This window comes from Schistocerca cancellata, chromosome 3, assembly GCF_023864275.1.
Source record: "Schistocerca cancellata isolate TAMUIC-IGC-003103 chromosome 3, iqSchCanc2.1, whole genome shotgun sequence".
NCBI lineage: Eukaryota > Metazoa > Arthropoda > Insecta > Orthoptera > Acrididae > Schistocerca > Schistocerca cancellata.
Genome location: NC_064628.1, coordinates 433,077,721 through 434,231,153, shown reverse-complemented (window position 1 = coordinate 434,231,153; position 1,153,433 = coordinate 433,077,721). Strand labels below are relative to the sequence as shown.

General features: G+C 42.5%; 1 protein-coding gene across 1 annotated transcript; it reads left to right on the top strand.

Annotated features, from left to right (window-relative positions):
- Window positions 1-361,695: 361,695 nt before the first annotated feature.
- Window positions 361,696-1,082,068, top strand: LOC126176738 (5-hydroxytryptamine receptor-like). The gene is made up of 5 exons (XM_049923907.1): window positions 361,696-361,827; window positions 896,704-896,947; window positions 1,030,999-1,031,263; window positions 1,062,520-1,062,802; window positions 1,081,639-1,082,068. Exons 2-5 carry the CDS (start codon window positions 896,814-896,816, stop codon window positions 1,082,007-1,082,009), a joined length of 1,053 nt encoding a protein of 350 aa, XP_049779864.1. The 5' UTR covers window positions 361,696-361,827; window positions 896,704-896,813; the 3' UTR covers window positions 1,082,010-1,082,068.
- Window positions 1,082,069-1,153,433: the final 71,365 nt, after the last annotated feature.

The following is a 1,153,433-nucleotide window of genomic DNA, read 5'->3' as shown; positions in this document are numbered from 1 at the left end:
CAGAGTTCTAGCGACTGCTGTAAGCGGTATGTTTGATGCTCTGTAGTTCTGTTTGAAATTCAGATTCAAATAATCGAACAATATGAGGTGATGCAACATCGAATGGAAAGCTGCATATTTGTAGCTTTGTGGATTCTGATAGCTTACAGGCATTTATGTATGCTTTGGTTTGTTTGTAAATGCTAAATACGTGTCTCCTTTCTACATTAACGTCCCCTCTTCATTATTGACTTAATTTTCTTATTTTGCGAGTTTAAATGTTGTGGTAAAATATTTAATTGTCTCGTGTTATCGGTCCATAAACACGGTAACATCATCCACATACCTGAACCAGTACTGAATTTTGCAATTCAGTCGCTCTGTTTATGAGAAAATCATTTTAGTTACGTTCAAATAGGTTAATGAATCATTAATTTCTTCTTTAAATGTGGCTCATTTGTATGAGGTAATGAATTCGTTCCTTTTAAATTTGTCACCAATATAAAATAAATTATGTGAAACAAATTTAAACAAAATAAAAATATAATAATTAAATATTTCTACGGAAAAATTATCAATTTATATATTTCAACGCATTAGACAAAAGTGTAGTCTATTTCTTGCTGACACTATTGCATAGACTTTTTGACGGACACACAAGTGTAGCTAAAAAGCTTTTTATAAAAATTTGAAAAATTTCAGATCCCAAATTTTTCCGCTTTTCAAGTATCTAAGTAACAGAAATTACTGCAGTATTGGAAAATAATCGTTTACTATACCATTCCTTCCTACCATTAACGCTTGAATTTTTGCAGTGCATTGATTATCGTATACGTTCCAGCAGCGGTCTGTATATGAATGCGTCAATTGGTGTTCATGACAGTGTGTGTGTGGTGGATGATGATTCTGGGAAAGGGACACCGCCTGATGTAAAATAGTGTATCATTTTCCGCGTTTCTGGTTCTATGAGACGCAATAACCTCAGCACTGTATAGCAGAAGAGAATAAGCTAAACAAGTGTCTTAAATGTAGCTTCTTGTCATTCAACCTACCTACCAATTTCATTAGATGAACTGCTTCTAAGAAATCGTAATGAAAACTCCAGCTTTGGGTTGTATTGGGATGTCGTTGTATGCAGAATTACAAGGAAAGCGCGGAATACCAAAGATATTCTGCAATAGAATTTGCTGTCAGTAAGGCCAGTCACTTCGGTCACAGAAGTGAGCACAATGGTTTCTGATAGTCTCCTCGGATTTTTTACTGGAGCTTAACATCAACATGACTCGATATTTCGAAGTTCCATCTGTACGCCATCTTGCGAAGAAAGCTTCTGCTGCTGTCCGGCAAAAAACTATCGCCAAGGCTGCAGATCGTCGTTCTATATAGGCCCTCTTACTGTACATGGCGCATGCGTCGCCCAGCGCAGCTGAAGCCCTCCGTAACTCGACTGATGGTGCCGCCGTTAGCAAAATACTGGCGGCAGCGATATATTTCCAAACACTCGAGCGGGCCGCAGCGAACAACCTCGTATTTTGATAGGGTTAGTACAGGATTCCACGTCCTGCTGAGAGAAAATTCCTTACTACCAACCAAATTTATATTCCCTCTTTATAAACACTGTCCCAAAACTCAAATGTATTGGAAACTGTCAACATTTCATCCCGTGTCTCTGGTTTAAGCAGTGTGCTGCTACCGCAGATTTTTCACGACATTGTAAACTCTTGTGACGGCGGTGTTCCACGCACCTGTCATTACCTGTGCGACACGAAACGTCAATGTAAGAATTCCCACACTGACACAGAATTTTGTTTTTTCCAGGCTCCCTAAGTCCTAAATCACCTTTGAGAGAGTCGAAAAAAAAAAAATGGTTCAAATGGCTCTGAGCACTATGGCACTTAAAATCTGAGGTCATCAGTCTCCTAGAACTTAGAACTACTTAAACCTAACCTAACCTAAGGACATCACACACATCCATGCCCGAGGCAGGATTCGAACCTGCGACCGTAGCGCTCACGCAGTTCCGTACTGAAGCCACAACGGCCGGCTAACAAGAGTCGAGTAGTGCCCTATTCTGGAAAGGTGGAGCGAACACAAGCATATGGTCAAAATTTTAAAATTCCTCGAACGATACACGATGACCCCTCCCCCAACAACATTTCTATTTTTCTCTACATACACTACAGGAAATTGTCCAAACTCCGTAGCCCAACGAATCTGATTCTCAAAGTATCCATTATTCTTGAAGACAACCATCTAATCTGCAAGTTCCTGCGTTAAATTGTACGCATCTGAAATGGCATATGCTCTGCGTACCAGAGTCCTAAGAACGCCATTGCGTTGCTAAAGTGGATGACAACTCTTAGCATGCGCATACCGATCGGCGTGTGTCGGCTTTCGGTGAACACTATGTCCCAAAGTACCATCACGATTTCTGTAAATCATGGCGTCCAATTGAAAGAGCCCAAAAAATATTGAAATCATCACGCCCATGAGGCCAGACAAAAAAGTTATCGTCAACGTATTTACAGTAGCATGATGGTTGTAAAGCCGTGCTCTATAGTCGGAGACCTCCATGAATAAATTGGCGACTATGGGCGGTAAAGGACTAAACATAATCACTTTGTCATTCTCCTCGAAAATATGAAAAATACATGAATGTTAGCACATGTTGAAAAACTTTCAAAAAGTCTTCAGTCACATGTTCAATAACCAAACTCGATCACTCTTCCAGGGGATCTCGATTAAATAGAGATACCACATCAAAATACATTAGTAACTGCGAAGGACACAGCCTCAAAAAGTTCAACCGTCGAATAAAGTCCATCGAATCGGAAATACCGCGTTCACACTTGCTAACATATAGGCTAATAACATATGTTAAATACATCGTCCTATCATAAGTGGGTGCAGCCAAATTACAAACCAAGGGGCATTAGGTAAACCCTTCCTTATATATCTTTGTCAAACCGTACAACCTAGGCTGGATGGCAGCACCTGGATGAAGTTAGTTGCGTAAATCTTCCGACAACGTGTTCTTTTTCAAAAGTAAAAGACTCTTGTTATTAATCCTTTTTGTGAAGTTGGTACATATTCTTCTGTAAGGGGGCTCGTTAAGTTGTAACTCCATTTTAGGGACGTAATCATACCGTTTCAAAACAGACCGTTGCATCCCCCTTGTCAGTTGGTAAAACCGCTACTTTTTCATTCCTAAGAGAACGAATAGCTGCTCACTCCACGGAAGAAATGTTAACCCGCAGCTGCTGAGCCCGACGCAATGTGTGGGACACTTCATGCCTTATTTCTATACCCTGGTCCTCAGGGTGGATGTATACTGCTTGTTTTACTGAGCAGATAAGTTATCTAATGGTAAATGTACTTCAAATGGAGGCAAAAGTTTAATCCTTTCTCTAACACCACCATCGTGGGAGGATTATTTTACTACTTACATATTGACCTGTCATCGCCGTTTTCGAGAGATGTGTGTCAGTGAGTTGAATGTTCCACATAGCCACCATCGGATTCGACATTTAAGAGCGCCATGCAGACATCCTCTAAATATGAGCTGCTTCTTTCTCGTCCTGCTGCATCAGAATGGGATTCACGTAGAAGTACCGAATAATCTTTCTAGTAAGAAGTTGGATGGGACCGCAGTGGCAGTGTTGCAGAAAGGATTAAATTTTTCTCCTATGTGAAGGAGACTTCATCTTGCAAAATTTATCTGCTGTGTAGAACAAACAGTACGCAGCCTCCGTGATGATCACGCGGAAGAAAAAAAGCAAAACGTGTCCTGAACATTGCGTCGATTTCGGCCACCGTGAAATAACATCTCTTCTACGGAGAGAGCAGCTATTCATTGCCTCTGGAAAGATGACGAAGTAGCAGTTTTACCAGGTGGCAAGGGAAATGCTGCTGTTTCTTTGACACGGAATGATAACGTCCTTAAAATGGATTCGTTTCTCAAAAACCCGACTAACAGTAGACTGCGCAGCGTTATAGATAGGATTAAGCGCAAAGCTCTTTTACTTTCGAAAAAGAGCACTTCATCGGAAGATTTAAGAAAGAAATGTCATGCTGGTGCTGCCATTCCACCTAGGATGTATGGTCTACCATCGAAGGAGTTCCCTTTAGCCCTGATAAACTGGAAAAGCATTTAACATGTGTTCTTGGTCAACATGGTGGAAAGTGTGAAAACCATGTCCCCAATTCGGTGAATTTTATTCGACGGCTGGGACTGACGTTGGCTCCTTCGGATGTTCTAGTGAGTTTTGATGTGGTATTTCTATTTACACTAGTCCCTCCAGAAGAGTCCTTGATTTCGATTAGTGAACAAGTGGATGAAAAGGTGGCAGGTGATGATGACAAACGTTCACCACCTCTTCATCCATCTTTATCGTCGTCATCTGACATGCACTAATATTTCATTTAACGGCAAAATTTTTGAGCAGAATTGCGGAGTGCCTATGTGTAGTCCTACATCCCTCAAAACCCCCAGTTAATTCATGGAGGTCTCCAAGGATAGGACACTGAGGGCTTCAACTTTGCAACTAACGTGCTTCTGCAAAAAATGTTGAGGATAACTTTTTTGTCCGTCACGCCCACAACAAATTTTTGAACCATTTTGACTGTCTTGATCAACGAATTTACCATGTGGCTCGAAAGTGATGTGAGGATTACATTTATGGACGTCATAGTTTACAGAAAACATGACGGTACGCGGGGTCATAGCGTTCGCCGAAAGTCGGTACACAGCGATCGCTATGTGCATACTAAGAGTCGGCATTCACGGTATAGCGCTATGATGTTTCCAGGACTCAGCTACACAGGCTATATATCATTTCCGACATGGCCAGTTTAACACTAGAACTTGGACAAATTTTTAAAAAAATTTAACATTAAGAGTGTTTCCTCCACTTCCCAGGATAACTCTATCAATGATGATTTGGGACCTAGGAAGCCTGAAATACTTATACACTCCTGGAAATGGAAAAAAGAACACATTGACACCGGTGTGTCAGACCCACCATACTTGCTCCGGACACTGCGAGAGGGCTGTACAAGCAATGATCACACGCACGGCACAGCGGACACACCAGGAACCGTGGTGTTGGCCGTCGAATAGCGCTAGCTGCGCAGCATTTGTGCACCGCCGCCGTCAGTGTCAGCCAGTTTGCCGTGGCATACGGAGCTCCATCGCAGTCTTTAACACTGGTAGCATGCCGCGACAGCGTGGACGTGAACCGTATGTGCAGTTGACGGACTTTGAGCGAGGGCGTATAGTGGGCATGCGGGAGGCCGGGTGGACGTACCGCCGAATTGCTCAACACGTGGGGCGTGATGTCTCCACAGTACATCGATGTTGTCGCCAGTGGTCGGCGGAAGGTGCACGTGCCCGTCGACCTGGGACCGGACCGCAGCGACGCACGGATGCACGCCAAGACCGTAGGATCCTACGCATTGCCGTAGGGGACCGCACCGCCACTTCCCAGCAAATTAGGGACACTGTTGCTCCTGGGGTATCGGCGAGGACCATTCGCAACCGTCTCCATGAAGCTGGGCTACGGTCCCGCACACCGTTAGGCCGTCTTCCGCTCACGCCCCAACATCGTGCAGCCCGCCTCCAGTGGTGTCGCGATAGGCGTGAATGGAGGGACGAATGGAGACGTGTCGTCTTCAGCGATGAGAGTCGCTTCTGCCTTGGTGCCAATGATGGTCGTATGCGTGTTTGGCGCCGTGCAGGTGAGCGCCACAATCTGGACTGCATACGACCGAGGCACACAGGGCCAACACCCAGCATCATGGTGTGGGGAGCGATCTCCTACACTGACCGTACACCACTGGTGATCGTCGAGGGGACACTGAATAGTGCACAGTACATCCAAACCGTCATCGAACCCATCGTTCTACCATTCCTAGACCGGCAAGGGAACTTGCTGTTCCAACAGGACAATGCACGTCCGCATGTATCCCGTGCCACCCAACGTGCTCTACAAGGTGTAAGTCAACTACCCTGGCCAGCAAGATCTCCGGATCTGTCCCCCATTGAGCATGTTTGGGACTGGATGAAGCGTCGTCTCACGCGGTCTGCACGTCCAGCACGAACGCTGGTCCAACTGAGGCGCCAGGTGGAAATGGCATGGCAAGCCGTTCCACAGGACTACATCCAGCATCTCTACGATCGTCTCCATGGGAGAATAGCAGCCTGCATTGCTGCGAAAGGTGGATATACACTGTACTAGTGCCGACATTGTGCATGCTCTGTTGCCTGTGTCTATGTGCCTGTGGTTCTGTCGGTGTGATCATGTGATGTATCTGACCCCAGGAATGTGTCAATAAAGTTTCCCCTTCCTGGGACAATGAATTCACGGTGTTCTTATTTCAATTTCCAGGAGTGTAATTCTCTGTCATCAGTGTGGGAACTCTTACATCGACATTTCGTGTAGCAAAGTTAAGGACAGGTGCGCTGAACATGGGTCACCTCAAGAGATTACAATAATCTGAAAAACCAAAGGTAGCAGCAGCTTGCTTAAAGAAGGGACACGGGATGAAATTGATTTGACTGAGATAGTTGCCAGTAATTCTGAATTTTGGAACAGTGTTTACAAACAGGGAATACAAATTAGGTTGGCAGATAATCTCATAAATAGAGACAACGATGTTTCTCTTAGAACGACGTGGAGCCCTCTACTATCCTGCATTAAAACAAAACGTTCGTTGCTGCGGACCGCATGAGTGTTTGAAAATAGTGTGAGTGTGATATATGGTTGCCGCTGGTGTTCTACTAAGGGCGGCGACACCAGCTTAGTCTTGTCGGCAGCAACTGTGGTGGGCGCCGTAAGAGTCGTGTGTAGTATGGAAGCTTATATAGGGCTACGATTTGCAGCCTTGTCATCAGTTTTCAGCGGCACTCAGCTGCATCAGCAGCAGCGTGCTCCAGTACGTGGCGAGTCATGTTGATGCTAGGATCCGGCAACAAACCCGAGGAGACTGTCGAGCACTATTGCTCAGAGAGATCCTACAAAGTCATAGGAAGGTTCTTTTATCCTCAGTTGTAATTGAAGATGATGGTGACGTCAGATGAAGAGGTCATCACGTAAAAAATACATACTTTTTGCTGCCCTCTCCAATTTCATGCAATCATCTGTCGATATTGTTTCCAGTTCACATGCTGGTGTTGCCAAAGACAAGTGGCCCTTGCCTCACACACATACATAATGCGAGCCAGCAGTCTTAGAATGACTTCGTACGATTACTCTTGTTGTTAAGGATATTATAAAACCTAGAGGCCGGCCGGAGTGGCCGTGCGGTTCTAGGCGCTGCAGTCTGAAACCGAGTGACCGCTACGGCCGCAAGTTCGAATCCTGCCTCGGGCATGGATGTGTGTGATGACCTTAGGTTTATTAGGTTTAATTAGTTCTAAGTTGTAGGCGACTGATGACCTCAGAAGTTAAGTCGCATAGTGCTCAGAGCCATTTGAACCATTTTTGAGTCAAACATAGAGGCCACCCATACCCCAATGGTATTGTTGGTATTACTCAAGCCAATTAGGAAACAAAATTTTTACAATAAAAGCTACTTATTCTTGTGTTTTTAGTATGCTGAATCCTAATACAATAACGAAAATTCTCTTTCACTCACCATATGATGTAGCAGGGAAAGGGGTCAAAAACAGAGAAAGGGGTCAAAAATGGACTTAGAAGAATCTGGTGTGCAGTAAGTCCTTTGAAGCGTGGTGAAAATATTAACACATCGATAAGTTATTTTGAGACTAATGAAACAGATTGATGAAGCCAAAGCAAAATATGAGGGCTGTTCCATGTATATCTAAGAGAGGTTCATCATTTATCGGAAGCAAACTTGGGAAAACGCATGTTTGTTGGACTGGATTTAAGAAAAATGATGTTCGATGTCAACCTTTAATGAAAAATGACTGAGAATGAAACGGAGGTTTAGGTGCCACTGAGGAAGGTTATTACTAAGTTCTTATGCACATAACATTGACGTCGTGACCAACATGCTAGAAAAGTTCAAGAAGATAAGCGGTTAGATGAGTCTCAACTTTCACCTTTTGAATGCTCACATTAACTTTTTTGCCCCAAATCTTTGAGTGAAATTAAAAAGCGGAGGCCGGCCGCGGTGGTCTCGCGGTTAAGGCGCTCAGTCCGGAACCGCGCGCTGCTACGGTCGCAGGTTCGAATCCTGCCTCGGGCATGGATGTGTGTGATGTCCTTAGGTTAGTTAGGTTTAAGTAGTTCTAAGTTCTAGGGGACTGATGACCACAGATGTCAAGTCCCATAGTGCTCAGAGCCATTTGAACCATTTTTTAAAAAGCGGAAATGAATGCTTTTATCAAGACATCGAACTGACTGAAAGAATGTAGTTGTGCCGCTGAAATTACAGTGTTAATAGTCAGTTAATCGACAGATGACATTCAACTCATCGGAGCAAAAGTTATATTAGATGCTTTATAGAGAAGAAACAAAGTAATTGTAAAGCTACTTATAGGAAATTTCTATGTAATAAAGAGGTGTTGTGATGTTCCAACTTCAATAAAAACATTGCTAGTATTGTAAGGGGCTCATTAGGGGTTCATTACTATTCGCTAGTGCATTTGAGCAGATGTAATTTCGATGGACTGCTCAACGGGCTGCCTGCTATATGGAATATCTGTAATCGCCGGTCAGAGCAGTGTTCGCAGTAAGTCGTGTTATGAGCTCGCAGAGAGCAGTCGGGTTATGTAGCTCGCACAGAGCACTTCAGTTCTGGAGTTCGAACAGGCAGTCCAGCGGTTGACTTGTGTTGGGCCAGTCATGTAGAACGATGACACTGCCAGAACGATGTAGTATAAGGTAAAAAAAAATCATTGTTCTTTGTTGCCACGTGCATATGTTAATTGCCACAACTGATTTAACCACAATTGTAATGTTAAAGTCCCATGTAATTCCTTGCAGAAATGTTTCAATAATAACTTTTGATCTGAAGAAAACTTTTGCCAGTCATTTATCTGAGTTCAAAGATATTACGAATTTTTTCTGTAAATACTCATGTTGATTAAGCAAAATCAAATCAGTTGTTTTCGTACAAATGAAAATCTGGTGGCCAGCATTGCACTGGGCTGGGCAAAAAAATTCTTATAGGAGCAGATATATAGATAGGGTTATTCGGCGACATCATTGTGAGGTAAGAATTTTTCAGTTAATTCAGGATGATTTCACAGGGCCATGACGCAGCGCTGCTCACGTCAAAACTTATTAATCTCGATGTGCAGTCAGCCTTTAATGGGAGGACAAATTAAAACTTTAAATTTTATTATTGAAAAAAAAAATTCTGATGTGAACTTAAACGAGATTTTTTTCTTCAGAGGTTACACTAAATGTGAATATTATAATTATTTTTCTTTTGGGAGGTTACGCTTGTCGACATCCGGCCGGGATTGTATTTTGAGAATTTTCTGAGAAGTAATCAGCTATTTATCTATATTTATCTAGTGTTAAATGTAGTTTGCCTTTGCGCAACGCATTTACTAATTCGTCACTCCTTTTACACAGTTTATCGGCAATTATTGCTCTTTGTTGTCATTGTATTTATTCCACTTTATATCTGCTTTGTGTTGGTTTGATTTTGTGTCCACCTTTAATGTATGAAAAATGCTGCGAAAAACTGCAAACAGTACATTGCGAAGTGTAATGAATGAAAACACTGACCTGAACAGTTTGACTGACGATATTAGAGATACCCAATGTCATAATTCTAATCTCATATCTTTAGACAATCAGTGTGTGCCAACCACCAGTAACTATTCAAACTTTAATGATGAGCAAACAAATTTAATTATGTCCACTGTAAATTTAACAACAATTGAGGATGCGGCGCGTTCCACCCCAACGATCGCTTCGCTGCCCAGTTTCACACATCAGATGTGCAAAATTTACACAGTGAGCAGATAAATGTTAATAACAATTTATTCAAAATACATCAGGTTTATTTAATTTCAATGTAGTGATCAACAATGCACAACCAATCAGCAAACCTTTTCATGAATCAGACAATGACCAAATGGTTACAGAACACATCTCAAATGCAGATATACAATCACACAGCACAGGAAACAGAGCCGCTAAATTTGACATTGATCAAATTATGTCAATATTACTGCAACTTAATGAATCGAACAAACAACTTTATGATAATTTCAAACAGTCGAATGAAAAACACAACAGGTCTATCAAACAAACTAATGAAAACTGCAAACAGATTAATGAACAGATTGCAGCCATTGCCGTGCAGTGTAATGAAACTAAAGAGCAATTACGTGAGGAAATTAAGACTTGTGCCAGGAACAGCAGTGAGGAAATTAGATCCGTTGCACAAGAGATACGTAAACTCACGCAGTCGCTAAACAATGTTCAGAAAACATAACACGGTTACACGCTGAGCTTAAAGCAGTAGCAGCAGAGCTTTCACGCCCGTTGGATGCGAAAGTTGACGAGAAATTTGAACAACAGAACACCCAAATTGACGAACATTTTAATCACCACCTACAAAACAACGAAACGAGTTACCGCAAATTCATACAGGAACAGAATAACGTAAAGAAACAAGACATCAAGACATGGAAATAATACTACACACAGACAGGAAGACATGTCTAAATTATTCGCGAAAGTAAAAACATAGGTAGATATAAACATTGTTACAATATCAGATGAAGATAACAAAGTCCAACAATCGAACACAGAACTAAAGAATGAACTTACTGACCTGAAAACAAAAACAAACACTAATATTCAAACCTTGGAAAATAAATACATAGAACACTTTCAGACAGTTAGCAACAGACTTCAACAACTGGAATTAGTACAGGATCCTGATACCATTAAAGCAGACGTTAAGAAATTAAACAAAACCACATGTAAAACGCAAAAACAAATTGATGCTCATGGCAGCAAAAATGACGATCAGGTAAAAGCATTGACTGAAAAATTTGATGAATTGGCCAGTCGAATTGACGTTAATCGAAAACAGTAATGAGACTAAATCAGATGATACATCCAAAATATACAGCAAACAATCAGAGAGCTAGGCACATCAAATAATATACTACGTCGAAAAATGTCATCTTTACACCATGAAGTGACAGAAATAAGAAATGTTTCAGCCTCTAACACGTCACAACATACGTCACATTCTGAACATTTGTATGAAGTGACAGAAATAAGAAATGTTTCAGCCTCTAACACGTCACAACATACGTCACATTCTGAACATTTGTCACACTCCCACATCAATACAACTTAGGCAGATTACAGAGAGTACGTGACTTAGATTCCGAACAAACACAGACAAACAGATTCTTATACAACCCTGATATTGGTCAGACATGTAGAGACGATAATTTTGATTACTAGTACTTTCGGGCCGTGAGGAAATTTAATGTATTTAAGAAAGACAGAACACAGATTCACCCTTTGGACTGGATGCAGCAATTCACTTTTTCATTTCCACCAACTTCGCCTGTAACCCACAAATTAGAATTTATTTGCAGTTTTTTGGAAGGCAAACTGGCAACTCGTACAACACCGATCGCGAGACCATGTTACTCGGTAGAAGAATTTCGAAATGTTTTTCTGTCAGCGTATTGGTCGAAGTTGACACAGCGCGGAATTAGAGATCAGTTAATTAGCCTACCATATTATGAAAACTCAAATTTCTCCACAATCACGCAATTTTTTGAACATATGGTACAGCAAAACCAATATTTATGCCAACCATACAGTGAGGCTGCATTAAGCCAACTATGTATTTCTAAATTACCACTATTGTTAAGAGTTTCGCTCTTAACAGGACAACAGAAAAAAAACATTTCGGCGTTTAAGAATTTATTACAACTTTTGGAAGTTCAGCAATCAGCTTATTCTTTCATAAATAAAAATTTTTCACGTCATAACCAAGGCCAACAGTTATATGGCAACTACGACCAGCCACGCTATTTTAATAGCAAAGGAGGTAGAAGCTCCAGATATGACAACTACCACAACTTTAATAACAAACAAAATTTTAATCATCAGTAGCCTCAAAATTATCAGCAACCGCAATCATATTTGGCAAAAATCGAGGCTTTTACCCACAAAAGCAACAAAACCAGCCAGTTGGCATCCTAACCAACAATGTGGTTTACGAGGTCAGGCAGGCTTTAATGTTTCGCCGCCTGCACGTACTGCATCGGCTCCGCCGAATCATAACCCTCGCCAACAAGGAAGCCAGTGCGTACAGAAAAACATTCTTTCAACTCCCATCGCAACGCGACGTATAGTAGCAACGATCATGGCAGACGTAAAAGCAATAAACAGAGTTTTCAGCGCATGTTTAGTAACAATAGGTTTTATCAGCAGCAGAATCATCCACAACCACAGTTTATTACGAATGAATCAGACAGTTGGCATCATCCTCAGCCAAATACGTCAGGACAAGTAACAGAACAGTACAAATAGTCGAAATGCCACAGCATCCTCCTGCAAATAACAAAATAACAGTACGTCAGAAGAAACTTGACTAAATATAGTACAGTTACATCGTCGAGCAACATAGACAATACTTTTGGCACGCAGGATTTTGTTCACGAAAATTTTATTACTTTTGACAATATCCGAGACATGTTTTTACATGAAAAACCAGTTATCCAAAATAACATTTCGAACCCTGTTATTTAAGTAAAAATTGGATCATCCACATTGCAGTAATCGATTCAGAATCACCTATGTCAGTAATAAAAGAAGATACTTTCAACAAATGTTAGAAAGAGAATATTTAGCCTACATTACCACTAGGCAAAACTAAAGTAAGAGGAGCAGTATCTGGTAAAGGAGTAGACGTAAAATTACAAACTTACTTATCATTTTTTATTGCAGGTCATATGTTTCAGACAGATTTTAGGATTGTTCCTTTACTGACAGCAGACGTTATTTTAGGTACGAATTTTTTGGTGCAACATGACGCAATTATTGACTTTCAAAGTTCCTATTTGATGTTAAAGGATGAAAAGCTACAACTGGCTTTGGAATTTCAGCACGCATTATCAGCAGAAGAACAGGCAATTAATCGAACAGAGGTCATTTATATATTCCATAACACAGACTGGCATACCACGTTGTTCACAGATACGTATGTAGACAATTACAATACACCAGATGAAGCAGATTGCGACGTTATGAAATGATTTCTGATAAAGTAAAACACAGCAACGCAAATACAGATGATGAACGTACAGAGCTTTTACTGAAAGCCTCAGTTCTTGACAACATTCCTGGTACTATGTCCGGTTTTATATATGAATTTCAAGTTAAACAGCACGACACGTTTAAAGCCAAACATTATGCTATTCCTTATATCCACAGAGAACAAGAAAGAATTACAGGCTATGTTAGACCAAGGGATATTGAACCGGCAGTTAGTCCGTATATAAACCCGCTCCATATTATTACGGAAAAGGATAGCTCACTTCGCCTCGCACTTGATTCCCGTCATGTCAACGACATTGTTATTAGTGAAACTGATCGCCCACAGACACTAGAGGAACCTCTACAGAAATTTCATGGTACTGCTATTTAGTCCACCTTAGATTTTGGCAGATTCAACTCCATCCGAACTGCAGAAAGTACACAGCTTTTCTCTTTTTTGCTGATTGTTATCAATTTTGCAAATTACCTTTTGGTGTAACAATTTCTTCAGCAGCATTTATCCGTGGTCTGTATTCAATACTTCCGACAGAACTTAAAGATGGAATCACGACATATGTAGACGATATCCTTATCGCTGAAGCTAACCGGTCTCAACATAATTTGATTCTTGGACAGCTGTTACAAACTTTTCGTCCACAAGAACTCAGTTAATCTTAGCAAGTCGCACTTTGGCAGAACCTCCATAAAACTTCTTGTACATGTAATATTAGCAGAAGGCATTGCGCCTGACCCGGAAAAACTTCAAGCGTTACGTGACATCACTGTTCCAACGACCAAGAAACAACTACACAACTTTATAGGATTGATTAACTTTTTTCGTTAATTTATTCATTACTCTGCTTTAGACACCCCTAGATTATGCCAGTTGACTGCCAAAAACACTATTTGATCCTAGGATAGCCAAGTACAGTCTGAATTTGTAAATCTGAAACATGCCTTGTTGAACGCACCACTTTTATCACACCCAGATCCCACCAGATATTTTTCCATTGCCACTGACAGTTCTAACACGGATCTAGACGTACATATTTTTCAGGAAATAGAAGATGGCGTTACTAAAGTAATCAAAAACATCGCCTTAGGAGGTACATTCTGTCGCCCGCTGAACGCAATCATTCAGTTACAGAGCTTGAAACATTATGTGTTGTATGGGCATTTACCAGATTTAGGCATTTTCTGTATGGGAGACATACTACCATTTACACAAATCATACAGCTATACAGTTTTTACTTTCCGCTAAATTTACACATGACAGGTTAAGCAGATGGAAACTTTATTTACAGGAATTTAATTTTAGAATTGTTTACATTCCCGGTACAAAAAATATTGTAGCAGACGCACGCTCCATTCTCTCAGTAACAATCAGCAAGACGTCGCAACCAGATTCCGCCAAACAAATTTGAGCCTCATGTATATTCAACAAGTTGCATTTCAAAATTTTATTTCGTCGTCATTACGAGACATAGCAAAAAAAATATAGCAAATACAATATCTGGAAAGAAATTAAATACCTTTGTCAAGATAAGAATAATGTCACCATTAGAGACAATTATACTGTACGCAACAATATTCTGTTTCGCCGCTCTCACCCTGAAAGCAACAACTGTTTACTCTGCATTCCTGACGAACTGGTTGAAAAATTTATTTGGTATACTCATTTAAGCTACGCACATTATGGAGCCAGAAAATGTTTTCTTATCCCAGGACAGAATTGTTATTTTGCTAACATGGAGAAACGTATTCGCTGAGTTTTAGCGTCATGTAAAATCTGCCAGAAAGCTAAATCAGATATGACTTCACATATTCCTCCGTTACATCCCATTGTACCCATTAAGTTGAACATATGGCCGCTGTATACATTTTTGAACTGATTCCCAGATGTAATAGAGGTTTTGTTCCATCTTTGTCGCTGTTGAACTCACTTCGAAATTTGTTACCTTCACTCCGCTACGCAAAGCTACTGCTAAATCTATTTCAAATACATTTGTAAAACATTTTCTACCTCATGTAGGTCATGTATTGAAAGCAATTTCCGACTGTGGTCCACAATTTCGATCTGCGACAAAGACACGTGTGTTACAAGCTAGAAACATTTCTCTGATCTATATATCCAAGTATCACGCTTCTTGAAATCCTTCTGAACGACTGATGAAAGAAATTGGTATACAATGTAGAATATACTGCCATAAAGAACATATTGATTGGGAGATATGCATATTCTCATTCCAGGATGTAATTAACTCTATACCAAATGAATCTACTATGTTATCTCCTACTGTTATCTTGAAAAACGTTGAACCGCCTAACAAAATTAAAGGATTAGTACCTTTTCCTACATCTCGTCGACAACGCCACCATGAAATAATTTCCACTGCGCTCAACAATATCAAGCGTACTGCAAAGCGTCGCAGAAGACAGCAAAAACAGGTTTGTAAACGCCATGAATTTCACATAGGACAGAAGATATTAGTACGCACACACTATTTATCTAACAGAGGAAAGAGTAGATGCAGTAAATTTGAGCTTCTATACGCTGGTCCATATAGAACTCGCAGAATTCCTCACTCCAATGTAGTGAAACTTTAAGAACCAGAAAATCTAAGGGCAACCATCACATTTCAAATATTGAACCCTTTATAGAATGAACAAACTTTATGATTTATCACACTGTAATGCCATTTTCTCCAGGTGCACTTACATTTACATGACTACTTACTGATGATGATCGTATTTTTCTTGGCAAGTGCCCGGCAAGGTATAGTTAGCAGGTCGCTCTTCTTGTCGTTATATATCAAACCGTGCACATTTTCTAAATGACATAATTTTCTTGGGAAAGTCGCAATAATTTGAACTTAGCAAGTCAATGCACTTACTATAATCACAAACCTGAGCCATTTTCCGCTTTATAATGTGTATCTGATAGTTTTCCTACAGAAAGTACAATATTCTCTGTATGCACTAATTAGTCTTTAAGACTTTGACCTTGACATTTTGCCCTATGATATTCCACTATCCTGACTGTTCTACATTTTTATGCTACTAAATTATGATATTGTGTATAAACTTCTGCAGTTGGAAATATTCTTGCCTATGGAATTGACCTAATATATTTTCTGTCATGCTAGGCTGTATGCTTAGTTATATCGCTAGAAACATGAGTTCCTTCAATGAGTATATGATATAAATGCAAGATAATAATCCACATTCATCATTTTCAGAAAGCAATACCCTGTAAAAGAAATAAATTAACAACCACAGTACTTACTGTAAAATGATGTGGATGTTTTATCATCAGAATGAAAGAAAGAACATGCAATACTTTGTCATGAAAAGTAAATGGATCGGAATTAACAAACATTAACAAGAATATCTATAAACACTGTATGAAAGCAGTCTTGACTAAGAATTTTCTTTCAGAATATGACGCGATTGTAGCAGGCTGCCGGACAAAACTACGCATGTTAATTTTAGTGGTGAAGTATGATAGAAGTTAGAAACTCTATAATATATGAAATAATGAATGATGATGAATAGTTGTGTGAAGAAAATGGTAATATGAATAATGAAGTGTCCATATTTTTGCAAATGGTAATAAATGATGATGAATAGTTATATGAAGAATATGGTAATATGAATAATGTAGTTTTTCTTTGGAGATAATGATAATGATTAAGTTTATATATTTTCTATTAGATAAGAGATGCTATGTAGTTATTTAAGTATTTTTTGCAATTCTTTTTGACAATATGTCATATGTCACATAGTATAATGACTGAATGTTTTGGGAAAGACAGCTAGAGTACATACATATTTAGTACACATTTCATTACCTGTTAATTCGAAGTTAACTACTTTTCAGCATAATATGAATACATTTCTTCTTTCAGCTCAATAATCCACTTTGTATTTTTTCCAGGAGAAGCTTTTCATGATATTAATATCATTTCTGAAATATATCCTTAAGTTATATGCTACAGGCACTTAGTTATTAAACCTGTTCCTGTACATGCATTTTATCTAGTTGTTTCTATAACTCATGAATGTAATTCCATGTACTCTTCTTGCTTGCTACCCTTGCTGCAGCTGACTCATGACGAATGACAAACGACTTTCTTTACTTTATTTCCAGCAGTACATAAAAGGCAAATATTTTCATGCTCCAGCAATTAAATATTAATCCCAATGCAATATATTGCTAGTACACAAAAACTTATTACTAGTCCCAACTATTACCAGTACACAAATAAATTATGTTAACAGTCTAAAAAGTATTGTTAGTCCAAAATATAATGCAACATTCTATTCTGTCTGATGTGTTGATTCCATTACCTACATGTATTGCTGAGCTAATCACCTTTAATACTAGGTCAGTTGTCTTACATTTTAAATATATCTTATGTCACTTGCATAGTATCATATGCACTCAGTAGCAGCTTATTGCTACATGCAATAACTCCTGATTTTGAAGAATGACTACTATATGATTTCTAATACGTAATGAAGCAAAAGACCACTGAGTGAGTGCCAACAGATATTAAATTAAGATGATATACCAAGATGTACTTCTGAATGATCCTTTGTCATGCTCAGTGAATGCTTTGTAATACATAATGAAAAAACAAGCCACAGTTATTCAACTAAGATGATATACTAATTTGTACTTCTGAATGATTATTAGTGTAAGACTCAATGTATTCTTCACCTTCTGACCTAGTTACCACCTGTTACTGAGGCAACCCATTATCCTGTCCATGATCATGGTCATGGAGCACTCTATTTTATGTGTATATATATATTTGCCCGAATTCTGCATTGATATAACAGTATGGATTCTACAAGAATATGGTGTTGACATATCAAGCTGTCCACCACCTTGAATGATCGAGATGTTATTATGGACCTACTCTTTGGTGTACCTAATGTACTACCAAAATATTAACATACAGTATTAATACAACATTTCAGTGTCTTGGCTACACTGATAAATACTTCAGGGAAGAGAACTTCAGATTGTCTCACTTGGTGTTGCGCTTCTGTAAAAAGATATATACTTTTAGTGCAGCTATGTGCAACCCAGTGTGCTACAACCATGATGCTATCCTTCCCAATCCTTTCTTATTTCTTGTGCACATTATGACATTTCTTAGTATGTTCTGTACTTATATTATTTATCAATAATGTCATATATACTCTGTGACTGAAGACTTAGTAAACTAAATATGTTATATATATTTGCAATACAAAAATTTGTTGCTCACTATTGCTACCAAATTTTTACCCCTGAATGGAGGGTTATGTAAGGGGTTCATTATGGGTTCCTTACTATTCCCTAGCACACTTGAGCTGATGAAATTTTGATGGATTGCTCACACACTGCCTGCGATATGGAATATATATACACAATAGAATCACAGGTCAGAGCAGTGTTAGCAGTAAGTCGTGTTATGTAGCTCACAGAGAGCAGTCGTGTTATGTAGCTCGCACAGAGCACTTCAGTTCTGGAGTTCAAACAGGGCAGTCCAGCGGTTGACTTGTGTTGGGCCAGTCATGCAGAATGATGGCAGTGCCTGAACGATGTAGTATAAGGTAAAAAAAAGATAAATATAATTGTTCTTTGTTGCCATGTGCATATGTTAATTGCCACAACTGATTTAACCACAATTGTAATGATAAAGTACAATGTAATTCCTTGCAGAAATGTTTCAATAATAACTTTTGTTCTGATGAAAACTTCTGCCAGTAATTTATCTGAGTTTAAAGATTTTACGAATTTTTCCTGTGCATACTCATGTTGATTAAGCAAAAGCAAATCAGTTCTTTTCCTACAAGTGAAAATCTGGTGGGCAGCATTGGAGTGGGCTGGACCACAAATTTCTTATAGGAGCAGATGTATAGATATAGTTATCTGGCGACAGCATTGTGATGTAAGAATTTTTCAGTTTCTTCAGGATGATTTCACAGGGCCCTGACGCAGTGCTGCTGACGTCAAAACTTATTAATCTCGATATGCAGTCTTTAATAGGTCACATTAAAACTTGAAATTTTATAATTGGAAAGAAAAGTATCTATTGGGAACTTAAGACATATTTTTGTTGGGAGGTTATACTAAATGTGAATATTATAATATTTTTTCTGTTGGGAGGTTACAGTACTGAAAATAGAATTTTTTTTAATTCTAAAAGTCTTTTGCTAATTTTATAGTTTATAACCAACTCATATTGTGTCAAGAATTTGAACGATAAAGACAGTTCAGATAACGATTCAGGGCACAAACAAACCATGGGGTAAGCTATAACTTTTATTTTATTTTTATTACTTATTTTTCAAGTAAAGACCTGCTGCTGGTTATTATATAACAGGTACTACATTGTGTAATTTTACATGTTGTACTATACAAATTCAGTTTCATTACTAATACATTTCCTTTGCTTAAATTTTTATGTAGGGAAGGACTGTCACATCATATTCAAGTAAAGCTGCTGTCTCTAGTTTCTTCCATTAAATGTAATTTTAGTTTAAAAAATGTTTGTGGATGTATTAATTAAAATTATATTTAATGTGAGAAATAATAGGTGGCAACTTAACTTAGATATGATGTGACAGTTCTTCCCTTATACCTTCCCATTATACCTTCTGGCTGATAATCTGTAACAAAAAAGCTCAACAAAAATAGATTTTGCTGGCTTATGTATTGAGCAGAGGCTGTATTAGTTCTTTGTGGTCCATGTGTTCGACGCATGGCTAATGTTAGAAGCTAACAGCACACTGGATACAGAGAATAAATGTAACAAGTATGCTATTCAAACACAATTTTAAGTATGTCAGCCTTGTCATCTTTCTTCAAAGAGGATCTATGCGGTCATACTGCAAATGAATTTATCGTAAAACTACAAACAGTCGAAGGAAATATAAATGCCTTCCATGGACTATGTAATTTTTATGTTTATCCACTGCTGTTTGTATTACTCCTTAACCATGTTAATTCGATAAGGGATGTCAGATGTGATTGAATTGAAATACATGTTCTGCCAAAAATTGGCTAGTTGCTATTAGCACTCGCACATGGAAGGTTCTCACAAACTTAATTACATGTGTGTGGATGGTTTATCACCACATGACTCGAGAATCTGTTATCAACATTAATGTCGATCCCAACAATTCCAAAAATTACTAGAGTATTTACTCCATGTTTGAGTGATATTTCCACATCTGACTGTGTAAAATTCTTTATTTTATATTACTATCATGATTTCGGCTTTAAGCCATTATCCAGTACAATAATTTTTGGTATAATTTGACTTTGTTAAGCGAAGTCATCATCGAGATGTATTGAATTGGCTGTCCTAGCCTGCAGATAAGTACGAAATCACAATAGTAAATTACAGGCAGATAGCAAACATGTTTGCCAATCATAGAACAATGACTCACGGAGTAAACATCAACACAATCATTACGTGTATATCTCCATGTTTCAAGTCGGATAACACTGACCAAAAAAATATGTGTTATGGTGATACAACTACAGATTTATACTTTTTTACTTGTACTGATTAAACTTTGCTTCTAGCGAAATTTCTAAATTATAGGTTAATGTTAAGTACCCTATAGGATTTGATGAGTGAGTTTGCGAGTATCAAAATTTTTGACGTAATGACTGTAACTATTGACCTCACTGACGTAGAAGCTTGCATTTATTACAGTGCCAAGGGTCCAATGATCTTAGGGTGCGACAAACGTTAACTTTATCTGCCTACCCAAGCCTGTAAAAAAGAGGTCTTGACAGACGAACGGACAGACAGGCAGACAGATAACAAATGATAATATTTTCTGTGTGATATAATTTCTAATAAAAAAATTTCGGAGTTTTTTTGTTAGTTATATTGAGAAACCCTGCTTCCTGCAAAATTTAACGATTCTAGGTCGACGGAAAGTACCCTACACGTTTTGACAAGTGATTCGGTATCAGAATATGTGACATAAATAGTCGTATCTTTTGGTGGCACTGATTTTCGTGTTTCTGTAGACCTTAGAAAGTGATGTACATTTGAATTTGATGCGTCTACCCGTTCCTGTAGTAAAGACGGACACGCAGATGGACAACAAAATGATCGTATAACGAATGAAGATGGTACAATGTTCTTGGCCTTAAACAAAGTGTGGAAGTTTAGTTTTTCTGTGTATAGAATCAACTACATGCCGTCCAACGAACTTGCACTTGACATGATGTACGCTGAGAAAAAACGGCAACAGAAAAAAGCACAGAAAACATGCCGCAAACAGGATCAATAATTCTTAAATGCATGCCAAAACATGCAATAAATAAGACTTTAAAAAAGCCGCTAATGACTGTGATACTTTCACCCGAAACTAGTTTGGGAAATAAAGTAAACATATAACAACGTGTTTTGCATCAAGGCGGGCTCAATACCGATATTGTTGATCGTATAAGGGTTGAGCATTTATCGATTGAAATGCGGAACCCTAAAATGGATTGCTATTCTAATGCTAACGCAATTAATTTAACATGAAAATGCGATCATAACCAACATGCGAACCTTGGGAAATCTGTACAAGTGTAGACAGGAGCCTTATTTTATGGTACGCCGTACAACACAGCTAAACATTCAGTAACCCAACTATATGTGAGTACTGAATATACGGTGATTTGGGGGGGGGGGGTTAGTACATATAAAACGTAATTTGCAAATGGCATATACAATTCCATAGCTACACGCAGGAATGAGAAAAATGAAACGCCAGGGGAAGCGCGGTATTTGTAGTCTCCAGACATTCCGTTACGCTTGGCGAGATCGATACGCATTCAGAATAGCCTTGGGTCAAAGTTAACTGTCGAAAAGTTTGATTGAAATTTGTTAGCGTGTGTTTCTATCGCGCTCCAGTTGCCCATCGTGGCTCAGTAATAATAGTCTATTTTAGTTTCAAAGACACACACACACACACACACACACACACACACACACACACAGAGAGAGAGAGAGAGAGAGAGAGAGAGAGAGAGAAAGAAAGAGAGAGAGAGAGAAATGTGTGTAGAAATAGGGACGTTTGTAAAGACTAGGACGGGCTCGTTACAGGCTCGTTGTAGGTTAATTATTTTGAACATATCATTAGTGACACTAATTAACTCTATGAAAACTAGTGGATCATGTCAACTTTGCCTTACGCTGTTGTTGTTGTAGTTGTTGTTGCTGCTGGTGCTGCTGCTACTGCTGCACACGATATTAGTAGACACAAATGTTGAAGGAAAAACATTCTTAACAGTCACTAGAAGAATCTGTCCATGCTGTTTTCAGTTAAGTTCTGTACCTTAACTATTCGCGCATATGCAGATACAAAAAGTGTTATACACTTTAGATAAATAGGAGTCAAAAAATAGAAATAAGCTCTCGATGCGGCAATGCGAGAACTTGTACGAATTTGAGCGTTAGGAAACGGGCAAGGTTATTATTCAAAATTTAAGCTTAGAATTTTTCTTTCAGAATAAGGTGTGCGAAGGGTTAAACAATAAGGTAAAGCCTTTATTGCACCGCAAATGATTTGAAACAGTGTCTAAAACATGTCATCGGAATATAGGTATTTTCTTTAAAATAACTTGTTTTGAAAACTTCATCCACGGAAGCAAAACATTTAATTGGAGATGGTAATTCTAGCTGCCATACGTAAGGTGCGAAATACTGATGAATTGGTCTGTGAATACTGGTTGTTTGATTCATCCATCGATTAATCTCGATGATACAGATTCCGCAGTAAATGCTTAACGCATGTCATTGCATTGCAGTCGGTACTGTCGGACGTCTGCTCTGAGCCCCTAAACACAATGTGGCGAAGAACAGATTCTACTGTGCCTGCCATAAACTCTGTTTCACTACCTTGGAGACACCATTGATATTTGTCGTGTAACTATGGCCAGGTACAGTTAGATATCACTGTGGTGTAGGGATATCAGTTGGAGCTTTTTCTCAGAACGTCGAACCGATGATTAAGCACTCTTTTATTTGACAGGCTGTGTAAGTGACATGTGTATCTACTAATGCATGTTAATTGAGATTATGGAGTTACGTTCCTTGTGTATTACACCGCTTGAGAGAGCTGTGGTGGTGGCTGAGACATCTAACAACAAGACTATGGACAATATATACTGTCGGACTTCAACGTCATCACTCGATGCCAAAAGAAAAAATTAATTTGAGCTGGGTGCTAAGTTCGAGGGCCGTTATTGTTTAATCTAATACAAAGTGTCAAAGCACTGCTCTCTTGCCTGAGTATCCATTTAAGATTTTTTCAAGGGAGTAATTCCGGAGCCAGCTCATCAAGTACAGGGCCGTATTACATTCCAAAGTTGTAAGGAGTTTGCTTCGGCTATTAAATATTGATGTGGGCGTCTGAACATAATTTGTAAAATATTTTTGAAAACAATTGTGGGAGTGTTTAGTGTAAATTAAAAGGTAATTCCTGAAATGAGAAAGAGTTCTACAGGGCACTCAGACAGTTTCGACAACCAGGAGTAATTCACCGATCGTTTATTGAAAATCTAAATTTCCTTTTATACATTTAGCAGAAAAAAGGTACAATCTTGAAACCTAGCATAAGCTATTGCTGTTCCCAGGTGACCAACCGGCCTGTTAGATCAAGACAAAAGCTGTTCTTTCTGGTAAAATCGACTGACTGGGTACCCTTTCACCCCTCTGCTGAATGCGTTAAAAGTGACAGCGCCACGGACTAGTCAAAATGAAGGCATGAGAAAGGGGTCAAGAGGTTGCTACTGGCTGTGTCGTGTGGAGAAGAGATCACTGAACTCGCTCCCTTGAGTTACAGCCTTGGTAAAGGGCAGAAGCTCTTGGTTTCTAGCTTTCAGGCGGAGTAGACGGTCTCATACCGCCCGCCCCCATCTCTTCTCTCTTCGACCAGGTAAGGGCTATTTCAAACGTGAACCACCTTCCTCTCTCTCTTTACCATTTCGCTTAAACTCAGATTGGCGGATGCCCCTTCAGTCAAACTCAGACGAACCCTTCTATACCCCGTAATCTCAGAATCTACCACGAGCTTCCTTTAATTAACTCTTCCACCTGACTTTCGGCGTCCCCGTCTTCCATCCTTGACAAAGACCACCTCCACACCAGGTGCAGTCTGTACAGAGATGTTTTTTTTCTTTTTTTGTCTAAAAGTGGCTGTGGAAGTGTAGGATACAGGTTGCTAAAGCATTAGGGCGTTTTTCTGTGAATCGCCAACCAGTGTGGTAATTATTCTGAATTATTAACCGGTGGTCCAGTATCCTGTGTTAACATTTACAGGTGCGTTTGGGAAGAAAAATTCTCTCTGGAAACGTTCAAGTAACATCATTATTTCAAAGCAGTCAGATGCAATACACTTGAAAAATATGAATCAAAAGGTTTTATATCGTTTTAAAGTGAAATAATACAGAAAGGTATTCCTTTTTTGCAAATAGTTACTCTGCTATACCTTTCAAGCAAAGATAATACTATGTCTTGTAGCACCGCTTTAAAACTTATTATTATCCAAAGACATTAACACTAGAATTACAATGTATTACTGAGGAAATTCGGAGTTGGTGATTGTTTTGACGATTTTGATTAGTACGAGAAAGCAATGCACTCTGTTCGTCTCGTCAAACAGATAAAAAAATCCGAGTGATTTATCTTAGTATCAATTAGCGACTGTCACCCAGTGCTTCTACGTTTAATATCTTTTGAACTTACGGTTCTTCGGAAACCATCAGATAAACCAGCTACGATTAGTTAGCCCCCCAATGCAGAACAGGTACGATAGTTTTAGTTTCACAAGGGCTTAGCAGATACCACATTTTCAAAAATAAAAGAGAAAGAACATTACAAATGCTAGTGCAATGGATTTTAGTTAAGTCTAGACTGCTAAATTATGTAACTGACAATACAAAAAGAAGGTATGTGAAAATACAGAACCGATGCTGTCTACGTCGACTGCACACGGTGTTCCGAGCACTGCCTACACCTACGCAGGAGAAACGTCATTTGAAAGGGCCGACAGAGGCACCAATGCCAGACACGCTATCTACAGGGCTGGCCGTATTCACACGGGTAGCGCTACCGCTGCCACCAAAGGACGCCGTCTTTACTTTCACTGCATGCAAATGTATTCTTTCGCCCCTCTTTTTAAGATGCCGCATACCGAGTTCTACGAGATCTCGGAGGAAGCGCGGCGAGACTCAACAAACACTGCGAAACTTTTTTTGTGGTCATCAGTCTTCTGACTGGCTTGATGCGACCAGCCATGAATTCCTCTCCTGTGCTAACCTCTTCATCTCAGAATAGCACTTGCAACCTGCGTCCTCATTTATTTTCTGCATGAATGCCAATCTCTGTCTTCCTCTACAGTTTTTGTACTCTACAGCTCCCTCTTGTACTATGGAAGTCATTCCCTCACGTCTTAACGGTTGTAATATCACCCTCCCTTCTCATTATCACTGTTTTCCACATATTCCTTTCCTCTCCGATTCTGCGTAGAACGTCCTCATTCCTCACCTTACCAGGTCACCTAATTTTCAGCATTCGTCTGTAGCACCACATCTTAAATGCTTCGATTCTCTTCCGGTTTTCCCACAGTTCATGTTTCACTATCATACAATGCTGTACTCCAGACGTACATTCTCAGAAATTTCTTCCTCAAATTACGGCCGATATTTGATATTAGTAGACGGCTCTTGGCAAGGAATGCCTTTTTTGCTATAGATACTCTGCTTTTGATGTCCTCTTTTCTCCGTCCATCATTGGTTATTTGGCTGCCTAGGTAGCAGAATTCCTTAACTTCATCTACTTCGTGACAATCAATCCTGATAAGTATCTCGCTTTTCTCATTTCTACTACTTCTCATTACCTTCGCCTTTCTTCGCTTTACTCTCAGTCCATATTCTGTACTCATTAGACAGTTCATTCCGTTCAGCAGATCATGTAATCCCTCTTCACTTTCAATCAGGATAGCAACGTCATCAGCAAATCGTATCATTGATATCCTTTCGCCTTGATTTTTAATTCCACTCCTGAACCTTTATTTTATTTACATCATTGCTTGCTCGATGTACATTATTCCCTCCTCGCTGTTGCACATTTTGTATATGACCCGTATCTCCATATAGCTTACACCTATTTTTATCAGAATTTCTAACATTTTCCACCATTTTATATTGTCGAACGCTTTTTCCAGGTCGACAAATCCTATGAAGTGTTTTGATTTTTCTTTAGTCTTGCTTCCATTATTGATCTCAACATCAGAATTGCCTCTCTCGTGCCTTTACTTTTCCTAAAGCCAAACTGATAGTTATCTAGCGCATCCTCGATTTTCTTTTCCATTCTTCTGTATATTATTCCTGTAAGCAACTTGGATGCATGAGCTGTCAAGCTGATTGGGCGATAATGCTTGCACTTGTCAGCTCTTGCCGTCTTCGGAATTGTGTGGATGATGCTTTTCCGATATTCAGATAGTATGTCGCCCAGACTCATACATTCTATATACCAACGTGAATAGTCGTTTTGTTGCCACTTCCCCCAATGATTTTAGAATTTCTGATGGAATATTATCTATCCCTTCTGCCTCATTTGACCTTAAGTTCTCCAAACTCTTTTAAATTCTGATCCAAATACTGGATCCCCCATCTCTTCTAAATCGACTCCTATTTCTCCTTCTATCACATCAAACAAATCTTCCCCCTCAAAGAGGCTTTCAGAGTATTCTTTCCATCTATCCTCTCTCTTCTCTGCATTTTATTGTCACCGAAGGTTGTTTTGACTTCCCTGTATGCTGAGTCTGTCCTTCCGACAACCATTGCTTTTTCGATTTCTTCACGTTTTTGCTGCAGCCATTTTGTCTTACCTTCCCTGCATCTAATATTTATTTCATTCCTCATCGACTTGCATTTCTGTATTCCTGAGTGTACGGGAACGTTCCCCACGTTTTCTTCGCAGTTACCTTCTTTGCACCTATGTTCTCCTTGCTAACTTCTGTGATGGCCCTTTTTAGAGATATCCATTCCTCTTCAACTGTACTGCTTACTGAACTGTTCCTTACTGCTGTATCTATAACCTTAGAGAACTTCAACAGTATCTCGTCATTCCTTAGTACTTTCGTATCCCACTTCTTTGCCTATTGATTCTTCGTGACTAATGTATTATACTTCAGCTTACGCTTCATCACTACTATATTGTGATCTATGTCTGCTCCTGGGTACGCCATACAATCCAGTATCTGATTACGGAATCTCTGTCTGACAAATATGTAATCTAACTGAAGTCTTCCCGTATCACAGTCGGCCGGGGTGGCCGAGCGGTTCTAGCGGCTACAGCCTGGATCCGCACGATCACTACGGTCGCAGGTTCGAATCCTGCCTCGGGCATGGGTGTGTGTGATGTCCTTAGGTTAGTTAGGATTAAGTAGTTCTAAGTTCTAGGGGACTGATGACCTCTGATTTTAAGTCTCATTGTGCTCAGAGCCATTTGATTTGAACCTGTATCACCGGGCCCTTTCCAAGTATACCTCCTCCTCTTGTGATTCATACATAGATTATTTGCTATTACTAACTGAAACTTGTTCCAAGCCCATATTCTCCTGAAACCTTTTCTTCTTCTCCTTCCCCTGCAACTGCATTCCAGTCCCCCATGACTATTAGATTTTCATCCCCCTTTACATACTGTATTACCCTCTCATACACTTTCTCTGTCTCTTCATGTTCAGCCTGCCACGTCGGAATGTATTTCTGAACTATCGTTGTCGGTATTGATTTGCTTTCAAATGGTTCAAATGGCTCTGAGCACTATAGGACTTAACATCTGAGATCATCAGTCCCCTAGAACTTAGAACTACTTAAACCTAACTAACCTAAGGACATCACAAACATCCACGCCCGAGGCAGGATTCGAACCTGCGACCGTAGCGGTCGCGCGGTTCCAGACTGAAGCGCCTAGAACCGCTTGGCCACACCGGCCGGCAGTTTGCTTTCGATTCTGATGAGAACAACCCTGTCACTGAACTGTTCACAGTAACACACTATCTGTGCTACCTTCCTATTCATATCTAATCCTACTCCTGTTATATCAACTTCTGCTGCTGTTGATATTACCCTATACTCATCTGACCAGAAATCCTTGTCTTCTTTCTACTTCACTTCACTGACACCTACTAAACCTAGAGCGAGTCTTTGCATTTCCATTTTCAGATTTGCTGATTTCCCTACCACATTCAAGCTTCTGACATTCCACGCCCCGAGTCGATGAACGTTATCCTTCCGTTGATTATTCAATCTTTTTCTCATGATAACCTCCCTTTCCGGAGATCCGAATGGGGGACTATTCCGGAATCTTTTGTCAATGGAGAGATCATTATGACACTTCTTCAATTACAGGGCACATGTCCTGTGGATACACGTTACGTGTCTTTAAAGCAGTGGTTTCCATTGCCTTCTGCATTCTCATGCCATTCATCATTCTGATTCTTCCACTTTCAGGGGCAGTTTCCCAGCCCTAGGACAAGTGAGTGTCCTGAACCTCTGTCCGTTACTCCGCCCTCTTTGACAAGGCCATTGGCAGAACGAGGGTGACTTCTCATGCCGGAAGTCTTCGGATGCCAATGCTGATTAACAATCACAATTTAAACAGCGGTGTGATTCGAACCTGGAAGCGAAGACGTTTTGATTATGAATCAAATACGCTAACCCTAGACCACGGGCCTTAAGGGAGACGTTACTAATGCACAAAGTCTGTAAAGTAATAAATGTCTCGTAAACATTGCAAGAACAGAAACTCACAGTTGTCCAAAGTTATTTATGTGAATAAATGTGTTGATGTTTTATTCATATATGGCTCAAATGGCTCTGAGCACTATGCGACTTAACTTCTGAGGTCATCAGTCGCCTAGAACTTAGAACTAATTAAACCTAACTAACCTAAGGACATCACACACATCCATGCCCGAGGCAGGATTCGAACGCGTGACCATATCGTCGCACGGTTCCAGACTGAAGCGCGTAGAACCGCTCGGCTTTATTTCTTGGTGCCGATTACCTGCCACAGCCAGCTTGTAGGAGGCGATATGTTGCTGTAAACGTTGAAGTCTTGTTTTTCGAATTATTTAACAAGATCACAATTGTTTCTTCAGTTACTAGTTTCGGCAAATGTTAATTGCCACTTTTGTATCGGAAAATGCGTAAGGTGTAATGTTAGTTAATATGTAGTGTAAGACAATAGAAAAGGAAGTAAAATTATTACATACTACATTAGTAGAACCAGTATCGTCTACAGTGACTATTATAGGAATACATTGCGTGTAACCTACTGACGTACCGCACGGTAAGACTAATGCTATATCTATGTCAATTAGAGAGAGGAAATGTACATGAAATGTGACAAGTTATTGATATCAAGTACATTTAGCCAGTACCATGTTATTTGAATGTGCGGTATCATTTAGGACATGTCCGAAAGAACAGACACCACCCATTTGAACAATTGATTGGCCTCGATGGGAAATGAATCCACAACGTTCAGTGTACAATATCGTTCGATAGTTGGCGCTAGGTGGGGATGTGAGTCGGTCAGGTAGCGCGCAGAGATAGTTCGGGCATTTGCGATAAACACTGTATCCGGATGGCACAGTGATTACCTCAACTGGCTAGTAAGCAGGAGATCCAAGGTTCGAGTCCCTGCCCACCACACATTTTCATTCGTTGTCGCCGATTTCGTATAAAGTCCCGTTGCGGCTGATACCATCAGTTCCTTCCCTGTTCTTTCCTTTCTCCCCCTCCACCTTCAATTAACATAACAGTACCATATTAGATAACACGTCCATGTTGGCAGATGGAGGAAGACTGGCAGACAGCTTATAAACCTGTATAGATGTGCTCGAGCCTGCCACCTGTTGGCTATCTAATTTACAGTAAAATATACAATTCAAATTTGCCGAAAATAGTAAAATGTAAATGTCGTGTGACTAGGGCTTCCCTTCGGGTAGACCGTTCGCCGGTTGCAAGTCTTTCGATTTGACGCCACTTCGGGGACTTGCGCGTCGACGGGGATTAAATGATGATGATTAGGACAACACAACACCCAGTCCATGAGTGGGGAAAATCTCTGACCCGGCCGGGAATCGAACCCAGGCCCTTAGGATTAACAGTCCGTCACGCTGACCACTTTTTTTTAATCGATTGACTCAGTCTTTTTATTACAGAGAGCAGCTACCCCTCTGACCGAACACGCTTTTTTACCGCTTTTTTTCTTTTTTTACCAACTTTTTCGTTTGTTACCACTTTTTTTATATATATATTTTTTTTAGAATTTACGTTTGCCTTTCTCGGGCAAGTGCTCTACCATCTTTTTTTTTCATCCATCCTTTTTTTCCAGCAATCCAATTTTTATTAACCACTTTTATTTATTTATTTATTTATTTATTTATTTATATTTTTTAATTTTTAGGATGGTCAGGGCGTGGTACACGCCGCACTAGCAGTGGGGTCTCTTCACGGCACTGCCAGTGCGTCGAGGCTCAAACCCCTCCCATCCCTTTCTTCGTGTTCCCTGTTGGGTCATAGCACTAAGTGTGCAGAAATCTTAACACAATATTCCCATTCTCCGATGTAAGGAAGACAAAGAAACCTCTTCTCTGAGTAGAAACTGAACACTGAATTTTTCTTGAATCACACAAATACTTTGGAAGTCGAACACGAGTAATTCTGAACAAATTGTTTTGCAGAAAAAAAAATCGTGTAACATAGAAGTTCCGGAAGCAAGGTAATAGTAAATAATAATAAGAAACCAAGTGACTTAATTTTCTTCTGTTCGTTCTCGTTCAAGGTGTTGTAGTGGTTCCACATATTTAACCAACACCCATTCTTTAAAAAATGATCTTCAGCATGTTGCCGTAGTGCTTCTTGTGGTTGCGATACGTGCTGACTTTTGCATACTCACACTTCATGTAAACGTGGAATTCTATCTCGTTGTCCGACCCAAGTTTGTGGATGACATAACTAACATATTTTCCCAGTAACCAGCTAATGGCGTTGGTTTTTAATTTCGGAAAGTATGTCATGTCTGGTCTCAGGAGGAGCGATGGCGTTATATATTCCGTAGAGGATCTGGTGAGAAAGGCGATTTGTTGCCTGATCCAATTCCAGTTATGCACATTGCCACAACAGGTGAATCTGTGGATGAGTGTTGTAAGTAGGCTGTAGCGCTCTCTGTATGAAAATCACTGGCTGTGCTGTGTGCAGTCTGTGGCTAGTTTGCATTGTTGTCTGCCATTGTAGTGTTGGGCAGATGGACGTGAACAGCGCATAGCGTTGCGCAGTTGGAGGTGAGCCGCCAGCAGTGGTGGATGTGAGGAGAGAGATGGTGGAGTTTTGATATTTGTAATACTGGATATCATGAATTGCTGTATATATTATGACTTTTGATGACTATTAAGGTAAATACATTGTTTGTTCTCTATCAAAATCTTTCATTTGCTAATTATGCCTATCAGTAGTTGGTGCCTTCCGTAGTTTGAATCTTTTATTTAGCTGGCAGTAGTGGCGCTCGCTGTATTGCAGTAGTTCGAGTAACCAAGATTTTTGTGAGGTAAGCGATTTGTGAAACGCATAGGTTAATGTTAGTCAGGACCATTCTTTTGTAGGGATTTCTGAAAGTCAGATTGCGTTGCGCTAAAAATATTGTGTGTCAGTTTAAGCACAGTCATGTATAATTTTTCTAAGGGAACGTTTCATATGTCGACCCTTAGCCGAGGATACCTCACTGGAATCTTCTGATTTTTTCTTGTAGTTTGTGTAATTAGTGTAGATTTTGTTTATTGCTAGCGCATAATTGTAGAGAAAATCTCCTTTGTAGATGCAGCCTTTCATTGTTGTACAGTAAAACAGTTGTGGCATGCATGTAGATTTGCACCAAGTATTTCGCAGCTGCACTTGCAATTAACGAGATATTATTTTCAGTGCTATGTTAATGTGTTCTGTTATTGTTGCTCTTCAAATTATGTTTTTCTGTGTTATCGTGTGAAATATTGTGACAATAATGGCGTGTGAAAAACGTAATACTAGGCTCCAAAGTAAACTGAGAAATGACAGTGAAGACGAAAGCAGTGTGTTAGCGCCACCGAGTAGTGAATTAACAGACGTTCAAAGTAGTAATTTGGTAATTGTACATAGGGAAATGGAGCGGGCTGCAAATAATGGTGTAGGCAGTGAAACAATTAGTGAACAGGGAAGCATTATCGATCGATCGGTCGGCAACAGCTTGCCTCAGGAATCCGAAATGACAGGACACAATCTTGCAAATACTGTAGATTCAGGTTTTGCGTCCTCACCCTTCTCTCAAATAAGTCAAGACACATTTTCTGATTTTCAAACTGCGAATATTGCCGGTTCAAATGCGTTGCCGAATAGCACTGAGGAACATGTTTCAGACACCAGTGCATTGTTATTACAATTAATGCAACAAATGGGACAAAAGCTTCAAAAGTTAGACACAATGGAACAAAATCAGAGACAAACACAGCAAAAGCTTCAAAAGTTAGACACCACACTTGAACAAACACGTGATGATTTAACTACTGAGTTACATAACATTGAATCGAAATGTCAAAAAGTCTGTAATGACGTAAAAACACAAATTTCTGAGCATTTTCAACCTATTTTTTCGCGTCATGAAGATGCATTACAGAATCACGAAGCAGCCATAAAAGAACTGCAAACTATTGTTCATCAAAATCATGAGACCCTGCAAGCTAAAATTGACTCAGTTGTATCTACCGATTCGGTTACGCAACTTACAAAAACTCAAGAAAACTTAAAGGACACAGTAGATACTCTGAAAATTGGTTCAGAAAGACACATGGAGGAAATTAGTTCATTATCAGAGAAAGTAGTTGAACTTTCGGATCAGCTACATAATTTATCTACGAAGGTAGATGATAATCTGAATGACACAAAACCGGTAGTCTTTAATGACACAGAAGAGTGCGAACAAATTAGGAAACTGAAACAAAATCTGAATCAAATTAATACCCAACACCAAAGAGAAATCTGGGAAGTACAAGATCAGCTGACACAGGTAATACAAGAATTACGTATTTCAGAGGACACTCGCGCTCCAATAGGGGAAGAGGGACATAGAAATACGGATCAGCCACAAAATAATAACACAGGGCACTTCGGAAATTATGAAATAAATTGGCAAGGTACACCGAATTTTGAGATGGAACCGCCGAAACGACGTAACAATGACCGACATGGGACTCGCCGACATGATGATTTTCACTATAAGCTGTTCATTACTACACGTAAATTCAAAACGTTTAAGAATTCTGCCAACGACATTCATCCACAAGCGTGGCTCCATCAATACTCTCATTGTTTTCCTCCCAACTGGTCATTAGAACACAGATTAGAATTTATGTGTGGCTACTTAGAGAATGAACCAGCTGTAAGAATGCGATCGGTCATTCACGATTGCCACAGTGAAGGAGAATTTTACCATGCCTTCCTCTCAGCATATTGGTCTCAAGCCACACAAGACCGAGTAAAACATGGCATCATAATGATGAAACATTTCGAACAATCTGAATTTTCCAGTCTTGTGAAATATTTTGAAGACATGTTGCACAAGAATCAGTAGCTGTCAAACCCATACAGCCCCTCAGAACTCATCCGCATTTGCTTAATCAAATTGCCTGAACATTTACGACATATTATTTTGGCAGGACGTTGCAAAGACGACATTGAAGCTTTTCAGGGGCTCTTACAAGAACTGGAAATCGACACTGCCAATCGCGGAACGTGAAAACAGGAGCACAACAATTACAGGTCGCATCCGTCACAATTCCGCGATGACAGAAATAATAACTGCCCGCGACAAGGCTATTCTCACAACAGAAATCGTGACCAAAACAGACACCACCCGTAAGACAACTGTTGGCAGAGTAGTAATAATTACAGGGAAAGATCACCTCTCCGCGGTAATGACTATCACAGAGACAATCAGAGAAACAGACAATATGGGAACCAAAACATTTATTATTATGGGAGACAGAATAACTTTAGACGCAACGGTCCAGCATGCAGTTATGATTCTGGGAGAAATTCTCCACCACTTAACCAACAAGAAAGAAACTACAGGAACTACCGACACGACGACAGACGATATAATCATAACGACAGACCTGAATTTCATCAGAACTGGCGGGATTTAAACAGGGCTGGGCCCTCTGGGCAAGGTGAATTTGTAGAAGTTAGTCCTCCAATTCAAATAACGACGCGCGCCAACAAAGAAACAGACAATGACTCGCACCGCAGGCAGCCGTGTGCGCCGGCTGGCTCAGAGAAAAATAACATAGACGCTAACCTTCAGACAAATTTTAGCATTCTTTAACGTCGTATACCGCATGATAATTGCGTTAAAGTTGAACTCTGCGTACTAGGAAGAGCAAAAGGTTTACACCACATTTCACATGTAAAACCGTTTATTGAAAGATAATCTGCTTTTTAACTTTGTCTTTGCCATATAACTTTTCACTTTACATTAGCAGTATGCTTTGTCAGACTTAGTATCTGTTAACATCCAACAGTGTTTGAAGTTAAATATACAGTCAAGAACCAAGAGAACTTATTTAAACAGAAATTACGAATGCATTGTTATTGTGAACAGACGACACAGTGTTATTGTGTGTGTGCATTCTTGCTTGTTAGTTGCACGATTACGTAATGACTATAAGGCTCACATACTTTGAATATTTACCAGTACTGCTAATGAGATTTTAATGCAACATTTTGGTTTACTTGAAAATACATTGTGGATTTAAAGTACTTTCTGTGAGATACCAGATGATACAGTGGTTAGTTTATGTGGCAGCTACACGATTTCATCACGACACTACTAATGAGTGACAATTTACAATGTTGCTTTTGCGGTGTATCTGTTTTATATCTGCACAGTTTTTTCTGAATTCTTCTGTAAAGTGAGACATGTTTTAGTGTTGACTTTTGTGCTATGGCTACAAGGAGACAGCCTTTTCCGTAGGACAACAATACGTTACAGCACAGTACTTTCCGCATCACGGCAATAAGCGTAATAACTAAGATATCTATACGCAAAGCATTTCACTTTTTTGTATCATGAGGTAAGTACATTGGCTTCTGCAGAACTTAGCTTTTGGAGGACGATAACTACGACATTTCCACTGAGATTATCTTACAACAAGACGCACATTTAGCGCTACAGGACACGTATTTGAGTGATTAATTTTGTACCTAAATCATTTATTTTTAAAGATATTTGAAGTACAATGATACAAAGGCTTTCCGTAATACATTTCATTCCATTGTTGTAATCTGTAACACCTGAGGGTATAATTACATTAATCCCCAGGGGGGTACACGCTTACTTTGTGTACCATGTGTTTGGCAAGCACAGGGAGCCCTAGCCAATAAGGTATTTGCTTATACAACATTACACATCGGTACCATATTTCTCTAACACATAAAGTACACAGCTATCTGATCATTTAACTGAGAGAGACAAACTTTTTAACTACGTCAGTGACAGATGTTTACGCAATTATACAGTTGGATAACTTCACACTTATTAAATTGTATTTTGTCTGTACTTAGTGAACTGTTCATATTTTTCAGACCCATTGTGATATTGTGAGAACTTTGAGTGATATATTTGGTATGGGATCACGATTTTTAAAGTACGTTTGAGGCAAATGACACTTTTGACATGAGCAGAGAATTTTTTTTAATTATTGGAGGAAGCTCCGACGATTTTGAGAGTTGACTGAGGTGTTATGCTGTTATTATTATGACGACGATGTGTAATATGCTGCTGAGGTATGTTGATGATCAATAAGATGATGCTACCATATGAGGAATTTGATTATGCTGCGTATCTGTTATGATGAAATATTGAAGAAGTGTCGACGAATATGTATATGTGTAATAAAAAAGGAATAATGAGTAGTGGTTAGGGACGCTGATTTGTGAAAAAGGTTGCTGGAAACCAAGAATCGTACTTTAAGAGTTATGAAATGTATGTAACTGCGTGAATGTATCACAATGCCGACGAAAATTTTTTGGACACTGTTATATCAACAGGATTTTGTTTCCACAGATTTGTAACGCAAATTCTTGACCTGTGAAATATTTTTATATGAGACTGTCACTGTAGTGGAAACTGCTGTCGTAAATATTTCTGTAAGAAAGTTAAGTGACCACCTGCACGTAATGCGTCATGGGCACCCGGCTGTGTCAGACGCCTGGAGAAAAAGCCATTAGTGTGTGCCTTTTCAGAGGCACAGGTAGAAAAAAAAAGGGAGGCCATTATCCTCGCTATTGACCTTCCTTTGTAGAAAGCATCGCAAATACGACACGCTCAAACTTGAAAACATATGATTATACTGTGGAGCTCTTAATTTATGATATTTACTAAAATGCCTAATGAAATGATGAGAAACATTTCACGGCTATTGTCTTGCTAGTTGAGAGAAATGCCATATGGCTTGCTTTATGTAATTATTTACTCATTTTGTTTATTATCTAGTTTCTAGCTGCAGCAGCATGGTTAAAATAAAATTTAATAGATGTACTAATATAGATATTTTATGTCTACAGACCCAGGAAAGAATACATTTATAATGTACTTTCTTAGAAAAGAGAGCACAAATGGACATTTCCCTTCACAGGAACTGCATAAATATTTTTTAAACGATTTGGTAACTTGTTTGCTACAGTAACTTATCGTGATGCATCACTCTAGTATTAAGATGTGACATAGGTATTAGACATGGCCATCTGTAGTGTAATATTTTTTTCTGCTTGAGCTATGTCATGTTTAGATATAAGTTATTTCATTTGCTGCTGCTGTTTGCCAGGCATAGTGTTATGAATTTGACTTTGTGTTACTCTTCTAAGCCAGTTTACTACTGATTTATTTTTCTTGTTTGCTGCACATTGCCTTATATTAGTTGTAATATTGCAATTGCTTTGCTAATTTCTATAATGCTGCTTGCTTCACAAATCTGCGTATTTTTCCATTGCTGTTTGCGTTAATTGTTTTGTGCTGCTGCATTGCCTCGTCCCTTAGTTTAGCATCTGAGCTCAGTAGATTTAAGTTAGCTTAAGAGGGGTAGACTATATAAGAAACTGACTATGGAGAATAGGTAAAGAATGCATTGCGAAGTTATATGAAAAAGATTTGGGCCAAAATGAGTATTGTACAATCAGAAATAATTATTTTGAAAGAAATATGAATAGAATACAGGAAGGAGATATAGATAGGACTTTTTGGGAATAATGATGAATGAAGGGAGATCTCCAAGAAGCAAAGAAAGTTTTGTTTGCAAAATATTGCAATAAAACAATACCTGTCCTTTCCTTGTGTTATCCCACTATGTGTTTATGTACCCTTGTTTATTTGTCTTTTTCCTGTCTTTATATGTTTAGCTGATGAGAGCTATGTTGTAGAATTTTTCTGATAATATGTTATTTTCTTTGTAAAGATGTTTAGACATTATTTATTCTGTTTTGTTTTAATGCTCATGTGTGAAGTTGATGTTTCGAAAGTTATTCTGATCTTTTATGTATGTACTCATGTCATAATTCCTGTAACACTGATGTATATGTTATTTCTATTCTTTTGTATAGCCTGTATTACTACAAATGTTATCTGTATTGTTATGTTTTTAATGATGTATTTTGTACCTTTGTAATTGTATTCTCATGTTATAATATTGTAATTGACGCCAGTTCATCAAATTAAGTAACTTGTAAGCATTCATTTCACTGCACACATTTCTGTTGGTGACAGTAATGCACAATATGTGAGAAGTTGGAACTGTTAGTGTTTGCACGTGTGTTACTAATTCAGCAAGGAACTGGATAACAGCATTGCTGGTTCTAAGGACAATTCCAAAAACTACATGAGTGTACAAGTGGTGGTTTATGGACTTGCTATATTGTCTGCAAGACTTCTAAGGACAATTCCAAAAACTTTGTGCGTGCACAAGTGGTGGTTTATGGACTTGCTATATAAACTGCAAGACTCTTCGATGGTGATTGTGCACCTGCACAGTCGCAGCAGATGGCTGCTGGCCATCTCTACAAGGACTACAGTGGGTCTACACCTTTGATGACCCACCAATACCATTATTTCTGCAAGGACTACAGTGGGTCTACACCTTTGCTGACTCACCAGTAGTATAATTTCTACAAGGACTGCAGTGGGTCTGCACCTCTGGTGGCCCACCAATACCGTAATCTCTACCAGGACTACAGTGGGTCTACTCTGTGATGACCTACCTACCAATATTCTTCAAAACTTCGACTGACTCTTCTGTGGGTTTGCTCTGTTGTGGCGCATTACCTGTCTGCATGGCAAGAGTCAGCACTGTCTTTCCGTTGGAAGGACAACACTACTTCTTCAAGACTGCATGGAAATCCACTACTTCTGTGTGCAATTTCTTTTACTAATGAGACTTTGTGAAAAAAAACTGTAATTACTATTATAATGAATGATCGGGACTATCTTTATGGACTGTGAGAAAATTTTAGCTTTTGACCAACATTGTATCAATAAGTGTGTGCATTTGATTTCTTTGTTATTGTAATTACGATTATGAAAAATTTTAACAAATATGTATTGCACAGTGCCCAAAACAATTTGTAAAATTTTTTGTGGGGAGCATGGGGGCTATGTAAGTAGGCTGTTTAGGTTCTTATACTGGTAACGCCGCCGCCACGTAGCGCTCTCTGTATGAAAATCACTGGCTGTGCTGTGTGCAGTCTGTGGCTAGTTTGCATTGTTGTCTGCCATTGTAGTGTTGGGCAGCTGGACGTGAACAGCGCATAGCGTTGCGCAGTTGGAGGTGAGCCGCCAGCAGTGGTGGATGTGAGGAGAGAGATGGTGGAGTTTTGATATTTGTAGTACTGGATATCATGAACTGCTGTATATATTATGACTTTTGATGACTATTAAGGTAAATACATTGTTTGTTCTCTATCAAAATCTTTCATTTGCTAACTATGCCTATCAGTAGTTAGTGCCTTCCGTAGTTTGAATCTTTTATTTAGCTGGCAGTAGTGGCGCTCGCTGTATTGCAGTAGTTCGAGTAACCAAGATTTTTGTGAGGTAATCGATTTGTGAAACGCATAGGTTATTGTTAGTCAGAGCCATTCTTTTGTAGGGATTGCTGGAAGTCAGATTGCGTTGCGCTAAAAATATTGTGTGTCAGTTTAATCACAGTCATGTATAATTGTTCTAAGGGGACGTTTCAGTGTATCCACTAGATTGCATTTTCCACAAAGGTGTGTCTGGTTTAAACCGATCCCATATAGTCTCTCGTTGGTGCTGATGACATTGTTAACTGTTTTGTACCATGCGGAAATAGCGTCTGTACATAGCCCGGCATAGTTGATGTTCCGCCATACAGCTTTCCAGTCACAATTTGCGAATTTCGTTTCAATTTCGTTTCAATTTTGTTTCTGCCCTCATTTAACTTCCTTTCAAGTATGATGTCGCGCGCGGTGATACGTGTGTTGCTTCTGATTTCGTCACTAAGATAACTTGCTTCGAGGAAAAAATTCCTCACATACTGCAGACGGGCATTAATCCTTCGCACATCAATCGGTGCTTGCAGGCTACGGGGTGTCACAGCCTCAAAGACCTTTGCGGTTATACTTTGTGGAAGATCTCTGAGTATACAGAAAGTCCGTTTGAGGAACAGAGCAGATGCTTTATTGCGAATATCCACTAAACCGAGGCCCCCGTTTCTGACATCCAGTATAGCGGTAGTCGCACCAACCCTGAATATGACTCCTCGCCATAAATAATCGGTAATAGTGGACATGATCCCTTTCGCTACTAGTTTAGGGATTAGAAATACCTGCGCAGTGAAATACGCTTTAGACAAAACGCAGGAGTTGATGAATCTGACTTTTTGCACCAGGTCCATAGTTCGATGGATGTTATCCATTACAGCACCATGAACTTTCCTCCTAGTTTCCGTCCAGTTAAAAGCAGTTATCCTCATCGGACATGCCATTAAGGTTATTCCCAAAGTTTTATGTTTGTTGTCGTGTTTTTCCCATGCCAGTCGGAGGTGATCTAGGCCCCGTAGATTCAATATTTTACTTTTGTTTTCATTTGTTGTCGTTCCCGACGCTAGACAATACCTTTGGATTTCTCTTTCCAGCGTAACTGTCTCCTCCTTATTCCTTATTACAACGCCCACGTCATCAGCATAAGCTCGTATGACAGTTTTCTCACCACTCAATGTTATGCCTGTTAATCTTGCGTGGACAGTGCGGAGGAAGGGCTCTAAACATGCGGAAAATAAAAACATAGATAAGGGACTGCCCTGTGGAACCCCTCGCCTTCTCTGTATGGTTTTAGATGTTTGGCCATTGATTGCTATTTTCACATTTATACCTGTTGCAATATTTCTTAGTATGTTGACAATCTGGGGATGGAAAGCCATTCTTGACAGCGTCGCTAAGAGGTATCTATGACTAACGCGGTCAAAAGCTTTTTTGAAATCTATAAAGATTAAAGCACATTTTATACTTGTCACTGAGGTAATTGCAATGACGTCTCTGTATGCAGATAGACTTTCGAATATCGTTCTGGTCGGAGAACAAGACTGATGATGACTCAATATTTTGTTGGAAAAGGCAGAGAGTCTTTTGTTGATAATACGCGAAATTATTTTGTAATCAGAATTTAGTAGCGAAAGAGGCCGAAAATTGTTTAAGTTGGTTTTGCCTTTATTCTTAGGAATCAGTAGTATTTTACTTTCCTTGAACTCTGCAGGGACCGTTTTTCCGTTCAGGACCTCATTTGCCATGGAAGTGATCTTGTCCCCAATTATAGACCAGTAGCGGGCATAAAACTCCACAGGGAGGCCATCAAGTCCCGGAGATTTTTTGAGAGGTGAGTTACGCACTGCCTCATGCACTTCATCTTTAGTAATAGCTGACAGGATGTCAGCGTTGTCTGTTCCCGACAATTTGGACCTAAAGTAGTAAGAAAGTCCTCGAGAGCAGCATCTTCCACTGTGGTAGGGGCATATAAGGTTTCATAGTGCCTGTGGACTTCGTCCAGTATTTCTTTCTGGCATGTGAGCCTCGTACCAGTATGAGTATGGACTTCATCAACAAAAGTTTGACGTCTGTTTTTAGCATGCTGCACCAAGTGATACAGAGAAGCTGTTTCATCTGCTACGACTGATGTGGCTTTCGATTTAATTTTTGGTCCCTCCATCTGTTGCCGTTTAACGCTTAATAACTTGTCTTTTATTTTTTTGATATCATTCAGACGAATTTCGGCATCATGGGCCTGTTGATATAAGTCTCTTAGAACTTTATAATAAAACTCCATTGTATTCCTCAACTCCCTGTGCCTCGCTGCACTAAACTGCATGACAACTTTCCGCAGCCTTGGTTTAGCCCTCCTAGTCCACCAGTCAATTACTGCTTGGTGCTTGTCTACTGTGCGGAGGCACATAGTCCACGCTACTCTTATTTCTTGTTCCAGTTCTTCGTCAGTTAAAACAGAGATATTTAAATTCCATTGGCCTCTGAATCGACGGGTTTGCTGTACACTTAAATTAAAGCAAGTTGAAAGTGTACTGTGATCGCTAAATTACACGGGAATAGTTTCAACGTTTAATAAATAATTTTATCTCCACCTAGTATAAGAGAACACGGATTTTTCCTCAATAAATAAATTAGTTCATCTCGAAAAAACTTCGCATGATCCAATTTGTGGGAATTTCTTGACGGGGCGTATAGGTTAAGCACTGTCACATCGAAAATTTTTATGCCTATGGCTCTTCCTGATTCTAGTCGTTCGATTTCAGTCACCGGAACGCCTTCCCTTATAAGAATGGCTGTACCGATGTTGGCTTCCGTAGAAACATTAACAATTTCAAAAAACCTGGGATCCGAAATTCTGTTATCGCAACTTCTTGCAGCAACGCGATATCCGTCCCAGGCTGGTACAAGAATTCTTTTAGTGCTGCCAATTTCAAGGGTGACCGTATTTTATTAATGTTAATAGTGGTAATGCTATAAGCTTGCATCACAGACATACCAGAGGAAGCTATTTGGGATGAGGATCGGTATGATTATAGTAGCAGCGTGCTTCTCTACAAGTCACGATCTTTACAAGCTGAGTGCCCATTACATGTACTAACTTCCTAGAAAAATTTTCACTGCTTTTAAACAAAGAGCTTGAGAAGAAAAGTATTCTGAAATCCTGAAAATGCAATGCTATAAGTCACTGTGGCCCTTCTCTTTCTCCTCTTCAGGGTTGGCCCTGATGGCTTCATATTTAATATTCTTTTTCTTGATGTATTTCTTCTCTGGTGTGGCTTTCGCTTGTTGACGCGTGACAGCAAGACCCGGTTTCGGTCACAACCGCCGGCGGTGGCCGTATGGCGCAACGGCCGTGGCTTCCGAGTCGTCACTATTTGCTTCCGGCGTGGTGTCTGTTGTGTTGTCTTGCTGGCGAGGAGGTGATGCTTGTTTATTTCCTCCTTCGGCGCGGCGTTGCGCTTCGGAGTCAGCAGGTTGTTTACTTGGTACTTCCTCGTACTGTTCGCACTGTACGGGCTGTGCACTTGATGCGGTTATTGCAGCTGTGACCTCAGGCTCAAGGTCACATTTCCATGAAAGGTCACTACCAGCTGCGTCACTATCTGTTCGTGGCGGTATAAGTCCTTGTGCGGAAGTGGGTGCCACATCGACCTGCATTTCATCTCCTTTTCCCACTTCCAACAGATCTCCAGGACTGGGCTTCGGATTCCTGGCAACGGGTGTTTCACAGGAAGAGTCCTCATCAACATTTTTTTCAGTGTCCTCTACAGGACGCTTTTTAGTGGGAATCTCGCTGTCACGGGACGGAATTTCAGCAGTTAATGCAGGTTTTAAAAAAATGGCTCTGAGCACTATGGGACTTAACTACTGAGGTCATCAGTCCCCTAGAACTTAGAACTACTTAAACCTAACTAACCTAAGGACATCACACACATCCATGCCCGAGGCAGGATTCGAACCTGCGACCGTAGCGGTCACGCGGTTCCAAACTGACGCGCTTAGAACCGCACGGCCACACCGGCCGGCAGCAGGTTTTAAAGACGGGAAGTCATTAACATTAAGTGCAACATTTTCAGAGGTACACTCCTGGAAATGGAAAAAAGAACACATTGACACACGGTGTGTCAGACCCACCATACTTGCTCCGGACACTGCGAGAGGGCTGTACAAGCAATGATCACACGCACGGCACAGCGGACACACCAGGAACCGCGGTGTTGGCCGTCGAATGGCGCTAGCTGCGCAGCATTTGTGCACCGCCGCCGTCAGTGTCAGCCAGTTTGCCGTGGCATACGGAGCTCCATCGCAGTCTTTAACACTGGTAGCATGCCGCGACAGCGTGGACGTGAACCGTATGTGCAGTTGACGGACTTTGAGCGAGGGCGTATAGTGGGCATGCGGGAGGCCGGGTGGACGTACCGCCGGATTGCTCAACACGTGGGGCGTGAGGTCTCCACAGTACATCGATGTTGTCGCCAGTGGTCGGCGGAAGGTGCACGTGCCCGTTGACCTGGGACCGGACCGCAGCGACGCACGGATGCACGCCAAGACCGTAGGATCCTACGCAGTGCCGTAGGGGACCGCACCGCCACTTCCCAGCAAATTAGGGACACTGTCGCTCCTGGGGTATCGGCGAGGACCATTCGCAACCGTCTCCATGAAGCTGGGCTACGGTCCCGCACACCGTTAGGCCGTCTTCCGCTCACGCCCCAACATCGTGCAGCCCGCCTCCAGTGGTGTCGCGACAGGCGTGAATGGAGGGACGAATGGAGACGTGTCGTCTTCAGCGATGAGAGTCGCTTCTGCCTTGGTACCAATGATGGTCGTATGCGTGTTTGGCGCCGTGCAGGTGAGCGCCACAGTCAGGACTGCATACGACCGAGGCACACAGGGCCAACACCCGGCATCATGATGTGGGGAGCGATCTCCTACACTGGCCGTACACCACTGGTGATCGTCGAGGGGACACTGAATAGTGCACGGTACATCCAAACCGTCATCGAACCCATCGTTCTACCATTCCTATACCGGCAAGGGAACTTGCTGTTCCAACAGGACAATGCACATCCGCATGTATCCCGTGCCACCCAACGTGCTCTAGAAGGTGTAAGTCAACTACCCTGGCCAGCAAGATCTCCGGATCTGTCCCCCATTGAGCATGTTTGGGACTGGATGAAGCGTCGTCTCACGCGGTCTGCACGTCCAGCACGAACGCTGGTCCAACTGAGGCGCCAGGTGGAAATGGCATGGCAAGCCGTTCCACAGGACTACATCCAGCATCTCTACGATCGTCTCCATGGGAGAATAGCAGCCTGCATTGCTGCGAAAGGTGGATATACACTGTACTAGTGCCGACATTGTGCATGCTCTGTTGCCTGTGTCTATGTGCCTGTGGTTCTGTCGGTGTGATCATGTGATGTATCTGACCCCAGGAATGTGTCAATAAAGTTTCCCCTTCCTGGGACAATGAATTCACGGTGTTCTTATTTCAATTTCCAGGAGTGTAGTAACAGGATCCACGACAGCCGCCGGCTCTGTTGTATTGCTGGCTGGCAACAAATCGTTGAGTGTTAATTTCCGGCGTTGCGTAAGGTTATTTGTTAGCACAAAAACACGGCGAGGGCAGTCCTGACTAAGGTGACCAGACTCGTTACATACATGACATGTAGGGGTTTGCCCTGAGTACATAACATGCGCCTTGTGCCCGTCAACAAAGATGTGGGAGGGAATGTTTGCCTTCACTTCCATCTCCACGGAGCGAATGCCGTTAAAGCACTGCAGCTTGAAATGCGAAGCCCACCTTTCATTGACTATTTGCCTGACAACCCCATACTTTGAAAGGATATCTTTAATTTTCGAGTTGTCTACTTCTATGGGGATATTCAAAACCCTAACATTCCTAATTGCAGACTCGGAATTCCGGAGTTTTACAGTTCTTTTAGTATCATCACGGTGTATAAATTCCGTTTCATAACCATATTTTGCCAGAAAGCGGTCTACACTCACGGAATCGTTAAACTTTACAAAAATGCAGTATTCATCAGAGTCTAGCTGCATAGTATGAACAGATTCAGAATGAAAGCCAATTACCTCGGTAATCCAGTCGTGTATTTCATGTGCAGAGGGCTGTACTCGACGGGTGTACTTGTCGAAGGTGAAAATCACGGTGTTTTTTCTCACGGAGTTTGCCATAGTGTTCTGCAGCGAAGAAATCTCGGACAACGCCGAAATCCCAAGAAAGACCCCAGAAAGACGACACGAACGAAGACCAAATGCTCAATTGATAACGCTTAATTCACGTGTAAAACGCCAATAAACTTTCACGAAAGACGAAAACACTGACGTAAACACTTAACGTTCACGGAGCAAACCTGAGGAGCGTGCGACCGCTTCGACAGCTAAAGCCAGACTGTCAGCTACCGGGGGCGGACCCCGGAAGTAGTCATCACCGTACAAACAACTGCGATTTTGGCGAGTAAACTTTCGTATAAGAAGACTTCAGCATTCATATTTATTGCAGCTAGTTTATGAGCCGCTACACATTTCTCCTTCAAATTAGATACACGGTCAATGACGATACCAGGTTTTAGCTACACAGCATGGCTGACTTGGAGGGGAATGATTGCCTTCTGAAAGGAATTGCGGCTCTGAAAATAGCTACAAAGAAATATATACAAGTTGTAGTGCTGTAGATGCTATTCCATATTCTTGTCCTTCAGATAACACGTTGTGCTCCTAGACACTGGTTGGTGCCGACCTGCTCCTGGACATCCGAGTAATATATTTGAATGATGTCATCGACTCTTTTCCATGGAAATTCCGTGAAGAAGCTACTAACTTTGGAAATGCAGGCGCTAGACACTATGCAAAAGGAGTGTTACTTTCCTATGCACATGAGGCGATTCTTGGTTGGTGGGGTAGAATTTTGACAATAATTTTTAAAGGCTTCCTATATTTCCTCAATTGCCCTGTACGCTTAACTTTTGAACAGTAACATACATGGTGGCTGTAATTAAACTTTCACTACTTGAGAGAGTCCCCATGGCAAAAGACTGATCGTAGGACACTGAAATTTTGGGGAGACATTCAAAGAACATGCGGAAGATAAATACTGAACAAACCATTGAAAGGAACTCATTTCAATTTCCACATGAGAGGGTAGCTTTTGTCAATTGTGTACCATAAATACGTTGCAGATAACAAACGTTGCTCAGTGTGACGACCATCTGCATCCACGACAGCCTGTAACCGCAATAGAGATTTCTCTACTGGTGCCCGAAGCATCTCAGATAAGATGTGGGACCACTGAATGTTCAACTGCCGTGACACAGCTGCTGCACCGCATGCATGTCGTGTCTAGTATTCTCACCAACGTCTACAGTAACTTCTTCAACAATTTGTGGCGCAATTGTCGGCCTCTCCTAGCAGCGATTCCAGTTCGAATTTTTCCAATAATGTTCTTTCACCTTGATGCGAAAAGAGGACATATCTACACTCCTTTAACCCGCCGATACTCGCGAAGAGCAGCAGCATTACTGCTGTTGTTTTGATAACGAAGAGTAGCAGCTTTACGTGTAAACCGCTGCTGACCTTGTTCAGACCCATGTTTCACTGTCTGGAACAGTAAAGCATACTGATGTTTGTGTTTGAGCCCTACGTCGCTGTATCAGTACCAACGCCTAATGACAAGTCATGAAACGAACACTACTAACAACCGAAATCCTGCAGCGGATAGCCTAAACATCATTCCTATCGGGTATGGTACACATACAATTAATATTTTTCGACTACACCGGTTCGTGTAGCTGAAGTTCGATTGTAGCCACCCCGTACCTCAAATATAGACTTAAGCAACATTGACGAATACAACATAAATCAGAAGGAAGCTTTTATGATGAACCTTCAACTGTCTGGGCAAAACATTAGCGATGCACTAAACATCGATCAACCCAAACATGATCACTGCCACAGTAGATACAATGGCAACGGCGCCTGGTGACGGTGCATCCATGTGACGCGGAAGGAACATATGTAAGCGCATTGACAGTTCGGGCCGCAAATGGCGAAACCCACTGACATAAGAGACTTTGACACACTGCTGACCGTTATGGCTGTTTGCCTGTGAACAAGAATCACGTAAAAGATGAACATGGTCAGTTGTTCGGGTGCTAATATTACATCTACGGAAAGTGGCAAAGGACCGTCAAATTACATCTGCATCTACATTTATACTACGCAAGCCACCCAAAGGTGTGTGGCGGAGGGCACTTTACGTGCCACTGTCATTACCTCCCTTTCCTGTTCCAGTCGCGTACGGTTCGCGGGAAGAACGACTGCCGGAAAGCCTTCGTGCGCTCTCGAATCTCTCTAATTTTACGTTCGTGATCACCTCGGGAGGTATAAGTAGGGGGAAGCAATATATTCGATACCTCATCCAGAAACGCACCCTCTCGAAACATGGACAGCAAGCTACACCGCGATGCAGTGTGCCTCTCTTGCAAAGTCTGCCACTTGAGTTTGCTAAACATCCCCGTAACGCTATCACGCTTACCAAATAACCCTGTGACGAAACGCACCGCTGTTCTTTGGATCTTATCTATCTCCTCTGACAACTCGACCTGGTACAGATGAGCAATACTCAAGTATAGGTCGCACGAGTGTTTTGTAAGCCACCTCCTTTGTTGATGGACTACACTTTCTAAGGACTCTCCCAATGAATGTCAACCTGGCACCCGCCTTACCAACAATTAATTTTATATGATCATTCCACTTAAAATCGTTCCGTGCGCATACTCCCAGATATTTTACAGAAGTAACTGCTACCAGTGTTTGTTCCGCTATCGTATAATCATACAATCAAGGATCCTCCTTTCTATGTATTCGCAATACATTACATTTGTCTATGTTAAGGGTCAGTTTCCACTCCCTGCACCAAGTGCCTATCCGCTGCAGATCTTCCTGCATTTCGCTGCAATTTTTTAATGCTGGAACTTCTCTGTATACTACAGCATCATCCGCGAAAAGCCGCATGGAACTTCCGACACTATCTAATAGGTCATTCGTGAAAAGAAATGGTCCCATAACACTCCCCTGTGGCACGCCAGAGCTTACTTTAACGTCTGTGGACGTCTCTCCATTAAGAATAACACGCTGTGTTCTGTTTTCTAAAAACTCTTGAATCCAGCCACACAGCTGGTCTGATATTCTGTAGGCTCTAACTTTGTTTATCAGGCGACAGTGCGGAACTGTATCGAACGTCTTCCGGAAGTCAAGCAAAATGACCTGGGAGCCTGTATCTAATATTTTCTGGGTCTCATGAACAAATAAAGCGAGTTGGGTCTCATACGATCGCTGTTTCCGGAATCCATGTTGATTCCTAAAGAGTAGATTCTGGGTTTCCAGAAATGACATGATAGGCAAGCAAAAAACATGTTCTAAAATTCTACAACAGATCGATGTCAGAGATATAGGCCTATAGCTCTGCGCATCTGCTCGACTACTTTTCTTGAAAACTTGAACTACCTGTGTTCTTTTCCAGTCATTTGGAACCTTCCGTTCTTCTGGAGACTTGCGGTACACGGCTGTTAGAAGGGGGGCAAGTTCTTTCGCGTACTAAATGGTTCAAATGGCTCTGAGCACTATGGGACTTAACATCTGTGGTCATCAGTGCCCTAGAACTTAGAACTAATTAAACCTAACTAACCTAAGGACATCACACACATCCATGCCCGAGGCAGGATTCGAACCTGCGACCGTAGCAGTCGCGCGGTTCTTTCGCGTACTCTGTGTAGAATCGAATTGGTATCTAGTCAGGTCCAGGGGACTTTCCTCTGTTGAGTGATTTCGGTTGCTTTTCTTTCCTTGGACTCTTATTTCGATGTCAGCCATTTTTTCGTTCGTGCGAGGATTTAGAGAAGGAACTGCAGTACGGTCTTCCTCTGTGAAACAGCTTTGGAGAAAGGTGTTTAGTATTTCAGCTTTTTCGGGTATTCAGTTAGATCTTTTCCACCCATCGCCACAGAACGTAGAGGTCGGGTGCTTCCCAGCTCTGTGTAAGAGATCAGACAGCGATATGGGGCAGGTCAGTTGGCAGAGTACCAATATTTGTCGAACCACAATTGTTTCAGAGTAGAGCTTTCAGCGCCCATTGTTGAGCATCGGTCTCCGCGGCAGACAGCCACTACGTTACCACAGGTTGAGCCAACGACATCACCTCTATCGAAGAAAGTTATCACCGGATATTCGAGACTGGACCATGGATCGACGGCAAAGTGTAATCTGGTCGAATGGTATTTCCTGTTACAAGGAGTCTACGGTCGCCCACGAGTACATCCACGTAAAAGCCTGCTCGAAACATGCACCGCCCCACGGACCAAGCTGATGTGTCTAGTATTATGCTACTGGGGACATTCGCTTGGACTTCCATGATACATGAGACAATAATTGACAGCACCACGAGAGCTCCGTACTACACGAACGTGACTGCAGCTCAGCTGCATCCCTCAATGTTTGATTAACGGCCGGATGGTGTGGCCGTGCGGTTCTAGGCGCTTCAGTCTGGAACTGCGTGACCGCTACGGTCGCAGGTTCGAATCCCGCCTCGGGCATGGATGTGTGTGATGTCCTTAGGTTAGTTAGGATTAAGTAGTTCTTAGTTCTAGGGGACTGATGACCACAGATGTTAAGTCCCATAGTGCTCAGAGCCATTTGATTAACGACTGCAATGGTATCTTCGAGCAGGGTAACTGTCGTGTCACAATACCAGGATCGCGCTACAGTAGTTTGAAAATTATGCTGACTGAACCCATCTGGAACGCTATCGGCTGGCAGCTCCGCAACAACAAGCTAGCGGCCCGTAAAATACGGGAACTGCCTGACCTTTGCGTAGACATTTGGCGATACATACCTCCGCATACCTAACAATTACTTGTGATTCGTGTCGCACAGCCGCTGCTTCATGCGTTTGAGGGACGGAGCAACATGCTATTGAGCAGGTGGTCACACGTCAATGTAGAAGCGTGTGCTAAAGCAGCAGGCGATGTTTCGTCCTACACTCTGCCAACCGTGCTTTCCTAACAGGTCCAGTTACATTAATGTGACCAGTTACATTAATGTGTGGCCTATGTTCAACTTCAGCGTGCAATAACCACTCACTGACTATAGATGGCAGCACTAGCAGTCAGAGTATATAATGCGTGTTTTGGCGAGAGGCGGTAAGACAGTGCAGTCGTTGTCAAAATGCGGAGACGGAGCGATTTACCTGAAGTCAAGAAGGGCATGATCATCGGCATTTGGGCCAAGGCTGACAATAGTTCTGAAATGGCTAGTTTTGTAAACTGTCCGCGTTCCACCGTGGTTAAGCTATACCTTGTATGGCAAAATGCCGCTATCGAAGACCGGTGCCGATGAAAATGTGGTGCATCAAAGGCCACAGGTGACAGGAGCGAAGGACGGCTGCGGAGATTTTTACAGGCGAATAGACGTGCGGCTGACGAGCAACTTATCGCTCAGATGAACCAAGGGGAAACCAACAATGTCTTCTCAACGACTGTTCAGCGAATGTTGCTGGCTTTGGTCCTTCACAGCAGGCGTGTGATTCGTCACCTATACTGAATGCTGTTCATCGTGAACGAAAGCTGGAATTTGCACGCCAATACTGCAGCTCGATGTCCATTGAGTGTGGACAGGTGGCCTTTTCACTTTTTATGTTCCAATGAACAAATGACCGTTGGCGCGCACGGTGTGAAACCTCTGAAAGCAAACATTCTGTACGCTTGTGATCTGGAGAATGTCTTCATGGCATTCACTAGGAACTCTCGTCATTGTGGAAGGCAAACTGGATCAATACTAGTATACTTCTGTTCTTGTGGAACATGTCCACCCCTATGTGAAACTTGTTTTCGTCGAGATGATGGTATCTACCAGCATTAAAATGTAACATGTCACATAGCTTGTAATGTACGTGCATGATCAGAAGAGTGCCAGGACGAGTTTACCGTATGCCACCCGGTGTAGGCAGCAGCGGCCCTGGACACTGCATGGCTCTACATCTCAGTCGGTATCTCGTTGACTGTCCTCCTGCACGCCTCTCCGCAGCCCGCACTGCAAAAGGTCGTTATTCATGCTTTGGCAGGTGGTCACATAAGTGTGGCAGGACAGTGTAGTAATCCTCGTGAAGTTTATTCTGCCTGAACGTTTCTTCTGCAGTTCCTGATTGCAGCTGAGCCCTCGACTGCTGATGCAGAATTGCTGGATCTTAGAGACATGGTGAGTCTGGCGTGATCTTGAATCAGATTTCGAAGGTATGTGATAACATTAACATATTACACTTCTCGTCGTATACAATGCTCAAAGTGACACTACATACTGTGATATTCTTATATAAGTAAGTCATTGCGCTGCGATTTTGGGTTTGTTGCATATTACACTACACGTTTCCGCGTAAGAAATGTAGCTAATATAATGAATTTTTCTTTAGACTTGGCAGGAGGTCTGTACCTGTCTCCAGTCTCGAGAAAACGGATCGTATACAGTCGTTCACTTCCGATCGCACGCGCTAGAGAATGAAAAAAATATCCTTCAAATCTTCTAAACCAGTAGAGACATCGAAACGAGATTTTGGCAAATGATAGGAGGTGGAGAGTGTTTTGCCAAACGTTTAACTCGTGGAACCTTCTTATCTTCACCGGCATAGCCGAGGCTATAGCTTTATTTTATTTGTTTTTCAGTCCAGCACTGTAATTTTTTAAAAGTCACCAGCTAGTGAAAATAGAGTTTCCTAGTATGATAATGAACATTAAATTGTGTTCTCCGTTGTTACTGCGAACCGAGACAGTGGCGTTTTCCATAGGCTGTTGACCTCTCCGGTTGTCACTTGCTTGTTTAATGAGACGCTCGGTTTCAGAATTCTGCATTAACAGCTACGGAAAGGTGAGTTTGTGCATATTATACTGTGTTTTGGCAAAAGCATCAGTGTTAAACCTGTCAACGGAGAAATGTAGCCGTTATTCATAAATGATGACACTTGTTCAAATGAGAGAAGGTCAACAATTCACACAATAATTCGCTAATTCTGTTGCATTTTTGGCCCAGTACCCGTAACACATCATATAATTAATTAATGAACGACTGGAATGGAAACTTGCCAAAGGACTTCCTTTCTATTCTTCATGTGAGAAATATGGAGATAATGATGAGCGTCTTCTTGAAGTGAAGCGAGGAGAACATGCTAGATGCTAGTTACTTACTTAATGCTTACCAAATGCTTAAAACCTAGATGGTCATTCGAGAATGAAAGAGTTATTATTGAGAAAAGTATACAATTGATTCAGTGCACTACAAGATGGTCAGTGTACTGTAAGCAGGTCAGAACAGTTAGCACAAGAATGAAATTACAATGAAATCCAGACCATTAGCTGCTTACAGGGGTTGACAAATAACAACGGGGGCAGTTGAAAATGTGTGCTCCCACCAGGATTCGAACCTGGGATATCCTGCTTGTATGGCAGACACTGTATCCGAGTGGGCCATCGAAGACACATACGATAGTTTGACTGCAGGGACTTATCTCTGCAACGCTCCCAGTGAGATCCACATTTCCAACTTAGTGTCCACACACTACACTTGCACTGCCCCTGCCGACTATACTCGTTATTCTTGGCATTCAGTCTACATTCCCGTAAGAGTCTGAGCAACGTGAGTGCATCTGCACTGAAGAAAAACATTGGCCGGTAAGCCTTATTTAGAAGAAGATGATATCTGTTCTTTTGGACATGTGCGAAATAACAGATACCTTTGGTGGTCTTGGAGCTCTCGAAGAATGAAATTACAATGAAATGCAAACAATTAGGTGCTTACAAGTCTCACGGGGAGCTTGCCAGAGATAAGTCCCTGCAGTCGCCGTATACTCTGTCTCCTCTATGGCTGAGTCGGATAGAGCGTATGCCAAGTAAACAGGAGGTTCCAGGTTCGAGTCCCGGTTAGGGCACACATTTCCAACTGTCCCCGTTAATATTTATCAACTCCTGTAACCAGCTAATGGTCAGGATTTCATAAAAATTCCATTTTTAAAGACCTGCAAGATCACAAGTTGTATCTGTTTTTTCGGACATGTCCAAAAGAACAGATACCATCTTCAAATATATTCGCACAAGAGGTGTGTTGGAGCTAGACAGGTGTGTCATTTGAGGAGAAGTTGACATCGTTCGGGAAACGTTGTATTGGATGTAAGGCTGAGTTTGGCAGCAGTTCATTTCATCAAATTAAACATAAATCACTACACTCTTTCAGAAAGTTGATACTTTCGGAATAATATCGATCAGAATCTTCATTTGTGTAACCTGTCGTATAATTATTTTCTTGTTGCTAATACCGCGTGTGCAGTCACTTAAATGCATTTTCTCGACATTACGCACCGATTATAGAACTTTCATTCATTCATCTAGTTTACAGTCACATGATGTCCGCATACATGTAGTACAATGTCTCTTATTACATCCGCATCCAGTTAGTCACAATGAAACTTGTATTCTTCAGATCTTGGACGTTTAAGCGCACATTTGTAGGATGGGCGAAGATTTATAGCAAAAACGTAGATATAAGTTCAGAATATAAATAAATAATTACACAAGATTAATTAGTGTAAGCGGTTGTATCGATTGTGGCGTGCTACAGCTGAAACGTTAGAATAATTACGCAGTTCAGTTTTCTTGCCGAGGAGACGGAAGCCGTCCTGATCGGACGCATATCTACCATCGCTACTGATAATTATTTGCCACCCTGCCATTATTATATGTATTGAGACGCAATCTCACTAGGCGTACTCAGAGTCGCACACAGCAACAGAATTAATGTAAGTGTCTGTGTTATTCAATTTAGTATAATATTTTGTCAATACAGTGATATTATTTAATCTTGTATTTCATTTATGTTGCAAACTATTGTTCCATTTAAACGGCGTCTTGGCAAGGCTAAAGGTTCCGTGTTACAAATTATATCAAAGGTCCAGTACGAATCAAAGCTTGGGAATTATTCAATGTACGAAGTCCGATAAAGACTCACACGCGGTCAAACTTGCAATGGACGGACCTTACACAAAAAGCCATTATCAAGCGAGCGAAGTCTGTATATACTGAACATATACTATTATTAATAATTATTACTATTTATATGTTGTCTGATATTCAAAATGCAGACAGGAAAAGCCACGACGAGAAAAATCAAAGATGGTTTTTACTAGAAGCTCAAAAGGGATACACCTGTGCAAATTTGCAATTTTTGAAATTTTTGTAATAGGTCGTTCAGTTACGCCAACATAATAGGCAGCACGTAGATAACCATTTTTCACTTTATAACTTTTAAAATGTCCTGCCTTGCTTCTTGATCACACGATTTTATAATATTCGTTACTAATTCAACACCATCATGATGTTGAAGATGTTGCAGATCAACTATTGTAGAGGCAGAAGATATAATCCCAATGACTAATGGCGCACCAGCCACTAAACTGTGAACTGATCTCGAAAAAATGAAACCAATAACGAAACAAAAAAGCAACACTACACGGATATAAGTAGCTAAAAAATATAACGCATTGATAAAAATGATCTGGAGCTTGAATGGCGAAAAACGAAGCAGTACTCTATGGCAACAAGTAAAAGTAAGGCAATATTTCTCCGATGACCACACCTGCACGTATGCACGGCGTCGAAGTGAGCATATGGGAGGACTGTAGTGCTAGCGTGGCTCGCGGGATGAAAAACTGTACCACTACCACCAGAACGCCGCACGACCTGGCGCAGGCGCGAGTCGCGTCACCATCGCATTGTGTCCCGATCTGCGCGGTCCCACTTGAACCTGTTAAATTACAGAAGTGAGCGCTGCCCAGCACTGCGCCACAAGCGCTATAAGCGTCTCAGTTTGCGGCTTGCGTAATTTCGGAGGCGGTCGTTGTGGCTGTAGCTCAGTTTCTCGCGCCGCGAGCCATGCCAGCGCAGTGGGAGTGATAAGGCTGTTAGCGGAGAGCGGGAAAGAAGTCCTGCCTTATGCTCCTTTCGGCCCCGCGCATAGTGCATTTGTAATATTAGCAGCGTGAAAAATATTTTGTTGCTACTAAACTTTATTATCATTGAGTGGTGTTTCATTTTTTGCCATTTAAGCTATAGACCTTTTTTCATCAGTACATTATATTTTTCAGTTGTTGGTATATGTGTAGTTTCGCTGTTTTGTTTCGTTATTGTTTTTTTTTTGTTTTGTCGTTAACAATGCGTAATTCTATGACTGGAGAGCTATTAGACACAGGGGTACATCTTCTGCCTCCCTAATTTCTTCAGATCGCAAGAAGAGGGAGATAGTTCATCGTGAGAACAGTGAAATAATAAGGAATATTATAAAATCGTCTGACCAAGAAACGAGGTGGGAAATTTTAAATAAATAGTGAAACAATGTTCTATACATGCTGCCTGTTATGCTCGCGTATCTGTACGAATTGTCAAACAAATTCTAAAAGTGGGAATTTCCACAAATCTGTTATGAAGTATCCCTCACTCGGAATATCACACACAAGCTCACAAGTAGGTGCTATTTAAATTTGTTTATTTGAACAAGTAAACCTCGAACACAAACAGTCTGCTGTTTCTGATGCAGTAAAACAAAAGAAAATAAAAGTTCTCCAGAAATTGTTCTGAATAATTTTAAGGAGAAGTACTTCAACGAAACGATAACGGAGTCTCGAGGGCGTAGATTACGTTCTCTTGACCGATGAAAAGTCTGTCTTGAAAACAAAGTACGTATTCAAAGTTCCATCTCACGAGCAGCACGACATGTCCACGGCGCAGAACACCCAGGCTTGGAGCACAGGTCTCGGAAGCGCAGACGTCAGGGAGGGGAGTATCCAAATGGTGATACTACGTCATTCGCTGGTTGGCGAACACGGAACTGGCTCTTGTCGGTCTCGCGCTGGCAGAAATACTAGCGCGGCGGAACGTTATAATTTTCCTATTGTCTATCGAAGTTGCGGCGGATGCAGCAAGAGGAGCATGTCAGAAGCGACGTCTGTTGCTATGTTGTGCTCCCTCTGGCTGGTTACCGGGAAGCGCTTCGGGGAAACCAGCCTGAACACAGGATTCGAGCTGAGGATAACCCGCTAAGTGTAGCAGCGTTGCGGGTTGGCGGCATCGAAGGCGAAGCTGAGAGACATGCCATATCCCTTGTGCTCCTTGTAAAAAGCGTACAGTGTATAAGCTCCTCTGTGGTCACTTGGATATGGGTATAATAAGAGACTGCTTATGCTGCTTTATTCGGGCATCACACTTCCGCTATCAGCTAGAAACAATTGAAAACACCACGAACGACTATGTTTCAAATGTCGCGTCGTGACGAGAAAAAGCATTTCAGTGGTTGCATACACAATTTCAGCATTAATAAACTAACTATACAACAGTCTACACGTATGAATTATGTGGTCGGTATTATTCCGAAAGTATCAGTATCCTGAAAGAGAGAGGTGATGTGATGTATGTAATTTAACCAAATGCATTTTTGACGAACGCAGGCCTACATTCGTGACAATGATTAGTGTCTTCATTGTATGCCGACGCTTCGGTGGAGGTGCGCTTTCAAGTTAGTCACTGAAGCTTATGTATCGATACATACCGTCGATCAGCAGAACTCATAGAACTTGGCATTTGCTTCTACGTTTTAAGCCTCCTCCCGTACGAAAATTACGAAAATAAGACGGCAGTTCCTAGACAGCGTAGTTTTAATTAACACTAGTGGTTCCTGACGATGGACTACTTTTGAACACCAATCGATTAATTAACATTTACATAACCTGAAGTATTCATGTTATAAAATGTCAGTTATCCATTAGCGAACTGATTTATAGTCGCAATTCACGTAAAAACATAGCTTACTTTCGCCTTCGAATTGTGGGTGTTTCAATGTGCGACAAAAGCTTGCACTGGTACCAGTACCACCCGTGCGGTCTGCTGTTTCAACCTGACGCAGCACCCCGTTGCTCTGATACTCTGACAGTTGATGTTCGAGTTTTACCTGAGAAAGCTTGACCAGTTAGGAACGGCTCTGGCAAGGAAAAAAGTCAAAAATTCGTTGAACCATTTATCAGTTCACACAGTTGTGTTAGAACGCCTACTCCGAGAGCTGAACACAATTCCCCAAGTCCCTAATTGAAAATAAGTTTTCACGTCATTGTGTGACAACAATGATGTCAGTATATACGACTATTTTAATAAGGAGCGGTCCAGGTCACATTAATCTGATTGAGGTAACCACTTTCAGTCTATAAGACCATTCACAGACCAAAGACTCTGAAATATACACTACTGTCCATTAAAATTGCTACACTACGAAGATGACGTGCTACAGACGCGCATTGTAACCGACAGGAAGAAGATGCTGTGATATGCAAATGATTAGCTTTTCAGAGCATTCACACAAGATTGGCGCCGGTGCAACGTGCTGACATAAGGAAAGATTCCAACCGATTTCTCATACACAAACAGCAGTTGGCCGGCCGTTGTGGCTGAGCGGTTCTAGGCGCTTCAGTCTGGAACCGCGCGACCGCTACGGTCGCAGGTTCGAATTGTGCCTCGGGCATGGATGTTTGTGGTGTCCTTAGGTTAGTTAGGTTTAAGTAGTTCTAAGTTCTAGGGGACTGATGACCTCAGATGTTAAGTCCCATAGTGCTCAGAGCTATTTGAGCCAAACAGCACTTGACCGGCGTTGCCTGGTGAAACGTTGTTGTGATGCCTCGTGTAAGGAGGAGAAATGCGCACCATTACGTTTCCGACTTTGATAAACGTCGGATTGTAGCCTATCGCGATTGCGGTTTATCGTATCGCGACATTGCTCCTCGCGTTGGTCGAGATGCAATGACTGTTAGCAGAATATGGAATCGGTGGGTTCAGGAAGGAAATACGGAACGCCGTGCTGGATCCCAACGGCCTCGTATCACTAGCAGTTGACATGACAGGCATCTTATCCGTATGGCTGTAACGGATCGTGCAGCCACGCCTCGATCCCTGAGTCAACAGATGGGGACGTTTGCAACACAACAACCATCTGCACGAACAGTTCGACGACGTTTCCAGCAGCACGGACTATCAGCTCGGAGACCATGGTTGCGGTTACCGTTGACGCTGCATCACAGACAGGAGTGCCTGCGATGGTGTAATCAACGACGAACCTGGATGCACGAATGGCAAAACGTCATTTTTGAGGATGAATCCAGGTTCTGTTTACAGCATCATGATGGTCGCATCCGTGTTTGGCGACATCGCGGTGAACAAACATTGGAAGCGTATATTCGTCATCTCCATACTGGCGTACCAATATAAAACGTCTGGTCAATGGTGGCCAAGCAACTGGCTCGTCACAATACGTCAGTGACTACTCTTGGTGAACTGTGGTAATGTGTTGAAGCTGCATGGGCAGCTGTACCTGTACACGGCATCCAAGCTCTGTGTGACTCAGTGCCCAGGCGTAGCAAGGCCGTTATTACGGCCAGAGGTGGTTGTTCTCGGTATTGATTTCTCAGGATCTATACACCCAAATTGCGTGAAAATGTAATCACATGTCAGTTCTAGTATAATGTATTTGTCCAATGAATACTCGTTTATCATCTGCATTTCTTCTTGGTGTAGCAATTTTAATGGCCAGTAGTGTATAACAATTATAGCGGGTCATGTATCTCAAAACTTCTACAGTTTAAAAACCAACTGAAAAGCATCATTAGTTACGATGGAAAATGATGAACTACCCAGACGGCGTGAGAGGCCGGTGCACGGAGCCACTATGTAGTATCAACGTACTTGTTACGCGTTATAGAGGGGAAGCTCTGCCCATTGTTCGTAACAAAAACGATCAGAAATCGTATGTGGACAGAATACCTGTGAGTATGACTCGCACGCCGAAGTTTCCGTACAAACTTAATCACATTTATAGATAGCGCATCCATCCTGGGAACGAGAATTTCGACGAATTTTGCCTACTCTCTTTATCGTTACTGGCAAAATATCAAAATATGTGTCATTAATGACCTATCTTTTGATTGTATTTACGTATAAGCTTACATGTTTTACCCTGTCAAGGGACTGTACTCTTTAGTACGTGAAATAAATTTTAAGATCATACGTTCATGAGAAAAAAAGACAAACATTCGAATAACATAACAAAAACATTATAGATTGACACTTTTCGGTTGTTTTCACTTATTTATAGTGTGAAATCTTTCATTTTGGCAAATATCATGACTCAACGGGAAGTACTCTTGATGAGTGAATTTGCATCAAAATATTTGATATACAGTGTGCTACAAAAAGGTACGGCCAAAGTTTCAGGAAACATTCCTCACACGCAAAGAAAGGAAATATGCTATGTGGACATGTGTCCGGAAACGCTCACTTTCCACGTTAGAGCTCATTTTATTACTTCTCTTCAAATCACATTAATCATGGAATGGAAACACACAGCAACAGAACTTACCAACGTGACTTCAAACACTTTGTTACAGGAAATTTTCAAAAGGTCCTCCGTTAGCGAGAATACATGCATCCACCCTCCGAAGCATAGAACCCCTGATGCGCTGATGCAGCCCTGGAGAATGGCGTATTGTATCACAGCCGTCCACAATACGATCACGAAGCGTCTCTACATTTGGTACCGGGGTTGCGTAGACAAGAGCTTTCAAATGCCCCCATAAATGAAAGTCAAGAGGGTTGAGATCAGGAGTGCATGGAGGCCACGGAATTGTACCGCCTCTACCAATCCCTCGGTCACCGAATCTGTTGTTGAGAAGCGTACGAACACTTCGAATGAAATGTGCAGGAGCTCCATCGTGCATGAACCACATGTTGTGTCGTACTTGTAAAGGCACATGTTCTAGCAGCACAGGTGGAGTATCCCGTATGAAATCATGATAACGTGCTCCATTGAGCGTAGGTGGAAGAACATACTGACGAAACTAAAATGAGCTCTAACATGGAAATTAAGCGTTTCCGGACACATGTCCACATAACATCTTTTCTTTATTTGTGTGTGAGGAGTGTTTCCTGAAAGTTTGGCCGTACCTTTTTGTAACACCCTGTAGATGTCTGTATCTTTTAATTGCATTGCCTCAGAATATTCAGCGTTTTACATCGGCAAGAGGCTATAGACCTCAGCATGTGATATAATTTTCAACTTGATATGCGTACCGTTTTTGAGAGAAAGGGTTTTTAACAGTGGGACAGGGGTAGACAGAGAACAAAGTGTTGGTATAAGGGTTCCAGTTTTATCGATTTAGGTACAGAATCCTAAAAACATCATATTGTAAAACAATATTCCTTACAAACTACTAATACATTTGAAAAAGTTTTAAACACCGATAGGCCGGCCGGAGTGGTCGAGGGGTTCTAGGCGCTACAGTCTGGAACCGCGCTGCTGCTACGGTCGCAGGTTCGAATCCTGCCTCGGGCATGGATGTGTGTGATGTCCTTAGGTTAGTTAGGTTTAAGTAGTTCTAAGTTCTAGGGGACTGATGACCTCGGATGTTAAGTCCCATAGTGCTCAGAGCCATTTGAATCTTTTGAACCTTAAACACCGATAGCAATAACCAGAATGTTTTAAAGGGTGCTCTATCGTGTACAAGACCGAGCTATTACGTCCAAACCTCAAAGAATTCTGCCTGCGAAACTTGCAAGACTAGTTGAGAGGTAAGATTCTGACGAAAGTAAGTCCGTGAAGAAGGGTCAAGTGTCGTGCTTGCGTAGTTCAGTTCCTCGAGCAGTTGCCCGTGAAACGTAAGAGTCCCGAGATCGAGTGTCGGTCTGGGACAGACATTTCATCTGGCAGCAAGTTTGATATCAGCGCACATTCTCTGAAGCGTGAAAATTTCATTCTGGAAACATCCCCCAGGCTGTGGCTAAGTCATGTCGTCTCTGTGTACTCTCTTCCAGAAGTGCTAGCCCTGTAAGTTACGCAGGAGAAGTTTGGAAAGCAGGATATGAGCCGTTGAAGGAATTAAAGCTATGAGGACAGGTCGTGAGTCGTGCTTGCGAAGCTCAATTGGTAGAGCAGTTGCCCACGTAATGTAAAGGTCAGAGTTCGAGTCTCGATCCAACACACAGTTTTAATCCGCTTGGAAATTTTTAAAATTTAAACTGGTGAAGGCACTTGGACATTCCCTAAAATTGGAGTCAAGTGAAGAAGATTTTTTTTTAAAATTAAGAATATTAATAATAAAGAAGGAATTTGTGTGAATATTGTTTAAGTTCTCTTGTTTTAAGAGACAATGGAAGTGATGTATTTCATTCCTTACAAAGAGAGCAAATAACACAGATTTTAGATGCAGCATTGCGTAAACGAAGCGTTTTGTTGTGTAGTTTAAATATTGATGAATACGTGGGTGACAGACAATTTAACAACCTAGCTTTGCTGCAAAGTTGTCTTGACAGAAAAGTAATCTGTGATCGCAGTTACCACTAGCACATCTGTTACATCTCTGTGATTATGTTACTCCCTTACAGTCAGTTTCTTTCCTAAGACAGTCTTGGTTATTGTCGAAAGCTCGGATTTTCTTAGTGAAATAACGCGACAAGTGCACTGAGTGCAGTTCATAAAATAAGTCTTGTTCGAAAAACATCGTGGTTATATTACCAGGTAACATTTTACTAGAAATTACTTTTATTGTTCGATGACGTTTCTTACCTTTCTATGAAGAGATTCTCTTATGAGAAAATCGAACATTAGACAGATCTTGCAGAGGGGTCATAATCTGACATCCACCGATGGCGAGCGCTAAGCTTTTGGACTACGATGTTCGATTTAATTGACTTGCACAGAACTGAGGATAACTCTCCTCTTGGCGTTACGGGGACCATTGCACAGTATTGGTATTGCTCTCATCATGCACACCTCTCGAGCTTTCTGCTCGTAACAACGTACGGCATACTGTGTAGGCACGCTGCCGTACTTTCGATATCAATCGCTCAGCGCTGACAGGTCGTTTACTGACGACAAGTTGCCGAGAGAAACGAGATGTGATTACCAACGATACGACGTGACCCCCTTGTCATTATTAATTACCTCCCATAGCAGATTTTTTCCTCGCTTGTCGAGCTGCGCAAATAAGAGGGCCGGTCGATGTCGGAATGTGGCGGCGCTGCGAAATAAATGACGCGCCAAGGGCAGCGAACAAATGACGTCATTAGTCAGGTTGGGGTCCCGGCCTGCGGGCGGACGCAGCGCCCGTAGCCGGCCGCCTGTATCAAGGACCGGAGCTGCTGCAGTGTATGGCGCAGCAGATTTCTCACAAGGACTACATGTCAGGTACCGCTCCCCTTAAATGGGAGTGAAGTTCTTCATGCAGTGAAACTTTAGCGTGTGCCAGTCACCTGCGACATGTCACATGCAGTGGCTAAATTTATACTGCTGTATAAAGACAACGTTGTTACCAAAAATCTGCAAATGTACTTCAGCGATTTATTTTAGATTTGTCCGCGATATTGTAATGAATGTTTTGACGGTCGTAGGCTATACGTATTTTAATGTATGCATGTATAAAACATAAATATATCTGTATACTAACAATGTTGTTGTTGTTGTGGTCTTCAGTCCTGAGACTGGTTTGATGCAGCTCTCCATGCTACTCTATCCTGTGCAAGCTTCTTCATCTCCCAGTACGTACTGCAGCCTACATCTTTCTGAATCTGTTTAGTGTATTCATCTCTTGGTCTCCCTCACTAACAATAAAACTGCAAAATCGTCATGTCTGCCTGTTTGAACACGCTAATCTCTAAAACTACTAGATGAATTTTCATCGGTAGGCCACAGGTAACGTGAGAGTAGCTTGCAGCAACATACAGGTTTTATTTCATCAGAACTGGAAAACGGAAAAAAGGATTAGCAAATTATCTTAAACGGTCTGCCCAGCTTATCAGTTCGGATGTTTAATCATCGTGCGTAGTACGGCAAAGAAGCAATACCAGAGGCTGGAAGTTGCACTACAGTTGTAAGGTTCTTTTATTTAAACACACAACCGGTTTCGGGCTCTTATAATACGCCCATCTTCAGGTGCCGTAACTCAGTGCTGTGACACCGAGCACGTGTACGTTGGTAGCACACCGCGTCTCTTACACGTCCACAGTGGTGCTCGGGGTCACAGCACCAAGTTACGACGGCTGAAGATGGGCGCATACGAGCTCGAAACCGGTCGTGTGTTAAATAAAAGAACCTTACAACTGTTGCGGTATTTTCAGCCTCCGGTATAATGCTCAGTTGATTATGTTCCTCCGACAGGATTCTATAAAGAGCAATAGGTGAAACTGTTAGCTTTTTAACTCAGAGGCAGATATATTTTCGGAAGTTTACATAAGTGAATGAATTAAGCACCCGTATCTTACCTTCATGAATACAAAATGACATGACTTTATTTGTCTCGGATATAAGGATTTACTGATTTCGCTCTGTGGATTACAGACTTTTAACGACACTGATTTGGTTCTGTGGATAGGTTTTAGTTACATTCTGTGCTAGAAAAAACGAATTTGTTAGATTTTCTTTGTGATTTGTATTCTACTCTTTTCATTTTGATTTCGTTTTTCTTATGATTAAAACTGCCTAGTAAACAATCGAATCTTTCCGAATACACCAGAATGGCTAGAAGACTGAGGATTACGAAATCTCATTAATCTAATTTACATCATGAAGCAAGACATTCTGTGGCTTGAGAACTTACTCTTTGAAAACCCTTTACAAAGGCTTGGCACGACCTACCTCTGACCGAGAGTGTCATGCATTATCTCACTCCTTAGATCCCTGCACTCACAGAGGTTTCTTTTCACCAATGTACCATCACAGAAGCGGAGTTTTGGTGGTAAGTGGTGAAGGTGAGGGAGATTTTGTACAAAAAATTCTGCTTGTTCTAAACAACTTACCATTTTGATTGCACAACATAAGCTCACTGGAAATTCAAAACAAAATTTCCAGTGAGCTTATGTTGTGCAATGACCACAAGCAAAGCACAAGGCCAGACTTTGTTTGTTGTGGGAATGAACCTCTGTGTCTGTTGCTTTTAGCAGTCGCTATACATATCTCTCTTTCATGTTAGTGAACCAAACCATCTCTTCGTTCATGCCCCTAGTCATACTAGTTCAACCGTATGCAAAGAAGCTTTATAAGTTAAAATAAGTTCCATGTAAAGAAGTCTCAGAACTGCTATACCAAATATCTGGAATAATTCTTGACCAATTTGCTTCACATTTTTGCATGATACGGTCCTGAACATTCGCATGGACATAGGATGTTTATTTTTTTAACATGTGTGACGTATAAATTTATATCTAATATGTAAAGGGGAAACATTGTTACCAGAAATCTCGAAAATTTCTTGACCATTTTACTTCAGTTTGTTAGAGGATACTCTAACGAAAATTCGGATGAACATAGGCTATATATTTCTTATTTACGTGTGTAATGTATTAAGGGGAAACACTGCTGTCAAAAATCTCAAAAAGTTCTTCAACACTGTACTTCAAATGTGTACGCAATATTCCGAACAACATTCAGATCAAAACAGGTGATATATTTTTTTCCAGTATTTATGATATGTAAATATGTATGTAATATATAAAGGATCTTGTTGTTAGCAAAATTCTCAAAAAGTTCTCGACCGATTTACTTCAAATTTTTACCTAGTACTCTAATAAGTATTCAGACTGTATATATATATTTTTTTTTAAAATAGCAACGTATATGTTTTCTGTTAAAGTCGACTGCGACGAAGAAAGAAGAGAATTTTCTGGGCTCTGCTGTGAACATGTACAGTTTTTTTTTTGTTTGTTTCTTTTTTCGTGCCGTCAGTTTCAACTATGGTAGCAGGGCATTTAAACTATTAGACAAATTTTTTCTTGCTTATATATATTCTTTCTCTTAATACGTATTTCTAAGCAAAGAAAGTGGTATACACCACAATGTGCTATTGGTTTCCGCCTTGCAGTCGATTTTCACAGAAAACAAGAAAGTTGTATTTATAGGTTTTCGGTTTATGATTGGAATAAAACTCTGGAATCCGTATTTGTCGTAACGACAAACAAGGCTCAAGGTCACGGAGAGGGGGAAGAGGTGTTGGACAGACGGAGGGGTGGGGGGGGGGGTGGGGGAAGAAAACTAACCTAGAGAGAGGGAGTGAGAAGATGGACAGCAGAGAGTGGGGGCAGGAGGAAATAGACAAAAAGGCAGGGGGAAAAGTACGCTTGGACTTAGATTCAAATGCAACAGATATTTAGCAACTTTGTAGCATTGCCGGAATTTCTAGTAGTTCTACACAATCTTATAATCTGAGTTGTCACAAGACAAGGCTTGGGATGTTCAATCTGAAGATGTACTTTGTATCTACATCTACGTATAGGTCTAAGTGACTACTCTGCAATTCACACCTAAGTGCTAGGTAGAGAGCTGCAGAATCACCAATTATGACCGTTTCTCGAGAGCTCCACTCTGGGAAGTACGTGAGAAATGAGAACACTAAATCCTTCTAAGTGAGCTCTGATTTCTCGTTTTGTATTATTATGGTAATTTTTCCCTACAGGGGTGAAAATCAACAAAATATTTTCGCATTCCCTGGAAAAACATGATCGAAATTTTGTGAAATTTCGGAAAACGTTTCTTTTAATTACACCCCTACTCGCGAATCATATGTGTTGCATTCTCTCGCGTATTTCGAGTTAATGTAAAACGAACTGTTCTTCTTTGAAGTTTTTCTGTGTCCTCCGTGAATCCTATCTGTTAAAGACACCATACCGTGCAGCCGTACGGCAGAAGAGAACGGACAAGCGTACTGTAGGTCCCTTTCGTAGATTTGTTGTTCCTTCTAACAAGGAACCTGTCTGAGGTCGCTAAAGGCCAATATCTTTATGTCATTCGACGCCTCACATATTGCCTACTGTGCAGCCACAATATTGGCTCTGAATGGCAACAGGAGCGATCCACTGATGACCCCAGCAGGAGGCAACAGAGTGTAGCTGTACTGCTTAGTCGACTTGCAACTCACAACAGTGCTATAGCGCCAATGATGTTGATACAAAACAGAGCAACGGCAACGATAAACGAGGCGAACATTGCATTATATCTGCAACAACAGTTGTCGAAGTTAACATTTCGTTAGAAAGGAACGCAAGGAATTTCACAGAGTGAGAAACAAATGGCAGATAAAATATTAGCGTTTCTGTCGTATGGTGTGGTGTCGCGCACGCTCGACTGTTCAGACAATATACATGAGGAGTAAAATGATGGCGATACGTACTTGACAAGTGACAGTTATATTGAAATAGGTGTCGAGCCATGCAGTGACATGTAGTCTCCAGTGAAATGTAGTAAAGGACAAACGTTGTCCAAGAAGCGTGTACTAAACATAATCACGTACATGGAACATCATCCGCAGGATAGTGAAAATGATTATGATAGGATTTTGAATAAGTCCACATCAGTATGACCGGATAGTCAAGGGAGGACAAGGCGCACTTGTTAGTACTGGTGTTTGCCCGTTTTAAGAAAACTGTTCAAATGTGTGTGATATCTTATGGGACTTAACAGCTAAGGTCATCAGTCCCCAAGCTTACACACTATCCTAAGGACAAACAAACACACCCATGCCCGAGGGAGGACTCGAACCTACGCCGGGACCAGCCGCACAGTCCATGACTGCAGCGCTGAGACCGCTCGGCTAATCCCGCGCGGCCCCGTTTTAAGGATGCTGAATACTGTCTACAGGATGTCATGGATATCAAACTGTGCGACATAGATGACAGTGATTTCAAGGGAAGTAGTGGATCACTGCATAGCTTTAAACAGTGCTAGAGAACTAGAAGGCGTAAGATAATGAAATTTCAAACAAAGCGTCAACATGACAATGCACAGCAAACTGCGAAATCGGCCGGAAATTTATGGATGAGATAAAGAGACTTATCGAATGGTTCAGTAAGGAATTTATTTTTAACTCCGACCAATCGCGATTTGAAGAGGAAATGTATATGAAAGGAACAGTTTCAATTAGAGATATCAAGAGAGTCGTATCAAGATCAACTGACAACAATACCTTAACGCATTCGTATAGAATTACGCCGACTGTTAATCTTGATGGTAAACTGGCTGTAAAATTATTGTGCTGCGAGAAGTTGCGGTGCTCTGCTCCCTTAGATTCTTCCTCGGCTGCGTGATTTTGCTAGGTCAGTAGGGAATATTTTCGTCACAGCAAGCAAAAGTGGGAAAATTAGCGTAAGAGCACTAAAGCTGTGGTATGAGGAGGGCTTTGGGCCAGTAGCTGGACAAAATAATTAACTTTTGCTTGATCCCTGGTGTGTGTATAAAAATCATACTTCTCTGAAGCAAACTGCTCTTCCTGAAGGTGTATGAATTTGCAGTTAATACTGCCTGGAAACACTGGACAAATTCAGCCTTTTGATGTTTGTTTTTTCCGCATGTATAAAAAGTCTTATAGCATCATCTGCAGTTACCCTTTAAAAGATAGCCAGTTTCACGGTGAGCACACTGACTGACTGTTTCACATTCTGTTGCATGCTGTCACCAGTTCTCATCACCCTGTTACGTCATTACGCCAATATGATTCTGTATATATTCTTTAAGAATAAATTCCTAACTGCCCGTCATGCACGGTTTGTAACTCCCGCGCAGCTCGCTTTCGATCCTGATGATGCAAAACCTCGTGATCACTGTGGTTTCAAACTGTTTGCAACTTCTGTCTCAGTTAACGTCCAGAGACTGAAACATAGCATGGCATAATGAGTGCTGCTATGTCGTGGAATTTCAAAAAATGGTTCAAATGGCTCTGAGCACTATGGGACTCAACTGCTGAGGTCATTAGTCCCCTAAAACTTAGAACTAGTTAAACCTAACTAACCTAAGGACATCAGACACATCCATGCCCGAGGCAGGATTCGAACCTGCGACCGTAGCGGTCTCGCAGTTCCAGACTGCAGCGCCAGAACCGCGCGGCCACTTCGGCCGGCCTCGTGGAATTTCCATGGGCCCCGTTGTTCCTGTGCAAGGTCTTACTCCTGCCAAGAACTAAATGACCATTTTGTCTGATCAGGTTCATCCCATGGTACAATGTTTGTTCCCCAGTGGTGATTCTGTGTTCTCACACTGAAAACCCCCGAATCACACTCCCCGCATCGTCCAGGTCTGCTTTTATGAGTACAAGGTTGAATAGGAGCGTCTCCCCTGATCACCGCAATTACCTCTCAATTTTATTGAGGGTTTGTGGTCAACTTTGGAAAGACGGATGTGTGATCACTGTCCACCTCCATCATTGTTGCCTGGCTGCCCACTATTCTGCAGGAAGTATGGTATGAAATTCCTTCGTGAATCAAACATGACCTGTATTTATACATTCTGAGACGACTGCAAGCAGTTTTAATGGCCTACAATTTTCCTAAACCGTTTTAGGCAAGGCGTTTCCTCACTGAGCTGTGGGCGGTTATTTCGTCCTCATTTATCTTTGGTTAGAAGGCTTCCACAGGCGTCTTCTAAGGGGTCTCTGACCCGTTCGCTCGCAGACAGTCCACCGAGGGGGCAGATGGTTATTTGCAAGAGAGCTCATGGGATTTTCGGAATACCTGGGAGTCCAGGGTTGCGGCTGTGCTTTTGACGAAGGGCGCGCAAGCCTTTTTCCGCCGCAGCTGGCGGTACAGCTGGTGGAGAAGGGGGGGTGGGGGGGTGGGTGGGTGCAGGGTATTTTCTACCTCGACTTGAGGACTGTTACTGCAAACCTCTGGCTCAACTGGCTCTGAGCACTATGGTACTTAACTTCTCAGGTCATCAGTCCCCTAGAACTTAGAACTACTTAAACCTAACTAACCTAAGGACATCACACACATCCATGCCCGAGGCAGGATTCGAACCTGCGACCGTAGCGGTCGTGCGGCTCCAGACTGTAGCGCCTAGAACCGCTCGGCCACTCCGGCCGGCTGCAAACCTCTGTCTGTACCATAGTTCTACTCTACGTGCCGCCATTGGACAGCAAGCTCCATGTTTATGTCTCTCCATAAACAACCGGTGAGATGGTTCTCAAGTGGTTGCTTACATTTAGCAGTGAGAGAATCCGATACCCGCTCTTTGTCATATCGCTATTTAAATGACTTGATTTGTTTGACAAGGTTCAGCCATCCGTGATGAAGCTTCCTTTCAAGTACATGCTTGATGTTTACTGCGTTGGTCCTTGAGCGAAGAAGGACATACGACCTTATGTATTATATAAACTTTGCCTTTGTGGACGGCGTAAAATTTTGGTTTTACTTGTTATCGCTCCACCAGTATTCTTTGCGGGTGCAGCCTGGGCTCCCTAAGCCAGTAATGGGATCGTTTAATTATACCCAGTAGTGCGGCTTTTGCGATCAATAATTTTCTGCTTCTTACAAATGCAGAAAAATTGTCTGTTATATCATCTGGTATCAGGAATTTTTGCTTGTCCCTTCTTATATTGTGAAACAGATTGTTATTGAAGGAAGGCAATCAGCTAATTCCTATTCCCGAGATTCAACTATTGGCTGCAAATCTGTATTGCATTTGTTAATTTTACTGTGTTTCAATTTTAGTGTGTTTGCAATATAGGCTTGTGCATGTTTCAGAACAAGCTAATTTGGGCTACTTGGCCATGTTCGTGTGGAATGTTACGGGATCTGCAGCCTGGTGTGAACAGCTTGCAAACCGAGAGATTGTTCAGAACATTTAGTGAAAGTTTCACCTTCAAATTTCTTACTACAATTGTTTTTGTATATTTTTTAGAAGTTAAAACATTCTTTAAATTGATTTAAGTATCACTGGGAGTGCCTTGTTAAAGTTCAGCTGGGTATTAGTGTGAATTTATACATTATTTAACGCACTACTAACAGGGATTTTATTTAACAACCTATACCGTTAAGATTATGTAATTTTACTCTCAAAATGTAGTGGTGTAATGTGTATTGGGTAAATTTCGTCATACCTAAATCTTTTATTTGCAGTGCACAGTGTGTATTACCTCCAGTTTTACGGTATTTCCGTGATGACAAAACCGGAGAACGGCGAAAATATCTCGGTCGGAGTGTGTATTTTCTTTCCGTTTACTCTACGGTTGCGTATATGCTCCGGAAGCGCTATACGGCTTGTGTCGGATGGCACTGGATAATTCTTGTACAACTGTAGTTCATTTCTTTTGCTGTTCCAATGCCACATGGTGCATGGGGAGAACAACTGTCGGTAAGCTAGAGTGCGAGATCGAATGTTACTTATTTACACATTACGATCAATGCGGAAGATACATGTGGGAGGAAGTAAAATGTACTTGACTAAAGAAAATTGAAACCAACAGCAGTCTTCCGTCCCTCTTTGTCATTGTGGTTCGCAAGTTGGTGGAAGATTACTTTTGGGATCTGAAGATGACGCATCTTTTCGCCGAAATTGGTAGCAAGTTTTAAATAAATGACATTTGAATCGCAGTACAGCTATTAGTTTCAATTTTCGTTATTCAAATACTTCATGTCCGGCTGCTCTCCTACTGTCCTCGATGGAACAGAAGTAAAATCTTGCCCTACACTTCTTTGAAATTACGGTCTCCTTACTTTAACAGTATATATCTGCGTTCTGCACAATGCCTGTCTTGCAGTTTGTAGCCTAATTCTACAATACTCTCTCCCTTCTCAAACGAGTCCGTTACGAAACGCTCCTCTCTACTTTGGATGTCAATTCTTCTATTACTCTCATCGTGTAAAGGTGCTAGACTGACGGTATATACTCAAGAATCGGCCGAACAAGTGGTTTTATAACACCCTTCATGGTGGATTTATTACATTTCCATAGGGTTCTTTCACTGAATCTCAGTCTATTACCTGCTTTTCCTACGAGTACTTTTTAACTTTACGTTCTGAATCCAGTTACAAAGTGGGTTACTTCCATATATTCTACTGTTGTTATTGGTTTCGGCGATTTGTCGCTAATAGTGTAATCGAACAGTAAGAGTCCATTGATTTAATTATGCACCATATGTTACATATGTTTATGTTGAGAGCCATCTTCCAGTTCCCACGCCATTATTCGATTCCCTGCAGAGAGTCTTGCATTTCGCTACATTTTCATGGAGTTCCAAATATCGTGCGCAGCAGCAACATCATCCAACACTCTTCCAGAGCTTCCGACGTAACCTACCAGATCATTTAAGTACATATTGAACACTAACGACCACATAAAACTCCCTTGGACACTATCAAAGTTAGTTTTCGACCTGACGATTTCTCCCCATAAACGGCTGGGTATTGAACCGGTTGTGCTAGTATGTCTTGAATCCAGTTACAAAAGTGGTCTGACATCCCGTAAGCTCGTATTTTGTTCATTATTCGACAGTACGGAACTGTACAGAATGCCTTCAAATGACGTGGAATCCACTGTTCTTCGTTATCTGCAGCACTCCGGTTCACATGGTTCAAAAGAGAGAACTGAGCTCGCCTAGCACTTTCTTTTCGTAATTCACGTCAAATTCTGCAGGGAACATCTTCGTTCTCCAGAAACATTCAACTGTACGAACATAAATCGTGTTCCATAATTGTCCAACAGATTAACGTACGTTGTACACGCATACAATTATGTGCATCTATCCGAATAACCTTCCTGAAAGTAGAAATCATCCGTCTTTTTTCATTCACTTGGAAATCTCCATTGCTCCAGAGTACAACGATAAACTTCTGCTAGAAGAGAATGCTTATATAATCGTAAGGACATCTCATTTGAAAGGTTGACTTTGTCGAGTGATTAAAATCTTTCAGAACAAAACACTTAGTCCTACGGTTTTGTAGGAAGCAGATTGCAACGCTCCATGAAGGTTCGGAAAACATTCGTTTGGAAGTTCAAAAAAATGGCTCTGAGCACTATGACACTTAACATCTTAGGTCATCAGTCCCCTAGAACTTAGAACTACTTAAACCTAACTAACCTAAGGACATCACACACATCCATGCCCGAGGCAGGATTCGAACCTGCGACCGTAGTAGTCCCGCGGTTCCGGACAGCAGCGCCTAGAACCGCACGGCCACCGCGGCCAGCTTCATTTGGAAGTGTCATAACTTGTTCAATCCATTAAATCGCTTTTCAGTAGTAAAATAACTTTATATGAGGAATTAGGGACACTTGTCGGTACCGAAGCTGGATAACAGCGTGGATGTGCCAACAATTCTTTCTCCAAATACTTACGTTTTCCACGCGAGTCTTTCACTCTGCAGTCTGTAAAATGGGGTCATTTCATTTGCAAAAGTTGTGAGTGGTGGTCGTGAAAGGTGCCTAGGTACGCCGTCGGAAAGAGTATTGCCTGAGAAAGACAAGGTACCACATTCGCGCCCCGCGCCGGGACACAGTTTTAATCTGTCAGGAAGTTTCAGATCGGTGTACACACAGTAATCACAAAAATAATTGACGAACGTAATTCTACATTTGTTTCCGCGGTTGCATCCTACAACGATACAACCTTTAATAACACTTAATTTTTAATTAATACTTTATTTATTCATTACACTTCAGATATTTCGTATGTAAATTCCGCTCTTCCCTTAGATGTGTCTTTAGACTTTGGACATGTGACATGTGCGAAGAAACATTGCGTCGAGCATCTTATTTTCCCATTTCAGACCATCGACTCTTAACAAATATGTTCTTCATGGACAGGAGTAATCGTAATGTACGAATGCAGTTTGTGACACATGGACGACGACTTATGAAAGATTGGGTCTGGCCGTGATCAGTGCACGGATACCGACAACTCGTGTAAAGCGGGAAATTCGTGTTGGAGTCCCAGTCCAGCGCAAATTTCCATTGACGTCTTTCCAATATACAGCATATGGTCGTTCATATTTGCGACTGCAAATACATTTCGTATTAACATATTTATCTTTGGATTTCAATCATCTTGCTCCATTCTACGTTATCGAACGCTTCTTATTTGTCGACAAATCGTGAAAAATGGTATATATTATTTTTAAGTTTAGCCTCTGTTATTAGTAACAACGTCAGTCTACGAGTACTTCCATTAAAGTTAAACTTATCTTCACTTTACCGATTACCAAATTTCTCTTAGTGCTATGTATACTGATCTTGTGAGTACTTTGGAGACGTGAACTTTTGACTGGGCAATATAGCATCTGTTTTCTATTGCCATCTTAGGGACTGCGTGATAATTTTTTTTTCCGATGGTATGTCCACTGTCTCACAGATGCTACACATTTACATGAGTTGTGGTTGCGTTCTCATCTTCGCTAGTGAATTTAGAATAGAATAGAATAGAAATACTGTCGGTCTCTCCTTCGTAGTATGTTCACAAGTTTTCAAAGGCACTATCAGTATCTAACAACGAATACCCTAGATCTTCCAGATCGACGTCCTTTCCTTCTTCTACGGCGTCAGCACCCAGTTACTCCCCATTCCAAAGGCACTCAGTGTAATCTTTCAAATATCCTCTCTCTTCTCTGCGTTTGACAGTGGAATTTCTTTTACACTTCTAATATTGACGCTCTTGCTGAATTTCCGAAGGCCACTTTGTTTTAGAATGCGACATTTTTGGCGGCAGTTGCTTCGCTTTACCTTCCCTTTAACTTTAACCTCCTGAGTGGTTTGCGTTGCTGTACACTTTTCTTTTTCTGAAAAATTTGTGTTTCCTTGTTTCGTAGTTCAACTAAAAAAAATTCTTGCGTTATCTAAAGTTTCTTCGCATTTGCCTACATTGTACCTACATTTGTTTCTCCAACTTTGTGATTCCTGTCCTTATGGATGTCCATTTCTTTTCAACAGAAATGCTCGTGCAGTATTCGTCATCTCAGGGTCTAGATCCACAGACAACTTCAAACCGTTTCGTCATTCATCAATGGGCAAGTATGACACGTATTACAAATTTGTTCTTCCTTGCGAGCCCTTTAAATTTCAGCTCAATCTTCAGCATTACTATACTGAGATATGAATCTGTATCTGTTCCTGGATAAGACTTACAAACCGATATCTCGTTTCTGAATGTCTTCGCGATGTAAACCTCCTGGTATCTGCTCGTGTCACCAGATATTTTCCGAATTCCATGTCTTGTAATTCTCGAACAAAAAATTTGGTATTTCTGCTGCAGAACCCTACTGCTGTTAATGAGCTCAAATACTCTCGTAAACTATCTTCCATTCTTTCTCCTAGTGTTGCGATCCTATATCCTATAATTGTTAGATATTCATCTCCTTTTGTATACTGAGTTACCCGTCTATTACTCTCTAACTCTCTTTATGTCTTCACCTTCTTCGGCATGTATACCTGAATTTTTGTTATTGCCACTGATATGCTTGTTATTCTGTTGAGCATAATCCTATGACTGAACTGCTCACAGTAACACATTGCTTGTTATAACTTCCTATTCAGAATTATAATTACCACCATTACACCATTTCTGATTGGTGTTGATTAAATCCATTTCGCTTGATTCGAAACTCTTACCTGCATTTCACTTTAGTGAATCCTACTACATCTTGACTGAGTCTTTGAATTTCTTTTTCTAACAATCTAGCTTTCGTACCACATTCATTCTGAAATATCACGCTTCGACTCGTAGGATGTCATCCCTTCTTTGCTTTTTCAATATGTTCTCACTGTCAAATCGTTCTTAGAAGTCCCCTAGCGGAGGTCCATATCAGAGACTAATCTATAATACAAGGGCTATTCGGAAACTGAGGAACGATCTGTCGCGAAATGGAAACCACTGTGAAAATGCGACGAGGCTGTTCTCAGATGTTTTAGGCAGTGTCTCTAGTATGCCCGTCGATCGCATCAAGACGCTCTTTTCAGTTGTGAGCGCACTGTGAGCGAGTAAAGGGTCCTACAACAAAAATGTCTCCTTCCAAGAAGGAGGGCCCACTGAGAGTCTTCGCCTTAATGAATGCAGCCCACCTAACACAACTGCCGCGCACTTCCTTCTTTATGGCAATTCTCAGCTGCACTCTGCAGGGGCAGTGAAGACGCTACTGCAGCCTTTTCGGTGGAATGTGTTCGATCACCCACAACACAGCCCTAACTGATTCGTCCTGAGTATCATCTCTGTTCACTTGAAACGCTGGATGATGGCTCTGAGCACTATGGGACTTAACTTCTAAGGTCATCAGTCCCCTAGAACTTAGAACTACTTAAACCTAACTAACCTAAGGACATCACACACATCCATGCCCGAGGCAGGATTCGAACCTGCGACCGTAGCGACTGTAGTGCCTAGAACCGCTCGGCCACCTCGGCCGGCTGAAACGCTGGATACAAAGACAACACTTGGGTGCAGGCTACGCGCTATAGACCAGCGTGTAGAATTATCGGCTGCCTTCTATGACGATGGTGTTGGAAATTTGGTACAACGCTCCGACAAATGTCTAAGTCAGAGCGGCTATGTAGAAAAGTACCTGGGAAGTGTAGCTATATATGCAAAGAGAACAGTTCTGACTTTCATTGTGATTTGTATTTCGCGACCGATCGTTCCTTACTTTCCGAACACCCTCGTATTTTCCGAATGAAGGGATAGTCAACACACAATTTCAGTTATTGCAATATTTACTGTCGATGCACATTATGTGTCTTAAAGGGGGGACGTTAATGAAAAACACACACTATTTAATAGATGGACCAAATCCACAATTTTGAAGGTATGAACTTTTTGAACGTATTGAATAGGAGAATTTTAAGATCGTTTTTAATTATAATTCTGGGATTATAACGTAGAGTTCACGCAAGATTCCAAGCACTTTGCCCCATATATCGGATTACACACAGACTCTCAAAAATTTGCTCTTGAGAGAACTAACCGGCTTGTGTAAATAAGTGTATACAATTTCATAATTCCAGCCTTCATGGATTCTGAGAAAAAGTACACAAACCTTAAGAAATGTAGTTTTGATGACAGGCAGTATAAAGATAAACTTAACATTTCTCTTATGTCACCTCTTCACAAGGTTCCATATTTCTACTCAGGGTCCTCTATCCCTTTTAAGCCCTCCTCTGGTTTATTGTTTTCTGCCTTCTTTCTTTCATCAGGTCCTCAACTGACTTTCCAGCTGATGAGAGGTGCTGTAAATCCTTTCCTCTCATTACGTCTTGAGTGAAATTTCCTATCTTGAAACCCATTCTCTCTAACACATAAATTCTTCCTACGTTTCCATAATTAAATATTATAAGTTGCAATACAATAAGTTGCAATTCTGACAAGTTTAGCAGATGAAAATGTGGTTTCAGGGCATCGTTTGTACAAGAGGAAATTTTCAGACTCACATGGATTCTGAAATTTGCCAGGAACACACTGTTTTTAGATGTTCAGGATGAGCCGCAAACCTGAAAGTGAGCTTCGAAACATCCCGGATACAGTTTGGAAGCCTTTTCTCTTGAATGTGATCCACAGAATCATTGTTTACCAAGCTAGTACTGAAGCGCTGCTTGAAAAAAATGTTTGCGGCGGCAGTGTCGCATCATACATTTAATTATTTGACACGCACTTATGATACGATTCCATTACTGAAACTTTTCCAAAGTTTTTAATGAACTTAGTGGCAGGGTAAAAGTGATTCCTTATGTCTTCCTTTTGTAGCCTGTTCCCTGTCTCTAATGGCCTCGTCCCTGTTACTTCTACCCTCCACCGCTTTCTCCAGCGCGAAGTTAATTCCTTAGTAGCAGTTGTCAAACTATCCCGACCCATTTTCTGGTAAAAGTATTCTGTTCTTGGCAAACTTCTTGTTTCTTGCACTTATTCATTTTGTACCAATTCTGCGCATCTAATTTTCCGTCTTCTTTGGCAAATCCCCTTTTTAAACGCTTCCATGTTTCACTTACATATGATATGCTCCATACGTAGAATTTCCGATCCATCTTCCTGATTTCTGTAGCGGTACTTGATATAGGGCATCTGTTTTAATAAAATAAGTCTTCTTTTTCTGCATCAATTTACTTCAGACGTCCTCCTTGCTTCAGTCATGGCGTATTATCTTGTACTGAAGATCAGAAAATTCTTTCGTTTTTTCCCTTACATTGTGGTTATCAATTGCTATGTTAAACAATTTCTAGCTCTCCTATTTACTACTCTTTGTCATTTTCGTCTACTCTTTTCTCGTTGTGTAGCCGTTTTTCTGCATGCCTGTTGTCCATTCCTTTCAACATACAAAGTCTCCCTGATATCTGGCCGGAAGGGCTACGCTACTCGTGAACTTATTCACCTTCTGAAACATTCTTTCATTTCAATCATTGCTTCTTCAAAGTACTATTAGAACAATGACGATAAACTATCTTTCACCCATGTCAACACTTTTATTCTCCCTTCTGCAGGGTTGTAAATGTTGTCTATCATTCACATTTTCAAAAGCAGTAAATCAAACAAGGGTGAGATGTTTTATGTAAATAAAATTATATTTAGGAGGCTACTGTGATTCTTCTCTAAACAGAATATTTACTGTCCGTCATACAACTGTTAAAAGGATTACTCCTGAAGCTAATAGACAGTAGATATTTTGTTGGAATATTGGCATGACGAAGTTCTTCCAAGGGCAATGACTTTTTGCATTCAATGTGAGCCCAGACGGTCAGTATGATAAGTGAGGAAATTAAGTAATCGGCATTATAAAGTAAGCCTTAACTAATATTTTTGCACATTTGATATTTTCCGATAATAATTACTTCCTTGAAATAAAATATCAAACGGTAATTTTACGACCATTTAGAAATTACAGTATACTAAGAAATATTACTGAGGACTAAATTCAATACTCTGAAGTAAAATTAGTTCATATAGACGGTGTACATAAGTGTATATTGAAATTTAACACACTAAAATACATCACACGCTAAATAATTCGCTACCTACAAAGAGCGTCTGAACAGTTGATGATAAAGTCAGCAACGTGAAATTAACTACAACAGTTCCGAGGTGATCAGTAGAAGAGGGAAAACTATACATTTTTCATTACGTAGCATCTCTATTGAAATACTCTGGTGTATGAAGATTTCGTGGATTTGAATGTGCTGTACGTGATTACTAAATACGAAATGCTGAAAACTTTTCTTGCCCAGCAGAGAAATGAAGCTGACGTTTTACTTTCTTAATTCTGGTATTTGACGTGGTATAATTTATTTCAGTGACTTATCACTTTAGATGACACGTGAGGCTGTCATATCATGACAGAAAAGATACTACAATCAAATCAGGGAGTGGAAGAAGATGATACCTGAACCATGAAAAAGAAACTAGGAGTCCATCTTCTAGACAGATTTTCACTAGTTTTTTTGGAGATCAACATGGAAACACCTCGTTGCTTGCCTTGAAAAGCGTAAAACAAAGCAAAAACCGAAACAATGGAAACTTTCCAATGGGAAAAACTTTATAGGAAGATAGAGATTGAAATACATCGAACTTATGACTGAGGACGTAGCTTGCAATTGCTATTCAGAATTTAGTAGTTTGGTACAAGAGACGAATCAGTGGTGGGCCGCATCCAAACAGTCATAAGACCAGTGACGTTGAGAAAAAAGGAAAAGTGAATCTTCCTGGTAGATTACAAATGTGTGCGGAATCAGGACGCGGACCTCTGGCCTTACACTTAGCAAGTAATGTTCTTGCGGGATGAGCTACCGACACGAGATACTGGAACAAGTAAAGTTGTGGATTTCTATGTATACAGACTGAACCGGGGAGTCAATATTCGTACCAAGACCGGGAATCGAACCAGGTGTCCTGTTTACTAGGCAGGTGAGTCAGCCACTAAATCACCTTGGCACAGCGATTCACTCAGCTACACGGATTACCCTGGCACGCCTCCCTCCTCGTTGCAAATTCTTATCCCCCCCCCCCCCCCCCCCGCAGTCTACTTCCAAACCCCCTTTATACAGGAACAGAACTGCCGAGGCTCTCCAGGTTCTGAAATAGCACTTCAGCATCTAACGTAAATGAGGGAGCCAGACTGATGCATACAGGTATGATATGTATGTACATAAGATAATATCTCTATGAGGTCAGTAAAGTCTCTGACATTGTGTCATTTCATTTGTATAAGTACCTTTACCTAGGTTTCTGGATCCCCCATTTACCCTGTAGTCCGATTCATGAAAGTTAGGAAAACACTCATTTGGGACTGTCATAACCTGTTGAATGCATTAAATCGTTTTCCAGCAGCAAAATACCTGATAACTGAATGTAGTGTTATTACTTAATAATTGTTTCATTTTATATTAAAAGTCATCCTCAGCTATACGGCGTCTTGGCATGGCGAAAGGTTCCCTGTTCATCAAATGCGCATAAGTAAGAACAATTTCTTAAGTGAGTGAATGTTTTCGAAGAACGGTAAAAGAAGTTTTTCTTTGAGGAAGTATCTTCGGTCGAGTAAAAGAATCGGAACGGACCTTGCACAGAAAAAGCCATTGTCAAGTACGGCTAACAAAAGGAATGTATTTACAGACATTAGTTATTTGGAAGGAACTTAATTATTTTAATAAGTTGACTCACTCCCTAGCATTTGTCGATGCACGAGCCCGTCAGTATTAATTATAAAAGAAAATTTAAACTGGCGTCCGTGACAGGACCACTTATTCTATATAGTATATTGCATTTCTTTGTTGCATGGACGATGTGAACATACATGAGGAGCCATTACCAATGGAAAAAATTAACTATTAACTGGAGAGAAATGTAGTGAAAATTATGATGAAATCTGGAATCTGCATTGAAAAATAGGATCCAAGGTAAGATACTAAATTTATACGTTAGCACGCTAGTTCAAGCGCATTCCACAATTGTTGTTTACTTTGTAGCTTCCATAAACATTTTCCAAAATACTAGCAATCACGTTTGTCCAAATTCGCGAATTGCAGTTTACTTTTCAGATAAGTCCACAACGAAAAATAGACGTAGACTATTTTACAAAATTCTCGAATTTGTCTTGTACAGCGCAAAATGGCGAGCAGCCATTACAGATAAATATTTACTTATTATGTGCTATTCTTGCTCAGTACAACCATCATTATTGCTATACTGAATTTTACGAAATTAATTTTCACGAATTTAATTTCTTACTAGTTTAAAGATGTTTTCCTTCCTCAATACATCGCCGAAGGCATGGTAGTAACACACAAACAGTTCGCGGAACTAGAGCACGATACACACAGCAAACACGTACAGAATCTGACATGGACATAGAACAGAATATTGACAATATCTCTAGGCCTTAACGCCAATTGAGACACATATAGCACGTGTGATATCATATTGAGACGCGTACATACATATACTTTGGACACGCCGATTGTCTGCGATGACAAGAATCGAAGCGCGCGCACCCGGTAATCTTTCTTACGATTTTACAGAAACTATTCGGTGAAAATTTTGATTTCTGTCTTACTTGTAGCGTTACATGTTAGCTTCGTGGCGAAGTGCCCTTCATCTCGCTTATGGTCACACTAATTGTGATACACTCACTTATGCTAGACACTTCGCAAAATCCGAATAGTTTGCAAGAAAAAATATGGGTCGCTACGATTTTGCATTGGTGCATATTACACCATATATTGCTGCGTATGAAATTTAGCTAACATTGAATTTTTCTTTACACTTGTTAGGAGACCTGAATCTGCCTCCGACCTCGAGAAAAAGGATTGTACTTAATTCTTTCACTTACGATCGCATGCCCTCGAGAATGAAATATTCTTAACATCTCTCATACCTCCTAAATGTCTCGACACATCGAAACGATATTTTGGCGAATGTTAGCACAAAAGGAATAGAACCTTTGTCAAACTGTTATCACACGGAACTTTCTTATCTATGGCGATATATCATAAGTTGTAGTTTCTATTTTGTTCACTCCAATGACTGTAATTTTAAGTCATAGATATCCACTGAAACGACAATTTCCTAGTATCAAAATAAACATGAAATTTCTTCTCTTATGTTTCTGCAAACGGACACAATGAGCTATTATGTAAGCTATTGATCTCTCTGGTCGGCAATTGCTTGTTTAATGGGACACTTTGTTTCAGATTTCTGTCGCAATAGGTGCTGCAAGGTGAGTTTGTGCAAATGTTGACATGGAGATCAAAGGTGTAGAATGTTAATAACGTTTGTTTCACTCAAAAAGCTTTAAGAGTTTTCACATAAGAAATTCGGACACATTAATATTCAGCACACCTTCGTATTTTAAATTACATTTCTATAAAGAATTTCTGTGGTTGTTGGCTATAAACATGACTCCGGAAATATTTAAGACATAAGAATCAAACGTTAACACAGGTAGACTAATCACCTTTTATATGTGAAATTATCGATATCAGATAATAGATTTTGCGCTTATCATAGTTCCGTGTAACCGGATGGAAAGTAGGAGTGGAAGTTGCATAATTGATTATCAGGTGGCCTCAGGATGGAAAGTAGGAGTGGAAGTTGCATAATTGATTATCAGATGGCCTCACCTTCTTATAGCCAAAACAGATAACAATTGCTATTTCACGTGTGTGAAAGTAGAAAGCGAAGGTAAAGTATTGGGAGAACCGGTTACTAGAGCGTTTAGTGATCAACTGTAACGATCTACAGCTCCAAATACGGAAATTTTGACTATTCACGAAATATGTGGATTCATTGTTGACATAGTTACCAAGAAAGAATATAGTTAATACTTTGTAGAAATTTCAGTCGCGATTTCTTAAAAGAATCTGACAGAAAACATAAATCAAACCATTTGAATAGAGTCTACAAACTGAAGAATTCTTGAAACAGACTTTAACCAGCCACAAATGCTCTTAAGAAGCTTTATTTTGTTAGTAACATCGGTTTAGGATTCATTACGCCGTTCATTACGCCCGTCTTCAGATGGCACTTAACAGTGTCAGAAGTCAGAATTTTCAGAAGCTTGTCATTCGTTCCAGTAATTTGTTCTATTGGACGATGTTTTTTCCTGTTTTTTCCTTATGCATTTATGAGAAGAAGAAGAAAACTTTGAAATATAGACAGCACACACACATTACACAGTCAACTGAGGAAGTCGAACATGTCACACCACACCGCACGACGCTACAGCTTCTGACATCTGTTTCGCATGTAATACCTTTAATTACATACTCACTCCTAGTATGTCATATTCCTGCCTCTCCTAATCTACGGAGAACCTCCTGAGTTCTTATCCTACCAAACCACTTACTTATCAATGCACTTCTGAAACATTAAATCTGAAACGTTGTTCTGATACACATACCCACTAATTTGTTTCTAAAGTAAAGAGCTACGTGGACTTCATCTGTCTAGGATGTGTCTCTCTTATCTTTGTCAGTTCTAATCTCATTCCTTCGTCCATAAAATATTATACTGCTTACAAGACATCAGAATTCCTTCATCTCGTCTCCATTAAGTCCCCAAATTTTTTTCTCGTGACCCTTGTAACACTAACTGACTTGTTTTGTCGAGAAACTCTCTTTTCCGTTCTAGCCTTCTTTCTAAATTCTCATTTCAATGTACTTCATGTGTTACTTCGCTTGCAAGGAACCAGAATTTCTTCAGCTTTTCTTCAGCTTTTATTTCTGACTTCCCAGTATATGTCTTGCTGTGGTGTACTCTCAAGTAGTACATTGTTAGGCAGACTGTACAGCAGGACGATAGGCGTAATTCACGGTATATTTTAGAGAGGATTTGAACTTCATCACTGAATATTAACGTTTAACCCTAAATTTAAATGCTGATTCTGAAGAACCTTTTATTGCTTCCTCGACGACTTTCACAACAGAAGTTCTCTCTTTGTATTTAATTCTATTTGTTGCTTCCTGGTTATTATTCTTGGCACATATCTATGTATCTCTTAAGGAACTGCCCATATTTGAAAATAGGTTTAGCATCAAACTTTTGTCTGAATTGAAACTGGCTTGAAAACGGTAATTCGGTTTAAGGAAGAAAAAAAGAGAAGTGCATTTGGTAAATCAAGTTGAGAAAGAAAGGTTGAAAAGTATGAATCAGTAATCAGTGAAAAGGAGAAATCAGAAAAATGTAAGGTTGCCTTTTGGGAGACTAATAGGATTCTACATGTTCCGAAAACAAAAAATGTTTTGATAGAATTCTAAGTACAAAAACTAGTTCTTATTTTTGTATTCATCACACAAGGTATTACAACAAATTTAGAAAGTAAGCACATCACTGAGTAGCTGGTAGTTGATGAAATTCTCTTAAAATGCTAATTTCACGAATTAATTGGTTAAAAATAAGTTGATAGAAAGAGAGAAAGTAAAAATTGTAGCAAGTTGTATTAAATAATTTAGAAGTACAGTTAACAGAAAAAATGCATCTATATATATATTTTTTACATAGACCATTGTGGGGTGGAGATTCACATGGGCGTTTTGCTAGCTGTAGACGTCGGTTGTGGAATGTGTAGGAAGCTGAATTCAGCGTTTCACCTACTTTCCTTACGCACTTATCATTAGTCATTCGTAGACTGCCACAAGTCTGAGTTCCCACCTTGTGAAGTGAATGCAACTCTTGGCTGCTTCTCTCATCGCTCGCGAAAAAATCGGTTGCCGGATCCTCTTACAGGTCGATTCGTGGAGAACCGCCTGTGGCCCCTTTGGTTCTTGTGTTTTATTATGTTATCTTATCCCCCTCCCGTGGTGATCAGGTGCTTGTTTTTTAATCAACCTTTCCTATATTATTTCCTGTTTTACAGCAGCTTTGTAAATTTTTTAAAATATTATTGCTGTTCCTGGCGTGTGGTGATCAGTTGCTTGTCTTTTAAAATTAACCTTTACCATTTTATTTGCTGTTTTACAGCAGGGTTGTAAATTTCTAATATAATTGGAATTCTTGGCGCTACAGCTGGCTTTTAAATAGTTGTGTTACCAAGTTTACCATAATGTTATCTCACCCGTTTGGTGGTTAGTTGTTTGTCCTTTTAATTTAACCTTTGCAGTTGTTTAGGCTGTTTTACAGCAGGTTTTTTAAATTATTTTATATAACTGCCGTTCTTGGTTTGTGGGACCTTCAGCCGTGATTGCAGGAATTGTTTAAAAAAATTATTTGGTATTTGTATTTTAGCAGTAAGCCTTAAAACCTTATTTACTGCCATTCCTGGCCTCTGATACCTTTTGCTATGTTTGTAGCCACTTACCTTTTAATATTTCAATACCTGTAAGTTGTAAATTGCAGCGAGTTCTTAAACATTCTTAATTCATTGACATTCTTGGCATGTAAGGCCTTCAGCCGTGTCACAGTGACTTTTCTTTTTAACGTTATTTATATCCGTATTTTATGGTGATTTCGTAAAGTGTAATGCGCTGAAAACATTGTGTTCACAGTTGTTTTAATAATGTGTGTTATTCTTTTATTTATTGTACAGCCTGGAATTACTGTTTTAAAAACAAATGTAACTGTAAAAGGAAACCAATAACAACTGATTACGGCCCCATCCAAAATCGTAACCGAATCCGACCTGCCTTAACTACCAGGTTTCAACTGGTAGCAGAGCGTCGTTACGATTGTAATGTCGCCATTTCAGGCACAGCTGGTTTGATTTATTAAACTCTGTTAGTGTTGTATGATTTCTGCCTTGGTACTGTGTTCTGTTTTAGGTGATCAACTCTGTAATGGTGGTCAGGCAGTGACCCTGGATCGGCCTACTGAGGAACCATCACCTCGCTTATGAGCTGGCGATAAGACGCCAGCATATTGATGGTAGTGTTCCGGACTTAGCAGCCCGCTTGCATTCTACCATTTCTTTTTAGCCGGTTGACGTCACGTCGGATGTTGTGGGCGAGACAAAGGCAGCCACTGTGTTTTTGTTTAAAGCTGTTAGGATTCTTGACGACAACATCGACTTTGTAGAGGGCACTCAACCTAGCGGCAGTCAGTTAGACAGGGTGCGGGCACAGTTGATACATTTAACCAACCGGATATCTGATTCCAGGGCATTAAAGTTAGAGGATCGTGGTAAGAAATCAACCACTGAATTGAGATTCATGGTTAATTAATTGCAGGTTAAGGTCACATGTTTAGAGCTTGATGGGAAGAGGATGGGGGAGCAGGATTTGTTATCTTCCGGGCTGTGCACTAGCGAGGCCGGGAATAACGCACTTATGTCCTCTAAGAGGTTAGCCAGGACATCTACATCTACATCTACATTTATACTCCGCAAGCCACCCAACGGTGTGTGGCGGAGGGCACTTTACGTGCCACTGTCATTACCTCCCTTTTCTGTTCCAGTCGCGTATGGTTCGCGGGAAGAACGACTGTCTGAAAGACTCCGTGCGCGCTCGAATCTCTCTAATTTTACATTCGTGATCTCCTCGGGAGGTATAAGTAGGGGGAAGCAATGTATTCGATACCTCATCCAGAAACTCACCCTCTCGAAAACTGGCGAGCAAGCTACACCGCAATGCAGAGCGCCTCTCTTGCAGAGTCTGCCACTTGAGTTTGCTAAACATATACGTAACGTTATCATGGTTACCAAATAACCCTGTGACGAAACGTGCCGCTCTTCTTTGGATCTTCTCTATCTCCACCGTCAATCCAATCTGGTACGGATCCCAGACTGATGAGAAATACTCAAGTATAGGTCGAACGAGTGTTTTGTAAGCCACCTCCTTTGTTGATGGACTACATTTTCTAAGGACTCTCCCAATGAATCTCAACCTGGTACCCGCCTTACTAACAATTAATTTTATATGATCATTCCACTTCAACGCACGATACTCCCAGATATTTTACAGAAGTAACTGCTACCAGTGTTTGTTCCGCTATCATATAATCATACAATAAAGGATCCTTCTTTCTATGTATTCGCAATACATTACATTTGTCTATGTTATGGGTCAGTTGCCACTCCCTGCACAAAGTGCCTACTCGCTGCAGATCTTCCTGCATTTTGCTACAATTTTCTAATGCTGCAACTTATCTGTATACTACAGCATCATCCGCGAAAAGCCGCATGGAACTTCCGACACTATCTACTAGGTCATTTATATCTATTGTGAAAAGCAATGGTCCCATAACACTCCTCTGTGGCACGCCAGAGGTTACTTTAACGTCTGTAGACTTCTCTCCATTGAGAAGAACATGCTGTGTTCTGTTTGCTAAAAATTCTCCAATCCAGCCACACAGCTGGTCTGATATTCCGTAGGCTCTTACTTTATCAGGGACAGTGCGGAACTGTATCAAACGCCTTCCGGAAGTCAAGGAAAATGCCATCTACCTGGGAGCCTGTATCTAATATTTTCTGGGTCACATGAGCAAATAAAGCGAGTTGGGCCTCACACGATCGCTGTTTCCAGAATCCATGTTGATTCCTACAGAGTAGCTCCTTGGGTTCCAAAAACGACATGATACTCGAGCAAAAAACATGTTCTAAAATTCTACCACAGATCGACGTCAGAGATATAGGTCTGTAGGTTTGCGCATCTGCTCGACGACCCTTCTTGAAGACTGGGACTACCTGTGCTCTTTTCCAATCATTTGGAACCTTCCATTCCTCTAAAGACTTGTGGTACACGGCTGTTAGAAGGATGGCAAGTTCTTTCGCGTGCTCTGTGTAGAATCGAATTGGTATCCCGTCAGGTCCAGTGGACTTTCCTCTGTTGAGTGATTTCAGTTGCTTTTCTATTCTTTGGACACTTATTTCGATGTCAGCCATTTCTCCGTTCGTGCGGTCTTCCTCTGTGAAACAGTTTTGGAAAAAGGTGTTTAGTATTTCAGCTTTACGCGTGTCATCCTCTGTTTCAATGCCATCATCATCCCAGAGTGTCTGGATATGCTGTTTCGATCCACATACTGATTTAACATAACTTCCTAGGATTTTCTGTCAAGTCGGTACATAGAATTTTACTTTCGAATTCACTGAACGCTTCACGCATAACCCTCCTTACGCTAACTTTGACATCGTTTAGCTTCTGTTTGTCTGAGAGGTTTTGGCTGCGTTTAAACTTGCAGTGAAGCTCTCTTTGATTTCGCAGTAGTTTCCTAACTTCGTAGTTGAACCACGGTGGGTTTTTCCCTTCCCTCACAGTTTTACTCGGCACGTACCTGCCTAAAACGCATTTTACGATTGCCTTGAAATTTTTCCATAAACACTCAACATTGTCAGTGTCGGAACAGAAATTTTCGTTTTGATCTGTTAGGTAGTTTGAAATCTGCCTTCTATTACTCTTGCTAAACAGATAAACCTTCCTCCCTCTTTTTATATTCCTATTAACTCCCATATCCAGGGATGCTGCAACGGCCTTATGATCACTGATTCCCTGTTCTGCACTTACAGAGTCGAAAAGTTCGGGCCTGTTTGTTATGAGTAGGTCCAAGATGTTATCTCCACGAGTCGGTGTGTTTAATTGCTCGAGGTAATTTTGGGATAGTGCACTCAGTATAATGTCACTCGATGCTCTGTCCCTACCACCCGTCCTAAACATCTGAGTGTCCCAGTCTATATCTGGTAAATTGAAATCTCCACCTAAGACTATAACATGCTGAGAAAATTTATGTGAAATGTATTCGAAATTTTCTCTCAGTTGTTCTGCCACTAATGCTGCTGAGTCGGGAGGTCGGTAAAAGGAGCCAATTATTAACCTAGCTCGGTTGTTGAGTGTAACCTCCACCCATAATAATTCACAAGAACTACCCACGTCTACTAAGTTTACTAAATTGCCTAATCCCCTGGTCCATCTGTTTCGAGATGTCACAGGATTAGCTATAGACTGACTCGATCAAATTGAAAAGGTGTAACGGTTGTTGGTTCTCTTTGAGCAACACGCTGATGCCTTTGGTGTTTCGCATCAGGTAATTTTGTCTCTATCGTATCCTTTAACTAGAGGTGAATTGAGTACTCTGGTTCAAATGGTTCAAATGGCTCTGAGCACTATGGGATTTAACTGCTGAGGTCATCAGTCCCCTAGGACTCAGAACTACTTAAACCTAACTAACCTAAGGACATCAAACACATTCATGTCCGAGGTGGGAGTCGAACCTGCGACCGTAGCGGTCGCGCGGCTCCAGACTGTAGCGCCTAGAACCGCTCGGCCACTCCGGCCAGCTGAGTACTCTGGTATCCAGGGCTATGGCAGAAGGGTTTTTATTGCAGCAGTTGAGGGAGCTTGTGATCAGCGAAAGACTGACCACGGTAGGTTGTAAACAGCTCGAGTGTTGCTATCTTTGGCTGATGCAACAAGATAGGGAGGAATTGCATCAATACTTGGAAAGGGTTAAGACTGTCTGTTTGGCGTTGTTAGTCGACTTGCCAGACCGGGAGTTAGTTTCAGTCGTCCTGAGAGGAATTCGAGTGGAAGATATGTCACAGATTCTTTTTCGTGTCGTCCCTCCACTTGGGAAGAACTTCGTGCCGCCGTTGTAGCGATACCCGCGTTGCCGTTCTCAGACGATAGACATCGTGAAGTTAAGGTTCAGCCCGTGGACGTCACCGTAGGGAACTCCAGATTTCCAACATCAGCTGAGTCTGCTAGAGGGGAATCGCGGCATTGTTTCAGGTGCTGACATTTCGTACTTGCATTCAGCTGCGGACACCCAGAGTCAATAAAAGATGCCCAGGTGGGTAGTGACCCCAGGGTCGAAACTTTAAACCTTGGTGTGCCCGTGTCGCTGCCCGATCATCACTCCCACTGCCTTATATTTGTTCTCGAGTAGGTGGCGAACCTATTTCTTCCCTTTTGGATTCTGGTAACTCCTTTTCATTGTTTAGCTTGGAATGATTTCTTGAATATCGTCATCTTGCGAGACTTAGGCTGGTCCGTTCTTCAGTGCAGAGATGTCGGGTTGCCAACGGGCAGGTGTCTCCTCTGCATGGTTGGATCCGAAGGAGTATCTCGATTGGGGATTTCTCGTGGTCCTTGTATTTGGTCTTGTCTTAGGAGCTGCCAGTCGATTTTGTATTGCGATATTATTTTATAAGTAAAACTGGTCTTATCTTTTATTATTCGGGGTACACCTTCTTCTTTAAGTTCGCTTCTGGTCAGAAATTTGGGTTCTGTGAGTGTACTAAACATAAGGTGCATCGAGAATTGGGAATGCTGGATGTTGATGCTAAGGTTAGTGAGTTCGATCTCACCCCTCATTCCTTCGAACAGGCCTCTGAGCTAGGGGGTTTAATGGAGAGATTCCCAGAGCTTCTCTATGATAGACTGGGGGTTACTAATGTTCTTGATTACCATAATCGTCTATCTGGCCATACTCCCAACAGGCAGTCCCATATCGTGTCTCACCAGTTAAGGTGATGATACTAAGGGAAAAGATCTCCAAAATGCTTGAGCAGGCAGTTATTAGGTGTTCTACATCCGCGTATACCTCTCCTATATTCCTCGTCCCTAAAGATCAGGGGTGGGACTTTCGGCGTGTTGTTGACTACCGTCGCCTAAATAAGAAGGTTGTCCTCGAATCAGATCCTTTACCTGATCTTCATAACTCTTTTACATGGCTTGCCGAGGCTAATTGGTTTACTGTGTTCTACCTGAATCAAGTCTATTATCGGATTCCTTAGCCGAAGAATGTAAACACGTTACAGCATTTTGTATTGATGGGAATCTGTTAGAATTTAATAGAGTCTCCTTTGGTTTGGCAAGTGACACAGCCGTCCTTACTCGTTTGTTGGATAATATTCTTGGAGACTTCAAATTAGTCTGTGTTTACAATTACCTGGACGATTTGGTAATTTACAGTCGTTCATTTCAGGAGCATTTGGAACATATCCAGCAAGGTTTTGCTAGGTTGCAGCGATCCGGTTTGACTGTTAAACTCAATAAAGTGACATTAGCCAGTCAGCAGGTATCCTTCTTAGGTCACCTAGTATCAGGCGACAGTACTCGCATGGATTAGGAGCGAATTAAGGCCTTGAGAGCCCTTCCACTGCCCACTGCTAAGCGATAAATTGCCAAGTTCATAGGGATGGCGAATTATTTTATGCCTTTTGTCCCTAATTTTGCTCAGTTGGCGGCTCCTGTAAATGATCTGCGTCGAAGAGGGGTGCGTTCTGATTGGGGACCTGCTCAAATGGCCGTGTTTGCAGACATTAAGGCGGTTATAGCCAGTCCTCCGGTTCTCGGAGAGCTCGATTTTAATGAGAAGTTTATCGTCCAAACCGACGCATCTAATGCGGGAATTTCGGAAGTCGTCCTCGAGGAGTTCAAGAGTCAAAGTCATCCATTGGCATACGCGTCTGGTCGATTAACCAGCGCCGAGCTAAAATATTGTTTACGAATGTGAGGCATTGGCCGTCTTGCTAACGCTGGGTAATTACCGGTTTTATCTCGAATATAATTTCAGCTAGAGACTGAAAATCAAGCCTTAAGCTGGGTGCTAGCTAGGCCGCGTAAAACTGGCCGTATCACGAGTTGGGCGGTACGCATTTCGGGTTTTCAGTTCGAAGTTAAGCACATCAGAGGCACTGAGAATGTGGTCGAGGATGTCCTCAGCCGTATGTTTGCTGAACAATCTAGTGAGGGCGCCCAAGAAGCTGCGGAAGGCAATCTTAGTTGTATCGTTTTAGGCAGTATTCCTCATTCGTTTAGTGATATTGCCGACCATGAGGATCCACTTGGGGACCGGTTAAGAAAGGGCTTTTGGCGGGGGAGCATTTGGATGAATACATCATCAGGAAAGGCATTTTGTGTAAAAAGTTGGGACGTACCAAAAGGGCTTCTGTCTTCAGAGCGGTGTTAAGCATGTAACTACCACTTCGCATTATCCGCAAGGGTCCTTTGCGGAAAGGGTCAATCGTATCCTTAAATCCGCGCTTTCATCAGAATTCTCCCAGTAAGTGGCATTCTAGTCTGATTTGTCTTAGTTTTGCCTTCAATACCACCAGCCATGAGGCTTTGAAGGCTACTCTGGTTTCCTTGATGTTTGCTTATTATTTTAATTCCCCCCTTACGAACTTATTGGGAATTCAGGATCTAATTCCTGCGAAGATCACCCCTCAGGTCATCAAAGAAAACTGGAATCGTGCGAGGCGCAATATTCTCAGGGCCCACAACAGACAAGCTCGTCATTATAACCGTAATCGGCGAGCCTTCAGGGGTAAGCCTGGAGATCAGGTGTATGTCCCAGGAGGGATGTGCGTGTTGGCCACCTTGATAAGTTTACTCCCCGTTTTTGGGTCCGTGTACGATTATGCGGATTTTAGGCCCATTTAATCTTATGGTTAAGGACAATTGTACCAGTTAGCAATACCGAGTCCACCTTAATCAAATTAAGTTTGGTTAGGCCGCTAGTTGGGTCTCCTAACACACACCCTGGGTTTCTCCTAGGTAGGGGTAGGTTGAGCCGTTCTGCGGCTCTCGTTGGTGCTGTTGGTAGCTTTCCACGTTCTGTTGGAGGCCAGACCGTATCGTTTAGTTGGCGTGGTTGCGGTTGTTTGTCTTATTCTCGTGGTGAGTGGCGCCACTCGTTTCGCAAGCGTTGCCTTTCGCTGCTGGCAGCAACGGCGGTTATCGACTAGTAGCAACTGTTGCCCTATCTTTGGGGCGACGTGGTTGTTTGTCCGTGTCGTGTGAGTGTGGCAGTTCGGTTGGGAACACGGGGGAGCCAGGTCCCCGCAGTGCAAGAACATTCCGGGACCACTGGCGGTGCGCAAGGGCTGCGGCATGGAATGGTTGCGATCACGAGGGTGCACGACCTTGTGGTAAACCGGATCCAGCAAGCTTTAAGATGAGTGCATTTCAATTCAAGTACAGAAACCTCCACTATTGTGATATCTCGCGATTCTCCAGTGACTTGTGTTCGTGTTGCTGTTCGTAGCGTCGCCGAGGCGAAGAGCAGCGAGTGGAGTGCTTTTGGCGTATTGTTCCATCGTTGCATTTGGTTTATCGGACGTCAGGTAGCCTCAATAAGATTATCAGTAGTCATTCATAGACTGCCACTAGTTTGAGTTTCCATCTTGTGAAGTGAATGCAACTCTTGGCTGCTTATCTCATCGCTCACGAAAAAGTCGTTTGTCGGATCCTCTCAGAGGTCGATTCCTGGAGCACCGTCTGCAGGGCTTGCTTCTTGTGTTTTATTATCTTATCATTTGCTTGTTTTTTAGTAATTAACCTTTCCTATTGTATTTCCTGTTTTACAGCACATTTCTAATTATTTTCTAAATATTATTGCCGTTCCTGGCGTGTGGTGATCAGATGTTTGTCTTTTTAAATTAACCTTTACTACTGTATTTGCTGTTTTACAGCAGGGTTTTAAATTTTTAATATAATTTCCATTCTTGGCGTTACAGCTGGCTTTTAAATGGTTGTGTTACCAAGTTTACCATAATTTTATCTCACCCGTTTGGTGGTTAGTTGTTTGTCCTTTTAAATTAACCTTTGTTGTTGTATTGGCTGTTTTACAGCAGATTTTTTAATATTATTTTATATAATTGCCGTTCCTGGCGTGTAGGGCCTCTAGTCGTGATTGTAGTCATTGTTTAAAAAATAATTTGGTTTTTATATTTAGCAGTAAGCCTTAAAACCTTATTTACTGCCATTCCGGCCGGCTGGAGTGGCCGCGTGGTTAAAGGCGCTACAGTCTGGAACCGCACGACCGCTACGGTCGCAGGTTCGAATCCTGCCTCGGGCATGGATGTGTGTGATGTCCTTAGGTTAGTTAGGTTTAAGTAGTTTTAAGTTCTAGGGGACTTATGACCACAGCAGTTGAGTCCCATAGTGCTCAGAGCCATTTGAACCATATTGCCATTCCTGGCCTCTGATAACTTTTGCTGTATTTGTGGCCACCTACCTTTTAATATTTAAATACCTGTAAGTTGTAAATTGCAGCGAGTTCTTAAACATTCTTAATTTATTGCCATTCTTGGCGTGTAAGGTCTTCAGCCGTGTCACAGTGGCTTGTTTTTTTTTTAACATATTATTTATATCCGTATTTTATGGTGATTTGCTAAATTGTAATGCGCTGAAAACACTATTATTTGCGCAGTTGTTTTAATAATGTGTGTTACTTTTTTATTTATTGTTGAGTCTGGAATTACTGTTTTAAAAACAAATGTAACTGTAAAAGGCAACCAATAGTAACTGATTACGGCCCCGTCCACAGTCGCACCGAATCCTGCCATCCTTAACTACCAGGTTTCACTTGTGTCTCATATACGTCAACTTGCGTTTCTTGTATGTGGAAATAGCGCTTCATGTAACGTACATTAACGGAAACAGTCCAGAATGAGTCTTTCGGTCTGCAGCTCTACTGAAACTACCTGACAGACTAAAACTTTGCGTCGGACTGGGACTCGACCCGTAAACCTTGCCACGTTATTGGGGAAAGTAAAACTGTGAGAGCGGGTTTGAGGCGTTCCTGGATAGCTCCGTTTGTACAGCACTGCCCTGATAAAGTCAATGTCCGAGATAGAATCTCAGTGCAAAACGCAGTTTTGATCCATCACAGAAGACTTTGTAATTTCATAAACAAGAAAAATCAGTAAATGACATACCATAAAAGATAAATAAACCACATGAATAGAAGCCACAAAAAATAATGGAATGTTCCAGTTTTTTGAGGGTAAATATTGATTTAAGTTTCAATTTTTCAAACAGTTTTCAGCTTCATTTGGTCTTTGCATCATTGTAGCCTTGGATACATGCTCAGATTCTTAATGTAGATTCTTAATGTAATCTCTGACACGAAATGGGATTTAGGTTGTTAACTAGATTGTACCACTTTATAAGCCTGTAATTGACTACTACAAGCACCAGATGATGTCAACTAACAAAGGTTTATATGATTAGAAGATTGATGGGGGGCTGCAACAGTTTACTTAGAGTAATAAAACATAAATGTTTGTTTTGATTAAAGTACATTCTACACAAAATTAAAAGCCTCAGTGCCGATTTGACTGGACGTGGACACGAGTCACTAATTAAGAGGAAGGAACGATGATTTAACCATTTCATGATTCCTGGTTGTGTGATGATGTCGGCGGCAGCCCGTCACCTCACGTATTAAAAAACGGTCTTCGATCAGATACACAATACCAGTGACTTACATCGATAACCTCAGTATGTTATTTTATGCTTGTACTTTATGAAATTTCTGAAGATCAAAAATCTACTCTGTAGGAATCGACAAGGCCTCGTCAAACAACGATCCACGAGATACAGACACCGGCACTCAGTTTTATGCCGTTTTCCTTGACTCCAGATAGCACTCAATACAGTACAAACTGTCGCCCTATCTATACAAACAATAAAATTGTAAAACCGTTATTTCTGTCTGTCTGAACACTCTAGGCTCCAAAACTACTAGGCGAATTATCATGCGATTTTCGCTGGTATCTTGAGCTCAACTTGGAGGAATGTGTAGGCTTTATTTCATCAAAAGCAGATCACTAAAAAAAAATCCTGATTCAACTTTTCTCTAAAACCGTCGTATCTGTCTTTTTGTATTTTTGAACATGCTAATCTCCAAATCTACTACAGGAATTACCATGGCAGATAATTTTAAAACTGAGACAACCACAGCTAAAATAGTTGTACGTCACTGACTGACAATTTATACAGTAAAGAGATTTTTAATACAGGACTTAAAATTATTAAATATAAAACTGTATGAAAAGTCCAACAGTCCGCTGAGCTGTATTTATTCAAGTCAATTATAGATCCATACAAACGGTCTCTCATCTTTTATATTCCATCATCTGCTTTATGTAAATGCTATGTCGTATGGTGTGGCTAGGCGAGGTTCTCAGCCTCCCTGAATTGATAAAAAAACCCTCATCAATTGATAGAAAACCATCATCTATGATGAGTGTCATGTCTACGTTAAAATCACGAACTGTCATCACTTTACTGGTTAAAATATGTTTTTGTCGGCATTGTCGATTGCTTGATATGAACCGACAACGCATCAGTAAAGTGATGATAGTTCGTGATTTATCAGAGACATGACATTCATCATGGATTATGGTTATTTATCAGTTTTTTTTTTTTTTTTTTTTTTTTTTTTTTTTTTTTTTTTTTTTCAACTGAGCAGAGCTGAGAACTTTGCCTAGCCATGCACAGTTACGCTGCGGCATTCTGTAACTACTCCCCACACCACACGACATAGCATTTACATAATCAAAAGTTGCTATTTGACATTGTTTTGTATTTAATAATTTTATCGCTTGCATTAAAAATGTGTATGAATTGCAATCAAACATGTAAGGAATTTTCATGGGGTTTTCCAGTTCCCTTCAGCGTGGCTTGGGGAAAATTATAGGCTTTATTTCATTACAAGCGAATCACGACGGAAAGATATAGCGATATAAAGTTTTGTCAAAAACTGTTGTTCCTTCTCTTTGTTTACAAAGTTCCTTCACGGTTACTGTGATCTGTAGAAAGTGTTCGTTGAATGCATGTAGAGGATCTACTGTGACCAAGGTAAATCGTTAATGTCTGTTTATTCTGGAAGAATAGTATGGGAGATACAATTTTAACTCACTAACAGGAATTTTACGTTCTCAAACGGAAAGTATCAGGTGTAAAATTACAGTAAAATGTTGAGTGTCACGTAGCAAACACAGGGTGTCCCATCTAACTGTGCCGTCTCAAATATTTCCGAAACAAAGCAAAACGTGAAAAATGCCATTGGCCAGGGTTGCACGTATTTCAGGGGCTCGCACAGTGGGCAGGACTTCACAACCTATAAATGTAAACAAATATCACTTTCAACATAAAGTTCCGTTTCTTAAACGGCACAAGTATGTTTTTTCCTACAGAAATGAAAACTATTGATGTAATCAGCGGCGGCAAACTTATTTTCACTGCTCTAAGCCTCTTGCCACCAGAAACACGTAGAATTTAAAGGTTAGCAATGGCACAATGATTTCTGTCGTAAGGTGCAGAGCAGTGGTTGCCTACAGCTGGTTTCAGGACAGTGCAGACAACCTTTATCGGCATTATAGCATTACGACAGAAACTGTGGAACCGTTTCTATTATTTAAAGACTATTCCGTAACGTGTAAGGTTTAGAGCAGTGAAGTCAAGTCTGCAGCACTAATCGTACCTCTACTTTTCATTTCGGTAGAAAAAAACATACATGTGCCATTAAGTGATGTGCCATTAAGTGATGTTTGTTTAGGTTTATGGATTGTGTTTTCCTGCCCATTGTGTGAGCCCCCGACATGGGTGTATCCCTGATCATTTGCATTTTTCACATTTTATGTCTTTTAGTAAAAACATGAGGTGGCAGAGTTAGTTGGGGCAACCTCTATACTGAAACTGACATCAGTTATTAAAACTCTGTACTGAAACTGACATCAATTATTAACGTAGAGAGAACTTCAGTCAAGAACGTAATAATTTTTGCACAGTAAAAGCCAGAATCAATCTTTATTTAAAAAGTGTATACTGCCAGGAGACCAGAGATAAAATTTACATGACAGAGGTTATTGCTGCTCTACTCGGAAATGAGAACTGGTTCATCTCTCAGCAAAAGTCATCAAGGATCCAGCGACTATAGATGAGAGTGTCAGAAGTACAGCTGGAGTATCCATACTGGATCGTAGCAGAAACAAAGATGTGTGGTTAACGCTGAACGACAGATGATTTACAAATGCAGAGAGAACCGGATTCATGAAACTAAGCGTATGTAAGATATCATATACGACTAGCAAATGCTAATATAGAAACCTGCAAGGAGAGGGAATGAGGGACGCGGTTGGTAACGATCAAAATACCACATGAATCCGGAACATGGATTTTGCTTTCGAGTTGCAAGGTAGAAGTGGGACAAGAACACTTTTATGATGATTTCCATCACTAGTCATGATTGCTGTTTAAATGATTCGTCCCTAAATATGATATGCCCGACGTTTACAGTATTTAGTAGTGTGTACAGTATTCAGTAGTGTGTACTGAACAACGTGCTCTCTGTCACGACAATGTGAGCACTCCAAGGGCGCATTGACAGATGGCACCTGCCTGCCTTCCCAGGGTTCCATTCCTCTGCGCAAGCACTCTCTTTGTAGTCACGCAAGTGAAACGTAAAAACATCGATGACTTACAGGTAACCTGGCAAGAAGGAACTTAAACAATTCAGCACTCATCACGCTGCCCTCTTTGAACATGAAACCTGATGTTAATATTAGTAGCTGCAAGGCCAATGTTATCTTCGACTTCAGAATACCACAGGGAGAAGTTTAGCAGTGAAATATGCAATAGCATTGGCTAATGCCGTGCCAGGAATTGAGCACTAATGCAATGTCACTTGGAACACATGCAAATTATATGCTGGCACGTCTCCCATTCAGTGGTAGTCTTTTGAGCATAAGTATTCAGATAGCCAAAATTTTCAACACTACGCTATGTAATATTTTCTCTTTGTATATTCATTATATTTATTAATAATTAATCTTCAAAGCTATTCGGACTTGTCGACACTGAGGGAAATTCACTTTTAGCAACATATTCCTAGAGTTCAAAGTCTTGTAGCGAACCCAGACTCCATTTCCGTGAGTATACAAGGTGAGCTACAATTCCACCGAAAACATTCAGCCGTGGTATTATGGACGAAAACAAGAAAAACTCAAGTAAACTTAGGCTCTAAAAGGAGCTCTGAGCACTTGTTCAACCACGATACTCTGAGACGTATCTCTTACTGTATATTGAAATCTCTTCGCTTTCGATATTGTGGACTATGGTACTACAGACCAAAACAAGAAAAAAGAATATGATAAACATGGGTTCTGAAGCGCATACTTCAAGAATTATTAGCATTTTTCATCTTCGCTACTGTGACATACATCTCTTCTACTGAAGTGTTCATAATTCTTAAGATATGCGTTTTAGAGTCCATGAACACTACATTTTTTATTGTCTTTGTTCATAGTGCTAGCTCTGAAATTTTGTTGATGAAGTTCTACTTCACCCTGAATGTTCAAGGCAGAAAGTTCAGCCCTGTAAGCGGAGTACCAGTCACGCATTCAATAAACTGTTTTTCGTTCAGAACAAAATGTCTAACACTAATGGAACCTATTGTTTTAGGTGGTGGACAGTAGGATCACACACAACTTGAATTTTTGTTCCAGTTTATCGGAGAACGTTCACATAGTGAAATGATAATAGCTTACGAACTACCCACATAGAACCCTTTAATATTTTATTATGACATAACATGGGTTATCTCAGCTCTACGCGGTGATTTATCGAACTCGTTAAAGAAGCTGAGAATAATATGGCAGAAACAATGGCGAAGAAAAAGCAGCTCTCAGCCGCGAAGTATACGTCATTCCTAAAAGTAGTTTACTTGGAACCAGTTATACAGCCTATGAAATCAACCAGCATGTCCACAGTACATCCAGTATGTAATAAAGAACAATGAGAGTAGCAAGGTTTGTATGGTCAACAGTCTTGAGTAGTTTGATGCGGTCACTACTAGTCCTATCCTTGTGTTAGCCTCTTCATGACAGAACAGCATGTTGTTGTTGTGGTCTTCAGTCCAGAGACTGATTTGATGCAGCTCTCCATGCTACTCTATCCTGTGAAAGCTTCTTCATCTCCCAGTACCTACTGCAACTTACATCCTTCTGAATCTGTTTAGTGTAGTCATCTCTTGGTCTCCCTCTACGATTTTTACCCTTCACGCTGCCCTCCAATACTAAATTGGTGATCCCTTGATGTCTCAGAATATGTCCTACCAAGCGATCCCTTCTTCTAGTCAAGTTGTGCCGCAAAATCCTCTTCTCCCAAATTCTATTCAATATCTCCTCATTAGTTATGTGATCTACCCATCTAATCTTCAGTATTCTTCTGTAGCACCACATTTCGAAATCTTCTATTCTCTTCTTGTCTAAACTATTTATCGTCCATGTTTCACTTCCATACATAGCTACACTCCATACAAATATACTTTCAGAAACGACTTCCTGACACTTAAATCTATACTCGATGTTAACAAATTTCTCTTCTTCAGAAACGCTTTCCTTCCCATTGTCAGTCAACATTTTATATCCTCTCTACTTCGACGATCATCAGTTACTTTACTCCCCAAATACCAGAACTCATTTACTGCTTTAAGCGTCTCATTTTCTAATCTAATTCCCGCAAAATCACCTGATTTAATTCGACTACATTCCATTATCTTCGTTTTGCTTTTGTTGATGTTCATCTTATATCCTCCTTTCAAGACACTTTCCAGTCAGTTCAGCTGCTCTTCCAGGCCCTTTCTGTCTCCGACAGAATTACAATATCATTGGCGAACCTCAAAGTTATTATTTCTTCACCATGGAATTTAATTCCTACTCCGAATTTTTCTTTTGTTTCCCTTACTGCTTGCTCCATATACAGATTAAATAACATCGGGGACAGGCTACAACCCTGTCTCACTCCTTTCCTAACTATTGCTTCCCTTTCATGCCCCTCGACTCTTGTAACTGCCATCTGGTTTCTGTACAAATTGTAAATAGCCTTTCGCTCCCTGTATTTTACCCCTGCCACCTTCAGAATTTGAAAGAGAGTATTCCAGTCAACACTATTAAAAACTTTCTCTAAGTCTACAAATGCTAGAAACGTAGGTTTGCCTTCCCTTAACCTGTTTTCTAAGATAAGTCGTAGCGTCAGTATTGCCTCACGTGTCCCAACATTTCGACGGAATCCAAACCGATCTTCCCCGAGGTCGGCTTTTACCAGTTTTTCCATTCGTCTGTAAAGCATTCGTGTTAGTATTTTGCAGCCGTGTCTTATTAAACTGATTGTTCGGTAATTTTCACATTTGTCAACACCTGCTTTCTTTGGGGCTGGAATTATTATATTCTTCTTGAAGTCTGAGGACATTTCGCCTGTCTCATACATCTTGCTCACCAGTTGGTAAATTTTTGTCAGGGCTGGCTCTCCCAAGGCTATCAGTAGTTCTAATGGAATGTTGTCTACTCCCAGGGCCTTGTTTCTATTTAGGTCTTTCAGTGCTCTGTCAAACTCTTCACGCAGTACCATATCTCCCATTTCACCTTTATCTACATTCTCTTCCATTTCCATAATATTGTCTTCAAGAACGTCGCCCTTGTATAGACCCTGTATATACTCCTTTCACCTTTCTGCTTTCTCTTCTTTGCTTAGAACTGGGTTTCCATCTGAGCTCTTGATATTCATACAAGTGGCTCTCTGTTCTCCAAAGGTCTGTTTAATTTTCCTGTAGGCAGTATCTATCTTACCCCTAGTGATATACGCCACTACATCCTTACATTCGTCCTCTTGCCATCCCTGCTTAGCCGTTTTGCACTTCCTGTCGATCTCATTTTTGAGACGTTTGTACTCCTTTTTGCCTGCTTCATTTACTGCATTTTTGTATTTTCTCCTTTCATCAATCAAATTCAATATCTCTTCTGTTACCCTAGAATTTCTATTAGCCCTCGTCTTTTTGCCTACATGATCCTCTGCTGCCTTCACTATTTCATCTCTCAAAGCTACCAATTCTTCTTCTACTGTATTTCTTTTCCCCACTCTTGTCAATCGTTCCCTAATGCTCTCTCTGAACTTTCTACAACCTCTGGTTCTGTCAGTTTATCCACGTCCCGTCTCTTTAAATTCCTGTCTTTTTGCAGTTTCTTCAGTTTTAATCTACAGTTCATAGCCAATAGATTGTGGTCAGAGTCCACATCTGCCCCTGAAAATGTCTTACAATGTAAAACCTGGTTCCTAAATCTCTGTCTTACCATTATATAATCTATCTGAAACTTTCCAGTATCTCCAGGCTTCTTCCATGTATACAACCTTCTATCAAGATTCTTGAAGCAAGTGTTAGCTATGATTAAGCTATGTTGTGTGCAAAATTCTTCCAGACGGCTTCCTCTTTCATTCGTTACTCCCATTACATATTCACCTACTACGTTTCCTTCTCCTCCTTTTCGTTCTATCGAATTCCAGTCACCCACGACTATTAAATTTTCGTCTCCCTTCACTATCTGAATAATTCTTTTTATCTCATCATACATTTCATCAATCTCTTCGTCATCTGCAGAGCTAGTTGTCATATAAACTTGTACTACTGTGGTAGGCGTAGGCTTCTTATCTACCTCGGCCACAGTAATGCGTTCACTAAGCTGTTTGTAGTAGCTTCCCCCTCATTCCTATTTTTTCATTAATTATTAAACCTACTCCTGCATTTCATGTATTTGATTTTCTGTTTATAACCCTGTATTCACCCGACCACAAGTCTTGTTCCTCCTGCCACCGAACTTCACTAATTCCCAATATATCTAACTTTAACCCATTCCTTTTCCTTTTTAAAATTTTCTAACCTATCTGCCCGACTAAGAGATATGACATTCACGCTGTGACCCGTAAAACGCCAGTTTTCTTATTCCTGATAACAACGTCCTCCTGAGTAGTCCCCGCCCGGAGATCCGAATAAGGGACTATTTTACCCTTCGGAATATTTTACCCAAGAGGATGCCATCATCATTTAACCGTACGGTAAAGCTGTATGCCCTCGGGAAAAACGGCTGTAGTTTCCCCTTGCTTTCAGCCGTTCGCAGTACCAGCACAGCAAGGCAGTTTTAGTTAGTGTTACAAGGCCAGATCAGTGAATCGTCCAGACTGTTGCCCCTGCAACTAATGGAAAGGCTGCTGCCCCTCTTCAGGAGCCACATGTTTGTCTGGCCTCTCAACAGATATCCCTCCGTTGTGGTTACACCTACTGTACGGCTATCTGTATCGCTCAGGCACGCAAGCCTCCCCACCAACGGCAGGAAATGTTCATGGTTCGGGGGGGGGGGGGGGGCAGAACAGCATTTGAAGCCAATTTTCTCAGCTATTTCTTGGATTTAGCCCGATATTGAACTCCCTCTGCTATTCGTTGATGTCTTATTACATGTCCCATCGTTCTGTCATTTTTATGAAAATTTTCCACACGTTCCTCTCCTCGCCGATTCTGCGGGAAACCTCGTCATGTCTTACCCTATAAGTCAACCTAATTCTCAGTATCCTTCTATAGCACCAGTAGGGAGTCGCTTATGCTGTTTTCTAAACTCCTATGATGCTCTTGGCCGGGTTCTGAGGACCCACAGAGAAGAGAAGCACTACAAAGGATCAAGCAAGTCAATTGAAGGAAATAATAACGTCGCACAAAGGAAACGTCTTACTAATGGTAATTATTAGGGATTGCCCAATCAAGCGTGACAGTATGGGTACCACGCACATAGACATATTCATCAGAAGAGGGATTCTCTAATCTATAACAGAAATAAGTGGTCACTGTAAGAATCACATTTATTATCGTAAAGGTCAAGACATGAGTTACCTACTGAGATAAACAACTGTACATCAAATACTTCAACAAGGGCTCTAATGGTGAAATCTATCTTTGGAACAGGTGAGTTAGCACGATAAATGAAAAATTATGCGAGTAACACACAAATACGAGCAGTGGCTGCAATTAGGGTTAGAAAATTACAGGAATAACACGGAAAAATAGATTCGAAGACAGTGAGACTGCCAAAGTGCATTTTGAAAGAAAACTAGACGGGTGCAAAGTATTAAAACGGAGTAACTGGGTCCTTATCTCAACGGAATAGGCGATCGCAGCTTACCAAACTCGTGGCGTAAAACGGAAGGCGGTGGCTGTGAGGGCTGGAGACTCGGAATTTAGGTCTTCAGTACTTAAGTGGAAACATTCTTCCGTGTGGCCACAAGGCTCATCTCATGAGTCGTCCTGCAAGAGGCCTTCGTAGCCGTAGCGTGAAGTCATCGCCCTTCAACAGCCTAGTCAAAAATGTTCTCCTAGTGGAAGCTCTGTAACTTTGCTGTTCCTGTGAGAATAGGGCTCTCGCCGGCCAGTGGTGGCAGTCATTGCGAGTTACTTCCAATAAAGCTTAAGTAAAAGCTTTAAGGGATCTCCTACTCTTTCGGCTTTTTACTATGTCCAACCAATAGCGCTTTGGGGTGGTGAGGAAGACAGAAAATTCATCACACTACGGGATACAATTTTGAAACAGTGCTATGAGACGGCCTACGCATAGGCACGGAGAGGATTTGCGTTCTCTACAGAAGTAACAGTAAGTTCCAACCAGAAAACGAGTTCTGAAATTCAGACCGTACGTTATTTTGTGGCGTCACTGCTGAGGCAACCTCTAGGAAGCGACACCTGGCTATAGATCCCTTGTCTTGCTAAAAGGCGTCTATGAACAACGCGGTGTTGTTTTAGACATAAAAACCCTGCCGCTTGGGGTGAGGGAAGCGAACGGACGCGAATGTCGGTGTGTCTACCTGAGGTTGCGACCTTTCTTCGGACTCTGACTATATTTATGACAGCTAATTCCTCTTAAAAGATGTTTTGCTACCCAGCTCGTAGGCTGCCAACTGTTTCCCTTCACCATAAAAAGGAGAAGTGTAAAGAAAGCAATAAAAAGTAAAAGTCACTAGAGGTACTGAACCTCAATTGCAATTATCATGGAACGTCAGATATCGATAACTTGATCAACGAAATGAGCATGAAAATTTTCTGAAATTTTGTGACTGACAGTTACAGAGGAAGCTGACCACCTAACACATCACATCACGAACGACTCGATTCTCTTCTTTTCCAAAAAATGGCTCTGAGCACTATGGGACTTAACATCTGTGGTCATCAGTCCCCTAGAACTTAGAACTACTTAAACCTAGCTAACCTAAAGACATCACACACATCCATGCCCGAGGCAGGATTCGAACCTGCGACCGTAGCAGTCGCGCGGTTCCGGACTGCGTGCCTAGAACCGCTAGGCCACCGCGGCCGGCCTTCTTTTCCAGTTCACTTCTAGATGATGATGTGCTGCAAACGTACGTTCACAAAAAACTGAACTGATATTTCACGCTAATGGACGTTGTTTGCCAGGAATTTCTTCTTTGTCTGTGACAGTCTGATTTTATGCCCTCTTTGCATCCTCTACCATGAGTTATTTTGCATACAGGGAAGCATAATTCCTTCACTTTGACTACTTCGTCTATGTAGAGGATGTCACCATAAATATACTTCTGATGTCACACGGTAGACACCAAGAGCTTGTGAGTAACTACAAATGACTACACGGGCTGCGGTGGCCCTCACATGGTTTCTGATGGGTCTCACTGATCTAAATAAAATAGTTACAAAAATACAACTATTGTTGTTGACACCAAAGGAACATGTACAATCTCTACCAAGTAAACAAGTGGGAACTTCAAGTTTTCCTTTACGTCTAGGTTATTCGTTATACACCGTTACGCGTGAGCATCACGACCACCCCCTTTTAATGTCTATACGTTTCGTCGATGTTACTCTTTCGGAGTGTTTCGTGGATACTGAGTATTACATTAATTGTTTGACAAGAGTCATGTTACCGCATTACGTATTTTTGCGACATCTGATTATTCCCCCAATACTGACGTGCTTTGGAGAAGATCTTCTCTCTAAAAACAACTTGAATCTTCTACGGTTATCTGTCCCCTCTATTCACTTCTTCTCTTCGTTCATTAATACCTTTACATTTTACTTAGTCTGGTAATACATTCAGTCTTATAATGTTACTATTACGTCATTTAAAAATGTAGTTTCACATCTGCTGCACTTTTTTATTTTAAACAATTGCCGTTGCTGTTGATCACGTTTTGTACAATTACACAACTTTGAATTGTATTATCTTATTGCATCACTAGATCGGAATAGTTCTTGAGTTCTATAGGATTCTTCCATTGCTGAAAATATGATGGCCTCTGCATCCTTAATTATTTTCTTCTATATTTCGTTTAATTGTTCATGTGTTTCCCCATTCTTTCGATTAGGTCTGTATGGCCATAGAGGATTTCCACTTCCCATTATTTCATCTTAAATTTTCAGTATCTTCTTCCTCACTATAGTTGCCTTCGACCAAGTTTCATACGATATTTTTTTAAAAGAACACAGTCGCTTTTGTATGTTGTCACTTTTATATCGCTCTATTCCTCCCCTCTTTTCTTCGTGACCGTTCAGGAGAATATTTTCTCCAACTACTTGGAAGTATCAAATATCCGAGAATCCATCAGTTTTCTAGTTTCCTTTCCTAAAGCATTAATGGTTTTCACTTTCATAATGTAACCTTCAAGTCTCCTTGCTTATGTTTTATTATTATTTCTTACACTTCTTAGTTTCTGCTTATTTTCTCTTTCAGCAGCCTTAGCTTATGAAGTGGGCTTGTAAAATCACGCGGCAATAGTGCCGTCAGATTCTTCCCGTTCTAAGGACAAAAATCGGCACATTGAGCTGCTGAACATAAAAATTATTAGTACCATCACAATTTTCACTCTGATAATAAGATCAACATCCGTTACATAACTTTTGATATTGTTGATTTTAAACTACACCACTTATATCAAGAAGCTTTCTGCTGCTTCCACGTTACCTTGTTAATTCCTACTAAGTTCTATTACATTTGTCGAAGCAAACAGATCTGGTACTTCTGGAGTGTTTCATCAAGGAAACCTGACCATATAAGACATAGAAGATTATGATATCTATGGATATAATTTGCTCTTCATATCTTAAGTATTGTCGTTTTGTGCGTTTTATTATGGATATTATTTATTGCTGTTGATGTATCTACAATAGTGGTGGATTCGCGCGAAGAGGCAGGAACAGAATATGTTGACTCAAACGGATGCAGTACAAATGCCTCGCGTAGGTCACGAAACCCTTGAGATCTATGCGAATTACATGACACTGTCTACGCTTAGTAACGTAAGCAAGCGTGTATAGAATATATCTGACGACAAAACTGGTGAGTTTTTTAGGACTCAACGTGGCTGAACACGCGGTTACTTGGCTAATTGGCTAATGCAGTGAATGAGCACTATATTTCCACTGAAAAAAGTTAAAGAGGCCAACACGCTAAGGAAGGAAAGAAGGAATAAGTAGGTCTTATATTTTCAGCCGATTATAATGCAGTGCTGTACTGTGCCCTCTTTCAAAAATACAATGGTTGAAGTCCTATGAGAAAATTAATTTATTCATATACGATGTTAGTTGCTTTCTGAAATCTAAGGCAGATATCTCTCATGAAATGTATTCTGTAACAACAAAATAATATGAATTAAATGATAGCTGAAGACGCATACTCTTAGATGCTTATAAACTCTTGCGATAGTAGACTTTGCTCCCGAGAAATACGAGTGTGCGAGTCTGTACGGACCCTCACGGAACACAAACGGGCTATAATTCAGGATGGCGAACGTATCCTAAACACTGAGGTTTCTGAAACTCATTGGCTGTTCTATGAGGTGGTTATCATCTTCAGCAATGAGACACGCATCCGCTAAAACGGGTCAATGCGGACTGGCATTATCACCCCCAAACAGGAAACAAACAGCTGTCACGTATGTATTTGTAGTACCTCATCCCTCAATTTCTGGCAGCCATCAGTAGTCTTCTTCGCACAAATGTAAGAGTGAGTCTGTATAAATCCACCTAACCCGATGTCACCACACATTAGGATTACAAACCTGTCAAACTTGTCTCTTTCCATTATTTTCCGATGATTTTGACATCTACTACTTTTATTCAGACGAAGACAAAAATTATTCGGCAGAGTAAATTTTTCAACCTCTAACAGAGTGACGCAGTTCAGTGGTAAGACATTGGACAGGAAAGGCAGCGGTTCAGATCGCCGTTGGATCCCTAGCTCTCTCAAGTGAATGCCGGAATGGTTTCTTTGAAGGGCACGGTTGACTCCCTTCCCCACCCCTAAGCAATCCTAAATATTGCTCCGCCTCAAATGACATAGTCGACGTTGGTACTTGGAATCTTAATCTTGTTCCAGTCTGGATGTTGCTGGAGATCCCGTCTCTGTATTACCGTTACCCTGACATACACTCCTGGAAATGGAAAAAAGAACACACTGACACCGGTGTGCCAGACCCACCATACTTGCTCCGGACACTGCGAGAGGGCTGTACAAGCAATGATCACTCGCACGGCACAGCGGTCACACCAGGAACAGCGGTGTTGGCCGTCGAATGGCGCTAGCTGCGCAGCATTTGTGCACCGCCGCCGTCAGTGTCAGCCAGTTTGCCGTGGCATACGGAGCTCCATCGCAGTCTTTAACACTGGTAGCATGCCGCGACAGCGTGGACGTGAACCGTATGTGCAGTTGACGGACTTTGAGCGAGGGCGTATAGTGGGCATGCGGGAGGCCGGGTGGACGTACCGCCGAATTGCTCAACACGTGGGGCTTGAGGTCTCCACAGTACATCGATGTTGTCGCCAGTGGTCGGCGGAAGGTGCACGTGCCCGTCGACCTGGGACCGGACCGCAGCGACGCACGGATGCACGCCAAGACCGTAGGATCCTACGCAGTGCCGTAGGGGACCGCACCGCCACTTCCCAGCAAATTAGGGACACTGTTGCTGCTCCTGGGGTATCGGCGAGGACCATTCGCAACCGTCTCCATGAAGCTGGGATACGGTCCTGCACACCGTTAGGCCGTCTTCCGCTCACGCCCCAACATCGTGCAGCCCGCCTCCAGTGGTGTCGCGACAGGCGTGAATGGAGGGACGAATGGAGACGTGTCGTCTTCAGCGATGAGAGTCGCTTCTGCCTTGGTGCCAATGATGGTCGTATGCGTGTTTGGCGCCGTGCAGGTGAGCGCCACAATCAGGACTGCATACGACCGAGGCACACAGGGCCAACACCCGGCATCATGGTGTGGGGAGCGATCTCCTACACTGGCCGTACACCACTGGTGATCGTCGAGGGGCACTGAATAGTGCACGGTACATCCAAACCGTCATCGAACCCATCGTTCTACCATTCCTAGACCGGCAAGGGAACTTGCTGTTCCAACAGGACAATGCACGTCCGCATGTATCCCGTGCCACCCAACGTGCTCTAGAAGGTGTAAGTCAACTACCCTGGCCAGCAAGATCTCCGGATCTGTCCCCCATTGAGCATATTTGGGACTGGATGAAGCGTCGTCTCACGCGGTCTGCACGTCCAGCACGAACGCTGGTCCAACTGAGGCGCCAGGTGGAAATGGCATGGCAAGCCGTTCCACAGGACTACATCCAGCATCTCTACGATCGTCTCCATGGGGGAATAGCAGCCTGCATTCCTGCGAAAGGTGGATATACACTGTACTAGTGCCGACATTGTGCATGCTCTGTTGCCTGTGTCTATGTGCCTGTGGTTCTGTCAGTGTGATCATGTAATGTATCTGACCCCAGGAATGTGTCAATAAAGTTTCCCCTTCCTGGGACAATGAATTCACGGTGTTCTTATGTCAATTTCCAGGAGTGTATTTTCAGGATAAATGCAACTCATGAGTGATCCGCAGTACCTGCATTGGCCGTTTCCAAAATTGCGCAGTGAACATCTCCTATGCGTCAAAACGTCGCTTTGAAATGGCGGTTTGTTATACATTCTGTGCACGTGAAGCTAAGATCTGTGTCTTAAGTTGTCCAAACCTGTCTGTGGAGTCTGTTCTGGAAAAATGATAATAAGAAAAGAAGGCTAACACGACAGAGATATTATGAGTATAATACATTGGCGTTCATGTCTTAGTGCTCCCTTAAAATTAGCCCTAGAGTATGTGGTGAGAGCTTGAGAGTTATCATATCGTTTTCTTACTCGATTTGCTTTAGTTTAATCATTATGGTTTAATTTTAGGTACGAGAATGGCTTCAAAGTTTATTCGGAGATGGACATGAAAAAAATCTTTCAGTGTGCATTTTTTTTTAACATCCTGTGTGTTCGGAATCTTTTATTGTCATCCTCCAGCCGAATGATTTACTGTAATCATCCATCCTACCATGTGCTAATATTTTCACCTCTACGTAACTCCTACACCCTTTCTGTTTTACCTCATCTAATATTTGGCCGTTTCACGTATAATACTCCTTTCCGCGCCAAGTTAACTGCTTCTGCATGGCGTAGCAGATATCCCACAAACATGTAATTTATTCTAGGACGGGACGTCCAAAGTATTTATATCTCGTCTATTCCTTTTTGCTGATCATACTTTTCGCACTTTATCATGTGACTAATTTTTTTAAATCCTTTGGAAACACTACATTTCAAATGCTTCCTGCGTCGTCTTCTCCGGATTTCGGATGGTGCACATTTAGCCCTACTTCCAGACAGGCCCGGTGAGAGAAAATTTTTCCACGCAAGCGCTATACCTTGAGGCGACTCCATGTCCCCCTCCTCCTCCCCCACCAAAAAGGCCCTCAGATATTAATAGCTTTTATTTCAGCTCTTGGTAAGAATTAAAAAAAAAACTAGTCATCACAAAAATGGTTTTTTAAAGAAATGACACATACAAATCCTTCTAAAACAGAAATAAATATCTAAACCCAATTCTAGTGCTAATTATTGAAAAAAGAAAAAATTCATATCCGTTTAAGGTAATTCCTGAGATCTTTAAGACCTTCAAGTGAGCGATGTAAGAATTTGACCTGTTACAATGTTATTGCTTCAATGAAAATGTGCTGTTTATTAAATCTAGTTCAAAGTTTCAAATATAATACATAGTCTACTACTTTTTTGTTCAGTAATGACATTTTTAATTCTATAATTTACAAATTATATCACTTTACAGAGGAAAAAGTGGGACAGAAATACAAAAATTTATTTTATAGGCTTGTTAAATACCCTGGTGTCCAAAATTAAAGCAACAAATTGCTATTTCTCCGCCATGTGTCCAATGCGCAATATAAATATACTGTCAACAGATGTTATTATCATAATCTTCACGGAAAATGGCACATCGATTAACGGAAACTCACGCCATCAGTGACGCCTCGGCGGGCACCTATCTAGCGGGGGGGGGGGGGGGGGGGGGGGGGTAGTGCTTGCAGTGTAGTGCCACATTCACAGTCGATGTGTACACAGTCACAGACGGTGCATTATGACCAGAGAAGACGCCTACAGACTCTGCTGTGGAGGGCCATAGGAAGAATGGAAGTAGGATAGTCTCAGACTGATGTGACCTGATGGCTTAATGTGAAGACTTCAGCAGAGTGGCTTGTACTGTTGGAAACCTGCTGTCTGCTTGTCTCTGGCGTGTCTTCACAGAAAGGAACATCTAGAGTGGAGCTCGTCAACATGCCACCTGGACGGTCGAACCATGGTCCAATGTTCTTTTCACAGATGAGTCCCGATTCGGTCTGGAGAGAGATTTTCAACAGCTTCGCAAGGACACGTGGAACACGATTTCGGGACCCAAACACTGTGAAAAGAGGCCGATATCGAGGAGGATCTCTAGTGCCGTGGGTAGAGATTATGTTGACCACTTAAACACCTCTTCATGAATTTGTACGGGTGAATCAGCACAACAGAACTGTTTCAGATGCCGTGAGGAGATCTTTCTATCTCATGTGCGGTTTTTTGCGAGGTGCTCACAGTAGCCCATATTTCGTACTGATGGACGATAATGCTCGACCTCATAGAGCACGTGTGATCGACGTTTTTTTTGGAAAAGGAAGATATCGCACGCGTGTCGTGGCCTGCTCGCTCTTCAGATTTGAATCCCATAGAGTATGTCCGAGATGCACTAGGGAGACGGGTTGCGTCACGTCAGCATGCACCAACCACTTTCCAAAATTTATGAGCAGTTCTGCAGGAAGAACGGGAGTGTTGCCTCCACGTAAGATTGATGACATTATTCACAGCATGTCCCGTCGTTGTCAGGCCTGTATTGGTTCCAGAGGTGGTCAAACCCCATAGTGAGCACATTAACCAGTCGTCAGAATAAGTGCACAAATCCGTTAAGTTGGAAAAAAATCTAAGAACTTTTATGTCTACTGTTATGCAAGTTTAAGTTGGTTACGTTCTGTATTATTTACAGTGTTCCTACTTTACTACCACCTGTTTACACTGTTTGTTGCAAAATAAACGCAGCCTTGAAAATGTGCAGGCGTTGCTTTAATTTTGGATACCAGTGCATAAGAGAATGTTTAACTGCATAAGTTGTTTGTCAGATGCAAAGACACTCACCAGTAATAAGGGTGTATTTTAGGAAGTCTGTCCTGAAAATTGCTTAAAATTGATAAACATGTTAAAATTGTTATGTATGCAACTCAAAGGGGAAACATGAGTTGATGTGTCACACGAAAGACAAATATTTTCGAAGTAAAATCGTGTATAATTGCCAAAGTAGTTGTGTAGATGTACTCACAATTTTTCGGTAGGGTAAAATCATTCTTTATAAATCTATATAGCCTTTAGCTAGCAGATAGTCAGCCAATGACAACGTCGAGAATAGGAAAATTTCGAGACATCTTTGGGTTGAGAGATGGATGAGGAGTGAAGAGAACAGTCGCTGAGACGGCACGGAAGCAAGAGTATATGGGGTCGCACCCATCCATCGTCAACACCCGCCTTCCGACACCGTGATATCGTAGCTTCGGCCACGCAACCGACAACGGGAAAACAACGCAGAGCGGGCATCTGGACCTCGCCGCAAAGCCGTGAATGCCGGTGCGAGCAGCCGTCTCGCGCCTCACAGCTGCGAGGTGAACCGCCGTTCCAACGCAGCGCTTGCTGCCGACAACACTACACGACGAATGATCACGAATGTGGTGAGACGATTCGTGGCTGCCTCCCCCCTTCTTCCCCTAAATAACTAAGTCGTTTCCACTCCCAGTCAAATAGGACCTAAGATTTGTAATTTTGTTTTGGTTCGTATAGATGTTTTTTTTTTTTCATGTTTTCAGAATCTAAGCCATCTCTTCTATTCATAGATCAACCCCTTAATCTCATAACCTTTTGTGTTTGATTTCATTTAATTATTGATATCAGTTACCTGTTGACGAACAATGTGGGACGATTCCATTAATAATTTAGATGCTATGTAATATCACGAAGGAGAATCTACATTTTTGGCACCCAGCTTGGGGCGTCTCAATAATTATCTACATATCATTTTACGTCAGAGAGCAGAGAAAAAATTTCTCAGTTCAACTCAAACCCCAGATAATCTTGTATTACTACAGCATATTAACTCGTGAAAGGCTGTTGTCTTGCAGTCCCGTAGTTCACAGTAAAAATTGGACTTTCGCCAATAAGTGGAAAGTATCTGCGCTGACTGCATTATCAGTGTACTTACAGTTGAATATAAAATTAATATTAGTATTTCTCCTTGTTACTTAAAGTATTTAAGTAACGTGGTATTTCGCCAATTTTGGTATTTCGGCTATGTCTTTCTTATAGAAAACGAAGAAAAAACTGCTGACTAGTTTTCTGCGTTATTCCTTATGTTCATAACATATTTTCTTAACGATTAAGTTGGCTGCTTCGAAACTAGTGCTGATTACCAATGAAGCTGGCTTGCACGTATATTTAAAAAAAAATAGTATTCCTTGCACAATTGTAACTGAATAAGAGTGGCATCCATTTAATTAATAGCTTTCAGCTGATCAGTTCTTGTGTTTTCTTTTAATTTGCTCTGGAGTTATTAAATCGTTTTGTTATTATGGATGAACTTAGAGTAAGAATTTTGGAACTGTGTGTTAGATAATTATTGATAAAGAAAATTTCTGCGACATTTCTGGCAAATATAGTTATCCCCCGCAGTTTTCAACCCATCCTCCCCCTCCCTTATCACTCATACTGTCACATGCATCTCGTAAACGGTTCGTTTGTAGATCCATGTTTACAGAAATATTTTCGCTTCTATTATCGTATACCTTGACCTACGCCATGTTTTCGCTACAGATTACGATACACACCCGTATACATGTTGTACTCTTCGGCGCCTCTGGAGACCCTCTCACCTCGGTACCCCAGTGTTCGCTGTGTTCCTTGAGCCTTAAAACCGTCCCTCACTCCACAAGTACATTTTAAGGACTTCTTTCTCTTTCCTTTAACAGTGCGCGGGGCAGGGAGGATGTGTAACTGATGAAAGATTTTCACGCCCCTGCCATTTGCTTTTGACATCTTCATCCACCGCAATCAAGCTTACCTCGAAAGGAGTAGATTCTTTCCTTCTTCAATTATTATGTCATTCCCAGTTTTGATGTTTAGCAAGCTGATATTCTTCTATCTACTAGTCTTCATCGCCATCGTCTTCATTTATCCTAATGCCGTCTACATTGTTTTCTACAGGGCTTCCACATGTTCCGCGCATACGGAGTGAAACATGACGTCTACGTAATAATGCATCGTGGAAACCGAATGGTTGCCTTATTCCAAATTTAATACCGCCGTTTTCCATCCGTCGACATCGTCATTGTTTGAGAAGAGACGTGTGGCACAGTTTGCTATCAGAATGTTGCAGGTACATTTCGCCCGTGCGTTTGTGGTGCTTGCTGTCAGATCAGCAGAGACCAGGTGCTCTAGCTGCCACACAGGGCCAATCGCGTGTCGTGCAGCCTCCGGCGACTGCGTGTGTAGCAGGCCGTGCGTCACCATTATGTTCACCTCCTCCACCCAACCCATCCCCCACCCCTCCCTGCACCACCACCCCCCCTCCCCCCTCCCCCCAGGGGTGTTGACGCTGTCAGTGCCAGGACGCTGCTGCTGTTAATTATCGCCCGCCCCCTTCTCACTCGCCCTCGGACATTTGTTATCCGTGTCCTGAACACAGGTGCACCTACCGACGCAAAAGCCAAACCCCCTACCTATACAGCGTCGCAGACGAGAACAATCACTCTTCCTACACCATACATGGCAAATTACAGCCCTATCTTATAAATTTCAGAGCTACCGCTGATCTAAGACAGTCAACATTGCGTCCCATGTTCATGCTCCACTCCAACATCCAATATTATCGGCTTCTGGAACGAATTAATCAGCTTTTGCTTACAATGTTTATAATGACTACTCACAGGTAATCATTTAACATTCCTTGTCGGTTATGACAACCGTAAAAATTGAAATTGAGTTTACTATGTTCAGATTTCTACTTTTATGAGATTTGGCTGTTCAGTGCCTCTCATCTGTAACGGAAAAATAAAATGTGAAATTACCTATACCTAAAATCGCCAAATTTGTCACGAATTCTACACGATTCAATGGTATCTCATTGGAAAATTGACTGCAAAATATGAAGTATAAACGAGGCAGATATATCAATACGGTTCTCGTTCAAAAATAAGAAACACTTCATGAAAGAAACAACAAAAGACAATAGCAGACATGGAAGGGAACATACTTGTCACTCTGGAAAACATTTCACTCTGGCGTCTGTGAACAACACATATACCCCGTACTCCTAAAATTTTAACGGATTAATAGGAAAACAGAGAAGTACTAATATGTTGGTTTTTAATGCTTCAGGTGCTCTACAGCATAGAACAGTCATTCAGAGATGATTTTTTTCCCACAAAAATGTCGTCAGTGTTTTTATTTCAATCAAGTCCCGTCACGCATCCAGGCGTCGTTGTTTTATAGCTTCTTTGATTGAGAGATAGTGATGGCGTGAGGATGTTCAAGATTATTGCTGGAACCGGAGTAACTGCCTTGAAGAGTATACATTCAGTTTTCGCTGCCTCTCGAACCGAAACCTAAATCCGTTCGATATCTGAGAATAATAGCGGCTAGTCTACACCGTACATTCTCAGAGTAATTTATCTCTATTTTTAAAGTTCCAGAATGATTTTTACACTCTGCAGCAGCGTTTTCGCTGTTTCTAAGTTTTTTGACATATTATAATTGTGTGCCGTACCGGGTTTTCAACCCAGAATCATGTCATTGATCTACAATGCTTACTGCACAAATATCACAGAAGCCTTCCTGCACAACTTGCAGAACAAGCACCACTGGAGGAATATCTTTTTTTCCTACTTCTGAAGATGAGCAGAAAATTTGTCGAAATATTCGTGAACACGACGCCACGACTCGGCTAATAACCCAAGAAGATTCATTCAGAGATAAATTCGGGCACATCAGGTGGTTCGATTGCGAATCGCACAACACCTGAAGAAATCGGCAAACTCTATAATCATACTTTCAGTCTGCTTTCGCCAAAGCACAAATCATGGGGGTAGGCCAAGCCTTGCGAGAGGCAGCTGCCTCTTCTTCCCCCCCCCCTCCCCCCCCAGACACACCGCTCTTCTACCTTCAGTAGATTCTCCTTTGTTTATGCTCATGGCCGACTGCCACGTTAAAGTGCCCTCACAGTATCAGAATTGGCTTGTTTGCCTGAAGACTGCGAGTGGGAAACTCGTCGAAACGTTGCGACAACATAATGCCACGAGTCAGCTGATGACCTGCGAAGATTTCATTAATGAAAGTCTCCAAGAAATCTGTGTATTACTTACTGTTACTTGATAAAAATTTCTGCTTATAAGGCTAAAGAGTTTGCTGGCGTGATCTTGCCAGAGCTTATAATAAGAGGTTTAGGTAACAGTTTAAAAACCCTTTTTTTATATTTTAGAAATTAATTAGTCGGTATATAAGATGAGGGGGAGTCGGGTGCCAGCTGTAATTATGAAAAATACTTAATCCTTTCTCATCACAAAAAAGATCTACATACTTCACAGATTTTGAGGAGCCACATTCTCACATATGTTTATGTGTACATATATTCGAACGTCTTTGTTCATCTAGAGACAGCAAAAGTCTTATTTAACTCGGAAGTAAAGAAACAATTCATGTTTAGTAGTGATAAATCGTGGTCTAGGAGTAGCATCTTGGATTAGCAATCAAAAAATTCTCAGTCCCAGACTCTAACCCATCTATAGCATAAATTTCGCATAAAAATCAATGGCGACCAAAGATTTCCGCCACAAGAACTCACCGTCATTCATCGAAACCTTGTCAAAGAAGGTGTAGGAAAAGGCAAATGTTCAAGGATCTCTCTTGCCCTTGAAGTGGGATATTTCCCCCAAAAGGCGACAAAATCACCAGTGATCAACGGATGCATAAGAGAGTGGAAATCACTGCATAATGACACATAATACATATCCACAGGACATGTGGCCTGTAATTGAAAACGTTCCATGATGATCTCTCCATTGGCAGAAAATCCGAACTAGTATTCCATTCGGATCTCTGGAAAGGGACTGCCGACTGGGAGGTGACTACGAGAAAGAGATTGAATAACCAGCGAAACGATAACGTTCTACGAATCGGAGCGTTTAATGTCAGAAGCACGACTGTGGTAGAGAGGCTAGAAAATCTGAAAAGGGAAAGATAAGGCTCAGTCTAGATATGGTGGGGGTAAGTGACTTGAATGGAAAGGATACAGGGATTTCTGGTCATCAGTGATAGCGTTGTTCTCACCAGAATCGACAGCAAACCAAAACCGACAACAACAGTTCAGGTATACATGCCAGCGAGACCGATCGAAGTGAGGACATAGAGAACGTGTATGACGATGTTGAACGGAAAATTCTCTTCGTAATGTGAGATGAAAACCTAATAGTCGTGGGCGATTGGAATGTTGTTGTAGGGGAAGTGAGAAGAAAGAATATGGACTTGTTAATAGGAATCAGAGAGAAGAAAGACTTATTGAGTTCTGTAATAAATTTTAGCTAGTAGTAGCGGTTACTCTATTCAAGAAGCACAAGAGGTGGAGGTATACCTGAGAAAGGCACGAAGATATAGGAAGGTTTCAGTTAGACATGGTCAGGCAGAGATTCCGAAATACCACTTCAGTTTCGCAGTTCGCTCAACAATCCCGTTCTTTTCCTTGCCAGCCGGCCGGTGTGGCCGAGCGGTTCTAGGCGCTTCAGTCTGGAACCGCGCGGCCGCTACGGTCGCAGCGTCGAATCCTGCCTCGCGCATGGATATGTGTGATGTCCTTAGGTTAGTTATGTTTAAGTAGCTCTAAGTTCTAGAGGACTGATGACCTCAGATGCTAAGTCCCATAGTGCTCAGAGCCATTTGAACCATTTTTTCCTTGACTCTGTTTTCAGCCCTGTCCCTCAGACTCACTCGAAGCATTACTCTACCATAGCGCTTTGAAGGACAAATTTGCGCAAATTGTCTTGCCGTAGTTTCGAGCCTGTGTGTTGTTAGTGGCAGGGTGCATGTGTCACAATCCATCACTTTTAATTGTAGGGGTCGTTTATGGAGTATGTAACGATGTTTCCCAAATTATGTTCCCCCATTGATGTTCCCGGAATGCCATCCAGGTGAGACCCATTCTCCAGGTGAGCTCTGCTGTCATCTATAAATATTTATGGATAATTTACTAAAAGAAAATATTAGGGGATCGGACAATAAAGGAATTTGATTAAGACTGAGAAAATTTAGAGAATAGGCATTTTAAGCTGACCGCAGAACCAAAATGCCGATGCTAACATACATTTCACTTAAGGACCACAAAGACAGGAGAAATTAGGGCTTTTACCGAGGCCTATAGACAGTCCTTCTTCCTCGCTCTGTTTCCGAGAGGAAAAGGTAAGAAAATGACTAGAAATGGTACTAAGTATCTTCCTTAAAGCACCATACGGTGGCTTGGGGAGTATGTATGTAGATGTAGATAGACACACAGATTAGCCTTTTAATCACTCTCATATATTTTGAACTATTGTGTCTTACTCGCGGCGTCTACAACAGTGCTGAGGTCTCTCATTGTCAAACAATCGAGGAGCATATTCTGGGTAATTTGCGGTAGTTTTTCACGCATCTGAATGTTTCCGACGTCATATCCCTTTCAAGTATTTATTGTAGTGGTATGATTTTGCAGGTTCAAATGGCTCTAAGCACTATGAGACTTAACATCTGAGGTCATCAGTCCCCTAGACTTTGAACTACTTAAACCTAACTAACCTAAGGACACCACACACATCCATCCCCAAGGCAGGATTCGAAGCTGCGACCGTAGCAGCAGCGCAGTTGCGGACTCAAGCGCCTAGAACCAATCGGCCACAGCGGCCAGCTAATTTTGCAGGTACATGCAGTGGTATACGTGGATACTGTCTGTAACATACCTGTATGTTGTGACTAGATTTAGTAGTAAAAATGTAATAAATTAAAACGTCATGCCTGATACCACAGTTTGAAGGGATGAACAGCATAAGTACCAACCGATATAATAATTTCCTTTCATCATTTTGCGCGATAGGGGAATGGGGACGGGATTGGATGCCAGCGAGAAAAAGTTTCGTAAACGCTTGAAATGATGCGTATAGTTTGTTGCCAGTTACTGAATGATCTCATGGTCAGATATTGCATGAATATAGTCTGCGTATTTGCACACCGTTAGTTACGATACCTCGAGACATATATAAAGTACATAGTTTACAACTCGAGTACTTATCTTTAGCCGGCCGGAGTGGTCGAGCGGTTCTAAGCGCTACAGTCTGGAACCGCGCGACTGCTACGGTCGCAGGTGCAATGTCCTTAGGTTAGTTTGATTTAACTAGTTGTTAACGATCTCAGAAGTTAAGTACCATAGTGCTCAGAGCCATTTGAACAATTTGAACTTATCTTTAACCTTAAACGTAAGATTCTACTTCATACTGAATAGGCACCGACAGCAATTTCAATTCTTAAATTCGGTCAATAAATGTATGAAATATTGAAAATGAAACTTTTGTTTCAGATGGAAGCCTTTAGACAGGCAACCTGCAACTGTGACCGTGAACCATGAACGACAAACTGGATTCGCCGCTTAGCAATGCAGATTTGAATCTGCAGGAGGGTATTACTAAGTGGGCGGTAGACATGGGAAAATAATGGATAACCAACGAAAGGGTAACATCCTAAAAGTCGTAAAGAAGAACGACAGAAGTCTGTATTTTGTTTTTGGCTCGATTCTTGCCGGCATGCTATCGTTGCTAGATACTGATTCAACTCAGTAACAAGTCAACAAGAGCCCACTTGGCATACTGTGACCTCTGCAAGCCAGCAAACCAAGTTGCCAAGTCTTAAGATTTATGTATGCCTCCTATGATTTTTCTACATATTTGATTTTTTAAGGTCTGTCTTTATTTGTATCCGATTCTGTTTTTTAACGTAATAGCCTCTTTTATTTCTAGATTCCATAGTTACCAGCATGTAACACATTTTTTGTGTAACATTTTTTTTTACTTTTCATACATTTATCTTGCTAAAAACAAAATGGTCTCTATTTTACTTTCTGAATTGTATCGACGAGGTTTACTACCGTAGACTTTTCGCATTATTTTATATTTATCTGGTTGTGCTAAGGTCTGTAGGCCGAGCATGCTTTTGGCCCTCTACTAATTAAGTTGATCTCGCAGTTACAAGCGTGACACAGAAGCATTCTAGGTAAATGTCAGCCAATATGCATGCACTCACTTATTTTTTACGTTTTTGTGGTATTTATTTGTATTCTTTCTTTATAGTTTTTTTAATTCTCATGATGGCTACTTAGCAACTGATACCTGTCGGCTTCGTTATTAATTTCCGTGATCAAGTCAGTTTCAGTAAAACATTTTGTGTGTCATACGTCTTACTGACCACGTGAACAGTATTGCCATGCCTGACTTTCAACAAGGTTTAAATAATACTGAGCGAATGCCGAGTACATCAGGGGCCTTGTTTGGACTTAGATCTTTGGGCGCTTTGTGAAGTTACTGTCTCTGTATCATGCCTGTCTCCGTAGCTGAGTGATGCCGGCACGGTAGCTCAGCGAGTTTGGTCACGATCAGAGGACTGACTGCTCTCTGTAATAATGAAACTGAGTGAAGTATTCATCTTGGACCAAGCGCAATGACAAAAAAAAAGAAAAAAAAGAAAAAAATGAGTGGTCAGTGCTGCTGACTGCCATGCAAGTTCCGCGAATTCGATTCTCGGTGGGGTTGGAGATTTAATCTCCTCAAGGACTGGGTGTCGGGTTATTCTCATCATTGACATCTTGGACATTCGGGAATCCAGCCGTATGTTCTCGTCGTTCTCGCACGATATTTCAACAGCGTGCCTCGTTGTCTTCTTCGGGTGCTACCTGAGACTGGTCCTTGGGTCGATCGAGTCCAGTATTAATGCCTGGGAGGAGCTGGGCGTTCCCTAATCGATCCGGGCTGAGTCGAGTGTTCCATCTGTGGTCCGCGCCCGCCAGACTCGGCTTCAACGGACCCCTCCAGTCGCGGATGTTCCGACTGCCGTCGGCGCTCGTTTTGGCCGTCCTCAACGGTTGTTGTTGTCATCTGAGGTGTGTCAGACCCGATCTGACATGTTGAGTATTCTATCTCATGACTGTTACTGTGATTTCCGCTTCTATTTCGTGCTGGGCGCTCCCTAATCGGTCCGCGCCGCGTCGTGTGTTCCATCTGACGTCCGCGCCCGCCAGACGCGGCTACATTGTCCCTCTCTGGTCGCCGGTGTTCCCTCCGCCGTCCGCGCCCGGCCTGGCCGTCTTCTGAAGTCGAGTTCATGATCTGGGGTGTGTCAGATCTGGTATCTAATGTCCGACACCTTGACTCATGGCTGTTCTCTCGGTCTCCTTTCTATTTCTTGTAGAATCCTGGAGTGTCCTGCGTTAAGTTTTCACAAGCTCAAGTGCTGGATTCCAGGCAGTGCTGATTTGGTAACCCCAGTCACGGTTGATTAGATTGTCTGTGACCTTATCTCAATGGCTTCTTTAATGACACTGTCCCAAAATCTTGAGGTCTGTGTCACAATCTTGGTGTCATTGTAATCCATTGAATGGCCAAGTTCCAGACAATGCTCTGCTATGGCTGATTTAGTTACCTGCCTGAGTCTGGTATGTCTCTGGTGCTCTTTACACCTGATGTCCACAGTTCTGGTGGTCTTTCCAATGTATGACATCCCACACTGGCATGGTATGTTGTAAATACCGGGCTTGCGTAGCCCCAGGTCATCTTTTACATTCCCCAGCATAGCCCCAATTTTGGTGGGTGGGCAAAATATGCACTTGATATATTTCTGGAGAATCCTGCTGATCTTGGCAGACATAGGTCCGGCGTATGGCAGGTATGCTATCTTCTTTGCCTCTTCTGGTTATACTTCTGGATCCTATGCCTGGATGGCAGGTTGAAGTGCCTTCTGGATATCTCTAGACGAGTACCCATTCCTGCTGAACACTGATTGTAAGTGTTCCATTTCTGTGGCCAGACTATCAGGATTTGACAGAGTTTGTGCTCTGTGGACCAGTGTTTTGAGCACTTCATTCTTCTGTGCCGGATGGTGGCCACTGCTGGCTTGTAGGTATAAGTCAGTGTGCGTAGGTTTGCGGTACACACTGTGTCCAAATGTGCCATCTGCCTTTCTCTTCACCAGAACATCCAAGAACGGAAGTAATCCATCCTTCTCCATTTCCATTGAGAACTGAATGCTCGCTCACATAATGCCTGTGAAACTAAATGTGCTCTGCAAAGCGTGCAGCAACTTCCCTGGCCAGTACGATTTCCATACTTGTCTCTAATCGAGCACGAGTGCGATATAACGAGACGAGAAGTTGTAACGCCGGAAATGCATATCCTCCTATTTCCATCTATTGCACTGCAAATCTTTTTCCTTATTTTGTCACCTGAAGATATGAAATTTCTGTCTCTTTATATATTGTAATCGTTTTACTGTTTGTATATATATATTTATGCATTTATGTTGGTTTCTTTTGTGAATATTATTTGTATTTATACGCTGGGTCTGGCCTAGGGAAAACTATGCTATCGAACGAATACATCGATAGGTCGTGTGGAGAACGAAAGTGTTTAGGATCTTTGGTAGTGATAACTCTGCCGCGTGGAGCGCGGGCTGAGCAGAGAGAGTCTGGCTGGGGTGGTGCAGTGGAGCAGGTGTGTTGTGTGAAGCTCCCGCGAGTTGCCGCGCTTTTGGGGTTTGGCAGCACGTAATTGCGCTCGACTTGCGATGATAGTTTCTGACACGGTGTCGCGGACGGGAAGCATTAGCTGGCGCACATCAAGAGCCCGTTTCGTCTGGTGACCGTGTCGAGAAGAAGGCGCGCCAACATCCAGCTTCTGCAACAGCGACGGCCGACAATGAATGACTGTCGCCAACTCCTCGATCGACGGCTTCAAACCTCCAATCAACCAACAAGGAAGACTGGAAGCACGTAAGGTTTTAGAACTGTATGGCAGACCTCAGCTTTTCAAACTTTTAAAATTGTTGCATCACAAAATTACAGCATGAACGTTTGTTGCTCATTGTCTCAATTGCATTACCAAGCAGGGTCCCTTCCTTTTCCGGAATGAACCCAAGTGTCGTTGAAATTCAAACTCCAGCATCATTCGATTTCACTTCTTTAATTTCAAAGTTCAGTTAAGGTATTCATAGCTGGCTACAATATTTAGATTACACAAGCACAAATTAAGAGTGCGAGTTTTGTTACCGTATTTTAGCTTACCTGTGACTGCAGCTCAGCTTGGTACATACTAAGTTTTACTATTGTTAATTGTTCAGAATCATTTAATTCAAGTTCAAAGTTAAATCTCTTATTTCTAAATTGCATAGATTCAAGTAGCTTTTGAAATGATTGTTGAGGTAGCCCAAGACTAACCGTATTTTATTGAATTTCGATGTGCTTCAGAAAGAAAGCTCACTATTAACTTCAGTCACTAAATTAACTTTCGATTTTCCGCTTTTATTAATTATTTTGCTAAATTAAGTCAGAGTGTAGCGAAATTTATTAATTCTGACAAACTTTCAGTTTTCACACTACACGTGTCAACCTTCAGTTGCCACGCTTCTAGTGCTAATTATATGTGTAATAACCTTTCTTTTTCAGTTACTATAGTAATTGTCCATAGGACTGGCGACCGTAATTTCCCCCAAATCTCAAATATCTAATTACCGCTAGTTAATTGTTAACGTAACGGCTACACATTTACTTTCTTTATTAACTTTACCCCTTTTCAAAATTAATTTCCACTAGATTCATTGGCATTTTCCTTTCATTTAGATGTAACCCTTTCCTCCCTCTTTACCGACAAATTGACTTCAGTGACGATTGCTTTTCCCAAATTTCTATTAGGTACACGCGGCTTAATTTTTCACTGTCATTTAGGTCGGTAAGTGAGGGGGAGGTTACAAAGTGACTCGTGTGATTCGTCAACCAATAACTCTTACAGGACTACATGAACAGACAGAGCAGGCGTGTCAAGACGTATCCCAGGACAGTACTCGCTCTCTGTTTTTGTATCGACTGGATGCAAGAGTCAACGTCTGTACGAGGTGCATTCAAGTTCTAAGGCCTCCGATTTTTTTTCTCCGGACTGTAAAGAGATAGAAACATGCGCATTGTTTTGAAATGAGGCCTCGTTCATTGTCAATATGTCCCAGAGATGGCAGCACCTTACGGCAGATGGAATTTTACCGCCAGCGGCGAGAATGAGAATTGTTTTAAATACTTAAAATGACGACGTTTTCCTTACTTGAACAGCGTGCATTCATTCGTTTTCTGAATTTGCGTAGTGTGAAACCAATTGAAATTCATCGACAGTTGAAGGAGACATGTGGTGATGGAGTTATGGATGTGTCAAAAGTGCGTTCGTGGGTGCGACAGTTTAATGAAGGCAGAACATCGTGTGACAACAAACCGAAACAACCTCGGGCTCCCACAAGCCGGTCTGACGACATGATCGAGAAAGTGGAGAGAATTGTTTTGGGGGATCGCCGAATGACTGTTGGACAGATCGCCTCCAGAGTTGGCATTTCTGTGGGTTCTGTGCACAGAATCCTGCATGATGACCTGAAAATGCGAAAAGTGTCATCCAGGTGGTTGCCACGAATGCTGACGGACGACCACATGGCTGCCCGTGTGGCATGTTGCCAAGCAATGTTGATGCGCAACGACAGCATGAATGGGACTTCCTTTTCATCAGTTGTGACAATGGCTGAAACGTGGATGCCATTTTTCAATCCAGAAACAAAGCGCCAGTCAGCTCAATGGAAGCACACAGATTCACCGTCACCAAAAAAATTTCGGGTAACCGCCAGTGCTGAAAAAATGATGGTGTCAATGTTCTGGGACAGCGAGGGCATAATCCTTACCCATTGCGTTCCAAAGAGCACTACGGTAACAGGTGCATCCTACGAAAATATTTTGAAGAACAAATTCCTTCCTGCACTGCAACAAAAACGTCCGGGAAGGGCTGCGCGTGTGCTGTTTCACCAAGACAACGCACCCGCACATCGAGCTAACGTTACGCAACAGTTTCTTCGTGATAACAACTCTGAAGTGATTCCTCATGCTCCCTACTCACATGACCTGGCTCCTAGTGACTTTTGGCTTTTTCCAACAATGAAAGACACTCTCCGTGGCCGCACATTCACCAGCCGTGCTGCTATTGCCTCAGCGATTTTCCATTGGTCAAAACAGACTCCTAAAGAAGCCTTGGCCACTGGCATGGAATCATGGCGTCAGCGTTGTGAAAAATGTGTACGTCTGCAGGGCGATTACATCGAGAAGTAATGCCAGTTTCATCGATTTCGGGTGAGTAGTTAATTAGAAAAAAAATCGGAGGCCTTAGAACTTGAATGCACCTCGTATTGCCACCGGTTGAGGCTACACCTCGTAATGTGAATGTTTCAGCATGTGTCGATACGTAGTACTGGGCTGACACGTGCTACCTCAGAACACCTTGTACTATTGACCTGTGAATGCAGTCATTTCATGTGTTACACACACACTGTTGCAACAATAAATCTTGAGAGACCTGGGAAGCTCTAAAATGATGCACTAATATTATTCCGGCAGTATATCTTCATCGATTTTTATGGACATATGCACAGATGATAGCTGTAGTCTCTGACCTCATGGGTCTGAAAAGTAAGAGATACTAGCTAACGCGTGATGTGCGGTAAGCTCGATCTCCTCCACAAAGGCGTGGGAACGATGGAGAGCGTTTGGGAGAGGTGGCGTCGTACAGAGGGTCCAGACGACGGCGGTGTTCAGCGCCGGCACACTCGTCGTGCGCCATTGATTAGGTGCTCGCCGCTGATGGATGGCCTCGTCGCTGCCCTGACGGATGACCGCTCGCCGCACCGCGCAGCGCGCCACCTGTGGGCGGACACGCGGCAAACCAGCCACCGGAGGCAGCAGCCACCACCTGCAGGTGTCCCACGGTGCCCTTGGACGCCTGGTGAGCAGACTTTGAGAAATGATCGGTCTCCGTGTTCAAAAAGTCTGCATGTAACTACCATGATTTTCCGACTAATTTCAAGTTGGGCTAGAATTAGAGTACTGTCAAACATTGTCCGACTCCAAGCACCGTGTGTCTTTTTGTGATAAGAAGTCCTGGCTAGCGGAGCTACAACGTGAGCTGCTTGTGAATTTTATTTAATAAAATACTTGCAAGGGAAACTTTCATGCAAATTGAAGGTTAAAAGAAATAGTAAATGGAACTAGCAGCAAGTATACATGTCTTCCATCGCTCTAATTCTGCCATAGTCATGAGAAAACACATCAAATAAATTAACTAACGTGACGCTTTCGATCTCAAGCCTAACAAACAGTGAGTAGTAATCGTTTCCGGTATGTTGCGGTGGGAACTGGCTGGTAACTAAAACATTACAAATTTTAATTACATTTATTGACGGCAATGTAATATTACCTTCTGCTGTCTACAAGGAGTAAGAAACATTGTTTTAAACTCATATAAAGACACACACCTTATAATTCTCGAGCAATAGTTAACACATTATGCAAGCAGTAAAGAGAAACACGGGCTCCAGAAATGCAACGAAAGGTAAAGGAACAACAATCTCAGGAGTCCTCAATTAAACTACGTCAATGGCAGATATGGCTGGTTACAGTAATAAATAAATAAAAAGAAATAAGAAGAAACGTGCTGCACGCTCAATAGCTGCACTTTTTCAACATTAGCAGAGGTATTCCACTGGTGAGTTCGAATGTAATGCACAGAATAGTTGTTATTAAACTTGAGACAGCCTCCATGAATAACGAGTGATCGTAGCACAATAAATGTCGCGGAAAGATTTATAAGGACGCACGGAAAGAATTAACATATATATCATTGAAAGAAACAAATTTTAATTTAAACAAGTGGGGGTAAAATTTGTCAATTGCGTACCATCTTTACGTTCCAGGTTGCAAATTTTGCCCAAGGTGACGATCATCTGCACCCACCACAGCCTGGAAGCGTACTAGAGATTGTTCGCAGCACTTTCCTAACTGTGGACCATGGAATGTTTAGTTGTTGCAACACAGCTCTTGCACTGTTTGAAGATCGCTTATTGCTTCCAGTCATCTGAGCCATGGGAACAGTATTTTCTTCCACAATTTGTGGCGCAGTTGGCAGTCGGCATCTCTCAGGAGCGATTCCCAAATCGCCAGTTAATGCGAACTTCCCAATCGCGTTCTTCAACCCCATGCCGAAAGAGGAGCTCTCCGTGGTCCATTAACGCGTCGATACTCGCGAATAGCAGTAGCGCTATTGTTGTTGTTTTGGTAGAATAGCTTTAAGAGAAAGCTCTGCTCGCTTGACAGACTTCAACCACAGGCTACATTGATGCTTCTGTTTCAGTCCTATAGCACTAGCGGCAAGTCATGTTACTGACCCTATTAACAACGCTAATCCTGCAGTACACAATCTGAAAATCAGTCCCATAAAATTGGGTACCCATACGGTAAATGGTGTTCCGTCTACATTAGCTCAAGTCGCGAAAGTTTAATTGTAAAAGCCCTGTACTTCACACCAAGGCATTAAAACTAGACTGTTGCAAGATATAGCACTTCTTGCTTCTACACGTAATCACGACTGAAAATTGATGTTTTCAGAACTAGGTTAATAACACATGTCTCGCAAGGCTTTTTCAAACTGAAAACCGATGTATATAATGACATTTTAACTTGTATTCAATATTTTATAAGAATCCGCAAATGAACATGAGGCAGATGGAAAAATGTTAGTTAACAGTTTATCATTTCAAAGATAATCGGCAAAACTGTTAATGCGTGTCAATGCCTTCATTGAAAAATGTGTGCGGTTACCTGCGGAGCCTTGATAGTACCTACGCGTGCACCTATTGGGTGTCCGAGGCAAATCGACGGGCACGAATGTCTTCCGTCAGCTAGAGCTCAAAAATATTGGAATCGCATGGGGAGGGATCGGGGCTGTATAGAGGACGTGTAAGGGTTTCTAGGTTCATCTGCAAACCGGACACATCGGTATCAAGTATGTGGCCTGGATTGTCAATTACATTATTCCCCAAGAGAAGATTATCTAATAATCTGAAATAATATCCAGTGCCTTTGCTATTTATTGCCCTATCCCTTGAAATAATTTGGGGCTTCCTCTTTACAAGACCAGGGTAACATCTGAAGAGTAACTGCTACCCATTCCAGCTTGTCATCCAAGCGTCCTCGTTGAAGTGGTGAATACTATTCCCTTCACCGAGTTGAAATGCGAGTTTTCGCAAACCTTCTCCAGTAGTAAGAAATCCGGTAGTCCCTAGTCTCGCGACCTACTACATAAATTGTTCCTCGCTTTCTAATACGACGGCCAATTTAGAAACAAAAGACAGCATTCATTATTAAAAATGGCCCGTTATAACTGATTATGATTATCTGTAATACTAATTATTTACTATAAATTATTTTTATTATTTGCTTTCACTTCTTATTTTAATATATATTTTTCCTTATTTTTTGTTTCTTTATTCGTGGTTTTAAAACTAAAAAGTTGTATTTTTAAACTTTATTGTAATCGTTCTGCTCTATTTGTCTTTTTAAGGTCCGATGTGGAATCTCTTACTCCTGAGAAGTTCGAAAATAGTTCATACCACCACTTTTAACGTGATCAGTCGCTAGCTGGAGACTTTCTTCTCTCCACTTGCCTCTCTTTGTAGTTCTTACGTAATTTCTAGGCATCGTCTGCAAATAAACAAATGTTAAGAAAGGTTATTACGAGTGTCAATACTGCCCCAAAGAGAATACGGCGTGTTTCCCAAGTATCGGGGTGAAATACAAGATGAAATACTTGCTCCATTATGGCAGCAAACACTAGATAACTGAATGCACACATACTTTAGGACATAGACTACACGACAGACATATTGCTAGAACTGGTAATAGTGCATAAAAATCATTATTGTTGTTTTCGATTACAAGTGCGACTATTTTACAGTGTAAATTTTAACACATACCACAGTTTTCTGTCCAACAAACACGGAAAACATCAATTACAAATGACACTACCGCTTTCCTTTCGAAACTGGACTCTAGGAAGCAATGGACCCCAGAGTGCTGCGCTCTCTTGATACAGTGAAGTAACACGAGCAAATAGGCGTGATACCCACATCACCAGCTTCTCCCCGCTTCACGCTACAATCCACGTGGATTTTCAGAAGTAGCACACAGTATTTGATCAATTAACCCCTCAATCAATACCACTATGGTGAGCAATATTCTTACTGTAGCGTCTAGAGAGAAAAAGGAGACTTAGTGAAAACATGTATTCACCTGAAACTCACTACACATGGTTCATCACAAAAAAGCGAAATTAATCAGTTAAATCACAGTCTATACCAAAAGGTAAGCAAACTCCTTTCTTTATCGTACAGATTGAAGTAAGACAAACAGTCCAGTCAAATGGTAGCTTGAAGTGGAAAGATTTGGTGAAACTGTTTTTAATGGTTTATTTTATGTTTTCTGGTGTGCTGAGCAATAATTTTCCCCTCAAATATGAGAAACCATCGAAAACCAGCTCATAACTTGCAAAGAAAGCTATTAACGCAAAAAGTGGTCCAGTAGTAAAATAAATAGGAGTAAATTACCTATAATTTATGTCTTTAACATATTTTTGTAAGTCGTATGGTTTCCATACAAGACAGAGTTGAAATGTCAGGAAAATCAGTAATTTTTGAAAAATAGAAATAATAGGTAATAATTATTTAAATGACAATAAAAGAGGATAATATATATACAAATTGCACGTACTCAAGAAATAATACGAGTTCTCTTCCACACAGGCTACATAATTTCTTCAGGGCACCCTTCCAATTCTTCGATGCTTAAAACAAATAATCAGTGACTTAATTTCAAGTACTTGACAGTTTAATGTAGAGATATCAAGAAACATATTTTGAACACACAAATAAATAGTGAGTGAAGAAATAAATGTGGCATTTAATTATTTATGCATAATGATCCTTAGGTAATCCAGGGAATTTTTGCTCATCCTCTGCTTATTATTCAATTTCTGCAATGGGAATATTATTGTAACTGCGTAACAGCTGACGCCTACTTTCTTGCACCCACAGTTGGTCTGAAAGGTCTTCTTGCATTTGCAAGAAATAAGTGTTAAAATTGCTTATGATGCTGGTGGCTTTAGAGCTCGTATTGGCTGCAGACCACCATTGGTTTTTTTTTTTTTCAACCTTGTTGCACACGATCTTTTTCATTACCCAGTCATTTGTATACTTGAAAGTATACTGTCAAGAAATGTTGCTGTGCTGTAGCCACGATAAAGAGGTAGGTACGCCAAATGGGCTATTTTGTATGCAGACCTAAGATGAATTTATACCTCAATTTGCTCATGGACGTACCTTCCTTGTCAGTCAGTTTGTACAATGCATTGTTTCGTCGAACACCACATCTACTGGTATCTGTTTGCATGATCTTCTAGCTCGCTCATCATATTTAGTACCTCCTAGACGGTAACCGTCGAAAACGACTAAAGCAATGTCCTTGTACTTAATAAATGAAACGTAGCTTTCACAAATTGATTAAAATGATTGATCCCTGGTCCACATTACTCTATGCAGCAAGTGTCCTACATCTGTGGCGTACACACACCCTTGCAGATTGGCCTGTTCAGTTGGTGTGAATGCTTTGTATATAGTAGACTTAGTCTTGGTACCTTTTGTCATAACATAAAGACAACAGATAAGGGACAGTTCGTATTTTGAGAACTCTCTAAGTTATTCATTAGATTGTTTAGCAATTGTGATTCTTTGTAAAATAGTCGTAGGGGTATTGGCATGGTTTCATCATAAAGTGGCAAACTGTGTCTTTAATGTAGAATTTAACAGTTTAAAAATCACCACCCACAATTCTATCAACTACAAGAAGTCCAGTCTCCTTAGCGACGTGACAGTTGATGATACTATTTCCTGTAACACCAGTTGTAAGTGATAAGATGACTGTGATATCAGGAAAAGGATGGTGTTGTGTAAACCAGTCCATCAGTTTTTCTAATCACAGTATCCCTTTCAATCTTTCATTCTATCCTTTCCTCATGTCGTTCTGAACTAGTGGATGCTACTCCACACATCTTCTCCATTTTATCACAAATATTTTGGAGGGAGGTCATTGATTTAGTCAACCTACATAGGATACTTTCACTAAGCCCACGACCATGAGTCAACACTCCAGCAGTTTTCATTATCCTCATTAAGGACTGCTCAGTCGTCATAACGGTCCACGTTCCATACCAGAATTTGCTGGTCCTTCGTACTGTGAAGCCACCACCTGTAACCATTTCGTCTTCCTGAGCGCTCATTTTATCTTTCAAGCTGTTTATGTCTTGTCGGTGAAGATGACAACATCTGGCATACAAAAAATGTTTGCTAGCGTGGAAGAACGAAGGATTTGATAGATAACTTGAAGATGGAGGTTCCATTTCCGTGCTCTTTCAGATTCAATCAATATTTTAACAAGTGTAGCCATTTCAAAGCACTGAATCCATATCTTAGAAGTAGCACCAGGGTTAGCTATTGCTATTTGAGCTGTGCAGAAAACTTGCTTTTAATTCCTCTGCACACATTTTCGTGTGCTAACAAAATCAGTGATCTGTATCCGTGATTTAAGAATTCTGTAAGTTTTTCTTGAGGGCGTGAGGTTACATTCCTTTTCCCAAGGATAATTTTCTCCAGGGTGACATGGGCTCTAATGCTCTCGAACAGGCTTGTCCTGTCAGGATTTTTTCTCTTGATTGCATTGCATATACTGAACTGAACAACTCCTTCAACCCGCTACAATTCATTAAGTATCCTATAGTTTTCAAGAACGACCTCAGCAGGTGAAATCCACTTATTTTAATGTTGACATTATCAAAATCTTGATCTCGTTGTTTGCAAGCTACTATAAATCTTGCCTTCAGTTGTAGAGGCTGGTTGAAGGGGATCACATGTGCTTGTTGATTCACGAGTTTGCTCTCTTCTACAGATGTGAGTAAAGTTGTATGTACTGTACTGTGATCAGATGGCAGAGAATTTATAAATGGTAGACAACAAACTGATGGAAAGATGCTTGGTCTATTTGTAAAGGTGGTCTCAGGGTTACTGACATTTCAAGACACACAGCTTCAGAATAAAAGCAGCAAAATCCTAACAAAGACACAACATCAATCAGTTTTCGTGACCCATACTCGTTATTTAAAAAAAAAAAAACTGACAGCCCCATTTGTGAGTAGAAAGGAAAGAAGTTGGCCTGACAGTGCTAATAACGCTGTGTGAAATGACTAAAACATTTTCTCTCCACGTGTCGGCGATCCCTCGCTTCTTCTTCAGTATAAGGTTTTTCTAAGAAGACTCTGAGAACCTCCGGAACAAGAGTTTCATTTTCGTCCAAGAAAGTATCTGGAGGAAGATAGTCACCTGTGGCATACGGTACTGATAGTGTCCCTTAACAATTATATCAGCCTCTGTCTCAACTAGTTGAAAACGTTTTCCCATTCTGATGTAGGTACTCTCTATCTGAGTCATTACCTAATCTTCAACATCGCTTTCCATAAAAGTGAAAATGTCATTCATAGCCCTCTCCATCTCTTCAGTATGAGGGCCAACCTCTTTTTCCCGTCAGTCTTGGGCCTAATAATGTACAGGCTCCTTAAACGTTTGTCGTGCAACTCACAGTCAGCAGCCACCATGTCTGTTATCGGCTGGATCCTGTTGACAACTGCTGCACCGAAATCATATCCACGTAGTTGAGACTGTTTCATAATTGTACCTTTCATCCATATTTACGTCATCTGATGTACCATTTACGTTTATGAGGAGGCAGTCGTTGTACTGACCTTGCATAATCTTCAGGAATATCCGTTCCACACACAAAAGGGGTGGGTGGGGGGGGGGGCACCCACAGGTAGAGAGAGAGAGAGAGAGAGAGAGAGAGAGAGAGAGAGGGATGCAGTGGGGGTGCGCAGTTGAGTTCGGTATCACATAGGAACTGCAGATGAAATCATTCATTTGAATGAAAAATTGCATTTTATTTATTTATTTTCTGTTTTCCAAAAATTACTGATTCTAATCGCCATTTTAACATTGTTTTGCGTGAAAACCACACAAGATACACAAAAATGTAACAGACATAAATTATAGCAATTTCCTCCCTTTTTTTACATACTCCTGGTCCACTTCTTGTGAAAATATCTTGCTTTGCAAGTTACAACCTGAAAAACAATTTTAAAATAATTTTTTGTTTTATGATGATTTCTTATTTTTGGGTGGAAAATTTTTGTTGGACATCTTCAGATTCGAGGTGAGCATCGCAAAAAAATGTAAAATAAATTACTAAAGGCAGTAACACCAGAATTTCCTGCTTTGTGCCCTTCTTGTCGACTGGACTAACTGTGAAATATTTATTCGATATGGAGCGCATGCAAGTGAAACTCACACCAGCATTTGTAAATACGTGTTGGCAACCATTCACTTACGTAGCTGAGTGATCAGGGAGACCACTACTGTGTGAGGAATCCAGGTTCCATTGTCAGTGCGGCCAGGAATGTTTTCCCTGGTGGGAGGACTGATTAAGGGGTGCACTCAGCCTCGTGAGGCCAACTGAGGAGCTACTTGAGGAGTAGTGGTTGCAGCTCACGAAAACTAACGACGGCCAGGAGAGTGGTGTGTTGACCACATACATGTTCCACACTGCATGCAATGACGCTGTCAGCAGACGATGACACTGCGGTGACTCGGTACCGATGGTCCCAAAAGGATCTGTGGATATGTCTGAAAGAACAGACACCATGCATACATATAACTGGTTTGCCTTGATGGGCAACGAATCTACCTTCTTTAGTGCGGATGCATAAGTGCGTCTGACCTCCTATGCGAATATGGACAAAATGAACAGAGACTGTGGATAGAAGGTGCTTGGTGCTGAGAGAGTCCGCACAGTTGTGCAAACGCTGTGTTCCAGAACCCACTGTGGTTACCGCACCTGCCTAGTAAGCAGGAGATCCTCGGTCGAATTCCAGTACGGCAGACAGTTTCACTCGTCGCCGCTGGTTCCACGTAATGTCCTGATGCAGTTGACATCAGTATTCCTTTTCCTTTTCTTTCCTTTCTTCCTCCTCCACCTTCAATTTACATATAAAGTATCACTGGTGCGAATTCGACAATGTGTCTGTTCTTTCAGACAAATGCAGAAGAACAGTCACCACGTGTTCATACAATAGAAGTTATTTTGAGCAGCTGTTGGCAAAAGCAGTGTTCACAGCATAATTGTAATTGCCTCTCGCCCGTTTTCCCACTCATGCTTGCTGTGAAGTAAATATTCCCTGCTGCCCTTGTAACATCGAGCACAGTTCAAAAATTTTAGGGGTCGAGCATCTCCATGTTCCCACAGCACAACAAAGAACATTGCAAGCAATTCCCCATCCAGATTAACAGTCAGCACAATTGCATACGAATGCGTTAAGTTATTGATATTAGTTGATCTTGTTACGCCTCTCTTGGCACCTTTAATTGTCACAGTTCCTTTCATGCGCATTTCTTCTTCAAATCTCGATTGGTCGGAGTCTCAATTGGTCGGAGTTCAAACCAAAATCCTTAGTGAATGATGGGATAAGTTTGTTTATTTCATCTACAAATTTTTGGCCAGACTCCTAAGTTTGCTGTTCGTCAAGTTGACGCTATGTTTGAAATTTCGTTATCTTACATCTTCTGATTCTGTAGGATCCTTTGAAGCTTTGCAACCATTCACTGCTTCCTTTGAAATCATTGTAATCTATGTCACGCAGTTTGACAGGCATAGCATGGTAGGTCACTATCATGCACATTCTGTAAATTTTATCAAGCATCCTTGAAACACGCAAACAGCAGTTTCTGTAACAAGTGCGCCTTGTCCCCCCTTGAATATCCGTAGTTTTCCTTACGCACTACATGCTCATATTGGTGCGGACTTATTGAAAATCTGTTCATATTAATGTTTTTACTATGCTGTGGATAATCTTCCGTGTATTTAATAATGTTTAGTACCCAGTAGTAGTAGGGAGATGGTAGTAGTAGGGAGATGGCGTTATCACTCCATTTTTTATATCAAACTGAAATGCAAATTAATTAAATTGATCACTTGCGCCCCCACCCACCCCGGCCAAACCCTGCCCCCGACCATGCCCACCTGCCACCTGCTGATGATGTCACATGTTTTTCTCGGCCTGCACATGTGAGCCAGCCCCTCCCCAACACCTCCACCACCCCCCTCCCCCCAACCTACCCTATTGGCAGGAATTTCGAAATTTGGCAGGAATTCCTTTGTCCCAGGACTCTGTTGACATCCCATCCCAACACCAACCAGGAATTGGTGGGAAATTAAAATTGGTGGTGCTCTTTCTGGTACTTGAACCCTAGTCCTCCTGAGTGGAAAGCCCAAGTGTACCGCCATAACACAATTAAACCACCAGAGGCACTTGAAATCGACGGGAAATTAAAAATGGCTTTTCGGGAACTCAAACCCTGATTCTACTGGATAGAATGCCCAGCTGCACCCTCTAACACATGGAAACTGTCCAGATGCGGGAGAGGAAGGTTAGATTAGTGTACTTCATTTATTTTGGTCGGGAAATTGACGTAACGATCGATCCTAATTACGTAATTAATCACAAGTATCTGTTCTAATTACACAACCATATGTATATTACTACACAAGGACGACACGGAATCGCAATAGAACTCAAAAACTGACGATACCATACAACTGGTGTTATCCTGCTGGAAAAAATTTCGAACTGTAATTAGAACTGGATAGAGAGCGGCTGGGTCAGCGACCACCACAGCAGACATGCCCCCCACCCCTTTCCCCTCGCCCGCAGCTGCCCGCCGTTCGGTGATGGATAACAATTGTATCTGACATCAACGCATCTATAATGAAGCATCTTTAAAAACGCAAAACACATTACCGACCATAATAATGTCATATTTCCACGAAAATAAGTAAATTCCATTTTCTTTTAGTTTGATGAGCAAAATCGGTATAGTTTTTACATTGGACTGCAGTCCTATCTCATCATTTCGTGACGTCTAACGAAGTGAACCGCCACCAACCACAAATGATCAGCAGAGATATGCCCACCCTGCGTAAAATCAGAAAAAATCTTCGACTATTTTGATGTGAAAACTACCGATCAACGCAGAATGTCACCGTTATTTCGTCAGAATAAAGAAAAGGCGAAAATTTAAACTCAAAAGAAAAAAATATATTAAGCAATTTCTTTCAGCTTGGTGAACAAATTACACGACCTGAGAGCGTCTCTTGCTTTCAGTGTACGTAAATGATCTGACATGCACCTGAAATCACATTAGGGAATACATTCTTTCACGCCTTTGGCTCACATGTCAGACGACACACAATCATTTTACATTCGACAACAACAAGCTATAACTGAAGAGAACATAGCTGTTTTATACACTATGATAGGTCCGCTTTTACCAACGTGATGCTATATCATACTAGCATTTACGAAACAAATCGTGAGAGCCTGTCTCTCCCTATGTAGGTGAGAGATTGAAATTTCGTTAAAAGATATCGCCAAAACGAAAATAAAAGGAAACTCTTGTGAAGAATCATTCGGTGGTGGCCTAGCCATCTCTTCGACCTGCCAGGCGGCAATTCATTGATGTCAATTTGATGGGCTAATTAATTAAATTGATCATGAGAGTAATTTGCACGGCGAATAATTTTTTTCACCAGTCAAATTACACTCGCCAAGTAGGACAATTGGGAATCCATGGTGGGAACACCACGTTCTTTTCGAGGAACACTATTGAAAAATGACATCTGAAGGTAGTCACAGAGGGATTCTACAACCCTCAACATATTTCGCTTAAGGTACGCGCTATTGAAAAACACGATTATAACGCCTATGTCACCATCACCCTGCATAAAAAGTGGTCTTGAGTCTACAGAGACACACACGGGTCGCTGATAGTGTAATGCTTTCAGGCAGAAATGCTATCCGAAATGCTGTCCGCAATTTGGAATCATGTCTATCCATTCAATCACATATTTGCACTGGATCCTGTAGAGACGTCTTTCAACTATTACAGCCACTCGTGATTTATATTCCTGTCACTCTCGGTATGTCGAAACGAGTCACTTTTTTTTTTTCAAACCTATCTGCTAAGGATCCCATACACCAAGAGCTCCAGCACTGTTCACAGACAGTCCCTCGGCATCTTGTAACTGCTCCTAAGTCTCTTCCCTGTCCTCCCTGCAGCTTGGTCCATGTGGTCGTCCCAATTTAAGTGTGACCTGTACAGAAGGTGGAGAGCGCTATATCTAAGACCCTCTGCACCCTGTGGAGAAACAGGACGAGCTGAGTTAATGCGACAGGAGCAAGTTTTGATCACTCATTGAAAATGGGAACATGGTGTCATAGCTCGACCAACCATGTATAGTGTGTAAGGCCAGCGCTAAACGAAGCTTTCCCCTGCAACAAGAGGTAGTAGAAGAGATAGTACGAGAAGTTACGGTGGTATTTCGTGTTAGGAAAATTAGGAAGACTATACATCATACATGGCATGGAGTAAGGACGCTGCAGTCATGGACTGTGTGGCTGATCCCGGCGGAGGTTCGAGTCCTCCCTCGGGCATGAGTGTGTGTGTTTGTCCTTAGGATAATTTAGGTTAAGTAGTGTGTAAGCTTAGGGACTGATGACCTTAGCAGTTAATTCCCATCAGATTTCACACACATTTGAACATTTTTTGAGTAAGGACGAAGATTTTGCTACTGCCTTGCGACACATCTCCAAACTACATATAGGTAGTCAGAAGGAGATATGTGTCTCTCAGGATGCATTCATGTCTATCACCCAAACATATGTGACGATCCTACTAAATATACAGGTATTTATCCATTGGAGTATGTGGTTCGTGATCAAAGTCGCCTCCTCAGACTGGTGTAAAGATGCATCAGCTGTACTGTAGGATGACCATATCCAATAGACTATCAATCATACGAGAAGGTTCCGGTATTGATCCTTCATAAGCAGTTTAATACACTGTTTTTTTCGGTTGTAACACACCCCATCAGTGTACACCGCCATACACTTTGTTTTTTCTACCATGACTTAGAGACCCATGTCAGCTGCTGCTAAACCGACATTAGCCCTTTTCGATCCTCTGGCTCTCACAGAAAACTGAACATCGCATGACATAAACTATACAGCTACCACACCACAGGCTGGCAGAAATAAAACACATACACTATGTTTCTCATTGACAAAAATGTGGAAGACATCATCACGTATGGAAACTGGAAGAGTTTGTAGTATTATAGAGCCCTTTCAACAACTATACCTGTACAGTTAATCTCATCTTCCCATTGAAAGGGTAGCGGATGTCTCGGTGCTCCGTTTCGAAAAACATTGTTCCTCCATTTTCCAGTCATTTACAGGATTACTGTTCGAGTGCTGACCATCGCTGGAAGGTGCTGTTCACAACACGTGCGAGGTATCAAAAATAAGAAGAGGTGCTGCAGTCTTATTGTCGAAGAAAAAGGACTTGTGTAGGGTATGGCATCGTATGGAAATAGGACGATTTTGTAGCAATGAGGAACGCTTTCAAACAACTGTACTGAGGTGATGGCCCATGTTCCACAGCGACAAGTAGCAGATATCCAGTCTTCCGCCAAGGTTTCCAGCTCAACGGAGTGGCTTCAGTCAATCATTATGCGGTAATCAACAGCGTACCCAGTGGACGATCGGGATGGGAAAGACACCATTTATAAGGGGCGATGTTCTGTAATACACGCAGCAGTTGGTAGTGAGATCAATCTTGGCAATTTTACCCAGAAGTAGGAGAGAGCAATATCCACCACCAACAGAGTGAGCTGAGTTAATGCTACAGGAGCGTGCTTTGACCTCTCGGTGGAATTAGGAACATGTTGTCATAACTCCACCACCCATGTACGATATGTAAGGTTAGCGCCAAATGAAGCCTGCTCCTGCAACACGACGACAATACGAACAGTTATGGTGGTGTTTCTTGCTGGGAAAATTAGGAAGACTCAACATCGAAGCAGATCCGTGTCCCTCAGGATCCATTCACGTCTATCACCCAAAGATTCTATCATCATTATTCTGTACCATCCAGCAGAAAAATATTACGAACTATAAAAACTCCGCTAACTTCATCCGATTGGTTTTTACCGCATCTCTCTCTTCCAATATACCGAAAACGTCTGGGGTTCTTACCAAGAAGGCGCTGGTAAGAGGGAACGTAAACACATACACTCCTAAGGCTACAATGTTCTGCACTTAAAACACGCTATAATGTTAGAACCTTGCAGGTTACGACCTATTAGTCGTACGGAACGCAACACTGTTACTATCCCAATGTAAAAAATATATTTCCAGCGCATGACATACAATCTCCTTCTCTACGATAAACTATGGTGATAAACTGTAATATGAAAAACTACTTCCTTAAAACATCAATCCTTGTGATACTCTTACAGTAGAGGTCCGGAATGGGCTGTAATTATCGTATGGTAGCGAAACGAAGTAGATATGCTAAGGCGTTAATGGGGAAACTATTATCAATCGAGAAATATTAGTTCCAATTTAGGCCACCAGCTGCAAATCTGGCGCAGTGGAAACAAGCAAGACGTATAGAAATGTTTCCGAAAGTAATGGACTACCAAGAGGATGTGGGCAGGAAAGGTCGAACAAGCGAGAAAAGCGTAACGTTGATTTTATTATTAACTTCCATTACCAAAATTTGCCCAATATGGGCACCGGAGACGCCACCCGTAAAACGATGCGATCAATAGTTGCTTGCAGCTGCTCTGGTGGAATCTGACCAACGTGTTCCTGTACACTTGCATTCAGGTCAGGTAGAAGCCGAACGTACCGCTGGTGACTGCGCTCATTTAGATATCCTCAGAGCCAAAAGTCACAGCTATTGTCATCACGTGATCTTGCAGGCCATGCATCTGAAAAACCTCTGGAGATAACACGTTGGTGGAAGATTGCATTAAACATATCTTCAAACGCACGAGCGACATGAGTTGTTACCCCGTCTTGCATGAAAACGGTGATATCCACATAGCTGCTTTCTTCCAAAGCAGAAATCACGTGCTGTATATAGAGGTCACGATAATGTGCAGCCGTCACGGTAAACCTGACAGGCGCTCTGGGTGTATTCTTTCCTAAGAAAAACGGACCGAGAATAAAGGTTATTGCGAATTCACACCACACCGTCCAATAGGGCGAGTGCAATGGCTCTTCATGCACAACAAGCGGTTTAGCAGTACCCCAAATTCGGCAGTTCTGTGTATTCACTGCACGCTGTAACGTGCAATGTGCCTCGTCCCTCCATAGAATATTGCTCGGCCATGTGTCATCAATTTTGATTCGTGTCAGAAACAGAAGAACAAATTCAGAACATTGGTGAGCTTCATGAGATTTCAGTTGTTACACCGTCTAGGTTTTCTGCGAATACCCGTTTCAAATAAACCGAAAAACTTTCCATACTGTTGACCAGGAACAGACACTCCACGAGCAGTAGCACTGCCCTGGGTATGTGCTAGAGGTCAGCTACAGCAACAGCATCCTCGGCAATAACTTCCACAGAAATACGACGCCCTCCTCTTCCAGGTGCCACACCAACCTCATCAATGTTTACGAATTTCATCTTCTTTAAATTATTTAATGGCATCGAGCCACTCATTAGACATTTCAGTCAAAGATACTCTTTCAATGCAGCACTGTAATTACCGTCGGTCACATAGATCAGTTTCGTTAACAGCGCACATTCTCTTTTCTCGATATCCCGACTGTTTTCTTATGTTACGCTTGTCAGATGACAGCATGGTTGTCATACAGTCACACAAATAGTGTACAGCGCCAGATCTGCACCCGGTGGCCAAACCTGGATCCATTTTTTTTTTCAAACGGAAGTTGGTTTCGCATTAAAGTATTAGCATATTTACCAAGTTCCGCCGCTATACGAAAATTACAGCCCACTCCGTACCTGCGAGAGTAAATACACTTCAGTTATAAACAACCTGTACTTTCTATGGTCGTTTGAACTCAAGGCATCCACAGCAGAGAGAGTACATGCTCCATGTGATAAGCGTGAGTTCTCTGAATATAATCTCGCTGTCAATACTACTTTTCTATGTGAGCTATCGGCATCAATATTCGGCGATATGCTTCGAATTGCGTAGTACGCCGCGAAACTGTCTGACGACCGAGAACCGTTTATGAATGTAGACCTACTTCGTTTTTCAATACACACGTTTAAATGACCATCACCATGCAAAAATTCGGCGTTCAATACATGCGCTGTATGTCCCATGAATTACTGTTTTCCACGTTTCTACAATTATTATCATCATGATTCGTGCTGTGCCCCGTATGTTACTTAATATACTTGTCACAAATGTAGATACGATACTAAAAAAATAACTATACAGATCTGATTGATAGTTCTTAAGTATCCTTCTTTTTTCCTTTCTCCTGAAATTTTTTTAAAATTTTTGCAGGATAAAGATTAAGAAAATGTTAAAGGAATAATTAAATATGGATAAATTGCACAGTCACAATAAACCTGTTGTTAGAATTACATGAGAGTGAAGACATAGGTACCAGCACCGAGATTCGATCCGGCGACCTCGGGCTTATGAAACTTGGCAGTTACTGGCTCGACTGCGAACTACTATCATATTCACGACCCTGCAAGTAAACTATGTGATCAAAACTATCAGGACACATTGCGTGAAAATGAATTACAAGTTCGTGACGCCCTCCATCGGTAATGCAGGAATTCAATATGGTGTTGGCTCACCATCAGCCTTGATGATAGCTTCCCCTCTCACTGGCATCCGTTCAGTCAGGTTCTGTAAGATTTCTTTGGGAATGTCAGCCCATTCTTCAAGGAGTGCTGCACTGAGGAGAGGTATCGACGTCGGTCGGTGAGATCTAGCACGAAGGCGGCGTTCCGAAACATCCCAAAGGTGTTTTATGGGATTCACGTCAGGTCTCTGTGCAGGGCAGTCCATTACAGGGGTATTATTGTCGTGTAACCAGTCCGCCACAGGTCGTGCATTATGAACGCCTGGTCTTGTTGAAAGATGCAATCGCCATCGCAAGAAGGTACTTAAAACATCGATGTAGGCCTGTGCTCTGATAGTGCCACGCAAAACAACAAAGGGTGTAAGCTCCCTCCATGAATAACTCAACTACACCATAACACCACTGCCTCCAAATTTTGCTGTCGGCACTACTCACGCTGGCAGATGACGTTCACCGGCATTCGCCATACCCACAGCCTGCCATCGGATCGCCACAACATTTTCCACTGTTCAATCGTCCAGTGTTTACGCTCCTTACACCAAGCGAGGTACCGTTTGACATTAGCGGCGTGATGTGTGGCTTATGGGCAGCCGTTTGACCATGAAATCCAGGTATTCTCACCTGCCACCTGTCATAGTACTTGCAGTGAATCCTGGTGCAGTATGGAATTCCTATGTGATGGTCTGGATCGATATCTGCCTGTTACAGTTTATGATCCTCTTCAACTGTCGGCGGTCTCTGTCAGTCAACAGACGAGATCGGCCTGTGCGATTTAGTGCTATAAATGGCCCTTCAAGTTTACACTTCAGTATCACATCGGAAACAGTGGGCCTGTAAATGTTTAGGAATGTGAAAATCTCGCGTACAGACGTATGCACAAGTTCACCCAATCAACTGACCATGAGTTCCGCGGAGCGCCCCACTCTGCTCTCTCACGATATCTAATGACTACTGAGGTCGCTAATATGTAGTACCTGGCAGTAAGAGGCAGCACAATGCACCTAATATGAAAAACGTATGTTTTTGGGTGTGTCCGGATGCTTTTGACCACATAGTGTGTGTGTAAGCAAACCTAAAATTCTGAAACACGTTATTCTTGAGAACACTTGAAACTTGCGATTTTCTAAATATACGTGACTGATGTCCTAGTCGTATCCTTCGCACCCCGTCAGTATGAATCAAATCGTTGAGGGGAACTTCGTACTGTCCTCTTGTCAGCAGGCGTGATTGGGGGGAACGTTAGTTGAGAAGTACGACGGCTACAGGGGTGCAGCAGGTAAACATATGGAAGAGCTCGGTAGCTGTAAAAACACGGCGACGCTCAGCCATTGTAAAGGAGCGTGATGGGCTACGCACCATGGTGGGAACGAGACACTACTACTGTTACTAAATACACCACAATTCTGTAAATCGCAATCCGTAAGACGCGCATCCATAGGAAAAAAAAATGGGAGGAGGTTTGCATGTTCAATCACATCCGTAGATTTTGAGTTATTAAATATCAGCATTCTGTAAACAGAATGAACTTTAAAAAATTAATATCTCTCCGATGCGTTTGGCGATCCTGATAAACTGTGTCAATAGCAGAGTTTTAAGGGCCATACGAGAAGATAATGACTGAACTTTCATGAAAATTCTATATGCCAAAATCCCTATTGCGATCAAGAGAAACGTCAGTTTTTCATAAAATAGAAATAAGATAATGAAGGTAGTGGCAGTGTAGTAAATTAGGCCTAGGTATTCAACTATGAATGCACTTATCCCTATATGCTTACGATTTTTAAACAGTATGGTATCGTAAATGAATTTTTGCACTGACATAACCGTTCTTTTTTGATAAACGTAAACGACTTAGTAGAAAACTATCGTCATTAACGGAAAGCTGAGAAAATTTCAGGCTGTTCTGCTATGTTATACAGGGTGAGTCAGGAGGAAAGGTGATAGCATTACGGATTCCCAACAAAAAATGTGATGTGGGTATATGCCCTATTCCGAATGGTTTCCGAGATAGAACGATTTTAATGTATATTTCTATTTATATTTTGTATTATTCGTTGTCATTGTTTACAACGTTGCACAGCAATATAGGGGGAGTTGAGACGAACATTTCCATACGGGACGCTTGTTGTCTATCAAGTCGAAAAACCACCTCAAACTGGCCTACAAAAAGTACCGAAACTACAGCGCACGCACGTCATTCGAGATTTTTAATATTATCGCGATCTCTCCGCGCAAACTGCTAGTCCTAGACAAAAAATAAATAGGATCTTTTCTTGTAGCACACTTAATTTAGTTTAATTGTGTACTGAGACACGTTATTAAAGAAAAACGTACAAAAGTGATATTAAACATGTTCTGTCTCGGAAACCATTCGCAATAGGACATACGTCCATATGAAGCTTTTTGTCCAGAATCACTAATACTATCGCGTCTCAAAGCATGTACCTCTCCTCCTGACTCACCCTCTATGTATGTTTAACATCAAATTCTTGGTAAAATGTACTGAAAATTTTGTATAAGAATGTTCGCAACGACGGACAAAGGGCTTAAATAACCGTCGTCAAACTTGGCCTGAAACGGTGTTTCTGGAAAATCCCTTAGGTCATTACAAAGTCAAATAAAACAAAAGCAACCACACACCCAGGAGCCCTGGACACAAGAGTTGTGTTCAGTGTTAACCATGCAATCGTACATGTTGGATCTAATCAACTGACGATTTGTAGCGATAAAACCAACATTATTTACAGTAATTTCGCAGCGTAAAATAAGGTGTGTCGGTAGTTCAGTGACTAAGACGGTAGTTTCGAATTTTTGCCCCCCGTTTTCAAATCCAATCTTAAGCTTTTTCTTCTCTTATTCTCCCGGAAGCGTACGACGTCAGTATTTTTTTGACATCGTGAAATGAAATCCCTCGAGATACGACGGGCTGTTTGTCGATGAAGTCGGGATACCTACGTGTTTATTAAAAGGAAAGATTTGCAAATTCTCTCGTTAGCTACATGCAAACCGTTAATTCTACACAAAAAAGAACGGGGTCTAGAAAACTTAATGTAGTTTACGCTGGAGGTCACAATTCTCGCGTTATTCAAGAAGAACGCTTTTGAAGGTCACTTTCGAATATTTGTTTTTTTTTCTAAATTCTAAAACTACAGCCTCTAGCGAAAACTTATCCCTGTAAAAAAATTCTACTACGTATGGAAACAACTTAGTTCGGTACTTAAATGTGTTACTTGTTGCATGGAACTGAGGGTTAGCGGCAGCTATGTCACTCTGTGTAGGCTTATATAAGAGTTACGACGATATCATCCAGTTTTAATAAGACCTCAAATGCTTATTTCATTTGTTAAACCATATTATATAACGATGTGATAAAAAATATTGATGTTACATACTTCTACGACAGCAAAGAAAGAAATACATACAACTGGATTTCAAGACGGGGTGAAAGAACTATAAGTGGAATGGTAAAGTGGCGTCGAAACTCTGCCATTTTCTTTAAAAGTACTGAATGTCGGGACCGAAGCCAAAATAGGTGTCCCTATATTACCAACTTTCTTTCGCCCTGAGAACTTTTGGCTGCGTCAGAGGCCGACCTGCAGAGGATTCCCCTTGTCTTTCCGAATCGCACTAAGTACGCATGATTACTTTCGCCTCCAGTACACTGGTAAAAGAACATTGAGACATCAGTTACCGAGAAAAAGTTAATACGGAGTGTGTAGGTTGTGATGGTGATGCAAAACCTTTCTTATAGAATTTTATAGAATTTCTTCCCTTCCCTTCCATGGAAGTATATTTAATTAAGTGTGAAAACAGAAATTTAAAATCAATAGGACTGGACGTTAATATTTACTTACATCGTACTCCACGAAGTATAAATGTTATTTGGTCAAAATAATATTTGGTTACACTGCTATTATCTGTACTTTATAAGTCTGAGTCTTACTGAATCTTAATTATAACTCCAGGTCGAATATTACTGCACTGAATCATCCTGTTGTAATCTTTAGAAGCTGGAAGTTATATGAAAACTGGTTTGTCGCCCTAGTGAAGTGGAAAGCAAGGATTAAGAGCAAGTAGAACAAAGTGGTTGTCTTTACACAGGAAGCCTCAGAGAGCTGTCTACTTCCGTAGCAAAGAACTTAGTGAATATTGTGTTTCTCACTGATCAGTTAGGTTCTTTCAGCACTGTGATTGTTGGAGTTATGCCGACGAATTGGAATCTAGCATTGCCCCTTAACAGTGGTTTAAAATTCCAAAAAGCACAATTACTAGTTTTTGTTGGTTTAAAAGTCTAACATACTTAGTTAAATGCAGTATTTATAAATAGGATTTCATATAAAGTACAGGAACACAGAAAAAAATGTCTCCAGAATTCCTTACTTTTACTAACGATGAACAAGAACGCCAGAAACAAGCTTTACTTAGGCTTAACCAACAGAGGCTGATTTTGCTTTACAGCAGTAAGGACAGAATCATTGTTTGGAAAATATTATCTAAAATTTCAGTCTGTCAAGACTTCAAGTGGATGTAAGCCCCAAAAATATTAAATCCTATTTTGTGATGCATATTGTAAGAGAGTCTGGAGAAATTGTACGGTACTGTCAGTCATTACAAAACAGGTATGCGACACGACATCAAGACTGTTTGTATCTGTTTACTTTGTAGTTAGTGTGTTGATAACTAATGTTGCAAGGAAGTTTTGTGTGTCAGCATACCAAGTGTGATATTTACACGATAATGAAAGCTTTTTTTGTCCCTTCAGCTGGAGCAAAACCATTGACTTATGAGATACAGTTGGCTTGGTTGTGACTAGCTTACAAACAAAGGAAAGTAGTTCTCATTTTCTGCGACTAAATATTTGGAAAGGATGACGAGGCGAATCGTTTTCGTCTTCACAAAGTTTCGCACAACAGTACTTCCAGTTATCCTTAAGATTGAAGCTATACAGATTTATAAAGGCTGAGTAGGCACACTCAGAATCGAACAGATCACGTCTCCCGATTGTTAGAGCGCAGAGAGTTTCATTAAATAGTGATTCTAATTGACATCCCAAACTAAACATCCCAGTTTAATTGCATTTCCGAAGAGGGGATGCAGAGGCTGTAAGGGAGAAAGTAGAAGCTCTTGGAGCTGTGATCACTGACAGACACAACTGAGTGACTGATTAATCGCTCATCTGGGAAATCCTCCCTCCGTCTGACAACCGTATATCACCTCTCTCAAAGCAGCATTAAGTGCCTTGGTGAGAAAGTCAGATTTACTATGCCCTCATAAAGGTGTGTAGCATATGTGTCCGATGAACCGGCGTGTAAATCGTGTAATTAAGGTTAATCCTTAAGACAAACCAGATTTTACTGTACACATTTTTTTTTAAATCGTCAGTTATAGTATCACGAGTTCTCTGCGGCTGTAAGGAATTACAATTTCACGTAAGCAGTGTACTGCACAGTCACTAGCATTTACGCTGCTTGTTGTGCTAGCTGTTGTGCTAATGAAAGACGAAAATATTTATAAAACAATGCTGTACGCTAAACTATGTGCATCAGCTGATCAGTTTGCAAGCTTCAACGTTTCTGCTATTAGACTAGAAAGCATTTCATACTTTAATGTTTGATGCTGTTGGTTCAAAGGCTTATGGTAGTCACATGTTTATTGATGAACGACATTAAAAACAAATCAATCTTACGCTTGGCTGATCACATTCTTTCAACTTATTAGTTTTGTGTCAAGGTACTTTTTCTTCAATGTTCGCTTGGAGTAACACGTTGTATCCTGACACTATTTTACAGTGTAAACTTTTCTCTGTTGTAGTTGTATAATCGAACTGCGTCTAACCATGTGAACAGATGCGCATAAGATCGGACGCCAAGACTGAACTGCTTTCCGAACTGTTATGACGAAAGTCTTTTATAATGCTTGAATTCCACATTTTGCAGGAGTTTAAATTAACGTCATTCCTGTTACGCTTATTGATTTCAAGTTTTTGGTACAGCTTGATCAAGTAGATTCAACTCGTTCGAATGATTGAAGTTTAACGATCTTTGGTGTTGCTTGCGAATTAAAAACTTAAATAAAATTTTGAAACGTTTATAATTAAAGTTTTCGGTTGTCTGGTATCTTCCGTTTACCAAAAACCTTGCTAGCAGTTTCAAAATGCGTCCAAAAATTTTCTACCACATGAACGTAAATTGATAGATATTGAAACGACAAGAAATAAAGATCTCAACATTTGGTATCGAGCTTCATGGATTCAGTAATTAATATTTTCTATTGTCGGGTAATATTTTTTTACTATAGCTATACCTTCCAAATGCAGCAATAAAATTCTTGCGCCGAATACATGGTTCGCATTACGTCTTTGAATTCTGGAGCAACTGGTTTCACACGTACGTCTCGTGTTACTCGGTCGTGCCTGCAGTGAGCCTAAATCAAGTTAAATGAACAATGGCATACCTCTTCCAAGAAAGCCATGGAAATTTACTTTTCCCATAAGTTGACGGATGAATTATCGATTATTCTATGTGGTTATGTCATTACACTGCAATCTTCCTTCAGTTGCATGTATTCTCTCTTTATGTGATTTTCATGTAAATGAGAAAACAAGAAGATTATGTTGTTAATATTTGCAGTTATTCTTCGTCAGCTGCATTTCTGTCACATTTATCACGTAGAAAAAATATGTCCTTTGCCTCTTTATGTTCATTTTGTTTCTAACAAAACATGTTTCACCTATTCGTACTAGGTACCGTTGGTGGATTCTAATACCAAGAAAATATATTGTTATTGGCCTGTGATGTTTTCTGGAAGTACATTTCAATTATTTTTTACGATCATACGGTTGTTATTCATCACTTACTTTCGTTTTTATATTCATCTGTTGTGTCCATTGGTTCTTCTGTGGGAAGTAGTGACATGTAGTAGAGGTTTCCAGTTGATAGTACATCACACCTTTACCTGTAGCTCACTTGCTGAGGGATTGACTGACTGATGATGGAACCTGCAAAGGATTGTGAGAGATGATTGTGGTGTTGGAATGGGGACGGAAGGAAAGAGGGTGAGTTCAAAAAAATGGTTCAAATGGCTCTAAGCACTACGGGACTTAACATCTTAGGTCATCAGTCCCCTACACTTAAAACTACGTAAACCTAACTAACCTAAGGACATCAAACACATCCATGCTCTAGACAGGATTCGAATCTGCGACCGTAGCAGCAGCGCGGTTCCGGACTGAAGCGCCTAGAACCGCTCGGCCACAGGGGCCGGCAGAGTGTGAGTGATGGGGTTATTCTCTCTCTCTCTCTCTCTCTCTCTCTCTTCTTTGTTTTCGTCGGTTATTCTTTTACAAGTATTTTTTATTTTTCGTGGTAAGCTATGAATTACTGAAAATATAGTTCTGTTGTTGCTCTTTGTCATTCAGCATGTTTTCCGTTTCATTTACGGCCCTCTGTACAAAATGCTCTTCCCGCAGAGTAAGCATTCCTTTTTTTCGTGCCATGACTTCTTTTATCCCCGACTGGCGATAATTTTCTTTTGTTAGAAATTCTGTGCATTCACTCTGCAGTACCCTTATTTGTTCCTTGTATCTAACATTAAGATTTCTTGTAATTAGCCCACAGTATTTAGAGTTGAGGCTACGGTATTTTAATTCCTATCTTCATGACCTACTGTATTTATCTTTCTCTTCTATCACAGTTTTTAATTTATTTTGTATTGACCTAATTATCTTGAAGGATACACTGTTCCTATGTTTTTTGAAGATGTTACTGTTTTTGCGTGATAAAATGAAACGGAAACGCCGATATGAAGCATACGATTCCTCTATATTTTGCAGATAATCTACGACAACCTTAAACTGATTAAGGGACAAAACAAGTCAATAAACCACAGTAGCAATGTTATATTTTATGAAAGGGCCTGAGTTGACAGAGACGTCGTACAGCCACGTCATCAGCGCCACATACACGTTGATGTACGCGCCGTTACTCAGTATCAGTGGGATCGATTTGTGAGCATGGTTACAGAAGCTGTGCGTATCCCAGCGGAGATTAAATCTCTGCTTGCTCGACGTGTGCATAGACAGAACGCCACTCTAACACACAAGGCACAAAAACGAGATAGCCGGCAGATCTCGTATCTGTGATTTGCATCACACTATGCACGCGTCGTCTGTAGCGTGTGTAATTCAGGGAGGTAGTCTGTCAGCTGCCATAGGTGCCAAGTAAGGGTTTATACGACAATAAAAAAGTCTATGTATCTGTTACTAATTTTTTACGTTAATAAATGCTTTCACTACATACGTTAAGGCCACTGCTTGTGTGGCGGTTTTCCAGTAGGAAAAAGCCATTCTCCGCGCCTCCGTACGCAGCGGATGGATTCACTACTTCGCCGACTTCGATGTGTCTTACCACCTCGCACTGACTGACGTGACATGGTGCTGCCATGTCTGGTTTCAGTGATTCCAGTCAAAATTTTATTACATTTATTGGTTGTACCAAACACTTTTTTCTGTTGTCACTTAATCCTTGTGTCGTTTATATATATATTTTTTAATTTTCTGTATCAATCTCGTTCTTATGTATATTTCTAGCCGTCTGTCTTCTTGTTTTGGTACATTTTTCTTAAAAATTCATTCTGTGAAATTTGAACACTTGTGACCTCTTATAAGCGTGTATACAGGAATTTCTTGTCCTCGTCTGTCTGTCAAGGTACGTATGACTACTTTATTAAAATTATTAGTCCAGTCAAGTGACAATTTTCCCGTAATGAAAACTAAAAATTTGGAAGTTCTTTCCCTGATCGGTTTACATGGTTCTTGGGGTGCTGAATCCCAATGTTATGTTTTCTGGCTTGTGGGAGATCAGCTACATAACAAGAAACGCCAAGAACCTGAAAATATTAGCACATTTTTGAGCTTTTTCTTGTATCTAAAAAACTATGCATTTTTCTAAGGTGATCACTTTATACAAAATTAATGTCGGTAAAATATCCGACGTAATTCACCAGTGGGTTTGATTTTATGATCAGCGTTATTGGCACTAGAGAGCGCAGGAGAGCAGTGATTTTAGGGCCTTCTGCGGAATCGTCAAAAACGCCTACAGTCACCCCTACAAGTGGAAAAATATACGCTTTATGAAGAACCACTTCGCCACGTGAAATTACACTAACGTTCATATGATAGACGTCGATTTTCTCGTAAGTGGCGAGGGAACAAAGTGAAAATTACAAAAAAGTCTCCTGCGCCCTGCAGCGAAACGACTCCTCCCACCTGCCTACTTCTCATCGACGCTATATTTTCGATACAGCTAAAAGAGTTTGTTTGAATGAGTTGACGAAAAAGTATGTTTGATGAAAACAGCAACAAAACAAACGAGAGTTATTCCACAAGTTATGGCAGTTATGATGTATCTTGCGATAATGCCACAACATAAGAATTCCACGATGTTCGTTGAACCGTTGTGGTAAAGTCTATCTTAATGCAAACGTAAAACAGTTCTAGTACAGGAGATCTACATCTACATCTACATCCATACTCCGCAAGCCATCTGACGGTGTGTGACGGAGGGTACCCTGAGTACCTCTATCGGTTCTCCCTTCTATTCCAGTCTCGTATTGTTCGTGGAAAGAAGGATTGTCGGTATGGTTCTGTGTGGACTCTAATCTCTTTGATTTTATCCTCGTGGTCTCTTCGCGAGATATACGTAGGAGGGAGCAATATACTGCTTGACTCTTCGGTGAAGGTGTGTTCTCGAAACTTTAACAAAAGCCCGTACCGAGCTACTGAGCGTCTCTCCTGCAGAGTCTTCCACTGGAGTTTATCTATCATCTCCGTAACGCTTTCGCGATTACTAAATGATCCCTTAACGAAGCGCGCTGCTCTCCGTTGGATCTTCTCTATCTCTTCTATCAACCCTATCTGGTACGGATCCCACACTGCTGAGCAGTATTCAAGCAGTGGGCGAACAAGCGTACTGTAACCTACTTCCTTTGTTTTCGGATTGCATTTCCTTAGGATTCTTCCAATGAATCTCAGTCTGGCATCTGCTTTACCGACGATCAACTTTATATGATCATTCCATTTTAAATCACTCCTAATGCGTACTCCCAGATAATTTATGGAATTAACTGTTTCCAGTTGCTGACCTGCTATTTTGTAGCTAAATGATAAGGGATCTATCTTTCTATGTATTCGCAGCACATTACACTTGTCTACATTGAGATTGAATTGCCAATCACTGCACCATGCGTCAATTCGCTGCAGGTCCTCCTGCATTTCAGTACAATTTTCCATTGTTACAACCTCTATTAGCGTTCTTGTCGCTCTGAGCAGCTCTGGATTTCTCCCAATGCAGCTACGACAATTTAAACTACATTGTTCACTGTTGCTATGTCCTCCATCTTCCTGTGTTTGTCCTAAATTCTTTGAGATTGAAACCTTTTCTGCACTTTCCCGAGATCTTGTAACCTAACAAACCATGCAGTCCACTCCACACTGCCTCCTGTAGCCGTGTAGGTGGGTCCCGTATGTAGTGTAAAGTCAAGCCGAGAAATATGCGACCTACACAGTCGCAGAACTGTCTGTGCCTCTGATCCAGGACGTGCCTCTGATCCAGGACCTGCAATTCGGCTTGTTATTAAAGGTCCGCAATCTGTCGTGCTGACGGCGAGCTCCGCCTTCATCTTGCAAGAAAGACTGGGGCTGGCAGTCTTTACCATTTCAGCTTGCCGCACGCAGCCAGTGAAAATCTCTTCCAATCGAAAGCAACACCCATCATTTGTACTTACATGAGCCACAACCTGCAGTTGGCTGGACTCTGTACTCTTCAAGGCATTCAGTAACAATTTTACATCTAGAATGGATCCTCCCAGTAGGCACACTGGATTTCTTCCCCTCCTTCGCATCTATACTCCTAAGAACCAAAGCAGTAGATGCCATATAACATGATCTTGCCTTTGTCCTATCATAGAACTCACTTATTTGAAAGGTACGAAAAGCAATAACGTCCCTTTCATTACAGCTCTCCAGTCCTCCAATTGAAGCCACTTTGTCTCCAGGATACCGTACTATCGTAATGGTAACCCAACCATTTCCATGATCATTGCCAGCAATATTGTCCAGAGTAAAGTTGAAGACAGCTCCACAAAATACTGAAGGGCCGTGTAAAAACACTTGACCACTTACATGTTAGGCTACTAATTCAATTGTGCCAAAATTAAATTTTTTGTAGATCTTACACATTATTATAGTAATTAAATAAAGATCCACTCCTTATGTCCATCCTTTTTTATCCCGTCATTTAATTTAAAAAGACTGTTCACTTACGTTGTGTAATTGCTGTACTGGGGCGCTGCATTCGCTGCGCTGTGGTGCGGCAGTTGCTGGCCTGTTGCACAAAGCATGTTGTGCGGGTTCCTGTATTGGCCCCTGCAGGCGCCTGAAACCACCAGTAATCCCATCGTCTGTAAATACCTCTATCTTTTGGGCCAAGAGGCTTCTTCTGGAACAGGATGAGTAACTGCGTCTGGCTTAGGATCGTTGTCAGCCACTGATAACGCCCGAAACTGTTCGTCTAACGAATCATAGAAGCGATTCATCCCCCCCCCTCTCCCCCCTCCCGTTTCTGGGGTAACTTGCTCAACTGAAAAAAGATGTATCTTTATTTTTGAAAGTGACTCATTTCATTATTGGGATGCTTTGCCTTAATAGAGCCTTGGTGAAAAAAAATTTGCAGCAGAAAAAATTAACCTGCTGACTGTTACTGTCTGGCTCCTGGCTCAGACGCACCCGCTTGGCACGTCAGCGGGCGCATCACTTGTACAGGACACGGGAGGGAGTGTGGGAGGAAGCACAGACGGACGAACAGAGATAGATAGAGAGAGAGAGAGAGAGAGAGAGAGAGAGAGACAGAGAGAGTGGGGGGGGGGTGGGCGGAGAAGGCAGAGCCGAATCTGTTGAATCGTGAGGGTGGCTACGGGATGACCGAAGAGCGTAATTTCAGTCCGAGTGTAAACTGAGGCCGATGTGGCAACCGCAGAACGTGCGAACAGGCTGTAATTAACAGCAGTCCCACAGAGGCGGCGAGCTACGTTCCCAGGAGGCCCTGTGGCCACTCTGAAAGTCTCTACCGTTTGTCTACTCAGCAGCATAGGCAGGGGCAGCAAAGTGAGCAATCGCAGGCGCCAGCCTCCTACGACGTCACAGCAGCACCACCTTATATGAACGCCGTTGTGGCTAATCACATCAATCTTCTAGTAAGAGTAATGCTCTCACGATACACTGTAACGTGATAATATCTTCGCAAACCTTCGATGTCACCTCACTTTTTTTTTAACTGTAAAACAATTACAACTTTTGGATAGGTAAATATGTATTTAAATTCACCCTGAATTCATCCCTATTTTTATGTTTGAAGATAAAAAGCACTATTAAGAAAAGAAAATTCTCTGATAGAGTACTGCAGTCATCGTCAAATCACGCGAAAAAATGTGGCGCCACCGGTAAAAAGCACAGCAAGCCATGTAGGGGCGCTAAGCTGCTGAAGGGAAAGCCAATGCAGTGCCGCTATATAACAGAGGGTTCTAGGATGAGAGTGGTGAACATAAGAGTGAGAGTGCTGCAGAAACTCTAAGATAATTGACAATTTTAGGAAGCACAAGAAAAGTGTGACGGTTTAATAAGAAAATTATCGGATAATTTTTATTTACACGAAGTGTTCAACATACTGAAAAATGTGGTGCAACAACAGTGCAAATGTATGGTACCCAAAACCACAGTGGAAATCATAAATTATAACTCAGAAAGAGTAGTGGTAGATCTCTTATCCCATTTGATCATTTACGTATGAATCAACGTTAAGAAATCATCGAAGCACTCAAACGCTATCATCTTAAAGGTAACACAGAGAATATTATACACGTGTGTGGCAAAATACTTCTTAAGAGTAGAAGATACATCCCAACGCTCTTTTATGAGACAGATTCGGGAATTTCAATGAACAAGATTGCTATTTCTCACGCATTCTGTAACAGTCCAGTGCAGTCATATTACACCTTATGAACAGATACAAAAAAAATTATAAGTTCCAAAATACTTTCGCGTCTTCAAATGTGAATTGACTCCAGTCGTTTTCGACACCGTAGGTAATTTAAAAAATGTTGACCATATTGTGAGTGACGAACAATGTAGATTACATCTGAAATCAAGAATGTCTTTGAGGTTGTCACACTAGAGATATTTCACGGCCTGGCCGCAAAACTGCACTCGTCCGAGCACTAGGGTAGCACGTTTCATCCGGTAGAAGAACCACGCGTGCGTCGATACGGAGCGGCGTTGCACGTAAAATATACACTAGACTCTGGCACACAAACCTCCACATCTGCTCCTCTAGACGGTGTTCGACGGTATCGAGTTCTTGGCATGTCGGGACAATTGGGTGAATCCGCCAGGTGGATCTTGTAAAGGCTTTCGTGTCTCACGTACTTCGTGTTGTCAACCACATACCATGCGGCTTATGTGTCAGAGTCAGGTAAGCGAAAGTGTACCTTTCTTCACACCACTCTCCATCGTGTATTATGATATTTGGACTCGATTACATTAGGCAGGCGCTACAGCTGTAGTTCACCGTGGAATCTTTTCGATGTCGCCAAAAGTGGGGTCGGGGTCACTTGGCGTAGATAACTACTGCGCTCCAAATAGAATCTTCCAAGATGATTGATGGGATCCAGGAGGTCTCCTAACATATTCGGTGGATCGAGAAAAGCCGGTTCCATCGCGGTCAGTAACAAGTTCGTAAGGCTCAGTGGTCATCTACGCCGCATTCTTGAGTGGGCCCTCATGTAATGGGCCATCACCCTGTCATGGATGTTGAGGACCACGAGCCCCTCTCTGTCCTTGGGTAGGATGAGGGAGTCGTACGTAATTTTGAACAACATCCGTTTGCTGACAAAGGAACTGTAAGCGGCATTAATAATAAAAGCCAGTGGGAGCGTGATCGGTAGAGTTTTTGCGACGTGTGGAAGACGCGATCCTAAGTACACATTTGCATATTGTTCTCGATGTACGATTTTTACGGACCATGAGCGTTCATCGACAATGCTGTTCCGTGTCTGTTGCAATAGGCGGATATCGGTTGTAAAGTCCAGTCCTAGGCATCTCAGAGTGTCAGTAAGCCTAAAGGGGACAACGCACTCTCGTAAACTTGACCCAATAGTCAGCGCGAACGACTGTTGGTGCCGCTTCGTATGTCGCAGTCCAGGACATGGTCTCTATCATATCATCGGCTCCACCGATGACGAGCATCACATCATCGGGATAATCGCCAATGGGAGCCCTATTGACCAACTGCGCAGGCCACAAAGCAAATGTTGCAAGGCCAAAGCATTAAGCACCGCGGATGAAGGACAGCCCTAGCCCACCGATCGTTGATGTGGGGTGCACCTGCCCGGTGGCCATTAACGAGCACCCGTGACGGTGCCCCATGCAGGAGGCGCATGATCACACCAGTAATGGTATCGTAATATCGCATATTGTGTGGGAGATAGGAGTGGTCAACATGATCAAATGCTTGACTAAAATCCAGAGGAGCCAGACCGCAAGGGAGGCGCTGTACCCATGTTTGGGAGATTAAGTTCCTACATTGGCACAGAGTACGCCTGGACGTCCTAGTGAAGTTTGGCCCGTGGAGATGAAGTGGTGGAGTGAACACCGTACAGCCGCCCGTTGTGGCCGAGCGGTTCTAGGGTCTCCAGTGTGGAACCTCGCTGCTGCTGCAGTCGCAGGTTCGAATCCTGCCTCGGACATGGATGTGTGTGATGTCCTTAAATTAGTTAGCTTAAAGTAGTTAAAGGGAAGCAGTGGTTGGGAAGGGAGTGAGACAGGGTTGTAGCCTCTCGCCGATGTATATTGAGCAAGCAGTGAAGGAAACAAAAGAAAAATTCGGAGTAGGTATTAAAATCCATGGAGAAGAAATAAAAACTTTGAGGTTCGCCGATGACATTGTAATTCTGTCAGAGACAGCAAATGACTTGGAAGAGCAGTTGAACGGATTGGATAGTGTCTTGAAAGGAGGATATAAGACGAACAACAACAAAAGCAAAACGAGGATAATGGAATGTAGTCGAATAAAGTCGGGTGGTGCTGAGGGTATTAGATTAGGAAGTGATACATTTAAAGTAGTATAGGAGTTTTGCTATTTGGGGAGCAAAATAACTGAAGATGGTAGAAGTAGAGAGGATATAAAATGTAGACTGGCAATGGGAAGGAAAACGTTTCTGAAGAAGAGAAATTTGTTAACATCGAGTATAGATTTAAGTATCAGGAAGTCGTTTCTGAAAGTATTTGTATGGAGTGTAGCTATGTATGGAAGTGAAACATGGACGATAAATAGTTTAGACAAGAAGAGAATAGAAGCTTTCGAAATGTAGTGCTACAGAAGAATGCTGAAGATTAGATGGGTAGATCACATAACTAATGAGGAGGTGTTGAATAGGATTGGGGAGAAGAGAAGTTTATGGCACAACTTGACAAGAAGAAGGGATCGGTTGGTAGGACATGTACTGAGGCATCAAGGGATTACCGATTTAGTATTGGAGGGAAGCGTGGACGGTAAAAATCGTAGAGGGAGACAAAGAGATGAATACACGAAGCAGATTCAGAAGGATGTAGGTTGTAGTAGGTACTGGGAGATGAAGAAGCTTGCACAGGATAGAGTAGCATGGAGAGCTGCATCAAACCAGTCTCAGGAATGAAGACCACAACAACAACAAAGTAGTTCTAGGTCTAGGGTACTGATGACCTCAGATGTTAAGTCCCATAGTGTTCAGAGCCATATGAACCATTTTTTGAATACCGTACATGGTTTGCCTTCAGCTTCGCCGCGCGGGGCTGCCGCGCGGTCTAGGCGCCTTGCCACGGTCCGCGCGGCTCCCCCGGCGGAGGATCATGTCCTCCCTCGCTCGGGTGTGTGTGTTGTCCTTAGCGTGAGTTAGTTCAAGTTAGATTAAGTAGTGTGTAAGCGTAGGGACCGATGACCTCAGCAGTTTGGTCCCGTAGAAACACACCACAAATTTCGAAATTTCCTTCATCTTCCGTCACGTCCGGTAATAGACCTGTTGCTACATCCGGCGGAACTGTACCATGTAGTACCGGAAACTGTGGCCATCGGCGTAGGATCTTCGCTCTCTTCCAAGTAGACGCGCGAGTAAGGCTCCTGTATCCCGTTACAATTCTGTAACTTGGCCAACGTCAGTAATCAAGTATGCACCTGAGCTCCACTTCGCTTTTTAGCCTCCGAGTTAACGTGGTGCATCGAAGGTCGTCAATGAGGTACCACATCATGTGCTCGCGCCCTTACATTAAAACCGTGCACCTGAAGGTTCACCACAGCATCAGTCTTAGCCTTGGGGAAATTGATCAGTATATGGCGATCTGATGATGATGACACAGTGGAACATCCTCGTACTGTGGTAAAATAAAATTCGACCGTGTATCGTCTCCATGTTACTGCTTGGTTACCATACGTCGTCTGTATCCACCAGAGAGCAGACTTGACACATTTTATACACAAATTAATGCCTATCCGAGACGGCAAGACGGCCGACGGCTTGGAGCCAAGTGGTATCCACAGTATCCCTGGATATCTGTGAGGCGAGGCCTCCGTAAGTGGAAGGCATGGAGAGCAATATAACAGATTTATGTTATTTGGTCACTGATGGCCGTAGGCTACACTTCCGCCTCACGTATCGCCGCCATTAGGGTATTCGTGACGTAAAACCTATGTATCCTGCTCGATCAGCTACTGGTAAGGTGGGTGAATCTGGCGGCGTTACCATGTGTAAGACTCCATGTGTCGACGAGATGCTGATCCCGTATAACAGTTGTGAGCAAGGTGAATGGCATGGCAGCAGGTTGGTAGGCGGCTGCGTGCAATTGAATTCGGCACCTTATCACCATGTCATCCAGTCAACCCTGGCAGAGCTGCGCTGTATACTCCGTGAAGAAATGCGAGCTTTCTCTCCCTCGTCCCCAGCCAGGAGTAGCATACATGTTAATGAGTTGCACAGCACTAACCGTAACGACCATGCTTCTTGTGCCAGGGAATTATCGCGCATCAGTGGCCGTCAAACCCTCACGGAGAAGAAAGACAACCCCGCTGTCTGTGGAGGACGTCTGTGAGACACAAGCCGTATATCCAAACAATTCGTGGAAGCTTCCTACAGGGACTTCTTGCAAGAAGGCAGCGTCGACATGTGCTGTAGTGAGCGTTTGTCGGAGCACGATCAGCTTAATGTCGCATCCACATTACACTGTTTAATACTTGGTAGACGGAGTGTCTGTTGTGTGTGCCACCGGCTGTAGGTGTTGTCATAAAAGATTAGTTCGAGAGAAAACCCCCAGTTAATGGGGTTGGTGGTCGGACGTGAAAGATGAAATGTCACGGCCCTCTATCTCCCCCATCGCCACATCATCGGTATCCTCAGTGTCATCAGACCAGTGGTGACTCGCAATTCCCTTCATCGTTGGTCGGCACTGTAGAATCGCCGTCCGGGCCGTCCGACGTTGGTGTTGTAAGTAGGCTAATTAGGTTTTTTTAATGGTAACGCCACGTAGCGCTCTGTATGAAAATCACTGGCTGTGCTGTGTGCAGTCTGTGGCTAGTTTGCATTGTTGTCTGCCATTGTAGTGTTGGGCAGCGGCAGCTGGATGTGAACAGCGCGTAGCGTTGCGCAGTTGGAGGTGAGCCGCCAGCGGTGGTGGATGTGGGGAGAGAAATGGCGGAGTTTTGAAATTTGTAAAAATGGATGTCATGAACTGCTGTATATATTATGACTTTTGATGACTATTAAGGTAAATACATTGTTTGTTCTCTATCAAAATCTTTCATTTGCTAACTATGCCTATCAGTAGTTAGTGCCTTCCGTAGTTTGAATCTTTTATTTAGCTGGCAGTAGTGGCGCTCGCTGTATTGCAGTAGTTCGAGTAACCAAGATTTTTGGTGAGGTAAGTGATTTGTGAAACGTATAGGTTAATGTTAGTCAGGGCCATTCGTTTGTAGGGATTTTTGAAAGTCAGATAGCGTTGCGCTAAAAATATTGTGTGTCAGTTTAAGCACAGTCTTGTATAATTGTTCTAAGGGGACGTTTCAGTGTCTAGCGGGGAGCGATGTGACACCACTAGCATGACCGAGGTGGGCAACCGGTCGTCTAGTATCTAGTATCCAAATCACCATCATCATCATCATCATCGACATCCTCTTCCAGGCCAGACGCGCGAGAAAGGCGATCGTCTGAAGGAGCCCGCCGCTGTTTCTTGTGGCGCCGAGGTGAGCGTTGTTTACGGGCACAGTCATACTAGCGTTCACGTCCATCTGCTCTGGAGATACACCCAAAGGCGGCTGGTGGCCTGTGGATGAGGTAAGCGTCGTTGGAGTTCTGGCGTCTTGCCATTTTGGGTCTACTGTTTGCTTTGGCACATCGCTCCTTTCGCCGCCCACAAAAGGTGATGTGGGAGGCTTGACAATGTTGAGGTAGACGGGACATGTTTTGAGAGGTCGACCTTCACCTTTCGTACTCCGATGAAGATTTTGTGCGTTTCGAAAATTTGCCATTTTCCATCATATGGCCGATCAAATTGCCATACGGTGGAAGAGCTGCCTTGATGTTTATCGTGTCCTGGTATATTAATGTGTTACACCCATAAACGAAGAGAAAGTAAACACAAACTACTCGCACGCTGCCCCACTGGTGGGACGCAGCAGACGTCCTCGCCTCGCCGCTGCTAAAAGCGAACTGATTAATTTCGGCTATCCGAGCACGCCTCCAGCATCGATCCAAACTTCCATATCAAATTGCCGCAACCTCTACGCTCGCGCAATTTGTGATTATTGCACAGTTCTGTTGCGAAAATACTAAAAAATTAAAAATTGTGAGTTCAAAAACATTAAAATGCAGTAGACGGATTTTTGTGTCACTTAAAAGCTTTATAAGCGCTTCCCTGTTCCATTCGCACTTGTTGCGTGGAAAGAACGACTGTCGGTGTATTCTACGTGTATATCTACAAACATACTTCACACTTCGCATGGCACTTTAATTGCATTGAAGAGCGGATTTCATAGCAATATTTTCTCACCTTTTCCATTCGAGTTTGTAGCGAGGGAAAAGTTTGTCACCGCGCAAGCCCAGATACCTCTTATTGACGTGATGAGATATACAGCGACGGTGGCATAATGGTCACACTGTCTTGTAAAACTGCTGTTACACTCTCATATTTTCTACACCTAGCAGCTCATCTCTGAGTTCCTACGATGTCTATTGTCACTCCATTGATAAGGACCCAGACATTGGACGACAGAACTGCTCGCACTAGACTATAGTATGTGATATTATTTACAGATGCGTTGTATTTTCCCACAAAATTTCCAACAAAACTAAGTCTTTTGGCTTAGTAGTATTGACTTTAACACATTCCCTTTAGATCACTTCCTTGTCCATCTTTCAGTACAAATTTTACACTTACTCCTAAACTAATTTACTGATGAGCTGGAGGCTCGAAATTTTAAATACAGATCAGAACCGGATGGCAATGGAATATCTGTTAGCTTTCTTGTCTGTGGGTTTGGTAGGGGTGGAAATCGTTGGTAAAGACTGACAGCTCAGCTGCCATGGAGCACTGACATGTTATGTATTATCAGAATGTGTTCCAGGAGAAAATACCTGAGCAGAGAGGTGTAAAGAAGAGATGGGACGAGAGAGGAGGAAGAGGAGGAGGAGGAAGTTGTGAGCAATAATGTGACATGCACTATGTGATCAAAAGTATCCGGACACCTGACTGGCGCCCACCATCACTAATGCTAGAATTTAATATGCTGTTGGTCCAACCTTAGCCTTGATGATAGCTTCCACTCTCGCAACCTTACGTTCAATCAGGTGCTGGAAGGTTTCTTTGGGAATGGCAGCCCATTCTTTACAGAGTGCTGCACTGAGGAGAGGCATCATTGTCTGTCGGTGAGGTCTGGTACGAAGGCAGTGTTCCAAAACATCCCAAAGGGTTCTGTAGGCTTCAGGTCAGGACTCTGTGCAGGCCAGTCAATTACAGGTATGTTATTGTCGTCACAGGCAGTGCATTATGAACAGGTGCTAGATCATGTAGAAAGTTGCAATCGCCATCCCCGAATTGCTCTTCAACAGTGGGAAGCAAGAAGGTGCTTAAAACACAAATGTAGGCCTGTGCTGTGATAGTGCCATGCGAAACAATAAGGGGTGCAAGCCTCTTTGATGAAAAACACGACCACACCATAACACCACCACCTCCAATTTTAGTGTTGGCACTATACACGCTGGCAGATGACATTCACCGGGCATTCGCCATACCCGCAACCTGAGATCGGATTTCCAAATTCTGTATCGTGATTAGTCGCTCCACATAACGTTTTTCCATTGTTCAATCGTCCAATGTTTACTCCTTACACCAAGCGAGGCGTCGTTTCGCATTTACCAACGTAATGGGTGGCTGATGAGCAACCGCTAGACCATGAAATCCAAGTTTTCTCACCTTCCACCTAACTGTCATAGTAGTTACAGTGGATCCTGATGCAGTTTGGAATCCCTGTGTGATGGTCTGGATATATGTCTGCCTATTATATATAACAACCGTCTTCAACAGACGGCGGTCTCTGGCAATCAACAGACGAGGCCAGCCTGTACGCTTTTGTTCTGTACGTGTCCCTTCACGTTTCCACTTCACTATCACATCTGAAGCAATGAACCTATAGATGTTTAGGAGGTTTGAAATCTCGGGTACAGTCGTATGACACAATTGATACCTAATGACCTGACTACATTTGAAGTCCGCGAGTTCTGTGGAGCGTCCCAATCTGCTCTCTCACGATATCTAATGACCTCTAAGGCCGCAGATATGGAGTACGTGGCCGTAGGTGGCAGCACAGTGCAAAAATATGTGAAACGTATGTGTTTAGGGGTGTCCGGATACTTCTGATCACATACTGTATGTGCACATGTGCAAATCCGTTGGTAAAATACGTTATATATTTATCACAGTAGTCTTCTGTGTGAAATTTTACAACGGATATTAAATATTCTAATGAGATGATAAATAATCACACTCTCCCTATCTCCCTCTCTCTCTCCCACACACACGCACAATCAAAAAAGTTTAGCATCACCTCGGTTCCGAGGGTTCTCGAACCTGTACAGAAAATTGATAGAGATCAACATAAACATCATTTCTGCCATTTTATTGGTCACGAAAACCACACATTGTATGTTGTACAACCATATAGCGAGACCTTCAGAGGTGGTCGTCTAGACTGCTGTGCACACCAGTATCTCTAATACCCAGTAGCATGTCCTCTTGCATTGATGAATGCCTGTATTCGTCATGGTATACTATCCACAAGTTCTTCAAGGCACTGTTTGTCCACATTGTCCCACTGCTCAACGGCGATTCGGCGTAGATCCCTCAGAGTGGTTGGTGGGTCACGTCGTCCATAAACAGCCCTTTTCAAGCTGTCCTAGGCATGCAGGATAGGATTCATGTCTGGAGCACATGCTGCCACTCTAGTACACCGATGCCGTTATCCTGAAGGAAGTCATTCACAAGATGTGCACAATGGGGGCGCGAATTGTCGTCCATGAAGACGAATGCCTCGCCAATATGCTGACGATATGATTGCACTATCGGTAGGAGGATGGCATTCACGTATCTTACAGCCGTTACGTCGCCTCCCATAACACCAGTGCCGTACGTCGGCCCCACATAATGCCACACCAAAACAGCAGGTAAACTTCACCTTGCTGGACAGTGTGTCCAAGGCTTTCAGCCCGACCGGGTTGCCTGCAAACACGTCTCCGACGATTATCTGGTTGAAGGCATATGCAATACTCATCGGTGAAGAGAATGTGATGCCAAACTTGAGCGGTCAATTCGGCATGTTTCTGGACCCATCTGTACCGCGCTGCATGGTGTCGTGGTTGCAAAGATGGACCTCGCCATGGACGTCAGGAATGAAGTTTCGCATCATGCAGCCTATTGCGCATAGTTGGAGCCGTAACACGATGATGATGATGATGATGTTTGGTTTGTGGGGAGCTCAACTGCGTGCTTATCAGCGCCCGTACAATTATCCAATCTTTGCTCAGTCCAATTTCGCCACTTTCCTGGATGATGATGAAATGATGAGGACAACACAAACACCCAGTCATCTCGAGGCAGGTGAAAATCCCTGACCCCGCCGGGAATCGAACCCGGGACCCCGTGCTCGGGCCGTAACACGACGTCCTGTGGCTGTACGAAAAGCATTATTGAACATGGTGGCGTTGCAGTCAGGTTCCTCCGAGCCACAATCCATAGGTAGTCATGCACTGCAATAGTAGCTCTTGGGCAGCCTGAGCGAGACATGTCAGCGTCATTTCCTGTCTCTCTGTATCTCCTCCATGTCAGAACAACATCGCTTTGGTTCAGTCCGAGACGGCTGGACACTTCCCTTGCTGAGAGCCACTCCTGGCACAAAGTAACAATGCGGACGCGATCTAACGGCGGCATTGACCGTCTAAGCATGATTGAACTACAGTCAACACGAGCAGTGTATCTCCATCCTGGTGCAATGATACTGGAACTGATCAGCTGTCGGGCTCCCTCCGTCTAATAGGCGCTGCTCATGCAAGGCAAGGTTGTTTAGGTTGTTTACATCTTTGGGCGGATTTAGTGTCATAACTGAACAGTCAAAGGGACTGTGTCTGTGACGCAATATCCACAGTGAATATATATATATATATATATATATATATATATATATATATGTGTGTGTGTGTGTGTGTGTGTGTGTGTGTGTGTGTGTGTGTGTGTGTGTGTGTATGTGTGTGTGTGCGAGATTATTTAAATAAAAAGTATAATCTTATCAAAATGTTTAAAATCCTTTGAAAAATTTCACACACAGGGCTAAGTAATTATTTATAGAAAAATAACTTTTAATATAACACGTTTTTAAGCAAGACTACAAAGTATAAAATAATTTCTTCTAGGCTCATAGATATCCAAGCCGAACCCGATGTCCACCTCCGCAGCTGAGCGATCAGCTTGGTAGAATGCCATGCGAGGTCCCGGCTTCGATTCCTGGCCGCATCGTAAATTTTCTCCGCTCGGGGACTGGGTGTTGCGTTGTCTTCTTCATCATTTCATCCTCATCGACGAAGTGGCGTCATCTAAGAAGACTTAACCCCAGGAGACTGGTCTTCCCGAAGGGACTCTAGCCATACGCACATTTCATTTCGTTTCCTAACACCGTGCACAGAATCGTAAAAATCTGTACTTGTAAATTTTTAATAGCTATGAAAATACATGTATGATTTATAACGAAAGGATACTGCAATAGGTTATAGTTAGATTGCATACAATCATGCATCAATTATGTATTATAGTTTTTCAACACAAATCTTACAGTTATTTTAATAGCTATTAAAATACAAATATTCACGACTTTGTGTACGGAGGTAGAAATCTGTATGGGGCTAGGAGAAATAATACTTATCAGTGCCATTTAAAGACGCGTTATATTAAAAAAATAGTTTCATTTCAATATATATTACATTATCATCCCATTTCATATCGCTTCTTTGTTTTAACCTTAAATACTTACAGGATGCGATATGCTCAAAACGCTTACTACTCATATTGTGGTCAAATGCTATAGATTTTTTGGTTTCAACTCTAGAGTCTCTCTTTTTCCCATCATGATCATTTCGCGAGGTGTTTGAGCTAAGAAGTATTAGTCAAACGTAATTAGGGTCCCAGGCAAACTAGCAATACCCAGAACTGTTTCGGGAATCACTTCTTTCTTAGGTGCATTACATTTCATTGTCATTAATCCTAACACCCTAAGCATAGCATCTGCTTTTCCTACAGATATTGCTGTTGTTCAAAGTTTCTAGTGGTTATCGCCAATAGTGTAACCAAATACTAATGGTTCTTTTCGTCTGTTTATTTGCGGTACGTCACAGTTTATTTTTTCTGAGGATGAAAAGAAGATACATTCGCCAAGTGTTCATCCGATACAGGTCATCTTGCAAGTAGCTAAAGTCTTGTGGCGTTGCCGCTTACATACAGACAACAGTATAGTCCGATAAGATTCTAAATCCAGTAGATCATTAATACTTAGAACTGTAGTCAGTAATGGCCTTATAAAATCTGACGGGGTACTCTCCAACCGCATTATTTAATCTGCCGATTTTCTTCCTCTGAATACGACTGAATACGACCTGTCGAACTCAGTATGCTAGAGAATGCTAACAGTGGTCTCAACTCTAGTTCAATACTCGATAAGCTCATTCTGTGATCGCAAAAGAACAGTGCGAAACTCAGGCCGCGATTAAGGACTCGAGAATTGACGCTGACACAGCCAAGGGTCTTATTCCCAGAGTACCAGTCTCTCCTAGAATTTACGGTGTTCCAAAGATACATAAGGAAAGTTGTCCTTTGAGGTCAATAGTGAATGGGATCAATTCGCCTACTTACAATCTGGCAAAGTACCTAGCCTGCAAACTAAGACGTCTAGTTGGCAAAACGGACTCTTATGTGAAGAACTCGACGTACTTCATTGAATGCCTAAAGGGAGAAACTATTTTACCTATGGACTTCATGGTCAGCTTTGACGTGATATCACTATTTACGAATGTGCCAGTAGATGAAAATATCCGCATCCTTCAGGAGCATGTCCCGCCAGACATATGCGACCTGGTTGAGGTGTGCCTGACTTCAACGTACTTCAAATGCAAGGAAAATACTACGAGCAGACAGACGGCGTAGCAATGGGGTCCCCCCCCCCCCCTACCTCCGCTGGCAGCCGACATATTCATGGAAGCCTTTGAAGCAACGGCCCTCGGTTCAGCTCCTTTACGACCACGTTGCTGGTTCAGATACGTGGACGACACGTTCGCTATATGGCCTCATGGTGAAACGGAGCTACACAAGTTCCACGAATATTTGAACAATATGCACGGGAAGATACAGTTCACGCTGGAAGTAGAAAAGAATGGTGCTATCCCATTTCTAGACGTCGAAGTGTACGGGAGAACGGAGGGTACACTGGGGCACACAGTATATCGCAAGCCTACACATACAGACAGGTATCTGCACGCCCAATCCTACCACTACCCACCGCAGAAGAACTCTGTCATCCGTTCTTTGCCAATCCGTGCGCAGCGCCTAAGTAATGCTTTAAAAAAATGGTTCAAATGGCTCCGAGCACTATGGAACTTAACTTCTAAGGTCATCAGTCCACTAGAACTTAGAACTACTTAAACCTAACTAACCTAAGGACAGCATACACATCCATGCCCGAGGCAGGATTCGAACCTGCGACCGTAGCGGCCGCGCGGTTCCAGACTGTAGCGCCTTTAACCGCTTGGCCACCACGGCCGGCGATGCTTAAAACATCACACGTGAGCATAAAAGGTTACGCACTACGTTTCTAGCCAATGGCTACAGCCATAAGTCGATAAACACAGCCTTGTCGACGAACACAAGCAAGAAATAGACACACTGCTGCGAACAGTGCACTTACCTTATGTGAAGAACGTACTGACCGAATAGGCAAACACCTTCGCCGCGTTGGGGTGCAGCCTGTCTTCTATAGTGGTCGTAGGATACAGGACGTGCTAGGCTCCACTAAGGACAAGGTGGATGCATTACACACTGCAAGCGTTTACAAGGTGGAATGCGAATGTGGAGAGGCATACATTGGCGAAAGTGGTAGGCCAATAGCAACGCGCATTCGGGAACACGAGCGTTATATTCGTCTAGGGCAACACAACAAATCCGCAGTGGCAGAACACCAGCGAGACTGCGGAAAAGAAATAAAATTCAGTGAAGCCTGTGTGTAGGCCAAGCAGCCAAATATGACGAAACGCAAAATCAGAGAGGCCATCGAAATACTTAAACACCCTAACAATATGAACAGGGAGGATGTGGACTCAGGCTTGCCCCATCTTGGCTGCCAGTAGTCACAACCCAACAGACCGCACTGTCAACACGAGGCACGAGCACTACCAGCGAGCAACTGCCACCGCGTGGCCGACGTCCAGCAGTTGGTAAACAGCAGCAGACTTCTCATTCGACGGTGACCACCAATCATGGTACATAACACAAGAGCCAATAGACTACAGACGTCACGTTCTCGTATTAAAATAAAGTTCCCTCTCCTTCTTCCTTAAGTAACCAATGGAAACTAACTACCTTCTTAAATTATGACGTAATGGCATGAACAGTGAACACTAACAACAAAATATAAAGGATACTTCACAGCTAGAACGCCCCATTAGACCCAGAAGAAGGCCGCTGCAATCGTGGCCGAAACGTTGGTGTTTCTCCAGCAGCAGTAGTTTTTACATTATGACGCGGTACCACACCCAGAAAACTTTTATGTCGACTGTATTGCATACCTTTCGGAGGGAGTATAGCATCAACTTGTCTGCAGTTGCATGCGGATCTCATGGACGATCATAGCGAATTGAGTTCCACAATATCTCTATTCGCGCAATCCGTATCGATTCCTATGCTGGAGCTTTTCGTTCTCCAGTTAAGTCACAATAATATCATCATGAAATGTTTTCCATAAGTCTATCAGCGGCGATTAAAAAGTTTTCGTTCAAAGGCCGTACAGTGCAGAATCGGTACGGAATCAAGCAAACCCACCGTGAGCACTGAGGTAACCATCCCACCGGCGCAGCGAGTTGAACATAACCATAGGGTAAAAGACGATGTCTTGCTGCGGAAGAAGTCCTTAACTGCCTACTGCACATCCTTGTCCGACATGAACAGTCGATCCTTCAAGGCTTTTTCTAAGAGACGGAAGGCGTCGTAATTGCATGGGGAGAGAGATCAGGACCGTAGGTCGTGTGCTCGAGTTTCTCCCACTTAACATAGTGTAACCTCTGCGTTAAGACTTTTACGATATGTTACATGCGTTACTATGAAGCAGCAGCGCCCTTCTGGAGCACCACTGCACAGCGGTGGTTTTCAAGGGACGTACGCCCCATGCGCATTCTTCGTTCTCCTGTAGATGCCTACGGGTGTTTGTCTTCCGGGAGTCAAGAAAAAAAGAACAGCGTCTTGGTCCTGTTTGGATACACTTCGTAATAACGTTATCGTAGTTCACGGTACCCCATTCATCGCACACACGTCGGAACGACACGAATACGGTTGGATGGTTTGGTACTTACGGGCGCTCAACGCTGAGGTTATCAGCGCATGACACGAATTCCACACTAATCCTGGGCCTAAATGTCGGTGCTTATACACCCGTATTGGAGTCACACTATGTTGCATATACGCTGCAGCAAGTTCTCAAACGGGAACGTTTTGATCGCACTTTACACAACAGAGGGATTAAGTGATGTAGCATATACCGGGTATCACAAAAACAAGGAAGAAAAGAAAACTGATGACTTTTAGGGGCAGGTTCCTTACATCTAACTTATGAAAACTGTTGACCAGGAAGCAGACGAAGTCAAGGAATTCTGCTGTCTACCAACCCTTCAAAAAAAGATAAAAAAGTGATGGAGGAAGCAAGGAGTACATAAACAGACCAGCACGAGAAAAGAGGACGCAGCTGGCCAAAAGAAGTCTGCTACTATTAAACATCGGTATTAATCCGAGGAAGATACTTCTGACAAGGGAACCTCTCCATCTCACCCCCCTCAGATTTAGTTATAAGTTGGCACACTGGATAGGCCTTGAAAAACTGAACACAGATCAATTGAAAAAATAGGAAGAAGTTGTGTGGAACTATGAAAAAAAAATAAGCAAAATATACAAACTGAAGAGTCAATGGGCAAGATAGGCAACATCAAGGAGAATGTAAGCTCAGGTGCGCCGTGGTCCCGTGGTTAGCGTGAGCAGCTGTGGAATGAGAGATGCATGGTTTAAGTCTTCCCTCGAGTGAAAATTTTACTTTCTTTATTTTCGCAAATTTATGACCTGTCCGTTCGTTCATTGACGTCTCTGTTCATTTTTATAAGTTTAGTGTCTGTGTTTTGCGACCGCATCGGAAAACCGTGCGATTAGTAGACGAAAGGACGTGCCTCTCCAATGGGAACCGGAAACATTTGATCGCAACGTCATAGGTCAACCAACTCCTCCACAGGAAAACACGTCTGATATATTCCATACGACACTGGTGACAGCATGTGCGTCACATGACAGGAATATGTTGTCGACCCACCTAACTTGTACACTTGGCGAATTGGTAAAAACATTCTTCCACCTTGCCCGATTTAGGTTTTCTTGTGGATGTAATAATCACTCCCAAAACATTAAATTTTTCACTCGAAAGACTTGAACCCAGGACCTCTCGTTCCGCAGCTGCTCACGCTAACCACAGGACCACGGCGCTCCTGAGGTAATGCTATCCTTGAAGTTGCCTATCTTCGCTATGGACTACTCAGTTTGTATATTTTACTTATTTTTTTCATAGTTCCACACAACTTCTTCCTGTTTTCTCAATTGTTCTGTCTTCAGTTTTTCAAGGCCTATCCACTGTGCCAACTTATAACAAAATCTGAGGGGGGTGCGATGGGGAGGTTCCCTTGTGAGAATGCACTTTTGGAGCACAGTATTGCATTGCTTCGGACGGACGGTTCAAAAACTGAAGTAGACGAGAATAGGGGGCATTTGCGATCTATTGCTGTAGAAGGGTGTTTAAAATTCGGTGGAATAATAAGATTAGGGAGGTTTTCCGCAGAGTGGGCGAAGAAAAGAAGACACAGGGTGATAGGACATACACTATGTGATCCAACAACATACTTTTTTCATATTAGGTGCATTGTGCTGCCACCCACTGCCAAGTACATATCAGCGACCTCACTAGTCAGACATCGTAAGAGAGCAGAATGGGGCACTCCGCGGAACTCACGGACTTCGAACGTGGTCAGGTGATTGGGTGTCACTTGTGTCATACGTCTGTATGCGAGATTCCTACTATCCTTAACATCCCTAAGTCCACTGTTGACTGTGTGATAGGGAAGTGGAAAAGTGAAGGGACACGTACGGCACAAAAGCTTAGTGTAAGGAGCGTAAACATAGGACGATTGAAAAGTGGAAAAACGTTGTGTGGAGTGACGAATCACGGTACGCAAAGTGGCGATCCGATGACATGGGTGGGTATGGTGAATGCCCTGTGAACGTCATCTTCCAGTGAATGTATTGCCAACAGTAAAATTCGGAAGCGGTAATGTTATTGTGTGGTCTTGTTCTTCATGGAGGGGGCTTGCACCCCTTGTTGTTTCGCGTAGTACTATCACAGCACAGGCCTACATTTATGTTTTAAGCACATTCTTGCTTCCCACTGTTGAAGAGCAATTCCGGGATGGTGATAGCATATTTTAACACGATCCAGCACCTGTTCATAATGCACGGTCTGTGGTAGAGTGGTTGCAAGACAATAACATCCCTGTAATAGACTGGCCTGCACAGAGTGCTGATCTGAATTCTATAGAACACCTTTGGTATGTTTTGGGACGCCGAATTCGTGCCAGGCCTCACCGACCGACATAGATACCTCTCGTCAGTGCAGCACTCCATGAAGAATGGACTGCCGTTCCCCCAAAAAAACCTTCCAGCACCAGGTTGAATGTATGCTGCGAAAATGGAAGCTGTCATCAAGGCTGAGTGTGGACCAACAGCATATTGAGTTGCAGCATTACCGATGGAGGGCGCCACGAACTTGTACATCATTTTAAGCGAGGTGTCCTGATACTTTTGGTCACATAGTGTTTGTTAGATCAGAGAATAACTCCTGTGGTATTAGAGAGAGCTGCAAAGTGAAAAAAACGGTATGGGAAGACAGAGATCGGAATACATCCAGCAAATAATTGTGAATGTAGGGTCAAAGTGCTTTCTGAAGCGAAGGGGCTGGCACATGAAAGACATTCGTAGTGGGTCGCCATAAACCAGCGAGAAAAGCTAATGACTCAAAAAAATGCTCTTAAACATACGGAAAGATCCATTACTAATCAATGTCAGTATTGGCAAAAATGACTGGAACAGAAAGGATTGCCGAACAGTATCTATAACAACTTGCCCAGATCTTGTAATATGAAATGACAGCACAAACGTTGTTTAGAAGTAATATACGTTTTAGTCTGTTGTTGCAATATTTTTGTTTTGCCTACTGGCTACAGATTCGGTCACAGTAGCATCCTCAGGCCTTACCCTGGCACGCAGACATCTCTTTTCCTAGTAGGAGTGTCAAATGAGTATTTGACATTTTTTTCGGAAGCGAGAGTAACGAATGCGTGAGGGGGGATGGCCTGAGGATGCTACTGTGACCGAAACTGGTAGCCAATAGGCAAAATAAAAAAACTGTGAGAACAGACTGCTTATATTCTGTATAAAGTCTATTGGTCGCTGCTCAAAACAGACGGTTTGTCTAGAATATACAAATGCTGTTTGTAAGTGAAGCAGATGCGACGGTTTTATTCGTTGAGAGAGTCCTTATCAAGTAATCGTTAAACAAGGTAAACCCAAAGATGAGCAGTGTATCTCGCCATGGATTTGTTCAATAAGCTCCAGAGCTATGAGGAGATGCTCATAGAACTGCAGGAACAGTCACTAAAAGAAGCTGTGCATCGCGGAAAGTTGTAAAACTTCCGTAATGTCGCAGCACGTGTTATACAATATATTCTCCTACCTCGTTCTTACAAAATAACAAGTCGGGGAGCATTGTAGCAGCAAAAAGGCTATGCGGAGGTTTATAAGCCTACCTACACGAATGGGACAGGAAAAGGATGGAGGAATGGTATCAAAGGTAACCTCCATGTCAGCTACTCACAGTAAGGTAGCTCTCACGTTTGTATGTGTTTAGGTAATTTTATAGAGGGAGGTTGATGGATGGGTCGCGTTTGTTGGACGAATGAGAATAAGAGTTTTAAAATGTACCGTAGAGACCTTTACGTGCAGTGGTTATGCAGAAATGAAGAAAAAATGTCGATATTAGACAAGAAGGACAATAGCAAGAAAGAGCTCGGACCCCGCACGGTATTAAAAATCACTCGTTAGACACACCGAAATGCAGAAAAAAATGTCGGTATCAGACAAGGAGGACAATAGCAAGGAAGAGACCGGAAACTTACATGGAATGATTCCTTGTTCGATACAGGAACATCCAAAATTGTAAGGAATACTTTTTATTAAATGATGATTACTTTCGATTTACCTGAACCAATTTTCAAGTCATCCAAACAGCAGAACAGACGAAACTAATTATCAGTTAAATAAAAAGTACTACTGAACACGAGTTGCTTTCCTGCATGCTGGAAATCCAAAATGATTTCTAATTTAGATGCAAAACTTAAAAACAGTTTATTTGCTGGCAATGATTTTATCGTGAAATACATGAAACATCTTATGTGGGAGCACGCCTGATGAAAATTTAATAGCTGGATTTGTTTTGATATGCTGGTGACGATGAAAGCGCGGATCGATTGGTTGCGAAACAACGCGATTAACGAAACACGGTTCGAATTCCCACACAGCATTAAAAATTACTCGTCAGACACACCGTCTAGTCGAGCAGATCTAAGCAAACGCGGACTGATTCCTTACCTCCGGCTAAAAACAAATATTTACACAATAAATACACACAACAAAATTCACATAAGTCACAGATTCCGTGTATGAATTCCTCTCCGTAATCCCCTCAAAACCTACTACTTCCGTTCTCATGCCCCCCCCCCCCCCACCCATACCTGCCACTCCCACAGCCTATTACAACGGAAACGTATGTTTATGGTGATAGAAAAGGAAAAAAAACATAGGATCAAACTAAAAATTATTAGTAATTGTGAAACGACGTTTGACACTACATGTGAATAGCCATATCGGAGACAAACTATTACGAAGAAGAAAACGCGAATTGAGGAGATTAGTCAATGCATTAAAACTGCTGAGTATACAGGCTGATCCGATTCCCCCTACCGAAGTCGTCTTATACAGCCCGCAATTGAATATGCGGTCTTCAGAAACCACACATTAGAGTTTTATGTTCTCTCGCTCACTACGCGAAAAGTATTGGCCCTACAGAAAAATGAACAGGGCCTCTATGCAGAAAATTTAATATACTTAGATTTTATACTGAGTCACGCTTTCGCTAGAGGCTGTAGTTTTCGAGTTATTTAAGAAAAACGTACCGAAGTGACCTTCAAACGCACCTCCACTCCCATTTCAGCCCCCAATGCTCAGGACCTCTTAGTATGTACTTCATGGTACCCCATCCTACCACTGTACAAAAATTTGCGACTGCAAGAATTATTTACCACATTCTACCCTTTTTGGTCTTCAATGACTGGCCTTATTACGCCATCGGCTTAGTCGAGCACTTAACAAATTGTAAAACTAACGTTTGTGTAAATTTTATGCAACAGTTTCATTAATTTTAACAGCATAAAATAAATATTTACATCGTTGTATTTGTTGGACCTTCTGACTACGAAATTGCTGTGCTTGTAAGGGTTAGGTTTTGAACAGAATTACCTACGTAATTAGTTTGAGCGTAACGGTTATAAAAATCGCTTTCCTTTCTTTATCCTCACTGGCACATTTAAATTATTCACTTTCACGAAATAGCCGACTATGCTGGTTCATGTGGTCGGAAATTTTGGCGCAATGGTAGGAGGGAGTGCCACAAACAACACACCAGAAATTCCGAGTGATGAGAGACGAGTGTACGTGTGGGGGTTAGCCTAAAGGTCACTTTTGTACGCTTTTGTAGAGTAACTCGTAATCTGTAGTCTCTAGCGAAAACATATTCCCGTACAAAATTTAACTGCGTTAAATTTCCTACAAAAAGCCCCTGTTCAGTTTTTCTGTCGGACTAGTAGGTTGCGCATAGCGAGCGGGAGATAGGCAAATCTCGCACGTAACGTTGCGGGTGCCTTAAAACGGCATCGGTAGGGGCAGTTTAATCGCCCTTGTATTTCCTAAACGTGAGTGTGTCATTATGAATCCTTAGCCGTGACTCTGGACATGGCAGTATAAATAAATATAGAAGCCAGCTTTGTCTCATGGGCGATTGTTTACTGAAACATTACCATCGGCTACTAACCTGTAAAAGTTGTCTCGGCAAAAATGGAGTAGAATATGAACTATAAGGCCATTGGTGATTGTTTAAAAAGGCCGAACAATACAGCTTCTATATGCTTTTCGTAACTGGTGTGACGTAAATTTTAGGAAATATTAATGTTACATGAATGGCGTCGTTGCTTTGCACGTAATACGGGATATGTCAGCGTATAGAGCGACAGCTGCCACCTACACGTGCCCCGACCTTTGAGAAATTTCATTTACTCCCTTAGCTTTTACAGTTACTTCACATCCGATTATTTCTTTTGCAGTATACGACAAAAATTTTCGTGTTTTATAAATACATCCCTTTGTATCGTAGGCTGCAGCCTGTCACTGCAAATTATTTTTACAGCACGGAAGTTGAATGCGGCCCAGGCTCTGCCAAGCTGTTCACAAAGCCTTCTCCGACGTCCCCTGTCTCCTCTTTGACGTTATTGAGGGCAAGCCTTTGTCCTGCTGCGCCGATCCCTATCATTCACAACATATCGAAATCGTACGGCTCTTCGCTGACAATGGCAGCGTCGTCTGGTACAACGTGTCAGCCATGTCGCCTGTCAGCCGGCGCTACAGCCTGCAGACTGCCACAGAGGTCCAATGACCTGGCCTTCAGTGAAACGTTTCATCCCCCGTATTTACTTTGTGAACAGCCACATGTGTTGCTCCAGTCCAACACTACTGAACACGGTATACTGCCATTTTTGAGTGAATTTCCTTTCATTGCAAACTACACATGTGAAAACCAGTACGCTCTCTCTCTCTCTCTCTCTCTCTATGTTACAGAGACACGCACACGCACACACACACACACACACACGGACATTCGCTCATGCACATATGCGCGCAAGGTAGACAGGCATTTACGACCATACAGCTCCCAGGTTCACACGTGTATCACGAATACTATACCAATTAGAACTACCTGACCCAGTACGCAACGTATTCTGATCTGTGAAAGTGAGTGCGTTTCCTAGACCCTAGTATATTATTAGTTGTTTATTATCTGCTACGTAGAATTACGTTTCTCAAGCGAACCGCGCCTATCCGTCGCCACCGATATCATCCAAATTTATAGTATGTGCTAGGATTGGTCAGAATTGAAGGTGGCAGAAGTGAGAGCTCCGTATAGTAAAGCGTTTAGATAAAATATAATATTTGCTGCGGGTCGGGCTAGATATAAGCCATGTATAGTGCGGTAGGTACCACGCAGCGGTTGCCGTAGCGGAAAGACTACAGAATAGTGATGCGTGGATTAGGGGATCGATTCGTAATGTGCAAACTTTTTTATTTAATTTTCAATTTATACGTTACTTGCACCGCAATAACCAGAAATAATCCTCAGTGTATTGTATTTATTGATATTTTCGTAAAAGGCAAGTAAAGGAAAGTAAAAGGAACATTTGGTTTTGCAAATAATTTTCCAGGAAGGGAATGTAACGTTTACACAGAAACTTCATGTATATAATTAGATTATGTTATTGTTTTAATGCTGATGATTTACATTTTTTGTGCCGATATTCCTAGTAAAAGCAGGGGAACTTATTGTTCTCGCGCAGTTGTCGAGGGCTACTGGAAGGTCAAAATGAAACCTACAGAAGTCCTATCCATATTAATTACGAGTACAATTATTTATTGGAATCTTATTTACAGAGTCCTCGTCGACGCAGTAAGTACAATTCTCCCTTGGAAATTATTTACAAACCCTAATTTTCTATCGGCTTTCTTTTTCATGTTTTTGACGAAAACGTTAAAGTTACCTGACACGATCAGTCAATGCAGGAGGCAATCTATGATTTTGTATGTTATAGTCTTGTTTTGAAAACCAATTTATTTGCCAAGGTCACTACGTAAACTAGATTGCTAGTTTCGGCAGTATGTATCTCCATCCTCAGATCCATAAAACTGGGCAGTGGTAGCTACCTCATACAATGCTTACATTACTCTCAGTATAACTATACAATATGCATAAAACAGTCGAGGCACTGCGTATTACCGAGCGAGGTGGCGCAGTGGTTAGCATACTGGACTCACATTCAGGAGGACGACGGTTCAATCCCGCGTCCGGCCATCCTGATTTAGGTTTCCCGTGATTTCCCTTAATCGCCCCAGGAAAATGCCGGGATGGTTCCTTTGAAAGGGCACGGCCGAGTTCCTTCCCCCTTCTTCCGTAATCCGATGAGACCGATGACCTCGCTGTCTGGTCTCCTCCCTCAAAACAACCTAACGCACTGCGTATTGTATGGTCCTCATGTGCCAAAGTGGTGTAAGCATTCTATGAGGTAGCTACCACGCCCAATTTTGTGGATGAGGATGGCAATATATACTGCCGAAAGTAGCAATCCAGTAACTGTGTTTACGTTGCGATCTTGGCAAATAAGAAATGGTAAAAATTCAGTGTCAGACCGCGGATGCCTGCCGCGAATTGACTGAGATGCAAAAAGAGACATTTTCTTCTGGATAAAGTCACCATGGGTGAAGAAATTTGATGTTATCAATACGTACCACAAAATAGTCAACGTTCAAGTAAATGTGACTTGGGAATTGAACAACTTCCCAAAGTAGGATTTTTCTGACAGTTTCGCATGTATGAGCGTTCCGTCCGATGTATTGAAGTGGGGGGGGGGGGGGGGTTGGAGGGAGACTATGCAGAACACTTGAAGCATTAAAACCACAGTTTCATTGTTTCTCTGTTTGATATTCATCCAGTCTCTAAAGTTTTTGGACTGATGATGTATAGTATATGCATTCTCCTATAGCTGCAATTTACTAGACGTTAGGTGCATTTTGAGAAGAACTCTCTTAAGAAGATATACTCTGCATGAAACTGGAATAATGCAGTGAATCAAGGGTTGTTTGCAGGCAGAATATTCCATCAAGATCTAAGGAGGCCCAATGAGGCAGCCTTACAGCTCTCCACAGTATTCATCGAACACCAGCAGCAGCAACGAGATTACAAATGCAGCAGATTAGCTTGCATCTATTACACATCGGCTTTGCTAAGAGAGAGGGAAGTAAACTTAAGAAGCGAAATCCCTGTACATCTAGACCGGAGCGTATATTATAGAGCAACTTCAGTTATACTTAATAGCACGTGATGGGTTTACTTCGCGCGAAAAATGTTTACCTCGAAGCTTCGCTCGCTGGAATCACTTATTAAGCCACGGGCTGTCTTTTAGAGCGTGGCCTGAGGTAGAAGAGCGATGAGTGCTGGAATCCCTTTTGCATATTCAGGAGAGAAAGTGATTTAAGTTTTTAAGTCAATCATTCTGGAATCAAGAGGGCGCAGAGTGATTTACGAAGGAAGCTGAGCGACAGAAACGGGGAGCGATAAAGAAGCAAATCGAATTCTTGGTTATGGCGTGGCCTGATATCTAAAAGTAAGTAACAGAAGAAAACTTCTTACTTAATCTTCTGTAGTTACAATCGTTATTGTAACACAACAAAAGCAGAAGCGTTTGCTTTCAACCTCCATCTTAATCTCTACAGTTTCTTGACTCCTAATGCTGTCAGTCAGTCTGTCTTAATCTCTTACAAAAATTCGAAAAGGAGCGTAGCAACTATGAAATGGGCTGGCGAAAAGGGTATTTCAAAAATTCTCAAAGAAGTTCCTTACTTTCAGAGATGTTCAGTCAGTAACAGAGTATTATTCTATTTTGAGAACAAAATTTGTATGAGACAAAAAAATCTATACAGATACGATATAATGTGTAATGGCTACTTTTACATCTATATTCTAGTAGCCACCTTGCGGTGTGTGGCAGAGTGTACTTTGTGTACCACTCAAAAATGTTCAATTGTAGGCCGGCCGGTGTGGCCGAGCGGTTCTAGGAGCTTCAGTCTGGAACCGCGCGACCGCTACGGTCGCAGGTTCGAATCCTGCCTCGGGCATGGATGTGTGTGATGTCCTTAGGTTAGTTAGGTTTAAGTAGTTCGAAGTCCTAGGGGACTGATGACCTCAGATGTTAAGTCCCATAGTGCTGAGAGCCACTTGAACCATTTTTTGTTCAAATGTATGTGAAGTCTTTTGGGACTTTACTGCTAAGGTCATCAGTCCCTAATATTACACACTACTTAACCTAAATTATCCTAAGGACAAACCCACACTACCATGCCCGTGGGAGGACTCGAACCTCCGACGCAACCAGTCTCACAGTCCATGACTGGTGTACCACTCCTCCAGGAACGTACTCTCTCGGAACCTTAACTGTAAACCACACCGTGATGCAGGACACGACCCTCGCAGCGTCTGCCACAGCAGTTAGTTGATCATCTCCGTGATGCTTTCGTACTTACTAAACGAATCTGTAACGAAAGGCACTTCTCTTATTTAGCTCTTCTCGTTTCCTCTATCAGTCCAGTCTGGTACAGATCCCATATTGACGAACAATATTGAATTACTTTCGAACGGGCATTTTGTAAATCACCTCCTTTGTTACGGGACTACATTTGCTGAAGTCTGCCTCGTGATGACTGGGTGTTGTGTGCTGTCGTTAGGTTAGTTAGGTTTCCGTAGTTCTAAGTTCTAGGGGACTGATGACCATAGATGTTAAGTCCCATAGTGCTCAGAGCCATTTGCTGAAGATTCTTCCAATGAATATATCTAGTATTTGGCTTTCCTGCTATTGGTTTCGTGCGGTCGTACCGCTTTAAATCGCTCCGTAAACGTAATCCTAGGTACTTAATGCAATAGCCTCTGCCAGTAATCGTACAATGTAGAGTATTTTGGGTATAAGCAATTAATCACTGCGTTTATGTTGAACGTCAGCGCCACTCCTCTGGAGGTCTTGCAATTCGCTGCAATTTTCTAGCCTTGCGACGTCTGCATGTAGAATTGAATCATCCACGAAAAACCTCAAGGAACTTCTAATGCTGTCTAACATGTTACGCATATACATTGTGAAAACTTATGGACATTTAACACCGATTGTGGTACGCCCAAAGTGAGTTTTATGTCTGAATACTTCTCTCCATTAAGAATGGCGTGCTCTTGAATCTATTCATACAGTTGGACTAACATTCCGCGCACTTGCATTTTGTTCTAACGAGGCAGTGCAGAAATGTATTGAGTGCCTTCCGGAAGTCAAGGAACGCGGCTTCCATCCTGGCACCAATATCTGCTGCGTTCCTTGATTTCCGTAAGGCATTCAATACAGTTACGTTAGTCGCAAACTTTGTGTATTTTTCTGATCTACAGTTGAATCTACATCTACACATAAAAGGGCTTGGCAGAGGGTTGATTGAACGATATTCAGATTATCTCTCTATCGTTCTACGCTCGAATTGGAGGTAGGAAAAAACGAACAATCAAATTTCTTCATTCGAGCTCTGGTTTATTGCTCTGTTCAATTTTCCCTATGTAGTTGGCTGTCAACAAATATTTTTACATCAAAGGAGAAATTTCGTGAAATGAACAATTTTAACAAACATTTTTTGTAATAGTGATCAAAAATTTTAAAAATTTTTCTTTTTAAAATTCTGTCTTGATCACACCACGTATGTTTCAAGAACAAGGTGACCGATTTCGGTCATATCACATGACCATCATCAGACCCATGGCATCCTTCGAAGATGGTAGGTGAAGCACTCTTCTCAGCTGCTGTGATGTCAACTGGTTGACATCACAGTTGACATCACAGCATCTGAGAAGATGCGATCAAGACTGAATTTTAAAAAGAAAAATTTCGTGAAATGATCTGAATGTACTGACAAACGTCTTCGTTTTAATGACTTTCATCCCTAGCGGCATATCACATCCTAGACACTCTCTCACCTTTTTCCCGATCTAAATAGAAATTGTCCTCGAGTTCTCCGTTCGATACTTTTTCTCAGGATGAGGCAGCTAACGCAACCCCAAGTACTCTCTGGAAGAATGAAAATAGCGCACCAAGAGGGAAGCATTGGATGAAAATGAAATTTATTAGGTATAATGATACGGATGATTGACTTGGTCCCAAAAGCAGGACAAGTAAAGAAGAAGAGTGAGTGCAAGTAGAAAAATGCAGTGCAATATCGAGTTGGACCAGCTGTAGTACTTGCCGCAACATAGTCCGGCGCTAAGTGGATCAGATGTCTTATATTGTCCTGCGGCAGATTGGCCCACAAATCTTGAACAGCCGCGACGAAGTCATGTACAGAGTGACAGGCGGCATCTGGCGTTTCGTCCGGTAGGGGGCAAATCCGTGGAGCATGACGTAGGAAGTCTCGAGCAGCTCGAGCTGTATGTGGACGAGCATTATCCTGATGAAAAAGTGCCCCTAACAGACGATATGGGAAAGGTTCAACCTGGAGTTGAACAATATCAACAGTCTAAGGCTGGCCCGATAAGGTTCCAATTACCACAATTACTGGCTGCCGTATCCTATGGCCTCCAGACCGATGTGGGTGGAACTGTACTGTTGACCGGGCTGCCTCCACACCCTTATACGGTTATCATCGTCCCCAGGATGAATCGGGATTCATCACTGAACACGACGTTTTGCCAATCTATAGTCGCTTATGTCTCGCTGTTAATTGCAGTACACGAAAGGGACATGGACTGCGAAATTCGCATCTGCGAGGCATCTATAAATTGTCTATGGAACAACTGGCACCCACAAATCTGCCTGTATCGTAAACAGAGTCACTGTCAGATCCCTGATTCCTCGTCGATTGCCGCGCAATCCTTCGATTCTCTCGCCTCATCGTCTTCCCGGCTGCTCCAGAGACGCTACATCGCACGTGGGTGCTACGTCATGTCCACTGCCCCTAACATTATCTGACGGGACACACTCAACGGTCGACCTGGCGAGCCACACAGCTTGTCCACAAGCCCCCGGTTTTCGTGTTAATGATGAGGCCTCTCTCAAATTGGCACATCTGTCAATTGGCACATCTGTCATGACACGTCTACCTTGCTTTCTGCGCCTGCTAAGCGTACTCTTCGAGCCGGGCTCTGATCACCATGTGTATGTTTCGTCCACTATGCGCACTTTAAATAGGGTCTCCTGCGCGATCGCAGTACCGCTGCAGGATGTGTGGGCAAGAGCATTGGCATTACACTTGGATGGTTTGCATGTCGTATTTCACTGTACGATTCCGCAAAGTTTTACTTTTACAAAAACGGATGAGAGAAACGCAGCATTTTAACTGTGGCAAGGCACAATGTGCGCTATTTCATCCGGACACCCTATGTAATGCCGTATTGACCGCTAGATGTGGCGGAGCCAGTAACAATAAAACTAAACTTAAAAAGCATTATTTGTTGAGTTACGTGTTGAATGTACTTCCACTGTCGCTCAGAAGGAGGTTGGCTGTTGGTCCTTGTGTTGACATTTGCTCTATCTAGAGGACAGATTGTGTATCGAGGCAGAGTATTCACGTAAAGGGAAGTGGAGAACAGAGCAAACAGCTGTGAATAAAAAGAGCGTTAGCATTTTAAATGCAGTGTTCTGCAAATGTCAATGTAATTAATAGGAAAAAAAATCAGCTCAGTTGGAAACAGTAGAATAATATAGTGAATTAAATTAAAAACATCCTATCAGAAGCTGTCAGGTAAATTTTTCGTTCTCACGTGCCGTAATACAATTACTGGCGCGCCTAGGTCACAGTTAATTCATTCTGAATTGGTTGTCTGTTGCCAGCCGTGCAGAAGAAATGACGTTCTCTGCGGCCTCGGAACAGCGTCAGTGACTATATCGCAAATGACCAGCTGGTACTAGGTTTCTGTTACTGGAAATTAAGAGATGCTGAATCGCCATTAGGTTACTCATCTTGAGTGGTAAGGGCGATCTTCATTAATCACTTGAGAGAAGGTGAAATTCTTAACCACGATCGTTTGTAAACAACCTCTGCCATCAAAAAATGGCTCTGAGCTCTATGCGGCTTACCTTTTGAGATCATCAGTCGCCTAGAACTTAGAACTAATTAAACCTGACTAACCTAAGGACATCACACACATCCATGCCCGAGGCAGGATTCGAACCTGCGACCGTAGCGGTCGCTCGGTTCCAGACTGTAGCGCCTAGAACCGCACGGCCACTCCAGCCGGCCTTCTGCTATCGACTGTCGGTTTCGGTAAGCAGTGTTACCGTCTTTAGACCTGTGAATACATTCACGCCTTGTGAAATTATTCAGAAACGAAATGAAGTATAATAATAGATGAATTAGAACAGAAAAACCGTGTTACCAACATACCTCGACAGACGTTTATTACATGTCTGCTTTACCAGCTGTACAAGTCCTCTTTCCCAAACATTGTTAGGTGTATAAGGGACAAGCTGAACGATGCATCTACGTCAAGGGTTTGTTGTGTCGTATGTGCTGCTTACTTAGTAGATTAATACATCTTCTTTTGTATTTTTTAACCAGATAAAACACGACATTAAATTATTTGTCGGCTGCTGTTTAACCCATAATGATCTCTTCTATCCATCTGATCTCTACAGGACGCGAACAGGACGCGAACTTTGCAGTTTAGTTATATGTTCTCACTGCCACTGATCTCAGGTCATTCGTTGGCTTATGAAGATAACGTGCCCTAATAAGGTGCGGTGGTACCCTAACGTAGGTAGACATCGGGCGACACATCCTTCCACGTTCTAAATTATTATTCGGACATTGCGTTTCCATCTGTACCGGCATATGATGACTGCGGCTAATGAAGATAAATACAGAATGAGATTTTCACTCTGCAGCGGAGTGTGCGCTGATATGAAACTTCCTGGCAGATTAAAACTGTGTGCCCGACCGAGGCTCGAACTCGGGACCTTTGCCTTTCGCGGGCAGAAGTAAAGCTGTGAGTCGGGGCGTGAGTCGTGCTTCGGTAGCTCAGATGATAGAGCACTTGCCCGCGAAAGGCAAAGGTCCCGAGTTCGAGCCTCGGTCGGGCACACAGTTTTAATCTCCCAGGAAGTTTCATATCAGCGCACACTCCGCTGCAGAGTGAAAATCTCATTCTGGAAACATCCCCCAGGCTGTGGCTAAGCCATGTCTCCGCAATATCCTTTCTTTCAGGAGTGCTAGTTCTGCAAGGTTCGCAGGAGAGCTTCTGTAAAGTTTGGAAGTTAGGAGACGAGATACTGGCAGAAGTAAAGCTGTGAGTCCGGGCGTGAGTCGTGCTTCGGTAGCTCATATGGTAGAGCACTTGCCCGCGAAAGGCAAAGGTCCCGAGTTCGAGCCTCGGTCGGGCACACAGTTTTAATCTGCCAGGAAGTTTCAAGATAAATACAGTTCACGGGACGATACCCTTAACAGAACATAGTAAACGAGTGTTTTATGGGGATGTCATGCGTCTTGCGCGTGGATTTAATTTGTTCACTACTTAGAGTCTTTTTATGTTTTGCATATTTGTTCAACATGTAGTTAACTGTCCATTCATGTCATCGTGGCGAGTCTATATTTTTTAGTAGTAGCCTGTAACAGAATGTAACCACAGATCGAGACTCTGATATGGGCGGTCACATCGCCTAACTGTTGTTACTACGTTAACTAGGTGTGTTATCCACTATCAATGAATTAATTTATCTGCGTACGTGTTAATTACTTAGGTTGTCATCCGCAGCGTAGATTGCTATCCAAAGGATACAGCGGAACCCCATATTGTAACTTTACTTATGCATATTTTTACAACTATAATAATTTTGCAGTTGTAACTTTACTTCGGTACAATTTTATATTTTTCATAAATATAATAATTCTACGATTAAGTCTGCAGAGTTTTATAAATTGCCCAATATTGCCACACATCAATTTATTGTGAATCAGTTTGGGGAAACTGCACGAAGTCGTAAAGCAGCTTCTACATAGGCGGGCAGACTTCAGCAAGTAAGGAACACCTGCAATTGTTCAATTACTCTGTATATTGTGGTTTAAGCCTTGACTTGAAGATGCATCTCGTCCCTCACATAGCTGTTAATGTTTTAGAAAGAGTACTTGTATAGCTGGTATAGGGGACATATAATAACCTTTTGTCGAGACACATTTTAACGCGGTTTTGTTATTATACTGCACCTGCTATTACACTTACTTTTATCTCTGTGTAATTTCATAATGTATGAAAGCGTTCACAGATCTGAAGATGGTAACCTTGCTTACCGATATGGTAACCGACAGTAAAGGTTGTTTACAAGTGGTCTAGGCTCAGCTGCGTGGGTTATCCGCGCCGTCTAAGGCTCCTTGTCACGGTTCGTGGGCTCCACCCGTAGGAGGTTCGAGTCCTCCCTCCGGTATGAGCGTGTGTAACTTAGATTACTTTAGATTAAGTAGTGTGTAAGCTTAGGAACCGATGACTTCAGCAGTTTAGTCCCATAGGATCTTACCACAAATTTCCAAAAATCTTGGCTCAGAGGTTCCCCTTCTCTCAATTAAGATGCCGAATAGTTATCCAAAACAGTGAGAGTACACGTTCTCTAAACGTTAAATGTAACGCCCAAAGTTTTATTTTTTTGAAACTTCCTGGCAGCTTAATTTTTTAAATTTTTTATTTAGTTTACTTCCTCATTGTATTCGACAAATAAGTTTGGCGTCAAATATAAAATGTAGCAGCAAGCGAACTCCCAACCAAAGAAAAATAGATGCTCAACTTAGGTGGCATGGTTGCACGCTTGCAGCGATTATGTACAGGGCGATTATGTACACCAATACTCATTTTAAGTATAACGATAAGACGTCTCATTGAAGCGAAAGTACTGAACACTGGTTTATCGTATTTAAGTGTACGATGACTATCTAATCCGATAGAAATTAAATGATAAACTGTTGTCAGTTGACAGTCTATTATTTCAGGTTCCGCGAAAGTTTAACACTTTGACACTCGGCGTTAACCGTCTGTAGATCACTCATTAACAACTGCGGGGCTAAAACTGCGGCAGTGGTAGGTAATCGTTCGGCAACTGCAACTGGTCGGCGACTCGTGATCTGCGACAACTGGCCGAGTGATGATGTACGGCTGCTTTTACCCTCGAATGACGGAATGATGTTGCATGTGCGACCTATCTGACGGATGCAGCACGTAATCCCTCGCATCATTGCCCTTTGTGGCATGGAGCGCACTATTTGTAAGTCACGTGGCGGAAGCATTAATAGGTTCCCGTTAAGAATGCCTTCTATGGGGAAAAACAGAAATTGCTACATCAAAACGCGGACGAAAGTGTGTGTTGAGTAAACTGTAAGTACAAAACATTCCTATGAAATCGGAGACGTCACTTGAAAGAAATGCTATCTTTGACTTTAAGGTAATTTGGTTTAAACCGTATTTTCTTTATTTTGTGACATTTTTGAATTCTAGTTCCCTAACGTTGTCAGCATACAGATATCGATCTGTTATTTCTATAATTGCCGCTTTTTTGTTTTTTCTAAATCGCATGTCGCAAAATAGATAAGTAGTTTCGACCGTTTCCTGTCATCTTCAGCTGTCAGAGGTGATGAAATTACAGTTACAAGATAAGAATTGCATTCAACATTTATGGTAGTTGAAAAAGGTTTTGAAGGAATGACTGAACAATACACACCAGAATATAAAAAAGTGTCTAAGATAAGAGGACACATTGGCAGTTGGCTGTTAACAGCGCAAGGGAATGTTAGTTGTAAGCTACATAATTAACTGTCAAAAAACGACGTAAAAATCGACTTTATCATAATATAAGCCTATGTATGAAATAAATGACAAGATAATAACGTAAATGTTACATGAAAATCGTTGCATTACGGGTATGCCACCGAGTTTATGCTTGTAACTAGAGTATGTAGTAAGTATCGACAAGTATTGTGTCGCGCATTCAAACTGACATAAAAAATAATCAAGCGATCTAATGACAGCGACAGTCAGTGTTTCCCAGAGCTGGTCGTAAACAGACTGGACGATGTTAAGTACCCAGCCTCATAGGCCAAGATAGCGCCAGAAAGTAGCAGCACGCTGTAATACAGTTTCGGGTAGTATAAATATTTAAAACTCGTACATATTTATGGTACAAAATTAAATAAAAAAACAACTAAAATTACAACTGCTGTAATAAAATAATTAGTGTAAAACACACAAGTTGCATAAATGTAAATATAATAGAAGCTCTGGCAGATAGGATAATGTTATAAAACTAATGTTAATGTACGTCGTGTCACTGATATAAAACGATAAACAGAAATATATAGTGAAAATTTTCATGATGCAGCTAACGATTGAAATCTAAGATAAGGAAGACCGACACAAAATGTCCCTAGAATACTGAGAATTAACATAATATGAGGCTGCGTCTTACAAAAGCTATACAAATATAAATCTAATAGACAATTTAAGTGTGCACTAGAGAATATGTAAAGGGAATAGGCCTATGTAGAGAATACGTAAAGATTATCTGGATGTATACATCATTCGCAGTTTTTCATTATTCAGTGTAAAAACGTATGTACTGAACCATTTACGACGGGCTAAGGAAAAGCAGTTAGTTAAAAGCGACATACCTAATAAATATAACGTAGCCAATGCACGAAATGAAGTTAAAGTATCATCATGGCGACTTACTGTAACAATGACTTATCCTAACGACCACATATTGGTCGTCTTTGCACTTTGTATAATTTCAAGGAAGTCCATGCTAGTGTCATTTCTTTTATCTTTACTCGTATATAATAGTTTCTATAATCTTAGCCGATGCAGGCTCCTTCAGTTTTCTTTCAACGAGATCTCACTATATCAAAAAGCATCTATTCCGTACACCTATAAATTCTTCTTATATCTGACACTGTAATTATTATTAGTGTCATTATCTCATCAGTTTTCCGATTAGTTTTACGTGGCCTGCCAAGAATTCCTCTCTTGTGTCAAACGTTTCAACTCAGAGTAGCACTTGCACCCTATGCCCTCCATTATCTGCTGGATGTATTCCAATCCCTGTCTTCGTTTACAATTTTTACCCTCTACAGTTCCTTCTAGTAACATGAAAGTTATCTCATGATGCCTTAACGGATGTCCTATCATTTTTTTTCACTTTTTCTTGTCAGTGTTTTCCATACGTCCTTTTCCTCGTAAATTCTGCGCAGAATCTCCTCATTTTTTACCTTATCAGTCTATCTAATTTTTACCATTCTTATGTACCTTCAATTCTCTTCCGTTCTGGCTTTCCGACAGTGCATGTCTCAATGCCGTACAATACTGTTCTCCAAACGTACATTCTCAGAAATTTCTTCCTCAAGTTGAGACCTATGTTGGATACCAGCTGAGTTCTCTTGGCCTGGAATTTCCTTTTTCTTTTGACGTCCTCCTTTCTCCGTCCGTCACTGGTTATTGTGCTGCAGAATTTTTTAACTTCGTCTAATTCTTGATCTCCAAATGTGTTGTTAAGTTACTCGCTGTTCTCATTTCTGTAACTTCTCATTGCTTTCATCTTTCTTTGATTTACTCCCGTATTCGGTACTCATTAGACTATTCACTTCACTCAATACATCCTGCAATCCTCCTTCATTTTACTGACATTGTTATCCTTTCGCATTGAATTTTAGTTCCATTCCTGAACCTTTCTTTTATTTCCATCATTGCATCTTCGATGTATAGCTTGAACAGTAGGAGCGAATGACTACATCTCTGTCTTTCACCCTTTTTAATTCGAGCACTTCCTTCTTGGTCTTACAGGTTAATTGTTCCGTCTTGGTTCTTGTACCAGCCTTTTCCTATAGCCTACTCCTATTTTTCTCAGAAATTCGATCATCTTTCACCATTTTACGTTGTCAAACGCTTTTTCCAGGTCGACTAATCCAATGAATGTGTCTTGATTTTTCTTCAGTCTTGCTTCCATTATCAACCACAACGCCAGAACTGTCTTTCTGGTGCCTTTACCTATACCTGAAGCCAAACTGATCGTCTCTAACACAACCTCAATTTTCTTTTCCATTCTTCTGTGAATTATTATCTGCAGCAACTTGCATGCATGAGGTGTTGTGCAATAATTCTCGAACTTGTTGGCTGTTGCTATATTCGGAATTGTGGGGATGATGTTTTCCCGAAAGTCTGATCGTGTATCTCCAGTCTCATACATTCTACGTACCAACGTGAATAGTCACGTAGTTGCCACTTCCCCCAAACATTTTACAATTTCTTATAGAGTGTCATCTACCATTTCTGCCATATTTGATCATAAATCCTACAAAGCTGTTTTCAATTCTAATACTGGAACCTCTATCTCTTTCCTGTCGACTCTTGTTTCTTTCTTCTATCACGTGATCAGACAAGTCTTCCCCTGTTCAGGCCTTGAATGTACTCTTTCCACGTATGTGCTCTCTCCTCTGCTATGAACAGTGGAATTCCCTTTGAGCTCTCAATGTTACCGTTTTGCTTTTAATTTCATCGAAGGTTGTTTTGACTTTCCTTTATGCTGAATCCATCCTCCCGATAACTATTCCTTTTCGATTCCTACACTTTTTCATGTAGCCATTTTGCCATAGCTTCCCTGCACATCCTAGTGACTTGTATTTCTGATTTCTTGAATTTTTGTACGTCCTTCTTTCATCAGTCAGTTGAAGTATTTCATCTGGTATCCACGGTTTCTTCGCCGTTGTCTTCATCATTACTATGTATATGAGTCTATATCTGCTCCCTGTCAGTTCATGAAGTGTCTTCTTATTTTTAATACCGTTTTTGATATTTTTATGTAGTGTTTAATAATTTTGATAACATATTTTGTAAATACCGTCAGTGTTGAATGCTCTTCTTGACTTGTAACTGTCATTGTCTTTCCAATATCTTCATTGTCCGAACATGACAGAAAACTGTCGACATTAGGTATCTATTTTCCTATACGTATACGATGGCTGCTTTTAAGATTTTACAAGGAATCAACATTCCTATTTCAGTTCGCCATTAATTTACTTACCTACAGATTTACTATTAGTATTCGAATGAATCTCAAAGGAAATAACACTGCTATCGCGCAAGAGCAAAAGTTTGTCTCGTTTTACACAACTAAACATAGTCGAGGAATACGATCATTACTTTGATAAGAAGTACTGTCACATTGACGTGAATCTAACGAGCACGGGAAGTACAAAAATATCAGCTATTTCTTACATATACTTTGTGAAACTACATTGCCTGACAACAACAGTGAAGCACCCAGAATGAGGAACGTCATGCTATTTCAGTAGTGCGAATGATCGGGTGAAATAAACAACAAGATAAAATAACAAGACACTATCAGCACAGTAATCAATAGAGCATTGCACCATTCGACCTGAAAGCATGCACTGATTCTGTTGGGAACTGTATCATGAAGCCATTGTATCCTTTTCTGAGGCAAGCTGTCCAACAGTTGTTGTAACTGCTCATTGTTACCTTAGATATTGGTACTAGGACACAACTGAAGTTGAGCTTGTCCCATACATTTTCTATTGGGGCCGGAGCTAGAGATCTTGTTGGTCATGTGAGTATCTCAACATCTTGTAGAGACAGTTAATAGAGACAAGTGTTGTCAAGGATTCTCCTGTTGAAAAAAAGACTCCACAATAATGTCGCACTGGAGGTAAATACATAAGATGCAAGATGTCCAAATGTACCGTTGTAGCGTCAATGTTCGCTCAATCTGTGACATGAAGTGGTAGGCGGAGGAGATTAGTGTTTAACGTCCCGTCGACAACGAGGTCTTTAGAGACGGAGCACAAGCTCGGATTAGGGAAGAAAATTTGACTGTGTCCTTTCAAAGGAACCATCCGGGCATTTTCCTGAAGCTATAACGAAACGAAGTCAGATCTGAACGATGACCGCTGGGCCTCCCCAAAATAATGAAAGAATGGAACCTCTCCCACTGTCTTTCCCATCGTCGCCGACGATGATTGCCAGATGTAGTGCAGAACCGCGATCGTCTCTGAACGCAAAGTAGTCCCATTCATCAGCACTCAATGGTTCCCCCAGTGGCACCACTCAAAACGTAGCCGTTCGTGCTGTGGTGTTAATGGTGACTTTCACATGGGACAGTAGTCCAGCTGCTGCTAGTTCTCTGAGAGTGGTGTGGGATAACACATAATAGTGCACGGAGTCTTTTATTTGTCCTCGCATGGAAGGTTCAGACACTTTCATATCTGAACCTTCCACTCGAGGACAAATAAAGGACGGTGTGTTCGGTACACAATACGATACTCGCTTGCGGTGGTTAAACGTGGTCGCCAGAATCTTGAGGAAGAGTATCCCGGCTCTCACGTTGCCATGCAGCCCAAAATGAGGCCACCCTAACATCCGAATGCGCCATAAATCTGGATATTGCACAATTCAAACAGCCGGCCTAACGTAGTCCCACAGCGAGGCCTTTCAAAATTCTGTAGGGTACTTAAAACGCTAATTCACACGAGTATGCGATATCTTCATGTTCTTCGCAGAGATCACCTAACATATGATGCTGTTGACGCCACTCAAAGTACCCTGCTGGACCCTGTAACAACACTAAGCAGAGACATCACTAATGTAGTCTACTGGTCATTTTAACTAACACAGAGATTTGCAACTATATTGACAGTGAGGTGATAAAAATCACGGAATAGTTCCATTGTCCTGGCGTTGAGCAGCAAGTCGACATGGCATGGACTCAACAACTCGTTGGAAGTCGCCTGTAGAAACACTGAGCCATGCAGCCTCTACATATATCCATAAATTCGAAAGTGTTACCGATGCAGATTTTGCGCACGAACTAACCTCTCACTTATGTCCTAAAAAACTTCGGTGGGATTCATGCCGGGTGATCTGGGAGTTCAAATCATTCGCACGAATTGTCTAGAAACTGATCACGAACAACTGTGGCCCAATGACAAGACATATTGTCACCCACAAAAATTTCATCATTACGAGTCCACCAATGGCTGCCATTGGTCTCATCAGCTAGTTCAGCTGACCCAGAGGGCCCAGTCCATTCCATTTAAGCACAGTCACCCCGCCACCCCCCCCCCCCCCCCCAACACTTTCATGAGCCACCAACACATTACACAGCGCCTTGTTGATAACTTGGGTCCATGGCTTTCTTGAGTCTGCGTCACACTCGAACCCTGCCAGGTCGCGGTTTTCCAGTCGTTTAGGGTCCTACCAATGCGGTCACGAGCCCAGGAGAGCACTGGAGGAATTGTCGTGCTGCTACAAAAGTCACTCGCGTCGGTCGTCTGCTGCCGTAGCCTATTAACGCCAAATTCCTCCGCTCTATCCTACCGGATACGTTCGTTGTACGTCCCACACTGATTTCTCCGCTTTTTTCACACAGTGTTGCTCATGTGTTAGCTCACTCTACGCAAACGCCGCTGCTGTCGGTCGTTAATTGAAGGCCACTGCGTTGTGTGTATTAGGGGTAATGACTGAATTTTGGTATTCTCGGTACACTATTGACAGTGTGGAACTCGGAATATAGAATCCCCTAACGATTTCCGAAATTAAATATTCCATGTGTCTACCTCCAACTACCATGCCGCGCTCAGAGTCTGTTAATTCTCGTTGTGCGGCCATAATCGCCCCGGAAACATTTTCACATAAATCACTTGAGCATAAATGACAGCTCCGCTAACGCACTGCACTTTTATACCTTGTGTACGCTATACTACTGTCATCTGCATATGCGCATATCACTATCCGATGGCTTTTGTGACCTCAGTGGGTCTACCAGCCGACGGTGTGAGCGTGTACAAAGGTACACTGACATCATGTGCTCTGAGTGCTTTAAATTTTTGCTCGAACAGTGCATTTACCTCTGGCTAGTAAAGGCGATAACATCATATAGTGTTTAACATCTTAGACTGTAATCCATAGACTCTTTTTCGGGGATTAAAGCAGTGTCACAAAAGAAGTAATGAGGAATGTCGAACAAATACTTGTGACGCAAGGAGGCGCCCTCACTCTGCTATTAGCCTCATCAAATTAATGAGGAAGAGTAGAAGTTATTCAGTACACAGTAATCCCGATGGAATATAAAATAGCTAAAGTTTCTCTAACGACAATGGCATCAGGATGCAGAAAGTAATGCCGCTGCACTGAAGAAACAGAATGCATCTGCAGCACATGCAGTCTTCTAACATAACCTGTTGAACACCATTCCTTTCGCCAAAAAAGTAGAGATCTGAAGAACGAAGATCGAAGCTAACGTTCTCCTAATCGGACAGTGGAATGTTAGAGGTCTGAATGTTGTATAGAGACTGGAGGATACAAAAGAGTGATGAGCACCCTAAATCTAGACATTTGAAGCACTGATGATAAAATGATTTCGAAAGAGGACAGAGATATCAGGTCAGCTAATTACAAGGCAATTATAGCGCCAATGAATGATGTAACAGTTTGGCATCGTTATGAACAGGTAAGTAAATGGACGTATTGCTAAGAACAATACAGCCACCGAATTGAAAAATCGAACTAAGCCAAGAGAGAAATGGAACTAAGCCAACGCCAACCTCTACCGGAAAGAGATACGTACCCACATCAGAACCTGATAAGAAAATGGAAATATACTGTATATGTCTAAATAGAGGAATTGAAAAAATGTTTGAAGGCAGATGAAAATTTGGTGGTCATCAGTGATTGGAGAGATATTACGGGCGAGAGAGAGAATGGCAGTTTTACTGGAGAATACGGGAGGTAATAAAAGAAACTGAGAGGTATCTGGAGAGCTGCCGCTATTCGCGGTAGCAAATACTCTCTTCTAAAATCACTAAAGAAGAAATACTGGTACGAAACAGGAGACATAGACGTATCAAATAAACTGCATAACTGCATCTTGAATTGTCAGAGATATGGAAATGAAATACTGGCTTGCAGACGATGATAGTAGAATTGTTTGATCGCACAACATGCGATCTTCTGTACATTTCCCTTGACTATCGTACCGGTATGCCCTAACCTAATAGTGATGAGAAGCTAGCTGAAAATTAATATGATAGAGAAAAAGAAGAATACGATTACATGGAATACAGAAGAAGTTGGACAGAATGCGTCGAAGTAGGTATTACTTGATATGATAATCTACAGACTACAGACAAGAAAAAAATTACGAGAGCAGTCTAGTGGTAGAGGATCGGAATATAATAAAGTCAGATACAATAGGGATAGGGAAAGGGAAGATAAATAGGTTTCGATAATCCACAAATCATCGGTGTCCATGTTGATGAAAACAAAAGAAAAAATAAGGATCTTAATAATGAGGTAGACGTACTTCATCGTAGATTGCTAAGGAATGAAATTAGCAGAAATTGCGAACAGGCTAAACCAGAATGGAGAAGATAAACACGTAAAGATATTGTGAAAGATACGATTTTTGGACAAGTCGATTCGGTGTGCAGAAAAATTAAACTTATCACAGGAAGATATAATTTCTCTTCACAAACCGTGTATAGTCTACATTTGTGTTGACCAATATTGGCGTTAATCGTAAACTTTTGTGTTTATCCTGTTATCTGCTGAACTACTCAAAGTTTCGACCAGAAGGTTAAGTAAGATACCTACAATACCAACCACAAACTCACTCCGTTAAATAACGGAGGATGTCCTGTTTGATTAGTATCTAACTCCCGGAGGTGAACTGCCAAGAAGAGATCTCTATTGGATTGGGAGCCGTAAAGTTGCCGGTGGACAGACTTTAAGCCGCTTGCCTAAGGGCAATCGAAATAAAAGTAAAGTCCCTTCGGGAGAAAAGATTTTCTTTCGATAGTCGGAGAGTCAGAGTGCCCCAGAGAGCGGATTGCTGTCCAGCGAATCGAACGTACACTGATTTACGAAGAAAAGGTCTCTCTTATCTGGCAGTCAATACCTCTCGCAACTAAACCACGCATGGGAGATCCTGGAGCATGATAATTAATCGGAGATACGAAATGGTGATTTGTCAGTGCAGACTCGTCATGTACACTGCCAGAATATAATTAGCGCACCCTTTAAGAGGTTTCCAATTCACTCAAGGCTTATTATTGCGAGTGCATATGGAGTAAATGAAGTAATAACATTTTCAGATTAATATCACAGGTACCAGGAATCTACCCATGCTGAAACATCCATATTAGTACGTGATGTAGCATCTGCGTGCGGAATGCAGACGCTGACTATCGTACAGATGGCAAATATTGTCCTCAGATAGGTTATCTCGCGCTTGCTTGACCTGTTCATATACACTACTGGCCATTAAAATTGCTACACCACGGAGATGACGTGCTACAGACGCGAAATTTAACCGACAGGAGGAGGATACTGTGATATGCAAATGATTAGCTTTTCAGAGCATTCAAACAAGGCTGCCCCCGATGGCGACACCTACAACGTGCTGACACGAGGAAAGTTTCCAACCGATTTCTCATACACAAACAGCAGTTGACCGGCGTTGCCTGGTGAAACGTTGTTGTGATGCTTAGTGTAAGGAGGAGAAATGCATACCATCAATTTTCCGACTTTGATAAAGGTGGGATTGTTACCTATCGCGATTGCGGTTTATCATATCGCGACATTGCTGCTCGCGTTGGTCGAGATCCAATGACTGTTAGCAGAATATGGAATCGGTGGGTTCAGGAGGGTAATACGGAACGCCCTTCTGGATCCCATCGGCCTCGTACCACTAGAGTCGAGATGACAGGCATTTTATCCGAATGGCTGCAACGGGTCGTGCAACCACGTCTCGATCCCTGAGTCAACATATGGGACGTTTGCAAGACAACAACCATCTGCACGAACAGTTCGACGACGTTTGCAGCTGCATGGACTATCAGCTCGAAGACCATGGTTGCGGTTCCCTTGACGCTGCATCACAGACAGGAGCGCCTGCAATGGTGTACTCAACGACGAACCTGGGTGCACGAATGGCAAAACGTCATTTTTTCGGATGAATCCAGGTTTTGTTTACAGCATCGTGATGGTCGCATCCATGTTTGGCGACATCGCGGTGAACGCACATTGGAAGCGTATATTCGTCATCGCCATACTGGCGTAGCACCCGGTGTGATGGTTTGGGATGCCTTTGGTTACACGTCTCGGTCATCTCTTGTTCGCATTGACGGCACTTTGAACAGTGGACGTTACATTTCAGGTGTCTTACGCCCCGTGGCTCTGCCCTTCATTCGATCCTTGCAAAACCCTACATTTCAGCAGGATAATGCACGACCGCATGTTGCAGGTTCTTTACGGGCCTTTCTGGATGTAGAAAATGTTCGAATGCTGCCCTGGCCAGCACATTCTCCAGATCTCTCAACAATTGAAAACGTCTGGTCAATGGTAGGCGAGCAACTGGCTCGTCACAATACGCCAGTCACTAATCTTGATGAACTGTGGTATCTCTGTTGAAGCTGCATGGGCAGCTGCACCTGTACACGCTATCCAAGCTCTGTTTGACTCAAGGCCCAGGCGTATCAAGGCCGTTATTACAGCCAGAGGTAGTTGTTCTGGGTACTGATTTCTCAGGATCTATGCACCCAAACTGCGTGAAAATGTAATCACATGTCTGTTCTAGTATAATATATTTGTCCAATGAATACCCGTTTATCATCTGCATTTCTTCTTGGTGTAGCAATTTTAATGGCCAGTAGCGTCGTTCTATAACAGTTATTAGCTGGCAAGTCGCGCGAGACATTTTCGTCCCATCATGTCCCACATGTGCTCGTCTGGAGGATTTTCACGGACAGTAGACAGTGGAACAACACATCACCTTCCTTTTACAACCATAAGGCTTTGATTGGGGCCAGCATTTCTTGGACGAATACACTTCGAGATAGCGCTCATCAGCTGTAAGTTGTACGCGCAAACGACCATCACTTGCGTGTAGGCAGAATCTGTTTTCATAGCTGAAGACCAAGGCGTGCCATTCCATCTTCCAAATGAACCTATGATGGCACCAATTAAACCGTGCATGTCGATACTGTGGCGTGAGTGGAAGACGAGCTAGAGGGGTGTGTGCCCGTTGTCCCACTGCTAATAACTGTTTCGCAACAGCTAGAGTGGACACGTCTGGGCTCACAAGCCGTCTTGTTTGTGCTGTGGTTGCTGTGATTGATTGATTTGATTTGATTTTGGCAGGAAAGATAAAATAGCTAGGTCTAATCCGCCACAGCCCCAACCGAAACCGAGTTTATTGTGCAGTACCGCTCCCTGTATATCCAGTAAAGCCAACCGATGCCCTTAAATAGTGCAAGGAGTCCTCTTTACCATTTCTTTGTTAGACACAATTTCTTCAGGTGCAGATGTCCCCAAAATTGTGTGTCTCTTACGCTCCAATGCCGTGCGTTCGAAGATTACGTGTGATGCAGTTACTTCAATCTCATCACAGATCTTACATTTAGGGTCTTCTTACGTTATACCATTTGCATGTAGGTGTTTTCTGAAATTCCCGTGGCCGGTCATCAGTCCAACCATGAGTTTAAAGTGTTTCCAGTTGAAGCCTAGGAATACAGAGCTTCTTTTAAAACACGGCTTTGGCTTCGTTACCTTACCATCTTTTTGTTTATAGATCTTGGTCCAGTGTTCCAAGTGCTGTCTTCTAAGCCAGTTCCGTTGTTAGATCATAGCCTTGGTGATTATCAGGACATGTTCCGACCCAATGAATAGGGTCTTTGCCCCCATCCTGGCCAATCTGTCGGCTTGTTCATTGTCACCGATACTTTCGTGGCCAGGGATCCATACTAGATTTACGTTTACCCTATTGCTTCCCCCTAGCTCCGCCTTGTGACATTCTTTAACAATCTTAAATCCTGTTGCAGGAGCTGCCAATGATTTCAGGGCTGCCTGGCTGTCTGAATAGATATAGCACCTACGCATATTCTCCTCTACCCACGTCCTGATTGCAGTAATTTCAGCTTGGAATAACGAGGCCAGTTTTCCTAGAGAGATGATGCCCTCCAGTCTTGGCTGAACCTCGTACACCCCGGCCCCAGCGCCGTGGTCTCATTTCGACCCGTCAGAGAACCAGACAATGTTCCCCGTACGGTGTGGAACTGCTTTTGCCCTCTGCTCCCTGCTTCCAATTATTATATTGTAAGGCTTGTTGAAGCAGTTGGGAGTCATTATATAGTCGGCCGTCATTTTCCGAGCCATTCCTATTTTTGCCTCACTCAGTAGTTCAGTGTATGATTCTGGATATCACAATGAGATCCAGTTTTTACCAGTTTTGAATCTTTATGCAAGGGCTGCTGCCTTAATCTTCACCCAAAGATGTAGTGGAGGCATGTTCAGCATGGCTTTCAGCCCAGAGGTTGGTGTGCTGCTAATTCCGCCTGTTATGACTAAGCAGGACAGTTTCTGCAACTTGGCAAGCTCCTTAGCTGCAACCTGCTATTCTACCTTCTTCCACCGCACTACAACTCCATTGGAGATCCTAGGTGTAACCATCGTGATGTATATTCAGTGCATACCTCTGGGGGTTTGGCCCCAGATTTTACCACAAGCCCTTCTGGTACTCACTAGAGTACCTTTCTCCTTGGAGCAGATGCTCTTAAAGTGAGGGGTCCATGTCAACTTCTCATCTAAGGTTACCTCTATATACACTCCTGGAAATGGAAAAAAGAACACATTGACACCGGTGTGTCAGACCCACCATACTTGCTCAGGACACTGCGAGAGGGCTGTACAAACAATGATCACACGCACGGCACAGCGGAAACACCAGGAACCGCGGTGTTGGCCGTCGAATGGCGCTAGCTGCGCAGCATTTGTGCACCGCCGCCGTCAGTGTCAGCCAGTTTGCCGTGGCATACGGAGCTCCATCGCAGTCTTTAACACTGGTAGCATGCCGCGACAGCGTGGACGTGAACCGTATGTGCAGTTGACGGACTTTGAGCGAGGGCGTATAGTGGGCATGCGGGAGGCCGGGTGGACGTACCGCCGAATTGCTCAACACGTGGGGCGTGAGTTCTCCACAGTACATCGATGTTGTCGCCAGTGGTCGGCGGAAGGTGCACGTGCCCGTCGACCTGGGACCGGACCGCAGCGACGCACTGATGCACGCCAAGACCGTAGGATCCTACGCAGTGCCGTAGGGGACCGCACCGCCACTTCCCAGCAAATTAGGGACAGTGTTGCTCCTGGGGTATCGGCGAGGACCATTCGCAACCGTCTCCATGAAGCTGGGCTACGGTCCCACACACCGTTAGGCCGTCTTCCGCTCACGCCCCAACATCGTGCAGCCCGCCTTCAGTGGTGTCGCGACAGGCGTGAATGGAGGGACGAATGGAGACGTGTCGTCTTCAGCGATGAGAGTCGCTTCTGCCTTGGTGCCAATGATGGTCGTATGCGTGTTTGGCGCCGTGCAGGTGAGCGCCACAATCAGGACTGCATACGACCGAGGCACACAGGGCCAACACCCGGCATCATGGTGTGGGGAGCGATCTCCTACACTGGCCGTACACCACTGGTGATCGTCGAGGGGACACTGAATAGTGCACGGTACATCCAAACCGTCATCGAACCCATCGTTCTACCATTCCTAGACCGGCAAGGGAACTTGCTGTTCCAACAGGACAATGCACGTCCGCATGTATCCCGTGCCACCCAACGTGCTCTAGAAGGTGTAAGTCAACTACCCTGGCCAGCAAGATCTCCGGATCTGTCCCCCATTGAGCATGTTTGGGACTGGATGAAGCGTCGTCTCACGCGGTCTGCACGTCCAGCACGAACGCTGGTCCAACTGAGGCGCCAGGTGGAAATGGCATGGCAAGCCGTTCCACAGGACTACATCCAGCATCTCTACGATCGTCTCCATGGGAGAATAGCAGCCTGCATTGCTGCGAAAGGTGGATATACACTGTACTAGTGCCGACATTGTGCATGCTCTGTTGCCTGTGTCTATGTGCCTGTGGTTCTGTCAGTGTGATCATGTGATGTATCTGACCCCAGGAATGTGTCAATAAAGTTTCCCCTTCCTGGGACAATGAATTCACGGTGTTCTTATTTCAATTTCCAGGAGTGTATTTTACTATCCCCTTCGCAGGTAGACTTTCATCGAAGAGTTTTACATTCCAACTTGAGTGTTGGATATACGTCTTCGTGAATGGTACAATAGCCTCCTTAAAATTAACCCTTAGATCCTTTTTAATGCACCAGTCTTGCACAATATCCAGCGCATCTTGTGCCATATTCCTAAATGTGTCAGTAAATTTGCCAAATATTACTATGACAAGGTCATCTGCATATCCTTGGCAGAAGCATTGTCTGCAATTTAGTTCCTCTCTGAGTTCGTTCACCACTAGATTCCACAAAAACAAAAAAGGGGACAAAACTCCTCCTTGTGGACAACCTCTAGTGGTGTTAATTACCATCTTTTCATTCATCATCGTGGCGTCTACCTTCCTTCCACTAAGCATGGCCCTAGTCCACTTACACATAGTGGCCCATAGGTCATGCACCTCTGCTGCCCTCACCACGGAATTGAAGGTTGTGTTACTAAAAGCCCCCTCGAGGTCCAGGAAGATATAGAGAGCTATTTCTTGAAAGTGAAGTGCTTTCTCCACCCTCCCAACGAGTTGATGGAGAGCTGTCTCACATGATTTACCTGGCTGATATCCGTGTTGGTTTGAATGTAGAGGAGCCCTAGTTACGCTCCTCTCCCCAAAATGTACATTAACGAGTTTTCCCAATGTTTTAAGAATGAAGGAGGACAGACTGATTGGTCTCATATTGCTGGCCTTGGTATCATTAATTCTCCCTGGCTTTGAAATAAAGACAACCGTCATTGCCCTCCAGGCACTGAGAATGATTCCTGCTACTAGGCTAATCCTGAATAACCTGCATAGGACTCTCTCCTGACTGTTGCAGGAGAGCTGGAAAGGTTCCATCTGGGCCACGTGACTTGAATGGTTGGAATGTTCCCACCGCCCATTGGATTTTTCTGAATTCGACACACTCCTTGGCCGATTACCAGTCCTCTCTACGAGTGCATGAGAACCATTATCTCTCCCGAATCGTATTCTGGTCTATGTTATCCACCAGAGCATACTGAGGAAAGTAAGTTTTGAGGAGCAGTTCCAGCGTCTCATGTGCTGTCTTTATGCATTCCCCATCCTCCTTCCTCAATGTACCCCCTGCATTAGTTGGTACTCTAATCAGAATTTTGTGAAGTCTGGCTTGAGCAGCTGTGTCCTCCACTTCCTCACAGAATGCCTTCCAGAATGCCTATTTTGCTTGTCTAATTGCTAGGTGGTTGTTGTTGAAAAGGGTCTCACGATATTTTGCCCATTGTCCTTTTCGTCTCGTAAATTTAAACAGTCTTCGGACCTATTTTCTTTCAGTTTCCAAGTTATTCAAGTTATTGTTCCACCAACGCAGACTCCTATTTGTGCACTTCTCGTTCATTGAGCAGTCGTTTTGGTATGAGGTTACTATGGCAGAGGTTACAGCCTGTGCTACTTCCTCAAACTTCTACATTCCTTATCAAAGGTTTTAATTTCCTATACGCTTAAGTCAAGGTCCCTTCTATATGTCTCCCAGGCTGTTTTCCTAGGATTCCTATAGGCTATGGTCTCCATTTCAACCTTGAATTTAATATACATGTGGTCCGATAAGGATGGCTCTAACACCACATGCCAGTGTTTGACATAGCTGCTCATCATCATGGAACCAAATGTGATGTCAATTACTTCTTCCCTTCTGCTATTCCTGAATCTATGTTCGTCACTCCTATACGAGACCTACAAGTTGTTAGACAAGAGAAATTCAAGAAGGTACTCACCTCTACTGTTGGTGTCCTTGCTGCCCCACACTAGGTTGTGGGCAATGGCATTACATCCAACCAACAGTTGGTCGCCTTGCCGATGGCAAGCTTCTGCCAGTCTCCTCACCTCCAATGGAGGAGGAGAGCTGTCTTCGTAAGGAAGTTATGCTGAGGCCAAAACAATTTCCCACGTGATACCTTCCTCACGTTGTTGCATCCTAATGGCCACCAGGACCCTAGTTCAGAAATCCATCATTGGCATGAAAGAAATTCGATTTCTCACATAAATGCATGTTCTGGAGTTTCTTAGATTTCTAGCACAATTCAGCTTACCTCCAGTGCCACTGAGACCCGATATACCATCTTTATATAAGTAGTGTTCTTGTATCAAGGCCACGTCCACTTTCTGTCCCCCCAGGTGACGGCTCAGAGCAACAGTGGCCCCTTTACTGTGCTGCAGATTGATCTGCAGCGCCTCAAGTCTCTGTCTTGCTGTCATCATTGCCTTTGAGGTGTTTGATTACCCTGACGGTGACCTGCGAGAACCCTAAAAACAATTTCAGGTCTTGCTCTCGCATCGCCTTCCGGAAGTTCCCTCTGACCTCCACCACCAGGGTTCGTCCTTCTGGTACAGACTTTTGGTTGATTATTCTCCAATCCTGTGTCGAGACTTTCGAGTTCTGGACCCCTATTTTCTAGAACAGAGTCTTTGGAGACACATTTTTAAAGAAATTTGGTACCCATATTGATAGCATTGAGATTTGAGAGAGCTCAGCATCCGTCTTGACCATCAGCTTCGCATCCTCCCATAGGGATGTCATGGACACCTTGTCCTTGACCATTCCACTACATGCACCCCCTCGCAGGCAAAAATGAGAGCACCACGATCTAGATAGCCCCTCCCAAAATTGGTTACTGGACAAGCGTCCCCCTCCCCCCACCCCCCTTCCACCAATGTTTTCAAATAGTGCCATCTGTATGCGCTCCTCCTGCCTACCAGTGGATAGCGTTCTTGGGTAATTGCCATCTTTAAAATCTAGACTGCAGTACTGTAGGTCTGTTTCCCTATTTCTTACCTCGGCTTTTCCTGGGCTCGCTTATTCTGAGAGGAAGGAGTCTTAGATCCCTCCATTATCCTCTTGTTAGTTGTCTTTGACGTTGTGGGGGTCTCTGTATCCCCCTTCAATCTGAGACAGTTTTTTCTTGGGGGTCTTGGGATCAAATCCTTTTAATTCCCTCCACTTTTGTTTGGGAAGCCATTCTTTTCCTTCCTTTTGTTTCTGTTCCCTTAGGAGTTTCCTCTTCTGGGCCCCAGAAAAGACTTTAATCTTGGTATGGTTCAACTTCTCAGTTACAGTTCCCACTTCTTGCTCAGGTTTAGACGCTGATTCAGTAGTGGGAGTGCATTCCATCGGTCCTGACCCCGATGTTTACGTGGTCTGAGGTCTCAGTTTGCCCCTCAGTTTGTTTTAATTTTTTTTCGTCAGTCATGACCATCTTGGTCCAAGATATTTGGGGATCTACACGGTCCCGTGCGGTGTAAGGCTACTTGCTCAGGGAAGTCGCCCGGTATCCCTGAGGCTCCGTTTGCGACACATCTTCCCAATGTGCCACGCGCCCCTAGGCACAAACCGCATCACACCTTGCGTTGGGAAATTGCAATCGAGGCGGATTCTTTACAGTCTTTAAATTATTCACGACTGCAAACGTGTTGCAATGTTAAAAGTTCTAGAGTTCCTTTACTTGGTCTACTTCGAGATCCCCAATTCCGATTTCAGGTTTCTCGATGATCTCATTTCTGATACTTCTCATTACTTTCGTCTTTCTTCGGTGTACTCTCAATCCATATTCTATATTCATTATACTGTTCGTTCCATTCAACACATCCTGTAATTCTTCTTCACTTTCTCTGGGGATAGTAATGTCATCAGCGACTATAATCATTGGCATCCTTTCACACTGAATTTTAATCCCACTCTTGAAACTTTTTTTAATTCCTTCACTGCTTGTTGGGTATATAGTTTGAACAGTAGAGGCGAAAGGATACGTTGCTGTCTTACGCTATACTGAATCCGAACATTTCGTTCTTTGTCTTTTAGTGTCACTCTTCCGTCTTCGTTCTTGTACATATTACACATAATCCTTCTTTCGCTGTAGCCTACCACTGTTTTTCTCATAATTCTGATCATCTTGCACCATATTTCGTTACACTCAGAATTCCGATCATCTCGCACGATTTTACGTTGTCGAACGCTTTCTCAAGCCGACAAATCCTGCGAATATCTTGATTTTTCTTCAGTCTTGCTTCCATTACCAACCGCAACGTCGGAACTATCTCTCTGGTGGCTTTACCTTTCCTAAAGCCAAACTGATCGTCGTCTAACACACTCTCAATTCTTTTTCATTTTTATTTATATTATTCCTGTCAGAAACTTGGATGCATGAGCTTTAAGCTGATTGTGCAATAATTTTCGTACTTATCGGCGATAATTCTCACATTTGTCACCTCTTGCCGTCTTCGAAATTGTGTGGATGACGTTTTTCTGAAAGTTTGATGGTATATCGCCGGTATCATATATTCTACACCAACTTGAATGTCACGTTGTTGCCACTTCCCCAAAGATCTTAGAAATTTTGACAGAATGTTATCAAACCCTTCTGCCTTATTTGATCTTAAGTCTTCTAAAGGTCTTTTAATTTCTGATTCTAATACTGGATCCTCTATCTCCTCCCTGTCGACTCCTGTTTCTTTCTATTATCACGGCATGAGACAAATCTTCCCGGTTGTAGAGGCCTTCAGTGTACTCTTTCCACCTATATACTCTCTCCTCCGCTTCTAACAGTGGAATTCCCTTTGAACTCTTAATGTTACCGTCCCTGCTTTTAATTTCACCGAGGGTTTTATCAAATTTCCTGTATGCTTAATCCGTCCTTCCAATAACCATTTCTTTTCCGATTCCTTCAAATTTTTCATTCACTCATTTTGAGTACTTTTCCTGCAGTTCCTATTTATTTCGTTCCTAAGTGACTTGTAATTCTGTATTCCTGAAGTTCCCTAAACACTTCGTCAGCTCTTGCTGTCTTCGGGATTGCGTGGATGGTATTTTTCCGAAAGCTTGATGGTATGTCGCCAGTCTTATACCTTCTACACACCAAAGTGATTATTCATTTTTTTGCCACATCACCCAATGATTTTAGAATTATGATGGAATGTTCTCCATCCCTTCTGTCCTATTTGATCTTAAGTGATCAGAAGTTCTTTTAAATTCTAACTCTAATACTGGATCCCCTATTTCTTCTTTGTCCACTTATTTTTCTTTTTCTGTCACGTCATCAGACAAATCCCCCTCCCCCCCCCCCACCCTCTCTCACACATAGAGGCCATCCGCCCTCTCCTCTGCAATTAACAGTGGGACTACCGTTGCATTCATAATGTTATTACCGTTGCTTTTAATTTCGTCATAGATTGTTTTGACTTACCTATTTATCTGAGTGAGTCCCCCCGACAATCATTTACTTTTTTTGATTTCTTCGCATTTTTCATGCAGTTATTTCCTCTTTCCTTCCCTGTAGTTGCTTTTTATTTTATTCCTAAGTGACTTGTATATCTGTTCTTCAACGTTTTTGTGCTTCTTTCTGTCGTCGATCAACTTCAGTATTTCTTCTGCTACCCATGGGTTCTTCGCAGTTACTTACCTTGTACCTATGTTTATCTTTCCATTTTCTAAGATTGCGCTTTTTGGAGATATTCATTTCTCTTCAGTTGAAATGCCTTCTGAGCTATTTAGTATCGCAATAGCTACAGCCTCAGAGAACTTCGGTAGTATCTCTTCATTCTCTCGTACTTCCATACCCCATTTTTAGGCGCATTGATTCTTCCTGTCTAGTCTCTTAAACTTCAGCCTACTCTTCATCATTACCAAATTGTGATTTGAACCTACGTATACTTCTCGGTGCAAATTACAATCCGATACTTGATTTATGAATCTCCGCTTGACCATGATGTAATTTAACTGAAATCTTACAATATCTTTCGGCCTTTTCCAAAAAATATATCTCCTTCTCTTGCGATTCTTGAGGAGTGGTCACTGTTAGTAGCTGGAAGTTTATTGCAGAACTTATTCTTTCTCTTCTCTCATTCCTACTACCAAGGCCATATTCTCCTTTTCCTACAACAGCATTCCAATCCCCCATGAACAATAGATTTTTATCTCTCATTACGTACTGAGCTACCCGATCAGTATCCTCAAATCGTTTATGTCTCCATTTTCTGCGTGCGACGTTGGCACGTATATATAAACAATTGCAGTCGGTGTTGGTTTGCAGTCCATTCTAATGAGAACAATCCTATCACTGAACTGTTTATAATAGCTCAGTCTCTCCCCTCCTTCCTATTCGTAACGAATCCTACTCCCGTTATACCGTTTTCTGCTGGTGTTGATATTACCCTAAACTCGTCTGGCCTGTTGTCTTTCTCTTCATTCCACATCACATCACTGACGGCCACTACACCTAGACTGCGCCTCGGCCTGTCCCATTTCAGGTTTTATAGTTTCCCTATTACGTTCAGACTCTGACATTGCGTGCCCCGACTCGAAGAACGCTACCCTTTCGTTGGTTATTCAATCTTTCTCTCATCTTAATTGCGCTTATGCTGTCCACAAACAATCCTTACCATTGAATTTCGAGTCATTGATCTTAATCAAAGGCCAGATGAATGTAAAGCGTGTAAAAACCGAAGATAATGTGCCAGAGGACGTTGTCCGAGGAGATTCACGGTGAAAGCCCGATACGAAGCTCATGAGCACCATGAAATGTTTTACGAGGTCTTGGTTGAACTACACGGCGCGTTCCGCTTCACAAAGACGAGAGGCAACCCAAGTTGGTCGTAAAGTCCTTAACTTAAACCAGATACTCTGTTAGATCAGAGATACGATCGTTTACATGTTTTATTGGACGCATCCCGCTGCTTTGTACAGAGCCGGCTATTGAATATATCTCCATACGACCTTTGGTGCTCGTCTAGTCGTTAATGCACTTGAACTCTGATAGTTGATTTTGCCGTTAAACATGAGAATCTTCTATCTCCGGCCGGCCGGAGTGGCCGAGTGGTTCTAGGCACTTCAGTGTGGAACCGTGCGACTGCTACGGTCTAAGGGTCGAATCCTGCCTTGGGCATGGATGTGTGTGATGTCCTTAGGTTAGTTAGGTTTAAGTAGTTCCAAGTTCTAGGGGACTGACGTCCTCAGATGTTAAGTCCCATAGTGCTCAGAGCCATTTGAACCTTCTATCTCTGGATGTCGAAAGAACACTTTAATGTGTGCATAGCTTTTCTTTTATCACGTATTATGCGTCTTAGCACTTACCAAAGACGCAGATATTGGTAAACGATCCACTTCCGCAATACAAGCGCTTATTACGTACGATCTTTAAATTTACGGATGGCGCTAAATGGCATTAAATGTAAGTTTCACGGAACTTTTGAACTGACATTAGAGCAAAGTACCGTGCGTTAACTGCACTTACTCCACTTTTCCGTTATTTAAAAAAAACAGAACTCCAATTAACAACGGTCAAGTTCTCTCGAAACAAACTTGTGTAAGATATTATTCTTGCACCACGAATTTCCAACCAGCTAGAATCGTATGTAAGTGTCTTGTGTGATGGAATTAACGGCCTGCGACACCCTATTTACCTCATAACGTCGTGTAGCTGAGGCAATGTATGAGGTTCTGTTAGTAATTCAGATTTAAAGGGTGGTTATAAGTAACATGCGCTAGTTGAGAGGGCCCCCATGAAAAACAAGTTATCTGAGAACAATGAAACTTGGTGAAGACATTTGTAAGGGCATATGGAAGAGAAATAACGAATAAACCATTGAATGAAACTCATTTTGATTTCCACATGAGAGGCTAGCATTTGTTTATTGCTTACCATATTTACGTTCCAGATTACAAAGGTTGTTCAGTGTGACGACCATCTGCATCCACGACAAGCCTGGAGATTGCTCTTCTGCTGCCCGAAACATCTTAGGTAGGATGTTGGACCATGGAATGTTCAACTGCCATGACACAGATCGTGCACTGCTTGAAGATCGTACATTGCGTCCAACATTCTCAGCCATGGCAACAGTAATTTCTTCAACAGTTTGTCGCGCAATTGGCAGTCAGACTCTCTGGGGAACAGTTACCAAATCGACAGCTAATTCGGACTTCCGACTCATGTTCTTCAACCCCGGTGAGGAAAGAGGACCTCTCCGTATTTCTTTAATGAGTCGATACTAGCAAAGTGCTGCAGCACTGCTGCCGTTGTTTCCCCAAAACAGCTTTAGGAGTAAAGCGCTGCTCACCATATCCAGACCCATGTTGACAGTGCGACTGTAGTGCACACTGACGCTTGTGTTTCAGTACTGTAATCATCTCAGTATCGGTGCCTAACGGCAAGTCGTGACTAACACCAACAACGCAAGTCCTGCAGCGCACAGTCTGAACATCATTCCATACGACAAAAGCTTTCCGTCTACAGTGGCTCGAATAGCGAATGTGTCAGTATAAGAGGGCTGTTCGAGTAGAAAGTTCCAGTGATGTTTATCTCGTGTAAGAGTGGGGCTAGCGGAGTGATTTTAGCACAGCTGTTTCGCCGGGGTCACTACAGGTCAGACAGGGCCGCAGAAGTGTTGTGCAAATCAAAATGGTCGTTATCGTGAATCAAGTGATGTAATGCGTTTTGTGTGTGAAAAACATGAAAGCTGTTCTTCCGAATGAACTTTGAGATGTGTGAGGAAAAACATTATGATACTGCTGTGAGAAAATATGTCATTTGTTCCGTGATGGTTTGTTGAACGTCCATCATAAAGAAGTAGATGATCTTCTGTTGTGACAAATTAACCTATTTTAACCTGTTTCAAAGTTTAATGACAGAATGAGAAAAAATCATCGGATTACGATTACAGACGATTACAGAGATAAATATCACGGAGAGTGCTGTACAATCTTGTGTCTGATAAGGTTGGGTATCATAAAGTTTTTTGCGCGATGGATCCTACAGAAACTGGGCAATATCCACAAAACGAAGAGGATGGAAGCCGCCATTTCTGGTGTTATACAACACAGAAGGAAACGAATTTCTCATTCACAGTGTGACAGCAGATAACATATGCGTTGCATAAGACAATATGGAAACAGAAACATATTAATGTAGTGGGGCCAAACTAGTTCGCCATGTGAGCCTTTAAAGAGCCACTAAACATTTCCTGCACGAAAACTTATGACAACTGTTTCTTTTTGGACGCGATGGCAGTACTCCTCATTGATTACAAGAATGGCGGTCCTACAATAAACTCCGAAACATTCTGCGAAAACCTAAACAAACCTAAAAGAGCATCCAGAACGGAAAGGCGTGAGATACTGAGTTCTGGAACTGTTTTTGTTCACAGTAATGGTAGGCCACAGACTGCCGCACGCAGACAAATATTGCTCAACAGCTTCAAAAATGTTCAAATGTGTGTCAAATCTTATGGGACTTAATTGCTACGGTCATCAGTCCCTAAGCTTACACACTACTTAACATAAATTATCCTAAGGACAAACACACACACCCATGTCCGCGGGAGGACTCGAACCACAGCCAGGACCAGCCGCACAGTCTATGACTCAACAGTTTCAGCTGTGATTGTTTGATCATTCTCCTCATTTGTCATCCAGTGATTTTTACCTGCTTGCAAAATGAAAAAAATGGTTGAATTTACAGCTATTTGAAGATCAAGACCTGTTAAAGGATAGCGTCAAAGCATACCTTCGTTCACACGCGACAGGCAAGAGCTGTAATGTAGAAACCAGTTACGCAGAACATTAACTGACGGTTGTAGCTTTAAGTTCTGTATACTATACAATCTCTTAATACACCGTGTGCCAGAAGCTGGTTAACGTGAACTAACGTATATAACCAGTGATGCGTTCGGATGCCTAATCTTACATTGTTCCGCATGTTATGCTTAAAACAGTTATTTTGCTAAAACTACAATTACTCTAATAAAATATTAACGATTTTGTAGTATTTATGAAGGTTTTCGCGGCGTATCAGTCCATTAAAATCTTCAGTGGTTCCTTGACGTGTAAAATCGCAGTGTGAGCTCCAGGTATCGGAAAGGCTCTGTCCGTGTCTCCTTCCGTTTCGCCATAAGGAAGAAACAGGGGTTAGCCTCTCCGAAAGGTCACTCTTACACTGCGATTTTATGCGGCAGCAAACCAAAGACGATTTTTTTATGAGTCATTAGTCTTATGACGGTTTTGACGCGGCCCGTCACGAGTTCCTCTACTGTGCCAATCTCTTCATCTCAGACCAGCACTTGCAATCTACGGGGGAATTATTTGCTGGATGTATTCCAATCTCTGCCTTCCCCCGTAGATGAACTGTAGAGGGTTAAAAATGTTGGGGAATTATTTGCTGGATGTATTCTAATCTCTGCCTTCCCCAACATTTTTGACCCTCTACAGCTCCCTCTAGTGCCATGAAAGTTATTCCCTGACGTCTTAACAGATGTGCTGTGAACCCCTGTCCTTGACAGCGTTCTCCACACGTTTCTTTCCTCGCCGATTGTACGGGGAACCTCACCATTCCTCGCCTTATAAGTCCATCTGATTGTCAGCACTCATCTGTAGCACCACATCTCAAACGCTTCGCTTCTTTTCTCTTCCAGTTTTCCCACAATTTATCTTTCACTGTCGTACTATAATATGCTCCAAATGTACATGCCCAGAAATTTCTGTCTCAAATTGAGGTCTATGTTAGATACTAGTAAACTTCTCTTGGCCAAGAATGCCCTTTTTTCCAGTACTAGTATGCTTTTTATGTCCTCCTCGGTCCGTCCATCAGGGGTGATTTTGCTGCCTAGGTAGCAGCATGTCTTAACTTCGTCTACTTCGTAATCCCCAATTCTGATAAGTTTCCCGGTGTTCTTATGACTTCCGTATTTCTTCGATTTATTCTCAGTCCACATTCTGTACCCATTAGACTATTCATTCCATTCAACACACCCTGCAATTCTTCTTCACTTTCTCTGAGGACAGCAATGTGATCAGCGGATCTTATCATTGATATGTTTTCACACTGAATATTATTCCCACACTTGAACTTTGCTTTTATTTCTGTTATTGCTTCTTCGATGAACAGTAGGGGTGAGAGACTACATCCCTGTCTTACACTCTTTTTAACTCGAGCACTTTGATCTCAGCTGTGATTTGCCGGCCGCGGTGGTCTAGCGGTTCTGGCGCTGCAGTCCGGAACCGCGGGACTGCTACGGTCGCAGGTTCGAATCCTGCCTCGGGCATGGGTGTGTGTGATGTCCTTAGGTTAGTTAGGTTTAAGTAGTTCTAAGTTCTAGGGGACTTATGACCTAAGATGTTGAGTCCCATAGTGCTCAGAGCCATTTTGATCTTAGCCTCCCAGTCTTATTGTTCCCTCTTGGTTCTCGTACTTATTCTGTATTACCAGTGTTTCCTGTAGCTTACCTCTAACTTTCTCAGAATTTCAAACATATTGTACCATTTTACATACTCGAACGCTTTCGCCACGTCGACAAATCCTGTGCACGTGTCTTTTACTCACAGTCAGTCTTGTTTCCATTGTCGACACCAGCGTCAGAACTGATTCTCTGCTGCCATTACCTTCCATGATTTCCATCTAACAGATCCTCAGTTTCATTTTCCATTTTTCTCTTTTGAATTCTGGCTCTAACACTGGAACTCATATCTCTTCCTGTCGACTCCTCTTTCTTGTTCTGCCACGTCACCAGACAAGTGTCCTCCTTCATAGAGGCAGTCAATGTACTCTTTCCACATATCAGCTCTGTCCTCTGCATATAACAGTGGAATTCCAATCGCACTCTTAATGCTTCCACCTTTGCTTTTAATATCACCGAGGATTGTTTTGACTTCCCTAGACCCTGAGCCACTCCTTCCGATAATCATTTTTCGTACACCCGTTTCGACTTAGCTTCCCTGAACTTCCTATTTACATCATTCCTAAGTGACTTGTATCTTCGTATTTCTGAATTTCCCTGAACATTTTGGAAATACTTCTTTCGTCGATCAACTAGAGTATATCTTCTGTTACCCAAGGTTTCTTCGCATTTATCTTCTTTGTACCTAATTTTTTCTTTCCAGTTTCTATGAGTGCACATTTTAGAGATGCCCATTCCTCTTGAGTTGGACTGTCTACTGACCTATTCATTGTTGCAGTATCTACAACCTCAGAGAACTTCAAGAGTATCTATTCATTTCTTAGGACCCTCGTATTCCACTTCTTTGGGCGTTTATTCTTCCCTACTGGTCCCTTTAACTTCAACCTACAAATTTATCATTAATAAATTTAAAAAAGTCAAACTAACTTCTGTACACAGTTATTCGCTCTTGAACACGTTATGCAGAAGCTCGTCAGCCAAATATGAGAAGACAAGCTCCTGCAATGCTTATTTCCAACAATATTTATGTCACACTTTATTAATATTCACTCTGTAATGTCTTTCTCTCGCAGTTTTATACTATCATTATTATTGTTGTTGTTGTTGTTGTTCTTAACATGACTTTTTACATAAAGTAATGCTGTATGTATTGGTTTACTTAGTTATTCAATTACGGCTTTTGTTCTAGACTCAAAAAGGTTCTTTAAATATCGCGTAACTTATCCTAGTGCTTATAGCTTTACGATTATTATAGTGTTTGGTAATCGCTGACTGAAGCTCATACATTTGGAAGTGCTATTGGATTACAGAAATTATGGAAGTCTTTCAAGAGTAATAGCAGTTCATTCTTGCTAGCTGGACAGTTTCCGTTTTTCATTATTACTGTTTTCAACAGTGTGTTTCTCTGTGTTCCCAGATTGCTCCAATCCAATTACATGTGGCCTACAGTTTGGTTACCTCCTGTACATGGACACACGACGTCATTGGTTATTCTGAATCGAGGGTAGTAAGTCTTCATTTTACCTCGCCCCATAAATATCTCTGAATATAGAAAATACGATCGCCAGTCGTTGTTGCACCGTTGGAAAACGTGCTTTTGCAATGATTCCTTTTATAATCTGTTAGCACCCTTTCTTCCATTCTTACAGAGCTTGTTTGTGTGACATTTGTTTCACGAAGTGTTTGGGGCCTTGATGTAGCTAACTTTCTCTTGTGCTCTGGATGCTGTGTTACATCCCATTTCCGTGAATGGTTGTGTGAGGTTTAATCCATGTTATATTTACGCCTGTCCGGTTGCATTGATGTGACCACCTGAGAAAAGGCAGCATGCCGCTGCAAAACTTGCAGGAAAGGAGTCAGTGATATTCTGAAAGGTACCGAGAAAGCTGTGGAGTCATGCCGACCCTGGTGCCGACGCCAGCTGTGCTGGGTTTCTCGGTTGAGGGTTCATGGCGCGAAAAGCCTGACCAAGGTAGTCTCACAGATTCTCGAGTGGGCTTAAATCCAGGGAGTTTATTGAGCATTGGAGTACGGCTTGCAAATTGCAGCCTTCGTCGCCGATGAAAACAGTTGACATGGGTGCAACAGTCGGCCTGAGTGCATGAATCAGGCTCCTGCTATAGAGTAACATATGCGACAACGTTCGCCGAACGGTAGTTGAGGAGGCACTGTTGGCAGGCCCTTGGTTCATCGGGGTGGTCAGTTGCTCAACAGTTGCACGTCTTTTCGCCCGTACACATCTCTGCACCGCCGTTACCCCACTCATCTAAGCCCATGGTGCCCCACAGTAGACTCGGCGCCAGTTTTGGTTAGCGCCTTTTGCCCTGCGGGTATACAAGGTGATTATAATTAAACTTTCAAACCGCAGTAGAAATAACACCAGTGGTCAGAGTGAAGTCAAATTGTAACGGAATATTATCGGAGAACGAGCAAAACGAATGGCAGAAGAAAAATAAATACACTCCTGGAAATGGAAAAAAGAACACATTGACACCGGTGTGTCAGACCCAACATACTTGCTCCGGACACTGCGAGAGGGCTGTACAAGCAATGATCACACGCACGGCACAGCGGACACACCAGGAACCGCGGTGTTGGCCGTCGAATGGCGCTAGCTGCGCAGCATTTGTGCACCGCCGCCGTCAGTGTCAGCCAGTTTGCCGTGGCATACGGAGCTCCATCGCAGTCTTTAACACTGGTAGCATGCCGCGACAGCGTGGACGTGAACCGTATGTGCAGTTGACGGACTTTGAGCGAGGGCGTATAGTGGGCATGCGGGAGGCCGGGTGGACGTACCGCCGAATTGCTCAACACGTGGGGCGTGAGGTCTCGACAGTACATCGATGTTGTCGCCAGTGGTCGGCGGAAGGTGCACGTGCCCGTCGACCTGGGACCGGACCGCAGCGACGCACGGATGCACGCCAAGACCGTAGGATCCTACGCAGTGCCGTAGGGGACCGCACCGCCACTTCCCAGCAAATTAGGGACACTGTTGCTCCTGGGGTATCGGCGAGGACCATTCGCAACCGTCTCCATGAAGCTGGGCTACGGTCCCGCACACCGTTAGGCCGTCTTCCGCTCACGCCCCAACATCGTGCAGCCCGCCTCCAGTGGTGTCGCGACAGGCGTGAATGGAGGGACGAATGGAGACGTGTCGTCTTCAGTGATGAGAGTCGCTTCTGCCTTGGTGCCAATGATGGTCGTATGCGTGTTTGGCGCCGTGCAGGTGAGCGCCACAATCAGGACTGCATACGACCGAGGCACACAGGGCCAACACCCGGCATCATGGCGTGGGGAGCGATCTCCTACACTGGCCGTACACCACTGGTGATCGTCGAGGGGACACTGAATAGTGCTCGGTACATCCAAACCGTCATCGAACCCATCGTTCTACCATTCCTAGACCGGCAAGGGAACTTGCTGTTCCAACAGGACAATGCGCATGTATCCCGCGCCACCCAACGTGCTCTAGAAGGTGTAAGTCAACTACCCTGGCCAGCAAGATCTCCGGATCTGTCCCCCATTGAGCATGTTTGGGACTGGATGAAGCGTCGTCTCACGCGGTCTTCACGTCCAGCACGAACGCTGGTCCAACTGAGGCGCCTGGTGGAAATGGCATGGCAAGCCGTTCCACAGAACTACATCCAGCATCTCTACGATCGTCTCCATGGGAGAATAGCAGTCTGCATTGCTGCGTAAGGTGGATATACACTGTACTAGTGCCGACATTGTGCATGCTCTGTTGCCTGTGTCTATGTGCCTGTGGTTCTGTCAGTGTGATCATGTGATGTATCTGACCCCAGGAATGTGTCAATAAAGTTTCCCCTTCCTGGGACAATGAATTCACGGTGTTCTTATTTCAATTTCCAGGAGTGTAGTATTCCTACACCTTTCTGCAGATCAAGTAGCAAATTTATCTGTTACTACAATTCTCATGATGCTAAATGTAAATGAATAATGTACTGTCTTACACATAAAAAAGCTTTAGCATGGAACATCTTTATAGTTAGTGTAGCAATATTCGCTCTAATTTTCACTAAATCAATATGTCTCTGTACTGGTGTATATGGCTATTCAGTTGCATAAGTGCATATATGATCTTTTTCCAAACATGTAGCATCTTTGTAATATTACGATATATCATAGCGTCTTTGACAGTCATATGTTTGTAAACACTATGTATCTATCAAAACATGTGGTGCATGTTAGAAGTCTGTTCTGTGACTAAGCTGAAGTGCTCAGTGATACAAATTTACGTGTGTGACGATAGAAATATGGTGGAAATGCATTCAGTGACAAATCTGAAGCGCTCAATTATGCAAGTTTATGTGTGCAATGACATGAATGCGACGAGGTCTACAAACGTTGTCTGTTGGACGAAAACTATGAAAACAAGTACTCAAAAATGGTTCAAATGGCTCTGAGCACTATGGGACTCAACTGCCTTGGTCATCAGTCCCCTTGAACTGAGAACTACTTAAACCTAACTAACCTAAGGACATCACATACACCCATGCCCGAGGCAGGATTCGAACCTGCAACCGTAGCAACAGCGCGGCTCCGGACTGGAGCGCCTAGAACCGTACGGCCACCGCGGCCGGCGAAAACAAGTACTCCAAACCGACATTTAACGTGAGTCACGTCCCAATACAAATCTGTAACTCAACCATCTTTGTGACGTGTATTACTTGTATTTAAGTATAACTAGTCAGCAAAAAACGCAACTCATGTTGTAATGAAAGCTGAGAGCCGTCTGACGATGAACTGTAATGATTCGAAACCGGTAACGGTACCTTTTGAATAAAGGAACTTAAAATAAATTTGTGGCTGATTGCTGTCTCAACACCATCAACATTTATATTCAAATAACAGCCACCGTCTTCAACCATGTCATCTTATAACAAAATCGCATTTTAATGAAAGTTTGGTATTTCTAAATTACATAGTTTTTAGAGATATGATGTTGTGAACTTTCTGGTCGTAGTAACAACTCCGCATGGCGTGTTTTGTGCTCTGTACGGAATATTTTAGGGACCACTTCTTACGAAGAAGACCACTGAAACGAACGAATGTTTAACTCGCAAATAGTTGTGGGTCTGTAACTGGTAGAACTTGAAAATTAGTCGGGTCGGACTTGCTAAAATTCTGGCTGATTTTTGAGTGAATGTTTGTTAGACAGACAGTGAACTTTGAATGATAACGTTTTACCATATTAAATACGGACTTGATAGCCATTTCATGTGTTTCAATATGAATAGAAATCAGAGTTAATCTAATTTTACACGCTTTTCTGCAAGTAGGCTGAAGATCCCGAACGTCCGGTTTTTTAATCATGAACTTGATTTTCTTGTTGAAAATTAATCATTTTACTGGCATAGGTAATATACTGCATACGTGGTTAGAAGACCATGCTAGTTCCGGGATATTTCGCCGTCCCGGCGCCGGCGTCGGCCGCGGTAAATACTGAAGGAGAACTAGCTTCTGTAACAAAAAGACAGTCTGTAGGAAAATATTGATTACTTTCACTGGTAATCACATTTCTAATTTCCGAGGTGATGTCTCTATCTTGCGCAGTACATGACTTGGGACACTACATCCCAAACAACGTAAATGCCTTAAGTACGTTGAGGTCTTTAGAAACTGTTCAACTGTGTGTGAAATCTTATGGGACTTAACTGCTAAGGTCGTCAGTCCCTAAGCTTGCACACTACCTAACCTAAATTATCCTAAGGACAAACACACACACCCATGCCCGAGGGAGGACTCGAACCTCCGCCGGGACCAGCCGCACAGTCCATGACTGCAGCGCCCAAGACCGCTCGGCTAATCACGCGCGGCGGTCTTTAGAAAGCAAGAACCTGAACTATTACAATATTGACAACTTAATAGACCGAAGTACAGAGCCACTTACGTTAGATTGTTCGTTTAATTTGCAGCACTTTTTTTTTCTTTCTTTAGTAAGGTAGGCATTGAGAACTAGTAAATTCGGTTCTTTCCTTCACCAGACACGAGGTGTAGTGATTCTGGGCAGAGGAGTCCGAAAATATTGGAACTGGGGGATTTTTAATTTATTTCTTCTACATTGTTGCCCATTGGCCTAGACAACAGTCAAAGTTTTGTGAATGGGTACGCGTGGCTTGTTACGCAACAAATTTTTGTCTACTATTTACATTCTCGTCAAAGAGGTATAGCGGACTGTTTCGCACCAGACTCATACTAAGTGACCAATATTCGTTTAGTCCAAATTCCACACGCGCTTACAGTTTTTATTTTAACGTTCCGTTTTATAATCCAAAAAGTTGGTTTGATACTGCCGGCGGTTTTTTCTGTCAGTCATTGAGCAGTCACAAAGCCAAACAGATAATTGAAGCATCCAAGAAGAAATCTTGGGAAGACTTTCGAAACAGGTTAGAGACTATGGGTCAAGCTGCTGGAAAACCATTCTGGAGTGTAATTAGCAGTCTTCGAAAGGGAGGTAAGAAGGAAATGACAAGTATTTTGGACAGGTCAGGAAAACTGCTGGTGAATCCTGTGGATGCCTTGGGCAGATGGAGGGAATATTTTGAAGAGTTGCTCAATGTAGGTTAAAATTCGATCAGTAATGTTTCAGATTTCGAGGTAGAATGGGATAGGAATGATGATGAAAATAGGATCACATTTGAGGAAGTGGAAAAAATGGTCAATAGATTGCAGTGCAATAAAGCGGCTGGGGTGGATGAAATTAAGTCGGAACTCATAAAATACAGTGGAATGTCAGGTCTTAAATGGCTACACAGGATAATTGAAATGGCCTGGGAGTCAGGACAGGTTCCATCAGACTGGACAAAAGCAGTAATCACACCAATCTTTAAACATGGAAACAGAAAAGATTGTAACAACTGCAGAGGTATCTCTTTAATCAGCGTTGTGGGTAAAATCTTCTCAGGTATTGTTGAAAGGAAAGTGAGAGTATTAGTTGAGGACCAATTGGATGAAAATCAGTGTGGGTTTAGGCCTCTTAGAGGTTGTCAGGACCAAATCTTTAGCTTACGGCAAATAATGGAGAAGTGTTATGAGTGGAACAGGGAATTGTATCTATGCTTTATAGATCTAGAAATGGCATATGACCGGGTTCCTAGGAGGAAGTTATTGTCTGTTCTACAAGATTATGGAATAGGAGGCAAACTTTTGCAAGCAATTAAAGGTCTTTACATGGATAGTCAGGCAGCAGTTAGAGTTGACGGTAAATTGAGTTCATGGTTCAGAGTAGTTTCAGGGGTAAGACAAGGCTGCAACCAGTCTCCACTGTTGTTCATATTATTTATGGATCATATGTTGAAAACAATAGACTGGCTGGGTGAGATTAAGATATGTGAACACAAAATAAGCAGTCTTGAATATGCGGATTACTTAGTTGTGATGGCAGATTCGATTGAAAGTTTGCAAAGTAATATTTCAGAGCTAGATCAGAAATGTAAGGACTATGGTATGAAGATTAGCATCTCCAAAACGAAAGTAATGTCAGTGGGAAAGAAATATAAACGGATTGAGTGCCAAATAGGAGGAACAAAGTTAGAACAGGTGGACGGTTTCAAGTACTTAGGATGCATATTCTCACAGGATGGCAACATAGTGAAAGAACTGGAAGCGAGGTATAGCAAAGCTAATGCAGTGAGCGCTCAGCTACGATCTACTCTCTTCTGCAAGAAGGAAGTCAGTACCGAGACTAAGTTATCTGTGCACCGTTCAATCTTTCGACCAACTTTGTTGTATGGGAGCGAAAGCTGGGTGGATTCAGGTTACCTTATCAACAAGGTTGAGGTTACGGATATGAAAGTATATAGGATGATTGCAGGTACTAGTAGATGGGAACAATGGCAGGAGGGTGTCCACAATGAGGAAATCAAAGAAAAACTGGGAATGAACTCTATAGATGTAGCAGTCAGGGCGAACAGGCTTAGATGGTGGGGTCATGTTACACGCATGGGAGAAGCAAGGTTACCCAAGAGACTCATGGATTCAGCAGTAGAGGGGCAGTAGGAGGAGTCGGGGCAGACCGAGGAGAAGGTACCTGGATTCGGTTAAGAATGATTTTGAAGTAATAGGTTTAACATCAGAAGAGGCACCAATGTTAGCATTGAATAGGGGATCATGGAGGCATTGTATAAGGGGAGCTATGCTCCAGACTGAACGCTGAAAGGCATAATCAGTCTTAAATGATGATGATGATGTCATTGAGCACCCCGGCACAGACGATCCCTAAAGACAATATATGTGAGCTATTCACCACTCATATGAATTGAACAGTGAAATATTACTTAAGTCCATGTTCACAATCCTATAATTACAACAACATGATACATTAACACATATTCATGGAAAATGCGTAAAGTGAAGCTGGAACATTAGAAGCATGTAGTCCAATAACCAGCTGCGAGAACTAACACCTAATGATCACGCATTATTCGAACGCATTTGGGTTGATACACTTCTTATTAAAATGAGCTTAATGTAAAGCCAGAGTACCACACCAAAAGTCGTTATTGCAGCTATCGGATTCGATACAGGAGCTCAAGCTTCTGTTCCATAATCTACCGTGCTTCCCATTAAATGCTATACTAGCACGACCATCAGAAGACAACCTAATAACATGCATACGTTACCTTATTTACACGATCGGATTTCTTGTAGGTACACTCCTGGAAATTGAAATAAGGACACCGTGAATTCATTGTCCCAGGAAGGGGAAACTTTATTGACACATTCCTGGGGTCAGATACATCACATGATCACACTGACAGAACCACAGGCACATAGACACAGGCAACAGAGCATGCACAATCTCGGCACTAGTACAGTGTATATCCACCTTTCGCAGCAATGCAGGCTGCTATTCTCCCATGGAGACGATCGTAGAGATGCTGGATGTAGTCCTGTGGAACGGCTTGCCATGCCATTTCCACCTGGCGCCTCAGTTGGACCAGCGTTCGTGCTGGACGTGCAGACCGCGTGAGACGACGCTTCATCCAGTCCCAAACATGCTCAATGGGGGACAGATCCGGAGATCTTGCTGGCCAGGGTAGTTGACTTACACCTTCTAGAGCACGTTGGGTGGCACGGTATACATGCGGACGTGCATTGTCCTGTTGGAACAGCAAGTTCCCTTGCCGGTCTAGGAATGGTAGAACGATGGGTTCGATGACGGTTTGGATGTACCGTGCACTATTCAGTGTCCCCTCGACGATCACCAGTGGTGTACGGCCAGTGTAGGAGATCGCTCCCCACACCATGATGCCGGGTGTTGGCCCTGTGTGCCTCGGTCGTATGCAGTCCTGATTGTGGCGCTCAACTGCACGGCGCCAAACACGCATACGACCATAATTGGCACCAAGGCAGAAGCGACTCTCATCGCTGAAGACGACACGTCTCCATTCGTCCCTCCATTCACGCCTGTCGCGACACCACTGGAGGCGGGCTGCACGTGAGCGGAAGACGGCCTAACGGTGTGCGGGACCATAGCCCAGCTTCATGGAGACGGTTGCGAATGGTTCTCGCCGATACCCCAGGAGCAACAGTGTCCCTAATTTGCTGGGAAGTGGCGGTGCGGTCCCCTACGGCACTGCGTAGGATCCTACGGTCTTGGCGTGCATCCGTGCGTCGCTGCGGTCCGGTCCCAGGTCGACGGGCACGTGCACCTTCCGCCGACCACTGGCGACAACATCGATGTACTGTGGGGACCTCACGCCCCACGTGTTGAACAATTCGGCGGTACGTCCACCCGGCCTCCCGCATGCCCACTTTACGCCCTCGCTCAAAGTCCGTCAACTGCACATACGGTTCACGTCCACGCTGTCGCGGCATGCTACCAGTGTTAAAGACTGCGATGGAGCTCCGTATGCCACGGCAAACTGGCTGACACTGACGGCGGTGGTGCACAAATGCTGCGCAGCTAGCGCCATTCGACGGCCAACACCGCGGTTCCTAGTGTGTCCGCTGTGCCGTGCGTGTGATCATTGCTTGTACAGCCCTCTCGCAGTGTCCGGAGCAAGTATGGTGGGTCTGACACACCGGTGTCAATGTGTTCTTTTTTCCATTTCTAGGAGTGTATTTATGGAAAAATAGTCTCGTAAACAACCGTATTCGAGCAGCAGCAGCTGAAGATTTCTGATAGCTGCAGACGCATAATTAGGTAAGAGATTTAATTTCAAGCTTTTTACCGATAATCTACAGGCAAATTGTTTCTATCACACATTACATGACTGCAATACATTTGACACGATTAACGTAAAACCAAATATATCGCTTGGTCACCCCCATGGAGAAATCACCCGTTATATCACAGCACGATATCCCGTGCGTATCTGCTGTACCGCCAAGCTTACGTGCCAATCAAAGTGTAACACCACATACTACTGGAGGAATTTCAGTCGTGCAAGGTACGAAAATATCTTTTGTGTACTTAATGTTAAAGATTGGGGCTACGACATTACAACAACTTTGCGATTTTATTGCAATGAAACGTCATATAATCGATATTCAGAAATAGAACTATATCGCGTTTAGGCATATGAAATATTACTGTATAACTTTATTGCAATGAATCGTCTATTTTAGATCTTAAAAATAGAGCATATGTCACATTTAGGCATACGTAAAGTTATTGTATAATACTATTCGATCAGTGCGTCTTGTATTTAAGCACAAGTGTTTCGTTATAACAGCTGAGGTTGTATCTCAGTTTTCGTTTGAAATTGCATTGTAGGTTCTGTCCCTTGCCCTCCTTTTTTAGAAAAAAAAGTGGTCACACCCTCAACCTTTACACAAGCGCTGATACTCAATAAAGCTAATCTACACTCCTGGAAATGGAAAAAAGAACACATTGACACCGGTGTGTCAGACCCACCATACTTGCTCCGGACACTGCGAGAGGGCTGTACAAGCAATGATCACACGCACGGCACAGCGGACACACCAGGAACCGCGGTGTTGGCCGTCGAATGGCGCTAGCTGCGCAGCATTTGTGCACCGCCGCCGTCAGTGTCAGCCAGTTTGCCGTGGCATACGGAGCTCCATCGCAGTCTTTAACACTGGTAGCATGCCGCGACAGCGTGGATGTGAACCGTATGTGCAGTTGACGGACTTTGAGCGAGGGCGTGTAGTGGGCATGTGGGAGGCCGGGTGGACGTACCGCCGAATTGCTCAACACGTGGGGCGTGAGGTCTCCACAGTACATCGATGTTGTCGCCAGTGGTCGGCGGAAGGTGCACGTGCCCGTCGACCTGGGACCGGACCGCAGCGACGCACGGATGCACGCCAAGACCGTAGGATCCTACGCAGTGCCGTAGGGGACCGCACCGCCACTTCCCAGCAAATTAGGGACACTGTTGCTCCTGGGGTATCGGCGAGGACCATTCGCAACCGTCTCCATGAAGCTGGGCTACGGTCCCGCACACCGTTAGGCCGTCTTCCGCTCACGCCCCAACATCGTGCAGCCCGCCTCCAGTGGTGTCGCGACAGGCGTGAATGGAGGGACGAATGGAGACGTGTCGTCTTCAGCGATGAGAGTCGCTTCTGCCTTGGTGCCAATTATGGTCGTATGCGTGTTTGGCGCCGTGCAGGTGAGCGCCACAATCAGGACTGCATACGACCGAGGCACACAGGGCCGACACCCGGCATCAAGGTGTGGGGAGCGATCTCCTACACTGGCCGTACACCACTGGTGATCGTCGAGGGGACACTGAATAGTGCACGGTACATCCAAACCGTCATCGAATCCATCGTTCTACCATTCCTAGACCGGCAAGGGAACTTGCTGTTCCAACAGGAAAATGCACGTCCGAATGTATCCCGTGCCACCCAACGTGCTCTAGAAGGTGTAAGTCTACTACCCTGGCCAGCAAGATCTCCGGATCTGTCCCCCATTGAGCATGTTTGGGACTGGATGAAGCGTCGTCTCACGCGGTCTGCACGTCCAGCACGAACGCTGGTCCAACTGAGGCGCCAGGTGGAAATGGCATGGCAAGCCGTTCCACAGGACTACATCCAGCATCTCTACGATCGTCTCCATGGGAGAATAGCAGCCTGCATTGCTGCGAAAGGTGGATATACACTGTACTAGTGCCGACATTGTGCATGCTCTGTTGCCTGTGTCTATGTGCCTGTGGTTCTGTCAGTGTGATCATGTGATGTATCTGACCCCAGGAATGTGTCAATAAAGTTTACCCTTTCTGGGACAATGAATTCACGGTGTTCTTATTTCAATTTCCAGGAGTGTAGTAACTATATGTTTGATCTCATTCACTGTTGTAACCGTTCAAATGTTGTATTTGGGGACATAGCAAAAATGCACACTGTATTGTGCTTTGACTTAAACTGTAGCCCTATTTCTCAAGACTAATGAAGTGTTCTCCAAGTTAAATGCCACTTTTCAGTGCCTCTTTGGCTAAGGAATACTAGGTTTGTGGAATACAGAAACCGTCCAGTAGTACTTCGGAAACAGTTGCAAGGTTTCGGAAGTCTTGCAGTAACGTAACTGGTCGACCAACTAATCAAATTAATTTTTTTGAGTGGGCGGGGGGGGGGGGGGGTGTGGACGAGATCAGCAGTTGTATGCGGCCCTCCACAGATTTCTCTCTTGTGCCAGCGGCAGAGCCTCAGAGCAGTACTTATACCCAACTTCCTCAATTATTTCCTAAGCATAATCCAGTCCTTGCCTTCCTTTACGGTTTTTACCCTCCACAGTTCCCTCTATTACAGTGGTTCCCAAACGTTTTTTTTTTTTTATCTGGGACCACTTTCATTTCTTTGTTGTTGGCAGGGACCACAAGGTTCAAGAAAAATACTCTCTCTGTCAATCTAAAAATAAACTTTAATCAAAAGTTGTAACATATCCTTTAAACTCAAAAGTAACAGGCATTAACAGTACTATCATAACATAAAATACAACATTTTAGTATAAGATTACATTCAGTTTACAGCAATTTCATTTTTGAGCTTGCATCTTCTGTACAAGTTCCTTTTTCCTGAAACTAATAACCGTATTGTTGCTCAAAGGTACACTCACATTATCATTTTCTTTAAGTCGATTTCACGTCTTGTTTTTAATTTAGAGCAATGTAGAAAACTCTTGTTCGAGTAAAAATGTTGAGGAGAAGAGCATAAGATATTGGAAGGCCATTTCTCGAATTTTAGTGTCTGGAAATGGTTTTTTACACCAAAACTGTTCAAGACTATCAGATTCAGACGCGTCCTTACAGTGCCTGTCATTTCGGACTTCAGTGAGCTGTTCCTGAATTTCCCCTGCAACTTCTAAATGGTTTTGGAATCAGTTTATGGTCAACTTTAGCTTCTGTTTGTTATATTTTGGTAGGTAATGATTGAAATCTGCATTTGCAGATGGTTTTTGATATGTCATAATTTTTATCACCACAGAAATGAGTGGCTATAAAGACAAAATTCATGTAATATCTTTTGCTCTTTGTAGTCTAAATATTTTTCTTTGTAGTCTGTGTAGTGGTGGCCTCCAGAGTACGCGTCATCAATTTCATGCATAGATGTATGGTATGCTATCATGTTTTAATGGTGGGCTTTGTGTTAGTACTTGAATTGTTGGCTTTCATGTAGATAGAATCAGAGCTTGGAGTTATTAACCGGTAGTCTGAAATACCGACCAATATGAATTTATGAATGTTTTCCAAATTCGTCTTGATAATTATGGGTTCGTTTCCCATCTTCACCTCAGGAATGTAATATACAAAGAAATATTGTACAATGTAAGCAATTTCACGTCTACATGATGTACAGATAAATGATGGACGCTTCGAGCAAGTGAGAGCAGAACTAGTTTTACACAGGAGTAATTCGTTTCATGTTTACCTAAGATGGAAACATACACTGCTTTCAATAGATAGTGGTGTGGTGCCTGATTGGTCGTTGGACACTGTGCAGCCAGTATGAGAGACTGCTTCAAGAAATGTTGGTTTGATGACTGTAATTTTTCGGCACAGAGTGTTGTGCTAATAGAAATGTAGCTTTCATCTATATAAATTAATGTCTGGCATAACATGAACGGCTGAAGTTCGGCTATGTGATGACATGTTCAAATAATTTGTACAAATCAAAATTAATGCTTAACTACATCTGCACACTAAATCATGACATTTCTGGAAAATTGGTACAATCCCTACGAAGCTCGCTGTTATGGTGTAACATTCTACCCCATGTCAAGTGCAGTCCCATTATCACGTATTTTCTTTCTTAAGGCAATATGATAACTTACAGAAAGGAGACACACAGAGACCATGCTACACGAAACGTACACTAAAGAAAGAAATAGTAGGAAAAGTAATAATAATAATAATAATAATAATAATAGATCATTGAGGTATATTGCAAATAAGAATGAAGTAAATTTCCTCACAGTGAAGACATTCTGTAGGAAAATATTAATTACATTCACTGGTAATCACATTTCTAGTTACATTTAATTGTAGAGATTAACGAGTTGTTTAAATTAGCAATATCTTATATTAAATAGGTTAATAACGGATCAGAAAATGCAGTGAGTTCCCAAATTAGTTCTTTCATCTGCAATAGAGACATTGGCTAATATGCTATCTTAATTTCACTTAATGTAGATGATATCAGAGACAAATATTTTTCTCAACTGTACGCTCAAATGCAACTGTATCTACGGCAGGATGCCGAAATGCTTCGATTGGTTTCTTCACAAGAACATTATTCAAACCTTGAATATTGTATCTAAATTTATTCAAATCTCTAGCTGGCAGCCGACGGCCTTGCCGCAGTGGTAACACTGATTCCCGTCAGATGACTGAAGTTAAGCGCTGTCGGCCTGGGCTAGCAATTGGATGGGTGACCATCCGGTCTGCCGAGTGCTGTTGGCAGGTAGGGTGCACTCAGCCCTTGTAAGGCAAACTGAGGAGCTACTTGATTGAGCAGTAGCGGCTACGGTCTCATAAACTGAAATACGGTCGGGAGAGCCGTGTGCTGACCACACGCCCCTCCTTATCCGCATCCTGTGACGCCTGTGGGTTGAGGATGACACGGCGGCCGGCCAGTACCGTTGAACCTTCGGACGGAGATTAGTTTAGTTTCTTTCTAACAGGGACTTTCTCCAAAAGATTCACCATACTACCACTAAAAAAATGTGTCAGTTAACAGGCATGAAACTGAAATTGTAGCAAATGACTGGTAGTGAGCCACTGTAAAACGCAGAAGTCACTTTCCCGTAACGACGAGACCTCCTCCTCCTTTTTCCATCTGCGCATTTTCGACACTTGGGAAACTAATGGTTCCATGCAAGCTGAAATATTATCATAGCGTCATTATGAATCTCATAAGATGTGCAACTCTCGATAAGTGAAATTAGATACAAGCGATAACCTATTCTGTTACCTTTTGTCGTAATGCGGTATTTGGGGGCATTGACTGAGGGCGAAGTCTAATGTTTCCTGCCGAATCGACGATATTGAAATTTCCAAGTTTATTAAAGTTACGCGATACTTTTAGCCGGAAGTTCGCAAGACGCTGTGACCTCGAACTCAGTGGCAGTGACGCATCATGTTGCAGCTAGAAGCGACGGTCTACTGGGAACTGTACTGCTCAAAAGAGTCAAGGAATTACGTGTTCGTTAAGATACGCTTTTATTCACATACTGATTTAATTAATTAATTCATTAATTCATTCACGCAAGAAGATTTAGATACAAACTAATTTACTGATGTTGACCTTCTGTTTCTATCTGCGTTGCTCAAAACACTCCACGCAACATTTAGTAGCTTAGCAATAACTGGAGTCCCTCTCATTATGGATAAGTCACTGTGCTTTCGGGGGAGTCGTCAGTTCATTGTTCTACGATATGAAACCATGTTTAGCTTTACTCGCAGTGGTGGTCGTGTGTTTGAGGTTGAAAGGGAGCAAACTGCATGGTCATCGGTCCCTTCACTCGTAGTCTTCTCCACCGGACCAACGTTTGAACATCAGTGTCTAGTATATACATGCATAACGAAGATATCGCACGATTTTACCTGTGTTAAAGCAACCGTTTTCTATTAGAGCTCTCCATGGTGACTGTAGCAGCCGTTTAATCGTAAATGCCACGTAAGTTTACATGGTCTACAATCGTATAAGTCAGTCTTTATTTCACAATCTTTTTCGAATATATTTCATTTTCTACTGAATTTCTACGTGCAGTTTCTGTGCATACGTCCAGTGCTAAGGAGGATGTACATACAAAAAATTTAGAAAACATAATGAACACTTTGCCACATGGCCTTTGAGTGGTTCATCGGCAGTATCTTGCTGTTTGTGCTGACGAAGTAGTTAGCTTCGCTCCGATAGAGGCATAATTTCAATTTACTGGGCTACCTCTTATCGTAAGTAGGTCGTTTTGGAAAAGTTTCCAATTACGTTTCCCTGGAAGGCATGGAAAATGCTTTTTCGGTATTAGCATCAGGTAAAAGGTTTGAAGACGATGTAATTACCTTCTTTTACCATAATGCAAGCCGTTTCAACCTGCGTTTTAATCTTCAGTGCTTTTTATTATTCTTCACACTCATTTTCCACTTTTGATGTATGTACAGCGCTTACATGTACAAATTCAACTGGGAATCGATTGAGTACAAAGAATGAATGCTTGAAATGAACTGAAGTGGGTTTAATCAAATGGGTTGAATGTGTGGTGTTCACCTCTGGCAAAACGCGGTGTCACTGGAGATGACGGACGTAACACATGCTGAAGTACTAACGGATCATCTGTCTTGATACAAACCGTTGCGTACTTTTTAGGGGACTGGGAAGATGAGGTGAGCAGACACTGAGTGTAAAGTGAAATAGATAAATTTAAAGAAGACGTCCTACAAAAGTAAGACAAGTATTTTAGAGTTCAGTTTTTTACCGTTATAAATATATAAACATTCGAAAAATTTAATTTCTTTTAGAAATTTTAGCTCTCAATTTGTTATTAAGAGGTTGGTTAGTACAGAGACCGAGTATTTCATTGTACCTAGTTTCAAAGAAAGGGCATTTATTGACAGTGGGGTCAATAAGAACCAAAGAATATTTCCTAGAGGTTGAAAATACCGCTGCAGTTATTACACTACCTGTTTCGGGCTTTTATAAGCCCATCTTCAAGTGGCGTAACTTGGTGCTGTGGCCCCAAACGCCAGTTCTGCGCTCATAGGTAGCACGCCGCGGTGCTTGGAGGTGATGCAGAAAATATAATGTAATTTGCGTTCTGATTGTCATCTCCTTAGATTTCTATTTTCGATTGTAACTCATTTTCCTTTTCTTGAGCTTAATTTGTCGTTGTAACCGTTCTATGGATGTATTAAATTTGTCAGATCTTATTCTAAATTACTTGTTGTTAACTTAATAACTAAGACTGTTTAAGAAGACTGAATCAGAGTTATCTTTTAATTACTTATTGTTTAAGGGTGATTTTATTATGATATATTTTTTATTTGTGGCTGGTACTGAATCCTTGGCGTAGCAAGAACTGAAAATTTTTGTCATGTCAGTCTGTGGTTAAAATTTAACAAAGCTTAATTTCATTTAACAGCCTCTTATGTTCAGAGATATTTTGTGATTGTCATACTTCATTTTGTACTATCATGATCACTGCAAATAAATGTGATAATTCAAAGGACAAATGATGCACGAGTTGTGGACCTACCGTTCCATATGATTGTTTTCCTATTCCAACCTGTACCTTGATGTTCCACTTGCTTTCCGTGATCTGAGTACCAGATAATGTTGACTAGTTAACAACGTCAGTTATCGTCAGATGTGTAAAGATAGAGCGCGCGCCTGCAGTTTTCGTTCATTGACCCTACAGCCACACACTTACATGGCGCCGTGACTCGCTGCCCATTACCACCCATACGCCCACACGACACTGGTTAAAGGATCAAAACTTTGTTCACTTAAAAACACAAGCATTCTGCACATATACAGGGTGTTACAAAAAGGTTCGGCCAAACTTTCAGGAAACATTCCTCATACACAAATAAAGAAAAGATGTTATGTGGACATGTGTCAGGAAACGCTTAATTTCCATGTTAGAGCTCATTTTAGTTTCCTCAGTATGTACTGTACTTCCTCGATTCACCGCCAGTTGGCCCAATTGAAGGAAGGTAATGTTCACTTCGGTGCGTGTGTTGACATGCGACTCATTGCTCTACAGTACTAGCATCAAGCACATCAGTACGTAGCATCAACAAGTTAGTGTTCATCACGAACGTGGTTTTGCAGTCAGTGCAATGTTTACAAATGCGGAGTTGGTAGATGCCCATTTGAGGTATGGATTAGCACGGGGCAATAGCCGTGGCGCGGTACGTTTGTATCGAGACAGATTTCCATAACGAAGGTGTCCCGACAGGAAGACGTTCGAAACAATTGATCGGCGTCTTAGGGAGCACGGAACATTCCAGCCTATGACTCGCGACTGGGGAAGACCTAGACAAGACACCTGCAATGGACGAGGCAGTTCTTCGTGCAGTTGACGATAACTCTAATGTCAGCGTCAGAGAAGTTTCTGATGTACAAGGTAACGTTGACCACGTCACTATATGGAGAGTGCTGCGGGAGAACCAGTTGTTTCCGTACCATGTACAGCGTGTGCAGGCAGCTGATTGGCCTCCACGGGTACACTTCTGCGAATGGTTCATCCAACAACGTGTCAATCCTCATTTCAGTGCAAATGTTCTCTTTACGGATGAGGCTTCATTCCAACGTGATCAAATTGTAAATTTTCACAATCAACATGTGTGGGCTGACGAGAATCTACACGCAATTGTGCAATCACGTCATCAACACAGATTTTCTGTGAACGTTTGGGCAGGCATTGTTGGTGATGTCTTGATTGGGCCCCATGTTCTTCCACCTACGCTCAATGGAGCACGTTATCTTGATTTAATACGGGATACTCTTCCTGTGTTGCTAGAACATGTGCCTTTACAAGTACGACACAACATGTGGTTCATGCACGATGGAGCTCCTCCACATTTCAGACGAAGTGTTCGTACACTTCTCAGCAACAGATTCGGTGACCGATGGATTGGTAGAGGCGGACCAATTCCATGGCCTCCACGGTCTCCTGACCACAACCCTCTTGACTTTCATTTGTGAGGGCATTTGAAAGCTCTTGTCTACGCAACCCCGGTACCAAATGTAGAGACTCTTCGTGCTCGTATTGTGGACGGCTGTGATACAATACGCCATTCTCCAGGGCTGCATCAGCGCATCAGGGATTCCTCGCTAACGGAGGACATTTTGAACATTTCCTGTAACAAAGTGTTTGAAGTCACGCTGGTACGTTCTGTTGTTGTGTGTTTCCATTCCATGATTAATGTGATTTGAAGAGAAGTAATAAAATGAGCTCTAACATGGAAAGTAAGCGTTTCCGGACACATGTACACATAACATATTTTCTTTCTTTGTGTGTGAGGAATGTTTCCTGAAAGTTTGGCCGTACCTTTTTGTAACACCCTGTATATCGGAGAGAGTGAAACGTATGTCGACGAACTCTTCAAATACGAAACTCGCCTGTAGCATGCTGTTTCCCAAGCACCTACATACTCACTTTACACACTGCAAATTACATGCTATAGTTCGGAGCTCACTAGCGTCAGGGGATCCCACTATGTAGATGAAGAAGGAAGATATTTTCAGGAATCTCATATACGGAAGTAGAAGCTGCAGGAAAGGTGCACAATTACTGGTTATGGTGTACTATCTCTGATCTCTTTAGTAAAAGTGGATTATTGATTCCAGTTTTGCCAAACAATGCACATTCACTATCGATAGTGCAGCATCGCTAGTGAAGGTATAGCTTTACCCCTAAAGGTAAGGAAAGTGAACCATGGTTCCAATAACAGAACATAGTCATGTTTCGAAAGATGCGTTTTATGAGCTGCAGCTTGAAAACATAGCCGTTTCTTGTAAAATTCCTGGTGCTCCAATGAAAAAGAAGACAGTGATATTTCGCAAGTTGCATTTTGTAACTTGCAACTTGAAAACATAGTCATATAACACTGAGGAGACAACAGTCATGGGATACCTCGTAATACCGTGTTGGACCTGTTTTTCCCTGGGATAGTGCACTATCTCCACTGGCAAAGACTCAGTACGTTGTTCAAAGTCCCCACAGTAATACTGAGCCATGCTCCCTCTGTAGCCGTCCATAATTGTGGAAATATTGCTAATGTAGGAATTTGTTCCCAAACTGAACTCTCGATTATGTACCATAAATGTTTGATGGGATTCATGTCGGGTGATCTGGGTGGCCAAATCATACGCTCGAATTTTCCAGAATGTTCTTCTAACAAATGGCGAACAATTGTGGTACATTGACAGGGCACATTGTCATTCATAAAAATTCCACAGTTGTTTGGGAACGTGAAGTCCATGAATGGCTGCAGATGGTCTCCAAGTAATCGAATATAGCCATTTCCAGCCAACGATAGGTTCAGTTGTGCCATTCCATGTAAACACAGCCCACACCATTATGGAGCCACCAGCATTTTGTAAAGCGCCTTACTGACAGCTTGGGTCCATGACTTCGTGGGGTCAGCGCAACATTTGCTCCCTACCATCAGCTCTTACCAACTGACATCGGGAATCATCTGACCATACCACTGTTTTTCAGTCGTCTCGGGTCCAATCGATATGGTTACGAGTCCAGGAGAGGGGCTGCAGGCGATGTGCAGTTACCAAAGGCACATGTGTCGGTCGTCTGCTGTCATACCGCATTAACGCCAAATTTCTCCACACTGCTCTAACGGATACGTTCGTCGTACGTCCCACATTGATTTCTGCGGTTATTTCACACAGTATCGCTTGTTTGTTATCAGCGACAACTCTAAGCAAACGCCGCTGCTCTCGGTCGTCAAGTAAAGGCCGCCGGCCCCTGCATTGTCCGTGTTGAGAGGTAAAACCTGAAACTTCGTATTCTTGGCACACTCTTTACACTGTGAATCTCGAAATGTTCAATTCCCTAACGATTTCCGAAACAAAATGTCTAATGCGACTAGCTCCAACTATCTTACCGCTTTCAATGCCTGTTAATTCCCGTCGTGCGGCCGTAACCACGCCGAAAAGTTTTCACATCAATCATCTGAGTACAAATGACAACTCCGCCAATGCACTGCCCTTTTATACCTTGTGTACGTGGTACTATCGCCATCTGTATGTGCATGTCGCTATGCCATGACGTTTGTCACCTCAGTGTAAATAAAACTCATGTACTGAGCAGAGGACGTGCACCACGGCACTTAAGAGTTGCGCAACACATTTTTCTTTCTGTAAAAGAATCTCAGAGTCTGACACCTGAGGAATCCCTGGCCGCTTCCCGTCGACTGGGATGTAGCAGTTGTCCTCAGGACAACAGTTTTCTCTGCTGGATATCTCTCCTCTGAGATTATTCTTGGAGGGTAAATACCGAACTGGGACCTGAAACAAAATGTTGTCGCGATCGTAGTAGTAGTCGCAGTCACAGTTATATGTCGTATCAACCTTTCCAGATATATTGAAAAACTACCAGTTTACGTTCTTCTATGTAATTCTGAAAGTTTTTATGCAGCATGCCACAAATTACTCTCCTGTGTCAACCTTCCATCTCAGAGTAGCATTTATTTGCTGGATGAATTCCAGCCTCTGTCTTCCCCTACAGTTTTCACCGTCTATAGCTCTCTCTAGTACCATGGAACTTATTCCCTCATGTTTTAACAGATGTCCTATCATCTTGTCCGTTCTTCGTGTCAGCGTATTCTTTTCCTCTCCGATTTTGCGCAGAACCTCCTCGTTCATTACCTTATTAGTACACCTAATTTTCAACATTCATCAGTACACCACATCTCAAATACTTCAATTCTCTTCTGTTTCGGTTTTTCAGCGGTCAGTCTCTCACTACCGTACAATGCTGTGCTTAGATTAAGCCCTATGTTTGATATTACTAGACTGTTATCGGCCTAGAATGCCCATTTTGCCAGTACTTATCTGCTTTTGATGTGCTCCTTGCTCCGGTCGTCATTGTTTACTTTGCGGCCTAGGTAGTACAATTCTTTCCCTTCATCTGCTTTGTGACCATCAGTCCTGATGTTAAGTTTCTCGCTGTTATCATTTCAGCTACTTCTCATTACTTTCATTTTTCTTCGATTTACTTTCAATCCATATTTTGTATTCATTACACTGTTCACTCCATTCAGCATATGTAACTCTTCTTCACCTTCACCGAGGACAGCAATGTCATCAGCGAATCGTATTATTGATATCTTATTACCTTGAATTTTACTCTCGCTTGTGAACCTTTCTTTTATTTAGGTCATTGCTTCTTCGATGTATAGACTGAAAAGTAGGGGCAAAATACTACACCGCCGTCTTACACCCTTTGTGGTCTGAGCACTTCGGTCTTGGTCTTGGTTTTGGTCTCTCCCCTCTATGCTCTTGCTCATGTTGTGTACTACCCGTCCCTCCCTACAGTTTACCCCTGTTTCCTCCAGAATTTCGAACGTCTTGCATCATTTGACGTTATCGACCGCATTTTCAACTTCGACAAATCCTATGACCGTGTCTCGATTTTTCTTTAGTCTTGCTTCCATTATCAATCACAACGTGAGAGCTACCTCTCAGCCGCTTTTACCCTTCCTGAAGCCAAACTGATCGTCATCAGTTTATTACCTTGCGTAACGCTAGCTCAACACACAATATCCCGTCACGATTCCGTAGAAGCCATCAGCCGTTGTCTCGAGGACGACATCCAAGACCGACCTTGCATCTCTTCCTCTCACTATACATCCCTCTTAGACAGGTGGCAAATGACGATCTGAACAGTGCTGCATTCTTTGTGCTGTTCTTATAAGCATTTGTACGCCTCAGTTCTGCGTTTTTCGATAGCACGAATTTGTATATCAGTCAGGCTGTTTTCATGTCTGGAACACATTCTTTATCTCTGTTGTCAACCACTGTTCCTTTTGGTATGTAATCGGCCTTGCATTTGAGGTTTGTTATGATCGTTAGCCTCTAACGTTTCAGTCCCTCTCCCACAGTTAACACTCACTTGATTAATTATATTTCCGAGGTCGTCCTCAGAGTGAACGTTCGTATTGATCAGAAACCACAGAGGACCTATAACACTTCCTTGATGAATGGCAGATATTACTTCTGTTTTACTCGAAGACTTTCCGGCAATTTTTTCCTTTCTGACAAGAAATCACTAATACCGTCGCACAACTGAGACTATGCTCCATATGCACTCAGTTTAACCAGATGGCCTTTTGAGGAACAGTCTCAAAAGCATTTTGGAACTCTAAAAATACGGAAACGTCTCCCGTCGATAGCACTCATTACTTCGTCAGAATAAAGAGCCAGTTTTGTTTTACAAGACCAATATGACTGCGACAATCCGCTTATTGGCACCAGGTTTGTTGTGTATCAGCCCCAGCACAGTGTCTTTATTGGCTAACATTGTTACCTCACGTTGTTATGTCCCCTCGATAATGTATCCCCTTTCGGACAACCTCCTGTGGATGTGTGTAAAGAAGGTGTGGCAATAGGTTTGCCTGATGGGATAACATTGGGCGTACAAGCGCTGTGCGCCTCGCCCACTGCAACCAGCGGCCCCACGTACCACGTGCATATCGACGAGCTCCGCGTTCGGTAACGTGCCATCCTACTTCCACCATAGCGGCAGGCCATATGAAGCTTCATACAGAGCGCGGCTGCAACGACCGCGCACAGGCTGCGTCATCTGACATTGCAGCGTAAATAGCACCGTCTACCATGTACTGTATATCAGCCAAAACCATTCCAGAATCATAGCTGTGTTAAGCGTACTAAAAATGTTTTCTTAAGCTGTTCTTGTCTTTCGTTCTTACGTTTCGTGTCGTCACTACCGCACCAAGAAAGTGTGTCTGACCATACAATGATGTGTGCTTTTTCAATCGTCTGTGCTTGCACTACCTCTCCTGAATGTTTGTAACCGCTGTGCTGAAACGCCCAATAGACGTAAGCTTCTGCCCTTGTCCATCCACACGCATAACATGGCAGCATCGCCGCGCCTGCCGCGACGTGCATTGGGACAGTGTCGAGAGAGGGAACGTACATCATAACCTATGATTAACAGGACAGACATGTGAGGGCAAGTGATGTTATCACACATACAACAGCGTAATTCACCATCTCTCATCATTACAAAAATACTGGTTAGCAAGTGCAATTGTGGGTAACAGCTGGTTAACAATACATTAGAGCACTGAAAGCAATAGAACGCAATATGCCGTGGGACTAGGCAAACAGGCCCAGCTGTTTCTTTTTAACAAGCGATTTTTCCACACACAATGGACAAGCATCATCATTAGGGGATGTGTTTACAGGGAGAACATTAATAAACCGATAAACGGTAGAGACGGATTCCTGACTGGAAACAGAAGAAAAAAGATCCTCTGAACATTTTTTTGGAAATATATGGCGCTGACGAATGGAACTTTCTCTGAGCACGTACCGTGTCTGTAGCCAACGGATGACGATTTGCAGGCTGATGATGCCAGTTCTGGTAAAAGTTTGCTTCGTCTGCAAAGAGGACTCGTAACAGAAATCCCGTAATTGTGGTGAACTGATGCAAAAACCATCGAAAAAATCCTTCTCGTCTCCGCTGCTGATAATCCTTGCAGGTGACACGGATAGCAGCGGTTTTCGTGCAGCTTAAACGTAATCGTACTTCGGCTTACGCCATGTTGACCAGCCACTAGCCTGGAGGTCGTACTAGGTTCTTCGCAGTATCCTGTAGACCTCGGTTCTCCAAATCTGGTATACTCTCAGTCCGCCCCATCTTTGCATGTCCGTTGGAAAAGACCCATCATTACACGAACGCCCAAAAAGGGCTTGAAATAATGTGTAGTTGGTGTCTGTGAGTGTACTTGTTTTCATATAGTCGTGCTGCCTCTCGACCGTTTCCATCCATAAGAACATTCACAAACACCAAAGCGGTTTGTTACCGACGTGAATACCGGACCATTCTGCTGCTTCCAGAACGCTGCGTCGATCACACAGACTGCAACACACAAGGAATACACGGCACTTGGTCAAGGGAATTTCCATCGTTATCGCCCTCTACCGTGGCAGTGATACGTTTCAAGACACATGTTCATAGGACCTTTTTTCCTCCATTTCCAGTCATGAATGAATCAGTCCTTGCAATTTGTCCGTTTTATTAATGTTCATTTTGCGTGAACATCTTCCTCCGTTCATTACAGATGTTATCCTAACGAAATAAATACCCACTTTCATAAAGTAAAGAGTATCAGAACAGCACCAAATACAACTAGCTGGTCCGATTTGGTGGCTGCGCAGTTAGTGTGGTGGCTTGCCAAGCGAAGGGGCCCCGATCTTGATGCCTGGCTGGGGCGGAGATTTTCTCCGCACGGGGAATGGGTGTTGCATTATCCTTCTGTTCGTATCGTTATGGCTGATGGGCAAATCTCTCCCTCCCCCCCATCCCGCCCAAAAAAAAGGCACTGGCTGAATAATGCAGCGCTTTACCACATCCCTCCATCTTCTGTAGAGAAGGAGTAAAATACACTCCTGGAAATGGAAAAAAGAACACATTGACACCGGTGTGTCAGACCCACCATACTTGCTCCGGACAATGCGAGAGGGCTGTACAAGCAATGATCACACGCACGGCACAGCGGACACACCAGGAATTGCGGTGTTGGCCGTCGAATGGCGCTAGCTGCGCAGCATTTGTGCACCGCCGCCGTCAGTGTCAGCCAGTTTGCCGTGGCATACGGAGCTCCATCGCAGTCTTTAACACTGGTAGCATGCCGCGACAGCGTGGATGTGAACCGTATGTGCAGTTGACGGACTTTGAGCGAGGGCGTATAGTGGGCATGCGGGAGGCCGGGTGGACGTACCGCCGAATTGCTCAACACGTGGGGCGTGAGGTCTCCACAGTACATCGATGTTGTCGCCAGTGGTCGGCGGAAGGTGCACGTGCCCGTCGACCTGGGACCGGACCGCAGCGACGCACGGATGCACGCCAAGACCGTAGGATCATACGCAGTGCCGTAGGGGACCGCACCGCCACTTCCCAGCAAATTAGGGACACTGTTGCTCCTGGGGTGTCGGCGAGGACCATTCGCAACCGTCTCCATGAAGCTGGGCTACGGTCCCGCACACCGTTAGGCTTTCTTCCGCTCATGCCCCAACATCGTGCAGCCCGCCTCCAGTGGTGTCGCGACAGGCGTGAATGGAGGGACGAATGGAGACGTGTCGTCTTCAGCGATGAGAGTCGCTTCTGCCTTGGTGCCAATGATGGTCGTATGCGTGTTTAGCGCCGTGCAGGTGAGCGCCACAATCAGGACTGCATACGACCGAGGAACACAGGGCCAACACCCGGCATCATGGTGTGGGGAGCGATCTCCTACACTGGCCGTACACCACTGGTGATCGTCGAGGGGACACTGAATAGTGCACGGTACATCCAAACCGTCATCGAACCCATCGTTCTACCATTCCTAGACCGGCAAGGGAACTTGCTGTTCCAACAGGACAATGCACGTCCGCATGTATCCCGTGCCACCCAACGTGCTCTAGAAGGTGTAAGTCAACTACCCTGCCAGCAAGATCTCCGGATCTGTCCCCCATTGAGCATGTTTGGGACTGGATGAAGCGTCGTCTCACGCGGTCTGCACGTCCATCACGAATGCTGGTCCAACTGAGGCGCCAGGTGGAAATGGCATGGCAAGCCGTTCCACAGGACTACATCCAGCATCTCTACGATCGTCTCCATGGGAGAATAGCAGCCTGCATTGCTGTGAAAGGTGGATATACACTGTACTAGTGCCGACATTGTGCATGCTCTGTTGCCTGTGTCTATGTGCCTGTGGTTCTGTCAGTGTGATCATGTGATGTATCTGACCCCAGGAATGTGTCAATAAAGTTTCCCCTTCCTGGGACAATGAATTCACGGTGTTCTTATTTCAATTTCCAGGAGTGTATATTAAATAAAATGAAGTAAATTAATATCAAACTTCAGCCTCTGGCTTAATTCGACTAAGCTTCATTACCTTCCTTATTCCACTGAATTTCAATAAATGAAAGATATTTTTGAATTTGAACAATCTTCGTCTACATCTGCATCTACATCGATACTCCGCAGTTCGCCTTACGGCGCGTGGCGGAGGGTACCCCGTACCACTACTAGTTATTTCCTTTCCTGTTCCACTCAAACAGAACGAGGGAGAAACGACTGTTTATATGCCCTTAATTTCTCGTATCTTCTTGCTCCTTACGCGCAATGTATGTTGGAGGCCACAGAATCGTTCTGCAGTCAGCTTCAAATGCTGGTTCTCTAAATTTTCTGAGTAGTGTTCCTCGGAAAGAAAGTCGCGTTCCCTCCAGGGATTCCCATCTGAGTTCCCGATGCATCTCCATAACACAACTATCAGCCTGTAACTAATCTAAAAGCTCGCCTCTGAATTGCTTCAATATATTACTTTAATCCGACCTGGTACTCATCCCCAAAACTGAGTTGTACTCAAGAATAGGTCGCTATAGCGTCTACATCTACATCTACATTTATGTGTGTGGCGGAGGGCACTTTACGTGCCACTGTCATTATCTCCCTTTCCTGTTCCAGTCGCGTATGGTTCGCGGGAAGAACGACTGTCTGAAAGCCTCTGTGCGCGCTCTAATCTCTCTAATTTTACATTCGTGATCTCCTCGGGAGGTATAAGTAGGGGGAAGCAATATATTCGATACCTCATCCAGAAACGCACCCTCTCGAAACCTGGCGAGCAAGCTACACCGCGATGCAGAGCGCCTCTCTTGTAGGGTCTGCCACTTGAGTTTGTTAAACATCTCCGTAACGCTATCACGGTTACCAAATAACCCTGTGACGAAACGCGCCGCTCTTTTTTGGATCTTCTCTATCTCCTCCGTCAACCCGATCTGGTACGGATCCCACACTGATGAGCAATACTCAAGTATAGGTCGAACGAGTGTTTTGTAAGCCACCTCCTTTGTTGATGGACTACATTTTCTAAGGACTCTCCCAATGAATCTCAACCTGGTACCCGCCTTACCAACAATTACTTTTATATGATCATTCCACTTCAAATCGTTCCGCACGCATACTCCCAGATATTTTACAGAAGTAACTGCTACCAGTGTTTGTTCCACTATCATATAATCATACAATAAAGGATCCTTCTTTCTATGTATTCGCAATACATTACATTTGTCTATGTTAAGGGTCAGTTGCCACTCCCTGCACCAAGTGCCTATCCGCTGCAGATCTTCCTGCATTTCGCTACAATTTTCTAATGCTGCAACTTCTCTGTATACTACAGCATCATCCGCGAAAAGCCGCATGGAACTTCCGACACTATCTACTAGGTCATTTATATATATTGTGAAAAGCAATGGTCCCATAACACTCCCCTGTGGCACGCCAGAGGTTACTTTAACGTCTGTAGATGTCTCTCCATTGAGAACAACATGCTGTGTTCTGTTTGCTAAAAACTCTTCAATCCAGCCACACAGCTGGTCTGATATTCCGTAGGCTCTTACTTTGTTTATCAGGCGACAGTGCGGAACTGTATCGAACGCCTTCCGGAAGTCAAGGAAAATGGCATCTACCTGGGAGCCTGTATCTAATATTTTCTGGGTCTCATGAACAAATAAAGCGAGTTGGGTTTCACACGATCGCTATTTCCGGAATCCATGTTGATTCCTACATAGTAGATTCTGAGTTTCCAAAAACGACATGATACTCGAGCAAAACACATGTTCTAAAATTCTACAACAGATCGACGTCAGAGATATAGGTCTATAGTTTCGCGCATCTGCTCGACGACCCTTCTTGAAGACTGGGACTACCTGTGCTCTTTTCCAATCATTTGGAACCTTCTGTTCCTCTAGAGACTTGCGGTACACGGCTGTTAGAAGGGGGGCAAGTTCTTTCGCGTACTCTGTGTAGAATCGAATTGGTATCCCGTCAGGTCCAGTGGACTTTCCTCTGTTGAGTGATTCCAGTTGCTTTTCTATTCCTTGGACACTTATTTCAATGTCAGCCATTTTTTCGTTGGTGCGAGGATTTAGAGAAGGAACTGCAGTGCGGTCTTCCTCTGTGAAACAGCTTTGGAAAAAGGTGTTTAGTATTTCAGTTTTACGCTTGTCATCCTCTGTTTCAATGCCATCATCATCCCGGAGTGTCTGGACATGATGTTTCGAGCCACTTACTGATTTAACGTAAGACCAGAACTTCCTAGGATTTTCTGTCAAGTCGGTACCTAGTATTTTACTTTCGAATTCACTGAACGCTTCACGCATAGCCCTCCTTACGCTAACTTTGACATCGTTTAGCTTCTGTTTGTCTGAGAGGTTTTGGCTGCGTTTAAACTTGGAGTGAAGCTCTCTTTGCTTTCGCAGTAGTTTCCTAACTTTGTTGTTGTACCACGGTGGGTTTTTCCCGTCCCTCACAGTTTTGCTCGGCACGTACCTGTCTAAAACGCATTTTACGATTGCCTTGAACTTTTTCCATAAACACTCAACATTGTCAGTGTCGGAACAGAAATTTTCGTTTTGATCTGTTAGGTAGTCTGAAATCTGCCTTCTATTACTCTTGCTAAACAGATAAACCTTCCTCCCTTTTTTTATATTCCTATTAACTTCCATATTCAGGGATGCTGCAACGGCCTTATGATCACTGATTCCCTGTTCTGCACTTACAGAGTCGAAAAGTTCGGGTCTGTTTGTTATCAGTAGGTCCAAGATGTTATCTCCACGAGTCGGTTCTCTGTTTAATTGCTCGAGGTAATTTTCGGATAGTGCACTCAGTATAATGTCACTCGATGCTCTGTCCCTACCACCCGTCCTAAACATCTGAGTGTCCCAGTCTATATCTGGTAAATTGAAATCTCCACCTAAGACCATAACATGCTGAGAAAATTTATGTGAAATGTATTCCAAATTTTCTCTCAGTTGTTCTGCCACTAATGCTGCTGAGTCGGGGGGTCGGTAAAAGGAGCCAATTATTAACCTAGCTCGGTTGTTGAGTGTAACCTCCACCCATAATAATTCACAGGAACTATCCACTTCTACTTCACTACAGGATAAACTACTACTAACAGCGACGAACACTCCACCACCGGTTGCATGCAATCTATCCTTTCTAAACCCCGTCTGTGCCTTTGTAAAAATTTCGGCAGAATTTATCTCTGGCTTCAGCCAGCTTTCTGTACCTATAACGATTTCAGCTTCGGTGCTTTCTATCAGCGCTTGAAGTTCCGGTACTTTACCAACGCAGCTTCGACAGTTTACAATTACAATACCGATTGCTGCTTGGTCCCCGCATGTCCTGACTTTGCCCCGCACCCGTTGAGGCTGTTGCCCTTTCTGCACTTGCCCGAGGCCATCTAACCTAAGAAACCGCCCAGCCCACGCCACACAACCCCTGCTACCCGTGTAGCCGCTTGTTGCGTGTAGTGGACTCCTGACCTATCCAGCGGAACCCGAAACCCCACCACCCTATGGCGCAAGTCGAGGAATCTGCAGCCCACATGGTCGCAGAACCGTCTCAACCTCTGATTCAGACCCTCCACTCGGCTCTGTACCAAAGGTCCGCAGTCAGTCCTGTCGACGATGCTGCAGATGGTGAGCTCTGCTTTCATCCCGCTAGCGAGACTGGCAGTCTTCACCAAATCAGATAGCCGCCGGAAGCCAGAGAGGATTTCCTCCGATCCATAGCGACACACATCATTGGTGCCGACATGAGCGACCACCTGCCGATGGGTGCACCCTGTACCCTTCATGGCATCCGGAAGGACCCTTTCCACATCTGGAATGACTCCCCCCGGTATGCACACGGAGTGCACTTTGGTTTTCTTCCCCTCCCTTGCTGCCATATCCCTAAGGGGCCCCATTACGCACCTGACGTTGGAGCTCCCAACTACCAGTAAGCCCACCCTCTGCGACTGCCCGGATCTTGCAGACTGAGGGGCAACCTCTGGAACAGGACAAGCAGCCATGTCAGGCTGAAGATCAGTATCAGCCTGAGACAGAGCCCGAAACCGGTTCGTCAGACAAACTGGAGAGGCCTTCCGTTCAGCCCTCCGGAATGTCTTTCGCCCCCTGCCACACCTTGAGACGACCTCCCACTCTACCACAGGTGAGGGAGCAGCCTCAATGCGGGCAGTATCCCGGGCAACCACAGTCGTAGTCCGATCGGGGGATGCGTGGGACGAGCTGGCCGTCCCCGACAAACCCCCATCCGGACCCCCACAGTGATGCCCATTGGCAACAGCCTCAAGCTGTGTGACCGAAGCCAACACTGCCTGAAGCTGGGAGCGAAGGGATGCCAACTCAGCCTGCATCCGAACACAGCAGTTGCAGTCCCTATCCATGCTAAAAACTTGAGCAAAGAACGTCTGAACTAATCTACAGAGAGCGCAAACAAAACGACACAAAATTGAAGCGGTTATTAAAATACAAGATTGCCTAGTAAATGCAGTAATGCTGCCACTTGTGCACTGCTGACACACTGCTCGGCGGCGGAAGGAGACTACGCGATTTAACACTATTCGAGTACTAAAACGTGATGCTACAACTCTCAAATACTATAATACGCCCGAAATTTATGAATTAAACAATGCAAGTACCAAAAACACGCAAAGAAATTAAGAATTAAACTATGTAACAAATGAGTGAGCTAGGAGTATACGACTTGCTGCTGCAGCTGCTTATCCAACGGCGGCAGGGAGCACACTGACTGTGACCAACCGACACTGGCCGTTCAAAACAAAAACAGATGACAGACGACTACGCGAATTTACACTATTCAGGTACTAAAACGCGATGCTACAACTCTCAAATACTATAATACGCCCGAAATTTATGAATTAAACAATGCAAGTACCAAAAACACGCAAAGAAATTAAGAATTAAACTATGTAACAAATGAGTGAGCTAGGAGTATACGACTTGCTGCTGCAGCTGCTTATCCAACGGCGGCAGGGAGTTGTCAGGGAGTAGTCTCCTTTGAAGATGAACGACACTTTCGAACAATTCTCCCAATAAACCGAAGTTTACCGTTCGCCTTTCCTACCACAGTAATCACATGCTCGTTCCATTTAATATCACTTGGTGATAGCAGCGGCACATGGCGAGGAATGACTACTAGTCAAACACACGCACAGTGCCTGTAGTATCAGTGAGTGCGTTTCCGTGTGTAAAATGGGGAAGGCGCGCTATCTATCTGAATGGGTGATGGCCCGTTGGCTCGGAACAAGCATCTCGGAAACTTTATACAGGTTGGTCCATTGATAGTGACCGGGCAAAATATTTCACGAAATAAGCATCAAACGAAGAAACTACAAAGAATGAAACTCATCTAGCTTGAAGGGGGAAACCAGATGGCGCTATGGTTGGCCCGATAGATGGCGCTGCCATAGATCAAACGGATATCAACTGCTTTTTTTTTTTTTCAAATAGGAACCCCCATTTTTATTACATATTCGTGTAGTACGTAAAGAAATATTAATGTTTTAGTTGGACCACCTTTTTCGCTTCGTGATGGGTGGCGCTGTAATAATCACAAACGCTTAAGTATGTGGTATCACGTAACATTCCACTAGTGCGGACGGTATTTGCTTCGTGATACATTACCCGTATAAAAACGGACCGTTTACCAACTGCGGAAAAGGTCGGTACTGTGTTGATGTATGGTTATTGTGATCAAAATGCACAACGGGCGTGTGCTAAGTATGCTGCTCGGTATCGTGCACGACATCTTCCAAGTGTCCGGACCGTTCGCCGGATAATTACGTGATTTGAGGAAAGAGGAAGTGTTCAGCCACATGTGAAGCGTTAACCACGACCTGCAACAAATCATGATGTCGAAGTAGGTGTTTTAGCTGCTGTCGCGGCTAATCCGCACATGAGTAGCAGACAAATTGCGCGAGGATCGGGATTCTCAAAAAACGTCGGTGTTGAGAATGCTACATCAACATCGATTGCACCCGTACCATATTTCTATGCACAAGGAATTGCATGGCGACGACTTTTAACGTCGTGTACAGTTCTGCCACTGGGCACAAGAGAAATTACGGGACGATGACAGATTTTTTGCACGCGTTCTATTTAGCGACGAAGCGTCATTCACCAACAGTGGTAACGTAAACCGGCATAATATTGGGCAACGGAAAATCCACGATGGCTGCGAGAAGTGGAACATCAGCGACCTTGGCGCGTTAATGTATAGTGCAACATTATGGGAGGAAAGATAATTGGCCCCCATTTTATCGATGGCAATCTATATGGTGCAATGTATGCTGATTTTCTACGTAACGTTCTACCGATGTTTCTACAAGATGTTTCACTACATGACAGAATGGCGATGTACTTCCAACATGACGGATGTTCGGCACATAGCTCGCGTGCGGTTAAAGTGGTATTGAATAGCATATTTCATGACAGGTGGACTGGTCGTCGAAGTACCATACCATGGCTCGCACGTTCACCGGATCTGACGTCCCCGGATTTCTTTCAATGCGTGTGCGAACATTACGGAAGGCGAACTACTCGCCGTTGTGAGGAATGTCGTTACACGTATTGCCAAATGTATTGTGGTTGACGGACATTATTTTGAGCATTTATTGCATTAATGTGGTATTTACAGGTAATCACGCTGTAACAGCATGCGTTCTCAGAAATGATAAGTTCACAAAGGTACATGTATCACATTGGAACAACGGAAATAAAATGTTCAAACATACCTACGTTCTGAATTTTAATTTTAAAAAATTTACCTGTTACCAACTGCTCGTCTAAAATTGTGAGCCATATGTTTGTGACTATTACAGCGCCATCTATCACAAAGCGAAAAAAGTGGTCCAACTAAAACATTCATATTTCTTTACGTACTACACGAATATACAATAAAAATAGGGATTCCTATTTAAAAGAAGGCAGTTGATATCCGTTTGACTTATGGCAGCGACATCTAGCGGGCCAATCATAGCGCCATCTGGTTTCGCCCTTCAAGCTAGCCAAGTTTCGTTCGTTGTAGTTTTTTCGTTTGACGCTTATTTCGTGAGATATTTGGCCCGGTCACGATCATTGGACCACCCTGTATAAGTCTGCAGGCTTTCGTGGCCGTTGTCATTGGAATTAAAATCTTCTGGGTTATAAGGCCGCGTCATGTTTCTTCTAAAATCATCACTTTAGAAGAAACATGACGCGGTCTAATAACCCAGAAGATTTTAACTTCATTTCGGGAACTGCACGACTTGTCGGGTGATCGAGGTGTGCTGTGGTGACTGTCTTCAACACGTGGTGAAACCAAGGGGGAGCCACGTCCAGACGTCGAAGGGTTGGGCGGCCACCCCTCATAACAGATGTCGTAGGCTGGATAGACGGGCAAAGCAGGACAGGCGGCGAACTGTAGATTAATGCTGGGCAGTGCGCAAGTGTGTCTGAGCACACAGTGCATTGAATACTCCAAACGATGGGCATACGTTGCCAACGACCCGTGCACGTACCAATGTTAACACCACAACATCAGCAATTACGACTGCTGAAATGGTAACGTGACCATCGGCACTGGACGTTGGCGCAGTGACAGAGTGTTGCATGGTCTGATGAATGCCGATACCTTCTTCGTCATGCCGATAGGAGGGCTCGAATCCGTCTTGTTAGAGCGGAACGGCTCCTTGACAACAGTACCGCGGGACGGAGACAAGCTGGTCGCCGCTCCATCAAGCGGAGTATAAATGTAGATGTAGATGTAGAAGCTCTGTGGAACATTCACGTGGACATCCATGTGCTCAGTGTAGCTCGTGCAAGGCACCATGACGGCCAAGGAGTATCGTATACTGGTTGCAGACCACTTACATCCCTTCCTGACGAACATGTTTCCCGGCGGCAGTGAAATTTTTCAGCAAGATAATGAGCCGTGTCACAAGCCGAGGAGTGTGAAAGTGTGGTTCGAGGAGCACTCGCCAGATTTGAAATCGATCGCGCACATCTTCGATCTGATTGAACTTGGCGTCAGAGCTCACAGCCCCCCTCTCTGGAAGTTACGGGAATTATATGCCTTGTGTGTGCAGATGTGGTAACAACGCCCTCCAGTGACGTTCCAAGGCCTGATGTCATGAGACGCCATCGCTATTGTCCGTTCTAAAGGTGGACATAGAGGCTATTAGGTTGTCATAAATTTCTGGCTTCAATATATAGAGAATAATAACGGTATTCACTGTGGATTACCATGGAAGCAGGCGAACTTCAAGCTCCTGTAGACGTAAAAGCCAGGTATTCAACAGACAGGATATACGGGGGTAAAACTGAGTGTTTGTACAGCACTAAAATTGTTTGAGGAGAAAATACAGTCAGTCGCTTCACACCAGTACCTCTCTCCCCCTGCAGAATTTTTCTCTGCTGCGAACTGAAACAAACGTTCGAGGAATGGCAGAAACCCCTGCTTGCCAAACAACAGATGTAGACGTAAAGGCGGTGGGCTAGGGTCAGGCAAAGCGGCGCCGGTTTGGCTGGCTCCCTCCGGCCGCCCAATGCCGGCCTCGCCTGGCTGGGCTTGGCGTGCTTTAATTAAAACGTGGCGGCAGCTGGCGGAGGCAGCTGGCAGCTGAGGGCTGAGGACGGCCAGGGGCCATCAGCGGAAACGGCTCTCAGTGGCGCGGCTGGCGGCGGCGCTCTGGAGTGGGGGCGGCGGCTGGGCCTCAGCCGGCGGCGCTTCTCCGGACCCCGGCAGCAAAACAAAGGGGAAGACCGGCGCAGGGTGCTCTACCAAAAGTATGCCTCTGCATAAATTCGAAGGCTATTTATAATTTACCTCAGGTTGGCTACCAGTTTTGAAATTTTTTTCGTACTGCCGTTGGAGGACCGGTGGTAGTAACGTCTTTGATTTCTTCTCATTCCAATCATGCATGGAGTGTGGGGATGAAAGACTGCTTTTAATCTTCAGTGTGTGGGTTAATTAGTCTAATCCAGACATATAGAGTTCCGGGTTCGAGCCCAGGAATTATACACTACTGGCCATTAAAATTGCTACACCAAGAAGAAATGCAGATGATAAACGGGTATTCATTGGACAAATATATTATACTAGAACTGACATGTGATTACATTTTCACGCAATTTGGGTGCATAGATCCTGAGAAATCAGTATCCAGAACAACCACCTCTGGCCGTAGTAACGGCCTTGATACGCCTGGGGACTGAGTCAAACAGAGCTTGCATAGCGTGTGCAGGTACAGCTGCCCATGCAGCTTCAACACAGATACCACAGTTCATCAAGAGTAGTGACTGGCGTATTGTACCGAGCCAGTTGCTCAGCCACCATTGACCAGAAGTTTTCAATTGGTGAGAGATCTGGAGAATGTGCTGGCCAGGGCAGCAGTCGAACATTTTCTGTATCCAGAAAGGCCCGTACAGGACCTGCAACATGCGGTCATGCATTATCCTGCTGAAATGTAGGGTTTCGCAGGGATCAAATGAAGGGTAGAGCCACGGGTAGCAACACATCTGAAATGTAACGTCCACTGTTCAAAGTACCGTCAATGAGAACAAGAGGTGACAGAGACGTGTAACCAATGGCACCCCAGACCATCACGCAGGGTGATGCGCCAGTATGGCGATGACGAATATTTGCTTCCAATGTGCGTTCACCGCGTTGTCGCCAAACACGGATGCGACCATCTTGATGCTGTAAACAGAACCTGGATTCATCCAAAAAAATGACGTTTTGCCATTCGTTCACCCAGGGTCGTCGTTGAGTAGACCATCGCAGGCGCTCCTATGTGTGATGCAGCGTCAAGGGTAACCGCAGCCATGGTCTCCGAGCTGATAGTCCATGCTGCTGCAAACGTCGTCGAACTGTTCGTGCAGATGGTTGTTGTCTGGCAAACGTCCCCGTCTGTTTACTCAGGGATCGAGACGTGGCTGCACGATCCGTTAAAGCCATGCGGGTAAGATGCCTGTCATCTCGACTGCTAGTAATAAGAGGCCGTTGGGATGTAGCACGGCGTTCCGTATTACCCTCCTGAACCCATCAATTCCATATTCTGCTAACAGTCATTGGATCTCGAACAACGCGAGCAGCAATGTCGCGATACGACAAACCGCAATCACGATAGGTTACAATCCGACCTTTATCAAAGTCGGAAACGTGATGGTAAGCATTTCTCCTCCTTACACGAGGCGTCACAACAACGTATCACCGGACAACGCCGGGCAACTGCTGTTTGTGTATGAGAAATCGGTTGGAAACTTTCCTTATGTCAGCACGTTGTAGGTGTCACCACCGGTGCCAACCTTGCGTGAATGCTCTGAAAAGCTAATCATTTGCATATCACTGCATCTTCTTCGTGTTGGTTAAATTTCGCGTCTATAGCACTTCATCTCCGTGATGTAGCAATGTTAATGGCCAGTAGTGTATTTAGGATCCAAACCATCATCAATGTTGGCTAACGACTTCCAGCTTAAAACATCAACCTCGTTGTGCTAATATCCTTATCAACAACAGCGGAGGAGCAGACTGAACTTCGGGGCAGTCTCTCGCCCTTGTGGTTAGAAACAGCCAGTAAGATGCGGAACAACCAGCTATGAATAAATGCATGAGAACGTAAAAAGCCGGCCGAAGTCGACGTGCGGTTCTAGGCGCTGCAGTATGGAACCGCGAGACCGCTACAGTCGCAGGTTCGAATCCTGCCTCGGGCATGGATGTGTGTGATGTCCTTAGGTTAGTTAGGTTTAACTAGTTCTAAGTTCTAGGGGACTAATAACCTCAGAAGTTGAATCCCATAGTGCTCAGAGCCATTTGAACCATTTTGAAAGAACGTAAAAGACACTGGTAAGCACTGCAATATATACATACCACAACATCTGATTTGATTCATTATAAAGGGTCTTGAAAGCCTGTGACTATGAAAGCAATATATTTGTTTATAGATCAATCTTGTGCTATGTATCACGATTTTCTACACTTACTTTTCATACGACGCGTTTCCGGAAATGACTCCCATTTTCAAGTGCGTTTTTTGTGTGTATTATGCCATTTCTATGTGATGTGTTCGATGTGTGAGACTCTGCTTCATTTCGATGACGTTATTGCAATATATAAGAAACACGCGATGTTTCTTATATATAGCAACCACCACTGTAAAACCAAGTATATTGTCTGAAGAAAAGTAAAGCACTCTTAAAGGAAGAAGGAAAGTAAATGAAAATTCACTGGTAAGAGGGTACATGACGTTATTTCAGTGATTACAAAATGAAGTCAAATTTACAAAGAACTTGTATGAGCCCCCTTATCAGTATGACGCTGACCTGTAAGGGTACACTGATTCCGTCGGGAACGCATGTATCATCTCCTGGGGCAATCTGGCCCACAGTTACTGTAACTAGTCCTTGAGATCATCGCTCCCGGGGTAGAATTGACATCCGATGGTCCTACACCTGTTCTGTCAGGTTTAGATCTGGGGATTTTGCCGTCCACGCGAGTATCTCGTCAACGTCATACAGATACATCTACTATGTGTGGACGAGCATTGTCCTGTTGAAAACAGGCGCCACAATACTACGTGTTGTTTACCGTAATGTAATTGTCATCATCAGAAAACTATCAGTAAGGCGAGAAATGAACACTTGTGAAACATAACGAATAAAAAACTGTACCGGAAAAATAGAAAATGAGGTTCCTGTTGTAGTTTGGCTGGAAAACTCAGAAAGAAATACGCCTGTTCTTCATAATCGTAGTTGCTAGGCGAACAACAAAATGCGTAACTACGCAGGATACAGTGGTAATACTGTTACACAAAAATATGTCTCAGTGCCCAAACTGGGTCGTATGTGATGTTCGTTTCAGAGTACCTGCAGTATACATTGTATCATGCGACGAAATTGTCCGAAGGAGACAATCTTCAAATAGTCAGAACACTTTACTAAGCATAAATGCCTTATGTACTCGTAGCTCAGAAAAGTTGAAGCGTCAGATGTACTGCATCTTGTCTTACGAAAGGACCAGGGTCATCTTCGAAAGTACCTAGACTCTGTCCCAAGCTTTTTTGTACTGGGATTCTATTGAAGAGAAGTGCCAGAGATTTAAATGTGTGGTGGTACATTTAGTAGGTCTACCTCGGTAGTCGAGTGGTCACAGATGCAGACACTCGTGTGGAGGACCCTGTCTGCATTCTCGGTGCTGTCAGTGATTTTTGCTTGGTGGAAAAAGTCTTCCTTTTAGGAAGGTTTCAGCGTATCTGAAAACTTCTGTGTCACCGAGACCTGCCATCGGGATTCTTCAGTTTACGGTGATGATAACTTTTCATGCTCATGAACACGGTGGTTGTCACACTTTAAAATACTATCTATGAATTGTGTACTATAGTCGAGAAGCCCGCCCGGTTAGCCCTGCGGTCTAACGCACTGCTTTCTGGGCGGGAAGGCGTGACGGCCCCAGGCACGAATCTTCCCGGCGGATTAGTGTCGAGGTCCGGTGTGCCGGCCAGTCTGCGGATGGTTTTTAAGGCGGTTTTCCATCTGTCTCGGCGAATGCGGGCTGGCTACCCTTATTCCGCCTAAATTACACTATGTCGGCTGGGGACCGAGCCGCACAATAACCCTGGGTTCGGTGTGGGGCGGCGGTGGAGTGAGTGGACAGCTGCAGCCTGTTGTGGGGTTGTATACCACTGCGGGCTACGGCGGGGACGAAGCATCTCCGTCCTTCCTAGGTCCCCAGTCTCATACAATACAATACAATAGTCGAAATGGTGTTAAGGAGGACACTGACAGCTCGCAGCACTATTCCCTGTTTTCAACTGTGAACTGCTAACAGCTGCAGGCGGTAACAGTAGCCGTCTAAAGAGCTGTGAAAACACCGAGGCATTCCTATAGAGACGTTTAGGAAACTGCGATACGTTATTGGTTGAGGTAGGTCTGCGAAGCTGCTGAGCCCAGCCCGTTACGACCGTCCAGCTAACGCTGATTCAACTATAGTATGCTATGCTAATGGAGGAGATACGTCTAAGAGATAGGCAATTTCAAATATGACAGCGAACCAATAGTTCTGTACTGACAGATTACTCTGTAACTGCAATATGTGATCTGAAGATGGGCAGCTAGCCTGCAACCGGTTATTGAAAAAAAAAGAAAAAGAAAAAGCGATCAAAGACTGAAATGCCATATTTTTAATCAAAGAACGATCGCGACTATCCCAGTAAGATAATCATGTCTAGTTTTGATTTCAAGCATTGTCACCTGATAAAAAATCCATTGATGCCGAGTGTTCACCAGAGGACTAAGCAAAATATTACCTTATCCTGGACTGAAGCACAGAAAGTCAGACATGTTTCAGGTTGCATACAGGACGAAGAATCGTTGTGGACAACATTTATTGCGAATAATTGTACCACCGATGAAGATTTAGAAAGAGCGTTTTTGGCTAAGTACTGGTCCAAGTCGGTACAAGAAAGGTTAAGAAAATTTGGAAATTTTTGGTGAGTTCCTATGGGACCAAACTGCTGAGGTCATGGGTCCCTAGGCTCACACACTACTTAATCTAACTTAAACTACCGGGTGATCAAAAAGTCAGTATAAATTTGAAAACTTAATAAACCACGAAATAATGTAGGTAGAGAGGTAGAAATTGACACACGTGCTTGGAATGACATGGGGTTTTATTAGAAAAAAAAACAAAACAAAAAACAAAGTTATCGGGCCTTTTCTCTTCGAGGAAATGCGTGATTCTGGTTTTGTAACTGCTCCCGTGACGGGTGAGAGGTACGCCGATATGTTACAGAATCGCATCATCCCCAGCCTGGCTGATAAACACATGCTGCTGGTTAAGAAAATAAATCAATTTTCATGAACCCTTCTCCAACACGGCAGGCAGCCTGAAAAAACACTTTGAAAAAGGTCGCAATAAAGCTGTTTCTGTTATGACCCTATTAAATTCAAGAACATTTGACGTATTTTAAAGGCAAATCTTCCAGCACTTATGAGTGAAAAGTTCGTACATGCTTCAGATGACAATCCGGATGACATGATGTCTGTCCTAGATTCAATAGATATCACCCATTTAAACATAATCTACAGAAGGTAATGGTTACATGCAGGGACATAATTCTTACAATGAGTAGTGTTAATAATCATGTGCGTGGTTCACATGACGTTTGGCCCACACAATGTCTCCATAAGGAAAATTATGGTCGTAACCAAAACTAAAGGCATTAAGGGAGTATTCAAACTGCTTCCTTCACGAACAGAATAAGAACATCCAAGATAAGTTTCAATTCTGTGCACAATCTAAATTCTAATAACCAGAATTGGAATCAACCGAAATCAATACAGTATAACAGTCACGAACAGTATGGTAATAATTGGCGATATCAACCATACTGTATTCTGTGGACTGATCCACTACCAGTAGTTTCAGATGTATCAGCTGAAGTAACTCGCTTTAGTTAACGACCTCGGTTAAACTAAGATTGGACGAATCGTGCCCTGGAAGACTGCCTGAAGGATATAATAGGTACTATGTGCAACGAACAAAGTTCTTCCGATGCAGCGATGCTGTACGTATAGTTATGAATTCTGTACTGACATGATTTTCTGTGACAAAGCGTATGCCTTGGCAGCGATTTCGGCTATTAAAGTAATGGTAGAGGGCGTTCTGATAGTGATGATTATCGACACTGCCTCATCAGTTAATGCCGTATAGGCTACTTTTCTCTGAATGTTATCAAAAAGGACCGAACTATCGACGCTTTCGGTCCAGAATTATTAAATTGTGGGTGCAATAGGCACTGGATCGCAAAGTGTCACAGTGTAAACTTCATTGGACCTAAGACTAGGAAATGCAGACATCGTTTTTATTTTCTTAGTAGTAAATACGTTAGTGATGGATTGTATTCTAGGCATAGAAAGTATCAGAGTGAAGGACATCACAATAGACTTCTTGAAGGTAGACGAAAATTTTACGATTTAAGGACCCTTAACCCAGGTAGATTTACTTAGGAAAGAGACCAGACAAGGTAGATGTTGCAGACCTGCAAATGTCATTATGAAGAATTGAATATACTAGGACTATACAGCCAGGTACATCAAAAGTTAGGAGAGCCTGAGCATTTAACGGGTGAGCAGAAGAGGCAAACCTCTGATCTCTTAAACCGTTACTCTCCCATCTTTGAAGAAAAACCTGGATTTATTAAGGGACACGCTTACAACATCAAAACATTTCCACACTGTATGTACTGCTATAGTTTCTACCCCGCCCCGTGGAGACAATAGCAGACAACAGAAAAGGAAATTCAGCGAATGATCAAGTGGAAGTTAATCAAACAGTCCACAAGTAGCTATTGCAACAGCTCCCCGTACTAACTCAACATGGAGGTGAGGTTAGACTTGTTCTAGACGCGTGGATGATAAACAATAGACTGTATAGTTCACACGCACTCAGAGAACATTACTGCATTAATCCAGATGTTCCATTGATATCTGTGCTTCATATTGGCAGGTCCAGATTGGGAAATATATCAGGAATACAGTGCTTATATTGACACTGAACGAAGCTACTAATTTCGAGTTCTTCCATTTGGTCTTAACTTAAGTGCTGGTGTTTTGTATCGGCCGTGGATACTGTACTGGGACCTGAACTTCGAAATCAGCTCAAGTTGTTTGCCGGCGATTCGTTGACTGACGCTACAGCATGGGAAGAACAATTTCGCAGCTACACTATTCTGGATGTAAGGAAGGTTTAAAACATCAACAGTTACAGCTAATGTTAAAAAAATCGCATTTTGCTTTAGACTTGATGAAATTCTTGGAACATACACTCCTGGAAATTGAAATAAGAACACCGTGAATTTATTGTCCCAGGAAGGGGAAACTTTATTGACACATTCCTGGGGTCAGATACATCACATGATCACACTAACAGAACCACAGGCACATAGACACAGGCAACAGAGCATGCACAATGTCGGCACTAGTACAGTGTATATCCACCTTTCGCAGCAATGCAGGCTGCTATTCTCCCATGGAGACGATCGTAGAGATGCTGGATGTAGTCCTGTGGAACGGCTTGCCATGCCATTTCCACCTGGCGCCTCAGTTGGACCAGCGTTCGTGCTGGACGTGCAGACCGCGTGAGACGACGCTTCATCCAGTCCCAAACATGCTCAATGGGGGACAGATCCGGAGATCTTGCTGGCCAGGGTAGTTGACTTACACCTTCTAGAGCACGTTGGGTGGCGCGGGATACATGCGGACGTGCATTGTCCTGTTGGAACAGCAAGTTCCCTTGCCGGTCTAGGAATGGTAGAACGATGGGTTCGATGACGGTTTGGATGTACCGTACACTATTCAGTGTCCCCTCGACGATCACCAGTGGTGTACGGCCAGTGTAGGAGATCGCTCCCCACACCATGATGCCGGGTGTTGGCCCTGTGTGCCTCGGTCGTATGCAGTCCTGATTGTGGCGCTCACCTGCACGGCGCCAAACACGCATACGACCATCATTGGCACCAAGGCAGAAGCGACTCTCATCGCTGAAGACGACACGTCTCCATTCGTCCCTCCATTCACGCCTGTCGCGACACCACTGGAGGCGGGCTGCACGATGTTGGGGCGTGAGCGGAAGACGTCAACTGCACATACGGTTCACGTCCACGCTGTCGCGGCATGCTACCAGTGTTAAAGACTGCGATGGAGCTCCGTATGCCACGGCAAACTGGCTGACACTGACGGCGGCGGTGCACAAATGCTGCGCAGCTAGCGCCATTCGACGGCCAACACCGCGGTTCCTGGTGTGTCCGCTGTGCCGTGCGTGTGATCATTGCTTGTACAGCCCTCTCGCAGTGTCCGGAGCAAGTATGGTGGGTCTGACACACCGGTGTCAATGTGTTCTTTTTTCCATTTTCAGGAGTGTATATTATTTTGGGTATGTATCCATTATTATGAGCAACTCGCTCGCATGCAGACTACTTGTATACCAGGTGCCGTATTAATTATTTAAAAAATTAAACTAAACTCCGTCCAAACAGGCGTCAGAACGCCCAATGATACCGACCGACCGCAGTTTCATTCTCAGTCGATAGGCGTCACTGGATGCGCATAATTGGAGGCATGTAGCCAACATCCCGCCTTCCCGATCGTTGTCAATTTTCGTCACCGGTGCCTTTACCTTTCAGCCAAGCATCTCCTCAGTGGTCTCACAAGGGCTGAGTGTATCTTGCTTGCCGACAGCGCTCGACCGACCCGAACCGTGACCCAACCAAGTGCTAGCACAGACGACAGAGCTTAACTCCGGTGATCTGACGAGAATCAGTGTTATCACTGCGGCAAGGTCGTTGGCATAACGTAAAAAACACACCTACAATTTTCGAACTCGATTCTCTGAAAAATGGTTGAGAATTGCATCTCCCTGTTGACATATATGCAAGTCCTAATTATGCCTACAGCCTATCAGTATCAATCAAATAGGTGAGAGGACGCTCGCAGCCGAGTGTGTGCTGTTGCAGAACTTCCTGAACAACAACTTGGACTTGAACACTCGTCTTTCGTGGAGAGTGCTCTCACCGACTGAGCTATCTATGCACGACTCACGACCCGCCTTCAATGCTTTCGCATAAGTTCTCCTACCAAACATAAGGGATTTGCGTTCCTGGAGCACAATACTGCATAAACGAGAGATGTGAGCCATAAGTAATTAGCAGAAAAAAATTGAAGAATTTTAGATGTGGTGCTACCGAAGAAATGTAGAGGCATGTACACTGAAAAAGTACAAAATGACGAAGAGCTAATAAGAACAGGTAAGGACAGAAGTCTATCAGAGACCCTTACCAGAAGAAGAGGCAGTCTTGCGATGTATCGGGTGATCAAAAAGTCAGTATAAATTTGAAAACTGAATAAATCACAGAATAATGTAGATGGAGGGGTACAAATTGACACACATGCTTGGAATGACATGAGGTTTTATTAGAATCACAAAAACACAAAAGTTCAAAAAATGTCCGAATGATGGCGCTTCATCTGATCAGAATAGCAATAATTAGCATAACAAAGTAAGACAAAGCAAAGATGATGTTCTTTACAGGAAATGCTCAATATGTCCACCATCATTCGTCAACAATAGCTGCAGTCGAGGAATAATGTTGTGAACAGCACTGTAAAGCACGTCCAGAGTTATGGCGAGGCATTGGCGTAGGATGTTGTCTTTCAGCATCCCTAGAGATGTCGGTCGATCACGATACACTTGCGACTTCAGGTAACCCCAAAGCCAATAATCGCACGGACTGAGGTCTGGAGACCTGGGAGGCCAAGCATGACGGAAGTTGCGGCTGAGCACACGGTCATCGGGAAACGACGAGCGCAAGAGATCTTTCATGCGTCTAGGAATATGTGGTGGAGCGCCATCCTGCATAAACGTTGTACGTTCCAGCAGGTGTTTATCAGCCAGGCTGGGGATGATGCGATTCTGGAACATATCGGCGTACCTCTCACCCGTCACGGTAACAGTTACAAAACCAGAGTCACGCATTTCCCCGAAGAAAAATGGCCCGATAACGGTAGATGTGGTAAATCCAACCCATACCGTGACTCTCTCGTCGTGCAATGGAGTTTCCACGACAGTTCTAAGATTTTCAGTAGCTCAAATTCTGCAGTTGTGGGCGTTGACAGACGCTAGGAGCGTGAAATGAGCTTCGTCAGTCCACAACACGTTACTCAACCAACCGTCATCTTCCGCCATCTTTTGAAACGCCCTCAACGCAAATGCCCTACGCTTCACTAAATCGCCAGGTAACAGTTCATGATGCCAATGGATTTTGTACGGATAGCATCGGAGGGTACGCAAAAGTGCCAACCAAACAGTAGTGTGTGGAATGCCGGTGCGACGTGCGACTGCACGAGCGCTGACTTCCCCGTGCATAGACGAACCCGCTACAGTCTCCATTTCTTCCTGAACTGTCTCAGCAGCATTACGCCTTATGCTCGGTCGGCCACTACGGGGTCTATCGTCTAAACAACCCGTGGCTTCGAACTTCGAAATCATTCTCGCCACAGCTGCATTTGTCAACGGACTTTTACCCGTTCGAATCCCCTTCCGATGGCGATAGGATCGTAACGCTGAACTAGCAGATTCCCCATTCTGATAATACAGCTTCACTAAAAGCACCTTTTCAGGTACCGTCAACATGCTGCTATTGCTGGTGCATCTGATTCTCTCTCTCTCATTACAGCTCCTTTTATACACGATTGTCATGCGCAGTCACTGCTGTTTTGCTGTCCAGCGCCATCTGTCGGACATTATGTGTACTTTGTTTCTTTTTTTTTGTTTGTTCTAATAAACCCCATGTCATTCCAAGCATGTGTGTCAATTTTTACCTCTCTATCTACAGTATTCCGTGGTTGATTAACTTTTCAAATTTACTGACTTTTTGATCACCCGGTATACTGCGACCTTTAGGAACGACTTGGCTCTGTAGGGAATAGCAGAGGGGTGAAATAGTAGCAGTAAAAGGCAACTGAAATACAAAAAATAGCTACAGAAGATGGGAGTCATAATTGCGTAGAAATTAAATGGTCAGCATAAGATAGGGAAGCACAAAATTCTTTTTCTCGACGTAGTTTTTTATTTACTTCCCACATCTACGAAAGAGTTACTCATTTAAAGAGACCCCATCGGATGTTCAGCCGAGTTCTTGACGCAATTTTCCTGTACGATATTTCGCCGACCGACCCAAACGTCTTGTTCAGACGCCTCAAGCTGTGTTGCATTCGCTGCCTGGACTGCATACAGACTGAGAAATGTTACTGATGACACGCCGCTATTAATAGTCGAGTTCGACTCCCGACACTCGCATATCTCCTTTGATGCTCATTTCTTAGTCATTTGTTTTTCGGAGCCAGCTCTGTTATTCCGTGAAACGCCCATACTCTCCGCGATTTCCTGCTATGATGGATGGAATGTCCGGCTATATCTGGATACCAAGACTTCCTCGAATTGAAACCTCCCGGTTTATTGGGTTTTCCGACGTCTGTTTTCTCTATAGTACCCTTAATTGAACGCTGTCCCGGAAACTTTATTACACTACAGGCGGTTTTCGGCGACAGCTGATTCTCTTCGTTATTTTAATCGGAAATGTCGCTAATATCCCTCGTATTTCTCTTCGACTGTATAAACAGTCTCTCCAATACAAGGCATGCCACATTGCCGTGGAATACGATGCACATACGGCTTCCGGTGAATTAGGTTTTATTTAACATTATGAAGAAGACTTGTTATCTTTGCGAGGGGAATGAAATACTTTGGATGTAATATTTCTGTAAGAGCCTACCGACATTTCCAGAGATTGGACCAGTACTATGCACACAAGCAATTCTTGTAGTGAGCATAACACGGCTCGCTGGACTTGAAAAAGAGCCTTTAGGTTGGTCGTCGAAATTGTATGGTGAAAAATAGAAGCAGCAACTCTGCTTAACACCAGAAATCACACCATTAATGAGTCACTCCTAGAAAACCGGTAAGCTATAGTCTATCACTTCATTTGTTCCATGAATCAGTTATTCTGGGTCACAAGAATATCAACGTGCCAATTAAACAATGGTACCTAACTTTGTATATTTTAGCATACGACATGCAAGTGATAATCCGTAACATAAACTGATAAGGCGTTTCGAAAGAAACAAGCTTCATCTGAACCGTATTAGTATCACACTAAAATGAACATAATTATTGCAGATGCCAGTTTCAGGCGGAACACACAACATAACCGCAATGGTTATTGTGACGTCACTCGTCAATAGTACATTAACGTGTATTATAATCTGTTCACTATACGTTTGTAACGCCCATTTCAACTGACAACTGTGCGATGGACAGTAAATTCCTTCTAGATAGACATGGGCCGTTACGTAATGTGGATTTTGACTCCGCGTCTGCTGTGCCTTTTAAACACGAAAAGCGCGAAGAGAAAGCGTTGCTCCATATGGCCACAGGATTGACGTAACAACAGGCTGAGCGTAGCTTTGTAACAATGATTCTGCCAACCGCACGTTAATCGGTAGTGTCATTTATTGACAATGGCCGTTAGTTCTCAACAAAAGTTCATAGAGTTTAAACTACTTTACACTTCTGTAAGCTTGACAGTATTGTAGTTAACAGCGTTACCGCGAGAACGTGAATTTTTACAGTAGCTGCCTTGTTATGCATGTTCAGAATTATTGTCTTCAACGACTTCCAGATGTTATCGAGAATAATCGTCGATCCACTTATTATAATGACAGAATTGCCTCCATTTTACAAATATCCTTCCATAACTTTTCATGTTGAACACTCTTACGAGTTCCATAATCTCCTTTAAGTTTTTTTAACAGCCTTAAGATGATCACATTATACACTAATCAGCCAGGAAATTATGATCATCTACCTAATAGACTAAATGTCCAACTTTGGCAAGGATAAAAGCGGCGACGAATCGTGGCATCGAAGCAATGAGGCCTTCGTAGGTCGCTGGATGGAGTTGGTACTACACCTGCACATACAAGTCACACAATTTACGTAAATTTCGGGGACGTGGGCGACGAGCTCTAAAGCCACTTTCAATCACATCCCATGTGTGTTCGATCGGGTTCAGATCTGGCGAGTTGGTGGGTCAACACGTCAACTGGCACTCGCCACTACGTTCCTGGAACCACTACATCGCACTCCTGACCTTGTGACATGTCGCATTGCCTTACTGAAAAATGCCACTGCTGTAGGGAAACATGGTCGTCATGAAGGGGTGTAAATGATATGCAACAATGTGCGATTCTCCTTGGTTCTTCATGGTGCCTTGCAAGAGCTCCACTGAACCTATAGATGGCCAAGCGAATGCTCCCCAGAGCATAAAGCACGAGGACACATCTTGCGCCATTAATGGTGCAATACGATGGTACAACTTGCTGTTCTAAGACCTGGTATGGAATCTGGTAGCTGAGTTTGTACACATTATGACTGCAGATGCCGCAACATCATTGTAGAAAATGGCTGATGAACTGAGAGTGACAGCTGCTGCTTATGCAGTCATTATTGCAGTAATATCTCGGCGACGTCGACGAAGAAATTTACTTTGGCATAATAGAAGATGGTGGAGTAGACCTTGGATTTTAAGGCATGACGACGGCGGTCGGGAATTTGCACAGTTTATCACACGATGAACTGAGGCTGGAGGACAGGAAATCATACAAACGTTTTCTAAGAATGGACGAGACGGAATTCTTGACATTGCTTCGTTTAGTAGGTCCACGAACAACGAAGCAAAACACAGTTATGCGAGAATGTATCTCGGCTTCAAAGAGGTGAGTAGGTACCTTTATATAGACCAAGTATTTCTAGGCTTCTGCACATACAGTGCATACTTGTGAGCTGTAAATCATTCCATAATTTTCTTTAGGTTAGTTGTAACACTGAGTTTACGAGCTTCTGGAAAAAGCTACAGAAGCATAATGTTTTCATTCAGAATACCTGTAAGCATGATATCCTCAGTTATTCTTGAAACATATGACGCAATTTATCAGTGCTTGAACGATTCATACAATAAGGTATTTTGATTTTGTTAAATTTCATGAGAACATGACCAAAATAAGTGAATGTAATAACACATTTAAATAAGCGGCAAAGTACAATAGACGAACAGTTTTTGTTGAGATTCAGCAAGAAACATATTTTGGGTGGGGGTGTGTTCTTTGTGCCTCTGTCATAACTTTCTGATGCAGTTTCGTTTCTTACGTTCAGTTAGTTGGCAAACCCCTAGCATTCCCTCTATTCTGCTAAATTCAATATAAATAGCAACAAATTCTTTAAAGTGTCATCCTTAACAATTTACAAAAAATATTTGTCTGGAGGAACGATGTATCCCTGATCAACATTCAGCTATGCCTGCGTCCAGGTATTACCACATAGTCTTGTAGTTAGGCAATTATATTCAAATTTTATCGTTACATTGTAGAGTTTATGTTAAGAATTGAACCTTACCATTTGTAGGCCAAAACTGTTTCTCCCTTCTGTGGCATTTTCAGACAAAACCAGTGCACTTCATAATTCATCATTTTCAGTTGTTAGGCGAAAATGCGTCTTATACATAATGATTCCTGACTGTGAGATCATACTTATTTTCCAGTTCATGTGCATGACAGCGACACAGATATATTCGCATCAGATTTTCTGCCTTTCAGATACCATCAACAGAAAGTGAATGAAAACGTATATCAAAACGCTTCAAGACATGTGGAGCTTTCCAAAATCCCTTGGTGCTTTAGACGTCAAGCATGTGGAATTCCGACCACCAAAACGTGTGGGATCATACTACCACAATTACAAATGTGGCAACAGCATTGTGTTACTGGCGCTAGTTAATGCATAGTTTATATTTACTTGTGTGGATGTAGGTTGCAATGGGAGGATTAGTGATGGAGGAGTGCTCCAGAAAAGTCCACTCTGTGAAATTCTTACTGGTGTTGAAAATTTAACGAACATTCCTACACCAGAGCTATTGTCTGGAACTCAAACTGCAGTGTCTTTTATAGTTGTAGCTGACGACGCGTTTTCCTTATCAGAGCTTCTAATAAAGCCATATAAGGGAAATCTCACACAGGAACAGAAAATAGCGCAAGAACTTCCGATAATACTTTTGGAGTACTGATCAATATTTTCAGAATTCTCCTTAAGAAAATGGAGCTACCTGTTGAAACTGTAGAGAAAAATCACACTGTCTTCTTGTGTGCTACTTAATTTTCACTGGACACATGTGGGAAGTGTTATGTTGGACAACTGGAAAAGATAGAGGACACAAATCACTGCGTCATCAATCCAGCAGAATGGCAGCAAAATAATCTGATGGGTACAGCAAGCCGGCCGAAGTGGCCGTGCGGTTAAAGGCGCTACAGTCTGGAACCGCAAGACCGCTACAGTCGCAGGTTCGAATCCTGCCTCGGGCATGGATGTTTGTGATGTCCTTAGGTTAGTTAGGTTTAACTAGTTCTAAGTTCTAGGGGACTAATGACCTCAGCAGTTGAGTCCCATAGTGCTCAGAGCCATTTCTTTTGGTACAGCAAGATTAGGTCAACACCAGTTAGAGACACTAGGAAAGTGAGGGACGCTCTACAGGAATATTTCAACACTACTGGGTCTGTACAGTGGTAGAGGGTATCTGTAAAGAACTTCAGTTCTGATACAGTGCCAAGTCTTGAAAACAAGTAACGTAAACTATCGACTGAAAAGTTAATATGGTGTGCAAGAGAGTGTATAACATTCATAAATTAAATCAGTCGGTATCAGCACTAAATTTTTCAATTTGATTTTGCTGCAATTACAATCCATATTCAACATAATACACTGCATTCAGTTAGTATTTTATAGATGTTAAGCAATTACATTTTTATGAAAATAAACAAATAAACAGTCCTGTTACTTAAATATAGAAATAAACAGTCTTGTTAGTCAATCTAAACAAATAAACACTCTTGGTACTCGTTATTGCCCAGGTCTTCCTCTTGTTAACTATAAACTACGTTAAATATCCCTCTCTTAGCTTTTATAAGCAGAGCTTTACTTTTTATTTGCTGTAGAGAAGCAATTACATATGAACCAAATACTTCAACATCAGTTGGAGCAGTTTTTGGTTTCTTTATGCTGGTCAGTTTACTTTTAGCTCTTTTTAAAATGGCATTTTCTTCTTCATTGTAAGCACTCTCCCTTTTCGTGCCCTCGATCATACCTCCTCCACGTGGACTGCTGTATGATGATGACGATGATGATGATGCTGTTTGAAATGGCTGGCCATCATTTGCAGTTTCAAATTCCTCTATAATTAAGAAATCCTCTCTAACATCAATGGGACATTCTGAGATCACACTGAAAGACAGTCATCCTGAAAATAATTATAACAATTGTACACGGCTTGCAGTGTAAGCTTTATACTTTTTGTGATTGGATGTTTATGGTAAGTACGAGACACTGTACAAGGTCATAGGCCACGAACTCAGCTTCACAACGTATTTAATTTTAAGTTACAAAGGAAAAGAATTATGGACACTGATGAGGTTCAGTCCCACACTCTTCGAATTGTAAACAAAACGCATCAAACAACTGAGCTTTTCATGTACACTGCAGGTTTGTTGGTGTAATGTATCTCGTGAAGTTCGCCAATACAAACCAGTTATCAGCTTAGTTTTTTCACTTACTGCACTAACTATACAGTAAACTGAAGGTTAAAAAAATACTTACTGTGACGTTACTGTTTTTGGTGTAGTCCACGCTTTCTTGCACGAATTCTGCGGTGCAAGTTCCTTTCCTTACCTCAACGTGGTCTCGCAAAAACGTAAGCTTCTTAAAATCCCACGCCGTGGGTCCATACAAGTTCAAAATGGTTCAAATGGCTCTGAGCACTATGGGACTTAACATCTATGGTCATCAGTCCCCTAGAACTTAGAACTACTTAAATCTAACTAACCTAAGGACAGCACACAACACCCAGTCATCACGAGGCAGAGAAAATCCCTGACCCCGCCGGGAAGGTCCATACAAGTCAGAAGATCCAATACCACTCTTTGTCAAAGCTTTTATTTTATTAAGTTCTGACACGAACGTCATGCGCAATCTTTTCATCTTCGCTGTAATTTCAGCATGAGATGAGAACCTAACCTCCTTCAACGAATAAACTTTTTTGTTGAGTGAATGTTTCCTAGCATGTTTATTACGGCATACGGGTGATTTTGTGCCATAAATACATGTTTCGTGTCTGTATGCCCCAATAAGAATTTCTGTAGTTTCCTTAGACCACTCCATTATCACACGGTGCACTACCGATAGCAAAAAGAAACAGATGTATGCATTCAAATGGCAGCCATATGGCGCGGAATATACACTCCTGGAAATGGAAAAAAGAACACATTGACACCGGTGTGTCAGACCCACCATACTTGCTCCGGACACTGCGAGAGGGCTGTACAAGCAATGATCACACGCACGGCACAGCGGACACACCAGGAACCGCGGTGTTGGCCGTCGAATGGCGCTAGCTGCGCAGCATTTGTGCACCGCCGCCGTCGGTGTCAGCCAGTTTGCCGTGGCATACGGAGCTCCATCGAAGTCTTTAACACTGGTAGCATGCCGCGACAGCGTGGACGTGAACCGTATGTGCAGTTGACGGACTTTGAGCGAGGGCGTATAGTGGGCATACGGGAGGCCGGGTAGACGTACCGCCGAATTGCTCAACACGTGGGGCGTGAGGTCTCCACAGTACATCGATGTTGTCGCCAGTGGTCGGCGGAAGGTGCACGTGCCCGTCGACCTGGGACCGGACCACAGCGACGCACGGATGCACGCCAAGACCGTAGGATCCTACGCAGTGCCGTAGGGGACCGCACCGCCACTTCCCAGCAAATTAGGGACACTGTTGCTCCTGGGGTATCGGCGAGGACCATTCGCAACCGTCTCCATGAAGCTGGGCTACGGTCCCGCACACCGTTAGGCCGTCTTCCGCTCACGCCCCAACATCGTGCAGCCCGCCTCCAGTGGTGTCGCGACAGGCGTGAATTGTGGGACGAATGGAGACGTGTCGTCTTCAGCGATGAGAGTCGCTTCTGCCTTGGTGCCAATGATGGTCGTATGCGTGAGCGCCACAATCAGGACTGCATACGACCGAGGCACACAGGGCCAACACCCGGCATCATGGTGTGGGGAACGATCTCCTACACTGGCCGTACACCACTGGTGATCGTCGAGGGGACACTGAATAGTGCACGGTACATCCAAACCGTCATCGAACCCATCGTTCCACCATTCCTAGACCGGCAAGGGAACTTGCTGTTCCAACAGGACAATGCACGTCCGCATGTATCCCGTGCCACCCAACGTGCTCTAGAAGGTGTAAGTCAACTAGCCTGGCCAGCAAGATCTCCGGATCTGTCCCCCATTGAGCATGTTTGGGACTGGATGAAGCGTCGTCTCACGCGGTCTGCACGTCCAGCACGAACGCTGGTCCAACTGAGGCGCCAGGTGGAAATGGCATGGCAAGCCGTTCCACAGGACTACATCCAGCATCTCTACGATCGTCTCCATGGGAGAATAGCAGCCTGCATTGCTGCGAAAGGTGGATACACACTGTACTAGTGCCGACATTGTGCATGCTCTGTTGCCTGTGTCTATGTGCCTGTGGTTCTGTCAGTGTGATCATGTGATGTATCTGACCCCAGGAATGTGTCAATAAAGTTTCCCCTTCCTGGGACAATGAATTCACGGTGTTCTTATTTCAATTTCCAGGAGTGTAGCTTCGTTTGATTGCATGCCATTTACTAGCACTGCGGTGGCACGGCACCAAATGTCACGCAAGGTAACTGTTCACACGAAGAAATTTACTCGCTACGCCACTCATGGCGCAATAAATGTCTCCGTCTGTACAGGACTTATGGAGCCACAGCCAGCTTGTCTCCGTCCCGCAATACAGATGTCAAAGAGCTCAGACGACGGATTCGCACCCTCCCATTGGCATGATGCAAAAGGTGTCGGAAATTACAAGACGGTCTGTCACTGCGGTTACGTCCAGTGCCGATGGTCACGTGCCCATTTCAGGCGTGGTTGTCAATGTCGTGGTGTTAACATTGGCTCATGCAAGGGTCGTCGGCTGTGGAGGCGCATTCTTAGGAGTGGCTCTGGCTCTGAGCACTATGGGACTCAACTGCTGTGGTCATAAGTCCCCTAGAACTTATAACTACTTAAACCTAACTAACCTAAGGACAGCACACAACACCCAGCCATCACGAGGCAGAGAAAATCCCTGACCCCGCCGGGAATCGAACCCGGGAACCAAGGCGTGGGAAGCGAGAACGCTACCGCACGACCACGAGATGCGGGCGCATTCTTAGGAGTGTTCGGTGCACTGTGTATTCAGACATACTTGTTCTCTGCCCAGCATTAAATTCTGATTTTAGTTCCAAAACAGTTCGCCATCTGTCCTGTTTTACCAGACAGTCCAGTCTACGATATCTATATCTGTAAGAAGGGGTGCCCGCCCAACCCCACAACACCTGGATATGGTTTAGTCTTGGCTTTGTCATGTGTTGAAGACACTCACCACAACATTCCTCGAACATCCGACAAGTCGTGCAGTTTCCGAAAGCCATCACAAGCTGCCTTCGGTCAAACTCAGACACACAGAAGCGCCAAAGAAACTGGTATAAGCAGGCGTACTCAAATACAGAGATATGTAAACAGGCAGAATATGGCGCTGCGGTCGGCAACGCCTATATAAGACAAGTGTCTGGCGCAGTTACTGCTGGTAGAATGGCAGCTTATCAAGATTTAAGTGAGTCTGAACGCCTAATTGTAGTCGGCGCACGAGCGACGGGACGCAGCCCCACCGAGATAGTGACGAAGTGGGTATTTTCCGTACAACCATTTCACGAGTGTACTGTGAATATCAGGAATGCGGTAAAACATCAAGTCTCCGACATCGCTGCGGCCGGACAAATATCATGCAAGAAGGGTCCCAACGACGACTGACGAGAATCGTTCACCGTGGCAGAAGTGCAACCCTTCCGCAGATTGCTGCCAGTTTCAATGCTGGGCCATCAACAAGTCTCAGCGTGCGAACCATTCAACGAAATATCATCGATATGAACTTTCGAAGCAGTAAGCCCACTCTTGTACTGTTGATCTCTGCACGACATAAAGCCGTACGCCTCGCCTGTGGCCAGTCAACACCGATATTGGAAACATGTTGCCTAGTCGGACGAGTCTCGTTTTAAATTGTATCTAGCAGATGGACGCGAACGGTTACGGAGTGAACCTCATGAATCCGTGGAACCTAAATGTCAGCAAAGGACTGTTCAAGTTGATGGAGGCTCTGTAACAGTGTGGGACGTGTGCAGTTGGAGTGATATGTAACCCCTGATACGTCTAGATACGACTCTGACATGTGACGCGTACGTAAGCATCCTGTCTGATCACCTGCATCTACTCACGTGCTTTGTGCATTCCGACGGACTTGGGCAGTTCTAGCAGGACACCCCACAGTCCAGAATTGCTACAGAGTGGTTCCAGGAACACTCTTCTGAGTTTAAACACTTCCGCTCGCCACCAAACTCCCCAGACATGAACATCATTGAGCATATCTGGGATGCCTTGCACCGTGCTGTTCAGAAGAGACCTCCACCTCCTCATACTCTTGCAGATTTATGGACAGCCCTTCAGGATCCATGGTGTCAGTTCCCTCCAACTCTGCTTCAGACGTTAGTCGAGTCCATGCCTCTTCGTGTTTCAGCATTTCCGATTGCTCGCTTTGGCCCTACACAATATGAGGCAGATGTACCAGTTTCTGCAGCTCTTCAGTGTAGAAAATGCGCCTTCCTAGTTCTCCTCACGGACAGCATGCTCACTCATACCATATGCAAAGTGTATGTCTGACTGGCAGTCTTTCCTCGCCAAGGGACGCTGCTATTGTCTGGACAGATTTATATCGATAGTGGATCGGTGGTCGTAATGTTCTGACTTCTACCAGATTTAATGTGTCTAGGAACGCGTGAGTATTGAGTTGACCTTAGGACAAAGAAAATCACACTTTGGTTTTATTGATGAAGCAAGCAGATAGCAGTGCGATCTTACGGAGATAATGCTTGAATAGCAATTCCGAAGGTGAAGCGTATAGAGCTAGAGATGAATGTGATTACATTATAACTTTAATTAGAAGAAACACATGGTTTATCTGATTTCTAGCAATTAAAAGCGGTCGCTACTCATGGAAATACGTTCACTTACACTAATCTTTTCATTCTTCAACTGTACCCGATAAATACGATAATTTATTGTAAGAACAGAGGTTTCATGTATTGTTTATTTTGCGTAATTGAACCTTCTGTTCCGTAGAAAACCACTACTAAACGACTTAGCGATGCTATGAGACATCAAACTGTTGCTAATATTCACCTCCCCCTGTTAATATGTACTCTGTAGCTTACCAGTATTTCATTATCATACATTGTCGTTGTACATATGAAAACAGAAAATGAATGCAGCAACACTGAAAGCAACGGCGTTAACAGCGCTATTCGGTATGTACTAAACGGAAAGACCATTAAAATATATAAACAGCTTAAGGTAACTTACGAATTTTTATTTAAATAGAATTTTCTAAATGTATCATATAACTTGAAATAGCAATGGAGAACAAATGTTTTCTCTTTGTATTACTGAAGTCCCTAAAACCACTTTACTGCATTTCACAATCTAATCAGGAAATTTCGTTACGGCATTTGAATAAGCAGTCCTTTACTTTTTGTGTGTTTACTGTTATGACGTTGAAGTTTGGATCTGAGGATAGTGGTCAGGAACCAATACCAGAAGATGTAACGCAGGTTAGTCAGTGTTAACACAATGAACTATTGTGAAGAAAAATATGATTGATGCATGTACAAAGTGTAGTGACCCTTGGCTTAGACGTTGTGACACGATGCGTCAAGCAGAATGTAGACTGAATACTACTTCCATTAACCTGTTTTTGCATTGTTAGCTCTAACATGGCAGTTGTATTGCGAGAAATATCAGTTTCCCTTTCTAGTGCTATGTCGTACAACCTACCAAGGAGTTTAATGAATGCTCTTCTTGCAACACAGCAACATGGAGCCGAGGTTTTGCCGTAGCGTCTTTGCTCCAAAGACACACTTCCATTAACACATCGCACTCGAGAATACTGTATCAGTGTACTGCTTTACGAACCAGCGGCTGACAATACAAACTACTGATATCCCGGCTCGGCTGGCTATAACTATTTGGTGGCTACGAATTGACTGACTGCTGCTCGTTGGCCACGAAATGACTGACTATGAGGCTTGTTGTGCACCCGGTTCACGCTAGTCTCTCTTATCTTCGTCCTTCGGTGCCTTTGCGCGTACGAATGGGAAAAGGATTCTCCATCCCTCCCGACACCATCCCCCCACCCCCAATTTTCCTATCCTACCATTCATTCTTTGTACTATCTATGAAAGCTATGCATGGATCAGAAATTTCTATTTCTTTATTCCTCTCCTGTGCTAACCTCTTCATCTCAGTTTAGCACTTGCAACCTACGTCCTCAGTTATTTTCTGGACGTATACCAACTCTGTCTTCCTCTACAGGCTTTTCCCTCTACAGCTCCCACTATCTCCATGGAATTCATTCCCTCATGTCTTAACAGATGTCCTATTATCCTGTCCCTTCTTCATATCAGTGTTTTCCACATACTCGTATTTCTTTCCTCTCCGATTCTGCGCAGGGTCTTCTGATTCCTTACCTTATCAGTCCAACTAATTTTCAACACTCGTCTGTAGCACCACGTCTCAAATGCTTCTATTCTCTTCTGTTCAGGTGTTCTCACTGTCCATCTTTCACTACCATACAACGCTGTACTCCAGACGTAAATTCTCAGTAATTTCTTCCTCAAACAAAGGCCGATATTTAACATAAGTAGATTTCTCTTGGTCAGGAATGCCCTTTTTGAAATTGCTAGCCTGCTTTTGAAGTTCTCCTTGCTCCGTCCGTCATTGGTTATTTAACTCCCTAGGTAGCAGAATTCCTTAACTTTATCTACTTCGTGACCATCAACCCTGGTGTTCAGTTTCTCGCTGTTCACATTTCTACTGCTTCTCATTACCTTCGTCTTTCTTCGATTTACTCTCAGTCCATACTATGTATTCATTAGGCTGTTCATTCCGTTCAGCAGATCATGTAATTCTTCTTCACTTTCACTCAGGATAGCAATGTCACCAGCGAACCGTATCATTGATATATTTCCCCCTTGAATTTTATTTCTACTCCTTAATCTTCCTTTTATTTCCATCAGTGCTTCTTCGTTGAACAAATTGAACAGTAGGGACGAAAGGCTTCGTCCTTGTCTTACACTGTTTTTAACATGAGCACTTCGTTCTTGGTCGTCCACTCATATTATTCCCTCTTGGCTGTTGTACATACTGTATGTGACTCGTCTCTCTCCATAGTTTACCCCTACTTTTTTAGAATTTCGAACATCTTTCACCAATTAACTGTGTCGAAAGCTTTTTCCAGGTCGACAAATCCTATGAACGTGTCTTTATTTTTCTTTAGTCTTGGTTCCACTATTAACCGCAACGTCAAAATTGCCTCTCTCGTCCTTTACCTTACCTAAAGCCAAACTGATCGGCATCTAGCACATCATCAATTTTCTTTTCCATTTCTTAGCATATTATTCTTGTAAGCAACTTGGATGCATGAGCTGCTAAGCTGACTGTGCGGTAATTGTCGCAATTGTCAGCTCTTGCCGTGTTCGGAATTGTGTGGATGATGCTTTTCCGAAAGTCAGATGAGTTGGTATGTCACCAGACTCATACATTCTACACAGAAACGTGATTAGTCGTTCTGTTGCCACATCCCCCAATGATTTTAGAAATTCTAATGGAATGTTATCAATCCTTTCTGCCTTATTTGATCTTAAGTCCTCCAAAGCTATTTTAAATTCTGATTCTAATACTGGATATCTATCTCTTCTAAATCGACTCTTGTTTCTTCCTCTATCAGATCAGACAAATCTTCCGCTTCATAGAGGCTTTCAATGTATTCTTTCCACCTATGCATTCTCTCCACTGCGTTTAACAGTAGAATTCCGTTTGCACTGTTAATGTTGTCACCCTTGCTTTTAATTTCACCGGAGGTGGTTTTGACTTTTCTGCGTGCTGAGTCTGCCCTTCCGACAATCACATTTTTTCTGCAGCCATTTCGCCTTAGCATCCTTGCAATTTTAATTTTTTTCATTCCTCAGCGACTTGTATTTCTGTATTCCAGAGCTTCCCGGAATATTTTTTGTACTTCCTCCTTTCACCGATCAGTTTAAGTATTTCTTCTGTTACCCATGGTTTCTTCGCAGTTACTTTCTTTGTACCTATGTTTCCCCTCCCAACTTCTGTGATGGCCCTTTTTAGAGATGTCCATTCCTCTTCAACTGTACTACCTACTGAGCTATTCCCTATTACTGTATCCATAACCTTAGAGAATTTCAACCTTACCTCGCCATTCCTTAGTACTTCCGTATCCCACTTCTTTGCGTATTTATTATCCCTGACCATTGTCTTAGGCTTCACCCTACTCTTCATCACTACTATATTGTGATCTGAGTCTATATCTTCTCCTGAGTACGCCTTACAATTCAGTAGCTGATTTCGGAATCTCTGTCTGACCATGATGTAATCTAACTGAAATCTTCCAGTATCACCCGGCGTTTTCCAAGGAAACCTCCTCCTCTTGTGATTCTTGAACAGAGTTTTCGCTATTACTAGCTGAAACTTGTTACAGAACTCAGTCTTTCTCCTCTCCCATTCCTTGCCCTAAGTCCATATTCTCCTGTAACCTTTTCTTGTACTCCTTCCCCTACAACTGCGTTCTAGTGCCCGTTGACTATTAGATTTGCAACCCCCTTTACGTACTGTATTACCATTTCAATATCCTCGTACACTTTCTCTCTTCATCTTCAGCCTGCGACGTCGCCATGTATAAAGAACTTTCGTTGTCGGTGTTGGTTTACTGTCGATTCAGATAAGAACAGTCTTGTCAAACTGTTCACAGTATCACACTCTGTACCCCACGTTTCTAACTGTGAGAAGGGTTCGGGGCAAAGAGGGCAGGGGTCGTCTTCCGAGACCTGGCCTCAAGAGAACTTGATTGGATCAAATTCATTTCTGTATATATTAAGTCCCATAGTGCTCAGAGTCATTTGAACCATTATTTTGATGGATGTACGTTGTATTACGTGAAGACAATGCTAATAGTTTGCTATATATATATAAACAAAGATGGTTTGACTTACCAAACGAAAGCGCTGGCACGTCGATACACATACAAACATACACACAAAATTCTAGCTTTCGCAACCAACGGTTGCCTCGTCAGGAAAGAGGGAAGGAGAGGGAAAGACGAAAGGATTTGGGTTTTAAGGGAGAGGGTAAGGAGTCATTCCAATCCCGGGAGTGGAAAGACTTACCTTAGGGGGAAAAAAGGACGGGTATACACTCGCACACACACACACATATCCATCCACACATATACAGGCACAAGCAGACATATCCTTGGTGTGTGGCGGAAGGCCTCCTGACTCGTCGTCAAGTGGACCCACAAGTCAAGAGCGTTTTCGGGCGCGGCTTGCACATGTAATACAGAACCACACCCTTCAGCCAGCTAACGGCGTTCCTTCTGGTAGTGGGAAAGTGAGCGGTATCTGGATGTTGGAGTTCGTCCGGCGTGATAGACTCTGGCTTTCGTCGTAACAGGAGCGCCAGCATACATTGGACAAGATCCCAGCATCTGCCTCACACAGCACATGTCAGGCGGTGCGCGACCGAATCAACGACTCCACCGTGCGGAGAGAAAGGGTCGTCAGTGAGATGTATGAAATGGAGGCGCTGGCGTGTGGCTAATTTACCGTTCACCACCACATAACACAAGGAACGACCGTACGTGGGCAGGTATGGGGTGTGGACGGATCGCTACACCCTGGTCCAGCGGGTGGTTGAGTGTTGTTGTTCGACATTGTTACGGGGTTGTGCATGATAGATCCGGTAGTAATCTCTCGAGCTCGGCGCCCTTGTCGGCGGTAGATCGTCGGTCATGTAGTTCAGTTCGACCAGGAAATCGCGGATGTGGGCGAGAGACGGAGCGATGTGGCCCATGGCGACCGGTGGACGAAGATCCCGCGGCGCGACGATCTGAAACAGCGTCCCCGTCAAGCTGCTGTTGGCCGCAGTCCATGCGAGCCGCATCGCCCAGAGGTACGATGCCCGCGTGCGGTTGTGGATGTGAGTCAACGCCAGTGACCCTGCCAGTGGAGACCTCGTTAAAGTAGTGTACGTACGCCACCTGTAAATTGTGGTCCATGGTGACGGTTAGCGGAAGAATTTGCGCAAAATAATTAAGTTTGGATGCAGGTAAATGTTGACGTAATGTGTTCAGAGAATCATATCCACATTGCGGAATCTGCTGTCACTGTTTCCTTTGTAGCTGCCGGCGATATGTGCCTGTCACACCCCCAATGCGTTCAGTGACGGAACCTTTCAGAAGGGGATCGCTGTCGGGTGTACAAGGCCTCTCCCTACATCCATGTATGTCGTCTTGCACATGTTGTCGACGCTGCCCGATACCGCGCCGTGGCGGCACGACCACTGAAGAGTAGCTTGGATTTCGTCTCGCGACTGCACCAAGTGCACAATGTTGTTTGCGGCAGCACATCGGAAGGTCACATCTCGAATGAAGGTGCCGTACAGTCCTTTGCGAAGGCCGTGCAGTGCAGGTTTGAGGGCTGATAAAGGACATACCTGTAACACCGACCGTCCAAGAGTGATGTGTTCAGTTTGGTGGCCGTTGATCATAATCCGAGAGCGCGTCCTGTGGATTAATCACCCTTGATGACGCCTGTGAGAGGCCCATTCGTTCGAGCAGGCGCAAGAAAACTGTGGTCGATACGATCAAAGGGGTGATCAAAATCGACGGTGACAAGAGCGCCTCGAAGGCGGCAGGCCGCTCCCAGCGCCCAGTGGATGTTGTTGTCACCACCTAAACATGTCTGATCAGGATGGATCATGTATCCGATGGTGGTCTGTAGACGTGTGTGCAGGATACGGGCAAAAAGTTTGTAATGCGCGTTCAGGAGCGTAAGAGAACGATAGTCGTGACAACGGTGAGAACCGTTCGTTTTTGGAACTGGTATCATGATGTCTTCGTGGAAATCTGTGAGGACGATAAAATCGTTGTGAAGTAGGTCTTGAAACATCTGAAACCACTGATCGCCTATCAGGGGATAGAGGACACGGTAGATTTCGTTCGGTTTGTCGTCAGGGCCCGGTTACTTGTTCGGGGCGCTGCGTGCCAAGGCAGCTATTAAGACTTCCGCAGTTATGGGAGCCCTCAGGGCGTCAGCCTGGGCCACTACTCTGGGGTCAGTCAGGCTGCACAATTGTACTCTCGAACAGTCTGCTGGTCCTCGGCGTAAAACGTCCTGTAATGCTGTACGAATGCCGCGGCGATGGCAGACTGCGACTCGATGCGTCCGCCCTCTTTTGCCTCTACTGATGTTATGAGGTGGCGCTTGCGGTGGCGTCTCTCTCTGATAACGTTACATACGGATGCCATTTCGGTGGGGATGGTACCGTGCAACCTTGCCCGGACTCGGGCTCCGTCAAGCTGTTCCACAGTGAGGTGGAGTAGGTGAGCTTTGAGGCAATTAACCGCTGTCTGCCGTTCAAGTGATGGCGGCTGGTTCATGAGTTCACTCAGCGCAGTGTAATAAAATTCCGTCGTCGCCAGACGCCAGCACGCTCTGTCACGGCCATATGCCATGTGTGTCCGTCGGAGGGCCGCCTTGACGCGGGTCGAGCCATCAATGTAAGTTGGAAGGAAGCGCATGAAAACTTCGGAGGCAGCGGTCCCACGTAGCAGTGATCTCACGCTGACATGCGTCCTCGTACATGCAGGAAACGTTCAGCGTCCATGGACCACGGCTGCGGTATGTGAGCTGTCGGGGGAGTGTAACCGAGCAGACGTATGCTGAATGGTTGGTGAAGGCTGTCAGCCACAGTTCCACGTCCCTTCTCACCGCGCGGAGTCCTCGTGAGACGTATATCTAGTCGAGGCGGCTGGCAGAGTGTTCGGTGAAAGGAGGCGCCACGTGTCGTGCAGCGCCAGATCTCGCACTAGAGCCCGTAGTGCCGGACATGTAGAGTAGTGCGGTGTTTGGTCTGCTGGATCCAAGTCGCTAATAAATCGCCGGCTATGATGTAGTGTTCCGTATTCCCATTCAGCAATGGAGCAATTTCGTCGGACTAAAAGGTGACCCTTTCTCTGCGACGATATGACGCAGAGGACGCGTAAACATTGACAACGTGGACTGCTCCCACCTGACGGCTACACCTCGTGCAGATGGCAGATACATAACTTCCGATGCCTCGATGCCGTCGCGTAATAGGACTGCGTTTCCGCCGGCACCGTCGCTTGATGGGATGCTGTAGGCTGTGTATCCATAAATGTTCAATTGCAGCTCTGGATGGACTTTTTAAAAGAGGGTGATATCCAGGTCCACCGCCCGGAGCGTATCATGGAACATGCGCGTTTTGATGACGGAGCGTATGCCGTTAACGTTGACTGAGCCCACACGGTGGGATTGGGACGTCTAAATCGAGAGTGTGTAGATGCAAACGGCGGCCTCTTGGTGATAATGGGGCCACTTGGCTAACCTTCCTTTGCGACAGGAATCGTTAACGGGGCCCTTCTGCGGGCGTTAGGCTCTCCCCATGTGGGGCGCCGGTCCCGAGTGGCGAAAGAGTGTCAAGAATGTCTTGTGCGTCTTCTGCACCCAATTGAGCTGCTCAGTCACCGAGCGGGGAAGGGGTCGGCGATGGCGCGTCGTCGTGGGCGTTGTGTTCCATCATCTGGTCTTTGTCCTGCGGGGCTTCGGTCATGGGAACGCCCTGTCCGTGCTGTCAGATGCCGTGGGGCGGTACTGGTAGATTTCGTTGGCAACGACATGTCAGAGACGGCGTCGGCAGCATGCTCCCTGTCTCCATCCTGTTGGTCGTCTTCCGTCGAGAGGCGGCGTTTCTTATGACGCTTCGGCTACCGTTGTTTTCACATGCGTGTCTCCGCTCCCGTCGAAGGGCTGGGATCAGTACCTTCCGCCATGCGGCCGGCGTCCGGAACCGACGCCTCTGGTACGACGACGACGACGGTGGTGGTGGTGGTGGTGGTTGCTAGCCTTGTGTCTTTCAAGGGCGTCTCGTCATGCGGCGCCGCCGTCACGGCGTCGTCGGCGGCTGAGCTCGCGGGCGCATTGGACTGAAGCATGTGCGCTGCATATGTGCACACCGGCCGCACCACTTCCACGTATGTAAGCAGTAATGCGGTTGGCACAGCTGTCTGTACTGGCACCGCACGTGGTGCCTGTACAAGGCGGCGCTGGAGGCAGTTGGATTGAACGTGGCTCTCCTGTCCACAGCCGGCACACGTCCGCGTTGTCCGTCATAAATAATGATGGTTCGGCAACCTCTGATGATCACGTACGAAGGCACGTGTTTGCGGAGTTGGATGCATACCTGTCGGCCGCCATTGAGCATACGATAGGTTTCAAAGGTGTTCCACTTCTCTTCCGTGTAGCTTAGGACTGTTCCATATGACCGCAATGCGTCAGTAACGAGCGCTGTGGGAACTTCGAATGGCAGTTCGAATATGCGCACCATGTGCACACCCATACCCGCATTGTCCACAGTTACCATGATCACATTACCGCCAGAGTGGCAAAAGCGGTAGCCGTTGGTGGAACGTCATATGCGTCTTCGTTCTTCATCTTGAGATAGACTATACTGGAAGCGATAGACAGGTGTATGTATGCCTATCAGTTCCCCTGGGGATCGACATGAAAGTCGTCTCTCAAAAACCATTCTGTTTCATAGGCCTTTGGACACGCTTAGGAATCTTCGAACGTGAGTTTCACCGTCGCCTGGCGGTAAGATAACGCCATATCTATTGAGAGCTCTAAATCACAACAGCGAACGCAGTGCCTCGCGCAGAGAGTAAACAAACTCGTGCGGAGCGCTGTTCAGCGTGCCGCGCGTCCGAGCAGACTGCCCCCTAGACAAGAGTTGCATTTGCAATTTCGATTAATGGTTGTAAAAACAAATCATACAGAAATCATAAATAATTTCCAGTAATTAATACGAAACACACATTTACAAATTTACTATTTGAGTTTTAGTCAACTAATCATGAAAAAAGGTCTATACGTGTTCAAGCAACATACGGTACCACTGTTACAATCAGACAGTAAAATTATGCACAATAAATATAAGAATATAAGTACAAAAACATTTTTGTTGGAAGAGGAAAATATGTAAAGTAACTAAAAATCGGCAAATAAGAAATGAAGATATAGTGCGAAACATAGGCCAAACCTTTCCTGCTGTTAACGTCTGCAGCCAGTAGAAACATCAGTTATTCGCAGTTTTTTTTTTTTTTTTTTTTTGAGTCACCAGTCACCTCACAGGTTTGATGTAGCCTGTCATGAAATCTACTCTTGTGCCAACCTCTCCATATCACGAGAAAACTTCTCCAACTTGACCTCATATCTTGAGCAGAAAAAAGCACTCTACAACTCTACAAAAATATCAGACCCAGCAACCTATGTGGCGTGAAAATTTGGTCCATAAGTCTGATAGTGCGTTGTTATTACTTCCTGAATTTACAGCTTTTAAACATTCGCGCGCAGCAATTGTTACTCTTCGTCCCACTGCAGCCGTACAATGACCGAGCGCGAAGTTCTGTCTAGCGGATTTGAAAACCAGCGCCCTCCTATTCGTGGTACGGTGATGGCGAGAGGTCAGGAGGGGGAAGCGAGTTACGTCTGCAGAATACGTTTTGAAATCATGTTAGAGAATACCGTTTTAAACGAGAAATGTATACCTGTGTAATATGTCAACCTCACGCACGTATATAGGGCGGTCAGAAACAGTATGAAAAACTTGTAAAGGTGTTGCAGGATGGGCTGATTTGAGAAATAATTGTCAAGATAAATATTCGATACGTTGCACCGTTTCCGAGTTAATTAGCATTGAAGTTAGTAAGTCAGGCTGTTGAGTGCGCAAATTCACGCGTCCCGCCAGAGATGCTACCGCCAACGTGTTCGTCGTCTGATATCCTAAAACCTAACGAGAGAAGGATACAATGACTGTACATGGAACGGTGGTAAGGATCGAACCCGAGCCAAAGTCTGAGCAGCCTCTCCCGCTGTCACCCACGTTCTGAGGACAACTGGCACTAATCGTATCTGGAATGGAAATGTAACACCACAGCCGTATTTTCTAAGTATTTCTTACTCAGTCGACTAGTTTCAACGCTACGTTTGCGTCATCTTCAGGTCTTACTATTAACCAAATAATTACTTTCAGTCATTGGATAAAGTGTCATAGGACCCGTGGCACAACTAGCTGCCATGGACCCATATTCATGTTGCGTGTAATTTAGAACGTGTCGTCACCACTGTGACCACAAGGACATAACTAATTGTACCTAGCAAGCTGCTTGAATCAGTGCGTGCAGCATCCTGACTGGCTAGCTTCATTGTTAAATAGTTAGTAAACGACGCAAATATCGAATTTCTTCCTTAACAATTATTTCTCGGCGCAGTCTCCCATTGCAAGATTTTCAGGCTGTTTCTGAATGAGGGTTGGAACTTTAATAGTGGCAACTATTTATTTACAGCTCGTACACAATATATACGTGTTTCAAAGTTTTAATGAACTTCACAGTAATCACAAGCATTGTGTATAACTCGTTGCCAGCGATGTTGAGGTCGTAGGATACTCTTAGCAGTGTCAGTTGTGTTGACAGTTACAGCAGCGTGGTCTATTGCCCGACGAATTTGTAGCAGTTCTAAAGTGAATACCGTGAAGTGTTTCCTCCGATTAAAAAGCGAGTTGAACTTACGGGGGCTTAAGTCATGGGAGTGCAGTAGGTGGTATAGCACTTAGCAGCCCTATCAGTCATACAAATCAGTAACAGCTTGCACTGTACCTGCTTGAGCATTGTCCTGCAAAATGATGGTCAGCTCCTGTAGAAAGTGTCATCACTTCTGTCTCTAAGCTGGTCGTACGTTTTGTTCTAAAAATTTTCCATTCAGCTCATTAATTTACATTGCATTTGTGAATCGTAACATTAAAGCGTTCAGAGCAAAGAGATCTCTGGCATCAGGTACAGGTTAGAAACCGTGCACTTTGACGCAGTGAGCAAAGCACTATCATTTAGTGATTACAAACATTATGAACACGAGTCTCTGGCTCAGTGTGCTATACAGTATTTGGCAGTCGGACATTAAGTGGCTGCAATGGGGAGGAGAGTATGACATATGCTGTACACGAATTTTTAAAAGCTGTAAATTCAGGACGTAATAAATGCGTACTATCATAATTATGACCTAAGCGTTCTGGCTGACATCTTGCAAGTGTGTTTTTCCCCTTAAAGAATGAGATGAAATGGTAATGAGTAGCACTTGTATTATAAGTTCTAAATTGTTTGTTGGGTCTATTCAATTCTGTGCTATCACCTAGAGCATTTACCCTCTACAGTCCTCTCTAATACCGTGCAAGTTATCCCCTGATGTCTTAAAACATGTCCTATCATGCTGTTGTTCCTTTTTGTCAGTGTTTTCGATATCTTAAATCCATGTTCGGAGAGCGTGTTCATTCCTTATGTTGGCAGTTTTAACAGGACCCTTCGCTGTGTTGGCCTCAGTAACAGAGAAACCAACTAACACAGGAAGTATAAATATTTAACGGAAATGCGACCATTTCCGTGATAATATCCAACGAGTAAGAGGTTGCTAAAAACAGTATACGTTACTTAAGATTCGTTCTTGTTGATTTTTAATTCTTCTTTGGCAGGTTGTCTAGTTCGATTACCTCGTTTCCTACAAGTTGTTTTGGTATATTTACGATTTGATGTAATAATGATACAAGAACTGAGATTACGCAACAATTTTAAATGTCTGTCGATTCATTTACTTCACAGTACTCAAAACACTTTACATATTTCCAAGAAAACCTTAACAAAATCCAATGTGCAGTACTGCTCAACATGCTTGCATCCATCTCATACAATCTTAACGGTATACAATAGATTCCAGAGTCCAACCAACTACGCCATCACACAATCACTGTCAATTCACAGCTCTAATAACATCAGTCTGACGCCTGCTTGTTACGCATCCAAATCAGCACGTGCAGCGTTACATAATATCGAAGTTCAGAGATTACAAAATACATCGACCTTTCATGTTAAAAAGATATGTATTCAGTGCCGATATGATCGATATTATTTCCAAAAAGATACAACGGTACTTACCATTTCGTAAAAGCTATGATTATGGGAAACAGCAGTTGTTATATTAATGAAGTACGCAAAAAGTATATACTTTAGCATTTGTTGTATCGTAATCTTCCATATTCACAAAAAACAACAAGGTATGCTAAGCAGTTCCATTACACACACCCTTCTGTAGCACCACATGTCAAACGTTCCAGTTCTCTTCCTTTCTGGTTTTTCTACAGTATATGATCCTTACTATGCTGTACTCCAAACATACGTTCTCAGAAATTTCGTCCTCTGATTAAGGACAATGATTGATAGTAAACAACATTTGGCCAGAAATGCCCTCTTTGCCTGTGGTAGCCGGCTTACTAATTTACTATGTCCTTCTTACTCAGTCTGTCGTGTGTATTTTATTTTTGGAAATTGACATGCTGTTAACTGGAAGCATGCGACCTTTGTAATACTTGTACACTACTTAACATTAAAATTGCTACACCAAGAAGAAATGCAGATGATAAACGGGTATTCATTGGACAAATATATTATACTAGAACTGGCATGTGATTACATTTTCACGTAATTTGGGTGCATAGATCCTGAGAAATCAGTACCCAGAACAACTACCTCCGGCCGTAATAACGGCCTTGATACGCCTGGGCATAGAGACAAACAGAGCTTGGATGGCGTGTACAGGTACAGCTGCTCATGCAGCTACAACACGATACTACAGTCCATCAAGAGTAGTGACTGGCGATTGTGACGATCCAGTTGCTCGGCCACCATTGACCAGAAGTTTTCAGTTGGTGAGAGATCTGTAAAATGTCCTGGCCATGGCAGCAGTCGAACATTTTCTGTAAACAGAAAGGCAACATGCGGTCGTGCATTATCCTGCTCAAATGTAGGGTTTCGCAGGGATCAAATGAAGGGTAGAGCCACGGGTCGTAACACATCTGTAATGTAACGTCCACTGTTCAAAGTGCTGTCAATACGAACAAGAGGTGATTGAGACGTGTAACCAATGGCACCCCATACCATCACGCCGGGTGAAACGCCAGTATGGCGATGACGAATACACGCTTCCAATGTGCGTTTACCGTGAAGTCGCCAAACACGGATGCGACCATCATGATGCTGTAAACAGAACCTGGATTCATCCGAAAAAATGACGTTTTGCCATTCGTGCACCCAGGTTCGTCGTTGAGTAGACCATCGCAGGCGCTCCTGTCTGTGATGCAGCGTCAAATGGTTCAAATGGCTCTGAGCACTATGGGACTCAACTGCTGTGGTCATAAGTCCCCTAGAACTTAGAACTACTTAAACCTAACTAACCTAAGGACAGCACACAACACCGAGCCATCACGAGGCAGAGAAAATCCCTGACCCCGCCGGGAATCGAACCCGGGAACCCGGGCGTGGGAAGCGAGAACGCTACCGGGCTCCCGATGCAGCGTCAAGGGTAACTGCAGCCATGGTCTGCGAGCTGATAGTCCATGCTGCTGCTAACGTCGTCGAACTGATAGTGCAGATGGTTGTTATCTTGCAAACGTCTCCATCTGTTGACTTAGGGATCGAGACGTGGCTGCACGATCCGTTACAGCCATGCGGATAAGATGCCTGACATCTCGACAGCTAGTGATACGAGGCCATTGGGATCCAGCACGGCATTCCGTATTACCCTCCTGAACCCACCGATTCCATATTCTGCTAACAGTCATTGGATCTCGACCAACGCGAGCAGAAATGTCGCGGTACGATAAACCGCAATCGCGATGGGCTACAATCCGACTTTTATCAAAGTCGGAAACGTGATGGTACGCATTTCTCCTCCTTACACGAGGCATTACAACAACGTTTCACCAGGCAACGCCGGTCAACTGCTGTTTGTGTATGAGAAATCGGTTGGAAACTTCCCTCATGTTAGCGCGCCAACCTTGTGTGAATACACTGAAAAGCTAATCATTTGCATATCACAGCATCTTCTTCGTGTCGGTTAAATTTCGTGTCTGTAGCACGTCATCTTCGTGGTGTAGCAATTTTAATGGCCAGTAGCGTATAAAAATATAAGTCAACGATCGCTTAGATAAATAACAAAAATTTTCAGATTACCGGTTTCGCCAAGTTATTGCTATCTTCAGATGCGTGTAATCCACAAACGCCAGATAAATAAATGTAGCTAGGTACTTCGAACAACGTAAAGCGATGTAACATTTCAATTAATGTACTTACTATTGTTACAAAACTGGGATTAGCATATGATCCTGCGTTGTTATATAGGATTGTAAGAAAGTCTGAAAAACTTGTAAGGGTATCGCACGGAAAAGGGGGGGAGGGTGTTCTGCCGAGAATTGTTAAGAGCAAAATTAGATACATTGTGCATTTTTCAATTTATTTACCATTGAAGTTAGCCAGTCAGGTCATCACGCGTGCAGTTCAAGAGCCCTGTCAGATGCGGTCTCGCCAAACTTCTTCAATTGATTTCCTCAGACCGAACAAACGTAGCTTTTGCTCACCTAGCTTAAATTTATCACATTCGAAAAAGGCGCATTTTAACTTGTAATGAGAATTTCCATTTCAACTAGCGGTTACTCACGGACCCACACATACCTCTGCGTTACCGCATTACAGAGAGTGGGAATGCTTCAGTCTGCTAAGAAACTCGGAAACGTGGCAACGAATCGATTTTTTTATGGTTATTTATCAGCACAGTCTTCCTTGTAACTCCCTTTAAAACGCTATAAACTGCCTCTGACCACCCTACAGCGGAATATGGAAGAGAAGGAGGGAGTGGGAGGATAACAGCATACTCTGCATCTTTTTTTCTGTGGCCAGTTAAGGAAAACAGGTATTCCAGAAAAAAACATTACCAGTAACTCGCATCCAGTGTCTGATTTAGTTAACTCAATCGTTATTTGTCTTCAGTTAAATATTAGAGGGAGAAGATCTGACATCTCCCCACCGCCCCCTTGGCCCCCAACCCCCTCCCCCAGCCAGTAACCGCACAGAGACAGATTTGGAGAGAAGTGGCAAAAAATTGTTCAAATGCCTCTGAGCGCTATGGGACTTAACATCTTAGGACATCAGTCCCCTAGAACTTTGAACTACTTGAACCTAACTAACCTAAGGACATCACACACATCCATGCCCGAGGCAGGATCCGAACCTGCGACCGTAGTAGTCCCGCAGTTCCGGACTGAAGCGCCTAGAACCGCACGGCCACCGCGGCCGGCAGAGAAGTGGCAGCTGACGCACTCAGCGAATATGTGGGACGAAGCGAATCTACCGTACAAAAAGTCGCCCCGACTATATTAGCCAAACCACGTTTCAAAGACAGTTGTGCGTTTACATCGAGCGAAATTCGATTGTGGAATTGGAAAACTGCAGCTATAACTGGATTTCCAGAATCAATTTTCTAGTGTTTTCATGACCAACTAGTAGGGTTACCGGTAAATTGTTTTATGAAATCGGGTTTTCGGAGCCTCATATAAACAGTGTGTGTGTCTACTTCTGTGTTTTCTGTAGTATGATGAACGCTCGGCGGAGTCGACTCGTTCCACATGGTCGCTGCTTGCGTTTATATGCGTCTTTCTACGGTTCACTGGAGGATCAGGTCGTCGGAATAGTTGAGAAAGAAGCTCACGGAGGAATCATTCTGATTATGCCGCACGTTTACAGGTGTAAGTAGGCTGTTTATATTTTCTTTATGTAAGTAGGCTGTTTATGTTTTCTTATCGGCAACGTTACGTAGCGCTCGGTATGAAAATCACTGGCTGTGCTGTGTGCAGTCTGTGGCTAGTTTGCATTGTTGTCTGCCATTGTAGTGTTGGGCAGCTGGATGTGAACAGCGCGTAGCGTTGCGCAGTTGGAGGTGAGCCGCCAGCAGTGGTGGATGTGGGGAGAGAGATGGCGGAGTTTTGAAATTTGTTATACTGGATATTATGAACTGCTATATATATTATGACTATTAAGGTAAATACATTGTTTGTTCTCTATTAAAATCATTCATTTGCTAACTATCCCTATCAGTAGTTAGTGACTTCTGTAGTTTGAATCTTTTTTTAGCTGGCAGTAGTGGCGCTCGCTGTATTGCAGTAGTTCGAGTAACGAAGATTTTTGGTGAGGTAAGTGATTTGTGAAAGGTACAGGTTAATGTTAGTCAGGGCCATTCCTATGTAGGGATTTCTGAAAGTCAGATTGCGTTGCGCTAAATAATATTGTGTGTCAGTTTAAGCACAGTCATGTATAAAGGTTCAAAGGGGGAGTTACATAACATTGAATCGAAATGTCAGAAAGTCTGTAATGACGTAAAAACACAAATTTGTGAGCATTTCCAACCTATTTTTTCGCGTCATGAAAATGCATTACAGAATCATGAAGTAGCCATAAAAGAACTGCAAACTATTGTTCATGAAAATCATGAGACCTTGCAAGCTAAAATTGACTCAGTTGCATCTGCCGATTTGGTTATCAACTTTCAAAAACTCAAGAAAACTTAAAGGACATTGCTCATGAACAAGATAAAGATCCGATTTGGAAAGACATCAAAAGTAAATGGCATGAAAAGACACACACTCAGATTCGGCATTATTACCTGGTTAGAAACGACATACTCTTCAAACGCTGCACTGTTGATGACAAGCTATGGGTACTTTGCATTCCAGACGATTTTGTTAATAAGCTCATTTGGTACATTCATTTCAGCTACACACATTTTGGCCCACGAAAATGTTATCATATTCTTCGAACGACTTGTTATTTTAACAATATGGAAAAGAGAATTCGAAGAGTCTTGTCTATTTGTAAACTTTGTCAAAAGGCGAAACCATCTACTATCTCACATCGTGCTCCGTTGTTTCCTATTATTCCTTCTAAATTAAAAGAATTTGCTGCTGTTGATCTCTTGGGACCCCTTGTCAGAACATCGAATGGATTTTCGTACGTTCTAGTCGCTGTTGAACTTACTTCAAAATTTGTTTCTTTCACTCCGTTACGTAAAGCCACTGGACGGTCTGTATCCAACGCCTTTGTTAAAAATTTCTTACGTGAAGTTGGACGCGTTAGTAAAGTCATTTCAGATAACGGACCGCAATTCAGATCTGCTGTTTGGTCACGCATGCTTCGGAATCATAAAATCAAACCTGTTTTCATTTCATTGTACTCACCACATTGTAACCCGTCTGAACGGATTATGAAAGAAATCAATAAGCTTTGCAGACTTTATTGTCACAGAAATCATCAGCATTGGGACAGATATTTACACTTATTTCAAAATGTGCTGAATGAAATGCCTCATGATTCCACTGCTTTACCACCTACTCTTGTACTAAAGAATGAAGAACCACCGAACAGAATCAGAGAGCTTGTACCTTTCCCGAATACACGTAAACTTCGATACAAAGACATAATTGATTTGGCTCTTAAAAATATAAAATCTGCAGCAGACAAAAGGAGAAAACTACACGGTAAAGCAAATGCAAAGAAATTATATATTGGTCAGAAAGTTCTCATTAAAGCTCATTCATTGTCACATAAGAAGAAACACTTGAGTCACAAATTCTTTCTAGTTTACAATGGACCTTACAGAATCCGACGTATATCACATGATAATTGTGTTGAAGTTGAAACTCTGCGTACTAGGAAGAGTAAAGGTTTACACCACATTTCACATGTAAAACCATTTATTGACAGATAATCTGCTTTTTAACTTAGTCTTTGCAATTTTCACTTCACGCTACTTGTACAATTTGTCACACTGAGAAACTGTTAACATGCAACAATGTTTTGAAGTTCAATATCCACTCAGGAACCAAGAGAACTTATTTAAACAGAAATTACGAATGCATTGTTATTGCGAACAGACGACACAGTGTTATGGTGTGTGTACATTCTTGCTTGTTAGTTGCACGATTACGTAACGACTATAAGGCTCACATACTTAGAACATTTACCAGTACTGCTAATGAGATTTTAATGCAACATTTTTGGTTTACTTGAAAATACATTCTGGATTTAAAGTACTATCTGTGAAATACCAGATGACACAGTGGTTAGTTTATGTGACAGCTACAAGATTATATCACGACGTTTCTAACGAGTGACAATTTACAATGTTGCTTTTGCGGTGTATCTGTTTTATATCTGCACAGTTTTTCTGAAATCTTCTGGAAAGTAAAACATGTTTAATAGTAACTTTCGTGGTATAGCTACAATGAGACAGCCTTTTCCGTAGCACAACAATACGTTACAGCACAGTAATTTCTTCATCACAACAATAAGCGTAATAACTAAGATATCTATACGCAAAGCATTTCACTTTTGTTTATCATGAGGTAAGTACATTGGCTTCTGCAGAACTTAGCTTTCGGAGGACGATAACTACGACACTCCCACAGAGATTATCTTACAGCAAGACGCACATTTAGCGCTACAGGACACGTATTTGAGTATTTAATTTTGTACTTAAAACATTTATTTTTAAAGATTTTTGAATTACAAAGAAAGTTTTCATTCCATTGCTGTAGTCTGTAACACCTGAGGGTATAATTACAGTAATCCTCAGGGGGGTATACGCTTACTTTGTGTACCATGTGTTTGGCAAGCACAAGGAGCCCTAGCTAATATGGTATTTGCTTATACAACTTTAAACATCGGTACCACATTTCTCTAACACATAATTACACAGCTATCTGACCATTTAACTGAGAGAGACAAACTTTTTTATTACGTCAGTGACACATGTTTACGCAATTACAGAGTTGGATTACTTCACACTTACGATATTGTATTTTGTCTGTACTTTGTGAACTGTTCATATTTTCTCGGACCCATTGTGATATTATGAGAGCTGTGAATGATATATTTGGTATGGGATCACAATTTTTAAAGTACGTTTGAGGCAGATGACACTTTTGACATGAGCAGAGAATTTTTTTTAATTATTGGAGGAAGCTACGACGATTTTGAGAATTGACTGAGATGTTATGATATTATTACGACGACGATGTGTATTATGCTGCTGAGGTATGTTTATGATCAATAAGCCGATGTTATATGAGGAATTTGATTATGCTACGTATTTATTATGATGAAATATTGAAGAAGTGCCAATGAATATGTATATGTGTAATAAGGTAAGGAATAATGAGTAGTGGTTAGGGACTCTGAACTTTGATAAAGGATGTTGGAAACCAAGAATCGTACTTTATGAGTTATGAAATGTGTGTAAATGCGTGAATGTATCACAATGCCGGCGAAAATTTTTTGGACACTGTTATATTCATAAGATTTTGTTTCTACACATTTGCAACGAAAATTCTCGACCCGTGAAATTTTGTATATGAGACTGTCACTGTAGCGGAAAAATGTCGTAAATATTTCCGCAAGAATGTTAAGTGACCACCTGCACGTAATGCGCCATGAGCACCCAGCTGCGTCAGACGCCTAAAAAAAAAAGCCATTAGTGAGGGCCTTTCCAGAGGCACAGGTAGAAAAAAAAAAGGGGGGAGGGCCTTATCCTCGGCCAGCCGGAGTGGCCGAGCGGTTAAAGGCGCTACAGTCTGGAATCGCACGACCGCTACGGTCGCAGGTTCGAATCCTGCCTCGGGCATGGATGTGTGTGATGTCCTTAGGTTAGTTAGGTTTAAGTAGTTCTAAGTTCTAGGGGACTTATGACCACAGCAGTTGAGTCCCATAGTGCTCTGAGCCATTTGAACCATTTTGAACCTTATCCTCGCTATTGACATTTCCTTGTTGAAAGCATACTGTGGAGTTCTTAATTTATGATATTTACTAAAATGCCAAATGAAACGACGAGAAACATTTCACGGCTATTGTCTTGCTAGTTGAGAAAAATGCCATATGGCTTGCTTTATGTATTTATTTACTCGTTTTGTTTAATATCATGTTTCTAGCTGCAGCAGCATTGGTTAAAATAAAATTTAATAGATGTACTAATATAAATATTTTATGCCTACAGCTCCAGTAAATAATTTTATGATCTATTCAAAAAAACGAAGGAGCATAAAAAGACATTTCCCTTCACAGGAATTGCATACAGAATTTTCTTTTCAACTACTTGGTAATTTCTTTTGTAGAATAAATTGTGATGCATCACTCTAGTGTTAAGATGTGACATAGGTATTAAACATGGCCATTTTTACTGTAATATTTTTTCTGCTTGAGCTTTGTCATGTTTAGGTATAAGTTACTGCTATTTGCCAGGCATAGTGTTACTGAATTTGACTTTGTGTTACTCTGCTAAGCCAGTTTTACTACTGATTTATTTTTCTTGTTGCTGCACATTGGCTCATATTAGTTGTAATGTTGCATTGCTTGGTAATTTAGATTTACTGTAACTTGCTTTGCAATTTTCCATTTTTTTGGGCATTGCTGTTTGTGTTAATTGTTTTGTGCTGCTGCATTGCCTCGTCCCTTAGTTTAGCATCTGAGCTCATTAGATTTAAGTTAGCTTAAGAGGGGGTAGCCTATAAGAGAATGAGTTGCGATGAATTTGAAGAAATGCACTGAGAGGTTATACGAGAAAAATCCAGAAAGCATGCTTGGATAGGATGTTTTCGTGGAAACAAATGTTGAAATAAGACGAAAGATCTATGGAATGAAGTTTTGGTTTAGACTGCAGTACCAAATGTTACACTGAAAACAAACCCTGTCCTTTCCTTTTGTGTTATCCCACTATGTGTTTGTGTACCCTTGTGTATTTGTTTTCTTCCTGTCTCTGTGTAGTTTGATAGAATTCTTTCTTCTTCTAATACTAAGCTACATTCACTATGATGAGGAATACTGTTATCCTCAAATATAATTGGCATTAATAATATGTTATTTACTTTGTAAAGATGTTTAGACATTATTTATTCTGTTTTGTTTTAATGCTCATGTGTGAAGTTGATGTTTCGAAAGTTATTCTGATCTTTTATGTATGTACTCATGTCATAATTCCTGTAACACTGATGTATATGTTATTTCTATTCTTTTGTAAAGCCTGTACTACAAATGATATCTGTATTGTTATGTTCTTTAATGATGTATTTTGTACCTTTGTTACTGTATTTTTATGTTATAAAACTATAATTGACACCAGTTCATCATATTATTAACTTGTTAGTTACATTTCACTGCACACTTTTCTGTTGGTCATAGTATATGGACAATATGTGAGAAGTAGGGACTGTTAGTGTTTGCATGTGTGTTGATAATTCAGCAAGGGACTGGATAACAGCATTGCTGGTTCTAAGGACAATTCCAAAAGCTTCGTGAGTGCACATGTGGTGGTTTATGGACTTGCTATCTTCTCTGCAAGACTCTTCGATGGTGATTGTGCACCTGCACAGTCGCAGCAGATGGCTGCTGACCATCATCTCTACACGGACTACAGTTTGTCTACACCTTTGCTGACTCACCAATACCATTATTTCTACAAGGACTGCAGTGGGTCTGCACCTCTGGTGGCCCACCAATATCGTAATCTCTACCAGGACTACAGTGCTCTGCTCTGTGATGACCTACCTACCAATATTATTCAAAACTTCGAATGACTCTGCTGTGGGTTTACTCTGTTGTGCCCCATTACCTGTCTGCATGTCGAGAGTCAGCACTGTCTTTCTGTTGGAAGGACAACACTACTTCTTCAAGACTCCATGGAAATCCACTACTTCTGTGTGCATTGTCTTTTACTGCTCAGACTTTGAAAAAAAAACACTGAAATTTTACTGTGATGAACAATCTGGACTGTCTTCATGGACTGTGAGAAAATTTTAGCTTTTGACCAACATTGTATAAATAAGTGTGTGCATTTGATATCTTTGTTATTGTAATTATGAAAAATTTTTTCAAATCATTATTGGCCACTGCCTAAAACAATTTGTAAAATTTTTTTTGGGGAGCATGGACTCTATGTAAGTAGGCTGTTTATGTTTTCTTTATGTAAGTAGGCTGTTTATGTTTTCTTATCGGCAACGTTACATAGCGCTCGGTATGAAAATCACTGGCTGTGCTGTGTGCAGTCTGTGGCTAGTTTGCATTGTTGTCTGCCATTGTAGTGTTGGGCAGCTGGATGTGAACAGCGCGTAGCGTTGCGCAGTTGGAGGTAAGCCGCCAGCAGTGGTGGATGTGGGAAATGAGATGGCGGATTTTTGAGTACAGAATGGATATTATGAACTGCTATGTATATTATGACTTTTGATGATATTAAGGTAAATACATTGTTTGTTCTCTATTAAAATCTTTCATTTGCTAACTATGCCTATCAGTAGTTAGTGCCTTCAGTAGTTTGAATCTTTTATTTAGCTGGCAGTAGTGGCGCTTGCTGTATTGCAGTAGTTCGAGTAACCAAGATTATTGTGAGGTAAGCGATTTGTGAAACGTATAGGTTAATGTTAGTTAGGGCCATTTTTTTGTAGGGATTTTTGAAAGTCAGATTGCGTTGCGCTAAAAAAATATTGTGTGTCAGTTTAAGCACAGTCATGTACAATTGTTCTAACGGGACGTTTCACAGGATCCGGCACGTTGCGTGTGTCATTCTAATATATGTAGCGTGCTTAAAATACAAGTACGCTACAACATTAATAATAACAAGTCCACATTTGAGAGTTCGAGAGAATAGCAGATCAAAGGCATTAATTGTGAAAAAATATGTATATGGCAGAAGGGACGAGTTTTTCAGAGCAGATTCAGAGCCACTCCATAGCAATAACACAGCTTTAGGTTCACACTTCGTAGAATATAAACAATCTGTCGACTATCCACGAAGAAGTTTTAAAATTTTGCACTGAGCAGATAAGGAGTGTACAGTAGGTGTATTATCAGAACTTGATATTAACATTCACAACATGCTTGGTCCAGAAAATATGCTGGGTAATCAGAATGGTTCGTCCCGAAGTTCTTTTCTGAGTGTTTCCGACAACCTGAGATCTCCCTCCACCCCCCTCCCCCCCCACTCACTGCCCCCCTGACCACAAAAATACTTGGAGAGAAGTGGCAGCTGACGCACGCAAGGACTACGTGGCACGAGGCGATCACGGCGGGTCTACTGCGCCACGCTACTGTAAACATCGACGTAAACACAGCAACAGCGCCTGCACCAGCAGCGCTACACATTGGGGTACCGCCCAGAAGAAAGCACTGCTATCCTTTTATCATTGTTTCTGATCATAGCTTCATCTTAACAGATTTCAGTGACATTTGTTTACACTCTTTTTATCATAGGGACAACGTTTGCAATTTCTTACAGTAATGACATTCGCAAGCTTACATGTTTTTCATCGTGGTTCTGTTAATGATGTAGTTTACACCTGTAAGTGTTTTTACGAGCATTTATTTTCAGAAACTTGGCTTTTAATAATAAATTAGACGTGCAAATTCTATATATTCGGTATGATTTTAAGCCTTTTTTTTAATTTTTCAGTAACTAATTTTCAAAAAATTAGTTACTGTAATTTACATTCTTGACAATGTTTTTATAAATTTCAGTTTTACTTTATTGGCCAAAGAAAACACAAGTCGATGCAGAGTATATTGTTACACTCCCACTACCCTTAAGTTTCCCCATTCCCCTTATCCCCATTCTTCCATATCCCTATATAATGCAGAAAGACATTCTAATGTCAGTCTTTTATCATGTGACGATATTATGTACATGTACTGAAATGTTATATGACTATGGCGTACAAAATGTCTTTCTATATTTGCTTAACTGTACGAAGCTTTTAGCGGATCAAGCACATCGGAAGATGGCAATCATTTGCCGAAAAAGGTAATGTGAATAGTTTTTATACAGACTGAGCATTAATAAAACCGAAAAACTGATGGGATGCCTTCTTGACTCGAAATTGAGGGAAAAATTTACTAAGAACATCTGAACAGAAATGCATCGTTGCCACGTAGAGAGCTCTGACGAAGGAAACTTCCTCTGTCTACGAGCCGTGTGTTCCTTGTGTGTTTCAGGCTGTGTGATCGAGGCAGCGTACTGTAAGCAGCAGAATGGTCCCGTATCCATAACGGGAACAAGCCGAAATGGTGTTTGTACACGTCCAAGCAGGTGGAAACGGTCGAGAGGCAGCACAGCTATACCAAAACAAGTACACTCCCAGACCCCAACTGCTTCACACAACATTTCAAGCCCTTTTTGGGAGTATGTGTTATCATAGGTCTTTTCAGACAGACGAACATGCAGAGAGGCGGCGGACCGAGCATACACCAGATTTGGAGGACTGGGCTGTATAGGATATTGAGACGAACCTTGTTACGAGCTCCAGCAAGAGGCCCGCCAACTTGGTGTAAGCGAAAGTACCGTTATGTGTATCCTGCATGACAATGCTACTATACTTATCACCTCTAATCCGATGGAGGCCACTATGAGTATCTGTTGTGACGTGGATGCGATGCAGCTCTGTGCTGTGTTATGGGACAATTTATCGTTATTGCACGTACCCCGTCCATTTCCGGACACATGTACACAGAACATTTCTCTTCCATTTCCAGTCAGTTTTTCATTTCTGTTACTGTTCTCCCCAAGCGATCATTGAGGTAACTAATTTCTATGCAAATATATGTGATATTTTGCTTCCGAGGCAGCAGCATTCCTTCTCTTCGTTTGCTTCGTCGTCACAAATTGTGAAGTTAAGTTTTCAGCTTATGCCATTTCTGCTCTTATTCACAACACTCCTGTTACTTCGATTTTATCTCAGTTAACTTTTCATTGTAATTAGACTGTTCCATTCAAGAGGTCCTGCAACTATTCTTCACTTTCGTTTAGTATAGAAATGTTATCAACGAATCTTATCACTGATATCCTTTCACCCCTTATTTTAAGCCCATTCTTGAACCTTTCTTAAATTTCATTCTTTCTTCGATGTGTAGAATTAACAGCTGGACCGAAAGAGTGCATCCTTGTCACACACCCTTTTTAATCCGATTACTTCGGTCTTTTCGCATTTGGCAATTGTAATTATTGTAATTCACCCATTTTCCCCTATAACTTACCCTATTTTTATCAGATTTTCGTACATCTTGCACCACTTCACGTTTTCAAACGCTTTTCTACGTCGACAAATGCTACAAAAGTGTCTTGATTTTCTTATGTCTTACTTCCAGTACAAAGGGTATGTCACCAGTATCATAGAAAATTTGGAAATTTGTGGTAAGATCATACGGCACCAAACAGTGTCGTAGATACTACATACCAATTTCAATACTAGTTTGAAAGTCACTTCCTCTAGTGATTCTGGGGTTCCGAAAAATGTTGATCTAACCCTTCTGCCGTATTTGGTCACAACTCCTCCAAAGCCTTTACACTCAAATACCGGATCCATTATGTTTTTAACATCGAGCCCCATTTCGTCGCCGTTTACGTTATCAGACAAGTCATCTCCATCGTAGAGGATTTCATTGTACTATTTCCACGCATCTGATCTCTCCTCTCCGTTTAATAATAAAGTTCCCATCGAACTTTTAATGTTGATGCACTTGCTTATAAACACGCCGAAAGTTGTTTTGACTTTCTAAGTGCTGAATCAGTCCTTCCACGAATATTTCTTTTCCAGCTTTTTCACACTTTTCCTGCAGCACAGCGTCTTTACTTCCCTGCACTTACTTTTTTATTTTATCCTAGACTTATGTTACATTTTTATCTTTTCCCATACATTTTTGTATTTCCGTTCTTCGTCGATCAGCTGAAGTACTTCTGTTGCTATCCAAGGCTTCTTTGCAGTTTCCTTCCTTGTACCTAACTCTGCGTGTCCAATTTCTGTAACGGTCCTTTTTGGTGATCTCCATTCCGCTTCATGAACTGTCTGCTGTGTTATTCATTATCGTAGTATCTACATAGCCTTAGAGAACTTTGAACGCATCTCGTTATTCCTCATTATTTTAATGTCCTATTTCCATCCACAGTGATTCTTCCAGACGATTCTCCTTAAGCTTTAGTCTACAGTTCATCATTACTACATTTCGATCAGCATCTCTCTTTTGTCCAAGATCAGTATGGAATAACACTGGCTCTCAACACTGAGTTAATTGAATATAAATGAATATATTTAGAAAATGAATACCTGTTAATAGTTTAACATTGTTATGACTAGTCACTAGAAGTGTGATGTGGCGTGGTTATCCAAAAGCCGAACTGTAGCACACACCTGTTTCTACACTCCTGGAAATTGAAATAAGAACACCGTGAATTCATTGTCCCAGGAAGGGGAAACTTTATTGACACATTCCTGGGGTCAGATACATCACATGATCACACTGACAGAACCACAGGCACATAGACACAGGCAACAAAGCATGCACAATGTCGGCACTAGTACAGTGTATATCCACCTTTCGCAGCAATGCAGGCTGCTATTCTCCAATGGAGACGATCGCAGAGATGCTGGATGTAGTCCTGTGGAACGGCTTGCCATGCCATTTCCACCTGGCGCCTCAGTTGGACCAGCGTTCGTGCTGGACGTGCAGACCGCGTGAGACGACGCTTCATCCAGTCCCAAACATGCTCAATGGGGGACAGATCCGGAGGTCTTGCTGGCCAGGGTAGTTGACTTACGCCTTCTAGAGCACGTTGGGTGGCACGGGATACATGCGGATGTGCATTGTCCTGTTGGAACAGCAAGTTCCCTTGCCGGTCTAGGAATGGTAGAACGATGGGTTCGATGACGGTTTGGATGTACCGTGCACTATTCAGTGTCCCCTCGACGATCACCAGTGGTGTACGGCCAGTGTAGGAGATCGCTCCCCACACCATGATGCCGGGTGTTGGCCCTGTGTGCCTCGGTCGTATGCAGTCCTGATTGTGGCGCTCACCTGCACGGCGCCAAACACGCATACGACCATCATTGGCACCAAGGCAGAAGCGACTCTCATCGCTGAAGACGACACGTCTCCATTCGTCCCTCCATTCACGCCTGTCGCGACACCACTGGAGGCGGGCTGCACGATGTTGGGGCGTGAGCGGAAGACGGCCTAACGGTGTGCGGGACCGTAGCCCAGCTTCATGGAGACGGTTGCGAATGGTCCTCGCCGATACCCCAGGAGCAACAGTGTCCCTTATTTGCTGGGAAGTGGCGGTGCGGTCCCCTACGGCACTGCGTAGGATCCTACGGTCTTGGCGTACATCCGTGCGTCGCTGCGGTCCGGTCCCAGGTCGACGGGCACGTGCACCTTCCGCTGACCACTGGCGACAACATCGATGTACTGTGGAGACCTCACGCCCCACGTGTTGAGCAATTCGGCAGTACGTCCACCCGGCCTCCCGCATGCCCACTATACGCCCTCGCTCAAAGTCCGTCAACTGCACATACGGTTCACGTCCACGCTGTCGCGGCATGCTACCAGTGTTAAAGACTGCGATGGAGCTCCGTATGCCACGGCAAACTGGCTGACACTGACGGCGGCGGTGCACAAATGCTGCGCAGCTAGCGCCATTCGAAGGCCAACACCGCGGTTCCTGGTGTGTCCGCTGTGCCGTGCGTGTGATCATTGCTTGTACAGCCCTCTCGCAGTGTCCGGGGCAAGCATGGTGGGTCTGATACACCGGTGTCAATGTGTTCTTTTTTCCATTTCCAGGAGTGTATATACTATGTTCACAGTATAATTTTTCTCTACAGAACAGAGTCCGTAGTAACGCTGTTTTGGGCTACTACTGGCATATTATTTGTTGCGATACGGAGGGATGGAAAAACATAAATAAAATGACTAGGTGCGAGTAGGACTGGCGCACTGAAAGTTCCGTAAAAGCGTAATTATGTGTACAGACAGTCCACTATTCCGGTATCGAGGATCTCCATGATTTTTGCCTGTCTACCAAGATACGGGTCCCACGGATTCCAACACTTTCGAGAATGTATAAATTTCAAGTCTGAAGTCGGATAACAAATCACGAAAGACATATTTTCTTATGTGACGCAATTATAAATTAACAATTTTCTGACTTTTTCTCCCGTTATATATAATATGAAACCTTTCGTCTTGCCAAATTTCATTATTCTACGTCAAGGGGAAGCACACTGTAGGTTTTAGCGAGTGAGTTTGCAGTATCAACTGATACTAAGCCTTTAATTATTTTTTTTATTAAACACTGACCAAGAGAGTTTTCCCTGACAAAGATAACTCAAATCTAACCTATTCATTTATTACCCACAATATGCAAGTCCAATGCAATCTGTCTGCTATACATTGACATCATGACTTCCAATAATGAACACAAAAGAATGGCCCTGAAGTGCAAAAAATCCTAACAATAACACAAATCCACAAAATATGAAATTAAAGAAATATGAAACTACCTCCAACTCTGTTAATTGCCTAAATTCATTTCAAACACATATCCCGATAATGGTAATCCCATACTTTTTCATAAGTCATTTACCTCATAGACGATCTTCATAGAAAGCTTTTGTTGAAGAGAAAACAATGTATTTAGAAAATTTTACCTTATTAATTTGACATCCACTTCCAAAAATCATATAGTTGTCAATAATTTCACTACCTAAACACTCTCAACCATACATCCACTATCATACCTTTCCTTGCACATTTTCTTGTAAGAAATTTCATCTCACTTTACATTGCGTGTCCTAACAACGCACGGTCTCCACTAAGAAAAATGTCCCTACACTTCTCTATCCATTCGCTAACTGCTAGTCTGTTCAACCACACAATCTCTTGCCCAGGGCGCAGAACGCAGTCAGCGATATTAAAACAGTCTATAGCGCTGCCAACATACAAACAGGCTACTTTCACAACATATGTGACGTAAACGGGTGTATCATTTGATTGGATTGACGTAGAAGCTTACCGTTTTGCACCGTCAAAGGACTATAGACTTCAGTATGTGACATAAATTATAAACCTATGCTTCCATCCGTTCCTTAGAAAAACGCGAGTTAGCATGCGAACGGACAGACGGACAGTCTGGTAAGAAATGACAAAAAAATTTTCATGCGATATTATTGTAAATTCATAATTTTCGGTTTTTTTTTTTTTTTGTACAGTGAAACTTTGCTTCTTTCGAAATTTTATGATTCTAGCCCAAAGGGAAGTATCCTAAGGCTTTTGATGAGAGTGTTCGTGAGTATCAATGTATGTAATATTAATGGCCGTATCTTTTGATTAGTCGGCTTGTTTGGCCGAGCGGTTCTAGGCGCTTCAGTCGGGCACCGCGCGACCGCTACGGTCGCAGGTTCCAATCCTGCCTCGGGCATAGATGTGTGTGATGCTTTAGGTTAGTTAGGTTTAAGTAGTTCTAAGTTCTAGGGGACTGATGACGTCAGATGTTGTGTTTCATAGTGCTCAGAGCCATTTGAATCTTTTGATTGAATTGACTTAAACGCTTCACTTTTTTACATTGCCAAGGACCAAAAACCTTAATATGTGACAAAATGTCTACTAGATATGGATGACCGTTCCTAAGAAAAAGCGTTCTGATCAGTCGAATAGACAGACAGACAGACAAACAACAAAATGATCCTGTAAGGGTTCCGTTTTTGCCGGTAGAGATACGCAACCCATTCCAGAAAGAATAATATTTTACGAGCTGAGAAACTACAGACTTGCACGAAATAAAAGCAGATGTGAAGATTCGGAGACAAAAGGTCTGCGAAAAGCCGACGTCAATACCATGGAGAGAATGAAACGGGCTGCGAAAGGAATATCGCAATAAAACCACAGGGAAACATACGGTAAATTGGTGGAAAGGAGACATAAGGACGTAATCACCGTGAGAGAGCTTAGATATGAATCATGTGTGCAGAACGCTGTAATCTGCCGACAAGAGCAGCTGCGCCAGCAGCAAACCGAAATATATTATTCCCGTGCCAGCAGCAGTTCAGTATGTGAACACGTTCGCTCTGCCAGAATATGGTCAAGAATTAAAGTCTGTGTTATACAGCACCCTCGATAGCGCACAAATTCTCGCTGCAGATAAATTATAGTGCTCTTGGGTTTTAGCTCTCGTTATTACTATATTTCATTGACCGTGCCGAGCGTATTCCAATCCTCGTTGTTAAAAAACATAAATCAATTTTTATGTTCAGTTAAAATACGCTATTCCGAATACAAGAGAACGATCACATCCTTAGCGACTGAAAGCAGTTGACGGAAACTTCGAACAGATTTCTCATTTAGATGGAGGCGTTTCGAAATTGAATCCTCGGAATCGGTGTGATCACAAGTGTTTGAACGTTATCTAAGGCACCTCGAAGTAATTGCAACTGATTTCACTTATATATTCATGTAACATTTAAGGACGCAGAAACGGAAAGATGTGTTCTACATTAAAAACTTTGGGGCGCGTGCTGGTGCATCAGTCGTGGTGTAGAGTAGTTAGAGTCACGAGCTTGCATGCTACAGGGGTCCGGTTCAAACCCAATTAGCAGCAATTACTTGTTATTCCGTGCTTATCATTTCTGGAAGGTTCTTGAAATATCTTGTTTTTGTAATGTTTGAATATATGAAATAAATGGGTGAATAAATACTAGCTTTCACGAATATTTGTTGTTTGTGCAAATAACTGCACTCTTCATACAGGAGATCATTGCCGTTCTGGCGGTACACTGCTGTCAAAAAATGGCTGTGAGCACTATGGGACTTAATATCTGAGTTCATCAGTCCCCTAGAACTTAGAACTACTTAAACCTAACTAAGCTAAGGACATCACACACATCCATGCCCGAGGCAGGATTCGAACCTGCGACCGTACTGGTCGCAAGGTTCCAGACTGAAGCGCCTAGAACCGTTCGGCCACTCCGGCCGGCTACACTGCTGTCAGTTATACACACTAATACCAATATAATGACGCACCACGAAGGAATTACCCGAATGGGACGGAAATCGGTGGATGTGATGTAAATGTAGAGACAAATAAATTATTACAGTTGCAGAGAAATAGGATGATTTATTCAAGAGAAGGAGGTTCAGAAACTGAACAAGTCATTAACGTTTTGAGCCAGCTGTGATCACTATACAAGCAGTTCTAAGTGTTAATGTTCGCTGCCGAACCTCTCTTCGGATTTGCACTTGACTGTTATTTCGACATATTGTGTTTGTTTATATGGTTTAGTTTAGGCTAAGTAGCTGGGGTCCTCTGGTCCAGCTGAACCGACCATTAATTGAAAATGGTTATGTTCGGCTAGCTGGAGACCACTGGCAGCCATTCGTGGACATCATGTTCGCGTACAACGATGGAATTTTTATGGACGACAATACGCCATGTCACCATGCCGCAATTGCTCGCGCTTGGTTTGAAAAATATTCTTTGACAATTCGAGCGAATAATTTAGCCACCCAGCCTGCCCGACATGAATCACATTGAAAATTAATGGGACAATATCGAGGGGTCAGCTTGTGCACAAAATCTCTTACCGCCAACGCTCTCGCAATTATGGAGGGGTATAAAGGCAGAATGGCTCAACATTTCTATAGGAGACTTCCAACGACTTGTTGAGTGCACGCCACGCCGAATTACTACACTAAGCTTTGCAAAAAGAGGTCCAATACGGTATTAGGAGATATCCAATGAGTTACGTCACCTAAGTGTATTTTCGCTTTGGTGAAGTGTTGTGTTTACGTCCTGCGGAAAGTTCTTTGCCTAACTGCTACAGGTTTTTGTGCGTCTCGATCGTTATTAATGTAAATAAATGCTAACAATGCCACACCTCAGAATGTTCAATAAAAGAAAATTCGGGGGTAAGTAGCATGCTAACAAACCAGTCGATATTACTTAGAGACAATTATAGATCAGGTGTTCAGCAATGGTTCAAATTATGTTAACAGCAATGCTAGTTGTAATGGCTCCCAAACACTTTCTGATAAATTTTTGTTAAATTCCTTTCAGGCAATCCACAGAATCGTATTGTTTACATTTCGTAACACCATTTATTAAAGAAGATTCTACGATAAACAATAACTTGTTATGAAACTATATCACGATACCCCCAGATGGTTACACATAACGATGAATTAATTGTAGAATTCTATTGCTAGCCATCTATAATTTATTTTAAGGAAGTGTGTACTGATTTATGTAAATGGTATTTATGTACCTAGTAACCTCAGCCAACAAAAATGATTTAATAGTTATTTTTGCTGAAATATGTGGACATAAATATAATTAATGTATGTTCACGAATTAAGCAATAAGTACTAAGAAGAATGCCAATAGGAATATGAAGAAATGCACCAGGATGAAAATAATGCTTCAATTCTGAGTTACATTTTGATATGATCGAAATCGTAATTTACGAGTCCCTGCAAGATGCACTTTTGAGAACTGAGGTACACATATCTCCTTAAGATTATAAAGCACTACACTGTTTCCTTTTCTGTAACTCTATATTGCATATAACTATCTCGTACACTAAACATTTATTACAGATGCAACTAAAATTTATTTGAGAAATTTTTTTGATTTAAATGTAAAATACAATAATCTTTCCCATACTTAATGTATAGAATTAAGTAGGTCTACTTATCTCAGCGAACATGCCATACATATCTGGCAAAAATTTGGTCTCCTTCAATTATCTGTTATTGATTGAAATGGTATTTAAATATGAAAAAACATTTAAAAAGTCTTGCCCACCACATTTAAAATTACTGTTTTTTTATAAACATCAGAATCTATTAAATTGTTAATTCTTTCAAACTCTTCAGAAAATGTCCTACATTAACTGTGACAAATTACGAAACTGTAAAACATATACTAAAATTAATGCATGGAAGAAATAAGTTAGGCTTTTCAAAAAATATGGAGCCAAAAACGTAGCCCGCTTCCACGTGATAGCAGTGAGTTATTTAGTAATTTTCATTCCATTTGTCGAGAGCTGTCGTCGCTAAAGGTATTGATTGATATGAGACAAGTTCTACACAAGCAATCGAGAGACATAATTCGCAATATACAAGTTTTCTACGAGCGCAAAGCAGGCTCTTGTGCGCGCGTACCACAACTGTTTGCTTGGCACAGTCAACAAAGCAATCCCCGACCACGCCTCGACCTGCGCGAATCGCCATCGTTCGTAATTCGGACTACAACAAAAATTGACATTTATAACTACGTACAGACATTTTGTCTTGTGCTTTATTGGGGTTTCTTCCATCATATGAATGAAACTTGTCACTTCACAACATTTTTGTTTCCTTCACCACTGTCTCAGCACATTTTTATTGGTGATCTACATGAACTGTAGTTTTATCCATCTGGTGGGGCTCTTGCATGTGCTAAGTGCACTCCTCTTTTATTGTGGCATGCATTTAAGGTCTGTGTTTAATGAGGAGTCAACTTTTTAGGCCTTGAGACGATTATAACGTAGCTCCGGTATTTTATTGGAGCATGAGTTCTGACGCTTTCGACATTTGGTATTTAAAATCTACTGGATGACCAACCTTTTATGACGTTGCGCTAGTAATCGGTTTACGATTAAGCGTTGGGATATCGTATATTCTGTCTTGTTTCATAAGGCGAAAACTTATTGTCACCCTAAAATGCAGCTATAATGGTTTTTCATTCATTTTCAAACAAATTTAAGTATTTTTAGAACTACTTTGCAAATTTTTGGAAATTTATTTATGGTATCAATGTATAATCAAAGGTGCGGTTGCCCTAACAACAAAAAAGAGAAATAAATCTATTAAACTTTTATTTCCAAAACATGGAAATAAGCCTTGTTGCAGTCACTGTATCTACAGCGCAACTGAAAAATGATACAAGGAAAAAACATTGATATTGCAGTTTATATTTCCGATGGTTCCATGTTCTACACACATTAAATTACCAATAAATTGCATTCAACATTTGATGCTCACACTATATCATTAGTAATGTCGATTAAGGTGGAGTAGCCACAAGATACTGGACTTGCTTTCGAGAGGACGTCGGTTTTAATCCCCAAACACCCACTCTAACTTTCCTAAATAATGTAAGACAAATGCTGAGATGGTTCCTTTGGAAACGACACGTCCGATTACCTTCTTCATTCTTCCGAATCTGAGCTTGTCCGCCGACTCTAATGTCTCGTCGACGACGAAATGTTAATCCGTATTATTTATTCATTTATTTATTTATTTTTATTTTTGCTTTCAGCGTGTAGCATGTGACGCGGAACTCCTCTATAGTTCTTTTTCCTTCCGTAGATTCTTGTGAGTAACCACAGATGTGTACCTGCATCAGTATGCTGCAATGCATGAAGGTTTGTAGCTGTGTAGCACTCTTCCGCTAACAATTGTATCTTATTTTAGGAAAACACGATATATGCTGTTACATGAGTTAATACAAAAGGACGCCTTTTATCTTCATTATTTCTTACGTCAAGGAAAGGTAATAAATGTGGTGCTATGGAAGAATGCTGAAGATTAGATGGGTAGATAGAATAACAGCTAAGGAGTTTCTGCATCGAACAAGCAATAAACATAGACACATTCTTTCTTTTCACGTTACTATCAGTGGAAGCACAATATCATTTGTTGAAGTTACAGCGATATAGTAAAAATTAGTAACTACCTACGTCGCACTTCAGCGACGTCCTCACCATTGAAAGAGCTAGTTGCCGACAGCTTTCCGTGTTTTCCGTAGCGAGGGTGATCTCGGGTAATGTCTCCGAGAAATATGGAGAGAGAGATGCAGGTGGAATATATGTTCCTCACAGGCATAAGTTATGGAGATATCAGTGCTGGACTATGTCTTTCATCTCTTTCCTCAGGACGATCTTCTCTCTTAATAGATGACTGTAGGATTTCCATAAACTCTCAATGTTTTGCCTCTGTTCAGATTGATCGTCGGATGAAACGAACTCTGTAGCATGGTTAAGGAAGTCGTAGTCGGTACATTATTTTCGAAAATTGCGTTACGGCTTCCTCCCATCAATTACGTCTCTCGTACCTGATAAAATAAAATGCTTTATCAACGATGTTGAAGTTGCCTTACACGACAGTACACACGAAGAGTAGAGTACTTCTTCCATTCTCTCTCTGTCCCATGAAAGGCCCAAATGTGTTAGATTTCGTTTTTTAGGAGTCGTCCTTTGCAGTTGAATTTCTTCGGTTTTCTTGTGACACCGATGGGGATACACAGATAGACGCTTCAGTTTCAGAAGCAGTGGCATTTAATGTCTAATATCACACCCAGCAGGAAACGACTATAACACGATTTCGAAAGCTCAGTTTTAACATGTCAGATCAAGTATTCTTCCTTACTGACGCCCTTTTCTAGCATTTTGTGCAATTCAGCTCGAAGGGGAACTCGACATCACAGGTTTTCTAGTAAAGTCTTGCAGTAGTCAATTTCGGCCACGAAAGTTAACTTTTGCTAGGTACAAAGACAAAGTCAACCATTAACATCTTCACCATTATACGATATTCTCTTGACAGTGCAGAAAATACCAAACTTCTCCGGCTTGGCAATGAGACATTCGATATACATCACTAGTACTGCACACGTGATTTCTATACTCGAAGTTTCTACATAATTACCAAATTTCTACCATTATTTACGTAAAACGTTGTTCACAGAACGTAAACAGATTTAAATCAATTAAATGACGGTTTCTTTTGTGTACTGCAAAATAAATAGGTAACGTTCGCCAACATTACGCTAATAATAATGTCTGAGTATAGCACTTAAGGGTATAACACGATAGTGTTTGCCAACAACTATTGTGTAAGCATCACTAACGATTGTTGACAGGTGAATGGCACTACTGAAGTCTTCTTAACTGTGTTATTTTGTAACCCGTGTTTTCAAGGAAACTCTGATTAGGCTATGGATTACACCCAATAATTTCATTATTCTGTCTATTTTCCGTCTACAGTGGCTACAAATCACTCTTGTAGGTTCCCTTTGACTCGATAATGTGCTTCAAAATTCGATATGTTTGGGAAACTGTGATCACAGAAAGATAAGTTTGTTGTTTTGGAAGGGGAAACAATAGCAAACACGAAGGATAGAGTTAGTGGTTAAAGTATTATTTTTAACGCGTTCGAGCACTGTCATTTAAAACACGTATGACTGTGGCATTCATTTGAAGAGGTAATCGTGTTTGCTAGGAGAGATTAGTAGCTTAGTCTTCTCAAAGCTACAGAAGCTTACAGTTTCATGGTGTAAAGCGTTTGTACCTTTGCGAAAGTATGAGTCCATTTGATACAGTTATCGAAGCACAGCGTCTGTTTTGCTCCACTTCCCACTCTCCGCCCCCCCCCCCCCACCCACCCTTCCTTTGTGAGGTGCTAAAACAAGGCAATAAGGCAATGGGGTTAGATTCTTACATTAGTCTTTAATGATAAAAATCTAAAGTTTTTCCGAAGGTTGTAGGTGCATTCATCTAGCGGTGACTGAATATTTATCTTTTTAGAATCTTCTATCAGTTCTTGCCCTTACAGATGGGTAAACCGCATAAAACTGCGAGCTTTCTTCAGTTGTACTGCCGACAAATGGAAACAGAATCCTAGCTGGAACAAAAAAGTGCTTATTTTTCGCGTTATTGCTCCATAACTAAAAACGAAGGAAGTTATGGAAAACGTTTTAGTGCCACTGGTGGCTCTGTGTGTTGAACTATACAGGGTGTTAACGGGAGTAGTAATAAAAACGCTCAGGGAATCGTTTTCTAGCGTAGATTGTTCTTTTGTTTTAGCTATTAGCTAAATTCGCTCTCAAGGGCATCATCAAGCTACCTGGAAATAGAAACACTAACTAAAATTATGGAAGTCTCAAGTAAAATCCAGAAATAACTAAATTAAAGAAAATTTGCGAATATATAAAAATACTCGCACCAGTTAGTTACGTCACAGTGGAAAAGTCTTACGGGAAAGAGCAATATTTGATGGCGTCTATAATCAATGGAAAATGACTTCTCCATCGAGTCATACAGAAAAAAAAATACTAGAAGTGTTCATACTGACAACAACGCTTTACTCACTGCAGATAACTGTAACGAGAATTTCCAGCGTTCTGTGAGATGTACACACTTTGTAATTTAGGCAGCGTTGCCACGCGGCTGAGAGTCTCATTTCCTCGCCTGCGGTTTTCCGTTTACACACATCGCCGTATCGTGAACTATGGATTGCGCAGCACGCTCTTTATTTCCGCACGGCGGGAAATGGCGTCGGTTCATGCCCCTCGCTGACGTCATACGTAGCCATGCAGCTTGTGACCTTATTGGCACGGCTGTGCACCCTTCGCCCACTTGGTTTTTGGTGCCTCGCGAGACTGGGAACAATTTTTGTTGAGCCGACGGGATTTCTATGCAGTGGCCGCATTTTGTGATATTTCCATAGTTTTTTGCGTACTTCAAGATCAAATAATTTCGATATTCACTGTACCTTCCTTTTCTCATCTCTTATGCAACATTTTAGTCCCAACCGTCGTGTATTGCCGCGTCGCATCTAAATTTTAAGTATAGACACACTTGTCCTTAATGATTACTCAATGAGCTGTTAAAAAATATTACACGCTGTAGTTCCGTAATTTTTGTTTTACAGTTTTTTGGTTTCTTTTTGTTGACAGGAATTATGACGTTTCATTAAATCTACTTCCTGCGTTCAGTACAATTTTTACTTCCTGCTCGTCTCTCCATTACCAAACAGCAAATCCTTGATGCCTTAAGATGTGTCCTAGTATCTGATCCCTTCTTTTCGTAAAGTTGTGCCACAGATTTCCTTAGATTCAGAGACCTCGTGATTGTTATTCTATTTCCCCATCTAATCTTCAGCATTTCAGCATTGTTCCATAGCAACATATTTCTAAACCTTCAGTTTTCTTCATGCCTGAACGACTTATCGTCCACGTGTCACTTCAGCATAAGGCTACACTTTACATACAAACAACATAATAATTCCCATTATATGTAACTTCAGTTGGTCCATTTGCCATTTTAAATTCTCTAACCTACTTATAAGTAAATAAATTTCACATCACACGCTACGAACCATAGAAACTGGCTTTGTTTTTCCCTGTAACATCCTCCAAAGTACTCTTTGCCTGGAGATCCAAATGAGGTACTGTTTTACCTCTGGAATATTTTATCCGCAGTATTTTGCCATCATCATTAAGCCACAGAGTTGCATGCCATCGGAAAGAAATAGTATCTGTAGTTTACATTATCTGCCGCTCGCAGTACCAGCAGAATAAGTCAATATTCCAGACCGTTGTCCTTACAGCTACTGAAGAGGATGCGGCTCCTCTTCAGGGACAATGAGCTAGTCCGGCCTCTCCACAGTTGAACCTCCTTTGCGATTTCCTCCCATGGAACGGCTGCCTGTATCGTTCAGGCACTCAAGCCATCCCACCTCGGCCAGGCACGGCGAGATTTGAGCATACAACTGGGGAAAGCAGGATAAGGGTATCTCAGGACGCATGAGTAGTCCTCGAACTTGAGTCCATAGCGTCTCTCTTGCAAATTTCAGTTTGATATATTCATGTTCTCCAGAGAGAATGCTCACTCAGATAACATGTCAATTCAGATCACATGTCAATTCGGTAAGTCCTAACTGTGAATTGAGAATCGGTACCGACCCGAGACGACAACGTCCAGCCAATTTTTTCTGCAAGCTGAAAAAACATTAGGAGGAAAGAGATTTTCCAACGATGAATACATTCACACAGCGGTTCCACAATGTCTGCGCGATCGAGGAGCCGATTTCTATCGTTGAGGGATTGAACGATTTGTATAATGCTCCGACAGGGATTTACAGAGACTTGGTGCCTGTGTTGAAAAATATTGTCGTATCTGTATTACTTTGAAGTGGAATGCATCTTTAAATGGAAGTTACTTCACTTTCAACAATAATAAAAATCATTCCGTCGTCAGGCCACGAGTGGCCTACCGGGACCATCCGACCGCCGTGTCATCCTCAGAGGAGAATGCGAATAGGAGGGACATGGGGTCAGCACACCCCTCTCCCGGTCGTTATGATGATATTCTAGACCGAAGCCGCTACTATTCGGTCGAGTAGGTCCTCAATTGGCATCACGAGGCTGAGTGCACCCCGAAAAATGGCAACAGCGCATGGCGGCTGGATGGTCTCCCATCCAAGTGCCAGCCACGCCCAACAGCGTTTAACTTCGGTGATCTCACGGGAACCGTTGCAAACCTTTCATAACAATGTGTAACTTATTTTTTGAAGGCCCTTTCGTACGTGCCTTAAAAAGAATCGTCCTTTCAACACAACAGCTGAAGTTAATTGAGAAACTTTATATATTGTCAGCATTAGTTATGCAGACTAAAATTCGTTTTCAGTTCTAAATGAAATGTATTCGCATTTGCGAAAATGGACTAGCATCAGCGGTATAAGACAATGACGACAATGAAAATTTATGTTACACCGGGACTAGAACCCGGATTTCCCGGTTATTCCGAGTGGACGCGATACCATTAGACTATCCGAGCACACTTCACAACCAAACCCAAACTTCCATATGTTGCCAACCGTATGCCTACCGCCTGCACTCGTACATCCATTATACATATTCCCGTCCAGGGGAAACGTTTTAACTGGAAGTTGCTTGCCAAGAGTCGGCGGATTAATAGAATATTGCAGCGCCTGTGTTGTTCAAAAGTACGATCCAGTGTTCCTTCGGGTTCGAGTCCCAGACCAGCACAAATTCACACTGTCGTCATTCCACTATACGGCTGATGGTTGACCACATTCCCAACTGTGAATGCGTTTCATATACCTCATAACGGCTGTAGTCACCACAGTGCCTCTTCCTCCAGATATGCATGCACGCATGCATGCAACGTCCGACGGAACATTGCATCATACTCCTGAACAACACAGGCTCTACAATATTGTATTTATTCCTCGACACCTGGCAAGCGACTTTCAATTAAAATGTATTCTCTGTATGGGAATATATATAATGGATGTAAGATAACAGGTGGTAGACACATAGTTGACGACATATGGAAGTCTACGTCTGACTGTGAAGCGTGCTCGGATAGCCTAAGGCGACTGTTCGCGGTAAGTGGGATATCCGGATTCCAGTCCGATCTGTCACAAATTTTCGTTGTCCTCATTCCATCACACAGCTGATGGTTGTCGAAATTCGCAAATGCGAATACGTTTCATATACGAGTATTTCAAAACGCCTGTAATCGCCACAGTGCCTGTTCTTTCGGACAAGCGTGCATGTTCTAAGAAACATTGCATCGTATTTGCGATCAACACAGGCACTGCGATATTGTGTTGCTCTATTTAGTTCAGTTTTTCTTATAAGACACGTTTAAAAATTAAATTTTATAAAGAATATACTGTCCCCACACTACTATACGGAAATGAGTCGTGGGTCATTACAATAGATAACAAAGTAAGATCCAGGCTTGCCGAAATTCTAAAAGCGTATCTCAGAGACAGAGAGAAGAAATGCAACGAAACAAGGTGATTCGAGATGTTCTAGTAATAAGGGCCAATTAATTAAAGGTTTATTTATTTTAAATGTAATTCGATATTTCCTGGAATGTTTTTAAGTATTGCATACTGTACTAGGAAATCTTGGGTACATGCATGTGTAACCGATTTCAAAGATAAACTGACGGAAAAAAAATCGCAACACTAAGAACGAGCTGTGCAACATAATCGAAAGTTTCTAGCTGTGTTTCGGGACTGCTACGGTCGCAGGTTCGAATCCTGCCTGGGGCATGGATGTGTGGGATGTCCGTAGGTTAGTTAGGTTTAAGTAGTTCTAAGTTCTAGGGGACTGATGACCACAGATGTTAAGTCCCATAGTGCTCAGAGCCATTTGAACCTTTTTTTCTCTCTAGCTATGTTTATACATGTCACAGATAATGTCTATTCAAATTCCGCGCTAGTCGCCTAAGAGTGGCGCTAATAGGGTCACTATGACGATGCAAATCAGGTTTAATTTAAAAACAAGCTGTAGCAGTCGTGAGCCTTAGTTATCTTTGCGATCGGACATGGTGAATTGACGTTAGTTAAGAATGCCTGTAAAGCGACAAAGACGACATTATCAGTACCTCATTGGGTTTGAACGAGGTCGTGTAATAGGGCTATGAGAAGCTGAATATTCCTTCTGCAATATCGCAGAAAGACTTGGCATGAATGTACAGTCACAGAAACCGGGCGCCGAACGGCCACGTGGCACTGCCGCATCGCACTGCATCTGCAGCATCTGTTCGTGCAGCAGCTGGCATTACAGTGACGCAACGAACTGTTAAAGATCGGTTACTTCAAGGACAACTGTGAGGCAGACGCCCAGTAGTGTGGATACAACCGACCCCTCAGCCAACGCCATTTGCGACTTCAGTGGTGCGAGGCGAGAGCTCATTGGAGTCTGCGTCGAGGTTTGTTGTGTTTTCTGATGAAAGTTCGTTCTCCCTCGGCGCCAGTGATGGCCGTTTATTGGTTAGAAGTAGGTCAGATGGGAGCCTGTAACCAGTCTGTCTGCGTGCTAGACACACTGCACCTACCCGTGGAGCTATGGTCTAAGGTGCGATTACGTATGACAGCAGGCGCACTCTGTGGTTGTCTCACGCATCCTAACTGCAAAAATGTAAGTCAGTCTGGTGTTTCGACGTGTTGTGCTGCCATTCATGAACAGCATTCCAGGGGGTGTATTCCAACAGAATAATCTCGTCCTCATACTGCTGTTGTAACTCAACATGCTCTATAGAATGTCGGCACGTTGCCTTGGCCTGCTCGATCACCAGATCTGTCTCCAATCGAGCACATGTGGGATATCATCGGACGACAACTACAGCGTCAAGCACAGACAGCATTAACCATCCCTGTAATGACCAATGAAATCCAACAGGCATGGAACTCCATCTCACAAACTGACATCCACCTCCTGTAAAACACAATGCATACCCGTTTGCATACCTGCATTCAGCATTCTGGCGGTTATATTGGTTATTAATGTACCAACGTTTGTAATAGCTTATCGCACAACTACACTAGCCTGTGGTTTGGCAATATTAATCACTTAAATAGGTTATGTAGACAAATGTATTCCCGAGATTTCATTAACCTTCATTACACAATCTCGTCAGTAACTCAATAAAAATAATTCTTTACTTGTCACTCAAGTACTTCCTTTATTTTTCATAATTATCGGCGCTCCACATTGCAGTTTGTTATTTTATTTTTGAAAAAAAATTCTTAATAAAGCACAACGTGTAAAATGAAGTATAACGTGTGTTTCTTTATTGTTTGAGGCACATCCAAAAGACGCCAGGATGGTGAGGTTCAAGCGGCAGTAAGTAGAGTACTCCTTGCAGGCAAGCAAGTCAGAAGCAAATGGAGAGTAAATTTTGTCACCGCTATACGTGTGCAAATATTTAGTGACCTAGACGGCAAATAGCGCGTCGACACAAGCAAAACAAACAGTTTTCGGATTAGCGTGAGTGGGACGCAAGTTGATCTGAAAATAGAAAGCGTAGCATCTGACGCTGGCACGTCCCATGTCTCGAGCATAAAAATACGCAGACCATTAGGGACGTGTGTGCTCAAGTCAACTTAATGCTACGTAGTTCTGCTAGATATATCGCCCTCGCTCCTGCAGTGGAAGCAAACGTCTTCTCTTAAAGCAGCAGACAGCTTTTGACTTGGGAAATATCGGTAAGGCTACTGAAGTAAGATGCACTAATTCATAGCATATTTTTGCGTTTTAGGTTAATAAACTTTAACTTCGTATAAATAACTTGAAAAATAAAAAATGAAAGTACATATTCTCTCTTTCATTCCTATATTCTCTCTCTCTCTCTCTCTCTCTCTCTCTCTCTCTCTATGTCTGCGCGCACTACTAACTACATCACATTGATTTAGTTCCTAATCTATAGAGGTAATTCATTAGTCACGTTATGATGCAGAAAACTATTGACGTTACTGAAGTAATAAGAATGGAAACATCCCTATTTCTTTAAGTTGGGTTAAAAGCAGTGGAGCTAGTTCAGTTTCGGACAAATGTAGAAAAACTGGAGGCTAAATATGCAAATGTGTAAAATCTGTCACATGCAACTGACGAAACGAGCAATCTTATATGTGAAATGATGGATACAAGATGTGGAGAAGATGGTCTCCTTCTTCACTTCACTTATTAGGCATATTGCCTGTTAAGTTACTCTATCTCTTACATGGGTCTTCCAAAATTTCTTTTTCCAGTGCATTCATGACTGAGAGCCTTTACCAATAACCTCCCTCCACCCATATGGTCTACACGTTCCTTCCCTTTTCTTCTATTTTCTTTTATTTTTTCGTTTTGTTTATATACTCCTAAATCATTCATTTCATCTTCATTTCTTTTTCGATCTTCTCTTGTACATCCTTTTACTCTTCTTAGAAGGCCCATTTCTTGAGCCTGTACTGTATTTTCTTGACGTCTTGTTGTTGTTTATGCTTCACTTCCGTAAGTAAGGTTTGGTACTTACTGATATTCTTTTTATAAAACTTCAGCTGGGTTTCTTTCCTGGCTTTATTCTGCAAATTTTTTACGACAGTTCCACATATAGAAGTAAATTTGTTTAAATTTTGGTCCACGTCTTGGTTATATTGGTAAGTGATGTCGCATCCTACATATTTAAAATATTTTACTTCCTCCAAGATTTTATTATTCGAGACTATTTTAGATCTTACTAGTAGTCTGTCCTGAAATGTCTTCACTTTCGTTTTATGTACCGACAACGTTAGGTTGTAATCTGAGGCGAACTGCTGAAACTTACAGACGCCCATCTGAAGGTCATATTCATTCTCTGTAATAAGAGAACGTCGTCACGACAACAAATGAGATAGATCAATTTTTCAAAGTGGCGGGTAAATTTAGAAGTGACGAAGACATATTTATTGGGTAACAGCACAGTTCACTGGATTTGTAGAAAGTAGTTATCACTATAGATCCAAACCAATCTTCTGAAAGTAACTGTCTCACCAACTTACAAAGTTAATCACAGTAAATTGGTTAGGTTTCCAGAGTATTCGAAATGCAGGCTGTTCTTTACCGAACTTAGGATGCAACAAAGCGGAAGTGAAATGCATTTTATGATATGAGTTCACGTTCGATTGCCGGTATGATAGCATCTTCAATTGGTGAAAAAGTTTCGCAACAGAATTTACTGCACTGCAGTGTGAAATATTCAAGTAAGGACAGCTAGTGACAAATTAAAAATCTATAAAGATCATTGAACTCACGATGATCCAACAGTGTTGAATTGTGCTAAGCGGTACTGTAACGATTGAACTGGACGCTGACCACCGACAGGATGATCCAGCAGCTGTAATTGTGAAGAGCGAATACCGATCGTTTCATTTGTTCTTCAGCATTGTTCATTTTTACCACGTTAGTAAAAACAAGTAGTTACCATCATATTCACGACAAATTACTCACTAAGTAAGCATACTTAATAGACTGAGACACTTTGTTTTATGCGTATCGTCGCCTGGGACTGTATCTCGAAATATGGGTTCATATTCAACCTATTTTATACCCTTTGCAAACATTATAATTTATAAAATGGACCGTTCGGTACAACGAAACGTATAACGTAGTAGCTATGTTTTAGTCTTGCTTATTATACAAAGAAAAGTGCGAGTAAAGAAAAGCATGTCTGATTTGTGCAATGAAGTACTGGGGCAATGAGACTTGCGATTTTCGTGCACATAAGGGAGTTTGTAAATTATTCGTGTGGGAGTGGGAGTTTAATCACGTGTTGAGACATTGAAGCTGCTGAAGGGAGAAAAAGTGTGGCGAATTCTAACTACAGTAGAGCGTCGATTATCCGCACGTCGCTCATCCGAACAACTGTCCCCCCACCTTTACCGAGCTGCCGAAAATAGTAACAGTTTGCGGTCTGTTATGATCACTTGTGTCAAATTTGCCACGTAAAGTAGGCTTCCGGTATAATATGTCTAAACGTGTGGTCCTTTCCGTGAGAGATAAGTACGAGATAAATAGAAGGTTAGAGGAAAGTGAATATGCAACCATGTTATCATAAGAGTACAGGCTTGATAAATCGACAAATACGGATGTAAAAAAAAAAAAAAAAAAAAAAGAAAGAAAGAAAACGAAAGACGAACATCACAAATTTTATATCTAAGCTTGATTCCACTTATGAATCGACAAGTAATTGAACTATGAAACTCGCTTCTAACACGGATGCTGTTTACGAGTAGCTTACACAAAAAAACATTACAAGGAGATCCTATGTCTCATCCCTCCCTGTGTGAAAATGCAGTTCAGTGCGATGAAAATCTTGAAGAACCGACGAATTTTTGAGCAAGCACGGGTTGGGTAAAACGCTTTGAGTCGGGACACGACATTTGCGAGCTTCAAATACAAGGCGAAAAAATGTCGACTGATTGTTCAGCTGCTGATTCTTCCAAAAACAAGCTAAGCCTGATATTGAGTGGATAATACTCTGATATCAGAAACGTGTACAATGCTGACGAAACAGGGATCAATTGGCAACTTTTCCCAAGATAAGCAGAAGCTTCACATTGTGAAATAGAAGTACCTGGTCCTAAAATAAGCGAGAATCGTATTATTGCTTTAGCTTATACTAGTGCTACTGTTAGCCACCAAATGACTGTACTATTTATTGGTAAAACTAAACAACAGCGCTGTTTCTAATACGTGATGCCTATTGTTTACACCTCACAGAAGAGAACCTGGATGGATAGTACAATTCTCGCGGAATGGGCAGTGGAGTTTTTGTCATCTCTGCAAATGTTTGTCAGTTAAAGACTGGCGAAAGCGAGACCATATTACCGCTCCTTCACAATTCACCAACCCATCCATATATGTTATATGTTAAACGACAAGGACGAGTACATAAAAGTGATGTTTCTTCCACCTAAGGTAACCTCCTTATTAGATCACATGTATCAAGGCATTATTGAGACATTAGAAGAGTATTACCGAAGAGAATAGTTAGTTAAGTTACTTTTAGAAAGAGAGTAGGAGAGTGACGAGAGTCTGTTGAGAAATAATGAAAACATTGAGAAATGCGTCCTACATGATTGAGGCAACATAATATAATGTAAAGGACTAGCATTTGAAAAAACGCTGGAATGAAATTTTGAGTTAGAAAATGACTAATAGAAAGATATAGTGTAAATGCTCAGTATACCATGATTGTGATGAAGAAGATGCTGAAGAATGGATGAGTGCCGTCAGTTCACGTCCAGAGCACCAAATCATGCAGAACAGCGAATCTGTAAGCCTCGTCACTTCGATTATCCGAGTAAACCCGTTTTCGGAACACCCATGTCCCCAGTTAGTTCGATAATCGACGCTCAACTGTACCAGAATGTGTGCGATAAATACAAACAATACGTAACAAGCGCAGAAATGCCGAATTCTACAAGAATGTATATTAACAGAATATTATCAATAGTCTTTGTTTATGATAATGACATTTACAAGTTTTGGAGCTACGCAGGTCATTCAAGAAGATTCATTCGATTTCTTATGATTGTATCTTTTATATGAATGAAGATAAGAACCTGGGGTGAAATTTAAACTGCGCATCTAAAGTGATAGCTTAATTCGAACCATATGTAAGTTTCCTGTCCATATGATGGTCGATAGGATTTCCTCTGTGCGCTCACTACCTAGTGCGCACCGATTCGTGGTTGCAGTAACACGATAGTAAAAGGGCTTTTCCTCCGTTTCAACACGGAGGGGCACCGTCACATTCACACAAAGATCAAAGAGCACTTCTTAACACTGCCTAAACTATGTATAGGCCACAAGGGTTGTACAGACCTCGCGTACTGCTGTCAGCGTCTTATGTTTTCGAAAGACTTCACCTATGGGCCTCGCCTACCAATAAATTACGGCTGAGCTGCGTCTCCAAAAGCAACAGCAGTGGATGCTGGAGTGCTTGAATCAACGTCAGGTGTGTTAGGCGATACATGTGGTCTTACTGCTTGGCTTCAGATCTTCACCCTCATTGTAGGCCACTATTAAAATCATTGGCTGTAAACACAATGTCAGGTGTCTCCTCAGAAAGTGAGTATCGTTGTCCCAGTATTTTATAGTGAAGTACACAGATGGCAGCTGTAATTTTTGGACGTTGTGTCCAACCAAGAACATACAAGGCGACATCTTAATGGAGTGCAAGTGGCAAGGGCGGTCTGTTTGATCCAAAAAGTTTGGACTTCCTTGTTGCTGCGCACCTTTCCATGTGTCATCCACATGTTGTGGACACGCTACAGGGAGAGCAGTCAGTACACAAGGCGAAGATCGCTGACGCAATACAACCCCACGTGAACAGCGATATGTGGCCGTCTTTGTGTCCCGGCTTCGTACGGTTAAACCGCCAGAGCACTGCAAGGCGATCTAAGAAGGGCCACTGGAGACCTTATGTTCGGTCAGATTGTAATGAATAGGTTACTAGAAATTACCTTACGAACTCAGACATCCTGTTCGAGTTCCCTGTTCGACACGACATCTTGCAGCTCGCCTTCAGTTCTGCCGCTTCCAAATCAATAGGCAACTTCGTCACTGGCGAGACATGTTATTCACAGACGAGTCCAGATGTCCTGTGACGCAAGGTGACACCCATGTTCGTGTGCGGAGGCCCATGGTGAGGGGTAGCTGCCAAATACTGTGCAGGAAATCGATAGATTTCCAAGGTTCTATGATGAGTGAAGGTCTCAGTGTTGATAGGACCTTGTTCTTGTTCACGATCGCCTTACCTCCAGGCAGAACATCGAACAGATACTGTTGGATCATGTGGTGGCTGCTGCATACATCGTTGGGGCTGAATTCCTTCCTATGTCAGAGCCTATGTGGCGGGCGTCAGCAGTGACGTCTTGAGAAGACAGGACATTAAATAATGGAATGGCCGGAGGTAAATCCAGACCTAAACCCCTAGTGCAGATGTGATACATGCCAAACGAGTTCGAAGACGCCCTATTCCACCATAGACTCTCCAAGAACTCTCGTGTGTTCTCATTGATGAACGGGAACGGTTACCACAGGGTGGCCTCCATAGACTTATACGGAGCATGCCACGTAGATGTCAGGCAGTGATGAACGCTCACGGAGCTCTCAAAGTTCAAAGAAAAGCCCCAACGATTACGGTCTAAATGCTTGTTTCTACTTTTCTTCCGAGCTCTGTTGGACAGTTCAGTTATATTTATGTAAGCGATCGAGGATGTAGCGCTGTTGTATTGTGTATGTAAAAGATAAGTCATGTTGAAACTTCCTGGCAGATTAAAACTGTGTGCTGGACCGAGACTCGAACCCTGACCTTTGCCTTTCGCGGGCAAGTGCTCTACCAACTGAGCTACCCAAGCACGACTCACGCCCCGTCCTCACAGCTTTACTTACTCGTCTCCTACCTTTCAAACTTTACAGAAGCTCCCCTGCGAAATTGCAGAACTAGCTCTCCTGAAAGAAAGCATATTGCGGAGAAATGGCTTAGCCATAGCCTGGGGGATATTTAGTGAAACTTCCTGGCAGATTAAAACTGTGTGCTGGACCGAGACTCGAACTCGGGACCTTTGCCTTTGGCGGGCAAGTGCTCAACCAACTGAGCTACCAAAGCACGACTCACGCCCCTTCACATCAGCGCACACTCCGCTGCAGAGTGAAAATCTCATTCTGGATAAGTCATGTTACCCTAATGCTTTTGAGCTTGTATATAGGACTATTGCCTAGGTAGACGGTATTTTTGTCGCTCGTCCAGTGGAGAATGAAATGAAAATTTGTAAGATGTAGATGAAAGCTTTGATCATAATCTTAATTTTAAAAATTACCCGAAGATACTTTGTGTGAAAGACTTAAAAACGAAAGTAACTCAGCATACTGTGTCACTGACAAGTAATATAGCTCCATGAAATTTAGAAGATACACAAATAGAACTACACTACTGGCCATTAAAATTGCTACACCAAGAAGAAATGCAGATGATAAACGAGTATTCATTGGACAAATATATTATACTCGTACTAGAACTGACATGTGATAACATTTTCACGCAATTTGGGTGCATAGATCCTGAGAAATCAGTACCCAGAACAACCACCTCTGGACGTAATAACGACCTTGATACGCCTTGGCATTGAGTCAAACAGAGCTTGGATGGCGGGTACAGATACAGCTGCCCATGCAGCTTCAACACGACACCACAGTTCATCAACAGTAGTGACTGGAGTATTGTGACGAGTCACTTGCTCGGCCACTATTGACCAGACGTTTCCAATTGGTGAGAGATCTGGAGAATGTGATGCCCAGAGCAGCAGTCGAACATTTTCTGTATCCCGAAAGGCCCGTACAGGACCTGCGGTCGTGCATTATCCTGCTGAAATGTAGAGTTTCGCAGGGATCAAATGTAGGGTAGAGCCACGGGTCATAACACATCTGAAATGTAACATCCACTGTTCAAAGTGCCGTCAATGCGAACAAGAGGTGACCGAGACGTGTAACCAATGGCATCCGATACCATCACGCCGATTGATACGCCAGGTTGGCGATGGCGAATACACGATTCCAATGTGCGTTCACCGCGATATCGCCAAACACGGATGCGACCATCATGATGCTGTAAACAGAACCTCGATTCATCCGAAAAAATGACGTTTTGCCATTCGTGCACCCATGTTCGTCGTTGAGTACACGATCGCAGGCGCTCTTGTCTATGATGCAGCGGTAAGGGTAACCGCAGCCATGGTCTCCGAGCTGATAGTCCATGCTGCTGCAAACGTCATCGAACTGTTCGTGCAGATGGTTGTTCTCCTGCAAACGTAACCATGTGTTGACTCAGGGATCGAGACGTGGCTGCCCAGCCATGCGGATAAGATGTCTGTCATCTCGACTGCTAGTGATACGAGGCCGTTGGGATCCAGCACGGCGTTCCGTATTGCCCTCCTGAACCCACCGATTCCATATTCTGCTAACAGTCATTGGATCTCGACTAACGCGAGCAGAAAAGTCGCGATTCGATAAACCGCAATCGCGATAGGCTACGATCCGACCTTTATCAAAGTCGGAAACGTGATGGTACGCATTTCTCCTGCTTACACGATGCATCACAACAACATTTGACCAAGCAACGCTGGTCAACTGCTGTTTGTGTGTGAGGAATCGAATGGAAACTAGCCTCATGTCAGCGCATGTTTGTTAAGGAATTATGGTGCAACGACGTTCAATTGCTTCAGCAGCACGGCTGATAGCTGCCGGATGATCGTTGGTACATGCGGACGTGCTGCAGTAAGTCTTCACAGAGCACCCTACACCTCATCGATGGCATTTAAGTTGACGGAACGGGCAGACCAGTGCATTCGCCAAATATCCTCTTGTTCACAGAGCTCCCCCACCAACCCTGTTTATGGCCGTCGCGCATTGTCCTCCACAAGAATGGTGTCAGGGCCGAACGCATCCTCGAAAAGAGCACACGGTGTACCAACAAAGTGCCACAATAGCGTTGATCAGTTTATTCAAAGATTTGGAGGTCAGTGCGACCACGCAACATTATGCCTCTCTGTACGACAATACAAGGTGCGTTTAATAATTAACGAAGCACATTTTTTTCTGATAGCAGGTTGGTTTTATTCAGGATTCCGATACGCCTTATTATGTCCCATTCCCTAAGAGAACGATACCAGTCGTGTGATAGTAAAAGTACAACTAAAGTGGTATTTTCAACCTCTGGCCTGTTTTTCATTACGACGGCCTTAGGCCACCTTACTGGGACGGCTTGTATGTCCGCCTGTTGCAGTGGCGACGTCGGAACCAGCGTCTTGCTTAGTGAATAACCTCCCCTATCATTCCCTTACTCCTTCCCGCGGAGTGCATCATTCATTTGGTCAAACAGATGTAAATCGGATGGTTCCAGATCGGTGCTGTACGGTGGATAAGGAAGAACAGCAAAGCGACTTTTTGTGCGGACCTCTCAGGTTCATAACTTGTGTGAAGCCTTGCGTTGTCATGAAGAAGAGAAACCTAGTTTGTACAAACTTGCAGCATGCTGCAGGTGAAAAATAGGTCCACAACTTATCTCAATAAATGTTTGTAGCTGTGTCAAAAGTTACATTGAGAAGTAACTATTTTATTTCTTGATGGGGACTAATTTCGCTCACCTATGTCCATTTTCAATCCGTCCCTGGTGTAAGTGTGACAAATACAGATGACAGCCCACATACAGAAACTTCCCCTGAAGTAATCAAAGCGGTATATGTCCGACTTAATAATAGCAAAAGGCACAACTTAGGGCAGGCATTAGAGAACTCACCGTCAAAAAAAAAAAGATAGAGCTACTACTATTTATTTCAGATTAGATTGTACTTTTGTGACGACAAACACAGTGAATTCATTTTTTTCAATGTCCTAATTTCAGAGTAGGCTACGTCGTTGCACTATAAGGGAGGGCATAAAACAAAGTCACACCTTCAGAGTCTCATCAGACCGTCGCCAGGACACTACCGATTAACGATGCTGCTTTGAACTTTTCCTTCGGAGAACGGGTGGTGTGTCTCCACTTTATGGATTGCCGTTTTGTTCGAACTGACGAACCCATGTTTCACAGCCTGTGACGATGTTCGAAGAAAAATTGTCGCCATCAGCCTCGTAACGCGCAAGCAATTCCGCAGAAACGGTCTTACGCTGCTGTTTATGGTCTTCCATTAGTTGGCTGGGAACCGGCAGGCACGCCCTCTTCAGTAACCCAACTGGTGGACGAGTGTGTCGGTACTACTAACAGAGACGTCCTCTTGTGCAGCAACGTATTTGATTATGATCCGCCGATCACTTTGAGTCGGAGTGTTCGCACGTTCCAATATTGCACGAGTCACAGCCGCGTGCGGCCGGCCGGCAGACGGGACATCGGATAGGTTTGCACCACATTGTTGCGATATTGATAGACACCTTTCGCAATGACTTTAGTGCTTTTGTTCACTACCAGGTTTCCTTAGACATTCTGCAACCCTCTGGTTTTACGCTAAAAGGAACTGAAAACAGCTCTCTGCTTGGAATGCACGTCTGTTACCGACACCATTTTCAAGGCTACGTACAGTGCCGCTACTTATTGGACATTGATGAAACTGTAGAACCCTGTAGAACCTGAAGCAGGAATATTCACAATGTCGAAAATGGCCGAGAAAACAAACGTTGCATTACTAATTCAAGACCCGTCATACCTGAACCACCAAAATGATAATTTTTGGTTGGTCCAGTTGCTACGGTGTGAGGGGGAATAAGAAGATATTCGACAGAGAAAATGTCCTGTCCACTCCGACTTAAATTTCATTGAGAACGTCTGGGATGCGTTGAGGAGACACACCGCAGAAAGTCCACATGCGCTAATATCCACCCAGCTGTTGTCAAACGCACTGGTGAAGCAATGGAACGTCGAACCACAAGAACTCCTTACCAACCTTGTGGCCAGCATGGGAGCACGTTTCGGAGCCTGAACTCCTGTCCGTGGTGATGGCATACCCTATTAAGGTTCACGTGTCTGCTTTTGTAAGTCCAGGGTACCATCATACCATCATAAATCGCAGTGACTTCAGTGCAATTATTGTCTTTGTATAAAAGTCTCATTTCCGTTCACCTCATTGCGTATTACTTTCTTTTGCCTTCTGTACTACACTGAAGCAGTTCTTGTTTTATCAAGCTATGTTACTTGGCAGTACACATCATGCGAAAGTAAGTTCCGTTCTTTTCCTCGCCAGTGTGGTACGTGCATGCTTGTAAATAAGTACACAATTTTAAAATAAAAACATTACATATCTATATTTAAGTTAAAATTCACCGCAACTTTCTATCTTCATTCATGTAGAATATTTACTAAATCGGACGAATCTCTTTCATCCTGTATAGCTCGGACGTTCACATCGCTGGCATATAGTTCCAATATGAGAATGTTACGTAAGTATGAACACCATAAGTAAATAACTTCAAATATTCCAAACATAAACATTACAAAAACAGTGAAGCACCTGAAGACTTGATCGTATATCACTGTAACTTCGTACAAGTGCACTCTGTCAGCGCCATATGTTGAGTGATCATTGTGAAGAACATTATTACATGACCAGGGTCCAAAAATATGAACAGTTTATTAACATGGAGATTCTGTGTGTTCAAATATCAGCACTTGATGAAGTTTGAAAGCGGTTGCATTATGGGTCTCCATTCAGCTGGCTAGTCGAATCGTATAACGTGCAGATCTCTGGGGCATTCTCTTGTGACAGTGACGCTACGCTGGACTGCATGAGAACATGAGGACAGGCATACTTGCCGTAAAGGCTCCCGTCGACTACTCCTGACCTACACAAGGGAGGACCACCGTATCGTGTGCCGAGAACATCGTCACCCATTCACATCTGTGCCTGCCACAAATAATGGACTCCTGCAACACTCAAAGTCATCCCACACTCTTGGTTGGAGACTAAGAGTACACGGACTAGAAAATTAACGTCCGGTGCGTCGGCTGACGTTAACATCAGAACCGTCAGCTTTCGGAGCGGTGCCGTGAGCGGGAAGACTAGACTGCCTCTGCCAGGCACTTAAATGTGATTTGGAGAGTATCCATGTAGTTGGAGATGTGGATTATGAATCGCGTCGCACGGTGTTCAGCGATGAACTGCGGTTCAGAACTACGTCGGATGAACGTCGTCTGCGAGTATGGTGGCGGCCTGTAGGGAGATCCCATTCTTCCAGTTTTTTGGAGAGACGCTACCTCCTTGTGTCATGGTGCCTTTCACGATCAGGTATGATTTCATGTAACGGGTGCTACTGAGTGAGCGAACTCTAAGATTGTTCAAATGTGTGTGAAACCCTACTAAGGTCATCAGTCTCTAAGCTTACACACTACTTAACGTAAATTATACTAAGCACAAACACACACACCCATGCCCGAGGGAGGTCTCGAACCTCCGCCAGGACCAGCCGCACAGTCCGTGACTGCAGGAGCGAACTCTGACAGCACTCTGGGACCTCACAAATATTCAGGTTTCCCGTACTCCAAACAATTCCTCTCTTTTGACTCCAAAAGCCTATTGTTCAACATAAACTCCACTCAATGCGACGGCCCCTCGCCACCTTGCTGAGAAGTCCTGTATGCCTGCATGGTAGCTCTCCACTGGTAGGAAATAACGTCTTGCAGCATCAGTACCCCCCCCCCCCCCACACTGCTCCCCTTCCATCATCCACGTACTCTTTTCCGCGGAGTGCATCCTTCACTGGGCCAAACAGATGGTAGTCGGATGGTACGAGATCCAGGCTGGTATGGTGCCACTCCATTGATTGCCGTTTTTTATTTTCTAATCCGTAGTGATGAAGCCATGCATCATCGCCAGTGACAGTGTAAGACACAAAATTGTCATGCTCAGTCTCGTAACGCCCAAGCAATTCCGAACAGATGGTTTTTGGTTGCTCTTTGTCAAGCGGTTGGGAACGCGGCGGGCACACACATTCGAGTACCCCAACTGGTGGAGGAGTGTGTCAACACTACAAACAGAGACGTCCCGTCGAGCAGCGAGGTGTTCGATTGCGATCGGTCGATCACCTTGAATGACACTGTCCGCAAGTTCCAACGTTGCAAGAGTCACATATGGATGTGAGCTGCCAGCATGCTGGAGACCGGACAAATTTGCGTGACTTCGGTGCAATGATGACAGAGACCTCGCCCTACGACTCAACGCGCTCTCGTTCACAGCCTGGTCTCTGTAGATGTACTGCAAATGTCTAAGAGTGTCTACAATACCCTGGTTTCCCGCCAATAGGACTCAATGACTGCTGTCTGTCCAGGCGCACCTCCATTACATATACGATTTTGAATACAGCCGCCATCAACCACAACTTCATGAACCTATAGACTCTGAAGCAGAAATATTTCACGATGTCCCACAGCAAATTCCGCATTTTTTTCAACTGAAATTGGCCGAGAAAAAGATGTATTGCATTACTTATTTAACACCCATCTTAATTTTGAAGTTCATATGGTTGGTACGTGTGCCGCCCTGCAAGGAAATTACCCAGTACATCCGACGACGCATGGAAGCATTTCCCGGATTAGACAATGCATGAATACGCTCTCATGCCTCTCTGTTAAGCTGGGGTCGATGCAAGAAACCTAATGGATGTCGTCCGCAGCGGGGCGAGAGTCGCCGCATGGAATCCCACTGCAGTCAGAGCTTTGAACAGAAAGACAGAGTGGCTTCCATTTGCGCTGGAGGCTTTCAGGTCCCGCACCTGCGACCGCGCTCCCAGTCTTTGTATCTGCGGACTAATGCGTCCTGGCATTACTGGGGCCCCTCCGTCCAGCCCTGCTCGCAAAAGGGTCGCGTCCAGCTACTGCCGGTGTCGCAGCGTCCGCCGACGCCCGCTCGAGCTCGCGGAATTGTTTCCGTAAAGCTGCTGTCAAAGGCTGTGAGCCGTTCTGCTGTAGCTTAGAAAGCAGCCACTTCCTGCCCTTAACTCTACCGGACGTTAAATTTTCCTGCTGGTCGGACTGCGAAATATCGTCCTGTATGAAGCAGAGCCATTTATACCGAAGTGAGCACGATCTCTCATTTTATAGCAGAACATGTGCTACCGACGGTATTGACATGAGAACGAGAACCAGGCGGGAAGAAAAAACTGCAAAGAAGATGCAAGAAACTCTGCAACAGTATACGTTATACGTGTTTGAGAGGTCTTTAGTTTCCACGCCCCCCCCCCTCCCCGCCTCACTTACATCATTTACTCGTACCAGAACGACGATTCCATAATGCTTCACAATGTCTTCCATCAACCAATCCCATCTTCTAGTCGGGTTCCGCCAAAACGTTCTGTTTCCCCAAATTGGTTCAGGGGCAGAGCATCTTCTGAACTGCAGGTACGTAATTTTGTTCTGTGATCTGACACAAGTTAGTTATACACCATCCAAAATTTGAATTAGGAATTCAATGACTACTACATGAAACAAGAATTAGAATTAATTCGGTATCTTCCGTTAAAATGATCCGTAAAAGGTTTTACAAGGAATTGCAGTGAAACCTTGGTACGTATAACAAAAGTCTCAGGGATAGGATTCTGATAATTGCATAAATAAATCAACTGCAGTCGCGAAGTTGTACCGTGCTTGTTGTGTTGTTAGTAGAAAAGGCAGAAGAGCATGTATTGCATCTATGGCCAGAGTTGAAAGTAAACTTTTGATTTGAATCTGAAAGCAAGTTTTCAAAGTGGAGGTTGAAGTAGTTTACATTGTATAAAAAATGACTTTACTGTCCCTACTCATCACTTCGTGAATGCAGATCGATGTCACAATAGCAAACTATATGTGGAGGCTGAAGCAGCTGCATAGTGCAGTGGTATCGATAGCAACGATGCCACGGCTTAGGTGCAAGTTGGCATTACGACAGACATCGACGACAGCGTCCTCTAGCCGGCGCTGTTGAGCTTTACGAGCGCCGCTGCAGATTCTGCCCATTTCTTTAAGAGCAGACGGCCTTCAGCCTCAACTTGCTATTAATATTATGTACTACTTACGACAGGAATACGGTTTTGCACCTACAGGCTCTTCAGTTTTAAAGTTACGTATGTCATTGACTAATAAATAAATGTACTTTCACGTAAAAATCTGCACCGAGAGTCTTACGTCACCTGCTCCTGCTCACTTCCTACATTCGGCCTACCCATTCCGTTTACAGGAGCAGACCCACGCGCCGTCTTCCCGGCGGGATACAAAAGGTGGCACACCGACGATACTCGCCGTTCGCTAAGTGAAATCAGTCGGAAATATTTCCAACAAGGGAATGGTCCAATAAGACATGTGGAAACCAACTCTAAAAAATTTTACACGGGAAGAAGATAACGAAGGAAGTGCACTGCCAGAATTTTAGCTGTTATGAGGCACTGCAAGTGTTTTGTAAATAATGTTGAATTTACACATTTTTGCAGCGCGAAGAACAGCTTATAACAGCGGTTTGTACGTCACTGCCTGGCTAGCGCGCAACTCGGCGAATCACTCACACAGCAGCACGTAGCGTCAGGCATCATCTTAAGAGGAGATACAGCCAGCGTTTCCACTACGCGTGTAAGGTATAATGGTCTTGTATTTTTTTTTTTAAACAAAAGTAGTCTAGTGGCAAAGTGCGTGGTTTGTGACCCAGAAAGCGCGGGATCAGATTCCCTTCAGACCACAACTTTTCCACTATGATTTTTTAACCGAGCATCCACTTCTCACAGATGTTGGAGTGGTCACTAAAGACATGTGGTTCGCACTCCACGTTAAACTCCAGTTCCCCATTAGCTAACTGGGGAAGGTTAGGGACACGTAAGTAGCTGCAGTGGCGTCAGGTTGAAAGGCCTGCAAGAGACCTACCAGGTACATCCAGAGAGAATTCTGATACTAAAATGTAGACTTTCACGGCCGGAAATATCATGTCCATTATAATTATCCGGGCTGTTATGCCGTGGTCGGTTGATGAATTCTGTGGTGATTCCCAACGTTTCGTCTCCGACTGCGGGAGACATCTTCAAGGGGGTCCGTAGCTCGATGGAAGGTCCAACACACACACTGGCTCGCTACTGACTGCCGCTAAATTCCGTGTCCGCGCGCCCCCGCGCCGCAGCGTGACGTCACGTGTTTTGAAAACGTCAGTGCAATTGGCCGCTGTCCGTCGCCGTCGATCGCCGTTGCCATCACCCAGTAGTGGACGAGTGGTACACATCTTCTTTAACACCGGCATCCATATACCGTTTAATTTGACGCCCTCCTCCTTTCGGTTGAAATTATTTGGGTGTTTAGCGATTTCGATTGCCTCCCTGTAGAGCCTTTCGTAATATCCGTTCGTGGCCGCTAGTACTTGCGACTCCTCGAAACGAATATTGTGGTTCCCTGGCTGGAAAGCATGCTCCGCAACAGCTGATCGTTCCGTTTCTCCTCTTCTACAATTTCCCTTGTGCTCTTCCAAACGTTTAGAAACAGTTGTTTTAGTGGTACCCACATAAAAATCACCACAGCTGCATGGGATCCTATACACTCCAGATTTTTCCAATGGTTTGCGAGCGTCCTTGGCAGGCCTAAAGTATTCCTGTATCTTCATGGTGGGCTTGTAAATTACGGTAATATTCCGCTTCGTCAAGATCCTCCCTATTCTTTCCGTTACATTTTTAACAAACGGCAGGAAAACCTTAGATTTTGCAGTAGCCTGTACGTCAGTATGATTTCTGCGTGGCTGCCTCAACGCACGTTTTATTTCGGCGGACGAATATCCGTTCTTCGTTAGTGCATTGTGGAGATGTTCCATCTCAGCGTCGAGCAACTCAGGTTCACAAATATTTCTAGCTCTGTCCGCTTCTTTTGTGGGTGGTGGTTCGAATCCCGGTGCAAATAACGGTCCGTGTGCGTGGGTTTGCGGTACACTGAGTGGCCTAAACTACCATTTTCGTTTCTAAACACAAGCACATCGAGGAAATGTAGTTTGCCGTCTATCTCCTCCTCCATTGTGAACTGAATTCTCGAGTTTATACTGTTCAGATGTTCGTGGAACCGGCTTAGTTCCTCCCTACCATGTCTCCACAACACAAACGTGTCATTCACGTATCGGAACCATACATTTGGTTTCTTGCTGGCAGTACCTAAGGCCTGTTCTTCGAATTTCTCCATAAAGAAGTTTGCAATTACGGGACTTAGGGGGCTTCCCATAGCCACGCCATCCGTTTGCTCATAAAACTGTTCATTCAACTTGAAGTATGTGGTCGTCAAACAACACTTAAACAGTTCTAAAATATCGGCAGGAAAAATTCGATCCAGCTGTTCCAATACATCATTAAGAGGAACCATGGTAAACAGCGATACCACATCGAAGCTGACCAATATGTCCTCCGGCTGGACCACTATGCCATTCAATCTGCTGATGAAATGTGTCGAATTCTTTATATAAGAGTCCGAACGGCCCACATGTGGTTTTAACAGCGTGGTCAAAAACTTGGGTAACGAGTCGGTGGGCGAACCAATGGCACTTAGTATCGGTCTTAACGGCACATTTTCTTTATGAATTTTGGGCAATCCATAAAGCCTCGGTGGTAGCGCAACCGAATTGCAGAGACCTTTCTGTACACTCTCTTCAATGGAGGACTTTTTTATTAACCGCGATACAGTTCTGAGAACGTTGTTAGTGGGGTCCTTATTCAGCTTCCTATATGCTTGCGGATCCAGTAGATCAGTAATTTTTCTCTGATAGTCGGCCACATCCATAGCCACCGTTGCGCTTCCTTTGTCAGCTGGGAGAACCAAAATACTATCGTCGTCATTCAAGAGTTTTAAAGCTCTTCTCTCACCCACAGTTATATTACTTTTCGGCGGTTTTGCATTGGCTAATATTCTCACTGTTTCTATACGGATTTCTTCAGCTGTTACAGAATCTACACTGCGAATTCCTGCTTCTACATTGGCTATAATTTCTTCCGTGGGCACAAAACGCGGACTAACAGCAAAATTTCCGCCCTTGGCAAGCACAGATGTCTCATCGTCAGATAAAAAACGTTTGGACAAATTGATAACGGTCCGGGAAACGTCTAAATGCCGAACAGTCTGATTAGGTAGCAAATTATCAAACTTCTTCTTCTGTCTACTAGACGTCGTCGACATACGCTTCCCCATGGTATCATGCAGTAGTCGGACACGGAATTTAGCGGCAGTCAGTAGCGAGCCAGTGTGTGTGTTGGACCTTCCATCGAGCTACGGACCCCCTTGAACATGTCTCCCGCAGTCGGAGACGAAACGTTGGGAATCACCACAGAATTCATCAACCGACCACGGCATAACAGCCCGGATAATTATAATGGACAGAGAGAATTGTCTTTTGCTCGTGCTTGTTAGCTTGTTTGCTCCGGTGAAAACCTGGCTTAAACTATATAAAATTTTTTTGAATAACTTGATATCGAAGGTTCAATCTTTGCACATGTAATTCTGATAAAAGTGGCTAGCAGAGAAAATGGCAGTGTTTGATGTCACAGAAGACCTTCATCAATGAGGACTTGTAATTTGTTGAAATGAAATGTGTCTTGCAATACTATATTTTATAACAATTCCTGTAGGCCAGTCCTTATAATAATTTTTAAATGTCGTACATTTGACTATCAGTAAAACAGTTCTTGGTTTATTCTCTGTAGTCATCACAAAAGTACGAAGTGTCTATTGAATGACAGAAATAAACATTTCCCTTGCACCAGGCGCACCGGACAAAGGAATAATTGATGCAGTCAGGGACGTCGCAGTAACCACTAGTTTTATTTAGACAGAACTGGAATGGAGTCAGAAACGGTACCGGCCGTTGTTCTGCATATTGCGCTGCGTAACACGCATACTTGATCAAATTCGTAAAGCGTGGCGAAGAAAATTGGTTATGCACAAATGACTGGAGCTGAAGAATACTGTTCCGTTGATAAACCTGTATGAGAGGGAGGTATCGCACATTATGTTGTCTGATAATTTCCTGAAAAATGCTTTCTACTATCGAAAACATTCTTTATCGAAATGCTGAATCGCACTAGTAGTTCCATGCGGAATCCACATTAAATATACAGCTTTTTCGTCGTCCTCCACAAAAACAGAGGCGTCTTTGTGTCCAGACCATGAATCCTACAAAAGCAATGAATTAGTTTCTGCAGCTGGTAGGAACACGTCTCGAGCTAAATGTAGAAAATTATTCTCTCCCATTTTTCCTGATTTTGATACGTCTATTACAAGATTTTTGCAACTAAATAGTCGATATTTTATTTTTGGTCCTAATTTGCCTTGTTGTTCTTGAAGACAGATACACAGCTGCGGAAACGGTAAACCTCTCATACTTATCACTGGCATTATCGTATATGAATGAGTCATTGCATTCATTGATTGGGCAACTGACTCCGTCGTTTTTTCACTCCGAAATGATAAAGTACGGCGTGCATGAAATTCTTTTACGAAACCTGACTGATAAGCGCTATAATCAGCTGTTGCGGCGATAACAATAAGTTTCATCTTTACGTCAGCTATGGATTTCTCTATAGCATTGTCTATCACTAGCAGCTGCTCTACACGTTTATGTGACATAAACTTGGTAACTTAGGGACTTCCTACTCGAGTCCGATTTCTTGAACATGCGTAGCCAGGTCGACGAAGCCTGGAAATCAGCAATCTTCACGACAGATGCAATCCCGAGTGCCCTATATCGTAGACCTCCATCGGTAACGGTGCATAGCCTCTCAAAAGAAGTTCAATGCTCCAAATGGCTCTGAGCACTATGGGACTTGACATCAGAAGTCATCAGTCCCCTAGAACTTAGAACTACTTAAACGTAACTAACCTAAGGACATCACACACATCCATGCCTGAGGCAGGATTCGAACCTGCGACCGTAGCAGTCGCGCGGTTCCGGACTGAAGCGCCTACAACCACTCGGCCACCGAGGCCGGCTCAAAAGTTGTTCCAAATCTTTCGAACAGTTTTTCATTCAGATGGTTTCGGGTTTCCGTTTGGCGGATATTTCTTAGATCATGTAATTCATTCTACCATTTCTACGATTCACGCTCCGATTTCACGAAACGAAAACGCCTTAGCACACTGTCTAACTTCAAGCGATTCTTCCCTCCTTCATTTAACCAATATTTCACTGCCTTTTCTTTGTCGCTGAATGCTGTTGCAGTACGTGTTCTTTTAACGCTTGGAATGTTACTGGCACAACCAACGTCGTCCGTACCACAATTCATGGAATCGTCACAGTTATTTCCTGTCTTTTCCAGCGTATCCACAATTTCAAACGAAATGTCGATATCATTGGAATGAATGTGAAGGAAATAAACTAACAAATGACACATATGTGCGTCGTCAGGAGAAGTAGATGATTTCGGCTGGAAACTATGTTCTTCACATTTCACCATTGCTAAACTGAGAACGTTAATGGGAGTTCACATTACTGTGAAACTGGGAGAAAAAGAAATAGGTACTATTAGCAGGCATGCCTTACGAAAGCACAATGAATATTAATTCAGCTTTATCTGTATTTTAAATACTTAGCAATACTGCAAAAAGCAGCTGAGGTTACTTGAGAGGCTAGTTCGAGACAATAGTAACTGTAGTGTCAGAGAAACTATCATCGAACAGTAACCTGAAAAGTCCTTTACAAATTACAATCGGGTTGTATCGTGACCTCGGCTGTATGTGTGTGTGTGTGTGTGTGGGTGGGTGGGTGGGTGGGTGGGTGGGTGGGTGCCTAGTTGCGCATGCGCAGTTCCTATAGCAGCAGGGGGTGGGGGGAGTTCATTCCTAACGCCACCTGGCGCGCTACGCATTTGGCAGTTTTCAGCTATTTTTCTTAATACTTTCAGTGCCTTTCAAATTTTAACAGTTCGTTTGTTACGTTGTCTTCTTCCTGTGCAAAAAATTTCAGGGTAGGTTTCGACATGTTTTACTGGACCATTCCCTTGTAATACCCTCAGCTGATCTCTTCTGATTGTGTTTCAGAACGGCGGTGGTGGTGGTGGTGGACATCAAGCTATAAATGCTCTCATTGATAAAGACTTGAAATCGAAGTAATTTTCTAACGAATGCTTACTAAATGGAAAATTCGTGTTTCTGTGTTTGATGCTTTTTACCCTGTGCGGGTTGGCTGGGCTATGTACCTTCTGAGCACTGACCTGTAACAATTCCTTAGAAAATGCTGGCTCCCTTCCCTTCTGTGGCCAGTGAGGTGGATCCTCAACGGCACAATCGAGTTTCTCTCTGTAACCAACAGTTCATTTACAGTAGCCAATATCGGCAGTTCTTATGCTGAGTAGACGTTTAGTTTTAATTCAACGTTTGGAGTTGTCTCACGATTTCAACGGATCCCAAACTATGGGTTCTTACTCCATTTCCTAGTATTATCTGTAGCGTGCAGTGTGTTCCAGAGAAACACAGTTTCAACGTTTCGTACACAAAAGTTCCTTGCTGGACCTTAAGTAAAACAGATTTCCTTCTGCTTAGCATACGGCGCCCAGGCGCAGTACTGGAAAGAAGAGTCCGGTAGACGACATGGCAGTCCTATCTCATACCACACAGAAGTACTCCAAAAGAGGATGCGCAAACATAGAGTAGCAGTGTCTTGAGTGGATTCCTTAGATCTTCTAAGTGTTCCAGCAACAAAACTCAGTCTTTCGTTCTCCTTACCCAAACATCCCTTTTTTTATTTTGTTTTGTTTGTGTTTCTTTAGTTTTGTGATCACGTCTTTAAGTCGTTCGTAACTGTAATCCCTAGGTATTTAGTTGGATTGACAGCCTTGACATTTGTGGAGTTTATTGTGTAACCGAAATTTAACCAATACCTTTTAGCCTTCAGGTGGGTGACCTCACACTTTTCGTTATTTAGAGTCACACCAGACAGATATCGTGTATAAATCAGTTTGCAAATAGATTTGATGATCTGGAGACTTTACTATATGGTAAATGACGGCATCATCTGTATAAAATCTAAGACGGCTGCTCAGATTCTTGATTCGAATTCTAGAAAGTTAATTTCTTTTTCTTTGGTGAAAGAAATTCGGAAAACCGTCTTTAATAACTCCGCCTTAGTGACATTGTTATTGTAGCGTTACAATTCACATCGCGTAGTGAACTGCTTTGCCATCTTTGGACTTTACATACGACCGGAATCTCTTCTGACTTTCTGTCTGATACCAGAATGGTGTTTCGTTGTGGCATCCATTAAAATCATATTGCATTGAAGTCCTCGCTAAATTTCGAGCTTATGTAAATCATCAACAGACTCGGCGATTTTGCGTTCTTTTAAAATTTACACGGTTTTTTCGTTACTTTTGCAACAAGGTCCTAACCTGCTTTGTGCACCATGGGGGATCCATATCTTACTAATTTATTGGGTGTAAATCCCTCATTTGCTATTGATACTATTTCTTTGAACTGAGGCCTATCTTCAGGAAAGACATCTTAACATTTAACTTTATGTTCGATTATAACAGGTTTCTCTTTCTCAGAAGTACTTTTCTTGCTTAGGTCCAGCCTGTATTTTATGTCCTCTCTATGTCGGCAATCATCAGTTCTTTTCTTTCCCAAACAGCAAAACTCACCTACTATTTTTAGTGCCTCATTTTCTTATCTAATGCTCTCAGTATCGCCTGATTTAATTCGACAACATTGTACCACTCTCGTTTTACTTTCATCCATCTTATACCATCTTCTCAAGACACTGTCCTTCCGCGTTCTCTGCGGTGAGCGATGTTTGAGGTGGTAAGCCGACTGAAATGGATATTTAGAGATGAAGTGACTTATCATCAACTTGGAGAGCTGCAAGAGCTACAACAAACCAGGCTTCAGACGAAGACCAAAACAACTAGATTCATGAATAGGCTGACGATTCAATTCACGGAATATCTACCAGCAGGAAGTAGAAATGATTTCAGGACGAAAGTTCATCTTCCAACGTTTTCTTTGAGCAACTGTTTAATCATAAATTTACAGTAAAGTCTCTTTGGCACGGCATTATATAACCCATAAATATATTATATCCTTAACAGTCGATTTTGGTCTACATTCGGGCCAGCTTCGGCTTATTTTTATCAGACAGTTTGAAGTTACATCAGGAATACACGACTATACAGAAACTAACTAAAACATACAAAACAAAACTAACTGTGCGTTGTATCTTCATACATCTAAATCTATATTAATACTCTGCAAGCGACTTGTACCAGTTATCAGGGCTTTTACCCGTTCCACACACGTATGGAGCGGAAGGACAGTGACTGTTTAAATGCCTCTGTTTGTGATGCACTTGATCTTATCTCGTCCTCACGGTCCCTATGGGAGAGGTAAATGTGGGGTTGTAGAATATTCCTAATCATTTAAAGCCATTTCATGAAACTTTGTAAATAAGCTTCGTCGGGATGGTTTACGTTTGTCTCCATGTGTCTGCAAGTTCAGTTTCTTTAGCATCTCTGTGATACTCTCCCGCGGATACAACAAACCTCTGACCGTTCCTCATGCCCTTCCCTTATACGTGCAAAATCCCCAAATTAGGCCACAGGTCTTCAGACTTGAGCAATTTCATAGAATGTGTCGCACAGTGATTTTTGATTAATCTCCTTTGTAGATTGATTGTATTTATCTAGGATTCTACCAATAAACCGATGTTTGCCACCTTGTTTCCTACGAGAGTCTATGTGATCGTTACATTTATTATTCCTACAAAGTGTTGTACTCTGGCGTTTGTATGTGTTGAGTGATTCCAAAGACGACTCAGTGATACGGTAGTCACAGAATGAAAGGTTTTGTAGTTTTTGACGTCCACTTTTTTACGTTTTTGAACATTTAAAGCAAGTTAGCACTCTCAATGGTCTGCCAGAATTTGTTCGGAGGAATGGCAGTCCTTCTTTCTCCAGAAATGGTTGGGTCTGCAGCGAATTCGACGTTCTAACTCATCCAAAAGTTGTTCTATTGGGTTCAGATCGACATTCTGAGCTGCCTCTGGCAGTAAATTCCAAGAATGTAATTATCAGTAAATCACTGCCTAACACGTGCTGTTGTTTGGCAGGGTGCATTGTCATTCTGAGAGAAATAATCATTGTCTCCGAATGGTTCCTCTGTTGTATGGAGTACCCAATGCTTCAAAATGTGTTCATATATTTCCGTATTTATCTTTTTCTTAAGATCAGTGAGGGTCCATATTGCAACAAGAAACATCCCCACATAGTAACACCAACTCCTCCACAATTCACTGTTGCGACTACATATGACTGGAAGAAAAAAAAAAAAAAAAAAAAAAAAAAAAAAAAAAAAAAAAAAAAAAAACGTTCTCCAGGCATTCGCCAAACCCAGACACTTCCATCGGATGGACTCGGACGGTAGCGTGAAAAATCATTACAAACCACTCGTTTCCAGCCATCGACTGAACAGTGGCGTCGCTTTTTGCACCTCCTCAGGCGTTGGTTGAAACTGATTACAGAAATGTGTCACTTATGAAGAGCTGCTCGGCTCTTGTATCCTATTTTTCTTAACTCACAGGCACTCTGCTAGCTGGACTGCTGGTACTACTTTGGAACTCACGGGTGATCCGTTCAGCTCAGTTCACGCCTGTAGTTTTTTTACAACTGCTGTCTGCAATTCTCGACACTCCCTGTTCATCACTACAAGAGATCTACCTGGTCCTTGTTTAACAGTGGTTGTTCCCGCGTGCTTCCTCTTAACAGTCACCACAACAGTCGACTTGGGCAGCCTTAAGACTGAAATATCGATGACAGATTTGTTAATCAGACTAATTTAGTACCGCAACAAACGCGAATACCCTCTGTTTAACAATCATAAGAGGAAAAGGTACACGTGAAAAAGGCTTGGATGCAAACGAAGATCACAGTTGGATTACATCATTGTCAGACAGAGATTTCAGAGATTCCAAAACCATATAAGGCATATCTAGGGGCAGATGTAGACTCGGATCACAATTTAGTAATTACGAGGAGCAGATGTAGATGTAGAAGGAGTAGACTGAAGTTTGAAAGAGTCAATGCGAGATGCCTTTAATAGGTTCCACAACGAAACATTGTCTCGAAATTTGGTAGAAAATCCGAAGAAATTCTGGTCGTATGGTTCAAATGGCTCTGAGCACTATGGGACTTAATACCTGTGGTCATCAGTCCCCTAGAACATAGAACTACTTAAACCTAACTAACCTAAGGACATCACACACATCCATGCCCGAGGCAGGATTCGAACCTGCGACCGTAGCAGTCCCGCGGTTCCGGACTGAGCGCCTAGATCTGGTCGTATGTAAAGTACACAAGCGGCAAGACGCAGTCAATACCTTCGCTGCACAGTGCCGATGGTACTGTTACCGACGACTGTGCCGCTAAAGCGGAGTTATTGAACGCAGTTTTCCGAAATCCCTTCACCAGGGAAGATGAATGGAATATTCCAGAATTTGAAACACGAACAGCTGCTAGCATGAGTTTCTTAGAAGTAGATACCTTAGGGGTTGCGAAGCAACTCAAATCGCTTGATACGGGCAAGTCTTCAGGTCCAGATTGTATACCGATTAGGTTCCTTTCAGATTACGATGATACAGTAGCTCCCTTCTTAGCACTCATATACAACCGCTCGCTCACCGATAGATCTGTACCTACAGATTGGAAAATTGCGCAGGTCGCAACAGTGTTTAAGAAGGGTAGTAGGAGTAATTCATATAACTACAGACCTATATCATTGACGTCGGTTTGCAGTAGGGTTTTGGAGCATATACTGTATTCAAACATTATGAATCACCTCGAAGGGAACGATCTATTGATACGTAATCAGCATGGTTTCAGAAAACATCGTTCTTGTGCAACGCAGCTAGCTCTTTATTCGCACGAAGTAATGGCCGCTATCGAAAGGGGATCTCAAGTTGATTCCGTATTTTTAGATTTCCGGAAAACTTTTGACACCGTTCCTCACAAGCGATTTCTAATCAAGCTGCGGGCCTATGGGGTATCGTCTCAGTTGTGCGACTGGATTCGTGATTTCCTGTCAGGAAGGTCGCAGTTCGTAGTAATAGACGGCAAATCATCGAGTAAAACTGAAGTGATATCAGGTGTTCCCCAGGGAAGCGTCTTGGGACCTCTGCTGTTCCTGATCTATATAAATGACCTGGGAGAAAATCTGAGCAGTTCTCTTAGGTTGTTCACAGATGATGCTGTAGCTTACCGTCTAGTAAGGTCATCCGATGACCAGTATCAGTTGTAAAGCGATTTATAAAAGATTGCTGTATTGTGTGGCAGATGGCAGTTGACGCTAAGTAACGAAAAGTGTGAGGTGATCCACATGAGTTCCAAAAGAAATCCGTTGGAATTCGATTACTCGATAAGTAGTACAATTCTCAAGGCTGTCAATACGACTAAGTACCTGGGTGTTAAAATTACGAACAACTTCAGTTGGAAAGACCGCATAGATAATATTGTGGGGAAGGCGAGCCAAAGGTTTGCGTTTCATTGGCAGGACGCTTAGAAGATTCAACAAGTCCACTAAAGAGACAGCTTACACTACACTCGTTCGTCCTCTGTTAGAATATTGCTGCGCGTTGTGGGATCCTTACCAGGTGGGATTGACGGACGACATCTAAAGGGTGCGAAACAGGGCAGCTCGTTATGTATTATCACGTAGTAGGGGAGAGAGTGTGGCAGATATGATACGCGAATTGGGATGGAAGTCATTACAGCAAAGACGTTTTTCGTCACGGCGAGATCTATTTACGAAATTTCAGTCACCAACTTTCTCTTCCGAATGCGAAAATATTTTGTTGAGCCCAACCTACATAGGTAGGAATGATCATCAAAATAAAATAAGAGAAATCAGAGCTCGAACAGAAAGGTTTAGGTGTTCGTTTTTCCCGCGCGCTGTTCGGGAGTGGAATGGTAGAGAGATAGTATGATTGTGGTTCAACGAAGCCTCTGCCAAGCACTTAAATGTGAATTGTAGAGTAGTCATGTAGATGTAGATGCAGATACGGAAAAATATATGTCGAGGGAAGTGGGATACTGAAGTACTAAGGAAGTTTAAAAGGCTTTTGAAATCCGCTAAACATTTAGATGCTGCGATAAGGAATACCGCAGTGGGGAGTTCAGTTGAACAGGTGCGTTCACTTTTAAAAAGAACAATAACAGATGATGGAAAAACAAACATCTGTACTAGGAATCCTTTGGTAACAGAAGAAATACTTCAATTCCTCGACGAAAGTAGAAAGCACATACTGAAACAAACAGCCGGAAGGCTAAGGAGAAACTGCTCCAGAAGAAATGAGAAGAAATAGAGAAATAAACGATCGTTGGAGGGACTGACTATGCCTGTAGGAAACTATAAAATGAAAGTATAAGCAAGGTCACCAACATTAAGAACGCAATGGGAATTCCACAGTGAAACACAGAGGAAAGAGCGAGTGGGTGGAAAGAGTACATTGAAGGCTTGTATGAGGGGAAGAAACTCTCTGTTGAGGTGATAGAAGAAGAAATTGAAGTTGATATGGAAGAGATAGGGGCTCCAGAGAGACAGTCAGAATTTAAAAGAGATTTCAAAGATTTCAGATCAAATAAGGCAACAGGGATATATCAAATTCCATCGAAATTTCTAAAATCATTCGAGTACGTGGCAACCAAACGACTATTGACATTAGCGTGTAGAATCTAATATACCGGCGATATAATATGAGATTTACGGAAAAAAATCATCCACACAGAATGAGATTTTCACTCTGCAGCGGAGTGTACGCTGATATGAAACTTCCTGGCAGAGTAGAACTTTGTGCCGGACCGAGGCGAGGTAATGGCAGAAGTAAAGCTGTGAGGACGGGGCGCCTCGTGATGACTGGGTGTTGTGTGATGTCCTTAGGTTAGTTAGGTTTAAGTAGTTCAAAGTTAGACCCGTGGTCTAGGGGTAGCGTCTTCGATTCATAATCAAAACGTCTTCGGCCCCGGGTTCGGTCCCTGCCACTGTCTACATTTTGATAAATAATCAGTATTGGCGGCCGAAGACTTCCGGCATAAGAAGTCAGCCTCATTCTGCCAACGGCCTTGTCAAAGAGGGCGGAGGAGCGGATAGAGGTTCAGGGCACTCTCTTGTCCTAGGGGTGGGAAATTGCCCCTAAAGGCGGAAGATTCAGCAATGATCAACGACATGAGGATGTAGAAGGCAATAGAAACCACTCCATTAAAGACACGTAACGTGTATCCACAGGACATGTGGCCTGTAATTGAAGAAGTGTCATGATGATCTCTCCATTGGCAAAAGATTCCGGAATAGTCCCCCATTCGGATCTCCGGGAGGGGACTGCCAACTGGAAGGTTGCCATGAGAAAAAGATTGAATAATCAACGAAAGGATAACGTTCTACGAGTCGGGGCGTGGAATGTCAGAAGCTTGAACGTGGTAGGGAAACTAGAAAATCTGAAAAGGGAAATGCAAAGGCTCAATATAGATATAGTAGGGGTCAGTGAAGTGAAGTGGAAGGAAGACAAGGATTTCTGGTCAGATGAGTATCGGGTAATATCAACAGCAGCAGAAAATGGTATAACAGGTGTAGGATTCGTTATGAATAGGAAGGTAGGGCAGAGGGTGTGTTACTGTGAACAGTTCAGTGACCTGGTTGTTCTAATCAGAATCGACAGCAGACCAACACCGACAACGATAGTTCAGGTATACATGCCGACGTCGCTAGCTGAAGATGAACAGATAGAGAAAGTGTATGAGGATATTGAAAGGGTAATGCAGTATGTAAAGGGGGACGAAAATCTAATAACCATGGGCGACTGGAATGCAGTTGTAGAGGAAGGAGTAGAAGAAAAGGTTACAGGAGAATATGGGCTTGGAACAAGGAATGAAAGGGGAGAAAGACTAATTGAGTTCTGTAACAAGTTTCAGCTAGTAATAGCGAATACCCTGTTCAAGAATCACAAGAGGAGGAGGTATGCTTGGAAAAGTCCGGGAGATACGGGAAGATGGCAAAATGGCTCTGAGCACTATGGGACTCAACATCTTAGGTCATAAGTCCCCTAGAACTTAGAACTACTTAAACCTAACTAACCTAAGGACATCACACACACCCATGCCCGAGGCAGGATTCGAACCTGCGACCGTAGCAGTCCCGCGGTTCCGGACTGCAACGCCAGAACCGCTAGACCACCGCGGCCGGCGATACGGGAAGATTTCAATTAGATTACATCATGGTCAGACAGAGATTCCGAAATCAGATACTGGATTGTAAGGCGTACCCAGGAGCAGATATAGACTCAGATCACAATATAGTAGTGATGAAGAGTAGGCTGAAGTTCAAGACATTAGTCAGGAAGAATCAATACGCAAAAAAGTGGGATACGGAAGTACTAAGGAATGACGAGATACGTTTGAAGTTCTCTAACTCTATAGATACAGCAATAAGGAATAGCGCAGTAGGCAGTACAGTTGAAGAGGAATGGACATCTCTAAAAAGGGCCATCACAGAAGTTGGGAAGGAAAACATAGGTACAAAGAAGGTAGCTGCGAAGAAACCATGGGTAACAGAAGAAATATTTCAGTTGATTGATGAAAGGAGGAAGTACAAACATGTTCCGGGAAAATACAGAAATACAAGTCGCTGAGGAACGAAACAAATAGGAAGTGCAGGGAAGCTAAGACGAAATGGCTGCAGGAAAAATGTGAAGACATCGAAAAAGATATGATTGTCGGAAGGACAGACTCAGCATACAGGAAAGTCAAAACAACATTTGGTGACTTTAAAAGCAACGGTGTTTACATTGAGAGTGCAACGGGAATTCCACTGTTAAATGCAGAGGAGAGAGCAGATAGGTGGAAAGAATACATTGAAAGCCTCTATGAGGGTGAAGATTTGTCTGATGTGATAGAAGAAGAAACAGGAGTCGATTTAGAAGAGATAGGGGATCCAGTATTAGAATCGGAATTTAAAAGAGCTTTGGAGGACTTACGGTCAAATAAGGCAGAAGGGATGGATAACATTCCATCAGAATTTCTAAAATCATTGGGGGAAGTGGCAACAAAACGACTATTCACGTTGGTGTCTAGAATATATGAGTCTGGCGATATCTGACTTTCGGAAAAGCATCATCCACACAATTCCGAAGATGGCAAGAGCTGACAAGTGCGAGAATTATCGCACAATCAGCTTAACAGCTCATGCACCGAAGCTGCTTACAAGAATAATATACAGAAGAATGGAAAAGAAAATTGAGAATGCGCTAGGTGACGATCAGTTTGGCTTTAGGAAAAGTAAAGAGACGAGAGAGGCAATTCTGACGTTACGGGTAATAATGGAAGCTAGGCTAAAGAAAAATCAAGACACTTTCACAGGATTTGTCGACCAGGAAAAAGCGTTCGACAATATAAAATGGTGCAAGCTGTTCGAGATTCTGAAAAAAGTAGGGGTAAGCTATAGGGAGAGGCGGGTCATATACAATATGTACAACAACCAAGAGGGAATAATAAGAGTGGACGATCAAGAACGAAGTGCTCGTATTAAGAAGGGTGTAAGACGAGGCTGTAGCCTTTCACCCCTACTCTTCAATCTGTACATCGAGGAAGCAATGATGGAAATAAAAGAAAGGTTCAGGAGTGGAATTAAAATACAAGGTGAAAGGATATCAATGATTTGAATCGCTGATGACATTGCTATCCTGAGTGAAAGTGAAGAAGAATTAAATGATCTGCTAATCGTAATGAACAGTCTAATGAGTACACAGTATGGTTTGAGAGTAAATCGGAGAAAGACGAAGGTAATGAGAAGTAGTAGAAATGAGAACAGCGAGAAACTTAACATCAGGATTGATGGTCACGAAGTCAATGAAGTTAAGGAATTCTGCTACCTAGGCCGTAAAATAACCAATGACGGACGGAGCAAGGAGGACATCAAAAGCAGACTCGCTATGGCAAAAAAAGGCATTTCTGGCCAAGAGAAGTCTACTAATATCAAATACCGGCCTTAATTTGAGGAAGAAATTTTTGGGGATGTACGTCTGGAGTACAGCACTGTATGGTAGTGAAACATGGACTGTGGGAGAACCGGAACAGAAGAGAATCGAATCATTTGAGATGTGGTGCTATAGACGAATGTTGAAAATTAGGTGGACTGATAAGATTAGGAATGAGGAGGTTCTACGCAGAATCGGAGAGGAAAGGAATATGTGGAAAACACTGATAAGGAGAAGGGACAGGATGATAGGACATCTGCTAAGACATGAGGGAATGACTTCCATGGTACTAGAGGGAGCTGTAGAGGGCAAAAATTGTAGAGGAAGACAGAGACTGGAATACGTCAAGCAAATAATTGAGGACGTAGGTTGCAAGTGCTACTCTGAGATGAAGAGGTTCGTGGCGGGTCGCATCAAACCGTCAGTAGACTGATGACCAAAAAAAAAAAGAAGTTACAGGGGACTGATGACCATAGATGTTAAGTCCTATAGTGCTCAGAGCCATATGAACGTTTTTTTTTAGGACGGGGCGTGAGTCATGCTTGGGTAGCCCAGATGGTAGGGCACTTGCCCGCGAAAGGCAAATGTCCCGAGTTCGAATCTCGGTTCGGCACACAGTTTTACTCTGCCAGGAAGTTTCATCATCCACACAGTTCCAAAGATAGCAAGAGCCGACAAGTGTGAGAATTACCGCACAGCCAGCTTAACAGCTCAAGAATATATGTTGCTGACAAGAATAACATGCAGAAGAATGAAAAATAAATTTAGGATCTTTTATATGAAGATCAGTTTGGTTACAGTCAAGGTAAAGGGACCGGAGAGGCAGTCCTCACATTGCACTTTATAATGGAAGCGACAATGAAGAAAAACCGAGACACGTTCATCGGATTTCTTCATCTGGAATAAATGTTCGACACTTACGAATCAGCAGTTAAGAAATTTTGCTATCTTGAAAACAAAACAACCCATGACTGACGAAGCAAGGACAGCAAAAGCAGACTAGCACAGGACTTCCTGACCAATTGAAGTTTGCTAGTATCGAACTTAGGTCTTAATTTGAGAAAGAAATTTCTGAGAATTTACGTTTGGATCACAGTGATGTATGCTAGTGAATCATGCGTAGTAGTAAAATCGGAACAGGAGAGGATCGAAGCATTTGAGATATGTTGCTATAAAAGAACCTTAAAAACCAGGTGGACTGATAATATAAGGAATGAGGAGATTCTCCGTAGACTCGGTGAAGAAAGGAACGTGTGGAAGACACTGACAAGAAGGAAGGACAGGATGATTGGTGTTAAGACAACTGGAAGTAACTAACCTCAATGATGATTAGAGAGAGCTGTAGAAGACAAAGAATGGGAATGTCATACGGTGGATCCATAGTTGCAGATATTGGGAAGGCCATACGGCGGATCTGGAATTCTCGTTGGCGTTTAACGATCGATTACCACTACCTCGCCCTTGGCCGTTTCGCTTCTTGCTCCTGCAATCCTGCTCTCAGAGTTCAACCACTCCATATTTTTTACACTTTGGTTGATGTCACTGACGCTGAATATGACCCGAACATCCACGTAGATAACACCTTACGTCAGCAGAGAAGACACCCCTTTTGTCCTGTACTGTTCTCATTACGTCTATCTCTTCATGTACTGTCTTATCTTTGGTGGTAGCAGCCTGGTCTTTCGAGACTCCTGCAGGTACCCTTCTTACGATGCAGCCGCCTTAGAACAGTATCCAAGTCCCTCTACTCCACTCCTTAGGGAATAACTTTGTTCACTTCGTCCTTCCTTATCATCTCGTAGGTGCTGGCATTAATGTTTCTTATTCTCTCGACAAAATTCTCTATTGATTCGTTTCATCTCCCCCGATGGAGATGGCATCAACCATCAGGATAGCTGTCCATGTCACATGGTCACAATTGTGCTACAAGTGGTTTGAAAAGCATGGTAGTGATGTCTTGGCCACCAAATTTGCCTGACACGAAACCGAACTGTAGGGCAACACAGAGGTTGAAATACAACCAACGAATAATTCAGGATTTTTATTGCAAGTGGTTCCCAGACGTGAAGAGGTCGGCGCGGGAGGTAAATTCGTGACGGAACGCATCAAGCCAGTCAGAAGACATATAATTAGAAAAAGAAAGTTCAGCCTGATGGAACACATCCTGGATACTATACACCCAGAAATCCGTGACCCTTAATTTACCTGAATCATGCGACCTGCGCTTAGACATCTAGTAACGCGTACCTCCGTAAACCTAGCAAGAACTTGTCGAATTTATGCTTTGCAGAATAGATTGTTCACTAATCATAATGTTTTGGATCATTGGTGTTTTCCTATTCTGTAAGGGCAGTTGTAGGGGAAAGTAGAAGAAAAGGTTACATGAGAATATAGACTTGGAACAAGGAAAGAGAGAGGAGAAAGACTAATTGGGTTCTGTAATAAATTTCAGCTTATAATAGCAAATAATCTATTCAAGAATCACCCTTGACACCCTCCTAAGCTGTTCACCAAAGAATTCAGAGACAGTGCTCCAGTTACCCCAAAGTCGTACATCATGCCACATTGACATAAATCCTCCTGATGCTGGAGCTGACTGGCCTCATCTGCCGCCCGAAACAAAATCCAAAATGGAGCACAAATGGAAAATACATCAAGAAGGGATGGTTCAGGTTTAAACTGCAGATGACAGACGGCAAATACCACTATCTTTCAAGTGGCAGTGCTGGTCAGACATCTGAGGCTCCTGATTTGTTAACTAAGTATTGATGGTAAATATTTTCTATCCATGTGACTGCGTTGATATGTTTTTCATAAAAAGATTTTTCGGCTGCTGATGAAAGTGGCGTTCAGCATGGTCAAGTACTTCTTGCTATTTCAGAACTGCTTTCAGGTCTTGTTTAATTTTACCTCATTCTACTTCTAAAGTCTGTTTGTCAAGAACGACATCGGACTCTATTGGATGGCAATATTGGGTAGGCGTGATAACCTCACTCATTGAATGTCCGATAGCAGCGGAAGCAACTCAGGCCGTTACATGCCTTCCCGTGCATTCTACCTGATATAGCGCATAGTGATGGAATTTCAACTGATTTAAATAATTCAAGTAATAGTTACTGATAATTCGACAATAACACACCCTCACCTGCTAGTTCAGCAATCTATGTGGGAAATGTGCTGTGTTTTGGGAAGTAGGAGAGAAATGTGAGAGTAGCCGACGTGAAGCTTTTACGGCAGGTCATGACCCTTGCCTGATAAGTGGTAAGAGCATTCACGGAAACGGCATGGTTACGGCTCCCAGTTTCCGTCCCCTATGCACGAGGGCCATCGAGAAAGTAAAGAACGTATCGCTATACCAAAATGTCCTTCAGTAATAATTCAGAAACTGAATGTATACGTTTTGTCACATACTTTGCCTACTTTTGCACATAGTCGCCTTTGACATTAAGGCACTTGTCGAAGCTTGGCACCAGTTCTTGCATACCCTCTTGACACCATGTAGCCACCTTACTATTCAATAAAATCACAACAGCATCCCTCAGGTCTTCACCAGTTGCGAGGCGTTTCCAAGCCAGGTGCTCCTTTCGCCCAACGGTGTCACGTCCGGACTGTAGGGAGGATGCTTGAAGATGTCCCACCGGAATTTCTCACGCAGCAAAGCTTGTGTCTGTGGCGCAGTTTGCGAACGTGCATTGTCGTGCAACAGAACATTTCCAAACCACAGCTTGCCTCTTCAGCGGATCTGGATAGCCCGACGAAGACGTTCTAGGGTAGCAAAGTATGCATAGCTATTAGTTGCTGCGTTGCAGGGTATGAAATCGACGAGTATGACCCCATCACTGTCCCAGAATACAGAAGCCATCAGTTTTTGACAACGGGCGCAGTTTCGTCACTGCCAAAGTGCCTCAACGTTGGATAGGGCGTACAGGACCACAAGACCAGGCTTTACACTCTTGGCCTCCTAGGTCCCCTGACTTAACACCATGTCATTTCTTCCTGTGGGGATATGTTAAACAATGTTTTTACGTTCCTCCATTACCTCGTGACATTGATGAACTAGAAATCAGAATATCAGCTGCTGTAGCTTCAGTGACAGAAGACACCTTACGCTCAGTTTGGGATGAATTCGGCTGTCGGCTATATGTCGTCCATGCAGCCAACGGAGGACATATTGAACATATATGATTGATTTTTATAAACTTCTGTCTTTTCTGAGTAATTTAGCACGCAATTTGTTGGAGTTGGTTTTGGTGGTGGTGTTGGTGTTAGCCGGCCGGAGTGCCCGAGCAGTTCTAGGCGCTACAGTCTGAAACCGCGCGACCGATACGGTCGTAGGTTCGAATCCTGCCTCGGGCATGGATGTGTGTGATGTCTTTAGGTTAGTCAGATTTAAGTAGTTCTAAGTTCTAGGGGAGTGATGACCTCAGCAGTCAAGTCCCATAGTGCTCAGAGCCATTTGAACCATTTGTTGGTGTTAAGTCCTACTACCCAATAAAAAGTCAAAGCTGTAATTATTTGTTGATATTCGATTCAAATTCTTTTTCAGATTGATGTGTTAATGATGTTGACAAAGCTAAGAAAACCTGGCAACGCAATACACCACAGAACCACAGGTGCATTGTTATCTATGTAATGTTATGCCGAATCTTATCTCTGTTTTTGTTCCTAGTATCAAAATGAAGCCATTAATGGTAAAATAGTGCTGGTCTGTTTTACCAATTTCTACAAATCTTCAGTTTTTCAAAGCAATGGAAATTTTACTAATAAATATCACTATTTTTTAAGAAAAAAAGCAAAAATTATAGCATGGTTGCTGTGGAAAATTGATATATACGTTTACGAACATGGGCTACGTCGTCCACTACACAGGGAAGACTCACCTGCGGCCCTCACTGAGCCTGTCAGCGCAGCCAACGAGTGAGGCGTGGTGTCGCTAAGCGACCACACATCTCCGAGCGCTTGGCTTCGACGCTCGCCCACCAGACACCGACGCGCGGCCTGGGCCTTCCCCCGCGCCAAGTCACCACCGATGCAGCGCGGCAGGGGCTCTCACAGACCAAACTGCAGCACACAGTGCTGCAGCACCGTCACGGACTCATCTCTTATGACGAACATACGGCTTGACATGGTATCCGCTTGCATGATACCCACTTCTAACATAACCCATCCTTGCATGACCTATCGCAGAGAGCAAGACATCTGCTACTGCTCCTACTACCCGACGTAATTATCGCAGAGGTTTCTTTCGCTTGGCGCTTGCCTTGACACTTTTTTCCCACTCTGCCCTTCAAACCGCTACCCTTCGTTCGACTTTCGACCCAATCTATCTCCAGATGAGCGCGTATTATTGGTTAACCTTAACCAGACGCAAGCATCGCAGTACCCACATCATGCGATACCTCACTTTAGTAAAAACTAACCCTTATGCAAAGATGGCGATAGACCTTCTGAGTTCGCCATCATGCCGGTGTGGATGTGGAGGGGCTCCATCTCTTATTAAATCAGGAATAAGGAGCGGCTTGACTGCGTTTTAGAGCCTCGTCTTTGCCATGTGTACTGTTTTTCGATCCTCATTCCCTTTTCTTTTCAGGAATAAAACACAGACAGTATGTTCGGAACTAAATAATTTATGTTGCAGAAGTACAGACGAGTACAAGTACACGACAGGTGTGTACACAGGGCGTTTCAGAAAGACGTTCTAAAAATTTGGTGACAGGTTCCGTTCACCAAAACAAGAGAACAATGTCCAGTAAACAAGGGTTCTGAATTGCATACCTTAATAGTTACGAGCATCTGTTCATATTCGCTACACTGAAACACATCTCTTCTACTGAACAAGTTTTCATAGTTTTTAAGGTATATATTTTAGAACCCATGTTTCCTTCACATTTTTTTCTTGTTTTTATCTAAGGAACTTGTCCCCAAATTTTTGAAACACAATTCTGAAATATCTTGTGTATTAGCACACTGAAGGCGTTAATTGGAAGAGTTAATATTGTCGTGTAAGTTTAAATTTTAAGAGTCGTACAGGGATTTGGTAGAAGATATGTGGGTTGACGTCCACAGAGTCCCTGATTCGTGTGACGTGCACTTCATTTCCTTTCCGTTTCAAAGTTGCACTCTTTCTGCTTTCATCCGTGATTCATTTCCGTGGTAAAGTTGGTGAAAGCCGTGGTACAGCACAGACCTGTGTCTCAAAAAGTACTGATGGTTCCAGCAGTGTCTTATGGTACGAGTGTTTTGCCTTTCCATGATGCAATGTCTGAGTCAAAACAGTCCTGACTTCTTTCCTGTACGGCTCCCTATTTCTCCAGCCGTTGTATAAATAATAGCGAAAATCCCCCAGACATGATTATCGGAAACAATATAGCAGAAGAACGGAGTTGTCATTATAGGTGTAAACAAGTTTCAAGGAAAAATGCGATGAGAAAATCTTAGGTGCGTGATAGTAGCTGGAATAAGATGGTGCAGGTAGGACGTGAAAGGGAACCTTTGGGTAGTTGTGAAATAGAGGTCGGAATAAGGCTGCATACATTAAAGCGGTTACAGTTCCTGTGGTTAGTCAAATACGTCAGTCATATGACAGAGTTTCTAGAGCATAATGCGGTGAATGGTTCTTTCTGGTAAGAGAGGTGAGCTGTAAGATTTGAGAGATTGTTCTCTGAGATATATGATCGGTACTACGACAGAAATTATTGTTGTTGTTGTGGTCTTCAGTCCTGAGACTGCTCCATGCTACTCTATCCTGTGGAAGCTTCTTCATCTCTGAGTAACTACTGCAACCTACATCCTTCTGAATCTGCTTAGTGTATTCATCTCTTGGTCTCCCTCTACGATTTTTACCCTCCACGCTACCCTCCAATACTAAATTGGCGATCTCTTGATGACTCGGAACATGTCCTACCAACCGATCCCTTCTTCTTGTCAAGTTGTGCCTCAGACTCCTCTTCTCCCCAATTCTATTCAATACCTCCTCGTTAGTTTTGTGATCTACCCATCTAATCTTCAGCATTCTTCTGTAGCACCACAATTCGAAAGCTTCTATTCTCTTCTTGTCCAAACTATTTATCGTCCATGTTTTACTTCCATACATGGCTATACTCCATACAAATACTTTCAGCAACGACTTCCTGAAACTTAAATCTATACTCGATGTTAACAAATTTCTCTTCTTCAGAAATGCTTTTCTTGCCATTGCCAGTCTACATTTTATATCCTCTCTACTTCGACCATCATCAGTTAATTTGTTCCCCAAATAGCAAAACTCCTTTACTACCTTAAGTGTCTCATTTCCTAATCTAATTCCCTCAGCGTCACCCGAGTTAATTCGACTACATTCCATTATCCTCGTAAATTATTGTAAATGGTGTCGCTCTGGCCGAATTCTTGCCCTTATGTGAGGACATGCTGAAGAGTGATGCCTCCAATTTTTTTACGTGAAAACTCTTATAACTTTTCAAATAAACCAAATTTTATTAACATTCTATATGTTCATTTTTCATGTCTACATATTTATTTCCCAACATAGTCGCCCTTGTGTCTAACACATTTCTCCCAACGTGAGACCATTTTCTTGATACGAACACTGCAGAATATTTTACTTTACTGTCGGAGGCAAAACCCTCCCTCTGGTTGCTCCGCTTCATCATCTCGAAGGTGTTCTTTAAGTCTGGAAACAGATGAAAATCGGATGGGACCAAGTTGGGACCGTATGCAGAATGATCGATGAGAGCGACACCAAGGTGTTGGTTTGTTGCAGGTGTGGTAGCTCTCGTATGTGTTCTGACACTGTCATGCTCAAGGAAAAGGTGCTCCATGTGTGAACGGACTTACCCTCTGCCGCTGTAGGGGTCCATATTATAGCGTGTAACAAGGTGATATCTAACGTAATTATGTCGGTGTGTGAGAAACAGTGTAATGTTTCTAACCGCAGAAAACGTGCCTCCAACTGAAACAGAGGAGATTGGACAGATGTCAATAATTTCTACCTTAACAACATTGTGCCAGGTGATGGTGGCTGGGTTGACTATTATGACCCCGAAAACAAGCGAGCGTCAACGGTGTTCCGCTACCCACGATCACCGACCCCATAAAGCTCAAGATCATGTCCTCAGAAGACAAGTTTATGTCCACAGTTTTGTGGGAGGTTCAAGGTGTGGTGCATTTAGAATTCATGCATAAAGTCACCACCATAAACTCCGCAAGTTACTGCGAAACCCTCAGATAACTGAAACCACGACTTCGAAGAGGTCGTCCATACATGGAGCACCCTGTCCTTCAGCATGACAACACCAGACCAAACACTACCGCTGCAACATCCGCAACAGTCCGACTCCTAGTCTTCAATGTCGTCGATCACCCTCCATTCAGTCGCCACTTGACCCCATCCGGTTTTTACCGGTTTCTATAACTTAAAGAACGCCTTCGAAGACTTCACTTTCACGGTGATGAAGCGGTTCAAGCAGGGGTGAACAAAATTTAAGCATTGTACATTAACTTTATCAAAAAACTGGTCTCTCGTTGGAAGAAACGTGTTCCTCGCCATGGTGACGACATTAAAAAATAAATATGTAGACATGAAAAACCAAGATGGGTTTAAAAAGTTGTAAGGGTTTTCACATAAAGGATTTGGAGGATTTCGGACCCAGCTAGTGACTATAAGTGTGTAAATTAGAGAGAGACTAATCGTTCCGTAATGCATCTGAGTTTCTGTTTTATACAGCTTTCGTCGGAATAGAGATCGTATCCTGCGGTGCGGACGGGATGCCGTAACGCAAAGGAATATGGGGACAGAGTGATCCAATTATTACCGCTCCAAAAGCACTCAGCTGGCGACACAGTCCACGTACAAAACCACCTCGCACAAAATGTCAACGCGCAAAATGCGACTCGTCCGAGCATCATTCCACGAATCGATGAAGAAACGCGCCGCCGCCAGGAAAAAGATAATAATCGGTGCCAGAATGTTACAAATAGACACGCCTGGTGGCCTGCCAGGAAAGAATTCACCAACACAGTGCAGAGGACTTATGCATCGACCATACAGCCCCTACAGCCAGCCACCAGCCACCGTGGGGCTGCCCATTGAATCCAGTGTAGCTTTCAGCTCGTAACCGCCGGCTCTGCCAAGTGCATAACATTCTCGGTGTTCTTGCCGCCTCAGATATGACCGAAACGCCAAGTTTTCAACGATCATCAGCATCGTCTTCGCCAGGAACTGTGGTGGCTAAGCGTACTGGTCGGAAGCAGTGGGATAATGCCAGTTAGTCTTCAGACTGTGTTACTGATATGCAGAAAAAATATCGAGAATATGTACCGTATTTGGTGTTGTCGTTTGGATGGTCTGTAAATATGTACTAGTCTCTAAAGTGTCCTGTAAGCGTCATCTTCACTCATTTATGAATCGAAATGAATCGTATTTGGTGGTTCTTGGCCTAATGAACTAATGAGGTTGTGGATCGAAAAAGTAGTTTTCTAGAATCTGATAGTTTGTCTCTGAATGATTTGATGGATGGATGATTTCCCTCATGCTGCTTCATGTTAATCGAGATTTCGTTTAAACTTATTCTTGTTAACCTCCTTTACTGTTCTTACGGTAGCACTGTACTAATGGTATAACAGTGTGGAATATTAGACGTTCACAGTACATCTCCACCATCGAGAAGTCAACCAAATCTATAGGGTGCTCCCCGTTGGCGTGGAATCATGAAATTTGACAAGAAGCAAAGTTTCATACTTCAAGTAAAGTAAAAAATTCGAAAATTGTCAACAAGAAATTCTATCACATTAAAAAAAATGTTTTTGCCATTTCTTATCCGACTGTCTGTCTGACCGTTCTTATGTTAAGACACATTTTTCTCAGGAATGGGTTGACGTATCACGGTGAAATGTATGTCACATACTAAGGTCTATGGTCACTTGGACGTGCAATAAATTTTAGCTTCTAAGTCAATGCAGTCAATAGATACGATCATTTACATTTTATATTTTGGTAATTGGAAACTCACTCATTAAAATCTATAGGATACTTCTCGTCGGACTGGAATCATTAAATTTGGCAACAAGAAAGGTTTTACAGCACAAGTAAAGGAAGGAAATCAGAACCTTGTTCATTTGTAATTATATCACACAAAAATTATTCTTTTGTCATTTGTTAGGCGATTTTTACTTAAAATTAAAACTTTCTCGACAGGCTGGGAATTTTCGGGACCAATATCTTGTAAGCACCAACGTCGATAACAGACAAACATCGTCTATATACTCGATTCCAGGGAAGAATGAACTGTCTATATACATAATTAAATTTGTACGGGACCCTGAGGGCGCGAGTCCTAATGGCCGATTTTTCAATTGTGTTGGGTTACTTCTTCAACTAACAACATAAAATACGCGTGAACTTAATAATATAAAATAGAGTTAAAAAATTAAATAAGGTAATGAATATCAAATGATGACTAGTTACAGCTTATGATACAGCCACCTTCATATCGATTATAAAAACACATGTATTTTACGAGCAGACACTGTACATAATTTTACAATTTATCTGAAGATGGCTGTACAATCAGTTGAAATTAGTCATCGTTTAATGTAATTGCCTTGCGATCTTACCTGTTGAAGGGTTTTAATATATTTTTAACTTAAAGTAAGAGTTTTAGATCGCTTTTATACGGCAGGAATTAACATTAACAACTCAGCTTGACTACTTTCGATATAACACGATACAAGATACTTCTCGGAAAATTTAGGTACCTAAGTGATTGCAAACACGCTGACGAAAATTAATGCACACAGCGCAGTGTGCAAAGACTCCTCGCATCAGAAGTAAATTTTCGTGACATGTAACTATGAGATAATAGGTCTAACGGCCTTTCTTCATGAAAGTCTTCGCGCTGATCATGTTTGATTACATTCCGCTGTTTGAAGGTGAATCCATAGTTGTGAGACTGTGCGTTGTGACGTTGACTGCACGACGCTGTCTGTAACTGACCAGTCTGGCGTGCTATTGAATAGATTATCAATAGTATCCCGTTCCGCAGATTCCTGGCAAATTCCGGTAAATCACGTTGCTATTACGCCACTCGCACCACATCGATGTAGATACCGTCACTAAACATCGATTGCTGGGGCTCCAATATCCCACTTCTGAGTTATGTAGTTTTCTGACTTTTTTAACAAGGCCAAACTACATTTTTCCTCGTTCTTCGAGGGTACCTCGGCTCATTTCTGGTGTAAGATATAATATGACACCAAAAGCAATTAAACTCATTTTTGCCACCTCGTGTTCCTCTGTAACTAAAACTGTTGAAACACACGTCAGCCAGTGACGTGTCCAGTCAAAGTTTGTACATGTGTGCTTATTAACTTGGGGATAATGTTATAGGTGGGAGATACCCACTTTTCACGTGGGGAAGGTGATAGGTGAAAGTAATGGAAACTAACCGACATTGATGTCGAATCCATAGTTTTGAGCGCCGTTCAGTTGGTTGATGGGAGTCCCTATGGAAATTCAGTTCACGATTGACTACAGAAGTAGGCGGATTCTAGAAGAAAGTAAAACATAATTGTTTGGATAAAAATGAATTTTTAATGTATTTTTGAATCGGATAAAAAAGTGTAAAATAATTCCATAGTCTATATAGATTCCTAATCCCATACAAAAAGTCCTGAAAATATTTCATTTTGAATTTTTATTGGTTGTGAAAAGACTGAAAACAAAAGTCTTGGTGCACACACCGAGCGAGGTGGCGCAGTGGTTAGACACTGGACTCGCATTCGGGAGGACGACGGTTCAATCCCGCGTCCGGCCATCTTGATTTAGGTTTTCCGTGATTTCCCTAAATCGCTCCAGGCAAATGCCGGGATGGTTCCTTTCAAAGGGCACGGCTGACTTCCTTCCCCGTCCTTCCCAAATCCGATGAGACCGATGACCTCGCTGTCTGGTCTCCTTCCCCGAAACAACCAACCAACCAATCTTGGTGCACATTCAATACATATCTGATGCGTGAGCAATTTACCTCCGATTACACTACTTATTAACTGATGTTAACTAATGTATAAATAGTTCACCTGCTTCCTATTAATTTTTTTTAGTCTTCTGACTGGTTTGATGCGGCTCACCGCGAATTCCTCCCTTGTGCGTATCTCTTCACCTCGCACTGCATATATTGAATTATTTGCTGGATGCATTCCAGTGTCTGTCTTCCCCTAGAGTTTCTGCCTCGACCCCCATCTGATACCATGGAGGCTATTCCCTGATGTTTTAACACATATCCTATCATTCTGTACCTTCTTGTCACTGTTTCCCAAATGTTCCTTTCCTCACTAATCCTACAAAGAACCTCCTCATTTTTTATCTTATCAGTCCATCTAATTTTCAGCGTTGCTGCATTCTGGCAAGCTAGCCCGCAGCTGTTGTAAGTGTTCCTTAATATTCTGGATACTGCTACCGGAACGGAGTTGGCATCCCAACTAGTGCATGAATAATCTATGGGGGACAGATCCGGGGATCTTACTAGCTGCGAGAGTAGCTCAATATCACGCACACAGTTCATAATGTTCCATTAATGAACCTACATTATCCTGTTGGAAAATGTCACCACGATGATATACCTCGACAGGCAACACATGGCCACGCAGGATGTCCGTGATGTACGGATGAGTAACTTAGTCACAGCCTGCAGTATCCTGAAGTCATGCTCGATGGTTTCCCAGACCCAAACCCCAGGAGTAAGATGGTACATTGGAAGAGTTGGATCTCTCCCGGAACGACGAATCACAGCTGAACACAATACGAGACCATTTATCAGAAGTCCGTGGTTCTCGCTCACGGAACCATTCCAGAGGCGGACGGTTGTGTTTCGATGTTAGCGACAGATTATGCTTTGGATGTCAGTTTCCTAGTCTGGTTGCTGCTACTCTCCGACAAATGGATGACGCCGAATCTTTCAGTGAGTCCATATATGTCCATATATGGCACTCGGATAGCAAGCGCAGATGTGAAGGGGTCAGTCGCAGCTCCGACGACGAACATGCCTTCTCTCGCATTCCCTTGCAGTCCAACATCGGGCCACTGACATGTTCAAGGGCCCCTAAATATCCGTATATTGCACGATTCGATAAAGTGTTCAAATGGAGACCTGCAGTGAAGCATCTTTATACCGTGTAAAGTGGTGATGACGCTGTCTCATACGAGAAACAAGGCATTTCTGTGTTTCTGTCCGTAAACATATGGTCCTTTCGATGCCTCTTACACGCTGTACCAAGTCTAGCAACAACACCAAACGTAAATAACTGTAATGGCCACAAAGTTGCAATGAGAGCCATAAACATAACCAGCCATCGTGTGTACGTGTACCAAGCTACAGTGACATCCGACTTTTGTAAACTCTCGTCGCCAGTTTTGTAAAGGCCTCGTCGCTAGAGCTCTGGAGGCCGAGTTACCACTGTTGTTACTGTAGGCCGAATTTGACAGTTCGTGAAACGGCTTCTGGTGCACTTCACCCCTAAGACAATTTCTCCCTGCCCCTATTACGCAGCTATGCCTCAGCGTCCGATAACAATATAGGAGAACGAAGGTTCTACTACGCTCCAAAAATTAGTAACAAAGTCACACAAATGATTTAAAAAGGTTTACTTATCTTGTTGACTTCTTGAATAACGAAGTCAGCAACACTGCGTGTAATGTAACACAAATAAGGCCCTCTATGGCTATGTGCAAATAATCGTAGGTAAACTTCACAGTACATAGCAAATTAAATTTACAACAACTGTCTGTTCACTTCTAAGAGTTGACTAAACGGCGTTCCCTGTCCCTGTCTAAGTGAGCCTAGGACACTAATCTACGCTCCTGGAAATGGAAAAAAGAACACATTGACACCGGTGTGTCAGACCCACCATACTTGCTCAGGACACTGCGAGAGGGCTGTACAAGCAATGATCACACGCACGGCACAGCGGACACACCAGGAGCCGCGGTGTTGGCCGTCGAATGGCGCTAGCTGCGCAGCATTTGTGCACCGCCGCCGTCAGTGTCAGCCAGTTTGACGTGGCATACGGAGCTCCATCGCAGTCTTTAACACTGGTAGCATGCCACGACAGCGTGGACGTGAACCGTATGTGCAGTTGACGGACTTTGAGCGAGGGCGTATAGTGGGCATGCGGGAGGCCGGGTGGACGTACCGCCGAATTGCTCAACACGTGGGGCGTGAGGTCTCCACAGTACATCGATGTTGTCGCCAGTGGTCGGCGGAAGGTGCACGTGCCCGTCGACCTGGGACCGGACCGCAGCGACGCACGGATGCACGCCAAGACCGTAGGATCCTACGCAGTGCCGTAGGGGACCGCACCGCCACATCCCAGCAAATTAGGGACACTGTTGCTCCTGGGGTATCGGCGAGGACCATTAGCAACCGTCTCCATGAAGCTGGGCTACGGTCCCGCACACCGTTAGGCCGTCTTCCGCTCACGCCCCAACATCGTGCAGCCCGCCTCCAGTGGTGTCGCGACAGGCGTGAATGGAGGGACGAATGGAGACGTGTCGTCTTCAGCGATGAGAGTCGCTTCTGCCTTGGTGCCAATGATGGTCGTATGCGTGTTTGGCGCCGTGCAGGTGAGCGCCACAATCAGGACTGCATACGACCGAGGCACACATGGCCAACACCCGGCATCATGGTGTGGGGAGCGATCTCCTACACTGGCCGTACACCACTGGTGATCGTCGAGGGGACACTGAATAGTGCACGGTACATCCAAACCGTCATCGAACCCATCGTTCTACCATTCCTAGACCGGCAAGGGAACTTGCTGTTCCAACAGGACAATGCACGTCCGCATGTATCCCGTGCCACCCAACGTGCTCTAGAAGGTGTAAGTCAACTACCCTGGCCAGCAAGATCTCCGGATCTGTCCCCCATTGAGCATGTTTGGGACTGGATGAAGCGTCGTCTCACGCGGTCTGCACGTCCAGCACGAACGCTGGTCCAACTGAGGGGCCAGGTGGAAATGGCATGGCAAGCCGTTCCACAGGACTACATCCAGCATCTCTACGATCGTCTCCATGGGAGAATAGCAGCCTGCATTGCTGCGAAAGATGGATATACACTGTACTAGTGCCGACATTGTGCATGCTCTGTTGCCTGTGTCTATGTGCCTGTGGTTGTGTCAGTGTGATCATGTGATGTATCTGACCCCAGGAATGTGTCAATAAAGTTTCCCCTTCCTAGGACAATGAATTCACGGTGTTCTTATTTCAATTTCCAGGAGTGTATAACCAAGCGGGGGAGAGGTGCTCTTCTCTCGTCCGAGTAGACTTCTGTCCCTTGTCGTTTGGTCATTGGCGGATTGTACTGGGCTGTGCATTTGGCCGCGACAAAGTCAATATCTTCATCCTCAGCGTCGCCCCTGGCGCTGGTGGAACTCGCGCAAGTGGCGAGTCTCTATGGCACTGACACCAGCTCGCACCTTTGCGCCTGTGGGCTTTTGCTATGGCTGTGTCTTGTACGGACGACGCAGCACCGGCCGCGTCTTCCGTTTGAGTCACACTTTTTTTATCGGGCCGTGAATAAATCAGTAATATAATATGATACACTTTCTGAATAAAAGTAATCTGCCGCATTGGCGGTCGTAACATGAATTATACTATCCCCCTGCTTTGTCCTTTTCACTACTGAACAATTTCTCCTATGTGTCCCAACTGGATTGTAGCCCTGTATGACTAACATAAGGTTTGGCTCTAACATAAATATCTTCTTAAAAAATAGAATCGTGAAACCACCAAAAACTGCTGTAAAGTATATTTGTTTGCGAACAACCACTTTCAGTCAAGCGACCTCCTTCATTTCGGCGATATCAATATATGAGATTAAAGAAAGGTTCCTTGGCGTTAAGTATATAATATTATAATTGCAGCACCTTTCAGTCATAAGCCGCCCAAATGTTTCGATACTAGATTAATAAAAATAAATGTTGGTTACAATGCATTAGGTGTTCTATGTAATCTAGTTTCGCTTGAGAACGATACACGGAACGTTCATACAGCCGTATGACAACTTTCGAAAAGTCCATCTTTGCTATGTTGTTCAACTCACGTGTCACAGTGGCTCGAATGTCTGCTACGCCGTAAAAGCGTTTATTCTTCATGTTACTTCATTTATTCGTATTGTGGTAGGTTCATGCGATGACTGTTTCCTGAAAAGAATTGTCCCTGTTTTGCATCTCAGTCAGGTCGCCGCAGGTGGACACAAGTCATTGTTTTCTTTGGGAGTCATACTGTCCATCATAGCCTTTGTACACACTTTTCTCTTCTTCAAAATAATCTGAAATATGCCTTCAACATTTGATTTAGAGATGCAGCTCCTTTGCAATTTGTGACACCCAACTACGGCCCCACGGCGACAAATTAACACTTCCTGCTACCAACTGACTGCTCAAATGCACATCTTTTACATTGCTATTAGCTCGACCTGCTACCGTATTTACACACTGACGTCGCTTGTACTTCAGGAATAAAGTCAGTCTCGGAACTTTTATGAGGCGGGGTGGGCGTGGTAGACGCTGCATCTGTAGATACTTATATACTTACGCCAAGGTAACTTTCTTTAACCCGATGCAATGTTACCTCTGACTTGAATATGACTGCTTGTCTTAAACAGATTTTCTGTAAATAAATACACACAACAGCATCTTTTTCTGGCTTCACACTGCCGTTCTTCAAATATATTAGAGCTGCACAATACTGTCAGCAGGAAATGTTCTAAATAGCTTCGTCTGATGGGTTATACTATACCTTAAAATGCCTACACAGCCGAAATGGTGTAGCAAATAAACAAACACAAAACAAAAGTATATTCTAATCCAAATTATTACATGTAGTGTCTAGACAACTACTATCGTAGTGGAAGCTCCAAAGGTAGCGTGAAAGTAACTCTACCGGTAATCACTAAAAAGTTCTGCCTCGATCCTGACAGATAGTAAACTGCTGCCCGCAGAGCCATGCGACTCAAAGCGCCTCTTCGAGGGCGGAAAAGTGCGCCGACCACGGATCTAATATGCTCTGTGGATTAACGACCATGAACCATGGACCTTGCCGTTGGTGGGGAGGCTTGCGTGCCTCAACGATACAGATAGCCGTACCGTAGGTGCAACCACAACGGAGGGGTATCTGCTGAGAGGCCAGACAAACGTATGGCTCCTGAACAGGGGCAGCAGCCTTTTCAGTAGTTGCGGGGGCAACAGACTGGACGATTGACTGATCTGGCCTTGCAACACTAACCAAAACGGTCTTGCTGTTGTGGTACTGCGAACGGCTGAAAGCAAGGGGAAACTACAGCCGTAATTTTTCCCGAGGGCATGCAGCTTTACTGTGTGGTTAAATGATAATGGCGTCTTCTTGGGTAAGATATTCCGGAGGTAAAATAGTCCCCCATTCGGATCTCCGGGCGGGGACTACTCAAGAGGACGTCGTTATCAGGAGAAAGACAACTGGCTTTCTACGGATAGGAGCGTGGAATGTCAGATCCCTTAATCGGGCAGGTAGGTTAGAAAATTTAAAAAGGGAAATGGATAGGTTAAAGTTAGATTTAGTGGGAATTAGTGAAGTTGGGTGGCAGGAGGAACAAGACTTCTGGTCAGGTGAATACAGGGTTATAAATACAAAATCAAATAGGGATAATGCAGGAGTGGGTTTAATAATGAATAAAAAATAGGAGTGCGGGTAAGCTACTACAAACAGCATAGTGAACGTATTATAGTGACCAAGATAGACACGAAGCCCATGCCTACTACAGTAGTACAAGTTTATATGGCAACTAGCTCTGCAGATGACGAAGAAATTGAAGAAATGTATGATGAGATAAAAGAAATTATTCAGGTAGTGAAGGGAGACGAAAATTTAAAAGTCATGGGTGACTGGAATTCGACAGTAGGAAAAGGGGGAGAAGGAAACATAGTAGGTAAATATGGATTGGGGCTACGAAATGAAACTGGAAGCCGTCTGGTAGAATTTTGCACAGAGCATAACTTAATCATAGCTAACACTTGGTTCAAGAGTCATAAACGAAGGTAGTATACATGGAAGAATCCTGGAGATACTAAAAGGTATCAGATAGATTATATAATGGTAAGACAGAGATTTAGGAACCAGGTTTTAAATTGTAGGACATTTCCAGGGGCAGACGTGGACTCTGACCACAATCTATTGGTTATGAACTTTAGATTAAAACTGAAGAAATTGCAAAAAGGTAGGAATTTAAGGAGATGGGACTTGGATAAACTGACTAAACCAGAGGTTGTACAGAGTTTCAGGGACAGCATAAAGGAACAATTGACAGGAATGGGGGAAAGAAATACAGTAGAAGACGAATGGGTAGCTCTGAGGGATGAAGTAGTGAAGGCAGCAGAGGATCAAGTAGGTAAAAAGACGAGGGCTAGTAGAAATCCTTGGGTAACACAAGAAATATTGAATTTAATTGATGAAAGGAGAAAATATAAAAATGCAGTAAATGAAGCAGGCAAAAAGTAATACAAACGTCTCAAAAATGAGATCGACAGGAAGTGCAAAATGGCTAAGCAGGCATGGCTAGAGGACAAATGTAAGGATGTAGAGGCTTATCTCACTAGGGGTAAGATAGATACAGCCTACAGGCAAATTAAAGAGACCTTTGGAGAAAGAGCCACTTGTATCAATATCAAGAGCTCAGATGGAAACCCAGTTCTAATCAAACAGGGGAAAGCAGAAAGGTGGAAGGAGTATATAGAGGTTCTATACAAGAGTGATGTACTTGAGGACAATAATATGGAAATGGAAGAGGATGTAGATGAAGATGAAATGGGAGATATGATATTGAGTGAAGAGTTTGACAGAGCTCTGAAATACCTGAGTCGAAACAAGGCCCCGGGAGTAGACAACATTCCATTAAAACTACTTACGGCCTTGGGAGAGCCAGTCCTGACAAAACTCTACTATCTGGTGAGAAACATGTACGAGACAGGCGAAATACCCTCAGACTTCAAAAAGAATATAATAATTCCAATCCCAAAGAAAGCAGCTGTTGACAGATGTGCAAAATTACCGAACTATCAGTTTAATAAGTCACAGCTGCTAAATGCTAACGCGGATTATTTACAGACTGGTAGAAGCCGACCTCGGGGAAGATCATTTTGGATTCCGTAGGAATGTTGGATCACGTGAGGCAATACTGACCTTACGACTTATCTTAGAAGAAAGATTAAGGAAAGGCAAACCTACGTTTCTAGCATTTGTAGACTTAGAGAAAGCTTTTGACAATGTTGACTGGAATACTCTCTTTCAAATTCTAAAGGTGGCGGGGGTAAAATACAGGGAGCGAAAGGCTATTTACAATTTTAACAGAAACCCGATGGTAGTTATAAGAGTCGAGGGGCATGAAAGGGAAGCAGTGGTTGGGAAGGGCGTGAGACAGGGTTATAGCCTCTCCCCGATGTTATTCAATCTGTATATAGAGAAAGCAGTAAACGAAACAAAAAGAAAAATTCGGAGTAGGTATTAAAATCCATGGCGAAGAAATAAAAACTTTGAGGTTCGCCGATGACATTGTAATTCTGCCACATACAGCAAAGGACTTGGAAGAGCAGTTGAACGGAATGGACAGTGTCTTGAAAGTAGGACATAAGATGAACATCAACAAAAGCAAAACGAGGATAATGGAATGTAGTCGAATTAAGTCGGGTGATGCTGAGGGAATTACTCGTAGATTAGGAAATGAGACACTTAAAAATAGTAAAGGAGGTTTGGTATTTGGGGAGCAAAATAACTGATGATGGTCGAAGTAGAGAGGACATAAAATGTAGACTGGCAATGGAAAGGAAAGCGTTTCTCAAGAAGAGGAATTTGTTAACATCGAGTATAGATTTAAGTATCAGGAAGTCGTTTCTCAAAGTATTTGTATGGAGTGTAGCCATGTATGGAAGTGAAACATGGACAATAAATAGTTTGGGCAAGAAGAGAATAGAAGCTTTCGAAATGTGGTGCTACAGAAGTATATTGAAGATTAGTTGGGTAGATCACATAACTAATGAGGAGGGATTGAATAGGATTGGGGAGAAGAGAAGTTTGTGGCACAACTTGACAAGAGGAAGGGATCGGTTGGCAGGACACGTCCTGAGGCATCAAGGGATCACAAATTTAGCATTGGAGGGCAACGTGGAGGGTAAAATTCGTAGAGGGAGACCAAGAGATGAATACACTAAGCAGATTCAGAAGGATGTAGGTTGCAGTAGGTACTGGGAGATGAAGGAGCTTGCACAGGATAGATAAGCATGGAGAGCTGCATCAAACCAGTCTCAGGACTGAAGACCACAACAACAACAACATCGTTGTGCTGGATAGCCTGGACGTGGATTTTAGGCAGTTTTACACGTTCCAGAAGGCGAATACTGGGCTGGTACTTACGTCCCGCCTCAGTTACACGATTCACAAATCATTAGACAACTTTCGTACACTTTCGCATGCATAACACTGCACACAGACAGTTGTGGTACACGTATTCCGTTCTGAGGGTAATGAGGTGACGAAAGGAATGACATCCGGCCAGCTCTTGAAATAATTATGCCAAGTCTGTTCCGAAGTATACCGTTTCTGTGTCAATGCGGGACATAGACACACACATACACACACACACACACACACACACACACACACACACACCAAAAAAAATACTAGTAGTAAATCAACGGATTCGTCACATTCTCCTAGATACAGTGTACTTTTCTTTTAGCATGCATTATTCTGACGACAACGAAATGCGGGATATTGCCTAATCTTGTAACAGTATACATCTACTTTCAATGTATTTTAACGTCGTGCGGGACCTCGACTGTAACGCCGAGTAATCCTGTGTCCACCCGAGTTATGCGATAGCGCCAGTAAGTGGAGTTCTCGTCGGTCACCTCTTCGCGGGGGATGCACCGGCTCAAACGAAACCTGCAGCGGTTGCGCATTAACGAAACCGCGGGCGAGATGGCCGCTGCAACCTCTGACATTTGGGGCCGAGCGCAGCATCAGCGGACGCGCGCCCGGGCGCCGAGAGCGCATGCGGCGTCAAGACGCGCCGCCCCTCCCCTCCGTTAAATCCCTCCCTAAAGCTACCCCCCACTCCCCGCGGCGCCGACGCCACCCCTCCCCCGCCACTGACGCCACGATACTCCAGTCGACCGGCAGCGCGCGCGCCGTGCGCCTACGCAGGAGAGACACCTGTCGCTGCCACTCGTCTTCCTGGTCAGCAGACGCCGACCACTCGGTGTGCAGCGGCGTCTGCGAACTGCCGGTATCACCTTTCCAGTGTGTCGTGGTGCACGACGGCACAGTCGTCGTTCATTTGCCGTGCCTCAGCGAGCAGTGCCTGGACCGTCATATCAACTATTGCCACTTGTCATTGCCGCACTGAGTAACCATTGTTTCTAGAAGTGGCATCACGACACTCGGGTAGCAACGACCATTTCATCTCCATCAATCTCTATTAAATATCGAACAGCTATTTACGGACTGCTGGTAGTGTCATGGGCGTATAATATTCTCTCGCACTATGGAAATAAGACTTCGTCTGAAGATTTTTAGAGCTGATGTGATTATACAGTGACGTTAATTTCTTATTACCGGAAGCCCAATAAAGGCACTCACTACGATTTCAGCGCCTGGATAGCATAATTAAAAGCCTTGATATCAGTCGCTGCTGTAGCCTACCAGACCTTCGGTGTTTTTACGTACGGCGCTTGGGTAAGGAGTGCTATGTGACTGACATTCACGTATTTATGGGGACGTAGACTGCTACACGGTAGGTTTGCTGCACATCTAGGATGAATTATTGGCACCAGTCACTGATTGTCCGTGGATGGCCAAGAGTCGTGGTACTCAGGTCAGACTAGACCAGGACTGACAAAGTTGGCTGATACCGGCCGGAGGACTCGCCAGCAGTGATCGCTACCCTCGAGGGTGTGGAGAGTGCGTAATGGCGGACGACGGCGGCCCGCGGCTGCGGGTGGCTGCCGCGTGATGGACGCGACGGGCAACGGCTCCTCTTGGGCGGCCCTCGCCAACTGGACGCTCGACCGCCAGGAGTACTGCAACTGCAGCGCCGAGGCGGGGGCGCCGGCCAACGACTCGGGGGCGGAAGCGCGGGAGGCCGCAGCGGCGGCGGGCACGCCGGGCGGCGGACTTCTGCAGCTGGTCGCCACCGTCGCCACCGGCGTCGTGCTCGGACTCCTCATCCTCGCCACCATTGTAGGTGAGTTCGCCACCTCGACTAGCTGGTACGGTTCGAGGTCCGAGCGACGCAAGCGGCCGCTTCGGGCGCTGAGCTCAGACGAGCGGGCAACTGGTAAATTTGAATGCAGGTCCATCATAGCTAGTAGTGAAAGATGATGCGGGCGAATGTGCAGGGTAACAGAACCAAAAACATACCGGTAAACATGGGTCAAAATTATTGTGACTGTGTGGTAACGAGCTGCCTCTGACGACATTATTCAATATTGTCCTTGTTGGTTCAAATACATTTGAAATGTAAAATTTTAAATTAAATCGCCATCTAATTCGTTCAAGATATCACCGAAGACTGTGGTGTACCAGTTGTTGATGGGATTTCATTTATCCTCGGTGGTTAGGTCTTAGTTCAAATGGTTCAAATGGCTCTGAGCACTATGGGACTTAACATCTATGGTCATCAGTCCCCTAGAACTTAGAACTACTTAAACCTAACTAACCTAAGGACAGCACACAACACCCAGCCATCACGAGGCAGAGAAAATCCCTGACCCCGCCGGGAATCGAACCCGGGAACCCGGGCGTGGGAAGCGAGAACGCTACCGCACGACCACGAGATGCGGGCTTAGGCCTTAGTTCATCAGTAGTGCATATACTCTTGGATATATCTAGTTACAGTATTCGATGAGAGAGAACGCAACACAAATAGCCCTATAAATATTCATGCCCTGCTAATTTGTTAACTACGATAGTTAACCAGCCCCTGATTACGTACCTCAGGGTACAGAGAAATCACGACTAGCTCTTTGTTTTCTTTTTTCCCTCATTTTACTTAATCATTTTGAACCCTAAAGGGCAATTTCTGAAAATAGAGTAAAGAAGAGAAACTTCTTTGCCAAGATCGCTACTTACAACGTTTATTCTCGATACCCGGTTTCGGTAACCAGTTTTACCATCTTCAGATCTACACATTTACACAGTGTAACTGTACACAAAATAATTGTAATATACGGTAAAGAGGAAAAACCAGGAATGCAGTATACCTCGACGGACCTAGGTTATTGCATATTTCGTAAAATAGCCGTCTGAGTACTCTTTCCCAGTAACTGGCAGGTACGTAACAGACTGATGAAGCGACATGTCAAAATTAAAACTATATACACAGGTAGCCACCACATACATCCGTCTTACATGGCACTCACAACAGAGAACATCATTGCAGCCATGGCGCCGCTAGACTGGCAGGCGTGACCAGTGAAGGATAGATGAAACCGGTTATCGAGAATATATGTTATTATTAGCGATCTCGGCAAAGAAGTTTATTCTCTATAATCTAACGAGTAATACGAGTTCTAAAAATTGCAGCTTCTACGGAAACTTTACTTCTTTCAAGGAATAAATAGTCTTTAACATTGACGTCAAAATCTGTGCACACAAAAAAGAATGTTCCTTCTCAATGTAAAACTGCAATTGTGCAAGTACATTTGAGAGAGTGCCATCAGATCCCTCTCAGTAATAGAGAGAGACCTTTCTGATATCTGTTGCTTGTTTGCCACTAGCCTCGGTGTGTTGTTTACGTGGATATGTCTTTTATTTTCTTTATTATGTTAAAAATAAATGGACACATGAATCACTCACACATCCACAGTAGCACGACATCGAAACTATAAGAGTACAACATGCACTACAACACAAAGCGAGATCAGAGATTTGTTCCACCAGCCTAACACCAAGCAGAAAATTCATTCGTTACGTTAAATCAAAGCTACGATCCGAAATGTAATTCGGATCGACAGATTCCTTTACTGACAAGAACACGGATGAAGTTAACACGTCACAACAGAACCACGTAGTCCAAGCCACACAGAGAAATCAAGGAAAACATAAAATTTCGGAAAGTAGGTTATCTCAAGAAAAAAACTACACTCATAAGTAGAGTATTGTTAAACCATTGGAAGCTAAAGCTGATACAGGTAGCTGAAGGCTCTCGATAGGGTTACTGAACACGCGGCACGGAGTGAAAAAACGCGCAAACAGAAAACTGATACAAAATGCTAAACACAGATGAAAATTAACGAACGGAAGAATAAAACAATTCAAGAAATGCAAACACATATACATTGACACCGATAAACACGAATCCTAACTATAGTCCTGTATAGTCCCGTACCATGATCCGAAACTTCCAACTTCTTAGGGAACTTAGCCACTATTCATGAAATTGGACTATTACAAAAACCATGGTTCTATACACCGCATAAAATATTCTACATTATTACTAATACCTAAAGCTATGAAAGAAATTGGTTGAGCTGCTGTATTCAGCTCCTGAAAACCAGCTCCTAAGGGGAACCTCACTGAACAAATTTTCAGGATCGAGTGACCTGCATCCTGACCAAATTGTTGTCCACATGCGGGTAGCGGAAGTTGTAAGAGAACACCCTTACTGCACCCTGCCCCCTTACGCACAACAGCGCTCCGACCATAAGTGAAGGAAATCTCTTTGCCACTCTCTAAGCTTAGACCAGAGTTTGCTAAACTAAAACAATAGCAGCCATCCACTAACAGACACTGTGAAAACTCAATATTCCTTTTTTTCTTTGTAAGAGTAAACTGCCATTTAACTGTGCGTTATTGTACTATTATTTATCTACTGCAGTATCTAGTTTCGGCTTTTCGGCTTTTATGCCAGTATCAAGTACAATGCTAAGAGTTGTTTATGACAGTCAAAAGCAGGTAAACAAGACTAATACATACATACATATACGCATTCACTCACTGTGTCATTCTAAGTTTGCAGCACTGTGAAAAACGGATAGTGCTACCATATAAATACGCTGCAGTTAAGTGTGGGGTAGGTACAGGAAGCACAGATACGTAAATGAATAAATGTAAGTACAGCGGATTTATGCAGTTGTGGCTAACTGGAACATACTCATCTGCTCAGTCTTTCTTCCGCTATGTTTACTGAACGCACCGGAACTACAATGTGTTAAAGGACATGTACAAAGATGTTAAATTTTATTGAAGCGTTATGAAAGAGCTCATGTAGAAACCCTTCACATTAATTAAACTACTTCAATAAAGACAAAGTACCAATCCACAGGTCGAGAAAAACTGTAGATCAGTGAAGATATATTCTTATTATCATGCAAAGGTTGCGCCATAGATTGCCAGCCGGAGTGGCCGAGCGGTTCTGGGCCCTTCCGTCTGGAACTGCGCGACCGCTACGGTCGTAGTTTCTAATCTGCCTCTGGCCTGGATGTGTGTGATGTCCTTAGTTAGGTTTAAGTAGTTCTAAGTTCTGGGGGACTGATGACCTCATATGTTAAGTCCCATGGTGCTCAGAGCCATTTTTTGCGCCATAGACTGCGTGTCATTAATCAGTATGAAATACATTTGAGTTCGTTTCAAACAACTCTGGCCGGGATTGTGAGCGTGTTTCAGTGCGAGACAACATTTCGTACAAGACTGGCTTTCAGAAATGTATGAAACTTTTCCAGACTTCAGCAGCGTAAGACAAGTCGCTGCCAGCGTACAGTTGCCGTCACTCCACTGGTAGCTACAGTAGCAGCGCAGGTCGACCAATTACAACATTCTGAAACACTTTTAATATCTTTAACACACAGAAAATCCTGCACGGTGGTAGTTCGTTGATCTCTCTGCAGCCGTGGTTTTCAAGAAACATGGTGCTAGATCGCGTACTCAAATATTACAAACAGGTCACGATGATCTCTGTAGTTGATCCGTCACAAGACCTGCTCTAACGACTAATACCGTACCACTTAAGCAAGTTACATGTCACAATTTGCCGACCTACTAAAAGTGTTCCACGTCATTGCCCCACATTTGAAGGCATTACCGCCCTCGTATCAGCAGTTACGAATTCTTTTAAACCCTCGCACCATCTTGTAAATCTTGACAAACCTGCACAACTTACTGATGCAGTTCTTCAACTATGTCAACGGCACTGCTGTACACTTTTCTTCTCTTAACACTTAACTCTGGAATAAGATTCATAAATTTATTTCTGTTACAAAGGACTGTCTGTGTAGTAGGGGATTGTGTTGTACGCTTTTCAAACTTCCTATTATAGACAGTTATGTAGTAGAGGTTTAATATTTTTTGGGTTTCGTGCCTCAAACGAAACTCTTGTAGGATAATTTTGTTGCCCGTTAAGACGCCTTTTGGCAGAAACGGGTCCTATCAAATTGAAATTTTGGTCAAATATTAAGATCCGTGCTCCCCCGACGGCGTAAAAACTGTAAGCTTGTAAATCAATGTAGTCAAAAGGTGCTGCCTTTTACGTCACACATTCTGAAACTCGCGGACTCTCTAACGATAACCTACAGATGATATATCTATAAACACCTGCACTCTGCGAGTCTTAACAGCATGTGTCCGATTTTTAAATGACTGGATTCATTTTTTATGACAAGCAGCTTCCTTCTGAAACTACAAAAATTGGAACGGAAAATTAAAGTTCTTTCCAAATCCGGGAACTTGTTATAAGGTACAACAAGATGATGTAACTAAGGACAAATATTATACAGAAATTTAAAAGCGTTGCAATCTAGAAAATACTCCCAGTACTCGTATTTAGTCGCCTGTCTGATAAAGTATTACTCTACTACCAGTAAGCAGTAAGGGAGATCAAATTAAGAGGTATTATCAAAAACCAATTACAAGTCAAATATATTGTGAAATTGATGCTGTTGGAAACTAACACAAATTTACATTTTCAAGACGGATGATATTTTCAATACATTAACGAAAGTCAATTTCCAAATATATTACGTTCCATACCAAAAGATCTTCGTCTGTTTCAAGATACAAGATAGTGCACGACCTACGAATTATGACATTACCGTCCACACGTTATACAGCCAGTTTTAAAAATATACACAATTTAACTTGCGTAAATTTCTGTAAATGAAGATTTAACAATATATTTCAGTAAGCTTTCATATTTTATACGGCACTTAGAAAAATGATGCACAAAGCACAATCTCGTGTCTAGCAACAACAGACTGTAGAAAGCGATGGAACTGGTTATGGCTGTCTCTTGTGTGCATTCCTTCATGTGTTTCTAGACTGATATACCGGCAAAAAATCATATATTTCTAGGTACACAAGCCTCCAAGTACAACACTCTCACCCCACTTAAACGAAAAAGGACAACTCACTCCACGGTCACTAGATTTAGATTTTTTGTTCAAGGTCTTACTAAGAACCAGACGAAACGCAAATAATGTCTGAGGATGCCGGGGAGGGCGCCAATGATATGTACTTCGTGTGGAACGAAAATGTTCTAGAACCAGCAGTATATAGAGCACCAACTGTGTTAATTGTGCTTAAAAATCCAGATAATTAATTTCCTTCATCAGAATGTGTGTGTGTGTGTGTGTGTGTGTGTGTGTAGAGCACCAACTGTGTTAATTGTGCTTAAAAATCAAGATAATTAATTTCCTTCATCAGAATGTGCGTGTGTGTGTGTGTGTGTGTGTGTGTGTGTGTGTGTGTGTGTGTGTGGGAAGTTATTCATCGTTGAATGAAATTAATAATACATAGCTTTCAACAAAATGTTATTAAATACTATGAATAAATAGCATTAAAACACTCAGCGGTTAATTAAGGTCCTTTTTCAAGTGTTTGAATTTGAAAAAGAAAGAACTAGATCATAGAGTAATTCGCTTGATTTGTTACCCCAATTAGTTATTTCGAAACAATTGTTTCAAAAGTTGATACTCACCAAGGAAAATTGTGTAACATGGAATGTGCGCTGTATGCATGCTACTCACTGATGACAATGAGGTAAATTCAGTCTTTCCTCTTTGCCGCTAGGTTTCCTCTGGCATGGACAGCGCATAACTTGTGTATCAGAGCGGATACGGACGACGTACAAAACAAGTATGTCAGCTCTGTCGCCATGTGGTGAAGTACGTAACGTAAGACAACACTATTGTGTCTTAATAAAAGCTGATTAAAACGAATGAAATCCTGATTGCGACATAATATGGTGTTGTTCATCATAGACAGTTCTGCACTGCCGAATTTACACAAGGAAACCGAACCATAGTGTATCATGTATTCGATATAATGATTTGGTTGAAAGGGTGGGCAGCAATCTGCGGTTGTTTGATGGTGATTTTTTGTATACGGTAAGGTGACGAAGCTGATTAGCTGTAGGAGGATACAAGACGACTTAGACAAAATTTCTAGTCCGTGATATGAATAGTAGCTAGATCTAAATATAGGAAAGTAAGAAAATCCAACCAGTAATGTTCGGATATAGCATTAGTAGTGATCTGCATAACGTTTCAAATGGATATGAGGTGGAATAAGCTGGTGAGGACTATGGTAGAAAAGGCGAATGGTCGATTTCAGTTTGTTGTGAGTGTTTTAGGAAAGTGTGTTTCATCTGTTAAGAACACCGCACATAGGAACCTAGTGCGACCTATTCTTGAATACTGCTCGAGCGTTTGGGAGCCGTACCAGGTCGAATTGAAGGAAGACATCGAAGAAATTCGAAGCGGGCTGCTAGATCTGTTATGTAGGATTCGAATAAAACGCAAGTATTACGTGGATACTTTCCGAAGCTTAGGGAAGCATCTCCGTAACACTTGCATATTGTTCGAACCTACCGTGACAAGCCCAGCATCCCGCCTCTGAATCCCTAGAAGGAAGGACAATATCTTTTGAGGGACACTAATGAGAAAATTTAGAGAACCATCATTTGAAGCTGATTAAATAACGGGTCTCTTTCCGGCAACATACACTGCGCGTAAGGACTACGAAGATATAGTACGAAAACTTAGGGCTCATACGGAAGCATATAAAGTCAGACGTGTTTACCTTGTTCTATTTGCCACTGGAACAGGAATGTAAATGACTAGTAGTGGTACAGCGTACCCTCCGCCACGTGCCGTACGGTGGCTTGCGGAGTATCTGCATAAACGTGGATGCAGATGTAGATGTAGTGTAACTTACTCGGCAGGTAACTGATCAGAACAGAATCGAATTTAGATGCCGAAAACGTGGGTATTAGCGTTGATCAGTTGTTCTTCACTGTGAACGCACCGACAGAGGTGGTATAGGCACTGCCATCGTTTTGGGAAGGACCGCAATCTAAATTTTTGTTGTCTGTCGTTTCCCTGCATCTATGGAGGCAAATTCAGGGATGGATCTTTTCTAAAGGACATGACAGTTTACATTTCCAATCTGTCTGAATCCGTGTCTAATGATCTCGTAGTCAGGGAAACACTTAACCCTAATCTTGTTTCCTTTTAATTATTACGAGTAATTCGGACAACGCAGAATGATAGCGATGCCTAGGGCGGTTCCAGTTGCTAGCATCGCTTTTAGCTCGTAATCAGAACCATACTGCAGCCAAACCAACGCACAAAATCGTCAGTAGCTGATAATGCATTTGCTATAACCCAAGGATAATTCTTAACCTAAGGCTGTGTCAGTACACTCCTGGAAATTGAAATAAGAACACCGTGAATTCATTGTCCCAGGAAGGGGAAACTTTATTGACACATTCCTGGGGTCAGATACATCACATGATCACACTGACAGAACCACAGGCACATAGACACAGGCAACAGAGCATGCACAATGTCGGCACTACTACAGTGTATATCCACCTTTCGCAGCAATTCAGGCTGCTATTCTCCCATGGAGACGATAGTAGAGATGCTGGATGTAGTCCTGTGGAACGGCTTGCCATGCCATTTCCACCTGGCGCCTCAGTTGGACCAGCGTTCGTGCTGGACGTGCAGACCGCGTGAGACGACGCTTCATCCAGTCCCAAACATGCTCAATGGGGGATAGATCCGGAGATCTTGCTGGCCAGGGTAGTTGACTTACACCTTCTAGAGCACGCTGGGTGGCACGGGATACATGCGGACGTGCATTGTCCTGTTGGAACAGCAAGTTCCCTTGCCGGTCTAGGAATGGTAGAACGATGGGTTCGATGACGGTTTGGATGTACCGTGCACTATTCAGTGTCCCCTCGACGATCACCAGTGGTGTACGGCCAGTGTAGGAGATCGCTCCCCACACCATGATGCCGCGTGTTGGCCCTGTGTGCCTCGGTCGTATGCAGTCCTGATTGTGGCGCTCACCTGCACGGCGCCAAACACGCATACGACCATCATTGGCACCAAGGCAGAAGCGACTCTCATCGCTGACGACGACACGTCTCCATTCGTCCCTCCATTCACGCCTGTCGCGACACCACTGGAGGCGGGCTGCACGATGTTGGGGCGTGAGCGGAAGACGGCCTAACGGTGCGCGGGACCGTAGCCCAGCTTCATGGAGACGGTTGCGAATGGTCCTCGCCGATACCCCAGGAGCAACAGTGTCCCTAATTTGCTGGGAAGTGGCGGTGCGGTCCCCTACGGCACTGCGTAGGATCCTACGGTCTTGGCGTGCATCCGTGCGTCGCTGCGGTCCGGTCCCAGGTCGACGGGCACGTGCACCTTCCGCCGACCACTGGCGACAACATCGATGTACTGTGGAGACCTCACGCCCCACGTGTTGAGCAATTCGGCGGTACGTCCACCCGGCCTCCCGCATGCCCACTATACGCCCTCGCTCAAAGTCCGTCAACTGCACATACGGTTCACGTCCACGCTGTCGTGGCATGCTACCAGTGTTAAAGACTGCGATGGAGCTCCGTATGCCACGGCAAACTGCCTGACACTGACGGCGGCGGTGCACAAATGCTGCGCAGCTAGCGCCATTCGACGGCCAACACCGCGGTTCCTGTTGTGTCCGCTGTGCCGTGCGTGTGATCATTACTTGTACAGCCCTCTCGCAGTGTCCGGAGCAAGTATGGTGGGTCTGACACACCGGTGTCAATGTGTTCTTTTTTCCATTTCCAGGAGTGTATATGCAGTGAGTCAGCATTTACCTCGGGCTGCTACCAGAATAATTATCACACTCAATGATGCACTATTAAAACAAGAATTATAAAATCGGAACTTTTTTATCCACTGGAGACTTTACATATGTGAGTGCAATAAAATTTATCGGTAAAAGGATTATGTTCAGTGCAGTTCTCCGCCAGTATTAAGACAAACATTAATAAATTCTTGGTTTAGTATTTCGACAGGCATTAATTGCTACCTTCAAATGGATTAGTTTCTGTATGGTTGCACCCATTAAGACTGCTTGCAAGTGAAGTTGTTCTGATTATCATTTAACTGTGTTGATAACTACGAGTGACTTGAGTCAGTGATAAACGCTACACATAATTCGTATTGTTCATATTTCCACTGGAATGTAGGTATTCTAGGTTGTATACAGTTACAACACTAAGTAGGGCGGAATTACTCGTAAACAGTCATAGCAGTTAAAGAGTATTTTAAATCAAAACATTCAGCAACAAATGAAATTTTGTTTATTTTTACGACCAAACTTGACTATCAAAATAAAATTACTTTTGTCCAGACCATTTCAGCATAAACGTTCTGTGAGCGTCTTAAGATGTGCTATGACTACTGTATGAATGACACCTGAAGCTGCAGCTGACATGCCAATGTTCATTAAGTCCATGACCCCGTAATACACTTGAAAGACATTTATCAGATCGGTACTATACGGCCTAAATGGTACTGAGAACGTCAAACATTTAAGAAAGAATATTGATCACTGTTTATCTCCTCTTTGGCACGCATTTTCCGATTCCTCAGATTAATGAACATTGTAGAGCATTTCTCAAATGAAAATAATTCCTAGACATAGTGATGCTTCTGTATCGTCAGCTTTATAAGCCACATTTTATCAATACATCAACACGTCTTAATAAGGAATTACAGTTGTGATATTAGAAGTATCGGATTCGTGTACTAGGGTTAGTAACAAGCTTTACGGCATGATTTACCGCCCGACAAAGGAAGTGAAGCAGCCAGACAATGTCGGGGAAATGGAATCACCGGTTGAGAGAGTATGTAACACTACAAAATCGACTCAAATTTACAGATAACTTTACAGTACGAACCCACTGATCAGTATGATGTTGCTTACCTCTAAGCTGGATGCATGAGATGTTTCGATTGTAAAAGGGATTACAAAGCTCTTTTTTTCCTCCCGTGAGGTAAGGTGGTCCACAAATGTTGTAACTGATTCTTGATATCCTGGATGCTGGTACCGGAACAGGGTTGACAACAGAACTGGTTCCACACATGTTCTACCGCAGGCAGAAATGGGAATCTTGCTGGTCACGGAGGTACCTCAAACATCAAAACGACAGTGCACAGACACAGGTGCCATGTTTGGATGAGCCACCACATGAGCAACATGATAATAACACACGAGGACGCAGGATGTCAGTAAGGTACAGTTGTGCTATCACAGTTTTCTCAACAACTACCAGCCGTGGCGTGACGTCATACCCCACACCATGACGTCAGGAGCAGTAACGAGGTGCCTCTCCAAAACATTGGAAGAATGGGACCTGTCTCCAGACCTCTGCCGTACGCGCTGATGATGGTAGTCTAATCGTCCAGGCTAGTGCAGAAACACAATCCACCGCTGAACGGAGTCCGACGACATTCATCAGCAGTTCATGCTTTCTTGTTACGGCACCACTCCGAACGCAGCCTTTCTGCTTCGCTGTTAACGGCTTCCTAAGCACGGGATGGTTCCCTAGTCCGGCTGTTATAGTCCTCGGGAAGTGGTACGATATGACACAGAATCTTGCAGGCAGTTCATTACTTGCACCAGGATGGCGGCACAGATGTACTTGGTGCGGAATACGGTGATTCTCCTTTGTGGACATCAGCCTTGGTTGACCGGGACCTTGATGACTAATATCCAATGCAGTCCAACATCCGGCCATTGTCACGCAAATCTGGGTATTCTACGATTCGACCACCTGGCAGAAAGAAGACGCTGAATGGGAACACCGTCGAAATCTTATCTGCTGATAAGACTCACACGAGTACGCGACATACCTGCGTCCATACTGGTCATTCATCATCTGAAGCTGTTCATGCTCCTGATATTCTCTGTCAGGATTGGGAACAGCGCTAAACACGAACAACAATAACGCACACTCGTGATCTTTCTACCTGTTTTAAAATGATTGTTGCTCTAAGTATTTACATGCGCGTCAACTGTGTGTATGTGTACGAATTTGTTTTGTCATCTGACCATATCTTCCGGGTGCTCCACTTCATTGGTCAGGTACTGCATTTCGATGACTCAACTGCTCTATAGGTCATTGAGGTCATCTCATTTCATGAATCACATCAGGGACATCTGGGAAATCACTTTTGTAATATGGTTTTATTCAAAGTACTTCTCAGAAAATAGCTCTCCCGTAGCTCTACTATCGTAAGATACCTATCGCCACTGTAAGCGTGTTAGTTGTTATTGTAACGAGAAACAAGGTACAGTGTTTGAGATATTCATTACTTAATCCAGAGGACCCGGGAACAGCTCCCTACGGACGTTGCCAAATTTCCCGTCGTGGTGAGGAAATTACTTCTCAGGCTACGTCATTCTATCCTAGTTGAACTTAAGCCCCCACCAACAGCACATTGACTTCTATGGATACATTTATGTGTAATAAACAGACTGAAAATCAAACAAAAATAGTCACACTTTCGATACTCATAGGGAAACTAAGTTTTGTAAAGATCCTTTGATACTGAAACATCATTTTAAAATATATAATTTGTTTCATATGTGTCTAGCTCAAAATATAAACAAAAGTTCAGTAAATAGTTGATGTTAATCAATTTTCTGCAGAATTATGCTAAGTACATTCAAATAAGGTTTCACTCCTCAATTAAATATTCCACAAAATATTTACTGCACTGTAAGAGTATATACTTGTTCACATAACACAGTTCTTTACTGTTACTAGCTACGCTTATCACAACGTGAGATTAGTAAGACAATTTTAATCACTGTTATGTAGCACTAGTACACCACACACATGAAATTTTTTATATGACAAAAAAGTAATTCACGTCATTATTATCGTGACAACGCCATGTATATCCAAACTTGTAATAACGATTTCTCACTTTTTCAGCAGATCTGATAACGTGAAACGACATGTGGGTATATCGCTAATGGTCGTGTATTGTAACATGGATAGTACTGTCAAGGGCTTACTGTCCTATCCTTTTACCCCCTAATAATTTTGTCAAGAAATTGGTACTCTTCTATCGGGGACACAAAACTCACCAATATCTGCTCGCCCTTCTGCGTCACGCAGTAGGAAGTATGACGTCATTCGTCTTGTTTCTCAGTCTAATGGCATTATGGACGTGAGCAGTTTCCGGGCTACGAAAATATAAATAGCTATCGATGATAGGAGCTCGGCAAATAGGGTGCGAAACGAGGTGCTGGCGCTCCATGGTTCCCGTAATGGCTTCCCAATAACTTCATAAATTGACGTCACATATTTTCTGCAGAAAAATATTCTCTGAGGTAGGCTTATGACATTTTCGATGTTGAGAGCAGACGTGATAAGACTATCCGAAAAGGGAAGCATGTATTTTCACTTCCACCAACTTGTTTATCGGAATTTTCTTGTACTGGTGGTACCTCCCTGCAAGAATTCATAGATAGCGAACCTCTGTCAGTGTGAGAAGAATCATCGTGGCGCTCATAACATTTCAACGACTGACTTAAGGTGGTTGGAGTTTACGCTGCAAGTACGTCACAAATCATCTCGCAGTGACATAAAAAAAATTTGTCCTATCGTCTGTATGTGATACAAGTAAATGACCCAAAGCCTCCTAGAAATTTTCCTTTCAGTAGAGTTAGTAAAAATATAAAACTTATTTGACGTTTCCTCCGTCCTTACGGAGGCATCATTTATCCTTCTGCGACTATTTTGGCATCTGCATCCCAGTTTTACTGTCGGTGTTCGATACTTTTCACAGCATCTTTTCTGTGAGGAGGTGAACAAAGAATGAATATGCCTGCCATCGTATCGAGTACCGTGGGATCACAGTGGAAAGTATTAATCCTTTTGAAGTGTTATTTTAAGAATACATTGGTAGAGATATTAAACACTGATCCTTACGAATATTGAAGGTATTTCAGACCGTAGTCAGATTTGTTTGATGTGCTGAATTTCCGGATATATTCCTAGTTCACCATTACCCGCTTCTCCCATAGCTTTCCTGGACCCAGCGCGAGCTCTCTCTGTCATTTTCATATGCCCTTTCAGTTGACGACGGAAGTTAAAACAATTCCTTTGCCCTTGTCTCAAAAGCAACATAAATCACTACCAGTGATTCTTGAGTACAGCTCAGCAGAAAAAAGTATGAACAGAACTGTGTAACTGTTACTTAGCCATGCGTTTTAAAATGTAGAGAACAGTTAGTTAATTATTGTAGAGAACTCCCGTCGAAATGTTTACAAGGCAAAACTTGGTAATCAAAAACTTACTAAGAGTTACCAGAAAGAGTTTGTAAACTACCAGTCGTTTTGAGACTTGAAACTGAATTCGTTTTCAGTTTGTTAGATTTGGCAAACAGTACTGAAAAGCGCACTACATTAGTTTTTAGTAGTTACGTTTGCGGAGTCACAGACGATCACCGAAGAAAAGGCGAGTGTTGTGTTGTGTTTATACAGACGCACCGCTAGTAAAGTGCAGCTTGCAGAGACCCATAACCATTTTACTCACATCAAAAAAAGGAAGGCTTTTCCCACACGGTAACCTTGCTCCAGTCTGACGAAATATTCGTAACTTTTACTACTCACACTGTTGGCGAATATTTCGTTATCCAAGATACGAAGGGAAGGAAATTTTCGTCCATGTTAAATCTATAACCAGACAATCTGTATCAATTATGGACGTATTTGACTGTAACCTCTGTGCTGATGGTGCGTTCTACCGCTATATCGTCCTCGGTGCTACTGTGACAATCACTACCAGATATCAGCATCTGTTCATTTCGCCTTTATCAGGAGATCTATAGGATGATGCTGCGTTCGTTACAGTGGAGGGTACTCTTGAGTTATACTGGTGTCTGGGGGGGGGGGGGGGGAGTTCGTAGATCCGTACTACGCTTGCACGAAAATGTTGCTTGAGGCTCAAACAATAGGACAGAACGTAAGTATACACAGTGTAACAAAACGGTACGCAGAGACATTCAGGTCACCTTCGAGACACTTATATGAGGCGGTGGAAAAATTTTCGTTTGAAGGCCGTACAGTTCAGAACCGGTATGCCAGTCAGACAAAATCACTGTGATAACGGAGGTAATAATCTAACTGACACAACAAGTTGAAGATACCCCTTTGGTAAAACACCGTGTCCTGCTGCGTGAAGAAATCCGTAAACTGCCTGTTGCTCATTCTCTTCCCACAGGCACCCTACCCTCTTGCAGGCCTTTTTCTAAGGGATCGAAAGCGTAATAATCGCGTGGAGAGAGATCAAGACTAAACAGTGGGTGCTCGAGTGTCTCCCCCTTACGACATTTGCGACACGGGTACGTGCGTTACCATAGAGCAGCACGACCACTTGGCGCACCATTCTATAAGTGGTATTCGACCGATATGCTGCCCCGGATGTCTAACCGTATTTGTCCTTCGGCAGCCAAGAAAACAATATCAGCACGTTGGTCCTGTCTGGCCGCATTTGCTAATAACGTCACGTTGGTTCATCTTTCCGCATTTGCCGCACGCACGTAGGAAACACACGAAGTACACTTGTCGATGCTTAAATACTCACATCGGAGTCACGCTACATTCCGCATACGCTGCAGCAACTCCCTCAAACGGAAACTCTTTGATAGTCACTTTCAGATTTTTTTCTGTGTAATTAGTCTTTGACTGATTTGATGCGGCCAGCCACGTACTACCCTCCTGCACCAACCTCTTCATCTCAGAGTAGCACTTACAACTTATGTCCTCAATTATTTGCAGGACGTTTTCCAGTCTCTGTCCTTCTCTGCAGTTTTTGCACTCTACATCTCTCTCTACTACCATGGAAGCCACTCCCTGACGTCTTAACAGATGTCCACCATCCTGTCCCTTCTCCTTATCAGTGTTTTCCCCATGTTCTCTGCCGAGAAACTCCTCATTCCTTACCTTATCATTTTACTTCGTGTTCAACATTCGTCTGTAGCACCATATCGCAAATGCTTCGATTCTCTTCTGTTCAGGTTTTCCCACAGTCAGTATGCTCCAAATGTACATTCACAGAAATTTCTTCCTCACATTAGGGCCTATCTTTGATACCAGTGGACTTCTCTCGGCCAGGAATGCATTTTTTTGCCTGTGCTGGCCTGCTTTTGATGTCCTTGCTCCGTCCGTCATTGGTTATTTTGTTGCCTAGGTAGCAGAATTCCTTAACTTTATCTACTTCGTGATCATCAATCCTGATGTTAACAATGCCGCTTTCTTCGTTTCTGCAACTTCTCATTACTTTCATCTTCCTTAAATTTACTCTCAATCCATATTCTGTACTCATTAGACTGGTCATTCCATTTAGAAGATCATGTAATTCTTCTCCACTTCCACTCAGGATTGCAATCTCATCAGAGAGCCATATTATTGATATCATTTGACTTTGATTTTTAATTCCACTCCTGAACCTTCTTTTATTTCCATAATTGCTTCTTCGATGTACAGATTGACCAGTGCGGCTGAAAGACTAAATCCCTGTCTTACACCCTTTTTAACCCGAGCGCTTCGTTCTTGGTCGTCCACTCTTATTATTCCCTCTTGGCTCTTGTAAATATTGTATATTACCCGTCTCTCCCCATAGCTTACCCCAACTTTTCTCAGAATTTCGAACATCTTGCACCATTTCACATTGCCGAAAGTTTTTTCAGGTCGATAAATCGTGTGAACGTGTCTTGATTTTTCCTTAGTCTTGTTTCCATTATCAACCGCAACGTCACAACTGCCTATCACGTGCCTTTGCCTTTACTAAAGCCAAATTGACCATCTAACAAATCCTCAATTTTCTTTTCCATTCTCCTGCATATTATTTTTGTCGGCAACTAGGAAGCATGAGCTGTTAAGCTGATTATGCGATAAATCTCGCAATTGTCAGCTGTTGCAGTCTTCGGAATTTTGTGCATGATATTTTTCCGAAAGTCAGATGGTAAGTCGCCAGACTCATACATTCTACACACCAACGTGAATCGTCATTTTGTTGCCACTTACCCCAATGATTTTAGAAATTCTGATTGAATATTATCTCCTGTTCTGCCTTATTTGATCTTATGACCTCCAACGCTCTCTTGAATTCTGATTGTAATATTGGATCCCCTACGTCTTCTAAATCGACTCCTGCTTCTTCTTCTACCACATCACTGAAAGTGTTCCCACTGATAGAGCTATCCGCTCTCTGCTCTGAATTTAACAGGGGAATTCTCGTTGAAGTCTTAATGTTATCACCCTTTCTTGTAATGTCACCGAAGGTTGTTTTGACTTTCCTGTATGCTGAGTCAGTCCTACCGACAATCATTTCTTTTTCGACTTCTTCACATTTTTAATGCAGCTATTTCGTCTCAGCTTTCCTGCACTTCCTATTTATTTCATTCCTCAGCGAATTGTATTTCTGTATTTCGGAGTTTCCCGGAACACTTTTGTACTTCCTCCTTTCATCGATGAACTGAAGTATTTCTTCTGTTACCCATGGTTTCTTTGCAGTTACCTTCTTTGTAAGTATGTTTTTCTTTCCAACTTCTGTGGTTGCTCTTTCTAGAGACGTCCTTTCTCCTGCCTTTCTACTGCCTACTGAGCTATTCCTTATTGCTGCATCTATAGCCCTAGACCACTTCAAGAGTATCTCGTCGTTCCTTAGTACTTCCGTATTCCACTTCTTTTCGTATTGATTCTCTAATCTCTTAAACTACAGCCTGCTTTTCATCACTGCTACATTGTGATCTGAGTCTACATCTGCTCCTGGGTACATCTTAAAATCCAGCATCTGATTTCGGAATCTCTGTCTGACAATAATGAAATATAACTGAAATCTTCCCGGATCCCCGGTCTTTCCAAGTGTACCTCCCCCTCTTGTGACTCTTATGTAAATTATTTTCTGTTATAAGCTGCAATTTGTTAGAGAACTCAGTCTTTCTCCTCTCTCATTCCTTGTTCCAAATCGGTATTCATCTGTAACCTTCTCTTCTACTACTTCCCCCTACAACTGCCCTTACGGAATAGGAAAACACTAATGAGCCAAAACATTATAGTTAGTACAACACCTATTCTGCAAAGCATAGGTTTACGGTAGTACGTGTTACTAGATGTCTACGCACAGGTCGCGTGATTCTCCTAAATTAAGGGCCACAGGTTTCTGGGAGCAAAGTAACCAGGATGTGTTCCATCAGGCTGAACTTTCTTTTTTGAGTTATGTGTCTTCTGACTGGCTTGATGCGTCGCATCACGAATTTATACCCCGCGCCAACCTCTTCACATCTGAGAATCACTTGCACTAGACGTCCTGAATTATTTGTTGGTTGTATTCCAATCTCTGTCTTTCTCTACAGTTCGGGTTCGTATCAGGCAAATTTGGTGGCCAAGACATCAACGTGAGTTCACCACCATGCTCCTCAAACCACTGAAGCACAATTGTGCACATGTGACATGGACAGTTATCCTGCTTCATCATGCCATATCCATTGGGGGGGGGGGGGGGAGATAGCAAACTTAAGGGAATCAGGTGGCCTGCAACAGTGTTCAGATAGTCCACAGCCTTCGATTACTGCAACAGGTCCCATGGAAGCCCAAGTGAATGTCCGACATAATGTAATACTACCCCACTGACCAGCGTCCGTCACGCGGTGCAAGTCTCGATCAGCCGTTCACATGAATGAAGGCGTATCTGGATCAGCCATCGACCTGATGCAATCAGAAACGCGATTCACGAGACCAAGCATCACGTTCCCGTCAGTCCACGGTCCAATCTCGATGACTAATGGACGATGTCGTTAGGGAAATATACGAACACTTTAGTCTTTTACTGTATAACCTCACGTTCCACAACGTGTGCTAAACGGTGTAACCCGAAAGACTTGTGCCTGCATCAGCATTGTTCTCTGTCGTCAGATCTGCCACAGATCACCGCGTATGCTGCATTACAAGCGGGCTAGCCTGCGACATCCACGCTTTGTTCTGAGACTAGGATATTCCACAACTTCTCGCCTAGTAGTGGTTTCACCCACTTCCAATCACTTTCCATACATGCTAACGACAGTAAGAGCCGAACAGGGCGGCAGCTTCGCCATTTCCGAGGTGCTTATTCGCAGGGGCCAAGGCATATTAATCTATCCTTGGTCGAATTCCATTATTTCAGTGGATTTCCCCATTTGCAGCCAGTATCGTTGCTACAATGATTCGACATTCGTCTCTGTCCCCGCTCATATACTTACCCTACCGCGTATCGGTAACGCCACGATGCGGCAATCAATCTCGTGGGGAGTAGTGGTCATAATGTTGTGGATTATCAGTGTATGTTATGTGTATGGGTCAGAGAACGCTTCCTTCCAGTGTGAAAACACCCCGTAGTTCATTAATCGTGTAAAACACATAGCAGTAACCGGTAACAGCATACCTTATGAAACTATTTCATTACAGTAATTGTTAATACTTCCCTTCGTTGGCAAGTCTGCCAAACATACTGGCGTGCTGAATGCGATGATGTATTCATTGTATATTGCTAGGGACTGGAAAATTTCACGAAATCGATAACGCGGAAGTAGCGAGAAATCAGCTATATTTGGCGAAATCGGTGATTTATACGAGATATCGAAAAATTTGTGATTTTAGCCTGCAAAAGTGTTATATCTGATTATGACATTTAACTAATATTCGTAACTGACAGTTGTTGAATGTCAAAACTGCATTTTGACTTCTGATCTCCTCGACGGTGAGATTTATGTATAACCTGAAACTGTCTTCATTTCCCGCCTAGTGAACTTTGATGTGATTAAGACAATAGCACCAAAATTAGCAAAATAACAAAGAGTTTGGCAAAAGACACCGAATTTGGCAAGAATATAACACCGAGTTTGGTAAAAATAAGATATGGAATTTGGCAAAAATGTAGCGTAAATTTAGCAAAAAATTACTGAATTTAATCAAAAAATACCAGTAAGTTTGCTAAAAATAATACTGAATCTGACATGAAAAGAACTTGGAAATTGGCAAAAGTGTAATACAGAATTTAGCAGAGAAGTCATTCAATTTGGCGAAATAAGACACCGAATTTGGAAAAAAAAGTCAGCATATTCATCAAAAATGAAAATAGCGTCTGGTAAAGTAAGTGTCGGAATTTGGCAAAAACAACACCGATTTTGGCAGAAAATGAAAGCAAATGTGACAGAAAAGAAACCAAATTTGGTAAAACATGCACTGGACTTGGCAAAATATTAACTAATTTGAGAAAATAAAACAGAATTTGGCAAAAAATAACACCGATTTTGACCATAAAATAAAATGATTTTTTTCTGTCCCTAGGTATCGCGCTTGGTTTTGCAACCTTCTACACTACAGTTACGCAGACTGTCTGCACCTTATAGCTGGGCTGCATACAAGGGCCTTCAAATATACCCACAAGTAAAGGTCTAGTGGGTTTATGTCAAGAGAAAACTGAGGCTAAAGAATTACTTCACCTCTAGCTATCCGTCGATTATAGAATTCATTGTGATCATGAACCCTTAATGAATTGATAGATGGTTGTGAAACGATGTACATAGCTTGTCGCACTCATAATATGACACCGGACTGGTAGGCTATTACACTTTGCTAAACCACTGTAAGTTAGTTCAGTGACCTTCCGTGGAACAACGCGGTACTATCTGTAACCAAAAATGCTGACCCATTGACAAATCATCTATGGCGGTAACATCAATTGCCTGGCGCTCCCCTTCACCTCATACATGGTAAATGCGAAAAGTTACAAGATTATTACGTTGAAATAGACGCGACATTCGCGAAGAGCACAGTTAGGTTTGGCCAAAACATTAGGAAAATTATACCTATGTAGGAAATCAGCTACTGATTCCGCTTTCAAGCGCTGTAAGTGGTGAGGACACAGCACGTTATAGTATAACATTCACCACACAGTTACGTGATCTAAGTTAGTTTTGCTGCGCTGTATCGCACGCCGACACAGAGTCGTAGTCGACTGCACGAATAATTACGTCCTACAAGTGCTGTGTCATCGCCATTCTAGATCTCCCCTATCGCAAGCAGCAGGTTTGAACGTCCCATGTTACGTGACTAACGCACTGACGAGTCAGTCGTTGAGCAACAATGTCATCCCGTACACTAAAGCATACATCAAATGGACATCAGTCATATTCGCATTTCGGTATACTTCCATTTTACTGTTTTAGAAGCATAGACTTTAATGACTTTAAGTGCTCAACGTGTCCATAATTAGCACTTAAGCGCTTGATACAACGTTTAAATCCGCCAATGAGATGACTCTTACTCTTGTCAACACAAAAAGTCACGTGTTTCTCATCTCAGTATTACCTTCATTGATGTGGAACACAAAACACTGACGGAAAACCTAAGAATTACAACTTAATCAAATTTAATGTAGAGGGAAGTTTGAATGTTTCCTATTAGAAAGAGTTTCGTAAGGAATATCGGAAAGTCTTGCTCTACTTTTTGTTACACTGTGGACATTATCTGCTTCGTGGCATCATAAAACATGTAGGAGGTACGTGGATATATATATGGATCAAGACTGAGGGTAGGCTTCACATACAAATTTTCTCATTTTCATACAGTTTTGAACTTGCCGCCTCTAGACAGAGGGGTAATGAGGACAGTTCGACTGAAATATTCCAGAAGCTGTTAAGTCTTTTCCTTTTACAAGTCAACACAGATGATTCCCCGGATATAAACTAATACAGTAAAAAAGTATCTATGACTGAAGAACTTATGAGAAATTTGAAATGAATAATCTCCATACATATTGCACACAAATATGAAAAATTGTTTGAAATGACTAGAAATATCTCCCGCATTAGTGTGTGTGAAGTTGAGAATTATCGCTGCTTCCAAATATGTGGTAGAAAAATTCGGAAGAGTTGCCTGTAACAGTAATAGCTTTAGAACTACCGTTAATACTTACTTTACAAATCTGAGGTAGGCAATAACCCTTAAACGTGGGTGGTAACTATGATGATAATTGTTCGGTAACAATAATTTTTCTCTCGCTTCAATATTTTTTGTTCCTTTGCTACAAACTTATGTCAATAACGTAATTTATGATGGAGCTGGTCCTACTGAAGGGCAACTGAATGTCTGAAAAACATACGAATTGTGTTAGAGCTTCAAAGAAAGAATCCATGGTAAGAAATTAAAATGAAATGTATAAAATTAATAGGCAAGATACTACTTTATCCATTGACATTGCTGAAATCAGTAGAACTTTTTGAACGAAGGTACAGTTCTTAAGGACGAAAATCCAGCAACTACGCGCTCAATTTGAAAAGAGCGCAAGACACAGGTTGTCTTTTCCCCTTACTGTTGAATCGCTACATCGGAGAAGCAATGACGAAAATAAAAGAAAGTTTCAAAATTCCGATTGAAATTAAGGTTAAGATTATCAGTGGCGAGACTCGCTGTAGATGTTGCTATCGTCATTGAAAGATGAGACGAATTAAAGGACATGATAAATGGAATGAATGGTCTAAGGGGTACAGAGTGTAGATTGATGGTAAGCGAAGAAAGAGGAAAGTAATAAGGAGTTTGCAGATATGAGATTAACGATAAACTTAACATCAAAACTATGGTCTGTGACAAGAAGAAGGGACGGGATTTCTAAATGATGAAAGGCAACCTGCATAGAAGATACTTTGAGGCTGTGGACGCAGGCATGAAGAAATTAAAGGGCAGGATTATAGGACACGTGTTAGGACATCAGGTAATAACTCCCATGGTACTTGAAGTAGTTGTAGAGGGCAATACTTTAGGGGAAGATAAAGAATAGAATGCGACCAACAAATAGTTGAGAACGTAGGATACAAGAGCTATTTTGAGATGAAGAGGTAGGCACAAGAAAGGAATGCGCTTCACACTTTTTTCCAAATTCACGTTGCTCGCTTAGTCTTCTCTTCGAAGCTTAGTACGTCCTTAATACTTACTAACCATAGCAGATGTAGATTTCTTCCACAGTACGCAAGATTACTAGGCGGTGACCCCATAATACCATAAGCATTGCTGTATGTTACCTTATTGCTTTGCAGACTACTAATTTAGGATAAATTGTGTAAGTGCCACACAGATATTTTATTCATATTAAGCACAGGTTGACAGAAAACACAAAGATTTTCGAATGATTTATTTTACAGTCACAGTCATGTATTATTTATACATTCACAATCGATTTCAATGAAAGGATAGAACCATCGTGTTCAATTTGTTTAGTACAGAAGAGAAAAACCAGTTTATTACAATGTTCATCTGGAGTATGCTCTTATAATGCTGTGAAAGATGCACACTGTTGAAGAAAGGAAGAATGTACTTGAAAGTACTGGAGATGTGACTTTGAAGAAGGCTAATGAGATCCTGGACAGAAAGCAATGCCTTGTCTGAATAAAACAGTATAAATCAGAGTTATAACGAAATTTGCGATTACCAGTTTCAGCCAGTATGGGCCATATTCAGAATTAAATACTTGTTGCACCAACTATTGCACAACTGCTTGCTGTTGACCCCATGCAACAGTTCCTGAGGCGAGGTGAGGCGAGGATGGTCTATACTGGCTGAAACTTGTTATTGCGTTTATAATAGAAATCGTGACATATAAAGACAATTACAATACATAGATCACTGTAGTGCACCCTTACAGCGAAGGGACGTCTTTTACTAGAAGGAGAAACCAATGAACAAGATATAAAAAAGGTCATTGAGTAAAGAAGACTCATATCTGCATGGCATGAGGAGACTCTTAGTATATTTTTGAAACTGAATAGGTTATTGAGAAACATATATCAGATTCATTCAATAACTACAGCAACCCTTTTTTTCTCGGACGATTTCGGTTGCAAAAATGACGAATTTGTTGCGGAGCGTCTTGGAAATTCTCGCTTCGGCCCCTACAGTTTCATGAAGGTCCGGTAGGTGGCGGCGCTACACATAGCCTTCAAATGCCGTCTGCAATGGAGAAGCGTTCCAAGCAGAGAGCTGTCACTGAGCTACTCTCGCCAGGGCAGCGAAGATATTCAAAGACTCTTGAAGAATGTCCACGGAGACCTGGCAGGGAACAAAAGCACGGTGAATCGTCGAGCTAGGAGTCTTTCTTTATCACAACAAACTCGTACGAACCTGCCCGATCTCCCACGTGACGTTCGGCCGCACACAGTTGCGACTCCTCCAGTGTTGGAACGTGCAGACACACTCATTCGAGGTGATCGTCGGATCACAATCAAACGCTTCGCTGCACAACTGGACGTCTCTTACGGCAATCCTGACACACTCGTCCACCAGTTGGGGTACTGAAAGACGTGTATCCACTAGGCTCCTCGCTACCTAGTGGAATACGACGAACCATCCGTGCGGATTTGATTGCACCTTAAACACCGGGCTGATCGTCACAATTTTTCGTCTAACATCGTCACATCCGGTGAAACATGGATTGATGATTTCTAATTGGAAACAAAATCGTAATCTATGGAACGGCGCCACACCACCTCTCCACTGAAGAAAATAAAAGCTGCACCTTCAGCCGGAAAAGTCATGGAGACCGTATTCTGGGAATCTGAAGGGATTATTCTGGTTGATATCCTCCCTCATGCTGTAAAGATCAACTCTGGAGCGTATCGTAAAATTGAAGAAACGACTTCAGCCACAGAAATGGAAACGAACTTCTGCTTCTTCGTCGCAACGGATGGCCTCACACAAGTCTGTGCACTAGAGAGGAGCTCACAAAACTTGGTTGGACTGTTCTTCCTTATCCACTCTACAGCCCGAATCTCTTGGTATGACCCAATGAAGGACACAATAAACATGAAACAGTACTTGGATGATGAGGAGGTTGTTGATGCAGCAAGACATTGGCTCCGACGTTGGCCAGTATAGTGGCACCATGCGAGTATGCAGGACCTCACAGTAAGGTGGCGAAAGGCAGTCGCACTGAAGGGAGTTTATGTTGAAAAATAGGGTTTTGTAGCCAAAGGAGTTGGGAATATCTTATCAAACGCCCCTCGTATTTTTGGGAAACAAATTAATTCAAGGGGATGCTAAGAAACTTCAAAAGCCGTCTTCAATGGAGAAGCGTTACAAGCAGTTTCTCTCGGAGGATTTCTTTTTCTTTTTTTTTTTTTTCTCTCCACCAACCGAATGATCTCGTCATAGAAGGGCTGAAAGGTCCTAATCTTCCTTCCTTCCTTCATGAACTACTAACACAGTACGGCCGTTATTACCACGGAAAGAACAATTTTACACATTTTATTACCATAGTACCTCCTTTAGTAACAGGATTAGCTTAAAAATTACGCCCTAATACAAATCTACGCCCCTCCATATCCGCATTCAGTGACACCTGTGGGCTGAGGATTAGACAGCGGCTGGTCGCTACCGTTGGGTCCTCACGGCCTGTTCCGGTGGAGTTTAGTTTTTCAATACAAGTCGTACTAACGTTTCAGTGCGTCAAAACACTTGGTGTCGATGCGTCTGCTGTGTGCTCGTTACATCGATATTTCACTGATGCTTCTTTGTTCAGGAGTACTGGAGACATGACACCGAGAGCATTCCTAGAACGTAGTTCGTCAATAATACAAAAAGAGCTCTCCTATGCTGATACAGGAAAAAAAGGAAATCGACAGTGTGGACGTACAGAACAAGGGTAAAGAGTACCACACCTTGCAGTCGTTTTTACTGTATAATACCACGCCAGAGTCGCCCTTATGGAGACGAATGGGGGTGGCTTTGTCAGCTTACGCACCAGATGTGACGTAGGAGCTTTACAGAGACGTCCGCCATCACTTTTGTTGCGAACTTTTCTTTTATAAAAAAAATGTTCAAAAATGTTCAAATTTTCAAATGTGTGTGAAATCTTATGGGACAAAACTGCTAAGGTCATCAGTCCCTAAGTTTACACACTACTTAACCTAAATTATTCTAAGGACAAACACACACACCCATGCCCGAGGGAGAATTCGAACCTCCGCTGGGATCAGCCGCACAGTCCACGACTGCAGCGCCCTAGACCGCTCGGCTAATCCTGCGCGGCTTTCTTTTATAAAAGCGAATGATACTGAACATATAGCAACACACCAAAACCGCTTAAATACGTGTCTATAATAAACACCACGCATCATATAACCACCTCTTGCTAAAATTATCTCCTGGATATACACTGAATCGCCAAAGAAATTGGTACAGGCCCACCTATTCAAATACAGAGATATGTAAGTAGCCAGAAAGCGGTGCTGCGGTCAGCAACTACTTTATAAGACAAGTGTCTGGAGCATTTGTTAGAACGGCTACTGCTGCTACGATAAATGGTAGGTAATCAAGATTTAAATGTGTTTTAACGTGGTGTTACAGTCGGCGCACAAGCGAAGAGACACAGCATGTCCGAGGCAGCGGTGAAATGGGGATTTTCGTGTACGACCATTTCATGAGTATACCGTGAATATCAAGAATACGCTAAAACATCAGATCTCCTATATAGCTGAAGCCGGAAAAGGATCCTGCAAGAACGGGACCAACAACGAACGAAGAGAATCGTCCAACGTGACAGAAGTGCAATCCTTCCGCAAATTGCTGCCAGTTTCACTGCTGCGCCATCAACAAATGTCAACGTGCGAATCATTCAACGAAACATTATTGAAACGGTCTTTAGAAGTCGAGGGCCTACTAGTGTACCTTTGATGACTCCACAACACAAAAATCTCTACGTCTAGCATGGGCCCGTCAAGACCGACATTGGTCTGTTGATGACTGGAAACATGTTGCGTGGTCGGACGAGCTACGTTTCAAATTGTATCGTGCGGATGGACTCGTACGGTTAAGACAACCTCATGAATCCATAGACCCTGCATGTCAGTAGGAGACTGTTCAAGCTGGTGGAGTCTCTGTAACGGTGTGGGGCGTATGCAATTGGAAGGATATGGAACCTCTGATACGTCTAGATACGACTCTGACATGTGACGAGAACGTAAGTATCCTGTCTGATCACCTGCATCCACTCATGTCCTTTGTGCATTCGTACGGACAGAGTGGCTCCAGAAAAATTCTGAGTTTAAACACTTCCGCTGGCCACCGAACTCACAAGGCACGAACATTATTGAGCATATCTGGGATGCCTTGCAACGTGCTGCTCAGAAGAGATCTCCACCCCTCGTAGTCTTATGAATTTATGGACAGCCCTACAGCATTCATGGTGTCAATTCCCTCCAGCAGTACTTCAGTCATTAGTGGAGTCCATGCCACGTCGTGTTGCGGCACTTCTGCGTGCTCGCGAGGGCCCTAAACGATATTGGGCAGGTGTACCAGTTTCTTTGGCTCTTCAGCGTATTTGTCACTTCACCAGTTAATACCCGATGTTTCTTATACACAGATGCTTTCCCTCCCTACAACACATAATTCCATATGAAGTTTATTTCATACTTTTCCATTTTCATTTGACCGTTTTCCGTCCATTATTTGACACTTTTAATGTTATTCACACAGATCCCTGCGGCTCAACTAAATCTATCAGAATTACTGTTAAGAACTTAAAAAAACGAATAGTTGATTATATCTGTGTGCTACTTTTATCCTTTCTATTAGTCCTGCAGCACTACTGATTTCTGTCATTGCTTTCAAAGGTTATTTCTCCAGTCATGGCCAGTCGGAGTGGCCGAGCGGTTCTAGGCGCTACAGTCTGGAACCGCGCGACCGCTACAGTCGCAGGTTCGAATCCTGCCTCGGGCGTGGATGTGTGTAATGTCCTTAGGATAGTTAGTTTTAAGTAGTTCTAAGTTCTAGGGGACTGATGACCTCAGAAGTTAAGTCCCATAGTGCTCAGAGCCATTTGAACCATCTCCAATCATGAGCTATTTCTTCCTCCGATCTAAAGTTCCTCCAACACTCTAAACATTTAAAGGTTGTATTTTCAGCATTCTTTTTTAGAAAACTATTACAGCTAGAAACGAACTAAAAAAGACACGAAAACAGTAGTAGTAAAGCACGGAGATCATGTGTCGAATGCTGTCTTAACGGGTGGGCCGGCATGGCGCATACGTATACCGTAGATCGTTACCGTCCTAGAGAAGAGCGGAATGCAGTATGATACGACGATCTGAAATAATTTGGTAGAAACTGAAAGAAATCTATAGCGAAATGGCAGCAGGAAATACGGTATAGAAACTGAAAATGAAATTAGTGCAGCCGGCCGGTGTGGCCGTGCGGTTCTAAGCGCGTCAGTTTGGAACCGCGTGACCGCTACGGTCGCAGGTTCGAATCCTGCCTCGGGCATGGATGTGTGTGATGTCCTTAGGTTAGTTAGGTTTAAGTAGTTCTAAGTTCTAGGGGACTGATGACCTCAGTAGTTAAGTCCCATAGTGCTCAGAGCCATTTGAACCATTTTTTTTGAAATTAGTGCCGGAAGACACATTGGGAAAGGAAGTGCGTCAATTTCAGCAGTGCTGAAAGTAATTTTATTCTTAAACATAGAGGAGACGTGAAATAAGTGGAAAGAGAACACTGAGACGGAAGAAGGGGACTAAATGTCTGCTGATTTGATGCTAGAAGAAACTGTTATCGGTTTGAAAGACGTATTATATCCACTGTTAGAGTCACTAATTTAAAGAGCTTCGGTAGACTTCCAATAAAAGAAAGTAGAATGTTTACATTACATTCCTTCGGAATTCCAAAAATCATCAGCAGAAATGGCAGCCGAATATCTTTCCACATTATATTGTACAAACTATGAGGCTTGGAACATACTATCGGAGGTTTGGAGAAACGTCATCCAAGACAGTACCGAAGACAGCAACGTAGATAAATACGGAAATCAGAATAACATCTTAGGCAAACACATAACGCACAAAACCATGAGAAATGAAATTGAAAATTGATTATATGAAGATAAACATTACTAAGGGAAAAGTAGAGGCACCAAAGAGGGAGTTCTGATGTTTCCCATGATGGTATAAGTAAGGCTTAAACATTCCTCACGCAGGCACAATATTTGTCAAAGCAGAAAATGTGATACCAGATGTTCGAGAGAGCGAGGTAACGCTGCTGTTAGCACACAAGATTCGCATTCGGGAGGATGGCGGTACACATCTCCGTCGTGCCATCTATATTCTGTGTTTCCATGATTTGCTAAATCACTCCAAGCAAACGCGGGGATCGTTCCTTTGAAAAGGACTAGGAAGATTTTCTACCCCATCCTTCCGTAATCAGAGCCACTCTTCCATCTCTAATGACCTCGCTATCAACGGGACGTTAAACTCTGATTTCCCTCCCAGATGTTCGTAATGTTCAGAAATGTGTATCCGAGTAAGTCCTATAAAGTAGGGTAATATACTATGTATACAAGAATCAAGAGCGATAAACAGCAAGGTACGCTCGAGAGTGAAATTTTCGGACAAAAAAGGGCGTAAGTGAGGTATCTAATCTTTCTCCTCGTAAGTTAGAACTGTATATCGAAGAAGGAGTGAAGAAAATAATAGAAGAAGGTAATTTCTATCCAGTTCTCATTTTTATGTGGTTTAAAATGCGAAAATCACAAATATATCGCACACAAGCGATGTGTGTAGTGACAACCAGAACCACCATAAACTAATCAAGCATTGGGCTTACTAGAGATATTTTCTAAGTTACAGTGCAATTTCCTTTTCATAAAAATGTGATAAGAGAAACGATGCTTCTGTCGTATTACCTGCAGCCGTGCGTACAGTTCAGTTACAGGCGCCTCTTTTCAGAGAAAGAAAACTATGTTCAGTTTAGGATAGGTAGGATACAGAATCGGAAATGACGACAATCTCTACGGACTGATATTCTTTGAGTTTACGTTGACCGATTAGAGACCTACAAGCGGTCACCACTAAAGTGTGCTCCCTGCCGCCGTTGGAGAAGCAGCTGCAGCAGCAAGTCGTATACCCCTAGCTTACTTATTTGTTACATAGTTAAATTCTTAATTTCTTTGCGAGTTTTTGGGTACTTGCATTGTTTAATTCATAAATTTCGGTCGTATTATAGTATTTGAGAGTTGTAGCATCGCGCTTTAGTGTTTACTTCGTAGATTCTTACTTAAATTGCGTGTGAGTTTCGTATAGGAGGTGTAATTTCGAGTTTTAGCTACTGTAATCGTAAATTCAGGCAGATTGTAGCGCAGTCGTTAGGCATTTGTACAGCTTAGTTAATACATTCTTTGCGTGTTTCCCTTGCGTTATCTAGGCACGGACTCGTGTGTCAGTAACTGTTGTTCAACATCGATTAGAATGGACAGGGACTGTGATTGCTGTGTTCGGATGAGGGCTGAGTTGGCATCCCTTCGCTCACAGCTGCAAGCGGCGCTGACTTCGGTCGCGCGGCTTGAGGCTGTTGCCAATGGGCACCACTGTGGGGAGCCGGACTTGGGTATCACGAGGATGTCAACCTCGTCCCGTCTGTCCCCAGATCGGTCTGCGGCTGTGGTTGCCCCGGTTGCTGCCCGCAGTGGGGCTGAGCCCTCGCCTGTGGTTGATTGGGAGGTCGTTCCAAGGCGTGGCAGGCAGCGAAAGACGTCCCCGGAGGCTGATCAGAAAGCCTCCCCGGTGCGTCTGACAAACAGGTTTCAGGTACTGTCTCTGGCTGAGCCAGAGGCAGCTGCCTGCCCTGTTTCAGAGGATGATTCTCAGCCTTCAAGGTCCGGGCAATCACAGAGGGTGGGCTTATTGGTAGTTGGGAGCTCCAATGTTAGGCGCGTAACGGGGCCCCTTAGGGATATGGCGGCTAAGGAGGGGAAGAAATCCAGTGTGCACTCCGTGTGCATTCCGGGTGGAGTCATTCCTTATGTGGAAAGGACCCTTCCGGATGCCATGAAGAGCACAGGGTGCAGCCAGCTGCAGGTGGTGGCACATGTCGGCGCTAATGACGTGTGTCGCTTTGGATCTGAGGAAATTCTCTCTGGATTCCAGCGGCTATCTGATATGGTGAAGGCTGCCGGTCTTGCTTACGAATTGAAGGCAGAGCTCACCATCTGCAGCATCGTTGACAGAACCGACTGCGGACCTTTGGTGCAGAGCCAGGTGGAGGGTCTGAATCAGAGGCTCAGACGGTTTTGCGACCGTGTTGGCTGCAGATTCCTTGACTTGCGCCATAGGGTGGAGGGGTTTCGGGTTCCGCTGAATAGGTCAGGAGTTCACTACACTCAGCTGGCGGCTACACGGGTAGCGGAGGCTGTGTGGCATGGACTGGGCGGTTTTTTAGGTTAGAAGGCCTCGGGAAAGTACGGGGTGGGCTGCAATCTCAAATGGTGCATGGCAAATACAGGACGTGCTTGGATCAAGGAACAGTCAGAATTGTAAATTGTTGTAGTTGTGCTGGGAAAGTCCCTGAGCTTCAAGCGCTAATAGAAAGCACAGAAGCTGAAATCGTTATAGGTACAGAAAGCTGGCTAAAGCATGAAATAAGTTCTGCAGAAATTTTTACGAAGTCTCAGGCGGTGTTCAGGAAAGAGAGATTAGGCAGAATTGGTGGTGGAGTGTTTGTGTCTGTCAGTAGTGGTTTATCTTCTAGTGAAGTCGAAGTAGATACTCCGTGCGAGTTGGTATGGGTGGAGGTTATACTTAACAGCCGAACTAAATTAATAATTGGCTCCTTCTACCGACCCCCAGACTCCGATGATATAGTTGCTGAACGGTTCAGAGAAAATTTGAGTCTCGTAACAAATAAATACCCCACTCATACGGTTATAGTTGGTGGGGACTTCAACCTTCCCTCGATATGTTGGCACAAACACTTGTTCAAACCCGGTGGTAGGCAGAAAACATCTTCCAAGATTGTCCTAAATGCTTGCTCCGAAAATTATTTCGAGCAGTTAGTCCACGAACCCACGCGAATTGTAAATGGTTGCGAAAACACACTTGACCTCTTAGCCACAAACAATCCAGAGCTGATAGAGAGCATCATGACTGATACAGGGATTAGTGATCACAAGGTCGTTGTAGCTAGGCTCAATACCGTTTCTTCCAAATCCACCAGAAACAAACGCAAAATAATTTTATTTAAAAAAGCGGATAAAGTGTCACTAGAAGCCTCCCTAAGAGACAATCTCCATTCCTTCCGAACTGACTATGCAAATGTAGACGAGTTGTGGCTCAAATTCAAAGATATAGTTGCAACAGCAATTGAGAGATTCATACCTCATAAATTGGTAAGAGATGGAACTGATCCCCCGTGGTACACAAAACAGGTCCGAACGCTGTTGCAGAGGCAACGGAAAAAGCATGCGAAGTTCAGAAGAACGCGAAATCCAGAAGATTGGCTATAATTTACAGACGCGCGAAATTTGGCACGGACTTCAATGAGAGATGCCTTTAATAGGTTCCACAACGAAACATTGTCTCGAAATTTGGTAGAAAATCCGAAGAAATTCTGGTCGTATGTAAAGTACACAAGCGGCAAGACGCAGTCAATACCTTCGCTGCGCAGTGCCGATGGTACTGTTACCGACGACTGTGCCGCTAAAGCGGAGTTATTGGACGCAGTTTTCCGAAATTCCTTCACCAGGGAAGACGAATGGAATATTCCAGAAATTGAAACACGAACAGCTGCTAGCATGAGTTTCTTAGGATACCTTAGGGGTTTCGAAGCAACTCAAATCGCTTGATACTGGCAAGTCTTCAGGTCCAGATTGTATACCGATTAGGTTCCTTTCAGATTACGCTGATACAATAGCTCCCTACTTAGCAATCATATACAACCGCTCGCTCACCGATAGATCTGTACCTACAGATTGGAAAATTGCGCAGGTAGCAACAGTGTTTAAGAAGGGTAGTAGGAGTAATCCATCTAACTACAGACCTATATCATTGACGTCAGTTTGCAGTAGGGTTTTTGAGCATATACTGTATTCAAACATTATGAATCACCTCGAAGGGAACGATCTATTGATACGTAATCAGCATGGTTTCAGAAAACATCGTTCTTGTGCAACACAGCTAGCTCTTTATTCACACGAAGTAATGGCCGCTATCGACAGGGGATCTCAAGTTGATTCCGTATTTCTAGATTTCCGGAAAACTTTTGACACCGTTCCTCACAAGCGACTTCTAATCAAGCTGCGGGCCTATGGGGTATCGTCTCAGTTGTGCGACTGGATTCGTGATTTCCTGTCAGGAAGGTCGCAGTTAGTAGTAATAGACGGCAAATCATCGAGTAAAACTGAAGTGATATCAGGTGTTCCCCAGGGAAGCGTCTTGGGACCTCTGCTGTTCCTGATCTATATAAATGACCTGAGTGGCAATCTGAGCAGTTCTCTTAGGTTGTTCACAGATGATGCTGTAATTTACCGTCTAGTAAGGTCATCCGATGACCAGTATCAGTTGTAAAGCGATTTATAAAAGATTGCTGTATGATGTGGCAGGTGGCAGTTGACACTAAATAACTAAAAGTGTGAGGTGATCCACATGAGTTCCAAAAGAAATCCGTTGGAATTCGATTACTTGATAAATAGTACAATTCTCAAGGTTGTTAATTCAACTAAGTACCTGGGTGTTAAAATTACGAACAACTTCAGTTGGAAAGACCACATAGATAATATTGTGGGGAAGGCGAGCCAAAGGTTGCGTTTCATTGGCAGGACACTTAGAAGATGCAACAAGTCCACTAAAGAGACAGCTTACACTACACTCGTTCGTCCTATGTTAGAATATTGCTGCGCGGTGTGGGATCCTTACCAGGTGGGATTGACGGAGGACATCGAAAGGGTGCAAAAAAGGGTAGCTCGTTTTGTATTATCACTTAATAGGGGAGAGAGTGTGGCAGATATGATACGCGAATTGGGATGGAAGTCATTACAGCAAAGACGTTTTTCGTCGCGGCGAGATCTATTTACGAAATTTCAGTCACCAATTTTCTCTTCCGAATGCGAAAATATTTTGTTGAGCCCAACCTACATAGGTAGGAATGATAATCAAAATAAAATAAGAGAAATCAGAGCTCGAACAGAGAGGTTTAGGTGTTCGTTTTTCCCCCGCGCTGTTCGGGAGTGGAATGGTAGAGAGATAGTATGATTGTGGTTCGATGAACCCTCTGCCAAGCACTTAAATGTGAATTGCAGAGTAGGCATGTAGATGTAGATGAAAGTAGGTTACGCAGCGTTGACATAACGGATGGAAATGTTTAGGATCGTTGTGCACGGGTCGAACTCAGTGTCATCAGCTTGTAAGTCGTACTTGTAACAACATATTACTGTTGACAGATCACTAACATATTTTGTTAGAAGGAATAGACGTAAAAGAGATCCATGTGTGAACCTTGATATGTGACGCCTCAGTTATGACATCGTTGTCCAGGACTTTAGACAATTTTGATGAGAAGTAAGATACGGTCAAACCACCGAGCAGTAATATTATAAAGTAATAGGGATAAGTATCCCAAATAAATTTGTTGAAGTTGAAAAAAAATACCTATTGTCTGTGTATATTTCGTAGCGGCTTGGAGATAATTTATCTTACTCTTCGTGATGTTAAGTGTTGTAAATGAAGAATCAAAACAAGTATTTCTTCTAGTAGTTGTATATTTTACATGTGAGAAATCAATACATTGCTCCAGTACACCATGATAAAGAACATCTAAGAACTGAAAAACTATTGAAGTTATAAAACGCAGTAAGCAAAGTGGACATGACACCTAGTTTCGTTACAGCATACCTAATTCTGTGACACTATGTACTTAAATCGAAGGCTTTCACGAGTGGATGAGATAGCTGCTGGTTAATATTTCGCGACGTGAGGTCGTGGTCCAAGAAAGTCTTCTGTTCCTGACATTTCGTCCAGAACTGGGCTAGACATCCTCAGAGATGTTATAACTCTGTTGACTAGGATTATCTCTGCTCATCACGTGTTACCTTGACCACGTCCCCTTTCCTATAGTAGCTCTCAGACGTCCAACCGGTCAGTCGACAAGACTCAAAGGAGGAGCGCAGTCCTGGACGAAACGTCACGAACAGAAGTTTCTTGGACCACGACCTCACATCCTGGAAGATTTTCCAGCAACTATGTACTGAACTTCATGATAATGCGCGTAAATCCATAATTTTTTATATGCGTCAAGTCCATTTCACGCACTTCTCATTCGTTTTCAGCAAGGGTGTCACTGTCACTAATATTTTCGTAAGTATTACACGTAATCAGGGGAATCGATGGACTGAGAACTTTCACAGAACCATCGCAGACAAAAAGAACATTCAATCCAAACACTTCTATTCTTTCCAAAGTTGTACAAGAGGCGTATATGCCGTCATTTGTTTTGTTCTTAGACTCCTGGTTTCGCTTAGACACAGATTTCAGTATGCTACAATGGTTAGTGAATAATCCGCTTAACGTTCAGGCCGAACCCTGTCTCCTGCATTTGTATTATGAAATTAAGTAATATAACTTGCAGTTTACTCATAAGCCAAACGGTCCACCCATTTTCCCAATGGCCACATTGCCTTTGTCACCATACTGTTGTCCACATAGTCTCTTAAAGTACCCCATGGAATGGAGAAATTTTTAGCAGTTTTGTATATCGACCGCTTTTCTTCCAAAACCTTCTGAAGTACTCCACGAAGGTCATCTGTTGAATGGGATTGTCTTCGTTTGGTCGCATAACCCATTTCCGGATTGCCTTCTTCGCACATTTATTTAGAGAGGGAGCCATTGTTTCTTAAATGGATTGTCGTTTCCTTAAGCGAATGATCAATAATAAGGCATTACAATCCACCTACGACGACTAATGTTATATATTCCATAGATAATGAAAATCATATAAGCGTTTCACTAATTACTTGAACAATTTGCCTTAATGAACCTATATTACAGGATAAGAGCAGAAAACGACATGTTTCTTTTCAAACAACAAACGATTAGCTACCTGTTCTGCACACATCGTTCGTTCCCTGCTAGAATGTATTTCCCGTATGAAGATATTCATGACATTTTTTGAGGACGGTTGGAACTGTGTGTAGGAGGCTTACCTTACTTAAGGCTAAGGAATTTGTTTGCTATCACTAAATTAAGTATGTCACAGAGTTAGATAGATTTAGCCTATATCCTGAAAATTTTGAAATACTACTCTTGAATTTGTATCTTACGTAGACGTAATGCAGGATACTGCTGTTCGTGGACACATTACGTTCAATTACGTTCTAAAAAGTGATTTGTTCCATTCCTTTCGGTTATTTTTACACGACACTTACGTCATAGTCGGGGGTACTTGTTTACTATACTTCTAACAACAAGGAACATTTTCGTGAGAGTGGACTCTGGTCTTCTTATCAAAAGTGTTATATACTGCGGTGCCTCCGCTGATTAAGCAATTTTTCCGGTATTTCACTGCGATGCTCTTTTTCGGTTGCGTGAATATTAAAAATTCCATTCATTCCAGGCATAAATTTTCATTTTAATACCTGATCGTGCCTCGTCAGATATATCTGCGGAACAGTTCAGCTGCATTGTTCTTGTTCTATACTCACAGACTGCGTATAAACGACGCTTACTTCGAATATGTGACACACTCAGCAGTCGATCAGTAATCATATTAAGCGGCTATTGGAGTGTTCTTTCTTCGCATCAAGTTTAAAATTATATTATATGATGCTTCCGATTCCTTTGAGATACAAAAATTAAGGTAGAGCTAAGATAAATAGCAATCTGAAAAAATGTACTTCTTTCCGTAGACATTCACCGAGAGTCACACTAGTCTGATGGGAAAATTATGTGCTTCTCATGATTTTATTGACAATTGGAGAGAAATCTGACAATTTGAACTCTCCGCAGCAATTACTATCGCAACGTCTGCTTTCGCAGTATTTTTTGCACGTGCCGAGAGGTTCAAGACTTCATCTGGATTTACATTTTGCTAGGTCTTCCGAAACCAAGGTAATCCGGAAATTGTTTATTCAAGAACAGCGGCAACCTTTCTTCATATTTCTACAACTGTAGTGGCGATAAGTTGCTAATGACCATGACATCGGTAAAACTTGATTTTACCCATAATAGAGATGTCGTTATTGTTGTTATAGTGAAATGTCGGCTGCCTATTTACAGTCCAAAAAACACTAAAATATACACATTTTCGAAGATGAAGCCTTTATCATCAGAATTGTTATACAAGATTCTCTAGAAGCGATCAAGATAAAATTTAAATAAGAACGGTGTCGTAACATGTTAACATCCTTTGCAACTGCGTACTTTTCAGGATGCACATCCACATCACCACCAAATTTTAAAACATACTAAAATTAAGTGGCAACTGTTGTCACAAAACAGCTAGCCAAAGCTAAAGGAAATCACTGTGAATTAATTAATACGTAAGAAGCAGCGCACGATTTTAAATGAGAATGTGACTCAGAATGCCAACGCCAATTTTATATTTCGGTAATTCATCTCCTAAAGTGGTTAACATTGATACTTTTAAAGCTTAAGCCGAATTATAGCCGAGAACATGCTACGATTTAAATTAAGGAACAATTTAAACCTGAGGTTGAGAAATACGACAGAGATCTCGCAATTTTTCATGTACAAGTCAAAGGCAGCAACTTGCATCTACTGAAACAATTCCAGGTTTCTGTATACAGCGTGACTTTTAGGTCAGAGGAAAGTACAGAAATAGCTTCAGTGACAAAGGGTGCAGGTTGAGCTCATTAAACGGGTAGACATAGCAATCAGTATTGTAGTTGTAAACTGTCGTAGCTTTGGTGGGAAAGAACCAGAGCTCCAAGCACCATAGAAAGCACTTAAGCTCAGATTCTCATGGGTACCGGAAGCTGGCTAAAGCTCGAGATACGTTCAGCTGAAGTTTTTACAAAGGATCTAATGGCGCTTTATTTGTAGGAAGATTTTGGAATATACGCTATGTTCGAACATTATGACATACCTCGAAGGTGACGGTCTATTGACCACATAGTCAGCAAGGATTCAGAATATATCGCCCTTGTGAAACAAAAACAGCACTCTATTGCGCATGAAGTAATAAGTGCTATCCTCAGGGGATCCTAAACTGATTCCATATTTTTAGACTTCCACAAGGCTGTTGACACCGTTTCTGACAATGAAACCTCTAATCAAATTGCGTCCCTATGAAGTATTGTCTCAGTTGTGCAACTGGAATCGTCATTTCCTGTTAGAAAGGTCACAGTACTCAGTACTCGACAGAAAGTCATCGAGTACATCAGAAGTGACATCCGGCGTTCCCCAAGGAAGTGATATAGCCTCTCTGCTGTTCCTAAACTACGTAAATGATTTAGCAGCCCTCTCAGACTGTCTGCAGATGACGTCACTTAGGTCTAGTAAGATCATCAAAAGAACAAAACCAATTTCAAATTGACTTACATACGGTATCTGAATGGTATGAAAAATGGCAACTCTCTCTGAATAACGAATAGAGGTTATCCATAAGAATACGAAAAGAAATCCATGGAACTTCGGTTACACGATAAATCACACAAATTTAAAAGCAGTCAGTTCAACTAATTACCTAGATATTACTACTACGAGCAACTTAAATTGGAACGTTTGCGTGGATAACGCTGTTGGGAAGGCAAACCAAATATTGTGTTTTACTACCAGAACGCTTAGAAGATGGAACAGCTCTACCATAGAGACTTGGTCGTCCTCTGCTAGACTTCTGCTGTGCACTATGGTATCCTTACCAGATGTGATTAACGGATGACACTGAAAAGTCCAAAGAAGGAAAGCTCATTATGGCAAATTAGGGGAGAGGGTGTCACACATATGAAAAGAGGCGAGCTGGGGTGGCAATAATTAAAATATTGGCGTTTTGCGTTATGGCGAGATCTTTCCACAAAATATCAGTACCAAATTTCTCCCCTTGAATATGAAAATATTTTATTGTCGCCAGCCCGCATAAGGAAAAATGATCATCGTAATAAAATATGAGAAATCAGAGTTGTTTATTTTAACACATGCGCTGTTGAGAGTGGAACGGTAGAGAAATAGAACCCTCTGTCAGATACTTCAGTGTAAATTGCAGAGTAGTGATGTAGATGTAGATGTAGATGGACGTATCCCTGAGTGATTCTGCGGAGAATATTTTTCGTTGAGACACGCGTCCAGCACCAGTCGTCATAGCAAGGAGTGCCATTGGGTACACAACAGGATCACCTATGGTTCACATAGCCTGTAATTTTGACAGCAGCCATTACATTTACGACGTTTTGAGGCCAGTGCCCGTGATGTTCCCGTTAGACTTCATTCCATTCAACAGATGTTGAATTCACTTTCACTGAGGATAGCAATATCATCGGAGAATCTCATCATTGATATCCTTCCACTTCTAATTTTAATACCGCTCTTGAACCATTCTTTTATTTCCATCATTGCTCATTAATTTATAGACCGAACAGTTGGGGCGAAAGACTACGTCTCCATTTCACCCTTTCTAATCCGAGCACTTCGTTTTCGGCTTTGATCCCTACTCTTCCACCACATTTATTGTGCATACTCGTATCATCCGCCTTTCTCTGTAGCCCACACCGTTTTCCTAATGTTTTCGATCGTCTTGCACCGTTTTACACTGTCGAATGCTTTTTCGAGGCCGACAAATGCTATGAGGGTGCTTTGATTTTTCCTCAGTCTTGGTTCCATCATGAACCGCAATCTCCGCGGCTCGTGGTCTTGCGGTAGCGTTCTCGCTTCCCGCGCACGGGGTCCCGGGTTCGATTCCCGGTGGGGTCAGGGATTTTCTCTTCCGCGAGATGACTGGGTGTTGTGTGTCTTTCGTCATCATTTTATCCTCAATCACTCGCAAGTCGCCGTAGTGGCGTTAAAGAATTTGTGGAGCGGCGGCCGAACCGCCCCGCGAGGGTACTCCCAGCCACCAATGCCATACGCTCATTACTATTATCAACCGCAATGTAAGATTTGCCCCTCAGATGCCATTACCTTCCCCAAGGCCAAACTGGCAGTTATCTATCAGATCCTCAACTTCCTTTTACATTTTTCTGTGTATTATTCTTGTATGTAGCTTCTACGCATGAACTGTTAACCTGGTTGTGCGATAAGTGGCCGAGGGTTCTAGGCGCTACAGTCTTGAACCGCGCGACCGATCCGGTCGCAGGTTCGAATCCTGTCTCGGGCATGGGTGTGTGTGATGTCCTTAGGTTAGTTAGGTTTAAGCAGTTCTAAGTTCTAGGGGACTGATGACCTCAGAAGTTAAGTCGCATAGTGCTCAGAGCCATTTTTTCTTTTGTGCGATAAGTCACACACTTTTTCACTCGTGCAAACTTCAGATGTGTGTTCTTGGTGATAAAATCTTCTCGGGTTGACAGCCGAGTCAATGTGTTATTGGTGTTTCCACGAAAGTCTGATGGTATATCGACAGTTTCATACACTCTACGTACCACAATGAATAGTCGCTAGTTGCCACTTGCCCCAATGATTTTAGAAATTCCGTTGGAATGTTATCTGTCCTTTCCGACTTTTTTCATATTAAATCGATCAAAGCTCTTTTAAATTCTGACTCTAATCCTGCATCCCCTATCTCCTCTATATCGACTCCTGTCTCTTCTTCTATCTCTTCATCAGACAAGTCTTCCCCCTCACAGAGACCTACATTGTATTCTTTCCACCTATTTCTCCCTCGTCTGCATTTAACAACTGAATTCGCATTGAACTCCTAATGTTACCGCCCTTGCTTTTAATTTCAGAGGATGTTGTTTTGTCTTTCTCTACGGACCGCGTCGATCCTTCCGACAATCATTTCTTCTTCGCTTTCTTCACATTTTTCATGCAGCCATGTCGCCGTAACTACTCTGCACTTCCTATTTATTTCATTTCTGAGTGACTTGTGTTCCTGCTTTCCTGAATTTCCCTGCACATTTTTGTACTTCCTCCTTTCATCGATCGATTGAAGTATTTCTTCTGTTACCCTGATTTCTTCGCAGTTACCTTCTCTGTACCTACGCTTTCCGTTCCCACTTCTGTGATTGCTGTTTTTTGAGATGTCCATTCCTCTTCAGTTAAACAGCCTGCTAGCATCGCAGCATCTACAGCGTCAGAGAACTTCAAGCATATGTTCTCATTTCCGCTTCTTGTTTTTACTTCTTTGCGCATTGATTCTTCCTCATGAGTCTCCTAAATATTATTCTACCCCCATATCACGTAGAAATTCAATCACGCATTTGTGCTATTATGTTGGACAAGCGCAGTTTCTTTATTTGTATACCTGCTGGCCGTAGTGTCCTAGCGGTTCCAGGCACTGCAGTCTGGAACCGCGCGACCGCTACGGTCGCAAGTTCGAATCCTGCCTCGGGCATGGAAGTGTGTGATGTCCTTAGGTTAGTTAGGTTTAACTAGTTCTAAGTTCTAGGGGACTTACGACCTCAGAAGTTAAGTCCCATAGTGCTCAGAGCCATTTGAATCATTTGAACTGAAAACGGTAAATAAGTTCAGCTGTAGGAAACTGCACAAAAGTAGAACTCTCAGGTCACTTGTTTCTATTTGTCGCTAGTCCACGCTTTGTGCTCCTTGAACCGTTGAAGCCTCTTTTTCCGTTTGCGTAATTTACAAGAATGCTGCAAACAGGAACTCCAGCAATATTGGAGCAATGACTCATTCGGTAGGAGTTTTGTTCAGATACCTGTCCAGCTAGTCAGCTTTAGGCGGATCGTGGTTTCCTTAATCTCTATAGGTGAATGCCTCACCGGTTTATTTGAAAAGGGAAAGAACAAAGATCAAATGCTGATACATGAGCTATACGAGGATGAGATCTTCATTGTAATGATAGCAGTTTTCGTGTGAAGAATTTCATTTTGTTATTCATACATCAATTACTGAATGTGAAGGCTTTTTTAAGTTTTACTCGTAGGAGTTTTGGATTCCTGTTGTCCTATAGTTGACTTTTTCACCATTCTGTAGGTAATATCTGTCGAGGTCTACTACACGGAACTGTGGTTTGAAGAATTCCATATTAATATTTTGTACTCTGATAACTCGATGAAAGCAATCAGCATATTTCTATCAAGTCTTGTACGCTATACAACAAACTCTTTGTATTTGAAGTCAGTGGTTGTTCACCAATGCCTAGCGTAAAGATATCTGCGGCATGCCCGACTGAAGTAATCCGCTGTTCTACACTGCTCATGGGGACCAATTACAAACCTAGGGCCTGTAGAAGAGTGCAAATACGTTCAGTAACGTGCTGACTTTAGGTAAGATAATACAGTGCAACATTCGATAACACTATTCCACCTAAAGTTCATTAACTGAATCCCACGATCCAACGGGTCTGGGGACAATAATTTATAAGTTACGTAAACTCTCACATACATGGAACGTTTTGTTGTACGCTAATTCATCACTACTTCAGTCATTACACTGGCACTAATGACTTAAATTACAAGTTTCGCAGTAACTGTTTCCCGCTGCAGTTGGTACCTGTAGTTACAAAGTCGTATCGTGTAACTAACTTTGATGTCACGCGAGTCTCATTATTCGCTATGGTTTATGCGACATAGTTTCAACACTAACAGTGTCCACATTCCGTCATTTGAAAATAACAGCTTCGTCTTGTTCTTACAATACGCGGAGAAGCTCTACCATGAATATTTTGTTTATACAGCTGCCATTGCACCGTATCGATTGATATTATGTTATCTAAAAGCGTATTAAACTCAGTGTTTACTTAATTCCTATTAATTGGAACAACTATTTTCAGTGTCCTGTTTTGTCTGCTAATACTCGTTGATATTCTTCAGACCTCATCGTTCTTCTGCCCAGTAGGCGGAATTCTTTCGTTACACTGCTTGCTGTCATAACATTGGTTTGACAGTCAGAAGAAAACCTCACACTTAAGTATTTTTCTGCCAGAGCTCGTTCCAAGTCGTGCATCTCGCGCAACGAATGGAAACATACTTCAGATTTTAAGAAATATAAAAGTATTCACTTCACAAAATGTAAAAACTTTACTGCCTATGACTACAGCATCAACAAATCGCAACTGAAAACAGTCAAGTCATAAAAGATATCTAAGTGTAACGGTTCGTGGGGATATGAAACGGAATGATCACACATGCTCATTCATTGGTAAAGTAAGTGCTGGACTTCGGTTCATTAGTAGTATACTAAGAAAACGTTGTCTGTCTGCAAAGGAGACCTTACTAAACACTGCAGCAACAATCCTTGAATACCGCTCAAGTGTGCTTGACTCATACATTTAGGACTAAAAACCGAAGTATTTAAAAAGGGCAGAATGACGAGTACAAACGTTTGTTTCACACATGTAAAAAAACATGATCCAGCAGACACTTAAATAGTGACAGGTGTGTGTGTGTGTGTGTGTGTGTGTGTGTGTGTGTGTGTGTGTGTCTGTGTGTGTCTGTTTTCAATAAAGCACAGACTACTACTCCCAAAAATACTGATAGTCAAGCCATGATAAACATAGACATACAGTTCTTATACGCCAGAGAAACAATTTGGAAAAACCATCTGACCCGCAAATTGAGTAGAAAATAGTCACAGAATACACACACACGTTTGTAAATTCAGCGCAACAAAAAAGATATGAGCTTGAACATCTAATACTTGAAGAATGTTTAGTGGCCAGTACCGAGTTCGGTGCGAAAAAAATTTACACCCAGGTGTACAACGAACAAAAGGCTGCACTAATAACATAAATCCACTCTCTCCTATTCTGAAGCATAAATTCAAAAGAAAAAAAATAGGCCGTGCCGGATTATCCGAGCGGTCTGAGGCGCTGCAGTCATGGACTGTGCGGCTAGTCCCATCGGAGGTTCGAGTCCTCCCTCGGGCATGGGTGTGTGTGTTTGTCCTTAGGATAATTTAGGTTAAGTTGTGTGTAAGCTTAGGAACTGATGACCTTAGCAGTTAAGTCCCAAAAGATTTCACACACATTATTCATAACAAAAAAAAATAGATTATCAATCGAAATTTCTGACTTATTGAAACACTTCTGTAGGTAACGAAAAAAAAAAGGTTCAAATGGTTCTGACCACTATGGGACTTAACATCTGAGGTCATCAGTCCCCTAGAACTTAGAACTACTTAAACCTAACTAACCTAAGGACATCACACACATCCATGCCCGAGGCAGGATTCGAACCTGCGACCGTAGCAGTCGCGCGGCTCCGGACTACAGCGCCTAGAACCGCATGGCCACCGCGGCCGGCAACAGTAACGAACTGTGATGCCAAAGTCCGATTCGCTTGCACGTCGAGATGCCAAGTCTCCGCATATCCAGAAAGAAAACTGATGGCATCTTCATGTGGCTCCGGAAACTGCCAACCAACCTGTGAGCTCCCATTTTATTGCACAAAAGCACAAGACCAGTTAACTATTCGCGGGATGATACTGACTAAGAACTACGAAACTTAAGTCTCTGGCTGCAACTGCTGGATACTTGCGAAGTGATAGCTTAAGTGACGGCGGGTGTATGAACTTCTCACAGACTATTTGTTATCATGTGATGTGGCGGAACTGGTCGGGGTGGCCGAGCGGTTCTAGACGCTACAGTCTGGAACCGCGCTACCGCTACGGTCGCAGGTTCGAATCCTGCCACGGGCATGCATGCTTTTTTTTTTTGTGGCGGAAGCAAAGAACTCTGCGCTACCTGTGCCTCCTAGGACTAGTGCTGCTGCCGTCTGTCAGTGAGGCGAGCGCCTGGAGCCACGTGATAGTCTGCAGAGTTGTTCTCCATTACCTCGCTGCCTTCTTATTGTTATTGCCGTATTGACACAATTTGGATCGTTTGCGTGGTTGTGGCCCCTGCACTCACAGTATAGGCAATCCGTGGCGCAGTACTGTCATGCTTGTGGGATATGTGCCCCGACATAGCACAATGAGTATACTGGTTCGTAAAAGCAACGGATTACATAGAACATGTGTTAACTTTATGCTTATGGGATCCAATTGAACAGTGGGACTGTCTCCTCACTCGTGTCAACATAGTTTTGCTACACACGAAAAATAGTTCATCATGAAAGTCAAGCTTTAAATCCTTATTTTCCTTCCAGCTCAATACCGTAATAGTTAGTGAGATTACGTAGAACAATGTCTTACAAACAACACTCAGCGCAGTAGTACACATCGACCTAGCCTAACAGCAAGCAGAGAGGAACTACCGATTATTAATATTGCTCAGTGACAGAAATCTGTCCATCAGATTACATGTGAGACGTGTTATTAGCTAGCGTAAATGACAAAATGACGTCTAAACATGCGGCACACTCAAGTAGATGAACAAAAATAATGACAAGCTTTCTGATAAAATAAAAGCTTCACAAGAGAGCATCATTGTAGAATCACTAATCCAAATAAATTAATGTACGATTACATAATCACGTTCCAATCAGATACGTGTAACCAACCTATAAGCTCCTATTTTATTGCACGCATGCACACGACCCGTTAACTACTCTCAGAATGATAATGACTAAGAACTACGAAACTTAACTCGCAATGATAACTAATCTTCATCATATCAAACAAACTGTAATGCATTGTAGTACGTATTGTAGTATCTGCGCATTTTCGTGGGCCTGAGTAAGATGAAGATAGTCTTCCTTTCCAAATCTGAACACTGCACTGACTGGGCCCTGCAATTTCTCGTAACAGCATTGAACAGCAAATATGGAGTAACGGCGAATACTCTTAACCCTGCACTGTCTGCGCTGGCAGCCGGCCGGAGTGGCCGTGCGGTTTTAGGCGCTACAGTCTGGAACCGCGCTACCGCAACGGTCGCAGGTTCGAATCCTGCCTCGGGCATGGATGTGTGTGTTGCCCTTAGGTTAGTTAGGTTTAAGTAGTTCTAACTTCTAGGGGACTGATGACCTCAGAAGTTAAGTCGCATAGTGCTCAGAGCCATTTCTGTGCTGGCTTATGAAGAACCCCAATTGCAAATTAAGTTCAATTTTTCCGAGTTTAGATCCTTTGCTGGGTCAGGGCAAAGCCTTCATTATCGCTTCAGCTACCGTACGTTGTCGGAGATCTGTGCCGCGTTTGTGTACAAAAGACGGTTTTCTTGTTTAGGTCGCGCCATAACGTCGCATCTCGATGAACGAATACCGATGCTGAGACATTTCTGATGAAGGAGATGAAGCCATTGCCTGTGTGAGCATTATTCACAAAGTGAGCAGAAATGTAATTCTGAAGACGGCACTAGTGAAGGCAATAGAAGGCTTGCTAATATATTTCATAGGAGGAGAGAGAGACCTAGAGTAAATGGAAGAAATTGCAACGTCAGTAAAAGCAAAACGAAACAAAAACAAAAACTCTCCGAAAACGTTTTTTACTATTTTAAATTATGAATCCGAAAAAATCGTTCAGTTGAAACAATGCAACAATAATGCTTTTCCTCATGAAGCTATCAGACTTTTACGTATAAGGGGCGATCAAAAAGTTTCCGTTCGAACGCCGAACAGGCCAGCATCGGTAGGCCAATCAGGCAAAATCCCTTAAGCGTTGACGCAATCACCAGTTTGAAGATAACAGTTAGAAAATCTATGTCCTGCTGCATGAAGAAATCCGTAACATCCTCGCCCGAGAGGAATCGTCGACCGCCGTCCAAGGTCTTCTTTTAATAGATCTAAGGCATGATATTCGCATGGACTATAATGCGGGTGGTCGAGTGTCTGCCACTGGAGCCTCCCAGGTGAAGCTGGCTTCCCAGTTCGACCGGCACCTGGTGTCTAATCGCAGCCAGCACCATTCCACAAGCGTGGTTTTTGAGAGACATACCACTCCGTACACGTTTCTTCATAGTCCGATGGCTGTCTGCCGGTGTTTGTCCTTTGGCAACCAAGAAAAGAATAACAGCATGTTAGTCCTCTTTGGACGCATTTGGCAATAACGTCGCCGTAGTTCACGTTTCCGCATTTACTTCACGCACATCTGAAAGACACTAAAGCCACACTAATCCCTTGCGTACATGTTCGTGCGTATGTGCTGATATCAGAGTCGCACAGTGCTGCACGCATCCTGCAGCAATGCCCCCGAAAGAAACTTTTTGATCGCCCCTTATATTGTGGACCCCTATACGTAATTCTGCTTTGCCGCAGTGGTAACACTGGTTCCCGTCAGATCACTGAAGTTAAGCGCTGTCGAGCTGGGCTAGCACTTGGATGGGTGACCATTCGGTCTGTCGAGCGCTGTTGGCAAGCGGGGTGCACTCAGCCCTTGTGAGGCAGAGGAGCTGCTTGATCGAGAAGTGGCGGCTCTGGTCTCGCAAACTGACATTCGGCTCGGAGAGCGGTGTGCTGTCCACATGCCCGTCCATGTCCGCATCAATTGATGCCTGTGAATGAGGATGACACGGCGGCCGGTCGGTACCGTTGGGGCATTCATGGCCTGTTCGGGAGGAGTTTAGTTTAGTTTTTTATACGTAATTCTACTAGAAGCATGCAATCTGTAACACATGTGGTCAATAAAAGAAGTTGAAATGATAAAAAATACTATTAAATTAGGTATTTCTTAATTAAGGCTTCATTGACGTGATGGTTATGTGATAGTCTGGCATGGAGTACGAACTACGCCGCACACCCGCTAATGTAAGAAGAACGCAAATGCGCACTCGAGGGTTAAAATGAACAAAACCGCAAGTATGGCAAGCCATGAACGGCTCCATTGGTCGAAAACAAAAACTGTCCCCAAAGATTTATAATTGCAAGAGTGATCTTGTGTCGATTAAGGGGCTCTGGAACGCCCTATACTTGCAATGTTAAAATAACGCTTATAAATTACATCTTTCCTCACAAAGTATTTGAGGTAGGAAGTTGAACTTTTTACAGATTATTTATTGGAATATGGGCTACAACTTAACACAGGGATTTTACAAAATTTTAGTTCAGTTATTAAAGATGATTTTTTTTCAATTGTAATGAAAATTCACAACATTTTTTTGCAATTTTTTATTTATATATTCAAAAATATACAGTTTTTTGGAAAAAGGCTGTGTTAAATTATGCAGAAGGTACTGTGTAACATTTACTGAAAGTTTGAAACAAATATGTTTGGAAGATCCTTAGAAAACATGTAATTAGTATGAGAAAATAAAAGTTTTGGGAATCGAGCGACAAAGATTGGATTAACTTTTTAGTGCATTCCAGGTCCATAGGATGGATTATCTTCATCCTCTGCAAACTCCTCCTCCAGCTTCCTCTTGTTCCTCCTCCTGTTTACTCTTGCTTGTATTTCTAGACTCTTTACAGCCTTGTCTGCAGACCGAAGGCGTTCCTTGTCTAAAGCAAGCATCGCTCGTACCATGTTAGAACCAATCTTCATTCCCATATTTGGCTTTCCAACATTTCTCCTTTTCTTAAAAGCCTTCAGAGGATTTCTGCTAACTTTACTTTTACTCATTATTATACTTCAACAAAACAGAGACTCAAGAAACAGAATTAATTACGAATATTTTCGAGATAACGACAGAGTAAATAAACATGAAACAATCGACAATCACACCAGCGATATATATTGAACCATCACAGGTTAGCCACAACACATACTTTATCTCACATCACTAAAATGTACCTGATGAACACGGACGTTAATAATAACACCATTTGACAGCAGTTTAACAGCGCTACAGTGGGTCACGCCCATGTAGAACACATTTCAAAAAAAATTTAAAAATAGTTGTAGTCTTCGGAACTGAATAAATTATATATCTATTAAAAGTTAATAGTTTGCAGATTCAGAAAACACAAAAAAGTAAAAATGGAACTTTTCATGATTTTTGAGCCTTTCCGGAGCCCCTTAATCGGAACAGATTATTGCAGACTCGCTTAGGGTACAACGAAGATAAGTATCGAATAAATATACAGCCAAACAGTTGAATGAGTTAACTGTGAAAGTCCTCACCCGATTTGCGGGTCAAATTTAGAAGAAAATTACATAAATTGCATCACGATCAAATTGTAAACATACGTGATGAGTTAAGAATCTCAGGTCATGTAAGAAAATGTGAAAAATAAAGTCCTCCATGGAAATAGTAAAACTTATTACAACGGTACAGCTTGTTAAAAGAGCAGACACTGGACAATGGGAGTCCCATGTCTGCTCCTTTAACAAGCTGTATCCGTGTAACAATTTTTACTGTTTTCATAGGGCAGTTCATTCCATATTCTCTGGTGTTTCAGCTTTTAGCTCGTCATGTATGTTTACAATTTTAACTCCGTGTAGTTTATTTGGTTTTCCTAGTGAAGAAGACCTCTTAGAGGTATTTAAACCTGGTCGAGGTTGACACAGTAAACGTATGCAATATTTTGGTTGTATACTTTATTTATCGGAAGTTTATTTACGGTCACTGCTGTCAGTCATGTTTAAAACTGAAAGATAAATATTTCGTACGTTGACTTCTGCACTACACCCGCATCCTGCTGGTAACCTTTTTACAGTGCCGCAGACACTTGTCCTTGGAACACTGTCAAATCTATCACAAGTGTATCTTATTTTATGGGCACTGTGCTGCTGATACACAATCTTACCACGGTGATAGCTAGTAGGCGCCACCAGGGGGCACATCATCTCTCACATGCAGTGCGGTTGTCAACATCTGCGGCGCTGCAATCGAGGGGACTAGTCCGAACCCACGGGTCACGGGTCCGTCAAGCGCCCGCTGATAGTCCTCCGCCTGCTGCATATTTAAGTAGCGGCCCCACCTTCAGTAGGCAGTTCTCCGCAGCTGCGGGCTGCTGGTCGCTTTCAGCAGCCTACCAGTCGGAGCTCTGTCCGAATTCCAGCCGTCCCTGGATGACTCACTCCAAGTTATCACCTAGATCCTGCCGGCCTCCTGCCAAGCCCACACGGGCCCCGCCTCTTCGAACTCATCTGCTGTGTCAGCCGACACCCAAACAGTGGACCGCATCAGCACCGCGTCGTCACATCGCTCCTTCAGCTACCCGAGCTGGAACTTAGTTAGTGGGAATTATACCTAGCTGTGACCATCGTGCCCAATGTCGTTGGGGGCTTTTGATTGCATTTTACTGATATCAGATCAGGACGATCTTTTGATTTCAGTTATCCCAAAATTTACGTTATGTTGAAATGTGCTTAACTGTGTGGTGCTGTAATAAAGTGTACTGGAATGCTGTCTGGAAATCATCAATTCTGAATCATTAATTATTTGCTTGCAGTCTTACAAATGCTGCAAAGCAGAATAATTTAATATGGTGGGCTTGTTGGAGTTCTAACAGTTAAGCTCGGAATAGATTAAGTTGACGCTGGAATGGTGTGTCAATAGTTATGTCAACAGGGTACGTCTTGGACCAGGGCAGTCAGGAATGCAAGGACTGCTGTTCTACTTCTCAGGGCACAGTAACTTCATTGACCGGGCACCACCACAAAGTCAAACGTACACAGAGAGAACCGTACACAGTGATTCAGAATCATTTCTGAAATTACTACAGCTAGGCAAGGAGCGCTTCCTGGTCTCATAAACAGGGACAAAAGTGCTCATATAACTCTACTCACAACTTCATAGATGCACGCTCGACCCATTAAGTAGAGAGGCTTTTGGAGCTCAAGAATGCATTATGTCGTGCTGCCATTCTGTCTGTGTCTCTAAAAGCAGAGAGAACTACAGTCTCTTCAGCCCCAGTGAAATCACGACACAATGATCGTTGCTGGCCAGCCTGCTGCTTGCTAGCTTGATTCAACACGTTGTGTCAGTGATGACTCTGGACGTATACTGGACCACTCACCCTCACTCCTCACTCAGTCTCCCGGTAACAATGCGAACCCCAGCATACCACTGCCGTAGTCTGACAGTGCTTCCTTCTGCGGATGAGAATGATGAGCAACCAGCCGTTCTACTGGAGGATAATTTGCAAGCTGCCATATTTGCACTGACCAGTTACGGCACACCTGCACCGCTCCCTGGTCGACTCGTGAGCATCTGCTGCAGACTTGGTCGATCGCTTCACGACCACCGGCATCCTTGTCCGCAGTCTGCAGTCTCCACCTGAGCGCACGACAGACTAAGACCACTGAGGTATTAGCCGCATTGTGTCATCGCAGTACGTCTGCGTGGTACGCGCCATCCTCACCCAATTGCTATCGCCAACACAGCACTCAGACGTGGCACGGACCTGTGGTGGTGACAAGGCGACTTAATGACAAGGCGTCAGCATTCCTTCGCAACGTGTGTTCCTGCGCCTGGCTGCCACCTGTTGTTCTGAAGACAATTATACCTTTGTGAACACTGCTAGAATAATAAACGTCATTACAGATATCGGTATTTCACTAACGCCACTCTTCACTCAGTGTCCTAATCACAGCACGAACCCAGTCCTGGGTCACTATAAGCTAAGGGCATCAAAAGTGCGGCATAACCAGGCACCTTTTAACATGGACGCCAATTGTCCAGCGAAAATCTTACAAATTTTCTGACAGCAAGCCCTAAGCAATTACTCAGGGAGTAGACAACCAGATGGTGATGTGGTAGGAACCATGAAGGAAGCACTAGGCTATCTTTTCATTGAGGAGTTTCTGTCCCATAATGTATCTAGAAAAACTTTTGTGAAGCCTTAGAAGTATGACGCACACATACACACGCACACACACACACATACACACTCAATATGAAATTTCGATTACCCAGGCCGCAGAGTGCATGATCCATTCAACCATCAAGAGACTAATTAGGGCCTGCAGAGAGACAATTACTTATTCTCCCTACATGCAAAACAGAGCGAGGAGAATCGCCAACATACGATACCATGGTGAGTACCAATTACCATACACTTCATAGTGATTTTCAGAGTACATAATTTATGTAGATGTGTAAATTCAACTGTAATTCGAATGTGAGTATATGAATGTATTCACATATTTGATAGCTGTCTATTTTCCATTGAGCACACATATTTTTCTACCTATTTTCTCACTAAGTATCCTAGACCGTGTATTGTGGATATTCTGCTGGTCTGTCGGGGCTTAATGCCAGAGGGAATCAGTGTGGGTAAGGCTTTTGAACGAAGTGCACTCTCGGGCCAGCGGAGTGGAGGTCAAGTGGCGATGACGCAAACGGCCAACGACACGTGGGTTCTCTGTGCCTCTGCCCTGATACACGCTGCGGCAGCCCGCCGAACCGCTTTCCGCCCCGTATTGTATTTCGCGGTAATGACGCCAACTCGGACCGGTTGGCGCAGTAAGAAGAGTATAACGAGCCGTCAAAAGTTCCAAGGCCGCGCGCTACGTGATACCTCCAGCATTGGACAGGGCTACGGAGTCGTAGCACTTTTCTTGACATTCTCGACTTCCACAAGATACCGATATAAATATAACTTTCGTCTCAAATCACATTTGGCGTCGATATAAGCCCCAGTTCATCTTCCAAGTTTCACCTTCTTTAATACTTGCCGCAGCATATAAACCAGAAATTCTTGTAGTAGAGTGAAAAGGATAGCAGAATGCTGCGAACAGAGCAGTAAGTAGATTTCAGAGAAGCTCGTTCCGTATGTTATTTAGAATTTCTTTCGTGACTTATAGTCAGGAAAACATAAAAGTGTCAACTGATATTAGGAGTCATGAAAAGAATCCTAAGAGAAAAACTTTGGGATTAAATGAAGAATAGAAGAAATCATACCCACATAGTTTCATCAGTTAAAAACATTTTATTGATGGTAGTGGTGATGATGATGATGATGTGATGATGGTGATGATGGTGATGGTGGTGATGTCAACGATAATGACAACGACGACGACGATTATGATGTTGTTGATGATAACGGTTATAATGACGATGATAATGACAATGATAGTGACGACGATAATGATGTATCCGGTAAATTAGGCAAGTCCACCTCTCTTCAAGTCCAGCATTCTCAAATACACCATCCTTTTTTGTAGCCACACATGACTGATTTATGTCGTCAATTAATTGGCAACTACTTCACACTCTGGACCTATTCTCAGTCACCATTCCTTTAGCTGAATCCCTTATGTTGCAATCGCTTCTCATCCGGTGTCCTAGACTGTTTCTTTTCCTCCTCATAATTGCTTCCAGTATTTGTCTTTCATCACTCACCCTGTGTGAACCAACCTCATTTCTTATTTCACCTAATAGTTTATTTCACAGCTTCCAATCTTCTCCTCGTCGAAATACCAGAAGCCAGTAAACATTTCTCCGAACTTCGTTGTAGTGTCCATGTTTTGTGAACCGTAGTTCACTCCATTAAATTTTTCCATAATTCTTTATTTAGTGAACCACAGAAAACGCCCCTTCTTTTGTAAGACGTTTCCTTTACAATGTCTATCGATGTTTTTATTTCTTGATGACATACCGTGCTGCTGATTATTTCCCATCTAGGAACTTTAAGCTATCAATCTGTGCCACTAAATTGTCACAAAGTTTCACTTTTATCTTCTTTGTTTTGATTGTAAAAACGATTGCCTTATTTACCTTCATTCAATATTCTTCATATATGTTCTTGACATATGTGAGCGACCTCCCTTCCTATCTGGAACACGAAGCTGAAGTGACACTGTTTGCTGATGATACAAGCATCATTATTAATCCAGTAAAAGAAACACCAATTGAAAATGATACAAATAAGGTCTTTCGAAAAGTCATTAATTGGTTTTCTGCAAATGGGCTTGCTCTAATCTTTGAAAAAACACAGTACATCCAATTTTCTGCTGCAAAAAGTACAGTTCTTTCAATAAATATAACACATCAACAGAAGTCAGTAGGCAGGGTAGTGCATACTAAGTTTTTGGGTGTACATATAGATAAGAATCTTAATTGGAAAATTCATATCTTGGATCTTGTAAGGCGACTATATTCAGCAACTTTTGCAATCGGAGTAATTGCCGATTTTGAGGATATAGAAATTAGTAAGCTAACATACTTTCACTCCCTGATGTCATACCGGAATAATATTTCAGGGTAACTCAACATTTAGACAAAAAATATTCACTACTCAAAAGAAAGTGGTTAGAATAATGTGTGGGGTTTATAGTCGCACATCTTGGAGACATCTTTTTAAAAGATTTGGAATTCTTACAACAGCCTCACAGTACATTTACTCACTAATGAAATTTGTTCTCAACAACATGGACCAGTTTAAAAACAACACTGACATTCATGATTACAATACCAGAAAAAAGAAAGATTTACACTATCCTTTACTCAACCTATCTTTGGCACAGAAAGGGGTAAAATACGCAGCTATAAAAATTTTCGACAAAGTACGAGGTGAAACAAAATGTCTGACAGACGGCAGTAATACCTTCAAAAATAAATTGAAATCATATATCCTTGACAACTCCTTCTATACCATAGATGAATTCTTGAATAGGAATAAATGAATAATATATATATCTTGTTTAATATGTGCATTTCTTGTGCACTTGACACGTTCCACATCATAACGGCTACCTTACCGTGCGATTGATGAATACAACACGCAACCAACTAACTAAATAACAATTTTTTTCACATAATGTTAACTGCATTCCCATTTTCACTCTAATGTAATGAGCAAATTTTGCACAGTTAAATTTTATTCCTTCTACTGTCACACCACCGTTTGGATGGAAGCAGTTTTTAACTGAATCATCTAATTAAGAATCAGGATAGCTGAAAGGTAAGAGAATTGTTCAACAACTCGCTGAATTTTAATTCCTTCTGCTAGTCCTACGGGCAGGAGATATTTTATTGAAGCTGCATCAGTTGTAATATGACGAAACGAAAACACGGGAACCAATGTATATTAAAATGGTGTAAGTTAAGGGTGAATTTAATCGCCTGATTTTTTTATTGAGCATACGGAATACTGCAGTATACGTCTACACCTACGTTCATAATCTGCAAGCCAACATACGAAGGTATGGTGGAGGATACCTTGTACCAGTAGTAGTCGTTCCCTTCGCCGTTCCACTCGTAAATTGAGTGAGGAAAAAATGACTTCGTACGAGCTCTAATTTGTCTTGCTTTCGCGGTATTTACGCTGTACCTACGTTCGTGGCAGTAAAATCGTTTTGCGTCCAGTTGAAAACGCTACATTTCTAAGCTTTCCAATAGTGACCGTAGCTGACATACTCGTCGCAAGACAACAGCGACTGTATTGATATTTAAGACAATTCTTTTTTTATTCTTTACTCTTAGTTGCGCATTTTAAATACATGACAATACTATGTCGCGAAAAGAAAGTCGTCTCACCTCCTAGAACGTTCATTTGAGTTCAGATGAACCTCTGTAACACCAACGTGCTGGTATAACTTGCCAATAACAAATCTAGCAGTACCCCTCTGAATTTCTTCGATGTCTTCCTTTATCCCGACTTGGTGAGGCTCCCAAAAACTCTAGCAGCACTCAGTATTGAGACGCACAATTGCTCTATACGCTGTATACATTATAGATGAGTTGCAATTTTCTAGAATTCTCCTAATAAACTTCAGTCAAATATTTGACTTCACTACAACCGACCTTATGTGTTCCTTCAATTTCGTACCACTTCGCAATTTTGCACCTAGCAGCTTAATCGATTGGAGTGTACGAAGCAGCTCTCCACTAATACGCAACAACACAAGAGTGTCTTTCTTACTCATCTGCTTTAACTTAAATTTCACAGCGCGAAATAGGAATTTATCCTACATCCACCTACACTCGCTCAACGATGACACTTCCCTGTCCACTAATGCATCATCAGTAAACGGACGCACGTTGATCCTCACCCTTTCCTTTGAGTCGTTTACGTATACAGGGAATAAGAAGAATAAGAATTTTTTTTTCTGTGACTCTAAGAACACTTGCCGTATAGGACAACGTACTATGATTTACATGAATTACTGAAGAAGTCTTAGAGCCGCTCTCATATCTGAGAACCTATTCCATAGGCTCAGAACATTGTTAACCGTCTGCAGAGTCGCATTGTTTCAAATTCTTTCCGAAAATCTAGGAAAATGCAATCTACCTTTTGCCTTTTGCCCTTCATGCCGTCATCTGGAGGCTGAGGCTTTGCATTTCCATTTTCAGATTTTCTTGTTTCCCTACCACGTTCAGGCTCCTGACATTCCACTCCCAGACTCGTAGAACGTTGTTGTTTCGTTGCTTATTCAATCTTTTTGCCTAATATATGTTGATAAATACTTATTGCACTCCCTATGTTGTTAGGAAGCATGATTTAATGTTACTTCGAACAAACATGTATGTCCGAAACACACTTCTTAACGACGCAGGCACTTCAATATCGTATATGTTGTCCTGTATCAAGGAAATTTATTGCATTCCACTGTAGATTATGCTCAATATTTCTGCAAGGAACATGCTTTAAGGTAATCGGTCGGTAATTTTGCGGATCCTGTCTTCTACCTTTCATATCTTCTGGAGTCACCTGCCCTTTTTTCCAGTAGCTTGGGTCGCTGGGCGAGAGATTCGCGATAAATTCAATCTAAGTAAGAGATCAATGCTTAAGAGCCGATATGCCATATAGGTCTAAAATATTTCCTCGTGTTTTATGACCCTCCTTTTATATAGTTGCTAGGTGCCATTCGTTGTACTATTACTAGAAGGGTAGCAAATTGTTTCGAGTAATTTCTGTTGTGTATTACATTTTATCCTGATCCGATGCCTTTCGACTGTTAAGCCCAGGTGGTTGTGTTTCTTCTCCGTGGTCACTTATCTAACGCTTACCTCAATATCTGCTGTCTGGCATTTATTGAAATGATTATTAAAGATAGGATCAACGTTATGATCGCCCGCGATGAAACCCTTCCGGAAGACCGGCTTTAGTATTTCGGCCTTCTCTCTGTCATATTCCAGGACTGAATAGATGATTGCCGTTTGCTTTCCGATATTACATAAGACCAAACTCCTTAGGGATTTTGCAGGCTGGTTGGCAAACTGTCAGTTTCAAATTCAATGAACTCGTCTCCCATTTCTTTTTTGTACTCTCATTTTGACATCATTCGGGTTCTGTTTGCCAGATAAACTTTCATTTCCCTTAAAGCTGTTACGAAGTTCTTATTTCCTTTCTTAACAACTTTATAACACGGCTACTAAAACGCGATGCATCTTTCCCATCCCTTAAAACCTTGCTCGGCATACAGTATATTGTCTAAGGCGTATTGCACAATGCTTTTCAACGTTATCCATTTGAGTTCCATATCATCGTTCTCAGAACTGAATATTTGATTTTGACTACTATGTATATTGTATCCTGTCACTCTTGATAACCAAATATATTTTTCTACCTTTCACAAGATTCTTTGTAATACCTGCAGTCATTGATGCTACCACAACCTGATGACCACTGATACCCACCACTATGTTAATTGATTCGAAAAATTACCTAAATGGCAAAGTTTCTACTGTTTCCAATTCATTACACAGTAAAAGCTTTGTGGTACAGCCTGCTGTAAACAGTTTTATGATATCCAAAGATGATCAGAATGTGAAAAATATTAGTAAATTGAATTATCTTAACAGTAGCTGTATCTAGTTTCAAAATAAGTTTTTGATACATTATCTCTCATTGATACAATTTCTTCAAATTGTTCAGTAAAGTCTGTATCTTCATCACGGAACTACTCTGTACATTTGAAAGAATTTTTGGGGGTCTCATATTTACATGAATCTGTGACAAGCCGTATGTATTATCCAGCCAATAGGCAGTGAAACTACTTATATATCCAACTGGCAGTCCACTGCAGCTTCCCAAGCGTAACACTATTGTACCTATAGCTGAGAGAGTGGTGGGCATAGCACCTTTCCACAACTATTTTAGAAATTCCGATGGATAAAAGGCTGGTATGTATAATAACATGTCTCGTGAAGCCAAGCGATATCATTTACCAACACACACACACAATATATATATATATATATATATATATATATATATATATATATATATATATATATATATTAGTAGACCCGCAACCGAGCGCCTCCCCAGGTGGCGGATAGGGGAATGCCTCCTAGATATAGGTGGTACCGAGGAAATGAAATACTCGGGGCGGACCAAAACTACTAGTAGCGTCTGTTCCCACAGTGGGCGGCTACAAAAGGCGTCTGCTCCACATGTCAGTGGCGGCCTCAACCAACCTCCTGATCTGGAAAGTCAGGTTGTACTCGGCAGCATGCCATACATCCAACTACTAAACATCATGATGGTACAACGAGAAAAATCTCATTACCCCGGGCCCCAGTCAATAGACTGGGATTGTCGTGAGCATCGGATTCCGGGGGCTCACGGACATCATGAGAAGAATCGGAGCTTCTCAAACTCCCTCAAGACCAAACGCAAACACTACATCGGCACACTCAACGTGAACACACTGATGAAGACAGGAAAGATGAAACAACTGACAGACACTCTCGAAAAATTTCAAATCAAAATATGTGCACTGCAAGAAACACGATTCACAGACCAAGACCATTTCAACACGGAGAATTTCAGAATATACAAAGGAAAACCATCGAGACAACTGAAAAACCTAAGGCTTTTTGGCACAGGATTTGCAGTACACAGGTCCATCACGGACAGCATAAACGACTTTTCGTCACCAAACGAAAGAATCAGCACCATCACAGTGAAATCAGCCAATAAATCCTACACAATAATCAACGCACATGCACCAACTAATGACTACAACAGGAAAAACCCGGACGAAATTGATGACTTCTGGACGACAATGGAAGAAACTATCAGAAAAATTCCTGCACATAGAGTCAAAATAATACTGGGAGACTTCAACGCCAAACTCGGAAAAAAAAGATATACAGACATATCACAGGAAAACATACCCCACACAAGGACACCAACAAAAACGGAAAACATCTGATAGACTTTTGCAAAAGCCACGACCTCGCCATTATGTCAACAAAATTCAAGAAACCAACACGAAAACTTACCACATGGAAATTCCCCAGCGGAAAGCAAGAACTACAAATCGACCACGTAATAGTGCAGAAAGACTCACAAAAAGAAATTGTGAACATAGACACCCGTAAAGGCTACTTCGACTCAGACCACCACCTACTACAGATCGGGATTCGTCTTTTGCCCAAGAAAAAGCTCCAGAAGAACAGAATTGTTAGACCAGATCCAGAATACGTTACTTTAAACCAGATACAAATATTACACAAAATTAAAATGGAGAAAACGACAGACTGGACACAACTTTCACGAAGAATCCGAGAGGCCATGAAACTAGCACAAGCACCACGAACACGGAAACACCGTTGGTGGAACCACACATGTGACCAAGCTATTGACCAACGAATCAGTGCATGGAAAAAATTTAGTTGCCATAAATCCCAAGAGAATTGGATGAACTTCTTGAAAACACAGAAGCAATCAAGCAAAATCATTCGCAGTGAAAAACGACAGTATGACAAACGGCGACTGATAGAGATCGAATCGGACTTCATGAAGAACAATACAAGAAACTTCTACAGAACGTTCAGAGAAAATATGACTGGATATCAACCACCCAACTTGTGATTCAGAAGACCGGATGGAACCCTAGAAACCAATACCAAAAACAATTGTGACATTCTGGCAAAGTACTTTGAAAAACTGCTCAACACGGACCCCCCCCCCCCATGGAAGAAATGATGACAGAAACGAGCACATACAATCCAGATAGTGAACCTCCAACTCTAGAAGAAGTTAAAGAAATAATAAAGTCACTCAAGAATCGTAGAGCACCAGGAGAAGATGGCATCATCGCGGAAATCTGGAAGTTACAAGACCCAGAACTCACCAAAGACATCCACAGGATCTTGGAAGACATCTGGAAAACCATGAAAATTCCTGACGACTGGAAAACTGCCCTGATACACCCACTACACAAAAAAGGTGACAAGACTCACCTGAACAACTACAGAGGAATATCCCTACTACCGGTCACATACAAGATCCTCTCTAAAGCTTTACTGAACAGACTAGAATGCCAAACCGACCACTTGATTGGGGAATACCAAGCAGGCTTCCGTAAAGGGCGGTCTTGTGCGGAACAAATTTGGAACCTGAAAATGATTTTACAAGACAAACAGAACCTGATCATTACCTTTGTTGACTTCAAAAAGGCGTACGACTCTATCGACCGGAAAACTCTCTTCAAAATTCTAGCAGAATACAAAGTAGACAACAAAACACGAGCTATCATAGAGCAAACTTTAACCAACACGACCTCCAAAGTAAAGTTCTGTGGGGAACTATCAGAGCCCTTCGAAATTCGCACAGGTGTCCGACAAGGCGATGGCCTCTCACCTCTCCTTTTCAATCTGGTGTTAGATAAGGTCATAAAAGAATGGGAAACATCACAACAGGGGATAACCTTAGGAAACCTACAGATTAAATGCCTGGCTTTTGCAGATGATTTGGCGATTGTCACGAAAGGTATAAAGGAAACAAAAGACGCTATTGAAAAACTGCACGAAATCGCTTCCAAAACTGGACTACCGATCTCCTACGAAAAGACACAGTTTATGAGCACAAAGAAACTCTCATCTCTGAACACAAAGTATGGCACGATTTACAAAACAGCAAACTTCAAATACCTCGGTGAAACACTACAAATGAGTGGACATAACAGAGACTCAAATGAAGAAAGAAAGACTAAACTGGACAAGGCATACAAAGTAGTGTGGAATCATTACAACCAGAAGTCTATCTCACAAAAAGCCAAATTACGCCATTACGACACGGTGGTGCTCCCCGAGGCACTATATGCAGCAGAGACCACACTAATCCGAGGGCATACACGTATCAGACAATTAGAAAAAGTAGAACGGAAAATACTTAGGAAAATATTTGGCGCAACTAACAACAATGGAATATGGATCAAGAAACCTACAGAGGAACTGTACAAACATACGGAGACAATCACAGAAAAGATTAGAAAACGCAGACTACAATTCTATGGACACCTATACAGAATGCCATCACACAGGCTGACCAAACAGATCTTTGACTGGGTAACCACTAGAAACAACAAATGGGTGGCAGAGGTAGAAAACGACCTGAACCAGCTCAACATAACAGCAGACACAATAATATATATATATATATATATATATATATATATATATATATATATATATATATATATATGTGTGTGTGTGTGTGTGTGTGTGTGTGTGTGTGTGTGTGTGTGTTTCTTTTTGTTTGTTTTGCATATCTCCTAAATCACTGCATCAGTATTAACGAATTTGGTGCATATACTACTTGTGTACAAAAAATTACTGTGGGTGTAAAACCACCTGTTTCCCATAGGGGTGGAAGTGGGGATGAAAAGAGTTGTAAACACCTGACGTCTAGGCTGTCTTGAATGACTAGTGTTTGTCCAGGTTGTCAGGTTGTATCGGGATGGATTTCAGAGGTTATATGAGTGAATGGATACAGCTAAGCGGAGAGAGAAGGGAGGGGGAGGTGGATAGTGAAATGGGGAATAATGAGATGGACAGATAAATGGAAGAGGAGTAGGTCTGTATGGAGATGAGGCAAGAAGGAATGAAAGAGGGAAGAGGAGATGGCCGGCCGCGGTGGTCTAGCGGTTCTGGCGCTGCAGTCCGGAACCTTGGGACTACTACGGTCGCAGGTTCGAATCCTGCCTCGGGCATGGGTGTGTGTGATGTCCTTAGGTTAGTTAGGTTTAAGTAGTTCTAAGTTCTAGGGGACTTATGACCTAAGATGTTGAGTCCCATAGTGCTCAGAGCCATTTTTTGAAGAGGAGATGAAAAGAGAGGTGGACCGGATTGGGGGGGGGGGAGATAGAACGGGTGGGGGAGGGGGAAATATATGTGCAGTATACGTGCCATACACAAGTAAAGCTGTGGGTAAAAAGCTGGTATGTATAATAACATGTGTCATGAAGCCAAGCGATATCATTTATCAAAATGCTGAACGTATTCTGATACGAAACTGACGTTGAAATTCGCTTCACATCAGCTCAGGTTTGAACGTTCTGCCGTCAACAGCTAATTTCTTAGTCCATCGAAGGTTATGATAAGTGCAGATTCCCATTGACGATAGCAAACATGGGCAGAGGTAACATATCCTGAGTCAAAAGTAATTCATCTCAAACAAAACGATCTCCTCCATGTCAACCATCACAAATTCGGAAACATCGCTCTTGCAAAACTCACTTCGCATTTTCCTCGAATGAGATCCTGAATCACCTAAATCAAAGCAGTCAGGTGGATGCATTATTTCTAGATTTATGAAAAGTGTTTGCCTCAATAGTACATCTAAGCTTATCATCAAAAGTATGAACTTATCATGTAAATGGATAAATTTGTGACTGCACTGACAATTACTTAGGTGGACAGTCACTGACAGTACATAGAAGCAACTTCGGCTGTACCGCAGGGATGTGTGTTGGGACCCTTTCTGTTGATGGTGTGTGTTAATAACCTTTCAGGCAATATTAGTACTAACTTTAGGCTTACCGTAGACAACTGCATTGAAATACTGTCTCAAAAAGGCTAAACATATATTCAGTCCGATCTTGATAAGATTTAAAAGAGGCAGGAAGATTGGTCACTTGTTTTAAATGTTCCTCCATGTAAATTTACGTACTTAAAAAGAATAAACGTTCTAGCCTAAGACTACAATAGCAAGGAGTGATGGTGAAGTAGTTAAAATACTTGGGTGTAACTAAACCGATGGACGGAGTTCTACGACATAAATGAAAGTTGGTAGATATGCTTCTACAGCTGCAAGACGATATCTATCCAAATTTGGCCCCAGTCGAATAGTACTGGAGCTAGTAGTGCCACTATGAGTAGGTAAATCAAGTATGCTTTACATGTACGCTGCAATGGTAGTGAACATTAGACGCCTTTGAGATTGGAAGTGGTGAGTTGGTGTTAGTCAAGAATGAGCTTAAGGTGACGAAGGTGCCGTTGTCAAAAACTGAGTTTGAACGTGGTCGTGTGATACGGCTACGAGACGTGGCCGATCAGCAGCAATTTGAGCAGCAGTTGGCACCACAGTGACACAAGGGACCGTTACGAATCTGTTAGCGGGTCCAGACGCCCTGTAGTGTGCATTGCATAGATCCCTAACCACCGCCATTTGCGACTTCAGTGATGTCAAGTGAGAGCAGATTGGAAAGGAGGTGGAGAGTAGGGAGGAACTCTGTTGTGTTTCCTGATGGAAGCTGCTTCTGCCTCGTTGCCAGTGATGGTCGAGTGTTGGGTAGAAGTAGGCCAGTTGAGGGCCCGCGTGATAGACACACTGGACCTACACCTCGAATTATGGTCAGGGGTGCTATTCCGTATGACAGCGGGAGCACTCTCGTGGTTGTCCCACGCACACTGACTGCAAATTTGTGCGTCAGTCTGCTGTATCGACCACAACAGGTGCCATTCATGAACAGCATTCCAGAAGATCTTTTACAACCGGTAACGCTCAGCCACATACTGCTGTTGTAACCTAATCGGTTATACAGACTGTCGACATTGGCCTGCTCGATCACTAGATCTGTCTCCAATGGAGCACGTATGGGACATCATCGGACGACAGCTCCAGTGGTCTTCACATCCAGCGTTAACCGTCCCTGTGTTGACCGAGCAAGTGCAAGAGGAAAGGAACTCTATCCTACAAACTAACTTTACGACGACTTATGAAATTACAATTTAATCAACTCGAGATGCTAATCAAACTTCGGTCACCTCAGTGTTTAATGTCAATAACGGTTGTTTTATATAAAAAGCTTTAAGAGACTTCACAGAAAACATTCTGAGGCAGTACCTTTCATCACACCTTAGTAATTGGAAGGGCCGCATTGGATAGAAAATCAGTCAGTCCTAAACTTTTGTGCACCCATCGCGTACCTCTGGTGCTGTTCTCAGAGTAAAGAATTCTGCAGTGCTGAGAAGTGAAGAGACGGGAGGAGACCGGGCGGAGTGCTTATGGAGGGCGGCCAGAGGGCTGAGGGCTGTGCCGGTGCCCCACTTGTGGTTGCTCACAGCTGCGGCCGCCGCTGCCGGCGCCGCCACCGCAGCTATCGATTCCAGCGGAGGTGCGCCACCTCCAGCCTCAGCCTCCAGACGACGGCCAGCCGCCGGCTCCCAGCGGGAGGCCCCAGCTAAACGGCCTCTGCTAGTCGCGGACAGTTCGTCTGTCCCTGGAGATCCATCATAAATTGTAAAACTTTGTCCGTGTTGTCAAAAGAACCGATTGCATTAAAACTCTGAGCACCAAGTGGAGCTGAGCCACCAGCTACTCACCTCTTGCCGACGACGTCAGCAGATATGGTATGGAGAACAGAGTGTAACGGTTGTTAGCTCCTATAGACGATGGCGTGAACAATAATGAAAGTTAATTTGCAGGGTTTTGACAAAATAATAACTTGTACAGGTGATTTCTCTCTTTCCCTGCAAGTGGTGATGTTCCTTATTCACCTACCTGTCGGCTGTTGTCCCGACCGTAGCTGTCCTTCAGCAGGGGTTCAGGTTTTAGTTAATTGACATTATCAATACGACAACAGAGAGAAGCTACCGACAGGAGAAAACGCGTATGATCTGGTAAAACTACTGTACTGTTCACTCTACAACAGATGATAAACGGGCAAAGTAGCCTGAAACGCGAGTATGGCGGTAATTTATAAACGCCAGGTCATAGTGATTCTTGCTACTGGACGTGAATATAAAATATAAAACATTGAATCGTATGAACAGCACTAGATTAAAACGATCCAGCTCTTGAACTGCGCGAGAGTGCGAGGAGAACTTTGTTCATTAGCATGAAAGGTAAGGAAGCCTGAGAAGGAGCTTCATATCACTAGTCTGGTATCGTCTTAGATAGCGAGCGATCTACAGCGTACTGAACGATTAGCAGCACAACTACGAACGCTGCTGCAAGTGAACTCGGGGAAAAATTTAACTATCAGCAACCTCGCAATCTGAACGCTACCTGGCGGCAAACTGTCCACAAAACACGGTCATTGACGCTAAGATGGTGGCTGGTCCCGAAATCACAACAGTCACAATAGCACACCTGCATTCAACTCGATCACCTAGTCACAACTGCTACTATCATGACGTCTCTCGACACTTTTGTGGCCGAGGAGCCCTCGACACAGCACATTTTCGACGACAAGAAGAGCGTCGTATACTCAACGTAACAAGAGCTGCACTTACAATTAGCTCCCGTGTCCAGTTGCCGGAAAAAATGGCCCAGGAATTGGAAACGTTGAAGAGGCAGCAACTTCCGCGAGTACGGCAAGCACGTAGCCGTGCCCTGAATTTGAAACTAACTACTAGCTAGCATTTGTCAGTATCAGCCATCTTGCGATATTGTAGAATTAGTAAAATCAGGACCCAGAAAATTCCCCCGCTCCCACACAGTACGCTTGTTAGGCAAGCTGGCTATGATCTCAAGCCGTCGGGAGAAATCATTCTGGAAGTGAATTATTAAAGGTTAATAATGACGACTTCTGAAATAACAATTTAATCACCTCGAGGTGTAAATCAAACTAAGGTTAATTTTCAGAATAACCCGAACCTGACGTCAAACATACTGATTTAATTTACTCAGTGCGTTCTCCCTTCGCCACTGAGCTGGACATGCAGCAGAAGAGACTTGGGGCAGGCCTTGCGAACAGTACACAGAAAGTCTGCAGTTCACAAGAAGGTAGATTTGACAGCTGCAAAGAGTATCTCGAATGCCTCTAAGAGGGACAAGATCTCTCACATAACGTGACAGAAGAAGAATTATGGTCGACATGGAAGACATAGGTTCCTAAAAAGTATAATGGTAAAGAAAATTGAAGATCCGGTAGATGATGATCATTTTAGCTTCCAGAAAAGTAAAGGCGTAGGAGAGAAGGCTCCGACCAGCGCTTGGTAATGAAAGCAAGGCTTAAGATACATCAAAACATGTTCATAGAAACTCGATGTAGAAAATAAATGTTCGACAATGTAAAATTGTGGATCATGTTCGAAAATCATAGGAATGTACGAGTAAGCTGCATGGTTAGTTACTAAAATTATACAAAGAGGTGACAGAAATGGGATAGCGATATGAACACACACAGATTGCTGTAGTATCGTGCACACAAGGTATAAAAACACAGGTGTCATTTGTACTCATGTCACTCCTATCAAAAGGTTTCCAATGCGATTATAGTCGCACAATGGAAATTAAAAGACTTTGAACGTGTAATGGTTTTTTGAGCTAGGCGCATGGGACCTTCCAGTACTGAAATCGTTAGGGAATTCGCTTTTCCGAGAACCACAGTGTCAAGAGTGTGACGAGAATACCGAATTTCAGGCATTACCTTTTACTACGGGCAACGAAGAGCAGCGGAATTTCTGTAGAGTTGTCTGCTTAACGAACAAGCAACACTGCTTGAAATCAATGTAGAACGTACGACGAACATATCTATCAAGAGAGTGCGGTGAAATTTGGCGCCCATGGGCTACGGCAGCAGGCGATTGACGGGAGTGCCTTTGCTAACAGCAAGCTCTCGCCGGAACTGCCTCTCCTAGGCTCGTGACAATATCGGTTGGAACCTAGACGAGTGGAAAACCGTGTACTGGTCGGACGAGTCCCAGTTTCAGTTGGTAAGAGGATAGTAGGGTTCTAGTGTGACGCAGACTCTACGAATCCATCGACTCAAGTTATCGAATTAGACAGTGTGCAAGCTGGAGACTGCCCCGTAATGGTGTGGGTCCTCTCGTCCAACTAAACCGATTATAGACTGTATATGGTTTTGTTCGGCTCCTTGGAGACTTCATGTTCCAAACAAGTACGGAATTTCTGTGGATGACAATGCACCATGGCACGGTCCACAGTTGTTTGGTATTGGTTTGATAAACATTCCGGACATTTCGAGCGAATGATTTGTCCACCCAGATCGTTCGACATGAATCCCACAATTCAGACGTCCGTCCATGCACAGAATCCAACACTGGTAACACTTCCGCAATCGTGTACAGCTATATAGGCAGCATTGCGCAATATATCTGCAGGGGACTTCCATCGACTTGTTGGGTCCATGCTCGTTGAGTGGCTTCAATACGCCGGGGAAAAGGAGGTCCGACACGATGTTATGAGGTATCTCACAACTTTCGTCACCCCATTGTAAGTGAGAAAGCGTATTTGCGTGTTACCTTTTCACGACTAAACCACCTGTTTCGATGAAATTTGGTACGGAGATGGACTGAACGCTGAGGAAAAACATAACCTACTTTAGAAAGCGTGTCCTGCAAGGCAGTTACTGATCTGAAGAATGTTACATGAATTACATAAAATATTAACTCTTTGTAAAAGATATTTACTCTTGGTCTTTTGAACTGTATCATTCTCGTGCTTGGTTAACGTTCGATTCAACACAACGAATACAATGCTTATACAGTCCTCAACAGTTTTGCTTCCATACTATAAATATAACATTACAAGTGCACAAATAAACTCTGTTTGTTACATTCTCACGACTAAATAGTAGAATCGATCTCTATGAAAGTTAAAATGGAGTCTTCTTGAACACTGACGAAGAACAATGGTATTTCAGAAGGTATAAAAGTCCGATCTATCAGTGGGTAAATTAGGGAATGCAACATCTTTATTTCCATTAGTGACAAAGAATTATTAAATTTGTTGCATAATGTACACGTTGTATAATATATCCACTTTAATAGCACGATGTATAAATAAGCACTTCTGCCCACACCTATCTGCATGGATTACTTGGCAGCGTCGGTTCATACGGGTGAAAGATGGAAGGGGGTTGCTTATCATACTGTATGCGTACCGGAAGACGAATAGGAAGACGTGTGAGGTCAGCTGACGTTATTGCGTTTACAATACCTAACATACCCCCTATCACTCATCACAACAGAAATACTGACATACGAGTGCAGCCGAAGGTAACAGTTAGTGCACAGTACTTGCAAGCATGGCAATGCTGCTAAATGCGTATTGCAATTGGATGTGCGCCTTAGCCTCCAGCTCCCTCCCCTCCTACGCCCTCTCCCCTACGCCCTTTCTTTGTCCATCTCCTCCTGCTTTCCCTTTCTCTGTTCATCACATTCTACTCCCCACTTCTCTCTGTCCGTCTCGTCCTTCCCCCTCTCTACGTTCATTTTCTCCCTCCTCTCTGTCCACCTCCTCTTCCCGCCCCCCCCCCCCCCTGTCTCTCTCTGACTTCCATCCTTGTTCACTGGTGTTGCTAAGCACACTTTGATTGGAATCGGAAGTCACTTAAAATGAGTGGATAAATCGGTCTCGATCATTGTTACACCTTGTATGAGATAATCCTCCCCACCCGCTGGACTTTTGAGAATAACAGTTCCAACGGCAGTATCTGTGGAGACCTTACTCCGCAAACAGGTTGGGTTTTAGTTTCAGACGATTCACATTCTGTAATAATATTCTAATCATAAGCTGATAAGCCAAAAAATACAACTTTTCTGCTTCAAAATATATATACCAGTATCGTCCAAATTTTATTAGTGTATTGTGTGAACGAAACTCTAATAAAATGTGGATGAAACTATATATACTCTCTCTTAACCTTCAGTAAAGTATCGTGTAAAAATTGTAAAAATATGAAGTATATTTGTCAGGATCTTTTCGAGATTTTTGGTGACAGTGTTAAATAATGCCCCGTCTTTATGTAACAGTGAAGATATATCTACAAGTATCAAAAATGTTTAGTATACATCTGTCCAAATATTTATTATAGGATCGTGTAAAAATCTGAAGAAAATACGATAGAGACTACGTGTGTCTAAATATTTGTTACAGTATTGTGTAAAAAATTGAAGTAGATCGGTGAAGAACTCCTCGAAGTGTTTTCCAGCAATTTATACTGTTTATATTCTATATAGATCTTTATGTACCACATATATTTAAAAATATGTACTTAATGTCCGTCTGAACTTTTTTAAATTATTGTGTAAGAATTTGAAGAAAATTGATCTAGAACTTAGCGAGACTTTCGCCAACAATGTTTCTCTTTTATGAGTATTATATATGTGCCTAAACGTTTCTTGGATCCTCGTGTAAATATTTGAAGTAAATTGGTGAAGAATTTTCGAGATTTTTGGTAACAACATTAAACTTACATGTAACTTAAAGTCTATTAGAGTATCGTATAAAAATGTGAAGTAAATAGGTCAAAGACTTCCCATGATTTTCGCTGAAGACCTTTCCCGTTTATGTAATATATATACATTTATGTACCGTATATGTTTAAAAATTATATCTTATATCTACCAGATTGTTTATTAGAGTAACCTGTAAAAATCTGAAGTAAATCGGTCCAGATATTATTCGTAACAACGTTAAACTAGGATTGGTCTATATATATTAAGAGTCAACAGTAAGAACGGATGAACAAGAATGAAGCGGCGGAACTAAACAGGGTGCGAGACGAGGATGAGGTCTTTCGCCCCTACTTTTCAATCTATACCCAAAAGAAATAATGTCGGAAATAAACGAAAGAATGAGGAGTGAGATTTAAAACTCAAGTTTAAATTATATCTGTGATATGGTTCGGTAACGTTACTGTGCTCCTCAGAGAAACTACATGACCTGTTCAATGAAATAAGCTGTTTAATAAGCATAGACTATTTATTGAGGATAAACTGAAGAAGGATACCTGTAAAGAGAAGTAAATGAAATGCAGATAACACGACCTCGCCAAAAGAAGCTTGTTAGTGTGAATCGCAGCCCACAATTTGAGGAAACACATTTCTGAGAGTGTGCGTTTGGTCCACGGCACCATATGGAAGTGGATCGTCGACTATAGAATAACCGAAAAGAAAGACGTAGAGGTTCTCCATAGAACGGATAAATAGAAGAACATATGGAAAACATTTACATGAAGAAGGGATACGAAGACAGGACGTACGTTGAAAGGAGTAATAACTCCCATAGTACTTGGAGTATATCCAACAAGTAAGCGAGGACGCTTGGGAAAGAGCAACGCTAAGATATAGAGGTTGGCACAGGAGAGGAATTTGAGGCGAATCGCATCAAAGCAGTCACAAAACAGATGATCCTAAGAGAAATGCATCTACATGTGCTTAGCTCACATCTTTTCTAGCCGTTTTCTGTACGCCTTGGAGCAATTTCTCATTTAAGTAATTTTGCAGCTAGTCCGACGAGACGGAATTTACCCCGCCACAGTTCTCTCACCACAGAGATCCCTCTGGTACGGCATGGAATCGACCCTGGACCCTGCAAGAAGCAATCAGACACTGACTGCTCACCTAGTCTGGAGACAAAAACATAAACACAATTAACACAAAAGAAACTGTTAACTTCACTAAGGCATTCTTCACATTTTTGGCAAGTCCCTGTAGTCAATTGTGAAAAGGGTAACTACAGTGACAGCGTGGGTAATCACCATCTTACCACAAATATGGTCAGGGAGAAATGTAAAGTTGCTTTAAATATTTTCAACTCTCACACCATTCTTGCCAAATAATAATAGTAAAATGAAGTACGGAAAATTCCCTAAGCTGTAGGGCTATAAAAGGCTTTTATCAGAAATCAAATTGAAAGACACTTCAAGAGAACGAGCAAACCTAAGTCGAGATAAAGTGCATGGACAAACCAATATAAATACCCTTAGTTATCATGAACTCTGAAAAGACGTTTCGGAAGTAATGTTTTACAAAAATAAATAACAACAGGATTTGGAGTTCTCTGAACACCTGAAGCCCTTCAGTTCCACGAAAAAGAGTCAAAATGCGCTACAATTCTTAAATTTCGTCGTTAGGTACAAATCGATTTATGGTAGGGTCCTGACTGATGCAGAAAAAGCTTTTAATAACAAAATAATACACAGCGTAATGTGATGTCATTATACAACAAACAGAGTGAGAGGCACAAACAAAATCAAAGTAACATACCTATAAGTGAGGAAACTATGCGAACAGTCATTAACAAGTGTTGCGAAGAATGTACAACAAAAATTCAAATACAAAAATAACACCGGTAAATAATTATACACCATATGCCCTAATTTTATTGTAAATCATAGAGCATGATATCAGTAAAGTAGTATAACAGCGAAAAACTGAAACCACAACAGAGTTCCATGAAGTACTAGTCTGTATACAGAAACAACATACATAGTAAGTGAATTTTTCACATCAGGGAACTCTCCAGCCTATTTCAACGTGCAATCGTTGTGCCTTTGGTGTTACCTTTCCCAATAATAATAAAAACAGTAATGGATGACAGGATAATGAACTATTCGAATAAATACAACCTTCTTAGTGAACCACGGTTTGGGTGACAAACTGGTGAATGTACAGAGTCAACCGCATTAAAATTCAGAAAAGCAGTAATACTTGATGCTTTTGATAAAGATGAGTGAGCCAAAGGCATATTCTTAGTTTTTTCCGAGGCTTTTGGTACTGTTGATGTTACGATTCTAAGATATTAATTAACAGATATTAATAGCTATTAATTAATAAATGCACTTCGAAGGTAGGAAGGCTCAAATTTTTGCGAAAGATATATTAGAAACAAAATACATTAATATAAGTGTTCCTCAGGGTAACGTATTAGGACTGATATTGTTACTTATACATATCGATGACTATCACAGTTGTGTTAGTCAAGGGGAAAAATATCTCTCTGTTAATAACAAAAGTATTATAATCACTAAGAAAATACTAGGACTTATTACAGAGAACCCTCACAGAAATTTAGCATTGGTAAATATGCAATAGAGTAACAGAGAACATAAAGGAAACAAACGTCATGAACTTCAGTTTGAAAAAAAAAAAGGTCACTAATTGAATTAAACGCAGATAGTACCTCGATAGAACGTGCAACAAACCCAAAATTCCTAAGAATCAGTGTTGATTCCCAGCTGAAATGGTGTGAGCACAGAAAGACATTTGCAAACAGAATCTCATCACAATGTTATACCCTTAGAGCCCTGCTATCAGTTGTCTTATTACTCTGTGTTTTTCAGTTACATACTATTCGCATGTGCACACAATGCTTAACTATAGAATTTCTTTTCGGAAAATCGATGCACAAAATACGAACAATGGTTTTCATATGACAGACCAAATTATCAGAAATGGTAAATGATCTCATTGTAAATATTAGTTCAGAAAATCAGGGACCATAACTACACCATTCGAGTACATTTACCAGTCAGTTATCCACATCAAAAATACTTTCAATCAATATTGCTCTGTCCCTAACCATGGAACAAAATCTAGACTAACCTTCCATTTATCAAGAAAGGATAAAAATAGAACAGAAAAACAGAACTTCCTATCAAGGGAGAGTACCATACAAAGTGATTAAAGAGATGACTAAAATGATCTTATTTAACAGGCAGACAAAAATTACCTATTAAGCAATATTGCTTTTGCAGTGAAGGATTTCTTAGGTATCATAGGGAAGGGGTTTGGTGAAAAAAATCCAACACAATTAAATAATAATTATAATATTGTAATAATAATCACAAAATATCTATCATTTCACATAATATTCTCACACTATTTCGCACTACGTCTTCTTCCCCTTTCTTTTTTCTGTTCTAAAAAACGTAGGTCTCAGATTCCAACACCTCATCCTCTTTCCGAAGTTGACATCCAATTTATTGTAGAGAAATGCTGCCTCTTTTTTCAGAATGTTACCTGGGAAGCTACTTTGTACAAAATGGAACCCAGACATCGTCACGTTGGTTTTGATGTCAGCTGATAGAGTCTATAATGTTGCAATATGAAGTAATGTGTGCATAGTATTTGTAGTACGTGCAATGGGAGGCAGTGAAAAAGGGACGAACAGTGGAATGATAGTTTTTTAAATTATTAACTAATTTCTCTGCAAACATATTTGTACACTAGCGAGAAGCTGATTATTATAGTGATGTTTTAAACAGAAGTGGACTCGTATTCGGGAGGGTGGGGTCTTCAATAGGCTCCAGTCTGCGTCCAACAGTCCTGATTTAGGTTTCCCTAAATTTCTTCAGACAAATACCGGAATGGTTCCTACATAGAAATGTACTCAGCAAAACAGTTCGTGACAGGGGAAACGTTCTATGGTATACAATTACCGGAAACTTCTGAAGAAACGTAGGCTACCCCGTCATAGGTGTAGAAAAAGCATATTTCTATATACTGATAAATTCTGATTGAAATGAGTTTGTCGTCAGGAGAGCAATGCTTGTAGCCTAAGACTTCCTTTCAGGAAAACAAACTGTACCGCATTACTTATTGAATATCCCTCGTAACTCCGAGTGTGTCCATAGAAATTATGTTGAAAAACTTGCTGTTCTTGTTGTATATTAATGACTTCGGTCACAATATTACGCTTTATAGTTACTTCTGACTCGTCGCAGATATAGCAGTTGTCTGTAACGGTGTATTTTCTGAATGAGTAAAAACAAATATTTTGTAAAACCTTAAGGGTTTCACCGCGGTGAAAAGTTCGGAAACTTACTTTAAATGTTCAGAAATGTAAAAATTCTGCGTTTCAGATTTGACTATCAAATCAATGAGCGATAGCTGGAATCGGTAAACCCTCACAAACCCTTGGATGTAACAGTTTGTTGGGATGTGAAATGTAACAGTTAAATAGTCTTAGTCATAGGTAATGCAGGTACCAGGCTGTGATTCACTGGTAGAATACTAAGGAAAAGCAATTATTCTACAAAGGAAACTACATAGAAAATACTCGTGCTACTCATTCTAGAATATTCTTCAAGTGTGTGAGACCCGTACCATATAGTATTAACAGAGGATACTGAATGTATACAAAGAAGAGCTGCACGAACGGTCATTGGTTAGTTCTACACATAGGAGGGTGTCATGAACAAACTGAATGGACTCAATTGGCAGACGTTTGAAGACAGACGCAAACTATCCCGTGGTAATCTTTATAGAATTTTCTAGAATCGACTTCAAGCGATGGATCTAGCAATATGATATGAGAAGTGTTCAGATGAAAAAGTACAGAACCTTGTAACTAGGAAACCGGTTGGTATTTCCTTTTTCCACTTTGGGATAACGTAGCGATACATCTAGGACGCGAATGTAGTGTCCGGCGTGGTTGTGCGTAAGTGTCACATCCTAAAAAATTCAGAGACGTGCCCACAGCACTCCCAGCGTCTTTTCCGACGTCCGAGGCCGGTTACTCACCGAATTCCTCGAGCACGGAAAAACCATTAACTGTGACGTGTACTGTGAGACATTCTGTAGCCTACGCAAGTCCATCAAAAGCAGACGGCTTTGGCTGCTCACAGAGGGAGTGATTCTGCTCCAGCATTACGCGTGTGCACACGCCTCCGAGGACCCACAAAATGCAGTGGCCAAGTTCAAATGGGAGCAGCTTGATCACCTAACCTACAGCCCTGCGACTTCCATGGAACAGTAGAACAGTAGGAAAAAGTCTGAAAGGAATGTGCCTCAACTTGGACCACGAACTGAAGAACACGGCGGTGGAAGGACTCCTATCACAGCCACAGGAATTTTGGGAACAGAGAATTCTTCAACTCACGAAATAATGGGATAGTTGTGTTTAGGCCCCTGCTAAAGATTTTTGAATAACTACTTCAGTTATATCCATACTGTTGTTTCGTATCTTCTCTTTGGAACACACCTCATACAATCCCCTACGGATCACTCCTATAGACATCGCGAAGGCTCACGCAAGTTTTGAAGCTGTCATTCTCCCGACGCTTCATACATGAGTGATACGGGGAGAAACCCTAAAAATGGTTGAATAGGGACATAACCTACACCATTCAGTTTGCAGTGATCTGCCGAGTATTGATTTATATGTAGATGTAGATGTAGTCACGGTCAACTACCCGTTCCAACATTGTCAAACAGGAACTGCAAGCATGTAAATTCCTGTACAATGACTTACGTTATTTTTATTGTTCTTTAACTGTTCTACCAAGACATTTGCAATATCCTTGTAGAACGGAGCCACTGATGATTAGAACAACTACTACATTCGTTAGCTACACCTTCAAGCTACCCCTGAAAGAGGTTCTGATGCTCGTCCTGTACCGAGCAGAAACTGACTTGAAATCTTTGTCTGTTTCACCATATCTGTTTACAGGTAGTCTGTTAATGACTTTAGGTGAATGGCAAGAGCTTCTTCTGAAACAGATTGGAACCTCATAGGTCCAAGTGTTACATCCGAATGTCGGTGGGACCACAGTAAGCTGAAACTTATAACTTACGAAATAAGTAGAGCTGAGGTTGATGTCACATTGGAGAGAGAGAAGAGAAATAATCCTTTTGGTTATTCTGATTCTCATATTCAGTGGTCATCCTAAATCAAATTACATCAGTTGAGCAGACAATGTCGGGTAGACGTTATTCTTGCAGCTGTGGTTGTTTTTTCTCTGGTCATCAAAATTTATACGACATCCAGCTCACACAAAGCAGAAAAGTTGTCTCATCACGGATGAGCAGAAAACCTGCTGAATTTTTTTTTCCTTTTTTTTGAGTCATCAGACTTCCGACTGGTTTGATGCGACCCGCCACGAGTTTCTCTCCTGTGCCTACCTCTTCATCTCAAAGAAGCACTTCAAACCTACGTCCTCAATTATTTGCTGGATCTATTCCAATGTCTGTCTTCTTCTACAGCTTATGCTCTGTACAGCTCCCTCTAGCACCATGGAAATTAGTTCCTGATGACTTAACAAGTGTCCTATCATCCTGTCCCTTTTCCTTGTCAGTGTTTTCCATATATTCGTTTCCTCTCTGACTCTGCGCAGAACCTCCTCACTCCTTAGCTTATCAGTCCACCTAATTTTCAACGTTCGTCTGTAGCACCACACCTCAAATGTTTCCATTCTCTTCTGTTCCGGTTTTCCAACAGTCCATGTTTCACTACCATAGAATGCTGTGCTCCAATCGTATGTTCTCAAAAACTTCTTTCTCAAACTAAGGCCCATGTTTGATGCTAGTAGACTTCTTTTGGCCGGGAATGACTTTTCTGCCAGTACTAGTCTGCTTTTGACATCCTCTTTGCTCCATCCTTGTCATGAGTTATTTTGCTTCAACTTCATCTACTTCGTGAACATCAATCCTGACGTTAAATTTCTCGCTGTTTTCGTTTCTGCTACTCCTCATTACTTTCCTCTTTCCTAGATTTACTCTCAATCCATATTCTGTAGTCATTAGACGGTTCATTCCATTCACCAAATCGTGTAATTCTTCTTCACTTTCACTTCGGATAGCAATGTCATCAGCGAATCGTAGAATTGATACCCTTTCACCTTGAATTTTAATTCCACTCCTGAACCTTTATTTTACTTCCATCATTGCTTCTTCGATGTACAGATTGAACAGTAGGGGCGAAAGACTAAATCTCTGTCTTACAACCGTTTTAATCCGAGCATTTAGTTGGTGGTCGTCCACTCTTATTGTTCCCTCTTGGTTCTTGTACATATTGTTTATTACCCGTATCTCCGTACAGCTTACCCCTGTTTTTCTCAGAATTTCGAACATCTTGCATCATTTTACCTTGTCGAACGCTTTTTCCAGGTCGACAAATCCTATGAATGTGTCCTGATTTTTCTTTAGTCTTATTTTTCATTATCATGCGCAACGTCAGAATTGCCTCTCTGGTGTCATTGCCTTTCCTAAAGCCAAACTGATCGCCATCTAACACATCCTCAATTTTCTGTCCCATTCTTCAGTATATTATTCTTGTCAGCAACTTGGATGCAAGAGCTGTTAAGCTGCTTGTGCGATAGTTCTCGCACTTGCCATGTCTCGGAATTGTGTGGATGCTATTTTTTTTCCGAAAGTCAGACGATATGTTGCCAGACTCTTACATTCTACACACCAATGTGAATAACCGTTTTGTTGCCACTTCCCCTAATTTTAGAAATCCTCATCGAGTGTTATCGATCCCTTCTGCCTTAAATGATCTTAAGTTCTACAAAGCTCTTTTAAATTCTGATTTTAATACTGGATCCCCTCTCACTTCTAAATCGAGTACTGATTCTTCTTCTATCCCATCAAACAAATCTGTCCCCTGATAGAGGCTTTCAATGTATTCTTTCCCCTTTCCGCTCTCTCATCTCCATTTAACAATGGAGTTCCGGTTGCACCCTTAATGTTGTCACCCTTGCTTTTAATTTAACTGAACATTGTTTTGACTTTCCTAAACGCTGAGTCAGCCCTTCCGACTAATATTTCTTTTTTAATTTCTTTACGTTTTTTATCCATCTTTTCGTCTTAGCTTTCATGCACTTCCTATTTATTTCATTCCTCAGTGACTTGTATTTTAGTATTTCTGAATTTCCGGGAACATTTTTCTACTTCCTTCTTTCTCCATCAGCTGAAGTATTTCTTCTGTTACCCATGGTTTCTTTGCAGTTATCTTCTTTGTACCTATGTTTTTCTTTTCAGGTTCTGTGGTTGCCCCTTTAGATCTGTCTATTCCCCTTCAACTGTACTGCCTGCTGGACTACTCTGTATTGCTGCATCTACAGCCTTAGAGAACTTCAAGCGTATCTTGTCATTCCTTAGTACTTTCGTATCCCACTTTTTTGCATATGTATTGCTCATGATTAATCTCTTAAACTTCAGCCTACTCTTCATCACTACTATATTGTGATCTGAATCTATATTTGCTCCTGGGTACGCCTTACAATCCAGCATCTAATTTCGGAATCTATGTCTGACCATGATGTAATCTAACTGAAATCTTCCCGTATCACCCGGCCTTTTCCAAGTATACGTCCTCTTCTTATGATTCCTGAACAGAGTATTAGCTATTACTAGTTGAAATTTATCACATAACTGAATTAGTCTTTCTCTTCTCTCATTCCTTTTCCCAAGCCTGCGTTCTCTTGTAACCTTTTCTTCTACTCGTTCCCCTACAACTGCATTCCAGTCCCCCATGACTACTAGGTTTTTATCTCCCCTTGCGTATTGTATCACCCTTTCAATATCCTTATGTACTTTCTCTATCTTTTCATCTTCAGCTTACGATGTTTGCCTGTATAACTTACTATCATTGTCGGTTTGCTATAGATTGTGATAATAACCCTATCACTGAACTGTTCACAGTAACACACTCTCTGTCGTACCCTCCTATTCATAAGGGATCCTACTCCTGCTATACCATTTTCCGCTGCTGTTGATATCACTCTATACTCATCTAACCAGAAATCCTTGTCTTCTTTCCATTCCACTTCACTAACCCCTACTATATCTAGTTTGAGCTTTTGCATTTCTCTTTTCAGGTATTCTAGTTTCCCTACCACATTCAAGCTCCTGACATTCCACGACAAATGAAATTGTACAAAGGCTGGAATCCTATTCACTAGGTGTCCTATTCACTAGGAAGAAGCGTTAACCATCTACGTAACATTGGGACGGTGATTATACCACCCCCCCTTACAACCCCCACCCCCACCCTCGCATGGACTATCCAAGCACGCCTTCCCCCTCAGTCCAAACCAAATTTCCATTAGCCGCGCAGTAACAAAGTAGAGTCCCTTAGACCTTTTTCCTCTGTTTGATCGTCGTATCATCGAAATCGAGCGAAGAGCGCTCAGCACTGAATGATCACTTTAGCCTCCACGGTGCATTCTATACCAGTGGTACCTGCGAGGACATGGCCGAAGAAACAGACACTACTCATATAGATACAGACGGCTTATGAAATGTGCTACTGTTAAACAATATTGAAGGTTATATGATTGTACTGAATAACAAATGAGGAGGTAATGAATAGAATTGTAAGAAAAAAATTGCATTACAGCTTGACTAAAAGAAGGTATCGGTTATTAGGACACATAGTGAGACATTAGGTGATTGTCAGTTTGGTCATGGAAGTGTAGAAGGATACCAAGGCTTGAATGTCGCAAGCAGCTTCAGATGAAAGTAGGCTGCAGCACTAATGTTGAGATGGAGAGGCTTTCAGAATATAGAGCTGCACTGACGACGCTACGTGTAAGTGAGAATCAGTGGTGCGCAGAAGAGTAGGTAGTGGAGTGTCGCATCATATCAGTTAGAAGATGATTACCTGGAAAAATAATGAATTAATGACGTATCCAAAAACCTTGGTAGCTGAAATTGGCCCTTCACCACTTGTAGGAAATTGGTTCATCACAACGTGTAAACAGAAGTCACACCGTTATAAAATTATAGCGAACTGCTGGAAGACCTGCAAAGGATCAAGGTTTAGTGCTGAGACTGGAAGCTGAACTATGCGGAAAGGCCTGTTGCGATGAGACTACACCATTTCCGTACAGTCACTGGCAGTAGGTGGAGTAGATACACTCTTTAACCATCTGGAAGAGTGTGTATGGAGATATTTAGGCTGAACGACGAGATATAGACAATTTTAATAATTGCGGATTCCACACAGATTCGGTGGAAGAATCATCAGGAAGCGTAGTCCACACAAAAAGGAGGTACCTTACAAAACCCTCGATCGTCACTTGAGTATTGTTCGTTAGATAGGCAGTCTTGTCACATACGATTGGTAGAGAATATACACTCCTGGAAATGGAAAAAAGAACACATTGACACCGGTGTGTCAGACCCACTATACTTGCTCCGGACACTGCGAGAGGGCTGTACAAGCAATGATCACACGCACGGCACAGCGGACACACCAGAAACCGCGGTGTTGGCCGTCGAATGGCGCTAGCTGCGCAGCATTTGTGCACCGCCGCCGTCAGTGGCAGCCAGTTTGCCGTGGCATACGGAGCTCCACCGCAGTCTTTAACACTGGTAGCATGCCGCGACAGCGTGGACGTGAACCCTATGTGCAGTTGACGGACTTTGAGCGAGGGCGTATAGTGGGCATGCGGGAGGCCGGGTGGACGTACCGCCGAATTGCTCAACACGTGGGGCGTGAGGTCTCCACAGTACATCGATGTTGTCGCCAGTGGTCGGCGGAAGGTGCACGTGCCCGTCGACCTGGGACCGGACCGCAGCGACGCACGGATGCACGCCAAGACCGTAGGATCCTACGCAGTGCCGTAGGGGACCGCACCGCCACTTCCCAGCAAATTAGGGACACTGTTGCTCCTCGGGTATCGGCGAGGACCATTCGCAACCGTCTCCATGAAGCTGGGCTACGGTCCCGCACACCGTTAGGCCATCTTCCGCTCACGCCCCAACATCGTGCAGCCCGCCTCCAGTGGTGTCGCGACAGGCGTGAATGGAGGGACGAATGGAGACGTGTCGTCTTCAGCGATGAGAGTCGCTTCTGCCTTGGTGCCAATGATGGTCGTATGCGTGTTTGGCGCTGTGCAGGTGAGCGCCACAATCAGGACTGCATACGACCGAGGCACACAGGGCCAACACCCGGCATCATGGTGTGGGGAGCGATCTCCTACACTGGCCGTACACCACTGGTGATCGTCGAGGGGACACTGAATAGTGCACGGTACATCCAAACCGTCATCGAACCCATCGTTCTACCATTCCTAGACCGGCAAGGGAACTTGCTTTTCCAACAGGACAATGCACGTCCGCATGTATCCCGTGCCACCCAACGTGCTCTAGAAGGTGTAAGTCAACTACCCTGGCCAGCAAGATCTCCGGATCTGTCCCCCATTGAGCATGTTTGGGACTGGATGAAGCGTCGTCTCACGCGGTCTCCACGTCCAGCACGAACGCTGGTCCAACTGAGGCGCCAGGTGGAAATGGCATGGCAAGCCGTTCCACAGGACTACATCCAGCATCTCTACGATCGTCTCCATGGGAGAATAGCAGCCTGCATTGCTGCGAAAGGTGGATATACACTGTACTAGTGCCGACATTGTGCATGCTCTGTTGCCTGTGTCTATGTGCCTGTGGTACTGTCAGTGTGACCATGTGATGTATCTGACCCCAGGAATGTGTCAATAAAGTTTCCCCTTCCTGGGACAATGAATTCACGGTGTTCTTATTTCAATTTCCAGGAGTGTAGAAACACCCAAAGAAGAGCAGAGCCTATCGACAAGTTCGTTTAGTAAGCCCGAGAGCGTCATGGAGTTCCCAGAATGAAATTTTCACTCTGCAGCGGAGTGTGCGCTGATATGAAACTTCCTGGCAGATTAAAACTGTGTGTCCGACCGAGACTCGAACTCGGGACCTTTGCTTTTCGCGGGCAAGTGCTCTACCATCTGAGCTACCGAAGCACGACTCACGTCCGGTACTCACAGCTTTACTTCTGCCAGTATCTCGTCTCCTACTTTCCAAACTTTACAGAAGCTCTCCTGCGAAACTCCTCTCCTGCGAAAGGCAAAGGTCCCGAGTTCGAGTCTCGGTCGGGCACACAGTTTTAATCTGCCAGGAAGTTTCATCATGGAGTTATTCTCCATCTGCAGTGGCAGAGAGGTTTCTAGGCATCACAGTTTAGCTTGCTGTTTAGATTCCGAGAGCTTACATCCTCGGAACAGTCAAGCAATATATTGCTTCCTATCACGTACACCTCGCGAAAAGAGCTTGAAGATAAAATTAGAGAGATGCGAGGTCTTACAGACGCTTACTAACAACAGTTATTCCCGTATTCCATCTGGACGGAGCGGAAAGTGGGGAGTGACATAGGTAAACAGGGTACTCTCCGGGTCATAGTATAAAGGGGCGGAATGCAGAAGTAGACGTACACGTAAGTCTACGCATTTAGACATACGGCCAAACGAGAAAGTCACTACTTTCGGTCAATTTTATCACTTGTTATCCAAAAGTGCCATGAACAAAAAATTATTTCTCCTTCTTCTTCTTCTTCTGCATTTCAAGGTAAAAGCAATGTACCTGTTCCGACTTTACATTTTTAAGGCCATATTTTTCTCGGTCTTCCAACGTCTCTTCTTCGCGATGGCTTGCACGCGTTTAAAACGATTGTGCTTTCTTCTTCCACATGTTTAAGACGTTGCCACCAATTTCTCTCTCCCATCTTCCACTTCGTCATTTATGTCAAATATTTCTAATTTCTGTCCTATATTCCGATTTATTATAACGTCCCTCCTTCAGCATCATTTCACATATCTTAAAAAGCTTGTTGTTGTTGTTGTTGTGGTCTTCAGTCCTGAGACTGGTTTGATGCAGCTCTCCATGCTACCCTATCCAGTGCAAGCTTCTTCATCTCCCAGTCCCTACTGCAATCTACATCCTTCTGAATCTGTTTAGTGTATTCATCTCTTGGTCTCCCTCTACGATTTTTACCCTCCACGCTTCCCTCCAATATTAAATTGGTGATCCCTTGATGCCTCAGAAGATGTCCTACCAACTGATCCCTTCTTCTAGTCAAGTTGTACCACAAACTTCTCTTCTCCCCAATCCTATTCAATACCACCACATTAGTTATATGATCTACCCATCTAATATTCATCATTCTTCTGTAGCACCACATTTCGAAAGCTTCTACCCTATTCTCTTCTTGTCCAAACTAGTTATCGTCCATGTTTCACTTCCATACATGGCTACGCACCATAAAAAAGATTTCAGAAACAACTTCCTGACACTTAAATCTATACTCGATGTTAACAAATTTCTCTTCTTCAGAAACGCTTTCCTTGCCATTGCCAGTCTACATTTTACATCCTCTCTACTTCGACCATCATCAGTAATTTTACATGCTCCCCAAATAGCAAAACTCATTCACTACTTTAAGTCTCTCATTTCCTAATCTAATTCCCTCAGCATCAGCCTACTTAATTCGACCATCATCAGTTATTTTGCTCCCCAAACAGCAAAACTCCTTTGCTTCTTTAAGTGTCTCATTAACTAATCTAATTCCCTCAGCATCACCCGACTTAATTCGACTACTCGTTTTGCTTTTGTTGAAGTTCATCTTATATCCTCCTTTCAAGACACTAGCGATTCCGTTCAACTGCTCTTCCAAGTCCTTTGCTGTCTCTGACAGAATTACAATGTCATCGGCGAACCTCAAAGCTTTTATTTCTTCTCCATGGATTTTAATACCTACTCCGAATATTTCTTTTATTTCCTTCACTGCTTGCTCAATATACAAATTGAATAACATCGGGGAGAGGCTACAACCCTGTCTCACTCCCTTCCCAACCACTGCTTCTCTTTCATGCCCCTCGACTCTTATAACTGCCATCTGGTTTCTGTACAAATTGTAAATAGCCTATCGCTCCCTGTATTTTACCCCTGCCACCTTCAGAATTTGAAAGAGAGTATTCCAGGAAACGTTGTCAAAAGCTTTCTCTAAGTCTACAAATGCTAGAAACTTAGGTTTGCCTTTCCTAAATCTAGCTTCTAAGATAAGTAGTAGGGTCAGTATTGCCTCATGTGTTCCAATATTTCTACGGAATCCAAACTGATCTTCCCCAAGGTCGACTTCTACAAGTTTTACCATTCGTCTGTAAAGAATTCGCGTTAGTATTTTGCATCCGTAACTTATTAAACTGATTGTTCGGTAATTTTCACATCTGTCAGTACCTGCTTTCTTTGGCATTGGAATTATTATATTCTTCTTGAAGTCTGAGGGAATTTCGCTTGTCTCATACATCTCGCTCATCAGATGGTAGAGTTTTATCAGGACTGGCTCTCCCAAGGCTGTCAGTAGTTCTAATGGAATGTTTTCTACTCCCGGGGCCTTGTTCCGACTCAGGTCTTTCAGTGCTCTGTCAAACTCTTCATTCAGTATCGTATCTCCCATTTCATCTTTATCAACATTCTCTTCCATTTCCATAACATTGTCCTCAAGTACGTTGCCCTTGTATAGACCCTCTACATACTCCTTCCACCTTTTTGCTTTCCCTTCTTTGCTTAGAACTGGGTTTCCATCTGAGCTCTTGATATTCACACAAGTGGTTCTCTTTTCTCCATAGGTCTCTTTTAGTTTTCCTGTAGGCAGTATCTATCTTACCCCTAGCGAGTTAAGCCTCTACATCCTTACATTTGCCCTCTACCCATCCCTGCTTAGCCATTTTGCACTTCCCGTCGATCTCATTTTTGAGACGTTTGTATTCCTTTTTGCCTGCTTCATTTACTGCATTTTTATATTCTCTCCTTCATCAATTAAATTCAATATTTCTTCTGTTACCCAAGGATTTCTACTAGCCCTCATCTTTTTACCTACTTGATCCTCTGCTGCCTTCAGTACTTCATCTCTGAAAGCTACCCATTCTTCTTCTACTGTATTTCTTTCCCCCATTCCTGTCAATTGTTCCCTTATGCTCTCCCTGAAACTCTGTACAACCTCTGGTTTAGTCAGTTTATCCAGATCCCATCTCCTTAAATTCCCACCCTTTTGCAGTTTCTTCAGTTTTCATCTACAGTTCATAAAGAATAGATTGTGGTCAGAGTCCACATCTGCCCCTGGAAATGTCTTACAATTTATAACCTGGTTCCTAAATCTCTGTCTTACCATTATATAATCTATCTAAAACCTGTCAATATCTCCAGGCGTCTTCCATGTATACAACCTTAAAACGCTTATCTCAGACAAATGTATGCTGCTTCGGTCTCTCTTTTATTTAATCCAAGATTCACTGCCTTAGAGCATGGTAAGGATAGCCATTATTTGGTAAAATTTTAGTTTACGTATTTCCATGTCTCACTCTTTGAGGTTTTATATATAGTTCTATATATGTGCTGGAATTTATTGATTTTATTGTGTGCATTACTATATTTATTTAAGCTGTTATAAAACCCTAAAGACTTGTCCCAGTGCCTTGTCTTCAACAACAATTTGGGGGAATCATTTCCCAAAACGCGTCGTGCGAAAAGTAAATAAAGAAAATAGTGACTGGTAGCAGAAGATTTATTAATAAACAAACCTATTGATTTCAGAGTCGCACGCTTTAAAGAACCATTTACAATGGACCAAATCAGAATTTTCAGTGTGACAGGGTATTTCCAATTTTAGTTTTAGTGGTGAATATTTTCAAGTTGTTGAATTTTATTCCTAAAATCTATATACTGACTGCTGTAAATCTGCTGCCTTTTCCGTATTAAGACTGTATCATATAGCATAGCGTACTCATGATAGCTCCTTTTCAGCCGTAAACCTTCATGAACTCGATTCTCCAATTTTCTTATGAGACCCTCAATATAGACGTTAAAGAGTGTCTGTGACGAGCTACATCCTTGTCTGACGCCATGATTTAATATTAACCCTTCTGTTTTAATGTAGTCTGTGTTTAAAATTATTCTGAACCATTCATATAAGTTTCTGATTGTCTGCATACAGCCTTTTAATTAAGAGCGTGGCCAGGATTACTCACAGATATCGCTTTAGTTCTTTCACAACCCAACAAAAAGAACCTTTGTCCTTCCTGCAATGTCCGTAAAGCATATTTGGGGGTGGTTCTCAAAACTGGGTTTCGGCAATTTGCACGTGTTTACCGACTACTTAAATGCACATAAGATGTCTCAAGATGATAAAGGTGTTTGATGCCGACTTCCAAATGTTGATTCACTGACGGGAATGAATATTGGATACTGCAGGGGGACAATGATCCAAGCCACTGCAGCAGACTTCGCAGCAACTGGAAAAAGGAGAAAGATTTGCAGGTACTGGATTGAATCTCACAGTCGCCTGACGCTAATCTTAATGGAAATGCGTGGACTTACATGAAAAAGAAGTTTCAAGGAAAAGAGATCTTCGCTTTGAAACAGCTGTCAACGTAAATTCGACGCATTTGGTGCTCTTCTTCGCGTGAAGGAGAAATACTTGGTTTCAAGCAAGCCTCATAGATGCCAAGCAATTATAGATGCTGCGAGTTACTGAATGTGTTACTAATTGCAACTGCATTCTTCTTTTTTCGTGTACGAATAATGTATGAGTTTTAGTTTCTGATGAAATAAGTTCTTCTAATAATTAACCCCTACGATCTTACTTAACATACTGTGATGTGTATGGGCTCTCCTGTTTTTTTTTCCCTTATTGTTCATAGTCTGTTTCTAATGAGAGAGTCAAAAGCCTTTTCGAAGCCTGTTTCTTTGTGATTAAAAATTGGCGTACTGTCGACGAGAAGATAGCTCTGGTAACCGGCCTATTTAGTTAAAAAGAACCCGTCAGAAGGCTGTGATGGTGTTAGGCCTGATGTACCATACGGACATCGCCAGGTCAGTGTTGAGGGTAGTAACTGAAAGACTACAGCAAAATGACCTCGCTGGGAATGGGAATGGTGTCCATCTGACACGGGTTTGGTGCCGCCATGATTGATAGCACTCGGAGCTCCCTGGCTTCTTATCTGTGCCCCGTCCCGCTATGAGGAACCCCGTTCCCAGAGCGCTGGTGACCCAGTTCGCTGCCGATACACGGCCCCTCGCCAGGGACACAGCGATATATCTCGGAGTCTGGCGCCCATTCTCCGGTTCCGGGGAAGAATCTCCGTAAATCATACGGGACCACAGACAGCGGGCCACCGACCCAGTAGCACAGATCCCTATTCTGGACAGACAGAGAGAAACGGCAGTCACTATACTAGGCGGCGGTAAGAAATTGAGAACAAGCAAACGGGACGTGTCACGCGGTGGAGCAATCTATAAGAGTGATGTCGCTTTCGTGTAAAGACAGAAACAGTGACACTACGTGTAAAGATGTGGTGATATTGGTGACGAAAAAATCACGCATTAGGATGTTACTTTTGACTGTCGGACGGCTTCACGTTCCTTCTCAACGACTTGTGTTTCCCTGAAGATGATAGACGTGGGTAAATGTACCAATACGAGGTAAAGTGCCACTGATGCGTGTACAGCTATACCCCACAAGCTACCTTATGCTTTGTGCACCAATGTCGTCTCTCCAAATATCCTGCACCAGTCACGAATGCTATACGAGGAGAACGATTTTATGGAGATGGTGCCCAACAATTAGTAAATATTTTAAGGCCATATTTACCGATGCTGAGAAAACTGATTTATTGAAAAAGAGTTGCAGTCGACGGACCATCGTTACGTTCTTGCATAACAGTAGAAGCAGAGTCACCCCTTACTGTAAAACATGTTAACAGTCGAGAAAATCAAGGATTCACTTCATGACATGAACAGCAAGAGGATCACTCTGAGTAATGGCCTGCCACAGGGTCCGGCACTAGCAACCCTTCTTTTCAGTCTACATATTCCCGGTACGTCAGAAAAAAAATCGCGTAAATTTGCTTACGTGGATGTTCTGGCCATCGCATATCGGAGTACAAAATTTTACGACCTCGACAAGATGTTAAATGCAGACCTACATGCACTGAACGTCTACTGTTCCATGTTATATCGACCAAACCCTAACAAAACGATCAGTACCACAATACTCACAAACAACAGAAGTACAAATAGGAAACTGCAACTCGCTGTGAATCGTAATGCTTTAAGATAAGCCTAAATACTTGGGAGAGAAGTTAGATCGCACCCTAACGTACAACTCACATCTGGAAGGTGCAAAACAGAAACTAAAACACCGTAACGTCATCGTGTTGAAACTATCTGAAACTACATGGAGTTATAAACTGAGCACAGTGAAGACTTCAACACTAGCCCTCGTCTACAGCACGGTTGAATACTGTTCGCCAGTCTTGATGAGAAGTGGACGACCAGTTGAAGAAGAGAATGCAGATAATCACTAGAATATTCAGGGCCATCCCATCTATCTGGCTGCCCGACCAAGCAAAAGTAGAGCCCCTAGGCGATCACAGTTAGCTTAAAGAGCATACAGAAAAATCCTAGGTAACCCAGAACTCCCTATACGCCAGGACATCGACTGCAGACTTGAAGGTGCTTGACGAAGAACTGCAAGACTTCTACTCGTAGATAGCTTGGACAGAACTATGGACTGTAAGTCGATATAAGAACCGTTACTTGGTGGACGATGCAAACTAGAAGATCGATGGATCAAACCTCCCAATGAAACTGTGGACAACTTTCAACCACGTCAGAACCAGTGTTATGGGTGTAAACAGCTACTGAACAAATGGGGCCTTTCGGACAGAGCTGAATGTCAGTACAAGGAAGACCAATCAATGGGCCATTTCCTTGCGTGTGTAGTACGTCGCTATCTGGGTGACCTGACGGACGCACACGGAATCCGCGACTCAGTCACAGAATCGCTCAAGAATATTTGTAATATTGTATAGCGCTATAAGAATACATATAAAGAATATTTTACCTCATTATAGAGCTATTAGAATATTAAAGCAGTACATGATGTGACGAAAGCCTTTGAAAATACCGATAAAATAAATAAATAAATGGAGAGAAAATATAAAGAGCGTTACAAAATTACACTGTCGCTAAATGATACGCCTTTTTACGAAAAAACTTACGTAATAAAATGTCACATATTCACAGAAAGCATTCACTACATCATGTTAGCTGATGCAAAATCAGTTACGTCGATCACAAAATCCATGAAATCGTCACTGGAAATAAAAGTACGACACACAAACTAACGTAACAGACAGTGTCAAACCATATCACCAAAACATAAATACGTTGCATCATACAGAGTTATCCGTTGCCAGATAGTAGTATAAATTACATCGTCAATCATAGAAATATGTGAAACAGTCTATTCATTTACGTTATATTCACAGTCACCGTTAAAGGTACGAACGGATGCATTCAGCTAATTTCCTACTGCGCAGATGATTACTTTTTAAAAGCTGAACCGAAGATGATCTACAAGTCTGCATATATAGACAGTTCTGTTGCGTTTTCAGTGACTAATATCCTGCGATTTGATGTGTACGATATGTTATTACGAGTTTATGAGACACTCATGACATTTTAACAGCCGGCCGGTGCGGCCGTGCGGTTCTAGGCGCTTCAGCCTGGAACCGCGTGACCGCTACGGTCGCAGGTTCGAATCCTGCCTCGGTATGGATGTGTGGGATGTCCTTAGGTTAGTTAGGTTTAAGTAGTTCTAAGTTCTAGGAGACTGATGACCACAGATGTTAAGTCCCATACTGCTCAGAGGCATTTGAACCATTTTTGAACATTTTAACATTGTATACTTCACTTGTCATCCGGGTCGGAAATCTCGATGACTGGTGTAGACGTGTCTTCAACGACCAGTCCCGCTTCGAACTGAGCTGCGATGGTCAGCGAAAATGTGTCTGGAGATAGTCCGGACAGCGGTGAGATACCAGCCTGAATGTCACTCGCTATACTTCCCGACAATCGTGATGGTCTGGGGTGCATTTTATTTCATAGCAGGACGCATTGGTTTTCATTCGCGGCACCTATACAATTCAGCAGCACGTCGGCGGTATTCTACGCCCCGTTTTGTTGCCCTCCGTGGCAAGCCATAATGGGCTTACGTTTCAGTAAGAAATTTTTATTGTTTGTTCTCGTGCAAAGTAGCCACATTGACAATGTCTGAAGAACTGAGGGCAGGGCCCTTCAACCAGCTCAAGATTTTGACCATCTAGCTTTCCAATTAGACTGAATTTGGCCGAATAACTGCTTTCCTAAGGGCCAGTGATGGACCAACACGTTACTGATTTGCTCAATTTGTAAATTTCTTTCTCTTGACTAAATCATCCAGTTTTTCTGAAACTATAATCAGTTTATTTTCTGTACATGACCAAACAATTCGAATAATTCCTTCGTAGTGCGTCGTCTTTTTTTTCATCTTAGAGTGTATTTACACAAATAGGTATGTGCCAAATAAGCTAGACCTACATTTACTATACACATTGTTTTATCTTACAGCAACTTTTCAGAAATAAACAATACTACAGATAAAAAAAGTGGGGCAGCAAAAAGTAAATTTTAAGAATGGGATGTCGCTTGCTGCAGCATTTCTGTCACCTCGGTTCAGCACGTTCATTTCCTAGTAAGCACAGGGTCTGCCATGGGCCCTGAAAACTTGCTCCCCCTATCTGTGGCGAACCAAAATAGGGCCATCATTATCAAACCAACAGAACCTGGATTTTTCCGAAAGCACTGATGCTGTTCCTGTCCACGGTGACGTTCTTCCATACACCACTGCCGTCTTGCATCTTTCTACACATTCGTCTAAAGTAGGCGGAGAAATGGATGACGCACACGTAATCCGTGCCGTAATGAGCGGCAACGGACTGTCATCTCTCATAGTGTATGGTGTGTTACTCTGTTCCACTGTTACTGCCCTGCAATGTTATTAGGATGAGGGGAGGGGTGATGGTGGTTCGGATGGTGTGACGTCACCCATCTCGTTGTATATTACGTACGACCTTCCGAAACGTTCTGCACACACCCGTTGCACTGCCGAAGCACTTGGTTCTACACGAGCAGCCATTTCCCTGGTGTATGTATTACATTCTCTAATGCCAATAATGTGGCCTCTTTCGGCCTTACCTATTTGACGGTACGGCTAGCTCTTACGTAATGTGAGGCGTCCTGCACGTCTGCTCAATTCACACTGATCCACTACCTTCGGTTTATAGCGTCAACGAGAGGCGCAGGTGTATTTTAGCAGTGGGGTCGTGTTACTCCGCAGTATCGATGTTGACCTTGAACCCGCAGCTCGACATGTTTCAAATGCCAATCATTTCTGCAGAACGTACTAATGTTCATGTCCTGTATATATGAACCTCCTATCTCTAGTCGTTTAAGGTGTTCTATTTTTTTCTGAACATGAGTGTAGTTTTCAATACTGGCTGACAGCGTGAAAAGTTGAAGACGCTACGCTACAGGAAGCTTTTAGAACACGGACGCATTTGGAATTTCCTTTTGTCACCATTCATCGAAAATTTGCCGTGAAACTTTAAGCCGCCATCAAGATGCAAACTGGAGCACCACGGTGCTGTCATGCGATAGAGACCTTCCCTGAACAGGCAAATTGAAACCTCGTCACGTTGATATTTACATTACTACCAGAAACGTTCCCCGAGCTACAAAGGAAATCAGAAAATATCATAAATAAGTTGGGGATAACAAACGAGCGCGATGAAACCCTTAAGTTCTCAATTTTTTCTTAAATCTCAATATCCAGAAATAACAAAGTCATAAACAGGCACCCTGTATGCTTTCGACAGACATCACTGGTAAAGCTATTTCCTGCGACGCAGCAAAATGGGCCAGACATCGTACTGTTATCGACGTTTATCTCGTCCGGACCCCAGCAGAGCCCGTCCTAATGAAAGTGTACCCTAGCGGCACACGATATCCAAAGCGCAACACGTGTCTGACAGATCCCACTTATCGCAGCGGATATCTTAATTACACTGAAATACCTGCACCACACAAAATCGATGAAAACCCTGTACGAGTGTATAATCGGTATACTACTGGTCACAAAAATAAGCATAGCGAAGAAATCGACAGAAAACAAGGAAATGCCGTCCACATATTAACGTATTTACTCATTTACTGAAATGGATGAAACCTCGACCGGTAAAACAGATCTTAATTTCCATATGACTGTCCATCTACAATGTGCTTTGAACCACATTCGCAAAACTCTACTTTTATCAATATAAAGATAGAAAACTGCAATTAGCCACTTTCTTCAATTACTTTTCCATCCCGCAAACTAGTTTTGGAACATTTTCAGGTTCATTTTCAGATAGTGTAGAAAGAAGTTATGTATTTCATAGTTTAATGCCTGCGTACTGGCTTAGAGAAACGAAGATAGCAAAATTCTTTAACGTACAGTTATGAAATACATTGACATGGTCAGTTGTATTGTAAACTGAATTCTGTTACTTGCTGCGACATTATGGCGGCTTTTGTAGGTGATATCTGCCTGGCCTATTTGTTTACAGATCAGCCACTTCGCGTTGGATATATATATACCAGTTGTTACAGTAAATTTCTAGCATCCAGCATGTTCTGTACAACTGTTGCATATATCGACATACAAAGATACGACAAACTTGGCACAGACACGTTATTTGTTTTTGTGTGTAGTCTTAGATATAAACATCTATGGAGTGAGCATTCGGGTGCACGGAACGAGAATTCTGTCGGCAACAACTGTTGCAGCTCAAGTCATGTGATTTTGGAACAGCGCGTATTAGATCGTATAGCCCTTAGCGTATTTTGAATACTGTTACTACGCTGCTACAAATAGATCGCCTTCAAAAGTATCGTGACATTTTGTATACACGTTTCACAGACAGCTTAACAATTTGATACCAGAAACCAAAGCTAGCTTATACACATGAGGAGCAATAGTATTTTACTTTTTCGCTACACTGTCACAACTCAGATTCCATTTTACTTACGACTTTTCCGTAACGGGATAAGATTTGACAGCTAACAATTTTTTTCAAGTTTTATATTGCACTTATTCATATTGTCGAATCTCTGTTCTATTTAATTATGTTACAACGACGCTGTAAACGGCGCGGAAGTGTCACTAAAAATCAACGCATTTGGAACTATGAAACCGTTACAGTTAAAACGATAAGCGATTTACACCACCTCCTTGTCCATTATCATTTTCAATTTTTATTTATTTACCCGTCTTCTGTTTGCAGGAAAGTGAAACACCATCTCATCAGAAAAGTAAATCCATACACTACACACAACAGAATAAAAAAGTACCCGCCAAATGATAGAATATCGAAGTAATAAAAGAAGTGACAGCCAACAATATATTTCTTTTACGTTTTCTATTGCACCGACATATTGTCGAATCTGTACTAATTAATTGCGTTGTAATGTCACTGTATAACAAAGGGTCTCATGCAGAAATACTTACATGCACTCCATAATTTGAGTACCTACATAAATAGGGAGAAGTTAATTACACTGTCATGTATATATTTCCTCTGCACGTGAACGTAGCACTGACTGGTAGTTTACTCAGACACACTTGAAAATTTATCTAGTACTTGTCTTGTAAACACAAGGCCATAAAATCGCATTTTTTAAAGTTATCTCTATGGTACATGACTTTCCAATACCGTGTCTCGATATATTTCAACATATGAAGTACTCATATCAATATGATATTTACAATTATAGATTTGTTGTGCTTACCTATGAAAGTAATTGATCCTTCTGTTTATGTACTTCTCTTTAAACCCGTAGCAACAACAATACTGCACAATACTGCATAATGAAACTGAAACGTGCAGTAACGTATATAAGAAAAGGCGAATACGTGTAGTATTGGAGTTACGCTATTACTAAAAATTTTAGATAAATAGCGTAGTTCCAAAATAACGTGAATAGCGTAGTTTGCTGTTGAGAACATGCGCAGTAGGCTACACTCTCTCCACACATATACAGTTCAAAAGTAAATGTTTCGAATGTACTTGCCATTTGTCGATCAGGTGTACCAACAATTGTGGAAATGATTTTTACTGTTTTGGGAAATGTTTTATTGTTTGTGACATTTTCATACCGAGTCTACTTGGTTTTACCTTCAGCTACAGCTGGTATGGTTAATTTGGTATATTAAATAGTATAAGTAATGGATTAAATTCACTCATTTCGCTAGAAATGTAGTGAAGAAAACTTCATGTTGTTGAATAGATACACACCTTTCTGTGAAGGTCAGATTTTCTGCTATGTAATAGCCTTCTCTTCCTTTTTTTTCTTTTTTATCTTTTTTTTTTAAAAAAAAGAAAATAACATCCTTCAGTAAGTACCTAAAGGTTACAACAGAATCTTAAATAAACTGCCGTGTAATGTACCGTTTCGTACCTCCCATAGTCTTTAGAAAACTGCATAACGACAACTGCGATGTCATTTTTGTGTTATTGCTGAACTTTATGGCGCTACTTACGCTTCCCGCTGTAAAAACTATGTTATACATCAGTATAAATGGTACTATACGCACTCATTCGATATCGTAATCAGAAGTGTAGCTTACTGTCCGCTTGTTTTGATCATAGCTGGTGTTTATATCAATGTCGAAATATAAAGTTAAATAGTTGCACAGAATTGGAGCAATTTATAACACGTGTACTTTACATTTCAAATAACAAAACTTTAAAATGAATTATTGCCTCAATTATATTCCTACAGTACCACTGTCTGTACTTATTGGTAATGTTAGATTTTGTTTATTGTAGCTAACATGATAATAAAGATGTGAGTACTAAGACATTTTGCCGCTACGGTCCCAGGTTCGAATCCTGCCTCGGGCATGTATGTTAGTTATGTTTAAGTTGTTCTAAGTTATAGTGGACTGATGACCTCAGATGTTAAGTCCAATAGTGCTCAGAGCCATCTGAACCATTTTTGAACTAAGAAAGTTTAACAATACAATATTTAAGTACTTACGAGTAGTACCGGATTTATTCTCTGGTATTTCATTGTCAAAGCTATAAATGTAGTTATGATGTAAAGGAAGAACCGGGGTGGGTGGAGAAAGGGGGATCTGGTTGGCTGATTATCTATTTCGAGTCAGTAGGTCTTCGAACCTCTGAAGAAAAAATTAGTTTCTCAGTTCATTCCCGTCATTTAGAAGATGCTCTGCTGTGGAGGTAAAGACTTCAATTTCTTCAAGAAAGTCACGTTTTATGCCTTTGTTAGCAAGGTGAAGTACCCCGAGGTTCTGTTCTATGCTGTCTGCAGAATGACTGTGTTGGGCAAGACTTGTGGAAAAGATGGATTTGTTCATGTTGATAGGACGTGGTCTGCACCCAAGTCTCTTTGAATCTCGTTGTGAAACTTCTGCCAGTTTGTCCAATGAAGAAGCTTGTATATGGCGGTACATAAAAATTTCTCGTCACAGAGCCAGTTCCCAGGATCACGCCATGAAATACTTACGTAACTTCCTTGTACATCATCTGAAGATGAACCTGAAAAGGTTCAAAAACTAGTTTATAGAATAAAAGAGAACAAGCAATTCGGAATATTGACTAGTTGCAGTTTTCTGTGTATTTAACAGCCACGGGTTCTAAAACATCCATTATAAATAATCTTAGTCTACTTTTATCGTCCTAACATTTTTTTCAAAATGTTGGTTTATAACTAATTACTTTAGCGATTAAATCCATTATGAACTAAGCTAAAGCTTATTACCTAGATAGTCAGATCTCAGGTTCCTGAAGTCACTTAAAATGTATCAGATTACGGTTTTCCTGTTTAATTCAAAGTAGCAACTATCCACTTCAAAAGCACTAAAAGTGACTCACCGTCAAAAGTTCTCCGCATTAACACAATCTGACATCCTTTCCTCCATTTAAATGATGTGAAATAAGGGTGGTAACGTGAGGATGGTAACGTTGACGACACGTTTAGGAACGTGTCAAACCTCTTTAACCTTGCACTTCTGAATGTCCTTTACAGTGGAAGAGGAGTGAACAGATGCTCTCTGAAAGTACCTTCATCTCAGCCTTATTCTCTTTTTGAATTTTTGCCCTAAATCTCTTTCACACCCTTTTCCTTAACGTTATCATAACCACTATTGCATTCCTCATGATTACTAGCCGTACGTGGAATAACTGTAATTTTTGGGAGGAGCCAAACAATTGTTTGAATTTCTGCACATCACTCAGTAAATCATATTTTGTCACTACTTAGCGTACGACAGTGAAATGATACGTCTCGTAAGAATTAATATAAACTACTGGCCATTAAAATTGCTACACCAAGAAGAAATGCGGATGACAAACGGATATTCATTGGACAAATATATTATACTAGAACTGACATGTGATTACCTTTTCACGCAATTTGGGTGCATAGATCCTGACAAATCAGTACCCAGAACAACCACCTCTGGCCGTAATAACCGCCTTGATACGCCTGGGCATTGAGTCAAACAGAGGTTAGATGGCGTGTACAGGTACAGCTGCCCATGCAGCTTCTACAAGATACCACAGTTCATCAAGAGTAGTGACTGGCGTATTGTGACGAGCCAGTTGCTCGGCCACCATTGACCAGACGTTTTCAGTTGGTGAGAGATCTGGAGAATGTGCTGGCCAGGGCAGCAGTCGAACATTTTCTGTATCCAGAAAGGCCCGTACAGGACCTGCAACATGCGGTCTTTCATTATCCTGCTGAAATGTTGGGTTTCACAGGGATCGAATGACGGGTAGAGCCACAGGTTTTGAAATGTAACGCCCACTGTTCAAAGTGCCGTCAGTGAGAACAGGAGGTGACCGAGACGTGTAACCAATGGCACCCCATAACATCACGCCGGGTGATACGCCAGTATGGCGATGACGAATACACGCACCAATGTATGTTCACCACGGTGTCGCCAAACCCGGAGACGACCGTCATGATGCTGTAAGCAGAATCTGGATTCATTCGAAAAAATGACGTTTTGCCATTCGTGCACCCAGGTTCGTCGTTGAGTACACCATCGCAGGCGCTCCTGTCTGTGATGCAGCGTCAAGGATAACCGCAGCCATCGTCTCCGAGCTGATAGTCCATGCTGCTGCAAACGTCGTCGAACTGTTCGTACAGATGGTTGTTGTCTTGCAAACGTCAACATCTGTTGACTCAGGGATCGAGACGTGGCTGCACGATCCGTTACAGCCATGCGGATAAGATGCCTGTCATCTCGACTGATAGTTATACGAGGGCGTTGGGATCCAGCACGGCGTTCCGTATTACCCTCCTGAACCCACCGATTCCATATTCTGCTAACAGTCATTGGATCTCGACCAACGCGAGCAGCCATGTCACGATACGATAAACCGCAATCGCTATAGGCTACAATCCGACCTTTATCAAAGTCGGAAACGTGATGGTACGCATTTCTCCTCCTTAAACGAGGCATCACAACAATGTTTCACCAGGCAACGCCGGTCAACTGCTGTTTGTGTATGAGAAATCGGTTGGAAACTTTCCTCATGTCAGCACGTTGTAGGTGTCGCCACCGGCGCCAACCTTGTGTGAATGCTCTGAAAAGCTAATCATTTGCATATCGCAGCATCGTCTTCCTGTCGGTTAAATTTCGCGTCTGTAGCAGGTCATATTCGTGGTGTAGCAATTTTAATGGCCAGTAGTGTAAGTCTAGGGACCGATGACCTCAGCATTTTGGTCCCTTAGGAATTCACACACATTTGAAATAGGCAATGAGATAAAGAGAAATGTCACTTCTGTTCAAAGACAATAATTACACTCTAGTCACTACGAATCACAATGATTCCCTGAACATTAAAAAGGCAGGACTTGGTGCAACGTGCCCCCATGCCGGCCACGAGGTCGGTAAGGAGTTCTTGTGGCAGAGCGGTCCATTCTTCCACCAACTGGGACGACAGCTGCAAATAATACTAGAAGGGAAAATTTGTGGGAAGAGAACGAGGGGTAGAAGACGGACATCCTGGATTGGCAATTTAAAAAATTGGTACAGCTGCTCAACGTCAGAACTCCTTAGATCAGCCAAATCAAGATCAGAAATTGCCATGATGACAGCCAACCTTCTTAGAGGAGACGGCACATGAAGAAGAAGTGTAGCTTTTATATAGATTGCATGTGTTATCTCTCGAATCAAACGGGGAGATGCTATGTCACAGTTGCTTTTCAATATAGTTATAGAGAATATTTATAATTATCGCGAATGTAAATTCGTCAATCGTTAGAGTGAACGTAGAACACAAGTTTAACATACAGGCATATTCAAACGAATAATGTTGGTATATAAATGGTTCCCTGTTCGTCCATACACTACCACTGTAAACTCTTAAAGATATTGTTTTTTGGTGAGTTGTTATTCCCAATAATAATGTCAGTCCCACAAGGGCATATTTTTATTTACGAACATATTCTGTTCATCCATACGCTACTACTGTAAACTCTTAAAGATATTGCTTTTCGGTGAGACGTTATTCCCAACAATAATGTCAGTCCCACAAGGGCATATTTATCTTTACGAACATCTTGCGGTAGGTATTTTAAAGTGCAGCCACAGACTTCCTTTATCGACACCACGTTCTGCTGCCCCCTTGTAGTAACGTGAAATGCCGTCTCTGGCCAGCAAATATAAAGGGTTATCCTAATATCCGAATTGTTTTATAATGATATAACCCTACTATTGAGCTCACAGCGATCTAGTCGTTAGATTTGCGCAGTATCTATTGGTACTGGTGTAAATGAATGGTAATAAATGGGTGCCAACCCATAATAATATGAAATTTGTAAGGTACACCAGCCTAAAGAAATCCAATCCGTAAAAAAGGTTTAAGCTAACGACTAACGTTGAACGGTGTAATTTCCGCCGCTCAATGCTGATTATGAAGACGTTACGTGGGAGGAAAGGAACGAAAGTAACTGCTACGGAAAAAAACAGAACTGTGCTAGAATCTCTAGTCTGCTGGAGTGACGTACATATATGGCAGTAACAATAGTGAATTGTGGGCATCAGGAGACTCGTATCACTATAGAAAGTAATATACTGCTGTGCAAAATTTAAGGATGAAAACTTTCGCTTAATTTGTCACCGCCGAGTAACGTAGCTCGGTTAAACTCGAGCCGTACATAGAAAGAACTGCTGCAGTATAGTACAGAAGGTAACAAAGCCACGCGGACTGGCCGCGCGGTTAGAGGCGCCATGTCACGAATTGCGCGGCCCCTCACGCCGGAGGTTCGAGTCCTCCCTGAGACATGGATCTGTGTGTGTTGTTTTTAGCGTAAGTCAGTTTGTGTGTAAGTCTAGGGACCGATGACCTCAGCAGTTTGGTCCCTTAGGAATTCACACACATTTGAAATAGGCAATGAGATAAAGAGAAATGTCACTTCTGTTCAAAGACAATAATTACACTCTAGTCACTACGAATCACAATGATTCCCTGAACATTAAAAAGGCAGGACTTGGTGCAACGTGCCCCCATGCCGGCCACGAGGTCGGTAAGGAGTTCTTGTGGCAGAGCGGTCCATTCTTCCACCAACTGGGACGACAGCTGCTTAATGGTCGTTGACAACTTGTGGTAGTGCTGCAGTACGTCCCCCTACTGAATCCCACACATGTTCGGCGGGGCTGAAGTCGGAGTGTAATATCACAGTAACGTTTACTGGATAGTACCGTGTTCAAAGATTTGGCGTTCATTAGGCCCGTACAACATTACGCCTCCCCACACAATAACACCTTGATCACCAAAGCGATCATGTTCGACAGTGTTCCTGGGTAATTATGTGTTCCCACAGCTCGAAAAATGAGGGTATGATCAACATTGTTGAACATGATCAACGGTGGGGAAGCCATGATGTTGGATGGGCATACTGACCTCCAAATATTTGAACACGGACCAGTCGCCAGTCAACGTTATCGCGACACTGTACGCCTTCCCGATGTACGTCTTTTCGTGGCTGCTTTCGGCGCGGACTTCATTTTTATAGATCACGAGGCGCAACCGCACCGGACTCTGCAGGTGGAGGAGCTTTAGGTAACAGAAGGTATCCCACGAATGGACTCGGCTGCCCGTTCCAACAACTTAAATCCCATCAACAACGTGTGGTGTTCGTTGGGGAGGTGTATTTCGACTCGTCCACATACACCAATGATCATCCGGCAAGACGTCCGCTGTGGCCGAGCGGTTCTAGGTGCCTGAGTCCGGAACCGCGTTGCTGCTACGGTCGCAGGTTCGAATCCTGCCTCGGGTATGGACGTGTGTGATGTCCTTAGGTTAGTTAGGTTTAAGTAGTTCTAAGTCTGGGGGGCTGATGACCTCAGATGTTAAGTCCTATAATGCTTAGAGCCATTTGAGCCATCCAGCATCTGTCAACCGCGCTGGAGGAGTAATGGAAAGCACTACCACAAGAAATCCTTACTAACCGCCTGGCCACCATGGGAGCAGGTTGCCACCCGTGGTAGTCACACACCACATTAACCAGTGTCCCGCCTTATGGAATGTCCACGGTACCACCACAAATCACGATGACTTTAGTATAATTATTGTCTTTGAATAAAAGTGTCCGTTCTATTCGTCTTGTTCCGTCTTTCTTTCAATTACTTTCTGCCCTATACTGTAGCAGTTCTTCCTTTGCATGGCCCAAATACCATGAAGCTACGTCATTTAATAACGATACATCATGCCGAATTAGTTCCGAACGTAAGTTTTGCACACTCGTGTATAATATTATAAGTCACTATAATGATTTACACGTTTCGAAACAAACACTAAGTAGATATTTCGGTTACAGGAAACCAGGGCGCTATCAACGGTTCAGTTTACTCCATCTGTCAAACTCATAGCGGTCTCGGACTTCCATTCGCCCCGATGCAGAGAAATCCCAATTTTGTACGGAGTGTTGACAGACCTGTTGTCCCGCGTCGTAATTAGTCTCGGAGAAAACTAATTACGCTGTCCCCAGCCAGTCTGTCCGCCTGCAAAGCACGCAGTTTCGTCTAGCTCGCTCATATCAACAAAATGGCGGCTTGAGTAATTTATTACCAGGAATATACGTCTGACTATGTTTTAGTGAATTATGGGTGATTCATAAATAATTGTACACACCTCATGGGTGTAATAAATGCCTCCAAATAAGAGTAAAATGTTAAGTAAAGTTTCGTTTGGTATTGCTTACTTTCCGAGTGATGATGTATAATGTCATTTGTTGCAGACTTTACAACATGGATCAGCTCGTCCTGTTCGCCTGTATATATTGACTAATGTTGCTTTCTATTCTCCTCTACACCGTTTGGTTGATTCTGGCACGAAATGCCTTTGCTTAGGTGACTTCGATGTATTCCTTTGTACTCTATGGCACCGTTGTAGTGTAGTGGCACCATATGCACTGCATACGTCCATTCTGTCGGTGGTTCATAGACTTGCAGTCCTTGTGTGCGGTACGATGGCATACGTGAACGGTCAATACGGATATGCGCCTCCTTTCTGCAGAAGGCAATGCACGATCAGCAAGACGACGCTGTATGGAAATGTTTCTAAACAGAAGAGTACCAACCAAACAGACTTTCACAGATATTAACGGGCAATTAAGGGAATATGGAATTCGTGGTGCACCACGCTTAGGTCGGAGCGTGTGTGGTCTGAAAATGTTATTTCAAGATCCCATCGTAAGTACCCGCCGTGCAAGTGCCACTGTAAGGCTTCCTCAATGAACTGTATGGCGCGTGCTTATGAGGCAGCAATTTCACCTGCAGAAGGTAAATGAGCTGACACCTGTACACTACCATAGATGTTAGAATTTCTGTCAGTGGTTACTCAAGCGTCATGCTAATAATCGACTGTTCGGTCGTCGGCTGCTCTTGACGGATAACCGTGAACACTCATAAATTGCAAATGTGGGTGTGTGAGAATCCTCGCGTAACTACAGTACGAGGATACTAACATCGTTTTGTGGTGGGCAAAAGGTCAACATCGTTTTGGGTGAACATTTGGCGTGGCATAGAGGACAATCTGTTATTGGGTCTGAAAGGCAGAGTGTATCGATAGTTTTTTGAATACGAATTGGCTAGTCTGCTTCATAATGTCCCACTCTAGATGAAACTACTTATGGGTTATGCACATTTTAGTCGGGAGGCAATACAGAATCTTATTGTTGTTTACAACGATAAGGGTATAGGAGTGCAGGACCAGTTGTTGGGCTGCCAGATCCTCTGATCTGAACTCCCTGGACTTTTACCGTTGGCGCCATCTCAAGAAGCTCGTGTATTATGTTATAATTGAGAACGTCGCACCATTACAGCAGCGAAATGAAAATGGCTGTGCAAAGGTGCAGAATGAGATGAATGGAGACTGTAACATTCCTATAGCGATAAGAGTCACCGTCTTCGTCAATGTGGACATCATTTTCAACATGTTGTCAGGTAAATGTACGGTATGCAGTTGTGCTCAACGTCGGGTCCCTTCGTGTCGTCGTTTTCTGAGCAGAATAAATTTTGTGTTGTGTGTAATGTACTTCTGATCCCTACTTTACTGCATACCTCTGAAACATTTATGCTTATTTTGATGTATACATTACACTCATGAAGTGTGTACAGTTACTTTTGAATCACCCTGTACATGCAGTTTACGATGGAAGCGTCATCTAGCCATTGTGACTTTCACTTGGCAGTTTATGAACGGTATCTAATAGCTGACTAGATAAAATATGACTGCCACCTCCAAAAGTAAATGTTTACAAAAGATGGGTTAACATTTCATTAACAGTGGCACAGCTAATTTTTCTTTGTAAGAACTCCCATCTTACCATTTTATTGACACTGACATTTAGAATATAACTAAAATGGGGATTATATAATTTTTGTGTGTTTCATTTACTGTTGATTTCCTTACAAATGAAATTTTTAGTACAACTTAACACTGCCACAGTCCTTTTATAGTCATAAATCTCTTTGGTTGGCATTCATTGACTGAACAAGGCTGGCATTTATTAACTGAAAAAGTAATCGGAAATCTTTGCAGTAATACCGAGGTAGCTACATCCTCATGACGTATTTTGCATGAAGATGTGGGTACAAAATTATCTTGTTCCAAATCAGTCAGCAAATCGTCTTTGGTTATTATTTACAATACAAAGGATGGCGCCCCAGAAAAAAATACAGCTTGTACATATGTTCACATAAATCACGGATGCTGAAGTTGAAGTTCTGCGTTCTGTCTGTCCACAAATAATGAAACACTACGTCACACTAACTTTTCCATTCTACGTATAGGTCATATGTGATGTCGTCAAGCCTTGGAGTCAGAACAAAGGGATAACATACTGTCATACCAAAAATATCGCATAGGATCATTACATCATAGACTACAAAACGCCATCGTGCGCTGTGGTTAAATTACGATTAAATTTTATGGGTAATATTAGTCATATCATTTTGCTTTACAGGATGTGTCACTGTTCATTTACACGATTTTGAACAGTTAAAAAGGAATAATCCGAATAATGAAATCAGGTAAACCATGAATTCAACGTCTCAACTCTGTCACTCGCATAGAAAGCAACAAATTTAGGAAAACGTTCATCATATCAGCTGTATATTTCCAATTGTATTTCAGTTAAAGTACAACTGGGCTAAAGGGTATATCATTTTTGGATGGTAAATTTGAGTTAAAGAATATATCAAGGGACATTTCAGTTCCTACAAATATAATTATTCTCTTATTTCTGTAAATTTCGTAAGAACAAGGATGATGTGACACCTCTCTTGACCACTATATCTTACAGATTTTGTGTTGTGTATGGCTGCATTATAAGATAAAGCAAATAAAGTTTTCAATAGCCAGCATGTTCACGAACCTTGAATCTGTGTTATTAATCTTTTTTCACGCTGTGTACATAACTTAGCAAATCCAAATCTCAAAATGGGTTCTTCCTACTATGCGTTATATGAGCTAGAAGTAAACTTCAGTTGTTAGCTATCCTTTCTGCTGATTCTATTTCAGAAGCCAGCAGTGCAGACATTAACTACACGGCATAACAAACGAGCAGCAACAAGGAAGTAATTAGCAGGTTAAAGGTGTAGACGAAACCATTATTAAAAGTGGTGAAAAAGCCGTAAATACTGTCGCTAATATATCCTGTATGAGCTAATATTTCTATATCAAAAGAAAAAAAATGTGAGCTCCTGTTTGCAGATGATATACTGCTAATCGATAAGTAAAACATGAGCAATTTCAGAAGCCAGCAGTGTAGATATTAACGACACAGCGTAACTAATGAGCAGCAACAAGGAAGTAATTAGTAGGTTAAAGGTGGACGAAATCATTGTTAAAAGTGGTGAGAAAGCCGTAAATACTGTCGCTTATATATCTTGCATGAACTAATATTTCTTTACCAAAAGAAAAAAATAAGGTGATCTCCTGTTTGCAGATGATATACTGCTAATCGATAAGTATAAAATGAGCCACTGGATAGCGTCCTGCTAACTTGAAGATGCAAACGGATAGCATCCTGATAAAGTTAAGAAACAAATCGATATGTATTGATGCGGACAGTAAAACACGGAAAACAAGCAGTACTCCAGCAGCAGCAGTACTGCCCTGCCCTGTTCTGATTGCTACCGCCATGCAGCAGCGCTGCTCAGTCGCTACTTGAGTTCTGGTTGTTCATCGTGTTTTAAAGTCACTATTAATACATACCGAGAAAACGAATATCGCACTAGAACAATTTGAGACCACTCTATCGAATAGAGACATAAAATCTTGCCTTAAAGATCAATTTGTTTGTAACAGGAAACAAACCGATGCTTTCCGTCGACAATGGGCGTCACATGAAAGACATGAGGAGCAGGACTTGTCTGAGCTGACTCCAGCTACACGCTGCAAAAACGAAATTCCAAATATCCGCCAAAACATTAGAGAAATTGCTCCTAATTTCTGTTAGGAGGAACACTCGACTATACAACGAAAAGGTAAATGAGGAGGAGATGGAAAATCAGAACTAGCATACCAAATGACACAAAAAGACATAAAAATCAGATACTATCTTGAAAATAAAAAAGTAGACGTTGCGAAGTAATAGAACCATCAGTTTAATTGTGTACATCGGGATTTCTTACACTAAAAAGTTGGGGAGATACTTGAAAAGAACAAACGAAAAACTTGAAAGAAGTTTTAATAGCCGAGAACAATAAATGACGCTAAAAGAATACAATGTTCACCGAGTTAGATAGCAATGGGTGAGCAAAAAAATGTATGAGTAAAATCGTGCCTTAATAAGTAACTACAAATAGGGTTAAGTTGAAGAAAGAATCAGATGAGAGTGTAGTCAAAACTGAACTGATTCAAAAGAAGATCGTTGTAGCATAAAGCAGGATCATGTTGTGGTTGTGGGTGGAGTGGGAAACAGTATTGATAGGGATCAGGGCTACAATACTGAGTGTGACCTGGTAAAAATAGAAAATGCAACGAACCATACAGATGTTGGCTTGGTTCCTGCTTTCACGCGGTGTGATCGACCCCAATTAAAGAGCTTTGTCAGGAGGGTCAATGTGGAGCTATATCAGCTGCTTCTGGCGGCTGCTTTGTCAGGCATAGGTTTGGTTCCTTTTGACGGTATTGGTAGGTGATATTTCACAATACATGGCCTGCATCTCAACAGGAAAGGGAAGGGTAAACTGACTGGGATGATAGCAAAATCTGTAAGGGAGAGCACTGAAACTCATGGGAATACTTTTTCAGGCTACTATCAGTGTCCCATCATTGATTGAAATTAAGCTTAATGATAAATTCAGACAGGGAGGTTCTAGAGATGTGAAAATGTCACAAAATTCACATAAAAGCAAAGTGAAAAATAATGTTAATATATTGCACCAGAATATCAGGGGAGTAAAAAACATAGTAGGTGAGCTTCATGTTCGATTAGAATATTTAGAAACTGAGGGTGGAACAGATGTACTATGCCTGTTTGAATATCATATAGACATAGGTATGGAAATGGTAAATGTAGGTGGATATAAGCTTTCACCACATGTAAGGGGGGGCACTGAAACTCATGGGAGTACTTTTTTAGGCTAAGATCAGTGTCCAATCATCCTATATTGATTGAAAAGAGAGGAGAAGTTTCCATATATGTTAAACTCTGTCATAGTGTGAAAAATTTGGAAACTAAAGTATTTTGCATAGACCAACATATAGAAGCATGTGCATGTGAGCTTAAACTACATAATGGCACCTTTGCAATTATAGCTGTGTATAGGTCCCCATTGGAAAACTTTTAACTATTTTTTGAAAACTTGGATTCTTTGCTGTGCTATCTGTCAGACAGAGGAAAGTAAATTATGGTTTGTGGAGTTTTCAATGTAGATTTTCACAAAGGGTCTGATAGAAAGCTTGACCTTGAAGTATTGCTTGATTCTTTCAGTTTGACATCAGTTATTAATTTTCCTACTCGGGTTGTACAGGAAAGCAGCACACTAATAGATAATGTATTCATATATCAACATAAATTTAATCAAATAAAAACTTTTCCTGTTAAGAATGGTCTGTCAGATCATGATACACAGTTAATTACAGTATATGATATAGCTCCATACGGTAATGCAAAACAGTCCTCCAAAATAGTGCATTCAGTTAACGACTTAACAATTCAAAATGTTAGGGAAAGCTTGCAACAGTTAGACTGGGATGACGTGTACAGGGAACATGATGCTAATTTAAGATTTCACCTATTTCATAATATCTTCGTGAATATGTTTGAAAACAGTTTCCATAAGAAAGAAGTGAAATATAATTGAAAGAAACCATGTAAAAAGCCATGGCTTACTAAGGGGATAAAAATATCTCGTAAACAGTTAATTAAAATGTACACTCCTGGAAATTAAAATAAGAACACCGTGAATTCATTGTCCCAGGAAGGGGAAACTTTATTGACACATTCCTGGGGTCAGATACATCATATGATCACACTGACAGAACCACAGGCACATAGACACAGGCAACAGAGCAAGCACAATGTCGGCACTAGTACAGTGTATATCCACCTTTCGCAGCAATGTAGGCTGCTATTCTCCCATGGAGACGATCGTAGAGATGCTGGATGTAGTCCTGTGGAACGGCTTGCCATGCCATTTCCACCTGGCGCCACAGTTGGACCAGCGTTCGTGCTGGACGTGCAGACCGCGTGAGACGACGCTTCATCCAGTCCCAAACATGCTCAATGGGGGACAGATCCGGAGATCTTGCTGGCCAGGGTAGTTGACTTACACCTTCTAGAGCACGTTGGGTGGCACGGGATACATGCGGACGTGCATTGTCCTGTTGGAACAGCAAGTTCCCTTGCCGGTCAAGGAATGGTAGAACGATGGGTTCGATGACGGTTTGGATGTACCGTGCACTATTCAGTGTCCCCTCGACGATCACCAGTGGTGTACGGCCAGTGTAGGAGATCGCTCCCCACACCATGATGCCGGGTGTTGGCCCTGTGTGCCTCGGTCGTATGCAGTCCTGATTGTGGCGCTCACCTGCACGGCGCCAAACACGCATACGACCATCATTGGCACCAAGGCATGTTGGGGCGTGAGCGGAAGACGGCCTAACGGTGTGCGGGACCGTAGCCCAGCTTCATGGAGACGGTTGCGAATGGTCCTCGCCGATACCCCAGGAGCAACAGTGTCCCTAATTTGCTGGGAAGTGGCGGTGCGGTCCCCTACGGCACTGCGTAGGATCCTACGGTCTTGGCGTGCATCCGTGCGTCGCTGCGGTCCGGTCACAGGTCGACGGGCACGTGCACCTTCCGCCGACCACTGGCGACAACATCGATGTACTGTGGAGACCTCACGCCCCACGTGTTGAGCAATTCGGTGGTACGTCCACCCGGCCTCCCGCATGCCCACTATACGCCCTCGCTCAAAGTCCGTCAACTGCACATACGGTTCACGTCCACGCTGTCGCGGCATGCTACCAGTGTTAAAGACTGCGATGGAGCTCCGTATGCCACGGCAAACTGGCTGACACTGACGGCGGCGGTGCACAAATGCTGCGCAGCTAGCGCCATTCGACGGCCAACACCGCGGTTCCTGGTGTGTCTGCTGTGCCGTGCGTGTGATCATTGCTTGTACAGCCCTCTCGCAGTGTCCGGAGCAAGTATGGTGGGTCTGACACACCGGTGTCAATGTGTTCTTTTTTCCATTTCCAGGAGTGTATCTTATATCTAGGAGGAATAAAGATCCCGAAACAGCCTGAAACATTATAAAAACTAAGGCTCGGTATTAAGAGAACTTATTAAAAAGTACATAAGTATGTGCATTATGTCTGAGATCAGCACATCTGATAATAAAATTAAAATAATTTGTAATGTTATTAAGAGGGAAACAGGGCAACCGAGAGCACAGGAAGACTGTATTTCTATCAAACACGAATGAAAATTTTGTTAACAAGAATTCAGAAATAGATAAAATTTCTAATGTTGTAGAGAAAATAGGATCCAGCTATTCATTCGAAAATGCAAGGCATTATATGGAAGAGACAGTACCTATACAATTTGATAAAATTGAAATTCAACCCACCTCTTCTACCTGAAATTAGGTAAATAATAAATTCACTCAAAAATAAAAGCTCACATGGAATTGATGGCATTTGCAACAGAGTACTGAAAGCTTGTTCCCAACAAATAAGTAGGATTCTCAACCACATATACATGGTGGTCCATTGATCGTGGCCAGAGCAAATATCTCACGAAATAAGCGTCAAACGAAAAAACTACAAAGAACGAAACTTGTCTAGCTTGAAGGGGGAAACCAGATGGCGCTACTGTTGGCCCGCTAGATGGCGCTGCTCTAGGTCAAACAGATATCAACTACGTTTTTTTTAAATAGGAACCCCTATTTTTTATTACATATTCGTGTAGTATGTAAGGAAATATGAATGTTTTAGATGGACCACTTTTTTCGCTGTGTGATAGATGGTGCTGTAATAGTCACAAACGTATCATGTAACATTCCGCCAGTGCGATCGGTATTTGCTTCGTGACCTCTTAAAGGCTTTTGATTGTGTTAATCATGAATTTCTTCTAGATAAGCTTAAGTATCGTGGTATGAGTGGGACATTGCACAAATGGTTTAATTCATACTTAACTGGAAGAATGCAGAAGGTTGAAATTAACACTACAGATAGTTGCAAAAACCAGCAGAGTCCTCTAACTGGGGAGGTATCAAGAATGGTGTCCCCCAGAGTTCAGTCTTGGGTCCCTTCTTGTTCTTAATATATATTAACGACTTGCCACTCTATATTCATAAAAATGCAAAGATAGTTCTTTTTGCTGATGATACAAGTATAGTAATCACACTCAGCAAGCAAAAATCAGCTGAAGAAATTTCAAATAATGTCTTTCAGAAAATTATTAACTGGTTCTCTGCAAATGGACTTTCACAAAATTTTGAGAAACACAGTTTATACAATTCTGTACAGTAAATGGCATAACACATATTGATAAATATAGTCTAAGAAAAGAGGTCTGGTGCTAAGGCTGTATACTCAAAACTTCTGTGTGTGCATTGATGAGAAATTGAATTGGAAGAAACACATCGATGATCTGCTGAAACGGTTGGGTTCAGCTACTTATGCTATTAGGGTTATTGCAAATTTTGCTGATAAACGTATCAGTAAATTAGGCTACACGCCTATTTTCAATCACTGCTTTCATATAACATCATATTTTGGGGCAATTCGTCATTAAGAGAGAAAGTATTCATTCCACAAAAGCTGGAGCCCTCCCAAGATCACTTTGCAGACATTTATTTAAGCATCTTGTGATGTTCACAGTACCTTCGCAATACATATATTCACTTATGAAATTTGTCATTAATAACCCATCGCAATCCAAAAATAACAGCGAATTGCATAGGTACAACACTAGAAGAAAGGATGATATTCACTATTTTTTATTAAATCTCACTTTGGTACAAAAATCTTTGGTAATTCACCAAATAGTATTAAAAGTCTGACAGATAGCCAACCAACATTTAAAAGCAAATTAAAAGAATTTGTGGATGACAACTCCTCCTACTCAATAGATGAATTCATAGATATGAAGTAGTAATTGTAAAAAAAAGTGTAAAGAAAACTTATGTTAAAGTGAAACATTCCACATCATTACGAAATTCCGTATTCACGATTTATGGAACAAGGATTTATGTATGTATGTATGCAAAAAAATTGATTTCTACATTACTCCAATCAGAGACTGTTCTAAACAATTTTGAAACTGTCTGAGCTTTTCTAAAAATACGTTTAAATGATGTTTCTTTACTGTGAGATATGTCAAACCTTTCGTCAGGCTACCTTCATAAATGGAATTCTCCAACTTCCTCTGCGTCATCTCTGTAGCGCGATAGCGTTTCTTGACAAATGGTTGAAGTCTCACAAAATTGTAGCCGCAGCCACAGATTCGTGGTTCGCGCAGTAATGTAGCGAAGTCTTCGAGGCTCATAAGTCACTTCCAAGTATTGAAGCAGTTACTGTCACATTTCAGAGGTAAAATACGAAACAAACCGATAACAAATGCATGTTGCTTAAAGCGATGCTATATCTTCGAAATTCTCTCTCTCCCGTCCTGTGGCGTAGTTTCATGATTTAAATATGACATTTTTTCGTCATGACTCATTTACATGAACCACACTTTGTTATGACAAAACGATAATATGCGTCATGTTGGTGACATAAATCCTCTGAGAGGATGATAATGGTCAGGCGCTCAAGTGACTGTATTAGTAGGCAGAGATTTGATTGTGGATACTGAACTGGAAAAGAGGAAATGGTTTTAGATGTCATTATTGATGGATACTGTATGTGTTAGCTGGCTTAGTATTTGTAACTACGTAGGGCAACGGTGTATTTAAGTGTTCATGTTGTGTGGTGTAGATAGAATAGGTTACAGTTGTTAGGATGGGTAAAGGGGCAAAAGTCATTTAACTGTCTAGCAGGGTATTATTGAAGATATTTTCCAAACACTGCTGACACGATAGATTACTGGAAATAAAGCTCTGTGAGACGTAGAACAGGAGAACGTATTGTAGATGTGTGGTGAGGTGACGTACGTTCAAGAATATGTACAGAATACGTGAAGGTAATCGGATATGTAAGGCGAGGGGGAGTGTATGTATTTCCAAAATTTGCAGAGAATAGTAAAACTTGGTAGGCGTAGATGTGCTTGTAACATTTCGTTATAAAAGGGTGAGAACGGAAAGAATGAGAGTCTTGTTTGTGTAGATCTTGGTCGTTGGATTTACTCCTCGTGATATGCCGGTAAGTTGTTAGTTATTGGTGTCGCACTAACTAACAGTGAAAATCATTTTGTACCACCATTAGCTGTTACGAGGAACCGTTATTACTGATACAAGTTTCGATGACCCTTGATGGTTTTTAATAACAATATTAATTTAGATACATACACGACGTTCAATCCTGTTCTACACAACGCCGACAATGCGGACTAAAAATTAGAAATTGATACGTCAATCTTAAACATTGTTAAGAATACCCAAATGTGGAAACAATACAATAGTATGAAACATCCAATTTGAGTACACTGTCTTCTAACGCATTTTAACATGCCGCTGACTGAGCCAGGTCAACAAACAAATGTGAGATCAGTAACGATACACCCTCATGAAACATGGTTCTTTCCGAGTGGGGGCGGCTTGCGCGCAAACACAACGGGGCGGTATTTGTGCAGAGGTCAGAATAACATAAGGTTCCACAAGAGGAGCAGGGGCAACAATATGGATGAGTGATCTGGCTTTGGACGTTAGCTAACATGGTCTTGCCGAGGTGGTACTGCGAACGGCTGAAAGCAACGGAAAGCTACAGATGTTGTTTCCTTTTCGCAAATGCTTGCAGCTCTACTGTACTGTCTAGAACTGTCTGTTTAATGTCATGGCTGCAAAATACCGACATGAATTATTCGTAGGAGAATGGAAAACTGTCCGAAGACAGACAAGGGTAACATCAGTTTGGGTTCCTGAAAAAGGTAGGAACACACGATGTAATACTGACCCTTATCATAGAAGATAGGCTGAAGAAAGGCTAACCTTCGTTTTTAGCATTTGTAGATATAGAGAACGATTTTGACCATGGTTACTAGACAACGCTCTTTGAAATTTGGAAGGTAGCAAGAATAAAATATAGGGAGTTAAATAATATTCACAACTTGTACAAAAGTCGAACTGCAATTTAAGAGTCGAATGGTATGATATGAAAGCTGTAGCTGAGAAGAGAATGAGACAAGTTTGTGGCCTATCCTCGGTGTTGTTCAATCTGAGGGGGAAACCAAAGAGAAATTTTCAATTTTGGTAAAGGCAGCAAAGGACTTGGAAGAGCAATTGAAGAAGATGTGTGAACAGACCCGCCAAGGGGTGTTTGCAAATACTTTGTAGTACACTCGAAACTGAAACCACAACTGTTGGAATTTAATGTCTCGTCTAAATCAGGTCACTAGGTTTTGAGCATTTGCTCTTTTAGAGATTGGCAGGGGCTATGCGAGCCAAAGCAGAGAACAGGTGAGTGCACAGTTTCCAGACTACTGACTGTAAAATTTATAAACAAGGAATTAAATAATTAATGAATACGAAAAAAGAACGTAGGATTAAATAACACATTACAGAGAAATTTTTTATCATGATACCACAGAATACATTGCGCCTTCTGGTCGTGTGACGTCGTTTCACCATTATACGAAAACAGCGATCGGAGTGCTCTCTACTCAGCTTCTACCTGCAAGAAAGGTATGTTAACATACTTGATTATTTATTCTTTCTTTTGTCACAAACCAAAAATTTGACAGATTTACAGTTTTTGTAAAATAAATATTGATAATTTTACAAAGACTTCAGGCACATTAGGCACACCGTGCTTTTGGTACAATCATTTCCATACATGTACGCGATATTCTAGGCAATAGTGGATGTGAAGTGGTTAGTCGAAAAGGAAAACACGAGTAAAGGAACAGCCATATTTACACTTCGGTTGATACAGATTTCTAAACACAAGACATAGAATTTCTGTACTACCTTCCGACACTGCTAGATGCGTGCACAAGGCACTGCTAACGTGGAAGAATACTGCTGGCGAATGGACGATTTGTGAATAGAGAACTCGCAGTGAACGATGTGTTTCAACAGCATATAACAACCGAAACAAGAATATTTTGAGTTTCATCAGAACGATAACGTTAAGATATCTTCAGGACGGAAACTGTACTTTTCTGCAACTCAGCTCATTGCTTTTCACGTAGTTTATGATCTTGCAACAGACTACCTGAGCCACAATATTATGAGCAGACCGGTCAGCTACATAATGTGAATGTCTTTCAGTTTTCCTGTATTCTAGCAGTGAAGAAACTAATGACCTGTGGCAGTATTAATGGCTATATATTGTGCTGCACATGTCAGTGTGAGCTCTATCATCTCGTTACGTCCAACATAGTATCCCCAGAGGGCACTAAAAACTTTGACAAATTCTACCTTGGCGGCTCCTGGTAGCTGAACCACTAATTTCAGTGACCATTAGACCTTCAGATACTGGGAAATGCAGAGCGAACTGCGGCAAACACGGGAAGCTATCGTAGCATAGGGTAAGGACCGAGAGCCTAGGTCAGCGAGTGAAGCATAAAGACATCATGGAGGCCGAGAGTTACCGCATACTAGTGACAAAGCACAGTTTTGTAAAAAAAAAAAAGCTAGGTCAAGGTAAATTCAAGTATTCAGGTGTCGACCCAGCAGAAAAGAGCTTGTGAAAGGTGAAGTTGCAGAGGTCTAAAGCGACAAAGTGTGCTGACAGCCAAGGAAAAACCGGGACACTTAATGTCATAGCTTTCACCCATGCTACAGAGCACACGAGAATCATCAACATAAATACCTCGCCCTTCCGAACAAAGGGCTCATTGCCATTTGCTGGGTGCTGAATGCCTATTGCCCAGTGTGTAGTTTCAGCTCTTGTGTCAGTGGCAGCTATCCAGTGAGAGGAGAGTCCATGGACGTCGACCCACAGCATACCTAACTGTCTCCTATTGCCCATGGAATCATGAGTCCGGCTGGAAAGGCGCTTATGCTGCGCTGTTCTGCCAACTTCCGAGACCACACTGATGGCGCGCGGAGGCCGCCATCACTATGCAGGCCTGCTATAGGTTTGACCGGCGTTACCTGGATGCAGTTCAGCACCAGCCTTCGAGTGACTGCTCATCTCGTTTCGGTGGCACACACCGATGCTGCTGGCTCCTGTCTCCCAAACAGGGATAGCCAAACCCTGAGAGCCAATGAGTACTTCATTTGTACCTCAGTCCACATTCCTGGGGGCAAATCTTCGATGTCCACAAGACCACTGTGGACATCGATGCACAGAGCTAGAGACAGCCAGATTCGGCAGTAGACGGCTGCCCATTATGTAGCAGCCACTACCCAACACTTTGCTGCACTTGCCATATTGCTGCAAGTCGAAGGACGGAAGAACAAAAACTTTGTTTAACATCCCATCGACATTGAGGTAATTAGAGATGGAATACAAGCTCAGATTGAGTGAAGGATGGGTAGGGAACTTCTTCCATATTCTTCCAACGCACCATCTTGGCATCTGCCTGGAGCGATTTAGTGAAATTTGTATGACCACACATGGGTTTGAACCGTCGTCCTCCCGAACGCGAGTCCATTGTGCTAACCAATGCTCCACAACGCTCGGTGCTACAAATCGACTGCACACCCGCTTTCCTGTGCTGATGAGGCAGTGTTCCGCTGGCCCAGCTGAGGTGAGACACCTTGGAAAACAAGCCTGTACTGCTGAAAAATAAATGTATTGTTGTCAATGATGTTTTCTTGGCGGTCTCCAACGTAACTAGGTCCTCAACACCGCATCCCGCCATCCTGTCCATCTCTCTCCTGACGGCCGTAGGAATCTGGGCCCACAGTCCTATAGTCATTTCGATGTTTCTTTTCTTTTTTATTTCCAAGTTGACGCACAAACAAGTTGTTTAGTGTATTTCTAGATGATCTCTCGAAAACGACAGGGTAGATAACTGGGAGAATTATGGTGCAATCAGCTTGACAGTTCATACACTGAAGTTGTTGGCAAGAATAATATACAGAAGGATGGAAAAGAAAACTGAGGATGTGTTAGATGGCGATCAGTCAGCCTTTCGGAAAGCAGTTTTGACGTTGTGCTTGATAACGAAAGCAGGACTTAAGAAAAATAAAGGCCCTTTCATTACATTTTTCGGCTTAGAAAAGGATTTAGACAATGTAATATTGCGCAAGGTGTTCGGACTTCTGAATAAAAATATTAGCAAGCCTAGCGAAACACTGGAAATATACAACACGTGCAAGAATCGAGACCAAGAACGAAGTTTTCGAAATGTTGGGTGAACGGATACAGAACACGAATTGAAATTAAACCGGAGAAAGGCGAAATTAGTGAGGAGTAGGAGGACTAGGATTAACGATAAACTTAATGTCAAAATTTATCGTAACAAAGTAGACGAATTGAAAGAATTCTGATACCTTGAAATCAAAGTAATAAGTGACGAACGAAGCTTGGAGGACATAAGAAGCAGACCAGCATAGGCAAAGAGCAACAAAAGTCACCTAACTTTAAAAATCGATCTTAATCTTATAATATTTCTTGAGAACGTACGTCTTTTGTATTTCTTATGATGAACGATGCGAGTTAGCAAAAACACAAACACCATTTATTGCAGTGACAGTGCAGTAGGAAGTAACCAGTTCGAAGCTTGATGACGTAATAAAAGTTTACAGCTATTTTTTACATTCAGGGTTTCAAAGTCACAACTTGTACTTCCTAATCGTCAGGTCGTATATTCATATTCTCAGTTAAGTCACAAACCTCCCCGCATTGTCACATAAAGAGAGGAATAATACGGAGAATCATCTGTCGTATGGTATCATTTTTCGAGGAGGCCTTTCTCCAAGACATTATAGAGGAGTATTGCTTTACTGTCAGGATTTGTGGCCTGTTCCGTCACACAGTTTTCATCTATGTGGAAGTTTCATTGCAACGCACTCCTCTCTCCAGTGTAAAAGATTCGTTCTGGGCGGCACTGAAATCTATAGTTTGTCATTCCTCCTTACTGCTGAGGATACAGACACTTTTTTCTTTTAACCATAGTTCTGGTTCTGTGGTTCCATGAGTGGTCAACACAGACGTAACTGCGACAGCTCCGAGGACAGAGTATAACACACATTACCAACGGTGTAGTCATGTTGCCGCGCGGAGTGTCCTTGCGGTTTGAGGCGCCATGTCACGGATTACGCTGCATGGGTGTGTTGTGTTGTTCTTAGCATAAGTTAGTTTAAGTAGTGTGTAAGTCTAGGGACCGATGACCTCAACAGTTTGGTCCCTTGGGAATTCACACACATTTGAACATTTTTGAGAGTCATGTTGTCGTCGCTGTAATGTTCACGGAAAGATATTATATTATTTGTTGCTTGAGTAATGCTTAGGTATTTAAACAACCAGCATAACCCGAACTAGGACTTAGAGACTGTATGTAAAAACAGCCCAAACATCAGCTCCAAACCATCGCCGGTCCGGAGTCAACTGTTGAATGCCTTGCCTAAAAATGCTACAGCTGTATGACTTGGAAGCTCATTCTCTTTTCCACTACTGGCGAGTGCAAAGCCCTGGTGAATATTGCTAACTAACTTTGTACTGAAATTACTTTCCTTGTTCTAATTGTTACTATGTGTGCAGCGTAACGTCCGATCTCCAGTCCTCATTAATCCGGATCTCCGGTTCATTCAGATCATTTCCCTCAGTAAGTACATAGCATTTGAAATTAGGGGCCTAATAGCAGCGGAAATCTACTACGAAAATAATTTAATTTAATTTAATTTCAACCAACCACCTTTAGGAAACCCTGTCAAGGTGTTAGTTAACAAGTTAACATTGAACTGTACAGTACTGTATTGCCCCGATTGTTTCGAGTGTAAAATGACGTCAAAGAAGAAGGTCGTGTAGTGCTCATTGACGAAGAGATGCGCCGCATGAGATGGACAAAGGAGAACTGCTAAAACACATTGCTGCCGAATACAGCGCCAAAGAATTTATGAGGATTCTAGGATGCCCAGACGCAGATGTTAATGACATCTATGACAACGTGAAACATGACAATGACGATAGGATTTCTGATGATGAAGCTATCGCTGTTTGTCGTTTCCAGACAATGCCGACAGTGATGATGGTTTAGTTGGCGTCCGCAGCTCGTGGTCGTGCGGTAGCGTTCTCGCTTCCCGCACCCGGGTTCCCGGGTTCGATTCTCGGGGAGGGGGGGGGGGTCAGGGATTTTCTCTGCCTCGTGATGACTGCGTGTTGTGTGCTGTCCTTAGGTTAGTTAGGTTTAAGTAGTACTAAGTTCTAGGGGACTGATGACCATAGATGTTAAGTCCCATAGTGCTCAGAGCCATTTGAACGATTTTTTGATTAGTTGGCGAAATTGGCGCTCAGTCGAAAAAATTATGACACATTCTGAGACAACAAGACAGCTAAAGAAGTTAACGATTTATTTGGAACTATCGTTAATAAAACACCTGTTTGGACTTGCTGAACGTAAATCGCATACGAATCTGACTCAAAAGAAACTGACTATTTCAGTGTATAAGACTCACTCCTTTTTTCTCAGTATCTGGTCAACGTCTTTAGATAAACGCAGTACCACTTGTGCATATACAGTATGTGATCAAAAGTATCCGGAAACACCCAAATATGTACGTTTTTCATATTAGTTGCATTGTGCTGCGACCTATTGCCAGGTACTCCCAATCAGCTACCTCAGTAGTCATTACACATCGTGAGAGAGCAGAATGAGGCACTCCGCGGAATTCACGGCCTTCGAACGTGGTCAGGTGATTGGGTGTCACTTCTGTCATACGTCTGTTCGCGGGATTTACACACTCCTAAACATCCCCAGGTCCACTGTTTCTGTTTCCGATATGATAGTGAAGTGGAAACGTGAAGGGACACGTACAGCACAAAAGCATGCAGGCCGACCACGTCTGTTGACTGATAAGAGGCCACCGACAGTTGAAGACGGTCGTAATGTGTAATAGGCAGACATCTATCCAGACCATCACACAGAAACTCCAAACTGCATCAGGATCCATTGCAAGTACTATAACAATTACGTGGGTGGTGAGACTTGGATTTCATGGTCGAGTGGCTTCTCATAAGCCACACATCACGCCGGTGAATACCAAACGACGCCTCGCTTGGTGTAAGGAGCGTAAACACTGGACAATTGAACAGTTTAAAAACGTTGTGTGGAGTGATGAAGCACGGTACACAATGTGGCGATCCAATGGCAGGGTGTGGGTATGGCGAATGCCCAATGAACGTCATCTGCCAGCGTGTGTAGTGTCAACAGTAATATTCGGAGGCCGTGGTGTTACGGTGTGGTTGTGTTTTTCATGGAGGGGGCTTACACTCCTTGTTGTTTTTCGTAGCAATATCACAGCACAGGCCTACAGTGATGTTTTAAGCACCTTCTTGCTTCCCACTGTTGAAGAGCAATTCAACACAATCGAGCACCTGTTCATAATGCACGGCCTGTGGCGGAATGGTTACACGACAATAACATCGCTGTAATGGACTGGCCTGCACACAGTCCTGACCTGAATCCTATAGAACACCTTTGGGATATTTTGGAAAGCCGACTTCGTGCCAGGTCTCACCGATCGACATCGATGTCTCTTCTCAGTGCAGCACTCAGTGAAGAATGGGCTGCCATACCCCAAGAAATCTTCGAGCACCTGATTGAATGTATGCCTGCGAGAGTGGAAGCTGTCATCAAGGCTAAGTATGGGCCAACACCATATTGAATTCGAGTATTACCAGTGGAGGGCGCTACGAAGTTGTAAGTCATTTTCAGCCAGGTGTCGTGATAGTTTTGATCACATTGTGTGTATCATGTAAACTATGTCATCCTATTTACTCCTGACTTCACGTATCAGCCGGATTCAGAATTATTCGGATGACCTACGGTCCCACTTACGTGGTTCCACTGAACTGAAATATACTCTGTGACTTCGTGTTCCTACTATGGCAGGGGAGTCCTAGCTCGCATTGTTTATCATAGCAAATACAAAAGACGCACATTCTCAAAAATCTGTTTGATGCCAATTCTCTAAAGTTGAAGATAACTGTTCAAATTACAACTTACGGAACACTACCCTTTGTACTACTAAACGCTAAGTTAATGTGTCCTCTAACATTTCACAAATAGGAAAGGCGAGAATATTAGTTAGTGTTGCTATTCCGTTGCTACTCGTGTTTCATACACCAACAACAGGAATGAGCTTGGCCAATCGATCTGTTCCTGGTGAGGACTCTTTTTTTTCCAATTCAGCGATGATCGTATCTGCTTGAGGTGCTCATAAACCTCAGTATGGATGTGGTAGGTCCATCATCATGCTGAAAACACGTCCTCTTTCTACAAGAGAAGCATCCGGCAGTAACTATGGCAGCGCATCGAAAATGAACGTCAGGTAAATGCATGTCTGCGAGTTGCTTTATCGAGTAATAAGTAATTTTCGAAAAGTGTTGAAGAAGGTAACTGTCACCAGTGCTTTATGTTCACTACACTTGTTTAGATGTGGTTTCTGTTCACCATTACTAAGTATACAGTTAGTCACCACCGACGACAACTTCATTATTATTTCTACGAAGTAACTGGCAGAGTGTTTGACCAAAGAGGCCGCTTCTCTTAGCTTTGTATCCAGTAGCGGATGGAGCAAAAACATTCGCTAGGGTTTCATAATGAATGTAATAAGCGATTCCACGTACACTCTGCAAAAATTCTACATTCTTTATTTCTATGTTGCGATGTGTTGTAGCGGCAGTGCCCATTTTAGACTCTGAGCCGATGTTAGTGATTTCTGTGAAGTCGACAGTTTGATTAATTGCCTAACTTGTGACTTGCACGGAAACTCTATCAGGTTTTTAATATGCCTTAAGAAGTTATTAAGGGCAACTGTCTTACCAACACTGAGTATGGAGCGAGAATGTTCCGGAGGCTATGGCTGAGCTTCATTTATTGCTAGGTGGCTATGCGGACACGTCATCGTCCACGTCTTTTGTCCCTTCCATTGGTTTTACACTACCTTCATCTCTGGAACTGTATGACTGAATTACATCAACAGACAACTTCATTAGTATCCCGGTCTTAGATTCTGCTTTCCCTTGTACTTGACGGTAATCTTCGTTCTTTCGTTTACATGATAGATTTGGACTTGACTCATTAGCTGGCTGTTCGTACCTGACATCTTTAATCTGACGTGATTCTGCAATAGGCTGTTCATGGGTATCATCTTTATTTTGAGAGGACAGAGTTTCTGGCTAAGAGTTTCTGTTTTCTCTTGCTGTGGTTGCCTGCTGTATTTTCTAATATCGTAGTCGTCTGCGACACATCAGTTTCGGAAATAAAGTTACCTTGCCTCTGTGTTAATGGTTCTTCACATGTCTTAGTGGCTAGTTTCTTTGTTTTTTTTTCACCTTTTTGTTTTCAGTTTTTTTAATTTGAGTTTGTTACATTTGATGTATCTTCTTTGGCTGGAGTGAGTTTCTGTAACTTTTTTAGTCACAGATGGGTTGTCTTTTTAGGGTAGTGTGGTGTGTTCACTTCCTGCATCTGGTTGCTGAGTTCCCATTAATAATTAGTGTGCAAGTGAAGTGGCCTTGAATAGCAAAGGCTGGACATGGAGGTGGCAAGAGCTGATTACCCAGCAAAAGAAATATTTTTGTCGAATTTTAGCATATTTATTTGCCAGAGTCGTTTCGTTTCTTCTCCTTTTTAAGGAACTTTGGTACAATAGTAACTCTTACACAAGATCAACTCTTTAATAACAATAATTAACTCACAAGAACAATGTACTGAGCTTAGATAGTACTGCATGTATCTTAAATTAGAAAAAAGGTTTAGGCTAAAAAAAAGGATAGAATTAAGAAAAACTCGAATGTTTTAAAGCAAATGGGATTTAGTGAATCTTTCACTATACTATATCAGTTTACATAAAACTTAATTAACAAGATTAAACTTACGACTCTGAAACCGTTACTTCGAGCTTATTTAAAAAAAATTGCACAAGCTTCTGACACCCGTAGCAGGTTATAAATCTCTTACACAGTGAGGCAATTTTATATTATGATACACATGAACCAAACTCGTGAATGAACTTGCTTCCAGTACAAAGAAGCGAAATAGCGCAGTGCTGCTTGCAGCTAACACCCCCGTTTATCCGTTAAGAGGACTCAGCTTCAAACATCAATCAATCACGTGACACTCCGCTAACTACAATATAGAAAACAAAAACAAGGTATCAGAGCAGCAATCACAGATCACAATAGATACTAAGGAGAGAACAAAAAATTTGCAGTGTTCTGTAAAACGGGCATTAAAATGTTTGTTGAAGCAGAACACGAATTCAGAAATTGACTGCTGGAGGTACTGCCATAAAAATGTCATATAAATGTAGCAACTAACTGCATGCCAGTCTTCAGAGCTATATTCACTATGTCACTGGGTAACCAGACTAGCAGTGAGGAAACAAATCCTAGAGCACAGCCAGGAGCATTACGAGAACACGCGGGTCAGAACACAGTCACAAGATCTTCCCAGAGACAGATGCTCACCAGTTTCAATTACAGCGGCACAAATCCAACTTGTGATAGGCTAAAGTACGCTCTTGGCAGCGAAGAAGGGTGGGGAGTCACGTAACATACGAAGGACTCAGGAGTGACTTGGGTCGAGAACTTCCATTTAATCGTCCAAGCAATAGTTCGTCCCTCATCAAGGAATCGGCGCTGACAGCCCCGCTTCACTGTGCAGCCGTGTTTCCATCCACCGACTGCCGCCCCCGTGTCCTGAACAGGAAGCGGCCGACTCTCTCCGCAAAGGCGCGGCCGTTGCCAAACACGTACACACTTGCTGCCACTGCTCCCGTTTACACAAGGCGACCAGAGAAAAGATACTTGTAGCAAGGATATCAGGTATCTCAGATCGGTTCCAAAATCAAATCGATTCGAAATAGGGATCACGGTTTAGATTTCTCTATCGTGGTAACTGGCGCACTGAGGAGTGCCCCACTACCCTGCTTGCGACTTTCCCATAACTGCTGGGGATGTCACTTGTATGCCTGAAATTATAATTTTTTTTTGTTGCGTAATCAGTACACGGGTGGTAGGTAGAATCACAAACGAAACTTGGCTGCGATTGTCAACTACCTGTTATAAACACTCGGTTCCCCGCAAATAATGCGTAAGACGGAGTGTGTCTTTTTAACCCATTTGAACGTTTCGTTCACCACCGTCGATTTGATATTTGGCATTCAAAACATACTTTGTAAACATTTATTTACTGGATTCCGTAACCTGCATGCACGACAGCAACATTACTAGTACATCCGTTCTAGTACGGCCACCTCAACTCGCGACTTTCTCACTAACTTCAACATCTTAGAACATAATGAACACACGATACTGTACGAAATCCGGTTGAATAAATAGTACACTACTGGCCATTAAAATTGCTTCACCAAGAAGAAATGCAGATGATAAACGGGTATTCATTGGACAAATATATTATACTAGAACTGACATGTTATTACATTTTCACACTATTTGGTTGCATAGATCCTGACAAATCAGTACCCACAAAAACCACCCACCTCTGGCCGTAATAACGACCTTGATACGCCTTGGCATTGAGTCAAACAGAGCTTGGATGGCGGGTACAGATACAGCTGCCCATGCAGCTTCAACACGATACCACAGTTCATCAACAGTAGTGACTGGACTATTGTGACGAGTCAGTTGCTCAGCCACTATTGACCAGACGTTTTCAGTTGGTGAGAGATCTGGAGAATGTGCTGGCCAGGGCAGCAGTCGAACATCTTCTGTATCCAGAAAGGCCCGTACAGGACCTGCAACATGCGGTCTTGCATTATCCTGCTGAAATGTTGGGTTTCACAGGGATCGAATGATGGGTAGAGCCACGGGTTTTGAAATGTAACGCCCACTGTTCAAGTGCCGTCAGTGAGAACAAGAGGTGACCGAGACGTGTAACCAATGGCTCCCCATACCCTCACGCCGGGTGATACGCCAGTATGGCGATGACAAATACACGCTTCCAATGTGCGTTCACCGCGATGTCGTCAAACACGGATGCGACCATCATGATGCTGTAAACAGAACCTGGATTCATCCGAAAAAATGACTTTTTGCCATTCGTGCATCCAGGTTCGTCGTTGAGTACACCATCGCAAGCGCTCCTGTCTGTGATGCAGCGTCAAGGGTAACCGCAGCCATGGTCTCGGAGCTGATAGTCCACGCTGCTGCAACCGTCGTCGAACTGTTCGTGCAGATGGTTGTTGTCTTGCAAACGTCCCCATCTGTTGACTCAGGGATCGAGACGTGGCTGCACTAACCGTTACAGTCATGCTGATAAGATGCCTGTCATCTCGACTGCTAGTGATACGAGGCCGTTGGGATCCAGAACGGCGTTCCGTATTACCCTCCACAACGTCGTGATACGATAAACCGGAATTGCGAACGGCTACAATCCGACCTTTATCAAAGCCTGAAACGTGATGGTACGCATTTGTCTTCCTCACACGAGGCATCACAACAATGTTTCACCAGGCAACGCCGGTCAACTGCTGTTTGTGTATGAGAAATCGTTTGGAAACTTTCCTCATGTCAGCACGTTGTAGGTGTCGCCGCCGGCACCAACCTTGTGTGAATGCTCTGAAAAGCTAATCATTTGCATATCACAGCATCTTCTTCCTGTCGGTGTAGCAATTTTAATGGCCAGTAGTGTATATCATACTCTGCAACTTCAAGTTCTTCATAGACTCTCTCATGAATTCCAACAGTATGCCTACCAACAATAAATTGTAAAGTTTTACTCTGTGAATCAGTATCATCTTACAATTTTTCGTTAAAAGTTTTAAAGATCCGGACGACTGTCCACCACACCCGCGCTGCCGCTTGTAAAACTACCTCCAATCGCTTACGAGAGAGCTGGGCGGGAACATGTTGCTGGTGCAACCACAAGGCTACACAATCAGAATTGAATTGTTACTAAATGATCTATATTTTTTTATATTTTTCCAGAATTATACGAAAACAGAAATTTGTTGACGTTGCAGTTGGCAAGAATCGAATCCAGGTCAGCATTCTACCACAGAATCACGCTCCCTGTCAAAAAATCGGCTATCCTGCGGAGTATTCAAGACACACGGAAATCTTCACAGACGATTTTCCCGAGCATTTATTACAGTCGTTTCGAACAGCTTTGGATGATTGATATTTGATTTATGAGCATCATGTACCAAAACTCCAAGAAGGAGCTATGCGAGATAAACGAAAGATGACGGGCGTGTTTCTACATCTGAAAGATGACGCCTGTTCAGATTTTGCATCAGCCGTATGAGAGTGGTGCTAGTAACGCCAGTATGGTGATGTATACCAGGTTTGCTCTAAAGGAGTGCTGCGACGGTCGCGAAAGTTAACGACCTTTGAGATTGGACGTAGTGACTTGATGTTATTCAAGAATGCCTGTAAGATGACGATGACGCCAGCATAAAAAAACTCACTGAGTTTGAACGAGGTCGTTAGGAGGGTCACGAGGAGCTTGACGTTCCTCCCGCGATACTGCAGAGAAATTTTTCCGGAGTGTACCCACTTAATTGTACATGAGTGCTTTACATGAATCGGACTCCAGGTGGTCACGTGGCACTACTGAGAAGGAAGAACATCGTGTTTGGCATATGTCTGTGGCTCATCCTTTATTATCTGAAGCAGCACTTCGAGCAGCAGTTGGCACCACAGTGATACAACGAACTGTTACAAACTGGTTACTTGAAGGACAGCTCCGAACCACAGGTCTTGTAGAATGCGTCCCACAGACCCAAATTACCGCTATTTGTGACTTCAGTGGTGGCACAGAACAACTTTTTGGAGGTGGGGAGTTGAGGTCTGTTATGTTCCCTAATGAGAACCGTTTTTGTCTCAGTGCCAGTGAGGGCCTGTGTTGATTAGAAGGAGGCCAGCTGACGGCTTGCAACCAACCTGTCTGCGTCCAAGATGCACTCGCCCTACTACCGTGATTATGGTCTAGGATGCGATTTCGTATGGCAGTTGGAGCACTCTCGTGATAATCCCAAGCATCCTGATTGCAAACTTGTGCGACAGTCTCGTGATTCGACCTGTTGTGCTGCCAGTGAAGAACAACATTCATGGAGTGTTTTCTAACAGGATAATGCTCAGCCATTTACTGCACTACAGAGCTCCAGAAGAACATTTCCTGGTTACAGTTCCCTTTTCCCACGGGCTCACAATCGGAAAATTACTCGGATTCTACTCGGAATTTCGTGATTTTTCGTGTTTGGGAAAATTTATACACAACCTACAGAAATATTCTACTATAGAAACATCTTTCATTTCCAATTTCTGAAATATTTTTGCTTCTTCTATTTAAGATGATAAATCTAAAGAACATAAAGAAGAACATAAACCCATCCAGATTGGGTGGTCATGAATGAAGTAATAATAATAGTTTTACAATGAAAACGAGAAAATGATCTGATATGCTTCACAAACATTCTATCAGCTAAATTAAAATTTGTGTTAATAAACTCAAACAGAATAATTTTAGGAACATTGTTATTAACAGTCCTTTTTCTAGCTTCAATAGCTTGATCACTAAATCCAATTACACTTCCAATATTATCTTTTATATTCATATGCAAGTTAACATCACTCTCACTAATACCTCTATTTAATTTTTCATCTGCTTTAATGTTTGTATTAGCCTTTTTGTGTAAATAAGTTTTTCCAGGCTTTTTAAGCCATACTGATCAACATGACTTTCTACTGGTTCTCCATCAGGCTATGCAATATTTGTAGTTATCAATGTTGTATAAAAACCAACTAGAGAAACATTATTATAACTGTCTCATATAAGTACTTTATTGAGAACAGTCGACTTACCACTCAACTGAGAGATGACTCATTTAGTACCAATAAACATCATGCAATTAAATTATGGATTGGGAACCAAAAATAAGAATTCCAGAGAAAAATCAAAAAAACATGGGAAGTTTATACCAAATTCTATTTGATGTACACTTATAGGACCAAGTGGATATGAAAAAACAACATTAGTGATTGACAATTATATTTTAGCTACAGGATGATTAAACTGAAATAAAATCAATCATCTTTATGTTTACTCTAAAATTAAATCCATCTGTTTAAAATTGTACCTGTTTCAGGTGTATTACTCATGTGTGGTGAACTGATTTTAGAATCAAATGATGTTGATAGAATAGTTCTTTAACTTCATAAATTTTAGAATGTTCAAGTGGATAACTATATCTGGTACTTGAAGTGCAGAACATTTAGTGAAAGAGTTAATCCTCACAGAGTAAAAACTAAAAATGGAAGACAGAAGATGTTGCATAGTATGTAAAACTACAAAGAGTAAATATGTAAAAAAATAGTAGGTGATGGAGCACAGCTAATTAATAGCCATAAAGAAATAAATAATGAATTACATAAAAGAATTAGTAAAATTGTAAAAGAAGAAATGTAGTTTCGTTTGGTATAGATGATTTATGGCAAACTGATCGAGTAGAAATGGATTCTGGCAACTTGGAAGGAATAACAAAAGGAAATAAAGGATATAGTTATTGACTGTTATCAAAGTGTTTTCAAAATTCCCTCGGGCTGTACAAGATAAAACTGGTAAAAATGTAGTTTAGGCTCTTGAAAAAATATTTCAAGTAATAACTCCAATAAATTTACAAACAGATAACCATAAAGAATTTTACATGAAGAGTTTCAAGAACTGGTGAAGAAACACAAGATTACCCATTATTAAACTTTTACAGAAATAAAACACTTATGGTAGCAACATTTAACAGAACACTGAATGGAAAGATGTGTAATATTTCCTTTGCTCTTCAAGGAAACTATTCAACAATTAAAATGAAACCAGTACAATTTACTGAAAAAGATTGTAGGTCAGCCGATGATGTAATAACAAACCCATATATAATGTCAATTATAAATTGATAATCAGCAAACTAAAAGAAATTTTAGAAAAAGAATATGCAGCTAACTGGTTGACAGAATTTTTTGAAATTCAAAGTGCTATTCATTCTGATCCACTCCCATACAAAATACTTTTGTGTTTAAATAATAGAGAAAGGAGAAATCAAACAGGAGAGTATTATAGTGGCGGAGAATGTGATATGAAGCACAGGGTGAGCGTTGTTAATGAAAACCTAAGAAAGGAGAGAAAAAGAAACACAATTTTATCGTAAGTATGGAGGACAGAAGACGTTAAATCAGGAACAATAACACGTGATAAGTAAAATTTGGTAGAATGTCCATTGGATACTGTGCTACGAGCGAAAGTTAACAAATATTGGTAGAGAGATGAACATGCTAGTTATTATTGGGATTCGCAGTAGACTTCCAATGCAACTCAAGGGAAAGAATTTTTCCACTAAACTAAGAAAGAAATAAGATTCTGCTGCATATGCGAAGTTTACATACTGATTTGCCAGATGGGTGCAGAGCTGAATTTGATATTTGAGAAATTATTTGAATATAATATGTTTACAGGAGAAATTTAGATGTTACGCATGACTGGCATTAAGGTTTGTAAGAGACAGAGAGATGCTGATAAAAATGATGTGCTTATTTGCCTTTCTCTGTAAGTCAATAAACTGGTGGGTTTTGGAAGAGGACAAACGTTTCTTTTACACCGGCTACTGGTTGCTCCAGAGAAAAGTAAGCAACAATCTACTTGAAAAGAATTTCCGTCGAGCTTAACAACTTGAGCGTAGAACAAGATACTACAGTAGCGCCGATATATCTAAATGAATGTAGTTGAGGAAAGCCAATGAAGTACTAATGTTCTGAAAGATAGTTATGACATTATAATATGTGACGAAAAATACAGGTAATCGTAAACTGACACCTTCGTGATAGTTGCTATAGAAAGTAAACTTCCTAGTACGAACGAAAGCACTGCAAAAAACATAATAAAAAACGGAAACACAATACTTCTGTAATATTTGTGGCACATTTTCAATTAAAATCAAGCATGAGTTTGATGCATCTGATTTGTCCCTGTGTTGAACGGTCGAATAATTTCGACAGTTATTTGGACGTCTGGGTATGTAGTTATATAACTCCAAAATCAAAAACCTAGTGTAAATATTAAAATGAATAGAAATGGAAGCTCTACTCAAGAAGCTCAACAATATAAATGTCTCATAAGAGATTTAAAAAAATAAGTGAGCTCCAGGGAAATGTTTTGTATAAAAGTACCGGCTTTGAATGCTTGAATACTATACATGAGAAGAAAATTTGTATGGAGCTCAATAACGAGCGTAAGATTGTTTTGCCAGGCAGAAATTTAAAATAAATAAATGAATGTGATTTTCAGTTAAGTGAAGATGGACAGATTAAACTGAGATAGGAAGAAAGAAGAAACTTACCAAAATAATAAGGATTTTCATGATCTTGAATTCGTTTGTGAGTTAGATTTTTAGTAGATTTTTATCTTAACAATCAAAAATAAAACTAAGATTTTCCAATCTGGATTAGTTTATATTCTTCTTTACATTCTAAATTTTATCTTGTAAAACAGAAGAACACAAAATATGTAAGGAATTAGTAACGAAAACAGTTTGTGTAGTAGAATATTTCTGTAGGTTGTGGGTAACTTTTAACATATGCGACAAACTGTGAAATTCCCAGTAGAATGCGAGGAATTTTACGATTCGGAGCCACTGGGAAAAGCGAGCCATAGCCTACAGAAATAACCCACTGGCGTCGGCATGTCTCCTTACCCAGATCGAACATCAGGTCTGTATCCAATCAAGCACCTATGGGACGTCATCAGAAGACAATTCCAGTGTCATCCACAATCAGCATTAACCGTTCCTTTATTGATCGACCAAGTGAAATACGCATGGAATTCCATCCCACAAATTAGCATACAGCGCCTATACGACACAATGCATGCACATTCGCATGCTTGTAATCAACATTCTGGCAGTTACACCGATTATTAACGTACCAGAGTTTCACTTTTGCAATGTCTTTCCTTGCGCCTACATTATCCTGTAATCATCCAACGCTAATCACTGAAATATGTTACCTAGTCAAATGCAGTCCAAAAATTTCTATACTCTACATTAATTTTATATATATATATATATATATATATATATATATATATATATATATATATATATATATATATATATACACCAAAAATCCGATTGCCATGTGGACTTTCTTTTACTAACGATGTTGTTGTGGCCAACACCGTAAATGGGTAATGATACTTTAGTAAGCCTGATCTGAGTAGTGTTGTTAGTGAACCAAAACGGATAGTCAGAAATTGTAATTTTATTTTTATTCCGATCATTACCACTAAATCTTTCAACCTCTGTCACGCTCATTGTCAATTTAGGGTCATGCAGAATGTGTGTAATCTTGATCATAGATGCATGATATGGACCAGTAACCGTCTTAAGTCTCAATACGACACTTATTTTTTTGCCTTCGGAATCATCCCTACACAACCTCTATCTGCGAAAAAAAGAATAACGGAGACAGTTAATTTCTGCCCTGCCCATTTGCATCGGGAAAGGGTAAAGCTTGATTTTCGTTATTCGCGACGTTCCGTATCAACGAACGCTAATTAAAAACAATGGAGAATTGGAGCGAAAAGCGTAGAAGCAATTAAATTTGTACCTTGCTGGTATTTTGCTGCGGTGATTCTCGCTTGCGGCACTTCGTAGATGACGTCAGCCCTGCTATTCAAAACAGGTTGCAGGCGTTATTTAATTTAGGACTCTTTACACGTGCTGCCTGTGGGAATGATTTATCGCGTGGTGGAAGCCGGTACGCTGGGCGCTAAAACCGATTTCGCGTCCATGGCTCATTAGCAATGATTAATTAAATATACGATGCATCGTCGGTGCTCATTTTGTGAGACTGTGCGTCAAATGTCATTTCCCATCACATCAAATGCATTTTACATTCGAATTTGAACATATTACAATTATTTCGGGGTTCCGATCTAAATACCCCTCCAGTTTTGCTCCGACTTCTGTATTACAGTAAGAAGTAGAGCAGTTTGTTATTACTACTATTATTATTATTCATCTCATGATATACTCAAATTTCGCGCTGGCGTGTAAGTTAGTTTGTTTGATATAAGACTGTCGCATCCCTGCAATGAATGTTACATTTGTTCATGTTTATTTTCTGTATTGTGTAGTGGCCAATTTACATTAAAGAACGTTATCTGTTAACTTCTTCGTTGCGATCACTATTCCTGATTCACTTTGACTGTCATGCTGATACAGCCAAAACTTTATTTACTTATTTTGGGTCTCAGTCTTCTAACTGGTTTGATGCGGCTTGCCATGAATTATTCTCATCTGCCTGCCAACCTCTTCATCTCAGAGTAGCACTTGCAACCTATATAATGGCCTGGTGCTTCGTGTCGGAAAATTCAAGTGACATCCTGGAGACATTTTCGCTGGTGGCTCAGAAGTCCGATGCGAGAGCCGACTTGATGCTCACAAGCGAGGCAAATATGGGTCATTCAAGAAGGAGGATTATTCATAAACTCATGTCTGCGCGACCGTTGTTAAGCCATACTTGGTCGTGCATCTTGCTTCCATCGGCAGTCAGTTTCCTCCATTTGCTGCGATCGTCAGCTACCTGCTCCCACTTGTCACTGTCAATATTAAATGCACACAAATCACGCTTGACGCAATCCCTAAAGCGAAGTGAAGGTCTTCCATGAGGTCTCTTTGCTCCTGCTATTTCACTGTGTAATGTGCGCAGAGGCAGACGGGAGTGGTCCATAGAATGCAGATGTCCTAACCACCGCAGGCGACTTTGCTTGAGCGTGACAGTGATACTCTGTTATTTTGCAATTTTCAGTATCATATAATTTGTCACATGATCCTTTCGCGATATTCCCTAGATGCTCCGTAAACACCGCAGGTGAAAAGCGTTGAGCTTTCGTTCCCGTTTGGTATACGACGTCCAAATCTCAGCTCCATATGGGAGAGTACTCAGCACACGTGATTGATACAAAGTATTTTAGTCGACAGTGTAAGATGTTTGTTGTCCCATGCTCGTGAGTGGAACTTTCCGAAAGTGCTGGCAGCCTTTCCTATTGTTTTATTTATATCGTCATCCAGGGAACAATTTTCTATCATTATTGAACCAAGATAGCAGAATTTATCGACTACCTTCAACAAGGAGCCTTCCAGTTTGATGACTGGCGGACTGTGTATCCTTGTGCCATGACAACTGATTTCTTTACGTTTACAAACATGGAGAAGAGCTTGATTGTAGTAGAGAATTTATCCACAAGCTCTTGCAGATCGTCTTCGATATGCGCTGCAAACGCAACATCGTCAGCAGATAAAAGGCTTTTCACAAGCAAGTCTCGGAACCGCTTGGATCTCAGCAGAGAAATGTTGTAGAGCCCCCTATCAGCTCTGGTATACAGATGAATACCCATGTTAGTTTCACCAAAAGCAACTTTGAGAAGACTGAGAAAAAAATATCGAACAGAGTGGGAGACAATATGTGGCCTTGACGAACCCCTCTTTTCATACGAAACTAGTCAAATGTGATTCCGTCGAAGAACATATCACCTTCCATATCTTCGTGAAAAGCCATGATCATCTTTAAGAGCTTTGGAGGACACCTTATCTTCAAAAGTACTGCACACAGCCCAGCTGACTGTGTCGGAAGCCTTGTTTAGGTCGATAAAGGCAATGAACAGAGCCGTTTTCTGCTAGCGGCACTTAAGCTGAATTTGCCAGAGTGTGAAGATCATATCAACTGTAGGTCGTTCGGGAGGAAACCCACACTGTTCAGGTATATGCGTTCGGCAAGCTTCTGAAGTCTGCCCAGCACCACATGGGCAAATGTTTTTCCAGGTATACTTAGAAGTGAGATACAACGGGGACAGTTGCAATCATCGCGATCACCTTTACCTTTGTATGAAGTAACAATATTGGCGTTGCGCATCTCTTGCGGCACGGTACGCTCAGCCCAACATTTCAGTAAGAGGTTGAAAAGCAGCGGAAAAACTGGCTTAGGTTTTATAATTTCTGTGGGGATGTTTGCCAGGGCACTTCGCACATTTAAGCTATGCAATTGCTCTTTAAGGCTCTACCATAGAAGGCGTGACATCCAAGTCATGGTAAGGTGTCATCTGAGTAATTTCATCCATTGCGGTTGCCATAATGTTGATGGGTTTGGAGGGGGGGGGGGGGGAGTAGAGGCTGGTACTACCCAACGGTGCATTTGACTGTTTCGATGTGTGAAATCTAAGCTCAAATAAGCAGAAGATTTCCAAGATTAAGTAACAGGGGAAATGTTATCTTCAACTGGAAAACATGGTTTATACAATCTACAAGGAACAACTGAAAATTTGCAAGAAAAAATTGAAGATTTAGAAACTGATGAAGAAATGACTGTGTCTTCTGAAGAAAGGAAGAGAAATAATTCAAAACTTTAAAAGTCGCGAAGGAGTGCTTGTAGAGCAAACCACCACCTCCTCCTACCGCTATATGCCCATTTCCTACCCCCTTCTCTGGCAATGAATTCTTCCTCCTCCTCCTGATCTGAGCCTTCTTTATTGTTGTTACAAATTCAGATTTCATCATGGTATTCTAACCTCAAGCCGACAGGCCATAAATACAACTTCTCTGTCAAAGCCAGGAGAGGAGGCAAACTAATCAGCAAATTGTTGTATTCACAATTTTTGTCTGTAAGTAAATAATGTTGTGTAGCGATATACTATTAAAGTGAGGTAATATTACTGACCTGCATGCCCCTAAGTAATGTAATATAATTGTAATATACCGGCTGCGAGTACCAGAGATGATGCGCTACCGTAATTGAGACGACAACGTTCTTTGCTGTGACGACAACGCTCTTTGACGTGAAAAAAAGCACCTAGGCTTTTTGCAGTTGTTGGAGATAGGGAATGTCTATTGGAGATTGGTTTTCTTGGGGGGGAGGGGGAGGGGGAGGGGACAGAGAAGTTGGCACGTAGACGTAATTTGAAGTGCAGAGGAGATACAACTTTTAATCGTAATTATCAAGAATAAAACATTTCTCTTATGAAAAAGAAGGTAAATATAGTCTACCAACTTTTATTCGATGTTGGATTACTGGACATTCATAAAAACAGTTAGTGTGTTTCATAATACAGTGCACAGTGACATGGGCAAACCTACGTTCCTAGCATTTGTAGACTTAGAGAAAGCTTTTGACAATGTCGACTGGAATACTCTCTTTCAAATTCTGACCATGGCAGGGGTAAAATACAGGGAGCGAAAGGCTATTTACAATTTGTAGAGAAAGCAGATGGCAGTTATAAGAGGCGAGGGACATGAAAGGGAAGCAGTGGTTGGGAAGAGAGTGAGACAGGGTTGTAGCCTCTCCCCGATGTTATTCAATCTGTATATTGAGCAAGCAGTGAAGGAAACAAAAGAAAAGTTTGGAGTAGGTATTAAAATCCATGGAGGAGAAATAAAAACTTTGAGGTTCACCGATGACATTGCAATTCTGTCAGAGACAGCAAAGGACTTGGAAGAGCAGTTGAACGGAATGGATAGTGTCTTGAAGTGAGGATATAAGATGAACATCAACAAAAGCAAAACGAGGATAATGGAATGTAGTCGAATTAAGTCGAGTGATGTCGAGGGAATTAGATTAGGAAATGAGACACTTAAAGTAGTAAAGGAGTTTTGCTATTTGGGGAGCATGTAAAATTACTGATGATGGTCGAAGTAGAGAGGAATTAAATGTAGACTGGCAATGGCAAGGAAAGCGTTTCTGAAGAAGAGAAATTTGTTAACATCGAGTATAGATTTAAGTGTGAGGAAGTCATTTCTGAAAGTATTTGTATGGAGTGTAGCCATGTATGGAAGTGAAACATGGACGATAAATAGTTTGGACAAGAAGAGAATAGAAGCTTTCGAAATGTGTTGCTACAGAAGAATGCTGAAGGTTAGATGGGTAGATCACATAACTAATGAGGAAGTATTGAATAGGATTGGGGAGAAGAGAAGTTTGTGGCACAACTTGACCAGAAGAAGGGATCGGTTGGTAGGACATGTTCTGAAGCATCAAGGGATCACCAACTTAGTATTGGAGGGCAGCGTGGAGGATAAAAATCGAAGAGGGAGACCATGAGATGACTACACAAAGCAGATTCAGAAGGATGTAGGTTGCAGTAGGTACTGGGAGTTGAAGAAGCTTGCACAGGATAGAGTAAAATGGAGAGCTGCATCAAACCAGTCTCAGGACTGAAGACCATAACAACAACAACAGTGACATGGGCGTACCCAGAGAGGGACAGGGGGGGGGGGCACCTCCCCCCCCCCCCTAGAAGATATTCGCAGTTTTTCACTAGTTTACTGTTTTATTTAATAAGAAATGCTGCATGTTTTCTCGGATTGTACAAGTGCATTCTTGTATTGTTGTCTCGAGTCCTTGTTTCCTGAGACTAGTATGACCTCCCCCCCTTCCCCTAGTTCAGATCCTGGGTAAGCCCTTGCATAGTGATTTCTTCGCAAATTAACAGCACCGGGCGAATCTGCTACTATCACGGTCCGAACGTCACGCAATATTTCGCTGACAGCTTGCGTTCCCTAAGCGACCAGTTTGTTAGTCAGAAGATAATTATGCTGCCACTGTTGTTCTACTTTCTCATTTTGAAAGTGTTTCCAGAAAATCTTATGGCGACTGTGAGTATTTAGCTGCCACGGGAGACAGAGTTTACATCGCGACTTGTAGCAGTTTTCTCCGTCTTTGCCTGGCGTTCTCTGAGAGCCGAATAAACGGAAACCTCCGACCGCCAACTCATCGTACACCTAACCCGTTCTTTCCTTACGGCAGCCACGAAGAAAACATATTTATCTATAGTCAATTTTTTTTTCACAGATTTTAATACTAGACACTCAAGAGAGAGTGTAAATGCAGTACATGTCTTATCTGTGTCAAAGTCAAAGGTCAAGTTAGTTAGTTAATTAAATTTTCTTTTACGACGAAGCAGTTCATTTTAATATATATTCAGAGCTAGCGAACCTACCCGGTATGCAATGGGTGAAAAATGAGTACATATATTTGAGGCCAACAAGCAATGACCACATTACCACAGCCTCTGAGAACGAGTGCTTCACCTGATTCAGAACTATGGCATCACTGAGAAGGAGGCATAATGATACTCTGTTAATGAGGCAGCGTGATGTAACTGCACCTAAAGAGTACGCAAGAACGCCTTTCAAGCGATACATCTTGCATAAAAGAACCCTCTGAAGCTCTGAAACTAAGCATTAATCCATCAGCTACTATACAAATAACAAAATAAAGGACAAAGCTATCCATAACATTAAAAATAATACCAAACCGTACAACCAATCAGGAATATACAAACTTAACTGCAACTCATGTCCAAAACCATACATAGGCCAAACAGGGAGAAACTTCAACATACGGTTTCGAGAACACATGGATGCTCTTCGTTTAAAAAACTTAAGTAAATCCACATTCGCCCAACATGTAGCAGAAGAAGAACATCAAGTGACAGACATATCCCATAACCTACAAGTTCTCCACCTAGCCAACAAAGGAAAAAGAATGAACCTCCTAGAAGAAATCGAAATTTATTCACATAAACATGCATCCCCTTCTGACATACTTAACGACCAAACAGAGCTACCAAACCGAATATTTCTGAAAAACTTCCACACTCTACTTATCAAACGACTTACTAAGCACAATCAAGAAATAACATAATCTAATATAAACCCAACAAATGCATGTAATAGTATATAACACAAAAATCTTAATTTTATCTTTGTTACATGGTAAATGTATGAATTACTGCTTTGTATAAATGTGTTATGTTAGTTTATTATCTTCAATACTGCCTAAGTAACCAAAAAAAATTGTTTACATCGTACTTAGAATACTTCTGTCACCCAAGTCAATGTTTAGAAAACAGTAGCTTATCTTAGAACCTCAAAACTTTCGTAAAATATAACTCTGTCCATAGATAAACCGCTTGTATGTGAACAAAAACTGTCAGTCGACGACATGGCGGATAAGATCGTAGATAAGTCGTAGGGTCAGTATTGCCTCACGTGTTCCAGCATTTCTACGTAATCCAAACTGATCTTCCCAGAGGTTGGCCTCTACCAGTTTTTCCATTCGTCTGTAAAGAATTCGCTTTAGTATTTTGCAGCTGTGACTTATTAATCTGATAGTTCTGTATTTTTCACATCTGTCAACACCTGTTTTCTTTGCGATTGGAATTATTATATTCTTCTTGACGTCCGAGGGAATTTCGCCTGTCTCATACATCTTGCTCACCAGATGGTAGAGTTTTATCAGGACTGGCTCTCCCAAGGCTGTCAGTAGTTCTAATGGAATGTTGTCTACCCCGGGGCCTTGATTCAACTTAGGTCTTTCAGTACTCTGTCAAACTCTTCACGCAGTATCATATCTCCCATTTCATCTTCATCTACATCCTCTTCCATTTCCATAATATTGTCCTCAAGTACGTTGCCCTAAATACTCCTTCCACCTTTCTGCTTTCCCTTCTCTGCTTAGAACTGGGTTTCCATCTGAGCTCTTGATATTCATATAACTGGTTCTCTTTAATTTTCCTGTAGGCAGTATCAACCTTACTCTGCGTGAGATAAGCCTCTACATCCTTACATTTGTCATCTAGCCATCCATGCTTAGCCATTTTGCACTTCCTGTCGATCTCATTTTTGAGACGTTTGTACTCCTTTTTGCCTGCTTCATTTACAGCATTTTTGTATTTTCTCCTTTCGTAAATTAAATTCAGTATCTCTTCTGTTACCCAAGGATTCCTACTAGCCCTCGTCTTTTTACCTACTTGATCGTCTGCTGCCTTCACTATTTCAGTCCTCAAAGCTACTCATTCTTCTTCTACTGCACTTCTTTCCCAAATTCGTGTCAATTGTTCCCTGATGCTCTCCCTGAAACTCTGTACTACTTCTGGTTCTTTCAGTTTATCCAGGTCCCATCTCCTTAAATTAGCACCTTTTTTCAGTTTCTTCAGTTTTAATCTACAGTTCATAACGAATAGATTGGGGTCAGAGTCCACATCTGCTCCTAGAAATGTCTTACAATTTAAAACCTGGTTCCTAAATATCTGTCTTACCATTATATAATATATCTGAAACCTTCTAGTATCTCCAGGTGTAAGAGGTACATGATTAAGGAATTAGTTGCTAGCCCACTCGAGCAGATGTAATTTCGATGGATTGCTCACGCACTACCTGCGATATGTAAGCTATAAGAGAATCTGAGACCAAAGAGCAGTGTTGACTGCAGTAGGAACTGTGTAGCAGTTGGAGTAAGTAGTTGCTAGCGAGCAGTCGTGTGTATCGAGTTGGCTGGGCCGGTCGTGGTGGAGCGATGGCGGAGCCTGAGCGATATAATATAAGGTAAAAGCAGCCTCGCGCATATGTACTATTGCTATGTCAAGCCCCATGTAAATGTTTTTAAAAAGTCTCTTAATAATAATCTTTCTTATAAAAAATTAAACTTTTGATATTCATTCATCTCAATTTAAAGAATTTACTAATTTCTCCAATCCTTGGTCATCCCAATTATTGAAAAGAAAAATCAGTTGTTTCCTTTTAAATAAGACAAATCTATCGGCCAGCATTGCACTGAGCTGCGCCAGAAAATTTTCTTATAGGAGCAGATATACACGCGCTATCCGGCGACCTAATTGAGGTAAGATTTTTCAATTTATTCAGAATGAATTTTCAGGGCCATGACGCAGCACTGCTGACGTCCAAAATTTACCAGTTTAAATTCACAGTCATTATTGAAACGCTATAAGTGAGCGACAATTTTTTATTCAGAGATTAGTCACATTGTATTATTGCTAGGTTACGGAAATTATTTTGTTGGGAGGTTACACAGGTTTCTTCGACGTATAAAACCTTCTTTCATGATTCTTGAACCAAGTGTTAGCTATGATTAAGTTATGCTCTGTGCAAAATTCTACCAGGCAGCTTCCTCTTTCATTTCTTAGCCCCAATACATACTCACCTACTACGTTTCCTGCTCTTCCTTTTCCTACTGTCGAATTCCAGTCACCCATGTCTATTAAATTTTCGTCTTCCTTCACTACCTGAATAATTCCTTTTATCTCATTATACATTTCATCAATGTCTTCATCATCTGCAGAGCTAGTTGGCATATAAACTTGTACTACTGTAGTAGGCGTGTCTATCTTGGCCACAATAATGCGTTCACTATGCTGTTTGTAGTAGCTTACCCGCACTCCTATTTTCCTATTCATTATTAAAGCTACTCCTGCATTACCCCTATTTGATTTTGTATTTATACCCTGTATTCACCTGACCAAAAGTCTTGTTCCTCCTGCCACCGAAATTCACTAATTCTCACTGTTAACTTTAACCTATCCATTTCCCTTTTTAAATTTTCTAACCTACATGCCCGATTAAGGGATCTGAGATTCCATGCTCCGACACGTAGAACGCCAGTTTTCTTTCTCTTGATAACGAAGTCCTCTTGAGTAGTCCCCGCCCGGAGATCCGAATGGGGGACTATTTTACTTCCGGAATATTTTACCCAAGAGGACGCCATTATCATTTAACCATACAGAAAAGCTGCATGCCCTCGGGAAAAATTACGGCTGTAGTTTCCCCTTGCTTTCAGCCGTTCGCAGTACCACAACAGCAAGGCCTTTTTGGTTAGTGTTACAAGGCGGGATCAGTCAATCATCCAGACTGTTGCCCTGCAACTACTGAAAAGGCTGCTGCCCCTCTTCAGGAACCACACGTTTGTCTGGCCTCTCAACAGATACCCCTCCGTTGTAGTTGCACCTACGGTACGCCTATTTGTATCGTTGAGGCACGCAAGTCTCCCCACCAACGGCAAGGTCCATGATTCATGATTCATGAGTCTATCTCTCTTTTAAGCAGTTACACGTCAAATACACCATGTGATCAAACGTATCCGGGCACCCCAAAAAAAATAAGTTTTTCATGTTAGGTGCATTGTGCTGCCACCTACTGCCAGGTACTCTATATCAGCTCAGTAGTCATTAGATATTGTGAGAGAGCAGAATGGGGCGCTCCGCGGAACTCAGGGACTTCGAACGTCGTCAAGTGATCGGCTGTCACTTGTGTCATATGTCTGTACGCGAGATTTCCACACTCATAAACATCCCTGGGTCCATTGTTTCCGATGTGATAGTGAAGTGGGAACATACAGGAACACGTACAGCACAAAAGCACACAGACTGACTTCGTCTGTTGACTGACAGAGCCCGCTGACAGTTGAAGACGGTCGTAATGTGTAATAGACATCTATCCAGACCATAACATAGGAGTTCCAAACTGAATCAGCATCCACTGCAAGTAATATGACAGGCGGGATGTGAGAAAACTTGGATTTTGTGGTCGACCGGCTGCTCATAAGCCACGCATCACGCTGGGTCTTTCGGAGTATCTACTAGCGTTATGAGATTGTTAACAGTAAAAAAATTCGGCAGAAGACAGTTCATTTCGTATTATCGCGAAACAGGGGGAAGAGTGTCACGGATATGATAAACGAAGTCAATCATTAAAACATTAAAACAATCATTAGAACACATACGCTTAATCTCTTATAAGAATGTTTAAATATTTTGTTGACCGTCATCTGCAGAAAGAGGAAATAACCATGCTAATAAGATAAGAGAAATAACAGGTGCCCAGACAGATTTAGACAGAATGAAATTCTTTTATTTCCGCCAATGATCTCAAAACTTATGTGCTCATTGGCGGAAATAAAAAAGATTATACTACACTTCCTGGATCCCTGTTTTTATCCGCGCCCATGTCGCAGCTTGTGAAACAGATTTAAGTGCCCATTTTAGAGAAATAGCCTGGAAGTCCCTGTGTGCATGATCTGCCAAACACTTAAGTGCGAACAGCAGAGTAATAAATAAATCATTTAGCTGTATATATAGATAAAAACAGCTAAAAATTTCGGATATATTTTAAACTATGCATGCGACTACAAAATGTTTGTTTCCAGAAGAACCATCAATTTTACAAGGCCGTATCTGTTTCATTCATGCGCGTAGACGGAAGTGATAAAAGTCATGTACACCTCCTAACATCGTGTCGGACCTCCTTTGGCCCGGCGTAGTGCAACAGTTCGACTTGGCTACGACTCAACCAGCTGTTGGAAGTCCCTGCAGAACTATTGAGCCTTTGCCTCTACATCCGTCCATCACTGCGAAAGTGTTGCCGATGCGAGATTTTGCACACGAACTGACTTCTCGATAATGACCCATAAATGTTCGACGCAGTTCCAGTTCATGTCGGGCGATTAGGGTGGCCAAATCATTCGCTCGACTGTCCAGAATGTTCTTGGAAGCAATCGCGGACAGCTGTGGCTCAGTGACATCGGGCACTCTCATTCATAAACATTCCATCGTTGTTTGGGAACATGAGGTCCATGAATAACTGCAAATAATTTCCAAATAGCCAAACGTAACCACTTCCAGTCAATGATCGATTCAGTTGAAAAGGAGGACGCAGTCCATTCCACGTAACCACGGCCCACACCATTATGGAGCCACCTCCAACTTACACAGTGCCTTGTCGGCAACTTGCGTCCATGGCTTCTTCGGGTCTGCGTCACACTCAGACCCTGCCATCGGCTCATACCAACTGAAATCGGCATTCATTTGATCAAGCCACAATTTTCCAGTCGTCTAGGGTACAACCGACACAGTCACCAGCGCAGGAAAGACACTGCTGGCGTTGTCGTGTTTTTAGCAAAGGCACTCTCTTCGGTCGTCTGCTGCCGTATTCCATAAATGCCAAATTTATCCACGCTGCCTAACACATACGTACGTCGTACGATCCACACTCATTTCTACGATTATTTCAGGCAGTGTTGCTTGTCTGTTCACAGACGTCGCTGCTCTAGGTCGTTAAGTGAAGGCCGTGGAGCACTGCGTTATCGGTGGTGAGGGGTGATGCCCGAACTTTGATATTCTCGGCGCGCTCTTGACACTGGATCTGGGATATTGAATTCCGAAATGGAATGATGCGTCTAGCTCCAACTACCATTCCGCATTCAAAGTCTGTTTATTTCCGCCGTGTGGCCATTATCACATCGGAAAATTGTTCACAAGAATAACCTGAGTACAAATGACAGCTTCGCCAATGCACTGCTCTTTTATACCTTGTGTTTGGGATACTACCGTCACCTGTATATGTGCGTATTGCTACCCCATGAGTTTTGCCACCTCAGTGGATAACCTTGGAGTGCATTTTGCAATTACGTTAAGGAACAAAGTTTTTATATATTTTCCACGATTGTTCAGTGTGTCCTCCCTCGGACTGACAAAAAAAGAGACTATACTGAAACGCGTGTCAAAGGTTTTCGGAAATTTCTGTCATTGCATTCACTATTGTTGCTTATGCGGCGTCGAAGTTCACTCAAACTCGTAACGAGGTACCTAGGCCTGACTAGAGCAACAAGTCGTGGATGAAGGTTACACTAATTATCTACTCTCAACTGTTTCCGAGAAAGTTATCGTGGTGCTAGCACCACAAGTATTGATGGACACATCACTTAACCTATGCTGATGATACAGCAATTCTGCCAGAGTCAGAAGCCGAGAGCGAGGACACAGAGTTAAAGCACTAGACGCGCGCAGAGGCAAACTCGAAATTGATCCTACTATCTAGTCAATACAATAATGAGTCCAATCGCAATTTGGATATTTGAATGTGGCCAAAGTAGAGAACTTTTAAGTGCCTGTTCTCCTTGTTTAACAGGCACAACAACCCGAATCCGAAATTATTAATTCAGTCGTAATGTACTTCAGCATCAAACAGGTAATTGCATCATGCTTTCTGAAAGTATGCAGTGAAAAATATTTAATGATGGAAAACTGCAGAATGTTATAGTAAAATGAGAATTATTTAACTTGCAAATTTCTAATGAAAGGAACTTTTAATATTGACAGTATTAAATGAAACTAACTTGTTGCATACACGGTCACTCACAGCTGCTATATGTTACGTGTCGAGTACGTGTTTACGTCTAATTAGTTTCACTGCACGCGACAAGGAAATCTCCTCTCAAATGAGTTTTGTAATTAGGCCCTGACATTGTCCTACCTGCAAGGGACATTCGTTTCTGTTCTCTTTCGGCGTCGCTGCCAGTGACAATAAGCTGAAATGGAAAAGTACTGCGCTGCGGAGTATAATTTAATTCACTGCTTGTCAAGAAAGATAACACCCTATCCACTCGTCGTTCTGCTCATTTGTTAACAATGTTCTTAGTACTTACTGCATTCAAAAGTGTTCAACGTGTACGACATTTAATAAAAAAGAGAGGATGATTATAAATCAAAAACTAATTGAAATCAGAATTTATATAACTTTCTCAAAATTGATAATTTAACATTTAAACTCCTTTTTAACCCTACCACAGACACCGCGCATCACTGAAGTATAAAACATCTATCAGTTTTACTTTTAAATTCTTAAATCAAAATCTCTTTTTAACTAAAAGTAGTGGATGGAACACCTTGGACATATGACTGATAAATCCTCTCCATTACATAACACACGAGGTCACAATGGAAATTAAGAAACTAGAATAATAGCTAAATGCTCGCAAAGCAATGCGACAAATACGTTTTGGTTGCTGAGACATTTCTGCGTCGCAATAAAGTATCAAAAATCTTTCCTTCAATAATATTTAATGCTTAACTATTCTCTACTTCACAAAATTCCTCATCTTAGAAAGGTAAACAGTCGCTCTGGCACAGAGCTGCTCCACTAAGCTGACTGATCACCGTCACGTCTCGACGAAGACTTGACTGTGACGCCCTCCCGCTACTGCTGTCCCGCCTACCGTTCGCTATATCACTGAACAATGCTTTTCTTATTACTCAAAGAAAATGTGTCCTTTCAAGTGTCCAAGCTTAAATGTATCCATGAAAGATAAAGTCTTTGCAATAGAACTGTCACACAAACGAATGATGCACTCATTCTGCGGAGAATTGGCTAGGGGATTTCGGTGGGTAGGACGTGTGATTTTCACACCTGAACACTGCAGAAACAAAGTAAAGCTGATAGGATGAAATGATGGAAAACGTCACCTTGGTACACCCAGGAGGTCATGAATGGGCGAAGTTATAAAAGACCTACGACAGCTAAGGTCTGAATCATACTGAACGGAATAAGCTCAATAGCGCCGTCAGCGGTGATAGATTGTGACGCTGGCACATGATTTTCAAGATCTAGAAACGCGAAATGAGTAAGTAAGGTACTACACATAAGTCGTTCCGTGTAGTAAATGGTGTGGACGTTCTGTAGCAGAGCGCTGCTTTCTAGACGGGGTGTGGTGGCATAGTGGAATGGGTGGAGAACATGACTGACAGAACGTCGAGAGCGGTGGCGCTTCTCGTCTCCGGAAATGTAGGAGCTTCCCGCATCCCATGTCTGCAGCCTGCGGCGCGCCGGTTTCCGTCTGGGGGTGACGTAAATCTCGATTCGCCGTCGAAGTTACCGAGTGGCGGTAGCGCCCACTGCTGGTCGGAAGCGCGGTCGCCAATGCGAAGCTTCTGTCTCCCGGCTGCCGCACCTCCCCACGCCGTCTCGTTGCACTTCGTGAGACCTCCTGCTAGGCTTGGCAAACGTACTCATGCCGAAGACGAGGCATCCCTGCGTATCCGCGAGGCGGCATTCTGCTGCGAATCGGCTCAGTCTTTGAGTATTCTGCACTGGGGCAGAGTAGATCCTCACTCTGCACGTTCGGTGAGTGGAGACGCAAGAGACAGACAAAAGAACAAAAACTTGGAGTCAACTCATGTTCGGAAGATGAAGATTGGGGTGTATCCTATAAATAGTTGAGGTGTTAATTGGTACTCTGAAATGAAGTAGTTGATACAGCAGAAGAAATCGTCAAACGAGACAGAAGACTGATGAAAACGTCTACATCTATATTACACTCCGCTAGCCACCTAATGGTGTGTGGCGGAGGGTACGTTCGGTACCACTATCTGATTCCTCCAACACTGTTCTACTCGCGAATAGTGCTTGGGAAGAATGATTGACTGTACTGGCTCCAGTTTCTCAAATTTTCTCCTCGTGGTCAATACGCGAGATGTATGTGGGCGGAAGTAATGTGTTGTACGACTCCTCCTGAAAAGTGCTATCCCGAAATTTCAATAGTAAATCTCTCTGTGATGCACAACGCCTCTCTTGTAAAGTCTGCCACTGGATCCACTGGAGTTTGTTTAGCATCTCCGTAACGCTCTCTCGCCAGCTAAACGATCCCGTAACGAAACGCGCCGCTCTTCGTGGGATCTTCTCTATATCCTCTATCAATTCTACCTGAAAGGGATCACAGACAGACGAACAGTACTCAAGAATCGGGCGAACAAGCGCCTTATAAGCCACTTCTTTCGTCGATTAGTTACATTTCCTTAAGATTCTTCCGATGAATCTGAGTCTGGTGTCTGATTTTCCGACTATCTGTTATATGTGGTGATTCCACTTGAGGTCGCTCTGGATAGTTACGCCGAGATATTTCACGGCAGACGCTGTCTCCAACTGCTTGTCAGCAACGATGTATCTGTAAAGTAGTGGATTTCTTTTCCTATGTATGCGCATTTTACATTTATTTACGTTCAGGGTCAACTGCCAGAGCCTGTACCATTCATCAGTTCTCTGCTGGTCGTTCTGCAAATTCTTGCTATCTTCTGGCGTTGCTACTTTGGTGTAGACAACTGCAGCATCTGCGAATAGCCTTAAAGATCATCCGACGCTTTCTACTAGATTGTAAACAGCAAAGGCCTATCACACTTCCCTATGGTACTCCGGATATTACCCTTACGTCTGTCGATTTAGTTCCGTTAAGAGCGACGTGTTGAGTTCTACCTGCAAAAAAGTTTTGAATCCAATCGTAAGTCTGCCCCGATACTCCGTAAGCTCCTATTTCTTTCATCAAAAGGCAATGCGGGACGGTGTCTAATGCCTTACTGAACGCCGTTGTCCACTGCGCTGTAGATCTCATGGAGGAACAGAGGTATCTGAGCTTCGTAGGATCTCTGTTCGCGGAATCCATGTTGATTTTTAGAGAGGAGATGTTCATTTTCCAAAAACACAATAATTCTTGAGCATAAAACATGTTCCATAGTTCTACAACAGACTGACTTCAACTAGGTAGGTCCATAATTGTGTGGGCCTATCTTACGGCATCTCCTAGAAACGAGAATGACCTGCGCTTTTTTCCAGTCGTTAGGTAACTTTCGTCTCTCAAGCGATCTACGATAAATCACTGCTCGGAGGGGAGCAAGTTCTTTCGCATAATCTTTATAGAATCTTATAGGTATCTCATGTGGTCCTGGCGCCTTTCCACTACTAAGCGACTGTAGCAGCTTTTCAATTCCGCGATCGGTTATCTCAAATTCTGCCAGTTCGACGTTCATATGACGATTGAAATGAGGGACAGTGTTACGATATTGAGAAGACCGAATTCAGTATTTCGGCTTTCTCTCTGTTATCTTCCGTTTCTGTGCCGGTGTGGTCGCTGAGAGAATGAATAGATGATTTTGACCCACTTACTGATTTTACATACGACGAAAATTTCTTAGACTTTTTACCCAGGACCGCTGAGAACGTCTTACTTCCAAAATCATTGAACGCTTCTCTCATTGCTCTCCTGATGCTCATTTTCGTTTCGTTCAGCTTTTGTTTGTCAGCTAGGTTTTTACTTGTCTTGGATCTGAGATGAAGTGCTCTTTGTTTACGTAGCACTTTTCTAACACGGCAATTAAACCATGGTGTATCTTTCCCATCCCTTATAAGCTTACTCGGAACATAATTGTCTAGGGAATATTGAACGATGCCTTTGAATTTTTTACATTTGTTCTCCACATCATCGTTCTCATCACCGCGTATTTGATGCTGGCTTCTGAGATACTCTGAAGTTTCAATAAAAACAATACCAATCACCTTTATATAGGTTCATTTCTAGTCAACGAGTTACGATGTTACACTACGCCATCTTCCGGCCAAAACTGCTCCAATCCAGTAACCTTCGTGTTATAAATACAGTAGTGCCTTTAACTGGTCTCGTAATAGCTATTACGGGCAGACATGCTCGTTAGACAACAATCAGCAACTCTGGACTGGAGCAGTTTTGGCCTGAAGATGACGTAGTGTAACTTCGAAACTGGTTGCCCAGAAATAAACCTATATAACAGCGATTGGTATTGTTTTTATTGAACATTGAACAGCTTTAGTCCCATACTCCACCAGAAGATGGAGTTACATTCACTCTGAAATTTGTATTCTGACATCCTTGCTGAGCTAATTTATCTTCCTACATTTCTTAACATTCCTTGTAGGACCCGTCGTTATAGATGCTGTCAGAGCCTTATGATCACTGATACCTTCCTCTAAATTAACTGATTGGATCTGTTTGTTGCCAGGAGGTGTAAGACGTTACGCTCACGAGTTGGTTCTCTGACTATCTGCTCAAAGTAATTTTCGGACAAGACATCCAGAACAATGCTACACGAACATTGTCTCTGGCACCAGTTTTGATGGCACAACACTCCCAATCTATACCTGGCAAGTTGAAGTTATCCCCTATTACAACGGCACGATCAGGAAAGTTACTAATGATGTTCTGCAAGTTCTGTCTGAAGCGCTCTACAACTACAGATCCTGACCAAGACGGTCTATAAAAGCATCCGATCACCATTTTTGAGCGTTCTTTGACACTCAGTTTCACCCAGATTAATCCACATTCACACTTGTTACCAAGTGTGAAGGAGCCGCTTGAACATACACTCCTGGAAATGGAAAAAAGAACACATTGACACCGGTGTGTCAGACCCACCATACTTGCTCCGGACACTGCGAGAGGGCTGTACAAGTAATGGTCACACGCACGGCACAGCGGACACACCAGGAACCGCGGTGTTGGCCGTCGAATGGCGCTAGCTGCGCAGCATTTGTGCACCGCCGCCGTCAGTGTCAGCCAGTTTGCCGTGGCATACGGAGCTCCATCGCAGTCTTTAACACTGGTAGCATGCCGCGACAGCGTGGACGTGAACCGTATGTGCAGTTGACGGACTTTGAGCGAGGGCGTATAGTGGGCATGCGGGAGGCCGGGTGGACGTACCGCCGAATTGCTCAACACGTGGGGCGTGAGGTCTCCACAGTACATCGATGTTGTCGCCAGTGGTCGGCGGAAGGTGCACGTGCCCGTCGACCTGGGACCGGACCGCAGCGACGCACGGATACACGCCAAGATCGTAGGATCCTACGCAGTGCCGTAGGGGACCGCACCACCACTTCCCAGCAAATTAGGGACACTGTTGCTCCTGGGGTATCGGCGAGGACCATTCGCAACCGTCTCCATGAAGCTGGGCTACGGTCCCGCACACCGTTAGGCCGTCTTCCGCTCACGCCCCAACATCGTGCAGCCCGCCTCCAGTGGTGTCGCGACAGGCGTGAATGGAGGGACGAATGGAGACGTGTCGTCTTCAGCGATGAGAGTCGCTTCTGCCTTGGTGCCAATGATGGTCGTATGCGTGTTTGGCGCCGTGCAGGTGAGCGCCACAATCAGGACTGCATACGACCGAGGCACACAGGGCCAACACCCGGCATCATGGTGTGGGGAGCGATCTCCTACACTGGCCGTACACCACTGGTGATCGTCGAGGGGACACTGAATAGTGCACGGTACATCCAAACCGTCATCGAAACCATCGTTCTACCATTCCTAGACCGGCAAGGGAACTTGCTGTTCCAACAGGACAATGCACGTCCGCATGTATCCCGTGCCACCCAACGTGCTCTAGAAGGTGTAAGTCAACTACCCTGGCCAGCAAGATCTCCGGATCTGTCCCCCATTGAGCATGTTTGGGACTGGATGAAGCGTCGTCTCACGCGGTCTGCACGTCCAGCACGAACGCTGGTCCAACTGAGGCGCCAGGTGGAAATGGCATGGCAAGCCGTTCCACAGGACTACATCCAGCATCTCTACGATCGTGTCCATGGGAGAATAGCAGCCTGCATTGCTGCGAAAGGTGGATATACACTGTACTAGTGCCGACATTGTGCATGCTCTGTTGCCTGTGTCTATGTGCCTGTGGTTCTGTCAGTGTGATCATGTGATGTATCTGACCCCAGGAATGTGTCAATAAAGTTTCCCCTTCCTGGGACAATGAATTCACGGTGTTCTTATTTCAATTTCCAGGAGTGTAGATCGATCACTCACCCGTGTGTGGTGGTAAGCCGAACATGGTAGGTTACACACCACGTACCGGGTAATTATTCGATCGCGGCTAGACTATGGCTGTCAACTGTGCCACAATGCGCCAGAGGTTCATCTCATCAAACTAGATAGTCTTCATTACAAAGCCATTCGTACCTATCTTGGAGCCTTGCAACCGACGCCCATGAAGCAGGGGAGATGCCCTTGAGCACTGATACCAAATGTTATTGGATAAATTCTACTTTTTTTATGGACAGTTCTGTCTGCTAAAGCAGAGACTGCATTTACCAACTATGGACTGCTTCCTACAGAAGGAATAAAGCTCTGACCGTTTGTACGAGCTTTGACACTTTGTCAGCTTTCTAACATTCTACATGATGTTCATCGCATTTGCTTATTTTTGACTACGATCTTCGTACACTTAGCTGTCATATTCCAGTCTATTACTTTAGTATAAACTGTTTGGAAAGTTCTAATATCAACAATGGATTCAGTCATTTCGTTGGTTTCCTCTTTTTGTATACCAATGGATCCAATATTCCTCGGAAAGAGTATACTGGGTGTGCATTTCTCTGTCCTAAGATTTAGATCCGGAAAACCTTCAAACTGCCCCGAAGCACTTCTGTGCAAATGTGTGCCTCAGACCGCTCGGCTAAGCGCTTCTGTATTTACGGCGGAGACAGCTACACTTCAGGAAGTTCTTAAGCTTGTGTCTTCCACTTCCTTGCCCAAGATACTGTGTCTACCACTGAAAGCGTCCTTAAAAATATTTAACACCGGAGACAGAACAAAACAACTGCTTTATCTTGGACGTGGTTTTGGAATATATTTGGATTGGGTTGGATTGTTTGGGGGAAGAGACCAAATAGTGAGGTCATCGGTCTCATCGGATTAGGGAAGGACGGGGAAGGAAGTCGGCCGTGCCCTTTCAAATGAACCATCCCGGAATTTTCCTGGAGCGATTTAGGGAAATCACGGAAAACCTAAATCAGGATGACCGGACGCGGGATTGAACCGTCGTCCTCCCGAATACCAGTCCAGTGTGCTAACCACTGCGCCACCTCGCTCGGTGTTGGAATATATTCGCAGCACACGGATAGGGCGGACAATCCATTTGCTGCTGGTGACTTGCCACGCAAGTATCCTATAAAATGATGCATTAGCCAAGCAAGCGACACCTTTAGGCTCTGTCCTGGATCTGAAATTATCTCTCACAGACTACTAACGTGAAGTCAAGAGTCACGCAAAACAACAATGGTGAGAGATGTAGAACGTTTCCCAGCAAACGACAGGCAGTGCTCCAACCTCGGATTCGTTCACAGCCGTGGTTCATGGGGACACATTTCTACTATCAATGACTTCACTTCAGTCACGCCTCTTTTCCTCAACATCTACATCGGGTCAACGCTAAGCTTCACCGGCATGTGAGTGTGATCCTGAGTCGGAAGCTGGTGTCAACCACATCTTGTTTGTGTGTCCCAAATTTTACTGCGAACGGTTGGACTATCTGAAGACATTGCTGAGTATGGGATACAACCTTCCTCAATCAGCTAGTTCTCTTTAGCTTACGAAAGAAATTCGCCTTTATAAAGTGGCTGTTAAGTTCCTTAGGAGTATTGGGCATAATCTGCAGCTTTTAATAGCATCCTTGTTCTCTTTTCCTGCCTTGCTTCTGAAGATATTTCAGGAATGGTGTGAACTGCAACTCAACACAATTTTAACTACCTTTTAATCTAATTGTTGAAAAAATATAGTGGACACAGCTGTGATGGTTTAAGCTTTCTCTACTTGTAAATCTGAATTTCTGTATTATTTTATTCAATTCTTTGTACGTAGTAACTGTGTCATATTGATAGTTAAATCGAGTTTCTACTCGGAAGGTGAAATAATTAAAATAAAATAAAGAAGGGCCAGTCTCCTCGCCACTGGTGGCCGCCGCACACAGCCGCACTCCAAGCTGCTGCGGCATTCGAAGCTGATCAAACTAGTAGGTTTCTGAATACATTAAAATAAGCGTTCAAGTTAACTGATTCTGTGCACTGACCAGTAATTCCGGTTGCCGTGTTCTGTGTACAGAAATCTCCATTTCAAAGAGTATGATGAGCAATTTCCCCTTTTGGCGCCTATGCAACATTTCCTGTCGCATGTTTTTCTTTATCCAAATGTGTACCGAAAGCGCTCTTATTTGGCTATATGTAAGCTCTCTAAAGCGAGTCTTGAAATTCCTTGCCGGCTGTCCGACATAAATATCGTCACAGTGTTCGCAGTTGCTCTTATAGACACCAGATTTTAAATATTTTTTACCGTTGTTGCCGACTTTGTGGCGTGGTTTAGAACCAGTTGTACCTTTCATTTGAAATCCAATTTTTTACTTTCGTTTTTGTGAAAACTCGTGCAGTCCTGTCGGAAAATGTACTACTGTATGACGTAGCAACAAATTTCTTGCCCCCTTGATCTATTGTCTCCTTCTTGTCACGAAATTTTTTACTATAGTTTATTATAAAGGTTCATTATATCTCGGTCCTTACATTCGTTTACCTTGGCTACTTGTCTGATCAAAATACTTGTACTTGCTGCTTCTTCCAGTTCAATGTGAACTTTTTTTATCTTAGGTTAACTAAAAGACGTGGAAGGCATAACATTAGCATATTTAGGAAGGCGACTGCTACTGGCTCAATTATACATGAATAATCCTATCACCCTAAGAAGCATAGATGGGAGTACTTCAGAGCCATGATCAATAGGATGCTAAAACTACCTCTCATCCTTAACGACGAAGTGGAAGAAGTAGATGCGATCAGACAGGTAGCAAAGGCAAACAGGTATAAGGACAGTGATGTAATAACCCTTCGTAATAAACTAAAGTAAAAAATACGTAATAAGAAGGAGGTAATAAATCCAGAGTGCAAGAAGTTTGTTGCTGTGCCATACGATGGCGCACGTAGGATGATTCACATTGTACCATGTTCCATTAGCGTATGGAAAATGTGAACGATGATTGGTTAAATGTCTCTGGGCTTGATATACTCGTGATCGCCACGGAAGTGACATGTAGGGAGTTGCAGTAGTTTCCTGGATTTCTCAATTAATACTGGTTTAGGAAAAGGACTGGATATTAAGGACCTATGGAACTTTGCTTTTTAAAACAAAATGCTCTTAGTTTCACAAATATACGTACTTCCATTCTTTCTTCATTTCCTTCGACTCACATTAGAATGTAATGAGGAACTTCATTTCGATAGGCTTACCAGGCTTTCCTTTATTGACGACAAGAACTTTTAGAGGATGGGGAACTCATGTCAGCAATGATGACGAGGTCGAGAGGCCTTCGCTTTGAAGGAAGCCTTCGTTTTGTAGGCCTCGTGAGGTCTTTCGTGATCAATCGATTAGTCTCTAATTAAATTTCATTTCGTCCCGCAAGCTGTAAGAGCAAGGCGCTCCAGGGAACTCTCTGCTGTAATTAACGTCTCCTATCATTAACCTCATTTGCATACAGCTCCAGGGACCTCTACAGAATCGAGTTAAATGCGTCGTTAGATTTTGCATAGCGCTGTGTATCATTTACACTTCCCCCGCATTTGCAAAGAGACAATGCAGCCCTTAATGAGCTGTTAGTAACGAATTTGACTTGTTTCAGAACTGACACAGCCACGTTCGTGGTGAATGAACCTTGGATCTCAGACGAGCCATGCGTATGTCGGTGGACAGCAGCAAGAAAGCGATTTCGTTCAGTTCACATCTTCTTCTTATTGTGCGCTGTGCTCCACTGTGTTTAACCTCTTTAAAGTTTGTATAGATGATAAGTGTCGGCTCTGATATATCGACAGAAAAGCAGCATCTTCAGAAACGCCTCAAACTTGAAATTATTTGCGTGTGCATAACTAAGGAAAAAAACTTAATTTTTATTTCACTTTATTTTGCGACAAAGAAGGATAATTTGAAAGACGTTTCTTAAGCAAGTGTCTGTCACCAATATTCCCCATATAAAGCTGTTTTTAAGATAGAAACTAATTAATAAATTCATTCATTCTTCAGTTGCTGTGTGGTCAGTCAAGATTTGAGAAGCTGCTTACTGCGGGTATTGTCACACGTAGAGAAGCCACAACCTTCCACATACTGTTGAACAGAAAAAACAGTAGGAACCTAATGGTGTTCTTAGACTCCCACAGCTCGTTATCCTACGTGATGCTTACGAGAGGAACACTATTTCGCCTTATACACGGCAAGATTTTCCGCTTCACGAGTACACACCCAAACGATGAAAAAACTTTTAAACTGAAAGTTGCTTATTATAGTGTTTACATTTCGTGAGTTCTAACATGAGGGCACAATGGCCGTATCGCCCGTCATATTTTTACAAATAACACTTAATACTTGAAAAATACGCTTTTAACGACTTTTTGCCATCTACGAGAGCACCCTGAAAAGTAGTGCCTCCGATTTTTATGTGAAAATTCAGAAAGCTGTTTAAATAAGAGAAACTTTCTTAACCTTCTAAACCTTTATTCTTCATTTTTACGTCTTTTGTTTTCAACAAAGTCACCCTGGCGACGAATATATTTCTTCCAACGAGAGAACAGTTTGTTGATATCGTCATTGTAGAATGTTTGATTTTGTTGAAGAAGCCACAACCTTACCTCTGTCTATGTAATACAATGGAACACCTGAAGGCGCCCTTTCGATGTTATTTATTGTGCAGCAACCAGTTTCGGTAATTCATAACATTATCTTCATGCCTTAACTGACCTTCGATCGTATACACGATTTCGTCAGCGGGCAACATCTATAAACTTGTTTCCGTAGACGACTATAACAGCGATGCTGTGACTGCGACCTTCAACTACCAAAGGACTCAGTTGGTACTGAGTTCACCCCTCAGCGTCCGTCAAGGTCTAAAGGTGGTGTGTTGAATCACAGAAAGTGGTACCTAATTAATGAATAACATCGGAAGGACGGCTGCAGGTATTCCATTTTATCACACAATTGAATGGTCGAAGTTCCGCAAATCGTCAATCAGAACCTGGAAATACGAAAGTACCTCTGCTTGCACCGCTTCATAAATATCAATGTGAAGAGCTCGAAAGTATTCTTGTCATGCTGAAGCAGAGGGTACTCCATGGATGGACTAACTCTTTTGCGGTTAGAAACGCGATTGCAGAACGTACTGACATAGTTAAGTTACACAAACGACACAATTAAGAGGCCTCTAGCCGAAGAGGAGTCCAACATGCGCCAGCGAACCCATAAAATCGAAAGAGAAATAAAATACGCACGACATGTAATATCCCAAACGATATTGAGAAGAGAATGAAAGAAGCTCGGAGGCTCTACTCCTCAGCACCCCCTCCTATTTTATAATTACACTCCCGGAAATGGAAAAAAGAACACATTGACACCGGTGTGTCAGACCCACCATACTTGCTCCGGACACTGCGAGAGAGCTGTACAAGCAATGATCACACGCACGGCAAAGCGGACACACCAGGAACCGCGGTGTTGGCCGTCGAATGGCGCTAGCTGCGCAGCATTTGTGCACCGCCGCCGTCAGTGTCAGCCAGTTTGCCGTGGCATACGGATCTCCATCGCAGTTTTTAACACTGGTAGCATGCCGCGACAGCGTGGACGTGAACCGTATGTGCAGTTGACGGACTTTGAGCGAGGGCGTATAGTGGGCATGCGAGAGGTCGGGTGGACGTACCGCCGAATTGCTCAACACGTGGGGCGTGAGGTCTCCACAGTACATCGATGTTGTCGCCAGTGGTCGGCGGAAGGTGCACGTGCCCGTCGACCTGGGACCGGACCGCAGCGACGCACGGATGCACGCCAAGACCGTAGGATCCTACGCAGTGCCGTAGGGGACCGCACCGCCACTTCCCAGCAAATTAGGGACACTGTTGCTCCTGGGGTATCGGCGAGGACCATTCGCAACCGTCTCCATGATGCTGGGCTACGGTCCCGCACACCGTTTGGCCGTCTTCCGCTCACGCCCCAACATCGTGCAGCCCGCCTCCAGTGGTGTCGCGACAGGCGTGAATGGAGGGACGAATGGAGACGTGTCGTCTTCAGCGATGAGAGTCGCTTCTTCCTTGGTGCTATGGCCGTACACCACTGGTGATCGTCGAGGGGACACTGAATAGTGCACGGTACATCCAAACCGTCATCGAACCCATCGTTCTACCATTCCTAGACCGGCAAGGGAACTTGCTGTTCCAACAGGACAATGCCCGTCCGCATGTATCCCGTGCCACCCAACGTGCTCTAGAAGGTGTAAGTCAACTACCCTGGCCAGCAAGATCTCCGGATCTGTCCCCCATTGAGCATGTTTGGGACTGGATGAAGCGTCGTCTCACGCGGTCTGCACGTCCAGCACGAACGCTGGTCCAACTGAGGCGCCAGGTGGAAATGGCATGGCAAGCCGTTCCACAGGACTACATGCAGCATCTCTACGATCGTCTCCATGGGGGAATAGCAGCCTGCATTGCTGCGAAAGGTGGATATACACTGTACTAGTGCCGACATTGTGCATGCTCTGTTGCCTGTGTCTATGTGCCTGTGGTTCTGTCAGTGTGATCATGTGATGTATCTGACCCCAGGAATGTGTCAATAAAGTTTCCCCTTCCTGGGACAATGAATTCACGGTGTTCGTATTTCAATTTCCAGGAGTGTATTTGAGAATTAACCTGGAACCGAGCGACCGCTACGGTCGCAGGTTCGAATCCTGCCTCGGGCATGGGTGTGTGTGATGTCCTTAGGTTAGTTAGGTTTAATTATTTCTAAGTTCTAGGGGCTGATGACCTCAGAAGTTAAGTCCAATAATACTCAGAGCCATTTGAACCATTTTTTGAGAATTAACGTAGGAGATAGCAGGACAATGTATCAACGTTAGTGCAGTATAAACTAGCTTGGGATAAAATGCGAGCGCTGTTCAGATAGGTAGCGAAATGGAAACCACCATAGTGAAAATTTGATCACGTTCCGCACTAGTGTGTTAGGCAGTGTCTCTACTATGCCTTCGATCGTCGCTCTTTCCAGTTCTGAGCACACAGTGAACACGGAAATGTGGCTATAACAACAGTCTTTCACCAAGTACGTGTGCCCACTGAGGGGCTTCGCCTGATTTCACGCAACCCTACGTAATGTAACTGTCATGCGTTTGTTTCTCGATGACAAATTTCGGCCGCACACTGCAGGGCAAAGCGGCTCCCTCTGACGCTCATATCCGCTCACATGAACCGTTGGCTATAAAAACATTTTATCACAGACAACAAACTGCAAACCAGCGTAGAGAATTGTTGGAAATCACAGGCGGCTCCTTTCTATTACGAGGTTATTGGAAATTTGGTACAACTCTACGACAAATGTCCAAGTCAGAGCGGCGACCGTGTAGAAAAGTAGGTGGAAAGTATAAGGAACTGTTGCAGATAAGATAATTTCGATTTTTTATTGTGGTTTCCATTTCGCGACCGATTTGATCTTGCTTTCCGAATATCCCTCTTATTTTAAGCCTGGAGAGAAGAACGTTTTGATCAAGAACCGTGTTTATCCTAAGAAACGATCTAGTACGTTCCCTACACATTAGTTTGAGTCTAAGGTCCCATTCTTTCGGGAGCTCGTCTGCTTTTACTGCATTCACTGCTGCTCCTATGCAACGTCGCAGTTCAACCAAAGCTGGGAGCGGGGACTTGGAAAGAGTGTTTCAAGAGCACTTACCAAAATAAAAGAATCTCGTACCTTATGATTAGGCGATCTGGAGGCCAATGGTGCGTCGTACGCACGTTCACTCTATTGGAGGTGCAATACCGAGTTCTCGATGAAAATCACGCTCTGGAGTGGTAACTGTTGAATCAGAGAATCCAAAACGTCTTTCGTTTCTTTGTTTGCTATGTTACTGCCTTTATGACTCGACGCACACTGAGATAGTGTTCTCTGCTTCATGTAGATATCTGTCATTAGTCAAATGACACAGCAACTTACAATTGGTCCCAACGTAAACTTGTACTTTCGATGCTTCAGTTAAAATTTATCCCAAGTCCCTATCTTCGTTTATGCAGAAGATATAGCAACGTAAACCAGAATCTTTCTTGAAAGACCCTGCATATACCAATGGGTCAAACCCTTGGATACTGGTAGTCACACCAGTGATACGCTGCTCTTACACTTTGAGTCGTGTTCAGTGACATCAAGTAGTGTTGTAAGAAACACTAGAATGCTGAAAGATCCGAAGCAGTCAACGGAAGGCGACAATAATCTGAACCTTATCTTATACGATACATTCAGGACCACAAGAGGTAATTGCCACAAATTAACGGTCCAAAGATCACTAATATTCAGCAGATCGTAGTTTTACCTCCACCGTCATTACTTCTTTCCTCAGCAGTTGTGGAGCGTCCTTCAATTGGACAAACACCAGTCCATCTTTTCTCGGAAGCAGAGTAGCGGATCATTAGATAACTTTGATGGTGGGCAATCGACAGAACTACAGTCTTGATTCTGTCGAGCAAATTCGACTACTTTAAGTTCGTCCAATGTCGCTGGCGTAAGTGCAGGCTTTGTCCTTTTGGTTTGAAACTCCTTACGTACAAGAGGATAGAAGCGTGTATAACAAAAGGAACGGCAGTTATCGCTTACAGGAATATTAAAAAGATGTGTGGAGAAATGAGAAGCAGCTGTATGATTATCAAGAGCTCGGATGAAAAAACCAGTACAAAGCAAAGAACGGAAAGGTAAATGGAAAGCTGGAAGGAACATACCGAGGGCCTATACAAGCAAGAAGCGAAGTGGAAGCAGATGAGATGGAAAATATGATACTGCGAGAAGAATTTGACGCAGAACCAAATGACGCAACCCAAAACAAGCCCCGTGGAGTAGACGACATTGCATCGGAACTGCTGATAACCTTGGGAGAGCCAGCCCGGCATAAATATTCCACCTGGTGTGCAAGGTATATCAGACAAGGAAAGTACTCTCAGGCCTAAAGAAGAATTGAAATAATCCCAATTCCAAAGACATGAGGGGTTGATATATGTGAATATTACCCAACCATCCGTTTGATAAAACATGAACGAATTATTTACAGAATAATGGAAAAAACTAGTTGAAGCAACCAGAAAGCTGATCTCGGGGAAGACTAGTTTTGGTTCCGGAGAAAGACTGGAACACGCGAGGTAATATTTACCCTGCAACGTATATTAGAATATAGGTTATGGAAAGCCAAACCTACGTTTATACCATTTGTAGACTTGGAGAAAGCTTTTGATAATGTTGTCTTGAATATCGTCTTTGATATTTTAAAGGTAACTAGGATAAAATACAAGGATCAAAATGCTATTTACAACTTCTACAAAACCTAAGTGGCAGTTATAGAGTCGAAGGGCGTGAAAGGGAAGCAATGGTTGAGAAGGGAGAGAATCAAGGTTGCCGCCTGTACCCGATGTTTTTAAATCTGTGCATTGATCAAACTGTAAAGGAATTCAAAGAAACATTTGAAGAAGGAATCAAAATTCAAGGAGAAGAATATTATAATTCTCTCAGAGACAGCAAAGAACTTAGAATTACAGTTGTACAGAATGGACTTTGCCTTGAAATGAAAATATATGATGCACATTAACAATAAGCAAAACAAGGGTAGTGGAATGTAATCGACTTAAATCATACGATGCTGAGAGAATTAGTTTAAAAAATGAGACACTAAAAGTAGTAGATGGGTTTTTCTATGTGGGCAGTAAAATAGCAGATGACGGTCGAAATAGAGAAGACATAAAATGCAGACTGGTAATGGCAAGGTTTCTTAAATCGAATTTAAACTCAAGCATTGGGAAGTATTTCCTGGAGGCATTTGTCTGGATAGTAGCCATATAGATGGAAGTGGAACGTAGACGGTAAGCAGTTCAGACAAAAAGAGAGTAGCAGCTTTATAAGTGTGGTACTAGAGAAGAAAGCTGAAGATCAGATGGGTAGATCGCGTAACTAAAGAGGAGATAGGGAGCCTACTGAATGCAATTTGGGAGTAAAGCAACTTGACATAACTTGACTAAAATAAGGGATCGGTTGACAGAATACATTCTGGAACATCAAGAAATCGTCAGTTTAAAACTGGAGGAAAATGTTACTGCCACGGAGTGGTCGTTTCATCTTGTGATGTACCTCCTACCACCTAAGGAGCGGTTCTCTTAATTATTTGGTGTTTGTTGTTCCTCTCATTCCACCCTTAATCCACCCTTAATGTGTTGCCCATGGAAGGAAAGGTTCTGGGGTAAATTCCAGTATACAGCACATCGTTTAAACTTGTGCTTGTTGTTCCTCTCATTCCACCCTTAATGTGCTGCCCATGGAAGAAAAGGTTCCGGGATAAATTCCAGTATCCAGCACATCGTTTAAACTTGCAAAAAGTTTCAGTAGCATTTTTCTACAACGACTGGTGTCGCCTAAGTTACTCCCACTTTACCACCTTCCCTCCTCCTCACCTCAGTTGATCTTGTTAACTAATAATAATACGTACGTGGATTATTGCGACAATCTACAGCCATCTCTAACACGTATGCCCTAATAGGTTGCACGCTAGCAGTGCACAAATCCCGGCCGTTAGGTCGAAATCTCACCCACGCTGTGGATCGGCACTGTGCTATTAATTGAGCGCCTATCCCGAAGATCTTCTCACGTGGAGGGACTACCGGGCGTCTCCAACCGGGTGTTCCTTCTCTGTCAGCACGCACTCAGTGGCGCTGGTCTGCCCTTGACGCCTCTTCCCCTCCCCCGCTCCCTCGCGCCAACGCGCCGGTAGCGTCCTTCCTGTTTACGACACGGTCTGCTTTCTCCAGCTGAATTCCTCTTCTCTGCGCTTCACTGCGTTTAGGAGACTGTAACTTCCGATGACTGCGTAGGATGAAATAGACCTAGAACACTTTTCCTGCTGTGAAATACCCACGCAGAGGGTCGTCTTGTTTAAAAGGTTTTCCTATCTGCACGCAAACACTTTTTATCCATCACGTCTGAACTCCAAGTGTGTGGCAGTACTCAGTTTTATAACGTGATGTTATTTCCAAACTGATAAACAGCTTAAAATACTTAATGGTGTCCTTGGCGCGGAGAGGAAGTTTTAAGTGTAGCATACCTTTGAGTGTTGGATCTGAAGTGTTTTATAAGTTGTCATTTACGACTGAGTGCGTGACGTCTCGACGACATCTTCATCATCCTACGCATTTGTTCCGCAATGTAGCGGGGTCTCCAGTTTTGGGTCTCTGTCCAGATCTTCTGCTTCATGATGATGAGAGTCACTATCTTGTCTATGTGGAAGGAATTTAGCCAACGTTACCTCAGCCTCCCAATAAATCGCTTACCACTGACATTGAACGAAAAGCCTTTCACTATTTTCTCTTGGATTGAAGTACATTATCAGAAGTATCCGAACATCCCTATATAATGTGTAATTGACCACCAGATCTACGAGAGGCCTAACCCGCCAGTATAAAAGAAGGCGGGCAGTTCGTGTTGTCGGTAAAGAAGCGGTGAAAATAGAGTAGCTCGGCTGGAGAATTCAGTGCCACTACCTGTATCTGTAGTACCAAGAGTGAAGTTCGGTATGTGAGTTAATCGTGTTTAGGGAGAGGTCTCCTTATTGCACTTACAAAAACACTAAATGCCGAAGGATGTGAACACGGCCTTGTGTAGCACATATAGCAGAGGAACAAAAAAAAAAAAAAAAAAAAAAAATGGCTCTGAGCACTATGGGACTTCTCAGGTCATCGGTCCCATAGAACTAAGAACTACTTAAACCTAACTAAACCAAGGACACCACACACATCCATGACCGAGGCAGGACTCGAACCTGCGACCGCAGCGGTCGCGCGGTTCCAGACTGCAGCGCCCAGAACCGCTCGGCTACTCCGGCCGGCAGCAGAGGAACATTTCGGAGACGACGACTGTACCAACAAGACAATACAACCTATCACAAGGCAGCAGCCGGCCGATGTGGCCGAGCAGTTCTACGTGCTTCAGTCTGGAGCCGCGTGACCACTACGGTCGCAGGTTCGAATCTTGCCTCGGGCATGGGTGTGTGTGATGTCCTTAGGTTAGTTAGGTTTAAGTAGTTCTAAGTTCTGGGGGACTGATGACATCCGATGTTAAGTCCCATAGTGCTCAGAGCCATTTGAATCATTTGAACAAAGCAGCATCTGTGAGGCAATGGTTTGAGGATAATAACGTTCCTGAAATGGACTCGCATTTCCAGAGTGTCGATCTAAACGATGTGGTACACTTTTTGGATGCGTTTGAACGTCGATGCGCCTAGACCTAGCGTCCATCATCATTACCTTCTGTGGTTTCATCTCTTGAGGAAGAACAGTCTGCCCGTCCTCCACAGGTATTCAGAGGTACTGACAGTGTCCCCAGCAGAGTACAAGTCGTCATAATGGCGAAGAGTGTACACGCCCTACATAAATATTCAGTAACAGGTGTTCGCATACTTCTGATGTGGTAATGTACATATCCATACCATCGTAGGCGGCCTTCCCTCACCTCACTGCACTACCGACACACATGATTACGAGTAGTGAGGGAAGATGCACAAATAAAAATTTTGGTTTCGATTACCGCGAATCAGTGCTCTACTTCTGTTGCTGCGGACCAACATTTTTCACCACACAAAGGTAGAAGTACAGACTTGGTCGATCTGTGATCTTATCAAAAGCAACATCTGTCATTGTCCGCAATTTAAGCCATCTGTTGTTAATGTGGTTTGTAATTTAGGGATTCAGTAAACAGCCGGCAGAAATCTTTGAGCAAAGGTACTTAAAGATGTTTTTTGGATGATCTACACAGTCGATCTTGATTATGTCCGTACTACGTACATCTACATTTATACTCCAAAAGCCACCCCACGACTTCTCCCTTTTCCTGTTCCAGGTGCGTGTGGCTCGCGGGAAGAACGATCGCTAGTAGGCCCCTGTGTGGGCTCGAATCTCTTTCATTTTATATTCATGGCCTTCTCGCAAGATATATGTAGGAGGAAGATAAATTGGTTGACTCTTCTAGAAATGTAGGCTCTTGGAACTTAAACAGTAGATCATAAAGTGATGCAGAACACCTCTCCAGCAACGTCTGCCATTGCATCTGTTTTCCCGTATTCAGCCTTCTTTGTATTGAGAGGTACTCCCGGCGATTGAAGGCGATTATTTCATGTTCGCGCTTGTCGTTGAAGGTCAGTTTTTCTCTTTAGTAGCCAGTGGAACATCCTGTGTGTACAGCACTGTTCAGGGTGCTAATTTCTGAAGATCCCTGGTGACTGTGACCATTATATGACGGAGAGGAGGCAAGAAACAGTAGATCCCTGATGTATACCCACAGAAACAAGACTAGAAAAACTCGTTTTGTTCATACATGTATGTAGATACTAAACTGGGGACCTAGAGACGATGGAGAGGCTTCGTCCCGCCATAGCCCTCAGTGGTTCACAATCCCACAATAGGCCACAGCAGTCCACTCACCCCACAGCCGCGCAACTCCGAACCCAGGGTTATTGTGCTGTTCGGGCCCCAGTGGAGCGCCCCCCCTCCCCCTCCGGGAACGTCTCATTCCAGACGAATGTTTGCGTGGTAGAGTAATTATGGTGTACGCGTACATGGAAACGGTTGCGCAGCAATCGCCGACACACTGTAACTGAGACGGAATAAAGGAAACCAGCCCACATTTGCCGAGGTAGATGGAAAACGGCCTTAAAACCCATCCACAGGCAAACCGGACTCGACGCTAATCCGCTGGGTGGATTCGTGCCAGGGACTGGCATGCCTTCCCGCTCGGGAAACACCGCGTTAGACCGCGCGGCTAGCTGGGTGGGCCGTTTTGGTCATAATCCGTCGTATTTGAAATTAATAACCTTTATACAATCACCCTGAAGGGTGCTTTTCCATAGCATATTGCCTAGCGCTAGAATATACAGTAGTGTCCGTCTGCTACAACCACCAATTTGTGAGAGAGATTTACGTCTCTAACAATTTTCATTTGTTCATAAAACAAGGCAAAGGCGAAATTGTTAAACATCGTTCCAAACTATTCAAAATATTAACACCACAGCTGAGGGCTGCTCCACTCACCGTTTTGCTCTATTAACCGAAAAAAGAAAAGTGCGCCGCTCGAAGCGCTACATCTGCTAGTACTGCGTTCGAGTCTTGCCATTCTTATCTAATATCACTTATTTTGCCAATAATTTTGAGATTCATTTTGATCGGCTTAGAGAAACACCGAAAAATCTAAACAGCTTACGTTGGCCACGGAATTACCTCGTTCCTTCTGACTGCAATTCCCTTGGTAAAACATTGTGCCACCTCACTTAGTACATTTCCTTTAAAAAAATATATGTAGTTCAACTCTTACAAGCCAACTGCAACAACAGTTTTAACACGGTCTCGTAATTAAAAGTGCATATGCAACAAACTACAGTAATAAAAGATAGCAGGATGGCTAAAATTGTACGCTTTAATGTGGAAAGTGTGCGTATTTTTAATCTCTTCCTTGTAACATCTTTTCTATTTGCCACATTTTTTTGCCTTAGTTAGTGACACTCACAGCGTGCGCACCCAATCACGCAAAGACCGGATGTACCTCACCAAGCCGCGCGGCAGAGCTGCCTGTCTCGCATCGTAAATTCCGTCTCTGGAAAAACTCTCCTGGTGAATTCCAGAAGAGCACTCCGTGCTTCACATTCCACGTAAATCTATAGAATCTCCTTGCTTGCTAGGATGTGCTGATACTAAGGAAGGCTGCGGTATGTAAGAGGAAAGATGCTGGAATCAGCTTCTAAAGGGGAGCGCACCAGACTGAAGAGTTTGCAGAGAGACATGGGAATCTGAAAAATGTTAACGTGCCAGTTTCACGCGTAAGGATGCTCTGAACTGCGTAAGTGCAATGCTTATAAAAAGAATAGCGATGACATGAACGCCGAATGGCATACACTTGCTGGCCTAGTGTGGCAGTGCAGTATACGTCTACGTAACTCCTTGTCCTGTTTCAGGAGGCGTACAGAGTGTCTTTATGTGATCAGTGACATCTGTTGAAAAGATTCTGAAGTACAGAGCGTTAAGAGATCAGCATTACTACAGTCTGGATGGTCAGATTTGTCAAAAAATAACACCAGTCGGCCTGATAACGAACGGATGAAAACAATATCGTGTGTTCATAATAGACTTTTTACGCTGTTTTCGAAACTGTCGTGTTCCAGAACTGTTCTTAGTTTTCTATCGTCACGTATAGTGTCTTCATAATGGAATAAATTTATTTGTAAAAGTAGAAATTCTATTAGCGTTGCGAGCTGGGTACAGGAAAATGTCCTGCCCTTTATGTGTACGGTATAACTGGGCAAAACAAAAGCACTGAAAAGTAAAAGTTTGGTCAAATCGCAGACAGTTTGTGTCTGGGCATAAAAAAAAAAAAAAAAATCTTGCACGAACAGCGTGCAGACCACAAAATGATAAACCGCTTTCCCCAAAGCATACCGAATTTGTCTTGCTAAAGCTATTTGTAAGGCCATTTTTCCAAGATGAATCCTTTTTTTGAATATCTTTCTATGGTACTTCCTTTCATTAGTGGAAAAAAATTGCAAGTTGGAATTTATGTTGGTACTCGACGTCGCAAACTGATGAAGGATCGCAAATTTGAGAAAACAGTGCATGTCAGAGAAATACATTCATGAACTGCAATTAAGTGCGTCGTAGAGCATTAAAAATTGAAACTGCAAGAACTTTGTCAAAATCGAGTTAGAAAATTTTCAAAAAGTTTCGTTACAACATGATTGTATAAGTACACTACCTACACTCTCATGTTCACTTCCACCAAAACCTGGGACATTATAGTGAACAACAAGGAGAACGCTTCCACCAAGACAGTAAGCAGATACAGCACCAGGGAAGACGGATGAAAGTATGATATCGGCTACTGGTGGATGGATGCTGAAGAGGGCAGTTAAGATGAAGATTCTGCAAGGAAGTAATAGCGGAATGCTGCTTTGCCAAAAACTGGTATTTTGAGCCCGTGGCTGTGTACAAAAATAGGTTGACTCTTACACAGAGTATTACAGCAACCAGCCACATTTTACTGTGCTATTTATCTACACTCCTGGAAATAGAAATAAGAACACCGTGAATTCATTGTCCCAGGAAGGGGAAACTTTATTGACACATTCCTGGGGTCAGATACATCACATGATCACACTGACAGAACCACAGGCACATAGACACAGGCAACAGAGCATGCACAATGTCGGCACTAGTACAGTGTATATCCACCTTTCGCAGCAATGCAGGCTGCTATTCTCCCATGGACACGATCGTAGAGATGCTGGATGTAGTCCTGTGGAACGGCTTGCCATGCCATTTCCACCTGGCGCCTCAGTTGGACCAGCGTTCGTGCTGGACGTGCAGACCGCGTGAGACGACGCTTCATCCAGTCCCAAACATGCTCAATGGGGGACAGATCCGGAGATCTTGCTGGCCAGGGTAGTTGACTTACACCTTCTAGAGCACGTTGGGTGGCACGGGATACATGCGGACGTGCATTGTCCTGTTGGAACAGCAAGTTCCCTTGCCGGTCTAGGAATGGTAGAACGATGGGTTCGATGACGGTTTGGATGTACCGTGCACTATTCAGTGTCCCCTCGACGATCACCAGTGGTGTACGGCCAGTGTAGGAGATCGCTCCCCACACCATGATGCTGGGTGTTGGCCCTGTGTGCCTCGGTCGTATGCAGTCCTGATTGTGGCGCTCACCTGCACGGCGCCAAACACGCATACGACCATCATTGGCACCAAGGCAGAAGCGACTCTCATCGCTGAAGACGACACGTCTCCATTCGTCCCTCCATTCACGCCTGTCGCCACACCACTGGAGGCGGGCTGCACGATGTTGGGGCGTGAGCGGAAGACGGCCTAACGGTGTGCGGGACCGTAGCCCAGCTTCATGGAGACGGTTGCGAATGGTCCTCGCCGATACCCCAGGAGCAACAGTGTCCCTAATTTGCTGGGAAGTGGCGGTGCGGTCCCCTACGGCACTGCGTAGGATCCTACGGTCTTGGCGTGCATCCGTGCGTCGCTGCGGTCCGGTCCCAGGTCGACGGGCACGTGCACCTTCCGCCGACCACTGGCGACAACATCGATGTACTGTGGAGACCTGACGCCCCACGTGTTGAGCAATTCGGCGGTACGTCCACCCGGCCTCCCGCATGCCCACTATACGCCCTCGCTCAAAGTCCGTCAACTGCACATACGGTTCACTTCCACGCTGTCGCGGCATGCTACCAGTGTTAAAGACTGCGATGGAGCTCCGTATGCCACGGCAAACTGGCTGACACTGACGGCGGCGGTGCACAAATGCTGCGCAGCTAGCGCCATTCGACGGCCAACACCGCGGTTCCTGGTGTGTCCGCTGTGCCGTGCGTGTGATCATTGCTTGTACAGCCCTCTCGCAGTGTCCGGAGCAAGTATGGTGGGTCTGACACACCGGTGTCAATGTGTTCTTTTTTCCATTTCCAGGAGTGTATTTAAACAGTGCCGTTGCCGGTTTCGAACCGATAGGTTCATCTTCAGACGGTTAGTTCATGTTTTACATTACATTTATTGTTTTGTTTCTCCATTTGACGAAACTTCCTTGGGGTGGTAGTGCCCTACAACCAAAACAAAACGTGAGGCAACATTTTTTCAATTGCAATTGTGCCTCACGACGATTTTAAGTGATGTAAACAAATTATTATTGTTAAATGGAAGATGTTTCGATTACTTGCAATGAATAATTCGCGCCATTACGTTCCAGTGCATGTCGCTTATCATCTTGCAGCAACGAAAGACTGCACAGATCACAACGGACACATTTTCCTTTAACTGTAGCACTCACAACTCACACAGGTCACCACCATGTGACACCTAGATGTACTGGAGTCTCTGGATTCTTGAAACCAAGCACCGTTCGCTACTCCATATCGGAACAGTGAACTGTGTTGGCAGGAAGCCACCCCAGATTTTGGTCCATTATTTTTTGCCCCCCCCCCCTCTTCAACCCCCATCACCCCTCCAGCTGGCTCCTGTCTTCGGAATGCTTGCTGCGTTATATCTAAGATAGCCGCGCTTTGATACTGTCTCTGCTCCTCTGAGTCTCCCGAAGCTGCCCCGTCCTTCGTCTCCACAGAGTGGCTTTATCTCTGGCCACTCCCTGGGCCAGCCACACGGGTACATAAACAAGCTCTGCCTGACGCTATACGTGGCCTGGGTCCGAACACGAAGTCTTGTCTGCCGCTGTCAATGCCCCAACGGCGCTGTCTTAAAGTTGATGTTGCTGATTCACTTCTATCTGTGAACGAACGCCACTCCATGTCTTGTTGTAATACTGAAAGTGGCAATTTTGTTGGTACAGGCAAGCTCTGCCATGGCTTTAGACGAAAGCAGCATTGGCACCACAGCCAAGTGAACCACGAATATGCCTGTTCCGCAGCTTGCTAATTCATGGTACAAATATACATAAAATGGCAGATGAATAGTCGTTGATAGCTCAACGCGGACGAAAATATTTAACAAATTAGAATTATATATTAATACCTTCATCTGCTGATGGGCGTTGATGTATATCAACGTGGACAGGTGAAAATGTGTGCTCCCACCAGGACTCGAATCTATGATCTCCTGCTTACATGGCAGACGCTCTATCCATCTGAGCCACCGAGGGCACAGGGGATAGTGCGACTGCAGGGATTATCCCGCTCATGCCTCCAGCGAGACCCACATCCTCACCTTATATGTTCACATCATTTGTAGTGTCCCTACCCAACACACTCATTACTTGTGGAAGACATTCTTACCAAGTCCCGTAAGAGTTCGGGTAATATGTGTGCATTCGCACAGAAGAAGAAGGTCATGGCCAGTATAGCCAGAATTATATACTTAAATGGATATGGTGTCCGTTCCTTCGGACATCTCCTAAAGAACAAGACACCATATCCATATAAGAAAATATTTAACTCCCATCACATTGCCAGGATTACCCAGGGTAGTGTTACGGGACTGCTCTTTTTTTCTACATACATAAAAAATCTCTCGGGTAGGATCAGCAATCTCCTACGATGTGCTGATGACGCCTAATGTACAAGGAAGTGTCATCATTGGGTGGCTCTGGAGAATACTTACACATAATTTATATTTCGTGTGACGAATGGCAGCTCGCTATAGATGTAGAAAATTGTATCTTATGAGTAGTAAAAAATATCCCGTAATATCTGAATAAGCTTAGGGTGTTAGTGGCGTGTTACATGTCGTGGTGAGTGTAAATTTGTTCCAAAGCCGGGAATCGAATCCGGGTTTTCTACATAATAGGCAGGTGCGTGAGCTACTTTGGCACACAGCTGCATGCATTACTTTGGCACGCCTCCCTCATCGATCTAAATTCTCACTGCCGCCCATTTCAAATTCCCCCTTACGTGCAGAACTGCTGAGTCTCATGCTCCGGAATAGCACCTCAGCATCGAACGTAAATGTGGGATTCAGCCTGAAAAACAGGTGCAGATACTTGTAAAAATGAAATAACACAATTTCAGAGACTTTACTGTCCTCACACAGATATGATTTTATGTGTATAGACAGAAGTGGCGAGTGAAAATTAGTACCAAGAAGACTGCGCCTTGGTACAATTTTTCACTAGCCGGTTCGGTCTTCACACATAAAACAATATCTCTATCAGACCAGTAAAGTATCGGAAATTGTGTTATTTCATTTTTGTAAGTACCTGCACCTGGATTCAGGGCTGGATTCAAAATGGTTCAAATGGCTCTGAGCACTATGGGACTTAACTGCTGAGGTCATCAGTCCCCTAGAACTTAGAACTAATTAAACCTAACTGACCTAAGGACATTACACACATCCATGCCCGAGGCAGGATTCGAACCTGTGACCGTAACAGTCGCGCGGTTCCAGACTATAGCGCCTAGAACCGCTCGGCCACTCAGGCCGGCGGACAGGATTCCCCATTTACGTTGTATGCTGTGGTGTTATTCCATAACAGGGAAAGCCTCGGAAATTCCGTTTGTGTGTAACGGATGATTTAAAGTAGACCGGGGTGGGAGTGAAAATATGGGTCGAGGAGGCAGGTGTGTCAGGGTAATCCGTGCGTTTCTATGAGCCGCTGTGGCGAGGTGGCTTAGTGGCTAAAGCACCTGCCTAGTAAGCAGGTGACCAGAAACCGATTGCCGGCCTTGGTACAAATTTTCTCTCGACGTTTCTGTCTATATACATAAAATCGTATCTGTACAAGGCCAGGCCGGCTGGAGTGGCCGGGCGGTTCTAGGCGCTACAGTCTGGAACCGCACGACCGCTACGGTCGCAGGTTCGAATCCTGCCTTGGGCATGGATGTGTGTGATATCCTTAGGTTAGTTAGGTTTAAGTAGTTCTAAGTTCTAGGGGACTGATGACCTCAGATGTTAAGTCCCATAGCGCTCAGAGCCATTTGAACCATTTTTTTCATTTCATTCATACGGATATGTCAATTAAATATCTGGACTTAACGCTGCAAAGCGGCATCAAAAGACTGATCTAGCCTCCTTGGTACTTACAGGAACAATATATAGGAAGTATTAGTATAATTTTAGATTCCACAAGAGAGAAGTGATATGTAGGTACTCTAACTGCATTCCTAGACTCCTCACTCAATACTGTTTCTTGAAACGTTCTAAGTAGGCTTTCATGGGATCTACCAGTTGGGATGTTTCAGCGTGTCAGACATGCTCGCCCGAGAATCAAACAAATCTGTCACCATTCGTGCTGCCCTTCTTCGTTTCGAGTCAAAATAAAATTGTTAAATAACATTAATAACTGAGATGAACATGAATTTTGTTCTATTAAATGACTACGTGCCTAATAGAGTTTTAAGCCTATTTGGTATGAGTCCCACAAACCTGAGAAACACTAGGTGTAGTACGAGTGTACTGAAGGCTATCCCTTTCGTGCACTGGTTGCATTTTCCCAGTATCTTACAAATTAACTTGTCGGCCACCGGCTACACCTATGATTGAGTCTACGTAATCATTCCATTTCATACCCAACAAACTGTTCCAAGTAATTGTATGAGTTGACTAACTCCACTTACGAGTCAGTGATGATGTATTCATATGATACTAGGTCTCTGCATTCTTTACTGTAGTGATACCGAACGCAGTGGCTTCTGCGAAGACACCAGTAATAACTTTGCGACTGTTGTCATTGATGCAACGGTTAAGTGGGCATCAAAACCCACCTTCCTTCGAAGTACGTTATATCTGATACAGAACTGTACCTAGGTGATCCTGTACCTCTTGGGCCAAAGTTCCACCTCCCCCCCCCCCCGCCCTGCCCCTCGCCGGCCGGAGTGGCCGAGCGGTTCTAGGGTCTACAGTCTGGAACCGCGGAGACCGCTATGGTCGCAGGTTAGAATCCGGCCTCGGGCATGGATGTGTGTGACGCACTTAGGTTAGTTAGGTTTAAGTAGTTCTAAGTTCTAGGGGACTGATGACCTAAGATGTTAAGTCCCATAGTACTCAGAGCCATTTGAACCTCATCCATGCTAGCTGGCACATCGACCCTCGTCGCGTTGATTCAATGCGGCTCTGCCGCACCACCCTGTCCCGCAAACCACCCGGTAAACACACGCGGATATCCGGGTAGGTTTCGAATGATCTACAATAACGAACACATTTTATTTGTAAGTCTTTAGGCTTTCGAGGCTGTCGTAAATGAAGGTAAAATCTTGTACGTTTTATGGTCGCCTCGAGCTTTTCCTCAATTTCATCAACATGATCGACGTTTCGACTACTTGCGAGATCTTCTTCACATCTTCCGGTTTCCAAGGTTAGCTCTATTTACTCTTCACTAATTGTTAACAAACTTCAATCAGTAGCCTTCTATAAAACAGCGTATTTACTGCCGAACCCGGGCCTTAATATCCCACTGTATCAGAGCGAAGTAGCAGCAAGAACTCCACTCTTGATGCCATTTGAAATGACACTGCAGAAATGACACTGTTACAGCAGAGTTCGTTTACAGTCGCTGGCTGAGATTTCTTCGTCTCGTAGACAGAAGACAGCAACACAAAAGGTAAAAGAAATTACGCACATCGAAAAAAGTTTTGCATCACCTCTGTTCCTAGCGTTCCGGAACCTGTACAGAAAATTGTAATATAGATCAACATAAACATCATTCCCACCATTTTCATTGCTCATGAAAACCACACATTGCATGTTGTACCACCATACAGCGAGCCTTCAGAGGTGTGCACGATGGGGGCGCGAATCGTCGTCCATGAACACGAATGCCTCGTCAATATGGTTGCACTATCGGTCGGAGGATGGCATTAACGTATCGCACACCCGCTACGGCACCTTCCATGACCACCAGCGGCGTACTTCGGCCCCACATAATGCCACCCCAAAACAGCAGGGAACCACACCTCGCTGCACTCGCTAGACGGTGTGTCTAAGGCGTTCAGCCTAACCGGGCAGCCTCCAAACACGTCTACCACGATTGTCTGGTTGAAGAAATATGCGACACGCATCGGTGAAGAGAACGTGATGCCAATCCTGAGCGGTCCATTCGGCATGTCGTTGGGCCCATCTGTACGGCGCTGCAAAGAAGGACCTTGTCATGGTCATCTGGAGTGAAGTTGCACATCATGCAGCCTATTACGCACAATTTGAGTCGCAACACGACGTCCTGTGGGTGCACGAAAAACATTGCTCAACATGGTGGCGTTGCTGCCAGGGTTCCTCCGGGCCATAATCCGTAGGCAGCGGTCATCCAATGCAGTAGTAGCCCTTCGGCGGCCTGAACGAGGCATTTCATCGGCAGTTCTTTTCTCTCTCTGTATCTCCTCCATTTCCGAACAACATCGTTTTGCTTCACTCCGAGCCCCTGGATACTTCTCTTGTTGAGAGCCCTTCCTGGCACAAAGTAACAATGCGGACGCGATTGAAACGCGGCTAGGCATGGTTGAACTACAGAGAACACGAGCCGTGTACCTTCTTCCTGGTGAACTGACTGGAAGTGATTGGCTGTAAGACTCCCTGCGGCTAATAGGCTCTGCTCATGCATGGTTGTTTACATCTTTAAGCGGCTTTATTGACAATTCTGAACAGTTAAATGGACTATGTCTGTGATACAATATCCACAGTCAACGTCTATCTTCAGGAGTACTGGGAACCGGGGTGATTCAAAACTTTTTTTGATGTGTATACTTACCTCTCCAATTTAATTTTAAATTGTCTTTCTTTTCTTGGTTCGTCTACCCTGCTGGAATTAATTAGTACAACCGGATCGCCGACTTCAACTTTGATCCGATGAAGGAATGTGCCGTCTGGGAGATAGTAGAGGTACTGACAATGGTTTTAACTCGTGCGCTAACAGACAGCGTAGTGACATAGCAAGCAGAGTGCCATCTGTGTGTATCCTTTAACAGGAAAGGCCCAGTGTGATGCAAATTTATGAAGTGAGCAAACAACCATGCCACTGACATGAACTCACGCTTCCTACAGCCAGCTGAGGGAGTTTGAACGGGGCCACATTTTGGCATCTGTGTCAGTTGCGCAACGCTTCTGGTATCTCTGGTCACGTGAACATTCTCATACCCTAGACGTCCACGCAGCACAAACGCCCGCCAGGATCGTGCTACTGTAAGGACAGCAGTGGCAGATCTTACCGCTACCACAGCATAGATAAAAGGGCTCGTGAGCGCAGATGTATCAACAAGAACTGTTACGAACCGGTTATTAGCAGTGGGACTATGGGCACACACACCTCTAGCCCGTGTCCCACTCAAGACACAGCATCGACAAGCACGGCTCTACTGGTGCCGTCAGAGGATCACTTGGAATGGCACACCGTGCTCTTCAAGGATGAAAGCAGATTCTGCCTGCACGCAAGTGCTGGTCCCCTTCGCGTACTACGTACACCTGGCGAGTGCTGTCTCTTAGGGTGCAGTCGTCAAACACACATTGATCCCACTGCAGGCCTTAGGGTGTGCGGTGCGAAAAGCTACAACTCACGTACAACTGTAGTGTTTCTGGTGGTGGGGGAGACGCTAACCAGCACTCGGTACGTGCAGAATGTTGTTAGACCTGTTTGTTGTTCCAAAAGAATAATGCTCGCCCACACACTGCTCGTGAAACTTAACGATCTCTGCAATGCGCAGCACCTTCGCTGGCCAGCACGATCTCCAGTCTCCAATCGAGCACATGTGGGGTACGATGGGACGAGAAATGATTCGTGCGACTCGTCCACCAACGTCTCTTACAGAAGCACGCAAACACGACAAGCAGGCATGGCATAACGAATCCCAGGACAGTATTCGCCATCTGTACGATCAACAAAATTCCAGAGTTAACGCCTTCATTGCCGGCCGGGCGAGGCTTCACCACGTACTAATATGCACACTTGCAACAATAAATCTTGAGTGAAATGGAAACCTCCGGCTGCGTATTTATTCTTTTCCGTCAGTTTTGCGTCGCCTCCGTGTCTGTGCCCTTGGCGGAGTGCTCCCTGATCACAGTATCTGTACGGTACTGGTCCTGCACGACACTACATACCGTCGACCCTTTTCAAGGGCAAGTGGGAAAGCAAGCACAACGACACGGTGCGAGAAAACAAGCCGTTCAGTATTCGTGTACTGTGCTGCCTTGCTTCTGTACTTGATACGCAAACTGACCTGAAGTGCTGAGTCGGCGACCTGGCGACCGCAAGAGGAGCGCCCGCCGCAGCCAGACAATCCCGCGGCCAGAGGCGGCGCGACGGCGGCAAAGTGCGAGCCGACTCGAGCGCCCCCGCGCCACTTATCGCCACGAGGGGGCGCCAGCAGACTCCTCGAGTGGCGCCAGAGGAGACGAGACTCCGCTCTCTAAAATCTGCCGCACAGCGCGGCTCAGTCCCGCACCCCTTGACGCTCGCCTCCCTTACAAGAGCCAATAGAATATTCGCGCCAATCCAGCCTCGCCGTTTTAGATCTACTGGTAGACGGTTTTCATGATTCTTTCAGTCCTTACACGTGCACCAGCATGCCTCATTTTATGGCTACTTCTGCAACAACAGTATTTTTCCAATAAACCTTTGTTGCTCAATTGCAGCAGCACTTTTTCTCACAAGTTCATTATCCTGTTTGAAGCGGCCAGCCAGAAGTTTCTCTCCTGTGCTAACACCTTAATGTCAGATTAGCCTTTCCACCAATTCTATTCGATTACTTGTTGGTTGTTTTCAGGTGTGCATTTCGTTTGAGTTTTTACCTTTTGCCTTCCGCTCTAGTAGTACACGGTCCAGTCGCATTAATGTGAGCACCGCCTATATTCGACGTCAACTTCTAATAAGCACTCACAGATGGCGGCTGCAGCACTAGCAGTGGAGAGTCCATAACGCGTGACGGAGGAAAGGAAACCATGCAGTCATTGTCGTAATGCAGAAACGAAGCGATTTATCCGACATCCAGTGATCTCTATGCTACCTGGATGTTGAACTTCAGCCATTCTATTGTGCCAGCCATAGATGCTCATATTTCGTTTCTTGCCAAACTACAAAATGGCTGCTATGAAATGTCACTAGAACACGAAAAGAAAATACTTTTCAATTCCTCTCCCTCATAAGCCTATTACTTCATATGTTGACATAAAGTTCAGAACAAGATATCAGTCTGCAATTCTTTGTCACATGCAGACCGATGGAAATTTCTTTGCCAAACTACAGTATGGCAGACGATGCAAGGTACTTCTATTTGCAGACACGCTGCAGTTCTATATTCAGAGACCAGGCTTCTTCATCCAGGTTGTATAGAGATCACTGCCAACATCCAAACACAAGTGATCACTGCCTTTTGGGTCGAGGGTAGAAGCATTTCTGAAACGGCAAAAGTTGTAAACCGTTCATATGCCGCTGTGGTTAACGTATACCGTGCTTGGGAAAATGGCTCTACGCAATATCGGCGACGAGGCAGATGTGGGGCACTTAGAGCCATAGATGACAGGTGTGAACGACAGTCGTGCAGATATGTACGGCCGAAAAGAAGAACAACGATTGAACAACCGACCACCCAGAAAATCCAAGCAGCTACCAGCTTTGCCTTCTCAACGACCGTTCAGCCAACGTTTCTGCGTATGGGCCTCTGCATTAGGTGCCAGTTTCATGCGCACATACTGACTGGTGTTCGTCGGCGACGAAGGCTGGAATTTGCACGCCATACCGCAACCGGACGTCCGCTGAATGGTGATAGGTGGCCTTTTAAACTGAACGACGTTTTATGCTCCATCAGACAGACTGCCCTTGGCGTGTACGGAGTGAAATATCTGAAAGCACAAACGTCCTGGATGGAAGATGGAGCGTTGTGGCCTGAGGAATGGTTTCGTGGCTTTCGTTGGGTGATCTCGTCATTCTGGAAGCCACAGAGGATCAACACAAGTATTCATGTATCTTTGGGGACGAAGTCCACCTTTAAACACAGATCATTTTTCTTCGGAACTATACCAACTATCAACAGGACAATGCAACATGTCACATAGCTCGCAGTGTACGTGCGTGGTTTGAAGAGCACCAGGATGAGTTCACCGTACTCCCATGTTAACTAAGCTGTACGGGTTTAAGCTCAATGGAGAATCTGTGGAACCATCTCGATCAGGCTGTTCGCGCCACGGATCCTCAACCGAAAAAACCTGCGCAGCTGACCACAGCACTGGAGTCTGCATTGGTCAACATCCTTGTTGGTACCTTCCTGAACGTCACTGACACTCTTTCTGCACCTCTCGGAGTGGTCCGCGCTGCAGAGATAGTTATTCAGGCTTTTGACAGTTGGTCACATTAATGAGACTGTACAATGTATGTGATCTATTGCCTGATGTCCTAATACATCTGTCATCCGTTCCTTCTTCTCGACAGTGTTTTCCACTTATTTCTTTCCTCTGTGATTTTGTGGAGGATGTCTAGTTTATGGAGTCCTCAATAATACCTTACCTCAAACCTTTGATTCTCTTCTTCTCACGATTTCCCATAGTTTAGTACCACATAATGTACAGACTTACACTGCTAGAAATTTCTTCCTCAGATGAAACATGCACCGTCCCTCCAAAAAGTTCCAAGACCGATTTTATTCCTGCCGTACAAGTGACGTCAGCGCATTAACTACACTGGCAGCTTGAACTAATAACTGTAAACAAAAGATGTGCATTCGACCCCACACTTATCAGCTGGTAATGTGAAGTATCGGACGTGCGATTGAGTTGTTTCAACGCTGTTGCATTAAAAATCGAACGGAGTACTATGTATAAATCAAGTATTATGACATTAATCGAGTCTCGGTCCGGCACACAGTTTTAATCTGCCAGGAAGTTTCATATCAGCGCACACTCCGCTGCAGAGTGAAAATCTCATTCTGGAAACATCCCCCAGGCTGTGGCTAAGCCATGTCTCCGCAATATCCTTTCTGTCAGGAATGCTAGTTCTGTAAGGTTCACAGAAGAGCTTCTGTAGAGTTTGGAAGGTAGGAGGCGAGGTACTGGCAGAAGTAAAGCTGTGAGGACGGGGCGTGAGTCGTGCTTGGGTAGCTCAGTTGGTACAGCCGGCACGGTAGCTCAGCGTGTTCGGTCAGAGGGTTAGCTGCCCTCTGTAATAAAAAAACTGAGTTAATGGATCAACAACGAACTGAAACGGGTGTCTTTCGACGTCCGCCCAAAACAGATACAATGAACTAAAAAACGAACAAAAATGAGATCTAAAAAAAAAAGTTGGTAGAGCACTTGCCCGTGAAAGGCAAACGTCCCGAGTTCGAGTCTCGGTCCGGCACACAGTTTTAATCTGACAGGAAGTTTCATATCAGCGCACACTCCACTGCAGAGTGAAAATCTCATTCTGGTATTATGACATTCTCCAAAATTTTTTGAAAGTGAGAAAAGTACGTGAAAAGCCTGCCGCCACGTTATTGAAACACAAAACGTGGACAATCTTTTCCCGAAAAAAAAAAAAATCATCACGGATGACGAAACTTGGCGTTATCACCACGAACGTACCACAAAACGGCATAGTGCAGAAATTCACATGAAGTATGAACGCTTTCACGACACAACCGACCTTCACACGAGTTCAACATCATTACAAAGAACGACTTTCCTAACAGTCTCACATAGCTTTATCAATGAGCATGGTAATCAAGTGAGGAGAGATTTTGTAAAACATATAAAGTATTGAGACCAACTCCTTAATTTTAGTCTTTCTTTGACTTCAGTTAACCCAGTCTTGAAACTTTTTCGGCAGAGTGGGTATCTTTGGTATCTTTTACTGAGGAACGCCCTCTTTACAAATGATAGTGTCTATTTTATGTCCTTCTTGCTTCACCGTCATTCATTATTTTGATAGCTTCAGATGTTAAATTTGTATCGTTTTGATTGCCTGTAGGTATACATGATTACTGGTTTCAGCAGGACTAAGTTGGCATTTCACATCTTCAAGGTTAAAAAAATTACAAAAATATTGTACTGTTGTAGTTGTAATCGTTCTGTGCCATAGACTGCACGTTTGTTTTTCTACCATCGTAAAGGACCGTGGGCTTGAAATAAAAATCATAAAATTACCTTTACATAAGTTAATATAGTAAACATATAAATTACAATATGTACGTAATATAACATTACTTAACGAAGAAGAGAGAGTAAAACATTAAAAAATATAACTGTGTCCTCATGGGAAAACAGTCATACAGATGTGGCACATCAACAGGTACCACATTTGCGTAGGTTGACAGCTGATTACATGCTGCCGAATACCCGTTGCGCTGGTAGAGTAATACAGAGGAATGCCATAAGATGGCAGCAGTCGCATGAGTAATAATAAATATCCTCTAAGTTTTTTAACGATATACATGTACACGTAACAGTAAATGAGACAGTACAATGTGAATCATTTAAAATGAAAACATTACGATGTCAGTCATATAAAACTCAAGATACTATACGTAATAATATTTAGTCGATTTTTAAGACCGTAAAAATTATCTCTAATAAGGCAGTTAAAATTACACGTTTGTTAAAAGCTGAATGAACGACGTCAAGTAGGATACAATAGATAAGAGAATCGTTCACTTTATACGGCTATGGTCGAATGCCTGCTTTTACAAATTGTAATATCATGAACTATTGTTTTCGTCTCACACTAGACGTCATAATGAAATTTCCAATTATAGGGCCATTTGACATACTTGTGTAATTGTAGTGTACACATCGATAAATAAAACACGGCTTAAAAGTGATACATCTTAGCATATTTCAATAATGGTTGTACTTAGCATATTTCAATAATGGTTGTACACATATCGGAAGGACATGCCATAACTCAAGCTCTAGGTTATCGACGTGTGGTCGACAATTACATATTTCAAAATGAGTGCACGCATATACATTTTCTTATACCGTGATGATAATACGACATCTAGAACAGTGGAAGGTAAATTTCAGTTGGTAAATACCTAGCAGCATGTACAGATCGACAGTTACTTTCTGTAACAACAGCTTGCCAACAGTTGAGCACCGAAGTTGATAATGTAATTATGTGACCCAATGTTATGAATTAAGACATTTTATACGGTGTGTTGACTTCACTGTGTATTTATAAAAATATTTCTAGTCTTAATGTCACGATTTTCTGGTAATGGTCGGGGCCTGAAGTGCGTCAGCAAATGTAGTTTTTAATAAGTGGTCTGCAGATTTCAGCGGCTTAATAAAGCAATACTACAAGATGTGTTCAAAGTTTAAATGGTGGTCGCAGGCCTCCTGCACGACTCTGTGTCACAACTTCAGTACACACAGAGACACCGTGACTGAAAAACTTCCTTTGCCTGATAATCATTTGCGACAATCGAAAGTGGTAGCAAAAACAAGTTTTTCATAGTAGCTAATGGTAGTGCAATATGATGCTCGACTGCAAAGTTGTTCGACACCAGTGTGAATCTAGATGGGTGTTCGATCCAAGTTCGATGAAACTATGCCAGGGGGCTTGTTTCTCTGCCGTTGACCTTTGACCTGCAAGGCCAGTGTGATCCCTCGTAAGAGGAACTAAGAGCGTACCTCCAACTTTCACTGTAAGCCTAAACAACAGCGTAGGATGTTGGTCATGGACAATTTATCGTCTGTTTCTAGTTTCTGAACAAATTAAATAGTTTCATAGACTTTTACAACAAGTTCGCAAAGGACTCACAGAAGCATCTACAGCTGGTCTATGGCTACATTGCGACTCAGTTATTTATCCATATCACTTGTGGGAATGTTCGGCGACGTCTCAAACAAGCCCATTGTAAAAGCGCTGAACAGAAAAGTATTACTTATGCCTGCGGAAGAAACTACTTGTTAAATTGAAGCCTCCCCACTCTTTTACCTACTATGCAAATGACTTTGATCGCGTAAACCTATTCATATCAGAAAATTTAGGCAGTCGTTTTCGAACTAATAATTGTGCATAAAAAGTTGTTTTTTCCAAATACTTACTTCACCTCCTTGCATAAAATTTGAAGAGCGTTATAAGTAAGTGCACTTCTCACACGACAAAGGCAAACGAGTAATACCAAGAAATTCTGAGAAACTGACAGTAAATGAATGAAGTTATTTCTAAACTCGATCGTCAGTCCAACTAAAGAATTCTGTTCGTTAATCAATTGGTTATCAAAAAAGTAATTGTTACAGTAGTTATCTGAACAAACGTGCGCTGACTATACAATTAGCACGCGGGACCAACGGAGTCACTTTACGAATTAACAAAGACAAATGTTAACTACGGTTTCATAAATAAGGAGAATCAAGTGTAATAGTTTGTAAAAACATCCAGACGACCCTTACAGAAAGGGTTGAATGGTGAAACTTCCCTATTACAGTTAAAACTACGTTAACTCACAGTAACGTTTGCCTACAAAGGTAAAACTCTATTACCTTCCCAAACAAGGATTCACAGTTTTAAAAATGTGGAAGTCTTTGAATAAATTAATAATAATCAAATTCCATGCAGTTACAAAGCTGAAAAACGAACCACCAAACAAGCAACGGAAAATTCTTTCTCAAAATAAACCATGATATGTTCAAAAAATAAAAAGTCCAAAAAGTGTAGTTTTAGTTTGCCAGTATTATTTCATTTAAATAAGTTTTCTGTTACGTTCACTAAAATTGTAATGGTTTGTGCTGCCCCTGACTATTGTTCAAAGCAAACAGCCCCATTTATTGAGGCGTTTTTATTAAAAATTTTAGATAATATTCTAACAAAGAAACATACATAAATGTTGTAGTACATTCTTTCTAGTTTAATGATATTAGGTTATATTACAGTAGTAAACATACAGGATCCTAGTCTAGTTTATAATGACTGAGATAATGACAGGATTGGGGAGTTAGAATTTTATATAGATAGCGTTAATATTTAGTCGTCAATGAAGTTCACTGGGAAACTCTTACAAAATTTTAACCTACTCTGATTTGGCCAGTCTTACGTGTCTTCATTTCTGCTGAGACGATGGTGTCGGGGTCTGCGATAATGCTCCATTTGTGCCATTTGTTACGAGAACACTCTGGTTAATTGCTGACGTATATGGGACAGGACCGTGATGTCATTCAGACTTAATTCGTCTGCCCATGTACGTCCTTTCCACTGTCTCACATAAAATATGACTTGGCCTGACGTGGACCTACTTTCCTTCTGGCATGAGATGCACATAGCCGCTGCATGACGTGTCTAGGGTAGGAGTGCCGAGTGTGGGTACTCAGACGTAACAAGGCAACGCCCAGAAGCGTTGCTACCATCGAAGTATGTTTATTCTCTGGCAGGTATAAAAACGCAACATTCCCTAAGCTCTTCCAACTGATAATGACCCATTGGGGTAATAATTAACATACAATGACAGAGACTCATAAAAGCAGTTACACAACATGCATATCAATTACGAAAATTGTATTTTGTTTCACTCACAAATGAAGACTCTAGATTACAGACCAAACCAGTATTTTCGCCGTACAATATTAGATACTATTTACAAAAAATTTTGAAAGAAATATCACATCGTTGTTATAGTACGTAATTTATCACTGTCTTTAGTAAAGTGCGCAATGAAACTTTCACTAATGTACATCCCACCTGTTCACAACAGTCAGAAATTACTATCTCATCTACAATTATTGCTTTATTTAATAGCCCGAGATGGAACTTTTTTTTAAATTACTTGTTCAGGAAATACAAATTATCTGTCTATCGAGTTATCCTTTCTACTAAGTAATTCGTCAGTTTAGAAGTACAGCAGCCGTCCTGTGCCCATTGATGTGACTATTATTTTCCAATGTAATAGATCGGAGAATAATAAATCCGAAAAAATATTTCAGAAAAACCTATTTAGCTATCCCAGACTGTTAAATAGAAAATTTACAGTTCCTAATTGTTGAAAATGGTTCCAGTCCTCCGCTTAACTTACAACATTGGCAGAAACAGTAGCCGGCCGTTGTGGCCGAGCGGTTCTGGGCACGTCAGTCTGGAACCGCGCGACCACTACGGTCGCAGGTTCGAATCCTGCCTCGGGCATGGATGTGCGTGATGTCCTTAGGTTAGTTAGGTTTAAGTAGTTCTAAGTTCTAGGGGACTGATGACCTCAGATGTTAAGTCCCATAGTACTCAGAGCCATTTTGAACATTTTGAACCAGAAACAGTAACCTCTAAACAGGCGAAAAAATAATCACATGAGCAGTAATACCACTCAATCTGTTCCTTACAGACCATCACTATCATAAAAATATTTGCTTTTATTTATATATTAACTCAGATCTCTAGCAACGACACTTATAATTGTATTTAGTTTGATTCTGTCTACTCCCAATGGCTCCCAGTACCCAAAATGAAGTTGTCAATTTGTAGTAGAGAGGAAACTTACTGACAGATAAAATTTGCTTTCTTCACTGTGAAAGTATAGAGAAGAGATACTTTACAAAATCTCATTAAAATTTACAGTCGTCTGACTTTTTCATTATCTAAGAAATTACTCGAAAGCTTTTCATCACTATGAAATTCGCTAAATGCTATGGACTCTGGTAATCCATGTTTCCGGCTGAACTTATGGCAACTGTTATTTTGTAAGGTTCATAATTCATATTGATACATTATCAATATCCCGATGCGCTTCAGAAATATGTGCTGTTCCCTAGACTTTGTTTCTTACTGTGACTATGTACGCCTCAAATTTAACGTCGAGGTACCCTACGAAATATGATTTTGGAGTATTTGTTAGATTTGAGGCCACATACAGGCTGTTGATCTGAGTATTCTTCGGTTTTCAAAAGCATGATTCTATATACGACAGACAAGTATGCTCCCAGCAAGGTCTTAAGGCATGGGAAAGATCCAAGGTGGTTTAATAACCGTTTTAGAAAGTTGCTACGTAAACAAAGAGAGCTTCATCAAAAATTCGAGAAAAATCGGAACCTAGTTGACAAACGAACACTGAACGAAGGGGAAATAAGCGTAAGAAAGCAATGAGAGAATCGTTCAATGACTCTGAAAGCAAAATTTTGCCAACTGCTGCTACTGAAACCCGTAAGATATTTTGGTTTCACGAAAACATCAATAAGCGGATCGAAGTTATCCATTTAGTCCCTAACGGCCTTACTGGCACCGAAACGGAAAACGACAGAGAGATGGCCGGAGTACTGAATACGGTCTTCCAAAATTGTTTCACTAACACGGTCCCTCCTTTCATTCATCGTATGAAAATGGAAATGGCAGATAATAAGATAAGTGCTCGCAGATTGGAAAACCAACTACAGTCGCCTAGCAGCGAGCAAGCATCAGGTCATTCCCGTTCTCAAGAAGGGTCGTAGGACAGATGCGCGTAATTATAGGCCTTGTGAGCTGGCTCCGCTCACTAAATGAAGACCGAAGCAGTAAAAGAACGGTGCTGGGAGCGGCGCAACTAAAGATAAGAACCACTGGAATTTTTGAAAATGCAGGTTACATGTCAGTATCTGATAACCGCTCTATGCTGTGTGATTCGTTAAAATTCTCCGGCCTTTTCTTCTAAATACTGCATGTTCATGTTGAACTATAAGAGAAAAAAAGATACTGGAAATTTGTAATAAAATCACGCCAATGGTAGATCGGTACAACTTCGAATTGTTACGTTTCTCTTGGAAAAAAAGTTGAAATATGAAATTAGCATCACAATAATTATTAACATAAATATTACGAATGGTATTATAATAAACTATTCAAACATTTTCTGAATGAAACTGAGCTCAGGGCTGGTTTCCGTCCGTCACCTCCACTACACACAAGTTTCGATTAGCGCACTGCCGTTGTTCACCATGCAGATTTACCCCTTGCGCAAAAGTTAGCTGTTATTACTTTGCACGTTCAATTACTAGGCGGTGATCTCCCGATTTGTATTCCAGGTTCCGGAATATCCTTGCCCACTATTTCTTCATTTCGCGTTATTATTAGGGCTTGCATGGTATCCTTCCTCGTAACCTCTTTTTCGGTTAAATGACTGATTGCCACGACCGTTTTGTTGTCTATAGTTGTTGTGACTGTAAACGCTCTTCCTACCACCACCATTGTCGTTACTATGCGTGGAATGGTTGCCTTATTCTCGCACGGATAGAAATGCGTTACCGTTCCCATGCTCCACTATTACGCTTCAGGTCTTCCTGTACTGCGGAAGGAGCAACCGTGTGATTGACACGAGCGATGCTGTGACCGACCAAGAGAATGGCAGGGACATAGCAGGACAGTCAGCTATATCCAGAAGACAGCAGCACTGTGTGTGTGACTAGTGTCTGCCGCATGTCGTCGGCAGTCAGTGAGGGGAGCGGAGGGTTGTGGCGCCGGCGAACGACGTTTGTGCCTCGGGCTGTGCTTCGAAATGGATGGAGGATGAAGTGCCACGGAAGAAGACAGTTCTGGGTGGAGTCAAGACCGAGGGCCTCAAGGAGCTGTTGTGAACTGTCGTGTAGACAACAACCTGGTGGATTGGTACATCCCATGTGGGTGATTAAGCAAATTAAATTAAACTTAATTGTTCTTTTGCGATAACTGTGACTCAGTTATTTGTTCGTTGGTTTAAATATTCGATGTAGTACAGAATTCTTTGTGACTCAACCTGCAATTTCCTCATTTCTATTAAGATTTTGTGTTGTATTGGATTGTGTGAGTGAAATGTCATATACGGAGTGTTTGTTTCAACTTGAAACAACTGAATATATCGAAAACGGCGTATCTTATGAAATAAATGTTCTAGGAGGAAAGTAAAGCGGACAACCACTTGTGCTACAACTCGCTGTCTCTTAACCATCCACCCTGCGTGAGCGGGATCAAATTGTAACCCCCCATTTTATTGTATATTCAGATTCTACGCCAAGAAGCACGTATGGTTTATTCGATTAAGTGTTTTCATTCGTGGTAGATGGAACTGTAATCGACAAATATTAAGTGTGCTTGTTTTTGCGACTGAGAACCGACGCTTCTGATTCTACAGCTCATTTACGATCTCAACTAAACCTTCGTTTCGTAATAGTCAATGTTTATGTTCGAAATTCACTATAGTGTTGCAATTTTGATTTTATAGTACAATATGGATAGGTGTTTCAGTGCCCGTTTAGAAAATCCGGTTAGTGCGATCAAAGATCGACATGAAGGTAATAGTTTTTTGTTGCCATCGGGATGCTTGATTTCGGTGAGACCGCTTGCCTCTCATCACTGGGATGCTTGATTTCCGTGATTATCCACGGCATATGTGCCTGCAGTTTTCACTTCATGGACATTTTACCTCACTACAAGTGTTGTGATTTGTATTACGCAGGTAGCCACGTAGCGGCAAGCGTGAGAGTTACGCTTTGATGGAAAAACAAAATCAGTCATCTTGATGGGTTAGAGGGCTTGCACAACCGAGATCACTACAAAGAGAACAGAAAGCCGTGTCAACATACAAGTAGCTTATCTTCCAGAAATGTCAGAGTCCAGCCATATTATTTGTTCTGTACATCCCGCTGAATGATTTCGGTTCATGATTCCACCCAACTGCTGTGACACTCTCGCTGGCTGCAACGCGGCTACCGGCGGAATACAAACCACAACCATTGTACTAAGTTACTTCAGTGCCTATATTGTTCATAAGTACGATGTAAGGCTCCTTCGGACATGCATGCATGTCGTCAAAACGTCTGCAGTTCGTGTGAGTTCCTGCCTTGTCGTTGTGTGGTAGCTTCGTACCAATAACATCGAATCTCTTCACCCATGATGATTTTACCAGAAAAGAACAGTCTGCGTTTTACATCTCAGTCAAATTTCGGCAGGCGTCCACACGTCGTTGTTTTCGTTCGGGTTGTCAACGTATCCGGGACTAACTTACTACACATTTTTCCCTTCTTCAGAAGTTCTAGAGAATAACTCAAACACTTGATATTGACATGTTCCTCCATTGGAATTAATAAAAACAAAAGCCTTAGCACACTATGGCCACATGTCCACTCGTTAACACTGCCTGCTCTATGACGAAGAAGATTTTTTCTGAAACTGTTCCCAAATTTATTTTGGCGCTAACATTTTTCTTGACTTCGTGTGTTACGGTAGCGTTATATAAGAGAGAGCCTTTTTTTTCTTCAAAATTCAGTTTAATTTAAGAATTATATTGGGACACTGTGAGTCGAGCACCACTGTCCAATTTAGCAGTTACTCAATTAAAATAGGCTGTGTGGAGATATCGATACTGTTTAAATAAAGACAATTTGCAGCCGAAAAATAAGGAAGAAATTCTGAGCTACGCGCGAGTTACCTGTCCCTAAGGAGATCTTCAGTTACTTGTTCTGCTTCCTTAATAATCAGTTAAACAGTGTGTTTTTTAATGCGTTACACATATTCGTTTTCATCGATAAAAAACTGTTTGCGAAATAGTTTACATTATACAGGCTGTTTCGAAAAGAACATACGTATTTCGAATGCACGTATTTATTAAACATTAAAACATACGAATATGAAACCTTACACACATATTTACGAACCTCTCAAGTTCAGATTACAGATGTCCCCCATCAGCGACACGAACAATCTCACATCGATACTCAAATTCCTCCCATACCAGGGCAAGCATGTTCTTCGTCACTGATGTTATTGCACTACTGATCCGGTTCTTCAACTCTTCCAGGTTCTGTGGGAGTGTTGGTACATAAACTTTGTCTTTCACGAAAGCCCACAGGAGGAAGTCAGACGGTGTCAAATCCGGTGACCGTGGAGACCAACTGAGACATGCTAAGTCACCAGTTCCTTGACGACCAATCCAACGGTTCGGTAGAGTTTCATTAAGATATTCACGCACTTGGCGACTCTAATTAGGGGGTGCCCCGTTTAGTTGAAAAATGAAGTTGTCCTCGTGCAGCCTCGGAAACAACCAGTTTTGTAACATAGCGAGATACTGCTGATCGTTAAATGTGTTTCCATCAAAGAAGAATGGGTCGTAAACAGAATATCGGGATATCGCACAAAAAACATTGACTTTGGGCGAATCTCGTACTGTTCAATTGCTGCATTTGCGTTCTATAGTCTCCAAATTCGAATATTGTGTTTGTTCAGCTGGCCACTAACATGGAAAGGCACTTCATCACTGAACACGATGCGTTGTGCGAAAATGTTATCATTGTCAGTAGCACCAAGAATCTCGTTACAAAATGCCACATGTTTGCGTTTGTAACAGGCCGCAGAGCTTGTAACAGCTGCAACTTGTTCGGCTTCATACCAACCAACGTCTCAAAACACGCCAAATTGTTGTTGTAGGCAGTTGTAACTCCCGACTGGCACGACGAGTTGATTTTGAAGGACTATGTTGGAAAGCAGTTTAAATTCGTGCAATATTTTCTTCAGGACCACGAGGGCGGCCAGAACTCTTCCCTTACATACACATCCTATATCTAGAAACTGTCGATACCATCTGCGAATGTTCCACCCATTCGAAGGATCAATTTGGTACCTCAACGTCTTTGCATTGTAATCACGGAATTGCAATTCGCAAACTCGAGTACACAAAATGATTTCTGCTGCGGAGTAGCCATTTTAAACATATGATGGTAACCAAGCAAAACAGAAGACAATTGACATCTAGTGGCTATTAATATAAACTAGACTATTTATTCGTTTCTCCAATAGCCGAGCCGAGGCGCAGTGATCGACATTTTGGGCAAAACAATACTTTGTGATATGTATATTCTTTTTGGAACACCCTGTATTTTGATTACGTAATGACACATAAATGTTGTATTTCATGCTTTTCTGAGGCGGGTGAGGGGCGGGGAGTGAAAAATTACAAGTCTGCACCGGGTACCATACTATCTAGCTACACCGTGACGTAAACGTCAGTCTGAACCAGAATAAAATATTGGATGTGTAGGTAAGGAATTCTTTTACAGTTCTGTACAAGTTCGAAACTGATCACAGCTAATATCGCTAATACATTCAATAATATTTAAATAGCTCATGAGTCTTATCTTTACATTATTAACGTATGTGTATGTGTCTCAGAAGCTTTGTAAAGTAAATGATATGTTCGCTCACAGAAATAAAATTTACATTCCTCAGATATCTTTAATTTTAGCTCAGTATATCTTCATTTATCATCATAACAACCTAGCGAAAACAAATTTTGCGTTTGGTGTTTTACATCACGTCGACTGTTAGTATCGTTAGAGATTTATCTTTCGCTCGGATTTGTGGTTATAGGACGGGGAGGAAACAACCATGACTTTCTTAAGGAACCGTTCCAGCGCTTGCCTGCAATGATCTGAGAAACAACGGAAAACTAAATTCGGTATGGCCAGCCGTAGTATTGAGCCCACGTTTTTAAAAATAATCATATTTCCGTCACACTTTATCCAGGCTCTGGACTGGTTAAATGGCAAAAACAAACTATTGTCATTTAGGCACCTTTACAATCAGCTTATGAGCAACATCAATATAACTATTTTAATTATTTATTTTTAAGTTGCTATTTACATTTTGTATATTTTTCTATCTATTCTCTTCGTACTGTTGTACCACTTTTTCCAGCCTTCCATCCCGTTTGATGTAGACTATTTTTTTCGTTTACTTTTCATTTCGCAGCACCATCCTCATTAACTGTTTCTCTTTTCATACACTTAATTACGGTCACGTTTGCAACTCTCCGTTCTGGAATATTTCCCACCAAACTTCGGAAAAGACGAATGTTTGACTCTTTTCTTTTAGTTGCCAATAATGCAAAGTACGTCTCATTACTTGTTCTACTAAAGTCGGCATGAATGGTGTATGTTTGCGAAAACTATTAGCTACATCACTTGAAAGTACCAGCCATAAAAATGTCTCGTTTACTTCCTACAGCCTGTATTACCTGCTGTTCCACTAAAAAATATTATCGTTTCTCCTAATTTTTCGTCACTTGCCAGAAAACTGCACCATTCATGGCTAGTAACTCTATTTAGAGGTAAGCTTCTTCTCTTGTCTGCGAGTCTCTTTCATTTCCCTCTGATTTTGCCCGCTGGTAGCATAAAGTTCTCTTCACTGCTTACTGCTTTGGTATTTTCGTAACAAAATCATACCTTCGATTACGCAGGCAACCCAGTTCCTGTAAATATATTTTGGAAATAGAAGTCTCTTCTTTTCGTGCACTTTTCTTTGGCTATTGAAAGACTTCCTTACTTCCAACCAAGCGTCATCCGGAGGACCACATTGATGCTCGAGTGAAACAAGCACCGTCGAATCCTTAGTTTTAAGCATTCCTCGGTAGTGGTTTGCATTCTACCTTGAACAGCGCCACGTCACAGTCCCGTCTTCTTTCGTCTCTTCAATATGTGAGAATAACCTTCATAGTGGCAACATAGCTTACCACAAATGGTCCTTGAAACTTCCATATTGGAAAATTGCGACCAAAATACACGAATCGCACGATGTCAACTCTACGACAGCTATTGTGGTATTAAGGCTGTTAGTTCATACAGCCAGTTACTGTGGTAGATGATGTCCATCGGCACGCAGTTAGGTAGTGTCTGAGGAGCAGGTAGTTTAATTACGACAGGAGCAAGGAAGCCGTGACACAAAGGATGCAGATACTGGGCAAAGATTTCAGAGATTTCTGCTTGAGCGCAAATTTCACTGGGCGCAGTTTTCATGGATTCGCTCGGACCAGAAAGTCGGTCAAGGATCGGAAAGGAAATTGGCCGTGTCTTTCTCAGCCGAATCACCTCAGTAGTTACCATAACAAACAAAGAAAATCACGGAAAACTTAAATCTCGATAGCCACAAAAGCAATTGTTACTGATCCTCAATACGATTTCATTTACGAATGCGCAACCTCGCTCAGTCGCCAGTAATTGTATAGCTCTTATGCACGAGCAGTGTGTCGTTTTCTGTTCTCTACATTTATTGTGTCCGCAACAACACCAGTTACAATAAAGCGATCTGCTTTCATTGTCCTTGGCTTTAGGTAGACGATTTAAATACCCTGTCACCATTTCCCGTTTACGTTACGTACCTACCAAAGCTGGAATGTACTTTATCATCTCCATCTTCTACGATACGTGACATTTCTGAATGAAAATGTGTATTTGATGTGAACGAAACCTGGACTGGTTTCTTACCTTTAACTTCGTGTATCTGTGTTAGTGTCCTGAACAATACACTGGTGTAATTATAGCAATGAAATAATGTTATGGCATTGATGGATGGGGCTCCCCACCTGTCGAGTACAAGAATTTTCAGTTAACGAGGGGCAACTTGCGAGTCAATGATAATGAGGACAACACAACACCCATCCCCGAGCGGAGAAATCTCCAATCCGGCCGGGAATCGAACCCTGGCCCACTGCATGGCAGTCAGAAGACGCGCTGACCACTCAGCTAAGGGAGCGGACGTATTTAAGTGAACAGTATTTGGTTAAGTGAGTCGCCAAAAATATCTGAAATTGTGTAAGTGTACTTGAATAGACCTTTACCAATATAATCAGAAAACGTAAAATTGCATGATATGAGAAAACCTAAAACTGTATGCTAAAGAAACTATGCTGTGAAATTCTATATTGTTCCGGCGGGATACACCCACTGTGAGCAGTACTACAATGCATGATGTCACTTTAACTGACTTACAGTCTGAACACACTAGACTAACAGAATAAAATATGCTGCATTAAATTAAAAAACGAATTTTGAATGAATAAATAACCCAAATTGTTTCTGGGAAAATGCCCAGTAATTTTACGACTGCCAACGGACTAAACAAATCTTCAAACTCTGTGTGACATACACGCAAATTGTAACATTGCATTTGAGAATAAAACCGTCTGAATACGAAATGAACTTCATCTAAACTTAATCCGATAAAAACTTTGGAAATGCAGAGCAAACCGAAAATAAACTTGCAATGTTGTAACAGTGCTGTATATGGCTTACCTGTTGCAACGGAAACTAGATACTGCTCGAAGTGATGAACATTAAAATACAGCTCAACAGCAAGCTATGCAAAAGGAAAGGAAACCTTGAGCAAGGACACTAAGACTAATGAAATTCTTTCGCGAGGAGACGGTGGTGGAATTTGAATTTGCACCATGATTGAAAAAAACTAACTGTACTATGAAAACTGAGACACTTCCTTTGGATTTAGCAATGATCTTTACAAAACTTACTTTTTATAACAAATATTACTCTGCGATGAAATTTATTACACAATTGGTAAACAACTTGTAAATATACACGCTCTGAGTGCAAGCCATGTGACGGTTAACCACGTTTGAACAATAAAACTAAGTCACCCAAATCAATAAAGAAAAATTCTACACTCCTGGAAACTGAAATAAGAACACCGTGAATTCATTGTCCCAGGAAGGGGGAACTTTATTGACACATTCCTGGGGTCAGATACATCACATGATCACACTGACAGAACCACAGGCACATAGACACAGGCAACAGAGCATGCACAATGTCGGCACTAGTACAGTGTATATCCACCTTTCGCAGCAATGCAGGCTACTATTCTCCCATGGAGACGATCGTAGAGATGCTGGATGTAGTCCTGTGGAACGGCTTGCCATGCCATTTCCACCTGGCGCCTCAGTTGGACCAGCGTTCGTGCTGGACGTGCAGACCGCGTGAGACGACGCTTCATCCAGTCCCAAACATGCTCAATGGGGGACAGATCCGGAGATCTTGCTGGCCAGGGTAGTTGACTTACACCTTCTAGAGCACGTTGGGTGGCACGGGATACATGCGGACGTGCATTGTCCTGTTGGAACAGCAAGTTCCCTTGCCGGTCTAGGAATGGTAGAACGATGGGTTCGATGACGGTTTGGATGTACCGTGCACTATTCAGTGTCCCCTCGACGATCACCAGTGGTGTACGGCCAGTGTAGGAGATCGCTCCCCACACCATGATGCCGGGTGTTGGCCCTGTGTGCCTCGGTCGTATGAAGTCCTGATTGTGGCGCTCACCTGCACGGCGCCAAACACGCATACGACCATTATTGGCACCAAGGCAGAAGCTACTCTCATCGCTGAAGACGACACGTCTCCATTCGTCCCTCCATTCACGCCTGTCGCGACACCACTGGAGGCGGGCTGCACGATGTTGGGGCGTGAGCGGAAGACGGCCTAACGGTGTGCGGGACCGTAGCCCAGCTTCATGGAGACGGTTGCGAATGGTCCTCGCCGATACCCCAGGAGCAACAGTGTCCCTAATTTGCTGGGAAGTGGCGGTGCGGTCCCCTACGGCACTGCGTAGGATCCTACGGTCTTGGCGTGCATCCGTGCGTCGCTGCGGTCCGGTCCCAGGTCGACGGGCACGTGCACCTTCCGCCGACCACTGGCGACAACATCGATGTACTGTGGAGACCTCACGCCCCACGTGTTGAGCAATTCGGCGGTACGTCCACCCGGCCTCCCGCATGCCCACTATACGCCCTCGCTCTAAGTCCGTCAACTGTACATACGGTTCACGTCCACGCTGTCGCGGCATGCTACCAGTATTAAAGACTGCGCTGGAGCTCCGTATGCCACGTCAAACTGGCTGACACTGACGGCGGCGGTGCACAAATGCTGCGCAGCTAGCGCCATTCGACGGCCAACACCGCGGTTCCTGGTGTGTCCGCTGTGCCGTGCGTGTGATCATTGCTTGTACAGCCCTCTCGCAGTGTCCGGAGCAAGTATGGTGGGTCTGACACACCGGTGTCAATGTGTTCTTTTTTCCATTTCCAGGAGTGTATTACAATTTACAGTTTTCCAAACACGCCATAAATTACGCGCAAGCAAGCAATACAGCAACAACAGTACTTGGAAATCTTCTCAAATTAACCTTTAACAAATCATATTTCCAAAATTCATCTTCCTCTGTCTTCTTATTTCTGTGCTCTGAAAGCTATTTCCAGTCCGCTCAGTAGCATGACGAACACCCTTCTCATTCACTAGCTTCTCTTAGAATGGTACAGCAATGACAGTACTACTAGCATCTAAAGATGACATTGCTTGTACTCAGAACCTCTGCGGTGTAGCATATCGACTATTGAAAATCTCTGTTTGAAAAAATATGCGATATACAGATCCGAAATATAACACATCGAATGAAAATAGAGCGTACACCAGCCTTTTAGAATACCAAAAGTAAGCTACAAACCTAACAGATATCACGTGTGAACCTATGCTGTTTTCAGGGAAGATTCTTTTCTTCCAGATAAATCATAATGCTCGATCTTAATTTTTCCTTTGAGATCCTAAGGTACATAAGTTGTGATTTCAGTAGCCTCTATACTACCTTACTTCATGCAAAACGTAAGAATTGGTTTCTGAAAGAAACCCTCTACTACCGTATCTCACTAACTATATGTTACACATCGCATGATTTGCTGCCACTAAGTAAATAACTGATAAATATTTTGGTGAATTTTTGCCGCCCGTCTCCTGGTATCGTTTCGATTTCACAAGAATTTCTCTTCCTTTCCTTAGCACCATCTTTCGATCGCTTCATAATTCTTGAACAGAGCTTATATTTTGTCTGTAATTAAACGAGTGGCCTGTTTTCATCTGATGCTGATTGCCAGAAAGCCTGGCAGTATAGAAATATGTTTTCTTAAATTAGGTATGTGTCTTCTGGTGTTACACCACTTTCTCGTCCTTCGTCTGTCTTGCGGATTACAGCGTGTACTAATTGTGTGTGAAATTTAAAAGAGCCAGTGCACTGCTTAAATCACAAAAGTTTTCAGATAGTAAAACAAGTTGCTACTAGTTTTTATAGCTGTTATTCTGCTTTAATTACTCTTCTAACTCACTTTTTATACGGTACTCGTTTAGTTCTTTTGTCCACGGAATACATTACGCCTAATGGTGCACTATAAACCCCGAACATTCCAGTTCCAGCGGGTTACTCCCAGATTTAGCAGCAGAGAGTATATCTGACAAACTTGTTTTAATAAAACAGTGCTCCGCAGAATGCATTCTCAGTTAATTCCGTACCTTAACGACTAAAATTGGTCACTTGCAGGTAGAACTTCTTCTGTGCATAGAGACGGTTAATTAGCTACGTGTTTTATTTCTCATGTCTTGGTACGCCGTTCTGAATGTATTTGAGTCATTTCATGAAACAGGTCCATTGCTTTATGCTCGCTCTTTAGAGTCCTAATCCATCCGTTCGCTGTGCACCCGAGGCCGCATTTCGGTTCTGTTGTGTGAAGTACTGTTCGTGTCAAATTGTTTGGTTCACGGCGCATGGCAAGCCCGTATCAGCGGAGGGGATTCTCTTGAAGTTTTTCCTACACATTTGGTACCTTAAAAGAGCCTCGGATATGGTTGGTACTTACTCTGTCCATTTAGCGTCACTGCTCCACACCAGTGTATGTAACCTGCAGCTTCCATTCGTCTGATCTGCGCATGGCCCAGCACTCTGAACCCTATGTTAGAACTGGTCTTATCGCTCTTTTGTATATATTTCCTTTGACTTCGAGAGGCATTTTCGCGTCATAGGACTGCTGTTAGCAACCTCTGTTTCGACCACATAGTTTTTATGTGGTTTTCAGTCTCTTTATCTGTGTCAGCTTTGGGTATTGTTACTGAACTGGGATAACTGAACTAATTGGTTGGTGTTCTAATGACATTGTGCTTAGAGCTCGTGTCCACTCTTGAGAAGCTGCAATACACTCTAAATCCTTGGTAACGAGCATTAACGTCGTCTTGAATTTATGGCAGACATTCTGCTATTACAATTTTGTCGTCAGCGTGCAAAAGTGTCCATGGAGTTACATTCGGAAGACGTTCTGTGTTTTAGTTTATGATCAGTACTGATAGTTTTGGACACAAAGCAGAACCTTGGTGGACCCCATCCTTTACTTTGAATTCTTCTTGATGTTCTCAGACATGTCCTTTAAAGTATAGATACAGTATTCTGAGAGGAATTTTGTGTTACAAGTTATTTTTCGACGTCGCTGTTACATGAGCCTGGGTCTTTGCCTGGCAGTCACTTGCCTTCCCTCAAACCTAATACTTCCTTAGCAGTATCTTTGTAAATCGTCCCAAACTATGTTAATGTCTTTCCTTCTGATGTCATTCTTTTCCATGCTCTCAGCAGTCATGGATTCCATTGGTTTCCTTGAGGTATTTGAAGATGATTTCCCTCTTCTGCTTTCCTTTTTGTGGGCTTTGTTCCAAAGTGGCATTTTTAAGTATGCTATCAAGAGTCGGTGTCATGTGGTTAATAGCTCTCTCCTGGGACACTGAACAGTACACTAACGCAAGGAGCTGTTAAACATTACGTAATCGATTTGGGATGCATATACGCTACTTTTGAAGATGATAAAATGTTAATTTTCCTAATAATTAATATGTGAGAAAAATTAGCAACGTCCATGATACCTTCGCCAGTGGGCATTGAGATGTCCGTATCTATTATTTCTTTTGTAGACTGTAGAGTCGGGTAGAGGATGTTTACCCTCGTGTCCATTAAGATCATCTGCAGTTATCTTATAGGTCATATGAGAAATCAACCTTTTCGTCAATTATACATTCAGTTTCAGGGGTGTGAGTAGATATATTTAGTCAAGGTTGGCTGTCAATGTCGAGTTTTACTATAGTCAGTCACTATGTCTACCCACAGATATCATATGGTCTTTCAGTTGCTCGTCCAAGATTAGGTCTACCATTCTGCTATTTGTAGAGTCAAGATGTACTAGCTGGTAGACTTTTCCGATCTCCTTGGACTTTTACCCATCCACTTTATTTCTCGTGTACAACAAACATTAATGTTGCGTCTCTGCGGTACTTCCGCTAGTTCTTTGCTGCGCCTAGTCATTTAACCTATGCTGCACGCTCTAAAAGCATGTTGGTAGCGCTGGGTCTGTTGTTTCCCTTAGGGGGGACGCTTAGTAATTTTCGCTACTCGATACCTCTGTCACTTAAGCGGGGCGCCGTAACATGCTTTTGAGCTCGTACTTACACGACTAGGAGAAGATTATACTTGTGAAACGTCCCCTTTGAAAAATTATATACGACTGTGCTTAAACTGACACACAATATTTTTTAGCGCAACGCAATCTGACTTTCAGAAATCCCTACAAAGGAATGGCCCTGACTAACATTAACCTGTACCTTTCACAAATCACTTACCTCACCAAAAATCTTCGTTACTCGAACTACCGCAATACAGCGAGCGCCACTACTGCCAGCTAAATAAAAGATTCAAACTACTGAAAGGACTAACTACTGATAGGCATAGTTAGCAAATGAAAGACTTTAATAGAGAACAAACAATGTATTTACATTAATAGTCATAATATATATAGCAGTTCATGACATCCATTCTGTACTCAAAAATCCGCCATCTCATTTCCCACATCCACCACTGCTGGCGGCTCATCTCCAACTGCGCAACGCTACGCGCTGTTCACTTCCAGCTGCCGCTGCCCAACACTACAATGGCAGACAACAATGCAAACTAGCTACAGACTGCACACAGCACAGCCAGTGATATTCATACCGAGCGCTACGTAACGTTGCCGATAAGAAAACATAAACAGCCTACTTACACTTGCTTTAAATTTCTGCAGCTAATTCCACCGGAGGGTAAAACTGTGATGCTACAATGGCCCGTGATTGCCGCCGTTGGCCCACAGCTGTTTCTTCCGCTGCTGCCTGTTCTGTGTACCGTCGACTAAGCACCCAGTCACCGCCAATCCAAGCATCAATTATTTAGTAGAAGCCTTTCGATGAATTTGCGCTAGTGGAGTCTACTACTCCTATCTGACTGATCCACGGGAGATATTTTATTTCCCTCCAGCTCTCCCAGAATCACAAGTGTGTGACCCTGTGTGAGCATCACCTATGCGCCAACACAGGATGCTCAGTCAATGCGACGGATTTCCCGAGAGACAAACTAGCTTGCACCGTCCTACAAAACAGATGAGGCAGACAGTAAAGGAAATCATTCAGCTCTACCAACGAATACGTTAAATGTATTCGCAATTGCGACAATGGGAAACCATCAGATGCTGAACGCAATGGCGACAATGAAGATTTGTGCCAGATTTCCTGTCGCCTTACCATTAGGTTGTCTGTCTGTGCTCGACTCACAGCCGGATCCAAGCTTCCATATGTCCTCAACCACGTGTCTACTACTTATACTCGTACTTCCATTGTGCATACTACTGCTTGTTGTTCTCAATTTATGTCGTGTGCACGTAGCAGTTGTTTTAGGCAGCAAAAGTTACAGACCTTTCTTGAATAGTACAACGGCAGCAAAATATTTTCACGGTTTTTGTGATCTTAAATGCATACTATATCCAATAATATGATGCATTTGGCCTGGCTGATATAACTTTTTTTTGTTATACATTTCGAATAAACAAGAAGACAGTATATGATGCGACAATGTTGCTTTCGTAATTCAGCATTTTTCTTAATTCGGGCTGACTAAACTGATGTCTACGTCCTCTTCCCATGAATTTAGAGAACATACTTTGCCATATTTGATCAGTCTCCAGTCTTTCTTTCTCTTAGCCTTCACCCAGAGAGAGACATTCTGGATGGACTCGAGAAAACGAGTACACACAGTACAAGTAAACAGTGCATTAAAGAAGCAAATATACGGTTGTAAATATCGCATGAATGAGTCAACTTATGAATTAAATGCGAATCCTTCACACTTTAAGACCGTAATCAGAACGATTAATATACCTGTAAATTAAGCAAGTTGGCTTTTTAGTCAAAACCCTTCCACGACTGCGTATAATCAGACCACCAGAATATTATATTTGGGGAAACAGACGTGGCGCTCATTGGTGTGAAGTGAATACATCGAGAGGAGAAGCAAAATGCAGCAAGCAGAGACTGATATACTTGTAGGTAAATGGTAAGGCGAAAGGAGCCCAATCAAGAACGGCAGCTTCCTTCCCAAGCGTCCCCTTACTAAGGCCGCCTTTGTGCTCCGCTAAAATGTACCTGATTCTAGTAATTCCCTTTCTGCTGTGGTGTGTAAATACATTGGCATCCTTAAAACCCTGTGTTTCTTTCTGTACTGAGTTAATCTGTGTATAAAATTTTTGAGGATGGCTGTATCAACATCTGGTTATATACACAGCATGTGGTCATAACAATGTGTGATAAATTTTACATGGAACTAAGTTTGGAGCAGGGATAAAAATCTGTAAGAATATATAACTTGGTGAAACATAACCCGCTCGTGTGCGACCAAGTCCGATAGCGCTCCTTGCCTTCCCTTCCGTTTATCGGTATCGGGTTGTCGGGTGGACGCCAACGTACCCCAGCTGCCCGCAGAAGGCAAACGCAGCCATTTCCAGTTTATGGCTCCCTGGAGACCGTATCGGTTTTAGTGTACCTCCACAACGGGCTGGCGCTAAAAGAGAAAAAAAAAAGAGGTGACGCCGTTGATCAGCATACTGCGCACAAGAGAAAGATTTTGCCTTTTACTGCTTTCGCGCACGTATATCGCCGTTCTGACCCCCACAAGCCGTTTACTGCGAAGTGTAAAAAAAACGCACACAAATCTCACGCATTTGACAATCTTTCACTCTTCACCACTCTTCTTCAATCGGAACATTTACCGAGACTGTTTGTGGGCTTTTTGTTGAAGTTTGGTAACTGCAGTTTATTTTCGTAATTTTATTTTATCCATTGAAAATGGTTGGTGAAATCCAGCGACTGTACAAACAATGCGTTTGTTTGTTATAACTTTAACTGCTGCCGGTCACGATTTCCTTTTATTTATTTCTACGGAGTTAAACTGTGTACAGATTCGTTTTTCGTTTCTTGCGTCACTTATGGGCGATGTTTTCGATGTATGAGCGACATTTTGTAATTCATGAGGGATTCCTTACATAGTCAATGACAAATTTAGAAAAAAAAAACTTTTGCTAACGATTTTCTTGCTGTCCTCTTACGCAAAAACATACATATAAATGATGGTCACAAATTGCCTGAAAACCTTGTAATGCTGTTACTGGATAGACTGTGCTGAGGAATAATTATTAAGAAAAATTCGATACGTTACTCCATTTCCGACTTAATTAGCATTGAAGTTAACAAGTTAGACTGTAGCGCACGCAGATTGAAGCATCCCGTCACATACAGTAAGTTGTTTTCATAGCGCTGACGATAGTGCACGAGACTGCTCAGCTTTTGGCTGGGATTCAATCTTTCTACCGTCCCGTCTCCAATTCTTGTATGCTCTCTTGCTCGGTTTCCGGTAACCGCACAATGAATACGTTTGACGACACCGTCTCTGGCGAGCCAATCGAATATGCTCCCGCAACGCTCTTATTGGCTAACTTCAAACCTAATTAACTCTGAAACGGCGCAACGTATGAACCTACTTTGCAACGCCCTTATGAGATTTTCATTCTGACCACTTTGGATGATGGATGGATGGGGAGGTTTGTATGGGCGCACGACGGCAAGGTCTTCAGCGCCAGCGCAGAAACAGATTGAGACGGGTGTCAGTGAAATACCCAGAACAGGAAGATAAACAGAACGTAAAACACAGATTAGACATTTCTGCCTTAGGAGGTTATAAGGAAAGCACTTACAGCTTCTTTTTTCTTTTTCAAACTCGCCATCGATTACATACAGTGTGTAAACGATAATTGTTTACAACTGCCCACAGTGGTGTCAGGCAAGTCGAACAGTTTCATATGAGGCACTTGTGATGCCTCGAGCCGGGAAGCCTCGATCTGACCTATAAAAGCTCCCTAAGCCACAGCGCTTGCACTGTATTTTCAATATCCTCTCTGTGATTTATGCCACCAGCTTAGTCGGTTACTTCGTTAACATTATTAAATTCCGTACATGTAATGAAGCAAAACAGTATTTTTCTAAACGTTGTGCAAAAGCTAATTACGTTTACAATCTAGTCTACGATTAAAAACCTTTTAAAAACAATAGTTTCATAGTAAGAAGGTCACATCAACAAATCGATTTAATTGTTAATTTCATGCTGTTAAAATTCAGTTTGAGTAAAATATTCACAAAAGACAGGTTTACATTTTGCAAGTTCAGCATCAGTGGTTCATTCAAGGACAATAATTTTAGTCAAAATTTCGCAATGTGCGGATGCTCTGCAGCTTAGGTGGCTTCTGAAAGCTAATTTAAGAATTGTTTCCCACACTGATAAACCGCAAGCACCGTATATCAATTTCCTCGTTTCAGTTTCACCTACACCATTGTGGTCCTTAGTAAACATTTATGGTTTACACGCTGTATAAAGATTCAGCATAAATTACAACACTGTGCGTGTTTGTTTATTAAAGAAAAAACAAAAGAGTAATGTAGCAACTCACACGTGGAAAACATCACACATAATTGCCATAATACACGAAAAACGCGCCTCAAAAATAGAATTATTTCCCGACAGTGTCGTGCAAGAAACAAGGATAAGAAAATAGTGACTGATGTCAGCAGAAGTTATTTTATAAGAAACAAATCCACAAATTCTTAACTTATTACTTTTCGGCGTGTTTTTAATCACCTCAACCACAAGATGCGCTGTTCTCAGATTTTCCGTTTGTAATTCATCTGAACTTAGAGTGTTTCGTGTTTATTCAATGTTTTGACGTCTACGACAATTTAAAAAATAATGCTCCACTAGTCATTACGTAATCCGTGCCCAATTAAAAAAAATGCTCCATTAGTCATTACGTAATCCGTGGCCACTTAAGTGGCTTCGATAAACAAATGAATCGAAATAGGAAGGTAGAAGATGACCTACAGGCGGAAGTAAACCTGTGAAAGCAGGTCCCAAGTTTTGCTCGGATAGCTGAGTCGGCAGAGCATTTTCCCGCGAAACGTATGGGTCACAGGTTCGAGTCTCTGTTCGGCGCAGAATTATAATCTGCCAGGACCTTGCAGGCCACTCGACACTTCAGCTTCTCGTATGAGATAGAAGAAGCACACATCGAGGTAAACACATTGCGATAGTGGAACGTAGTTATGAAACTCTGGCTTCGCTTGCCGTACTAAACTTGAACACAGATCAATGTTACGTAATATACGGAATAAATATTCGCAAGCTTGTCTATACATATATTTGTAAAATCACTCAAGAAAAGAGTTACTGGAAGGAAGAAAAGAAGGAAGATGTAGAATTTAACGTCCCATCGAGAAGGAGGTCATTTAGGGACGGAGCACAAGCTCGGGATGAGGCGGGATGTGGAAGGAAATGGGCCATGCTGCTTACAGAAGGAACCACCCCGGCATTTGCCTGAACCCATTGAGGGAAATCACGAAGAATCTAAATAACGATGTCCGGATGGGAATTTGAACCGTCATCCTCCCTAAAGAGTCCAGTGCGCTAATCACTGAATTTATTATCGTAGCAGTAGCACTAATCTATGCAACATGTTCAGATTAGTTCTCACCATCACCGTCATCACCACTATATTATCGTCGTCGTCATAATCAGCAAGAGCGTCCAACTGACATCCACAACTCGGTAAAGGGCTACGCCAAACTTATCCATGCGTCGTAGTCTTGTTATACACGTCTAGGGGACTCCTGAATGCCATCTAAATCCTTCAGAACCATCTCATGCGATATGACTACATTTCACTTTGTTGATATTAATATTGTACCTCCTTTTCAAGACGGTATCCATTTCGTTCAACTGCTCTTTCAGGCCCTTTGTTGTCTGTGACACAAAATATAGCATCATCAGGCTACCTCGAAGTTCTTTCTTCTCCCTTAGTTTTCATTCATTGTCGAATAATGGGTAACAAATTACAGAGCTGTAGATATTAGAATAATTAAATTGCGTTTGAGCACGCAGTAGCGGTGTGACAGTACTACAATCCTACAGAAAAACATTGGCGATTGCAGTATTTTTGTCTCTGACTTGTACGCTTCTACATTTTGCCTCAAAGTGTTACACAGTTCCTTTAAAGTGCAAACTTAATCACAGACGTTGAATGCAAAAGACAATAAAAATTTAATTCTTGAACAGTTAGGGGTAGTGAATCCAGACACGTGTGTTAACATAGGAGTTTTCTGCGTGATGACTTCATTTACTTGAGTAAAAAAATTTTCACTCTCTCTAACACCTGCGTAACAAACATCAAAACCAAAATACATAATATCAGAAGTCTTTTTTAATATCATGGTATGAACATAAATGCACACGTGCTACACTCAAATTTTAGGGAAGAAGTGTTACTAACTTTAGAGCAATTCTGTTCTGTAAATTCTGTCTGTTCATGAAAAATTTTAAGTGATTTCTTTTTGTAATTTTATATTTACTTATAATGTACATAAATAATGAACTCAAGGAAAAAATCAAATACATTTTTTCTGTTGCAGGTACGTACCACCGAGAGACTGTTACTTACCGATCAACAAAGCGTCTACGATACCACTCTATCGCTATTTACAAGAGCGCAAAGTGGACGAGCATGTTTTAAAGGTAAGCAGATATTCCTGTATGTGCAGTACATATCCAAGAGAATGTGGACACATAATTCACTTAACGTTTACTTAATGTTTAACACGTGTATTAGTTGAGAAATGCAACTCAAAATTTGAACGATGTTTATAACACGAAGCGTGCTGAAGATACGAGACACAGTGCCAGTTTTGGAAACTTTTTTGATTATTTTGAAATTATTTTACTGTGGTGTGCAATCTAGTTTACGCACTGGTGAGAGTGAACCACAGTATTGGTCTTACGATGTGAGGTGGTAGGGACGACCGAAGAGAGTAATTTCGTATTGATAGTTTTGTGATTGTGCCGGTTAATAAATTAATCTCCATCTCCAAATTGCTGCATATTGATTGTCTTCTATCTGAAAACATGTACTGATTTTAAAGATTACTTTGCCTGATGAGGAATGTGATATGAAGCCTTTGGAGAGTAGCGTGCCTGTAGTTTTTGCTCTGGTGTAGATGGTGAAAGCACTAGGGACCTTTCAAAACCATTCGACCGTATTTGATCATGATCAGAAGCTACAAAGGGTGCTTATGTTTTTTACAATCTTCCTTCTTCCTCTCTCACAAACAGGGTGGAGGGGGGGGGGCGACATTGACACACATGTGAATAAAATGGCAAAGGTCCCCTCTAAACCATCGTCAGTGCCACCCATGCACCTGTGTTGGACACTTCAAAAATGTTTCTGTACAGAGAAAACAATGCACTAATTCATTTGCTGGCGTGACAAGCGTCCATTTCGACACCCCTTCGATTTTGCATGTCGCCCGCTGGTTCAGTGACTTAGCGCCAGTCAGCTGAGGTGTGGGAATTGGTCGCACCGGTGCCTAGGAATCAGCGAACGGCTATCTCTGTACAAGAACATTTTTAAAGTACCCAACAAAGGTAAGCGGATGGCACCAAGTATTTTGGGTTTTAGAGAGGTGAAACATAAAACACCTTCGATGCCTCAGATCACGTCCAAATTTCTTCTAATCGCTTTGAAAGGTTCCTAGTGGCTCCACCCTGTACAGCATAGTTAAAGTTAAAATTGTAGTCGCGCTACATTCCAAAGCGATCTGGTAACATTCACTGAATTTGCAGCTTCACGATGTCCTTAGAAAAGGGTTGAATCATCCGTGGGAGTGTCTGCAGTGGCAAAAGTTGTTACAAGAACGTCGTTCTCTTGCACATGGCACTGCAAAATGTCGTTTTTCTGCCGCAAAATGTGTGTAAATGAACACCTCAAAAGAAGCAGTGGTTTCATTGACGCCCTATATGTCATCCGCTGAAGCCTTTTCGTGTCGATTATGAGCAACGGTTGGTCTGAAATGTTGTTCTCGGCCACCCGTAAGACCGCTGCGTGATTTCAATGTTGGATGTCGAGGATCTGACCTCCATCGCAGAGACGTCGAAAGAAGGAGTGAAAAGTGGTTAAGAAGGAGTGTGACGGCTTCCTATGGTGTGACAGGTGCACAGTAGCGTTGGGCAGAGTTGTGGTGAAATGTTGTGCCAATGTGACATCATTAAATCACCTTACACTTCACATGAACTTCAGTGCCTTGGCGCCCATTCTTCGTACCTTGGGAGAGTAGCAGAGCCCGAGCATCATGTAGCAAGGCGCCACGCTTTTGTACTTTTGAGCCAAATATCATGCCTCTGCGTCCAAATGGGAGACATGTATGGCGTTTCGAAGAAGTGACTCTTTAATTGTGTTTCAGATTGTATTTACAGCGCGTCTTCATGAAATAGTTGATAGCGTTGGAGGTTCCCTGAGGCTATTCGTGGACGATGCTCCAGAATGTTGCAAAACTGGGAGCTGACGCTGAACGTAAATATATGTGACAGTGCATAAATAGGTGACAAATCACTAGAAATAGTGCAACGAAATAGAAATGAAAAAAGGAATGAAATACAAGGAAAAGCAAATGCCGGAACGAGTTTCTTTGGGAGAATCTTAAAGAAATGTAACTCTTCCACAGAAGAAGTTGCTTACAAAACACTCAATCGAACCGAATCTTGATTGGGACCTTATGAAGTAAAAATAATGGAAGAAGTAGAGAAGATTCGCCGAAGAGCGTGAGTTTTAGGAGGAGAGAGTTTCGGGCTGGGGACTGTGCAGATGTGGGCTTAGTTTCAAAAGCCATTTATTTAACATGCAGAGTACAAAACATGAATCACTCTGGCAAAACAATTAGCTCTTTGCAGCTCTAATAAGCCTTACCAGAGCTATAATTATAACAGAAAATATAAATAACAATATCTAACATCTGTGACAGTACGTGCGCCAGTCAAATACGACATAGCAAGTAATGGTGTATGTCCCTCGGCAGTCTTTAGTCGTGGCACTAGCAAGTCCTTTTACTGAAAGTTATTCAACTTATCTAGGATAGATACTGAGTAATCTAGCAACTAACTACCTATTGCTCTGTAACTATTAATTACACCTAGTCACCCAGTCATCAAATACTAACAACACTACCCACGCTTATGTCTAAATGAACAGTAATACAGTTACACCTACGATAAAGCGAACGCCCCATGTTTAATCCACAAACAAGCCATTCCAGAACGGTCACAACTTTCCGTAGAAAACTGAGCTACAATTGGCAGCACTTAATCCATCTTTACACAGTGCGTCGACTTGAACCCAAAGTCGTCAGGATACCAACATTAAATCCAAATGCACTCCGCCCTCACCGCATTGTTGGTTCTGTGACCAAGGAAGACAGTGTTACGTGACAACTGTCACGCAACATATTTCAGAGCATTTAATGCCCATTCCCTTGATCTATGCAGTCGATCTGTGACACTGCATAATAATTGCGGGCTAAATTAAGAACCTCCTGTGACTGTCCCTTTTATTGCTTTACTTTCAATTCTCCTTTTTAGCATTGTGAATGGACTGCACAATTAATAGCCTACGAGCTGGCTAGCAAATGATAAGAGTGTTAAAAGAAGCTGGTTACCATAATAGTGTTGAGAGTCCAGGGTCGGGTCACAACCGAGAGAGCCAGACCAGCGTTCAGTTCCCAACCCACGGGCTCCAGGTAGTGGACAGGACAGCTATCTCACAAAGTAAAAGGCAGCATTGTTCAAAGAAACCTTTTAGGAAGATAAAGTATGTAGCCAGATGTCGCTCTCCGGAGGCTAGCGTGTGAATCTCCATTACCTCAGCAGCGATACCACAAATCGACTCAGTTTAAAATTGAGAATACAGAAGTCTGGTTGTTTCGTACTGAAATTTCCCGTATATCACGCACTTTCTCGCAGTGCGTAAGTGTTGATCGTCTCATAGGTGGGAAAGACCTCCTGCCTTCACTACCCACCCCACGCTTCTATTGGTTAAACGCAGCGTATATCGGGAGGAATTATGTCTGCTGTTCTGTTTTCTGTAGTTGTGAACATTTCCATATTCAAATTTAATTTATCGATATGTCCGATAGAAAATAAATACGAGATAGTAATCATCCGATTTCATCTACTTGTACTGACAGTACAGTTGACAGAAACCAGCTAGAGTAACGCCTCGCCACGGTCGAATTCGTTATCGTCACTTGTCTTGATGATAAATAATATCCTATCATTACATGTATTCAGTGAACCATCTGAGTAAGATGATAAGTAAGGCTGTTAAATACTGCCGGCCAGGGTGGCCGAGCGGTTCTAGGTGCTTCAGTATGGAAACGTGCGACCGCTACGGTCGCAGGGTCGAATCCTGCCTCGGGCATGGATGTGTGTGATGTCCTTAGGTTAGTGAGGTTTAAGTAGTTCTAGGTTCTAGGGGACTGATGACCTTAGATGTTAAGTCCCATAGGGCTCAGAGCCATTTGAACCTTTTTTTTTTTTTTTTGTTAAATAATATCACTGCATCAGACCCAAGGCCGTTTAAATTTTACTGGCAGAATATAGATCCATGTTTGTCAACTTATAGTTCCATTTCACTGAAAAAAAACATGAAAATTAAGTTGGTTGGTTTGCTGATTTGGGGGAGTGGACCAAAAAGCGAGGTCGTCGGTCCCATCTGATTAGGGAAGGAGGGTGAAGTAAGTCGGTCGTGTCCTTTCAAAGGAAACATCCTGGCGTTTGCCTGAAGCGATTTGGGGAAATCACGGCAAACCTAAATCAGGATGGCCATACGCGGGTTTGAAAGGTCGTCCTCCCGAATGCGAGTCCAGTCTGCTAACCATTGCGCCACCACCCTTGACAATTAAGCCAAATAACAGTACATGCTATTTGATGCCAGGATGTTGCAGTAATCTATTACAGGAAACTGATGTGCATATAACATTGCTTCTTTAGTAGCGCCATAATGAAATAGCCATTGTTTTCAAAATTATACATTCCCATCATATATTATCAAACCGTAAGTTATTTCTAATGCGATATTATACTGATATCTTAGTGTGGTATATTCTGAACTTGGTATTCAGTGCATTTACAACAATTAAGTAAACATTTCAGCACATTTACTGTAATGAAATTGTAATAACAAGGCGTTTAGGAGAATCCACTTTTATCATAAAGGTAATATTGTGGCTACTATGTGAATAGGTGGCAATAAAGCAATGTATAGCTCCAGGCACCATTTCATGTTACATCGAGCGCATGTTCGCTATCAAAAGCGTGAGTCTGACCGAGTCAACACAATGTTGACCGAGCCTCCTCTTTCCACCTCCTGCCACCATGCTACAAAAGAATGTTTTGGCAACATACATCAGAGAGATTGCAATATTATTCGTTTAACTCTAAAAGGCCCTTACCACATGTTCCATCCTCCCGTCCCCTCCCACATCCCCACTCCCAATCTGAATACCATTCTGTTTTGTCTGTAAGCAGTGATACATTTAACCCAGCTACGTAAACGCTGTTCGTCATTGTCTCGGCGATATGATGACAAAAACGGTGGGGACGGCACGTCTATTCCTAGAACAATCGCGCAACTGCCCATAACATTTCAAGTAAATCAAAGGAACTGCTTTGCAAACTATTGTCAAGGGCGAAATGGACATGGCGTTTGTATGAAGGCTTGTGCAATGGTGAGAGGAAAGTTGTTGTCTGAAACAACACACTTATCGACCACTGTAATGGAGGCATTCAGACAACACACATACTGCTGGATAGCGGACCCTGCATACTGACAGCATCAGAATAGAAACTGTTGCTGCCTCTCTATTCCTACCAAAAATATGACGTCTATAGGATGGACGTCTGAAAACAATTCACGGATCAATGACAAGTCTTACGAAGATGAGCATTCTAAACTTCAGAGAAAACTTTACACTGCAACAGCCAGAAACACGAAAACGACCAAATAGATCATCTTTTCTTTTTCAAAATTAAGCTGGTCTTACATAACCGAACGCAATACGTAATTGCTGGCGTCTAAAGAAACCAAAGGAAATGGTAGTTATGCATCCATACTAGGACAGATGTATAAGAACAAGGAGAAAATTAATAACCAGATACAAACAACTAAGTTGAAAATAAGCTTAACGTTAAAAAGAAGAAGAAAAGAAAAATAAGCTTGTATTAGAATTCAGACAGTAGGCCAATAAACTCTTTTGACAGTAATAGTATTTAAAATAAACTTCGGTGCTTATGACTGAGCATAACGTCTCTGTCACTAAAACGCCCCTCCCCCCCCCCCCCCCCCCCCGGCAAGAACAGTGACACAACTCAAAAATCCAATACTTGAGAAAACTTGACTAACAGAATTAATTCAATAAACCTTATATTGAAATAGTGTAACCTTTCTTTAAATTTCAAGTACTTATTGCTGACAGTAAATTCCATTCTGCTTTTCGTGCACGTTGGGGCATTTCACAAGTATTTTTCGAGTTATAGCTTCACTGTGAAAGCAAAGGTTTCACTTCAAGCCTTCAGTCGTATTTCGTAGTTGGACTCATGTTGGTCATCATTCTTGGTAACCTTAAGAAAAGAATGAGAAACGACATACTTACGAAAGGAATACCTCCACTGCCAGGGCTTACAGCGATTTTTCTGAGCCCCAGATAGCTCTAAAAGGAGCTAATTCCAACTGACCTGAAAATGCTGTCTTACAATGTATTGAAATGTGTATCACAATCGTCATACCTATTTGGAATTGTTGGTAGAAATAATTAAGTGATGGCACCATAACATTCATTAAAATTATTTATTATTAAACTACTTAAATGAAATCACTTTATTTCGACATTTGACACAGGTATGACATACAAGGAGATATCAAAGGAGACTGTCCCTAGTTTTCAGTTGGTTCATCATTTTATTCCATTGCACGTATTCTGTAACAAACCATTAGTTTACAGATGACAGTTGCACCTAAGTATTTTAAAGTGTTTATAAGACATGATGCATGTTCATTTAACGTAAGACAGCATTGTTGAAGGAGGGATTTAACTGGATTATTTATGAGAAGGTATCACATACTCTAGGAGTAAAAAGGATGACATGGAACTGGAAGTACGTTAGGGATATCAGGACGGTTGGTGAAGTTGAAAAAATGCAGAGTCAACAGCACATTCAAAGAATTAGATAAGAGTCACAGGTTTAGCCAAATTCATAGTGCAAAGAAGACTGTGAAATATGTGTCTTATGTGAAAAAAATATAGAGGTGAGCAAACTAACCCCAGAAATTTACTTTCATATATCTCAATCCCTCTTGCCTCTCACATGCTGGACCCAGTATTCAACTCGTTCATTGTGGGAAACCACCTAAAAACCACATCCAGACCGGCGTGCAGGCCCTCATCGTTAATCTGCATGGTGGGTTCGATCCGTGGATGCCGCATCTCCCCAAATCTTGTAAGAGGCGTGCTAACCTGTGTGGCTAGTCAAGACGGCAACTGATGACTTTAATGATTACAGCAAGGAATTTACTGCACGGTATAGCTAATTTAGAAGAAAGATGGCTGGTATAGCGTCCCCAGCGAAACAATAAGAAAAGACTTAAAAAACAGTATTTATAAAGAAGAGACATTTTAAAATTGAATAATATACATTTTTCTCATGTACCCGTATTACAATAATTTCTCTGTGTAAGTTTCGAGGGCAAAGAAATATAACAAAATGATCTAAAGAGACGACAAGATACGCTCTTTTGTTAATTTTTTAGTCGTCTTCACTCCTTTTCTTGTCTTGGTTGCGTGTAGACGGACATCTTGCGAGTGCTGGCAAATGTAAGCAAATTTGTACTAATTAAGCAGATAATATACTGATTTAATATTATTATTCACTTTTAATTTGTAAGAGGTGATCCCGATTTCATGTCCGCCTTCCTTGAATTAACCTGCATTCGAGCAATTTATAGTGCAACAATCGCAGCGGCCGTTGCAGCCAAAGACGCCATTACGTGGCGATATTAACTTATAAAAATTAGCGGAAGCGAAAACCTCGCCCGCTATTAACATAATATAAATTTTTCTCAACAGCCCCCGACGTTGCAGGAAATACGTAGCTTCAAGATTCTTATTTTCAGTACCACAGCCGAGAGCCAGAGCCAGGACTCCGACTACAATGCACTGCTTAACGGAGGTAAGAAGAGATGCTCTCGCGCGTGTGTGGGCCGCAATAGTAATTAATAACTAAGGAATTTTTGCTTTAACATTCAGCGAGTCTAACATTCATTAACGTAACAAATAATTTAAGATTAATATTGTTAAAAAGGAGAACTTCAATAAAGCATGTAATTGTAAATCAGAATTGAGTGACATACTTTGATCAAGGCCCACCACGTAAGTCGGCAAAAATCAACATAATAATAATAATCATATATTAAATTACGTCGTCCGCCGGACGCGAGACTGGCGACAGGATGGTTATGAACATGGCCGCCGAGTGAGATCATAGGTATTTTCTTCGCACGCTGAAAGAACTTATTTAAGAAGAAATAGTGACAAATTTAAATTTTCTTCGTTTCCTTTACTTGCTGTAGTGTCTGTTCTTGTTGCGCAACCGACTATTAGCGTCCCAGCAGAGCTTGTTCTTGAAAAAACTTCGTTTTATCTGAAGTCCCGATAGTCGCGACATAACCCGTAATGTTGCGTGACTTAAACACAAAAAATTCTATTCAAGTTTTCTTGATAGTGCAAAATTCGTTAATAAAAGACAGCTACTAGTTTCATCAGTGTCTTTTGTCGCAATAAAAGCGCAATTAAACGTTTCTAAATCATATTTAACTAACACATTTCGTATTGTTTACTAGTTAGATAGATACGATCTAGGCCTAAATTTTCCAAGTTATAAACATTTAAAAACCTGACCAAACACGCTTGATACGTGAATTCTCTACAGGTAAAATAATTACTAATTCAGTCATCATTTTATCTATAAATCAGTACAAAAACAACATCAACCACATAAGACTTTTCTGTCGTTTTTTGTTTACATGCAGCCAATCTCGCGTCACTGACAAAATTAAAACATTCTAAAAACAGTTTGGTTTCCGAAGTGGCAAAAAAATTTAGTCAGCCATAGTAGAATTCACAGAGGTTGTACTTGATGCTCTTGACAAAGATGTGTGTGTCACATGCATATATTGGGATCTTCCTAAGGTCTTTGATACAACTGACTACAAGATTCTAAAAATAAATTGGAAGCATTAGGAATAAGAGCGGTAGCTACTGACTGGTTTTTATCATACCTAGCAGATAGGGTACAATGAGCAGAGATAAAGCAGAGATAACACATACTTCAAATAGATCTAAACATTTCGTAAAACACTTATCAGAACCAAAATACATTAATATAGTGGTTCTGTAATGTAGTATATTAGGACCAATACTATTGCTGATATACATCAATGACCTTCCCAGTAGTGTTACTCATGTTGAAAAAATTCTCTTTGGTGACGACAGCAATATTATAGTCTCTGAGAAAACAAGAGAACTCCTTGCAGAGAAAGCAAATGAAGCTGTACAGGAAGTTCATGACTGGTCAATAAGCTATAAAGTGACACTGAAAATGCAATGAATTTCAGTTTGAAGATGAAAATGACAATATCAAATTAAATGTAGATGGCACCTCTATAGACTGTGTAACAAATGCAGTATTTCTAGGAATGCATATTCATTTTTAGTTAAAGTGGTGTGAACACACAAAGGTATTTGCAAGCCGAATGTCATCAGCATGTTATGCTCTTAGAGTCCTATCATCAGTGTGTAACATGCAGTGTCTTTCAATTACATACTGTTCATATGTGCTCTCAATTTTTAACTATGACATTCTTTTTTGGGGAACAAACGCACACAATGAATTTTCAAACTCCAGAAAAGAGCCACAAGAATCATAACCAAAAATGGTAGTCCAGCTCATTGTAAAGATCTGTTCAAAATACTGGGGATTTTAATTGCTCCATATGAATACATTTACCAGTCAGTTGTACGCATAAAAAATAACATTGGTAATTACTGCACAAACAGTTCTGTCCATGACTGTGGAACAAGAGCTAGACTCATCTTACATTTGCCAAGAAAAAATAAACATAAAACTCAATACAGCATTTTCTATCAACGAATAAAACTGTACAATAAATTTCCAAAAGAGATAAAAGAAATTGCAAAAATACACTTATTTAAAAAGGCAGCTAAAAAGTGCCTATTATACAAAATAATTTATACATTGAAGGATTACTTAGATTAAACAGAGTAGGGGTTTGGTAAAAATAATGTTATACAAATAAATAATAATAATGATTATAAAACATCCAACATTCCACATAACACCTTCACACTAGGTTTTTTCCCTTCTTTTTCCTTTGCTAGAAAAACTTACCCCCAAGCTATGCATTTCACAATACTAACACCTGGTCCTCTTTCTGAGCTCAATATCTCACTCATTATAGACGGATGCTGACTCAGTTTTTCCGGATAACAAATGGCAAGTTGTGGTGCAGAAAACGGGCCAGAGATCACGTGTGTGTGTGTGTGTGTGTGTGTGTGTGTGTGTGTGTGTGTGGGTGTGTGTTTGTGGGTGTAGTGAGTGCAGTGTTATGAAACAATGCGTGTATAGTGTGTGCAGTGACTGATAGTGAGATATGAGTGAACAGTGTGGTCTCACATTATTTACTAAGTATTTGCAAAAAAAAAGTATTGTATATCGGGAGTAAATCTAATATTGTCCCTAACTAGAAATCATTAAATGTATGTGTATACGATTTAGCTAATTTTAAATTGGTCTTAACTTGTGAATACTTTGACATATCCTATATCCTTGTAAAAAGAGATCTACAGATGATTGAAGCTACTATTACTACTACTACAAAAACAGACAGATGGGTGGTGTGTGATAGACACTCTATTGTTAGAGATGACATAGAGGTTTATTTTTTTCTTTGGCGAATATTACGTAGACTAGAGACAGTGGATCTCCTCTCATACCCCTGCATCTATTTCAACCAAATTTGGTGCAGAAGCAGCAGGCCTCAGGAGTATCTGATTTGCAATTTGCAGTTTAAAACGTCCTAGCTTCAATAGGACCAGAGATCCAGGCAAGCAAGTGTTTTCTCATTACTGGCATACTGAGTGGGAACAGTACTGGCCTGCCAAGTCAACCGTCTTTTGAAAGGTACCCTACATGTCAGGGAAGGAAATTGTTTTCTGGTCTCCAAAATGTAGGCTCCGCTGCATGACAGGCATGTTGTGTTGGAGTAGTATTGGCCTGCCTTATCGACCTGTCTACATCACGACTAGTACCTCAGGGGAAGACAAACGATTTTAAAGCCCATGTTGTGTAACCTGCAACCTGCCCTGCATGAGAGATGTGCTGTTAAAGTAGTACCAGCATGCTTTACTGAACTGTTTGGAGGGATACATGTGCCAGTGAGCAAAGCTGGAGACAGGCTGAGGTGGATAAAGGAGGGGACAGATAGAATGGGCAAGTGGAGGAAGTGAACAGAAACAGGGGAGGAGAGGGTAATGCATGGGGCAGGCCGAAGATGTACAATGGGCAGATGGGAAAGGAAGAGGAGGAGATGGGGAGAGAGACAGGGAGGACGACATAGTCAGAGGGAGGGGAGAGGATGTTATGGTCAGAAAGAGTAGGTGAAGGAAATGGACAAAGAGAGGGTGAGGAGGAAGAGAAAGAGAGACTAGGGGAAGCAGAAGTAGACAGGTGAGAGGATGAACTGGACAAACAGAGGGAGGAAGAAGGGGACGATCATGTGTTACATACATGTGTCGAACACTTTCGCAGGTGTAGCTGTGGGGATCAGGCTAGTATCAAAATAAAATGAATAAATATTTTACATAATGACGAATTTTTTGTATGAAGGACTAATAACAATGACATGGTTGGAGATGAAGATGATGCTTCTGATGACTCAATAATATCACACATATGAAAAGTTGCTATCAGTAAACATGACGATGGTGATGAGGATCGTGGCAGATAGGCTGAGGACAACGTAGGACGCTTTACGGCTGAGCCAGAACTGGTGGCGTTTTGGGAAAGTAACATGTTAAGGAAAGTATACAAGCAGAGCCGATACGAATAGGGAATCACTGAGTGAGGTGGCGCAGTGGTTAGCACACTGGATTCGCGTTCGGGAGTACGGCGGTACAATCCCTCGTCCAGCCACCCTGATTTAGATTTTCCCTGATTTCCATAAATCACTTCAGACAAAAACCGGCTGGTTTCTTTACAGGGACAGGGCCGATTTTATTCCCCATCTTTCCCTTATCTGATGTTGTTCTCCATCTCCACATAAACTCATTGTTGCCAGGACGTTAAACGCTAACTTCCTCCTCATGAATGGGGAGCCATTGTAGGTACTGTAAGGTCCAAAATGGGGAAATCCTCTGACATTAGCGTCTATGACAGAGGGTTTATTATTATGGCCGGCTTCAGGGAACGAGCTCTCCGAAATGAGCGACACTGGTCGAATATTCGCGTATTATTCTCGAGAGTACCTGTACGCATTTAAGGAGTAGGCGACACAGTGTTGGACGTCTATGGCTCAACACAGAAAGTGGAAGCGCCCGGCTCTGTAACTCGCGAGATGTATTGCGATCTCTGGAAAAAGTGTTGAAGGTGTTCAGTGCTGATGCATATTGTTTCTGAGCACAGCGTTCGGCGCACATAGTTCAACATGGAGGACCACAGCAGACGTCCCACATATTTTCATTTTGAACTGACGACATGATTAATTATTATTACAGTGAGCACGGGTCACCGAGATTGGAGCGTGGACCAACGGAAACGTGTCCCCCACTCGGAAGAATCACGGTTCTTTTTACACCAGATCGTTGGTCATGTCTGGATACACCATCATCCACGCGAACGTCTGCTTGAAATATGCATCATGCCACGGACGCAAGACGGTGTACTTGGTCCTGCAGCCGGCCGGGGAGGCCATACGGTTCTAGGCGCTACAGTCTGGAACCGAGCGACCACTACGTTCGCACGTTCGAATCCTGGATGTGTGTGATGTCCTTAGGTTAGTTAGGTTTAATTAGTTATACTTTCTAGGCGACTAATGACTGAAGTTAAGTCGCATGGAGCTTAGAGCCATTTGAACCATTTGGTCCTGCAAAGACACCATGGCAACTGAGAACAACTTAAATACTGTTATGAACAACGTGCGTCCTTTCGTGGTTGTTGTCCTCCTCAATGTGGTGGCATATTCCAACAAGATAACAGTCCGTATCACGAAATCAGAGTCGTGGTTTGAGGGGAGTAAGAGTAAACGAAGCATGATGTCTTGGCAAATAATTCGCCTATTCTGAAACATATCCGAGATGCTATCGGGTGCCAGCTCAGCACCCACAAAACTCCGACCTGCAAATTAGTGGCCTTTGCGCAGACATTTGGCGCCGCATACCTCTGAAAATCACCAAGGACTTATCGAATACTTGCCTTGCAGAATAATTCATATGATACGTTCTTAAGATGAACAAGTGTGCTGTTAGAGAGGTGGTCATAATGTTTGCCATTGTCAGTGAATGTCCCGGTACGGAGGGTTGTGAACTTCGCGTATATTGGGAGCGGTGTTGAAGGAGTTGAAAAAAGAGTAAATTCTGATGAGATTAAAGTATCAAAGTTTGGCAGTGAATTTACCAAAATATTTAACCAGATATCGTAATGAAGCATCATCCACAGGTAACTAAATTACTGTAAGTCTCTTTGACAACTAGTGAAAACTAAAAAATAATTATAAATTATGAAAAATACCGAGAATACTTTTGTAAAATGTGTCAAATAACTGCAATTTCCGAAAAATAATTGCAAAATTAAGGAAGCACGCTCACGAATTTTGGAATGTTGTTGTATGACGATTTCCAGAAGTATAAATAAGTTCAACTAGTTCGTGACACGGTACAGCTGTCACATTTATAATTCCCACCTTATTTAGACCTGGCACCAGTGTGAAATAACTTACTTTATACCATTTTTTGGATCCTGAAATCTAATGACAACGGCACAACTCTCGCACACTTTGAGATTACAACACATAAATAGGTCAAACTGCCCATCAGCATCACTGAACACATATAAGACCGAGCAAAAGTTAAACTAGGATGCATACAACAACATGCAAAAGTAAAATACGCAAATTTGGCACGCAGTTGTTTAATTGATGGTTCAAATGGTTCAAATGGCTCTGAGCACTATGGGACTTAACAGCTATGGTCATCAGTCCCCTAGAACTTAGAACTACTTAAACCTAACTAACCTAAGGACATCACACAACACCCAGTCATCACGAGGCAGAGAAAATCCCCGCCGGGAATCGAACCCGGGAACCCGGGCGCGGGAAGCGAGAAGGCTACCGTACGACCACGAGCTGCGGACGTTTAATTGATATCTTGTAATTAACAATGAGAATATGGATATTTGAATCTACTTCACACTACACATATCAACGCCTCTGTTCCGAGAGATACGGAACTAGTACAGAAAATTGGAACAGAGACCAACATCAACATAATTTCCACCCTTTTTATTCCTCAGGAAAACCACCCATTGCATCTTGTACAACCATACAATGAGACCTTCAGATGTGGTGGTCCAGATTGCTGTACTCATCGGTACCTCTAATACCCATTAGCCAATCCTCTTGCATTGATGCATGCTTCTATTCGTCGTGGCAGACTATCCATAAGTTCATCAAGGCACTGTTGGCCCTGATTGTCCCCCTCCTCAACGGCGATTCGGCGTAGATCCCTCAGAGTGGTTGGTGGGTTACGTCGTCCATAAACAGCCCCTTTCAACCTATCCCAGGCATGTTCGATAGGATTCATGTCTGGAGAACAAGCTGGCCAATCTAGTCGAGTGATGTCGTTATCCTGAAGGAAGTCATTCACAAGATGTGCACGATGGCGGCGAATTGTCGTCCATGAAGACGAATGCCTCGCCAGTACGCTGCCGATGTGGTTGCACTATCGGTTGGAGGATGGCATTCACGTATCGTACAGCTGTTACGGCGCCTTCCATGAAAACCAGCAGTGTACGTCGGCTCCACATAATGGCACTCTAAAAGAGTGCACTCGCTGGACAGTGTGTCTAAGGCGTTCAGCCTGACCGGGTAGCCTCCAAACACGTCTCCAACGTCTGTGTGGTTGAAGGTATGTACGACACACATCGATGAAGAGAACGTGATGCCAATCCTGAACGGTCCACTCGGCATGTTGTTGGGCTCATCTGTACCGCTCTGCGTGGTGTTGTGGTTGCAAAGATGGACCTCGCTGTGGACGTCGGGAGTGAAGTTACGCACCATGCAGGTTACTGGGCACAGTTTGAGTCGTAACACGACTTCCTGTGGCTCCACGAAAAGCATTATTCAACATGGTAATCCGTAGGTAGCGGGCATCCACTGCAGTAGTTGCCCTTGGACGGCCAGAGCAAGGCAACAGTTCCTGTTTGTCTGTATCTCCTCCATGCCCGAACAACATCGCTTTGGCTCACTCCGAGATGCCTGGACATTTCCCTTGTTGAGAGCCCTTCCTGGCGCAAAGTAACAATGCGGACGCGATGGAACCACGGTATTGACCGTCTACGCATGGTTGAACTACAAACAACACGAGTCGTGTACCTCCTTCCTTGTGGAATGACTGGAACTGATCGGCTATCGGACGCCCTCAGACTAATAGGCGCTGCTCACGCATAGTTGTTTATAGCTTTGGGCGGGTTTACCGACATCTCTGAACAGTCAAAGGGACTGTGTCTCTGATAGAATAACCACAGTCATAGTCTATCTTCAGGAGTTCTGGGAACCAGGGTCATGCAAAACTTTTTTTGATGTGTGTATATTTATAGAGAAACACATGTTTGATTAAGTCAATTATAATGAAGACAAGAGTCTTTACGGAGGGAGTGTTTTTTGGCGATGTAACTTTACGTAGTTGTTTGTCTGATGGATCACGTCGTCCGATGTCGTCAGCGGCGAGATGGTAGTGGTAACGATATTATAGCACCTCCGGTACTCTTAAAAGTACAGTCCTTTCATCCTTTTGTCGTGTGCTTTATCTACTTGGCGATGGTGGTATTCCACCACCGACTCCCATATGATATGGCCAGGTCTCTCACTCGCATTCGTATATACGCAACGGTAACATATCTGCCACAAGTTACAACTGTTGCTGTTAAGTTCACCGTTTTTAAACAGTGGAGAAACACGTCGAACTGTGAAATACAAAAGTGCACATAATTCATTTTCGCCATGCTTGTTACATCCACAAAGTCACAGTCGCATTCGGTTGGAAATCATAAAGTATAAAATACTTCACGTCACAGCAGTGAATTCCTTCCAGTCAAGCAACAATCACGCTTTACTCACGGACAAATTGCTAAAATAGTTCATAGCATTTCACAAGATCATGATACCACCATATCCTTCAGTGATTACTCAACATGGCCCTCTTCACGCCCATTATGTACCCTACAAGTCCTGATGTCGAACACGAAAAACACTAATGGAGACTGCTGGCCGTTTTCCCTGTCACACAGAATTGCATATCTATTCTTTTGCATTTTCGCTGATGGTGTTTACCTGTAGGAACTTACCCTGATATCCGGTCACGCTTTTTGGGAGGTTTACGTTTTAGTCAGGCAGAGAAAATAAAATTTAAATATTGCATTCACAAAATTAAACGTGCCAATAAATGTACAGCATAACGTAATAAAAGCAATAAAGGGAAATATTTTTAATAACGAATACAACACATGAAATGTCAAAGATATGAATAACGATCACGCATTACACCGATGTAAAAAGAGAAAAGAAAAAAATTAATACTACTCAGATTTAACGACGTTTTCACAAGACGAGTTGGAGCAATGATGATAATATTTGATGGGACAGAAAACTGAAGCACTGACTTTCGGACATGATAGGTGACTATGAGTATATATTACAGGATGTGTAGTTCTTTGTACTGTACAAGTAGCCTTTTGAGGTTACATTAGCATTTGGTAGAGTATGCACAAGGACGTAATAAGGCAGTAGAGACTCCACTGAAGACATGACCAATCATGCCGAGGAGGCAAAGTACACTACTGGCCATTAAAATTGCTACACCACGAATATGACCTGCTACAGACGCGAAATTTAACCGACAGGAAGAAGATGCTGTGATATGCAAATTATTAGCTTTTCAGAGCATTCACACAAGGTTGGCGCCGGTGGCGACACCTACAACGTGCTGACATGAGGAAAGTTTCCAACCGATTTCTCATACACAAACAGCAGTTGACCGGCATTTCCTGGTGAAATGTTGTTGTGATGCCTCGTGTAAGGAGGAGAAATGCATACCATCACTTTTCCGACTTTGATAAAGGTTGGATTGTAGCCCATCGCGACAGCGCTTTATCGTATCGCGACATTGCTGCTTGCGTTGGTCGAGATCCAATGACTGTTAGCAGAATATGGAATCGGTGGCCGTGGGTTCAGGAGGGTAATACGGAACGCCGTGCTGGATCCCAACGGCCTCGTATCACTAGCAGTCGAGATGACAGGCATCTTATCCGCATGGCTGTAACAGATCGTGTAGCCACGTCTCGACCCCTGAATCAACAGATGGGGACGTTTGCAAGACAACAACCATCTGCACGAACAGTTCCAGCAGCAGCATGGACTATCAGCACGGAGACCATGGCTGCGGTTACCCTAGACGCTGCATCACAGACAGGAGCGCCTGTGATGGTGCAGTCAACGACAAACCTGGATGCACTAATGGCAAAACGTCATTTTTTAAAATGAATCCAGGTTCTATTTACAGCATCATGATGGTCGCATCCTTGTTTGGCGATATCGCGGTGAACGCACATTGGAAGCGTGTATTCGTCATCGCCATACTGGCGTATCACCCGACGTGATGGTATGGGGTGCCATTGGTTACACGTCTCGGTCACCTCTTGTTCGCATTGACGGCACTTTGAACAGTGGACGTTACATTTCAGATGTGTTATGACCCGTGGCTCTATCCTTCATTCGATCCCTGCGAAACCCTACATTTCAGCAGGATAATGCACGACCGCATGTTGCGGGCCTTTCTGGATACAGAAAATGTTCGACTGCTGCCCTGGCCAGCACATTCTCCAGATCTCTCACCAATTGAAAACGTCTGTTCAATGGTGGCCGAGCAACCGGCTCGTCACAATACGCCAGTCACTACTCTTGATGAACTGTGGTATCGTGTTGAAGCTGCATGGGCAGCTGTACCTGTACTCGCCATCCAAGCTCTGTTTCACCCCTATCGGTAAGTCTATACATGGAACTAGCAATTACGATAAAAGAAAGTTTCAAGTTTGGGATTAAAATTTCAGGTGAAAGGATATCTATGATAAGATTCACTGACGACATTGTTATCCTCAGTGAAAGTGAAGAATAGTACATGTTGTGTTGAATGGAATTAACAAACTAATGATTACAGGATACGGATAGGAGTAAATCGAATATAAACGAAAGTAATGAGATGTAGCAGAAATAAAAATCAAGATTTGCGATCACAAAGTAGATGATTTCAAGGAATACTGCTACCCAGGCGGCAAAATAAACTGTGACTGACGGAGCAAAGAGGACATGAAAAGCAGACTAACACTGGCAAAAAGGGCATTCCTGGTGAAAAGAAGTCTACTATGGTTAAACATGGGCCTTAATTTGGGGGAGAAATTTCTGAGAATGTACGCTTGGATCATGGCATTGTATGGTAGTGAAACCTGGACTGTGGGAAAACCGGAACAAAAAGAGAATCGAACCATTCCAGATGTGGTGCTACGAAGAATGTAGAAAACTGTGTGGACTGACAAGGTAAGGAATGAGGAGGTTGTCCAGAGAATCTATGAGGAAAGAAATGTATGGAAATTACTAACAAGAAGAAGGGACTGGGTGGTTGGACATGTATTAAACCATCAGGGAATAACGTCCATGTTACTACAGGGAGCTATAGAGGGCACGAACTGTAGAAGAAGACAGAGATTGGTACACTCCCTCCCGGCGGGGTCAGTGATTTTCTCTGCCTCGTGATGACTGGGTGTTGTGTGATGTCCTTAGGTTAGTTAGGTTTAAGTAGTTCTAAGTTCTAGGGGACTGATGACCATAGCTGTTAAGTCCCATAGTGCTCAGAGCCATTTGAACCATTTTTTTGGAATGCATCCAGCAAATAACTGAGGACTTATGTTGCAAGTACTACTCTGTGATGAATAAATTGACACAGGAGAGGAATTCTTGGTGGGCCGCGTGAGACCAGTCAGAAGTATGATGACTAAAAAAAAAAATGGAATTTGGTAGTGACATAAGCACGAACTTAGTGATCCACAACAGACAGCTTTACCAGCAGGCAGTGACGTAGAACTGAGTCCCAAAAACATATAATCGGCACTCTTCACATGGTTGGATGCGCTATTTTACGTCGCTTCCTTCCACCAGCATATTTTAAGTGTGTTTTTAGTCTTCCAACTGTTGTATGATTCTGTTCTTGTTTTAAAATTTTCCCCAATAATTCGTCTGGTCGAAACAGGCCAATAGCTGAAAATAAAATACAGTGTGTTTTAGGAGTAGCAGTAAATATTTTAGAAGGTCGTTGTATAGGCTGATTCAACTAAAGCATTCCGTAAAATATTTGTCCAGTTTTTCTCCTTGCAGACATACCGCTGTTAGAATGTAACGCAAAACACAGAAGGCGAGCCAAGACAAATGATTAAGTCATAGGTCGTCGAGGCGTGCTTTTTTAAGTGCAACATCACTCACAATCTTGTGTCAGTCACTCTCTCTTTAGGAAATCGTTTGCCGTATTCTCTGTAAGCTACAGCAGCGTTTCCAGTACAGAATCCAGTCACAGATACCTTATCGATGTACACAGCAATTATAAATACTTGCGGCATGCTTAAGCGATACAGTAGACTTTGTCAACAAATCACAATCGCAGTTGAAAAATTTAATTGTGTGAACTGTTGCACGACATCGGAACATAAAAAAGGACGATTGATAAATAAAACCGAAAGCACTGGAGCACAACAAGCGAAACCAAAACTTCTCTCTGTAACCAAAAAACTGAATTCGCGTTGTTTCGAATGTTTCCTTCGACTTAATGTATACTACCGCTTTCTAAAATTCACTGCATGACTACAAAATAGTAGCACCATGAAGACATGGTCCAATGTCAATGTAACTTCGTACACGTACAAGGGTATGTAAATGTTTAGAATTTCAACTCTGTGACAGGTAAAACGAGCACTCAAGACATACTTTAACTTGAATGTGTTTTATGATGCTACCAGGCTTCGTAGGGTATATAAAGAGCAGGAACAGCGTCAAATTTTTGTAAACGCTGTGAATGGCTCGGGTGAGACACGCTTATCTGCATCTGATAGAGTTTGAAAGAGGAGTCATTGCGAGTTTGGCCGAATAGTGCACTATCTGTATTTGTGAGTCATTCGGATGTGACAGTGACGTCATTTTAGACTGCATGGGAACCTGAAGATAGGCATCCTCATCGTCAAGTTTGGGTTCGAACACATCTGACCACCACAAGGGAGGAGCACGTCGTAACCTCTTAACATTTGCACCCTCCGTTCGAGGGTAAATAATGGACTCTCTGCAATATTCTGTGTTATTCCACACCACTGATTAGAGGCTAGTGGCAGGCAGACTAGGGAACTATCGTCCCTAGCGTACGCTGCCGCTAACACCACAACACAAACGATTGCGTTTGAAGCGGTGCCGGAGCCAGGAAGCATGGATTGCTGATGAGTTTCGTCGCATTGTGTTCGGCAACTAACTGCGGGTCTGCACATCTATTCCGGATGACCTCCATCGGCAAAGCAATTTTACTACTCGCTTCATGGTCTGGAGAGCGAGGGGGGTGTGACTTCAGTTAAGGGCTGTCTGCGATTAAGGGACCTCTGATGACAGAACGGCACGTCACTCATATCCTTGTTTCTCATTATTAGCTCTCGTGCCACAGTGCATTTTTTCAACTGCAAAACACTCGCCCACACTTGGCAGGTGTCTCCATGTAAGAAAGGCTTGATTCTGAGGAACTCCAGTGGCCAGTAAGGACACCATACCCGTCCCCGATAGAATATATGTGGACAAGCTTGGACATCAACTCTGTCCCCGCGCCAGTACCAGGATATCAATGACCACTTACAACATTTGTGGGCCCACTTGCAGCAGGAGAGAGTTTGTGACAGTCTTATCATGCCAACAGTGCAAGCACTCAGACAGAGTTCAAGGATAGTACAGTCAGTTCCACAAGAAAGTGTATGCCATAATATTAAATGTAACGTCCGCAGCGACATTCTTGGTAGAGGTCTCGAATCTCTAATCAGTGCGCTTTTGCACAGTATATAGAGAAACAGTGTGAGAGTGAAATGATTTGATTTGTCGGTTGCTTATAAAATGAGTGCAAATATTTGAAGCATTACGAGGCAGTGTTCCCTGTAAATCGTCTTTTTGGCCTCATCTTCTCTTTCAAAAGCCTGTTGTACGAGGCGTGAAAGTTTGCTTCAGCGGACTGTCAATACCTGGTAAAAGTGCATGTTTGGAGATGTTTCTCTAAACGCAGGTTTGGCTATTTACACTTATTTACAGCCAATTTAAACGCTGAAAAATGTGCAGCATTTATCAAAAATCCCATGTGAGGTCCATTAATCAGCTATTTGGTTCGAACGGGGAAAACTGGTTGCTTCAAGAGGATAATGAACCGAAACATCGCAGCCGTCTTTGTACAGCTTGGAAACAACACAATGGGGTGTTCACGATGGTCTGGCCCGCAATGTCTCCGGATGCAAATCCGATCGCAAATGTTTGGTCGTATACTAAGACGAAGCTTAAAGGAAATCCAATATATAGTTTGGAGCAGCTAGCACATAAAATCGGGACGATAAGATCATTACCGAGAGATTATGCATAAAATCTCGTGAAAATCATGCCAAAAAGATGCCAAGCTATAGCCCGTAATGGTGGCGATTGGATTAACTGTTAGGTAATTGTGTGGTTAGTAATAACATGTATTTTCATTTAAACATACAGTTATAATGTCTTTTATTTCATACAGATAATGGCGTACACTTTCGTGTGCAACTGACTGTAAATACTGCAAAGTTCTCTCCAAATTTGACTCGATTTTGTTATCACTGAAATAACATCAGAGGCCTTCACAGCACGTGAAATTTCACTACGTTTTCTCGGTTCCATCTGGATGCATCAGTTTTATGTCAGGCTCTGTAGTTACCATTCCTCCAGATACACCCTTGTTATCTATCACTTACGCCTGATGTTTGCAGCGTTACGAATGCAGACGTGAGATTCTGGAAAAAAACAGACCGCTTTGAGATTTAGTTAGGCACAAGTGAGGGTGCAGGGGGCGGGGTTTCACTTTGATAGCGCCTGGCGGCTGTGGGGACGAGGGGTGGTGGGGTTGGGGACTGGGGGGGAGGGGGTTGCAACTGGCCACCTGGAGTCCGGCGGCTATCGATCTACTGTCTACAGCGCGAGCGGCCAGCGGCGAGAGCAGTTGCATCCCTTGCGGCGTTCGCAGGAGTCCGGCGCAGTTCTGACCGCGGGAACACGTAGACGCACTCCCAAATGAAGCGCAGCCGCCCAGCTCCATCCCCCTTCTCTCTTACCCCCCCCCCCCCCCCCCGTGGTAGAGAGAGAGGGGATGGAAGAAAAGTACCACCTGCCGCGAGATGGCGGGGCGACCATTGTAAAAGCTCATGAGACAGCGAGATGAGGGGACTCTTAGGAGAAATGTCTGACAATGGCCAGGTGTCTGACACGCAAGAGAGACGACATTGCTCGTTTTGTGCGTCGGCAGATATTACTGCTCCACTGATATCGTCCAGATTGCCGTGAGGAACGACATTGCTTTGCGGAGTGCCTTATAATGAAAAAAAAGTGTGTATAATTCAAACTGAAAGAAATGTAAGCTGTAAGAAAGAGGGAATCGAAGTGTAAGACGTTGTGGTACAGAAATATAGTAAAAACTAATTGTACATGGCATCGAACCACCCCACTGCTTAAACGTTGGATAAAAATTATCGGCAATGACGGCCGAGGAATGCGGACATAAGAAGTCAGCCTCATTCAACCTTGTCAAGGAGAGCAGGGGAGCTGATAGAGGTTCAGGGCACTCTCTTGCCCTTGGGATGGTCAACTGCCCCTGAACGGTGGAATAATTAGCAATGATCAACAGCATGAGAATGTAGAAGACAATGGAAACCACTGAATTAATGACACACAACGCGTATCCACAGGTCATGTGGCCTGTAACTGAAAAGTGTTATGATGATCTCTCCACTGGCAAAAGATTCCGGAATAGTCCCCCATTCGGATCTCCAGGAGGGGACTGTCAAGGAGGAGGTGACTATGAGAAAAAGACTGAATAACAAACGAACGAATAACGTTCTACGAGTTGAGATGTGGAATATCAGAAGTTTGAACGTTTAGGGAGGCCATAAAATCTATAAAGGGAATACAAAGTCTCAAGAGGGATATAGTGGGGGTCATTGAAGGAAATGGAAGGAAGATAAGGATTTCTCGTCAGACGACTATACGGTAATATCATATGTTGCAGAAAATGTTATAACAGGAGCAGGATTCATTATAAATAGGAAGGTAGGGCAGAGAGTGAGTGTGAAAAGTTGAGTGACAAGGTTACTCTCATCAGAATCGACAACTATAGGACAGTTATGCACGCCGACATCGCGAGCAAAAATGAAGAGGAAGGGAATGTATATGAGGATAATACACGGGTAATTCAGTTCGTAAAGGGAGATGAATATCTAATAGTTATGGGGAATTGGAATGCGGCTGTAGGAGAGGGAGTAGATGAAACGGTTACAGGAGAATATGGGCTTAGTAGCAGAAACAAGAGAGGAGAAAGATGAATTGAGTCTCTAACAAATATCAGTCACTGACAGCGAATTCCCTGTTCAAGAATCACAAGAGGAGGAGATAAATTGGAAATTGGAGGGAAGAGTTCAGTTTATTACATCATGCTCAGGCGGAGAATCCGAAATCAGATATTGAATTGTAAGGTGTACCCAGGAGCAGATATACACTCAGATCACAATTTACTAATGATCAAGAGTAGGCTGAAGTTACAGAGACCAGTCAGGAAGAATCAGTACGCAAAGAAGTGGGTTACGGAAACAATAAGGAATGAAGAGATACGTTTGAAGTTCTATGAGACTAAAGATACTGTGATGAGGGATAGCTCAGACAGCAGTTCAGTTGAAGAGGAATCGAAAAAGGTCACTCACAGAAGTCGGAAAGAAAACCATAGGTACAAAGAATGTAACTGTGAAGAAACCATGGGTAACAAGTGTAGTACTGCAGCTAATCGATGAAAGAAGTAAATACAAAAATGTTCATGGACCTTCAGGAATACAGAAGTGTAAGTCACTAACAAATGAAATCAATAGCACGGGCAGGGAGCATAAGACGAAATGGATGTATGAAAAACGTGAAGAAATGAAAAGGAAATGGTTGTCGGAAGGACTGACTCAGCGTATAGAAAAGTCAAAACAACCTTCGCTGAAATTAAAATCATGGGTGGTGACATTAAGAGTACAACGGGAATTCCACTGTTAAATGCAGAGGAGAGAGAGGATAGGTGGAAAGAGTACACTGAAAGCCTCTGTGAGAAAGAAGACTTGTCTGATGTGATATAGCAAGAAACAGGAGTCAATAGGTAAGAGATAGGGAATCCAGAATTAGGATCAGAATTTAAAAGAGCTTTGGAGGACTTAAGATCAAACAAGCCAAAAGGGATAGATAACATTCCATCGCAATACCAAAAATCAGTGTGGGAATTGGCAGCAATACTGTTAACCTTGTTGTGCAGAATGTATGAGATGGGCTACACATCGTCAGACTTTCGGAGGAACATCATCCACTCAATTCCAAAGACAACAAGAACGGAGAGGAGCGAGAATTGTAGCAAATTAGCTTAACAACTCAAACATCCAAGCTGCTGACACGAATAAAGTACAAAAGAATGGGAAAGGAAACTGACGATGTGTTAGATGACTATCAGTTTGGCTTTAGATAAGGTAAAGGCAACAGAGAGGCAGTTCCGATGTTGCGGTTGACAATGCAAGCAGGGCTGAAGAAAAATCGAGACACTCTCATGGCACTTACCCATCTGAAAAAAGCGTTCGACGATGTTAAATGGTTCGAAATATTCGTAATTCTGATAAAATATAGGTGAGCTATAAAGAAAGGTGGGTAATATACAACCTGAACAAGAACGAAGAGGGAGCAATAAGAGTGGAAGAGCAAGAACGAAATTCTCGGATTTAAAGAGGATAAGACAGGAAGGTATTATTTCGCTCCTACTGTTCAATCTATACATCGAAGTAGCGATGAGGGAAATAAAAGAAAGATTCAAGAGTGGCATTCAGGGTGAAAGGATATCTATGATAAGATTCGCTGATGACATTGCTATCCTATGAGAAAGTGAATAAGAAGTACAGGATATTCTGAATGGAATGAACAATCCAGCCAGTATAGAATACAGATTGAGAGTAAATCGAAGAAAGACAAAGTAGTGTAAATGAAAACAGCGAGAAACTTATCAAGATTTGTGATTACACAGTAGATGAAGTTAAGGAATTCTACTACGTAGGCCACAAAATGGACAGAGTAAGCATTTCGGATGTGGTACTACGAAGAATTTCGAATATTAGGTCGACTGAGAAGGTAAGAAACGAGAAGGTTGTCCAGAGAATCGACGAGGAAAGAAATGTATGGAAACCACTAACAATAAGGGACAGTATGATAGGACATTTGTTATGAAATTATGGAATAACTTCCATGATGTTAGAGGTAGCTGTAGAGGGTAAAAACTGTAGAGGAAGACAGAGATTGGATACATCCAGCAAATAATTGAGGACGTAGGGCGTAATTACTATTCAGAAGAAAACGTTGCCACAAGAGAGGAAATCGTTGCGGTCCGCCCCAAACCGCTAAGAAGACTGATGACTCGAAAAAGAGAAAGACGAAAAGTGTCTGTGAGGAAGGAATCTATGGACCCCACTGAATAGAAGAAGCGAAAGGATGATAGGACACGTGATAAGACATGTGGGAATAACTTCCCTGGAACTAGGAGGAGTCGTAATGGGTGGAACACTGTGTGAAAAGTCTAAAATCGTGAAATGTACCCAGCAGTCGATTGACGGCATTGTGTGAACTATTAGTCTGAGGGATGAGGATGTTACAAGAGAGGAAGACACATTTATTTGATTTAGTCCATGTTGCCTGCATTCTTCAAAACCACAATACACCAATAATTAGTACAATGAACATTTGTTTATGTCAACACTCACATAGACTTACATCCAGTTCAGATAAAATACCAGTTCAGATAAAATCAAGGTTCTAAAGTAAGGTCCATAGACGAACAATCACTTCCGGAATTTCAGTTCAGAGACAGTCAGTTGTAGCATCACTAACAAGGCTGCAGTAGTTCGTATCTACGAGGGCAGTTTACCTGTGGATGGAAGATTACGGACTGATGAGAGCTCCTTTCTGACGGCTGCTGACTTAGAACTGGTGAAGAAAGTCTCATGGCTGCTGATGATAAAATTGTGGTTGTCCAGGAGTGCTGTATAGTTGTTTCTACCGATGATGAACTATGCTGAACTCCCTGTGAACACGCCAAAAACTGTCACTCACTGGCTGTGTTGTAATACATTTGCGAAAAATAATACACTGAACCCGCATGATTGGCTGATGAACCAGATGATACCATCTCATTGACTCCGTAAGTGGGGTGATGTCATCGCCCTACATGCTTGGCGCAAAGTCCTGCCGCTGTTGGTCACGTCACTATGGCAGACGTGTGACGAGGGAAACAATATCCCCACCCCCAAATGAGGGAAGCGAAGCGTCTTCTTCCTTAGCTGCTATAGTGGTACGAAGTCCACTTCTAGCCTCCTTGGCATTTACATCCATGTGCCGTTTCCCGTTGCTGAATTCTCTGGCAACGGTGTTGTCCTGATGGCACGGCACTGTGAGGGACGCAATTGCCCTCATCTGCCGACCGTGCTACATCTCCTCGTGTCGTTGTGTGGCGAGCTTATGTAATAAGTAGTAAAGCGACTTCTAAGGTGTAGTCAGCCTTGAACTTCTTTATTTGTATCTTGAATGTCTGAATGAAGCGTTCAGTGACTCCATTTTGTCATGGTTGCAGTGATACGCTGCTTAGGTTATGTATCCCATGAGCCATTCAGAAAGACTAGATTTGTTGACTAGTGAACAGCATGCCATTATTCATAATGATTGCTGTAGGGAGATCATACATGGAGAAAATCTGTTCCACAGCTCGGACTCCCCATATTGTACATCCTGACAATATAGCGGTAGCAGGTGTGGGCTACTACAAGAATGAGATTGTTTGTCCGCAGAAAATATCATGTGTAATGAAGGTGGGGCTGACTGCAGGAATCCAGTGCTTCTGCCCAAGGCAAAGTAGAGTGCAGGAACGCACAGTCAACATTCCTACCCCTGTCCTGAATGCGTTTTCGTGAACCTTGAGCCGTGAAACTCAGCTGCTGGAAAATCTGCAGTCGCATAAGCTTAGTCACTGTATGTGATTTATTTGTTAGAAGTGGCCTGCACATTTTTATTTTTATGCTTGATGTACACTAAACAACAACTTCTGATGTTAATTTTCTCATCACTATAACTCGTTAGCTTGTCGTGAAAATGGGGTAACTGTGGCAAATTAACAAAGGCGAATGTATCACATTTTACGATAGTTTTCGTGGAACCAGTGTCAAGTTGAAATGCAACCTTGCATCCATTGAGCTCGAAGTCTGCTAACATTGCCTTATCGGCTGAGAAATAATACTTCTCAATTATTTTCAAAATCGTTGACATCTGATTCAAGATTATCCACCATATCGTCAGCGTCACCGGCGCAAGCAGAATTCGTGATGGTGCAGCGTTGTTTCCCTAAACAAATAAAACACTCCCAATGTAAGGAGGCACGGCTGTGAGCCAGGATGGTGCGATCAGTTGAGGGATGCTAGGTGAGAGCATAGGAGCCTTCAGGAAACGGCGGCTGCCAGTATGACAAGTTCTTTATTGTTGCATCTGCGCCGCCTAATACACTGGGTGAGTCGTCAGCAGGCCGATGATTCCTGCTCGGGTGGCCACTTGAATGCCCCACGATGCTGATCCAAAGCTTACACCAAACGCCGGTGGCCGCCTTACGTCAGCCGCACCGTTAACAAAATGGTTCAAATGGCTCTGAGCACTATGGGACTCAACTTCTGAGGTCATCAGTCCCCTAGAACTTAGAACTACGTAAACCTAACTAACCTAAGGACATCACACACATCCATGGCCGAGGCAGGATTCGAACCTGCGACCGTAGCGGTCTCGCGGTTCCAGACTGCAGCGCCTAGAACCGCACGGCCACTTCGGCCGGCAGCACCGTTAACATGCCAGCGGCATGTATACTCCATACGAAGAGAAGCTGTCCTACCATGGCCCTGAACTGGTGACTTCTGACAGGTTCATGTAGCGGCATCTTTTAGTGCAGCCCTGTCGTCCTGGTAGGTTAAGGAGACTAAGAATAATTTCTTCACAAAAAAAAGACCAGCACTTGTAGTCAGAAACATCGCGCTTGTTGTACATTTGCGGTACTACCAGTTACTTATCCTAAAATGCTACTACCACTCTCAGTGTGGAAATGTGCCTAGCCCCGTGCTGCACGAGTCTGAACAGTACAGCTGAGTTCGCTGTTTCAACAGGGTGACCCACAAAATGGCGCCGGTCTTGTTGAAAAAATTCAGTGACAATACCCTGCACTCACCTCCTGTCAGCGCTGCTCCAACATATCATTAACATTCACACTACACTGACGTGACAAAAGTCATACCTCCTAATATCGTGATGAACCTCCTTCTATCAGGGGTAGTGCACTAACACGATGTGCCGTAGACTCAAAAGACGTTGGAAGTCCCCTATAAAATCTTTAGCCACGCTGCCTGTACAGCCGTCTATATTTGCGAAAGTGTTGCCCATGCAGGCTTATGTGCACAAACTGATCTCCCGATTGTGACCCATAAAAATTCGATGGCATTCATGTCGGGCGATCAGGGTGACCAAATCATTTTCTCGAATTGTCCAGAAGGTTCTTCAATCCAATCGCGAATAACTGTGGCCGGCTGACATTGTCATCCATAAAAACTCAATGAATTGCTAAAAATGGTCTCCAAGTAGCCGAACATAACCATTTCCAGTCAATGATCGTTTCAGTTGGACCAAAGGACCCAATCCATTCCATGTAAAGACAGCCCACACCATTGTGGAGACATCTCCAGTTTGCATAGCGCCTTGTTGACAATCTGGATCGACGGATATCTGGAGTCTGCACCATATTCGAACCGTACTTTCAGCTCATACCAACTGAAATCTGGATTCATCTGACTACGCCATAGTTTCCAGCTGTCTATGGTCGAACCGATATGTTCGCGAGCCAAGGGGAGGCGCTGCAGGCGACGTCGAGCTGATAGCAAACGCACTCACGTCCATCGTTTGCTGCTCTAGCCCGCTAACGCCAGATTTCGCCACACTGTCCTAAGGGATACGTTCGTCGTAGGTCCTGCATTGATTTCTGTGATAATTTCTCGTAGTAATGCTTTTCTGACAGCAGTGATAACTCCAGACAAACACTACTGTTCTCGGTCGTTAAGTGAAGGCCCTCGTCCATGGAGAGAGGTAACGCTTGAAATTTAGTATTCTCGTCACGCTCTTGGAACTGTGGGTCTCGGAATATTGAATTCCCTAACGATTTCAGAAATGAAACGTCTCATGCGTCTAGCTCCAACTACCATTCCGCGTTGAAAGGCTGTTAATTCCCATCGTGCGGTCATATTCACGTCGGAAAACTTTTCACATGAATTAGCGGAGTACAATTGACAGCTCTGCCAATACTCTGCCCTTATTTTCCTCGTGCATGTGAGACTACCAACACTTTTACATGTGCATATCGCTATCCCATAACTTTTGTCACCTGAGTGTATCACGTCCAGATATGGTCGGCACGCTATATTTATGACCCAGTTTCCGACAGTATAAGTCCTTCATACTTTCACAAAAACACTACAGTCTGTCATGAGCCACGAAACACTGAGCACAAGATTTAACGTTAGAGTTATAATGTCCAAAGTAATTTATTTTGCCCCAGTTTCGAGGGGCGAAACTAATCGTAGACCTCTGTTGGGTTCTACCTTGCTGTTGAACCTTGGTTCTGAAAGAAATGTCACCACTATCAAAGTCTGGAAAACCTCGATTCTTATGGAGTCGAGAGCTTGCCGTGTTTTCTTATTCCCTTCAGATGCTTGAATAAGTGATTAACTGCCAACGTGGAATTATTCAAGCCAATAACATTATTATCAAGTCTTGCGATTGGAGCGTGAACGATAAGCGTATACCTAACCACTGTATCGGCATTAAAAAGATTCCAGTACTGGTTTTCACGCTAGAATATACAATCCTCAGTGACACCTTGGAAAACGCTGACCCATTCTTTAAATGACTGTCCTGGATTCTTATACACTACTGGCCATTAAAACTGCTACACCAAGAAGAAATGCAGATGATAAACGGGTATTCATTGGACAAATATATTATACTAGAACTGATATGTGATTACATTTTCATGCAATTGGGGTGCATAGATCCTGAGAAATCAGTGCCCAGAACAACCACCTCTGGCCGTAATAACGGCCTTGATACGCCTGGGCATTGAGTCCAACAGGCGTGTACAGGTACAGCTGCCCATGCAGCTTCAACACGATACCACAGTTCATCAAGAGTAGTGACTGGCGTATTGTGACGAGCCAGTTGCTCGACCACCATTGACCAGACGTCTTCAGTTGGTCAGAGATCTGGAGAATGTGCTGGCCAGGGCAGCAGTCGAACATTTTCTGTATCCAGAAAGGCCCGTGCAGGACCTGCAACATGCGGTCGTGCGTTATCCTGCTGAAATGTAGGGTTTCGCAGGGATCGAATGAAGGATAGAGCCACGGGTCGTAACACATCTGAAATGTAACGTCCACTGTTCAAAGTGCCGTCAATGCGAACAAGAGGTGACCGAGACGTGTAACCAATGGCACCCCATACCATCACGCCGGGTGATACGCCAGTATGGCGATCACGAATACACGCTTTCAATGTGCGTTCACCGCGATATCGCCAAACACGGATGCGACCATCATGATGCTGTAAACAGAACCTGGATTCATCCGAAAAAATTACGTTTTGCCATTTGTGCATCCAGGTTCGTCGTTGCGTACACCATCACAGGCGCTCCTGCCTGTGACACAGCGTCAAGGGTAACCGCAGCCATGGTCTCAGAGCTGATAGTCCATGCTGCTGCAAACGTCGTCGAACTGTTCGTACAGATGGTTGTTGTCTTGCAAACGTCCCCATCTGTTGCTCAGGGATCGAGACGTGGCTGCACGATCCGTTACAGCCATCCGGATAAGATGCCTGTCATCTCGACTGCTAGTTATACGAGGGCGTTGGGATCCAGCACTGCGTTCCGTATAACCCTTCTGAACCCACCGGTTCCATATTCTGCTAACAGTCATTGGATCTCGACCAACGCGAGCAGCAATGTCGCGATACGATAAAGCGCAATCGTGATAGGCTACAATCCAACCTTTATCAAAGTCGAAAAAGCATTTCTCCTCCTTACACGCGGCATCACAACAATGTTTCACCAGGCAACGCCGGTCAACTGCTGTTTGTGTATGAGAAATCGGTTGGAAACTTTCCTCATGTCAGCACGTTGTAGGTGTCGTCACCGGCGCCAACCTTGTGTGAATGCTCTGAAAAGGTAATCATTTGCATATCACAGTATCTTCTTCCTGTCGGTTAAATTTCGCGTCTGTAGCAAGTCATTTTCTTGGTGTAGCAATTTTTATGGCCAGTAGTGTACGTCCTTTGAAAGTCATGGCATATCGTCACAACTAGAAAATTACTCTCAAAATATTAAGTCAGTTTGTCTACTTCCATATATATCCTAAGACACACGGGTCCTCATCTGGAAAGAGTTGCTGTACCAAGCATAGACCTGAGCACCAGCAATCTATAATAAGAAAACAAGTTTGGTTACATTACCTGAAGACCCCTGTGTTGTAAACTGTTGCTCAAGCCTGTTTATGCAGCTAACTCACTATTCTTCTTCTAGGTCAAATGGGTGGAACACGAATTGGATCCGTTTGAAGTCCTCTTCCCATCATTCCCATATTTCAAACTATTACAACAATTTTTCGTGGGTAGCATTTAGTATTTTCATTTAGCATCAATGGACAGGAATAGACTCTATCTTGCCAATGTAAAATCAATTTCTAATTCGCCATATGGAATGTATTAGCGTTAGATTATTGGTCTAAGCCAACCTAACAGCGTAATGAGGTACGGCACTACCTAAAGTTGCAACAACATATTTTCAGCAAGAATGTGTCAACAACAAAATGCCTACAAGAAAAGTGTCCAATAAGAATATTACACCAAGGAAAGTTTCAACAGGAGAATTGTCCAACAAGAACGCCCAACAAAAAATGTATCCCTTTCTGAGTTCAGAAGTAGAACGATTTCAAGGTTCTCTCGCGCTGCAAACTGTGTTGAAGTCAACAATGTGTGTCAGTGAAACGTGGAAAATACATTGTTCCGCATACCCTCGAACTGGAAATACTTCGACGATGACCCACATAGTTTCCACTGAATTATGTCCTCTTCAGTGGCTGCCTGCGAGTGCCATTCCCGGTTCAAAGTACTTGATTGATTGTTAGGTTCATTAATTCGTCTGACTGCGCCACTGGTAGCGCAGTGGTTGGCACACGACTCGCATCCGGGAGGACAACGGTTCAGACATTCGTTCGGCTATACTGATTTAGGTTTTCCGTGATTTTCCGAGCGTAAGGGAAATGCCGGAGTGATTCCTTTGACAGGGCACAGCCGCTTTCCATCCTTCCCTAATCCGAGCTTGTGCTCTGTCGCTTATGACCACGATCGAGAGACGTTAAACAGCGATCTCCTCCTTCTACTGCGACACTGTTGTAAGCATTCTAGCAAGGCTACACCTTAGTAATCAGTCTAACTGACACTCACACAAATATACAACCAGTCACATAAAACACATATGAGTTTGTCGAGGTTGATAATTAAGTTCCATACAGTAAATATCCGTTCAGTTATCCTGCAACTGGCAAGACTGTGGTGATCCATATCGTTCTGGACGGTTTGCTTGTGGACAACAGGTTCCCGACCAATGGCAGTTCCCTCCAGACTGCAGTTAACGTGAGTTCCGGCCTGCGTAGCTGTTGCCGTCAGACAGACTCTTGACTGCCGGTAAATATCTCGTAGTTGTCGAGGAAACCTGAACACTTTTCCATGCAGATGATTAACTCTAGTGATCTCCCCATGAGCTGTCAGTTTATCGATGGGTTGCGAGTTATAAAGCCACACAAATTGCTAAACTGAATGCACATAATTGGGTGGTGCTGCAGGTGACAACGTGGACCTATTCGTTAGCTCCACTAATGAGATATTGTCATAGTGGTGCGCAATTGTCGCAGGTTACGAGGCCTGGCTAAATAATGCGGTCTCTGCTGGCGACATCTAGGGACAACCGCTTTAGTTCTCGCATCAATGGAGGCACGCTGCCACACTGCTACATTAGAGGGGTGGCCTGCCTGGCAGGGGTAGTAACATGGCATATAACAGTGCACAGTTTCACTTTTATTCTGTGTAATGCTAACGAACCAAGTACGAACGGAAGATCTACTCTGGCTGGCAGTCATTGGACAAAATGAAAGTCGGAGTACAGACTAAACCAATTATATTTTCTTGTTGTGTTGGTCGTTGTTCCAACTACCATTACGTCGGGAATATGTAACAGAAATTAGTCTGAAGGCATATGAATCACAAGATAAGAAAGAGCGAACAAAAGTCGATCGTTGATTAAAGGACTCCGCCGCTTACCTGTCCGTTTCGTGACGAATGAATTAAAATTTTGCATATTACTGTAAAAATTGGGTTTCTGCTTTCGTAATGATTCTAAGTGAGGCCATGTTTTTCAATTTCTATTTTTATTTAAAGTTTTATAATGATTTTAAGTGAGGTACCTATGTCCCTCTGGAATAGAGGAAGAATACGTGGTTCCCTAAATTTATTCCTCCTCGTGTCCAGCCCGACATAAATGTCCCATTTGAAATATTTTTCATTAGAGATTAGGATCGGTGAAAAGAAGAAATTAAGTGCAGTTATTATGTCAAGCCAATTCCAGGACAACGAGGCACATACAGTTTATTCAACACCTAACCCCCTAAAAAAGGTAAGGTTCCTTACAAGAAAACATGGAGATGGTACAACTTCAGCTGCTTCTCGCCCTGCGTCCATATCAGAGTACTTAGCTTTTATGGGAGCAGTAGACTGGTTCGACAAGCAGAGAGAAAGATGTGCTATTGACAGTAGATCACTCAAATGGTTACATCGTCTTTCTTATTTTCTTTTAAACATTGCAAGAGTAAGCAGCCCCCTTGCATCATGCAGAATTGTAACAAACGAGGCAACCGTTACCACCTTTCTTTTCTCCTTGCTTTTGTAAACAGCTTTCAGCTAGGAGGAATATAAAGAGAAGGGGAAGGCAAGAATTAATCACAAAAAACAAACATGAGTGTGTGGAGTTTTCCTTTCATATCAAATCAAGGGAAATAAAGGAAGATTGCAGCACCGAATAAAATTTATAAATGTAATAATTTAGGCACAAATATGAATAAAAGGCACAAACAGAAGTTCTGATAGTAATTCTGTACACACAGTGGCCATAAGGCAGAACCTCCAAACGAATTTAAAAGTGTATTATCAATAAATATGTGCATAAATCTGTATATTTATAGCAAAAAATTTGAAAACGACAATGGCTACTTTTATCGAACTTATCTGTTGCACACAGCGAAACACATAACATAAAACCGCCGAAACACAAGGCACACAATACACAACTCAGAGAATTAAGCGATATGTCGCGCATTAGGTGCCAAACAATTGATACATCCAACAGTTGATATGTCCAACGATAGACCGAAGCGTTACACTAATGCGGGACTTTCATATCTCTGTGAACTTACGGTTCAAATGGCTCTGAGCACTATGGGACGTAACTGCTGTGGTCATCAGTCCCCTAGAACTTAGAACTACTTAAACCTGACTAACCTAAAGACATCACACACATCCATGCCCGAAGCAGGATTCAAAGCTGCGACCATAGCGTTCGCGCGGCTTCATACTGTAGCGCCTAGAACCGCTCAGCCACTCCGGCCAGCTGTGAACTTAGGGAAATGAATTTATATGTGAAACACATATGTTCCACTGATTACGAAAGTGTTAAATTATTCAGCACTCTACACAAATGACATGTCTGTCTTCTATCACCAGGTGTCTCTTGACAAAAAGAAAAAAAGAGATAGCCAGGTAAGTGGCTCTGAGCACTATGGGACTCAACTGCTGAGGTCATTAGTCCCCTTGAACTTAGAACTAGTTAAACCTAACTAACATCCAGGTAAGTATTTGACCCCAAAGTAACAATGGAGAATAAATAAATTTCTGCAAACTGAATAGTCAAATTTTTCCCATAACCAAGTTGAGTAACCAACATTTATTTTTGAACCTGTCACAAACATGTTCTCTAAAAATGATAACCACAAAGCTTTCGGTAGAAACTACAATTATTCAGTCACACAACAAGGAATACATAAAATATTTACACAAATTAAAAAACAGGTCACCACTGTGCATTATAAAGAAAAAGAGTTAAACACAGAATAAACTTTACACGATTCACACACACATGGCGACGGCTTCACGTTCGTAAGATAACTGACGATAAAACCCCTGCAAATACATCTGGTCACAATAATAATTAAAATAATATGGTATAATTGTAAAATACCAGCGGATCCTGCACTACAGAATAGACACTAAGAAAGCGAGACAAACAGAGAAAGACAGCGAGAGAGAGAGAGAGAGAGAGAGAGACACAGAGAGAGAGAGACAGAGACAGAGAGAGAGATACAGACAAAGAAATACAGACAGAGAGAGAGAGAGGAAGGAAGGGAGCGATCAATATAGGGAAGGCATGGAAAGCGCAAATCTGGATATTAGGACGAGGATTTAGACTGATATCGCCCAGAATACTAGGACAAAGTATTGCCGCTGCATCCTTTCGCACCATCTTGACGGTTCGGAGATTGCGTAGCTCTATCAATTTTCTGAAAATTTTCTTACGTGTCTACGTGTCCAACTCAAGTAAAACCTTACAAGTAACTATTTTGCGCACTATTTTTCTCCTCCTCATCTCCTTTCACACCATTTATACCAGCTCATTTGGCACATTTTGGACAACTCATATAACCTTATCGTGCAGGAAGTTGAATACGGCTCTCCTGAACTCATGGATTTCAAACTTGTCAGTTCCTGACTAACCCGAGCACCTATATCGTGGGACTAGAGACCGTAGTCTCGGTCACGATCCTGTTGCTGTGGAATTCTGTCACATGCTGGTCTACATTTCACCTTCTTACACGAGGTGTAAGCGCTATCACTTAACAATCAATGTTCAAAATTTCTGAACGTGCTATCCAAGGTTACAGAATTTGTCGAGCTTCAAAAATATAATATGGTGCTCGATGTTCGAAACTGGCGAGAAAATAGGTGTAAGCCATACGTGTACAATACGGACAGGAACAAAGAGGGGAAAATGTGAATCAATTTCGACATTGATCAAACTATGGTGAAAACAAAAGTTAAGGACTGGGATTAAAATATAGGGTGGAAGTACATCAGTGATAAGATTCGCTGGTGACATTTCCATCTTTAGTGAGGAGGAACTGCAGTACATGTTGAGTGGAATGAACAACCTAATGTGTACGTAACATGGACCGCAAGATGAGACGGCCGGTGTGGCCGAGCGGCTCTAGGCGCTTCAGTCTGGAACCGCGTGACCGCTACGGTCGCAGGTTCGAATCCTGCCTCGGGCATAGATGTGTATGATGTCCTTAGGTTAGTTAGGTTTAAGTAGTTCTAAGGTCTAGGGGACTGATGACCTCAGATGTTAAGTCCCATAGTGCTCAGAGCCATTTGAACCATTTTTTGAACCGCAAGATGAAAGTGATGAGGAGTAACAGAAATGGCAATAGCAACAAACTTAACATCAAAATTAGTGACTTCGTGGTTGACAAAGTTATGGGATTCTGCTACCTTTCAAGCAAAATAACGCAAGACGGGCGAAAAAAGGAGGACGTTTAAAGCAAACTAGAAGAAAACGGATTCGTGGCCAAATGTGCGTCCTAGGTAACATCGACCTTAATTTAAGGAAGAACTTTCTTGGAATGTACGTTTGGAGCACAGTATTGTATGGTAGTGAAACATAGACTGTGGGAAAACCGTAAACGAAGAGAACAGAAACGTTTGAGATGTGGTACTACGGATTGGTATTGAGAACCAGATAGATTGATAAGAAATGGGGAGGTTTCCAGCACCATCAGAGTGGAGGGCAACACATGGAAAACATTTACAAAAGGAAGGACGATACATTCGTTGAGGCGTGAAGGAATAAATTCCACTGTATTTGAGGCTGTTGAAGGAAATGATAGAGGTGGAATACATTTGGCAAACAGTTGAGGGTGTTCGGCACAGACATCTGAGATGGTGTTGACGCTGGAGAGGAATACTTGTCTGACATCTAGCGGAGAAGACCACAGTGGTTTCTGTACTGCCTACCACCAGTACGTAGATAAAAAGATAACTAACTGAAAAGTGAGGTTACGCCACAGTTATTCGAAAGGGAAGAGATATTACGCTTCGTCAGTGTTTCTCGCACTATTTCAATGTGTAACGGTAGGGAGCTATGTGGTGGAATGATACTGTACTGGACTCCAGTGAAAAACATACCACGTTTAATAAATGTGTTTTAGTACCTTGAATGTGAACGTCCGCTATCGAAAATAGGAAATAAGTCATGATCAGAATTTATTTAGTCAACGACAACATAACCAAAAGCAGTTATTTAAAACTTACTATTAAAAACTTTAAGCTATTTAAATTAATTTTGCGGCTAATGGTAGTAGTGCATGAATTTAAATAAGTGTTTAAAAATGTTCTTTAAAGACGATTATAGGTTTACAATTGTCATTTTCAGACCCCGCTCTTACGCATATTCTTATGTACAAAATGAAGAGCGGCTCTCCCCGTCGGAGATTCTAGTCCTCCCTCGGGCGTGGATGTGTGTGTTGTCCTTAGCGTTAGTTAGGTTAAGACAGATTAAATAGTATGTAAGCCTAGGGACCGATGACCTCAGATGTTTGGCTCCATAGAACCTTACCACAAATTTCCAAAACAAAGTGAAGACCCAGTGGCAGTAACGGTGGCACTGTGGTCGCAACGAACCACCTTTGTTTACCACATCGGACGCCACTGCCTCCACGAAGCCGCTATAGATTCAGACTTTTGCAATACAAAAATTAGCTATCTGTAACACATCAAATAGATATAACCACAAATAGCGTTATCACATATACACACACACACACACACACAAACACACAATAACTTTAACAGCCGAAAGCGCTTAAAGCGTGACGACGATTTTTGAATTGTAACACAACGGCGATAGCTGAATGAGCCATCATATTGCAACAATTTTACAACGGCTAGGGAAACTTAAGTGCCAGAAACAAAGAAGTACAGGTTAATCATTAAGCCTGCCGCTGTGGCCGAGCGCTTCTGGGTGCTTCAGTCCTGAACCGCGCTGCTGCTGCGGTCGCTGGTTCGAATCCTGCGTCGGGCATGGTTGTGTGTGATGTCCTTAGGTCAGTCAGGTTTAAGTAGTTCTAGGTCTAGGGGACTGATGACCTCAGATGTTAAGTCCCATAGTGCTTGGTCTCATAGAACCTTACCAAAAATTTCCAAAACAAAGTGAAGACCCAGTGGCAGTGGCATTTGAACCATTTGTCGTGGCATAGGCACTAGCCTGTCACTTGGTTCAGAATTACACATTAACTTTCGATAAGCGAGAACGCTTTCTCACGTGTAAAGCAGTGGAAGATATTATATTCTAAATACAGCTCACATTGCATTTTACTTTCACTGAACTCTTTGTAAAGCACAATACAACGTCCGTTTTGCCCCTGGCTAGCGAGTCCTGTAGAATAATCACGCCTCTTGGCGGACACCGAGCCCTGTTTCTTACTGCCGGCTATCAATTTCGCTCCAAGCTGCACTAGACATCTCCTGGTCAAACCCGGAAACACCGTTGAGCGTTTTGTCAAGAGTGCCGCTCTCACACTGCTTACAAACTTAAGCACTATATCGCTCCGGTAGTACCGTCGCCAGAGAGCACTACACACACTTGCGCGTCTCTATATTCCCCGTCCTCCGCTTGCCCCCTGATGACAACCACCAAAGATCCACCTATCGACCAAGAACAAATCACATCGAAAAATCGCGCGCGACGGCTAACAATGCTCCATCAAACAAAAAAGTAGTAAATGCTAACCTTTGCCTGAGTGCTTTCATTCGTACGTAATTTTGGGTCCTTAGTCCTTGACATTTGGTTATCAAACAACTGCAGAATGCGTGATGAATAAGGACTGGGTGCGCAGAGAAAGTTCTCACCCCTTAACAACGAAGTCCGCAACTGCCACAGGCGCCAGTTGTGTCCTACTCCCGCTCCACCAGAAGGTGCAGAACTTCAGAGGCGGTGACAGCGAGGCGCGCAGGCATTCCTCCTGGTGACTGAAGAAACAGTGATGTCACACCGGTACGTCACGGACAGCTAGAGTCCCCAGGTCTTACCGATAATGCGACAGTATCGTGGTGCCTTCTTTAACAGGGCGTGCTCCCCCACACATCTCTATTTGTCTGTGTGATGATGAGCCACTCCCGTGACAGCAAGATACGCGGATCTGTCCTCAATAGCTCGTCAACTCCAGTGTTGAGGAAGAAGGTTGGGGTTACTCCAATAAATATAATTATAAACTGAATTCTTAGTCATATATTATTGTCCCATTGCTAGTAACCAGGACATTAACTATCAGCTGCATTTGTGCGCCAGCTTGCCCCAGGAGGCGATTCAACCGCTTTGTGTTACACCCTTCCCATAGGCATCAGTGCATAAATTTAGGCTAGAAGGGATGCTCATACTGTAAAACGTTTTGTAAATTAGACTAGATTTTACTATCACTGAAACAACATCACATACACTATCAACTCGTAATGTTTCATTCCGTTTGCTCCAACCCTTCTTTTTCCGTTAGAGGTGCAGTGTTATACACTACTGGCCATTAAAATTGCTACAGCAGGAAGATGTCGTGCTACATACGCGAAATTTAATCGACAGGAAGAAGATTCTATGATATGCAAATTATTTTCTTTTCAGAGCATTCACACAAGGCTGGCGCCGGTGGCGACACCTACAACTTGCTGACATGAGGAACGTTTCCAACCGATTTCTCATACACAAACAGCAGTTGACCGGCGTTGCCTGGTGAAACGTTGTTCTGATGCCTCGTGTAAGGAGGAGAAATGCGTACCATCACTTTTCCGACTTTGATAAAGGTTGGATTGTAGCCTATCGCGATTGCGCTTTATCGTATCGGGACATTGCTGCTCGCGTTGGTCGAGATCCAATGACTGTTAGCAGAATATGGAATCGGTGGCTTCAGGAGGGTTATACGGAACGCCGTGCTGGATCCCAACGGCCTCGTATCACTAGCAGTCGAGATGACAGGCATCTTATCCGCATGGCTGTAACGGATCGTGCAGCCACGTCTCGAACCCTGAGCAACAGATGGAGACGTTTGCAAGACAACAACCATCTGCACGAACAATTCGACGACGTTTGCAGCAGCATGGACTATCAGCTCTGAGACCATGGCTGCGGTTACCCTTGACGCTGTATCACAGACAGGAGCGCCTGCGATGGTGTACTCAACGACGAACCTGGGTGCGCAAATGGCAAACCGTCATTTTTTTCGGATGAATCCAGGTTCTGTTTACAGCATCTGTACCTGTACACGCCATCCAATCTCTGTTTGACTCAATGCCCAGGCGTATCAAGGCCTTTATTACGGCCAGAGGTGGTTGTTCTGGGTACTGATTTCTCCGGATCCATGCACCCAAATTGCATGAAAATGTAATCACATGTCAGTTCTAGTTCAATGAATTCACGTTTATCATCTGCATTTCTTCTTGGTGTGGCAATTTTAATGGCCAGTAGTGTACAACATTGAATCATGGAAAGTTGAAAGGAAAGAAGAAAGATGTATAGAAAATTTAAAATGGGGCTACGGAGCAGAATGCTTAAGAAAACAGGGGAAGAAAAGATTCTTGAAGTGGCCAGAAAGAACAAAACGTGTTGATTGAGCTACATACTGCGATGAAATTGTCTGTAACGAAGAATTAAAGAATTATAGAGGGAAAAGTGAAATGAACTGCAGGAAGGGGAAGGGAATTGAAATGATGGACTGCTTTAAAGAGAACGACCTTAGAAACAACGCGCGATAGAGAGCTAGTTCAATAAGGCAAATGCACTAAAGATAAAGAAAGAAGAAAAAAGACAGTATTTTGCTTCAAATTCCATACGAAAACACAATTATTCCGACATTATCATTCCATTGCTTCGTATTATTTTCTTTCAAAATCAGATATGTCAGTTAAATTTCCATTATCAGAGTAACCTGTACCTACAAGTTAGTGTTACAAACACACATTGGTCTGCGGAGCCGCCAAGCATGAGAAAACCCACTCTGCCAAAACCTTCAGACGGTGTAATTAGAATGAACACCTTAAGGAAAACAATTTTTGATCATATATTTGAGTGGAGAGACAACAAGACTCACCGGAAATTACACAAGGTATGTTAGTCGAACTTCCATAGTCACACGAAGAGTGAGAAATGGACAAATGGGGTAGCGAACTGACTAGCATAAGGTACAGTTTTGAAGGAAAAAAAGATTGAGAATAAACATTTTAATCAAAGAAAGGAAGAGATTTGAAGAAAAATTCTTTCATAGCCAAACGCATATTGGGGAACAGAAAAATAGAATATTTCACCATCCATTTTTATTATTTTCTTAGGGGTTCTAGGTTGTCTTGCTGCCACAGTAATTGTTTCCGGGTGGCAAGTGATACATGTGCCAAGTTTGCTACCAAGAGCTGGAATGTCACTGTACCCTTATCCCACTCCTAAGGGTGAAACATTATTGAGACTTACCATTGAGAAGAGTGATCCCGAAAATTATAAATGTTTTACTAATATCAGCTGTTATCGAAGGCTTTAACGTGTGACAACTTCTAAACAACTCCAGCCCCTGCAGAACTTATACAAATAATGGGAACTCGATAATATAGCGTGAGTTCCTCGAACTCACACACAATACAGATTTTTTTTTTTACGTCGTTCTGCAGATAGTCTTCGTAACCAGTTATGTTGGCCACTGATGTGGTACATATAGGGATCGTGTCAACCCTTCCACATCAACTACAGCCTGAAGATGGCGCATTGAAGCGCCAAAACTGGTAGCTACAAAATAAATAAAATCATAAGGATGGCTGTAGGCTTTTCATTTTCTCACAGTACAAATAATGAGTTACGTGTGTACAAAATTTGGCTGACATTTTTCCGGGCGTTGCTGAATTACGCTCTGTTTCGTCCCCTGTTGACACACACCCCGACTCCTATCGGAAATAGGTACTTCTTAGCCCCAGAATTCTTATTTCGTGACGGTAAGAGATCAGTGCACAAAGTTTGTTTAAAAGCGAGCCATTAGTCTGAAAAATCATAGATATAAACGTCCACCACTTTTATAAATACCTAGAGAAATAATTGTTAACTATAGTAATAAGACGCTATGCAGAATATTTTTCGATTAGCAATTTTTATCACGCTATAGTGCAGGGAGACTTGAGGCGTCGTCGCCCAGGTGGAAATTCGTCACAATAGGAAACAAGCGGAAGCCTCCAGGCCTGGAAAGCGTTGTTCCAGCGGTAGAACCGCTCCGGCGTATTTCCAGCAGCCTTGACCCGGTGGCTGCGAAGTCCGGCCATACGGCAGCCGCCGCCACCGCCGCCGCTTACGACCAGTGTCAACATTTGCGCAGCTCCCAGCGGGCCGGCGGACGACTCGGCCCAAGGCCGGTCCCCGTTTTTACTACCTGCTGGCGCTACGCGAGGCGCTGCCCGAGGCAGTAGCAGCAGCGGCTGTTGCCTTACGTGACACTGCTGTCAAACTACTGACTCCTGTTGTTTGCATTTGTCACACCTACAGACTTCTTACTTTACACAGACCAGAAATGTACACTGCTGGCCTTGAAACTTGTAACACAAGGAAGGATAGCAAATACCGAAATTCTTTTATTGTGTGTATACGGTATAGTAGGAAGAATACTCCTTTGTAAGCGATTTGGAGGGTACAGAGGGTGTGAAACTAAGTACAATGAGCTCTGGCATCGACAGAGGCATTAATCCAACAGCGTGGAGTCGAATTGACGTTGGACACATACGGGTGCGACATTCCATGCTGTTTCAGCTCTACGCAACACATCATCTAACGCAGTGGTTGTCAACTAGTGATGCGCCAGGATCTCAGCAAACCAGGACGGCAAGGTTTCAACGGATAGGAGACCCAGCAAACGTGCTAGGCAAGGCAACTATCAGACAACCTCTGTGCCGAGATACGTCAACCCAGCAAGGACAACAGGCAGACGCGAAAGCTGGGCATTGTTCCATTCATTACCCAAGTACATCTACACTATATGCTAACAGTACAAAATCATTATGAAAGTTGGGCGGAATGAGATACATGTCAAATTTCGTTTTAGCAATTTAAGGATCTGGAAACTTAATCGAATACTGCACGCTTTCCACTGTCTTGATGAATTCTAATGGAATCTGTAGCATTTACGTATATATTCTCCAGTAATCTAACACAGGTTGAATCAATACGCTGGTTAACCAGAAAATTATGACCGAATGCAGTCAGCTAGTGTTGCGGGAACGTGAAGCGCTAACGGGTGTACACTGAGGTGCCAAAGAAGCTGCTATAGAGAAATAAGTAAAGAGGTAGAATATGGCTCTGCGGTCGGCAATGCCTATATAAGTCAACAAGTGTCTGGCTCAGTTGTTAGATCGATTACTGCAGCTACAATGGCAGGTTATCAAGATGTGAGTTTGATCGTGGTGTTATAGTCAGCACACGAGCGATGAGACGCAGCATCCCTGAGGTAGAGATGAAGTGGAGATTTTCTCGTACGGCCATTTCACCAGTGTACCGTATCAGGAATCCGGTAAAACATAAAATCTCCGACATCGCTGCGGCCGGAAAACGATCCTGCAAGAACGGGACCAACGACGACTGAAGAGAATCGTTCAACGTGACATAAATGCAACGCTACCGCAAATTCCTGCACATTTCAGTGCTGGGCCATCAGTAAGTGTCAGCTTGCGAACCATTCAACGAAACTTCATCGATATGGGCTTACGGATCCAAAGGCCTACTCGTGTATCCTTGATGAGGGCATGACACAAAGCTTTACGCCCCGCCTGGGTCCGTCAACAGCGATATTGGACTCTTGATGACTGGAAACATGTTGCATAGTCGGACGAGTCTCGTTTCAAATTCTATCGAGTGGATGGACAAGGAGACAGCCTAGTGAATTCATGGATCATGCATGTTTGCAGGGGAGTGTTCAAACTGGTGAAGGCTCTGTAATGGTGTGGGACTTGTGCAGTTGTAATGATATGGCGTCCCTGACATGTCTATATACGAGTCTGACAGCTGACACGTACGCATGCACCCTGTCTGATCACCTGCATCCATTCATATACATTGTGCATTCCCACGGAATTGGGCAATTCCAATACGAGAATGCGACACCCCACACTTCCAGAATTCCAAAATTGATACAGAGTGGCTCCAGGAAGATTCTTCTGAGTTGAAACACTTCTGCAGGCCACCAAACTCCTCAGACATGAACATTATTGAGTTTATCTGAGATGCCTTGCAACGTGATGTTCAGAATAGATCTCCATCCCAGAGCACTCTTACGGATTTATGGGCAGCACTGCAGGATTTATGATGCAAATTCCTCCTGCACTACTTCAGACATTAGTAGAGTCTATGCCACGTCGTGTTGTGACACTTCTCCGTGCTAGCGGGGGCTCTACACTATGTTAGGCAGGTGTAGCTGTTTCTTTGGCTCTTCAGTGTACATAAGCGGGGAATACTGTGATAAATATAAATAGCCGTTAATTGACGGATCTTTTGAAATTTATTAGATGCGTATCAGCTGCTTTAAAGCCATCCAACATAGCAAGAATGAATGGACTAACCTACGGAATTCACACACATACATGCCTGAGGCAGGATTAAAACCTGCGACAGTAGCGGTCGCGCTGTTCCGGACTGTAGCGCCTAGAACCGCTTGGCCACCCCGTCCAGCGTAGTTGATCTGTTGACAGCGTTGTGTCGGAAGTTCGCTGTACCTCGTTGTAGCCGGGCCTTGCTCTTCTTGTGTCGGGTCCGCCTTGAGGTCTGTACTGTTGCTCGACTCCGGCGTGGGTTGAGTCCTGTCGGCAGGCGGTCTTCCAGCCTTTGGTCGTCATCGTTTCTCGCCTGTTTGTCTGACGTGTGCACCAGTACCCGGCGACTCGCGGATGTAACAGCTGGCGACGAGGAAAAGAGAGTTGTTTCGTTGCATGGAAGCTTAATTCGTTAGCTTCAACGAGCAACAGCAGCAGCTGTTTTTACTTATTTATTTATTTATTTATTTGCTGCAATTTATAAATGACGTACCAACTTGTTACTAAGACAGGTCGTACTTTCACAATAAGAAATTGTACATGTACATAATATGATACTTATTTGTTATTTTTAAAACGGATCTGCGTCTTTAAATACTTATAAATTTAGAAGTAATTAAGGAACGAACATCTTAAAATTAGCTATTGAATGTATGCACCAGCGGCACATACAGATGGACTTGTTTCAAAAGTCGCTTCAGCTCTTGGCAGACAAACTTCGTGTGCAGTAGTCCGTTCGCCCCAGGGACCGGTGCCCCCTGCACTCGACATCACACGTAGTTTCCTGCTTTCAGTGGCGCTACGGAGGATTGGGGCACATATTTGCATCGACTGAAACAACATTTCACGGCTATTCATGTCACGGGCGATTCATTGCGACAATCGTTCTTTCTGCCTTGGGCGTCGCGAGACACGTTTTTTGTCCTCCGAAAATTGGCGCCTCTGTCTGACCCCGTCGCCCTCTCCTTTCAGGAGACATGCGGTCTGCTAACTGTTATTCCCAACGATACCATGTGGTTGTCTCAAGACTAGAATTTCATCAGTACCACAAACAGCTGTGACAGTCATACCGTTCGCGGGGTCACTGACTTACATGGACTCAACCGACAATGTGACCAATTACGCCAATCAAGGCTACAAGGCTTTCTACACACACTCTTTCATTCGTGATGTGGTGGTTCATCTAGCGTCTGATCCGGAGTTTCGCACGGTGGCGTTGAAATTGAATAACCCGTGGTTAGAGGACATCTTGTGCATAGCTCATTCGTTCGAAATTGAACAGACGGCTAATGCACGGCTCATGGAAAGACCGCAAGTGGCAGCACTTCACACGCCACACGTGCACCGCCTTAGCGTCGTAAACGTAGGAACGACTGCAATGTTGCAGCACTTGCTGTCCCCCCCCCCCCCCCCCTCCCTCTAGGGCGACCCGTTCTCTCACAAACTGTTTCTCACGCTTCCCATGTCTCACCAGAACATCCGTTTTGAGGTGGACACTGGGGCCACTGTTCCTTTGGTCAGTAAGGTGACTTATCTCCGACTGGATTCACCTGACGTGTCCCCACCCTCGTGCAATTTGCTGGTCTATGGAGACGGTGCGATTCCTCTTCGCTAGCAGTTTTCTATAGTCGCAACTTACTAAAACGCTGGCTTTTGATGTTCCTTGTCGTCGACAATCCGCTGGCTGCCAGTATTTTCGGCCTCGACTCCTTCAGGCCGGCAGGGGTGGCCGAGCGGTTCTAGGCGCTACAGTCTGGAACCGCGAGACCGCTACGGTCGCAGGTTCGAATCTTGCCTTGGGCATGGATGTGTGTGATGTCCTTAGTTGGGTTTAAGTATTTCTACGTTCTAGGGGACTGATGACCTCAGAAGTTAAGTCCCATTGTGCTCAGAGCCATTTGAACCATTTTTCGACTTCTTCAGTATTTGGATTTTCTATCTCGGATGAAGTCAATATGGTTTCCACTGCAGTTCCCTTCCAGAAACTAGACGACCTCTGCGCAGGGTTTCCATCTCTCTTTCAAGGAGATTTGGGGTGTGCTTCAGACTTTCAGGCACACATCACCCTTCAGCCGGATGCCATGTCTCGTTTTTTACCGCGCCAGACCAATTGTGGTGGCTTTTCGGGCTGCCGTGAAGCAGGAAATCTAACGTCTGCAGGCAGCTGGGGTTGTCGAAACTGTTAAATCTAGTGGAGATAAAATCTTCTGGGTTATTAGGCCGCGTCATGTTTCTTCTAAAACTTTCTTTCACGAACGCGTGAAAGCTCCCCCTTTATAAGAGTACGCGACACTAGTCTCTGACAGTGTTCTAGCAATAGTGGACACCAGAAGATCCTGAGGAAGACCCCAACATAAGGGTCGAAACGTCGATCATTTTAGAAGAAACATGACGCGGCCTAATAACCCAGAAGATTTTAACTTCAGTGACAACGGCCACTTACATATTAAATCTAGTGCCTGACTGGCTCTAATCATTATCAGAAAGCCAAATGGGTCTCTTCGCTTGTGTGGGCTTTTCAAGACGACGATCAGCGCCCTTTTACAGGTGGAAACATGTCCTATTCACCTGCAAGAAGCTGGCGGGGGAAATATTTTTGCAAGCTCGACCTCGCATGATGTCCAACTCCATTGCCGCGCAGTATTAGCCGAGCGGTCTGAGGCGCTCCAGTCATGGACTGTGCGGCTGGTCCCGGCGGAGGTTCGAGTCCTCCACCGAGCATGGGCGTGTGTGTGTGTGTGTTTGTTCTTAGGATACCGTAGCTTAAGTAGTGTGTAAGCTTAAGGACTGATGACCTTAGCAGTGAAGTCCCATAAGATTTCACACACATTTGAACATTTAGTTGACTCTGGTGGGTCCAATTATTTGTATGTGTGGATGGGACCAATGGTAACTGATTTATATTTCAGGTCTTACCACGTCAATTTCATGATGTGTGTAATATATTGCCAGGAATTGTGCGCAAGACTGACGAGTGAAATAAAATACGCTTGCAAGATTACCGATCTGTAAATACACCGAAGTATTCTAATGCTGCAAATTTGTTCTTGAGTTAAGTAATAACCTTCTGTAATTGGACCTTGCATCCCTAAAAATTACAAAGTCATATAATGTGTTTCTCATGTCTAGAGAACCAGCAAAAGTGTCTTCCACCTGCTAAATGCATACAGCACAATCGATGTACTCTCAACTAAATAAAGACGCGAAATGTGAAGAAGCAGTCAGCTGAACAATTTACATGGAAGGGAATAATGGTCCAGCGCAAACACACCTCCATATTCAATCTTTTCAAATTTCCACGTGATCATGAAAGCTATCCAATGCATACTAAGTATTAGTTCGCCATTCATCTGTCTAGAGGACAATACAGTTAAGTCATCTACATTCCTACACTCCAACAGTCCTCTCCATTTGGACAGCTCCTATCGTTAATGGGAAACGTGGATCATCCCCACACAGGTCACCGGCGCTGCACGCCAAGCACGCACAGGTAGAATCACCATCCTAAGAAATCAGTCACATATATATTTTATCCCTATACTTACAACTAAATGCTACGATTGTGGTCTCAGTTGAATGACATTCGACAATGAGCGAAGTATCGGAAATACACCCTGCTGACGGCTGTGGCTCTGAAATAGAAATATCAGTGCCATTCTTATGACTTGACATACTCTTCCCTTTGCTATCACAACACTCGACGTCAACTCCATACCTTCCTTACGAATGGACTTACTCATTTCCATGTCGGAACACAAACAAAATGGTTCAAATGGCTCTGAGCACTATGCGACTTAACTTCTGAGGTCATCAGTCGCCTAGAACTTAGAACTACTTAAACCTAACTAACCTAAGGACATCACACACATCCATGCCCGAGGCAGGATGTGAACCTGCGACCGGAGCGGTCGCTCGGCTGCAGACTGTAGCGCCTAGAACTGCACGGCCACTCCGGCCGGCGAACACAAACACATTCTGGACACAAACACATACTTTATAAGCCGGTGCTCAAGGTGAACCTAATAAACACCCCCTACTACTAAGTATAATATTTCGTCAATAACTGATCGCTGGCGATACGAAATAATACTGACCGAAAATCAACTGTGGGTGGACATGTCTCATACGTTTTTGCGTGTGCCACCACCATGTCTTAGAAAGAGATGTTTAATCGTCTTACAAACCGCCAAATGTTAAAAAACCCGATCCCAACAACTACTATATGTTACTATCACAAGCGGTCTTGTTTCTACAGGTGCACACAAGTATCCGTGTTAAAAGCTATACCTGGTTTATAAATCCTCGTATGGCATTATGTACGAATGAGGTGGTTCTTTTGTCCAGACAAATACCGAGACGGTGACCATAGGAGTGTATATTATCAGACCAACAGTCTGATTACACGTAGCCTACAATGCAACCGCGTCACGAAATCGCTGAATTTTGAAATTGATTCGGCTAAGGAACGTGGTATGAAACTGCTATATGCAACCCCCTGACACCGCTGCCACTATATATTTCTCCTGTATTGTAATGTAATCTGTCTCGATACCATGTCAGAGGTTTTGCGATATATCCACTGTGTAATAGGCGATGACTGACTGAGAAGGATCACAAACACTAGTAGATAGGGTGCTGATTGAGGTCGTAAGAAATGTACACTAGCTTTCCAGACCTCTAGTGTTACGGTATCTGCTAGAAATGATGTCTATGATATGGAATCAAGTCTTTCCATTCAACCACATACCTGCATTGGATCCTATGAAGAAGTCCTATAATGATTACAATCACTACTGAATCATGTTTCTGGCACTCTCATATCTCGAAACAAGCCACCAGCCTCAAAACTATCTGCTACAGTAAAATTCCAACATGGTTTTAGGTAGCCCTTATGCTTCTTGCAACTACCCCTCGGACTCTGGGCTACCGTCCCTGCAGCTTTGCACATGTGATTGCTCCAATGTAAGGCGGAACTGAGTAGAATCTGAAGAAAGCTATATCTACCACCTTCTGCAACCCATGTAGAAACAGGCGAAGCTGAGTTACTGCGACAGAACTGTGTTTTGACCATTCGACAGAAACGAAGCCTGCTCCTGCAACATGAGGTAGTATAAAATACAGTACGGGAACTAGAGAAGGATGTGGATTTTGCTACCGCATTGTGGTGCTTCTCCAAACTACAGGCAGGTACTACAGACCCACATCCCTCAGGGTCCATTCACGTCTATCACCCTAACATTCTATCATCATTGTTCTGTTCTATCCACCAGAGAAAAATTACGAACTATAAAAGCTCCAATAACTTCATCCGATAGAGAACTCGGTAAGATTTTTACTGCATCTTTCCCCCCTATATATCGAAAACAAATACTGCGTATGTGTCGGCCTCGAGCACATGTGACAATCCTATTAAATATACAGGTATTCATCCACTGCACAGACCAGTTTAAACTTTCATCACCTATACTGTAGGAGGATGACCATATCCCACAGACTATACTGTAAGTTGCAAGAGACACTCCCTCGGACCCTGTGTCATTGTTTGAAACATGGTTTTCTTCTGCTGTAACATGCCTTGTACATTGCCATACATTTTGTTTTTCTGTCACAACTTTGAGGTCTGTTTCAGGTTCTAAACTGACTTTAACACATTCTGATCCATTGCTTCTCGCAGAAAACTTGGCATCGCACGGTGTAAATCAAGTTATTACTGCAACTTCCATAACATGCCACACACACCGAATGATTTTAAATAAAAGACAGTTACAACATAATGAAACCGGAAGAGTTTGGCAGCGTTGTGGAGAGTCACCAAACCGCTGTCCGAAAGTGATTGACGACCTCTACATTTAAACTCATCTGCCACAGTAATGGAATAGCTGATGACTCTGTGTTCCATTTCGACTGATTCCTCATATTTCAGTCATGTATGTGATCACTGTTCCGGTGCTATCAGTCCCCAGAAGGTGTTGTCCCTCCACCAAAACTATTTCTCCAACTCAAACAAGCGACGTCAGTCAATCATTGTGTGGTAACCAACAGCATACCAGTGGACAGATGGGATGCAAAGACACCCCTGATGTACTGAAATAATAAGCATTACAGTTCATTGTGTGCACAATTTTACCAATTTTACAGTAATTTCAACACTGACCAGTGATGTGACAACAAGTTTCCCAATTTCAGTATCATAGCTAAACCACCGCCTCCCCACTTTGCAAGTATCATTCCGAATGTGGATAGATGACTGTGCAGTATGTCCATGCATTGTTAATTCTCAAACACATCCATCATCAAAGTATATCAAACGTCTATCTCTATGATGATGGGGGTCACAGAGAATTCTCGCAGTCTTAGGGTAAAATTAGAGACTAAAAGACCCCCCTCACACTGTCATTGACCAACCCACCCTGCAGCACCATTGCCGATATAACCTACAATCAACCAGATGTAGACCACTACTTTCCATGTCTCATGAATGAATGGAGCGTGCCGATTCCTCGCCCATCCAAGTGCACAAGATTTCTCGAGATGTGCCCATGTCCAGGAGGTTAGCATTCCTCATCGATGTATAGTAATAGATTTGAAAGTGTTGTGATGCAATAGCAGATGGTGAAGAAGAACAAGAAATGGGTGATTTTTATGCGCGATGGAACTCCAGACGGATAGAGATCGAAGCATTTTTATGTAAATCAAACAAGCTATCAAATTTAAAGTATTATTCCAGAGTCTAGGTATTGGTAAGAGAGAACATAAACACACACACTGCTGAGGCTACAACGTTTAGCACTTAAAATGGGCTATAATCTTAGATCGCTTGCATTTACGACCTATCAGTCATATGGAATGTAGTAATGTTAATATTCCAATGTAAGAAATATATTTCAAGTGCGTGGCGTACATCCTTCTTCCTGGTTTCTCTACGATAAACTATTTTATCGAACCGCAAAACGAAAAAACTACTTCCTTAAAACATTGGCTCTGTGTGATACGAGCAATATATAGCTTTCCAGAGATGTTTAGCGTCCACTGTTCACATCCAATCATGCTTCAGAAATTACACTATGCCTGCATCAGCCCTATATAAAATTATGGTTAGTAACAGGGAATACTTCTTACAAGTAAAACAGAGAAACGCGTAGCAGCAGCGTCTGACATGTGAAAATTACAATTCATTCCGCCACTAACTCTGTAAACAGCACATATGTCATGAAAATGTATACATGAGGATTGCAGTGCCTCACAAGCACCTATCGCTACCTTAGTTATAAAGCTGAAGTCTTGATTTTACACCCAAGATGCGACAGGGGGATGGAGTACGTCACATAAATCATAGTTCATTTAGAGGAATGCGTCATGTTTCATCACACATGAGATGGAAGTCCTCTGATGACCAACAGATTTACTGTTAACGATTGCAAGTAGACAGTCCTTTAAATCACGTACAGAATATGTGGCTGTATATGAGTTGAACGCAGGCTATGACACGCGACTGATGCATCCTGACGGAACAGTGGAAAAATTGACCTTCAGCCAATTCTCCCTCTCTAGAATGCATCATCAGTCTACCGTTAAATCGTACATTGTTATAGCCTCTAATTGTTTAAATAGATAGTGCATGCAAAATAAAGACTTATGTCCAGCACAGGTGAGTCCTCTTCCCACCATTTCCTAGGATGAGGTGGCGGTCTAAAGACTTAGGTTAGTGAAGGCAGCACAACTGCCCTTCCATTACCGCCATTTTTTAGGTTGGTAGAGGTAGCCTTGGTCGTTTGCATTGACCTTAGGGAATTTGAACTTGCCACCATTTTCTGGGGGAAGAGGTGCGAGGGGATAGTGGGGTTACCGGTAGGAGAGAGGTTAATTAATTGATCAATTTAATTAAGTAGTCAATCAAACCGGTAAGTGTGAGAGGAGCTTTCCAATAACTCTGACCTGAAAATGTACCTGTAGCAGCGAGGGGGAGTGGGGTAGGGGGGATTGGGGTAGGAGGAGGGGGCAGGGGGGTAATGGGATAAGTGCCTGTCAATCGAAAGGAAATGGGGGTCATATGGAAAACCACTTAACAGAACAATTGGTTAAGTACTTATCAATCAAAGGAGAACAATAGGTAAAGTACATTTCAATCAAATGAGAGCAATAGGTTTGCCCTGAGTGTATATCTTCACCTGATGTTGGCATCCTGCACTTACAAAATGGACTTGCTTCTGCTTTGTCCCCCTACTTCAGTGATGTGGTTGTTGTTATCAGAATCGACAGCAAACCAACATCGACAACGATAGTTCAGGTATACATGACGACATCGCAAGATAAGAGGAAGAGATAGAGAAAGTATGTAAGGATATTGAAAGAGTAATAAGTATGTAAAAGGAAGTGAAAATCTAATAGTCATGGGGAACTGGAATGCAGTTGTAGAGGGAGGAGTAGAAGAGAATTCTAGGGGAGAATATGTGCTTGGGACAAGGAAAGAGAGAGGAGAAAGACTAATTGAGATCTGCAATAAATTTCAATTATTAACAGCAAATTCTCTATTCAAGTATCACAAGAGGAGGAAGTATACTTGGAAAAGGCCGGCAGATATGAGAAGATTTCAGTTAGATTACATCATTACCAGACAGATTCCCAAATCAGACAATAGATTGTAAGGTGTACCCAGGAGCAGATATAGACTCAGATCACAATGTAGTAGTGATGACGAGTAGGTTGAAGTTTAAAAGATTAGACAGGAAGAATCAATATGCAAAGAAGTGGGATACAGAAGTACTAAGGAATGGCGAGATACGTTTGAACTTCTCTAATGCTATTGATACAGCAATAAGGAATAGCTCAGTGGTCAGTACAGTTGAAGAGGAATGGATATCTCTAAAAAGGGCAATCACAGAAGTTGGAAAGGAAAACATAGGTACAAAGAAACCATGGGAAACAATAGAAATACTACAGCTGATCGATGAAAGAAGGATGTAGAAAAATGTTCAGGAAAATTCAGGAATACAGAAATACAAGTAGCTGAGGAATAAAGTAAAGAGCAAGTTCAGGCAAGCTAATAGGAAGTGGCTGCATGAAAAATGTGAAGAAATCGAAAAAGAAATTATTGTTGGAAGGACTGATTCAGCATACAGGAAAGTCAAAACAACCTTCGGTGCAACTAAAAGCAAGGATGTTAACATTAAGAGCGTAATGGGAATTCCACTGCTAAATGCAGGAGAGAGTGGATAGGTGGAAAGAGTACATTGAAAGCCTGTATCAAGGGGACGATTTGTCTGATGTGGTGTAGGAAGAAACAGAAGTAGAATAAGAAGAGATAGGGGATCCAGTGTTAGAAACAGAATTTAAGAGAGCTTTGCAGGACTTAAGACCAAAGAAGCCAGAAGGGATAGATAACATTCCATCAGAATTTTTAAAATCATTGGGGGTAGTGGCAACAAAATGACTATTCAAGTTGGTGTGTAGAATGTATGAGTCTGGCGACATACCACCTGACTTTCGGAAAAATATCATTCATACAATTCGCAAGACTGCAGGAGCTGACAAGGACGAGAATTATCCCACAATCAACTTAACAACTCCTGCATGCAAGTTGCTGACAAGAATAATAAACAGAATATTGGAAAAGAAAATTGATGAGGTGTCAGATGACGATAAGTTTAGCTTTAGAAACGGTAAAGGCGCCATAGAGACATTTCTGACATTGCGTTTGATAATGGAAGCAAGACTAAAGAAAAATCAGGATACGTTCATAGGATTTGTTGCACTGGAAACAATGTTCGACAATGTAAAATGGTGCAAGGTGTTCGAAATTGTGAGAAAAATTGGGGTAAGCTATAGGAAGTGACGGGAAATATACGATATGTACAAGAGCCAACATGGATTAATAAGAGTGGACGACCAAGAACGAAGTGTTTGGATTAAAAACTGTGTAAGACAGGGCTGCAGTCTTTCGCCCCTGCTGTTCAATCCTTACATCGAAAAAGCAATGATGGGGGTAAAAGAAAGGTTCAACGAGTGGAATAGTGGCCACGAAATTCATCTGATGAACTCGCTGGGCCAAATCAGGGACGCTGTTGACCACCGGCCAGTAATTTACGAGAATTACATTACTTGTGCGAAGACGTCCGCTGCCACATACCTTCGGAAACCTACCAAGAACTTTTGGAATACAAATGGCTCAGAATCGCTGCTGTACTGCGTTAGAAAGTTGTACGAACACCGTACTAAGCAGCTGGTCATAATGTTTTGCCTCATCAGTGGCCCATGGCTGTCAAAGACCATTCGTACTTATTTAGTTTATATTGAGTAAAAAGCGTTCGCAAAATCTATGGCTTCATATTAAATGGTAATTCATGCTCATTGCTCCCTTCTGTGATGTCCCTAATGACTTACAAACTGCCCTTTGAGCTATTTCAGCATCTAAAACATACATTACTAAATCACACTCATGAACAACAGTAAGCTCAGTACCCTTCAGTGTGTAACATTCACAATTAAAGAAACGATAGTTTATTCTGCATAATAAATCTAATTCAAGACTCATTTCATTCAAGAGGTACATCATCCAAGATACTGAGATTACAATACCTGCACGAAAAGCTGTCAACACGTAATAAGTTACTCTGCTGTTATTATGCAAAGAACTAAGACCAATATTAAAGTACCGTTTATTTTAGACAGAAGCGTATATGGGGGTAAGATTGCATTAAAGATATCTCCAGACGCATACTAAGTAATGAAAAGGTTGTGGCACTGCCAAACGTATTCGATGAATGGTTACGTAAATGTAATCTCCCAACAATACTGTAAATAGATTTTAGTTAATTTCCGCCTGTCCGTGGCCACACATATTAGGATTAATGTCATAAAATTAATAAACCGGTATTTATCTGCTCAAGCTTCGTACCGCACGTTCGTGTAGTTTCGCAGAATGATGACGCACGTCTCCAAAAGTAGCTATGAAGGGTGTACTTTATAAGCAAGAACAATGTACTAAAAGACGTGGAATATTAATTTGTGTGTGTTTAAAAGACCTGCCTTTTTTGAACACCATGAACAAAAGTGTTAATATGTCTTTTTTCTTCTACTGGTTAACACTTGAAGTACACTCACATGTACCTTAAATATTTTACAAAAATAAAAAAATACAAATTAAAACAATGTAATTTAAACTGTAATAACTATGTCTAACAAAAATAAAGCAAATTAGTAAAAAATATTCCTTACTTATTTTATCACCAGAACTGAAACTAGTGCCTGCATCGTATTTACCATGTTCCATAGTATGAAGTAAGCTGAACATTCAGAATCGAACTATTTTTTTACGAAATAGTAAACATAGTTGGTGATGTACACAGGGCTGCGACTCAAAAATCAACACAAACGGTAACGTTTGTTATTGTTTAATGTTCATACCCAACAGTAACTGCAATATTACTCGAAGGTGTACTTTTCTCCTGAACGTGACAACTTCTGTGTGTTGTGTATCATTCCGTTTCTTTGTACTTTCGCATAATTAAAAACTTCTTCTCTTACTCAGATGTAAAAAATTAACAACAATAATATTAACAGTGCTCTGAAGAATTTCGCGCCTCAAGATTGGAATACTTGTTCAATCATTGATTATATGAGATTTCTCTACTGGACTGTAGATATGGCAGAAGAGCATGAACATGATAACAGAGTAGAGGCTATTAAAATAAATGCCTCTTACAAGTTGCTGGAAATGTTTTTAAAAACTGAAGAAATGAAAAATTTCGCTTTGGAGTGTAGACATGCCAGGTTGACAGCAAAACTAATCATGTCGCTGATAGATATCTGCTTCTTTATCCCAAGGTGAAGGATATAAACATATCTCTTTATCGCTTCGACGAGGGTGACTAACAGATTCGGAAGTCTATTGTAACGTGCCTAATTTTGATTTCTGTATCTGGAAACAATGTAAGATTTTACTTTTATTGTTCTAAAAAGTAAACCAAAAGTCAGACCAAAAATCAGCTATATTAATTTTGACTCTTGGCTGTTGCCATCATTAAAAATTTAGTGAAACTGTGGTATTATGGACTATTTCCCTTTACTCCTTACCGTGGTTTTTCAAAATATGATACCTAAACTCGAGAGAAAACATTGGTGGTACCTGTAATTTCGAAATAAAATTTGGAATAATCACCACCACGCTACGACCAATGTACAGCAACATACATACTTGAGTACCAATGACACAGCTCCGGATCTACGGAACTACAACTTGAATGCTGGAAATAACTATTTAGAAGTGAACTTTCAAAGACCGAATCCCGCATCCGAGTAGTAAATACGGCCAGGAATACTAAGTAGAGCATCAGCAAAGCACTGTAATAATACATTTCTGAACTGTTTTCGTTATGCAATAAAGATTTGTTAAATGTGGTTCCTAGAACATGTTCATAGCTAACCTATCATGATTTGTGCTTACCACAGGAAGGAACCTTATTTTACTTCTTGTTCCAACAAGTAATTTTCAACTTCAACATGCTGGCATTAAAGGCGGGGAGAGGGAAATGGTAATTACATTCCCCTCCATTCCCACATAGTGTGATAATTTAGACAGAAGATTAAATAACAAGTAGCAGGTGGCTCTGCTGACTATATGACGAATTTTACCTTTCTTTTTTTTGGGGGGGGGGGGGGGGGGCAGGGTCATCAGTCTTCTGACTGGTTTGATGCGGCCCGCCACGAATTCCTCTCCTGTGTCAACATCTTCATCTCAGAGTAGCACTTACAGCCTACATCTTCAAACATTTGCTGGATGTATTCCAATGTCTGTCTCCCTCTACAGTTTTTGCCCCCTACAGCTCCCACTAGTACCATGGAAGTCATTCCCTGCTGTCTTAAGAGATGACCTAACGTCCTCTCCCTTCTCCTTGTCTGTGTTTTCCACATATTCCTTTCTTCTCCGAATCTGCGCAGACCCTTCTCAGTCCTTACCTTGTTAGTCCACTTAATTTTAACATTCGTCTGTAGCACCAAATCTCAAAAGCTTCGATTTTCTTCTGTTCCGGTTTTCCCACACTCTATGTTTCACTACCACACAATTTTGTGCAACGTACATTCTCAGAAATTTCATCCTCTAATTTGTTGGCCTATGTTTGATACTATTAGACGTCTCCCGGTCAGGAACGTCCTTTTTCCCAGTGCTAGCCGGCTTTTCCTGTTCTTGCTCCGTCCGTCATTGGTTATTTTGCTGCCTAGATAGCAGAATTCCTTAACTTCATCTACTTCGTGACCATCAATCCTGATGTTAACTTTCCTACTGTTTTCGTTTCTGCTACTTCTCATTATTTTCATCTTTCTTCGTTTTATTCTCAATCCATATTCTGTGTTCATTAGATTGTTCATTACATTCGGCATATCATGTAGTTCATCATCACTTTCACTCAAGATAACAATGTCATCAGCGAATAGCATCATTGACCTCCTTTTACCTTTAATTTTAATTCTACTTCTGAACCTTTATTTTATTTCCATCATTGCTTTTTTCGATGTACAAACTGAACAGTAGGGGCAAAAGACTGCAGCCCTGTCTTACAACCTTTTTAATCCGAGCCCTTCGTTGCTGTTAGTACGCTCTTATTATTCCCTCTAGGATCTTGTACATATTGTATATTACCCGTCTCTTCCCACAGCTTACCACTGTTTTTCTCGGAATTTCGATCATCTTGCACCATTTTACATTGTCGAACGCTTTTTCCAGAGCGACCAATCCTATGAACGTTTCTTGATTTTTCTTTAGTCTTGCTTCCATTACTAATCGCAATATCACAATTACCTGTCTTAGGCCTTTTGCTTTTCTTAAGCCAATCTGATCATCTAGCACATTCTCAATTTTTTCCATTCTTCTGTATATTATTCTAATCAGCAACTTGAGTGCATGAACTATTAAGCTGGTTACGAGATAATTCTCGCGGTTGTCAGCTCTTTCAGTCTTAGGATGTGTGTGAATGATATTTTTCCGAGAGTCAGATGGTATGTCGCCAGACTCATACATTCTACACACCAACGTGAATAGTCGTTTTGTTGCCACTTCCGCCAATGATTCTAGAATTTCTGATGAAAGGTAATCTATCCCTTATACCTTATTCGATCTTAAGTCCTCCAGAGTCTTTTAATTTCTAATTCTAATACTGGATCCCCAAGTTCTAAATCGATTCCTGTTTCTTCTTCTATCACATCAGACAAATCTTCTCCCTCATAGAGACCTTCAATGTACTCTTTCCATCTATCCGCTCTCGTCTTTGCATTTAACAGTGAAATTCCTGTTGTACCATTAATTTCAACGCCCTTCCTTTTAATGTCACCGAAGGTTGTTTTGACTTCCCTGTATGCTGAATCAGCCCTTCCTACAGACATCTTTTCCGATTTCTTCACATTTATCATGCAGTCTTTTCGTCTTAGCTTCCCTGTCCTTGCTATTTACAACATTTCTCAGCGACTTGCATTTCTGTATTCCATATTTCTACAGGGAGTTAATTACTTTGTTTATGTTTTCCTACGAGAGAATAAGAGATTGGTATATGTTTTAGGTAATGAGACGAAGAACTTTACAAAACAAAGAAAAACTGCCTAATATTTTGATTTTGCCCTGGTCCAAAACTGTGCCATAATACGGGGCTATTACACGCGTTTTCATTTTTAGTGTTTAGTATGTTATGGTATATACAAATTGGTAATATCACGCTATTGTCAAAAACGTAAAGTAAATAACATCAATGAGCAGACGTGGCACGTAAGTTACCATACATGTTCATATGTCATGTACATCCTTTATGTTAATGAAAGAGCCGTTAATCAGTATCACCAAGATAGCAATACATGTGTTAACACGCACAACACAAAATATCTTGTAGCTGTATTGTTATTCATTGATTTATTGTATATTCCTACTGTGAATCTGTCTGTCGCAGATCGCTTTAGAAGAAAAACATTTTCATGATATGATCAGATTAAATTTTGCACAAAATAAAAACAGTTATATCATTAGTTAACTGAATTCCTTATTTCCTAAGAATTACAAATGGCTCAGGCCTGTGCGGAAAGAAATTAAAAAGAGTTCCAGTTCGATCAATAGAATGAAAATAAGTAGGAAGAGTGCAGCGCGTTCTGCGCTTAAATAATAAAAACCATAGACACACTGCACTATACAACTTGGATGGATTTATACTGTCATTCATGAACGTATGAGAAATGTAAATAACATGATAATTTATCTACATACAGATATTACATCGTCTTATAATTTTTTCAAAATTAGTACAGTTCGACTCATTTCTATAACCTCATCAAGTACGGAAAGTTTAAATGTAATACGTTTACAATTAGCGCTAATAATCAGTTTAAACTATCTTTGAAATATTGGCTTAAATATTTGCTCGTGAGCAAAGTTATTTCAAAGATTGTAGTCAACAATACCGGCCTGCCGAGACATCCAACTAGCTTACACATAAAACATGTCACTGGAACAGCGGTTTCACAGCGAATACATTCTGTTTGCTCTTCTGGGGCAAATGTTGACGAGAGCAATATCGCCCCTCATCCCCACCCCCCCACCCCCCGACATGATTAATGATAACGCTGTAGGGCACTTCAGGGCCAGTTCGTTAGTCAATGCTTTGCAGGGGCAATCCACACTAGTGAGTGGCTGTAAATGCACCCGATTGCAGCAGCCGAGAGAGAAACTGCGTCATCCGTCCGCTGTAAAGGCTGTATGGTAGGCAACATGTCGGTACGCAGCGGATGTGTATCGCGGGCAGGCGTATAAGCCAGGCGTTTGGAGTCAGGGCACGCGTTGCAATAATTACTGGTGTATCGACCATAGACCGACACACACGACGCACCTGCCTTCACACATGCTAAAACGGTGACCAGTCATGAGAATATTGCTCTCATCTCGTGTGATAAGGTCAGGACACTAGTAATATTTTTTGTAGAACCATCCTACAGATGTGAATGAGAGACTGCAGCTGATCAGTAGCTCGTAGGAAAAGAATATCAACAGCCGTAACTATTCCTTAATTTTTTTATTGTGTAAGCAAACAGTTTCAACGATACAGAAAGGTATTAAACTAGTTGATTAAATCGTAATAAAATTTTAGGAAGCATTACGGCTGTTGGCATCTATAATCTATGAGAGACTAATAACAATGGACGACAAAAAAATACAATATCACGTAAATGCAAAGGTGCACACATTTAGAATACATTTACCCCAAAAGCTCCAAGCGGAATTTGGCGGAGGGTACTTCTGCTACATTTACCTTACTCGCACTTCCCCTGCCGCCCCCCTTCGCCCGCCCCTTTTACTTGTTCCATTCTCGAATGTCACATGGAAAGATTGCCGGAAAACCTCCGCCTTAGCTATAATTTCTCTGATTTTCTCTTTTTGGTCCTTTCGCGAGACATCCTGGGGAGAACGTGATATTTTGTCTGACTCTTCACGGGGCGTAGTCTCTTGCAAGATCACGAGAAACCTCTCCGTGATGCAAAACCCCTCTCTCGCAGCGTCTGACACAGGAGTTCAGTGAACGTCACCGCAGTGCATCGACTAAACGATCCCGTGATCAAACGCGCTGTGCTCCGTTGGATCTCTATGTTTTGCATGAGTTCCAAACGGTAACTTTCCCGCTGATGAGCGGTACTCAAAAATCGGTCGAAAAATTGGTTTTATGGCGACATTCCTGTTTACATCACTTCAGATGGTTGCTCCTATATATTTTGTGCTAGTTATTTATTGTGGTGAATGGTAACCAATAGTTGATTGAACAATATATTCTGTTTGCTCGTCTGTGACCAAAGTTGATGAGCGCAATATTGCCCCTCATGACTGGAGGACTAATAACACTGGGTGGCACTTCAGTCATTTATGCGCAACATGTTTCATTTATTTACATTCTGGGTCAACTATAACTCCCTACACGAATTGTAGATCCTCTGCAATTCTATGTGTAATTCTCTACTGTCTTCTGGAGTTGCTACATTCTTATAAAGAACTGCGTAGTCTGTGAACTGCGTATAGAGACTCCAACGGTATCCATTACATCATTCCACTACCTTGAAAATGGCTCTGAGCACTATGGGACTTAACTTCTGAGGTCATCAGTCCCCTAGAACTTAGAACTACTTAAACCTAACTAACCTAAGGACATCACACACATCCATGCCCGAGGCAGGATTCGAACCTGCGACCGTAGCGGTCGCGCAGTTACAGACTGTAGCGCCTAGAACCGCTCGGCCACTTCAGCCGGCAAACTACCTTGAAGTAATCCCGAAATTACTTTTAAATCTGTCCATTTTGTTTCGCTATGGGTACCGAGGTGAGTCCTCTCTTCGAGAAAGTACCAAATCATGTAGCGAATCTGATCTGATAGTCGCTTCGTTTTGTTCTGTAAGGGGCGTTCAATAAATAATGCAGCACTTTTTTCTGACCCAATTTCGGTTTAACAAATGCGCGATTTGTTGAGGGACATCGTGGAGTATTTCGGCCTCAGCCTCTGTACTTTCATGAAGTCCCGATCGGTGGCGGCGCTATGCATAGCCTTCAAAAGTGGTGTCTGTAACGGAGATGTGTTTCAAGTAGAAAGCTGTCGAGTTTCTTTTAGCGGAAAACCACAGCACTGGAGACATTCATAGGCGCTTTCCGGAATGCCTACAAAGGCCTGACTGTCAACTAAAGCACGGTGAGACATTGAGGGAGGCGTCCGTCATCATCGCAACAAAGTTGTGTAAAGCTGTCTGATCTCCCGTGTGAAGGTCGTACACACACTGCTGTGAATACTATAATGTTGGAATCTACGGACAGTCTCAATCGAGGTGCACAACGAGACGTCTCTCTTAGTAGTGCTGAGACACTAGTCCACCTGTTGGGGTATTCAAGGGTGTGTGCCCGTTGAGTTTCTCGCCGACTAATGGAAGACATAAAGACTAACGAAGGCCCATCTGTGCGGAACTACTTATGCGTTAAGAGGCTGATCGTGATAAAGTTTTGTTGAACATCGTCACAGCCAATCAAAAATGGGTTCAGGTCTTCGAACCGGAAACAGAACGGCAATCCATGGAGTGGAGCTACACCGCCTCTCCTCCGAAGAGAAAGTTAAAATCCGCAATCTCAGCCGGTAGAATCTCGGTGGAGGTCTTCTGGGACTCTGAAGGGGTTATTCTGTTTGATGTCCTCCCTCATGGCGCAACGATTAACTCTGAAGCGTATTGTCCTACCCTCAGAAAACTGAAGGAACGACATCAGCGTTTTCATAGGCACAAAAATGAAAACGAACTACGTCTTTACAACAATGACAGGTCTTACACAGTCTTCGTACCCCAGAGGACCTCAGGAAACTTTATTGGACTGTTCGTTCTCATCCACGCAACTGCCCGCATCTTGCACTTTCCGACATTCTTCTGTTTGGCCCAGTGAAGGATGCAGCCCGCGGCAAGCAGTACGTGGAAGATGGGAAGGGTATTGATCCTAAAAGACGTTGGTTCCGACGTCGACCAGTAAATAGTACTGTGTTGGCATGCAGACCACGCCAGTCAGTTGGCGTAAGGCCATTGTAGCCAAAACACTGGATAAGAATATGGTGTATTGAAATCCTGAATAAAACCAACCTGCTGTCAAAAAAATGGGCTGCATTACTTATTGAACGCCGCTGGTACAAACAACATTACAGAACTGTGTCACATGTCATCTGGAAGTAGAAGAACACGCCATGGTTTCAGTTCTGTGGATCTCAAGTGGAAACAGAACTATCTGAGTTTCGCAACGTCTCTGTTTTATTAACCCACGTTGATTTTTGTAGAGGAGATTTCAGTTCTCCGAAAACCTCGAAATACGTGAGCATAAAACATGTTTCATAGTTCTACTGAGACATGCACCAACTCACATCGATGACTTCCGACTGCGACTAGAGACTTTGTCATCACGTACTGAGCGGTTGTAGTTGCTTTTTTATTACTTCAGTAGCTGGCATGAAATTAATGCCGTTTTAGGTACATCACTGAAAGCCGCCGAAACCTTTAATATGATGGAACTAGTATCGACAGTTTAAGTCATCCCGTGGCAGGCTTTAAAGATAACGTAAAGTGTGGCTGCAGCGTCATTAAATTTAAGCAGATTTTGATGGTACACATAAAAACACCTTTCTTCCAAGCTGTTGGGCACAATCTAAAGAATAATTAAATGAACGGTTATATTTCACGTGCGGTATTCTGTCTCATAGCGAGGTATCAGAATGTGTAAAGCTGATAAATAATGTTTTCGAATGTTTTCTTCCCCTTGCTATAGCATTAAAATCATGTAAGAACGGCCTGGTCTTAGCGGTGTTCGAATAGTCTCTAAAATGCTGCCATTTCCAGTTCAACAATTGAAATCTCATTAAGTTTCTAATAGATTTGCAGTACTGGATGTGTCTGAGTCAAACACAAGCTACTGAACTATTAACACATGTATTAAGAGCTACATCAAACGAATCAATGGGGACAGCACTATAATCCAAATATTTTTGGTTGATGTGAATCAAGTTAGATATTGGCTAGCTCTCAGTTCTTGAAAATTATTCCGCTGTAGCTACATTTATGTTCGACTGTGAAGAACATTTCCCGTAATTTCCCCGAATCGTTTAAAGCGATTTCATTTCGTATGTCCAATCCCTGATTGTGCTCCTTCTGGAATGAGCTACTCTTCAATGTTTATCTCATTCTCCTTCGATTTAGCAATAATTATATTATTGGGTCACATTGCATACCTTTCACGATTGACTAAGTTTTATTACAATGGTTCTACTCTTGAGTGTTTTTCGTGTACAGCAGCACTTCATAGAGACAAAATATATGTTATGCGCAACATAGCTTTCTGAAGTACTATACTGTCGTTTCTTTCCAAGGTGTTGATAGAGTGAAATGGAAAATAGTAGAGTCGTTATGGCACATACTCACTTCATCATCTCTTTCGTATGCCAATTACAAAGTAAAATGGCTGTAAGAAATAAAACTACTCATGAATAGATATTTTTACTGTAAGAGTTCTGTAACTGACAGATCCGTCTTCGTTCATACACTTATACCGCTTAACACTGAGCCCGACAGCACGGAAATATTTTTCCCAACGCCTGGTTATCCGTATTTAAACTTTTGTGGTTTGAAAGCAGTTGGACTTATGTAGCTTTTTACAGCACTTGACAAATCATTTGACCAATTTTGTGCAGCGTGAGTAAGGTCGAATCAACAATTTATGTTAATTGCATATTGTAAGGTGCAGGTAGCCGCAAAACGCGTGGTAAATTCTGCGCTGCCTCGCTCTTTCCACAGTCCAAACGAATGCATACACTCGTTGCAAAAAAAAGGCGGTTGAAAATGAAAGTACATGACTGGTAAAAGTGACTGTATTTGGATAGTACATTGCGAGACACATTTACAGTTTCGTGCGCGCTGCTTGGCGGCCACGGCCAGTCTCCCCTCACAGCCAGTTTCATATGGCCATTTTGTGGACGACCGGGCAGAAAAAATTCTTACCTGCAGCGAGCGTCCAGTAGCTGCTGCGCTCTTGTGGCACGTTGCACCAATACAGAACGTACCGAAACCGACGTTCCTTTAAAGAATGTGTTGTATGACCTGTGCGTCTGCCAATGGAGAACCAACAAAGCACATATGTATATTTGACTTCGTTGTAACGTTCTAGAACCCTCATTCATCAGTAAATCAGATCTTGTGCATTATCTAGTAATTTGTTTTGAATTTGTTTGTATATTTTGCTAGTTCCTATTGGAATATTCCAGTCATCGTCGCGATCGCTGAACGAAAAATCACTTCTCACAGGTGATAAACTGCCGGAGATGACTAGTAACTTTGAAGTAATGTCTAAATCTGTTTTCCGCTTGATGGAGCAACATGCGACACGTTGAAAACAGGAAATTATTTCCCGTTAAAATTGTTCTTCGTTGTTGCATCACTATAACAAAAATAATGCGAAATTATACTTTTTGGATAACAGTATTAACAACTCTACCCGGTCAAAAATTCCTACCTTCGTTCACTCTCAGAACAGAAATTAACACTACTGTCATGAAACTTCAAGCAGAGCGGCATTAAATAATACCACGAGTCCGTAGTCGAATTACGTATTACTAGGCTGTTAGCTTTCAAATAAGGCTACTATGAATGCATCATGCGTGGGTGATATATTTGTATGGTAGATAGCATTTATGTTATGCCCATTAATCCTCAAGAATTTATCTTTTGTATAAACTTTGTTTTGGTAAAAATTCTTTATCATACAACAACAATATTAAATAAACATATTACTTAATAAACTGTGTTTCCGTCTCAGTATTAAATGAGAACGTAAGAAAGCATTAAAATAAGAAATCGTAATCAGAGAAAAGCTCGTAATCTTATCTGCTAAATAAACCGTTATGACGGAGCAGCATAAACTCTGTGTGGTAAATGTTCTGTTTCACTTACTTGCTTTTAAATCTCCTGAACGCAGTTGCACCAGAATTCTGGTGTCTGTCCGGCACATTTGATTTTTGCTTGTAAAGCATTGTATTACGATGTAATATTTATCTTTTTCTACTGCTGATACTGAGGATTCGGAGACGGTTGGTTTAAAGCTGCCTGCGACAACGCTAGGTATTACAGCTCGCTGCTGGGACAAGAACTTCGAAGTATTCCGGTGTTATTAAATGGCAAGAGCACGAAAATTGGGGTTTGCCATAGTCACAAAAGTTTTTCTGAGACGTTCTCACTACATATGTTGCTGATAAATACCCGAGAGGTTCCGACGGAAGATAGTAACCTATTTTAGCAATGAATGAAGCACGTGATCTTGATTCTTTACAAAAAGTTTCTAAATACACTACAGTGGTCATTGTATGCATACTATAGAGATGAGTCTAAAAGGAGTGCCATTGGCACGCTGGCAATTGATCTGATTTAATTTGATTAATGCAGGGAGACAAAAACAACAATGGGGTTAGCCCACTGTTTCCCGCGTCGAAACTGAATTTCTTGTACGATTTCAGTGGTTCAAATGGTTCAAATGGCTCTGAGCACTATGCGACTTAACTTCTGAGGTCATCAGTCGCCTAGAACTTAGAACTACTTAAACCTAACTAACCTAAGGACATCACACACATCCATGCCCGAGGCAGGATTCGTACCTGCGACTGTAGCGATCGCTCTTCTCCAGACCGTAGCGCACAGAACCGCACGGCCACTCCAGCCGGCTACGATTTCAGTCCTTGTGATTCTAGTATAGCTAATCGGTGCCCTTAGGAACTAGTAGGGAACCCTTTACTGGTTGCCTATTAGACACGAATTCTTCAGGACCCTAATATTCTATGCTTTTGCCCTCCAGAGATTCTCATTGGGAAATTAGATGTTGCACGGACTGACCCTTTTCACAACATGCTCTACACTTAGGGGCTTTTTCCTGTGTACTCGTCATGTGTAGATGTTTCTTAAAGTTTCTATGAACAGCCGTGAGTCCTACCTTGAGTTCAGTCTGTATCCTGTTCAAGCTAGCACAACAGAGCTTCTCTTAAAACATGGCTTCGGCATCATTAACTTCTCATGATCTTGTTTTTTGGACCGTGATTGAGTGTTCTACGAGCTGATTCCTCACAGATACCTAGTGAACAGGCTCCGGTCAAATAAATAGAGTCGTCGCACCTGGCTTGGCCAGTCTATCAGCTTGTTCATTGCCACTAATTCTTAAAACACCAGGGACTCAAAGTAGGTTTTCCCTGCTACTTTCCCCTAGTTTCCCAAGGGCTTCATGACATTACCCAGAGAACTTTGATCTCGTTGCAGGCGAGCACAGGGATTTCAGTGCTGCTTGGATGTCTGATTAAACTTAGATGCTATATTCTCCTCCGCACACACTCTGAAAGCGGATATTTCCGCCTGGAATACTGTGGCCATCTTTCCTAGTATACGCTGCACCGCGTATACTCCGACACCAGCTCTTTCATCTGTCTTCGACCCATCAGTAAAGTAGACAATGCCTCCTGATCGGTATCGTGATTCATTCTGCCACCTCTCCCTTCCTGAAATCAAATGGCTCTAAGCACTATGGATCTTAACATCTGAGGTCATCTGTCCACTCAACTACTCAAACCTAACAAACCTAAGGACATCTCACACATCCATGCCCGAGGCAGGATTCGATCCTGCAGCCGTAGTAGCAGCGCGGTTCCGGACTGAAGCACCTAGAACCGCTTGGTCACAGCGTCCGGCTCTCCCTTCTTCCAATTGTTACATTGAAGGGTTTATTGTAGCACCTGCAAATGCATGTAAGGTCATCCGGCATTTCCCCGATTACTCCTATATTTATCACACTCACTTTATTGGTGTGAGATTCTAGATATCCTAAAGAACTCCAGCTATTTCTAGTTTTTAACTTTTATGCCCATGCCGCTGCCTCCATTGTGGCCCAGAAGTGTAACAGGCGACACGTCCAACATGGACTCCATCCGAGCAATGGGAGATCTGCTGATGACACTTATTACGGTTAAGCAAGCCAATCTCTGCACCAAAGTAGCCACCTTATGTTCTTCTTTGTTCCACTGTACTGTAGCTCCATAAATTATTATGGGTCTTGTTACAGTGGTATATACTGCTAAGGCTAGCATCGAACAACAAAGACGAAGGAGCTCTAGGAGCAACAGGTATTTGACGAATGGAGTGGCCTGTCCATTCTCCTGACTTACATCCCATCGAGTACGTGTGGGATGCGTTGGGAGGACGTATTGCAGCACGCACACGGGCACCAACGACCATCCCGCTGTCAATCGCGCTTATGGAGCAATGGAACAATGTAGCACAAGAATTACTTATCAACATCATGGGCAGCATGGGGACACGTTGTAGAGCATGTAATACCGTCCTTGGAGATCACACCACATTTCCTGCTTTTTATAATATCCAGAGGACCATTATAATTCGCGGTGACGTTAGTATAAATATTGTGTTTGAATGAAAGAGTCATTTCTGTTCTCCTCACTGCGTATTTCTCTCAGTTACCTTCTATACTTTTTAGTACCAGTTCTTTCTATACTTGGTCCACGTCCCATCGAAGTATGATACTTGGCTATGTCACATCATGCGGAATGATATTAGAGGTATCAAATATAGTTCTATAAGCAACTCAGTGAGTACGATTGGTGTCCAAGTTATTCGACGCTATCTTTGAAAAATGCTTTCGGCGCGACTCAAGCCTACCTGAGATACGGCGGTCGGCTCCTGTTTGGACAACGGAGTGATTCTTAGGGCGGCTGTCACAGCAGCAGCCGATCGAGCACCATCTCTGCTGTGGCAGAAGCCACTATCAATGGCGCCAGCGGCACTGGCGAGGTTGTGAACGGCGGCCTGCCTGAAGGGCGATAACGGCTCTCTCTTCCGTAGTGGCTGACAACGACGTCGACACGGCCGTCGCCGCACCGGCTTCAGGAGCAGCAGCATCGGTGCTGACGCGGTAGGCTCCAGCACCTACCGCCTACTATCCGTGACATGACCTAATTACAAAGTGTCTAACAAGCACTACGGTTTAATGACACGGAAACGGATACACCATTGAAGAATTGCGGTCTCAAGGTTCGTTACTGTTTATAACATTACTGATACAACCTGCAACCCACTGACAGGATGACACTTTGGGAGGTGCTAACTGACTTTTTTTTCTTACGACTGGTAGTATACACCTTTCGAACTATCTGGGGCGTACAGCTGCTAAAGTTATGTGAACTAGTAACAACTGATCATTTCTGTCCTTGTCGAACATACTAGTAAATTCTCTTAGCAGATATCCCACCTTTCAGATATTTAATTCGTCATCAACAAAAAGTGCAGTGGCCAACAACAAAGGGATCATCTGAGCCCTGAATTTGAGAGCGAGAATTCTCAATCTGACACTGCGCAGCCTAACCGTTAACCTGGTTCATGCCTATGGAGACGACTACTTGATCTGTAAAAGTAATTTGCACCTTTCTGATTTATACTATCGACTACGATTACATTGGGACTGGAAAACTTCGTAATTTAAAAAGGAGCATTTGTTAACATTTTCTTTAACTACTGACAATGAATTAAACAACTGTATTATGGAAACTTACTACACGTAGCTGTCCTGTAAAAATTGGTATCAGGGTGAAAACTGACGGGAAGAAAGATCGGCATGAGCTGAATTCTGTACGTTATGGAAATAGATGTTCCAATAGGGTTGAATTATCTGCGCAAGATTGAGGTATGCTCGTTTAAAGAAATTATGGAAGCTAACAGATGGTACTTACACATTAGCAGAGAGTACTAAAGAGAAAGTATGAGTCAATCGTGGAGTGCCAGTTAAAACTGAACTAATAAAAGCTTCGGTGAATAATAGCAGAATGGACCATTGAAGAGTCTCACTTTTTTAAAGGATTAAACAAATCATATTCGTAAATTGAAGGTATGGTTGTACACTGACTCATCATGGCGTATTCACAATTCACACTCAATATATAACCGAACTATCCTGAATGACACAGATTACACCAGTGTCTAAACTCTTCATTAAACTCGCGTACAATTATATGTTTATTCTTACCATTGCATGGCCGAGCGGTTCTAGGCGCTTTAGTCCGGAACCGCGCTGCTGCTACGGTCGCAAGTTCGAATCCTGCCTCGGGCATGGGTGTGTGTGGTGTCCTTAGGTTAGTTAGGCTTAAGTAGTTCTAAGTCTAGAGGAGTGATGTTAAGTCCCATAGTGCTTAGAGCCATTTGAACCATTTTACCATTGCACCTCGCAGACTGAAACAGCTCCACCTGACATCAACTTCTGTAGTCTTCTATCATCCATCTGCTGCGTCTGACAAGGAAGTGATTTATGCAGCACCGATATTGCTCTCTATTAATCCCTATTTCTGTTAGTCTTCATAATCTCAATTGCTCACTTTCTGCGACAGAATGGCAATCTGAATTACATTGCAGTTTTGAGTGACCATTCCCCTGTCACGTTTTCCTGCATCATGGTGTACTCCAATCAGATACCGACAAAAGCGTGTAGGATTCCACCTTCTTGGTGCCCTGCTGCAGACAGAAAACTACCAGAAGCTTGTAGGAACTTCTGCCGAGAAATCCGAAGAGATAATGAAACGCCTCGCCTAAAAATTTGGTGGGAAGGACCGTTTCTCCACCAGCGTACGCTCTAAGAGTCATGTAGGCCACACAGGACTCTGACGCTGGATATTCCAAGCCTCTCTCTACCAAGAGAGAGCAGAAATACGTCCCTGAACCCAGCTAAATTTATATTCTCATGCGATGCATTCAACAAGCAACAGAGTAGAAATTGCTGATCAGAATGAGCACTTACTTAGGAACAGAATAAAAGGCAGATTATGCAGACACTACCTCTGGTCACCGATATTACCCGATAGAATTAAAGCAAGGAAAAATTTATTAATTTAATGGGTTCTATAATCAATGATAAAGCTACAGAAACAACGTACATCTTTCAGCTTTTGCGCCATCTGTTGGTTAATGGCGGCAGTGTTGGCTGATGGCAGCTCATCGCCATCCTCATCATCATCTTCATTGTCGAGATTCGGAAAATCCCTGAGGGTCATGCCATTTCTTATTATGTCTTTCGAGACATTCTTTTCCGAGTGTTACGAGTTCCATGGCTTGTAATAATCGCCACTCTGGCAATCTCTCGAAATGATCATTCCATTTAATTCTATATTTACCTACTACACCCTTTACTGATTCAATTTTTTTTCTAATATGTAAATTTTTATTTTATCTGATGTTCATCCTTGAACAGATCTTAGGAATCTCATTTTATTTGCTTGAAATTTCGTTCTCTGTCGTTTGCTATCTACGTGTCACGGTTGTAGAGAAGTATAAAAACTGCCAGAGTTTTATAAAATTTCATTTTAGTATCTTTCTTCGCCTTATTTTTTAACTTTGTGCTCAGAGTGCCACAAGTATATTGAAAAGTTCCAAGCCTTTTTATATTTTCATTTTGATTTTCTAGTTTACTTCTTTGATTTTCAAGAAAATTACAAATTTTTACTTGTTCTATGTTCTTGTTTCAAAGATAAATTATTCTTAAACGTTGCACTGCTTTAAAACCAGTTACCTTTGTCCTATCAATAGAGATATTCACTTTCTTGACACAGTAAGCTGACTTGTAGACAGTGGTTTTGCAGTTGATCATCATCACATATAACTAATTGGTCATAAGCGAGTAAGTAAATGTTTATTTACGTTTCGCGTGATTTTTTAATCCAGGATGAACTAATAATTTCCACATTCTCAATAGATCACCAATATACACATAGCTGCGAAGATCAAAATTGTGGTAAATAACGCGCCTGTTTTCAAGGATAAAGACGCCTGCGGATGCCATGTGCAAGCCAAGCCTATAGAAATCAGTGTGAAGCAGTAGTCTGCAATTACAGTAGCAAACACCAGTAACCAACTAAATTGGTTCTAATATGTTTTATGAGTGGCAGTGTGTAATGAAATACGTAAGTCAGTTTTAAAACGGCCCGATTCAAGGCACCATTTGTTGTCGATCCGACGTCGATCTGACGATTACATACTGTGATTCTGTTTTCTTTGGTGTTCGTGTGGATAGAAAACATACTCGTATATGTACGTTAACAGTTTGACAAGCACTACTGATTTTACGGTTGTGTAGTCACAGATAAACGGCATTATTGGCTCCCGTTTGAGAATTCCTCTGTAGACCTTCTCTGCTGTCGCAATGTCGTTGTCGGTCATACAGAAGCGAGACGAATTTCTGCATCATAGACACCCAAGAGAAACGATGTGTTCTTGAACATTCTTTGGTGTTTTCACGCAGACCGATTTTACTGATTTGGCATATTTCTTTGAAGGCGAAGTTACTCGTATATATCATGGCAGTTATCAGTCACAGTATTGGGTAGGGTAACATCGCATGAACAGTAATCCGGAAATTGGGATCTTGCTTGCGAAGGCAAATACTTTCAGGTGCTGAAGTTACGACTGGTTAATTTTTAACATTAACGAAAGCTGGAAACAGTAAATATCAATGTAATACTTCTGAATGGATGCATTTTAATTTTATGATTATCACACACAGCACAGTTCACCCTTGTTTAAACAAGTACATATAGTCTAGAATAACATAGAGCCATAGATCTGCCAAAGCCATACTATAGTCCCACCAATTTTCAACAGTCCTAAGCTAGTCAGATTGCGCACTAGTTCGATAAAGGACACAATTTAATAACAAAAATTCTATTATTATTTACCTGCCTCCATTGCCGAGGTTGATAAGGCACGCCTTATGCGGTGGCGCTTTATGCGGTTACAAGACGACTCGAATCCTAGGAGGTGGATGAAATTTTCACTGCCAGTAGCTGGCCGCCATAGCGAATAACGGTGGCACAAAGTTCCTGGTCTCCAGCCTTAGCACTAATGTCCTGGTTTAAATTATAAACCTCTCCGCAGTGTCTTACGACGTGAGGGTATGTGACCCGTCCGTCACACGGGGACGTTATGCTCGGAGAGACTTTTGGCTGTCTTCGAGAGCAGTAGGCTGTTTGCCGACAATCGGGTTTCACCCTCTCCCTTCTCTCATCATCATCATCATCATCATACAACACTAACAACACAACCATTACACTCACCTACACTCCGGAAATACACATAGGAGTCACCTCTCGTACATACCCGCAAGAGTATGGGGCAATATGCGAAGCTGAATTAAACATCTCCGATTCAATGGCTTGAACTACCCCTTGGGGGGCGGGGAGGGGGGGGGGGTCCTAGCTACGAATACCAAACGACTTTTCCATTTTAGTATTTTGTATTTCTACTTTTTATCCTAACAGATTAGAAATAGCCTTTACTGTTCACGCTATATGTAAACAATCAAGTGGATTTCAAAATATTCACAAGTCTCTCGTGGGTCAAGCTATTGTATACAGGGTAGCCTCAATGCCAGAAAATTACTGCTGAACCTAGCGCGACATGTAGAGAATAAATGCTTGTTGCACTACAGTCAGTTATCCCGCAAACAAAAAGATGTACCGCAATGCAGATTAATATGCTGAGAGACCCACAAATGTTTGATTACTCGAATGCAACAACCATAAAGAATCTGGAAGTATGCATGCTGAGTTTCTTAAAGGGGATTGGGCACATGATACTAGTTCAGAAAGTAAGGCTATTCAACGAATAGTTTCGACTATATTAACAATATCCTTTTAACAAAGATGGAAATGAGTCGTCAACTACGCAGAAATTTTTTTAGAGCTCATTTACCAGTTTCAGTACTTGAAACTGTTATGTTCAAAAGTTTTAAGGAAAGTCAAACCATAGATAAGCTGACGTTTAATACGGATCTGACGACAATGTTATTTACTGCAGAATCAATAAATAGAGTCACTTCGCAAAAGAAATTGCGATCAGTAACAAGCAACAGAATGTAAAATCACAAATCATACATGATATACGCAATGAATTTCAGTCATAATACTGATAATATTTTAGTCAGCATTTGTGTGAGCTACAGGAAAAAAATGTATAGGTAGCGTCATTCGTTTCATATATTGTGAATGATTTGCGATTTGACAGAGAGTTACTTGCTACTCATCGCAATTTCTAAGTATTCCTTTGCTACGTGACCATCTATTGATTCTGCAACAAGGTATACTATCTTCCGTTCCTTATTAGGCGTAGACTTTCCTATGACTTGAGCTTACTTCAAACTTTTGTAGACGGCAATTTAAAATGGACCTAATAAAAATTATGTGCAGCTGGCAATTGAATTTTATCGATGTAGCAAGAATACGCACTTCAGCTGCTGAACTATAGCTATGAAGAACATCTGGCAACTGAGCATACCTTCAAGCTACGGTGAGCCATTGTTATCATGTACCATAAATCAACCTGTATAATTGCTGTAGTCCAAATAAATACAAATGATTATAATGTTAAAAGATTCATGGCAAATGACTTCAGTGATCGACCATAGTCAGCAAGCATTATTCAGTTATGTTCGACATGTTAATCAGAATCCTATCAGAACTAGTAGTTACCACGTTGGTGCTTCACTGCGGTCGTTTCTTCCTTTTTTGAACAGAATCAGTTGATCTCCACCCACACAAAACATTTATAATACTACTTGGTGAAAAGCAGATGCCATACTGATATTTAGTCAAAGAAGCCTAAAGAACTGTAATGCACCCGCGACAGATGTCAGTTACAGAAGCTTCGTACGAGCGATTCCAGGACATAGCTCGTCTGTTTGGAACTTTACCACACATGATACATATAATAAACAGAGAATCTACATCTACGTTTACATCTACATGGATACTCCGCAAGCCACCGTACGGCGCGTGGAGAAGGGTACCCTGCACCACTACTTGTCATTTCGTTTTCTGTTCCACTCGAAAATAGAGCGAGGGAAAAATAACTATCCATATACATCCGTATCAGCCCTAATTTCTCGTATCTTATCTTCATGGTCCCTCTGCAAGATGTTTGTTGGCGGCAGTAGAATCGTTCGGCAGTCAGCTTCAAATGCCGGTTCTTTAACGCCGCCTTCCCTCCAGGGATTCCCATTTGAGTCCTCGAATCGTCTTCGTAACACTTACGTGTTGTTGAAACCTCCCGGTAACAAAGCTAGCAGCCAGCCTCTGAATCGTTTCGATGTCTTCCTTCAACCTGACCTGGTACGGATCCTCAGAACAATCAGAGAGGAGCAGAATGTTTAGTACGTGGGAGAGCATGACGGTAATGCTTCACCAAACTAGTGGCACATACTACAACAGCGGCACAGCAGGTCATGAAGAGGTTTCCTATTGAAAATGGAGTGTCTACAGCCTAATAAGAGTTTGACAACAAATTGCTTCTTTCCACTTTCAGTGAAGAGCCGAAACATTGTGGCCACCTAGTTAATTATTTGCGTGTTGGTCCACCTTGGGAATGCAATACCGCTGCAGTTATGCGTGGGGTCGATTCGACTAGTCGTCGTTAGGTTTCCCCAGTCATACATAGGTCAAACAACACGCACCGTTCATGAGAGGTGTGTGGAGCACCGAAGATACACACGCCTATTACAACCAGACAAGTCAGCTGTGGCCGAACATTGTATTGACACGGGTCATTCCATGAATTACAGTGATGTGAAGATTTTTAACATCCACCTCTTCTTTTTGGGAATCTGTATTCAAGGAAGCCATAGAAATTCGATTAGTCAACAATTTAATAAACAGAGATAATGGTTTTAATTTGGACAAAGCATGGAATCCTGCTCTTGGACTAATTAAATTGCAGAGAAGTCGTCACCGTGTCACCGCCGCCGATCAAACATCGATAAGCACATCGAACGTCCGTACGCCTTCGCCACAGGCGGCGCAGCATCTGTGACTCGCATGCGCAGTACCGCCGCGGTGGAGCATATAAGGCCGCGCTTGGCACCTTGTCGTCAGTCTTGTGACTCGCTCTGAAGATGGCCGGACGATACGCGGCCGAAATATCAGTAGAAGAAATTTTATTTGCGCGGCTGCATGCCCGAAATTTAATGGATTACCTTTCTCAATTGTTTGACCTTTTCTGCTCACCTCAGTTTCCTAATCCATTACTCGTAGAAACATTTCTTGTATGTCGTCCTTGCATTCAGAGCGCCAGTTTTGCACCTGGTTGCAGAAAATGGAACTAATTTTTTTCGAGCGTAAATCGGCTCCACATTAACGCATTAGAATATCCAACACGTTTCGCTATCATACGATAATTACAGCCCATATTGGATCTCTGTGACTAGCTGCCCTTTATTTATAACCGCATGGTGCTTTCCTTACCGCATCACGTATCTGCAACGCCACCAGCCACCTCGGAATCGGCAGTGATCATCATATTTTGGGTCATCAAAATGGATTTCGCGAAACAATAACCACTAGAAAACCAGTGTACTTCTAGGACGTGCACACTCTTATCGGCTTTCTATCTACTGCACGCAATTTACGAATTAAACAGGTAACAGGAGATATCTTTTATTTTCTTGCCTCATCACAAACAAGTGCGTTTTGTACTGATGTTGCTGGTTTCGACCAGTCAGTGGTTATCATCAAACATGCTGCGTATGGATAGGTAAGGTCATCGTTGGGTTATCAAGCTGAGGCCACCACAGATGTTACGATCAGTTCTTGCTTCTCTGAACGTACATTCCCACGCAGATCAACCGTTATTCCAGCTGCTGCTGCCTAAACACTGTGGGCTACGGTAGCTCGAACTCTGCGCGACTTTTAAAGGATTCGCTTACGCTAAAGGTGACTTGACTCAGTACAATAACTGTTTATACAAACTCTCGGAAAGCAACGTATCGTTTCTGATGGAAAATCCACACCGACTATGAATAGGTGCCGGGTGCTTATAATTAAACTGACGGTGTTCCGAGGGTTGCAGTGCGGGCTGTATACATCGCAGGGTACTGAAACATCATAGTCCTGTTTCTGAATCTACATCGCCGGTTTGTTCCTGAATCAGTGCACTCGTGGAGCATGCTGAAAAAAATAATAACTTCATTTTCCGTCATCAGCTGAAAATATGGCTCCCTAACCTGTCAGAATGTGAAATTTTTCCCTGTTAGTCACTTGGTAGTGGGCGTTGATTTCTTTTGTGACGTGACTGTTAGCGTAAAAAGTTAAGAAGCTTTAAGTTTTCTGTACGAAACTCTGTGTGTTGAGAAGAAAGAAAGACCGTGGACTGCTGGTAAAATTGGTTTATCAGAACAACAGCAATAGCAGCGCTGTGTTGAATGAATATCGCCGACAGAAACAGATACGAAGAAGCCACTTGTAAATAAATGAGCTAAAGAGTACGATCAAGAAATCTGAAGAAAGAATTGAATTAGGTGGTGCGGCAGGAAGAGGGAGGCAGCCCATTCCCATGGCAGTTGCTTATGAAGTTGCTGTAACGACTGTAACCGACCGTGCACCACATGCCTCAATTTCTGCAGGCAGTACTCAAGCTGTGTCAGGGGAATCGTCTCTCTAACGGTTCAAAAGGTTTTGTAATTTATTTTACACTGGGATCCCTACAAGAATTAGAATGTGCGCCAAATGCAGCCCCAAGGTAGGCCCTAAGATAGCCGTGGTTTTGCCCTTTTTTTTCTTAATACGCAATGAAATGAGTGACTTATGGCTAGAAAATATTTTTTGAACAGACGAGGCTGATTTTATTCTGCATGGAGCCGACTATATACAGAACAATCACATATGGTCTTCTACTCTGCCATATATCGTACAGGAATGTCCACTGCACTCAGCTTATGCGACTGTCCGATGTGGTTTTAGAAGCGCCTTCCTTATTGGTCCGCTTTTCTTCATGGTGGTGAACCTCGCGGTCCTGTTAGGTGTACAGTATAATCTGCAAGTTATAGCGACCTTCTTACGCAACACCACTATTTCAATGCAAAATGGGAGGACAGCACTTGTCGCTTGCCAGGTGGAAGATTTGCTTCGAGGTTTCGGCAAGTACTTCATCATCTCTAAGCAGTGGCCTTCCAGATATCCCGACCTAAATTCATGGAACTTCGCGTTGTGTGGATATCTGATAGATCGTGTCTATCGGGGATGTATGCGGATCTGAAGGATAGCATACGACAACACATCACTGTGATTACTCTGGGTATGCTGCGAGCAACTGGTGACCACGGTATGTTACGGTTGCAGCATGTTGCTGAGTCGGGAGACCACACTGAACACATGCTGTAACTTGCGACCACATCCTAATATACGTACCATAACCGCCGTTATATCGTTCCTCCCCTTTTCCTGCACCATCGCCACATTCTGACTACTTACAGCGCCTTGTTTTTACCTGAGTCAGAAATTGGAACTATTATTTATTCAGCATACTCTGCTAGCGCATCTATTAATGAACATATCTACGATGTTTCAGTGTCCTGTGGTGTATACAGCCCGCACTGTAGAACTCAGAACACCGTCAGTTTTGACTATATCCTACCGGTACCAAACTACTGACATGTGTAACAGGTCAGTCTGCTAGTTACGAGAACGTGCCTACTCCTGCATAAAATTACCATCGTGAAGACGGGGGTGAACACTGATCGAAGCTGGGAGCAGTTGGCGGGCAAAGTGGCCGAGCGGAGTCTGTCAATTGCCGTGGTGGGCGGAACAGGCCGCCGGCACGCTGTTAGCGGCCATACAGGGCCCCTAATGATCTTTCGGTGCGCCCCCGCGGATCACAATAGGCGCAGGCCGGAGAGCGCCGCTTCAATGGCGTCTGCTGGGCGAGCTAAGCTGATACCTGGCGCACAATAGCTGCTCCGGCACATTGTCAACTGCCTGTAAGAATAATCACCACGTGCGCCATACACGGCAGATACAGCAACCTCTGCCCGTGCCAGTGGCTAAATTGTACTAAACATCACAATAGCCTTGTCATGTTCACAAATATTTTTATATAATCTCTCGTTTTGGCCATTAAAATATGTATAAAATACACTGAGGTGACAAAATTCATGGGATACCTACTAATATCATGTTAGACCTCCTTTTGCCCGCCATAGGGAAGTAACTCGACGTGGCAACGACTCAACAAGACGTTGGAAGTCCCCTGCAGAAGTACTGCTGTGTCTAAAGGCGTCCATAATTGCGAAAGTGTTGCCGATGGACAAATCTGTGCACCAACTGATCTCTCGATTATGTCCATTCGCTCGAGTTGTCCGGAATGTTATTCAAACCAATCACGAACGACTGTGGCCCAATAACATGGACCATTGTCATATAAAAAATTACATTGTTACTTGTGAACATTAAGTCCATAAATGGCTCTACATGGCCGGCCGTGGTGGGTGAGCGGTTCAAGGCGCTTCAGTCGGGAACTGCACGACTGCTACGGTCGCGGGTTCGAATCCTGCCTCGGGCATGGATGTGTGTGATGTCCTTAGGTTAGTTAGGTTTAAGTAGTTCTAAGTTCTATGGCACTGATGACCTCAGATATTAAGTCCCATAGTGCTCAGAGCCATTTGAACCATTTTTTGGCTCTGCATGGCCTCTAAGTAGCCGAAAATAACCATCTCCACTCAATGATCGTTTCAGTTAGACCAAAGGACACACTCCATTCTATGTAATCACTATTGAAACCATTATGGAGCCTCTACAGGCTTAAACAGTGCCTTGTTGACAACCTGGGACCATGGTTAGTGGGGTCTGTACCACACACGAACCGTATCATGAGCTCTTACCAACTGAAATCGGGACTCATCTGACCAGGCCACAGTTTTGCAGTCGTCTAGCGTGCAAACGATATGGTCACGATCCTAGGAGATGTTATGCCGTGCAAAGAGACCCTCGTCGGTCGTCTGCTGCCATAGCACATTAACGCCAATTTATTATGCACTCATGTCCAAAAAAAACTTTGCATCATAATCAGAATAACACAGACACTGCAATATCGTACTTATCTGCCGATCTGTTCTTTCAAGTACAACGTCTGACCGTACCGGAATATAAGTAATGGGTGTACGAGTACGGATCGCAGACGCGTGGTTGACGACATATGGAATTTTGGTTCTGGCCGTGAGTCGTGCATGGATAGCCAATCAGTAAGGCGACCGCTCGCGATAAGCGGGAAATCCGGGTTCGAGTCCCGGTCCGGCACAAATTCTCATTATCGTCAATCCATTCTACAGCTGATGGTTGTCCTCATTCGCAATTGCGAATTGATTTAATGTATTTCATAACGGTCGTAGTCACCACAGCGACTGTTCCTTTGGACAAGCATGGAAGAAAGGCCATAATTATGTACTTTATAGATTAGGAAAAATTTTTATCAGTGCTGACTAGAATACGCTCTTTGAAATTCTGAAGCGGTAAAATATCATTTGCAGCAGACTCAGAAGGTGCAACAGGTCTACCAAAGCGACTGCTTACACCACCCTTGTCCGCCCTGTTCTGGAGTATTACTGTACGGCGTGGGATCCGCATCAGGTGGGACTGACGGAACACATCGAAAAAGTTCAAAGAAGGGTAGCTCGTTTTGTATTATCACGAAATAGGGGAGATAGTGCCACAGACATGATACGTGAACTTGAGTGGCTACGGGATCTTTTCATACAATTTCAATTACCAGTTGCTAAAACATTTTCTTGCAACCCACGTGCACTGGGAGAAATGATCATCACAATAAAGTTAGAGAAATCAGGGCTCGAACAGAGAAATTTAAGTGCTCATTTTTCCCGCGAGCCTTTCGAGAGTGGAGCGGTAGAGAGACAGCTTGAAGGTGGTTCACTGAACCCTCAGCCAGGCACTTTAATGTGAATAGCAGAGTAATCACATAGATGTAGATGTGGATGTAGATGTAGATGGAACGAAAGGTTTATATAACTTGTGCAGAAATGAGACTGCTGTTCTAAGGGCATGAGAGGGGAGCGGGAGTTGGATAATTCAACCTATATGTTAAGCAAGCAGTAAAGGAAATCAAAGAAGGAATTTAAAGTTCATAGAGAAGAATACGTAGATGAAGATGAGATGGGAGACAGGACACTACTAGAAGAATTTGTCAGCCGGCTGAAAACAGCTCCTGGAATAGAAGGCATTTCATGAGAACTACTGCAACCTTTGAGAAAGCCACCTGTGGCTAAACAATGTCTTCTGCAAGATGTGTGACACTGGTGAAATACCATCACACTTCAAGAAGAATATAATAATTCTAATTTCAAGGAAAGCACGTGCAGACTGGTGTGAATATTACGGAACTATCGGTTTAATACTCGTAAGTCACGGTTGCAAAATACTGACACTAGTTATTTAGAGAGGAGTGGAAAAACTGGTAGAAGCTGACCTCGCGGAAGATTAGCTTGGATTCCGGAGAAATGTAGGAGCACTCGAAGTAATTCTGACCATGCGAATTGTCTTAGAAGTTATGTTATGAAAAGGCAAACTTACGTTTCTAGCAGTCATAGACTTAGAGAAAGCCTTTGACAATGTTTACTGGAGTACACTCTGAAATTCTGAAGGTAGGAGTAAAATATCAGGAACGAAACTTCATTTTCAACTTGTACAGAAAGCAGATCTCAGTTAACAGTCGAAGGGCATGAAAGGAAAAAATAGTTGAGAGGACTGAGACATTGTTATAGCCTATCCACGGTGTTATTCAAACTATACATTGAGAAGCAGTAACGGAACCCAAAGAAAAAGTTTAGAAAGAATTAAAGTTCAGGGAAATGAAATAAAATCTTCGAGGTTTGCCAATGACATTGTAATTCTGTCAGACAGAGAAAATGACTTGGTGTGGCAGTTGGAAGGAACGGAGAGTGTCTTGAAAGGACATATAAGATTAACATAAAAAAATGAAGCAAGGGAAATGGAATATAAGAAAATTCAATCGGGTGATGCCGAGGGAGTTAGATTAGGAAATTTGGTACTAAGAGAAGTAGATGACTCTTGTTATTTGGGCAGTAAAATAACTGATGATGACTGAAGTAGAGAGAAAATAAAATGTAGACTGACAATAGCAAAAGAAGAGTTTCTGAAGAAAAGGAATTTATTAACATATAGATTTAAGTGACAGGAAGTCTTTTCTAAAGGTATTTATTTGGAGTCCAGCCTTGTGTGGCAGTGAAACGTGAACGATAATCAGTTCTACCAAGAAAACAGAAGTTTTCTGAAAAGTGGTGCTAAAGAGTAATGCTGAATGTGAGATGGTTAGACCATGTAACTACTGCGGGGGCACAAAGCAGACCTGGGGTGAAAATAAATTTGCGGCACACCTCGACTAAAAGAAGGGACTGATTGACAGGACACATTCTGAGACATACAGGAAGCGGAGAGCTAGAGATGAAAATAATAATCAAGTGCAGATGGATTTTCCTTACAGTAGTAGTTATTCGGACATGAAACGGTTTTCACAGGATAGAGTAGCTCGGAGGAGTGCATGAAATCAGTCTTCGGACTGAAGACCACATCAACAGCAACGGAGAAAAAATAAAACATAAGGTTTGCCGACACCATTGCAATCCTATCAAAAGAGTTGGCAGGACAGTTGAAGAGACAGAAGAATATCTTGAAAATAGGTAATGAGACATTATAAGTAACTGATGAGTTTTTCTATTTATCCAACAATGTTCTTCACGATAGCCGAAGCAGGGATTCGCCATAGCTGGAGATTACCAAAAATGTGAAATGTTTTAACACCAAACATGAACTTACGTGTTAATAAGTCTTTTCTGAAAGTATTTGTCACAAATGTAACCTTTTACTGAAGTGAAACGTAAAAGGTAAATATTTCAGATGACAATAAAATATAACGTTTTGAAATGTGATGCGAGAGAAGAATCAACGGGTAGATGCATAACAAATGTGTATTGGGGTAGGAAGTATACGAATTTAGGTCAGAACTTGACTAAAGGAAGGGTTCCGTTGGCATTGATTGGTATCAGGGAAACATCGATTTGGTGAGGGAGGGAAGTGTTCAGGGTAAAAATTGTAGATTTAAACATTGATTGGTACCAAGGAAACATCGATTTGGTGAGGTGTTAAAAATTGTAGACTTAGACCAAAACTTAATAACAAGAAGCCATTTATAATGGATGTTAGTTTCATTTGTTATACAGAGATGAAGAGGTTTGCACGGGATAATGAGGTACTGCATCAGATTTGTCTTCCGGACCGAATATCATACCTACGGGAAGCATGGAAGGTGCGGAAACTTACGTCGTTAAAATGTCACTCTTTGAACAAGACAGACCATTCGGCGTTCATGAAAATATGGTATGTTGCATGCGACATTCGTCCTCATTCTTGCTACTGTGTCTATCTCTAAGATTACACAGAAGCTAAACAGATGTGAACTATTTTCATTCTTGTTTGACTCTGAGTGTCGTGAAAACTGGCGACATGGCTATTTTTCCGAAAGATGATGCTCTATTTGATGGTAAAAAAACGTCTGACTTCGGCCCTGTTAGCTTTCATTCACAAGCAATGCTCCGTAATTCATAGCGAGCGTCCTTGTACTGCCCCGCACTTCTTATTTTGGAACTATTGTCAGTGAATGGGTAGACCAAACCATTCTCATATTTATGGAGTCGATAACGTAACTATATCCAGCTCCAAGTTCGAAACGGTTCATTAGTTGACTACCGCTCTTGCACAGGTGCAGAACGGCGGTTTTTCGGCACCGGATAGTGCACATCAACTGTGTACACGGATAAAAAGTTAAAAAATGATTTATTATCTTAGTAAAAGGAAAGAAAGAGTTCGACAATATCAAATGGTGCAATATGTTCGAAGCTATGAGGCAAATAAGAGTAAACTGTAGGGAAATACGGGCAATATACATTACCTACAAGAAACAAAAGGGAAAATAAGAGTGGAAGACCAAGAGCGATGTGCTAGTATTAAAAATGCTCTATGATGTGGATACAGTCTTTCGCCTCTACTGTTCAGTCTATACATAGAAGAAGCAATTTCGGAAATAAGAGAAACATTCAAGAGTGGGATTAAAATTCGAGGTGAAAGGACATCAGTAATAAGATTCAGTGATGATGTTGCTATTCTCAATGGAAATAAACAAGAATTACAGGTTCTGTTGAACGGAATAAACAGTCTAATGAGTACAGTACATGGATTGAGAGCAGATCGAAGAAAGGCGAAATTAATGAGAAGTAGCATAAGAGAGAACAGCGAGAAACTTAACGTCTGAACTGGGGATCACGAAGCAGACGAAATGAAAGAACTCTGCTACGAAGGTGGCAAATATAGCCCATGACGGACGGAACAAGGATGAGATAAAAAGCAGACCGGCACTAGCAAAAGGGGTACTTCTGGCCAAGAGAACTCTACTGGTATCAAACCTAGGCCTCACTTTGAGGAAGAAATTTCTGGGAATGTACAAATGGAACACAACTTAGTATGGTAGTGAGTCATGGACTGTGAGAAAACCGGATTAGAAGATAATCGAAACGTTCTGATGTGGTGCTACAGAAAAATTTTCAAAATTAGATGGACCGATAAAGTAAGGATTGAAGCGGTTCCCCCAAGAGGAGAGGCGTAGACGGAAAATACCGACAAGAAGAACGGACAGGGTGATAGGATATATGTTAAGACAGTGGGAAAAAATGACTTCCATGGTACTAGTAGGGTCTGTAGAGGGTAAAAACCTTAGAGGAAGACTGAGATTGGAATACATCCAGCAAATAACTGAGAATGTAATTTGTAATTGCTCCTCTGAGGTAGAAGGTAAATATCTTGTGGAACTATTGGCTGCATCTATGACAGAGGGAGAGGATTTGAAAAGCTTTCTTTCTCAGAGGTCAGTGGACTCGTTTCTTTACCAAAACGCGAATGTTAGTGCAGTATTAGTTTCTTAATGCTGATGATGAAAGATGAAGGACAGCCCCAGTTCCGGCACATAGCCTAGCCCTATTGGAGGCCCCCCGAGGGTGCCCATTCGAAGGACGCACCGCACACACAATAATGAAGGGAAGCAGGTGCTAAGCAATACTGTTCACGTAGTCCACACTATGGAAGCCGAGAAAGAGGAACAGCTAAATGTAGTGCGATTTTGACTGCGAAAGGAGCACCAGGGAGTGAATTTCGTGCCAGAACGTTGTGTCACGTGCGCGTGTGTTGGCGTGTAATGAACAATTTCGACACGATAGGGTGTCTCTGAAATAGAGCAGTCTACCAGGATAGGCTCATGGTGTCATTGCCCCTTCTCTCATTGCTGGGGTCTATGCTGACTTCGATGGCGGACGACGGGAGACATTCGCTCATGTTGGACATCAGTCACGGAACCGCTCACCCAATCATGACGGAGCATCTGAAGTTCCCGAATATCTGTGCACAGTAGCTTCCGCACCGCATGATGGAGGGGCAGAAGTTGGACAGAATGTCGATAGCACTGCAGCACCTCGAACGATATCACGATGGAGAACATCGTTTCCTGTCCGGTAGTGTCACGGGAGATGTAACATGGTGCCGTCATTTAGAGCTGGAAAGCAAGCATCATAGTAAACAGCGGAAGCACATGCATTCAGCCCCATCGAAAAATTCCAAACCCGTGCATTCCAGCTTCGGGAAAGTCATGATGACATCTTTCTTTATATGCGAGGGCGCGCTGATCATTCATATTCTGGAACACGGAGCCGCAATTAACGAACAGCAGTACGTGGACATTTTGCAAAAACCTTAAAAAAGAAAAGAGTTCGAGACCCTCCACACTCACACCAGCATCATGGCCAACTCAAAAGGTGTACTGCCATCTCTGCATAAGGATTAGTTTTCACTGATGTGAGGTGTATCAGGATGTGGGTACTGCGATGTTTGCGTACGTCTGGTTAAAGTTAACCATTAATACGCACTCACCTGGAGATAATCGAAAGTCGAATGAGGGGTAGCGGCTTCTAGGGCAGAGGGGGAAAAAGTGCCAAGGCAAGAGCTAAGGGAAAAAAACCTCTGCGATAGTTAGGTCGGGTAGTAAGAGCAGTAATGGATGTCTTGCTTCCTGTGACAGGTCATGCAAGAGAAGGCTTTGTTAGTAGCGGGTATCATGCATGTCGATACCTTTGACATTGTTACACGGCGGCAGCCGCTGGGTGCCGGTGTTGATCTCCTCGGTGAGCGTCAGCATACCTGTAACAGTAAGGTTCATCATCGTTTTGTGTCCGGTAGGTCATATATCAGATGCACAGTGTAGGGTGACGTTGGCGATCTGTTGGTGCGTTAGTCTGCGAGCTCGTCGGTTTCCCTGCTGTAGCCTGTTGTTCAGCTTTAATAGCAGCTGGCATATCCAGTCAACGTTGCTAATAGGCTGGGGCTTGCCGTCGTTTGTCGCTTGTTGGCGTATGTTAGCTTGCCATAGAAGGTTATGCCCTAGCTAGTGGTGCCTTTGGCCGCTTATGGTTCCACCTATGGCTGCGATCATAGTTTCCCAGTGTAAGGATGAAAGGATTGTTTGAGTGGCTCGAGTTCCTGTGTAGTCGTATGGCGTGAATACTTCCTTGAGGCATTTGCAAAAACAGACATAATGTCTTATGGGATAACAGCAATCAGTGATTTTATAATGTTGCTTAAAATCCGTCTTGATTGCAAAAAATTTTTTATTATTCATATGACCGGTTTCGGTTCATTCAGAACCATCTTCAGATCTGTAAAAATAATTATACTAATTTACCATTTCACAAAAGCAAATGTTTTTCATCCTATCTAATCTACATCAAATGTACCATAACGTACCTGATATTTCAGTTACAGGAGTAACCCGTCCAAATCCAGCAACTTTCACATGCTACGTCACATAAAATTGGTTGGCAGAGTGCACGTCATTTATATTGATTATAGCACTATTACCGACAGGTGGCGTCTGGTACATTTGTTACATTCCATTTGTACATACTGTATTCAGTAGATCTTTTTTATATTAAAAGTATTTGGCTAAAATATGTAGATGTCAAAGTTAAAATCTGTACTTGTCAGGAATTAAAAAACAGTAAAATTATCATTTTATACGATCTAAAAGCATAGGGCGATTTATATATCTATGGTGCTGGTGTGAACTTGTTTGCCTCTACGGACTGCTTCCGTGGTTCCCGCCATTTTGGTGTTGTGTCGCGGTGCGCTCAGTCGTCTGATGTCCATCGCCGCGGGCAAGAGGGCCGCACAGGAGGGCCACGTCAACGACGCCAGGCGCTGCACGCGTCTTCCGGCTTCTCCACCATGCACCATCTCTCGTCCCTCGGCCTGGATCTCCACACGCAACAGTTGTCATCTTAGTAGGTCGTCATAAATGTTAAAATAGGCGTTATGATTGAATTCGTTTTGCTCATTGACGATTGAATCTGGATCTTTATTTTTGTGGGTGTATATTTCGATCTCTTCCAAAATGTTAAGAAAACGCCCCTTATGAGCTCTATGCAGGATTTCTAAATTGTTTTCAATATTCGTGACTGAGTGCTTTGTCGCAGCCATATGCGCCCCAAAAGCTGTTTTGTTTTGAGAGTAGGTGTGCTCCCTGAATCTGGTTTCAAAGTTCCTACCAGTCTGTCCTATATATTGTTTACAGCAGTCATTACATTTGATCTTATATACACCTGAATCCTGAAATTTATTCCTACTATTACATATTCTATGCCGGAGCTTCAATTTTAGCGTGTTATTTGTTCGGAACCCTATTTTAACGTCGGATTTACGACAGCATCTTTCAATTTTGTCTGCAATTCTTCCATTGTAAGTGAGAGCTACATATTTTTTTTGTTGTTCCTCTTAACTGCTACTTGACTTCCTTCTGTTTGTTCCATTTGCTTCTTCTTTATCTTCCTATAAATATTCATCATCTGCTTACACGTATATCCGTTCGCTACGGCCACTTGTTTTAAAATACTTAACTCCTTTTCTACTTCCTGTTGGCTTAGTGGCAATCTTAGTAGCCTGTATACCATCGAAGTAAAATATGCCCATTTGTATCGCGGTGGGTGACAGGAGCGCTCATTGATAACTAGATCTGTACACGTAGGTTTTCTGAATATGCTAAATTCATGCTTCCCATCTTTCTTTATTAGTGTTAAATCTAAGTAATCTATACGGTTATTTTCTTCAAATTCCATGGTGAATCTAATTTTCGGGTGTTGAGAGCTTATTTTTTGTGCTAAGTTTTCGATATCATTTTTATCTCCTTTGTATAACAAAATGGAGTCGTCAACATATCTCCTGTAATATACAATTTTCTCAGCGATATTAGGATTTTCATCAAAGAATTTGTTTTCTAAGTGATTTACAAAAATGTCAGCCAGCGTCCCAGCTAAACTGTTCCCCATTGCCAGCCCGTCTTTCTGTTGATAAATTTTACCATTGAAAGTAAAGTAATTGAACAACAAGACGTGTTACAACATTTCCACTAGTTCAATCACTTCCCCCAGTGCCAATTTACCATGAGTGAGGAGATTGTTCTTAATGATATCAATCGTTTCTTTTACGGGAATGTTTGTGTACAGATTGGTGATATCTAATGAAGCTAGTGACGCATTCTGAGGTATAAGTACGTCTTTAATTTGCTCAGCAAATTCGTAGCTGTTGCTAATGTTGAAAGTCCGACGATATGTATACGCCGCCTTCAATCTGTTATTTAGCTCTTTATTTAATTTATAACTTGGGCTGCTGGTGTTATTAACGATTGGGCGAATCGATTTTTCTATTTTATGGAGCTTTATTTGTGACCGTAATTCGGGGATTCGCGGATTCATTACTTTCAGTTTAAACTTTTCCTCCTCTGTGAATAGAAACACACTGTTATCTATTTGTTTCCTTATTTCTGTTTGAAATTTCTTGGTTGGATCTTTCTTGACTTCTACTATTCCGTTTTCCATAAAGAACTTTTCAGTTTTCTCTATATAGTCTGTATCGTGTATTAAAACCATAGTGCCGCCCTTATCTGCCTTTGTGACGATAGCCTTGCGTAATTCTAACTTCTTATTCAAGCCCTTAAGAGTTAGTAGATCGTTTCTGTTCTTGTGAGCAGAGTGCATTTCATCTATAATCGACTTCTTTACTTTAATTGCCGTGTTTGTCTGTTCGTATCTATTCATATTTGCGATATCACATGCAATTTTCACTTCTGCGATAGTCTTTTTTATTGTATTTGAGTTAATTGCGGGATTTAGGTTATATTGCAGCCCTTTATTTAAAAGGTTCTGCTCATCCTTTGTTAATTCTATCTCAGTTAAGTTCACGACCCTCTCACAAAAAGTATGCAACTTTTTATACGCCGTTTCGTTATCAATATTAAAATCCACACCTAGGTTAAAAAGCTTCTTCTGATGTCTGTTTAGAGTTAATTCTCGCTCCCTGTCAATTCTATTTTCAATCTCTCTGCTTACGTATGTGAACTGTAATGGAGACAAAATGTCACCTAAAATCAAGTGAAGATTAAAAGCTTCTCTATTTAACTTGTCTTTCATTTTATATGCTTCTCGAATTTGAGTTTTAATCCATAATATTTCTCTTTTACGTTTTACTATTTGTGCTATGTTTGACATATTCCTGATTTTTACTTTTGCGTAATTAGGAGTAATCCCTGCGTCTAAGCATGTTTTGTTAAATTTTATTTTCAAGTTTTCTTTCATTATCTTTGCCCTAATACGTAAGAACTTCTTAATGTATCCCGAAGCCTGGCGTGGCACAAACTTTGCAAAAACAGACATAATGTCTTATGGGATAACAGCAATCAGTGATTTTATAATGTTGCTTAAAATCCGTCTTGATTGCAAAAAATTTTTTATTATTCATATGACCGGTTTCGGTTCATTCAGAACCATCTTCAGATTTGTAAAAATAATTATACTAATTTACCATTTCACAGAAGCAAATGTTTTTCATCTTATCTAATCTACATCAAATGTAGAGGGTTTCAAGGCTGTATTCTTGGCGAAGATCCACGGTGCGTGTGCAGCGTGGAGCGTTGCTAATGATGCGAAGCACTTTGTTCTGTGTGATCTGCAGGCGGCGCAGGCGTGTAGAAACCGCATATCCTCAGACGGGAGCTGCGTACGTCATCAGAGGTCTAATAAGTCTCACGTATATGCACCTTGATACCCTCCTGTTCAGTGTACTTTCCCTGTTGAGCATTAGGTAGAGTTGTCTGAGCCTCGCGTGCGATCTGTTGGCAACGTATTCGATGTAAGTTTCCGGTCCAGTCAGAAACCGAGATATCTGACTTTCTCTCGGAAACGTATTAGGCGTGTATGTAGTGTTAACGTGCACAGTGTTGATGATTACGCAGTAATTTCGGTGTGCGTGTGAACAGAACTGCTTCGCACTTGTCGACGTTTACTTTAATACGCCATCGTTCCCACCAAGGCTGGGCCGATCTGAGCGCCGTCTGTATTCACGAATTAGTGTTCGACGTTTTCCAATCTTGCGCAAGGATGGCTGTGTCATCTGCGTAGATGGCTAACCTGTGCGCGTTATCAAATCCAAACGCCCAAGAATGTTCACGGACTGATCATTCTGTTGCAGTATAGTGCTCGCACACGTTTCGCCTAGGTCGTTTCGACTACGCTGTAGAATTTCGCCGTTCCGTAGGAAAGTCCTTACACATTCACCATACAGTAACGATCTCTCCATAGTTTTGGAATCCCGAAGACAGACATTCACGGATGTCGATTTGCATTAGACGAAGAGATTGTAAGCGTACAGTCATAGTTCCGTAGACTTTTGTCCACGAGGGAATTGATCTTCTTGTGTCATAGTGGATCACAGTGGGATAAATATATTAAGAGTTATGATGTTTACTTCCTAAATAGTAAGAAGTTTATTTACTTTTCTCTCCCGTCAATCTCGTTTTTGCTTAATATGCGAAACAACGAGATACTTCTTCATCCACCTCTTCTGCAGTTCAGTTATTAGGCCTATTTCTGTTTCAGTGCCCATCTCTTCATTAGCCTTCCCAGATTTCTTCAGTTAACTGTATTATAATTTCTGGCTTTTTAAGGTGGTCTGCTGCAGCTGATTTTGTCGAGATGTTCACTTGGTTTAACACAACAGAGGAAAGATGAATGAACAGCCCGACAGAGTGAGCTGTTTGGAACATTAAATATGTTCAGTTCCTTTCTAATTTCGTTGTTTCTTATTCTCTTTACCCTGGTAGATCTTCCATGGTGCTCTCAGTTTAGCTGCCTGGATCTTTCTTTCTTGTGGTTTGTAAATGATACACGACTCAGTTTAGCAGATTATTGTGGGGGTGGCCATTAATTCATAAAATTTCATTCGCTTTGTGTTTTTTGTCTTGTTTGTGAGGTACCTGTTCATTGTTCCACGTATGTTTCCAAATTCTGCTACTTCCTTGTCCATGTCGTTACCATACTTCTAGGTGATGCCACAATCCAGATAATGGAAATGACTGAGCTGTTCTACTGCTGTATTGTTGACCACTACTTTTGTTTCATTTAATCCATCGTGAAAACCGTTGTTTTATCTTACTTTTTGGATATAATCTTCCTGTAATCTTCTTCTGTTTTGCTTAGCAGGTAAATCCTTCTTTGCAGGTAATTATCTTTCTCCGAAAAACTGTGGCATCGTCAGCACATTAAATGCTATTCAAAGCAATCTGTTTGTCTATTCCAATACTAGCATGAAGCTTGGCTTTCCATTCACACAATCATACACATACTTGGGTGAAATGCTATACCATTGTCCACTCTATCAGTCGTGGTGCTGCCAGCTGTCAATTCATATAAAACGTGAATAGTTTTCGTATAGGCATATTAAAAGGAATGGACACCATCTTTCTTTCAGTACGCTACACATGCTGTCTCTGTTGGCTTTGTCACAGGATGTTTCCAACTCAACAAATGCTTAGCGGCACCCCAAATTAAATTCTATACCGAAGAGCCAAAGAAACTGGTACACCTGCCTATATCACGTAGGGCCCCCTTGAAGAAGCAGAAGTGCCGCAACACGACGTGACATGGACTCTATTAATGTCTGAAACAGTGCTGGAGGGAACTGACTCCATGAATCCGGTAGGGCTGTCCATAAATCCGTAAGAGTGCAATGGGGTGTGTTCTCTGCTGAACAGCACGTTGCAAGGTATTCCAGAAATGCGCAATATTCAGTTCTGGGGAGTCTGGAGGCCAGCGGAAGAGTTCAAAAACTCAGAAGAGTGTTCCTGGAGCCACTCTGTAGCAATTCTGAACGTGTTGGGTGTCGCATTGTCCTGCTGGAATTGCCCAAGTCCGATAGCACAATGGACTTGAGTAAATGCAGTTGATCAGGCAGGGTGTTACGTACGTGTCACCTGTCAGAGTCGTATCTACACGTACCAGGGGTCCCATGTCACTCCAACTGCACACATATCACACTATTACAGAGGCTCCACCAGCTTGAACAGTCCCCTGGTGACATGCAGGGTCCATGGATTCATGAGGCTGTCTGATAACCGTACTCGTCCATCCGCTCGATACAATTTCAAATGAGACTCGTCCACCAGGCAACATGTTTCCAGTCATCAACAGTCCAATGACGGTTTTGAAGGGCCTCGGCGAGGCGTAAAGCTTTGTTTCGCGCAGTCACAAGGGCCTTCGGCTCCGAAAGCCCATATCGATGATATTTCACTCAATGGTTCGCACGCTGACACTTACTGAGGGCCCAGCATTGAAATCTGCAGCAATTTACGGAAGTATTGTACTTCTGTCACGTTGAACGATTCTCTTCCATCGCCGTTGGTCCCGTTCTTGCAGAATCTTTTTCCGGCCGCAGCTATATCGGAGATTTGATGTTTTACAGGATTCCTGACATTCACGGTACACTCGTGAAATGGTCGTACGGGAAAGTCCCCACTTCTTCGCTACCTCAGAGACGCTGTGCCCCGTCTCACGTTAAAACTCACATAAATCTTGATAACCTGCCATTGCAGCGGCAGTTACCGATCTAACAACTGCGCCAGATACTTATTGTCTTATATAGGCGCTGCCGACCGCTACGCCGTATTCTGGCTGTTTACATATCTCTGTATTTGAATGCGCATGCCTATACCAACGGTTTCCTTGGCACTTCAGTGTATATCTTTTTCAGCCTGCTTCCTCACAAAAGCTGCATATGTGTTCGATCTTCCTCCACGGACACCCGTTTGTTCTTCACTTAATAGAGACTCTGATGTTACTGTAAATCTGATGTTCAAGATCCTAGCATAAACCTTGTACGCTGAATCCATTGAGTTAATCCCTCTGTACTTCTGGCAGCTACTTCAGTCTCCCCTTTTAAATAGTGACACAAGTTCTGCTTGTCTGCCATACTCTTGGTGTGACTCTCCTTTTCCAACACACATTAATAGATTTAGCACTTTCAGATGGAGATAAACTACACCGTAGTTTAGGAGTTCACTGTGGATGCTGTCCACAGCTGTGATTTTCCTGTTTTCCAAGGCCGTCATACTCTCCGTCACATGTTCTATGCATAAATCGTCCTCACGTCGCGGGTCCATATACACTCCTGGAAATGGAAAAAAGAACACATTGACACCGGTGTGTCAGACCCACCATACTTGCTCCAGACACTGCGAGAGGGCTGTACAAGCAATGATCACACGCACGGCACAGCGGACACACCAGGAACCGCGGTGTTGGCCGTCGAATGGCGCTAGCTGCGCAGCATTTGTGCACCGCCGCCGTCAGTGTCAGCCAGTTTGCCGTGGCATACGGAGCTCCATCGCAGTCTTTAACACTGGTAGCATGCCGCGACAGCGTGGACGTGAACCGTATGTGCAGTTGACGGACTTTGAGCGAGGGCGTATAGTGGGCATGCGGGAGGCCGGGTGGACGTACCGCCGAATTGCTCAACACGTGGGGCGTGAGGTCTCCACAGTACATCGATGTTGTCGCCAGCGGTCGGCGGAAGGTGCACGTGCCCGTCGACCTGGGACCGGACCGCAGCGACGCACGGATGCACGCCAAGACCGTAGGATCCTACGCAGTGCCGTAGGGGACCGCACCGCCACTTCCCAGCAAATTAGGGACACTGTTGCTCCTGGGGTATCGGCGAGGACCATTCGCAACCGTCTCCATGAAGCTGGGCTACGGTCCCGCACACCGTTAGGCCGTCTTCCGCTCACGCCCCAACATCGTGCAGCCCGCCTCCAGTGGTGTCGCGACAGGCGTGAATGGAGGGACGAATGGAGACGTGTCGTCTTCAGCGATGAGAGTCGCTTCTGCCTTGGTGCCAATGATGGTCGTATGCGTGTTTGGCGCCGTGCAGGTGAGCGCCACAATCAGGACTGCATTCGACCGAGGCACACAGGGCCAACACCCGGCATCATGGTGTGGGGAGCGATCTCCTACACTGGCCGTACACCACTGGTGATCGTCGAGGGGACACTGAATAGTGCACGGTACATCCAAACCGTCATCGAACCCATCGTTCTACCATTCCTAGACCGGCAAGGGAACTTGCTGTTCCAACAGGACAATGCACGTCCGCATGTATCCCGTGCCACCCAACGTGCTCTAGAAGGTGTAAGTCAACTACCCTGGCCAGCAAGATCTCCGGATCTGTCCCCCATTGAGCATGTTTGGGACTGGATGAAGCGTCGTCTCACGCGGTCTGCACGTCCAGCACGAACGCTGGTCCAACTGAGGCGCCAGGTGGAAATGACATGGCAAGCCGTTCCACAGGACTACATCCAGCATCTCTACGATCGTCTCCATGGGAGAATAGCAGCCTGCATTGCTGCGAAAGGTGGATATACACTGTACTAGTGCCGACATTATGCATGCTCTGTTGCCTGTGTCTATGTGCCTGTGGTTCTGTCAGTGTGATCATGTGATGTATCTGACCCCAGGAATGTGTCAATAAAGTTTCCCCTTCCTGGGACAATGAATTCACGGTGTTCTTATTTCAATTTCCAGGAGTGTATTTCACACAACAGTTTTGTCTGATACACGACACAAAATAAAATATAGCTGTAGCCGTATTTCTCCAATTGAAGATGGGTGAAACGGTTCTTCACAACAATAAAGTTCTATCAAACCTGAAATCAGTATGCGATCTTCATTAATGAAAATTTTCAGGTCTTCTTTATTTACTTTTGTGTGCGAGTCCATGTGTGAGCCCATAAAGAAACAATACTTATATACTATCTTCTCTAAATAGTTTTAAAGTGTTAAGAAATTACACAATAACATAGTACCGTTCTGCGAAAGAGAAAGAGAAAAGAAAGAAAGAAAGCACAGTAGTGGAATATCTAACAAAATTTGCATATCTTCACTTTCCATCTCTTGAATTATGACGGATCCATACGACCGCGGTAGGAAGGCACGGAGTATTATCTTTCCAGGACGCACAACCCGTGGGACGAGAGATAACTGTTTTAATGAGGAAGACTGCGGGAGTGCTCTCCGCCCAAGCACGGCACACCGGTATCCGGTATCCGAATGGAATCTGAGACGAGGGGTAGCTCCTTCGAGCACCGCCGATCATTACGTCGCGAACCAGGCAAGAATGAAGCACTACGGCCTTTATAACTCTGGTGGCGGTGAACAACAGGGAAAAATAAAATTTAGAGAGCGAAAGGAAAAAGTTCTTCGATCCTCGTTACAGCTATAATTTGACAACCTTTCGAGTCGTTTGTTCTTTCTGTTCTCTAACGAGGACCTTTGCTCTTTAGGAACAGTTCATCATTCTTTTCCAGGAAAGACGTATTTCTTTATTTTTCATATTCGCAAGCCACTGCTTTTCACGGTATTCTGACAGCGTTTATTACTAACTTCATATTACGTTGGATCTTTACTTCGATTTTTATTTCAGTTGCATCCGTGACAGAGAGGGACCTGAAACGGAAATCTAGAGGTTTTTATCAGTGGTGTGATTTATTTTAGGTATATGGATAACTCCTTACACTAGGCCTTTGAACACTACGATCTCGAAAGGAAGAGGAAAACTATGACGTTGCTCACCTGCTCTCATTGATAGAAATGGCATAACGTTGGTAGAACAGTGGAGTCCCTTACCTCTTATTTAAACCCAGTTTGGTGGCTAAATGTCTCTAACCCGCTCAAACGGTCTTACGCTCACTGTTTCCGGTCACCAGATGTAAACTCCTCGTTATTGATGAATTATGTCAATTTATTTTACCTTAATTTCTGCGGCTGTCGGACTCAAGTACGGGAGCTTTACATAGAGAGCACGCTTCGTTACGGAATAAACCTGACCATGTACCTAATACGAACAGTGCCTATTTCACTTTTCAAATCACTCGATAAAAGAATGGAAAATGTTATTTTGAAATAATAACAGAATAAGTGGGATTACAGCGTTTTATCATCCCTTTTGCATGTAACGCACTTCCCTAACAATGCCTACTTTCATCCAGTCCAGTCTCATTTAACATCTACGTTTGCTTCACAGTCAAGCTGTTGCATTTCCATGTGAGTTACAAAGTTAATGACTTATCAGGCAAGCCTTTTCGCTTACGTTCTACTAGCAGATTGTTTCTCAACCACAATTACTATTTCTCAAACACGACACTGTATTAACAATGTATCTCTTAATTAATCCCAAACTCCTTTTCGCGAAATAATTATATTACAAAAATACTTTTCTTCTTCAAACCGACGTAACACTTTATAGTGTTAATTACACCTCCTACCAAATTCTACTACTATTTATCGCGGACGAAGCTACGCTAAAGACGATGATTATCGCTGGAACAACCGATTTTCGGTTGTATCTTTTTTTTCCGACGTCAGTTTAATCTTAATGATAAACAGCTCAAAATAAGCAGTTCCTGAAATAACCGCTTTTCTGTTCTGTGTTTTATTATTTCCTGTAATAAACGAAGAAACCGAACGAAGATTGAAAAAATGTTATATATCTATAATATATATCTATTACTACGAAGAGCGGAGTTGGTGCGCAAGTTATTCTTCATGGTCCTTCAGTATTTTGCGGATGCTTACTGAATTTTACACTTACTAATACTGATGCTAGTGCACACGGCAATGGTTGGGTTGCTGTGGCTCTAGTTCGTGGTGGTAAAGTGGAGACTGTATCAGGGCGGGAGTCGTTTAACAGCCGATAAGTTATTGCTTCTCGTACATTTCAGATATGTTAAGTGTATAACAGAGATCGTGGTTCATCTTACTATATGTCCACAATGCTTTTGGTTCTTAGGACAAGGAATCGTAATAAAGCAAATTAATCAGAGTCTGTATCCGTATGGGTTAGAGGAGCACTGAACTGTGCTAAGATTAAAGTTCTTGATGATGTGACGCATTACTATAGAAACTGAAATAAAGTACCTGTCCTTTCCTTGAGATATATAGAATCAAGATATATAGAATCAAAGTATAAAATTAAATAGTTAAATAAAAGATAACTTAGTTCGTCCACCGTTTCCTGTTTTTCTCAAAAACTGGTAAGAGTTGCATATTACAAAATATCACCAGTATTCTCATACTGATTCTAATTTTTGGAAACACTGCTCAGAAATCATGATGTAATCAAAGACCATAATCTTGGCATTACTAATAGTCAGTCCTAAATAGTGAAAAGTGAGGCTGGAGAACTATATTTTTCGTTTTAATTTACCCGTTTTCAAGGGCTACAGTCAAATAAAGGCATACTATTGGACACAGGCGACAGATCAGTTACTTTCTATTTTTATTGCAAAAATATTTGAATTGTTAAGTTTTCTCCTTATGTGATAACGCAAGTCTGTTGTGGCTCCTCCTGTTCTTAATCCTGTAAAGCAAACCGAACATGTACTTCACTGATACCGCAGTTCGTAAAATACTTTCAGACTAAGGACGGTGCCATTTTTTAATACAACTGATGTTTTACAGTAGCGAGAAACTACACTGCTTGCACATATGTACCGTCCGATAGGCTACGTCAAGTCACACCACATGATAACACATGCATTACTGTCTTAGCAGTGTTGTACCAATCGTTATGCCATGCGGTTATTGCTCGTTTCTGTCAGCAGTATTATTAAGATAGCACGCATAGCTTTTCCCATTCTCTATAATAACGTAACATTTCAAAGCACTGGAAATTTTAAGAATAAAAATTACTCATTTTTTAAAAACCGAAAATTTTAGCACTGCTGCTGTGGCTAACTGATATTTCACTTGTGGCTACCTGAAAAGTTTTTTTTCCCCGGTTATCAGCACAAAATAATAAAAACATCTGTTATAAAAGAGAAAAAATAAACACAGGAAAATACTGATTATTCAGCACTAAAATCGCTTATAACTGGTCTGTTTTTCCCATCCGTACCGCGCGTGACCGGGCCATGCGGGAGTCCAACACACACTCCCACGTCCACGTCAAGGCGTCTAGTGATCACAAGCGCTGGACCATTCTTGAGCCCACACCCCACCCCAAGGCACCCGCAGAGAAAAGGCGCGCTAGGACCCGAAAGTTCCAGAAGCAAGCGATAAGTAGGTAGTACCGTGTCAATACGTTATGACATCAAAGATAGTAGCCCTTACACGGATGGAACACCAGAGTTTTAGCTTCATTTCGAAACAAAACGTTTTGTTTGTGTATAAGTGATAATTTCTACCACAGCCATGATTGAAGTCTGGGTATAAATACCCGAAAGAAATTTGTGTTTTAAGAATGAATATCAAGCGATAAGGCAGAACTGTTAATTTAAAACATTATACCTGTTGCGTTTGTGTTGTTGCTATGGTCTTTAGTAAGAAAACTGGTTTGACGCAGCTAATAGCCCGATTCTATGAGCAAAAATCTCTTTATCTCTGAATGACAGTTTCAGGCTATATCTCCCTGAACTTGCTGACAGCAGTCTAGTATGGGTCTCCTTCTGCAGTTTTTAACCCACACGCTTCGCTCCATACTCAAAATGAATATTCCTTGGTGCCACAGGATGTGTCAACCCCTTCTTTTTGTTAGTATAAAGCATAAATTTATTTTCTCCCCGATTCATTACTTCATTAGCTATCTCATATTTTCAGCTAGTCTTCAGCATTCGTCTGTAACACCACGTTTCAAAAGCTTCTAGTCTCTTCGTCTCTATACTGTTCATTCGCCACTTTTGATTCTCGTACAAAGTTATACCCGAGAAAAATACTTTCAGAAAAGCTTCCTTAAGTTTAAACGTATGAGATGTTAAATTATTCTCTCTTTCAGAAACGTTTTTCGTGTTTTAAGTCATCATATTATATCCATTATCCGTCGGTCTTTTTAGTCATTTTACTGATCGATAACATAACTGATACCTATTACTTTTGTGTCTCGGTCCATAATCTGTCTCACAATCACCTGACTAAATTCGACTGCAGTGGCCTTCTTTCCCTTTTGCTGATGTTCATCTACCTGTTATTACATATTGTAGTTCTGATGTGTAAGTCTTGTCTGTGAAATGCAATCCTTGGTGGAAACACGTTAATGAACCGAAATAATTATTCAGTAACGAACATCCAGAAAGCAAGTTCTTAGATCAAGACACTTATGGAACATAACCTTAATTACTCTCTAAACCTGTTCTTAGTCCAAACGCAATTTCTTTTTATTAGTTAACACGTTTGGGTAATGCAGCCATCCTCAAATCGATCAAAGCAATAACAAGCCCTGTTTTTTTTTCTGAAAGATGTGTTACATCACTTACTCAGGGCAGTTTTCCAGGAAGATTGAAATATCCAACTGATAATTCCCTCTGTAACGAAGGTGATAGGAGAGATATCCATAACTACAGACCTGTTTCACTTCTGATATCACTTTCCAAAATTTTTGGTATTGTGATGTATTCTAGAACAGACTCCCAACTCAGCAATAATAATATCCTCGGTAAATCACAGTTTGAGCTTCAGAAGAATTATTCAACTGACAATGTTATTTGTACGTTCATTGAGAATGATTTTAAAAGCATTAAATAACAAAGTAGCAATGGTTAGTATTCTCTCGAGCGATCAAAGGCATCTGTCTGTATGTAGATAAATTGAGGTTTTAGAGAATCTATGGTAATGCCAACCAATGGACAATGTCATACCAAGCCAAAAGAGTGCAGAAAGTTATAGTTGTTAACTCATCCTAAGCAATCAGGGGAGATTCTTCTGACTGGGGAGAAATCACGTGTGGAGCTTCCCAAAGCTCAGTCTTAGGTCCACTATTGCTCCTCATAAATGTAAACGATCTTGCGCCCAATATTAAACAAGCAGAATTAGTTCATTTTGTAGATGACACAAGTATTGTAATCAATTCAAGTATACATTCACAAACAGAAGATAGGGTACCGGAACAGTGTTCTTGTAAGTATCATTGACTGGTTTTTCACTACTGTTTTCACTCTCAATTTAAAAAAGACACAACATATTCACTTCTGCACATCTACAGGTACCACACGAATGATAAGTATAATACATGGCGAGGAAGTAATTAATAGATCTTTTAGACACTTGTTTAAGTAATTAGGCATTCTGACTACTCGTTCGGAGAACATTTGTTCCCTCATGAACTTTGTTGCAAATAATGCGTTACAGTTCAAAAGAAACAACGATATGCATAATTATGATACCAAAAGAAAAAATGACGTATTCGTACTAGGCACACGGTCATGTTTATTACGTAATGAAACGTTCTCTCAATGTAAAGCTCCCGTACTTGAGTCCGACAGTCGCTGAAATTAAAGTAAAATAAATCGATAAAAGTCATCAATAACGAGAAGAGGAGTTTACATCTGCTGATCGGAAACAGCGTAAGACCGTTGGAGCAGGTTAGAAACATTTAGCCACCAAGTTTGGTTAAAATAAGTGATAAAAAATGGTTCAAATGGCTCTGAGCACTATGGGACTTAACATCTGAGGTCATCAGTCCCCTAGAACGTAGAACTACTTAAACCTAACTAACCTAAGGACATCACACATATCCATGCCCAAAGCAGGATTCGAGCATGCGACCGTAGCAGCAGCGCGGTTCCAGACTGAAGCGCCTAGAACCGCTCGGCCACCGAGGCCGGAAAAATAAGTGATAAGGAACTCCACTGTTTTACCAACGTTATACCATTTATATCAATGAGAGCAGGTGAGCAAAGTCATAGTTGTCCTCTCACTTTCGAGATCGTAGCTTTCAAAGGCCTAGTGTAAAGAGTTATCCATATACCTGAAATAAATCACACCACTGATAAAAACCTCCAGATTTCCTCTCTATCACGGATGCAACTGAAATAAAAATGGAAGTAAAGATCCAACGTAATATAAAGTTAGTAATAAACGCTGTCAGAATACCATGAGAACCAGTGGCTTACGAATATGAATAAGTTTGTCTTTAGCACAAAATGGGGTGCTCAGAGCTAAAGCCAAGATGTTTATTGACCCAGTTAGCGCGCGCCGTCAATATGAACCATTATACTGCAGTTTAGGTACGAAAAAGGTATTATTTATCAACTGTAATCTTAAATTAATTTAAAAATATCAAATTTCTGCGAAACTGGCGAGCTTGCATAAAAAATATAGAGAACGCACAGAAGTCTCAGTTATAACAACACTTACGCAGAAAAAATGTTTCTCTTTCATTGCGTTGGATATCAAAACAAATTAATTAAATTACAAAACTTTCTAAATAGCTTTAAATATATCTCAATATTAATAATGATAACTGATTTATTTTGACTAAAAATTGTGCAGTTACACTGTAAGAATCAAAAGTTTACTAAACTGCATGAGAATAGCGCTGTAAAAAATTCTGACTTCCTAACTAGAAACTATTTCCGGAATCAACACCTTAGACGGAAACTCTGCTTCGTTTATGGTGCTCATTTACGACTAGAGTTTGCAATTTCATTGTCACATTACTCTCTAATGAGCCACATTTGAAGTTACCACTGCAGCTTGCGAAACTTGTGACAGCGACAACTAGTGAAACATTGCTACCGCACAACAAAATTTCTGCAGCTAATACACGTCCATTTTTTCTTATTCTTAGCAATAAATTACGGATACAGGATTACATTACTGTTTTGTAACTTTTCAAGGACTTATAGGTATTCTCCGGCATTACTTTAATGTCGGTGTTCAAGAAGTACATCGATTTGTTTATAGTGACATAACTAATCACGTAACCAATTGAAAGTGCAGTAACACCTCAACAACTTGCCCTCAAGGCCTTCGAACATAGATGTCTGATTTGTCTTACCAGTTTCCCAAATGAAACCACCTAATAAGTTTTTAACATCAACTTACCAGAATGCAGGGGGGTAACGTCCCCAACAACCGCCGATATTTCAATGTGCGAACACTCCGTCATTTTCAGGGCACAAATAAAACAAGAGTGAGGATATAGCGTTCGTTTTAGCCAGTAGAATCTCAAATGATCTGATTAGTGACAGTGCTCTAGATTAATACAAAATGTCTAATTGCACTCCGTGTTTGAAAAACGAAAGGTACCACCATAACGGGGAGTGAGTGTAGAGCGAGCAGATTCAGGGACACGCCCCACTCCTCATAGCAGGGACTTCGTAGAGGTTGCTCGTCGTTGCCTTCCTAATGACCTGTTATGAAATGTCAAGAGTGTTGCCGACTGTAATGACTGCTTGTGTAGTGTGGTGCTGGATTTGAATTGTTGTGGATGAAATTAAGGTAGAGAGTAAAAGCCTCCACAAAAGCACCAAGGGAGTCGCAGAGTTTAACGTCCCCATTCGGCGGACAGATCACCATAAACCATGCCATATGCGTTCACTTCATCAGACACTGCGGAGAGGTTTGTAATTTAATCCGGGACATTGGCACAAAGTTTGGTCATGCGCCACCAGTCCTCATCCCCTGGCTGGCCTAATACTGGCAGTGACAATTTCGTCCAGCACCACGGCTCGAACCAGCTTACGTCCGAGTAGAGGGCCACAGCATAAGCGTGTGTTAGCGACCTCGTCTACGGAGGCGGGTAATAATTGCATATGGAAGTGGAAAAGGTATGCCGCCTGACCTAATATGACGTGTTGCGCCGTCTACCAGCCGTGAATCGGGCGAGTGGTGAAAATAACGATGTGACCCCTAAGTCTACGGCCTTTCTGCCTTTCACAGGTAGTATTTCCAACTGTATTGGTCGAATTGTCAGAAAATACTGTAAGTAATGTGTTTTTCTACCACCACCTCAAATTAAGTCCGTTTTAGAGCCTATAAAGGATGGTCTTATTCTACGTATTGGGAAGGGTCTATCGTATCCCTTGCAGCTGAGTCGTTTTATACCGTACATTGACCAGACCATTAGAAACGTGGAGGATCGAGGAGCTTTACACGAGCTCACAATCGTTGGGCATATAGGCGATTTCAAACCATTGTACTGTACAACAGAGAAATTCTACGGGGTTTTACCAGTAGCTAGCATTGCTTTATTAAGAAAGCTGTTTCAATTAACAAATAAGTTTATGAATACAGACATAAGTATTTGTTTAAATTCTGTTTTTGAATAAAGATTGTCTTGGTTGTAAAACTGTTTTTACTAAAACTGGTTACGTGTTTCTCCCTTGTGAGGCATCATCAGAGTGTGTAAATATATTGCAGAAGAAGCTTCATTCGTCAGTCACCACAATAGGACACAAAATAACAATAACAGTGATCTGATGAGTACTCCGTTCGTCAGTAGTATTATCGGAACTGGAAAGAGTAAAGACTTTTGAGGAGCGGATCCTTATCCAGACCATTTTTATTCTTATTTATGCCCTGTTGTGGTAATTGATGAATGAAACTATTTCTGCTGCATTTTTACAAAACCTGATGATGACACACAACGGAGATACTGGTCACTGGTTTTAATGAGAATCTTGTTGTAACCGATACTGTCTTTATTCAGGAAGTATCGAAACCAGTTGCTGTCCGGGCAGCCAAATATGGAATGGAACAAATATTACATAAATTGTTGTTGATTTATATTTAAATACTGATAACGCCGCAGGTTGTTTATCTATCGTTGTGCTGTTGTGCTACTTGTTTATAGCGTTAGTCATCTTCCTAACACGTCGTGTTTTAGTGTTTCCTAGTTGGCGCAGTATAGCTCATGAGGTTCTATATTGGCTTACCCAGTGATCTGTACTTCTAGTTGTGCCTTGAAAATGAGAGTGTGTTCACCTGTCGAAACATCGGTGGTTATCGGTGACGTTACCTGCATCCCCGTAAGTTATCTGAACATTCTGTACACAGGTAAAAATTCAGATTTCTCACTTGATTTTAAATCGAGGACACAGTAATGAAGAAAAAGAAATGTTCTAGTGATGTGCTTTCCATAGCACATGACGGTGCACGGTTAAAAGCGACTCCTCATTTAACGGGCCACAATCAGTACACATATGGATGCTAGTTACCCCTACTAGCCACCCTGAGCCTCCCCTCTCCGTACAGAAATGGATTTTGTCGCCATTACTCTGAGGAAACAGCAGACCGCTTTTAGGAATGGACTATGGTCTTACATTTTCGAGTGGACGTCGGCGTGTGACGTAGACCTAGGTAGGTCTGGCTGAATTTGCGTGATGTCGAAGTAGTCGCCAAGAATGTTTACCACGGTGTACGGAACAATAGATTAACTATTTTACCTCCGGGAAAATTCTCAGTTTTACTTCCAAGGGTTCTTGTAGCAATTATACCAGCAAATGTCTCTTTACTACTGTACATTGGCTCCACATACATCCCTTCTCTCTCATATCAACGAATACCGGGCAAGAGTGCTGATGTTGTGCATAGAACATTGTAAACATATTTTGTGTCCATCGGTTTAAGTCTCCCCTAGTTATTGTCATTTATTCAATCTTGTCAGGGTAACAGACGAAAGCATGCCAGCAAAAAAAGGTGAAACGTGGACGAACATGTGCTAAGTGCCAAATATTTCGCAGCTTTTCTGTTCAAATGGAAACAGTTTGCGACAGCAGAATTTCCGCGTAATACGGTGTGTAACTAAATTTTCTTAGCTGTAAATGAATTTATCTCGGCGCCAACGTTCACTAATCAAATTACGTTCACTTTGCCGCCACACTCGGGTAGGTTCTCGGCTCTCATTCGCTGCTCTTCCACAGCACTGTTCCTAAACGCGTTTGCGGTTGTCCTGCAAGTATGGGTATTTCAACTCATGCAGTGTACATTCTCCACGAGTACCTTCAGCTTGACTTTATATTCAAATGGCTCTGAGCACTATGGGACTGAACATCTATGGTCATCAGTCCCCTAGAACTTAGAACTACTTAAACCTAACTAACCTAAGGACATCACACACATCCATGCCCGAGGCAGGATTCGAACCTGCGACCGTAACAGTCTCGCGGCTCCGGACTGAGCGCCTAGAACCGCTAGACCACCGCGGCCGGCTGACTTTATATTCAAGCATTATTTTGGAGAAACCTTAAGATTTCAATGAATCAGTAGTTCACTTCATATTCAACTGATGAGAAATAAAGGGCCGTTATGTAGCGCACGATGAACCTTCTTCTGAGAGGAGACAAATTACTATTGTCATCTCACATGGTTCAGTTCTGGGACCACACCTCTTCTAGTACTTAGAACAGGTGTGTTCTCAGAATTGAACACTGTGGTTCAATGGTTCAAATGGCTCTGAGCACTATGGGACTCAACTGCTGTGGTCATAAGTCCCCTAGAACTTAAAACTACTTAAACCTAACTAACCTAAGGACATCACACACACCCATGCCCGAGGCAGGATTCGAGCCTGCGACCGTAGCGGTCGTGCGGTTCCAGACTGTAGCGCCTTTAACCGCTCGGCCACTCCGGCCGGCAACACTGTGGTCCCGGAACGGAACGCAATACAGGGTGTTACAAATAGGTAAGGCCAAACTTTCAGGAAACATTCCTCACACACAAAGAAAGAAAATACGTTATGTGGGCATGTGTCCGGAAACCCTTACTTTCCATGTTAGAGCTCATTTTATTACTTCTATTCAAATCACATTAATCATGGAATGGAAACACACAGCAACAGAACGTACCAGCGTGACTTCAAACACTTTGTAAATGTTTAAAATGTCCTCCGTTAGCGAGGATACATGCATCCACCCTCCGTCGCATGGAATCCCTGATGCGCTGAGCCCTGGAGAATAGCGTATTGTATCACAGCCGTCCACAATACGAGCACGAAGTGTCTTTACATTTGGTACCGGGGTTGCGTAGACAAGAGCTTTCAAATGCCCCCATAAATGAAAGTCAAGAGGGCTGAGGTCAGGAGAGCGTGGAGGCCATGGAATTGGTCCGCCTCTACCAGTCCATCTGTCACCGAATCTTTTGTTGAGAAGCGTACGAACATTTCGACTGAAATGTGTAGGAGCTCCATCGTGTATGAACCACATGTTGTGTCGTACTTGTAAAGGCACATGTTCTAGCAGCACAGGTAGAGTATCCCGTATGAAATCATGATAACGTGCTCCATTGAGCGTAGGTGGAAGAACATGGGGCCCAATGAAGACATCACCAACAATGCCTGCCCAAACGTTCACAGAAAATCTGTGTTGATGACGTGATTGCACAATTGCGTGCGGATTCTCGTCAGCCCACACATGTTGATTGTAAAAATTTACAATTTGATCACGTTGGAATGAAGCCTCATCCGTAAAGAGAACATTTGCACTGAAATGAGGATTGATGCATTGTTGGATGAACCATTCGCAGATTGTACCCGTGGAGGCCAATCAGCTGCTGATAGTGACTGCACACGCTGTACATGGTACGGAAACAACTAGTTCTCCCGTAGCACTCTCCATACAGTGACGTGGTCAACGTTACCTTGTACAGCAGCAACTTCTCTGACGCTGACATTAGGGTTATCGTCAACAGCACGAAGAATTGCCCCGTCCATTGCAGGTGTCCTCGTCGTTCTAGGTCTTCCCCAGTCGCGAGTCTTAGGTTGGAATGTTCCGTGCTCCCTAAGACGCCGATCAATTGCTTCGAACGTCTTCCCGTCGGGACCCCTTCGTTCTGGAAAACTGTCTCGATACAAACGTACCGCGCCACGGCTATGCCCCGTGCTAATCCATACATCAAATGGGCATCTGCCAACCTCGCATTTGTAAACATTGCACTGACTGCAAAACCACGTTCGTGATGAATACTAACCTGTTGATGTTACGTACTGATGGGCTTGATGCTAGTACTGTAGAGCAATGATCGCATGTCAACACAAGCACCGAAGTGAACATTACCTTCCTTCAATTGGGCCAACTGGCGGTGAATCGAGGAAGTACAATACATACTGACGAAACTAAAATGAGTTCTAAAATGGAAATTAAGCGTTTCCGGACACATGTCCACATAACATCTTTTCTTTATTTGTGTGTGAGGAATGTTTCCTGAAAGTTTGGCCATACCTTTTTGTAACACCCTGTATACGAGTGTCATTCAATAGTTAAAGAGACAAACTGGTCTGGAGAAAAAAGCGTTTATTTTTACAAGACAATACTTTTTCTACTTTTAACATAATACCCTTGAATATTTATGCACATTTCATTTTTAATACTCCTAGATGCCTTGCTGCCATCAATAACAATGTTCACTCAGTGAAATACATTCCGTTTGTACGCAACTCCAGAAAAACTTCACATCTCTCCTCCCCTCCTTCCCTCCAGACAACATGCAACGACCTGGCACCCACTTAATATCCTTCCAGAGTGCATCAGGAAATATATAGGGACATACTAAGACCGAAAGGTAGAATATTAAATCGAAAATAATTTGCAGAAAATGAAATTCACTCATCAGCACAATAGAACAATTATGATAATATTTATTTACACAAACAAAAATTTATATTTTTGTAATACACTAATTTTATGAAATTTGATTTTTTTATCTCACGGGTAAATTGTGTTAGCACGACTGAAATTTAAAACATTTCAAACAAGATCGAACAAAAGGATAAGATCGTAAATTTGAGAATATACATGGTCCAGACGGCTTAAAAGAAAACGATAACTAAAACCAAAGACAATGTAAAAATACAAAGAGTAGTTTTTCGTGTTTTGAAGGCCGGGATGTTCACTCATGCAGACGAAACGGAACAGACATGTGCCATGTAGAGGAGAGTGTTGTACCCTGGAATATTTTTTACACTTTCGTCTTTAGGCAGCCCTTTAATAGAAGTTTAATATGTTTTCTTACTTCATTTTTAAATCATAGAAAGTTTTTGTGTGCTACGGCATTTCGCTGAAATTACAAAAATTAACGCTAAAAGTAAGGTTTTCGAAACATGAGAAAAATGGTCCAAGGTACAACAAGTAGGGACAAATTGTATTGAAATTTAAAAGAGTTGCAAGACAGAAAATCTTGTCATTATAGTACTTAATGGTCTGTTACTTTACTGCTCTACTACTCACGAACAAACAGCAAGTGAAACCGAATTGCGCAGAAGTATTGTCAAAAATCAGTTACAAGTTCATTTTCAAAGCAGCTGAAATTGTTGGTACCTTAGAGATTCTGAATCAATAGCAGTATCTTCGAAAGCAGTTTAATATATTGTACTTCATTTAAATGTGCAGAACTCAAAATATTTACAAATACTGCACAAAACATACTCTCATAGCCCACAACAACAAAAACAATAGATAATTGGGGGCCCTGCTGACGTCGCTGCTAAATGGGTCCCTCGATATAAACTCGTCTCATCCTGTTAAAAAAAAAAAAAAGTTTATATCGACGCGTCTCAATGCAGTCTACCCTTAGAAAGTTTGCCATACGAAATACAAAGTCATAAGCACTAGCGTAATCTACAAAAGTCGCTAAGAGTAAATCTTTATAGTAATAATACAAAACTAATTGCTTTCGTACAAAGTATTGTGTCGCAGTTTATTTCAAGCGACCATTTAGCGTTGACATAAGCAGTGCTCTCAATTTCACCTCGTGGTCGCCAGACTACCGCGCGGCTTATGTCTCAGCTTAAGACAGTAGAAAATCAGGGATAATATTTATGACGTTCTGTAGTGCGCATTTCTTCACGCGATTCCAAAATCGGTCGCTGAATTGAAACAACGCCCAGGAAACATGTGTCCCTAGGTACACTATCATTTAAGTACGACACTTTCCTCTACTAATTAGGAGCAAACTGTAGGCTGGAAGATGCAAATTACTGACCACCGACAAAAATGCATTTCATAAATCGATAGAAAAAGTGAACTGGAAAATATAGTTAACAAAAAAGTTCCTAAGAGACTGTCCTGAAGGACGAACATGCAATTCGCGGAGAGGTGAGCACCTTACTTTCCTTCACATGAATTTGCTCCCTGTATTACGCCACGGTAGTTATAGTAGGTAGACAGGAAATGAATGAACGGAAGAGGTCAAAGTTGAGGCCATGTTAAGCTGTGATACAACGTCATCTGTTCCATGTGCGTCATAACAACTCTGAAAGCTGCATATGAATGTTCCGCGACCATTGATCTTTATTAAGAGCGTAACGTCTGCCAGAGTATAAAATTACAACCAGTTCTTCCGGTATTCTGCGCTTACCTCTAACAACAGAAAACTTTTAAGCGAGCTTGGGTACATTCGTTGCTCTGAAAACATGTATCCAAATAACACCTGAAATACTACATATTTAAATAAATGTGACAATGTCATGCAGAAGATAGGACTACATTTACATATTTATGTTCGTTGTCGCATAAATTTGGATTGTAAAATGTCTGTCAGCGAAAATATTTTTTTAGGTGTTTCTTTCTGACGTGGATCTGATTATTAATCTACGTATGAATTCTAATTGTAACTCTGTCAGCGACAGCAAAGGACCTGGAAGAGCAGCTGAACGGAATGGACAGTGTCTGGAAAGGACTATATAAGATGAACAACAACAAAAGAAAAACGAGGATAATGGAATGTAGTCGAATTAAATCGGGTGATGCTGCTGGAATTAGATTAGGAAATGAGACGTTTAAAGTAGTAAATGTGTTTTGCTATGTGGAGAGTAGAAAGGATGTAAAATGTAGACTGGCAATGGCTAGGAAAGCGTTTCTGAAGAAGAGAAATTTGTTAAGATCGAGTATAGGTTTAAGTGTCAGGAAGTCGTTACTGAAAGTATTTGTGTGGAGTGTAGCCATATATGGAAGTGAAACGTGGACGGTAAATAGTTTAGACAAGAAGAGAATAGAACGGTTCTAAATGTGGTGCTACAGAAGAATGCTGAAGATTAGATTGGTGGATCACAAAATTAATGGGGAGGTATTGAACAGAATTTGAGAGAAGAGAAATTTGTGGCCAAACTTGAGTAGAAGAGGGATGGGTTGGTAGGGCATACTCTAAGGCATCAAGGGATCACCAATTTAGTTTTGGAGGGCAGCGTGGAGGGTAAAAATCGTAGAGGGAGACCAGGAGATGAATACACAAACAGATTCAGAAAGATGTAGGTTGCAGTAGGTAGTGGGAGATAAAGAACCTTGCACAGGATAGAGTAGCATGGAGAGCTGCATCAAACCAGTCTCTGGACTGAAGACAACAACAACAACATGAATTCTATGGACTGCTTGGCAATTTGTTAGCTTTGCTTCATTAGTTACAGTGGGGATCGCGTCTAAACTTAAGTTATTTCTTCTTTTTCCATCTTCGATATCTGTGCTTCTATATTCTTTTGTGTTCTCCTAAAGTTTGTTATTTTCTTGCTTCCGTCCTCAAAAGTGCTGATTCTTTATTTGTTCTGTATTAGTGTCCTTCTAGATTTAGTTTTCCACTCTTAACTAATTTCATTTAGTTATTTCTCATTAGTGATTAGTTTCTCATTTGTAGTCATTCTTAAAGTGCTTTGGTTCATGTTGCCAAAACAACTGCCGTCTTTAAGTGGTGAATCTGATCTGTCACATTCACTAAAAAAAAATCATCAAAACGTATTAACGCTCGCTCACTTTGCCATTATTTCCGATATTTTCCTTTGTAATTGTTATCTTCAGTGTAGACAAAATAGACAAAATTATTGTGACACATTGAGGAGGAAATCTATAAAATGAAATTCATTCACTCACTCCCGCCTCACTCGAGTTGATCCACAATCACTCTACCTTACATGCCTGAAGACAACGGAGGAAAGGTGAAAGGTGCTACACATGGGTTTAAAACAGAAATAGAAGAAAGGCACAGAGAATCGTGACTGGCTGAACAAACAAGTCGGACAAATCGAAAAATCTTAAAACTCTCTCCACATTAAGACACAAATAAATTACCGACATTGGCTGCGGGTGGGCGTTGACTGAAATTAAAGGGGGAACTTGAAAATTTGTACCGGACCGGGATTCAAACCCGGATCTCCTGCTTATGAGGCAGACGTTTTGATCACCGAGCATCTGGACATAATGGTCATTGCACCTGCACTGCCTACCCTACCACGCTTCCCGTCATATCCAAATTCTCAACTTCTCTGGCGATTATATGTATCACCATATTCATTAGAACGGCACTTAAAATGGAGGACAGATCTGTCGGTGAATCTACTGCTGGTCTCTGATCTGAAAGTAAAACTCAGTATAATAAAACGTGGCGCACTGTTATCTGTACGCCACAAGCAACACACACTGTAGCGAGAAGTAAGAAGCCATGCGTCAAGGCTGTGGCCTACGTGTAGAAGAGTAAAGAGGACCTCATCTTGCCTGCGTGGCTGAAGGAGGTACGCCACGACAGTGTTTTGGACTTTGCTCAAACGCGAGACGATAGCATGCAAGGGGAGGGGGGGGGGGGGCACTGAAGGTATCCGAGGATCGCGACACGCCTCGTTGGCTGATACATCGAGCCTTTCGTTCCCTACAGTACCCATGTGCCCTGGCACGCAGCAGGATGACGCTTTGCCAGTGTCTGTGAAGGGAGAAGGGCATCCTGGATATACTGGACTGTTTTATCGGCTGGATACAAGCGTTGCAGACACTACAGGGGGCATCCCGGAAGTCGGAACAAATTATGAATTTAGCAGGCATGACACATCTCATCTCCTCCCCCAAGATCGCGAATAATTCGGCATCGAATATCTGAGGATACCTCGCGTGTAAGAGAAGGCCGGAAATCTTTAATATTGCTAGGTAAAATAATTATGTGGATTTCCTCGATTGTTCTCACGTTCCACGTGTTGTACATCTTTTTTTTGCGAAGAATTATGTCTTATGCCTATTGATTTTTATGGCTTTTCATGTACAACACGTTTACAAAATGTATTCGTTATTGGAAGAGACTATACTGAAGGAGGAACATAATAAGACCAGAGATGAACACGTTCTAATTCACACAAATATACTCCCTGTTTTACGTTACCGAAGGTTCAGAGAGCAGGCAAGCAATGAATGACCAGAAGAGATCAGAATTTCGACCATGTTAAACCAGAAAGAACATCCTTCGGTCCCATGTTCACAAACAATAACGTATATGGTGATGGCGTCCTATGATATCCCTGTATCTGTTGATACTACATGAGATATTCCATATGTGTGAAATCGAGTTTTACACAGCTTTCAGCTTTCCATTTCCAAGAATCAGAAATTGGTGTAAACATACACTTGAAGACTCTCAGAATTGTTCACATGCTAAGAACACTCGCCGCTTAATGTGTGCACGTTGTTGAAAAGTATGGAATACACCAATTCCTTCAGTTACCTCCGAAACCAAAAATCCAAACGATGAATGTTTCGTCCACGAAGATGTCATGCTACTAGGTCTCCACAACCACTTATTAAACGTCTGGGTTATAGAATGTCGTACAAGGCAAATTAGTGTTGTCCTCTCTTGCGTGATACCCTTGGATTAATTCTCTGCAATAACAAAGATTATTTGTCGTGTATAAATTGGTGTACGGTATCTGTTAATATTTCTGATGAAGGGTGCCGTCCAAAAAGTCACTGTCAGCTCCAGCCTGCATATTGGTACTAAAGTAAACCTGATACCTTGCTCCCATGAACATTCGACAATTTCTATTTTCCTACACGAGGTTGTTGTGGTCATTTATTATTTTATTCTGTATGGACACCGACACATTAATAAATAATAACTCAAGATACAGAGTGTATATCTATGTCGTGGAAACCATAGGCATAACCGTGATAGTGCTCTTGTGGCCACATAGTTTACACCCGCTTCAGCAGCTGCAGTACTTCTGTGACCATCTAGTTGCTAGGACATTGCATTGTCTCTGTTCTTTCCACACATTTTTGCAGGATCACCTTTTACCCTTTGCACCACTAGCCCCATATGAGCTTTGCTTGCTGCGGGTGGTCTAATATCTGATAGTCACTGAAATGATTAGCTGAACCCGTGTACAAGATGACACACAGCATTTCATCCCCTATCGTCGTCGGTTAAAAAAATGGGGAAATACTACGTCTGCTGTTGTTTCTCGCGTATAAAAAGAATCCAATTCAAAATGGAGGTCATTCACACTGCAAACAATCAATAATCTTGGCTCTGAAACCATCTAATTACAGTGGGTAATGAGTACCACAAAGTTGTGACTGCTACGACGGATACGTTAATGCAGTACTTGTGTTATTCAGAAATGCAGTGCATTGTTCCTTGGGGCATGTATACATGAACACTGAATTGCATTTCAGTTAAACTGTCTCCCTTTTTTTTTCTTTTTGAGCGGCAAATTTGGGTTCGAGTCTCCGGTCCGGCACAAATTTTCACTGTCGTCTTTTTATTATACAGCTGATAGTAGTCCACATTGCCAACTGCGAATACATTTCATGAGTAACGACTGACAATAGAGCCATAGTCAGTGTGATACGTCTAGAAGTAAACACAACAGGTGAAAAATGAACTATTAACTTTGCCGGACAGCTTGTATCACTGATTACATTACAGCTAGGCTTCCTGCATTTAGTTCTGCAAAATTCTCGATATATGCAATGTTTCGTACATTAGAAGAGCTAGTTTCTCTCGATTACATCTCCTGCAACAAAGTGGGACACCATGACAAAAGAGAAATTCCTACATCATCTGTTCTCAGGCACTGAATTAAACCCAATGGCAACAAGTGAAAATATGTGTCGGACCGGGACTCGAATCCTGTTATCCCGGTTATCGCAAGCAGCCACCTTAACTACTTCGGCTATCCGGATATGCTTCCCATCCAACCCTAATTTCCATATGTCGCACACTACATATGTACTGAACCCTGTTATCCCGGTTATCGCAAGCAGCCACCTTAACTACTTCGGCTATCAGGATATGCTTCCCATACAACCCTAATTTCCATATGTCGCACACTACATATGTACTATGTTATGCAATGTTAAACGGGGACCTAGAAACGACGGAGAGGCTCCGTCCCGCCGCAGCCGCAGTCGTCCGCAACCCCAGACGACTACCGCAGTCCACTTCACCCCTCCGCCGCCCCGCACCGAACCCAGGGTTACTGTGCGGTTCGGCTCCCGGTGGACCCCCCAGGGAACGTCTCACACCAGACGAGTGTAACCCCTATGTTTGCGTGGTAGAGTAATAGTGGTGTACGCGTACGTGGAGAAGTTTGCGCAGCAATCCCCGACATAGTGTAGCTGAGGCGCAATAAGGGGAACCAGCCCGCATTTGCCGAGGCAGATGGAAAACCGCCTAAAAACCAAACAAAGACTGGCAGGCTCATCGGACCTCGACACAAATCCGCCGGGCGGATTCGTGCCGGCGACCGGCGCTCCTTCCCTCCCGGAATGCCATGCGTTAGACCGCACGGCCAACCGGGAGGTCTATGTACTATGTAGTGCACCTATCCATTATCCTCATTGCTCGCAGTCTCACCTGGTTCCCGCAAAAGATCGAAAAAAGAGTGCATCCGCACCGAAGGCGTCATTATTTGCCGTCTTTCGGACATGTCCCAAGAAACAGACACCACTCACATAAATATATGCGCCTTGACGGCAAACAATGGCACCCCTAGTTCGGTTGCACTCTTCGTTCGACATCGTGAGGGAATCAGGTAAGGCTGTGAGCAATGAGGACAACGGACAGGGGATATTACTTATATAGTGTGCACCATCTGGGAATCTACGCTGGATGGGCAGGGAGCTCAAATAGCCAAAGCTGTTAAAGCGATCGCTCGCGATAAGCGGGGAGTGTGGTTTCGAGCCCCCATTCGGAATAAATTCTCGGTTGTCAGCAATGGATTTGTTTCAACGTCAGCTTACAACTTATGTATAATTTATCTTTCTTCATGTACGGCTGCAAAATCACGAATGGTATATGTAATTTCGGACATATAAATAAATAAATCTAAAAAAGGAGGTTACCATATTAGATGCCCTGCATATCGACACTGTATTCCAAGCACATCAGGTTGATATATTTATTGTGCATTTATAGAGAATATTTTTATTTTACTGCTGTCTTAATATAGCATTACGCTGTTTGACTGCATCGATTCTTTTTTTCTACCGTATATTTCCTGGTTTCGCTAATGCTCCTTTTCTCCAAGAAATCTGAACCTTGTTGCTTCACTTACTGTTCCACGTATAACTAGTTCCATAAATCTTCGTGGTTCTTATTATACTTCTACCGAATACAGACTATTCAGCTAAAATTCTTAGACCTGTTATCCTCACCAAAGATTCCTTGAATAGCTGCTATTATTACATTATGAAACTACAGATAGATTGTTTCAGCAGTCGTTCTGCGATTACTGGTCTAACTTCATAATTCCTCCATCAATACAATCTTTATTATGGCATAAATTTTCTTACCGTAAAAAATATTTTCACTTCGGGTGTTTCAACTGCGTGGCAGCTAATAGCTGTATAGATGTTCATTAGCGTGTTAATTGGTCAGTGTTGTGCAGTATAATTGTTGCCTTTGTACTACACAGTCTGCTGTTTGTGAAATTACCATGAAGGAAGCATGTGAATGGTATGAAATGTACCGGGTTCAAAGCGAATTCTGACGTAATCGGTTAGAACAGCAGAGTGCATTCTTGTCCTTTGAACAGCCGTGTCTGATGACAGCCGTACATGTTGTAACCTGCAGAGAACGTTGTGTATCATTATCTATTAGCAGCAAACGTTGCATAAGAGATTATTATCCCTCGTCGACGCGAAATGGCATCATATGACAAAGCCTCCGGGATTAAAAGGGGTCCGGCGGTAGTGCTTCGTGAATGCGGTTAGTCATATCGCGAAACTGCAGCCCGCATTATGCTGTCACAACACATTGTAGACCGAGAAGGGTCGAGCCATATACACAACAGAGGACTACGAAATTTGATTTCACCACTAAGAGGCGTTCATTCCTGTGGCAGTAAGAATAGAGCAGCCGACTTCTGTAGGTGAGACTGATAAGGCATGCTTTTAAGGTTGCTCTCGAGCCATATACAGACGGCAATAATCGTGGTGATGGAAATATGTTCACCATCAGTAAATGCATGGCAAGAACAGGAGAGTTGATGACGCACAATCCGTTGTCACCAGACTTACCGCCAGTGTCCCGGGTCAGATTCACATTTTTCCGATGGGTATGATGGAGTGAGAGCATGTGACAACTCTGGTTCTGATCCACCTGTCCGTCAAAATGAGACGGTGAGCTATCCTATTCCAGAGGAATAGGCAATGGTCTGCTACCTAGTTTCCGTTGTCTCACTTCTCTCTCACTGACATAAAAAATGAACACATAGCAATAAACTCTACGGTCACTCATCATAATCATCTACATTTAGGAAACAACACTCACATTTTGCGAAGTACAGCTTTGTGCACGAAGAAAGGAAGCATTTCCAACTGGACGGTAGAACCACCTCTCGTCATACAGTCATCTAGTCAACAGTGGAATAGGAATATCTGCTTTAAGGAAACCTCCTTGAGTACTTAAATATTTTATCTATTGCACAAGCGTCAACAATGAACAAACTGAAAATGGCGTAGAACTTTAGAGCAGATTATTGAGTATTCGATTACGTGAATGGCGTTGTCGTCCCGTGGGCAGCTACATATGCTAAACCAGTAACTCATCAGGTTTCATGAGGCTTCCATACCCATGGCGTGTCTATCGGAATCAAATTGACACTGTCGTTCTTGAACTGGTGCCAAAGTGACAGCCTGAGGGTAGCATGGCAACTGCTTCAAAACGATAGGTATTACTCTCGTCTGAAATATCACGATTGTCGCAGAGTCGTATGGGCCTTATGGCTCACTTGCGGTATCTCGATGCGGGTACTTGGTGCCATCTTCCGTAGCGAGCTCGGCTTGGGTCGCAGCTCCGTCTACTTGCGCTCACGCTCAGTTGGGAAGAGTGGTTTCGAGTCGCAAGGTGTGAGGAATGGACACCAGTGAGCAGCGGACGTTTCATTCTCCCGTATTCTCCACAGGTTTGTGGCGGGGGCAACTAGAGCCGGAGTCACCCCGTTTACATGGGGATCCTAAAACTGGATTTCGTAAACCGATTTCCCGATCCGTTTCTGGATATTCATATAAACACTTCAAAATCGATTCTGGAAATCCGGTTCTAGTTGACGGTTTTCCAATTCCGCAATTGATTTTCGTTCCCACGTAAATGCAACCGGTTTTTTAACGTACTTGGGTTTCAACTTACGTCTTGTTTTCAGAATATCCCGTTAATATGTACTTGTTGTTCAGTGAAGGAGAAGCGAAAATATTAGACTACGCATGAAGCTATCTACCTGTAATGTTTAAGTGACGAGAAATAACGACTGTGTTGACTAAACTATAAACTGGATCATCTGTTTTCCAGACGCCATATTTAAGTGCGCTGGTAGATCCGCTTCAGAACTTAACATGTAAACACGACAGTGAAAAACGGTTTCCGAAATTCGGTTTTAGTCTTTCGGAATATGTCACATGTAAACATAGTGAGTGGGGACTCTTGAGTGGCCGAGTCGCTTCGGCAGTGCCGTGGCCGTTTTGAAGTGACCTGGTTGGTTGTTTCCTGGTGAGCGGCTGGTGTGTGGTAGTGGTATGGCACTTTCTTAACCCTGTATTTGCTGATGACTGCTACTTTCAAGTAAGAGTGGGTGCGAGCGTTCTTATTGGTTGTGTCACCCCCGTCTGATGAACTGTCTCATCTAGCAAGTATGTTTTTACAGTGATTATCTCTGACATTGGCAGAGGCGGCCGTTTGCTGGTTCGCTTCCCTAATGTAATGTGAACCTACCGCGTTAAGCACTGGCTTGGACTAGCTAAGATCATTATATGAATTTGTTGTTTCCCCAGCCACTTCTGGTTGGTCTGTTCTGTTATTATGCCTTTCACTTATGCAGAAGTGTATTGTAAGGTTACGCTAGGCAACTTGAGCGAGGCACTCAATTTTTGTTATTGTCCTTTATTGAATCTGGTTTTACTGTTCGTTAACATTGAGGATTTGATTGTCTGGTGTGGATTTAAGAGCAGTTATTTCTGTCTGGTGTTTTAAGAATCTACCTTCCAAGTTTAATTTTATCTGGCTATTGCCTCACTAATCTGTGTTGCGATGTTGTCTTGAAGTCTAAATTCGGCCTCGTTCTTGTCGCAAGTTACTAATTTTGCCTGTGGTGGGCCCGACACATGCATTAGCCTGCTGATGGGTCTATATGTAGAATGAATCACCTGAAATCTCTATCGCAGATACTCCTGAAATGCAAAGTGCTATTGATGTGCAGTTTTCACAGAATGTACAGATAGCCCAGGGGTCGTATTGTCAGCCAATAAACAGATATTAACGATACTTAAAAAGTCTATTTTTTGTGCAACCATACTTTTTTTAAAACTGAACAATGTCTATTTACATTAGCAAACTGAAAGTAGGATAAATTAGAATGTCAGTGGTGTTTGTTGGAGGATTCTAGTACAAGGACTTTACTATATGTCGTATTCTCAAAAGATTCCACACCGACATTTGTTTCGGCCATTCATCTTGCGCGTTTGCTAGGCACGGTGTTGTGTTTGCTTACTGTGTGCTTGCGTGTTGCTTGACTGCGACAATCCAGTAGATCATGACTGTACGATAGGACTTAGCAGCGCAGAAAAAGCCGACGTCTTGAAGGCGTATCGAGAGGTTAGGAAGAACGCATTTCGTTCTTGTACGGTGTATGAGGCAAGATATCGCAATAGACGTCAACTGTATGGTCAGTTATTCTGAACCTCCTCAAAGAGTTACGTGAAAGTAGTAGTGTAACACCTGAACAACGTAACAGAAGGAAACAAGTGGCGACAGAAGAGAGGCAAATCAATGTTGTTGCTGCCGTTGCAAATGATCCGCTCCTTAGCTCCCACGCAATCGCAAGATGAAGTGGCATGAGTCAGGCAAGTGTCCTACGCATTCTCTATTTCTACGCAGTCTCCATCGACCTATGTTCTACCCCTATAAGTCCCTCTCCATCAAGAGCTGCATAAAAACGATTATGAGACTCGCCTTAACTTCTGTACTTGGGGATTAAGAGGATAATCCAGATGTATCATGTATCTTGTGCAGTGGTGAAGCCACATTTACCAATCGTGGCCAGATAAACCTTCGCAACGTGCACTACTGTTCCGCTGACAGTCACCGTTAGCTTCGTCAGATGGAACGTCGGCGTCCATGAAGCGTAAACGTGTGGCGGTTTGCATAGACGGAACACCGAACGGGCACAAGTATCACAGCCTCCTAACAGTCCATCTTCCACAGATGTTAGAAGATGTTCCTCTGCAGACTAGGATTTACCTGTGATGCCTACATTATGGCTGTCCATCTCATAGTGCACGAGGCACTGCAGCATGTCCTCACGAATTGTTTCCAATTCATTGGATTGGTCGCAGAGGACCGGATTTGACGCTGTAGACTTTTTCTGGGGATAAAGCAGAAAGACGCTGTCTACAAGCTCATACCCACTATACACGACGATATGCAACGACGTATTACCGCAGCCTTCTCTATCTCCACTGAAATTCAGCACTCGTTTCACGCCAGCTGTCCCTCTTATGCCGCCTCAATACTATCCACCATCGTGGCATCCTTTTGGCCAATGGAGCCTTTTACAATAGCCCAGGTAAGAGTCAGAAGCTGCTGAACTACCGCTGTCCTACCGCCGTGGCTTTCTCCTCAGCAGATATGCATGCCGTTTGTCTGCCATGCGTGACCACCCATCCTATGCCTCCTTTTTCGATGACTCCTTTTATCGCCAGTATTGGGCGCGTCCCTCTTCTCTGTTACCTCCTGGAGTTCGCTTTCGGCTCTTGCTTTGGCAACTTAACTGTACGCTACCCGCAAATTTCCCGGTGCGTGTAAACCCAACACCACCTTGGTTGACTTTGTGCGGTGACCCGCGTTCACCTTGGCCTTCACTCGCTTCTAAGAACACTACTCCAGCCTCGCTCTATCTCCGACTGTTTCACGACCTTCGCACGGAACTTCGCGATAGTATCTTTGTGCACACTGATACTTATACTGACGATAGTGCCTTTGTGTAGGCTGATGACTCTCGGACTGACCGTGGTGTCGGGTGTGCCTTCGTCATTGACACCGGCGTTTTGCAGTCTCGGGTTCCGGAACACTGCTCAGTATTTACAGCAAAGCTAGTCACCCTGTATCAAGCCACGCAGTATAGTGCACGCAATTCGCCGTGACCGCTAGATGCGCAGTCGTCTGGGGAAACGTGTGGAGAGCGACACTGGCGGTTTGGAAGAGGGGGGGGGGAGGAATTGAGGGTGGGGGGTGGTCACTCAGAACGCTGCAGGGGGAATGTCGTTCTTAACTGAAGCCTTCACTCGCAGCTTTTGTAAATATTAATTGGGCCCCTCATCGCCCACACTTGCATGGACCATTCAGAAAGATATACTGTTACCTCTGCTTTGGTTAGTATCAAGAAAGAATTCCGCCGAAAACGCACCGATTTATTTTCACCTGGCTTGTTAACTATTTGTAACTTTCAGAAAACCGTAATGAGTGTCGAATTTTGAGTAAAACCTATACTTTTCTCTGGTTGTCATGTCAAAATTCGTTTCGTTTGCCAAAACACAGTGGAGTTTACACTGTGTCACCTCACTAACGTATTGTGCAGACGTGATTGCGAGAGAATTCTGAAACAGTGGTTTATTAAGTTTATTAAGTCAGGAACTGAGGAGAAGTAAAGTCAGTAGCTTCTGAGAAATCACAGCCTCGGTAAAAGAAAGAAAAAGAGAAAAAACACGTGCAAAGTCTTGAGATATGTTGTTCGAAAACACATGGCATTTCTCGTTTCGCCAGTTACCGACGGACCTTAAGAATTACATTCTTTCACCGAAAACCTGAAGTTATTGGAATAACAAGGTGGATAATGAAGTTTTACTTGAAAACGATATGGTCAAATACTCTCCTCTTTGCGAACTATTATTTATCAAAATCTCATTTCGATATGTGAAATCGTTTATGAAATATGAGGAATGTTGTGGATATTTCACTCTTGGTTTATCGCTGGCGCGGCGCGATCGCAAATGAGTGTGCTACATCAGATCAGATCAGTCTTAATATGTTAGCAAAATTTCATATGCAACGACATATTACGTTATATGCTCCAAGTAAAATCATAGCGACCTCTATTTTTCATTGCACACTTTTCCGAATTTCGCACTGTGTGCTACTTTCACGTCAATATCACAATAACTACGACCATTAACGAATTGATGGGCATGTCATCATGAACCTGACGAATAAAGCTATAAGTAAAGCAGAAATTAATTTTTTTACCGAGTAATTTCTGTAAAGTCGTTTCAGAAATGTTGTAGGGTGAGCGCCTCGATTCTGTTATCGGTGACCGGCCGCAAGGTGGAAAACACTTATCGGCCTCCCCTTCTAAACAAACGAAAACTGGTCACTGAGCAACGGCCACCATATTCTGCGCGACCTATACATCCAGCGATACAGGCTTTTCAATTGCTATCTGCCCCCGACTCTCTCAGTGGCCTCTCTGTGTGCTGTATACCGTCCACTTCTTAGTGCAACGTTTCCAGGAAAGCTGTCACTTGTTCACTCTTGGTGGAGCCACTGTGATGTTTATGTGGTTTCCTGGTCACGTCGGTCTGACAGGAAACTAGGCCGCTGACGCTGCTGCTAAGGCTGCAGTGCTCTTACCTCAGCCCGCTAGTTCTTGCATTCCCTCCGATGATCTCTATGTTGCCGTCTGTCAGCACGTGGTGTCACTTTGGCGCCAGCACTGGTACTCCCCTCATGGGAACAGGCTCTGGGTTATTAAGCGTCTCCCAGCGGCTTGGACGACCTCCTCTCGACCCTCTCGCCGTGACGAGATAGTTTTTAGCTAGGTTACGTATCGGACAATGTATTTTTAACCATCGTACTTCAAGTGGTGCTGCCCCACCACTTTGTACTCACTGCGCTCAGTCTTTGGCGGTCCGTCATTTCCTGACGAAATGCCCTTTATTTAACCTCTTACGTTCTCGTTCGTGTTTGGCGTCTGAGTTATCGGCTGTTTTAGCGAACGACGCGCGAGCTGTCAGCCGTGTCTACTTTTTATCCATCGTAGCAATATGACGAAGACCATTTAATTTTTAGTTCATGACCTCCGTTTCTCTATGGCGTATTTTATAGACCTTTCTCCATGTCCCTGCTTTTAGCTGTCTTCTCTTCCATCAATTGGAATTAACGTGTAGTCGTTTTTAACTTCTCTCTTTGTCTTCGTGTTCTACAGTTCTCACGTGGGCATGTATGAACCCTAGTCGTTTTTGCGCCCTAAAATAAAACAAACAAAACAAATGTTCCACACCAGACTGGAAGTTCGTATGGCTGCTGCCGGTGGTCATTTTGAATACAACCTATGATGGTCAATCGCCTCGTTGCTGGTCATAACTAGTGTATGCAGTCGTGTTGTTCCTTAGTGTCTTCTGCCATGGGCTTTGTACAAGTTTCACTATGGGAACTTTTCAATATGCGGTATCTCTTAAACGACTCCCACTAGAATCCTGCAACAAGCCCCACTGACATTCTAAATTGCCCTACTTTTAGTTTGTTAGTGCCAATAGGTACTGTTACATTTAAAGGAGCGTATGTTTGCACAAAAAACCGATGAAGTGTCATTACGATCTGTTGACTGGCTAACAAAAGTGGTTCAAATGGCTCTGAGCACTATGGGACTTAACTTCTAAGGTCATCAGTCCCCTAGAACTTAGAACTACTTAAACCTAACTAACCTAAGGACATTACACACATCCATGCCCGAGGCAGGATTCGAACCTGCGACCGTAGCGGTCGCGCTGTTCCAGACTGTAGCGCCTAGAAGACTGGCTAACAATACAAGCCTCTGTCTATCAATCCATTCTGTGGCAATAGCACATCAAGAGCACTTTGCAATTTCGCACTGTTTTTGGTGAAAGTTTTAGGTTATTCACACTGAATACTTGCTTCTTTTTTTTGGGGGGGGGGGGGGGGGGTATAAAAACCAGTTCCCATTGATCGCTTGTTTGGCGTAGTGTGGCCCTAGACCCGTGCCATGAGTACTACTGTTATTAGTATCGCGGTAGTTGGTCGTATGTTTGTGGCGTGGCCGTAATCGCTGACGCTTGCGTGCGGTCCGTTCTGAATCTTCCCTGTTTCCGTCCAGTGCCTAAGGAAAAAAGCGAAAAATATGGAAGGGAAAGTACTTGATGCAATGTAATGCTTATGTACATTTATGGTAGAATTGTATCTGTTCCATAATCGATCCGTCATGGCTAATATTAGTGTGTTATAGATGTGGTTCCATTTGAATTTTCCGGTAAGTATCCTGTTTAGCGGCGCTGTGACGTGGAGCTCATCTGGAGGACCTCGTCTGGAGGCGAGAGCCTTGGTGTGCAGTTTAGCAGGGCTGCATGTTGTGTGTACATTCACTTATTGTAATATACTGCGATCAGCTTATTTAGTGTTTCAGTTGTAACTATTTAAAAAATGAGTCTGCATGAGCTTTTGTCTTTATAGTGTGTAGGGTGCGATGCAATCTGGCCTATGGTGGCGGCAGGTCTCCTTCTGCTAAATGACTAAAAAGTCATAACCGCCACACCCAAGAGGTGCCACGTTTATCAACAGCGGAAGGAAATCTGACATTTGTTAAATAGTTGCCCCACTGTGCATCACCAAATGACTTGACTAACTTGACGTAAAATTAACTTAATGCCTTTAAATCCACTACAAAATAAATGACATTGTTGGGAATGAGAATGGGTGTCGTTGAAAAATTAATATCAAGGACCAACAATATCACAAAGAGATTGATTAACTAATATCAAGGTCAAGGGAGAACAAACATAAACAGAAACTTCAACTGTATAACATTTCGTTAAGACGAACTCAGGTTGGGTGGCAAAAGACCTGGGGAACCAAACTGGAACTTACGTGTAGATGATACTGGTTACTGTGAGTGGAAGAATGCCAATCTTGGCAAACACACCCTGCTGTATCGCTCGACTGATTGGTCCCTCCCATCCAAATATCGTTAAAAATGAAATGAACACTGGGAGTGACTACTTCGAGTAGAAGGCTGCTATAAAAAAAGATGGCCGTGAAAACTATTGATAAGCTTCTGAATTTGCTGGTGAAAGATGAGACGCCGTCGTCTGCGTGCGGGCGTGGACAAGCTACAAGGTTCAGTGGTGAGTCGTACTGCGGGAGATGACCCCCATGTCCATCGGTGATTGTCTCACATCCGCAAAAATATTAAAGTTTCACTCAGGTGTTTGGACGAGTTTACAACTAACTGCCCCCTCCATAAAAATGGAAGAGGTCTAGCGTCAGTGCTCCGTGATGGTTCAAAAGCAAGTCATAGCCTCTACCATTACTCAAAACCTTCCGAAAAACAGCTGTTCCCCGCAATGTTCTTGAATAAGCCTATAATGTCTCAGCAATAACCACCGTGCCAATCATGTTTTCTAGCAGGGAGACCTGACCACCTCAACCAATCACTGCAGTGCAGGACACATTCTGTTCTCCGAAAAAACAGCACACAATGCCTAGAGGAAATTTGGAAATTTGTGGTAAGGTCTTATGGGACCAAACTGCTGAGTTCATCGGTCCCTAAGCTTACACACTATTTAATCTAACTTAAACTAACTTACGCTAAGGACGATACACACACCCATGCCCGAGGGATGACTCGAACCTCCGACGGGGAAATGCCTGGAGGTCCTGCAGCCAAACCCTCAGCCCATTTCACAAGATGAAGGAAGCTTCCTAGTGAAAACAAGCTCCATTCCGTCCATAAAACGATTTAGTGGGCCTCATTCTGGCTAGGCGTGGCGGCTTCTAAGAAACGCGAAGTCTGGAAAAATTCGTCGTTCCGTCTACAACGTACGATGTTGTTGTAATAGACACATTAGCTGGGCACCAGCCCGACGCCACGTTACCTGGATCCGCCCACATCCACTCGCTAATAAAGCGGTTAGTGCTTCACTCTAACCCTAATATTCCATCAGATTAATATCAATCAGGGGGTCCGTCAGATTAATATCAGTCAGGGAGAATTCAGATACACCAAAGGAGAATGAAATTGTACGATAATCACAACAAAAAAAATGAAATGGGAAGTTCCTGAAGGGAATTACCATGGCAGTGCCCGAAAGGCATCGCCATCTTTCACGATCATCAATATTTTTTATTTTTCATATATGTTTTCTAATCAACCGGAAAGGTCGCTTTTTAATTTTAATCTGATTTAAAATAAAGACATTGTATATAACTATGAATGCTAAAATCCTTGCAAGGTTTACCGATCCAGTCTTTGACTCCACAGCTGTATGCCCTGCATCGTGCGTCGTTTTAACCCAAATGTACGCTTCATCTACACACTAGGAAGTATATTTACAACTTCTGCTCTCCTCTGATCCCAGGGCTTGATCATCCATCAAAGCTGTAGCGTCCCAAACAACATACTATTATCTAGTGACCAATATGACTGTTGTAACACCATTTTTCAAGGAAAAGGTAAAAATCTATTTGACTGGAATCATATACATGAAGTTTCATATCATAGTGTCACCGATTATCCAAACTAATCCTTTGTTCTCTTCCATTGCTAAGCAATCAACGTGACCTGCTCTCAAGTGGAGAACCTATTTCCACTGCTGCCATCCATTGTTTATACATGCAAATACATTCGGTTTGAGAGTGCAGGCCTCCAAGAACATCATCATCTTAAGAGCAACTTCTCCGGTAATGTAAATGCATCATTATGTTGTATTTGCTAGTCTTTCGGCAGCTGTCGCCACTGGCCTTCAATATTGTTGTGTGTTTTGATGTCTGTGTGCATCACAATACTCGCAAATTGTCCACACTTTCTTAGACCCTTGCTTAAAATGTACAGACGTACTCTCTGTAAAAAGCGGCGTTTTAGGTGGGGCAGTTGCTGCAGATCGTAAAAAGTGCTACTATTTTACTTCCGCCGTTCCATACTGACAAAAATGGCGATGATTTTAACAAACAACATTTCGTTGATAAGCTTGTCAACGTCATGTGAGTCAATGGCCTTCCACGGTGGTCAGCAGCTAAATGATGCATCACGTAAACATAGAGAGAAGTTCATGATCTGGCAGAGAGGTAGCTTTGATATCAGTAATTTTTTTTAGATTTTCAGCTATAGCTTAAATTAAATGTCAACATGTCCTACGAAACTGACTTGTTTATTTATTTATTTTATTTATTTATTTATTTATTGTTCCGTGGGACCAAATTAAGGAGAAGTCTCCATGGTCATGGAACGAGTCAATAAAAAAACGAGTCAATAAAAAAACTTGTATCAACAGCTGTTTGAATTAGGCGTATTGCACATCTTGTTAAAAATAAGAACAATGGGAATACCGTGAAATCTTTAAAAAAAATTGTTTTGGATGATTTTTTCGTGCAGGATTATAATAACTCTTGCCTTAACTGATTCTTTCGTCGGTTCTTGCTAGAACAACATTATATTAATGAATAGCACTGTATCGATTACGTTCTACAGGATTAATTTATTGCGTGAACTCAGATTTTAAAATCTGATGATGGCTTTGTAATCCGAAAACCGGTTAACGTAATAAATTAATACTGTGCAACACAATAAATACGGTACTCTTATCTTACGCGATTTCGGTGATCCAGAGAAACAGAAGAGATTTCAACTGGCATCCTGCCAATTCGAGTCCAATGTCTTACCACTGCGTCACATTGCTCGACACCAAAATATGATAAGTGTGTTTCATTTGCCAGGCTTTTTTGCTTCAGATATCCTTATTGATCACCTTGCGAAGAGTGGGGCAAAAAGTGGTTATGCAACGCAAGTCTCTTGGATCAGCTTTATGGGGAGTTAACATGGCAAGAAGCATGTTTGGCTAGAGGAAACCATGTTACCCAGTCCCTGTACTTGCCCATATACTTTAAGAGCCAGTCAGATACGTTCAGCCTAAGACATTAAAAACATACCTTTTCGTAAGCGGATGTACTTCACCATAAAAAATATACTATAAATTAAGCAATTTGTGCAGCGGTGTTAACATATACAAATTATGGACCAACGAAAAGAGATTTACTAAATCCGATATTACTGGCTCAGTACACTACCGTCCAGCCGTCGCGATCACCTTGCAAGGGGTATAAATATGGAATACGCAACAAATATTTGTTCTAAATGTAGTCCAACTGATATTAATGACAATGAATCCATTTAGAGATACGAGACTGTGGCGAAATTTTTCTGTCCTTAATGTTCGAATAGACCGTTTTCTTTAGGACATACATAGATATCCTTAGTAATATGACGATACTACGTTGTAGTTAACTTTCTTACAGAAAATTGTGAAAAGTTCATGACCGACTTGCAGCCAGATTCTGTCCCAACGTTCATTTGAGTGTCGTGTCAGAAAGGTGCTGGCCGTTTTACTTCAGATTCTTACACGATACTCCAATGAACTTTGGGATATACACTGGCTGTGAATCTTATATTGTCAGCAAATATCTCGTAAAATTCTTCATACTTTTAAATCAAATTGTTACGCGATACTCTATTGACATTCGCACGGACGTAGGCTACATAATTCTTTAAACAATGTTAAAATAGACTGCGAGAAAGAAAATGATATGCTATAAAAATGTGTGGTTTCGTTTCCCCTCCATCAGTCAGTTTTAATTTATCTATCATGGCATTAAACCATTTGACAAATTGTTTCTTCGAAATTATTTTAAACAAAAATTGTCTCCGCTCCAGAAATCCTCCTTTAAGACTGGCCCAACAACTGTCAGCTGACAACTTCAGCATGGATACTAAATGGCACGAGAGCTGGAGTAATAGTGCCTCCCCTGACAATCGTGAACTTATCGGTCCATCAAAGAAATCTAAGGGCTTTGAACTTCCACGACAGCTATGGAAAAGCCTAAACAGAATCCGAACAGGACATGGACTATGTGCACACAAGTGGTGAAAGCTTCCCAGCCCTAGCTGTGACTGTGGGGGACCTAATCAAACAATAGAGCACATCGCTCAGGACTGTGAATTAAGAGCCTATCAGTGTAGTCGGGCTGACTTCTTCAACGCCACACCGCCCTGCCTCGAATGGATCTCCAATTTGGACGTCAGAATTTGAAGACTTGTGAAGCACAAAATATCTGCTGTGATGTTACTTTTTATTGTGTTTATGTATTATATTTTATGTGAATATGTATCCTTCACTTATGTATTCTATAGTGTATTTTATCATACAATTTCATAATGTAATAAGTTAAACAATGTTTGTAGAGCCATACGCTAAAATAAAATAAAAAAATAGATGTCTGTGCAGCTTCGTTTTCTTTATCGCAGACAATTCTAAAAGCAAGTTGTATTTACGGCATATCGATTAGATTACTACTATCGAATATGAATTCTCCGAAATTTTGCAGTTCTGGGCATTGAGTCAAACAGAGCTTGGATGGCGTGTACATGCAGCTTCAACATTATACCACAATTCATCAAAAGTAGTGACTGGCGTATTGTGACTAGCCAGTTGCTCGGCCACCATTGACCAGACGTTTCCAGTTGGAGAGAGATCTGGAGAATGTGCTGGCCAGGGCAACAGTCGAACATTTTCTGTATACAGATAGGCCCGTACAGGACCTGCAACATTCGATCGTGCATTATCCTGCCGAAATGAAGGGTTTCGCAGGGATCGAATGAAGGGTAGAGCCACGGGTCGTAACACAACTGAAATGTAACGTCCACTGTTCAAAGTGCAGTCAATGCGAACAAGAGGTGACCGAGACGTCTAACCAATGGCACCTCATACCATAATGCCGGGTGATACGCCAGTATGGCGATGACGAATACACGCTTCCAATGTGCGTTCACCGCGATGTCGCCAAAGACGGATGCGCCCATCATGATGATGTAAACAGAACCTGGACTCATCCGAAAAAATGACGTTTTGCCAATCGTGCACCTAGGTTCGTCGTTGAGTACACCATCGCAGGCGCTCCTGTCTCTGATGCGGCGTCAAGGGTAACCCCAGCCATGGTCTCCGAGCTGATAGTCCATGCTGCTGAAAACGTCGTCGAACTGTTCGTGCATATGGTTGTTGTTTTCCAAACGTCCCCATCTGTTAACTCAGGGATCGACACGTGGCTGCTCGATCCGTTACTGCCATGCGGATAAGATGCCTGTCATCTCGACTGCTAGTGATACGAGGCCGTTGGGATCCATCACGGCGTTCCGTATTACCCTGCTGAACCCACCGATTCCATATTCTGCTAACAGTCATTGGATCTCGACCAACGCGAGCAGAAATGACGCGATACGATAAACCACAATCGCGATAGGCTGCAATCCGACCTTTATCAAAGACGGTAACGTGATGGTACGCATTTCACCTCCTTACAAGAGGCATCACAACAACGTTTCAGCACGTTTCAGCAACGTTTCAGCACGTTGTAGGTGTCGCCACCGGCGCCAACCTTGTGTGAATTATCTGAAAAGCTAATCATTTGCATATTACAGCATCTTCTTGGTGTCGGTTAAATTTCACGTCTGTAGCACGTCATCTTCGTGATGCAGCAATTTAAATGGCCAGTAGTGTAACTTCTACTAATCGCCTGTAATGGTTTTCGTCAATGTTAGTTGTGATTTTTTGGGCTATCACCAAGTGAAAGACGCTGTTGAAATTGTGTAACTTCACTTTCTAGTGAATTTTAAAATTTGTAGGATGTTCATAAGATCGTTCCGTTGTCAACATTCTTTTATATCAAAACGAGTAGGTCTGTTTAACATTTACCAACAATTTAGTACGTTCACACTATTTTATTCAATCCAGCTCATCACAGTTAATTGCTTTTGAAATGGTTTACACGTGGCCAATGCATAATTTTGTTTGACGGGAAACTGCAGTGTGGTCCGAACTGATGAGCTTCGTGTTACACACAATAAATGAACGCATCGAACTACATAATCCCTGCGTATCGAACAAAGCGCATGACGTAAAGATTAACAAGACTCACACTTTATTTGCAGGGCATCGTGACATACTGCCAAAGTAATTAATTCAGGGAATGATTTGTATATTGGAAACAAATAACAAATATCATTTCAATATGAAATTCATATCTGATCTTCATGTCAACTTTACTTATTACCGTATGAAAAGCGTTGGCAGAAAACAGCTTAAAATTATTACTCGTAAATCCGTGTGGTCGTAATTGTTTGGATAACAGTTGCATTTGTACTCTGAAAACTGAGCTGTAATGTCATGTTTTATTTTCAGTACTATGTTATAACAAATATTGTTAAAGAATATCAGTTTGTATTACCGTCAACAATATCACTTATATCTGTAGCACCGAGTGACGTGGCTCAGTGGTTAGCACCCTGGATATGCATTTGGGAGGACGACGGTTCAAACCCGCATCCGGCCAACGAGAATTAGGTAAATTTCCGGGATGGTTCCTTTGAAAAGAGCACGACCGATTTCCTTCCCCATTCTTGACACAATCCCAGCTTGTGCTCTGTTCTAAACACATTGATGTTGGCGAAACGTTAAACCCAATCTTCCTTTTCTTTTTTTATCCGTAGCGTTAAATTCTTTGCCTCAAACGCTTATTGGTGAGATCACATCGTGAGGAACAATGTTTTTGAAACCTGTTTCTTGACGTTTGCCAGTGACGCGGCGGTTTCCTTTAGTATTCGCCGGCCATGGGACGACAATATTTTACTAAACTAGGAAGGTTGATAACCAGATGTGCTGCATACTGACTACCCCTCTAACTGACAGAGTGATTTTCAATCAGAAACTATGAGTGTCTCTAAGTAGAGACAGATATTTTAGAATCGAATTTGTAGCTTAAATTTTGCTTGCCCCAGGCCCTTTCCCACGGAACAGTTGCATGAATGTTATGCAACACACACTACATACGCACACAGCAGAGTGCCTATGCCTTACCGCCTCCCAGGGGCAAAACCAGTCTTAAACGACGCTTAACATTGCAAGAAAGTGTCAGCGAACAGTTGGTCTGTAACAAAAGTTGTTCCCCTTGAGGAAATATATCACTGCTAGGTGTTTGATGCAAAGACTGAAACACACAGCGTAAGGTAGGACATGCGACTAGCTACTACGTAAGACAATTCTAAAACGATTGTTTTACCCTGTGTCAGTAGCAGACGTCACTAAAGTAAGCTAGTGTTGAATCGTTGGCCCTGGGACATCTTGTTCAAAATGTCCTGATTAAGTACGAAAGCAAGTTAATAAGTGTGTGTGTTTTGTGGATTCAAGGCGCTCATCAGTGTAGAATCTATGAAGGAAGTTAAAGATGATTTCGGAAGAGGGAACCAAGACCAGTACTGAGGTAATACCTGTAAGAAATGTAGTATTGGTGAAAGGATTGAGCACTATCCTTAGCACAGAATAAGGTTTAAAGATAAACACATTAAATACGATGGTTAGAAATGTGGCAGAGAGGAGAATAACGACTTGCTTAATGTCAAAATCGGGGACGACGTAGTAGTGGAAGGTGGAAAAGAATTATCTCGTTGAAGTAGTGCGGTAGTTTTCGTATTTATTCTGATTGGTTGGATTTAACGGTGAGAATTCCAGCCAGTGGTTCCCAAGCGCTAAATTCCCTTGGTACTATCAGTTCTGCTAATTTGACAAGGGTGAACCGAACGTAAAAGTGCCCTAACATAAAAAAAACGATTATCAAAACTTCTCCAACATACAAAATCCTACTGGGGCCCTACAATTAGCGGTATGATTGTGTTAGGTCTTCAGCTTCCTACCTCTATAAAAGTTCGGCCGATACGGGCATGAAACAATACCAAAAATACGTCCAACACAATCTAGTCGCTTCATACAGTCACTCATATCTCTCAGTGACATAAACTCCTAAGATTGGACTAAACTCCATAATAAAATACAACAACTGCGCCTCATAATATCTATCATACTTTAAGAGAAATTCATTAACTTCAAATCTTATAATTTAGCCCGGCCTGGTGCATTAAAAGATTTGTGTCGGTCAGGAATGAATAAGGAACAATTACTGGATTTGTATAAACAACTGTCTTTCTGGCACCGCAATAGCATCTGTAGATTCAGCGCCATCCGTTTCTCAATGTTTTCAGTGTTCTCAGGCCTTTCCGCGCGCGTATCTTCCGTCGAGGTACTCAGTCCGCTGGGTTGTAATAGTGCTTGGCGGCTCATAAGCTCACATTAAACAGACTTTCCAAGAAAAATAAAGGGATTATTCCCCACTTGCAATCCTTATCTCATCACTCAGTAAATGCTTTCAACACAGCAGCGTTTTTATAAATTATTTCCTTAGACCGGGAAATAAGAATGCCAGTGTGTGGTGAAAATAGTCAAACAGTTGCAGAAACAAGGAAGTGCGCAAAAGCAAGGAAGATATTCTACGTAGACTAGCAAATCGATGGTTTCCCCAGTATAAACAAGACCAATGTCAGATAACAGTACGGACAGGATGAAAATTTCCTCAAGAAGCACAGCAATGTATGAAACTCATCGGAAGACCCAAAACGAAGGAAATGAGAACATTTGAAAAATGCAGTGCTACTGAACAAAGTTAAATGGTAAATTGAGAAATAAATACACAAATAATAACAGATGAGAGAAGATGTCTATGGTAGACCCATGCCGGAAGACAGCATTGAGCAATGCTGCAGCTGTTTCACCATACAGGAACGAGGGATCAGTATTAAAAATAGCAGAGGTGGATCAAGACTGGAAGAAGGAAAAAAGATAATTGAGGATACTATATTACGTATGTACAGGTGGAAAGGCCAGGAAGTGATAAGAAAACTACACTACCGGCCAAAAAAATTGAGCACCCAAACGACATGGTCGGAAGTTAATGTAACTTCGTATATGTACAAACCATCGACAGGTTTGTAAATGATTAGAGCTGCGATTCTCGGTAACAGGTAGAATGACCTCAAGAACGCATTTGCATTGTTCGTGTTTAGTGACGTTACAAGGCCTGGTAGGGTATATAAGGGGTGTTAACAACGTCATATGTCGAGTGATCACTGTAAAGGACGCGGAGGTGCAGCGTGATCAGTATGTGACAGCGTTATCACCACCTTACAGAGTTTGAAACAGGCATCATTGTGGGTCTCCATTTGGCAGGCTGCTCGAATCATGCAATATTCAGATTTGTGTGGCATTCCAATGTGACAGTGGACCGATGTTGGCTTAGATGGAAACGTGAGAGCAGCTGCACTCTTCGTCAAGATTCCCCTTGTCTACGTCTGATCACTGCAAAGAACGCCTGCCTTTTTGTGCACCAGCGCATCGTAGCGCCTTCACATTTCTGCCTTCCATCCGAGAACAAGTGCTGAGGCCCCTGCAACACTGTGTAAACCTGCACCATTGGTCGGAACTAGCAGTAACTAGGTAATTATGGTCGCATGCGGAGGCTGCCGTTAACACCACAACACGAACAGCAGCGTTTGCTGCTCTGGCGTGAGCGCGAATCGTGAAAGACGGTCACTGAGTTCAGCAATGAATCACGAAATGGTATTTTCCCGGAAAAGCATGATAAGGTAGCGTCCTGCAGAGAAATCCAATTCTTCCAACGTTTTTGAGAGACGCACGGGTGTTACTCCGGATGTCATGGTGTGGGAAGCATCGGGTATGACCTTGTCATAGTCAGTAGTAACTGAGAGAATTCTGACGGCACTTCGGTACGTCACAGACCTCCTGAGTTTTCATAGTTTACCTCCCGTGCAAGAGTATCCTAGTGCCATTTTCCAATAGGACAATGCTCTCCCACACATGGCAGGTGTCTATATGAACCGTTTTCGTGATTTTGACATACTACCGTGGCCAGCAAGATCCCTACATCTTTCCACGACAGAATGTGTGTGGGGATGAATTCGGACGTCATCTTTATTCGGGTGGTAGTTGACCAGCTTGCCTCAGAAGAGAGCAGAACTCCTTTATCCCAGCTTTTATAACATACCTGCACTCTTTGGTGTACTAAAAGGCATCAACTCCGAACAACAATACTAACAGAAGAAATGCAAATAGTTATAACCTGATCGCTATTGCATATATGCTCATCGGTTCACTGACGATCGGAAAAAAAATTGTGTAGAAAGTTGAACTAAATACTGTAACTAGCAATAATTTTGAATAAGTAAATGGTTATATGAAATTTAGACTGCAGTTTATTAATTACGGTAACCATCCCAACAATGAGGAAAATACAAACACGTTAATGACTGAAGTCGCGTTGAAATCACTTAATACTAACAAGTTTAAAAGAAGGCAGTAACGGGACAAAAATTCACATGTGCGAGTTTGGGTGTAAGAGCCGCATAAGGCAAAATGAATTGAAGTTAATGAGAAATGCATTCAACTTTTTTCAACTGACAAAAACTAACAATGGTTACTTGCTGGCAATCCGTCATGCGAAACGTACTTAAATACACTCCTGGAAATGGAAAAAAGAACACATTGACACCGGTGTGTCAGACCCACCATACTTGCTCCGGACACTGCGAGAGGGCTGTATAAGCAATGATCACACGCACGGCACAGCGGACACACCAGGAACCGCGGTGTTGGCCGTCGAATGGCGCTAGCTGCGCAGCATTTGTGCACCGCCGCCGTCAGTGTCAGCCAGTTTGCCGTGGCATACGGAGCTCCATCGCAGTCTTTAACACTGGTAGCATGCCGCGACAGCGTGGATGTGAACCGTATGTGCAGTTGACGGATTTTTGAGAGAGGGCGTATAGTGGGCATGCGGGAGGCCGGGTGGACGTACCGCCGAATTGCTCAACACGTGGGGCGTGAGGTCTCCACAGTACATCGATGTTGTCGCCAGTGGTCGGCGGAAGGTGCACGTGCCCGTCCACCTGGGACCGGACCGCAGCGACGCACGGATGCACGCCAAGACCGTAGGATCCTACGCATTGCCGTAGGGGACCGCACCACAACTTCCCAGCAAATTAGGGACACTGTTGCTCCTGGGGTATCGGCGAGGACCATTCGCAACCGTCTCCATGAAGCTGGGCTACGGTCCCGCACACCGTTAGGCCGTCTTCCGCTCACGCCCCAACATCGTGCAGCCCGCCTCTAGTGGTGTCGCGACAGGTGTGAATGGAGGGACGAATGGAGACGTGTCGTCTTCAGCGATGAGAGTCGCTTCTGCCTTGGTGCCAATGATGGTCGTATGCGTGTTTGGCGCCGTGCAGGTGAGCGCCACAATCAGGACTGCATACGACCGAGGCACACAGGGCCAACACCCGGCATCATGGTGTGGGGAGCGATCTCCTACACTGGCCGTACACCACTGGTGATCGTCAAGGGGACACTGAGTAGTGCACGGTACATCCAAACCGTCTTCGAACCCATCGTTCTACCATTCCTAGACCGGCAAGGGAACTTGCTGTTCCAACAGGACAATGCACGTCCGCATGTATCCTGTGCCACCCAATGTTCTCTAGAAGGTGTAAGTTAACTACCCTGGCCAGCAAGATCTCCGGATCTGTCCCCCATTGAGCATGTTTGGGACTGGATGAAGCGTCGTCTCACACGGTCTGCACGTCCAGCACGAACGCTGGTCCAACTGAGGCGCCAGGTGGAAATGGCATGGCAAGCCGTTCCACAGGACTACATCCAGCATCTCTACGATCGTCTCCATGGGAGAATAGCAGCCTGCATTGCTGCGAAAGGTGGATATACACTGTACTAGTGCCGACATTGTGCATGCTCTGTTGCCTGTGTCTATGTGCCTGTGGTTCTGTCAGTGTGATCATGTGATGTATCTGACCCCAGGAATGTGTCAATAAAGTTTCCCCTTCCTGGGACAATGAATTCACGGTGTTCTTATTTCAATTTCCAGGAGTGTATAACCTATCTGATACCTTCTAGTATCTCCAGGGTTCTTCCATGTATACAACCTTCTTTTATGATTCTTGAACCAAGTGTTTGCTCTGTGCAAAATTCTATCGACGGCTTCCTCTTTCATTTCTTACCCCCAATCCATATTCACCTACGACGTTTCCTTCTCTTCCTTTTCCTACTATCGAATTCCAGTCCCGCATGACTATTAAATTTTCATTTCCCTTCACTATCTGAATAATTTCTTTTGTCTCATCATACATTTCATCAATTTCTTCGTAATCTGTAAAGCTAGTTGGCATATAAACTTGAACGACTGTAGCAGGCGTGGGGTTCGTATCTATCTTGGCCACAATAATGCGTTCACGATGCCGTTTGTAGTAGCTTACCCGCACTCCTATTTTTTATTCATTATTAAGCCTACTCCTGCTTTACCCCTATTTGATTTTGTATTTATAACCCTGTATTCAACTGACCAAAAGTCTTGTTCCTCCTGCCACCGAACTTCACTAATTCCCACTATATCTAACTTTAACCTCTCCATTTGCCTTTTTAAATTTTCTAACCTACCTGCCAGATTAAGGGATCTGGCTCCGATCCGCAATATCTAGATTGCTCCTTAGCATTCTCCTTGTCAGATTTTCTTGTTACTGTACCACTTTCAAACTTCTGGCATTCCATGCCCGACCAGTAGAACATTAACATTTCGTTGGTTTTTCAATCTTTTTCTCAAGGTCATTTTCTCTTTGGTAGTCCTCTCCGAGAAATTGCAATGGACTATTCCAGAATCTTTTGCTAGTGGAGAGATCATCACAACACTTTTTCAATTACAGGCCACATGTCCTGTTGATACACATTACGTATGTGTCAAACGCAGTGGTTTCCATTGTCTCCTGCATCATCATGCAGTTGATCATTGTTGATTCTTCCGCCTTGATCAACAGTTTCTCACCACTAGGGCAAGAAGTGCTCCGAACCTCTGTCCGCTCCTCTGCCTTCTATCATACTGATGGCGACCTCTTATCCCAGAAGTCTTCGGTCACCATTGCCGATAATTTTTATTCAGAATCTAAGCACATTGTGATGTGCGTGTATCAAAAAACCAGTCTCTCACATAACTACGTAGGCCACCGCGGCTGGTGTCATGATGATTAAAACTTTTCAGGGTGTCTTACCCTGAGGAAGGCCGTTGCAATACGCTCTCAATGTTGGTTTTCAGTTGTTAATGAAAGTATTTTATACAATGACGCGATACAATACCCAGAAGAATTTTAATCATCACAACTCGTTTCTCGTTTGGAGACAACTGTTCGTCGCGATGATGACTATATTGAGAAATAAATGAATAGACATGCAGAATAAAGATGTAGAATGCTAATAACGTTCGTTTTATTTAAAAAGCTTTAAGAGTTTTCACATAAAGGAATAAGACATGACTTTTCAGAACGCTTTCATATTTCACACGCTCATACCACGGATTGACCACAGCATCATCCATTGCGCATAACTGGTCAAGGAAGTAATGGAAATTCAGTTGGCCGATAACTTGCTCAACTCAGACGAGAGTTTCCAGTGGAAACCCCTCATATCACGTCTGCACTCTCAAGGAAATTATTGTTTTGAGACTTCACTGTCCGGCATGCCAACACATGCCAGAAGATTTAATAACTAACCACACAATTCTACAAAACAGGGATTTGCTGGTTCTGTGCATAAAGTTTAATCTGTGTCGCTCTTGTTGCAGACAATGTTATCTCTGGTGCACGCACATTTACTCAACAGTATTGTCTGCAAAGAGATCAAATTTCATAGAGTAGCTACACGTCGCTATACATCTACTGTGTTTGAGGCAAACTGAAGTATAATGTTTCTGAGGTAAAACGGATTATCTACTATGCCACATTGATGCATCCCGAAGCGCATCGTTATTCAATTGTCAGTTGCGGAACTATTTTCAAAAGGCAAGTAGATAAAAATTTTCAGGGGATGTGGCATACTAGCTGATTCCCTTTACTCCAGAAAACGTGACATTTCAATTTACATTGGAGATGGCAGGCGTATATCACTGTATGAAATTTAGTTTCTCTGATTGAAATGGATCTCATTCTGTCGCGGAATCAATATGAAGATGCCTGTATGTTTATCAGCCGAAATATCGAAAGAATAGAAGTATCCTGCATGGATGCCCGAAAGATGATGGAAGACAAACGATGATGGTGAATTATTTCTTACAATACTTTCATGACAGTAAGGAAAGTGTTATCTAGGCTAATCCACAGGTGTCATATTAATTCGATGGCGAAATATCGTTTGGTGGCGCAAAGTAGTAATCTTAATGACTGTTACAGTTGGACTTGTGTTTCTTAAGGGTTTCAGTTACCTAAATCAAACTGAAGGCATGATAGATAAAAAAAACAGCAAAAAATCCTTCACAACCAACAAAACAATAGCGTCTGAAGCAAGCGTCTGCAAAAGTACACATTAAGCTGAAACACCAAAATCTTAATATTACAAACGACTCGGTGACTTAATGCAAATATCACATGGATGACCATTCACTTTACGAAAAGTTTCCGAATAATCCTACAGACAGTGCCAGAGAATGCGGAAAGAAGGGATAGCCACCGTTAATAGTAGTGCTGAGTCTCTCTTTCAATCAACTGCGACGTTACGAAATGGCTTCCTAGTAATCCAAAGCGACCCTAAAATCATAGTGTCCAATAGCAATCAGTCACTATAAATTAGTTTCGTAGGTCTTTTTGTGCAATTTCCTCCTTTCAATACGTTTTACTATAATTAGTTGGAGCATTTTGTGTACATACAAGATGTGTGAGAAACGAAATGAGACAACAAAGTGAGCGATCTGGCAACGCTGTGTTGTTTTACTTTAGCAGACCGGAGTATTATTCCATTCCAGATGCTCAGTTCGAATTTCAGCTCCATATACTCATTACGTGATTTTTGAGAGCCCCGTCAGGGTTGTGTTTTTGTTGTATATTACGAAAATGGAACATTCGAATTGTGCCGACATGTGTTAAATTAGGTAATTCCGCGAGTGATGCCTTTACGTTTAAACAGGCCTGGTGGGAATATTACCGATGAAGAGCAAAAGTTTTCAGTGGCAGAAATTACCAAGAACACGTTGATAGTGAATGTCGCTCAGGGAGACCATTAACTCCAAAAACTGATGGAAACGTCGAACTTGTGCTTGCTCTTGTGAGATCAGACCGAACAATGAGGGTTATGCAAGGCTTGTTACACACTTTCGTCGTACATCAAATTTTGTCTGAAGTTTTGCATGCGCAAAAGATTTATGCCAAAATGGTGTCGAAAACACTAACGACGAGTAGAAGGTCAATCGAAGATACACGTCATTCACCTCGAGAGGACTGCCAATGACCAAGAATGATTCAGTCGCTTGATCACAAGTGATGAGTCCTGGATTTCTGAGAGCGATCCTCAGGCAAATCGGCAAAGTGAGGAGTGGCACATTGAGACATCTCATCGACCAAAAGAAGCTCGAATGAGCAAATCAAAGGTCAGAACAATGATGATTTGGTTTTTTGACAATGGGGGTATCCTGCACAAAGAATTTGTTCAAATGGCTCTGAGCACTATGCGACTTAACTTCTAAGGTCATCAGTCGCCTAGAACTTAGAACTAATTAAACCTAACTAACCTAAGGACATCACACACATCCATGCCCGAGGCAGGATTCGAACCTGCGACCGTAGCGGTCGCGCGGTTCCAGACTGTAGCGCCTTTAACCGCTTGGCCATCACGGCCGACAAGAATTTGTTCCTCCAGGACAAATTATCAACCATTTGTTTTACGAAGATGACCTCGAAACACTCATGAAAAGGGTGAATCGAGGGGGACCGGATATTGCTGCATGCTGCATGCTGCACCATGACAATATCCCATGTCACACGGCCTCTTCCACAACGGAATTTTTGATCGTAAAAGGCATTCCTGTTGTTTTATTGGTCCCTTTATTCACCTGACCTTAATCTTTGTGATTTTGTTTTCTTCTCCAGAAATTAAAGTAGGTCTTAAAAGGAAGTCATGTTGGAACTCTGGAGAACATTCAAAAGAATGTGAATGGCGTGTTAAAGCCCCAATGAGTTGAAGCCTTTCAGCGCTGCTACCAAGACTAGGAACAATGACTCAGCCGGTGTATAGCTGCCGAAGGGAACTCCTTTGAAGGGGACAAAATTGTTGTCTGAAAAAAAAATTAAAACTTCGGAAGATAAAAAATCTCTGTTATTACTTTCTCATAGATGCCGTATATCCACTGTATTAAATAATAAATATTACGAGAAAAGAAAGAAATCGAAAACGTAAGCAAAATAGGCAATGCTTCGAAAATTTGTCTACTTCTGAGTAATTTGTTGGAATTAATTCATAAATCTTTTATAGAGATGAACATTGCTAGGCAGGTGCATACATTCAAAGCATTGTCTTGCACTACACTCACACACTATTGAATTAGTCCAATACCTGATGGGACACACGCACCTCCCTCCAATATTTAAACAATTAAATATGTTGAGTTTAGATTAACAAATGCGGAGATAGGAAATCATGGGAACAACTGAAATAGCGCATCGCTTCACTGCAATTTGCATTTATTGTAACACTTAATAACAAACAAAAAAAGTCGCGTGTTACACTTGACAGTTAATAGCACTAGAACAATAATAAACACCTGATTCAGTTTTCTGCACTTTAGTTAAAGTTCAACAGGGGAACAAACTTTAAGTTCTCCCATAAATATAAATATGCTCGTAGGCGCGTTAAGAAAATAGGTTTGAAACAGTCACTTATAACATCAACGCAGGCACACTCCATGTAAAGAGAAAATAATTAGCAAGTTTACACATTGACTAGAACATCAAGATGAATATCAGGAAAGTGCACAGTCCACAACACCTTAGCATCAGCACAATTAAAAACTGGTGGAAAAACAATAAATTGGAAATTGACAAATCTACACTCAAAGAACCTACACTCCATCTAAACACCCCAAATGGCAACTTAGTCGCTACCTAGAGTAATAAATTAAGAAAAGCATGATTATAGATTGACTTGAATAAAGGAATAAATAATACAAACGCGGCTTCTTACCGCCGACAAACTGTGTTAGGCTATTGAGCAGTGCCTCATTTAAAAAAAGCCACATCATACGCTAACCAGGTTAGCGGCGTATTTAAAGACAAGCATAGAGCAAGGACCCTGGTGAGAAGGTAATCAAAACCAGCATACACGGCAGACGTGCCAGCACATCCGTTTATACCCCAGAATTAACTAGCACAACATAAGTCATTGACACATTTCAGATAATATTTTAAAACAACATACTTAAATACGTTTACCACAAGCCTTAATTATTTAACAGGTTAGGCTCTGTTATTGAAGCCACGCAAACGAGGTAGCCAGTTAAGGTCTACAATTCTACTTTGCCATTTAATACGCGTCGTGACGAGGAAAAGGAAGAATCCAGCTAATTAACTGAAAGTCACTACTTGGATTCAGTATTTGACGATGCGCTCAAAATCAACAGACAGGTGAGAGTCAAGTTTACACTCGCAAACAGCACACACAGAACACGAGCATAAGATGCACATTAAATAAACTGCTCCTTGTTCAGTCATTTACACACCGACGAAACAAATAATCTTTGCCGAGTTACTGCAGACGACGGAATCCCCAGTTACTTGCATATAACGCAAAATAATGGTCAAAACGTTTCAGTGGACAACCAGGCCTCATCCCCTTTGATCCATCTGCGACCGAGACAGTAACATTGTCTGCTATCACGGTCTTAACGATTGATCACACCTGACTTGAGTAACGCCAAACATAAACAAAACGGCTTGGCCTCGTGTACGCTCTCAGACGTCCGCAATTAAGAGTTCCTCTTCCTGACCGACGCTCTCTCGCTAACACGGCAGGCAGCCGGCCGCAGCAACGCCACAGCGCCCTCTGGCTAGGGTAAGAGAACAGCAGAGGGCGAAGCGGGAATTTCTGAAGGAACGCGCTACAGACAGAGAGGAAACGCAGAGAACCGTGACATTTCGTTACGGTTTACCTGCCTCGTAAATATACTGTATGTCAATAAATTCAGGTAACTCAGCCGTAAGGTATTAATTTTCGTTTACATTGCAGCTCGATAATTTTCGGTTAAGAGTATTTCTAGCATGATAACAACAGAGACATCAAACTACTAGGGGTGAAAGATCATGTCACGATGAGCAGCTTTTGTTAGTGACAAAATGTTCACTGACACTTTCCGGTGGCGCTAAGCTTCCTTTTCGATTGGTTGTGCCCCTGAGATGTGATAGGGCACACGAAACCAGCAGCGTGCATAAGCCTTGTGTGTTGCCCATGTTGCATTCAGCTGTTCCTTGGGAAAGGCAGTCTACCCAGAGAAATTAATGTTCCCAATTCTTTCTAAAAAATCTTTCTCCGCATAGAAGCACTCATTCTTAAAGTTTTCTAGTTGAAAATCACCCAGTTAATTTACTGGGGCAGGTAATATGCAGCACATCTGGTTAGCACATCCTGCTGGAGTTCGGTGTAATCTCGTCGCCCCATGGCCGGCGAATACTAAAAGACGCCTAGCACCGCCGGGAAGAGTCATATGACATTTAGTCTCTAAGAGATGTTGTACTTCTTGACGTGATGTGTCAGACCTAGATGTTCGTCATAAGACCTTCGTAACACATCGTATTTTGACTGATTTAGTACTGACCTCCGAACAGTAAATTTTTTCCTTGGACGTACGGTTGGGGGAGGGGGCTGGGGAGAGGGTGTACAGTAAGTAGTGCAACACATTTTTTTCTGAAAGTAGGTTGGTTTTATTCAGGATTCCAAAACACCACATTATTATTCACAGTTTTGACTACAAAACCCTGATTTTCAACTTAATCTCCGTTCAGTGCCACGGCCTTATGCCACTTTCTGAGGCCCTGTATGCTCTCATGGTATCACTCTTCAGAGCGACGTAGGAGCCAACGTCTTGCTGCATCAATAACCTTCCCGTCATCCTTATGCTGTTTCCCGCGGACTGCATACTTCACTGGAACAAACAGATGGAAGTCGGAAGGTGCGAGATCTGGGTGGTAGGTTGGATGATGAATCCAGCGGACACGCACTTTTAAGTAACCCAACGGGAGAGCGCCGTGTTTGACCACTACCAACAGTGACTTCTAATTGGGCAGTGAGGTGTTTGCTTCTGATCCGTCGATCACCTGGAATGAGGGTGTCCGCACGTTCCAACATTGCAGGAGCCACAGCTGCTTGTGGCCGGCCGGCACGCGGGAGATGGGATGGGCTTCCGCGACATTGTTGCGGTGGTGACAGACACTTCGCCCAAAGACTCAACGTGCTTTTGTTGATTGCCAGGTCTCCATAGACAATCTGCAAGAGCCTTTGAATATCTCGATGCTCTGCTTCTCCACTAACCGAAACTCAAGGTGGAACGCACTTCCGTTGCAGACGCCATTTTCAACGCTACGTATAGTGGCGTCACCTATAGGAACTTCATGAAACTGTAGGTAATGAAGTGGGAATATTCCGCGATGTTGCACAACAAATTCCAATTTTTTTTCAACCGAAACTGGCGGAAAAATGTGTTGCGTACTTACTGAACTCACCTTTGTATTTCAGTTTTAGCAACAATACTTGTTCCTCATTGCTGTTACTAGTTAGTAAGTATATAAAAACGGATAAAACATGCGTAATTTTAAAGTTCTGGTCTTGGCGGAAAATGTAAACAAAAAGCATTAAACGAATGTCTCTGGTCTTGACACTGGTGACCTGATCATTACTTTATACACACTATACAAATATTCAAATTCTGTGGGCAATACCAACGATATGGCTACTAACAACATAAGCGCAAAAAATCCCTTAATCTGATATATTTGAACAACAAACAACCTGACTGTGGTGTCGAAATCTGTTCACGTTAAAATGTTTAAGGCTCTGTAATTTCGCTAGGGGTTATTACATTAAGAGACTGCCTGCTGCTACTGTGCGCCCCTCAGTATTTCGACAAGGACCTACGTCGCTGTGTTGGACTATCGCAGGAACAGTAGCGCCAGGCTCACGTGCTACAGCAATTTTGAGCATCCGACCACAATGGCAGCGAACGTGGCAGAGACAATTACGGGGCTTCAGTGTGGCGTGGCCTGTGTGCATTGGCCCGTTTCGTCAATTAATCTCGTTGGCGGTCCTTTTATTGCGGCCGTGGCCTGTCGCTCGTGGCGGACATGTGCGATAACACGCAGCCAGCGCTAGCCCGCCGCGCCAAGACAGGACAACGGTGACTCACTGCCCCCCTAAATACATGGACATTAGCTGCGCCCTTGTGCGGTAAATCATAATGGGTGCATATCGCGATGTTCCTGACCTTCTATGCAGAGGTGATACAGCGTTTTACTGTTTCCTGGAACGTTAATTGAAATATAGCTTTACGTATCCGATGTGTGACTAATTCAGCAGTAGTGAGTCCCATTGTTTACGGTCTTGCCTATGTTGCAAATTGGAATTTAATACTTAGTAACAATCTGAAGAAACAAAAAAAAACACTTAAAAACACACAAAGGAATTACCCATTGGACAGCCCTTCCCATAGTCCTCCAGACGTTCTCAGCTGTGAACAGATCCGGTGAGCTTACTGGTCAGCTGGCCAAGGTAGGGTTTGGCAAGCACAAATACAGCAGTAGAAACTCTCGCCGTGTGCGGGCGGACAATATCTTGCTGAAATGTAAACCCATGATGGCTTGCCACGAAGGACAACAAAACGAGGCGCAGAAAATCATGGACGAACCGCTGTGCTGTAAGGCTGCCATCGGTGACAATCATTGGGGACCTGCTTCAGAACGAAATGAAACTCCAGACCATCGCTCCCGGTTCTCGGGCCGTTCGGAAGGTAACAGTCAGGTTGGTATCCCTCTACTGTTCCGATGCTCTCCAGACACGTCTTCACTGGCCACATTGGCCCATTTCGAATCGGAACACATCACTGAAGATAATTCTGCTCCAGTCACTGAGATTGCAAGCGAAGATGTGTCCGAGTACTGCTCAGAGAGCGGCGGGATAGCAATCTGATCGTCACCCGTCACGTGGTCCGACAACCAATGGTGATCGTCTGGCTGCCCATTTCTTTCCTTAGCAGGACCGCTCTGGTTGTCATCCGCTGCACCCTACCAGCACTGCGCTACGTCGACGATATTGTACGGCCAGTTTTATTGCCCTTCGTGGCAACCCATCCCCTGCTTACATTTCAGCAAGCCAATGGCAGCCCACACAAGGCGAGAGTTTCTACTGCTTGTCGACGTGCTTGCCTACTTTGACCAGCAGGGTCAGCGGATGTCTTCCCAATAGGGAACGTTTGCAGCATTGAGGCAGGTCCCTCCAACTAGTTCGGGATTACGACAACCTGACTGGCTAATTGAACAGAATTTGACGCCATATCTCTCAGGAGGACATCCACCAATCCATGTGCAGCCCAATAACTGCTTGCACAAGGGCCAGAGATGGACCAACGCATTACTGACTTGCTCAATCTGTGAGGCTCTTCCTCCTGAATACTTCATCCAGTTTTTTGCAATGGTAATCCTTTCTTTTTGTCTGTACATGTACGCCTCGTGCACCGACAGTTCCAAAATGGAAGTAGGTGATTAGGGGTATTCACTCTTGTTATGTCTCTCCATTAGCACATCTTGTGCGGAATTTCATCTGTCGATTAAATGCCGTTACGTTTATGTTTTATACCACACATCTCGCTGTTCCTCTGAGACACTAACAGACAGTAGCTTTCATTGTCTAAAAATTTGATGCACTGATCACGGCTACTAGGTAACTTAAAATTACTGCCATTATTGTCAAAGACCATCTGCTGATCCTTCTAATTTCCACAGGTACTTGCGCTGTGTTATTTACAAGCCTAGAGGATCGATGCTCGTATCTGTAACCGGAAAAAACCTGATGATAAAAATTATGCCTCTATTTCAGTCTTATTGATACCTAATGGCAAGCTTATAAGCGTTGATAATGACATAATAAACGTTAATAGGGAAACAGTGATGGAATACTCATCAATGATGAAGCCCAGAATTTTACCTCTGTCTTTTTGGTAGACCCATTTTCTTACAGTCATTGCCTGTAAAGATTTCACTTTATTCTGTCGTTTCCCCTTAGCTTAACCCATTGGTAACTTCCTCTACTTTTTATGCTGAACAGCATCGTAAGCTTCTTCTTCTTCTTCTTCTTCTCTACAATCTTCCTCTCGATAACACTTTCTTTCGGACAATGTCGCCATAATAATTGTCCCAGAGTCTTATCTTTTCTAAGAAATTTTGGCATCATGAAGGGTCGTCAGCGATTGAGCTTAATATAAACAATAAGTATCAGTCAAAATCGGTGTACATTTAATTTTACTGCTGTGTTACCGTTTTCGGTTACATAACAATCATGATCAGATCAGAATTGATCGCACTAGCAACTGCTGACGTACTACTCGGACCAAGAAATCATTATAAAATACACTTATAAAAACAAAAAATAAACTACACCAAGTCCAGATAAGGAGCTAGTACGCGGAACCGCCATTTTATTACCAATTGGTATTCGTCATCGATTACTGGGCGGAACACATAGTTGTACTGACCAGCAGAGAGAGAGGACATACCTGCGGAAACAGGACGGACCTGACTAACGTCGCTATGACGATGGTTTGCATTCCTCTTAATATAATCTTTCCTATAGTCTAAAGGCTGTATGAGCATTCATCCTTGCCCGTTACCTAGAAAAGATAAATACAGCCTGATACTTCTTTCAGAACACGACAGACGAAAGGTTGTAAGTGTTCTCACTCTTAATTTAGTCGTTTTAAGCAGTATGAATGACCACAAAAGAACAGGAGATATATCTCTTTCGTTAATAAATACTGCTTTAAATAGTGTACCAGCTATTTTAGATTTTAAAATATTTAATGTACGGATGACGAATGGCAGAAACGGAAATTCTCTCCCAAGTACGTTTTGGAACCACCACCAATTTATTTCTATGTTTGTCAGGAAATAACAAAGTTCTACGACCAACTCTAGTGGTTAGATAATGATAGACGGACAAACCGTAATAACCAAACCGAAAAAAAGAGAGAAACGTAAGTCTGTGATATATTCTAGTTGGTAATAACAGCATGGAGTCGGTCAATTTAGTCCGCGCTTTCACTAAGGTTAATGGTTCAAATGGCTCTGAGCACTATGGGACTTAACTTGTAAGGTCATCAGTCCCCTAGAACTTAGAACTACTTAAACCTAACTAACCTAAGGACATCACACACATCCATGCCCGAGGCAGTATTCGAACCTGCGGCCGTAGCGGTCGCGCGGTTCCAGACTGTAGCGCCTAGAATCCCTCGGCCACCCCGGCCGTCCCAATAAGGTTAATTGCTGTCAATAGTTTGTCATTGACTATGGTTGTTAAGATCCATTTTGTGTTACATACTTCAGCAGTTAGTCTGGTGATGGCTGTTGCAGAGCCGACAACGGTAACCATCTCTGTAATTGAAATTAATACAGGTAGAGCTGCTAACTCTTATTTACATCATTTCGGTTATTCTTTCGTCTCCTATTCCACACGAGTACAGCAAGGCGCCTGTAAAGCCAGCCTCAAGTACTGACTACGCGAGTTTTACGCACCAATTGTTGCCCGCCACGAGCAGATAAACTAACAAGTAGATAAATATGTAACAATTAGACAATAAAGAAATAACGAATAATCTAATTGCAAAGGTGTACATTTACTGAATTAATCCTTTCTTTTACATTACATTAGGTACTGAAAATGACCTTCTGATGCTTCGATGCACTTTATCACGTGCCCTAACATTTTAATATGCACTCTGCGCAACTCTGCAGCATACGTTCTCAAAATTTCATTACGAATATTGTCCTTCAAGTTATTAGGTTACTTGCGTGCACTTTTCCCCTTAGACTGCCCCACAGATAAGTCACAAGTCGTTAGGTCCAGCGAACGCGGCTACCGCAGACCTTTGCTGACAATCCTTTCTTCTGCGAATCTTTCATGAATTCGTGAGGCTGACACGCGTGAAGCGTGACAGGAGGCCCCTACCCGTTGAAAAACAACCTACGACCCACAATCCGATTGGGTGACACGGCACATTACACATTCATTTTTTCGTCATGAAGAGTTTCCTCATTAATAGAATAAGGACTGTTTGTTGACCAGTATCTGGTGTTCTGGGAATTCACATGTCCTTTCAGACGGAACCATCACTCCTGAAATACAGTAGCGGATCCAGCATTCCACTGTCAATTGTGCAGTAATTCACACGTTTTGCCTTATCTTCATACGTCAGTTCTTGGACACATATCATTTTTTAGGTCTTCACCCAAATATCTCGCAAAAGACGTTGGCTAGACCTACTCGAAACCTTCACTTCTTGCATCAATTTACGTGTCGACTTCTTAGGACTCTGGATTATTCGTGCTCGAACATCCGCGATCAAGGCAAGTGAACGAACGCCGAGAGCTCGATACTTTTTTAAGTTTGCAACTGACGCTGTAATACGTCACCTTGTCACAAATTCCTGTATAATGCTCTTTGCTGGTACACAAACGCCAGGATAGTTTTTTTACAAAAATGTCCCGCGTTCCCTTAAGTATACCGGTGGATACAACTGCGATTCTTTCCTGAAGAGGACCTCTCGCTGAGATATTCACACATCTTAACCAACTCGCAACTGCTTTCGTACGGACTATAAAAAAGTAGTGGTAGCAGCTTCGAAGTAATAGATGGCCCATTCTGCCTACTTCAAATTAATCAGTTTACTCGTAAACCGAAAACGATAAGTATTGCTGCTTTTATTACTAAACGAGCCAGTGAGGTGTTAGTATTTTCCTGTCGAACGATTTAAACAACTATGTCCTGGTGAAGTACCCTGCGGTAAGAGTCGACCATTTACGTAAATATAACATTAGAAAGAGGTTGAGTTATATCTCATCAAAAATATTACAGAGAACGCATATAAGTGTATTCTAGTATATTATGGTGAATTTAAATGCCAATGTGAATTAAAAGCTTACTCTGGCCTTCTGTGTGAAATTTCATTTGAATAGTTGACTGGTTTCCTGAAGTCATTTTCTGTGACTTGAAATTCTCATAATTTGAAACAGACCCCAAATACTATTTGTACTTTCTAGTTTTTTTTAATGTCTTGCTATTTCTTTTTGTCACCTTTGACTTATTATACTCAATCAGCGTATCCCCCAATGTGAGCCTCACAATTCCCCATTAGGAAAATAGAATCTGAATGTGCTGTCAACTGGAATCTACGTTAACGCAGCTTTGCATATCTAGATGCTACGTTTATAGAAGCGAATGTTTTAATTTCTACACGATATAATTTCAGTAACACTGCGTTAATCGAAAATGTAGATGTTGTATTAACAGTATGAGCAATTATCACTAAATCTTGCCAGCGAGAAGCATCCTCTGAAGGAATCACTGGTAAGCAAACTTAAATTTAATAAAAAATAGAGAAAAATATTTTGCTTTCATTACAATTTCTAAAACCATATATCGCGACACGTAAGAAATTCATTCCAAGTGCTCTCGAAGTGTTATAACTATTTCCTATATTATTTTTGTTTTGATATTTACCTGTAGTTACATGATAACCAGAGTTAAATTAACCTTGATGTTTACACTGCATAACAACTTATGCCGTCCTATTTTAAGTAACTGTAAGTAGGTTTGCCAGTACAATGTTCTCCTCAGCAATAACAAGAGCAGCTGTATGGCAGTTTTAAACACTATAAATGTACGAATAACTAATTCAGCTACTCCTGTATAGGACAAAATTTCATAAAACAGTTCATCAGCAAGAAGAAGACTTAATTATTGATTCAGCGTTAAAGACAGTACTTGTGAAATACAGAAGCTCGCTTGTGCGTCTTTGGTGCTGAAGTGGTCGAAATTGATCCAGGCCTTTTCATTTGCTAAAGCTCCCGCTTCATTTCCATCTCTAACTACAGCAGGCTCGTCTTTCGTAAGCTCATTTCCATGCTCCGCCCAGAAACTCCATCTGACATTCCCGGCCAACGTTACCGCAGTGATTGAATCTAATACAGAGCTACCATATCCGGCAGCGACGGCCGCTGATATTCTGTTTGTAGATCAGCTGCCTCCGCAGACAGTGGAGATATGAAACCAATGCGCATCATCACGTTACATTCCATGAAAGATTTGACGGAAAAGGATTGTATAAAGGTAGTGCAAATCGCAGGGGGTGTCACTTCGCCGCACGCCCGGTGATGGATGGCAGCCAAAAACTTGGGCCATAGGCGCCACATGCATTATGGAAGAGGGCGTGCCAGCAGCCACGACATCAGCGATGGAAAGTCGGGAGCAACGGCTTCCGCAGGCGTAGTCAGTCGCATCCGCCAGCAAACGGAGGAGTTCAGCGCCGCCCCTGCCATTTGCGAAGTGGAACCTCACGCCGTGCAATGGCTACAATAAGTTCCACGCCATATCCGAGCAGATTCTCATGAATAAACAGCTGCTATAGTATGATACGGTACAAAGGTCGCAGACCAGCCTTAGCAGAGAGCTAGGCGAAAGCGGAGCTGAACACTTGCTGTTGATCGCATCACTGATATCTTTTTCTAGTGTATCCACTCATAAGAAGTTAATCGAACGTTGTTCTACGAAATTATTACAGATCGTATATGACCCACATACTGCAGAAAGGCAACATGTCCACATCTGCTACTTTTACAATGCAGACAAAAACCTCTATAAAATCGGTTTAATGAAATTTATCTCCTGAGATGTATTTCTGGTTTATTGATCTAGGCCTAGTTGCTTCTTATATACCCGTAAAAGTACGACATCAGGGGAAAGACGGGGACGACCTTCTCGGAGTTGGACAGGTCCCCTTTCTGTAGTCCACTGGATTTTAAAATTAAATTTAGGGTTAAATTACTTGTTTTAAAATACCATTGTACGTATAAACATCTTTTATTGTAATAACCATTGCTCATTACAGATTCCCGATCAATGTTTCAGGTTTTGCATGGTTTCATTAGTCAGTTATCTTCATCTACATCACGACGTGTCATTGTTGTTGGCCATAATGTGACTGAATTACGAACCTGCATCTTGTCTTCAAGGTTACGGACCAAACACTTCTTGATGTCATCCATTTTGTTGTTATTTATAGACAGTAAAATATATAAGTCTTCTTCAAATAGAATTCTGCACTCCTCCTTTTCTCAGTCTGAATGTATCCATTGTCAAGCCAGCAACTTTCGGGTTTCATGTAACGCTACGTGGATTTTGAGCTGAAAAGGTCATCTCATGGTATATTAAAATAGTGAGAACCTTTTACAGATGCCTAGGAACAACTTTACCGTAATAATCGCTCAGGCAGGTTCTTTTATAGATTGTAGGCCATCAGGAACTGTAGTTTATAAGAGTCCATCATTTGAACAACGGAAAAGTCGTTAAAATTTTTGAGGGATGCTTCACGAGTTCAGCAAAGTCATCCAGTGTATAGCATCACGTACCGGACTAGTTCCCTATCTGCAGTAATCAGAAAACTGACAGCTTTGCCAGATCCATGTTGTCGTAAAAACACGTTTGCGTTTTGTGGTAAATAATGCATTGAGCCACTCAGAACCATAATCATCAGCAAACGAAATAACTTTCGAACTCGTTCCCTTTTTGCAGTAAGCGTTTCATTTATGAAGCACTAGCAAAATTAGTTATGTTTTCAAAGAATCCAAAACGGTGCGAAGTGGTACACACTACTGGTGTAAGATTGCCTGGGAGTGGAATGACTGGGCCAAATAAGGATTGAACAACATTCCGATCAAGATTTTTATTAACACTCCTCAACAAAAGGCCAACAGGACGTTGAAATATTAAGACAAAACCGTTCAGTTGCTGATAATCGATCAACAATGACATAATACATTTCAGTGAGACTAAATAACAAAAGGTTACAGTGTTAATTCAGATACTTGCTCTCAATTCTCCAAAAGTCATTCATGGGAACAGGAAGTATGAAAACTTAAATTTACAGCAAATATTCTCTTCCAAAAATATAAAAATCTTGTGTCCCACTGGCTACTATTGTTGAAATATTTGCAGCAAATTTAAATAAGAGATGAAAGATAATGTTTCACGAATTGAAGTTACGTAACAATATCTTCAAAAGTTGTAATAAAACAGTCTTTAAATAGGTAGCCCACAATCATTCGAATGCGTTTGACTAAAATACGTGTAACGAAAAATTCAGGTTTACCTAAACAGAAGTTTATGAAAATGGAACAAACACAATTAAAGCTGCTTGTTATGATATCACCAAGCGTCGGGCAATGTGGTACTGACGAATGGATCCGCAATTACTTATGGCAGGACAGATACGATGCTCACAACACACCTCATTTTCTAAGCAACCAGTGGAAACACGCTCCAACACACAGACATACAATGCTAGCCTCATTAACAGAGACGTTAATTGGACTTATTTATCTTGTTTCCATAAGTACTACCACTTCTCAAAGTATTCGACACTTTTTTGAACACCCAGTATATATTTTTACCAATTCTATCCGCATGTTTATCATATCGTTTCACATGCTTCCGTTCTCTTTTCATCTCTCGTCTTAAGAGCCCAGTTTTCGCATCCCTAGAGCACTCCTGGTACGGCCGTAACCTTATAGAGCTTTAATAGAGTATCTTTGTGGGCTTTGTTTCCCAATGTTCTGAGCAAAGTTACGCAGAAATAGTTAAATAGGTGTAACTTACATTGTATTCATTGTTTGCCCTGTATGTAATACTGCACACTAAATATTTAAATGAATTAACTTGCTCTATAATCTGCTTATCAATTTCAGCCTTAGCTCACATGGTCTGGCGTCCGAAGAATGTCATTGATTTTGCCTTTGTGTTGGAAACCTTCAGATTGTATCCTCTGGCTATTTTACTTGAAAACAGCTTCTTGTTAGTTATTTGTTATTCTGATTAATAATTACATGGTCGCCAGAAAAAAGTAGTGTACTAAAACCCACTTCATTAATTTTAAAATGTTTCATTGCTTGTAACCAAATTCTGGTTACATCGACGATACACAAATTAAAACCAGTGAGTGAGAAGGACACCCTCGTCTGACTCCGCAGTTTATTACAGTCACATTATGTCTGTTGTCTGCTATTTTTATTTGTATTTTGCTATTCATATATAAACCCTGTGCAGCTCTTATGAGGTGGACTCCCTCCGTTTCTTAAAATTTCCAATAGCATCTTCGATTTACTTTATCAAAGGTGGCTGGTGTAGATCTGATTTCCTGGGGCCAGACAGGCGTGTTTTAAATAGTTAAATTGTGTGTGGTGCAGTTCAGCTTCCATTAATATTTCTGGTTTTTGTAATTATGATTTTGTAACTAGTCTCTTTTAATTTTGTAATTAACGAAACAATTTAGCAGTGCTTCTTTTGAATGGGCTGTCTGATAAGGATCATTTGTAAATGAAGTTTGTGAGTTAATTTTTCTCCCCTCTGGTGTGTTCACGGGAGTTGCCTTTTGCTTGACGCAGTAACTCGGTGTGCAGCAAGCCCTAACTATTGCTTATACTGCGAATCAGGTTCGCGTGCAGCGGATGTTGGCATTTACTTGTTAAAGAATTTGATTTTTACTAAGATATTAATCTGGTGTTGCTAGAGCGCTTGTGTGCTCTTCAATTGATTGTTGCCCTTAGAAATCAGCCTGTGTCCTCTAGTTCTAGTGTTACTGCACTGGCATTTATTTGTATCATTTGGGTTCAAAATCGATTTTAAGTACTTCTTTAAATTTTCTTGTCAAGTATTATGCTTTCAGTTCTTGTTTATGTGCATGTCAGATTGTTAAATCTCGGTCATCTTGTAACGTGCGCGTGGGGCACACAATACTCATTAAAGCCTGTACTATGGTAAGTGAGCGGGGTTCACCTTATAAGACAGGATTTTCATATAGATATCGACCGCGTGTACCTGAATGGTGGCAAATCAGACTTACACCCGCTCTGTAATAACAATGATCCGTCGAGCAAGTTCGAAATACAATTACACGTCACTATGGACCAAAAGCAACACTGAAGATGCTACCAATTTCATAATAATACGGTCGCCAGCCTAATTAGGCATTAACTGAGTTTCTTCCCTGTATAAGTTGGTAGATATTCATGCAAAACAACAAGTAGTAACACTGCATTATATAGAAGAATTTTAGAACCAGAAAATCTATTGAACTGATAGTTCCACGTTCTGTACTGATGTGGAAAAACCATGAATACATAACACTACACTATAATGTATACTACAAAACTTTATACTGTCTATTAATCTGATTTTAATCGGGCATAGGTTACCCTAGCAATAGCACTTTCGTGACACACACAAAATGTCAATTTTGATAAAGATAAAATACTGATAAATTTTGACTTTTATATTGACTTTAACTTTTGCTGGTCAAATCAATGTGGAACACTTCAGAATTCAAATCAATAAAAAGGGGGAGGGGACTCAGAAACTGTATAAAAAAATTGATTACTGAAATTATTATGCGTTCAAGATTTCCAGTATATGAGTTACTACTCTTTCTTTTTTTTCTTTTTTACTGTTCATTCAAATACCTTTATATCTGTCTCGAAATAATTAAACTTCATTAGTATATCAATATTAAATTTATCTTCCAACTTCGTTAGACCTTCGTTATTCATTTACTGGTTCATTAATAAAACAGTTCTTTAAACACCATTCTAACATAACTAGGTCTGCAAGTAATTATTATTAACACAAAATTTAATTTTTCATTTCGGGACACTCGGATTGCACAACATTTGGAAAGGACCCTGTTTAGGTTGATTGTGAGGATAATTAAATGATGGGACAGTTCTGGTAAAATTTAGGTTATTATTGAACCATTCACTCTATGGTCCATACCAATACAGTATTAAAAGTTTCAACCTGCTTGTATCGATGCGGCTGTTGGCGGGCGGCGAGATGGCGAGGCACAGAGCACAAATACAACCACAGCTATGGCTCTTGACGTATCGGCACTTTAATTCTTCTTTGCGTCGCAATACTTTTCCATTTAGTGCCTATGGACTTTTGCCATGCTGTGTGGGTGTTGGAACGGCATACCCGAGGCTCAGTGAAGCTACGTCTTCCAGGAGAGCCTCCTCGCTCCAGAAGGTGTTGCTCAAACCAGTGCCAAACTCCAACTACTACTGCTGAGCCCGTTGTGCCGTGCAGTGCCCGTGCGCATTTTCCCGCGCTCGCCTGCCGTCCACCTTTTACCGCTCCCTTACAGACAGGGTATTCACCCGAGGTTTTGCATTCTACATATCCTAACACATTGCCTACGTATGGACAAGACGCAATTTTAAACAACTTACAACAGTCTCAACATTTGTTGCATTTCAGTTCTATTACAATATTGCTTGACATTTGACATAAACATTAACATTCACATTGAAACTTGTTTACAGTTCCCTTAACACAATGACATGAAACAAAAAAGAAATGAAATCAGAACATCAATTACACTAGTTTATCGAAAAATCACATGGAAAAAAAATACTTATATGTACAATAGTACAGCGTCGTTGTTGTTACAATCCTGCTGTCAAATTTTGGTGCATGTCCGTTTGTATTGCTTGCTGGTTCGAACACACACGTGCCTTTAGAAATTAATTAGGAGTTAACCGCATTCAATTTAAATTTAATTGTTTTTAGATAAATGAGCTTCTTGTGGTTAATGACAGTATCTGAAGTGTAAGTTTGATCATTTATTTCATACACTTTAATCTTATCTTACGTCTGTGTTTTAGAATGGGAAGGTGTCTAAATTCCTTGACCAGTCTAGCAAGTTGTGCCCTGGAACTGAACTATTGAAGCTAAAAATGGAAAATGAGTGCAGAGTGACATTTATTAAAACATTAATATTACGTTTATCCACTATGTTGGCAAAACCCTCATAACAAAACCTTCACGAAAAACATAATACGATACCGGAGCAGGAACGGTTTATGGGCAACAAGCCATTACAGATTGACCTTGAAGTTCATGACGCTTAAAATTACTTGTGGCAAACACTGCTCACGACACTCCTCATTTTCGAAGCAACCAGTGGAAACACGCTCCAACACACAGACCTACAGTGCTAGCGTGATTAAGAGAGAAGTTAATTGAACTTATTTATCTAGTTTCCATAACTACTACCACTTCTCAAAGAATTCGACACTTTTTTTGAACACCCTGTATATATTTCTACCAATTCTGTCCATGTGTTTATCATATATCGTGTTTCTTGAACTATGTGTGTGTCCAGTTACTTCAAGTTTGCTGCCATAATTTACGTTTATTGCGACAGTCTTGTACAACCCTACTGGGAGGCCCTGTATACCCTCGTGCTACCACGCTACCGGTCGACGTCAGACCAGCGTCTTGTTGCATAACGAGCAAGTAGTTCTGCACACGTGGTCCTTCGTTACTCTTTACGGTCTGCTGTGAGGCGTCGAGGAACCCAGAGGGCACATGTTTTTGAGTCCCCCATCAGGTGGACAAGAGTGTCAGCAGTACCAACAGAGACGACCAGTTGCTCAGCGAGGTATTTGATTGTGTGATTTGTCGATCGTCTAGAACGAGTGTGTCCGCACGTTCCAATATTGTAGGAGTCAAAGCTGTGTGTGGCCGGCAGGCACGCGGGACATCAGATGGGTCTGTGCGGCCTTGTTGTGATGATGACAGGCATCTGGACAACGACTCAACGTGCTTCTGTTCACTGCCAAGTCTCCGCAGACATTCAACAAGCGCCTACGAATATCTGCGATGCTCTAGTTTTTCACCAAAAGAAACTCACTGACAGCTCTCTGTTTGGAACACACCTCCGTTAGCGACATGACTGTGAAGGCTACGTGTAGTTCCGCCACCAATCTGAATTTTATGAAAGTTTAGGAGCTGAAGCGTGAATATTCCATGAAGACCCACAACAAATTCCGCATTTTTCAACCGAAATTGATCGACAAAAAAGTGTGTTGCATCACTTAGTGAAGGTCCCTCGTATTTACTTGCAGACGACGACTAGAACATACGGAAAAGCACCTTAACGGAATTAACATTCTTGGTGGATCTGGCAACTCATAACCCAACAGTCCTAATGAATCTGTAACAAAAGAAATGACATCTAACGCCGCTATTGCAGCTGAAACAGGTACCTCTACCTCCTTTGAAAAGATTGCACCGATCCCAGTTTTGGAAAGAGCAGAAGAAAGCAGGAAGAAAACTGCTTCGTTGTTGACAGACCAGAGAACGTTACGAAATTTAGAAGTAGAGCAGCAAAAATGCCCTCCACTCACCAAACGAGGAAGAAAAGTAAAATAGACTGGGGAAGACAATGACTGTGTTTTGCGTAAATGAAAGGACTCTAAGCGGACTTGATTCAGTGCATTCATTCTAAGAAGTAACTTCATAAAAGAGTGCACAGATGAAGCAGGTATGTGTAACGAGTGTGCTGTAAGACAGTAAAGCCAGCCGTTGTGACCAAGCGGTTCTAAGCGCTCCACTCCGGAACCACGCGGCTGCTACGGTCACAGGTTCGAATCCTGCCTCGGGCATGGATTTGTGTGATGTCCTTAGGTTAAGTTACGTTTAAGTAGGTCTAAGTTCTAGAGGGTTGATGACCTCAGATGTTAAGTCCCATAGTGCCCAGAGCCAGTTTAAGAGAGTAAATATATCAACTATAGCGCAGTCGACAAGTGTAATAAAAACTTTTATCTTGTATTACTTGACTATAAAATATGCACCTCCAATGCAGAATGTGATTTTAGTGTATTTTTGGTTCTGATGAAGGTATATGTAGATATACCGAAACCATGGTCAAGGATTTCAATAAATCTTTATCCTGCAACTGTTTGGCTGTTATCATTTACCGTGAAGTATAAAATATGTGGTAAAATTTGTGATGGTATCAATTTTACTTTGCTATCTTAATCTGATGCTTAATAAACCAATCTGTAAAAAAATGATTACGTGAAATGAAAGTTATGGTTTTATCACACACATCGGTTTTCGGTTTCACGAAACTTAGAAAAACATGTGTGATAAATCTCGGTTTAAAAATCTCAAAATTCCGGTATAAATTTCATGGAGAAGCAAATAGTATAGCATCTTCCCCTCATGTTCTATGTGCTCTGATCAGCCAGAACATTATGACCCACAACCTGCTTTCGATATAAGCCCGACCAGGCGACAGCAGCACCACCTGGTGAAAAGTGACTGCTAGTCAGGTATACGCACGGTGCGTATAGTATCGATGAGCGTCATGTCCGTGTGTAGAATGGGGAAGATCCGTGATGTACCTGAGTTTGACCGAGGATAAACTGTAATGCCCCGGAGGCTCGGCACGAGAGTTTCGGAATCTGTACGACGTGTTGGGTATTCGAGGAGTGTTGTGGTGAACGTCTTCAGCACGTGGCGAAACCAAGATGATACCACGTTCAAACGTCGTGGGGTTGGGCGGTCACCCCTCATTACTGTTTCCGGACGTCGTAGGCTTGGCAGACTGGTAAAACAGGACAGGCGGCGAACTGTGGCGGAACTAACATGAGAGTTTAGTGTTGAGAAGAGTACAAGTGTGTCTGAGCAGAGAATGTACCGAACACTCCTAATGATGGGCCTCCGCAGCCGATCACCCATGCGTGTGCCAATGTTGACACCACGACATCGGCAACTACGACTGATACGGCCATGTGACCATCGGCACCGGACGTTGGCGCAATGCCAGAGCGTTGCACCAACGTTGCACTCCCTGATGGATCTCGATACCTTCTTCATCATGTCTACGGGAGAGTGCGAAGTCGTCGCCTCCCAGAGGAACAGTTCCTTGACACCTGTACTGCGGAATGGAGACAAGCTGGCGGCGGCTACGTTATGCACTGACGTGGTCATCCATGGGTCCAGTGGAGCTCGTCCAAGGCGCAGACCTAATGCGCTCCTTCATGGGCATCACGTTTCCCGACGGCAGTGGCATTTTTCAATAAGATAATGCACCATGTCATAAGGCCAGGAGTGTGATGGAGTGGTTCGAGCAACACGGTTCCAGTTTATGGGCTCGCCCTCGAAGTCGCCAGATCTGAACGCGATTGAACACATTTGGGATATGATTGAACGTAGCGTTAGAGTTCATCCCCCTCCCCCACCACCACCATCCCTTGTAATACCGGAAATGCAGGATGCATATACATATTTAAATTGTATGTATATATTTGTAATTTAAATGCTTTCTTTTAATAAGTATGAACATTTCTTCACTGTATGTTCACATTTAGGTAGAAGTCTGTTGACGTTTCATACTATTTATATGTATTTGACTGTGAAACATATAAGCTCTGGGAAAAAGCCAAAGGAAATGTTATTTGCATCGGCTAGCAACGATAATAGCAGTGCTTGTGGGTTGTAAAATCTTTGGGTAGGGGGTTGTTGCGCAGAGCGCGCGGAGAGAGCGGGAGATGGGTTCCAGCGCTTGTAGTGTGCTGAAGTGTGGTGTTAACGCTCTCGCAGTAGACAGTACCATTTCGGCGGCATCATGTACGCGCACCGGCCAGATTAACAGCAGGAGGAAGGACAGTGGACGGGAGGAAGAGGCTGTATTAATTACGATTGCCCGTTCCTGTAATTAGCCGAGGCCCCACAAGATGCTACCATCTTCAACAACAGCAGCAGTTCCAGCAACACAGATTCGTAATCGGCTTCGAGTTTCGTTGCAGGCACAGCACTGAAGTAAGACTGTTCATTGGTAGAAAGTATTAACGGCTAACCCAGCAGCACAACTGACTGTGATTTGATTAATGAACTTTATTTAAATAATAATCAGTTAAATTCTTGGCGATTGTGTCCTCATTGCCCTCAGACATTGTTACCAAGCAGGGGCCTTGTTCCATTTTTTTCTTATATGCTAACCGAAGTTTGAGAATCTATCTCTGGAAAAAATCCAAATCTAAAGAAAATGCACAAATTAAGAGTGCGGAAGTTTTACTTATTTTACATATAGCTTGGAGCACATGGCTGTTTGGTTTCGTACGTTTTCTAGAGAATTAAAATACCCTTAAGAGCAAAGTCTTTTAATTCTGTTGAAGTCAGTAAAAAAGGGCTCAGTTGTTCAACAATAACATGAAATCGAATTTGAAAATTAAGTAACTGCAAAGTAAAAAGTGCTTGCGTTTCTCTAAATTTCTTTGATCACGTTATATTGAGATCTCTGAAAGTCATTGTTCACGTAACGAAGTTCATTACTAACATACAGTTCAAGTGGGGATTTTCAAATCACTACTCGATTGCCCTTTTCAAAATTTAATGACAAATCGTAAAAGTGACTTCTGTTTTCTTTATCATTATATACTCACTTAAAATTAGTGTCAAAAAACGTGACAACCTTCAATTGCCACGTCAGTGTTTAATAATAAATGTTTTTCTTTCCCATCATCTTGTATAGGATTTTGGATGTAAATCGCCCAAGTGGGCTGGAGACCGTAATTATTGCCTTTTCGTTCATTAGTGTAACTTTTGGATTCATGATCAGTGGTACCCCTTTTGTGTCAAGGGTTGTTTGTGAGTGAGTGCACAAAATAACGTTCACTTTTCCAAATTGTAGCCCCGTTCGGTTTAATTACTTTTTTATTTTTAGTAGACTTTTCTATCAGAAAGAACTGTTGTACATTTTCCCCCTACTTATCGGTATTATTTCTTCGGGAAAGAGAGCCTTATCCAATTAGGAAAATTCCATTAGGTATACACGCGATCCACGGTCATATTTTATATCGCCAGCAGGATAGGCCGATTAGTAAGGGTAAGGTTACACCCTACACAGAATTTACGGCAATTAAGTGACTTGTGTGTGCAGATGTGGTGCCGACTCACTCCAGTGACCTACCAAGGCCTCATTGCTTCCGTGCCCCGAGGCGTAGCCGCTGTCATCCGCGCCAAAGGTGGATGTACCGGCTATTAGGTAGGGAGTCATAACGTTCTGGCTGATATATGAGAATTATTCAAATTATGATCAAGGATTTTGGTATTTTAATTATAGCACCCTAGTGAATGGCCTCACTGTGTGTTGCGTGGTTTATCCAATGAAATGATTCTCAAACGAAATTGTAGCGGTGCCATAAGTCCAATGTAAATTTCTTTTATCGACGTGGTTTCAGTTGACAAACCTACGCATCTTCAGAATTGTCGAAATACAGTTTGCTGCATAATCCTACAATGAGATAAAATCACAGATTCAACTTACAACCTGCTAACTTACGTTACGTTGCCACCGACTAAACTTTAAATATATCTGGCAGTAGATAGCGCCCAGTTACATATAAAATAGAGTAAGGTAATTGTTTACAATTAACGTAAACTTTTTTCAAATATCTGTAGGTTTTTTTTTCAAGGAACTTGTACAGGAATCCGTCAGATTAATACAAGGAAAATATAACACATATATACAAACATATCTAGTTTACAAAACCAGAATACACGAGCACCAAACCAAGGAACGTCGCGACTGCAGGGCGCTAGTTGGCTTTTGAAAGGTTCTTCCTTGCTTGCCTCTTTCCTCATACACAACTGCTATCACACGAAATAGCTGTGGTAAGTACAACATACGAGCTAACGCCTCTACAAGCGGCAGTTACAGTTTTAATTTGTTTTCGTTTGTGTCATTTTAAACATGTTTTATAACAAGTCGTGAATTGTAGATATGTGTTTAATCTCGAGGAAACAGCGAAGCTCTACCACGTTTGTGACGTCAACAGAGCCAACATGAATAGTCTTAAACTCTGCCTTCTTCCTTAAATCTGGAAGTTTCATGCTATATGAGACTTATAGCATCTATGAGTACACGGAAATATGTATAAGCTTCACCAACGTATTTCGTAAACACTTTTCATATACTGCATACTACTGAACCGTAGAAGCAGCAGGAATCGCGTGCCTACCTCTGAATCATGCGTTTAATCCAAGGTTATTTACAACATAGATTAATTTTAATGGCAATAGTAACCTATTGCAAACGTGGCATATGTATCTTAACGCCTGAAAAAGCTGCGCTTCGAATTTCAGTTTGTAATTTTGCTGTGTTACACTAAATTTTAGTAACCAGTGAAATTTAGACACATGTTAGATAAATCCTGCATAAACGGCGGAAATTTCCCAAAGTTTAATGAAATTACTGTTTTTTAATTCTATTGAACTTAATGTGGTAGTTTCAAATGGTTCAAATGACTCTGAACACTATGGGACGTAACATCTGAGGTCATCAGTCCCCTAGAACTTAGAACTACTTAAACATAACTAACCTAAGGACATCACGCACACCCATGCCCGATGCAGGATTCGAACCTGCGACCGTAGCGGTTGCGCGGTTCCAGACTGAAGGGCCTAGAACCGCTCGGCCACACCGGCCGGCAATGTGGTAGTTTCCAGCAAATGGTGCATGAATAGGGCTCTTGACTCTCTCAAAAATAAATGATATGTTCTGCTGTTTAATCTTAGATTGTGCCTGACCAGAGGATTTAACTGTACACATCTAACTCCATTTTATGTGCGACGGCGGCGGCTGTCTACAGCAAGATATATTCTATGCGGTCCTTTAACTACGTAATGTAACTTATCAGGGTTTAAGTTGAAACAGTGAGTTTATGGTGGTATAACATTTTCTATTTCCATGTTTCTAAAGGTGCTCACGCCTGTTGAATGTAACATGTCAATAAAATAAATTTATATGGGGCTTACGGCTGCTCCGTAATTTTAATTTCCAATGGTCGCTGTTCCCCTTGCAGACTATGACTACTTTTGTCAGAATTGAATCTCTTTGTTTCGATAGCAATTTAATATTACAATAGTTCTTATATTTTGATTAACCTGCTTGTCTAAAAACTTTAAATCTGTAAATAAAAAGTAATAAATGTTGGTGTTTGGAGCAAGAAATATCATTCCATTCATTACCTCGTTGCTATTGTTCCTTATTTTCAGGGATTATAACAATGACACATACTAAAGCATCAAGGAATCGTCAATTTGGTAACAGAAAGAAGTGTGGGTGATAAAAGTTGTAGAGGAAGAAGAACGTATGAATACAATAGCTGCTCGAAATCATCCACATGATATATTGACGGGGGGAGGTGCTTGTTTTTGTTATCATTTTTTTTTTAGTCATAATTCTTATGACTGATTTGATGCGGCAAGCCACGAATTCCTCTCCTGCGCCAACCTTTTTATCCCAGGGCATCACCTGCAACCTACGTTCTCAATTATCTGCTGGATGTTTTCCAATCTCTGTCTTTTACTACAGTTTTTACCCTCTACAGCTCCCTCTAGTACAGTGGAAGTTATTCCCTGATGTCTCTTTTCCTTAAAATTCTTATAGGACTTAACTGTTAAGGTCATGAGTCCCTAAGCTTACACACTACTTTACTTAAATCATCCTAAGGACAAACACACACACCCATGCCTGAGGGAGGACTCGAACCTCCGCCGGGAGCAGCCTCACAGTCCATGACTGCAGCGCCTGATGCCTTAACAGATATCCTATCATCCTGACCCTTCTTCTCATCATTCTTTTCCATATGTATCTTTTCTCTCCTTTTCTGCGCAGAACCTCCTCCTTGCTTACCTTGTCAATCCATCTAATTTTCAATATTCTTCTGTAACGTCTTGATGGAAATATATAGGACGGAGGAAGGATCGTTATGGTCTGGACAATGTTTTACCAACATTCCCTGGACGACCTCAACGTTTTGGTAGTCACAGTTGATCGACATTAGTATGCATTTGTCCTAAGGAGCCTCTTCCACCACTACATACATTTGTTTTTCCCTCAGCACGATAGAATCTACCAGCAGGACAATGCAACGATGTCACACAGTTTCCAGTGTTAGTGCGTGGTTCGAAGAGCACCAGGATGAGTTTATCGTACTCTTCTAACCACCAAAACCTCTGTATTCAAACCAAGTCGAGAATCTGTGAGACCACCTCGACTGGGGTGTTCGCGACATGGATCCCCAAACGCGAAACCTGGCGCAGCTGGCAACGCCTCTGCAGCCAGCATGGCTCCACATCCCAGTCGGTACCTTCCGAACCCCACTGACTCTCTTCGTGAACTTCTAGCAGCGATCCGGGCTGCAAAAAGTCTTCTGACAGGTGGTCCCATTAAAATGACTGGGCAGCACTTGAATGAGTGGAACTGAAAATATTTAGAAACGACGCACAGAACACAACCTCGTGTCTAACAACAACAAAACCGGTAGAAAATGGCGGAAACTCTAGCGTCCATTTCATCATGTATTTCTAAAATAGTTCACTACAATGAAACACCAACCAGGAAACACCATGTGTTCCTTGGTACACTATAATGCAGGTACAACACTCTCCCCTATTACTACTACTACTATTCTGACGTATTATTTGATCATATACTTCCATTTCTTGGCTCTACTTAGGCTAATTTCTGATTATTTGTATCATTTCACGACAATGAACATTTCGGCCTCACATTTTATACATTTCTTGACTATTTTTACGAAACGTTCGTCGCAATCCTTCACCATTAAAAAGGCACCTCGGGTGACAACATATTAAAACTGTTTTAATATCTCAGTATGTAGGTGGGTTAGGGACATTAATATCGTACTGTAAAATACTCACCTCGACAACATCAGGTTAATTTTTAAAGTGGATAAATAGCGAGCTACAGCACTGCTTGCTTTCAGAAATAACAGGCCAGACCAACCAGATCGATACGTATCGACTTGAATACAATAAGCAACGAAAAGCAGCGCAAAGTTGTCGAGGTTAAAGCGGACAGATTAATAGCTTCGAAGTGCTTCTGGCCGTTTCTCAAATAGTACTTACGGGATATGGTCTGCAAGTAAAAGCAGTGGCGGAGTCGTCGTCTGCGCCATTAAAACTTACGACTTACGGTCCACCCTGCCATTGTTTTTTAGCCTTCGGAATGTAATTTCTATATTAAACTTAGGAGAAATTCTGTAACAATAAGTGGTGCAAGAAAAGAAGCAAACCACGAGCAGCAGCCTGATTGAAAAGACAATGATCGGTTATATATTTCACAGTTTGGTTACATATTTTACAATTTGATAGAATCAGTAATCATGTGATTATGGCTTCATGCAGTAAACAGCCATTCATCTCTTTCGAAAAAAGAAAACATAGCGCTTAACAAACGATTTAAGGAAAGCTCACAGCAACAGATTTACGCGTTGGTACGAGTGTCCATTAGTGGTTACCCAGGAAGTCTTCACTCACTTTTGAAATAAAGAGTTGCAATCCCATTACAAAATGTAGTCTCCTTTAATAAAAATAGCTTCTTATCAGTGTTATTTTAGACGTCAGTCTGGCATCGACTTGATTCCGGTTCCTAGCGTTCTGTTGAAAAGATGAATTATCTGTTCGGTACCGTCTGAACGAGAGATCATCGAAAAACTTCCCGTCGTATCGTATCCAGCAGAAACATGTGCACAAAACTCAAGTACAGGTAAGATAAATATTTAATCATGCTAGCAGCCAATCAACGGAATAGGTCAAGGCGAAGATACTTACATTATCTACTTGATTTTCTCTTTTAATTGCTGCTGTCTTTACTCTCTATCATTTCTCTCGACACCTGTGAAACCGTATTCTTTGATCTCCCCTTCCCTGTAACCCATTCTTCGTTCTGAAAACAGTCCTTCCTTATCTATCGGTCCTAAGATAAAACGAACTGTGACACACATCTAAGTAATCAATACTTTGCAAGCATTTCACGCTTATATTTTGCACTTCTGCACTTCTATCCATTCCCAGATCCGGCCCTCCTTCCTACTGCCAGTCCCTTGACATCTGCATCTACATCTAAACGAATACTCTGCAAATCACAATTATGTGCTTGGCAGTGGGTTCTGTAGTCTGATGGGTTAATCTTGTATTGATGTGTAAAACGTGTAGGTTCACATCTCACGTCAGGCGTAGATTTTTAACACACACAAGTAAGTCTCCTTCACCCCTTGTAACGCCAAGTGCGGAACGTCAGTAAGCTCCATAGTTCTATATCCACAGTAAAGATAACATCCCTTCGCTGCCGACTGGGGTAGAGGGGCATTCGTTTGAGCTGTGGCAGATGGAGAAACCCTGGAAGGCAGCGACTCTGTCACCAGCGAGCCGTAGTACACTAGAAAACGTATTTCATTTAATGAACCAATGGCCATGTAAGTTCACAAGGCTCTTACCTTATTTGAAACTGAGACGTAGAAAATTGTGGTGCTGGACTGGGATTCGAATTCGATTTCACTGTGTTCCCCAAGATTGCAAACTCTTCCAGGCCTCCTCGAAAGGCACTTATCTGGTTTCGAATCCTGATCAGCACAAAATATTCGTTATTTCATTTCAAGCTCTAGCATGTGCACTCCAAACTACTAGTGAAATATGGTTGCATTTTCAACGTCTCTTCGTGCGTTGTCAGCTGTAACGTGTTCGTTTCAACTCACAGCCACATCATGAGCTTTTTATCATAACATTACAAGATCAAACGTTTCCTTACATCTTTTCTGTGGTGTCACCGCCAGACACCACACTTGCTAGGTGGTAGCTTAAATCGGCCGCGGTCCATTAGTACATGTCGGACCCACGTGTCGCCATTGTCAGTACTTGCAGACCTAGCGCCACCACATGGCAGGTCTAGAAAGACGGACTAGCACTCGCCCCAGTTGTACGGACGACATTGCTAGCGACTAGACGTACGAAGCCTTCCTCTCATTTGCCGAGAGACAGTTAGAATAGCCTTCAGCTAAGTCCATAGCTACGACCTAGCAAGGCGCAGTTAACCATATCTGGAGAGAGTCTTACTTGTATTCACCATAAACGATGTATACCAAAAAGGATGGATTAAAGTTAAGTATTCCCAAAGCAATGTACTTTTCTTATTAGCATTCATTGAGCATCCTGTTTCAGACTTCACGATATTCTGGGTGAGCTTATAGCGTGCCTATTCGGCCCTTCTAAATAACACTGTGTCAGCACTTCTGTCGACACATAACATTTTCAACTTCAAACATTCCGTTGTGTACATAGTTCCGCGTAGTCAGCGCGTACACAGCTATCCCAATAGAGCGCACCCCGCTAAGCACAACAGCGCAGGCGCAGCGCTCGTCCGTCTCCGCACTATGAGATGGCGCTGCCTTAGAGACGGACCAAATTCTGCTTCCGCCGATCCGCGTATTAATATGTAACGCAGCCAATGAGATTGCTGCTAATGAAGAACCTTTTCTCCTCGCGGATCACACTCGCGCAGTGATACTTGAACGCTCGAGGTATTATAACGAGTGTACAGACCTCCGATTAGTCAGTCTGCATTAGTCTGTACAAGTCTGCATTAGTCTATATTCCAGTTTCCGTCTGCACCTAATAAGATTATCATATTCCTGTAAGATAACTGTATAGACACTTCGTCATGTATCAGAGATATGTGAGAATACGATTAACGTACCAAGACCAAAGGAACATCAGACTGTCAATTGTAAATAGCATCCAGAACCAAGTTAAGTTATTTTTATGCTTGTTATTATTTTAATAAATGTGTGTGAAAATTAATCAAGTTCTGTTTAAAGTTGGTCACCGTCAATCTGCTACTCTAAGCGTGCAAGTGGCATTTCTATCGTCTGACCTCACGGCAGAAGATAAACACGCCACGATAACACCACGAGACATATTGCTGACACTCGCCTACTTAGCTAGAGCGACAAGTCAAATAATCTGATGGTGTGTGTACCGAAGGTCTTACAGTACGCACACCACAGATTCCTCTCCATCCTACTGGCGAAAACGGATTTGGGTTTGACGTTGTGTTCGTTGTGATCACGAATGTTGATATGTTGTGGATTCAACCTCTAGCCAGAAAGATTTTCCATCATATCATTGAAAGTACAAATATGCCACTCCTAGCTATTATTCGAAAGTAATTTGATAGTTAAAGTGTCTTCATGAGCACGTGTGCAGGGTTTGAATTCCATTCAGCACAGAACTTTCGTCGCTTGATGTCTAGCTGAACATACGCACATCTCGCTACTGGTGAACCAACAATAGCTATTTATCGTCTGTTCCTGGCTAGAAAATGACTGCGCTAGATGCTGGGTTCGAATCCCAGTCCGCCAAAAACAATTCTATCGTCATTTAAGGTTCCAACATCTCGCTATTGGTGTAAACATTTGATATTTAACTTCTGATTTTACGTACATCGTTAACAATCCGATTAGGTGCTGGGTTCGCATCCCTGTCACAAGCTTTACATGATGGCATTTCAATTATAAGCATGGGCATACCTTGTTCCTTGTGAATGACACCATATTAAACGTCGTTGGGGGTAGAACCCAGGAAGGTAACTGTTATGACAGGATTTCCAGTTCAGTACAAACATTTTCGTCATTTATTTTCAGGATCTGAATTGATAACTGATACTGGCAAAAGTCTATACTTCACGTCTGTTTATGCCTAGTGATCGGGTCTCAATAAGGCACAAACAAAGCTTAGCTTAGTTAGCAATGGCTATAGGTGCTGGGTTTGAATCCAGGTCCAGAACGACGATGTTGGTCATGTCATTTAAAGTTCAAATTTGTGTACACGTAGCTGTTGATATGTTACGAGAACAATGATATTACTGGTGATTCGCTGTTAATGTTGAGATTCCTATAGAGTGCTTGTTGCCGATAATCGCATTTTTTTACTGGTTCGTCCAATATCCAGTTTCCAGAGCCATTCGCCGTTGAGCGAAGTTCAGCACGTGGATGGAAAACCTTTTCGAGAGCGAAAAACTTTTCCCAATTGCCGTACAGCTTTGTAACTCGATATATTGTTTCAAGTATTTAATTTTGACTAAGGATTACTGTACGATATGTGTAAAATATATCCGTTTCCTCAGAACTTTTGGAATGTTACTTAATGTAATTAAGGTTAGTTTATGAGTGTTATGGGGTGTCTCATCGCTAAGAACATTTTTTCTAATATGTTTTGTATGATGATATTAGTTGACGCTTAGACTGACTGCCATTAAGACCTTTGGTCTCTAGTATTCTCTTGAGGTACCCATTGTGTGTAGCCAAACGACTGTACCCCACGGGGTTTGGTGTTTAGAGGACCTGCAACACAGCTACGTTATGTTTGTTGTATTCGGTAGTGACCCACTTTAAGTGTACATACTTCAGTTTCACTTGTACTGCATTTAGGTCGCACCTTTCTAAAATAGGAGCTCATAGAGGCTAGATTTGTCTCCGCTCGTCCAAGATCCTTGGTTCTACAAGCAAGAGCGGTATCGTCCACATAGCGTACGCAGTGCTTTATAGAAACCATTAAAATTTAAACAAGAACACTACACCTCGTGAATACTTATTCGTGTCTCCTAAAGATCATATCTTTGCCCGTTTCGAGCTCAAGCACCCTCCCTATTAACAGTATCGTCGACATCAGTTAAAACCCTAATCTGCGTTACCTCGTAAAATTACACACTGCGCATCACGGTGTACGAGCAGATCCAGCTACAGATTCACTAAATTACGTTACACTGCGCTAAGATGGAATGAGGGGCATCGCCCTGGAAAATTGCGACACTTTCGCGCTAGTGCACAGCTAACGTGAGGCACATCCGTTACCGAACGCGCTGCCCGCTCTTCCAGATGGAAACCTATTAACGAACGCTCGGCCGGCGGCCGGCGCCCGACCGTTAATTCCTTATGACCTCGCGGAATTATCGCCTCCCGCGCCGCAGTTACAGCGTTCGCATGTCGCGCTAACCGGATTACGACCAGCTGACGGATTCCTGCGCACAGCCAGCGGGCCGCAGAGGCAGGCGGGCGGATTAGGGTAGCACAGCGTCACCTGCGACACGACGGGGTGTCCGCCTCTCCCCTGTCGCCGTCGTCCATAGCATGTCGACGATGTCTCCCACTGGCTACGTTGACGTCTAAGAAATTCGTCTGCACGAAATTGTACTTTAGATGATTAATGTTTACAACCTAGTTGTTGGGTCCAGCCGGCCGTGGTGGCCAAGCGGTTAAAGGCGCTACAGTCTGGAACCGCGCGGCCGCTACGGTCGCAAGTTCGAATCCTGCCTCGGGCATGGATGTGTGTGATGTCCTAAGGTTAGTTAGGTTTAAGTAGTTCTAAGTTCTAGGGGACTGATGACCTTAGAAGTTAAGTCCCATAGTGCTCAGAGCCATTTGAACCATTTTTTTGTTGGGTCCAAAAAATGAAAAATGGTTCAAATGGCTCTGAGCAAAAAATGGTTCAAATGGCTCTGAGCACTATGGGACTCAACTGCTGTGGTCATAAGTCCCCTAGAACTTAGAACTACTTAAACCTAACTAACCTAAGGACAGCACACAACACCCAGCCATCACGAGGCAGAGAAAATCCCGTAACCTTATAGAGCTTTAGTAGAGTATCTTTGTGGACTTAGTTTCCGAATGTTCTGCGCAACGTTCCGCAGAAATGGTTAAATAGGTTTAACTTATTTTGTATTCATTGTTTGCCCTGTATGTAATACTGCACACCAAGTATTTAAATGTATTAACTTGCTCTACAATCTGCTTATCAATTTCAGGCTTAACTCTCATGTTCTGGCGTCCTAAAAATGCTATTGATTTTGTCTTTGTGATGGATACGTTCAGATTGTATCCTCTGGCTATTTTACTTAAAAACAGCTTCTTCTTAGTTATATTTATTCTGATTAATAATTACATGGTCACCAGTCCAAAGTAGTGTACTAAAATCCACACCATCAATTTTAAAATGTTACATTGCTTGTAACCAAGTTCTGGTTACATTGTCGATATACACATTGATAACAGTGAGTGAGAGTGGTACCCCTGTCGAGCTCCGTAGTTTACTACAGCCATGTTATGTCTGCTGTCGGCTATTTTTATTTGTATTTTGTTATCCATATATAAACCCTGTGCAGCTCTTATGAGATGGAATCCCTTCGTTTCTTAAAATTTCCCATAGCACATTTCGATTCACTTTATCAAACGTCTTTTCGTAGTCAATAAAGGCAAGAGAAGTTGGTAAACTGAAGTCACGATATTTTTCTATTAGTTGAGTCGTGGTGAAGATACAGTCTGGGCATGATCTGCCATTTCGAAAACCATGTTGGGCATCAGATACGGGTAGTAGTGGAAATTTTAATCAACACTTCGTGAGCCGCCTCACGAATCCTCAATTTGTTTTCTCTAGCAATTTGTCGTATACTTACTACAGGGGAACACGTTTTGGAACTTTTCCTGTGCTTAACTTCGTTATGTCGCACGTCGTCTGCCTTATGGCTAGAAAGATTGCTGTGCGACCGGTTCTTATATTCTCTCTTCAGTGGTTTTAACCAACCGTGCTGTGTATTAGATCCTCGTGTTAATGGCCGGTGTAGATCTGATTTTCTGGGGCCATGCAAGCGTGCTTTAAATAGTTAAATTGTGCGTGGTGCAATTAAGCTTCCATTAATATTTCTGGTTTTTGTAATTATGATTTTGTAACTAGTCTCTTTTAATTTTGTAATTAACGAAACAATTTAGCAGTGCTTCTTTTGAATGGGCTGTCTGATAAGGATTATTTGTAATTGAAGTTTGTGAGTTAATTTTTCTCCCCTCTGGTGTGTTCACGGGATCTGCCTTTTGCTTGACACAGTAACTCGGGGTGCACCAAACCCTAACTATTGTTTATACTGCGAATCGGGTTCGCGTGCAGCGGATGTTGGCATTTACTTGTTAAAGAATTTGATTATTACTAAGATATTAATCTGGTGTTGCTAGAGCGCTTGTGTGCTCTTCAATTGATTGTTGCCCTTAGAAATCAGCCTGTGTCCTCTAGTTCTAGTGTTACTGCACTGGGATTTATTTATATCATTTGGGTTCAAAATCGAGTTTAAGTACTTCTCTAAAATTTCTTGTCAAGTATTATGTTTTCATTTCTTGTTTAATCGCATGTCAGTTCGTTACATCTCGGTCATCTTGCTGTCAAATTTTGGTGCATGTCCGTTTGTATTACTTGATTTTATTGATAATTACGCTGAGATTTGCTTCTTTCTAACTGGTTCGAACCCACCAGTGCCACTAGAAGTTACTTAGGAGTTAACCGAACCGTATTCAATTTAAATTTAATTGTTTTTAGAGAAAAGAGTTTCTTGTGATTAATGGCAGTATCCAAGGTGTAAGTTTATTTCACACACTTTAATCTTATCTTACGTCTGTATTTTAGAATGTGAAGGTGTCTAAATTCCTTAACCAGTGTAGCAAGTTGTGCCATGGAACTTAACTATTCAACCTAAAAACGGAAAATGAGTGCAGAGTGACATTTATTAAAACATTAATATTACGTTTATCCAGTATGTCAGCAAAACCCTCATAACAAAACCTTCACGGAAAACGTAATACGATTACGTTCCGGAGCAGGAACGGTTTATGGCCAACAAGCCGTTACAGATTGACTTTGAAGTTTGTGATGCTTCAACTCAAATTCGAAAGCAACATTACGCAGGTTTCCAGGTATATGTTATTCCATATTTCATAGCGATAATAACAGCCCCATAATACTATCAGGACATGTATAGCTCCAATACGAGCTCAGCTCAAAATTATTCCAACACAGATTTTAGTGTGTACTCCAAGTCGTTCTATGCCCTCACATGTCTTTATTATAGTTTTCTACAGAGGGGCCCCTGAACTCAAATTTGAAAATTTTCATTTAATACAAGTAACAGCATTACAAAATTCCAAAACAAAAATCTGATTCATTCATGAACAAATTTAAAAGCACTTTAATTTAGGACATAAAGATACAAAATAAACATTTACGTAAATTACGAACATCGGCTAAGTTGCTCATGCAGTTGCATCTTCGGTCACTAGCGTGGTACATTTCCACTCATCTAACCGCCGTTACTTGTTTACGCCTTTACTTTTACTGTCCACACGATAACAGGTGGTTACCATACTTAAGGTTCATCTGAAACAGAGATACTGTACGATACAGCTCCTGCTGCCCTGAAAAGTACAGAAAAATTCACGTGAAGTCCGATGGCGCATTAGCACTCCACAGTTAAAGTGAAAATGATTTGACACCAAAAATGCATTATAAGCCAGTCCTCACGTCATCGTACTGTGAACCCTATACCCTCACCGCACCATACTGACTGATTCGATAGGGAAACAACCACCAGTAATGTTCAATCCGTTATGTTAGTTCTATATTGCTTAGCGGGCCACAAGGCATAGACCAACTATACCGCCCATGAGTTTACGGCGAAACACAGTGGCTATCTGCAACGAATAATATCATTTCAGAACAGCAAATTCTCTTCAATGAGGAACTACTCAGAAGGCCTGCGCCGGCTGTTGTGACCGACCGGTTCTAGGCGCTTCAGTCTGGAACCGCTCGACCACTACGGTCGCAGGTTCGAATCCTGCCTCGGGCATGGATGTGTGTGATGTCCTTAGGTTAGTTAGGTTTAAGTAGTTCTAAGTTCTAGGGGACTGATGTCCTCATATGTTAAGTACCATAGTGCTCAGAGCCATTTGAACCATTTAAACTGTTGCTGTCGGTGGTGGTTTGTTATCGATTTTGTTGAGAACAACCATATCACTAAACCGTTCACAGTAACTCACTCTCTGTCCTACCTCCCTGTTTATATCGAATCCTACTACTGTTATACCATTTTCTGTCGTTCTTCTGCTACTACTCTATACTCATCTGACCAGAAGTATGAACTATGATATAAAAAAAATTTTCTCAGTAGGTCCATGCACATCTGAAGAGGACAAGATACAATTGTTGAAACTATACTGGAAGGATGTTAATACACCTTTATACCTGCAACTGGTTGGCTGATTCTCGCAAATCCTTCATTCTTCCTCTTTCTTCAGATGAAAAACAGTTGCATGGCAGGAATTTCCAAAACGACGAAGTGAATTTCGAAGTGAAAGGTTTCCTTAACAGCCGAACTGCAGACTCTTACAATCGAGGAATCCACCAGGCCACCATCGTTAGCAAAAATGTCACACTGATGGGTATGTACAGAAGAGCTAACATAGTAAAGTTTTCTGGTTGCATCTTGATTTTTTTTATAGCTGATAATTTAAAATGTATACCACGTATCGTAGTGTTCACTCTGCATGATCTCCAATAAGATTATTGCATCGTAGCACATTTGATTATTTTCTGCCAAAATTCCAGTGAACAAGGAATGCGGCGACTACAGATTCAATTAAAAATATTTGGTAGAAATCAGAAGAGAATTCTTTTTCTTTTTCTTTTTCTTGGGTCAGTACCATAAGTGCTACTTTCAATACGTTTCATATTATAAATATTATTTACATGAGTGATATTTGTCTTGAATAAGATGGAAATTCTCACCCATTTTTCTTTGCAAGCATTGGATTTGAGAAGAAATTCAATAATTCCTACATTTACCTGATAAAGGACACCTCCGGAAACCTCTGCCGGAAACGAGGTAATGGAGATATTTTTAATTTTTGCCTATGACTGTAATTTTGCAGATAAAAAAAAGACAGAGAAAATCAGTGGGCTATGTTCTGCTTCTCTTTACTGTTAGATTAGTTCGCACGAGGGATTAACTGGTAATGGAACAAAATTTCGCTCATCGCCTAAAGAAAGAAAGTGATAACTGCGCGTTTAATTCAACAAACGACAAGTTTTATTTAATATACGAAAAGATGGTAATTATTTTTAATTGCAGTTATACGATTTCGTACGACAGTCACCATACACAGCGATGACGGTGTTGACGGTCTAATTAGGTGGTTGTTATAAGGCGTATGGTGAACATCATGTTTATGATTTTGTGGCAAACTGAATGCTCTGAAATTCCACCAAGAAACAACTGAATGAATAATGTTGGGGCTGGGGAGGAGGAGGATAAAGAGGAAGAAGAATCGCAAGGATACATGGCCGTTAAGTAGGGACATTGTTAGCTATTGCTGTTTTTATGTCTATATCTACATATTCCGCGAGCCACCATACTGTGCAAGGGGGTAGGGTACCTTGTAGCGCTGCTAGCCAAACCCTTTCCTGTTTCCTTCGTAAATGGAGCGCGAGAAAAACGACGATCTATATGCTTCCGTACGAGCCTTAATTTCTCTTATCTTGTCTTTGCGGTCTTTATGCGTCGCAGTAGGCTCGTTCTGCAGTCTGTTGCAAATGCTGCTTCTCCAAACTTTCTCAAGGCTGTTCTGCGAAAAGAACGTCTTCTCCTCTACAGGGATTTTAATTTGAGTTCCCAGCCTTTCTGTAACTTTCGCGTTTTGATCGAACCTACCTGTAACAAATGTGAATTGCTTCGACGTCTTCCTTTAACAAGTTGAACGTCCTGCTGCATTCGGTTATTGGATACGTGGGACAACACTATTAATCCCTTTTTTTCCATTTGAATCGATGACTTTTATCGTATGTGATATCTTTTGTTGTTTTGACCATTTTATTTTATATTTTACGTATTTGTTTACGTGTTCACATGTGGTCACGTGGACCACGAAAGTAATTTTGGATCATGGATCCAAAAAACCAGACGTGGGCGTTTTGTTTCTTAGGTTAACGCATTGATGTCGTTTCGGATTTGGAGGTAAAATGGCTGATAGATGTCTCTCATGTGCAGAAATCGCTGAAACGCTGGCTGATCTTTCTGAATATGATGCCACAGTCTTTTCCAATGATTCCATTGAAGACCCGAATGTTTCGCTTGGCGACGGTTCCAGTTCTAGTTGTGATAAAGATGACGATGATGAAAATAATGCAGAATCAACCGATTCTGAGCCTAATGATGACGTCCCTGTTGTGAACCTTTCAAACCAGAACAAATGGGAACTTCTAGCAGGGGCGGAATTAATTTCATTTCGTCCTCACCAAAAATTTTTGTGTTCATCCACATGTAGTCCAAAAGTTTCAGGACTACCACCTATAGCTTATTTTGAACACTTCATAGACGACAAAACTACATTGCTATTAGACCAATAGGTTTGCTGCTGAAAAATGTTTTGCTAGCAGTAGCAGAACTCTAAATCAAAATGGTTTGACATCAATACTGACGAAATGTGCAACTTTTTGGGGATTATTCTCTGCATGAGATTTATACAGTTTCCTTCTTTGAGGCACTGTTGGTTCACAAAAAGAATGTACGAAAACGGGATTCAAAAAATAATTTGATGTAACACATTTGAGCTATTGCTTTCGATGTTGCATTTATCAAATAATGAGCAAGAAAGAGATTCAAAAGACAGGGTCTTCAAATCCTCACACATGTTAGACATTCTGGAGATGAAATTCAATGAATCCTACAGTACAGAAGTGGTGGTTTGTATAGACGAAAGCAACATACATTTTCGTGAATGTACTTACTTTAGGCAATACATCCGTAACAAGACATAACTATGGGATTAAGGTTTTCAAACTTTGTGTTAGTGGAGGTTATACTTGGTCATTAAAATTCTACACTGAGAGCAGACGATATTTCTGTTGACGAGAGGGTAGTAACAGAAGTAATGGGAGGCTCCTAGAGGTATAACATTGTACACCTACAACCTGTACACTAGTGTTTTACTAGGTAAAAGGCTAATCCAGCGATAGAAACACTTGGTAGGAACGTTACATGCAAATCGAAAGAATAATCCCCCTGATATGGTCAAGGCAAAATTGAGAGAATGGGACATTGTAGGCCAACAGAATGAAGACAAAACTGTAGTCCTGAAGTAGAAGGATAAACGAGATGTGCTAATGCTTAGCGCGAAACATGATGACTGAATAGCCCAGGTTACCCAAAAAGGAAAAGAAACAAGTAAGCGCGCTATGGTCACAGACAATAACAATGTAAAGGCCTGTATCGACCTCTCCGACCAGATGGCCTCATATGCACGATACGTAAGAACTGTCAGATAATACAAGAGACTTGTCTTTCATTTCTTCACTTCCAGATCTATTGTAAATTCTCTGCGTTTCTACAATAAAGTAAACAACAAGAAAATTGGCATGTCATTTCAAAGAAACTCTTGTCAAAGCACTCGTGTATCCTACGCTGGATCCAAACTTGCCAAGACATGGAGCTGCTAGCCTAAACACTTGCTGAAAGAATACCAGGAGCAGAAGAGGTTACCAGGGAAAGGTACAGCCCATGCTACAAAAGTGTAACCCAACGGGAGAATGCCGCTTATACTCACAAAAACGCGAGAAAAATTAACGCATTCTTCGAGACATGCAACTGTCAATGTGCCTCTAATGTATCCAAAAACATCGCTAAATGCAAATGTAAGCAAAGTTTGTTTTACATTTCGAATGGCTTTTCCTTTCATAAAGTGAATTCCTAAAACGTAGCGTTAGTTTAATTTTCGTTTTACAATTTCACTGCATTCCGTTTAGGTAGCTATTTCCTTCATTGTTACAGAAGCAAATATCACTGCATTTCTCTTAAACAGTTGGATAAATAATATGTCATTAGTTGTAATAACTAGTTCACAAATTATTTTGTTTTGTCAGCATTTTTGTAATGTAGCATTCATGAAAATAAAATAAAAGATATAATCATGTAACATGTCAGAATACATTTCACATTCTTGATCCTCAAAACTCAGTATCAGTATATGTACTCTTCCCTGTCCGCGTATGACTTCGTTGTTCACTGGGACCACAAAATCCACTGGTGCATACTTATAACATATAAAATATGTTCACGATTGTACACATAGGCTTGAAGTAAGACACGCCAAATGACCACGGGTGAGTACATGGGCTAACAGAGATATTTCAAGATGCCCACTAGAGGGCTTATGGCTTTCAACGTGTTAACCCGACATGGTGGGGACTCCAAACACTCAAGTAATATTGAAGAATGAGTCGCACTAGTGTTCTATAAGCCGTCTTCTTTATAGATGAGCCACATTTTACCAAAATTCAATGTGAGAAAGTCATCGGGCTCGCTCCATTTCATATCGGTTTACAGCGTTAGGTTAAGATATTTGATCGACATGACTGTGCCAAGCAGCACACCACTAAGAATGTCCTCCAACACTACAGAATAGTTTTTCCTACTAGTCTGCCTTAACTTGCATTTTTCTCCATTTGGAGCGAGGTGCCATTCATAGTGTCAAATAGAAATTTTGTATAATTCACTCTTTGTCCTACAGCCACTCCAGGACGTCTATTTAGTGAACACTACAGCGTCATTTTCCTTAGAACCGCTCAACGATTGTAAGTGGGAGAATTCTCTCAAGTTCTCGCAATATCTTTAGCTAACTTATGACTGTGGAAGTTGTTATATGCTTCGTGCATTGTGTTTCTCACAGACGTACGAATTTCTGCTGGCACTTTGCCGTCGACATCTCTTCTTTCTTTCTTGAACTGAGAACACAATAATATGTTACCTCAGAATGTTCCGAATTTGTTTATTAAGCGATTGTGAGCCTTTTTCGTCCTTACTTCATTTACTCGGCACATACTTTTCCGCATCGCAATTTCAATGTTTTAATTTTGCTCATAAGTTCTCTACGTCGACCATAATGGAATTAAATGACTTCCATTCATTATCTAAATAGGATGCTAAGACTTGCTTATGTTCTCCTGCCAGCATAAAACATCTCCCAGTCTTCTTAGTGAATTTATTAACTTAAGTAAACATAGTCGCTAAGATATATGATAACTAATACCTGCCTCTGTACTGACGCTGTTGATAAGGACAGACTCGTTTGCAGCTACCAGGTCAAAAAAAAATTCCGTTGTATATGGCTTGTAGAACAAGATGCTGAAGACCGTTTTCAGAAAATATATTAAGAACTGTTCCACAAGACTCTCCGGCCGTAGCAACTGCATTGAATTCATAGACGTACGCCGGCCGGAGTGGCCGAGCGGTTCTAGAAGCTACAGTCTGGAACCGTGCGATCGCTACGGTCGCATGTTCGAATCTTGCCTCGGGCATGGATGTGTGTGATGTCCTTAGGTTAGTTAGGTTTAAGTAGTTCTAAGTTCTAGGGGACTGATGACCTCAGAAGTTAAGTCCCATAGTGCTCAGAGCCACTTGAACCATATACGCCCCAATCTATAATCGTCAAGTTAAAGGTGCCTCCAACTAACCCTGCATGAACGAGGTACACTATGTGATCAAAAGTATCCGGACACTTGGCTGAAAATGACTTAAAAGTTCCTGGCGCCCTCCATCGGTAATGCTGGAATTAAATACGGTGTTGGCCTACCCTTAGCCTTGATGACAGCTTCCACTCTCAAAGGCATACGTTCAATCAGGTGCTGGAAGGCTTCTTGGGGAATGTCAGCCCATTCTACAAGCAGTGCTGCACTGAGGAAAGCTATCGATGTTGGTCGGTGAGGCCTGGCACAATGTCGGCGTTCCAAAACATCCCGAAGCCGTTCTATAGGATTCAGGTCAGGACTCTGTACAGGCCAGTCTATTAAGGGACGTTATTCTCGTGTAACCACTCTGCCATAGACCGTGTATTACGAACAGGCGCCCGATCATGTTGAATGATGCAATCGCCATCCTCGAATTCCTCTTCAACAGTGGGAAGCAAGAAAGTGCTTAAAACATCAGTGTAAGCCTGTACTGTGATAGTGCCACGCAAAACAACATGGGGTGCAAGGCTCCTCCATGGAAAACACGACCACACCATTACACCACCGCCTCCGAATTATACTGTTGGCACTACACGCGCTGGCAGATGACGTTCACATGGCATTCGCCATACCCATACCCTGCCGTCGGATTGCCACATTGTTTACCGTGATTCGTCACTCCACACAACGTTTTTCCTGCCTTCAATCGTCCAATGTATACGCTCCTTACACCAAGCGAGGCGTCGTTTGGCATTTACCAGCGTGATGTGTGGCTTATGAGCAGCCGCTCGACCATGAAATCCAAGTTTTCTCACCTCCCTCCTAACTGCCAATAGTACTTGCAGTGGATCCAGATGCAGCTTGGAATTCCTGTGCGATGGTCTGCATAGATGTCTGCCTATTACACATTACGACCCTCTTCAAATGTCGGCGGTCTCTGTCAGTCAACAGACGTGGTCGGCCTGTACGCTTTTGTGCTGTACTTGTCCTTTCACGTTTCCACTTCACTATCACATCGGAAACAGTGGACGTAGGGATGTTTAGGAGTGTGGGAATCTCACGTACAGACGTATGGCACAAATGACACCCAATCACCTGACCACGTTCGAAGTCGTTGAGTTCCGCGGAGTGCCCCATTTTGCTCTCTCACGATATCTAATGACTACGGAGGTCGCTGATATGGCGTACCTGGCAGTACGTGGCAGCACAATGCACCTAATATGAAAAACGTATGTTTTTTTAGGGTGTCCGTATACTTTTGATCACATAGTGTACTTCCTCGCTATTGAGCGTAGACCTTTTTGAATGATTCTGACACTGTCACCACGCAATTGTGTGGGCGGTAAAAACATTCGATAATTAACTTGAGCTCGCCTAGGCCGGTTGTTAAAGCCAAATAATCTTGCAGTCAGACACGATTTCAACCTCGATAGACCTATGCTTATAGACTGCACTGAATACTTCATCTTTTATGACGTTTAATCTGTCGTGTCGATATTCGTTCCATGCTTCGTTACATATTTCGGGGCTTCCTACTTCTGATTTCATCTACTTCGCGGTTCCGAGTATAATTTGAGAGTAACAGTTTTCCTGGGTAGTGTTTAAGTCATGGAGTTACAAATGCTTTGGGAATTTACTGATAAAAGGTTTAACATTCGGAATGTCTTTATTTTGTACGCGATTTCATTTCTGTCTGCGAATCGACTGGCGAGCGTTCATCATAGAACCTCAATCTATGACTTAGATATCTTTCTTTAATAAATATTTGTAATCATATGCACTCCACAAACAGTTTAGTAGTAGTTTATTGTAGTGCACTCTTGACTTATCAAGGGGAATCCTACAATTCTCCACCCCACAACGCATGTAAAGAAATCTACCGCCAAGTCTGTCAAAAAATCGACGGAGATTCCGGTTGAGACCCTCCACTCACTTCCAAACCAAAGGACGCCGATCCGATCTGAATAGGAAGGTTGGACATCAGGACGGATTTCATTTTTGGAGAGATGCTTGGAATTCCGGCGAGAGACTCATAGCGTACATAGAAGATGGGATGTACGCGTAAGTAAACGACAATGCGTGAACAGGTGATTAGAGACTAGTGGTGTCGTACCCCTATTTGCAGCTGGGTTCGAGCTATGCAGTTGTTACTCCACTTGTTTTCTGTGTCTGCTTCGTCGTTTAGGGGAACTGTTATGTCCTCGGTGTTTTGTCAGTCTAACGACTAACATGGCTGAAAGATGTTAATAACTCCTGGAACCTCGAGATACGAGTTGAGATAGGAAAAGAATCGTGTGGAAAGGTAGGTCCACAAATCTTGCATCATTTGTCCTTTGAAACATCATTTATTTATAGTGCACATGATAACACAATAATCACCAAATATCTGAACATGAGAGGTTCTTAAAGGAAAATAAACCTTTTTAAATTTTAACCATAGAGTGACATGACTAAATTTTCAATTCTTGCTACCACAAGGAATCAGTGCCAGCAACAAATAAAAAATACATCGTAATGAGACCTCTCTTAAACAATAAGTAAGTAAAGGTGACTCTTGCACAACCTTCTTAAACAGTTAGAGTTGATAAGTTAAGATCTGGTAATTCAGAACGAACACCCAAGCATAGCACACGTGAAGAATTTTCTTGCTTCCACAGAACGGATACGGTGACAAATTACGCTCAAGTAAGAATAGTGAATGAATTATAATTAAAAACAGAAATCTAAGTAGATGGCAGTCAGAATGGAAATTACAGTAGTAGTCTCCTCAACACACGCCAAGTATATCCACAAATATTTGAACAGACAAAGGAACTACTTCAAAATTTTGTTACAGTATCGCCCACAAATAGGCCTCCATGCAGAATATTTAGAAATTAAAGTAAGTATATCAGAGCCTTAAGAAGAGAAAGGCGTCACTTAAAGAAGGCAAACTGCCAGGATGAACAGTTTCACGGTAGCAGTAGCGGACAGGCCTCAAACACAGCCGGAAGGCAAGTGCAGGGCCACAACAGCCCTCGAGGCCGGCAGCCGCCTAAATGTCCGTCTCGCGCTCCACAAAGCTAAGGGGCGCTGCTGACAAACACCACGTAGGTGAGATGAAAGCTACAGAAATACAAATTACACGAACAGCAGTCGCCACCTTCTTAAGAGATCACTTCTATAGGTCAAAAAAATCCATCATTACATAAGGTAGCAAATATTACTCCCAAAATACTGCCTAAAGGAAGTACTAAAATCACTGGTAAATGAGTATAAAAATATAGTAGTAAACGTCTCCCCAAACAAGTTATGTAAACTTCACACTAAAATTTCACGGCCAGGTTCTTACTTGAATCAAACAGTTGGAACAAATAAATGATTAGTCTTAACCCTCCAAGGGACTACTTAGTAAATACTAATTACAAACAGTGTTTCCTTGAATCAGTCCTCAGGCAGTCCTCAGGCTTGACAGCCATCCAGAACATAGTTCAAAGTAGATATATTAATACGGGGAATTCCTCTTAAAATAATTTGGAGGTAATATTACAAGCTTAACAAAACGTAAGACCATCTCAAGCTCAGTGAACCAGAATTACGCCACTCAGCTCATAACCCAGTTAATAAAAATCGGTAAAGACTTAATTAAACACTAAAGCTTCAATTCCAAATAGCCATACACGTGAGACGAAAGTTAAGTTTCACTAGTGAACGACAGAGTTTAAAAATGTTGCACTATTTGTGGCCTCGGTAATTCACAGTAAGTAAATGTCTCAGTCGTACATATTATCGCAAAGGTACAACACAGTTGCTGCCAAGATTAATCACAATAAATTAAAATGTTCCAATGACCCATATGGCACCAGCAACAGAGTCACAGATATCAGAGCGCGAGCAATACTGACCGTAAAATTTTCCATTAATGGTCCTTGCATACGCGAAGCCGGCCGCAGTGGCCGAGCGGCTCTAGGCGCTTCATCCCGGAACCGCGTGACTGCTACGGTCGCAGGTTCGAATCCTGCCTCGGGTATGGATGTGCGTGGTGTTCAAATGGTTCAAATGGCTCTGAGCACTATGCGACTTAACTTCTGAGGTCATTAGTCGCCTAGAACTTAGAACTAATTAAACCTAACTAACCTAAGGACATCACACACATCCATGCCCGAGGCAGGATTCGAACCTGCGACCGGAGCGGTCGTTCGGCTCCAGACTGTAGCGCCTAGAACCGCACGGTGTGCGTGGTGTCCTTAGGTGAGTTAGGTTTAAGTAGTTCTAAGTTCTAGGGGACTGATGACCTCAGATGATAAGGCCCATAGTGCTCAGAGCCATTTGAACCAATTTGGCATACGCGAAAATATGAGTGCAAAACTGCAAGCGTCCAGGTCCGCACAGCATGGGTAAACAAAGAAGGGAAAATCCACTGAAGGGCTTAGGACACTGTCGATACCTCAGTGTGACTGCCACTACCCAAAGGAGTGACACCAACAGAACTAACGACCGGAAGAACCGTTGTACGCGGAAATCCACGCGTGATGCCTTCCACTGCGCCCATCCTGCCCGTTCCCACAATCCACTGCAGGCCTATTTCTGATTCTCTGAGCCAGCGATCATCTACGAAAATTGCAACCTAAATTCTCTCCGCCTATCGGGGCGCCAGTGAAAAAAGGCACCGGTAAGAAAGAGATAAAAGGAACTGGAGCCGCCAAGGCTCGTTTCCCTGCAATGGTTTTCCGCTAAAGACGACAATAGACTCGCAGGAATGCATGATGTGGCAATTAATAAATTATACTTCCTTTTTAGTGAAAGAATAAATGTTAACAGTCGTCCAAAACTGGAAACAACAGTAGCGTTAAAGACTGTAAACACGGGAACGAAACCGCACACCAGCTTAATACATCTTCGTCAAAATTACACATTTCACTCCTGCATTATTCTGATGAATAGCTGTGATGTGAACATTTTAACAGGTTTACGAAATGGCTACCTCTTCTCCCCTAAAATCTGGCTCCATGCTAGTCCTTTACATGACTAGATTTAATTTACATTCGCAGAATACAGTCCACTTGACCTGTTTGGTTGAAATGTACACGAATACGTTTGACTTTTTTCTGTACTGTTCAATTTCAGATTATAATTGTTTTTGTTTTAAGATAATATTAACATGGTAGAACCTCTATCTCTCTATGAAGCCAGTCAAATAATTTTGTGATCATGTGCTTGAAAATGGTTCAAATGGCTCTGAGCACTATGGGACTTAACATCGATGGTCATCAGTCCCCTAGAACTTAGAACTACTTAAACCTAACTAACCTAAGGACAGCACACAACACCCAGCCATCACGAGGCAGAGAAAATCCCTGACCCCGCCGGGAATCGAACCCGGGAACCCGGGCGTGGGAAGCGAGAACGCTACCGCACGACCACGAGATGCGGGCGATCATGTGCTTCATCACCACGTTGGAGTGAATATTTGTCGAGAATAGTGGTGGCCGGTTTCGGCCCTGTGTTTACAGTCTTTAACGCTACTGTTGTTTCCAGTTTTGGACGACTGTTAACGTTCAAATACGCAAGAGAGTAAATGTTCAAAAAATGGTTCAAATGGCTCTGAGCACTATGGGACTTAACTTCTGAGGTCATCAGTCCCATAGAACTTAGAACTACTTAAACCTAACTAACCTAAGGACATCACACACATTCATGCCCGAGGCAGGATTCGAACCTGCGACCGTAGCGGTCGCGCGGTTCCAGACTGAAGAGCCTAGAACCGCTCCGCTACTCCGGCCGGCAGAGTAAATGTGTTTTGAAGAGTGTGTTGCCTAGTTGCCTACAGGAGGCATGAGGACGTACACCACGTATACGGGGAATACAAAGTGCAGAAATTTTTTGCAATGAAAGCGTAGAATCATCCTGAAATAATATTCCACGGATTGATGAATGTGGCCGGCCGGAGTGGCCAAGCGGTTCTAGGCGCGTCAGTCTGGAACCACGTGACCGCTACGGTTGCAGGTTCGAATCCTGCCTCGGGCATGGATGTGTGTGATGTCCTTAGGTTAGTTAGGTTTAAGTGGTTCTAAGTCTAGGGGACTGATGACCTCAGAAGTTAAGTCCCAGAGTGCTCAGAGCCATTTGAGCTATTTTGATGAATATGAATATGTACAGCAAAGTAACTTCATTACTATTTATTCGGAGCCAAAAAGCACATGCAGTGTAAATGTAGCAGAACGAATGGTGTAGGAATACGTATAATACGTAATTTCGATTTAAAGAGTCTTGTCAGTATGCTCCGCTAGCAACTTTCAACATTGTGTTTCAATATATTAACTTTTTGTAATGGTCTACTGTTACTGTTACAGTTGAAATAACAGAAGGGTATAAAATATGTTTCTCCAAATTAAGTTATAGTTCATTTTCCAGAAAAGTAATTAATAATTTTAGAAGACATTTCGTCCAATCCTTTTTCTGATGCATCTCTGGTGAACTTCAATATGAAACTTGCTTCGCCAGAAAACACAACCGTTCCCACCTCATGGATTAGAGAGAACTCTCTTGCATTTAAAACACCACTCGAAATATTTTGCAGTCTCAGATATGACATTTGTAGTTGTAGAATGAGTAAGAACATACAGCATTGTTCATAGCAGAAATGTAGCTTCATATCACTGATTTATAAAAATAAAAGTAAAACGCTACGGACGTGAAATGTTAATAACAACCGCCACTACTGTATTGCAGTTGCGTTTATGATGTCAGTAACTACAGGTTTCAGGTGACGGAAAATTTACAAATTCTGCTCCTTTGTGATAATTTGTTACAAAGACTGTTGGTGAACTTTTGGTCGCCTGAAGATATCATTTAGAACGAAATAGGCTGTGGCGTAAAATAACAACTGAAATACTCAGTGGTGTTTTTTTATTAACATTTACATTATTCAGCTGTGGAAGCACATAAGATCGACGTCATTGCGCAATGCAGGGCAAAGGGCACAAAGCAAAACATTACAAAACTATTGATTCTATTTGCTGATTGGAAACAAATGCATGTTTCCACAATTGTAATCGACGTTGGTGTGGTGGTAAACACACAGGCCACCACAGTTATTGGGTTGCCGCATATCTGTATTGGCGGTCTACTTTTGCAGATGGAAATCGCACGTTCTGTCCCTGCGCTCGGATAGTTGCACGAGTGGCGAAGGGATCTGATGCATAAATGACGCTATTCCTCCACTCCAGCGAGTAGTGATCGCCGCTGACCGCGGCGCAACAGTAAACAACTGGCAGTGTTTTGGAACAGGGATTCTGATCGGCCTCCGCCACCCTCCAATCGCGCGGGCTATTGGGCTCCGCAGCGGCCGTGCGAGCGAATGAAGAGAGCCGGAAACGGCAACGAACGGAAAAGCGCGCTCTGCGTGCGGAAACTGCAGACCGGGCGGCTAAAATATTTTTCCGATACAGCGGCTAACACAGAGCGGCAGATCAGATAGCGCCGGCTGCGAGGGACGCCGCCGACCAGCGCTTATGACGGGCCGCCGTATCCGCTGTCGAAGGAAGCAGCCACCACTGACCCCACAAAGTTGGCTCATTTTTTTTTTTTTGTGTTGGACGCTTTCGGATGTTTCGAATGATTGCACTGCCAGAATCACAGCAAAAGAATGGACATAGCCGTTTTGTGTCCCACTTCAAAACCGGAAAGGTGTGTGTACTGGCGAGACCTTATTGAAGTGAGGTTGGTGGTGGTGGTGGTAGTATCTACTGGTGATTAGAGCTCGTAAACGCCTTTTCTAATCTAATTAGAGACAAATGTGGCTAAAAAAATGTTCAAATGTGTGTGAATTCCTTAGGGATCAAACTCCTGAGGTCATCGGTCCCCTAGACTTACAACTACTTAAACTAACTTAAAGTAACTTATGCCAAGGACAACACACACACACCCATGCCCGAGGGAGCAATCGAACCTCCGGGGGTGGGGGAAGGCTGCACAATCCGTGACGTGGTGCCTCAAACCTCGCGGCCACACTGCGTGGCTGAATGTGGCTGAAATAAAATTGTGTACCGAAAGGTAAAGTATGAAATACGCTCATGCTCATAAATTAATGGTAAGTGCAGAATGTGGTGCCACGCAACGTGACACTACAGAAAACTGGAACTAATAGCATAGGCACATAGGGAACACGCACGACACAGATCTGTAAGTCCACGGTGTTGGTGATACGTTGAGAAAACCGTCCCGAAAACATGTGCTACCAAACACCACTGTTTCCTGCGCATGTACACCGACATCAGTAGAGGACATGATCACCATGCACACGTACACAGGTCACAGAACGGGTTGGCATACTCTGGATCAGTTGGTCGAGCAGCTGCTGGGGTATAGCCTTCCATTCTTGCACCAGTGCCTGTCGGAACTCCTGAAGTGTCGTAGGGGTTTGAAGACGTTCAGCGATACGTCGACCGAAAGCATCCCAAACGTGCTCGATGGGATTTAGGTCTGGAGAACAGGCAGGCCACTCCATTCGCCTAATATCTTCTGTTTCAAGGTACTCCTCCACGATGGCAGCTCGGTGGGGACGTGCGTTATCATCCATCAGGAGGAAGGTGGGACCCACTGCACCCCTGGTGCAAAATGACGTCCCGATACACCTGACCTGTTACAGTTCCTCTGTCAAAGACAGGCAGGGGTGTACGTGCACGAATCGTAATCCCACCCCACACCATCAAACCACGACCTCCATACAGGTACCATTCAAGGATATTAAGGGGTTGTATCTAGTTCACGGTTCACGCTAGATGAAAACCCCGCGAGAATCACTGTTCAGACTATACCTGGACTCGTCCATGAACATAACCAGCGACCACTGTTACAACGACCATGTACTGTGTTCTTGACACCAGGCTTTACGGGCTCTCCTGGGACCAGGGGTCAGTGGAATGCACCTTGCAGGTCTCCGGGCGAATAAACCATGTCTGTTCAGTCGTCTGTAGACTGTGTGTCTGGAGACAACTGTTCCAGCGGCTGCGGTGAGGTCCTGAGCAAGCCTGCCTGCTGTACTCGGTGGCCGTCTGTGCGAATTCATGGTCAGATATCGGTATTCCTGTGGTGTTGTACGCTGTGGACGTCCCGTACTGTAGTGCCTGGACACGTTCCCTGTTTGCTGGAATCGTTCCCATAATCGTGAGATCAAGCTTTGCGGCACACGGAGGGCCCGTGCTACGACCTGCTGTGTTTGACCAGCGTCCAGTCGCTCTAGTATTCTACCTCTCATAATGTCATCAATATGTGTTCTTTGAGCCATTTTCAACACACAGTCACCATTAGCACGTCTGAAAACGTCTGCACACTTACTTGCTGTGCCGTACTCTGACATGCGCTAACACACCTCTGCATATGTGGACTGCTGCCAGCGCCACCGTGCGACGACCGCAGGTCAAATGCATCGCATGGTCATACCCCAAGGTGATTTAAATCCGCAAACCGCACACCAGATCGTTGTTTCATCATGTATCAGCATTATCCTTAATTTATGAGCATGAGTGTATAAATCAGATTCACATTGCCAGTCAGAAGAACAGTGTACACTGCCGGAAAAAAACATAGTACAACATTAGTTTCCAATTCACTCAATATTTAGTGTTGCAACAGTGCATGAAATTATTACATTTACAGATCAATAGAGCAAGCGTTTCTGAGGTAGCAGGTATGAACCCATGCTGCAACACTCATACTAGTACGTGGTGTAGTCTCCACGGGCGGAAATGCAGGCTGTGGCCCTGACAACCATTCGATCGTATATGTGATGAGTACTATCCTGGGATATGTTATGCAACGTCCGCTCAAAATTTTCACGTAATTCCGTAAGTGGTGTTGGTTGACGAATCGCACTAGACACTTCTCGTCCCGACAAACCCCACTCGTGCCCGGTTGGATACAATTGCGGATATCGTGCTGTCCAGGGAAGTTGCTGCTCGTCTTGCAGAACACGTTGAGTTTCACGGACACTGCGTGTGCGAACATTATCCCGTTGAAACAATTCATCACCTTCCTGTTGCAAGAACGGCAAAAGAACGCGTCTAACAACATTCTGCAAGTACAGAGTAACACCAAAGGTCAGCAAGAATTGTAGTTTGTCGCACCCCAGACTATAAGACCTGTAGTGGGGTCAGTCTCTTGGACGAATGCACTCTACGAGACAGTGCTCACCAGATCTACGTCGTACGCATAAATGACCATCGCTTGCGTGCAGGAAGAATTTGCTTTCATGGCTGAAGACCACGGCACATCATTCCATCTTCCAACTGATCCTCTGGCGGCACTAGTCGAGCCGTGCACGTGAATGCTTTGGCGTGAGCGAAAGATTGGCTAGAGATGTGAATGCCCGTAGTCCCACTGCTAGCTACCGGTTCTCAATGGTTCGCCTTGAAATGTCTGGACTTACAAGCCCTCGTACCTGTCATGTGGTAGCTGTACGATCTGCCACTCTTGCCCTTACGATACGACTACCCTGGCGGGCGTCTGTGCTGCGTCGACGTCTAGGACGAGTTCCACGGGTGCGAGAATGTTCACGTGACCACCGGTACCAGCATCGTTGCACAACTGACGCACGACGTCCAACTTGGGTGGCAATTACACATGAAGTCCTCACGGGTTGTCAGCCGAGTAGCGTCGTCGACTTGTAGCTACGTTTCGATGGGATGCGTCTACATTATCTTCAGGCGAAGATCATGGGGACGCATTCCATCGAAACGTTGCTACGAGACGACGACGCTACTCGGCTGACAACCCGTGAAGACTTCATATATGAAATTTGCCTGGAAAGCTTGCACTCACATTGGGTGGCAATTCCCCGTAAGGACCATCCCGCCACTCGGAAGGCCACAGTTTGACTTCTTTGAAAGTCGCTCAGTTGGCTGTAGCAAGCACGAGTGCATCTCCGTAGCATGTGAGCGTTCCCTATTAAAGGGTAAACAAATGTCGCTCTGATAGCTATGCCACTACATTATCTGTTGGCGGACGACGTTGAACCCTTTATCACTACATCTACTCCCCCAGATGACATATGCCGTCATCGGATAAATATCGACATCGACTTTCCAGGTGTACAAATTTTTTTCCGGCAGTGTATATAATTCTTTGTTAAAATACGCTCACCACAACTGCACAATAGCTAAAATAAACTAACTCTTTTCAAACTCTACCTCCCTTTCATGTCGTACGTTTCTTAATTTGCTGTCTGGTTTCTTTACAACTTGAGCAACCTTTTGCTCTCTGTATTTCTTCCCTACAACGGTCAGAATTTCAATGAGTGCTCCTGCCAGCATTGTAGCAAGCATTTTCTAACTGCTATGAATGCTATAAATGTAGGCGTTCAGTGTAAGGTCAGTGTTCCTTTGCATGTTGCTACATTTCTTCATAACCAAAACTGATCATCTCTCAAGTTATCTTCTAGCGGTCATTCCACCATTCCACAAATAATTCGTCGTAATATTTTACAACCTTCGCTTATTAAACTGATAGTTCAGTAGTACACTTGTAAGCGTGTGCCGTCCTCGGTATTGTAGTTATTGACTTCCGCCAAGGTTCTTAATAATACTGAAGGAATCAACACAGCTTCTAAGGATGGCATGTAGCTGTCGTGGCTCTTAAAGGAAACAAGAGCTACAAGCAGAATACCTTTACTGCCCTAATCTTCATTAGGTACAACATACATCTGACATCGGATGTGAATCTGTTGTGAAAAAAGTCAGCAAACTCTTCTTGTGGAATCGACCGAAGCAACATGATCACGAGTTGGTGGATATTCGCATTATTACAGGAGATGAGGCCCGATGCACCAATAAGATTCGGAGTTCGGAGACAAAGCGAAAGTCAGTGGCGTCGTGTTCATCGTAAGAAACGTTTCTGAATTTTTCCAGCAGCTTTACGAACGATGTCGAAGTTCGTTGTTTTGGTAACTCTTGTTTCCTTCACTTTCTGAGATCATTCACCGGAATTTTCAGACGCGCCTTGTGTACTGCTCCCCATATCACACAGTTCCTTCAATTTTCTAGTGTGTAGTGTACCGAAACACCGCACATAGAAAGGGAAATGATTATCAAAAGAAAGACCCATTTACCTTAATATACACCTTGAAGTAAGGATGAACGGTGCCTCTGCTAAACTGACTTACAGGGCTATTACATATGACTGAAGCGATTTCATAAATTCACTGTAGCTCCATTCATTGACATATGGTCACGACACACTACAGATACGTAGAAAAACTCATAAAGTTTTGTTCGGCTGAAGCCGCACTTCAGGTTTCTGCCGCCAGAGCGCTCGAGAGCGCAGTGAGACAAAATGGCGACAGGAGCCGAGAAAGTGTATGTCGTGCTTGAAATGCACTCACATCAGTCAGTCATAACAGTGCAACGACACTTCAGGACGAAGTTCAACAAAGATCCACCAACTGCTAACTCCATTCGGCGATGGTATGCGCAGTTTAAAGCTTCTGGATGCCTCTGTAAGGGGAAATCAACGGGTCGGCCTGCAGTGAGCGAAGAAACGGTTGAACGCGTGCGGGCAAGTTTCACGCGTAGCACGCGGAAGTCAACGAATAAAGCAGCACGGAGCTAAACGTACCACAGGATGGTGCTCCACCGCACTTCCATCATGATGTTCGGCATTTCTTAAACAGGAGATTGGAAAACCGATGGATCGGTCGTGGTGGAGATCATGATCAGCAATTCATGTCATGGCCTCCACGCTCTCCCGACTTAACCCCATGCGATTTCTTTCTGTGGGGTTATGTGAAAGATTCAGTGTTTAAACCTCCTCTACCAAGAAACGTGCCAGAACTGCGAGCTCGCATCAACGATGCTTTCGAACTCATTGATGGGGACATGCTGCGCCGAGTGTGCGAGGAACTTGATTATCGGCTTGATGTCTGCCGAATAACTAAAGGGGCACATATCGAACATTTGTGAATGCCTAAAAAAACTTTTTGAGTTTTTGTATGTGTGTGCAAAGCATTGTGAAAATATCTCAAATAATAAAGTTATTGTAGAGCTGTGAAATCGCTTCAATCATTTGTAATAAACCTGTACTTCATGATGTAAGTGGTGATGCAAAATTTCGTCTCATGGGTTCAGATTTAATAACAAAATCTGACTTGCTACGGTAACTCATTTGTGATTTATATATGTTCAGATGTTCTTTACCGAGCAAAGACACACTCACTATGAATTTTACACAAATTTCATATCAGATATAAATTTCTAATAGAAACAATAACATTAATTACGTTTTAAAATCTATAATTATGTCTTCTCTCAGTTTAGGATGTATCCATCTTCCTCTATACAAAGAATCAACTGTGATGGATGTTGCTCGGTGAAACCTCTGAAAGGCGAGTGGGGTCTGTACAATGCAAGCCGACACACTGTTTTCATGCCATGTGAAGGAAAGAGCTGCGAAGACAGATAGGACGCCGGTTAATGTACCAACATCCTGTCAGTCTCACCTGTGACTTGATATCACTCACGACACCTGTGTTGGCACAAGACTGATTCACGGATCGAGATAAATTTGTGTGGTGACAGCACCGAAAGAGCTGACAGGTCTGCACCTACATCTCGTATCTCGTCACATACATATGATCCAGTCCACAGCATGTTGGAGTAGGTACGCGAACAATAGCTCATCCTGTGTAGGACATATCAATCTCATTTCAATAATGGCAATAAAGCGAAATCTCTCTCTCCTTACGACTATATTTGTTACATGACTTGCATGAAATGTCATGAAAAAAGAAAACTGGACACGTATACCGAAGAATCATGTACTCTAGTGACTTCCACAATATACATCATTCGTACGCTACCACACAGTTTCCAAGTAAATGATCATGCAGCTCTTACCAAAAAGCTACTATTTCAAGTACTCGTAACTATTTGAGGTCCATCAATTATTCTCTATTTTTTTGGGTATGATTCTACGACATGTTGCACTAGCGTGGTATTATCAACTTCTCGATCGTGTATGTAGCTTTATGTTCTGATATCCAATGTTGTTTCCGTTGTTAGGGAAGCTTGAAGATTTTTCGACTTCAGCCTCCGAAAACAACAAGGGAAAACGTAGTGGCCTTTGCAATACGTAAACAACAGGGAAAATAACACAGCACTCAACTGCTCGTCAAATTTGTAGAGAAAAAAATAAACATATTTAATCGATAAACAGTAAATATATTAAGTAGTATACATATTAAGAATGCTATATTTCCAGAATGACCACTAAAGATGTTTTGTAATTAAAAACGAAACTCTTAGATGCAGTAAAATTAAGACGGAAGAAAACAATAATACGTGTTTATATGAGAAAGTCTGTAAATGAAAAATTACTTGTCAGATTCCAGGATTGTTTACAAACGACAAAATGGGAAGATATGGATACTACACTACTGGCATTAAAATTGATACACCAAGAAGAAATGCAGAGGATAAACGGGTATTCATTGCACAAATATATGATACTAGAACTGACATGTAACTACATTTTCACGCAATTTGGGTGCATAGATCCTGACAAATCAGTACACAGAACAACCACCTCTAGCCATAATAACGGCCTTGATACACCTGGGCATTGAGTCAAACAGAGCTTGGATGGCGTGTACAGGTACAGCTGCCCATGCAGCTTCAACACGATACCACAGATCATCAAGAGTAGTGACTGGCGTATTGTGATGACCCAGTTGCTCTGCCACCATTGACCGGACGTTTTCAATTGGTGAATTCACGGTGTTCTTATTTCAATTTCCAGGAGTGTACAATTCACCAGACTTTTCAATTTGAGACATCTACAGAATGTTCTGGCCAGGGCAGCAGTCGAACATTTTCTGTATCCAGAAAGGACCGTACAGGACCTGCAACATGCAGTCGTGCATTATCCTGCTGAAATGTAGGATTTCGCAGGGATCGAATGAAGGGTAGAGCCACGGGTCGTAATACATCTGAAATGTAACATCCACTGTTCATAGTGCTGTCAATGCGAACAAGAGGTGACCGAGACGTGTAACCAATGGCACCCCATACCATCACGCCGGGTGATACGCCAGTATGGCGATGACGAATACATGCTTCCAATGTGCGTTCACCGCGATGTCGCCAAACACGGATGCGACCATCATGATGCTGTTAACAGAACCTGGATTCATCCGAAAATATGACGTTTCGCCATTCGTGCACCCAGGTTCGTCGTTGAGTACACCATCGCAGGCGCTCCTGTTTGTAATGCAGCCTCAACGGTAACCGCAGCCATGGTCTCCGAGCTGATAGTCCGTGCTTCTGCAAACGTCGTCGAACCGTTCGTGCAGATGGTTGTTGTCTTGCAAACGTCCCCATCTGCTGACTCAGGGATCGAGACGTGGGTGCACGATCCGTTACGGCCATGCGGATAAGATGCCTGTCATCTCGACTGCTAGTGATACGAGGCCGTTGGGATCCAGCACGGCGTTCCGTATTACCTCCGTGAACCCACTGATTCCATATTTTGCAAACAGTCATTGGATCTCGACCAACGAGAGCAGCAATGTCGCGATACGATAAACCGCAATCGCGATAGGCTACAATCCGACCTTTATCATAGTCGGAAACGTGATTTCTCCTCCTTACACGAGGCTTCACAACAACGTTTCACCAGGCAACTCCGGTCAACTGCTGTTTGTGTATGAGAAATCGGTTGGAAACTTCCCTCATGTCAGTACGTTGTAGGTGTCGCCACCGGCACCAACCTTGTGTGAAGGCTCTGAAAAGCATCTGCATATCATAGCATCTTCTTCCTGTCGGTTAAATTTCGCGTCTGCAGCATGTCATCTTTGTGGTGTATCAATTTTAATGGCCAGTAGTGTATAATTCATTTGAAATATAACTCGTTCTGTAACATTGTCACAGCCGCAACAGTCAGCACCACTCCTGGCTAAAAGATTCCATACTTCACAATGCATTACGCACTTCACTGATGCAACATCTCTGCTTCTGCTGCATGTTTTCTGATGTTGAGTAGGTTCCACCAGGTCGTCATCGATTTGTTTTCTTACAGCTTAGAATTGAGCAAAGGATTTACTTGGTCAATCTGTCATCGATTCGCCTAGCTACATGTTCCACCCACCAGCTTTTCATTTTCTCTGGCATCACGCCTTCGACGTTTATCTTAGTTTCTTTCCAAATCTGTTTTCTGTCTCTCCTTGTACCTACCGTGGTAGTAGCTCGCCATTACTCGCTCAATAACCTTCGTTTCCCGTATCTCTGGCATTTGAATACTCATGGCTTGTAAACTTTCAGTCATTCATACTTTAGTCTGCTGCCCTATACACGTAAGTTGTTAACTAGTTCTATGTCTTCAAGCTGTCGTAATGTTGATGATACGGTGCTTTAGTATTAGGTGATTTGTTTTACAACTGTCTTTCAAGCCTATTCTGTTAAAAGTTGTTCCTTTAGTTAAGGTTTACCTGTCTCAAAAGGGAAAAAGTGACATGTTATCATGAGAACAGAAGGAGGTTCACGTATGTTCCAATAACATTTTTTTATTTTTCTCAGTTTAAGGTTCTGAATGGCTCTTGTATGGATGCTGAGGACAGTTTTTTGAATAAACGTAATTTGGCTGACACCAGTGGCGTCACAGCTACTAAGAAGGCAAATGAAAGAAAATCGCAAATGGAAAAAAGACCGATATTAAAGAAAGAGCTAACCATTTCTAACTGTTAGACAAGAATTACTACGTACGATAATGATGGAAGCTGAAAAAATGAATTAAAATTTGTGCCACGGCCGGGACTTAAACCCACGTCTTCTTGTTTACTAAGCGGAATTACTATGAGTTCCATGAACATGAGACAGGTAAATCAAATCACCCAACTGAGAAATTTCCCTAAAAATAAATAACGAGATGACAACAGATAGCTATTAATGTACAGGAGCCTTTGTACATTCTGCAGCATAAATTTACTAGAATGATTTTTCATTCGCCTGCAGATTTTTCGCTGTTTTTTAACTTACTGCCACATTAAAACATTGTGCTAGACAGGGGCTCGTAGCTCTAACTTTTCCTTTCCCGGACAACGCTTTCTTCTTTCCCCTTTACAACCGACCTTCTCTCGCAGGCTTTGTCTTTCTTGGCTGTGGTTTCTGCGCCGTTTCATTCTCTCAGGTTTTTTTCGTATTTCCGTCTTCTTTCTCTTCGCTAAAGAATACTGGTTGTGCCTCTGGAGTGCTGGGGCATATTCTCGGTCTTATCGATACTCCATATCAAGCGATCCACTCTTAGAGCACAATGAGCCTATAAACAAAACTTTACTCACCGAAATAACGGCAACGCTTAGCTATCCAGACACTCCTCACGATCGGTCCTGACTAGGTTGTTTTGAGAAGCAATTGTCAAGAAAAAGAGTTTGATAAGCTGTGCCATTTTCGAGTTAATTAGCATTGAAGTTAACCAATTATTTATAAATACATTGGGCTGTTTAAATCAACCAATGGGGTTTCACTCTACAAAGCGATGTTGCAATTTCAGTTAATACCATTTGTGTTTCCGTGAGGGAAGTTTGTCCCTAGCGGCTATACAAAAACGTTTCTTTCGTTACTGACAGACTGCATTGAATGTTTTTGCTACATCAGACTTCTTCAGTTATTTTGATGCTAAAATATCAAAATTCATCTACTACTGTTAGCGTCTCGTTCCCTTATATAACTTCCTCAGCATCTCCTGATTTAATACGTCCCAACAGCGAGTAGGGCTGGAAGAACCAATACATACGTAGCAGAAACCAGCATTTACTACTTACGTGAAATTTCAGTGGCTAGTTGGGAGAGCCGGATAGTGAAATACCGGATGCCAAATTGGTAGTAGGCGATACACGTTTGGATTAAGTATGCGATACATTGTATTTTCATTATGTTGACGATTATATTTCCTTCTGTCACACCTGCTAATCGTCGTTTAATATCATTTAAAGTGTTTTTATATTTTACGGAAGGAAAGGTTCATCATCTTATTACACATACCAAATTACGAAACCATACAGTTCTAAATTTAATGCATACATATTTCAGTTCGGCCACAATAATAGTTTCACATCGATGACAATAAAAATATGTTTATCCAATGCAATTCATTGTAAAATGCTCAAATTTACACTATAGAAGTTCCTGGAAACCATCGTAACAAAGACGGTCGTTCGTTTCGCATGTAAACGATTCAAACAATCACAACTCTCTACAGTGATTTCAAAGAGATATTTATGTATGTATTAAGAAAAATTCGACACTTAAAAGTTTGTATTTGAAAGTAAAGTATCGGTACAAAATAAATATATTTGCGTTATTTGCCTAGAATTTGCTGACACATGAAGGATTAAGTGAATGTTTAGCTAATCATTATAGTTCTACCACCTACTTACTATGAGAATTATGTAACATACTTGTTGCCATTGCAAGGCCAGTGGTGGAGTTTGTTGCTGTGTTCCAGTCAATCGCAGTTAGCAATTCAATCAAGTCGCAATTCTTGTAGGAGGTTTAGGATGACTTCTGCACCAGTTTGTAGTTATTTTTGTGGCACTTTTGAAACAGTTGTGTGTAATTACTTTTGATGAAAATATATCCTGCCCAGTCACCTACCTGTTGGAGTGCGGACTACTGCGAGACGTACAGGAAGAGTGTCAGTGATGTTCTGCAAGGTACCAACAGGGATGTGGGGCCGTGCCGGGTCTAACGACGTGACCCGCAACTAATGGTTCTAATGGCTCTGAGCACTATGGGACTTAACATTTGAGGTCATCAGTCCCCTAGAACTTAGAACTACTTAAACCTAACCAACCTAAGAACATCATACACATCCATGCCCGAGGCAGGATTCGAAAGCCGGCCGGAGTGGCCGAGCGGTTCTAGGCGCTGAAGTCTGGAACCGCGAGACAACTGCGGTCGCAGGTTCGAATCCTTCCTCGGGCATGTATGTGTGTGATGTCCTTAGGTTAGTTAGGTTTAAGTAGTTCTAAGTACTAGTGGACTGATGACCTCAGCAGTTAAGTCCCATAGCGCTCAGAGCCATTTGAACCAACCAGGATTCGAACCTGCGATCGTAGCGGTCGCATGGTTCCATACTGAACCACCTAGAACCGCTCGGCCACCCTGGTCGGCTGACTTGCTACGCTAGGTTTCTCTGTTTAGCATCCATGGCGCGAACAGTGCAGTCGAGGTAGTCCCACACATCCCCTACTGGGTTTAAATCCGGGGAGTTTGGTGGCCATGGGTGTACCACAAACTCATCCTGGTGCTATTCGAGCCACATACGTCCACTGTGAGCAGTGTGACACGTTGCACTGTACTGTTTGTAGATGCTACTGTTACCGAAAAACATGTACGGGTGGACATGTTTCCTAAACCGGCCGGTGTGGCCGTGCGGTTCTAGGCGCGTCAGTCTGGAACCGCGTGACCGCTACGGTCGCAGGTTCGAATCCTACCTCGGGCATGGATGTGTGTGATGTCCTTAGGTTAGTTAGGTTTAAGTAGTTCTAAGTTCTAGGGGGCTGATGACCACAGATGTTGAGTCCCATAGTGCTCAGAGCCATTTGAACCATTTTGAACCATGGTCCTCAAGGACAGATGCATACTTCTGTCGGTGCATTGTGCTTTCCAGAATGACGAGATCACCAAAGGAATATCAATAAAACATTCGCCAGACGATAACGCTCCCTCCTACAGCCTGTACCCTTCCGACGATCCAACGGCGATGTGTCCGATGGAGAATAAAACATGATTCATCCGAGCGGCTCCTCCTGTCAGAGGTTCGAGTCCTTCCTCGGGCAGGGGTGTGTTTGTTGTCCTTAGAATGAGTTAGTTTTAAGTCAGATTAAGTAGTGTGTAAGCTTAGGGACCGATGACCTAAGCAGTTTGGTCCCATAAGGTTTTACCACTAGTTTACAAATTTTGTTACGTGAGTCATCTGAAAAGGCCACCTGTCACCATTCAGTGGACGTCCAGTTGCTGTGATGTGCAGATTCCCAGTTTCGTCGCAGATGAACAGCAATCGGGTGCATGAACCAGGCGCCTGCTGCGGAGGCCCATACGTAGGAACGTTCACTGATTGGGCGTTGCGGAGAGAATACAGGTGGCCCCTTGGTTCATCTGAGCGTTCAGTTGCTCAACTGTTGCACGACTATTCGCGCGCACACATCACCACAGCCGTCCTTCAACCCTATCAGTTATATCCGCTGATGAACCACAATTTTTTCGGCGCCCATATTGCATAGTGCCGCATTGCCGTGCTCGGTATACTTCAATCAAGGCAACAAGCGCGCAGTCAACAAACTTAGCTGTTTCGGAAATGCTTCCACCCTTCGACCGAAGGCCAATGATCATGCCCCCTTGGGCGTCAAATAAATCGCTTTGTCCCGCATTACTAAGATGAATGCACTGTTTCCGCGTCCCCCCAGATAGGCTTTATATACCCTCTACTGCTGGTGCTGCAACGTGCCACCTGTGAGAGATTATTGTTCATTGGCAGTGAACGTTTGCGCTGCTCACATCAATGTTATTGCCCCCCGTGTACGTGACACAAAATCGGCGCTTCATTCTACAATTTTATTACGTAGTAAGCTTGTTGTTGTTGTTGTGGGCTTCAGTCCTGAGACTGGTTTGATGCAGCTCTCCATGCTACTCTATCCTGTGCAAGCTTCTTCATCTCCCAGTACCTACTGCAACCTACATCCTTTTGAATCTGCTTAGTGTATTCATCTCTTGGTCTCCCTTTACAATTTTTACCCTCCACGCTGCCCTCCAGTACTAAATTTGTGATCCCTTGATGCCTCAGAACATGTCCTACCAACCGATCCCTTCTTCCAGTCAAGTTGTGCCACAAACTTCTCTTCTCCCCAATCCTATTCAATACCTCCTCATTCGTTATGTGATGTACCCATCTGATCTTCTACATACTTCTGTAACACCACATTTCGAAAGCTTCTATTCTCTTCTTGTCCAAACTATTTATCGTCCATGTTTCACTTCCATACACAGCTACACTTCATACAAATACTTTCAGAAACGACTTCCTGACACCTAAATCTATACTCGAACAAATTTCTCTTTTTCGGAAACGCATTCCTTACCATTGCCAGTCTACATTTTATATCCTCTCTACTTCGACCATCATCAGTTATTTTGCTCCCCAAATAGCAAAACTCCTTTACTGCTTTAAGTGTCTCATTTCCTAATCTAATTCCCTACATTCCATTATCCTCGTTTTCCTTTAGTTGATGTTCATCTTATATCCTCTTTTCAAGACACTATCCATTCCGTTCAACTGCTCTTCCAAGTTCTTTGCTGTCTCTGACAGAATTACAATGTCTTCGACAAACCTCAAAGTTTTTATTACTTCTCCATGGATTTTAATACCAGCTCCGAATTTTTCTTTTGTTTCCTTCACTGCTTGCTCAATATAAAGATTGAATAACATCGGGGAAAGGCTACAACCCTGTCTCACTCCCTTCCCAACCACTGCTTCCCTTTCATGTCCCTCGATTCTTATAACTGCCATCTGGTTTCTGTACAAATTGTAAATAGCCTTTCGCTCCCTGTATTTTACCCCTGCCACCTTCAGAATTTGAAAGAGAGTATTCAAGTCAACATTGTCAAACACTTTCTCTAAGTCTACAAATGCTAGAAACGTAGGTTTGCCTTTCCTTAATCTAGCTTCTAAGATAAGTCGTAAGGTCAGTATTGCCTCACGTGTTCCAATAGTTCTACGGAATCCAAACTGATCATCCCCTAGGTCGGCTTCTATTAGTTTTTCCATTTGTCTGTAAAGAATTCGCGTTAGTATTTTGCAGCCTTGACTTATTAAACCGATAGTTCGGTAATTTTCACATCTGTCAACACCTGCTTTCTTTGGGATTGGAGGCCGGCCGGAGTGGCCGAGCGGTTAAAGGCGCTACAGTCTGGAACCGCACGACCGCTACGGTCGCAGTTTCGAATCCTGCCTCGGGCATGGATATGTGTGATGTCCTTAGGTTAGTTAGGTTTAAGTAGTTCTAAGTTCTAGGGGACTTATGACCACAGCAGTTGAGTCCCATAGTGCTCAGAGCCATTTGAAACATTTGGGATTGGAATTATTATATCCTTCTTGAAGTCTGAGGGTATTTCGCCTGGTTATGTCCTAAAATCGTTTTATTTAATTAATGGCATTACTGCAGCCGTACACTCAACCGCAGCTGGGAGGCTATGCAAGGGAAGCTACCCAGTGTGTGGCGAAGACGTGCACCCAGCGCAGCTGCACGGGATGCAGGCAGCGGCTGGGCCGCGCGGAGCAGCACAGTGTTTGCGCCGTAGCGCAGTGGATAATGGCAGCTGCGCGGCTTGCGGACATTATGCCCCGTAATTAGAGGCCCGCAATTAGCGTGAAGGGGGGGGGGGGGGGGCGGAGGGAAGGCGGAGGGCCAGCGACGAGCACCATTCTCGCCGAGCAGCGCCTCGCCTTGTCGGCTCTTCGCGACGTCCCACCCCCTCCCCTTTCCCCGTTTCCCCACCCCAGCCCCTCGCCCCTCCCCCTTCGTCCTGTGTACCGCCTCCTTTGCTCTCTCTTGAGACAGCGTGACGACGGACCTCGCTCTGGGCTGTTACAGCTTAATATCTCCGACATTTACTTCAAATTACTGTGCTGCATGCCTCACTCAGTACTCTCGGTTGGTGTCGTGCTTAACATTCGTACTGGAGACACAGATGCGTTAGAAAGCTCGTGAAGGTGCTCGAGGAAAAATTTAGGTGTCATCTTCAAGCTTTTTGGAAAGAGAAAAAAAAATTACTTCGTTTTCCTCGTGACACTGAGAGAGACAGTCATGTCACGAAAGTTGCTCTACGTGTAACACTGGATCTACCTGCGCCGAGGTCGAGATTAGCTCTATAGTAGATCAAGCACGTTCAGACAACTCGTAGGGGAACAAAATAGTGGTACTCGACTGGAGTGACCCAGGCTAGTTTTCGAAATGTGGTGACTTACAGGACTAATGGAGATACATATACTGATTTCTAACAGCGGATATAAACTTAGGACAATATGTGACAAAATTTATGAATTTACTAATCGGCCTCTACGATAGACAACCTCCTACATGAAGAAACCGGAGAAACGAAAACTTCTGCTCCTCACACCGACAACAGACTTTATACCTCCTGACTTATATACATACAGGGTGAGTCAGGAGGAAATGTACATGTTTTGACGGGTGATAGCAGTACTGAATCTGAACAAAAATACCTTGATGTGAGCATACGCCCTATTCCGAATGGTTTCCGAAATATAATACTTTAAATGTACATTTCTATCTATTTTCTGTATTATTGACTGTCATTGTTTACAACGTACCACAGTAATATAGAGGAAGTTAAGACGAAAATTTTGATACGGGACGCTTGTGGTCTATCAAGTCGGAAAACTGCCTCAAACTGGCCTACAAAAAGTAACTAAGCTACAGCGCACGTGCGCCGCGCGGGGTTTTCAATATTCTCGCGAGCTCTCAGCGCAAACTGTTATTCCTAGAGAAAAAAATAAATAGGACCTTTCTTGTAGCAAATTTAATTTAGTTTAATTGTGTATCGAGACACGTTTTCGTAAGAGTGTGAGGTTTTCGAGTTATTAAAGAAAATCGCACAAAAGTGATATTAAACGTGTTCTATCTCGGAAACCATTCGCAGTAGGGCATCTACATCTACATCTACATCTACATTTATACTCCGCAAGCCACCCAACGGTGTGTGGCGGAGGACACTTTACGTGCCACTGTCATTACCTCCCTTTTCTGTTCCAGTCGCGTATGGTTCGCGGGAAGAATGACTGCCGGAAAGCCTCCGTGCGCGCTCGAATCTCTCTAATTTTACATTCGTGATCTCCTCGGGAGGTATGAGCAATATATTCGATACCTCATCCAGAAACGCACCCTCTCTAAACCTGGCGAGCAAGCTACACCGCGATGCAGAGCGCCTCTCTTGCAGAGTCTGTCACTTGAGTTTGCTAAACATCTCCGTAACGCTATCACGCTTACCAAATAACCCTGTGACGAAACGCGCCGCTCTTCTTTGGATCTTCTCTATCTCCTCCGTCAACCAGATCTGATACGAATCCCACTCTGATGAGCAATACTCAAGTATAGGTCGAACGAGTATTTTGTAAGCCACCTCCTTTCTTGATGGACTACATTTTCTAAGGGCTCTCCCAATGAATCTCAACCTGATACCCGCCTTACCAACAATTAATTTTATATGATCATTCCACTTCAAATCGTTCCGCACGCATACTCCCAGATATTTTACAGAAGTAACTGCTACCAGTGTTTGTTCCGCTATCATATAATCATACAATAAAGGATCCTTCTTTCTATGTATTCGCAATACATTACATTTGTCTATGTTACGGGTCAGTTACCACTCCCTGCACCAAGTGCATATCTGCTGCAGATATGTCCATATAAAGTTTTTTGCTCAGAATGACTAATACTATCGCGTCTCAAAGCATGTACCTTTCTTCCTGACTCACAGGGTGAGTTTATCGCCAAAGTCTAGTTCTGTATGCTGCTACACACCATACAAATGCTTTCAGTCACAGTGGCACAGTTGCGATCGTGCTATCTTCAGATATGAGCCCTATGTGGCTCGTGCTGGCGGCTCCTCGCCTGTTCTCGTGGTAGCACGATCGCAACTGTGCCACTGTGTCTGAAATCATTTATATGGTGTGTAGCAGCATGCAGAACTAGACTTTGGCGATAAACTGTACAGATTGAATTCTTATGTGGTGATACAGAAGAATATTGAAAATGAAAGCGGGAGATCGTAAGAGGTAAGGAATCGCGTAGGGGAGGAAAGAATATTATGACACAACTGAAGTAGAAGAAGAAATAGGTTGATAGAACATTTCCTGAGACATCGAGGATTGTTAATTTGATAATGGAGGGAAGTGTGGGGGTGTAAAAATCGTAATAATTGAGAACCTTGAAATAGATGTATTGCTCGTGAAGAGAGGAAGACGATTTAAAAAGATCGAGTAGCATGGGGGGCATCAAAACAGCCGTCAACAACAACAACTCAGGACGATGGGTTTATGTGCTCCTCTCGGATGAAGAGATTGAAGCGGGAGAGGAAACTGTGGCCGGCCCCATAAAACCAATCTCAACATCGACTATATAAAATCAATATTTACCCTTAATCCGTATATCTTGTGCAAATTTCCTCCGACAGTGTTTTCTTTTTAAACTGTATCCTTCCTGAAGAGTTACTTCGCCAACAAACTTTTACGCGCTTCCGACCTATACAGCGAGTGAAAGTCACGTACTTAATATCCTCCAGCGGAGCGAAACTACGCTCCACAACGACAGGACGCTGGAGGACACAATTTCTCTCACGATATATGACAACCATAACCCAGTCCGTGCTCTAGCACAGCTCGGAGTCAGAAAGAGTAGACGGGACGCACGAGTGAGTAAGGTATAACTTATGGCTCTTAGCAACTTGAGGTATTCTGTCGATACCAGGGATGTGCGCAATTTTTGTACGAGGAATATTGCGTTTAGAAGAAGCAGTAAGCAGTCTATTCCAGTGAACTGCTACGAGAGCTACTCTGATCCATCAGAGTGCACCCCCATCAGATTTAGTGGTAATATGGCCCAGTGGAAGGCGCCTCAGAAACTGAACACAAATCAAGCATTAAAACTGGAAGAATGTGTTCTGAACTACGAAAAGAGAAGCAGAATAGGAACATTTCACGGTCCAAGCTCATGATATGCTACATAGACCAAATGTGAGTGGCCACGTCTTCGTGGTTATATGCAGTAGTTGCGGTGTTGGACTACGAAGGTGGGGATGCGTGATCAAACCTCCCTCGTGTCCCTATTTTTTCACAAAATTATGGACTGCTCGTAAAGTCATTGACGAGTCTATTCGCTGTACTCAGATCTGTGTATGTGCCGTGGTATAACATCCGTTTAGAACAGAGAAGTGTAGAGAAGGTACAGGGTGTTTCAAAAATGACCGGTATATTTGAAACGGCAATAAAAACTAAACGAGCAGCGATAGAAATACACCGTTCGTTGCAATATGCTTGGGACAACAGTACATTTTCTGGCGGACAAACTTTCGAAATTACAGTAGTTACAATTTTCAACAACAGATGGCGCTGCAAGTGATGTGAAAGATATAGAAGACAACGCAGTCTGTGGGTGCGTCATTCTGTACGTCGTCTTTCTGCTGTAAGCGTGTGCTGTTCACAACGTGCAAGTGTGCTGTGGACAACATGGTTTATTCCTTAGAACAGAGGATTTTTCTGGTGTTGGAATTCCACCGCCTAGAACACAGTGTTGTTGCAACAAGACGAAGTTTTCAACGGAGGTTTAATGTAACCAAAGGACCGAAAAGCGATACAGTAAAGGATCTGTTTGAAAAATTTCAACGGACTGGGAACGTGACGGATGAACGTGCTGGAAAGGTATGGCGACCGCGTACGGCAACCACAGAGGGCAATGTGCAGCTAGTGCAGCAGGTGATCCAACAGCGGCCTCGGGTTTCCGTTCGCCGTGTTGCAGCTGCGGTCCAAATGACGCCAACGTCCACATATCGTCTCATGCGCCAGAGTTTACACCTCTATCCATACAAAATTCAAACGCGGCAACCCCTCAGCGCCGCTACCATTGCTGCACGAGAGACATTCGCTAACGATATAGTGCACAGGATTGATGACGGCGATATGCATGTGGGCAGCATTTGGTTTACTGACGAAGCTTATTTTTACCTGGACGGTTTCGTCAATAAACAGAACTGGCGCATATGGGGAACCGAAAAGCCCCATGTTGCAGTCCCATCGTCCCTGCATCCTCAAAAACTACTGGTCTGGGCCGCCATTTCTTCCAAAGGAATCATTGGCCCATTTTTTAGATCCGAAACGATTACTGCATCTCGCTATCTGGACATTCTTCGTGAATTTGCGGCGGCACAAACTGCCTTAGACGACACGGCGAACACCTCGTGGTTTATGCAAGATGGTGCCCGGCCACATCGCACGGCCGACGTCTTTAATTTCCTGAATGAATATTTCGATGATCGTGTGATTGCTTTGGGCTATCCGAAACATACAGGAGGCGGCGTGGATTGGCCTCCCTATTCACCAGACATGAACCCCTGTGACTTCTTTCTGTGGGGACACGTGAAAGACCAGGTGTACCCCCAGAATCCAGAAACAATTGAACAGTTGAAGCAGTACATCTCATCTGCATGTGAAGCCATTCCGCCAGACACGTTGTCAAAGGTTTCGGGTAATTTCATTCAGAGACTACGCCATATTATTGCTACGCATGGTGGATATGTGGAAAATATCGTACTATAGAGTTTCCCAGACGGCAGCGCCATCTATTGTTGACAGTTGTAACTACTGTAATTTCGAAAGTTTGTCTGCCTGAAAATATACTGTTGTCCCAAGCATATTGCAACAAATGGTGTATTTCTATCGCTGCTCGTTTAGTTTTTATTGCCGTTTCAAATATACCGGTCATTTTTGAAACACCCTGTATCTTCAGACGTAAGTGCCTCCTATTTGTTCTACACAAGTACAACATATTATGACTCTTGCGTTCAGTTTTGGAAGTTTTCACTCTTGAATTCCTTTTCGTAACACAGTACACACCAGTTAATTTGCTGTTTTCATTTCTGTGATAGATCTATGCGGCATCTCGTCTGCTGTTACTTCATCACATTTACTTAAGACGGTAACATATACTTACAACGTGACTCATGTTCTAGAACCAATGTATGGTATGACAATTGCCAAGACTACATAAGGAGAACAGACAAGTCAATGACACGGACTGGACGGAGATTTGAACTCGAATCTCCAGCGTGGCAGTCTAACATCGTGACCACACAACCATGACACCTTGCTTCTTCCAATTTCCTCCGTGTTGTCCTCCTTAAGCTTGGACCGTTCACGGTTCCGATTTTTCCTCTTTTTTCACAATGCAGCACACATTTTTTTTTCTGTTTTCATGTTTGATCTGTGTTCAGTTTTTGACTGGCTATCCAATGGGCCATTTTATCACTAAAGCTGAGAGAGGTCCAAAGAGGAGTTTCCCTTGCTAGCCCTGAATGGCTACAGCGAACCACTTGGCAGTCATTGTTTATACTGATGAATACGGATAAAGTGATTCGTATCTCCTTACCATACAGATCGATTGCCTAAAATAGAATGTAAAATCAAATTCCCGCGCTTTTTGGAATATTTCTGAAAATTAATGTAGCTACTGAAAACAAGTGGGTTGACGCACAGGCAAGACATGTCACTACAGTACCAGATGAGAGCGGAAGTACTTTCTGTAGGAGAGATTCTCGCGAATGCTGCATCTGTCGCGGGAACATCACAGTACCTAGTGACGTCATAAGTTTGTTGCTATACACTAGCTCATTGTAGGTACTATCTGTAGGAAGAAATTCCCAAAAGCCGGAAATACTACAAGAGACCTGGAATGTTGTGGTGAGGCAGAAAATCTACGAAGGTGGAGAAAGAGAATCTTTAACATCTAATACATGCATAAAAAAGGTTTTGCATCACCTCGGTTCCGAGATTTCTGGAACCTGTAAAGAAAAGTGGATTAGAGATCAACATAAACAACATTTCCGTCCTTTTTATTGCTCATGACAACCACACATTGCATGTTGTACCACCATACAGCGAGACTTTCAGAAGTGGTGGTCCATATTGCTGTACACACCGGTACCTCTAATAACCAGCAGCACTTTCTCTTGCGTTGATGCATGCCTGTATTCGTCGTGGCATACTATCCACATTTTCATCAAGGCACTGTTGGTACGGATTGTCTCACTCCTCAACCGCGATTTTGCGTAGATCCCTCAGAGTGGTTGGTGGGTCACGTTATCCATAAAGTCCTTTCCAAACTATCAGAGGCATGTTCGATAGGATTCATGTCTGGAGAACATGCTAGCCCCTCTAGTTGAGCGATGTCGTTATCCTGAAGGAAATCACTCACAAGATGTGCACGATGGGGGTGCGAATTGTCGTCCATGGAGACGAATGCCTCGCCAATATGCTGCCGATATGGTTGCACTATCGGTCGGAAGATGGCATTCACGAACCGCACAGCCGTTACGGCGCCTTCCATGGCCACCAGTGGCGTACGTCGGCCCCACATAATGCCACCCGAAACCAGCAGGGAACCTCCACCTTGCTGTACTCGCTGGATGGTGTGTCTAAGGCGTTCCTGACCGGGTTGCCTCCAAACACGTCTCCGACGATTGTCTGGTTGAAGGCATATGCGACACTCATCGGTGAAGAGAACGTGATGCCAATGCTGAGCGGTCCATTCGGCATGTTGCTGGGCCCATCTGTACCGCGCTGCATGCTGTCGTGATTGCAAAGATGGACCTCGCCATGGACGTCGGAACTGAAGTTGTGCATCGTGCAGCCTATTGCATACAGTTTGAGTCGTAACACGTAAAACGTTATTCAACATGGTTATGTTGCTTTCAGGGTTCCTCCGAGCCGTAATCGGTAAGTAGCGGTCATCCAATGCAGCAGCAGCCCGTGGGCGGCCGGAGCGAGACATGTCATCGACAGTTCCTGTCTCTCTGTATCTCCTCCATGTCCGCTTTGGTTCTATCTGAGACGCCTGGACGCTTTCCTTGTTGAGAGCCCTCCTTGGCACAAAGTAAGAATGGGGATACGATAGAACCACGGTACTGACCATCTAGGCATGGTTGAACTACAGTCAACGCGAGCTGTGTACCTCCTTCCTGGTGGAATGACTGGAAATAATCGGCTGACTGACTCCCTCCGTCTCATAGGCGCTGCTCTTGCATGATTCTTTACATCTTTGGGCGGATTTAGTGACATCTCCGAACAGTCAAAGGGACTGTGTCTGTGATACAGTATTCACAGTCAACGTCTATCTTCAGGAGTTCTGGGAACTGGGGTAATGCAAAACTTCGTCATCTTCGTGGTGTAGCAATTTTAATGGCCAGTCGTGTACTATAAGGTAGATATAAAGCACCTTCGTAATTGATTTCTTAGACAAAAAACTATTTTTTCAGTATTGTTACAACATGTAAACGCACGTAAAGTAAGAAATTTATCTCTCTAGCTCCAGCAGTTTGTCAGAAAATGTTTCCTACAGTAGGCATAATTTAACATTGCGGGGGGTAGGCGATTCCGTAACCCGTTAAAAAAATATGTTTGGTGTACATTATTCTATGCAAGTGGATTTTATCTTTGCTTATAATGTTTAGATACCTAAGAACCTATAAGCTAGTCAGTTGTTTCGTCAAGATGACCAAATAAGCCTAAAAACTAGTAAGAAATGAACAAAGATTAGTAGAATAAAGTAGCGTGCTTCTTATTCTACCTTAAATAATGTAATAATTTTACAAAGTAACGGGAAAAAAACACGGGTTAAAGCTACGTTTTATACTTCACTGAAGCTTTACACTGCAACAGAAGCAATTTCATCTCATATATTGTACTAAAATGAGCTATAGAAATAGAAAATCATATTCAAAGAACATGTGATCATTACTGTGATCGACATGCTTACAGTTGGCGTTAAAACTGTGACGCTCTTCGAACAGGTATTGATCGACAGTTGTTGAAATCTAGATAGCAGACGCTGTTTAGAGCATGCCATTTACACTGAGTTAGCTGTTTTGGACGTCGGGACGTTGAATTCCGGTGCGTGCTGATGACGACAGATCCGCACCCCTTGTTCCGCTCCGTCTGCGGCAAGTTGGCGGGCGCGTGCCAAGTTGGCCGTGCCCCTACAGGTGCGCTGCCCCGCATAACAAGCCGCCCTCGACACGGACAGACGCTGTCGATAGCTAATTACCCCAACCGCCAACCCTGAGCCACCCCTGGCCTTTCGTACCGACTGCTGCGGGCGCTCCACCGACCGGGCCGACAGCGCCGCGAAAGTGAGCCGGAAAAGGCTGATGCGTTGCATCGACGACAGAAAATGCGTCATCGCAATTACCGAGTTTCCAAATCACAAACCTCGAAACCATTCTCATCATGCTTAATAACTTTAATTTCCTGTATTAACCAACGACGACGTTCATTATCTCTCACCTTAACGACGGACTGATTCTGACTACCGCGTCAAAAAAATTGAAGCCGTATTTCCGCTCTTCTAACGAGGGACCGATAATTCCAACTTCCTGCCGTGTATCGAGAATATATCAGCCAGTAATGTAAGCTGTCAGGTGGAGAGTTTAATCGGAGTTACAAAACTGTGTATTATGAAATACAAGGTGCGTCTGAAAAGTTCATTGAATGTTTTCAGAAAATAAAGGAAACAAGAGTTAAAGAAAAAACCTTAAAAGTACTCACCATTAGCCACAACACACTTCTGACATCAGTTGTAAAGCTGCTGAAAACTGTCAGCTAGCACTTCCTGTGGAATGGCTCGCAGGACCGTGGTCTTTCCTTCTCGGGTATTCGAATCACTAAAGAAAATGAAGCCTGGTGGTTCCTACGTGATCCGGAGATCAAGCAGCAGTCAGTGCTGTGGTTTTCATCGTCTGCGCCCACATCCCTCGGATGTCCAAAGGGACAATCAACATCGTCTTAATCTTGGATTTCGGCAGACAATATTATTATTATTATTATTACTATTATTATTATTATTATTTTGTTTTCGGAAGAGATGGTTCACATGGCACTATGGGACTTAATATCTATGGTCATCAGTCCCCTAGAACTTAGAACTACTTAAACCTAACTAACCTAAGGACAGCACACAACACCCAGTCATCACGAGGCAGAGAAAATCTCTGACCCCGCCGGAAATCGAACTTCGGAAGAGAGGAAGACGGCGAGCACACCGTTCCATTGACTGTCACTTGGTCTCCGAACCGTACTGGGAGCAGCAGGTCTTATCTCCTGTAACCAAGCGGATATCCCAAAATGCGTGACCATGATGTTTTGAGCGCATAATTTCTGATTAACTTTTCCCTTTATTAACTATAATATATTGTAGAGCCTGGAACAGAAATTTTGTTCAGTAGTTGCAAAAGCGCACAGATCACACATACCGACAAGAAAGACAGGAGAAGTAATGAAGAAAACTGCAGCCCAATATTACTGACATCCGCTTCTTATAGAACAAAGAATATATTCTGAGGTCAAACAGATATCTCGAACACAATGAACTCCTTCATACTAGCCAGTGTGAATTCCGAAATCAGCGATCAGGGAAACCAAACACGATATTTTATCGTGGGGAATCATGGAAGTAATGCATAAAGTCAGGTAGATTTACACCACTGGCCATTACAATTGCTACACCAAAAATAAATGCAGATGATAAACGGGTATTCATTGGACAAATACATTACTAGAACTGACACGTGATTACATTTTCACGCAGTTTGGGTGCATATATCCTGAGAAATCAGTACCCAGAACAACCACCTCTGGCCGTAATAACGGCCTCGATATGCCTGCGCATTGAGTCAAACAGAGTTTGGATGGCGTGTACAGATACAGCTGCCTATGCAGCTTCAACAAGATACCACAGTTCATCAAGAGTAGTGACTGGCGTATTGTGACGAGCCAGTGGCTCGGCCATCATTCACCAGACGTTTTCAATTGGTGAGAGATCTGGAGAACGTGCTGGCCAGAGCAGCAGTCGAACATTTTCTGTATCCAGAAAGGCCCGTACAGGACCTGCAACACGCGGTCGTGCATTATCCTGCTGAAATGTAGGATCTCGCAGGGATCGAATGAAGGGTAGAGCCACGAGTCGTAACACATCTGAAAAGTAATGTCCACTGTTCAGTGTGCCGTCAATGCGAACTAGAGGTGACCGAGACGTGTAACCAATGGCACCTCATACGCCAGTATGGCGATGACGAATACACGCTTCCAATGTGCGTTCACGGCGATGTCGCAAAACACGGTTGTGACCATCATGATTCTGTAAACAAAACCTAGATTCATCCGAAAAAATGACGTTTTGCCATTCGTGTACCCAGGTTCGTCGTTGAGTACACCATCGCAGGCGCTCCTGTCTGTGATGCAGCCTCAACGGTAACCGCAGCCATGGTCTCCGAGCTGATAGTCTATGCTGCTGCAAACGTCGTCGAACTGTTCGTGCAGATGTTGTTGTCATGCAAACGTCCCCATCTGTTGTCTCAGGGATTGAGACGTGGCTGCACGATCCGTTACAACCATGCGGACAAGATGCCTATCTCGACTGCTTGTGATACGAGGCCGTTGGGATCCAGCACGGCGTTCCGTATTACCCTCCTGAACCCAGCGATTCCATATTCTGCTAACAGTCATTGGATCTCGACCAACGCGAGCAGCAATGTCGCGATACAACAAACCGCAATAGCGATAGGCTACAATCCGACCTTCATCAAAGTCGGAAACGTGATGGTACGCATTTCTCCTTACACGAGGCATCACAACAACGTTTCACCAGGCAACGCCGGTCAACTGCTGTTTCTGTATGAGAAATCGGTTGGAAACTTTCCCCATGTCAGCACGTTGTAGGTGTCGCCACCGGCGCCAACCATGTGTGAATGCTCTGAAAAGCTAATCTTTTTAATATCACAGCATCTTCTTCCTGTCAGTTAAATTTCGCGTCTGTAGCACGTCATATTCGTGTTGTATCAATTTTAATGGCCAGTAGTGTAATATTTCTCTACTGCCGAAAAAAGAATTCAGTCAGTACCAAACCAATGCTCATCAACGAAAATTTGACGATACGTGACAATAAATTAAACTTGTGACTGGACTGAGAATCTCTGGGTTTTGACAACTAGATATTGAGCGTGAGTGACAGAGCAAAGGTCATTCTGTCAGGGATGGCGTCAGGGATAGCTACACTTTGTGGATGGTGGAATGTTTTCTTTCTTTGGTTCAGTGGGTAGGTATGAATGAAACATTGGTGGTTCCACTATCAGTCATTTATTGACTCATTAGACATTTTAAACAAACAAAGAAATACATTGTGTTTTTACTCGCGCTAAATTCATCGCGACAGCGATGAGGCGTGGAGTAGCAGAGTGCAGATTCCGGTGACCGCTGACGCGGCGACGACTCGTGTTGCAGCAGAGCGCCAGCGGCGTATTATTCCATTCAGTACCGTACCCTTGGCTCACTGCGGCAGCGGCGCGGTCTTGTCTTTGTAAATTCGCTCGTTGCGTTATGAAAAAGCGGCTACAGCGTAGCGCAGAGTGCTCGATCCCAGAATCAAACCAGCGACCCTCAAGTTTGGCGTCTTCTGGCGGAATTCATCAATCTCTCTCTATGTTCACAGGTGACACATTTGCTGAGCCTACAGTTCCTTCGTCCTTACCAGCCACTTGAGGGAGTACCACACGAACTTCTTTCTGGTAACATCCTGGATGACATCTTTTATATTGACATATTGGCGAGGTACCGACATCTGTCGAGCAGCATAGCGGCTAAGTCGTTGCAGCGAATTATCAGGTTCAGCCGTCTTCCATTTCTGCGGTCCACCACGCTTTAGAACATTATTTGCTACCTTTCGTGGCATTACAACTGTTACTCCCTTAAAAGTTTTCAACCAGCTTGCGCGAACAGTAGTTATTTTTGTGGGTAACTGTAACTTGACGTTAACTGGTGATGTGATTTCGACAGCTTGGTAAGGACCCTGGTAATTTGTCACAAATTTTTTCGTCTTTGCTTTACCAACACAGGGAGTGGACTGAAAATCTATTGTCCAAATCTGGATAGGAAGAACGCGTCAAATTATGGTTCAAATGGCTCTAAGCACTATGGGACTTTTAACATCTGAAGTCATCAGTCCCCTAGACTTAGAACTACTTAAACCTAACTAACCTAAGGACATCACACACATCCATGCCCGAGGCAGGATTCGAAACTGCGACCGTAGCAGCAGTGCGGTTCCAGACTGAAGCGCCTAAAACCGCTCGGCCACTGCGGACGGCCCGTCAAGTTATCTTGAATAGATAATCTGCGAATCAAGAAGTAACTACGGGTGTATCCAGGGAAGTGTGTTTGGACCCTTGTTCATGAACTGACAGAAATTTTAATGGTAACCTCAGACGTGTGGCAGATGTATAGCGAAGTACCATCTGAAGAAAGCTGTACAAACTTTCTTTAGATGTTCAGGAAATAAAAAAATATGCACTTCACAAAAGTATAAAAAGTAGTATCCCATACTGCAGTATTAATTAGTCACAGTTGGATAATTGACAGGATAGCAGGAAACGCAGTCGGTCTACAACGTGACTACAAAACACTCATGCGGCATACCCTTGAATATTGCTTATATTTGTGTGGGAGACTTACCAAGTAACACTAACAATACATGTTGAACATGTGTAGAGGTGTTCAACATAACTGGTCACAGTTATAGACGCCAGCTATCCCGCGGAAGCCTACCTAAAAAGTTTGGAAAACCTGTGTTAATAAGAAAGTTACGCATAAACTACAAAACTCTATGTATCGCAGGCGCAGAAACTGCTAAGACGATTGGATCAATTATTTCGTCTACTTTCGTGTTTCTTCGTGAAGCATTTGCTATATGTATGAAATAAATATACAATCCTGACACGTATTTGCCAGCGAGCGCAGATTATTCAAGGTGATTCACCTGCTCCAACCGCTATCGCTTTACGCTGCCTGCAACGTTGTATGTGGCTTCCAAAACCACAGGCGAGATATTCATATCCTCTCGTTCGCTACCCGCACACTATTACTTTTACAAAAAAGAAAACAGGATCCTTTTTATACGAAACGTAATGTAGTTAGCGTTTGTACCGGGATACGTTTTCACTGGAGGCTACAGTTCTCGAGTTATTCAAGAAATACGTTCAAAATTGGTCTTTAAACGCACCTTCACCCTCACCAGTCAGAATTCCTAGTGTGTTGTTCGCGGCGTACCTCCTACCGCTGTACAAAAATTTCCGCCTACGTGAACTTGTCACCAGTTAGGTTTTCTAGTGCGTTGTTCGTGGCACTCCGTCCTACCAACGTACAGAAGTTTCCGACTACACGAACTATCCAACATATTCGATCTTTTTTGGTCTTCTGACGTTTGTGTAAGACTTAACTTGCAGTCCTGTGAATTTTAACAGCATAAAATAAACAAGTACATTGTTGTATTCGTCAGGCCTTCTGCCCACAAACTGCTGTGCTCGTAAGAATTAAGTTTGGATCGAATGTCAATTTAATTAGTTTTAGCGTAACATTTATAAAAGTCGTTTTACTTCCATTACCTTCTTGGAAACGTTTAAATGAATAGTGTTAACGAAGTAGCCGGCTGTGCTGGTGGCGTGATAGTCCAATCAACATAGAACGAAAAAAGATCGAATACTACATTGAATTTCCTACGAGAAAACGTCCCGTTAATTTTTTCTGTAGGACTAACAGTACGCGCGTAGTGAGCGAGAGCACATGAAAATCCCGCGCGTGGTTGTTGAAGGCGCGATTTAAGATTGTAATAGGGACAGTTGAATCATCTTGTATAAAGGGGTAGCTGGAAAGTTTTAAGTATCAACTGACAAAAATCGAGTTACGTAATTAATTTTTTGCTTGTCATCGGTACATATATGTAGCCATAGCACGTGGCTAGAGAATCCCGAAACCAAAACTTAATGGTGCAGCCGTTCGATAAAGTGGAATACCGTGTGGTCATTCGTTTTCTGCATTTGAAGACGAAAAACGCTGCAGCCGTCTGTGTTGAGTTGGTGGCAGAGTAAAACAACAATGCACCATCGTACAACACAATTGTTAGGTGGCGTAGAAGCTTCAAGCGTGGTCAGCCAAATCTGAATGGTTATGAGCAGAGTCCCAGCCCATCTCACTGTGTAGAGCAGGAAATCTCTTGAGAAATGCGGCGTCTGGTGCTGGAAGATCAACGTGTCGCAATAGAGCCCATTGCGGAAAAAGCGAATATCAGTAATGCATCAGTTTTCAATCTCACGCACGACATTTTGAACGTGACATTTGTTACTTCACGCTGGGTTCCGCAACTAGTCACAGCCACTGAAAAATTTCCCCGCTTCCACTGAAAATAATGCCGAACCGAAGGTAGAAATAGAAATGTTGCAGCTGTGTCAGGCAGTACCAGCTGCCTTCTGTAGCCGCTTAATCATCATGGAAAAAGTCTGTACCAAGTCAGCCAAAGTTGGGAAATACATTGACGGATGTCGGCTCATATCGATTGCGATCGTGGATCGTATCTCTGGTTCGTTTTCCCTCTGGTCACCTGGTGATACTCTTACGACGCTTCTTCCAGACTGAAATATTCGTGAGGTGGGCGAGTGATGGACCGGACAGTCATCGGGGAACGAGGAGGACGCAAATCGATTGGAGGAAATCTGTTTTTCTCATGTCGACGGTCAGTGTCTTGACCGATTCGCTCTGAGAGAACCGTTGCAACGGCGACTTTCATTATCATTAGCTGATTCCGGTGCTCTGAAAAGGCACTTCTTTTTGCTGTTGTCGGTCCATGTTGTGTGATCTAGCTTGGCGACGTTAGCGAGCTCTGTTGTTACTGCCCTGTCCTATGTGATTCTTCCCTGAGTTGTGAATTTTTGCTTCCCAGAACGTTTAGAACTGCCGTAATGTGGTCTGTATCGATTATACAAACTATTTGAGCCCGCTCATCTTTGTATTCGTTGAGCGCCCTATGTTGCATTCCTGTAAAGTAACTTAGTTGTGATCCCCGGATGGGACGATTATGGTGACAGTTTTTTATTGTTTGGTTTGGATAATGTTTCTCATTGCCAAATAATGCCTAACATTTCCACCGCTTTCTTTTAATAATATCATATTTTATATTCGGACCTGTCCAGGTCTATTAATATACCGGGTGAACCGCAGGGAAACTGTAAATTTTCTGTGTTCGCTCCGTTGGATGTTTTAAGGCGACATCCCTTACCTGACTCTTGGAGCCTGATTGTGTCCTTGGGCTCTCTTGTACTGGTATCTGACCTTGTATTATTAATAGAAAAAGCATTTCGACTCGGAAGGGAAGTTCAGGTAGTTATTTAAATTCTATTTGAACTGTGTTTGTCGGTTGATTACGTTGATAGGCTTATTCTTGGTTGTTGTCAGTGTTTAAATTGTACTATTTTTGGATTTCTTAATTTAATGTGTTAATGGGCGTTTGTCGGAGCTGTTGCAACTTATTCTGGATTGCTTCCTTAGCCAGCTATTTGCTGAAAATGTGTTATCGTAGTAATTGATCTGTTGGTGTTCCTACGCATAATCTTGTCGCATAACGCTTATTTTACGAGTGCCCTGCTGTTGCCTTATTGGTCAGTCAGTGTTTCTGCAATCTATGCGTGCAATTGGTCTGACAAGGGTTTGCGTACCGGTTGCACGGTATTACCGGACAGCATCTGGGATTCGTCGCTGCCGTTACCCTGAGTGAAGCAGCTCTACGGCACAATACTGCTGTTTAATTTTTTTCTTCTCTGGTTCGCGTGGGGCTCAAATCTTTTCAGACTTCGCGTATTTTTGTATTTTGACTTGGATCCCTTTGGTGTCGTGTCCTTTCTGTATGAAATTTTCTTTAGTCAACCTGGTTGTTTGCTGGCCCTTGTGTCGCTTAAATTTGTCAGCTCTCTCAAAACACTGCGATAAATTTTTGGTTGCAGTTTAAATCCATTCTGTCAACTTAGACTTGTAAATCTGTTTAAACGTTTTTACCTCTTATTAAATATGTACTAGTGGTTGCTGCATTTGTCCTTTAAAAATTTTGTTTTGAATTTGTCAGGACCGCTTTAAAGCTTGATTCTGTAACTTAAAACCGTTATGTTAGCCTGATATCATTTTGCTATTTCTCAAATATATTTTAAAGAGTTTTACTATTACTGTGATTTTAAAAGAAAATTATTTAATAAATGTGAACCACTTGTCAAATAATGAATGATGTCATAACCTGGGGCCTAGCCCTTCCATGAATTCCTGTTAACTGGCTCGCTGGAGCACAAACATGTCGCATTGGAGGAAATACAGTTAGAGCAGAGCTACGTACGTGCACTCAATCTGATGTGATCGCGATGACGAACTGCAACTCCACCCTTCCGGGATTCTTCTTTTTACAGATACCTTATGGGTGTGATGTAATAATTGATATATTTAATGTTCGGTTAACAAATTCCATGTCCTAGTCGAAGGTTTGAAACATCTCAGTGACGTTGGAATAGTTAATCAATTAATAAAATTCTGTATTTCTATTAAAGGCTTCCAGTTGTTGTAGAGGTGACCTAGAGGAAGCTTTAATACGAAACTCACGTTCGTAATTTTACGACATGGATGTAACGTAAATATCGCGAAACGGAAGGTTTCAAAGTGATGCCACCTTCACACTTATTTCATGTCCAAATGTAACCGACATGTCTTCCTTCTCAAAACTGTCTACTAATTCCCGTCTACGACCCCTGTCACAGAAATAAGTAGACAGCAAGGTACCTAAGTTCAGGGTGCCGCAAAATAGAACTATTTGTCTACTGTGGTTTGATTATACGCCGTAAGTGATTCTCCTTGTGGTATTATTTCACTGTAGCTCTGAAAATTCTATAGCTCATTCATCAGTGTCTCAGCTCATACTTGTGAATGGAAGCACTTATATCGGAAGAGCGTTTGTTGATCGTAAACACATTTTACGTAAATTCTGGGCGTATCGTTCTAGTGAGACAAACATTCAACAGTGCATTCGGTCCACGAACAGTACGATCCAGAATGACTCTTTCGCGGTGAGATTACAGTACAGAACTCCAGTAAAGTTTTGATGAAGGAATTTGAGCATCCACTGACACAGACGTTGTGTACTGTTTTCCTTGTTTTTTACCCCTTTTTTAACAGATAGCTTAAATGTTTTGAAATGACCGGCTCCCTGTATGGTTCCAGGAAGGGCTAGTCAGGACGACCAGGCTCAGTTTTAGCCCTGGAGAATATGGAACGAGTGGGAATCTTATTAGTTATGAGCCCACTACATCAACAAGACATGCAGCACAGCAACTCAGGGTGTCACGATGGTTTCTCCAGTTAACAAAGAAAGAGAAACTTAATCCTTTCCTCTCAAAAAATTCAGCGGAGCCATACCCCTGACGGAGCTGATCGTGGAGAGGCGGTATTCTTTTGGAAATAAGAAGGTTGAAGCTTCTGAAAATGGAACAGTCGATACGGACCAGATATGGTTTAGTAATGGAGCAAACTCTACATCAATTTGTTAACAAACACAAATGGCACCACTGAGCTACTGAGAATCCGCACTCTGAAGCTGCTGCTCCATCTCACCCAAAAAAGGTCACTATTGGGAATGTAATTAGTATACAGTGCGTTATTGGGACCATTTTTATTGACAGACCAGTCATAGCAGACAAGTGCAGAATGGTACTGGGTTCATGAATTTATAACGATTGCACGACGCGGCCGAATGCTCCAAAACTACTGTTTCAAGTAGGATAGATCACGTCCACACAATACTACGCATGTCTTTGATTTCATTCAGGAGACGTCCAGAGATCATATCGTCGCCCTGGACACTTCAGCATTCACTGGACATGGCCCCCTTGTAATCCCAATCTCAGCCCGTGTAATTATTCCCATTGGGGTTATTTGAAGGACAGACTATTCAAAGATGCAACAGCAACACTTCAGGGTGTAGGTACTGCAGTTTACAAAGCGATTCGTACAGTCTAAAATTATGTTCTCCAGAAAGCCATCACAGAATTCAGTCCAAGGCTCTACACAGTCGTCATCGCTGCAGAGGGAAACCACTTTGAAAACATACTGTACTAAATTTTAGGTAGCCTGCTACAGCACAAATACGATAACAAGAATCAACTACCCATCTTACGATGTAGTAGACAAAAGCTTTCTAACACCGACATTGCTTCACCCTCTGCAAGGCTTTAGCAGTCAAAAGGCGTCAGAGGAAAAGTGTTCGCAATGTTTAGGTCTACCAACAATGGGCAGAAATCAGTTTTTACTTCGAGCTCACACAGTTCCTGAACACCTGGAAATAAGGCACTAACAGTCCAAAACTAAAATTTAGGTAATATCATGAAAATGATAGTAGTTGCTACTCACGATACAGCGGAGATGCTAAGTCGCAGAAGGGCACGACGAAAAGACTGCCAAACAAAACTTGCGGGCTTACAAGGCTTCAACAGATCTAGACCGCACACACACATTCGTTGTTTATCACAGAGTGGTATTTCTGCGCCGGCCGCGGTGGTCTAGCGGTTCTAGGCACTCAGTCCGGAGCCGCGCGACTGCTACGGTCGCAGGTTCGAATCCTGCCTCGGGCATGGATGTGTGTGATGTCCTTAGGTTAGTTAGGTTTAAGTAGTTCTAAGTTCTAGTGGACCGATGACCATCGATGTTAAGTCCCATAGTGCTCAGAGCCATTTGAACCCATTTGGTATTTCTGCCGCGTAAGTACTCTCCATACAGTATTTTTTAAGTGTGCCTTTTACTTGCAAATTTATGCTTGCTTGTTATGAATCTTCTCCCATATGATTCAAACGATGGTCCTCCAATTACATTGCGGCAACAATTCTTTGTGGCTTGAATTTCTCTCAAGTACCTTTCGTCGGTGATAAATTCTGGGAAAGGTTTTCTACTTATTCGGCGTTCCCTGCATTAGATACTATTCTGCTGTACTATAAATGACTGTCTGCAAATTCTTATAAACTATAATTTCCCAGTTTTGACAACCTAGCATCAACTGCAAACCGTTGTTATGTACAGCGTTGTGAATCTTGTTTCTTAACGAAGTGTCTCCAGCGCCATTTCGGCAGGCACATTTTTGTCGTGAAAAACAATCTCTTCACAAAAAGTGGTCTCACATACAATTTGCTCTCATGATCTCGAGCAACCCGAAATACGATACAGCCTCAAGTCAGAACTCAGCACGATCTGACTAGTTTTGAAACTGAAGGTATGCCCTTAGGTGTGCCCTTAGGCACAAATTTCTTCTGTTTAGAAATTTGTCAATCGAGTAGAAAATGCCGATACCATTAATGTACAGGGGTGGAGTGAGGCTAGTCACAATAGTCAAAGTGTAGACATATGTTAGAGAGTGTTACGTAATAAGATGTATATTGTCGTGAACAAAATGGAAGTTTAGTCCTTACTCAGCTTCCACACGGGTTGGTTTGTTTCCTGGACACTAGCCGCAGGACCGCGAGACCGAGAAATGATACTTTAGAAAATTAAGTTTCTGATTTTGGAATTGAAGAGCACTACAGAGCAAGGCATCAAGCCCTGGCTATCTAGTAGGCGACGCCAGAGAGAGAGAGAGAGAGAGAGAGAGAGAGAGAGAGCGAGAGAGAGGAGGGGGTGGGGAGGGGATGGGGGAGACTGTGGCTTGGAGGACGATCGTCGGCGGCGGCCACCAGTCAACACGTGATTCGTCTCCCAGGATCCCTAATGGCTACACACCGCGGCTGCTCTGTGGGCGGTTTGCCAGAGGCCCACGTTCCACAGGAGAAGACAGTCTATGCTGAGGCGACGTACGTACTTGACACGTAAGGCGCAATAAACTCCGATTGAAAGTTATAAGAAAATATATTAAAGATAAAATTCAAAGTAAATATTGGACTGGCTGGACGACCTGTTCAATAAATCCTTCACATCTTTTGTTAAATTGTGCGGTAATATTGGTCAACTTTCCAATGTTGTTGAGAAGGTGTTACCCTCGAATCAGAGTAAGTTGCTTAAGTGTACATGCTGGTTGTTCTTGTTCCCAGTACTCAGGAGAGAAGGGGTAACATTCTCGTCAGGGAGTACAGATTTGAGGAGTCCGTGGTTTCGTCTGATCGGTAAGGTCAGTTCCGGTAGGATTTCATTGAAAAGGTAGCAGCCGCTAATCCTTATCCTCCCTTCCTTCCTGTTACATCTTCTGAAACGGAGCTTTTGGGATTAAAGACTTTAATTGAAACCACTGAATGAATTTTCACTCTGCCGTGGAGCGTGCGCTGGTTTGACACTATTAGCAGTTTAAAATTGTGGGCCGCAATGGGACTCGAGCTCGGATCCTTTGCCTTTCGCCGGTAAATAAGCTACTGAGCTAATCACACAGGACACACGCACTGCTGTCACAGCAGTAGAGGAGTACTGGCGAAAATAAATCTTTGGGGGCGGAGCACGAGTCGTGCTTGGACAGCTCACTAGGTACAGCGTTTCCCCGCAAAAGTTCGAGTCTCAGTCCGGCACACCGTTTTAATCTAACAGAAATTTTCAACAAGTGATTGGGATACTTGGTGCGCCGATTGTGTAGTACGTTTTTAAAATAACATTACTAGTAATTCGTAGGTACAAAGAAGACTGCTACGAAATTATGGGTAACACAAGTAATACTGCAGGTTTTTGATGAAAGAAGGAAGTACAAAAATTTTCGGGGATATTCAGGAATATATAAATGCAATTCTTTAGGAATGAAATGAACAGGAATTGCAGGGGAGACAGGGTGAAATGCCTACATGAAAAATGTGGAGAAATCTAAAAGTAAACGATAGTCGGAAGGACTAACAGAGCATGTAGAAAAGTCAAAACAACCATCGATGAAATTAAAAGCTGGGGCAGTAACATTCAGAGTGCTATGGGAATCCTCCTGTCAAATGCAGAAGAGAGAGCGGAGAGGTGCAAGGATTACACATAGGACCTTTGTGAGGTGGAGGAAGTTCCTAATGACGTGATAGAAGAAGAGAAAGGAGTCGATAGGGAAGAGATAGGGGATCTAGTATTAGACGCTAAACAATCAAGGTACCTAACGCAGTTCTCACGTTGCAGTTGATAATGGAAACAAGATTGAAGAAAAATCAAGACATTTTGTCAGGTTTTGCAAATCTGGAAAAATTGCCCTGCAATGTAAAATGCTGCGCCATGTCGAAATTCTGAGAAAAATAGGGGTAAGTATAGAGAAAGATGAGTGATATACAGTACACACAAGACCGAAGAAGAAACAATACGACTGGAAGGCAAAGATCCAAATGCTCGGATTAAAACGGATGTAAGACAGTGATGTAATCTTTCGCCCTAACTGTTCAATCTGTACATCGAAGAAGCTATGACGGGAATGAAAGAAAGTTTCAACGGTAGGATTAACATTCAAGGTCAAAAGAGAGAAATAATTAGATTCGCTGATGACATTGCTATCCTCGGGGAAAGTGAAGAAGAATTACAGGATGTGTTGATTGGAATGAACAGTCTGACAAGAAAATGCAATGGATTCAGAGCAAACGGATGAATTGAGAAAGTTATGAGGAACAGTAGAATGAGAGTAGCCAGAAACTTAACATCAGAATTGCGGATAACGAAGCAGACGAAGTTAAAGAATTTTGCTACATAGGCAGCAAATTAACACATCATGGATGGATCAAGGGTAACATGAAAAATAGACTAGTACTGGCAAGAAGGGTATTTCTGCCCAGTAAAAGTCTGCAAGTATCGAATATAGGTCTTAATTTGAGGAAGACATTTCCGAAAATGTACGTTTGGAGCACAGCAGTGTATGCCAGTCAGACATGGACTGTGGGAAAACTGGATAAGAACAGAACCACTCAGGTGTGGTGCTACAGAAGAATGCTGAAAATTAGATGGACTGATAAGTAATGAGTTGGTTCTCCTCCGCACAATCGGCTAGAAAAGCTCACAGTAAGAAGGGATAGGATGATAGGACATGTGTTAAGACATCAGGGAATGACTTCCATTGTACTAGAGGGAGCTGTAGATGATAAAAACTGTAAACGAAAACAGATATTGGAATACATCCAGCAATTAATAATGCACATAGGTTGCAAGTGTTATTCTGAAATGAAAATGTTGGCACAGGAGAGAGATTCGTAGTCAATCGAGCGACGTGTTGAGTTATATCTGCAAAGAAGTCTTTAATCTAGTCGCAAATCTGCTCCGATACTCGATAAGCTCGTATTTTCTTCACTGAACAGAAGTGCGGGACGGTGTCAAATATCTTCCTTAACCCAAGGAACACAGCGTCAACCTGAGCGCTGTTGTCTACAGCACTGTTAATCTAATGGAGGAACAGTGTGTGGAGATTCATAGCTCTTAAGGATAAAACATGTTCCTTAATTCCATAAATATATTAATCACTTTCAGGATAGGTATGTTCGCGTGCGCCTATTAGTCCACACAAGCACAACTGTGTTCTAACTTGTTAACTGCACATAAAATATGTATTATTCCTTAATCGTTCCTTTGCGAGTCCGCTTCATCCTACCCCTACTCTGCTTCTTACATGTTATTAATAAAACGCGATGGTAGTGTTGTAGATTCATACAGAGTGTTAGAAAGAAACTCGTATTTTTGTTAAGGAGGTATGTTCCACACAGCAGATTTAGGGCCATCTCTACGTTCGTAATAAGAGGTGAAAAGCTTTATACGTGGAAGGTCGTAGCGGCCGGTCTTAAACTACGAAATATTGGACAGGGTGGGTGGCCCCTGGGGACGGTAACTGCTGTCGTAGCTTCTCCTGCAGAGTTTCTAAACCGCTGCCGGTCGATGCCGCACTACGGCCTGCCCCAGAGTCACCAGCCCGGGTGCTACTATATGACCTTACTAAGGTGGGAACTGATTTCTGCCGCGGTGTGCGTGCCGGAGGGGCGTTATTGCCCAGATTAGCTTCTCAGAACGGTCGATAACGTGTGATGTTAGTTCCTAACTGGGCATCGTTTGCTGACAACTTAACATCAACGTGGTTGGCAAAGGCTTACACTGGTACTAGGTCGAATCTTTACTGAAGATCACTAGACTCAGAATCGCGTAATTACTGTTGGAAGGCAAACGACAACGGTGTTACTCCAACTGTGGATTCTCTGCAGTTTTTTCTTACATTTATTCCACAGAGTGGTGCTTCAAAAACATAGTCCAAATTACACAGAACATGGTTTAATAATTATCTTACTCCTTCTCAGAATTTCATTTCTTATGCTTTCTTCTCACTTGCAATGTCTTTCGCTCCTTTGTTACGTGAGGGTATTAAGTGACTGCTACATGTGTCTAAGACGCTATATCTTCATTTTGCAATACATTGAACATATATTTATTTTATCTGATAATCTTAACAAATGACTTCATAACCTGTATTTCTGACATTCTCCATTCTGAGTCTGGTTCTCACTAGGTTTATTCTGCTTCTTAGAAGTATACGACTTCTTCAGATTCTTAAGTTGTGAAAAATTAACAAAGTGAAGAAGTATACTGCATAAGAGAGTGCGAGAGACTAAACAAAACACTAGTAGCCTCATCACAGAATAAGCTGTATTAAACCTATTCAGAAATTTTATAAGACAAACAGTATTGAAATCAACAAAGGAGAGGTGACATAGTCACTGTGAGGTGACAACTATCCGTTGTATGGTATTTTGTAAATACCATAATCCTATATCAGTGAATAATTTTTTTGTCATTTTAGAATTATGTAATTTACTGGCGTTTTTGGGGTTTGAGGATTTGTACAGATCACCTGCATTGCTTTACTAGTTCTTCGGTGCTCACGTAATATATGTGCAGTAATTTTGGGTTTTCTTGTGGGAGAATTGGGGTTGCTTCATACACTTAGCAGTGTGTTCAACAACATTTCACTCAAACTATATATATCTAAATTTAATTCTTTGCTAATCATTGGATAGATCTAAATTCGCAGAATAGAATTTATATCTACATGCGAGAAATTTTTTCTTTATTTACGCATTTAAAATAACGTTTGTGGTTTGGCACTTGCTCAGGATTGATTTAGGAATTTTCTGTAGAGCATGTCGTAGGTTTTGCAGTAGGAATCGGTACTAGTAAGCTACTTTCATCATTATTTCTTGATGCAGGAACGCATGTGAGATTACGAGGTTTCTGTCCAAAATTATGTGTCCTTTCATGAACATATCTCAACTATCCCTTATTACTGTTGAGCATTGGTATGGCGATAAATTTTACTTTTCCATGAAGTGTAGACCATGCCGAAGTACATAATATACTGATGAGTGTGTTTTCGTTTAGTATATCTGGTCTGTATCTAACTTGCTTGATCAATAAATCAGGGAAATCACTCATATTAAATATTTAAAAGAGAACTTCAGCTTATATATTATAAATCTTGGTGTATTGTTCAAAATGCTCAAATGTGTGTGAAATATTACGGGACTTAACTACTAAGGTCATCAGTCCCTAAGCTTACACACTACTTAACATAAAATTATCCTAAGGACAAACACACACCCATGCCCGAGGGAGGACTCGAACCTCGGCTGGGACCAGCCGCACAGTCTATGAATGCAGCGCCCTGGACCGCTCAGCTAATCCCGCGCGGCTTTGGTGTATTCAGAAAGTATTAGGGGAAAATTTGTGCAAGTAAAATTGGGTGTGGTACTCTGACTGATTCAGAGACATAAATGAAATAAAACTACCCATTGATCTTTATAAGTGATATTACGTTGAAGAGCAGAAGAAACTGGTACACCTGCCTAATATCGTGTAGGCCCCTACGAGGACGCTGAAATGCCCCAGCACGACGTAGCATGGACTCCACTAAAGTCTGAAGTAATGCTGGAGGGAATTGACACCATGAATCCTGCAGGGCTGTCCATAAATTCGTAAGAGTAAGAGATGGTGGAGAACTCTTTTGAACAGCACATTGCAAGGCATCTCAGATATGCTCAATAATGTTCATGTCTGGGGAGTTTGGTGACCAGCGGAAGTGTTCCAACTCAGAAGAGTGTTCCTGAAGCCACTCTGTAGCAATTCTGGACGTGTGAGGTGTCGCTATGTCCCGCTGGAATTCCGAAAGTCCGTCATAATGCACAGTGGACATAAAGGAATGCAGGTGATCAGACAGGATGTCTACGTAGTTACCTGTCAGAGTCGTATCTAGACATATCACGTGTCCCATATCAGTCCAACGGCACACGTCCCACACCATTACAGAGCCTCCACCGGCTTGAACAGTCCCCTGCTAACATTCAGGGTCCATGGATTCATGAGGTTGTCTCCATACCCGTACATCCGCTCGATACAATTTGAAACGACAGTCATCCGACCAGCAGTATGTTTCTATTCATCAACAGTCCAATATAGGTGGTGAAGGGCCCAGACTAGGCATAAAGCTTTGCGTCGTGCAAAGGGTACAAGAGTGGGCCTTCGGCTCCGAAAGCCCGTATCGATGATGTTTCGTTGAATGGTTCGCACGCTGACACTTGTTGATGGCCCAGCATTGAAATCTGCAGAAATTTGCTGAAGGATTGCACTTCTGTCACGTTTAATGATTCTCTTCAGTCGTCGTTGGTCCCTTACTTGCAGGATCTTTCTCCGGCAGCAACGATGTTGGAGATTTGATGTTTTGCCCGATCCCTGACATTCACGGTACACTCGTAAAATGGTCGTATGGGAAAATCCCCATTTCATCGCTCCCTCGGAGATGATGTCTCCCATCGCTCGTTCACCGACTATAACATGACGTTAAGACTCACTTAAATCTTGATAACCTGCCATTGCAGCAGCAATAACAGATCTAACAGCTGCGCCAGCCACTTGTGTTATATAGGCGCTGCTGACTGCAGCGCCGCCTTCTGCCTTTTTACATATCTCTGTGTTTCAACACGCATCCCTATACCAATGTCTTTGGCGACTCAGCTTCTGAGCTTCAGATTTTTTATGGATAATTGAATCAAATAAGTAGTTAAAGGAAGAGTTAGTGAAATTAAAGTGACCATTTGTTATTTAACGAGATTGCAAAGCAGACGTGTATCGTACCGCAACTCCGGAATCTATTGACTATCGACGTTCAAAAGTGCACAATTATACATTTTTGAACAGTTTAAGCTAGTTTCCAGTCCATTTGGATTATTACCAAGAGTTGACTGAATATATGTGCAGTCTGAAAAAGTCAGTAATTCATTGCAGATAACTGCATCATCTTCAAAGCGTCTGCGCCGGCCGATGTGACCGATCGGTTCTAGACGCTTCAGTCCGGAACCGCGCTGCTGCTACGGTCGCAGGTTCGAATCCTGCCTCAGATGTTAAGTCCCATAGTGCTTAGAGCCACTCAAAGCATCTGCTCTGTCGTTACTATACGACATGAACAACAATATCCTCACAAAAGTTACCTAAGGCACGTCTGAAGTTATTTATAGTATTATTAATGAGTCTCTGTCAAATATAACGTGTTCCACCCTTCTTACCGATAAATGGTTCAAATGGCTCAGAGCACTATGGGACTTAACTGCTGAGGTCATCAGTCCCCTAGAACTTAGAACAACTAAAACCTAACTAACCTAAGGACATCACAGATATCCATGCCCGAGGCAGGATTCGAACCTGCGACCGTAGCGGTCGCGCGGTTCCAGACTGCAGCGCCTAGAACCGCTCGGCCACTTCGGCCGGCTACCGATAAATCCTCAGTCCAGTGAGAAATTCCGTTTCATGAGAGATATGATAGTACTATTACGAAAAAGTGTTGGTGTACCTATAGATGAGTAAAATGCTTTTCCGAAGACCAACCGCGCGAGGTGGCGCAGTGGTTAGCACACTGGACTCGCATTCGGGAGGACGACGGTTCAATCCCGTCTCCGGCCATCCTGATTTAGGTTTTCCGTGATTTCCCTAAATCCTTTCAGGCGAATGCCGGGATGGTTCCTTTGAAAGGGCACGGCCAATTTCCTTCCACATCCTTCCGTAACCCGAGCTTGCGCTCCGTCTCTAATGACCTCGTTGTCGACGGGACGTTAAACACTCTCCTCCTCCTCCTCGGAAGACCAGTAATCCTGCACCCACGCCATGTCCTTGATCTATGGCTTTCAGAAATTTGAGGAAAGTGTTTTTGGTTTCTAATGACCCATGTGTTTGGAATCCACAGCACAGAACTAAATTAAACAATCATTTCTGTTGATAATGCGAAAAAGTAGACATGGTGCAGAAAGAACTTAGGCTACGTAATAATCCATACATCCTACATGTCTGGCTGGCGATTAAGAACTCATGCTCCGAACACAGAACTATCAGTCACGACGTCTTTTTCTGTCGTCTGTGTGGTCTCGGAGCTTGATAACTCTGTAGGATTTCGGCCCGGACGGCCGCGTCAGTTACCGGTAACAAGCACAGTGCTTAGGGTGACATAAACAAGAGCCCCAGTCGTGTTTATTCCGGAAAACTGCTGCCACAGACCCACCACCTGCTTCGCAGAGTAGTAGGACATGCTGAATACAATGCTGAAAAAATGCTTTTTATGTTGAACGCTTTTAAAACATCTACTCCACACCTTCCATACACAACACTGTAAATTTTACAGGGCGACTCCAAAAGATTAAACAAATGTCATTGAGTTCTCTGTGACTGACCATAGAAACGTGAGGAGAATTTTAATGAATTATTTGTATTTTCTGGTCCAGTCACTTTTATTTGTTTTTATAGTGAATTTAACACACTGAAACGAGCTTAGAGTATGTTGAGCTCATCTTCAGGTATTTATGCATACGGAAAATAGTTATTTGAAAATTAAAAAAACTTAATTAACATAGGACTTTTTGCACATTGTTCACTGCTGGTGTGGTTGTTTGGGACCTCGGGAGGGGGGGGGGGGGGGGGGGTTAGTGGCTGGCCAGAAACTGGTGCCTAGTGATGCCTTCTGCTGGTGTTGATCTGTGTCCCGTTGTTTATTATGAGTGACACGACAACCTGTGTGAGGTGCACACAGTTTCATGTCATTTGCAACGATACGAAAATCATTATGATACACTTTTTTATTTTATAGTTATTTAGTTACAGTTTTGGCGTCCCAAAGCTTCGTTCGCATCATCGGTACACTGGCGGTGCTGTTGCGAGACAATGCATTATTGAGCCACTTATTTTGGCACTGTTTTTCGTACTTCACCGCATAAATTTTTCTGAATACTTGTAGTCACTACACACTTAATGCAATATGGCGGCATTGCAGCGTCTGAATGAATATTGACTAACGCATTTTACATCCATTTTCGGGATACTGCCAGTGTGGTATTTTTTGTTTCACAGAACTGACAGCATGACATCTTATTGAACCATTAGGTAATAGAATATTTATTGTAAAGTTTAGTGCATAACAGTTACTTTTGCTCTTTATTTATTTATCAGAAAGCACATTGGTGCAAGGCTACTGGCCGTGACATTCAAAGTTACGAGGGTAACTGTATTGGTTTTATGTAAAAGAATTTAACGTTTATTATGTAGTTGATATTATTGCTACTTTATTTATAACATGGAAGTGGACAGGCTTTGGTTATTTAAATACGTTAAAAGGTAAAATAATGTAGAACATGCTGTAGCCAGACAGATGGACGGCTTCAGGAAAGGGAACCGCCCTAGTCAGTTCAGCGATATTCGGCGCTCGGGAAACGTGGCCGGCAGCGGGCAGAGGGAGTGCTGGTGCAGACGCGAAAGCGGACAGTTCGGCTGGAGACACCAAAAGGCACAGTATGGGTGGAGACGCCAAAGCGGACGGTCGGTCTTTAGGTAGATGGGAAGTGAAACGACTTAGAGAATTTCGCGTTTTGTGGTATCGCGGGACTTAAGTCTCTGAGCGGTGAGCAGTCGCGCGCCTTCCCAACTTCGGGCTCACAACACCACCACCACACAAACGGCTGATTTTGTAGAGTCCCGTCATCAGGAAGCGTGGACTGTGCTGATAAACGCCGTCGCATTGTTTTCAGCAATGAATCACCGTTCTGCGCTACCTCGGATGACCGTCGTCGCTGAGTATGGCGGCGACCTTGGGAGAGGTCCCATTGTTCCAATGTCCTGCAGAGGCACTGGTAAGGCTTCAGGGATGACTGTGATTGAGGGAACTATGATGGCACAACAGTACCTCACGGTCATCTTTTGTCCTCACGTATTACCTCTCATGCGAACCTATCGAGGGATCTTTTCTGTACAGAACAATGATCGACCATAAATGGCACGTGTCTCTAAGAATTGTCTCGGTGATGCTGAAGTACTCCCATGGCAAGCAAGAACACCAGATCGATCGCCGACAGAACTTGTGTGGGAGCACCTCATCCGTGTGTTAGTGTCCAGTATAACAGGAAAATACCCAAACACTCGTGAGGGAATTTGTCTCATGAGAGGGTATGACACCTCTCCCAACCGAATCAGTGCAAACCTCAAGGCCAGAGCGGGTGCAACATCATGCTGACACGTACATTCATATTGTCAAGTTATTTGTGAATTTGACTCGGTTTTGTTGTCACAGAAATAAAATCACGTACATTTTCAACCGGTGATGTTCCATTTCATATCCTCTTCCCCTTCTGGGTGCTTCATAGTTTTCGCCAGGCAATGTATATTAAATATGTTACACACAACGCCGATTCAACTGCATCTGAAAATTTCCGCTGGTCTCAACTGTACTACAATGTAATGTAATACGTTATGCAAGAAAAGTTATCTTGCTTAAAGAACTTCACAGCCTGCAATGGATATTTAAAATTGTTTTATCAACCAGATATTACTTCGAGATAATATACGATAGCGTTCAGTGATGAGACCACATTCCATTTAAGTCGCATTCTGACCGAAAAATAAGGACTGCTGCCGTTATATCACAGTCCAGTGTCTTATGGTTTCATGCGCTTCGCGACGTTTGCCGAGAAAGACAAAAAGAGATACTGAAACTACGTACCTGGATGTTTTGGAGACCTCGCTTTTCCCACAACTGTTAGAACACGCTGAAAATTTCTTTCGGACTGAGCTCCACCATACCTGCTAGCGAGAACAGCTCTTAACAATAAGCTACCTCCAGGAGGTATCTGTTTCCTCGTTGGTCTCCAGTGACTTCCGATCTCACGGTATTGTTTTTTGTTTCTGTGGGATTGGGCGAACTGAGACTCCGCATAATACCGGCAATCAATACTTCCTCGCAAAAAGTATGGGACGAGTTTGACTTTTCGCGCGTCCAGTGGAAAGCACATTGATCATTTGTCAAACGTAATTAAAAATTGCGATCCCAAAGGTGATTGTGAAAAGTGCACCAAGGTTATGTATGCATTCATGTAAATGATATGCTCTTATGAAATTGGACAGTTGTTTCGAAAATAAGAAGTCGATAGCCTTATGCGTAAATTCCCGTGTTCAGTCACGTAGAAGCTGTACTCTTGTGAAATCGGACATTTTTTTTTAAATGCCCCGTATATTATCAACATTGGCTGGAGAGCGCCAGTACTGTATCGGCGATAGAATAAAGGTTAAAATGGTTCAAATGGTTCAAATGGCTCTGAGCACTATGCGACTTAACTTCTGAGGCCATCAATCGCCTAGAACGTACAACTAAGTAAACCTAACTAACCTGCCCGAGGCAGGATTCGAAACTGCGACCGTAGCGGTCGCTTGGTTCCAGACTGCAGTACCTAGAACCGCACGGCCACTCCGGCCGGCAATAATAAAGGAAATAGAGAGCTGTCAGTCGTTAGTTCTTCACTGTAATAACTTAAATACGGCCTGGTCCATTTTAGTGAATCTCTTGTTGCATCACGTTACTGGTGACGTCTCAACGTGTCTCAATGGGGGAAATTCAGTTTTTTCATTAACTAACATCGACAGAAGTATCCTACAGAGGAAGCATTACCACTGCTTGTCAAGAACAAACTGAGTTATAACTTACAAATCCTCCGATAAATATAATTTCAGGTTTTCATCATTGTTGAACGCATTGAGGGTGACACTATACCCTACAATTTCTTTCTATTTTTTTCAAAGCAATTTTAATAGTTGTTTCACACTTTGGAGTTTTTACTCTTAGACGCGAGGATGATTTAACTGTATTCGAATTACAAGTACTAGGTGAAACACTATGACCTCACAGAGACAATATTTACATTCGTCTTAGTACGGATGTTGTGCTGAAGGTAATATCTATCAGTGACTTGCACCTGCTACAATACTGGCAAGATGCCGTGCTGGCAAGAGACAAAATTCAAATACAACTTTTCGCAAAGTCATTTGCTGTACGTGTCCGTCAGAATTTTTTGTGTCTAAAAAGAGGAAACGTTTGTGTCTTTCTCAGTTCAAAATGGGATTCTTGAAGACAGATAAGAGCGTGAGTCCCAGTATTCCTTTATCATCGTCCCAGAAGATGATGTGCTTATCTAGAGATCAATGAAGCAGTCACAAGATAAGGAAAAATTAAACAAAGTTACAAGAAGATGAAGTCTTCCAAGAACAGGAAGTGAGAACCTATGATGCTAGTGAATTTTAATGTGTGTGTGTACTGAAAAAACATTCATTTCTTTGCAAAATTTTAAAATCAGTTTTCCTGTATGTTTGTCTTTCTAAGTTCAGTGGCAACTTTTTTAACCTAATTATTAATGAATCTCAATGAAATTTTGGCTAGAAGTAGTCTTGAGGTATTTGCATACTGCTGTGTATTAAAATTATCGGAAATGTAGTTCGTCTATTTTTTTATCACACTTATGTACTGGAAACATTCTGAAAATAAATTAATAGTATTTCTCATACAATGAATTCACAGAACTGTTGAACTATCCCATGAATGTATCTAAAAATCTGTCTGGAATGTGGAAACAGAGGTGAGCGCCAAAAGCTGGTTTTCAAGAATACCATTACAGATCATATTAAAAGTAAAAACTCAAAAGTCAGTGGACTTCTGGACTTCAAAACAAGGGTGCTGCTACATTACATGACAGATGTGATTTTAAAATTTGTTTCTAATCGGTAAAGTAGTAAAAAAGTCAGGATTTTGTGTGGAGTGTCCCCTTTATGTATCAGATTATAGTGGTGCACTCTGTTCTCCGTTGATCATCCTAACAATTTAGTTACTGAATGTAACAAATTAACGCACACTAAACCGTCCTAACAGAAACTGTGTGCCGACCGAGATTCGTCACTTGTTGAAGCACAGGTGTGGGCCAGAATACCGATCTGGCACACTCTTTCAACCGCTCATGATTTTTCGCGATAGCGCACATTCCGCTCAGAGTGAATGTTAATTCATGGTGCATGATTGGCTGGGAGTCCCTCAAGAGGGATGTTCAGTCGACTGTTTGACAAGTTCTTTTAACTGGACGCCTCTGGGACTACCTGCGCGCAATTAACCTACGCCATTAATCCCACCGGGGAAAGGGAACCTGAAGTTCAACGTGAAATCCGAACCACGTATGTTCCTGGCACCTCTTCACTTCACTGAGAAGTGAAGGCTCGCGTAAAGGCAGACTGAAAAATTCTGGTGTCTGACCGAGATTCGATCCCACAACAGAGTGATTCGCACTGATGATGGACATTTATGTTGTTGTTGTCCAGCAAGGTTATACTAATTGATAGACGATAAAGCTTCAGCTACGAACACAGATTATTTCAGAAAGGATTTCTTTAACCTCTTCGTTCCTTCAGTTCACTCACGTGGAACTTCGTTCATTACTTTTATCCTTGTAAATAGGTGTACATTTCCGCTAGTAGACCGATGATCCGCGATTGTAGACCTTCTACATCTACATCTATATCATACTCCACAAGCCACCTAATGGTGTGTGACGGAGGGTACTTTCGGTACCACTCTCTGATCCCTCTAACTCTGTTCCACTCGCGAATAGTGCGTAGGGAGAATGACTATCAGTAAATCTCTGTATTGCCTCTAATTTCTCAAATTTTCTCCTCGTGATCAATACGCGAATGTATGTGGAGGGGGGAGGGGGGGGGAGGAAGTAATGTATGGTCTGACTCCCTCAGAAAAGTAATGCCCGAAATTTCAATAGTAAATCTCTCCGTGATGCACAAAGCCTCTGTTGTAACGTCTGCCAGTGGAGTTTGTTTAGTATCTCCGTAACGCTCTCTCGCCAGCTAAACGATCAAGTGACTAAACGCGCCGCTCTTCGTTGGATCTTCTCTATCTCCTCTATCAGTCCTACCTGACAGATATCCCAGATAGATGAACAATACTCAAGAATCGGGCGAACGAGCGCCTTATAAGCCACTTATTTCGTGTATAAGTTACATTTCCTTAAGATTCTTCTGATGGAACAGAGTCTGGTGTCTGCTGTTCCCACTATCTGTTTTGTAAGGTCATTCCACTTAAGGTCGCTCTGGATAATTACCCCTAGATATTTTACGGCAGACACTGTCTCCAGCTGTTAGTCATCAACACTGTAGCTATACAGTAGCGCATTCTTTTCCTATGTATGCGCAATATGTTATATTTCTTTACGTCCAGGGTCAACTGCCAGAGTCTGCACCATTCATCAATTCTCTGCAGGTCGTTCTGCAAATTCTTACTATCTTCTGGCGTTGCTACTTTGGTATAGACAACTACACCATCTGCGAATAGCTTTAAAGAGCATCCGACGCTTTCTACTAGATCATTTAAATACTGTATATTGTAAACAGCAACGGTCATATCACACTTCCCTGTGGTACTCCGGATATTATCTTTGCATATGTCGATTTGGTTCCGTCAAGAGCGGCGTGTAGAGTTCTGTCTGCAAGAAAGTCTTGAATCCAATTGCATGTCTGCTCCAACGCTCCTTAATCTCGTACTTTTTTCATTAAACGGCGATGCCGGAAGGTGTCAAATGCCTTAGGAACCCGGCTTCAACCTGCTCGCCGTTGTCCACCAGTTCTTAGTTTTAAAAACAGGCCGCGGCCGTATGAAGAAAACGGTTACTTCCACAAATCGAAAAAGTATGCAAATAATTATTACGCCTAAATATCAGACTGAGAAGTCCATAAAGTTTGCTAACTATTCTCCAGTCATAATGCTTATTTGGTAGTTTAAACTTGGTCTTCCATAATGAAATACTGAGACAAATGTTTGTCTACACTCCACAACAGTGCATGAAATATTAAATGATGAGCATCTAAAAGCTCTTTTTAATGACAGCGATACGTAATTATTTGATTGGGAAGGTGACGGATTCTCGTTTCTTACTGGAGATGTCCTGCCGAGCTTGCTGAAACTGACTGGTAAACAATAATAACGTTAAGATGTTGCGCCAGAGGCTAGGATAAGAGGATGTCCATGCGCTGTGAATTCCTCTGACAGTGAAGACGTACATGAAGCAGAAAACGTGAGCAAAAAGCCACAAAGAGCTGTGTTGCAACCAGTTATGGAAGTTATATTTTACAGGGTTGACCAACTGCCGAAATTTGTTGATGCAAGGAATGCCTCAAAATACAGCAAATCTGACTGTAATTCCAAAATAAGGAAAATGTCCGTCAAATGTGGAATGTATTTATGTATTAAGTAAAATAACTGTTTTGAAGCTTGTTATAAAACATACCGTACAGATTTCTTTATGGCGCTAACAAATTATTACTCACCGGGTATGATTATATAATTATCATATTCGTCCATTTATGATGTTTTAGAGCATCAACAAAGACCTGTATTGGGAATAATGTATTTCAAAAATATTAACATTAAGACTCCTGTTTTCTGTGTGCATTATCTTATATCGTTTACTGTTCCATATATTGCTGATTAACACGTTTTTCCTTCAAGAAAGGGAAAAGCAAATGCAATGCAAAGGCTAATAAGTTTTTACGGTAAGTCAGACTTGAGATCCATTTATGTGGAACTCCCTTTATGCCTTACTGAAACACCCAAAAGGAAGGGAAAAGCAAATGCAATGCAAAGACTAATGAGTTTTTACGGTAAGTCAGACTTGAGATCCATTTATGTGGAACTACCTTTATGCCTTACTGAAACACCCAAAAGAATATTACATGTGTCAACCTTGTTTATTAGTTTGCTGGAAAATACGGAAAAAAATTCCTGAGAATTTCTTTGTCAGTAGTGAAGAGGTTAAAAATAACGTTTGTGTGAATATTTTTACGAAAAAACTATATCTGTCTTTATACAGTGGCGTTTATGGTGCAGTGAGAATCTACGCTTGAAAAAGGTAATAAATACCAGGCACATCGTCAGCGAAAATTATTACATTAGAGCTAAGATTATGGGCGATAAATAAGCGGCAGCTATCTCAAATAACGAAAGGCCGTGAAGCATTCTCAGAGGCAATAAACATGTGATTTCGACTGTCTTCCCAACAGTATTGCAAAAGACAACTGAATATTGGGACTGAAAATGCATACCTATTAGTTCCTTCAGGAGTAAGAATTTCAGTGGTCTGCAACTAACTGCAGGAAATATTTTGAAAATTTTCAGAGTTGATGTTTCATCTGTAAGAACTTCACTTGTGACACAGCCTTCTTTGTCAGGATGAAGGCCAAGGAACCAGGATTAAGCATTACTTCATTTATTTCTCTAAATACATTTCGTCGCCATGTCTTTGGAGGTGGCTGGTGGCTTAGGACGCCTTCGCGTGATCCGCTGAACCCAGTGGCTGGCTAAGGGTGGCGTATCTCGCTGCATTAACCCTATGCTCAAGTTGGTAACTTCTAGTAAGAAGGTTGCCCCCATGGTATGGAATTCGTGTCCCGTGTGAAGCTCTACTCAGAGATGGTAACGACCACAGTATGTGTGTGTGTGTGTGTGTGGGTGTGTGTGTGTGTGTGTGTGTGTGTGTGTGTGTGTGTGTGGGTGTGTGTGTGTGGGTGCGTGGGTGCGTGTGTTTGTGTTGTGACTCGCGCGCTCTGCTGAGAGTATTGTCTCTGTCAGGTGACTACCCGTGTATCCCATCAGATGAAGCACAATGTAGGATGCCGTGAGGTCGTGTTGAAAGCTAATCCTTGCGTGCCGATCCGATAGGCCATCTAACACAAGTAATACTGTAGTCTGAAGGAGTTTTTGCCCAGGCTACAACGATGGTGACAGGCCTCTGGACTCTCTCCCCTCCTCCTCTTCCCCCCCCCCCCATTGGTCCCTGGCACTGGAGGCTGTTTTCTATCACCCATGGCTACAGATAGGTGGCGGTAGTATTACCGGTGCTGAAAAAATCTCATACGCAAGCTGTTACAATACAATAATCAGGAAATACAGGGCGAAATGCATGAGCGCCATTTATCCTACTGATTGACTGACCCTAGCCTAGCGATGTGGAGTATTTATGGTGTCGTGGAGAGACTGTTTTTTTGACGTTATTCGTCATGACCGGCCAGTGGCCTTCTGTTCCGCTAGGTTTGCTTTACCAATTTGCTTCAGTGTTTTAACTGCTTTTTCAAACACTTAATGAGTGCTGTCGCGTCTTCCTTACTGCTTCTTATGTAATGTTAGTAACACAGGCAGGTTGGTCTGCACTGATCTAGCCCTTTTCCACTGAGGTCGCTCGCACCCACACACAGAACTGTCGATGTCGCACTCTTGCTGACTGACTAATCGTGCTGTAATGTTTACGCTCCTGTTGATATTTCCGTGCGTTAGGGCAATGCCGTGCTGTTCAGACTTTAAAAAAATTTCACACTCCCGTTCCCTTACTTTCTTAATGCGTAACAGTACGTAGTCGAATCCTGGTGCTGGATCGTTGTCTGCACTCTTAACGAGCTAGAGCCCACAGGCACATATCGCTTTGAAGACACGTCGGTGGGACACGGCAAGATGAACAGGGGAGCGTGCTCCTACGCCACGCTCGATAAATGCCCTGCCTGCAGCCTGGCGGCTCGCGCCTGCTGCAGTTGCGCTAATTAGCAGCGAACGCGGCTCTCGGCGCCCAGGTGTGAATCCGTTGCGACTGGCGTGCTACGTTCACGCCCCAGCAGTTTCCCGCATCTGACTGCGTTGCTTTCCGCTATCCACGGAATGAGCAGGCGCATCACACGGTACATGAGATATTTTAGTAACCCCGCTTAGCACTGTTGCATACGAACTGCTAACTTTTCGTACTGAATGGATAAAAACACAGTATAACTTTTTTTTTCAAAATAAAAAGTTACGGCATATTGTACTCTCTAGTGAGCTCCATTTGTTTATTCAGTGAGACCTTTTCTTTATTTTCTCAAGAAAGAAAATTGTATAGCTATGTACTCGTTTACAACACACATAAATTTTCTGTTCCTTAAATTCGTAGCTACATTTCATTTCATTTTAACAGCTATCCGGTTCCGGCTTTACAGCCATCATCAGGAATCTAAATAGGAAAATAATTTGTGCCCGCATCTCGTGGTCGTGCGGCAGCGTTCTCGCTTCCCACGCCCGGGTTCCCGGGTTCGATTCCCGGCGGGGTCAGGGATTTTCTCTGCCTCGTGATGGCTGGGTGTTGTGTGCTGTCCTTAGGTTAGTTAGGTTTAAGTAGTTCTAAGTTCTAGGGGACTGATGACCATAGCTGTTAAGTCCCATAGTGCTCAGAGCCATTTGAACCATTTTGAAAATAATTTGTGAAAGACGAACATCAAAATATTATTGATAACTGGAAGAATAAGTGAGTTTTTAAATGTATAAGACGACGACACAGAGGACGCACAGTCTTTAACTGGACATAATACTAAAAGAATGGATAACAGTGACAGATATTGATACTAGGGGCGCTATTGTTAGTGACAGTTTTTTAACAAGCATTTAATCAGAAAGCGTCGTCAAAAATGCCGTTCCTATATATCTCCTTTATAAAGTTTTCTGTAAAACTGTATAAGAAAATATAGCGTAAGGCTTAACTTCTGAACATAAACGAGAATTATACTATGTCTTTATAAAAATCATTGTATGTATTGATGAACGTATGAAAGTATCTACGTTCACCAGGTACTCTTAAGCTACTCGATCGATTTCAATTACTTACTATCTGCAAGGAATCACCTACCTCCTGTAGTGGCGGGGGTGAATTGAGAAAAGGGTGACATATAAGCACAACCCACGAAGATCTGAAGCAAAGTCATCCAAAATTTATATATAACTGACTCATTATTTTTAATATTTCTATAATGATTCACATAAAAATATCGGTGGTGGTGGTGGTGGTGGTGGTGGTGGTGGTAGTGGCGGCGGCGGGGGTGGTGGTGGTGGTCTTCGTCGTCGTGACACATAAAAATGTTGGATTATGACCAATACCAGTATCGACTATACAAGGTGGTCAGAAACCAGATTGTGCTGACAACAAACTGTTAAGAACAAAATTCGATTCCTTGCGCCGTTTCCAAGTTAAAGCCAGCCGGTCAGGCCGTTGCACGCGCAAATTAAAGCAACCTGTCGTATACAATTAGTGTCAGCTGTTCTCTTATCGTAGATGACAGCGAACGACACTGCTCAGTTTTGGGCTCAGGTTCGGTCCTTACTACCATCCCATCCATCATTTTTGTATCTCTCGCTTGTTTGGTTTTAGCTAAATCAAACGAAACACATGTTTGGCGACACCGTTCCGCGGGTCGCTTCTATCTTCGCGCACCACGGCCTGATGGCTAACTTCAATGCTAAATAACTCCGAAACGGTGCAAAGTATCGATTTTTTTTATTAACAATTATTTCTCAGCACAACCTACCCTGCAGCACCCTTAGAAGCTTTTCACACTGTTCCTACCACCCTCTATACGACTCATTATTTGTATAAAATACTGTCGGAGTAATAGACCTTTGCTACCCGTACTGCTGGAAGTGAGAACGAGAAAAGGAAACATAAAAATGTTCGATAATGACCTGTTGGTATATATTTCCTGCATTTCACAACTCCTGGAATTTTCATTTAAATTCAGACTCTTGCGATGAACTAAATTTACAGAAAAGAAGGAATATGAGTGAATCCAAGAAATCAGAAAATACTTACTCTATCACTATTTTTAAGACTGTTTGTTTCACTTTCATACCTAAAAAGTTGAATTATTCTCCACTATTTTTTGCATATTTTTTACAGCCGGAATTACAAGTTTTCTCGGATCCAGATGAAACTGCAGGGTGAAATCCGCTATAGATGTAGATGAAATATGTGCTTAAATACTTCTGAAATAAAATTCTATCGGTAGTTTTCCTTCACTGTTCTGACGCATACCATTATAACATTAACAGGAATGTCTGTTCATTACGCTAAATACTCCTAATGGGGTACTATACAAGCTTAACGATGCGGCTTAAATTAACAATTATTAGTCCGCTGTCTCCCTGTTCTCCCTCACTATGTCTGTAGACATACCATCAGACTTCAAAAATTGTAATCCATACAAACCTGAAGAAAACAAAAGCAGATAACTGCGGAAACTAGAACACAATCAGCTTCACAGGTCATGCATCCAAGTTGCTGACAATATATGCAGAAGGATGGAAGAGAATTGAAAGTCTGTTAAAAATTCTCCGGAAAATAGAGAGGTGTCCATAAAAATGTAGACACTTCATTGTCAATGGAACAAAATGAAATACCGCTACAACTCTTGCACGGGGGAAGGTTATTTTATGTGTTGAAAGTGACCCATTAGCAACCAAACAACGTTGATGCGGCTAACTCTTGATCGAACTACGGCTGACAGTGTTGCCGGTGTGATAACAGCACGGGACGTTTCGATGGTTTCTCGTAGCTCGTTCAGTGTAACTGTCTCTGTTGATTAACTTCATTTTCCACATTTTCCAGGGCTCCCCATAGGTAGAAGTCAAGAGGCGTAAGGTCTGGAGACCGTGTTGGGTAATCAACAGCTCCTCTTCGACCTATCCATCATCCAGGTACATTTTCATCCAAGTGGGCTCTGACGTCTTTGTGATAGTGAGGCGTAGTGCCATCCTGTTGTAGGTAAACTCTTTCATTTCCAAACACCTCTCGGATGGCAGGTAAAACCGATGTTTGCAGCATATGAAGATACACCTCACTAGTTGGTGTACCTTCAAAGAAGAGCGGACCAATAATACCGTGCGATAACAAACTACACCGCACATTAACACTTGATGGATTAATACATTTGTCCACGTGAACGAGAGTATTTTCAGGAGCCCAGTACACGTAACTGTGGCTGTTAACAGTATCGTCCAGTTTTAATTGTGCCTCATCAGAGCAGATAACAATCCTTGTTTCATCCTCCCGAAGCATGCCATCAAATCACTCACATTACTCCATCCTTCGATCCAGGTCGTCTTCGTTAATAGCGTGCAGCGACCTTGGAATGTACATTTACACTTCGCAGCCTTCAGAATTCATCGTACGCTTGATCGGCTAACCTTGCTTTCAGTTGCACCCTGCTTCACAGATTTTTTAGCTGACCAAGTGAAACGTTGCAACACATCAGCGCTGGAAGCTGGACTTGTTGATGTTTTTGATGGGTCAGACTTTTCGTTATGCACATCCTGAACAGTACCGTCGGGCTTAAATTTATCGCGGATACGATAAATTTTTAAGCGGCGTTGGTGGGATAGTTCCGTACACATTACGCCATTGCCGTTGAACCTCAATCATCTTCTCATACTTCCAGTACCACTTCAGTACGGCCTTGCATTGCTCAAACGACAGTTTTACTTCATTCATTGCTGCACTGTCTTCTGCTGGAAAGCGCACGCCTAGCTTTGTTGAGAAAAAAATGGACTGCGCTCCCGCTCAAAATTGCAACGGTGTGTCATTTTTTTCCAAAGACATTAACTATTAAAGAGTGTCCACATTTTTCTGGACTGCTTTGTATCTATGATCTATTGGAAAAGATGGATGATACTTAATATGTACAAGATCCAAGAGGAAACAATAAGAATGGATGACCAAAAAAGAAGTGCTCTGATGGAAAAGGATGTAAGCCAGGATGCAGGATTTCACTCTCACTCTTCAAATTAAACTTCGAAGAGGCAATGACGGCAATAAAAAAAGTTTAAGGACGGGATAAAAATTTGCAATAAAGGGACTCGCTGATGATATTACTATCTCAGAGATGGGAAGAAGAATTGCAGGATTTGTTGAATGGAGTTAACGGTATAAAGAGTACAGGATATGGATTGAGAGTAAAAAGAGAAAATGACTGTGGGTAGAACCGGAAAAGAAGAGAATCGAAGCGTTGAAAATTAAGTAGACTAACCAAAATAAGGAGGTTCTTCGCAGAAACGGGTAGAAGGATAACACGTGGAAAACATCGACAAGAAGGCAGAACAGGTTTATGAAAGTCTGTAATAAATATCAAAAAATCCCTCATCTCCAATTGGTTTTATAGTCTACTGGTTTCTGCGATATAATACGCCATCATCAGATCCTCTATTCTAGAAAGTGCCTAAATTTTTCACTGACCAAATATAGGTACCTCATATACGAAAAATAACCAGTCTTCGCACTAACTTACGTACGCACTTCTTTTTAGCACACAACATCTAACGCAACTTATGTGAAGACTAGTTATTTTTCGTCTATGACGAACATGCATTTGTCATTGAAATATTGAGCCAATATCTAGAATAGAGGGGCTGATGATTTCATACTACATCGCCGATACCGATAGCCTATAACATAAATTAGAGGTGAACGTACACCTGACGGCTTTTTTCATATTTATTACTTACTTATCGGCTGCTGTCTCGATATCCAACATAGCAAAAATGGATGCACCTAAGTTGTCTGAAAACTTTTTGCCAAGCTTCACTCCTCAGCTGACACGCTCATTTGTAGATTATCCAGGTGTGATCTCAATGTTCAGCACGAACATAAACATCAAAAAGACGAATCATTACGTGCTTACATCCGGCATCCTGTGTCCTCAAATTAAGAGAAATGAAAGTAAAATAAGACACTAACGAAAACGTTCCATGGCTCTTAAGAAAGGTCTTGAGCGCGAAAACAGTGGAGGAACACCAAACTGGAATATATTAAAAATATCTGAGGATACTGAGTGCAGTAAGTACTCAGAGATAAACAGATCGCACAAGAGAGAAATTCGTGATAGGCTGAATCAGATGAGCCAGAATACCGATGGCCCAATTGAAGAAAAAAAAGAAAGGTTTTCCTTAGATGGTACGTATTTGAACCTACATAGACCCCTTCATCTGTCCCTAATTGCCACTTCTTCCACCAACAGGAGGCAGGCTTTCTTGATCGATGTGACACCAACACCGGCTTGATATACCACGTTCGAAAGTGAGCCGTCCGTTCCCGGATGGTTTCTTGATGATCACTTTCAGCCATTTGGCTCTACAGTGGCCAGTTGGCCTAAAAAGCGTCCGTTTCGGTGGAATTTCTTCGGTCGGAGCTCGAGCTGATGTGTCGAGATCGGGAAGTGATCACTCGACAGAAATTGTCGATCACGGCCACCGCGCACTGTCAGCGAGAACAGTGAAGTTAGCCGAGATCGGTAGTGGTGAACCACCTCGTAGCAGTGCTTACGTGCATGATATGTCACAAACTGGGAAGCGATAGAGCGTCTGATAACAATAGCCAATTGTCAGCCCGACATCTAAGGTAGAAGGTAACAGAGCTCCCTAAGACTTCACGTACTTTAAAATCCCGCGAAGAAGTATTAAGCAGCGGAGCTTGTAACCTCCCCCTCACTTATCGACCTTAATGACAGTGAAAAATTAAACCACGTGTACCTAATGGAAATTTGGGAAAAGCAATCGTCACCGAAGTTAATCTGTCGGTAAAGAGAGAGGAAAGGGTTACATCTAAATGAAGGGAAAAATGCAAATGAAACTGGTGGAAATTAATTTTGAAAAGGGGTAAAGTTAATAAAGAAAGTAAATGTGCGGCCGTTACGTTAATAGTTAACTAGCGATAATTAGATATTTGAGATTTGGGAAAAATTACGGTCGCCAGTCCTGTGGACAACTACCATAATAACTGAAAAAGAAAGGTTATTGCACATATAATTAGCACTAAAAGCGCGGCAACTGAAGGTTTACAAGTGTTGTGTGAAAACTGAAAGTTTGTCGGAAGTAATAAATTTCGCTACACTCTGACTAAATTTAGCAAAAGAATTAATAAAACCGGAAAACTGAAAGTTAATTTAGTGACTGAAATTAATAGTGAGATTTGTTTCTGAAGCACTACGAAATTCAGTAAAATAAGGTTAGTCTTGGGCTACCTCAACAATCATCTCAAAAGCTACTTGAATTTACGCAATTTAGAAATAAGAGATTTAACTTTGAACTTGAATTAAATCATTCTGAACAATTAACAATAGTAAAATTTAGTACATAACAAGCTGAGCTGCAGTCACAGGTAAGCTAAAATATGGTAACAAAACTCGCACTCTTAATTTGTGCTTGTGTAGTCTAAATATTGTAGCCAGCTATGAATACTTTAACTGAATTTTGAACTTAAAGCAGTGAAATGGAATGATATTACTTTAATGCTGGCGTATGAATTTCATCAACACTCGGGTTCATTCCGGAAAAGGAAGGGACCCTGCTTGGTAATGCAATTGGGACAATGAGCAACAAAGGTTCATGCTACGTTGCTGTAATTTTGTGATTAGAACAGTTTTAAAAGCTGAGGTCTGCCATATAGTTCTAAAACTTTACGTGCTTCCAGTCTTCCTTGTTGGTTGATTGAAGGTTTGAAGCCTTCGATCGAGGAGGTGGCGACAGTCACTCATTGTCGGCCGTCGCTGTTGCAGAAGCTGGATGTTGGCGCGCCTTCTTCTCGACACGGTCACCAGGCCAAACGGGCTCTCGATGTGCGCCAGCTAATGCTTCCCGTCCGCGACACCACTGTCATAGCAAGTCGAGCGCAATTACATGCTCCAAACCCCGAAAGCACGACAACTCGCGGGAGCGTCACACAACACACCTGCTCCACTGCCCTACTCGAGCCAGACTCTCTCTGCTCTGCCCGCGCTCCACGCGGCAGTGTTAACACTATCAAAGATCCTAAACACTCTGGTTCTCCACACGACCTATCGATGTATTCGTTCGATAGCATAGTTTTCCCTAGGCAAGACCCAGCGTAAAAATACAAATAATATTTACAAAACAACCAATTATACATCGACATAAATGCATAAACATATATATACAAACAGTAAAACAATTACAATAAAGAGACAGAAATATCATATCTTCAGGTGACAAAATAAGGAAAAAAAATTATAGTACAATAGATGGAAATAGGAGGGAAGTGCCTCATTGTCTTGAGTGTCATTAGTCGGTAGGAAAAGGCTGTGTATCCCCTCCTTACACATCATGTATTCTTAAGCGGCAGTTACTAATTAGCTGGTAGTGAGAAGCAGAGGCGAGGAGGGTTACGCATTTTGTATGACGAGGGTCACTCCACTTTCATCCCTCCCTCCAGCGATGTTGTCCTTCGTCCGGGGCTGTAAGCCCTTAGCACAAGGACGTCATTCTCTTTCAAATGAGCTTTTTTTTTTTTTTTTTTTTGAGGATACTGGAGTCTTGGCCTGTGCAAACAGTCTCATTTCGTGAGCAAAAGTTTTTTAGTTTCCTTCTCGACTAAGATTTGGTTGTACAATCAAGCTTACAACAACTTCCTCTGCCGCTCTGCCGTCATCATCAAGAGTTATCTGTCTTACTAATTGTCCGTGAGGTACTTTCGTAAGTATGTGACTGAATGACATCATGGAGACATCACAATGTCCAGAACTCGCATATGCTACCAGAGACTACGTCGATGGTTGAATATTAGTAGGTATGCCGATTGTAAATAAATTTTATTTGCCTGTAGCACTCGGCCGGGGTGGCCGAGCTGTTCTAGGCGCTACATTCTGGAACTGCACGACCGCTACGGTCGCAGGTTCGAATCCTGTCTCGGGTATGGATGTGTGTGATGTCCTTCGATTAGTTAGGTTTAAGTAGTTCTAAGTTCTAGGGGCTGATGACCTCAGCAGTTAAGTCCCTTAGTACTCAGAACCATCTGAACCATTTTTTCCAAACACCAATACCAGTTTAGCCCTCTTCCTGTTTAGTCGTTGAAAATTCTTATGTCAATTTCTTCTTTGTTAACAGAATCCCATTTGGTAGATACTTGAGACAAGATTTTTGTTTCATCGAACATAATCGTATATTTGTGTATAGGGCTGTAATCGACCACAGCAGGTTCGTCTAATCGCGGTATTTAATGACATGTCACTGCTCTATGCAGTGAACTGAAATTCCAAGAATGCTGATACTAAGGCTGTCTTTTACCTCCGTGCGCCTATGAATAACGTCCTGTATTATGGGAGCCAATTTTTCTCTTGCTGCTGTTGGATTGCTACCCCTTTCCTCCAACCAATCCGGCCCCAAATTTCTCCCACTTAATTGGAGACCATGTGAGAGTTAGGGGCGAACCAAACGATTTACCGGTGCATTCACATAATTCTCAATCCCATAGCTTTTGTAGACGTGTCATCGTTATAACCGTCTAGGGGTCTGTCTATCCTCGATCACTTCAGTATTAGATTTGACGTTCCTCTCGGTGGTGACGTCGGCGGCGTGCTTTGTGTATCACTTGTTGTCTTCTTTAAAGATTCGGTGCTGTATTGGTAATTGTCTATTTCATAGCAATGCTTTGAGAAGTGTAACCTTACAAATTCACGTATAAATATATAACGCGCTACGGCAATACTTATCTTTGTCGCAGTCGAATTTTCTTCAGATGTTCGAATAAATTCGGCCTTGTAGCTGGTCGTCGTTTAATTCATGCCACGATATCTCGACTCATCTCCTCCCAGCCATCTTCAGGTGCTACACTATTGATCCGAAAGAGTTCATGCGTGTAGGTAGTTGTAGAACTTTGTAAGCTTTCTTCTTCTGACCGTAGTGCTTCGTTTGGTTACCTTCAGCTATTGTATTTATTTATCCACTAAATCATACAGAATGTCTACGAATGCACACTGCGTGGTTGACCTACAGATTTACGAAACACAGCGGTAATTTCCAATCCCCGATCCATGATCGGCCTGCCCACGTCTTCCCCACGTCTTCCGCATATTGCCAGGCCTTTTCTCGAGAGTTGCCACTTACAGCACCGCATAGTTTATGGAAAACATAGTTGGACTTTTAAGACGAAAGGGAGTCGTTTTCCGACATGTTCTGAGAAGAAATCGAATGCTGTTGTAAAGGTTGCCAAATTTATTCAGCTCACCATTCACCTTCTGTCTTCTGTAATATATTTCCTGGACTGGTTATCATTGACTTGATATACACCAGAACATAATATTCTTGATGCTGTTTTAGTGACTGCCGTAACCACTCCCTCCCCCGACTCCCCCTCCTCCTCGCCGACCCTATGATCACGCCATAAGAGGGCTAAAAATTCATAACCAGCCTTTGCGCTGCTTCGGATCACGTTCAAACTCCGTCGTACGGTTCTAGACGGTCCCTAGTGGTTCCAACCTGCACACCAGAGAAAAAATTGGGATCGCGTTGCAGTCCAAAGGAGTTCGACCATATTCAATGCGAATCCAACACCATAGTGTGTGTAGAGAAGTGTTCAAACGCCCGTGGGTGTCTGCAGTGTCGAAGGTTGTCAAGAACGTCATCCTGCTGCTTATCGCGCTGCGGACTTTCGGTGTCGACCGAGAAATGTATGGGAATCAACACCCCAAGGAAAGTGGTGGTTTCGTTGACGCCATTTATGCAACCCCCTGAGGTCTTTTCGTGTCGAGTCCAAACGGTGGTGTGAAATCTTTTTCTCGGCCACCTACAAGAAAACATCGTGATTTCAACACTGTTCGTCGCCTTTCTGATCTCCATCGAGAGAGTCAAAAGAAGGGAGTGAAATGTGGGCAAGAGGGGGTGTGACGACCTTTCTGTCGCGCGATAGGTCCACTGCTGCGCCGGGAAGAGTTCTGGAGAAGTTTGCTGCCAGTGTGACATTATTAATTCACTTCACACGACACACGAATTTCTGAGGTCTGGCCCTTTTTTTTCGCATGGGTCGACACCTTGCTGTTCGAAGCGTTGTCGATCTCGAGCTGACGTCGCAGGTTGCCCCGCTTTTGCACACTTACAGAGGAAGGTTGTAGGAACCTCGAGCCAAATCTCAAACTTCCCCGTTGCAGGGGGGACAATTACGAGGTTTAGAAAAAGTGGCCCTCTAACTGTGCTGCGCAGCGTACAAGCGGTGCAAAGGCGAATCAGGGATCAGTGTAGCATTGGTGCGGGCCGCGGCAGTTGAAGAACCGTGAGACGATGAGTAGGCGGCAAAAGTGTTGCACTTCCACATCTCTTCATAGATCGTGGAGGACGGACGGTTTGCTGCTCTTTAAAGCAGTATGGGAAGCGTTCGGAGGCAGATCTGACAACTAGCATTTCATTGTGCTGAGCAGTGTCTAAGCGGTGCAGAGACGAACGAAGTGGAACACCTTTGGCGCCTACTCATGGTCCTTCAGCTGCCACGCCCCGTACCAATGCTACACTGATTTCTCACGGTTACAAGTTATAACACGCTACTTGTATAACGACTACCCATTGCCTTGATATCTGAAAGAACTTTTGCCGTTATTCCGAAGAAAATGTCACTGTAGGGCACGTTCTCTTTACTAAAAATACAACTTTTTGCGTATCTGATTGTACCATGATGAAAAAGACCGCTTCAGCTGTATGATAAATATTTATTTATGATCTAACTAGTTTCGCGGTTGAAAATTTTTGTCACAGTTAGACAAACAATGGTGGGTCCTCTATTGGCCAACGTTTTAAATAAATTATGAAATATATGTGAATACGTAATTCTCCTGTATTGTTTTGTGTGAAGTTCAATTACATGTTAACCGAAAAATTGTTTTCATACGTTTCCCTCTTGGTCATATACAGATAAATGAATGAATGTGGCTCGTTATAAGTATTTACCATACAGGTAAAGCAAACTTGTTCGTCGTGGTACAGTGGTACAATTCTACAGCTGTAGAAACCCACAATACAAAATTTGCTGTTAGCTGATTGTCTTGAATTTGGCCTCATTGCCTTCTTTTCAGGATACTATGTCCGCAGTTTCTGATCGTGCGAAGAATATCAACTGATTCTAGTATTATGATTCTTCGAATGAGTCACTAACTACTAAATGAAATAAGATATCTCTACGGCTAACTTTTGTATTTTACACTCTACAAATTTCAGAGTGACAATTTTTAATATTAATTCGCTCCATTGAGACACTTGTTCCGACTAAATATGTCTGTTTTCTACAGCATGACAAACATTACTTGACTCCATTACACAGCAACTTCCTTCCAACCGCTAACAAGAACAAATACAAAGATTACTTCTGAAGCAAAGAGGTTTCAAGAATTTACATCGTTGTCATAGATATTGTTTCCATCTGCTACTACATAATTTAGTAAAACGTCTTCTTCTTCTTAAATGTGGCTTGGGCCTTGGAGGCCATACGCGTTCTCTACATTCCTCTTCAGTGCTCTCTGTTCCTGGCTTTTGTAGACCATTCTCCTCTACTCAGGCCATTGCCGCCGTGCACTTGTGGATGTCATCCTTCCACCTGGTTCGTGGCCTTCCTCGCTTCCTTCTGCCCCCTATGGATCCAGAGAATGCTGCTTTAGGTAGTCGTTCCTCCTCCATCCTAATCAGACGTGCGACCCACGTCAGTCCCCTCCTCTACGTTCTTTGACTAATATCAGCCTGTTGATATAGCTCCTTCAGTTCCTCGTTTTTAAGGAGACTCCTGTGTTCCTGGGTCGCTCTTGGGTCCGAAAACTTTCCTATTATTTACCTTTCAAAAACTAATAATTTTTGTTCTTCTGCTTTTCTAAATGTGAAGCTTTCTGATCCATATAGAGCTACTGGCAAAATTACACTCTGATATAGCCAAAGTTTCAAGCTTCTGGAAACAGCTCTACTGGATAACACATCTCATAGGCCAAAATAAGCTTTATTCGCTGCTGCTATCGCTTTAATTTCAATTTCCATTTTATTCTGTACATTAATGGCGCATCCCAAATATTTGAAGGTGTCTACTCTTTTAAAAGTGAGATCATCAACTGTCAGTGGACTACCATCATTTTGTGCCTTGCTCACAACCATGTACTCTGTTTCTTTCTCATTAATTTCTAATCCTGCTTTCCCTGCAATGTTTCTGTAGGAACTTTTCATGAGTTGCTGTTGCTCTTCATTGTATCCACTTCTTAGGACAATATCGTCCGCACAAGCAAGAAGATGTATTTTATTCCTACGCATCTTTACTCCAACTGGGTTTACCTTTTGATGTTCTGTATCTAACTTTTCTAAAACCTGATTGAAAAGTGTTGGAAATAAAGCATCTTTTTGTCTTAGGCCTGTTCTGACTTCAGACTCCTTTGCTAGTCCTGTGTCGGTCTTTACTTTGTAATGTGTTTCCTCCAAGCACATCTGTACTAAGCATATTAACTTTCCAGGAAATTGAAACTCTTTGAGAACCCTCGTTATTGTGCTCCTATGTATCCTGAAGTAAGCTTTTTTTTAAGTCAACAACTACCATGTGGATGTCAACGTTATGTTCCCATGCTTTCTCAGTTGTCTGTCGGAGTATAAAGAGTTTATCGCTAGTTGGCCTGTCTCTCCTATAACCACACTGATAGTCACCTATGATTTCTTCAGCTAGTGGTATCACTCTCTTGAGTAGATACTGTGATAGGATTTTGTAGGTTACATTAAGGAGTGAAGTTCCTCTAATATTATCACAACCCAGAGAGTCTTTCTTTTTTAAAATTTGGCAGATTATGGACGTTTTCCAGTAGTTAGGCATTTTATCATATTTCTACACTTTCCGTGCCAATTTTGCAATTCTTTTACCAGTTCTGGCCCTCCAGTCTTTATTACTTCACCCACAATTTTATCTTCACCTGAAGCTTTATTATTTTTAAAATTTTTAACTATTCCCTTTATTTCTTATTCACTGGGTGGCTCTACTTTGATGTCTACTGTTTCTGTCACGTTACGTAAAAGAGGTTCAGTGCGGTCTTCGCAGTTTAGTAAATTAGCGAAGTAGTCTGCCCAACGCTGTTCTTTTTCAGCATCACTTGTGAGGATTTCTCCTTGGGTGTCTTTAATAAATGTTTCCCTCTTTTTATATTTTTTTGTTACTTTCTTTAACTTTTGGAACATCTATTTTGTCCTGTGATGAATACAATCCTCTTATGCCCCTTTTATTAGTTCCTTGTAATACTTCCGTTTCTCCTGCCTTAGTATAGCATAGTAAAGTAAAACGTAGTAACAATAATACATAGATTTTCATCTTAAAGCTTCAAAAATGACATAATTACATAAAATATAAATATTTACGAATGGTGTAACGCATCATACACTCCTGGAAATGGAAAAAAGAACAAATTGACACCGGTGTGTCAGACCCACCATACTTGCTCCGGACACTGCGAGAGGGCTGTACAAGCAATGATCACACGCACGGCACAGCGGACACACCAGGAACCGCGGTGTTGGCCGTCGAATGGCACTAGCTGCGCAGCATTTGTGCACCGCCGCCGTCAGTGTCAGCCAGTTTGCCGTGGCATACGGAGCTCCATCGCAGTCTTTAACACTGGTAGCATGCCGCGACAGCGTGGACGTGAACCGTATGTGCAGCTGACGGACTTTGAGCGAGGGCGTATAGTGGGCATGCGGGAGGCCGGGTGGACGTACCGCCGAATTGCTCAACACGTGGGGCGTGAGGTCTCCACAGTACATCGATGTTGTCGCCAGTGGTCGGCGGAAGGTGCACGTGCCCGTCGACCTGGGACCGGACCGCAGCGACGCACGGATGCACGCCAAGACCGTAGGATCCTACGCAGTGCCGTAGGGGACCGCACCGCCACTTCCCAGCAAATTAGGGACACTGTTGCTCCTGGGGTATCGGCGAGGACCATTCGCAACCGTCTCCATGAAGCTGGGCTACGGTCCCGCACACCGTTAGGCCGTCTTCCGCTCACGCCCCAACATCGTGCAGCCCGCCTCCAATGGTGTCGCGACAGGCGTGAATGGAGGGACGAATGGAGACGTGTCGTCTTCAGCGATGAGAGTCGCTTCTGCCTTGGTGGCAATGATGGTCGTATGCGTGTTTGGCGCCGTGCAGGTGAGCGCCACAATCAGGACTGCATACGACCGAGGCACACAGGGTCAACACCCGGCATCATGGTGTGGGGAGCGATCTCCTACACTGGCCGTACACCACTGGTGATCGTCGAGGGGACACTGAATAGTGAACGGTACATCCAAACCGTCATCGAACCCATCGTTCTACCATTCCTAGACCGGCAAGGGAACTTGCTGTTCCAACAGGACAATGCACGTCCGGATGTATCCCGTGCCACCCAACGTGCTCTAGAAGGTGTAAGTCAACTACCCTGGCCAGCAAGATCTCCGGATCTGTCCCCCACTGAGCATGTTTGGGACTGGATGAAGCGCCGTCTCACGCGGTCTGCACGTCCAGCACGAACGCTGGTCCAACTGAGGCGCCAGGTGGAAATGGCATGGCAAGCCGTTCCACAGGACTACATCCAGCATCTCTACGATCGTCTCTATGGGCGAATAGCAGCCTGCATTGCTGCGAAAGATGGATATACACTGTACTAGTGCCGACATTGTGCATGCTCTGTTGCCTGTGTCTATGTGCCTGTGGTTCTGTCAGTGTGATCATGTGATGTATCTGACCCCAGGAATGTGTCAATAAAGTTTCCCCTTCCTGGGACAATGAATTCACGGTGTTCTTATTTCAATTTCCAGGAGTGTAGTTAAATATATTTTTGTACGAACTTATTTACTTATAAATGAAATTATTAGTATCCACTTGTTTCGATTCCTTCAGAACTTGTCAGGCTGGATTATATAACATAGAGACACAAGTTTTTCGGAGTTCACCGTTCAACACACACTGTTGAACAAGGGGCTCAGTAACAGTCGACTGCATGTTGACCCGACGACATCGTCAATTACGACTGCAGTGCGAACGTTATCATAAATATTGATTTTGTTGATTAATGGAAACGTGTCGCCTCGTCGGATGAATCAAGTTTCTTGTCACATCAGGCCGGTGGTCGTGTCCGGATATGACACCGTCCAGGTACTCCAAACAAGCACAGCGTCACGGACACAGGCGGGTGGATGCAATATTGTACTATCAAACATGTTCACCTGACAGTTCTATTTTCTTAAATGATCAGTCTTCCGACTTTTTTGATGCGGTAGCACTTGGAACCTATGTCCTCAATTACATGCTGGATGTATTCCAATCTCTGTCTTTCTCTACAGTTTTTACCATCTACAGCTGCCTCTAGTACCATCTAAGTCATTCCATAATGTCTTAACACATATCCTGTCATCCTGTCCCTTCTTGTCAGTGCGTTCCATACATTCCTTTCCTTCCCGCTTCTACGGAGTACCTCCACATTCCTTACCTTATCAGTTCACTTAATTTGCAACATTCTTCTGTAGCACCACATCTGAAGTGCTTTTATTATCTTCTTTTCCGGCTGTCCTACAGTCCATGTTTTACTACCATTTAACGTTGTGTTCCAAAAGAATATTATAAGAAATTTCTTTGTCGAATTAAAGCTTATGTTGGGCACTAGTAGACTTCAACTGGCCAGGAATGCCCGTTTTGCCAGTGCTAGTCTGCTTTCTATGTCCTCGTTCAGACCGCCTTGTGCAATTTTGCTGCCTAGGTAGCATAATTCCTTAATTTTTTCGACTTAGAGATCTTCAACTGTAATGTTAAGTTTCTCCCTGTTCTCATTTCTGCCACTACTCTCTACTTTCATCTTTCTTCGGTTTACTGTCAGTCCATATTCTGCGCTCACTGCGGATAGCAATGTCATCAGCTAAATGTATCATTGATATCCTTTCACTTTGATTTTTAATTCCACTGTTGAGTGGAATTCTCAATGCACTGTTAATGTTACCACACTTGCTTTTAATTTCACCGAAGGCTGTTTTGGCTTTTTTATGTGCTGAATCAGGCAGTCCGAGCATCTTTTTTTTTCGATTTCATCACGTTTCTCATGCAGCCTTTACGTCTTAGCTTCCCTGCACTTTCTATTTATTTCATTCGTCAGCGACTTGTATTTATGTATTCCTGAATTTCCCTGAACATTTTTGTACGTCTCACTTTCATAGATCAGCTGAAGTATTTCTTCTGTATTTCTTCGCAGTTACCTTCTTTGTACCTATGTTTTTCTTTCCAGCTTGTGTGACTGCCCTTTTTAGGGACGTCCATTCCTCTTCAACTGAACTGGCTACTGAGCCAGTTCTTATCGTAGTAACTATAGTCTTAGAGAATTCCAAGCGTATCTCTTCATTCCTTAATATTTTCGAATCCCACTTCTTTTCGCATTGATTCGTTCTGACTAGACTCTTAAAATTCAATCTACCCTTCATCATTACTAAATTGTGATCTGAATGTGTATCTGCTCCTGGGAACGCTTTACAATCCAGTATCTGATCTCTGAATTTCTGTCTGACCATGAAGCAATCCAACAGATATCATCCCCTATCTTCCGGCCTTTTCCAAGTATACCTCCTGCTCCAGTGATTCTTAAACAGTGTATGCGCTATTAATAGCTCCAATTTATTTCAGAACTCAATTAGTCATTCTCCTCTCTCATTTTTACTACGAAGCCCATATTCCCTAATAATCTTTTCTTCTAATCCTTCCGCTACAGCCTCATACCAACCCCTCATGACGATTACATATTCATCTCCATTTAATAAATGAAAAGCACCAGTTTGCTTTTTCATTTATTATTACGTTGTTCTACCAAGAAGCGACGGAAGATTCTGTTAGCATCTCCCTTTGCATACTTAATTATTCTTTCAGTGTCCTCATGTACTTTCTCGATCTCCTCGTCTTCGGCTTGTGACATCGGCATGTATAACTGAACTATGGACTACGTGGACATCAGCCTCATGTCTTCCACGAAGATTATGGTATGTTCCGGCAGGATTACTGTCCTTGTCTCAGGGCCAGAATCGTGAAAGATTGTTGTGAGGTACATGATAGTGAATTCCCTTTAACAACTCATCCACCAAATCCTTACGGTCTGAATCCGACGGAAGACATCCGATACGCACTCGGGCGTCAACTCCGCGCTCACAAAGCAAGAGCTCGTAATTTACTTTCACTGCGTAAACTGTGCGTAGACATCTGGTGCCGTGTATCACCGAAAAACTACAAAGAACTCGTCTATTTCATGGCACACAGAATGGCTGATGTACTGTGTTCCACATGTGGTCCAACGTGCTATTAATCAGGTGGTCATAATGTTTCCGCCCATCGGTGTAAGAAATCTCTGCTCCACTGTTAGTTTCATTATGACGCAAACCTACTAATTTTCTTTACGGTACTCATAACGCTGCATGATCCGAAGAAGAAATTTTCACATATTTCTCGTAATTCAAACTGAATAGTACGATGCTGCTGTTTTTGCATTCTGCTGAGTGACTACTTCTTTACACCACGAGAAAACTAGCAAAAGTTGATTTTCTTATTATCACATAGTCACAGCGTTTGAGCTCCTCTTACAGCTAACGAGGTAAGACAGAAACTAACTATCGTATTTATGTTGTTTCAGGTCAGTATCATTACAGCTTGCAAACTACCACCATAAGAAAGCGTCGCCGTCTGGTGCGAAACTAGGCACAATGCTCTGTGCATAATGGCGCTAGGGCATTAGGAACTTTTTGTAGCTGTTTAAACAACAAACAGGAATTTGAAATTTCGATGTTTGTAAACACGATGGGTTTCGACCGCTACAAGCTGTTTTCAGATTCTAGTCCTGGCCCGGTACATTGTCAGTTTCTTGGGAATAAGACCGTTTGGATCGCTTAATACATACTTCATGTGAAGTTTCAACCATCGTCAACGTCAAAGCCGTAATTAAGGTTAAAGTTACATAAGAATTGGCATGCATTACCAATGAACAATGTAAATGAGAGATATAAAAAAAAATGTAAATGACGTGTGATGATGGCCTCCCGGCGGGTAGACCGTTCGCCGGGTGCAAGCCTTTCGATTTGACGCCACTTCGGCGACTTGCGCGTCGATGGGGATGAAATTATGATCATTAGGACAACACAACATCCAGTTCCTGAGCGGAGAAAACCTCCGACCCAGCTGCGAATTGAACCCGAGCCCTTAGGATTGACATTTTGTCGCGCTGACTACTCAGCTACTGGGGGCGGACAATGAGAGATATGAATGATAAAGAGAGACCGTGTACATTGTCAGTCAATATAAGAAGCAAGATAAAATTTTTAAAATTAAAAAAAAAATCCTCACTAAAACTTTGAACTGGTAAATAACATTGAGATCAGTTGTAATAAAGTCTATGTGTAAACGTGGCGTTAAAAGACAGCACGGATGAATAGTTCACACGAACACCAGTAGACAGAGTGTGCTAATGGAGATTCCATAACCTTTCTTTTTGAGGTGACATGCATCGATATTATTCAGTCTGTACATTGAGGAAACTGTGAAGGAAACCAAGGAGAAGTTTAGAAGGAGTACTGAACTTCAGAGAGAAGAATTAATCTTTGAAGTTTGCTGCTGACACTGTAATTCCGGGATGGATGGCAAACGACTTGGAAAAGGAGCAGAATGTATTGGATAGTGCCTTCAAAAGAGTTTACAACATGAACGTCAAAAAAAATTAAAACAAGGGTGATGCAGTGCAATGAAATTAATTCAGGCGATGCCGAAGAAGATTGATTAGGTAATGAGAAACTAAAAGTAGTAGATTAGTTTTGTTATTTGTACAGTAAAATAACCGACTATGGCCAAAGTACAATGGCTAGTGTGGTGTATGCGGGTCTGTGCCCCTGTATATTCTTCTACCACACTCAAGGATATCCCGGGTACGATCCCTGTCTCACGTTGGAGATTGTCTACAGAAGTAACACTGAGCTGTTTACTGCCAAACTTGCTGCAGGCACCTCAGCGTCCGGGTGACGCAAGCCGCGCCGATATATGGTGTTCACGTCGCGGTACACAGAACTGCAGTTGCAGATATCTACTTGCGTTCGCGGGCACGTGTGTACGTGACACTAGTTGTAATCTAATAAAATAAAAATTATTTGTGACTCTTTTTCTTTGCTATCAGTGTAATGTAATAGAAGGAATATGAGCCGTGACTTATATAAAAAAGAAACCCATATTAATGCAATGGCTCAGCATAAAAGAGAAATAACTAATGTAGGGATATTATTAACAGTGTAATACGTTGTTTAATTTATCCTGACGTTTATAAGCACTCAGAGAACTAGCTCAGTTCCCAGGGTAGTTACGTAATCGTCGATAATTAATTCCTTTTCTTATTTACCCAACACTACAGATACTATTCCAGGCCCGTGAAAAGTCGTGTGCACCAGAGAATATGTAAGTAGGCTGTTTATGTTTTCTTATTGGCAACGTTACGTAGCGCTCTGTATGAAAATCACCGGCTGTGCTGTGTGCAGTCTGTGGCTAGTTTGCATTGTTGTCTGCCATTTAGTGTTTGGCAGCGGCAGCTGGATGTGAACAGCGCGTAGCGTTGCGCAGTTGGAGGTGAGCCGCCAGCAGTGGTGGATGTGGGGAGAGAGATGGCGGAGTTTGGAAATTTGTAAAAATGGATGTCATGAACATGTATATTATGACTGTTAAGGTAAATACAATGTTTGTTCTCTATTAAAATCTTTCATTTGCTAACTATGCCTACTAGTAGTTAGTGCCTTCCATAGTTTGAATCTGTTATTTAGCTGGCAGTAGTGGCACTCGCTGTATTGCAATAGTTCGAGTAACGGAGATTTTTGGTGAGGTAAGTGACTTGTGAAACGCATAGGTTAATGTTAGTCAGGGCCATTCTTTTGTAGAGATTTTTGAAAGTCAGATTGCGTTGCGCTAAAAAAAAATACTGTGTGTCAGTTTAAGCACAGTCGTGTATATAATTTTTCAAAGGGGACGTTTCAAATATTTGTCAAGTCTGTTCGATGTTCACTACTGCAATACGTAACTTAAAATCATAGTTTCGTCTCGATTCCCCAATTTAAGATAACATCTACAAATGAAACTCTATAATGCAACTGGACTCCTGTGACCAGACCTTTTCTGAGTGGGATGTTATCTCGTTATATAAAGAAAATCTATAAGTAAAATCGTTAAATTATTAGTAGCTGCCTCTGGTCTCGTGGGATCTGAAATAAGGTCAATTGTCCTAACCGACGGCACGTCTCGCAGATGAGCTAAAACAAAAATGTTAAAGATTTGTCGAAGATGGCGCCTAACAATGAAAATTCTTTGTTAAGGCCCATATCTAATTAAGACAATCCAGGTATCAGACTACGAATAGACTGACCACAGACCGAGCGAGGTGGCGCAGTGGTTAGCACACTGGACTCGCATTCGGGAGGACGACGGTTCAATCCCGTCTCAGCCATCCTGATTTAGGTTTTCCGTGATTTCCCTAAATCGTTTCAGGCAAATGCTGGGATGGTTCCTTTGAAAGGGCACGGCCGATTTCCTTCCCAATCCTTTCCTAACCCGAGCTTGCGCTCCGTCTCTAATGACCTCGTTGTCGACGGGACGTTTAACACTAACCACCACCACCACCACTGACCACATACACAAATTCTTTTGACAAAATAACCATTATATTTTTCGGGTTTTAAGTACAACTTACATTATCAGCTGGTACAGCAAGGTAAGCTTTACACAAGAACGTCCTCTTAGGTCCGAAACCAAGCAGATAAGATAAGTGAAAGACAAAGGAAAGATAGTTCATGCGTATAAGCGCAACAGTCCGTGGAATAACATGTCCATTGTAGTTCTATCTCTTTTTCTTTGGCGTACTTGTCGATTATTTATAAAATTTATCCTAATATTTAGCTTACATTTTTTTAACCCAAGTCCACCCAGGAGAAACAGTACATAGTCCTTAGTCTCCAGCGGACAGGTACTTAGGTCGCCGCTGAGCCCCTCGAGGTCCAGTCACACTCGGGCTCCACAGTGACCAAAGGGGTGGGAAAAACTGACCGGTACTCTTCGGTATCTTCAGTTCTGCAAGGTATGCAGAAGAGCTTCTGTGAAGTTTGGAAGGTAGGGGACGAGGTACTAGCGGAATTAAAGCTGTGAGGACGGGTCGTGAGTTGTGCTTCAGTAGCTCAGTTGGAGCCTGCACGGTACCTCAGCGTGTTCGGTCAGAGGGCTGCTAGCCCTCTGTAATAAAAAACTGAGTAAAGGAATCAACGATCAACTTGACCGGATGTCTTGTGACGTCCGCCCAGACACAACAAACATTACCGAAAAAAATGATTAAAAAAAGATGGTAGAGCACTTGCCCGCGAAAGGCAAAGGTCCCGAGTTCGTGTCTCAGTCCGGCACAGTTTTGATCTGCCAGGAAATTTCATAGCAGCGCACACTCCACTGCAGAGTGACAATTTCAGTCTGGATCTTCGGTATCTGTTTGGCTACATTTATAACAGGTGTTTTTTTACTAATAACCGAGTAAAAAAATGGAAATTTCGGCTATAGCAGCAGTGCTAAAATCTTTCGTTCTTAAACTTTTTTTAAAAAAAAAAAAGAGGAGTAATTTTTATTCGCAAAATTTTCGTTGCTTTGAAATATTGCGTTATTATAGAATCAGTGTTGTTTTAATAACATTGCAACTGAAAAAAGCAACAAACACATGGAATAAGAAATGGTACAGCATGGCTGAGACAATTATGTTCCTGATGCTGCGTGTCGTGGCTTAAGGTAATCGTGTACGTGCGGTGTGCAAGACTCGTCCCCGCCTGGTCTATACGATAGTTTCTCGCTGTCGTTGCCGGACATCCGTTGTATTACAGAAAAGCACGAATCCCAGTCTAGAAATATTTTATGAAGTGATGTAACAATGAAAGACTACAGACCTGTGTGCCATTTCTATGAAATAACAAGAGGAAAAAATTATGGTAATAATGATAAATTAAAACATTAACCACAATTCACTAGTAATATACAATAAAAGTAGAAAGTAGCTGATCTGCTACCTGTGTCTACATAATATGCCTTTATCTGCTTGTAGCCCTTGAAAACTGACAAATTAACGCGAAAAATGCCCAAACAGTGGTATGATCCCCGATTACAACACGATTTTTGAGCAGTGCTTCAAAAAATTAGAAGCAACAGGAAAATACTGGTGAGTTTTGGAAGTATTCAACGACTTATCACTTTTCGAGAAAAGCAGCGAACGGTGAATAGACTAAGTTTTCTTCTATTTGCGTATTTAATGTTTCGATTCTTTGCATCTTGCAACTACGAGAGTCAAAAATTTTCATTTTTCGTTCAGTTTCCACGTTTATTACAGGAAATAATAGGAACAAAAAACCGAAATCAGTTATTTCATATACTGATTAATCTGAGATGTCTTAACAGGTTAAACTTGTAAGGGGTTCATTAGGGGTCCATTACTTGAGCAGATGTAACTTCGATGGATTGCTAACGCGCTGCCTGCGATATGGAATATCTATGCTACAATAGAATCGCAGGTCAGAGCAGTGTTGGCAGTAAGTCGAGTTTAGTAGCTCGCAGTGAGCAGTCGTGTATTGTAGCTCGCACAGAGCACTTGAGTTCTGAAGTTCGGACAGGGCAGTCCAGCGGTTGACTTGTGTTGTGCCGGTCGTCCAGAACGATGGCAGTGCCTGAGCGATGTAGTGTAAGGTAATAAAAAATATATTGTTATTTGTTGCCGCGCGCACACGTTAATTTCCACAACTGATTTAACCACATTTGTAATGTTAAAGTCTCATTTAATGCCTTGCAGAAATGTTTTAATAATAACTTCTGTTCTGAATAAAATTTTTGTTATTCATTTTTCTGAGTTTAAAGATTTTACGAATTTTTCCTGTGCATACTCATATTTATTAAGCAAAAGATAATCAGTTGTTTTCCTACAAATGAAAATCTAGTGGCCAGCATTGCACTGGCCTGTGCCAAAAATTTCTTATTGGAGCAGATATATAAATAGCCTTATCCGGCCACATCATTGTGAGGTAAGAATTTTTCAGTTTATTCGGGATGATTTCACAGGGCCATGACGCAGCGCTGCTGACGTCAAAACTTATTAATGTCGATATGCTGTCAGTCTTTAACGGAAGGTCACATTAAAACTTGAAATTTTATTATTGGAAACAAATTTTTCTACTGGGTACTTAAACGAGATTTTTCTGTTGGGAGCTTACACTAAATGTGAGTATTATAATTATTTTTCTGTTGGGAGGTTACAAACTGGAACGGGAAAAAAACGATGGGATCGAACCGGTTGTTTCAGCGATAACCACCATCCCTACCATGCCGTTCACTGTCGCTCTCGAGGGCACAACGCCTGTCACTGCAGCTACCCGCTGGACAGTAGCGTCTCGACCTCGCCGTGAGCCGTTCCCAGAGGCTCCCTACTTAGCTGGACCTACTTCTCCAACAATACAATACCAATAGCCGTTATTTAGGTTTTATTTTTAGGCTACCATTATCTAAGTCATCTCCAGGCCTGCTTAAATCGGGTAAATTTCGAGTTATAAAACACAGCAGCACTGTAACTGGTCTTGTGAAGATTATTTCGCAAAGGCATGTGTGCTCCTTGGACAGTTGTCCTGTGTTTCTGGCAGCTGTCCAAGGAACACGCTTGTCCGTGCGAAATAGCCTTCACGAGGCCAGTTACAGTGCTGCTGTGTTTTGTAACCCGAAAGTTTTTCGATTTAAATAGACCTGAAGATGACTTAATGTAAAGTCAAAACTGGTAGCCTGAAAATAAAACCTAAACAACGGCTACCGGTATTGTATTATTGAAAATTGACCAGTCGTAGTCCCACACTCCAGAGGATGGAGTTACATTCATTGGACCTACTTCTGGCAGGCACACGAGGCCCTGCCACATGGGTCCATATCTTACTATGGCACCTGGCTGCTCGTTGGTTGATTAGCCACGAGCCCACTGTCTTGTGAGACCGTGTCACTTCTGTTCCACGGCTCCACCCTGCTCTTAGCCACATTGGCATTCACTGACTTTGTCATACTGAGCTCAATTAAGGAATCGTCAAGGACTGACATTTCAGTTTTGAGAACGAAAATATGGTCCAAATATGCTGTATTACTTTATTATTTAAGTTTGAACTGTGGTTAATTTTCAGGCATATATCTTAAACTTCCAGTTTCGTTTCACATTATAATGCATCACTGGTACATGTGATTAGGTAAGCATCGTATTTCTGTGCGTACGTGGCACATAAACAGTGCAATGGCTTACACGAGTAGCCGGAACAAACATAATTTTATAGTTTTCGTGTCACTGAAAATGACCCACAGTTAAAATTGGCCAACTACGTGGAGGAAAAAGGTATACAGCCCACTTTGACCATGTTTTCATTCTCAAAACACGCTGAGGCTGTGGACCCCTACAAAAAAGAAATTTTAAAATTTCAGTTGTTTTCAAGTTGTGTGGACATTCCTCCTTGAAAGCTGTACTAACTTAGTTCTTGGTTAATAAGCAAACGGTTGTTATTGCATCATGCATATTTCAATCCAGTCTTTTAAACATCTTGGCAAAGGACAGCACAGATATAAAATGCAGACGCAATTTCAGGAAAGCATGTCTGGAAGAAAGTTAGGAAGTCTTTTTCTGATATTTATACGGAGTGAAGCCTTGTAAGGGAGTGAAATATGGACAATAAGCAGTTCAGACAAGAAGCGAATAGAAGAATACAATGTTTTTAAACTTGGTGCTATAGAACGACAATAAAGATCAAACAGGTAGAGCGAATAACAAATGAGGTGGTAGAGAACCGATTTGCGATGAAAAAGATATTTATGTCACAGCTTGCTAAGAGAGTTGATGTATTGGTAGGACACATCCTGAGGCATCAAATAAGCGATTTGGTAATAGATGCAAGTATTTGGGGGTAGATTTGTGAGGGAGACAATGGTTTGTTGTAGTGGTGCTAAGTTCCTATGGCACCAAACTGCTGAGGTCATTGGTCGCTAGGCTTACACACTACATAATCTAAGTGAAACTGACTTACGCTAAGGCCAAAACACACATGCATGCTCGAGGGAGGATTCGAACCTCAGACGGCTGGGGGGAGGGGGCGACAAAGGCTTCAATGCTGGAATGCATCTATTAGGTTCACATGGATGTAGGTTCCGGTAGTTCTCCAGACATAAGGATTGCACAGGATAGACTAGCATGGGATAGACTGCATGAAACCAATCTTCAGACTAAAGGCCACAACAACAAACACTTATTAAGACGAACAGTTATCACTCGAGATTAACATTGAGGGTAGTTCGCAGTTCTCTCACACACCACAGGCAACGGTCACTTCTCGAAGAAAGTGAACGACTGTCAGGGGATGGAGGAGGTAAGGGTGAGGGAGGGACCGGGGGGAGAAGCGCAACAGGGGAGAAGCGCAACAGGGACGGGGCGTGTCGAGCGCGACCTCCGCCCTGTGGCTGCCACCATTACCACTTAATGGTCCTTCCCGGCCACCAGCGCGATCATCTCACTTGGGAACAGTACCCGGACGCAAACGAGGAGCATCCTCGCTGTTGCCTGCAACCTTTCACTTCACTGTCTTTCTTTCCCGTAAGTTGTATCACAACTACCTGCAGAGACTAAAAACCAACGTTGCAGAACCACCAGTTGATTTCCAAAGGCCAATACAAATTATTTACTGAACAGTGGGAAAATGATGTCATGATATCTGTGGACGTCATCCCTGCTTTCAATAAACTGAAGAAGGAAATCGTTTCGATCACTTTTTACACTTATTCGGATTATTGGTTTCGACGTTTGTTAAAGGTCATCTTCAGGTCCATATCTAATTACTGTGAATCGAAGCTCATAATCACTGAAACTGCTGTGTCCTAACACAGGACAGAATGAAGACGGAAGGTGTAGGTACTCTGCAATTTCCGAGCGGCTAGGAGCAAATGCAGAAAGACAAACTTCCAGTGAAGGCGGCCTTCTTGTATGGATAAGTGCCAAACACTGTCACAAGGCACCTACGAGAGACATGAATTTTAAGAATCGACGGGATGCACAGAACAGGAGACTCAATGATAGACAGGGGTCTGGTAGGCTAATTCTAACCATTAGCAAAAGCAAAGGAGGCAACTGGCTGCTTAAGTACAAACTTCGAGAACAGCACTCAGGTGAGAAAAAAAGACCTGTCGGAGTTTACCGAGGACGGCAACGAGGGATACAGACTTGGGGCCACAACAATCTCTCTAAGAACTCTGTCTGAAAACAAAAACAAAAAAATTTTAAGGATTGTGGTGTCGCACTTTTTCCTCTCTTCCTACAGTCCGCCCACCAATCCATCAGCACTTTACAGAATTCGGCCAATCAGACAAGTGGCTCTACACCTTCAGGGCGCCCCTGACAAACCACATTCGGATTCCTCCCCTTCTCCTACCCGCTACACGTGGATGTTTGTGGACTTTACAGTAACAGACAACAAGTTTGGTAGCAGCAACTTCCAGCTGAAAACTGAACTTCACTCCCTTTCCTCTTATAGCCATTAACAACAGTTTTTTACGTCACTTGACCCCGCCCAGAGGCCTCTCATGGCTGCGGACCACTGTTGTAGCCCTCTAAGCTCTGTAAACCCACTGACGTTGCGGTGCTCAGGAACACATATTGAGCTTGCTTCCCTGCTAAGACTTGACGTTTTGTGGCCATCCTCTACTGCGATGCCCTACAACAGTGCCCAGATGGTGGATGGAACTACCAGGTAATTCAACGAAGTGGAACTTCTCCCCTGGGACAGCTGCCCAGATCGTCTGCAATTCAAAATGCTCTAGTTTTACTGTTGACCTCCAGTATCATAAATGCTACCACTTTTTCGTGCTCTCTGCCTCTTGAAGGCTTCTAATAGCCTTAAGCTTAACAATTTACAAGTCATTACATCTCCAAATTATGACGGAATTGAATAGAATATTTGCCCTGCTGTAATTAGATAAGACTCTGGAGATAACCCGTAATGAAGATGGAAACAGAAAAGCTATTTAGTATTGTAAGTCTCAGTTGCAATTAATCATACTTTTCAACGAGTTGCGAATATATTTAATGATCATCTTCAACAGCAAAAACAATGCACTTCTCAATTTTCATAAGATGTCTCATGTGTCAATGTTAGGTGCATTATTCAAATTAGTTCTTAATTTTAAATTAATTGGGTTACTTTTTTTATAGAATATCTTTGTTACATCTTAATATCGCACATTATTAGTGATTTTCATCTTCTCCTCCCACCTTCTTCCCTACCCTACCCATCATCCATAACGGATGGCTTTAGATAATGCAAAGTGTTTTCAGGAAACTACTTGATAGCACTTAATGTGGTCACAAATGTACTTCAAAGTTGTTCCTACTATTTTACAGCTTATGACTGTTATTTTGTAAGAAATTTGACCTCTCACATCATTAATCAGGTATAATTTTAGGAATTATAAATTTTAAGTATTGTCACTCTATGTTATCAAGTTATTTAAACACAATTTTAGTAATTTAGAATTTTAAACTTTTCCAATCTATGTTTTCTACTTAACTTGTAACTTACTATTCTTTTATTTTATTTGTTTCGCTTCTAGATCTTAAGATGATTATTAAATGTGGTGAAAAGTAGTCATCAAGCATGACTAATTGTAATTGAGAGAATAACAATAAGTATTTTAAATAATTTATATAGTTGAGTCGTCTCTCATGACAAAATGACATGCATTATTAACAAATAAAAATGTCCGCGATAATTACTGTCCTTATGTACTGGGATGTAGCGATCGGGAAAAGGCAGCCTCTGGGATTGCTTCTACGCTAGGGAAATGTAAGAATACAAGAAGCCGTTGTGACCTTAAAACTTGCCATAGGTAACATCCTGAAGAAAATTAAACATTTATACGATTTGTAGAGTTCGGAAACGTTTTCAAAATGTTGACGGCAATGCATCCTTCGAAACTCTGAATGTAGTACAAATAAAAAACAGATAGCCAATGGTTACCTACAACTTTTATAGAAACCAGACATGAAAGCGAAGTTAGGTTGGGTTGGGTCGGATTAGGTTGGGTTAGGTTCCTGAGAAGGGAATGACATGGGGTTGCAGCCTCTCCAATATATCAGACCTAGAAGAAATTAGAAAACAAGCTATATTTCAGGGAGCACAAATAAAATCATGAGGTTTCCCATGAGGAGTTCTGTAAGAGGTACGAAAGACTTGGAAGATTAAATGTCTTCGAAATACGATGGTCTGTTGAAAAGCAATGCCTCCAAATTGTGTATGTGAATACTCTTACGGCTTTTTAAATGAGACAAACGTTATTAACACTCTACAACTTTATTCTTCATGCCTACAAATTTATTTCTCGACATAGTCGGCGTAGAACACATTTATCCCAAAGAGAGGCAAGTATGTTGATACCTTTGCTGTAGAATGACTTTGTTGAAGAAGCCACAACATCACCTCTACTTACATCGCGTCATCACTATCAAAGTGAAGCCCTCGAACGTGTCCTCTCAGTTACGGAAACAGATGAAAATTGGGTAGGACCAAGTTGCAATAGTATGAAGGATGATCGATGACAGGGAACCGAAGATGTCTGATTGTTCCACATGTCGCAGCGTTCGTGTGTGTGCTAGCATTGTCATACTGATGGAGAGGGTTCTCTATGTGTAGGCGAACTCCTCGAATCCTGAACTCGATTAGAGCACCCTGTTTCTCGCACACAAACATAATTACATTGCAGATCGCCATGTTACACGCTGCAATTCGTAGTGTCAGAAAGATGCGAATATGCAGAAATTAAGCGTTTGTTTTATTTAAAAAGCTTTATCATCCATAAAAATTGCATCGTTCTTTGGGAACATGAATGGCTGAAAATGGTCTCCAAGTAGCCGAACATCCAGAGTGCCCAGTCCATGCCATGTAAACACAGTCCACACCATTATGAGGCCAGCAATAGCGTGCACAGTGCCTGTTGACAACATCGGCCCATGGCTTCGTGGGATATGCGCCACACTCGCAGCCTACTATCAGCTCTTACCAACTTAAATCGGGACTTATCTGACCAGGCTACGGTTTTCCAATCGTCTAAGATCCAATCAATATGATCACGAGCCCAGTAGAGGCGATGTCGTGCTGTTAGCATAGGCACTCGCGTCAGTCGTCTGCTGCCAAAGACCATTAACGCCAGATTTCCCCGCACTGTCCTAGAGGATGTGTTCGTCGTATATCCCACATTGATTTCTGTCGTTATTTCACGCAGCGTTGCCTGTCTATTAGCACTAACAGACATATGCAACCGCCGCTATTCTCGGTCGAATATTGAAGGCCTTCGACCACTGCGTTGTCCGTGGTGAGAGGTGATGCCTGAATGTGGAAGTCTCGTCACAATCTTGGCACTGTATATCTCGGAATATTGAATTCCCTAACGATTTCCGAAATGGTCTGTCCCATGCGTCTAACTCTAACTACCGTATCGCGTTCGACGTCTGTTAATTTCCTTCGTGCGGCCGTAATCACGTCGGAAGCCAAAATTCAAATGGCTCTGAGTACTACGGGAATTAACTTCTGAGGTCATCAGTCCCCTAGACTTAGAACTACTTAAACCTAACTAACCTAAGGACAGCACACACATCCATGCCGGAACGCCTAGAACCGCTCGGCCACTGCAGCCTGCTGACATGAGCATATCCGCTCTAATTTCTGACCATTGCCTTATCGCAATGTAGTTTTGCGGTTTCTCAAAATTTCATTCTGATGAAGGAATCCTTAGAAGTGTCGAAACCTTTGTCAATGTACCAAACAGTTGTTTGAAACCGGTTGGCTGTGTCGTTATTTATGAGATTTTATTGAAATTTTTCTGTGTTGTTGTTGTTGTGGTCTTCAGCCCTGAGACTGGTTTGATGCAGCTCTCCATGCTACTCTATCCTGTGCAAGATTCTGCATCTCGCAGTACTTACTGCAACCTACATCCTTCTGAATCTGTTTAGTGTATTCATCTCTTGGTCTCCCTCTACGATCTTTAACCTCCACGCTGCCCTCCAATACTAAACTGATGATACCTTGATGCCTCAGAACATGTCCTACCAACCGATCCCTTCTTCTAGTCAAGTTCGCCACAAATTTCTCTTCTCTGCAATTCTATTCAATAACTCCTCATAAATTATGTGATCTACTCATCTAATGTTCAGCATTCTTCTGTAGCACCACATTTAGAAGGCTTCTATTCTCTTCTTGTGCAAACAATTTATCGTCCATGTTTCACTTCCATACATGGCCACACTCCATACAAATACTTTCAGAAACGACTTCGTCACACTTAAATGTATACTCGATTTTAACATTTTCTCTTCTTCAGAAACGCTTTCCTTGCCATTGCCAGTCTACATTTTATATCCTCTCTACTTCGACCATCATCAGTTATTTTGCTCCCCAAACAGCAAAACTCATTTACTACTTCAAGTGTCTCATTTCCTAATCTAATTCCCTCAGCATCACCCGACTTAATTCGACTACATTCCATTATCCTCGTTTTGCTTTTGCTGATGTTCATCTTATATCGTGCCTTCAAGACACTGTCCATTCCGTTCAGCTGCTCTTTCAAGTCCTTTGCTGTTTCTGACAGAATTACAATGTCATCGGCGAACCTCAAAGTTTTTATTTCATATCCATGGATTTTAATACCTACTCCGAATTTTTCTTTTGTTCCCTTACTGCTTGCTGATTATACAGAATGAATAACATCGGGGAAAGGCTACAACCCTGTCTCACTCCCTTCCTAACCGCTGCTTCCCTTTCATGCCCCTCGACTCTTATAACTGCCATCTGGTTTCTGTACAAATTGTAAATAGCCTTTCACTCCCTGTATTTTACCCCTGCCACCTTTAGAATTTGAAAGAGAGTATTGCAGTCAAGATTGTCCAAATCTGCATTCTGTGTAGTTTCTCAAAACAACCAACTTGTACCTTTGCATTGTTTACAGCGAGAGGTCTTCTATTGCACCATGAATCACAATTCCTATTCAACAAATTTTCCTGCTTTTTGTGAAGAAGTTTTATCAGCGTTACCCATCGACCCTCGTAAGAGCATGGGGTCTTTATACTGAAAGGAGACAGGGGATGTCACCTCTCCTTGTCATTCCCTGCATACGTTCCCTCTCGAGCCACGAGGACAGTCTGAACTTGTCCCGGCTCCTGTCAATCTCTCGTAGCTAATGCAACGTCAGGCCAAACAAACAGCGTCTCGAGCAAGAACTTGTGTCGGGCGGACATCATGGTGGGCGCCGTGCCCCCTGTTTGTTGGGGGATTTGTCCTCGGGGCCAAGTTGGTAAGCCGGCGCCGCCGGCGCTCACCTAATAGCCGCAGCAGCAGCCGGTCCGGGCAGCGGAGGCGCGGCAGGAGCGGAGCGGCGCGGCTCTGCTCTGGCCGGCTTATATCGATTGAGCGGCGGCTTACTGGCCGCGGCGGCGGCGGCGGCGGCGGCGGAGGTCCGTGCCTGCCGGCCGCGCCGACGAATTATTCAGCCGCGAGCCGCCGGACCGGGCGCGCGGCACGGACGAGCCACGGGCCAACTTGCGTGGCCGGCCGGCGCGGGCCCTGACCTTCCGGGGAGGTCGCCTTCGACCTTCCGTCTGAGCTAACTCCCGTCCAGCTCGACAGCTGCAGGCATTTCAACAAGATTTCAAACTATACCCTGTTCATGATAAGAGTACTCCAGATACAAAAGCCGCTAAATACATTATTTGTCGAATTTGAGCTGAGTACCCTGCCGTATAGATTTTTTCAGCGCCTACACGATAACGAGGATAATGGAATGTAGTCGAATTAAGTCGGGTGATGCTGAGGGAATTAAAGTAGTAAAGGAGTTTTGCTATTTGGGGAGCAAAATAACTGATGATGGTCGAAGTAGAGAGGATATAAAATGTAGACTGGTAGTGGCAAGGAAAGCGTTTCTGAAAAAGAGAAATTTGTTAACATCGAATTATGTGTCAGGAAGTCGTTTCTGAAAGTATTTGTATGGGGTGTAGCCATGTATGGAAGTGAAACATGGACGATAAATTGTTTGCACAAGAAGAGAATAGAAGCTTTCTAAATGTGGTGCTACAGAAGAATGCTGAAGATTAGATGAGTAGATCACATAATTAATGAGGAGGTATTGAATAGAATTGCAGAGAAGAGAAATTTGTGGCGAACTTGACTAGAAGAAGGGATCGGTTGGTAGGACATGTTCTGAGGCATCAAGGTATCATCAGTTTAGTATTGGAGGGCAGCGTGGAGATTAAAGATCGTAGAGGGAGACCAAGAGATGAATACACTAAGCAGATTCAGAAGGTTGTAGGTTGCGGTAGGTACTGGGAGATGAAGAAGCTTGCACAGGATAGAGTAGCATGGAGAGCTGCATCAAACCAGTCTCAGGACAGAAGACCACGACAACAACACGATGGACCAGGTTTCGGGATGCAAGGCCCGCTATAAACTGTTGAAAAAGCCTGTAGGAAATCGTGTGAGGATGCAAATGCCGCTAACTGCACGTTGTTTCCGGCAACAAAGCCCGCTAAGCGTCCAAAGTTTGAATTTTTGGGATTTGAGGTGCGCCAGTTACGCAAAACACCGTTTTTGTCAGTACCCAAACATGTTTAGGCACCACTGGGCCATCATCAGTGGGTGTAATGCATACGTAGCTATAACAAGTAATTTCCACAAATAACGTACTAAAACGCTTTTCACTACACCATCTCAGCATGATGCGGAGAACCGAAGTGCTTGCCACACGAAAACACGACAAGCTACCTGTAATAATTAATACAAAAGTGGTCCAGAAAATTCATGCTCACCAAATGTAAAGAATAAATAAAAACGAAAACCCACTGATCATGGCACAGTGGTGCCGAAACATGTTTGGGTACTGAGAAAAACGGTATTTTGCGTAACTGGCGGATCTCAAATCCCCAAAAATTTTAACTGCAAACATGGCCTATACAAGGAGCTGCAAATCTAAAGATGGATAGTCCAATGTTTGCAAAACCTGCCAACTTCAACAGGCATGGCGGTCGCATGATACAAAGCACGCCAACTAACATCAGACTTACCAATCTAGACATCCAAACCAAAATTTCAGTTTGTTAGGATTGGAAGGGCCAATGACCTTGCCGCAGTGGCAACACTGGTTCACGTCAGATCATCAAAGTTCAGCGCTGTCGAGCTGGGCTAGCACTTGGATGGTCTGCTTGGCACTGTTGGCCAGCGGGGTGCACTCAGCCCTTGTGAGGTAAACTGAGGAGCTGCTTGACAGAGAAGTAGCAACTCCGGTTTCGTAAATTGACATACGGCCGGAAGAGCGCGGTGCTGACCACATGAATCTCCATATCCCCATCCTGTAACGAATATGGCCTGAGGATGACACGGCGGCGGGCGGTCGGTACCTTTGGGCCTTCATGCCCTGTTCGGGAGGAGTTTAGTTTAGGATTGGAAGGGGTATTTTTATTAATCAGAATTAGGTTGGCTGCGTCGTAGCAAACTCTTACGTAACAGTGAAGCTCTCGCTGCCGATGTATTATCAAATTATACGCCGGTAATGGCAGTTCTGTTGATCAGCAGGGTGTGTGTTGACATATTTTCGTGAATTTTTTGAAGAAAATGAGTGCTTTTGTGCACAGTTTAAATGATGAAGATGGTACAAACAAAGTGGGAGTAAGCTAAATAGTAAGAATTCTGCAGTAAATCGAACCCGTAGTAGTTGAAAACGACCAGAACGAGACCGAGGGCGACGGTCCCACTCGGAAAGAAATTTTTCCAAACCAGAGAGATAATAGCATGAAAAGTATTGTTAAAGCAATGTTATGTAAATAAATCTGTGTTGACACTAATTGTTATGACATATACGGAAGACTTAGTGAAAGTGACTGATAAGTGGCATTTCCGGATTCAAAAAGCCAAAAGAATCTTTTTCACTAAAAGCAAAATCGAGAAGATTTGCCTAGTTCGTGGAGAGCCCTTCTGCAATTTTGAGGCTGGCCGTAGTGGCCGAGTGGCTCTAGGCGCTTCAGTCGGAACAGCGCAACCGATACGGTCGCAGGTTCGAATCTTGCCTCGGGCATGGATGTGTGTGATGTCCTTAGGTTAGTTACGTTTAAGTAGTTCTAAGTTCTACGGGGCTGATGACCTCAGATATTAAGTCCCATAGTGCTCAGAGCCATTTGAACCATCTGAATTGGGAAAAAGTTCAACAAAGGAAACGGTCCAGTACTGATTGCTGCAGGTGTAGAACTTCCAGAAGCTAAACTCTGAGACGTCAAAAAGTTTTTGGAGCTCCACTTTGGTGAAGAATGGGTGACCAGCGACAAACTTAAATTGTACACCGAAGTGTCAGTCGAGCAGGAAGGCACCTCTACAGTAGCTCCTGCCGCAGCAAAGCCTCACTACAATGAAAAAGACGGAAGCGATTTTGAGTTGATGGACAGTGTTGAGTTCGATGTCACTTCAAAGCAGTTTTCAGCCAGTTTTATTTTTTAGAATTTTGTCGCTGTTTTAACTAAAATGCAACCTTCCATCAATTTTATCATTTTATAAAATTTTATCGATGTTTTACTAAGATACAATTTGCAACTTATTTCATTTTCTTCAGTATCTTGTGATACCGAAAATACGATGGTGTATTTTTGTAAAAAAGAAGCAAATGTTCTGCATTACTTTCGGCTCTCTTTTTAACTTTAAGTAAGTCAGTTTTCCCTCGTAAAATAATGTCACCTTCGTATTTTTATATGCCAGTTTTGTATAATTTTCAGACTTCTGTTTGAAATAAAACGTATTCTGTTAATATTCGCATTAACTAAATTCCATCCTTCTGTCATTCGTAACATATCACCGAATATCGGGTTTTGCAATCGAATGTTTGTTTCGTAATTGGATCTATACGTTTGCAACACCTGCCAACTGCGTAAACCGGGTGCAAGAACCGCTAAGTCAATATTCGACTTAAGGTTTTAACGTATAAAACTTACTTGTAGATTTCAGCCATTAATACCGAGCAATTAATTATTTTTTAAAAAATGCGGTCTTTACATTTAATAGTTTGGATGAGACGAGTTTTTTGCTATTATTTCAGTTTCGCTTTTCATGCAGTTTGCGGCTTTTGCATCGAGGCTACTCATAACAATAAACCTGATGTAAACATTACACCACATATTGTTCCGCGTTTGCTTCAAATGGTTCAAATGGCTCTGAGCACTATGGGACTTAACATCTGAGGTCATCAGTCCCCTACAACTTAGAACTACTTAAACCTAACAAAGCCAAGGACATCACACATATCCATGACCAAGGCAGGATTCGAACCTGCAACCGTAGCGGTCGCGCGGTTCCAGACTGAAACGCCTAGAACCGCTCGGCCACACTGGCCGGCGTTTTCCTGAATCTCATTGGATTTCGTGTCACGTGGAGCGGAAGCCAAGCAGTGTCCAGTACAGTCAAGTACCATCATAAGGATACGTTTTACGCTGAGTGACACGCATATAATGCGGGACAATAGTTTTACCGTTGCATTTATCTTGGACGTCACTGGCCAACCAGCTGGTCCAACTAACCTGCAATGATGTGAGCAATTGCAGTTCAGACGCAAAAAAAGACGAGCAATGAAACAATACAGGTTGTAATGTCATTTAGTTTTTAAAAAGAATGAAATAATATCCGGCAAAACTCCAGCACTACCGTAAGTTTCTAGGTGAAAAGACGGAACATTCTCACCTAACATAGTATTCTAATTACAAACAAGAATGATGAAAACTTCTAACTTAAAAACAGGGTAATTTTGCTGAGCGAGCTATGTGTGATGCAAAAGCATACTACAGCTATATCACCGTTTTGTTGAATACAGACGCCACTGAAGGTATTAATTACAGTCAGTAGTCTGATAATCTCTTAGGTCCTTCCTTATCCGAATCCGAAAAATTCATTTCAGTTCTGGGACTGTAAACTACCACGTTGATAACGAGTCGAATAACAACAGAACCCAAGAAGCCACGCAGACGCCATCTTTCCTCCTCTTCTTTTATGACGTGCCTTTTTTATTTCACCAGTGTTCGGCAGCGACATGCGGAAAAAGCTCATTGATTCCAGTACTTCAGGTACCTTAACAGTCTATTTATTTCTCGCCACAAGTCCCTTAACTTGGCTCCAGATCAGTTCTGTTGTGTTCTTATTGTAACGGCACAGTGGTAAATGTAAAAATGCAGCGTTTGATGGTGCGCTGGATGCTGTGAAAATGATTGTGTTTTATGTTATTACTGCACTTATCACTCCAGTTCGTATTGGGCTACATCTGTGGTATAAAACAAAGGACATAGTCCAAATGAAAAACATTTTTTTTCATTTTCGTCGTAAAAAATTAAATTGTTATGTTTTCTTAATTTAAGCAACCTTTATTAACAATCGTTCATAAAATATCGACAGTTAAGAATTTATATTTGAAATAAAAGCAGATGTTACGCGTCCAGTACGTAATTAGATATAAGACGACGTGCATTATTCATAAAACGTGATGATGAATTTTACAAGCAAGAGATCTTGGTGTTTCAAATTGAACGAAAAAAATAGAGGACGACCGAGGTGAGGTTTGAACGAGAGCTCTATGAAACTGCTACGCTACCGATTCTGCTATACATCCAGTATGCAGTTGTATCTCATCTGTATCAAATACAGTCCCTCGGAAAACTTCAAAGCCGATTTTCATCTATAAATTTACGAAAAACGTTAAGAACAACCTATTTGTCGGTACTTTTTACCCTGTTTCACACGCTTATCTCACCACGGAGCAGGAAGCAGCCTCAGTCATTTTCATACTGCGCATTAACAGCGCAACAATCAGAGCACAGTAGTAGAGTGACTGTGACTGTACACGATTTTTTAAATAAAAACTACATAGCTAAAGCTTGATTAAGAAGAACGTTGGTGGCTGTTAATACATTAGACCTTAAAGTTTCATTTAACGTAACTTAGTAATAAGATATCTTATACATAAGTAGGAACAGAGCATAATATCATACGATGTTCGGTTTCACGGCCCGTACTGATTTCATTTAAAACTCTCGGGCTGACAGGCCATGGTCGAAGCATAAAACTTTTCCCAAACGTTTCATGTCATCTGCAGGAGACAGCTTCAGAGGTAAAGCTTTACCTCAGCAGATGTCTCCTGCAGTCAGAAACGAAACGTGGCGAGTATCTTTTATTCATCGACCACTGCCTATCAGCCTGGAAGTTCTAAGTGAAGTGTCAACTAAAATGTTTGTTTGAATGGCCATCTTCCGCAATAGGTGTTGAAACCTGTTGTTATTGGTTTCTCCGTCTTAAGCTTACTGCAATTCAATTAAAGAGAGTTATACACCAGACGCAACTTTGGTTTTATCTATAAACCTGTGATTACTGTGAAGATTGGACACACATTTTTGTACATTTTAACCTGTTTCAGATTCAGAAAAACCATTTTTGTTTATAAAGTTGTTCACTTTATTTACGGTGTTTCTGCCTCTTCTTTACATATTCTGCCGGCCGGTGTGGCCGAGCGGTTCTAGGCGCTACAGTCTGGAACCGCGCGACCGCTACGGTCGTAGGTTCGAATCCTGCCTCGGTCATGGATGTGTGTGATGTCCTTAGGTTAGTTAGGCTTAAGTAGTTCTAAGTTCTAGGGGACTGATGACCTCAGAAGTTAAGTCCCATAGCGCTCAGAGCCATTTTACATATTCTCCAAACCACTGCTTCCCTCTTTGTAAGCAGAGGTTGATATCGAAAGAGTCCGTTTCACATATACCCTTAGCACTAGTTGGCTTTCTGTACTCTTTCTTAAGCCGCATTTGAGTTGTTTGAACCTCACCTCACTTTTGGATATCGAACTATAGTTAAGTGTGTTCTCACTCAGCACAGTATTACAGTGTTTATGTTTGTTCGTTTAATTTTGTTTAATTTGTGAGCATGGAGAATAAGAAAAAGTGCAGGAAGGCAAAAACTGACAAATGTATATGTGAAACGAAGTCTGTCGACATCAGCCACGTACAACAAAGAGGGAAGAAGCAGTGGTTTGGAGAATACGTAAACAAGAGGCAGAAACACCGTACGTAACGCGCACGCCACCTGTATAAAGAAAAATGCTGTTCTTTATCTAAAACAACCGACAAACATACGTATCCAATTTGCAGAAACAGATAAGATTCTTTATAAATAAAATTGGAACGTGTCTGATGTAAAACTCTCTTCAATTAAACTGCAGTGTGCTTAAGATGGAGAAACGAGTAAGAAACAATTTCAGACACATGTGACACGGTTTTGTCTTGGGAAGAACGACAGTTCAATCGCATTGGAGACGTACGGTGATCGGTTGTTTTCAAAGTAATTTATTGTCCAGCACATTCGCATTAATCTGAGACCAAATGGCAGCTTTCGGCCGGCACTGGCCATCTTCAGATGTTGAAAACCATACCGTGGTAAGATCTCGGCACTGCGGAACACACATTGTCACCGTGTGGTTTCCACAGCGATAGGGCTGATCCGCAGCATGGTCTTGTTTTATGATTTAAGGATGACTGACGCCGGTCGAAACCAGCCACTTCTTTCTTGCTGGACAATACATTATTTTCACCAGCTCGTCAGTTTACACGATATTGCAGTGCCTGTCTTGTTCAGAAGTACGATGCAAAGTTCTGGAACAGGCACTGCGGCCACTGTAGCCGGTATAAAATTTATAAAATGTACTCGCAGTTGCTAATCGGACAACCATCAGCTGTATAATGAAACGGAAACAATAAAAATTTGTGCCAGCCAGGACCTGAATCTAGGCTTCCAGCTTATTGCGAGAGGTCGCCTTAGTACTATGTATCCGAGCATGCTACGCGGTCAGCTCCAAACTTCCATAAGTCGTCAATCATGTGTGTGCAACCTCCCCTCGTATATTCATTAGCATATTCCCGCACAGGAGAGACATTGTAATTGAAAGTCGCTTGGCCGGTGTCGGCGGATAAATACAACATCGCACTGCCGGTGTTGTTCAGAAATACGATGCAGTGCTTGTCTGGAAATGCAGGAAGCGCGGTTGGTTAGCCACATGGCGAGGCGATTCCTCGCGATAAGCGGGAAATCTGAGTTCGACTCCCATTCCGGCACAAATTTTCATTTTCGTCGTTCCATTATACCGCTGACTGTTGTCCACATTCGCAACTGCGAACACATTTCACATATTCATCTATTTATACTACAAGGGCGTGCTGAAAATATTGTCTCCGGTTTCTTTAATGTGAAGTCTCTTAAAGCTTTTTCAATAACACAGACTTTAACATTCTACATCTTTATTCATCATGTCTACATACAATGTGTAAGGGGTACAAGTGCACATACTTTTATATGTGGTATCTTAGCATGTACATACATTAGTTTGTTGATTGTTTTTTCTCTGCGCCTTCCTACAAACATGTAACATAATTTCGTAACTGATTTTTTCTGCACGGTCGTAACTGCATCACGAAGTGGACTGTGCGTGGCAGTATAGACTGACTGTTGTCCACATTCGCAACTGCGAACACATTTCACATATTCATCTATTTATACTACAAGGGCGTGCTGAAAATATTGTCTCCGGTTTCTTTAATGTGAAGTCTCTTAAAGCTTTTTCAATAACACAGACTTTAACATTCTACATCTTTATTCATCATGTCTACATACAATGTGTAAGGGGTACAAGTGCACATACTTTTATATGTGGTATCTTAGCATGTACATACATTAGTTTGTTGATTGTTTTTTCTCTGCGCCTTCCTACAAACATGTAACATAATTTCGTAACTGATTTTTTCTGCACGGTCGTAACTGCATCACGAAGTGGACTGTGCGTGGCAGTATAGACCGTTCTGCGTCCACACGTCCACATTTCAACAGCTAACATGTGTCCAGGGGAAAATAAACACTAATGGCTCACTCTTGCCACATGTACTTGGAAGTATCACCCAGCTTAAAAATATATATTATTAGTTTGCAAATGACCTAAAAACATTTTTCAGCACACCGTCCTCAGTCACCAATACTAATATCCGCACTTATACCCAATACACCCTGTACCGGCAGCCACCTGCCATTAGGGAACTCAGAATTGTAGCGTGTAACATGGTTGAGAGTAACGTAACTACACTACTGGCCATTAGAATTGCTACACCAAGAAGCGTCCACACGTCCACATTTCAACAGCTAACATGTGTCCAGGGGAAAATAAACACTAATGGCTCACTCTTGCCACATGTACTTGGAAGTATCACCCAGCTTAAAAATATATATTATTAGTTTGCAAATGACCTAAAAACATTTTTCAGCACACCGTCCTCAGTCACCAATACTAATATCCGCACTTATACCCAATACACCCTGTACCGGCAGCCACCTGCCATTAGGGAACTCAGAATTGTAGCGTGTAACATGGTTGAGAGTAACGTAACTACACTACTGGCCATTAGAATTGCTACACCAAGAAGAAATGCAGATGATAAACGGGTAATCATTGGACAAATATATTATACTAGAACTGACATGTGATTACATTTTCACGCAATTTGGGTGCATAGATCATGAGAAATCAGTACCCGAACAACCACCGCTGGCCGTAATAACGGCCTTGATACGCCTGGGCATTGAGCCAAACAGAGCTTGGATGGCGTGTACAGGTACAGCTGCCCATGCAGCTTCAACACGATAGCACAGTTCATCAAGAGTAGTGACGCGTATTGTGACGAGCCAGTTGCTCATCTACACTCCTGGAAATGGAAAAAAGAACACATTGACACCGGTGTGTCAGACCCACCATACTTGCTCCGGACACTGCGAGAGGGCTGTACAAGCAATGATCACACGCGCGGCACAGCGGACACACCAGGAACCGCGGTGTTGGCCGTCGAATGGCGCTAGCATGCCGCGACAGCGTGGACGTGAACCGTATGTGCAGATGACGGACTTTGAGCGAGGGCGTATAGTGGGCATGCGGGAGGCCGGGTGGACGTACCGCCGAATTGCTCAACACGTGGGGCGTGAGGTCTCCACAGTACATCGATGTTGTCGCCAGTGGTCGGCGGAAGGTGCACGTGCCCGTCGACCTCGGACCGGACCGCAGCGACGCACGGATGTACGCCAAGACCGTAGGATCCTACGCAGTGCCGTAGGGGACCGCACCGCCACTTCCCAGCAAATTAGGGACACTGTTGCTCCTGGGGTATAGGCGAGGACCATTCGCAACCGTCTCCATGAAGCTGGGCTACGGTCCCGCACACCGTTAGGCCGTCTTCCGCTCACGCCCCAACATCGTGCAGCCCGCCTCCAGTGGTGTCGCGACAGGCGTGAATGGAGGGACGAATGGAGACGTGTCGTCTTCAGCGATGAGAGTCGCTTCTGCCTTGGTGCCAATGATGGTCGTATGCGTGTTTGGCGCCGTGCAGGTGAGCGCCACAATCAGGACTGCATACGACCGAGGCACACAGGGCCAACACCCGGCATCATGGTGTGGGGAGCGATCTCCTACACTGGCCGTACACCACTGGTGATCGTCGAGGGGACACTGAATAGTGCACGGTACATCCAAACCGTCATCGAACCCATCGTTCTACCATTCCTAGACCGGCAAGGGAACTTGCTGTTCCAACAGGACAATGCACGTCCGCATATATCCCGTGCCACCCAACGTGCTCTAGAAGGTGTAAGTCAACTACCCTGGCCAGCAAGATCTCCGGATCTGTCCCCCATTGAGCATGTTTGGGACTGGATGAAGCGTCGTCTCACGCGGTCTGCCCGTCCAGCACGAACGCTGGTCCAACTGAGGCGCCAGGTGGAAATGGCATAGCAAGCCGTTCCACAGGACTGCATCCAGCATCTCTACGATCGTCTCCATGGGAGAATAGCAGCCTGCATTGCTGCGAAAGGTGGATATACACTGTACTAGTGCCGATATTGTGCATGCTCTGTTGCCTGTGTCTATGTGCCTGTGGTTCTGTCAGTGTGATCATGTGATGTATCTGACCCCAGGAATGTGTCAATAAAGTTTCCCCTTCCTGGGACAATGAATTCACGGTGTTCTTATTTCAATTTCCAGGAGTGTACAATTCACCAGACTTTTCAATTTGAGACATCTACAGAATGTTCTGGCCAGGGCAGCAGTCGAACATTTTCTGTATCCAGAAAGGCCCGTCCAGGACCTGCAACAGGTGGTCGTGCATTATCCTGCTGAAATGTAGGGTTTCACAGGGATCGAATGAAGGGTAGATCCTCGGTCGTAACACATCTGAAATGTAACGTCCACTGTTCAAAGTGCCGTCAATGTGAACAAGAGGTGACCGAGACGTGTAACCAATGGCAACCCATACCATCACGCCAGCTGATACGTCAGTATGTCTATGACGAATACACGCTTCCAATGTGCGTTCACCGCGATGTCGCCAAACACGGATGCGACCATCATGATGCTGCCTCGAATGGATCTCCAATTTGGACGTCAGAATTTGAAGACTTGTGAAGCACAAAATATCTGCTGTGATGTTACTTTTTATTGTGTTTATGTATTATTTTTTATGTGAATATGTATCCTTCACTTATGTATTCTATAGTGTATTTTATCATATAATTTCATAATGTAATAAGTTAAACAATGTTTGTAGAGCCATACGCTAAAATAAAATAAAAATTAGATGTCTGTGCAGCTTCGTTTTCTTTATCGCAGACAATTCTAAAAGGAAGTTGTATTTACGGCATTTCGATTAGATTACTACTATCGAATATGAATTCTCCGAAATTTTGCAGTTCTGGGCATTGAGTGAAACTGAGCTTGGATGGCGTGTACAGGTACAGTTGCCCATGCAGCTTCAACACGATGCCACAGTTCGTCAAGAGTAGTGACTGGCGTATTGTGACGAGCCTGTTGCTCGGCCACCATTTATCAGACGTTTTCAGTTGGAGAGCGATCTGGAGAATGTGCTGGCCAGGGCAACAGTCGAACATTTTCTGTATACAGAAAGGCCCGTACAGGACCTGCAACATTATCCTGCCGAAATGAAGGGTTTCGCAGGGATCGAATGAAGGGTAGAGCCACGGGTCGTAACACATCTGAAATGTAACGTCCACTGTTCAAAGTGCTGTCAATGCGAACAAGAGGTGACCGAGACGTGTAACCAATGGCACCTCATACCATAACGCCGGGTGATACGCCAGTATGGCGATGACGAATACACGCTTTCAATGTGCGTTCACCGCGATGTCGCCAGACACGGATGCGACCATCATGATGCTGTAAACAGAACCTGGACTCATCCGAAAAAATGACGTTTTGCCAATCGTGCACCTAGGTTCGTCGTTGAGTACACCATCGCAGGCGCTCCTGTCTCTGATGCGGCGTCAAGGGTAACCGCAGCCATGGCCTCCGAGCTGATAGTTCATGCTGCTGCAAACGCCGTCGAACTGTTCGTGCAGATGGTTGTTGTCTTGCAAACGTCCCCATCTGTTGACTCAGGAACCGAGACGTGGCTGCACGATCCGTAACAGCCATGCGGATAATATGCCTGTCATCTCGACTGCTAGTGATACGAGGCCGTTGGGATCCAGCACGGCGTTCCGTATTGCCCTCCTGAACCCACCGATTCCATATTCTGCTAACAGTCATTGGATCTCGACCAACGAGAGCAGCAATGTCGCGATACGATAAACTGCAATCGCGATAGGTTACAATCCGACCTTTATCAAAGTCGGAAACGTGATGCTACGCATTTCTCCTCCTTACACGAGGCATCACAGCAACGTTTCACCAGGCAACGCCGGTCAACTGCTGTTTGTATATGAGAAATCGGTTGGAATCTTTCCTCATGTCAGCACGTTGTAGGTGTCGCCACCGCCGCCAACCTTGTGTGAATGCTCTGAAATGCTAATCACTTGCATATCACAGCATCTTCTTCCTGTCGGTTAAATTTCGCGTCTGTAGCGCGTCATCTTCGTGGGGTAGCAATTTTAATGGCCAGTAGTGTACAACTAGGTCCTTACTCACACGAACTTTTGAGTGCTATCGACAAAAGATTTGAAATTGATTCCTAACTTCTGGATTTACAGAAGGCTTTTGATGCCTTACCCCACAAGCGGATTGTAATCAGATTACATGCTTATGGAATACCGTCTCAGTTATGTACTGGATTCGTGATTTCCTCTCAGACCACAGTTCGTAGTAATTGACGGAAAGTCATCGAATAAAACAGAAGTGATTTATGGCGTTTCCCAAGGTAGTGTTATGCACTCTTTGCTGTTACTTGTGTGTGTGTGTGTGTGTGTGTGTGTGTGTGTGTGTGTGTGTGTGTGGTTTGAGGTTTTCGGGTGCTAAACAGCATGGTCATCAGCGCCCAAATGCATAGAAACAGGAACACATGCGGTGAAGGGACGAAGACGTACATCGAACAAGGAGAACGTCTAAAAGACACAGACGTGACGCAGTTCCAAATTCTCACGTACAGAGGCAAAACAAAAGGAGACGAAACGCACTAAAAAAGGAAAGGAAACACAAGAAAAAGAGAACAGAAATCGAAGTCAAACAAGTAGGTAATCGTGACTGGCGGACCTCTTACCTAAACCCTGGGTGAGCCAGTCACCCAGCAGCACATTAAAACCCTCTCCCTAAAATCCGAGGCAACAAATTGGACAGGACACAAAACCGTAAGACCTTAACCACAGTCGTTGCGTCGTCTTGCAAAATAGAGGGCAAATCCGGTGGCAAAGAAACCACCGCCCTCTGTTCAGAGAATAACAAACAGTGAAGTAAAATGTGGCGGACAGTAATCTGGACGCCACAAGCACTGCAGATTGGGGGGGGTCCTCCCGCCGGAGTAAAAAACCATGCGTTAAGGGACTGTGCCCGATGTGGAGGCGTGTGAGGAGAACCTCATCCCGCCTGCATGACTGGTAGGACGTACGCCATGGCCGCTTGGTGGCCTTGACCAAACGCAGCTTATTTTCACCGACTGCCAGCCACTCCTCTTCCCATTGATGCATAACACGAAAATGCAAAAGGGAGGTAATAGCATGGAGGGGGACGGCACATTCAACAACGTGAGGGAGGGAACATGCATCTTTGGCAGCACATCCACCAGTTCGTTTCCCCTAATACCGATGTGCCCCGGCACCCAGCAGAAAGAAACCTCCTTCCCCTGCCGTTGCAGGTGGAGTAGGGAATCATGGATGTTCTGGACGACCGTATCCGCTGGGTATAAGTGTTGCATAGTCTGAAGGGCACTCAGGGAGCCAGAACAGATGAGACTGGCAACACATCTCATCTGCTCCAATGCCCGCAAGATCGCAAACAATTCGGCATCAAAGATGGTAAACGCTGCAGGAAGCCGTAACTTGACGACTCGATCAGGGAAAACAACAGCACAACCACCAGTCCCCCTGTTTAGAGCCATCCGTAAGTACTGGTACATGGTCGTGATGCTGGTTTAAAATATTGTAAAATAAGGAGGTAATAACAAACGCAGGAGTACAGCTCCTCCGGTACTCTGACAAGTCTAAAAGGACGCTGGGCCTCTGGAGCAACCAGGGAGGCAGGCGGGTAAAACTCTGGAGTTGGGGTGCCACACGCTCCACACCAAGGGATTCAAGCAAATTCTTGGCACGAATCCCAAATGGTCTCGTTGCCCTGGGACGACTGGAAAAGAGACGTTCCATAGGCGGTCGGGCAACAGTAGGATACGCCGGGGAGGTAGGACAGGCAAGGAATTGACACACTCGTCGCACCGTGAGGAGTTTCAGCCGGATGGCGAGCGGCGGTTCCCCTGCCTCAGCACAAAGGCTGGGAATGGGACTGGTACGGAAGGCATCAGTGGCCAGCCTGATACCCTCATGGTGTACTGCGTCAAGAATCTTCAGATACGAAGGCCTCGCTGACCCATACACGGTGCATCCATAGTCTAGACGCGACCGGACGAAAGCCCTGCAAAACTGCAGCAGACGCACCCGATCTCCTCCCCATGACCAATGGCTCAGACACTGCAAAATATTCAGTGCCTTCAGGGCCCGCACCTTGAGGTCTTTAAGGTGCGGCAACCACGACAACTTGAAATCAAAAGTGAGGCCCAGGAACCTCACAGTGTCTCTAAAAGGAAGAATGGTGTCCCTCAGACGCAATTCAGGGAGGTAAAAAGACGTCGAGAACGATTAAAATGAACACACACACATTTGTCTGCAGAAAAGGTAAAACCCGTCTTCGTAGTCCATGCCTCTATTCGCTTTATCGTAAGCTGCAACTGCCGAGTAGTAGTGACAAGACCGGAGGAAGAACAGAAAACAGCAAAATCGTCCACAAACAAGGAGCACTGGGCAGGACTTCGGATAGTGGACGTGATACTGTTGACCATGCGTTGCAATGTCTTCCCGACACAGCTCGTCAAAGCAATACTCCGATAACTACTGGGATGCATTCGGTCCTTCCCCGGTTTGAGGAGGGGAATCAAAATCGCCTCCCTCCACGAGTCAGGGAACGTGCCGGATGACTATATCATTTTAAAACAATTCAGGAGAACTTTCTTGGATGGCAGCAACAAGTGCTGCAGCATGCTGTACAGGATTTGATCATGACCGGCCGCAGTATCATGAGCCACAGACAGCGCCGAATCCAGTTCCCACATTGTGAAGGGGCAGTTGTAGGGTTCAGAATTTGGAGACCGGAAGTCCAAGTGATCCCTCTCGATGGCAGTGCGGCAGCGGCAGAAATCTGGATCACAGTTCATAGTGGCTGTAGATTCCGCAAAATGCATGGCCAGTGTCTGGGCAAGGCCTCTCGGCGCCGTGAGGATGCAGCAATGCCGTGACAGGTAGGTGGCTGCGTTTCCCGGAAATCCTTCTGATGGCTTCCCATACTTTCGTAGAACTAGTGGAGCGGGAGATGGAGTTCAAGACGATTGCCATGACTGTCGTTTGCTCTCTTTAATCACTCGCCGCGCCTTGGCCCTTTCCACCCTAAAGGCCGCAAGATTGTCAGCTGAGGGACGGCACTTGAAGCGGCGCAGAGCTGCACGGCGGGCTCGGATTGCTGAGCGGCACTCAGTGGTCCACCAAGGGACAGGACGCCTCTTGGGATGACCTGAGAACCGTGGGATCGACAATTCAGCAGCATGGGAGATCACGGCTGTAGCATTGTCAACCCATTCGTGGACGCTGGTACGATGTTCCAAAACTGCCACATGGCTGAAATGTGTCCAGTCAGCTCTGCAGAGGTGCCACCTGGGCGGCACTGGTAATGCCAGAGCCTCATCCAGGAGGCGAATCCAAAGGGGGAAGTGGTCACTAGAATGGAGGTCAGCAGCAACCTCCGACAGAGCAGAATCCGCGAGTGCTGGAGAGCAAAAGGAAAGGTCAATAGCTGACGACGACCCAGTAGCAGTACAGAAATGAGTGGGAGCACCAGAGTTGAGGATGCACAGTTCTTCGGACGTCATGAGGCTTTCCAGAACGCGACCCCTGGGGCAAGTAGTTGTAGAGCCCCATAAGACATTATGAGCATTTAAGTCCCCCAGAAGGAGAAATGGGCGGGGGAGTTGGCTAATAAGGTCTGTGAGAGCCTCAGAGTCTATTGCATCCTGAGGCGGTAAGTAAACGGAACAGATTGTGAGCCTTTGCCCCACAATAAGGTCAACTGCAACTGCTTGCAAGTCCGTAACGAGAGGGAGCTCAGATGAGTGGTGCATGTCACGGACAAAAACCGCAACAACACCCTTTGCCCTTTCCCCCATCAGATCATCTTTTCGGTAAATGGTATAGCCCCGTAAAGAAGGAGCATCAGTGGCCCGAAAATGTGTCTATTGGAGACATCCGCACAAGGGGCGCTCTCGTAGAAGGAGTTGTAATTCGGTCACATGTGTCCTGAACCCATTCAGGTTCCACTGTAATATGGGAGCCAGTGATCAGGGTGGCTGAATTTTCACCCTGCCTCTGTGCTTTGGAGGAGAGCCCGTACTGGCCGGAGATTTATTCCTGGGGCGAGAATATCGCCTCCGGTCGACATCAATGTCCATCAGCTCCGATGGTGACCCAAGGGAGATGTCAGACAGTACGATGGCATCGTCATCGGACTGACCCTGACTAGTCTCCTCATGTGGCAAAACCTTCACCTTCGGCGTCTTTGTCTTGGGGGGCTTAGAATGCAGAACTTTGTCATCAGTTGCAGCTTCTTACCTATATAAACGATTTAGAAGACAATCTGAGCAGCCGCCTTAGGTTGTTTTCATTTGATCATCAGAAGATCAAAACAAATTGCGAAATTGCGAAAATTGACAATTCCACCCGAAATAATGATAAGTGTGAGGTCATCCACATGACTGCTAAAACGAATCTGTTGAACTTCGGTTATACGATAAATCAGTCAAATCTACAGGCTGTAAATTCAACTAAATACCTAGGAATTACAATTACGAACAATTTAATTTGAAAAGAACACATAGGAAGTGTTGTGGTCAAGGTGAACCATAAACTGCGATTTATTGGCAGAAGAATTAGAAGATGCAACAAATCTACTAAAGAGATTGCCAGATTGCCTACACTACATCTACATCTACATCTACATCTACATTTATACTCCGCAAGCCACCCAACGGTGTGTGGCGGAGGGCACTTTACGTGCCACTGTCATTACCTCCCTTTCCTGTTCCAGTCGCGTATGGTTCGCGGGAAGAACGACTGTCTGAAAGCCTCTGTGCGCGCTCTAATCTCTCTAATTTTACATTCGTGATCTCCTCGGGAGGTATAAGTAGGGGGAAGCAATATATTCGATACCTCATCCAGAAACGCACCCTCTCGAAACCTGGCGAGCAAGCTACACCGCGATGCAGAGCGCCTCTCTTGCAGGGTCTGCCACTTGAGTTTGTTAAACATCTCCGTAACGCTATCACGGTTACCAAATAACCCTGTGACGAAACGCGCTGCTCTTCTTTGGATCTTCTCTATCTCCTCCGTCAACCCGATCTGGTACGGATCCCACACTGATGAGCAATACTCAAGTATAGGTCGAACGAGTGTTTTGTAAGCCACCTCCTTTGTTGATGGACTACATTTTCTAAGGACTCTCCCAATGAATCTCAACCTGGTACCCGCCTTACCAACAATTAATTTTATATGATCATTCCACTTCAAATCGTTCCGCACGCATACTCCCAGATATTTTACAGAAGTAACTGCTACCAGTGTTTGTTCCGCTATCATATAATCATACAATAAAGGATCCTTCTTTCTATGTATTCGCAATACATTACATTTGTCTATGTTAAGGGTCAGTTGCCACTCCCTGCACCAAGTGCCTATCCGCTGCAGATCTTCCTGCATTTCGCTACAATTTTCTAATGCTGCAACTTCTCTGTATACTACAGCATCATCCGCGAAAAGCCGCATGGAACTTCCGACACTATCTACTAGGTCATTTATATATATTGTGAAAAGCAATGGTCCCATAACACTCCCCTGTGGCACACCAGAGGTTACTTTAACGTCTGTAGACGTCTCTCCGTTGATAACAACATGCTGCGTTCTGTTTGCTAAAAACTCTTCAATCCAGCCACACAGCTGGTCTGATATTCCGTAGGCTCTTACTTTGTTTATCAGGCGACAGTGCGAAACTGTATCGAACGCCTTCCGGAAGTCAAGAAAAATAGCATCTACCTGGGAGCCTGTATCTAATATTTTCTGGGTCTCATGAACAAATAAAGCGAGTTGGGTCTCACACGATCGCTGTTTCCGGAATCCATGTTGATTCCTACATAGTAGATTCTGGGTTTCCAAAAACGACATGATATTCGAGCAAAAAACATGTTCTAAAATTCTACAACAGATCGACGTCAGAGATATAGGTCTATAGTTTTGCGCATCTGCTCGACGACCCTTCTTGAAGACTGGGACTACCTGTGCTCTTTTCCAATCATTTGGAACCTTCCGTTCCTCTAGAGACTTGCGGTACACGGCTGTTAGAAGGGGGGCAAGTTCTTTCGCGTACTCTGTGTAGAATCGAATTGGTATCCCGTCAGGTCCAGTGGACTTTCCTCTGTTGAGTGATTCCAGTTGCTTTTCTATTCCTTGGACATTTATTTCGATGTCAGCCATTTTTTCGTTTGTGCGAGGATTTAGAGAAGGAACTGCAGTGCGGTCTTCCTCTGTGAAACAGCTTTGGAAAAAGGTGTTTAGTATTTCAGCTTTACGCTTGTCATCCTCTGTTTCAATGCCATCATCATCCCGGAGTGTCTGGATATGCTGTTTCGAGCCACTTACTGATTTAACGTAAGACCAGAACTTCCTAGGATTTTCTGTCAAGTCGGTACATAGAATTTTACTTTCGAATTCACCGAACGCTTCACGCATAGCCCTCCTTACGCTAACTTTGACATCGTTTAGCTTCTGTTTGTCTGAGAGGTTTTGGCTGCGTTTAAACTTGCAGTGAAGCTCTCTTTGCTTTCGCAGTAGTTTCCTAACTTTGTTGTTGTACCACGGTGGGTTTTTCCCGTCCCTCACAGTTTTACTCGGCACGTACCTGTCTAAAAGGCATTTTACGATTGCCTTGAACTTTTTCCATAAACACTCAACATTGTCAGTGTCGGAACAGAAATTTTCGTTTTGATCTGTTAGGTAGTCTGAAATCTGCCTTCTATTACTCTTGCTAAACAGATAAACCTTCCGCCCTTTTTTTATATTCCTATTAACTTCCAAATTCAGGGATGCTGCAACGGCCTTATGATCACTGATTCCCTGTTCTGCACTTACAGAGTCGAAAAGTTCGGGTCTGTTTGTTACCAGTAGGTCCAAGATGTTATCTCCACGAGTCGGTTCTATGTTTAATTGCTCGAGGTAATTTTCGGATAGTGCACTCAGTATAATGTCACTCGATGCTCTGTCCCTACCACCCGTCCTAAACATCTGAGTGTCCCAGTCTATATCTGGTAAATTGAAATCTCCACCTAAGACTATAACATGCTGAGAAAATTTATGTGAAATGTATTCCAAATTTTCTCTCAGTTGTTCTGCCACTAATGCTGCTGAGTCGGGGGGTCGGTAAAAGGAGCCAATTATTAACCTAGCTCGGTTGTTGAGTGTAACCTCCACCCATAATAATTCACAGGAACTATCCACTTCTACTTCACTACAGGATAAACTACTACTAACAGCGACGAACACTCCACCACCGGTTGCATGCAATCTATCCTTTCTAAACACCGTCTGTACCTTTGTAAAAATTTCGGCAGAATTTATCTCTGGCTTCAGCCAGCTTTCTGTACCTATAACGATTTCAGCTTCAGTGCTTTCTATCAGCGCTTGAAGTTCCGGTACTTTACCAACGCAGCTTCGACAGTTTACAACTACAATACCGATTGCTGCTTGGTCCCCGCATGTTCTGACTTTGCCCCGCACCCGTTGAGGCTGTTGCCCTTTCTGTACTTGCCCGAGGCCATCTAACCTAAAAAACCGCCCAGCCCACGCCACACAACCCCTGCTACCCGTGTAGCCGCTTGTTGCGTGTAGTGGACTCCTGACCTATCCAGCGGAACCCGAAACCCCACCACCCTATGGCGCAAGTCGAGGAATCTGCAGCCCACAAGGTCGCAGAACCGTCTCAGCCTCTGATTCAGACCCTCCACTCGGCTCTGTACCAAAGGTCCGCAGTCAGTCCTGTCGACGATGCTGCAGATGGTGAGCTCTGCTTTCATCCCGTTAGCGAGACTGGCAGTCTTCACCAAATCAGATAGCCGCCGGAAGCCAGAGAGGATTTCCTCCGATCCATAGCGACACACATCATTGGTGCCGACATGAGCGACCACCTGCAGATGGGTGCACCCTGTACCCTTCATGGCATCCGGAAGGACCCTTTCCACATCTGGAATGACTCCCCCCGGTATGCACACGGAGTGCACTTTGGTCTTCTTCCCCTCCCTTGCTGCCATATCCCTAAGGGGCCCCATTACGCGCCTGACGTTGGAGCTCCCAACTACCAGTAAGCCCACCCTCTGCGACCGCCCGGATCTTGCAGACTGAGGGGCAACCTCTGGAACAGGACAGGCAGCCATGTCAGGCCGAAGATCAGTATCAGCCTGAGTATCAGCCAGAGACAGAGCCTGAAACCGGTTCGTCAGACAAACTGGAGAGGCCTTCCGTTCAGCCCTCCGGAATGTCTTTCGCCCCCTGCCACACCTTGAGACGACCTCCCACTCTACCACAGGTGAGGGATCAGCCTCAATGCGGGCAGTATCCCGGGCAACCACAGTCGTAGCCCGATCGGGGGATGCGTGGGACGAGCTGGCCGTCCCCGACAAACTCCCATCCGGACCCCCACAGTGATGCCCATTGGCAACAGCCTCAAGCTGTGTGACCGAAGCCAACACTGCCTGAAGCTGGGAGCGAAGGGATGCCAACTCAGCCTGCATCCGAACACAGCAGTTGCAGTCCCTATCCATGCTAAAAACTTGTGCAAAGAACGTCTGAACTAATCTACACAGAGCGAAAACAAATCTACACAAAATTTAAACGTTTATTAAAATACGAGATTGCCTAGTAAATGCAGTAACTTGTGCACTGCTGACACACTGCTCGGCGGCGGAAGGAGACTACGCGAATTTACACTATTTAGGTACTAAAACGCGATGCTACAACTCTCAAATACTATAATACGCCCGAAATTTATGAATTTAACAATGCAAGTACCAAAAACACGCAAATAAATTAAGAATTAAACTATGTAACAAATGAGTGAGCTAGGAGTATACGAGTTGCTGCTGCAGCTGCTTATCCAACGGCGGCAGGGAGCACACTGACTGTGACCAACCGACACTGGCCGTTCAAAACAAAAACATAAGACAGACGACTACGCGAATTTACACTATTCAGGTACTAAAACGCGATGCTACAACTCTCAAATACTATAATACGCCCGAAATTTATGAATTTAACAATGCAAGTACCAAAAACACGCAAATAAATTAAGAATTAAACTATGTAACAAATGAGTGAGCTAGGAGTATACGAGTTGCTGCTGCAGCTGCTTATCCAACGGCGGCAGGGAGCACACTGACTGTGACCAACCGACACTGGCCGTTCAAAACAAAAACATAAGACAGACGACTACGCGAATTTACACTATTCAGGTACTAAAACGCGATGCTACAACTCTCAAATACTATAATACGCCCGAAATTTATGAATTTAACAATGCAAGTACCAAAAACACGCAAATAAATTAAGAATTAAACTATGTAACAAATGAGTGAGCTAGGAGTATACGAGTTGCTGCTGCAGCTGCTTATCCAACGGCGGCAGGGAGCACACTGACTGTGACCAACCGACACTGGCCGTTCAAAACAAAAACATAAGACAGACGACTACGCGAATTTACACTATTCAGGTACTAAAACGCGATGCTACAACTCTCAAATACTATAATACGCACGAAATTTATGAATTTAACAATGCAAGTACCAAAAACACGCAAATAAATTAAGAATTAAACTATGTAACAAATGAGTGAGCTAGGAGTATACGAGTTGCTGCTGCAGCTGCTTATCCAACGGCGGCAGGGAGCACACTGACTGTGACCAACCGACACTGGCCGTTCAAAACAAAAACATAAGACAGACGACTACGCGAATTTACACTATTCAGGTACTAAAACGCGATGCTACAACTCTCAAATACTATAATACGCCCGAAATTTATGAATTTAACAATGCAAGTACCAAAAACACGCAAATAAATTAAGAATTAAACTATGTAACAAATGAGTGAGCTAGGAGTATACGAGTTGCTGCTGCAGCTGCTTATCCAACGGCGGCAGGGAGCACACTGTCCGTCCTCTTTTGGAGTACTGCTGCCCGGTGTGAGATCCTTACCAGATAGTATTAGCAGAGTACACTGAGAAAGTTCAAAGAAGAGCAGCACGTTTTGTATTATCAAGAAACAGGAGAGAGTGTGTCACAGACGTGATAAATGACTTGCGGTGGATAACATTAAAAGAAAGGCCTTCTCGTAACGGCTGCATCTTCGCATTCGGGCGATACGAATGCAAATATATTTTGTTGGTGCCAACCTACATAAGGAGAAACGATCAGCATAATAAAATAAGGGAAATCAGAGCACGCACAGATCTATGTAGGTGTTCGCTTTTTTCCGCTCACTCGTCGAGGGTTTAATACTAAAAAATTATTGTGAAAGTGGTACGGTTAACCCGCTGCCAGGCAGAGTAACTATGCAGCTGTAGATGTAAATTTCCGCAGTATATCATAAATATAAATATTAATAAGATTCGGAGATAAACTGCATCCTAAGCTTACTTCCAAATTTGTCCTGGTCTTGGATTATCCATTTCCTTCAATGAAAACAGAAATGAAATATTCTCCTTACTATTTCCTCTGTCATTTCCTGTCACCATACTTCCCAAGTATTCAAAAGATTTTAGTTGTTCTGGAGTCTTCCCATCTAATAGTATTTAAACACCCTATGTATCCACATTTTTATCTGGGACTTATTGTCGCAGACCCCCTGATTTCTAACAACTTTTTCCGGAGGTTTCTCTCGATTGTACGGAAATGGCGCAATTAAAAGTTCCCAAATATTCTCACACACGCACTCTCACAAATGCACTCAATTCCATTATCAGCGTCTCTAGTATTTGGCTGAAAATAGATGGGCTCTACAATGGATCAGATTTGGAACAGTCGACTCTGTCTTTCGGGGTAGAGAATGAAACGCATTTTTTATAAAAAAAAATTAAAATAATCTGGATTGGATGGTAAAGGAATGGTAGAGTGCGAGCTTCACGGTTGGGTCCTGCTTCGGTTCGCCGAATAATTCTAACTCACCTTTGTCTGAGGAGGAAATTGGTGATAACTACAGAAACAGGCTCTGAGGCTCTGAGCACTATGGGACTTAACATCTATGGTCATCAGTCCCCTAGAACTTAGAACTACTTAAACCTAACTAACCTAAGTACAGCACACAACACCCAGCCATCACGACGCAGAGAAAATCCCTGACCCCACCGGGAATCGAACCCGGGAACCCGGGCGTGGGATTACAGAAACAGGAGAACTGTCAACAGTTATCGGAAAAGCGAGCATTTTGATGGTTTTTTGTCTTTGCTTTGAGAGACTTCCAGTTGACTGGGTATACGAATCTTTGTTAGTGGTGAAAGTATTCTTCTCTTTTCTTTGATTTTGGCCACGGATGAACCATGTGAAATAACATACGCCCGATTTTGTCTTCTTGCCTGATTTTCGGTCCATCCAGTATTTCTTCACTTTGTTGGAAATAAACGCTTGTTAATGCCACCACTGTTTCACTGTGCGCCCTAGCGTAAATCAGTCCTCTCGAGCTCCATTTCTCTCGCCCATCTCGACGCATGACGACTGTGAATAGGCAGGGTCAAAACAATTTTCTTACTGTGTTATTTTCTTCTTCCTCAGGCCAGGCAGTAATGTGATCCCTGATCTTTATTGATTGGCAACTCCATGGAGTGCTGTGTGTACAACGACCATATATGTTAAATTAAAAGGAAGGTCAGTGTTGGCCGTAATATTGATGTTTTATTGATAGCAAAATCGATTTTCAGTCACATAGTGATCATCTTCAGTGCCGGAAGTTAAAAATTTCACATAGCGATCAGTGAATAAAAACAAAAAACTACAAATACACCTGAGTATAAACCAACTGTTGGAAAGAACATACCTCTGGTGTACAGATTAAACTCAGACACTGGTATCAAGTTAACAGTAACAAAAACTGAGAAGCGATCGCCAAGGGTGGCCGAGTGGTTCTAGACGCTACAGTCTGGAACCACGTGACCGGTACAGTCGCAGATTCGAATCCTGCCTCGGGCATGAATGTGTGTGATGTCCTTAGGATAGTTAGGTTTAAGTAGTTCTAAGTTCTAGGGGGCTGATGACCTCAGAAGTTAAGCCCCATAGTGCTCAGAGCCATTTGAACCATTTTTTTGAGAAGCGATCACAATAACTGAAGCCGCTGTTTACATTCACCTATACAGTAGAAAAAAATGGTTCAAATGGCTATGATCACTATGGGACTTAACTTCTGAGGTCATCAGTCCCCTAGAACTTAGAACTACTTAAACCTAACTAACCTAAGGACATCACACACATCCATGCCCGAGGCAGGATTCGAACCTGCGACCGTAGCGGTCACGCGGTTCCAAACTGAAGCGCTTAAAACCGCATGGCCACACAGGCCGGCTGTGACGATAAAACAAAATTCTCTTTTTTCCTGAGAACATTAGAGAGTTTTCTTCATCACGTCTTCTCATAAACTCATATACGTACATTTCCTCCTTTTTGTTGAGGTCTAAGTATCCCACTGCATAAAGGCACTCCGGTTTAATGAGCGTTGTAGGTCGAATTTTTGTTTCTACTAAGAGTGATATTTTATTGTAAACGTCCTTCGTTAATTGATAAACCTTTCCTATTTGCTATGTTCTGCTTTTGTTTGCTTCTTTGTATAGATCGTGTGGCCGTATTATTTCCCCTACGAGTGCTGGAACTTAAATAGTGGCAACTATTTATTCACAACCGATACAAAAGAGTTACATGTTTGCACTTGTTACTGTCTTTCAGAGTAGACACCAGCGTAGTGTAGAACCCGTTGCCGTTACAGAGCCTCATCTGTTGATGGTGCAAATATAGCGGTCTACCCACGTTATGATGATTCTCGATGATGATGATGATGATGTTTGGTTTGTGGGGCGCTCAACTGCGTGGTTATCAGCGCCCGTACAATTACCCAATCTTTGCTCAGTCCAGTTTCGCCACTTTCCTGGATGATGATGAAATGATGAGGACAACACAAACACCCAGTCATCTCGAGGCAGGTGAAAATCCCTGACCCCGCCGGGAATCGAACCCGGGACCCCGTGCTCGGGAAGCGAGAACGCTACCGCGAGACCACGAGCGGCGGACGGTGATTCTCGCGTACGACTGTGATGGTGTTATCCTATAACGCATTGCGTTCCTCCACGGCAGACCGTCAATGCACAGTATTACCGTTCGTTTTTGGAGCATCACCTGCGACCAGCTTTGCGAAAGAAGAAGGGGCGACACTTTCTGCGCAACCCACTCATCATTTTGCACGACAATGCGCAGGCGCATACAGTCCAAGCTGTGGTTGCTCTGTTCGGTCTGTGGGACTGGGAAGTACTGTACCATCCACCATACCTCCAGGACTTGTGTCCTTGTGACTTTGATTTGATTCCGAAGATGAAGGAACCACTTCGTGACATTCGTTTCATACCTGTTCCAGAGATTCGACAGGCAGTAGACCGCTCTGTTCGCACCATCAACAGAACAGGCTCTGCTAATGGTATACTACGCCTTCCACATAGCAGGCAACGGGCTCTACACGATGCTGGTGACTTCTTTGAAGGACATTAACAAGTACAAAGCCGGGAGGGATTAGCCGAGCGCTCTGCGGCGCTGCAGTCATGGACTGTGCGGCTGGTCCCGGTGGAGGTTCGAGTCCCCCCTTGCACATGGATGTGTGTGTTTGTCCTTAGGATAATTTAGGTTAAGTAGTGTGTAAGCTTAGGGACTGATGACCTTGGCAGTTAAGTCCCATAAGATTTCACACACATTTTTTTTGAACAGGTACAAACATGTACCTCTTTGGTATCGGTTGTGAATAAATAATTGCCACTATTTAAGTTCGAACACTCGTATATAATTAAATTTATTCACCATGTTAATTCTGATGTGCCTTGTGCTTAGGAATTTCGGAGCATTTTTTAAATGTTCCCAATGTATTTTGCCTTCTCGAAAGAACTTTGTAATCTAGCTTTCTCTTTCAACAGGTTGTTTGCTCATTTGCTGTATCGACGTTTTCGAAGGATGTTGCTAAATCGTCTTCAAAGCCTAAATATTTGAGTTTGCCTTTCGACTTTTTTGCATCCCAATCTAATTTTTTCGATTTATTTTTCTTGAATTATAAGAATCCACTCACTTACTAGTTTTTCTAACAGCTTTCGGCAGAGGATATAACCTTGCCTTACACCAATTTTGATTTCAAATGGTTCCGAAATTTCTCCGCAGAATATTGTAGTAGACTTTGTTTCTTGAGCTATTGGCAAAGTGTTTTCGTTTATGCCGAATTCTTTTGGTATTCTGAAGAGTGTTTCTCTGTCTAGGGAGTCGTAGGCTTTCTTGAAGTGCACGAAGGATACGATAAGATTTTTGATTCATAAACAATAATTCCAGAAGATGAGTCTGACATTCATAATCTATTCCACGAAGGCCATCCCTTTCTAAAATCTCATTTGGTTTTCACTGAGCTAATGATCTAAACACACTTCCGAAAAAGTGATTCGCTTACAGTTGTTAACATCTGCCTCACTTCCTCCTTTGTGTCAAGGATGGATGAGAACATATTTCCATTCTTCTATAATTTTCTCAATTGTCCAAAATTATTTGAACTTTTTGAATGATGTCATCGCTAGCTTTTATCCAGATTTCCGTGACAGTTGAATCCCCTCCTGAACGTTCTTTAATTATATTCTACATTTTATTTTTATTGGGGACATCATTGATTAATACTGTTAATAACCAAAATAAAAAATGAGGACCTGAGGCACTGACCCTGCTTTATGGAGAATCGGTTATTACTGACCCGCCGGCCGGGGTGGCCGAGCGGTTCTAGGCGCTACAGTCTGGAACCGCGTGACCGCTACGGTCGCAGGTTCGAGTCCTGTCTCGGGCATGGATGTGTGTGATGTCCTTAGGTTAGTTAGGTTTAAGTAGTTCTAAGTTCTAGGGGACTGATGACCACAGCAGTTAAGTCCCATAGTGCTCAGAGCCATTTGAACCATTTTGAACCATTACTGACCCTCTTCTCGCACGATTAAGCCAGAACACTTCTTGCTTCTCTGATGAATGAATTTCTCACAGGTGAAGGTACCCCCTGTGCGGCTTGGACAGCGAAATCTCCATATCCGAGTACTACAGTGTAGAAGTGAAATGCGTTGGGAAGCATAAAAGTAGTCTATCTCCAGACACCAGGTACTCTTACATATCTATACATAGTTTTTCCACGCGAAGGGATTCGGATATTTTCATCGATGAGGAGGATGTCAGGTCCAAATGGATTTTTGAAAACCAGGTCATGCAGTAATACAGCTCTAATATTGCAAGATCAAATAGCTCCCAAAGTAGTTCAGTACAGAGACAAAACCTTTCTGAGCATTTGCTGAATAAGATAAAATATCTGAAAGTTGGCGGAGCAAATTTTAAATTTAGCCTAAAAATATTTCTCCCGCTGTTGTCAGTAACTTGACACATTTCACTACATCTATCCAACTTATGTTTTCCGTCACCCGTCACGTCAATACTTCGAAAGCCTCCAGCTTTCTTCTTCATTGACCACGTTTCAGTACCATACCTGAGGACAATATATAGAAAACGCTATCAGTGTTTTAATGAAATCTTTGTCTATATTGCTGCAAAAACGTCTCCTTGTCTTACACAATTCCTTTTCCACGGTTGCTTTCCTGTTTTTAATTTCTGTGCAACACTTCCGGTCGCTTTTTAATCTGCTTCCTTGTTATTTAAAGCTTTGCATATATCCTAATATTCCTCCATTTTGTAGTACCTTTAACTTTTAATTGCATCCTAGAGCCATTACATTTATTTTATTTGTTCTGATGTTCATAGCATAGCTGATACCTTTACCTTCAATAAAATCCACTATTTCCTATAACTCATTTTTCATCCGTTGCTAGAAGGAGAATGTCATCAGTAGACCTAAAACAATGTTTCTCCTTCTTCCAGTTCTTCCAGTTTCACTCCCGTTTCGTGTAGTAGGCGGTGTTAAATCATATTCTCTAAGTACAAATTGAAAAGAGCAGAAACTGATAGCGGCCATGTCTCATTACTTTTGCCAGTTCAGTCCAGTTGGTCCCTCCTCACTTTCATTGCCTCTTTTTTATTTAAATATAATGATCTGCAGAACATGAAACTAAATATCACATCACTGCGCTTCTGCATGCAACTATTTTCTTATGACCGTAAACGAAGGCACTAGGTGCCGTCTGCAGCAGCATCCGTTTGGTTAATACAGCTGTTTCAGTTCCTGAAGGGCTCAACGATAGAGATTGTGGTATAGAAAACAAAACAAAAACAGGTACACAGGAAGGCAGTTCACATGTGTCTTAAAATGCAGTAAAAAGAAATAAGGGAGGAATAAAAACATAAACTTCCAAACAAGTTTTATGGTACCACGTCGGTAGACAAATGGGAATAATCTTCAGTCCTGAGACTGGTTTGATGTAGCTCTCCGTGCTACTCTATCCTGTGCATGCTTCTTCATCTCCCAGTACTTACTGCAACCTACATCCTTCTGAATCTGCTTGGTGTATTCATCGCTTGGTCTCCCTCTACGATTTTTACCCTCCACGCTGCCCTCCAATACTAAATTGGTGATCCCTTGATGCCTCAGAACATTTCCTACCAACCAATCCCTTCTTCTAGTCAAGTTGTGCCACAAACTCCTCTTCTCCCCAATCCTATTCAATACCTCCTCGTTAGTTATGTGATCTACCCATCTAATCTTCAGCATTCTTCTGTAGCACCACATTTCGAAAGCTTCTATTCTCTTATTGTCCAAACTATTTATCGTCCATGTTTGACTTCCATACATGGCTACACTTCATACAAATACTTTCAGGAACGACTTCCTGACACTTAAATCTATACTCGATGTTAACAAACTTCTCTTTTTCAGAAACGCTTTCCTTGCCATTGCCAGTCTACATTTTATATCCTCTCTACTTCGATCATCATCAGTTATTTTGCTCCCCAAATAGCAAAACTCCTTTACTGCTTCAAGTGTCTCATTTCCTAATCTAATTCCCTCAGCATCACCCGACTTAATTCGACTACATTCCATTATCCTCGTTTTGCTTTTGTTGATGTTCATCTTATATCGTGCCTTCAAGACACTGTCCATTCCGTTCAGCTGCTCTTCCTGGTCCTTAGCTGTCTCTGACAGAATTACAATGTCATCGGCAAACTTTTAAGCTTTTATTTCTTCTCCATGGATTTTAATAACTATTCCGAATTTTTCTTTTGTTTCCTTCACTGCTTGGTCAATATACAGACTGAATAACAGCGGGGAGTCTACAACTCTGTCTCACTCCCTTCCCAACCACTGCTACCCTTTCATGTCCCTCGACTCTTATAACTACCATCTGGTTTCTGTACAAATTGTAAACAGCCTTAGCTCCCTGTATTTTACCTCTGCTACCTTCAGAATTTGAAAGAGAATGTTCCAGTCAACATTGTCAAAAGCTTTCTCTAAGTCTACAAATGCTAGAAACGTAGGTTTGCCTTTCCTTAATCTTTCTTCTAAGATAAGTCGTAGGGTCAGTATTGCCTCACGTGTTCCAATATTTTTACGGAATCCAAACTGATCTTCCCCGAGGTCGGCTTCTACTAGTTTTTCCATTCGTCTGTAAAGAATTCGCGTTAGTATTTTGCAGCCGTGACTTATTAAACTGATAGTTCGGTAATTTTCACATCTGTGAACACATGCTTTCTTTGGGATTGGAATTATTACATTCTTCTTGAAGTCTGAAGGTATTTCGCCTGTCTCATACATCTTGCTCACCAGGGATGGTAGCGTTTTGTCAGGACTGGCTCTCCCAAAGCTGTCAGTAGTTCTGATGGAATGTTGTCTACTCCCGGGGCCTTGTTTCGACTCAGGTCTTTCAGTGCTCTGTCAAACTCTTCACGCAGTATCATATCTTTCTCTTCGATTTCCATAATATTGTTCTCAAGTACATCGCCCTTGTATAGACCCTCTACATACTCCTTCCACCTTTCTGCTTTCCCTTCTTTGCTTAGAACTGGGTTTCCATCTGAGCTCTTGGTATTCATGCAAATGGTTCTCTTTTCTCCAAAGGTCTCTTTAATTTTCCTGTAGGCGCTATCTATCTTACCCCTAGTGATATGCGTCTCTATATCCTTACATTTGTCCTCTAGCCATCCCTGCTTAGCCATTTTGCACTTCCTGTCGATCTCACTTTTGAGACGGTTGTATTCCTTTTTGGTGTATTCATTTCTTGGTCTCCCTCTACGATTTTTACCCTCAACGCTACCCTCCAATACTAAATTTGTGATCCCTTGATGCCTCAGAACATGTCCAATAACGTAATAAGAGATATAACCATTTTTATTTGGAAATCAGAATAGATAATCACTATTCGTGCAATATGTTTAGTTTTTGGACCACATAAAACTGTTCTGAACCTGATAACTGTTTTTCATTTTTCTCTCGGATCCAAAAAAGATTTTGACATCCCCTATTCGTCTCAATTCCAATAAATAAATAAATACTATTAACAATGCTATTTCTATTCACGGCTCTCTGCGGAGTGGATGGACGAACCAGGTTTTTGTTGTCTTATTTTATAACAGCATGATTAGGGTCCCAAAAAATTACAACTTTCAAGTTGGGTACAAGAATTATAGTCCTATTTTCATATCTCTTTTTAAAATTATTATTTTTCTGCTTTCGAAGTCGAAAATTGTTTGTGTTCATTCCACTTTATGGTAAATCTTCCACTAACAAGAGTCTTTTGTTCCCGGTACTCTCGGAGCGAGACAGGAGTATACCACCAGCCCGGTCTTGTCAGTCTCATGTCCTGCGGTTCGGTTTGGTGTAGACAGCTTCCGCGTTTCGCAGTCAAACAGTGGTCGGACACAAGCCGTCGCTTGTTTTCCGGCTGCAGCGTAAAGGACCCACTTGGCGGGTCGCGTATCTAATTATTTTGAAAAGCGTATGCACGGCGCGCGCGGAGGGGCGGGGGTGGGGGAGACAGAACGAAATAAACAGAACGAATGTCGGGGCACAAGCAGCGGCGCACGTTAATAAAACGGAGCGGATACCGGTCCCTCGGTCTGGCCGTCTGCTTTTCCGGCTGCCGGCGGCCACCAGATGAAAGGCAGTCGCTGACCTGCGGGAGAGGGGAGTGGGGTGGTGAGAGGGGGTAGGGGTGGGGGTAAGGGTGGGGGTGGGGGACGTCTGCCAGCGCCGGCCAGCGCACAGTGTTTGCCGACCGCGGGTGCGGCCTCATTACTGCACGGACAGCCGCGGAGGCTTAATTAAGTTTGCCTGCTGCATCACACCCGCCGAAAAACGCCGCAAGAGGCTAATAAATACGTAATTGAAAAGTTTCTAATCGCCAGGTTGCGAAAGCGTCTTTGCTAAAGCCGCAGCACAGCAAGGAAATTTGCATCCTTGGTGTGGCTTTGGTGGGGTCTAAAACCGGGTTACTTCTCAAGGACATCAGACTAGATAACGCACACAAAATCATTACTTCTTACCCGCCAATTCACTAATTCCTGAAGGCGTTTTTGGCCCCAGGTAATTGATGTACTCTCTGCTGTGTCCTTCAGTAGACACGGAACAAAGTTATAGTCTGATGAGCCAAAACATTACGACCACTTGCGTAATAGATTAACGAAATACATTGCTGATTCTGTGTACCAGGGACCGGACAGTTTGTTGGTAGGTTGTGGAGGTATGTCGCATTGTATGTCTATGCACAGGTCATGTAACTCGAGTAAATAGCCGCGCGGAGTGGCCGCGCGGTTAAAGGCGCCATGTAACGGATTGCGCGGCCCCTCCTTCCGGAGGTTCGAGTCCTCCCTCGGGCATGGGGGAGTGTGTGTTGTTCTTAGCATAAGTTAGTTTGAGTAGTGTCTAAGCCTAGGGACCGATGACCTCAGCAGTTTGGTCCCTTAGGAATTCACGCATTTGAACATTTTGAACTCGTGTAAATAACTGGCTGCTGATTTGCGTCCGTCGTGATGGCAACCGATAACGACCGAAATTTGGTGGCCGAGACATTAACGTGAGTTCCTTATAATGGTCCTCAAACAAGTGTAGTACGGTTCTGGCCCAAAGACACGGACAATTACTCTGGTCAAAGATGACATCGCCCTTGAGGAAGACATCAAGCAAGAAGGAATGCAGGTGGTTCGCAGCTGTCAGCTAGTCTTCGATTACTACCACAGGTCTCATGCAAGCGCAGCCTATGTTCGTGTGTGCTGCACGTTTCGAGCCGCCGTTTACCTCGATGACGGTGTTTGTGGAAACGACCAGCAACCTAGTGTAGCAGAAATGTTATTCACTCGAAGGGATGACACATTTCCATTGATCTGCGGCCTACTGCAGACTGACGGTGTCATTGGGTCGACATGTGAACACGTAGAGGTGGTCTGCTGCAGAGCTCCATGTTCAACAATGTATGACGGTGCGCTCCAAAAGACTTGTGCGTGCACCAGCAGTGTGCCCTTACGGCGGAGGTGCCGCAAATCACCATCTATCCTACTTTACAGAGCAGACAAGCCTCCGAATCCCACTTAGTGTGAGGAGTCGTGGAATTGCGACCAATTAGCATCTAGTGGTAGTTTCACTGTCCTTCTTTTTCCGTAAATGATCCCGCCAGTAGCATGTGAACATTAGATCGTCTTCGCCGTTATCGAGAATAATAATAGTTATTATTACTATTATTATCGCTTATCTCAGTGGATTTCCCCATTTTTAACCCAATCTCCGCTAGGGTGATCCCCCATTTGTGTCTGTTCCGCCTACATACTTTTGTTACCACGTCACGTGTCCACAGTGCCATCAGACGGCATCCAACATTGGGGCGGGCAGTAGTCATAATGTTTTGGCTGATCACTGTACATAGAATAGCGTCGAGCTGCCTAGAACTCAGGTGAAACTGACGAGGAGAACACGGCAAGTGCAATAACCTGACTTCCTAGAAATTTCTCTCAATGTGAGAGGAGTCAAAATAAGTCTCATCTCATCCGTAGGTACTCTCATCTCATCCGTAGATACTCGACAGTCTCTGAGAAAACAAAAGTCAATGTTTTCGAGGTATTTTGTATCCCATTTAGCGGTAAATAGTTCAACCGAAGCGGCGGCACAGTGCCTAGCATTGCGGCGTCGCACTTCAGCGCCCCGTGTTCAAAACCCGATTATTATTTTTATTTTAGTTTTTCATTTATCTACTCACGTCCGTAGATTACTATACGATTGTTTTCGGATGTATAATAGAACGACGATGCTCTTATTCCTCTATTAATTGTATGTCTGGTGAATGCATTTTTAAACAAATTAAATGAATGAGAAAGTCATTCGAAGTTGTTTCAGGTGAAATTCTTGTAGTGTATCTTGATTCATGATCAGTTACGAGCGCCAGTTTTCGGTAAGTGATCCGTTTCGTGTGGTTCGCCGCGAAATTAATGCCAGTGCATGAAACCATCAGTAACGTTAACGACGTTTATTTCCCAAGTGTGATTCACACCAAACATGTCAGTGTGGGAAGCCTGCCTTCGCACGATGCTCGTGGTTTTTGGAATTTCCATATTTCGGAAGCTTCCAAGGTCGGTATCCTCCAGGGGAATGCATCAAAGCTTCCTGGCCGGCCGTTGTGGCCGAGCGGTTCTAGGCGCTACAGTCTGGAACCGCGCGACCGCTGCGGTCGCAGGTTCGAATCCTGCCTCGGGCATGGATGTGTGTGATGTCCTTAGGTTAGTTAGGTTTAAGTAGTTCTAAGTTCTAGGGGACTGATGACCTCAGCAGTTAAGTCCCATAGTGCTCAGAGCCAAAGCTTCCTGAAGGATGAACATAAGAATTGATATAAGAATGAAATGTAAGAATATGAGAATTAAAATCATGGCAACCCCTGCAAATACCGTACACACATACATTATATAATAAATGTATAACGCTTAATATGAAGCCCAGTTGTAATTTTACAATGAATATAAAATCCTTTTATTTCCTAATTTGATAAGAATCATTCGTGAGTTAATCTTCTGCGGACATTGGAGGATAAATGGAAATAAAAAATAAAAATAATAATTGGGTTTCGAACACAGGACGTGAAAGTGAGATGGCTAACTGGTGTGTTTTTTCGGTTGCGCTTAAGGGTATATAAAATACGTAGAAAAACTGGACCGTTATTCTCAGAGAAACAGTCGAGTACCCACAGGTAAACAGACACACTTTCGCCTGTTTTGACCCCTCTTCCACTAGGTGAAATTTCTGGGAAATAGGGTTATGACACTTGCCGTTTTCTCCGCGTAGGCTACGTTTGCCTCTAAGAGATGGTGCAGCATGGTGTGCTTACTTTTTGCATCCTCCATAAGACATTCAAATTGTAAATTTTTACTATTCTGCTTTGCCACTTCTCTGCTGCAGGTGTTGCCTAATGATATCTGGTTCCGTGATAAGGCTGTTTAGTTGCTGCATGCAGGCTAACCCTCTCGAAACATCAAATACTGTCGGTTAAAAGGCCTTCTCTTCATGTTGTCTCATTGTGTTTAACGCCAGGCGTATCTGGTAAATACAACACTTAACGTAAGTTACCTTGTAACATCAAGATACTGACACTTATTGGCCCCGAAAAAGCTTTAGACAACGTAAAGTTGTTTAATATGGTTCAAAGTCTGCGAACATTAGAAATAAGTTGTAGCCAAGGACGGGCAATACCCAGTGGATACAAGAACTAAGGAGGAACACTAAGAACGTAAGACCGAGAGATAACTGCTCGGATTAATAAGCGTGTAAGCCAAGGGTGCAGTCTGTCTCTCCTGTTGCTCAACCTGTAATCCTAGTCAGATTCATTTTGAACCACCTACTACAATGGTGACCATAAATAACTCAAAATACCAAAAGTGCGTAATCTGCAGACTAAGTGCAATATCACTTTTATGCAATATTAAAGACAGGAGGTAGAAAATAAGCAAATGCTGTTTATCAAGATTCGGGCAACATTGTATAGGGGCTACAGTGGTGCAAAATATCTTTTAACAATCAGGTATGAAATGTACAGTAGTGACTGAAACTCCTTTTCCTTATTACACTTTAAATTTTATTTCTACGACATGCCTTCGTAACAACATTAACAAATCGCATTTTACAGTCACAGAGCAAAAATTCGTACGCTGTTGTAAAAGTGATCATAAAACTGTTATATAAACGTAGCTCTTAATAGCCTAAACGTAAATGGCTGAAAATACAGTACACAAAAACAAATAATTTATTGTATGTCTTATTTGGAAACGAACTTATTCGATCCACTTACGACATTTGATGTTGACAATAGCAATGCCCACTATACTCTCCGTCCGCAAGCTTGCATTCAGTACTGCGAGGTTCTGTTTCACGTTTGTTTTTCCGGTATTGTTATTTGTAATTTAACAATGATATACGATAGTATCGGTACGATTATTAATGACGAGTCCGCCGATATGCACCTCATGTTCACTGAACGCAATGGAATACTGCCACAAAGACGCTATTGCGAGCAGTTTCCACAGAGACAGCAACCACTTGACAGCGGTTTTGCATCTCCCACTTAGGCCCCATTATGCTGTTACGAGTGTTACACGTTTCGGTGATTGCATATTATAGGTTTTTCACAGCTGTGAAGGTATTTTGACAGAAACAAAGGTACTTGGTGTAACAATGTGAACAAAGCATGAGTACATTATTTGTAATGAGCCACCCTAGATTGCGAATACCTTGCCCCAAAATAACTTGTAAAATATCCCTGAAAAACATCCAAAAATTTGTCGGTGGGGAGTTGTGTACCTCTGTTCACAGTACATCGCAGGCCACAGAGATATACAAATGTGTTAGAACATCGACATTGAAAGCTCGAAGCACGAAAAAATATCACTCACAACAGCACTCTGTTCTACACTTGTGTCTAAATTTTATCGTGTGTGTCGGCGAGCTGTTACGGTAGCGCGTTCTCCTTCCCCTCCTTTTCCCTGTTGTGTTCCTCTCAGGAATGGTTTATCTACAAACTACCTGGTTCGATTCCGGGCCGGGTTGGGGATTTTCTCTGCCCGGGGACTGGGTGTTTGTGTTGTCCTCATCATTCCATCATCATTCATGCAAGTGGCGACATTGGACTATGTTCAGATTGGGAACGTGTACGGGCGCTGATGACCACGCCGTTAAGCGTCCCACAAACCAAACATCATCATCATCATCATCATCATCTACAAACGTCCATATGAGACCCAGTATCACAAATGTTGTCGTTTTTGTTGTTTCACATATGTAGCAGGAAGCAAATGAGCCAAAACATCATGACCACCACCCACCACGAGAAAATGCCGACTAGTGCAGTTGCGGACACATGACACGATAAGGAAACAATATAAGCGGAGCAAAAGCGAATGGGAAATCTTTATATCAGGATCGGCAGCGGCGTACTAAACCTCACGCGAGCACCATGTGCAGGGCGCGTGTGGGCTGAGGCTCCGTCTGTTCCGGCTTTGCTCGGAGCTCCTCGGCAATACTCGGTACAGCTCGACATTTCATTTAATATTGCGGTGTTACATTTTTCGGTCCGCACAACTCTCCTCGTTGCGGCAGAATCGTGGTATCAGTGCTGTTTACACTTCACTGTTAGTTTGTGGTGTGAAGGACTTTCTCAGGTCCAGTAACTGTTAGCTCAAAAAGAGGCAGTCTAGCGACATTGCATTACAAGCCTTTAAAACTGAGTGGGAATGATAGAACAAAGGAATGAGAAGTCGCAATATCTATAATACAGTCGCGTAATCGACAGATCCTACAAATTTTCTGTGAAACACTACAATACCAAGGAGAAAGAATTTAAAGATTTAGTTGACAGTGAAAGAGCAAAAAATTACAAAGGATAGGATTCATTGTTTTGTACATCAAGAAGTGCTTTGCATTAAACTCGCAGCATGGATCACGTGAAGAAACTGGTGGTGCGAACAGCAAAATTTCTCAAGTGTCTGGAACGACTTTTCGATTTAAAATCCCCAATTTCGAACTAATGAAGGAATAAGGAGTGCAGGAACGAAAATTAGAACATCCGGAATGGACTGAGAACATCACCTTTTGAGTGAACTTGACTGCACACAGCCAACATTAAGACATTGCAAGGATGGAAACAACTTATTTCTCATTTGATAGTGATGCATTTAAAAAGAAAATCGCATTGTAGAAGGAAATCCTCACAAAAGGCACACTTCACTTCCCTAAGCTCACTGAATTAAAGAAAAAACGAGGTTTAAAGAATTAATTGTGCCGTTAAACGTTTTGAGGACCCTGTCAGTCTTACGACTGTTTTCGTGCTGTTTTCGAAATCTTTTCAGTTGAAGGTGCTCCGCACCTGTACAGACGCATCTCAGTCCGTTTACATTAAAATTGACCAGGAGACTGCGTTGTTTTCCTCAGGCTGAGTTTTCACGTTGTCATAATGAGGTTACAGAAAAGCCTATGTAAGTATTTCCACCAACATATGTGTATGAAAGATCTTTTCTCGATTATGAAACTAAATAAGTCAGAATTAAGTGGCAACCTGAGTGCAAAAATCCGTGATATTGTCTATATCTGTCCGTATACCGATACTTCGTGGTAGGTAAGAGTTATGTATTCAGAGCGCCAAAAATAATTAAATATGATTGAAAACGTGTTCTTTTTTTGTGGTTGTTCAGAAATGTGAAATATAAAACCAAGTCCCATTCACCATTCAGTCCGACTGCATTGCCATTTAAATGCACCGCACTCCCCTTCTTCCGTGTCCTCACACTGAGGCAGATTGGCGCCGGGGGAGGGGGCGGGGCGGGGGTGGAATGAGGAATGGTGGAATGTGCTGCCAGGATGTGAGCTGTGACACTCATGCCGGGGCACGGCTATTGAGCTGCATTCCTGGTCGCTCCTGCTTTATACCGACGACGTAGACTGCGCATGAGGAAATCTGTTCCCATAAGCGACTCTGAGGAGGAACGGATTGAGATGCCGCTTCACCTGAAATGATCTTCTCAGAAACGGCGAGGCAGGGCAGCTGCTTTCCTGCTGTTGTCATATGCGAGTGTGGAAATCAGTTCGAGAATAGTGAAGCCGGATGGTCCTGGCGGAGGTTCGAGTCCTCCCTCGGGCACGAGTGTGTATGTTTGTCCTTAGGATAATTTAGGTTAATTAGTGTGTAAGCCTAGCGACTGACGACCTTAGCAGCTGAATCCCATAAGATTTCACACACATTTGAACATTTGTATTGTGAAGACACAAGTAGGCGAAAACCTGATGGAGGTCCACGAATCATCAAGTAACTTGATAGGTAACGATCCGTGGCAGATCTGGCGACAGAGTACAATGTTTCACAGCACACCATTGAGCGTTTTTTGTTGAGCATATCGCTCCACACCAGACGACCCTTCAGTGTTCCTGTGTTGTCCCGACGGTATTGTCAATTAGACTGTAACTAGCGCTGGATCATCAATATTGGACTGTGTGTCAATGGAGACATGTCGCGTGGTCAGATGAACCATGAATATAGTTGAACTAGGTCGATGGTCGTTTCCAGATACGTCATCATCCATGTTAACAGCTGCTCAAAACATGCGCCACGCCATGCACGCAGGACGGTGGAGGCAGTCGTAAGATATGCAGGGGCTTTCACCTGGGTTTCTGTGGGACGTGTGGTAGTAGTCAAATGTACTACGACAATTGAGCACTTACTGTGTACCTACATGTATAATTAGACGTGGATACTTACATCAGAATATTTCCTGATGTGTGAGATGGCAGAAGCAGAAACCGCTATTTTATTTTATTTTTTTCTCATCAGTCTTCTGACTGGTTTGATGCGGCAGACCACGATTTCCTTTCCTGTGCCAACCTCTTCATCTCAGAGTAGAACTTGCAACCTACGTCCCCAACTGTTTGCTGGAAGTATTCAATCTATGTCTGCCTCTACAGATTTTTCCCTCTACAGCTCCATCTAATACCCTAGAGTCACCTCTGATTTCTTAACAGATGTCCTATCGTCCTGTCCCTTCTTCTTATCAGTGTTTTCCAAACATTCCTTTCCTCTCCGATACTGCTGAGAACCTACTCATTCCTCACCTTATAAATCCATCTAATTTTCAACATTCGTCTGTAGCAGCACCACATCTCAAATGCTTCGATTCTCTTTTGTACCGGTTATCCCAAGTCTATGCTTCAATGCCATACTGTTGTGTGCTCCAAACGTACATTCTCAGAAAATTCTTCCTCAAATTAAGGCCTATTTTTGATACTTGTAGACTTCTATTGGCCAGGAATCCCCTTCTTGCCAGTGTTATTCTGCTTCTGATGTCCTCTATGCTCCATCCGTCATTGGTTATTTTGTTGCCTAGGTAGCAGAATTCCTTAGCTCCATCTACTTTGTGACCATCAACCCTGATGTTAAGTTCCTCGCTGTTCTCATTTGTGTCACATCTGATTACTTTCGTCTTTCTTCAGTTTACTCTCAATCCATGTTCTGTACCCATTAGACTGTTCATTTCATTCAGAAGATAATATAATTCTTCCTCGTTTTCACTCAGGAGAGCAATGTCATCAGCGAATCGTATCGTTGACATCCTTTCACAATGGATTTTAATTCCATTCCTGAACCTTTCTTTTATTCCATCATTGCTTCTTCGATGTACAGATTGAACAGTAGGCGCGAAATACTACATCCCTGTCTTACACCCTTTTTGATCCGAGCACTTCCTTCTTGGTCGTTCACACTTATTATTCCCTCTTGGCTCCAGCACGTATTGTATATGACCCGCCGCTTCCTATAGCGTACCCCTACTTTTTTCAGAATTTCGAACATCTTGCACCATTTTACATTGTCCAACGCTTTTTCCAGGTCGACATATCCTATGAACGTGTCTTGATTTTTCCTTAGTCTTGCTTCCATTATTAAGCACAACGTCAGAATTGCCTCTCTCGTGCCTTTACCTTTCCTAAAGCCAAACTGACCGTCATCTAACACATGCTATTTTTTTTTTTTTTTGCATCCTTCTGTATGTTATCGTTGTCAGCAGCTTGGAGGCATGAGCTGTTAAGCTGATTGTGCGATAGTTCTCGCTTTTATTGGCGCTTGTAGTGTTCAGAATAATGTGGATGATATTTTTCCGAAAGTGAGATGGTATGTCGTCAGACTCATACATTCTACACACCAACGTGAATAGTCAAAAAAAATGGTTCAAATCGCTCTAAGCACAATGGGACTTAGCATCTGAGGTCATCAGTCCCCTATAACTTAGAATTACTTAAACCTAACTAACCTAAGGACATCACACACATCCATGCCCGAGGCAAGATTCGAACCTGCGACCGGAGCAGTCTCGCGGTTCAGGACTGAAACGCCTAGAACCGCACGGCCACCGCAGCCGGCCGTGAACAGCCGTTTTGTTGCCACTTCCCACAATGATTTTAGAAATTCTAATGGAAAATTATCTATCCCTTCTGCCTCATTTGATCTTAAGTCCTCCAAAGCTCTCTTATATTCTGATTCTAATACTCAGTCCCCTATCTCTTCTAAATCGACTCCTGTTAATAGTGAAGCGTTAAAGATTGTGTGATCAATACGGACCTTCATAATAAAGTAGGCAAAATATGCTCAGACTCGTTTTCAGACTTTTTCTTCAATTGATAAAATATGACAGTTGTAGACTGCATGAACATTATTGTGAACCATGTGCATCCCTTCATGCTGATGTCTACCACCGGTGGTGATGCTATCTTCCTAGCAAGGACTTGTCGAAAGTATGCCACATAGGATTGCTGCTGTATTGCGTTTTTAAGCACCAACGCGCTCTTAACAATGTGACCGTTATATTTACGTTCATCAGAGTAAGATTCGCGTGTCCTCCAGTAAAGTAAGCTTTGGAAATTTCAGCATTAGACCTCTCTGTGACACTCCGCGCTTATCTTCGAGCGTCTATGTCAGGAGTTCCTCGAGGATCTCTCTGAACTTCTTCTTCATCATCATCATCTTCTTCTTCTTCTCCTCCCCCCCTCTCTCTCTCCCCCTCTTCCTCTCCCTCTCTTGTTAATCTCTCTCTCTCTCTCTGACACACTCTCTCACTGCAGTATTAATCCAACCTGAGAAGTGTCCCACACTGAAGAGCAATATTCAGGAATCAGTCGAATAAATGTTTTGTAAACCACTTCTTTCGTCTGTGAGTTGCATCTCCTTAATAATCCAAAGCAGAAAAAAAGATTATTTTGCGGGCAAGCTGCATCCACACAATCCGCTCACCATTTGGTAGCACACAAACTGGCTTGTAGTAACATAAAATGAAAAGGAAAAATAACTGTCAGTGGACATAGTCACCACTGATGTCCCACGTATCATCTCTTCGTATGAGCTACACACGAAACTCGATAATTATAGTTTACAGCCCCGAAAAAGTCATGTGACATGAGTGCGCAAACCGTGCCCAGTCAAATATGAGTCAAAACTACAGTGCGTATATAGTCTGCACATAGGAACAGCATTGTAAATTAAGTCCAAATGCAGACCAGTAACGTGCAAGAGCAACGATCCAAACCTCGTAAAATGTAGTACATACAAACTGTGACAAGAAAAGGCTCATATAACATGCAGTAGCCACCAATTGGCGAAAAGAAAATGAAAGATTGAAAAGTATTGAGCAGAAAACATAGGTGTGTTGTGAAATATAAGAACCGTACAGCACAGAGTTAAAAGTAAATTAAGAGAACTGCAGCCGGCAAGTAACGTAAAACTTACTTTATTAATGTCTCATGACTGCTAGCTGGGGAGAATATGACAGTGGCAAGTAATAATATTCTGCTTCCAAGATTCGAACAGTGTACTTACTGGTCGAGCCTAATCCCGGAACATCGTTCATTAAATACGAAAAAAGGGTCGGCTATTCAGCAAATGTTACAGTTCATCTGGAGTTCTTGCCGTTTCGGTTCTTGTCGTCTTCTTTGCTACATCACAGTGGGTGAATTAATGGCACTCTGCTGGTGCTGTACTGATTGGAGGGGAGGTGTGAGCACCAGAGGGGCGATTAGCAGCAACCCCCTCCCTCCCCTCCCCCTGGGACGCCGGAAGCGCTCCGTCTGCCGACACCTGAAAGCACTCGGGGCCCGTCACGCTTGCTACCTCGCCGTACACAGCCATCAGCGCTTTACTTGTGCTGCGTCTTAAAACCTGGCGAGCCCTTCGTGCGAGATAGCCGGCAGTAAGCATAAGTGAGGAAACCACGCTCCAGATGCTCTTTCCACCACAGCTGGTCCGTATAACTTCTGCACATTTCTTCAGCTCTATATGTATACCCCGCAAACGGCGGTGGATGAAAATGGAACCAGCTTGGTACCTTCCCTTTGTATTTCCTTAGTAGATAAATCGCGTGAAGAATGACGCTCACTGTGTATCAGTACTCTAAATACACTCCTGGAAATTGAAATAAGAACACCGTGAATTCATTGTCCCAGGAAGGGGAAACTTTATTGACACATTCCTGGGGTCAGATACATCACATGATCACACTGACAGAACCACAGGCACATAGACACAGGCAACAGAGCATGCACAATGTCGGCACTAGTACAGTGTATATCCACCTTTCGCAGCAATGCAGGCTGCTATTCTCCCATGGAGACGATCGTAGAGATGCTGGATGTAGTCCTGTGGAACGGCTTGCCATGCCATTTCCACCTGGCGCCTCAGTCGGACCAGCGTTCGTGCTGGACGTGCAGACCGCGTGAGACGACGCTTCATCCAGTCCCAAACATGCTCAATGGGGGACAGATCCGGAGATCTTGCTGGCCAGGGTAGTTGACTTACACCTTCTAGAGCACGTTGGGTGGCACGGGATACATGCGGACGTGCATTGTCCTGTTGGAACAGCAAGTTCCCTTGCCGGTCTAGGAATGGTAGAACGATGGGTTCGATGACGGTTTGGATGTACCGTGCACTATTCAGTGTCCCCTCGACGATCACCAGTGGTGTACGGCCAGTGTAGGAGATCGCTCCCCACACCATGATGCCGGGTGTTGGCCCTGTGTGCCTCGGTCGTATGCAGTCCTGATTTTGGCGCTCACCTGCACGGCGCCAAACACGCATACGACCATCATTGGCACCAAGGCAGAAGCGACTCTCATCGCTGAAGACGATACGTCTCCATTCGTCCCTCCATTCACGCCTGTCGCGACACCACTGGAGGCGGGCTGCACGATGTTGGGGCGTGAGCGGAAGACGGTCTAACGGTGTGCGGGACCGTAGCCCAGCTTCATGGAGACGGTTGCGAATGGTCCTCGCCGACACCCCAGGAGCAACAGTGTCCCTAATTTGCTGGGAAGTGGCGGTGCGGTCCCCTACGGCACTGCGTAGGATCCTACGGTCTTGGCGTGCATCCGTGCGTCGCTGCGGTCCGGTCCCAGGTCGATGGGCACGTGCACCTTCCGCCGACCACTGGCAACAACATCAATGTACTGTGGAGACCTCACGCCCCACGTGTTGAGCAATTCGGCGGTACGTCCACCCGACCTCCCGCATGCCCACTATACGCCCTCGCTCAAAGTCCGTCAACTGCACATACGGTTCACGTCCACGCTGTCGCGGCATGCTACCAGTGTTAAACACTGCGATGGAGCTCCGTATGCCACGGCAAACTGGCTGACACTGACGGCGGCGGTGCACAAATGCTGCGCAGCTAGCGCCATTCGACGGCCAACACCGCGGTTCCTGGTGTGTCCGCTGTGCCGTGCGTGTGATCATTGCTTGTACAGCCCTCTCGCAGTGTCCGGAGCAAGTATGGTGGGTCTGACACACCGGTGTCAATGTGTTCTTTTTTCCATTTCCAGGAGTGTACATCTGCATCAACACGATACGGTCAAAAGTATCCGTATACTTATTAGTGTTAGGATGTGTTCTCCCTTTGCATTTATGGTGGCTTGAACTCTGCTGAAGACCCTTTCAGTAAGGTGTCTGAATGATGTGAAGGAATTGCAACCCATTCATTGCCATTCATCTTCAGAGAACATAGTGATGTTCGACGCTAGGGTCTGGAACTAAGCCGTCGTTCTAACTTATCACAAAGTTGTTGATGTGTCGCCAGAACAAGACACAGTCAGGACAAAAGCAATACAGGCGCAAAGATGCGAACTGGCGCCAGTGCCATGTAGACTCGCCACTCGGGTTCCACCAGAGCCATGGGCGGCGCTGAAGATGAAGATATCCACTTCCGCTCGGCCAATTGCAATACTATCCACCAATGACCAGATGAAAACGGACAGAAGCCTACTCGGAAGATAGAAGAGCAACTTTCTCCCACTTGGTCATAGACCATCGTCAAGGGCTGACGTAGACAGGGAACGTCGTTTAGTAAACTGTTAGAGGTGAACAGACAGTTGTTGTAAATTGCATTTGCTTGCACAGCGAGTTTACCTACGATTATTTTCACTTAGCCATTGAGGACGTTTTCTGTGTTATATTACAAGCAGTGTTACAGACTTCATTAATCAACTAGTCACAAAGATAAATAAACCTGTTTAGCTCATTTGTGTGACTTTGTTACTAATTTGTTGGAGTATTGTAGAACCTTAGTTTTACTATCTTGTTACCTGACCGTGGGACATAGCTGTGCAATAGAGGCAGGGAGGAACTGTATTAACGATGTACTACATCAGAAGCCGTTTCACGAACTCAGAAACTCGCCTACCGTAACAACAGTGGCAACTCGGACTCCACAGCAGTAGCGACGAAACCTTTACAGAACTGGCGACGAGGGTTTACAAAAGATGTTCCATTGGATTCAGTTCGGGGCTATGAGCAGACCAGTCAATTTCAGAACTGTTATTGTTCACAAACGTCAAAGATGATGATTTATGACAGAGTAATGCAGTCATCGACTCCTAAATGATCCTCTAGTATCTGCATTTAGCGTTTTCTTAATCACAATAAGGGGAGCACACCATAAACACGGAAAGCATTACTCCTACCATAACATCACTTCCCCCGTATTTCACTATTGACATGATGACAGGTAACGTCCTCTAGGAATTCACCAAACCCAAACCATTCCACCGGACTTTCACAGGGTACAGCACAAGCCTGCTCAAGATTTCGCCGCCAGCTCTACTCAGCGCTCCAGCTTCCCCCACCACTGCGCCATTCCGAGCACCTGTGTGAATGAGACGGCTATATGCCAAAGGATGCACATGTGGGTATCTTAGGAAGATGCGTTTGCAACACAGTGCAATTACTTCTGAGGGGCGACAATTGCAGCCTATTTTTATAAGCAGGATTTTATAACGTGTGTTTATTTTTAACATTTTTTAAGAAAGCGTTACTTTCATTACTTCAGTAAAAGAGCACATTAGATAGTACAAAACCTTAAGGCTTTCGTGTCCATTTGTTGACAAACTGATTGTTGACTTCTGTCTCTTGGCCGGCCGGTGTGGCCGAGCGGTTTTAGACGCTTCAGTCTGGAACCGCGCGTCCGCTACGGTCGCAGGTTCGAATCCTGCCTCGGGCATGGATGTGTGTGATGTCCTTAGGTTAGTTAGGTTTAAGTAGTTTTAAGATCTAGGGTACCGATCTCAGATCAGATCTGCGGCCGCAAGTTTCATTCCAGTTCATCACCAGCAAAGAAGGGTGAAGAATTGACAATACCAGCCATTCGTTCTGGCAAAACGTCACAAAAATCACCAAACAAACATCGGCCGAAGAAACCGAGACAGATGCCAATAGGCATTTAGACGTTAGATAGTCCTGACGCGGGGAGCAGAGTTACAAAAAACTTTACATGTTAACATGAAGTTGTGATGTTTTTGAATTTATAGACATTTTGATTTTCAGAATGTGTTTATATCTGGTGCTATGATTCGTGGTACATCAGACGCATGAAGTTACGCAGATTCAAATCTGTTAAACTCTAATGTTGCTGTGTCTTTGTCAGTTCCATAACAGTAAGAAATACAGAATAACTTTACTGGCTTGTCTGCCTAATCGAGAATATTGCTCTTACAGAGCGAGTGCAGTAGGATTTAGGCTTCGGGCATGTGCACATGTGGACTCAATTTTAGTAACAATTTATTTAACATTCAGTGTACCAACATACAAAATTGAAATCACTGTGGATAACAATAAACTTCTTTGTAGCCAGAATAAATATCAACATGACTCGAATAATAATACGAAATATCCTCTTTACAACAACAATATCGAATATTGGGTACAGCAGTCAGGCCCTACAGCGGTCAACCAATTACAATGTAACATGTAACAGCATGTGGCACTCTGACCTCAGCAGCAAGTCCTTAGGCTACAAAATAAATTAATTAGGACAGAAGCTAAGTGATATAGACACTAATTACGCTTTGCTCTTTGTCCTTTCAGCCCTAACTGCGCCCATCAACAATACATCAACTATCACCCAGTGTACATCGGAAAAACAAATTAGAGGTCACAGAAGGAGGAGTGTTCATTGCAGTTGACAAAAATGTTGTCTGTAGTGAGGTCGAGGTTGAGTGTGACAGAGAAGTTATCTGGTCGCAACAGGTGTAGGTGAAACCAAGTAAACTGTTGGATGCTTTTACCTGCCTCCCGATTCTGCTATGACATTTCTACAGTCTTTCAAAGAAAGTTTACGGTCAATATTGTTAAATACTCAGATCATGCAATACTAGTTGGAGGCGACTTTGACCTACCGAGTATAGATTGGGAAGTCTATGGATTTACTGCAGGGAGTACAGGCAGACAGTCATTAGAAGTCCTTTTGAACACATTTTCTGAAAACTGTCTTGAGCAGCTAGTTCAGCATCCCACACGCAATGTAAATATCTTAGATCTTGTAACTACAAATACGCCGAACATTATCAACAACGTCAGTACAGAAACAAAGATTAGAAATCGAGATGTCATTTTAGCACTTATGGTTAAAAAATTTAATAAATCGTCAAGAAGGCTAGGAGAATATTCCTGCTAGAAACAGCAGATAAGCGTTGTTAGCATCTCACATAGACAGTGGACTGACATCACTTAGTTCCAGTAAGATGGACATAGAGGAATTACTGCCAAAGTTGAAAGTGATTGTAATGTGCCTAGTAAGTCTATTAAGGACGGGAAAGACCCAAGACGATTTAAAAACGAGATTCGGAAACTGATGAGGAGGCAAAGGCTGTTGCACTCTTGGTTTCAACTAGAACGCACAAATGCCGACAACCAAAAGTCAATAGAAATTAGTGCGTCTGTGAAAAGATCTGTGCCCGAAGCATACAACTGCTATCACCATTACACTTAGCAAATGATCTGGCAGATAACACGATTATAATTCTGGTCCTTTGTAAAATCGCTACGGAGGTCTAACGCTTCCATTGAGTCACTTTTTAACTGAGTTCGAGTCTCGGTCCGGCACACAGTTTTAATCTGCCAGGAAGTTTCACATCAGCACACTCTCCGCTGCAGAGTGAAAATGTCATTCTGGAAACATCCCCCAGGCTATGTCTCTGCAGTATTCTTTCTTCCAGGAGTGCTAGTTCCGCAAGATTCGCAGGAGAGCTTCTGTGAAGTTTGGAAAGTAGGAGACGAGGTACTGGCGGAAGTAAAGCTGTGAGGACGTGGCGTGAGTCGTGCTTGCGTAGCTCAGTTGGTGCCGGCACGGTAGCTGAGCGTGTTCGGTCAGAGGGTTAGTTGCCCTCTGTAATAAAAAAAAAACCTGAGTTAATCGATCAACAACGAACTAAACGGATGTCTTACGACGTCCGCCCCGAGCAGATACAACGAAGAAGGGCGAACAAAATGAGGTTACAAAAAAAAAAAGAAAAAACAGTTGGTAGAGCACTTGCCCGCAAATGCATAGGTCCGGCACACAGTTCTAATCTGCCAGGAAGTTTCATATCAGCGCACACTCCGCTGCAGAGTGAAAATATCACTTATTCACACTTTTTAACCAGTCTGGTGTGGTAGAAGAAGATAGCAAAACGAAAGCTGAAGTTTTAATTTTCACGCTCAAGAAATCGTTAGGAGAATCGTATAAACATAACGTCGTTTGACCATTGAACAGACTTCCGTATGGACGATACCGTGATAAGCATCCATGGCGTAGAAAAACCGCTGAAGGGGATGAAAGTAAATAAGTCGCCAGGTGCAAATGGAATTCCAGTGCGGTTTTTAAAAGAGAACTCTGCGGCATTGGCCCCTTACTTAGCTTCCATTTATCGCACTTACATATTACGGACAAATATCCATAACATAGGTTTGCTGCAGAATCCTTGAACATATTCTCAGTTCAAATGTAATAAATTTTCTTGAGACCGAGAAGCTTATGTCCACAAATCAGCTTGGTTTTAGAAAGCGTAGCTCGTGCGAAACTCATCTTGCCGTTTTCTCACACGATATACTGCGAACTCTGAATGAAGCGAAACAGGCGGATTCCATATTTCTAGATTTCCGGAAAGTGGTTAACTCAGTGCCCATAGTAGGCTGTTAAAGAAGGTACAAGCATGCAGAATAGGTTCAGAGATATGTGAGTTGCTCGAAGACTCGTTAAGTTATAGAATTCAGTATGTTGTCCTTGATAGCGAATATTGATCAGAGACAAGGGTATCGTTAGGAGTGCCCTAGGGAATTGTGACAGGACCTCTCTTATTCTCTATACACATAAATTATTTGGTGGACAGAATGGTTAGCAATCTGCAGTAGTTTGCTAATGATGTTGTCGTGGACAGTAAGCTGTCGTTGTTGAGTAACCGTAGGAGGATGTAAGATGACTTAGACAAAATTTCTAGCTCTTGTGATGAATGGCAGCTAGCTCTAAATGTAGAGGAGTGTAAATTAACGCGCATGAGTAGGAAAAACAAACCTATACTGTTTGGATCCAGCATTAGTAGTGTCCTGCTTGACAAAGTCAGGTCGTTTAAATCTCTTTCCAAGCATTTATCCCGATTGATGGGGTCTGCTGTTATGGTTAACCGGAAGTGGCGTGTTAATTTTAAGAGGTGGCCGGACGCCCTTTCTATCGCCACCCCGTATCCCCCCCTCCCCCACCTTGGGACGGAATGTGTATACTCCAACTGTCTGCATCTAGTGTAATCCATGGAAGAGTGCGAACGTGTTTCAAATGGCTGCGAGTCGTGTAACTGTGGTGGAACGTGGGGACCAGCCCAGTATTCACCTAGTGGGATGTGAAAAACCGCCTAAAACCCACATCCAGGCTGGCGGGCACACCGGCCCCCATCTTTAGTCCACCAGGAGGATTCGATCTTGGTCCGGCGCGCCTACCCGAGTCCAGGAAGCAGACCTTTAAAGGCAGAAAACCAACAAGAAATCTTATTAAAAAATCAAAAATTCAGTTAAGATAGCAATAAAATAATTTAAAACCCAAAAGGCAACATTAAAAGATACAATACAAATGGCTGAGGGCCAAAATTAAGTTTCAAAACTTCAGAATATATTGCCACAGTCCTTTATAGGCAGAAGGCCAGCATGTTAAACAACAAGAAATCTTAAAAACCAACAAAATAAAAATCCAATTAAGATAGCAATAAAATAATTTAAAGAAGCAACATATGCAAGGTGCCACACAAATGGCTAAGGGCCACAATTAAATTTCAAAATTTTAAAATATATTAACATAATCTTTAAAGCCAGAAGGCCGCAGTGTTTAAGCTCGAAGGATAAATTTAAACATAAATTTTGCAAAATTTTAAGAAAACAAACCAATAAACATAAGCCTAAAATTTAAAATAGCTGGCAACAGATAATTAAACACCGGTGGCACTCAGAAAGCCTCAAAGGAGGTCGGCCTTCCCTCGTTCATTTAGGTGAAACAGGTGGTGAGCCCAACTATACTTGATCCGTCGGAACACAACCACGGGACAGCCACAGACCGACCGACACAACGACTTGCTTCCCATCAATCAGTACATGAGAACTCAAACCGGCAATGTTACAAACGTGATAATCTACAATGGAGTATGTATTAGCTGTGAAAACTACACTCAACTTCGAAGTCCTGGGCTGGTGAACCACGAAGCTCGTAGCGATCGGACAGCTCCACGCACGCTGCGACACTGCGCAGGGCCCGGCAGCGGACCCAGGCGACTGCACCGCACGGAGATGTCCTCCCTGGTACGCACCAACCGACCGACTGCCTGCTGATCCGTCCGTGACTGCTGCTCCGTAGCGACTGCACTGCTGGTGCGTCTCCGACTCACTTCCAGACACACGAAGGCGGAAATACTGGCTCTAACTCAACCATGCAGAGGAATCATGCCCACTGGCTAAACGACATCCCTGCACCAGGAAAGGACCGACCCAAGTTCCACAAGATGATAATTGAAGGGGAGCAGAAGCGCTCAGAGAACCAGTTACACGTCGCCCGATCAGACGACCGACCTCTCAGACCCAGTATGCCGACAACCTTTAACTTGTCAAAGGAAATCACGCCAACTACACACACAACCTGACGAACACTTGCACCAAGACCAGAACGATACCCAACAGTAACTAAGCAACCATGAAAACCAATCAGGTATCGATGCACACACACACACACACACACACACACAGCCGACTCATGAACGATCGGCGAGCCAAAACGCGTCGTCCGGTACGACAACCGACCGACGATCCACCAAGACCGTGGCCCGGCGCAAGTGATGCATGGCGGCAATGGTCGGGCGAGCCATGTCGACGCAGGCGCCACTGATGCTCCAACTCGAGTGCCCTAGTGCCACATTGCCACCCCCCCCCCCCCCGACTGGCAGGTCCGGACTGCGCTCCAGACACGTCCCAACTGACTGGCAGCCCGAACTCGCTACCCGAACTGGCGATCCGAACTGCGACCAACTCGCTCACGACAGACAACGACCAGGAAGTAATAGCAGTCGAACAAAGATACTACGACAGGGGATATATCGACATGCGCTGCTAACGCCACTCACAGCCAGGCAAAGCAGCATCTCAGTTACAGTTGTAATTTAAATTATCGTAGTGAGGTGGAAGTACCTTAAAAACAGGATGTAAAATGCATGATGGAGGGAACAAGAGCCACGCACGGCTCAGGTAGTAATACTCGACGATATTGCGAACACATCGGGTCATCGATTTCTGCCACTCGGGGTATTACATTCCGGCACATGCCACACATCTTCAGACGGGCCGTTGAAGACTGACATCGTCGTACAATTCATAAGAGACCTTAACTGCAAGACTGACCAACTAACAGCATTCAGCGCCCTAAACGGCGGAAATGCGAAACAGATGTCCAGCGGGTCGCCGATAGCCGTGGAACTCGACGAACTCGTGGAGACAATTGGATTCCATGCGTTACCCAATTGAAACGCGCTGTTTCAGTTAATGGGGTTTCCTACCGTGCATATCTCTACGGACTCTTAAATATTGTAACCCCTAAACGAATTAACAGTAGCCAAAATGGTCATTTTGTCGTACTGCATAGTACGCCCGGTGAAAACACAATGTTCCTCAGACGTAATCAAGGAATACGGTGAATTCTTGGATCGTCTCTATCTGCTGTATTAATCCTATCAAATGAGAACCCGACACGGATAAGCAGTCCTCAATAATCGTTTAGACGTATGTTTTGTACACCACTTCTTTAGTGGAATAATTAGTTTTCCTTGGTATTATTAAAGTTAACACGTTTTTCTATTAGAAGGTATACTAGTATACCTGTCACGCCACTTGAAGTGGCTCCAAACGGTTACTCTCAGGTAATATAAAAATGCTACATGTTTCCAGAAAGTGATTGTCAACAGTGTAATCGACCAGTAATGGATTTTACCAACTATATTTATTCGCGGTGTTTCCAATCGTCGATCGTCTACAGGTCCCGCTGCATTTTGCTACAGTCTTCTGGCTTTGCAAGAAGTATTAAAATACAGTAAGAAAAGGTGGAGCAGGAATCTGTCCGAAATGGCCGAAGAAGTGCACTGCAAACTCCAAACTCACCAAAACGTTCCGGTGATTAAATTTTTAAAAAAATTGTTCACCCAGTGCCTCTAACTAACCTCGTTTCCCAATGCCTATTTACTCATGTTTATTCACACATATCACACAAAGTTTCAAGATGAAATCGTTTTTGTAATTTTCACAGTAACCAGAAATGCTACACACAGTAACTCCACACTTACAACACATGCCCAATCTATGGCAGATGCTGGATTGGACCCGGTGAATCACCCTTTACAAGGCACCTACCTTGTACTGAGTCCATACAGGCCATATAATCCTGCACGTTCTGCCCTATGAGCTTCGGTACATCTCATATTGGCATCGTGGCCTGATCATGCTACGCTTTAATTTGAAGAAAGAAATAAAATTAAGCTTCAGTTGTGTTTGTTCCACATCACTTCTTTGTTCAAGTACTGTAAATTTCCAACTATGAAGCGCGGAAATCCCCGTTTGGAATTGTTTTCGTGTCACTTCAAATAATGGAGCTTTTCCCGAAAACGTAAAAACTCTTAGTGTGATTAACCCACACAGTCGCAGATAAAACAGCAGTATACTAGGCTAAGCGTTTTACGACAGTTCAACCAATAGACGCAAACCTGAATAGAGAGATGTCTACAGTTATTAGGGGTACTTAATACGTGAAACACTGGATTGTGGATTTCATAACCATTCTTAAGAAAGACGGTCTGCCTCCATAGCTGAGTAATCAGCGCGGCGTACTGCCATGCGGAGGACCAGGGTTCGATTTCCGGTACTACCACGGATTTTTCCTCGATGGGATGTGTACTCATCCTCCGGAGGCCAACTGGGGAGCTACTTAACTGAGAGTATCGGCTCTACGTCACGAAAATTGACAACGGTCGGGAAAATGGTGTGGTGACACCACGCCCCTCCATACCGCATCCAATAACGCCATTGGCAAAGATGACAAGGCAGTCGGGCGGTGCCGGGGAACCCGCCAGAGCCTGTGGAAATATGGACTTTGCTTGACGTGCTCCACAGGATTTTAAGATTTTGCGACTGTCTCGAAAATTCGGCTTAAAGTAAGGCAGACGAATATAATGACTGCAGATTTACACCAAAAAGTGGTAAAGTTTTGGCTGGAAGATCACCATTTATTGAGTTTAACAACTTATATCGAATTTTGAGGAGAGCCAACCTATATTATTGAATACCAACTGCGCACCCGTGGAGTTAAATTCAAATTGATAAAATTAATTGTAACTGGACATGGCTCTGGGCATATAATATTCTCATTTTGAACAAATTACAGAAATGACAGCATCTCATTCCTTATTCACATTGATAGATGATTCATTATTAGTACTGAAATATTTCGTGGTTTAGCTAAGGATTTGCATTATATGAACTGCAATATACTCCTAAAAAGCAGTATCGTTTTAAAACATTCGTAGAGAAATTTTATTGTTTTAATGTTATCTAGTTTTTTTTCCTTATGCACATAAATGATCCTCGAGTTACACTGATACAAGAAGAAAACTGACTCATTTTGCAAATTTTATGGCTGAGGAAATAAGTAAACTGCGTTCCTCTTCTCTTACTGCAAAACACATAGAGTGATGCAAGTGGGAACATCAGCAGATGGTTGATGGGAAATATAAAGTCATTAATACACTCTTTTCACTCCAATTTCGTTCGCTACGCCATATTATCGTATTTTTGAAATTAAGCGTTTGTGCAGTACTGAGACAAATAATTTTACGAAAATACAGCGCAGGACCTATTCATTAAATTATCGCGAAACCTTTTCCCAACAGTTGTAATCCTTTATGCACAGCTCGGATTGCCATACATTTCAGCCCATTTAGGTATATTATCATTGATTTACGGAATTAGAATACGAAAATACTATTACACTACGCGATCAAAAGTATCCGGACACCTGGCTGAAAATGATTTACAAGTTCGTGGCTCCCTCCAGCAGTAATGCTGCCATTCGATATGGTGTTGGCTCACCCGTAGCCTTGGTGACAGCTTCCACTCTCGCAGACATACGTTCAGTCAGGTGCTGGAAGGTTTCTTGTCGAACGGTACAACGTTTGTGTGAAATGTTATGGGACTTAACTGCTAAGGTTGTCAGTCCCTAAGCTTACACACTACTTAACCTAAATTATCCTAAGGACAAACACACACACCCATGCCCGAGGGAGGACTCGAAGCTCCGCCGGGACCAAGGGCAACGGCTACCCATTCTTAACGATGTGCTGCATTGAGGAGAGGTATTGATGTCGGTCGGTGAGGCCTGGCACGAAGTCGGCGTTCTAAAACATCCCAAATGTGTTCTATAGGATTCAGGTCAGGACTCTGTGCAGACCAGTACATTACAGGGCTGTTATCGTGATGTAACCGCTCCGCGAGTGGCCATGCATTATTAATAGGTGCTCAATCGGGTTGAAAGATGCAGTCGCCATCCCCGAATTGCTCTTCAACAGTGGGAAGCAAGAAGGTGCTTAAGGCATCAATGTAGGCCTGTGCTGTGATAGTGCCACGCAAAACAACAAGGGGTGCAAGCACCCTCCATGAAAAACGCGACCACACCATAACACCACCGCCTCTGAATTTTACTGTTGGCACTACGCACGCTGGCAGATGACGTTCACCGAGCATCGCCTTACCCACACCCTGCCATCTAATTGCGACATTGTGTACCGTGATTCGTCACTCCACACAACGTTTTTTCACTGTTCAATCGTCCAATGTTTACGCTCCTTACACCAAGCGAGGCGTCGTTTGGCATTTACCGGCGTGATGTGTGGCTTATGAGCAGCCGCTCTACTACGAAATCCAAGTTTTCTCTCCTCTCGCCTAACTGCCATAGTAATTGAAATGGAACCTGATGCAATTTGGAAGAATTGACTGATGGTCTGGATAGGTGACTGCTATTACACATTAGGACCTTCTTCAACCGTCAGTGGTCTCTGTCAATCAACAGACGAGGTCGGCATTCACGCTCTTGTGCTGCACGTGTCCCTTCACGTTTCCACTACACTATCACACCGGAAATAGTGGACCTAGGGATGTTAAGGATTGTGGAAATCTGACGTGCAGACGTACAGTGACGCCCAATCACCTGACACGTTCGAAGTCCATGAGTTCCGCGGAGTGCCCCATTCTGCTCTCTCACGATGTCTAATGACTACTGAGGTCGCTGACATGGAATAGTCGGCCACTGTGGCCGAGCGGTCCTAGGCGCTTCAGTCCGGAACCGCGCTGCTGCTACGGTCGCAGGTTCGAATCCTGACACATGGATGTGTGTAATGTCCTTAGGTTAGTTAGATTTAAGTAGTTCTAAGTCTAGGGGACTGATGACCTCAGATTTTAAGTCTCATTTTGTTTAGAGCCATTTTGATATGGAATACCTGACAGTAGGTGGCAGCAGAATGCACCTAGTATGATAAACGTATGTTTCTTTGGGGTTTCCGTATACTTTTAATGACATAGTGTACTTTGAAGGCCATCGCCTTGGTATTTAAATTTGTTTCTAGTTTAGTGTGTGTTGTTACATGTGACAGTAGGTCTCACTGCTTTTGAAAGCCCATAATGAAAGAAAACAGATCATAGTTCTCTCCAATCTGCAGCTGTAGAACATCGAGGCAACTGTGACGAGCAAAATTCTGCATGTGCTTTCGTAATTCCGTATATCTCCATTTCACATTAGAACGAACAATCTGGCAAAGATCCTTCTTTCAGAAGAACAATTGTAACTGTTTGTAGCGGTTATCAGTTACGTATCCATTGATTTACAGAAACTGATTGCAACGGTAGTGATACTTTTAAGACGGCCGCTTCAGTATCTTAATTTGTTTCTTAGTTTAGTCTGTGTTGCTACATGTAACATAATGACGAAGAACAAATTCGTTTTTCATAGATCAGAAAAAAGGGCACATATCATACGGAGACAGTTAACAATGTGTTGGCCCTGAGCCCGGCAGTTGGTAGTCGACTCCGAAGTATTATGCACGTGCAGAGCACGTATTTCAAGCGCATCTGCAACTTCTCCGTGAAGAGGAAGACGTATAACGAGCGAAACACACACGTGCAGCAGCTGGCCGTTAGCGCGCATCCCAGGCAGCGCTCGCGAAGAGGCGTGGCAGGGCGAGAAATACGAATGCCGCCCTTCCTCGGCCTGCCCCCAGCCGAGCCCGAGTGGTGTGTAAGTGCGCCTGACGCGCAGGCAACCTTCACAGCGCGCCAGCTCCGCGCTACGTGCGGCCCGCGCAGACCTTTTAGCGGAATGGGCCCTGCATAAAACAGCATACCGCACCAGGCACCAGCGTCACCGGTGTGAAAGGGACACACCATCTCCCTCTAGCCATTCACAGCACCCCAAGTTGCGGAGTGACGTGTACCACTTGCTTACTCCAGCTGCTGATCCGTCGCAACCCACAAATTTCAAAATGGAAGCAACGGCTTTTCAGTCGAGCTAGAGACTGCAGTGACTGATTCTTTTGAAAATATTTTATCGTCCGACACAACCACATTAATTTGAAGAAAAATAACCGGTGACTGTTATTCAATTTTTTTTTAAATATGTGTTCTTATTTTAATGTTTACCTTTAAGTTTTCTGATTTTCATTTACAGAGCAAAGCAAACAGTTTAATGTTTTTTACAATAGTATAGGAAACTAATTTTAGGTATTTTATATACACATTTGTAACTCTTTGAACCTGTAATCATATTTGTTTTGCCATGATAGCTATTGGCTGAAGTGCAGAATGTTGTACTGCTGGCAGTGCACTCTCCGCCCATATCGAACCGGAGGATGAAATGAAAGTAAAGAAAAGACAGTTCGGTATCACCGCTGTTACCTTGTTTCCTGTCTATGGAATATGATTTTGGAATTCTAATTGTTATTGTTCTCGACGATTCTGGTTTTTCTCGTCGGTACTGATCGAAGCAAAGTTCGCATTCGACAGTGTTTCCAGCCATCGGCTTAATGTCGACCTTAGACTCCAAACGGTGTCATTTGGTTAACAGTTGAGTTATTAGTTATGAAATGTAACATAGTCGAAAAGGAAACTGGGATATTTGAACTTCAGAAATGCCCGAGGACAACGGTCGACTTAATTGTTATGCCGCTTTCGTGTAGTAAATCTTCAAGTTCAACATTTCTACCGAAAATACTGTTTACCATCCACGAGACCAGAACCACGCTCACTAGCATACACAATATGATTACCAAGTGTGCGCGCAGTAGCAAGCTCCGATGCTGACGTCACAATCAACAATACTATTTTTCGATAGCCCACAGCAGCCACAACAAATTGTTTTGTCATTGCGGTTATGAGTGAATAGAAGGTTTCTTTACTTGAGTGTGTGCCACCTGTTGTGTTCTCCGCAAAGCCTACCGTCATTATACAGTAGTCTTGAATGAACTGTGACAGGAGCCTGAACAACAGGGAATTGACGTTCTAAGACACGTATTAAAACTCTGAAATACTACATTGACAATGGAAAGTTATTAGCCGAAATCTAGATTTGTTTTAATAAAGCCTGAAAGGAAAGGACGATTGATTGCTGTGCTCCATTATCTGAAAGTCATATCACAGACGTTGAGTGCATTCCACATTCCTAATGGATGGTATCTTAACTCAACAATTCAGTTGTAACTGGGTCCACAGCAGTGACAAATATCTTGAAAGAAATTCGTTTAGGACTGTTATTTATTTCCATTTTATTATTTTGCATATAAGCCATTTCAGCTGTCTAGCCGTTCTCAAGAAAAATTTAAGCCCTTAACTGCATATGTTTTGGATTACAGTCTTTTTCGTTAGCAATCTGTGGTTGGCCGGGCCTGTAATGGATTAACTGCCTGCTTCTGGTTGTACTGTACCGGATATCATGGCTAAACCTTTCAATCGCGGTCAACCATCTGAAAGTTTATTGTAAAACTTCTAAAATCGTATTTTTATGTGTTGAAGCTCGTGTTTGTAAGCGTCTGGTCAGTATCTGAGAAATGTTTAAAACTTATTTTGGCATAAAAATGTGTAAATTGCAGTACAAGGCAATGGAACTGTGTTAAAATTAAATTTTGAACGGAAGTATGTGAAGCTCACGCTACACGCTGCGAAATCCAGACTAGCCAGTACACAAAACAATTCGCCTGCGAGAAAGCAATCTGTTTTTAATTAAATTTACATACGAGATTTGATTGCAAAAGAAATGACTAAGATTTAAATGTTGGCTCTGAATATCTTTAGTCTCACGCACAATCATAGTACCAGAACTGTTATTCTAACTACACAGCAAATGTACATAAAATTTAACGCATCTGACTTTCTTATAAAACTGTTTGGAAACTCACAAGATACCACTTTACTGATATCTACTGGTATTAAGCCTCTGAACTGATATGATAATTTCGCAGATACATTCCGACAATCACTGTATCTTACAGTGGACTTGAACGTCGATGATAACTAAATTTGTGGGCCTATCTGTGCGCACGGAACGCTCGTCAGTTCTGCAACTTGTTCCAATTCAGAGAAAGATGAAACTGTTAGAAATAAAATTTTCATTAGCGTACTTGTGATGTGCAATGAAAGGCGGTATCTTATCACTTTTCATAAAATACTTCTGCAGCACACAACTCGCGATGTGCAGTGCGAGTATACTAACACAATCATAAAGGTGAAGAGTGAAAAATGTGGAACTAAATTTACGACTAATAAATGAGAAAAAGACTCCAGGTGTAACTATGTTTCATTAAGCCATAGCAACAACACATCCTTTCACAGAGTTCTGACAACTAGACAACTTGGCAAAATATCTATAATAACTTCTCTGTGTACAATTACTTTACTCGACACTTGCTTCAATTACAAGACAAATCCATGTGCTTCACTATAAAATTTCTATAGTAAACCTTAACCATACAGCGTTCTAACAATAAGAAACTACATAATTACGAACATAAAATGACTGGATTACCTTTAAAAAAGTTCCCTTTTGTCATTCTTGCGATTATATCTCCGCATTTCCACAAAAATTTTCCTCAGAATGTATTATTACAAAATTCTCTTTAAAGATACAGCCTCCACTACACGGCAGGTCAGCTTCCATCCATTTCAAACCAAGTACACAGAAAGACTGCCTAACACACACTGCCTGCCACTCTCTTCAAAACAAGCAATCTCTCTGACCAACACCTGTGATCTCAAGAAGAAACTTACAAAGAATATGGTTATATCGATACTACGGAGTAGGAGAACGTTTCTCAAATTCACAACTAAATTCGCATTTGCGACCAAAACTTAGTGAAAATCGAAGCGGCTAACAGGACAGTCCACTTTCACATGGACTACTCATGGAAATGACTGTAACGCAAGCCGGCCGGGGTGGCCGAACGGTTCTAGGCGCTTCAGTCCGCAACCGGGCTGCTGATACAGTCGCAGGTTCGCATCCTGCCTCAGACATGGATGTGTGTGATGTCCTTTTGTTAGTTAGGTTTAAGTAGTTTTAAGTCTAGGGGACTGATGATATCAGATGTTAAGTCCCATAGAGCTTGGAGCGATTTGATTTTGACTGTACCGCAAAACATTTGTAGTTAAGGGATTTGATATTTTACTTGAGACTGGCTACAGAGCCTAAATGGCGTGGTATGCAAAATAATAAATTGCAAATAAAAAACAGCCCTGACATACATGCATGCATGCATCCTTCAGCATGATAATGCTTCCGTAAAAAAAAAAAAAGTTCAAATGGCTCTGAGCACTATGGGACTTAACATCTGTGGTCATCAGTCCCCTAGAACTTACAACTACTTAAACCTAACTAACCTAAAGACAGCACACACATCCATGCCCGAGGCAGGATTCGAACCTGCGACCGTAGCAGTCGCGCGGTTCCGGACTGAGCGCCTAGAACCGCTAGACCACCGCGGCCGGCCTTCCGTAAAATTAACATAAGCTGCCGCCGACTGTTATGTAGATCAAATTATAGTTTTCATTTAGAATTAGATTACTTTGAGACCTTTGTAAGATAATCACCTTTTATAGTTAGAATTTATTTCGTTATGCAATTTAATTTTTTTCTTTTGTTCTCATTTACACGGGGTGCCCCAGGAAGAATTGTCAGTATTTAGGGATATGACAAGAACCCTCATTTCAAACACAATAACTTCATATGGACATGTACTCTATTCCTAAGAGGTATGGAGATACAACACATTTAATTCACATTTGTTTATTGGCTAGTGGCGCTCACTGCTATCATTAGGGAAAGTGCAGAGGCACTCAGACAAGCAACACATGCCTGACAAAGCAGACCTTCACGGCCTATATCAGCGAAACTGATGATAGTTGATTTACGGACATAGGGCCGTGTTCCAAGGCATTATTCCCTGCCTAACCTTTCGTCTTCCACTGCTAAAAGCTTCTTTGTATGTATCTATTGTCCGAAGTGTCGGTTCGTGACGTCATCAGACCAATGCCTAAGATCGGAGAGTCGGGCCACGTATGTGTAGTGGGGAGGAGTTGACGCTCTGTTTTATTTAGCATTACGACCCACAATCTGCCTAATTTCCAATCTTCTTTTTTTCTGTTGAAATTGTTTTTGCTTTTGAATTTCTATGGCCTGTCTGAATAACCCAGCGTAGTAATTATTAGAGCTTAATAAAACCACAGAGTCAGAGAAACGAATTGGGTGGACCTCTGGCCACAGAGTGTGATTTGTTACCGCTGATTTGCCAGTCTTGCCCAGAGGACAATTGCTCTTGCGTTGTTCGAAGCGGGAGTTGATGCTTCTTTTTGTAATACGTATGCGCACTTGCCCGTAAGTGGATGGGATTTTATAAACTACTGCTGAGGCAATAGGCGGGCGTAGGATCAGGAAACCGAAAATTTGTTGCTCTGATACTGTGGTCTCAGCAAGATCTAATAATTATTACGCTAGGATATACAGAAAGGCCATAGAAAATAAAAGCAAAAAAACAATTTCAACAGAAAAGAGGATTGGAAAAAGACAGTTGTGGGCGTTGGTGTTAAATAACACGAACAGCGCCAACCTTTCGGCACGACAAGCTCCTTACAGCATACGTCGGTACGACCCCGCGATTTTCGGCAGCGTTGCGTACATAAAAAAAGAGACATATGAGCTTGCTGAACTTTATTGGGTCTGTGACAGCTTTCTGAGTCATTAAATCCTCTAATGATCTCTCCAGCAGTGGAATACGAAACTTTAGGCAGATAATTATACTTTGGACCACGACCCAATGCCAGTTAATCAGATAGCAAGACAACATGTTCTCCCAAGAGTTCACAAATGCATTGACGTTGACCGTGGGATATTTATTTATCGTGAGCTCCACAACAGCTGTAAATAACATGGATAATAATGCTTAGAGGTAAATGTGTTGTGAAAAAAACATTTTCAACAGAAACTTTGTAAAGAAACGTATTGTAATTTTTAGTAACTGTTGTACATGTGCAAACAAGACACGTTATTGAATAATAAATAAAATAAATAACAATGCTTCCTATCTCGAAAGCCATTCGGATAAGAGTTTATGCCCGTAAGTAGTTTTTCGGTTCCAATAATAGTTCCTGACGTATCTTTAAATACTGACCCTTCCTCCTACGACACTCGGTATTATACGGTGCTCAAAATAAATGTTGCATATTCATTATTGTTGACACTGGACGTAACAGGAAACAATACTGATTTTGTTCTGTCAAGTGCAGTCATAAGCAAATAAAAATAAAGAAGCTAAACACATTTCCACTTGATAAACACAAACAAAAAACCAAAAGATTCAACTGTAAACACTGCAGTTTCTTCTCTGTCTTCTTGCATAACACATTACTTATCAACGAAAAGCCACTTTCCAGTGCGGTTAGCCGTACTCCTTAGCAAACTGTTCAGATAAGCTTCGGCAATATTTCCCATTCCTCCACAGCGGCGGGTATACTAACCTGTAATGTCTCTGGTGGAACAGGACGACTGCAAACCGCTCCTATTAACATGGCCCATGGATTCTCAGTACACTTGAGATCCGAAGAATGTGGGAGCCATTCCATTCGACTGATTCTGGCTCGCAGGATTGTGCCGACGGGACCGTGCATTGTCGTCCATCAGGGTTAATCCCAATCCAGTATGCTCACGAAATGGAGCCACAGTGGGTGAAAGATGTTGATTCTTCACACGAGTCATCCTACCATCTACTGTCGGAAGGGGTGTCCTCCAGACGTACATGATTCCATCTCAAAGCGTGACTGAATCGTCTTGATAAGGATGGCGATCTACGGCACAGCTAAGATGTAAAGGTTGACCTCGTTGCCTCCACAACCTAAAATGAGTATCGTCGGGATGTAGACTGCTAACGTGTCGCATCAGGAAAGAGAGTTGTGTCGCACTGCTGCCGAGCCCATAAAAAGTGTATTCGCAACCTCTCCGTACATGATTTAGAGCAGGATCCTTGAGACGTCTCCCAACTCATGGAGCCTATTTCGTATCGTTTGTGTTAACACCCGCACTGCCGTACGTTTTCGTGACAGCTGCAAGTGTCCAGATATGCACAAGTGTTTTTTCTTCGGCGGCGCCTGCTTGACATCCTCACCTGCTCCTGTCACTAGAAACTTTTTCCAAATTGTAGAGACATCACACTGACTCGTAGTGAAATTCGCTGCGACGTCCACCTGTGTCTTCCTCTGCTCCATTTTGAGCACTGATACGATCGTACGTTATTGTTGTCCGAACGATCCTGTAACAACACAACTCTGTTAATGACACACGGCACCGGTAGTAAAATGTTTACAGGTCTACATCTACATCCATACTCCGCAAGCCACCTGACTGTGTGTGGCGGAGGGTACCCTGAGTACCTCTATCGGTTCTCCCTTCTATTCCAGTCTCGTATTGTTCGTGGAAATAAGGATTGTCGGTATGCCTCTGTGTGTTCTCCAATCTCTCTGATTTTATCCTCATGGACTCTTCGCGAGATATACGTAGGAGGGAGCAATATACTGCTTGACTCTTCGGTGAAGGTACGTTCTCGAAACTTCAACAAAAGCCCGTACCGACCTACTGGGCGTCTCTCCTGCAGAGTCTTCCACTGGAGTTTATTTATCATCTCCGTAACGCTTTCGCGATTACTAAATGATCCTGTAACGAAGCGTGCTGGTCTCCGTTGGATCTTCTCTATCTCTTCTATCAAGCCTATCTGGTACGAATCCCACACTGGTGAGCAGTATTCAAGCAGTGGGCGAACAAGCGTACTGTAACCTACTTCCTTTGTTTTCGGATCGCATTTCCTTAGGAGTCTTTCAATGAATCTCAGTCTGGAATCTGCTTTACCGACGATCAACTTTGTATCATCATTCCATTTTAAATCACTCCTAATGCGTACTCCCAGATAATTTATGGAATTAACTGCTTCCAGTTGCTGACCTGCTATATTGTAGCTAAATGATAAGGGGTCTTTCTTTCTATGTATTCGCAGCACATTAAACTTGTCTACATTGAGAATCAACTGCCATTCCCTGCTCCATGCGTCAATTCGTTGCAGATCCTCGTGCGTTTCAGTACAATTTTCCATTGTTACAAACTCTCGATATACCACAGCATCATCTGCAAAAAGCCTCAGTGAACTTCCGATGTCATCCACAGGGTCATTTATGTGTATTTTGAATAGCTACGGTCATACGACACTCCCCTGCGGCACACCTGAAATCACTCTTACTTCGGAAGACTTCTCTCCATTGGGAATGACATGCTGCGTTCTGTTATCTAGGAAGTCTTCAATCCAATCACACAATTGGTCTGATAGTCCATATGCTCTTACTTTGTTCATTAAACGACTGTGGGGAACTGTATCGAACGCCTTGCAGAAATCAAGAAACACGGCATCTACCTGGGAACCCAGAGACCGCACCCCTCACGCTATAAAAATGGACTGTTTCCGCTAGAATTACTTTAAGAACAATCAAACGTACTGATATCCACACGTACTTCTGGGCCATAACGTGCAATGTTAAAGTTTCGATGATAAGCAACATTTATTTTGACCGCTGTAGTAGTAGCAGTAGTGTAGTTTGCTTTTGTTTCTAGGTAGCAAACCAGAGAACTGACAGCAAATAAATTAATAATGAATCAGCTCAATAGAGTGGTGTGCGCTGACCGCGAGCGCTTGCGCGTGTGCCCGCAGGCAACGTGTTCGTGATCGCGGCGATCCTGCTGGAGCGCCACCTGCAGAACGTGGCCAACTACCTGATCCTGTCGCTGGCCGTGGCCGACCTGCTGGTGGCGTGCCTCGTGATGCCGCTGGGCGCCGTCTACGAGGTGAGCAGCCAGTGGACGCTGGGCCCCGAGCTCTGCGACATGTGGACCGCCTCCGACGTGCTCTGCTGCACCGCCTCCATCCTGCACCTGGTCGCCATCGCGCTCGACAGGTACGTCACAGCCGCGCCGCGCCGCACCGACACCGCTGGGCAGCAGTCTATCCAGACCGGGACAGGTTCCGTAATCGACCATTTTTTATACTGCATGTTTGAAAGAGTGTGTGCTATATTTTTACTGGAAATGGTAGTGATCAAAACCAGAGAAATAAAATTCCTATAAACAAAGGTTTGGAAAAAATACTTGAGCTACAGCCCGTTTCGCTTGTGCAGAGAACAGCCAGTACTCAATGGTGCAAGATGATTTCCTGTCCGTGTTTATTGCTCGTTTCTTAGTGTTTCCATTTTTTTTTTTTTTTTGTTTCTATGCCCATATTGTGATATTAAGAATTCTGTAACTTGTCTGTGTTTAATCTTGTGAACTGAAACTAGAATAATTCAGTGTACTATTCTTAGAACTCGTGTATTTGTGTTGTCATCCTGAACAACGCCAGTCGTGTAATTACAACATAATTCGCTCAGAATTGAACTCTCATTGTTTGTTGTTGGGGTCTTCAGTCCGAAGACTGGTTCGATACAGCTCTACACGCTGCTCTATCCTGTTCAAGCCCCTTCATCTCCGAGTAACTGCTGCAACGTACATACGAGTGTGCGTCAAATGAAAACCTTAAATTTGTAATAGCGAATCGAAATTTCACGCCGTTATCCTGTAAGTTGGCAAGCGTGCTACAAACAGCGTGCAGAATGGCCTGTAGATGGCAGCATAGTGCAGTATCAGCATCAAGATGGCCGTTCCACTTGTGACTTGCACCAGGGAAGAACAGCTTTCTGTTATTCGGTTTCTGCGTAGTGAAGGTGTGAAACCTATTGAAATTCATCGGCGAATGAAGGTTCAGTACGGTGCTGCATGTTTGTCACAGCAACAAGTCTACGAATGGAGGAGGAAGTTCGCAAATGCTGTGACTTCAGTGGAAGATGCTCCTCGTCCAGGTCAGGCACAACGAGTTGTGACTCCACAGAACATTGCAGCAGTTGAAGCCATAGTGAAGAATAACTGCCGAGTCACACTGAATGACATTGCAGCATGTTTACAGATTAGTCATGGTGCATGAGTGGTTGCGCGGACTACCAAAAGAAATTTTTTCTAAAGGAATTTATGCACTTTGTAAGCGCTGGAGGACTTGCATTGAACGTGGGGGAGATTATGTTGAAAAGTGATATCACGCAGTACTGAAATGTGTACAGTTCCTAACATAACTATGTAGGCTTGCCCAAGGCCACTGTGATACAGTTGAAACGTTACTTTTAATTTATAATCGAAGGATTTTATACTATGACACGGTACAACACCCAGATGAATTATAATAGTCATATTCAATTCGTAATATTTACAAATGCTGGACAAAACGAAACCTCATGTCTCACAACAACAAAAACAATAGAAAATGGCGGAAATTGCTTATGACTTAGGTGATTCTAAAATCTGTCAGTAGATCGTAACACGACCAGGAAACATCATGTATTCCTAGATTTACTACCCTCCAGGCACTACACTCTACCATAAGTCAGTAATACTACTCGGTCTCTATAAATAAGAAGGTACATTATTTTCTACTTTATGTTTCGCATTTTTCTACTGAATTATAATTTATTGTGATTATTCACGTTTTCAAGCGATTAACAGCAGTGAGTATTGTATCTTGACGATACTGTAGCTAGGAACCTGTAGCAATGTTTCCTGATCGGCATTTGAATCTGACAAAGAGGAAAGCCATAAGCAGTTTTCAGCATTTTCTACTATTTTTGTTACTGTAAGACGTGAGGTTATGATTTGTGCAGCATCTTTATATATTTTATATTTGGAAGATTTCGTTAATTCTACTGTTATATAATTTTAATGTATTGAAATTCTGTGTGATACGATTGAATAGAACACGGACTGCTGGAGTGGAAGGGCCAATATTAAGTCGAGGATAAGGAAAAATATTTTTTTTCTTTTATTTTCCGGTATAAACTACACAGGTGGCATGCATAGAACAGCCGGCCGTTGTGGCCGAGAGGTTCTAGGCACTTCAGTCCGGAAGCGAGCGGCTGCTACGGTTGAAGGTTCGAATCCTACCTCGGGCATGGATGTCTGTGATGTTCTTAGGTTAGTTAGGTTTACTTAGTTCTAAGTCTAGGGCACTGATGACCTCAGATGTTAAGTCCCATAGTGCTTAGAGCCATTTTAACCATTTCAGATGCATAGAACAGTTAAGTAACTTATGATTTTACAGGCAAGCTCAGCAATCTGAGTAGCACGCTCGATATTCAGAACAAATTCACAGACAGATTTTACTGAAGGCAAATTTTCAACTTGAAACGATTAAGCAAAACATGATTTTACACGCCGGCTTAGTAATCTAAATAGTAAACAGACCCAAATCCAGTGTTTAAACAAAGGCTGAATTAAAGCAGAATTTAACTTGAAACTGTTTAAAAAAGTATGATTTTACAGGCACGCTCAGCAATCTGAATAGCAAAATAGACCCAAGTCCAGTGTTTAGATACAGGTTCAGATAAAGCAAAATTGAACGTGAGACAATTAGGTAAACATTACCTAACAGGCAGGCTAAGCTTCTTAATAGCAAAACAGACTACAATGCAATGATTAAACAGAGCTTAATTTAAACAGAGTTTAACTAAAAATCTTCAATACAATGAAACTGGGAAAATTTCAGGTATCTGAAAATTTAGATGAGAGGCAACTTACGCCCCCTGTAAGGAACAATATATGACGTGACGCTTTGATCACGTGCCGGTTCCCCTAATTGTATGAGAATGTAGGCTTTCTCGGCAAATCTTGATGATAAAATCTTCTCGGGTTGACAGCCGATTCAATGATTTTATCATCAACTTCAGGAACGTTAGACAAATAGGTTGAGTCGATGAAGAGAGTAAACGGGAATTAATACAGGCTATTCTGCTTATCAAGAAGTTAGTTGGTGCAACTGATCGAGACTTATTTTTTAATTTTAAGACAGACCATAACAAGAGCACAAGAGGAACATTACGGTTTGATTTAAACTAATGATTACGAAAGTCATAATTCAAACTGGCCCCCTTTTAAAAGGCGAGTAAAAATCCTTTCCAAAATTATCGTAAAAATCTCTCTCAATCATCCTTAAACGATGGATTGAAATAGAAAAAATGTATCTTGAAGTGCCTCTAAAAGTGAATTTAAAATCAATTTCCCAATCTTACGAAACTTTCGGGGGAGTCTTACAACCTTAAATAAATATATACAATTGAAAATAATGTGTCTGTCAAAGCAGTCCTTAAAGGGAGGTAACAGTTTTTCAGACCTTAAAAAAATAGTAAGCTCGCACTGACCCACACTTAACAGTGAATAGTTTATTATGTAGACTCCCACCACTCAGGTCGGGGACATAAGTTACAGAATTACAATACCAACAACCAATTAACAAGTTGGAAGTTTCGTAGAACGTGAGGTGCTGGAGGGGGCTAAGAAGGAGGACACAACAAAGTGAAATTAAATAACAGCTAGGTCGACGTGGTGTGGGAACACAGTCCACACCGGGTAGCGAGGTTTAACAGTACCCACTAATGGTGAAACACGGAGAACAGCTTCCGAACAGTAACATTCGAATAAAGCGGCTCACCGTGAAGGGTAGTGGCCGGCAGGGCACCTCGCACAGACTCAGTGCTGCAAGCAATTCCGTAAGACGACACACTTTGCCCCGTCGAAACCCAGTTCCGCCGTACAGCGAGCTGCTCCCGCGAAGCGCTCCAATAGCCGCTAGCCACTCCAAAGTCACCACTGCCGTCCGGGCACACCCTTGCCCGGGACGTTCCCCCTAATGGCACTTCACACACGCGGCCGTTCCACCGGCAGCCCGCGCTACCCTATCTGTGCCGCTCGCGAACCGCCTGTCCACAAGTTCCCCTGCAGACTCTCTTCACGACTCCCCGATGGCTTCCACTTAAGACGCTGGCCAAAGCGAGAAGGCCGCTGCCAGATGTATACCTGCGAAGTAAACCTCCAGGAGAATGTTACGGGCTTTATGAACTCGGAACGCAAGTATCACTACATGTTTTTAAAGCTATTTATGTAAAGTGTGTAAATTAATTCTATATCGTCGGTCGTGCACCATATTGAACCTCGAAACAGAAGAATGTCTTCTCATGAGACATTTGATATTCGCAAATGAACTGAGTTTTTTAATATCATAAATTTTACCAGTCTTTAAAATGGTGATTTCCATTAGTTACCAGTATCCTCTTTTTCAAATTGTATTTAATTTGTATCTGTTTCTTTTACAATACTTCTACTTGATTTTATTCAAATACTGTTGATTGGTATGTAGTAGAATAATAATGTAACTGGTAGACTATTAAATATAGTAGTGACCATATTTTCTCATTTGCAACAGTTTTAAATTTCAATTGAAAATCCGTGTCCAGGTTCATGACCATTTTGAACATTGGAACATTTTTTCGCATTTGGAGAAACCTTAATTTTCCGTATTAATTTTTGGAGCTTCAGTAAAAGAAAACTGCAGCACACACAAACTGGGTGTTAATACTTAAAAATCCGGGTAAGTGCAAGTAGACCTGGTGCACTGAAGGTTCTGTACAAACTTAGTTATGTGTATAGATAGTTCATCCACACCAGTAACCAAGAATATAGAGAATTTTGCCTTTTATCGATGTCGATAGTGACAAGATATCAAAATACGTGACCTAAATGACCGTAGCTTTTGATAGCATTGACGTAGAAGTTTAAGTTTTTGTTTCGTCAAGGAAAAGTATACAGTAGTATGTGACAGATTTCAACTTGATGTGTCTAACCATTCCTCAGAAAAAGGGGTCATAACAGATTGAGAGACAGACAGGCAGATAACAAGTGACAAATTTTTTTTTTCGTGTGACGTAATTACAGATAAACTGTTTTCGGATTTATTCCTTTGCTTGTACCGTGCAACCTTGCTTCCGACCAAATTTCATTATTCTATGTCAACGTTAAGTACCCTATAGGTTTTGATGAGTGAGTTTGCAAGCATCAAATTATATGACATAAATAGATGCATCTTTTGATTGCGTTGACGTATAAGCTTAAATTTTTTTCAACGCTAAGGGACCATTTTACGTGACATAAATTTCAGCTTGATACGGTTACCCGTTCTTGAGAAAAAGGTCTCTCAACAGACGGACGAACGAACAGGCAGCCAGATACCAAATGACAACAACTTCTTTTTTCGTATGATGTAATAACATAGTACCAATTTTTGCATCCTGCTTCCTTTAGTTGTACTTTGAAGCCTTGCTTCTCACCAGATTGTATAATTGTAGGTCAACGGGAAATATCCTATAGGTTTTGATGTTTGAGTTTGCGAGTATCAAAATATGTGACATAAATGGCCGTATATTTCGATTGCAGTTACTTAGACGCTTCAATTTCTTACCTCGCCAAGGGCACGTAGATCTTATTACGTGAAATAACTTTCAACTTTATACTTTTAACCATTTCTGGGAAAAAAGATTTTTAACAGTCGGACAGACAGACGGATGGAAATCAAAGTGATCCTATAAGAATTCCGTTTTTGCCGATTCACGTACTGAACCCTAAAAGTGGGTAGCAAAATATATCACATTTGTATCACAGACCAACTTACAGGAGAAAGTCAGAAAACTGTGACAAGATACAACACTACTCCCTGATTAATAACAGAAAGATGTATTTTTATTGAAAAAATTATTATTAAATATTTGTTGATTAGCATTTTTATTAGTTAATAAATACTGAATTTAAGTAAAAGAAAGAAAAACCGTCACTATCAGCAAGATTCGAAGCAACAGAATTACAATTACTAGACTTGTACACTATGCTCTCAGTTAGCTACATCTATGTTAAGTACGGAATGTTTTAATAAGCTTGAAATGGTTTGTACTTAACCAAGGTTGGAAATTTAACATTTTTAGGTGATTCTGTATGTATAAGAAGGGAGAAGACCAGTTCAAAAGGTCTTTTTCTTAGTTTTCTGATTGTGACGTCGTTGTTGGAAACTGAACATACAACATAAGCGAGGGGGCCTCACTATGTCATTTTCTACTCCTATCACGACACTATCTAAACAAACGTTTGTCCGTGTGTTTAGTAGTGGTTAATGTGTGAAACAACTTAATTCAGTTTACCGATGAGTAGATACCGGAGCCATGAAGTTTGCTGGCATCTAATGACCAGTGAAGGACGTTTTCCCGACCTTCAGATTAGCACTGTAGCTGATACTTCTTACGAGCTTCACTGTATGCAAGTCGCTCCTTGTTTGTGATGAAACGGTCCAGAGGGTATCAGTTTTTTCGATAGTAAGTCATTATGTGTCAATAAAATTACGTTCCATACTGAACCGTGATTTATTTTCAAAGATAATTCTTAAAAATTTATTTTATTTACCAGAGATTCATCAAGAACATTAACACATTTGATCACACTATGTAAGCATGGAAGTAGTTGCCAGGGAGTAACTGATAAAATCATAACCAAATTCCCTTTAACAAATGGGTATTTTATTCACTTCAATAGTGCCTAAAAGCATTCTTTAAAAGAAACATATTTAAAATTATAATCATAAAGCACCCTCTAAAAATCAAAGTTACAATTTATTCAGAGGCAGAAAGAAGTTTTGACTGTATGAGCTTTCGGGCAGAGAACCTTGCCGCTCCCCTTTGACACGGCCGTAGTTACGACCGCTCATAACAGCATCTGAAAGACTACACTGGTGCAAATCTGCAACACACCAGATTACTTTAAACTAAGAGTTTTAACAACTTACACAAACTATGCACCCCCCCCCCCCCCCTAGGAGGGATGGAAATGGTACGAAACGCTAACCGAAGGTGCAACTTAATTTTAACTTCTAAGAAAAGTCTTACGGTGAAAGGGTGACAACTTTATATACTAAAATGATCATTTAAATAAAAGACCATGAAATGCAATCTTATATAAAATTCTACAAGGTTGGCCAAACGATAGTTAAGATGCTCTACAGTACACAGATACCGCCTGTCAATAATATCAAAGTTTCCAAAGATCAAAACATATTTCAGGTATTAGGCCGTTACACTCCAAGTGATAAATTCGCTAACACACCAAATCCGACAAACATGACAGAGACAGCTACTAACGTACGGTAAATTGATAGGGAGATTACCGAACAACCCGAACCGCAGGTTGCTCTAACCCGCCCCTATTCCACAAGGGAAAAACGAACCACCCAATTTACAAACAACCACCTTCCCGCAGGTGGGAAAACGGAGAAGAATGGTGGGACGACCCCAAAGCAAAACGGCTGGTGACCTCACCAAGAAAAGAAGTAGAATTTAACAAGAGTAAATCAAAAAAATTCATCAATCTCTTAACTTCTAATAAACTGGGATTTCTCGAGAAGACCTGGCGAAGCACCCCCAAATCGCTCTCCCTAACCGTCCGCTGCTAGCCGCTTCAACGGACGCAGGAAGGCGCGCAGACCTCCCGTCTCACGGCGTCGCAGCTCGCAGCGGCCAGACTGATGTCGTGGTTGACTCCTGTTGCTCTTGTGTCGACCGCGAAGTCACTACCCCTCGCTGGACTCACGTGGTGACCTCATATGCGCCGACGTTCAAGACGGACAAGTCATCTTGTGTCTCAGTGCGCGAGCGACCAACCGATTGATTCAACCACCAATCACCATTGCCTGAGCAAACTCGAGCAGACTGGCAGCCTAACGCGCAGACTCTGAAGCAGGAACGAAGCCCCGACCGGGCGTCCACTCGCTGAGTTCTCTTACTGGCGGAGTGGAAAGACTCTCATTTTGCTGTGTTTAAAGTTTGATCCGAACGACAGACATACGAGAGACTGACCCAGACGGACTGACTGGCGAGCTCATAGCGCCCCTTAAATGCACGGGAACAGGCAACCTTTCCCCTTTCCCACCAGAGGGAGACACCAAAGCTGCGATTGCCACAGCGGCGCCACAGCCAGACACGGAGGGCGACTGTTTCACATTACGCGCTGCGGCGCGCTCTTCAACACAGCAATTTTTACCACGGCTCACAACCTGCCGGAAAAAAATTAGTACATCTGGAAAGACGTCATCGATTTTAATCCAATGACGGCATATGCCACTTAGGGGACAGTAAATGTACTGACAACGGTTTCAACGTCGTCCGGCAACAGAAAGCGTAATAGCATAGCTACCAGTGCGTCATCTGTGTCTAACTTTTAACGGGGAATGTTCACTGACATTGTGGTGTAAACTTGGGAAGCAAGCAGGCAACCATGCGAAGGAGGCTCTGTCGTGCTTCCTACAGCCAAACAAGCGAGTTTGAAAGGAGTCAGAATGTGGCCATCCGATTGGTCGGATGGTTCTTTCAGAGAACTGCGACACAGTTTGAATGTGCTGCGCCAGCTGTGGATCGATGCTGATACCAATGGACACATTTTCATACACATACGCGAGTTTCTGGACGTCCACGCAGTACCGATGCCCACTGGGACCCTCGTATTGTAGGGGCAGCAGCGGCAGATCATACAGCTACCAAAGCACATATAAGAGGACTTGTGATCCCAGACGTGTCAACACAAACTGTTGTGAAGAGGTTGTTAGCAGTGAGACTACAGGCATGCACAACTCTAGCCAGTCTTCCACTCATCTTCCACTCGCATCACAACATTGACGTTCGCGGCTCGACTGGTGCCATCAGAAGGTTATTTGGAAGGTGGAATGGCCGACCACGATCTTCAGTGATGAAAGTAGATTCTTCCTGCACGGAAGTGATGGTCGTGTGCGCGTGTGACGTAGACCTGGTGGGTGCTGTTTTGTAGAGTGAATTTATTCGAGACACAGTGGCCCATCCCCTTGCCTTATGGTCTCGCGTGCGATAAGCTACTACTCCCGTTCACCTTTGATGTTTCTGGAGGGGATGTTACCTAGCTCTCGGTACGTGCAGAATATTGTTACACCTGTTCTTTTGCCGTTCTTACAACAGCAAGGTGACGTGGTGTTCCAGCAGGATAATGCTCGCCCATACACTGGCCGTGAAACTCAATGTGCTCTACAAAATGTGCAGAAATTCCTTAACCAACATGACTTATCCTGTGGCTAGGTATTATTCCGATCCTGGTCCTGTAGTGTGAACTCACAAACTTTAATTACAGGATCCTGTTCTGCCAGGTGGAGGGAAGGTCTGTAATGGTCGCAGGTTAACACTAACACTTCAGATACCTTTATTAACGTTTCCACAAAACATTCATGAAGACAGTTATTAATTTCTTTAATGGCCTCGTATTTTACGTACAGACCTACAGTATAAAACACGCTACCTTTTTTTGTTTTTAGGAAACCGTACTACAGCAAGCTGTATTTCAAGTTGCACACCACTGAACTAAACTTATCGACACTAACACGATACAAAAAGAGTGACGTGGTAGGTCTAACCAAAGAAAAGGCAGCACTACTTGCAACTAGACAGAAAGAAAAGTATTAACTGGCTGAAGGAATATCTGTTAGTTTTTATAGAGAGTTGCGGTTTACACCTTACTTTGAACGAGAAGGTGACTTGGTATTGTGTTCCGACGTACCTGTGTTAATGCATTAATTTGGAATAGAGTATGAAAACGAAGTTTTGAGGCTACTGATTGCTCTAAAAGAAGCTTAAAAGCTTTTCTTTTACATTATGGGGAAAATATGCACCTGTGCCAATCGGTTATTCAGTGCACTTAAAAGACACTTATGAAAACATACATCTGATCCTTACACAAGTAAAATACTCAGATCATAAGTGAAGACTTCAAGGTTTTATGCATGGTACTTGGAAGGCAGGCAGTATTTACGAAGCACCCATGTTCTCTATGTGGGTTGGACAGCAGACACATAGATCAACACTCTACCAGACAAAAATGGGCAGTTCGCCACAATATCGTTCCTGGAACTAAAACTGTTGTGCGATTGAGGCCTGTTGATCGTGAAAATATATTGCCCTCCCCTCTACACATTAAACCAATTACGATAAAGTAATTTGTGAAAGCACTCCCTAGAACTGGGAGATGTTTCAAATATTGGTGTGAATGGTTTCCTAATTTGTCAGAGGCCAGACCCAAAGACGGTGTTTTTGTTGGATCTGACGTCCGCAAAGTGATGTGTGATGACGTATGACGAAAATGAGTCGTGGATTTCACTCAAAGATGTCATTTTAAAATTTTTGGGGAATACGAAGTATGCAGATCACGAGAACATTGATCAAAACGTGGCTCAGTCGTTTCAAAAATTCGGTTGTCTGATGAGTTTTAAATTTCACTTTCTTAACTCACATTTGGATTTCTTACCCGAAATCAGTGACGAGCAGGGGGAAGGATTTTATCAGGAGATTCGTGTCATAGAGAGATCGGGGACGTTGGAATGTTTCTATGGCTAGTGACTATTTGTGGTTACTGCATCGAGAAAACACAGAGTCAAAAGAGGAAGGGCAACATACAAAATTTTACAGAGAAGAGAAGGATAACACATTAATATGGGAATGATGATGATGTTAAATAAATTATAGAGAGCTTGCGTGTAATTTACATTAGACAAGGTGATTCAGCTGCCCTAACATGGGTTTTACGCAGCCTGACACATCTTTAAACACCACCCTCAAGGTTTTTGTATTCTATGTGAAAACTATTAGTCCTACAGAAAAAGGAAAGTGACCTATTTGTAGGGTATTTAATGTAGTTAAATTTTGTACTGTCATACGTTTCCGATGGAGGCTGCATAGTTTTCGATCTAGTAAAGGCAAATGTTCAAAAGCAATTTTGAAATGAGTTTTTCTTGAGTAACTGAAAAACGATGGCCTCTGGCGAAAATATATCCCAATACAAAATTTAACTACACTGAATATCCTGCAAGTAGTTCCTGTTCATTTTTTTCTGTACGGCTAATAGTTTAGGTATGGCGAGCGAGACAATGTGAAAACTACACACAAGTTTTGAAGGAGTTGCATGTTGCGTAAAACCTATTGATAGGGGCCGCTGAAACACCCCCGTATATAAAATTATAATTATAACACGAGAATTTACGGAAAGAATCTTTTACTAAGTATCTAATAACAGATTACAAAATAACTGTATGATAGAGAATAAAGTTGGAGGCTACAAAAAAAAAAAAGATACACGATAGAGAAAAATGCAGAACATTTTTGGATTCAGCGCACTAGATAGTATAAAATAAGCTACATTCCCAAAAACGTTTTTCGAAACTGAAATTTGGTGGGCCTCTGATAATTGCCATTGTGCTAGTGGGAGCTTTATAGTGCCAAAACTGTAATGGAAGGCAGAGACTGGAGTGTATCCAACCAACAATTTAGGCCATGTAGTGCGAAGCTACTCTGAGATGAAGAGGTTGACAAAGGAGAGGAAGTAGTGACAAGTTGAATCAAGATGTAAAAAAGACTGACGACAAAAAAGAGAGGACTTGTCATCTGCTGCCATGTTTATTTGCCCCCTCTCTGGCGCACCGAAGCCGAATGGAAAGCCCACGCTAGGGCCATACCTTTGCAGTTCTCCGCTGTGCCCTGGCGGCCCCTTTAAGACGCCGCAGAATCTCCTTTAAAGGCGGAGCGCTTCCCGTCGGTAGCACCGCGGTCGAGTCCGGCTTCAGATGCTAGGAAAACAGCACGGGCCACGAGAAGAATAGCGAGAGCAGATTCTTGAGTGGGGGGGCGAGAGGCCAGGGGGCGGCGGCGTCTTGTATCGACTCACCGGCAGCGGCGCTGCGTGTCTGCTATCGGCAGGGTAGGGCCGGGCCCTGCTGCCGCCGCCTCTGCCGGATGGAGTGGAAATGAAACGCCGGGCAGCTCGCCGGCTGTATCGCCGTCCCCCGTGACGAACGCCGACGATGCCCCAGGCCGCCGCGTAATTGGCTGGCTTATCTGCCGCTCCTCGCAGACTGCAAGTGGCGCGCCGTTCTTCCGCCGGCCAGCTATCGAGTTATCCGCGAGTTTTCCCTTCTCCGACCGTGTCCGGGCCTCTACATCTCTAGTAAAACAGCCACAAATCTCTTGCTTGTACATACACTCTAAGAGAAAACAAACGACGCACCACGAAGGAATTATCCGAATGGGACGGAAATGGGCAAATGTGATATACCTGTACAAGCAAACACACGATTACAATTTGAGTAAAAGTGGGTGATTTATTGAAGAGAAAGAGCTGTACGAATTGAGCAAGTCAATAACATATTGATCCCACTCTGGTCCTTATGCATGCAATTATTCAACTCGGCGTTGATTGTTGGTTGTCTTCCTGATGGATATCGTGCCAAATTCTGTCCAAATGGCATATTAGATCGTCCTCGACGTGGTTGGAGGGCCCTGCTCATAACGCCCCAAACGTTCTCAATTGGGAGGAGATCCCTCGTTCTGGCTGGCCAAGGGCAGGGGTTATTTTACTTAAACGTAAGCACGCGGTGGCTTGTCATGACGCCCAACAAAGCGGGGCATAGAATATCGTCGACGTACCGCTGTGCTGTACGAGTGAAGACCAAAAGGGTGCTGCCGGCCGTTGTGGCAGAGCGATTCTAGGTACTTCAGTCTGGAACCGCGCGACCGCTACGGTCGCAGGTTCCAATCCTGCCTCGGGCATGGATGTGTGTGATGTCCTTAGGTTAGTTAGGTTTAAGTATTTCTAAGTTCTAGGGGACTGATGGCCTCAGCTGTTAAGTCCCATAGTGCTCAGAGCCATTTTGAACCAAAAGGGTCCTGAAATAAAATGAAATGGCACCCTACACCACCAGTCCTGACTGTCGGCCGTATGGCTGGCGGCAGTCAGGTTGGTATCCCACTGCTGTCCAAAGCGTCTCCAAACGCGTGTGCGGTCTGGTATCTCATTGACTTCAGTCGAAATGTCTTCTGTGATGAGTGTCACTTTGAAATGAGCGCAGATGACCAGAAATGACGTATCTGAAGACGGCCCCGAATGCCATGGAATACCAACCTGTCACCAGCCATGCTGTACTTATTGTACTTACATTCGTCTCTCTACCTTCTGCTAAAGTTTTTCAAGTTGGAATGCATGCGACCCTGAGATGCTTTTAGGAACTTAAATTGAAGCCTTCACTCCAATTTACACTACCATTCCCTTATGACATTCACAAATTAAGCGCTCCTGACAAAAATTAGCCGGACCGCCTCGCTAATACCGCATAACACTGCTTCTAGCGTCGATAACGCCCACAATTCGGTGAAACGGGAAATCTGCAAGTTTCGTCAGGTAATCCATACCCAGCCAATGACTGATGTTTAGATTCTCTAGAGCAGGGATGCAAGGACCACGGCCTGTGGGTTACCATTAACCTGATAGCGGGATGTAAACTTTTTTTTGCTCATCTTTCATTTCCTCACGGAAAACAGAGAGCGGATCCTAGTACAACTTTTTTTTCTTTTTAAACATACCAGTCTAGCTGGGATTTTGGCAAGAGCATCCCAATTCAGAATAAATGTTGTCACCGCACATCATACGGCAATAAGAGCTGCACGTGGCCCTGCAGGGAACGACGTCTTTTGGTCGTCAGTGGTTCGTGAATTATACAGTAGATACCTTGCATCAGTGAGTTTCATCTGCCTACTCATTAGTGCCCTGAATTTTTGCCACTAAGATAAGCAACAATTTTATGTGTCTTGTGAACCTGTAAGCAATTACTTCACGACCATAGGCCAACACAATTATTACTAAATAACTATATGTAGAGCGTGTCCCAGAAATGTCGCGATAAACTTCGAGGGGTTGAAGAACTGCTAGAGGACAGGAACCCGTGTTGGGAAACGTCATCCAACGATGTACAGAGAGTCGAAACCTGGCGAATCCTAGGCGGAACGTCTCGCATGTTGCCTGTTACTCAGTGATCGCGACTGATGGCCACGATCGCCATTGGCGAAGATTCAGCTATCTCCAACGTCAAACGGCCCTGTTTCCTTGAATGTGATGCACTGTTGCCTCGGTGGATGACGGTTTTGGACACGCATTTCCATCCCCAGTTCGTTTTTCTTCTGGAACCTTCTAAAATCTCCAATATTTTTCGGTATGCAGGAGAAGAGTAAATTGCAGATGGAAATCCCTGTCTGAAACCATCATCCGCTACAGAGCACCACATGCATAGGAAACAAGACCTGTCCACGCAGCAGCCTCGCTCCAACTTCTCCACTAGAGATCGTGTTGTGCCTATGGTCTATCAGCATACAAAGTGACGTTTGCTTCGAAATTGGTGGCGTCCATAGCTTCGACACTCTGTAGCGTCGGTGGACGATATGTCCAGACACGAGTTCCCATCCTCAGTTTATTCCTCGCAACATTTTTGGGATACCATTATACAGGGTGGTCCATCGATCGTGACCTGGCCAAATATCTCACGAAATAAGCGTCAAACGAAAAAACTACAAAGAACGAAACTTGTCTAGCTTGAAGGGGGAAACCAGACGCCGCTATGGTTGACCCGCTAGATGGGGCTGCCATAGGTCAAACGGATATCAACTGCGTTTTCTTAAATAGGAACACCCATTTTTATTACATATTCGTGTAGTACGTAAATAAATATGAAAGTTTTAGTTGGACCACTTTCTTCGCTTTGTAATAGATGGCGCTGTAATAGTCACAAACATATGGCTCACAATTTTAGACGAACAGTTGGTAACAGGTAGGTTTTTCAATGAAAATACAGAACGTAGGCTCGTTAGAACATTTTCTTTCGGTTGATCCAATGTGATACATGTACCTTTGCGAACTTATTATTTCTGAGAACGCATGCTGTTACAGCTTGATTACCTGTAAATACCACATTAATGCAATAAATGCTCAAAAGGATGTCCGTCAACCTCAATGCATTTGGCAATACGTGTAACGACATTCCTCTCAACAACGAGTAGTTCGCCTTCCGTAATGTTCGCACATGCATTAACAATGCGCTGACGCATGTTGTCGGGCGTTGTCGATCGATAACGATAGCAAATATCCTTCAACTTTCCCCACAGAAAGAAATCCAAGGACGTCAGATCCCGTGAAAGTGCGGGCCATGATATGGTGCTTCGACGACCTATCCACCAGTCATGAAATATGCTATTCAATACCGCTTCAAACGCACGCGAGCTATGTGCCGGACATCCATCATGTTGGAAGTACATCGCCATTCTGTCATGCATCTTATAGTAACATCGTTAGAACATAACGTAGGAAATCAGCATACATTGCACCATTTTGATTGCCATTGATAAAATGGGGGCCAGTTATCCTTCCTCCCATAATGCCGCAACATACATTAACCCACCAAGGTCGCTGATGTTCCACTAGTCGCAGCCATCGTGGATTTTCCGTTGCCCAATAGTGCATATTAGGACGGTTTACGTTACCGCTGTCGGTGAATGACGCTTCGTCGCTAAATAGAACGCCTGCAAAAAATCTATCATCATCCCGTAATTTCTCATGTGCCTAGTGGCAGAACCGTACACGACGTTCAAAGTCGTCGCCATGCAATTCCTGGTGCATAGAAATATGCTACGGGTGCAATCGATGTTGATGTAGCATTCTCAACACCGACGTTTTTGAGATTCGCGATTCTCGCGCAATTTGTCTGCTACTGATGTGCGGATTAGCCGTGACAGCAGCTAAAACACCTATTTGGGCATCATCATTTGTTTCTGGTCGTGGTTGACGTTTCACATGTGGCTGAACACTTCCTGGCCGGCCGGTGTGGCCGTGTGGTTCTAGGCGCTTCAGTCTGGAACCGCGTGACCGCTACGGTCGCAAGTTCGAATCCTGCCTCGGGAATGGACTTGTGTGATGTCCTTAGGTTAGTTAGGTTTAAGTAGTTCTACGTTCTAGGGAACTGATGATCACAGATGTTAAATCCCATAGTGCTCAGAGCCATTTGAACCATTTTTTTAACACCTCCTGTTTCCTTAAATAACGTAACTATCCGGCGAACGGTCCGGACACTTGGGTGATGTCGTCCAGGATACCGAGCAGCATACATAGCACACGCCCGTTGGGCATTTTGATCACAATAGCCATACATCAACATGATATCGACCTTTTCCGCAATTGGTGAACGGTCCATTTTAACACGGGTAATGTATTACGAAGCAAATACCGTCCGCACTGGCGGAATGTTACGTGATACCACGTACTCATACAGTTGTGACTATTACAGCGCCATCTATGATCCAACTAAAGCATTCATATTTCTTTACGTACTACACGAATATGTAATAAAAATTGGAGTAATGAAGCAAGCAGTTATGGGTTAATCACGTTATATTTTGGTATCAGATATGGTTTTAAGTTGTAATACGCTCTAAACTGCGTTTAATAATGTGTTACTCCTTTCCGATACGTAAAAAAACTGAAAGAGGTCAATAATTGAGTCAAACTGGGCATGGGAGTCTATCCAATATAAACATTCATTCGTATCATAAACACGACTTGCGATAGTAACTGCTGTTAGCTGACATGAACGTCAGCATAGTTGGCTTACTACAGTGGAGAGCCAAACAAACTAGTACACTTGCCTAATACCGCGTAGGGCCCCCGCGATTACGCCGAAGTGCCGCAACACCACGTGGCATGGACTCGACTAATCTCTGAACTAGTGATGGAGGGAATTAACATCATGAAACGTTCAGCGCTATGTGTTAGAGTACGAGGGGATGCAGATCTCTTCTGAATAGCACATTGCAAGGCATCCCAGACATGCTCAATAACGTTCTTGTCTGGAGAGTTTGGTGGCCAGCGTAGGTGTTTAAATTCAAAAGAGTGATCCTCGAGCCACTCTGTAGCAATTCTGGACGTGTGGGGTGTCGCATGTCCTGCTTAAATTGCCTGCGTCCGCCGGAATGGACGATGGACATGAATGGATGCTGGTGATCATACAGGATGCTTACATACTTGTCACCTGTCAGAGTCGTATCTAGACGTATTAGGGATCCCACATCACTCCAACTGCACACGCCGCACACCATTACAGAGCCTCCACCGGCTTGAAAAAACCTCAGTTGACATGCAGGGTCCATGGATTCATAAGGTTGTCTTCATACCCATACACGTCCATCCGGAATGGACGATGGACATGAATGGATGCTGGTGATCATACAGGATGCTTACATACTTGTCACCTGTCAGAGTCGTATCTAGACGTATTAGGGATCCCACATCACTCCAACTGCACACGCCGCACACCATTACAGAGCCTCCACCGGCTTGAAAAAACCTCAGTTGACATGCAGGGTCCATGGATTCATAAGGTTGTCTTCATACCCATACACGTCCATCCGGAATGGACGATGGACATGAATGGATGCTGGTGATCATACAGGATGCTTACATACTTGTCACCTGTCAGAGTCGTATCTAGACGTATTAGGGATCCCACATCACTCCAACTGCACACGCCGCACACCATTACAGAGCCTCCACCGGCTTGAAAAAACCTCAGTTGACATGCAGGGTCCATGGATTCATAAGGTTGTCTTCATACCCATACACGTCCATCCACTTGATACAATCTGAAACGAGACTCGGCCGACCAGGTAACATGTGTCCGTGTCATCAACATTCCAATGTCGGTGTTGACGGGCCTACGCAAGGTGTAAAGTTTTGTGTCATGCGGTCATCAAGGGTACCGGAGTGCGCCATTGGCTCCGAAAGCCCATACCGATTATGTTTTGTTGAATGGTTCTTACAATGACGCTTGTTGATGGCCCAGCGCTGAAATCTGCAGCAATATGAGGAAAGGTTGCACTTCTGTCACGCTGAACGATTTCTTCAGTCGTCATTGGACCCGTTCTTGCAGGATCTTTTACTTGCCGCAGCGATGTCGAAGATTTGATGTTCTAGCGGTCTCTTGATATTCACGGTACACTCGTGAAATGATAGTATGGAAAGATCTCCACTTCAACGCTACCTCGGAGATGCTGTGTCTCATCGCTCATGCACCGATTATAACACCACGTACAAACTCACTTAAATTTGGATATGGGCTTTCCGAGCCGAATGCCCACTCGTGTACTTTTGATGACAGCACGACACAGTTTCTCTGGCTCTTCAGTGTGTAACTTAGCTATTGTGGATAAAATATGAGCAGCTGTTTGGAGTATATTCTCCAAGGAAGTCGTAATCCGAGACGAGTGGCAATTGTCGAAATAGACAAATTATATGAGGCATATTTGCGTAGTAGCAGTGATCACTTAACTGCCGGCCGCGGTGGCCGTGCGGTTCTGGCGCTGCAGTCCGGAACCGCGGGACTGCTACGATCGCAGGTTCGAATCCTACCTCGGGCATGGGTGTGTGTGATGTCCTTAGGTTAGTTAGGTTTAAGTAGTTCTAAGTTCTAGGGGACTTATGACCTAAGATGTTGAGTCCCATAGTGCTCAGAGCCATTTGAACCATTTCACTTAAACTGGCTGGAAAGCAGAAAATTGTTGTACCCAATATTACGCCAACTTATTGCGTAAATATAACTCATCACAGCTATGTCAATGCGTTGTGAGTGTACCTTTTCCAAAGCAAGGCAAATTTGCCCCAATTAAAAGAATCCGACGTATTTCGAGTAAAACAGGTCAAATTTTACGCGTACATCGTAATACTGATTAAGTTTTTCATCTTTGGTACATACATTGTCATACTGATTGTAGACGACTGTAATACTTAATTTAATTACAATTATGTTACAGGTCTTCTAATGCACTTACTTTCCAAAAAAACTATGAAAACATTACATGAACCTGTCTTCATTTTAAAATTTTACCGCTTGATAAGAGATATTTAGGATTTTGTTGCAATATTTTCAATTTTTACTGAGTACGATATGTAGAACTTCAAATCTCAAAACTACTAGCCAAGTAATATAAACTTGTTACTCTCATTTCTTCGTTGTTTCAAAATAGAATCGAATCAGTTAAAATGCATGTATAGTGATCCGAATTAAAAAGGAAAGGTGCCTTCCTTTTATTTATTTCGTGAGTGAATGGTGAATCACTAAAAAGCGCTAATTCATTCCAGTGCGTGAGCATTTCTCATCCGATCTCTGCGACGGTGTTACGCAGCTGTAGCTTTCAGTCAGGGTTACGTCAGCCATTTGCACTTTACAGATTGAAGCCGACAACACCGCTGTTGTCAAGGACCAACAGCTACAGTAGGCAGGTGAGAAGATTGCGTGCACACCGACCGGGAAGAACAGCAATCCCCCCATTACGTCCCGCATCTACCAATGGTTTGTGTTATTGGCAGTTAGAAAACATTTCCCTAATGATAGACTTTATTGTCAGTCATGTTATCTTCCACTGTTCGTAGATTATTGTCTCCCAGTTTTATTTATTTATTTGTTTTGTGTTCAGCACAAGAGAGAAAGTCGAAAATGCTGATGAAACGTATTCACATTGAAAGCAAGAAACGGAAGAGGTATTTTACCTGAATGATACAGAACGTATTTCTTGATGGTAAAACGCATTTTAGTAGCTGCATACGGTGTACAGGTGTTAACAAATCATCGATACAGCAGATACAGACGGATACCAAATGCACACGAATGAAGAATCTCATTGATGTTATTTTGGATATAAAATGGCAGTGAAGAGGAGAGACGATTTATTATTCGTTGCCCGACAAGCGAATGAACCATCCAGAAAACATGGTCGGATAGCAAGGTAACTTCGTGCACATACACACTATAGGCGGGTCCTTGATGGTCAGAGTTGGAATCCTCTGCGACAGATAGAACGGCCACCAGAGTTCATTGCTATTGTTAGCGTTCATTGTAGTTGCCAGGTCTGGTATGTTGTACTATGTGAGCAAAAGTGTCCGGACACCTGGCTACAAATGACTTACAAGTTCGTGGCGCCCTCCATCAGTAATGCTGGAATTCAGTATGGTGTTGGATCACACTTAGCCTTTGTGGCAGCTTCCACTATCGCAGGCATACATTTTGTCAGATGCTGGAAGGTTTCTTGGGGAATGGCAGCCCATTCTTCACGGGATGCTGCACTGAGGAGAGCTATCAATGTCGGTCGGTGAGGCCTGGCACGAAGTCGGCGTTCCAAAACATCCCAAATGTGTCCTATAGGATTCAGTTCAGGACTCTGTAATGATCAGTCCATTACAGGGATGTTATTGTAATGTAACTACTCCGCCACAGGCCCTGCGTTATGAATAAGTGCTCGATAGTGTTGAAAAATGCAATCGCCATACCCGAATTGTTCTTCGACAGCGGGAAGCAAGAAGGTATTTAAAACATCAATATAGGCCTGTGCTGTGATAGTGCCACGCAAAACATCAAGGGGTCCAAGCCCCCTCCACGAAAAACACGACCAAACCGTAACACCACCGACTCCGAATTTTACTGTTGGCACTACACACGCTGTCAGATGACGTTCACCGGGCATTCGCCATACCCACACCCTGCCATCGGATCGCGACATTGTGTACCGTGATTCGTCACTCCACACAACGTTTTTCCACTGTTCAGTCGTCCAATGTTTACGCTCCTTACACCAAGCGAGGCGTCGTTTGGCGTTTACCGGCGTGATGTGTGGCTTATGAGTATCCGCTCGACCATGAAATCCAAGTTTTCTCACCTCCCGCATAAGTGCCATAGTACTTGCAGTGGATAGTGGTGCAGTCTGGAATTCCTGCGTGATGATCGGGATAGATGTCTGCCTATTACACATTACGACCCTCTTCAACTGTCGGCGGTCTCTGTCAATCAAGCCGGCCGCAGTGGCCGTGCGGTTAAAGGCGCTGCAATCTGGAACCGCAAGACCGCTACGGTCGCAGGTTCGAATCCTGCCTCGGGCATGGATGTTTGTGATGTCCTTAGGTTAGTTAGGTTTAACTAGTTCTAAGTTCTAGGGGACTAATGACCTCAGCAGTTGAGTCCCATAGTGCTCAGAGCCATTTGAACCATTCTGTCAATCAACAGACGAGGTCGGCCTGTATCCTCTTGTGCTGTACGTCTCCCTTCATGTTTCCACTTCACTATCACATCGGAAACAGTGGACCTAGGGATGTTTAGGAGTGTGGAAATCTCGCATATTGACGTATGACACACGTGACGCTCAGTCACCTGACGACGTTCGAAGTCCGTGAGTTCCGCGGAGCGCCCCATTCTGGTCTCTCACAATGTCTAGTGCGTACTGAGGTCGCTGATATGTAGTATCTGGCAGTAGGTGACAGCGCAATGCACCTAATATGAAAAACGCATGTTTTTGGGGGTGTCCGTATACTTTTGATCACATAGGGTATCTTGGAATGGATTTTAGTAGTTTTAGTCAGGTTCGAGCTTTATGCAGGATGTTAAGTAATTCTGATGGAAGTATGGACGGCGACAAAATCCGATGATGCGGTCCACGATGGTGCTTAGCTTGCAGTTTCCAGGTATAGCACCGCTGCACTAAGAGAGTCAAGTGACGTTGAAGGAAGACACGAGAGACTTGGAGGGTGTGGTGAGTAGACTGTGTGGTGTCACAAGGCTTAGGCCTGTCCCATCCCTCATTAAATCGACCAAGACTTGTACGAATAATTGTAAGAACAGTTATTATTATTATGTTCTTTAAGTTTGTTTTTGGGTTTTCAGAAGTACTGTGGGAAGAAAGTTTATTTATGTTGCAGATAACGCGGAAGACGTTGCCCAACGATCACCACGAAAGTTCGACGTAGCGGCAAGTGGGCAAGGAATAAAACGAATGCTGCAAACTACCGCGAGCCATGGAAGAGCCTGGGCCGCGAGGGCGTCGAGCTTCCTAGGTCGTTGTTGGACAACGTCAAAGGAAGAGATATTCTGCTTTCTCTTTGTAAACAGATCGATCGAGTCTTGAAAGGTTCATGTAAAACGTATAGGCGGGTGACACATTAGGTGGGACCCAATGCCTGTAATACTTCAACAGTTATTAAAAAGTTGTTAAACGGCAAAGCTAATAGTTCATCATTTATATAGATAAAAAGTAGTGAAGATATAGGAAAGGAAGAGTTGCGGCGTCAGAACGAAAAGTGATACATCGCTCAGCAACGAAGAAGGACGTAAACAGCGGGCGTTACGTGGTGAAAACAAATCAACTGATAAAATAGTAAGTCTGTAATTAAGCATAAAGCCACGTAACACTGCAACTGATTGGTCTGTGGCTGCTGCTATGGTGGCCTTATGTAGCCAATGGACGGCTTTTGATTGGTCGGCAATTCCGTCACGCCTACTTATGAAGAAACTGTCACGATAACTGCAGTTATCACTTTGGCAACACGCAGCTGCTCAGCATGTCGACAGCTCCAGCAAATGGTGCAATCAATCTGAACGCGGTCTACCGTATGTGCTGAAACCGGTCGTTGTAAATAAATGATATTTTGGAATCGTGACTGTTTCATCGTAAGTAATTATCACAAGTGAGATCGCTGGAACTTCCAACCATGTTGGTTAAAGAAATGTTCAAATATGTGTCGATGCCTGAGAGACCGAACTGCTGAGGTCATCGGTCTCTAGACTTACACATTACTTAAACTAACTTAACTACGTTATGCTTAGAACAATACACATACCCTAGCCCGAGGGAGGACTCGAATCTCCGGCGGGAGGGGCCGTGCAGTCCGTGACATGGCACCTCAAACCGCGCGGCCGCTCAGCGCGGAATGTTAGCTACAAACCGTGAGTTGGCGTCAATATCTGCGCTGATAGCGCCAGGGTACTGTAAAAAAAGCGGCGAATTTAGCTGTCTCTTCCTAGCATAGATAGGTCGCTTCCACGAAGTGTTAAATTACTTCTGTTGTCCCGATTGAAATTGTTCCCCCACATTATTATTTCTACCACCTCATTAATTACTGACTATTCCTGTGTATTTATGAGGCTGGGCTCAGCAATTGCTGATTTCCCCGTATCGTGATTTTTAACGTGTCGGAAACAGTACGGCGAACGAACCGATATTGTAGATCCAAGTGATCCTGAGGCTGGGACTGTCCTTACCTGGACGCAGCATCTGCAACTTTTTACGTGGTCGGAAAATAGGTCTTATTCCTCATCTTCCCAGGACTCTGTCTATTTTGCTACATGCAGCGCCGCAGGAAGGAACCAATACAATCAGCGGCTCGTCGAGTGATTATTCAATATTTTCATGTTTCCGTTTTACCCACAGTTGCCGTGGCAAGAAATCTGAGAATATGTTATACGGAGGCTTGATGTTGTAAGACGGCTACGCGGAAACTTCCCTTGTCACGCTGATGCAGCGTAGAGGGTGGGGTCACAAGAGTTTACGGGCGTGGCACATCACGCACTAATTGCATCGGCATCGACCGCAACTCCAGGTGACGTTGGAAAACTCGCGAATCTTAACACGCTGTTGTATCTTAAAAAGCGTGCGTTTAAGTCACTACCTATATGTAACAGTATACTCTAAACAAAAAATAAAATTTCAGACAGTATGACACACAGTACAATTGCCAAGATTTTCTACATAACGCACAGAGGGTGGGCAAAAATACGGACCACCGAGAGAACTGTATACTTGAACATAAATGGAGATTCCAGTAAAGCCTGCAGGTTGCATTCTAGTATATGTCCACGAACAACATCTGTGTAAGTCCTCAATCCGTTGAAAAGTCTGTCGTGATCAGAACAGTGTTCTGTGTCGTTGTGAGTGTAATATGTCGGAGCTCAGTGCATTCGAACATGGGCAAATTTGTTGGTGGTCGTGTGGTGGTGCTTCTGAAACCAAGGCAGACGGTGTATTTGGTGTTTCAAGAGGCGTTGTATCGAGATCACAGGGAAGTGGAAAAACGTCTTCCACCAAGTCACGAAGCGAACGTAAAGTGTGTTGAGTGATGATGACGGACGGTTACTGAAGGCATTGTGGCGAAAAATAAGAAGACGACAGCTGAAAAAGTGACTGCAGAACTGAATGTCGCTGTGGTGAACCCTGTCATATGCAAAACAACACGAAGAGAACTTCACAAGCAGGAAATTGCATGGCGAACTGGTATTCCAAAACCACTTATCAGTGTTGCAATTGTCGACAACTCGGAAACGTATTGCCAGAGTCATAGCACGAGAACAAGGTGTCGAAGCCGTGGAACCTGGACTATGGAGCTGTGGAAGAATGTCATTTGGTCGGATAAGTCTTTTAGCACATTTTTTCCAGCTTCTGATCGAGTTTACGTCCCAAGAGTGAAACATGATGGAGGGGGTCCAACGTTGGTTTGGGCAACCATGTTGTAGTACAACCATATCGTGGTATCACATTACTCCCAAGAATTATGTGACCATTTTGGGTGATTAGGTGCATCCCATGCTACAACGTTTGTTCCCCAGTGATGAGACTGTGTTCCAAGACGAGAGGGCCCCGTTTCACTCCGCACGTATCATCCACGACTGGTTTTATGAGCACGAGAATGAATTGTCGTAATTGTCGCATCTCCCCTCGCCACACGTTCATCAGATTCACATACTATTTAGTTTTCGTGGTCTACATTCGACAGAAGGATGTGTGATCGACATCCACCCCCATAACCGTCACCTCAACTTGGAAGTATCTTGCAGAAGAATGTTATAACATTCTCTTAAAAATCGTACAAGGCCTATTGGGTTGGTGCGTAAATTCGTAGCGTTTTTCCATAAGTTTAATAAAAACAGCAGATATACATAAAAGAGACTGTAGTCTTCGACAATATATTCTCGTTCACTATTTACAAAAGTTTTCCAACGCTGGGGTAGCTTTTCGATTCAGCGCCTGTAGAAATCACGTGGTTTGAAGCGAATAACTCGGCGAGACGTGTTCGGACTGCATTATCATCCGGTACTGAAGTTCCTTGGACATTGTTCGATAGAGAATGGAAAAGGTGAAAATCTGATGGCGGAAGACCAGGTGAATCAGGTGGGTGCGGAATGAATTTCTAACCCAAATCCTGTATTGTGTCTTTTGTCAGTGTAGTAGCATCGCTTCACGCTGTCTTCATGGTCATTGATCTTGAATTGCGGCTGCAAGATGTCTCAGTTGTTGACAATAAATGTCCACAGTGTCGTCGCTGTTCCACCAGATGCATAACACTTTCTTCTTCGGATGCACGCAGGCCTTTGTATGAGCAGTTGCTGCTTTGTTCGGGGTCAGTCACTCCTTTACAGTCACTAGCAACGATAAAGCACAGGAATGGTCGATGTTGTTCAAGAGCCAATTGATGATAAGGAAGCAAAGATACACATACCAGATGATTTTTGTGATTTTAGGTTAGAGCATGCGGTATCTACACGCTCGATTTGGAATCTTCCCCAGTTGCAAATATCGCAAGATGGTGGAATGACCAGAGTTCATTACATTTGCCAGTTACCGAGTACAGTGATTTGAATCATTGTGGATTAATGCGTTTCAACGATATACCTCAAACTCCGAAGGTCTTCTTGAACGTGGAGAGCCGCTAATGTCAAAACGATACTCCTTAAAACGAGAAAACAATTTTCTGTCTTGCGCCGTTCAGAGTCATTACCCCCATGCACGGCATAAATGTCCCAGGTTGCCTCAGCAGTGCCAACATACAAACCAAAAACGCTACGACGTTATGCACCAATTTTATATTTCTCCACACCCGGAGGACCGGAAGCTGTTTCGAATTCCAACGGTTATCCTACGTTATTTTAGACATTTTAATGCGTTGTGGTTTTGCTGTTTCCATATTTTTGTCCGACCGCTATGTTTGTAAGATGTTAAGGCTGTGCTATACAAATTCATGCTTAGATTTTGTATAGTTGGGCTCATGCAACGACACTGTGACTACATTTCGACTGCGCGATATGCAGGCAATTCGTTTTCGATATATCCAATGTCTGTGTGTGTGTGTGTGTGTGTGTGTGTGTGTGTGTGTGCGAGAGTGTGATACAAAAGTACAAGTAAAACAGTCTCACACAAAACACACACACAGAAAGCAACGGTACATTCAAAATCCATTATCGCGTCAGTTTACTGCGACAACATTAATACCGGCCTCCCTGCTTGCTGAGGATACTAAGCACAAAGCGAAGCACTCATTCCATTTCGATGATCGGACGGTTTATTGGGGTCTGGAATTCAAAATAGTACGTCAACAAATACTGATAGCCATTTAAACTGCAACACCTGCTTGGATTTTCAAATGATTGGCCTTTATAGAACCCTATGATATACCCCAAGAGCAGCTGATAAAATTTATTTATTGACTAACCAGTTTCGTTCCACGGACCAACATCATGTTCATGAAAGCATATACAATATCATACTAAATCAATGGCATCACATAAGAAAAATCTACTTCTATATAAGTATTCCGGAATCCATCTGACGCTGTGTGGCGGAGGATACTTACGGTACCATTATCTGATTCCCCCTTCCCTATGGCACACGTGAATGGCGCGTGGAAAGAATGATTGTTGGTAAGCCTCTGTATTAGCCCCAAGTTCTCGAATTATCTCGTCGTGTTCATTTCACGAGCTATATGTGGGAGGAACTAATGTGTTTTCAGAATGAAATTTTCACTCTGTGGCGGAGTATGTGCTTATATGGAAGGCAAAGACAGAGGCGAAGGTCCCGAGTTCGAGTTTCACTCCGGCACACAGTTTTAATCTGCCAGGAAATCTAAAGCAATTTGTTGTCAGTCTCTTTCCACAAAGTACATAGTAATATAAATTACACCTTCAGTGTTCAGTTTTGATTGATGACATGATTTGTATTACTATGTTTGCTATCCGATGCCACAGATTTTATGTCGCCTAGTTTGAGATACGCTTTTTCGAATCTGATGATGGCCTACTGACCGCGAGTGTTCAAAAAAGTAGTATTATCTGCAGCCCTTGCCGGTAAATTAAGGCATTTCTTCAAACATTTAGGAGCTTTGGCGCACCTCCTTCTCAAAACAGATCAGCATTTGAGTGCAACTGCTGTAAGGTTAGGAGTACAGTCATCTACATTCTGTATACAAGGAAACATTATGCACTGGAATCCTCATTCAGATATTGCATCTGAATGTTGTTTAATACTGAGGTGGTATTGCTGTGCCTCTGTAACGAGGAGAAACGTCCACCACCATGTGTCGGTTATTAACAGAAGCTGGATCGTAGCCCGTTGCAACTGCATCCTATCATTCTATATTATTTCTACTCGTGATGTTTAGAATTGCAGTGGTAGTAGTACTAGTAGTAGTAGTAATTTTATTCATCCGTAGACCTCTTTTTACAAGATTATATAACATGTCATGGTATTTACAAGTTTAGACCCATTTAAAATAAGCTAATTCGTATACACATACATTTACAGACTTCTAGTTAGAGACAATCGTTAGATTTACTCCTGGTATACAATACTTTTTCACAAATAACTTATTAAATAATGTAATGCCACACTGTTCACTCATATCTCACTATCAGTGGCTGCACACACTAATCACACATTGTTTCATAATACTTCAGTCACTGCACACATAAACATACACACACTGGTGATCTCTGGGCCATTTTCTATACCACAACTTCCCATTTGCTATCCTGAAAAACTGAGTCAGCATCCCTCTATGATGAGTGAGATGTCGAGCTCATAAAGAGGAAAAGGTGTTAGTAGTGTGCAATGCATAGCTTGGAGGTAAGTTTTTCTAGAAAAAGAAAAAGAAGGAAAAAAACATAGTGTGAAGGTGTTATGTGGAATGTTGGATTTTTTATAATCATTATTATTATTTATTTGTATAACTTTTCTTTACCAAACCCCTACTCTATTTTATCTAAGTAATCCTTCAATGTATAAAATGTATTGCATAACAGGTACTTTTTACCTGCCTTTTTTAAAAAAGTGTATTTTTGCAATTTCATTTATCTCTGTTGGTAATTTATTGTACAATTTTATTCCTTGGTAGAAAATGATGTTTTGAGTTTTATGTTTATTTTTTCTTGGCAAATGTCAGTTGCGTCTATCTCTTGTTCCACAGTCATGGACAGAAATGATTGTGCAGTTACTACCAATGTTAGTTTGATGCAAACAACTGACTGGTAAATGTATTCACATGGAGCAGTTAAAATCCCCAGTGTATTGAACAGATCTTTACAATGAGCTCGACTAGTATTTTTGGTTATTATTCTTATGGCTCTTATGTGGAGTTTGAAAATTGTGTTCATATTTTGTACATTTGTTCCCCAAAAAAGAATGCCATGGCTAAGAACTGAGTGTACATATGAATATCATGTAACTAAAGGACACTGCATGTTACACACTGATGATAGGATTCTGAGGGTACAAAAAGCTAATGGCATAAAGTTTGGAAGTACCTTTGTGTGTTCACACCACTTCAACTGAGAATCAACGTTCATTCCTAGAAATGTTGCATTTGTTACACACTCTGTAGAGGTGCCATCTACTTTAATTTAGCATCGCCATTTTCTCTGTTCAAACTGAAATTCATGGCATTAGTATTCTTTATGTTGAGTGTCACTTTATTGCTTACTGGCCAATCGTAAACTTCCTTGAGAGTTTCATTTGCTTTGTCTACAAGGAGTTCTCTTGCTTCCTCCGTGACTAGAATATTGCTGTCATCAGCAAAGAGAACTTTTTAATAATGAGTACCACTACTGGGAAGGTCATTGATGTATATCAGGAATAGTATTGGTCCTAATATGCTACCTTGCGGAACCCCTATATTAATGTATTTTGGTTCTGATAAGTGTTTTACTAAATGTTTGGATCTATTTGAAGTATATGTTATCTCTACTCTTTGTACCCTATCTGTTAGGTATGATCGAAACCAGTCATTAGCTGCCCCTCGTATTCCTAATGCTTCTAATTTATTTAATAGAATCTTGTGGTCAACTATATCAAAGGCCTTGGAAAGATACAAAAATATGACTGTGACACACTCATCTTTGTCAAGAGCATCAAGTGCAACCTTTGTGAATTCTACTATGGCTGACTCCATATTTTTGCCACTTCGGAAACCAAACTGTCATTTGCTTAAAAGATTGTGTTTATTCAGGTAATTCATTAATCTGTCTTTCCTGATTGCTTCTATTACTTTTGATAATGGTGACAGCAGGGAAATGGGCCAGTAATTTTCTATGTCTTCTGCATTACCTTTCTTAAGCAAAGGTATAACTCTTTCCTGTTTTAACTGCTCTGGAAATGTCCCTGATGTGAAGGATTCATTTATTATATTTGTTAAGGGGCCTTGTATAATCTCTATGCATTGTTTCAGTACACACATTGGTACTTCATCTAAGCCCATTGATCTTTTATTTTTTAGTTTTTGAACAATTTTATTGACTTGATTTCCTGTGGTTGGAAGTAACATCATTGCATTTATGCAACATTATTTACAGGTGTTATATTTGTTTTGGGCAATTTTTGCTGTAACTTCCTTACAATGCTTGAAAAATGCTCATTTACATAGTTTGCTGAGTGTTGTGGATCATTTATTACCTTATCCCCCACCCTTAACGGTATGTTATTCTGCATTTCTTTGCCTCTCCCCAGTTCCTTTTTTATAACAACCCAGACTACTCTGCTTTTATTTTCTGCATTATATATTAATTTGTGATTAAATGATTTTTTGCAGCAATCAGCACCTTCCTATAGATCTTTTTGTATCTATGATATAAATTTAAGAATTCTGGATCTTTGCTACTCTTTTTCATGAAACTGAGGTATTTAAGTGTTTGCATACTTTTCGAAATGCTTTGTCAAAGTTCAGTTTAAATAATGTAGAGAATTTAGAGAATTTCACATTCACATTGGTTTCTTTATATACTTCATCGCAGCTTTATTTTGCTAGTTCCTTTGAAAAATCTTTTATTTTGATTTTTGGTAGATGTTATTTGTAGGCTTGTAGTTTTGGGAATGATTCGATGCCTGATGTTACTGTTGTTATTTGACAGAGATGGTCTGATAGTCCGAGATCTTTGAGAGCTACATCACATTTTTCCCTGTCCATATTTGTGGCCGCATGGTCAATTACTGATGCAATCGTTGTAGTAACCCTTGTTGCACTATTGACCAATAAGGACATGACAAAACTTTGAAGAATATTTAATATTTATAAGGGTACTGCTGGATTCATTCATGATATTTTTTGATGTTAATATCCCCACATAGAATTATGTTGACCTTTGTACTTGACACTTTATCTAGAACTTCTGTTAATTTATTGACAAAAGTGACCACACTATCACTGGGAGATCTGTAACTCATTAAATGATTAATTTCTTGGTGATATTAAGCCCTGTTGATTCAATAGCTGATATTTCAAAGTGTTTGTCTTCACTTGCTGTACTGCGGTCATGTCTTGATTTGAACTGTGTTCCTTTTCTGATATAACTACATGATCCTCCATCCCTTAAAGGAGTTCTGCAGTAAAAGTTTGCCCCTTCATATGGTATAACACTACATGTTGGCTTTCTGTCTCTCTACACCAGTGCTCAGAAACACAAACTACTGTGCAGTTCAAAGATTGGAGCTCAACTACTAATAGTTCTATATTATTTTTTATTGATTGCATGTTTTGATGGGGGACTGTTAAGTCTGTGAAATACCCCCTGTTACACTTTCCATTTGTTTGTTTTTCTTTGTGACATCTGGTATGTGTGATATTTTGAGTGTTAAAATCTGTCTTTTGAGTGTGGCCCGAGATCCACCCCCAATACTTCCATGAATCAGCTGTACGAGTCATCCCTTCCCAGTCCTGTTAAGATGTAGGCCATGCCTATTGAAACCCCATCTGTTGATAGTCCCGATGGGCACCAGAGAAACATGAACAAAGTTGGCTGCCCACGGTGCCATCCCTAACCCCACATTGATTCGCCTCACGGCTCCATCAAGTTGTACCCGATCATGACGCCAGAACAGCTCAACAAAGTGTATGTTGATGCCATGAGTCAGGGAAGCTGTCCAGGTCACCACCTATGTCATGTACCCCATACCTGTCCAAACGTTTCCCGCCCCACCCACTGTCACTACATGGTCCTCTTTTGTAAAGTCCTTACATAAAGACCCTAAGTCCTCCAACACATTACTTAGCCCTGCATTTGACTTGAACATACGGGTGGCCTGGTACATTGCCCCTAAACGTGCCTGTAACGGCCTACACCTCGCCCATGGCTACTACCTAGCAGTAGCACTTTCTTAAACCTAACACTTCGTACATTCCTAGGCTTTGTAGCCTCGGTTGAAGTGTGCTGCACATTTCCTGCTCCTCGTTCTACCTGTGTACGTCCAGTACACAATACTATTATCTGTGCTTTGCTTAACGGGTAATCTGAGTAGGGTGGACACCATGCATTACCTTTCTGACACTGAAATTGAGAGCGCAACGATATCTCATAATACTTATCATCCGAGTTTTAAAAAACTGTTACGTGAAAAAATTAGATTTTTGCGCATCTTACCGTCTGATATCTTTGGTCGGTAAAGGACTAAATTTCTCTTTGTTATTTGTCACAGATACTGTGTTACACCAACCATTGCACTAAATTTTAAACACTTTGCAGATGTAAGAACGCATTGCGTAAACTTTGCCCATGGTTCATTTTAGCTCATGCATTGCTGCGTATGAAATGTGGGTAAGATATCGACATTTTATTTAAAATTGAGAGCAATACGATATTCCATTTCGTTCTCGAGTTATTGGTTTTTATATCTGGCGAACGGTCGCACGCCACACGCCCTTCTCAGTCTCAGCGCTTCGGCAGTCAAGTGGCCACAACAACAGTCGTATTTCATAAACAGTTCAGGATATCGAAGAGAGTTTTTTTTTTTTTTGGAAATGATAGCATCCAAAGAGGCACGTATGTTGTATGATAAATACTCAAAAACTTTTTATTAATCGAGATATGGCCTATCGGGGCAGTGAGAGAGTCGTAGAGAAAACAGGATGGCTAAATGCTTCAGTAGCGATCAAGTGAAACCAGGAGCCGCTTTTAAACACGTCCTGATGGAGCGACAGTAAACTCGTGCACAGCAGCTAAAGGATTAGTGCTGACAGCTTTTGCCTATGTTCGAGGTCCCGTGATGTTATCTTTCAACAATATAAGGTAAGATCACATGAAGCCCCTGCTGTTCTGAACTAGGTCGATAAACAGTGTGTTCGGTTGTTGACCTGGTCAGCAGATCTTCAGGTCTGTCATCCATTGCAAGCGTGTGGTCTTAAGTTGACCAGAGACTGGTACGCCACCATTTGCCACCACCAAGATGATGTCTGACACCACAGTGAAGTAACATGGAATAACATACCTGTATCTGCCATCCAAGCTCGTTGCACTGGATGACAAGCCTGTTTGTTACTGATCGAGCGAACAGCCCATTATATTAAATTTCATACCGTTTGTATTCCCAAATCACCTAGAGCACAAATTTAATTTATTTACTTCCTACTGCACACAGTGTATGCAGATTATGTAAAGTTTCGTTATTTCCCAATCGTCGTAGTATTGCAGTTTTAATAATCATCAGTGTAACATGGAAACATGTCCCTGGCGTCTTGAAGTGTACACAGGGTGTTCCAGGAGGAGTAGTCAACATTCAGGCATGTAACATGATCACATCCGAAAAACGTGCCTTAAGAGCTACGAGCACTTCTGCATCTTTGTTAGAGTGAAACAAACCTCATCTACTGCAAACTCTTCGGTGTCATATTTTGAGAAGAAGACAAGAAAAAAATGTCCAGTAAACATAGGCTCTGAACTCATAAAATAAGAGGTATGAATACTTGTTCATGTCTGACACCACAGTGAAGCAACATGGAATAACATACCTGTATCTGCCATCCAAGCTCGTTGCACTGGATGACAAGCCTGTTTGTTACTGATCGAGCGAACAGCCCATTATATTAAATTTCATACCGTTTGTATTCCCAAATCACCTAGAGCACAAATTTAATTTATTTACTTCCTACTGCACACAGTGTATGCAGATTATGTAAAGTTTCGTTATTTCCCAATCGTCGTAGTATTGCAGTTGGCACCACAGTGACACAACGAACTGTTACGAATCGGTTACTTCAAGGACAGATCCGACCTACACTCATGCTCATAAATTAAGGATCATTGCAGAATGTAGTGCCACACAACGTCGCGCTACACAAAACTGGCGCTAATAGGATAGGCACATAGGGAATGCACACGACACAGATTGTGAACCACATCTCCTACTGAACGAGCTCATAGCTATTAAGTTATGCATTTTAGGGCCCATGTTTACTTGAGTTATTGTTTAGAATGATCGTTCCTGTTACTCCCCTAAATACTGACCATTCCTCCTGGGGTCTCGAAAGGGTTAGAAAAGACTGTAAGGCCTGAATGGAGACTCTGGTGACCATCGTCATCTTCCACTAGCGAAAAGGTTGGTTCAAATGTCTCTGAGCACTATGGGACTCAATTTCTAAGGTCATCAGTCCCCTATAACGTAGAACTACTTAAATCTAACTAACCTAAGGACATCACACACATCCATGCCCGAGGCAGGATTCGAACCTGCGATCGTAGCGGTTGCGCGGTTCCAGACTGTAACGCCTAGAACCGCTCGGCCACTCCGGCCGGCCCCTCACCTGTCACTGCACCCAATGGCACCCCACTCTTCATTCGGATGAGGAAATCCTTGCGTCGTTGCCGTCTCCACAACGAAAGCGAGGTGATTTCTGAGGTGTAACGATTCGTGAAGTATCAAAATGCAGACTCCTACAACCAAATCTTCAACGCCAAGTCATCCATCGTGGAGAAGAAAAAAGTCTAGCGTTGAAGGGTCATTAAGCAGAGCAGGATTAATACACTGACGGGGAAAAAACTGCAGCACCAAGAAAGAGTTGTGACACACAAACGAAAATTGGTAGGCATTTCTGTACATCTGAAAGGTAATGTTTATCCAACTTTTGCGCCAGTCGCGTAAGAGTGGCGCTAGCAGAGCCATATGAGGAGGAAAATCGGGTTTGTTTTAAATATACGCTGTAACGGTCGTGAGCGTTAGTTACCTCTGAGGCTGGACGTACTGAATTGGACTCAATCAAGAATACCGTTAAGGCTACAAAGGCCTTATTATCAACACATCACTGAGTTTCAACTAAGTCGTGCTAAAGGGTTACAAGAAGCTGGAAGTTCCTTCCACGATACTACAGTGAGGCTTGGCTCTGGCACATCGTACTGCATCTGCAGCAGCGAATTCAGCAGCAGTTGGCACCACAGTGACACAACGAACTGTTACGAATCGGTTACTTCAAGGACAGATCCGACCTACACTCATGCTCATAAATTAAGGATCATTGCAGAATGTGGTGCCACACAACGTCGCGCTACACAAAACTGGCGCTAATAGGATAGGCACATAGGGAATGCACACGACACAGATCTGTAAGTCCACGGTACTGGTGTTAAGTTGAGAAAACAGTCCCGAAACACATGTGCTACAAAACGCCTCTGTTTCCTGCGCATGTACCCCGACATCAGTATGAGCTATGATCACCATGCACACGTACACAGGCCGCACAACGGGTTGGCATACTCTGGATCAGGTGGTCGAGCAGCTGCCTCCCATTCATGCACCATTGCCTGTCGGAGTTCCTGAAGTGTCCTAGGGGTTTAAGACGTGCAGCGATACGTCGACCGAGAGCATCCTAGACGTGCTCGATGGGGTTTAGGTCTGGAAAACAGGGCACGCCACCCCATTCGCCTGATATCTTCTGTTTGAAGGTACTCCTCCACGATTGCAGCTCGGTGGGGCCGTGCGTTATCATCCATCAGGAGGAAGGTGGGACCCTCTGTACCCCTGAAAAGGCGGACATACTGCTGCAAAATGACGTCCCGATACACCTGACCTGTTACAGTTCCTCTGTCAAAGACATGCAAGGGTGTACATGCTCCAATCATAATCCCACCCCACACCATCAAACCACGACCTCCATACAGGTCCCTTTCAAGAACATTAAGTAGTTGGTATCTGGTTCCTGGTTCACGCCAGATGAAAACGCGGCGAGAAACACTGTTCAGACTATACCTGGACTCGTCCGTGAACATAACCTGGGACCACAATTCCAATGACCATGTTCTGTGTTATTGATACCAGGCTTTACGGGCTCTCCTCTGTCGCGGGCTCAGTGGAATCCATCTTGCAGGTCTCCGGGGCAATAAACCATGTCTGTTCAGTCGTCTGTAGACTGTGTGTCTGGAGACAACTGCTCCAGTGGCTGCGGTACGGTCCCGAGCAAGGCTACCTGCAGTACTTCGTGGCCGTCTGCGGGCAGTGATGGTGAGATATCAGTCTTCTTGTGGTGTTGTACACTGTGAATGTCCCGTACTGTAGCGCCTGGACACGTTTCCTGTCTGCTGGAATCGTTGCCATAATCTTAAGATCACACTTTGTGGCACACGGAGGGCCCGTGCTACGACCTGCTGTGTTTGACCAGCCTCCAGTCGCCCTTGTATTCTGCGCCTCAAAAAGTCATCAAAATGTGTTCATTGAGCCATTTTCAACACACAGTCACCATTAGCACGTCTGCACACTTACCCGCTGCGCCGTACTCAGACATACACCAACACACCTCTGCGTATGTGGACTGCGGTCAGCGCCACCAAGCAACGACCGCAGGTCAAATGCACCGCATGGTCATACACCGAGGTGATTTAAACCCTCAAACCGCCCACCAGAGCGTTGCTTCCACCATGTACCAGCATTATCCTTAATTTATGAGCATGAGTGTAGATGGCCGTAGCGTGCATTCCACTGATCCCAAATCACTGTCATCTGTGACTTCAGTGATGACAAGCGATAGGTCATTGGAGAGGAGGATGGAGGTCTGTTGTGTTTTCTGATAAAAGCTGGTTCTGTCTCGTTGGCACTGACGACCTTATATTGGTTAGGAGGAGGTCAACTGAGGGCCTGCAACCAATCTGCCTGCACGCTAGACACAATGGACCTACACCTGGAGTTATGGTCTGGGGACCGATACCTTATGACAACAGTAGCACTATCGCGGTTACTTCACGCATCCTGACTGCAAATTTGTTCGTCAGTCTGGTGATTTGACCCGTTGTGCTGCCAGTCAGGAACAGCATTCCAGGGAGTGTTTTCCAACAGGATAAAGCTCGCCCTACACCGTTGTTGTAACTCAGCATGTTCTGCAGAGTGTCGACATGTTGCCTTGGCCTGCTTGATCACCAGCTGTGACTTCATTCGAACACATATTGAACGTCATCGGACGAAAACTCTAGTGTCATCCATAATTAGTGTTAACCGTCTCTGAATTGACCAACCACCTGCAACAGGTAAGTAGCTCTATCCAACAATCCCACACCCAGCCCCTACACAACACACTCCCTGTAAGTATGCATGCTTGCATTCAACATCCTAGAGGTTATACCGGTTATTAATGTACCAACAGTTCACATTTGCGGTGGGTTACATTGAGCAGTGATCTTGTAACGATAATAACTTAAATATGTTACCTAGACGGATGTATTTCCAAAGTTTCATTACACTGCATTAATTGTTTTTTGGTGTCGTTAATTTTTTTCCCCTCAGCGTATATCCACCAAGCTTCACGGGAGTAGCTTGCTTTTTCAAAGGTTATAATTTTATCGCCACCTCTCGTAAGTAAAAATTCTGAATAATTTAAGACTTTCATGCTCATTTTATTACAATGCATTTCAGGATACTACGTTTCCTTCCTGTTACAGGGGACTACTGAGAAGAAACACATGATAATTTATTTCTACCGTACGTTCGTCAATCTGAAGCGCTACTAAAGTTTCTCTTACATTGGTTTCTGACGTTTGTACGAAGATGAGATACCGAGGCCTCGAGACGAGTGGTTATAAAGTAAAAATTTTATGGATATATGTACAAGAACACACATCACTTTATTCGAATCAGTCACAGGCTTTTAAAATCAGAATACAATTTTCTGTATTTGAACTGGATAAAAGCGGCTCGGTGCATTATTTATAAAACTGATTTCTTTACAAATAATACAGTTATGTTGTATTTATCGTTCTATAGTATAAGTTCGGTTTCATGCTACTTGTTGTTATCTTAGAGAATAATATCATAAATAAAATATCTACTTCAATAAAAATGAGCACTGCCATTATCAGTAACAAAAGTAATGTACTGTGCATAAATAACTGCATACGTGAAGTATGGTTTGATTACACAATTGACGGTGAGTCACTGGATTTATTGATTTATTGAGTCACAAATGCTCTGTCAGGTTTAATGCGGCACGCCTTGAATTATTCGTCTGCGCCAACCTCTTAGTCTCAGAGTATCATTATCCACCCAACGACGCAAATATTTGTTGGATATATTCCAGTTCCTGTCTTCCATTATAGTTCTTACCCCGTATAAGTACAGCGAATACCGTGGAACTTATCCTGTCCATGCTTCTTGCCAATGTTTTCCACATGTTCTTCTCCTCCTTCATTCTATGGAGGACCATCTAATGGTTGGTTGGTTGGTTGGTTGTTTGGGGGAAGAGACCAAACTGCGAGGTCATCGGTCTCTCAGATTAGGGAAGAATGGGCAAGGAAGTCGGCCGTTCCCTTTCAAAGGTACCATCCCGGCATTTGCCTGGAGTGATTTAGGGAAATCACGGAAAACCTAAATCAGGATGGCCGGACGCGGGATTGAACCGCCGTCCTCCCGAATGCGAGTCCACTGTGCTAACCACTGCGCCACCTCGCTCGGTCATGTAATGTATTATCTTTTCAGTACAGCTGATTTTCAACATCCCTCTATAGTACCGCTCTTCAGACACCTCGAATCATGAGCCATTATTTACTTCCACACAATGCTGTGCTCCAAAGGTACATTCTCAGACATTTTTCCTCAAATTAAGGCCGATGTTTGATATTAACAGCCATCTTTCGGTCAGGAATGCCAGTGATTATATCCCTGCCTTCTGTTGTTGTTGTTGTGTTCTTCAGTCCACAGACTGGTTTGATGCAGCTCTCCATGCTACTATGTCCTGTGCAAGCCTCTTTATTTGCGAAAAATTACTGCAACCTTCATTCTTCTGAATCTGCTTAGTGTATTTATCTTTTGGCCTCCCCCTACGATTTTTACCCTCCACGCTTCCCTCCAGCACTAAATTAGTAATCCCTTGAGGCCTCAGAACGTGTACTGACAACCGATCCCTTCTTCTAGTTAAGTTGTGTCACAAATTCCTCTTCTCCTCTGACAGATTGAGAATCTTGACAGTAACCTTCAAATAATGCAATTCATCCATGATGAAAATAGTTTACTGCACATTCGTTCGACCATTTCTTAGGTTTTTCTCTGGAATGCTAACCCGGCTAAAAGGAGAGCCAGTGAAGGTTCAAATAGGGGCTGCGATTTTTGTATCTAGAGTGAAGAATATTTAGGTATTAGAGATAGACCATCTATTCGGAAGTTTCAAGTACTGAACATCAGTCGCACTGTACGTCTTTCTTCTGATATGAATGTTATTTTTTAATCTTTTTTTTTGCTATTTTATGACTGACGTGCGCTACTCAGCTAAAAATGGCTGACTATGAATGCTGGGCCATCCCATTCTCTTTTCTCGATTGGAAAGTGACTCGATTTTATTGCATCTTGCGATGCTGATAATGTTCTGCGAAACCGGTCTTGCTTGTAAGTAAAGAACTTAAAGCTAAAGCGGCCTTGTCGCCTCAAAACTTTGTATTTATGTTCACGGAATATCTTTTGTTGACCTGTTTCCAGGACATTGGCAGTCATCCAATTTACTTCGAATTAATTTCAGACGCCTGTCAATCGTCGTCAATAACCATTCTTCCAGATATGCAAGTAAATGAATCATTTCTGCTACCTAATATATCGTTTATAATCAATAAGTAGAGTAATGGGTCCAAAACATGACGCCCATTTTGTTTCTTTTTTTCCAAAAAATAGCAAATTGTAAAAATTTGTTTTAAAATCATATAATAATTACTGTAAATATTATACACTATTTACATTTTACTCTTAGAAAATATCACTAAATTGTTATCGAAAATAAATTATTTTCAAAAACCTTATGCCTTTAGAATTTGAAAATATTTTCCAAAAACAAGCCAAACATCACCAAAAAAAGTTAGAAAAAGGTGTTAAATTAGAAGAAACATAATCTAGTTCCAAAGTATTTATAAAATGAAATCCTTCCGAAAGTTATAAAATTTCTCTCTCTTTCCTTTTCTGAATCCAAGGGTCCTGCTATAGGAAGTTCCTGTAGACTTCCCTTTTCACTGTTATTTCCCTCGTCGAGTTCACGGCAATTTCTCATAAGTCATTATGAGTAAGCCCAAGGAAAGAAGCTTCCATAGCGAGACAACATTAAACCAACTCTTCTTCAATATCTTTATCCAAAATTGTGGATGTGCCTATTTTGCTTTTGCTGATTCCTCTGGTGTGCCGTTTTTCATATTGTACAACCTCAGAAGTGTGTTTTTGAAACATTAAACTCTTTATTGGTATTCTTTCCACCCACTTTCTTTTCTTGATCTGCATCAGTAACATTTAGAAGGACTCCGATTTCTTTGATCAACCTTCCTTCCGCACCATCCTCTTCGCATCTGCAATATAATTCCAAGACAATAAGAGTTTGTATTAATACAGCAGTCCATAAACATGAAAAGGTAAGGAATCCTGTTAAAGAGTCTAAATCGATCCAGTTTAAGCAGCTATAGCATACATTCTCTTGACGAAGTAAATAATTAACCAAACAGCTAAATGAAATCGTTTCATCATCACAGTTAACCTAAACCTTACTGTTCAAGAAAATATACACATTGAAAGCCTTACCCGCCAATATCTACGAGACAAAACGAAAGATGCAGCACATTTCCTAAACGTGTGGCGAATTAATAAGTAACAAGTAATGCGAGTGACTTCTCCATTCCGCTACAGAGTGGTAGAAATCCAAACTAGTGTCCACACTGGGTTCCACTAGAGTTCAGGACAACGTACAGCCAAAAACTAGGGGGGTCCGCTTAAGCGAGAGGAGGGGGTTGCTGAAGAGGACGAGTCCAGTTTGGGGCATTTTCCTCTTACATACTGAGACGACAATAGCGATATGCACATATACAAAACGCAGCAGTATAGCGTACACACGATGTAAAAGTGTAATACACCGGCGGAGCCGTTTTTGTACTCAGGTGATCCACGTGAAAATGTTTCCGACGTAATTATGGCTGCACGGTGGGAATTAACAGGCTTTGAACGAGTAACGGCTCCTGGTCTACACGCATGGGACATTTCAGTTCGGATATCGTTAGGGAATTCAGTATTCCGAGATCCACAGTGTCACTAAAGTGCCAAGAGTACCAATTTTCAGGCATTACCTCTCACCACGGACAACGCAGTGGCCGACTGCTTTCACTTAACGACCGGGAACTGCGGCATTTGTGTAGAGTTGTCAGTGCTAACAGAAAAGCAATGTTGTTTTTGTTGTGGTCTTCAGTCCAGAGACTGGTTTGATGCAGCTCTCCATGCTACTCTATCCTGTGCAAGCTTCTTCATCTCCCAGTACCTACTGCAACCTACATCCTTGTGAATCTGTTTAGTGTGTTCATCTCTTGGTCTCCCTCTACGGTTTTTACCCTCCACACTGCCCTCCAATACTAAATTGGTAATCCCTTGATGCCTCAGAATGTGCGCTACCAACCGATCCCCCCTTCTAGTCAAGTTGTGCCACAAATTTCTCTTCTCTCCAATTCTATTCAATACCTCCTCATTAGTTGTGTGATGTACCCAACTAATCTTCAGCATTCTTCTGTAGCACCACATTTCGAAAGCTTCTATTCTCTTCTTGTCCAAACTATTTATCGTCCTCGTTTCACTTCCATACATGGCTACACTCAATACAAATACATTCAGAAACCACTTCCTGACACGTAAATCTATACTCGATTTTAACAAATTTCTCTTCTTCAGAAACGCTTTCCTTCCCATTGACAGTCTACATTTTATATCCTCTCTACTTCGACCATCATCAGTTATTTTGCTCCCCAAATAGCAAAACTCATTTACTACTTTAAGTGTCTCATTTCCTAATCTAATTTCCTCAGCGTCACCCGATTTAATTCGACTACATTCCATTATACTCGTTTTGCTACTGTTGATGTTCATCTTATATCCTCCTTTCAAGACACTGTCCATTCCGTTCAGCTGCTCTTCCAGGTCCTTTGCTGTCTCTGACAAAATTACAATGTCATCGGCGAACCTCAAAGTTTTTATTTCTTCTCCATAGATTTTAATACCTACTCCGAATTTTTCTTTTGTTTCCTTCACTGCTTGCTCAATATACAGATTGAATAGCATCGGGGAGTGACTACAACGCTGTCTCACTTCCTTCCCAACCACTGCTTCCCTCGATTCTTATAACTGCCAACTGGTTTCTGTACAAATTGTAAATAGCCTTTCGCACCCTATATTTTAGCACTACCACGTTCAGAATTTGAAAGAGAGTATTCCAGTTAACATTGTCAAAAGCTTTCTCTAAGTCTACAAATGCTATAAACGTAGGGTTTGTCTTTCCCTAAACTATTTTCTAAGATAAGTCGTAGGGTCAGTATTGCCTCACGTGTTCCAACATTTCTACGGAACCCAAACTGATCTTCCCCAAGGTCGGCTTCTACCAGTTCTTCCATTCGTCTGTAAGGAATTCGTGTAAGTAATTTGCAGCCGTGGCTTATTAAACTGATAGTTCGGTAATTTTCACATTTGTCAACACCTGCTTTCTTTGGGATTGGAATTATTATATTCTTCTTGAAGTGTGAGAAAAAAGAAAAGCCATACAGCGTGAAATAACCGCAGAAATCAATTTGGGACGTACGACGAACGTATCCGTTAGGTCAGTGCGACGTGATCTGCAGTTAATGCGCTATGGCAGCAGACGGCTGACGCGAGTGCCTTTGCTGCCACCACGACGTCGCCTGCAGCGGCTCTCCATGGCTCGTGTCTGTATCAGTTGGACCCTACACGACTGGGAAACAGTGGCCTGGCCAGATCAGTCCCGATGTCAATTGCTAAGAACTGATGGTAGGGTTCGAGTGCAGTGCAAACCACACGAAGCCATGGAGCCAAGTTGTCAACAAGCCACTGTTCAAGCTGGTGGTGGTTATAAGTGGTGTGGGCTGTGGTTACGTGGAATATACTGGATATGTTTATGTTTAGCTGCAGCCTTATATGGACTCCATGTTTCCAAAGAACGATGGAATTTTTATAAAAACTATCATGCTGGAGGAACATTCGCAGCTGAGTATTATATTAGAGGTTGAAAATACCGTTCCAGTCGTAAGTTGTTTTTTTTTCCAGTGCTTAAAACACGACCGGTTTCAAGCTATTACATGGCCATCATAAGGTGTGGTACTAAAAATAAATAAGAGACCGAATCTAATAATAATTTTTACACTCAGGGTACGCATCAGAAAACACAAAAGAATACCATATAACATTTTAGGAAACAACGGCCGGGCTGGGTGCGGTAAAACCTATGTCAAAGCCAAAGCGACACCATCACCCAGTACTATTAAATATTAGCCAGTACGCCACATGCATGTCATTTGCATGCCACTCACGGAAAGGGAAATAAATGTCTTGTTTCTTACGGTCGCCCTAAGTCGCTGGCTTCCAGTTAGGAGTTTTACTACAGTTCTGTACTTCCTCTGCTCAGTGTACTCTTAACGGTATTGATATAACTTTTTTGTAATGTTTTTTTTTCCTTTTGCATGTAAATCACTAATTCAAATTGTGAACGGCCTGGCTAACTGGTCTTTTGCCAATACGGTTTACGAGATTGCTTCCTCCTTCGTGTACGCTACTTCGTGCTCTGTAGGTGTCTTGACATTCATTGCATATTTCTTTACGCAGGCAGTCGTCCGTTGTGTTGTCTGGTGTCGCTTTGGTACTGACTTCGGGTTTACGGTACTTAGCCCATCCGCTGTTTTCTAAAATATTATATGGTATTTCTTTTTTGTTTTCTCGCGTGTACTACTACGTGTCAAAATCATTATTACACTACTGGTCATTAAAATAGCCACACCCAGAAGAAATGCAGATGATGAACGGGTATTCATTGGACAAATATATTATACTACAACTGACATGTGATTACATTTTCGCGCAATTTGGGTGCATAGATCCTGTGAAATTAGTACCCAGAACAACCACCTCTGGACGTAATAACGGCCTTGATATGCCTGGGCATTGAGTCAGACAGACCTTGGATGGCGTGTACAGGTACAGCTGCCCATGCAGCTTCAACACGATACCACAGCTCATCAAGAGTAGTGACTGGCGTATTGTGACGAGCCAGTTGCTCGGCCACCGTTGACCAGACGTTTTCAATTAGTGAGAGCTCTGGAGAATGTGCTGGACAGGGCAGCAGTCGAACATTTTCTGTATCCAGAAAGGCCCGTACAGGACCTGCAACTTGCGGCCGTGCATTATCCTGCTGAAATGTAAGGTTTCGCAGGGATCGAATGAATGGTAGAGCCACGGGTCGTAACACATGTGAAATGTACCGTCCACTGTTCAAAGTGCCGTCAATGCGAACAAGAAGTGACCAACACGTGTAACCACTGGCACCCCATACCATCACGCCGGGTGATACGCCAGTATGGCGATGACGAATACGTGCTTCCAATGTGCGTTCACCTTGACGTCGCCAAACACGGATCCGACCATCATGATGCTGTAAACACAACCTGGATTCATCCGAAAAAATGACGTTTTGCCATTCGTGCTTCCAGATTCGTCGTTGAGTAGGCGCTCCTGTCTGTGATGCAGCGTCAAGGGTAACCGCAGCCATGGTTTCCGAGCTGATAGTCCAAGCTGCCGCAAACGTCATCGAACTGTTCGTGCAGATGGTTGTTGTCTTGCAAACGTCCCCGTCTGTTGAGTCAAGGATCGAGACGTGGCTGCACGATCCGTTACAGCCATGCGAATAAGATGCCTGTCATCTCGACTGCTAGCGATGCGAGGCCGTTGCCATCCAGCATGGTGTTCCGTATTAGCCTCCTGATCCCACCGATTCCATATTCTACTAACAGTCATTGGATCTCGACCAACGCGAGCAGCAATGTCGCGATACGATAAACCGCAATCGCGATAGGCTACAATCCGACCTTTATAAAAGTCTGAAACGTGATGGTACGCATTTCTCCTCCTTACACGAGGCATCACAACAACGTTCCACCAGGCTACGCCGGTCAACTGCTGTTTGTGTATGAGAAATAGGTTGGAAACTTTCCTCATGTCAGCACGTTGTAGGTGTCGCCACCGGCGCCAACCTTGTGTGAATGCTCTGAAAAGCTAATCATTTGTATATCACAGCAACTTCTTCCTGTCGGTTAAATTTCTCGTCTCTAGCACGTCATCTTCGTGGTGTAGCAATTTTAATGGCCAGTAGTGTGGTTTCGGTCTTTCGTTTACTTTCAGTGTCACACCTGATGACGGGCAGCCAGAAATCAGTCGTGGATTAAGCATTGAAAAATAAAGTCTTACGACGGAATCGGTATTTTCAACCTCAACTGGAATTTTTGCAGATGGCAGTTCACCTTGTCTCCGGGCTGCAATTGTTCGCGACTCGTTTGAAGAACGTTCTGGACACCCAGATCGCCCGAAATGAATCCTATCGGATATTTATGCGGCACAATGGGGAGGTCAGTCTGTGCACAAAATCCTGCACCGGCAACACTTTCGCAATTATGGACGGTTATAAAGGCAGCAGAGCTCAATATTTCTGCAGGGGTTTCCAACGACTTGTTGAGACCATGCCACGTCGAGTTGGCTGGCTCTGAGCACTATGGGACTCAACTGCTGAGGTTATTAGTCCCCTAGAACTTAGAACTAGTTAAACCTAACTAACCTAAGGACATCACAAACATCCATGCCCGAGGCAGGATTCGAACCTGCGACCGTAGCGGTCTTGCGGTTCCAGACTGCAGCGCCTTTAACCGCACGGCCACTTCGGCCGGCCCACGTCGAGTTGTTCCACCACGCCGGGCAAAAGGAGGGCCGATACGATATTAGGAGTTTTGTTACCTTTTTGTTACCTTCACCTCAGTGTATTTCGCTGTTTCCTTTTCTTCATGATACTGTTTTAAAAGTCCCTTTCTCTCTGCAAAAAGCTACAGAGATTCCTTGTTAGGTTATCGAGCACCGCCGTCTTTAATTTTCTTCATAGTCGTTTTCCTGTAAGAGTGAGAGTATTTCTCCTCCATACAAAGCGCAGGTCTCGCGTAACTGGACCAGTTCATCTGGTGAGACTGCGGCAGGCTGAGCCGTAGACAATGGCGAGGCCACTCGGCGAATGGAGGCTGTTTTTGCGAGTGCGAACGTTCGGCCGCGTCAGAGTGGGACGAGAGTGGGAGTGAAAATAGGACAGTATGAAGTGGAGGGGAGGGAGGATGGCGGAAAGGGTTTGGCGAGAGAATGTAGGGGGTGAGTAGCGGCAGCTGGCGCCCCTGCCTTTGTGGCCTTAAATAGAAAGCGTCCGGGTCGGGGGACGTGCTGTGACGTCCAGACCGATCACATCGCGGATGTTTTCGTTTCGCGGCACCTACTGCGCTCCAATGGCGATTGCACCTCTCTCTACCTTTCCAACTCGTGTGTGGGCTTCGCGCACGGCACAGCGGCAGGCGGGTCCGAACGCTTTTTTAAAATTGACTTCTGTTGAATGGGACTTTCATCTGTCACGTTCCCAGCAGCCTCTGCTGCCTCTTTCAACTCTTCTTCGAATTTTCGCGTCGGCTTTCGTCCATTCCGCTGACTGCCTTCGAAAGACGAACGAATTCCGAAACTGCCCGTGAGGCAAACTCATCAAAAGCGACCACTGCAGTGATATTGACATTTAACGCTGCGGGTCGTGGGTGATTGTCACTTTCAGGCAACACACACACACACACACACACACACACACACACACACACCTGACATGGCGTCGACAGCTCAAGGCGATCTGGATTGTTATATTATTCTGAAATATTAGATTGCTACCTTTCATTGTAAAATTACGCAACATTACTACGTGAGTTCCAAGTTTGTAAAGATAAACTTCTGGTAATGTATTACAAGCTCCAATGGTTGCACTATAGATCTGTCGACAACGGTAATCAGTAAAAAGATTTACAAGCGATATGGGCGTGCCTGTCATTTTAGAATAATATAACAATATAGGGTACTTCAAAAATGTTCATTCGATTTCAGGAGACTGTCTTCTCCGTGAATGAAGACAGAAATTTCAAGTAAATTTTAACTTACACATAGGTCTATAAAGTTTTTTAGTTTCCAAAGAACCGTCCAAGTGGTTTCCCTTTTACATGCATTTACATTCGACTTCGAAATAACTCTTAGAATTATGTTTAAGCTGGACCTTTCACAAAAGTTGCACCGGCCCCATGACAATCATTTATCGAATACTTTAACTCGAATCGTAATGTTTGCGAAACTATCCAAAATTACTGTATTCATGTTGTTACTGTGCGGCGTCATAGTTCACCCAAACTCGATCCTGATGATGATGATGATCGGTTTTGTGGGGCGCTGAACTGCGCGGTTACCAGCGCCCGTACAAATTCCCAACCTCTGCTCAGTCCATTCTCTCCATTTTCATGAATGATGAGGAAATGATGAGGACAACACAAACACCCAGTTATCTCGAGGCAGGTAATAATCCCTGACCCCCGCCGGGAATCCAACCCGGGACCCCGCGCCCGGGAAGCGACAACGCGACCGCGAGACCACGAGCTGCGGACTTTCAACCGCAGTTGTTGGAACGGGAGGCATGTCAACGAAGTCTTTCGCAAACGCACGTAAAATAATCTCTCAGAGATAAGACAAAGCGAATGGTCACGAAAGTAGCAATGATAACAGCAAGGATCTGACTCATGTACCTATTTATATATTCTGTCCATATCTCTTCTATATCCATATAAAAACTAACAGCAAAACCATTGTGTGAGAATAAGCTAATCATAAAAACTACTAAAAGAATTTTCATAATGTTTTCACAAAAAAACTTGAGTGCAGCTTGAGGAAACGGATAGGATTTGTCTCATCAAAATCCAATAACTAAAAACATAGTATATTGTAATTTAAAGTGTAATGTAAAACCCTCGTGTTTGCCCATTTGTGTGTTTGAATACACTAATATCCAAAACTACTAGACGAACTTTCATGGTGTTTTCACAAATAACTTAAGCGTACCTCGAGGCAAAGTCTGATTACAGGAAAAAATAACATTGCATTTAAAACAGTCGTGTCTGTCTGTTTTTCTGTTGTGCACACTAATCTCCAAAACTATTAGACGAATTTTCATAGGCTTTTCATAGGTAATTTGAGCGTAGCTCGGGTCAACGTACAGGTTTTATGTCATCAAAATCGTAAAACGGAAAAAATTCGTAATTTAAAGTTTTGTCTAAAATCATCTGCTCAGCATAACAGTTCGAATGCTTAATTATCACAGCATAGTACACCATAGAACCACTAGATGGCACTGTTAATTTTGTAGTACATTAACCAACCACTATATGACTCCATCAGTTTTGTAGTGCACAAAGCAAGCAATATATGGCGCAGTTGGGTTTCTTCTTAACTCAGTTGTATTTTCGAAGGTCTATGTCAGTGACACAATTAAACGCCGCTATTTTATCTTTGCGAATACATGCTAACAGGAAATTTACCTCGCTATGATATACAGACTTAATGTTTTCGCTTTGTGTATTAAATACTTAAAGAATTTGCTTTTTTATTTCTGTTCTTTTGTTCATTGCTGTTCTTTGCTAGGAAAGACGCGTTTATGAAGCTTGCTTTGTGAATTGTAAGCCTACTCAACACATTCTGATCTCGTTTTGCTTACGATTAAACTGCCTATAAAACGCTCGAGTCTTTTTGAATACAACAGAATAGGTAAAAGTCTGAGGACTGTGAGGTCTCAAGAATCCATGGAGAGACTTCCTGCTGCTCGAGAACATCAGTTTTTCAACTCACCCTTTGGAAACTCCTCCCGATGTAACTGTGATCGAGAGCATAGCACATTATCTCGCTCACAAAGGCTTCAAGTTACTACTCTCTCCAACATAACATCATAAAAGCGGAAATTTTGACGGAATGTGGTGCAGGCAAGCAATTCTTATACCCCTAGTCCAGCTTATTCCCTACAAGTTACCGTTTGGTATAAACATGAAAAATTTCCTACGAGCTTGTGTTATGCCACGTACATAAACAAAGCACAAATCCAGACGCTACGTGTTGTAGGCATGGGCCTTAGTGTCAGTTGTTTTTCGCACGACCGGCTCTATGTGGCTCTCTCCCGTATTTGTGAAGCAATGTCCCCAATCATATTACTTCATACGTATACAAATAAGGTTTAGACGTAAAAAATAAATTCCGTGCACATGAAGTCTCAGACACGGATATAAATAAATACGCGAAACGTCAAACTTCTCAGTTAAGTTACTCATGCAGTGTAGATGATGCTGTGCAATATCAGACGTCAGAAATATCTAAACAAGAAAGACATCATTTAACTTCTTTAATATGCTTCTAAAATTCAAAATAGATTATGTCTGCGAAACTGTAGGTAAACAGGCAACGTTGTTTTATAAATAATTCATTTCGTAAAGAAATTATTTAGACGTCAAAGTCTTAATTCTCTTATTGTATCATTATGTTTTTAATAGCAACAAATTACACATCGAAGCTACAACAAAATATTACTGTTAGCATTGTCAACAGTAAAGCTGCTGCAGTAACTGTGGGATGGTTGCGAAGGAGATAAACTAAGAAAATTTATATTCCAGTCACAGACACGATCACAACTAACATACTTGTTTTTAATTCTTAAATAATGTTCTTGTGCATGAAATTAACACGATAAATTTCTTTTCAGCCACCTAAATTAGTATCATACATTACTCAAAAGCTGTTTACATCTTTTAACTAAGAGCTTCTTTGTATTATCAAGATTCGTTGCATCTCTAGAGGTGACTAAATTTTTCCGTAAGTCTTCAGAGTTTTTACTTGGCATTATCGATTGGCTGCAAGATATTAATTTGTTAGGGGCCATCGTTAATAACACGAAAAGGCTAGAAGCTTCGAAATTGCTTTACCTTCTGAATTTAATAATGAAAGTATTTTATTTTCCTCCAGCATCAGAGGAGGACAGCTAGTGCTAATGAACGTGCAGCCACTTGTTCATTCTCCTCCTCATCCTCTCACTCGTCCTTCTTTAGCCTATGACTTTAATTAAATATGAACGTAAATACCTTTGTTTACTACCAGCAAACAGAGGTATTTCATAATACGTAATTAAAATCAGAACGCTGCATGGGATACCTTCTCTATTTACTTCAAAGGCATTTTAAAGTTTTTGCTAGAAAATAAAGATTAGGAAGGGCAATCCAGAGTTCTGTGAGTGTGTGTGTGTGTGTGTGTGTGTGTGTGTGTGAGCGCGGGCTCGCTCAAGAGCACTCGCACGATAACAGCTCTCAAAACTCAGAAATTGCTAATAATGATCCCACTCATTACCAGCTTATCTCATATTCGACCACACATTCGCAGTGAAACGGTCAAGTTCTCCAGTAAACTTTTATACGTGTGCTATCGCAAAGAAACAAAAGGAGGATATATGTGCCTACTCTTGTGACGATAAAAGCGCTTTTCTGACAGTTGCAAAACCATTCTGTTTCCAGAATTGTCGGATTTGTTACTACATTACCTTTTCATTTCATTTTAATTAAAATATATGAAACAAGCTAATTCACGATATGTGACTTTGGATGTTTGTGGTTCTACTAACGACTGCTAGTAACCCTCCGTACTAATCCCCCTTTCTGTGACTGTCCCATCTTGGTCAGCAATTAACGTATGTGAGACTACGTAAACTGTCACCAGACTCATCTTTGAACGTAATACACGGGAATTTTAAGTGTAAACCACTGTGTGAGGCACATAGACTCTCTCGTAACGTCTGTACTGGAGTTGGCTGATCGTATTCCTGACGCCCTTGCGCTTATTAAACTGTCCCGTTACAAAACTAATGGCTCTTCTTTGGAAGTTCTCTGTCTCTTCTATTAATCCTAGCTTTAAAAGTCAAAAATGATAAACAATGCTTAAGTTTTGTAAGTTAACTACAGTATTTCGTGGATAAAATACACTGGTGTTCAAAATTACAGCAACAAACGAAAATTTTACAAGGTCGGGTTCATTTTAGCACAAAACAGTATAAACCGGTGATAGTAAACCAGAAAAATGTGAAGACTCAGAAAGTAAATAACTGTAATGTGCAGAACGGTAGACAAAAATGTTCTTCCTTTTTTCCAACTTAACGGCTTTTCACACACATTCCAACAATTGATTTGGACTCACAACGACGGGATACTCTGTGAATGATATCATCAATCTCATGTTGAGGCAATAACGCCAATTCTTCCTGCAGTCTTGGAGAGTGGCTGGTGGATGCTGATGAGGTGCAGTCCGCCTTCCTAGGGCATCCCCGACATGCTCCATGGGTTTCAAATCGGGAGAGCGAGCAGGCCATACCATGCGTGCATTTTCCATTTACATGAAAACATCGGCCACCCATACTCTATGAGATGGAGCATTGTCGTCCAGCAATACGAAGTCCGTGCCCATAGCACATTCGCAATAAGCGCACATGGGGTCCCAAGATCTCATCACGATACCTGACAGCAGTTAAACCTTGCCAATTCACCAGTAAATGTCGGGCGCGGTGGCCGAGCGGTTCTAGGCGCTTCAGTCCGGAACCACGTGACTGGTACGGTCGCAGGTTTGAATCCTGCCTCGGGCATGGATGTCTGTGATGTCCTTAGGTTAGTTAGGTTTAAGTTCAAGGGGACTGATGACGTCATATGTTAAGTCCCATAGTGCTCAGAGCCATTTCAACCATTTTTGAACCAGTACAATTTTGTGAAAAGGTGTTAGAGTGGTCAACATGGTCCCTGCCCATACTATTAGGGATCCTATCGATGTCGGTCTCTTTCCACAATGTTACGCGTTCTGTGCAGATGCTAATTCCTCGAGAATTACTCTCCAGGACAAATCGGGACTCGTCTCCGAAAAGAAGACTGGTCCACTGTTCGACCGTCCAGGTGACATGTTGGCGACTCCACTCTCGACGTTTCCTTATGTGAAGACGCGATAAGGTACGCATACATCAGGTTTCCAACATTAAAGGCTACTCCGCCGAAGCCTTCTATACACCATTTGCCACGATGCAACACGTCCAGTGGATGCTGCGAGGTCAGATGCCAGTTGCCGAGCAGTACTAAGGCACTACCGTAGTGCCCTTACAGCCAAATAAAGACGCTCTCTTTCTGATGTCACACGTGGTCGGCCATACCATGGTCTTCAGGACACAGTTTCGGTCTCTATAAACTGTCGCCAATCCGAAAAACAACAGAACGATCACATTAAGCCTTCGGCCGCCAACAGTTTGCGACTCTCCTGCTTCCAGTCTTCATATGGCCTCCACCGCAGAGAGTTTGGTAACGTCTTCTCTGCGGCACACTGCATCGTCTGTGACTGTGTACACAGCGATTGCGGATGTGGGACTACCCGGCATCACTGTCCCTTTTGATAGGTACCATGACGTCTTCGTTGGCGAGGTTGTCCGTTGAACGGAATCCCATCTTCCGTACAGAATACGATCGTGCGGACATCTGTTGACAATTAGTATGACTGTAACCTGAATTAGACACAGGATGGCGAAATAGCTGTTCATTGCTTTAATTTTGGACACCACAGTACATATTGTTGGCTGTTTTTCCAATGACCGAAATGGTTTAAGGATATGGCGATCCGGGAGTAGTAAGCGAGGCAGCCCACTCTCAACAGAATGCTTTCACAATATTTAATTAATACAAACAGTTTACATAATGCACACGCTGGTAACATGGGTGCATTTTTTCATTCAAATAATCTATTATAGGGTATTTTTAAACATGAAAAGGTTTAAAGGCACCATTGAACGATATGATAGTGTAACACCGGAACAAAAATTTGAAAGCGCCACAAATTAAAGCGCCACTTAAAAGCTTAGTTTATTTTAAAGCCCCTATAATTAAATATGAGACAGGAACATCAACAAAAGCAAAACGAGGATAATGGAATGTAGTCAAATTAAGTCGGGTGATGCTGAGGGAATTAGATTAGGAAATGAGACACTTGAAGCAGTAAAGGAGTTTTGCTATTAGGGTAGCAAAATAACTCACGATGGTCGAAGTAGAGAGAATATAAAATGTAGACTGGCAATGGCAAGGAAAGCATTTCTGAAGAAGAGAAATTTGTTAACATCGAGTATAGATTTAAGTGTCAGGAAGTCGTTTCTGAGAGTATTTGTATGAAGTGTAGCCATGTATGGAAGTCAAACATGGACGATAACTAGTTTGGACAAGAAGAGAATAGAAGCTTTCGAAATGTGGTGCTACAGAAGAATGCTGAAGATAAGGTGGGTAGATCACGTAACTAATGAGGAGGTATTGAATAGGATTGGGGAGAAGAGAAGTTTGTGGCACAACTTGACTAGAAGAAGGGATCGGTTGGTAGGACATGTTTTGAGGCATCAAGGGATCACAAATTTAGCATTGGAGGGCAGTGTGGAGGGTAAAAATCGTAGAGGGAGACCAAGAGATGAATACACTAAGCAGATTCAGAAGGATGTAGGTTGCAGTAGATACTGGGAGATGAAGAAGCTTGCACAGGATAGAGTAGCATGGAGAGCTGCATCAAACCAGTCTCAGGACTGAAGACCACAACAACAACAACAACAACAACATAATTAAAACATACAATTTAACTTCAAAATTATTTAAAAGAGGCAATAGCTGAATCAGAAGTCGCTGTTAACAAAATAGATTACAGGAGCCAATAAGCAGAATAAGCACTTAACATGTACAGAATTACAATAACTGAAGTGGAATTCCAACTCATTATTTAACCAAAACAGGCGGCCAGAGAACTACGACAGACATCAACGCCTCAACGTGAAACTTTGTTCAGAAGCTGGTATAAACACATTTATATTCAGCACAGGTCCCAACAGGACGTCGCAGCAGATTTGAGGGTACAACAGAACAATCAAGTTTTAGAGCTTTCAATATAAAACACGGCAGTGTTACTAAGCTATACAAATGGTTCAGGAGATAATCTGAGGAGTTATGTTAGTACGTAAGTACTAAAGGGAATCCATTAAATTTCTGTTACACGATAAACACACAAATCTGAGGGCTGTCGATTCAACTAAATACCTAGCAATTACAACTACGAACAACTTAAACAGGAACGTTCACATTCATAATGTTGTGGGGAAGACAAACGAAAGACTGCGTTTTACTCGCAGAACTCTTAAAAGATGCAACAGAGCTACTAAATTAGCTACTAAAGAAACTGGCTACACTACCGTCATCTGCTAGAGTATTGCTGTGCCGCATGGGGTCCTTACCAGACAGGATTGACGGAGGACAGCCAAGAAGTTCACGGAAGGGCCGCTCGTTTTACTTTATCGTGAAATATGGGATATTCTGGGGTGGCAATCGTTAAAACAAAGGCGTTTTCCGTGGGGGTGGATCTTTTCACGAGACCTCAAACGTTCTCCTACGAAAGGGAAAATATTTTGCTGACACCCACCCTACATAGAGAGATACGATCTTTGAATGAACGTAAGACAAAGCCGAGCTAACGAAGAAAGATTTCAGTGTTCCTTTAACTCACGCTGTTCTGGATTATTATGGTAGAGAAACAGGGTGAAAGTGGTTCGATGAACTTTCTGTAGGGCATTTAAATACCAATTGCAGAGTAGTCATGTAAATGTAGATACCACCATAGCATTCCATCTTAAAACAGTTAAATAACATTGAAAAGAAATCATCAGTTCTGCACCTCTACCACACTTTGACAACATAAACGAGATCTTAGCTAACTATATTGCCCCTTGGCCGAGAGACATACATTTAAACTGAGTGTCAGCTCATGCAGCTGAACACAAAAGCAGTTTTCGGCAAGATATCCCACAGGCGGTGCAATAGTTACAGATAAATTTGATTCGCCAAAACACGCAAAAGATACTGCTGGCAGTCTGTCTGGAATTTAAAGAAAAGATCAGTTAAATGATGCGGCAGCCGAGTTCCCGTGTGCACTGTCAAGATTGGTACACACCAGTACTATATTCACTCGCCTTTAGGACATCTAAGTGGTACCGCAGATTGGAGTTCACCATTAATTTCTGTTGTGTGATGGTGATAACGGCCACAATGCTCCCACAGAAAGTGTACCTCAGTCAAGTACTTGCTTGGCGGAATGCCGTATGGAAATACTCCAATCCAGCAATGGACATGTCACGAGGCAATCGACGTCTGTACATGTAGCCACCCATGACACAGCCATTTCCAAACGGCAGTCACCTTCCCAAGTTATCACTCCCCCCTATCCTGGGCAACCTTCGCATCCTCACGGCTGCTAGCAGATTCTCTGTCTGATGCTCTGTTTACGCCGCTTTCCTTCATACCGCCATTGCACACGACCTTCAAAGGCGGCAGATACGGAAGTCGCGTCCTCTCGGGGCGTGCCAAGGAAACTCGAAGTCAAAGCACCGATGCAAGCTATTCCACAAATGACTATACGAACGTATCAATGAGATCGTTTTTCTACAACTAGGTTTATTTACATTTACCCATGTTATACACTCCTGGAAATGGAAAAAAGAACACATTGACACCGGTGTGTCAGACCCACCATACTTGCTCCGGACACTGCGAGAGGGCTGTACAAGCAATGATCACACGCACGGCACAGCGGACACACCAGGAACCGCGGTGTTGGCCGTCGAATGGCGCTAGCTGCGCAGCATTTGTGCACCACCGCCGTCAGTGTCAGCCAGTTTGCCGTGGCATACGGAGCTCCATCGCAGTCTTTAACACTGGTAGCATGCCGCGACAGCGTGGACGTGAACCGTATGTGCAGTTGACGGACTTTGAGCGAGGGCGTATAGTGGGCATGCGGGAGGCCGGGTGGACGTACCGCCGAATTGCTCAACACGTGGGGCGTGAGGTCTCCACAGTACATCGATGTTGTCGCCAGTGGTCGGCGGAAGGTGCACGTGCCCGTCGACCTGGGACCGGACCGCAGCGACGCACGGATGCACGCCAAGACCGTAGGATCCTACGCAGTGCCGTAGGGGACCGCACCGCCACTTCCCAGCAAATTAGGGACACTGTTGCTCCTGGGGTATCGGCGAGGACCATTCGCAACCGTCTCCATGAAGCTGGGCTATGGTCCCGCACACCGTTAGGCCGTCTTCCGCTCACGCCCCAACATCGTGCAGCCCGCCTCCAGTGGTGTCGCGACAGGCGTGAATGGAGGGACGAATGGAGACGTGTCGTCTTCAGCGATGAGAGTCGCTTCTGCCTTGGTGCCAATGATGGTCGTATGCGTGTTTGGCGCCGTGCAGGTGAGCGCCACAATCAGGACTGCATACGACCGAGGCACACAGGGCCAACACCCGGCATCATGGTGTGGGGAGCGATCTCCTACACTGGCCGTACACCACTGGTGATCGTCGAGGGGACACTGAATAGTGCACGGTACATCCAAACCGTCATCGAACCCATCGTTCTACCATTCCTAGACCGGCAAGGGAACTTGCTGTTCCAACAGGACAATGCACGTCCGCATGTATCCCGTGCCACCCAACGTGCTCTAGAAGGTGTAAGTCAACTACCCTGGCCAGCAAGATCTCCGGATCTGTCCCCCATTGAGCATGTTTGGGACTGGATGAAGCGTCGTCTCACGCGGTCTGCACGTCCAGCACGAACGCTGGTCCAACTGAGGCGCCAGGTGGAAATGACATGGCAAGCCGTTCCACAGGACTACATCCAGCATCTCTACGATCGTCTCCATGGGAGAATAGCAGCCTGCATTGCTGCGAAAGGTGGATATACACTGTACTAGTGCCCACGTTGTGCATGCTCTGTTGCCTGTGTCTATGTGCCTGTGGTTCTGTCAGTGTGATCATGTGATGTATCTGACCCCAGGAATGTGTCAATAAAGTTTCCCCTTCCTGGGACAATGAATTCACGGTGTTCTTATTTCAATTTCCAGGAGTGTATGTGTTCGAATGACTATGTACCTGAAGCAGGAAAGTGGATTACTTGTACAACTAGTTTTACGTGGTCGGTCTACTTTAGGTCCTTCCGGCTGCCTACTGCTAGATATTTCATAACTGTTAAGGTTGTCAATGACTGCCTCAGAAATATTTTAATCACACAATAATTTATATGCGCAATATGTTTGTTAAGTAGGCTGTTTAGGTATTTTTTTATTGGTAACGCCACGTAGCGCTCTGTATGAAAATCACTAGCTGTGCTGTGTGCAGTCTGTGGCTGGTTTGCATTGTTGTTCGCTATTGTAGTGTTGGGCAGCTGGATGTTAACAGCGCGTAGCGTTGCTCAGTTGGAGGTGAGCCGCCAGCAGTGGTGGATGTGGGGAGAAAGATGGTGGAATTTTGAGAGCGGACGATCTAGACGAGTGTCCATCAGAAAGAGTAAATTTGTAATATTGGATATCATGGACTTATATATATATATATATATATATATATATATATATATATATATATATATATATATAAGTCCATGATATCCAATATTACAAATTTACTCTTTCTGATATATATATAATGACTTTTGAACACTATTAAGGTAAATACATTGTTTGTTCTCTATCAAAATCTTTCATTTGCTAACAATGCCTATCAGTAGTTAGTGCCTAGTGCCTACAGTAGTTAGAATTTAGCTGGCAGTATTGGCGCTCACTGTATTGCAGTAGTTCGAGTAACGAAGATTTTTGTGAGGTAAGTGATTTGTGAAAGGTATAGGTTAATGTTAGTCAGAGCCATTCTTTTGTAGGGATTATTGAAAGGCAGATTGCGTTGCGCTAAAAATATTGTGTGTCAGTTTAAGCACAGTCATGTATAATTTTCTAAGGGGACGTTTCATGTTACATCTATTTATGTTCAGAGACAAATGCCAGCCTTTCGACAAGCAGGTTTTCCTGCACTTTACTGTAATTTTGTAGGGTTGCAAGTTTCCTATATACAGAGTTTCTGTCGTCAGCCACCAGATCATAATACTATCTAATCAAAAGTATACATACACCTATGTAAAGCGGAACTGACCACTAGATGTCACGAGAGCCGTCTTTACAGTACAAATTGAGGTGGAGGGCATTATGTTTCGAGTAGAGAAACGGAACAGCAGAAGGGCTAGGTCACCAACGTGGACTACTCATTAGAAGTCACCTGAGAAACAAACGCATCAGGCACATTGCAGTCCTCCTAAAGCTGCCTGAGTCGACTGTAGGCGATGAGATTGTGAAGTGAAGAACCGAAGGAGCAACCACGGCTAAACCAAGACCTGGCACCGTCATATACTGACGGACAGGGACCGTAGAGCACTGCGGAAGGCGAACGTAACAAATGTCAAGAATTCAGCGGAAGGAATCACTCGTGCTACCGGCAGTCCTGCTAGCTCAATGACTGTCCGTGTGGAGTTAAAAATAACGGGTGAAACTTTTTTATTAAACACTGACCTACACAATTTTCCCTGACAAAGACAACCCAGACTTAACCTATTCATTTATTACATAGAATATACAAGCCCAACGCAATCTAACTGCTATACATTGACAATGTGATTTCCAATATTTAACATAAAAGAATGTCCCTGAATTGTAAGAAATCCTAATAACAACACAAATCCAAAAATAAAATGTGAAATTAAAGAAATATGGAACTACCTCAAACTCTGTTAATTGCCTAAACTCACTTCAATCACGAATACCGATAGTGGAAACCCCATTCTTTTTCATAAGTCACTTAGCTCACAGAAACTCTTCATAACACGAACTACATCAATTACTGCTGCTATAGACTCTAACTACTAAGAGGCATATGGTTAGCAAAAGAAAGATTTTGTTGAAGAGCTAACAATTTAGAAAAATTTGCCTTATTCGTGTGACATACAGTTCCAAAAATTATACAGGGCGTTCCATTGATCGTGACCGGGCCAAATATCTGCGTCAAACGAAAAAACTACCAAGAACGAAACTTGTCTAGCTTGAAGGGGCAAACCAGATGGCGCTATGGTTGGCCCGCTAGATGGCGCTGCCTTAGGTCAAAAGGATATCAACTGCGTTTTTTAAATAGGAACCGTCACTTTTTATTGCATATAGTGTAGTACATAAAGAAATATGAATGTTTTAGTTGGACCACTTTTTTAGCTTTGTGATAGGTGCCGCTGTAATAGTCACAAACATATGGCTCACAATTTTAGACGAACAGTTGGTAACAGGTAGGTTTTTTAACTTAAAATACAGAACGTAGGTATGTTTGAACATTTTATTTCGGTTGCTCCAATGTGATACATGTACCTTCATGAACTTATCATTTATGAGAACGCATGCTGTTACAGTGTGATTAACTGTAAATACCACATTAATGCAATATTTGCTCAAAATGATGTCCGTCAACCTCAATGTATTTGGCAATACGTGTAACGACATTCCTCTCAATAGCGAGTAGGTCGCCTTCCGTAATGCATTGACAATGCGCTGATGCATGTTTTCAGGCGTTGTCGGTGGATCACGATAGCAAATATCCTTAAACTTTGAAACTTCCTACCAGATTAAAACTGTGTGCTGGACCGAGACTCGAACTCGGGACCTTTGCCTTCAACTTTCCCCACAGAAAGAAATCCGAGGACGTCAGATCCGGCCATGATATGGTGCTTCGACGACCAATCCACCTGTCGTGAAATATGCTATTCATTACCGCTTCACCGCAAGCGAGCTATGTGCCAGACATCCATCATGTTGGAAGTTCATCGCCATTCTGTCATGCAGTGAAACATCTTGTAGTAACATCGGTAGAACATTACGTAGGAAATCAGTATACATTGCACCATTTAGATTGACATCGATAAAATGGGTGCCAATTATCCTTCCTCCCATAATACCGCACCATACATTAACCCGCCAACGTCGCTGATGTTCCACTTGTCGCAGCCATCGTCGATTTTCCGTTGCCCAATAGTGCATATTATGCCGATTTACGTTACCGCTGTTGGTGAATGACGCTTCGTCACTAAACAGAAAGCGTGCAAAAAATCTATCACCGTCCCGTAATTTCTCCTGTGCCCAGTGGCAGAACTGTACACGACGTTCAAAGTCGTCGCCATGCAATTCCTGGTACATAGAAATATGGTACGGCTGCAGTCGATGTTGATGTAGCATTCTCAACACCGACGTTTTTGAGATTCCCGATTCTCGCGCAATTTGTCTGCTACTGATGTGCGCATTAGCCGCGACAGCAGCTAAACCACCTGCTTGGGCATCATCATTTGTTGCAGGTCGTGGCTGACGTTTCACATGTGGCTGAACACTTCCTGTTTTCTTAAATAACGTAACTACTCGGTGAACGGTCCGGACACTTGGATGATATCGTCCAGGATACCGAGCAGCATACATATCACACGCCCGTTGGGCATTTTGATCACAATAGCCATACATCAACACGATATCGACCTTTCCCACATTTTGTAAACGGCCCATTTTAACACGGGTAATGTATCACGAAGCAAATACCGTCCGCACTGGCGGAATGTCACGTGATACCACGTACTTATACGTTTGTGACTATTACAACGCCATCTTTCACAAAGCGAAAAAAGTGGTCCAACTAAAACATTCATATTTCTTTACGTACTACATGTTTAAAAAAAAGCAATTGATATCCGTTTGACCTATGGCAGCGCTATCTAGCGGGCCATCCATAGCGCCATCTGGTTTTCCCCTTCAAGCTGGACGAGTTTCGTTCTTTGTAGTTTTTCCGTTTGATGCTTATTTCGTGAGATATTGGGCCCTGTCGCTATTAACGCACCACCCTTTACAGTTGTCAATAATTCTATTGCCCAAACATTATGAACAACATTCATCATCATATATTTCCTTGCATATTTTCTTATAAGCACATCATTTCATCTCACTTTACCTTGTGTGTCCTACCAACACAGAGTCTCTACTAAGCAAATCATGTCCATACACTTACCTATACACTCGCTAACTGCAAGTCCGTCCAACCACAGAGTCTCTTGCCGAGGACAAAGAGCGCTGTCAGCAGTATCGTCACAGTCCATAGCGTCGCTAACATACAAAGAGGCTACTTATCCGGGTTACAGTGGCCGAGCATTTCCTCCTAAGCTGCACGTTTCTGTTGTCAGTATTAAGCGGCACGTGAGGTGGCGGAAATGGCGACGCCACTGGGCAGTGGATGACTGGAACCGAGTGGTTTGGGGTGATGAATCACACTGTACCCTGTGACAATCCGCAGGAAGGTTTTGAATTTGGCGAATGGTTGGAGAACGTTACCTACCATCATTTGTAGTACCAACAAGGAAATACAAAGAAGGTAGTGTTACGGTATGGGGGATGCTTTTCAGGGTCAGGATGTGCTTTCCTTATTGCGGTTAAGAAAACGCTAAATGTTGAAAGATATGAACATATTATGGTGTACACTACAGGACGAGTTTGAAGACGATGATCGTATCAGCATGACGGCGCACCCTGTCACAAAGCAGTGTTAGTGAGACAATGGTTTGTGGACAGTCCCTGAAATGGACTGACATACCCCGTGGTAAACGTTGGGATGAGTTAGGCCGTCGACATCGCTGCAGGCTCCGGCGTCGTCTTTGGTTTCCCAGCAGAGTTCAAACTCCCACAAAGGCGGAGTACGGACACAGTCCACAGTAATTTCCAGTAGTAATTGGCCCGTAACCTTTCATCAGATAGCGTATTTTTAAGGAACAGCCACCTATCTGGAGGCTTCTGTTTCTGAAGGACGAACAGTGAGAGTTCTTTGGCAAGATAAGTGCTTGCAGAAATCAGTTCCTTAAGAGACATAACATGCGGACCTAAAACGTACTTCATATCTCTACAGCAGATTGGTGCCAGTCATACTCGCCCATATCCTCGTCGACTTTTCTTGGAAACACTCACTTGCCCATTTTTCTAATCGCTTGGAACGCTTCGTTGCTCCACAGCTCTATAATAAACTGCTGCTAGACAGAGGCGCGATATTTGTAACTCGTGTAGAGTCCTATAATGTTAGAATAGGTCTTTTCGCCTTCCTATCTCGTGATCAATAACACGGGAGAACCAATGAAAATGTTTCGGGCTCAAAAATAGCTATTTCTTATGTGTTTCCATCTGCTGAATTAAAAAATCGCCGTAAAAATGAGAGCTTAGCTATTACTTTGGATATTGTTGTTGTCGTCTTCAGTCCTGAAACTGGTTTGATGCAGCTCTCCATGCTACTCTATCCTGTGCAAGCTTCTTCATCGCCCAGTACCTACTGCGACCTACATCCTTCTGAATCTGCTTGGTGTATTCATCTCTTGGTCTCCCTCTACGATTTTTACCCTCCACGCTGCCCTACAATCTTAAATTGGTGATCCCTTGATGCCTCAGAACATGTCCTACCAACCGGTCCATTCTTTTTGTCATGTTGTGCCACATACTCCTCTTCTCCCCAATTCTATTCAACACCTCCTCATTAGTGATGTGATCTACCCATCTAATCTTCAGTATTCTTCTGTAGCACCACATTTCGAAATCTTATATTCTCTTCTTGTCTAAACTATTTATCGTCCATGTTTCTCTTCCATACATAGCTACACTCCATACAAACATACTTTCAGAAACGACTCCCTGACACTTAAATCTATACTCGATGTTAACAAATTTCTCTTCTTCAGAAACGCTTTCCTTGCAATTGCCAGTCTACATTTTATATCCTCTCTACTTCGACCATCATCAGTTATTTTGCTCCCCAAATAGCAAAACTCCGTTACTACTTTAAGTGTCTCATTTCCTAATCTAATACCCTCAACATTCGACTACATTCCATTATCCACGTTTTACTTTTGTTGATGTTCATCTTATATCCTCTCTTCAAGACACTATCCATTCCGTTCAAATGCTCTTCCAAGTCCTTTGCTGCCTCTGACAGAATTACAATGTCAAACCTCAAAGTTTGTATTTCTTCTCCATGGATTTTAATACCTACTCCGAATTTTTCTTTTGTTTCCTTCACTGCTTGCGCAATATACAGATTGAATAACATCGGGGAGAGGCTACAACAATGTCTCACTTTCTTCCCAACCACTGCTTCCCTTTCATGCCCCCTCAACTCTTATAACTGCCATTTGGTTTCTATACAATTTGTAAATAGCCTTTCGCTCCCTATATTTTACCTCTGCCACCTTCAGAATTTGAAAGAGAGTGGCAGTCAACATTTTCAAAAGCTTTCTCTAAGTCTACAAATGCTAGAAACGTAGGTTTGCCTTTCCTTAATCTAGCTTCTAAGATAAGCCGTAGGGTCAGTATTGCCTCACGTGTTCCAATATTTCTACGGAATCCAAACTGATCTTCCCCAAGGTCGGCTTCTACTAGTTTTTCCATTAGTCTGTAAGGAATTCGCTTTAGTATTTTGCAGTCGTGACTTATTAAACTGATAGTTCGGTAATTTTCACATCTGTCAACACCTGCTTTCTTTGGGATAGGAATTATTATATTCTTCTTGAGGTCTGAGGGTATTTCGCCTGTCTCATACATTTTGCTCACCAGATGGTAGAGGTTTGTCAGGACTGCCTCTCCCAAGGCCGTCAGTAGTTCTAATGGAATGTTGTCTACTCCTGGGACCTTGTTTCGACTCAGGTCTTTCAGTGCTCTGTCAAACTCTTCACGCAGTATCATAACTCCCATTTCATCTTCATCTATATCCTCTTCCATTTCCATAATATTGTCCTCAAGTACATCGCCCTTGTATAGACCCTCTATATACTCCTTCCACCTTTCTGCTTTCCCTTCTTTGCTTAGAACTGTGTTTCCATCTGAGCTCTTGATATTCATACAAGTGGTTCTCTTTTCTCCAAAGTTCTCTTTAATTTTCCTGTAGGCAGTATCTATGATAAGCCTCCACATTCTTACATTTATCCTCTACCCATCCCTGCTTAGCCATTTTGCACTTTCTGTCGATCTCATTTTTGAGACGTTTGTATTCCTTTTTGCCTGCTTCATTTACTGCATTTTTATATTTTCTCCTTTCATCAATTAAATTCAATATTTCTTCTGTTGCCCAAGGATTTCTACTAGCCCTCGTCTTTTTACCTACTTGATCGTCTGCTGCCTTCACTGCTTCATCCCTCAAAGCTACCCATTCTTCTTCTACTGTATTTCTTTCCCCCATTCCTGTCATTTATTCCCTTACGTTCTCCCTGAAACTCTGTACAACCTATGGTTTAGTCAGTTTATCCAGGTCCCATCTCCTTAAATTCCCACCTTTTTGCAGTGTCTTCAGTTTTAATCTACAGTTCATATCTAATAGATTGTGGTCAGAGCCCACATCTGCCCCTGGAAATGTTTTACAATTTAAAACCTGGTTCCTAAATCTATCTGAAATCTGTCAGTATCTCCAGGCTTCTTCCATGTATACAACCTTCTTTTATGATTCTTGAACCAAGTGTTAGCTATGATTAAGTTGTGCTCTGTGCAAAATTGTACCAGGCGGCTTCCTCTTTCATTTCTTACCCCCAATCCATATTCACCTACTACGTTTCCTTCTCTCCGTTTTCCTACTACCGAATTCCAGTCACCCATGACTATTAAATTTTCGTCTCCCTTCATTATCTGAATAATTTCTTTTATTTCATCATACATTTCTTCAATTCCTTCGTCATCTGGTGAGCTAGTTGGCATATAAACTTGTACTACTGTAGTTGGCGTGGGCTTCGTGTCTATCTTGGTCACAATAATGCGTTCACTATGCTGTTTGTAGTAGCTTACCCGCATTCCTATTTTTTTATTCATTATTAAACCTACTCCTGCATTACCCCTATTTGACTTTGTATTTATAACCCTGTATTCGCCTGACCAAAAGTCTTGTTCGTCCTACCACCGAACTTCACTAATTCTACTGTATCAAACTCTAAACTATCCATTTCCCTTTTTAAATTTTCTAACCTACCTGCCCGATTAAGGGATCTGACATTCCACGCTCCGATCCGTAGAACGCCAGTTTTCTTTCTCCTGATAACGACGTCCTCTTGAGTAGTCCCCGCCCAGAGATCCGAATGGGGGACTATTTTACCTCCGGAATACTTTGGATATAGAGTAACATTTCCTTTTTATAGGCAACATTTTCGATTTGGGGGAAATCCTATTTTCGGAGTTGGCAAACCTGTCCAATAATAAAACACAAATGCTCTTAAGCTATTTGTTAGACATAAACATAGATACCGTTGCTGTGACTATGAGTTTCATATATCTGCTGCTGTAAGTAAAGTAGAATTTCAGTTTTGATGGTTTTTTTGCATGTAAAATTCGTAAAAATGCTACGAAAATGTGTAAATAAAGTGAATAATTTTTGTTGCATTTGTGGTGAAATAACATTTTACACACAGACACGCAATTTGACGCCTCTTGTGAAGACTGCCTATCAGCATTACTTCGATATGAAAATAGGGGCCCAGGATAAGTATTGAGCTCCACATATAAGTTGCAACACATGGTCAGTTACACTGAGAGAATGGCTGAAAAATAAGAAATGAATTATGGCTTTTCCTTTGCCTATGGTTTGGCGGGAGCCTACAAACCATACAGATGACAGCTATTTCTGCTTGACTCCATCTACAGAGGAAGGATTGTCTATTAAGAAAAGAATAACAGTTCAGTACCCGAATCTTCGATCTGCTATTCGACCCATTCCACTCAAAAATTGTGTGTTTGAATTGGAAAATGAAGACAAAAAAATGGTTCAAATGGCTCTGAGCACTATGGGACTTAACATCTTAGGTCATCAGTCCCCTAGAACTTAGAACTACTTAAACCTAACTAACCTAAGGACATCACACACATCCATGCCCGAGGCAGGATTCGAACCTGCGACCGTAGCAGCCCCGCGGTTCCGGACTGCAGCGCCTAGACCGCAAAAATGAAGACAATGTGAAACAAATAGAAGAAGAACCAAACAAGCCTTCCACATCTCATGACCTTGATTTTGAGGGAAAACGTGGTAAACCGCACATACTGAATCAAGGGGAATCGAGTGATCTCATTAGAGACTTTGACCTGTGAAAGGAGAAGGCAGAAATTCTTGGGTCTCGACTACATATAGCTGAATGGTGCGAAAAGTGTCAGTTGACCCTAAATAACGAAAAGTGTGAGGTTATCCACATGAGTGCTAAAAGGAACTCGTTAAACTTCGGCTACACGATAAATCAGTCTAATCTAAAAGCCGTAAATTCAACTAAATACCTAGGTATTACAATTACGAACAACTTAAATTGAAAGGAACACATAGAAAATGTCGTGGGGAAGGCTAACCAAAGTCTGCGTTTTATTGGCAGGATACTTAGAAAACAGATCTACTAAGGAGACTGCCAACACTACGCTTGTCCGTCCTCTTTTAGAATACTGCTGCGTGGTGTGGGATCCTTAGCAGATAAGAATGACAGAGTACATCGAAAAAGTTCAAAGAAAGGCAGCGCGTTTCTTATTATCGCGAAATATGGGAGACAGTATCACAGAAATGATACAGGATTTGGGCTGGACATCATTAAGGGAAGGCGTTTTTCGTTGCGATGGAATCTTCTCACGAAATTCCAATCACCAACTTTCTCCTCCGAATGCGAAAATATTTTATTGACACCGACCTACATAGGGAGGAACCATCACCAAGATAAAATAAGGGAAATCAGAGCTCGTACGGAAAAATATAGGTGTTCATTCTTTCCGCGCGCTATACGAGATTGGAATAATAGAGAATTGTGAAGGTGGTTCGATGAACCCTCTGCCAGGCACCTGAATGTGACTTGCAGAGTATCCATGTAGATGTAGACGTACAGCAATGGAATCTTCTCGAAAGTGATTTCACAGTCTCACAATACAGAAAACGTCTCATGGAACTACTTCCCCTTTTAGAGAAGAAAAACAATCTTGTAGTTTGCTGCGACATTAATGGCTTGATGAAATCTTTGAATCTGAATCATGATTCAACTGAATCGAGGCTATTCATAAAGCTTCGTTCGAAAGCTGTGTTACTTCCTCCAAGCTTAGTTTGAAAGCTGTGTTACTTCATAATGGCACCCGTCTTCCTTCTATTCCTGTTGGTCATGCAGTTCATATGAAGGACCCAATTCAATCAAATATTATTAACCCAAATGGAAAATCTGTGGTGATCTAAAAGTCATTGCCATGCGCTTACGAATGTAATCGCGGTAGACAAAACATTGCTGCTTCTTGTGTATGTGGTACAGTACGGATAGAAAATCCCATTATATTAAAGCAGACTGGCCCCTGCAAGTAATCTTAACCCTAGACAGGTAAATGTTGTTGCCGAGCATCTCGTGGATCCAAAAGATGTTCTTCTTCCATCCCGGCATATCAAGTTGGGTTTGATGAAAAATTTAACAGAGGTATGAACCAAGAAGGATGGGCCTTTCAGTACATAAGAGAGAAATTTCCGAAATTAAGTGATGAAAAAGTTTCACGAAGGTTTTTTTATCGGGCCACAAGTTCGAGGACTTGTAAAGGATCCTGCATTTGACCAGGTGTTGGAGATGTAAGAAAAGGAAGCTTCGGAAGCCTTCAAGGGTGTTGTTCATATATTTTTAGGCAGCAAAAGACATGATCACTATACACAGTTGGCGACAGTGCTCCTGCAAGAATACCATAACCTTGGATGCAACCTGTCCCGTTCAAAAACCATTTTCTCCTCTCCCACCTAGACTTTTGACCCCGTAGTTGTGGTGCAGTCAGTGATGAACATGGAGAAAGATTCCATCTGGACATTTCTGCTATGAAACAAAGATATCAGGGCCTTTGAAATGAAGCAATGTGCTTGCTTATTACTGTTGATCTTTGTGCAGGGATGCTCCGGAACTGCGTTACAAAAGGCAAACCAAAAGATGACGATCTCTTACAGCCACCACATGATTCTCTTCTGAACGAACGATCTGCGAGGTATTCTTCCAGCTGTTTAGAACTCTTAAAATATAATTACAATTTGAAAATTTCAAGTACACTTCCTATGTTGTTAGCATGTATGTAAAATGTATCTTTTTCTCTTAATCTGTTAATACGAAAACTTCCAGCTTGTGTATATCACAGCAACTAGATCTAAGAAAAATTTTCATTGTCATATTCATTTTCTCGACCAAAAATTGGAAAAGAATTGACTCATTCAGTGCAGAAAACTTTCAAAAAAAAATTTTTCTTCACTAGTGTTCTCTATGTCTTGTAAACAAGTATTGTGGGAAATTGATTTTTTAATGGATAAATATTTTTCTATGTTTTTCGCCAAAGTTATCATTCAAAGAAACTCTTTGTTATTACAGTCCACTACAAGAGTGCCTTGTGAGAGCAAAAAAATCAGGAAAATTAATGCTCTTATCTTGCAGAGTAAAATGAGAATAATATGTATAGTGCTGAGAGAAGAAGCACCTAATGGTTACCCAGACACATTATGAGCCCGCTGTGATTTAAGGTGGAAGGAAGAGGCGCATAGCAGCAGAGGTAGGCTTCGCATCACTTCATTTAATTAAATGTGCAAGGAACCGCAGCCCAGAGGTCGCCAACCTCACCGACCGTGGAAAACTGCTCGCCGTTATTCGAGGAAATTAAAATCGCTCTCCCGTGGAGTGCTTCTCGAACTCCGACAAGGAGAACGCAATCTACATTATGGACGTTCTGAGCAGCCCTAATCAAGAAAAAGATATTGTGGCCGATGGCGTTATGCAATCGCTAACGAAACCTTTACAGGTGCTGCTGTCTCAACTTTCGTACAAGGATGCGGTATGCGTGGTACTAAGATGTAAGATAATAATGTTCCACAAAGTTTTATTCGGTATGAGATTAAGTACAGTTTTTAAAGTAATCTGCGCATAGTTTATTCTATACCAAATAAAATCTTATGTCATAGTTTCGGAGAGAAATTTATATGGGAGCTATTACCTCAATTTTGTGTCCTGTAATGTTAAATAAACGTCTTTTATGTCAAGCTATTATTGACCAATAATTGGTAGAAGCTTCTCCACAGCACATAGTGCACAATGCTGTATCTGGTATGATGTGTTGAGACACTCAAGAACTGTCGACCACATGAACAATACGCAACGTAAAGTTATCTCCCGCTATTGTACATCCGACGTCAGGTGTGTAGCGGGTGAAGGAGGCGCTGCTGCAGACTTTACGATGAATGGCTAACTAGTGTTGAGATTTCACGACAAATGGTTCTGAGTACACTTGTCACTAGTCAATATCCACTACATATTGAACTGATTCATCTGTCTGTGTGGCGAGGCAGTATTCGAGTTCGGGTTTTGAAGCTATTTTCTGGGGTGGTAGGGAGAGAGCAAGAGACCCCTCCCCATTAGGGACCAGAAATGAGCTCAGCAAACTCGCTTCTAACTCGCCAGCGGGGCCTATGACGTCATCTCCGAACTCGCCGGCTCCTTACGGTCGAAGACTCGGCTTGGCAGTCTATGCTGCTGCCCGTTTTACTGTTAGAAGTGGACTACACCAACGTATAAAGGAGAGCGAGTACACGAGCTCGCGAGTATAACTAACGATATGTGGCATTGCTGCTACATACGCAAACATCGGACATGACCGTTGCTATGTATCAATACAATGACTCATGGATTAGCAGCGAATATTGTTCTGTTTATACACACATTTATGTAGATGTATATGTACAGTACTAACCTGACTATAACAGATGCTAAAAGTGACCACCATTTATCTCCTCGCACTTCTGAGCCCTAGTTCGGAATGTTTTTTGATCTATTCAAAACAGGTCCTCCCTGACCTCATTTTCGGACTAAGCGTTGCATGGCACTCTTTGCTGGCACTCTGACACCATTAAACTTCTCAGCAAATAACTGACCACTCCGTTTCCACGACTTTGTTGTCCGAGCGGGTCTAGGCGCTTCAGTTCGGAAGCACGCTGCTGCTACGGTCGCAGGTACGGATCCTGCCTCTGGCATGGACGTGTGTACTCTCCTTAGCTTAGTTATCGTTTAAGTAGTTCTAAATCTAGGGGACTGATGACCTCAGATGTTAAGTCCCATAGTGCTTAGAGTCATTTGAACCATATGCACAATATTTTATATGTATTGATGTTCAGAGCCAAATGCCAGCCTTTCGACCAGCAGGTTTTCCTGCATTTTACTGTAATTTTCTAGGGTTGCAAGTTCCCTAGATACAGAGTTTCTGTCGTTAGCCACCAGATCATAATACTATCTAATCAAAAGAGCCATTTGAACCTGTTTTTACTTTGTTGTCACGTAACTTACCAAACGAACACCCGCTGCTCTACTGTATCATGGTCCCTTTTGCACTGCTCCACTCACACTGACACAGCCTGCGTTAGGCTCTGAATCGGTGTCCATCACGTGCGTGTGCGCACGCGTATGCGCATGTGTGTATGTGTGTTTGTGTACTTCATTATCAAACTTTTTTAAGACTGTTGTAAATTCTTTAAATATTAAATCTCTATTCAAAAAATGTCTAATAATTACGTGGACATTTGTAATCACACTTTCGACATGTTACCGAGTCTGAGTCAACAACACAAGAAAACAAAACACAAGGATGAAGTGAATCCTCTTAGATCAGGAGTTCCCAGATTTTTGTCTCTCCATACCACTCGATTTTTTTTATAAATTCGGGCGTCGATTATAGCTCCCACCGAGGCAGAGGGGTGGAGGGGGGGGGGGGGAGGTCCGAAGGTTGAACGACGAGTGCCGCAGAGTGGGAGTATCAGTAAGGCCGGTGCCGAGGAACTACGGTACAAATATGACCCACCCAGGTAGTAAGGTTTCATGGAAGCACTGTTTTACAGAGTCGTTCATTTTCACATGCGGTAATTATTTCTACCAAATAATATGATTTAAATTAAACCGGTTCTGATACATTCATTGAGTCAGGGAGGAATGAAATCTGAAATACTTATTACACTTTTACGTTACAAATATTACAAACCACTTGTGTAAGAAAGTTATTAGCCAATTGCACAAGTGGTTTATAATGAAAGTTTAATAAATCTTTGCGAGCTAAAAAGAGTCAACCTGCTTTTGAAAGACGATACTTTGTCATCTGCTAAGAAGACTATTGTACCGCGTCCTTGTAGGATAATTTTCAGTATTTCAAGCCTGTCAAAGGTATCAGCTAACTAAACCAATCTCGATAACCACTTACCACCAGCGAACAAATTTTTCACGTCATTGTTTTTATCACTGAGAAATGTTTTTTCTTAACGTTATACGAATGCTACTTTGATCAGTCAGTTTTCTGACCATCACTTTACTTTATAAAATAAAATAACGTAATAGAAAAATGTGACCTATATGAGTAGGTATTTTATTTATCTGTACACGTTCCAACTGAAATGTCCTTGTGTACCAACAGTAGTACGTGTACCAGTGTCTGGGGACCCGGCGCTAAATGGTGATATTAAAACAAATCTACAGCAACTTCCTGGCAGATTAAAACTGTGTACCGGACCGAGACTCGAACTCGGGATCTTTGCCTTCCGCGGGCAAGTGCTCTAGTTAAGCACGAGTCACACTCCGTCCTCACAGCTTTACTTCTGCCAGTATCTCGTCCCCTACCTTCCAAACTTCACAGAAGCTCTCCTCCGAAACTCGCAGAATTAGCACTCCTTGCCCACAACAGGCAAAGGTCCCGAGTTCGAGTCGCGGTCAGGCACACAGTTTTAATCTGCCAGGAAGTTTCATATCAGCGCACACTCCGCTTCAGAGTGAAAATCTCATTCTGGAAATCTACAGCAGTCTTCGAAAAAGTTACAGAAATGAATGATAAGTTACGCTACCCGCTATTAACCCACAATCGCAAGTTTCCATGACTAAAGGAATAGATAAATAGTGCCTTTTTGGATGCAGGACATAAAATTGATGTTGCTCTGTGCCGTGTTTTCACTTGTCGGATCACAAATGTTTTCTCATGGTTGAATGTGGAATAAACAAGAATAAAACCACGAAATTGTATCTTTTCCGTCAGAAGAGTGAACTAAAGCACCTAACTTTTTCCAGACTTATGCTTTTGGAGCACATTTTCAATTATATACACTACATTCCTTAGTTTTCGTCTTACTCCCTCCACAGTCTCACAAGAAGGAATGAAACAAGATTGTCAGAGCCTATCTGATACCAACGTTCGGTCGTTTCCGTCCTATCATGCTACCTTACAACAAAATCAGTGTGCACTCAGCTTCTGTACTAAGTCACAATTAGGTTTGCACTCCAGCATGATTCAGTAAGAGAGAACGAGTCGATGAATAGGAAGCAATCGCAGAGCCGTTACTCTCACACCCGTCATACTGATGGAACTTGGGCGGGAAGGAAGGATGCTGGCATAACGCTGACGTAAAAGCGGGGTCTTGATTTCCAATGTACGCAGCCCCCAACATTAAATTCGTAATCGCTGGGTTCCTTATCTCTACTCGCTGCCACTATCCCCCATTTGGGACGGCATGTCCTAAACATTTCGCACCTGCAGTTTTGTTTGGTAGTTGTGTCAGAGACACAATCGGATCGGTTTAACTTGCGGAGTACAGGGGAACTGTGAGTGGTTATCATTCACATTGTTACTACAATTTATTTTTTGTAACATGTTTACGTCATTATAACTCCATTGTTAGCCAGTTTCCCCAAACGTTATCGAATATCCAGGACGTTTACACAAGAACTGCATTCTGTGGTTGCTGTAGGATTGAAACTTAGTCTTCTCCTGGGTTTCCAAGGAATCCCAAAGATATATTATTTGTGGAATAGCTTGCAAAGTCTTCTATTCGTACAAGTTTTCCTCTAATCTTCCATACATCGTATTTGCTAATTTGCAATGGTGTGGATTCTCTACTGTGCATACAATGAGGAAATATATTTGTCTTTCTTGAGTGCCGTTACAACTGGTTAAAACTAAACTCCATCCTACAACTGGTTAAAACTAAACTCCATCCTACAACTGGTTAAAACTAAACTCCATCCTACAACTGGTTAAAACTAAACTCCTCCCGAACAGACCATGGAGGCCCAACGGTACCGCCCGGCTGCCGTGTCATCCTCAACCCATAGGCGTCGCTGGATATGGATATGGAGGGCCATGTGGCCAGCACACCACTCTCGCGGTCGTATGTCAGTTTACGAGACCGGAGACGCTACTACTCAGTCTGGTGGCTCCTCAGTTTGCCTCACAAGGGCTGAGTGCACCCCGCTGCCAACAACGCTCGGCAGACCGGATGGTCACCCATCCAAGTGCTAGCCCAACCCGACACCGCTTAACTTCGATGATCTGACGGGAAACGGTGTTGCCACTGGGGCAAGCCCTTTGGCTACAACCGGTTAACCTCGTTCAAATTTTTTACACTTACTGACCTGCGTTTTAAGTAAAGTCTGAGTTTCTCGCTTTAAAACTATAGTGAAAATCCGTTGCTTATCTACTTAAAAATACCACTAAAATGAACTCATGTACTTAAAATCCTCGAAGAGACTGACGATTCTGAAACGTTGTTTTATGGTGTGATCAATTTATGTTAATAAGCACAGTCATCGGTCGCTAATGTGTTTAGGATTAAGGTATATATAATAGTTTTCAAATTCCAAGGGAGTTAAAAATTTCTTCATTTGATATAACGTGATCTGTGTTCTGAGAGGGAACAGACTAATCTACTTTTTGAATACTATGGGGCGGCCCTCGTCTTCGTTTGGATGATTTATTAATTAGTACAAGAATTCCTCTCATAAAGTCACAATTAATCCGTAATGCTAATACTTCAATGATCGTACTGTTTGTATGACGAAAGCAATATCATAATGACTGAAATGAATTAAATGTAGTGAAATGAAATAAATAGATTGATGGTAATGAAGTCAATGTTTATATAATGACGTCAGAGCAAACTGCTTAGATATCGTACATACGTAATGCACTGAATACATAGAAACAATTGAAAATCCCTGAAACACTGGGATGCAAACCCGAATTTTCTACTTATCCGCAACAGTCGCGTTAACCATTGGGATAGCAGAGCAAACTTTCAGTTCTGAGTGACCCGTGATTGTCGGCAGCATTCCATGGATATACAGGACCGCTGTTGTCCCATCTCTGGGGTGGTCGTCCGGGCAGTCGTTCATTTTTACAAATTTTAACTAGTCTTGTGGAATTTGTCCTTTCCATAGAGTCCTTCCAATTTCTTTTTGTCGTCTTCACCCATTTATTTGTATCTTGTAATTCCCACTGATCCATTATCGATACAATTGTCCTCTTGTCCCACGTGGTTACTCCTTGGATCTACGTTAGTACCTTCATTTCCACTGCCATTAACTTTTGTCCTACCTTTTTCATTTCAGCTCTAATATCTGCTGCCTATGTCATAACACATGCAGCACTGTTTCGTATATTTTTATTTTCCCACCAGTTGTCATAAATTTGTTTCTCCATACAATACTTTGCAGGCATCCGGCTACCGGTGCTGCTTTGTCACTTTTTTTTTCCGCTTTCATTTCAATTCTTTACAGCTGGTGAAAACAGCCCCCAGTTAATTGAAGCTCATTGTTTGTTTGAGACTTCTAATTTACATCTTACATGTGTTTCTGATACTGTCATACTCTTTGATGTTTCAGATAAGATTTCAAGGTTATATTGCTTAGTTGTTTTATTGAATTGGTGAAGTAGCCTTTTAGCCGTCTACCTTCAGGGAAGGCGCAGTTCTGAGAGCCGTAGTATGGGCAGCCGCCTCTGGGAAGGAGGTCCCGTGGAGTAAAAGTCTGGTCCGCTCGTTTGGAGAATTCCTGGGTGAGATTATCATCCCGCCTGATAGCAAAATGTCTAAGCCTTGGAACAGAATGGATGTTGATCTATGATTTTAGAAAAGTACTACAACAAATTTTGGCATGGGAGGTGTGAAGATAGCATCACTGCGTTACATTGAGTCTGAGGCGTATCATAAGGTACCCTGCCTTTAGGTATATATGTGTAACGACCTAACTTCACATTTCATTTCAGTTCGTGGGCATGTGCATTTAATTCATTTCGATTATCCATGAGTAGCGTACAAGTTTTCAGAAGACGACTGTGAGAAAACTAATAAACAGATAGAAAGGTGACCCGTGTCAGTGTATAGAGCGTCTGTCCTAGTGAGCAGGAGTGTCAGCACGTGTGGAAAAAATTACCCGCACCGTATTGCCCCATGGAATTCGTTCGCGCCTGCATATAGGCAATACGATCAACACATTTCCAAAGCGGGCTGCTTCCACGCCTTCCAGGCAATTCGACAGTGACTTCAACGAACTGCACTTACGTACTGTCATTTGCCACGTCACAAACGGAGTTCATATTCAACACGTATAATATGAGTTAAGAAACTTGTAGAGATGGTTTCTCGAATGATATGTGCCTATTTTCATTATGTCTTGTAGTTTATGTGCAGTCATTTTCTGATTTTTATGAATATCCGTTTATATTCCTTGTGAAACGATAAGTCACCTTCCTCCGTTGCTTCTGTGATCCTAGGGGTGATATTCCCACATCCCCTGTGACGGAACTTCCGGTAATATGTTTGGAAAGCGTACGTGGAAACTTGTTGTGTTCTACAGTCCAACGACTGGTCTGGTGCAGATCTCCGCGCTCGTCTGTCATGAGCGAGACTCTCAATCTTTGCATGACTGTAGTAACCTGCATCTATTAGAACCTGCTTACGGTAATCAAGTCTTGGTCTAAAATTTTTGTCACCAATATATCCCTCCATTATCAAGGAAACGATTACTTAATGTTTCTGGTTTCCGTTTTTTCTATTTTTTTTTTTCATCTCAGAGTAGCACTTGACCCCTACGTCATCAATTATTCACTGGATGTATTCCAGTCTCCGTCTTCTCCTACAGTTCAAATGGCTATGAGCACTATGGGACTTAACATCGATGGTCATCAGTTCTCTAGAACTTAGAACTACTTAAACCTAACTAACCTAAGGACAACACACAACACCCAGCCATCACGAGGCAGAGAAAATCCCTGACTCCGCCGGGAATCGAACCCGGGAACCCGGGCGTGGGAAGTGAGAACGCTACCGCACGACCACGAGATGCGGGCTTCTCCTACAGTTTCTACCTTCTACAACACCATCTATCACCATAGCAATTATTTCCTGATGATGTTTTAACATGTATACTATCATACAGGGTTTTCTTCTTGTCAGTGTTTTCTACACGTTCCTTTTTTCACCGATCTTGCAGGCCCATTCCTCACCAGTTCACCTAATTTTTAACATCCTTCTATAGCACAATGTCTCATTCGCTTCGATTCTCCTTCTCTTACGGTTTTTCCACAGTCCGTAATCCACTATCTTGCAATGCTGTGCTCCAAGTGTGCATCTTCAGACATTTCTTCTAGAGTTTAACACAGATGCTTGACACTTACTCTATCCTTGGCCAGAAATCTAATTTTTGCCTGTGCCATTATGCTTTTTACATCCGCCTTGCTTTGTTCGTCATGTGAGATTTTGCTTCAGAGGTAGCAGATTTACTAAGTGTTCATTTCACCTTCTTCTTTGATGTTAAATTTACCGATAACCTCATTTTGGCTACTCCTCATTACTTTCATCTTTCTTCGGGTTACTCCCGTTCCATTATCCATTCGCATTAGGTCGTTCATTCCATTCAGCACGTCCTGTAATTCTGAGGGTATCAATGTCACCAGCAAATCTTATCAAACATATCCTTTTACTCTGAATTTTAATCCCTGTCTTGACCTTTTCTCTTGTTTCCATCATTGCTTCTTCGATGTACAGACTGAACAATAAAGGCGAAAGACTCTATCTCTCTCATGCAAGCCGGCCGCTGTGGCCGAGCGGTTCTAGCCGCTTCAGTCCGGAACCGCGTGACCGCTACGGTCGCAGGCTCGAATCCTGCCTCGGGCATAGATGTGTGTGATGTCCTTAGGTTAGTTAGGTTTAAGTAGTTCTAAGTTCTAGGGGACTGATGACCTCAGATGTTAAGTCCCATAGTGCTCAGAGCCATTTGAACCATTTTGAACCTGTCATGCACCCTTCATAATCCATGCACTTCATTCGTGGTCTTCCATTCTTATTGTTCCCTCTTGATTCTTCTACATATTGTGTATTATCCGTCTTTTTTTAAAGCTTACTCGTATTTTTCTCAGAATTTCGAGTAACTCGCACTATTTCAAATTGTCGAACGCTTTTGTCAGGTCGCCAAAACCTATCAAAGTGTCTTGATTTTTCTTAAGTCATGTTTCCTTTATCAAGCCCAGCATCAGAATTGTTTCCTCGGTGTTCTTGTCTTTTCGAAAGCGCTTCTGATGGTCATCTAAAAGATTCTCACTTTTTTCTGTTATACTGCGTATTATTCTTGGCAGTAGCTTTTATGTATGAGCCGTTAAGCTGATTTTGGTACAGTTTTCGCACTTGTCTCCCCTTGCTAGTATCCGAATTGTGTAGATGTCTCATTGTACATCCCTAGTCTCACACAATCTACACACTAACGTTAACATTCGTTTTGTTGTCACTTCCCCCAATGATTTTACAAATTCCGATGGAATGTAATCGATACCTCCTGCCTTATTTAATCTCAAGTTTTCTAAAGCTCTTCTAAATTCTAACTCTAATATTGAACCCACTACGTCTTCCATTCCGACTCTAACTTCTCCTTCTATCGCGTCATCAGATAATTCCTCTCCCTTGTACAGGTCTTCAGCGTAATCTTTCCACCTATCCTCTCTCTTTTGCGCTTAACAATGAAAATCCCTTTGTAGTTTTAATGTTGACGTCCTGGATTATAATTTTGACCAAGTTTGATTTTCTTGTATGCTGAATCACTCGTTCCGTCGACCGTTTTGGTATCTAATTCTTCACATTTTTCCTGCAGTCATTTAGGCTTGGCCTCTCTGCACTTCCTATTCATTTCATTGCTGACATAGTTCCGTATTCCTGAACTTCCTTTATCATTTTTTGCACTTCCTTCTTTCGTTGACTATTTGTCCTGTCATCCAAAGCTTCTCCGTAGTAACCTTCCTTGTGTCTATGACTGTCTATCCAACTTCTGTGATTGCCCTTTTTTATTGATGTCTATCCCTTTTCAACTGAACTACCTTTTGTGAAAATCATTGTTGCAGTGGTTATAGCCTCAGTGTAGTCCAAACACATTTTATTAACTGATTGGGTCCTTTATTCTATTTGAGCCATAAATTTCTTTTCTCCACAGTTATATGTAGTGCCTCTTCGTTAATTACCCGCTATTCTTATCCAGTCTCCAGCTTTCTTCTGTAGCAACCAACTGAAAAGCCTCTATTCTCTTCTTGCCTGTTCTGACGGTGGTCCAGGCTTGACTTCCGTACAAGGCTACAGTCGAAAATAAAATTCCTCAAAAGAGTTCCTAACATGTAAATTTTTATATTAGATGTTAAATTACTCTGCTTCTTCAGAAACGATTTTCTTTCTACAGCCAGTCTACATTTTATCAGCTCTCACTGCTACTTTCTCTCAATAAAAAACTATCCACTCCATTCAATTCATTTCCCATTCATGACAAACGGAGAATGTCATCAGCAAACCTTAATGACTGTATTGTTTCTCCCTGAATTTTAATTCCCTTTCCAATTGCCACTGCAAATTCATGATGTCGATCGTTCTACACATAAACAGCTGCTTCATAAATGTTTTAGTAGGTCACTAAATGCATCACTCTATATACCACTCAGGACATCATCCCAAAGCTGCAAAATAGTCTGACATCGCTATCGGCAGTATACTATTGAGGTTTATGCAAGTCCATCTTTATACAGATGGTTGCAGGACCTCGGCTGTTCAGTATAAAATATCGAATCAAAATACCGTCAGCCGTCTAAATTTCCAGTTGTTACACTCCTGGAAATGGAAAAAAGAACACATTGACACCGGTGTGTCAGACCCACCATACTTGCTCCGGACACTGCGAGAGGGCTGTACAAGCAATGATCACACGCACGGCACAGCGGACACACCAGGAACCGCGGTGTTGGCCGTCGAATGGCGCTAGCTGCGCAGCATTTGTGCACCGCCGCCGTCAGTGTCAGCCAGTTTGCCGTGGCATACGGAGCTCCATCGCAGTCTTTAACACTGGTAGCATGCCGCGACAGCGTGGACGTGAACCGTATGTGCAGTTGACGGACTTTGAGCGAGGGCGTATAGTGGGCATGCGGGAGGCCGGGTGGACGTACCGCCGAATTGCTCAACACGTGGGGCGTGAGGTCTCCACAGTACATCGATGTTGTCGCCAGTGGTCGGCGGAAGGTGCACGTGCCCGTCGACCTGGGACCGGACCGCAGCGACGCACGGATGCACGCCAAGACCGTAGGATCCTACGCAGTGCCGTAGGGGACCGCACCGCCACTTCCCAGCAAATTAGGGACACTGTTGCTCCTGAAGTATCGGCGAGGACCATTCGCAACCGTCTCCATGAAGCTGGGCTACGGTCCCGCACACCGTTAGGCCGTCTTCCACTCACGCCCCAACATCGTGCAGCCCGCCTCCAGTGGTGTCGCGACAGGCGTGAATGGAGGGACGAATGGAGATGTGTCGTCTTCAGCGATGAGAGTCGCTTCTGCCTTGGTGCTAATGATGGTCGTATGCGTGTTTGGCGCCGTGCAGGTGAGCGCCACAATCAGGACTGCATACGACCGAGGCACACAGGGCCAACACCCGGCATCATGGTGTGGGGAGCGATCTCCTACACTGGCCGTACACCACTGGTGATCGTCGAGGGGACACTGAATAGTGCACGGTACATCCAAACCGTCATCGAACCCATCGTTCTACCATTCCTGGACCGGCAAGGGAACTTGCTGTTCCAACAGGACAATGCACGTCCGCATGTATCCCGTGCCACCCAACGTGCTCTAGAAGGTGTAAGTCAACTACCCTGGCCAGCAAGATCTCCGGATCTGTCCCCCATTGAGCATGTTTGGGACTGGATGAAGCGTCGTCTCACGCGGTCTGCACGTCCAGCACGAACGCTGGTCCAACTGAGGCGCCAGGTGGAAATGGCATGGCAAGCCGTTCCACAGGACTACATCCAGCATCTCTACGACCGTCTCCATGGGAGAATAGCAGCCTGCATTGCTGCGAAAGGTGGATATACACTGTACTAGTGCCGACATTGTGCATGCTCTGTTGCCTGTGTCTATGTGCCTGTGGTTCTGTCAGTGTGATCATGTGATGTATCTGACCCCAGGAATGTGTCAATAAAGTTTCCCCTTCCTGGGACAATGAATTCACGGTGTTCTTATTTCAATTTCCAGGAGTGTATTTTATTTGAGCAGTCAGTCGTTGGCTTGGTGAGTGATGATCGAAGTAACTTCTATGTAAAGAAAAAAATCTACGGATACTAGTCACTGAATGCTGGCCGCTGTTTTGACTGGACGAGTGGTGGGATTCTCCTTAAACGTTGATCAGGGGGCTTGAAGATGGCGTAATGTAGCGCTGAAACTGGTTGCTAAAATAAAACAACAACTGGAAATTTAGAAGTCTGAAGCTATTTTGATTCGATATTTTACGTTGTGGGTTAGTTCACAGAGTGATGTTAGACAGCAATTTTTATTTTATTTATTGATGTTGAAGTCATCAGTCTTCTAACTGATTTGATCAGCCCGCCAAGAATTTCTTTCTGCCCTAACCTCTTCATGTGAAGGTATCAACTTGTACATTGTGTCTTCAATTATTTGCTCATTGTATTCCAGTCTCTCTCTTTCTCTATAGTTTTGAACCTCTACAGCTCCCATTAGTATCACAGACGTTATTCCGTGGCACTAATGCCAGGAAGCAGCTGGCCACATCGATAGGGAGTTGGCGCGCACACGCAACTTCAAGTGCGTCAGAGCTTCACACACACACACACACACACACACACACACACTCACACTCACAGACTGCCCGCTAATACGGGATAAAGGGTTAGGCGCCTCGCGCCGTTTGACGCTAACACGTCTCCCTGTCGGCTGTAATCTCATTACGTACCTACCGGCAACGTTCCCTAGTCCATTGAGCTGTTGCCGTTTTAACCGACTAGATATATTGCCTGTCACGTCCAGTTCACACCCAAGTACAAACGCTTTTGTTGAGTTCCTTAGGCAGCTACGGCCTGTTGCGGAGAAAACTATTTATCACTACTTCAAACAAACAGGGAACCGCCTTTATGGGACATTTCGGTGTGATTATTATTTCCGTGAACCACTGTAAATTCAGTGAAGAACAGATTGGATGCTTAAAGGTTTCTGATAGTACTGCAGCACTTCTAGTTACTGTAGAATATTCATTTTCCTACTATTTAGATTTCAAGTATTGTAGCGACTCATTAGCGTCCACAGCAATGTACGGGTCGTTGTGTGTGTGTGACGATACAGAAAGATCGAAACAAATAAGCACTGAATGTGGCGAGATATGGAATTATTTACATCTTAAGATCATAGGGTTGCCTTTATGCCATTACTAACACTTTCTTGAATACATAGTATTACTCCAAGTGTACAAATAATATCAGAAGCTATTGTTTATGTATGCTAGTTATGTTAATTACACAACACTACATACACTTTGTCACATGTTATAACATTCACTTGATTTACGGGATATAAACAAACAAGAGAGGGAGACTGATATTCGAAGATTTTGCGTTGGACAAGAGATTTTCTTTGGTCATTACTCGTGTTTTTAAAAACTGTATATTGATCTCGATATTTTTATTGTTACTGTATTAACCTATGTTGATTAGAAAGTCTATAAAACTAGATTTCAGAATAGCACTTGCTCTACACTTATTGGTAGGTAAATTTAATAGGTTCACTCTTACATATTGATGATGAATATACATCACATACGTATCATGTTGATGGCTAATCTTACTGACATTTCTGAGTTCTGTGGGTGACTGGGATGATGTGTGTGTGGATGTGTGTAAAATAAAGGGGTAGAGGAATCGAATATGCTAAGCAGATTAAAGAGGGGTTGGGTTAGAAGTGACGTAGATTTAATAATATTAACAAAATACAGAAAAAGATTCAGGATACTTGTATGTGAATAATAAAACCTATGAGCATTAAAACTGCGATCAGGAAGGATGGAAAACTCGAAATTTTACTTTTTGTGCGTATGCAGTGTGGTAGCAAGAACACATGGTTCACACATGTCATATGTCTTATGAGCGCATATCTCATGAATTTCGGATATTTATGTAACCAGATACGAATATCGGTTCCTTCGCTTACACATTCACGAGTGGTACTTGGTGTCATTCATACAACATACCTGAAGTTGACGTGGTTGGAAAGTCGAAATTGGTTACCTTCCTAGGAAGAAATCTCCATAACTCCCAAGGTCTAACAGTGAATTATACCAAGCATAATCTGTGAAAGAGTTCAAATATCCTGGATCAGTTTTTACTGAAGTAACAACAACCGAAGAAAAGATTAAGATGAGACTGCAGCCTGCAAAACTATTACTCTCTGAATCCAGTATTAAACTCTACAAACAAATCTAAAAAAAAATTAAGGCTATCTAATAGGTTAATAAAGCCAGTGGTACTGTATAGTTGTCGAACTTGGAGCACTCGAAAGCAAGACCTCAACCGACAGCTTACATTTGATAGGTTGTTAGGAATACGGATCAGTCTGTGATCCAACAACTTGAAATGAAGAAGGCGCCACAGTACAGAAATAGAAGAGTTAAACAAGAGATATAACGTCATCAGAGTCATGAAAAGCCAGAGACTTCAATATTCTGGACATGTAACAAGAATGGCAGAAACGAGATGGCTCAAAATTGCAATGGACTGGATCTCGTCAGACAGCACACCAGCGGGAATACCTAGGAAGGGATGGATGGATGGAGTAAGACAAGCCTTGATGTCACTATGGGTCTTACAAGGGAACCTCCCCATCGCACCCCCCTCAGATTTAGTTATAAGTTGGCACAGTGGATAGGCCTTGAAAAACTGAACACAGATCAATTGAGAAAACAGGAAGAAGTTGTGTGGCACTATGAAAGAAATAAGAAAATATACAAACTGAGTAGTCCATGTGCAAGACATACAACATCTTGGATAGTGGGAACTCCGGGGCGCCGTGATCCCGTGGTTAGCATGAGCAGCTGCGGAATGAGAGGTACTTGGTTCAAGCCTCCCCTCGAGTGAAAAGTTTAATTTTTTTATTTTCATCACTTTTTGGGAGATATTATCACATCCACAAGAAAACCTAAATCGGGCAAGGTAGAATAATCTTTTTACCCATTCGCCAAGTGTACAAGTTAGGTGGGTCGACAACATATTACTGTCATGTGACGCACATGCCGTCACCAGTGTCGTATACAATATATCAGACGTGTTTTGTTGTGGAGGAATCGGTTGACCTATGACCTTGCGATCGAATGTTTTCGGTTCCCATTGGAGAGGCACGTCCTTTCGTCTACTAATCGCGCGGTTTTGCGGTGCGGTCGCAAAACACAGACACTAAACTTATTACAGTGAACAGAGACATCAATGAACGAACGGACAGATCATAACTTTGCGAAAATAAAGAAAGTAAATTTTCACTCGAGGGAAGACTTGAACCAAGGACCTCCCGTTCCGCAGCAGCTCACGCTAACCACGGGACCACGGCGCTCCTTAACTCACATATTCCTTGATGTTGCCTATCTTGAGCATGGACTACTCAGTTTGTATATTTTGCTTATTTTTTTCGTAGTTCCATACAACTTCTTCCTGTTTTCTCGAGTGGTCTGTGTTCAGTTTTTCAAGGTCTATCCACTGCGCCAACTTATAACTAAATCTGAGGGGGGTGCGATGGGGAGGTTCCCCTGTTAGACAACTGAAGACAGACAACGGAAGACGGAAGCAGATGAAGAATCTAAACTGCGACGTCGCGCGGTCCTATGGTCGTTTCTGCGTAAAGTAATTAAGGTGATTTGATATGCGAATGTTAGTGTACAGAGCTGTCACCTCTGAGGGCAACAGTGACTCTAACTTGGCTGGGCACCGAGTCTAACTCATCCTGCTTGACATTTCAAGCTGCTTCAACTCTATGCCACACTCATCAATCGCATAGTTTGGTGAGTGGTGTTATGCCAGTCGCTAGTCCCATGTGAACCCTTGGCGAGGTGTTTCCAGTGGGTGAAAGATCTGTAGAACGAGGTGGACTGTGTGGATAACTCTCGATCTTGCATTATCTTGTTGAAATACAACGTCACAGACACCTTAACACACCAGAAATGCAACGCCTGATGTCTGAATTACCGGTTATGCGAACCCTAGGTGATCCGTGTTTTGTACCCAATGGTGCCCTTACTATCATGCCAGGTGTTTCGCCCCGGTTGACGATGACGCATGAAATCTGGCAAAGCTTGTTCTCCTCGGAGCCACCAAACGTGCATACGTCCATTGTATGCTGTTCGCAGAAATGGGACTCTGAAAGGACAATGTTGTGTCACTCCTAGTCCAGTTTTGTCGCTGGGCGCACCGTTGACGGTGTGCCTCTATTTGTTGCGCCGCCAAAGGAATCTGCAACAGTGTTCGACACACTGACACTCCGTGGTGTTCCAGATGTCATTGCATTGTCAGTGTGGATAGTTGACCTGGTGCGAACAAGCTCATATCGTGACTGTAAGACGAGTCTGTATGATCCTGGCACAGCTGAATAAATACTGAAACCCAGCTGTTAATTATTTAACTATACTCTCCCTGCGGGGGAGACATGTGAACTTGTTTGTATGATGACTGCGTAGGAAATACAGCCACTGACACGGATCGCTACGTTTCATAACAGATTTCACAGGGACTCCACCTGAACGAATCCCAACACTATACTGTACGAGTACTTCAACGAAATCGAAGATGAGGGTTGGTTATTAATAGGTCTCAATTCAGGAAGGTAATTAAATCTTCATAGACACTGAGAAATTCTTAATTAATTCTGAAGGAGAATCAGCTTCAAAAATGCTTTAAAAACTAATGGGCACACATGTGATCTAATTCGACCTCAAAGAGTCTTGATAAGAATTGGATAATTGCGGATGAGTTATTAACATCAGGAATACGTTTTTATATGCTTTTATCCTCGGATTAAGATTTTCCAAAAATCTCACGAATTAGCATATTATTAAGAATTCCAATCTTCCGCGTAGCGTTGCCACTGAGCACTACATAAATAACTGGAATAACACATGGAATAATGCTTGTCTGAAGCAGTTATTTGAGAACTAGTAGAACTGTGGAATACATGGATCACATACGCACACATTCAGACTAACCATTCGTCGCACATAAGGAAGTTATCCACCAATTCAAGAGAGAATCAAAATCTAAAGTGGTTCAGAAAAAAAACTAGGCTCGACGGTTATTTGGATAAAATAAATTACACCGAAATTTGTAGTAAAAATATGCGGGATTACAATTAAGAAACAATGAACAGAAACTACGTCTGACAACAGTTATTCCCGAGTTGCTAGCCATCGCAAATCATTAGTACCCACGAAGCTATCCACTATGAAGAAACACCGATTAACCACAAAGTCACGACAATGGAAGAACACAAGTCAAACTGTAAGGCACAAGAATTTATTTAAAAGCGAAAACTAGTTGATTAGTGAATGCAGAAGGGCATGAGCACAGTCTCACGAACAAACAAATGGTAACGGTCATGCAAACCACGCATGATCTCCACAAAGCACAGTGCGATTTTAATATGGCCACTAGGTTGTTAACTACATACGCAGTGCTCATAACCAGTTACCCGACTGATTCAGAAAATTAATCACTCTCATACATTCACGTGGCCCCATGCCCCTCTATCACCATGTTATAGTCCAAAAGCACAATAGTATCTGCAAGGTATTCCAAGCTAGTCAAGAATATCTGAAACCTAATAAGAGAGGAATTAGAGACTTGGTATCCTGAACTTACACATACACAAAATTATTAAGAGTAGGGACTAAAACTAGATGTTACCTCTCCCAAAAATCCCAGGATAGTTAAGCTGTTCACTGCCCCACCAGTGTCCCGCTGCAGTCCAGAAACCGACGAAGGCAACATGCGCGCTGTACCTGTGCCAACTTTAACAAAGCGGCGGACCATCGATCGCCGGTCTCTCTCTGATGACACGGAACAATTCCCATTAGCTTTACACAAAGGTTGGCTAAGCTGACCCTACATTCAGAGAAACATAGCCCAAGGCTGAAGACACATTTAGATACTCAAACATACGGGAACTACAGATGGTTCAAATGGCTCTGAGCACTATGGGACTTAACATCTGAGGCCATCAGTCCCCTAAAACTTAGATCTACTTAAACTTAACTAACCTAAGGACATCACACACATCCAAGCCCGAGGCAGGATTCGAACCTGTGACCGCAGCAGTCGCGCGGTTCCGCACTGAAACGCCTAGAACCACTCGGCCACCGCGGCCGGAACGGCAACTACACTTCCAAGCAGCCACAAGGGGATGGAACGTGGGAAAATATAGGGCTATGAAACAAATACATGGTGATCGCTTTATCGTATCGGTTAAAGACACAAACTTGAAATATTTTTAAGATGTGGTAATATGGTGTAAATATATTATCATGACTCCCATACATTGCACCTAGCTGATCATCATCCACTCAGTTTGAAATCATAGGGTCACCAGAACATAAGAGACGCTGTTAAGTAATTTGAATGTGGGAATCGACCCCGAAAGTTAATGAAGCAACTTGTGCAGAGGTGCTTCAACATTCGTAGAGCGGCTGAAATCCTGCTTAGAATACGACTATGGCTGTCCTATACCCATCGATCCAATGACAGGAAAGCTAAAAATTCTGAAAAGGTAAATGCTAAGGCTCGATCTATACATAGTGGGAATCAGTAAAGTTTAATAGAGGGAAGACAAGAATTTCTGCTCAGACGAGTGTAGTGTAATATCTACAGAGAAAAATGGTGTAAATGAAGTAGGATACGTTATGAACAGGAACGTGGGAACAGTTCGATGATAGGGTTGTTCCCCTAAGAATCGACATCAAACCAAAATCGACAACAATAGCCGAGCTATACAAGTCGACACTGTAAGCAGAAAATGAAGAGATGGAGAAAGTATGTGACGATACTGAATGGCTAATTTAGTTCGTAAAGAGGGATGAAAATCTAATAGTCATGGGGGATTGGAATGTGGTTGTATGGGGCGGAGCCGGCCGCGGTGCCCGAGCGATTCTAGGCGCTTCAGTCCGGAACCACGCGACTGCTACGGTCGCAGGTTCGAATCCTGCCTCGGGCATGGATGTGTGTGATGTCTTTAGGTTAGTTAAGTTTAAGTAGTTCTAAGTTTTAGGGGACTGATGGCCTCAGATGTTAAGTCCCATAGTGCTCAGAGCAATTTGAACCAATTTTATGGGACGGAGACCGTCGAATGGAGACTGTGGGCTTGGAAATAGGAATGAGAGAGAAGCAAGACTTATTGAGTTCTGCAGTGAATGTCGGCTAGTGATAAAGAATACTCTATTCAAGAGAAGGAAGTATACTCGGAAACAGCCGGATATATTTGGAGAGAGGGGGTACTGGAAGCGTCCACTCAGATTACATTATGGCCAGGCAGATATTGCGAAATCAGATATTGGATTTTAAGGCGAGCCTAGGAGCAGATATAGACTCAGATCACAATTTAGTAATTATGAAGAATAGGTTAAATTTTAAGACTCTAGTCAGGAAGAGTGAATGCGAAAAAAAGTGGGATACGGAGCACTAACGAATGAAGAGATACTCTTGAAGTTCTCTGAGGCTATAGATACAGCAATAATTAATAGCTCAGTAGGCTGTTCAGTTGAAGAGAAATGGACTTCTCTAAAAAGAAGTTGGAAAGAAAAAAAATAGTGACAAGGAAGGTAAACGCGAATAAATTATGTGTTACAGAACAATACTTCATTTGATTTACGAAAGAAAGAAGTACACAAATGTTCAGGGAAATTTGGGAATAAACAAATACAACTCACTTAGGAACGAAATAAATAGGAAGTGCAAGGAAGCTAAGGCGAAATGGTAGCATGAAAAAGTGATGAAATAGAAAAAAGAAATGATTGTTGGGAGGACATACACAAAAGTCAGAAAAACCTTTGATGAAATAAAAAGCAAGGGCGATAACATTATGAATGCAATGAGAATTCTACTATTAAATGAAGAGGAGTGAGTGGATAAGTGGGAAGAGTACGCTGAAGGCCTCTATGAGAGGGAAGACTTGATGTTGACTCTATAGAAGAAGAAACAGAAGTCAGGAGGGAAGAGTTAGGGAATACAGTATTACAATCAGAATTTAAAAGAGCTTTGGACGACTACGATCAAATAAAGCAGAAGTAATAGATAACAATCTATCGAAATTTCTAAAAACGGTTGGAAAAGTAGCAACGAAGTGACTGTTCACGTTGGTGTGTAGAATGGATGAGACCGGAGATATACCATCAGACTTTCAGGGAAACACTATCCACACAAATCCGAAGATTGCAAGAGCCGACAAGTGCAACAAGAGTTATCAGCCCATGTATCCAAACTGCTGACAAGAATAACATACAGAAGAATAGAAAAAAATTGAGAATGTGTTAGATGATGATCAGTTTGGCTTTAGGAAAGGTGAAGGCACCAGAAAGGCAGTTCTGAGTTTGCGGTTGATAAGCAAGCAAGCTAAAGAAAAATCAAGACACGTTCACAGGATTGTCGACCTGGAAAAAGCGTTCGACTGTGTCAAATATAATACGTTCTAAACTCTAAGAAAAATAGGGGTAACCTGCAGGGAAAGACGGTTAATAGACAATATGTACAAAAACTAAGAGGGAACAATAAGAATGGAAGACCAAGAACGAAGCACCGGATTAAAAAATGGTGTAAAATGGGATGTGTTCTTTCGCCCTTACGTTCAATGTATACATTGAAAAAGCAATCACGGAAATAAAAAGTAAAGTTCAAGAGCAAGAGTGGATTAAAAGTGAAGTTGAAAGGCTATCTTTGATAAGATTCGCTGATAATATTGGTATCCTTAGTGAAAGGGTAGAAGAATTACAGGATCTGTTGGATGGAATGAACAGTCTAATGAATACAGAGTATGGCTGGAGAGAAAATCGAGCAAATAAGAAAGCAATGAGACGCAGCAGAAATGAGACGAGCTAGAAACTTAGCATCAGGATTGATGGTCATGAAGTAGATGAAGTTACGGAATTCTGCTACCTGGATGGCAAAATAACTCATGACAGACGGAGCAAGGACATCAAAAGCGGACTAATACTAGAAAAACGGTGTTCTTGTCAAGAGAATTCTACTAATATGAAAGATAAGCCTTTGTTTGCGGAAAGTATTCTGAGAATGTACGTTTGGAGCACAGAATTGTATGGTACTGAAACCTGGACTGTGGAAAACGGGATGAGAGATTGTGCGCAGAATGATAGAGGAAAGGAATATATGGAAAACACTGACGAGAAGAAGGGACAGAATGATAGGACATCTGTTAAGATATCAGAGATTAAATTTCCATGCTACTAGAGGCTGCTGTAAAGGGTAAAAACTGTAAGGGAAGACAAAGATTGGAATACATTCAGCACATAATTGACGTAGACTGCAATTGCTACTCTGAGACGAATAGGTCAGCACAAGAGAGCAATTTGTGGCAGGCCGCATCAAACCCGTCAGGAGACTGATGACACAAAGAAAATAAACAAAGAACAAAAAATTTAAAAAATCATTTTAAAAAAATAAAGACTGTGATAATGAATTTCAATGTTGCGTTAGTTATATAATCACTCACATTTACTTCGTTTAAACTTAAAAGCCTCAAAGTTTTCTCCCATAGTATTCGCAGGTCGGGTTCACTTCAAATTCTACATGTGGTCCTGATGGGACACTCGTCTGTGTAACGTGTACACGTTGTCATTGGCTGTGAAACACCCCAATGCCTTGAGATTTCACAGCCAGATGTCTGAGGGATTAGCATCACGTGCACGGGCAGGTCATTCGACTGGACCTCCTGCGTTGCTCTTGAAATTGTTGATTCAGCTACCGGCGTAGGAGGCGTGCTAAATGGGACAGTGTTCTGTCGTACATAAATTACATCCGTTATCTTTCTGTAAGAAATAGCGTCCGCAGTTTGCCGCACATGAATTGGTGATAAACAGCACGTGTTAATTTGTCTGTTAAAATTTATAATCTCATAAAGCTGTCATACCACAATTCCTGTCCACAACGTTGATAATACAGCGAACACCATGCCTCGCTTGCATAACCTTTCGACGATTTTCCTCTCCCAGCGCGGGATTAATACGGTAATTTCTTATTCTGCATGAATCCCGCCTCATCTGTAAATGAAATGCAATTTGTGAACCGCGAAAATACAGAACACCATCTTAGAATGACCTGCCAGAACTGTTAATCAGAGTAATGAGCGGAGAGCTTGCACACGATGGAAATGATAACGCATGGGCATGGTTTACGCCTCCAGTGATACCAGTTTGCCATACACTTCTTTGAAGATGGTCTTCTACTCAATGCAACATTGATACCTCCGCATCCTATGTGCAAACTGTGTAAAGTTTACCGGGGGCGCTTGCCCTTGTTGTGAATGTTCCCGTGCCTGCAAGTCGCTGGAACAATCTGCTCAACATTTTTGCAGATGAAATGCGGCCTCGAGTGTATCGTTCTGCAGTATGACACAAATCTGTGGATTAATACAGTTGACCAAACCGTAGCAACCCACCACGCCTACCATCTCTTTGAGGAATACTAGGACACTTCGTACGTTGCGTACACTCCATGGAATTTCTACTCTTATTTTGACGGCAGCAGAGCCTCAAAAAGTTACGTGCGGAGAGATTTGTCATTGCCGTTGGCAGAGGAGCAAATACAGAGGCAGACACTAGCGATAACAGATGAGCAACAAACGCTGACACGAAGACTACACCACTGACTGATGGTCCATATTACATATCTTTATGTCATTTTTCTTTCTGTTTTTGACCACGAGTATCTACGTAACAATATGAGGTACTCTTTCTAGTCTCCCTGTACATATAAACGGGTAGAGTAATATTTCAGTGACACTGTAAATCAGCTACTATTGTAGAGGGAGCAGTATATCTGATACGTTCTGAATGCTTTATTTAAGTGTGTTCTTCAGAAATAGACGATAATATTCATGACCTCGTGACAGAAGGCCATGGCGATAAGCCTCGTGAGTTTAATAAAAAAAGTACTTATTCATTTATTTATTCTCGTGTCTTTAGGGCAATAAAACCCCATTTTTATCTTGTTAAGCATATTTTGTCAACCCACTTATGTGTTGCAGTAGGTAAAAGAAATGAAATGATCGTGTGGCATTAATGGCGGGGGGCCCATCCGTTGAAGTTCGGCCACCGGGTTGCAAGTCTTATTTCAGATGACGCCAGGTGGGCGAATGGCGAGTAGGTGAAGATGACATGATGACACAACACCCAGTCCTGGAGTGTAGAAATTCTCCAACCTGGCTGGGAATCGAACCCGGGCCCACTGCATGGTAGGCAATCACGTTACCACTTTTTTTATATCTCATTTTGTTCGTTATTGTTTTCTGCATTTGTTCGGGGTGGACGTTCCATGACATCCCTTCAAGATCACCGTTGATCCGTTCACTCAGTTTTTTTATTACAGAGGGCAGCTAACCCTCTGACCGAACACGCTGAGCTACCGCGCCGACATTCAAATAAGCAGGCGGACGTGACAGTAGGTGTCACATTTAGTATGCAATCTAGTGCCTATAAGTAGTAGTATGAAAACTTTCTGTCTCGACCGCAAACCATTTTCATTATAATATGTCTGGATTCAGTACCTTATGGTAAATCACAAATAGCATGTCAATGTGAATTGTAGTATCATGAGTAAGAGACTCATTTTCGTGAAGAGTAGAATAACAGACATGATTTATGGAATGATAGTTTCATACAGTTCTTGTGGTACCAATGGACTTAGAAGAGTGGATAGAGGGACAGACATTGGAAGTTGGGTAAGATGAAAACTAAAGTGATGAAGGGATAAAGCAAGCAAACAATGTAAAGTGATAGGCTTAGAAATTAAATTCGAAGAGAAAAGAGAGCGTTTGTTCTAATGTTTGGCAGATATAAGTGGTCACGCCCGTTAGTTTGGAGAACTTAGAACTGGATTAAGAGATAACGAAAGGAAGTGTTTCAGTTTTTTCTTATATTAGGGCACTGAAATATACAGGGTAGCCTGTTCCAGAGGTGGACGACAATGATGAAGAGGAGTTTGATATTGTCTGCGTCCAGATAAATGACAGGCAAATAATGAATGACGAGGATTTTGAAGATGAGTTTTATATTATGTGGGTGCAACTAGAATACTAGACAAATGTGATATAAGAGGAATAACGAAAAAACTGCTTTCTTGGTGAGGCGCTTGAAGATTTTAAAAATACACAGAGTATCCACTTAATTTACTTGTAACGCGTGTTGCAAAGTGAGATAATATGTCCAAGGTAATCAGAGAAAACTATTATCTTACAGCAGGAAAATTCTCCTGCTCATGGATGACGGCCAAATGCTCCCACTGTGGTTTCAAGACGTTCGTCAACTATCCTGTTACCCACATTAGGACCTTTATCATTATTGTAGCTTCCTGACCTCCACACATGGTATAATGAAAATATATTTTTGTGGGATGAGTCAATGCATGATAGTGAAGCACGGACTGGGGGAAAACCGGCAAAGGATAAAACCGAAGCGTTCGACATGTGACGATACAGGTGACTGTTAAAAATTAGGTGGAATGGTAAAATGAGGAATGTGGGTGAGACGAGGACATTGACCGGAGACAGCATGATAGGACGTATGTTAAGACATCGAGAAGTAACGTCCATGTATTTGAGGGAGCTGTGAAGGAAACAGAGATTGGAGTATTCTCAATAAATAATCGAGAACGTTTGTTGAAGTGCTGTTGAGGCATTGAGGTACAGGCTGGCACACGAGAGGAATCAGTGACGGGCCACATCAGACCAATCAGAAGAGTCATGCATGACGTCCACTCCCACACCTTTTAAAGAAGTAAGGTGAAGTGTCAAACGAGTACCACCCAGAGCTGAGAATAAAAACTTTAAATCTGCTGCTACTAAATATGTTGAAAGAAATATTTATGATGCAAAACAACTTTATTTTATTATTACAAAAATTCAAGCATGTTATCAGACAAACTTTTTAATGCAGTATTTCCTACCACTTGAGCCGAATGCCCCGTCGTTTCCATCAGAATACCTACATCGGATTTCCAGTGCAGTCCTCGCTCAATTCGAACTTGACCGTCTCTAATGACGTCGACAGATTGTTAAACCGTAATATTTCTTCTTTTCCCCCGTCATCTGAGTGCATCCACATTTTGTGTATCTAAGGAAACAATAGTTCAAAAACACCTTAATCACGAAATCTAGCTCGAATAATAGCTTACAAATTTAAGCTCCGTTAGACGCAGACAATGCCATAAACAGTTCTTTAAGTGGCACCTAGATTCGACACGGATGTGACAAATATTCACTAATATACAAGTTGCCACTCACTACGTGTAACTTTTGTTTAAAGGTTGCTAATTGCTAATAATCGCACCATCTGTCGACTTCAAGTAATATGATTTTTTACCAGCGCAAATAGCGTTAACGAGTCAAGTCGGAAAGATTAGCGTGACACTACTAAATTCATTCGATCTACTAACGGCTTATGGTCCAGCCCATCAACAGTCCTGGAAGTCAGATCTACATTGTCTGTCAAGAAAACTGAAGCAACCAGAGGGGGAGAAGAAAACAAATTACATCTTCATGGTTCTAGAGTGTATATGTTGTTACTGCGGTGATTAGATCAAGTCAGGTTTAACAACAACTTGACACTCTGAGCCCACTTATCAGTATGACGTTGAACCCTCTCTGACCTGGACGCATACACTAATTCGACTGGGAATTGTGTCGTGAAGAATTTGTAACCTCTCCAGAGGCGAGCTGCCCCACAATTGTTATAACTGGTCCTTAATATCCCGGATACGGCACTGGAATAGATTTGGTTACCCTTGTTGGTCCCACACATGTAATATCGGGGGTCAGATCTGGGGATCTTGCTGGCCACAGGAGAACCCCAACATCGCTCAGAAATTTCATAGAATATCAAGCAGACAGTTCATAGACATATTTGCCATGTATGAACGAGCATTGTCCTGTTGAAAAAATTCACCACGATCATTACGTATTACATGTAATACATGAGGACGCAGGATATCCGTAACGCACTGTTGCGCCGTCAGAGTTCCTTCAAGCGCTATCATCCGTGACCTGAAGTCATATCCGATGGCTCCTCACGTCATCACACAGGGATAACACTGTGTGCCTCACCAACACATTAGAAGAAAGTGATTTGTGCTCAACCCTCCGAAGGTGGTATTCTGGGATAACAGAGAACCGTGATTCATCGCTAAACACAATGCGACGCCATTCATCAGCAGTCTATGGTTCCCAGTCACGACGGCACCACTCCAAACGCATCCGTTTATGTGTTTTGGTGTTTACGCCAGTCTGCACATGGGATGGTAACTCCCTAGTTCGACTGCTGGTTGTAGGGAGTCCATTAATAGTTGTCTAATGGTAGGTGCTGATATGAAAGGGTTATTGTTTTATTCCGTTCTTGCTGATGCATGCAGTAGTAAATGATGATCCCCAGGTTGAAGTAAAGAACACTTTATTCACGGTACAAGTTCACAAATAATTTAGTTCTGATAACATCTGAAAGGTTGTTAACGTGAGGCCCTGTGGAAACGGTGCGGTTTATAGCGGAGCGTCGAGGCTGGTTTCGGTGTGCGCTCCGATTGATAAGTTACAAGGTGTAGTCGCTTCCTGGCCGGAACTAAGACAGCAATTGAATCCCCCTGCTGTACACTGGTACTGGCGAGCATTTCCTGGACTTGGTGATGGAGCAGGCTAAGCAAGTATATGCCATTCTTGCATTCGGCACGAATTCGGTAGTCTGAGTGGTCTCGTAGAGTGAAGTGGCCGGAGGTTACTTGATGACTGGGACGTCCTCTTAGTGCCGTGGCGGAGAAGCACCCTCACAGAAAACCCATCGGGGATACAGCTGGATAACTGGGTTCTGGACAGGCGAAGGGCCGGACCCCGCACCCAGTAGTGCAAGTGGCGCACAATTCTATTGAAGCGATTAATCACGAAGGATGCGTGGAGCTGTGGCACCAGCCTGGATAGCCGCGGCCTTCTGCTGAAAGGTGCATTTCGCCTTAATTATCCAGAAAGCGGAAGTAAGTCGACAATCATGTACTGTGCAGACGGTGCTTGTTTCCTCGATAGCAGCGCCACCGGTTTCCTGATTCTCAGGCTGCTCGAAAGAATGGTTGATGTCGCCTGGTGAAGCATGTAACAAACGTTGTGTCAACAGACTAGTTGAACACAATATCGTATCCGTCATATTAGTCGACCACAGTATTATTGCATCTGGGAGTGAGACGCTTTGGTCGGGGTATTGTGAGTTTTTATCGTGATATTTCGTGAGGACACGCTCAAACACTTGATAGTATATGCACAACTGTGTTGATGTCATTCATAGTGCGATAAAAAAATGGTTCAAATGGTTCTGAGCACTATGGGACTTAACTGCTGAGGTCATTCGTCCCCTAGAACTTAGAACTACTTAAACCTAACTAACCTAAGTACATCACACACATCCATGCCCGACGCAGGATTCGAACCTGCGAACGTAGCGGTCACGCGGTTCCAGACTGAAGCGCCTAGAACCGCTCGGCCACAGCGGCCGGCACAGTGCGATACGTTTCCTTAGTCACCACGGTACTTGTTTACTGTGGCGTCACGCGTGTTTCCAGTAACAGCCACGAGACGCTAAGTGTAACAGTATCGTAGTTAGGCTACCTGTAAATAGTCTGCTGGGAAGCGACGCCTGGGGGCTTAGCGTAAGCAAACCACAAGGCGAAGAAGACGTGCTGGACCCGTAACGTAGTCGGCCTACGACCGATATGCAACAGTTACCATGTGCTTGGTGCACAGTACTGGAACCGTGACAACGAGTATGCTGCCCTCACGTTCCCAAACAATCTGTCATCAGGCCACTGTCACATCCTAACGCCCCACAAGTACTGATATTGCGCGGTTCGACCAGCCAACTAAATGGAAACAAACTCTGTCAGGTGCTGATAACGCTGTATAGTATGACCATGTTCATCAGACTGATCACGCTGTATGACCATGCACTATCTCCATGTTCTTCAGACTCATCACTCATCGTCTTACGCTGTTTGTGCCGCTGTATACACTGCCACACCTGGTAACCTCAGCTCTAGTCTTGTAATTACCTACCAATGGTTTATACGTATTCGAAGTTACGCTGGCATTCGCCCGTGTCCTCTGGGTGCTCCACAGTTTTTTCAGGCGGTGTACGTAGGTCTAGTGGCTCGCGAGTTCGCGATGGGTTGTGTGTAAGCGCCTTGCAGCACAGTCTTGAGGAGGACCGCAGACAATGCAACGGAAGGTAACCTGGTTAGCAATCAGTTGTTCTCTATTTGGTGCACCGGTCTCGAAGCAATCTTACTTCCGCAGTTCAGTGTAATTTAACTTCACTAATGTAATCGAGAATTCTCGCGTATCGTGTCTCTTCTCGTGAAATCTTAGATGGAGTGCACACATTCAAAATAAGGAAGCAACGAAGAAGAAGATTTCGTAACCAAATCAACTGCACAAGAAGTAACAAACAAAAGTTCACTCGTTCTTAGAGCAACTGGGAAAAGGCACATTTTTCCATATTCGTCTCTAGATCTAACGTTCGTTAAACGTAAAATGTTGAAATAAAATATTCTTAACCGTAGGTTAGAAACCTTATAAAGACAGTGCTGGTATTAAATAACGCATACAGACAGTTATAGAACACGATGTGCTCCTCAGATGCGAGTTTGTAAATCTCCAGTGTAAAGATGTGATGATCACATCCAGGTGTATATAGGCTGTAGCGTTACAGGTTCATCAAGGCGGGTACCTCATATTACTTCCCTGTGATGTCTTTCGCATAATACATGTGAAACTGTGTGGATGCCTGAGTGGATGAATATCAATCACTGCGAAACTACTTTCGACACTCTCGTATTGCATTAATATCATACAGCAGTAACTTTAAACAGAGTTGCTTTTTAGTTGTAAGTATATAACGCAGATGAATGTCAGTAACGAAGACACACCTTCTTAAAGTAATTAATGTAAATAATTGGAATTATGAAGAACAATGCACATAGCAACGAGAACAGTTACAAATAATTTCAATAAATACGTTATGGTCAAATAAATAATTCTGAATATTAAGACTGGTAACAAGATAGCTCTCGAAATGCTTAAGACAATAACAGTCTACAGGAAGAGTAATAATACTCTTGTGGAAAAGAGGCTATGTCTCATCTGATAATAACTTACATTCTTACATTTTGTTGCCTCAGTATCTCTGACAAATTTTGACAGCTTTAGCTCTCTTACCTGGAGCCAAACGTAGCAAATACGGCTATAAATTTGACCGTAAAATGCTCCGTGTGTTCCCTATCGGGACTAAAGTTTCGAGATTCCCTCCAAATAAGTCTCCAAGCGATTGCTTTTCTAGTTACGTGCTTATACTTCTCCATTTTTCTCTCCTCTACGTTTCCGTTGCCACAGAACACAGAGACGTTAAAGTTACATCACCAGTTCAGCTGAAGAGACTATTTCGTGGTCTCCGATCTTACTGCAGCTAGAATTAAAAGTCGAGATAGCAGAGTCGCCTCGTCTGCAATAGCATCCAGGTAGGTCAATCGATTTTTCAATTTTCTGCTAACGGACGACGTATGTGATACGTGCAAGTCATACAGACAGGTCAACACAGTTTTACAATAAAGTTTATCTTTATTACTAAAAGAAAGTTGATGAAGTCGTCTTCTTATAGTGCTCTGTAACCTACAAACCTTGAGAAAGCGTGTTAAGACTACCAAAACATTTTAAAGTGGTAGTAAGAAGTCTCTGTTTTTCTTTCTCTAGTTGAGAAACTTCTGACACGATTTCGTATACTTTTCAGCTTTAATAACGGACAGTACAATTGCGACTTATATTTAGTCTGTTTCAAACACGCATATAGGGATATTACAATGAGCTCTTGTTAACCAACTGATTTAGGAATGACGCAAATTGTAACTTCCATGACGAGGAAAAGAAGCAATTTCACATGAAAAATTTTCAGCACATGCTTTTGACACCATGAAGCAGAGAATATATCATGTATTAATTTTGTAAATATGACATTTCTACCACCATCCGATTTAAAGTTCTATTAAAGTTTCTCAACTGGTAATGTTAATACTTAATAATGTCCGCCTCCACAGCTGAGTGGTAAGCGCTGCAGAGTGCCATGCGAGGGGACGGATTCGATGCCCGGCTGGGTCGGAAATTTTTTCCCCTTGGGGACTGGGTGTTCTGTTTTCTTCATCATCATTCCATCCTCATCGACACGCAAGTCGCCGAATTGGCGTAAACTAAAAAGACTTGCACAAGGCGACCGGCCTACCCGACGGGAGGTACTAGCCACACAACATTTCATTTCGGTAATTAATAATTATTAGTTATTGCCATAAGCAGGTGTCGGATCTCTATTTTCATAGCCGAATTACACGATCCTTCAGATATGCAGCTAAAACGAAATTTTTATTTCTATGTCACAGATCTGTGTGTCGAATAACATTCATTCTTTCTTGTTCTAAGCGACATGAGTTAGCTTTAAATCGAGTTAAAGACATTTCGTATTTGCACTCCACCAGAGTAACATTATTTACAACAACCTTGATTGTGTTTGGCTTTTTAATTTCTATGGACACCATTATAAATGTTTCTTCGTAAAAGCACACTTGCTTCACATTTCGTAGCCTTTAATTCTTACTCGGATTACTTTAAGTCTCTTAAATACATGAATAAATACGTGACCTTTGATTTATGAGTTTTTGCTATGTGGATGGGACACAACCAGCAAAACAAATAAAACCATTTACCATACATAAGGAAGGGAATGCCAGTGATTGTTCAAATTCTGTATCCTTGGCATTGCTAAGCCATGCTCCAAAAATTATTCTTAGCACTGCTGAGGAAAGACTAAACTCGAAGATTACGCAACATTTATGAGCAGACCAATTTAGAAAAGGAAATCAATTATATTTGTCTGATGTCATGGGCAACCACAAACTGAAAATAAACACATATAAGACTAAAATAATGGTTACAGATAACTCGAATGGGCAAGTAAGGGTAAGAATGTATATAGGAAGTATAATAATGGTACAAGTAAATAAATTTTGTTACTTTGGAGGTACAGTAACAGGTGACAACAGAAGTATAATAGAGACTAACAGAAAATTTTCGATGCCCAAACAATCCTTCAGAAGAGCAGATAAGTACTTTAACAATGAAACAAGAAAAACATTAAACAAGGCGTTTATTTAGAGCGCTTTAAAGTCAGGCTGTGAAGCAAAACAAAAAAAAGGAGAATTTGGAGGAATATAAATGTAGGTATGAAGGAAAACCAGGAAAATACTCTAGAATGGAAGAAATCTAATAAACAAATACTAATAGACAGTAAAGAGAGAAGGACATTGATTAACATGATACAGAAAAGAACACCCAAATTAATTGGATTCTTAATTCGAGACAACAGCTTCATAAAAAACATCTTAGAAGGAAAAACCCCAAGAAAAAATACAGAGACAGGCCCAGAACATTCATTTACAAATTGTTATTAATGGAATAAACTGCAGCAACTACAAGTAAGTGTAAAGATGTCGCGGTATAATTTAATGGTATCTGTAATCCGTTCTGCCGTTTTGTCTGGTGTATTGTTCCACTCCATTATTTAAATTTATGATTTATTTTTAACCAAAGGAACATTTTTTTATATTTAGTGTATCATTTTCTTGTGAAAGATATCTCAATATCTCTTTGTTGCTACAAACCTATTTACAGTATATAGACTATTAATAGCGACGTTCTTTTACTTCCTTTGTCTGATTGAGTGCGTTTTGAACTCTGCCTCACATTCTCCAACCACTTTTTGAACTGTGTGGTTAACACTACTTTAGGGACTAATAGATGCGCTTTCTTTGTACTGGCCCCGTTTAAAATAAATGCTCTGCAATAAATTCTTTCCTTCTGCAGTTACCATTGAACTGTTTCGGTTGACATTCTATTTTATAGTCATATTAAGGTCGGCAGAGTGTATATATAATACTATTTATAACAGATGAAAGAATCCTCTCTAGGATCCATAGTTTACATTTCTCTTTCGCTACTCTATATAGCAGACGAAATCTCCCCAGAAACTTTATATCCTGCCATGATCTAAACGATTGCGGTGTCTCTCACATCAATTATTTGTGTCACTAATGCATATTATATGTTAAGTGTTATCTTTTTCGTGGTAATATTTGACTATTTTCCCCCCCATGAACCATGGACCTTGCCGTTGGTGGGGAGGCTTGCGTGCCTCAGCGATACAGATGGCCGTAGCGTAGGTGCAACCACAACGGAGGGGTATCTGTTGAGAGGCCAGACAAACATGTGGTTCCTGAAGAGGGGCAGCAGCCTTTTCAGTAGTTGCAGGGGCAACAGTCTGGATGACTGACTGATCTGGCCTTGTAACATTAACCAAAACGGCCTTGCTGTGCTGGTACTGCGAACGGCTGAAAGCAAGGGGAAACTACAGCCGTAATTTTTCCCGAGGACATGCAGCTCTACTGTATGATTAAATGATGATGGCGTCCTCTTGGGTAAAATATTCCGGAGGTAAAATAGTCCCCCATTCGGATCTCAGGGCGGGCACTACTCAGGAGGACGTCGTTATCAGGAGAAAGAAAACTGGCGTTCTACGGATCGGAGCGTGGAATGTCAGATCCCTTAATCGGGCAGGTAGGTTAGAAAATTTAAAAAAGGAAATGGATAGGTTAAAGTTAGATATAGTGGGAATTAGTGAAGTTCGGTGGCAGGAGGAACAAGACTTTTGGTCAGGTGATTACAGGGTTATAAATACAAAATCAAATAGGGGTAATGCAGGTGTAGGTTTAATAATGAATAAAAAAATAGGAATGCGGGTTAGCTACTACAAACAGCATAGTGAACGCATTATTGTGGCCAAGATAGACACAAAGCCCATGCCTACTACAGTAGTACAAGTTTATATGCCAACTACCTCTGCAGATGATGAAGAAATAGATGAAATGTATAACGAGATAAAAGAAATTATTCAGGTAGTGAAGGGAGACGAAAATTTAATAGTCATGGGTGACTGGAATTCCTCAGTAGGAAAAGGGAGAGAAGGAAACATAGTAGGTGAATATGGATTGGGGGGAAGGAATGAAAGAGGAAGCCGTCTTGTAGAATTTTGCACAGAGCATAACTTAATCATAGCCAACACTTGGTTCAAGAATCATAAAAGAAGGTTGTATACCTGGAAGAATCCTGGAGATACTAAAAGGTATCAGATAGATTATATAATGGTAAGACAGAGATTTAGGAACCAGGTTTTAAATTGTAAGACATTTCCTGGGGCAGATGTGGATTCTGACCACAATCTATTGGTTATGAACTGCAGATTGAAACTGAAGAAACTGCAAAAAGGTGGGAATTTAAGGAGATGGGACCTGGATAAACTGAAAGAACCAGAGGTTTTACAGAGTTTCAGGGTGAGCATAAGGGAACAATTGACAGGAATGGGGGAAAGAAATACAGTAGAAGAAGAATGGGTAGCTCTGAGGGATGAAGTAGTGAAGGCAGCAGACGATCAAGTAGGTAAAAAGACGAGGGCTAGTAGAACTCCTTGGGTAACAGAAGAAATATTGAACTTAATTGATGAAAGGAGAAAATATAAACATGCAGTAAACGAAGCAGGCAGAAAGGAATACAGACGTCTCAAAAATGAGATCGACAGGAAGTGCAAAATGGCTAAGCAGGGATGGCTAGAGGACAAATGTAAGGATGTAGAGGCTTGTCTCACTAGGGGTAAGATAGATACTGCCTACAGGAAAATTAAAGAGACCTTTGGAGAGAAGAGAACCACTTGTATGAATATCAAGAGCTCAGATGGCAACCCAGTTCTAAGCAAAGAAGGGAAGGCAGAAAGGTGGAAGGAGTATATAGAGGGTTTATACAAGGGTGATGTACTTGAGGACAATATTATGGAAATGGAAGAGGATGTAGATGAAGACGAAATGGGAGATAAGATACTGCGTGAAGAGTTTGACAGAGCACTGAAAGACCTGAGTCGAAACAAGGCCCCGGGAGTAGACAACATTCCATTTGAACTACTGATGGTCTCGGGAGAGTCAGTCATGACAAAACTCTACCATCTGGTGAGCACGATGTATGAGACAGGCGAAATACCCTCAGACTTCAAGAAGAATATAATAATTCCAATCCCAAAGAAAGCAGGTGTTGACAGATGTGAAAATTACCGAACTATCAGTTTAATAAGTCACAGCTGCAAAATACTAACACGAATTCTTTACAGACGAATGGAGAAACTGGTAGAAGTCGACCTCGGGGAAGATCAGTTTGGATTCCGTAGAAATGTTGGAACACGTGAGGCAATACTGACCTTACGACTTATCTTAGAAGAAAGATTAAGGAAAGGCAAACCTACGTTTCTAGCATTTGTAGACTTAGAGAAAGCTTTTGACAATGTTAACTGGAATACTCTCTTTCAAATTCTGAAGGTGGCAGGGGTAAAATACAGGGAGCGAAAGGCTATTTAAGTTTGTACAGAAATCAGGTGGCAGTTATAAGAGTCGAGGGGCATGAAAGGGAAGCAGTGGTTGGGAAAGGAGTAAGACAGGGTTGTAGCCTCTCCCCGATGTTATTCAATCTGTATATTGAGCAAGCAGTAAAGGAAACAAAAGAAAAATTCGGAGTAGGTATTAAAATTCATGGAGAAGAAGTAAAAACTTTGAGGTTCGCCGATGACATTGTAATTCTGTCAGAGACAGCAAGGACTTGGAAGAGCAGTTGAACGGAATGGACAGTGTCTTGAAAGGAGGATATAAGATGAACATCAACAAAAGTAAAACGAGGATAATGGAATGTAGTCAAATTAAGTCGGGTGATGCTGAGGGAATTAGATTAGGAAATGAGACACTTAAAGTAGTAAAGGAGTTTTGCTATTTAGGGAGTAAAATAACCGATGATGGTCGAAGTAGAGAGGATATAAAATGTAGACTGGCAATGGCAAGGAAAGCGTTTCTCAAGAAGAGGAATTTGTTAACATCGAGTATAGATTTAAGTGTCAGGAAGTCGTTTCTGAAAGTATTTGTATGGAGTGTAGCCATGTATGGAAGTGAAACATGGACGATAACTAGTTTGGACAAGAAGAGAATAGAAGCTTTCGAAATGTGGTGCTACAGAAGAATGCTGAAGATAAGGTGGGTAGATCACGTAATTAATGAGGAGGTATTGAATAGGATTGGGGAGAAGAGAAGTTTGTGGCACAACTTGACTAGAAGATGGGATCGGTTGGTAGGACATGTTTTGAGGCATCAAGGGATCACAAATTTAGCATTGGAGGGCAGTGTGGAGGGTAAAAATCGTAGAGGGAGACCAAGAGATGAATACACTAAGCAGATTCAGAAGGATGTAGGTTGCAGTAGATACTGGGAGATGAAGAAGCTTGCACAGGATAGAGTAGCATGGAGAGCTGCATCAAACCAGTCTCAGGACTGAAGACCACAACAACAACATTTGACTATTTACATTATTCATCAGCGACAGTGGGCGTTATTCGCAGATATTCTGATATATATGATATATATCGTCCAATTTGCATTATCAGAGTATCCGCAAATAACGCCCGCTGATGCATATGAATAATGAAGATAGTCAAGTGTTACCACGAATATACATTTTATGCTTCGAGAGAGAGAGCAGAGTACAGATAGAAATCTCTTTCATGATACATAAAATTAAGTAAAGAAAACAATAAAAGTTTAGAAATTATTTCCGACTTAGACTTCACACTTTATGTTAACAGGGACTGTGTAAACAAGGCATACAGAAACATCTAAACTGCGTTAGTCAAAATGAGAGAACCTTCTCCGTCATCAGGTAATATGAGATGTGTATCTGGTGTTATTTTACAAGTAGACACGAAAGATTTACTTTCACAGCACACTAATCTAGATTCAAATATGCATCTGTACTCTAACAACCACCCATAGTGTGTGGCTATGAGCATATATTGCATCAGATTCAGTTATATATTTCACATTCAATTTCCAACTGGTACACAGTATTAAAGAATATCGATATGGAAATTCGTTAATTTTGTGGTCGTAGGCATTATGAAATATGTTTACTGGAGGAATTAATATGTTTCTAGACTATTTTGTGTAGTGGACCCGCGTAATAATTGTCAATAACACTTGCTGCGATAAGCAATGCACTTCTTGCTGTGTCACACATTGCATTCCAATGAGGCGTTCTGTGGCACACTCAAGCTGCGTAAACGAAAGCGTGACAAACGTGCAACTCTGTCGTGCCCAATGATCAATTTATAAATGGAGCCGGGACTAATCGGGAATCATTCGTGGTTTGAGGCAACATAGTGCAATGTTAGCAATATTGTCGTGCTTTACGACGCACAGCTTGCTGTGTCGGATATTAAGGCACTAATAGGTGAGGTATTTGGACCAGCTAGATATAGCGACGTCAGGTACGAACTTCACATCCATGACTGCCTTCACGGAGGACTAGCCCGCAGCCTGTGATGACAGGACCAGTTTATGCAACATTAGTCACTGAACCTTCCCCATGAACCATGGACCTTGCCGTTGGTGGGGAGGCTTGCGTGCCTCAGCGACACAGATGGCCGTACCGTAGGTGCAACCACAACGGAGGGGTATCTGTTGAAAGGCCAGACAAACGTGTGGTTCCTGAAGAGCGGCAGCAGCCTTTTCAGTAGTTGCAGGGGCAACAGTCTGGATGATTGGCTGACCTGGCCTTGCAACATTAACCAAACCAGCCTTGCTGTGCTGGTACTGCGAACGGCTGAAAGCAAGGGGAAACTACGGCCATAATTTTTCCCGAGGGCATGCAACTTTACTGTATGGATAAATTATGATGGCGTCCTCTTGGGTAAAATATTCCGGAGGTAAAATAGTCCCCCATTCGGATCTCCGGGCGGGGACTACTCAGGAGGACGTCGTTATCAGGAGAAATAAAACTGGTGTTCTACGGATCGGAGCGTGGAATGTCAGATCCCTTAATCGGGCAGGTAGGTTAGAAAATTTAAAAAGGGAAATGGATAGGTTAAAGTTAGATACAGTGGGAATTAGTGAAGTTCGGTGGCAGAAGGAACAAGACTTTTGGTCAGGCGAATACAGGGTTATAAATACAAAGTCAAATAGGGGTAATGCAGGAATAGGTTTAATAATGAATAAAAAAATAGGAATGCGGGTAAGCTACTACAAACAGCATAGTGAACGCATTATTGTGGCCAAGACAGACACGAAGCCCACGCCTACTACAGTAGTACAAGTTTATATGCCAACTAGCTCACCAGATGACGAAGAAATTGAAGAAATGTATGATGAAATAAAAGAAATTATTCAGATAATGAAGGGAGACGAAAATTTAATAGTCATGGGTGACTGGAATTCGGTAGTAGGAAAAGGGAGAGAAGGAAACGTAGTAGGTGAATATGGATTGGGGGTGAGAAATGAAAGAGGAAGCCGCCAGGTACAATTTTGCACAGAGCACGACTTAATCATAGCTAACATTTGGTTCAAGAATCATAAAAGAAGGTTGTATACATGGAAGAAGCCTGGAGATACTGACAGATTTCAGATAGATTTAGGAACCAGGTTTTAAATTGTAAGACATTTCCAGTGGCAGATGTGGGCTCTGACTACAATCTATTGGTTATGAACTATAGTTTAAAACTGAAGGAACTGCAGAAAGGTGGGAATTTAAGGAGATGGGACCTGGATAAACTGACTAAACCAGAGGTTGTACAGAGTTTCAGGGTGAGCATAAGGGAACAATTGACAGGAATGGGGGAAAGAAATACAGTAGAAGAAGAATGGGTAGCTCTGAGGGATGAAGTAGTGAAGGCAGCAGACGATCAAGTAGGTAAAAAGACGAGGGCTAGTAGAACTCCTTGGGTAACAGAAGAAATATTGAACTTAATTGATGAAAGGAGAAAATATAAACATGCAGTAAACGAAGCAGGCAGAAAGGAATACAGACGTCTCAAAAATGAGATCGACAGGAAGTGCAAAATGGCTAAGCAGGGATGGCTAGAGGACAAATGTAAGGATGTAGAGGCTTATCTCACTAGGGGTAAGATAGATACTGCCTACAGGAAAATTAAAGAGACCTTTGGAGAAAAGAGAACCACTTGTATGAATATCAAGAAGTCAGATGGAAACCCAGTTCTAAGCAAAGAAGGGAAAGCAGAAAGGTGGAAGGAGTACATAGAGGGTCTATACAAGGGCGATGTACTTGAGGACAATATTATGGAAATGGAAGAGGATATAGATGAAGATGAAATGGGAGACACGATACTGCGCGAAGAGTTTGACAGAGCACTGAAAGACTTGAGTCGAAACAAGACCCCGGGAGTAGACAACATTCCATTAGAACTACTGATGGCCTTGGGAGAGCCAGTCCTGACAAAACTCTATCATCTGGTGAGCAAGATGTATGAGGCAGGCGAAATACCCTTAGACTTCAAGAAGAATATAATATTTCCAATCCCAAAGTAAGCAGGTGTTGACAGATGTGAAAATTACCGAACTATCAGTTTAATAAGTCACAGCTGCAAAATACTAACGCGAATTCTTTACAGACGAATGGAAAAACTGGTAGAAGCCGACCTCGGGGAAGATCAGTTTGGATTCCGTAGAAATACTGGAACACGTGAGGCAATACTGACCGTACGACTTATCATAGAAGCTAGATTAAGGAAGGGCAAATCTACGTTTCTAGCATTTGTAGACTTAGAGGAAGATTTTGACAATGTTGACTGGAATACTCTCTTTCAAATTCTGAAGGTCACAGGGGTCAAATACAGGGAGCGAAAGGCTATTTACAATTTGTACAGAAACCAGATGGCAGCTGTAAGAGTCGAGGGACATGAAAGGGAAGCAGTGGTTGGGATGGAGTGAGACAGGGTTTAGCCTATCCCCGATGTTATCCAATTTGTATATTGAGCAAGCAGTGAAGGAAACAAAAGAAAAATTCGGAGTAGGTATTAAAATCCATGGAGAAGAAATAAAAACTTTGAGGTTCGCCGATGACATTGTAATTCTATCAGAGACAGCAAAGGACTTGGAAGAGTAGTTGAACGGAATGGACAGTGTGTCCCAAGATGCAAACCACGCATTTCACTTGTAGCACGATAGAAAAAGGTGGTAGTGAGGTCTACCACATTAGGCTAAGTTAAGCAGAATCTACAGCGACAGGGCACCGAAGTGCTAGACGTCTCCCATTTCAGAGGAAGAATCCACTTTTAGCACTATAAACGTCGCCAGTCTTTACTGTAACCTTACCAAACACTACGGCTTCTGACACAGTTTCGACGTCATATAAGTACTATATGTCCCACGCAACAGACCACTTTAGTGCAAAGATCGTTGGACACAAAGCGAAATCTGTTGTTGGCTTCCAACAAGACGCACGAAATATGGAAAGGGACATAACAGCATATACTGCCCAGCACACGAGAAGCCCCTGAAAAATGAGCAATCTGCTCTCACAGTCGTCCAGTTTCCTACCGAGGATATAAACATTTCCAAAAAGCCTCAAACACCACCAAACCAAAGACTATCATCAGGCAGAAGACCTTGCCGACATCCAAGGACATCACCTACAGACTTACTAAAAAAAGGATATCTACATCAACATCCCTTCCTTGCCGACAGTCTTCACCAGACAAACACGAGGCACCTACAGCAACAAGAATTCAGAAACAAAGAAGGTCTTATGCAACTGCAATGACTAACTAGACTGATCGAGAGCCTAAGCGCGATTTGACAGATACTGGCGTCAGTGATGCCCTTAACGGAATAACGTTACACATCTGCAAGATAAAAGGGGGCAACTTACTGGACACGTAAAAGTTACTCCCAAGAAGATGAAAGAGGCCAAAGACCCTCTGACAAAATCGTCATATTACTAGAAGCACTCGTGTTTATGGTACATCAAGATACGATGCCAAACACACACAGAAGAAACATTAAACCTATTTGCAATGCGAATAGAGTGCGAAATAGGAAAGAAATCCAACACGTCATCGCACAACAAAAAGCGTATATTGTACCACTCACGGAGGCAAAACTCCGACTTACTGAAGAGTTTATCAACGGTTACAGGACTGGCAGGAGACAACAAATTTGAAGTTAAAATGGTTCAAATGGCTCTGAGCACTATGAGACTTAACATCTGAGGTCATCAATCCCCTAGACGTAGAACTACTTAAACCTAACTAACCTAAGGACATCACACACACCTATGCCCGATGCAGGATTCGAACCTGCGACCGTAGCGGTCGCGCGGTTCCAGACTGAAGCGCCTAGAACCTTTTGGCCACACCGGCCGACCAAATCTGAGGAAGAACTGCTGTCCTTCATACAATTAGGAACTAACTCAAACAGCTCCTTCATGAGCAACAGCTGGAAGGAACAGCCGTAACAGTGTCAACTAGTATAGAAAAAATCACTCTTACTACAACAGGACATTCGTCAAATATTAAACAGCATCAACATCAATAGGCATCAATATCAATGTGAAGAACTAATTATGGAACCCCAAGGGACTACAATTGGCAGTTTGGTACAACAGTTAGACAGAAATATGATGTCCTGGAGAACCTACGCACAAAGTAACGTCGATCTGCAATCTCTCGAGCCACCACGGTCCTAAGGTTGTGGACATGCAAGGAAATAAACTGGGAAAAGTTTCGACTCTGTCTCACCACACTCGCTGTCAGCACAGAAGAAGAGATAGACTTGATACTTGACAACCTCACCAAAAGAATCAAAAAATCGAACTGCCGTCCATGACGATTGTTCACGATACAATCAATAAAGATCCCTTGCCACCGTTGATCGATGATCTAAGAAACAGAAAATACAGTCGTAGGAGACTGGTAGGAAACGAAGACAAGACTCCCAGATACCGTCGGAAATTCAACCGCCTACACAGGGAGCAACAAAGACGTTCCATGGCACAAACGTATGGAAAAAAGTTAGCCATTTTATTTCGGGCGGTAGATTAAAGGCTTGTAAAAATCCAGTACTTACACCTCAAGGCATATCCGCAGATCTCTCGTGCACAACACAGCTGCAACAGATAACGTCAACGGAAATGAGCATCATTCTTCGCAAGCCGTACTGTACGAGGGCGCCTGATCCCAGTGAGATCAAAAGTACACAGGTCAACAACCTCTCGAGAATGGTGATAGTATTTTTGACCCAGATAAGCAATATCGCCTTTTTTTTTTTAATTTGCCGGACACCTGAAAGAAGACTACAGTGTTACCAGTTCAATAAAAAAAACTGAAACGTCACTCGAGTTAGTAACTTTAGTCCTATCAGCTTGTCAGTTTGGGCAGATTTTCGAACGTTTGATTAAGAAGCGGAGTGGAGAGCCCTGGATGCAACAATACTCCCAGAAGAGTTTGAGTTTCAATCCGAACTTTAGGTGGAACTACAACTTCTGAAGTTTACTGAACATGTGACAAACAACTTCAATTACACCAGGTCGAAGGCTATTGTCTTTTTAAACAAAGATCATGCATACGATAAAGCATTAAGGGAGATTATCATCAGAAAGATCCAAGAAAACACAAGCATCCTAGACTGTTATAATCGTCTTATCGTCTTTCTCCACAATAGACAATTAAGTGCACTTGGATGGTCAGCGTCCATATATCAAGATAACAACCGGAGGACTGCCGACAGGTTGGTGTTGTCGCCTACTCTATTTACGATTTACATCGATGTGCTTCCAAATACTTCACATCCCCATATAGTTCAATTCGCTGGTACTACAGCGCTCCTTGTAGCAGGGAGAATTCGTACAACCAGTGTTCGACGACTCCAGCGCCAATCAGACAGACTATTAAATTAAGGGAAAATGAGGTAACTATTTTATTAGAAAACTTTTGTCGAGACACTTGCACTACACGGCAGGACCTACTTTGGAGTCCAACTCTGTAGTCCAAGTTCCAGTAGTTAGAAGTGAGTCTCGATAGATAACTGTTGTTTCACAACGTTGTAGAGGATTTATGGATGAAAACCCTTGGAATGGAGAAGAAACGCATCCCATTATTTATTAGCAGGAAACTGAATGTTGTCACGAACCTAACACTATATAAGAATACGGTGCTTTAAAAATGATCTTCGGGAGATCTTTTTTGCGCTTAGCCATCTAAAGGAGCCTACATGAGATACAGTTGACACAAATGTCTACGGTGGATGTTACAAAGTAGCAGATCCTTCTGAATAATGGACGTACACCACATTTCAACGTAGAGGTGTTGTAACAGGCAATTTAGAGACGTTATACAACACTCCATCACAAGATCGGACAGGTCCTTGGGACAGATGCAACTAGCATATCGGCATCACGGACCTCGACCCTGGTATACTGGGATACTGGTAAATGAGTGAGTTTTAGTGTAACAATGCAGGTGATAGCACTAAGGACCATACATTGACCCTCGCACACCAAGATTTCTCACATGCCACAATGAAGTGGGTCACAAGGAAGTGATGTGCATGCACATTGAGAAACAAAGGAAAAAGAATAGTGACGTATTTATTCCTGATATGAGCCACTAAAGGAGAAATCTGCTATCATAAACAACACTGATAAAGCTGAGATTATGAAGGCTCGGCATCTGAGAAAGATTTTCGAAAACGGCGACTACTATCGGCTGTTTGCAGGCTGCTGTTCAAATGGTTCAAAGGCCTCTGAGCACTATGGGACGTAACATCTTAGGTCAGCAGGCCCCTAGAACTTAGAACTACTTAACCCTAACTAACCTAAGGACATCATACACATCCATTCCCGAGGCAGGATTCGAACCTGCGACCGTAGCAGTCCCGCGGTTCCAGACTGCAGCGCCTAGAACCGCACGGCTACCGCGGCCGGCCAGGCTGCTGTCTTGAGCATCTACGGAAAATGTTGAATAGCGCTGAAACTAAGAGTAGACGACAAGCTGGAGCACGCCCATGTCTCTTCACAAAAAGTGGAAGTCGGATTTCTGTAAAACAGGACAGGCGGCAATATGTGACAGATTTGACGGCAGAATACAGTGCTGATGCAGGTACAAGTGTTCCAGAACACACCGTTCAGCGGTCATTGTTGAACATCGAGCTCCCCACATAGTCCCACACCGACCCAGCGTCACCATCAGTCATGATTGAAGAGGACATGTGACCATCGATATACACTCCTGGAAATTGAAATAAGAACACCGTGAATTCATTGTCCCAGGAAGGGGAAACTTTATTGACACATTCCTGGGGTCAGATACATCACATGATCACACTGACAGAACCACAGGCACATAGACACAGGCAACAGAGCATGCACAATGTCGGCACTAGTACAGTGTATATACACCTTTCCCAGCAATGCAGGCTGCTATTCTCCCATGGAGACGATCGTAGAGATGCTGGATGTAGTCCTGTGGAACGGCTTGCCATGCCATTTCCACCTGGCGCCTCAGTTGGACCAGCGTTCGTGCTGGACGTGCAGACCGCTTGAGACGACGCTTCATCCTGTCCCAAACATGCTCAATGGGGGACAGATCCGGAGATCTTGCTGGCCAGGGTAGTTGACTTACACCTTCTAGAGCACGTTGGGTGGCACGGGATACATGCGGACGTGCATTGTCCTGTTGGAACAGCAAGTTCCCTTGCCGGTCTAGGAATGGTAGAACGATGGGTTCGATGACGGTTTGGATGTACCGTGCACTATTCAGTGTCCCCTCGACGATCACCAGTGGTGTACGGCCAGTGTAGGAGATCGCTCCCCACACCATGATGCCGGGTGTTGGCCCTGTGTGCCTCGGTCGTATGCAGTCCTGATTGTGGCGCTCACCTGCACGGCGCCAAACACGCATACGACCATCATTGGCACCAAGGCAGAAGCGACTCTCATCGCTGAAGACGACACGTCTCCATTCGTCCCTCCATTCACGCCTGTCGCGACACCACTGGAGGCGGGCTGCACGATGTTGGGGCGTGAGCGGAAGACGGCCTAACGGTGTGCGGGACCGTAGCCCAGCTTCATGGAGACGGTTGCGAATGGTCCTCGCCGATACCCCAGGAGCAACAGTGTCCCTAATTTGCTGGGAAGTGGCGGTGCGGTCCCCTACGGCACTGCGTGGGATCCTACGGTCTTGGCGTGCATCCGTGCGTCGCTGCGGTCCGGTCCCAGGTCGACGGGCACGTGCACCTTCCGCCGACCACTGGCGACAACATCGATGTACTGTGGAGACCTCACGCCCCACGTGTTGAGCAATTCGGCGGTACGTCCACCCGGCCTCCCGCATGCCCACTATACGCCCTCGCTCAAAGTCCGTCAACTGCACATACGGTTCACGTCCACGCTGTCGCGGCATGCTACCAGTGTTAAAGACTGCGATGGAGCTCCGTATGCCACGGCAAACTGGCTGACACTGACGGCGGCGGTGCACAAATGCTGCGCAGCTAGCGCCATTCGACGGCCAACACCGCGGTTCCTGGTGTGTCCGCTGTGCCGTGCGTGTGATCATTGCTTGTACAGCCCTCTCGCAGTGTCCGGAGCAAGTATGGTGGGTCTGACACACCGGTGTCAATGTGTTCTTTTTTCCATTTCCAGGAGTGTATGAAAGTGCGTCATTAGAAACGTGTCGGATTAATCGCGTTTATGTTACACAAGCTGTACAACGTAATCGTCTCTGGATACACCGACAACCGGACTAACGGCTACGCTGAGCATGCTGATGTCTTGAGAATCTATGGAAAATGGTTGAATAACGCAGGCCGGTGGGGGCAGTATTGCTTTAATGGGGGGCATTCAGCTCGGCTCCCATGCGACATGTGGTACTAGTCGACGCTACCATGTCTGCTGTGGACTATTGCGAACCACCTGCACCCTCCATGCTTGATGTATTCCTCGACCGCCACGGCATCTTTCAGAAAGATAACTGTCCATGTCACAAAAACAGGATCGTGATACAGTAGTTTAAGGAGCGTGATGGTGAACTCGCATTTCTGTCTTTGTTAAATACCAAATTCACCTTATCTGAAATTATACAAAATGCCTGACCTGGGCGTACATATCTGGTGCCATACATCTCTGGAAACTTGCCAAGGACTTGTCGAATTCCTGTCACACAGAACCGCTGCTGTTTTCAGTTACAACTTTGGACCATCATGCTAACAGACAGATGGTCACAATGTTTGGGGTTATCAATGTATTTTGTGGGTTCTCAACGGGATTGTTGTTTCATCTGTGATTAACAGTGATCAATCAGCGTTCCAAATGTTGAATTCTGATGACTGGAACATCCGCCAGTAATGAGACCCGTGTCACATACCAATAATATATTATATGCAGTAGTCTTCGATGGCGCTGAATGGTCGACATCTATACATTCTGTTTTAAAATATTATTTTTGTGTGGATCCACAACCTCAACGTTGTTTGAGAATGAAAACGTGCTCCAAGCAGGCTGTGTTCTGTTTGTTTCCGTGCAACTGCCCAATTTCGACCGTGAGTCATTTTCAAGAACATATCTCCAGGTACCAGCTTCATTTTACATTGTAACACATCTCTGGTACATGTGGAAAGGTATACATCATATTTATATGCATTTGTGGCACATTGTTTCTGAGTCACATACGCTCAGAAATATGATCTATACCTTTCCACGTATACCAGCGAAGTATTACAGCCGGCGGGAGTGGCCAAGCGGTTCTAGGCGCTACACTCTGGAACCGCGAGACCGCTACGGTCGCAGGTTCGAATCCTGCCTCGAACATGGATGTGTGTGATGTCCTTAGGTTAGTTAGGTTTAAGTAGGTCTAAGTTCTAGGGAATTCATGACCTCAGCAGTTAAGTCCCATAGTGCTCAGAGCCATTTGAACCATTTTGAACCATGATTCATCACTTCAAATACAATTACAATATGAAATGAAGCTGGAAGCTGAAGATATATGCTTCAAAATGACCCACTGTTTTAATTGGCCAATTCCATGGTTAATAAAGAGAATACATCCCACTTGGACAATGTTTTCATTCTCAATATTCATTCTGTGCTAATAACAATGACGTACGCTGTTAAGTTTATTTCACTCTGTAACAAAATTATTTAGTGGTTATACCGGTGTCGACTGCTTAGATATTGAAACTTCCTGGCAGATTAAAACTGTGTGCCCGACCGAGACTCGAACTCGGGACCTTTGCCTTTCGCGGGCAAGTGATGGTAGAACACTTGCCCGCGAAAGGCAAAGGTCCCGAGTTCGAGTCTCGGTTGGGCACACAGTTTTAATCTGCCAGGAAGTTCCATATCAGCGCACACTCCGCTGCAGAGTGAAAATCTCATTCTGCTTAGATATTACCAATAGTATATAAATATTGCTTAGACAATAGCTGCGAAAAAACAAACGAACAGTCAGCATTTCATTGAGAGTCTTACTACTTTATAGTTAAAAGCAGTGTAGCCTACTTGATGACGATTTCAACCAGTAGTATGACAAATTTGTACAAAGACGGACGCACTGCAAAACTCATTTACTCGCTGGTGCGGGATATCATGCCAATCATTTTCAGTTAATTTAAAAGTCGCGTGGAATCAGAATTTCAAGTGAATGCTGGTAAATGCAAAATACTGAAAATTTCCGTGACACACGACATCTGCATACTCGACTTGGTAAGACTGCATGCCTGTACAATGTGACGCTTATTATCAGGTCGAGCAGGCGTTAGGAATGAATGTTTGATATAATTGACTACTACATCCTACAACCATTGATTACAGGTAAAGTGCAGTCACAGTAACACACACAGAAGCAAAAAACGCGAGGGTGGCAACTGATTATGTACATATCGTACTGAATGTTGCATCTGGATATACTGTTTACTTCAGTTGTACCTGGATGGTTGTCTCGTTCTCTCTTCTGTGAGTGTATGCTTCCAGCTTTGAAAACCATGACAAAAATTCAGTGTGAATCGATCTACACAATCAGCAGCAGTCAGTTACCGATCTTCCATCCGCAAGGAACTTAGAGGAGAAGATAGACCTTGTAAGCCCGTTCGATAGTGGTCAGCGTGACTAATTGCCGTCCTACAGGCCAGGTATCCATTCCCGGCTGCGTCGGGGATTTTCTCCACTCAGGGACTGGGTGTTGTGCTGTTATCATCATCATTTCATCCCCATCCGGCGCGCAGGTCGCCCAATATGGCGTCGAATGTAATAAGACCTGCACCAAGGCGGCCGGATCGGCTCTGCAAGGGGCCTTCCGGCCAATGATGCCAAACGCTCATTTCATTTCATAGACCTTGTAGACAATCAGTAACGATCGTCTGTACGTTCCTACGCAATTCACTGATCACCTGGGAGACGAGCAAAGAAAAAAAATTCCTTAAATAACAGAAACCTAATGAAGTACAGTACTTCGTCAGCTAGCAGTTTTATGCAGGATGAAATACGCCATACTTATTACGTCGAGATTACTAAGGTTAGAAGCGATGTTAATTCGTGGTTGACTGAAAATCAGATGGAACTGAGGTCGTGAATTTGTCTTTGTAATTGGCATTTCATTAGTCCACTGATCTCATTTGATTTATTGTTCCGAACTCGTCACCAACGATAACATTTTACTGTTCTAAAACTTCCATCAGAAACAGGCAAGAAGTTGTAAGAGGAAAACAGGACTGCGGCGTAGTCGAGATTGCGGTGAAACTTTACAATTTAACTTCCGCAGTTCTTGCAGTTACATCGCACTGAGTTCCAGCGACACTGGAGTAACTAGACGAACGAGCGGTAGAATGATATAGCTTAGAGAATTTCGATAAAGAGCTGTTTCATCTTTTTTGTTTCAGAAGGTGGTGCCTCGCAGCTCCTAAATATTTTAAGACAGTCACGATTTACGCCAAGAACAGACGATAAAACTTCTGTATAAAACAACCAGTTTCGTTCCATAGACCAACATCATGTTCATAAGTACATTTACAACACCGAACTACGCGATAAAAATCATTGGCGTCGGACCATAAAATGTGTCACACAGTTTTATCATTCATACTATATGACTTGATATAGTATGAGTAAGGGCACTGTCTAGCCCATTTTATGGTTGATGATGTAATTTATGCAATTTTGTCATATGATGACATGGTTGGAGACCATGGCTGTTTTTTGAAGACACATGTTGATGGTGTTGAGACAGGAACCAGCCACAAATTTATTTTCAGTTCCTTTATTCAAAGGGTACCGTTACCGGTTTCGAATCTTTATGGTTCATCTTCAGACGTTTCATGCTATCATTACGTTTTTTTTTACAGATTAATTGTCGTGAAATGTCGGTTTGGAGTGTCTGTTTTCATTACATTCGCCCAACAGATGTGAATACATTTCCACTGCATTCTTATCGTTGCACACGTAAGTTTTTCTCGATGAACACTTTATGTCTGTCACAGTAAAGATTTCGAGCGCACACCACATGTTTTGATACAATACGAGACATGTGGTGTGTGCTATAAATCTTTCCTGTGGCAAATCTAAAGTGTTCATCGGTAAAAATTTACGTGTGCAACGATAAGAATGCAGTGGAAATGTATTCACACCTGTTGGACGAATGTAATGAAAACAGACAATCCAAACCGACATTTCACAACAATTAATCTGTGAAAAAAACGTTGTAATGAAAGCATGAATCGTCTGAAGATGAATCATAACCAATAGAAACCGGTAACGGTACCCTTTGAATAAAAGGAACTGAAAATAAATTTGTGGCTAGTTGCTGTCCCAACACCATCAAAATGGTTCAAATGGCTCTGAGCACTATGGGACTTAACATCTGTGATCATCAGTCCCCTAGAACTTAGAACTACTTAAACCTAACCTACCTAAGGACATCACACAGATCCATGCCCGAGGCAGGATTCGAACCTGCGACTGTAGCAGTCGCGCGGTTCCGGACTGCGCGCCTAGAACCGCTGGCAACACCATCAAGATGTAATTTATGTTATTGTATGTGACACCAAAGACGAATCATAGATCTTATTATATGATGGCATTGATTTTACGAGAGGCTTTCAATAAGTAATGCAATACATTCTTATCTCTGCGAATTTCGTTTGAAAAAACGCGGTATACCGAGTAATATTCCGCTGCAGCCCCTACAGTTTCACGAAGTTCCGATAGGTGGCGGTACTACATGTGGCCTTCAAAATGCCGTCTATAACAAAGGTGCGTTCCAAGCAGAGAGCGTTCACTGAGTTTCTTTCGATGGAAATATGCATAGGCGCTCGCAGAATGCCTATGGAGATTTGGCAGAGAACAAAAGCATCGTGAATCATTGGGGGAGGCATCTGTCATCATTGCAGCCGGGTCGCCCAAATCTGGCAGATCTCCTGCTTGCCAGCCGATCGCACGTCCTATCCTCTGTTATGCCAGCGTTGCCTGGATCTCCGCACCCACCCGCTTTTACAAGGCCCTCCAAATCCTCGAACGCCATGTGCTCTGCCTTACCTTCTGTATCTGCCTTCCTTCCCCCACACGGCTCCTGTATGAACTCATTCCCTTCCCCCACCTCCTCCTTTTCCTCCAACATCTCTGCATCCTTTACACTGTCTGCAGGCCTGATCCCGCCCCACCCGCTGGTTTCCTCCTTCCTCTCCACCCCCCGCCCGTTGCCACGCCTCTATCGCTGTATATCTCCCTCTCTCCACCTCGACACCCTCCATCTCTTTCATCACGACAATTTTCAGCGCCTCCCCCTCCTGGATGATGAACTTCGCCATGACATATACCCTTCCTTCTAACTATGACCTGGCCTTGTTCCCTCCCCTCCTCGGAGCCCCCTTCTTCCTCTCCACTCCTTCTCCCACAGCGTATTTTCGTCCTCCCCCCCCCCCTGAGACCATGCACCCCACCCACGCCTCTTTCCCTCCAACATCGTTCCCTCCCCAGCCCTCTTCGGCGCACCCCTCGCCCATCTCGGCCCTCTCTTCCACTCCCTCCCTTCTTCCCTTTTCCCTCATCTCCTTACGCCTGGCTGATCGTCCGATTTGATCATCATCAGTGTGACACGTCAGTGTTGTGTTTGGTGCTGTTCTCCTGTGCATCGAGAGGTGTGATTTTAATTGTGTGCTGGATTTGTACTTAGTGTTACTGCCAGTGAGTGTATGCGCTACGCTGTCCATCGATACTTTTATGCTTCGGTCATACTTCGTCTTGTGTTCTTTTAATTGTCCCAGTATGTGGGTTTTTGTATGCACTACTTTTTTACGGTTTTTATCCCCATTTTACAGTCGTCCCTTTTTGTCAATTGTCTTCCATTATGTTACCCCCTTTTTTATATCTATGTACATCATGTTTTCTCCTTTGTGTTATTTTTAAATGTCATCTATTGTATGTTCTGTGCTTTCGGCTGAAGAGCAGCGCATATGCTACTGCCAGGCCACCCCGATGGGGAATTGAAATACAATAAAGAAAAAAAAAAACAAAAAAAGCCGATCGCACAAGCTGTGACTCCTGCAATGTAGGAGAAAAGTCTTCAGTGTGTTCGTCGCCACAGAAATGCAAACTAACTTCTCCTTCTCCATGACAACGCAAGGCCTCACACAAGTCTGTGCACTCGAGAGGAGCTTACAAAATTTCATTGGACTTTTCATCCTCATGCTCCCTACATCCGAGTTCTCGCACCTTTCGACTTCGATGTGTTTGGCCCAATGAAGGATGCACTCGACAGGAAGCAAGAGGAGAATGATGGGGAGGTCGAACAGTAGAGTGTTACAATGTGGGCATAAAAGCACTTCCAGTAATGTGTCAAGGCCATCGCATTGAGCGGAGATTATGTTGAAAAATAGGTTTTTGTAGCCAGAGTAATATCGTGTATTGGAATCTGGAATAACACCAACCTGCTTTCAGAAAAATCAAGTGTTGCATTACTTATGTAGTTGAAAATGCTTTTGTGAACCTGATGGTCCTTGGACCGAAACCGGTTCTTCAATAACGAAATTTTATCATTGGCTCTTGACGCTAAATAGCATTTCTTATTTGTAATATTTATAATTCTACTGTTGTAGGAATGAATTTGTTGTTGCCTAATCTGGCCTGTACAGTTTTTCACTGGATAATGTACACTTTGTTTAGTTGGTCATTCAAAAATTACGTCGTATGTGATGTCCAGGAAAAATTACTCATACAAAAGGCATAATATCATATAATTTAATACATTTAACATATTGCGCATACATTGGAAAAGAAATCCACTTCTGAACTATTACTCTACGGATGACAATTTGTTGGAAACAGTGCGTACCGCAAAATATCCAAGAGTAACTACAAGTCTCCAGACCAACGTTAAGTGTAATCACCGTGTACAACAAATAGTAGGAAAGGCAGATGCTGAATTGAGATTCAGAGAATGATTCCTAAGGAAATGTAGCTCATCCACGAAGGAAGTGGCTTACAAGACGCTTGTCCGACCAATTCTTAAGTATTGTTCATCAATCTGGGATCCTTACGAGGTAGGGCTGAGAAAGGTAGAGAACACCCAATGAAGAGCGGCGGTTTTCGTCGAGGAACCGTTTAGTTAGTGAGAGAGCCGCCTTGTACATCAACAGGTTTACTATTGAAATTTCTGAAGAGCACTTTCAAGAAGAGTCTGACAACACATTATTTCCCCCAACATACATCTCGCGAAATAACAACGACGAGAAGATTCGAGAAATTAGAGCTAATACAGAATTTCAGGTTCAAGTTCCGGCCCAGGACACAGATTCTCTTTGCGAGGAAGATTCAAAGCTGAACTAAGAGGAGAAAAGTGTTTGTTTAAGCGAGCTGATTGTAGACATCGTTTTAGTGACACTTTTGATCAAACTTGGTGGTGCTTCAGACTGATACAAAGCCTTATTTTTCGGCTTGAGCGACGTGAGGTAAGCTAAAAACATCAACTGCTAGATAACATGTTGTGTCCTGAATACTTGTATTTCAAAAAACTAAGATTCTTTTGTTTCTCTCATTTTGAACGAGCAAGTTCCTGACACTGTAGTCCGATGATCTGCCGACGCGGCGAGTGGCAGTGCAGGCACTGAAAGAGTAAAGTCGGAGGTCAGCGACAGCAAGAGCAGCTGGCTCCATTGTCAGGAGAGACTTCGTGTTGCGCACAAGACACGAATGAAAAATGTTGAATAATGCATCACTTCCTGTAATTTCTTGTCGGATGTGACATCTATCACGGTGTGCATAATAAAATATGAATCTACAATATTTTGTGTTCCGTATGTCTCTTGAGTAGTTCAGCACCTCGCCGATGTAGTCCAATATTAAGGAAAGTATTTCAGTTTACGTAAGTTTTATTACACGCGGTTAAGCTTGCAAGCAGTTTATTTAAAATATATTAATTACAGGTAAGACACTGGTTCGAATTACAATATCAGTTTTAAAACTACGTGATTTGAAGAATTCATCAACAAAAGAGATACATGAATATTAAGAGGGGTAGTGAAGAGTAGCCTATCTGTAACGCGAATCAAAACTTTCTCAGTCTTAGAAATATCTCTGAACGTGGTTATAAATAAGGAGTGATTGTAATTGTTTTAAAAAGAATGATCTTAACAGATTTACCAGTTCACAGCTTCAAGGTTATTTACATGGAAATAATTCAAAGACATATAGTCAAATAACATGTGTCCATTATCGATCTCATCGGCGAAGCGTTGTTGTTTTTCCCAGATGAGCATTTCTCGTTCGATAAGAAATCAGCATCGTGCATAGATTTAAATAACAAATTTAAATCCTGTAGAGACAATAAACTGAACTAAAAGAAGATTACTATTGTGTGAGACGACAAATTTACGCAATCATTCACTTCAAGAAAATCCCTCGATAATAAGAATTCATACCGATTCCGGTCTTCATATAGGTGAGAAACTTTTTAGCCAACATAATGTTACTGAACAGTGGAATCTGGTATTGAATATTTTCTAAAGCTATTTTTCCTAGCTTAACTGAAGTAACGCGGTCAGGTGACAACATCCAAACATGCGCAATACATTGTTTCTTGAAAGCTCTTTTAAGTGGTCGGTTGTATGGGTTTCAACATGGTCATATGGGCACAGGAAACTACCACGTACCGGACGCCTCATTAAGATTTTATTGGGTCCCTTCTGAAACAAGACAGAGTCGTAACAATCCCTGCTGTTACCTAGTGCGCCTCAGGACCCCCGTCAATGAAAACAAGTGTTAATACAATTTGGCAATACTCTTCGTTAGAAGGCTTCGTTAGACACATAAGCCAAATCAATAGAGTCCCTGTTAGCAAGTGCTAAGTGTATATTTACCGTTGCACTGGAGATCAAGATGCAGACAAAGGTCTCCTAACAGACGTTCCATAAAATGACTGTTGGCTGTGGCTCAGTTGTTAACACTTTTCTTTCTTTTAGTTGTGCCGTTTCCCCGCGGATACGCAGGGTCGGCATCGTTAATCGGATTTGGCAATGTTAGTTGAAGGGGTGGCCGGATTCCCTTTCTGCCGCCACCCCGTACCCCCCTGGAAAGGAATTAGTGTACCCCAAGTGTCTGCGACTACTGTAATCCATGGAATAGTGCGAAAGTGTTCAGATGTCTGCGAGCCGTGTAACTGAGGCGGGACGTGGGGACCAGCCCAGTATTCACCTAGAGGATATGGAAAACCGCCTAAAAACCACATCCAGGCTGGCCGACACCCCGGTCCTAGTCGTTAATCCGCCGGGCGGATCCAACCCGGGGTCGGCGCGCCTACAATGGTCCAGGAAGCAGCGCGTAGCGCGCTCGGCTAACCTGGCGGGTTTGTTAACACTGTAACACATATGGTTAATATTCCGGTTCCAAAGCTGCAAATCCATCAGCAATTAAAAACACAATAGTAATGTAATATATCTAAGGTTGTTATAATCGCTGTAGCTTTTTTCCGAATATCCGACCGCGAAGATGCAAAATGATGGAAACCGTGAAGCATTCTTCACAGCCAAGATTGAACTGCGCCAAGTGTCCTGAAAAAGTATATCTCAAATTTTTGTTTATTTTTCGCAATTAATAATTAAGATAATCGATTAGACTTCATCAGCCTTGATAACATGTGACTCATCAGTGCTTCATATGTAAAAAAAAATGAGCATTTCAGTTTGCTTGGACAATTGTGTTATAAAAAAGATTAAAGTAATTTTGGAAGTAGGTTAATATTTCGAAAGATTCGTCTCATTTTCAGTAAATGTATTCGCAAATACGAATAAGGAGAACCATCAGCTGCAGAATGGAATGACGGCAGTGAAAATTTGCGCCGAACTGGGACTCGAATCCGCATTTTCCGCTTATCGCGAGCGGCGGCCCTATCATTCTCTTTTTTTTTCTTGGGGTTGTTGTCTTGTTATTCGTTGTTCATGAGATGTCTCATGGAAAGAGGCAGGGGGGGGGGGGGGGGAGTAAAAGTAAATCTTTCAGGGTGTGCATGCCACGGGCTTCTGTCAGAGTCAGATTGTTCAGTTGTCTACCACTGTAACTTTGGTACCATTTGCGCAGTTAGTGTTCAGGTGATTGACCAAAAAGGCGGTGTGCTTGTTTTTGTCCACTTCCAAGGCCTGTATGCAGCGCTTTGTCCTGTCCTCAATGGCTCCTTCTAGAAAGAGTTCAGAATAATTTCCCGGAACGATGAAATGCTTGACGCGTCGGGGTCTGCTCATATCTCCATCAGCATGAACAGCTGCAGAGATCCAGTTGGCATCGATGGCAGCGTCCAGCAGCCGGCTGACAACACCAGGTCTCTCATTGCGCAAAAGGGTTCAAATGGTTCAAATGGCTCTGAGCACTATGCGACTTAACTTCTGGGGTCATCAGTCGCCTAGAACTTAGAACTAATTAAACCTAACTAACCTAAGGACATCACACACATCCATGCCCGAGGCAGGATTCGAACCTGCGACCGTAGCGGTCACGCGGTTCCAGACTGAAGCGCCTAGAACCGCACGGCCACAACGGCCGGCTGCGCAAAAGGGCCACCAGCTGTACTAGCGGCAAGCACAGGCCAATCCACGTGGCATCAGGGCGCCATTCATCACCAGCACCAGCACCCTCGCTGAGGTGGAACACGAACTTCTATAGGCTGGTGTCAAGACCAACTGCTGCCCATTTGGCTATCTGTGCACGACTCACAGCAGACTTATGGGTCACGACATATGGAAATTTGGGTCTAGCCGTGAGTCGTACATGGATAGCCAAACAGTACGGCGACCGCTAGCGATAAGCGGGAATCCCGGGTTTGAGTCCCGGTCCGGCACAAATTTTCACTGTCGTAATTCCATTCTAAAGCTGATGGTTGTCCGTATTCGCAATTGCGAACACATCTAATGTGTTTCATAACGGCTGTAGTCGCCGCAGCGCCTGTTGCTTTAGACATGCATGCATCTCCAAAGGAACCTTGCTACTTTATAAGAATAACACAGTCACTGCAATACCTGCAGTTGAAAAAGAACGTAAGATAAAAACAGTTTCAGATTGAACTTCAGTCATACGTATTGAGAATTTCAACAGTAGCATTTCATTTTTGCCAACGGCCTTGCCGCAGCGGTAACACCGGTTCCCACCAGATCACCGAAGTTCAGCGCTGCCGGGCTAGGCTGACACTTGGATGGGTGAGCGTCCGGGTCTGCCGAGCGCTGTTGCCTACAGCGGTGCACTCAGCCATTGCGAGGCCAGTTCAGGAGCTACTTGACAGGAAAGCAACGGCTCCAGGAACGAAAACTGACAACGGCAAGAAGAGCGATATGTAGAACACATGCCTCTCCGTATCCGCATCCAGTGACGCCTATCGCCTGAGGATGACACGGCTGTCCGTCACTACCAGTGGGCTTTTACAGGCCTGTTTCGGACGGAGAAAGGAGAAGTTCATTTTTCCTGTTCATATTATTTCTTCTTAGGGTTCTGAACCTCAATCGCTACAAATGGAACCCTTACAGAAACACTTTGTTGTCTGCCTGTCTGTCTGTTTCTCCGACAGTCAAGACTCTTTTATATCAGGAACGGGAAGAGATATCAAGTCAAAATTTAAGTCACATACCAAAGGACGCATTCGCTTCATGGAGTGAAAAATTTACGGTTCTAAGTAAATACAATCAAATATCACATATTCCGATACTCGCAAACTCACTCGTCGTAACGCACACTATGTGATCAAAAGTATCCAGACACCACCAAAAACATACATTTTTCATATTAAGTGCATTGTGCTGCCACCTACTTCCAGGTAATCCACATCAGCGACCTCAGTAGTCATTAGACATCATGAGAGAGCAGAAAGGGGCGCTCCGCGGAAATCACAGACGTCGAACGTGATTGGGTGCCACTTGTGTCACAAGACTGCACGCGTGATTTCCACACTCCTAAACATCCCTAGATCCACTGTTTCCGATGTGATAATGAAGTGGGAACTTGAAAGGACACTACAACACAAAAGCATACAGGCGGACCTCGGCTGTTGACAGACAGAGACCGCCGACAGTTGAAGAGGGTCGTAATGTGTAATAGGCAGACATCTATCCAGACAATCACACAGGAATTCTCAACTGCATCGTGATCCGCTGCAAGTACTATGACAGTTAGGCGGGAGGTGAGAAAACTTGGATTTCATGGTCGAGCGGCTGCTCATAATCCACACATGACGCCGGTAAATGCCAAACGACGCCTCGTTTGGCGTAAGAAGCGTAAACATTGGATGATTGAACAGCGATAAAACGTTGCGTGGGGTGACGAATCACGGTACACAACGTCGCGATCTGACGGCAGGGTGTGGGTATGGCGAATGCCCAGTGAACTTCATCTGCCAGCGTGTGTAGTCCCAACAGTAAAATTCGGAGGCGGTGGTGTTGTTGAGTTTTTCATGGAGGGGGCTTGCACTATCACAGCACAGGCGTACATTCTTGCTTCCCACTGTTGAAGAGCAATTCGGAGAAGACGACTGCATCTTTCAAACGATCGTGCACCTGTTCCTAGTGCAAGGCCTGTGGAGGAGAGGTTACCCGACAACAACATTCCTGTAATGGACTGCCCTGCACAGGGTCCTGATTGAATCCTATAAAACACCTTTGGGATGTTTTGGAACGCCAACTTCGTGCAGGCGTCACCGACCGACATCGATACCTCTCCTCAGTGCAGCACTCCGAGAAGAATGGGCTGCCATTCCCCCAGAAACCTTCTAGCACCAATTATGCCTGGAAGAGTGGAAGCTGTCATCAAGGCTAAGGGTGAGCCAACACCATACTGAATTCCAGCACTACCGATGGAGGACGCCACCAACTTGTAAGTCATTTTCAGCCAGGTTTCCGGATAATTTTGATCGCATAGTGTATATGGTACTTCCCGACAACCTAAAATCATGAAAATTGGCCAGAAGCAAGGTCTAACAGTATAAGTAAAGGAAAAAATCCAAAAGTTGTTAAGTTGTAATTGTATCTCATAAAAAATATTTATTGTTCAATTTATTGTCTGTCTGTTTAAGACCTCTTTTTTCAGCTGAAATTTCTGTCAGGTACTAAGGGATCCCTCTATTCTGTAAAAAATTGAAGCTTTTAAGTTAATCCATTCCAAAGATACTGCAATTTTTGTCACATGTTGCGATATTGGCAATCTCATTCATGAAAACCTTGTTGTTGTTGTTGTGGTCTTCAGTCGTGAGACTGGTTTGATGCAGCTCTCCGTGCTACTCTATCGTGTGCAAGCTACTTCATCTCCCAGTACCTACTGCAACCTACATCCTTCTGAATCTGCTTAGTGTATTCATCTCTTGGTCTCCCTCTACGATTTTTACCCCCCACACTGCCCTCCAACACTAAATTGGTAATCCCTTGATGCCTCAGAACATGTCCTACCAATCGATCCCTTCTTCTAGTCAAGTTGTGCCACAAACTTCTCTTCTCCCCAATCCTATTCGATACTTCCTCATTAGTTATGTGATCTACCCATCTAATCTTCAGCATTCTCCTGTAGCACCACATTTCAAAAGCTTCTATTCTCTTCTTGTCCAAACTATTTATCGTCCATGTTTCACTTCCATACATGGCTACACTCCATACAAATACTTTCAGAAACGACTTCCTCACACTTAAATCTATACTCGATGTTAACAAATTTCTCTTCTTCAGAAACGCTTTCCTTGCCATTGCCAGTCTACATTTTATATCCTCTCTACTTCGACCATCATCAGTTATTTTGCTCCCCAAATAGCAAACCTCCTTTACTACTTTAAGTGTCTCATTTCCTAATCTAAATCCCTCAGCATCACTAGACTTAATTCGACTACATTCCATTATCCTCGTTTTGCTTTTGTTGATGTTCATCTTATATTCTCCTTTCAAGACACTATCCATTCCGTTCAACTGCTCTTCCAAGTCCTTTGCTGTCTCTAACGGAATTACAATGTCATCGATGAACCTCAAAGTTTTTATTTCTTGTCCATGGATTTTAATACCTACTCCGAATTTTTTTTTTTTTTGTTTCCTTCACTGCTTGCTCAATATACAGATTGAATAACATCGGGGAGAGACTACAACCAGCCGGCCGAAGTGGCCGTGCTGTTAAAGGCGCTGTAGTCTGGAACCGCAAGACCGCTACGGTCGCAGGTTCGAATCCTGCCTCGGGCATGGATGTTTGTGATGTCCTTAGGTTAGTTAGGTTTAACTAGTTCTAAGTTCTAGGGGACTAATGACCTCAGAAGTTGAGTCCCATAGTGCTCAGAGCCATTTCAACCATTTTGAACTACAACCCTGTCTCACTCCCTTCCCAACCACTGCTTCCCTTTCATGTCCCTCGACTCTTATAACTGCCATCTGGTTTCTGTTCAAATTGTAAATAGCCTTAGCTCCCTGTATTTGACCCCTGTCACCTTCAGAATTTGAAAGAGTATTCCAGTCAACATTGTCAAAACCTTCCTCTAAGTCTACAAATGCTAGAAACGTAGGTTTGCCCTTCCTTAATCTAGCTTCTAAGATAAGTCGTAGGGACAGTATTGCTTCACGTGTCCCATTATTTCTACGGAATCCAGACAGATTTTCCCCGAGGTCGGCTTCTACTAGTTTATCTATTCGTCTGTAAAGAATTCGCGTTAGTATTTTGCAGCCGTGACTTATTCAACTGATAGTTCGGTAATTTTCACATCTGTCAACACCTGCTTTCTTTCAAACTGGAATTATTATATTCTTAATGAAGTCTGAGGGTATTTCGTCTGTTTCATACATCTTGCTCACCAGATGGTAGAGTTTTGTCAGGATTGGCTCTCCCAAGGCCGTCAGTAGTTCTAATGGAATGTTGTCTGCTCCGGGGACCTTGTTTCGACTCAGGTCTTTCAGTGCTCTGTCAAACTCTTCGCGCAGTATCGGATCTCCCATTTCATCTTCATCTATATCCTCTTCCATTTCCATAATATTGCCCTCAAGTACATCACCCTGTATAGAGCCTACATATGCTCCTTCCACCTTTCTGATTTTCCTTCTTTGCTTAGAACTGGGTTTCCATCTGAGCTCTTGATGTTCATGCAAGGGGCTCTCTTATCTCCAAAAGTCTCTTTAATTTTCCTGTAGGCAGTATCTATCTTACCCCTAGTGAGATAAGCCTCTACATCCTTACATTTGTCCTCTAGCCACCCCTGCTTAGCCATTTTGTACTTCCTGTCGATCTCATTTTTGAGACGTTTGTATTCCTTTTTGCCTGCTTCATTTACTGCATTTTTATGTTTTCTCTTTCCATCAATTAAATTCAATATTTCTTCTGTTACACAAGGATTTCTACTAGCCCTCGTCATTTTACCTACTTGATCCTCTGCTGCCTTCACTACTTCATCCCACAAAGCTACCCATTCTTCTTCTACTGTATTTCTTTCCCCCATTCCTGTCAACTGTTCCCTTGTGCTCTCCCTGAAACTCTGTACAACCTCTGGTTTAGTCAGTTTATCCAGGTCCCATCTCCTTAAATTCCCACCTTTTTGCAGTTTCTTCAGTTTCAATCTACAGGTCATAACCAATAGATTGTGGTCAGGGTCCACGTCTGCCCCTGGAAATGTCTTACAATTTAAAACCTGGTTCCTAAATCTCTGTCTTACCAGTATATAATCTATCTGAAACCTGTCAGTATCTCCAGGCTTCTTCCATGTATACAGCCTTCTTTTATGATTCTTGAACCAAGTGTTAGCTGTGATTAAGTTGTGCTCTGTGCAAAATTCTACCAGGGTACTTATTGTTGACCTATAGAAGCAAAATTTGGCAAGAAGCAACGTTTTCATTAAATGTAAAGAAAAAATCAGAAAGCTGTTAGTTTGTAATTATCTCACATAATTTATTTTTTTTTGCCATTTATTGTCCGTCTAACAAACCCCTTTTTCTCTGTAACGGGCAAAGCTATCAATTTGAAATTTACGTCAAATAAAAAGCTTACGGCCCCTTGCCTGTGTAAATAATTTAAGCTTCTAAGGCAATGCAATCAAAAGATACGGCCTTTTATGTCAATATTTTGATAGTCGCAAACACACTGATCAAAATCTATAGATTAACTTTGTACTCATACATAAATGTCGTGGTTGCTGGTATAATTTTTTAATAATCTTCATTCACAGAAAAGAATAACAAGTTAAAGACACAATTAAAATTACCACATTACTTAATATTTTCTGAACAATAATTTCTCTCTCTGTGTTCCGTGAGAAGAAGGTTGCTCTTTGTAGAGTCTGAAATTCCCGCCTACAAATTTTAATTTACGCTGTGTCATGTTCTGATCCTCCCACCGTTTGTTTCGTGATATTAGTGGTACATAGCGCTTCCACCGACAGGCGAAAACATTCTCTCAGCTTTATGTGCCGACACAGTTACGGACTAATAAACGGGAAAGGAAAATCTAAACTGACTTTTAGTGCCGTCTTTTACCCTTCAACAAATACACACATCGAAAAAAGTTTTGCATCACATCGGTTCCGAGAGTTCCGGAACCTGTACAGAAGATTGGAATAGAGATCAACATAAACATCACCCCACCCTTTTTATATCTCCTGGAAACCACACATTGCATGTTGTACCACCATACAGCGAGACCTTCATAGGTGGCTGGTCCAGATTTCTGCACACACCGGTACTTCTAATACCCAGAAGGACGTCCTCTTGCACAAGTCCTCTTCACAAGTTCATCAAGGCACTGTTGGTCCAGATTGTCCCACTCCTCAACGGCGATTCGCGTAGATCTCTCAGAGTGGTTGGTGGGTCACGTCGTCCATAAACAGCCCTTTCCAATCTATCTCAGTCACGTTCGATAGGGTTCATGTCTGGAGAATATGATGGCCACTCTAGTCGAGCGATTTCGTTATCCTGAAGGAAGTCATTCACGACATATTCACGATGGGGAAGCGAATTGTCGTCTTTGAAAACGAATGCCTCGCCAGTATACTGTCGATATGGTTGCACTTTCGTTCGGAGACTGGTATTCACGTATCGTACAGCCGTTACGGCGCCTTCCATGACCACCAGCGGTGTACGTCGGCCCCAAATAATGCCACCCCAAAACAGCAGGGAACCTCCACCTTGCTACACTCGTTGCACAGTGTGTCTAAGGCGACAGCCTGGCCGGGTTACCTCCGAACACAGTTTGAGTCGTAACACAACGCCTTGTGGCTGCACGAAAAGCATTATTCAAGATGGTGGCGTTGCTGTCATGGTTCGTCCGAGACATAACCCGTAGGTAGTGGTCATCCATCCCTTGGTCGGCCAGAGCGACGTATGTCATCGACAGTTCCTGTCTCTCTGTATCTCCGAACAACGTCGCTTTGGTTCACTCCGAGACGCCTGGACACTTCCCTTGTTGAGAGTCCTTCCTGGCACAAAGTAACAATGCGGACGCGATCGAACCGCGGTACTGACCGTCTAGGCATAGTTGAACTACAGACAACACGTGTCGTGTACCTCCTTCCCGGTGGAATGACTGGAACTGATCGGCTGTCGCACCACTTCCGTCAAACAGGCGCTGCTCATGCATGATTCTTTATATCTTTGGGCGGGTTTAGTGGCATCTCTGAACAGTCAAAGGGACTGTGTCTGTGATACAATATCCACAGTCAACGTCTGCCTTCAGGACTTCTCGAAACCGGGGTGATGCAAAACTCTTTTTGATGTGTGTATATTTTGGCTTCCTATAAGTATCATTTTTATTATATTCCAAGACATCCATTCATCATAAGTCATCCCAATTCATGACGAAGTACACTGCAGGAAGAAGATAAAATTATGCCACGTCTACTTATAAATTTCGTTATACCACGTCAGGACAAAGTATGCCCTGACAGATTCTGCAGAAGAAGCTGCTGATAAATTTCACGCTGATTCAGCAGACTGTAACGGTACTTGGATTTGTTGAAACATTCCTCAAATGGTAATTTTACTTTGTGCGAAACACCGGAACACCATTACATACGAGAATCAATACTGCAGTCATATCAACGGACTGGTTAGTTCTACTGAAGTACTTGAAAAGAGCTGTGAAGGTGGCACCGTTGATGCCATAGTTGGTAGCTGTGTGTACTAAATTTCGCACTTAGTATACCCCTACGTACATACAAATTTAATTATGTACTCTTCTTGCCAGACTCTATACACACAATAAGTCTTCCTTGTTTTTTTTGCCTCTTGTTTTCCATAGTTGCAGATATACAATTTGTATAGGTTATTTGTCGTTTTGTGGAACTGTAATTGAAACCTTCCCGTCTCCTCTATATCTCTTTTGTTACGCAACCTTCCTTTCTACAATAACCTATAAAACCTTCCCTCAGGATTTCTATCTCTTGCTTAATAATAACAAATGAAATCTTCCATTTGAAATTAATTCTCTTATTCAATAATAAGTGCAATCTTTGCATACAAATTTAAATGCTGTTTGTTAAAAGTGATTTGCTATTTATTTCGACGAAACATGGAATGTGTCGTCGTCGTGGCCCTCAGTCGTTACCTGCAATAATCCAAAACTGTTCCTTACCTTTTTCTACTGTTACTGGATCGCCATCTGACTGCGACATGAATATACTTTCTCTGTTTTACTATACTATATTAGCTGCTGGTGGGCTGCCATAATAAGTGGCTGTATTTATTACCAAAGCTGACGTTATTCTTTAATTAATTTGACTGAAGTTACATAATTCATAGTTAAACTTTTTCTTGACAAAAATAAATTTTTTTGTTTTTTTTTAAGTTTTACGTTTTAAAGTTTTACGTTGATGGTTTTTGGGATGGATTATAATCAGTAATGCAATATTGGTGGCAAAAATTAATTATATTCGGAAAACGATTCTTCAAATATTTACTGTTGGTAATGAAATGATTTTACAAACTTTCAAATGGGACTTACTTTTCACAATAATCTTACAACTAGCAATGCGCAAACATACCTTCAGTAGTCTTGAGTTTCTCAACAACAACAAAATTCAATAATATTAGTTCCTCTTATGATAATAGTTAGCTGATGTTTCTGTACATCTGTTTATAATCTCTTGTAAATCATAGCTGATGGCTGGTAGGCACACAGCTCCTCTCAACCTCTCGCTTCAGACCTGCTACCGACTCGTTTCACATCTCGCCTACTACTGACTTCCTACGAACGCTAAAGTGCGGTCTCTCTGCCAACAATGCTTTCTGGTGCAGACAATCGCTGCTACCATTACAAAATGTATCAATGCGCGGTCTTTCCCGCTCTTTTCTTAAAATGTATCCATAAACGGTCTCTCCCAACCTTTTAAAATTATATCAATGTGCGGTCTCTCCCGCCAACAATAATTCGGTGCAGACATTCCCTACTACCACAATTATTTCAAAAATGACAAATATTAATTACTCCTATTTAATCCTATTAATAAAATATAAACATCTTTCATAAATTCTGGTTTGACAATAGACAATAGAAATATACACGTCTTACATAATGTATGTCTTATTAAGACCAGACTCGTTTCGCTTCATTCTAAAGCATCATCAGTGGTTACTGTAGCAGTAAGGTTCTTTTTTCTGTTATAATTTTCGTTGCTAGGATCATGAAGATTTCGCATGTTACTATTATACTTACTAATGGTTCAAATGGCTCTGAGCACTATGGGACTCAATTGCTGAGGTCATCAGTCCCCTAGAACTTAGAACTAACCTAAGGACATCACACACATCCATGCCCGAGGCAGGATTCGAACCTGCGACCGTAGCGGTCTCGCGGTTCCAGACTGCAGCGCCAGAACCGCGCGGCCACTTCGGCCGGCTATTATACTTACTATTATAAAAATTAATTCTTATCGCTACTCACCGGTTTTTGTTCTTTTAATTCATTCTTGCTGTTCCTCCATGTTTATATGTTTCATTTTAGCACACAGCACTTTCATTGCACTAAATATATTCATGTTTCTGTGTTGTGAAGAAAAACTGTCGTCTCGCCATTGTGTCTGTCTCTGTCTCTCTTTCTCTCTCTCTCTCTCTCTCTCTCTCTCTCTCTCTCTCTCTCTCTCTCTCTCTCTCTCTCTGCATCCCTCTTTCTCTAGGTGGAAAATATGAACAGGCTCAGGGCGATAGCAAACGTTCCCACAAGTACCAAAACAAACAAAAGACGAACGCATACCACGGCAAGACGACAGTTGCTCTTCACAACACAGAAAGGTGAATATATTTAGTGAATTGATAGTACTGTGAGCTAAAATCCCCACGATGGAGAACAATGAGAATGAGGTAAAACAACAAAAACCGTGAGTAACGATAAGAGTTAACGCTTTTCATAATAGTAAGTATAATAGTTCAAATGGTTCAAATGGTTCTGAGCACTATGGGACTTAACATCTGTGGTCATCAGTCCCCTAGAACTTAGAACTACTTAAACCTAACTAACCTAAGGACATCACACACATCCATGCCCGAGGCAGGATTCGAACCTGCGACCGTAGCAGTCGCGCGGTTACGGACTGAGCGCCTGAACCGCTAGACCACCGCGGCCGGCAAGTATAATAGTAACACGCGAAATGTTCATAGTAGTAAGTAAAGCCTGGGAACTTTTCATGATACTAACAAACAAAATTGCAAGAAAAAAAAGATATTTTTACAATGGCCAATGAAGATACTTTAGAATAAAGCGAAACGCGTGTGGTCTTAATAATACTTACATTACAGTTGTAAAGGACGGTTTATTTATTTATTTAGCGTATGGCTCATAACATCACAGTAAAAATTACAGAAACAACACGATTTTTAAAAAATCACGTAGTATAAACAGAACAATAAATAACAGTTTGTATATAAGGACACCACCAATTGTAAATTTACACTCACAGAAGAGCAATCAGAAACAGACGTCCAGCTTAGATAATGTATAGTCGATTGTCTCTTGGGTACCCATTAGGAAATCCTGTGGGTCACCCTCATATGCCCTTTAGTGTGCATTCCTGCACGCAACAGTTGCAAGCGGCCGAAGGAAGTTTACCCCATCTGTGTAAGGAGTCGGCACATCTCCCACAGTTGGTTCTGATGCGATTAAGAGTTGACCAAACTTTGCGAGGGCAATCAAATCCTTTTGGTTTACTAAAGATGCATGGCATACTGTGCAGTTTACTGATGTTCTGCCCTCCCATTCCTCTTTCCATCGGTCATTTATTTTAAAGTTTGTTTGGTGCAGAGCCTGTGCGGTCTGAAACGTCCCCTTAGAACAATTTATACAGGACTGTGCTTAACCTGACACACAATATTTTTAGCGCAACGAAATCTGACTTTCAAAAATCCCTACAAAAGAATGGCCCTGACTAACATTAACCTATACCTTTCACAAATCACTTACCTCACAAAAATCTTCATTACTCGAACTACTGCAATACAGCGAGCGCCACTACTGCCAGCTAAATAAAAGAGTCAAACTACGGAAGGCACTAACTACTGATAGGCATAGTTAGCAAATGAAAGATTTTAATAGAGAACAAACAATGTATTTACCTTAATAATCATAATATATATAGCAGTTCATGCCATCCAGTATTACAAATTTCAAAACTCCGCCATCTCTCTCCCTACATCCACCATTGCTGGCGGCTCACCTCCAACTCTTCATGGATTTGTAATTGAGGGTTGGTCATGATTTTTGGAAATTCTCTAACCAGAGCGTGTTCTAGGCGCAGGTTAGGAGGGGCTACGTTACTGAGAACGGGCAGCCACACTGTGGGAGTTGGCTTGATTGTGCCTGATATAATACGCATTGTTGCATTAAGTTGGCTATCTACCAGGTGTGTGTGTTTGCTGTTGAGCCACACTGGGGCACAGTATTCTGCCACTGGATACACCAAGCCAAGTGCGGATGTTCTTAAGGTAGATGCTGTGGAGCCCCAAGTGGTGTCACAGAGCTTCTGCAATATGTTCGCCTCCACGTGGTGCACCCTGGGTGACGCTAAATGAACTAACACAACCGGCGGCAGACCGAACGAAGAATTCCTGCCCCACATCACAGTGTAAAGGACGGTAATTATAACCTATAGAACTTGCACAATGAGTGTTACATTTTAATGACCATCAGCAGTGTGTTACTTGCTTACTTTCTTGTTGGCGAGTTATCCGACCGAAGGAAACGACGGGCAGATTGCCTCTAGCAGTGCCGGGCCGGCCTGTCGGCAGGTACTGGGCGGTGACGAACATCGACTACATCCACCAGCGGACGGCGCGCCGCATCGGGCTGATGATCCTGGCGGTGTGGGCGGTCGCCTTCCTGGTGTGCATCGCGCCGATGCTGGGCTGGAAGGACCCCGACTGGGAGGCGCGCGTCTCCAGGGACCGGCAGTGCCTGGTGAGCCAGGACCCCGGCTACCAGATCTTCGCCACCGCGTCCTCCTTCTACCTGCCGCTCGCCGTCATACTCGTGCTCTACTGGCGCATCTTCCAGGTAGGCCGGCAGCCTCCCACTCTGTGGCGCGGCTACACGCCCGCGCATCCACGGCGGTTGGACAAAAATATGGAGACGCCGCGAAAAATGCGAGGTTTAACACAAACGCAGATGCTAGTCAAGTTTGCAAGTTGGGCTGCTGCATCTGGATGTAATAATTCCAATTTCGAAGAAAGCAGTTGCTGACAGAAGTGGAAATTACCGAACTGTCAGTTTAATAAGTCGTAATTGCAAACTGACATTGATTCCTAACAGGAGAATTGAGAAACTAGGAGAGGCCAATCTTGGGGATGATCAGTTCGTACTCCAGAGAAATGCAGGAACACGCGAGGCAGTACTGACCCTATGACTTATTGTAGAAGACAGGTTAAAGAAAGGCAAACCTATGCTTGTAGCATTTACGTTTGTAGTACTTATAGGCTGAAAGGAAGCTTTTGACTATTCAGACCGGAACACTCTCTTTAAAATTCTGAAGGGGGCAGAGCACAATGCAGAGAGCGGAAGGGTATTTGCAACATGTACAGAAACCAGACGGCATTTATAAGAATCGAGGGGCATGAATGGGAAACATTGGTTGAGAATGGAATGAGACAGGGTTGTACTCTATCCCCGATGTTATTCAATCTGAACACTGAGCAAGCAGTAAGGGAAACCGAAGACAAATTTGGAAGACGAATTAAAGTTCAGGGAGCAGAAATAAAAAGTTTGCGTTTTGCCGATGGACATTCTAATTATTGTCAGAGACAGCAAAGAACTTGGAAGAGAAGCTGAACAGAACTGATAGTATCTTCAAAATGGGTTGTAAGATGAACCTCAACAAATGTAAAACTAGGATAATGGATTGTACTCTAATTAAATCAGATGGTGCTGGGGGGATTACATTAGGAAATTAAACACTGAAAATAGTGGATGAGTTTTGCTTTTTGTGCAGCGAGATAAAGAATGATGACTAAAGTAGAGAAGATAAAAAAACGCAGACTGGCAACGGCAAAAATAGCATTTAAGCAGAGAAATTTGTTAATAACGATTATAGTCTTAAGTGCTAGGAAGCCTTTTGCAAAACTATTTGTATGGAGTTTAGCCATGAATGAAAATGAAACGTGGACGTTAAACAGTTTAGAGAAGAAGAGAACAGAAGCTTTTGAAATGTAGTGCTACAGAACAATGCTGAAGTTTGAATGGGTAGATCACGTAGCTAATCAAGAGGTACTGAACAGAATGGGGGAGACAAGAAATTTATGGCACGATTTAACTAATAGAAGGAATCAATTGATAGGACACATTCTGAGACATCAGGTTCAAATGGCTCTGAGCACTATGTGACTTAACTGCTGAGGTCAGCAGTCACCTAGAACTTAGGAATACTTAAACCTAACTAACCTAAGGACATCACACACATCCATATCCCGAAGCGGGATTCGAACCTGCGTCCGTAGCGGTCGTGCGGTTCCAGACTGTAGCGCCTAGAACCGCTCGGCCATCCCGGCCGGCCGAGACATCAGGGGATCTGTACTTTAGTATTAGAAGGAAGTGTCTCACAGGGAGACCAGCAGGTTCAGAGGGGCGCAGTCTGCAGTAGTTATTTGGAGATGAAGAGCCTTGCACGGCAGAGTAGCGTGGAGAACTGCATCAAACCAGTCTTTGGAACGAAGACCACAACAACAGGAACACTTGATGATGAACGGCGCCTGTGCAGTGTCCTCAATAGGTCCCAGGTGTCAGCAGCGGTCAGATCAGTGTTCTATGTGGTTGTGACTGTATCATGTCGGAGCTCAATGAATTCGAAAGTGGCCAGATTGTTGGTCGTCGTATGGTCGGTGCTTCCGTAACCAAGGTAACCCAAATGTCTGGTGTTTCAAGAGGTACCGTAACGAAGATTTATACCGGATACATAGAAAACGGGAAAAAAATTATCCGCTACATCACAACGCGGACGAAAACGTATGTTCGATGGTCGTGACAGTCATTGAAGAGAATCGTGACGAGAAATAAGAGCATGACAGGTGCAAAATTAACTGGAGAACTGAACGTCGCAATTGTGAAAGCTGTCAGCACCAAAAGAACACGAAGGTAGCTCCAGAAGTAGAGGCCGGCCGGTGTGACCGAGCGGTTCTAGGCGCTTCAGTCTGGAACCGCGCGACCGCTACGGTCGCAGGTTCGAATCTAGCCTCGGGCATGGATGTGTGTGATGTCCTTGGGTTAGTTAGGTTTAAGTAGTTCTAAGTTCTAGGTGACTGATGACCTCAGATGTTAAGTCCCATAGTGCTCAGAGCCATTTGAATCATTTTGAACCGGAAATAGAGGATTCCAAAACCACTCATCAGTGATGCAAATGCCTGTAACAAGGAAACGTGGTGCAGAAGTCATAAAACCGGGACTACGGTGCAACGGAAGAATGTCATTTGGTCAGATGAGAACAGTTTCACGTTTCCAATCTCTGGCTGAGTTCACGTCCCAAGAGTGTAATATGGCTGGATTCAGTGATGTCTGGGCAGCCATATCTTGGTATTCCAAGGGCCAAATGGTTACCCTGCAAGGTGGAATTACTGCCAAGAACTACGTGACCACCCGCAATAGAGATGTGGCGTTCCGAGACGACACGGACTTTATTTACCCAGCTCGCATCGTCCAGAAGTGATTCTGTGATCACGTCAGCCACCAGAGCTCAGTAGTATTGAGTCTTTCTTGTCCACTTTGAAGAGACGGTTGCGTAATCGCTGTCCACTACCATCACCCTCACCTGAACTTGTCAATATTTTGTATGAAGACTTACATAGGATTTCCTTGAAAACCAGACAGGACATGTATTTATCCATTCCAAGTCGACTGCAAGAAGTTTCAAATGCCATCAGGTTTCCTGTCCGTATTAGGCATGGTAATATGTTGTGTTTTAGGTGTATCCATATTTTTGTCCAACCCCTGTACGTCACTAAACAGGTAAGTCAGGGCATGATCCGTTTCTGACTGCACTTCGGCTGTCTAACTGATTCCAGGGGCAACAACAATTTAATTTTCAATATTTCACAGATTTATTGGCGCAGCTTCAAATGCTATCAGAATCTATTCATTAGGAGCCAGAATCTTATTGAAGATTCTAACACAGTAAGTCAAATATTCCAATTAGGCACTGTGTATATGACTTGAGTCACAGTAACTCGGGGAATGGAAATCACCCGTGCTATTTTTTTTTTGGTCATCAGTCCACTGACTGGTTTGATGCGGCCCGCCACGAATTCCTTTCCTGTGCTAACCTCTTCATCTCAGAGTAGCACTTGCAACCTACGTCCTCAATTATTTGCTTGACGTATTCCAATCTCTATCTTCCTCTACAGTTTTTGCCCTCTACAGCTCCCTCTAGTACCATGGAAGACATTCCCTCATGTCTTAGCAGATCCTGTCCCTTCTCCTTATCAGTGTGTTTTCCACATATTCCCTTCCTCTCTGATTCTGCGTAGAACCTCCTCATTCCTTACCTTATCAGTCCACCTAATTTTCAACATTCGTCTATAGTACCACATCTCAAATGCTTCGATTCTCTTCTGTTCCGGTTTTCCCACAGTCCATGTTTCACTCCCATAGAATACTGTACTCCAGACGTACATCCTCAGAAATTTCTTCCTCAAATTAAGGCCGATATTTGATATTAGTAGACTTCTCTTGGCCAGAAATGCCTTTTTTGCCATAGCGAGTCTGCTTTTGATGTCCTCCCTGCTCCGTCCGTCATTGGTTATTTTACTGCCTAGGTAGCAAAATTCTTTAACTTCATTGACTTCGTGACCATCAATCCTGATGTTAAGTTTCTCGCTGTTCTCATTTCTACTACTTCTCATTACCCTCGTCTTTCTCCGATTTATTCTCACACCATACTGTGTACTCATTAGACTGTTCATTCCGTTCAGCAGATCATTTAATTCTTCTTCACTTTCACTCAGGATAGCAATGTCATCAGCGAATCGTATCATTGATATACATTCACCTTGTATTTTAATTCCACTCCTGAATCTTTCTTTTATTTCCATCATTGCTTCCTCGATGTACAGATTGAAGAGTAGGGGCGAAAGGCTACAGACTTGTCTTACACCCTTCTTAATACGAGCACTTCGTTCTTGATCGTCCACTCTTATTATTCCCTCTTGGTTGTTGTACATATTGTATATGACCCGTCTCTCCCTATAGCTTACCACTACTTTTTTCAGAATCTCGAACAGCTTGCACCATTTTATATCGTCGAACGCTTTTTCCAGGTCGACAAATCCTATGAAAGTGTCTTGATTTTTCTTTAGCCTTGCTTCCATTATTAGCCGTAACGTCAGAATTGCCTCTCTCGTCCCTTTACTTTTCCTAAAGCCAAACTGATCGTCACCTAGCGCATTCTCAATTTTCTTTTCCATTCTTCTGTATATTATTCTTGTAAGCAGCTTCGATGCATGAGCTGTTAAGCTGATTGTGCGATAATTCTCGCACTTGTCAGCTCTTGCCGTCTTCGGAATTGTGTGGATGATGCTTTTCCAAAAGTCAGATGGTATATCGCCAAACTTATATATTCTACAGACCAACGTGAATAGTCGTTTTGTTGCCCCTTCCCCCAATGACTTTATAAATTCTGATGGAATGTTATCTATCCCTCCTGCCTTATTTGACCGTAAGTCCTCCAAAGCTCTTTTAAATTCCGATTCTAATACTGGATCCCCTACCTCTTCTAAATCAACTCCTGTTTCTTCTTCTATCACATCAGACAAATCTTCACTCTCATAGAGGCTTTCAATGTATTCTTTCCACCTATCTGCTCTCTCCTCTGCATTTAACAGTGGAATTCTCGTTGCACTCTTAATGTTACCACCGTTGCTTTTAATGTCACCAAAGGTTGTTTTGACTTTCCTGTATGCTGAGTCTGTCCTTCCGACAATCATATCTTTTTCGATGTCTTCACATTTTTCCTGCAGCCATTTCGTCTTAGCTTCCCTGCACTTCCTATTTATTTCATTCCTCAGCGACTTGTATTTCTGTATTCCTGATTTTCCCGGAACATGTTTGTACTTCCTCCTTTCATCAATCAACTGAAGTCTTTCTTCTGTTACCCATGGTTTCTTCGCAGCTACCTTCTTTGTACCTATGTTTTCCTTCCCAACTTCTGTGATGGCCCTTTTTAGAGATGTCCATTCCTATTCAACTGTACTGCCTACTGCGCTATTCCTTATTGCTGTATCTATAGCGTTAGAGAACTTCAAACGTATCTCGTCATTCCTTAGTACTTCCGTATCCCACTTCTTGCGTATTGATTCTTCCTGACTAATGTCTTGAACTTCAGCTTACTCTTCATCACTACTATATTGTGATCTGAGTCTATATCTGCTCCTGGGTACGCCTTACAATCCAGTATCTAATTTCGGAATCTCTGTCTGACCATGATGTAATCTAATTGAAATCTTCCCGTATCTCCCGGCCTTTTCTAAGTATATCACCTCCTCTTGTGATTCTTGCATAGGGTATTCGCTATTACTAGCTGAAACTTGTTACAGAACTCAATTAGTCTTTCTCCTCTTTCATTCCTTGTCCCAAGCCCATATTCTCCTGTAACCTTTTCTTCTACTCCTTCCCCTACAACTGCATTCCAGTCGCCCATGACTATTAGATTTTCGTCCCCCTTTACATACTGCATTGCCCTTTCAATATCCTCATACACTTTCTCTATCTGTTCATCTTCAGCTTGCGACGTCGGCATGTATACCTGAACTATCGTCGTCGGTGTTGGTCTGCTGTCGATTCTGATTAGAACAACCCGGTCACTGAACTGTTCACAGTAACACACCCTCTGCCCAACCTTCCTATTCATAACGAATCCTACACCTGTTATACCATTTTCTGCTGCTGATACTCATCTGACCAGAAATCCTTGTCTTCCTTCCACTTTACTTCAGTGACCCCTACTATATCTAGATTGAGCCTTTGCATTTCCCTTTTCAGATTTTCTAGTTTCCCTACCACGTTCAAGCTTCTGACATTCCACGCCCCGATTCGTAGAACGTTATCCTTTCGTAGATTATTCAATCTTTTTCTCATGGTAACCTCCCCCTTGGCAGTCCCCTCCCGGAGATCCGAATGGGGGACTATTCCGGAATCTTTTGCCAATGGAGAGATCATCATGACACTTCTTCAATTACAGGCCACATGTCCTGTGGATACACGTTACGTGTCTTTAATGCAGTGGTTTCCATTGCCTTCTGCATCCTCATGTCGTTGATCATTGCTGTTTCTTCCGCCTTTAGGGGCAATTTCCCACCCCTAGGACAAGAGAGTGCCCTGAACCTCTATCCGCTCCTCCGCCCTCTTTCACAAGGCCGTTGGCAGAATGAGGCTGACTTCTTATGCCGGAAGTCTTCGGCCGCCAATGCTGATTATTTATCAAAATTTAGGCAGTGGCGGGGATCGAACCCGGGACCGAAGACGTTTTGATTATGAATCAAAGACGCTACCCCGTTTTTTTTGTTTTTTTTTTTTTGGTTAATCTCATGACACTTGTTCTGGTTGTTCGTTGATCCGTTGACTCAGGATAGCTAAACCCTCTGACCTAGACCACGGGTTGTGCTACCCGTGCTATATTCATCCAATATTTGACAATGAAAACACTTAGCGACTTGCAACAAACAATGGATTTCAAATCTGAACGAAACATTATCTCGCTGACACCTCCACAAAAAGATTAAATGAAAAAAAGCTTGTTTTTTACTACATCTTCGCTTTTCATGGTGTAAAACGTCCGCGTTAGCCATAACGTTTTGATATTACTTCTTTACTTCCGATTCTATTCGTAACATTTTGCATACGATATTCATCATACATACAAAATTATGCCATTGTGCGACACATGGTTCGAAGAGTAGGGGGAGGGGGAGGGAAAGGGCGGGGAGGGGTCATTCGTCACTGCGGAATTGTTCCAGAACTCTTGAGCATATTCTCAGTTCGAATATCTTAAATTTCCTCCATAGAGAGAAGCTTCTAACCTCAAATCAACACGGATATAGAATTCATCTCTTGCGCGATACCTGCAAACTGTGGATTAAGGACTCCATAATTCCTAAGAGTTCCAGAAAGCGTCGGACACAGTGCCACACCGCAGATTGTTATCGAAGGACTGAGTATACGGAGTAGGTCCTCAGGTCAGTGAGTGGCTCGAACACCTTTTATCCAACATAACTCACAAAGTTGTTCTGGACGGTAAGGGTTCATCGGAGAGAAAGGTATCGTAAGGAGTGCCCCACGGACATGTGATAGAATCTCTCTTGTTCTCTATATACATAAACGGCCTGTCAAGTTGGGCAGAAATCAGCGGCTGCTTGCTCATGACGCTGTAGTATAAGGGACAGCGTTGTCGTCGAGTGACGGGAGGAGCATACAGGATGAATTTGATAGACATTCCATTTGTTGTGAAGAATGGTACTTGCTCATAACGTAAAAAAACTTGAGTTAATGCAGATGAGTAGGAAAGAAGAATCCTGTATATTCGAATACAGTATTAGTGCTGTTGTGCTTCACGCAGCTACATTGACTTAGTCCTAGGCGTGACGTTACAAACCGACATGGAGCGAGCACGGAAGATCCGTTCTAGGGAAGGTGAATGGTCAACCTCAGTTTATTGGGAGAATTGTAGGAAAGTGTACCTCATGCATAAAGAAAACTGCATACAGAAAACGCGTGACCCACTTGTGAGTATTGCTCGGGTGTTTCAGACCCCCACCAGGTCGAATCAGAGGAAGGCATGGATGCAATTCAGAGGCGTGCTGCTAGACTTGTTACCAGTTGGTTCGATCAACACGCGACTGTTACGTAATTGCTCCTTGAACTCATATGCAAATCCCTGGAAAGAAGAAGACGTTCTTTTCACGAGTAACAACTTTTTTCGGCAGATTTCAGAACGGTGTTGTTACCACCAGCATTTCTCGGACTGACCGCGAAGCCAATTTAAGAGAAATCAGACCTCGTACGGAAGTAAATAGACTGTGGTTTACCCCGCACTCCACTTCCGAACAGAACAGAAAAGGGAGTGACTAGCTGTGGTAGTAGGGGTCCTCCGCCGAGCAATGTACGGTGGCTTGCGGATTATGTGTGTGGATATAGATATAGATAAAGATCATCCGCAAAGCAGTAGCTCGGTACCTCACATATAAATACATACTTAAAACATGCAAACTAACGGCAAATCAGTGCAAATGAATGAAATAGGGAGAATGAGAACGGATGCATGCAAACTGAGTGCCTACTCGTAGTCCTGGTCAACCATTACCTCCTCAGGCGTGGCCTGTCATCATTTGGCAGAAACGCCGAAAAATTATATTCTAAAACCTAAGTGAGTAAAGTTCGCTCACGTCCAGACAGAATGTTTTAAATTTTCTGATTATTCTACGGAACAAATCCGATACTATTTCGTCTTAACTTTTCACAGCCATAATAAAGCAACTGAGCTGATCGGGAGCTAGGATCTGGGAATGGTAAGATGTTGAGCGAAAATAAAGTAACTGAAAAAAACATTTATTTACCACAGGGGCTCGTCTAACAAGCACAGAAACAAGTAAAACGTGCGGGTCAAGCAAACCTTTGGCCATTCGTGTTGTCCTTATCTGTATACGTTCAATATCCCCTGCTGATCCTGCGTGGTATGGATCCCAGAAAATTGAGCAATATTCTAAGATGAGTCTAAGATGAGTTGGATGAGTGATTCGTAAGCAGTCTCCTTTCTAGACCGATAGCATTTCCCCAGTATTCTACAAATAAACGAAGTCTGCTACCTGCTTTATCCAAGACTGATTTTTTGTCAATCATTACACCACTTTGAAATTTTATCAAGTCCTGCCTGAATATTTGCACCACTTTGTTCAGACTGCACTTCGTTGTAGATAAGTGCATCATCTGCGAAAAGACTGGGTTACTCTTAATATTGTCAGCAAGATCACCAATATACAACATGAACAGCTCGGACCTAACAAACATCCCTGGTACACACCCGAAGTTATATGTCGATGACCCTGCATCCAGTGCTGTGCTCGAAAAGTACAGTCTCATAAATTTCCCGCTCAAATGAAAGTTCTCGTTTGATTCTAGCAGATTTCCGTCAACACTAGTGCTGTCTTGGCCGATGATTGTCTGCTTCTTATGACCTTGTTTCGTCCATCATGTGTTGCTTTACTACCAAGGTATCAGAATCCTTTCACATCGACCAATACGGGGTCTCCTATTTTCATATTAAGTTTACCTCTAATCTCATTCCTGCCTTACGTTAGTTTAATCTCATTCAGTATTCTATCTTCATTTCACTGTACATTCCTTTCTTCTGAGCGGGAATAGCAAAATTATCAACAAATCTTATGATCAGTAATTTTTGACTTCCGTATTTAAAGGTCAATTCTGAATTTCTTTTCAATTTTTCGTCACTGTTTCTGCTATGTACAAATTGAAAAGTAAGGAAGAAAACCGATATCGTTACCTTAGGCTCTTTTCAATTTGAGCACTCCTCTCTCGGATTTCTATTGTCATTGTTTCCTCTTGGTTCCCTTATATACCGTACGTAATACAATCTTATACCTCTTTTTCTAAGAATTTTGAAAATTTTTTACCACTTTTACGTTGTCGAATCCTTTTTCTAGGTCAACAAATCATACGAAGATGTCATGAATTTTCTTAAGTCTGGTCATCACTAAAGAGCAAAACAACGAAACTGCCCTACTGGTGCCTTCACTCTTACTAAAGCTATACTGACTGTGATGAAACACATTCTCAAATTTCTTTTCCAGTCATCCGTATGTTATTTGAACAACTCAGATATCGTAGGGGTCGTCTGCTGCGCTGTCCCTTGTTCAACAATGTGCGCTGAACATTGTGCTCCGGAAACTTGTGTCTGCACCAGCAGTCCTCCAATCTGCCATGGATCGGCGTCAGCCTGCTTTAGAGCTAATAAGCTCCGTTCTCCACGTTCTGTGATAAGACGTGGATGTCCAGCGCCTTGTCGCCTGCAAGTTGTTTCGTCATGTAATAGTAATAGTACTATCTAAGCCTTGACGGTGTTTCATATCTTCAGTGTGAATGCACCGTAAGTCCGGAAACATGCGATATGCTGCACGCAACGAGCAAATTGGAAACGGGTGGCGCTACGGAGGTAGTGTGCTTGTTGAAAATTTGGGCTGGCCGTGAAACGTGCTCGGATAACCGAAGAGCTTCAGGTGAACTCTCACTTAAAGCAGAAAATCAGGGTTCAGGGTTCGAGTCCGGAACGGCACAAAGTTTCACTTGTCGCCATTGAATTGCTTCAGTTTCTTCATGCGCCTGACATCTCAAGATGGTTGTGTCAAGGGATTTCTCCTTTTTTTTGTGATCCATATCATCGCTAGAGTGATTCCCCACTACTCTCTGCGCCGCCTACACACTTTCCTTACCGCGTCATGTGCCCGCATTGCCAACGGGCAGCGTTCTGTCTCGCGGTGAACAGTGGTCGTAATGTTTTAGGTCGTCATTCTATATAGATATATACCTGCTTCCAACAATCGTGCATCTATAAAGAAGGAAATGGTTATGCCGCACGTTTCATCGCGAGATACACGCCACCCGGGAAGAACGTGTTAGGTAATTTGAAAGGATAATTACTCTCATGACTTATTCATTAAAAGCGTTCTTCGCATGCGAACTTTCGGAGGGAGCATTCAGTGACATAGATGGCCAGGTTGCCTGTCATTGAGATAGTCATTAGCTCAATATAAAGTAACTTATAACAATATCGAATAGCAATCATTACACTAAATTAAGCAACAAAAATTTATTATATTCCCATAAATACACCTCCTAAACCGTTAGAGAAAGAGAGAGAGAAGAAAAAAAGAGAGAGAAGAAATCAATCTGGAGATATAAAATGTTCATTAGTTCAACGATTTTAATTCAACGTAGAGAGGCAAAAGTAATATATATATTAGTCACTAAATTACAGACTCCATATAAAATATCATGACACCTTCCACCTACGCACTCGCTACCTCTTAATGTTGATTTCATCTGTACTCGTGTAAACAACTTCGGTTCTCTTGTGCCCTATTTAACTGGAATTGAATACACAAAAACACGTCGCTCAAACGTCAATATTTCCGTAACTCTCTTCCTGATAGCATTCCATTATTGAACAACAAATCTGCATCACATGCAGGGCTGTTGGCACGTACGTATTTGAATACTCAAAGCTTCGTTAGTGTCAACTATTGACACACCATACAGAGCAGTGCGCTCACGCATCATCCACGTATTGTCACGAGATAAACACACAGAGTGATTCAGAGAAATGGGATATTTCGAAATTCGTGTTGGAGCCCTGGGCGATTGTTAATGCTAACATACAAAAACCGACTCACTCCACTTTGCCATTTAGTTAACATAGATACTTGGAATGCTGCGCAATGTTCTTTTGCCTTCAATGCTTTTTATGAAAACAGCGACAGTTTGGCGGCTGTATGTAGAGAATTTCTACACCACTTCAGTTTAGTTAAGACGCCATGATCACGTTCCATCAGCACATGTAGTTAAGACGTCGATTTTGAGGAAATAGGTTCAGTAATAAAAAAAGAAACCGACAGGCCGTGTGGGAACCGTCGGTATATCAGGCAATATCAAAGCTGTTCGAGTTGCTGTCAAAAGAAGCCCACATCGTTCACTCTGGCGTCATCCACCGCCTTTACGGTTGCTTACATCAATTGTTCGAAGAATATTGGCACAGGACTTACATTACCATCCACATAAGTTGCACCTCGTCCAAGAACTGAAAGCCAACGATAACTTCATGAGACGACAATTCTGTGGACGAATGCTTGAAAAGATAAACGATGACCATGAGTTTGTGAACGACCTTACATTTTAAAAATGGATTTGTTAATAAACAAAATTTTCATTTTTGGCCACTGGAAAATCCTATTCAGATACACCAACACCCACTGCGGAGCAAGAAATTTACCGTGTGATGTGCTGTGTCATCATGCGGCATAATAATAATTTTTTGTAGACGAGAATGGCCTTACGACGACAGTCACATCGGGTCGTTACGTCACCAAGCTCGAAACTTTTGTTGTGCATAAACTACAGACACTTCCACAAGATACTGGCAAAGGCTGGTTTCAGCAAGGCCGATCAGCGTCACACACAGCACGAATGTTTATGGCTCCCTGTGTGGCAACCATATAATTTCGCGGAACGGACTGTTTTCACAAAAATGGAGCTCAAGTACAAAATGTCACCTTCAAGAAATAAATATAATTTTAGGATTCTTTAATTGCAGTTATTGCTATTAAATAACACAATTCAGTTTATTTAAACGCTTTTTTTCATAACAGTATTTCACTGGTTCAATTTTCCGCTTCTGTGAAGCAGCGTTTACTGCTCCAGTGCACTTGCGCACAGCGTTATACGTCACCTCGACAGTATTGCATTCAAATACACTTTCCAAGGTTTCTTCCGCCTTGTGAACATTTTGTGACTAATGAGTTAAACTTATTAATTACAATGCTCAACAGTTTTCTTCAGCCATGGGTTAAAACTAGACGTAATATGGCATGCGCTAATCTCGAGTTCACTTCAAGAAGTTTGTGCAAAACCCCAGACGTTTAAACAAGACTCACTGCCAAAAATTTTACACACAATGTAAAAGTTACGGACAACAACCATCCGGTTTTCTTAATGGTAAGAGTGAACACAGTCTTTTCCACGATAGACTGCATGTAGAGTATTTTTACAGCTCCCTACATTAACGTCAGCTTGACAATAAACAGTTGATTTTTCCACATAAAAGATTAATTACCAACATAGCTAAACTTTTACTTTCTTAGAAAGTGACCTTTCCTATGATTTGACTTTTTCTAGTGTTTGAGTGTGAAATCATTTTCTATGTCTTCTTGTCTTTCTCCTTTTAAACGCGAATTCTATTAATATTTTTTTCAGATGCATGGGGATCTTCATATTTTTACAAACTCCATGGGTCGCAAGACACAATAAGGAAATAATAAGACTGAGAAAAAATACAAAACACACAGTCTAAAGTAACACTAAAACTATGAGCAAAGCGTAGAAATTGGCACCGAAAGGCATCTAGAATATTACAGTCGTCTAGGAAGCTAGAGGACTTTCTTCAAGACACGCAGGAAGAAAATAGAAAAGTAGAAAAGCATGAGGTGAAGGATAGTTGGCACAACACAACTGTATGGTATTTAAATTTGAATGAGACGGAGGTCAAATTCGTTGGAAAATATTTTTAAGTAAGCTATTAAATAAAATTTGTATATTTTGACGCTTGGTATCACTCCAATACCTTAAAAATGAAATCAGAAATTTGATTCTTTATCAGAACACAGTAACTCCTTCAAAATTGGCTGAGAAGCTGACGAACTGAACCTTATCAGTTAGTAGCTCTTCCGTACTGCTGAAGGGTTAGGACCCCACAAAACAAGGAAAAGGTACAAGTTACCACGCATATCAAAGAAATGAATTATAAATTTGGGGCGATTTGAAATAAATCTCGTATTACAAAAATAAATGACAATGTGCGAAAAGTTTTGTAGTAGTGATCTACACTCCTGGAAATGGAAAAAAGAACACATTGACACCGGTGTGTCAGACCCACCATACTTGCTCCGGACACTGCGAGAGGGCTGTACAAGCAATGATCACACGCACGGCACAGCGGACACACCAGGAACCGCGGTGTTGGCCGTCGAATAGCGCTAGCTGCGCAGCATTTGTGCACCGCCGCCGTCAGTGTCAGCCAGTTTGCCGTGGCATACGGAGCTCCATCGCAGTCTTTAACACTGGTAGCATGCCGCGACAGCGTGGACGTGAACCGTATGTGCAGTTGACGGACTTTGAGCGAGGGCGTATAGTGGGCATGCGGGAGGCCGGGTGGACGTACCACCGAATTGCTCAACACGTGGGGCGTGAGGTCTCCACAGTACATCGATGTTGACGCCAGTGGTCGGCGGAAGGTGCACGTGCCCGTCGACCTGGGACCGGACCGCAGCGACGCACGGATGCACGCCAAGACCGTAGGATCCTACGCAGTGCCGTAGGGGACCGCACCGCCACTTCCCAGCAAATTAGGGACACTGTTGCTCCTGGGGTATCGGCGAGGACCATTCGCAACCGTCTCCATGAAGCTGGGCTACAGTCCCGCACACCGTTAGGCCGTCTTCCGCTCACGCCCCAACATCGTGCAGCCCGCCTCCAGTGGTGTCGCGACAGGCGTGAATGGAGGGACGAATGGAGACGTGTCGTGTTCAGCGATGAGAGTCGCTTCTGCCTTGGTGCCAATGATGGTCGTATGCGTGTTTGGCGCCGTGCAGGTGAGCGCCACAATCAGGACTGCATACGACCGAGGCACACAGGGCCAACACCCGGCATCATGGTGTGGGGAGCGATCTCCTACACTGGCCGTACACCACTGGTGATCGTCGACGGGACACTGAATAGTGCACGGTACATCCAAACCGTCATCGAACCCATCGTTCTACCATTCCTAGACCGGCAAGGGAACTTGCTTTTCCAACAGGACAATGCACGTCCGCATGTATCCCGTGCCACCCAACGTGCTCTAGAAGGTGTAAGTCAACTACCCTGGCCAGCAAGATCTCCGGATCTGTCCCCCATTGAGCATGTGTGGGACTGGATGAAGCGTCGTCTCACGCGGTCTGCACGTCCAGCACGAACGCTGGTCCAACTGAGGCGCCAGGTGGAAATGGCATGGCAAGCCGTTCCACAGGACTACATCCAGCATCTCTACGATCGTCTCCATGGGAGAATAGCAGCCTGCATTGCTGCGAAAGGTGGATATACACTGTACTAGTGCCGACATTGCGCATGCTCTGTTGCCTGTGTCTATGTGCCTGTGGTTCTGTCAGTGTGATCATGTGATGTATCTGACCCCAGGAATGTGTCAATAAAGTTTCCCCTTCCTGGGACAATGAATTCACGGTGTTCTTATTTCAATTTCCAGGAGTGTATAAAAAAGACTGATGGTTACTCATTAAATTACTCATAAAATCCGTAATGGACCTAGGTTAGATTGGCCGTACTGTAAATGGAGAAGCCGAACACTTCCGTTTTGTGTGTTTATGGACGACAGATTTTCCTGTCTTGTTGGTATTCCAGCGCATGATGACACTTCAGTTCATATGTGCAGTGAATTAGCATAAGAAATTAGTATGTATGGAAATCCTGACACTTTAGTGGAAGAGACAGTTCTGCCTCCCTCAATGGTATTTCAACTGTTGCAGACGATTTCATTCATTCACAAACATATATTGCGCTCAGTGCGTATCATCCTGAGGGAGAGCATTCTGGGATGAGAACTAAGTTATACATTTGTTCACAGAAAGCAAAAGAAGCCATTGCCGTATATTTCTCTGATTAAAACTTGTGCTAAACTACTCTCATTTTCTATTCCCATAATTACTACAACCTTACTATCCTTTCTAAAACTTTATTATTCAGGATATCACTTATACCAGTAGAAAATCACATACCTGGTAAGGAATCACTGTTATTTCTCTATTAGTACTCAGCCCTTTTTTAAACTGCTGGTAGTAAATTGTGTTAATATTTGTTTGACGACCGCTCCTAAACGCTGATGGGCGGGGAGCTCATATATTACCTGTATAATGAGAAGATTACACGTAAGAGAGACCGATGCAGAAATTATAGCAAGCAAGGGCGACCGTGCGCGCCTGAATAATAGTTTGTCAAAGCATTTACATAATTAAAGGAGATTTTTAAACTGCGGTTTTTGGAAGACTTGGTAAATGCTTGTGAGTACCTTTCTTTCTTTTTCTTGTTAGTAAACGTACAAATCTGACAGTTCTATGCATTTCACGAGCACGTTAGATAATGCTAATGTGTAAACAAAGCAAGGAATTATTTGCATGACGAATTCTGACTATAATGGTGCACATAGAAGCAGGTGAAACAAAATTCAGTCTATTTGCAAATTTTGAGATTAGTAATCAAACTAAGTTTTCGACTGTCAGAACATTTCTCTAGCGGAGTACACATTAGAGCTTCCCCACAGACATCAAAATTACTAAAATCATGAACTAGACGACCCAAGATTCAGCGTGAAACGTATGTTTAAAAAGGCAAATTTATGAATACTGGAAGATTTTGAGAGCAAAAATATTTCACGAAACTATGAATTACGCAGAACGTTCTAATAATGTGTGTGGAATAAAAGGAGAATTATAGATGGGGGTTAATGTTTCAAATCCCCATCTGGCCATCCACATTCAGGTTTATCATGATTTCACTAAATCGCTTAAGAAAAATGCTGGGGATGGTTTCTTTGAAAACGGCACAGTCGATTTCCAGTCTCATCTTTCCTCAAGCCGATATAGTACTGCGTCTGATGATCTAGTCGTCGATAGGACGATAAACCTGAAGAGTTTAGAGAGCTATGAATGAAACAATTCGTTAGTGAAGAAGTGAAGACAATGTTTACATATCTAACAAACTTCGAGTGCGTTTGTTATGATACGCATTGACTTGCACAAAGAGCGATATTGTTTCGCTTTACGTCAGATTTGTGGATGACCTCAGGGAAGTTGGGAAATTCATGGAAGAAGAAGAAAGGAATTTCCATAAAACGAAGTGTCGTTTTGAGATTTTACTTCAGTTCAATCTAGCTAATCAAACCAGTTATTCCTATAACTACGCTACGAGAATGAATCACAATTTGGATACTGTAAGTTATTTGCTCCCAAAAAACATCTAGAGTGCAAACATTGTATAAATATGAAGTACACACTGTCAGGTTGTACCATACATGTAATTACGAGATTGACAGAAGATATGTTGAAGATTGCACTTCCTTTTCATAGATAGACACAAAGTTGACTGATACGGATTAGCGGTAAGAAACGTAGACGTACACGCTAACTGGAACTTTTAGAAAAAAGCTCGGTGGACAAGCAAATGGAACCCACTGAAGTACAGACAGCTGTACCAGTGATCTGCTATGCAGCTATGCAGATGATGTGCGTGGCAAACCTCTAATTCTGTGCCTACGCAGTGGATTCAGTATACCGTCCGCAAACTCCTAGGCCTGAAGTTACCTCAGTACAAGACACAACATGAGTCAAGATTTCTGTTTGCTCGCTAGCCAGGAACAGAAATTTGCCTCAAGTATTCTACCGTAAACAAGCACTTCAAACACTTCCACAGAAAATTAACCAGCCGTCATTCGAGTAAACAGAATAACAATTCTGTTCAGAGAGAAACGACTTCATGTGCACCGTGTGAAGAAATCAACACTTCTCTAAATCTAGCCGCCAGGGTTACCGCTGTGGCAACGTCTCTAGGTCGATACCCGGAGGGAAGTATCTTCGATCGATCCCTTCACGAAAGTATTCCACACCACGTGCCCGCTCCCTCCCGGACACCTGGCGTCTACGTTTGAGCTTAGGAGGCCACGAATCCCAGCGGCCGTTACAAGACATTACCTCGCACTACATGGGCCATCAAGCTGCCAACCAATCACCTGAAGTTCATACTCCTTTCAGAAGATTTTCTGGAAGTTTATGCTTACGCTCCTACATCCTTAGCACTGTGCCATTCAAACATGTGTCAAATATGTGGCTCTGCTTTTCGATGGGAAGCGTGCCGCACGCATTCCTTCACACTAAGATAGCTGTTTTTAGCCTTGTTCCACCCCTGATGCTCTCCCATCATGTACGCAATTTTTTTTTTTTTGCCCATCAGATTGCAACCTCCACCACACTGTGCACACTGCAGGCATTCTGTTTCCTTCAGCGTTGCAAACCGCCCCCTCCTCACTTTCCTCTCTCTCAGGGCAGTAAATCTCCGCCCCTGCAGAACACGACAACTCTCTCCCCAGCCCCTCTTTAGCCCGTAGCGGCTTCTGGAGAACACACTGCCCACGTCACCCTTTCTGTCAGTGCTCAGCTCTACTTAATTTCCGGACATACAGTACTACAGAAATTCTTAGTACGTGGTGCTAGCCATAATTAGGCAGTTAAATTATTAATAATACAGTCGTGCATCGTAAATGTGATGTAATATAAGTATAAATCGAAAACAATTTACAGAATATTAAATGCATAGTGACAAAATCTTGCCATCTTACAGAAACGCTTATTAAAGATTGAAATCATGGTACTGCTAGAGCTGTAAACATTTATCAGCAATGATATTTGCAAATAATGATAGGCCAGGTAGTCAAGTGATACTAGTAGCTAGTTGATTACATCAGTTATGATAATCTTAGCAAATATGGACGAAGTACACTGTGGATAAAACATCTGGTATGAAAAGCCATGATTGATGTATATTATTAACATTTTGTCCCCATCTATGGGTGCCATCTTCAAAGGTAAATTGCCTACTGAAAAAAGAAATTAGAATTTACGATACGCCCTCATACACTGAAGCGACAAAGAAACTGCAATAGGCATGCGCATTCAAATACAGAGATACGTAACCTGACAGTTTACGGCGCTGCGGTCGGCAACGCCTATATACTGTAAGAAAACAAGCGTCCGGGGCAGTTGTTAGATCGATTACTGCTGCTACAATGGCAGGTGATCAAGATTTACGTGAGTTTGAACGTGGTGTTCTAGTCGGCACCCGAGCGATGGGGCACAGCATCTCCGAGTTAGCGATGAAGTGGGGATTTTCCCGCACGACCATTTCACGAGTGTGTCGTGAATATCAGAAATCCGGTAAAACGTCAAATCTCCGACATCGCTACGGCCGAAAAAAAGTCCTGCAAGAACGAAATCAACGATGACTGAAGAAAATCGTTCAGTGTGACAGAAGTGCAACTCTTCCGCAAATTGCTGCAGATTTCAGTGCTGGCCCATCAACAAGTGTCAGCGTGCGAACCATTCAATGAAACATCATCGATATGGGCTTTCGAAGCCGAAGGCCCTCTCGCGAATCCTTGATAACTCCACGACACAAAGCTTTACGCCTCGCCTGGGCCCGTGAACACTGACACTGGACTGTTGATGACCGTAAACATGTTGTCTGCTCGGACGAGTCTCGTTGCAAATTGTATCGTTGGAATGGAAAATACGGGTATGGAGACAACCTCATGAATCCATGGACCCTGCATGTCAGCAGACGAGTGTTCAAGCTACTGGAGGCTCCGTGATAGTGTGGGGAGTGAGCAGGTGAGTGTTATGGGACCCCTGATACGTGTAGATACGACTCTGACATGTGACTCGTGCATCCGTTCACGTCCACTTTGACTTTCGACGGACATGGGTAATTCCAGCAGAACAAAGTGACACCCCACACGTCCAGAATTGCTACAGAGTAGCTCCAGATACATTTTATGAGTTTAAACACTTCCACTGGCCACCAGACTCTCCAGACAGGAACATTATTGAGTATGTCTGTGCTGCTTTGCACGTGCTGTTCAGAAGAGATCTCCAACCCCTCGTACTCTCACGAATTTATGGACAGTCCTGCAGGATTCATGGTGTCATTACCCTTCAGCTGTACTTCAGACATTAGTCGAGTCCATGCCGCGTCGTGTTGCGGCGCTTCTGCGTACTCGCGGGGCCCTACAGGATGTTAGGCAGATGTACCAGTTTCTTTGGCTCTTCAATACATTTTAAACACACTACTGGCCATTAAAATTGCTACACCACGAAGATGTGCTACAGACGCGAAATTTAATCGACAGGAAGAAGATGCTGTGATATGCAAATGATTAGCTTTTCAGAGCATTCACACAAGGTTGGCGCCGGTGGCGACACCTACAACGTACTGACATGAGGAAAGTTTCCAACCAATTTCTCATATACAAACAGCACTTGTCCGGCGTTACCTGGTGAAACGTTGTTGTGATGCCTCGTGTAAGGAGGAGAAATGAGTACCATCACGTTTCCGACTTTGGTAAAGGTCGGATTCTAGCTTATTGCGATTGAGGTTTATCGTATCGCGACATTGCTGCTCGCGTTGGTCGAGATCCAATGACTGTTAGCAGAATATGGAATCGGTGGGTTCAGGAGGGTAATACGGAACGCCGTGCTGGATCCCAACAGCCTCGTATCACTAGCAGTCGAGATGACAGGCATCTTATCTGCATGGCTGTAACTGATCGTGCAGCCACGTCTCGATCCCTGAATCAACAGATGGGGAAGTTTGCAAGACAACAACCATCTGCACGAACAGTTCGACGACGTTTACAGCAGCATGAACCATCAGCTCGGAGACCATGGCTGCGGTTACCCTCGGCGCTGCATCATAGACAGGAGCGCCTGTGATGGTGTACTCAACGTCGAACCTGGGTGCACGAATGGCAAAACGTCATTTTTTCGGATGAATCCAGGTTCTGTTTATATCATCATGATCGTCGCATCCGTGTTTGGCGACATCGCGGTGAACGCACATCGGAAGCGTGTATTCGTCATCGCCATACTGGCGTATCACCCGGCGTGATGGTAAGGGGTGCCATTGGTTACACGTCTCCGTCACTTCTTGTTCGCATTGACGACACTTTGAACAGTGGACATTACATTTCAGATGGGTTACGACCCGTGGCTCTACCCTTAATTCGATCTCTGGAAACCCTACATTTCACCAGGATAATCCACGACTCCATGTTGCGGGTCCTGTACGGACCTTTCTGGATACAGAAAATGTTCGACTGCTGCCCTGGCCAGCACATTCTCCAGGTCTCTCACCAATTGAAAACTTCTGGTCAATGGTGGCCGAGCAACTGGTTCGTCACAATACGCCAGTCACTACTCTTGATGAACTGTGTTATCGTGTTGGAGCTGCATGGGCAGCTGTACCTGTACACGCCATCGAAGCTCTGTTTGACTCAATGCCCAGGCGTATCAACGCCGTTATTGCGGCCAGAGGTGGTTGTTCTGGGTACTGATTTCTCAGGATCTATGCACCCAAATTGCTTGAAAATGTAATCATATGTCAGTTCTAGTATAATATATTTGTCCAATGAATACCCGTTTATCATCTGCATTTCTTCTTGGTGTAGCAATTTTAATGGCCAGTAGTGTATATACTGTTTAACAAAAAAAGTGAAGCACGCAGAAGTGGAGGAAGAAACGAAATGAGAATTCACAGATTGGTAGGGTACGTGATTTTATGATAGTGACTACAAGTTCAAATCAAATGAGCCCACTTATCACTACGATGTTGTTCTCCCTGTAGCCTCGATACATGTGCTGATTCGCTTGGGAAGTGTGTCTTAAAGACATTGAGTCCGCTCTTGACGAAAGGTGACCCACAACTATTGTAGCTAGCCCTTGATATCCTATAAACTGACAAACTGGCCCTTGGATGGAGTTCATGCCCGAACTGACCCTCAAACGTTCTATCGGAGAATGATTTGGGGACTATTCCAGCCACTGGAGTACCTCAGCATCATGCACACAGTTCATAGAGACACGTGCCACACATGGACGAGCACTGTCGTGTTGAGAAATGGCACCACGAAACTGTCGTCTGAGAGGTAACAGAGTGAAGATGCAGGATGTCTACAACGCAGTTATGTCGTCATAGTTCGCTCAGTCACAATTGGCCGCGACCTTAAGTCATACCTGATGGTTTCTCACACCATTACGCCAGAAGTTACAGTGTTTTGCCTCTCCAAAACATAGGAAGAATTGTACGGCTCTCGGGGTTGCTACTCTACTCTCTCACGATGTTCATCTGTGGTAGTGCAGAACCGCGATCAGTCGCTTCCCGGTCACGGTACCACTCAAAAAACAACCTTTAGTTTTGTAGTGTTAATGTTAGCCTATGCACGAGACGGTAATTCTACATTCCGACCGCAACTAATTTGCGACCAATCGTGTAGTTTGATGCAGAATGTTGCGGGGATTTCCTTACGTGTTCTGGGAGGCACAGATGTAAAGGGGTTAATACGCTTTTGGTCCACAGCATGGTTATTGTGGTGGTCAGGAGAGGTCGATCCGAACCTCGACGTCGTATATGCCTGCTATGAAATTCCCATGTCGTCCAACATCGTGCCACTGTCACAACCAAATTCCCCATAGATGTGGATATCGCACAATTGAACCGTACAATGAGGTCATTTTCAAACTGTGAGATGCTGATAATGTAGTCTCCCACGAGTACGCTGTATCTCCGTGTCCTTTGCAATGATCAGTCAACATCTGACGCTGTCCACACCCCTTATGTAGCCTACCCGGTCTGGTAACAATAGTAGACACGAAGAACATTAATGCACTCTGGTGGCCATTCTACATGTTACACAGAATTGCACCTTTGATCTCGGACATCGTAACCGCTAATGGAAGTTGCCTGTAGGAAGTTACATTGACATGCGACATAGAAACAGGTGCTACTGTGTAGTACGGAAGGTGCCTGTAGAAATACGCAATGAGACGAACAGAAATGACAGTTTTATTTTTTAAAAATAATTACTCTAAGGTCACCGCAATTTATTATGGTTCCCTGGAAACCCCTGCTCTTTGCAAGGTTGGTAGCGATTACCTGTGGTAGGGTGTTTCATTCTTCCGCGTTTGACAACTACCGGATAGTTGTGGGTGTATGTAGACGCGTGCAACTATCTTCCCAAAGTATCCCACAGGTGCTCAATGGGATTTAAGTAGGGTATTAACCGGCAGGCCAGTCCGTCCATCGAATATGACCTCGTTCCAGGGGCTCCTCCACCTCTACAAAAAAAAGATGAGTAATTACGCATATTTTATTGCAAATTCAGAAGAAAAGGATGAAAGATCAAACAAAGCGGGTCCTCTTCAGCCAGTAAATAATAATAAGTCACTTGAGCATTAATGATCCTTATTATCGATCCTTGTAATAGAGAAACTGAAAATCCTAATTCTGACATTGTCATTTATCTCTTACCGAAAAATAAAAATATTATCTTCAGGTATTCTGAGGTACTATCGCGGATACCAGCATCGGCGTTCCCTTTTATCGGTTATGGCAACATTACTGAAGTTATGCGCTGTTACGTTCGTCTCCGTAGTCAATCCGACAGGCCGTCTTGCAAAGGACGCGTGTTTCATTCCCGGTAATGTCAGGATTTTTCCTTGATGGAAGAGTAGAGCGGAGTGCATTCAGGCTCATGATGAAAACTAAGGACCTACCTTACTGAGTAGTTGCGGCTCCAAGGTTGAAAGGTCGACAACAACCAAGAGCGCAGTGTGCTGACCTCATGCCCCTCCATGCCGCATTAGATGATAAATGAAGGGATGACAGGCGATCGGTCGACTGTCTTGTGGACTTCAGGACCTGATCGCGGGGTTTCCTTTTTTTTATCCTCATCTGCCAGTCTGTCTTACCCCCCTGTCCCCCGCTTACCCACCGCGCCCCCCACTACCATACCAATGGCCAGGACGATCCTCCAAGTTGATGACCAGTCTCATTTCATACTCCGCCTGCAACTCACCCGGTCAGAGTGACATATCAGAGCAGAATTATCCAGACACCTGTTAGTGGGCATTAATGCGGACTTACAGTCAGCTGGGAACACTTTCAGTCAGGTACTTGGATATCTGTGAAGGAATAGCAGCCCATTCATCCTCAAGAGCAAAAACCAGAGAAGGTAATGACGTTAAAAACTGGGATCTGGAGTGAAAGTGTTCCACTGGGTTCACGTCGGGATCATAGGACTCCCAGTCCATTTGAGGAATTTCATTGTCCACAAACAATTGCCTCACAGACACTGCTACACTACAGGGACCACTATCATGATGTCCACCTCCCAGTTGTTCCAGTACTATACACAGTACACAGTGCTGTGAACTGTGTTCGTATCCCTCCGCATTTGGTGTGTCTTATGCTGAAGATAGTGAGCATACCCTAACCACGAACAACACTGTTACACTGCAACACCACCTTGTCCATAAATCGCTATTGGCCCTAACGTTCTCTAGGCATTCGTCAAATGCAAACCCTTCCATCGCACTTCCCCAGGGTATAGCGTGATTTGTGACTCCATATCACTCGTTTAGTCATCCACTACCCAATGGTGTCGCTTTTCACTTCACCTCAAGCGCAGCTTAGCGTTGACTACAGAATGTTTTTATGAGGTGCTGTTCTACCGTTGTACCCCGCTCCACACGCGCAGTCATTGTAGTAGCTGGACCACTGACAGTACTTTAGAACTCACAAACGATTCCTACTGCTGATTGCGAACGTTTTTTTACAACTTCCCTCAACAAAACTCGACAGTCCCCGTCCGTCAGTATGTGAGATTTATCTGTCCTTGGTTTAGCTACAGCTGTTCCATCACGATTCCATTTCACGATCACATCACGTACAGCCGACGTCGGCAGCTTTAGAAGGACCGAAATGTCCCGGATGAATTTGTTACTCAGGTGACACACAATTATTAGTTCATGTTCGAAGTCACTGATCTCTCCCGACACAATCATTATGTCTTATTGCTTCTCTACTGACAGAGCTCCCAGTCTCCCGTCGTCACATATAGTGGTCAATACACCTTACGTAGAGGTGTCCGGATACTTTTGATCAGATGATGTATTTTGGGATGGACGCTGAGTTTCCGTCAGTCACGCTTTACTGTGGTAGCTTGCAGTTACAAGCAATCTGGTGCCTGCACTCTTCGTTAAGCCATTGACTGGAGACCCTGGAAATAAATGCTCGTTTTGAAGTAAAGTGATGTTCCCACAGCATGTTGGAAACGAACACCCAAAAGCAAAATGATAAAAGAAACGAGAGATAGAGAGGCTCGTGGTACAACGTCAGGAATTAGTGGACGAAAATCATAAACTCTGCCAAACGTTACAATGCTAAGACCTTTGCCTTTCTTTGAAATGAAAGGGTAAACTAAGTTTTTATGTGAACATGGAATATGGCATTTTAAGGACAAGCTGCGAGAAGTCGAGGACTGAGGGAGACGCCCCTCGGAGCAAGGTCGCGGGCGTCATCTGTCAGAAGTCTCCAGAACACAACGGCCGGCCACACGCCAGGGACTCATCTTGCCGAGTGCGGGTGTGTGTTTGCTTAATGAGCCTCATCAGGACGAATGCCCAGGGTGGTGGCCGCCGTGGCAACAACATTCGTCACGCATGCCAAGCAACGTAATGCGCTCGCCTACTTCCGACCTAGTCTAAGCGACACTGATAAAATCGTACCATTCTTATTCATTTGTATAATTCACTAGCCGCGCAGGATCAGCCGAGCAGTCTAAGGCGCTGCAGTCATGGACTGTGCGGCTGTTACCGGCGGAGGTTCGAGTCCTCCCTCGGGCTTGGGTGTGTGTGTTTGTCCTTAGGATAATTTAGGTTAAGTAGTGTGTAAGCGTAGGGACTGATGACCGTAGCAGTTAAGTCCCATATGATTTCACAAACATTTGAGCATTCTGTAATTGCTGTTTTGTCGAAAACTCGCATCTGAGACCGTGACTGTGTATAAAATACATGTTGATCCTTGCAAAGAAGAAAACAGTAACAAACAACTGTCAACAATGCTATTTATTTACACAAATAGCACAGTTACTCATGTCGAAACACAGTTTCATCATCAGGCCGCTGTCCACGTTTCGATAACATTTGACGTTTCTTACATTAGTCGTCAGCTGTTAATTCCAACTGCGGCAAAAGCTCCTTCGGCTGGTGTTCCCTGTCGCAAAAATAAATAAATAAATCTGAGGAACGGTCTGTTTAACTGTGACTGTACCTAATAACGAATGAAAACCAAGTAAACAAATCTCTAAGATAGAACTTAATTCATAAAAAGCCGTTTCAGCTCCTAACAGGTACTTTATTAAGTCCACGAACGTCTTAGGCCTCCATCCAGTGACCATTTCCAAATGGATATTGCGCTATTGAAGAGCAAACGTCGAATGATCAGCTGGATTAGTTGCAGATTGCTTACGTCGAAGTTTCTGCGTCATAACATGCACCGTCGACTGATTTTGTTCACAGAAAAGTAAAAAATACCTGGAACACCATTTTGGTATAAAAGTATACAAGGTGGTTACAATTAAACTTTCCCTGCTTGAGAGGGCCCCATGAAAAATTTGTGATCGCAGACAATGAAATTTTGTGGAAACATTAGTAAGGACACGTCGAAGAGAAATATCGAATAGACCATTAAGAAAAAAACACATTTTAACTTCCACATGAGAGGGTAACATTGTTAACTGCGTGTCATGTTTATGTTCCAGGTTACAGTCGTTTGTCAACGTGACAACCATTTGTATTCACGACAGTTGGAACCGCGCTAGAGATACCACTTCGCAATTATTCACAGCATTTTTCGAATGGTGGGCTGTGGAATGTTCATCTGACACCACACGGCTCATGCACATTGCGTCCAGCACTCGCGGCCATGGCATCAGCAAATTCTTTAACAATTTGTGTCGCAATTGGCTGTCAGACTCTCTGAGGAGCAGTTCCTAAGTCACCAGTTATCCGAACTTCCGAATCATGTTGTTCATCCATGGTGCAGAATGAGGACGTCAGCGTATTCCTTCAGTGCGTTGATACTCGCAAAGAGGAGCAGCTCTGTTGCTGTTGTTTTGCTAAAACAGCTTTACGATTGAAGCCCTGCTCACCTTGTCCAGCTATACTGTCTGCAAGCGCAATGCACAGTGATGCTCGTCTTTCAGCCCTGCGTCGCCATACGAGTACCGGCTCCTAAGGGAAAGTCATGACGCTAACACTGCTAATAACGCAAATCCTGCAGCGCTCAATCTGAACATCATTCTTATAAATTTGGGCAACACTACAGTGAATAGTTTTCCGTCTACACTGACTCAGGTACAGAAAGTTTAATTATAACAACCGTGTACACGTATCTCAGGCCTTTATGCAGATGACAGGGTTATGTTGACGAATACGTAAGGTAACCTACAAAGAGCCGTATGCAAAGCAATATAATTTAACCAATTCCATAAAAAAAACTGAAGTTAAGACCTCGACAAGGTACGATAAAAAGAACGTCATGAATAAAACCAGAAAAGCGGCAGTAATTAAATTATGTAATTCTGCTATTCTACCTTTCCTGTTCTATGGAGCCGAAGTACGCCTATGGTTTTACCGGAAAAAACTATTAAGAGAAATGAAGCAACAGAAATGGCCTACTCGACTTGCCTTGACCCATTTGACTCTCTCTCAGAACTGCGCCTGGGAGAGACCGACGGCCAGTTGCACACAAATTGTTGAAGTTACTGACGCCATCGCTGACGATGCTGTACGCAGTGTGAGATTCTGAAGCCTTGCACGAGTTGTGTCACGACAGATAAACGTTCCTTGGTCCACCATTGAAAAGTGCTCTGAACATTTGTAAATGGTATCCGTACAAATTTCTGAGGCCTGTGGCTGTATATAAATTGTAAGATCACTGTAGGAACAATAAGAGAGAAGATCCATATTGTAGGAATAGTAGAAAAGATCCAACATTATAGAAAGGAACGGCATGTCATTACGAAGTCGGACACCAAAGAAAGATATATGAGTACAGGCCAAGGATGGAAGGAGGTCAGGACGGCGACGAAGAAAATGATGCGATCAGCTTTAAATTGCTTGTTTCCGGAACAGGCAAATATGTCTTACCGAAAAATCTCAGTACGATGATGATGATATTCATCGTCATCATCATCATATCAGTGGATATTAAATCAACATGTGATAACCAGTTAAAAGTTTAAATTGGTCTAACAATTTTATTACTAGGGGTGTCCGTAAAATAAGGTTCTCAATTTTTTTCACACCGTAAAACATGTTTATTTCGTGAATGCATACATTTTTTGAAACTTCAGATTTTAACCTACTTTTTTACATCGTCGCCACTGAGGTCAACACATTTTGAATGCGGTGTACGATCTTTTGAATGCTCAAGTAAAAAAAAAAAAAATCTGATGCCAAGCCGCGGAGTTACCTCAGAACCGCTTCTTCCATCTCTTCTCCGTCGTCGAAATGCGCTATACCCAGGTGTTTCTTCATGTCAGGGAAGAGATGGTAGTCACATGGGGCTAAGTCCGGGCTGTAGGGTGGGTCTTTGACACTACCCCATCCAAATTAAGCGATGAGCTCGTTGGTGGCTTTAGCGGTGTGCGGTCGAGCGTTATCCTGCTGCAGACGCACCCCCTCGGACAGCATACCCGTCCTCTTGTTTTGAATTGTACGTCGCAATTTTTGCAGCGTCTCGCAGTACCTGGCAGCGTTGATTGTTGTACCGGTGGGCAACAACTCGCACAACAATACCCCCTTCCTGTCCCGAAACACTGTTCCCGACACTTTGCGTTTGTTTGAATTTTCGCGCTCTTAGTATTTTATTTACTGCTAATTTAAAGACCTGTTACCTGATGTTTTAAAACAGGTCGTACGTATTACGAATCAGACACAAGATGCCAAAATGCGCTAAAAAAATTGTACATACGAGTCAAGTAATAGTTAAGGATAACGAATACTAGGGTACGTGTAGTGCAAAAAGTTGGGAATCTAGCAAAGAAAGCACCCATTGTTGTACATGGATACGTATAGATGTCGTTTGTCAGCTTTTTTGTAGTTTTTTTTCTTTTGTTATGCAACATTTGACATAGAATAACATTTATTTTATATAATAATTTGTTGCTTCAAGAATTATGTAGAAAGATTATAGGATGGAAGACAGATTTATTACTGCCATCGCGAACTGTGACTGGCAGTGAATATCTCGGAATTGTTTCCTCGACTGTTGACTGCCAGTCACAATAAAATAATTTATTGTTAGTAGCAGAAAAATTGATTGCAAATCCTAAGCATTGGCATTAGATATTCATACATGTACAACATTCGGTGCTTTCTTTGCTAGACTCCCAAGTTTTTGCACTACACTTACCCTAGTATTCGCTATCCTTAACTATTACTTGACTTGTATGTACAATTTTCCAGTGCATTTTGGCATATTGTGTCTGATTCCTAATTCTCCGTGTCTTATTTAGTATTGTATCTAATCTTGCTCCTTCTCCTGTTCCCCTTTCGTGTTAATGTTGTCGCTTTCACTGCGGGTGTCTGTCCACCCTGTGGAGATTGTTGTTACGTTCCATATAGGCATGTCTGATATGTCGTGTCCGCAGGTACTCTTTGTATATTGTTTCAGAAATACCGTCTGTTAATGCATTTACTTGTACCCATTGCTCTGGGCCTCTTGTTGCTATGTAAATATGTATGCCTGTTTCTGTGTAGTCTAAGAGTAATTTATGTCTACTGTTCGCGTACTGCCCGCAAAAGAGAACGGGAAACCTTCTTCCCCACATGTGCATGTCGGCAACTGGCTCAGACTGATGCGGTTTAAGTAGCCACTGCATTAGTGAGCAGCGACTGCTTAGGCTGTCTGCCGTGCGGTGTCCGCAGACGGCTGCCGACAAGGGATCTCAGATGGATTCCATATTCCTAGATTTCCAGAAGGCTTTTTGATACCGTTCTTCACAAGGGACTATTAATCAAATTGCGTGCATATGGAGTATCGTCTTAGTTGTTGGACTGGATTCGAGATTTCCTCTCAGAGAGGTCACAACTCGTAGTGATAGACGGAAAATCATCGAGAAGAAGAGAAGTGATATCTCGCGTTCCGCAAGGTACGTTCATAGTCCCTCTGCTGTTCCTGATTTACATAAATGATCTAGGTGATAATCTGAGCAGCCCCCTTAGATTGTTTGCAGATGACGCTGTATTTTACGGTCTAGATAAATAATCAGACGATCAATTCCAATTACAAAATGATCTAGAGAGAATTTCTGTATGGTGCGGAAAGTGGCAATTGGCACTAAAGAAAGAAAAGTGCGAGGTCATCCACATGGGTACTAAAAGATATCCGATAAATTTTGGGTATACGATAAATCGCACAAATCGAAGGGCTGTCAGTTCGACTAAATACCTAGGAATTACAACTATGAGCAATTTAAATTGGAAAGACCAGATAGATAATATTGTCGGGAAGGCGAAACAAAGACTGAGCTTTGTTGTCAGAACACTTAGAAGATGCGACAAACACAATAAAGAGACAGCCTACATTGCACTTGCCCGTCCTCTGCTGGAATATTGCTGCGCAGTGTGGGATCCTTACCAGGTAGGATTGACGGAGGACATCGAAAAAGTGGAAAGAAAGGCAGCTTGTTTCGTGTTATCGCGCAAATAAATAGCTAGCTGTGTTGCACAAGAGCGATATTTTCTGAATCCGTGTTGGTTATGCATCAATAAGTCATTTTCTTCAAGGTGATTCATAATTTTCGAGTACAGTATATGCCCCAAAATCCTACTGCAAATTGAGGTCTGTGATATGAGTCTCTAATTCAATGTGTTATTCCTACTTCCTTTCTTGAATAATGGTGTGACCTGTGCTACTTTCCAGTCCTTAGGAACAGACCTTTCGTCAAGTGAGCGGTTGTATATGATTGCTAAGAAAGGCTCTATTGTGTCTGCATACTCTGAAAGGAACCTGATTGGTATACCATCTGGAACGGAAGACTTGCCTTTCTTAAGTGATTTGAGTTGTTTTGTATTGTATCTGATCTTGCTCCTTCTCCTGTTCCCCTTGAGTGTCAATGTTGTCGCTTTCACTGTGGGTGTCTGTCCACCCTGTGGAGATTGTTGTAGCGTTGCATATAGGCATGTCTGATATGTCGTGTCCGCAGGTACTCTTTGTATGTTGTTTTAGAAATGCCGTCTGTTAATGCATTTACTTATTCCCATTGCTCGGGGCCGGCGAGGACACCGAACTTAAGCGCTGTCGGGCGTGGTCTGCACTTGGATGGGTGACCATCCAGGCCGCCATGCGCCGTTGCCATTTTCCGGGGTGCACTCAGCCTCGTGATGCCAATTGAGAAGCTACTCGACCGAATAGTAGCGGCTTCGGCCAAGAATACCATCATAACGACCGGGAGAGCGGTGTACTGACCCCACGTCCCTCCTATCCGAATCCTCCAGTGAGGATGACACGGCGGTCGGATGGTGCCGATAGGCCACTCATGGCCTGAAGACGGGGTGCTTTTCATTGCTCGGGGCCTCTTGTTACTACGTATATATATATATATATATATATATATATATATATATATATATATATGTCTCTTTCTGTGTTGTCTAAGTGTAATTTATATATATTTTTCGAGTACTGCCCGCAGAGGATGACAGTATGTTCTGGGGAACCTTATTCCCCGCACGTGCATGTTGGTATCTGGCTCAGACTGATGCGGTCTAAGTAGCCACAGCAGTAGTGAGCAGCAACCGCTCAGGCTGTCCGCCTTGCCGTGTCCGCAGGCGGCGCGCAAGCGCATCCGGCGGCGGGTGACGGCGTCTGCGGGCGGCGGCGCGGCAGCGCGCAACCCGGCGGCGGGCGGCGTGGTGGCGGGCGCGGCCGGCACCTCTGGCGGGCTGGCCGCCGCCGTCGTCACCGTCATCGGCCGGCCGCTACCCACCATCTCAGAGACGACGACCGCCTTCACCACCGTCTCCTCCAACAACAGCAGCCCCGAGAAGGGCTCCGTCGCCAACGGGCTCGAGCCGGACGCGCCCACCGTCACCGACTGCGCCCTGCCGGCCGGTCAGTTGGTCACCTACGGTACTTACTTCCAAATTCTAAGCATCGTCTGTGTGGTATCTCGTCGCACTGTGGATCATCACCAGAAAGTAATGCAGTGCACGAATGGCTACACTTTCACACAGCACGAATGCTTTCGTTTACGCCTATTGAGTACCCGTGGTCTAGGGGAAGCGTCTTTGATTCATAATCAAAACGTCTTCGGTCCCGGGTTCGATCCTCGCCACTGCCTAAATTTTGATAAATAATCAGCATTGGCGGCCGAAGACTTCCGGCATAAGAAGTCAGCCTCATTCTGCCAACGGCCTTGTCAAAGAGGGCGGAGGAGCGGATAGAGGTTCAGGGTTCTCTCTTGTCCTAGGGGAGGGATATTGCCCCTAAAGGCGGAAGAATCGGCAATGATCAACGACATGAGGATGCAGAAGGCAATAGCAACCACTGCATTAAAGACACGTAACGTGTATCCACAGGACATGTGGCCTGGAATTGAAGAAGTGTCATGATGATCTCTCCATTGGCAAAACGATTCCGGAATAGTCCCCCATTCGGATCTCCGGGAGGGACTGCCAAGGAGGAGGTTACCATGAGAAAAAGATTGAATAATCTATGAAAGGATAACGTTCTACGAGTCGGGGGGTGGAATGTCAGAAGCTTGAACGTGGTAGGGAAACTATAATCTGAAAAGGGAAATGCAAAGGCTCACTCTAGATATAGTAGGGGTCACTGAAGTGAAGTGGAAGGAAGACAAGGATTTCTGGTCATGAGAATCGGGTAATATCAACAGCAGCAGAAAATGGTATAAGAGGTGTAGGATTCGTTATGAATAGGAAGGTAGGGCAGAGGGTGTGTTACTGTGAACAGTTCAGTGAGCGGGTTGTTCTAATCAGAATCGACAGCAGACCAACACCGACAACGATAGTTCAGGTATACATGCCGACGTCGCAAGCTGAAGATGAATAGATACAGAAAGTGATACGGGAAGATTTCAATTAGATTACATCATGGTCAGACAGAGATTCCGAAATTAGATACTGGATTGTAAGGCGTACCCAGGAGCAGATATAGACTCAGATCACAATATAGGAGTGATGAAGAGTAGGCTGAAGTTCAAGACATTAGTCAGGAAGAATCAATACGGAAAGAAGTGGGATACGGAAGTACTAAGGAATGACGAGATACGTTTGAAGTTCTCTAACACTATAGATACAGCAATAAGGAATAGCGCAGTAGGCAGTACAGTTGAAGAGGAATGGACATCTCTAAAAAGGGCCATCACAGAAGTTGGGAAGGAAAACATAGGTACAAAGAAGGTAGCTGCTGGGTAACAGAAGAAATACTTCAGTTGATTGATGAAAGGAGGAAGTACAAAAACGTTCCGGGAAAATCAGGAATACAGAAATACAAGTTGCTGAGGAATGAAATAAATAGGAAGTGCAGGGAAGCTAAGACGAAATGGCTGCAGGAAAAATGTGAAGACATCGAAAAAGATATGATTGTCGGAAGGACAGACTCAGCATACAGGAAAGTCAAAACAACCTTTGCTGACATTAAAAGCAACGGTGGTAACATTAAGAGTGCAACGAGAATTCAACTGTTAAATGCAGAGGAGAGAGCAGATAGGTGGAAAGAATACATTGAAAGCCTCTATGAGGGTGAAGCTTTGTCTGATGTGATAGAAGGAGAAACAGGAGTTGATTTAGAAGAGATAGGGGATCCAGTATTAGAATCGGAATTTAAAAGAGCTTTGGAGGACTTATGGTCAAATAAGGCAGAAGGGATAGATAACATTCCATCAGAATTTCTAAAATCATTGGGGGAAGTGGCAACAAAACGACTATTCACGTTGGTGTGTAGAATGTATAAGTCTGGCGATATACCATCTGACTTTCGGAAAAGCATCATCCACACAATTCCGAAGACGGCAAGAGCTGACAAGAGCGAGAATTATCGCACAATCAGCTTAACAGCTCATGCATCGAAGCTGCTTACAAGAATAATATACAGAAGAATTGAAAAGAAAATTGAGAATGCGCTAGGTGACGATCAGTTTGGCTTTAGGAAAAGTAAAGGGACGAGAGAGGCAATTCTGACGCTACGGCTAATAATGGAAGCAAGGCTAAAGAAAAAATCAAGACACTTTCATAGGATTTGTCGACCTGGAAAAAGCGTTCGACAATATAAAATGGTGCAAGCTGTTCGAGATTCTGAAAAAAGTAGGGGTAAGCTATAGGGAGAGACGGGTCACATACAATATGTACAACAACCAAGAGGGAATAATAAGAGTGGACGATCAAGAACGAAGTGCTCGTATTAAGAAGGGTGTAAGACAAGGCTGTAGCCTTTCGCCACTACTCTTCAATCTGTACATCGAGGAAGCAATCATGGAAATAAAAGAAAGGTTCAGGAGTGGAATTAAAATACAAGGTGAAAGGGTATCAATGATACGATTCGCTGATGACGTTGCTATCCTGAATGAAAGTGAAGTAGAATTATATGATCTGCTGAACGGAATGAACAGTCTAATGAGTACACAGTATGGTTTGAGAGTAAATCGGAGAAAGACGAAGGTAATGAGAAGTAGTAGAAATGAGAACAGCGAGAAACTTAACATCAGGGTTGATGGTCACGAAGTCAATGAAGTTAAAGAATTCTGCTACCTAAGCAGTAAGATAACCAATGACGGACGGAGCAAGGAGGACATCAAAAGCAGACTCGCTATGGCAAAAAAGGCATTTCTGGCCAAGAGAAGTCTACTAATATCAAATACCGGCCTTCATATGAGGAAGAAATTTCTGAGGATGTACGTCTGGAGCACAGCATAGTATGGTAGTGAAACATGGACTGTGGGAAAACCGGAACAGAAGAGAATCGAAGCATATGAGATGTGGTGCTATAGACGAATGTTGAAAATTAGGTGGGCTGATAAGGTAAGGAGTGAGGAGGTTCTACGCAGAATCGAAGAGGAAAGGAATATGTGGAAATCACTGATAAGGAGAAGGGACAGGATGATAGGACATCTGCTAAGACATGAGGGAATGACTTCCATGGTACTAGATGGAGCTGTAGAGGGCAAAAACTGTAGAGGAAGACAGAGATTGGAATACGTCAAGCAAATAATTGAGGACGTAGGTTGCAAGTGCTACTCTGAGATGAAGAGGTTAGCACAGGAAAGGAATTCGTGGCGGGCCGCATCAAACCAATGAGTAGACTGATGACAAAAAAAAAAAAAAAAAAGGTTGGCAATTACGGAGGGTAGGATGAAGTTTGAGGAAATCTTCGGAAGCGGTCAACATCCAATTGAATGGGATGGTGAGATGCCGGACAATGACGATGCACGTTCGATGCTCTATGAGGCTTTATATAATGCGGTAGTCGGTACTATAGAATACATATTAAGAAACCAATACTATACAGAGTAAATAAAAAGGGTAATAGCACAAGATGGACAGACATCTATGGATATAAGAAATAAGCACACCAGTCAAGAATTAGTCACCCCTGGAAGCATCACGGTAATACAGTGTAGTATGCCATGCGCTGACAAACTTCGCACTATGTCGATGCGGTACGCCACGAATTTCTCTCTTGTGCCAATCTCTTCAACTCAGAATTCCACTTGCACTTACGTCCTCCATTATTTGTTGGACCTATTCCAATCTAGGCTTCCCTTATTGTTTCATCTAGTACCGTGGAAGCAATGTAAACATTTCAAGATGTCTTGACCACTATTTTATTATACCAGTTCCCCCCCCCCCCCTCACGTGAACCATGGACCTTGCCGTCGGTGGGGAGGCTTGCGTTCCCAGCAACAGAGATGGCCGTACCGATAGAGATGGCCGTACCGTAGGTGCAACCACAATGGAGGGGTATCTGTTGAGAGGCCAGACAAACTTGTGGTTCCTGAAGAGGGGCAGCAACCTTTTCAGTAGTTGCAGGGGCAACAGTCTGGACGACTGACTGATCTGGCCTTGTAACACTAACCAAAACGGCCTTGTTCTGCTGATTCTGCGAACGGCTGAAAGGAAGGGGAAACTACAGCCGTAATTTTCCCGAGGGCATGCAGCTTTACTGTATGGTTAAATGATGATGGTGTCCTCTTGGGTATTCCGGAGGTAAAATAGTCCCCCATTCGGATCTCAGGGCGGGGACTACTCAGGAGGACGTCGTTATCAGGAGAAAGTAAACTGGTGTTCTACGGATCGGAGCGTGGAATGTCACATCCCTTAATACGGCAGGTAGATTAGAAAATTTAAAAAGGGAAATTGATAGGTTAAAGTTACATATAGTAGGAATTAGTGAAGTTCAGTGGCAGGAGGGACAAGACTTTTGGACAGGTGAATACAGGGTTATAAATACAAAATCAAATAGGGGTAATGCAGGAGTAGGTTTAATAATGAAGAAAAAAATAGGACTGCGGGTAAGCTACTACAAACAGCATAGTGAACGCATTATTGTGGCCAAGATAGACACGAAGCCCACGCCTCCTACAGTAGTACAAGTTCATATGCCAACTATCTCTGCAGATTATGAAGAAATTGATAAAATGTATGATGAGATAAAAGAAATTATTCAGGTAGTGAAGGGAGATGAAAATTTAATAGTCATGGGTGACTGGAATTCGAGAGTAGGAAAAGGGAGAGTTGAAGGGAACATAGTAGATGAATATGGATTGGGGCTAAGAAACGCAAGAGGAAGCCACCTGGTAGAATTTTGCACAGAGCATAACTTAATCATAGCTAACACTTGGTTCAAGAATCATAAAAGAAGGTTGTATACATGGAAGAATCCTGGAGATTCTAGAAGGTGTCAGATAGATTATATAATGGTAAGACAGAGATTTAGGAACAAGGTTTTAAATTGTAAGACATTTCCAGGGGCAGATGTGGACCCTGACCACAATCTATTGGTAATGAACTGTAGATTAAAACTGAAGAAACCGCAAAAAAAAGGTAGCAATTTAAGGAGATGGGACCTGGATAAACTGACTAAACCAGAGGTTGTACAGAGTTTCAGGGAGAGCATAAGGGAACAATTGACAGGAATGGGGGAAAGAAGTACAATAGAAGAAGAATGGGTAGCTTTGAGGGATGAAGTAGTGAAGGCAGCAGACGATCAAGTAGGTAAAAAGACGAGGGCTTGTAGAACTCCTTGGGTAACAGAAGAAATATTGAACTTAATTGATGAAAGGAGAAAATATAAATATACAGTAAATGAAGCAGCCAAAAAGGAATACAGACGTCTCAAAAATGAGATCGACAGGAAGTGCAAAATGCCTAAACAGGGATGGCTAGAGGACAAATGTAAGGATGTAGAGGCTTATCTCACTAGGGGTAAGATACATACTGCCTACAGGAAAATTAAAGAGGCCTTTGGAGAAAAGAGAACCACTTGTATGAATATCGAGAAGTCAGATAGAAACCCAGTTCTAAGCAACGAAGGGAAAGCAGAAAGGTGGAAGGAGTATACAGAGGGAGATACAAGGGCGATGTACTTGAGGACAATATTATGGAAATGGAAGAGGATGTAGATGAACATGAATGGAGATACGATACTGTGTGGAGAGTTTGATAGAGTACTGAAAGACCTTAGTCGAAACAAGGCCCCGGGAGTAGACAACATTCCATTAGTACTACTGACGGCTTTGGGAGAGCCAGTCCTGACAAAACTCTACCATCTGGTGAGCAAGTTGTATGAGACAGCTGCAAAATTAAGGAAAGGTAAACCTACGTTTCTAGCATTTGTAGACTTAGAAAAAGCTTTTGACAATGTTGACTGGAATACTCTCTTTCAAATTCTGAAAGTGGCAGGGGTAAAATACAGGGAGCGAAGGCTATTTATAATTTGTACAGAAACCAGATCGCAGTTATAAGAGTCGAGGGACATGAAAGGGAAGCAGTGGTTGGGAAGGGAGTGAGACAGGGTTCTAGCCTCTCCCCGATGTTATTCAATCTATATATTGAGCAAGCAGTAAAGGAAACAAAAGAAAAATTCGGATTAGGTATTAAAATCCATGGAGAAGAAATAAAAACTTTGAGGTTCGCCGATGACATTGTAATTCTGTCAGAGACACCAAAGGACTGGGAAGGCCAGTTGAACGGAATGGACAGTGTCTTGAAAGGAGGATATAACATGAACATCAACAAAAGCACGACGAGGATAATGGAATGTAGTCGAATTAAGTCGGGTGATGCCGAGGAAATTAGATTTGGAAATGAGACACTTAAAGTAGTAAAGGAGTTTTGCTATTTGTGGAGCAAAATAACTGATGATGGTCGAAGTAGAGAAGATATAAAATGTAGACTGGCAATGGCAAGGAAAGCGTTTCTGAAGAAGAGAAATTTGTTAACATCGAGTATAGATTTAAGTGTGAGGAAGTCGTTTCTGAAAATATTTGTATGGAGTGTAGCCATGTATGGAAATGAAGCGTGGACGATAAATAGTTTGGACAAGAAGAGAATTGAAGCTTTCGAAATGTGGTGCTACAGAAGAATTCTGAAGATTAGATGGGTAGATCACATAACTAATGAGGAGGTATTGAATAGAATTGGGGAGAAGAGGAGTTTGTGGCACAACTTGACAAGAAGAAGGGACCGGTTGGTAGGACATGTTGTGAGGCATCAGGGGATCACAAATTTAGCATTGGAGGGCAGCGTGGAGGGTAAAAATCGTAGAGTGAGACCAAGAGATGAATACACTAAGCAGATTCAGAAGGATGTAGTTTTCAGTAAGTACTGGGAGATGAAGAAGCTTGCACAGGATAGAGTAGCATAGAGAGCTGCATCAAACCAGTCTCTGGACCACAACAACAACAACAACAGTATGCATTGCGCGTTTCGTTTTATGTCATTATCAAAGGCAAATACTTAATCTCACTATTACGAGTCAGTAGAAATTTGTCCAAATGGATACTTGGTTTTTTAGTCAATATACATTTCCATTTGCCTGTTGTTAAGGAATATTGACTAGACAATCATGCATCCATTTGGAAAAGTTTCTACTGGGTCATAATAATGAGATTAAGTATTAGCCTTTGATAATGATGAAATTCAAAACACATAATAATAATGGAATAATAAAATTATGGTCAATACATCTCAAAACGTTTAAGTGCATCCAGTGGCGCTTTATCTCACAGTGCCAGTTTGTAAATTGTACAGATCGTGCATCTTAACTTGGCCCCATCCTGCTAGATGAAAGTCGGCTGAGTTTGTGCCGCTCCTTAATGTTTACGCCCATTCCCAACCTTAGCTACTTAACAATACTGTGCTCCATAGGAGTAAACAGGTATTGCGAATCTAGTGTTGATTCGCGTTCCGTGTTGTTCATAGTGACTGATAACATTATTTACAAAACTGAACGAAGAGGATCCATCTTGCCCTTCTAGCACCTCGCCGACGACTTTCGTGTCACATCTGCAATGTATTAACCCATTTTATGTTGGTTTCATTTGTAAGCCGCAACCTGGCTGCCCTGGGAGAAAGAGGTGGGGCGTATCCCATGTCTCCCAAGAGCCAATCCACTACAAGCCGATCAAAAGCTTCTGTTCCCAAAGTCTTCCACTCAGGAGCCGTTCGGCCCCGGTAGCTGAGTGGTCAGCGTGACGGAATGTCAATCCTAAGGTCCCGGGTTCGATTCCCGGCTGGGTCGGAGATTTCCTCCGCTCAGGGACTGGGTGTTGTGTTGTCCTAATCATCATCATTTCATCCCCATCGACGCGCAGGTCGCCGAAGTGGCGTCAATTCGAAAGACCTGCACCAGGCGAACGATCTACCCGACGGGAGACCCTAGCCACACGACATTTCATTTCATTTCATTTCATACTCAGGAGCCCAGTTAAAGTCTGAAATTTGTAAATAAGAGTTATTCTCTGATGTCTTAAAAAAAAGTCCAGTTATCCTCTCCTTTCTTCTTGTTCATGATTTCCATGTGTCACTTTCTTCGCCGATTCTGTGGAGTATCGCCTCTTTCCTTATCAGTCTATCTGATTTTCGACATTTTTCTGTATCAACGTACCTCAAACGCTTCGATTCTTTTGAGTTATGGTTTTTCCACTGTCCACTGTTCACTACCATACAATGCTGTGCTCTTAAAGTTCTTTTGCAGAAACTTCTTCCTCAGATTAAAACCGATATTTGATACCAACAGAGTTCTCTTGGACACGAACGCCTTCTCTTGCTGTACTAATCCGCTTTTTAAGTTCCGCTTTCTTCGTTCGTCATGTGTTGTTTTGCTGTCAAGGTGGCAGAATTCCTAACTTCATCTACTTTGTGATCATCAGTTTTCGTATTAAGTTCATCGCTACTCTCATTTCTCTTACACCTCATAACTTCCCTCTTTCTTCGGTTTATTCTCAGTACTTACTCTCTTTAGGCCCTTCACTCGAGTCAACACGTCCTGTAATTCTTTTTCGCTTGCACTGAGGATTTAAATGTCTCAGCTTATCTTACCATTAATATCTTTTCACCTTAAATCTTTTGACCTTGCATGTTTCTTCAGTTTTGCAACTCCAGTTGAAGCCACTCACTGACGATCAGAACCTGCAGAACTACCAAACTGCAGGGGTGTTGACTGCTGTGGACCACTTGCTGTTCCAAATACTCGCGCAACCTTTATAATTTGTTAACATCTGATGACTTATACTGCCAATCGAGGTGCGATAGGCTAGCTGAGTGTCAGTCCAACCAGGAATGTAGAGTACAGCCTTATGAGCACGGTTGTTTTCAGTTTGCAAGACACGAGTGTTTGCAACATACAACCAAGTTGTAGATGAAACGGCAACACTTAGTTACTGAGAATGTTCAAATAAACATCTTGGTTGATGTGCACGGTAACTTGCAAGCATGTGGCCAAGTCATGGTAGAAAAAACACCCCAAAACACCATAGAATCACCGCTGACCTAAATTGCACTTCCCACAAACCACGTCTTTAACGGCTCATTGTGTCGTCTGTGCACTCAGTGCTATGGATCATTTGAAAAAGGCACATGCCGAGACTTTTCAGACCAAATCACTCGCCTCGAATCAACAATCATCCAGTTTGTGTGTTGTTTGGGTCATTCCACCCTTATCTTCCGGTGTGAGCAGTGGCTTTCGCGAGATACCTGATTCCAAATATGCGTTGCATGCAGTTTCCTTCACAATGTTCGCTGGTTGAGAAGGACCTGCATTCACAGACAGCAGCAATTCCTGTGACTTTTTGAAATAGATTTTCACTCAAATACGCGAAATTCGTCTCCCTTCCCTGTCGGCTTGGACATGTTCTTACTCCACGTTACATGGCTCCTGGTGTTACACAGTTTCTTGACACATCAACAAATACGGAAACTTCATTTGCAGTGTCTTCATGAGCACTTTTAAATTCGATAGCTCATTCCTGTCATTTTGTCACCTTTCCACGTCAACCCTTTTCACCGCACTGATCCCATCGACTAGCACATTTGCCAGCCACTGTGCCCGACCGGTTCTAGACGCTTCAGTCCGGAACCGCGCTGCTGCTACGGTCGCTGGTTCAAATCCTGCCTCGGGCATAAATGTGTGTAATGTCCTTAGGTTGCTTAGGTTTAAGTAGTTCTAAGTCTAGGGAACTGATGACCTCAGATGTTAAGTCCCATAGTGCTTAGAGAATTTTTTTTTCTTTTTTTTTTACTAGCACATTCACACTTCACTGCTGTGGCATACATTGTACGTCAGCAGTGAAGCTGCTCCCTTGATAGTCCCCTACACGGCACGACTAATATTTTGTCCGGTGTGCTGACTGTGAATGATGAATTAATGAAGTACGAAATTTTTTTTATATAAGTCTCCTACGAAAGAAATCGATAGAAGATACAGGGAAGCTAAAGCAATTAGTTGCAGGAAAAATGTGAATTTGAAAATAGACTAGTCATCGGAGTGACATATATAGCGTAGAAACAAGTCAAAAGAACTTTCGAAGAATTTAAAAGCAAAGGTATCAACATTAAGAGCGCGAAAGCATTTCCACTGTGAAGTGTAGAGGAGAGAGAGGAGAACTGGAATGAAAACGTTGAGATGAATAAACTGTCCTTTAACGTCATCAGAGAAGAAATGTCTGTTGTTCTGGATGACAGAGGAGATCCATTATCAGAGTCAAACAAATTCAGATTGGTGCAGAAGTTTGTAACGTTTAAGTTTCACGTGTTGGAGCACCGATGTGAGATTATCGATTTTTTTTTTATGTTTCAAGTGCCACTGTTGTGCTTGGGCTTACTTATTGAATTTTTTGATACTAGAAAGAATTGACGTCTATTGGGGGGGGGGGGGGATAACTATATATTCTCAGGTGAGAAAATTGAATAAGTATGAGGTATTTCTCAGTGATTTTAAGAGTCAGTCAAAGGTTGGCAAGGCGCTCGTAACATACGTGCCATTCATGGGGAAAGTATAATTTAAAGTCACTATTTGGATAGATAAACAGTATACCCACTCACAATTACAAGGACGAAGCGGAAATATAATCTAAGAGCGTGGAGCACCGGACCCATTAATTATACATGTATCTTGATCGTATTCTACACTTAACAACCATCACTCTGCACTATTACCTTAGCGATACTGCAATTCACACGTACTGTGTCTCGATGACGTTGTAGTAAGCACAGTTAGTCTACACCAATATTTGGACACAAAATTCACAAGAAGCACAAAAAGTATCATGTGAAAAAATTTGCAATAGCAACAATGTTTAGTGTATCATTACAGTTGCGTAGGTATGGTACTAGATAGTAGCGCCCATTACAGTTAGATATGTATTGACAACCAAATCGTTTTCTGTATTAATCAACTTTGCGAAGTAACTCATTTTAAGTTTAACTTTGCTGATCAGAAGTAACATAATTATTTTCTGAATGTGGTATGCTGATCTGCCTATGTATGTATATGGAAACAGAAAGACTATCTTTCATGTGATAGTCTCATATGTGATAATATGAGGACGTATTTGAAGTAGACTGTACAAAAGATAGAGGTACCGTCACTGATTGATTTAGAAGTAATAATATTTGGAGTCCATATCCAGTACACAGTAGTCAAAGCACAGTCACGTAAATAGTATGACAATTCAATTGTATACAATAGTCACAGCACAATTCATGGGAGCCATTTGGCAATGCATTTCGGTACAGTAATACTTGAGAGCATATTCTGGTATTCTTAGAAATCTGACATAATGTTCACTCAGTTAAGCAATCACAGCAGTAAGCAGTAATTTAGTTGTTGGGTTGTAAATAATAATTAGCAATCGTATGCTTATTGTTGAACGTAGCTCGTGTATCGTCATTTCAGTGAACTGAAATAAGTATGTGGTTCTTTTATTCCACTCTCTGATCACAGAAAGTTTTGTCCTTATACTGTCCACCTCAGCCAGTGGTGACCATCTTCAGATTTGTTTAAAACATATCCTAATATAATAATAAATTATATTAGGATATTTTAATCAGATGTGAAGATGATCACCATTAACCGGAATCCACAGTCCGAGGGAAAGAAATGGTGATCATAGACTGGAATTAAAAGAAAAAAAAAACAAATAAATTTTAGTCTTCCTGGATAAACTTTTTTATTCACGACCATGACACAGACTGTGAAACAGAAATAAAACAATAACAATAACAATAAAATGAAGTAAGTTTCATTCTGGACTTTTGCTGTAGCACGGTTATCATTGAAATTAAGAGAGTCCACAATTAATTTTGAGATATAAAGTTACTTACTTGCTTCTTTTACAGTGGTCACTGGCGACCGTGTAGTACACACCTAATTATCACGATACTAATAAAATTTAACTCGCTGTTGGACGTACATGGTAAATGATTTGCTTATGTGTATCTACTATGAAGACACATGCAGATTACCTGTGCGCTTGACAATAATCTGATATCAAAGCTGAACACCCTGTCTGGAAGTGATTATTTGTGTATTTGGAAATCTTCCTCTGTAGCAGATCACTTGAGAACTGCTCTACATGCTTTACACTCCATGGTAATATGTTCTGTCGTTCTCCAGTAGAGCTCTTGGAACTCTTGCGCTCTTAGCTACAGCCACCAACACTGTTTAACAATGGCGTTTTGATGCCGTGTGTACCCCTCGATTGCGACAATTTTCTTTACACTTTGTACCGATAATACTTGACACAAGAAAAATGTTACCAAATACCGGAAATCTGTACACATTAATATGCTCTTTACAGTAACTGTGGACGTATCATAGTTTACAATGATATAATAATTCAATCCGGATACTTCCAGACGGATTTGTTTCAAATTTACAAACGAAGTTGAACGGATTGTGGTTAGTTCAATCTTATAAGAGTCAGTATATTGCATCTGAAAAGCAGCAAAAAAGTGTACTGCAGTAAGAGTGTAGACTCTGACTCGTCACAGATAGCAAGAAAATGTTTTCTCGTAACAATATGGGTCGTTTTGACATTCGCAAATCTTGCTATGTGGACATGTGTCCATCATTGCTTGACTCTACCCAAAATTGGTCAGCCTGTCCAGTAACAGTGATGGTTATGAGAAATAAACCGTTATTACCAGTCTCAGGAAAAAAATAAACGGCTTATCTGTAACAAAAAGCATCTCTCTGTACATTGGTCAGTCGCCATCCACAAAAATGATATTATCCTTCTGGTGGGGCCAAAATGCTGCGAGTTCTGCGCATCCAAATTACCCAGAACGCTGGTGCTACATTTTACCTGCAAGACATGTTTCAAATTTCACGTCTCAAACATTTGAGCGCACGTTCATGCACGCATTCGCGGAACACACACACAAGCATACACACACTATGTCTCTGTTGTTTCTGATATTGTAGGAGACATGCTACTTCCAAGCTCCGGTTGTTACACTTCCCCGCAGCTGAAAAATAAGAGTTTTCAGTAAAAACTTGAATGACAACTTCTTAAAAAAATTTGTACTTCCTAAATATCTGCGAACGTGTACGATCTTATTAAGGAGAGCATGAAATAAACAAGCCTTAAAAGTATATAAGCTACCTTACTGTGAAATAAAAATAAAACAATAATCAAAATAGAGTAGTGTCTTCGACACTCCACATCCATGAAACCAAAATTTTTTTTGGATGATCTTCAGTACAGTGTTACTCCACCCCTTGCATTGTAACATGCTTGGCTTCTTCTAGTTATTCTCTCCACACTGCAGTTGAGACTATGCTAAACCCTCTCCCACTGTTCAACAGTGGTCCTTGTGAACTCATTCAGTTTGTGAGTATGGTTCCTTCGACGATGTGCTCCAAGTTTCATCAGTTTCCAAGAACGTTCAGCCGGATTCATATGAGCAAATACGGCAGGATATTTCATCCGGCTGATTCCTGCCTCCTGAAGGAGAGCGTTCAAGAGATGGATACGTTGTGATACTGCAATATTGGCCTAAATTTTGACTCAAAAGCTGGATCCTGCCCGGACACTACATATCTGTCAAAATACCCTCGATAGTGATGACATGTATCTACGTTATTGGCACTTAACATGACTGGGCTTACTCTCTGCGGAACACACGGGACTGCATTCTTTAGATGTTCATTGCTTCATGACCGTCTCCACACTTCTTCTATGACGATCATCCGGTGTCAGGTAAATCTTGTATTCGATGGTGACGAGCAACCACGCCATTGATCCAAAACCCATTTCAGATTAGCTTTCCCACATTCTTTGCGCACTATGCTGCTGTCCCTAACGGACTCCTAAAGAACAAATGTATCGTGCGGTGACGGTCTCGTATTGTCTGGTTCCACACAACCCTCCCGTTTGTTTCCAAACAGGAAATGCTCAGTCGTATTGCGTTCTCCTCGGGTATCTGCGAGCTGTAATTTGTAGGTGTCAATCACCAACTGACATTGTTGACTGCAGCCGACTACGATGGACTTTTTGTATCGCACGACGTTGGCTGAATGTAAAATAACATGACCTTAATGTGCGCCAATACAGTGGACGGCTTCTGATGCTGACAATCCCTCCAGATGCAACCGTAGGTCTAAACTGGAAATCACTCTTCGAGCTAATTTGAGAGACAGAACAGTACACTCAAGTCACATTGTGTAGCTCACGATGGGAGACACTACTGTCTAGTGAGATGCACTGAGAATGCAACTTTACTTTCACTTAAACTATGTAGGTCTGTTCACATAAAGATTCTCTATAGTCGAAAGGGCACTGAGAAAAAGATATCTCTCTCGCAGTTCCCTTTGTCACGAAAACATCGGGTAATAAATTTTAGCCAGTGCTTTACCAGAAGCATCACCACATGTTTTTTTTAATTTTTTGAAGCCGTCGTGTCATTGTTTCCCATTTGCAAAACACCCATAAGAATGTACACTGATCCACCTAAAAAAATCACTTCTGCATTATCTTGGTACATGTAATATCGAGCATTGATTACACTGCTGTGTCTTCGATTTGGGCACTATACTTTTCTAAAAAATTAGTTTCAACGATTTCGAACATATTTATTCTTATCAGTTAAGTTGACTCATCCTGTACTAGTTTACAACATTGTCACCTTTTTCAGCGAATTTTCTTTGATTTAGAGCAATTTTTATTTCTTATTCAGTCTCTTGGTGTGTATGTCTCTCTTTCCCCTTCCAATATCTGACGATTACTTGGCTTGATTACATATTCTGACAACATCTATTTCTTGATTTTCTGTATAAAAATATCACTTAATATAGTTCTAAATGTATATGTACAATTACCTCTTCTCTTTTGATTAAATGAATTCCAGTTGCGAACAAGGACAACCATTAGCTGTAGAATGAAATGACGACAATGAACATTTTTGCTGTATCAGGACTCGAACCCGGATTTCCCGCTTAACACGAGCGGTCTCTCTACCATTTGGCTACCCGTGTACGACGAAATCCAGCCGAATTTAAGATGTACAGTGATGTACTAACCTACAACTTAAGGAGAAAAATAACCTTTATTACCCGTTGTTAAAGCAGTCAGTGGCTCAGACAGAGTTCAATATGCAAGAACAAAATTTTTTGGTCTCCTGGACAACTCATTCGATTCCAGTAATGAATTTTTACTTGGAAACTGGTAGCTATTTTAAAAACAGTGGTAAGTTATTATTGGTATCTGAGTCTCAAGCTTACTGCAATTTATAAGAAGAGAATTTTACACCGGATTGGTTTCACTTTTATTTATGTCTTCTGTGGTTACTCTGCATACTGGATATGTATGTCTGCACATTTTTGGGTGTTTTAGATGAAAAACAGCATTTTGTTTAGAAAGATGATGTGCAATTTACTTACAGTGTTTCTGCATCTTGCGTCTTGCATCTTTGTTAGCCGAGGCTGATGGCAAACGACTCCGTTTCACATATACACTCGAAAGTTTATGCCTTTCCCCACTTTTTCTTCTGCTGCATTTGCGTTATTTACACTTCACTTCGCCTTTGGAAAAATGGAATTGCAGTTACGTGTGTTTTCACACAGTAGAGGGTTACAGTTTTTATGTCTGTTCGTTTATTTACGTGTAGCTGAGTCAGAACACACATAACTTCAGTTCGATATCCAAAAGTGAGGTGAAGTGTAAATAACGCAAATTCAGTGCCAAGAAAAAGTGGAGATAGGCAAAAACTGCTATGTGTATATGTGAAATGAAGTCCTTCGACATCAACGTCGGGTAACAAAGAGGAATAAAGCACTGGTTTCGAGAACAAGTAAACAAGTGGCAGATACACTGTAAGGAGATTGTACACGAACCTTACAAACCAAATGCAGTTTCCAATTGGCAGAATAACCACAGAAGATGGTTTATAAATAAAATCGAAACACGTCTGGTATAAATTCTCTTTCATTAAGTCATACAGTACGAGGAGAGCGCCGGCAAGCTCCTCCAATCCCTAGCCAGTGACGGTGCGCGTATAGGCGCGCTTCCTCCATCCCTTCTCAATGACTGAGAAAAAGGTCTAGAGGTAGAGAGACAGTCGTAGCACTGGGAATAATTGCTCGATGCATGTAATCTTTATCGTTCCATTCAATGATATGTCAATTATATGATCAAGAGTGATTTTTTCCATGTTCTTTAGCTAATAATTTGTTAACTGAATATAACAGTCAAGTCTTAGAATTGTTGGGGAACACCAACAAGCTGCTCGCGTGTAGTAAGACAACAGGTACTTCTGGAAACTATAACATAAAATGCTTAAAGCCTTAAGACTAGCGTTGTGGGGGTAGGTTAAAGGAGCAGAAAGCTTAACAGTGGACGTTAATATGAGCAAGAAGAAATGTTAAAACAATAATCCACTGTTAGTTTTGACGGCACGATAGGTCTGAGACACGAGCATAAACTGGTAACAGAACTTTATTATCATAACGATACGACACTTTAATATTTTATGTGTGATGTTTTCCAGGTGTAGGATATATATTTATTTCGATTTGATTGTGACTCAATTAAATTACAATATCTGAAATATGAACTGATATTTTTTGTTAGTCAAAATACTAATTTCAGCTTCTGAAAAAAATATACGTAAAAACCGCCTCAAGGGTAATTTTTAACTCAGAAATTTGTACATTTCAACTGGACTACGTAGTTTCGATGAAGAATGAAACAAAGTCCAACCATGCAAGCCCGCAACGCAGATCAAAATCGGCTACAGGGACGGCGAGCATGCGGGCACGCTCTCTGTCATTGAGAAGGGGCAGGGGGAGAGGGGGAGCATGCCAATACGCCCTCCATTGCTGGCTAGCGGTTGAGGAGCGTACCGACGCGCCCCTCGCACTGAATGGGACAAATTGCAGAAAGCTTAAGATGAAGAAATCATTAATAATTTTAGCAGCTGCTGCGGAAGATGATCATGCAAATAAACATAAATAATAAGTTTAGCTGCATAAGTAGATCTAAAAATAATAACGTGTACATTACTGGTAACACCATGTATACGTATCCTGGAAACTGGCTCGTTACACATCATTTCGATAAAAGAATCGCTTGAATGATTTTTGGAACATGGAAATAACTAACTAACTAACTGTGTTAATCATTATTGGTACACTATGTTAGTAGTAAATGAGGTATTTTTGATAGTATAAAACTGGATGAGTTGTGTTTTCATGGTGTAAAGCAAGACTGTTTGTCGCACTCACAAGGGGAGGCCACGACGTTGGGCTCACCTATTTACTTCAGTCTTTGTACATCTTTAGTAGGCCATTAAAACAACCTAGTGTGCAAGTAGTAGGGTGCACTAAATTGGCAATTCCGAGAAAATGGTAAGAGAAGTTTTATGCATCTCTTATGCAACGGACGTATCTGTGCATCGGTGCTGGATGTTCAAAGTTCATGGTTGTCCAGTGGTGCCAGCACTGTAGCTCAGCGTGTTCAGTCGGAGGGCTGGTTGCCCTCTGTAAATAAAATCAACTTTCGGCTTAAATAGGTATCATTTAACGTCCGTCAGACCAAACGTAACGAAGAATATCGAACAAATTGTAGAGAAAAAAAGAAAAAGAAAAAGTGGTTAGCGTTTGAGCTTCTTAAGATGAACGTGTATGAGGCGATGGTTCGACTCCAAGCCATATTAAATTTTCAATCTATACTTTGTTCATCACTGGTCATATTATTTAATTTACATGAAAAAAAGACCTTGTGCATTTGCATAAAGTTTTAGTGAATTTCATGTTTTTGATGACTTACTATTTTTAACTAAATTTAATTATTAGAACAAGCAGATTTACAACCATCGACAAGTAAAAGAAGACACGCATAGAGTTTTCCTGAAAATGAAGCAGTGTGGTAAGGTACCCGGACTACTTTGCACAGCCGTCTGGTATGGCCGAGCGGTTCTTGGGGCTTCGGTCTGGAACCGCGCGACCGTTACGGTCGCAGGTTCGAATCCTGCCTCGGGCATGGATGTGTGTGTTGTCTTTAGGTTAGTTACTTTTAAGTAATTCTAAGTTCTAGGGGACTGATGACCTCAGATGTTAAGTCCCATAGTGCTCAGAGCCATTTGAACCATTTTCAACTACTTTGCACATCGGCGCTTCAAGCTGCAGACACTGAGGCAGACCCCATTTGGAAGTTAACCTGCGTAGCGATGAGACCTTGCTAACGTAGCAAGAACGAATAGTATAGGTTGCAAATTCATTTAATGTCATAGAATTTGCACTTGTACTACAAAAATGAAAGTTTGAGCCGGAGTCGAACCGTCACCTCATATAAGTTCGTCTTATGACACTTGAACCTTAACCACTTGACCAGCACGAACTCTAATATCTGGTACCTACGCAGAGGTACATCATGATACTAAAATGTAGACTTTCACGGCCGGAAATGTCATTTCCATTATGATTATCCGGGCTGTTATGCCGTGGTCGGTTGATGAATTTTGTCTCAGTTCCCAACGTTTCGTCCCCGTCTGCGGGAGACATCTTCAAGTGGGTCTGTAGCTCGATGGAAGGTCCAACAAACCCGCTGGCTCGCCACTGAGCCAGCGAGTTTGTTGGACCTTCCATCGAGCTACAGACCCACTTGAAGATGTCTCCCGCAGACGGGGACGAAACGTTGGGAACTGAGACAAAATTCATCAACCGACCACGGCGTAACAGCCCGGATAATCATAATGGACAAGAGGTACATCCGTTACCTATTCAGAAGGCAAAACTTCTCTTGCGGTTTTCTCCGAATACTGGAGTAGTGCATCTTACTGCTTGTACATTATGTTGTTCTAATGCCCCACTAAAGGTGTACAGAGTTGGAAGTAAATCCGTGATCCCAACGTCGTGTCCTCCCATTGTCGGCACGCTGTGATAGCTGCCTGCTTCCCTCTCGATGAGAGCGCTCCCCTGTGTGTTTTCCGCAGCGTACCAGGCTCCGCTGGCGGTGGCGGGCGTCACGTCCATTGTGCGGCGCAAGCCCAAGGACTCGGCTGACTCGAAGCGCGAGCGCAAGGCGGCCAAGACGCTGGCCATCATCACGGGCGCTTTCGTGGCCTGCTGGGCGCCCTTCTTCACGGTGGCGCTGGTGCTGCCGCTGTGCGCCGCCTGCGTCGTCTCACCGCACCTCATGGCCGTCACCCTCTGGCTGGGCTACTTCAACTCGACGCTGAACCCCGTCATCTACACCGTGTTCAGTCCCGAGTTCCGGCACGCCTTCAAGCGGCTGCTGTGCGGCCGTCGGGCCACGGACCTGCGCCGGCGCAACCGACAGTTGGGTGTTCGCTACCTGCAGTGAGCTGGGCTCGCGCTGGCGCGACTGCTCCGCATTGCCCAACAATGAGCACTTGCTGACCGCCTGCCTCTCGAGGCGCACGGTAGCTGCTACGGTGCACCCGATACTTGCACGGTGACGTGGATCCTCTCCACGTTCTCGAAGTACCTGTGCACACCATCGCGTCAAGGATAACCCACCGTCAGGCACGGCGTGTCCTTCGGTATCGGTGACGTAGTTGGCCAGATTTCCGTGTAGGGTGGCACGCCGTCGAGCTTGGAAGTTCCCACAGTCATGTAAGACTTGCCACCACAAACTTGGCACGTGATTGGCGTGGGAGTTCGAACGTTACCCTCGACAGGTGCTATTTGCTACAGACTTGACTCTGGTGCGAAAACATCGTACTTTCTTTGAGACGCCAACGACCGTCGAGAATGGCTCGAAATCCGCGAAGCTCATTCTAAAGGCGGCATGGCGACTAATCCCATAAAATCTCTGGCCAACTGTTTCTGTTATACTGTGGCGCATCTCAGAAACAGAAATCACACATCAGGGAACAATACAAGTATACACGTTACAAATCTAGTACTGCGTAGCCTTGACCAAAAAAAAAATCGCATAAACGGCGATGGAAACTTTACAGTGCGATGTAATTTCCTGTCCTGTGGTGCCTAATTTGTCTGCCTCAGTTACGACAGACAGTTTAGTTTTCATTTCTTCGTCTTGCGCGTACCAAACAGCCTCACGTACGGGTCCACGAGAAAGATTTTCATCGCGAATTACGCTAAATGTAATGTGGGGCTATGTTACTGCTGACTGCAGTATATTTTCGTCAGCTCATACTAAATGACCTGCAAGATCCGAAAGGTAATGGGTGCCCCCACAAGCTCTAGGGAGGTTTTATCGCCGATAAACGCAAAACGAGCTATGTTGCTTGAGCGCAGTTTGGTTACAGTTAATTTAAGGTATACGTAAAGCACCACCTCAGCTGCTGTTAAGCAATATCTTAACTTCACGATCGTCGTCCAGAACCCTGTTCAGGCACTTTGCTACTGTGTACCTAAGCAACCGCCAAGGTCCGATACGTTTGTTACAGGAAGATGTTCAGTGAACAGAGTAACTGGTACTGGAAACTAAGATATTTCTTAACAGTGGCTGATGTGATCATTACGTATAAGTTTAAGAAATAACAACGCAGAACATGCATAAATTTGTTACAGTTATGCCAATGTGTGACTGCAGTGGTCAAACTAGCTCACTAACTTATTTGGTAGAAGTCGTATACCGTTACAATTCGTCTAGGGGTATTACAACCTGAACTGTCTAGTATTATCGGCTATGGCATTTTGGCCTTCCGACGAACCAGAACTTCAGCCTCTGCATTAGCTGGCACTGCCCTGCAATATTGGCGGTTACGAGGTCATCACACCACTCTGGCAACCGTTAGTGTTGCCTTTCAGAACTGAAGCTTCTAGTTCTCTTTCAGTTGGTTTACTGGCTTCGCAAGGCTCAGTGAAGGCTGTTTGCATCAAAGAGACAACCCTTTGCTGTGCCATGCTTCCATCCCAAACTCCAAACATGGAATGAAGACAAACAAACAGAGCGCTCAGAACTGGAGGGTGATAACAGTTGAACTGCAAATCAAGGTAGAGGTCACTGAACAATTCTGTCAAAGTCACCCACAAAATATTTTCAGCTGCCCCTGCCCATTGGTTTTATGCAACCCACAACACCTTCAAATACCACAGGCAAGATTTTTGTCTCTCTCACTTGCTACATGCAAACAGTTAGTCCTACAGCAGTTGTGAACAGGAGGTAGTAAATTTAATGTAGTTAAATTTTGTACTGGGATACGTTTTCGTAAGAGGCAGTAATTTTTGAATTATTCAAGAAAAATGTACAAAATTGATCTTCAGTCACGTTTTTCTTGGATAAATCGAAAATTTTGGCCTCCAACAAAATGTATTGTAGTACAAAATTTAACTGTATTTATGTTTCTACAAAACCGTCCTGTTCAGTTTTTCTGGAGGACTCATAGTCTGCGCATAGCGTACGAAAACATATGAAAATCTCGCACGTGGTTTTTGAAGGCATTGCGGGTTGCACAAAACCCATCGGCAGGTGCTGCTGAATTATCCTGTATACGTGGCGTAGATGGACGTGTGTCTACTTCCAGTTCTAAATTCGTATTTTCGAAAAGTTTTGCAATTTTTAGAAAGAGGAACCATCGAAAAGAGATTCTGTTGTAGATTATTTGTAACACATTTTTTAAAACATTTTTAATACGTCAGTCGTATGCTGCAGCTAACTCAGAGTTATGCTTTGCTTCAGCGCGCCCGCTCTACGTCTGCGACAGATGGGGAGCGAGGCCCGCGCCGACAATCCGCGCCGTGTCGTATGGAGGCCCCCTTCTGCACTGTACACACTGCACCTCTGGGGAAATTAGCTAACAGGCACACCCGGACGTAACACGGTGAATGACGAACGGCTGGTCGCACAGGGCACCACATCTGTTCACGGCTACGCAGCACGCATAAGTCCGGAAGCGGGACGGCGGGTTCCGAAGGCCCGAATGCAGAATTATTATCTGCACTATACAAACTTCGGTACTGCGTGAACTGCAATCTCATTACGTAGTTCGTAGATCATTGTAATCGCTGAAAACTTCCTGATAATGTATATGAATCACTGTCTCCCGTGTTGTTAGCAAGTTAGCGTAAAATAAATGTGACACACAATCATTGTACATCCCCTTCCTCGCCAAAACGACCGATTTTGACGTCGTGCTTACGGCAACCTGGATTAATTACAGAGAGTAGATCCCTTTTCTGAACCACTATTTGTTTTTAATGAAATAATGGAAGAAGTAAACTAAAAATCCCCTAACGGAGGTGTTTCTAGTTATCAGGAGTGACACTTCAGATATGTTAAAAATGAAGCATTTATTGAGTAATTTATTTTGTAAGTACATACTGTATTCTTGCAAGACCACCTTCACTACGAAGTTGAAGAGTATATTTGCGACTCCACTCTAGGTTAATCGGTGTCATACTTATAATATTCTCGATTTGTCTTCGGTTTATCAACAGGGGATATAATTAATGACAAAATCAACAAATAACCTCACCGAAAAGGAAAACTCGCCTTTTTTGGTATTCTTTTCTGTTACTTGTGTTTTCTTGCTGCCGTTTCGGTGCGACCGAATCCAAACGCTCAAATATTTTCCTGTCTCGGCAGAAAAATTTATTTCTTGTCACTGGAGGCTGTTAGCATTCAGTGCACGTCCGCCCTTAAAAATGAGGCCCTATTTCCACTTTCCGCCAGTCGCTCCCGACAAGTCTTATGGGAAAACGGTGAGTGATATTAAAAAACTTCTCTCAGATAAAAGACCGGGCGCCAAACTTCGTTCGTTTCGGCGAGAAATGGCCACGCGCTGCTTGGAAGCGCTCCTTTTGTAATAATACGTGAAGTTCTTTTTTTTTTTGTTCACTTGAAATAGTATTCTTAAATGTATATGAATATATATGTATAAAAGTTGCATTATGATTTTGAATGTGCAAAACAGAATGTAAAAATATTGTTACTATGTATACACTCGTTGATGTTGGCAGAGATACGTTGTGAGACTGATATAGGAATCAATATGTACTGCATCCATATTCTAATTCGATAGTGCTGCAACCATTAAGAGAGTATTTTGTAACTGTTGGCTGATTTTTTGAAATACTGAATTGTTCTTTGTAGGTGTACCCATAAATCCCTTTTACTCCTTTATACCATGGTTATATCGAAGGCAATAATTTATAAATAAATGTACGTATGTTCCTCCACATAGTTCTAACGAAAATATTTACATTATATAAGAACGCTCCTGTGCATAGCAAAGTGTATGTGTGTATGTGTGTGCGAGTGTGTGTATGTGTATGTGTAAGAGAGAGAGAGGTGCATATAACAGCGCCACCGAGTAGAAGGTATGCGTGCTGCAGAGTAAACACTTTTGGGTATAACGTCAGCAACCTTTTTCTTTAAGTTTTCTGCCTTTGTATATCACGTTAGCGTTTCTTATTTCTCTTTTTTACGTCGTAACATGAGAGGGCATGGGCTATCCACTGCCTGTTTTTGTTGCCCCGTACCTGAGGCCGTTGTCGTCAGTAAATAGCTAGCCACGCAAATACGAGTAGATAGCGGAACTGCGTTTCACCTCCCCTTCCCTTACCTTACCCCTTCCCTCCCCAGTCAATCGCCACTTACGTAGTGCACCATTCTAGTTGTATATAGGTTGCGTGTTTCCGCCGACAGGATACTGCGGAGACGAACCTCTTATATTACATGCATTTAATTCCAGGACCTGTCTCTGAGTTTCTCACGGGTTAAGTCAACTTCGCTAAGAAGAAGTAATCCAGCAATGTTTGATACCACTTATATTTGTTACTGATAGGCCCCATCGTGAAACCTACCAACTGGAAGCGATGTTAATCCCTCCGTGTGATACCACCGGCCTGTCGTGAACAGATTTTTGGTTTATGTATTTCATTTTGACCGCTTGATACTAGAACTTTCAAAGAATCCTTGTACTCATGTGTACCGGAATGGCGAAACACAAAAAAAGGGTTGGGTGCTTCCCTTGTATTCACCAACTTCAGCGAGACACTGCAGAAACTTAAGAAGTCCATATTTGTAAAACATAATTTATATTTTCCCTATAGTTGTGCAATCGGCGAGGGCTGCCACTTTTCATGAGACCGTATATGCGATGTAACAGCTTGTTAGTACTCTGCCTTTTGCAAAGTAAAATACGTTTTATTTCGTACTGACCATCGAGAATCTCCGTTCAACTTAGTTTCTATACTGCGTTTATGTTTTATTACCTGGGTTGCAGCATTCTTTCGTTCTCTTCCTTTGTAATTATCTCTCTCTGACTTCGCGTTCCATCGCTTAGATAGTTTTCTAAATTTATTATCTTTCTGTTAAAACAATTTCTGGTTCTTGCATGTTGTTTAGTTCATGATGCTTCTCCATTCTGTAACCCATGTTTTAGTTACTATCTTACACCAAAATAGGGGGCTATTTGATTGATTAATCTGTAATCACTTGTCTCATCATGGAGGAATGGTCACGATCATTCGAAGCAAGAAAGTCTAGTAAACATGGGCTCTAAAATGCACACCTTAAGAGCCATGAGCAGCTCTTTAGTTTCGATAGATGAAACAAATATCTTAAACTGCAAGCTGTGTGCGTTTCATATTTTGAGCGGTGGTAGTATGCATCAAATCAAGACAAATGTGTCAAGTAAACATGGACTCTGTAGTTCATATCTTCTCAGTTATGAGCACTTGTTCAGTAGAAAAAAAATGTGTTTCAGACTAGCGAAGATGGACAAGTGCTCATAGCTCTTCAAGTATGCACTCTCGAACACATGTTTACCGGACATTTGTTCCTTGTTTTTCTCCATACCACCACCTATAAAAATGTGGAAAGCAAAAAGCTTGCAGTAAAGAAGTATCTAACATCAAGAAGTGCTCATAGCTCTTCAGGTATGCATTTTAGAGCGTAATTTTTTTTAATTTTTTTTCTTCGAATCTCGTTCCGTTCATATTCCTAAATATTGAGAAATCCTCCTCGGAAACCCTCTACATGCATCATTCGTTATTTCTCTTACATTTCTTCATTCTCTTGTCTCCAATTTACAAATCATTACTAAATATTCTCATGCATATAAAAGGCTCAGCGTACCCAAATGCATTAATTTTGTATTTCCAAAGACATATTTCGTCACAGATGTTCTTACTTAAATATGATGTTCCTTTCGTTTGACTAATTGTTTCTTTTATATCTGTTGGCATGTACATTTCTTGTGTTTGTCAATTTAGTTGTTATATTTTCATCTATCCACATTTCTGCACTTACACCTCATTATAAGAGTAAATAAATGCTTAGCGATATATATTGACAAAAATGAAAGACATGGCGAAGACGCAGCAAAATACCACTGACATGTCATGACAGCAGGGTGAAATGCACAACATGTATGCATTTTTCGAAAGACAGTGAAAGAGTAAGCGAATGAAACCATTTCACTTTCCTTATCAGCAGCTCGTGGTCTTGCGGTTAACTAGGTCCTGGATACGATTCTACGCCGAGTCGACGATTTTTTCGGCTCGGGACTGGGTGTTGTGTTGTCCTCATCATTTCATTATTACTGACGAGCAAGTCGCCGAAGTGCTGTCAAGTAACTAGACTTGCACCAGGCAGCCGAACTACCTAGAAGGTGTCTCCCGGCCAAAAATGCCACACACACTTTTTAATTTAAAAAAAAATCTTTCAGTTTCTGAGCATTGCTAGTAATTTCGCTAACGACTCTTGTCGTTTTGGTGACAATTTTTCTTCCCACGCTATCGATAGCATATTTTTATTCGTAAAGACATGTATCTTGACTATTTTGGCAGCCTACGGGTGCTAACACTAATACTGTTTTGATTTTCACATCCCACCGTTTACAAAAATTCAGAAAAAAACTCTGCATCCAGTAGCTCTTGTTATTGTTGTACAATAGTTTGCGTCCTGCCGCACAATAGGACGGACCAAGCGATAGGGTGCCTGTAGCAACGATGGCGCGTTTTCGAAATAAGCGTTGCCCCAAGGCAAGTTGCAATGAACAATAGTGGCAGAGTTTATAGAACAGAAAAAAGGATTAAGAAAAAGTATGAAAGAATTCATTTCAGTGTTTTCCTACACATGTTTCACTTGTCAATAAATTATTGAAATTGTGGAGTAGCCAAAGATCGCATACAAGTTCCTTTATTGACATTGACAGGTGCTATCGTCTTCAGTAATATAGAAGCCAAGAGCTACACGTCAAATATACCTGGCTGTGGATAGTGCCGCCGTCATACATACGCACACAACGTACACACTTTTTATGCACGACGGCGGCGCAATAAACAGCCAGATATATTTGACGTGTGGTGCTTGGCTACTAAATATCTGAAGATGCTCGCGTCTGTTTAATGAAACAAGGGATAAAGGAAAATTGTATGCGACCTGTGTCTACTCAACAATTTTAATTTCTGACGGCCGGTTTTCCCCCATGCATGTGATATCTGCGCTCTGTAAATAAATTATTTGTTTCAGTACCGTATACTCGAGACGAGTTAGTTTCTTGTACTGACACACTTGTGTTCAATCTCTGCGAAGGGTAATACTGACTGTTACAAGTTACTGTTACTCTCTAACTTGCGTTTACGCAGAGAACGTCTCTCGTGCACCACGCCGCTGTGCTGATCACATCACCCAGTACACACTGCGTTTTCCCATACAGTGGTGCTACCGAACAAGGCACCAACCGCAAATATGGCTTCTACGTAACGATTTGATCAAGAATAATTCGTTTCCGGGAAACTTTCTCTTATATCACTTACATACATTCACAGTTATTTGACAGATACACCCTGAATCTCTGAATATTATTATTATTACTTTTTTTTTTGCTTCAAGCTTTTGATCGTAACATTGTTGAATAGTACAATGGTAAAAATCCCCAATAGCCAACTGCTTCTTTGGAAAACTGAATTATTTGCCCTCGATGAGGACGCAGAAAATTCATGTTAGTACATTTATTCAAGCATCTGGAAAAAAGCTTGTGATCTTCATTCAGCTGCGGCATCTTGCGAATAGAGAGCCAAAGTTCACAAGTTCTCGTTTTCTTGTGACTTTATTCCATTTAAAATGCGATACGTCTTTTTCAAACCACCCTTTTATTTCGGAAAAACAGCCACCATCATATTTTCAGTTGTTGGACTAGAGGTGGATATTTAAAATAAAACTTCGGTATGAGGTTTCAAGCTATTACCGTGATCCCATTAATGTAAGAAAGCGTCTTGTCCTCAGGGAGACCTGAAGCGCCTCTACCGTACAGTTTGGCAAACAATAAGCATAGCTGCAAGAAAAGCAAAAGTGCTGTGATTAAGGCGCGGCGTTCTTGAATATGAAACACGGCTCCCCTCAGTGGCTATCTAATTAATGCAGTCCTTCCCTCATGGCGCCGCTGTACATAATTTAGGTCGATAAGGACGGCCCTATTTAGGGGGTGAAAGCACTTGAATTAACTACGGACGCCTTAAGCTAAATTCTCACTCTCTCAGCCGCAGAATGTAGAAGACGCTAGTCTTCTAGTTGTCATGTAGTCCAATGCTCAAATTTCGTTTCACTATTCCGTTATTACTCTCCGTTTCTGTACACTGTATACGAAACGGTGCTTTAGTACTTCAAAAAATTCAATTTCGAGGTCAAATAACACAGAAAAGCGGAGTAACTCGACTATGTAGATATATATATACTGACAGACGTAATACACATGTTTTTTTATCGTAGTATCTGCTCACATTTCTGGATTACTTCTCCTCGATTAGAATCGGGTAATTCGTTGTCCATGTAATACAAATCGTCCCGGCAGGTATTTCACAAGTTAGTAATATAACTGCTTATAGTACGGAGGAATGAACAGTGGTCGCTCTTATGTTGCACCACCTCAAAAAGTGAATCATTACCTTGCAATCCAGTGTACTACATGAACTTCTAGTGGTACGTGAAACGTCTAATCTGCATTCAGTACTCACGTTTACTGTAACATCGCTTCAATTGCAGATGTAGCTATATTGTGGATTCTGGCATTCAGCTCTCAGAGTTCTTCGAAGGAAGTGAAAAGACTAAGAACAGACGGTTAGGAAATTCAGCCACATCTTCCAGGACCAAACACTGAAAGCATATAGTTCAGTGCATGTATTACTTCAAAGACCATATTCTATGGTACACCATCTAGCTGGAAAAAGTCTTTAGTGGCAAGATAACTGAAGTGCCAGATAAATCTCCCGTACATTATGGTAGACTTTACCTACAACTAAGTCTAGGAAAAAAGAAAGCTCAAATAATTCGATGCAGCATGAGTCAACACTTCACAATATTTTGCTGTATCACGTAACACATCTTGTGCAACAGGTGATTACGTAGACATTATGTCTGACTATCCTTCGAAGATGAAGGGCTGATTGACCGGAAAATTAGACCTTCTTTGTAAAATATTTACTCTGTCCCGACGGATATCTTTTGCAAATTACTCGCTTTCAGTTTAACCACGTGTTATAATTGCTTTCGATACAGTTACAGCTGTACGAGTTTGCAGAATACCACTTACAGTATACTGTCGTAAGGGGATTGGTAGATCCTGTGATAGCCTCCGAACAGATTCTGTTGTCAACACTACAAAGCCTCATAAACGTTGACTGTTTTTATCAGCATGATATTTTACTTCCACTCTTCCAGTCTCCATCGAGTTGGTATTATCACTTTCACATTGACGACTGAGAGGGAAGGTCATTTGCGTATTGCTTTCTGAAGTTTGTTCCTCTCTGTTCATTGTTGTTGTTCTTGTACTGATGCCATTGAACTGAACTCCAGATACTTGCAACGAACAAAGAATTTTAATTGGTGCGTTAGATGGACCACAGTTCATTATTCTGTACTTCTCGGTATTGGATGTCAAGTTATTAACATGTTCGTCCAGTAGATCTCCTAGAAAGACAGCTGCTCCCGTTAACCACATCCATACCGCACAGACGTTGATCGGTAGATCCTATAAGCCCTTGTCGGTACCTAATAAAAAGCCTTTTCAGCGGTTCTCCACAGTCGGCCGGTTCTGTTCGAGGCCTCCAGCGCCGTTTCAGAGCCCCCGGCATGCGAAGCCTGACGGACCGACTCACTGTAGACGCCAAAGAAATACAGGACTGCCACCTATCCCCTGCCCCTATCCCCAGTACCGTACGATCTACTCCCGCTGCTTGTAGGTATTTGCAGTACAGTACTTTAAAATCTCTTGTATAAAGTATTTGAGAAAGATATTATATAACCTCTGCAAGACCTGTCTCCGTTTCTGTAAATAATTATTACAACAGTGCTTGAAACTATTAGAAAAAAGCTGATGAGGCTTTCGCGAAAGAGGGCTTCTTTTTCGGCTATAATGAATGCTTTGTCACCTATCTATTAAAAAACACTTCTCTTGCACGCTAATGTGTGATGATGAAGCGGTCCTACCCGTGAACAACCGCCACGTTTAGAAGGAAGCTCATCCTTCATCCGTGTATAATAAAAGACGAATACACAAACATGGTATAGACAGAGAGTGTTCCAAGTGATTTTTTCCCCTGGAGTTACATGACTGAAGAGAAAAACTGTGAATTAATGACCCGCCACTGTATCATACAACAACGGATCGATCATTTTCTTCCTTAAGATACCGATTTCGAGGATTTACAACACATGCCTCTATATTCATAGGTGATAAAGTCATTAAAAGTTGTAGGTAAACGACAGGAGTCGTGAACAGCTCTTCAAATGAATATGGAAGAGTATTTTATACATTTTATTGTAAGGGCTTACAGTAAGAATCGAAAACGGTTGATCCGCTCGATTTACAAGGCAGACAAAATGGAACTAAAATTACACAGTTCACGATGTGTTAGAATTACTTACCATTTTGAAATCGTTACGACGAAGCTCTCTAAAACGAATAAATCATTACTATTGGGTTTAGAAAATTAAGTTAAAGTAATATCTCAGTTAATCCAACTTTAATAATCTTATGTTATCATTCCTTCTAAGCTCAATATTAAGCCTTCGCGTGACGTACTAAATTTCTCAAGTAGTTCAGATTTGGAGACCTAGTGACCTCCAAGTACGTCATCAATTTTTTTCATGTAATTGGCATGTTCACTGTATCAAATGGTGAGTTCCTCCTGCTTCGTATTACATCTGTAAGAAGAGTGCTGACGGTCTCGTGCCAGTCTGATGCTCATACATTTTTAGCATTCATGCTCTGATTATGTAGATAGTATAAAGATAAAAAAATTAAAAATGAACATGTTTAGGTGAGATGCAGTTGATTTAAGGCTTTTTAGATCATCACTTTTTACGATACTTCCTTAGAAACTCTTTCCAGACCGTAGACAACTCTTAAAATCACTGCTTAGAGGATTCCAGCTTCACGATGACCTGTAAAGAAATAAATCAGGATAATCAATCTCTGAAATTCACAAGACTAACGTAGTATGCAGGCGCAAGACTGGATCATATACCTTCGCCTACCATGGTCCGTGATTCCTACAATACACAAGATAAGGAAGGCAAAATTAGTAACGAACATATAATTTCATATCTAATTTGAACAGAATCTTGCCGCAACACAGGAAGTGGTTAAGGCACTGTACTAGTATCTAGAAGGCCAAGGTTCAAACATACGCCCGGTCAATCACAGTAGAACGAATGGCTGGATGGTTCCTTTGAAAAACGGCTGGTTCTCTTCCCCATCTACGTCGTATCTGCGAATGTGCTTTGTCTCTAATGACCTCGCGACCGAAAGGTCGTACATCCAGAAACGTAGCAGGTTCAGTAGCTCACGCTGCATTTAGAGCTTTGTGTGAACTTGTTCTGTCTGAACACACCAAGTCGTAAACATTTCTCCACGATCTTTGTAGTCACCTGCAAGCTGTCACGTTATACCAAAAAGATGTAGTTGAGTTTCGATTTGCTGTTCCGTTTGTAGTGCGTGAACAGCACCATTCTCACCAAACAGCTTGATTCCACTCGAATATCTTCAATATGGAAAAGTCACCAGATCGATTGAGCCACTTTTACCGCTATTAATATCAGAAACTAGAATTCTCATGAACAGAATTTTCGAAGTTCTATGTTTTATTGCGAGGGTTTCGAACATCGTTACAGAAGTAAGACGCATTTTCTGGAGATGACAATATTGTGACAATCACTAGTATTATAACTAACACTGTACGGAAGTCCTCTGTCATTTCGCCATGAAATATTTTTCATACTATGACTTCCTGAATAGTTTCTTTTCCTAAAAAAATTTTAGTGGGTGTACATAATTTTCGTATAATATACAGTTGTTGAACAAAAGTAAGTGAAAATATATTGATAGTGAAGACTGCTTGTATTCTAACAAGAATTGGGAAATACAAATCGGAATAACAACAATATCAGAAAATGAGTCCGCCTTGATGCAAAACACCTCATTATTCGTTTATTTCTTTATTCTCCCAAACTAGTTTCGGCGACAAGTAACATCATTATCAGTGGGGTTTTTTTAATGTCAAGTACTGTATGTTACAGCCTGTTTTTGAGAATTATTATCGCTGTTTGCGACTTATTTTCCATGCGATTTTTTCTGTTGTCATTTTTACTCAGCAAACATCATGTCACCTGCAAGTTCAGTGGATGGTATGTAGCTAATTCTATACACAGAAAAACAAGGTAGAATCAGCTACATACCATCTAACGCACTTGGCAGATGACATGATGTTCGCTGAGTAAAAATGGTAACAGAAAAAAATCGCACAGAAAATATGTCGCTAACAGCGACAATAATTCTCAAAAACATGCTATAACATACAATAAATAAGATTAAAAAAACACTGATGATGGTGATATTTGTCACCGAAACTAGTTTGGGAGAATAGAGAAATAAACGAATAACAAGGTGTTTTGCATCAAGGCGGACTCAGTTTCTGATATCGTTGTTTTTCTATGCAAACACCGACCAAATGGAAGAGTTCCAGGATAAAATTATCAAATCGGAATAGGTGACCATAATTAAATTCTTATTTACTAAAAAAAACTGGAGCTGATAGAGGAATGGAAGAGCAAATGTTAGAAAATCTTCCTCATCGAAACAGGCCTCAGATATTCTTTTATTTATATACCATGCATGTTACGGAAAATGCGAAACAGCATCTGTATACTAAGAAAAGAAATCTGGTCAACACTAACAATACCCTTCATCAAGGGACACCCACAGCCAATCATAATAAATTACTTGTAATACGACCGCGACATAGCAGTTGTTACTTACATTTATACTAATTACATTTATATTAATCCTTTATATTAATCACCAGTTCGACACATATAGTTCATCTCTTATGGTAACAGGTACAAGACTGGGTGTCTTCCTCAATAACAATAAATTTGTTATCCCTGCCTCTAGATTGACTACCGTCTACTGTTTCTTTCCGTGGAATGGTAACCATACCTGGATACCGTACTGTTAGTTTCACTACCCATGGTAAATGCTTTCGACTCACTTCTTCCGGCACTTAATCCTTATAGTATCTATTCATTTCGAAATTAAACTGTCTACATGCTTTTCAATTTCCTTTTGTACTACCATACATCGAAAATCTCTTATTCTCTTCAGGCACCACACTTCACTTCTACGGAATGCTGTTCCTCATACAAACAGTTTCATAAACTTATTGCTCTGATAACGAATTCTGCCGTTCTGTTTCTCCTGTGTTTCTTATCAATTATTCTACTGTGACTTCTCCAGTTTTTGGTACTCTTCTTCACTTACACCACCCTTTGTTAACTCAGAATTTAAATTCTGTCCTACTTGGGAAGTTCAATCCATTTCGTAGTTCTAAACCATCTTCATTTCCTACTGCAAGGGCTACAACCTGCATGAATTTACTTCCATTTCTAACTCAATGTGAGAATTTTTTCTCTCCTTCCACGTCTCTTTTTTAAGCTAACAGCTGTTCGTCCACTATCGTTTGAAGTTTTATTTCTACTTCTCGGTTATTATTTTCTTGAGAAGTTACATCGCGCATCCCATCTAAACTTCTATTTGATTTACTTTTATTTAGTCAGTACATCATCAGCAAATTTGTCCTTGGTATCATTCTTTGTTGAATTGTCAGTACCATATTTTTTGTATGCTTGTTTTTATTTATTCTTCTGAATATTACTATATCTTCATATCTGCAGTGCTGTAGGTCGGTTCCCAAATCGTTCTTTTGTAAGGTAACTATATTCCATCATGCCACCCCATATATCCCGAATTTTTTGCAGCGCATCCCTTTCTCTCGTGGCTTTTTAAATCCTCCTTATTAGTCATCCACTCTATTCATCTCATCAGCATTATCCTGTAGCACCATTTTCCATCTCTCTTCTTGTTTGTTCTGTTTATCGTCCACGTTTCACTTCCGTACATGGCGACACTCCAGATAAGTACCTCCAGAAAAGATTTATTAACACAAATTTATGTTAACAAATTAGTCTTCTTCGGAATTTTTTTCTACCTATTGTCAGCCTGCATTTTAAACACGCTTGACATCGACCATCGCCACTAATTTTACTGCTCAAATAGTAAAACTCATCTCCAACTCATTTGTTTCTCTGATTCCCTCAGCATCGGCAGATACAATTAGACTACTTTTCGGTGTTATGTTTTCACTTTTATTTTCGTTCATCTTATAACCTCTATCCAATACGTTCAGCTGCTTTTCCAGGTCTTCTGATGTCTCTTACAGAACTGCCATGTCATAAACAAACCTAAACATTTTAATTTTTGCCCCCGGAAATTTAACGCTGTTTCCAAAGTACAGCTTAATTTTCTTCACAGCTTGTTAAATGTACAGTCTGAATAAAAACTGGATATGCTACAACAACCCAATATCACCTCCTTCTCAATTACTGCTCTGTTTTCACATCCTTCGACTCTTATAACTCCTGTCTGGTTTTAGTATAAATTGTCAATAACCTTTCACTCCCTGTATTTTATCTCTACTACTTCCAGAATTTCAAACAGAATATTCGAGTCAACACGATCAAAAACTTGCTCCTAATTTACAATTGCTATTAATGTAGGTTCGCGTTTCTTTAACCTATCTTCTAAGACAAGCCGTCGAGTCAGTACCGTCTCGCGTGTTCGTGCATTTATTCGGAATTCAAACTGATCTTCCCCGAGATCGGGTTCTACAAGTTTCCCCATCTGCAAACAAATTGTTTCACAACTTTGCAGCCATGACTTACTGAATTGATTGTTCGGTAATCTTCACGTCGGTCAGCACCTGCCTTCTGTGTAATGGTAATTATTACATTAATTCCTTAGCATGTTTTTCATTGGCTTAGCCACACAGCCACGTGTCGCATCTAAACTAAATTATTAGTAACACATATTCTGCTCCACGTTCCATTACTTACACTAGCTCAATCACACAAGGTGTGGGAAGTAAATCTGCTGTGGCTTATTTAAAGGAACCATCTGAACATTCGCCTGACATGATGCAGAAAAATCACAGAAACTTCAAATTGATGGCCGCATGGAAATTTGAACCAAGGTCTTTCCACATTCAACTGCGTTGGTATCGTTGATCGTTAGACAATAAGCCACTCACTATACCGCACTTAAAACGTCGGCAATAATCGTGCTGCGCTGAAGACTGTGAAGTAGCAGACGGAAGCAGGTGGGAAGCAACCAGTTTCTGGTACGCTGCCAGGCGGCATGGAGAGTTCGCACTGCTTCGCCTTTACCACCACACGTAATTGTCTACCCTCCTTTTAAAAAAAGAAGTAAACGTTTTTTACTGCTTCCTTAATTACAAAGTACTTCCCCCGCTTGCCACGTCTTTATTTCGGTGGGCAGAGGTATTCAACTCTGCAGCGTTTGGCGCGCACACGAACTTGGTCCACAAGGCCCGTGGAAGGCTGAAAATGCGTGCCCTAGCAAACACAATTGCCGGTTTTGCTGGGAGGCGAATTTATTCCCGTCGGCTTAATAAATCTTCCTGAGTTACGACGCCAGAGTTGTGAATCAGTGTCGGCGTAACAGCTTCCTGCTGAAGAGGCGCGGCAGTCACTGAGCTTCCGGGTCGCATTTCATATGCGGACTTAAAACAACTCTTAATGTTTTCATTAGGTGAGAACCAAAAGCCGTTAAATACTTTAGAAAATGCATTTTAACCGTCAGTTATTTTATTTAACATGTATATCATCATGATACATTACTTAAATAAAACAAGTGGCGGTTAAAATGCATTTTATAATCAAACAACTCTCTTGCTCGCATGCGATACGACAGGCCGTATTTATGATACCAAACAGACAAGCTAGAAAATTTGGTATGGCTTAGATATGCACAAAACTTAACCTGGTTACATTTGCAACAGGAACCTCCGAATCCACTCGAAACACTTCTTGTCAAACGTGTACGGTTGGGCCTCACGGGAAAATAAGTGCACGATATTGTTAGTATAAATATTTACACGAAACTTTCCAATACCAGAATACTCTCTCTCTCTCGTAGCGACGAAGCAACCAATTAAGGCTGAAAATGTAGCTCTCTTTCGCGCATTACTCACGAATGAGGACGCTGTGCGTCATACTCCTCGAAACTATTTGCGAAATATATTTTCGGCAGTTGTGTCACACACGTCGATGTATCTCAACTGCAAAAAATACTACATCAACAGAAAATATGTACCACATTCCTTTCCTGTAGCACTGAACTATGGACCTTTAATTTTGGGTTCCTGGGTGTAATTCAGAGAGTTAGCGCCCCGCTAACTGCAAAATAAATTGAAAATGACGTATTTTTATTGCCAACATATCCACATTGTTACTAGAATCTCTTGTGTATCTACATAGTTACATGAAGTTATTTTTGTCTAACATTTTGGTACATTCCTGGTAGGCCTAAGATGATAATAGCATGTATAGGCCCACATGCGTAGGGCAAAATGATCTGAAGCTGAATTTGTGTACATATATTTTACCTGTTACTGTCACAAAGCTCTTAAATAAAAAGATATTCCAGAATGGTTTGTGCCTTATCTTCCTGGACTCTGTCCTACAACTAGAGCTATATTTATTGATAGCATTCTCAATATTAGTAGACCAACATGCGATCGACTGTTCTGCCGTCTGTTCCACTTTAACAAATTGTAGTCTTGAACTATTACATTTTGTTTGTAATTTTACACAGAATACAGAAGAAGTAAAAAACTTAAACAAGTCTACACACTCGCTGGTTAATTCACATAAGGTAGGTACAAATTTTTTATAACGTTCAGTTTTCTTTCGATGACAAATTTTCCTATCAGTTTTTTTCGGTATCAGAGACCTGCTTTATCAGACAATCATACAGAGGAAAAAGGAAACGTCAAACTCCTGCATTCATCATGTTTGACATCCAGTAGCAAACATTATGTAAGGCGGACTTCCGCGTGCAACCTGGTATAGGCTTGACAATGAGTGAACATTAGCCAAAATGGGATGTGATTCGGTGTCTTCGAGATCTGTACAGGAGAACATTTAACACTTCCATAAAGAGAGGGAAACGACTCTTTCTTTTGAAAACTAGATACGAAAGAGCATTCCTTAATTCATAGAGGTCACAAAGAAAAAGAAGTAACTGAAGTGAAGAAAAAGGGAACACATACCAAAAATCTTTTCTTTGCTGTGAAACAAAGACCATTAATTCAAGTAATATCAAGTAAGATGTCCCTTCTTTCCATTACGTATTCAAGTCCCCTTAAAAATTATTCTTAAAACAAGGATGTTCAAGTAGCGTCGAGACAATGATGCTATAGCTTTGACACATACGAAATCAGATACAGGTTCGAATCCTGCCTCGGGCATGGATGTGTGTGCTGTCCTTAGGTTAGTTAGGTTTAACTAGTTCTAAGTTCTAGGGGACTAATGACCTCAGAAGTTGAGTCCCATAGTGCTCAGAGCCATTTGAACCATTTGATAGAGAAACCGTTTTGCTCATTTTTTGAATAGTTTCCAGTACATAGCATAACAACCAAAACATCTCATGTGTGTATAACATTGTGCACTTCATCTCTTTGCTTGTTTGAAAAGAAGTTCTTGGGATTCCAAATTCGCATCACAACGGAAAACATCAACAAATTCAAAATCAGCAGGTAAGCTATCATGCTTTATCTTACTGCAGTAGCTGTACTAGTCTACATTCTAGAACACAGTGGCGGGAGGTACAAATTTTGTGTTATATTTTCGTTCGAGTAAGTATATGCTACTCTATCATCTAGACAGCTGACGATGACATTTAAAACTTTATTCTAATGCTATGCTGTTTGCTTACATTTTCATTCTATATTAAGACAAACGCTAATTAAAAGGAAAATAACAGAAAAATAAATGAACAGACGCTCTACCCTCGTTACAGAGCTATTACATAAGTGCTAGCAACACAATAAACACAATTTCTATCGTTTACCGTTTCTAATATCATGTGGTTCACACAAGTCTATTTCTACCCAAACAGTAAATTTTATTTGAGAAACGAGAGTATATATTCTGAACGTGATGTATGTAGTTCTACAGAACGAAGCAATGTTTATCCAAGCGACACATAATAGCAACATTGTCGAATACCCGTAATTATTCTGGTTCTGTACCTGAGCATGTCTACCAAACACAAGACAGTTAATAAGAATATGGCTTCCTCTAGGTGCCACATACTCTTGTAGCGACGTGTAGGTTGTTCAAATGATCTGGCTGTCGGTCCCATTCCATAGAAACAAATGTGTGGAGACGCTGTCGTCAATGCTTTCCATATGATACGTATCTTCTTTGTGTACTCCAGCACTCATCAAGGACAAGCATCATAGTCCACGAAGAGGAATTCAGGAATAAGTGTCTCGAAATGCCACTCATGTAGCTGGAACCCTTTACCTCTTTAGCAATGAGAGGTAACATTGGTAACGTGACTTCTCCATCCATTAACGTCGTTATGAAAATCCGTACGTCCACGCAGCATGACGTTTCTCTGGCCCGTTATCCCTCCATCTAATGAGTCTGTTTCTATGGTCTTCCTGTGATTTAGTCGGCTGTTACCTTCCCTCATAAGCTACACATTGGGTTACAGTAAATGAAACTTCCCACCTTAAACATGTTCCGGGAATGAAAAACATTGTGGATTTGAACAAGTAATATCTGCGACCACTTTTCCCAGCACAAGTGGAGGCATCTTGCTTACCTCACGTCTTCTTAAGATATCCCCTAGCCTTCGTCTCGCTGGGTTGTTCTCCGTGGTCGCGATAACGATTGTGCCATAAACAGTGCATAATAATGTGGCAAGTAGGCAGGCAAAGATGCTAAGCATAACAAGAATTGAAAAATGTTAGGATGCCAACTAATTTTGTTTCATTTTATTAATAGAAAAATTAGTATATCGAGTCTACAGCCATTGTATCGTTAATACTCATAACAAGATATCCGGCCATTTACCAGAAGCTCCCGAGCACCGCAAAAGTCACAAAAATACTTCACATGAGACAGCATAAATATGTTTTTCGAGGTATCTACAATAATTACTTCCGTCTTTAGGTGGAATTGCACTTCAAACACTATTTCGCGTGTTGCCACCTCGAAAACCGAACGTAGATTGCCTTGGATTAACACAACATCGCATTAGTGACAATTTTTCAACAAACTGTTCCATCTTTACGTGAGATTACATTTCGTTCACGGATTCATGTATTACTTCCTCGGAAACCGACCAGAGACTAATATTCAGCTGTCTTGGCAGTTTGGTGCCTGCCTTCTCAGAGCGCACATGTGACTAGTCCATCCTTGTCAGCAATAAGTCTGACAGTAACTAAAATTGTAATTAGTATTTTCTGATGAACGGATTGATACTGAAACTGTTATTAAGAAGTTCTCACGGTTGGAGTTGTATATTAATATTTAGACAGTAAATGCAAATGATAAAACATTCTGTCCGTCGTGCATTAAAACTGGCAGGGGTGTGCCATAAACGCCACAGAAAGATCTACAGGAGACTCTTACTTTAACTGAAACATCATTCTTCTTTCAAGACCAAGTTCTTCCTGTCACTCAAGGTGGGACCTTACGGGTTGCCTACAATACACTGGGCCCACCTTTTCACTACCACGCGTGTACCGAACAGTGAAGAACTGTGCAACACATATGGAGTAAATCATCTAAAAACAGCTCCTACAGCCGTAATCATATTAGTCCGTATGATTTTAAGCATTCTTCTGCAGCACATCTCAGGCGCTTCTATTCTCTTTTGTTCCGGTTTTCCCACTGTCCATGTGACACTACATCACAATCCTGTTATCCAAACGTAAATTCGAAAGAAATTTCTTTCTCACATTGAGGCATATGTTAGATACTAGCAGACTTCTCTTGGCCAGTCTGCCAAGTCTTGGCTAGTCTGCTTTTTACGTCCTTCTTGCTTCGTCCGTCTATTTTCCTTCCAAGATAGCGGAAATTCTTAAATCCGTCTATTTCGTGATCACCAGTTTTACTGTTAAGTATTTCGCCATTTTTATTTTCGTTACTTCTCATTACTTTTGTCCTTTTTGGTTCATTCAGTACATTTTTGTACCATTCGACAGATCCTGAAATTCTTCTTCACTTTCACTGAAGATATCTGTGACATCTTATCACTGATATCCTTTCACTCTGAATTTAAGTGCCACACTTGACCTTTCTTTCATTTCCGTTGCTACTTCTTCGATGTAATCCGAGCGCATTGCTCTTGGCATTATAATTTTATTGTATCCTCTTCGTTCTTCTACATGTTGCATATTACCCGTATTTCCCTATTTACTCTCATTTCACTTAGAATTTCGAACGTCTTGCACCATTTTACGTTGTCGAACACTTTCTGTAGATCTAAAAATCCTATGAGCGTGTCTTTATTTTCTTTAGTATTGATTTCTCTTCAGTCTTTCTTTCATTATCAAACACAACGTTAGAATTGCCACTCTGGTGCCTTTATCCTTCCTAAAGCTAAAGTTGTCGTCACGTAACAGATCTTTAGTTTTCTTTTACATTCTTCTGTACATTATTCTTGTCGGCAGCTTGGATGCATGAGCTGTTTAATTGTGCGGTAGTTCTCGCACTTATCTCCCCTTGCTATCTTCGGAATTGTGTTCATGATATTTTTCCGAATGTCTGATGGTACGTTGCCGGTCTCATAGATTCTACACATTCCGATGGAATGTTATCTGCTCCTTCTGCCTCATTTGATCTTCAATCTTCCAAACCTCATCAAATTCTTTCTCTAATAATGACTCATCTAGCTCTTCAATTTCGACTCAAAAAACTTCTTGTGTCACATCAGAGTTGATACCAGAAATTAAACAATATTACGGCCAGACAGAAGTATAATAATCCTTACAATCCTTAACTCAAATGGGCAACAGTAATATATTCTAAAACAGTTCCATATATTTCTTAGGAAAAAATAGTCTTGCGTAAGTATACAAGTGTGCTAAAAAATGACAACTTGTTTAAGACCGTTATTATTTTTACAATTGAAGTGGACCCTCTAAATAACTAAGCCAAACAATCAACTCATTGTGCTATCTACAGTCCACTACTATCAACCACCACCATCTATCAAACAAGCCCCAAACGACGACTGTACAGAACTAACTACCACATGGACCATAACGAAAGCAGCACATTACGGTAAGTTATCATTAGTAAACAATCATGGAATCACGATCTCGCCGTGTATATAGTTTCTCAATCAATGTATTACACTTCCTTACACCATGGCCGCGCCATGCAATTCTGCAGTTCACGGCCTTGTCGTGCTTCTGTACGACCACAAAAGACGCAAGCTGACTTCACCAGTCTCGGTGCACACGGCCATACTGTAAACTAGTCGGTCAAATACACTCGGTGCTTGCTACTAACACAGGTAGCACACAAAATTACGCCCCACTTTGTTCTCTGCAGTGTCCTGCCATGGCCAACTTCTCCACCGTTCCTCCCCACTTGCTGTAAGACGCTACTCATCTCCACAGTGTCCACGTACTACTGGTCAGACCTTCCGCTGACCATTCCAATCTGCTGCTGCATCATGCTACTCGATTTCACGGTGCTCTCCTCTCAAGTCCCTGTTACTGGGAGGCTGCCTACAGGTTAACTGCTGATCGCTCAGCCACGTCTCCGAAGTAGAGATGGGCAAAACTGTTCTTTTCAGAGATTGGATCAGAACTGTTCACTCCCTGAAATGAATTAGCTCTTTTTCATGACTCACCACTCATTTACAATAGAAAATAAATGGAAGGCACATTGCCCTTTAAACTTGGTTTATTCCAGTACTATACCTGTATTTTGATCTTATTTGATCCTATTTTGAAGTAACACAGATAATGAGTAAGAATTTTGTATTGTTTATTGAAATTTCCACGATATGACAAAGTTTTGGATTATTGATTTATTTTGCACTATCGTGGTTTTTGAGTGATCGGAAAATGTTGTAACTTGAGATTTACATTAACAATATATTTGGCTATAATGTATTAAAATTTCACTAACCTCATACAAATACATCGCAAGCCATATATTTTTAAAGTGAACGTTTCCTTCCGAAGACGCTTAAAATCGCAAAATCCGTACCAGAATAAGAAAAAAAAATATAAATTTGACTGTAAAACGAAAGTTCTGCATATAGCCTTACGCAGAATAAAACAAGGAAAATATTGGGGTATCACATTTTGCTATACGTTTATCGGTTCGCTCGTAATTAAAGCGTAAATTCGAGTGTCCATAATAAAAATCCTATAGTAAGAGGAGTCGTCGGGAACCTAATCTAATCAGTTTAAACAAAGAAAAATAAAATAAAAACAATTGATGTACACATAACATAATAATGTAATATACATAGCGGTATTACTACGAAGAACAATATCCAGTGGGGACGAACTCCGATGCAGAGGCGCTGAGTCGAGCAGGTCGAGCCGCGAGCTGTATTACTGCGTGAGCTGAGACCGCAGAGACCAGAGTGACACCTGAGTCGCTTTGCTCGACGCTCTGGCTAGAGTCGAGACGGTGGGGTGGGTGAGCGTTGAGCGGACGAGTTCCGAGGGTGGGGGGGAGCGGTGAACTCACCCGCTCCGAGACAAATCGTCCGTTCCCTTGCGAGCAGGTTTTTGCAAGTAGTTCCTATGTTATCCGCTAGGTGGCTCTCTGTCCTGTTGCTCGCATCAACTGCCCAGAGGGCAGGACGTGCGACTGAAACGATCGCCGACAGAGTGCGATGCGAAGTTACACTGCGCCAGACACTGCAGGCGGCAGACGACGCACAGAGACGGCACGGCATAAGTGAAACACAAAATCCAATGGGGCACTGCACAATGCAGGCAGCCAAGGTAGAAGCAGGGCAGAGGCCGGCGCTGGCTGTGTTGTGTGGCATGCACTGTGCTCTGACCAGCAGAGGCACTGCTGATATGCTCCGTCTCTCTCTCTCTCTCTCTCTCTCTCTGCCGTGGGAAACGTTTGGAGCTACCGTTCTTTTTTTCTGAATCACTGATTGTTCACTCCTTTGAAAGATGCAACTCTATGCATTAGTTCAAGAGCGGATCCCCCATCTCTACTCCAAAGACAACCAAAGGGGCGCTCACCTCGGTTCCCGGTCACAGCTTGTGCCCCTCTCGCAGAGCACGCCACCACAAACTAACAGAAAACGTGGCACCGGCCGCCGGAAGTGTAATGTGCCACAATACACAACATTATCTCCTCCCTTCACTCTCCTCCCTCCCCTCTCCCTCCCCATGCCGTGGAGAACATACCTGTAATACGAAAACAGAAAGGAGCAAACAAGGCAATAAGGCAGTACCGTACAAGTAGCCAGCCGCATGACTATACATCCTTTTGATCATATGCTGACTTGAGTGGGAAAATATATCATCAGTCTTCTAATTGTTTTGATACTGCCTGCCAGGTATTTTAATACTATGCCAACCTTTTCATGTCAGAAAAGCACTTGCAACCTACACCCTCAATTATTTGCTGGATGTATTCCAATCTCTATCTTCCTCTACAGTTTTTACCCTCTACAGCCCCCTCCAGTACAACGGAAGTTTTACCCTGATGTCTTAACAGATGTCCTATCAACCTGCCCCTTCTTCTTTTTAGTGTTTCTCATTTATTCCTTTTCTCGCCGATTCTGTGGAATACCTTATCATACCTTACCTTATCAACCACACCTTATTTTCATCATTCTTGTGTAAAATCACATCTCAACTGTTTCCACGCTCTTCTGTTCTGGTTTTCCCACTGTCATGTTTCACTACCATACAATGCTGTGCACCAAACATACAGCCTCAGAAATTTATTCCTCATTAAGGCTTATTTTTGATACTAGTAGACGTCTCTTGGCCAGAAATAACCCTCTTTCCAATGCTAATTATTTTTCTTAGAATTTCTACATTTTCCTCTCTTTGACATTGTCGAACGCTTTCCTATGAACATGTATCGATTTTTCTATAGTCTTGCTTCCCTTATCAACTGCATCATAAGAGCTGCTCTCTGGTGCCTTTACCTTTCCTGAAATAAAACTGATCGTCATCTGACAGATCTTCAGTTCTCTCTTCCATTCTTTTGTACATTAATCATGTCAGCCACCTGGATGTATGAGCAGCCAATGCTGAATGTACGATAGTTCTCCCACTTGTCGGTCCTTGCAACCTTCGCAATTATGTGGATGATGTTTTCTCGAAAGTTTGATGGTATATCACCAGTATCGTACTTTCCGCTCACCAATGGGAATAGTTGTTTTGTTGCTACTTCCCCCAATAATTTCAGAAATACCGATGGGATGTTTTCTATCTCATCTGCGTTATTTGAGCTTAGGTCTTCCAAAGTTCTTTTAAATTCTGGCTCTAATACTGGATCCCCTATCTCTTCCCTATCGACACATGTTTCTTCTTCTATCATGTTAGCAGACAAGTCCATTCCCCTCATAAAGGCCTTCAGTGTACCGTTTCCACCTATCTGCTCTCTCCTCTGCATTTAGCAGTGGAATTCCCATTGCACAATTAATGTACCGCCCTTGCTTCTGCAAGGAAGGTTGTTTTGACTTTTCTAAATGCGGAGTCAGTCCTTTCAAAAATCATTTCTTTCTCGATTTCTTCACATTTTTCATGTAGCCATTTCGCTTTGGCTGCCTGAGCTTCCTCTTTATTTCATTCCTAAGTGACTTGTACTCTCCTGGAAATGGAAAAAAGAACACATTGACACCGGTGTGTCAGACCCACCATACTTGCTCCGGACACTGCGAGAGGGCTGTACAAGCAATGATCACATGCACGGCACAGCGGACACACCAGGAACCGCGGTGTTGGCCGTCGAATGGCGCTAGCTGCGCAGCATTTGTGCACCGCCGCCGTCAGTGTCAGCCAGTTTGCCGTGGCATACGGAGCTCCATCGCAGTCTTTAACACTGGTAGGATGCCGCGACAGCGTGGACGTGAACCGTATGTGCAGTTGACGGACTTTGAGCGAGGGCGTATAGTGGGCATGCAGGAGGCCGGGTGGACGTACCGCCGAATTGCTCAACACGTGGGGCGTGAGGTCTCCACAGTACATCGATGTTGTCGCCAGTGGTCGGCGGAAGGTGCACGTGCCCGTCGACCTGGGACCGGACCGCAGCGACGCATGGATGCATGCCAAGACCGTAGGATCCTACGCAGTGCCGTAGGGGACCGCACCGCCACTTCCCAGCAAATTAGGGACACTGTTGCTCCTGGGGTATCGGCGAGGACCATTCGCAACCGTCTCCATGAAGCTGGGCTACGGTCCCGCACACCGTTAGGCCGTCTTCCGCTCACGCCCCAACATCGTGCAGCCCGCCTCCAGTGGTGTCGCGACAGGCGTGAATGGAGGGACGAATAGAGACGTGTCGTCTTCAGCGATGAGAGTCGCTTCTGCCTTGGTGCCAATGATGGTCGTATGCGTGTTTGGCGCCGTGCAGGTGAGCGCCACAATCAGGACTGCATACGACCGAGGCACACAGGGCCAACACCCGGCATCATGGTGTGGGGAGCGATCTCCTACACTGGCCGTACACCACTGGTGATCGTCGAGGGGACACTGAATAGTGCACGGTACATCCAAACCGTCATCGAACCCATCGTTCTACCATTCCTAGACCGGCAAAGGAACTTGCTGTTCCAACAGGACAATGCACGTCCGCATGTATCCCGTGCCACCCAACGTGCTCTAGAAGGTGTAAGTCAACTACCCTGGCCAGCAAGATCTCCGGATCTGTCCCCCATTGAGCATGTTTGGGACTGGATGAAGCGTCGTCTCACGCGGTCTGCACGTCCAGCACGAACGCTGGTCCAACTGAGGCGCCAGGTGGAAATGGCATGGCAAGCCGTTCCACAGGACTACATCCAGCATCTCTACGATCGTCTCCATGGGAGAATAGCAGCCTGCATTGCTGCGAAAGGTGGATATACACTGTACTAGTGCCGACATTGTGCATGCTCTGTTGCCTGTGTCTATGTGCCTGTGGTTCTGTCAGTGTGATCATGTGATGTATCTGACCCCAGGAATGTGTCAATAAAGTTTCCCCTTCCTGGGACAATGAATTCACGGTGTTCTTATTTCAATTTCCAGGAGTGTATTTCTGTATTTCTGAATGTACCTTTACAATTTTGTAATTTCGTCTATCAACCAAGTATTTCTTCTTTTGTATGTCCATCCTTTCAGCAGGAGGTCTCTGGGACGACGGCCGTTTACTATCGTGACATATAAATAAAATGTTGGCAGTTGGTGGTTGGAGTGCTGACGCGTAAGTTTTCAGCTTGGCGTGTTATGCATGGGGATCACATCAACCTGTATCGCATCAAAAACAGCCTGAAGATGACGCACTGAAGCGCTGAAACTGGTAGCGACAAAATAATATAAAATCATAAGGACGGCTGTAGGTGTTTTTATTTATTTGTCACGGAAGTATTTCTTCTGTTACTCATGGTTTCTTCGCAGTTATCTTCCTTGAAACTAGGTTTTTCTTGACAACTTCTTTTAGAGATTTCCTTTCTTCTTCAAATGAACTGACTAGTGAACCATTCATTACCGCAGTATCTATAGCCTCGGAAAACTTCAGGCGTACCTCTTTAATTCCTTGGTATTTCCGTATCCCATTTCTTTGAGCACTACTTCTTAATAATTAGTCTCTTAAACTTCAACTTACTCGTTATCATTACTAAATTGTAACCTAAGTCGATATCTACTCCTGGGTACTGCCTACAATCCGGTATCTGACTTCGGAATCTCTGCCTGACCATGGTGTAATCTAACTGAAATGTTACCATATAACCTGACCTACTCCGAGCATACCTCTTCCTGTTGTGGTTCTTAAACAGTATTCGGTGTCATTAGCTGAAGTTCATTGCAGAACTCAGTTAATCTTTGTCCTCACTCATTCTTGGTACCAAGCCCATATTCTCCCGTAGCCCTTTCTTCTACTCCTCCCCTACACTCGCATTCTAGTTCCTCCTGACTATTATACTTTCTGCCTTTACGTACTGAATTATCCTTCCACTACGCTCATATACTCTCACTATAACTTGATCTCTAGCTTGCGACGTCGGCATGTATGCCTGAACTATCTTTGTCGGCGTTGATTTTCTGCAGATTATGATGAGTATAAACCTATCACTAAACTGTTCACAGTAATTCACTCTCTATCCTGCCTTGCCATTCATAACGAATCATACTCCTGTCATACAATTTTGTGCTGCCGTTGATATTGCCTTACACTCATTTGACCGTAAACCCTTGTCTTTTTTCCATTTCACGTCACTCATCCCCGCTGTGTCTAGAGTGAGCCTTAGCAAATCCCTTTTCAATTTTCTAGCTCCCCTATCACGTTCAAACTTCTGACATTCCACGCCATTACTCGTAGAAAGGTACCTTTTCGTTGGTTATTGAATCTATTTTTTATGTTCACCTCCCCCTTGGCATTCCCTCCCCCCCCCCCCCCTGGATATTCGAATGGGGACTAGTCTGGAATTTTTTGGCCAATAGATAGATCATCATGACACTTTTTCAATTACAAGCCACATGTACTGTACACACACAATATGTGTCCTTAATGCAGTGGTCTGCATTACCTTCTGCATCCTCATGCCATTGATTATTGCTGATTCTTCCGCCTTTTAGGGGCAGCTTTCCACCCCAAGGACAAGAGAGAGCCCTGAAAATCTGTCTGCTCCTCCTCCCTCTTTGATAACTGCACTGGCACAATGAAGGTGACTTGTTATGCTGGAAGTCTTCTGCCACCACCGCTGATGATTTTTATTCAGAATTTAAGCAGATTTGGGTTTCGAAAACCGGGACTGAGGATGCTTTGATTACTAGTCAAAGACGCTTCCCGTACACCTAGATATACAGGGTGAATCACTAACTATTGCCATCTTGAATAACTCCGAAAGTGTGACAGGAGCTGAAACGTTTGTGGGACAAAAGTTGCATGGGACAACGGGGACCATAATATGACGTTGGTCTTTTGTTCCTAGGTGGGATCGCTTCAGAGAAATGAAGGTCAACTATGTTTCTTTAAGTGGGATGCTGTACTTTGGTACTTATTTTCTGAGTGCGGCTATCGAGGCGAATCCAGTGATCTGTAACAGTAAGATCTTTGAAGGTCAACGAAGGTCACAAAGGTGGTAAGAACGTCCATTTACAGAAGGCGTTCAAATTGATGACCATTGGTATCAATGCAGTGCTGCAATCTTCTTATCATGGACTGAGTGGTATTCCTTATCACATCGGCATTTATCGAAGCACATGCTCTAACAATTCTCTCTCGCATATCTTCAGGTGTAGTTGGAACTTCTTTATATACAATGTGTTTCACGAATACCCACAAGAAAAAATCCAGAGGGGTCAAGTCTGGCGAGCGAGAGTTAGTTTCCAACTGAAATTATTTGTGCTCTAGGTACAACCTGAGCTCTCTAATGTGAACAAAACTGCCTGATCCTTAAGCTCATAGAGCGAATACATCATTTCTAACAGCAGCAATCCCTTAATCCCTTTGATGCATGCGAGACTGGCCGTCTCCCCTTCGGGTAGTATGGAGGAACACCGCTACCACTTCTACCAAGGAAGCATCAGCCTGAACAATAAATTCTCATTCGAAGTCCAGTATTACTAATTGGGGGAGCATTAGCTGGAGCCTCCTTCAATTCTTCAGATGCTGCCTGTCGTGAGTCTCCCCATCAAACTGGCACCCTTTCTTTCGCATCTCATTCATAGCTCTGACCAAGTTTCAGGACAAATTGCTTAGAGAAATTCACCGTGCTCACCAACGTCGCTATCTCTTTCGCATTCCTTGGGAAAGGAAATTTCTAAGTAAATGTCTTGGTGCACTCCAGCACAATCCGTTCATTTCCCGAAACTCAGCCGTTATATTCCTGCCTTAACTGCTAACCCTACCTTTCTAAGGTTGATACTTGCCGTAAAAGCTCAAGGTGATCTTCCCAATCTTACTATAAATCACTAAATTGTCTTGGTAATGAAACCCAAACTTTAACTTCATGCCAGAAGACAGAATATCTAACAGTTGAGATAAGACTGCCTCACATGTTGAGAGAGCAAAGGGTATCCGAAAAATTCTACAGGGTTCCAGTCAGTGGCGAGCACTGTCAGATGCTTGGATCCCTCATGTAACGTGACCTGGTAGAGGTCTAAGGTTGTTAACACCTGGATACCTATAGACCACCCAAAACATGTGAGCGAATCTGGTAGCGGTATGGACCAGAGGACTACTTTCTTATTCAGTTCACTACAGGGTGAACATAAAGTGTTTCCCTGATTACAAAAATTCATTTCTAACTATTCTGGAACCAGCTTTGCGGTGTGTTGCAAGTGGTAGCTTAACTCATGGTAACTTCCTGGATTAAGCTAACGTTTGCAACAAACCACACAGCCGTATCTAGCATAGGTCCTTAGAAATAAATTTTTGTAATCAGGGAAAGACTTTATGCGCACCCTGTATTATCTACTACCAGTCTATATTTGTCTAATGTTTTCAGCGCTAAAAACATAGGGACAGAGTATGGTAACAAACAGTTGAATGGCCTCTTGCTCTAACATCTTCTCCATTAGTCCATTTAATTCCTTCATTTGGTGTGGCGAAAAATGATATGGTGGTCGACTCACTGCATCGTATCGCTCAACTCAATCTGATACTCGGTCAGGTCGGTAAGCTCCTGCTTTTTATTCTAGACATCACTTACCCGTTCTCGACGACTCGTCATTAAGTGATCTACTTCAACTATATGACACCCACCTTTCTTTTGACGTAGCGTGGCTTTAGGAACCTCATAGTTTCCTCCTGATTACATCAGATCGCAAGATGAAATCGGTGGAAGTTGCCTCCACTACAACTTAATTATCCATGTAAACTCACGAATCCTCAGATTCACATACACCCAGCCCAGCTTACGCGAATTAGCAATGACATAAGACATCGCACCCTGACATATTCGCCTGTTGGGTACAACGCTGTCACTGAACTATCGGTATCTAGAAGGGCACACAAGAGCTCATAGTTAATCTCACAACATATGAATCGGGTTTTATGACACCGATGTGCAAGCGTAGCTCTAATACCAACTAACGTGGCCTATAGCTTCATAGAGGAAACATCCATTCGACCTTAGCCCTTGGTTCCGTCAAACGTTCCCGTCCTAATCTGATGGTTCTCCCTTTCTCCCCCCCCCCCACCCCCCACCCTTCTCTTGGGTAACTCATCTGGAACCTTCAGTCTCGGATGCCAATTCATGTAAGTCCATAATCGTTTGAAGGGGCTGGACAAACATAATGTAAAACCGATCTGTAGGTTTGATTTCTTCCAGTATACTGGCTCCACCTTCTGCGTCAGCACCTGGAAGACAAAAATGCACGAGCATCTGTTTGTACTCAATTTATGCCATATGGTTCTCTTAAACACTGCTCACATCCATAATGCGAACTGAGTAACTTTCTCACTGCTCTAGTCCTAAACAATCGTTGCTGCAAGCCTGCCATCGTTCCCTCTCAAAATACGGTATTTATTGTTCCTCGTACTAGTCTATTTCTGCCATGTGGATACAATAGTAGTAAGATATGCACATCACTCAACCCAACACTTGCTTCTGCTGACATAATGACGGCCAATAGTATAGTCATTTCACGATTTTTCGTACTGGATCTATGAAAAACTCACAGTTATTCATTATGCTCGCTATCGGATGTGGTAACCTAGCGAATTGTGTTCTCCACTTTCTCCTTTCCCATTCTAGTGCTTCTAACACCTTCCCCCTGCACCACATTCAAATTCCTATTATTAGCCTGCAAGGATGATGCAGACGACTGATCACTAATAACTAAGTCTAACAGCAACAGCCTACCTTGCCACTTACTCAGTGCTAACCAAATTGCTCTGCAGGATTTGGTTAGAGTCAAATTTGGATGGGAGATGGACCAACGTGGCTTTATAATAAATATCTTCTTCACTAAATAACAGATTACACCATACGACTACATAAGAAAATTAATACCGTAAAGATCAGTAACACAAATCATGAATTCGGAAAACTGCTGATAACGAAAATTAAACATTATTTTAGGCAGGAAAAAATAATAATTCTTATCTACAATCTACAATAGCAACATACATAAAAAACTTACTATAAGACACTTTCATGTATTGCTTAGATAAAATAATCTTGCTTGGGTCACATAAACTACACAAGTGGCCTCCAGCTAAAAATAACAACTTGTTTAAGCCCTTGATTAACTTTACAAGCGCACACACCGAATACATAAGACAAACAAACAATTCACTGTGCTACCTACAATCCATTACTATCAAATTTGATCAAATGCCAGACTAGCTCCAGAAGACAACTCCACATAACTAACTACTACATGGACCGTAAGGAAGGCAGTACAGTACACACCAGTACACAATCACAGCATTCTTTTCAGCGAAGCATAAATCATTTTGTCAGCCGCAGAAAAAGTTTATTGTATTCACTTTACTGGTTTTAGCAGATTAATCTTTTATCTTGAGAAGTTTGATACAGGCTTCAATCATAGATAAGACTACGTCAAATAAGGATCAGACGATAAAGGGATTTTGCAAAGAATCAGTGAAAAACACAAAAAGCTCGTCGAAAATAAGGTACACTGCTTGAGCAACAAAAATGTGTATCAGCTTTGTTAAAGCAATGAACAATAGCTGAGCATCAGAACACCTACATAACTTCGTCACAGAAACAATGAACAGTATAAAATCGTTAAAAGTACATAACATGTGCGATGAGTAGCTACCAACAGGCGGCCACGTCACAGATAAAATATAAGATATCTGAGGAATAGCAATCACCAGACTGATAACTTGAAGTGAATTGATCACTCATATATAAAATGTAGGAGGACTGGCATCTATAGCGTGTTAATGCTAGTATACAAAGTAGGAGTGTTAACATTCAGTGAACCTTATAAAATCATGTAAAATATTTTACATATGCATGCAAAAATAAAATTAAAGACTGGCTTAAATGCTCAACAACCAGTCCAGTACCAAAATAAAATAAAATGTTAAAGGAGCTAGTAAAAGGCACGTGAAAAATTCTGTTGCATTAACAGTTGACAGTGGTGCTATAAACCGATGGAGTAGCCTCAGTTCATTGAACCTTACAGTCTACTGTGGACGAGACCAGCTGTTGGGGGTGAGTCTGCGGAAACGCAAGGTAAGCCAGCTGCACGCAAGTTACGGTGCCGACCCGGTAGCGTGTAACGTGTCACAGAGCTTCTTTACATGTTGACTTCGTGTGCAGAGGACTTGTCTGTAACTCATATAAATACTGATTAAAACCCAGTATACAACTACTTGAAAGCCAGTATAGTGTTATAACATTTGCTTAATGTAATCATTTTAGCAAATGAGCAAGTGACAGTTCAACTCCTCCATGTTACATTAACAGCCACAAGCACATCTTGAACTGAGGCAGTAAGGAAAGACCAGAAATAGTTATTTAAAAATATGTGCATAAGCCAGTTCTTAAAGTTAGCTATTACAGTATTAATTCGACATAAAATAGGTTAATTTGTTTCATTTAAAAGAGATGGTATACTATCAAAAAACAATGCATTCTTCAGCGCGAGCTGATCGTACAATCAATCCATATAGTTAACGGAGAATGTTCACATATTTCAAGCTCTTCTAACATATTCATTTTTCAGTCTTTGTCAACTATATCCAAAGTTTTCATAGTAACGAAAGATTGTTTTACAGTTTTGAGAGGTTCTGCAGGAGTTGACTATGAATTTTCACTTCATTTGTTGCGCAAATGCTCACAGTACTGGGTCTTGAATGCATTCCTTATCTGTCATTTATAAAATACGGACATCTACTGCATTCTACTTTATACATCCCAGACCTGAAATTGCATTGAACTTGATACATCCCAGATCTGAGATATCAGGCAGTTGTAAGTCTGAGATTGCACTGAACTTTATACATCCCAGGTCTGACATATTCGTCAGTTGTAGACATCTCATTGTGTATAAAAAGCAGCTTACAGACATTATTAGTGGTAAATGTCACGCTGAGAACGTGTTTTCTAAACGACTTATCAATCCAATATGAAATATCACAAAGGAAAGGAATTATAAAATATTTCTTTAGAGTGATTCCACGTTTAATAATCCTACAACCATAGATATGGGAAAATGCTACATTGTCACAAAACCATCGTAAATTTTATTACTCCATATTTTATTCAAAAGAATTCAAAATTTATAGTTTATGCACTAGTTAATGATCATTCATTTATTTATTTATTATGTTTTCAAGAGTAGCCTGATTTCGTTTGTTCACAGTAACGTACTTCAGACCATTAAGTTTGTTGAAAATAGCAAATGGGGTTAGAGGAACCTCAATCGCATGGTCAGTCATAGCACGAAAAAATGCCAATTTGTGCCTAAAGATAAGATAGGAAAAAACCATGAACTACATTATCCTTTGCGGTAGGTTTCCTGTAGACATAAAAGTTAATTTTCTCATCTACCAGACGCAAATTGAGGTCGAGAAAACTAAGCTCATGGCACTGATTTTCAGATTCATATGGTTTCAGGGAATCACTAAGAGAAATGACGTTGTCATATCACCTTTGAATATGATGAACGTACATCGACGTGCTGTCTACATAATGAGTTGTTGTTAGGCAGATTGGGGTAATATTTAAAGAAACCGGTCTCAAAAGATTTAATGAAAACGCCAGCTAGAAACCCAGCGACGCTTTCATTTTTCTGCTGTAGTTGACCGCTGAATCTGAGTAATTACGCTTAAGAGTACTTCCCAAACGTGTTATAATTTAGTCAGAATTCAATATCTTGTACTTACTGACATAGACTTCGGTACACAGCATGGTTTCATCTACTGGAATGTTAGTGTGAATATTTGTAATTTATATGGAGAGATAGCTGATACACAATATGTACAAGACCCAGCAGGTAACAATAAACGAGTACTCTGATTAAAAGGTGTGTAATAACGATATATGTGACCATGAGGAAAATATGGAATAACCATCGGTGGGTTAACATTCTTTAAATCAGAAAATCGAATGTCAGAAGTCTCGAAGTAGTAGGGAAGCGAGAGTGAGAGAAGTGAAATGAAAACTGATAAGGATTTGTGGTCAGACGAATATAGTGTAAAAATATCAACAGTAGGAAAAAATGGTAACTTGAGTAGGATTGTTGTGAACAGGAAAGTAGGGCAGAGAGTGAGATAATGTGAACAGATCAGTGGCAGGTTGTTCTCATCAGATGAGACAGCAAACCATCGCCGACAACGATAGTTCAGGCATAAGTGCCGAAGTCGCCAACAGAAGATAAAGACATAGGGGAAGTATATGAGGATATTGAACGGGTAATTGAGCATGTAAAGGAAGGTGAAAATGTAATAATCGTGGGTGGCTGGAATGCTGTTGTAGGAGAAAAAGGAACAGAAGAAAGAGGTACGGGAGAATTGGGACTTACAGGAAGGAATGAGAGAAGAGAGAAACAAATTTAGATTTGCAATAAATTTCACATGGAAAAATTGAATACTCTGTTCAAGAATAACAATAGGAGACGGTCTACTTGGAATAGACCCGTGAAACGGCTCACCAGCCCTTAAACAAATTTTTGGAAAGCAAAGGTGCAAGGACTGGACCCCAAATTCAGCTTTATCTGCAACATCTTTCACCGTTTTCAATTGCTCAAGGTATACATGATTTATTCAAAGAATCTTATATTTTACAACATACAAAACATACAATAAGCCTTGGTAATATAAACTAAGGACCCCATGAAACGGGCTTTCCGGTTAAATTTTCAACGAGAAGTTCTTTATGTTACTCAAAATTTGTAAAATTCAGTTATATATATTGTAAAAATGAATAATCAGCCCGAAGAACAATTAAACTGCGAGAACATGTGGAGTGGCCCGCTATATTTAATTTTTAGCACAAAAGTCCTTACACAACTACAAACTTCTTGAATTCAATTTTGCAGATATTTTAATACGATGAATAATCAGCACAATCAATAATCAAAACTCGTGAATCGATGAAGCGAACCTCCAAGTAAAATTTTTAGCACCAAGTTCTTTAAACCATTTCAAACATGTTAAGCTCAATTTCAGAGAAATTTTAAGACAATGAATAATCAGCCTTATTAATATTAAATAGTAACAATTTACAGCACGTGCATTTAATTTAACTTTCCAGAAGCAAACAACTCTCTCAGCCAAGTAAAATGCAATGACATCAGTTTCACAACATTTTCAACCCTGAATAATCAGGCGCAAAGGTCTTCAACCTTGAACTTAAGAAACCTCCTATATAAATTAGAGCCCCACTGGAACAGTTCAAAACAGTTAAAATTAAACCAAGACCCGTGAAACGGGACAGCTCTAAAACACATTAACGTTTAATTACAGGACCCAAGTACCAAGCATGTCCTGAACACAGAAAGACAAAATAAGTCCTAAGGGGCAAGACAAAATTTATAGTACTGCATATTGGCCACTGCAACACCAGATAACTTAATTTAGGTATAAATGCAACGAGCGCGAAACAGGAGTATCACGGGCAAGCTGTCACACGATGCATCACGCCCACACGGCTGCAGTGCCAGTGAGTAACCCGCACTGCCGAAATAAAGGGCCGAGGGGCGGTCCCGGCATTCAGCCAACTCCAAACGCATTTACCACAGCGCAGACACACATAAGCGGCGGCGGCTGCGTGCCGTGGTACCGACTGCTGCAGCAGCCCTTAAATGCGGTTAATCACAGGAGTACGAGATACTTAAATTTCTAGTAGTAACAATAATACACTCCTGGAAATGGAAAAAAGAACACATTGACACCGGTGTGCCAGACCCACCATACTTGCTCCGGACACTGCGAGAGGGCTGTACAAGCAATGATCACACGCACGGCACAGCGGACACACCAGGAACCGCGGTGTTGGCCGTCGAATGGCGCTAGCTGCGCAGCATTTGTGCACCGCCGCCGTCAGTGTCAGCCAGTTTGCCGTGGCATACGGAGCTCCATCGCAGTCTTTAACACTGGTAGCATGCCGCGACAGCGTGGACGTGAACTGTATGTGCAGTTGACGGACTTTGAGCGAGGGCGTATAGTGGGCATGCGGGAGGCCGGGTGGACGTACCGCCGAATTGCTCAACACGTGGGGCGTGAGGTCTCCACAGTACATCGATGTTGTCGCCAGTGGTCGGCGGAAGGTGCACGTGCCCGTCGGCCTGGGACCGGACCGCAGCGACGCACGGATGCACGCCAAGACCGTAGGATCCTACGCAGTGCCGTAGGGGACCGCACCGCCACTTCCCAGCAAATTAGGGACACTGTTGCTCCTGGGGTATCGGCGAGGACCATTCGCAACCGTCTCCATGAAGCTGGACTACGGTCCCGCACACCGTTAGGCCGTCTTCCGCTCACGCCCCAACATCGTGCAGCCCGCCTCCAGTGGTGTCGCGACAGGCGTGAATGGAGGGACGAATGGAGACGTGTCGTCTTCAGCGATGAGAGTCGCTTCTGCCTTGGTGCCAATGATGGTCGTATGCGTGTTTGGCGCCGTGCAGGTGAGCGCCACAATCAGGACTGCATACGACCGAGGCACACAGGGCCAACACCCGGCATCATGGTGTGGGGAGCGATCTCCTACACTGGCCGTACACCACTGGTGATCGTCGAGGGGACACTGAATAGTGCACGGTACATCCAAACCGTCATCGAACCCATCGTTCTACCATTCCTAGACCGGCAAGGGAACTTGCTGTTCCAACAGGACAATGCACGTCCGCATGTATCCCGTGCCACCCAACGTGCTCTAGAAGGTGTAAGTCAACTACCCTGGCCAGCAAGATCTCCGGATCTGTCCCCCATTGAGCATGTTTGGGACTGGATGAAGCGTCGTCTCACGCGGTCTGCACGTCCAGCACGAACGCTGGTCCAACTGAGGCGCCAGGTGGAAATGGCATGGCAAGCCGTTCCACAGGACTACATCCAGCATCTCTACGATCGTCTCCGTGGGAGAATAGCAGCCTGCATTGCTGCGAAAGGTGGATATACACTGTACTAGTGCCGACATTGTGCATGCTCTGTTGCCTGTGTCTATGTGCCTGTGGTTCTGTCAGTGTGATCATGTGATGTATCTGACCCCAGGAATGTGTCAATAAAGTTTCCCCTTCCTGGGACAATGAATTCACGGTGTTCTTATTTCAATTTCCAGGAGTGTATTTCGAACTCTGTCAATAGACTGTCAAGGGCATTATTAATAATAACAGCTAAGATGACTACGATGAAACTTCCTGGCAGAGCTTCTGTAAAGTTTGGAAGGTAGGAGCCGAGGTACTGGCAGAAGTAAAGCTTTGGGGACGGCTCGTGAGTCTTGCTTGGGTAGCTCAGTCGGTAGAGCACTTGCCCGCGAAAGGCAAAGGTCCCGAGTTCGAGTCTTGGTCGGGCACACAGTTTTAATCTGCCAGGAACTTTCATATCAGCGCACTCTCCGCTGCAGAGTGAAAATCTCATTCTATGACTACGATGGCTTAGAAAATTACGTTCAAGTACAATAGAATGAAAATCAAACAACAAAGGATCTACTGAGACCTAGCACACAGACCACCAAAAATTTAATCGCTACTTACAATTTCTGATACACAACTAGATCGCCACATGCAACCAGTATTTACCGCGCCTATTATGCAGGCCTACTGTAGCCCGTATACTTTCACAATATACCTTCATGGGAGCCAAGGTTTGACAGCAAATAAACAGTTTAAAACAACGCATTACACAAAGTACAGCACACGTGCAAAAATTTTCTTATTTAAATTCAGGTTTGTTTAACATTAAATACTAGGTCTAAAATCTTATTTCCTAACCAAAATTTGTAAATGTCTAGCACACATTTGTATGAACACATCACAATGTAATTCAAGTGTTAATTATATTATTTGCTTTATCTTTAGACCATTCAGAAGAAGATAATGGCAAACTCTCATGGCCATTTAAGGTTAGAAAACAGCAGCTTTAAGCCCCATCCCCTCTGCAAAAGCAGCAAGAAGATGAACTTTCTGCTGTCAGGGAGGCCCTGCACCACCGTTTCTTCACATCGGCCACGTTCCAGATGGACAACAACACCAGGAGGAGAGGCTACCACGCATCCCAAGTGGCCCATCACTTGCCGAGGACTCTGCACATAAGAGCTCGTCGTAGACTCAGCCCAACGCCGCTCTGCACACACCATAGCAGGGCTCTCTCGTCACTGCCGCCACATATTCATCGGTTGCGAAAAGTGGGCAGAAATCAACTTGTCGCGGTCGAAGATCGACTGGGTCGAGGTACCACGTCTGAACCAAGAGACACGGGAAGATTCCAGTTGGATTGCATCATGGTCAGACAGCGATTCCGAAATCATGTATTGGATTGTAAGCCATAACCAAGTGCTCAGATCCTATTTTAGTAATTATGAAGAGCAGACCGAAGATAAGGGAATAGTCGGGAAGAATCATTGAGAAAAGAAGTGGGATACTACAGAGCTGAGGAGTTATGAGACACGTCTGATGATTGCTAAGGATGTGGATGCAGCGATAAGGAATATTGCAGTAAGCAACTCACTTGAAGAGAAGAGGAAGTCGCTAAAAAGGGAAATCACAGACGTTGGACAGACGTAGATTAAAGAAAGGTAACTGTGAAGAAACCTTGGGTAACGAAAGAAATACTTTTATTCATCGAAGGAGGAAAGAAGTACAAGAACGCTCTGGAAAACACAGGAATACAGCAACATACATCCTTTAGGAATAAAACAAATCGGAAGTGCAGAGCAGCCAAGGCAAAATGCCTATGGGGACGATGTGAAGACACAGAAGAATAAACGATAGTCGGGAGGAGTGACTCAGCACACAGAAAAGTCGAAACAGTCTTCGGTGAAATTAAAAACAATCGTGTAACATTAAGAGTACAATAGGAATTCCATTCTTAAATGTAGTGAAGAGTGCATAGATGGAAACAGTAGATTGAAGGCCTCTATGAGGGAGGAACTTGTCCAGTGTCATGTTAGAAATGAAAATTGAAGTCAATTGAGAAGACATTAGGGATCCAGCATTAGACTCTGAATTTAAAAGAATTCCGGAAGACTCGGAATAAAAAAAGCAGAAGGGATGACCACATTCCTTCGGAATTTGCAAAATCACTAAGGGAAGCGGAAACGATTCAAGTTGGTGTGTAGAATCTATTCGACTTGCGACATGCCATCAGAACTTCGGAAAATTGTCTTCCGCAGGATTCTGAAGATAGCGAGGGCAGATAGGTGTGAGAACTATCGAACTATCAGCTTACCAGCTTACTCATCCTTGCTGCTGACAAGAATAACGTACAGAAGAATGGAAAAGAAATTAGAGGATCTGTTAGATGATCAGCTAGGCTTTAGGAATGGTAAAGGCACCAGGAAGATTGTTCTAACGTTGCGCTAGGTAATGGAAGAAAGGCTGAAGGGAAAAGGAGACATGTCATAGGATTTGTCGATCTAGAAAAAGCGTACGACGATGTAAAGCGGTGAAACGTGTTCGAAATTCTGAAACAAAGATAGGAGTAAGCTTTAGGGAAAGTACATTTGGAACACAGAATTATATAGTAGTGGAATCAATGACAGTGAGAAAACCGAAAGAAGAGAACTGAAATGTTTGAGATGCTACCGAAGAATCTTGAAAATTAAGTGGATTGTTAAGATGAGAAATGAGAAATGACTGGAGAAAGGAACATATGGAAAACACTGACGAGAAAAAAGGACGGGATGACAACCCATCTGTTAAGACATCAGAGAATAACCTCCATGGTACTAGAGGGAACTGTAGAGGGTAAAAACTGCAGGTAAAGACATAGATTGGAATACATCCAGTAAATAATTGAGGAGGTCGGGTTTAAATGTTCAGGAGAGGAAGTCGGGGCGGGACAGCAACATCCCAGCCACAAGATGAAAAGGGGGGCGTGTGTGACACCATCTCGTCTCGCTAAGTTTGCGGTACAGTTTTCGTCTATTTAGAAAGTAATTTTATGTCTCAGTTCAGTTTCTGATTACAGAACCCATATACTCGTACCTTATGTTAATTTTTCCTCTTCTTTACACATGCTGTTAAGAAAGCTCAATAACGAAATCATAAGAAAACATTTGCGTTTGTGCGTTCCTACTGCTGCTGTTGCGTAGGCTGAATAATCAGTTTTCGACTACTGTAAACTTTCTCCTCATTTGTAACGAAACTGATTCATTAATAGTACACAATTTCACTACTATTACTTGCCATAATGAAGTAACACATTCAGTGAATTTCGGTTACGCGCCTGTTTATCATACGTGCCATCATAAACGATGTCTGATTTAGTGACACCTCTCCGATGCCACCATTGTTGGAACTTGATTCCATTTGGATATGATTCACGGAGAGCACAATAAATCCTCAACTGTTGAGCTATAATCGGATGAATCTTGCGAAAAACAAAGAAGAAGCCGCTGGCAAATTTGGAATCGATTCTGAGACCATTTGTAGGAATATTAGGACGTAGAATATTTTTATGGGGTAGGGTGGGGAGAAGGAGAGGGTGAAGTCTTCAACTCCCTCTTTCAGCCCCGTCCTTATGCTGTACAGTGTTTGCCTGCTTCAGTCAGGTTCTGTGGTTATACTTCAAGAAATGAAACAAATAGAAAATTATATAAAGGATTACAAGTATATCACCTGGACGAAAAAAAGGAAGAAAATGGAAAGAACAAGTAGACCCTATTGGTGGAGAAAGATCCCATGTAAAGGCTCTCAGTCATAAATGCACTGGAAGAAGCAATGTAGGAAGACAAAACAAGAAATGGAAAACAGTAACAGGCAGTTTACCTAATTCATGAAGTGAAGAAGAAGACGAACCATTCTTGTGTCTATTACCAGATATCTGTCCCCAACGGGGCACAACATTTCGGTAAACTACTATGTTTCCATCATCAGACTTTGTGCGCTTTTGATGGCAACACCGCCGCTTGGCGAAATATCGTATATACCAAAGAAATACTGTCTCATTATCAACGACGGGAGAAACAAAAGTTACAAATAAATTTTATCTTCCTTAAAATTGTAATAGATAATTTCGTATCTTTGTCTTCAAAATAAAATCGTTCCCTTAAAATAAAATGTGAAAATCATTGGTGTCTTAAGCAGTCACTAAATTCATCCTAACAGCAAGTTTCTAGCAAGGTTAAAAGAAAGTTAGAAACAACTACTTTTAGAAGATTTGTCATAGCCAAGTTTGTAGAGTACACCGACTTTAAAATTTACTTGTCTTCATTGCTCATTTATAAACTGATGCGTTTATCCACATTTAGCACAAACACGTATTGAGTCATTTACATCTCAGTACGGATTTGTACTAAATCTGACGAGTCGTTCACTGTAACGACATTTCAGTAATCTGAAAATAATTGCTTAGTTAGTGGAAAACAGTCACATCATCTTATGTTTGTGCGATTAAGACAAATAAATTTTGCAGAGAATCAACCTAGATCCGTTTTCAATGCGTTGCTGTTTTCGGGGACCTGTTGTGTCCTTTATGGCAACCATATCGGTAACACCTCACCACTGAATGCGCTTTACAACATTCCCCTACATTAGTATACGTTTACATTCTGTTCGTATAATCGTGCGGTTTAGTCTCGTATGGATCTTTTGAGACAAAATAGTTAGCAACTGCAAACTACTCTTGTGTTCCATTTTTATATTTTTTCAGTATTCCATATTCTCGAATACTGTCTTTTTTATGTAATTTCTGAACAAATACGAGCCATAATTTTTTATACATGCATTGAAAACTTTTCAGGAAATGTTAGGTTCTTATGCGTAATTTATTATTATCTTTTATTTTGAGGAGAACTGCTCGTGATTTTTACTGCCTTCCATTCTTTAATCTATCTTGCAAAGGTAACCATACTTAATTTATCAATTGTATTGTAGTCTGCACACATAATTGCGTCGTTTTAACCTAAGAAACCTTTTCTCGTTTCCAAGAAATCATACGATTTAAAAGGAATATCTGTAGCTAGTGCCTCTTTATTTATAATCTTCTAAGTAGTTCCAATTCTATATGGAGATTTTAATTCCCTCCCATTACAGTTTATTTAGCCCTTTGTCTCTCTACCGCATTTCTGCAGTCCCTAATATTGCTATCCTCCATGATAAATTTCAGTAGTTTGCCTTAAACAGAACTAAGGAAGAAGGAAGGAAGATTGGGTTTAACGTCCCATCGACATTGATTTGTTAGAGACGGAGCACAAGCTCGGATTTTGTCAAGGGTGGGGAAGGAAATCGACCGTGCGCTTTAAGGAAACATCCCGGCTTTTGCCTGGAGTAATTTGGGGAAATCACTCCAAATAAAACTGTTTCAATAAATGACTCTTAGATTTACGGTTGGTTGTAGGTTTCAGGATTAAGTATCTTAAGTAATTATGAATTATACTGTTTGGACAGCTCTGAATCAGTTGACTGTTTAGGCTATGTGTTTGTTTTGTATATTGGTTAACCTTAGGCTTCTGTCTTCAGGAATTAGCGATAGTACGACCATAGTTACTTTAAAAAATTTTTGCTTGCGTAATATAGGAGTCCATACTGAAAAGGAATGCCTCAGAAACTTTTATATGAAAACTCCTAAAACTTCTTAAGTAAAACAAGCTTTATTTACATTCTACATTTTCTTCATATCTACATATTTGCAGCCCTCTGCCACTAGAGGGCTCGGACAAACAGCGTGCTGTAATTGATTTTCGGCTACGAAGAGTTCGTCCACACATGGAGCCTCTCTCTTTCAGCGTGACAATACCAGACTACTCACGAACACTGCAGCATTTGCAACAATCCAGTGCCTTGGGTTCACTGTAATCGATCATACGGTCCAGACTAGGCCTCATCCGACTTTCATCTTTCTCCAAGACTTAAAGTACACCTTCGAGGACTTCACTCTGATAGTACTGAAGTGATGGAAACAGAAGTGAGTTTGCGAATTCGTCAACAAAGTCCAACATTCTTCATTACGGTTTCAGCAAACTGGTCTCTCGTGGAGAGAAATGTTTTCGCCGCCGGGGTGACTGTGTTGAGAAATAAAAATGTAGACATGAAGAATAAAGATGTATGATGTTAATAACATTGTTTTGTTTAAAACGCTTTAAGAGCCTTCACATAAAAGAATTAGAGGCATCAGTTTTCAGCATGCCCTCGTGTATGTATATTATGCTCATAATGTTTCCTTACATAGTTTTTACTACGTAGGTGGATTTTGGATTACATTGGACATCCCATTATATGAATTTTGTATAGTATTCAGCAGTATTATTTGAGTTAATACATGATGCTTCGAATTTCCTCGGTCCGGTCTCTCCAGTTGGAAGTTATTGCTTTACATGGACATCCAAAAACGTCAGTTCACGATCGCACTTTCGGTTTGACAAGGAGTTTCGGTGTCTTCTTGGAATAGGTTCAGAAGGCTGACATGACCAATTTCGCTAATTTTTCAAGCAATATTTTCTCCTCACAAACGCGAATGTAATGCAACACGTCCGTTTAACAGTCCTCGTTTGTATCTGGCTGTGATTTGGGGCCGTCTATTATTGAAGTCTAAATACGTTTCTCATATGTAATGATATCCAAGCTTCTATATTACAGAGGTGTTGAAAACACGCTAACATTTAGCGCCTTGTAACTTCTTTGTAACTAAGCCCTGAAAGCATTCATTTCACCTGTTTTGATATATACATCATCCCACTCACTAGATGTTATCTTCATAAAACTTTTATTTGCAATGGTGGATTATAATGTGGAATCCTAGGCTATTCTACAAAAATTTTAACAAAAATGACATTAGGAGACTGTAGAGAGCACTTGATACTTTTTACAACTACCACATTCGGTGTCAGAATTTTACACTCGTGACGTCTCGTTCAGCATGCTGTGGCGGTAACATCTGTTTTGCGTTTCGATGCTTGGTCAAACCACCGTTTGATGGACAGATGATTGTGTACTTTTAAACACCAGTGATGTAGCGGGAATCACGTTTACCCGCTTTTGTTAAATGACGAGCTCTCCATGAAAAAGTGCATCACGTAGCAAAAAATTGAAAAGAAACGTCTTCTATCTCGGAATGAGCCATTACCTTCTGTAGACAGTAAATAAGTCATTTGTTCGGTTCACACGTAGCAGTTTGGCTAGATCGGCGGATGAGTAACTAAAAAAAACCAAACTCGCAGTGCTGGACTAACTGATTTCAAGTTTACTTTGCTCTACAGAAAATACTGCAGACAATCCTGTCTGTTAAACCGAGCAGCAACCTATGACACAAGTTTTCTCTTTCGCTACCAGGGTGATAACACTTGACATTGATTTGTTGTACTGTTTTCTATCTTTCCTCGCGGAAAGAAAGTTCAGCTTACCTGATCGTGGAGTAAAAGTCAATTCAAAACCGTGGAGAAAATCGATATCGGGCGCATTTAAGTTTGCCCTCTCTTGTTATTCTCCCTTCCTGCTCCGCGCAATACTTTTTCCTATCTGTTGCGCGCCAGACTGTGTGGAAAAAAAAGAGTCAGACGAAAAACATACAAGATATCTGAGAAGCAGAGACGAGCAATCTTTAAAGGCGAGTTGCCACATTTGCCTCAGCGAATATTAGTACTGGAGATAGTCTGCAACTGGAAGCCACAAATGGGTTGATTCTCAGACGACTGTCTGCCGGGATGATATATTTGCCCATGATCTTGGCCCGCCATCGAAGCTGACTGGTCAGCATAGAAGGCTGCCAAAGACTTTTACTTGATGGGCAGAATGGTAAAGACTGCAATCTGCCTCATGATGCGAAGTGAGAAGCTGTTGGCCGATTATTAGCGGCTTCACTGTCCGGAAATCCAAAAAAAACGGCCGGAAAGCGGTGTGCTAATCACATGCCTCTCCATACCGCGTGACGCAGACAGGCACAGGACGACATGGCGGTCGTATACATCCCTTGGGCCTTCACGGCCTGGTCGAGGAGCTCGTTATCTAGCTTGCTACTTGTACGACATGTCCTATACAAAATAAATGAAATGAATTCTAATGTGCCTTTACTAGTTATTTACACTGAAGTGACAAAGAAACGTATAGGGACGCGTATTAAAATACAGAATACGTAAACAGGCAGATGATTGGTCTGCGGTCGGCAACGCCTATGTAAGACAACAAGAGTCTGGCGCAGTTGTTAGATCGGTTACTGCTGCTACAATGGCAGGTTATCAAGATTCAAGTAAGTTTGAAAGTGGTGTTATAGTCGACGCGTGAGCGATGTGACACAGGTAGCGTTGAAGTGAGAATTTTCCCGTGCAACGAGTGTACCGTGAATATCAGGAATCCGATAAAACATCAACTCTCCGATATCGCTGCGGCCGAGAAAGATGCTGCAAGAACGGGATCAACGACTAGTAAAGAGAATCGTTCAATGTCACAGAAGTGCAACCCTTCTTCAAATTGCTGCAAATTTCAACGGTGGGCCATCAACAAGTGTCAACGAGCGAACAGTTCAACGGAACATCATCGAATGGGCTTTCGGAGCCGAAGGCCCACTCTTGATCACTGCACGACACAAAGCTTTACGCCTCGCCTGGGCCCGTCAACATCATTGGACAGTCGACGACTGGAAACATGTTACTGGTCGGACGAGTCTTGTTACAAATTGTATCGAGTGAATGGACATGTACATGGTATGGAGACAACCTCATGAATCCATGGCATGCCCGTGGACCCTGCATGTCAGCTGGGGACTGTTCAAGATGGTGGAGGTTCTGTAATGATGTGGAGTGTGTGCAGTTGGAGCGATATGGGACTCCTGATACGTCTAGATACGACTCTGATGGCTGGCACATACGTAAGCGTCATGTCTGATCACCTGTACCCATTCATGTCCATTGTACATTCCGATAGACTTGGGCAGGAAAATGCGATACCCCACACGTCCAGAATTGCTACAGAGAGGCTCCAGGAACACTCCTTTGAGTTTAAACACTTCCGCTGACCCCCAAACGCTCCAGACATGAACATTATTGAGGATATCTGGGACGCCTTGTAACGTGCTTTGCAGAAGAGATCTCAACCCCTCGTACTCTTAGGGATTTATGGACAGCCCTGCAGCAATCATGGTGTCATTTCCCTCCAGCGCTACTTCAGACATCAGTCGAGTCCACGTTGCGGCACTTCTGAGTGATCGCGGGGGCCCTACACGATATTAGGCGGGTGTAGCAGTTTCTCTGTTTCGTCCGTGTAGTTACTAACAGTAACGTAATAAGAGAATCTGTACTGAACACAGTTTTCCTTTGACGAAGTATGATACTTATTATCTAACTTCTGAGTGTAGAAAAATGGTACCTCTCCGAAGCACTGGCAAAAAGTACCACTCTTCAGCTTGTACCATTACAATGTGACTGTTGTGTTGTGACGGAGATTTTCGTCAGTTCAAGAGTATTCCCTGTTTTTGTTAATGTTTTTTGGATTTCATGTAGAATTATTACATACGTGTTCACCGATGTTTCTTAGTACATATGACAAATATGAATTCGATTTTAAGGAACTTTATTTGTAATTGTATACCCCTTGTGAAATGTTAATGAACTGAATGTGTGCAATGTAAATTTTGTGATGTATGTAACGAAGTACCGCGCCCATTAGGTCCTAATTATTGCCTGTGTTCTGTAAATGAAGGAGAAGGTAGTTGAGACCGAAAAGATGGTGTGAGATGACGATAATACGTTAAGAGAGCAACTGTTCATGCAGTTTGGAAGGAATAAATAATTTGAAACAATGTTCAGACGGTGATTGTTGGGAGAAGAGTGTAGACAAAAGCACTGGAACGTGAAGGTGATGAATTGAAGCTATTTTGGAACATTTATCAGTGTAACGAAGGGGGCTGTCGGAGACTGACATGAGTAATGGCGTCGTGGTCGAAAGTGAATGTGAGCTTGTAGTTGGAAATACGTATAAAATTGTTTGAAATCGTGGAGTCAGATCAAGAAAGAAGAGAAGCGGATCGGGTAATGGAAGAAGAAGCTAAGATAATTAGAAGATTTCATTAGTGAAGAGAAGATCTGAAGAGATCGAAAATTATGTCATAGCGGACGGTGACTACATCATGTTAGAAGAATGTTATTAACTGTTGCGACTCTTATTGAAGGAGTGCGGGTGCCAGGATCGAGATAAGAGTGTAACGGTAAGTGCAGGCACAAGTTAGCACTGATAGAACTTTATCTACCTCCGAAGTGGAAAGTGTATTTGGACCGTTTAGTGTAGGCTAACAGTAGCAGATGAACGCTATTTTGTGGAAAGGTGAATGTTACGTGGAGCTTCGTATACAACGGACTATACAGAAATGTATAACTACTTACGAGGACACACTATGTGATTTATTGACGGCGAAGTTTTGAACAAGTGTAAACCGTGCCTACCAGATACGTAGGGTATAATAGTGTGGGTGTTTATTGTTGCCATGAACAGTGCTGCTTTTCACAAAATACCTTATCTAAAGCCCATCCTTAATTTTCTGGATTCAGTTTAAGACAATCTTTATTAATTACAGTGTTTTTGAGCAGTATGCGCATTTCTTTGTAATACGTTCAGAATATTACAAATGTTTCCAAGAATTAAAAGTGATTCCACGCATAGTCTTAAGCGGCCGTTCGGTGCCCCCTTGGAATGATCTCAAATTGCACACATTTTACATCTAAATTTTCGTGCGGTGCGAAATATGGCGTCAAATGCCAGTTGACTGTCCCCTTAACCAGAAACTGGGAAAACTGTGTGACTCGTCACAGTATAATAACCAGTATAATAAAACAATGTAATATTATGACTATACTATTCAACTAAAATTGTACTTCCCGTGTTTTAACAGGTTCAAGCAACATTTCCTAAAGGTCATAACTCATCACGTTCTGCTAGTATACAAGATACAACTCGTCTTCTTTCATACTGTTGATAAATGTTTCTCAACGGAATATTTTGGAAAAAGTGTAAACATATGAATCAGAAATCGGTATTTTTTTCACATGTTTTGGCAACATATTAAAACATTGAATTCCTTGAACAGATTTAATGTTTCCAGATATTCTCAATCTTCAGACAGTTTTTACAAATATGAAACAATTATCGCAATTATATGAGAACTTGTTTGTAGCGATACTGTTAGTTTCAAGAAAAGTGGTTTTAATAAACAGCTTTACAATTTCTGATCTCGTTCATTCCTTTACCCACAAAAAAGAGTGAGGCAATCAGTATTTCAAAGATTTTTTTATCTACTCTATACAGGCACTGAACTTTCTTCTCCAAATCTTTTATTTCCACGTTCTAAATCTGAAGCTTTGTACTTTTAATTATTCTCAAGACCACAAAGTTTCTTATGCTCGAATAAATGGCTGAGTTTAGGAAAAACATTTTTCTATGTGACTGGAAAATCTCAAACCATTCAGCAAACACAGAGAAGATATAATTTTGGAAGAGTTTTAGTACGATAAAATGCCAGCGTTAAACATAAATGTGGGTGTGGAACAGCTTCGTATGAAACGTGTAAAGTATTCGTTGTGAATAATGAAGAAAGACTTAACGTTTATTCAATTTGTTTCCCCATATTTCATGTTGTTGTTCATTAATATGCAATCGATTTCAGGTTATTTAAATCTAATCCTCAGGCACCTTCATGTGCACTAACATAGTATGTCAGTACCTTAAAACTAATTTTTAATAAAAATAATAAGAAAGCACATAGTGTCACTAATGTCAAAATATTCCGACCATTTCATTAATACAGCTTAGAAAGTAATTCTTGACCAGAGGTAGTTAAGTGCTTATTTCAGTGTCAGAAGCAGTGAACCAATATTTGGACTCGATGACGAACGCTGGGTCTCCTCTCTTGAGGCCTCCGTTATTAGCTCCCCGTAGCTTACAGGTTAGCAACACGGGGACGTTCCAGAAGAGCTAAATATGGTTGGCATCACGCACTAACCGCGTGATCAGCCACGCATCATCATCGAACCCTCCAGAAGGACACTTTGCAATAAAAGCCGTATAAACACCGCCCTCCTATCCTACTGGAGGGGAGAGCAGTACCAGCAAAGAGCGGATGACGCGGTCTCCACGACACTCGTCAGCAGGAACAGGACTCAGGATATTCCACTAGCCTCGGCCACTGTCGGACATAAAGCGGATTTAGAGAATGAAGAGTCAGTCGGTAATAGGTGTAAATAGGGAAGAGTGCCAGGAGTACTTCTATGAAACGTATTCACAACTGTGTTTAGACATTTCCACCATGTTTCCTAAGTAGTCCTACCGAGCTCCGTACTCTACACCACTCAGAGCTTGCTTTCCAGCCGCGCTCGGTAAACCAGCATGTGGCCCACCACCAGTTAACCTCATCGAATTCTTTGACCGAGGTAACGTCCCCTGTCACGCATCCCGCTGTCTTCTTACTCCCTCACAGGACACGACAACTGCAAAAATATTTCTGTATTGTGTATAGAAAACGGAAAACTCGATGTAAAATTAATTCTAGATTACGTATTGTCGTAATATAAAAGAAACATTGTGTTAACGTCGACCAGAACGCGTAAAACCATAGAAGCCATTACATACGAACTGTGCCAGTGTTACGGAGTTGAAACGTGACCTTCTACTATAAACGACGGAGTGTTCTTCCTCTTGCGCAACAGAGATTTACAAGTTGATGAAAGTGAATACTGCGTCTTCATTCAGGCACAAGTAATAAAGCTTGTAAAACGGAGTCAGTACGTTATTGGCATCTTATTGTCTTACGCCACCTATAAGACTTTATACGCTAACACTGAAATTGCAGAGAATAGCAAAGGAACTTTGGCAATACAGATGGGATAGTCGACGCAGTGAGCAATAAGTATGGATAAATGGATAGGTTGGACCAAGATGGACAATTATATTGTTATTTTTATAGTGTTTTATGGTTTTATAGCCAAGATTAGCACGTATTCTTGTTTTTCAAATGGCGTATTGAAATGTCCATTGAAACTAAATTAGCATTATGTGTATTCTGTCGCGTGTGTTTTGTCGTGTGGTTTATATGTTGATAAATAGCTGTGGCAGATTTCTTGTTGCCTGCTCTTGAGTCCGTTGAAAGTCACCGTATTTATTTGCGGGTTCGTGCGACAATCACCCCAGCGTCTCTTCAACTCCACGCCCACGTAGTGTAGCTGATACTTTCTATAGTAATTAGAACGACTACAAAGTGTAATATTTAGTTCGAGTTTTACCTAACTATTTATCAGAGATGGGGTCCGCCCCAGTAGCTGAGTGGTCAGCGTGACGGATTGCCGTCCTCCGGGCCCGGGTTCGATTCCCGGCTGGGTCGGAGATTTTCTCCGCTCAGGGACTGGGTGTTGTGTTGTGTTCATCATCATTTCATCCCCATCCGGCGTGCAGGTCGCCCAATGTGGCGCCGAATGCAATAAGACCTGCGCCAAGGCGGCCGGACCTGCCCCGCGAGGGGCCTCCCGGCCAATGACGCCAAACGCTCATCATCATCATCAGAGATGGATACTCGTTTATTTTTTCGTTGAATATAACTTGTACTCTTACTATCGAGTTATAATACGCAATGTTCACAATTATAATTTCCCTTCGTCTTTATCAGAGCAACAACGAAATCGAAGTCCTTAACATTACACCCAGCAACAGAGATAATAAAAATCAGAGATAATGTAATGATAATATTCGTTTTTCTTATGCAAGGAGTAACGTCTTTGGTTCCTACACACAGCACAGTATCTGTCACAGTTATTTCCATAATAAAATGTGATATTACATAAGGAAATCGGCCGAGTCGCATTATAAGGAACAACTATTGTGGTAACCTCCTGAAACGATTTAAGGATCTTATGGAAAATAAACCACGTTAACAATTTGAATCACTCTCTTCCAAAAGTGATCCCATTGTCTTAAATACCGAGTCTCTTGTGCGGTGTTTAAAGTAAGCATTACTTACAGAAATTCTAAAATAACATGCGCAGAATTTTTCGCGTTATTAGAGATAACTGCCAAACAAACAAATAACGCGTGGTCAGTTACACTCACGTCTCCTGATTTTTATTTCTCTTCGCTAACCACATTTTGAGCGGAATCGGTTATTTTAGCCTCATTAACTCTGCTCATCCATAAATTTCACTCCACGAGAGGCAGTTGTTCCCACATCAGTTTATCATTTCTCATCCGTTGCCAATCTGTTCTGGATGAGCACATTAAATTTAGGACCTCTATGCATATGCATGAAACCTCCATCAACTTTTAATTGGTGGTATTTTCAGGAATGTTGCCAAGTTTCTGGTAAGATAAATGCTCATAACAAAGAATTAATGCACTCCACCCGTAGACAATATATATTCCTCTTTACGTTTCTATTATTTTCCTCACAAAATTAAAAAAATTGTAAGATTTATAATACTTACAGTACAAAGCAGTGGGTAGTAGTGAGCGATATAAGCCATTACCCCACAGTCTTCCGTCAGGGCTATTTTTTTGTTAAAGTGATGCATTTAAATATCAGTCCACTTTAAAAAATGTACGATGTCAATCATTTGAGTTCAGTAGGTTATGCCGAACAGTCTCTGTACTATAGTGGTATCTACCAATGACCCATTTCGCCATTTACATGAACAAGAGTCAAAAATACATACACTTTTCTTGCTAGCGATTGCTTCTATAGTATTTAAGGCCAGTTCCTTGAAAAAAAAATGTTGTATTTCTCGGAGATTATCACTGAACACTACAGATTGAACCCGCTACATTAACAACCGCCTTTATCGTCCGAAGAATGCATTCTGTAAAATTGTGGTGGAATCTTCAAAATGGTTTTCCCTTCATTGACGCCTGTATTAATGTTTTGCTAGTTTTTGTAAACAATGTGGTTGAGAAACATGTGAAAGGGTTGGTTTAAACGATGAAACAGTGCGAAAACTACGTTTAGTAACATAAAGCACGAAGCACTTCAGGAATTTATTCTTAGTCTCCAATGGATGACATCTCAGTCTCCGATGGATGACATCGGAAGTTCACTGAGGCTTTTTGCAGATGATGCTGTGGTGTATCGAGAGGTTGTAACAATGGAAAATTGTACTGAAATGCAGGAGGATCTGCAGCGAATTGACGCATGGTGCAGGGAATGGCAACTGAATCTCAATGTAGACAAGTGTAATGTGCTGCGAATACACAGAAAGATAGATCCTTTATCATTTAGCTACAAAATAGCAGGTCAGCAACTGGAAGCAGTTAATACCATAAATTATCTGGGAGTACGCATTAGGAGTGATTTAAAATGGAATGATCATATAATGTTGATTGTCGGTAAAGCAGATGCCAGACTGAGATTCATTGGAAGAATTCTAAGGAAATGCAATCCGAAAACAAAGGAAGTAGGTTACAGTACGCTTGTTCGCCCACTGCTTGAATACTGCTCAGCAGTGTGGGATCCGTACCAGATAGGGTTGATACAAGACATAGAGAAGATCCAACGGAGAGCAGCGCGCTTCGTTACAGGATCATTTAGTAATCGCGAAAGCGTTACGGAGATGATAGATAAACTCCAGTGGAAGACTCTGCAGGAGAGACGCTCAGTAGCTCGGTACGGGCTTTTGTCAAAGTTTCGAGAACATACCTTCACCGAAGAGTCAAGCAGTATATTGCTCCCTCCTACGTATATCTCGCGAAGAGACCATGAGGATAAAATCAGAGAGATTAGAGCCCACACAGAGGCATACCGACAATCCTTCTTTCCACGAACAATACGAGACTGGAATAGAAGGGAGAACCGATAGAGGTACTGAAGGTACCCTCCGCCACACACCGTCAAGCGGCTTGCGGAGTATGGATGTAGATGTAGATGTAGAATGCTGCAGGGTGTGTGTGTGTGTGTGTGTGTGTGTGTGTGTGTGTGTGTACTTCTCTCGTCCTGCAGTACTCCTTCTATTGTTTCAAATATTATGCCTTATTCACTGCACAGAGTAGTACACACAAATTATCACTCACATTTCTTTGCATTTTATGATTTTACGTACAGAAACATGGCAACTGGTGGTTTGAGTGTGTGTGTATTTCTGCACAGTAAGAAGGTGCAATACCATGAAACCATCAAGAGAAGCAGACAACACACACGCAGACATCACATACAATACTAACGTAAATAGTACGATTTCAAAAGGAGAATAAATTCCTGAAACGCGTCGTGATACGTGTGAAAACATGTAACTGGTGCAGTGTTTCATTATTGAAAACATTAATGTCTCTTTTGGAAAAGAAATAGATTGTGATCAATGAAATTATGTTAAAATGTGACACAGTGTCCCCACTGACATATTGTAGTGCATTATCGAAATCATGTATGTATTTACTGTATGGCAGGTAGATTATGAAAGTTTATTCATTTCCCTCTTAATAACTAACTTAGAGAAAATTTTGATGTTATCTCGTAATTGAAATAACCGTATAACCACCTAACCAGGTATGAGTATCAACTAGGCTATCATTACAGTGTATTTCAGACCTACTACACAGGGGCTTGTACTGGAAAACAGTATGGTCGATATTTTTCGTATGAAATGCGCCTTGGCCAGCCAGATGCCGGCCGCGGTGGCCGTGCGGTTCTGGCGCTGCACTCCGGAACCGCGGGACTGCTACGGTCGCAGGTTCGAATCCTGCCTCGGGCATGGGTGTGTGTGATGTCCTTAGGTTAGTTAGGTTTAAGTAGTTCTAAGTTCTAGGGGACTTATGACGTAAGATGTTGAGTCCCATAGTGCTCAGAGCCATTTGAAGAGTCAACCAGATACGGACGAATATAATTCTGAATCTCACATTGTCTGGAAGGTGCAGGAAAGTGGAGGAAACAAACTCAACTTCAGATGAGATTTCACGTAGAAACAGGTGTAAAATTGTGACCGTTGAAGAGAGCTCTCGAAGGTAAAAATTTCTTTTCTATACAGTCTTTTGGTTTTTTGCGCCACGTGACTTTCAAACGAAGGTTGTGAGAACCAGTGATGCTTGCTAACTTGCATTTCCCCTCACTGATCTTGCTTTTACTAGCGTCTAACAAGTGAGGCTTTGGAGTTATGTTCACAGGTGTTACTGGTGTTCTTCGTCCACTTTTGTTACTAGCAGAGTGTAAAAGCCTTCGGCATCTGGTTTGTGAATAAAAGTCAGGACTTAACTATTGGCCTACTGTGGACTATTGATGACACTTCCAAATACGATTGGGGACGGTCGGGGGGGGGGGGGGGAGGGGAGGTAAGTATTCACGCTGCTCACTGTTTGTCGTCGGAGGAAAGCACTCCTAACACCAGTTTAATAAATGATCGCCCTCCTACAGTTATACAGGACGATACAGTATTACCTTTTAAAAATTTGGGAGAGTGTAGAGCGTTTGACGTTTTGATATAACGAACCTGTAGCCGGAAATGTGAAATAAAGTTTCTACAGATTTTTGCACTTTCTTCCCATTCCGTGGTCTAAATGAAACACCAGAATGCTGTAGTTTGGAAAACGTTTATTGACTGCGCAGTACCGACTCTGCGGCTTCACTACTGTAGAGATAATGTTCAGTGTGACGACCATCAACTTCTTTACAGAATTTGGGACGACGAACGATGATTCCCTCTAAGATTTCGCGCTCCACTCTGGTGGTATCAATTGCTCGAAAGATACGCTCAGTAAGCTCAGACACTGTTCGTACTAGCACTGAGTACAGAAAGGACTTTACATAATCCCCGGGGTTTGAAGTCAGTGGGGCACAGAGACCAAGTGACTGGGCATACCCTTCCAATTACTCTCTGTCTACAGTTGTCGGTGAGATATGCCTTGGCCAGATGATGAAGTGCACCACAAACTAGTGCCCAGTTGCAAGGGAACGTCCTTCGTAAGTTGACAAAATTGGCTGTCCATAAAATCCAAATATCATGCACCGTTCAAATGATATGGTAAGATGTTTGGTCCGTTAAGGTGATAGCAAAGAATTCCAGCCCACATGTTCACTGAAAATCTTACCTGGTAACTTCTCATACTGGTAGTTCGTAGATTTTTCAACGGCACAGTGATGGCTGTAGAAACTTTTATTTCTCATTTCCAGGTATAGGTTCCTCATAACACAACGTTCAAAATTTCGTCCTCTACAGTATCCAGAATTTTAAAACGTCATTCTGTTGCATCCCGTATACTGGGCGTTGCCATTAAATGTGACTGAAAATTGGTGATCGTGAGTAAACTGAAACTGTTTTTCAGTATTATAGATATTGGGCTTCTGGCTCACTTTGACCTTGAATGACCTTGTCGAGTGTAATGCTAGTCCATTGTGGTAACATATTAGGAGCAAAAACATGAAATCACAACTGAAGATGATGCTGGCGGGAAAGTTAAAAGTCCAAGCTGGTGTTCGTAAAAAAAAAAAAAAAAAAAAAAAAAAGAGAGAGAGAGAGAAACGTGATGGCATTGCTGGGAAAATTTAAAAAAAAAGTCCGTTAAAATGAAACAGCCAATCACAGAGCAGTATTTCTACCAAGAAGCCCATTAAAATAAACAGCCAGACAGTATTTAGCACAACATAGTCAAAAGTGTCTGAATGTTTTTTTGGCACCATGATCACAAGTATTTACCGTACTACAAAATTTCCAAAATAATGGGAGCTTCACCTGAGTTGCGTAAATTGGTGCCATATTCAAAAGTATTCCGTAATTTATCACAAATTACATAAATACAGGGTGACACAGAAAAACGGGAATATTTCCAAAATCCAATAAAACTAGAAGTGATGAAGGAAAGAAATTGCGTTCACAGTAATTGAAACCTTAAGACTTTGCCAGTTACGAACACTGATGGCGTTTATCATTTTATAAAAAATTACGTCCTTTAGATGGCGTCCTCCTGTACGAATACTTTCGTGAAATCTGCTGTTGAGATTCCTCATTGTTTCCTCATTGACCCGGATTGTCTGTTTTATCTCATCCAGGGTTCTTGGTCGAGTCGTGTAGACTTTGCTCTTGAGGCAGCCCCACAAGAAAAATCACAATCGGATTAACCTGGTGATCTAGGGGGCCAGGGAAGGTTACCGAATCGTGAGATCACACGGCTGCCAAACAATTCTCGCATATATGCCATTGATTGCCGTGCAGTGTGTGATGCCGCTCCGTCCTGTTGAAACCAGGCTTCTTGAACGTTTGAAAAGTTGTTCAATGCAGGTGTAACCAAAGTTCGTAATATCTCCACGTAACGATCGGCATTGACAGTTATTGTGTTTACCTGTTCATTTGCGAAAAAATACGGTCCGATAATTCCATGTGATGAAACACCACACCACACTGTCACTTTACTAGCATGTAAATGGCGCTCGTGAAAGGCTTTAACATTTGTGTTTGCCCAGTAACGGTAGTTCTTTTTATTGACATAACCTGTGAGATTCAAAATGTGCCTCATCTGACATCCACAACTTGTTTAGAAATTCATCGTCATAGTTTATTTTTGTTATCATTTGTTGACAGCATCCTAATCGTAAATGGTAATCGTTGTCCTTCAATCGTTGCATTTTGTTTGTGCTGACGAACTTTTAAATCAAGATGAAGAATTCTGGGAACACTCTCCTGGGACATTTAGCCACTGCTGCTTGCTTATGAATTGAACGCCGTGGGCTCCGTAAGACAGACTCGAGTACAACATCAATATTCGCTGGAGAATGCACACTTCTTGGTCGTCCTGTTGGTTTCTTCTTGAGGGCAGATCCAGTCTCTATAACGTTATTAATCCAACATTTTATCCTGTGTTTCGACGGAACAGCATCATGACGTCCTAAATTATAAAAATGTCGAAACTCCCTCTGCGCCGCTACCAGACTATCATTGTTCTAATAAAACATTTGTATGGCTACCGCATGCTGTTGTCCTCTCCACTGATCCATGATTATTGATATGGCGGACTGTTTACTCGCTGTCACTAACCCGCAGTGCTGCCACCTGCCCATAGCTGCCACTACTCAGTTCAAACATTCCCGTTATTCTGTGTCACCCCGTATATGTACACACACACACACACACACACACACACACACACACACACACATACACACACTGTGATTTTACATTTATGTTCAGTTCTTTGAAAATGAAATACTATCACCCTATATTGCCACGAACCAAAGAGCGCTCTTCAGTACGCAAAATTCCACACAGTAATTATGTGCATGTTTACACAGCTTTATAATTGTCAGAATGTAATTTTGAGACTGTATTTCAACTGACAAAATGTTCTTATATGCAGTTTCCCACTCTGTAATTAAACCTTTCATTTTATTATTTTCAACAGCAATCATAAATTTTGTGGCGCAGAATTTCAGTGGTAATGAAGTTTGTCTGGTGGTTGTCAAGTGTGGACTCTTAAACAACTGTAATTTTATTTTTTTTAGACAAATGAAATACACAATTAAGAGAGTGCGTGGATGAGCAAAACAAATTCGAAATTCGTGGTAAATTTTTCAAATAACTTAATACCTGAAATAACAACAAACAAATTTAGGAACATGAGCTCTAGAGCAACAACCATAATAAAAAGCTTAATGGGGCACAAATATACATACAGTAAGAAAATCTTAACTCCTACATATATATCACCCTACGTAACCAATTCGCCTCACTGATTGAAATTTAGAAACAGGGCACTTACTATAAACTACAACAATGCGCACTAGGCAACAAGGTAGCACAAGGACATCCTGCTATGACCAACACCTTAAGCAAACACAGACTGACAGACAGCATGGACAACACACACAATCTACGGTGACAAAACAACCAAACGTTCATAAGTTATCGAACACAAGGCACAGTTCCTCAGATTATAGGTACAATAGTGGTCCTTCCGTGTTTCATGAGGGAAAATGCTTGACAAAACACACGAAACCACTATAGTCTTCCAATCGTTGTATCTGAAATCTTTCTTCCACAAACATTTCCTCGTTCCTGCCTTCGTGGCTCTGGATGTACAGAGGCAAACATCATCTCCCATTCTAGCCAAAACATGCGTCACGTTAACAGTAGGCCATATAAAATGTTGATGGTCCGCACCTCCGCTGTCTTGCTGTCTCCAAACTATCTGCTCCAACCCCAGGTGGCACATTTGAGCTTCCTCCAGAATATGTCGAATTTTGACAGTAGACTCCAACTCCTTGTTCCACGACGGCTGCCTCATCCCGATCAGTGGCCATCCATACTCCATCACATGTAACGGTTCAGACACCAGCACAGCATGTGCTGGCCACACCGGTATCAAACAAGCTCGGCCATCAAGCCAATGCTTGGCCGCCAGCGACACGCAGCACATTTTTCTGCCGCTTCCCACGAAGATCCAGTGCTGGCACGCGGAAGATGTGGTCAGTTCTGTCCCAGAAACTGCCTTTGCTGTACCACACCACACCAGCTAATCTCAGAGTGGTGCTGCATCCACCAGCTCACCGGTACCTGTGTTCTCTGATGTGAGTGGAGTGCCTGATCCGCACTGGTGGAAATTGCTAAGTCAGGTGGGAATTCAAATGTGCCATGAAATGGCTTATTCATGCTACAAATTAAAACAATAATCACTGCTTCCCGCAGTTCATCTTCAACAGATATTATTTGATTATCATGTAAATTATTGGCTGCACTTTCGAAGCTAGGGCAAAATAGTAATCGCTCTGCCAATTCATTTGGGTAATTTCAGTGGACATAGCCGATACGTCTTAATGATTTGCTGGTCAGCGTCTTCCAATCACGAATGCCAAGCTCATTTTCATCTTCTCCACGACTGAGCATTTCCATGCTGATATATATATCATCTCCCAATAATGATCTGTCGCTTTTATTTATTTTAGGTTAAAAATATTTGTATATTTACAGCATCTGTTGGAATTCACTGGACTGTAGAAAAGATTATTTTATGAGCATTGTAATCCTGACGATTTTACCTTACTTTGAAGATCTCTTTTTGCTTGGTTTAATTTTAACAATATATAATCTTCTTGGTCCCAATTATCCTTTATTGTGAGTTATTAAATCATTCTCACCAGTGTCTACCAGTGAATCATTAATCATCCTACTTCTGATATCGTTTAAAATTACTGTATACAGTATCACACATTTTGTCTTTTCGTATATTAAAGGACTATGCTGCCATTATAGCTCTTGTTTCTGCTATAATTTACTTTCATAACTCTTCTTCATCTTTATCATCATCATCATCATCATCATTATTGTCATTGTCATCATTATCATCATCGTCTTCGTCGTCATAACCACCACCACCACCACCGTCAACACCAAACCAACGTCAACATCATCATCTTCCTCACCATGTTTGTCTTCTTCTTCTTCTTCTTTTTGTTCTTCTTCTTTTTCTTCTTCTTCTTCTTCTTCTTCTTCTTCTCATACCATCTCCTTCTCTACCCTCTGCATTCGTAATTAGAATGCTTTCTTTGCGTTTAACATCTTCATCTTCTTCATACTGGTCTGTCTTCTCTTGCAGAATAGTCATCAATCGCTGTAGAAGTTGAGAAAGGGGTCTGATGGGATGCTGAAATGCTTGCTTATTGAATTGCATCTTCTCCTATGACAAAATCTGGTGGGACTTTTTTGTATCCAACTTCAGGCACTGTTGGATTATAGTCTGAAATGGAGAATAACATATAATTTGCCATTAATACCTCCATTAAGTGATGGTAAAAGACTACATAAATACTGTGTATAACGTTCTTTTACATAATGGTTCATCATTTGTATTCTGGATGACACCACTAAATTTGAAAATTGTGTTACATTAAAATATTCCTCAAGTTATTTTATATAAAATAATGTTTTCTTAGCTAATGAAATGTATAATTTATGTAACTATAAATACTATTGTTGGCAGAATCAGTTTTCATTTTTTGACAGAAAATTAAATCAATTCTATATTTACTGGCAACTTCCTCTCCTAAAATAGCAACCTTCCTCTCGAAAAGATAACCATACTTGATGGCTTACAAAGAACTACTGTAATGCAGACTGACAATAAAACAACATTACTTCGTTGAGGAATCCAAATCTTCACAACACCGTAACTGAAGAAACAAGAAGAAAAATAAGAATGTTGTAAAAGAACAACTGGTTTATAGACTTCTCATGGATTAAATTTCACACAGGCATACGTGGAAATGAATATGTGGATCAGCTGGTAAAGAAGGCATCCAAATCACTAGAGGAAGTTAGCTATTTGAAATGTCTCAAGTCCTTCATGAAAGCAATGTTACAAAAAGAAAGGGAAAAAATGGCAGAAGACTACAAAATGGATCATTACAAAAGAAATATTTTACAATGATACACCTAAGACTGCCGGCTACATTACCAAACTCTTCTTATTGCACAGCAATATTAACAAGACACATAAAACTTAAATCTTCCTATCTTTTTTTTTCAGAATAACCAACATTACTGGAGATGACCAAACTGAGGACCACATGTTACTGCGATGTGGCTATTTGGAGAGGCAGAAAAACTTAGTACTGAAAAGAGTAAATTGATCAGCTAGCAAGAAAGAAATGATACAACTGTTTTTAAAAGACGTCTAACAAATTCTGTTATTCAATAGAAATTCAAAATTTGTGAACTTCAGTCAGCAGTTACGCAATAAAATCTGTGCTAATTTAAACCAGCAACAAATGTAACAGAAATGATATAGCATTTAAAATATCTTTTTTGCCATTCTTAAGTAAACCCTCAGATGTAGTATTACTCTTTGTGATGAAGTATGTTAATAATAATAATAATAGTGATGACAATGATGATTATAATGATAATGGGCAACTGTCCTCAGTAAAGAACCAACTATTACCTCTTTTGCTGCTTTACTAAATGTGTCTCCTGTCATTGTGTCTCTGTTTGTCTTCTTTTTATAATTTCTCTTTTAAATACATAACAAGAAACTGCATGTGACACTGGTCAGTTTGTTAAGCTGTCCCAGACCAGAACAAAATGTAATACGTTTGTAATATGACCTTTTTTTAAAAATAGTATTATGAATATTTATGTATGTGTTTGGAGAGAGAGAGAGAGAGGGAGATTGATTTTTGATTGAGATTTTTACTTTAAGTCGTAACTGGTACCTGAATTTTTGGTTGCTGCCTCCTTGAATGATCAGCTTCTGCACCAGTTGTTGACGTATTGCAATTTGGAGGAAGTTATTGATCTTTAAGGTTTAAAATACGACTCTGTTAGTTATTTGGCCATATAGCTTTGAGCCCAAGTTTTCGTAGCTTTTCATACCTAAGGGACCGCTGTTGTAAGTAAGTAAGATCAAACAGCAATCTGCTTTTCGTGAGAAAAGGAGATTGCTTGACACACAAACTTCCTTCAAACTACACGTCCTGCTACATGAAAATTGGTCAGTGGAGTTCAGCACCATACTATTGTACAAGAACATTACCCAATTGCTGTAATTAAGAAATTATGAGAGGTTAATTATGAGAGGTTGTTACTTATTGAATGAAAACTATAGAGAATGCATTCCTTTTCCTGTATTTTAGTGAGCTTAGTATACTTACAATTCTGTCGGTGATAGACAGCAATGACAATGAAGTTCCGCACCTTTTCAAAAAACAAGATATTTCTAGATTTCACTTCAAAAATTTTTTGCAAATAAATGTTTGGCAACTCTTACACAGGAACTTTGCCTTTCACGGGCAAGTGCTCTACCAACTGAGCTACCCAAGCACGACTCACACCCCGTCCTCACAGCTTTACTTCTGCCAGTACCTCGTCTCCTACCTTCCGAACTTTACAGAAGCTCTCCTGCGAAACTTGCAGAGCTATCACTCCTGAAAGAAAGGATATTGCGGAGACATGGCTTTGCCACAGCCTGGGGGATGTTTCCAGAATGAGATTTTCACTCTGCAGCGGAGGCTACGCTGGTATGAAACTTCCTGGCAGATTAAAACTGTGTGCCGGAGTCGGGACCTGCTGTGAGGACGGGGCGTGAGTCGTGCTTTGGTAGCTCAGTTGGTAGAACACTTGCCCTCGAAAGGCATAGGTCCCGAGTTCGAGTCTCGGTCCGGCACACAGTTTTAATCTGCAAGGAAGTTTCATATCAGTGCACACTCCGCTGCAGAGTGAAAATCTCATTCTGGAAACTCTTACACATACTTCACTCGGTTTTATCACTAGAATATCAGTTTTCATTAAATGTAACAACACGTTCTGAGCGACGGCCTAGCAACACGTCCTCTTTCCACAAGATACAGATTAACAGTCTTTTTTTAATAAAATCAATGTTTTTTTTTTTTTTTTTTTTTTTTTTTTTTTTTTTTTTTTTTTTTTTTTTTACAGTCCATACTCAAAGATTCTCTAATACTATCGTTGCGGGGATTGCGCGCTAAAGAGTTTCTTGCTGTCTAGCTGCACTTCATTTCACTTCAAGTACTTTGTGAATCACATATACATTTTTGGTATTTACATAAATTACTGAGTTTCTCAGAATAAAATCGGGAACAAATTAGTTAAAGAAAAAAAAAAGCAGTGGCGCCGGCAGCGGTGGTCTAGCGGTTCTGGCGCTGCAGTCCGGAACCGCGGGACTGCTACGGTCGCAGGTTCGAATCCTGCCTCGGGCATGGGTGTATGTGATGTCCTTAGGTTAGTTAGGTTTAAGTAGTTCTAAGTTCTAGGGGACTTATGACCTAAGATGTTGAGTCCCATAGTGCTCAGAGCCATTTGAAAAAGCAGTGAGGCACACATAACATTACACATTGCCTATATACTATCATGGTTACAGACAAGCATCAAACGAATTTCTAACAAATTGACTCATATGTCACCATTTCAATAGTATACTTGTTACAAGTTGCCCTGAAGTTATATACTGCAGAATTGTAACAAATTCTACTATGTTACATCAGTGTTGTAACCAATTACTTCTCACATTACTGCAAAACTGTAACAGATTGCTCCATATTACACCAAAATTGTAATAAATTACTCCTTACATCACCATTGTTAGATGAGAATGTAACAAATTGTTTTCTATATACTCATATTATGTATTTAGTTACAGATAAACAGCAAACAAAATTGGAAAAAACTGTCCCATACATCGCCATCTTAGAGGAAAATTGCAACAAAATGAGAAGCTGGGAGGAAAACTAAATTTACAGCATAACTTGGATAAAATGTGAAATCTGTTGATATGACACATACTAAAGTATCAAGGAATCACTAGTCTGGTAATAATAAGAAGTGATGGAGGTAAATACCGTAAACAGAGAGCAAGGATTGGATACATTAAGCAGTTTCAGATTGATGTAGGCTGCATTAGTTTTGCAGAGTTGGACAGATTTACACAAAATAAATGAACATAGACAACTGCATCAAACCAGTCTTCAGATCAGAGTCCACAGCAACATCAAATGTGATTTTGGAATGTAACCTCTACTTCCGAAGTAGTGTAGCTGTAGGGCAAATTCATCATGTTCGATTGCATAAGCTGTCAGGTTGACGGATAGTGCTGCATTTTCTGAGAAGACAACAGTGAGCCCAAGACACTTTCTGTGATTTCAAAGTGCATCACATAAGTTAGTTTAAACATGTGCCCTCGACACAGTAGCCAATGCACCAGGACAAACTCTGTACCCATTTCTTTTGTGATGCAAAAAAACTATGTGTTGTAACAGAATTCACAGAAAATACATCTTTACGAATTTCATGTTCTGCTTGAGTGTTAATTTCATTGAGAGTTTTTATTTTGCTGTTATGGATCAAGTTATATCTCCACTTGTGATGCTTTATGCTCAAGTTCATCTAGATATAAATAAGAAGTACTCTGTGTTAACCTTTTGTTGTGTGCTACTGATCACAGTGGCATCAGCATTGCTTTCTGTACACTGAGTGCCCAGTACATGATAGTACAATTAGAGTACCGGTTGAATAGTAACACTGTGCCTTTTGTTGTCATCGAGCATATTAGCTTGAATAATCTGTTGATTTTGACTGGTCATTTGGACTGATAGTGTAAAAGGATTAGGTATCTGACAAAAAACTATTTATTGTCTTTGTAAAATTAACATTCAATCCAATTATTATCCTCATTTGTTTCAGGTTTACATACATTACTTTAAGAATCTAAATAAAGGAAGGGCTCCTGGTAGAATTTTCACATTTTTTGCATATACTATACTGCCATGATAATCAAACACATTATTAAAGATGGATATGTCAGAACCTCACAGGATGAACTTCGGCTAATAACTGTACTCATAGCAGTTTTAGGCCAGCAGGCAACAAAACACTCCTCTCTATTAACCCTGCTGCTATCTTCGGGTCAAAAAATCCAAATAGGAATTTGTTCTTCTGTAACTTTTTAATATTTAAATGATATTGCCTCAAACTTGGTGGCTTTGTTTTTTGAACGTTCTAAACACTTTAACCTTGCTAAAACTTAATTTGTTACACTTACGCTCCTCAAGTCTGTATGAACTGGGAGGGGACTTAGAAATGCATAGAATGTACAAATATCATAGTCAAGTTTAATTTCTACATCCCTCAGGTATATGCATAACGGTTTTTATTAAAGAAAGTATCTGCCTCCTTACTGTTTAAACGTGTGAAGTTTATGCAACAATACAAGTCACTGATTTGCAATCAACTTATTGTGGCATGTTATTGTCAAAAGTTATATTTTAACAACTGTTGTGTGCAGACACAGTTCATAAATGTAACATAGTAATTTCTGTGTAGCTATCAGCAAACGAGTTCTCTCTGATGAGCAATTGAAGCATAGTAATTGCATCTGAAAGCGAGAAGAATATTTCTGAAGAAGAAGATCACACCAGTGATGACAACTTCATCCTTCATCTGAGTTACAAGACACTTCATATATTGATTCCTTACATGACAATGTGAATGCTGTTCAACTCAGTCAGTCTAAAGGCAAAAAAAATCACGTGGAGCTTAGGAGATTTTCTGAAAACTGGGAGAGCATCTATTGCAAACATTATGAAATTAATTCCTGGTCCGACAAGGTACGCTGTCGCCAAAGTAGGTGACATAAAATCATGTTTCCAAGTTATGATGAACGATAATATTCAGAGTATTGTGGTAGAAATGACTCATATTGAGGGTCAAAGAGTCTGTGGGGAAAGATGGAAAGCATTACATGGAATTACACTTGAAACATATGTTAGCCTGTTATTACTAGCTGATGTGTATAAATCATATGGTGAATCAGCACAGAGTCTATGGGATCCAACTTTTCTGCTGTAATGTTGCTGAAACGGTTGTGTTGCATCTGACGTGTCTTGTGTCTTGATGACATGTCTCAATGAAGAGCACCAAGCTGACACCTATAAAAGTTTTGTGGGATAAGTGGGTGGAAATACTTTCAATACTGTATAGTCATGGCACAAATCTTAACTGTGGATGAACAGCTGGTGGTTTTGTGAGGGAGTTGTCCATTGAAACAATATATACCGAGCAAACCTTCAAAATATGGAGTAAAAATATGGGCTTTGTGTGATACTGCTACTTATTATGTTCTGAAGAAACAAATCAATACAAGAAAATAACCTGGAGAACCACCTGAGAAACACCAAGGCGTGAGGGTTGTCATGGATCTGATACATGAGCTGAAAGGACAAAGTATCACATGTGACAATTCTTTACATCATATGCATTAGGCCAAGGATTTCTCAAAAGATATTTTGCATTGCTGGGGACAGTGAGAAAAAAAGTCTCAGCTCCCCAATAATATATCAAGCAAGGGCGATGTTCACACTTCAAAGTTCTTTTTCCTAAAGATACCAAAGTCATATCTTACAATCCAAGGAAGAACAAACAGGATGTCCTAATGAGCACAATGCAATAGGCAACAGAGAAGATATGAAACCAAAAATGATATTGGACTACAGTGCTAGTAAGGGAGCAGTTGACAGATTGGATCAGCGTACTGGTATCTACACTTGCAAGGGGAAAACCAATTGATGGTCACTGATCATCTTCTACAATATTATTGACACCACTGACTACAACACTTTTGTGCTGTGGAGATAAATAAATCCAGGGTGGGGAAATAATTTCCTTCACAAAAGAGGAATATTCCTCCACAAATTGGCAAACCACCTAGTAACTCCTTAAATTCTGTTGGAAAAATGATCCCACGAAATGGTCAGTGGCCATTGTTAGAAGAAAACAAGCAGAAAGTCCACCAACACCCAGCTCCAGAGGTGGCAACCAAAACTGCAAACAAGCCAGATGCAAATTCTTTCCACCAAATTCTGACAACAAGACACCAATGAAGTGCTCAAATTGTAACAAACACGTTTCTAAACCTCACACTAGATACTACTGCCCAAATTGACAGTTTAGACGCTAAGAAAGGCTCTATTGCGCAACAGCTCATAGGGAGCCAGACTATACGGCGTTGTTGAAGCTGATGGCATTTAATACTGTAAAATTTATTTATATTGTAACAAATATACCTACATTTAAAACTATAATAATTTTTGACAATTTATTATCGTCACACTCTTCAAATACCATCCTGGGTCATTATTACACGAAAGAGCATATGTGTACAGCTTTTCTAATAAAGGCAGGAGGGTGAAATAAATTCGTAAGCCACACTGATTAATGTACAATGTGTTACATTTCTTATGTTCAGGACCAACTGCCACTCCCCACACTAATTATCGATTCACTACATGTCTTCCTGCATTTCGCTACAATCTTCTGGTGTTACTGCCTTTGTACAGATAACGCCTTCATTCACAGAAATCCTCACAGAGCTTCCAACGTTATCAACTAGATAGTTGCAGAAGTCGACGGCATGTTTTCTATTTTCGTTATTGGCAAACACAATCACAAGCTATTCCTCATAAGTAACTGATCTAAGTTTAGGTATGCTCTATTCATATCAGGTCAGAGGCAGAATTTTGTCTACTATGATGCTTTATGCCAGTAACAAAGTTTTGTAAACAGAGATTACATCTTACATATATACAGGAAATACCATAGTTGAGAGTGAAAACTGACATAAAAAATACGATAGTAAAACAACATTCCAGTAAACTTAAGTCTGTGAACAATCTCTGTCAGATAACTGTAAATGCATGATTAAGAACCGCCACTATTGTTCTAAATAGTACAAATGAAGGTGAAATGCAGACTTTCCTATCAGGTTCCCATCACACTGGGCTCAAATTTTGCACCAAGGCCTACGTTAAAAGACACACAGTGCTTCTTCAGCATATTCCATGTTACAATTTACTGCAGACTCATGCCTGTTAGAGGAAGTGTACCATGCATCACCTTGCATTTGGATACAATATTGCACTTGTCTCTGCTGTGAAAATGACAGTTCATCCAGTAGAGGCTGTAGAATAGTCAATCTACTGGATGCCATACTTCGCTTCACAGTGCGTCACACTCATTATTTGAGCTGTATCTGCATCATATGTCTGCTGGCTTCTGCATGAAGCTGCTGACACATAACACTTGACAGCAGATGTGATCCACAAGCAGCTAACTAGTAGCTAGTGGTTGCAAGTCTATACTAAACAACCAGTATAAAAAGACTGGCAAGTCAGTAAATTAAACAGACCATGAGCATATGGAATCGTTGGCCAGAAGGTCCCATCAAGAGAAGTTTGGCCGCCAAGTTCAAGTCTTATTTCAGTCGACGCCGCATTGGGCGACTTGCGCTCCGGTGATGAGGATGAAATGATGATGAGGACAACACAATACCCAGTCCAGTCCCCGAGCAGAGAAAATCTCCAAACCAGCCAGGAATCGAACCTGGGCCCGCTTGCATGGGAGGCGAACACGTTACTACCCAGCTAAGCAGGCGGTCAAACAGACCACGTGACGAGGACACAGTAAAGTAAAAAATGAAAATATCAGTTGCGGCCTAAGGCAGAAAAAATATGACTTAAGGTAACTGTGGTAGCTATATGCCAATGTTGTAATATTTAATACTTCTCAACCACACACTTAGATCGTCAAGAACAAAGAAAATCAAATGCTCAAGATCTGGAACCTGTAAAAATGTGATGCCCATACAAATGCTAGAAAATTGTATGAAGTTCCTAGAACAACTCTGATGTACGAAAAATCCTAAGGTGATGTATGCAGTAATTTGCTACGATTTCGCTGTAACATGGAGATATATCGACCAGTTTGTTACAATTTTGCTGTAGCACGATGATTTATGGAGACAATGTATCATGTAGTCTCCATTGTCTGACAGCATAAGTTAATATTACCAGTACAAAATGACAAATGTTTTGTGTTGGAAGATAAAGATAATGCTCTAGCATTACGACTATTATATTTACAGGACTGCTAATATTGCACTCACCATTGCCTTACAGAAATGAGGGAAAGAAAATGTGATGCATACCATGATTCTGGAAGATTTCTTCATCTTTCCTTGAACAGCAGTATGTCTTCTTCATAATAATGTCATTAAAAATCATAACATAAAATATGTAATTACCCCACAACAATGATAGCTAGAAGGTCAGTAGATGAAACTATTTCGTTTGTTACACAGCTCACACTCACAGCAAAATGCATTTGACTCAGATCAGCGAAATATGATACACATGCTGATCCCTTGGCAGGCAGACACTAGCAAGTCTGAACTTTGAGTGTTTTTGCTTTATGGAACACGCTGCAACTTGTCCTGGCTTGTCTGTGAGAAAACGAGCACATGGCCTCGGGCAAGTACAGAAAGGGCAACAGCCTCAACGGGTGCGGGGCAAAGTCAGGACATGCGGGGACCAAGCAGCAATCGGTATTGTAATTGTAAACTGTCGAAGCTGCGTTGGTAAAGTACCGGAACTTCAAGCGCTGATAGAAAGCACCGAAGCTGAAATCGTTATAGGTACAGAAAGCTGGCTGAAGCCAGAGATAAATTCTGCCGAAATTTTTACAAACGTACAGACGGTGTTTAGAAAGGATAGATTGCATGCAACCGGTGGTGGAGTGTTCGTTGCTGTTAGTAGTAGTTTATCCTGTAGTGAAGTAGAAGTGGATAGTTCCTGTGAATTATTATGGGTGGAGGTTACACTCAACAACCGAGCTAGGTTAATAATTGGCTCCTTTTACCGACCCCCCGACTCAGCAGCATTAGTGGCAGAACAGCTGGGACAAAATTTGGAATACATTTCACATAAATTTTCTCAGCATGTTATGGTCTTAGGTGGAGATTTCAATTTACCAGATATAGACTGGGACACTCAGATGTTTAGGACGGGTGGTAGGGACAGAGCATCGAGTGACATTATACTGAGTGCACTATCCGAAAATTACCTCAAGCAATTAAACAGAGAACCGACTCGTGGAGATAACATCTTGGACCTACTGATAACAAACAGACCCGAACTTTTCGACTCTGTAAGCGCAGAACAGGGAATCAGTGATCATGAGGCCGTTGCAGCATCCCTGAATATGGAAGTTAATAGGAATATAAAAAAAGGGAGGAAGGTTTATCTGTTTAGCAAGAGTAATAGAAGGCAGATTTCAGGCTACCTAACAGATCAAAACGAAAATTTCTGTTCCGACACTGACAATGTTGAGTGTTTATGGAAAAAGTTCAAGGCAATTGTAAAATCTGTTTTAGACAGGTGCGTGCCGAGTAAAACTGTGAGGGACGGGAAAAACCCACCGTGGTACAACAACAAAGTTAGGAAATTACTGCGAAAGCAAAGAGAGCTTCACCCCAAATTTAAACGCAGCCAAAACCTCTCAGACAAACAGAAGCTAAACGATGTCAAAGTTAGCGTAAGGAGGGCTATGCGTGAAGCGTTTAGTGAATTCGAAAGTAAAATACTAGGTACGGACTTGACAGAAAATCCTAGGAAGTTCTGGTCTTACGTTAAATCAGTAAGTGGCTCGAAACAGCATGTCCAGACACTCCGGGATGATGAGGGCATTGAAACAGAGGATGACAAGCGTAAAGCTGAAATAATAAACACCTTTTCCCAAAGCTGTTTCACAGAGGAAGACCGCACTGCAGTTCCTTCTCTAAATCCTCGCACAAACGAAAAAATGGCTGACATCGAAATAAGTGTCCAAGGAATAGAAAAGCAACTGGAATCACTCAACAGAGGAAAGTCCACTGGACCTGACGGGATACCAATTCGATTCTACACAGAGTACGCGAAAGAACTTGCCCCTCTTCTAACAGCCGTGTACCGCAAGTCTCTAGAGGAACGGAAGGTTCCAAATGATTGGAAAGGAGCACAGGTAGTCCCAGTCTTCAAGAAGGGTCGTCGAGCAGATGCGCAAAACTATAGACCTATATCTCTGACGTCGATCTGTTGTAGAATTTTAGAACATGTTTTTTGCTCGAGTATCATGTCGTTTTTGGAAACTCAGAATCTACTATGTAGGAATCAACATGGATTCCGGAAACAGCGATCGTGTGAGACCCAACTCACTCTATTTGTTCATGAGACCCAGAAAATGTTAGATACAGGCTCCCAGGTATATGCTATTTTTCTTGACTTCCGGAAGGCGTTCGATACAGTTCCGCACTGTCGCCTGATAAACAAAGTAAGAGCCTACGGAATATCAGACCAGCTGTGTGGCTGGATTGAAGAGTTTTTAGCAAACAGAACACAGCATGTTGTTATCAACGGAGAGACGTCTACAGACGTTAAAGTAACCTCTGGCGTGCCACAGGGGAGTGTTATGGGACCATTGCTTTTCACAATATATATAAATGACCTAGTAGATAGTGTCGGAAGTTCCATGCGGCTTTTCGCGGATGATGCTGTAGTATACAGAGAAGTTGCAGCATTAGAAAATTGTAGCGAAATGCAGGAAGATCTGCAGCGGATAGGCACTTGGTGCAGGGAATGGCAACTGACCCTTAACATAGACAAATGTAATGTACTGAGAATACATAGAAAGAAGGATCCTTTATTGTATGATTATATGATAGCGGAACAAACACTGGTAGCAGTTACTTCTGTAAAATATCTGGGAGTATGCGTGCGGAACGATTTGAAGTGGAATGATCATATAAAATTAATTGTTGGTAAGGCGGGTACCAGGTTGAGATTCATTGGGAGAGTGCTTAGAAAATGTAGTCCATCAACAAAGGAGGTGGCTTACAAAACACTCGTTCGACCTATACTTGAGTATTGCTCATCAGTGTGGGATCCGCA

Excerpts from the sequence above, each read along its gene's own strand:
- LOC126176738 (XM_049923907.1), top strand. The coding sequence starts at position 896,814 with ATGCCGCTGGGCGCCGTCTACGAGGTGAGCAGCCAGTGGACGCTGGGC. Across the intron at positions 896,948-1,030,998 it reads GTCGCCATCGCGCTCGACAG|GTACTGGGCGGTGACGAACA; the intron begins GTACGTCACAGC and ends GCCTGTCGGCAG. Across the intron at positions 1,062,803-1,081,638 it reads CGACTGCGCCCTGCCGGCCG|CGTACCAGGCTCCGCTGGCG; the intron begins GTCAGTTGGTCA and ends TGTTTTCCGCAG.